General features: G+C 40.4%; 6 protein-coding genes, 1 non-coding gene and 2 pseudogenes across 19 annotated transcripts; 3 read left to right on the plus strand and 6 right to left on the minus strand.

Moving 5' to 3' along the window:
* Positions 1 to 85821: 85821 nt before the first annotated feature.
* Positions 85822 to 112821, minus strand: PYROXD2 (pyridine nucleotide-disulphide oxidoreductase domain 2). Its single transcript, XM_047073274.1, has 17 exons — positions 112733 to 112821; positions 111896 to 112074; positions 107562 to 107581; positions 104929 to 105022; positions 104771 to 104844; positions 99597 to 99752; positions 97286 to 97439; positions 96392 to 96453; positions 96198 to 96295; positions 94211 to 94352; positions 93671 to 93805; positions 92323 to 92395; positions 91904 to 92060; positions 89296 to 89450; positions 88477 to 88583; positions 86878 to 86998; positions 85822 to 86104 (listed from the first exon to the last, which is right to left on the minus strand). The coding sequence occupies exons 2-17, from the start codon at positions 112020 to 112022 to the stop codon at positions 86034 to 86036; spliced, it is 1746 nt and encodes a 581-aa protein (XP_046929230.1). The 5' UTR covers positions 112023 to 112074; positions 112733 to 112821; the 3' UTR covers positions 85822 to 86033.
* Positions 106392 to 138696, minus strand: HPS1 (HPS1 biogenesis of lysosomal organelles complex 3 subunit 1). Of its 10 annotated transcripts, none has more exons than XM_047073268.1 (21): positions 138653 to 138696; positions 137092 to 137210; positions 135203 to 135377; positions 130532 to 130669; positions 130172 to 130314; positions 129656 to 129764; positions 127289 to 127449; positions 126706 to 126808; positions 126045 to 126143; positions 125849 to 125918; positions 123843 to 123898; positions 122360 to 122527; positions 122085 to 122264; positions 120944 to 121005; positions 120270 to 120404; positions 120121 to 120186; positions 118879 to 119023; positions 116675 to 116788; positions 115094 to 115176; positions 114417 to 114607; positions 106392 to 107581 (listed from the first exon to the last, which is right to left on the minus strand). In XM_047073268.1, exons 3-20 carry the CDS (start codon positions 135362 to 135364, stop codon positions 114445 to 114447), a joined length of 2157 nt encoding a protein of 718 aa, XP_046929224.1. In that variant the 5' UTR covers positions 135365 to 135377; positions 137092 to 137210; positions 138653 to 138696; the 3' UTR covers positions 106392 to 107581; positions 114417 to 114444. The 10 variants fall into 10 exon arrangements, with proteins under 10 accessions (XP_046929224.1, XP_046929223.1, XP_046929226.1 ...); XM_047073267.1 differs by lacking the exon at positions 106392 to 107581 and adding an exon at positions 112840 to 112919; XM_047073270.1 differs by lacking the exon at positions 106392 to 107581 and adding an exon at positions 135640 to 135731 and having other exon boundaries at positions 113921 to 114607; positions 135203 to 135319.
* Positions 138697 to 150226: 11530 nt separating this feature from the next.
* On the minus strand, positions 150227 to 820473 carry HPSE2 (heparanase 2 (inactive)). 3 transcript variants are annotated; one of them, XM_047072671.1, is made up of 12 exons: positions 820184 to 820473; positions 817115 to 817272; positions 759290 to 759451; positions 394992 to 395165; positions 382742 to 382913; positions 363449 to 363496; positions 302087 to 302180; positions 282828 to 282934; positions 277552 to 277666; positions 177970 to 178115; positions 170451 to 170597; positions 150227 to 150392 (listed from the first exon to the last, which is right to left on the minus strand). In XM_047072671.1, exons 1-12 carry the CDS (start codon positions 820471 to 820473, stop codon positions 150227 to 150229), a joined length of 1779 nt encoding a protein of 592 aa, XP_046928627.1. The 3 variants fall into 3 exon arrangements, with proteins under 3 accessions (XP_046928627.1, XP_046928628.1, XP_046928629.1); XM_047072672.1 differs by lacking the exon at positions 394992 to 395165; XM_047072673.1 differs by lacking the exons at positions 394992 to 395165; positions 759290 to 759451.
* Positions 298246 to 298352, plus strand: LOC124507330 (U6 spliceosomal RNA). The gene has a single exon (XR_006960985.1). It is a non-coding gene; the product is annotated as a U6 spliceosomal RNA (small nuclear RNA).
* On the minus strand, positions 420395 to 425698 carry LOC124507276 (ATP synthase subunit O, mitochondrial-like; annotated as a pseudogene).
* Positions 699138 to 700001, minus strand: LOC124506712 (60S ribosomal protein L6-like; annotated as a pseudogene).
* Positions 820474 to 886184: 65711 nt separating the features above from the next.
* Positions 886185 to 949713, plus strand: CNNM1 (cyclin and CBS domain divalent metal cation transport mediator 1). 2 transcript variants are annotated; one of them, XM_047072674.1, is made up of 12 exons: positions 886185 to 887748; positions 917073 to 917216; positions 920127 to 920267; positions 922360 to 922529; positions 924232 to 924331; positions 924738 to 924785; positions 927895 to 927957; positions 936089 to 936252; positions 946400 to 946583; positions 946735 to 946884; positions 948517 to 948618; positions 949602 to 949713. In XM_047072674.1, the coding sequence occupies exons 1-12, from the start codon at positions 886185 to 886187 to the stop codon at positions 949679 to 949681; spliced, it is 2910 nt and encodes a 969-aa protein (XP_046928630.1). In that variant the 3' UTR covers positions 949682 to 949713. The 2 variants fall into 2 exon arrangements, with proteins under 2 accessions (XP_046928630.1, XP_046928631.1); XM_047072675.1 differs by lacking the exon at positions 927895 to 927957.
* Positions 949714 to 954765: 5052 nt separating this feature from the next.
* On the minus strand, positions 954766 to 980736 carry GOT1 (glutamic-oxaloacetic transaminase 1). Its single transcript, XM_047073275.1, has 9 exons — positions 980534 to 980736; positions 970732 to 970913; positions 963751 to 963874; positions 962947 to 963059; positions 962603 to 962707; positions 960763 to 960913; positions 960511 to 960676; positions 959617 to 959759; positions 954766 to 955576 (listed from the first exon to the last, which is right to left on the minus strand). Exons 1-9 carry the CDS (start codon positions 980649 to 980651, stop codon positions 955437 to 955439), a joined length of 1242 nt encoding a protein of 413 aa, XP_046929231.1. The 5' UTR covers positions 980652 to 980736; the 3' UTR covers positions 954766 to 955436.
* Positions 980737 to 1077221: 96485 nt separating this feature from the next.
* On the plus strand, positions 1077222 to 1079814 carry NKX2-3 (NK2 homeobox 3). The gene is made up of 2 exons (XM_047072773.1): positions 1077222 to 1077582; positions 1079075 to 1079814. The coding sequence occupies exons 1-2, from the start codon at positions 1077222 to 1077224 to the stop codon at positions 1079812 to 1079814; spliced, it is 1101 nt and encodes a 366-aa protein (XP_046928729.1).
* Positions 1079815 to 1128193: the final 48379 nt, after the last annotated feature.

The following is a 1128193-nucleotide window of genomic DNA, read 5'->3' on the forward strand; positions in this document are numbered from 1 at the left end:
CAACTCCACCCGCTTGCGGTGAGCGCTGCCCTGCATTTTTCACCTTCGGGCTATCATTCTGAGGAAGGAATATCAGCCCGGGAGGAAAGTTTTGGCCAGGTTCAAAGGGAAGGGCTTGGGGAATGGAAAGTCCTTTGAAACCTTGCTCGGATGGTGACTGTCTGACCCAGATGTTCCCTTTTCAAAAGTATGCTCGGAGCTCAAAGCCCAGGGTGTCTTGTAGATATGGGTGTGACGGAGTCTCGGGGTAAACAGACCAACCGAAGCCCAGCCACAGCCTCACTCAGAGAAACCTCAAGCCTGAGTGTCAGGCCAGACTCCAAAGGGAGGCCTGGCTGTGGGCACTTCCTGCGGGGGCTTCTGGGGCCACCTGCAGAGGGCAAGGCCGGAGCCCATGCATCGCCCCTGGCTGGTCCTCTAGTGGGGCCAGCTCCTCTCTGAGCACGAGGCCGTCTCCTTTTCACCTTTTGCTGGGAGTCTTAGTCCCCCAGATGTGGATGATGAGGCCCAGGAGGTGACCTCAGGCAACACTGCTGTCGGGGTGGGACAGGGAGGCACGGGAGGCAGGAGGGGCTCTAATTCTGCCGGACACAGTGGGGGCAGGCACCTCAGCGTCAGCGCACCTGGGAGCAAGGGAACTGGGAGCTCACACCCCAGCAGGCGTTGCGAGGGCCGCCGATTCCTTCCCTGCTGGTACTTGGGGGGAGCAGGCTGGTGATGCTGGCGGTGGGAGGTCCGGCCACCACACCGGAGTGAGTGGTAAAGGCTGAGGGACACAGTGTGGCCGCTCCTCTGGGCTACATTTCTGCACCTACTCTACACAGGCAGGTCTTCCCAGAGTCGACACTCCTACGGTCAGAAAGGGCCAACACAAAGTTTTACCCGTGCCTCGCACACACTGCCACCTCTCTAGGACCTCACCTTCCAGAGATGAGTGGGTTTGACTCGGCAAGGGCAGTATCTGGTGGAGGCGGAAGCCTTGCCGCCCCCCCCCCCGCCCCCGCCCCCTGCCCCGGGGGCGTTTCCCAGGACATGATTTTCCCTGGGGGTGAGGGATGCTCTTTTCTCACCCACATCTGCAGGGAGGAGTTAGTTCCTCCGGGTCTGTTCCCGCTTCCCCCAGAGGAACAAGTGTGGAGACTGAAGGGGATGAGGCTGCAAGCCAGCCCTTTCCGGTTCCTATCTCTAGGATGGGGTTGTCCAGCCCTGAGTTACTGAGGCACCACTGCCATCCGAGGCTTGGGTCTCGCCCCAAACCCAGCCACCAGGGCCCCAGCAGTTCCCTGGGCCCCTAAGCATCACATCAAAGCAAACCTTAGCTGAATTTTCACACTGCCCCCCTGGCCTCCTGAATTCTGGCCCTCGTGCCGTGGACCCACGGCTGCCACAAAGACAGCTCCACATGGTTGCTCAGTCCAGTGCCATTCTTGGACATTCAGCTTTGTGGTGCCCCAGCTGTGCCTCTGCAAACCACATGTTCCCTTTGCCAGCCAGTCACCGGTAGGTTCTTCGAGACAAGAAGGCAAGAGGAGGAGGGAACTGGGACTTGCTCCTTCCGGATTTGCTTCTGGTTCCTGTGAACCTCTCCCAAACGAAAGTTCTGCATCCTGGCAGCAGAAGTTAGTTCCAGTTTCTAGACTTTCTGGCACACTTCTAGAATGAACCTCCCTGTGCCTGCTCAGACAAATCAGTCGGGCAACAGATATCTGGCCCCCAGCTCGTCCTGACCCAGCCCCCTTTCCAGGCTCCCACATTCTGGTGGCCTTGGCTGTCCCTTCGCTCCTGCCCTGGGGGCGATGGCTGCATCCGTAGTTAGTCACTCTCAGTCTGTTTCCTCATCCAATACGGCTTTAACCAATTCTCTAGATTCAATCCTGTCTGCTAAAATAACTTCTGTGGTTTCTGTTTTCCCCACCAGACACTGACTGATGCAGACCCCACAGCTGCCAAACAGACTGAACGAGGAACTTGTAATTCTATATCTGTTTTTTATCCACCAAAGGCGTGGGTGGTTGTCAGTGTAGCCAGTTACCACACTGTGATGGGGCTGTTCCAGCCCAAAGCAAAAACCCTGATGCCTGGGTTGGCCTGCATAGCCCGATCCTGAGCAGAGTTAGGGTTTCCCTTCTTCTTCTTCTTTTTTTAATGTTTATTTATTTCTGAGAGAGACAGAGAGAGAGAGAGTGGGGGAGGGGCAGAGAGAGCGAGGAAGACACAGAATCTGAAGCAGGGTCCAGGCTCCAAGCTGTCAGCACAGAACCCAATGCGGGGCTTGAACCCACAAACCGTGAGATCATGTCCTGAGCCGAAGTCAGACACTCAACCGACTGAGCCACCCAGATGCTCCTACGGTTTCCCTTCTGTCGTTAGAAGTAGTGAGCCCTCTTTGCAGGGTTTCTTGAGATCCTTGAGGTGGGGCTATGGGGAGAAGCCCATGATGGGAATGTTGGTCTGGCCTCAGGTCTCCTTATGCTTGAGACTCCTCTGCTCCCCAAATGTCTGTGACACCCCTTGGGGCTCCCGACGTCCATGGCTCCCTCACAGGACGCCACCCTCCCTTGGTGCCCACTGTTGGTCATTAGGGGCGGTACCCTCAGTGTGGTGGCATCCCCACAGGGCCCAGCCTGGGGTGAGGGGGACATGCCAGCTCACAGCACAGCTTGGGTTGAGTCTTCCCCCACTCAGTGACAACGTCACCCAGTCTCAGAGCTAGAATAGGACCTGGCGTTCCACTACTCCCACTCTGTCATTTTACTGATGGAAAAACCAAGACCTGGAGAGGCTCAGCAGCTTGTCCTAGGTCTCACAGCTTATTAGAGGCAAATTTTGGTTAAGGCCAAGTTCTCTGCCTCTGGAGAGCTCCCAGCTCTTCTGAAATTTCCCCCCCAAATTACTCAGTCTACAAGTCTCTGTAGGCAGCTGTGGTCAGCTTGTTTCTGCCCAATACCCTTCTCTCTTAGACTTCCCGAGAAGTTAGTGTTTTCTGTCTAGTTCTCTGTTTCCTCTGATTTAGCCCTGAGTTTTCTCCAAGCTTCCCTGTCCCCTTAAGCTCTCCCATATTCTCTACTTGTGGTCTAGCTGCTCTGATTCTCTGCTGATCCTAACTGCCCTCTCTTATCCAACCTCAAAGCCTTTCTGTCCTTCTTCGCTGGGCTGGGGGCTCTCACTTTCCCATTACCAACTGACCCTTAGTTATTACTCCTGGCTGTTGGATTATGTAAGCAGTGGCTCAGTGTGGAGTATGTCCCTGTCATCACAGGCCAGTCCCTGCCCCACAGGCATTCATGTAGCTGTTTTTCACTAAAGCACTGTTCTCCAATTGCAGGGTTTTGGGGACTTTGAGGCATCACCTTTCACGATAGAGAAGCAATCGTTCTGTTGATCAACCTGGGGTGCTCCCCAAGGCATTGCACTCTGGTGAGCTTGCTAGTGTAGCACGAAGGAAAACCATCATTTCCCTTTGAGGATTGAAGCAAACGAAGTTCTTAGAAATCATATCTAAAGCCTTTACCCCCCGGGCATAGCATAATAGAGCCTCAACTTACGTTTGTGCTAAGAGACTTGTTTACCCTAGTTCAGGGCTCTCAAGTCTGATTTAAATCCAAATCACGGTGGAAGCTGTTTAAAAATAAGTTCCTCCTCATTCCCCCCCCCCCAACAACCCTAATCCCAGCTTTCAAAACAGTCCCTGGAAAGGGAGGGGGTGGTCTAAGGATCTCCACATTTTAAACACTCTCTACATGATTCTAATAGTCAGCTAAATTGAGAAGCACTGCCTAGATAGAGAGAACAGAGGCTGCTGCAAGGTTGTTAATAGATACTGGTAGGAAAAAAGGGTGCAGAGAAGGGTCTGAAGAGCATGGAGAATGAGGTTATGCAGTTCAGCGTTTTGAGGCTGAACATTTATCCTAGAACAGGCTGTACGGACACAGATTCTAGGTTCAGTTTTATGTATGGCAGTTCTTCTTGGTCAGGAGTATCTCTTTCGGGGTCATGTGGCCTCTGGTACACAGACAGAGAAATCAAGAGGCCTGGTCACTCTGACATCTTCCCCTGCCAGGGACCAGGATGGCATGCCTTTGGGGGCTTCTAGGCAAAGCTTATATCTTCAATATTTCCCACCATGGCCCCACATAGTGAAAGTTATTGAATAGCATTGGTAAGTTTCCCTCTGGAAAAACCTTTAGGTTTTTATTCTTTGTGAGTCTGATGAAAAGAAAAACACATTTTAAAAATATGAGACTGACATCCCTTTGCCTCTATCATTTCCAAAACCCTATCTATCTATATCTATACCTATACCTATATCTGTGTCTGTGTCTATATCTATATCTATATCATCTATATCATCTATCTGTATCTAATCTATCATCTATCATAAAACAATTTAGCAGCTTTATAAACCAACCAATAACTGAAGGTGGTTTGTATTGGAAACCCAAGTGACAACATTGGATGTGCGTTCACTCTGTCTCTCCTGGGAAGGGCCCTCCCAGACCAGTAGCCATGCTCCTGCTGGGTGACCTCCCCCTAGTCTGACTTGTTTGAATCAAGGGTCATTCCAAATAGGCCCAATCTTATTTTCTATTCCAACAAACAGGAATCAGAACTGAGAAAATGGAACCAGTGTATGAAGTGAATACTCATGAACACTAGAGTGCATTTTCTGCCAAGTGGATAGGAGAACAGAGACAATTGCCTATAGAAGAAATGAGATGCCAGAGGGGAGCAGAGATGGGAGATGGTGAGGGCCCTAGTGACCTCCCAGTTTACAACCACTCCCAGTTTACAACCCTATGGAGGTGTGGTGCACTCAGGCTCTTGGCTGCCATTAGATACTACCATGTTCTTGTAATGCACGCCCCCCCCCTTTCTTTTTTTGTACATAAGCCCATGCCTATTTTCTGTTGCTTGCACCACTGGGTCCTAACTCATGAACAGGTAATAGGGTCACCAATCCAGGGATTGATAGGTTGCTAAAGCAGCATATGAACACCGTTGGAGGTAATATGCATAGTAATGGAATGCATTTGTTATTGAGACCTGCTTTATGTCAGACACAAGGTAAGTATTTTCTACTCACCAACTTTTAAAAATTTTACAACCCTAGAAGGCAAGTGTTATTATCTAATTTTACAGAAAGGAGAGTTGAAGCTCAAGGAGAAGAGTTAACTTTTTCAACTCACATAATGAGTGGTAGAACTGAGATTCAAAACCATGTCTGACTAGAAAATCTAGCTTCTTTCAACTCACCATCCTGCTTTTTCATGTCATGTAAGACTGACGAGAATGCGGACACTGGCCAGCTGTTCATATTAGGTGTAGCTGGTATCTGGAGGGCAAAAGCCAGGAAGGCAGAGGCTACAGCCCAACTCATGGCCTGAGGGTCCAGTGGGTCAGTCAGTTTCAGGCAGAGGTTGTCCAGGACCCTGGAGAGCTCCTAAGGAGCAAGGAAAACTAAACCCTCCTGCTTGGCAGCCCAACCCCTACCCTGAACCTCTGGATGCTGAAGGCTGTTCACTGGCATGCAGGGAGGGTTTCCTCCCTGGGATCCCAGGGATTATCTTCGACCATCCTCTGTACCCTCCTTGCCCACCATAAATTTTTCTCTGCATCAGCTTTTGGGCAAGAATGCTGACTTAGGGTGCCCAAGTCTCCATGTCCAAAGAGTTGAAAATAACTTCAAACATCTCTTTCAAGCCAGCCCACCTTTTCATAGATGAAGTGATTGACAAATGTGATCTGTTAATCATGCCAAGCTTCCTTTGGCAATGTAAGACCAAACTGGCTGCTTTGCATAATAAAAGGTTAAAATTATGAGCCATACAGAGAACAAATAAAGCTTGATCATTCAGGCTCGAAATTTGTGACTGAACATCCTTGCACTTGCCTTTCACATTCACTCCATCGTCACATGTCTGCCCTCAACTACGGCTGTTTATTTTTAATCCACGTTTCCCAAAAATAGATATTAATAATTTTCTTGCAGCTTCTCTGGCAGCACCCTTTGCATCGACCAAAGCAACAATATTTCTTCAACCATATGCATTTGGGGTTTTCTTTGACACTGTAAATGGATCTTTTGCTTGGTTTTTAACTTGGTTTTTTGTGGGAAGCATTGGCTGGTTCCAACTTCCTTAATACGTTCTTCATGACTGCATTTGTGATGACGTTAATGAAATCGTTCTGAATATCAGTGGGCAGATAATGAGCCCAGAGGCAGTGACAAGGGTGAAGGCTCAGATGGAGGGTGGGATGGGGTGAGTGAGGGGAAGTGGGAGCCAAGCCTTCTTTCTGGTTTTGAAAGGAAGGTAGAGATAAATTTAAAACCCGCCCACGCTCCCAGGGTCTGACTTATCTCTTCTCCTCCTGATTAGAGAAATTTTGGTGGGGAGTATTTCGGAGTATGATAGTTCTGCCCTCAGTGTGTGCGGGAGAATCATACCCAGGAATCTACTCTCCCCTCTCATGTTCTCCATCTGGAAAAATGAGGATATTCCTTTCCCTACTTACAGAAAGGCCCTGGGGGTAGAGTCTCAATGCTGTTGGATGCACTTAGCTTTGGACCCCATTTATTGCTCTCCTTACATTCCCCTGTGCTGGCCTGGCACTCTATACCCTACCACCCCTTCAACACCAGAAGAGCTCCCGGCTTCCTGACCCACTCTTCCTGTTCCAAGCAGATGTTGGCCTGAGCTCCTACCTCTGCCTTGGGGCCTCTGGCCATTTCCTTGTGTGGGGAGGGTGGAGGAGGCACTTAGGGTCTAGCATAGGACCCCCTCAATCTGTTCACTGAGTTTACGGGTCACCACAAGCTGTCCATCCCAGGCTGAGCCAGCTGTTTAGGGAATGGAAAAAGAGAATCAAAGGCCTCAAAGGGGCCATTTGGGAAGGGTCTGAGGTAAGAGGCAGTGCTGAGCCATTGCCCCAGGCCACTGCGCACCGCCATGCAGGTGATGCATCACGCAACTGTAGTGGCTCCTTTCATGACGTGTACATTGCAGGTTTGTAAATGAATTATGACCATTTCCTGGCAATCAGGTATCTTGTGATAACAAAATCAATATATCACAACAGTTGTTTTTTTTTTTAACAACTGGAAGCAAAATGAGTTGTGCAGGAGAACTTTTGTCTGCTTTGCACAAAGATGCTGTGTAGACTGGAGTGGACCTCTCTTTGGAAACCCCACAGATTTTGAGGTACTTTCTGCATCTCACATAGAGTAAATCTCATTCTGTCAGTTGTGCCTGGCCTGGAAACATGAAACTAAAGTGGTTTCCAAACCTTCCATTCAAGATGGGAAGAGTGAGAGCCAGAGACCAGGCTGCTCCGTTAACTGGTTGATTCTCAAACTGATCATTATAGACTGTGGTGGCTGTAAAGTCCATTGATCTTAACCTCTCAGGGGCACTGGGAGGGTGTGAAAATGACGCACACGTGCTTTGAAATCTTGGATGTGGTATTAAGAACTCTGACCTCATAATATACACAGGGCTGAAGCCAGGTCCAGTTCACTCCCCATCTTTGCAAATAGCAGTTAGTTCCATTTCATCCTTCTAGACATTCCAGAGCTGCTGGAATAACAGTCTGCTCTTCAGAAAGGCTGTTTAATAGCTGTGGCCCTGCCTGGCCCCTCTGGCTCTTCCCATAAGAAAACAAACAGGAAGGCGATGCTGGCAGTAAACAGGGTGGACCAGGGGCCAACCAGATGGCTGGAGAGGGGCGCTGGTGCAGCCAGATGTGGCTGTTACTCTAGGCAACAGATGACCTGGCTGAGCAGCCTCGTCAGTGAGTCCCCCAGGGAGGTCACTGTGAGGCCAGGAGCCGTGGCTTCGCCTCACGGAGGGCTCAGAGAGCACCTTCCTTCTCCGGCCTTAGCTCCCCAGCTGTTCGATGGAGAGGCCTCAAGAGAGGATTTCTGCGGCCCTTGCCAACTCTAATAGGTGCGGTTCTGGGCAGCTCACTTCCTGACGTGGCCCATAGGTGCCAGGAGAGGAGATGGTCCACATGTGGGTTTGTGTCCACCTTGGCCTGGTCCCTGGAGCCTGGAGCTCTCAGGCCACCCCAGACAGTTGTGTTGGAAGAAAACGCATTCCTGTCCCATCCGGGGGCTGCATGCCTCAGCCCAGCTCCTCAGCCCCAGCATCCAGACAGCTGGTCTCCCAGCTGGAGCACACAAAGGTACCAGAGCAGAACCACTCTTGCAATTGATTTTAGAGAGAGGCTTAGAGGTTATGTGAGTTTTTTTTTTTCCCCTGGAGAAGCTGTTCCCTGCAGCCAAATATCTCAGCTCAGGGGAGTACAAAGCTGATAAAAATAGATTTTAGCCAGGGCAGCAGAAATGGGAAGAGGGGACAAGGGCTCAAACCGCCTTCATCCCAAAAATTCAGCACAGGCCATGTGCTCCCCCCCTGGGGAAAGGGACAACTGGTTCCTGGGAGGGAATCACTTCCTGCCATTTCCTATCTCCTGAAACACCATGTGACGGCACCCGGGCCAGTGTCCTCACTCAGGGAGGGACAGCAGGGAGAAGAAGCTATGTCAGGAGGGAGACTTCTATCATCATTTAAAAGAATGGTAACTTGGTTGTTAAGCAAATCACACCTAGCCAGGAATAATAATAGTAAGCCTGGTAATAATAGCAACAGTAGCTAACATTTATTGAGTGCTGGCTATATCCTGGGGACTGCTAAATGTATTATTTCATTTACTTTTCATAGCAAAAGGATAAGATAGTCACTGTTAGCTTCATTTCCCAGTCGAGAGACTGAAACTGAAAGAGAGAAACTCGCCTAAAGCCACCCAGCTGGTCCTTAGCAATGCCAGGATTCAAACTCGGGCCTGTCCAACCATAAAACCCATGTGTTTAGCCATGATCCAGTGTGGGAGGTAGATCTGCCTATGGGGCTTGTGGATCCCAAGCAGCAAGGGATGAAAAGTTGACCAACCAGGGGCCCTGGGGAGGAGGACTCAGTGACAGGTGTTGGCGGTTCAGACAGATGTCCAGCATTCAGGACGACGTCCCACAAGAAATAACTTGGGGTATGGGCCTGGCAGATGGGCCTTGGCTACCCAGAGTCTGGGAAGCTGGGGGAACCTTGGGCAGGTGGTCTATGTTTGGGTGCCCAGAAAGAAGGCGAAGCAGGAGAACCAGCAAGCAGAGTCAGTCCTGGGGAGGCATGCCAGGAGAAAGAGACCCCACCACATACTAGGATATTCTTCTAAAGCCTTCAGAAGCTTCTACAAACGAGGTATGCTCAATCAGCCTCTCTTGGGAGTTGGTTTTGCACGAGTTCCTTGGGAGATTCTGATTCAGATGCTCTAGGATGATACTTTGAGAAACTCTAGCTCAGGAGAAGTGATGCGAACAGAGAGGCCCCAGTCTCAGAGAAAATGGTCTGCAGGGCAAGTAATCAAGTCTGGAGCTTACACACCAGGACAATGGGGGCTGTTCACCAGGATAGACACGGGGCTTCCAGGAGGAGCTTGGAGGAAATAGGTGAGTGAGGTCCTCAGATCCTTCCACGTGGGGCTGATGGGGCAAAAGTTAGGATTTGGGCTTGAAGTGATGGGGATGGGAGAGATCTTGTCATCCCTCAGCTTGAAACTTTGTAGGCATTTTCTACACCTATAAAATAAGCCCCAATTCTTTCCATGGCTGTCAAGACCATGAGACTGAGTCCTTGGCCATCTCACTGGCTTCATCCCCTCCAGCCTCCTTGTCCTTATCACGCCATATCCACATTGCTCTTCTTCCAATTCTCCTAACATTCTACTCCTTCCACCTCTGAGCCTCTGAACACACTGGTCCCTTTGCTGGATGAGCTTCCTTTCATTTGTGACTGTCTCCTTTTCTTTTTTCTTTTTTTTTAAAAAATGTTTTATTATTTATATTTGAAAGAGAGACACACACACAACATGAGTGGGGGGGAAGGGCAGAGAGAGAGAGGGAGACACAGAATCCGAAGCAGGCTCCAGGCTCCGAGCTGTCAGCACAGAGCCCCACATGGGGCTCGAACTCACAGACCATGAGATCATGACCCGAGCCAAAGTCGGACACTTAACCGACTGAGCCACTCAGGTGCCCCTACTGTCTCCTTTTCTGAAGGAAAATGAGGGGCTTTCCTTAGAAAGGCTTTGGATATCTTATGTAAGATGGATGCCGCACCTTCTCCCCCCATTATTTCTCATCCCCCCTTGCTGAGCTGTCTCATGGCTCTCACCAACATTTGTGATGTCTTGCCTCTTGTCCCTCACCCTCTCCCAGTGGACTATCAGCTGTATGAGGTTGGGAGGTGTGTCAACCTTGTTTACCTGTATATCCTCAGTACCTGTTTCTTTGCTGGTACCTGATTAGTATTCGGGGTAGTGGGAGATGTGAAGAAACTGCAGAGCTTAAGAAAAATCTCTCTGGAAACTTTCTACATGTTTTCCTTAACACTAATTTCATCTTTGATCACAGGAAAGTAGGGAGAATTCACATCATCTTCTAGATTTATTGTCCAGGTATGAAAGAGATGAGGTGGGGGAGAGGATGTATGTTCTCGGTGTTTAAAAAGGTAAAATAAATAAATACAACACCCATTGACAGGTGACCCTTCTTGGAGGTTTTGCTTGAAATGCTACCTCCCTCAGGAAGCCCTTCCTGATCATCACCTGCTTCAGCCAGTTAGACTCAGCTGCTCTCTTCCCTGTGTTTTTGCTCACCTCTGGTATGTTTTCTGTGTTGCTTATTACATTCTGCTTGGATTGTGCTATGGTTGTGTGTGTACATCTTACGTGTTATGAGTGCATGTCTCAACTCATCAAGATGCTTTGGATTGCAAACAGCAGAAACTCAACACAAACTAGCTTAACCCATGAGGAATTTATTGACTCATATAACCAGGAATAAAGAGGTATTTGCTAGCATCAGACAAGGCTGATGGATCCAGGGCACAACTATGATGAGAACTCATCTCTCTCTGTCTCTCTCTCCACCCCCCCTTCTCCGTCCTTCCCTCCTTTCCTATCTCTCTTTTTTCTCCCTCCTCCCCCCTCCCCCCAATCACTGCCTCTCTTGGCTCTTCTCTCTACACAGGGACCTCATTCTCTTTCATTGAAGAATTTTATCCTTGCAGTAGGAAATAATATTGCTGTCAACTCCAGGCTTATGACATCATTGGTCACTCTCTATGGAGGATGAAACCTTTCTCTCACCGTCCTTATTGCAAATCCCATGGAAGAGTCCTGATTGGCCCTGCTTGGGTCACATGCCCAGGCAAATGGGTGGCCCTTTGACCCATCACTGTGAATGGAGAAGAAGATTGATGAGGACTTGGTTGCATGCTTGTCCTCTCAGCCAGGACACAAGCCACTGTGATTGGTGGTCTCATTGGAATCACATGATTAGAGAGGGAGAGAAGTAGTTTGCTACAGGAAAGGGGCACAGACAAGAGATGCTGGGAAGATAAAAGAAGTTTACTGACGTATCTATAAAGGCTTCTATTTCTGAAGTGTCTATATATTACACTTGGTGCAAGACCTTTTCTATATGTTATTTCTAATCTTTTTAATAGCCAGTTGAGGTAGGTATTATGCAGAAATTTAAAGATGAGGAAACTAAGTTCAGAGAAGTAAAGTAACTTGCCCAAGCCACAGGATTCAGACACAGGTATGTTTTTCCCCAAGGCCCAAGCTTGACTCATGGTACTATTATTACTAGTGATATTATCTAGGAATGAAGTGATAGATGATCTCACATATTCCCACGTGTGAATTATATCAGTCAAGATAGGCTTGAGTAAGATACAATAACAAACAGGCTCCAAATCTCAGTGGTTTAAAACAGTTTTATTTCTTACTCAACGTGTCCATTATGGGACAATAAGAGTGCTGTGCTCATCATCGTGGCCTGGGGAGCCCAAATGATGGAATACCCACCATCTCAAATGTTGCCAGTCACTGTGCCAGAGGGAAAAGGAACTTTGGAGGGTCTAGGAACTTCTACTCCTAACTCATTGACCAGAAGGAGGCATACAACCTTATCTAACTACAGGGGGCCTGCAAATGCAAATCTATCATGGAACCCAGAAAGAAAAAAGCTGGAAAGATTTAGAGGACAACATTAATGAATTTTTAAAAATAATTCTGGGGGCGCCTGGGTGGCTCAGTCGGTTAAGCGTCCAACTTCAGCTCAGGTCACGATTTTGCAGTCCGTGGGTTCGAGCCCCGTGTCAGGCTCTGGGCTGACAGCTCAGAGCCTGGAGCCTGATTCCGATGCTGTGTCTCCCTCTCTCTCTGCCCCTCCCCCATTCATGCTCTGTCTCTCTCTGTCTCAAAAATAAATAAACGTTAAAAAAATTTTTAAAAAATTCTGTAATTTTTCTGTGGTATGTAAAAGAGTGATTTTTTAAAAATGTAATAATATAGTTTTAGATCGGGGTATTATTAAAGGTTGTATTATAAAGTTTATTTTAATCACTCTTTAATTATATCCATAATGTTTAAAAATGAATTTGTGCATTTTCCCATTGAGTAAGTGATAAATAATGTTTAATTTGCTTTAAGTTAATTATGCAAAAAGGTGATTTGTTGACAAAACTGTAATTTCATGTTTCATTTAGAGACCAAATATATTTTAAAATGCAAGTTGTAATTATAAGTTGCAGCATAAAAAGCTGTAAGCTTTTGTTACTGAAATTTTTGTGTTTTGAAAAATCAACTTGCTGTTTTTAAATGTAAAGGGTTCACTTCCATTGCATATTGAGACTAAAGAGAAAGCTCAAAACTGCTGTCTGTAAGCGCTTTTCAAAACCACATTACAGGAGTGGATCATCATTATTCTTAATAAATAAAAAAAGCCAAATTGGCTATAATTGCCACGGTGTGTTTGCCCTTTTTAACAATGGTTTATGGAGTACTGGGAAATTTTTGAGAATTATTCTGTTTTTTATGTTCCTCATTAACTTGATATCATATTTCCATCTCAGTGTTCCTTATGCTTCTTGTCTTAAACCAATGGTCCATACTGGGTGTAAATTAAGCCAATTATGACTAAACATAGAATTTAATACTGCATGATGGTGAAAACCACCAGGATGGTTCTCGGTGGTCGGCTATGTGATGAGCCAACGAGCTGGGGATTGAGTCATGGGCAAGCTTCCCTGATCTCAGCTGAGTCAGGGGTGCACTCTCCTGGCAAGCCTTCAGAGCACTCGTGCCATCCCATTTAAAAAAGCAAATATTTTATTTTTGACTTGGTCAAGAAATGGGAACATAATATCATTGCCTTTAAGCTCCTAGATCCCTTACACTATCTTCATGAGTCCTTGGGCTCACAATCAACCCTTGGGAAATGCTTCACTCCAGCTTCCACCAGACCATAGGGCTTGGGGGCCCATCCCAGAACTCAATCAGCTTTGCATGCAGCAGTCTTGAGGGGTCAGCCCGGTGTATTGCCCACAGCATAGACGCTTGATATTTGTAGATCAGAAGGAGCAAAGAGAGAAAGGAGGAAAAGGTCAGTGTTCCCTTCTTAAGTATCTTCTGCATATCTCCTGCTTCCCATTTTACAAAGGGGTGGACAGCATTGCCCAGGTCTGTAGCACATCCACGTGGCCAGGGACCGAGAAGGGCTGCTGGACAGAAGGACGCAGCTGGGGCTGGAAAGAGAGGCAGACATCCCCCAGTAACCCATGTGTGAACTCCCGGGCCATGCCGTCCCCCCGCCATAAAGAGCCGAGATAATGAAGATAGAACAAGTTCAGAGAAGGGCGGCAGAAGCCATCCAGGAGACATGACTTACGGGAGGAGAGTTTAATTGGTTTAGCCTAAAAAGCCCATTACGCTCTCTGGTGGACACGGTGATGCTATAAATATCTGCAAGGTGACAACAGGAGACAGGATGGAGTCTGTCTCGCCGGCACTAATGTGAAGACCGAGGCTTGGAGGGAGTGCAGAGCCTGCTGACGGTTTGATCCCACTTTGGACTTGAAGGCTTTCTCTCACTCAGAAAGAACCCTTTGTTCAAACGAAAGCATACATGGAATTCTGTAACATGAAACAGATTGACAGCTGGACCTCTCGAGTAGCAGTGGAGAAGGGGGCCCAGAGCCCCTCTCTGTCCCCCATCCTGGAGGCACCTCCCCAGGAACCCCACATCCCCACCCCCAGGGCTTGGTTGGGAAACCTCTACGCTGGGTATTCTGAAGCCTTCTAGCTCAGGGAAAGGGCACACGAAGAAGGGGGGATGGGATGCAACTCGAAACAGGGCTTGTGGTGGGGTGGCGGGGGGAGGTTTGAGATGAGATCCCAGCAGCTGAAACAATCCCAGTCAAGTCCCTGGAGAACTGGGTTCATTCCATGGTGAGCCTTCCTTGCTGACAGCTGCAGCCTCAGGGGCAAGAGCTGGAGGGAGCGGGGGGCCTCGTGTGCATGCCTGTGGGGTCTCGCAGGCTTGGTACAGGAGCTCAGCTATCAGGGAGAACCTCAGGGTATAAGGCAGTAGGGAGTTAGGGGTGAGGCAAAGGGTGGCATCCTCTGGGCTTAGGGAGGCCCAGAGAAGGCAGAATGACAGGGGTGAGGAGCTGGGCCCAGAGGGGAGGTCTGAGCTGCAATCCCAGATCCCTACGAATCTGCTGCGTGACCTAGGGGTGGTTGGGTAAGACCAGTCAGTGGAGGGGAGGGATAAGTCATGGGCTGTCATGTCAGACAGCCAGGATGTGAGAGCCAGCTGGGAGGGCCTGGGAAAACCCCTGAACTTCTCCATGCCTTGGCATCCTAGTCTGTGAATTGGGACAGTAGTTCATACGCCTGCTGTTGAGGATTCCATCAAGTGTCCCCATGTAAAGAGCTTAGCAGAGTGCCTGGGGCATTCAAACGTTAGCTTGCTTATTTTTATTTTGTCAATCACTTGGCTTCCAAGGTTTTTCGCAGCTCAGTGCTGAGATCAGGGTTTTCTATAGGAAAAGGAATGGGTCATGCAGAGGAGAGCAGAGAAGAGGGCAAAAACAGTGCAGTTTTGAGCATTCCAGGGTGGGCCATGGCTTCTATTCCTGTATAAACCATCCATGTGCCCATTCAACACACTTTTCTGGAGCATCTATCTACCACAGGCCAGGTACTGCTAAGGGTTGGGGCTCCCATGGCTCTGGCTTGGTCCCTGTCCTTGTGGAGCTGGTGACTGAGTGGGGCAATGAGTGACTAAAACCCAAAGTGGTCTGTGCTTTGACAGGGGGACGGAGGAAGCAGAGGGGCACCGGGCAGGGGCTCCTGACCTGGCCCTGGCGAGAGGGGACAGGAAGGCTCAACAGAACATGTGAGGTTCAGGTGGAGAGGTGATGGGCACCTGGGAGCTGGAGAAGGGCAGGGAGGAGATGGGGAAGAGAAGGCAGGGCTGGGGGTGAGGATCTAGGAAGATCAGTACACATCCAGGAGCCCCACGCCCTTGGAGAGTATGAGAGGTAAGCGGAGGGGTGGGCTAGACCTTGTGGGTCATGTTAAGCTGTGCGGTTTTTATCCTGGAGGCCATGGGAGCCACGGAGGAGGATAAGCAGGGGAGTGACACGATCATTTTGGTGTTTTAGGAAGAACCTGATACTTTTTTGAGAAGGGATTGGAGGGGCAAGGCTGTGGACAGGGGGCTGTTGGAATCATCCAGATGAAAGAGTGAGTGAGAGCAGGACAGAATTGAGAGATGTCTAAGGGGTGATGGAGTGGCTGCAGGGGGGTGGGGAGAGGGAGAAGCCCAAGGTTCTAGCCTGGGGGGCCCGTGGCATTCTTGGAGACAGAGCTTGAGGGATGAGAGAATTGGGGTGGAGGATACAGTCCTTCCTTTTATGCCCTAGATAAGATGCCTGGGCCTCTAGCATTAGCTCTGGAAGGGTCGAGGTTACGCACCCCCTCAGGGCCTAGAAGGGAGGCTGTCCCCAAAAGAATTAGCCACTGTGCTTCTGACCTGCACCCTAGCACATGTGGGTCTTAAACAACTTGATAAGGTGGGCAGAGCTATTATCATCGCTGCCACTTTACAGATGGGAAAACAGAGGCCCACAGAAGCAAGCTCATTTGCTTAAGTTCGCAGTCTGTTCTGGTCCTCAAAGTCCTTTCCAGTCCTGATCTGCTGATTCTCAGGGTGAGCAGCTCTCCCGGGAGCTGGGGCAGGGGGTCTTGCCCAGAAGGGTCCATGAGTGGTCCTTGGTTGGGGGATCCATAAGTTCTCTAAAAACGTGTGCAGAAAAGAATGGGCAGATGGCTTTTTCTGGGGAAAAGGGTCTATGGCTTTTTTTTTTAAGTATCGTTCATATTCAATGTTATGTTAGTTTCAGGTGAAGGGTCTTTTGCTTTTGACTGATTCTCAAAAGGGCCCATGACCCCCTAATTGCAAAGACCTAGAGATTACTGGGGAGGCAACCTGGGACCAGCTGCTTCTGTTTGCATGATCTGGGGTGAGGGCAAGGAAGCCAGAGGTCCCCAGTTGTCACCAGGTAGTAGGAACATAATCTGATGACCCGTGGTCCGCAAATACTTATTAAGGTAAACTGACAGGCCCCTGTCGGAGGCTGGGAACCCAAAGGAGAGTGACCTTTGCCTCCATTCCCCAATGTCGCTCTGTGTGCATCCCTCGGGGCAGTCGGTGACAGGGGACCTGACACCCTCCTCCCTAGCTTTGCAGCTTGGGGAGCAAAATCCTAAAGGGACAAAAGTGGGGACATGTAGGAGACAGAAAAGGAATGAGATTAGAGCCCTGACTGATCCAGGCAGCTCCCCAGAGAAGCCTTTTTCTGTGGGGTCTGTGCTCTGAGACTCTGTGTGTACATGTGTCTCATAGACTCTGGACTCAGTCTACTCTGGGGAAGTGGCCCACGCAGGGTTCTTAGGTCACATCTGGGGCCCTAAAGCTGGAAGGAATTCCTGGAAGGGACCCTCACACTTGGAGGCACATTCTGGCAGGTCCCAGCAGTCAGGGGTTGGGGTGGGGGCAAGTTCGCTTGGGTTGCTTGGGAAAGTAACAGGGGTGAGGGAAGGGAAGAGGGTAAGGAGTGTGGTCCAGCAGCAGAGAGAGGCCCTTGCGGGGGGGGGGGGTCTGCAGGCAAGCGACCCCAGTGGACTTTCTTCCAGTAAAGGTGAGAGAAGCCCCCACCCCGGACCACCTTCAAACCTCCGTCTATGCACCTGTATGTAAGACAGGCATTGGCCAGTGCCTTAGGATCAATGCAGGACTGTCTCCCCACCCCCGTGCTTCTTCTTTTTCTAAATGTTTATTTATTTTGAGGGAGACAGAGAGAGTGCAAACGGGGGAAGGGCAGAGAGAGAGGGAGAGAGAGAATCCCAAGCAGGCTCCACGCTGTCAGAGCCTAAAGTGGGGCTCGCTCTCTCAAACCTTGAGATCATGACCTGAGCCAAGATCAGGAATTGGACGGTTAACCAACTGGGCCACCCTGACGCCACCCTTTCCCCGCACCTTCTTCCTCCCTGACTTCCTTATTAACGTTTCCTAATTTGCCAAAGAGGAAATGAGGCACAGAGAGGTCAATTAACACATCCAGGCTCATACAGCCAGGAAGTGGTTCAGCTGGGAATCTGACCGAAGTCTCTGATGTAGTCCAGTCTTCATCATGGCGTTTGCCTCCTGGAGCAGTGTTAGCCCTACCCCCCTCTTTTCTCCCCCTCTTTCCCATTCCCCACCCCACTCCACCCCTGACTCTTTGCCAGCCTGCAGGGCTCCTAGGGCCTCCTACTGTAAGTCAGGCCTGCACGCCACAGAGGCTGCTGCACGGCACACGGCCCATTACCAGCACTCTCCTGCCCTCTTATGGCCGCCCCTGAACCAGCTTCTGCTACCAGCTCCCTCGGGCCTCGGAGTCCAGCATAGAAAAGCTGGGCCTTGGGTAGCTAACCTCCGCGGAGCTTGCCAGTGACCCTGGTAAGGATATCCCGGGTCTTGACTCCTAGCGAGAGACAGAGGGTTCAAATCCAACCTCAGAGAGGGGAGCTGGCAGAGTTCTTTCTTCAAGAGACCCCCCCTGGGGGTAACCCTTGGACCCTTTTTACACCGGGGAAGAGAGACAGCTCCGTGTGCCATACTATGCTCAGAAACACGGCTCTCTGCTGCCTGGAAAGCAAAGCAAACACCCAGGGATGGGGAAGCACGTCTATGCTCTGGTGTCTCTGCTCAATCCTCCCAATTTCCTTCCTCGTGCTCTGTGCTCTATTTAACCCTCTGGACCCGGCCAACCCCAGATCTCTGCTCAGTCAGTCCCTTCACCTGGAAATGCTGGTTCCTGCCACCAGCACCTCCAGTCCCACCTGGGAAATCTTAACCTTCACTGTGCTCCCCAGACGTGGACACCTGTGCCCTCTGCTCCCTACTTACAAGACGCGATTAATTCGTGTTGAAATCAACTTAAAGCCCACTATTCATACCTAGGAGTATAATTCCTCAGCTGGAGCCATGGTGTACCTGGGATTTTGCTCTCGGGGTTTTTTTTTTTTTTTTTTTTTAATCATTACACAATCACTTTCTTTTGTTGCTACCTAATGCTTATAATAGTTATTTAGTGGCTGATGATTCATCATTTCCATTCATTGACCAGGTAGTAACTGACACCCGCCTTGAAAACAGATCATTTCTCTTTGCCTCTTTCCCTCTCCCCAGTGTGGTCTCCGAGTCTTTGTCTCCCTAATTGTGATGTGAAGATACTCTTTCACAAATCACTGGGCTGTGCGAAGACCCGATGATGTACAGCACCCGGTGCCACCTTCAGCTTGTAGTATGTGCTCAGTAAAGGTCACTTTTATTTAAAGAAGGAAGGGAACACATCCAGGTTGTAGGAGTGCTGGGCTGAAAGTCAGCAAAATCTCCAGGGATGAGGTCACAGGCGACCTGTCCCCGAAGGGTGGCACTGGCTTTGCTGCAGGATGCAGAGAGAAGAGCCTCCTCGCCTGGGGCAGCCCCTGTGACACATGGGATGCCCTGGGCATGTCATGGGACTTTTCCCAAGAAACAGCATCAAAACAGCTTCTCTTTGAAAGGCAGGACACTACGCGGTTTATAAAGTCTTTTCATTTTGCTCTAGCTCATTTTATCTGTATAATAACATTCTTAGGAGATGGCACTCATGATTCCCATTTCATAGGCAAGGAAAATGAGGCTCAAAGACCTTAGCGTGTCCCAGATCACACAGCTACTAAGCGGCCAAGTGGGGACCCTGGGGCAGATGTGTCTGTCCCTCTTTGCCCGCCCCAAGCTGATGACTGCACAGCGTACGTTTAAGTGCTCTGAGCGGGAAGCCGGTTTGGTGATGAGGGTTATGAATTATTTGCTAAAACCTCAGGCCAAGTACCAGGCATTCTGCGGTTTTGAGTCAGTGTAAATGCCTTCCTTCCAGCAAAGGACCTCTGTGAGCCGGGCTACCTCAGCCGGGAACTCACAGCTGGGGCCCTGGGGTATGTCCACCTTCGTCATTTGTGGAGTTCACATTGTCAAGCCCTTTCTTGGCTTTCATACTAATTGTCAGTTAAAGGTCTGTGTTTCCCTCTGCAAGGATCTTGCCCAACCTCTTAGGCTGCCCCTGTCTCTGTAACTTACTCAGACTTTGGGAAGCCCTCATATAGAGATAGGAGGGCCCACCGTGTGCCGGGTATGTCCCTTCCATTCTCTCGGTAAATCCTCAAGGTGAGCCTAGGAAGTGATCACGTTTACATTTTCAGATGAGAAGCGGAATGTGTGCCCTGCTCGAGGCTACACGCGAGGAAAAGGAGGAGCTGGCTTGGGAACTCGTGTGGCCAATTGCTTTTCTCCAGGTATACCAGGGAAGAGTTCTCGGAAGCCAGTAACATTCTGGGCAGGAATTTAAGCTGCATTTAATTGGGGCTAAAGTAGACCCTGCTCCGAGTGTTCAGGGACACTTGGGAGCATTAAAATCCGTTGCTAGAATTCCAAGGACAAAGACCTTGCAAAGCCGCTGACAAACAGCTTTAGAATTAAAGGGGCTTTAGAATTCAATTAAACTCAACCAACTTTTATTGCTATCGCTGCAGGACAGGTGTGGTGCCAGGTGCTTTAGGGAAGCAACGATGAAGAAGGCAGGCTTTGCCTTTATGGAGTCTCGGGATGGGGCCCCGGGCATTTCTGGAACCACCGCATTGTGTGGCTCCATGCCACAGGGGCGGGAGATGGTGATGCTTGTCAAACATGTTTGGGAAGCATTGCGTTCTGGATCCTTCTCTTACAGCTCACCCCCATTAGCATTTTCAGAGGCTTGAGAAGGAAGGACACAGGTTTAACTTTCTTTAGTCCACAGTGTCTCAAACTTATTTGACAATGGCATCCCCTCTTTCAATGCCTTATTGCCCCCCGTGGGTTGTTTATTCACATCCTTGGAATATTCCATAGAGCTCACGTTGGGACACGGTGGCCTGGGGCAACTCCATGGTGGGGCTGGGAGGCTAATGAACACATTCTCTTCTTTTAGAACAAACTAGAAGGATCTCTGTTTGGGGCTACTGATATTTGTCACTCTTTGCTCTCCTCCAGGAGACGTGTCTGCAAATGCCTGGCTTTAGCTTTGGTTGCTTTCTTAAAGGGGTCTCTTTTGAAATTGAGGGATTACTCAGGCCTTTGAGACTTTTAGCTAACGGGATCCTTCAGGTCAGCAGATGGGTGTTTGGGGAACATGAGAACGGTCACGGCTTTCATTATATATGCAAAAGCACAATTTCCAACAGGGGATTGACGCAGCCTGCATTTTAATAGGGAGAAGATACTGGAAAACAACAGAGGAGGGGCCGTTTGCCTCCGGCTTGGGGTGCGGGTTGTCAACAGGGTTCTGCTTTCATCGATACTGAGGTCACCCTGGCCCTGGCCAGACTCCAGGCATTTATTTGCAGGATGAAAATGGGTGGGCAGCTGTTTGCAGCATGTCAACATCCAAGCTTTGGCCTTATAACAGTGGCCTCTTCTCAGAGGCGACATGTAGCCGAGCTGTTTACCCAGCAGATCCAGGGCAAAGAGGTGATTTAGATCCCCAGGGCTGTAACAATATTAAATGGCCCCATGGGTGTGGTGACATTTTTTTCCTTGGTTGGGAAATAGCCTGGCACCACGATTAAGAAGATGCTCTCTGGTGTCATAAGGCTTGGCCCTGCCTTGGGCCTGTCATGTGTTCTCTCTGAGCTTTGAGTTCTTCGTCCAACAGGGATAATTCCTACTTTGGAACGTCTAGCACTTGAATTTGAAGGCTCCGGGGGTCTGCCATTACGATTAGATTGTCAAAAGGACAGACTGTATGTGAAAACGTTTTATAACCAGCGTAAAGCACGGTACAAATAGAAAGGGTTAGAGCCAGGCTCTACCGAGGGCTCATGATTTGTCAGGGTCTGTTCTAAATGGGTTACGTGCATTATCTCATTTAAGCCTCAACCCTAGGAGGTTGGATACTATGATTCCCCACACTTTACAGATGAGGAAACTGAGACCCAGAGAGGTTAAGTAACTAGTTTATGGTTACATGTCATGGAACTTGGGTTCCTGCCCCGTTGGCTCTCTACAGAGCCCTGAACTTGAGTCCCTGAATCTCTGCGAGGGCAGAAGTGTTCTGTGGAGGGTGTCGGGGGCTCTGAATATTCTGAAGGAGGGCACAGGGTTCTAGGGGCTCCAGATTCTTTCCTAGGGTCTTTGATGTCCAGTGCTCCAGAGTGAGGAGTAGAGAATGAGGAGGGCCCTTCTTACTCTAGTCCTTGCAGAAGACAGTGCGCTATTTCTGGTGATGAGGTTGGGGTCATCCTGAAAATGCCACCCCTACTGCCATTGTGACATTACTAGTCACAGGAACATTTATCCAGCCCTTTGCTTCATTTTACCCTCACAACTGTGAAGGAGGGAAAAGTGAACACCTCATTTTACAGCAGGAGAAACTGAGGCATAGAGAAAACTTGTGAAGTCATGCAGCCAGCAAGCTTCAGAGCAAAGGCCCTAAGGCATGACATCTGGCCCTAGGGCCTGTGCACAGAAGCACCATTCCATATAATGCTGTGTTTCAGACCCACCGGAGGCCAGAGGGGAAAGACTCAGGTCAGTCCCTAGGCCAGGCCTGGAGAGAACCAGCTAGGCCCTTTACGTATTTGTATTTTATCAATCCTCATAATTAAGGTCTTACTGTCCTGTGTTTACAGATGAAGAAATGCGAGCTTTGAATGCTGAGACTTCTCTGGGGCCACCCAGCTGGGAAGGAGCGTCAAGTCTGCCTGCTCCAAAGGCCCTCTTGTCCCTCTACATCTTGGTCATCCTTAGGAGCCCTCTGCTCTCTGAGGCTCTGATTCCTGGAAAGATCCAGGTACACCAGGTCTCAGGGGGCACCCTGGGGACCAGGCCTCTCACATCTACTTTAGGCCTCTTTCCTCAGCAGCCAAGGCCAGGGGCAGGCGATCTACAAAGGGAAAGGTGGGGGGTAACCATGAAAGGGGAAATGTGTTGATGAGGTGACCCCAATCACCTGTCTTACACCTGTGATGGCCGCACCCGCAATAGTCTCAGCAGAGAACCTTGGTTTCTCTCTCCTCTTGTCTTCTGGATTTTCACCGTGCAGAGCTGTGACTAGCTCTTCCCCACCCCCTGGAATCACATGGCAGCAACACAGAAGGCACGGGGCCGGGTTCTTCAGCAGGAACCAGGCACAGATCTGAGGCCTGGCTGGAAAGGCCAGGCTGCGGGCTCTGTGCTGAGAAGAGCTGACGGGGTGGAGGTGCTGAGCCTGGGCAGAGCGGGGAAGCAGGGAGAAGGCATCCGTGTCTCCACTTGCTCCTTTCATCACTTATTCTTAAGTGCCTACTGTGTGACAGGCACTGTGGTTGGTGCTGGGAGTTAAAAACAGAGGTTTTGAGTCGGTCCGACTGGATTCCAACTCCAGCTCCATCCCTGGGCCACTTAACCTCCCTGCAAATCAGCATCCTCATGTCCAAAATGAAGACAGCAGCAGTACCCAGCTCACCGAGCTGTAATGAGGATTAGACGAGGTCATGTGCATTAAACGCTTAGAACAGTGCGTGGCACATAGTAAGAGCTGAATAAATGGTAGCTATTAGTGCTATTATTATCTCTGTCCTTGGGAGTTCACAGTCTGGTGAGACACAAGACATAAAAAAAACACACACACACACACACACACACACATACACACACACACACACCAGATAATTTCCTAACGACTCGGCCAGGAAGTGATGCTGAGGTTCACCTAGGAGTGGTGTCAGAATTTCCTGCTCCCTGCTCTCTGAGATGCACTGAGGTCATGCTGTTTGCTTCGTGCCGGAGGTGGGTCCCTCCACAAGCGATCCCTCCGTCCTGAGCCCTGAGGGTGTGAGGGGTCCAGGACCGGGGCTCTCGCCACCTTGCTTCAGTTTCACCTTTTGAAAGGAGAAGAAAAACTGTGTTGGGATTGGAAAGAGCTTCTGAGGCTTCTTCACAATTCCGCATTGCAGATAAGAGACAATGAGACGGAAAATCCAAATGGCCAAAATGGATACATAAGAGCAAGAAGTTTAACAGCCTGATGACAAGCAGCACATGAAATGATAATCCTGTGGCAGATGATAAGCATTTCAGAAGCAACAAAGCAGAACAGGATTGGAGGGGTGAAGTTGGGGACCGTCACTCGCCGCCCTAGTGGAATTCCTCTGGGCGGGGTTCTGTCTAGACTTGGCAGAGGCTTCATCTTTCCATTGTGTTGCACCTGGAAGAATCACCCAGAGGTGGAACTCAGTTCTCAAGCATCACCTGCTTTATTATTTTCACAGTCTTAAGGACAATATTTCCCCAGGGGCAGAGGGGCTGAGACTTTCCAGTGGCCCTGGAAATCTCAGGAGCTAGCTTTAAGAAGATAAACTAAACAAATAATTTATTTTTCATTTTGGGGTAAATCGCAATCGGTATGGAAAATCTACTTCCTTCTAGAAGGTCAAGTATGCTGGTCTCAGAATGAGATGGGAGAGAAGCCAAATGCAATTCTTAGGTCTACCTGTTGGTGGGACTCTTCCTTCCCTGGGGTGGCTACTATCGGCTCCAGGCACGATCTACATCCTACGGTAATGTAAGCTAAGACTGAGGATAAGAGTGGGACGGGGAAGCAGACTGGGAGAAACGGAATCCACAGAGGAGGGCTGTATGGGCGAGCTAGCATCATCTCTGCTGATAATCTTGGGTGATCTTGTCTTGGGTGTAGGGAGCTGAATTGAGCCCCTACTCTCAAAGACATGTTCATGTCTTAATTGCCAGAACTTACGAATGTGACATTATTTGGAAAAGGGTCTTTGTAGTTGTGATCAAATTAAGGATCTTGAGATGAGATCATCCTGGATTATCTGGGTGGACCCCAAACCCTATAAGAGACAGAAGAGGAGAAGAAGAAGACAGAAGCAGGGAACGGAATCACGCAAACACAAGAACACGTGGAGCCAGCAGAAGCTGGAAGAGGCAAGGATTCTCTCCTACAGCCTTTGGAGGGGGTGCAGCCCTGCTTGATTTTGACCCAGTGATACTGATTTTGGATGTCTGGCCTTCAGAACTACGAGAAAATAAATTTCTGTTTTAGGACCCCAAGTTTGTGTTCATTGATTACAGAAGCCCTAGGAAACTGATAGGAGGGGTTCAGAACTAGGTGGTGAAGACATTCGTGGAAGACCGGAATCCATAAAGATTGGGGCTCTCAGAGCACAGGGTGGGGCTGTTGTGCGGAAGAAGGGAATAAAAATCAAGAGCCTCTCACCTTCCTCAGGTGGTATGTGCTCAGGCCAGGGGTGAGATCATCCTAGACTATCCGGGTGGAGCCTCTTCGGCACGACGTGGGTCGTCAGGTGGTGACTTCCTGCCTCTCCATCCTTCCAGTTACGTTTATCTGGCTTGTCCTGGTCACAAGGGAGGGATTTGCCCAGGCAACTTAAGGTTGCATAAGTACACGAGATAGCAAGGGTTCGGCCTCCACCTCTGGCAACTCACCCTGGAACCTAGGGCTTCAGCCAGAGATCTCAGTAGCCTCAAGGCTAGGGGCTGCCGGAGTCTCTGGGGCACTGCGGACACCATAGCCCCCTGTCAGGGTGGCGGGAAGGGGCCTTCTGACCCTCATGGACTGGATTCCTGTTCACAGCTGCTCGGTCTTCTCACCCCCATCCTCAAGTCCCTTCTTAAGGCTTTGGCACTTACTGCTGTTGGCCTGCTGGGCCAGCCTCCGAAGATACCAGCATGAATGAACAATACTGAGCAAATACTAAAGAGAAATTGTGCACACAGCCAATCTCAGCCTGGCAGCTTTTTTTTCTTTTGGGACACGTGTGTTTGTGGTTGTGATATTATATTGCACACATTAATATAGTCATATTTTCTGCTAGTAAAATTGTTCCTGGCTCATATAATGGGATTAAATATATCAGTATTTCATGGTGTTCCGCAAAAAGCCCTTAACTTCCAGGTGCTCAGCCACACGGACAAGTTTGAGAACCACTGATCTATAACAAAGGGTAAAATCATCGAACACATAAGTAAGCAGGATGTTTGAAAGAAGCCATTTGTCACTAATTCATCAGTATTTGGGGAGGTGGAAACTATCACAGGTCCGGGCAAACTGATAAATAGTAAGGTATTTAAAATTTTCAAAAAGTATCTCATTAGACTTCATGTCTAATAGGGTTAATATGAGACACTCCTGAAGACCTCTTTTGGCCTTCAGAGCAAAACCAGAAAATCAGCTTCATTTCATTACCCAAACATAGCCCCATTACTCCCTGGCTGCACTTGGATTCATCTGTCTCCGCCTGTCCATGCAAAGGGACATATCACAGATGTTGGCCTTAGGCTCCAGAGTCCATACACCCCACTTCTTGGTCAGTTGCCTTGGGAAGTACCCTCTGGGGAAGGGACTATCCTGGGATCAGGGCCATTGTCTCCCTGACCTAAATTACATCCTACTGAGCTGTCAAATAACACCCAGAAAAGGGACCCGGGGTCCCTGCGGAGTCTCTGCAGTTATTTACAGGGAGACATTCTGCAAAGGCCTGGACGTTGCTTGGCCTCCTGCCAGAAAACATTGTTCTACCTGTGAACTCAGCAGTGAACTAGCCATAGTGGAGGGTGGCCTGCATCTTGGTCACTGGATATCCCCAAATCAGAGACAGCTGGAAAAGTTTCCAGAAGACCAAGAGGGTGATGATTTGGGATGAGAAGACAGAGAAAGAAAAAGAATGATTAGACTGTACAAATAATAAGATCCTTTTGGGGTGCCTGGGTGGCTCAGTCGGTTAAGTATCTGACTCTTGATTTCAGCTCAGGTCACGATCTCACCGTCCGTGAGATTGAGCCCGGCCCTGCGTTGGGCTCTGCACTGACAGTATGGAGCCTACTTGGGATTCTCTCTCTCCTTCTTTATCTGCCTCTCCCCTGCTCGTGCTCTCTCTTGCTCTCTCTCTCTCAAAATAAATAAATGAACCAACATTTTTTAAAAATAATAAAATTCTTTTAATAATATTATCATAAGATGAGGATGAGAAAGAAGAAACTGGTTAAAAGGGAACCGGTAGGCAAGGGATACACTCTGGACCTGGAAGAAATGACTTTATTTATTTATTTATTTATATGAAGTTTATTGACAAATTGGTTTCCATACAACACCCAGTGAAGAAATGACTTTAAATCAGACAAAAAAAAAAAATACTGCCTTGTAAAATGGAGTATCTTACAAGAAAACTTACGCAGAAAACATAGCTAGAGAAAAAAAAGATTCAGCAAAATCCCTCTTTCATGGATCCACCATAGGCTCTTAAAGACAATTATGAGATTGGGAGCATGGTGCTCCTTTAGTAATAATTAATTCAGCCCCTGCCATGTGTCAGGCTCTGTGCTAGACCCCAAGGAAACAGCATGCTGAAAATACACGCTGTCTGCTCTTTGAGGAACGAACCCTTAGGTGGGAATCCAGAAAGAAAGGTGGTAATTACGGGATCGGCTGTAATGGTGGGAAAGGTCACCATGGGATACCTAGAACCTGAGCAAGAGGCATTCCCCTAGACGGAGAAGGAGGGGACAGGGCGGACACCGCTGCAGTCACTGGTAGCTATGGAAGGAACCCTGGCTCACTGAGCCCTGGGCCTCGCACTGGGCCAAGCCCTGCCCCTTGGAGAGGAGCACTCGGGAGCACAAATGGTTTTGAAAGCGTTTTAATGACTGGTCCCATCCATAATGCAGCTGCTGCAGCCCCAGAAGCTCAGACGACGGGTAGCATGATGGAGTCTACCCTATTATAAATATTTGATCTTCTGAAACAGTATTACCGTAAATATTATTTGCTGTCCTGAAAAGCTTCAAGCTCATAGTTTTAATTTCCCACATTAGGAGTCTAATGAAGAGGATTTCAAAGTGCCCTCTCTGGGGACAGAGTTTACTGGCAGGTTCCATGCTAGGTCCCGGGGGGAGGTTAAGTTCGGATCAGGTGGTGCCTGTTCTCAGAGCTGCAGATGCCTGAGCGGGAGCGAGAAGCGCAGCAGGTGTAGATGAGCAAGCCCCTGTTAGGGGCTGCCCCAGGAGGCGCTCATTCTGAGGGTCCTGGGGACAGCGGCGGCGGCGGCGGGGACGCCCTCCACCTGTGGTCCCCCCAGAGGCAGTCACGCATCACTGCCGGGGTCTGGAGCCAGCTCTGCTTCTGATTCGCTGGGTGGCCTCAGGCTGGATCACAGTTGCCTCACCTGCAAAGTGCAGATAAAGGCTCTACCTTTAGGGTGATTGCGCGGGAGGGGACGTGTGCTAGCGCCGTGCTCTGCGCGTAGTAAGCGCTCAGGACAGGCTGGCTCAGGACATGTGTGGGCACAGCGCCTCCAAGAGCCCCTGCTGCTGCTGCTGCTGCCACTGCCGATGGACACCCCGTGACCTCAGGTTGGATCCAGCCCCCTGAGCCCGCCCCTCAAGGCCCTCCGTAAACTCACTTATCTGCTCCCCCAGGCCCCAACCAGTCAGCGTGCAGTTGCCCATCACGGTCACCTTCCACGTGGTAGCCTCATCCTTCCTGTCCTTCCCCTGCTGCTCTCCCTCAGCCTCTTTGGCCTGGCTTAACCCTTTGGGTGGTCATGCTTTAGCTGTTCTTGCCTCCTCCGGGAAGGCTCCCTGACACCCAGGCACACCGGCTACTGTCCCCCAGGCTCCCCCAGACCCTGTCCTGATGACAGGAGTTTGCCAACTGCCTGCTTGTTCACACAGCGCTGAGCACCTGGTGAGGAGGGAGGCTCACTCTTCTTTCCATACCCAAAGCTTGGCAGAGAGCTTGGTTCATGGTGTTCAGTGACTGTTGAATGAATGAATGAATTACACAGAGATTTACAGTTTCTAAAGGACTTTCAGCCTGATGCACTATTTATTCTGCCAAAGTCCCTGGGAGCATTATAAGGCTCAGAGAGGTTAAGTGACTTGTCCAGAGTCACTCAGCAAGTTTGGAGCATGAAGCAGTGTGGCTATCTCTACCCTGGGCCCCAAGGCAACTCTGAGTGATTAGGGAGCATTCCAGGGCCGGGGCCATCCAAGGTTGAGTCAGGGCATCTCTTTCTGACTGGCTAAGAGTTGAGGGCTTCTACAGAAGCGTGAGTCCTGGGCCTCCCGCATTCCAGGTCACGGTGGAGTGAGATGGGCAGAGAGGGGTTCTTCCCGGGGCTGGAAGCTACCAAAAGTCCCCAGGGTCACTGCATCACATAATAGCACCCTTGAACTTCCTAGGCATTCTCTTTCAAGTGCTTACAGCCCCACCTACAGAAGAGGAAACTGAGGCACAGAGATGTTCTGTCACCTGCTCAAGGTCATACAGCTGGTAAGTGGCAGAACTTGGCAAGGAGTCCAAGCCCTTAACTACCGCTCATTTCCCTGGGTCTTTGACACAGAGATCATGCCAGGGCCTAAAACAAATCTAGCCCCCAGGATGGCTGGTGCTGATGATTTAAAGAGCCCAACAGTGCTTAATCTTCCTGCCGGGCTCCCTCATTTTAGTAAATGTGGAGATTTAAGAGCTCATAAAACTGAGCTATAATAGTGCCCTGCCAAGAGCTCTGCACGGGGCTTTCTATCCTAGGCTGCGCCCGGCCTGGCGGTCCTCGCCTTGTCCCGAGTCACCCTGGGAGAGCTCTGCAGCTAACTTAGCAGCCAGGCTCCTCGAATCCTCAAGAGGCCCATCAGGTTGTTTATGTCCTTGCCAGGGCTAGATTGACATGCGGTGTGGCAACACTCACGGTGACTGACTGAATTCATAAATTGTTCAGGATGCTGGCAGCAGCTGCAGCAATGCTGACTGGGCATCAGGGTTCAGCCTGGTCACAAGAGCAAACGACTGTGAGTGGAGCATCTGCACGGGGACCATCTTCCTGTGGCCAGAGCAAGACAGAGGCTGCTCACGCCCGTGGAAGCAACTCTGGCTATCGGCAGCCCTCCTCCTAATCTGCCTCAGCGGTGGCTTTCTTCAGATTGGAAGCCCTTTCTGAGGTCTAGGGCTCATGGCACTAACATGTACGTTCCCAGCCATGTCTCCAACGCTTAGCATGGTTCTGTCCTATAGTCAATATCCTGGCAGTGTGTATAGATGGAAGGAAGGAAGGAAGGAAGGGAGGAAAGAAGGAAGGAAGGAAGGAAGGAAGGAAGCAAGAGAGGATTGAAGGAAGGAAGCAAGGAAGGGGTAAATTGATTATTAAAATGTCCCAAATTCTTCATACCCCCCTATATATGCACCTTTTGCAATGTAATTTCTCGGCTCCTCACATGCAGAGGTGGAGGTTCCCCCACCCTTACTCTGTAATTTGGGGTAGCCTTGTGACTTACTTTAGCCAGTGGAAGTGACAGTGGCCAGTTCTGCACCAAGGCCTCAAGACATCTTGGGCATTTCTGCCTTTTCTTTAGAACTCTATGGGGCGCTTGGGTGGCTCAGTTGATTAAGCGTCCGACTTCAGCTCAGGACACGATCTCACAGTCTGTGAGTTCCAGCCCCATGTCAGGCTCTGTGCTGACAGCTCAGAGCCTGGAGCCGGCTTCAGATTCTGTGTCTCCCTCTCTCTCTCTGCCCCTCCCCTGCTCACACACACTCTCTCAAAAATAAATAAACATTAAAAATAAAAAAAGAACTCTGTTGAGGGGCCAAGTGAATAAGTAGGAGCTAGCTTGTTGGATGCTGAGACACACACGACCCAGTCACCCCATCACCCCAGCCTACAGTCAGCCAACCGCCAGACATGTGCATGAGGGGACTCCAGCTGACCCGCTAGCTGATTGCAGGTGCATGATGGAGCTCACTCAAGGCCAGCCGAGCCTGGCTTTGACCTGCCCACCTGACCCACGGTCTCATGAGCAATAATAAATGCTTGTTGCTTTGAAGCCATTTAGCCATGGACTGCTTGTGCAGTGATAGCTGACCCAACGCAGAAACCTGGGAAATGAGCCCCTTCAAGTTCAGTATGGTCCCCATTTCTCTTGTTTCTTCCCCTTTTAATCCTATACCCTCATCACTCCTGTCACAACCTGGCTAGAACCTTCTGTTCCAGGTTTAGACTCTCTTCTTTTAAGTCTACATCTAAGATGCTGGGCAAGCTGCTGCAGTTCAATTCAACCGACAAATTTTATGGAGGACCTGCCGTGTGAAAGACATCATTCCAGCCACTATGGAGACAGAGAAAACAACCTTGGCTCTTGACTTCCATAGACATTCAGTCACTGTAATAAGAGCAACATTAACAGTAGCTGATATCTTTACAGTACCTGGCAATATTCCAAATCTTTCACATATCTGAGCTTGCGATTTGGGGGTGACATGACAGGTTAGATGCAGAATTAGCTCTTACCGAGCACCTACTGCATACACAGCACCAGGATAGAGGATGGGAAAGGAGAAATCACTAAGATTCCTGCTTCACAGGGCACCTGGCTGGCTCAGTTCAGTGTCTGACTTTGGCTCAGGTCATGATATCACGGTTTGTGGGTTTGAGCCCTGCATCAGGCTCTGTGCTGACAGCTCGGAGCCTGGAGCCCGCTTCAGATTCTGTGTCTCCCTCTCTCTCTGCCCCTCCCCTGCATGTGTGCTCTCTCTCTCTCAAAAATAAATAAACATTAAAAAAAAATTGAAAAAAAAAAAGATTCCTGCTTCTCTAAGTGCTGGAGTGGTTGAGGCCGTCCCCGTTATGCATGCATCCCTGCTTGGTCGAGGAAACGGAGACGCAAAGCCAAAGACTGCAAGGAACAAATGTATAAAGTTCCAATTCTATGTTAAAAAAATCAGTTTTGCAAATGCAGGTTAGGGGAGCCATGGCTGAGTATCAGTCTTGGTGAACAAAGACCGGACGAGGTTTAAGTTGTCAAAGCTACAGCTGAAAAGCCAATTCAAATCTTAACTTACAGAACGAATCTGAATTCCTTATGGTATCATAGTAAGGGACGTGAGAGCCACTGGGCTGGTCAGGCCACATCTAGATGACGGCATTGCAGGCTGGGCTCCTCACTCTAAGGAGCAGATTAATGCTAGTGCACACACCCATTGTGTGGTTGAGGGGAGTGACTAGGACGGAGAAGAGTCCAGAAGCTGGACCTGGAATACTTGAGAGAATTTAGTTTCTTTAGCCTGGAGAAGACAGGGCGAGGGAAAGATGGGAGGGGAGACTCAAATATTTAAAAAGCCTGTTGTGTTGAAAAGGTCTGTTCTTTTTCAATGTTGTCCAAGAGGGTGTGAGGTGAGGAGTTGTGAGAGGACAAATGTCAGTTCGACTTAGGAAATAACTGTCTAGGGGCACCTGGGTGGCTCAGTTGGTTGAACGTCCGACTTTGGCTCAGGTCATGATCTCATGGCTAATGAGTCTGAGCCGCATGTCAGGCTCTGTGCTGACAGTCAGCTCGGAGCCTGGAGCCTGGAGCCTGTTTTGGATTCTGTGTGTCTCTCTCTCTCTTTCTGCCTCTCCCCAACTCGCTCTCTGTCTCTCTCTCTCTCAAAAATAAATACACATTTAAAAAATTTAAAAAAAAACTGTCTAATATCTGGAGCTGCCCATCGACAAACAAGTTCTCTCTGTGGAGATCCGCAGTATCCTTTGACTAGTGTTTGTTGGAAATGGGACTCCCGGACATGACGAGAGTTTGGGTCCAGTAACTCCTGAGGGTTCTTCCACCTCTGAGTTCCTGTGACAACTCCCCCAAGGTGGCTTCTAAGCCCCCAGCATTGGACTCTGGTGGCCGCTGAGAACGCCTGAGAAATGGTCTGTGTCAGGAGAATGCACAGTAGCCTTTCTATAGGAACCTACATAAATATTTTATCTATATAAAGGCTCCTATGTACATGTTGGAAAAACATTGCCTGTAATTTATATAGCTCTATGGCATCTACAGAAATGTGATGTGTGATTTATAGTTCTTCTCTGAAGAGGTGGGGGCAAAAGCCCCTCTTTTCATTATGATGAGTGGCTGGCTTCTTCCAATTAAAGGGTGCAAGAAAATATGAAGCCACCGTGTCAACCAGAGGAAGCTGGAAAGGAAGGCAGACAAGGGACAGAACTAACAAGACACATGGAGCCAACGGAGTCGCCAGAATAACGGTGTTGCAGCTTGGAACAAATCAGTTGGGTGAAGGGACGTGAAGGGTGCAATGTTCACTGGCTTCCAACGTGCTGCTTCGGGATGATGATGTTGTCGATGATATTAGCAACAATAGGTTAACACTTATTGAGCACTTACTACATGCCAGGGAGTAGGAGTTATAAATATTATCTCATTTAAACCTCACAACAATCCAATGTAGTAGGTGTTCTTGTTACTTCTGTTTTACAGAAGAGCAATTAAAGTACAGAGAGCTTAAGTAACTTATTGAAGGTCACACAGCCAGGAAGTGAAAGAGCTTGCATCTGAACCTAGAATATCTAAGGAGAGCCTGTACTTTCCGCCTCTTCCCAGTCACATCTTGTCAGTCTCGGTAGTGCCAGTGGAGGGCCATCTGTCTGTCTTTCAGTCATCTGCAGTCCCTAGAGTGTGATGGGATGGCGTCGAGAAACATTTCAAGAGCAGCGAGCGATCCCACCACCTCAATATATTGATTCCTCCTCCGGAATGAGACAGGCAAGAAAGATGAGTTCTGCCTGGTGGCATAAATTAGCTCTGCGCCCTTGGGGTTTTGTCTCACCGCGCCGCCTCCTTGCCATTCAGGTGGCGGCCTGCCTGCAGCAGAGTTTCGACTTTAGAGCGATTCACAACCAGCGCAGGGCACATGCCGGGACAACAGCTTCCATGTGGAGCCTGGACAAATGGTAGAGCAGAGCAGAGGGCGATGCAATTTACAAGGAATCTTAGCAACCAGGCAACGGGCAATAAACCAGAAAATCGCCGAGGAAACTCGGCGGAGCATGGGCTAAACGAATTGCAGGATTTGTGAGCCAATTTACACCTGTCAGGGGAAGGGTGAGAGAGGCACTGGGCAGCTCCGAAAGCCGGAGCACCGCAAGCCCGTCACCTCTGGCAGACCTGTCGAAGGACAGTGGGGACACGTGTTCCCAGCTGAGAGACAGCTGAGTGGTGGCCTCTGGGGACATTACTGAGTGGGTCTCAGGCCTCCCTCCCTGAGAGGAATTTCGGGTCCTTAAGATCACTGTGGAGGCACAGATGTCAGGGGCGAGGGTAAAGATATGAATGCAGTGACTGACCCTCTTTTCTCCCAGGGGTTGATAAAAGAAGCACTCGACCACAAGTAGTGCCCTCCTTTGGTCTCCATTCCAAGGAGTTAGTCTCTTAGGAAGAAAACGTCATCTCTCAGGGGAGACACCTCATTGCAAGGTGGGAAGTGGACTTGTGGGAATTGGAAAACAAGCGAAAGGGACAGGAGCCCCTTCTCTTCAGGATGACATTGGCACACGTCTGCTCAGAAACACATTCCCAAGAGACTTCGTTGGGGAGGGGCAAATTCAACTGTCCCTGGGGCTGTGGAGTGGGGGAGGGACAGGTTTTCATGATGTAAATATATACACCTAAACAAAAGATCTGTAAGCGTGTCTGAAGCAAGATGTGCACCTTGGATTGTGTAGGGCCCAGAGAGGGTCTGGTTGGTGGAAGTCGGGCACATTCCTGTGTCAGCTGAATGAATTATCACACTAACAGTAATGCGCATGATGCAGAATTCGGATTAAGGGATATGATCTCAAATTAAGTTAAAGACAAAGGCTTATCATAAGTCTTTTTTTTTTTTAATTTTTTTTAAATGTTTATTTATTTTTGAGACAGAGAGAGACAGAGCATGAACAGCGGAGAGGCAGAGAGAGAGGGAGACACAGAATCGGAAACAGGCTCCAGGCTCTGAGCTGTCAGCACAGAGCCCGACGCGGGGCTCGAACTCACGGACTGTGAGATCGTGACCTGAGCCGAAGTCGGACGCTTAACCGACCAAGCCACCCAGGCGCCCCTCATAAGTCTTAATAAGGGGACCACCATGCTACCTTGGCAGTGTAATTCTTGCCGATGCTGCTGGGAAGTGAGGAGTGAGATCCTGCAGTGTAAAGAAATGGGCCTCAGTTTGCCCCTCTGTAACCAAAGTTCTTCAGGGCCCTATCCAGCTCTACCTCACTGGGGTTCGATGCTTAGGGGCTGTAGTGGGGGCTTAGGCACTGACTTGGAAGGGCAAGTGTGATCCTTCACACAAGCCACGTGGAACACCTCCTTGAAGCTTCTGGATAGCCTCCCTGATGATCCATCTTTCCCTTGCCTCTGGCTTCTCTAGTCTCCACTCCCTAAGGCCTTGCTCCTGCTCAGCAGCACACAGCAAGAGGGTCCTATGCAGGCCCTACACAGGTTCCCGTCACGACTCCCATGTAGGAGGCCACTTGCGGGGTGGGGGGCGGTTGGAGTTGGGGGAGGGAGCAATGGTGAGAATGGCAGCTACCCGTCCCAGGACACAGCCCCTCAGCCAGCCTTCAGGTCCCGAGCGTGGAGACGGGGAGAGCCCGGCAGGACCAAGATTGCCCTGTGTGCCAGCCTGGCTGGGATGGCACAGAGTGAGTCACACAATTTAGGCAGCTAAAAGGGTGACGGCGTGATGTGGGCTCTGCAGCAGCACAGAGGTGGGTCTGAGCGCCCCCTCCATCTCCCAGGAGATTTGAGCAAGTTCCTTTCCTTTGAGTACATCTGCCTCCTCATGTGTACGGCAGACAGGAAGCTAATGCCTGACACAGAAATCTGAGGAGTACCTGACCTAACACCTGAAGGCACTTAGTGCAGGGCCTCTGGCGTTGTTAGCACACACTCGGTAACAGTTAACTATCTTCAGTGTCGAGGACCCAAATTCCAGGGACAGAGAGGCACACGTTCTACAGCTGCCTGTCCTGGAGATTCTAGCCATGGGATGAGCAGGGGGCTCGAGACTCGTGCCTCAGCTGGGGTGCTTGAGACAGGTTGGGATAGCACGTGAGAGTTAAGTCGAATTTCCGGGGCACCTGGGAATCAACCGAATGGTCTCCAGAATCAAGGCCAAAGGAGAAGGGCAAGAAAAGAACCAGATCTTCCCAGAAGGATCTGTCACAGAGTGCATCAGTCAGCTTTTGTGCATAACAAACAACGATAGCATCTCAGTGGCACACAGCAATAAGTACTTACTTTGCTCGTGGGTCTACAAGTTACCTGGGGAAGCTCTGCTTCGTATGGACCCCAGGCTGAAGGGGCAGCAGTTTCCCCAAAGCTCTTCTCACAGCCACGGCAGAAGCACAGGGAGCAAGTGGAAGACTGCCAGGCCTCTTAAGGCCTTGGCTTGCAAGTGGTACCCTGTCACTCCTGCCCCTATTCTATTGGCCAAAGTGAGCCGCCTGACGGGAAGGGACAAGCATGACGTCAAACAATGGGGAAGGGCATTCGCCCATGTGGAGGCCAGAGTAAGGGTGGATTTGCAGGGAAGGGGCAAAGCACTGTGGTCTCTAGTCTACCACCTAAAGGGTGGACCCTGATGGGGGGAATTTAGGAGATAGAGAAAGCATCACGGTGACATATACCAAAGTGAGAGACACTCACCAATAAGGCCCTTTGCATTTTACTTCAACAGTCGCCAAGTGGGAGGACACGGCAGTGTCCAGGCTACCGTCCTTGCAAGGAAATAATGTACTGTCACAACAGTAAGAAGTGCATTTGACCAGAGAGGCTTCCCAGGACTTCAGTTATACAGGAAAATGACTAAGTGACACCAACATATTATAATTTATTCCTAACATAATCCAATTCCTCTCATTCGAGCCTAATGTACCCAACTGTATCTTATAATATCTCTGAGTGCAGCTGCCTGGAAATACCAGGAAGGAACTTGGAGTTAATGAAGGGAATTATTAATTACTAAGGCAGATGTGACCTTAAAGAGATGACCTACAGGTCAAGATTCTTATTTGTTTATTTATGACCAGTGCTCCTACCAACTTCCAAAGAAATTTGAGATGACTGGAAATTAAAAATATAGGCCCTGGACAGTGGGATTAGAGATGAAATATCCAAAGTCATATGGATGAAGGGAGGAAATGATTAAACCAGAAACCTAGCAGAAGATAGTTACTGCAATTGCGCATTAAATTGAGCTAAAGCGAAAGGGGAGATATGATGAGTTATTGGATGAAAGGAAGTAGAGCCATTTGTCAGGAGAGGCAAACTTTTCCCTGACACTCAATGTGAGCACAAATTTATCACGAGAATCTCAATATAAGGACAGGGAAGCACATAATACACACTCTCTTCAAAGACCTCTGCAGGAAATGCAGAAACACTCTTCAGATGGTGGTTTATTATACTGACCCTGGATAAAAGCTGAGGTCTTAGTGATGAGCCCTTCTAGATTTCATGTAGCCCCTGCTAATGGCTTACAGATTGTTATAGAGGCAGGCCCAGAAGGCCAGGGTCAAGGCCAGAGGTCAAGGGCTTGAGGGAGATGTGTGGCTTTCCCCCTGGGAGTGGGCTAAGAAAGTGCTCCCCCATTGACGCTCTCTTGCCCTTGTACCCCTGAAAGCGTGAGAGACAAGAAAGGCCGTGTCCTGAGTGGCGGGAGGTAGGGAAAGCCCTTGGTAAAGGACAAAATGTGACAACAGACCACAACACGAAATAAAACCAGTATTATTTCATTTACGCGGGTAAAACATACACGCAAAGGCAAACGACTGAAAGGAAATCTGCTGGAATGTTCTTGGTGCTAACCTTTGGGTGGTGGAAACTTGGAGGACTCTTTTGTGAATAATTTGCTTTACTCCCCAAATCTTTAGGATTGAGCTTGTGTAACTTTTGTAAACAGAAAAGGGAGAGGGGGGGGGCGGGGGAGAAGGAGAAAGCTTGGTTTGTAAATCCTGATTCTGGAGGTCCTAGTGGTGGATGGGAACCACCAGCCACAGCCCACGTTTGCTTCAACAGTGCTCTTTCAAGCAGGTGGGCGTCCGCACTTTTAGGAAAAGCATGCTCTCCATCCCTGCTTCTACTTCTCTCACGAGCTACTAAACCTAACCCCGCTTTTCCAAGTTGTGTAAGCAAATCACATGCAGTAATTCTGCAATGAGGTAAAGAAAGTGATGGAAGACACTGGCAGCTTCAATGTTCTGCAAGTAAGAATGTGTTATTTCACTGGTACAACTTTTCGGGCAGGAAAATTGGCAGTACGTCGCAAATGTTTTTAAAACGTGCATACTAACAATGGAATACTATGTGGCAATGAGAAAAAATGAAATATGGCCTTTTGTAGCAACGTGGATGGAACTGGAGAGTGTGATGCTAAGTGAAATAAGCCATACAGAGAAAGACAGATACCATATGGTTTCACTCTTATGTGGATCCTGAGAAACTTAACAGGAACCCATGGGGGAGGGGAAGGAAAAAAAAAAAAAAAAGACGTTAGAGTGGGAGAGAGCCAAAGCATAAGAGACTGTTAAAAACTGAGAATAAACTGAGGGTTGATGGGGGGTGGGAGGGAGAGGAGGGTGGGTGATGGGTATTGAGGAGGACACCTTTTGGGATGAGCACTGGGTGTTGTATGGAAACCAATTTGTCAATAAATTTCATATATATAAAAAAAAATGTTAAGGTCATGAAAGATAAATAAAGTCTGGAGAACTTTCCAGAAAAAAAAAAATAAAATAAAACGTGCATACTAGGGGTGCCCAGGTGGCTCAGTTGGTTAAGCGTCTGACTATGGATTTTGGTTCAGGTCATGATCTCATGGTTCATGAGATTGAGCCCTGTGTTGGGCTGTGGGTGCAGAGTCTGCTTGGGATTCTCTCTGCCCCTCCCCCACTTGCTCTCTCTCTCTCTCTCAAAATAAATAGACATTTAAAAAATAAAATGTGCTTACTATTGCTATGCTAACTTTGTCTGTGGGAACTTATTCTAGTGAAATAATCATGGCTGCACGTGAAGACTGAGCTGTAAAAGTATTGCTTACAGCATTATCTATATAGTAAAATGTGGAAACAACCTAAATATTCACCATTAGAGATTTAGTTAAATACACTGCGTCCCTAAGGAACGTAGAACAACTACCACAAAGAAGCTTGGAAAGCTTGGAAAGGCTTTTAATGGCAGGGGATAATGCTTTGCAGGTTCTTGTTCAATGAAAAATGGAGGTTGTAAAAGATCAGGCACAGGACCATTCATTTTGGGGGAAAAAAGAAAAATGTTGATATCAGTAAGATTGTGGATTATTTTGCTTTCTTTTCCCTCCCCCTATTTTGGGCTTATCTATATTTACTAAAATTTCATGTATGTCTTTGGTAATGAGAACAAAGGGGGAGAAGCACTTTTAAAGGGCAGTACTGGGGCGCCTGGGTGGCACAGTCGGTTAAGCGTCCGACTTCAGCCAGGTCACGATCTCGCGGTCCGTGAGTTCGAGCCCCGCGTCGGGCTCTGGGCTGATGGCTCAGAGCCTGGAGCCTGTTTCCGATTCTGTGTCTCCCTCTCTCTCTGCCCCTCCCCCGTTCATGCTCTGTCTCTCTCTGTCCCAAAAATAAATAAACGTTGAAAAAAAAAAATTAAAAAAAAAAAAAAAGAGCAGTACTGTTTCATAGTTCTATACTCTGGAGGAAAACTAGAAGAATCTCCTTAGTGTCGGGATGCTCTTTAAGAAGCATATTTGGAAGAATTTCGCCACTTCAGGAGAGTAAGTGGGCTCTGAACAGAATCAGAGCATCTCTAGGCCATTTGTCTACACGGTCCTTTCCTTTCTGTCCCCCACTCGGTTTGAAGCAATCCGTGTGAGAGCCTGAAACCCCAGCGGGTCCATCCTTCTCTCCTGCCTCTCTCACCCCAACCGATGTGATGGTAAGGGATCGGCCACGAGATGGTTATGAGGCCCTGTCCCCACCCAGCAGCTTCTGAGCCATCCCCCTACGGTGCGTGAAAAACGATGAGAGGACAGACCAAGAGCAATTGCTGGGCCTGACATCAGGCTGGCTTTTAAAAGATGACACATTCTTTCCCAGATAAACCAGCCTCTAAGAGACAAGGACCCAAAGCACTGCCCTGGGTCTTGTGTATCCACTCCTTGAGATTTATTTGGCTTTTTGCTATTAAGTTCGGCCCTTTGAAGATTCATCTCAGTCCAATTTCTTATGGTGCTGCTCCTCTCTGCAGACAGGCTGCGATGGACAAACATTTTTCCTCTTGGTCTCCGTAGCTTATAAGCCATGAGGAGTGAAGGGAAATGTCTTCAAGGGAAAAGAATAAATTTGGGCATGTCAGAAGTGTTGCCTGGACTTTGTGCTGTGAGATGAAGGGATGTCTGGTTGAAATAAAGACAGGCAGAAAAAAATGTCATTCGGGTGAAGGTAAGCGATCACAGCCTACAGGAGTCCTGGCTGTGTGAGATGCAAATGAAGCTGACAGAGTGCCTCCTCTCTGTGGACGTGGTTCTCAAAGCATGGCCGAGGGATGCAGGTGGGCCTTGAAGTTTTTCTGTGTTTCACAGAAAGTGAGGAGACAGGCATTTAGTGAGGGTCTTTCAAATGCAGAATGCTTGGAATATGATGTCTCCTCAAGCCTCACCGTGACCGTAGGAAGCTGCTATTTTTATCCACACCCTATAGTCAGTTGAAGAGACCAAGGTACAGAAGGGTTGAGCAACCTGCCTGAAGACATACAGCTGAGAAGTGGAGTCTGAATTCGAGCCCAGCCACGTCTGACTCCCAAGCGTGAGGTCCTTATGTTCCGCCACGCTGTCTCCTTCGGTGTCAATGTTTGTAACAGGACGGAAGTAGATGAAAATATTAAGGACAATGACTTTGCTCGGCACTGATCAGCTCCAACTGTTGCAAGAGGCACTTTTTTAATTTTTACATTTTAATTTTTTAATATGAAATTTATTGTCAAATTGGTTTCCATACAACACCCAGTGCTCATCCCAAAAGGGAGGCACTTTTGTTTTTAATATTGATCTATATTTGAGAGAGAGAGAAAGAGACAGAGCACAAGCAGCAGAGGGACAGAGAGAGAAAGGGATACACAGAATCCGAAGCAGGCTCCAGAGCCCGACGCGGGGCTCGAACTCACGAACCTGGGAGATCATAACCTGAGCCAAAGTCGGACACTTAACCAACGGAGTCACCTAGGCACACCACAAGAGGCACTTGTAAAATTTTAAATGCTTTCTATTTTTGGCGTGCATCAGTTGTTTGCTTTTGAGTATGTAAACAAAGGGTTACTTCATACTGTCTTACCAAAGCCGGACCAGTTTCTCACTTATTCTCAGGAGAGATTTAAAAATTTATTTTAGTTTGCTTTTTGTTGTTGTTGTTATTGTTGTCATTTTTTGCAGTGGTCAGCAGAAGAGGGGGATGTAGTCGCTTCACTGACGTGGATAATGGCTAGCACTTTTTAAGAGACTCTGCTCAGCTCAGTGAAGACGCATTCCCTTCCTTTTGTGAAGAGTCTGGGGGCATGGATAGAAATTTTAGGCCGCGGTTGCTTTTTTTTTTTTTTAATTTTTTTTTTCAACATTTATTTATTTTTGGGACAGAGAGAGACAGAGCATGAACGGGGGAGGGGCAGAGAGAAAGGGAGACACAGAATCGGAAACAGGCTCCAGGCTCTGAGCCATCAGCCCAGAGCCCGACGCGGGGCTCGAACTCACGGATCGCGAGATCGTGACCTAGCTGAAGTCGGACGCTTAACCCACTGCGCCACCCAGGCGCCCCCCGCGGTTGCTTTTTAAACACATTTTTATAATTTGCAGTACTTTCGAACTTCTAGGAACACTGCAAGAAGAGTACCAGGAATTTCCTTTAGATGCCTTCTCTGTATACTTTATATACCTGTAAATACATACTTCCTTTATTACGCCTTTACCCAGATTCCCCATCTGTTAGCGTGTTACCCCATTGCTCCACTACCGTCTCTGTCTCCATGTATCTACTCATTATCATCATTCTTTTCCTGAACTATTTGTGGACAAGTTGCAGACATGATCCCTCATACCCCTGAGTACTTCAGCGTGTACTTCCCTAAATCAAGGACACTCTCCTCGGTAACAGTCACAAATCCTCCAAATCGGGAGCTAACTGCTGCCACAGGACCATCGGACTCATAGGTCTCATCCCGAATTTGCCACTGTTCCAGCAATGGTTCCTTTTCTTGTCTGGCTTAAGACCAATCCAAGATCACACGCTGCCTCTGTTTATCACATTTATTTCCTTTCAATATGGAACAGTTCTTCAGTCTTTTCCTCTCGTTCTTGACCTTGACTGTTTATAAAGAGTTTGGATTTCTCATTGGGGTTTTCCAATGTTTCCTCGTGCCCAGACTCAAGCCATGTGTTTTAACAGGGAAAGCACAGAAATGAAGGTGGGGGCGCATCTCATCAGGGGGCTTGTGGTCAATTCTTCACATCGCTGGGATGAATCCTCAGTCCTCTATCTGGTCAAGGTGGTGCCTGCCAGATTTCTCTACTGTCAACTCACCACTTCCCCCTCTGCGGTTGACAAGTAGTTTTCAATCACAAAATATGGTTGGGGAAATAGTCTAAGGTTATGCCAATATCTTATTCCTCAGGAAACCTCTACCCAGCCTTAGCATTTGTTCATGACTTTGCCAGCAACCCCTACAATCACTGCCAAACAGTGATAATTGCCATTGTCCCCTCTACTTTTGTCTGTTTGACATCTTAAGGTAAAGAAGAGCCACCCCTTCTGATTTACTTGCTTGCTTACCTATCTCTGTCCATCATCTCTTTCTCTCTGTCTCTGTCTCTCTCTTTCTCCCACCACAAGTTTACACCGACACTTCCAACCACAGCCCAGGATTCTTTCTGTCTTTCTCTGTTCCCTATTTGTAAATCCCTTCTCCAACAGTGAAAATCTGAGCTCTAATCAGCCTCAATATATTAACTTTTCCACTCACTGCCCCTTATGTCTCCCATCTCCCAACGAGGCCAGCAGCCTCTGAGTTTCCAGCCTTGCCTCCACCATCTCAGCCCATAGCAGCCTCCTTGCCCTTCGGCCATGCTCCACCCCCTTGGTCCTGCTGCCTCGCAGCCCCTGCTATACTGCCACCTCCAAGGGAAGACAAAGGAAAGAAAGAGAAAGAAGAGGAATTTGAAACTTTGATTATTTTCTTCAGGGTCTTTCGCTATAGGTTGCTTCTCACTGTGGTTAACACAATCTGGGGCTGTCTTCTCTGGGAATCCGCCTCACTCAAAGGCTATGCTAAAAGAACAGTTGGATTTTTATACCAGTGGATTCCCCTCCCCTACACTCTTCCAAGTGATTGGATGGGGGAGAGTCAAGGCATTGGTTGGCCAATAACTGGTGAGATCCTTTCTACCCGGGACTGAGCTAAAGGTAGCAGTAACTCCAGAAGAGGTACCCAGGCCTTGTACTGAATGGCACACAGAGTCTGGCCCCAGGCAGCCACCTCAGACACCGCACACAGGTAGGTAGGCCAGAAGAGGAGGCCATTCTGCAGAGAACCAAAGCATGGAGCACAGGAACAGTCTGGCTTTTGTGGGTCCCGAAGCGTATGCAACTCTAAGAATATATTCTTTAAGAAAAAGAACATGGCTATTAGTATATAACCCTGTGACCTTTAGCTTCCCCTCACTCTTTCCATAACTATTTTATTTAAATTAGCCCAAGTGGCTTTCTGGTTGTTTTTTGTTTTTTGGGTTTTTTTTTTGTTTGTTTGTTTGTTTTTGTACCAGGAAGCCAACACTCTGAGTAGTAAGGCACTGACAATGAGCACACACTAGCTGTTTTTCCCTCTTTCAATTTTGAAGGCAAACTCAGTTCAACATTTTTGTCCCTGAGAAATGTTCCTCTTAACCAGACCACTGAACTGACAGATAAGGTTTGGGATTTTGCAGTAGTAAATAAAGAAGATTCAGAAGTTATAGCTTTGGCATTGCTATCCCAGATTTTTAGTCTGGTTCACAAAGATGCTTCTAAATCAAGTGTCTGAGTGTCCTTCAGGATTGCTGTTGATTCAAGATTACTGGGGATGCTTTACATCCGGTTCCAAATAGCTTCAGAGTTCAAATCAGAAGAAAGTTTTCAGACTCACTCACTGAAGATACTTTTGCAAGTGGAAAATTAACCTCTTTTGCTGGAGGCGGTGGACTGCACGTGAGCAGAAGGAAAGTGTTAACTAGGGAAGCTCCTGAGGTTTAGCTGACTTGCCAACAGGGGCATTGGGGGTCCCTGCTGCCACTCTCACCTCCGCTTCCTGGCCAACAGGAGGTGATGTCCTACAGTGGGGATCCTTTTGCCCACTCTCTCTTCACCCCCCATGACAATCCAAGCGTTGTAAGTGGGATTTGGGAGACCCTGTAGGAAGGATATCACAGAACTAACATTGCTGGTGTCAAAAAGAAGAAGAATCACCTAATGCTAGAGTCGGGGGGGGGGGTGGTGGTGGCCAATTCCAGGCTCAAGTTCTAGTTTTCATTCACTAACTAAGCAAGGTACTTAACTTTCTTGGATACTGGGTCCCTCCTCTGTAAACATGGGTATAAAATTAACACCTAAAGCTCTTTGTAATTGGCAGAGTAATGAATGTCATTACTACAATTCAGTCACAGCTTAACAGGTGTGTATTATGTATCGGGTTCTGTTCTGAGCACTTTACTTACAGTATTTCATTTAATGCTTATATAAGTCAAATGACTCTATGACACAAGACAACTATGTGTAGTCCCATTTCACAGATGAGAAAAATGAGGCACAGAGAGGTTAGATGATTTGCCTGATGTCTTTGAGTAATGAATTGTTATTTTTCTTGTAGCTGAAGGAACTGGTGGAGGGAAGAATGAAGTGACTTTCTCAAGGTCATGGCATTGTCTGATGAAGTGCTACTATTTTAGTTTTAGGGGGAAGTTAGCAGCGGGTTCTTTTCCTACTAACAGGGGAAAGCTGAGACTTGGATATTTGCAGGCTTATGAGGTGTGGGCTCAAGCCCAAGACCCAATGAAGAGAAGGAAAAGCTTCTTACCTCCTCCAGGCAGGATGGAGCACCGGGATATGGAGAAGAGCTGAGAGCTCTAAGATTCTGTACTTTCTCCTCTGGTATGGACAAGGAGCAGCTCTTCCCTGTGTTTAGCATCAGCAGCACTGACCATGTGGGCAGCCCGTTACCTCAGCTTCCCTGACAGGTGGCTGTGAGAGACTGTCGCTCAGGGGCCCCAGTAACCCACCCATTTTTTTAAAAGTACGAAGTGGAAAGTCAAATGCATTTTTACATTTCAAAATAGTGACTCTTACATTCACATTGGCACTTATAGTTAAACGGCATCGGCTAGCTTTTTATTTAAGACTTACAGGCAGGCTTTAACTAATTTTGGAAACAGTTTGGTGAATCCTCCCCCTCAAAGGGAAATATCTCTTATTATAAAGAGATTATAAAGAGATACGCTTAAGGGGTGTTCAGGCCCTCAAAAGGATATTTGCTTGGGGACCTTCCCAACTCAGTTATTTGGCTGTTTAGCGGCAAAGCCAGGACTAAATACTTCTTTGGACTTAAGAGATTAGGCTGTGGAGTCATTTTGACATGAGCCCAACTCCAGATCTATCACTCATGCACTGAAGGAATTTGAGCAAACTACTCATCGTCTCTACATCTGCTTTTCCTCCTAAGGCTGTTATGAGGATTAAATGAGATAATGCATGTAAAGGCTTGGCACTGGTTATGCATGGTGCTGAAGATGAGCTATTCCTGTAGTCTGATGTTCTTCCTAAGGCTCAGGAGTAAAGAACAGCATAGCCTATCTAATTCTTTTGGAGAAGTCTTACTTTTTTCCATCTTTTTTGAAGTACGACTAATGTACAATAAACTGCACATACTTCAAGGGTACAATCTGATGAACTCTGACATATGTATCTACTCATGAAATCATCACCACAATGAAGATAATGAAAATATCCATCACCCCAAGAAGTTTCCTTGTGCCCTTTTCTAATCCCTACCCTCCTCCCTCCTTGTCCCCCAACAAATGAAGATCTGCTTTCTGTAACAATAGATTAGTTTTCACTTTCTAGGATTTTTGTAAATGGAATCCTACTATATACACTTATTTATTTATTTATTTATTTATTTATTTATTTTTTGGTCTGGCTTCTCTTACTCAGCATAATTATTTTGAGATTCATCCATCTTATCTGTTACTGATTTGTTTTGGGGGGATGTCCTTTTCTTCCACACATAGTGGACAAAGTATTTCCCAGTGAGAGACGCAGGTCCATGGAGTGCTTCTTTAAGGTCTCTGTTAGGATTTCTAGGCACAGACTTGCCGTGGCCTGGGGTTTCTACCACTTGCATTTTGATTACTCAGATGTTCCCGGTGTCCCAGTAGCATGCAAGTGCAGATGGTTCCAAAGCAGTAGGACTGAAAAGGCTCAAACCAGGCCACCTTTTCACATTACACTTGCCCAGGCCCCATCCCCAGGGATTCCTAGGTCTGAGGTGTGGTGTGGTTGAAAACTACTGTTCTGAAAGCAATGCCACTAATTTCCAAAAGTCACTTGCACGGTGAACACGAAAGCGAAAGGAATTCAGGTAGCACCTAGTGGTAAGAATCACGTTTGTAAAAGAAAATGGGATGTTCTGTGGTGTCTGAAGTACAGTGTAAGACATCCATGGGGCCATGATGAACGTCGCACCTACAGGTTTTCTGACCACGCCTGAAAATAAATCTGGTCCCTGGGTTTATTTCAACATCCTAAATGTAAGTGACCAGAGGGCCAACGTGTGTTGTGTGGACCAGGAAATAAACAAGGGTGGTGCCAGGACCTGTCTCCACCTGCGATTCCAGAAAACCACACTCGAGAGGGCACTGAAATCAATACCGAAAATGAGACACTCAAGTTTACCACAAAGATCTATTTTCGCTCATTCCAAATTGCTCTGTTTCTCTAAGCGGTTATTTTTGTGGCAAAGCCAGCCTCTTCCCTGACTATGTATAGGGACAACTCAGCAACTTAAAAACAAGTGGGAAGAGAAAAGAAATCTGCAAATAGGCTCACACCCCTCGGATAAATCTGGGGCAATTCAAAAGGTGGTAGGAGTTGGTGATTTTCCCAAATATCCGGCCTCTTCAAATTCTGGCCTTGGGTTGGAAACCATCAAGAACTAAATATACGTACACGCTGGAAGGTCACTTTCTAGTAAGAGCTCAGTGTTTAAAAATAGGGATTTGAAAGGAAAAGTTTCCTCTGCGATGAGCAGTGGCCGTTCCCCGTGCTATCGTTTGCTCTGCTGTCCAGGGACAGTGTTTAGATGGCAGGTGAGGGGAAGCTTGGATGTATTTTTAACGCTCTCTGGTTTTCTGACCGTTGCCAGGGAGAAGGTGGACAAAAGTGGAGCACCGCAAAAGGAAGGTCACCTCAAACATTGGTTCAGTGAGTCACTGAACAATTATTTACTGGTTCTACCTCCCCAAAATACACTGCATCTGCCCACTTGGCTCCACCCCCCTTGCTGCCCTATTTGCCGAGACAGCCATTATTTTCCACCTCTTCTTAGTGGGCTTCCTGTTTTTGCTCCTGGCTCCTCCAGGAGTCCATTCTCCACCCTGCAGCCAGAGAGAGCTTTTTAAAAGTGGAAAGCACACCCTTGATCAATGGAAATGCATAACAAGAGGTCTGGAAGCATACCTACCAAACTATTCATAGCAGCTATCCTAAGGGAAGGGGTGAAGGGAGAGTCTGTGGTTCGAATTTTATAGAGGGAGCTGTCTTTCTTTCATAATCGTAAGAGGATCTCAAATGTTTAATTTGGTCCCTACAGTCTAGGAGCTCTTAATCTTACGTTAGATTCCCAGACCCTGAAAAATGGAGGCGCTATGCTTGTTCGTTATGGCCCCGAGGGCCAGACACTATGATCACAGAGTGGAAGTCAGTTTGGAAATGAGCATTGAGAGACAGTGTGCTAATGGGCGCAGTAGCCCAACCACCTGCTGGTCGGCCAGCATGGGGAACGATGACGAGTGCTGAGTTTTGAGCTCAGTGCCCTCTTCTGGAAATGGTGTCGGGGACTTCAGTGTCCCATGTCCCTGCAGTCCTATGACTTCGTGTGATGCCCTGAAGGCACATTTTTGTAGCCTGACTGCTAAGGGGGGTATTCTTCAGGGGCCTAGTCACCATCTGCTTTCTTTCATCTTTGTATCCAATTTCGGTCAGTCAAGTACTACCCTAGGAGCTTTGAGTTAATCTCTGAGTTCTCGGTGCCAAGGTCTGGACAATGGTCCTTCCGTAAGGAAACAAACACGTAAGATACACATGGAGCCAAATTGAGTACTAAAAGTGGAAAGGGGAAGGGACTCCTGGAAACTTGGCCAAGGAGAAGCAAACAGCGCAAGTGTTCCCAACTAAGCTTTGCCTTCAACCCTGGAAGCCACTTCACTGGGAGCTGCCCTCAGCCATGTGCCTGCCCGCGGCCACCTCCCTGGGCTGCCTTCTGATCACCTGGCTCGTTCCCCCAGGCACAGTGCCACTTTTTGATGTAGCTCCTTGTTTGCTTTCTGGAACAGAAGTCATACCGCTGTCCAGAGGGATGACATATCCTTCGAGATGTCATTATTCTTATTTTGGAATAAATAGAGATAGTCTGATTGGACAAGCACTTTACGGAGCCTACCTTGTTCCCTGTAGTCTCTCAGACATTTACAAATTGGTTGAACCATGTTTTTATTTTCTCCACCACCTCAAGGCTGTACCATTTTTCTTTTTAATATACAGACCATGCCTTGCACAGAGTAAGTGCTCAATAAATATTTGTTGAATTGATTTTCCTGTTCGGAGATGTGGCAGAAAGACCCTCTTGCTGTGTGTGCATAATTCTTTTGTGCGGTATCTTTGAATTCCTTTCTCATGGATACCAGTCACACCATTGCACACCAGGTCTGAGCTGAGTATTGCCCGGATCAACAAAAACAAACACAATCCGAGGCTAACTATGGATTGTGGTGACGAAGGGAGCCCAGAAGTGATAAAAAGAGAACAAGCCCAGTCCCATGTGGACAGAGGATGAATATGACCCACAGGCTGGGGTCAAGGTCGAACGTTGAGAGAGTGGGAGATGAGGAACAGATAAAGTGAACAAAGAGGGATGATGTGGCAGGTTCAAGCCCAGACAAGGAACAACAAGGGCGTCCAGGTCAGACAGCCTGGGTTTCCGTGCTGGTTCTTGGATGCACGTCACCTTGGTCAACTCAGTTAATTCCACGCACGGAGCCGTATCATCGTCGGTGGAGGGAGGCTGCGCGCAACCTCCATGAGGACTTAACGAGGGAGCTCATATAAGTGAAAACACTGGAAACTGGGAAGTGCGATTATGAGAGCAGGCGAAATTAGCAAGACTTGAAAACCTCGAGCGTTTTTGAAGAATTCTTTGCAAGCATTCCTCGGCTTTCTCATTCCTCTTGCAGCTTCATCAGGGGAACCCGGTATGTCTGAGCTCGGGGAGATCTTATGGATCATTTGACCCCCTCCCGTCATGTTGCAGACGAGGAAATGGCCTCACAGGGATTCAGTCACGCGTGTCTAATTAAAGAACACATCAAATGCCATGAAACTAATCAAAGGTTGTCTGAATTGGACTCCTCGGATTTACATTTTTACTTTGTTCTTTACCCCCCTGGTTTACATTTTACTGTCATCCCACATGTCATTTTAAGGACAAATCAAGCTGCTCACGATAGAAAAAAGAGGTCTAACCGCGGAGAGTGTGGCTCAGGAGCTCACTCAGGGGTGAGCAGACGCTGTTGTCTTCCTAAGAGTACTAATTACCTTTGAGTCTCTGCCATGGGGCGGGCAGGGGTGGGGGATGGGGGGCAAGCTGTTTCAGAAAGGATGACCTTCTACAGAGTCAGCAGCCCACTGCCAAGCCTGGGGCGGGGGTGGGGAAGAAGATGAGGGGCTTCTGCTCCCTGGAGTCCAGCACCTGCATTCCCTCCTGCGCAAGTCAGGGTTTCCTTCGATTTTCTCTGGTTTCTTGTGCAGAGCCCCCTCCCCGCCACCCCTGTTTTATCCGATGTCTTTGATGGAGCCGTGCACCGTCTCTGTGGCAAGAGCTTCCCTGTCTGGGCCCTGGTCTAGCCGACTCCACGCAAGCACGAGGGGTTGGTGATATATATATCCATACTCGTGTGCATCTCAGAGAAGTTACACAACAGAATGATTAAAGAAACAATCAGAGAATGAATAAAACATGTCCTGTGTAGGATTGTTGTTGTTGTTTGTTTGTTTTTAAGCCTAAAAGACTAACAATGAGAAATCTGAAGAAAGATGGGTGCACTGTGCTCGGAGTTGTCCGTGGTTAGTGGGTGCAAGGAGGAAGGAAGGGCTGAGAGTACCCGCTAAGGCGAAGGCGGAGACTCAGCCAAGGGAGCCAGAAGCACTTTTTGTCACCTCATTTAGCAGACTGCCAAATGCAGCCGCCTCCTCAATTGTTAGGAGATGTTTCATTCTGCTCCTCCCACAGCCCCTGTGGCTCAGCCTGAGGGCCCCTGCTGGCCCCAAAGTCCTGGCTGTCCAACAGTGGCCGCATGACCTCCCCAGATGTCTCACCCTGCACTTCCTGACCCTGCTCTGTGATGATGTCCCCCTATCCAGGCAAGCCTCTTCCTGGCTCCCCACATCAGTGTCTTTCCTACAAAGGCTGATTATGATGGCGCGATGCAAGAGACATCTTCTAAACCACGAAAGGCATCAAATAAATATATGAATGCATGCATTTGTCAAAAACTGACATCCAGTGCTGCTAATGCCCTAAGAAGAGCTAGCTTGGGAAGCCCTTGCCAGCTGCCAGGTTGCTGCTAAAACAAGCCTCAGTTTTCTCCTTTGCAAAATGGGCTTAATCCTCAAAATAGTGCACATCCTTGTTTACTTTACCAGGTTCTTGTGAGGCTCCAAAAGCATAAAGCTAGGGGAGCCTGGGTGGCTCAGTTGGTTAAGTGTCCCGCTTCAGCTCAGGTCATGATCTCACGGTTCAAGATCTCGAGTCCTGCGAAGAGCTCTGTGCTGGGGCCTGCTTCAGATTCTGTGTCTCTATGTCTCCCCCTCTCTCTACCCCTCCCTGACTCGTGCTCTGTCTCTCTCTCTCCCTCTCAAAAATAAACAAACATTAAAACATTTTTAAAGAAAAATCATAAAGCTGTATGAAACCTATACCAAGAAAAAAAAAAAAAAGCCCTGTACTTGCACACAAGGTTACTTGTTTCTTTCTTTTTTTTTTTTTTTTAACGTTTATTTATTTTTGAGACAGAGAGAGACAGAGCATGAACAGGGGAGGGGCAGAGAGAGAGGGAGACACAGAATCAGAAACAGGCTCCAGGCTCTGAGCCATCAGCCCAGAGCCCGACGCGGGGCTCGAACCCACAGACCGTGAGATCGTGACCTGAGCTGAAGTCGGACGCTTAACCGACTGTGCCACCCAGGCGCCCCGCAAGGTTACTTGTTTCATAATCAGCAAAGTGCCTTGTTCAAGATACGTGTTCACTAGACTGGAAAACTATAGTTTGACCATGAAGGAAAATGTTATTATTTTGTGGCATTTCCTACCTCACGTTCTTAGTCGTTGATCTGTCTCCTCTATTAGACACAAAGCTCTGGGAGAGCAGGAATTCTGACCATGTCACTCAGCTGTAGTCCTGATGTCTTGGGAAGTCTGGGCACATAGATGATGCTCATGAGGTAGTTTTCGAGTGTACGAACAGCAGCTCCCTGGTCCAGAAGGAAGCGATGGAAAGAGTAGTTAAAATGGGCTTAATTCCGGTGAACGTGTGCTTGTTTAATTAGAACTGGCTGCTGGTGTAGAAATAAAATATATTTTAGAAACTGGCCAGTTCATCTTAGGGGTGGAGATATGGGTAGAAACACTGGGCATGAAGAACACGTAGAGGAACCATGAATTTTGAGTAGAGAGATTTGTTCTGAATGTCGTCTAATGGGCTGACACCATTTGTGTTGCCCCAGCAGGTAGAACCTGGGCCTGCAGGGAGATGGAGTTCGATTCAGTTACAAATATTTGAAAATGGGCTGGCTCAGGAGATGGTGAGTTTCTTGTCAGGGGAGGTACTCAAGAAGAGGTTGAATGAACTTGTGGCATTAATGTTATAGGTGAATGAGCTGCTATGATAGTAGACGAGGTAGAAGATGGTCTCCGTGGCCCCAATTAATCCCACATGTCAGACTCTGGAGGCAAAGACCAAAATAAATAAATCATATAAAATAATAGGGAAAAGGGAAAGAAAGGGAAAGGGGGAAGGGGAAGGAGGGAAAGAAAGAGGGACCTCTGCCATTTTGCTTCTTTGAGAATCTCTTCCATGTCCAATCCCAAGTCCCCCCTGGGGAACCTCAGACCACTCACACCATCTCAGAGGGACCCACGGCTCACGTGCTCCTTCTCCAGCCAGACTTATGCATCTCACTGGGATGCGTGGCCTGGGTCTAGCCTTCTACTCCAGTAACCCCAGTTCTCAGCCACCCCTCTCAGCAGACCCTCCCAGGTACAGTTCTCCACCTGTTCTCCTTAGAACAGGTGTAAGCAAGACAGCTGGATATGGGGGCTTTTCATGCATGATCTCAACATACTCCCATCAAACAGGGATTGATAGCCCTCTGTTATGAATTCATATGTTGAAGTCCTAACCCACAGTGTGGCTGTATTTGGAGATGGGGCCTATAAGGAAGTGACTGATGTTAAATGAGGTCATGGGGTGGGACCTTGATCCAACAGGATTAGCGTCCTTATAAGAAGAGACACCAGAGCGTGTGCACACTCTTTCTCTCTCTTCCCCTCTTGCTCCTTCTCTCTCCCTTTCTCTCTCTCTCTCCCTCTTTCTCTTTCTCTCTCTCTATCTCTGTGGTATGAGGACACAGCAGGGAGGACAGAGCAGGGAGTCCTCTTTGCCAGCAGGAGGGGCTCCACCAGTAAATGAATTGGCTAGAACCTTGATATTGCACTGCCCATCTTCCAGAACTATGAGGAAATAAATCTCTGTTGTTTAAGCCATCTAGTCTATGATATTTTGTTATAGCAGACCAAGCAGATTAATGCATCCTTTTAGAGGTAAAGTAACTTCAAGAAGGATGGGTGAATTGAAACTCTATTCTGCCACTTACTAGCTGAGGGGTCTTGGGCATAATCTTTTGTTTTCTACGAGCTTCACTGTAGCCATTGGTTATTTTTTAAAAAATTTTTTAACACTGTTATTCAATTTTTGAGACACCGAGAGAAACAGAGCATGAGCAGGGGAGGGGCAGAGAGAGAGAGGGAGACACAGAATCCAAAGCAGGCTCCAGTCTCTGAGCTGTCATGCTCCAGGCTCTGAGCTATCAGCACAGAGCCTGATGTGGGATTCGAACCCACGAACCACGAGATCATGACCTGAGCTAAAGTTGTCTGCTTAACCGACTGAGCCATCCAGACGCCCCTGTAGCCATTGGGAAACATGGATCACAACACCTGTGACAGAGGGCTATTATGAGGATTAAGTGAGAAGTCTTATGTAGGGTATCTGGGACACAGCAGAACTTTATCCTAGATGATGTTAGATTTAAAAGGAGATGCTCTTATCTTGAGACAAGAACATCTATGGTGTGATCACTCGGAAGCAAAAAACAACAGCCATAACAGAAACCACCTGTCCCCACCAGGGCCGCCTCCTCTGGACATTGAACTTGAGGTTCCCACTGTTTTATCAGTTGCCTTTTGGATTGGTGGAAGAGTGGTCCTCACCCATCAACACCAGCCTCTCCTAGGTCTCTTGACATTCACGTCCAAGAACTTCGCATGTTCTTCTCCATAGAATTTCTGGATCACAGCTAAACGAATCAACCCATCTGCTGGAACATTTAAGTTCTTCTGCCCTTCTGGGCCCCGCATAGGTAACAATTCCATGTGCAGAATTTCCAAGTAATGATCATGGCCCCGGGGCCATAATTCATTCCCTGAGGCCACCCTCTTGAAGGACGGCTGGGGGTACCCCACGGAGGGGCCAACCTACCTGCTTGTCCCATGAGTGTGGGTAGTTTGCGAGATCCAATCAGAGGCAGGGAGAGATTTATAGCCTATCTCAAAACACCCTGACCAACAATATCAATTCCAGACAAACGGCAGGAGAGGGTGTGTGGTGCCGAATTACAGGCCTTGCTTCTGAACAGCAGCTGCCCTGAGTGTTCACCTTGAACACTGCTCAGCGTGCTGTCTCTTCAGAGTGTGCACATCTGGACTCGCAACTAAGCAAGAACTATACATTTTTCTTGCTGTTGAAGTATGGCTCCCCGGGGACCCAGCAGGTCTGGCCAACACAGATACTTCCCGCATCCTGACCTCAAACAAGCCCACATTCTCCAGGATAACAGAGGGAAAGCTTCCAAGTCTGCAAGCTGCTGTCAGCTAAGAATTCAGGCATCCTTGCTTCGTGCTGAGAGGAGGCTCTTAAACATATCGCTGCCTGGGCTGAGTTTAGTGGAGAAGGGAGTAGAAAATGCGATTACCATGTAACTATAAAATGTTGGAGCCATAAAAAAAGAAGGGAAAGAGGTTACGTGTAAGTAATGGCTGCGTGGATGGCCACAACAAGCCACTTCCAAAAGCACCATCTCACTAAACAGCAGTGATCTGGCTTGCCAAGTGGAAACCACCTTAAGGCATTTCAAAATTAGTGACATTCTGCCAGCAGCCACACTGACTACACAGAGAATCTGACCACAGTTAACTTCCTAGAGTCTCAGACATCCTTGCATCTGACTTTAAAAAATGTGACGCATCCTGCAGGAAAAATGGTGGGGGTTGATTCATGCTCAACCACGTTGTCATGATCAGGCATGATATGTTACAACTCATTTCTTTCAGATGTAAAGAAACCACGCTGGGGGGAAGAAAGAAAGAAACCGTATTTGAGATTTCTCTGTAATACAAATCATCATCCCCCTTATATTCTGAAGTGATTGCCTGAGCAGGAGGGAAATACATTGTTAAAGGAGAAACAGAGGCCGCAACAGTGACCAACTAAATGAGAGATAATCCGCTTGCTCTGTGAGGGAACTCACACAAGGGGAGAGATTCACAGAGTGGCTCCAGGGTGGAAAATGGTCTGGGGAGCTGATGTCCTAGAAAAGGGAGTTTCATTGTAGATATGCTAATGGAAGAATAAAGCTTACAGCCTGGATAGGGTGGAGTAAATCTACCCCGTAAGTCCATATGTGATAAACCCATGAATCCATACTATCAAATATATGATGATGAATCCATTAGTCTGTGCAAGATGAGTTAAAAGGAATCACTTTTCACGGTTGAGGAGGGTCTTCCTTTGCGCACAGCACACTGGGATTGCTCACCGTTCACAGTCCTTTTTCGGTTTTGTCTGGTTGGAACCAGTGGGGGTGAAACACAGCATCCAGTTTCAATATCTCCATGGCAAATGAAGCTGCAGGTGGAAAGTTCTTTTACAGGATGGAGTAGGAATGAGGCAGGAACTGAGGCAAGTACCCTGGAGTCTGCTCTGAACAGCATCACAGCTGCGGTGGTGGGGAAAAGAGGGAGATTTGCGGGACTGTGTATCTGTAGCCCCTGCCTGAGCACACCTTCCAGATGCTTCAGCTCTCCTACCCCTCTCCCAAGGAGTTTTGGCCGTGCCCTTCCAACCCGATGCTACATGGCTCACCCTTCTTCTGTTTCGGCCTCCGGCTCCCACCTCTGCTTGCCCTTCCTGGCTAACCCGGAGAAGACATTCTTCTTACTTAATCCTGTCCTCTTACAAATCCATTCTTCCATTTAGGGTAGACTTCTCCTTAAATTATGTTGTCTCTCTATTTTCTGCCACAAACCATCTTCCCCACTAAATGTTTGCTGATGTGAACCAGAAGAGTGTCAAGTTCTGGCGATGAGATCAGACGAGGCAGATGCAAGGATGATATTCTCCTCAGTCCCTATGTTCAAAGTGTCCAGGCTAGCCTGGTACTCAACGGGTGTAGGCTAAAGGGGCTCCAGACCCATGCCCTGAGGTGGTACTGAATGGTTAGCTGCGCGATGGAGACGTGAAGACCCCGACTTGAGTCCGTTCTCCCTGCTACTTACTAGCGGTGAGACCCTCAGTAAGAAACGTGTTCATGTTGTGCTTCAGCTTTCTTTATCATAATTAATAATTCAGGAGACAGTTATAGGCTCTCTCTGGGTGTATAGGGTGTTAGAGGAAGTAGAGGAGATTCTGCTTAGCATAGCACCTGCAACATGTTTAGAACCCCATTAGAAGGGAAGCTCTATTTTTCATACAGATGGGATAGCTCTGTATCTTGATTGTGATGGTGTTTACACAAACCCACACATGAGAAATGGCATCAAACCACAGACACACACTGGCTCCGTGTCAGTTTCCTGGTTTGGAGATTGTGCAATAATTATGTAAGAATTTGGGGAAACTAGGTAAAGTTTTGTGCTTTCTTTTGAAATAAAGATCTGCAAAATGAAGTTTTGTACATCCTTGTACTATTTTGCAACTTCCCTGGGAATCTATAGTTATTTCAAGATAAAAAAAAAAATACCAAACCAGAAAGGTAAAGAAGAGGTGGGGTGGGAATAGCTATGAATAGAGTTTTATTAGTTATTTGTCTGTCTGTTTTATTTTTTTCCCAGCTTTATTGAGGTAAAATTGGCAAATACAATTGTAAGATAACTGAAGTGTACGAAGTGATGATTTGATAGATGTATGCATTATGAAAAGATCCCCCCATGAAGTTAATTAACACATCCATCACCTCACATAGTTTCCTTTTTTTTTTTTTTCCTGAGGCGAATCAGTTTTGCAATTTAATTTCCTGAACTACCTTACTCTGTGATTCCATAGCTCTGTCTTCTGACCCTGCTTTCCTTTTCTCCTTTGGCGGTCATCACCATGACCCTTGGTTGAGGGCACGTGACTGTCTCCCAGAGAGTTTTGCCTTCATCCTATCTCTGCGGGAGCTGTCTCCGAGCAATGCATCCACGGGCAGACCCCACCCCCGCCCCATGCCCACGAGACAGACACTCCATGTGTTCTGGCTTCTCAGGGAGGCCCCAGGACTGGGGGGAAGGTGATACAGAGAGAACCCTGTGCCAGGAAGGACTGTCTCGCTGTGTGAGCTGGGCGCTCCCCAGTCCCACAGAGGGTGGCACAGAGGGCCCCAGAGGGTAGCAAGGGTAGATTGCAGGTATTGCCAAGACTCGATGTCTGTGTGCCCCCCACATTCATATGTTGAGACCTAATCCCCAACGTGATGGTATTTGGACATGGAGTCTTTGGGAGGTGGTTAGGTCAGGGGGAGCCTTCATGACTGGAATGAGTGGCCTTATAAAAGAGACCCCCAGAGAGCTCCCTCTCCCCTTCTATCATGTGATGATATACAGTGAAAAGATGGCCTCTTATGAACCAGGAAGTGGGCCCTCACCTGACACCAAATCTTGATCTTGAACTTCCCAGGCTCCAAGACCGTGAGAGATAAATGTTTGTGTAAGCCTCCCGCTCTATGGTAATTTCTTACAGCAGCCAGAGCAGACTAAGACGGGTGCTGTTGTTGGCTGCCACAGGCTCTGGATTGTGGGGATGGACCAAGCTCATGACCTCAGCCCGGATGGAAATCCCGTCTCTGAAAGATGTGGTAGCTCAAGCCATGGAGTTCAGCTACAGCGAGGATGAGAAAATGTCCCGCGTCTGTTGCAGTCAAGAAAGAAAGCGCCAGTTGAGAAGAACCTAAAACCTGGGGCACCTGGGTGGCTCAGTTGGTTAAGCGTCCGACTTCAGCTCAGGACATGATCTTGCAGTTCGTGAGTTCAAGCCCCGTGTCGGGCTCTGTGCTGACAGCTCAGAGCCTGGAGCCTGCTTCGGATTCTGTGTCTCCCTCTCTCTCTGCCCCTCCCCTGCTCTCTCTCTCTCTCTCTCAGCAATAAGTAAACATTAAAAGGAAAAAAAAGAAGAACTTAAAACATTGGTAAGTTCTACAGGTGTTAAGAGCTAGGGCTAAAGTCCGGAAATTACAGGCAATCAGGAAAGATGTAGAGGCTCAGGAGGGGAGGGGAGGTAGACAGGCAGGGGCAAGGGTATCGAGGATGTTCAGGTGCAAGTCACACGTGGTATAAAGTGTTTTAAAATGTTGGGGCACCTGGGTGGCGCAGTCGGTTAAGCGTCCGACTTCAGCCAGGTCACGATCTCGCGGTCCGTGAGTTCGAGCCCCGCGTCGGGCTCTGGGCTGATGGCTCAGAGCCTGGAGCCTGTTTCCGATTCTGTGTCTCCCTCTCTCTCTGCCCCTCCCCCGTTCATGCTCTGTCTCTCTCTGTCCCAAAAATAAATAAACGTTGAAAAATAAATAAATAAATAAAATGTTCAGAAAGGAACACATAGACTCTATCTGTGGTAACCATAAAATGCAGGGGCTGATGCACTCTGCGGGGAAGACACCTCTAGATTTTGAGAAGGTGGGAAGGATGTGGGAGCGCTGCTGGACGAGGCCCCACTGGTGGGGGGGGGAAGGTTGGTGGCAGACAAGCATACGGAGGGGCTCTCACCTCCATTTTTTCCTCTCATTTGTCTCCCACAAAGCAGAAGAGACCTGAAGCCTAGAGACTTAAGACAAAGAAGGGCAGATAGCACCCAGGCTTTGCAGGAGTAACAAGCAGGTGACCCCAATTCTCCCCTTTCATGGTTGCTGAGCATATACAGAAACACACGGTGCTTGGGTGGGCACGGAACAATGCTTTTGGACTTCAATCTGAGAAATCCACACATGTCCACAACTAGGTCTTTCCAGAGTAACAATGTATCTTACATTCCTGGGCTCTTGCTGGTCACAGCTGATGAGGCAAAAGAAGCAGGCACTTCCAAAATGCAGGCACCACAGTGGCTCACATGGGGGCCAAGCAACCTCGGACAGTCTCTGAACCTGTTTCCCGGCTGTGAAATAGGCTTGGGGTTGCTGGGAGGGTCACCTGGGGCAGGGAGCGGGCTTTGAACGCTGGACACCTCCCACATTTTAGTTCAAATTGCTATCACAACAGATGGAGAAACACAGGTCCGCAGCCTGGGGGCATTTTCCTGGGGGAGAAGAAAGGAGCGATGCTCCAGATGCCTGGAATTGCTGGAGAGGAGTTAAAATCGCAACAGAGGGAATAACTGAAACCCACACAGGATGAGCTCTGGACAGAACAGCTTCAGGAGGCTCAGGAAGAGCCCAGGAAAGTCTTCAAAGAGCCAAGCGGAAACATGGCAAGTATGTGCATCAGGCCACGGAGGTCTGTGATTAAAGCAGAAAGGAGAGAACAAATAGTAAGAATTAACGACTTGCAGACAAGAAAGGAGGGGGAGGAAAGGCCTCTGCTCTCCCTGCAGCACTTCCTGCCTCAGGTCCCGGAGGAGGGAGGAGGCGAATGAGGCGAGGAGCTTTGAAGGAAGAAACGGGGCAAGTCACAACCACATCCTAATGACATAATGAGAAGGTAAGAAGAGCAATTTCCAGATCTGTCAGAGAATGTGGGCAGGACTGCGGCTGCAACACAATTTGGGGGTCCCCTCTAAGATGCTACTGACAGAAGGGGAAAGAAGGGATTTTCATATCAGAAACCTTGCCCAGGGACACAGGAGCCCTGGACACAGAGGAAGGACTCTGGAACTTTATCCAGGCAACTGGTGTCTCAGCATCCAGAGGGGAGGGGAGCTGGAGAGAGAGCAAAGGCTGGCCAAGCCCACACTCACCTCCTGGGGTGAGCCTGGTAGTCACTTCCCTGCTCCATACCATGTCACATCTTCAAGAGCTTGTATTCGATGCCGGGACTGGTGTTGGAGCAGCACTACCATCAGTGGTGACGGCTGATAGAGGAAACTGAGGCACAAGCATGTTCCCTGAAGCAGACCGGAGCCTCTAAGAGGATGGTCGTGACAGACCCTGGGCTTGTAAGCACATCAGACCTGGCTTCTGATCCCTACTAACCACGTTTCCTCCGAAACAGACTTGACCCCTCCGTTGCCTTGCCGAGTCTCAGTTTTCCCAACTATCAAATGGGAATGACATTACCTCCCTCAGAGGGTGACGGGGAAAAGAGCCTGAGACAACAGGTGCCGTGCCCGGGATTATTCCCCAGTACTTCACTCAAGAAAGCCCTTCCTTTCCAGAGCAGGAAGGGCAACCAAGGTCCCTGGAAAGGCAGATAGAGTCTTAGTTCGCAGCTGCCCACAGACATCGATGCAGGCTCAGAAAAGTCACACGATTCCCCTTTGGCCCTCTCCTATCTTTCCAAGCCCGGGGTGCCTTTTAGAAAGTGGGAGAGACTAAACCTCTTAAAAGAAATACCAAGAGCCGGTAAATGGTGGGCAGTGGGGGCTTAGCCCCTGGGGTCTACCTTTTGGCTTTGTCGTTGGCCCTGTCTGCTCCTGACCGAGCCCCTGGTTTGCTCCTCTGGGGCCTGGTGGCTTCTTTCCTACTTTTAACTAGTGAAACTAGTTTCACTAGTTTCTTAGAGTCTGCCCTAGACTTAACATTTGCCCACCTCTCCTGGTTGGGCCCTTCCCCTTCTGAGCTCTTTCTTCCGTAGCGTCTGGCTTTCGCAGTTCCTGAAGCCTCGGGTCTCAGACTGTCTCTCAAATGTGCAAAGTTCCCCATCTCACTTCAGCCGAGTAGACTGCACTTATTTACCCTGAAGGGTGAATGAGGCTTAACTCGGGAATGTATTTGCAGCCGAGAAGTACAGGAGGGATGAGACCTGGAGGGTGGCAGGTGGTGTGAATGCACAGGCACCAGGCTTCTAGGCCAGCACACACCTTCCGTAGCAGCGTGATTGCCCCTTGTCCAGGAGGACCCCTTCCTCACCCCACAGACACATTCTTTCCAGGTTGTCCAGGGATAGAATGAAGTGCTAGCTATGGGACTCACATGGGCCCCCAGGCTTTGGCAGGCTTCACCTTTTAGCTGAGATCAAGAGTGGATTCCCTGTGGGCTGAGGCCTTGCTGGGTGCTGGACTGGGCCAAGTCCCCCTTCCACCCCTGCCACCCTGGGGCACAGACTTCTCACCTGACAAATGTGACCAAGACCTGCCGGCAATGAGCTCAGCGTTTTATTCATTCGCCTGCTTTGACATGTAGTATTGGAGCTAGTGAGATCCCATTAGCTCTCCCCTGACCCTGGGGCTTTAAATTTTCCATTGAATTCATTTTAACCAACATTTATTGGCTGTGTGCAAAGCTCTGGGCTTTCAGCATAGAAAAGAAAACGGTGAATTGGCCCCGGGGGAACTCGCCCTCACGGTATAACAGGAACAAACCTGTAAGTCCAGGCTTCTAGTACAGGGCTGGACATGGGGCTGGTGAGTGAGCTGCCCACTGGAGAGGGCAGGGGCCAGGGCAGTGGGTGTGCTGCTGGTCCAGAGAACTCCAGGGGAGGGGAGATTTGACGTGGGCCTTCTTAGGAAAGGGTCTTCTGCAGACAGAGGGGACCTCAGGAGTAGAGGCCTGGAGGAGCGAGTGTGGGCAATGCCTGGGGCAGGTGGTGGAGAGAAGCTGGAAAGGCAGTTGGAGCCAAGCTGAAGAGGTAGTTGGGGCCAGACCACAAAGGGCATTGGTTAATATACTTGATCCTGAAGTCCAGAAGTGTAAGCGGCATCACAGGGGTCTGTGGTCTCCCAAACTGTATGGACATATCTGAGTGTGCATGCATTTTTTTGAGTGGGAACTATACATTTCATCAGAGTCTCAATGAGATGCATCACTGCTGATATAGACCCTGGGAACCCATCAGAACATTGCTCCCATTTAAAAATATTATTTATTACAGGGGCGCCTGGGTGGCTCAGTCGGTTAAGCATTCGACTTCGGCTCAGGTCATGATCTCACAGTTTGTGAGTTCGAGCCCTGCGTCGGGCTCTGTGCTGACAGCTCTGAGCCTGGAGCCTACTTTGGATTCTGTGTCTCCCTTTCTCTCTGCTCCTCCCCTGCTCACACTCTGTCTCTCTCTCCTTCAGAAATAAACATTAAATTTTTTAAATTAAAAAATAAAAATATTATTTATTACAGAGGTTTTCCAAACATACCAAAAGTAGAGGGAACAATATAAAGGACTCAATATCCTACCTTTAACAAGGTCCAGCTCGTGGTCAGTCTAGTTTCCACTGTACCTCCCTTTTCCCCCTCCTGAATTAATTTGATGCTAATTTCAGACATCACATTGTTTTGATTATAAATATTTAGTATGTGTCTCTAAAAGATAAACACCCTTTTTTTAAGTTTATTTATTTTGAGAGAGAGAGAGAATCCCAAGCAGGCTCTGCACTGTGAGTATGGAGCTGATGTGGGACTTGAACCCCACAAACCGTGAGATCATGACCTGAGCTGAAGTCAAGAGTCAGATCCTTAACTGACTGAGCCACCCAGACACCCCAAGACTCTTAAAAAAACCAAACACAACCACAATACTCTTAAGTCATCTAAAATGTTTAACAATATTTCTTTAATATCATCAAATATCCAGTCAGGTGTTCACATTTCTCCTCCCTTCCCTTTTTAAAATAGTTTACTTAATTCATATAAAATTTGTAGATAGCTTTTTAAAGTCCCTTTAATTCAAAGTTTCCCCTTTCATCTCTTTTTATTTCCCCTTGCAATTTTCTGTTGACAAAACCTGGTCATTTGTCCTGTAGAGTCTTCCATAATCTGGATTTTGTGGGCTGCAGGCCAATGGTGTCATGAAACATGTGCCTTTATCCGCATGCTTCCTGTAAATTGGGAGTTAGAGCTAGAGATGTTATCAGAGGTAAGTTTGATTCTTTGTTTTTTTTCCAAGGCTACTTCAGGAGGTTCAGAAAGCCTGGTTGTCTCCCTTCCTGCCATCAGTGAGATTTTAAACCGGGAAAAGAAGAGCTAGGCATTTCAGAAAGGTCTCTCTGTGGAGTGCAGCCTGGGCAGAGGTAGGGAGATTGGAGGCAGGAAGGCCAGTTAGGAGCTTCCTAAACCAGTTGCTGCTTTCCAGCCTCACAGATTATCTCCTGCAAACAAGGGGGCCTTTGTGTTTGCATTTATAAGGCCTACTGGAGCTGCAGGCATCCCTCTAAAGCTACAGACTTGTTTTTGTGAGCTGGAGGGACTTGGGAGCCACCTGAGGGCTACGAAGCAACTAAATACAGCAAAATAAATGAGCCACTTTTATGGCGATGTTTGCTTTCTCTATGTCTGCCTGAAGTTTGCTAGGTGAATTAGATTTCCAATGTGTTGCCTGTCTCAGAAACATAAAATCCCCAGGGGTTAGGAGGTGGGATGGAAATGACTGGAGCACAGAGAGAACCCCCTGCCTGTGAGGTTTGGTGTGTGTGTTTTAAAGGAGAAAAACAGCAGCTGTTTTTTAATGGCAAATGCTTAAACAGTGAAAAAGCCCCAGATTGCAATATCTCATCTTCCCAAAAAGGTACAAGGAACTTAATGTTTGAGAGTGGTTTTAAATTTCTTCAGGGGCCAAAAATATTCTGTTGTCTCTATGCCCATCAGTTACTCTCAGACTCTCTTTGAAATGCAGGGGCAGGAGGTGGGGGTGGGGGGGGGGGAGGAAAGGAGGGAGGGAGGGAGAGAGGGAGAGAATCTTGTCCCACCTCCTTTTGGAATGGGAACACATAAAAGAATTCAGTAATGTAATTTTTGAATGTAACTAGGCTTATTTTCTGATAGTCTTGAGTCATAAAACCAGACATTAATTTTAGAAAACATTTGGATTCCAAGATGCAATAAAATCATATTGGATGCTGTGAAACATTTTAAAGTGTGCTTTTAAAGGAAAATACACTTTGGATAACTATTAAGGAGTTCAGCTATTCAGAATAAATTATAAAAGGCAAATAAAAATGTACTTCGATTATATTTTGAATTTTGGCACCACACCTTAGAGTTCTGCTGTTGCAACAAGAACTGCGGCTAAACAGAGCAGACCCCACAGGGCCCATCACCCCCCATTGCCCCCACTCCCCAAGTTCTGCAGCTCGATCTAGTACAAACTAATGTTGATGGCTCCTCAGTGTTCATTTCTGAGTGTTTCAAGGAGACTGATATTAAGAATGAACAGGTTATTGTGGAATGACCGTGTTGTGCATGGAGGGAGCAGAGAAATAGGAGAGGCCCGGCCCTGATGTGCATACCCAGGTGCTTTTTGGACAATGGTTGAGGAGGGGAAAGGAAGGACTCTGAAGTCTGATGAACCAAGGTTTTAGAACTCGACTACCACTTCCTGAGTGACCTGGGACATGTCACTTAACTCCTCTCTCTCCTTAGGTTTTTTTAAATCAATAAATATGTAAAATCAGCAAAAAAATCCTGTTTCTAATACCCAGCAATAAGTGGGGACTAGAAATAATGGCTAGGAAAATTGGCTGTGTGCAAGGGACCAAGTAATTTGTTCAAGAAATGATAAATTTTATTACCAGGACATACAAGAAAGTAAATCAATAACAGAGGAATAAATAGCTATCAATTGTAGCTGAGGGACTATTTTGTAATCTTGTTCTGTTATTCAGTAAAGGTAATATAAGGGATTTCTCTGATTTATAAACATTAAAAGTCTGTAGTGTGGTAACTAGCTTCCAAGACGGTGCCCAATGATTCTCTTGGTCTTCATGACCAGAGGAGGAAATATAGCCTCTTTCTACATTGTAACCAGAACTGGCCTTTATGGCCAACAGAATATGGCAGAAAAAAAATGATAAGTCACTTCTGACATTGTCATAAAATACAATGTGTTTACATGCAAATTAATGAAGTTGGATCCTTACCTCACACCATATGCAAAAATTTACTCAAAATGAATCAAAGACCAAATGGAAGAGCTAGAACTATAAAACTCTTAAAACATACAGAAAATCTGTCCGATCTTGGATTAGGCAATGGTTTCTTAAATATGACACCAAAGCACAAAGAACAAAAGAAAAAATAGATAAATTGGATACCATCAAAATGAAAACTTTTTGTGCTTCAAGATCAAAGTCTGATCTGTTGAGATTAAGAAAATGAACACAAAACACACAGAATGGGAGAAGTTTTTATAAATTATATTTGGATCTTGTAGGGGTGCCTGGGTGGCTCAATTGGTTAAGCGTCCAACTTCAGCTCAGGTCATAATCTCACAGTTCATGAGTTCGAGCACCACGTTGGGCTCTGTGCTGACAGCTCAGAGCCTGGAGCCTACTTCGGATTCTGTATCTCCACCTCTCTCTGCCCACCCCGCCCCCACTCATGCTCTGTCTGTCTGTCTCTCTCTCTCAAAATAAATAAACTTAAAAAAAAGGATCTTGTACCTAGACTATATAAAGAGTTCTTAACAATTCAATAATAAAAAGTCAAACAACCCAACTAAAAAATGAACAAAGGATATGAGTAGACATTTCTCCAAAGAAAATATACATGCAGTCAATAAACTCATGAAGAGATGCTCAACACTAGTCATGAGGAAAATGCAAACAGAGAGTTACCATATGACCAAGGAATTCCACACTTAGACATATATCTAAGAGAAATGTAAATATATGTTGACATGAAAACTTGTACATGAATGTTCATAGCAGCATTATTCATTATAGTGAAAAAGTGGAAACAACCCAAATGTCTACCAATTGATAAATGGACACATAAAATGTGGTATATCCATACAATGAAATGTTATTCAGCAATAAAAAGGAACAAACTACTGATGCGCTGCCACAAGGATGACCTCTGAAATGTTATGCTGAGTGAAAGAAGCCAATCACAAAAGAACACATACTGCATGATTGCACTTAACGTGAAATGTCCAGAATAGGCAAATCCACATGATAGAAAGTAGATTACTGGTTGTCTAGAGCTGTGGGGCTTAGGGAGAAATGGGCTTTCTTTCGGAGGTGATGAAAATGTCCTAAAATTGTTTGTGGTGATAGTTGCAAACTCAGTGAATATACAAAAAATATTCACATACCATTCACTCAAGTACTTACAAGCCAGCTTTAAAAATAAAATATTACGAAGAATATTACTCTTGTATGCATTCCCCAATGGAATTCCCCTCTCTCCTCTTGACAGTAATTCTGAATTTTATGTTAATCATGCCCTTACTTTTCTTTCCATCCATTTTTTTCAGAGATTTCTGGCTGTTTGTTTGTCTGTTTATAGTGACCAGCATGTTTGCCATGGGGAAGATTCTAGACTAGACTAACCAATTTCTCAGATTTCTGGGTGAGAAATCTAGACAAGAAAAGTATAATCCCTGTCTCTGCCCTCCCATGACCACCCTAAGTATCAGGAATTCTCGGTGCCATGGCTGTATCTTAAAACACATGCCATTAGTCACGGACCATCAAAGATCAAAGGGACTTTAAATATCATCCAAGTCAGAGATGGTAAATAGATGCCATTCCTGTGCTCATGCAGACTTCACTCATCAATCATGGCATTCTTTCACACTGTCCTGTCTTGATGGGAAGCCAAAAAGTTTATTTGTTGTTAAATTATAGCCATTCCTTACAGTCTAAATTAATCCTTTCTCCTTCAGAAATCAGTACAGAACAATTCAACTCCCACTTATTCCTGCACTCACTGTTCTAAATATACTTTTCTGGATCTGGTTGGCATGGCTTCCAAGGGACCTTGCAAAGCCATTTGAGGGCAGGGGCCTTAGCCTGCTCTTACATTCCTCAGAGTGCCTAGCCCAACCATGACATATGGTTGGTGCTTCATTAGTACCCACCCATTCACTAATCTGCTAAGATCATATTCAGCCAAGCCTTGAGGGGGGCCTCTGATAATTCAAAAACCAAAAGTCAACTGCTCCAAGATGATGAAATTGGGGAAGCCTCCAAATCACTCACAGTAAACATGGTTCTTATCCTAAAAACCATTTAATATGATCCTCTTGGCTCTTTACTTCCCAGGTATTTTGAATTTTCCCAGACTGTGACCTTATGGCCCAACTGTCTGCTTCTGGCCTCCTTGCCCCATCAGCACTAGCAGAACCACTGTGACTGGGATGTGTGCCCTGAACCTACCTCTGGCCAGGGCTGCCCTGTCTGCCCTGTCTGCCCTGGGCAATGGCCTTGCTTGGCCCAGTCTAACTCTGGGTTAGACCCTTACTGAGTTTGCCTGGCCAAATGGACATCAGGGCATTTTCCTCTCCATGGTCTATGGATTTGTCTGGATAGTGAGTTTAGCTTAATTTTCAGAAAGTTTCTTTTCCAAAACTTTAATTTTTGCCATTTTTTTTTAGGCATCTGAGAAGCAAATCTACAAGATGCAAGACAGCTGAACAAAAATCCAAATATTAAGTCAATCATCTTGTCCAAAGAATTCCAACATGAGCTAAAGCTGTGGGACCAATAAGAGACTAACCCTAAAATACCACACATTTGGAGGATCAATGGTAGTTTGAAGTAAATTATCTAAAGACTTCTGTCTGTGCAAGCTAAAGCTGATAGCAAGTGGTGGGGCCACCTCAATCCCCTCCCTGTGGTCACTCCCCCTCCACTGGGCCAGCACAGCGTCGGTCACAGAGTTGTGGCAGAGGGCTTCCAGGAGCAGCAAGAAGGCAAGCCCCCCTATGCAAGCACCCTTCAAGTTTCTGTGTTCCATCTGCTACTGTCGCACTGGCTAAAGACAGTCACATGGCCAAGCCCAGACTGAGAAGGGGAGGGCACTTCCATGGGGACTGAAGTCAGGGAACAAAGTAGCTATTTCTACCATCAACCAACCACAGGAAGGGGATTAACATTTACTAAGCACCTACTGTATGTCATGGACTGTGCCAGATGCTTTACCTGTTGTCTTATTTAATCATCGTCGCTCTCTGAAGCACTGGCTCCCTCATTTAGGGAGGAGCAAGCTCACTCGGAGACACTGAATCACTTGCCCATGCAGTTAGCAAATGTGGGAGCAGAGATGTAAACATGTGTAGCCGGGGAGCTAGGTGGAACCTACCCCTCAGAGAGAAACATAAGTTAATCACAGTAAGAACATGCTTGAGACAACACTGAGGTCCACTCAAATCAAATATCTCAATGGAGCTACCAAGTAGATCCTGCTCCTTACCTAAGAGGGCACAGTCAGTCTCTGGGCAGACATTAGTCACTAGCAATGACATCCACTGGTGCCCATGGTTCTCTATCCCTCACAATGGTAGATGAAGAGAAAAAGGAGGGATAAGGGAAGCAATGTGTTCTTTGGGACCAGTGTTCAGAGCTGATGGCCTCAGCAATGGGGGCATCAGAAGAATACCTCTTCTTTCTTGCCCTGTTCAACGTCAGGCTTTGCTCTCTGAGGACTCACTGGTCAGCACCAAAACCTCCGCATTTTCACACACAGAATTTTAACAATTTTGAAAGTGCTAGGGTAAAAACGCGACTCGAGATGGGCCACACTCATGGCCAAATTCAGATAGTTCTCATCTGATCTAAAATCTCAGAAAGCCTATCGATGTAGGCCAATCTGTAGTGCTCACCTAGGCACACGCATCTAACCAGTAACAGATCAGAGGACAAAAGACCAGCAGGTCAGAACAAACCAGTGGAACTTCTGTCATTCCCACCTAAGAAGCTCCAGCCTTGAAGGCTGTCAGAAGCTGTGTGGGGCCAAGTCAATAGTTCATTACCATCTAAGACCAAAAAAAATTTTTAAATGCCGCTTTCAAGTTCAGTGGAAAGGAACTCAGATGGAAGAAGGCAGAGAAGAGCACAGAGCATGATGGTGGCCAGTGACCCAAACAGGCAGGGTCAAGTCCAGTATGTCCTGGGGCTTTGCCTGCACATTTCAAAAGTCTGAGTCAGGTCCTCCCTGATCTTTCAGCAGCCTGCTGACTCCCTGAAGGCTAATTACCACCCAGGGACCAATGCTTCCCTCTAGGTAACACAGGAGGCCTGCACACAGCCCCAGTGACCCCTCTTTCTACACACAGTGTGAGGCAGGAGACAAATGCACAACAGGAAAGGGTTGTTCGGTCCCAAACACAGCACCCGACTCGGAGCCAGCCCGACCTAGCTGGAGTTTCCGACTTCACCTGAACCCACCCTCAGTATGTTCACAAACTCAGTGCCCTCTATTATCCCCGGGAGAAAAGGGGTGGTTGTCTGGTTGGTGCCCAGGGTGCCAGCTTGTTTACTCTTCTTCATAGAGAATTATTTCTGGACCTGCCTTCTTTTTCTTGCAAAATGTCTAGGACAAAGATCCTCTTACAGATCAAGGCAGGACTGTGGATCCTGCTCTAGTTCCGTCTTCTTCCCTCAGGATAAACAGTTTTACCCTCAGCTTTTATGAATTCCTTCCTTATTCTTCCTTATTTTATGAATTCCTTCCTTATTCTTTTATGAATTCTTCCTTATCTTAGGAGCTATTTTTAATGGACCCGATGTTTCACGATCTATTGACAAAGACACCATTGATAGTGCCCTGTGCTCCTGTAACTCCCTTTTAACTTGCTGGTAAGTCAAAGTCTTGGCAGAGACTAGATTTGAACTCAGTTCTTGACTTTGATTCTAAGGCCCTTTCCTTTATATGATTCTACTTCCCCCAAGAGAGAGATAGAGGAGAAAGAGGGCATGGGGAGTAGAAGGAAGATGGAGGCCATCAATTCTTCTCTGGTTGCAAGACACAGAGACTTAGGTGGGAGAGGTTTTTCTTGGAGGGCCACCGGATGGCTCAGAATCCTGTAGGATGTAGGAGAGCAGGGCTTCAAAAAGGACAAGAACCAGAGTGATCTAAGGTCTGGGCAGGAGAAACTAATTAATAGCTTCCTTGGGGCCCTGCCCCTGGAATAAATTTGCTCTAATTATTTCCCTTTTGCTCTGCAATTGTCAAAATCCCAGGAGAGAGCCTGATTGGTTGTCCTGGGACCTCATGTGTACCTGTAAGCCAGGAAGACAAGAGACCTGAGATGACACACATGAGGGAGAGACATCTAACTCCAAATGCAATTAGCAAATGAAAAATAAAGATGCTGAGTGCCCAAACAGCGGACGACCACTACACTAGAATGTTCCAGGTATGGGGAGCTAAGATTCTAGCCACCCCAAACCGAGTTGGGGCTGGGGCAGGCTCTGCAGGTTGACTCTAAGTCATGCCATTGGGATGGCTACCATCTCCTTCTCTCTAGCAGGGATGGGCTGGGCCCCACATACTCCACACCTGGCTGCTGGGAGGGAGCATATCTCCTTCTCTCCAAAAAAAACTTACAAGATTCAACCACAAGGTTGAAGACCAATCAACAGCTTCTCATTGGTTGTGTAGATACACTGTCTCATAAAGACCACTCATACTGCAGGGGTCTTTATAGTCAAGCGACTCGGGCTGGAAGTCTTAGCACCATTCACCAGCTGTCAGGTGCCGAGAAAATACCTACCTATTCTCTGAGCCTCAATTTGCTCTGCTCTAAAATGGGGGAATAATATTGTGTACTCTGCATTGTTCTCTCAAATGAGCCAAAAATTGTCAGAAGTTTGTAAGCTGTGAGCTATATCCAGATACAAGGAGGCATTGTTACAATTTTCATTGTTGTCAAGTGAGGCCAGGCTGCTTGGGATAAGCCCCCGGAAAAGCGGCTGCAAGCCATAGGACCTGAGTGGAGGTTTGAGGGTGGGGGATGGGAGTCTGGAGGATGCAATCTTTTGGACTTTCTGATCGCTCTCAACCTCAAGCATTGGGAATAGCTGAGGCTCTGCTAGCCTCTGTCACACACCCCAAGGCCAAATGGCGGGGTTCTAGATTCCACCAGCAATTTTGCAGCTGATTAAGCTCCGTCTCCTTCACTGAGAATCCAACTGCTAAACCCTTTCTGGCAGTTAGGATCCTGAGGCTGAGCATTAACAAAGGTGGGGTCCCTCCGGGCAGCCGTCTTTGCCTTCGCAGGTTGGGATGGCACAAGGATGGGACCCGATGGAGCGCTCCCTGCCTGCCTGCGTCTTGTTGGCTGTCCTTCTTGCAGTTGCGCTCCGAGATGGGCACTTCAATCGTGGCTGCTAATAAGCTCCACCTCCCCTGCCCGGGAGGATGCGAATTCCTGTCTTCACTCACATGCCCACTTCAAGCCATCTGCGCGCACTACAGGGGCTTGCCATCTGATGTCTTGATGTTCGAAACCATCCAAATCCTCCGGAACCTCACTATTTATGCTATTTATGCTCCCGGACCATGAAACAAAAAGAAATCCTTCTCATCTCTTTATTCTAAGTGTTAATACAGGTTCCAGGGATCTAGTCTGTCCCAGTATGGGCCTGGTCTTACATTAGGCCTTCTACTAATTTCTCACTGTCTTCCTCATCCGTGTCCCTTAGTGATTATTCCAGACCTTCTCTTCTTAAAACCCTATTCCCTCTCATCTCTTTATTGCTTATGCACTTCCAGGAGGCTTTTTGAGGTTATGGACTCTTTTATTTTGTGCTGTATTACTGAAACCTAGTACAGCGCGTGCCCCATTGCAAGAGTCAGTAACTGCTTGTGGAATGAAAGAATGCCTACATGCATGTGCCCTCCATGTAGCACCCCCAGCCAGAACTAAGCTTTATCAAAAGCAGCATTCAGGGGGGCACCTGGGTGGTTCAGTCAGTTGAGTGTCTGACTGTTGATTTTGGCTCAGGTCATGATCTCACAGCCATGAGATCGAGCCCCGCGTCAGGCTCCATGCTGGGCACCTGCTTAAGATTCTGTCTCTCCCTCTCGCCCTGCCTCTCCCCTGCTTGTGTGCACCTGCATGCAAGCTCTCTCTCTCTCTCTCTCTCTCTCTCTCCTCTCTCAAATAAATAAATGAATCGATCGATCAAGCAAGCAAGCAATAAGAAGAGCAAAAGCAGCATTCTGGAAAGGGGTTTGTTAACCTGGTCCCCTCACTTTGGGAATTGGAATCTTGTTTGCCAGAGTCGCTTAGGCCAACTTCCAGTAGAGATTTATTTATTTATTTATTTATTTATTATTTTTTTTTTTAATTTTTTTTTAACGTTTATTTTTGGGACAGAGAGAGAGCATGAATGGGGGAGGGGCAGAGAGAGAGGGAGACACAGAATCGGAAACAGGCTCCAGGCTCTGAGCCATCAGCCCAGAGCCCGACGCGGGGCTCCAACTCACGGACCGCGAGATCGTGACCTGGCTGAAGTCGGACGCTTAACCGACTGCGCCACCCAGGCGCCCCCCAGTAGAGATTTATAATTATAATGATATCCACTAAGGTTTTTATTGTAGAATTTCTAAAGACAACAAAAGAATTGTTTGTGACTGTCTGAACCTACACTATGGAATGAGTATTATAGACAGCTTACTGTTAAGTAAACTTAAGTATAATTATATACTGTGAACTACGGATACACAGCGGGCTTCTGATATTAATTTCCAGTCACTCCTCACCAAGGATTGGTGAAAATCCTCAGCCAAGCGCGGTTAAGGAAGTGTTTCCATTTTCACCTGGTTTGGATTTATCATCTAGGCACTGCTGATCCTCTTACTCGAGCTTCTAGGCTGTTCCTGACCCACACTGGTCAGTCCTGGGAGACTCCCTTCCTTGTACCAAGATTCCTCGCGTCAAGATCTGTACCTTCCGTTTGCAATTCTACACATTTCAGATTTTAAATTAAAAAGGTGAAAGTGGAGAGATTTGGGTCGGGTTCACAGAATATCAGCGCTAGAAGAGGCACTAAACATTATTGGGTCCTGGCACGACATAGTTTTGTATCTCAGGCACCATGCCAATCAGTGCCATGGCCAGGCTTTGCTGGAAAGAATGTGGTGACCATTTGGTGATTTGGCCACAGGAGAGGAATGAGGAGTGATGTGACATGCCCTATATTTGCCTCCTTGCAGAAAGACAGGGATGCCACGTGAGTGAAGGGAGGGAAGGATTCAAGCTGAAAATATCACCAGTAGATTAGGAAAGTGGAGACCTGGTAGCAAAAATGTTTGTGACTCAGTATCAACTGATATCAAAAATCGCTTTCAGTCCCACAAGGTTAGTAGCAAAGTGAAAAATAGCAGGAGTGTCTGGTCACAACCTGGAGGGCACAAGGCAAAACAGACCTAAATCCAAAAATTGGCCAAACCTCAACCCAGTTCGGCTGATCTCCAACTCACGAGTGTTGGCAGGAGCACAGGAGGCAGGCGGTGGACAAGACCCCTCCTCCCTTGGGCCAGAGGTATGGGCCAGACATTTAGGAGAATCTAGGCTCTCAACCGATTTCTGCAAACTATCTCATCTTTAGCAGAAGGGGAGTTGCCATTCCATAATGGCAAATCAGACTGGATGAAGGTTCACACATACACAAGGAAACCCCAGGTAAATGAAGGTTTGTATATCTGATGCGACTATTATTCACCTATTAGATATTATGATTATTGTGGATGGAAGGGTTTAGAACAACATGGGAAAATGCTTGTTATGACTTTAAGTGAAACCACAGTTTTGTAAACACAGGATGATCCCAACTAGGGAAAAAAGTGCTTTGCTGGAAAAAAAGCTCTCTTTATATCTTGCTGGAGGAAGAAAAGATTCGTGTTATATATCATATGCAGCTATGTTATAACTCTTGGAGTTTTCCTCTATCAGGCACCAGAATATTCATAGTATTTGTGCTCAAGAGCTGTAATCACGGATGAATTTTTCTTTGGCTAGTTTTCTTACATCATTCCTTGTTGTTTAATGTAGCAATATTAGAAAAGAAATAAAAGTCAAATAAAATAAAAACATTCATAATTCTATCCTGGATAGATAACATTTTGGTGTTTTCTTTCCAGATACTTTCATATGCAGATAGACATTTAAGTACATTTATTTTATAAAATTAGGATCATACTCTGCATCTGGTGACTATAGCTATCAGCCTCACTGGCTGGTGCCACCCCCACCCTGGGGAAGCTTACTCTCTTCTCTGGCTGGAAGTTTATGGGCACAGTAATTTGTAAACCAACCAAGTCTGCGTGTTGCATCTAAAAAAGATGTTAGGCAAAAAAGCGAGATAATGTGCAAACTTCTCAGTTTCCGAGGTGGCAGCCCTCCCCCCGTAATCTGATGAGCTCTTTGCTTTTGTCCTAGGAAAAACAGCGAAGGGCAGGATGGCTCATCAAATTTCTTGCCCTTGTCAAATGGCGTGTGAACAGGAAAATGTCAGGTGGTCACGCGGGAAGCACGTGGCCAGAACAGTGCCTTCATGGAGAAGGGAGGGGGTGCCCACCAGGGTTTCCTCACCCTCCTGGTGCCCAGATACAGGCACTGACATTATGCCACCCTCTCCGTGATTGAGATGTGTGCCCACTCAGTGGGTAGGGAGGCCCCAAGCTCTCTGATGCTGCTGTGGCAGGCAGGAAGGACACAATAAAGAGGCTGATGAGGACGGCCTCTTCTCTTTTGTTCCCAACCAGCTGCCAGGAGAGGTGCGAGAAGGGAGATACCCAGTCCCTGGGAGCTGGGAGCCACTTCAGGGTCCTGTAATGGTTTCCTGGGCTGCTGTCACAAAATTTCACAAATTAGACAGCTTAAAACAACAGAGATTTATTCTCTCATGGAATGGAGGCTCAAAGTCTGAAATCAAGGTGCCAGCAGGGCCATGAGTGCTCAGAGGCCGCTAGGGGAGGATCCTTCCAGGCCTCTTCTGGGGTCTGGTAGCCCCAGGTGCTCCTCGGTTTGTGGCTGCCTGACTCAGAGCTCCACCTCCCTCTTGCGTCCGCATCTTCTCATAGCACGGTCCCGTGTACGTGTGTGCGTGAGCGTGTGCATGTGTGTGTGAATTTCCCTCTTCTTATAAGGACGCCAGTCGTATTGGATTAGGGCCCAACCTACTGACCTCATCTTCACCTGATGTGTCTGCAAAGACCCTCTATTCCAGGGAGGTTGCATTTACTGATACTGGGAGTGAGAGCTTCAACACATCCTTGTGGAGGCCAACTGAATTTATCTTTTCACTATTTCTGATACATCTGGAGAGATGACCATATATGACAGACTAAGTATCTAAAAATCCTACAATTCTGCCTTCCTTACACAGCTCAATAACATGCAGAAAATCTTTTTTGTGTGCCTTCATGACAATTATAGCTTTGGAAAAGTCATTTAACTTGTCTGGGCCTTGGTTTTCTCATTAAGCAAGCTAAAGCAGTGACTTTCTTTTTCTTATTTTTTTTTATGTTTATTCATTTTTTTGAGAGAGAGCACAAGCAGGGGAGGGGCAGAGAGAGAGAGGGAGACACAGAATCTGAAACAGGCTCCAGGCTCTGAGCTGTCAGCACAGAGCCCTATGTGGCACCCAAACTCATGAACCGTGAGATCATGACCTGAGCCAAAGTCAGACGCTTAACCGGCTGAGCCACCCAGGCACCTGAAGCAGCGACTTCCAAGGTGTTGGCCAAAATATCCTGGTAGAAATTACGTGTCATTCTGATAACTTTGAACTGATCCAAGAATGCAAATCTGTTCTGTTGTTCCTACAGGTGACTCACAGACATGTTTCGTGGACTTTCCTCCTCACATAGAACTAAAGGCTACTTGCCAGTAACCCACAAAAATTTGGTATTCGTAAACTAAAATTAGTGTTTGTACAGTTTACTAAGGACTCAAATTTGTTTTTCCTTCTCTACTTTGCATAGGAATTTCTCCAATTTTTGGAAGGATTCTTTTCAGTTGGTTTTTCAGCAGTTGTTATGAGCTGTTGTGGCTTTCAGTTGCTATTATTCATACTTTTTATTTATAAATTACTATTGATTTTGTGCCTTCATTATCCATTTTAGTCAGATGACAGGTTTTTGTTTGTCCTGAGTGGATATTTTTGGCCTATAAAATTGCCCACTATCTAGACATTGTATATAAATGAATTGCAACTCAGCAAGCCATGGCTCATATATCCGTATTGCTAACGGAGATATGTACATAATCCCTTACAGTTGGCTGGTGTGGTAGAGTGACCAGTCATCCCAATTTGCTCAGGACAGAGGGTTTTTCTGGGATGCAGATCTTTCAGTGCTAAAACCAGGAAAATCTAGGCAGGCTGGCATGATTGTTCCCCTATTATTTAGGGACACTTCATTGGTGTCTAGCTTGTCTGTGGATTTATGCTATTCTAACAATTTTTATCTTACACTCCAGGTTAGTAGAGTAAAATTAGTAGGGTTATTTTTGAGGCCAGAGGGCATTCATTTATAATCAAGTAGAAAATGTCAGGTTCTTCTCACATAAATAGGAAATGAGTCACAAATGTTGCATGTTCAACAAGTTCAGTACCACTGATTCATCTGGTTCCTCTGCAATTCTCATCTCCTTCCCCTGAACCCCATCCCCATAATTTACCAAATTCAGAAGAGACATAGAATAGGTGGGGTGTTGGTGATCTTTGGCTCCGTCCAAGTGGGTATAGTCAAAAAAGTTTACGAAGCTGTGTAAAGGACTCATGATAATGCCCCTCCCTGCTGCAGCCAACACTGGGAGTCCACTTTGACTTGGTTCAAGGTCCTAAACAAATGCAGAGAAAGAATCACAGCTTCATGAAACATTCCTAGAGGTCCTTACTGAGAATTACCTAAAGCATTGTTAATTCTCCCCTACCTTAGGAAGATTTCATCACTGATACAGTCTCCTTTGGATGGTGTCCAATATGGACTTTCTTATTTGGCTCTACTGTATCATGGGGAAAAAGAGGAAGGAGAGCTGCCACTTATTTACTGTTCCTCTTCAGCATGTCAGAACTAGGATTAGAGGCCTTTTGCTTTTGACTTAATGTAATTTAGACATCACAACAGCTCCATGAAGTATGACTGACCCTACCTTGTATATCAGGAGGCTGTGTTGAAATTCCAGCCCACCTGCCTTCGTCTGAATGAGCTCAAACCCTGGTGTCCACACCACAGCCCACAGACTCTGCGGTCCCCCAAACCCTGGCACTCCACTCACCTGAACAGAGGTCACTGTCAAATTATGAGAGGGCCAAAGCTTTAAAAAGCCCAAGCAAGCCATCGGGAGGTTGACAACTTAAAAATAAAACCAACAAGTTCTCAGCCTAGAACGGAAGCTCCTCATGGGTCCATCCGTAGACCTCATTGCCCCCAATTTACCCCAAATCCTGGGTGATCCCTCCCCCACTGCTCAGGTTGCATTTAGGTCTCTGATGACTCATGGGGCACCGGGGCCACCATGAGCGGTAGCTGAACCATCAATGGAGGCAGGTCACATCTCATCTTTTTTTAACTTGGAATGCTGTTCTAACACAAACATTTTTCTGCCTTACATTCCTAGAGGAGTTGTCCTTAAAAGTGGGTAGCGACCATGTTGTGACCTAATTCCTACTCAGCCATAAGGTTTCTGCCCCCTGGCAGAGGACAGACACTCAGCATTCCAGACGGGGTTAGTGGTGGGGCTGCTATTTATTTAACTGCTAATCCCACTTATGTGAAATTAATTTACTCTACTATTATAACTCACCCTGCTTCCTGCCCTGGCGGGCTCCTATAATTTACACCTGACTGCGCCATTATGCTCCTGCTTCCTGGACGAAGAGTTGGGTCTTGGGGTGACTCACATTAGGGGGTCGTTTATACAGCAGGGAGGTTTTCTCATTATAGACTGAGAAGAGTTACTATAAAAGCAGTGGTGTTGGTTTTTTTTTCCCCCTCTTAATAACTAGTTCCCCTTTAGGCCATCCCTTCAAGGAAGTTTGTTTACTATTATTAACCTTCTTCCCAACTCCGAATATGGGCTGCTCCAGTTCATGCAGGGTGCAGATGAGTCTCTTCCCCTGCTCCAGGGGAAAGTCAGCCGTTGGGATTTCACCTGCCCCGAACCTTGACGAAATGAAGGTCAGCTGGGGGTCATTACTTACAAGATGTTACAAACACCTCTAACAAAAAATCAGGGGCTGCCAACTGAAGCTCCCCAAATCCGGGTCGCATAGACAGGATCTCACATATTTCTTGTGGCAGGGGGTGAACAAGGAGGCTTTGGCACTGAGGCTGCTGGTGACAGGGCTTTCTACAGAGACCAGAAGAATCTCTGCTGGCTTCCTGCTGACACCCCCTATGCCAAGCTCCTGGCTGGGGCACACAGCCTGGTGTGATGGTCTGAAAAACTGGTTCTAGCCTCCTGGGATCAATGTTCCATTCCTGGTTCACTTCCATTTCTGAACAGGTCACGTGAGTGCTTCAGGAGAGAGCCAAGAGAAGGGGTGAGGGAAGCCCAAAACTTGCCTTGGATGGTCTCTGCCAACACTGTGAATGTGGCCACTTAAACAAGTTAAGGGACTGGCCATTCTCCAACTTGTGTAAAATCCCCAACATCTCAAACTCCATGTTGTCTGTAGAACGAAGCCTGCCCTCAGCCAGACGTGAAGGTTCCCAATATCTTGAGCCTTCAGCCCCGCCTACTTTCCATCATTGCTCTTCACAGATCCTCTTCCAAGCCAACTGTGTGTTCCCCAGCTTGTTTACGTGGCTTCTCCAGTGGAAACACAGCCACTGTATCTGCCCATTCTCACCCCCCTGCCTTTGCCACACAGTACCCTGGAGGAAGCAGAATGCCCTCCTCATCCTTTTGGCTTAACAAGCCTCCTCGCCCACCAAGTGTAGGGCAATCTCACTTCAGCTCAAGCCCCTCTGCTGGAGGAAACACTCCCTGAGCCTACCTGCTCACAGGCAGCTGTCTCTCTGTCACATTTCATTGGTGTGCTCTGTGCGGAATCACATCACTCTGGAGATGTTCATGATCCTTTATATGCGTGTTCTTCGTCTCCCCCAACTAGAGTGTAAATGCTTTGAGACTAGGGATCATTGCTTCACATTCATGTACAGTCCTATACATAAATCAGTCAACAATTAGTGGGACTTGATTACAATATAACCAGTTGTCTACTAGTTGGATCCAGAGTGTAGCTTCTTGCTTAGAACATGACTTTTGGTGTGAGAAAGACCTCAGTTCAAATCATGACTGTGTCAACTCCCAGCTTTGTGACCTGAGGTAAGCATGTTAATGTCATTGGCTTGTGTCCTCAGTTATGAACGCAGACAGCTAGTGTAACTGACTCCTGGGTTTGTTGTGGCTTTAAGTGAAGTAATGCATGTGAGATGCATGGTTGGTGCAGTGCCTGACACATTCAGGACTCAATAAACAGCACCAGTTAGTATTTTCTGTTTTTGGGGGGACCGGTGCCCAGATGCTTCTGCTACAGCAAGATTCAACAAATTGCAAATTAATGGAGATGTTGGTTTTAGCGGAGGCATCCTAGACAGAATGTTGAAGTGAGTTTAGAAATAAAACAAGGAGAGAAATTGGAGGCTAACTCAATTCTATTTCTACTAAGTTTTCAACAGCTCACAGATGGACTCATTTTTAACTGATACTCCAGATAGAGCAGAGCTCTTCCCAGAGGCAGGTGAAGATTGACTGTGCCTGACTCTGAAAACCTGTACTTGTCACCTGACCTTGAACGTAACAAACAGCCCCTGAGGAAGGTAGTTCCAATTACAGTCATGGAGTCGGAGGCACTCTTTCAAGGCAGATTGATTTATTGGACCAGAAATACAGCTCAACAGCCCACACACCGATTCTGTCTTTGGCAATCTGCCCTGCCTGCTTCCTTCTCTCTTGCCCTGACATATTGATCTGTGTTGAGTTGGTGTAGTTTATTGTAGAGGGGTGTGTGTGTGTGTGTGTGTGTGTGTGTGTGTGTGCTGTCTCAGAATGGAAGCTCTTAACTTGGGGGCCTTCTTTCTGAGGGATCTCCAAACCTGAAACCGAAGGAAATCTCGTTGCAATTCTCCATGTGGTAGCTTTAATTTCAGTCCTTTGCTTCAGGTGGGCCCAGAATGCTCCAGAATGCCTCTCATCCTGTCTGAACACTCTGCTTCTGAGTGAGGCAACATGTCATTTTGTAAGGAAGAAGGAAAACTAGTCATTGTTGTGTGCCTGTGCCATGCAAAATATCACAATCTGCATTCATCAAAAGAAACAGAGACTCAGAGGAGTAAAGAAACTTTCCCAAGTTCAAATGTCAGTAGAGTCAGGATCCAAACCCAGATGTGTCTGACTGTTGACCTCAGTGATGGCTGAGTCCAGGCTTAGCCCCATTGAGAGACTTCCATATCACAGGATCATTTTAAATGGAAATATTTTGAAATCGAGGTCCACAACTTAAGTTTGTATCATCACTTACATTTTGTACCCAGATCTGGCTGTTTGACCTCTCTTATATTATATGCTGCTGTGTAACGAACTACCACAAACTTAAAACAACACCCATTTATTATCTCACAATTTTTATAGGTCAGAACTCCAGGCAGGTTTAGTTGGATCCTCTGCTTATGGTCTCACAGGGCTGCCATCCAGGCATTGGCCAGGGCTGCACTGTCATCTGGAGACTCAACTGGGGAAGGATCCATTTCCCTGCTCACATGGCTGTTGGCAGCATTAAGTTCCTTCAGACTATAGGACTGAGAGCTTAAGGATTTTGTTGTTGTTGTTAGCTGTTGGCTGGAGGCTGCTCTCAGATCCTAGAGACCACCTCAGTTACTTGCCATGTAGGGATTCCCAATGTGGTCCCTGCTTCCCCACAGCCACCAAGGGAGAGAGAGCTTCCTGCAAGATGGGCATCATTATCTTTTGGTTAGGAGCAAGTCACAGGTCCTGCCCACACTTGGAGGGGTCGCACAAGGGCATGAACACCAGGAAGTAGGGAACGTGGGTGGAGGCAACTTGAGGGTCTGTCCACCACATCATTCTTGTTCTTTCCCCTCTTTTTTTCCTTTCTTACCTTCTCATCCTAGTCTAGACTCAGAGCTAGGGCTTTGCCAGTTAGTAAGAGCTTTACAGTAATGATGCCAATAAGTAATATCATTTTGTTCCAGGAAAAAAAAAGCTAGTTTCCTTTTTAACTTTCTATTCAAGTATAACATACATACAGAAAACTGTAACATCCTAAGTGTAGAGCTCCATGAATTTTTTGGAGACAACATATGCATGTAACCATCACTCAAACCAAACAGCAGACTATTACCAGCACCCCAGAGCCCTCCTCAGTCTCCCTTCCAGTCCCTAACACTCCCAAAGGTGGATCTCTAACAGCACAGATTACTTTTTTTCCTTGTTTTTATACATTTAATAAACAGTATCCCACAGCCTGTATCATTTTGTGTCTGGTTTTCTTGACTCAACACAGTATTGTGGCATGTGGTTCTAGGTTGTTCATTTCTCATTGTTGAATAGGCTCCCATTGTGTGGATATAGCACAGTTTACTCATTCAATCTACTGTTGATGGGCATGTAGGTAGTTTCCAGTTTGGAGGTGTTACAAATAGTGCCACTGTGAGTGGCTTAGTGTGGGTCTTTAATGAACACACATACGCAGCACTTCTGTTGGATATATACCAGGACTGGATTGCTGGATTGGAGGGCACACATATTTTGGTGAGCTATGTTTATATATATAATCCTTCCCTCCCCTCCCCTCTATGAAGAAGGCATCTCTAGCCCCTTTACGCACAGCAGCATGTGACCAGACCTACACTTCCTGCAGAGGTGCTGGAAGATCAAAGAGGAGGAAAGGCCAACTGGCACTGTGGAGAAAGTGGAGGTCTGGCTCCGGCACTTTTTCACTATTGACAATGCTCTTTATTACTTTTTCTTAAGAGACCCATTGTTTTGGAAGATTTCTGCCTACCAAGCTACTAAGCAAATGTTGTTGGCTCAGTATCATTCAATTCATCTTCCAGTTCTCTTATTAGTCAAGGACATATCTAACCAGCTACTGAGCTGCTGATCTGACAGCCTGCCTAACAGAGCTGATGTAATTTCAGATAAGGCCAAAGATAGTCCAGGTTTGGGTTCACCTCTGTAGTCTCCTTACAAGAACGCAGGGTTTCTGTTGGACTATTGAAACACTGACAACACGCTGCCCTTCCCCTTTGTGATGTTAATGGCACTTTAGGGGAGGGAGATCCCCACCCTCCCACTAAGAAAATCTCAGACCCTGACCATGTCTGAAATCCTGATTTATGATCAATAAATATACATCAATGTACAAGTAATTCACAAGTCATTGAGATCCGGCCTGGTTCATCATTTTAAACAAAATGTCAAAGCCCCATCCATTTATTCTGGGCTTGTTCTTAAGCTGAGATAGGTTGTATGAAGCTAATAAGAAACATTTTCCAAACTGCCACCAAGTGGCCAGAAAGGCTTCAGGCTATTGCTAACATTTGGGTGTACTTGGTTCTTTCTCATCTGTCTCTCTGTTTTCTGTTCTTCTCCATCTTTCTTTTTTTCTTTTTAATTATTTTTAAAAATTTTTAAATGTTTATTTTTGAGAGAGAGAGAGAGAGTCAGAGTGTGAGTGGGGGAGGGGCAGCGAGAGAGGGAGACACAGAATCTGAAGCAGGTTCCAGGCTCTGAGCTGTCAGCACAGAGCCCGACGTGGGGCCCCAACCCATGAACTGGGAGATCATGACCTGCGTTGAAGTCACTTAACCAACTGAGCCACTCAGGTGCCCCCCCACCCCCATCTCTGTCTTTCTATCTGCCAGTCTCTCTGTATCTCTGTCGGTATATGTATGATGTATATGTTATACATACATCTCTTATACATATACGTAGATGTATACATACACATACATATGTATTAGGGATACCATCACATGCAATTATTATGACTCTTTTAACTAATTCTCTATTTTGGGACATATAAGCTGTTTCTGATATTTTGCCATTGCAAGTAACACTGCGTGAATGTGCTTACGCCTAAACCCTTATGGGCATCTCTGATACCTTCCTTAAGGTAGGTGACAAGAGGTTGAATAACCCACCAAATGGGTTGACTTCCAGATGCTCGGTTTTGAATCCAATTATCAAATACAAATTTATGCTGCTGCCAACAATTTATGAGAGTGTCTTCTCTGCCCACACTAGTAATTTTCTATTACAATAATTTTTCTCCATTTTATAGGTAAAACATGATAGTTTAGTTTTAATTGCATTTCATTGATTCCTGGTGAGGTTAAATATTTTTCAGATTTGCTGTCCATTTGAGTTTCTTCTCATTTGCATTTCATGTTCCTTTTTATTTCACATTACCCCACCGCCCACAGAATGCTGCCCTATGCTCCGACAAGTCTCATCTCTGCCTTTTACCTCATCTCATCTTTTACCATGGAGGTAAGTAATATCTGCGTCCCACAGAAAACCCAGCATCGTCCAATGCTTTGCAGACAGAACATGTGTGAGAAAAATGCACATTCACTAGGCCCGCAGGTGGCTTGGCCAGCCACATCTGTCATCTCTCCGACGAGGACGCCTGAATTCCTCCCAGAGCTATAAACCTCACTTCTCACCCGGACTCCGGACACCATCACCCAGGGGCCATGAGAGCAGGAGGGGCTGGCATGTTACCTAATGACTTAACCAGGTGAGGTTCACATGCACTTCGGGTTTTTACACGATTGTGCCTCAGAGGAAGTGCTCCCTACTGCTCTGGGGAAACGGGCAACTGTAAATCAGGTAACGATATGGCACTGACTTATTTATCCTTGTAAGAGTTTTACGTTCTGAAGTCAACAAGGGGCCCATCGCCAGATCCACGGCCAATTTGCAGTCATCACTTAGGGGAAGCTTGATCCCCCTTGCTCAGCCGGAGGGCATGCTGGGGGCTTGTAGGGGCCAAGGTTACCTGTAGTGCCGAGCCAGATCAATCGATCCTGTATCTTGGTCTGGGCCAAATGTTATCTTCCACAGACACAAGGCAGAGACGGGAAGTCACTAAACGGTGGGGAACTTTCCCTCTTTGTGCTAAGATGCTCTTTCTCTCCTTTCCATTTGTCCCCTGAATTCCTTCTCCTTGAGGGAATGTTTACCTGGACAGCAGCTGCACCCTGAGAGACGTGATGGTGACTCATTCATGTAGAAGTAGACATGGTAAAAGAGTATGTGCTAAAAGACATGAATAGACACTCTCCAAAGAAGACATCCAGATGGCCAACTGACACATGAAAAAATGCTCAACGTCATTCATCATCAGGGAAATACAAATCAAAACCACCATGAGATACCCCCTTACACCTGTCAGAATGGCTAATATTAACAACTCAGGCAACAACAGATGTCGGCGAGGATGTGGAGAGAGAGGAACCCTTTTGCACTGCTGGTGGGAATGCAAACTGGTGCAGCCACTCTGGAAAACAGTATGCAGGTTCCTCAAAAAAACTAAAAATAGAACTACCCTATGACCCAGCAATTGCATTACTAGGTACTTATCCAACGGATACAGGTGTGCTGTTTCGAAGGGACACATGCACCCCAATGTTTATAGCACACTATCAACAATAGCCAAAGTATGGAAAGAGCCCAAGTGTCCATCGACGGATAAATGGATAAAGAAGATGTGGTTTATATATACAATGGAGTATTACTCGGCAATCAAAAAGAATGAAATCTTGCCATTTGCAACTACGTGGATGGAGCTGGAGGGTATTAAGCTAAGTGAAATTCGTCAGAGAAAGACAAATATCATATGACTTCACTCATATGAGGACTTTAAGAGACAAAACAGATGAACATAGAGAAGGGAAGCAAAAAGAATATAAAAGCAGGGAGGGGGATGAAACGTAAGAGACTCTTAAATATGGAGAATAAACAGAGGCTTACTGGAGGGGTTGTGGGAGGGGGGATGGGCTAAATGGGTAAGGGGCATTGAGGAATCTACTCCTGAAATCATTGTTGTACTATATGCTAACTAATTTGGATGCAAATTAAAAAAAAAAAAAAAGAGTATGTGCTAGCTAGCAATCAAGGCCAAAGCTGAACCCAATGTTCCATAATAAATCATGGTATATCCTTAAATGAGAATATTAGGCAGCTATTAAAAATAAAGTTTTCAGATAATTTTTATGGCTGAAAAGTGCTCATGATGTGAATTAAAAGGAAATAAAAATGGGGCACCTGGGTGGCTCAGTCAGTTAAGCGTCTAACTCTTGATTTCAGCTCAGGGCATGATCTTGTGGTTTGTGGGTTTGAGCCCCGCATCAGGCTCTGCACTGACAGCATGCAGCCTGCTTGGGATTCTGTTTCCCTCTCTGTGCCCCTCCCCTGCTTGCTCTCTATCTCTCTATCTCAAAAATAAATAAACATCAAAAAACATTTTAAGAAAATAAAGATGTAAAACCCACATATTGAATACAGAATATGATCCCTATTATCTAAAACACTATGTGGAAATACCGTACATTTTTTTTTTTACATTTATTTACTTTTGAGAGACTGAGACAGAGCACAAGTGGGGGAGGGGCAGAGAGAGAATGAGACACAGAATCTGAAGCAGGTTCCAGACCCTGAGCTGTCAGTGCAGAGCCCCATGCGGGGCCCGAACTCACAAACCATGAGATCATGACCTGAGCCCATGTCTGACACTTAACCGACTGAGCCACCCAGGCACCCCAAGAAAATACTGTAAATGGTAATGGCGATTTTCTCTGCAGGTAAGATTATTTTTGAGTTTTATGTTCTTACTGTATTTTTGAAATTTCCTACATTCCTACAAGCTTTTGTGACTTCTGTTCACCAAAAAATAAAAAACAAAACAATACCCCAATCATTGGTATTTTGAAACACCAAGCTGGATGTGATGTGCCCCAGGCCTCTGGGGATTTGGCAGGTTCCTATTATTCAGTTCTGCTCTCCTCATGCCCGCAGTTGGGAAGGGGCCAGTGTGCTGAGACTAGGTGAGAGGTAAACAAGGCAGCTGACTTTGCAGAAAATGAAGACGTGGTCTCACCAGAGATTTCAGCCAGCACTTGCCCTCAGCCCCACACGTTCCTTCTTCCTCACTTCCTTCCTTTTCTACCTCCCTCCCTTTCTTCCAAATGTTTTCCCCTGGGAAAAACATTTTTTGGGCCCTGGGATGAAGCACGTGGGGTTGAGGGCAAGTAAGAAACGGAAATCTCAGAACCCAGACCAGAATCAAATTTTCAACAAGCTCAGAAGTTCAGTTTGTCAACGCCGAACAGGGCGCTGTACTTAGTTTGGCGGCCGTTCTTGTGCGAAAAGCCCCATGGACCCAAAGATCACTCTGCTCTGTCCTGGTCACACTGCTTCCAGCAGGCTGTTTTCAGTTCTAGGTGCTTTGTTAAACAAAGAACATTGAAGAGACGCCCTTCCTCAGAACACAAAGATGACAATAGGACCTTCATGGATAATATTAGCAGCTGGACCATCACCGTGCCCTGAATGTGTATGGTGTGTGCCAGATACTGGACTAAAGTATGACCTATTGTCCTACCTGATCTTTAGAGCCAATCCTTTACAGATGAAAAATCTGAGTTGAGCGAGATTAAGTAATGAGGTGGTTATATCTATATCTATCTATATTTGTGTCTATATCTCTGCATCTACTAAAACATACAAAATATATAGTAATGTATAGAAAAGACGCAAACCACTTATCTAAAACATTGTTTTTAATAACACAAAACTGGTTCACTCATGAAGACATGGGTACCAGGTTAACAAGTATCAAATATAACCTGTACGTTTCTCCTAAAATAGTGCCTTGAGCATGAGAGCTTGTCTGCCATATCCTGAGAAACTGACCCAATGGGGACTTAAAATCTCAAGGGTGGATTCTTTGTCCTGGGTCAGAGTCGGTTCAGGGTCACATGCTCTTGAGGTCTCTGAAGACGACATGGGCTGCATTGCGTCCCGCGGCTCCCATGACGCCTCCTCCTGGAAGGGAGTCTCCCGTGAACCTAAGCGGTGCTCACGACCGTCCCCAGGGAGCAGGCGGGGCCAGAGCTCGTGGGGAAGCCAGCAAGGAAGCAGAGCATGGGCACCTGCAGGGCGGTGCTGGGGACGTGAGCATCAGAACTGGGACGACTATTAAGACAGATTCTGGGCTCGCCTCCAGGCTTCCTGCTCAGAGCTCTGGGCAGGGGGCCCAGTGCACAGCCCAAGCACCTGCCCCCTCAGTCTGGAAAGCCAACGCGCTGGATGGAGACCCTCCGGGCGTGAAACTAAAGTGTCAGACTAAAGGTTCAAGGGGCAAAGGGGTGGAAGCTCAGACCTCTCTGGGGCGTGTCCACAGGGGATGGGAGCCCTGGCAAGGTCAGCGAGGCTTGGAATGGACGCAGGCAAGAATTTTTAAATTAAGAAACGTAATGTTACCAATTCCCACTGGTCTGACATCTGGAGGGGGAATTCAGGGACACAGGTCTTCCACAACCAAAGTTGGCATTTGGAGAGCCGCCTCTGGGGCAAATTTTTAAACCTCGTTTGGAGGAGGTGGGAGCTACCCCGAGGGTGTGGCCAGCTGGCAGAGTCCCCTCCTCCCACCTGTTTCCTGTGCACTGAGAATCCCCAATATGGGGGATGGCCTGTTCTCATGGGAGTTCCTTGCTCCCCTCCATCTCTCCTTGCCCCCCTTCTCCCCCGTCAGTAAGCTTCTGCCGTCCAGCCAGCCCCCACAGCCCGCACAAGGGAAGAGGGCCCACGTCACTCACCAGGGTGGGCACCGCTGCCACAGAGATACAGGCCCCGGAGAGGACAGCGGTAGCTGGAGTGCAGGGGCACGGGGCGGGCGAAGTAGAGCTGGTCCAGGGTCATGGCACAGTGGAATATGTTCTGCGGGAGGCAGGGCCACAGTCGTTGACATAGGAGTGTTATGGTCTTTCCGGCCTTTGCAGGTTTCTTCCCCTCCCCTTCTCCAAGGAAGGTTCTTTTCCTTCCGGCATGTTTTCTTGGAAAGGGGAGGGGAGAGAGAGGACAGTTGCATGTCCTTGGGCTGGGGATGGAGTTTTCCAGAGGCATTTTTCAGGAGGAAAGAAAGGTGAGGAGCACCTTCAGAGTGTGAGAGGGAAAAGAAGAGGGAGATGTTAAGTGTTTGCCGAGGACTACAAATCCTCCTTAGTCTGTTTGAAAAATGGAGGATTTGACCTATTTTGGCAGCCGGCTCATGTTTCCTTGGCTGAGACACCCACCTGAGCCTGGGTCCCAGGGGTCCAAGCCCCAGCAGAGTCACAATGGATGGCAGACAGGGACAGGGTACTCAGGCTTGGTCCTGCTCCCCTGGCTGGGGTCCGAGCAGCTGGGAAGGTATGGGGGCAGGAGGAGCAAGGGGAAGGGGAAGGTCAGACTTGCAGGGCGGGTCTGGACAAGAAGATCACACCTGCTGGACGTCCCTCCAGCTAACCACGTCAGCATGTCCCAAGCTGGGCTCCTCCTCCCCTATCTCTTCCACCTTCCCCACCTCGGTGGGCGACATCACCTTCCCCGCCTGGGCCTCCAGGTGGACCCTTCACGTCACCTCCACCCTGACCACATTATACCGAGACTTCTCAGTTCAGCCTACCCTATGCCTCCCATGTCCATCCACTCTGTTCCCTTCCCACCGTCTGGCCTCCTGCACTCTTGATCTGGACCAGCGCTGTCCAATAAAAACATAACATGAGCCACATATGCAATTTTTATTTTCTAGGAGCCACATTAAAGTTTAAAAAGAAAATGGTGAAATGAATGTCAATAATATATTTTATTTGACCTAACAGAGCCAAAACATTATCACTTCAACATGTGACCAATACAAATATTATTAATGAGATGTGTTCCATTTTTTTTTGTCCTAAGCCTTTGCAGGCTGGTGGGTGTTTTATGTCTACAGCCCGCCTCAGTTTGGCCTCACCCACTGAAACCACAAAGAGCCACGTGAAGCTGGTGGCTGCAATATGGACCTGGCCTCCTAGCTGGTCCCTTTGCCTCCAGTCTCAACAAAGCTTTGATAAATCAGAGAGGAAAGTCCAAGGACCTGCTACCTTGAGAGGGGAGCTCCCTCTGAAGAAAGCCAGATGGGAGAGGTGGCCATGGATGCCCAGACAGGGGACATCCTGGTGACCTTCTCAGCAGGCACTGCCTCTCCTGTCTGATCTTACTCCTCCCCACTCCCTAGGTCTGACCACTTCTCTGTCCCCTCTCCACCGTGGTCTCTGCACTGTCCTCCCTTCTCGATACGGGCTGGGTGTGGAGAGACAAGATAAAACCAAGTGGGCAGGCCAGGGAGTGGGGGTGCAGGGAGAAGAATGTGATGAGGGATGCCTTATACTCACCCCTCCAGGAAGCCCAAAAATTCTCTCCAGATCAGGCGGTGTGAGGATGTCCCTGCCCACCACGGAGCCCTTGAAGCCAGGGGCGTAGGCCTCGATGCAGTCAAACACTGATTACAGAACAGCAGAGAAACGAGATGGTGTGAGCAGGAAGAAGAGGAGACGCCATGATTGTACAACTTGGCAAATGTATGAAAATTCATTAAACTACACACTTAAAATGGGTCTATTTTTATCATATGCAAATTATATCTCAATAAGCAAAAAATACATAAACAGTCCATGGGCAAGTAAATAATTCATTACAAAGGCCTCTGGGTCCACCCCACTTTCCCACCTGCTCATCCCACCCCTAAACACAAAGTTACTTGTCTCCCGTGTATATGCAAAGCTTTCTTCACCTCCTTGCTCTGCTCAAGTTGTTTCTTCGCTTGGAATGCCCATTGCTGCCTGGCCAACTCCCATTCTTCCTTTAAAACCCAGCTCAAATGTCTCTTCCTTATCTCTCTGGCACATACCTTCCTTCTTCGACTCACAGAGTAAGTTGTATTGTAAGACTGGTTTCTCTATTCATCCCCCCAAATCCCAACTGGACTGTGAGTAATGTTAAGGACAGGAATCGTGTCTTTCAGGCTTTCTTAGCCCAGTGCCAGACCCTAGCAGGCACTCCTTGTGTTGACTTGGGTTCCCTTGGGTTCTTCTCTCCCTTTGGGGCAGGACCTGGCATTGTTAATCCTGAATGCACAGATAGGAGGAGAGGGGTCCATTGGGGCTGCACGGCCACCGGTCACTCTGGAGACAGGACAGTCTGGCCCTCTTTACCTTTGTCTGCATAAGCGTTTCTCTCCTGCTCATCCCACACCTTGCCTCCAGCCAGTGTGTAGGGAGTGTACTGTGTGAAGAGCGAGACAACATGGCAGCCGGGGGGAGCCAGGGTAGGGTCCAGCGAGGAAGGGATGCAGAGCTCAATCATAGGCCTGCCACATGGGGGAGGAGAGAGGGTCAGGGGCAAAGAACAGCAGCTGCCCTGAAGGAAGGGCTGGGAGCTTCTCTGAGGTGCCAGGGACATAACGAAGGAAGGCCTGGGGTAACCTGGTGCCAAGGTTGCTGTCTCTTCGAGGCTGTGGTGGTTGCTTGCCTGCACGGGCTCCGTGTCCCTCAGGACAGTCCAGAATGCTCCAGAGGAGCTCCCAGTCCCTCACCAGCCTCCCCACCCCCCACTCCAGGGCCTCTGGTCCCCTTTAGCCTCCCTCCCCAATGGATGCCTGTCCCCACCTTCCTCCACTACAGCCTGGGCTCTGCCAGGCCTCTCAGGTCTCCAGGGCCGAGCGGGCAGCACAAACAAATGAGGGAAGGGGCCAGGCCTAGGGCAGCAGGTGCTCAGGTAGCCAGACTTCATCCCCGGTCACCTTTCCCTGAGCAGGCTGGGGAAATCAGAGCGTCCGGGGCTGCGGCCAGCAGACAGAACCCTGAGCGGTTTCCCACCCCCTCCCCTGCTAACAATGCCCCGTCTCCTTGGGGCACGTTTTCCCTCTAATCTCCACATCTGACCACCTTCAGGCCACGTGAAATGGCCTTTTCCCTGCATCCCTCATTTACAATGTGTCTTCTGAACCTGGGTGTCCAGTAGGCAGCTCCAGAGTAACCTGTCCAAACCCGAATGCCTAAAGCCTGCTCCTCCCCAGCCAGACACACCAGATTCCCCTTCTTCGTAAAGACAAACACCATCTTTTAGTGGCTCCTCTTTCTTGCTCACACCTGACTTTTGTCCAACAGCAGATGCTGCCAGCTTCACCTTCAAATACCCAGTATCTGGCTACTTCTTTTGCTGTTGTTGTTTTTAAAATTTTTTTTAATGTTTTATTAATTTTTGAGAGAGAGACAGAGCATGAGTGGGGGAGGGGCAGAGAAAGAGGGAGACACAGAATCCGAACCAGGCTCCAGGCTCTGAGCTGTCAGCACAGAGCCCGATGCAGGGCTCAAACTCACGAACCATGAGATCATGACCTGAGCCAAAGTTGGACACTTAACTGACTGAGCCACCCAGGTACCCCTATCTGGCTACTTCTTGTCACTTCCACCACCCCTACCCTGGTCTGGGCCACAGTCCTCTGTCTCTTGGATTCTGCAATAGTAACCAATTGCAACAGATGCCTTTTTTTCTCCAAACAGTGGCCAGAGGGGTCTTTCCAAAATGTAAGTCAGGCTCTGCACAAACTTTCCTGGAGTAAAAGCCAGGAGTAGCTTCCAGGGCCCAGCAGGATACAGCAGGCGTAGCTCTGGGACCACCCCCCCCCCCCCCTTCACTCCCAGGTTCTCTTCCTCTGGCCTCTCTGGTCACATCCCTGTGCCTGCAACACACCACTCCATTCCTGCCCCAGGGCCTTTGCACCTGACTTGCCCTCTACCTGGGTGTTTTCCCTCAGATATTGATAAGATTTTTATTCTCAATTCTTTGGGTCTCTGGTGCCATGCTATCAGAGATGCCTTTCTTTCCTGACCTTCTTATAAAGGGTAGCAAATCCTCCCTTCCTCTGACCTATTTTTCTCCATATTATCAGTGCATGTTTGTTGATTGTCTTGTCTTCCACAACAGAAGGTCAGTGACCTGAGGGCAGAGGCCATGTTGACTTTGCTTGCTGCTCTGTGCCCAGGTTCCTGGACTAAGCCTGTTACAGAGTAGGGGCTCCAAAATATTTATGAGTGGATAAATGGGCATTGCCTTTTACCCTTCTCTCAGGGCACTTGTCCTCTTTACCTCATGCTATAAATATTTATGTGCCTGCCTTACGATAAGCTCTGTGTCCATTTCATGCCCCTGCCTGACCTCCAATTCCCCCAACCTGTACTCAATAGAGTCCCGCCCAGAAAAGGTTTTCAACAGGCTTTGGTGGAAGTTGACACTATGGAGAGATACTTGCTCCTATAAGGTCCCTGCCTGTTCCCAGAAGGATGGAGAGACAGCTGAGATGGGAGGTAGGAAATGCTTTTTAGAAGTTTTCTATGAAAGCATCTTATCAGAGACAAGAGAATATGGAGCAGGGGAATCGGGTGAGTGTGTGCCCATTGATGGGGCTGCCAAATCAGAGAAACCCCTTCTCTCCCAGAAAGCATTTTCTGCAATTCTTCTCCAAGGCCAGTGCTGTTTTCTCTGCAGTCCTTTGCTCTCCTGCTAATACGTGACACTTGGCTGAACCATGTCCTACTCTTTACTCCTTACCTGCCCTGGCCCACAGGCTTCTTGTCTAGATGTACTTCCTATCCTTGGACTTAAGTATGGGTTTAGGCAGATTCTGAGACACTGTGAATGTTTAACACCAGGAGGAAGAGGCAATCCTTGCCATGTCTAGACAGACCCCTCACCCACCCCTCACCTGGCCCATGCGTGTAAGATTGTAACAGGGGACACCGAAGCCCAGCGGCCACCCACCTGTGGGAAGGCAGGCCATCCATGGCATCTTCAAAGGCCCGGTGGAGGAGGAGGGTGTCTTCACAGTTCAGGTGGATGGAGCACTGGTGATGGGGCAGTGGCTGGCCCCCGGGAGCATTGGGGGCCGCCAGGAAGTCAGGCAGCCTGTCGACAGCCACTGATGGACCAAAGAGGAGGATGAGGGCCCAAAGGCCCATGTCCTCAGACCCCAGGATCCTCCTTTTCTACCCATCACCCTGCTCACCCAAGTGATGGACTGGAAAGAAAAAGTATGAAAGAGTGTTTCACCTTCAAACTAGGGGGCAGACTGGAGGGCAGAGAATAGAGGTGATGATGTAGGCCAGTTCTTCCCAGACTTGGAAATTTCTCACTCAGGTAATGTCAGAAGAGACAGCTCTGCAGTCTGGTGTGCCTCTTACCATTGATCTTGGTAACAGGTGACTGGGTGTCTAGTCGGGAGATCCTGTCCACGAACTCCTCAGGAAGCCATTCCTGGAAGAAGGTTCCATGAAAACGCCTGAGGATGGCTGAGGCCCCAAGGGGCTGCCTTCTTCCTTTGCTCAGGATGGTCCCTCAACCTCTACTGCCAGAAATCCTCTCCATCCTTCAGAGCTCAGCCAAAGCACCTCCTCTGTGAAGTCAGCCTGGATCCCCTCCAGCTTAACACTAACCACTTCTTCCTTTGAGCTCTGCCAGAGCAATGAATATGGCCCACACCAGCTCCTGCTTTGGATACGGTCAGTGGGCTGCAGGCCCCTTTTCTCCTCTGGTCTCCAAGCTCTTGTAAATCTTGGTTATTTCAGAATTGTCTTGACAAGATGCTTTTGAACAGATGTTTGTTGAAGTTTCTTAGTGGAATTACTCAGAAAAAGTGGTATCTTGTCCACCCCCCCCAGGTAGTCCCAAGAATGGTTGGGACCTCCATACTCATATACATATTATCATATCTTCTGGTGACAGGGAAGGTGTGATCAATTGCAAAAATTTCCCCCAATCCTCACCCCTCCCTAGATGCACACACCTCTGTAACATCCTCCCACTGTGATTCTGTGCTTGTGACAAGTTCATGTTAGGAAGTAGGATGCAAACAGAAGCCTGAAAAGCACCTGCATGAATGAGTTTGCTCACTTTTGTCCTCTGCCAGACCCTGAGAACATGCCTGGACTTACATTGGAGGATGAAGGACACATGGAGCAGAGCTAGTCAACCTGGTCATTCCAGCGGAAATCGTCCTGGATTAGCCCCAGCCAGCCAACCTGGGCACATGAGCGAAGCCAGCCAAGGTGAACAGGACCCACTAGTTGACCCACAGCTGATGGAAGGTGCATGAGCAAGCCCAGATCGGCTGAACTCAGCCAAGTTCAACTGAATTCTCTAGTTCTGTGTGCTAAATCAGTATTCTTAATATATGCCCACAAGCTGAGCATCCATATGGCCATAGATAATTGACACAGATGCTGGAATTAGCATTGGCTAGAGGGGGAATCAGGGTAGTAGGGTAACTCTGGATTAAAAGTCAGACCCGGGTTCTAGCTCCGGTTCTGCCAATCACCAGCTGCATGGCCTAGGTCATCTCATTCCTTCGGACCTTCCTTCCCACCCGTGAGGCTTCTTCCCTGTTTGCTACCTGCCTGTTGGGTAAGGAAGAGATGGCTTCCCCCAGTGCAGATACCTGGCACTTACATCTCCCGTCCTCATGCAGTCCTGGCTCCCTTGACCAACACCCCCCATGTTGGCGGACAGCTTGCCTCCACCCTTAGGCCTTACCTGTGGTGTCAGCTTCAGGAAGGTGACCTGTGGAGATGCGTTGGACAGCACCACCTTACTCCTCACCTCTGAGCCGTCTTGCAGCACCACTCCTTGGACGCGCCCTTCGCTGCTCACCTGCACTTTGGCCACTGCCTGGAGCCCACCAGAGTGAGGCCCCAGAAACCCCCCAGGAAGAAAAATACAGTTGGATCTTGGAGGATTTCCATTGTCTGTGCTGCTCTGGGGCAATGCCAGCTTCCTCAGCCTGAAGCCACCCTGCTGGGCTCGGCAGCAAAGTGGTGAAGACTTAGCCCACTCACTCTAATGGAAAGGCTCAGCCCAAACGGGGTTAGGGGCCAGAAAATTCAAAGGAGGTGGTCCGAAGAACGGGGGCCTGGTTGACAGCTGCCCAGCCATTAACAGGCTACATAAATTCAGCCCCTTGATTCCAAGCCCCACGTTGTGCCTCAGTTAAAGGAGGGACCTTCTGAATTTGACGTTTGGTTCTATACTGAGATCCTTGCAAATAATCAGGGTAAGGGGTAGGGGGACATTCACCTTTTCAGTGAAGACACTTGCTCCATGTGCAGTGGCTGAGCTGGTGATGGCATCAGAGAGGGCACCCATGCCACCCTGGACATAGCCCCAGGCCCCTTGCATCCCCTCGAGGCCCCCCATCACGTGATGTAGCAGCACATACCTGAGGACAGACCACTGGGATCAGTGGTTGGAGGTGGGATTTAATTCCAGAGCTTAGATGCAAATAGACCTTTCTTTCTGGTGCCATTAGCCTCTCCCTCCCCCTGTGCTGCCTTTCCCAACAACCTTTGAATGGGCACTGCCTCCATGCCATCAGGTGCCATCAACCCTGCCTCCCAAAGAACTTTCCAGTTCTTGCTCCCTGAGGCCTCTTCCCTGATCCAGGCCTCTCCTCTCATCCCTAAAGTGCTGCACTGATATTCTTCTAGTTGGACCACTTTCTCCCACCCTTTCTTTCCTGCAGGCTTGGAGCCCAATCTCAAAACCTAGCTGAGTCCTGTCACTTCTCTCCTTTGATGCCTTCACTGGCTTGGTGTTGCTCTCAGGGTCATTGCCAGTCTCTGAAAATGACCTCCAGGGCTCCAGGCTCCTCCCTCACCATGCTCCCTGTTGCGGTCTGCACTCCTGCCAAAGCAAACCCCCGCATCATCTGTGCTCAGCCCCCAGCGTCTGCACATGCTGTTCTGGCAGCTTCAAGGCCCCTTCCTCCCTCGTGTTTGTTTACCTAATTCCTCCTGTCCTGAGAGTCTCAGATTAAACATGCCTTCCTCCTGGAGACCTTCTCTGACCCCGGACAGCATTGTGTCCCTGCTTTACCCCCATCCTAACCCTCACAGAACTCCGGTATCATCATCTGCTCTGTGTCTACCTCTCCTATTAGGATTTCAGCTCCATTCACTACCTGGCCCCAGGTCCTGGCACAGGGAAGTGCTCCATCAATATTGACTGAAAGAATTAATGAAGAAACAAATTACTTAAAGGCACACTTCATAAACTGGGCAGTAGCTAGGCCTCCTGGAGACCTACAGAGAAAAGGACAGAAGGCACCAGCTGGAACATCCAAATTGGCTGGTGGATCACAGAGTTGGCCAAAGTATGGCAACCGCTGCCAACCGCCTTCTTCCATGGCCCTGGGGAATTCAGAGCTGGCTTAATGTGTGTTGAAAAACCACTTCCAAGGGTGGTTCTCATCTTTTGAGAGAAAAGCCACGTTGACAGCTTCTAGCTGCATCTTGTGATACACCAGAAATGGCCCAACACTTGGCAGTATCCTCTATCCCAAGACACATACACGCACACGCACACGCACACGCACACATACAAACGCACATACACACACCCCACACACCCTCCGTTCCTGCTCCTACAAGTGGCCATTAACTCATTCCATAGGTACAGACTTCACTGTGTCTGCCTGCCCCCTCTTGGATCAGGCTGTCAACACAGCCCCCACCTATAGCGTTCCACCCTCACCAAGGGGTGTGTGTGTGTGTGTGTGTGTGTGTGTGTGTGTGCGTGCGTGTGTCTTGGAACCCAGGGAAAGGAACTTTGTGTGTGTGGGGGAGGGCTAATGGGACTTTGTGGGAGGAGAAGAGATAAAAAGAGGAGAGACAGAGAAGAAGGAGTGAAAGGGAGAGAGAGAGAAAAGAAGGAGGAAGTGGGGGAGGAGGAGGAGAGTGGGAAGTTGTTCATGTTGAGATATAACAGTGGGAGAGAGGCTTTTCTCGCTGAAACAGTAAGGAGTAGTGGCTAAGAGGAGGATTTTGGAGGGTCAGACAACGTGGGCTGGAAATCAGTTCTGCAACCACTAGCTGTGTGACTTCAGGCAAGACCTGCCCCTTCTCTGAGCCACGGCTCTCAGATGTTGCTCTGAGGGTTAGATGGGAGCTTGGCTTCGTGCCCGGCTCACCCAGAGAGCTCGGTGAGCGGTAATAGCAGCTGTTAGCACTTGTGGGGGATTCACTCTGCTCTCACTGCACCCCTCACCGCCACACCCCACACTCACCCACTCCCCGGAGTGTGGGGACTTGTCATGGCTCCGATCACAGCATCCGTTGCCAGAGTGGCTTTTAGAGGCTCGGACTCAAACCACTGATCCAGCACCTAGGACAGCAAAATGTCAGGGAGAAGGGCATAGGGACCTGGGGAGGACAGTCCCCCTTAATGTGGGGTCCAGCCTGAGGCTGGGGAGCCCCTCACCTTTGTAATTGGAGCTGTGAGGACCTGGTAATACTGGGGCAGCTGGGCTCCCAGCACGCGACCTAAAAGAGAAGACCCATAACACATAGGCTGAGATAGGCAAGAAAGAGTCAGTCCAATCCGTGATATCTCTGCTCCTACCTCTTTATCTGTAAAATGGGAGTAATATTTCATATCCCAGGAGCTACTGTGAGGACTGAGTGACATATGTAAAGCATTTGCAAGTTCATAGGCACTTAATACATTTTAGCTGTTAGAATTATTTTTGGAAAAATGTTAACTTGTACCTTATTCCCTTACTTCGAACTCTGTAAGGCCCATACCCTGGGAGGCAGCCAGCTTGGCCAGGCCATTGCTCTCAGGCTGATTCACACTCCGCCGGAGGCTCACAGAGCAGGAGGGCTCTGAGGACACGGATCGTGATCTTTAGCTGTTGTAGCCCCAGTGCCTAGCTTAATGTCTGGCACACAGCACTTGCTTAATACATTTCGTCCCATGAAGCTTCTTGGACTGGTCGTCTGAGAGGCAGTGTCTACTTCTGGCATTTGTGATAGATTCTACTGGCTCTGATCGGTCCTTCACTCCTCCCCGAATCCACACACTTTGTCCATGCAACTCTGCAGCGTCTCCCGCTGGAAATCTTTCCAGTTGCACTCCGCCTTTCCTTGGGGTCACCCTTCAAAATGAACTATTTGCATATAAGCCTTTCCTCAGGCTCTGTTTCTAGGGCGGGCTGGGCGAAAACCTTCTCCCCAGAGTACTCGGACAGCCCTTATTAATTGGTGGCAGGTGGTAGGCTGAAGAAGGTTCAGGCTTTGGTCCAATCATCAGGAAAATGGGCTCGAGTCCCCAAAGGTCACTCATCATACCCAGATGCCTGCACTTTGGACTTACCTGCCTGCAGCAGGGGTTTGAGGGTGGAGAGCGACTTGAGCCTTTGCAGCAGGGAACCCCTCTGGAAGGCCTCCGCGTCCACTGGCGCTGCATCCAGCAGAGGGTCTATGGCTAATGCCAACCGATTCATGAATGCCTCATATTTGGGGAAGGCCTGGAACAGAGAGCCCTGAGTCAAGGCCCCATTGCTTAGAATCCCACAAGGACATTGCCCCACTGCTCTGCCCTCCATGCCGCCCCCATGTGGCCTGCTGCTCCTAGCCAGGCCTCCGTGACTCCTCAGGCAAATTACTCCCAGTTCTGGGTCTGTGAGCTGATGTTAGCACTAGGGGAGGTCGGAGAAATCCTGAGCAGTACATGAGCCAGTAGGGTGGTGGCAGGGACAAGGAGTTATGCTGGCCAAGACCAGTTGTCAGCCACAGAAAACTGGCAAGTATCCTAGGATGTGGTTTCTGTGATAAACCGTGAAACCACTTTAAAGTTTCTCTTCTCAGTCCTGTCTTCCCGTGTATTACTGGTAAAAGATCCCTTCCCCCGTATTCCAGCGTGACGACTATTGTTTCCTGGCCTGCAAATCCCCTCCATCCTCTTGTCCTATGCAGAAACAGAAGCCTACTCCCCATCGCCCCACAAGCCCCCCGAGCCAAGTCCATTTCTCTCTTTCTCTTTTTCTTTTCAGAATCCATTTCAGCAGAGTGGTTAGGACACCCACACTTCCTTCACTGGGTGGGTGACAGGAGCTGGGATGGAGACCTCTGCCACCAGGGCCCTGTCTCAATCCTCAGCCCTCACCTTTTAATTTTTTGGTTCATCTATACTCATGAATATATCCATGGAATTTTAATAAGGTTACAGAAGGAAAAGTTCTGTGTGGAAGTACATTTGAGAAGTCTTGATAAAAATGACCTTAGCAGCCTTCTCTACAGTAGGCCTTTAATGTGGCAACATGAAAAGATAAAACCGGAATTCGGTTTCCTTACTTTCCACCCCGGGATGTGGCCTCTGCCTCCTGTTCCTGTGGTCACTAGCACGCAAGGCCTCAGCCACTGTCCTATAGGCCTGGGGACGTGGCCTTGTCCTGAATCCTCTCTGGTGCATCTGAGATGGTCAGGGTTTAGAGGAGAGGGTGGAGGCAGGCGTCCCCAACCCGCTGCACAAAAGAGAAGCACTTTGAAAAAGCAAGCTCCCCAGGTGATTCTGCTCATCGGCCAGGCTTAGAAACCACTGGCTGAAGAGAGATTCTGTGTGTCTGCAGTTCTCTTGGTTTTACTCAACAATAGAGTACAAAAAGCAACACACATGGATTGTATTGACCTAGGTTCTCCTTACTGTCCTCAATGAGATATGAGTTAATACTATGCCTCAGCTTGTGTCTATGCTTGGTACAAAAATATGTCCATTTAAAGAATCTGTATCTGCAACACCAGTCACACCAGGCCCATAAGATTATTCAATGACTCAAGGGGCACCTGGGTGGCTTAGTCAGTTATAAGCATCTGACCTCAGCTCAGGTCATGATCTCACTGTTTGTGAGTTCGAGCCCTACATTGGGATCTGTGTTCACAGCTCAGAGCCTGGAGCCTGCTTCGGATTCTGTCTCTCCCTCTCTCTCTGCCCCTCCCCTCCTCTCTCTCTCAACAATAAATAAACATTAAAAAAAAAAGATTATTCAATGACTCATATGCATGAAGGTACCCAACAAATTCCTTATAATGCAATCCCAAGGGAAAGCTATGCATTCTCCATCAGACCTATGTCCTTCCTTCCAGCAGACCGGCATGCCATCCTGGACAATTTCTTGCCTTGGGCTGCCTGGGGATTAATGCCAGATCGAATGAATATTACAAATCTCTTGTCCTAAATTCCTGATCCAATTCATTCTATCCATAATTGTCTCTGATCTTCCCTTCATTCCTCTTTTTTGGCTTTCATGGACTTTAATACTGATAACCACCTGGAGTTCTAGTTGTAAGCAGGAAAGATGGAAAGCACCGTAGTAGAAGTACATACCGGTGGATTCCCTTTTGAAATTCAGCCAGCAGAGACCACCTGAACAGTGGCCTCATAGTTTGAGGGTCTCGGGTCTCCACCAGCCTTAATCACTGTCTTCCATTCCCTTCTCTCTGAAGTGCTCGGATCAGAGGCTACCACAGACCGGAGCCCTCCTAGGGCAGGTGGGGTGGCCTGTCCAAGCCCTCGTGGCCTTTGGACAACATGCTCTAGGATGACTCCGACCAGGCCCAATTCCTTTCAGGAGCCACCTCCAGGCTGGCAAGGGAGGAGGAGACCCGTTGCCAGTCCCTTTCCCTACCTGCGCATCTCTCCGCGAGAACTGGGCAATCTGCTTCTGGTTTTCCGCCATGTCTGTGCCCAGAAGAAGGGACCTGGGGACCTTGTTCCCTGTGCCCTCTTCCAGCATTGGGGTGAAGGAGTAGGGGTTCCGAAGATGAAGCCTCAGCCCGTGTTTCTGCAGGACACACATAGCAAAGCAACATTTTAAGGGATCTGTGGCCTCTGCCCTTGACCCTTCTCTGATTGGGTTTGCAACAATTTAGGTCTCTGCAAACAGTTCCCCGAGGCACGTGGCACTGGTTCTTACATTTTCTAATGTAAGTGCATAAAAAGCGTGCTTGCCCAGGCACTCTTTGGCAGGCCACGCCATACCACAACATGTCATACCACACCATGCCACACTACACCAAAGCTACCCTGTGCCAAGGACTGTACTAAGGTTTACAATGATCACCTCACAACAACTCTAAGTACATTGTCCTCATTTTACGAATACAACAACAGAGGCACAGGGCAGTGACATAACTTGTCCAAGGTCACCTTGGGAGGTGGATCTGGGTTTCAAAACCACATCTCTGTGACTCCAAAGCTCTGACTCTCAGCACTAGTCTATAACTGCCCCCACTTCAGAAACAAATAATTAAAATTTAGAAAGACACAATAAAGCAATGGTTATGTGAAAATCCATACTTACGAGGTAGATAAATTATTCACATCAAAAAATTTTATTTACTTTGCAGACTCATTTACTCCAGGGTCACTTTAAATGGAAGTTCCCTTGATGCATTTAAAATATGATTTGACTTACAAATATTTGACTGGCAAACAGAACTTTCTAAGAGCACATCTACTTCTTCAATGGAGGTACAGATAAAACACAAGGGGCCTGAGCTGGCCCCACAAATAAGACTTACTATTCCAACTAAAGACTTCTTTTTTTCTGAAACCACTTTATTGAGGTATGAGTGACATACCAAAAGCTGTACGTATTTAATGTGTTTAACCTGATGAATTCGGCACCTAGAGACTTCTTTCCCAGATCCTTGGCCAGCTCCCTCTCCATTCTGACTGCTCTGTTCACATGTCACCTGAGCAGCAAGGCCTCCCTTACCAGCCCAGCACTTTCTGCCCCCTCGTCTTGCTTTATTTGTCTTTGAAGCACTTACTGCCCCCTGGCTAACTGCATACTTAGTTACCCAGTCTCCCCCAAGTGGAATGTCAGCTCTATGAGCTCAAGGGCATAGTTTCTTTTCTCAGTGCTATATCCTTAGCACCTATAGTGCAATCAATACGTATTCTGTTGACTGAATAAATTGAATGCCATGTTGCAGACCAGGTACATGTCCAGAGACAGAAACAAGATCTGAGTAGAAGTTCTGGAAAACACAAGGAAACCAAAAAAGCCCTCTCCAACAATTACAGCTGACATTTCCCTAAGCCAGAGATATACCAGATGGTGGGATCGCCATGGGGAGAGCATTCTGTGGAGGTGAGTCCAAAGGTTTGGTAGGGGTTTGGGCTGGAAGACCTCCAGAGTCCTTTCTAACACCAACATGGGGAAATGTATTTGATCCAAGCTGGAGAAAATTTCAGGTTGGTTTCTCTCAGGTTAGTAAACTCTTTCTCACCCAGGAAGTATCCTTAGTTTCTCCTTTTCCTTTCCCCTCATCCCAACAGTCACCAAGTCTCACTGGCCGAGTCTCCAGAAGTTGTCCACTTCTCTCCATCTCCACTGCCCCTCAGCCCAAGCCACCATCTTGTGAACTACCGCAGCCACCGCCTCACCCATCTCCTTGAGACCACAGCCGCTTCTACCACATTCCACACCACCCAGCAGGCGGACTGACCTTTCATGAAGTCATAAACTCCATCCCTCCACTACTTCTGCCCATGGCACTCAGAATAAAATGCAGTCCCTCCTTCACAGCCTACAAGGCCCTATGTCACCTGATCCGGACCCCCTCTCCCACACCCTCAGCTGCCCCTCTGCCATCACAGTCTACTTTCTTCTGCCTTGGGCCTGTCCACCTTTACTTCCCTCTGACTGGAACATTCTCTGCTCAGGTGACCACAAGGCTGGTGACTTCTTAGCATCCGCATGTCAGTTCAAATGTCACCTCCTCAGGGAAGTTTTCCTGGTTGCCAGTCCAGGCTGGACTTCTGGTCCTTCACTACCATATTGTCTTGTTTTCCTTTCTTTAGGCAACACCTACCTCTACTTGAAGTTCCCTTCCTAAGGCAGAAGCCTTGCTGCCCCCATTCACCACAGTGTCCCCAAGGGCTTCTCCCAGTGCAGGACACAGGGAAGGGGCTCAGAAACGTTTACTGAATGAATGAATCAATAACCCACCCCAGATAAGGGACCCAAGAGTTATTTCAAGTAGAACTAATTGAATATGATTTTTTTTTTTTTTGTCTGACTCAGGACTTTCTCATCAATTGAACCTTTGCCATTCTTGATGGCTTTAATTATGTGGTGTCAGAATCAGAAGAGGGATGTTGAATCACCATTAGATTGGTTCAGACTGTGCAGTTCTCTTATAAAAACAAAGCCCTTCTTCTGATTTCCCCACAGTGTTCTCAGCATGCATAGCATCCTGGGTGGAAATCACTAGGAAGGGACAAGGTGTATATGAGGGACCAGAGGTAAGGGAGATTCAAAGGGTGTGGTTCCGGGCCCCAGCATAGTCCTGCAGAATCAGCCCTCAAATCAAGGTCCCCCAGGGTCCCATCAGTTTCCCACATTGTTCTGACAGACCTGAAAGTTTGAGAGCCTTGCATCAGGTTTCCAGGGAGCAAAGTGGGAGCACACTGATCTGGTTAAGGCCCGGAAGAACAGAGAGGAAGGGGAGGGAGGACAAGGGGTTGCCACTTGAATGAGGTCAAGGCTGGCCCAGGAAGAGCAGGATAAGGTAGCCCCTGGCTGATGCGGGAGAAAAGACCCCCAGGGCAGAACTCTGCCCTCCCAGCCTGGATTCCACTGCTTAATGTGGGGTGGCTATCAAAGCAAACCAGGATAGTGGATAGACCCGGGAGGTGATGCAATCTGATGTTCTTGTTGACAGCTGGGGAAACTAAGATCCAGAACGCAGGCCCCATTGAGGCCCCGAGTGGGTGGGGTAAACCACCCTCTGGCTCAAGGATGGAAGAGACACAGTGGCACGAAAGGCTAGCCTCACACTTTAGGTGAGGGCTTAGACTAACCGGGGACAGGCCTGTAGTGGCCAGGTCTGATAGGCAGTGGCCGGCCCAGGTCCCCGGGTCGGCTGCCTTATCTTCCTGTGGCCTCAGTTTTCTCAGCTGCTACATGGGAGTTATAGTGCTAGCTGACAATTATTGAGTACTAACCATGCCCCAGGCACTGCACTAATGATGAGCGAACCTATTAAAACCACCACAATAGCCTCACCATGTAGGTACTATCACCATCCCCACCTTACAGATGAGAAAGACGGGGCGCTGGGAGGCAGCTGATAAAACCACCAAGCAGGGATTCGAAACTGTTAGGTCCCAGGGTGTGTAAGCTCAGCCCTGTCCTCTGCCCAGGCCCCACCTGGAGAGCTCCTACCTGTGACCTTGTCCATTGCAAACTGTAACGTGCAGGATCGCCATCAGGATGCCTGTGGCGGCACATTGGACCTCAAGAACAGGGAGCAGGAGGCAGGTAGACCTGATGCAAATTCTGTCATTTCCCAGTGTGTGAACTTAACCTCCCAGCACCTTGGTTCCCTCGTCATAAAACGGGAACACTAAAACAATTCTTGTCTCACAGGTGCAGCCCAATTGATAGAGCATTAGAGCTTGTAGCCCAGGTTGTGACACTGGTAATTAAACTGTTCTTTATTGTTGTCTGGAAAGAGGACATTCCTAGAACGACTTCAGTTGCCCTGTTGTAGACGCCTTCCAGGTTGCCAGTGTCCTGTTCAATAAGGTGCTCCAGGCTCCGCCCGGGATTAATTCTGTGCATCACGAAGCAGGACTGTTCTGTCCCATGATTTGGGCACCACGCTCCTATTAATGCAGCCTAAGGTTAGGGGTCAAGTCATACACTCAATTCGCTTGGGAGTTTCTAATCAAAGGAACCCTATGACAGAAAACATTTTCAAATGAGTAACTTCTATAAAGAGAACACTTGTGGAAATTTCCATTCTGTCATCCTGGGTTTTCAGAAGTTACATTTTTCAAAAGGAGGGTCTACCCACAGCCCCCATCCGCAGCCACATCTGTCACTATGTATAGTGCGTGCGTTTGCAGGTTGCCTTCAGCTCTAATCTGGTGTGGACTGCGGAGCAGAGACCCTTTCCCAGGCCTTGGCTAGATTTCATCCGGTCCTGCCTGGTTGGCCGTGATTTCTCTCTCTAAGTAGGCAATAGTGGTTGAAGATCTTATTAATTTCAAACTTTCAATTTAGAGCAAAGTTGATGCTAAAGTGCTCACAGCTTCTTGTATGGATGATACACAGGATCCTTTTCCCTGAGTAGTGGTGACCCAGGCACAAGCAGGGAGAAGCTAAGTGGGCTCCAGAAATGCGGGGACCGAGTTTACAAAAGAGGCAGTGATCTGCAAGGACAGGGGCAGAGCTGGGTCAGCCTGTGGCCCAAGGTTAAGCTGACTAAGAGGAGTCATCTAGGGGCCAGTCAGCGTTCTGAGGACCCCTCAAAGCAGCCCAGGAGCCAGAGGAACTGAAAATCCCTGGGGTCCAACTTCCTGCTCAAGAGACTGAGAATGGTAACAGGATCTAAAGATTAATGAGGGAAGAAACCGGGCTCTTGTCAGAGGCCCAGGGGTTCAGGCAGGTACCCAGCGAGGGCCAGGTGACATGCCAGGAGGTGATGGGGCCGGGCAGAACTGGAACCCCAGTCCCGTGCAAGGCACCAGCCAGTGTTGCATGCAGGTACATGGGCCTGGTGTTGACAAGGCTTGTTCTTTAAAAGATGTCCATGTTTTATGTGAAATTTCCCATTTTTAAGGCACTGGGTAGGCTTCACAAAACCCATCTGCGGGAATGCACCAAAGAGAGCATGTGGGTAGACAAACCCTTGGATAGAAGAGAGAACCCAGGTGCAGGGAACCACGCGGGTACAAAATAGGGAGGCTTCACCCCAGGTGGGGAAGCTGGAACCGCCCCTCCCCCACCATCAGGCCATGGGTAGAACTGGGGGTGGGGCGCGCAGGGTGGGGGCGCAGTTCTACCTTCAGCTCCAGGTCGGTGTAAATCTGTGGCCTCAGCAGGCTGAGGAGGTAGGATGCTCGGGAGAACTTAAACCCTGAAATGGAATCCGATAAAGACAGTCACCGGTGGCCACCACTGGTCACCCTCTGCCACCCCCACACCACCTCTCAGGGCTCACCTGGGATGATCTCCTCAGTGACAGCTGCACCTCCAATCACTGGGCGTCTCTCGAAGACTGCCGTGTTCACCCCCAGTCTCTGCAGGTACGCCGCCTGGGGGGTACACAGGGTCTTCCCTTCATCGCTGGGGCCCACCTGCCAGCTCAGGGTCCTCGCTACAGGGCCAGCGTGCTAACCCTAGGCTCATGCTGTTCCCGCCTCTGGGGATGCCATTCCCCTTGCTTCCTCCGTAAATTCGCACTTTCCCAGATGTCTTGCAAGATGCAACATGACTGGTCCTGCCCCTCCATGTCCCAGCTGAAGGTGACCTTCCCTCCTGCATGGCCTGGGTGGCTCTGAGAAGTCACATGGCACCCTGCCCAGGCCTGCTCAGGGTGCCCATCTCCTCTAGGTGAGGGCAAGCCTCGTGCCTCCTCAGAAGCACAGAGGCAGCGCGTGAGCTTGCCCAGTGAGCACCAAGCTAGACCGCCAAGCTCTACTTCCTCTTTCTGCTGGATCGGCCTTAGCACCTAACCCATCTGGCCGGTTTCCTCCAGTGCAAACACGGGCCTGATGATGGTAACACCCCCTTGGCCTGCTTCACGCACTGATCCCTGACACACAGCACGTGCCCAAGAGAGGAAGCTACAGTTATAGCACAGCTTTATTTGGGGGGCGAGGGGACAAATATTGCAGGGATTTTATTAATTTTTCCTAGCACTTAGTGGGAAATCAATAAGTATCTGTTAAACCGAACTGGACCTGAGTCTACAGACCTGCAGTGCTGGTCCTCCCACTACCATCCCTGCCAAGGTAACAACAGAAACGGTGTAACTCAGAAAGCTTGTTTTTAAAAGTTTACTTGGCAATGACTCTGTGCCAGACCCTGTGAGTGCATCACCCCATTTAATCCACCTCACAACCCTAGGGGCAGGCGCTAGGATTCTCCCCATTTCACAGATGAGGAAACTGAGGCCCAAGGAGGTAGCTTGCCTCAGGCTCACAGAGTAGAGGTGTTGGGAATTGAACCCAGATGGTCTGGAATCAGGATCTATACTCCTGACACATCTCAGTGTGGAAGAAAAAAAGCCACTCTGGCATTGGGAAGCTGCCTGGCCTTTGGCCATAAACCATACTCTCCCATCACACTTGAGCAGCCTCACAGAATGACAACCTCAGACTGAGACCATGATAAATGGGACAGAACAAGCCCACCTCACAATTTTGTCTGAGTACAAACATAAAACAAGGGCTCTGGGTCACCCACAAAATACCCAACACCGCCTCCTCTCTTGGCCAAAATTAGTGGTTGCTGCTTCCTTACCAGTTATCCTCTCCTCCTACTGGTCCCTCTCCCCATAGATAAGATTTATTGAGATGCTAGTTGCAGGGGCATTCCTGCTCTGACAGTATCCAGTCTAGAGCAAACCCCTCTTTTGCCCCCCCCCCAGATCATCCAACCTGAGTTCATATCCTAGAATAGGCTCTTTTTAACCCCCTTCTCCTGAGCTGCACCCCCCCCCCCCCCCGAAGCCAGTCATCACCCAACTCCCTGAATGGCAGGGCTGCGTCTGGGTGGGTCTTCGGCTGGAGGGCACTGACACCAACCTCCCTTGGGCTGGGAACTTCCAATAACAAGAGTCCCCATCTGTGAGGCTTTGTGTGGCTGGTCCTTAAGGCACGTCACTTGCTGGCTTTATGGCAACTCTGAGACTGGGCATTTTTATTCTTATACCGTGGTTGAGAGAGCCTAAATGACTTGCCTTGACCTTCACAGATAGAAAGTGGCAGAGCTGGGGGATGAGCCTGTGTTCATATTAACATAAAATCAATGTTTTAAATTACTGATCAGTTGAGTTACATAGCACTCCCTGTAAAATGTTCAAGTAAAACTAATATGTCAGGGGAAAAGATTAAGATTTCACGCAAGTCTCACGGCCCCCTCTCCCCAGCATTGCGAAGTGCTCCTGTATGGATATTCTAGAGCAGCCTCTGCTTCAGGAGGATGTACCGTGCTTGTCTTGTGAACACCTCTAGCACACACTTTAGCTTTCTAGGGGTACAGGGACCAGAGTTTGACAAGCACAGCCTCAGGATAGCCCTGACCTGGCTCAGCTTTGGACCTAGAAGCCAGTGGTGTTGTGGCAGGGCCCTGCCTCCTCTGCTAGCCTGGCTTCCTCACTGTCTCCAGGATATACCTGGGGCTGTGTGGCTGCTGGGTACTTCAGGGTGACACATGGTGGAGACCCAGCTGTGCAGCACAGGGACTATATACACAAGGACCGCCCCCTCATCTGTAGTCAGAGGGCCCCACCCACCAGGCCTCAGCTCCCCAGGCTCTGACATGTCTCCCAGCCTATGTCAGTTACATATGCTCCCACCTCTTCATCATCTTGTTTCTGAAAGCTCCCTGACTCTCCCAAAGTCATGGGGGAAATGCACATATGTTATGGAGAGGAGAGGAAAGAGAGCCTCTGATACTCTCCTTAACTACCAAAGAAATCCATTTGACAGCCACCGATCAGTGCCCTGGAGAGGAGGCTAGCCTGCCTCCCCATGTCTCCTGTAGCCCACACCCTGCCTGCTTCCTCACATTCCGGCGACAACCTCACATCCAGGGGTCATGAAGTGGGGCAGAGGGGGAGGTACTCACAGCCACCAGCCCATTGTGTCCTGCAATGAGACAAGGGAAAGAGGAGGAGAGCAGCAGTGGTCAGCAAGCAGACAGACATATACCTGAGGAACGTGGTCACCCATCCCTGTCCCCATGCTCGTGAAGATCCTGGGGAGGTAGCAGAGAGTTGGATGTTGGAACAGCATCTAGCTTGATGCCATAAAACACCTGGTCTGTGGGGAGTCAGAAAACCCTGGTTCTTGTCCTGGCTCGAAAAATGTCCCGTCACCCTGGCCTGGCCAGTGGCTCTACGCTGGAGTGATGGGTGAGGAGAAATCCACAGTCATCAGACAAAAGCTATCTCACGAAGCCTCGCATTGCTGGGCTTCCCAGCACCTGGGGATGAGCAAGTGACTGGTGAGGGAGAGTCACGGTTTCCGTGGCAGGGACAGAAGGGGAGCGTGGCTGGTATGCTGCTAGGCAGACAAGCCCTCCTTGTCAGGTGTGGAATCACCAGCCGTCCAGGTGCGTGCTGGGCATGTGGACGGCTGCTGTCCAATGTGGCTTGTTCTCCCCAAGCGTGGTTCACTGTAGTGCCCCAGAAGGCTTTAGTCACATGACTTTGTCTTTGTCAACCACCAACATTCCTGGGGTAAGATGGGAACAGTTCAAAATGAAGTAACTGAACACAGACAGCTTAAGGAGTGCCAGCTGATTGGGTGAACTTTGCTATTTTACATGTTTAAGTTTCTTTCCAAAGACCTTAGGAGGGCTGCCCCTGGGTTAGGAGCCCTAAACTTGACTTGGGATCCCATGTTGCACACCAGGCCCCCCTGGTAGCAAGTGCTTCTCCTGTTGCGAGAAGCTTCAGGACCACCCGAGAACCCCTCCCCAGAGTCAGCTCAGCAGGGTGAAGGCGGGGCCCTGGGACGGATTTCTCACAAGCCCCCAGGTCATTCTGATGTGGCCACCAGAGCCAAGCACAGCCGGTGGGGTGGGAGGGCCTCTTCTTCCCTCACTCTCAGGATAACTCGGAGCTGCTGATGAAGAATCCCTTGTCGGGCAGAGAACAGGCCCTGGTTGTTTTCAAGTAGTGGGGACAGGCCTTGTCTGGAACACTTGGCACACATTCCTCCTTGGTGACAGAAGGTCACTCTGAGTCTTCAGGGATGTCAGTAGAAGACTATGTTCTCTGAGCACCAACCTGAACCCGGCGTTCACTCAAATAAAACGTTCAGCCATTAATTTGACAAACATCCATAAATAGGAGGCAGCAATGACCCACATGATGGATTTCTTCATGGCTGAGCTGATTTTGTTTTACATTTTCCACACAGAGACTCCCAGAATTTGAGAAGTCACTGAGCCAACTTCTCTTCCATTAAAGGAATCTCTAAAACAGAGCTTTTCAACTCCCTTTGACCATGAGCCACAGGAGAAAGTGCGTTTTACACCGTGACTTGGTACACAACCCACCTAGAAATGTATTTAACAGACAAAAGCTTCATGAACAATATCAACTTATCCACGTGATAAGCATGTGAAGATCCATTTGATTATATTTCATTTGGAAAGATGAGTTAACCTACTGTTTTTATGTATTTTGAAAAGTTTCTTAATAAGGTTTAAAAAATATGCTGGATGGGATTCATGAATGGGTTGCAACCTGCAGTTTGAAAAGTCCTGCTCTCTAATATATACATCAAATTAAAGGCAGACTGTCCTGGGCTCAACCTGGTTTCTGCTATTTACAGAACATGGCCCTCGGAGAGTCACTCTGACCTGCCATGAGCTTTGGGCTTCTTGCAGTGTTGGGAGGGAGAAAAACCAATAATATATGTAAAGCACCTGACCCTGGGCAGGCCCACAATAAATGGTAGCTATTTGTCTCTTGAGTAGTGCTGATCATAAATCTCAGAAACTGAATAAAAGCTTCCAGGCAACTCGGTCCAGTTCAGTCATCACGCGTTAGCCCATAGGTGCACAAACAGACCTCAAATGACAAAGGTCAAGATTCCATCAGCCCAGGACCCTCTTTCCTCCACTAGTCCATCCCCAGTCCCGCCTGGGCCCTCCTGTGGCTTCTGGTGACCTCTCCTTCCCCTGTGAGGGGGTCTTAAGCTACAGGCTCTGATAACCTCCAGCCTGACTCCAGGGATCCATAGACAGCCAGGCACATGGGGCTCGTGAGGGAAGCTGCTCTGGACTCGGACTTTCAAATGTGGCCTGCAGCCGCCCGCGTCAGGCCCACTCCAAATTCTGGTCAGATGTGCTGACTTCCACTGAATCCTAATCACCAGGGGCAAGGCCCAGGAACTGCATTTTAACAAGCTCCTTGGGTCACTCTTAGGCATATTTAGTCAAGTGACTAATCAGGGTCATCTTCAAGGTGGCTCCCAGGTAGTGGTGTGACCTCAGGGAGCAGAGATAACCCTCTCTCGGAAGATGGCCACTCTGTTCCTTACTTGGTCCCCAAATGCCCTTAAACGGGGCTTCCCTTTATGTGTAGCAATTAAACAATGTCAAGCAAAAACTCACACCTGAGACTCACACACATGTGGGCTATTCACCCTGGCATCTGGTGACCTGGAGTCAACTGTCCCTGTCAGAAGGCAGCAGGGGTGTGCCGTCAACAAGGGCAGAAAGGGAGTTGGGGGGGGGGGTGCAGTGCCATTTACTGCACCCAGTTAGGTCTACAGCTGGTTTCCCCCCAGCCAGGAGGTTTGTGACAGTTGTCAAACACAGCCATTGCTACAATTTAAATTATATAAACTTATGGTGAAATAAATTATAAACAAAGGTCATACATACTCAAAACTTGTCAACTTCCCACATCATATTACTATGTGTCACAATTACCTATGCTCTTGTGGTTTTTTACCTCTGAGCAGCCGTCAGCAGGCTGCGCTGTGTCACAGTGGGCTGCTGCGACTCTTTTCCAAATTCACATGCAACCGCGTCACCGTGGTAACTTGAAGGCGGCCATGGTGGGAGTATTTGCACCATGAAAGTCAGTGAACATTACATATCGTGGCTCCATATATTGCTTTGTTGATGGTTAGAGTTATGAAAGCAATGGAGAAAAAGCTAACAATGCAGATGAAACCCAACCGTGTGCTGTGTCCCTGGCTGTTCCATCGTGAAAAAGCACAAAGAATTAAGAAAGTATTCTCCCAGAACGGGAAAAACATGATCTGTTTGAGCGAAGTCTCTCCCGTCATGGAACAAGTGAAGTTCAGATGTACCTTTGTTGCTTTGCTTCACTTCTACTCTTTGAAGTCAATCAAAAGGTCAAACATTCCCTTGGGCACTAGCCTTATTTGTCAGTAGGAACCAGAAGGTTGCTAAGTATAGCAAAAATCCCAGAAATTTGGGGAGAGCCAGTTGGCCACCTGGAATTTAGAGTATTGCGTATCTTATTTGTAAAATCGTGTGCTATGCTTCTTTCATTTCAGTATTTATACTAAACTTATGTATATATATTTGCACACATTTTTCCCTGGAGAGGCGACCGTTAAAAACATTAACTGGCCATGACTGCTCTTAGAACATACAAAAATGAAGAGATGTCAGAACAGGATGCAGCTTTAAAACTGTGTAACCAACGTCTTCTTTCAATCCTGCCATGGTCTGTCTAAGCCCAGTGGGAGAGAATGCCAGAAGAGGCCCCTAGGGAGTGTGAATGGAAGGATCTGAGCAAAGGTAACCTTCTCCCAGCCCCACGCCCTCACACAGTCACGTGTCAGAATCAGACACTCTGTAGCCTGGGGGTCAGCGAAGTGCAGCAGATGTGCAAGAAAGACAGCAGGGGCTGTTAGCCTCTGCAGACATGCGACTCATTTCTATTTTTCCCTAACCCCCCTTTATAGAACCGTCCAGTTTCCTTGCCGGATACATGGTCTTACTGGCGAAGTGGTGGCGACAAGAAGTCAGGGCACTTGGTATGACTGGATTTCATGGGTTATCCCAAGGCTCTTTCTTTCCAATCCTTGTGTACCATACGCTTTTTAAGAATGTGGTGCCAAGGGGCTAATTTTGCAGGAGATACATGGAAACCCCTGCGCTCACCTATTCTTCTCTGGTCATTCTAGAAGGGAACACCAAAGCCCAGAGAGGGCAAGGGTCTGCCCCAGACCACACAGCAAGTTGATGGCAGAGCCAGCCCCACAACCTTGGTGCCTGCTCGCAGACTAAGTGGGCTCCACCCCCGCCCCGCCCCCCCGACTCTGTTCTGGCCCAAACCCTGGCCATCCTGTGGACAGAGGAGAGGGAGGGGTGGGGCTTGGGAGTGCGCCCCCAACTCCACTCCCCCACCCCCCGGGCTCTGAGCAGGGCCGCCTTCCTGCCCCTCAGCTCCAGCACATCCTGGTTACCTGCTCCTATCACCACGGCATCGTACTCAGGCTTTAGGCGTCCTCTGGCTTCCCAATGAGCTCCTCTCCAAGCAGGGCAAGAAGAGGCACCTATGCCCCGGCTGAGTCCTCGGCCACTTGCAGCCATTTCTGCCCAGTACTAGGCCAGGAATTTGCTTACAATCAGCTTTCTGTGCTGCCTGGGCAGGGGGAGGGGCAGGGAGAGAACAGGAAGAGAGGAGGAGCTGCAGTCCAGCTGCCGTACTTGGCTCTGGGCCAGGACTACTCAGAGGACATGCAGCCTGCAGAGTCCATGCAGGGCAGAGTCTCGGGAGGTCACCCGTTCACCGGGCAGAAGTCGTGCCACCTCCAAAACGTAGAACAGGCACTGTGTGGTTAACTCTAGGGCTCCCATGTGCAGGGGGCTGTGCCAACCACAGTCCCCAGCCTCTCACGGAAACCCTAGAAATCCCATTTTATGGACCAGGGCCACTGAGGCTCAGAGAAGGGACCGGGGAGGTCATGCAGGCAGAGAGTGTGCTGGCAGGGCCCCCTCCCCAGCACTGTCCTGCTTCTCATTAAGGGGTTTAATGTCTGGGATTTGCTGGGGAACAAGTCCAGAGGACGTGCTGTGAGACTGCTGTAGGGCCACAGCCTTCCGCCTGCAGGATGGTAAGGGGCTCGACACCCACCGCAGGCCCAGGCAACCCCTCAGGGTCTCCGTGACCAGAGCCTCAGTACAATGAGGGCCACATCTGTCGCTGGGGTCCCCCCGAGAGCTGCGTGTTCTCTCCCAGACACTTGAGCACCCTGCACTCAATAGGCTGCCTCAGAAGCTTGCAAGGGATGGGGGTTCACCTTTTTCTTTTGAAGGCCTGGTCATCTGTCTTCTGTCTTTTGGCACCTTTCCCATTTCCCCAAATCCTCAAGGATTAAAGATCACATCTGCAAAGATCTTCAGTTAACACCCTTCCTTGGTACCCTCTGGCCTGCCTTGTATCAGGTGCTCCTTTGTTCTCTGCCCATTGGCTAGCAGGCCACTTCTCTACGGTAGGAAAAAAGCACCGTAGGAGTTGAGTGTCTGTACTGCTATGACATCTGTCAGTATTCTAGAAACCCACTATTAGAAATGCATCTTAAAATTGGGAGAATTTGTGGAGAAGGTGCATCTGAGTAGGAGAGCTTTCTGTGGAACCTTCTACTTGTGACTGAGACACCCTGACACTCCAGGTTTACACCATGTGTAAATCTCTGCTGAAATCTGATGCAGGATGTCCACCCCAGTGTTACAATATCAAAACATTCAGGGGACTGGTTAAACCAGATGTGTCACATCATGTAGCTGCTCAAAATTAAGGAAAACTATCAGGGGACAAAAGTGGATACCCTACAGAGCAGTGGGCTTCTACACTTAGTTTTCCCCTTCGTGCTCTTCTGGGTCTTATACAATTGAGGTTTGAAATCTCCATTCATTAAGTCAAGATATCATGAAGGAATGCAGACCCAGTCACCTCAGCTGACAATGTCCCTCACTGCCACCTTCTGAGGACGTTAGTGTGAGATGTCCTTCTAACTCTTTCAGTACCTCTGTCCTCCCCCCCACACCTCCACCTCCACCAGCTATTCCCTTAACAGAAAAGAACAGTCTTCTCTGCATGAGTTTCGGCTCAAGACTAGAGACCCGAAGGCCTGGCTGCTGTCAGCATGTCATACAGGGGGCCTGGGTGCCTACTTCTGCCATGGCGCTTCTCTCATCCCTGCGGCGGACGCTCCCCAGTCCCAGGACTCTGGTGGTCTCTTGTTCTTGTGTGTCTCCTGGGGTGGGAGCTTCTAGGTTAGAGGAGAGGGACTGCACCACCCGGGGCTGGGGTTCTCAACCCAGGGCACACAGGGGTCGGCTGGCATGTTTTCAAAAACCTACACCTGGGATCCACAGGCCCAAGTGACACAAACCTCTGAGTGGGAGCTGGGAAGGAGTCGAGACAGAGCAGGGTGCAAAGGGGCCAGACTGCTGGGCACCAAGGACAGCCCAGGAGCCCAGGCATGTTTGGCTTGAACCACCACCACCAGCATTTATTGAGCACCTGCCACGTGTCCGGCAGCCCTCATGGCCACCCTGAGAGGTAGGGGCTATCGGTGGAGGAAACCTGCCCAGGGTCGTAGGGAGGAAGAGGCACAGCGTGAATCGCAGCCCGGCTAGGGCGGCACCTTTCATCTGGAGAAGGAAATGGCTTCCTGAGGGAGCTCTTTCTCCACTCCAACAGCATGAGGAGGCATCTTCAGACACCTGCAGGCACTGGGGACTTCCTGTCTCCTGGGCATAGATGGAGAGGCAGCTCTGAAAGCAGCCGACCCAGTTCTAACCTCGCAGCCACTACTGTTTTAAGGAGACCAAGGGACCCTCTCTGGCCTCCCTCCTCCTCCAGAGACAAGGATTTGGGGGTTTGTTACTTGGAGGGGAGACTAGTCTAAGGGGTTTAAGAGACCCCGGGGACTGTGCTATCCCTAGGTGAGTGCTATACGAGGGGACCAGGATACACACAGACCGCGCCGGACCACTGTGCCCTGGCCTAGAGCAAGGGGACGCGGGAGGTTTCCCACAGGCGCCGGGCCAGCTCGCCGGCCTGCTGCACCAGCACGTCTGTGGGGATGACCGACAGGTGGAGGGCCAGCAGCTCGTGGCACTTGACAGCCTCAGCGGGATGGCCCTTGCTATAGTAGCGCAGGAGCTTCCTGGAGGAAGACGGGGGACAGGATTCAGGTACGAGGCCACCGGCAGCCCTCCCAGAACCAGGGGTCTCTCCCAGCATGGCACAGGCACTGCCACCTCGCGAGGCCCCAGCACCTGGCTGGCAAAGCCTTCCCGCCCCTCGCTGACCTAACCACAGGAGGATCAGCCCCAGGCTGCACGGGCCACCCCCTAGGGTTCCCCGTGTGGGTCTGGTGATGGCAGTGTCCAAGCTAAGGGATGCCACAGAGCCAGCGGGGAAGCCCTAGGGCCCCAGCGCGGATGCCGGCAGATGCTGCCGAGAGTGTGGGAACCAGGAGACGGGCAGAAACCTGGGTGTGCTCTGCGCCCACCCCTCTCTCACTAAACACGGGGCTGGGCAGGAAGGAGCTTCTAGGGGGGCATTCCTGAAGGAGGAGCTGCTCCTCTATGGGGGAGTGGCACTTATCTGGGCACCCACTCTTCCCAACAGTCTTGTAAACTGGGGTCACCTGTAGTAGTCTCCTCCCAGCACGCCGATGGAGGCCGAGTCATCCGAGAGGACGGGCACTTCTATTATCTGGAGTTTGTACCCCTGAGGAGGAGAAACGTCTTGAATGGGAGGTGGAGGTACGGTGGAAAGAACATGGGCACGAGTCAGACACCATGTTCAAGGATTGGCTCAGCCCTGCTTGGTGAGTGCTTGCTGTTTGGACCTCTTTTTGCATCATTTTCTCATCTGTGCAGTAGGAATAACAGTAACCGCCCAGTGAACACTGGAGGTGACGTATATAAAGTTCCGAGTGTCCTGCCTGGTCCACGTGTGGTAGCCCTCACTTCCATCAATGGGAGCACCTGGGTCAGTGGCCAGCATGGGTTCAGGAAGGCTGCCAGGAAGGCGACCCAAGGAGGTGTCATGCAGGGTCTAGAAGGGCAACACATTATCAAAAGGCCCAACTCCCTGTTTTGGAAGTGACAGAAATCTCCAGGGTAGGATGAGGAGGAGAAGGAAATTAAGACCTGCTGGGCAGCTTGTGTCCCAGTCCTGGTCACGGGGTTCCGTCCAATGCCCACCTGGGCACTGTGGGGCCCATCGTGTGGGTGAGGTGCCCTTGGCGTATTAAGTGGCTGCCCAAGACGGCACAGGTGCAGGCAGCCCCCACAGCCAGCTCTGTCCCCCACACTTCTGCTTCAGTCTGTCACTCTGTCATGCCAGCCACACACACGAAGCCCTGTCTCCCCCTAGAAACCCAGGTAAAGGTTGTACACACATCCTGGGCACCGAGTGCAAAGAGGAGCCTGCAGGTCAGGAGAGCCGAGTCTGGGCTCTGGCTTCATCATCTATGATCCTGGTGGCTCTGGCCACGGAGTTTAATCTCCAGGCACCAGTGTCTCGATCTGTAAAATGGGGCCAGTGATACTCGCCCCCAACCATGGCCCATGGGAGGATGTGAGGTTGCCAGAAGAGTGGTGAGGGACCCAGTAAGCACCCTACATTCCGGAAAGCACTGGCCATCGCTCTCAGGCCAGAAGGAATGGCCCCTACAGAGCTGGAACACAAAACAAAGAGAAACAGGAAAGAGAAGAGAGAGCAAGAGAGAGACACCAAGCTCCCATGACCTGTGCTTACACTGTTGAAACAGTGAGTCTAGAGAGAGAAATACGGGAATAGGAGGCCACACTGTCATCTTCACCTCGGGCAGGTTGCTTCACTGCTTTGAACCTCAGTTTATCCGCCTTTACCCTGGGAATGACAGTGTGCCATGCTTCGTTAAGAGCGGCTGTCAGCTGATCACCAGACCCCGAGCAGCCCTTCTCAAGGGGCACACACCCATTCGTCCACGTGTTACCTGGACGCTGCCTTGCCTGACGGCCTGAGCTTTTCAGACGGCTGGTGGAGGGGTCACAAGGCGCACATGAAAGTGGGACCTCTGAGATCTGGGTCCCAAAGGCTGTGCTTACCTGTCAGTCCCACTAGGGACAAGAATTGATGAAGAGACAGAGGGACTGAACAGAGAGCAAAAGAAGAGTATCAGAGTCAGCAGAGAGAAGAGCATTTCAGGATGGCTGGCCCCAGGCCTGGCCACACCCACCATCTCGTTCTCAAACCACAGGAAGTAGGAGCAGCAGAAGTCCCCCTCTCGGAAGAGCAGCGTGGTGTAGCCCTTCTGCAGGTATCTGCGGGCCAGCCGGATCAGAGACCAAACCTGGGGAAACAGGGAAAGTGCTCGAAGCTGCCCTGCCCACCATGGCCTGCGGGGCCAGCCCCCTCCCCACAGTGGGGCTAGGGCTCACTCAGGCTCTGGCCTCTGGAAGAAAAGCACTCAGAGAAGGAGCTCTCGGTAGGCCAGCGGCTGCTCCTTCTCCCCCTTTTCCTTAGTGTCAGGGCGTGACCTGGGTCAGAGCAGGAGCTCAGAAATAAATTATTGGATGGATGGACTAGGACGGATTACCCCTCCAAACACTGTGACAATAAAATATACATAAAAACACGTGAAGTAACTTTACACCGAAGCCATCCGTTAGTAAACTGATCACCAGACCCCAAAAATCGCCCAAGGGCATTGTTAAGTTAGTAGAACAGGAAATGAAGGTGTGGCCACCCATTCCCCCCCTCCCCATCCCCTCCAGGGCCTGCAACTCTGGCATAGGTTCTGTGCCAGGAAGGTGCTGGTGAACTGCTGGAACACACTGAGTACCCTGAGTCAGGCATGTCCTCTGCTTCAGGGGTGAAGTCCCAACTAGGGTTCACCAAGGAGTTCGACAGAAACACAGTAACCAGGTGCTCATATGGGTTACATCCCCCGGGCGATATTCTCTTGCCTCATTCAAGGACTTCCTAATGTTGCCTGTGAACTGCCCACGGGAGGGCAGCCTGGACAGCCTGGGTCCCCCATTTCCCAGGGCTGCAAAAGGCCTGATGAGCTCTCTCACCAAAAAGCTTAGCGGAAGGTGTACATGATTCACTGCAAGCCAGACCACAATGTCATGTCTAATTACATCTGCAAACAAATACATGGATTTGCTATATTTTTCAGGAAAGCAATTTGACAACAGGTATCAATAACCTTAAAAACATTCCTCCCATTTGCCTTAATAATTCCATTTCTGGGAATCCATATTGAGAAAAGAATCAGAGATGAGGACAAAGATGGACGCACAAAGGTGTGCACTGCAGAATTATTTATGACCACGAAAGCCTGGAAACAATCTAAATGCTCAACGTTGGGGAAATGGCTAAGGAAATTATGTTACGTTCACATGATGGACTACTGTGGACTTGTTAAAAATCATGTTTATAAAGAATTAATGACATGAGGAAATGCATCAGATGGAAAGTGAAGTGAAAATGTGGGTAAACACACTGCATACACAGAATATGCAATTATAACCAAGGACAAGGAGCTGCACAGAAAAACAGTGAAAAGAAATGTGGCGAGAGAACTCCAACAACTTCCAGAAAGATGGGTGAAGAGGATGGTACCAGCAAATGCTCAATGAATTGTATCATTTGTGCCACGTACTGTGCTAAACAGTCAACATGCAGCATCTCATGCATCTGTAATCTCTGCAACTCCAGGACGTCAATAGTATCACTAGCCTTTTACAGATGAGGACACAGAACCTCAGACTAAGTAATACCTCAGCCCCACAGCCAGGGAAAGGCAGAGCCGGCACAGGCCTTCCGATGCCCTCTTTACTTTAACCATTGGCATATACTTTCTTTAGACAACTCTAATATATGTTTATATACTATGCTACATGCTATATACATAGTATATAAATATACCTATACTAGTTTGCTATGAAATAGTCAGTTAAGGAGAATGAATACAGGACCCCCCAGGGAATGGTTCTTCAGTACAAACCACCTCCTGTTAAATCCTGTATCCAAACTGACTGACCTTGTGTCTCGTCCTCCCACGTGAGTTAATTCAGCAAATACTTACTGGAATTTATTTAAGCCAAGCACAATTTTAAGTCCTGGTCATTTCCCCCTTTGAACCCACTGCCCAGATGTGCTTATGCAGCATATAAGAAGACACCCAGGAAGGTGCCCACGTGGCCCCGAGGGCCAGGGCCCTAGAGTGACAAAGACCGGCTGCTAGCCTTAGGAAGTCACGGGCAGCTGGGGGCAGATGCTGACAGAAGAGTACGGTACCGGTTAAGGGGGGCGGGGTGCGCTTGGGGCCTCATGGGAGCCCCAAGGGTGGGGCATCAGTCCTTCCTGAGCAGGGGGCAGGCCGCACATCTTGTCCGACAGGGGTGCAGAGTACCCGGGCCGGGCAATGCTTACCTTGGTTCTGATGAAGGCGGCCAGCGGTCCCCTGCCCAGTTCTGATGAAGTCCTTTTACTACTGCTGAGGGAAGGGGCCACCATCTGGCCGGTCGTGCGGTCCACATAGATGAAATGCACCAAGCCTGGGAAGTCTTCTAGGTAGGTGAAGGTCAGAGTTAAGGTGCTCATAAAGCCAGGGACCAGGGAAGGTGCTACTCTGTCCTCCACCTAGGATTCTAGCAAGGCTAAGCAGTGGAGTCAGGAGACCAGGCCCGCCAAGCCCTCCTCTCCCCACAGGTTGCCCTGTCAGTCAACCCCTGGTGTCCCTGTTTTCCTGGATCTCTTTACCTCTGAACTCCCCAGCGCTGAGAAATTCTAAGATGCAAATAAAATGGATCCCTTGATACTAGCACACTTAACACAGGGAATTCTGGACCTAAGAGCAATAGGGTATTGTTTGTATTTTATCATTTTCATGAGGGATGAGTTTAAATCTTACATATGGTGAGGCTGGTGTGAGAGCAGAGTTACCTAGCTAATGAATGAGCCTAGCTGACTACCCAACCCAAACACCTCGGCGTGGTTTTGTTCATCTCTCCACACATCACCTGTGAAGCTGGAAGGTTCCCACTGGAGAGGGGAACAGCCAACATGGCAGGGTGGTGGCTGCTGGCTAACGAGGGCCTCTGTCATCCCTTTCACCCGCATACCACAGGCAAGAGTCTTGGGAGATTGAAGGCCTGACACTTTAGAGATCTTAATACAGGAAAGACTCCTTATATAAAGTTCCAGGGAAAATTAGTATTTGATAAAACTAGTGTTCCAGAATAAAAGGGTCAAACAGGTCTTGCAGATGGTTTTTTAAACAGGGATAAACATATTCGGTGCAGGCCTCCTCAGAGCCTTCATGTCCCACTGTGTACTGCGACTTCTAAGGAAGACGTGGCCTCTCAAACCTCCCTGACCCCAGGACCCCTGCCCGCCTGCAACACCTGTTACCACTCCGCTGGCTGGACGTCAACATAAACGCTCTCTGAAGCTAAGAAGCAACTGTGGGACAGCAGGGGTTTGTGAAGCTTCAGCCTTGGAGTGTTCCTACGGACAAGACACCCATGACAACATCTCCTATCATTTTTCTTTGAAGAAGCTGAGGCGGTGGAACGTATACACTCCTTCCAGAAAGCCAGCAGTCCTTCAGAGTGGCAGGTGGTGGGGACAGGCAGACGTGAGGGGCTTCTTGGGGCTCAGGCATCAGGATATGACACCATGGTGATGTTCCTCCTGCTCTTCACCAACAAAAAGTCCTTCCAGTCCGTCAGCTTTTCTCTGCCGAGGAAGCAGGGGAGGCAGGGTGTGGTGCGGGGCCCCAGCTCCCACTCTGGTGACCCAGGCGCCACACCCACACTTACTGCATGAGTGTCTGCACCTGGTCCTGCAGCTGCTGGGGCAGACGCGGGCCTCTCAGGCCCGGGGCCACGGACAGGAAGCTGAGACGGTAGACGGCGCAAAGCTGCCGCTTTACCTTCCCACACGCCTGAAGCAGCCTGGACACCGAGAGAGGAGAGCATGACAGCACGAAGGGCCCTGGAGGGTGGGCTGTCGCAGGTGTGCCGAGGACACACACCTAGGATCGCCCTTCATCCCAGGAGTCGCCCCTGCTCCTGACGGGCAACAGACAGCTGCTGAAGCACACCCTTGCCCTCAGAGGGACAGGGCAGCTCCCCGGTTTTCCGCCAATGTGGTGCCTGTGTACTTGGGTTGAAGCTTCTAGAATCTCCCCCCCACCCCCCGCCTCTATGGTTTTTTTTTTTTTTTTATCGAGAAATGAGGGAAGTGCGCCCTTCAGTGCTGGAGCTGGGCACAATGCTGAGCCTCTGTCCCACGTTAAGTTCTCCAGGCTCTCGCCTCCACCTGTAACTCCTCTGCTTCCCAGCCTCCCTCCAGCATCTAGGACTGGACTCCACTGTCCTGAAGCCCCCTCGGCCCTCATAAGCACCTTCCTGAGCATTCTCTGCCTCTTGGCCTGGAGGAAACCGTCCCTCTGTCCACACGACTCCCCCCATCCTCAGAGGCCCCCACTCACTCCCAGGACGATCCGGGTTCGCTCCTGGAGAAGGCCTTGCTCTTGAACTCCAGCCAGGTGCTCTGTAGGAGGACAGAAGACAGATCAGCTTCCTGATGATGTCCCCACAGTGCGGTCCAGGGGAGACTCTTGCGATGTTGAGCTCTGAGAGGGACCCACGCTCCCTGACTGCTCTGTATTTAGGCTCAGAGCACATCTGCCTTCACACAAAGCTGGCTCTCCACCAGGTCCCCCCCAGCTCTCTGCACCCCCTAACACACCATTCTATTCACTCAGCAGGCACTTCTTTAAAGAGCAGTATCTGTGTGGCAGGCACCGGGCTCACTGCTTAGCTGGTACAGACATGTAAAGTAATACTCTCAGAGTGACAGGTGAGTGCACCAAAGAGGAGTGGACACAGGGCAGGCGCCGGGGTGCTGAGGTGGGTGAGCTCCTCAAAGGGGGACTCTGCATTCTAACCCAGTGCTGTGATGGCCCGCAGCATGGCGAGATGCTGGGCAGACTCCTCAGAGGTACCTGGGTCTGCCTGGGTCTCGGCTCTGCTCACTTGCTCGGCCTCCTCTGATCCTTCTTCTCATTTCAGACCCACGTGCACTGCAGCCACAGCGCATCTCAGGTCCTCAGACGGACCCAAGCACCACCAGCTGTGTCCCCTGGGTGGTCTATCCCTCCTGAACTTCCTCTAGGCTCCCGGCATAGCCTGTGCTGTTGCTGCTGCTTACTTAGCATCGTTAGACCTCATCTCTGACCTGGGCTCTAAGCCTCCTCCCCGCCCCGCCTAGGGTGGTAGGCTGTGTCCTGCATTTCCGTGTGACCTGACACAATGGGAGGGGTGCCACGGGCAGGCGGCCAGCCCTCACGGAGTCCTAAGGCCAGGCTCTGGTCCCACCAGCTGAGTAATCTCGGCCAAACCATCATCTAGGTGAGCTCCATTCTCCTCTATACCATGGGAATTACAATTCGTGTTGTGCCAAACTCACGTGAAAATGCTCTGAAAATGCTGCTCTAAGTTTCTGCTATCATTTCATACTGGGGGAAACAAGGGTTACACACCTACGGTGGGGCAGGGCCAAGGCCTAGAGGCTCCTGAAGGCCCTGCCTCCTCTCCCGGAGGCCGGCATGTCTGGGAATCAGGTCTCACCTGAATCTCTTGCCCCCCACGATTCTTGACAAACTTGTCCATCCTCTGGCGCAGGTCCCCCATGAGGGGGTGGGACCGCAGGGTGCTCCCGGCCTCCTGCCCCTCCTTCAGCTTCTTCTCCAGGAGGGAAAACCCGTCCAGCAGCTGGTACAGGACCAGGGCCAGGGGGGTGTTGGGGCACTAAGGGAAGGAGCACAGGGCAGGATGAACGGGGCAGCCTGTGGGGAAGGCGCCCAGGCTGGGGCATTGCCGAAGCATGTGGGGGTTGCTCATGCCTTGGTCAGGAGCACCATGTTGATGCCGGGCCACAGGGGCAGGCAGTACATGGTGTGGGGCACCATAGGGCAATAGCTCTCTTTCACGCTGGCATCCAGGAAAATCCTTCTGGGGCTGGAAGGGACCGGGGAGTGAGGGACCAGGGTCTGGAGGGTGTCTTCAGCGATCTGTGGAGAAAAGAGCCATCGGTGGGGGAGCCGCCTGGCCTCTGCCTCACATACCTACCCATGGTTGCCCATTCTCTGTGCTCCCTGTGAACCATGGGGATAAATATATCAGCTCCAAGAAATCCAGTTCTTAAAAGTCCCCGAGCTCTGTCACAGCGGCCCCAGCGGCTCCAGGGCTGCTACTATTTGTCTCCCTGTTTCTTCTGAGCCTTGCTGCCCAGAGTCAGGTCTGGAGGGCAGGCAGGGGCCATGGGCAACAGGATCTGGGGAAGGTGGTAGAAGAGACACTGAAAAGGCAGGAAAAATGGGGGTGGGGGGAGCTCCCTCCCAAGCCTTCACTTGGACAAAAGCATTTCAATAACGCTGTTATTCTACCCACCCTCAGAGCATCGGTCGGCCAGTACCATGGAGGAAAATTGAGGCATAGATGGGCTAAATGAGCCGGACCCCAGCCTTACTAAGTGAGTAAGAAAGCCTCTGGTGGGGAAAAAGCAGAACATTGAGATCAGCAGAGCTGCCACAAGTCGTTGTCTATCAGGATGGCACAGCAGTCCTAGCTAGAACAGCAAAATAACTGGAGACAGCACACCAGCTGTGCCACCGCTCTGCTAAATAAGGAGCACGGGCACGTGACCGACTTCTTGTTTTTAAGTTTATTTATCTTGAGAGAGAGAGAGAGAGAATGGGGGAGGGGCAGAGAAAGAGAGGTGGGAGAAAGAGAATCCCAAGTAGGCTCCGCACTGTCAGCGCAGAGCCTGACATGGGGCTTGAGCTCACAAACCGTGAGATCACGACCTGAGCCGAAGTCGGATGCTTAACCGACTGAGCCACCCAGGCACCCTGGCATATGATGGACTCTTAATCCTTAAAAACCAGTGCTAAGTAAATGGAAAAACGTTTAAGGAAAAAAGTGTAATGAAGTACATTAGGATTCAGATTTGGTAAATGAAAAAAAAAATGCAGTGTGTAAGTACACATACATATGTGATTGCACGTATATAAAATCATAGGGAAGATTAGAAGGGAAACACCCCCAAATCATAATAGTACTTAACATCTGGGAGAGGATTCAGAGTGCTTTTTTGCTCTTTCCATACTTTTGTATTTCCCAATTTTTCTACAATAAGTATATTTACTATCTAATTTTAAAAAAGTATTAAAACTTAAGCTGGACTTTCACTCCCAACAAGTGTGAGGAAGGTGGAATTTCTCAGGAGCTGAGGTCACCCTTCGCCCAGCACCTGCCTGGCCCCTGCCTCTGGGATGAGCTCTGTCCACCCGCCCCCTCCCCACCCCTGCCCCAGGAAAAACTCACCTGGATCTGGGGAGCATCGGTGGGTGGGGTGCCCCCATCCAGCCAGACAGTGCTGCCTACAGGACATAGGTAATAACATAACATGAATAACAGGAAAATGTGAATAATGGCCCAGCAGCATGTCAGGAGGGGAGGATGGGGCGGAGTACCTGGCAGGGACAAGAGCACTTAGTATGGGCCGGAGCAGCATGGCCCTGCTCAAGGGACCCCAAACCGGAAGTGCAGGGTGAATTCTGCAGTCTCAGGGCTAAAGCAGCCTGGGGAAGAGAAAGCTCATCCCAGGGCCGGCTGCTGGGTCCAAGCTCCTGAGGATGGACCTGGCAATGGCGCCAGGTGTGTTCCTCAGCAACCCCCCTCCCAACGTGGGCCCCTTAATCCCCTCCTCCAATCCACCCTCCAGACTCCTTCAGGTCTCTATCACAGCACCTCTTCACCAGGAGGCGGCAGTCACATTTCCCCAGTTACTCAGTTGGCAAACTCGGAGCACCTACTATGTGTAGGGAAATGAGCTGGATTTCCTTTGCCAGCCTAGCTCACAGAAACTTACTGAACCCACTACCTATCTGAAATATTACATGTTGGTAATAACATCCTTCTCCCTTATACTTCATTGCAAATAACGGTCATCTATAATCATGTTTCTCTAGGGAAGCCTGTTTGCATGTTTTCAAACACCTGATTTACAAATGAATGAGTACAACTCAAGCCATTTGTAAGCGGTGAGTTCCAAGCACTTTGAAATGGCATTATTTACAGCTCTGAGGCATAAAGTCTAACCACTGAGAAAGAGGCCAGGAGGAGGATTGTGATGAATGAGGGAAGGGAGCAGCAAGAAGAAAGGAGCTTCCATGATCACCCCAAAGCAGTGTTTCTCAATGTGCTCTGGGCTCATGGAGAGCTCAGAGAGCTGAGGGTAGCTAAGGACCCTCAGAAATGTGCAAGCCTATAGGAGGTGGTGCATGACCTCAGGGGTCCCAGGCTCCCTGGAGCCCATCCAAGGACTTAAAGTTAAGAACATCTAACCCACTGGTTTTCAACTGTGGCTGCACATGAGACCTTTTAAAAGTCTTGATGCCCAGGCCACATCCCAGACCAATTAAGTCAGAATCTCTGGCACAGGCAGGCCCAGCTTCAGCAGTTTTTAAAGATCCCTAGGTGAGCCAGCCCCCTGTGCAGCAGGGCTGAGAACCACTGTTCTAACTTAAATCTGTGCATAGTACTGGTTCCCACTCTGATGCTCACTGGCTTCTTGGGGGAAATTTCTAGAAGTATTCACACCTGGGGCCCAGTCTGTGGACTATATAGCTTAACTGGCCTGGCTGAAGCTGCCTGCATGATTCTAATGTGCAGCCAATGTTGAAAACTGGTGGCTTAAGGGTACCACACAGTAAATTCCGTTCAAAACTCAGTCCCTGAGAAGTTTCTTCTCCTGAAATCATGGCTTTTTTCTATCAGGTGAAATGAACCATATGATCCTTCCTTTTCCCCTAAGAAATTCACAGATAAATGTGAGCCCATTCAGAGGGACTATAACACTACAGATTTTGGCTTATCTGTTTTTTCTAAGCAATGTTGTCAATTTTTTTTTTGTTAGCAACATTTTGAATGTATATATTTTTTTATTGTTTACCCACCCAAATACTCTGGAAAAAACAGCAAAGTACAGAAATGTTTCTATTTATAATTTAAGTCATTATACTTGAAATCAAATGATTATTAATTTTAGTTACTTATTAATTGATTACAAGAAAATAAAGGCAGAGAATATACCTTATGGTAAATAAATTTTTAAATGAAATCAATTTGTCACAAAAAGCTTTAGGACTCATTTGAAGGGCCATCCTTGAATTCATGCCAGAGCCAGGGGGGCAGGGGTTGGTGGACAGAGCAGGACCCACAGGAAGCACCAGGCTCTAGGAATCTCTGCACCTGCCCCTGTGCCCTCACAAGGTGATGCCAAGGGGCCCCTCCCCCCTCCCCTCCTCCTCCTCCTCCCTGGGCCTCACCTGAGCTCTGTTCTCCAGGTGAAGGAGCTGGTGTGAAGTACTCCTCAGGGAGGGAGAAGCTGTCTGTGTCCTGCGTGGGGGGGCGGGGGGGGGGTGGGGAGGCAAGAGGGTGTCTTGGGCTGACAGCCAGGAGACCCTCCCACAGGCGGCTCAACCCCAGCCCCTCTCCCCTCCGCAGGGTGGGTCCACCACACACGGTTGCTGCAGAACTCCTCCTGGTGGGGGCTGCAGAACCAGGGCTGCAGGCCTGCTGCATGGGGATGTTCTGGCTGCTCCGGGGCCTCCGTGGACAAGGCTGCCATAGTCAAGGAAGACCTAGTTAGAGCGTGTCTGACCAGCTCCTCCCCACAGAGCCCAACACCTCAGAGCACAGCCTCTAACCCTCTGTGCCTCCCACAACAAGGCAGCCACGGGCGAGCTCACTTTCCACAGAGGTTTCAACTCTAGGTAGCCTGATCTGTCTCCAGACTACAGAAATTACAGAAATTCCAACACACTGACAATCAAACCACCACCACTGAGGATAATGGGGATGGCAGCAAGCGAAGGTGCTGGCTAGCACTTACCAGACGCCCCAGGCACTGCTGGGCTCTAGGTAAACTGTCCCCTTCACTCCTCCAAACCCTGTCCCACTGCACAGATGAGGGACACGAGGCTTAGAGCGGCAAGCACTCCAAAAATCTGCACTTTTCACCGACTAAACTGCATTCTAGAATTCCTTTACATCTGAAAGCAGCAGAAGTCGAGCCCAACCCCAGGACGAGTACTGTGACCCTGAACTACGGCCTCCCTAGATTGCCTGCCCAGCGTGCTCCAGAGGGGGGGTTTTGGAGCTGCCCAGGGAGCTGGTCTAAGACCTGAGGGTCGTCATCCTCCACTGTGCTCTCACTGGGGTAGAGGTCCTGAACCAGGAGAACGAGGGCGAGGAGGTCGGCTGGCCGCAGGGAGCTGGCACTGTGGCTGCAGAGAGAACAGGCAGCTGTCAGCACGTGCCTGGGGCACGGGGCAGTGGTGCATGGGGCAGGGCATCGTAGCGCGGTTCCTGACCTCAAGGAGTTTGGGAACATGTCAGCTGACCGCATCCTTCTTGGAGAAAGGCAAGGTGCAGATAAAAGTAACCAATTCATTAATTCTAAAAATAAAACTTGGTTGTGTTAAAGAAGAAAAACTACCAACGAGAAATCACCAGGGACCAGTAACAGCATGTCAGGAAGTTCTAAAATTCAGATTTGGAGACAGTGTTCCAGAAAGACATAATTCAGAGAAGGGAATGAGCTGAGAGGGGTCACAAAGTGAAGAGTCTGGGGAGGCTTCATGGAAGAGATGGGTCTTGAAGGTCTTCTTGGCTGGGGAGGTGGTGCTTTTCAGGTAGAGGAATAAGGGGCAAGGAGGAGGGGCTGGGGGGCCTCTGGGTCACTGCCTGCTGGGACCAGGGCTCACCTGGAGTAGAAAGCCAGCAGCTTGGAGTGCACGAGCAGGAAGGCATGCAGGGCCTCCTCGCCGGCCCTCTCGGGGCTGGAGTTGACAGCGTGGATGACGTGCCGCTCCAGGGCCTCTATGCACAGCTCACAGAGCTGAGGGTGAATCAGCCGCTCCACAGCCTGGCCATGGGTGAGAAGGGAAAGGAAACCATGTCACCGACCACTCTCTCCTGCTCCAGGTCCTGGCTGGTGGGTACATTCGCTCACTCCATGCTGAGTGCGTGCTCTGTGACAGACACTTGGGAACGGGGAGACTCAGACCAGCACAGTCCCTGCCTTCCTGCAGTTTATGGTCTGGTCACTAGACTCCAGTGGATGAGACAGATAATATGCAAGGAAACAGACAAGATTAAAGCCAATTCTAATAAGTGCTGTGTAGGAAACACACGGTAATGAACAGCAGAGACCTACTTGGGTAGGGTATTTAAGGAAAATGTCCCTGCAGAAGGGACCTTTAAATTGCTATCTAAAGAACAAGAAATCCTATCAGAGCGAGCGGAGGGGGAGAATGCTGCAAGCTGAGAACAGAGCATCTGCAAAGGCCCTGAGGTGGGGAGAGAGTTTGGAACAGTGCTGTCCAACCAATATATAAGGCAAGCCCTATGCATAATTTAATATTTCCTAGTAATCTACATTAAAAAAGTAAAAAGAAACCGGTGAAATTAATATTAGTAATTTATCGTGCCATTTCAACATATAAAAGCATTATTAATGGGGCATTTGATGCTCTTTTTTTGTACTAAGTCGTCAAAATCCAGTCTGTATTCTACATATATAGCAGAACTCAATTTGGACTACCTACCTTTCAAATGTTCAATAACCAAATGTAGCTAATGACTACTAGACAGAATTAAATGTCAAGCACTCTTGAAATGGAAAGAAGTCCCAGGGGGTCAGTCCCCAGTGAGCAAGGCCAGAGAGGCACGAGATGAGGCTGGGGTGAGATCCACGGAGGCAGATCACACAGGGCCTGGTAGGTTCAGGAAGGAGTTTGGATTTTATCTTAACTGCATTAGGCCAGCTCCTACAAGAAGCTCTTCCGGATGTCTCCGGAAGAGGTGACCATGTCATCCTTCGTGCCACCTTGGATTCTGACAGGAAACCCAATATGGCACAACCAGAATGCTTTGTTGGATGTTCAGGTATATATGTCTGGCTCATCTCCTCTCAAGGGCAGGGACTGTGTCTTTATTCATCTCTATTCCCAGGGCCTGGCACACCTCTTAGAATACAGTGGGTACTATACATTTATCAGAAGAGTGAGTAAGCGGGGCGTGAAAATGAATCCTTCAGATCTATTTTCCAGTTCACTAATTCTCTTCCTAGTTACGTCTCATCTACTATTTAACCCATCCCTTGAGATTTTTATTTTAATAATTATGTTTTCATTTCTAAAATATCTATATGGGTTCTCTTCCGGCTTTTATGTCTTTAAATATTTCACAGTTATTTTATATTCTGTACCTGATAATTCCAGGATATCAAGCTCCTTGGGATCTAAATCTACCGGTGATTGATTTTCCTCTCACTCGTGGTGGCTCATTTCCCTGTGCATCTGACTGTTAATTGTGAGCTCATATTCGTTTGCTCTTAACCTGTCCTCTAAAGCAGTGGCTTTCAAAGGGCAGTTCCTGGACCAGCATAATCGGCGTCACTGGTGAACTTGTCAGGAATGCAAATTCTAGAACCCCCCCCCCCCCAACTATGAGAAAAGGGAGGCCCAACAACCCCTATCTTGCAAGCCTTCTAGATGATTCGGATGAACACTGGAGTGTGAGAACCGCCACTCTGGAGAGAATTTGTGCTTGTCTCTACGGGGAGCCCGGGAGTCTACCGGCAGTGACCACTTGAACTCCTCAGGTCTGGGCTTGACCAGGGAGTCTTGGGCTCAGTCCCCAGTGCTGCTGGCCTAAGTTAGTCTTCTGGTGGTGGTGTTATCACCATCTACACTCAGACAATCTTGCCTTTAGTGCTGCTTATTTATCACTGCTTTCCACTCTAGTTTCAGCTCAGTATAACTTTTTTGGGGGGAGGGGATGGTCAGAGTTGAGGGGACCTTTAAAATTTCCACAATTTACTGTGAGCTCAGAATGACATGAAAAAGTCTGTTGTATCTAGGATCTGTTTTATTTCAGGAAACCCCATCAGGGTGTCCAACCCACCACGTGGCCACAACAAGGCGCAACCTTCTAAATGCACGAGGTTGAGGGTCTGCCTATGACCTCACTCATGATGGGGATGTGTGTGTCAAAACGTGGCCTGAAAGCTACACAGCCCTCTGACCTGACACTCCTCTGGCCTGAGGACTCCCATGCCCAGTAGTCACCTCCACGGCGAAGCACTGTTCCTGCTCACGCAGGCGGCCATAGGTCTGCAGCAGGCTCTGGAAATGCTCCCACACTTGCATGCGCCGCTCCAGGTCTGGGGGCCGCAGCCTGGGGGCAGAGCAGGAAAGACCCATGAGAAAGCTGCTTGTCCCAACCTTCAACCAAAGGGGCATAGTCCTAGAAGACAGTCAGGGCCAGGCGAGCTCACGCAACATGAACAAATGAGTGGGAGGGCCCTCTAGGTACAGAAGGGCCGAGTCCGGGCTGTGGCCGGGGCCATAGAGTGGGATGGGCATGGAATCAGGAGTTGGGCACCCAAGCAAATCACTTCACTTCTCAGTTTCCTTCACACACAGACATATGACACGAAGCCAGCCTGAGAGATCCGGGAAGGTACCAGGAAGGAGCCAGGGGGAGAGTGTGACTGGCCAGTTTCACACAGGCCGGACACACCCTGCACAGCCTTGAGAGGGTGCTTAGCAAAGGATCTAGAGGGGACCGCCACGAGGACTCACTCCTTCCGGATGAGCTGGCCATCCACCGTGACCAGACCAAAGTGCACTTCGAACAGGTACTTGAGCACACACAGCTTCTGCCGCAGGTCGCCCTCACCTTCCGTATGGTCTCCGTTGATGGCAATGAACAGGCATTCTCCAAACTGTAGGCAGAGGGGGCTGATGTCAGCCAGCCCCAGGGGACCCCTCCCCTGTCCTGATCCCTGAGGACAGTGAGGGGAGGCTTAGGTCCCAGGGGACTTTGAGAGGGTGCAATTTCTGCCTTATGAAGGAGTCTAAAGTTCAAGATCAGGGAGAGGCATGTGGACAGCCCACACAACTGAGGGAAGAGGAACATGGGCCCCAGAGCTACACGCTTACCAGGTGAAGGACATACAGGTAGTTGCCATTTTCTGTTGAGAAGCAGGTGTATGTATCTGAGAGCTTCTCCAGCATGGTCATGGAGGAGATGATCACTGGGGCTAGCAGGGTGCTGAGCTGGTCCTCCACGGCGGGAAGCTGCATGAGGGGAAGGAAGTCACACTGCTCAGAGTGCCAGACCATGGGGACAAAGGCACGGAAAAGACCCAAGCCTTGTAGCAAGGACTCTGCTGTTCAGGCTCTGAATCTAGAAGGAAACACTAAGGAATTAGGCCACATCTCCACAGTGGAATGTCTGGGGCATTTAATGGGAGAACTGAATGACTTTAAGGAAGTTCTCTACATAACCCAAAGTCCATGCTTTTTGTTGGCAGTAGGTCTACGTTGGGGAACATATCCTAAGGAAAGTGATCTGGGATGGGGCAAAGACACACACATACAGACGTTCACTATGGAATCATTTACAGCAGTGAACAACTGTAAAAAGTGTAAATGCCCAGTGCCTGGGAAACAGATAAATAATAGTCCATTTAACGGTGGAAGAATATATAGCTATGTAAAATACTGGAGTGTTTCAATGACATGGAAAATTCCTCTGCTATGATGCCATGTTAAAACAAAAAAGTGAATGGTCTGTATTTTAAAATGCATAGAAAAAACAAAGTATTGAGAAAATATTAAGAAAGGCAACACTATTAAAGTTATTCCTCCTGGCAGAGAGAATATGAGTGATTTGCCCCCTTTTTATGCTTCCATACTTTCCCTATTTCCATCACAAGCCAACCTTTACTTCTACAAGATCTTCCTTCAACCATTCTCTCTGCCTTGCAAAGAAGGAACAAAATAAATAAACAAAACCAAAGAGAAACTGGACAAATTTGGTGACAATCTGCAACTACAACTGGCATGAAGCCAGTAGAACGGTCACCACTCAAACCCTCCATACTGGAATGACAAGAAAGAAGAGGTGACCTTCCCTACAGTGATCTCCGGAGACCTGAATCATGGAGAAAGCCAAGTCCCAACTCTGAGCCTGAGAAATCTGAAAGGAGAGGAGTAAGACCTTGTCTTGAAAAGAAAAATAGGCAACCGGCCAGGGGCAAAGTACAGCATTTACAACAGGGCCAAGACGCAGTACTGTGGCGGGTATTTTCTCCCAACTTCCTCAGCGCTCGGGAACCAAGCTGTGTCCAGCTGCTGCGGGAGTCTGTCAGTCAGGATTTAGCAGTGGTTTCTGCCCATCACTCAGGCCCCAGCTCAGATGGCTCCTCACCACCAGGCCACCCTGCCCCCACTGCTCCCCACCTCTCTCTCTGTTTAACTTCTTCAGCCCATTTATCATTACCTGCACTCATGAGTTTATTTGCCACTGGGTTCACTGTCTGCCCTCCCTCTTTGGCCCGAAGTTCCACGAGAGCAGGATCATGCTATGTTCATGGCTTCACCCCCAGAGGCTGGAGCACAGTAGGTTCTCAATGAATATTTGTTGAATGAATATCCCTCCACATAGGCAAATGTTTGTTAAATTATTCACATGCCACAATTTTCTTGGACTGTCATCAACAAATTACGTTAATAGAAAGTCACTTAAAAATGTAGATTGTGTGTACAGCAACTCATTTTTAGAGTAGCAGCTTTTTCTGCAGGTGTAGCAAAGCAAGAGTTTTTTTTTTTTTTTTGGTTGGGGAAGATGAAAATATTTGGTGTAGGCAGAGTGTAAAGGAATTACTATTACTTGGAATTATAAAGTGGTACATTATCTGTGAATGGCTTCTGAATCAACGTTTCTATTTATAGGAAATTATCCTAAGGAAATAATGAGATGTGGGATCAAATTCAAGCATAAATGTTCCCTACAGCCATAGTTTTAGCAAAGTAGAAGCAATATACATGCCCAGGATGGGAAAAATGGTTAAATAAATGATACATTTATTTATACACTGGAATATAATGCTTCCATTAAGATTTATGCTTTTGAGACTATTTAACACAAAAGAATAATGCTTTTGATATAATGGCAAATGGAAAAAAACAGGAAATAAAACTGTAAATGTGGTATGATCCCAACTACATATAAAAGATAAAGACCCAAAGGAAATACATAGAAAAGCTAATAGGTCTGGTGCTAGAATTATGGGTCATTTAAAAACGATTTCTCTGTATTTCCAAATTTCCTACAATTAATTCATGTTATTTATAGAATCAGAAAAAAAATATGTGTCGTATACATAAAAAATAAAACTTTAAAGACAATTTTTTCTTTACATTAGTCATTTAGGAACTGAAAAATCAGGATTTTGCTCCTTTCCAAGGTTTTTGATAAAGAGGAAGATAAACACCAGCAGATAATTTGCTTCTTTTATTTTATTTATTCATTCATCTCCTCTATACTGTGTGCCTTTATGTCAATATTATGGCAGGTTCCAGAGATATAGAGGTCTACTGATGGTTTGCTTCTTACATTTACCTGACTGAAATAGCAAAGAACTAAAATATATAAAAATTCCTAAAAAAAACTATATGTATTGACTGCTAAAAATAAAAGAGCCTAACAAATAGACTTGTTTTTTAGCTTAAATAAAACCACTAAAATGTCATGATCTCTGATATCTTTATTCCTAAAGACTGTGACAAGAATATCGGTGATGTTGAAGTGGATTAACCCGCTGAGGTGGAACTGGCTCAACGGGTAGTTAAGCTCAGCAGAGCGAGGAGGGGGCTGGCAGGCCACCAGTCTGTGCTGCTGCAGAAATGCAAGAACGCTCTCTACTGCTTCCCCTGCAAAGATTTTTAATACGAAATTCACCTGGAAAAAATGTCCAAGATAAATTACCCCTTTAAAACATAGAGTAGAAATTATTAGTGGAAAATGACAACTATCTCCAAGCTGTAATATTTCAGTGTTGCCCTGGATATTCATATGCAAAAAATAAACTTTAATCCATAATTGCCATCATATCCAAAAATTCAAAATGGATCATCAGACCTAACATGAAGCCTAAAATGACAAAACTTCCGGAAGAAAATACAGGGAAAACTCTGAGATCTTGGGTTGGGCAAAGATTTCTTATATATGACACCAAAAACATGATCCCTAAAAGCAAAAAAATGGATACGCTGGAGTTGTCAAATGAAAACTTCTGGGGGCACCTGGGTGGCGCAGTCGGTTAAGCGTCCGACTTCAGCCAGGTCACGATCTCGCGGTCGGTGAGTTCGAGCTCCGCGTCAGGCTCTGGGCTGATGGCTCAGAGCCTGGAGCCTGTTTCCGATTCTGTGTCTCCCTCTCTCTCTGCCCCTCCCCTGTTCATGCTCTGTCTCTCTCTGTCCCAAAAATAAATAAACGTTGAAAAAAAAATTAAAAAAAAAAAAAAGAAAACTTCTGCTTTTTGCAAAATACTGGTTAGCGGATGCGAAGGCAACACAGAGTGGAAGAAAATACTTGCAAAACACCTGTACCTAATACAGGACTTGCATCCAAAATATGTAATACTCTCAAAACTCATTAAGAATAATAAGAAATAACCTACCCAAGACATAGATGGGCAAAATTTGGACCGATTTCAATTTAAGAAGATACAGATGGCAAATAAACACATGAAATGATGTCAAAATCATCAATCATTAGGACATGAAAATTAACAGACAATGAGATTTCAATCGATACCTAGTAGAATGGTGAAAATGAAAAAGACTGACTATTGCCAAGGGTTAGCAAGGATACGGAGGAAGTGGAGCTCTCTCATACATGAGGAGTGGACTATGAAATGATACAACCCCTGTGGAAAAGTTTGCTAGTTTCTTAAAAAGTTAACATATACCTACACGATCTAGCCATTGTGCCCTAGGTATTTTACCCCTGAAAAGTGAAAGGCGATGTCCATACAAAGACCTGAACGTGAATGTTCACAGCTGCTTTATTTTTAAGAGTCAAAAACTGGACACAGTCACCATCAACAGGTACACGGATATACAAACTGTGGTGTGCTGATACAGTAGACTACCTCCCGCTCAGCAACGACAAGGAATAAACTATTGATAGATACTGCAACATGGATGAATCTCAAAATCATGCTGAAAGAAGCCAGACCAAAACCAAACCAACCCTGAGAATATACCGCATGCCTATAAAATACATTTATATAAAAGCCTATAAAATACAAACTCATCTACTGTGACAGAAAGCACATTGGTGGTTGCCCAGTTTGGGGGAGGTGAGGGAGGGGTCACACACTTTTGAGATGGTGAGTATGTTTATTTTATTGATTGTGATAGAATCACAATTGTGTGTGTATCTCAAACTGTATACTTTGTATAGTAGGCCAATTATACCTTAGTATAGTTATTTAAGAAATTAATGTGTTAAACTTATGCTAAACTTTTTAAGTAGAGAAGGTGAGGGCACCAAATTTCTCTGTTGTGTGATTAAAATTCTACCTCCTCCTCCTGTTCTCATGTAGCCTAGGGGGCCCTGGTGGAGTAGGGGTGAGGTCACTAACTCGAGAGCATCAAGAGGCCAACCTCTGAGGATGAGCAGCTGGGTGTTTAGGATGCTGGGCCACATGCACCACCCTGTTAGTTCCTCAGGCTGGGCCAGGAGTGGGTGGACAGGTTCACCCACCTCCTGGTAGTTCTGTGCTGTTCTCTCCCATCCTCCCCCTGCCCTGCACTCACCTCTTCTCCCTCATTCTCCGGCTGCCCAAACTTCAGCCGCAGACTCTCTTCAAATTCCTCATCCGTCCAGTAGAAGAGGACCTCTGCACCTTCTGTGGCCACCAAAACACACTTCATCTGACAGGGAGAAGCAAGCTCAAGGTCACCTCCTGGCCCCTTCATCCACAAGCTCGGCCTGAGTAATGAAAACGATCACAATCCCAGCAGATACCTACTGAGCCAGCACAACTACAGGGGCCTTCCTGGTGTTATTTCGTCAGACCCTCACCACAACCTGATGAGGTAGGAATCTTTGGTTATTCTCATTTTTTAGAGCAGGACCTAGCACAGCTTGGCGTGGCAGAGCCACTGGGATTTAAACCCAGGCCTAAGGCTGGGGCTCTTGCTTCTGTGTTTTCCAGCCTCTCACCAAAGTGTCAGACTTACCATGGGCCTACCTGCACCAAGTGTAAGGAAGGACCCAGCTCTCGATCTGGACATAGAAGAGGCAGGCAGTATCATGGCTCACGGCAGACGGTCAGTGCCTGGCCTAGAATGCAGGGAGGCCAGTGCACCTCCCTTCAGGCAGTTCAGAGATATCCCCAAGGCAAACACATCTCCAGAAGACAAGCTTCGAAGCCCATGAGGAGTGGATTCAGGATTACATAATTTTATTAACAAGCTGCTTGTGCTCTGGGTAGAAACAGAGGCTGCCTAACCTTGTCCACCGTGCATTCTCACACCTGCTTGGCTGCAGCTTTCTCAGCCTCATCCCCCAGCGTCTCTGGCTCTTCCAAAGCACCTTCCCCACCCCCACCCCCCACACACCCTCTGTGGGGCACATTTTAATGCCTGATTATATAAAATGTGTTTCATTATTCATCAGTGGGGAGATTCTTAACCCAGAGCTTCCCACACTATGCCTTTCATTCCTGGGACACAGCAAGACACTGACCTCTCAACCCTTGGGACAGCCTGACCACGCCTGGTGAGGCCAGAGCTCTCAGGCCAGCTGCCTACAACTGAGAAAACCCCAGGCAGGGGCTTCACATCTTCTGTGCCTCAGTGAGCCACACGGGCATGATCACGCTATCTGTGTGCTAAGACGTGACAATGACTAGGGGACTCTGCTCTGACTGCCCCACGGGTGGATGTCCAATTTCCACAGGATCATAGTATCCTGAGGTCTGGGACTCCGTCACACTCTTCAGGATCCCCTATGTGCCCAGCTTAGTGGCACTTACCGAATTCCTCCCACATCTCCGGCTGCTTTATCAACTCTAACTCAGAGCACCTGGCCTCAAGGTGGTTCCACCCCAGTGACAGAGTGCAGCCTATTCCCATGGAACCACAAAACACAAGGCAGAGACACGGAGGGCAACTGAATACGAAATAAAGGTTGCTGGCTAAGGGCAGGTGGGCCTGGAAGAGACTGTTCTGGGACACCCAGGTGAGGGGGACAAAGACAGGGGCTCAAGGGGCCAGCCTGATGGGAAGAGAGTGTGTGTGCTGGGCAATGGAGGGCTGCAGAATGTGTGGCCAGGAGCAGAGAGCCCCCTGTAGGCTGGGAAGGGTGTAGGGAGTGACACACTGGTCACGGATGGGTGAGGTTAAGGTGATGGAGGCCGGCTGTCCTAGTGTGGGGTAACGAGGGTCCACTCCTTGGCGCAGGCCAGGACAGGAAGGGGCTGACTCAAGAGGTACAGCTGGGAGTCACAGGCCTTGACAGCCCGGATGCAGGGGAGGAAGGAGAAGATAGGCTAAGGTGACATCAGGAGGAAGAGCTGGGGCAGGGCTCTGCGGAGTCAGGGAAAGCTCAGTCTACTGCCTGCCTCATGCTGTGCACCTCCCATGGCCCCAAAGCAGCCCTGGGGTGGGTGCCACCTGCCAGGTCGGGCAGGATCATCTACCTTGGCAAGGAGCACAGCAGAGCCTCCAGACAGCCAGGGGTTCAGAAAGGGCTGCAGTAGACACACTCGGTGACTAGCTTATGGAGAGCGGCAGCACAGCATCTCAGGTCCTGTAAATGCTTAAAACAGAGAGGTCATGAGGGCAAGCAGAGCCTTTCATCCGACTGCTGCCCATTTCTGGGAGGACAGGCTGGTGAAGGTCTCTCTTTGGCCCTTTGGCAGTCTGCTTAGGAGGTGCCCAGTGCCTGTATCCCGCTCACCCCTGGCCTCCCACAATGGGGAACAGGAACCAGCCAGCACAGTCCTTTGGACATAGCAGATGCCCACAAACATTAATTCCCACCTACTGTTTCCTTCCAGGCACTCTCATTTCACGTGGGTCACTCAGAGCCATGGTGTGGTCTGCAAACCTGCCCTGAGCAGCCCCAAGGGGCTTGCTATGAGTCACTAGACACACAGCACAGCCGTCCCAGGCCCACAGGGAAGCAGTCCCAGGAGAAGGGGAGTGATATCCCAGGAGGATGAAATAAACCAATAAAAAAGGTGCCAGAGACAGGGTTCTAGTTTTGGCCTGACCAAGGCACTTAACCCTCTCTGAGCCTCAAACTCCTGCTGTGAAACAGAAACCCTTGCTCTGCCTCCCTATACGGTTATAGTGAAAAGACAGAATAACCAGGCAGGAATCCCTTAGCAAACTCTTACATGAACGTGGGCTTATTTACTATTCTTATTTCCCGGCCTCCCTTTGTCAAATAACAGGGTGAACTAAACTGGTTCCAGAATCATTCACATTTTGATAAGAGGCAGGAACAATATAAAGGTGTAACCGAATTAGGAAACCAAACGTTGTAAGCAAATAAGAAGCACAAAAGGGTTTTTAGGGGCTCAGCATCTTTTGCAACATAAGTGAGACTTGCTACATCACCGGCATAACTGGCCTAAATGACATATTCCCAGAAAAAATGGAAATGCTTTTCAGTGGACATTAGGTTCTCCTTTTTTATTCCAAAAAGCTGTTGAAAGAGAACCTTACTGGTGTCATTTTATGATTTCCCTGTTCTATCTTGCTCTAAAGAGGCAACACAGGACTCATTGAAGGCCCAGATGGCGTCGGGCCAACCTGAGGAAAACCCTCAGCCCCCATTTTCGCCACCTTCCCCAGCACACCGCCACTAAGGCCTCTGCGCCTGAACCCGCTCCGCTCCGTCTGGCCCCCCCCCCCCCCCCCCCCCCCGCCTTCCCCCTGCCGGGCTGGAGGGCCCAGGAGACGTGGCAGCCTTCCTGTCTGCCCCGCACTCCACACTTTATGCAGCCCCTCCCAAAACCCCGCGAAGCTCACAGCTACCCTGGGAAGAAGGCCCGGCTTGGGGTTCCCTCCCAACTCCGTGGCTGCAGAAACTTAGGAGAAGCAGAGGGCCCAAGGCCAGCGGGGCGGGGCGGGGCGGGGCGGGTGCGGCCATGGTGGGGCCCGCCCCCACTTCCGGGAGGGCAGCGCAGGGGGCCTCGGAGGGAGCCCCGCAGCCCGCGGAGGGACCGGGAGGGCGGCGCTCGGACCACGTACCGGCTAGCCGCCCTTCACCGCCAGACCGCCGGGCTCGCCGGCGCGCTTCCGGGTGCGGCCACGTGACCGCCCGCGTGACACCCCCGTCCGGGAGGGGCTGGACGCGAGGGCGGGCTCCCCGGACTTCGAGCCCGCCCCCGCCCGGCGTCGCCTGTGCCCGCGGGTCAGTTCGCTCCGCCTAGCTTCTGGGCTCCCTCGGCCCGGGCGCCTGCTGTTCGGCGGCCACGTTATTCTTGCGGTCGAGGAGAGCGCCGAGGCCTGCGGAATTGGGGCGGTGTCGCCCACAGCCGTCAGGGACACTGGGCTTGCCCTTACGCTGGCTTGAGCTCTAGGGATTCCGCACCGAGGCATTAGGGACAGGCGCATTTTAGCCCCGTTTCACACAGGACGAAAGCCAGGCCCAAGAAGAACAACTAACTTGCAGAGGGGCTGAGTTAGGATCAGAACCCAGTTCTCCTGGCTCCCGCAAGGTTCCTTCCCACCCTCTGGCTTTAGCTGCCTTCCGTGACTGTTTTCCGTGGCCTGAGAAGACACGGCCTGCAGAAGGGCCTGGTTGTCCCCACAGTGCCAACCCTTGAATTTCTTTATAAAGGTTCTCAATCCGTTTGGGGGTGGGGTGTACATTAGGGGCTTTGTTTAGAACTAGTGTTTTCAAGATTTTCTTAAATTTGTGTAATTAGAAGGGCTGAAGTGTGCGGTTGCTGATGAAGATCATGGAAGGGAGTAAATTACTTCGGAAGTCACCCCTCAGTGCCCTGGTGCTGCCAGGGGGCTGTGGGTGCAGCCCAGCAGGGGATGAGTTGGGCGGACTGGCCGTCTGGCAGATTTGCATACACGTTGGGGAAAGGCGGGGACCAGGAAATAATGCTCCCACCACCTGCAGACAAAGGGAGCCTCGCTTCTCCCCGTCCCCCCCCCCCTTTCTCACCTTAGGGCCCAAACCTTCCAACTGCCCGCCTGCAGCACCTACCCGCTACAGACATGGCTCTCCGCAGTCCATGGTTGAGATCCCTCTGGCTGTGCGCTCTTCATCCTGCTACACTCCCCTTGATTCTCTCCTGTGGTAGGTTCTTCCTAACCAGGAATTTCAGTGGTTGAATAACTTCCATCAAATGGATATGTTATTATTCACTCTACCGCTAGTAGTTTCCATTTCCCACCAGCAATGTATGAGGGTACCAATTCTCCCCATCTGCCCCAACACTTATTGTCTGTTTTTATTTAGCCATCCTGGGGGAGGTGAAGTGATATCTCGTGATTTTGATTTGCGTTTTCCTAATGACTAACGATGTTCAGCGTCTGTTCATGTGCTCTTTGGCCATTTGTATATCTTCTTTCAAGAAAAGTCACTAATTCAATTTCTTCTCCCATTTTAAAATTAATTGTCTTTTTATTATCAAGTTGTAAGAGTTCTTTATATATTCTGGATACAAATCCTTTAGTAGATACATGATTTGCAAAAAAACTTTACCCCATTACGTGGTTTGGTTTTTGTTTTCTTAATGGTATCACTTCTGGCACAAATGTTTTCAATTCCGTTTAATCCTGTATGCCCATTTGTAATTATGTCCGGGCTTTTGTGTCGACATAAGTTTTTATCTTACTTGGGTGAATATTTAGGAGTAGGGTGGCTGGGCTGTATGGTAAATATCTGTATGGTATGGACTGTATGGTAAAGTGCAGGCACCATTTTACATCCCCCTGGCAATGCTGAGAGTTTTCGCTGCTCTGTAGTCTCGTTAGCACTCAATATTGTCCTTTATAACTTTAGCTATTGTAGTAGGTGTGTTGTGATATCCTACTGGGGTTTGAATTTCCACTTTCCTAATAACAAGTGATGTTGAATTTCTTTTCATGTGTTTATATGCCATGTGTAAAGTGTTCAAATGATTTGCCCATTTTAAAATTGGATTGTGTTTCTTCTTATTACTTATAAGATTTCTTTATATATTTGGATATTCTTTATCAGCTATCTGTTTTGCTTTTTTTTTTTTTTTTTTTTTTTGCCAGTCTGTGACTTTGTCTTTCATTTTCTTTACAGTGACTTGTGAAGAACAGAAATCTTTGTGCTTTTTGTGCACTGGCTAAAACATCTTTGCCTAAACCAGAGTCACAAAGATTTCCTCCTGTTTTCTTCCAGAAGTTTCACAGCTTATTTTGCATTTAAGTCTATGACCCATTTCAAGTTGATTTTTGTAGAAAGTATGAGAGAAATGTTCAGGTTCATTTTTTTGCATATGGATATCCAATTTTTCTTGCACCATTTGTTGAAAAAAATATCCTCTCTCCATTAAATTACTTTGACACGTTTGTCTCAAATAAATTGACTATAAATGTGTGGATCTATTTCTGGGCTCTCTATTGTGTTCAATAAATTTAGAAGGATTCAGGTCACACTAAGGATTTTATTGATTTTCTCGAAGAAACTGCTTTTGGTTTCAATTTTCATTGGTTTTTCTGTTTTTTATTTCACCAATTTCTGTGCTATTTACTATATCCTTTCTTCTATTTACTTTGGATTTAATTTTTTTTTTTTTTTTTTTAGTTTCTTAGAAACTGACCCATTGATTTGAGACCTTTTGTCTTTTTTTCTAACAAAGGAGTTTGCTGCTATAAATTTCCCCCAAGGTACTGTTTTATCAGCTCCCACTTTTTTTTTTTATCAGCTCGAACTTTTGATATGTTTTATTTTCATTTTCAATTAGTTCAAAATGCTGTCTAATTTTTCATTTGATTATTTTCTGGCCCATGGATTATTTAGAAGTATGTTATTCATTTCCAACTATTTGATGGTTTTCTGGGTATCTTCCTGTTATTGGTTTCTATTTCAATTCCATTTGGTCAGAGAATATGCTTTGTATGACTTGACTCCTTTTCAATTTATTTATGGCCTAGGATATGGTAAATCTTGGTGAATGTTCCTGGTGTACTAGAAAAGAATATGTAGGTATTTTTCTTTTGTTGGGTTGAGTGATCTATAAATGTCAGGTCAAGTTGGTTGAGAGCAACATTTAAGTCTTCTGTCTTCTTAATGATTTTCTGCGTACTTTATCAAATATTGAGATAATGGTACTGAATTCTCTAAGTGTAATTATGGATTTGTCTCTTTCCCTTCTTGCCAGCTTTTGCCTCATATATGTTGAAGCTCTGTTATTTGATACATAAACATTTATGATTGTTATGTTCTCTTAACGAATTAGCCCCTGTATCATTAGGAAATTACCTTTTAATCTTTGACACTATCCACTGCACTAAATCTACTTTGTTTGAGAATGGTATGGTCACTTCAGCTTTATTCTGATTAGTGCTCACATGGCCTGTGGCAGAGTTCAGGACATGCTCCCCCAAAATACACCGCTTTGGTATATTGATGATTGTGAGCTAAAAGCACGCTGACTTTCCTTTTCTTTCTGCAAGCGAGAGATGAAACTCCCATGGGAAAGAGGCCCTCCCTATCCCAGGAGGAAAGGAGCTTTCTTCTCACCAAAGAGGGAAAGTCTAGGCAAAGAGAAATCTGTGCAAAGAGACCTGGTTAAACTAACTCTTACCTTTCTTTAGTCTCCCCATAGAGTTTAGTTACTTTCCCACAATTGCCAATCTTTCTTCAACGTAGTATATACACACTGAGGCCTAGCCAGTTCTTTGGGTCTTCATTTTTCTTGTGGGGGCTCCCACGTTCATGTTAAAAATCACTAAATAAAATCTCTGTGCTTGTCTCCTATTTCTCTGTTTTATGGCAGCCTCAGCCAGAAACCCTGAGAGGTAGAGCAGACATTCTACCTCCCCTGCATATGTGATCTTCTATCCTTTACTTTTAACCTACTCATGTTTTCATATGTATAGCACAATTTTTTTGCAGGCAGCATATAGTTGGGTCTTATTTTTTACCCAGAATGACAATCTGTGCCAGGCTGAATTGTCAGCTTGTATGTTAAGAACAACTCACATATAATGTGATTATTACTATGGTTTAGTCTATCAGTCATTATCTGGCTATTTGTTTTGTATTTGTCCTATCTTTTCTTTGTTCCTTTTTTCCTCTTTGTATGCCTTTAAGAACATTTATCAAGTATTTTTATGATTCCATTTTTTCTCCTTTATTGGCTTCAGGACCAGGACTGGGGTGAGGAGAACGACATGCTCACCTTGAGTGCAGAATTTAAAGGGATGGGAAAGGTTTGGTAATCAATTTAATACTGTTTCAATTAGTGGTTTTAAAAGTCAAAACTAGGGGCAACTGGGGGGCTCAGTCAGTTAAGCGTCCAACTCTTGGTTTTGGCTCAGGTCATGATCCCGTGATTTGTGAGATGGAGCCCTGTGTCGGGCTCTGTGCTGACTTGGTGTGAAGCCTGCTTGGGATTCTCCCTCTCTGTCTTTCTCTGCCCCTCCCTGTGTGTGCTCTCTCTCTCAAATAGAATAGATTTGTGTTCAAATCTATCATCTTACTGTTTTCTATTTGTCCCCCTGTTCTTTGTTTTCTTTTATTTCTTGCTTTCTTTTAAATCAACTATCTTTAAAATTTTTTTTACTGTTTATTTTTGAGAGAGGAGAGAGAGAGAGGGAGAGAGAAAGAGAACAAGAGAACGTGAGCGGGGGAAGGGAAGAGAGAGAGGGGGTGACACGGGATCTGAAGCAGACTCCAGGCTCTCAGCTGTCAGCACAGAGCCCGACATGGGGCTCGAACTCACAAACCATGAGATCGTGGCCTGAGCCCAAATCCGACATTCAACTGACTGAGCCACCCAGGTGCCCATAAATCAACTATTTTTTTATTTTGATTCTACTCTCCCTCCTTCCCTCATTCACTTAGAAATAATACACTCTTTTAATATTCTTTTAGTGGTTACCCTAGAGATTAAAACATGCTTCCTTAACTTATGAAAGTTTAATACAAATTACCTCTTCCTTGAAAATGAAAGGATGCTAGAACACTTTCCCTTTGCCTGCTTTTAAAATGTATGCTATTGTAATGCATTTTTAATTTTCTGTATTTTAAATCTCATGAGACATTATTATTATTATTTTGTATTTATTTAGGTTTTCCCACATGTTTGCCACTAATGTTGTTAGCAGAGGGCAGAGCATCCAGTACTAGATGCATCCTAACTGGATAGCGGTGGAACAACACAGATCGTTTTCTGCTAAAATTCAGCCAAGTACTAGGAGTAGCAAGACTTAAGGGAATGGAAAGAGGCAAAAGAAAGCCTCTTTAGGTCATTCTGAAGTATTAAAAAAAAATCCTTTGAATTTAGGTATCCTCACACATGGTCTGTAACACTCACTTGATGACGCTCAATTAGAGGGACCCAACATCATTGATAAATTTTCTGGTTTCCTAGCTGTCCATCAAAGTTTTGTGCTCCTTTTTCATGAATGTCTTAGTCTGTTGAGGCTGTTATAACAAAAATACCATAGACTGCTTGGCTTATAAACAACAGAAATTTATTCCTCACAGTTCTGGAGGCTGGGAAGTCCGAGATCGAGGTTCCAGCTGCTTCAGCGTCTGCTGAGAGCCCACTTTCGATGTGTCCCCAAGTCGTGGAAGAGGCAAAAGAGCCCTCTGGGGTTTCTCTTTTAATCCCACTCATGAAGGCTCATCCCTCACAACCCGATCACCTCCCAAAGGCCACACCTCCAAATACCATCACATTGGGAATCTATCACATAGGGTAAGGTTTCAACATACCAATCTTGGGGGGATCAAAGACATTCCATTTATAGCAACAAAATATAATTGTTGTCGAGAAGTGACTGTCCAGTCAGGGACTTTATTTCTGAAACCCCAGCATCTCGATGGGATCGTGTAATTGACTTATGGCTAATGGAATTGAGTGGAAGGAATTTATGCTAATTCTAGGTTAGGTCCCCCGAACTACTCCCATGTGATTCTGCACACTCTCCTTGTCTTCCCGCTGCATGTTGACGCCCATAGCAATGTTGGAGGCCAAGTGCTAAAATGGCACACAGCCTGCCAGTCTGGATCCCTGACGGACTATGTGCATGGAACCACTACTTACCTCACTACCACCAGTTGACCTTTACACGATCTGTTAGCAAGAAATAAACGTCGTTTATGTTAAACCACTGAGACTCTGGGGTTTATCTGTTATTGCGGTTAACAGTTACTTCAAACATCATCAATGACATCTAACTTGAAAAATAAAACTTAATTTCCACTTAGAGTACTTGAAGCAGGGCTTGTGGGGAAAAGGGAAGCGGGAGAGAGCAGCACATCATGAAATCAACGATACCCATCATGTGTTAGTTCATTGGGTCAAAATGTAGCGTGGACGACAGTGGGCCCCTCTCCCCACAGAACACCCTGAGAACAGAAAGTTAGAGTAGTCACATTTTATTACTTACAGAGTGTTACCTCAAAATAGAAACTACCTCATGGACCCAAATTCTCTGCAATCGCCAAGCTCATATAAACCTTAATATAATCTGTTTTTTGGAAGCAAATATTAACACCTGTTAAAATCCCCTGCAGAGAAGAAATTTTTCCTGGGAGATGTTCCTGCACTTTCTTTGCCAACTTTTAGATGAATAAACTTAGGTTTCTTTTTGCTTCTTCCAAAAATATAATTTATTACGTAACATTTACAACTTGAAAAAAACCCTAGAATATTTTCATGAATAATAATTAGAAAAGTTCATGATGTGGGCTGTAAAGAAGGGCCTCCTTTTCTCTGCTGGGAGCATAGGACATGGGATTTATTCATGAGCCAGTCATTTAGAACTTGGTCAGCTCCTGGCAAATGCCCCAGGGCTCCCAGGCGGGGGTGGGGCTCTCTGGTGTTTGGAAGGAAGTGGGTATGAAAGCAGTTGGTTTCTTGTATTTTAGCTTTCTTGTTTTAGAGTGGTCTTTGCAAGTTCTACCCCTAAGGCAATAGTTAATGGGTTTATTATCTAGTCTGGGAAGAAAAGAAACTTCCAAATCTCTCAGTAGTTGGGGCAGGAGGAGCAATGATCTCAGAGGCAGTGCATGTGTGGGTGCTGACTAGCTCTGCCACTCACCTCCAGGACTTAGAAATATCAGGAATTATTACCTGTGGTGGGTGGTGGTGGTAAGACTGGTCCTTTATTCTACAGAAAAACACATTCCATTTACAGCACAGGCTGCTCACGGCCCTACTCACTACTCATCAGAACTGCGAGTTGGCTTTCCCATACTTGACACCAGCTGTTCTGGGCGAAGGCCCTGCTGGGGTTCTCTGTAGACACACACAGGCCGGTAAGAAAGCTAGCTGTGGGCAGTTTGGAGGTGAGAAAAAGGTGGCCACCACCAGTCCAATTAGAGAGAGCACAATGCAGTGAGAGCAGGCTTTGGAGTTCAATAGATGTGGGTTCGATATCTGATTCTGACTCTGCTTATCTAGATGGCCTTGGACAAATCACTTCTCTGGTCTTCCCCAGTCACCACCCGGGACTGGGCACGGGAAGGTAGTTACAGAAGCTTCTGTGTCCCTGTTAGTGGAACTCAGAAGCAGTGATTATAAAACTCCAGTTGTTTGGGCTTTATAAAAACTGTTTATCTGTGAGTGCCCCTTACTGTCTTATTTGCAATTCTGGCACATCCCAAGAAAAGATTGCAAACAATTCTACAATCAAGATTTAATTCCCTCTCAGTACAGCAGATTTCCCTGCGCTCCGGGTTGGGCGTCCGTGGCAGAGGGAAGGCCATGGAACTGGAGAGAAGTTAGTGGAAAAGCAATGAGCAGTGTCCAGGCTGGGGCAGGGGCACTGAGGTTGGAGAGAAGGGATAGTGGAGGAGCCTTGCTACATAAATGTTTATGTATTCTTCCCTTGCCTTCTCCAAGCCAGATGTCTATTATTTTTGGCTGTTCTCTTGATGCTTCACATTTTTAAAGTCCTCTTCTGTCCTGGTGTTTTTACTGCCAGTGGTATCCACCTGGTTCACCTTTGCTTCTGCTGGATTTAAACACTGCCCTCTTGTTTTCCGAAATAAAACCATTCTCAGCGGATTTCCAAGGGGAATCCAGCAGCCGCATCCCTCTCAGACACAGGGGCCTGGAGTGGAAGGGCAGAGCACACCTGCAGAGGCTGGGCATGGCCTGGAGCACTGGGCAGCTCAGCAGGTCACAACCCTGCGGGGCCCTTCCCACTCCCACCTCAGGAGGCCTCAGCAACTCCTAGTGCTAAAGGCCAGCGGGGGCCTTTCAGATGGAATCCACCAATGACCTCTGCCATTCTGGAGGGTACGTGGCTTGGACCCATCTGCCCGGGGACTGGACAACTACTGGGGAAGGGCTGGGGCTACAAAGGCGAGTGGGCCATTGGGAATTGTGGTTCTGGGAGTGCTGGGCCTTACTTAGTCTCATTGTAGCCCAGTTCTGGGATTTTCAAGCGTTTCTCCGGCCAAAGATAAGCTAATATCCCACAGTTGCAGCTTTTTCAGGGTAGTAGAAGAATTGAGACTCTTTCTTCAAATAACAATGAGAATTTGTTCTGAGCCTTTGTGATAAGAAAGGAGAAAGAAAATCATTCCTAGAGGCAGGAAGAGCAGAAAATCATTTCAACAAAAGGCACAGACTTCTCATTATACTTTTATTATGCTTTCAAATAAGCATTTCTGCAAGGCCATTCTTCAGTTTAAAGTAAAGTGGTTCTAAAGTCTTAGATGATCTCGGCCATGTCTTGTTTTAGGAGGAAAAGTCTGATCTGGAAGGCTGGTGGCTGAACTCTCTTGTTCCACGGCCCAGCCTGGCAAGCCTGCTCCCCTAATGTGCACTGTGATGCTGAGTTTTGCCACGGGCTGTTTTTTTTTTTTTTTTTTTGTGGGGTGGGGGGAGGGTGATCGGGGAATCCCTTATAAGAAGTGATCCCTACTGATTTAGTAATTATCTTCTACTCCAAAATGAAAAAGCCAGGACAGATGCCCTGTACCGAAATCCTTGCAGAATGTGATCTTATTGTGAGTTTCTCAGTATCCTTTGAATAATGCAAATACTTCTTCCATGAGACAGTTGCAAAGTTAGAATTGCAGGACCCCAAAGATACATTTCAGTGATTCCCTTATCCCTTTATTAACTAAAAAAAAAAAAAAATAAAAACCAAAACAAAAAAACCAAAAAACCCCCAAAAACCCAAAAAACAAACTTAAACCTCTTGGGAGCATTTAATACACAGAGAAAGATAAAAGAAGCAGAAACTGCCTGTATTCTGCAAGCTTAGAAGCTTAGTGAAGAACCAGCACTATTTACACAGAGTGTGCTTGCACAGAGCTCTGGAGGTTTGCTGCAGTGAATTAGCAGGACCTGTGGAAAGGTAAGGGAGTGAGGCTGTGAGGCAGGCGACCCCGGGGCCTGCTGGTTAAATGAGCAGGCTCTGGATTATTCTGAGCTCAGCAACCCACTCCCCTGGGTGGCCCCAGGTAGGCTATGAACCTCTCTGTGCTCACAGGAAGGTGGGGGTGAAACTGGTGACTCCTTCAGGGGGCTACTATGTTCGTACAGCAAACTAGCCAGGCTGGGCCCAGGCAGAGACAGCCACTTACTCGCGTCATCAGCAGGCGCTTGCAGCTATGCCTGTACGGCACATAGAAGAGGTTTTGATACCTGCACACATTTTTTTAAAGCTTGGAGAAACAACTTATTTGTCTCTTTTCCTCTCTCTTCCTCACTTGGGCTGTCCTCTGACTCTGCTTTCCCTGCTTTCTATCCCGGGTCTTGGCACTTCTCTCTCCTCCCCTCGCAGAGCTGAGCCTTCGGCAGAAGGTGCCTGCTTCCCGAGAAGAGGAGGCCCCCGTTGCTTCCAGGCAGAGCACACCCACTGACCGGGTCCAGCCCAGTCCTTGGCCCCCCTTTGTGCTGGCGGTGGCACCAACCTCCTGCGTTGTCGTCCTCCCACACCTGCTGACAAACACCTCAAAACCGAGTCCACTCTCTGCCTCGTGCCTAATAGAATGCGCCCGTGGGCTTCCCTCTCCCAAACGCCCGCTTCTCCCAGCTGAGTCTCCTGGACTTCCTCCCTTGTGTAATCTTCCTCCCAAGTCTCACCTCAGACCTGGCCCTGTCCTAAGCCCTTTGGGCATCTTAGGCATCCGCCTGGCCCCTGGCCTCAGCAACCCTGCCCCTCCACTCCTCTCCTACCCTCTCTCAACAGCAGAAACCGGACTGCTCTCTTAATTGGAACCCTCTGACGTTGTCAAATATCTCCTCCTTTGAAAAAGCGCCATTCGTGTCCTTTATCCTGAGAAAGAAAATCAAACCCGCAAAAAGACAGTCATTTCAGTGGCAGCTTATTTGAGTCTTACCCCTTGAATCATACAGAAGGTCTTTATCATGAACTTTAAATCAGTCTGCTTCTTCTCCCCAACCCAGGGGCTTCCCACCCACCACCCCACAGTTCCCCACCAGACCTCCACTTCCAGATTCCCCCTTGCCCCAGGTGGTGAGCTGAAAACTTTGTTCTGTGCTCACACTGGCTGGTCTGGGATAGCACAGACCTGGTCATCTTTCATGACCAGATTAGATTTCTGCCCAGTAAATGCCATTGAGAGGCACACAGCTACTTAGGAAGAGGCAGAAAGGTTAGATCCAATGACTTTTGATTTATACAGTTTTTTATGGTTTTGGTCAAACAAGCCATGAAGGGCTTGCTCTACTAGCTCTTAAGATACTCTCAGATTTGATGCAGGTCTAATTACTTGCTTGTTCAGTTGGGGTGTGCGTGCATGTGTGCATGCGTCTGTGGTGGTTCAGCGTGCTTTCTCTTCGTACTAAAACTCTCTCCCTCCCAGACACATGACGGATGATGATTGCTTTTTGTGGTGCCTAATACATTGTTCTCCACTCCATGAATATTGTTACCTGACTCCCATTCCAACCCAAGGGGAATCTGGATTCACAGAGGAGTAGAACCCTTTTACAAAATCTGGAGTATGATTGCAATTTTACTTTGGAAGCACCCGTTTCCCAGAGGAATAGCGAGTGATGGATGCCACTGTCAGAAGCCCAGATGCGCACACTCATACATCAGCCAGGAAATGACATAAACAGCTCACCCAGCAGGCCGGCGCTGACCCACCCACTTGTTCCCCTGTGGGAAGAGAGGTGGTAGGAAACCCAGGGCAACAGAAGGGAACAGGCCAAGGAAAGGAGTTGGGAGAGGGCTGGGCTCTTTCAGGCCCACCTGGTTATTTCTTTCCTCATCTTCTGCGGAGGGCAGCCATCACAGGCTCAGAGCCATAGTTCTATTGCTATGTGACCAGGATCATGGAGAGTTGTTTCCTTGGTTCTGGGAGCGTGCCGTCAGCTTGTTTTCATGGTACGTGTACATGGATACATACAGGTCTACACACATACCTTCATCCTTACATAGGTACGGGTGATGTCTACATTTTCCTTCGGGGCGGATGTGGCCTACCTAGGCTAAGCTCATGCTACGGCATTTGTCTCTTTGCAGAGCAAGTCTGTGCTGATTCCAGCAGGATTGGGCAGCAGAGACTGGTTTGTTGCTAAGAAGATGTCTGAAAAATAAGGACACTATTAGGGCAGGAGAGTGGAAAGCAGTTCAGCAGGCCTGCTGGTAGCTTGTGACTGTGAGGGTGGTTTATCGGTAGCGGCAGGCCAAAGCGTTGACATTCTTGACCACATAAAAGCCCATGGTAACTGGAGGGATGACCAATGTCCGGCCGGCCCGCAGGGGGCGGGGCTTCAGTTCTGGGAGGGTCCCATCATCCACCATCACTAAGGGCTGGCCATTCAGCTGCACTGACCTGCAGTGAAGAAAAATAGCACGGGCTTGTCATTCATCATCCCAGCAGAGCCTGTCTGATACTTGCCCAGCCGTCACTTACTGACACTTGCTGTGCCCAAGTGCTCACCTGGGCGTTTTACTTCTAAAAACTCATTTAAAAATTCCAGCAATGCCCTGAGAAAGAAATTGCCATTATCCCATTTTACCTCGAGTGGCCAAATGACTTGTCCAAGGTCACACAGCATGTAGTGCTGGGAGCCAGGATTTGAACACAGGAAGTCTAGTTCCAGAGACACAGCATTTAGACAAATGAGAATTCCATGATGCAGAAGTTGCAAAGTGTCTTAGGCCTATTTTTAAAATCATAATAGCAAATCTGTTTGACTTTATACCTAAAGAATTTTTTCCTGTGGAATGATCTGAAGGCTTATGATGGTCTCAGAAATCTCCTATTTAACTGCTATCTTTAATTTATTTGAGAGATTAGAGAATTAACATCATGTTACTTGACTAGGGTTGTTCTGAAGGAGGACAGAGACATTTAGAGACTCCTTTTTCTAGTCTGAGTTTTCTTATCAAATATTTAACGGATGTTTCTGTTTTAGCAGCACAATGGAGTAGGTGATAAAGTACGCATTTTTTAAAATTTGAGTTCACCCATCCTGCTTGCTTTTATTCTTCCTGTGCACCAGCCATCTCCAATCCTGGAAAGAGGGCCACATATGGAGCACACTTAGGAGAAAGGGAAATAACTCATCACCCATCCTTGGCCTGTGGTACAAAATCCAGAGAACTTCCCAGCTGTTCCTGACCTAGAATGACTCGTACGGCTATGTACCCAGATGGAAGCTCAGTTTTCTGGGTCAGAAGAAAAGGCTAGAGCCAGGCCACCAGCTGGAAATAAGGCTGTGAGTCACCCTCAGAAAATCAACATTGCATAGTGATGGCTATTTTGGGGCCTTGCCCAATCTCCGACGTGATAACATTGCAGTGATATAATCTGAGCTGTAAAGAGAATGAAATGTTAGAAACTGATATAAAGGTCTTTGTTTCATGTTCCTTGTGTGCTATGAATGATAGGTTTAGAGAGAGATAAGCAGACCTCTCCCCAACAGAGCAGTGAACTCCCAGAGAGGAGTGTGTTGTGAATTGCTCCCAGCAGAGAGCGAGGCAGGGAGGTAGGTCCAGATCTGTCCCGCATGGGTAAGTTTGGGCCTGGTCCAGATCTGACAGAGGAACAGCCACCCTCCTCTTGTCGGTATGACTGAGGAATGAAAGAGGGAGCAGGGGACTGGAGAGCCAGGCCTGCCTCTGGAAAAGTGTAGAAGTAGGAGAACCGAGATCTGGTAAGTGTTGACCTCATCAAATCTGCAAGGAGCTTTTGATCCAAATGTGAGTGACCCTCTCTGGTGAAGACAGTCTGTCTACTCATCTACTCATTGGAGTGGGATGCAGGATGAGGAGAAGGGGCCCAGTTACAAAAAAAAAAAAAAAAAAAAAAAAAAAAAAAGCCAGAACAGGTCTTCACAGTGTATTCTCATTATTTTATTTTAGGTGGTGTGAATATCCAACAACCAGACATATGCACCCTCAAATAAAAGTTCAATAATGTAATTAATCTTTCCAATGAATACTCAATTGATATCCCTGCTCTACTTGAAAACCTTCAGTGGTCCCTCTTACATATGGAGTTGGGGGCCAGCCCCTCCCGCTAAGGAATTTAACTTTGTGTGATCCCAGAGCACTGGTATCTCTGGGTTCTGGAAAGTGCAACACAGTGTGATAAGTAAGCCAGCCTTTGAACTTCTATATTGCTATCCTGGAACAGGCCCCATTCTGATTCCTTACTGGTTATTTCAAAAGCTAACCCGAGTGTGGGTGGAACCAGGGAGCACGGTTGAGATTCTGGACCGATCTCTAATTCCAGGATCCCCATCACTGACTTGCTAGACGGTCTGGCAAATCTCTTCACCTCCCTTCCTGAGGTTTTCTCATTTCTGCAACTGCTATAGGCTGCAGGGCCAGAGACATGAAATACAAAGTATGAAGGTGCTTTGAGAGCATAATGAACCCGTAAGTGGGAGATGGTGTTTTGTTATTAATTCTTTTTGCTGTAGTTACGGGACACTTACTGGTCCTTGTACTTGACTGCTTTTGGGAGTGACAAGTTCATGGCTCCTCTTAAAGCCCTCTTTTCCCTTAGCTCCCATGGGACACCTCTCTCTCTCTCTCTCTCTCCCTCACGCACTCTCTTGATCCTTCATTTCTGCATGTGGTTGCCTTTTGAGGGGGGACTACTGGCTTCTACCTGTCTCTCGGGTGCTGGTGCTTTGTCCTTGGATCTCTTATTCTCTCACACTGCACACTCCCACTGAGTGCGCTTACCCACACCCAGGACTTTGATTGTTATCCACATCAATGCTTCCAAACCAGACCTAAATCCTTCTAACTAGTGTATCTCCCCTTGGCTGTCCCACAGGAACTTCAAAGTCTCTATGTCCAAAGTCAAAATCTTCTCCTCAAACCCTGTCCTTTTCTCTGCCTTTTTTGTATTGGTAACACCATCTATCCAATTACCTAAGCCAGAAAGCTGGGCATCTGGGACTTTGCCCCCAATTCTCTGTCAGGGGCACTGAGTCCAATCAATTCTACCTTTTAATATTTTTCATATCTGCTTTCTCTCCCCGCACTGCTACTATTCTAGTTCAGAACTTGCCATGTAACCCATCTCTTTGCCCCCTGCCTCGCCTTCCTCCTGCTGCCTGCCACAGTGCTGACAGAGCAATCAATTGCTGTCACTGCTTTAACCTCTCCGGCATCTCTCCATCCCTTCTGCTTTCACATGGACAACGAGGCCTAGCTCTGGCTAGCTCTTCAGTCTCAGATCCTGCCAGCACCCCTTACTCCCCTGTTAACTGTGGCTCACTGACCTCAGGGGGTGGGTATGGGCTGAGTTGGCAGTTATAATCATGAATAAAGATTGTTTCACAATGAAAAGATAGTTAAGTCTTGCACATAAACAAAATAAATATTTCTCAAATGAAAATGTAAGTAGACACATTTGGGAGTGTAAGTTCCCACTTACAATTGGGAATAAAGTACACAACTTCATTTGAAAGTATAGTAAATATTTTGCAAATGTAAATATCAGTACATTTGGGATTAATAAGACACAAGTTCATTTAAAATTGTTATAAAATTCCTAACAGACTTTTTGTTGGGAGGAGGGGGACATGATGTGTTTTTTTCAAGCAAGAGATTTAAAAGGACACTAACTATAATGGGGGAGGGCCATGACATGTGCCGACATCACAGAGGAACCCTAGTCCTTTGCAAGGCCTACGCCCTCACCTGGAGTGACTGAATTCAACACCCTGCAGTCCCACGTATGCGGTGCCCCTTCCTTCTGGAGCACAGCCCACCCTCCCTCCCTGTTAGACTAACCACACTGGGTCCTTGCAGAACTCCTCACGTGCTGTCCCCTCTGGGGAACCTTCTCTGATCCCTGGGCTGGGCAGAAGCCGCAACTCTGGACTCTTGTGTATCCCAAACTTCTCAATAACCATCTCACTGAACCGTAGTGTCTTACTCTCTCCCTCACTGGGCTGTGAGCTTGGTTAGGAAAGGGATCACGTCTTTCACCCCTAAATCCTTGGTGCCTAACAAGGTGGTTGGCATAGAGGGACAAAATATTTTGGGACAAGTGAATGAGCTCTGAGGCTCTTTTGCATTACTTCTGATCTTCTGGGGTGGAGTTTCTCCAGCTTGAGAGAGGCTCCCTGGAGGTTCGTGGAGTGTCTTCACAGATTTCATTAACCTACCAATTACTCTCACTCTCAGTGGTTCTGGAGATGTTAGATAAGACCTGAATTATCGCTGATTCTCAGTCATTCACCAGATAACTTATCCCAACCTGACATGAGGCCATTGATCATGGATAGTATTTTTTATCCTTAAAAAAGATCTATATGACCATCTCTTAGCTAAGCCAACATGAGTTAATTTCCTGAGACCCTGAGTCCCCATACATCCTCATCTATAAAGTCCCTCCATTATAAAGAGAGACCATGTGCTTTACCACCTCCATTCTATTTTTCCTGCTTACATTTTTCTTTTTTTTTTTTATATATATGAAATTTATTGACAAATTGGTTTCCATACAACACCCAGTGCTCATCCCAAAAGGTGCCCTCCTCAATACCCATACATTTTTCTTTTAATAATTATCCTGTTACCCAATGAAGTCACATTATGCTAAATATTACAATAATCTTTCATTTTTGTGAAAAATTTGTAAGTTTAAAAACAATCACATTGATGATGAAAGTCACTGATTAGTACACAATGTCTATGTAAAAGGCATTTTGTTATGATTTCCTTTGACTATTGCATTTAGTCCTTCCAATGACTAACTAAGGCGGGGGTTAGTATCCCTATATTATCCATGAGGAAATCAACGCTTAGAGGTGCCTCAACTAAGTTACACAGCCAGTAAGTGGTAGGAGTGAGATTTGCAATGCTCCCTCGAGATTGCTAAAGAGCCCTGTGAAGTACATGGGGCAGTTATTATTATTATTATTGTAACTTTATTATTGAGGTGAGGTCAGAGAGGTTAAGTGGTCTGGGCAAGGTCACATAGCTAATAGGTGGCTAAGCTAGGTCTCAAATTCAGTCCTCTGACACCTCTCTCTACTATTTCGTGTGGTGCTCCAATTCCAGATGGCACTCACCAAGATCATGTTTCTTTATTTCAAAACCTTTCCTTATCATATTTCCATCATATTTTGGGACCTCCTTTACTGCTCATGACTTTTCAAACCAAATGCTAAATGATCCAGCCTATGTTGAATTATTTTTCTTAATTCCCTAGCTGCTGAAGGCATTTAAATTATCCAAATATTAGGACAACTGCATTTTATCACCATCTGTTTTTACAAAGTCTGAGTTACTTTTCAATTCCTAAATTTGTTTTCTTTATTTTGCATGTTATTTGAAATGGGATTCAATGTGTCAGTGTGGAGTCAAGCCCTCTGCTCTCCAGGTCTCTATGGGAGCCCCTTGCCCAGGTCACCCTCCTTCCCCTAACCACCTATCTACAGTTTCTGGTTATCATGTCTTGCCCTGTTTCTCGCTGGCCCTGGATACAGAAGCAAGCTTTCAACTATTCTGAGGTCCCAGAGAAGCAGGTCTAGTGAGCATACCCCTTCCCAGTCTTGAAGATATATGAAGATTGCTAGACTCTGGCCTGGCCCTGGCTGACCTTTTGTGGGGGCAGAGACTGGGGGAGCCTGTGTATTATTGGGAGCAGGCTTGGGAGCTGTGTATGCTTCTGGAAGGTATACTTGGGACCTTGAGTGGGAGGTGAAGGGACTTAGAGATAATCGTTCTGCCTCAGTTACTTTGAGGGAGTGATTTGTCTTCTCTTCTCTCCATGTGTAAGACAGACTAGATGAAACCTAAGGTTCCTCCTGTCTTTTTTTTAGGTGGTTGTCCAGAGCCTAACATCTAGCTTGAGGCAATGTTTAATGTCAAACTCAGAATGATCCTGCACAAATAGAACTGTGATCATGACATTCACCTACCTAGGGTTCAGTAGCTCCCTGCTGATCTTAAAACACTGTCCAAAGCCTTTACAAGACCCCGTAAGCAAAGCCTTTTACCCACTTCTCCAGCTCCTTAGAGAGGCTCGCCCTAGTCCCTGCCCATTCCAGCTCCCCACTCCCACCACCTCTTCTCATTCCATGCTGCAATTTCTCCCAACAAATCTCTGATCTCAGAACTTGTGGACATGTTGTTCCTGCTGCCTGGAGCCTTCTACTCCCTCCCACTTCCATCTTCCTTTTTCTGGCTAACTCCTCCCATCTGTCCTTCAGGTCAGGTGCTGCTCCAAAGTGCTACCCCATACTTCTTGGGTCTCTGCCCTCATCACAGGGTACTGGCATTGCTGACTGCTTATCAGTCCACTAGACAGAAGACCATGTGTCTGTCCTGTTCATCCCTGCACTTTTCCTATACCAACTTACATAGCAGGTACTCAATAGAAGGATTGGATATAAATATGCTGGCAGATGAACCCAGAAAGAAAAGATACTGGACTGGAGGGCCAGAGACCGGAGTCTTGCAGACTTGCAGACTTGCGGAATGAAAGGTACAAGCCTGAACATGTGAACAGTCCCTTCTGGTCTCATTTTCTGGATCGTTAAACCATGAGAGAGGGGGAAGGCGGGAAAGAAGGAGTGGCGGCCAGGGGAGAAGGAGGAAGGAGGGAGAGGAAGGAGAATGTGTAAGAATCTGAGTGTGTGCTGGAGAGTGGGCACCAGCTCTGCTTGCTCCTTACTACCCTCCCACCTCCAAGCCGGACTCTCGTTGCAGAGTACTCCCCTGGGTGCCACTAGAGGGCACTCTTGCTCTACACAACAGTGCCGGAGAGCCGACTCTGCAGTGGCTCCGGGGAAGCCAGAGCCTGAGCGTAGCCGCGACAGCCGGCACTCCGTCCCCGCAGGGCCCGGAGCGTTTGGCCTCCCGGAGGAAGAAACCACAGGGTCAATCACATCCCAACAAAAACTTCGTTGCGGTCCACTTGGCAAGGGGCCCACCCGAATGTGGCCAATATTAAGGAATCATGCGCATCCGGGCTTCGATTCCCGCCGGGGTGCGGGCTTCTCCGCCAGGGTGCAGGGAGGGGGTCCGCGCAGGTGCGGGGCTGGAGGCGCCCGCGCGACCCGGCGCCCCACTCTCCCGGCCGGGTTCCCGGCGCCCCGGCCTCCCCGCCCGCCGCGCACCTGTGTGCGCTTTACAGGCCCCCGAGGCCCAGCTGCCCCCCTCGCGGCCCCCTCGCTGAGTTAGGAAGCTGGTATGCGCAGCTGCCCTGCCCTTCTCCGGGTCAGGGGCAGGTTAGAGCCTGGAAGTTCGAGGACAGAGGGGCCTTGCTCCTCTCTCCCCTGCTCCAGGCGCGGCTGTGCATCTGGGGTAGCTTAGAAAGGAAGTTCCTTTGAAATGGCCATGAGTGATCGCTACCCCGCTGATGAGGGCTGCTCAGGAGTGCCGCAGGCTGGTGTCACCCCATCTCACTTGCCCGCTGGAGCAAAGGCTGAAGGATGCTCGTTACCCTCTCTGGGGGGGGGGGGGTGCTCCTGCCTCAGGGGTTCTAGGGAGGATTACTTTCAAGTGTGCCCTGAAGCTTTCCTCCTGCTTGCTTTTTGCCTTGCCTGGAATGTGGTAGAATCTGTCAAAAAGTCCACTCTTCCCTCCAAGCCCCATTGGATGTGGCCTCCTTCGCGGTGCCTTATTTGATAGTCCCAGCTGGAAGAGAGGCCCATTATCTGCCGCTCCCTCTTTAGCACGCGTCCTTCTCAGCTTTGTTTTATCTCTGTGTTGGAGTCATTTTGCATGCTAGACCCAACTGTTCTCATCCTACTTTTCAGTAGCATGTGGTTTGGTGCCTTCTTGCTTCTGAGAGTCATTCTAATTAATGTTTGTTGAGTTCCACCCAGTCAACCTCTCTAAGGAGTTCTCCTGACTGGACACTCCAATCTCTTTCTCTAGTGTTAGTTACAGGAGACTGTAAGAGAGAGAGCAAATGGAGACAAAAACTTCCTGTTTCCCTCACGCCCCCAAGAGCCCACATCATATAATGAAGTTCCTGGCCACTGAGGCGTTTTGAGGTTGATATGATCATTTGCCCTTCATTCTGTTCTTTGAGGGGTCTACCGAAACAGTGAGGAGTTTTGATCTGGCTTCTGTATCACTGAGCAAACACTGGGACTTCTTTACGCAAGCAGAGCTAGGGGATTTTATAGGTGAGTTGTTAGAGATATAGGCTTTTCCTGTTTGCAGTCAGGTTTGGGGGTCATGATTTGATCTGTGTTCTATCCAAGTCTGTGTAATAATGGTCCAAGCCATCATGGGATTCTACCACGTGCTTCTAATGGCTTAAAATAACTTAGCACATTTGGCAGACAAGATGAGAGACCAGCTAAGGAACCTGGATTTATACTGATATTGTTAATTCCCAACAGATGAGCAAATCATCTGGGGGCACTTTGGGAAGAAAATCTGATTCTGTGACCATCTCAAAGCTCCATGTCATAGGCATATCACACTCAAACCACAGGACACAATAGGAACCAGCTATAAAAACTATGGGGAGACTTTAATATGTGGTTAACTTGGTTCCCTTCCTGTTGTAAAGAATCAGTGCCATGATCTCTGACGTTCATGAGTGGTGTGTAAGGGGCATTATTCATATCCCTACTGTTCTCTGCATTGTACAAATTCAATTGTAGCAGGCATAGTCCTAACCTTACCCGTGAAGACAGAAAGCCCAGAAACATGCAAATGCATGGTCAGACACACCATAATTAATACATTATACAAGGAGAGAGATGAGGAAAATCACAATTCTCGGCCTGGATTTCGAGGTCTTCTGCGTTCTGGCTCTATTATATTTTTGTGGCCCTTCCCCTCACCCTACAAAGTATTCCAGTCACGTAAGATGATTTGCTACCACCCACCCCTTTCAAATAAAATGGGCCTTGAACTTTTATACTTCTGAATCTTTAGTAAGCTCATCCCACTGTCTGTTATCTCTTTCTGTCTAGCGTTTCCTAGATGTATGGCTCATCCTTCCAGCTCCTGCTTAATGGGCCTCAGCCTTGAGGACTTCCCAGATTGCCAGGTCAGAATTCATCTCTCCCTTCCTTACACTCCCCTCTGCTATATTTACCCTCTTGTAGTCTGCCTTATCTTCTTGTCTCAGTCTCCTCTGTGGCAAGAGACCAGGTTCCCCGAGCCCTAGCTGTGTAGAGCTGGAAGAGGCAGTGTGGGGGTGAGAAGTGTACCCTTTACGGGCAGTCTGCAGGTGAGATGAAGAGAGTCAGGAGGGCAGGTGTGTGCATGTGTAGTTGTGTGTGCATGCACATGCACATGTGCACAGATGGGTTTTCCGTATGTAAAAGTATGAGATCAAGTCCATAAGCCACACCCTGAATTAGTTCCATCATTCTAAAGTCACAGCTCCCTGGATACCTATTCAAATATGTTAAATCAAGGGGATAAATATCTCAGTTTTATGGGATTTTGATAAAGTGTTCCCTGTAATATCAGGTGCACTGGTGCACCCTCAAAAGTGAAAAATAGGACATTGCAGGTGTCACAGGCTCTGTTCCAGGGCCCACAGATGTCAAAATGCAAAGTGTGCGGTGACTCTGAATCATTCTTGCAAAGATGAGCAGAGAAGAGGTAGTCTGCCAAGTGACTATTGGTGTTTTCCGCAGCTGGTCCATAGTTCGGTGCTCCAAGCGCCTATTCTGGAACGAGCCACATGTTCCTGATGCTTGGCAGCCAAAGAAATCCTGATTCAGGGCCCAGGCCCTGCCACAGGGATGAGCTAGATTAAGACTTTTCAGTTTCCTATGTCTCGTCTGTCCCCCAAACCACAGCCTCTGGAGGGTGGGGAGAAGGGAGAAGAAAAGGGCCATTTCTTCTCAGTCCAGCGGAACTGCCTTCATATTCTGCTTCCTTGCCCCTCAGTTTAGAATCCACTGCTTGGAAACGTGAGCTTTAGCCTAAGGTGCTCATTTACCAGCGTTTCATCTGGGTTATCTGGAACAGAATGGAAATCTCTGCCTGCAGCCAGAGTCCCCAAGTGAGCGAAGGTGGGGAGGGGAGACCACAGCCTTGATGGGCAGCTGTGCAGAGATCCCAGCTGCTGGGAGTGGGCTGCAAGAAAATGTATTCTGGAGCCGAGGGCAAATGAAAAACTCTCAGAAAATAACCCTGAGTGCAAAGTGAAAACCCTGAATTCCTAAACATCTTGGTTTAAGATGTCAAGTCACTGTAAAGTATAAAAGCATTTTATAATCCTCTAATCTGCACAGTGATCTGTACATTACTAATCTGGGAGTTAAAACAAAACAAACAATAAAACCTTTGGGGAACCGTACACATCCTTCTACTTAGTCATAGACAACTCCCGGGGGCTCATGGCATGTTCACACCTTTGGCAAAATGGCTTAGTGCCTAAATGAAGAATAGAATCTGGGTGAAATCAAAGATGCAAATCAGCTGGGATTTTGCTCCAGTATTTTTCTAGAGGGACAATGGTTCTCGACCTTGGCCACATATTTGAATCACATGGAGAGCTTTAAAAACTACTAGTGCCTGGGTCCCAGGCCAGAGATTTTGGTTTAATTGGTCTGGGGTGTGGCTTGGGCATTGGGGTTTTTAAAGCTCTCAGGTGATTCGAAGTGCAGCCACGGCTGAGCACCAGGGGTAGAAGGAAAAGTGGGGATATGTTTGCAGCTGGGGGTGGAGGGGAATCACACAGCTTTCTAACCATTACGTTCCGAGTTTATTGTGAATAAAAAGAGCTTTTCTCACTGTTTTGGAGTACTGTGTCAACAGGCCCTGGTTTTTTATCCTAAAAGTCAGATGTGAACTTTTCAAAGGCAATTTTTTTTTAACAGTCTGAAGTGAGCATTTTTGCTATTTCAAAAGAACTGCTTCATCTCATGTTTCCCTCTAGTGTGTGCTAGAGGGGAAACTAGTGTGCACACTAGTGAGATGAACATGTTCCTCAAAACACAGCACAGAAGTGTGCACGTCGCACTTTACGAGAGGAATTAAGAACCGAATCAGATGAAGCATTTGCACAGATAATGAACTCTGCATTTAACATTGAAAAAGAAAAACATTGTGCTTTTCTTGAAGGGTAAGTTCTCAAAGGCATTTAGTTTTCTTTCAGGTCCTGGGCTGTGGCACGGAGAGTTCCCTACAGACAAAAGGTGGTTCAAGCTCTCTCCAGGCAAGAGGAAAGGGGGGGATTAAGTATATTATTCAGTTCTTTCACCGTATTTTCCAAATTATGTCTATAATTATTTACTTAGATAATGCTATATACCTTGGTTATGGCTACTATCTCTTTTTGAACCACAGGACACCCTGAAATGAGCACATGGGTTAAAAGAATCCAAATTCTCTAAGTTTCAATGAGTAGTAAGCTTACATTAACTAAATATTTGTAAGGCTCATTTCTCTATATAGTTACTTCTCTTTATTTTTTTCTACAGACTGACTCAGAGACTTACGTGTGATATTTTTATAAATATACATACTCATATATATATTTGTATTTCTACTTGTACAGTGTCCGTTTCAGACTTTCTGAACTGAAACACTAACTTGAACATTGCTGGTTAGACTGGGTACCACCTTCCTGTTCGCTCAAGGCCAGCTCCTAAATCTCTCCAATCCCAGGCACCTTTCTTGCTCCAGCCTCTGCTGCTTATCTCTCCTCCTAAGGGGCTCTGAGTGCCCTTTTAAAAGGGCTAAAGATGATATGGTTGTGTCTGCAGAGCAGGGCCTTTTCCTCCAGGTAAAAGAGGGCTCCTTTCTGATGCTTGCATTTAAAAAAGGGATCCTCTTTTTTTCTGACTTTTTAAAACCAGCACCTGTGTGGGTTAATAGCTTTCCTCACACACTTTCAGCTTGAACAGCACTATTGATGGTTCTTACCTCTTTTTTTTTTTTTTTTTTTTTTTTTTTAAATTTTTTTTTTTTTTTTTTTAATTTTTTTTTCAACGTTTATTTATTTTTGGGACAGAGAGAGACAGAGCATGAACGGGGGAGGGGCAGAGAGAGAGGGAGTCACAGAGTCGGAAACAGGCTCCAGGCTCTGAGCCATCAGCCCAGAGCCCGACGCGGGGCTCGAACTCACGGACCGCGAGATCGTGACCTGGCTGAAGTCGGACGCTTAACCGACTGCGCCACCCAGGCGCCCCGGTTCTTACCTCTTATAGAACATCAAAACAAATTCCAAAGGCATTAAAAAAGTACATATAAAAAATGAAACAAAAAAAGAAACTAGAAGAAAGATACATATTCATCTGATTCTAGGAACATAAATACATAGACATATAAATGGAAAGGAAGAAACCACAAAGCAAAAGATATATAGATTTAACTATATAAAAAGGGAATACTTCTGTATGTCAAGATAATACCCTAAAACTGAAATAGTTGGAAAGACAGCAAATAAAATACTGGGGAAAATATTTAACATATGTGATAGTTAGCAAAGGGAAAACTGCCTTATGTTAGAAAAAACTTACAAATCATTAACAAACAGATAATAACCCAAATGAAAAATAAGCAAAAGACATAGAAAATTAATAAAAGAAAAACTAAGAGACATGAAAAACTTTCAAGCTTACTAATAATACTCAAAGATACAAATGAAGATGAGAATATATTTTTCATTATGAAGTTGGCAACAATTTAAAAATAATACTGTTCTGTGTTGGTGAGGTATATCTGAAATAACAAAATGCTCACATTTCCTACTCCTTCTCAGACCTGCACAACTAAGCTTGTCTGAGGTAAGAACATTGAAGAGCTAATTATAGGAGATAAGGTTCTATAGCTCAGTGGGTTCTAAGGTGAGCAGTCTGGAAACCAGGTCATTTGAGGAATTGTTGAAAGAGTTGAGTGTTTGCTTGGAGGCTAGAACTCTACAGGGAGACCTCGAAAAACCGTTATGAAGAAGGTATAGATTTACTCTGCTTAATTTTTCCAAAGCAAGGGTAGAAATGGGAAGAAAATACCCTCTGGCCACATACAAGGAGGATCTTTCCTACAATCAGAACTGTCTAGTCCCAGAGTGGGCTGACTCATGACATGAGCAGTCTCAATAAACAGAAGCTGACGGGCTTTCTGTCAGGGACGTTATAGAGGAAACTTCTTGATCTCAAAGAGTATTTCCAAATTTTTCCTCTATAAAGTCATCTTTTAATAACTGCAGAACTTTCATAGAGTGGTTTATTTTAAGAAGAAACTAATTTAAATGATCCCAGGCAAGTGGAGATAATGGAAACCTGCAGGGAGTACATCTGGTTGAACAGAGTTCAAAAACTCCAGGTACCAACTAATAGCAACAGTATAGAAATTCAACACTTAGATGTCTTGAGTCCGCTGAGATAAGTGGAATAATGGCCCTTTGGTCCCAGAAAGCAGGTCTTCAGGTTTTGTTTCCGAGTGTGTGGGTGAAGTCTTGGTATAGAATTCTTAGGGTTAAGACTTTTCCCAAAGCTCCTTTTACCAGATCTGTCCATATCCAAAAATAGATGTGGCACTTCTAGTCATCATTAGAGAGAGATTGTGATAGGTCAGGTGGTAGCTAGTTCAACCCTCACACTCGCCAAGCTCTGAATCTGGAGATGAAGTATCGTAATGTGGTCTGTTCCAACAGGGACATGAAGATATTTTTAAAAGTCTCAGCACCTGGGAGTCAACTTGAGTATTTTCAGAACTATTCTGTTTGGCTAACATCAAGTGACACCCTTCTAAAGGCAAGCAGTTAGATGCCAATGTTTTTCTTTGATATAGGATTTAATGAGGGTGAAATCAAAGCAAAAGTTATATCCCGAAGAGATGGAAAAAATAAGCAGTATGTAGAAAAAGAAAAAAAAAGATGTTAATTTCTTCACAGAATAGGCAATAAGATTCCGGGTTCATAGGAGTGTTAAGTTTCTTTCAGCTAAAATCACGGCAGCTGAAGGAGAGGCTCATGCAGATAGGAAATTTAAACATTTAATATGGAACCTACTAGCCCCAAAGCAGAAATACTCTACACCTCTCTCATGTGCCACCCATGCTTCCTGTTAGTTGTTTGTTTCTAGTAAGAGAGATGAACTCCTTTAGGACAGGGACCTCAAAATCCCCTTCCCCCTCCCCCAAACACCCCATATTAAATAGTTCTTGAAGGCTATTGATGATGTAGGCTGGCATTAGGAAGATCAGGAGATATTCTGAGAGAGAGAATTTGCATTGAACTTTATGTTCAGACTTTTCCCCCTGATTTGTCTACTTGGGATTCCTGAGGCAGGTTAGACTGCTGAAGGGGAACAAGTTATGTCTGGAACAAAGTAGGATCTCAATAAAAGGTGATGAATGGACGAAGATATATGTGAAGGCTCACATGTCAGCATCTTTCCCCCAGAGATGTACTTCTGGGCTTGTGTTCCATTAGGTGAAGTGGAGCTAGCTAGAGGTGCCTATGTGTATGGGGTCAGAATATAATAAGTCAAGACTAATTTTTATGGGCCCCAAATTAAGGCAATTTATAGTTACTGCTGGCATTTAATAATCCTTTTGTTTGATAAGAGCATAGAAGAAACAAGGGAATTCCCCAATTTGGCTGAGAAAAAAAAATAGCTTTATCAAAATTCTGTGACTGGGGGAGGGGCACCTGGGTAGCTCAGTTGGTTAAGAGTTCAATTCCTGATTTCAGCTCAGGTCATGATCTCACAATTCATGGGTTTAAGCCCCAAATTGGGCTCTGTGTCGATGGCACAGAGCCTGCTTGGGATTCTATCCCTCTCTCTCTCTCTCTCTCTGCCCCTCCCCAGCCCTCTCTCCCTCTCTCTCTCAAGAAAATCCAATGAAATTTGAATTAAAAAATATTCTATGACTAGGAAAAAGTATCTTAGAAGCAGCTCAGAGAAAAATTTTCAAGAAGGCTCTGAAATTAGGACTTGTGAAGAAAAGTTGACAGAGCTGGGATGAATTAGCCTAGGAGAGAGAATATTGTTGAGTAACCTGATACTCTTCACATCTATTATGTGAAGAGCCTACGATGAAATGAAACCAAACAGTATTGTGACAGGGTTATCTGTACTGAGTATTTGTCAGTATGTCATTACAATTTTATATTGCTGGACTGTTGGGGTAGCACAGAATTGAGGAAGGTGCACTGGATTTGGGGCCAGGAAAATGGGGTGCTAGATACTTTCTAGCTCTATCACTTAATAGTTGTGTGACTCTCTCTCTCTCTCTCTTTTTTTAATGTTTATTTAGTTTTGTGAGAGACTGCAAGCAGGCAGGACTCGAACTCAGTAGCCAAGCCATGAGATCATGACCCGAGCCCATGTTGGACACTTAACCAACTGAGTCACCCAGGTGCCCCAATAGTTGTGTGACTCTTGAATAAGTCACTTAATGCTCTAAGACTTGTTTTCTTCAACTCTAAAGTACGAGGGAGGCAGGAATTGTTCAATTTTCTTCATGGGGCTCTTCAGAATGTCAAATGACACAATGGCTATTAAAACCATTTATTTTTATCTATAAAGTCTAAGCTACAGTAGGCCACAGTGTTCTTATTAAATTAAGTGTTCAGACAGGACTGAAATTGTGGGCACTCCTTCCCCAGAGGTCTTCAAACCTAGAGCATCCTCTAGTCTAGTTGGCTTTGCCACAGACTATCTATCTAAGGGTATGGAGAATGAACCAGATCACTTCAAAATGTCATTCTTCCCAAGATTCTTTACATCTACTGATTCCCTTAGGTTTCTGTGTTAGAATACAATACTCAATGTGATGAAAGTTGCTTCTTTCTTTTCTAAGTTTTGGATAGTTTCCCCTTCAAATTGGAATTGAACAAGATACATAGGGCAGGGCACTGGGATGTGACCAAACACCTGTTCTTGGTTTGACTTTTCCCTAAAAACATGAGTCCTGCTTTTTGATATAAGTTGACTTCTTTGGCCCAACTTCATGTTGCTTCCCTGTTTGTTGAAAGACATTAGCGATATTTATGTCTTGGGTAGAAATAATTCTCTAGAGGACAATGTTTACTGCTTTGTGTGCACATGGGGCACTGGGCAGATTCTCTCCTTTGTGGGTGACAGAGATGCCCCAAAGGTGCTCTCTGACTTATCCAGAATGGGAACTAATATTGTTTTGGGTGTAAATGGTCAGTCTTTCTCTCAGAAAGGTGAGAAACCAGGGAACAGGACAGAGGATGGACTTGCAGCTGGAGATTTTCGGGAGAAAATATTACCGCCACTCCCTCTTATAGCACAGGCTCTTTGTGTGGCCTTTTAGTGGCCTGAGGAAGCTACTTGGCTGGTGACCATGGAGACAACAGTCTCCAAAAGTGAAGTGGGAGTGGGGGAAGGAGAATGGAAGAGAATAACTGAATTTTAGAGTTCAATGGGAAGCAGAACTCTTTTAGCTCAACCTCCCACTGAGTGAGAATCTTGGAGCACCTCTGAGATGGCCATGGCCGCTCACTCTCTGAGTAATAGGCTACCTCCTAAGAAACCCTGTCCTCAGTCAGACCAGGCAAGCCTTTGGAAAATGAGCTCTTTTTGTGGTGAAATCTTTCTCTTTTAAATTGTACTCCTGGTTTGCTGTCATTTTAGAGGATTCTAGGCTAAATCTATTTTCTTTCACTTAATCCCTGAAATATCTGAAGAAAGTCCTCATGACTTACCTTATTTTTCTTCTCTGAATTAAATCTCCCTATTTCCTTCAGCCATCTTTTTTTTTTTTAATTTTTTTTTTCAACGTTTTTTTAAATTTTATTTTTGGGACAGAGAGAGACAGAGCATGAACGGGGGAGGGGCAGAGAGAGAGGGAGACACAGAATCGGAAACAGGCTCCAGGCTCCGAGCCATCAGCCCAGAGCCTGACGCGGGGCTCGAACTCACGGACCACGAGATCCTGACCTGGCTGAAGTCGGACGCTTAACCGACTGCGCCACCCAGGCGCCCCTCCTTCAGCCATCTTTAAAGCATATGTATTCCAGGCACAGAATACCCTTCTCTTGTACACACTTCAGTTTTCTAAGTTTCCCTTCTCCTATCCTATGGGGTAGAGGGCACCCACCTTTTGTCTGATTCTAAGAATGAGAACTATCTCTCACCTAAAGACTTTAGACTAACTATCTCTCACTAAAGACTTTGAGTAGCAGGTCCTATGATTGGTTTACTCACTGAAATGAGAAACAGGAACCCTCATTTATGGACTTGGATGCCTAGACTATGCCTGATTGTGGCCCTAAGGGTGCTTCCAGTACCTGACAGTACTTGACCCCCAAGATCATGTGGAAATATCTTTTCAGAGATTTCAAATATACCCAGTCCTGATGGCAGTTCCAAGAGAATGAGAATAACCCCATGTTTTCAACCAATCATAAAAGTTTGCTGGCATTTCTCTACTCCTGAAACCCCAGGCCAAAAAGTCTAACTGGCTTATATGGCACACTGACTTGCTCCATATCCTCTTTCTGGTTCCTCCAGACAAGAGCAATCACAGGTTCCTCTGCTCCCAGAGCCTTCCATCCTCTTCTGAGCTAATATGGCTCCAGGCTGCAACAAGGAATTAGCAGACACAGAACACAGAATCTGGCCCTAGAGGCTTATAAAACAGAGAAGGAGACACCAAAGGCTGAAATCACTTCCTTGCATTTCCTTTCATCCTCTCCTGCAGACTATGCTTCACCAAAACCACACCCTTCCTGTGAGACCCCTATCTCAGAACCACTGAAGGCTCTTGCACTTATTTGTAGTTATGGAGCAGAGCACTGGGGGCACTGAATGTGCACCTGGTAGCCCCTACTGGCAGCTAACAGTTCAGGATGGCACGGCACAGGGTCAGAGCCACTGAGGTCTAGAATGGGAGAGGTGCCAAATTAGCAGTAGTTTACAGGAGAGAAACAGGCTTAGAGCATTAAGTGAAGGGCTCAAATTTTCACAGGGAAGTAGAGGCAGGATTAGGTCTGGAATCCAGTTCTCTTAACTCCCAGTCCAAAACTCTCTTTAACATGATATATGTAAAATCATATGTGCATGTATTTATGCCTATATACATACGCATGTGCATGGGTGTGTGAAATTCTCATTTGTAGAAGGTTTCATTTCACCCACATGCTCTAATTTGATTCTCACAATAACCCCCATCTGACAGGTAAGGGAGCCGAGGTTTGCCCAGTTAAATGGTAGCAACTGGATTCATATCCAGGCCTTCTGAGTCCAGTTCCCTCTTCTTTCAATTGCATGGCATTGTTATTTGATCTCAGTGGGCGTTACCAAATCCCTCTTCAGGACTCCTGTGGAATGAAATTCTCTTTTTCTCTATTCCTCGGACATTCTCAACAAAGCTGTAACACAACTCATCAAGGTGGTGACAAGGTGGGGTACAAGACGGCATAATTGGAATGTATGTGATATCAGTAGCCAGTGGGAGTTCCTTCAATCACTCTTAAGGATGGGAACAAGCAGAAGGGCCAAGGTGTGGCCAGGTTCATAATCCTGGAGGTAGGGACTTAGGGTGGGGTAAACAGGGTTGGAGGCTTGTGCCCTCGGTTGGTGGGGGAACAAGCTCAGAAATTGATCCTACCCTCTGACTACCATCTCCTCCTGTTTCATGGATTTCCATCTGTACCATTCTTATCATAATCTTAACAAGTGTTTTAGCAACATATTATCTTAAAAAACTGAGAAGACTCTGCTTTGGAAGAGCATCTTAGAGATGTCAGAAAGAGAGCAATTTTTTCCCCTCTTCCTCCCCAACGAACTAGAGTCCTGAGTTGAGGGAAAGGAACACAATGGGCATTTACTGCACACTTATTATGTGTCAGAAACTTTACATAGATTACCTTATTTACTCCTCTCCACATGAGATGAAGAAACTGAGACTTGCAGATTATGTAACTTGTGCAAGGACACACAGCCAGCAAATGGCCTGTTGGCCTAAAGCATTTGGCCAGTTCCTTCCACGCAGTACACGTGACTTTCCAACGCTGGGCAGGCTCAGTTCCTAGTCTCACTGGCTCCACTGGACCCTGAATATCACAATCACTGCTGAGGTGTCAGCCCTTCTGCCAGAAATAACTTTGCAGGTCATTAGTGAGTGGCAGTGGGAGACTTGAACATATTCACGGTCCTCAGAAAATCAGACCCAGGGTGAGAATTTGTGAGCTGGAAGGGACCCTACCAAATATACAGCAACACTTGAATTTTGCAGATTAGAACACTGAGGCCAAGGGATTAGGATTAGAGGATCTGCCCAGGTCAATAATTATTTAGTGAAGCTGGGACCAGAACTGGTTCTCCTGCCTGAGATGAAGACCAGGAATTCAGCACACTGGTCATGAACTACTGGGAAATAGAAAGAGAGTGGATAAAATACTCAAGAGAATCTCCTAATACAGGTAGGATTGAGAGGAAAGAAAAGTAGATGCAATGTACATGTAGCCAAAGAAAAGAGCCAGTATGTGAACCAAGACTGAAAATACAGATCTAGGGTGGCCTGAAGAGACTCAATAAGTGACTTCCCAGATTGTGTTTTGTTCCCATTGCACATACAGTTGGAAGCCAAATGCAAGCCACCAAGGTTGCAGTGAAACAGCGAACAATTATAGCGCAAATAGTTGTGGGCAGCTGTGGGAGTGCAAGCCACCTGCTCCAAGTTTACAGCTTTGTTAAACTTGGTAAACATTAAAAATGCAATAGGAATGCTCCCAGTCTGTGCAGCATCCCATACCCTGCCTGGGAGGCCTTACTCGGGGAGCTAAAGTGGCCTTGCCTGTGACCAGGCTCTTCTCACTGTGGCCTAGAGCTGTTTTCTCTTGGCAGAGGTCGGTGTTGTCAATAGTCTCTGGCAGAGATGGAGGGAGGTAGGGAGTATCACAGAATCATATATTTATAGAGTTTGAAGGGACCACAGAACCCTCAAAATATAATTTCTCTTCAAACATTCAAATAAGGAAACTGAGATCCAAGAAGTGATGGATCTAAAGTTATACATTTAGGGGCAGAACAGACTCTTGAACTCTGAACTTTCAACCCTTTGTCCAGTGCTCCTCCTTCTAATGCCATGAGGTTTGTAGATGCTGACAAATAAGGAGTTACAGCATTACAGAATGTTACAGATGAAAGGGGCATGGTTTTCAACTACCAGAGTTTTTGGTTGTCACATGACTAGGGGATGCTATTGGCATTTAGTGGGCAGGGACCAAGGATGCTAATAAGTAGCTTGAAATGAGATTATCCTTCATAATGAATTGTCTTGCCCAGATACCAAAAATGCCCTTGTTGAGAAATATTGTGTCTACCATTTGACTCCACGGTTGAGGAATCTAAGCCTAGAGACAGGGAGGGGTTTGAGTCAGCAGTCCCCTGACTCCATTCCACTGAGCCCCCACATGAATTAGCAACACCAAAGGGGCAATTCTAGCTCCTTCCCCTCCCAGCTCCTGCTGCACTTGTTCTGAAGCTATTTCCAGGTTTGCACGTACTTGGACTTCAGGCCCTCCTGTCCATAGGGCTGCAGTAGATACTGGTGCACGAGCTTGTCCCTGAGGGTCCCGGCCAGTTTGATTTTCTTTCTTGATCGGTGCAGGTTGATGATAAAAAGTGTAATGGACCCTCGAACATAGTTGTGGCTGAGAAGGAGAGAGAGAGAGAGGGAGAGAGGGAGAGAGAGAGAGAGAGAGAGAGAAGGGAAAGATGGAAATAAAGTTGTCAGTTAGTTACTGCTAAATAATTTATAGACTGCACCAAACAGGACTGCCTCAGGAAAGGGCACTTATTTTATAGTTCTTGGTCACCTACACCTTCAAAGACAGGAAGGCCTTGTTATTGTGGCTTCCTGCAAAGAAGATACCTGCTTCCCACCAAACTCTTTTTGTTTTTGTTTAAATGTATTAAAATGATTTTAGAAAACAAAATATCTTTTTTCTGAATATGAAAATAAAACATGCCGATTGCAGAAAAAAGGGAAAAATACAAAGACATACAAAGAAGAAAAATAAAATTATCCTATAATCCAAATATCTTGAGATATGATAAAATTTTGGTAAACATCCTTCCAGTATTTTTTGTTTTATTAATTCAATATTAATTCAAATATTTACAGAGTACTTTCACACATACATATACATTTCTCAGTTTTCATTTAATTGGGACCATATTGTTTCTTCACTTTGTGAACATCTTAAACATATTCCCATGTTATTATGTTATTGTATTTCCTTCTATACTTATAGAAGAATGCTAAATTCTTCAATCATAGTAATGTAACATAATGTGTTTAGTTAACCCCCTACATTTGGGGACTTACATTGTTTTCAAATTTTTGCCATTTCAAATTACATATTCCATTATATAAACTTTTGCATATCACCATTATTTCGGATACAATCCTGGAAGTTGGGCACGTTAGGTCAAGGGGAATGCACATTGCATGGTTCTTAACCAAATCTCTGCTTCATTTCCAGTGATGCCCCTCCCTGTGGGAAGATTTTTTGTCCCTGCTCTGTTGAACCCTAGAGATTACACAATTGGCTTTGGCCAATAAAATGTGCTGTTAAAATCTTTGGGCATAAGCTTTAAGAGGCAGCCTGTGTTTTTGCTGTGTCACAAGACCATCGATGTTCATGACAGAGGTGACTCTATTGACCTGCATCCTGGAATGAGGAGGATGTGGAGCAGAGCTACAGCTGAGCCATGGCAGACAAGTAGCGTGAATGAGAAATACACTTCCTTATGGAAAGCCGTGGAGATTTGTGGGTCCTCCATTATCATAGCATCACCTCACTCATCCTGATTGATACACACATTTTGCTAATATTGATGTTAATTCTCTAGAAAGCTTATACCAATTTGCTCTGTGCAGCTATCTATAAGTGCACCCATTTCCTCATACCCTTAAGAATAATGGATAGTAACATTTTAAAATACCTTTCTCGGGTGCCTGGGTGGCTCAGTCGGTTAAGTGTCCGACTTCGGCTCAGGTCATGATCTCACAGTTTGTGAGTTTGAGCCCTACATTGGGCTCTGCTGACAGCTCAGAGCCTGGAGTCTGCTTTGGATTCTGTCTCCCTCTCTCTCTCTGCTTCCCCTACCCCCCAAAGTGAATGAACATTAAAAATAAAATAAAATAAAATAAAATAAAATAAAATAAAATAAAATAAAACACATTTCTCAACCTGAGAGGTGATAGTGGGATTTCAATGTTGTATTAATTTGTATTTTTAAAACATTCGTGCAGAGGTGCAGTATTATTTTCATTTGCCTGCTTGCCATTTCATCTCTCGTGTGAACTGACTATTCATGTCCTTTGCCCATTTTCTATTGATTTATAAAAACTATTTACTAAAGATGGTGATCCTTTGTCTGCATGTATGTTGCAAAATTTTCCCCAGGTTTCTTTGGCCAATTCAGTTTGTTTATATTTTATTTTGATGTATACAAGTTAAAAACTTGGGGCACATGGGTGGCTCAGTCAGTTAAGTATCCTATTCTTGATTTCAGCTCAGGTCATGATCCCAGGGTTGTGGGATGGAGCCCTGCGTCAGGGTCCGCACTGAGCACGGAGCCTGTTTAGGATCATCTCTCTCTCTCTCCCTCTGACCCTCCTGCACTTGTATGTGCTAGCTCTCAAAAAAAAAAAAAAAAAAAAAAAAAAAAAGTTAAAAACTGTTAGGTAGTCAAATTTATCGATCTTTTTGATTTCTGCTTTTGCTGTTTTACCTAGACCAAGATTATAAAACTACTCACATTTTGGAATCCTTTTAAACCAGCACAGGATGTTCAGAAGCCTGGAAGAACTGTATGCCTACATGCAAGAGCCTTCCAGCATGTATCAACAGAACTATAATGATTTCCTTCTTTCTTGTAGGAAAAAAGACTTTGTTTCTAAGGGGTCCCCTAGGGCCCCATCTGGATGGGTTAATGAGAGGAAACAGAAGAAATGACCCAGTCCTGCCTTCAAAGGAGGATTTCAGAGAAACTCTAAGTCAACTTTGCCCAGAGGAAAATATCATTCCTTGCAGAAACAGCATCCCTTAGCCTCTGGGTCACTCACCTCTGCTTCTAAAGGTGCTAATGAAGAGTTGAGTGACTAAGGGCAGGTCAACATGATAACTTGGGTTGCTTTTGTTTTGTTTTGTTTTTTAATAATACAGTTACCAGGGCTCATCCTGGAGATGTTGATTCCATCCATTTGTGATGGGGGCTAGGATATATACATATATATTTAGGATATTTGGCAGATGAGTTGGGTTTGGAAACCACATGCTTAGAGTAATCCATTAAGTTTATTTATGAGAATAATTCCCAAAGTATATTCCACTGACTGTGTGTCAGATGGTTCTTCTTGCGTCTGTAGGAGGGCACATTATTGTGTTCAAGGCTTTCTGGATGCCGGCACTGATATTCTGATAGATTGTTAAATGACTTCTTTCTGGCTCCTCCTCCTCTGGTCCTTCTTCTCAATATTCTGAATCATGTGAAGTAACTTTTAGAGCCCACTGAGTAGGTCAGAAGAGAATGCCCATTTACTGAGCAAACTTGTGTCACTAGAGCTCAGAAGAGAGATGCTGCTAGCCTGTGTCAGCGTTACCATCGTTAAAAGAACACCAACTATATTCCATTGGTGGGTGGGCTTTAGGTTTAGCTTAGCTGAGGAAACTGAGGCAAACACCATTAATTACAGGCACTCTGGGCTTCAGAGTGTGAGCAAAAGTAGGCATGGATGGGTACCAATTTTGCCAGGCTGCGGTAAGCTCTTTTGCTAACTACCAGCAGATAACTTTCTCAAAGGCTAGCAGTGGAGGAGGGAAAGCTGTGTGCTTGCATTTACAAGTTTCTCCTCTGCAGAGCTGGGGCAGAATGAGCCCTGGGAGACTGCAGAGGAGAAGGGTGGGATGTGGGGAAGTGGTGGGTGGGAGGGAGACCTGAAATCACAGCAGAGCTGCAGGGAAAGCTGTCTTTTCAAGCTGCTTGGCAATGGTCTGATTTCCATTTACATAGTTCCCCTGGGGGAGACAAACCTGTACTGAAAGCCAGCTCACAGACCAATGTGCAGAGGCTCTCACAGAATGCACAGAGCCTCCTCAGGTAGGAACTGGCATTGAAGACTACCTCAGCTGTCCCTTTTTCTGCCTGGTTGATGGGCAAAGGCATTAGGCAGAGGTCTTCTGGCTGCGAAGCCACATTCTTGGGTGGAGACTGCAGCACCAACCTGAGAGTACTGTGTCAAGAATACAGATTCCTGAAGAATATGTATTCTTTGCCCACAGAAAAGTAAGCTTGGAGGAGTATCTGTTCCCTAAGAAGATGGGGTCTGACAGAAAGCATAGCCGACAGGCAGTTGATCGTCTTCTGATGTCAAGTCCAGGTGGCTTTTGGTTCTCTTAGCAAATGTCCCTTTCTTTCTGGTGGAACATCTATCTTACTCCAAGTCTCACTGTGGTGAGACTTTTTCACCAGCAGACAATCCATGCATCTGGAGTGCATCTTTTTGGCTGTTCTTTTGCTGCCTGACATCTTCTCTGTGATGCCATGGGGGTAGGAGGAAGTGACTCAGGGAAGGGAGGCTCAAAGTGGAGTATCCTGGATATAAGAGGTAGGGGACATCACATGGAGAGGTGCATCTTGACGTCCAGATAAAAAACAGTCACCGTTCTAGAAATGCCTCCAGTGAAGCTGAGAGACAGAGGAAAGGGAAGAGAAGACGGTGCTTTGGAATCCATGGTCCATTTCCAGTGAAAGTCCATGTGTTTGAAAACTGGGTTGGTCCATTGTCTCCAAATCTAACTCAAAGTTTTTGGGTTCGGTAAAAGTCAGGCCATGTTTTGCCAAACATTTTTTCCCCTAATTTCAAAGCCCCTGTGTATTTTAAGGGAAATTTAATCCACATGTTTCTGATTCATTTACACTTAACTCATCAAAATATTGTTTTGTAAGAGCTATTTGATGTCCAAGAAGCCTCAGGAACCTTTTTTATGAGTCTTTAAAAAAATTCTTCTAAAAAACAGGAAGTCGTGTTTTGCCAATAATAAACAAACTTGAACCCCAAAAGGCTCAATTTTGCTTCAATATCCACCAGGTTCCAATTGGTTCTGAACTTGGCTAAGGACCTCAACTCCTCCCCAGAAACATACATTGTTTCAGCAGAATGGTTTATAAAAACAACGTTTCCCAGTCAAAACTTATTTGTTCTCTGAACAAGAAGACCTAAGGCGAGAACTGCCACGCTGCCAGGCTCCTCATCTGTTAATTCTAGGAAAGAAGGCAGGAAAGCACCTGCTCGTGTTGGTATGCATACCTTTTTATCCTAAATCCAGCCTAAAACACAACACTCTCCTAGGTCAAAACCAAACCACAATGCAAAAGTCTGCCAGGAAGGGCAAGGAGGTATTCAATTAGAGGTTGCATAACTGTCCATCAAGGAGGCTGTAAAAGGAATTTCTGTTGTATAGGACACCAGACCAAAAGATCTCTAAGGGTTCTTCCCAAATGTAAAATTGTTTGTATTATTAGTGTTGTTAGTTGTGTATAGTACAAATATCTGGCAAGATGCCTGGCATGTGGCAAGTGTTTAATATACACTGGAGTGTAGGAGTTGTTTGAATAGACACTCTCTTTGGGTCGTTCTGCTGATAAGTTTATACTTTCTCACCCAATCCCTGTTTTGGCCAATGATATATATTTTCAGAGTACTGGTCAAGATTGAATAGTGGGAAGCCAACATGCCCACTCTGTGACCTTGACCTCATTGGCTATGAATAAACTAAGTGAATCAGTAGTGTTTCCTCATGACTGTTGTGGAATATGAGAGGGCACATACAGGGCACATGGCTTCCCAGGGAGAAGGAGCAGAGACACTTGTCCTATCCCTGTGCTTACCTGTCTGGGGCATTGAACATTCACAGACATGGAAGAGACCTGCAACTTCAGTGAGCTCAGTGCGTCCATTGTGGGCTTACTTTTCTAATAGGAACATAAAGGTCTTCACCCCTATTATTATTGTTAAGGCCATATGTGCAATAGATTAGTCAAGTCTTGTCTTTCTTTTTTAATGGAGAAGAGGGATGATACTGACAGCAGCATAGCAGCACTGTTTCCCCAGCGAGGTTCGAAGTGAGTTCCCATAGAAAGTAGAGGTGCACTGGTGATGTAGGGAGAGTATTAGATCCATATGATTTTAGTAACTTATTTGAGGTCTCGTGCTAGTGAATGGTAGAATAATTAACCACTCTACCACACCACCTCCTTCAGGATGCTGTGCTGATATCAAAGGGGAAGAGAGGCTAGAACTGGAAATCCTCAGTGATGTCTTGATGCCCTATGTCTGCATTCATTCATTCATTCATTCATCAAACATTCACTGAGATTTTCTTCATGCCAGTCACCATATTAGACACTAAGAATAAATAGAACAATGAATGAGACACTGGCCCTGAGTTCACGGTATATTTGGAATATTCGTGATAACTTCCCACAAGAATGTCAAAGAATTGAGCACTGAGATGGGACTACGTGAGGAGCCCTCTGTGAGGACACCCAAATTCTGCTAAGCCCATGACTACTGACATTTTCCCCCTGGTTCCTCAGACCCATTGTAAACAGGGCACAATTGATGCTCTTCCCAACAGAGACAAAAGGTGCCAAGGGTAATTTTTCTCTCTTGAAGCTGGGGTCCGCCTTTTGAGTGATTTCCTCAGGGCCAGGGTGGAGACACGGAATACAATGTTTCCTTGTGTGGTGATCAGATAACTCCAGCCAAAGCCATAAAGTAGTCACTCTCTGTCAGGTATTGGATTGAGCTTCCTGTTGAGCAAAAGGGACGTTGAAAGCCTCTGGCCTCTGCCCAAACCAGCCTCCTCTCATCCACAATAGGCACTTGTATCTATAGACAAGACAACTGGCCCCTGGCCCTGCTATGTTCAGAGTGATTCTTTGAAAAACCTTATCATGATAAATTAATTGGCTTGGCTCTTCTCTCATCAAGGAAGGGGAAGGAGCGTCTTTTGTAATCTGACCACTGGAGCTCTTTGTGCTATCCACTGCCCATGATCAGCGCCTGATAGGCCCACTGGAATGAAGGTCTGGCTGGAGGTGCTTGCTTCCTCCTCCCTCTCCCCCACCCCCAGGGTTTCTCTGCATTAAGAGAAAGAGTTCTCTTTTTCCAAGCTGCCTACTCTGCTCCTTACATAGGAAGTGATGTAAGAAAGCCATATTTGGTCAGATGGGTTTGGCCTTAGGCTCAGTTTTCAATTTTTACCTTATGATCTTCATGTTTTAAAATATTTTAGCTGCAAAAATTTATTTATCTAATGATAATTATTTTTTTGTTTGTTTACAGACAACTGTAGTGACAACCAGTGCTTCAGATCAAAAAGAGAAGGATTACCACACTGATTGTTCTGAGTCTAGCCCTGTAAAAAAAGGAAGACTAGATTTTATTAACCTCTTAACATTTAAAGTAGCTGGAAAGATTTCTGAAATTCTGAAAATGGTTCTAAAGATGGCATGACTACCTTTGGGCACTTCCGGCTTGGGACACACTGGTCTAGGGCTAGTTTCCTAGTGGTACAGCTCTCAAGCATGCACCTTAGAAATGTAGACTTATTTCCTCGAGCTCTGCCGGTGGATCAGAGGGAAAAAATTTTATATCTCTAGCCTTGGTTCAGGCATAGGTACACAAAAAACGCCTCATGGGCATTACATCAACTGACACAGAGAAAATGCTCAATAAAAATTTGTTGGATGAAGAAGTAAATGAACAAATGGCATGTATTTTTATGAACTTTTTGTGCATAAATCCTCTGAGAGTGAGAAAATGGTTTATTTGGAAAAAAGCTTTTTATCAGAGATCATATGAAACCCGCAAAAAGCGGGAGTAACGATTCCAGAAGCAGTTTACAGTAAGTCTTACAGGGGTCCCCAAATGTTATGGAATTTTAAGAGGGGCCCAAAGCCTGAAGCCCCTTGTGAGTGGCTTTCTGTGACATCTTCCTGAAGACTTACTTGTGGTGGTTTGTGCAGTGAGCATAAATCCTTAGTTTGTCCCGGATCACTCGGCCTGGCCGTGGCTTCCGTTGGAGCCCAGCCACATGCACAGCCAAGACTTTGGGGCCAATCAGGCGCTTGTAAAGGAGAGAGAGCCAGTAGTCCTGAGAAGAACAGAGAGATGGAGAGTCAGAGAAAGGTACAAGTTGAGTGTCCTGAGTAAACATACCAATACCAGAAACCACTTCTTACCAGGGGTACAGTGAACCACAACTAATGAGACCCTAATCCTGTAAGCATGTCAACCCAATGAAGTGCTCACCTTGGGTTGATAATGAAATGGGCATTGTCTCAAGTGGCCTTTTCAAATGACCAAATGGGGTAAGTGGGGTGGACTCAGACCAGCCTACAAAACAAATGAATCAAAGTTTTTCACATATGAAATAATAACCTGGTATGGCCTTCCATTTTTAACCTTCTTTTCCTATGACTTTACTTTCATAATGGTCTATGACCTGTATTTATCTGTAGAATAGAAGATTTCCAATCTTTAGAATTGTCATCAATATGAGAATCCAAAATGTCATCCTCCAAATATTGTCACTAAAGGCGGTTAGTGTGGTGAGGGGAGATGAAGGTCCTCCAGGCAAAAGACCAGGGTTCTGGATTCCAGTGTCAGAAACACCAACAGAAGAATGTTTGCAAACCATGGTGCTAATCCTTGGTCATTCTCAATAGTTCTAAAATAAAAAGAATAATTCTAAGATAAAAGAATGTGATGCTTTTAACCATTCCAGCATCCATTTGTAACTGATTAATAAATATTCAATCTGTGGCCCACACATATATTTGAACTTACAAATGCCTATTCACTGCTGCCTTAATTTCCATGGCATTTGCTATTATCATATTTTGTTTTTACTCTTGATACAAGATATATTTTGTATTTTGTACTTGTTTTGTATTTGCTCTTATATCCAATTATGGGGCAATGACTTCAGTGTTCATAACTCGTCATGTAAAAAAGGGGTTCCTAATTTGTTTAGGGGCTTCCTCGCCTCTCTCTCCACCTCCCAATTCTGGAATTCCATAATCATGCCATTCAGTGCATTCACGCTACTCAAGGCCTTAAAGACATCACACGTCTTTTCTCAGCCTTCATCTTTCCAGGCAGAAACCTTTTAATGATCTTCTCTTTTTTTCCCCCTCTAGTGTGGTCATCTATAATGTCAGCTGCCTAAAAATGTCTGTTGAAGTGCATAAATAAGGATAAAGTCTCAAAGCCCCTTTGCCACCAGAATAGCTCTAAATCTGCCCTGAGTAGTGAGCTCTAAGCGTTGTCCAACCATCTACCTTAATTCATACTAAGTGTCCTCAGAATGGCTGTTAATTATGGCATCTTAATATTTAAAATGCCAAGTATTTTATCATTGTCAATCATATAAATGAAAAAAATCGCGGTTCAATCTGCTCCTATTTGACTATAATTTCTGTATTTTTGATTTGAAGTAAACTTCATGAAGTGATAGTCACCCAATTTCCAATGGGATATCCACTTTTTTCACATTGATTTATAATATATCTTTTAATATTATTAGTAAGAATCTTTGGAATGTATATGGAACGAATATTCCACCCAAATTTGTAGTTTACTTTTTATCACTTTTTATGATTTTTTTTGACATGGCCAATTTAAAAAAAAATTATAGGAAAATATATCAATCTTTTGATTTCTTTCACTTCTTTTATTTTTAGAAAGCCCTTCCTCACACAAGGATCAGATCAATCTTCACTGATATTTCTTCTAGTTCTTTTTATAATTATTTAAAAATTTAACCTCTTAATTCATTGAAAAATATTTTGCTGTATGGTACTAATTATTTTCTAAATTAGTCTACAACTAGTTTTAGCATCATAAAGTTGATAACCTATTCCTAAACCCATCTTTCTCACATACCAACTTTTATATATATGTAAAAATATATAAATATATAATATATGCATTATAATTTGTAATATAATATATTATCCATTTTATGTCATTTTCATTATTATAGTTTACATTTCAGTATCTAGAGTTTCAAGTTCATTTCATTCATAATTTTTCTTTCTTCATTCAAACTTTTTTTAATTAGTCACATCCACTTATTTTTCCAAATAAACTTTGAAATCATTTTTTGTAGCATTTGTTGTTACAGAGAAATTTGAGGCTAGTGTGAATTTTATTCTATGTTTATCTAGCCAGTTTATTTTCTTTCTTTTATATTCTGCCAGGATGCTTATAGAAGTCATGTTTTATTCTTGATATCTGAACTTTTACCAGGAATATGTCAATATGGATTTCCGCATTAATTTGCTGATATTTGGGGAGTACTTTTGTTCAGGAAGACTAAGGCCTTTTTTTTAACCTGTAAGAATTTTCTTTAAGTATAGCTTTGAATTCTTTTTCTCTCTGTTTGTTCCAATCTTTGGTTTAGGAATCTGTTAGCCTTCCATCCTCAGTCCTGCACTTCTATCATCTCCTTTCTCACTGTTTTTCATTTTTGCTTTCACTCTGCAAGAGGACATCTCAGGTTTGTCTTCTACATTTTCCCCAGGATCATTTCTGTCATCTGCTAAGTACAATGAGTATTTTAATTGTTATTACAATTTTACTTTCCTTATAATCTTGTCTCATTTAGCTTACCTGACTGGCACTCATTTAAAAAATTTTTCCCATTTGATGTGTGCTATGTATATATTTTCCATCAATTCATCAAATCGTTTCCAACAATTTTTCATGTACATAAAACTTACATGAGAGTTCGGAAGCATATGAGAACCCACCACCCACCTGAAAAACTACCATAATACCCACATGATGGCATCTAGTTATGTGATTCTTCCCTTTTCCATTTTTGTGTTTTTCATTCTCTTGCTTCGTATTTTAATTTTATCCATATAATTGCTCCAAAGCAATGTATTATTTAATTTATTAGCCTTATAAAAGTGGTATCATGCTGTATATAATTTTGTGTGACATACTTTTTCACTTAACATTATGCTTCTAAGATTTATCCAGGTTGTTATATGTTCATTTTCAATATTTGTTCATTTTCAATATTGTATGATACCTTACTGTGTGAACCTAATACAGTTTATTTATCCATTCTTCTGCTGATGGATATTTGGGTTGTGTCCAGATTTTTGCTGTTATGAACATCGTGGCTTTGAATATTCTTATTCCTGTTTCCCAAGACATAAGAGAAGAAATCTGGAGCAGTATTGCTCCAATCGTGATTGGAAACCAGCAGCAGCCCCAGCACCCAGGTGCTTCTCAGAAATACACATTCACAGGCTCTATCCCAGACCTATTGAATCAGAGTCTCCAGGGGTGGGGCCCCCAAACTGTGGGGCTCTGCAGGTGATTCTGACATTTACTAAAGTGAGAGAAGCACTGTTCTAGAGTACAGACCTAAGAATGGAATTGCTGTGTCATACACAAGTACACAAATATTCAACTTTACAGGTTAATTGCCAAACTGCTTTACAAAATGACTTCAATTATTCCAACTTACACTTCATCCAGCAGTGTCTGTAGGAGTTCCCCTTGACCCATATCCTTGCCAACACCTGTTATTTTCTGACTTAATTTTTGCACAAAAATCTAGTTCTTTTTGTGTGTTGTTTAAGAAGTCCTTCCTCATGTCTGGTTCATAGATATTTTATATTTTCTTTTATAACTTTTGAAGGTTTTTTTCTTAATCATTAAATATTTAATCAATCTGGAATTGATCTATGGGTATGGTGTGTTAGGTAGGTATCTAATTTCATATTTTTCCATGCGGGTAGTCAGTTATATCAGCATCATTTATTAAATTGTGTCTTCTTTCTTTCATGATGTGCAATGTCCTCTGTGTTATATATCAAACTTCCATATATTCATGGGTTTGTTTTGGGGCTTTCAATTCCATCCCTCTTTGCTGTCCTGTATCACTGCCACACTGTTTTAATTACCATTGTTTGATATATGTCTTGAAGTCTGGTAGAGCAACCCCTCCTATCTTACTCTTCAGGAATGGTTTTGCTAATCTTGGGCCTTTGCTCAGCCACAGACATTTCAGAATCAGATTGTTAAATATCTAAACAAAATCTGCTGGGACTTTGGAATTTCATTGAATTTACAGCTCAAATGAGAAGAGTTTACATTTTTATAATATTAAATCTTCTTATCCATAAATACAAAAGGCAGCGAAACATAAACTCCTTCTAGTTATGTAATTTTTTTTCTTTCTTTGTTTCTTTTTTGTTTCGTTCTTTCTTTCAAAGTTCACAGTCATGTAATTTTTTTTTCTATTAAGAAAGTGTCTTAGATCTTCCACAATGAAAACAAATCTTGAAAGGAGAAGAAAACATGGAAATGTTTTCAGTTCAGAGACTGAAATCAGGAAACATTTTATTTTTAGGAGTTTTCTGTTAACCATTTTGTAGTAAGCATAGCAATAAGGAGAATCTGGTGTTAAGCCCCAAACTTGCCCTGTTGGCAAATTCACTGATTTTCCATTTCTAGAGAAAGCACTTTCAAAGGGCTTCTATATTCCTTTTCTCCCTTTTTTTCTCTGCTTTTGGTATTCTATGAAAACTATTTGCGATGATCTCTTCATTTCCATTTCCAAAACTGTACATGGGTAGACAAAAGCCTTCATTTCCCCACCTCCCATCCCACCCCACCCAGCCCCCAGAATTCAAGGATAGTGTGCTTGGGTAAAGCATGTGATCTAGGCAATAGCTGTGTGTTTCTCAGATGCTGGAGGCAAATGTCTGCTTTTTTTTTTTTTTAAACCTCTTTACATTTAGCTCATACATATATTTTAAGCGCACACACATTTGTAATAACATTGTGTATATAGGTGTATAAGCAATAGATTGATAAACATGAAACTTAGGATAATGGTCATGTCGGGTGGGGCAGGAGGAATCAGAGGAATGGCATAATGGGAGAATGCAGAGGCTGATAGTCGTGTCTTAGCATGAGACTGGGTGGTGGAATCAAGGTGCTGATTATATTGTTTTGCTTTAAAAGTAACGTAGGACTGATCATCTTTTAAAAGTGCCAAGTAAGATATTAAAGAGATAATACAGGAACATTATGGATGCATTTGCTTACCAGAGCTCCCTTCTGAAGGTGACCTTGTTAATCTACCCATAGGCTGGCATCTCTTTGAATTGTCTTGCCCATAGAGAGATGGCTTCATGGTGATAGTGTTCCTAGTCCACCACCTCTTCCCTCAGGGTAATGGAGGTTTGCGTTGGTGCCAGTTGATGGCAGGTTAAAAGCCAAGATGAATGTGAAAATTTCCCCTTTACTTAGTTCCATGTGCCATTTTCAGACTCCTCTCTCACTTTGATCTTCTCTCATTTCCCTGTGTATCCTACCTCTTTTTAAAACTCCACCTTTCCTGTGTCTCTGTGTTTATGTCTTCCTCACGTACACCAGCTCTCAGCAGGATCAAACTATATTTCCTACCTGCCTCCCTTCAATAGTCCCTCCCTCCTTCTCCTCTTTCTTTTATTTTACTATGAATATGTGCCGTTTACATAATCACAAATAAAACTAACCAAATGAAATGATTCCTGAATGTCTCTTAAGGAAATGACATGAAAAGGCAGAAAAAATTACCTTTATGCATAGACAGGAAAAAATAAAGAATGCACATACATATCTAACAACAACAATAACAACAAAAAGACATTATATGAAAGAAAGGTGGAATATAAACATAACTTTTCAGACAATAAGTCATCAAGAAGAAAGACTAATATAATTTTTTATGTCAATAATAAAAAAACATCCAAAGCAAGGAGTGCATCGCAATTTTCATGAGACAAAGAGAGACACAGACAGACATTCTTTAAGTGTATCAGACATAAGAAGAGGTGGAAGAAAAATAGTGTCCATTTATTAGCTGGAGAGGGAAAACTAATAACAGGTGACACTAAAAAGACAGAGGTTTTAAATCTTTTCTTTTTCTTTACTATTTGTCAAAAAGTCAATTGTTGTCTGAAAGCCAGACAATGCAGTACATGGAGTGAGTTGAACCAAAACAAATGGGAAAAGAGAAACAAACTGACAGTATTTTGCAGAATTTACTGGATTAATCACTGAACTGTGTGTTCTCTGAGGTCTAAGACTACTTACCCTTTCCTTGCAGGAGGTGCTAGAATTAAATTATGGAATGTGCACTATGTTTAAGACTCCATGCCAGGCATTAGTGGCATGGAGATATACACTAGTGAATAAGACAAACACAGTTCTTGCTATTATGAAGCTTATATCTAGCAAGAAGAAGTCCTTAAGCCAATGAGTTAGGCAATTAATTAATTTCAATAGTGCTAATGGTAGTGGAGGAATCTATGAGCCTAATATAATAGAACTTGTGATGCCCTGGTGGGGTGGTGAGGAAAGAAGTCTCTCATGGAGTGAGAGACTTCATTTAAGATTTAAGGGAAAGAGGGGAGGGGCTTGAAAGTGTTTTGGTCAAGAGAAAGAGGTTATGCAAAGTCTCTGAGATGGGGAGGGGTTTGGAATGTTTGAGAATCAGAAAGCAAACCAATTCAGCTTGGAGCTCAGGACTGACTACAAGATGAGGACGGCAGAGCCAGTTCTTGCAGATCTCAGGATTCTAGATTTTGTCTTAAAATAAATGGGAAACCATTGTAGAATTTTAACAGAAAAAGTGACATTATTCAATTTACATTTAGCAAGTTGACCCTCACAGCTGTGCAGAAAATGGATTGTAGAAAACCATTCAGGAGGTTAGTTTAGAAGAAAAATGATCATTTGATTAAGGTGAGGAAGTTAGAAAGAAGAAGAGGGATTTGAGAAATATTTAAGAGATGAAATTGATTGTGTGTGGTGATTGATTGGATACAGAGAATGAGCATGAAACTGGATTTGGAGCTTTTTAAATGCTCAAATCCTTAATTCCAGAGGATGGGATGGCTATGGCAGGACAACAAGAGCAGTGCCTCACCCCACCCCTTCTACCCTCACCCCACCTCCTCCTAACCCAAACCCAGCGCGCAAAAGCTTAGTGACATTGAGTTCTGCCAGGGATACACCAAAGAATATACCTGAAAGAAAATCAAACAGAGCGCTAGTGATACCTAACAAATGTGCACTGGTTAAATATTTCCTAATGCATCCCTAAAATTTAGTTCTGAAGTTTCTTTTTATCACTTTTAATGCATACAAGTCCAATGCACATTTTTGAAATGTTCTGTTTTTATTCACTTACTTTACTCACTATTTCTCACATTTACTATTTCCACTAACCTAAAGCTGGGTAAGGGGACCTTTGCTTTAGAAAGCCAAGGTCTGGTCCTCCTTCAGCAGTACCCTTCTCCATGGGGCAAGAAGTCCACAGAGCCAAGGGCCCATGCCTCTTTCTAAACCACATTCTGAGTCCCTGTGACCCTAGAATTCTCTGCTCAGATAGTCCCTAGCTTGTAGTCAGGACTTGCATTGACCTCAGCCAGGAGACTGGCTTCCTAAGAGTGGACTGTAGTTGGGAAGTGTGCACCCTAGCCTGAAAATGAGGTAAGGGGCAGCTGGTTATGGAGGTCTGGATTGAGTCTTGGGCTTGTAGACTGGGTTATTTACACTGCATGACCATGACACCTTTGATGATACACTAGGGGTGGGAAGGGGGTGCTGGGTTGTGGCCCTAGGTGCTGACCAATCAAGTGAGAGCTAAGAATACATTCTTTACTTCTACAAGCATTTTCTGAGCACATATTAGTGGCTTGCAAAGTATTCTGTTGAGTCTGGGTGATACAAAGATGAACAAGACAACTTCCCATCCTCAAGGAACTTAGTGGTCAAGATACATATAAACAATTCTTTGTAAAATGAGGCTGACTAAAGTAAACTTTACATGAGCAGAAACCACTGTAATACTTTGGGAGTTCAGAAGAGGAAATAATTATTTACAACCAGGAGATTCAGGGAAAGCTTCACAGAGAAACAAAAGTGGTGAAATAATTTGCTTAGAGTTGAAAGATACATATTCAAATCCTGGACAGTAATTTATTATCTCTAAACCTCAATTTCCTTGTAGGGGTTTAATGAGATAATATATCTGGCAACATCTGTCATAGTGCCTGGTAAATGAAGTATTTAATACATGTTGCTTTTTCTTCTCTTTATTCCTTGAAAGATTTTTTTTCTAGCCTCATGAAAATAGTTATATTCCAGTAGGTACATAGTTATATTGCAAGTTGCCCAGAAAACATAAACATAACTTGTATGTATGTGGGGGGAGGGGTTGGCTGTGTGTATTTGAGGGGCTGTGAGCATGTGTGTGTATGCACGTGTGCGTGTGTTGGGAGATTAAAGAAGGTTGGAAGGAACCTCATTCAGATCAAGGCTTACCTTTGCATCCCCAGTGCCAGTGAACATAGATATTGGTACTCAATAAATGTTTGATTGAATGAATGATCAAATTAAAGTTCACTTCCTGAAGCTGATGTGGGGGACTTCCAAGGCAGAATGGGAATGAAATGATAACTTTGCAAGGTTCAAAGGCCATGGATTTCCTGGGCACTGACAGGCCATGCTGCAGCTGCCTAAACTTGTTTAACCTCAGTATTTTCTTCTTGTGGGAGGTATATATGCCCTGAAGTGTGACAAAAAATGACAAATATTTTTCCTTCATGGAGCCTCTTGTCTGACTTCCAAAGTCACAAAAACCTAGTTAAGTCCTAGTGGGCACAAATGCTATACCAATAGCCACCTTCATCTAGATATCTGACCTTAGAGAGCCATGAAGAAATGAAGTGGAACATCACCGTGGATGTTTGCATTAGACATGGCGGCATGCCAGAGCTCACATGTAAGGGAAAGAACCCTGCTGCTCCAACTTCCTCCACAGAGAGGGAGCTGCAGGGAAGATCCAGAAAGTTTCCATGTGAGTAAAGCATCTTTGGAAATACTAAAAGCTACAATTTTCCCTGATGCTCTCCCTAGAGGGAATGAAATCCCCTCCAATCAATTTTTTTACCACCTTACTCACAACTATCAAATGGCTAGAGACCAGTGGCTAAAACTGTGATTTTAACTTGAATTGGCCCCTTACCACCCTGCGTTTATCTACCTGGCCCTTTGTGCTCAAGGACATTGATGTTTTTCTACCTCCCACCTCAGACAGGGCCTTCCGGTTTCTCTAATTACCTCCCAACCCCATCCCACACACACCTCCCCTGCATGGGCGGTCACTAGCTCACACACATACACTTTGTTAACTCTTAACTCAGATGTTAGCTTTAGGGTCACTTTCCCAGGGAAGACTTCCTGGACCACCCCCATCCCCTGCCTAGGCTGAGCCACATTTCTGTGTTATATGTTCTCATAGAACCACAGAAATAGTTTCTCTTAGGACACGTGATTCAGTTTGTATTTACACATTTATGGATGGGATTTTCTGATTCATATGTCTCTTCTCTTCTAGACTATGACCTCCATGATGGTGGGACTGTGTTTTCTTACAGTTGTGTCCCCAAGCCTAACACAGCACCTAGAACATAAAAATGCTCAATGAAGAGGTAGAACTAGAAGGGCCTAGAAGTACCCCTCTTCCCCTGGTTCTGGCTCCTTGCCCCTTGCTCCTCTTACTCAGTCTTATCTACAGCCGGACTTTAATCTACTTTGAAACAAATTACAGTTTGTCTGTACTCAGCCCCATCAATCCTAGACCTAAGCAAGGGTAGGAGGAAGCACTGGCTGAGCTGGGGCTCTGCGGTGCAGTCAGTGGCAGCAGGGAGGAACTTCTAGCCCATTACAATGGGTATGATGCCCAAACCAGAGAAGTGGGTGGAATCAAGACCCAGGAAACCTTCAAACCAGAAATGCAGCCCAGATGGTCATCACTCAAGCGGCACCAGAAGTACTGGGGTATGAAATCAGAATTCTAGGAATACTTCAGGTGCAAGCAATCATAAGCTTGCACAAAGAATTATAACGGTCTGTATTGAATCTGCTCACTGAGATAAGTAGGTGATGTTGTCTGGCTTCAGAATGCCAGGGGAAGAACTGAGAAGTTTGCTGTAAAAAGAAGCCAAATTATATGCTTTCAGTGAGAGTTATTTTTGGCAAAATATGCATTTAAACTGTTCTTATTTCAACAACTTTGATAGTCAGATCATGAAAGTCCAGCATGTCATTGAAACATTTCCTAGTGTTTAATATTAAACATGAATTGCCAAATGGTGCGGCCACTGTGGAAAGCAGTTGGGCAGTTCCTCAAAAGCTTAAAAGTTAAACATAGAATTACCTCAACACAGCAATTTTATTCCTAGGTATACACCCCCAAGGAACTGAAATCAAGGACTTGGATAGATACTTGTAAGTGAAAGTTCATTATAGCATTGTTCACAATAGCCAAAAGGTGAAAACAACCCAAGCGTCCATTCACAGATGAATTAAATGTGATATATCCACACAATGGAATCTTATTCAGTCATAAAAAGGAATGAAGTTCTGACACATGCCACAACGTGGATGTACCTTGGGAACACTGTGCTAAGTGAAACAAGCCAGACACAAAGGACAAATATTGTATGATTCCACTTACATGAATATCTCGAGTAAATAAATTCAGAGATACAGAAAGTAGAATAGAGATTACCAGAGGCTGGTGGAGGAGGTGAGAATGGGGAGTTAATGCTTAATGGGTACAGATTTCTATTCAGAGTGATGAAAATTTTGTGGAAATAGCAGAGATGGTGGCACAATATTGTGAATTGACAATGAACTACATACTTAAAAATGGTTAAATTAGCAAATTTTATGTTCTCTATATTTTGCCAGAATGAAAAAAAAAATTAATTGCCAGAAATAACCTTTCTTGAGAATACGCAGTAATGTGCATCCGAGTCTCAAATTGCTGCATACCCTTTGACCCAACAATTCCACTTTTCCCAAAGAAATAATCATAATATGTGCAAAGATTTGTCTGTAAGATGGTTGCAGTAGCCATTGTTGGTTTTGTGCCCTAAATTCCTCCCCCTTCTGATTACAGCATCTGGATTTCTACTGGGAAATGACTCGGCCATAATTGTTTCTCCTTGAGGAAACTAAATGATCTTATTACGCCAGTTGGACTTTCTCTCCAGGGAAGTCTGGCAACTGAATGGTATGGCCAAACATGCCATTTATTCTATGGAGTGTCATTTGTGCTGCCACCTGGGTTCCATGTTGTCCTGGATTCCATCCCTTCTAAGCTGTGTGCTTCAGCTTTTCATCTACCCCATTTCTTCTCTGCTTAAGTTCCCTAGATTTCTTCCTTCCCTCTTTTTCCTATGGCCAAAGAATCTTAACTAGTTCAGTGATCATCACAGCATTATGTTTAATGGGGAAAAAAAGCTGAAAACAATTAAAAGTTCAATAAATAAATTACTGAAAAAAAATGATATAGATCGAACTATGGATATTTTGCGGTCCCTAAAAATTATATTTTAGAAGAACAATTAATGATGTCAAAAGATGTTCATTATAGTGTATAGAAAAAGAGCAGTCTCAACACTTCCACACAACATCCCATGTTCATCACAAGTACCCTCCTTAATGCCCATCACCTTTTCAACCCATCCCCCTACCTCTGGTAACCATCAGTTTGTTCTCTATGGTTGAGAGTCTGTTTCTTGGTTTTTCATCTCTTCCCTCCTCCATGTTTGTTTTGTTTCTTAAATTCCACAAATGAGTGAAATTATATGGTATTTGTCTTTCTCTGATTGACTTATTTCACTTAGCATAATACTGTCTAGCTCCATCCATGCCATTGCAAAAGGCAAGATTTCATTCTTTTTTATGGCTGAATAATATTCATGTGTGTGTGTGTGTGTGTGTGTGTGTGTGTGCGCGTGCATGTGTGCATGTGCGCGTGTGTGTACACTCTACATTTTCTTTATCCATTCATCAGTTGATGGACATTTGGGCTCTTTCCATAATTTGGCTAATGTTGATAATACTGTTATAAACATCAGGGTGAATGTATCCCTTCAAACTGGTATTTTTCTATCCTTTGGGTAAATACCCAGTAGTGTAATTGCTGGATCATGGGTAGTTCTATTTTTAACTTTCTGAGGAACCTTCATACTGTTTTCCAGAGTGACTGCACCAGTTTGTATTCCCATCAACAGTGTAAGAAGGTTCCCCTTTCTCCACATCCTTGTCAACACCTGTTGTTTCCTATGTTGTTAATTTGAGCCATTCTGACTGGTGTGAGTGGTGATATATCTCACTGTAGTTTTTTTGTTTGTTTTGTTTTTGTTTTAGAGACAGAGAGAGCATGCAAGTGGGGGAAGAGGAGACAGGAGAGAGAGAATCCCAAGCAGGATCTATGCTGTCATCACAGAGCCCAATGCAGGGCTCAATCCCACAAACCATGAGATCATGACCTGAGCCAAAATCAAGGGTCAGATGCTTAACCGACTGAGATACCTAGGCACCCCTCTCACTGTAGTTTTGATGGTATTGGTATTCCCCTGATGATGAGTGATGTTGAACATCTTTTCATGTGTCTGTTGGCCATCTGGATGTATGTAAGTGTTGAATCACTAAACTCTACACCTGAAACTAATATTATACTGTATGTTAACCAACTGGAATTTAAATAAAAACTTGAAAAAAAAGAGCAGACACTAACATAGGGCAATCCCATTTTTGAGGGGAATTGTCTCTGTGGAGTTAAACTTGAAGGATATACACCTAAATGAAAACAAAACCTATCTCTGAGTAATGCTATCTTCTTTTATCCAATTCCTTGAAAGGTCCATTCTCCACACCTCTGGGCCTTTAGAAGCACTGTTCACTGGAGTACTCCTTCCTCTTAGGCCCTGCCTGGCTAACCCTTTCACATTCTTTGGGTTTTTGTCTAAATTTCCTCTTAGAAGCCTCTCTGAAGCCCCGAGTCCAGGTTAGGTTTTCTCTTGTATGTGATCCTGTGAATGCTGCAGTTCCTCTTTATAGCAGTTTTCCCAATGTATGCTAATTGCCTAATGACTTGTATGTATTGTCCACTGGACCCTTCGGTGAGATCAGGGTTCATGTTTTTCACCACAAGGTCCACGATTTCTTGAGTGCTTACTATGTGTCTCACATGTAGTATCTCCCTGAATTTGCCAATGAATCCTCTGAGGAAGCACTATTATTTTTCCTTTTCACAGGTGAGGGTCTGAGGCTTAGAGATATACAGCAGTGCACCTAAGGGTTGGAGCGGTAGCTTCAGCACTAGCACGGTGTCTGGGTGTTTAGTAAGTGCTTCATAAATATTTGTTGAATGAATGAATGAATGAATGTACTAAAATTATGTGGGTAGAACTCACTACTGCAGCTCTCTGAATCTATAATTTAAAAATGTTATTATAATTAAAAGTGCCAGCCTGATCAAACGGGTAAGTTGTCAGTGTGCAGCCAAAGGGGGAAAGCATCTTATCTTACTGATTAGTGAATTCACGGTGAAGCGTCCTTAAAAATTCAGAGCCATTGCTGCATGGAGATAAAAATCAGTCCCATCTTTTCTCCTCCTCTGAAAGCTTCGATGAGAATTAGTGAACAGCAGCCACGCTTCACTGGCTAAATTAGGTGCAGGGCAAGGCAAGAAGTAAACACGCTCCTCCTCACCTGAAGTGCCCACCAAGATGCCCTGTGCTCCTCTTGCTGCACTTAGAAGCTTAGAGCAGAGCTTGAACCCAGATGTGAAGGGCATTTTCCAGACCTCCTCACGGTGAGAAAAGGTCTGGAATATGAAGAACTAAGCTGGGACAAATTTTATAATCAATTGAGCACTGCATGAAGAGGAAAGGAGCAGGCTGTCAAAAATCTCAATTTAGGTTGGGATCCAGCAAACAGAAAACTGATTAAGAACTCTCTCTGATTTTCAGCAGGATTTGTTAAATTTCACTGGGTTCTCCTTGATTTTCTGAGAGATTCTATGAAATATATATATATATATTTGACTCTACCTTTGGTTCCTGCTAATATTTGGTCTTTGACCCCAGTTCCTGACACAGAGCTTCTAAATCCCTTGTAATTTCTTGGGTGATAGGAGCATCTTTTGTTCTAATGAGGCTACTTTTATTGGAGTCCTGGGTGGGGGCTGGTCACTGGAAATACAAAGCTTGATTAGAAACTTGACACTTTCCGCATCCCCTTTCCCATTCTCTAGAGAGGGGAGAGGGGCTGGAAATTGAATTAACAATTTATCATACCTACATGATGTAGCCTCCATAAAAATCACCAAAGTACAGGGTTTGGAGAGCTTCTGGGTTGGTGAACACATCCATGTGCCAGGAGGGTGGTGTACCCCAGCTCTACAGGGACAGAGTTCCTATGCTCAGGACTCTTCTGAACCTCACCCTATGTATCTCTTCACCTGGCTGTTCATCTCTATCTTTTATCATATTCTTTATTACACAATAAACCAGTGAACCTAAGAGAGTGTTTCCATGAGTTCTGTGAGCTGTTTTAGCAAACTGAGGAGACAGTCACAGGAACCCTGACTTATAGCAGGCTGCTGGTCAAAGTACAAGGGACAACCTGGGATTTAAAACTGGCATCTGAAGTGGCGAAGTCTTGTGTGACGGAGCCTTAGTGGGACCTGATGCTATTCCAAGTAGACAGTGTCGGAATGAAATTGAGCTGTAGGATACCTAGCTGGTGTCAGATAATTGGTTGGTATGGGGGAACGCCCCTCTCCCACATCTGGAAGTGTGGTGAGTGTGGCAGAATATGAGAGTGAAGGAAAAAACAGTGAGTTTTTTCAGACAGATTCCTGGTCCTAGGAAGTAACTTTTTATCCATGATGCAGTGGAATATACTAGGAATAATCCCTTATCTAGGATCCCAGGGATCTGGAGAAATCATACCATTTCCCTGACCCCAAAACAGAGCAGGATTCCAGCCTGAGCACTACAGGTATTCTGGGCCTGATAATTCTCTTGGGACAGGCTGTCCTACATAGTGTAGGATATTCAGCAGCATCCCTAGCCTGCAACTACCAGATGCCAGTAGCACACCCTTCCTCCAGTTGTGGCAAACAAAAATGCCTCCAGATATTGCCCAGTCTCCTTTCAGGGTTCAAATCACCTTCCCTCATTTGGCAAACCACTGACCTAGACTACGGCCAGTGGAAAACACTGGTGCAGCCCCAGATTTCATAGACTATCTCATAAATATATTGTGGACACATTCATGCTTCTTGTTTATGTATGTGGTGTGGAATTAAGAGGCATCCCATTAACCTTGCACTTTATCTATGATGGTGGTATGTAAGAATGTCTAATATCTTGTTAATGATCATTTAAGAACTTTCCTTCCATTCACCCCACTCAAATGATGTTTCCAAGCATGGAAACTTGTGCTACAATCTTTGCCTTTGCAAAAGAGCTGGCTCCCTGAACCACTTTTGGATTCCTGGACCCTCGGGTATGCTCTTATCAGAGGCAGAAAAGCCTAGACTTTGGAGTCAGGCACCCTGGACTGGAACTCCAGGTAAAACTCATCTATCTGTGTTCACTGTAAGTCGCTCAACTACTCTAAGCTGCAGGTTCCTCAACCATGAAAACCTTCCTTGCTCGATCACAGTGAAAATTCAGGAGGAGATGAGCCTGGGGCAGTGCCTGGCCCAGTCCTGGCAGGCAGAACCAGTTTCTTCTCATAAATGTTTTCTCCTCTTGGTCTTGGATTACGACCCAGAAAATAGGAGTAAGAGAAAGCTTCTGTCTCAGTGTCTAGTGCCCCAGAATATTCCCTCAGCTCTTCTCAAAGCACAGTGAGGGCAGGTGGTGAAGTCATGCTGGGATAATCAGGGAAGGCTCTTGAATGTACTTATAGCTTTGTCCTGGACTGGTCAGAAGCAAATTGTGAGGCAGTAAGGGAAGACTGGGCTTGAGTGGGTGGGCTTTATCAGGAAGAGTGTCCCCACAGGGTGAGAGGGCTGTGGGTACAGAAGTTTTATTTCACTCAGGATGCCTCTCTGGCTTCATTTTGCAAGATATACTGTGGGTGGCAGTAACTGAAGTCAGATTGGGGTTCTAGTTGAACTTTACTACTTCCTAGGTGAGATTACTACCTTGGGCAAGTTACGTGTTCTTCAAACCTTAGGATCATCATCTATAAAATAGGATAATACTTGCACCTACCTCATAAGGATGTTGTAAGGATTAATAAGACTAATGCACGAAAAGAATTTTGGTCTTTTGGATCAGCCCAGTGCCTGGTGAGTGGTAGACAGTGAAAAATACTAGCTGATGTTACTATTAATAATAATTTTCTGTAAATACCTATTATATCTATTATATCAAATATATTCTAGAAAGGATGAATGATGGGTAAAACAAGGCCCAAGGTGGATAAGACAGAACTCAAATAAGCAACCGATCAAATGAGAACAAGTAGAGGATAAGGTATAAGGAGAAAATGCAGGAACAAGATAGAAAGAAAAAGTGGGTAAAAAAGACAAAGGTTAAAAGTAGCAGCACTTTTATGTAAAAGCTATGGGTGCGTTACCTGTGTGCACTGAAGTTTTAAAGAGTCAGGCCAGAGACAAGGTCCTGCCTTCACTAAAAATGAATGAATAGGTAATAGAAGGACTTTTGTTTAGATATCATCATCATCACCATCAGTCAATATTTACTGAGCGCCTGTGATACACTGGACAAACAGGAACAATGAAGACACACTTTCACACCTTGAAGAGCTCATAGTTTACCTGGTCTCTAACTAAACTTTTTGAGCTAACTCTGAGGTCCCACTTCTCCTTCCTTAATTGCCTCATCCTTTGGGTGTTGGTAGGCAGAGGGATGCAAGCCCCTGTGGCCTGGGGCAGATCTTCTCTCTCCCCAAACTTGCCCTATTTTACCACCAACACTTTTCTGTACCCAACATACTTGTACAGGTCAAGAAGTTAAGTGCATTTTAGTGCTTATAGAAGAGACTTTATAAGAATACACTGCCTTCTAGGCAGGCTACAGAACCTGAGCCAGTGGAGAGATTTCTGGAAGGGCATTTGGAGAAAAGTTGGTTTGTTTCTTTGTGCAGAGTGGCATAATGCTAGCCCCCTTCTGACTACAAAGAGAAGAATCAAGTCTGTGAAGTCAGCCACAGACTTAATCACAGCTTTCACAGGCCAACGGCAGGGTCAACCAGCCCCAGAGGAGACATTTTTTTTGACAGCCACTCTGACAAGCTCAGGGGATTCAGAACACAAGAGTGAAGGTGGTCTCCACCCAGACAGCTCCAGGAAAGCCCATGCAGGAACAGTGCATTGTCCACAAGCTATTTTGCAGCTGCTTCAATTAAAGACTTAAACTATATCTGAGTAGCAGCAATATCCATGAGAGCCAAATTGGATTTCTCTCTGGAAAACAAGCTACAGACCACATCTTTATTGTGCAGACACTCATTAACAAATATGTAAAAAAAATACCAGTCAGAGAAAGATGTTTTCCTGCTTTGGAGACTTTTTAAAAAGCATTTAATTCAATCCGGCACGCATGGCTGCAGCTGAAATGGCTACAATGTGTAACTGGTGGGAAAGCATGGCCGAAGCACTTCTGTCTATCAATCCACTGTCTACACGACAAATATGCCCAGAACTCAACTGGTGTGAGGAGAAGGGGCTAGCTCTCCTTACTTTTTCTGAATGCTGGAGAAGGGTTTTCTATGCTTGAGGCACTTCTGAGTTCAGGGTCTTTCCTGAGAAAAGAAATGCTGGCTGCAGACAACTAGGTTGGTCCCTCCATGTCTCCCTTTGCTCCTGAGCAGCAGTTAAATTGCTGGGCAGACCACAGCTTTTAGACCCTCAGAACATCTATGGAGAAATTTAAGAACTGATTTTCAGGAAATTGTCCCAAATAACCTCACATTTTACTTTTTTAAGTGTAGAATATGAATATGTTGACTGTGCTTTTATGGGGTCCATTAAGGTTGTCTGGACTCCAGATCCTGCTCTACAAGACCCACACTCAAGTGGATCCAAACATCCCAATAAAGTGAGATTCAAGGTTCAGGGTAAGATCCATCTTTTAAGAAGAAACTGTATATCTAATGGTTTTTAGGATATTTCCATTGATATCAGACTTTATGTGATTTTAAAAGTATAGTTAACTTTACAGTCACCAAAGTGCATTTACTGCATCCCAAAGTCAGGGCATATGTGTAGAAATATGAATAGATAGAGTCAAGCTGGGGAGGGACAGAGAATCTTTCTGTACTCCATATCTTATAATGGAAGCTGGTAGGTACTTTGCTATTTGTGAAAAGCAGTGTGTGAGGCAGTTCCAGGTTGTGAGAAAATAGATCTTATGGAATAAAACCCACCTCCATCGAGGAATCTAGAGGAGACAGAGGCAGTAGAGAGAAAAGGTAGGAGACCTGCATCTATCCTGTACCTTGAGTATAGTTCTCATTATGGTGACCATTTTTGTTGACATCAAGTAAAGTGGAGGATTGATAATTAACTGGCAAACCCATGTTGCCAAGTTGGATCATTCTCAACAGAAAATATACTTACTAGGAATAAAATCAACTAAAGTGGTCATCCATACAGCAGTCTGGCTCAATTTTTCCTATCTGGATGTTTTTCTATGACCAGGGTCAACAAGCAGTTCTCTTGGTTGGGCACAGTACAGAACCACTGGAAAAGATTTTTATCTCTATCTATTACCTTATCCTTACTATTCAGGGAGTTACTGAGGGTTAGCGACAGGAACACTTTGGAACAGGTACTTTACCAATATATATTACCATTCTTAATAAGTGCAAATGGGAAACCACACTACCAACTCAGTAACTATTTGATATTTTCATATTTATATTTGATATTTGATATTTTCAAACACAACTCTCACATATTGGAAATCAATCATTATAAACCTGAAGACCTTCATTTATGGGGTTTTATAGACTTTGAATAAAGAAATATTAGTTGACGGAGAAGCTGGAAAGAATAGCAACGTTGGCACAGAAACCTAGTAAGAAATAGAATATGGACTTTCTGAAATGTGCAAAAATTTCAAAGTTCAAAGGCAAGTCCAATTCCAGAAAATTGCCAGCTGGAAAACAGCTTATTGAACCCTGAATGAAGACATTATTATAAATCTCATTACATAATTTGATAATTCTGACATTTGCAAAAGCACACTGACTTAAGTCTTGAATTGCACAAAGTCAAATTCTCCACACAAAACAAGCTGGATGGAAAATTTTATTCTATTTTTCTCTGATTACTATTCCTTAGTTTTAAGTGACAGCAGTTGTTTTAAAAGTATAAGTGGGACACAGAAAATGCATTTAAAAGTTTCCCTTATGATTAGGAATTAAAATCTGTGTCATATAGGTTCACTATCTGGTCTCTCCCTTCTACCTCAGTGAAGTTTCTGTGTCAACTATAATGAAAAAATTGGCAGAACTCCCTCCTCTCTTCTCTACCCCCTTAGCCAAAGATATAAACAAAAATTCCGGGTGTTACTGATAGAGACTGAACCAGAAATCCAATAGGTTAGGGGCCTTTCATAACATAGTTAGGGATTTCTTCTGGCAGAGTCAAGGTTCTGTTCCACCTGCCTTCTCTCAACTACCCAATCCTATTACCCCTTCTCAGTCCCAGGATCAGCTTCATGGGCATGCAATCTATGCAACTGCACAAGACCCCATGTTCAGAAGGGACTTGTGCTCAAAAGAGCCCTGTGTTTGGCTTCATGCTCTACCATTGCCATCTTGAAATTCTTAGTTTTGTCTTTGAAATTGTGTTTTGTGAGCAAAGCCTAATGAGGCAATGGAGCATGCACATGAGCAGAGGAGAAATGCACAATATGTGTGTCTGTAGTTCTTTGCTACCCAAGTGACATAAAGTGTTTACAATGCCCAATGAGCACAGAATTTGGGTAGATCATGATATGTGGGAGCTCATTGAGTCTGGAAATGAGTGCAAGGTGAGTGTGTGTTTTATGCAATGTGTCCATTGTTTTGAAAGAACAAAATACATTTGCATGTACAAGTTATGAAATACAAATTGTACAATTTTGATACAATTTCTTGCAATTTAAATGCTGTTACATTGGCACTTAAGTCTCACATACACAATAGAAAGATAAATGGCAAAACTCATGTTAATTATTTAAAATTTTAATTGTTCTTTACTTAGAAAAACTTAAATAGCAAATAAAAGATACTGTAATTCAGAAGAGAGACTGGCAGAAAGGAAAAAAGCTTTATATTTTAGTATGTTTAATGGCACTTTTTCGGTTGAGTTTCCATATTTTCTTTTTGCGTGGGTTCCTGCAAATTAGGCAGGTGGCATGATCAGTCCTCACTTTTCTTAACAACTCTGCAGCACTGCAATATCCCCTTCTTATGTATTTCACAGGCATATCCCAAATAACAGGGTAGGAATCCAATAACCAGAGAGAGACTGGTGGGCTACCTGTGGGAAAACATGGAGGTGGGCTGGGCTGAGGAGCATTTAAACTCAGAAGGACAAGACTGGTAGAAAGATTCTTCAACATTTTACCTCCATAAAAGAATTTCCAAATTTGGCAGCACAAGGGAAGTGGTGTTTGGCATCTTTCAATACTGACCATAAATAATGTTTCAACATAAAATTTTTGATGTAACTCTTCTGTAGATTGGATGCTTTCGTGGGTGCAAGGCAAAATTACATGCAGAATTGTCTAAGAATGCGTTGTCTACGATGTAATTTCCAACATTACACATCCCTTAATCACCCCACAGAATAGGAATATGATGATTGTCATCATACCTCAGGCAAAAAGTCCATAGCCCCAGAAGCTAGAGTTTCTGCTCTTTCTAGTCTTCTAGTATGTTAGATGTGGAAACTTAAGGGCCTGGGTGTAGGTGTAAGTATAGCAGAGGACTGGGTATATCAAGGGAAATCTCAGCCCTGTGAGTACAATGATTAGAACTAAAGTCTAGATAGAATCTTTATCTTTCATGAGTTTGTATTCACATGGGTGACAAGGAAAATTCTTATAATAAAACTATATCTTTGGTGGGGCTGTGAAATAGTAATGTGTATAAGTCATTTATACAAATGTTCTTTCTCTCACAGCATAATAACAATCACATTATTAGATGTATCAGATCAACTCTGCTGTAAATTTTATTTTGATTACAACACTAACTCCAATATTAAATTAAACTCTATAGCATAAAGTTTAGTACTAGTCATGGGGAACCAGTCTCATTCCAAAATCACATTTCCTTGGTTCAGATTTCAGTGCCTGTGTTCATGCAGAATGGCCATCTGCTCATGACTTCAAAAATAAATACAGAGAACAATGTTTCTAAAGGACCTGGGGGCTAAAATACAGAACATGGTCATCATTAAGTTTACAGATGACACTAATGGGAAGAAGGGTGGGTTGGGAATTCCAAATAGGAATAAATGCAGGGTAGAGGCCCGGAGAGAAAATCTTAACCATAAAATTGAATGATGGTGAAGGCCTGCCTTCATGTGGTCATGTCTAGATTAGGATCAGGGCTCATTGGGGTTGGGGGAGGTGAAGGTGGTACAAATTTCTGGGGCCTAGCATTCTAGAAGAGGGCCCAGTGTCCAACTGTGCTAATATTAATTCAAGGCCCTTGCAAAGATGTTCAGCCAGTCCACCCTTTCTTGGGGAGGGATGGAAACATGTTTTTAGGAGAGCTCAAACCCATTCTGGGGTTTGTACAGTGTTGATGTGATTGAGGATACTGCTATCTTGGAGTCTGTATAAAAGGAGGCAGAAGGTTAAAAAAAAATGTTCCTCTGTTATCCTTCCTCCCTCCCATCTGATCCATTCACATGGCCTTTCATTTCTACCTCCTACTGTATTTCTCATCTCTCCCCATCTGTGCTCTTCACTGCCACTGCCAATACCCTTGTCTGAGCCATCACAGTTTCTCATTGGTCCACAGTAGCATCTCTCTAGGCTCTCTGCCCCAGCTCTGGACTCCCTGCTATCTGTTCTCCACAGAACAGTTCAAGTCACCCTCCTAAAACTTAAGTCGGGTCATAACAGTTCCCTTCAGTGGCTGCTCATTGCTCTTAGACTAAAACCCGAGCTCCTCATGGTGGTCCTCATGCTTTGCATGATCTGGCTTTTGCTTAGCTCTCCAGCTGCCTTTACATCCCTCTTCTCCTACCTCACTACCATACTTAGCTTTCTTCTCCGCTCCATGAATCCTCCAGACTGCTTCCTTCTAGGGCCCTTGCATGAAAGTGTTGCCCCCAACTGTTCTTGAGGCCACCTCATTCTCATCCTTCAGGTCTCTGCTTAAGTTCCTCTGCGGGGATCTATCTTTGTCACTTCATCTGAAATAGTCCCTTCACCAGATTTCTCCAAACCTTTATTGCATTTCTCACAATCTGTAGTAATTATTTTATTTATCTGGTTACTTGTTATTTGTCTCTCCCCAAGATAGACTCTGAGCTTCTTGAGAGCAAGAAGCCATATCTGTTTCCATGATAGCCATATTGCCAGAACCTAGCACAGTGTTAGCACAAAGCTGGCACTCAATAAGAATGTGTGAATAACTAACCCATCTCCTGCCACAAGGCCACTGCAGTGCCCAGCATATTTTAAAACTGGACCTCTGAATCCTATGGTCGTTCCTGGGGAAGGTATCTGCAGCTACACAGCTGATGAACGTACGTGGACGGTAAAATAAACCATATCTTCAAGCTCCCGAGTTGCTTAGCAGAGGCCCTTCAGGGGTGGGACAGGTGGATATAGTGCCTGGTCAGGTGATCTCTGAACGCTCTATTGCAGCAATGGCAACTTTGGCAAAAACATTTTTTTCTTTTGTGGGCTTTCCACCTACATTTCTATGCCTTGGGGAATGCCTCTAAATTTAGCATCACCTACATTATCATTAAGGTGGGTTCAACATCAGCCTTCTAGATGGCCCAATGATGATGAGAGGCAAGGGTAACAATGAAATGGTTCCTCCTCCCTGACAGCCTCACAGCAGGCATCCCTCTGTTCAGCCCAGAGCCACTCATCACTCTCCAGTGTTTGTCTTCCCCCAGCCAGCTTTTAGTTCATTTGACTGGCTTTGATTCAACACACTTAAGTTTTGAAAGCTGAGCTTTATGAGATAGAATTCTAGATGCATTCTCTGAGTCATGTCATTTTACCAAAAAAAGCATATGATGTGAATTTTAGAGGACATTTCCGGAGGCAGAGCTGGAATTCAAAAAAAAAAAAAAAAAAGTCAGAGAGCAAGAGGACGGACGGTCCTCTGATCAACACTTGTTCCCCAGGCCACATGGTGATTCCATCAGTGGAGCTAAGTGTGTGCCGATCAACCTGTGAGAGTCAGTGGAGGACAGACACCCAATTAGTTATAATAACCTTTGACTGGTAAGTGAAAGGAGAGAACTATGGAAAATGTGGACACCCAGAAAGAATTTTGGGACCAAACCACTGGGAATTTCCCATCTGACGTGTCAGCCGGAAGTTTAGTCCCTCTGAGCAACGTGTTGTGCATTCTTTAGGATTTGGGGAGCCAAGTGATTGGGATGCAACAGCCCCAAATGAGCTTCACAGTTACTGTGAATGAAAAAGGAAGGCCATATAATTTTAGAAGAAAAAGCCATATAAATTTGACAGCTCCACCCCACTAATAGCAAATCCCAACCATCTCTAGCCAGACCACTCTGTTTCCCTGATAGAGACTTGCACAGCGGGAAGACATTATGAAAAACCAGTGGGAACAACCGCAAACCGCTTATGGTACACTCCGGGCTCAATCATGATGTTTTTAGGTCCACTCAGGACAGGGTAGGTCGCCTTCCATTTTCAAAGACACACACACACACACACACACACACACACACACACACACACCATTTACTCAACCAACACACATGTAATAACAACCTCATACATACAAGATAAATTATGCAAGTAAGTTTTTCGTTTTTCTCCTTAAATTGCACTATACTTTTCTGCCTGTTTTGAAACTTCTGAGTTATTATCCAGTTAGTGCTTTTGTTTTTGTGTTGTTGAAATAGACTAACAAGGCTGAAAAGAGTGGTTTTTAATATATTGATTGGTAGTGATATCTGTCAACATTTAAAATGCACATACCCTTGGGGCACCTGGGTGGCTTCTTTGGTTAAACATCCAACTTCGGCTCAGGGCATTATCTCACGCTCATGGGTTCCAGCCCTGTGTGGGCCTCTGGGCTGACAGTTTGGAGCCTGGAGCCTGGAGCCTGGAGCCTGGAGCCTGGAGCCTGGAGCCTAGAGCCTGGAGCCTGATTTGGATTCGGCGCCTACCTGTCTCTCTGCCCCTCCCCTGCCTGGGCTCTGTCTCTCTCAAAAATAAACATTAAAAAAATTAAAAATAAATAAAATGCACGTACCCTTTGACTTAGTAATTTTATTTCTAGGTATTTTTACTACAGAGTTACACTACACAAAGACATCCTTAAACACCCATCTTCTCCATTTTTGCACCCAAGCAGCTGAATGGCTGAATGTAGCTGTAGGAAAGCACACACTCAGGCAGACGGTTTCTCTTTTAATATGATCCCTTGTCTCACATGTGCTCTCAGTGCTACCAGTAATCCTATGACGTTTCTCTAGTGTCTTCGTCAAGCTTGCTTTTCTATTCTCTGAGATGACTATTTTGTACATTTCTTTTCTGCTCAAATCTTCTTCTCCACTCACTTTCCTTCCTCTCAGACAATCATGTTGCCTTATGTTTCAAATAATACAAGGAAACATGATTTGGGAGCTCGTTTTCTTCCCATCGTCCAATCCATGCAGGGTTGCCTGTGTATCTTACTCCCTTCCTGAAAAAGTCAGAAGTGCTGTTTCTCCTAAAGAAGGTTAGCCTCTGTCTATCATCTCAAAACCACCTTCTCTTCTGGGTCGTCAATCCTCATACTCTCACCTTTAAATATGATGACAAATTTGTATTTTCAGTCCAAACATCTTTTGAGCTCCAGACTTATGATTCATCTGCATACTTGATACTCCACTTGGATGTCTCTGAAGCATCTCAAACTTAACATGTTCAAAGAGGACCCTTGATTCATCCTTCTCTGCAAACTTATTCTTCCCCTACTCTTCCTCACACAGTGAGGAAGCACCACTCATTAGTTGTCCAGGACTCTCTTCTTTGATTCCAACATCCACTCCTGTTGTTCATGGCAGTTCTACCATTTCACTTACCATTATATTTAAATATATGTTGAATCTGTCTATCTCAATAGCCACTACTTAGCCCAAACCGCCATCATCACCTTCCCTGCACTACTGAAATAGTTTCCTTCCTGGCCTGACCCCATCTCATTACAATCTATTCTCCAGAGTATCTGAGTGGGCTTATCTATATCTATATCTATATCTATATCTATATCTATATCTATATATCATTTATATCTATATTGGTATCTATCCATATCTATATCCATATCTAATCACATTGCTCCTCTGAATAAAGTTCTTCAGTGGTTTCCCATAACATTTCAGATAAAACCCAAACTTCTTACCATAGCTTACAAGATATTTTATGACTGGTCTCTGTCTACCTCTCCAATGTTGATTCATGCCACTCTCTCATCCATCACCTTTTAGCCACAGCCTCTTTTCAATTCCTTGAAAATGCTAAGTTCTTTTCTATCTAGGGCTTTCCAAATGCTGTTCCACATGCCTGAAATGCTCTACCATCTCTGGGTTCCAATTTAAATATCAATTTCTCAAAAAGTCCTTTAGGTAAGTGTTCCCAGTTAACTTTACATCAGCACACTTCATTTTCCTCATAGCACTTATCACAGTTTGTGATTATCTATTTACTTCTTCATTTATTCTATATATTTCAGCTACTAGATTGTACGTTTCACCAGGCAGGGAATATTTCAGATATGTATGCCTAGTCCTTCCGACAATATGTCACACATAGAAATCAATAAATACTGATGAATATTTGAGTAAATGAATAAATGAATACAAGAATGTTAGTTACGGCATTGTTGTAATAGCAAAAAAACATAGACGTTAATGTTTATTAATAAGTGAAAGGTTATATAAATGATGGCATGTCCTTAAAATACTGAGAAGTAGAACTATTTGCACAGAGACAGAAAACTGTCCAAGATATATTAAGTAAAATTAAAAAAAGCAAACTGTAGAACACGTTATTTAAAAAGGCTTATGTTGGGGTGCTTGGGTGGCTTAGTCAGTTAAGCATCCAATTCTTGATTTCAGCTCAGGTCATGATCTCATGATTGTGAGATCGAGCCCCAAGTCAGGCTCCAGGCTGAACTTGGAGGCTGCTTAAGGTTCTCTCCCTCCCTCTCCCTCTGCCCCTCTTCCACTTGTGCATACACAAGCTTTCTCTCTCTCACTCTCCCTCTCAATGCAACAATAATAAGGCTTATGCCACACATAAATATTTTATTGCATATGCATGAAAAGTTCCTGAAATTAATATGAGAAACTGTGAACAGCTGATACTTCTGTTTAGAGAGAATCCTTTCTGTCCCCACATACAGCTTGAACTTCTTACCATAATTATGTGTTACTTTTATAATTCAAAAAACTTCTTAAAATTAAAATACAAACATATATTAATTAACAACAAAATCTTAACTTTGTATTGTGTTTCTGCTCCAAGAGGTACTAGGTCCTGTTTGCTAGAAGCTACTGGGGTAAAGGACACATGTGTAAGTAGCCCTTTTCATTGATTAAAAAGGCAGAGGCCTGCTCTGCCTTTTGACAAAAAAATGAACTTGAGGTGGCTACAAATAACTGCATTGAATGTGACAGTTTAAAAAGGTAGATTTGTAACCAGATCAGGAAGAACCTTGTATGGAGAGAAAGTAGTCTGCATTTAACTGGAAGAGAACTAGAGGGTCACAGAAGACTTCGTGCTTTAAAAAGTTCAATCTGGCCAGCTAGAAAGATTAATCTTCCAGAGTAAATTTAATCCCTTTGTAACATTTTATAACTTAAAAACCACAAATCAAGCAACACTCCTATTGTTCCTCTGCTAACAGTGAGGAACAGAGAGTTGCCTTTAGTTATGAAGTGCTTAGAGGGTTAGAATCATCCCTGATGCCTCTGACACAGAGCTCCTTGATCCTCACCAATTGCCAGGGCTTTGTCTGATGCAAAGAACCTGCAGACCACACTGGTGCCCACTGGCTCCTTTTGGCTTCTTCTGGCTGCCTCATTTGTATTTATAGACAGACATAATAGAGGGTGTGTGCAGATGGGATAGGGTGAGGGTAGGGTAGGTGGTCTTTCCCACCCAAAGGTGGTAAGCCCTGTCAGACTTACTTCTGTTCCCTCCAACTGAGGGAAGTGAGGGTGTATAAAGTACATAAAGAACCACCTGAAGGAATCACCCAGATTCCTGTGCCTCACCCCCCAGAGATTCTGATTCAGCAAGACTGGGGTGGGCCTGAGAATTTGCATTTTCTTTTTTTTTTCCCCTGAGAGAAAGAGAGAGAGAGAGAGAGAGAGAACGCACAAGTTGGGGAGAGGGGCAGAGGGAGAGAGAGAAAGAATCCCAAATAGGCTCAAGCTTGATCCCATGACCCTGGGATCATGACCCCAGCAGAAACCAAGAATCAGATGCTCAACAGCTCAGCTGACTGAGCCACCCAGGGGCCTGGAGAATTTGCATTTCTCACAAGTTCCCAGGTGATGCAGATGGTCTGGGGACTCTACTTTGAGAAACACTACTTTAGTGGAGTAACCTTGATCCTCCTTTCCCCATGCATGGGGATTCTGAGGCAAGTGTCATGAGGTCATACAGGAGAGCACACATCCGTTTCGTTAGTGCTCAATCCAAAGCCTTGCCTTCGCCATCTGACCAGTTTCCAATGACTTCTGCTTTAGACAGGCAGCAAATAGCCCTTTGGAATGTCTCTACTCTGCCTCTGCCTGCCTCCAGGGTTCCAGCCGCCCACCATGCAGTGTGTACACAGCATTCCATACATAAACTCTAGCAGGACTTTGGAGTGTCGGGTGTGGGAGAGGATGCATCCCTGTGTTCTCACCCACCATCAGCATCGTGCTGCCGCTCAGCCTCCCAGGGAAGGTGGCCTCCTAGAGCAGAGTGGGGAGTGAGCAGACAGACTGTTCAGTGAGCACGTCGTCGTAGGAAGGGTTCTGGGCCCCATGGAGAAGGACCTGATATGTTAGTCACCCATTCCTCTCTATTATGTCATTTTCCCCCAACTCAACACTTTTCTTCTTTCCTTTCTTCCCCAACATTAACTGAATGTATGCTCTGTGCCAGGCACTGTGCTGTGGACTTTGGAGACAACAAATGTGGAAAACACTCTAGACCCCAGGGAAGAGACAGACATCTTAGTGGTTACGATAGAAGATCAAAAGCATTTAGTGCTAAAATGTAAATGTGTGGAAGTACAGGGAGCGCAGAAATAAGAACAGTTACTCCTGACTGAAGAAATTAGAGACTCCAAACAGCGGGTGCCATTCTAGCTTCCCCTCTCCCAGAAGGAGAATGGGAAGAGCAAGAAGTCTATGCTTTCAGAACACAAACTATTAGGACCTCTCCACAGTTGAGTGCCCTTCTGTGTGATGGGAGTTGGGGGAGGAAGAGATGGGGAAGCGGGGTATTTCTAAGCTTTTACTTAGTGCCATCAAGAACATGGGGGTTTCCCAAGTGCAGCTCTGCCCCTGGGGTATTTGTCAACTTCCTGAGTTTCCAGCTGCTGCCATGATCTGTTTTATTCTGGGCCTAACAACCTCAGTGCAGATGCAGCCTGAATTACTGATTTAATTACTGATTACTAAGTAATATTAATAGTTTAAAACCCCAAAGAGGGTCCTTTTAGGGAAAGATATCCAGTTGTTCAAATGTAGGACAACAAATTCAATCTTATACATCTCATTTTCAAATATGTATCAACACTTCAGAAAGTTGGCCCCCCCCCTTTTTTTTTTACCTATAGCCTGTGACATAGGAAATGGAGCAGTGATTTTTCTGGATACCTAATCGAAAATGCAACACTGAAAGCCTTCTACTGACTTTGAAATTCTAGTCTACTGTCTGACTCCTAATTAGGTAATCCTTAGTAGGTTACTTCATCTCTGTGCCTCAATTTTCCTCACTCATAAAAGGGAATCATGATACCTAAACTCATAGGGTTGTTGTGAAAATGAATTAATTAATATTTGTAAGCACCCAATAACTACTAGTTGTTTTTTTTTCTAGTGACACACTAAGCCAAGCAACTATATTTTTAGGTGAGTACACCCAAAAGGCTCTCACATTTCCACTTTCAAAAATATCTTTAATTCAGAATTCTGTCTGGATTTCATAAGGGCCATGTGCAATGTTTGCCCCTTCGACATGGAAGGTCCCTAATTAAATTTTATGGCTGAGCAGTTCTTCAGATATTTGAGAGCTTAAGGGATGAAAACTCTCTTCTTTTGTCTATGTTGAAAGTTTCTAGTATATCTTCAATACTTCCTGGAAATTGTTTATGAGCTACAAAGTTATAAAGAATAGAGAAGGCACATCAGATCCTAGGAGACAGTTTACAATGCAAATAACCAACACAGAAGCCTTGAACCACCTCTGCCTCTAAAGGGAATAGGTAATGGTTAAGTTCACGGACTCCTGGGTTACATGGGTCTGGATCCTGCCTCTGCTTTATGTTCCTGGGCATGTATGTACCTTAACCACTCTTTGCCTCACTTTACTTACCTGAAAAAATGGAGGTGATAAGAATACGTACTTCAAGAGGTTGTTAAGAGGATCAAATAATATATTTTGGGTAAAGCATTGTTAGTATAGTGCCTGGCACATAACAAGCACTCAATAATATTAGGTCTTGTAGCATAAGGGAAAGATCAGATTGGAAGTTGAAGTAATAGATTTTTAGTTGAGGTGTGCCACTAATAATCTTTATATCAGACAACGTCTTGAGGCCTTAGTTCCCACACTTTTTTTTTTTAAATAAAATAAAGATCAGGAGAAGATGATCTCAAAAGATTCTTCCCAAGTCTAGGCAGCTGACTTTAGCTGATCATCTTACCTTTGAGAGGGTGGAACAATAGCCTTCTCACTCTCTGGGATTTAGAGAACAGACTGCAGACCCTGGAAAAGCTTCCCTTTGTCTCTTTTGACTGGTTATTGCTGTTGGTGTTACTGCTTCTCATGGAGGAGGGCTGACCTGGCTCTTTCTTTTCCAGGGGTCTGCATCTATTTCCATTTCTGCAGATGCTCTGGACTTACTCTGGTCCCTTGGCATCTTGATATTCACTGAGGACCTAGGACCAGGTAAGCCCCTTCTTGGAGCCTCAATATTCTCAGTTATAGAAAGTGGATGATCTCTAAAGTGCCTTCTAGTTTCAATGTTCTATGAGTCTATAGATCTCAGCCGGTACCTTTTTCCAATGAGAGTTTGGCTGAGACTGTTACAAAGCTGGACGCATTCATGGGCAGTGTGGGCAACAGAGATTGCAGCCAATGGGCTAGACTGCAAATAAGACAGCTGTGATATCAAGTATCACAGTAATTTGAGGCTTAAACAGCGCAAAGTAGAATTTTATAGAAGATAGGTTTGGGGAGGTATTTAGGGGAATCACAATTGGACATTCTAAAGATATAATAATGCCTTAATACAAAATTTCCTGGCTTTCTTTTGAGTCACTGGAACACAGTGTTTATGTTTCGTAATGTTAATCACATGCAATTCTTCTAAATCTGGGACCTAATGGATGCAAAAATTGGTCCAAATGTCAATTTTAAACATATGTTTTTTATATTGAATAGACCTGTATGGTTCCAAACAACAGTTAACTCTTTGATGAAATTAGGGTCTGATTTTTCAGAGGTGGCTCTGATTGGTATTCAAGATGGGGAGAAATCCTTAGATCACTCTAGCAACCAGGTCAGCAGAGGAAGTGGAAAGGCCTTTCCTGAAGCAAAGCATGAAGGCCTGGGATAGCTCAGTGAATATTCCTCACTCTGGGGAATGGAGGGAGTTAGGAAGCTGTCCGGCAGACTTCGGTAGGCTCTGGAAATGTCAAAATTGGACAGAACAACGAAAGGCAATAGAACCCTTTTGTGAGGACTTTAAAATGCAGATGGAGAACATACTGATTTTGTTGGTCATTAATAGTCATCCTGAATTTCAAAATGACCATTTTCATTTTTTTCTAATGATGTGAAACAGTTTTACTTGGTCCTCAGAGAGCAATTAACCAGACTCTTTGTTGGTGTCCAACAACTGTGATTGTTGTTTTGTCTGAAGAAAAGGAGGCTGGGGGATGACTTAGCTTTTCAGGACAAGAAGAAATTCATAGTTTAAAAATCACAGAAATATGGGTTAGACATAAGGCTTTAAATGCTAGGACATCACAATTGGAAGAACTGGTAAAAATCATGATACTGAGGGGCATGAGTGGCATCTGCTCTGAAGATCTGACAGGTACCACCTGTTTCTTCCTACTGAGAGACTGAGGACAGTTTGATCCTTAAAGCTGGACACCAACTCGGTCACCTGGTGCCTCAAATAACACTGCCATGACTCACAACCATTTGGATATTTAAATTGGAATTGCCTTTTGAGCCAGTAAAAGTCATGGAAGAAATCCACTCCACAGTCATAATCGGGACTTTTTTCACCCCAAGTTAAATTTCTCAGTTAAATTATCCACTCTATTAATTTGTCTTGGCTCCAAGTAACATTTGGCTACATCAAAAAATCCAACCCACCACTACAGGATAAAGATTAGCCATGGATAAGGCACCAAAGAATGTGCCATAAACTCAGGAAGCAACTCCTAAAGAGACGTTTCACAGGTATTTTCAGCAAAGGCAGTATCAGTAAAAGAACTGTAGAGCCTTCTGAAATGGCTCTTTCTGAAGAGACCTTCTTTCATTTGGATATATTAGTTCTGGCATGTTTGTTAAAAATTTAGCAGGTTATCCCCTTGCTTACTTCATATGTGAGGTACTTCCCTGTCTCGCATCCCATCCCATTAGATGTTAGGAGTACAAGTGTAATGGTTTATTGAAAGGGCTCAATTCAGTGAAGTACCCACAGAAAACAATTTTACACTATTGTTTTTAATCACTGCCTTTCAGACCCACTTTCTTACTCCTGAATGTCATCTCAAAGTTTATTTCTTAGCTTTTGAATATTAGTAAATAATTTGATTTTCAGGTATTAAAAAGTCCAGCCCAATATTATATCAAAATTTTCATCTTTCATCCAATTTGATTCATATATGACCAGTTTAGGTTTGATATAAATCAGAAAACTGCAGTGGAAGGAGGGGATACATAGTTTTTTTTGTTTGTTTAATCCTCTTCTTTACCAATTACTGAAGACTAGAGGGGAAGAAGAAAGGTAAGATGGAGGCAAAAATGCCTTATTGACTGGTGACTAGTGTCATTGCAATCTCCCTCTGAGGGAGATGCCCAAATCATGGACCCTTCTCCTGTAAGACATTTTTGTGGCTTCTTCTAATATTTTCCTGCTGGGACTCTCCATATTATGCTGTTCTCTTATGCAGACAATAGACTTTATGGTTGGCTACTTAGAACTCCTCTAAGTTTCTACCCTGATAATATGTCTCTTTATTATGTGTGATTCTTTTAAGACAACTGGTTATCTTTTGTGGTATCTACTTTAGGCCAGCTCTCTCACCTCATTCAATTGTTAAGGACAACGGCAGCTAGTCTCTTTATTAGACCTTTCCAGGCAAGAACCAGACACTGGACTCCACGCCTGTCAAGCTACAGGGGACACATGTCAAGTCCTCCTAAGAATTCTTCTTATACTCTTCCTAGAACACTTCTAGGGCTGAGGACCTCTCTTACTTGGCTTGGGGTAGAGAGAAAGAACTTTCTTCCCATCCCTACTCCCAGACACAGACAGTATCTTCTCTCATCAGCCTTCCAGTCCCTCTTCTATGTCAACATGACATGGGCAATAGATCCCATCTGGTTTGCATCCAGAACTGGTTTGGGCTACCCCGTAGGAGATCTTGCATGAGTGATCTAGCTCTACCTTCTCTTTAAGATGTGTGGCACTTTATACCCATTGACCTTAGCTTTGGGGGCCTCAGTTGAAATGGACAGCAGAAAAGTTCCATTTGTTACAAAACAAAGGCTCAATGAGAATCAAAGCCAAGGGAATGCTGAAAGGACAGTCTCAGTTTACCATTAGAAAAATCATTTCAGACATAACTATTTCTTTGGCTTTATTTTGGGTGAGTAGAGAACCCAAATAAAACTGCTAATGAAGCAAATCCAGTAGAAACCAGTAAGGTGATGCTGGAAAGAGAGAGTGTTTCTGATGTGAATAGCAAATACTACTGTCCTTCCTACTGAATTACTATGGCAGAATTAAGTGGAGACAGAACTGGTTATCAGAGACTGGGAAGAAAGGGACAGGTCAGGGTTAGCAGTAAAACATCAAGAAGTGAGGTCGGGGCGCCTGGGTGGCGCAGTCGGTTAAGCGTCCGACTTCAGCCAGGTCACGATCTCTCGGTCCGGGAGTTCGAGCCCCGCGTCGGGCTCTGGGCTGATGGCTCAGAGCCTGGAGCCTGTTTCCGATTCTGTGTCTCCCTCTCTCTCTGCCCCTCCCCCGTTCATGCTGTGTCTCTCTCTGTCCCACAAAAAATAAATAAACGTTGAAAAAAAAAATTAAAAAAGAAAAAAAAGAAGTGAGGTCAATGGCATAAGAGGCCAGAGACAGGTCTGCTGAGTCAAGGCCAAGAAAAATAGAGATCAGAGTCAGGTAAGGGAAGGAATGAATTATTATTCTGAATCAATAGATTAGTGCTGGTGAATTAGCCCATTATAAGAAAGGAGACCATCTAAGGCTTTAAGTACCTAAAAACATATTCAGTCTTTCCTACATGCAAACACACATGCCACAAGTGCTTCTTGGGTGCTTACTCTGTACCAGGTACTGTGGGAGGCACTGGGATTGCAATGAACACAATAGTGTTTATCCAGAGATGAAAAAGAAATAAACCACATGTAAAGAACTAAAAGAAATTCAATTTGGCAGGAGATAGGGCTGGAGATGTGGGTAGAGACCAAATCATGTGGGACTCTGTGCACCATTTTAATGACTCTGAATTTTATTCCAGAGGCAATATATTAAAGGTTTTCTGTTTGTTTTGTGTTGTTTTGTTTTAGCAGATGTTAACAGGCATTGTGTGTTAGAAAATCACTTTGGCTGCAGTATAGAAAATACATTGAGGCGAGGCAAAGCTGAAGGACAGAGACAAATTAAGGAGACTTAGGGAGTGAGGTGAAAGGATGTCAAGATTTCTAGATCAGGCAATTGGGTGGATGGTGGTGCCATTCATTTAAATATGGCATAAGAGAACTTTCAAATTTATGGCACAAGAGTAGAGGGGTAGGAGAATGGAGTGTTGAGTTTACATTTACACATGCCTGTGAAGCATTCAATCAGATCAAAGTCAGGATAGAGAAATTGGCTAGATATATGTATTTATGAAAGACCAATGAATAGATGGTAATTGAAGCTGTATGGATAGATGAGCTTACATAGGGTATATTTAGAATAAGAAAAGAAGAACCCTAGGGAATACTGATATAGGATGGGTAGAGGAAGAAGAGCTTGCAAAGACAAATGAAGTATAGCCAAAAAGGTAGGCAGGGAGCCAGGAGGAATGGTATCTCGACGTCAAGCACCTATGAGCTTCCTCCTCCCATTGGGCTTTCTACATCTTTCTGTGGATCCTGACAGTCATGAACCTTTCTGAAGCTTGGTTTACCTAATATTGCCAGCAGATTTTGGAATGTATTTACTATTTTACATTACTTTCTTGTAGCAGCTGAGAGCAAATAAGGCAGATTATTAATTCTCTGGGTCTCTGTAATGTCCCCCAGTATATCTCATTAAGAAGGCTCAGGTCAATGGTTGAGAACTTTGGCTGAACACTGGAATCATCTGGGGAGCGTTAAAATATACTGATAAATGGGTCTTACCCTCCAAAACTCTGATTTAATTGGTCTAGAATGTTGCCTGGGAATAGGAATATTTAAAAGCTCCCCAGGTGATCTTAAATGTGTAGCCAAGATTGAGAACAATTGACCTTAATTAAGATGGCTTCTGATCTTGCATTAGTGTTTCCTAATAAGGGACATATATTTATCTCTAGAGAACTGCTTTGTTTAGCTTAATAGAAGAAGTGAAAAGCTTGAGCAGGCTCTTAAGGAATGCAAGTAAACGGAGTAAGCATGCCTATTTGTGGGGATAGTGAAAACATTGATGGGTCCACAGCAGATGACTTCTTACACACTGCCAGTTACTGTACTTTGACATTGTCTACATTGTCCACGGTTGACCAGTGACATAGACTGACTCTGTGGTAGCAGCACCAAATAGAGAAACAAAATACTGTTGTCCAGAATTAATGACTCGTTCTATGGAGAAAGAAATTGGTGACTGCTTAATATTAGGCTCAGGAAAGTGGTGGAGAGATTGAAATCTGTTTCTGGTCCTCTCTTGTCAAACTATTTTATCAGCAAATCAACTGCACAATATTTAACAGTCTGGTAAGTGAAGGCATGATGCCTACCCTTCCTTAAAAGGCATGTTAAGAAAGCTGTTTGTGTGATCCTATTTTTAACATCTTACTCATGTTATTAGAAGAGTGTAGGCGGCATTCTACTTCAGCAACTTTTCCACCCACCTTTTTCTTGTCACCTCTGTATCTCTTTTCTTTGTTCATGGCTCTCTCCACCCCCATAACTCACATCTTCACTCTTTCCTTCCACTTCCTTCTCTTTCCTTCTCTGTCTCCCACCCATCTGCCTCCTTCAGTTTCTTTACACTACAACACACTTGCAGTAAATAAAAGCAACTAAATCAGTTCCCCTTAAGATGCTTTTTTTAAGATGCTTTTTTTATTTGAGAGAGAGAACATGCCAGCATGAGGGGAGGCGCAGAGAGAGAGAGAGAGAGAGAGAGAGAGAGAGAGAGAGAATCCTAAGCAGGCTTCTTGCTGTTAGCTCAAAGCCAGACATGGGGCTCGATCTCATGAACCATGAGATCATGACTTGAGCTGTAATCAAGAGTCAGACGTTTAACCGAATGAGTCACCGCGGTGCCCCAAGATGTTCTTGATGAAAAAGTAAAAAGAAATTATTTATTAATTCTTGACCCTTGCATACATATCCTTTAAAAATTTATTTAAAATATTTTTAAATTTCTATTTATTTTTGAGGGGAGGGAAGGGCAGAGAGAGAGGAATAGAGAATCTGAAGTAGGTTCCATGCAGTCAGTGCAAAGCCTGACGTGGAGATCAAACCCATAAACCTGGGAGATCACAGACACTCAACTGACTGAGCCACCCAGGTGCCCCTTTAATTGATTTATTTTAATGTTTATTTATTGAGAGAGAGAGAGAGAGCACAAGCGGGGGAAGGGTAGAGAGAAGGAGAGAGAAATCCCAAGCAGGCTTTGAGCCATCAGTGCAAAGCCTTACACAGGGGCTCGAACTCACAAACCATGAGATCATGACCTGAGCCAAAATCAAGTCAGATGCTTAACCAACTGAGCCACCCAGGCACCCCACCCTCAAATACATATCTTTTTAATATTCCATGTGACAAAATGGGAAGCAGGCATAAAACACTTCCAGTGTATATTGAATTGCAACGATTATCTCAAGAAGCACTGTTGTGATTGAGTTATGAGCTAAACTAACTGCTTTTTTCACAGAATGTAACTGTTGTTTCAGTGAACAACTAACAGACGAGCCATGATTATTCAGACTTGGATACTTGGCAGACATTTTCTCCAAAATGGAGTAAGTCTATCACTTCAAGGAAAATGACAGCATTTGTTGCCAATAATAAAAATTTAAACTTTTGAGTGAAAAATTAGAATTTTGGAAAACTTGTATCTACCTCTGTGAGCCTGAAAGCTTCTCAATAATAAACGACTTTTCTCATGAGATTGCTAGTGATATCAACAAGGTGATTTTTAAATATTGTATGATGAAATTATATGACATTTGGAAGATTCATATAGCTCAATGAACCAGAATTTTCCAGATCAATGAATGATGTTACAAAATCATGCATGAGTAACAGACCCATTCAAACTGTAAGACAGATCCTAGATTTTAATGTAACAGAGTATGAAAAGTTCATTGGTAGAGTTTTGGATTCCACATTGCAAATTAACTACTACTAATTGAGTTTTGGTATAGTAATCACAGGAATATCTGAATTATCTGAAAGGGCTATTAAATACCCTTCTCTTTTCCAACTACATGTCTGTATAAGTACAGATATTCTCCATATAGTTCAACCAAAACAACATATTGCAACAAATTGAATGCAGGAGTAGATGAAAATTCAGCTGTCTTCTGTTAACCAGACACAAGAAGATTTACAAAAATAGGAAAATCAACGCCACTCCTCTCACTAACTACTTTTTTGTCTTAGAAAATAAAACTATTTTCATAAGAAGTGTTATTTATGTTAACATATAATAGGATTTATTGTTATTTTTGAATGAATTAATACATACATATTTAAAATTTTTTCTCAGTTTCAATTTCTATAAGGCAAATATTATAGATATAACCCAAACATCTTTGTGTTCTTCAATAATTTTTAAGAGTGTACCGGGGATCTGAGGCCGAAAAGTTTGAGACCTGCTGGTCTAATATGACAAGATATGGGAGGACAGGGAATGTGTCTGTTTTACTTCACATATCACATTCAGCCCTTTTGGCCTCATACAGTATTATGTATGAACTTTATGATGGAGTGGGGGGAAAACACTGACAAGTCAATCAGGCAATTTATTCATTCTTTGATTCAATAAATGTTCACTGTTCTAGGCACTAAGAATACAGTAGTGAAGAAAACAGATGAAATCCCTTTCCTGTGCAGCTTTCATTCTAGGGTTTCTGGGTTTTAGTCCTAACCCTGTCCCTAATTCATTGTGTAACTTAGGCAAATATTTTTATCTTCTTACGGCTTAGTTTCCCATATATGAAATGGAGAATATGGAAAAGAGTGATGTCTAAGGGCTCCCTGAAATCTACAACTTTGACTGGGCTTCCTCATCATCCCCTAATTCCTTCCTCATCCAATAGGTCTCATTTAAGTCCCACTTCTTCGGGGCACTTGGGTGGCCCAGTCAGTTGAGTGTCGGACTCCTGATTTCAGTTCAGGTCATGATTTTTGTGGAATTGAGCCTCACACTAGGCTCTGTGCTGAGCATCGACCCTGCTTGAGATTCTCTCTCTCTTTCTCTCTCTCTCTCTGCCTCTACCCCCTCACCCGCTTGGTCTCTCTCTCAATCTCAAAAAATAAATAAGTAAAAAAAAAGAGTGCCACCTCTTCAAGGAGATTTTCCCTGACCCTTAGATTGCCACCCCTTATAATACCTGGTTGTACTCTACTCTCCCCTTTTTAGATCACTCATCAGACTGGCAATTGCTTGTTCAGTATCTGTCTCACCTATAAGAACTGTGTCTGCCTTTTTACCACATACATGGAACAGAGCAGGTACAAAATAGATATTTGCAGAGATGCCACTCTAAAATTTTACCTTTCTCTCTAATACTTTCTATCTTATTTGATTTAAAAAAAATCTCTGGTCTTATCTTTATGAAACATATTATATATATTACTTAGTTATTATGTTTATTATCTATGGTAGGGGTGGGGGTCTATAACAATGAAAATTCCATGAGAGCTGGAATAGTCTCTTTTGTTCACTGTGTATCTCTAGTAAATTAAAGAGTATGTGGAATATAGGAACAAGTAAATAATCTTTGTTAAAATAATGAAACCATGTGTTAGTTGAATAAGCCATCAATGGTAGAGCACATACATGAAATCATTTTTTTAGTAGTGGGGTTGGATTTGGATTTATGCATATATATTGTCTCCTAGTTTTTCTTGTGTCTAAAAATACACATTTGTGTGAATTTTGAATAAGGTCATGAGCAAGGTCTGTGATCTGTAAAGCAGTGTGACATAAACTGGCCCATGTGGTAAAGAGCTTGTGACCTTGACCGTTACTGGACCATGGAGATGTAGTGGGCTAAATGCAATTATGGTTGGCTTGGCCACTCTCTAAAATCATTTACAAGTGTGTCTTAAACACATTTTTGAGCAAATCAAGAGCATATGAAGAGAGCAAAAGAAGCATTTAAAAAAATAGACCATATGAATAGAGAACAGAGTCCAAAGGATCTTGGAGCAGTAAACCGAAGATATAAAACATAAACTCCTTCAAAAGCACATAAATAACTTAAATAGATAATGTTTGCTCTCTGAAAATATAGTTTGCAAGACAGAGGGAAAGCTAAACAGCAAGAAAATTAAGTAAACAAAAACAACTAAACCATAGCACATTAAGACTTATAATCCAGTTAGAAACAGCAAGTTTGAAAGCATAGCCATTCCAATGCATCCACTATGATATAATTGGATATTAGATGTAAAAAGGAAATATGAGGATAATTGAATTTAAGGTTGTATAGATTTGAGGACTATAATATAAACTGTATCAAATTATAAAGGAGAAGCAAGAACAATGTGAAGAGGAATAGCCATTCTCTTAGAAATAATTCTTACTTAGGATTCAGATGACTCAATAGAGAATTTTTCATTAATTCCCTTTTTATAATTTTTAAAACAGGGTTTTAATGTAATGATTTAATATGAAATAAATGTTTAGAGTCATTGTAGTTGAAAAAATTAGTTTTTTACTTTTCAATTATAATTTAAAAAGCTTTAACATTAGGATGTCTTTATACTGCCACATTAGGGTTTAATTATTAAAGTTTGATTTTTCAAAGTTGAACCCTACTTCCCTGAAATGTGATGCATATGTCAAATTCTGAACCACACAGAAGCATTATATTTACTGAAACACTGCAATTGTCTCCACAAATCACTTAAATAAAAACTGAAGTGAGGATATTGAACATGACTTGTCCATGTCCAAGAATTCATTTAAATTCAGAATTATTTGAATTAGATATAATTTCCAAAAAGTTGGGCAAGAGGTCTTTCTCCACTACAATAATTCACTTTAAAGACATATTGTGCACTGAGGAGAATCCAGGCACTGGAAATAGAGACATGTGCAACACATACCACTTGCCTTCCAAAGATGATGGCCTGACAGGGGGACAAAAAAATACCCACAAATAACTGTGATATAATGAAAGTTATAGATTTCATAAGAAGATAAAACATTAAGACCACAGAGAAGAAGGATGTAAATATCTAATAGCTCTTAGAAAACTCTGACTGTAATCTTGAATCTCTTAGTGAATGAATGTCAACGAAAAATATAATATTGACAATGAATGGACAAATTCTCTTCCCCAATATCTTCCTGCATAATTTCAGAGATTCAGAGATGGATACTTACTATTTTTAACCTTCAGAGCAAGAGCTCCTCTGAATACTGGCATAGGCATTCCATTGTAGGAATCCCATTTAGTACACTGAGAAGCTGAGACATTAGGTCCATTCTCCCACCCTTAATTCTATAGTCAAGTACTTCAGCATCTGGATACATGTTGGAAGGGTCAAGAAAAATAAGCACAGTAATCTTATCATAATGTTCATATTTCTCTCACTGTGGCAGGTAAGAAGGATATGGATATTTTGATTCATCTCTTTCTAGATCTCTATTGAATTTCTTCCAGTAGATTCTGTTCCCATAGAGCCCCTCAACCTCACCATCTTTTGCCTACTTACAGCAGAAAACCTCAAATTCTATTTTACTACAAAGTTTTAGGCTATCTGACACAGGGATCCTAAACTTACATTTTAGCAATCTCACCATCTTTATTATTTTACAGTATACTGGTTTAGAGTGGAGATTCTGGAATCAATAATTTAATTCTTGGGGTTAAATCTTGCTTTATACCACTTACTGGCATTGAGACCTCGGACAAGTTGTTTAAAACTCTGAGCCTCATTTTTTTTTCCATTGGTAAAATGAGGAAAACAATAGTTTTACCTTACAGAGTTTTTGATAAGATCAATTACATATAAACTATTTAGAATAGTTCCTGAAACTTAACAAAAGTCCAAAGCAATGATACTGTTATTATTATCCCTTCAATGCAGAGAATGAAGTTCCCTACTTGTTAAGGATACCCCTTTCCTTTGGCCTCCTTCAAAGGCTGACTCTCTAATGATCTGCCTCTTACATCTTGACTTCCTTCCATTAAGTCAATTCCCTCACTACTTCAGAATTCCATTTTGAAAATCTATGTCCTCATTCCTGCTACAGGACTCTAGCTTTCCCTCACAGCACAGACAAACTTCCTAAAAAATATCTGCAACTCCTGCTTTCTTTTAAAGTCACCTATCCACTAGTTTCCATCTAATCAGATGCAAGTGTGCTTTCGCATCTCCAGTGAAGTTCTCCTTCACTGTGAAGGTTTTGTTTAAGTCACTCTTCTCCACCTCTGCATTTAACAAGTAGCAATTTAACATCAACCAACAACTTGCTCCTTCTTGAAACTCTCTTCTTTGCCTTCTGTGACCCTCGAGGGTTTAAACTCTTCCTACTTGACTGAGCCTTCTTTTCTTTCTCTCTTAGATGTGGATTTTTCTCCAGTTGTCCTTAGCTTGCTTCTACCAGATCTCTTCCTCAGAACACCATCCATTCCCACAGTTCAGCTGGTCATCTGACTCCCAAATCAGTAACCCTGGCTTGATATCTGCCCAATTCTACATACTAGTGTAGTCTGTGGTATTTTGTTACAGCAGCCTGAGCTAAGACAGTGATTCCTCCTGCCATCTCCCTTTTAAAACCTTATTTCTCTCTCACCTTCCATCCCCACTCAGTTGACAAATACTATAGATTCAAGTCCTGTGATTTGCAGTCTCTCATGCCCATCTTTTCTAGTTCTGCTGCTTACTAGCTCTATGACCTTGGGCAAGTTACTTAATCTCTGTGTATAATGGAAATAATAATGATAATAATAATAATAATAATTATTATTATGGGGCTTTTATGAACTTAATACAAAACACTAAGAACACTTCCTAGCACATGAAAGGTACTACATAAGTGTAAAATAAATGAATGAAATAAAGTTGGACACAAATGTCTGCATTTAAGGGAGAAATTCTGGCAGGAGATGAAGATTTATGAGTTATCCTAGAGGCAGTGATTGAAGTCATGTGAATAATCAAAGAAAGTACAGAAGGACCCCTGCGTGGTGGGCTTTTTCTTTCATTTCAATCTGTCAAAATTCTTCAATTACCACATTTCATCAGTTCTAAGATGGCTTTTTTCATATTTTTAACATCTCTGGAAAAAGGATGTCTCCTACAATCAATGGCATACCATAGTTTACTCTCAGAGTTCTTTTTTTCTTAGTGATTCATAAAATAATGGTGTGTCATTCAATTGACAGCATCTTAGACTTAATGAGATATAAGGAGCGTGAACCATTTCTTTGAACCACCAAGACACCCTAGATGAGCTTTCCTTATAATATATATTTTAGCCTGCCTGTACAGTGATGTCTATTAACTACTAGATTGCAAGGTCCCCAAGGGGTCAAGAAAGGACCTGATTCTCCTTTTTGTTTCTCTAGGACACACTAAATGGTTCTGCCTGCAGTAAACCATCAGTAAAAATTTCTTGAATTAAATTGGATTCCAAAGAAGGATATCAATTATTTTTAGAATTTCTGATATTTAGCCTCATTATTGCAATTAGCCTCATCATTGTTCCCACCCCATTGTTAACTTGACATGCCTACACACACTTGTTTTCAGATCACTCTCAGTACACCTGATTCAGGGCATCTGTCACATGAATTCCACAGGTAGTTGATTATATGAACTATTTCAAGAAAATATATTCCCGGCATTCTGGGAGAGAATACTGAAAAGCCAGTACCAGAAATCTTTCACAAAGTTCTCTGTGAGAACAGAGAATGATGTTCACACACATTAATTAATCAATTGAAGTAGATGCTTATTCTTTCTGAGTGATCTCAACTTGTATTATCTGTTCTTTCTACCTGTTAATGAAGCTTTATTCCTTTCCCTGTTGACATGTGGGACTTTGGGTGGCCCTTACCTGTGTTTTCAGTCTCCCAGGATCCTCAGGGACCAACTATGTGCTTGGACATGAATCTTTATTAAAGTAAATGGCTCATCTCTTGCCCAAGCCTATACTTTGCACACAGCATACCTCAAGCCTTGGCAATGGCCAGGTAAATTCTCTTGGTTTTCCCCAGATAATGTTACTATCACCCTTCTCTTCACTACTTCTGGCCTTGGCATCCCATTGCTCAAGCCCTGATTTCACCTCTCATCTCTGGATCTGCAGATCACATGAAGTCATCAGCCTTCCTTCTTTTCCAAGGCTATAGGCTGCTGAAGCCTCTCCAATGTCACAATGAGAAAGAGGAATTTAATTGTCCCTATCAATGATTGCTATTCTGTTTCTCTCTTTTCTCTGTATGGCTCTTCCTATGCTGGTTGAGGAGTTGCTTTTCATCCTCTTTGAGATTCCTTTATTGCATGCGGCCAGCCAACTGTGTCTGTCTTGCTGGTCCTCTGGCCCTTGTTTCTTTTTACAGTATAATCTGGTACCATGATCTGTTTCATTAGTCTCTCTCCTTAGAACTCACTGAGGATTCAGGGAACTTTGAGTACTCTTGGTGTTCAATATAGGCATGTCATGGTCACTATGGGAATATGTGATTCCTCAGTCCCATTTACCTTTTTTCATCACCTAGAGAGTAAAGTTCAACTTTCTTGGTACTGCTTCCAATGCCTGTCGAGACTCAGACTCCTCTGTCCTTAAAGTCTTACCTCTCAGAACATCCTACACACTGCCTCTTCTACTTAGGCCTCCAGCCAGATCAGACTATTTACCATTATCCAAATTCACCACATATTCAGGCAGCTCTCAATCTTGTTCCTGCTGTTTATTTGAGCCTAGAATTTTCTTCCTTTTTTCTCCAGTGTTTTTTATTGTGGTAAAATACATACAACATAAAACTTATTATCTTAACCATTTTTTAAATGTAGAGTTCAGTAATACCAAGTACATTCAAATTGACATGCTATCATCACCATTATCTATTTGTGAAATGGAACTCTTTTTATTTTGCAAAATGGAAACTCTATACCCATTAGACAATGACCCCCCCACTTACTCCTCCCCCAGTCCCTGGCAGCCACTATCTACTGTCTGTCTCTGTGATTTTGTCTTCTTGAAGTACTTCATATGAATGGATTCATACAGTATTTGTCTTTTTAGAACTGGCTTATTTCACTTAGCAGAATGTTCTCAAAATCCATGCTGCTGCGTGTGTCAGAATTTCCTTCCCTTTTATGGCTGAATAATAATAGTCCATGGAATGCATATATCACATTTTGTTTATCCGTTCATTTGTCGTTGCACACTTGGGTTGCCTCCACATTTTAGCTTTTGGGAATAATGCTATAAACATAGGTGTACAAACAGGTGTGTCTCGTTGAGGTCCTCTCCCTCGTTTTGCACATTGAAATCCTACTCATTCATCCAAACGTAACTCAAGTAGCACCTACTTCATGAAAACTCTCAGACTCTACCTGGAAATAATTGCTTGTTTCTCTGTTCTTCCACCATTCTTTTCTTGTATTACTGTATCTACACTTACTTTATTGTGTCTTGAATACTTATTTATACTTAAACATCTAATTCCTCATAAAATTACAAGTTCACTGTGGTCTGGGACCCCATCATCTTACTTCAGTATTCCTTACATCACTCCCCACAATGCTTTGTAATGCTTATTAAGTAAATGACTACATAGAGACAGAGTTTATTTACAAATATACATGTGTCATAACGATTAATAGTAGCCAGAAGGCAATGTTGAGTTGAATACCTAGAAACTCTTCCAATTTTGAAATCTGTCAAATTAACTAGGAAACCTTGTCACTTGTGAAAGAAAGTGCACTGGCCTGGAAATGAAGAGACTTGGTTTTGTCTCGGTGCTGCCTTGTGGGGGCCATGTCTCTTCTCTGGCTTAGTTTCCTCAGAGTTGAGATGAGAGGGTTTCCCTAGAACAGAATTCCCAAACCTTGATTTTTGCAATGTCTATCCAACCCTATACTTTATTTGCTTAATAATTTTCTTTAAATTAGCCCAGGCATAACATTACCACCAAATTTAGCCTCATCCTAAATAAGGATATCTGTGAAATTGTGGTTTCGTTGCATTAGCTATAATTCTTTCTAACATAAATTAAAATAAAAATAACTATCAAAGTAAAAAGAAAATCTCTGTATCATTAAAATAACTTCCTATGCCAGTAGTGGCCCATGGACCAAGTTTTGGGAGGTGCTGGCCTAGACTCTCCCTGAGATCCCTTCCAGCAAAATAGCTGTCTTCTCTTGGGAAGCCATGCCCCTTCTGAGCCATTTAGCAAAATGCATTCAATGAATCTTTAACTGGGAATGATCCAGCATTAGCCCCAGGGAATTAAATGTAACTTAATAAGCCTTCCAGCACCTCTAATGCCTGGGATTCCACCCTCTTTATGCTTCCCTTCTGAGTGGTGCTGTTTGCACATTCTGCCTTTTCTGTAGCCTCTGCTTTCCTGCAGGGCCTTGTCTGGGTTTGCCTGACCAGATCTCCCCTCTGAGGGCTGTTTATGTTTGCATACTCGGCTTGTCCTGTGGATTTGTCTAACTAAATTCCCCTTTGAGGGCTGTATATTTTGGCACAGTCTGGCTCTCTAAGGGATTCTTTTGTCCATTAACACCTCTTGTCTTGCAGTTATACCAAAGTCTCTGCTGCTCTTGCCTCAAGCAACGAAGTCCATACTACTCTATTCTTAACAATTCTTCTGTGTATTTCCATTTATTTTCTATACTTTCTACAATGGCCATGTATAATGTTTATAATAAAGAACTATAAATTTTAGTTTTTTAAAATGTGAAGGGGGGGGAATGTGAAAGGGGACATCTGGTTGCAGATGATGTAATAAAGGAATTTTAACTTTATTCTCCTCCTTCAAAACCCACTGACAAAAACAAAAAGAATGAAAAGCAGCATCAAGAAGAAGGTCCATTACCAATGAAACAAGGAAACAACTAAATATACTGTAATTAGCACCATACACCATAATTAGCATCCTTACCAAATGTTAGGCTTGTTTGTTTTAGGCAGAATAAAGTCAGTCTTAAAAGCATATCCTGGTTGGCACTAAGAAATCTAAGGGCGTAGGGGGGCCACCAGAGAAATGGAGAGTGTTCCTAGTAGAAACTTAGCTCCACACTACAGAAAAGATTGAGTTGAACAATAAGCCAGGTGGACTTCCCACTTTTATTGTTTATCACATACACTTCTGGCAACACACACTGGTGTTGATAAAAGGAAGGGTGAGCTCACCAGATAGTAATAGACAGTCTAAGGAAATTTACTGTGAGCTACACTGACCCTTGGAACACAGAGAACAGAGGAAGGAGTGTATATGCTTCCAGAGCAAAAGGAATATGAAGTTGGTGGAAGGAGATATATACAAAAAATCCCAATAGAAACAGTACATCACAGCCATAAACATAGTTATTTAGCAAACAGATGGCCCTAATCAAAGATGAATAATAATGAGAATAGGAGAAACAAAATTATAATTGCTGACAGTATTGCTGTGTATGTATAAAATCCACAAGCGTCTACAAACTATTAGAATTAAGTGAATTTGTTATTAGCAAGATCATTGGTTATAAGGTCAACATACAATATCACTTTGATTGCTATATACTGGCAACAACTACATAGAAACTAAAACTTTAAAAAAAGATATAACTTCAACAAATATCAAATGCCTAGGAATATATCTAATAAAAACTGGGTAAGACCTAACTTCTACCTTGAAAACTATGAAACATTAACTGAGAAATCTAAATAAATGAAGAGGTTTAGCATATTCATGGAATGGAAAATTCACTGTTGTAAAGATGTTATTTCTCTCTAGTTAAAGTATGGATTTAATGCAAACTCTATAAAAGTTTCAGGAAGTTCTTTTGCAGAAATTAACAAGTTGGTTCTAAAATTCATGTGGAAATGCAAAAGACCTCCAAAATCCAATGTAACCTTGAAGAAAAAGACAAAACTGGAAGATATGATGATTTATTATAAAGCTGTAATAATTAAGACACTGAGGTTTTGGTGCAAGAATAGACAAACTAACGAATGAAATGCAATCCAGTATCCAGAAACAGACCCTCACATATCCGAAAGCCTGGTTTATGACATTGAAGAGCATTGGGGAAAGGATGATCTTTTTCAATAAATGGTGTTGTGACAACTGGATATCCACATAGAAAAATGTTTATTGACCATACCTTATCCCATACAATAAAGCAATTCCAGATGGACTGCAGAGCTAAATATGAAAGATGAAAACAATAAAGTTTTTAGAGAAAACACAGGAGAACATCTTTGTGACAGTGGAGTATGCAAATATTAAAACACAAAGAATGCTGATTATAAAGAGAAAATTGATAAATTAGATAATTAAGGACTTGTGTTTACCAAAAGGCACCATTTAAAGGAGTGAAAAGTCAGGTGACTGAGTAGGAGAAGATATTCATAGTAATGTATAACTCAAAGGATTCATATCCAGAATATATAAAGAAAAGGATAGACAACTCAATAGAAAAATGAGCAAATAATTTGAACAGTCACCTCATAAAAGAGTCTATCTAAATAGCCAATGAACAAAGGAAAAGGTGTTCAGTTTTGTTATTTGTCAGGACAATATAAATCAAAACAACAATGCAATACCACTACACATCCACAAGAATGGCTAAAATGAAAAAAAAATCAGTGTAGATAAGGTTGTGGAGATTTTCATATACTGCTGGTGGGAATGCAAATCTGTATAGACACTTTGGCAGTATCTATCAAAGCTGAACATACACATATTTTATGACTCTGCTACTTTGTTCATAGGTATACATAGTAATAATGGGCACATATGTTCACCAAAAGACACCAACTAGCAGTATTGTGTGTTATAGTTAAAACACTGAAAACTAAATGTCCTCTAGCAGTAGAATAAACACATAAATTGTGTATATTCACACAGTGGGGTACTATACAGCAGTGAGAATGAGCAATCCCATAACTATATCCAACAATATGGATGTTTTTCACAAATACAATGTAGAGTGAGAAAACCTAGATGTACAAAAAATTTAGTACTACATGATTGCATTTATATAGAGTATAAAAGTGGTAAAATTATTCTATGATATTAGAAGTCAAGAGTGGTTACTAAGGACAGTAAGGACTGGAAGGGAGCAGATGGGGATGCCTCTGAATTGCTGGTAACATTCTGATACTTGGGCAGAGTACTGGTTACAGGAATGTGTTCAGTTTGTGAAAATCCAATAGGATATGTGTACATTTATGCATATATATTATGTTTCAATAAAGTTTTTAAACCCCTAATTCGTTTGTAATATTTCACAAAGGGGAAATTTCACCAAAAAACGCATCTTTCTGGCTTCTTCTGAAAACATTTCGAGACCTGTCCATGGTGCCTCACCTCTAAGAATCCACTCTCATCAGATAGGGCATGCATTATTCCTTACTCATTGATGCCCTATGGCTAGCCCCTATAGGCATCTGAGTTCATTCCTAGGAACAAAATCTGCTCTATTGGTTCTTTATCTCAAGTCTGAGTCCCTAGGGTAGAGCTTACTCTTTGCCCTGTATATTCCCTTCCTCTCTGCCTGCTCTTGCACCCCACCACCAATCCCTGCTCCTGTCTGTACCGCACTCAGCACATCTCCAGTCATCTCTCTGTGAAACCTTCTCTCCTAGCCGCACTGGCACTTACCTGAGTATGCTTCACAAAGGGCTTCACTTTATAGGTAGTACAGACTATTGAAAGGTTTTGAAGAATGGAGTGCAGAGCTGGAAACATCCCATTTCATCCGTGCTCACCTCACACACTCTGTCTCAATCCCTTAGCAACCCCTCCCCACCTCAAGCCCTACTTAACGATTACTGTCAATTACATCCCCAAACCTCCTTCCCTCAACCACCACGGCAGTCTAGGTACTGGGGGTGTTGCCACAACCTACTTCTTTCTCCCTGTTCCTTTGTTGGTGAGCCTGCAGTCCCCTTGAAGTGTGACTAGATCTGGTTGGGATAAAGAACAGCTAGAGAATGGAGCGGAGCCACACAGGACTGGCCTTTCCCCTGAGATGCACCTCACAGATGGTCCTGGGCCCTGCCCTCCCTTTGGGGTCTCCTGATAAACCCTGAGCAGCCTGAGACCAAGGCCTGGTCCTGTCCCCATGCAGGCCCCAGCTTCTTCTTTGCCTCTTGGGCCTTTTCTTCTTCACTGAGTGCATTTTCTTGGTCCACCTCAGGAGGACTTTGCTTCCCTGAGATCCCTCCTACTGCAGCTCCTTCACAGTTGAACTGACATTTACAGTGTACAAAACACTTGATTCTATCAGATCCTCACAGATACCCTTCGAGAGAGAGCCTGAAAAGGCAGTAATTAGGTCTTCTGACTTCAAATCCACTGGTCCTTTCTTATATATAATACTCAAAAATATTTGTAGTATGAACAAATGATTCAATATACATATCAATCTCTTGAGGATTAAATTTCTTATTTTTTTTTTACTCTATTTCTTTTCATTATTTGGATGATTTGATTTTAAAAGAGGCTTGATATGGAACATCTAACTTTAAGAAGATAGTCTTTCCTGCTCCTACTTTCATATAAGTGGTTCCTTGGGCCGTAGCTTTAAAACAAATTACTTAAAAAAAAATACATGTGTGGGTCTCCTGGGTGGCTCAGTTGGTTAAGTGTTCGACTTTGGCTCAGGTCATGATCTCACAGTTTGTGAGTTTGAGCCTTGCATCAGGCACTGTGCTGACAGCTCAGAGCCTGGAACCTGCTTCTGATTCTGTGTCTCCCTCTCTCTCTGCCCCTTCCCCCGTTCTCTCTCTCTCTTTCTCTCTCTCTCTCTCTCTCTCTCTTTCTCTCTCTCTCAAAAATAAACATTAAAAAATAAATAAGTAAATAAAAAGATACATGTGTTCCTCAAAAGGTTACACAGAGTTACTATATGACCCAGCAATTTCACTCTTAGGTATATACCTAAGAGAAATGAAAACACATGCACACAAAAACTTGTGCATAAATATTCATGATGGCCAAAAAACGGACACAACTCAGATCAACTGATGAGTGGATAAATACAATGTGATATATTCATATAATAGAATATTATTTGGCAATAAAAAGAAATAAAGTACTGATACATGTGACAAAAGACTGTATGTTACATGATTAAATTTATATGCAATGCCCATAATAGGTAATTCAACTGAGACAGAAAGAAGATCAATGGTTATTTAGGGCTGGAGGGGTTGGGGCAAACAGGGTGTGACTGTTAATGATTGTGGGTTTCTCTTTTGGGTGATGAAAATGTTCTAAAAGCAATTCTAGTGATGATGGTAGCACAGTTCCGTGAAGGTACTGAAAACCATTGGATTATGCACTTTAACTGGGCGAAGTGTGTGGCATGTAAATTATATCCCAATAAAACTCTTATAAAAAGATACATGTTCATTAAGCAACATTTAGAAACTAAATACACACAGAAGAAACAAATTACCCATTATTCTACTACCCAGAGCTAACCACTGCTGACATTTTTGCTATACTTTCTTCTTATCCTTTTTCTGTGTGTACACACACACACATGCACACACACACACACACACACACACACACACACACAGAGCTAGGATCATTTTCTATATTTAAGTTTGTAGCCTGTTTGGCCTACGAGTGATGGCAGGCATTTTCCACAGATACTACCAGGGGTTCCCAGTCAGACAGGATTCCAGAGTCAGAATCTTGCTGTTACAGTGAGTTCTGGGAAAACTCTTTAACCTCTCCGAGCCCTCACTTTCCTTAACTGTGAAACAATAAGTACCTTCTCTGGATGTCATGAGGATTACATGTAAAGTTCTATAAGTACTATTTTTTTCTTCATTGCTTCCTCAGTGAGGACCAGTTTGTTTCCCTCACTCGCAAGGCAGTCTGCTCTCACCAGTAGCCAGCTCAGAAAAAACTAACCAGTGCTATTGCGATCATCCCCACCATTTACACTAAAGTGTTCTCTGTTCCCAGGGAGCGTGCACCAGAGTGGAGAACACGGGCTCTGGATCCAAACCACTCGGGACAAACTGCGATTCTGCCATTAACTTGAGCAAGTTCCTTAACTCTCTGTGTCTCAGTTTTCTCATCTGTATATATGTATAATAGTACTTTCATAGGGGCTTTTTGAGGATAAAACATGTTAATGTTTATACAGCACCTGTCACATTGTTAACATTATTACAATATTCTCACCCAAGTCGTAGACTACATTCTTATTTTAGACTTTTAGTTGTTCTGGATTTAGCTTGCAAACCTATGGTATCTCTTTTTTACAATCTGAGGCAGAATGTTACTGGCTGTAAGCTCATAATGGTTGCTCAACCACATCCACTAGCCCACAGCACAAAGCAATTCTTATTTGGCAAATTGAGTAGTTAAGAATGTTGTTTCCATTAATTTTACTATCTACGTACCTCCTAGAGTCAGGGCAAGGCAGTTTAGTTAAACTGAACCAAGCAAAGCACTTTAGGGATTTATAAACGAGTACTTATTTGCAGTTGTTCTAAATAATCCCAGCCAAATGGGCATGTTTTAAATATTTCCAAGGAAGAGATTTCACAAACTCTCTTAGTAACCTGTCTTAATGCTTTGAACCCATATTGAAAGTCTTCTGAAAATCTAATGTCTGGAGCAACTCAATAGTTTATTATCCAAACAGATATCTTTAAGAATATTAATAATTACCAAAAAAAAAAGAATAGTAATAGTTACCACAGAAACAAAGTGGGGCAAGCCTGGGCAAAGCGGTGGGATGTATAGTTACCCTACAAATGGCAATTAGTTACGAGTGCTGTTATGAGTGCTGCCCACAGAGTTTTACTTAGTACTCAGTGGAAGAGAACTGGTTCTCATGGTTTATGTAACAACCTTATATTCTTAAACTTTTACTTTTTTGTCAATGTGTGGAATATAAAAAAAGGAGCAGAAGTCCAAGCAGGCAAAACTTGAAGAAGTTTTTCCTTGCCTTCTTTCCATTCAATACTTATAGAGTACTTAATATATAACAGGCACTCTTTTGAGTGCTCTATGTTTATAATTTTATTTAATCTTCACAAAAAACTTTTAACACTATCCTTTTTTTGCTGATGAAGAAATGGGTCACAGGGGTACCTTGCCCAAGGGTATATAGCTGGACCTGCCCCTCATAGGAGTCCAGAGGCTGGACTTTTAACCAAGACATTCAGTTCCAGGCCTTCTGCAAGACTCTGGCAGGTCACAACCTTTTGCTTCAGTGCCCTTCCCTGACTGGCTCTGCCAGTCCACTGGGTAGATTCAGTTTTCTGCTTCCTGAGCTGGGACACAGAAAGCTCTGAAAGCTCTTCTGTGGAAGAGGGGTGGCAGGCCCTGTGGCTCCAGAGGGAAGAGGAAAATGGAAAGAAATGTGGGTGAGAATTATAGAAGGTCAAATTCAGCCCAGTAAAAGAGATCTTTCCCCTCATTACAATCATCTTACACTAGACTTAGCTGCCCAAGTAAGTAGTGAGTTCTACATGACAACATGGATTCAAACAGGGGTAGGTGGTTTGCTTCTTGGGGAGGTCCCATGGGGATCTGCCATTTACAAACATCTCTTGGGGAGCTTGTGAAATGTAGATTCTCAGGTCATGTCCAAAAAATGTTGATTCCCAGGAATCTGCATTTTTAACAATTTCCTTGCTGACTCTGACACAGGTATCCCACATACCACTGCTGTAAAGGGATTCCTGTTTGGAGTGCGCGGCAAGATGAGGTAGAAGGCAGGAGCGAAGGGATAGAGAAAAGGGCTGACACACATCCCTTCTGAGCTGAACCATATGGTTTGGGTGAACTTTACTCTTTTAGTCTCTCTAATATTAATCTTCTTTTTGGATGTTTATCCTTGGTTTCCTGACAGAGAATGCTTGAGTGACATATGAGGTGAGAGATCTGGGGTGTAATAATACCATGTCATGGAAACACTCATAAAGCCATGACCCTATGGCATATGAATTCTACGTGGGGTTTGCACAGGTATTAAATGTTCTGTGGTTGGCTTTTGGAAGCCTGTTCTATCCTGACACCAGGATTTCTAAGCTTGCCTGGAGGGAAGCAGGCCTGCAGCTTCCTGGTGTTTGGAGCAGATGGGGAAAGAGTCTGAAATATTCCTTGTCATCACCTCCAGCTGACAGACCACAGGCAAAGGAGGCAACAGGGAGAAGTCAGACCAGTTGATCTGGGAGAAAAGAGAAATCAATGGTGATGCCTTGTGAATGTTTCCTTCTTCGTGCTCCTCTCCAAGTGGATGGTGTGTGTGTGTGTGTGTGTGTGTGTGTGTGTGTGTGTGCGCGTGCATGCGTGCGTGCGTGTGTTTGCGTGTGTGTATGCCAATTGTGTAGCACTTGTCTCTGGTTGGAGACAGTAATAAATCAGGGGCTACAAAACCACCACTATCCACCTCCTGCAGGCCCTGTCAAAGAAACAGGCCTTCTCGAGAATAGCTGAACCGGCAGGATCCCGTACTGTGGCCCCACCGCATGGGATGAAAAGCACACATCTGGGATCTAGCATGCCAGATGTGCAAAGGGCTAAAACAGAAAAGACACTGCTGGGAAGACTACATCGCTTTCAAAAACATTAGTGAAGGCTTCAAAAATTTTTATAACCTTAGTCACCACAGTGCTTTTATCAGACTTAAGTAGTAGACTTTCTTATATCTTGGTTCTTTGTCCTGGAGGGTCAGGAAGGATTCAGAAGGATGTTGAACCCACTGAGGCAGTGGCAGTAAAGATCTAGGAGCTAAACGAGTACTAGTTGGAGTCCTAGGTTTGGAATCATTTCTAGTAGCTATCAGGCATATGATCCTGAGCAAGTTACTTTTGAGAGGTTACGTTTGTTTATCTCCAAATGTGAAGGGATAGTCATATCTACCTCATTAGGGCTGGTATGGGGATTAAGTTATCTCTGTGAGACAACACAGAGAAAGTCTCTAACTCGGGATCTAGCACTTAGCAGCTTCATGGTAGAAAGAGGGAGATGAGCATTCCCAGCTGCTCCAAGGAGGATGGATAGAAAAGGGGAAACTATTTCTTGTTCAGTCATGCCCCAGAAGGTCTGTGGGGGTAGAGCAGTTGCAGGATTGTCCTGTGAGGTTCTCACATTCCTGGGGTTGCTGGGAGAAGTGCTGCCTTGTTATCTGCTCTACGACACTGACTCTGGTTGGCTTCTCCTTCCCTTGGGCCCAACTCCCACCTTTCTATCCCTTGAGGTTCTCACATGCATCCTTCCTTTCTGGGATCCAGGACCTTTCCTCTCATCTCTATCCCCACAGCCTAGTCACAGCAGGGTGTTTTTCCATACAGCAGCAGGGACATGGCACTCAGATTAATGAGAGCCATTCCAGGTTTCTACCAGCTAGGAAAAGACAGAGAACTCCTGACAACCAGAGCCTCCATTCTCATTGTGTTTGTGAGTTTTAAATTAAAAATAGGTCAGACTATTGTTAATGGGTATGGATGGGATTTCTTTTAGGGATAATAAAAATGTTTCAAAATTAGACAGTGGTGATGGTTGCACAACTCTGTGAATACATTAAAAACCACTGAACGGTACACTTTAAAAGGGTGAATTTTATGGTATGTGAATTATATCTCAATAAAGCTAATATAAACAAAATAAGTCAGAATATCTATAGTTAGCTTTACATTCTTCTGTCCTTCTCTGGTTTTAATTGAAATATAAATTATAATTTAATTATAAATTTAAATTACACAAATTACAAAATATAAATTTAATTCAACTATAAAGAGCCATAACATAGCACATAGCATTTTGAACCAAGATTAAATACTACCTCTATTTCTGTAGATCTATGTTCCTTCTCACTGTCTCTCTCTTCTTCCTCAAGTACCATTGTATCAATCAAAATTTAATTTATCTTTCCAGATTTATCCCATGAAGACTTTCCTGGTCTCCACTGGCAAGTCTCCTCTCTCTAACCACTTATCAAAACTGCGTTTCATTATACCTGTCTGTTTTGCATGGGACCAGGTTTTAAGGTGTGGAGATGAGGGGGTGAAGGCAGATACTAACAGGACCACCGTGGGGGATTCATCCACCTAGGAGTCTTTCCCATTCATCTCTTCCAGGATAGCTTCCTAGTCTCTGACTCAGAGCAGGGCTGATGCCCAGAAGACCTTCCTGCCTCCTGGATCCCCCTACTCCACTGACCCCCAAAGAGCTGTGTAAGAGAAACTTCCCAATACACCATTTCTGTTCACTTTCCTCTCCTAATTAAGGACCCAACATGATCCCAATTGCTTACTGAGTCCACCTAAGTACTGAGAGGCCTTCTCTGGACCCGCTGTTTTATATCTCACCGGCCACTTCTCAACATGCTCACTTGCTGTCTCTGGCAAAAAGAATCCTCTCCCCAATCTACTCTTTCCTTGTCTCTGACCTCCTCTCAAAGCCAGAGATGAACATTCCTTATCCTTGAAGGAAGTCTTCTTCTAAGCAGCTTTATTCCACACTTACCTGATCTTTCCTTGTTCAGCTTATGGTCCATGATTTTGCCCTTACTGGTAATACCTACATGGCATGACTTCTACTGCTGTTATGGCCCAAGCACATAGTTTGATACACTCACTGTACCCAGTAGCTACTCAAATGAATGTCTGCTAATTTGAATTTTCCTCTTTAAGAAGAACCTCCTGGCTGCTTCAGAGTCCTGCCTCTAAACCATGAGGAAGTTTGTTTTGTTTTTAATAATAAACTTTAATTAACTAATTAATAAACTCTTAATTGTCTTTGTGGTAGGCACTGTGGGAACTCTTTCCTCCCCTCCCCCCCCTTTTTTTTGGACCTGGTCATTAGAATAGGACAACCAGCAGTTAGTGGTGACCTGGTAGTTGGATTCATTGTTTTGTCTGCTCAGCCCGCATTTACCAATTCTCTTAACTTTTCATGTAATGTAGAGCCATCAGATGGTTACCATAGAAGCAGCCCTTTGCACAATGTGACCTTGTGACCACAGATGGGAGGGGGGTGTTCAGGGTAGACCACTAACCAGGATAGGTCAACTGGAGCCCCTTCTTTCAAACTGCACCTTTTATCTTCTGACTCTAAGTTTGAGGCTTGAAATAAATCCTGTCCAGTTTTAAAAATACTATTCCTTCCTAGATTCTGTTTTCAACTGTATAGTGTTAATTATTGTATGTTTAAAGTTCTTAGTGCTGTACAGTGTAAAATATCAAGAGTATAAATCTAATGAAATATGCTTGAATATGTTGTAGCCTTGCTGAAGGCAGTGGGACTGTACAACTTTCTTTTTAAAATATAATTCAGGCAAATAAAGGCATTAAGTTATACTAATGCAATGGAAGATTTATTATCTAAACTTGGAAAAGTCAGGAAATTCCAGAGTTAGATTCCAGGAGAGATATTTCTAGAAAAGAAAGTAGAAAAGACCTAATGCATGTCTGTGCTTGGTTCATTTGCTGCCTGGTACAATAATCCTGTGGGATTAAGCATGGGGGTCATGTTGCACAGACTCAAGCCATGTACCTTGCACAAAAGAGACTAATATTTAATGGATGATTGTTGAATAGGTTTCCAAGGAGTAAAATAATTTCATATTTTTAAAAAAATTTATCTTGGGGTAACTAATAAAAGTACATTATCTCTGCTACAAAGAGAGAAATGGAGGAAGAGAAAAATGAGATAACTGACTTGTGTCTCCTAACATGTCCACAGTAGACCTAGGGCTGAATTCAAGATTTACTTACTCCAGATTGGATTCCAATTTTGAAGTTACAATATTCATGGACTGCTGACTTATTTCACGAGATGAAGAGATTGAGAACAGAACTGAGCACAAAGATGCCTCCAAACTAAGTTCCATAAAATCTCCCACAAAATAATTACTAGGCAAGGGAGGGTGTTTAGGTGTACCTGTTTAAGTATTCACTTCAGGCACTGGTAGTTAGGCCAGGCTAATTTTCACAGCTGTCCATCTCATGAGGACTTTGGTCTGTCTACTCTGGACTCCAAGTTCTAGAGTTCTAACCCAGAAGAAGAGAATTCCTTTATTTCTTTTCTGTTCTTACCTGGCCTTACTTCTAATTTCAAAACAAACTGCTTTCCATATATCCCCTTCCACTGAGGCAAGATGCTATAGTTTATTTATTTATTTATTTATTTATTTATTTATTTATTTATTTATCAAGGGAGAGCATCTGTGTGTTCCAGAGGTCAATTTTATTTGTCTCTATGAACATATTATATCTCAATGTGCCTCTTTCTGCTTCAGCCACTACTCTAATTTGCCCTCCTTCTTAATCTGATCCACACACACTTATGTGCATTAGGGATGACTGGGGTTGGGTTTCTTCCTTCTGAAGGTGCTTTGCTAACTATTGTACCTGTCATTTTCATCCTGCCAACTGCATCCTCCCCATCTACATATTTCTGTTTTCTTTTTTTTTTTAATTTTTTTTTTCAACGTTTATTTTATTTTTGGGACAGAGAGAGACAGAGCATGAATGGGGGAGGGGCAGAGAGAGAGGGAGACACAGAATCGGAAACAGGCTCCAGGCTCTGAGCCATCAGCCCAGAGCCTGACGCGGGGCTCGAACTCACGGACCGCGAGATCGTGACCTGGCTGAAGTCGGACGCTTAACCGACTGCGCCACCCAGGCGCCCCTTTTTTAAATTTTTTTAACGTTTATTTATTTTTGAGACAGAGAGAGACACAGCATGAGTGGGGGAGGGTCAGAGAGAGGGAGACACAGAATCTGAAACAGGCTCCAGGCTCTGCACTATCAGCACAGAGCCCGACGCAGGGCTCGAACTTATGAACTGTGAGATCATGACCTGAGCCGAAGTCGGACGCTTAACCGACTGAGCCACCCAGGCACCCCTGTATTTCTGTTTTCTTAAGAATGAATTCACCTTCCATGACTAATGTAATCCATAAGCAGCCTTCATGCTGATTCCACAGATTTTAATTTCCTAACATTTCCCTGTAGACTCTTCCTAACATCCTCTTTAAAAAGAAAAATCCCCTTCTTGGAGTTAGTCAGAGGCTCTACAAGGCCTCCTGTGTGAACCCCCCACAGGGAGCTCAGACCCCTTAGGTGGTACACGGCCACACTCAGGACAGACCTACACAGATAAAGTAAAACAGAGAATTCTAAGAATGCATTTCTACCAACATGCACTAGGAGCCAACCATGTGCTAAGCACCCTCCATACAGTGGCAAACAAGACAGAGACTGAGTAAGGGCTTTGACCTCAAAGAGCCCTCAGGTCCTTAGTATGATATTCAAGGCTAAAACACATAGAAGACAGCATGATGTAGTAGAGAGGGCAATGACTTTGGGGCAGCAGATCTGCATGAACTTGGGGCAGTTACTTGAGTTTAAGGTCATGGTTCAAACTTAAAAAAATTTTTTTTTAATGTTTGTTTAGTTTTGAGAGAGAGATAGAAAGAGCACAAGAGAGTAGGGCATGGGCAGTGAGAGAGGGACAGAGGATCTGAAGTGGGTTCTGTGATGACAGCAGTGAGCCTGATGAGGGACTCAAAGTCACAAACCATGAGATCATAGCATGAGCTGAAACTGGACACTTAACCAACTGAGCCACCCAGGTGCTCCAGACCTAAAAATATCTTAACTGCTGAAGAGAATAGGCTTGTCACAGAGAATACCTCCTGTATAAGGAGATAAGGAACTGAAGTTAAAAACCACCAGCATTATTAGATAGTCCTGGTGGCTGCCTCTAATATAATTAGTCCTGATGAAGCATATCTAATACGATTACCACTATATTTATTTTTCTTTTATATAGCTTTGAGATATAGTTCATGTACCATACAACGCATCAATTAATGTGTAAAATGTAATGGCTTTTAGTATATTCACAGTGTTGTGCATCCATCACCACAATCAATTTTAGAATATTTTTTAAAAAATGTTTATTTATTTATTTTTGAGAGAGAGAAAGAGTGCGTGCAAGCAGGGGAGAGGCAGAGAGAGAGAAGAAGAGAGAGTGAGATCATGACCTGAGCCAAAGTTGAAGGCTCAACCGACTGAGCCACCCGGGTGCCCCCAAGCACTGTTCTTAATAAGACCCACCCTCAGAGAAAACTAGTTAACTACAGCCTAACCTGCTGGGGTTTTATCAGAGCCTAACTGACCCAGGGAAGGAAAATACCCAAGTCCAGCCCACTCTAGCCATCCTGTCTCACTTAAGGGAGTTAAAAAAAAAGAGAGAAAAACATTTGTTAGATTCACAGTCTGGAGGCACAGGCTCAAAGAAAGAGACCTAATCATAGGCCTATGAATGTTGCCGTCTCCCACACCTCGCCACCACCTTACTAAAGATCTATTTATAGCAGTTCTTTTTACCGAGTATATCATGGCCAGCTAGCAAGAAAAACTTACAAGGCACACCAAAAGTAAAATAAGCACAATTTGAAGAGACAGAGCAAGCATCAGAACCACACATGGCAGGGATATTGAAATTATCAAGCTGGAAATTTAAAACAACTACGATTAACATACAGAAGGCTCTAACGGATAAAGTCGCCAGCATTCAAGAACAAATAGACATATAAGCAGAGCAATGGAAATCTTAGGAAAGAACCAAAAAGAAATGCTATAGATAAAAACCACTGTAATAGAAATGAAGAACATCTATGCTGGGCTTATTAGTAGACTGAACACAGCTGAGGAAAAAAACAAAACCAAACCTCTGAGCTAGAGGACATATCAATAGAATCTGTAGAGGCCACTTTTAGGCAACAGGCTTGAGAAATGGAAACCTAAGTAAGGTAAAAGGGACCACCATGTCCACTGGGCTGAATGCAAACAGGCCCATCAGGCCACCCATCTCAAAATACCCATAAGACTTAGCTGACCAATGGGCTACTTACAACTGGGCACAGGTACCAAAAAAGGAAAATTCCACATGTTCCCATACCTCCTTACTTCCCCCTCCCTAACTACAGCCCCCACCACCCCTTCGTCCTGGCAGGCAGTCTCCCCTTTGCTGCCCTGACTGCTGCTCCCTTGCAGTGTATTCAATAAACTTCTATCTCTTTTGTTCTGCCTTGGGTGAATTTTTTTTACCTCCACCAGATAGGTCACCCCAAAGAATCCTTGAAAAACAGAAACCAAAGAGAACAAAGACTGAAAAATAAAACATCAGAAATGAGAGAGAGAGAGGGAAGGAGAGAAGCAGGTTTTCCTTGGAAAGCCCCAAGAGGGAAGCTGGTCAGGAAGTCCTAGGTACCCTGAGAGCTTCCAGAGAACTTGGAACTGTTCAGATATCACAGACCCATCCAATTGACCCAATGTGCAGGTAACTCCTTGGATAAAATTTAGGCCCAGAGCAAAGCCCAGGGGGGAATGATACCCTCTGTGTACTGGTGTCAGAAACAAGGTCTTCTTCAACCATAGGATAATCCCAAATTGTGCTCAGTTTCCTACTAATTTAAAGGAAAGTGGGAGACTAGGGACTGTGAGCACTGAGCGAGACTGTCAGGATCCAGGAAATAAAAGGGAGCCAGGAACTACATTATCCAGGATGGTTACACAAAGAGCAAGATTCAATTTCTAGAAACTTGGGAACTACCCTAACCTCAGTAGTCTCCATGGAGATTAGGGTCTACAAGGAGATTAGTGAAGTAGCTCTTAAACCAAAAGAGAAAAATGGAACTTTCTCTTTTTTTCTTATCTTTTTAATTTTTTACTATTTCCTGGGAGAACAGGGAAGAGAAGTTGGGCAGCTACCTCTGCGGCCATTGTAGAGGAGGATCCCTAAGAGAACAGGCTTGCACAGCCTTGAAAAGGAAAAGGCATCAGATAGGGTCCTGGGTTTAAGCAGCTAATTATGGATTATGAGAAGAATTTAGAATTTAGTCGTTTTCAATAGACTATGTTGTTGCTTAAGATCCAAGCATAACTGAATTTGCATATATAATAATGACCTTGGGAAGCATGTCTGCTATCTACCTATCCAGGGATAGAAGCCAGGTCACCACACAGCTGTGGAGATTCATGGTAGATCTTAGGTAAAGAGAGAACTGGACTGTCACAAAAACAGAGATAAAGTAGAACTCATCTATTTTAACAGATGCCCAAATAGGCAAAGTCACTTGCCTGAAGCCCAATGGTGAATTTGTAGTGGCAAGAGTCAGAGAAACATTGATGATAAAATAATTAACATTTATTAAGTGCTTATTATGTGTCAAGAATTATGCTAAGCATTTCATATTATTTCAATAAATCCTGACAACAGCTTTATGATGCAGATGCTACCATCATCCCCATTTTACAGATAAAGAAATAGTAGCTCAGAGAGATTAATTTGCTTAATGTCATACAGCTAGTAAGAGACTAGAACTACATCTCATGTTTTCTGACTCTAGTCTAATATTATTGCCATGATGCCAATTCCTGACTTTCTTGGCTTAGGCCTCCTACAACCACTGAAATCTTTAATTCCCTACAGCTTCCTAATTGAAGACAGGCTTCTTAATCTTTTCTTGTTATTATTAATAGTATATTTGAGCTAAGTTCATCTAATAAAGACAAGAGATTATTTTAGTAAATAATTATCTGCTAGACATTTGTTCATCCTGGTGTGAACCACCAGTTAATATTTTCATATGATGATTTTATAACCTAGGAGTTTATTGTCACTGTTTAAAAATTGAAACTGACTCCTGAGTTTCTAAGTGGAGTAAAAACCCTGCTTCACTTTTTACTGGAAGATATATATGTAAAGGGCAATAATGAGTTCAGAAATAATTTGAATATTATATACTAAGCTACAAAGTGACCAACTTATGATCACAGAGTAGGTTAAAATAATCAAAGGAGTCATAGAAGAGCACAAATCACCAGGGAAACAATAAAAATTCTGGCATCTGAGAAGGTGGATTACATTTACCAAAGGGAATAGTGTAGGCTGGGGGGAGGGGGAGGTATGAGTCTTTGAAGACCACTCACCCACAGAACAAGTCAACTGAAGACCACAGAGATATAAAAAGCAACTCAATTTGGTTTAATATTTTTTTTCGTGAGGAACATGAAATGTTTAACTCATCTGCTTTTTCAATTATGAACAGGAAACATAAAACTATAGTCAATAAATACACCAAAAATTGTAATAAAAACTACTCCAGACCCATGTCACAGCCAGTGAAAGAGGAAAAGGAGAAGCAGAGAGGGAGGGAGTGAAGGGGAGAGAAAAGAAGACACTCAGCAGGGTGTCTCTGTCAGGCTGCTCCCTCTCACAGAGTGCCCTCCTCAGGACTGCGCTATTTCTTTGTTTTCTTTCTGCCTACACCGCCCAGGCATTCCCTTTGCTCCCCCTTGCTCCTCTTCTCCCCCCCCCCCCCACTATTCCCCGCCCCCCTACACCGCTCTGAGGAAACTTGGAGAAGATTATCAATGACCCTTTCTCTCAAGCAGCCCTTGTTCTCTATGGCCTTTCTCTGGAACTTTCCATTGCTAACAGCCTTCCTTTCTTTCTTCCTCTTTTTAAAAAATGACCAAAGTACCAACTCTTGGTATCAGCTCAGTTCACAATTTTGTGGTTGGGAGATCGAGCCCATTCTTATATGTATGCATACAAAGTCCAAATTCATGAATTTACTTTCTATATGGCATAATTTCACCAAGGATAATTTAGAATTACAGAATTTTTCACATGGGAAAAAAATGCTCATTTGAGAAACGTCTCAGAATGAAAAGCTTGTAAATATCAAATTTTCTGACTGCCATGAAGAAGCATCCAAAAGAAATTTAAATTCCAAAATCATTTCCTTAAGAGATTCCTTGGCCAAGGAAAAGGAAGCATGTAAAACACTTAAAACTTTCTTTTAGATGACCCCACAGCTCACAACTTGAAACAAATGGCCCTCATCTCATTTTTCCTCTTCTCCCATCCTATTATCTTCCATGTCCCTCTGCTTCTCTCTCTTCTTCACCCTGTCCCCTTCTCTCCTGGCTGGCCAGACACCCTCAAAGCTCAAGTTCCCCTTAAAGTAAAACCCCTTTCAGAACAGGGAACACCCCTGGCTTTCGATTTCTGGTCTGGATCTGAGCTTAGAGAAGTCATTGAAAAAAAGCTTTCCAAAAGATAGACTGAAATTTGCAGAGGAATTTAAAACAGTTTTAGTTGTGTATAATCCAGGGCTCCAGGTCTACACCATGCGTTCATATGTTAGTGGGAAAAAACTCAGAGGCAAAAACTCAGATGGAGAAAGCAGAATGGGAAGACCCTGAAGATGACTTAAAAGACCCAGAATTGTACAGGGAGCTCCAATTTGGTCTTATAAGTAAAGAAAGGATGAGTCCCTCTGAGACCTCAAAGATAAGCTCTTTAACAATTTCAGACAACATTCAGGAGTGGATCCTGAAGCAGAGGTGACTCCACCTCTCTCCTCACTTTTTGTGAATGGCTTTTAACCAGAAATAGCAGATTTAGTATGCAAGCAAAATCTGAAATGGGAATGAGTCTTATTACCAGACCATCTATCCTCACTGTACATTTTTAAAGAATCTCAGAACTAAAATAGAATAAAATTTGCTACAGTAGTGGTCTCCATTACTGTGGTAGGCAATACACTCAGTTTTGCCATATCAATAGATTATTTTTCTGTTTTTCTGCCATAGTAACAGGTTATTATTCCATTTTGTAAAATAAGGTCATTAATCTTCCTGTCTTTCCCTCCCCCTCTTCTCTCACCTTCCACCTTCCAACTTCTATCAACTGTACCTTTACTTGTATAATTTTCCAAGGCTTTGATAATATTTATGGTCTATTCTATAACTGTCATTATTTTACATTATTTGTCTAAAGGTGTATTCTAAATATTGAAAACCACCATTGAAAATCATATCAACTTTTAGTTTGCTCATATTTGGATCACGACTTTCTTGTTTAATTCTCCACCACCCCACCCCCCACTCTTCCTCTCCACCTCGGAGTATTTGAAAAGCCTTTCTGTTATTCTTGAGCTCTGTTGCTTTATCATGTTTCAATTTCCCCTAGAATCTCCAGCATACTGCCTGCTTCATCAAATTGCCATTGTCTCCCAGAAACCCTCCTCTGGGAGCCCTCCATCTTCCTGGACTCCAGCTCTGTAGATTTGCTACCCAGCTGGTCCTTTGTAGACTTTCATGTCTGAAAATTTCTCTATTTAGTCCTCATATTTGAGTCAAAGTTAGATGAAGTACAGATTTCTGAGTTAAAAACTACCTTTTCTTAGTACTGAAGGCATTGCTCTGTTGAATTTTGGCCTCACATGTTGTTGATGAGAAATTTGATGCTATCTAAGCCTTGTTCTCTTTTCTCTCTGGAAGGCTTTAGTATTTTCTCCTTATTCTTGGTTTTATGAAATTTTACAGTGATGTGTATAGATGTAGATAATTTTTCTTTCATTCTGCTCAGAATTATCTAAGCCTTTAAAATATCAAGACTTTTACTTTCCTTCTATTCTGGAACATATTCATGTCTGGGATATTTTCTTATATTACTTCTTAACCACTTCCTCTCCTCCCCTCCATTTGCCTTGTTCTCTCTTACTGGAACCCTACTAGTGACACTGGGGCCTTCTAGTCCTCTCCACATCATAAGTCTTATCTCATTTTTGCTGTCTCTTTGTTCTTCCTGCTCCATACACAGGGACTTTTCTCTACTTCACTTTCTATTATTGCTGCTATTGTTGTTGTTGTTGTTATTTTGGAAATCATATTTTTAACTTCCAAGAGGTCTTTATTTTTTAACTATTCCCCTTTTCAATATATAATATAACCTGCTCTTCCAATTTTTGAGTATAATACACTAGAGGCCCTCTTAGCTGGCTTCCATCAACCAATTTACTGGATTAATGGAAGCTTTCCAATCCCTCTGAGAAGCACAATAACTCGCTGCATACTCATGGCTAGTAGGCCACTCACAGGTTTGCCCACATTCCTACTTCCATCAGAGGAGTTGAATACCTATCAAGAAGAGTTGTGTTCCCCCCCCCCAATTTATTAATGCCAATGGTGGTTGATTCTCATATATATATATATATATATATATATATATATATATATATATATGATTTATGATGTAAACTAATAATATGAAGAGAGTTGTTATTTCTATGAAAGCTAAGTTGAATGTTTTGAAAAGACTTGGTATAGGAGAGGCCCACCAAAAAGAAAATTGCTGCCAATTTAGGTGTAGACAAAAACAGGGGAAAATATATACAAATATACAAAGATTTCAGTCCCAGATTTTTCTCAAGTATCTTTAATATCTAGATATGCTTTAAAAAAAGATATTAGAAAAAGTCAGAAGGAGTTATGTACATTTTGGATGAACAACTTTCATATTCTTTTTTTTAGTTATATAAATACTGAGACTACAAAATGAGGGGCAAACTTTGACCTGCCATTTTACAGAAGAAAACCCCAAAATATTTTAAGACTTAAACACTTTTAATCCCTAAAATTCCAAATATATGTACTATATGGCTTTTAAAAATATCTTGAGTTTGGGGTGCCTGGATGGGTCAATTGGTTGAGTATCTGACTCCTGATTTTGGCTCAGGTCATGGTCCCAGGGCTGTGGTGCATTGGGCTCCGTGCTAACAGCATGAAGTCTACTTAAGATTCTCTCTCTCTCTTCCTGGGTGCCTGGGTGGCTCAGTTGGTTAAGCGTCTGACTTTGGATCAGGTCATGATCTCACAGTTCGTGGGTTCGAGCCCCATGTTGGGCTCTGTGCTGACAGCTCGGAGCCTGTTTCAGATTCTGTGTCTCCCTCTCTCTCTGCCCCTCCCCTGCTCACATTCTGTCTCTGTCTCAAAAATAAATAAACTTTAAAAAAAAGATTCTCTCTCTCTCCCTTTATCCCCCTCCCCAGCCTGCACTCCCTCTCTCTCCTCTCTCTCAAAAAAAAAAAAAAAAAAAAAAAAAGATTTTGAGTTCAGCCTTAGTACTCAAATACATACTTCATGTTATTTTGGTTCTATAACATTTCCACTCATATAAATAAAGAGTTAATTTATAGAGCTACAAATATGATTCCATAAAATGATACACTATCTATTAAGTTCAAGTGGTTAAAAAAAAAAAAAAAGCTGAATAAACTGTGTGAAAGTAAGCCAGTGAAGCATTAGTGAAACCAGAACAGAAGAGTTACGCCTCTGACTCCTGGAACTGAGGTGGCTCTGCTACAACCTGAATGAGACAGAACTGGAATTGAAGTCAGAAGAACCAATTCCAGAATCATTTTAGCCATGTGGCTTTAGGAAAGTCAAAACCCTTCTGAAACTTAGTTTCTTAATGTGAAAAATGGGGACAAATATCAAATGCTTATGTGTCTGAAAGGATTTTTGAGAGTGAGGAAAAAAACTTATTTAAAAGGTTTAATTTTGAAATATTAGAGATTCTTAGGAAGTTGCAAAGATAGTACAGAGATCTCCTGTACCCTTTCCCAGTTTCCTCTAAAGATTCCATCTTAACGTAACTACAGTGTAATATAAGAACAAGGAGTCTGGCATAGGCATGGTAACTGGATAGCTATATGCCATTTAACCCCATGTGTACGTCTGTGTGACCACCACCACAGTCAAGATACAAAGCTGTTTCGCCACAAAGGTCTGCCTTATGCTACCCCTTTACAGTCATACTCACCCCTTCGCTTCCCTCCTCCATTCTCTAATCCCTGGCAACAAATCTGTTCTCCATCTCTATAATTTCATTAATTCAAGAATATTACACAAATGAATCATACATTATTTTAACTTTTGATATTGGCTTTTTTCACCAAGCATACTGCCTTTGAAATCCATCCAAGTTGTTGTATGTGTCCACAGTTCACTTTTTATTGCTAAGTAGTATTCCATGGTTTAGATGTACCACAGTTTAACCATTCACCTACTGAGAGGCATTTTGATTGTTAACAGACTGTTAACTATTACTAATAAAGCTGCTATGAACAATAGCGCATATGATTTTATGTGAACACAAGTTTTCATTTCTCTGGGATAAGTGCCCAGGAATATGATTGCTGGGTTATATGGTAACTGTGTATTTAGTTTTTAAGAAACTACAACTCTTTTCCAGAGTGGCTGTACCATTCCACAGCAATGTGTGACAGATCAAGTTTCTCTGCATCCTCATGAGCCATATAAAGCACTTGAAACTGTAAAAAGTAGGGGCGCCTGGGTGGCTTGGTCGGTTGGGCTTCCGACTTCGGCTCAGGTCATGATCTCACGGTCCGTGAGTTCGAGCCCCGCGTCGGGCTCTGCTGGCAGCTCAGAGCCTGGAGCCTGTTTCAGATTCTGTGTCTCCCTCTCTCTCTGCTCCTCCCCAGTTCATGCTCTGTCTCTCTCTGTCTCAAAAATAAATAAAAGTTAAAAAAAAAATTAAAAGAAAAAAAGAAACTATAAAAAGTAGACAAATCAGAGGTAGGTTGTTATTATTCCCAGCACCACATAAATGCCCATTCTTTCTCTCCAAAGCTCCTGAAACTTCTGTGTATGGGCCCATTCTTCTAGGCTGACCAACAGGAAAAACAGAAGGACAGGAGACTGTGTGGGTATGTTGAAGCCAGGTGGATAATGAGACGATATATCCTGCTGAGTAGAGTCAGGAAGTGGGAGGAAGAGAAGAGGGTCCAAGTCAAATCTTGACTGATAGTCTGACAGGCAGGGTTACCTTAAATCATTCACGTTAGATTCCATTTACAGCTCTCAGACTCCCAGCCATGATGAAAGCATTATAATCTCAGGAGGGGGCAGAATAGCTAGACAAACTTTTTTTTCCCCTCCATTAGATGTGAATAGAAAGGCCTGAAGAAAGGAAATTAGGTGACATTTCCCATTATAGTGTATCCTACTTAAATTAACCCAATACAAGCCTAGAAGTAAAATATTCGTCATGGTGAATCCACATACTAGGCTATTTTAGCATACTAGGTCATAGGGATTTATAGGTTAAAAAGTATCAGATTAATCTAGAAAATAAAATGTTAATAATAATTCCAGGGACTCAATGGCTGGGGACTAGAATCATCTGGAAACACTTTTACTCACATATCTGGTGGCTGATGTTGGCTGTTGGTTGGGACCTCAGATGTGCTATTGGTTAGAGCACTTACATGTGGCCTCTCTGTGTCTCTGTGTTGGTTAGTTTGGGCTTCTTCACAGCATGGAGGTGGGGATATAAGAGTAAGTGTCCTGAGAGAACATGGCAGAGAATATCTGTTTTAATGACTAGTCTTAGAAATGATATAGCGTGCCCTCCATTGTACTCTATTTGTGGAGGCCATCATAGTAGCATGCCCAGATTCAAGAAGAGTGAACACAGAGCCCTCCCCTCTAAGAGGGGAATGTTAAAGTCATAACAGAGGAAGAATGCATGGGATGGGAGATATGGCTGTGGTAGTTTGGAAAACAATTAGGTGTGAGCATACTTCCAGGTTTTGGGTTGAGTGAATGTTCATTGCTCTAAGTACATATGGGAGCAGCTCTCCTTTTCTCAACTGTCTAACTTTGCTATGGTTGGGAATCTCAGGGGCTAGGTAAGGTAGGCTTTGTATGTGCCCAATGGTGCTTCATCCAATGAGACTGAGTATGCCCCTCACCCTAACACAGCTTTCTGAGGAGAAAGACATGCTGGGGGGGGGGGCTACTGGCTTCCCTAACTCTGCTCTCAAGGGAATCAACCAGGGTAAGCAGGTTTTACAAACCAAGTTATGGACTGTCAGAATTAACAAGACCCCTCAAACCTGAAAGATGGAAGTGGGGAAAAGTTATAAAGTACTGCTTGCCCAAAACCTGCTCTTGTGCAGAGCCAAGCAGGAAAAAAAAAGGAGATTTTTAGAGTTAGAATTCAAATGGGTGCTGATCCTACTTAAGTGAACTTGACAACCAGTTCTAAAAAGCAACTCATGATTTGTAAGTTGTCAATAATCCTGGAATTTCCCATTCATTGAATGCTGTACATATGAAGTGCTCAATAAAATGTTGAGAATAAATGAGTTTTAAATTACTTCAATTTAAAATTGAGGAACATGAGAAGAAAAAAGTAAATCAGGTCTTGGACTCTGACCGTAGAATGTCTTTCCTCTGCTCCATCTTGCTTCCCATGCCACCTGTGTGAATAACTACTTGGAGAAATCCTGAAGCCCTTCAAACTCAGTTTGATGTCACCTCCTGTAGAGAGTTTCTTTCTGCCCAGATAGAGCTAATTACCCCTTCCCTGCAGCTCTCTGTGCATTTTTACCATACTAACCACACTCAATTATAGCCAGTTGCTTACATGTCTGTCTTTGCCACCAAACTGAGACATCTTTGAGGGCAGAAATGATAACCTACTTATCTTTGTAATCTACTACTGAGCACAGTGTCTGGAATATAAAAGAAACCAAGTGAATGAAGAATGTTGGCAGAGGCTGGGGAGGGGAGTGAAGAGGGCAGAAAGGCAGGCAGGCAGGAAGGAAAGAATATGGATGGACAGGGTGATGGGATATTTCATTTTTTCAAATGAACTTTAGATCTCTAGCATATGAGGAAATTGTATAAGGTATCTCTAGAATTCCTAATGAATCAGATTATATGGCCAGTTGGTCTTGTTTTCCTTGTACATATTTCTCTTATATGTCATACCACCTTTCTGTTGAAAAAGAGTGAATTCACACAATATGCCATTACGAGTTGTAGTTTCAAATGCTTTCATAGAGTATTGTCATAATTATTTCCTTGTTATTATTATTCCTCTTTTTGTGTCCTATTTTTTTAATGTTTATTTTTGAGGGGAGGGGAGGGGCAGAGAGAGAGGGAGACAGAAGATCTGAAGCAGGTTCTGTGCTGACAGTGCAGATGCAGGGCTTGAATCCACAAACTGTGAGATCACGACCCGAGACAAAGTTGAACGCTTAACCAACTGAGCCACCCAGGCGCCCCTCATGTCCTATTTTTTATATTAAAAGATTGTCAGCACTTAAAAACAAAATGTGTGTTAGATGTCCCAAGAGCTCAACATCTGGCTGAATAGTTTATAAAAGTTAGTGTTTTCTTCTCAACAAACAAAACCAATTTTTACCTTGAGAAATTCATTTTAACTTATTACAACTTAGTGTGGACTTTAGAGCCTCCATGAGCTCAGAGATTTAATAAAAATTAACCTTTTAATCCCAGTGCTAGGATTATATAACAGACTTATAGAAAATTTAGATTTAAATGACAGAATTTTTTTTTTTGCTCTTAAGTTGACCTATTTTATTCACAGTAATTATAGTTGTTAGAATATATACATAATCATTTACCATGGATGCAGTTTAACCTACACAGACTTTTGTGACTTAGCCTCAGTGGTGTTCCACGTGTAGGGAGGTAGGGGCAGGCTGTCTTGCATACAAGCATCAAGGGGGGGGTGCATTACATGTAGAGATTTAAAAAACAATAATAAAACCAACTAAAAGTCAGTCTGCTTTTTATTATTACCATGTGCCAACAATTCTAAACATTGCCAGTGATAAAATACTCCTCCCTTAAAAAGTCTTTTGTTGGTCTGACTTTGAAACAACCACAGTGGTTACTGGTAAGTTTTAATAATACATGTGTAAGCTTCGAATTAGCACATTTTCATAATGTATCTTTTAGGAAACACTATATTCGATGTGGAAGTTAATTCTGAGAACTCCCAGTTATTCAGTGGGTCCCCTACACACATGGCGTTGGCTACACATGTTCCTTTGGAGAACAAGTTTGTAACAATTCAAACTGCTCAGAACTGTGTGAGCTCTCTTCCAGCCTGCACTTCACATCTCCAACCCCAGTGGTACTGAATATTCCTACATTTAAACCACAGGCTCTAAATAAACAGTGATTGCTCCATGACCTTAAAGATGATAAAACAGAACTAGAGTTATTTCAATTCTGTCATTTTATGGGACCACTTGGAGATTTTGTGTTTAAAATTAAACACTAAAACAGAATACCAGCTATGAGGTGTACTCTTCTTGTTCGACAACACAAATTTTAGCTCACACTAAATTTTTTTTTTTTTACTGAATTGGAACACTCTCTTTAAATAGAAACATCTTTAAAAGAGAAATGTATTCACTGTGAAATTGTCAACTGTTTTAATACTAAACAAGGAGTCAAAAGAAGATGCTATTACTGATTATGACTACAAAAAACTGTCATGTTGAAGAATGGGAATGTTAAAAAAAGTGATCCCCTTCTGGGTGCCAAATGCGCTGAGTGTGCACGCCCCCACATGACTTGGCCTATGTTAGGGTATGCCCAGGCAGGCACTCCTCTTTCAAGGCCATGTTCCTTCCCAGCACCCATATCTCATTCTCCACCAACCAAAACTTCCTTTTCTGGAATTTTGCTCTCAGCAATCTGTTCTATTTTATCAGCAATGTATTCTTTTATAGTACAACTCTTAGCAAAGAGAATATTTGCATTTTATGGGAAACTTTTTTTAAAAACAACTTTATTGAAATCTATTTTACATATCACACAAGTCACCCATTTAAAGTGTACAACCGAATGGTTTTTAGTATGCTCATAGAGCTGTGCAACTATCACCACAATCAATTTTTGAACATTTTCAGCACCCCTAAAAGGAACCCCCATAACTATTAATAGTTACTCCTCATTCCTCCCACTCACCCCCTCCCTGCCACCAGCCAGCCCCAGGCAATCACTAATCTACTTTCTGTTTCTCTATATTTGTCTATTTGGGACATTTCATATAAATGAAATCATATGACATGTGGTCTTTTGTGACCGGTTTCTTTCACTTAGCTTCATGTTTTCAAGTGTCATCCATGTCATAGCATGTACAATAATTTGTTCCCTTTATTGTCAGATAATATTCCACTGCATGGATATATCAGATTTTATTTACCCATTCATCAGTTGGTGGACATTTGGGTTGTTTCCCCTTTTTAGCTATGGTGAATAATACTGCTGTGAACATCCATGTACAGCTTTTGTGTGGAGATATGTTTTTAATTCTCTTGGGTGTACATCCAGGAGGGGAAATGCTGGGGCATATGGTAACTCTATGTTTAACATTTTCAAAAACTGCTTTCTAAAGTGGCTGCACCATTTTACATTCCCACCAGCAATGTATAAGGGTTCCAATTTCTCCACATTTTAACAGAAGCCTTTGAAGGCAGAGAGAGGAAAGAGAGTGTAGAGAGAATGAACCCTTGTTGAACACGAAGCTATGCAAAATCTATTAACTCCAAAACTTGGACAATTTTCACTGTGCTACCCTAAAGACCAAAAGCCTTTACTGGAATGAATGAATCTTCAGCTGTGTAAGGGCAGAAATAGGAGCTAGGTGGTTGGTGGTATGAACCAAATCTATACCTACATAGCTCATTGTCCATAGTAATCTGACTTAACTATTCCACTGTCTTCATCAATATAACTTTACTGCTTCAGGAAATCCTTGCCCAAGAGTGATAGATATAGAAATAATTTAATGGTATATTTCAGGAACTTCCTGTAAGACACGTCAACCCTTTGATAGATAACAGCAAAAAGCAGTTTATAACCCAAGACTCCTTTGAATCCCTCACCTCAAAATCCTCACCTGGCTGTCCACCAAAAGTAATCTATTTTATCATGATTCTTACCCAATCCTAGCCAAGCTCACACAATGTATACAAAGACTGTTTAAGTAGTGTTTTCTTTGCTGGCAAAACAAACATTTTTTTCTCATCAACCAACAGTTGCTTTGAAGATACTCTGGAAAGTTAGCATCTAACAGTGGATGTTTGTGAAAGAGAAGCCAGCAGCCCCAAGTACTTAAGTAGACAGGCATCTTGTCATCCTACCTAAAAGTTCAGACCTGAAAAAGGATGAGTAGTAAAATACTCCTGTGTTACCAAGGAGATTGAAAAAAAAAAGCCACAGAATATTGTGGTAGTAAAATGAGAAACACAAAGACAGAAAACAAAATTTAAATATTCTGTAAGAATACAAATTCTTTTAGAGTTTTCTTATATTCTAATGACTCAGTCACTCAAGAAAACCCCTGTAGTTTGGTCTGTTGCTACCAGATGGTGATAGTGTGACAAAGCCATGACTAGAATGCCTTAAGTCACACGGTTGCCCTGAATCTTGGGTTGCTCCATGGAAAGTTATCATCAGCAAGAAAGGTGCCAAATTATACCACAAGAACTTCTTTTGTTTTAAAAATTGTTCTAAAGTAGTTTCTTTGAAAGAGAACGATTGCCTGATGTTTATTTGATGCGGAATGTTTTATACTATAGGTATATTCTTGGTAAGTGATGATTTGTTAATGATTAAATGAAGGGGCAGAAGCTGTCTCCACCCCGGGAAAAAGACATACCTCTGCCTTAAGCTTTATTTCTCCTTTTCTCCCCTCAGCCTAAGGCCGCTCAGTGACACAGCACATAGGACAATCATTATTTATGGCTTTTGCTATATTCCACCATCCACACCTCACCCAAGGTGTTTCAGGTAAATCATAAGAGGGCCTCAATTCTCTTTTCCTGCCTCCCCTGTCTAAAAGATCCTCCCTCTTTTCTGTACAAATCACAAGTGAAAGAGAGAAATAAAGCAAAAGAGGGCAGTGTGCTCTAGGGAGCATAATGGTCTCTTAGGCTTTGCTTTCTGCTTAAGAAGGTTTAACTGTCACCAAACTCCTTTTGTTTCATCCTTCTTAGATACTATTTAACTTACATAGTTGGAAATGAGTGTAACTTACTTTGCATATAAGTTTTCACCTATTTTTCTTACTATTATTTTACTTGAAATAACTTGAGGTAGAGGATTGGAAAAAGTCAGAAATTTTCCTAAAAATACATTTCTCAAAGGAGACAACATATCTCAATATGGGGGCATATTTTTCAAACTAAACATAGTTTCATTCTTCTCCCACTTCCCTTCTGAGAAACTTGTGATTAGGGCTCATTTGCTTAAAAGGCCTTTGTGAGGGAAGAAAAACAATTTTCCTCTACCCTCTTAGGTTCTGTGTCTGAGGCCTGTGAATTAGACTGACAAAAGACAGATTACCAGGAGAAAAGGCACACACATTTTATTTGATGTTAATATTTTAATTTTTACTGCATAGAGGTGTTCATAGAAAATAAGTATAGACCCAAAGAAGCAGTGAGACTTATGGGTTATTTGCCATTTTAACAAAGGGTGATATGTGATACATTTGTGGATAAGTGGCAAGACTAAAGGAAAAGGATATTGGGCTTCTAGGAGTGGTAAATCGTGGGGAGATAAATATATAGGGGAACTAGCATACTTGATAGAAGATAAAGGTTATCTTAGAAAGGTTTGTTTGTGCCAACCCATCTTGGTGCTGACTTACTGTCTTTTGGGATAGCCATAGCTTTTCTTCCTCCTGGTATGGAAGAGGGGAAGGGGAAGACCTTCATAAAGGGAAATTTATGTCCTGCTTTTAGGCCAATGAAGCGGGGGGGGGGGGGCAGATAGTTCTTTCCTGTTTATTGCTTCTTAAGCCCCCAACAAGTAGCATATTTTGGGGTGGCATATTCTGATTCCCTTCATCCTCATCTCTTACCTACTTCCATAGAATAAAGCTTTTCTAATTTTTAATCAAGGTTATGGCAGCTCCCTACAAAAAAAGGGGAGTTAACAATAAATAACAACAAAGACAAGAATGCTATTTACTATCAGTCACATCTCTATTATGGAATCATGAGGTAAAGGATTCCTGTGGAATAATAACATTGCCAGTTCCATGCCTCAATATTCATCATAAATCCCTTAGCTCCCCAAACTGTTCATTGTTTCCAAATGCATCATATTTTGATATGCTTCTCATTTTAGGAGCCCCTTCCTCTCTTTGGAGTGCTCTTTTCCCTTCACATCCAGTAGCTATTTCCCATCGTCACCATTTATCTAGAGAAATCCTGGTCAGTAAGGTATAGAGCCTGAGGCCCAAATATCATGCAGGCCACTATCACTTGGTCATCATATTGGGAACATACTAAGGGGATGTTCCTTAGTATGTTCCCAATATCTATAAAAGACTTTTTAAAATATTTTTTTAATATTTGTTTATTTTTGAGAGAGGGAGAAAGAGAGAGAGAGAGAGAGAGAGAGAGAGAGAGAGAGAGAGAGTAAGCAGGGGAGAGGCAGAGAGAGAGAGAGACACAGAATCTGAAGCAGGCTCCAGGCCCTGAGCTGACAGCACAGAGCCTGACGTGGGGCTCAAACCCATGAACTGTGAGATCATAACCTGAGCTGAAGTCGGCTGCTTAGTCGACTGACCCACCCAGGCACTCTAAAAAAGTCTTACTTTTTAACTTAAATAATTGTATACATTGGAAACTTCATATCAAGTTGTGTAAGTTTTAGAAAGCATCATTTTCTATAATTAGAAAGTAATCATAAAAATAAGTACTATGAAAAAATGCATTAGTAAATTCTAGCTAGAAATACTAAACGCTCTGAGCCTGAGGCTCTTTGTAAAATGGGAGACTGGTAAGATTAGAGAGGGGTATGGACATATTCCATCAAACTGGAACTTTCTCTTAGACTTAAATAGAACAATGACATGAGAATAATTCCCCCACTGTGGGATTCGATGTTATACCAGTTTTTCCTAATCTTGTTCACAGAACACCTAGATTCTTCTCCCTCATCTTAGTGGGTGTTATGTAAACTGGTTTTCTGTCCCTAGTTAAAATTCATGTGTTGAATCCTAATCTCCAAAGGTGACAGTATTTGGAGGTCGGGACTTTGGGAGTTAATTTGGTCGTGAAAGTAGAGCCCTTATGAATGGGATCAGTGCCCTTATAAAAGAGACCTCAGAGAAACCTCTTTTCCCTTCTTTTATGTGAGGACACACAGAAAAGGCAGCCTTCTATGAACCAGGAAGCAGACCTCATGAGATACCAAATCTGCTAGTACCTTGAACGTGGACTTCACAGCCTCCAGATCTGTGAGAAATTAATGAATATTGTTTTAAACTAGCCAGTCTATGGTGTCTTTTTTTATATGGTATTTTTATTCAGCCTGATGGATAAAGACAGTGGGATATTTTGAGGATTTGAAATAAAGTGTATCTAGAGTGGCTAGCACACAATAGGTCTAAGTGAACAGTAGCTCATATTAATATTATTATTGTTATAACCATTATCATTATCAGCCTTCAAGGTATAAATAAAATGTTATTCCCTCTGCAGAAATGCCTTTCTTCCCTGAAATTTCACAACATTCTGAACATGCTATCATTTTGATAGGATAATTTGTTTATATCTGTCTTACTTATTGTTTGGTGAATTCTTCAAAGGCAGGGCCTCTTCTTAACCCAGCCAAGCAGATATTGATTGAAAGTCTACTATGTTCAATGCTTTTTGAACCATATCATTATGTCACAAAAAATTTGCAGATTTGGTTATGGAGAGACAGAATACTCAAGGTGGGTTATGGCCACATCATTAGAACAGTTGCTCAGAAAACAGATTTGCACATGCTGAACACAGCAACTGGTATATTCATCCACTTTGTAAATTAAGAGACACTTAAGGCCAGAGAATTTTCCACTATGGCCCTAGCATGTCCTTGTCTCCCACAGCTGTTCTCCACTCTTAATAAAATCAAATTGCCCAAACAATGGCTGCTAACTCATACATACAATTCCTCCCTCTTCTGAGAACTGTCTTGATCCAACTATTCCCGAAACCAGCTGAACTTCGGCTAACCCCTTCTGCTAAAGCCCTATTAAAAACTTCTGCCTTGTTTCCCCAAGTTAGAACACTCCTTCAGAACCTTTTCTTGCCTGGCATTTTTGAATAAAGGCTTATGCTAACGTGCTCTGGTTGATTTTCTTTACTACAGAAGGCAGTAAACTATAATGAGAATGGTATTTTAAAATCTTAAACCAATGTATTTAAAATTTTTATTATAAAGTATTTCACTGAAACAGAAGAATACATGAAATAACCAATTTAGTTTTTATTTTCTGTAACCAATTTTAGCTTTATTCTCTGTAAATCTTGTTGCCCTTCAGCTCCTTTTATATTAAATCAAGGACATGCAAGCTTCTTTTTTTTTTTTTTTTTTTTTTTTTAATTTTTTTTCAACGTTTATTTATTTTTGGGACAGAGAGAGACAGAGCATGAACGGGGGAGGGGCAGAGAGAGAGGGAGACACAGAATCGGAAACAGGCTCCAGGCTCTGAGCCATCAGCCCAGAGCCCGACGCGGGGCTCGAACTCACGGACCGCAAGATCGTGACCTGGCTGAAGTCGGACACTTAACCGACTGCGCCACCCAGGCGCCCCCATGCAAGCTTCTTTAGAAGGTCATAAACCACTTAGAACAGAAGGGTCAGTGCTCAGCTTTGAGTTTCAAATTCGCCTAAAAAACCCTCAGTGAGGCAAAGTCTTGGAAAACAGATTTTGTTAAGTAGACCCCCACCGCCCCCACCAAATTCTTAACTAGCAAAGCTCAGCAATGTGAACATAAGGTTTCACTGGAGGCTTTACTATGGAGAAGATTGAGGATATGACTTAGAGAAAGTTTTGAAGGGATGAGACCAGGTTTAGGAAGTTGTCTGGATCACAGAAAAGAGACCTAGTCCATCCTGAGTTCTCAGGCCAGGAAGAAGGGGAGACTGACAGAAGAGCATACATGTGTTCCACTTGGAACTCGGGGTTCCAGAATGGGGGTAACCTTACATATCAACACAGATGGCAGCTACAGTGGCACAGAAATGGTGGCTTGGTGTGATTCTGCAAAGGGAGGGCCTGAGTCAGTGCTTCCTATCTGCCATGGCCTCCACTTGGCTACAGGGGATCTGCAAGTTCCCATGGGCTCTGTGAACCACACAGAACTGCTGAGGGGACCAGTGTTCTAGAATAATCTTGGTGATAGTACAAGGAAGTCCCAGAGTATGGGAAGCTGAGCATGCAGCAATAGGAATGCCAATGCTCAACAGCTGCTGCCAGCATGAAGCCAAGGAGGCCTGGCAGCACCCACTACACTGCAGTAAATACCAGGTAGTGTGTCAAGTAATTAGGGAGTGATGACTGAAGGTCATTGAGTAACCCAATGACAGCACAGGAACCATGCAGCCCGTCCTCATTACCAGCATATAATGTCAGCACCCCTTTGTACCCAGATGGCATCTTAGAGGAAGAAAAGAAGGAGAAAGAGATTAAAACTCGGAAAAGTCTGTGAAATTACCAGGAAGAAAAGACTGAGCTACCTTTAACTGGCAAGTTGATTTCTGTTGTTTTGTTACTCCCAAGTACAGTTAGGGGCCAGGAGTGATCAATTAGTGAAAGAAAGCTGTTTTTTTTTTTTTTTTTTTAAATTATCTGAGTTGTAGAGTATAAATTCAAGCCCTCTTGTTAAAATAGCACAGTGGTTAAGGCAAAGAGACCCAGGGTCAGGCTTGGGCTTCAAATCCTGACTCATCACTTTTAGCAGGAGTAGCAATTCTTTTCCTTTTGGTTTCTAGACAGTGGTACATCTCTGTGCCTTACGAGAAATCAATGCTTGATAAAAGAAATCTAAACTATCTTGAGTGTGACAGCCTTTCAGATGTCACAAGACAACACACATCACCTGCAAGTCTGCCCTTCTTTCTCCTACTTTCCCCAGGAGTTTCCCCCATGGTCATACCATCTGATTCACGGTCCCCTCACTGTTCAGATTGCTCTCCCCAGAAGCATTCACAAGTTGTCTATGTTCCCTTCACACCACACTCATTCCATGCTGGTGCACATCACTGCTTCACATGACTTCTCCTTTATCCTCACTTTTGATTGTAATGGTTCTTTCCATTCCTCTTGAATCCTCATCTTTGACTCAAACCCTTTATGGAATTACTGCAGAATTTAGCCTGTCAGGAAAAAGCCTTGTGGCAGCTGTGACTCAACTACCCACATGTTCACAATTTTCCCTGCCTTGTCTCCATTTAAACAAAGAGATGAGCTGAATTAGAAGGTCAGCTGTAGGGTCCAAGTCCCCTGATCACTACTTCTCTATAAAGCAAGAGTAGAAAAATAAGAGAGAAGGCAGAGCTGTCTGCATGCCTAACACCAAAACCCAAAGACTTTCCTCTTTCTTCTAATCAAAAAAGATAACTTTCCATTCTATCCATTCCCCATTAAGAAGAAAGAAGAAACCATGCTGCTAATGGGAATCTCTGGTTATACTTCCAGGGGTCACATCATTTACATACTATACTGTTTAAATATCGCTCCCTATTTTTTCACTTTTGAAACTCTCTTTGCAGTTAGTTAAAATCTGTACCCCAGGATTAGATACTCCCAGAACTAGATGCCAACTTCATTCTGATATAAATTTTCCTTTACCAGGGAACATGATACTTACAACAAAGTAGTTCCTAAAATTAGTACAATGTTAGAGAGTGAGTCCTAGAGCTAGAATGCCTGGATGTGAATTCGAGCCCTCCACTTGCTAACCAGGATGGAAGTCACTTAATCCCTCTGTACCTGTTTCTATCTTTAGAAAAGGGCAATGAGGGGCACCTGGGTGACTCATTCGGTTAAGTGTCTGACTCTTGGTTTCGGCTCAGGTCATGATCTCATGGTTCATGAGTTTGAGCCCCCCTACCCCGCCCTGGGCTCCACGCTGATGGTGCGGAGGCTGCTTGGGATTTTCTCTCTCCCTCTCTCTTTGCCCCTCCTCCTCCACTCTTTCATGCATGTGTGCTCTCTCTCTCTCAAAATAAATAAACTTTAAAAAAATTAAAAAGGGTAATAATAAAGTCACCTCAGTATTGTTGTGAGCATTAAATGAATTAATAAAGTGCTTAGACCATCTCATCAATCCAATCACAAAGGAATTTGAATGATGCAAACAGACTTTCGACAAGCTATAGTAATCTTCTTTCCTATAAAGTTGGACCAATAAGCTACTAAGTTATTTAGATACAGAATACTGAATCAGAAGAACCAGACTTGACTTCCTGACATTGCCACTGGCTAGCAAATTATTTGTCATTTCTGTTCTTCATTTCCTCATCTGTAAACATGAGATAGTAATATTACCTGATAGTTACTGAGAAGATTATAGGACAATTTACATGGAGCATGATGTAAATAGCAAAGCATTATACAAATGTAAAAGATTGTTATCATCATTAATCATTATTATTTGTTTCACATTTCATTGGACACCTACAGACTTCTATAAGACATCCTGCCTCCTAGAAAGCAATAGGTTACTTTCCTCAACTCTTTTCTAGACTCAAAGGAAACCTCTTTGCATTTCCTTGACATTAGAGCATTTGGTATTTACTTCAATGTACTTGTAAAACACTGCATGGCCCAACTGCCACGGTCAGAACTTGCCTATAATGACTGTGCTTTAGTTTTGTCTGTTCGAATGTCTGATCTCTTCAAGAAGTGGGTTTTTAAAAAAAATTTTTTTTGATGTTTATTTATTTTTGAGAGAGAGAAAGACAGAGTGCAAGTGGGGGAGGGGCAGAGAGAGAGAGAGGGAGATACAGAATCCTAAGCAGGCTCCAGGCACAGAGCCCCATGCGGGGCTTAAACTGACAAGCCAAGAGATCCTGACCTGAGCTGAAGTCGGACGCTTAACTGACTGAGCCACGCAGGCGCTCCAAGAAGTGTTTTAAAATGGCAAGGGAGAGGGGCACCTTGGTGGCTCACTCAGCTAAGCGTCTGACTTCAGCCCAGGTCATGATCTCACAGTTCCTCAGTTTGAGCCCTGCATCATGGACTCTCTGCTGTCAGTCCAGAGCCCACTTTGGATTCTCCCCCAGCTTACCCCTCCCTTGAATGTGTGGTCTCTCTCTCAAAAATAAATAAACATTAATAAAAGAGTAAATAAAATAAAATGGCAAGGAAGAATAAATGCTTCTAGGAAGGTCTCCTGTAGATGAATGGTCCAAAATGCATTTATGACTTTACATAAAGATTATGTCTTTTTCTAGGAAAGGAACTTGAGCTTCAATTTCTTTTGCTTTGGATCTCAGACTTCATCTTGCCTCTGGACTCTATGCTCAAAGACCACAGTCTTATCTGTGGTCACTTATTTCCTTGAGTTATCTGCAAAAGTTATAGTCTAATTTTAGCCAAACCTTTTTCACCAGTAAATCTTGATATCAAAAGCAAAGGCTTTGTCCACATTCTCTGGGAAATGAGTACCATCTCATATTTCACAGTCCAGGACTATTGCATCCTCAGGAATAAGAATGACCTGCTTTGTATCACATGAGCCATGCCAACTAGAAATCACCTAGAATATCTAGTCTCCATAACTTTATTAGGTTCTCACTCAAACAAAATCTCTCTGTTTCTGATTATTTTGCCCCAGATGTACCTGGAGCATACTTTCAAGCTGAATCTCATTTTCTTATTTCCTGTCCATATTTCCAACTTCCCCAGACCCCCTGGATAATTTATCTATTGTGCTAATATTTGCAGTTAAAGAAGTATAGACCTGCTCCTTCTTCGTCTTTGGGCTCAGGAAATATCTCCAATCATTTTTCAATCATTTCTGGTCCATGGAGAGCCAAAACATGCCTTTTCTGGGGAAATTTAATCCACATGTTTATGATTAATTTATATGTAAGTCATTAAATTGGTGTTTCTAAGACATTTCATTTGGCAAGCTACCTCTCTTTCACTCTTTGAATCCCCTCTCAAGTCTTACTTGAGTTGGTATGGAACCACCACTTCCAGGTGCTTCTCAGAGTTGAAAGAACCCAGAATATATCTGAGATGCCATTCTGTTCATATTGTAGTTGATACACAGCTGCCTGAATGGTTGGTGTCTTACAGTGTAGAGAATGATTAAAGAATTTATAATCAGTGTCTCTTTAGGCAGCAGCTGTAACTGTGCGTCAGAGTGGGGCATGGCTTCTAATCACTTATTCACCCCAAATTCAAGCTCTTTTCAATGTAATTCAGCCAACTTAATAATCTTTCCTTATGTACCTATTATGTGCCAGGCACAAAAATTGGTAATATTCTTTGCCTTCAGTTTGGGTCACTGTCTAAAAGGAGAGACTGACTTATATATTTATAACTATGATAGCATTGTATAGTGAGAACCAAGTGTGACATAATCAAAGTGCTACAAGAGAACTGGAGTGGGAGATTCCTATTGGGGACATTAGAAAAGGCGGCAATGGAAGTGGGCTTTGGAGCAGAGTATGGGGTATGCTGAAGGCAACAATGAATAGGTGATTCTAGCAGCAGACATGTAATCTGGGAGTAAGTGGGTGGAAACAGGACTATAAAAGCAGGGCAAGTCCAAATTATGGGGAGCCTTGAATGCCATGCTTAGGAATTCAGGGCACTATGTAGGCAATAAGGATTCAACAAAGGTTTTTGAAGAAGGTGGATGACATGATCATGACTCTGACTAATACTGTGGAAGACATACTGGAAGTAGGAGAAGGTACAAGCAGGAGAAACATGATGAGGCCACCATGATGATCCAGACAAGAGCTAAAGAGGTGCCAAATGATGACAGAGACTAACAACAGTGGATGGCTTAGCTTTGAGACACATTCCTGAGATAGATTACAAAGGGCTTAGAGATGAACAAAATATGAAAATTAGATGGGCTGTGAGTGATCTCCGGGTAAATAACCAGAACTCTATGGACCCCTATTTCATCAACAGTAATTTAAAGATAGTATTTCCAGTTGTTTTAAGGATTAAGAAACATGTTATGAAACGACCTCGTTCCTCTCATACAGTAGGCTCTCACTTCATGGTAACTCAGAAGATGAAAATGATAATGAAGTGTATGAACTAGGATTTCTGGAACAATTCAACACCCATGCTACTGGGTCTCTGAACCTTTTGTGTATTCTATGCACAGGTCTTTAACATACATGCTGTCTATAAACATCTAGTTATTGGCTCATTTTAAAGGCAACCAGTCATTACTGAGATGTGTGGTAGTTAAAGTGATCATTAGCAAAAAGGCCATGTTTCCTAAAGGGAAGCTGAACTGCTAAGTAATAATCAGAAACACCTTTAAGACCAGCTGTGGGTAATTAGCACATTTGCACCAGTGATTCCCTACTCTGGTTTGAGACAACCCAATTCAGCAGACAATTTTTGAGTGTTTATTAGGTATTGATGGTGTACTGGATGCTATTGGAGGTAGAAGGATCAGTATACTCTCAAGGAACTTATATTTTAGGAAGGGAAATATGACAAGTTTGTAAAAGACTACAAGCATTTGTAGATAACAGCATGCCTACTAAATGCATAAAGGGATACGGATAAAAAGAGATTTAGGAGCAGGAGAGAAAACATTCACTTAGAAGAATTAAAGAAAAGCTTCCAGAGTTGATCAGTGAGATGGACCTTCAAAGAAAGCTGTACTTTTTTGCTGGATGGAGATGTTGGGGAAGGCAACTATGGGTGACAGAATTCTAATCATGCACTCACACATGCATTCCCTCTCTCATTCAACAAACCTTTACTGAGTGCCAACTACATTTAAGGAAGACAGAGATTACTAAAATAAAGTCTGTGCACCCAACATTTCACAGTCTCTTTCAACTCCCATCATGGGAGAGGAGAAGAAAGAGATGAACAGGTGAATTACAATACAATATGCTCATTATTTTATTTATTAAAAAAATTTTTTTTAATGAGAGAGAGTACCAGTGGGGGTTGGGCGGGGCAGAGAGAGAGGGAGACACAGAATCTGAAGCAGGCTCCAGGCTCTGAACTGTCAGCACAGAGCTCAATGTAGGCCTCAAACTCATGAACTGCGAGATCATGACCTGAGCTGAAGTTCGACACTTAACTGACTGAGCCACCCAGTTGCCCCTGGTCATTATTTTATAAAGGTCTTGCTGGTATCAACTTTAATTAAATGCCATATATATTAGGGTTTTCTAGAGAAACAGAACCAATAACCAATAGAATGTATATGTGTGTCTGTCTTTCTATCAAAAGCTTGATTTTAGGTAATTGGCTCACCTGATTGTGGAATATGGCAAGTCCAAAATCTATAGGGTAGGCCAGCAGACTGAAGACCCAGGGAAGAGCTATGTTGAAATTAGAGTCTGAAGAATTATATCTTGCTCAGAGGAGTTCACTTGTGTTTCTATTAAAGCCTTCAACTGATTGGATGAGGCCCACCCACATTATGGAAGATAATACACTTCACTCAAAGTCTACTGATTTAAATGTTATCTCATCTAAAAAGCACCTCTACTGAAATATCTAGAATAATGTTTGGATAAATATTTGGATACCATGGCCTAGCCAACTTGATATACAATATCAATCATCATACTGTATGAGACAAATGGAACAAATTTGGTCCCAGTCTCTATCAATCAGATTAATCAGAGTGGCTGATAGAGTAGCACCCTCAAGTGTAAATTTGAGTTCAGCCAAGAACATGTAAAGCCAAGAAGTGGATTATTGGGAGATGCAGTTGGCCACCAGCCCCAATTACTGCTGCATGGTCTCAGTGAGTGTGTTACATTGCCAAGTTTATGTCTTCTGACAAAGAGCAGCTAATATAGCTACTCACACACCAACTAAATGGGTCAAAGTGACCACAGACAAATAGTCCCCTCTTTTGCATAGACATTTCTCCAAAGAAAAGTCATAAATAGGGGCGCCTGGGTGGCGCAGTCGGTTAAGCGTCCGACTTCAGCCAGGTCACGATCTCGCGGTCCGTGAGTTCGAGCCCCGCGTCGGGCTCTGGGCTGATGGCTCAGAGCCTGGAGCCTGTTTCCGACTCTGTGTCTCCCTCTCTCTGCCCCTCCCCCGTTCATGCTCTGTCTCTCTCTGTCCCAAAAATAAATAAACGTTGAAAAAAAAAATTAAAAAAAAAAAAAAAAAGAAAAGTCATAAATGGCCACTAAGCACATGAAAAGATGCTCAACATCAGTAGTCATTAAAGAAATGCAAATCAAAACCATAATATACCACTTCACATCCACTAGGATTCTTCAAAGTCAGTGTTGTCTAATCAAAAGACAGACAATAATAAGTGTTGGTGAGGATATGGAGAAACTAGAACCATCATACACTGCTGGTGGGAATAAAAAATGGTGAAGTCACTTTGGAAAACAGTTTGGCAATTCCTCAAAAAGTTAATGCATGACTCAGCAATTCCACTCCAAGGTATATGCCCAAGAGAAATGAAAACATGCCACATAAAAACACGTGCACTAAGGTTTAATAGCGGTATTTTTCACAATGGCCAAAAGTAGAAACAGCTCTAGTGTCTATCAACTGATAAATAGATAATAAATTGTGGTGTATCCACACAGTGAAATATTATTCAGCAACTGAAGGGAATAAGGTATTGATACATATTATAATATGGATGAACTTTGAAAACATCATGCTAAGTGAAAGAAGCCAGTCACAAAAAAACCATATATTGTGTGATTCCATTTACATGAAATATCTAGAACAAGCAAATCCACAGAGATAGAAAGTAGAGTCGTGGTTGCCAGGGGCTGGAGGTAAAGAATGAGGGGTGACTGCTAATAGGTATGGGGTTTGCATTTCAGGTAATATTTGAAAACAGACAGTAGTGATGGTTGCACTACTCCATGAATACACTAAAAACCACTGAACTGTACACTTTTAAAGAGAATTTTATGGTAAGTGAATTTTATCTCAAAAAGCTGTTGTTTAAAAACAAACCCTAGGGGCGCCTGGGTGGCGCAGTCGGTTAAGCGTCCGACTTCAGCCAGGTCACGATCTCGCGGTCCGTGAGTTCGAGCCCCGCGTCGGGCTCTGGGCTGATGGCTCAGAGCCTGGAGCCTGTTTCCGATTCTGTGTCTCCCTCTCTCTCTGCCCCTCCCCCGTTCATGCTCTGTCTCTCTCTGTCCCAAAAATAAATAAAACGTTGAAAAAAAAAATTAAAAAAAAAAAAAACAAACCCTAAATGAATGTAAATGCAAAGATTTGCTTACTGGTGGGAAGCTATTCTCTCCCTTAGTGCTCCAATCCTTCCCTTCCCTTCTATCCCAACTCTAGCTGTTTTAAGAAGAAAAATGATTAGAGGTGGGACTGAGGTTTCCCTGTCTCCATGGGGACTGAGAGGCATGTGTATACATTCAAGTATGTGAGAAACTTCAGGGAGGAAGGAACTCAAACTCTCATGACTCTGTTAGATACAAGTTCCCAAGTCACTATCCTATTCATTTTGTTGGGGAGGAGGGCTCTTGAATTCAACTAATAAGATTTGGGCAAGGTTCCCAGTAGGGAAAATAAATCTAAAGTGACCTTGTGGGTAAGGCTCATGGGACCAATTCAATGTCCTGTTGTGGCTTCCAACATACATTCCCTACTGAATATATATTGGCATTGATGTTTTGCATGCTTGTGCCGTGAATGCTCATAATGTCCACAGGGGATTGTCCTGATTGAGGAGAGTCACATGTGGAGAAGTAGTGGGACATTTAGTGGGAATATTCACATGTAGTAGGACATGTAAATCATTCCCCAACCCACCTACTAATTCCATTTTGAGTGGTCCCAGGAGGTGAAAGGGAAATCCCAAACTTGATGAAGGTCTAAAAGGTAGCATGGATAATTAGAGATGTAATATCTCTCAATACTATAGCCCTGTGTGTACAGAGGAATAGGACCTGGAAATTTATGGCAGATAATCACGAACTGAGTCCAGTTGTTACCCCTACAGCCCCAGCTGTTCCAGACATTGTAACCATACCCGCATCCCACTGCAGGGACTGATGGCACTTTGTATGCTGTCATGGATACCACCAACACCTTCTTTCCTATTCCATTTGGCCAGAAGGCAAGGGTCTGGATCAATTCATATTCGTGGCAAAGCCTCCAATACATGTTTGCAGTAATTCCCAGGAGGTAAGATTAATGAAGGGGCATTAATGATCTTTTGTCCTTCAGAGCCATCTTGGAATCTTCCTCAAGAACACAAATGCAGGGTGCCTGGGTGACTCGGTTGGTTAAGCATCTGACTCTTGATTTTGGCACAGCTCATGATCTCGTAGTTCATGGGATCGAGCCCCATGTCAGGCTCTGTGCTGATGGTACAGAGCCTGCTTCAGATTCTCTCTTTCCCTCTCTCTGCCCCTCCCTTGCTCGTGCTCTAAGTAAATAAATAAACATTAAAAAAAAATAAGAACACAAATGTCCCAACGTGGCTCTCCCAAACAATTTACTTGACTTCTGGATCTGGATCTGCTATCCATCATCAAATGGCTAAACATTAGAGGATGCTCCAGCTCCTGCACTACTCATGGTTCTAGGGTTTTAAAGGTTCTAAAGTGGTCCCACTATCAAGGAGGTAGACACATACATATATAATAATGGGGCAAAATGGTAACTGCCTTAAGAGAGGTAGACCCTCTATATTACTCTTTCTTTTTTTAATGTTTATTTATTTTTGAGAAAGAGAGAGACACAGAGAGAGACAGAGCATGAACAGGGGAGGGGCAGAGAGAGACACACACAGAATCCAAAGCAGGCTCCAGGCTCTGAGCTATCAGCACAGAGCCCGACGCAGGGCTCAAACTCGCAAACCATGAGATCATGACCTGAACCGAAGTCGGACGCTCAACCGACTGAGCCACAAGGTGCCCTATACTGCTCTTTTAATACATTCAGTATAGGCAGTGAAACCAACCTGCTGCTGCATGAAATTGAAATTTTGTTCCTTTCTTTTTTTTATTTCATTATTCAGTAAAAATGGAAATCTGTAAGAGTCAGCCACTGTTAAATCCCAGGTTTTATCTCCTGGATCATTTTATTTTACCTTGAAGCCAGCCTTTCTGCTTCCTCATTGCCATTTCTGTCTGCCTTGCCTGCTAGCAGATAGAATTAACCTGAATTCTTGACTTAACAAAGCTGTGGCAGAACCACAGGGATAAAATGAAATAGTAGTGAAGAGTCACAGAACTCAGAACCACTGGCTCTACCTTGCTGTGTTCCCTTGGGTAAGCTGCTGGACCTCTCTGGGCCTCATTTTTCTTCTCTGCCAAGCAGGATGGGTATATCCTACCTGCTTTATCAGGGAGTTGGAAAGGCCACATGAATTAATAGACGGAAATAAGCTGTAGAAACTTATAGTGGGCCTGAAATAATAAAGTCAAAGAAGCCAAAGAAGAAAACCATTATTATACAGGTTTATGGAATATGAAATGATGTTTTAAAGGGTTTTGAAGATTCTAAAACAATCTACATGTGCCAAATAACATAATTGTAACTAAAATTTTTCATGTTACTTACAATTTGTAAATAGTAATTTATAATTTGTAAACCTACTTTTGGGGATGGCTGTTTCCCACATGTTCCCATCTTTCCGAAGATGTAAGAATTTCATCTAGTTGCAAGGAATAAGTTTCATATGTTTAGAATAGGTAATAATGATCACATTATTATGTACTTACTAAGTGTCAGGCACTATTGTTAAACCCATGAGGCACAGACCATTAGTATCCCCATCATACAGATGATGGAAGATGAAGAATCTGCAAAACATGATGCAGAAAGTAGACAGAAGAGTTGGCATTCACATCCAGATCTGTCTGACTCCAGAGCCCCATCTCTTAAGCACCAAGCTCTACTGTCTCCCAGTGTGCATACAACACCCGACAGTAAAAGCCTGCCTCCCATATTTCCATCACTGAGCAGTGCACTGCAGCCCCTGGAATCCCAGTCACTAAGCATCTTGAGAGTTCAGTAAGGACTGCCTATGAGTGGGAATTATGGGGGATATAAATACAGGAGAGTAGGAGAGGTGGCTTCTGTTTTCAAGAAGCTGACACAGAGGAAATTCAATGTAACCAAACAACTCTAATAACAAAAGAAAATGATAACTGCTGTAACAGGGCTACAAGAGCCTTAAGAAAAGAGGGATCCCTTCCTGAATGATTTAAAAGTGAAATAGTGCTGTTTTATTTTAAAGGTTTTATTAATATAAGTTCAGCTGGGAGGTCTGTCTGAAGATACAGGTATGGAAATCTCGAAGACGAATCAGAAAACATCAGAGCTAAAGGGGGACCTCAGATGGTCACATTCAACAACCACTTTTGAGATGGACCCAGAGCACCCAGTGCCCCAGGATGAATGAGTTGGTGGCAGAACCTGATATCAGATCTAGGACTCCTGCTTTTCCTTCTGTCCTAAGACACTCCTTCCTTTCTAGCACCACAGGGCAAGGAGCTTTCTTAGGAGCAAGTATTCTTTGGGTAACTAATATTACAAATGTCCACTCCTGACATGTTGCACAGGCCTTCCCCAATTATCCCTTCTAGTCTTTTCCCTCCAGCCGGTACTAATGTCTCTTACCCAGAGATCTGGCTCTGGAGATACTGAGTGAACAAGACAGACCTTCACATACATCACCTATCAGCTACCTCTCCAAGGTTCTATGTGTTATCTCTCCAAACAGATTGCAAACATGGAGAGAAAGAACATGTCTTTATTCTTTATGTCCCAGAGCAACTGAAACAGTGCTTTGCTTTAGTGTTTGTTACAACACCCTAAGCATGAGGACATAAAAAATTATCACTGAAATTTTTAAACAGACACCAAAATAGAATAGTATGATGAAATCCTAAATGTTCACTGCCAGCTTCTGCATGTATCATTATTCCGCCATTCTCATTTCAAAGCCTGTTGAGAGGTGACTTGGGCTGTATGTGGAGATGGCCAGGTCGGTGGCAGAGAAATACAGTAGGCATGAGGCTCAATGAGGATCCCAGATGTAGGGGCACCACCATGATTCTCACAGAGACTGGAAGCAAAATGGTTTGCCAAGTGCAGAGTAGGAACCAGGTATAGGGGGAGCCCGAGATAAACTGAACCAGGCAGTTCACTGCTGTCTCTGCGCCTGGCTACGGGTGGACCAGGATTCAGGGTGGCCTTAGAGGCACTTCATGACCTCTGACGTGCCGCTGAGCTTCTCCCCGCCAGCAGCCTTTGCAGATTCTACTCCCTCTGAGAGAATGCTGTGCTCTTTACCTGCTCCCCCAATGGCCGGCTGCCTCCTCCGGTTTTCTATATCCTCTCTCCCCATTATTCTTCAACTGAGCAGCCTGCTTGCTTCCTACACACCATTCTGAACTTTGTAATTAATTATTTGCTATTTTACTTGTTTTAGTCTCCACTACTAGACTGTAATCTCCAACAAGGGCAGGGTCTCGCCTTTCTCCCTCATCTCTATGTCCTCAGAAACTAGAACAGTGTCTGGCAAATAACAGTCAATGAATATTTATCAAATGAATTTATGATAGACAGTATTAAAATTTTGTTAATATCTTGATAGGTAAAGCAAAAGTTAAGTACAAAAGAGAAAAGGGGAAGACAATTTCTATTTAATCAGGGTAAATAGAAACTTCTAACCCAGTGGTTCTCAAATCTGGCTGCATATTAGAATCACTTGGGGAGCTTTAAAAAATACCAACACCTGGTATCCTCTACAGACCAAGTGAATCAATCCCTGGTGGTGGTGCCTAAGCACAGGTATTTTTTAAAAGCCCCCTAGGCGAGTGTAACGTGCGTAGGCTTGAGATTCACCGTTCTAATGAAGAGAGGCTATAAGGATTTTGACGTCAAGACGAGAACAGTGATTCCAGAGTAGAAGACAGGCCTGCTCAAGTTAAGTTTAAAATTTTTTTTTTTTCAACGTTTATTTATTTTTGGGACAGAGAGAGACAGAGCATGAACGGGGGAGGGGCAGAGAGAGAGGGAGACACAGAATCGGAAACAGGCTCCAGGCTCTGAGCCATCAGCCCAGAGCCTGACGCGGGGCTCGAACTCCCGGACCGCGAGATCGTGACCTGGCTGAAGTCGGACGCTTAACCGACTGCGCCACCCAGGTGCCCCAGGTTTAAGGTGAGTCAAAATGATGTGTTCTATTTAGTCCTTTCAATGCTTAAAACCAAATCAGAGATTGATAATAGTTGAAAGTGAGGTAGCTAATGACAGATAGATTTTTAAAAATTTACAGTGTATATTTAAATAGGTATTAAAAACAAAATTCCTGTGTATTTATTCTATCTCTATTTTAAAAGACTCCTGCTTTTATCTACACAACAACAAAAACACAATTGAGTTAGAAAGAACGTAATGTATTCTCTTTGGCTTTCAGGTCACTTCTATCAGAGTCCTGTTGGTTCCTAAATGTCATAACCAGACCTCATTGTGCCCGTAGGTTTTCAATAGAATGCTTAAGAAATAACCTTAAGTTTGTCAAACTGTGGCGGTCGCAAACCATCTTTCCAACTCACCAAAGAGCATTCTATTTTTTCTCCCTTTTCTCTTCCCCCCTCCCTCCATTCCTCTCTTTCTTGTCAGATTATTTTTAAACAATGTCCTTCTCAGTGTTTTAGGTGAACTGATGAGGTTAGGTGAGGTGCGGCTTCTCTCATTTCCAGAGCTTGCCTTGCTCCTCCATCATGTGAAGGCCGCTCTGAGGATGGCACCCGCTCCTGAGCTCAAATGCCGTGCGGCTATAATTGCTTCTTCTCCCTAATTTATTTAGGTTGCCGCATGCCTTCCCGTAGCTGAAATCCTTCAGAACTGCAATCTGGGAGCAATATAAATGGTTGATGGCAGTGAGAGATTTTCAATTGTTGCTTCTCGGTGATTCACGTAATGTGCTGTCATTAGCACTTTGATGTGACATATCATGGTTGCCAGGGCTTATTGGGCCATTTATAAATACCAAATGAAGGTGTTAGAGTTGGTATTGCAGTGTGGTTACTGCCTTCATTGCCTTCACTGGGAAAGGTTGGCAGCGTCTTCTCGGGAGGAAAATAAATCGTAATTTTTAGTTTGTCTTTAACCATTTGCAGTCAATCCCTCTCAAGGGCAAGAATCACGCTTCCTTTTTTTGTTTCTCTAGTTTTCCTGTAATTTAATTTTTGCAAAAATATCTACTTTTCATATGATAGTTACCATTACTTTCGTTGATTTCCAGATTATCTGTACAAATAGTCAAATGAATACTATCTCACTACAGCTAAGTCATGTCATTAGTGATAATTATCACTATGACTTACAGAATTTTACACTCACAAAGTGACTTTATAAACAATAACAGCAGCTAACACTTATTGAGTACTTACTATGTGGTAAAAGACACACAGGCATTGGCTTGTCCCATCCTCTCCAGCAATGCTATGAGACAGACACTTCTGTTGCCCCCATTTTGCAAGGGGAGATCGATGTTTTTTTGAGGGTTACTAAGCTAGTAAATGGTGAGGCTGGGTTTGAAACTCAGGTCAGCCTGATTCCAAAGCCAATAGTTTTAAGTACTGCTTTCAAATACTCCCCACTCCCCACCCCAGCATAGTTAGGCCCCCTTTCCAGAGCCGGAAACACGGTGCTGCACACCGTGCCCGTGCCTTCTGACTTCACACGCAGAGCTCTTTCTCCAGCCCGAGGCAGCCTGCATCAGGCTGAGCTGGTGTAAGTGCTCAGGTGTGTTGCTCACATCCCATGTGCACCGCTCAGGTTGAGAACTAAGCAAAGGATGAGGACTGGTAGTTCAAAATCAGAGGGGCTTCCATTTAAAGCAGTTGAGGCAGAAGAGCTGCCAGCCCGGTCTGATGGGGCAGCCACAAGCTCTGAGCTGAGAGGCCAGGGTTTAGAGGCACAGAGGAGGAAAGAGGCAAGTCACACCTGCTGGGCATGCAGCCCGGGAGCTACGGCCACTGACATGAGCCAGCCTGGATCTCAGTGATTGATGGTGCAGCGGTGGAAGCCCTTCTCTCAGCGGCTGCGGGGCCCCACAAAGAAAGGCTGCTCATGGAGAAGTCTTTGTCAGGGCCTCTAATGAGAGGATTGGGTTTCACATCACAGCTACCCCTAAACAGGTACATTCTGCTTCTTTCATCTTCCTGATGGCTCCCACGGGAAAGAAAAGAAAAAGAAAGGAAGCTACACCAAGAAACAGGTCACAGGCTGGTTTGGCTAGGGTTTGTACCTCCCCCGCCCCACCACCTCCAGGGCTGTAGCTTTGAAATTCTTTAATTTTCACACACCCTGTGTGGCCACTGGACAGCAATGGGAAAAGCTTTCCTAAGAAATTTTTCATAATCCATCTGCCATGACTCTGGGAAATTGATGCCCTGTCCCTTTGCACATGCTATTGCCTCTGTTTGGAAGATCCTCCCCAGACCCCAAGCTCTTCTTCCTATGGCTAACATGTCTTTCTCCTTCAAGATCCAGCTCAGGCATTGTCTCCTCCAGAAAGCCTTCCTTGATGTCCCATTCCTGCCCTCCACCCAGGCTGGCTTCTGTTCCTCTTCTGTCCTGCTAAAGTACATCTGCCACAGTTCCTGCTGACTCCTCTGTCCTCCATCCACACTCTAAGCTCCTTGATGGCCAGGACAGTGTCCCCAGGGCCCATCACTGCATCTAGCATACAGCATAAGTGTAATGAGTGTTTATGAATAAATGAATCATGAATAATAAATGAATTAGGCTGGGATAATATTTGCTTAATTATTTAAAGACTTAATTCTTTCAAAACACAATTTTTTTCTTTAAAAAATAGCCTTGGGGTGCCTGGGTGGTGCAGTCAGTTAAGTGCCGACTTTGGCTCAGGTCATGATCTCATGGTTGGTGAGTTTGAGCCCTGTGTCAGGCTCTGTGCTGACAGCTCAGAGCCTGGAGCCTGCTTCGGATTCTGTGTCTCCCTCTCTCTCTCTCTCTCTCTGCCCCTCCCCTGCTTGCACTCTGTCTCTCTCTCTTTCTCAAAAATAAATAAACATTAAACAAATTTTTTTAAATACTAAAAATAAAAAAAATGCCTTAGGGATGTCTGGGTAGCTCAGTCAGTTGAGCATCTGACTCTTAATTTCAGTTCAGGTCATGATCCCAGGGTCATGGGATCGAGCCCCACATTGGGCTCCACACTGAGTGTGGAGCCTGCTTAAGATTCTCTCTCTTTCGGGACACCTGGGTGGCTCAATTGGTTGAATGTTTGACTTTAGCTCAGGTCATGATTTCGTGGTTCGTGAGTCTGAGCCCACATCAGGCTTGCTGCTATTAGCGTGGAGCCTGCTTCGGATCCTCTGTCCCCCTTTCTGCCCCTCCCCTGTTTGCATTCTCTCTCTCCCACAAAAATAAATAAACATTTAAAAAAAGATTCTCTCTCTCTCTCTGTGCCCCTCTCTCCCCTTCATGTGCTTTCTATTTCTAAGATAAAAATCAAAAAAAATTTTTTAAAAGCCTTTATTTTTTTTCAGATTAAAAAAGCAATAATGCTGACTATAGCAATTTTACATATAAAAGAAATCCACAAAGAAGAAAATTAAAACTGTCTATAATCCCACTACCCAAACAAAACCACTTTTAGATATATGAAGAGATTCCAGTAATTTTCTATGTGTATAAACATATATGAAATCAGAATCCTATAATCAGAATCCTATTGTCCTATCTAATTTTCTCAAGGAACATAACAGTATCTTTTGGGGCTAGATAGAAAAGACATTTTTTATTGCAATTTAAGTGATGAAAAAACTGGTACCAAAGATACACAGCTAATTAATGGCAGAGTTAAGAACAGTACCTATGAATCCTGTCATAGTCCCAGGCTCCTGCTGCTCCCCATGGGGCCTCCTATGTAAGTGGTGTTGTTCTTACAAGAAGAAATTGTGCATTAATCCAGCATCAATGGAACATGGGTTTGTAACTGGACATTCTCAGGAAAGAGACAGACTGAAGCTAATCCTGTGTCTGTGTCGTGGCTGTGCAGTGCATCAGGGGCACTGTCTTACATGTTCAAGGGAAACAAGGATGGAGCACTTAGGACCTCATCCCTGTGACAGGCTAACCCGCAGAGTTAGACAGGCACCATTAAGATTCAGAATTTCCTTCCAGTAACCAAATGACACCTGAAGGCTTGGCTTGGAGCATGTTGCTGTGGGAACCAGAGCCATAGGCTCAATCCCACCATAAACTAGTGAGTAATATTCCAGTCTATGACCACTGACTATATCCTAGAACGATGTATACAGTAAGTGCTCAGTAAATGTGCATTGGGTTGAACTCAATATTATTATTCAGCAGTGACAATCAGCAAAAAGAAGGTGACAGCAAATATAATTATCACCAGCACTACACCCAGTAGAGAAAACACAGTCCAGTGGGAACTAGCTTTCTGTTTTATTCTAGAAGACTAAACTGTAATCCCCCAAACACAAACACACGCCAGACTGTTAGCTCTGCAGATGAGGGAACCATATCTTATTTATCTCTGTGTCCCCAGAATACCTAGCACAGAGCCAGACACATTTGAAGTGTCAATGTTTTTTGAATTGAATTATATTTGCTCGGCTGGCGTGGGAGTTAAAAAGATGTTGACTAGTAATTCACCATTCCCTTCCCTGGAAGCTCTGTAAATCAAGCTCTTAAAAAAAGCACAAGCTAAATTCCAAAACCCTCTCGTAGGAGAAATGCCCACGGCTGGTGGGGTCTGGACTATGTCCACCAAATGTGCAGATCTCTTCTGCACAAACATCCCTTACTCCCAAGGGAGCCCCTGACTGGCTGACTGGCTGTGGAGACTCACACATTCCCTCTTTCCCAATGGCAGGCAGGTCAGGGGAAAGGGGTGGGAGTTGGTGATGAAGCACTGCTGAACTAAATGTTCTCCTCTTCCCAGGAGAGGGAAAATCTCCAACAGTAGGAGTGTTGGCACTTTTCTAGAGGAACAACCATAAAGAACATGGGATGTAGCTGGAAATGATCTTTTGTGAAGACAAGTTTCTTTTTTAAAGGGCCACCCTCATCTTCTCTCTTACCTTAGACTGGAGCAGCACTATTGGAATGGCTGTGTCAGAGCTGCTAGAATCCTACAAGCTGGGATCAAAGTTGACTGGGCAGGTGGAGGCGTAAAATGGGATATGGGCTGAGCAGCCATTAGGCCAAGATCCTCACTTTTTTCTAAGTTTATCTAAGAGCAGCAACAAAACAGAAACAAAAACAAAACAGTATTTGCTAATAAGGTCTTTTCCTTAAATGCACTGAGCTGGGTTTGAAGAAACTGGAATGGAGAATACTGGTTTTTCTGGAAGACAATCAAAACACAACTCATGAATCCCCTAAGCTTTCAACAAACTCTCTTGAAGAGTTAATCACAACGTAAAATCCACAAGTTTTTACTGGCAATGTTCGGTCATCAACTGCACAACTCTCTGAAGTGGCAACCAGTATGACTCCCAGGTCTGTCTCCAATACCCATTCCAGAGCCTGCTGGCAAGGTCTGTTTGGTGCCCTGGTCTAGCCTAGGAAATTTTTTCCAGGGTCAAGTTCTCCCAGCTATCAAGTTCTCAAGTTACAAGGTGCAGAATTTATTAGCACAAAGAAAGATAAAAAGAAAGGCTGAAGCCTGCTACCTTAAGTGCTTTTACACTTTATCAGAGTGTGGTGTTTCTAGGAATACAGCTGCCCAGCTCACTTGAGCGGTTGTGCTGAATCACTGGGACTTACTTTAGCTTGCCATGAACTCATGTGAGCTCTGCTGCCACCACCTATCAAGTGAGGTCTCTTGTGCTGGGCTTGTAAAGGAAGTCCCCTGCAACAACACTCATCTGGGGAGAACCAAAGCCATGAGGACTTGCACCTTTAACCTACACACAGCCAGCAAAGGTGCACAGAGAACTGATATGGAATCCAGGTTTGTCCAACTCTGGAAATCAAGCCTGTCTAGTCACCCAAAGACCATCTTTTTTTAGCTTAAGGTTTTCTTCTCTCCAGTTCCTTAAGATGCCCATTTCCATCTCCAGACCCAAATGAAGCAAGTATTGGCCTCAGACCACAGGACAGACACCAAAGAGTACCTCAAGGAAGAGAGAAGACAATCAGATGTAGAACTAACTACAAAACTCTGAGAGCCCCAGCTCCTTGTACTTGTCTGACCTTGGACAAGCCACTTAATATCTTCACAGAGCCTTAGTTTCTCTTCAGCAAAATAAATATAAATAGTTCTACTTCTCTCACCAGCCTCTCTTCAGAGCAATTACGACCAAGTGCAATTACCTTGTTTATATGTTTATTTATTTTCCATTTTTCACTATGCTTCATTAGCTTATAAGCTCCAAGGGTTCAGGAACCTTGTCTGTTTGGTTCATCAAAGAGGCCCTCTGCCAGGAATAATTATCAGTATGTAGTACATGATCAGGAGGAGTGAATGAAATCCGAATGAGGAAGGGAGGGGATAAAGGCAAGAAGGGAGGACAGAGAAGAGGGAGGACAGCGTATATGGAGCATTATTGAGGTACCATATATGAAAGTGGTCTGTACATTATTATTACAACTACAAATAACAGCTGATGCATTAATTATACTAGATCTTTTAAAAATATAAGCTAGATTGTATTGTTTCCCTGCATAAAACCCTCCAGTGGCTTTTCATACTACATACAATAAAGTCAAACTCCTGTTAACTGACAAAGCCCTATGTGATCTATGTGGCCTCATGTCCAACCAGTCTCCCCCTTCTCTGTCAGGCCCCCATCACTCTGGTGTCCTTGTGTTTCCTCAAACATGCCCAGTCCATTCCTGCCTTGAGCCTTTGTGCTAGCCCCTTCCCCTACCTGAAAGTTCCTCTACAAAATCCGCATGGCTGGTTCCTTGTCATTGGGCTCTTGCCTTAAATGTCACCTTCTCAGAGAAGCCTTCCTGTACACGCATTCCAAAAGAGCCCAAACTATCTTCTTGTTCTAGTACTCTATTATTTGTTTATTCATTTATTTATTATTAATCTCCTCCCCAGTGCCTGGTGGGTCAATAAATATTTATTTTTGTATGACATTATATTTGTTTAATGCTGACACCTCATAGAGACTTTTCTAATTATTTTGTTTTATCTCTACAAGCTTATGAGCTCAAATAAACAAACTGAAAATTCCCTCTGCACTGTACATTAGCTTGCCCACCCACCCCGCCCCCAAACACACACACTTTCAGAGAGGTATCCCGGCCTGTGAACAAAAGCGACTGTGCTAATCAGTTTTAATACTTGTGATTTGACTGGAGTTATGTACAATCAGTGATATAATCATTACCGAGTACTCTAATCTAGAGGGACTCTTTGGAGACATGAAAATGGTACTGTTGGGTGCCACACTGGTCTCTGTTCTGGGTTTGGAGGCCTCCTGGCTCAGGGCAGGGGTGAGAGTGAGAGGAATACATGGTAGAAATAGGCAGAAGGAAGTAAATGGCAGACACCCACTGATTCCACTTGGGTTTGCTTAGTGTGAACCCAAGGGCAGCACTAATTCTGTTGGAAGAGCACTGGATAGGGTGCAGGGATGGGTTCTAGAGCTGGCTCTACATCTCCCTTCCCCTCCTCCTACCTGGACTATCAGCTCCTCTGTTTTTGTTTTTTTCATTTGTTTTTCATTTATTTATTTTTGAGAGAGCTTGAGAGAGAGTGTGAGCACAAAGTGGGGAGGGGCAAAGAGAGAGGGAGACGCAGAATCCGAAGCAGGCTCCAGGCTCTGAGCTGTCAGCACTGAGCCTGACATAGGGCTCGAACTCAAGAACCTTGAGATCATGACCTGAGCCGAAGTCGGCTGCTTAACTGATTGAGCCACCCAGTGCCCCTCAGTTCCTCTGTTACCGGAGATGCGACCGGATCTCCTCAAAGGGGAACCCCAGCTCTCATAGTCTGTGAGCTAATGAGAGGAGTCTGACCTTTCTCCATGACCACGATGTCTGTGAAAAGGATAATCCATGTAATATTTCTGATGAGTGCAGCTTTCTGGACTAAGTGGGATCTCTCTGATTGGTCAATACAGGCATGAACCAAACTAAGTTCTCTGCTCCTGCCATTCTTCTTTAGCCTTCCTTTTCCCAGAGAAGCTGGTGTTCTGGGCAAATCCCCTCGTTATCACATAGGGATCAACACCTAACTGTAAGTGCACTTAAGCCACTCCCAAGAGATGGGTTCATACTGCATCTGATCATGGCCAACACGCTCCCATCTGCTTTCAACATGTTGCATCTGACGTTAACTAATGTCTCCTATTAGCATTAAAAGAAAACAATCTGGAAAAATTCACTCTCAAGCAGAGTTCAAACAGGCCACAAGTAGATGTGGAATCTCAACTGCACAAGGTTTGTTTAAATAATGGTAGTAAACAAATATATAAATATATAAAAATTCATATACATATATAAATGTATATATGTATATACATACATGCATATTGCATAGGTGTGTATATATAGATGTGTGAAGTGAAGCCAAAAGTCTGTGAAATGGGTCAAAAGAACAAAGACATGAATGCTTTTGTCCAATTTATGAAATTAACAGGTAACAGAGGGAGGAGAAACATTCTCCCATTGTGGAACAAGGTACAGTCAAAACAACTGAATCACATGGAAAAGGAGTTAGGAATCTTTATCTCACACTTACTGGTAATGGGTTGAAATTCTGGTCCACAAGGTGATTGTATCCATGGTCAAAAAATGAGTGTCGTATCACAACGTCAATGCCCTGATTGGCCAGCATTCCTAAAGTGTTCAACCATCTAAAAATCAGGAAAAAATGCTACATCAATACATCTTAAAAGTGCCATATAACAAGCTTTGTCGGGATTGGCTAACACACATGCATATACACCAACACCCACCATGAAATTTACCTAGTACTTTAAAGGAGAAGATTATTTTAAGCAGTGAGTACATAGCTGGAAGACACTTTAGGGATTTTCAAATCCAGCCTCTTCATTTTATAGGAAAAGAAGCAGAGATCCAGAGGAGGAAAATGAATTGCCCTTGGTCCTAGAATATTTTGTTGCTAATGACTTACTCCTATAAAGAAGTAAAATTTAAAAAAAAATGAACTAACTAAAATGAATACCCTAGTCACTTGTAAGCCTAATTATCATCCCCCCACCCCCTGGCCATGGGACACAATCACAGGAGCATGCACACCATACTCTCTGTCACTCAAACTCCTCTGCTTGCACCCTATCACCATACATGTACCTTTCCTGGGACTCTAACATACTCTTATGACCTATCGGTTCAAGAAGGGGTCAGCCATTTGCATCCCTCATATATCACTGCCAACAGTCAATAAAGTAATAATTTTCCTTGGCACTATAATTAACCATGCAGAGATTCAAGTATGCTACCATTACACATATCACAATGAAGGACCTGCATTGCTCACACATTATCACATATTCCACTATGCCAAATACCCACTTTCCAGGGCATGCTATCCTTCAAAAGTACTTCCCTCTTGGTTCTTCCAACACCCACTGCTAACTCTGCCTTTATTATTTATTCATTCAATTTGTTCACTCATTCACTTATTCATTTAATTTTCTTCTGTATTCCAAATTCTGAAACTTAGGGAAATTTCTAATTGTAAGAATATATGTAAGATAAATGTGACTGGGAGCTTCAGTCTTCCAGTGTAAAAGATAAGGCATTTCACAATCTTTCCTGAGCATGCGCATGAGCCTATAATCTGTACCTCTTCTCCCCTCTGCTCTCACCCTAAATTCCATTCCCTGACTCTAAAACTATTCTTGGCTGCCCCAAACGAGCATGCTTTGACATACTCACCTGAGTCTCCATACATGTTTTAACTTCTGCTTAGAATTCCCTTCCTTTCCTTTTCTAACCCACCTTATCTGGCAAATTTCTTCCCATCTGTTAACATGTCTCCAAGTCAAGTGCCATCTCCTTCCAAACCCTGCTGGTACAGAACAGTAGTACCTTTTTCCTCTGTACCTTCCCAGAACTCTTATTTATACCCTCTGCCTGCCCACGATAATTTCTTTCTTTCTTCTCTGCTGTCTTCCAGTTGGTTATGAGCTAACTGAGAACAGACACAATGGTTTAGCTTTATACCCAAAACATTCATCTCAGTTCCTAGTGTAATGTGGGTGCTTCACACTCTGTTAAGTTGACATTGATCCGGACAAAATTAGATTGGAGGAACTTTGAGAATCAGCATTCAGCATACTAGGGACAAATTATGCATAGCTATGATTTCCCAAATTTGAAACCATATGGAATGCCAAACCAGTGACTTGTAGAATTAAGCTTTTTCTTTACTAGAATAAAGCACATTGCTAATTTTTATGTTATGAATGAATATTATTAGCATTTTAAAATCTGTTTCACATTGACAATTATTTTATTCTCATAAAAACCAAGAAATATTTACTGATAATTAGAGTTATAAAAACAAAACAAAGAAAAATGCAAAAACAAAAGTTTTAAATCAAAAAGAAAATCCAACAATTATATAATAGAACTGTTGTTGTTGTTGTTGTTGTTGTTGTTGTTGTTGTTCAGACTGGGACACTGTGACCCGGGAACTGAAATTACTTTGGGAATATCACATGGCTAAGCTATTTGCCTTTATTATTTTTATTAGTTTACCAACCCCATTTAGTTTTTCCTTTAGCCACTGAGACACATATTAATGTCCTGGGGTAGAACTATCACGTGAATTCTGGACTGATGCCTCCTAAGTCAGTGCTCTTTCCACTAATGTAGCACAAATACAATAGGATTTATATCTAACAAGTATTTATCTATAAAAACAAGTATGTCTAATTCACCCTTCTATCCCTATGCTTGCGGAATGAAGAAATGAAATGATAAGTAAACACATAATCACATCTAGCCGCAGCTTGATATCAATGTATTTTGGAATTTAAAATATTCCATTTGTTCATTCATTCATTATTCATTCAACAACATTAATTAATCGGCTGTAAATGCCAGACCTTGTTCTCAGCATTGAGGATAGATACGAAAATGCTTGTGTGACCATGTAAGTCATTTGTAAAGCACTGGATATGTAAATACCTGTATTCATTTATACAAATGTATAAATTCCCTCTTGTGACCTCTGCAGACCCTATAACAGTGATCTGCAAAAAATATATACTCAACAAATGAATGCTGACTAGTAAATCTGGCTTGTCTTTGTTGTTGATGTTGTTTTCCTAGTATGGGCAGTTTTTGAAGGAACTCTAAAGTGAGAGAGAAGAATATACATCTTCCTTTCCAAACCCATATCCTCTATGCACGTTCTGGTCTGGAGCGTTCAAAAGGACTATAGCCAGAACCTCTCCTTCCCCGTACTCTTCAGAGTGGAATGGTTTGTACTTAAGTTGTCTTCCTCTTCCTCTTGTAAATACTAAGCACTCTGACAGGGGAAATAAATGGTGTTCCAAGTCTCCCTTTCATGCACAAATATAGAAAAGTGGCAAGATGACTGGTATATCCCACCAAGGATACTACTGCGGCCATTATTTTCCATTCCACAAAAGTTTATTGAATATCTACTGGGTGGCAGACACTCCTGGGTGCTAGAGACACAGTAGTGTGCCAAGGGTATATCTGTGGTGCATCAGAGAATCACAAAGCCCTAACTGGGAAAACTACCCTTGAATACTTGGCAGCAGAGAATTCTGCTTCATGCATAAACATTCAAGTGTCCTGGCAAGCTCTCAGTTATGCCATATATGAAAAAAAGCCTGAAAGGTGCCTTTTTCCAAGGAATCTTGCTAGTCTTCTGGAGCTTCTTAGAATGCTTCAATTCCCCCCTCCCCTCCAGGAAGCAATTTATGTCCCTTGGAGAACTAGACTCGAAGGACACTTGGCTGGGTGCTGCCAGCAGAGGTGAGAGCAAATGGGTGATAAAGAGGCAAGAGAGAACCAGGAGCCAAGTGAGCTCGTTTTCATTTGATTTGTGTCAACCACACACTGAATACCTGAACTACAACCTAACCCTGAACAACTCTGTTGATCTGGATTCATTGCAAAGTGACCACAGAGATCTATGGATATTTGGCTGGTGCTCAGATATCTTTCCAGTTCCCCCCCCGAAGGGCTGTGGTGTTTCTCATTTCACATCATTCCCTAAAGGGAAGAATGCTCAGGAAAACAGTTACAACTGGGCTGCTTGCTGGCCCTGCAGCAAAGTCTGTCTATGATGGCTGCGCAAAAGCCATTCCTCTGCTGATTCTCAGAGGCCCCTCCCTGCCGTGCTAACTGCCACTGGCTTCTCACCCTTACCCCACGGCTCACAGTGAAACCTGGTGGGAAGCGTATTATTGAAAGAAGACTCTCAGAACCACTGTAACAAATGCTGATTCATTCCATTTCATTCATTTGAACCATGCTCACTGAACAACTGCTCTGTGCCACTCAATGGTAGGTGCTGAGAACACAAGAATCGAAGACACAAGGTATCATCATATATTTTACTGACTCATTATCTTCATCTGCATGTGCCAGGATTCCATCTGCAAAGACAATCTGCTTGACTGGCTTGATTTGTCTTTTATAAATGTATTAAAATAAGCCTTAATGGAGGGAAACTACGAGTGTATAATTAGGAACAGCTGTTAGTAGTGAAACACAAAGCTCAGGGCTTTGTGAGCTCACTTCTTAGGAGGACCTTGCTCAGACAAAAAAAAACAAAAAACAAAAAACAAAAAACAAAAAAACCCAGGGCCACAGGACTAGAATGGAACAGGAACAGGGCATTTGGTTAGTCTGTGGTCCTGAGGGGTCTGTCCCTGCCACATGATGCTGGCAGGCCAGTCAGAGCCCTTTATGCTTCTGGTGCTAAGTCGTTCAGATAACTGCAGTAGCCTTCAAATCCACTTTCCCATCTCCTGCCTCTCCAAACTCTTGTGCATACTATTCTCAGAGCGAACATTTAAAAACACAGGTCAGATGGTATCTCTTCCTTCCTCCAAAATCTTCAATGGCTTGCCACGGAGTATAGAACAAGGCTTCATTTCCTCTGCCTGGCTTTCAAGGCCTTCCATGCTTGATGGAAAATTCCTCCCTTGTCTCAACCCTCACTACATCCCTGTAGCTACTGAGGCTTTCTTCACACGAATCATTTCCCCTCCCCTGTGCCTGTGCCGGAAATGTTCCTTCTGCCTAGCATGCTCTCCTCCACTATCACCACCATTCTCCTCCTATAGAAATTAGAGTAATCTTTCTATGTCCCACTCAAATGCCACTTTGTCCATGAAGCCCTTCCTGATCCTCCCAGGGACAGAAACTACTGGTTCCTTTGCATGACTACCACTGCTTTTGAAGCAGAAAGTAAGATGGTCTAAGGTAGTGGCAAAGAGGCTTGACTCTGAAGCAGATTGCCTGGGCTTGAGTCAAAGCTCTCACATCTATCTCTTTGGATTGTTGTAAAATAATAGTAACTGTATCACTGGTTGTTAAATTATTAGATATAGAAAGAGTGCTTCAGAAAGCATGTAACACATATAGTTAAAATTATTAGTATTTATTATTATTACGGCACTAATCTCCCACACCTTTTCTTAGCTCCTCTTTCTGTTCCTCCGATCTTACTCTTACCTATTTCCTAGGACTATGGTGAAAAATGGATGAGAAATTGTATGTTGTCTGCACTGTGTTTTGAACTATAGACATTAAATAAAGGTCATATGACTATTATGGTCACTACTACTGCTACTGTTACTACTATCTTTGCTCTGATGCCTGTGCTTGACGTCTTAGGATCCAGGGAAGTCACTTATCACTGTTTGTTGAATGGGTTAAACCCATTCACAAAGGAACAGATAAAAAACTTTCAATAGGAAATGAATCTCCCCCTCCAATAGGCAGAATAACACACTTTCTTTCCTCAAAGTCCCTGGGAATGAAATTGCATGTGTTACTCACAAGAATCCTGCAGCATAGGAATCTGATAGATTGTTTGTGCCTCCAGCTGAGGTGGTCACCACACCTTCAAGCCAAATCTTCTTTCCTGGGGTGTATGTATTAACCACCTGTTCACATAACAGAAGCAGAAGGGGATATGAGATTTTTAAAAGTTACTCCCAAGTGAGAAAGAACACACATTCCCTTAAGGGAGTTCTGTCGATACCTTGCTCCCAGATGGTCATGATCTGTGCTTTTTTCATGATGACTCACCCCATGCAATGAGCTGACGCACGTGCATGCGCGCGTGCGTGCGCGCACACACACACACACATTAACACTGACACATGTCCACTCAAAGAAATGATCATTTTTTTCCTAAGTAAACGCAAGTGAAAATGTGACAGTAGGACAAGTGCATTTTCTAGGACACAAGTTGAATGCAACACCAGTCACTGGAAAGTATAAATCATATGATATCTATTAGCAAGTATTGAGAAGGAAATTTTCTTTTTTTAAAGTTTTTTTTTCATGTTTATTCATTTTTGAGAGACAGAGAGACAGACAGAGCATGAGTGGGGGAGGGGCAGAGAGAGAGACACAGAATCTGAAGTAGGTTCCAGGCTCTGAGCTGTCAGCAGAGAGTCAGATGTGGGGCTTGAATCCACAAACCGTGAGATCATGACCTGAGCAGAAGTTGGACGCTTAACCGACTGAGCTACCCAGGTGCCCCTTGAAGGAAATTTTCTTAATACTCTGGTATGGCACATGCCAGGATGAGTCTACTATCCATGCATTAGAAGTCATGAATCATGAAGGCAGAGGTCAATGTTTGTGAGAAGCATTTTATAATCACCAAGGCATGTATATATATTACAACCATATTTTGGAGAATAACTGCAGTGAATGTAAAAAAAAATCACTGATCCAGGGGTGAAAGATCCTACCTAGGGAACTTTCTAAGCAGAAGAAGAGCATCTTGTTAAAAGGTGGCCCTCTGAAGTTTTAAAATGGCCCAGTCTCTGGTCCACAAGTTGGAAGGTGGCCATACTACCCAGATTAAGGCCCAGATCCCCTAGATAGCAATCTGGCAGTATTTAGGGATCATGTACTTTGGGTGCCCCTAAAAACAGAGGCTGAGACAAAGGCTTATCTATAGGTAATTCATTGGGGGAAGTCATAACAGGGAACAGGAATGAGGAACTGCAGGGCTGAATTAGGGAAAAGGGAAAACCAATACCAGGATGGGTTTCCAAGCTGGCAACCAGTGTTGGCAACTTACACTCAATTCCACAGGAACTTGGTAAGAGTCTTAAGAACTATATGTCTCAGAACTTTCCCCCCAGGGAATTCAAGAGGAAGCAAACTTATCCTTTGGCTCCTATCCTCCAAAAGGTCAGGAGTAGCCTTGGGACTGTAACCTCTGCTCTTCCCCATTACCCCATTTAATTGTGTAGGCGTAAGTGTTGAGCAGGTTCCCTGAGTTCTGTATCTCTGTCTTAGAGAAGTCCCAGAGCAGGAAATAAGAAGCAAGGTTGTACCGTATCACGACAGCACTAAGCTGGTTACAGCTGTGGATCTGCCCAGCTCAAGTCCCTGCAGCAATAGTTAGTATAGGAGGTAGGATGGGGATGCCATTTATGCACAAGGGGGGCTGGATAAAGACAACAGTGTATTTAGATACAATGGGCCACCAATTTTTCTTTTAGACATGCAAACCAAAGGAATTCTTCCTCAAGCCTCTAAGGAGTCAAGTACGAGGATGTTTACTATGTCATTGTTTGACACAGGTTTCCATTGCAGGAGGAATGGAAAAGTAAAAGATGGTAGATACATACCATAAGACATTATGCAGCAGTTAGAACAATAGATTCAATGTAAATCTAGCAACGTAAATTAGCTTTAAAGATTTAGTGGTGAGTTAACAAAATACCAACGGAATGAAATTTAGGTCACAATATTACTTATGTACTCAGTTACATCCAATAAGATGAAATAGTTTATAAAGATACATGTCTCTTAAGGACCTGTATCAAACACAGAAGGAAGGCATGTTTAAGAGGGAGGTGAATGTGAGCACAGATTAGAGATCGAGGTGAAAATCAAAACAAATGCAGGGCTTTTGCGTGAACTGATGATAATAGTTTGCTGTGGTTGAGGAGCATGATTTTAATTTAATTCCCTTTACCTCAGATCCCAAAAAAGAAAAAAAAATAATATGAGACATAGCATAAATGCCAGAACTTTCCTTTTCCAAAACCCATAGGCAGACATCAGCAAACAATCATATTCCTCCTGTCATCTCTCCCTAGGCATAATGCTTGTCCTCTCCCCTCATCTACTAGAGTATTTGCATTATTTGAGACCTACTTTAGAATAAGAGTTGGCAAAGTGCTTGAACTTTTCAGGAATAAAGTTGTAAAAATTTTTCACCAATTTGATGTAGAAGTAAAGATTGTGGGGCGCCTGGGTTGGTTAAGTGTCCGACTTCGGCTCAGGTAGTGATCTCATGGTCTGTCTGTGAGTTTGAGCCCTGCATCAGGCTGTGTGCTGACAGCTCAGAGCCTGGAGCTTGCTTCGGATTCTGTGTCTCCGCCCCCTCTCTCTCCCCCTCCCTGGCTTATGCTCTGTCTCTCTCTGTCTTTCAAAAATAAATAAATGTTAAAAATTTTTTTTTAAAAAAGAAGTAAGGATTGTGATAAAAAATGAAAGAAAGATCCTGAGAATTAATAGTGGAGGTCAAATTGGAGGGTTATTAAAAATTGAGTAAGAATTCCCCCTTGTACCCAGAAAGACAAGAGTCACTGAGGACACCACAAGGTAGTTCTCTCTCCCTTCTCGATACTGCTCACCATGCCCAACCCAAAGGGAACTGGAAATAGTATAAATAAGAAAACAAGAAATATACCTTAGATGATCAAAAGACAGAGCCATATGGTGAAACTGGACTGCATTGATGGTTCCCCTCAAAATGTATTGCTACAAAAACTGTGTTCTTGATAAACTTTGTGCTTCCTTTACAGCTAACAAGAGCTAACAAATATATTTGTATTTTTCTTTGTTGCCTTTGGCTTCCAAGACATTCAGAGTTTAATTTTTGTTCAAAGATAGATATTAAGGGGCACCTGGGTGGCTCAGGTGGTTAAGCATCCAACTTGTGATTTTGGCTCAGGTCATGATCTCATGGTTGATGAGATCGAGCCCCACATTGGGCTCTGTACTCTGATAGCATGGAGTCTGTTTGGGATTCTCTCTCTCTCCCTCTCCCTCTATCTCTCCCCTACCTGCTCTCTCTCTCTCTCTCAAAATAAATAAACATATAAAAAAAGACATTAAAATTAAGGCACTTAGAGAAAAGGGATTAAACAAAACAAAAAAGTAAAACTACAACATGATGAACTTAATTTTCTTTTTTGTTTAGAGAGAGAGCTAGAGCATGAACAAAGGAAAGGGGCAGAGGGAGAGAGAGACAGAGAGACAGAGAGAGAGAGAGAGAGAGAGAGAGAGAGAGAGAGAGAATCTTAAGCAGCCTCCATGCTCAGCATAGAGCCTGATTCGGGGCTCGATCTCATGATCCTGGGATCACGACCTGAGCTGAAATGAAGAGTCAGATGCTCAACTGACTGAGCCACCCAGGTGTCCCAACATAATGAACCTTGAAATAATTAAGCTGAGTGAAAGAAGCCAGACACAAAAGGCCACATAGTGTCTGATTCTGTTACATGAAATGTCCAAAATAGGTAAGTCTGTAGAGACAGAAAGTAGATTAGTTGTTTCCTAGGGCTGGAGAATGGAGGGAGAAATGGAGAGGGGGTAATGACTACAAATAGATATGTAGTTTCTTTAGGGGGTGATGAACATGTTCTAAAATTAAATAGATGGTTTCACAATTCTGTGAATACCTTAAGAACTACAGAATTGCACACTTTTAAAGGGTATGCACAATTTCATGGCATGTGAATTTTATCTCAATAAAATAAAACTCTGTGTGTGTGTGTGTGTGTGTGTGTGTGTGTGTGTGTGTGTGTTGGTGTCATTAGCAAAAGGAGAGATAGAGTCTAACAGGCAGGTAACTACTGTGGAAACAGTAAAGTACCCTGGAAGTTCTGGGTTCTACCACCCACTAGCTGTGAGATTTTTGGCTTATTATTATCTTGAACTTTCTTCATCGACATGTAAGCCATGAATTCGGAGTAGATGAAATCTAAGTTCCTTCTAAATACAAAATGTTAAAATGTATTAGTATTTTATAATATTATTGCCAGTTCCCTTGGCTCCTATCCCTCAACAGTCAAGAGTATCTTTGATTATGTAAGTGAAAATTACATAAACAACAAATATGGGAGACAGAGCGGTAGAAAAAGCCACCAGAGTGGATGAAATTACCTAAGGGAAATATCTAAAAGTGGGACTAGAAAAGGGCTAAGGGTTTCCATCCCAAAACACTAAGGCATTACCAAATACATTTATTCATTCACTCTAACCAATACTTATTGAGCACCTTCTATATGCCAAACAGATTCTAGGGGCAGGAATACAGCAATGAGTGAAACAGGACAAGGCTTTGTTCTCTTTGGCTTACATTTTAGTCAAGGGGAAAAGACTAACAATGAATGAGTAAATAAAAAAAAGAAATTTAGAAATAATAAGAGCTAGGAAGAAAATTAAAGAGAGTAATCTGATATAAAGTAACTTGGCAGGAGATATGGGGTGGCGGGTGGGGGGTGCGGTGGACACTTTAGATAGTACTCAGGTCACCCCCCTGGAAAGATGGTATCTGAGCGTAGACCTGAGTGACAAGGGAACCAGCCCCTTCATGGATTGGTAGGAGCAGCACAGGAAAAGGACAAGATATGGAAACAGGACTGCTGTTTGTAGAACCAAGAGAAGACCATCTGGAGTATAGTGAGTAGGGGAATGTGGAATATGTGGCATTTGAGAAACAAAACAAGCAAAGGATAAAAAAGAGAGAGAGTGACAAAGCAAAAAACAGACTCTTAACTATAGAGAACAAATAGGTTACTGGCAGGGGTGGGGAATAGGGGAAATAGGGTTTGGAATTTAAGAGTACACTTATCATGATGAAAATAAAATAAAAATAAAAATAAAATAAAATAAAATAAAATAAAATAAAATAAAACAAAACAAAAAAAGAGAAGAAAGGATGGATGTTTCTCATTCTGAGTGTGATGGAAAGCTATTTGAGGGATTTAAACAAGAAAGGGATATGAAGTGATTTATGCCAAGATCACTGTAGCTGTGATGAAATCACATACACATTTATAATGAAAACTGTGAAAAGATAAATATGTTAAAGTTCCATTATTTCTCTCTTTTTTAAGTTTATTTATTTATTTAGAGAGAGAGCATGTGTGTGCATGAGAGTGGGGGAGGGACAGAGAGAGAGGGAGAGAGAGAATCCCAGGCAGGCTCTGCATGAGATGTAAGATCAAGACCTGAGCCGAAGTTGGCCACTTAACCAAATGAGCCACCCAGGCGCCCCAAGTTCTGTTATTTCTGTGGCTACTCTAGCTTCAATTTCCTCATCCATGAGCTGGAATAATACTTGACAGAGTTGTCAGTGATCCTGATTACTAGTCAAAGGATAAATAACAGTAGGCCAATCACAGGAAGATCCTGAGAATTAGCAGGAAGTGACAGCAGGTGCAGCAGATGAACATTTATGTGTGCCCATCTAAGGTGATGCATGAATTCAAATGAACTCATGCTAAAGAGAGTTACAATTTGGTGGTAAGATTCTGAACTATCATTTATGATCTAACAAAGGAATCCAGGAATCTATGGACTACTTCTTAGGAACCCTGAACTATCAGTTCTTGTTCTTTATTATATTTACTAAAGGTCCCTCACTGTGAGGGCAGGGATCTTATGGTGTTTACTTTTGTATTTACTTCCTAGGAGAGTGCCTGGCACAGAGTAAGTGCTTAACTGGAGACTGTGGTGTTCTAGTCACATGAAGAAGTCAATATAATTCCAAACCTGCCCATGCACAAGCTCACAGGAGACTCTCACTCTTTAAAGAAGTTATATGACCTAAGACAGGGCAACTAAACTGGTCAAAGAATTGGAAGCAGTACCCTGAATGCAAAAACCACCTTGGAGATCAGGAAAAATAAAAGCATGCCATGAAAACCTACAATAGCACTAAAGATCTAGATAAGAGCAACACATGTCTATTTGCTAAAGCTCAGGATATGAGGCCTGAGGTCTGCCCCTTGAACTCTGAAAGATGGAAATTTCAGAGAAGGAAAGGGAATTATGCCTTTGCTTACCAGGGAATTTATATATGGAATCCAACACCCCCAGAAATGGTAAAAGCAAATCACCATCCAATGATATTTGGAGACCAGAAGTATTTTATGATGTATTAAGTTTATCATAATGTTCTGATATTGAAGATAAAGAGACAATCATATTCCTACCACCTATTCTGTGAGGTCATCTGTCATAAATACTTAGTTGGAAGGTAGCATGCCCAACAAAGAGCAGCAAATTTGTACAAAATAGTTATATTCCAAAAGGAGTTCAAAGTCTAGATCTTTAAAGTTTATTTATTTATTTTGAGAGACAGCAAGCAAGCTCATGGGAGGGGCAGAGAGAGAGGGAGAGAGAGAGAATCCTAAGCACGTCGAACTCACAAACCAACCGTGAGATCATGACCTGAGCCAAAAACGAGAGTCGGACACATAACTGACTGAGCCACCAAGATGCCCCCAAAGTCTAGCTCTTTTAAATGAGGACTTGATTCAGGAAAATGGTTGGATTTATAAAATATTGTGTACATAAGACTCTGCAGGGATACAGACACTGTATAAATAGAAGTTCATCTGAATTCTAACTTGCAGGGAGATTTGGAAGGAAACAATTTAAAAATTGCTATTATTGGTGAGGTAGCACTAAGTAGTGGTTAGGTGCATGGACTTTGCACCCAGATTCCCTGTGTTTGAATCCTGATTCTGTGGTTTACTGACTGGTGTGATCTCTCTGTGCTTTACTTTCCTCAGATGTAAAACCAGAATAATAATAAGATCCATCTCAGAGCATTTTGTGATATTTAAATGACCTAATATTTATAAAGCACTTGGAAAGGTGTGTCTGTCTTATTGGTAAGCTCTTATTTTTAATGTTTATTTATTTTTGAGAGAGGAGGGGGAAGGGGCAGAGAGAGAGGGAGACAGAGGATCCAAAGCGGGCTCTGTACTGATAGCAGAAAGCCCAATGCAGTCCTGAGATCATGACCTGAGTGGAGGTCAGACACTTGACCAACTGAGCCACCCAGTCACCCCTGTTGGTAAGCTCTTAAAGTTAACCTGTTACCCTAGACCACTCTCCTGTGTAAAGCTCACGAGTTGGGCTTGGATCAATCTAACATTGGAGTTGTTTGCTTTTCTTTTGGACATGTTTTAGGAGGTAGGTAATAGACCAGATGTATGCTAACTAGAAAGGAAAGGTCTGCTTAAAATTTAAAAGGCACATGGATTATTCACATTAACATAATTAGCATTCATAGTTTACTTATGAACTCTTAGCATGGGGGTAATTCCTGTCCTTGTCTAGAGAAGCCATATGAACAAAAAACACAGTGAGCTAGAACTTTTATATACGACCTAAACCAGCATTATGAAATGTTCTGCAGGGGAGAGATTCCTAGAAAGTATTAATACTAAAAGTTCTGGGAGTAGTTGGTACAAATCAACAAGGATTTTCTGAGCATTTACCGTTTGGGACATGGTGAGAGGTTTGATGAATTGTGTGTCTACCATGAGCAAAGAAGACCATCATGGTGACATGTGGGGAAGGTACTGAGGCTGGGTGCTGGTTAGGAATGGGGAAGAAATCAGCATGGGGAAAAGAGGAGAGAAAAAAAATCAGGACAAGCAGATGGAACCAGCTGCAAAATTCCCTTAGAAAGTGAAACTCTAAGAAACCGAGGGCTATAGTTCAACACTGTGGTTTTCTGAGTAAATATGATTCTCCCTGTGCTGGAAGAGAGAAAATTGCAGGACTGGAAAGAACAAGGGTACAGTTCCTGGTGAGAAATGATGTGCCAATGAAGGTCATTTTAAGGAACACATTGTCTGGGGAGGGGGAAGAAGTACAAGTGTTGAGATTACTGGAGTGAGGTTAGAGAGGGGCTGGGTGGCTGGCTCTCTTTTAAGGGTTCTGTGGTCCTAAATAGACTTCAGCCCTTGGCCCCAAGTAGACAAGGGAGCCATGAGGCACCCACATAACAGCAAAGCAAGTGGTCAGTGGCTGCTCAGACTCCTTGGGCCTGCTGGGGGCAGGTTGATATGAAGGGAAGCCTCCAACTCCCTTCCCTCCCATCTCAGGGGTTGAGGACATCAGGACTGTTCCATGTGGCTATGTTGAGACAGCAGGGGTGAGAGAGAAAACAGAATGAGGAAAACAGTACTGGTTTTATTTTACTTTTTAAAGTTTTATTTTCCCTGCCACTTTGAATTAAAAAAAAAAAGAGGAAAATAGGAAAATAATCATTTATGTGGCATGTTTTCAAACTTGGGCTTCCTTTTCCTGTTTCTCCAAAACTGTGATCTAAGTCTTTAAAAAAGACTCCTGAGAGCCTGGTTTCAGCCACTGGCTGTGCAAGAGATGGTGGCCCTATAGCAGCAGACATGTTGTTTATGGTTATCCAAACCCAACACCTTCCTTAATGAGAAAGGAAGCAATAAAACAGGAATAGTGGACAGGCCAGCTGGGCTAATCAGTCCTGGCAGGAGGCCCAACCTCCAAAAGAACCTGGAGTCCATTAATTCCAGCATCTCATCTACTTGGAAATCAACCTTCCCCAGGACTTCAGGAAGAGCAGTAGCTCTTTGAGTAACCAGAACTGGTCCCTAATCACTGGTTAGAAGGAGCCAAATAGCTTCAGGAAGCTTCTTAAACCTCACCTATGCACAAAGCACTTCTTGGGGTGCCCCTGCCTCTTTGTTCCCTATTGTATTTACTAGAGGTCCAGGTGAGAGTTCAGTAACACTCTGCATTTCTGTCCGTCCTTCTTGTGTATTTTGGCCGTTACCAGCAGAAGAACTCAATCATGTGTTCACAGAGGTCAATGTTGTTAACTGGTATATGTGCTATGATAATATTGAAAGTGATCTAGGGAATGATTTACTTAAAAATAAAAAGAATGGTTTCAAAGTTGCCCCAATTACATTCTTTTCATTCACCAAAAGTATGAAATGTTTCTCCAACTCGGAAAAAAGCTAAGGAGCCAGTAACTACACACAACCCCTAGTCTGTTTTATCCATTTGTCTATTGGAGTACGTTAGACATGGTACAATGATTATGAGAACCACCGGCCCACAGAATACATGCCAACTGCTTCATTTACCTTGGTATCTTAGATCCTTCATAACTACCCCTTAGCTGTCTCTTCTCCCCTTTCTCCCCACAAGACCTATGGTTCACCACAGAGTGGACTTATCATTTTCCAACTATAGGACCTCCTTTTAGGTTTTTACTAATTGCCTCCTCCCCTACCCACTCCTCCTCCATGTTGTCTAATTTTTTTTTTCTGGCTTATTTCAAATCTTACTTCCACTGTGAAACTTTCCTCAAACCTTTAGAAAATTAATTCATCTCTCCTTTGGGCTCCAAAGTTCTTCAAACCTATCTCTGACCTTGACCTTTTTTTTTTTTTAATTTTTTTTTAATGTTTATTTATTTTTGAGACAGAGAGAGACAGAGCATGAACGAGGGAGGGTCAGAGAGAGAGGGAGACACAGAATCTGAAGCAGGCTCCAGGCTCTGAGCTATCAGCACAGAGCCTGATGCGGGGCTCGAACTCACGGACTGTGAGATCATGACCTGAGCCGAAGTCGGATGCTCAACTGACTGAGCCACCCAGGCGCCCCTGACCTTGACCTTTTTAAACTGAATTATAATCTTCTGTTTGCCTGTCTTTCAACTATACTGGAAATACTTGAGAAAGCCACATTTTTTCCTTTTCTGTATGCCTTATAGAAGTATCTAAGTACCTGGCATGTCGCTTGACAGGTACTTTGCTTATTAAGTACATTAAATAATAAGATAATGAAATAACTTATTTGTTAATATACGAGGGAGATAATATTTTACTATTGAAAAGGCCAAGTTTCAGTGGAGATAACTAATAACCTCAAAACCATAAGAGCAAACACCAAATCCTCACAGTTCCACTTCAGGGTTCTATCTACTTTCTAATTGAATTTCCCTATTTGAGGAGACCTGGAAGCTTCTGGGTGACTAAAATGCCTCCATATTTAATATGTCCTTCTTAGGTTAGACAAGCTAGGCTATTCTGAGCTCAGTCATTCTAATATCTCATCACATTCTTCCTGATTTATTTCTTTTGTCTAATGTACTTCCTGTCAGTTTCATTAATTTTTTTTTTCTGTATAATTGCTCTCTATCGTCTCCCTGTTCCGGAGTGCCATATTTACCCATTTTCTTTTGGTATCAGATCAATTTTTAATTTGTGGCTTCTGTTTATGTGTCATTTTTAGGATTTAAAATTGAATTCTCTGTTCTTGTTATCTCCAACCACAGAAAAGCAAATGTATATAATTGCAACAAAATATAAAATTAAAATAAGAGAATACACAATGAAGATAAAGTCACAGGGGAGCCAAGGAAATTATTAGTATATGCAAGAAAATAAGGAAGAATATTTCAGAGTCCCAAAGCAGAGTCTACGATCAAGGATAAGTGCTAGAAGAGGGAGAGACTGGACAGCAGCTGCTCACACAAGAATGACTCTTCCTCCCTTCCCCAGTTATTTTCCATGAGTAACCAATCCCTAGGCTTACTGGACAGTCTATCCACTGACGAGTCAGGCTTTATCATCCTCAGAGGTAATTTTCTCTCATTCAAGACAAACCATATAATCCCCCCTTCCATGTGGAAAATTGGAAGGTCACCTCAAGGTGCCTATTCCTCCTGAAGAAGCTTTTTACCCCAAACCACAATTTGTCCCCAGGGCCATTCCTCCAAGTGTCTATGGGCAGCATATACCTTTGCATTGTGATTGCCTTGCACATAACCAGAACTCACTATGCATTGACCAAAAGCCTGTGCACATGGGATGTAAGAATGAAGTCCAGTGAATAAATGCAAATCACTCCCTCAAAAGCCCAGTCCTCTTCCACTATCTAACACTGTGGTAATATTAGACATTACCTAACATTGGGGTATATAACTTTCATTGGACTCTAACTTCTGGGACACCTATGCCAGATTATATCAACTGATTGTGGCATCGAATTGATGTTCTTTCATCAGGACATTCAGTGCTACTTAAAAGTCTTCCTAATCCTGGGTGGTTAGGAATACAAATATTATATTGGCTACAAAATAAATGGCTAACAGGTATGGTAGATGCAGAAGAGTGGATTGGGGGCGCCTGGGTGGCTCAGTTGGTTAAGCATCCAACTTCAGCTCAGGTCATAGATGGACCTCTCAGGACCCTGTGGGGATCACCTACCATTCCTTTTCCTGGAGCCATTTTCATACTGAAGGGTGGGAAAGGGGGAACCAAGGCCAAAGTCTGTACCTCAGTCAACTAAGCCCTAGGAGGATGTGACCCTCGTGTCACATCCATTTCCCCCACACCCTTCCTTCACCACACCAGATCCTTGCCATTGCTTACAAAATCTCTCACTTTCAAATTGTGAAAACACTAGCTGCATGCATTGATAATAGCAAATCAGATTCATAGTCTAGATACCCGGTTGGGAGCTCTCTAAACTTGACTTTACAAGCAGATTATTTCTATCTTGCACCTTTACAAAGTAGATTCCAGAGTAAATAAAAACGTGATTCTAAAAATGTTAGAAGACAATATAAGCTAAAATGAAATAATTTCACATTAGAGAGGCTGTTTAAAATAAGACACAGGGACGCCTGGGTAGCTCAGTCAGTTAGGCATCAGACTTTGGCTCAGGTCATGACCTCGCAGTTTCTGGGTTCAAGTCCCACATTGGGCTCTGTGCTGACAGCTTGGAGCCTGGAGCCTTATTTGGATTCTGTGTCTCCCTCTCTCTCTGCCCCTCCCCTGCTTGCACTTTGTCCCTGTCCCACATTGGGCTCTGTGCTGACAGCTCAGAGCCTGGAGCCTGTTTCAGATTCTGTGTCTCCCTCTTTCTCTGACCCTCCCCTGTTCATGCTCTCTCTCTGTCTCAAAAATAAGTAAATGTTAAAAAAAAAAATTAAAAAAATTAAAAAAAACCGAAAGAAGAGTGGATTGGATAAGAGTGTAGGCTCTGGAGTTAGGTGGGCCTGGCCTTGAATTCTAATTTTACTACTAATGGCTTTGAGTAAGTGACTGGTTTCTTCAATGGGTTAGTAATATACGATGCACTCAATAAATGGCATTTGTATCCTCAAAAGTAATATGGTTACTGTATTTCTGTAAGTTAATGATGCATTTTTCACATTTTAATGGTTTTGAAATCAGAACGTTTTTTATAATCAATCTCAAAAGAAACTTGTGAGCTGAAATTTGCCAGCTGTTTATCCTATCTCCTATCTCTCCTCCACTCCCTGGCTATATTAAATTATGGTACATTTTATAATTATTTGTGTTTAAGAGTCAAGGAGATATGGTTCATAAGATGACAACAACTAAAGCTTTGGAGCTCTTTTGTGGTAAACATACCTTTCCAGCTAGATTCCCCTATTTATTATTAGTGTCTTCTATATGAAAGAGAAGAGCCAAAGATTCCCTTGGGTCATACTGTCCCATTTGTAAATACACAGCCAAGTGGCATCACAGAAACTAATTTACTGGGAAGTTCATGAAGCTCGAACTTCCAGCTTCCCACTCTCACAGGCCTCTGCTGGTATCCTGGGAGGGGGGCCCTAGTACTGTGTTCATGTGGTCAGATATATTTCTAAAACATGCAATTTTGTTTTGTTTTCTTTTTCTTAAAGAGTTTCCTGTTGTATGAATTTCAGTCCCCATAAAACTTAAGACACTCAGGGATGTCTTCCAAGATATTCATGTGGCACCATTTGTATTTGGGGTACTCTGACTCTCTTATGTATATCCTTGGCCTGTGTTTCTCCTCCCCGCCTATGCAAATCTGCTCTTGGGAAAGGACCTTCTGTTTGATATTAATACCTTAGTGTGACTTTGAACCAGTGTAGTTTACCTCTTCTCAGGTTATTTACATTTTGCATCCTCTCCCTAATGTGTAGAATGAGAGGTTATTTTTTTCTTCTCTCTTTTTAAAACATTTTTAACAATGCTTATTTATTTTTGGGAGGTGGAGAGCACAAGCAGGGCAGGGGCAGAGAGAGGGAAACAGAGGATCCAAAGCAGACTCTGCGCTGACAGCAGTGAGCCTGATGGTGGGGCTCGAACTCGCGAACTGTGAGATCATGACCTGCGCCGAAGTTGGACACTCAACTGACTGAGCCACCCAGGTGCCCCTGAAAGGTTATTTTTTTCAAATGAAATATCTGGCATTAGTAATCAGACTGAAATGTTATTTTGAACAACAAAGAGACTTTTCCTTCACCTCTCAACACATACCCAGAAGAAACTCTCCTACTATGCCTACATGTAAGCACAGCCCATTTATTGCTGTCTGAATCAATTTCTATCTAGTCAACACTATGCTGCATAGTTAGGAGCAGATTAGATTCTTCTGCATGTGAACAGCTGAGATAGCAGATCCAAATGTGAATGAGACAGGACACTACTTTACTTCTTTTACACTTCTTCCACTGTTTTCCTCTGCTCGCTTACCTTCCCCTTCCTGCCTATTTCCCTTCCACTAACATTTATTAAGCACCTGCCACGTGACAGGCATTATGGTAAACAGGCAATGGCACACTGAAATGAACCTTTAACAAATAAATGAGTGAATCAAACACTGACTTTTGTGGTGATACTACTGTTCTTACCCTAGTAATGTCATTTTCATTTTCTACTTCCCTTCACAAAAGGTTAACACTACTGTTGTTCTCATTTTTCCTTTAGTTGTGCTTCTAGTTATTGTATCATACTCAAGAATAACTGTTATTTTTTAATCCCCTTCCCCTTTCATATACTAAGAGGCTCAAATAAGTGGGTAAACCAGAAGGTTGGCTAAGAGCAAAAGCTTCCTTTTTATGTGTTAATTACTTCAAAAGGATTAAATATTCTTCTGCCTCACCTACTTCCTTAATCCTGCAACTCACATATATTGGAAAAAGTAAAGACACTTCAAAAGAGTTCATCTTCATTAAATACTGTAAGCAATCATAAGCAATGATGATATTAACAAAAGAACGATAATGGTCATACTATGAACCATATAAACCATTCTCTCCACCATATATATTAACACTGGTAGTCCTCTGATCAGACTCTCAGAACTAAATAAATTAGAAGGTGCCTGTCCTTTAGGTATTAGCCTAAATGTCACTTTCTCTAGAAGGACTGCCCTTCTTTTATACACTAAGATAGGTATTTCCCACCATGGGTGCCCATAGTACCCTATACATCTCTGTTATAAGAGTCATCACATCTTATTATCATTGCTTGCTTCATTAACTATTTTTCCACTAGACCACAAGGTCTAGACCACATGTAAGTCTTTCTCACCATTTAATCCTCAGGGGCCTGGAAAATACTAAGAATGTTATAAACAGTTGATAAGTAAAGGAAAGAAAGGAAGGAAGAAGGAAGGAATTTTTCAAATATTAGGGAAGCAAATTGTCCAGTTTATTTAGTATTCAAAATGCAATCATATGGACAGTACTTTTGGAAATACTTCCCTTATGACTGGGATTTCACCAACTCCTTCCTGTGCTTATTGAATTGCTGAAAATAATATCAAAAAGTGTTATTTCCTCTTCTGATTCCTCCAGGAGATGAAGACACAAATCATAGGGTCCAAGTGACTTAAGCCAAAGTGGTTCTTCTTGGTTCTTATGTCATTGTTTTGGAGTCAGCCCAGGTATCCACACTATACCATCTGCACTGTATCTGAAACATCTCTTACTTTCCCATCTGACTCTTGCTTACATTGTTAGATTCTCAACTCTTTCCCCTGACTCATCTCCCAAAGTACAGATGATTATCCTTATTCTAATAGAAGGGAGAGAATGTGTAGATCATCCAAAGGAGTGGCTTGTCCAAACACTGTCTCTTTTGGCTTTCAAATACATAATGTAGATTTTCATATAACCAGAATTTGCCCACTGCTCAGAAAACAGAGAATTCTTCTGTAAATGGCAGTCCAAATTTGAAAACCACAGCTGTTTTTAGCAATTGAGTCACTGCCTTTCAGATGCCAAAAATATCACCTACCATACTCCCCAGGGTTCAAAGAAAGAGGAAAGAAGAAAAAAAGCAAAGAACAAGTTGAGGATAAAGGTAGCAGGAAGCTTCTCCAGTCATATGAATTATTATTAAAAATAACTACAATAGTGCTCGCTTCAGCAGCACATACACTAAAATTGGAACGATACAAAGAAGATTAGCATGGCCCCAGAGCAAAGGTGACACGCAAATTCGTGAAGCGTTCCATATTTTTATGGAATAAAAATAAAAACAAAATAAAATAAAGACATAAAAAACTACAACAACTCAAACAACAATAGTAATAGCAATAAGATTAGCATTCAATAGCAATCAACAAAATAGGGCCGCATGTGACTTTCCTAATCTCCATGAAAGGGAAAGATGAGAGTATTCTTAGCACCATCATTTTACAGATGTATAAACAAAGTTAGAAAAGTTAAGTGAATAACCCAACCCATGGTTACACAGCTAAGCCTGAACTCCAAATCAAGCATTAGACTTCAAATCCTATATTCTGTCTCTTATTCAAACAGTCTCATCACTGATTTATCTAACCACTCCTTCATGAATTGATTTTGGTAGGAAATCTGCCCTTTTCCCATCACTGTAGGCCTAAGGGGGATCATTAGAATTTCTGTGAGCTTCTCAAAATAGAGTAGAAACAAAGATTATACTTTTAGATTTTAGATGAGGGTTCTAGGTATATATGCATTAAAATCTTACTTGGCCCCTCTATAAACTGGTTTTGGAAGTTTGAAGAAAAAAGTTTGGCCAGTCTGTGCCGGTATGCATCTTGGACTCTAATTCCCCAGACCGCCCTCCCACCCACAGGGGACTTCAGGAACAGCTAAAGCAACTTTTTAACTGGCAAAACTTGGTGACCCTTCTCTAGTCTCTCAGTCCCCATCTCCCCAGAGCAGACCAGTACCTAGCACATCCTGGGCTGTGGTGAGACAGACTCTCATCTTGGAGGCCCTAGCCACTGGGTCCAGGCTGTGCAGCCAAGAGAATGTCTACCCCATAAATCAAATCTTGGGGAATCTGTGATCCAGCAACACCTCCAGCAGATACCCATTTAAGGCAGTATCTGGTGAGAGCTTGTAAAAGAAAAGTTGGAAAAAGAAACTAGACAGGGAAATGATGGAAGGGCTACTAAATGATACAGGGCAGATGAAACTGTGGCAGACAGTATTGTCCAAAGATGACTGGAAAAATAATTCTGGTTTTAAATGCTCTTCTAGAATCTTGCTATTCTCCCATCAAGAAGAGTTTATTTCCTCTCTCCTCAAATCTCCATTGGTCTTGATGACTGTCTCAATGAATAGACTATGGTTGAAGTGAAGCCCTGTGACTTCTGGGGGTAGGTTAGAAAAGGTAGTACAGCTTCCACCTGGCTCTCTCTCTTGGCCATCTGACTTTTGAACCTTGGAAGGAAACCCAGGCTACATAGACAGTTCATATGTAGGTATTCCAGTTATCAACCCAACAAAGGTACTAGCCAACAGCTGGCATCAACTGCAGTACATGCAAGTGAACAAGCCTTGTGATTCCAGTCACCGGCCTTTGAGTCACCCTAGCCTTCAGGTCTTTCAGCTGAAGCTTCAGACATCATGAGCCAAAGACAAGCCATCTTTATAGTGCCCTGTGGGGATTCTTGACCCATAGAATCCATAGACACAGTAAATCGTTGTTTTATGCTACTAAGTTTTGGGGTAATTTGTTGCACAGCACATCATAACCAGAACCCTAACCTAGTTCCTGAGAGGACCTCTGGCATGTTCTATCTGCAACAGCCAAAAGTGAAATCAGGTTCTACTGCTAATTCTAGCCAACCCCTGCCAGGCACCTTCTTTATACAGGTCATTTCTCTTAGAGGCTCCACTGTTTCTCCTTGCAACTGCACCTGGCCCTCCCAGCCAAGTCCATTAGACATGCTATGAGAGGTCTGAATCTCAGTTGTACACAGGGTTTGAGCTCTTTTCTTTAAGTTCCTTTGGCCCTGCCTGGACACATCAGAAGATGAGCTTAGCCACTTATTTCAGTCTTTGAACCTTCTGTGGTGGGTAAGAAGTACGCAGTGGTGGAGTGTAATGGGTAGTGGTGAGAAAGGGAAGAACCTAACTCCCAACACCTATGTCTTAGTTCTGACCTAGAGTTAACTGTTCTACTTAATTACAAGAGCACAGTTAGAACCTTCACTCTCAGTGCCATGATACCGCTGAATCATTTTACTTCCAATGACAGCCTTTTGATCAGGTCATTACATTTAATATCAGAAAAGCCAAAAATTTAGGGACTTGTCTATCACGTATACTGTTGTAACACAAACATTTAGAATCATGCCTAGAACATGGTACACACTCAATAAATATCTATTGGATGGAAGAATAAACAAACAAATGAATGAATGAATGAATGAATGAATGACATTCCTCCCTCCTTTTAGAGAATAATATATAATATTAGATTAGCATAAAGTGCTTAGTAGACTGCAGTGTTCAATAGGGTATTTGACTGCCTTAAGTAATGTTTTGCAACCTGCTCAAAGAAGCTGTTAAACCTTAAAACTCTGAGCTCCTTGAAGGCAGAGACCATGTCTTATTCCATTTTGTATCCCCAGCACCTGGCACTTTGCCTGGTACTAGCTAAGTGTTCAGTAAATATTAAATATTTAAATATTAAAACCTAAATGAATGTCAAACAGAGACTGGCAGAGACATTTCAAATTATTTAGTTCTCTTAGGCTTTGCTTGGTAGGAGGCAGTGACAGAGAAAGATACTGGCTAGTGCACCTGATCCCCAGAGGGATAGACTGGGGTATAGGAGTCCAGAAGGCCTGAGGCTTCCTAGCTGCTAAAACATTTTGAGAACAAGAGGACTGAAAAAGCTTTTGTAATCTGAACAGGACACTGATTTGAATACCAAAAAAAAGCATATAGACTACCACTCTACCAATCAAAAGTGCTTTTCTATGATTACTCCAAGCATAATTTTATTTCACAGATAATTTTATACATGAGTCATTCATTCATTTGTCCATTCATTTATTCATTCATCCCATATTAATAGGGGTTTACCCACTGCTATTTTTCTGCAAAGATTTGTTTAATTTGCTCAAGATGTAGTTGAATGTTCAAAAGGTCCTCATTACCTGGAAAAATGACCTGACTAGGCAACAAAAGATGTGATATCATTTTGTAGGGGCAGATGGAAATTGCAGACAGAACGTCTTCACAGTTCAGAATTAACTAATCCAGTGTATTTCAAATGTTATCTGCATTGCATAGAATTACTTGACAGATGACTACTAAGAAAGAGGTATCTAAGATCCACGCCAGACATACTAAATCAGAACATCAGGAGTGAGAGTGTAAACCTTCTGAGCAACCTCTGGTGATTTTGACTGCACTCAAGTGTGAGAACTGTTGACCAAAGGTGCCTTGCTATTAGGACCTACATGCCATTACTTAATATAATACAGCTTCTCCCACATTTCTACAAAAGTAAGGTGTTATTTGGCCATTCTAAGACACCTAGGAATAATGTATATATGGCTGAGATATTTAACACTATTTAGAACCAATAAATATGGCCAATGCCCCAGACAAGAATTTCACTGAATGAACATAATCATTCTCTCTTTAAAGTAGGCCCAAATAGGCCCCTGCAAAAAGAAAATAACAAAGCAAATCTAGCCTTCCCTTAAGAAACTCACAATTTAGAAGCAAGCTATTACAAAATAGTTGTTATTAAAAGAGAGAAGCTTTTAAACCTTGAAATGGCACATTCAAACTGTTCTCAATTTTAAAAACAATAAACAACAATCATCAGCTGTGAAAGGGAGATCTGGACTATACTATTTTTCTACCCTGGTTCCCACAGTGCTAACATCCAGCTGGGACCCCAGGACCTTTTCCTTGCTTTACTCCCAAACTCACTCCTTCTTCCCAGGAGACTTTTACTCACTTTCTGAATTTTCCTAATCTGGTCAGAGAGTGTGTCTAACAGGCGAGTTTTCAGGAAGTCCATCACCTTGACCACCCGGCCATCAATGTAGCAACTGGAATAAAAATAAAATAAGAATCAGGTAAAATCTTGAACAGGAGACTACAAATACACTTCTCTAACCAGAGGTCTCTGTTGCCTGAGGAAACAGCCCAGAGTTCACTTGGGCTTTCACATCCTGAAAAGTTTTTACCCTGGGTGTTTTTCAAACAAGTAATCTCCTTTTTATTTTCTTCATTTCTACCTCCATTTGTGGAGTCATTTTTTTCCAACCTCTGTCACATGAACCTGCATTGCTTGCTCTGTAGGAGTGGACAGGAATCCATAATACAAATTAAGTAATGGAGGAAAAGCTTACTCTTTTTTCCCCCAGGAAGAGTAATTTAACATCCATCCCATACCACCCCTGTCCCCACCTTAAAGTAGTAAAGGTATGTGACAGGTTTAGAAAGAATATTCAAACATTTTTTATAGGTTTCCACACCTTTAAATAAGAAAACAAATACTGACCACAAAAATCTGATACAGTGTAGTGAGTGGGTCTGAAAGGTTTCATCTCCAGTTCACTTTGTAGTCAACCCTCTCCTACCAACCAGCTCCAGAATAAATGAATGGATGAATGAATGAAGAAATAAATCAGACAGATGACTTAGTCTTCCAGCCCTCTCCTAAAATAGTAGTAACAAGTTCGGCATTCACTGTGGGTTTTATCAGGTTGTGTTAGTTGTGCTGATAGTATGTTGTGAACATTTGACCAAAACAGATTGATCCAGCTTTGTGAGGCCCCTCTTTGTGAATCCTTACTCTGAAGACTAAGCTAAGACTGGGCCAGGTTTAGGTGACCTTTATTATCTTAAACTTCCCCCACCCCCATTTTTACAAAATTCCAAATTATATCAACTGAATTAAAATAAATGCTTATGACTCCTGGGTGCCTTTTCCATCCCACTCAGGTCTCCCCAGCTGATGGCTAATGATAGATCATCTCATTTTTAATCAGATATCAACCTATCAGTATATATTATAGAAGTATGTGAAAATTATTTTTAATTTTAAATTCCCATATCAATGCATGATGTATTAGAATGTTTTAAAAAATTTGTTTAATTGTAAAGCAGGTGCTTTAGTTGAAGTGAGGGTGAGATGTGAGTTCCACCTACTCAGCCTTCCCCTTGGCCTTCTTTACCACCTCAGACATTCCCACGAAATCCAACATTTAAACCATTGGTATGTTGGAAAAGGTATGAGTTTTGGACCCAGAAATATCTGAGTTCAAATTCCAAATCAGCTATTTACCTGTGTGAACTTGGGCAAGATATTGGCCTCTACATGCCTCAGTTTTCTTATTCTTAAAAGAGGTAACATATCAGGGCACCTGGGTGGCTCCTGGGTGGTTAGGCATCTGACTTGGGCTCAGGTCATGATCTCATGGTTTGTGGGGTTGAGCCCTGCATCGGGCTTTGTGCTGACAGCTCAGAGCCTGGAACCTGCTTGCTTCAGATTCTGTTCTCCCTCTCTCTCTGCCCCTACCCTGCCTATGCTCTGTCTCTCTCTCTCACTCTCCAAAATAAATAAACATTAAAAAAAAAGAGGTAACATATTTACTTCTCAGTATTAATCAATGATTAAGCAGTTAAACCTAAAGTGTATGGCATATAGTAGGCATTCAACAACTCTTAGTTCTTTTTTAATTTCATTTTCAGCTGCAAAGATGGGGTCATAAACAACAGGGGACTGATGGTTAAATTATGTATGAATACAGAATCCTAAAAGTAAAATTACTATGTCAAAGTACATGATTTTGAAAATTTGGTGGTTACTTTCATTAGTGAATAAAACAAAACAATGACATGACCTTTCACTTCATTCTTGGTATAGATACTAGACTCAGATCCAATAAATATTTATTGTGTACAACACACAGTGCTGGGTATGGCCATGTTCATTACCTATAACCCCAACCTCTTCCTATCAGTACTTAACTATTAGCATTACTGATTTTTTTTTAAAGTGTGATTAGATAGCTTGCCACATGGAAACTAGGTATATTAAAACATAGTAATATTTTTAAAATACTTATTTATTTATTTTGAGAGGTAGCATAAGCAGGGGAGGGGCAGAGAGAAGGAGAGAATCCCAAGCATGCTCTGCGCTGTCAGCACAGATCCCTACACAGGGTTCCATCTCCTGACCTGTGAGATTGTGACCTGAGCAGAAATCAAGATTCAGATGCTTAACTGACTAAGCTACCAAGGTGCCCAAAACATAGTAATATTAAAATTAAAAATAATTCATGCAATATTAATCTAATACACACTGAAGGACATGAATACTTGTTACTATATTATATGATTACTAGGCACATGATACACATGCACTGTAATTAGTGTTCTTTTATGTTTTAATCAAATATATTATTGTCCCCTCTTTTCTCTCTGTTAATCTTCAGTAACTATTTTAAACATCATAATTTATAAGTTTTGCTGGCAACACATATAGTTTAATGCTTATTGAAATAAAAATATCAGATGCACTTTTTCAATGTGTCGGATTCCCATGAATGCCCTCCTTACCCAACCTAGTCATTAGTTGAGGGGCCTCCCATTCCTCCACTCCTTCTTTTTGTCTCTTTTCTCAAGTACTCAGAACTTGGAACCTAGAAAACTCTGGCTCAGTTTCAGCTTTGTCACCTACCACCTATATTAGGTTTCCCTTTCTTTGAAGTTGGTTAAAAAGAATCCCAAACCCACAGTTTTCAGGGTATACTGTACCAATTAAATCAGGAAAAATGCTGGGCATAGATCCTGGCACATAAAAGGTATTCAAGAACCAAATGTACCCTCCAGGTTACTGGAGGCAGCAACCTAGACTGGAAAGGCATGAGATGAGGTGAGCAGGGGAATATCTGTCTGAAGGAGAGCATGATTTGGAATGAGGGAAGTACGGAACAGCAAAAACAGACTCTGGATTTCTGGTAGGTGGGAGGCAAACGAAGGGATGGTAAGAGCGGTGTTTCCATTGCAAAAATTTCGAGTTTGAGGAGACCTTAATGGCCATGTGGCTTAAAGCATGTAAACTTCCTACAGTATCCCTGAGAAGTGATTATCTAGGACAGAGAACCCACTCTCATATACTACTACTACTTTTCCACTGTACTACAGCTTGAATCCATGAAAGGCTCTTCTAATATAAGTTTAAAATTTGCTCCCTCTTACTGTCCACTCAATGGCTGCTTTCTTGGACCAAGAAATAGTCCAATTTCTCCTTCATGTGACATGTGGGGAAGCAATTCCAATAAAAACTTTGGCTTAAGCTTTTTAGAGCCATTTTGGCCCCACTTTTAACCTAACAAGCTGGATTCAATCATTCTCATTTGGTCTCAGGCTATTTCTGTGGACTATGAATTAGACTGGAGAGGGGAGAGCTCCAGGCAGGAAAGCAGTGTGACAAGGTTATCTTATCTCAGTACTGCAGGCAAGAATCTGGGTCACGGAAAGAAGTAAAAGTGAGAGGCTGTGAAGGAAAAACTAATAAAATAAGGCTTCTATAGAGTGTAAGAGAAAGAGGAAGGGAATCAGTGATGACCAGGAGCTTGTGAGAGAGAATATTTTGGAGAACACTGATGCCAAAAACATGTAGGTTTTAGGTTTGTCAAGGGGATGGATGATGTTGTTTGAGATATCAAGGATTCAGAGAACATCAAAGAGGAAATACACAATAGGCCAGTGGAGATAGGAGGAGGAGGTAGAGATAAAAGTTGAGATAGGTAAAGACCTGGGTCTTCTAAGTATGAGTAATGGAGGAAGTCATGGCTGCAGATGAATTCTCCAAGAAGATAAGAGAAGTTAACAGAGAGGTCAGAGACCCTCTAAAATGCTTATGGCCCTGGGCACTGCCTCTGTCTACATTTGGCTCAGCTAAGAGTCCTTTCTTTTCCCACTTTGACCACCACATTGTCTTTTTAATATCTTCAGTCTGAGTCAAATTTACATTTGGATGTCAAAGGAATCCCCATATAATACTGGAGTTCCAGCAACATTCATGTACTGCCTTAAATACACATATATATTGTACTATTTCCATGGTACTTTGAACTATGGTCTCCATAATTTAGTGTCACTTTTAAGAGAGGGGCCAATTTAACCATTGATGTGAGTCTGACAAAACATAAGCCTTTTTCTTGGGTATGCTTGGATAATTAGCTTGCTACATTTACCCTTCATAAATGCAATGCTTCTAAGAAAACATTCAGTGTCAATAATCTGTGGTTATTTGAAAAATTCCTGCCTGTTAACAGAGCTTCTGTTCTCTGATAGTGATTGCCTATGGTAAGAGCCTGCTATATCACATGAAGGAGGTAGCATAGCCTGACATAACCATTTGGTAAGACTAAATCATTAAAAATGATGAAGATGGTGATTTCTAACCAAGACTGGATAAAAGGAAATGGGACTGGATTCCACCTGACTGACTGTCCAGTGACCTGAGGGCAACTCTCTCTGTTTTCCTTTGTCTTTCTCATTGGGAAGATAAAGATGATTCTTAGCTATTAAGCAGTCTCTCCAAAGAGTTAATTAATTTAGTAATGGTTACAAAAGTGTCAGAAGACCAAATAAATCAGAGAAGAAAGCAAGGATTGAGAGAAAGCAAATTCATTAATTAGAGGTGCTTTGGCATCTCCCACATAAACCCTGGCAGAACAGTTGGTTCTACAAACACTTAGATGGACACTTTTAGGTAAATCATATTCTTCCTCCAAGCGCTCTTGAAATTTCAGCATCTCTTAGGATCAAACCACAAGTGGCTGAGTTGTTCAGCTAAAAGCTGAAGCCAAGAGAGTCTGCGTAGAAATAACATTTCTGGGAACTATTACAAATGCAATGAGGTTGAAACCTTTGTGTGTGGACAAATAGCCTGTCTGGCTCAATACCAGCAACTATTATTCCTCCCTCTGCTGGCCTCTAGATTGGCAGGTCATATCAAGCACACATCTGGGGAGGTGGGAAACATGGCAGAGTATACAAAGTAACTAAAACCTCTTACCAATTCCTTCACCAACTCTCATGCCCCCCTTAATGTTTATGTCTAGTTTACTACCTTTCATCTTATTTAAAACTTTGCCCTTTATTTATTATAAAAGAAATAAGTGTTCATTATACGCAAATTAGAAGATGCACATAAAATTAAAATATGAAAATGAAAAATCGCAATTAAGCCCAACACCTAGAGAAACCCATTAACATTTTGCTGTATAGCCTTTCAGAGATTTTCATAGTAAATGCACATAAAATTTCCCATAATTAGTTATTTAAAAAACTTATTCCAGATCCTATTCTGCTAGTGTATAAATTTAAAACTGTCCCAGCCATGCCCATCCCACAAGGATACTGACAGAAACATTAGTGACTCCAGGTCAAATCATCTTATTCTTACTTTAATTTTAATTCCATTTTGGCCATCTGGGATCCTCTGCCAGGGGCAGGTCTCATCTCCTTTCTACCTCTGCCTGCCAGGTTTTTACCCCGATCCCCCTTCTCCCCCTTCTCCAGGACCCTAGATTTAGTCTTTAGGATTGTACTGCAATTAGCTACTTATGCCCATTAGCCTCTTAAAACATTTAATGAGGAGAATTTGTTGGCTCCAGGGGCAGCTGGTTTTGTTTACCTGGCTCTTTACTTTAAAAGGAAAAACCTTTGCCCCTTATTATCTGACCCCTTCTTTTATTTCAGGTAATTGCATTAGTGCTGGCTTCCCAATGCTCAGGAATTTCCGGACCTATTTTGCTGCCTGCTGCTTTCAGGGAGGAGGGGCAGTCTGCTCTGAATTCTAACACCCAGCCTGCTGAGTGGGCAGGTAATTCCATAAAACTGGGGCCTTCCCCACTGAAGGGGGAGAAACTTGGATAATCATTAGAACAACGCTGTTGACCTATAAAACCTATTCTGACACCTTGAAGCCAAACACTGGAGAGGCTGACTTGAGTCACTCTAAGGCTTTATAAATTGTATTTGCCCCTCCTCCAAAGGCCCTCATCCTGGGCTCCTGCTGAGCACATTGTTCTTCACACTTGCCTTTAGGTTTTCTTTCTGAGGCTACCTTATCCTTGATCTTCTTTGCAATTGGGTCAACCTTCTTATCTTGTGTTCTGAACAACTTTGGGCAGGTAAAGCCTGGATGAAATGAAAACTGTTACGAATAAAAAAAAAGATCCTACAGAATATAGATATTTCTTTAACTTTCTTTTTTTAATTAATTTTTTTCAAACTTTAATAGTTTATTAAGTTTATTAAGACACACAGATAAGTAAATAAAACTTGTTATACAAATGTCCCACTCATGAAACAACCAAACCCTTAGCGAACATTATGCAGAGTATAAATCCGCATTCTAATAATTTTCTGTAAAGTTTATATGTTTTTGTATTACTCTCCATGTGTCCATTTGTAATTTGCTTTCTTTTTTTATTTTTATTTTATTTTTTTAAATTTTATTTTTTTAATTTACATCCAAATTAGTTAGCATATAGTGCAACAATGATTTCAGGAGTAGATTCCTTAATGCCTCTTGCCCATTTAGCCCATCTCACCTCCCACAACCCCTCAGTTTCTTTAGCTTTCTTAAACTAGTTCATATAAATCCATTCAGGAGTCACCAAGCTGACGAAAAGTTTCAGGAATTATAAAGTTTTGTAATCTGGAAAAATGTTATCATTGAAAAATGGTACAAGTAAAGGTCAAGGTTGCAGAAAATCCCACAGACACATAATGGGTACTCAAAAACTATATTTAATAAAAGCATGAGTGCCTGAATAAGCTAATCCACAATGAGCCAAAAGTGTGGCCCTGAGGCACAATTACTGCCAAGGGCCCCATTTATTTGACCTTTTCTTTCTCCTAATTCCTTGCACACTTTGGGTCCTGAGTCTTGAGCCCAGGTCATTCTCCCCAGTGGACCAGGTGTATGTAGAGAGACACAATGTCTTGGCAGAGGCTCAAACAGCTGACCTTTGATACTAGCGATGTTGAGGTGAGCTGTGTGGGAGGCAAGGAAGGAGAAGGAAAGCTATCTGCAGCTCCAGCCATCAGAGTGGGCTCTGAAGAGAGCACCTCTGGGACTTTTCAGAACAGTAGCAGATGATGGTACCAAAGGTGTGGGCAGGAGCAGATCCATGTGTTTGAGTTCTGAAACTTAAACAATTTGTGGGACCATCTTTAAGAAAAAGAAATCAGAAGTACAAAATTAGGTACAAAAGTAAATATTCATTTAGAGTGACAAAATACATCACAACAACCCCCCAGAAACTTAGAGAATCAAACTCTTTTTTTTCTGAGAGCTCTTTCAGCAATTTATCAGAAATGCTTACATAGTACTACTTCCTGATAGCAAACTGCTCTACCCCTTTCCACCTAGAACATTCTACAACTTTCAGCATCTCCTGCACTCTGGGGAGCCAAGACAAGTGAGGGGCTCAAAGCTTCAGTCATTAGCTTCATGGCCAATTAACTGTGGGGCATCAATAGTAAGAATGTCAAGTTCTAAGTTACTAGAACCTAACCATCTATATGCAATACTTTTGAAACTCAGTGTTTATTTATTGGGAACTGCCTATATGGTTACCTCATTCTTTCCCTGGCATCTTTTCATATAATTGTCAATATCTGTAGCAGAATAGCACAACTAACTTAACTATAATTAAGTTAGTGCCTTACTAACTAGGAGAACATAGAAGAAAGAGGAAGGAAGGAGCCTTATATGTATTAAGTTACTTCTTATTTACTAGATATTTTACATAATGGGTCTCATTTAACGTCATGAACACTCCTTGTTTTGCAGGTTACAAACTGTGGCTCACAGAGATAAAGTAGGAAACCCGAGATCTTGTATGTACTAAGCAAAAGATAGCAAGCACTCCTCCTTCTCTGTTCTGCCCATGTGGAGCTAGAGAGTACTGTGTTTACTTCATCTGTCCTGTAATCCAGTACAATTGCTTTCCAACTGCCTTTAGTCTTGCCTACTTTAACAATACCGATCAATTGAACAAAACTGAGCTAAACTCAAATTTCTCTAGAAAACAAAACATTACAACAAAATAAAAACAAAACCAAAACAACAAAAGCAAACACCTGGGGAGATAAGTAAAGGAATGGAGGTGGTATAGATTTACTCTGCAAAAATGTTTTTCAAAGTCTTTTAATAACTGTTATATGAAGAAAAGTGGTTCCATGGTCAAACAGGTTTAAGAAATGTTGGGTTAGGGGCGCCTGGGTGGCTCAGTCCTTTAAGCATCCAACATCAGCTCAAATTATGATCTCACAGCTTTGTGAGGTCTGTGCTGACAGCTCAGAGCCTGGAGCCTGCTTCAGATTCTGTGTCTCCCTCTCTGCCCCTCTCCTGCTCTCTCTCTCTCCCTCTCTCTCTCTCTCTCAAAAATAAATAAACATTTTAAAAAATTAAAAAAACAAAACAAAGAAAGCCTGGGGTTAAAATCAAGAACTACTTCCTATTCCAGCCATAATGGAATAACTGGTGTAAGAATTACCATTCTGTCACAGACAACTCAAAATCCAAGACAAAATATATAAAACAACCGTTTGAAGGACTTAGAGAGCAACCACTCAGGCTGTGATCTTTGACAGAGGGGTAGGCACATGAAGTGAGCTCCACATTCACCAGAGCTTGTGCCCCTGGATGGGGTGGAGAAAGCTTACTGACCACCAAAATTTGGTGCTCTCCTTCTATAGTGCAGAACTGTTTGCCAAGAAGCAGCTGCTCAGCCAGAACCTATTATTTCTCTGCCACTGTCAAAGGAAAGGGGCTTAAAAGACTAATCAGCCCAAAGCAATGTGAACAGAAGTAATATATCACTTCCGGGCTGAACTTGATGGAGATGTGTATCACTTCTGAGCAGAAATTAACATGTCTTCCATATAGCCTCTTTCCCCACTGCCAGAGAAATGGAAAGTCTTCAAGGAGAAGTCATGAGATGGAAAAAGCATGGGTCCTGGAATGACCACATATAAGGCCATCTATCAGGTATATCAGGATTGGATATGACATTAATGAAAAACAAACTGTTTAGACCACTGAGATTTGGGGGTTTATTTATTAAAGCAATTAGTGTTCTATTTACTAGTGCATAGGTATTTGTTACAACAAAACTTCATTTCACCAATCTTTTTGATCAGCAGTTCATAATAAAGAGGCATCCTTTGGAAAGAAATGGTCCCTGGTATGAAAATAAAAAGTATAACCTAGAGAATCCTAGTTAATTTTAGTTTGAATCAACTGGGTGACTGTCAACAGGGGGTTGAATTCTTATGCCATGCAACTAATAGTTGATGAGGGGAGAGATCATCTTTCTTCTTCTACATCTAGGCAAGGTGAATATCTGTCCAGGATGAAAACAGTGACCAAGGCAATTACTGCTGACCAAGGAGGACATGGAATCTGCACTTTGGAAGGCAGGCCAATTACTAAAGGTCACATATCAGTAGGTGGCAGTCTTTTAACTCTACATTCAGTATTCTCTAGTAGGTTTCCGTGGAAAACCTGAGTTTTCACTCTGAGGGACAATGATAGTTTGAGGTAGATTTATTTAGGCATTCTCACTCTGAAGAAAATCACATATTCTAATTTGCATACATCACATATGCAGAAACCCAGAGGTTCACCTCTACCTTGCATGAGGCTGCTTATGTACAGATACCCAATGTTCACAAATGTGCACATGCACATACACACGCACCCACACATGTACACACACACACACACAGAAACTGCTTCTGTAACTACACCTGCCAACATCCTATATATTCTAGTTCCTGCATTTAACTTTTATTCCCAGCAAATTCAGTGTCATAGAGCTATACCTCCTTGAAGTATATTCACCATGTAGAATATTACACTTAGAGAAAATCTTACATCAATATTTCTCTTTTCATGGCAATTGCCACTTATTCATTTAAAAAGAAAGGTTGGCTCTCACCATATAAAACCTTTGAAGACACTATTTACCATGAACATATGTCTGTGTACACACATGCATATGTGTATATATGTGTTAAGAGAGACTAAGAGGTTGACATGGAGAGACATACTCATCTTTTAGATTTCAAGACTGTGGTAAACATAAAATCAGTTTCTGTGTTGCATAGAAAATGTTACTTGAGCCCCCAAGGAAACCATTTCTGGCAGGATATTTTAAATTTCAGTATTGCATTATTATGTGATTTAATTTCAGTATCACTAATATTTAAAAATAAAATTGTAATTTTCCTTTAAATACTTTATTTTCAATTGCTGTATTCTTTTGATTCATAATATTTATTTTTTTAATTTCTTTATTTCAAGTTTTTATTTAAATTCTAGTTAGGTAAGGGGTGCCTGAGTGGCTCAGTCAGTTCAGCATCTGACTTCAGTTCAGGTCATGATCTCAAGGTTCATGGGTTCAAGCCCCACATCAGGCTCTGTGCTGACAGCTTAGACTCTTCAGATTCAGATTCTGTGTCTCAGATTTTGTGTCTCCCTCTCTCTCTCCCCCTCCCCTGCTTATGCTTTCTCTCTCTAAAAAAATTAAATAAATAAATAAATAAATAAATAAATAAATAAATTCTAGTTAGTTAATATATACAGTAAAATTGGTTTCAGGAGTAGGATTTAGTGATTCATCACTTACATATAACATCCAGTGCTCATCCCAACAAGTGCCCTCCTCCTTAATGCCCATCACCCATTTAGCCCATTCCCCATCCACCTTCCCCTCCTCCAGCAATGCTCAGTTTGTTCTCTGTAGTTAAGAGTCTCTTATGGTTTACTAATTTTTAAACAAAACAATGATTCTGTAATAAAAATACATACTCATTTTAAAACTTTAACATGATAACAAAAAGTACAAAGAAGTTTAATAATCATACCATACCCCAATGCACCACTTTTATCAACATTCAGAGAAAATCACCGCGGACAGCTTTGTATGTGTGTGTATATATATATTACGTATATATATATACATAATATATATTCATATATATTCATATATATTCATAATAAAACACTGATATCAACAATTTTAGAGCAATGTTATCATGTTATATATTCTGTTTTCTTAACAAAATAGATTAAATTTAATGGTATTTGAGTGTAGTAGAAGAGAAAGAAGTTAAAGTATAATAAGTAATAATGAATATTGGATACTAGTCCCTTGAAATGTTTTTATGAAAAATTTAAAAAGAGAAGGGTACTACTCCTATGTCTCTCCAACACTGACAACCACATCAGCCAGTGTTACAATTATTGACAACTACATCAGTCAGTGTTACAATTTTTGCTTCAACCATCAAACATAATTTAGGAAACTCAAGAGGAGAAATAAAGTCTACTGCATGTATTCAACTTTTACCTTTCTGTTTTTCAATTTTCCTACTTGATGCTCTAAGTTTCCATATATTTTTTTTAACGTTTATTTATTTTTGAGACAGAGAGAGACAGAGCACGAATGGGGGAGGGTCAGAGAGAGGGAGACACAGAGTCTGAAACAGGCGCCAGGCTCTGAGCTGTCAGCACAGAGCCCGACGCGGGGCTCGAACTCATGGACCGCAAGATCATGACCTGAGCCGAAGTCGGCCACTTAACCGACTGAGCCACCCAGGCGCCCCTAAGTTTCCATATTTTATTAGTTATTTTCTTTTTAGAAAATTTACTTTAGCCATTCTTTTAGGTAGGTCGTCTGTCAACAAACACTCTTATTTTTTCCTTCATCTGAAAATGTCTTGATTTCCCTTTTATTCCTGAAGGATCTTTTTGCTGGATAGAGATTGCTAGATAGACAAGTTTGTTTTTTTTTTTTAATTTTTTTTTTCAACGTTTATTTATTTTTGGGACAGAGAGAGACAGAGCATGAACGGGGGAGGGGCAGAGAGAGAGGGAGACACAGAATCGGAAACAGGCTCCAGGCTCTGAGCCATCAGCCCAGAGCCTGACGCGGGGCTCGAACTCACGGACCGCGAGATCGTGACCTGGCTGAAGTCGGACGCTTAACCGACTGCGCCACCCAGGCGCCCCTAGATAGACAAGTTTTGACACAAATGTTAGATCTTTTGTTTTGGTCCTACAGATCCTTGAGACTCTGCTCATTATTTTATCTTATTTTTTTCTAGTCTCTGTTCTATTGTTCAGATTGGGTAATTTCTATTATTCTTTCTTCAAGTTCACTGGTTTTTAAAAATCTATGTCTTTATTTCTGCTGTTGAACACATCCACTGAGTTTTTATTTCATTTTATGTATTTTCACATCCATTTGGTTATTCTTCATACCTTTTATTTCTTTGTTGAGACTTCCTACTTCTTTTCTGAGTCTATTTTTTTCATTTGCTTCAAGAGTTTTTGTAATTGTTCATTGAAATAGTCTTATGATGGCTGATTTTTATTATTAAATTTTTTTAAGGGTTTTTTTGAGAGAGAGAGACAGAGCATGAGTGGGGGAGGGACAGAGAGAGAGGGAGACACAGAATCTGAGGTAGATTCCAGGCTCTGAGCTGTTAGCACAGAGCCTGACACAGGGCTGGAACCCATAAACCCTGAGATCATGACCTTAGCTGAAGTCATACACTTAACTGACTGAGCCACCCAGGCACCACTATGACGGCCGATTTAAAATCCTTAGATAATTTGAACATTTCTGTTATCTCAATGTTTGCATCTATTAATTATTTTTTCTCATTCAAGTTGATATTTTTCTGGTTTTTGGTAGAGAAGTGATTTAAAAAAATTTTTTTAATGTTTATTTATTTTTGAGAGAGAGAGAGAGAGAGAGCACAAGCAGAGGAGGGACAGAGAGAGAGGGAGACACAGAATCTAAAGCAGGCTCCAGGCTCTGAGCTAACTTGTATACATCATATATGCAGGACTTTTAAACCTCAAGATCAGGATCTGAGTTGAAGTCAGATGCTCAACTGGGTGAGACACCCAGGTTCCCTGACAAGTGATTTTTTACATGATATCTGGACATTTTGGGAACTGTGTTATAAGACTGCATCTTATTTAACTCTTCTGTTTTGGTTGGCCTCCTCAGACACCACTCTGGCAGGGTAAGAAGCGAACACTGCCTCATCACTGTCATGTATGGTTGGAAGTCCAGGTTCCCCACCTGACCCTCACTGACACTCAGGAGATAGGGGAACTCATTACTGGTGCTTGGGTGTAGAAGTTCCAACTCCCCACTAGACATCTGATATACTACTGATATACTACCCTAAGTTCAAGGGGTAGGAGTGCCTCATTACTGCTCTTCACATGGCCTCCACTGACACAAATGGTGGAGTAACCTCACTACTGCTGGATAGTGGTGAAAGTCCTGAGTCTCCAGTAGGTATCTTCTGACAGAATCCCAGAGGGGAGGGGAAGAGATGTGTCATTCCTGACAAGTGGAGGTAGGAGTCCAGGTTCCCCATTTTGTTTCCACTAACACTGAGTGGGATGGTAGAGAGGGTCTTCATTATAAACTAGCAGAAGTGAAAATCCCAGCACTCCTCATTAGGCCTTCACTGATGGCACCCCAGTGGGGTTTTTGAGATGCTTATTCATAGTCTGGTCAGGGTGAAAGTCTCAGCATTTTGTTTGACCTTTGCTGGCAGGGGTTGGGGTAGGGACAGTACCATGGTTTTTCTGTGGGGTTTGACTAGAGTACAGTGGTTATTGTCTAAAATTTTTCTATTTTGCTAGGCTGTTCCTTTCCTGGACCTCTGGATAGGGAGAGCTGGCCTTTGTTGGAGCATGTTTTGTTTGTATCTGTTGGTGCTTCTCGGTTGCCAGCTCCTATAGAACCACGTCTGGGATCTATGCAGGAAAAAAAAACACCACACACACAAAAAAACCCCAAACCAAGGAGTTCACCACTGTGCTGTTCCCTGATTCCTAGGCTACCTTATTCTTTCCATCTTTCAGAATTTTTCATGTCTACAAACAATAGCTAGAGCTTTAGTTTTACCTAAATAGAGGAATAAGCAAAAGTATGTATACTCCATCTTTTCTGGAAGCTAAAATTTCTATAATTTATTTTTAACTATAATACCAGAAATTTTAATTTTTAATCTTAATCCTTAAATATAAAAATAGTTAAATTTATTTTATATTTACAACCAATCCCTTTTACCACCATTTACCCATCATGATTCCATTTTTGTTTGGCTACTTCATCTTCAAGTAGAAGATTTTCAACAAAGTCTTATGCATAACTAACTTTTTCCTAAGTTTCTATATGCTTGAAAACTTCATTCTGCTGCCTCTATAATGAAAGGTAAGTTTGGTGTATATAATTGGCTGTTATGAGTCTTCCATAATAAATAAGACACCTTAAATATCAAATTTTCAATTGGTTATAACTAGAAGATAGCTAGTTCTGATTGTTTAGGAGAAATACTTAGACATTACTCTCCTAGAAACAATAATACACCCTCTTCCATTTTAGCTGAATGTCCCCTTCCAATCAAAATTCATGATAAGGATGCTGATGACAGTATAAAACTAACAGTTACTGAATGCTTAGTATGTGTCATGCATCATATATATTTATAATACACAATATTATGAGATTATTTGTTCAATAAACACTTGTGGAACTCATGCTATATGCTAGCTATATTCTGGAGTCTAGGTAGAATCTATTCATGTTCATGTTTTACATATGGAAAAATGAGTCTCAGAGAAGTTGAATATCTTGTTAGTAAATGGCACAGGCCAATATTTGAAGTTAGATATGTATCATGTTTAATCACAACATATACTTACTTTCTAGCTGAATAAATATGATAAATCACATCAGTACCATGAAATAAAATTCAAATCCTTGGGCTAGTACTCAGAATGTATAATTACATGATTTGTACCTGACATATGATTTGATTAGATTTATTTAGCAAGTAGGAATTTTAATGTCATAATTTCAAGGTAAAATGTCACATACCTCTCAACAAAGAAATGATTCCTTACCATCCTTCCCTTCAAAAACCTTCAAAAAATTGAAATTTTTATCATACCCTAAAATGTCCTGTTTTTTTTTTTTCCTTCAAATATCTTACAAATTCACTGTCATCATTAAACCATAAAACAGGCTGAGAATCAGGGAAAGCATTAGCAGGTTGTCTTCTCTGTGATTAAAGGAGCTTTTGTTTGAACATGAAGAAAAAACAAACTGACTACAAAGATTTTTAGGTAGAAGAACAGCCCCCCTTTAAAGAATTCTCTTTATTTTAAAGACTTAACCAAAATTTAATCAAGACAGAAATAAAAAGCAAAGAAATTCTGTTTCTTTTTTTCTTTGAGAGGGAAGATGATAGCTTGATTTCTAAATTAAGAGCAAAATACTAAAACTTCACTTAATATTCTGGTTACATGCTGGGCAATTAGAGTAGAAGGAACTATGTAAAGACGAGAAGAATAGGAAAATGGGACGGGGGGCATCTCCCTTTCAGGGATCTTTTGGTTTCCCCAAAACTCAAATTGCCATCCTGGCCTCTGTACTTTATCTCTGCACAGCCCACCAAACCTCACCATTCAACAACTAGCCCCCAAAACACTTTTCCAGACATCTCTGTCTTAAAGTAATCATTGCTATAGTTGGGATTAAGATTTACTATATGAGTATTTTCTATTCCTTGAATATTTTTTTTGTTTTTTATTTTATTTTATTTTTGGTCCCCTCTTTTCCTGGTTTTAATTTAACATTGTATATCATTACATTTTATCTCCTCTCTTAGCATGCAATATACTTCTTTCCAAAAATTTAAGTAGTTGCTCTAGAGTTTCCAATATATGTTTTAATCTAAATGTACCTTAAAAATAAAAACATAACATTTTACATGTACTGTAAGTAACTTAAAACATTATTCTCAATTTTTCCCTCCTGCCTCTTTTGGTACTGCTGTCATTCATTTCACTTACCCATATACTAAAATTATCTAATACATTGTTACTATTATTACTTTAAACAGATATCTTTTAGATCAATTAAAAATAAGAAAAATACAAGATTTATTTTACCTTCATTTATGCCTTCCTTGACAATTTTCCTTTATGTAGATTTGAATTCTTGACTTATACTATATTTCTTCTCCCTAAAACACTTCTTTCATTCTTTCTTGTAGGGCAAATCTGCTGGTGATTAATTCCCTCAGTTTTTGTTTGTCTGAGAAAGCCTTTATTTCCCCTTCACATTTCAAAGATGATTTTGCTGGATATAGAACTCTATGTGGGTGAGTTTTTTTCTTTTGACTTTTATTATTTCACACAAATCTCTTCATGCTTGCATGGTTTCCTACTGAGACTTTGTATCTTTGTTCATATTGCTTCATATCACTGTACTTCATATCCTTGTCCTCTATAGGTAAATTGTAGTTTTCCCCTGGCTTCCTTTGAGGTTTTCTCTTTTTCTTTGGCTTCCTGCAGTTTGAATATGATATTCCTAGGTGTAGGTTTCTTGGTATTTATTGGATTTGATATTCTCTGAGCTTCCTGGATATATGGTTTTGTCTTTTGTTAATTTTGGAAATTTTTCACCTATTATTACTTCAATATTTCAATTACCTCAAGCCGTTATTATTTCATTATTCTTCTGTTATCTCTTTCTTTTTCTCCTTCTTCAGGTATTACAATTATGTGTATGTCACACTGTCCCACAGTTCTTACATGTTCTGTTTTTTTTTTTTTTCCATTCTTCATTTCAGTTTGGGAAATTTCTATTGGCCTTTCCTTAAACTCACTTATTCTTTAGCCATGTCCAGTCTACTGATGAACACCTTAAAGACATTCTTCATTTCTGTTACAGTGCTTTTGATTTCCAATATTTACTTTTGATTCTTTGGTATAGTTTCCATCTCTCTGCTTATATTATCCATCAATTTTGCATGTTGCATACTTTTTGTATTAGAACACTTAACATATGAATCATAGTTATTTTAAAATTCCTGTCTAATAATTCCAGCTCATATCTGGGTCTAGTTATGATGCTTGTTTTATTTGTTAAGACTATGTTTTTTCCTTGCCCTTTGGTATGCTTTGTAATTTTCTGATAAAGGTCAACATGCTGAAATGGGTAATAGGAACTGAGATAAACAGATCTTTAGTGTGAGGATTTGCACTGTAAGTTGGACTATGTTTCATATTTGCTATAGCTGTAGGTATCAGAGGCTTTGAATTCCTCTAATGTCCTTGTTTATTGTCCTCTCTTGACTTCAGGCTTCCCTAATTACTTCTCAGAGAGTCTGTATCTTTCAGCCTTTTCAGCTATAATTCACTGTTATACTGGAACCCTATTTGTGAGGTGGTTGACTACAGAGGAAAGAAAGTATTCTCTAACTTTATAAGTAAATCTTAGTCTTTTAGTGGGTCTATATCTCTGGGCTATAAACTTCACAATTTTTTCCAGTGGAATAGCTTTTTACCACTAGGGGAGACAGAAAGGCTGAAAGGGGCTACAGTGAAAGGGATTCCTCCCCCAGTTGGGATAAGGTTCTGTTTATGTTTTTCCCCTTGGAGAGCTGGCTTTTGTTATAGAGAGAATGTTCTGGTCCTATTTCATAATGATTACTCTTATCCTCCCCCTACCAGAACTACTAGGAAATTCTGGATTCCACAAAAGGTATGTGTGTGTGTTGGGGGGGGGGGTGTAGAGGGGGGGAGGTGCTGAGACTATAGCCTCCACTCTCAAGCTAGTCTACACTAAGTCTCTAACAATTCATCAAAATTACCACTAAAGTGTTCCTACAGGTTTGTGGCTTCAGCATTTTCTGTTCCAGGTAAGCAAATTTTGGTGATTCCCTGGATTCACCTAGTTTTTCAGATTTTCAGGGTGGTGGTTTGCCCTACAATCTTAATTCTCTGATGGGTCCAAGAAAAGTCATTCATTTTCAAATTGTTCAGCCTTTTCTTGTTGAATGAATGAAAATAAAAACTTCTAAGCTCTTTCCATGCTGGGGCTAAAACCAGAAGTCCACTAAAAATATTCTTATTTTATAGGCCAGCACTCATCTTTTGGCAGTACTAGCATTAACGGTGGTGTTGAGAAATAGCCTTCCCTCTACCTTGTATTGTGAATCAGTGTATTAATGTGATCAATTAGTCATGTCTGCCATGGGAATGAAGGCACATATTTGCCATTTTGATCAAAATTATTTCTAAGTCCCTTTCCAGATTCAAGGATCAACGACTCCTCTTTGACAAAGAGTGGAATAACACTGCGGTCCCCTCAATACATATGAGAATCCTATTTCAGTTAATATTAATGAAATTGTATTTTCATACAATATTGTCCAAAAAATGTATACAGGGATATATCCAACATATGAGCAAATCAAAAGAAAGTGACTTGCCCAAAGGTCTCATGTAAGTTTTCTATTTGGGTTTGATTTTTCACACTCTCATTTATGGATGAGATTGAGAAATTACTGTTGTTTTGCATTGCCTCAGTCTCTATGCTATGGTTTTTCCTTAATGTGGGTTTTGCATTCATGCCTTTGAAAGAATAGGATAGAAAAAAGTGTCTAGTGTGTGTGTGTGTGTGTGTGTGTGTGTGTGTGTGTAAAACAGTATCCATATCACCACATGGTAGACTTTTTATAAGGACCTACCAGAAAAATTTATCTCAAGGCTTAGTAACAGGAAAATGATGTTCCTCATGAAAAATTAGTTTAGTTTTTGACTTATGACTACTATGTTTTGTTTTCTACTTTGCTTTGGCTACCTACTTAGAAGCACAGAACCAAATTTGTAGCCTATCACTAACAAGAGAATAAAACCAGCTGATACATATTTTAGAATGTTAATCTTTCCCACTGATTTATTATTCTTCTAAATTTTCTATTTACTCTTATTTCCTCAATTATTTATTTTTTCATTTTTCTATTTAGACAGAAAAGTGACCAGAAGTAAGACTGAAAGAAGCTGTGAGAAAAGAAAAGACACTCAATAATTTATAAACTATGTATTTAGTCCTCTATATATACAAAGCAAAGCAAAGCCCCTTAGTCTTATTTTCTGCTTTATTTCTTTTCTCCAAAATCCATCTTCAATTTTGTCAAATAATTCAAGAAGTCCTATTCTCCTAGCAACTTTAAAAACACTCTATTCTTTGTCAGGTCAAATGTTTTATTTGATATAATATAGTTTGAGGTTGAATCATGAATCTATTAACCTTTAGTTTGTTGTAAATGGATTTCCCCTTCTAAGAATTTTTAGACATTTTTATGTTTTCCTGGGGCTAGAGCTGGCTCTCATAAGTGGTCCCAAGAGTTGGTAGGAATTGAATTAATATAATCAGATCTTTCCAGAACATTTTTTCTCCAAAGATCACAGAATACTTCACAGGTAAGTGAACTTAAGGGATCTTTCTGAATGAGAACATGGCAGTTTTGTTTTCTCCTTTCACAATGAAGAAGGCAGTCCAGAGATTCAACTGCAGGACATTCTGTCAGGGTGTGTGTGGAGTGTTGCAGGAGGGGAGAGGGTTAGAGGTTGATAGAGAAGTGGAGGCTGATTTAGGATTATGGGGAGATTGACAGGCCTACATAGTACATGAAGGCCTATAGCTTTGCCAAGGGGCCTGCAATTTTTTTCTGTAAAAAGGTAGGTAATAAGTAATTTAGGCCTTGGGGCTATCTGGTTTTTGTTGCCACTTCTCAACTCTTATTTGGTAATGCAAAAGCAGCTATAGACAATTCATAACTTGATAGGCATAAGTGTGTTCCAATAAAACTTTACTGATGGACACAAGGATCTGAATTTCATAGAATGTTCACATCACAAAGTATTCTTCTTCTTCTTCTGATTTTTTAAAAGTATTTATAAATGCAAATAGCATTTTGTAAGGCTCACTGGCTATACAAAAACCCATGATGGGCTAGATTTGTCCTTCAGGTCATAGGCTGCTAGTCCCTGCCACCCCAAACAATTAAAATTCTCTAACAGTAGAAAACTACCAGTTATCCTCTTGGACTAAACATTATCAGCCAGGTTTCCCACAGTTGATTTACAATCACCATTAGTAGAGTTAACATACCTAGCTCTGGTACCTATCTGTAATGATTTTCATACATAAGTATATGAATCATCATCACACAAAGTATACTAAATGTAGATTCTGTGACCCTGGGCAAAGCCCCTGAATCTACATTTTAACCATCATCCCAGGTAATATGATTTGTGAGTAGATCCAAACTTTGCAAATCAGTGGAGCATGATAAATTATTAGATACTTTGCCTATATAAAACAAACAAAAGCCCACCTGGTCCCTAGCGACAAACAGCAAGTGTTCAAAGTAAGATCAAGCAGCAAAGAAGGTGCTCAAAATACACTTGGCCTTCCAACACTCATTTCCAGCAGCTGTATAAACCCCCATATTTCTTTATTTCACTCTTCCTACTCTAAATAGCTTTCTTTTCTGTGAACTCTTCTAATCTACTGTGTGCACTAATCTAGAAACAATTCAAGGCGATATCACTCACTGTAATCTAAACTGACTTCATAAAAATGTAATTTGGACTTCTAAGTAATTGCACATGACTGAGTGTATGCTAGGAATCCCTGCTCCGATCTTAAATATGTAAAGATGCTGTACAAATAAAACAAAGACTATTAGCTAAACTTGAAATGAAAGGAAAGTCCCAAATAGTAGCAGTAAATAAGGACTCAAAATCAGAATGGTAATTGAATAGAATCAAGAGAACCTGGATCAGGCATTGGCCACAAGGGCAGGAATTGGGGGCCACATCTTATACCAGAAATCTCAGAGGGTTGCTCCATACCTGAAACAGGGAATTTTGTGAAGCACTTGTTCATGTCTGCTGCTTTTTTTTAAGATCAAATTCACTCTCTTTTCTTATTGACTAGGAGGAATGTCTTATATATTCTCCATGCAAACCTTTTGTTATATTTACATGGCCAATAACTTCTCTCAGTTTGTGACTTGTCTTTCCACTCTTGTATGGCATCTTTCTTTTTTTTAATTTAATGAACATTGTTGACTGATATGAAGTCCAGTTATTCAATCTTTTTTCCCGGGTTAATGATTTTTATGTCCTACTTAAGATATCTTTGCCTACTTCAAGGTCATGAGCATATACTATTTTCTTCTGAAGTGTTATTGTTTTATCCTTCACATGTAGGCCTGTGATCTCGAATTAATATTTTTTGTTCATGGTGTGAGGTATGGATCAAGCAAAAATACTAAAAGCAGCCAAATAAAAAATAGACTTTACCTCCAAAAAAGTGATCATATTACCACATTTGACTTACCAATAAAAACTATAGAAACTAGAAGATAATAAAATGACTTTTGTTTCAATAACAATACTATTGACAATAGACATAAATTGGAAGCAGTCCAAATATTCATGAATGGATGAATTATGTAAACAAAATGTGGTATACCTGTTTTATGGAATAAGTTCTGATACATGACACAACATGGATGATCTTTGAAAACATTATGTTAAGTAATGTAAAAATGTAAGTAAAAACTTAATTTTACTTTCTAGCAGTATAACTATTATTTATTCAGGTGTGATTTTCTTTGTATGAATGAATCCTGATTGTAACTTAATAAGCTTCTTCTCTAAATGTTTTTCAATTGAGGCAAAATTGCATAACATAAAATTAGCCATTTTACAGTTTATAACTCGTTGGCATTTAGTACATTCATAATGTTGTGCAACCATCATTGCTATCTAGTTCCAAAGCATTTTCACCCCCATAGGAAACCCCATATGCATTAAACAGTCACTTCCCATTCCCCCCTCTCCCCAGCCCCTAGAAACCACTAATCTTTCTGTCCCCAGGGGTTTGCCTATTCTTGGCATTCCATGTAAATGGAGCCATACAATATGTGATCCATTGTGATTGGCTCCTTTTACTTAGCATAATGTTTTCAAAGTTCATCCATGTTGTGTCATGTATCAGGTACTTATTCCATCAAACAGGTATACCACATTTTGTTTACACAATTCATCCATTCATGCCCATTTGGACTGCTTCCACCTTATGGCTATTGTCAATAGTGTTGCTATAAACATTTCCATACAAGTATTTGTTTTTAAGAACACTTGTTTACAGTTTGAAGAATACCTGTTTTAAATTCATTGCGGTATATAACTAGGAATGGAACTGCTGAGTCATAGGGTAATTCTATGGTTAACTTTTTGAAGATGTGAGCTTCTTGAATTTGTGACATTTTCTTGGTCATTGTCTTCAAAACTTGCTTCTGTTACATTCTCTCCTCTTTTTCTGATACTCTAATTCTAGGTATAGTAAAAGTTGACTGTATCCCTCCTATTCCATGCACTCATTTTTCACCATTCTTTTTTTCCCCCTGTGCTTCATTTTGGTTATATTTCCTATTAATCTGGCCACAAGTTCATTAATCGTATGGTTTTGGTTTTTGTTTTTGCTATAACCTGTCTGCTGGTAAACACCTCTAGAGGGTTCTTAATTTCAGATATGTTTGCACTTCTAGACCGTGCATTTGATTTTTGTAAAACAGATTTCAGTTCTCTTTTAAAATTCTCTACTTTTCATCTTTCATTCACATTTTCCTGAACATACTGATCAGAGTTATTTAAAGTTCCTTGTCTGGTAACTTAAATTCCAAGCTCACCTGAGTGTGTACATACAATTTAGTTCTATTTTTTTAGCATGCCTATAATTTTCAAATGGATCTTGGATGTTACAAATGAAAAAATTTTAAGGGTATGGATGATTTTCCATTCTCCAAAGACAGTTATGTTTTCTTCTGGAAAGGATATAGAATACCAGCAGATTACCTTGATTCTGTTGAAGCTTGGTTTAAGGCTTTATTTAGTAGGTTTGGTCTACTTCACATTTGCCTTACTCTATGACACTGTCCTTACTTCTAAGGCATAGTCATTACTTCTTTTTTTTTAATTTTTTAAATGTTTATTTATTTTTGAAGGAGAGGGAGACAGAGTGTGAGCGGGGGAGGAGCAGAGAGAGAGACAGAGACAGAATTGGAAGCAGGATCCAGGCTCTGAGCTGTCAGCACAGAGCCCGATGCAGGGCTCAAACTCACAGAGCATGAGATCACGACCTGAGCCGAAGTTGGATGCTTAACCGACTGAACCACCCAGGCACCCCGGCATAGTCATTACTTCTAAGGTATAAGTCTTGTAGAGCCACAGCTAAAAATGAGGGGACTTTATTAAAGCCTCTACACATTGACAGGACTTGAGCTCCAATTGGTTTCTTTATCACCCTGTGGTTGCTGAAATCTTTGTGCAGCATGTTAGCCTCTCAGGTGTTGGTTTTTGCTTGGTTTCTAGGGGTACATGTATACTTGTACATGCAGCTGAAGAAGTGGCCCATGACTTGTGGAAATTTTGTCACATTTTTTGGCTCCTTCTCTGTGTTTTGCTCTTTTCTGGAATTTTGCCCTTTAATACCCACCCACTCCGATGGCCCCAAATTCTAACTCTGAATTCCCAGCCTAATAAGAATGCTGTTGCTGCTTAAACTCTATTTCCCTAGGCTGTAATATGGAAATATTTTTAGGAAAAATTCTAGGGGGTTCACTTCATGAATTTTCCTTCTTTTAAGGATACCAGCCCCTCAAGTCTCCCTGTGTTGGTTATAGTCCAGTGCCTTCAAAAGATTATTTTATTATTTGATCAACTTTTAGAGTTGTTTTTAGTAGGAGGGTCAGTCAAATACAAACTACTTCATCATGGCCAGATTAGAAGCTCTCAATAAACAAGTTAACAAAATACTTAAAGAAAAAATAATCCCTGTATTAAATACATTTCTGCAAAGGATAGACAAAAAAGGAAAACTACTCAAACCATTTTAGAATGCTAGAACCCTGATTCTGAAGGCAGTAAACAACAGTAAAAGAAAACAAAATTACAGGATCATTTAGCTTATGAATATGGAAACAAAAATTTTAAATAAAATATTAACACACAGAGGGGATGCCTAGGTAACTCAGTTGGTTAAGTGTCCAACTCTTGGTTTCAGCTCAGGTCATGATCTCATGGTTCATGGGTTAGAGCCCCATGTCAGGTTCTGTGCTGACAGATTGGAGCCTGCTTGGGATTCTCTCCCCCCCCCCTCTGTCCCTCCCCTGGTCACACACTCTCTCTCTTAATATAAATACATAAACATGAAAAAAAATATATAAACACAGAGAATACAGCAATGTATTAAAAAAACACTCCAGTATAGATAGGGTTCATCCTATAAATAAAAGCATAGTTCAATATCAAAAACTGTCCATACAATATACTATCTTAACATATTAAGGGAGAAAAACCACAGGATCATCTTGATAGATACAGAAAATAAATTGGACATACAGAGAAATGAGGGAGGGGCCAGGATGGTGGAGCAGTATGGAAATTCTCTGCTTCTCTCATCCCTGAAATGCAGCTAGATCAGCACCAAACCATTTTGCACACCTAGAAAATTGATCTGAGGACTAACACAACAATATGCATCACTTGAGCCATAGAACTCTGCAGGTATGCAGATCAGAGAGGTGAACTGGGGGAGAGAGAAGCCATGGAGGGTGGGGAGCTGTTTTTGCTTGCAGAGAGAAGACAGAGACAGTGGGGAGTGTACAGGAAAAGCACTCCCCCTGAAAGCAGCTGGAGAGAAAGAAAGAGTGGAAACATGTGCAAGGAACTGAACAAGAAAGGGAGAAAGGAGAAAGGAGGAAGTTTCATTACCATTAGGACTCTATAAACAGAGGAGTGCAGAGTCAGAAACTCTGCAGCTCAATACCTGGTGGTACTCTGATGGGAAGCGGAAGGGCAAATCCCCAGGAGCAGAGAGGAAGGTCTGAGTGGTCCTTGGGCCACACCAGGAGAGGTGGTTCCCCTACTGGGAGGACATGTGTTAGAGCCCATGCAGCCTACCCATAGGCAAAGGTCCCAGGGGACCCCAAATTACAGCCACTTTTGCTGGTGTTGGAACAAAGACATCAGGGGTGGTGAAGCCTGGCTCCAGATGTGTGTTGTGACTTACCATAATCCCTGAAATGCTGCTGCTACATGATCATGGGAAATTTTTCAGAGGTGGGCTACCACCCAGGTGCAGTCTTTTGGTCTCTGCAGTGGCATGGTGGCATAAGTGTTCTGGGGGGCAGGCTGGCACCTGGCCATTGCTTGCTGAGACCCTCTCCCAGAGGGTCGGAGTGGGTTCAAGCCACAGGGCCCTCAGAAATGAGGGGTTTGGAAACAGCCCCATTTGAGATAAAATTTGGGAAGGAGGTGCCCACATGGCAGACTGACGACTTGGTTGTGGACAGTGTAGAAGCAGGGAGTAGATGGAAGCTGGAGACAAAGAGGGGTGCTTGGTTGCTGGTGTCATGAGCACAGTGTTGTGATGCTAGAGACTAGGAAGCTATGTGATGCCATTTTCACCTCCCCTGCAGATGTGCCTACACTGGTAGGCATGCCACATGGTAGCTGAACCACCCCAGTAAGCTAAGCAGCTCCACCTAGTGGAGAACAGAGTCATTACACCAAGTCCTGTCCAAGGCACAAACCAAGCGCTAGAGGACGACCACAAGTCTCTCCCACTGCTTAGTGTATGGACTATAAAGTGCTTCATAGTTTGACTTCTAGGGGAAACTGGATGTAATTTTGTTCAGATTTCATTCTGTTCGATGGTTCATCTATTCATGTTTTTTCTTTTCTTATTCTTGGATACAGAAAGATTAAAAAATTTATTTTTATTTTCTGTTTGTATAAAAAAGATTTTTTTTACTTTTGTCTACTATATTTTTGTAAAGTTTTTAGTATATTTTACATACTTCATTTTATTTTATTCTATTTTATTGTATACATTTAAAAATATTCGAATGTTTTCCTTATCTTATCTTTTCCTTTCCTTTCCTTTCTTTTCTTTTCTTTTCTTCTTTTCTTTCCCTTTCTTCTCTCTTCTATCAAGCTTCTTTCAACAACCAGACCAAAACACACCTAGGATCTAGCTTCATTTGTTTTTTTGTGTGTTGTTTTTAATTTTTTTAATTTAATTTTTTTACTTTATTAATTCTTTTACTTCCCCCAAAGTGATGAAATGAAGGAATTCACCACAAAAGAAAGAACAGGAAGAAATGACAGCTAGGGACTTAATCAACACAGATATAAGCAAGATGTTTGAACCAGAATTTAGAATCACAATAATAAGAATACTAGCTGGGGTTGAAAAAAGCATGGAATCTCTTTCTGTGTAGATAAAAAAAGTAAAATCTGGTCAGGATGAAATTAAAAATGTTATAACTGAGGTGCAATCTCAAATGGTACCATGGCAGCAAGGATGGATGAAGCAGAGCAGCAAATTAGGGATACAGAGGACAAACTTACAGAGAATGATGAAACAGAAAAAAAAAAACAGACGGAAACTAAGGCAAAAGAGCATGATATAAGAATTAGAGAACTCGACTCATTGAAAGGGAACAACATTCAAATCAAAGGGGTCCCAGAATATGAAGAAAGAGAAAAAGGGGTAGAAGGTTTATGGGAGCAAATCATAGTAGAAATTTTGTAACCTGGGGAAAGACACAGGCACCAAAATCCAGGAAGCACATATAACTCCCATTAGATTCAACAAAAACCGACCATCAATGGGACATATGATAGTCAAATTCAAAAAGTACATAGACAAGGAAAAAATTATGAAAGCAGCAAGGGAAAAAAAGTACTTAACCTATAAGGGAAGACTGATCAGGTTCACAACAGATCTATCCACAGAGACTTGGCAGGCCAGAAAGGAGTGGCAGGATATATTCAACGTGCTGAATTGGAAAAATATGCAGCCAAGAATTCTTTATCCAGCAAGGCTGTCACTCAAAATAGAAGGAGAGAGAGAGTTTCTCAGACAAAGAAAAACTAAAGGAGTTTGTAACCACTAAACCAGCCTTGCAAGAAATTGTAAGGGGGACTCTATGAAGGGAGAAAAGATGAAACAAAGCAAAAAATACCAAAAACAACAAAGACTAGAAAGGACCAGAGAACACCACCAGAAACTGCAACTCTACAGGCAACACAATGATAGTAAGTTCATATCTTTCAGTACTCACTCTAAATGTCAATGGGCTAAACGCTCCAATCAAAAGACATAAGGAAACAGAATGGATAATAAAACATCTTATCTATCTATATGCTGTTTACAAGAGACCCATTTTAGACATAAAGACACCTTCAGATTGACAGTAAAGGGATAGAGAAAAATCTATCATGCTGATGGTCAACAAAAGAAAGCCAGAGTAGACATACTTATATGAGACAATTCAGATTTTAAAATAAAGACTGTAACAAGAGATAAAGGGCTTTATATCATAATTAAGGGGTCTATCCACCAAGAAGATATAACAGTTGTCAACATTTATGCCCCCAACATAAAAGAATCCAAATATATAAATCAGTTAATCACAAACAAAGAAACTCATTGACAATAATAACATAATAGTAGGGGACTTCAACACCCCACTTACAACAATGGACAGATCATCTAAGCAGAAAATGAACAAGGAAACAACAGCTTTGAATGACACACTGGATGGGATGGACTTAACAGATATATTCAGAACATTTTATCCTAAAGCAGAGGAATACACATTCTTCTCAAGTGCACATGGAATGTTCTCCAGAAGATATCACATACAGGGACACAAATCAGCCCCCAACAAATACAAAAAGATCTAGATCATACCGTGCATATTTTCAGACCACAACACTATAACTCGAAATCAACCACAAAGAAATTTTGGAAGGACAACAAATACTTGGAGATTAAAGAACATCCTACTGAAGAATGAATGGGTTAACCAAGAAGTTAAAGAGGAAATTAAAAAGTACATTGAAGTCAATGAAAATGATAACACCATGGCCTGAAACCTCTGGGATGCAGCAAGGTGGTCATAAGAGGGAAGTACATAGCAATCCAGGCCTTCCTAGAAAAGGAAGAAAGGTCTCAGATAACCTAAACTTACACTTTAAGAGCTGGAAAAAGAACAACAAAAAACCCCAAACCAGCAGAAGATGGGAAAAAATAAAGATTAAGGCAGAAATCAATGCTATTGAAACAAAACAAAACAAAACAAAACAGAACAAAAAAGCAGTAGAACAAATCAATGAAACCAGGAGCTTGTTCTTTGAAATAATTAACAAAATTGATAACTCCCTAGCCAGTTTGACCAAAAAGAAAAAGACCCAAATAAATAAAATCAAGAATGAAAGAGGAGAGATCACAACCAACACTGCAGAAATACAAACAATAATAAGAGAATATTATGAGCAATTATATGCCAATAAATTGGGCAATCTGCAAGAAATGGACAAATTCCTAGAAACATATAAACTACCAAAACTTAAACAGGAACAAATAGAAAATTTGAACAGACCCATAACCAGTAAAGAAATTGAATTAGTAATCAAAAATCTCCCCAAAACCATGAGTCCAGGGCTGGATGGCTTTCCAGGGGAAGTCTATCAAACATTTAAAGAATAGTTAATACCTATTCTTTTGAAGCTGTTCCAAAAAACAGAAATGGAAGAAAAACTTCTGAACTCATTCTATGAGGCCAACATTACCTTGATTCCAAAACCAAAGACCCCAATAAAAAGGAGAACTATAGACCAATTTCCCTGATGAACATGGATGCAAAAATCCTCAACAAGATATTAGCCAACTGGATCCAACAATAAAAAGATTTATAAATGGGTCTTATACCTGGGATTCAGGCTGGTTCAATATCCACAAATCAATCAATGTGATACATCACATTAATAAAAGAAAGGACAAGAACCACATGATCCTCTCAATAGTTACAGAGAAAGCATTTGACAAAATACAGCATCGTTTCTTGATAAAAAACCCTCAAGAAAGTAGGGATAGAAGGATCATACCTCAAGTTCATAAAAGCCATATATGAGAGACCCATCACTAATATCATCCTCAATGGGGAAAAACTGAGAGCTTTCCCTCTAAGGTCAGGAACACGACAGGGATGTCCACTCTTGCCACTGTTGTTCAACATAGTACTGGAAGTCCTAGCCTCGGCAATCAGAAAACACAAAGGAATAAAAGGCATCCAAGTCTCCAAGGAGGAAGTCAAACTTTCACTCTTCACAGACAACATGATACTCTATGTGGAAAATCCAAAAGATTCCACGAAAAAACTGCTAGAATTGATCCATTTAAATCCAACTGCAGGATTTAAAATCAATGCATAGAAACTGGTTGCATTTCTATACACCAATAATGATGCAACAGAAAGAGAAATCAAGGAATTGATCTCATTGACAATTGTACCAAAAACCATAAAATACCTAGGAATAAACCTAACCAGGTGAAAAATCTATACAGTGGAAACTATAGAAAGCTTATAAAAGAAATCAAAGCACACACACACACACACACACACACACACACACACACAAAAGGAAAAATATTCCATGCTCATGGATTGGAAGAACAAATATTGTGAAAATGTCTAATACCCAAATCAATATACATATTCAATGCAATCCCTATTAAAATAACACCATCATTCTTCACACAGAGCACATAATCCTAAAATTTGTATGGAACCACAAAAGACCCCAAAGAGCCAAAGCGATCATGAAAAGAAAACCAAAGCTGGAGGCATCACACTCCCAGACTTCAAGATGTATTACAAAGCTGTGATCATCAAGACAGTATGGTACTGGCACAAAAACAGACACTCAGATCAATGGAACAGAATAGAGAATCCAGAAACGGACCCACAAATATATGCCCAACTAATCTTTGAGAAAGCAGGAAAGACTATCCAATGGAATAAAGACAGTCTCTTCAGAAAATAGTGTTGGGAAAACTGGACAGCAACATGCAGAAAAATGAACCTGGACCACTTTCTTACACCGCACACAAAAATAAACTCAAAATAGATAAAAGACCTAAATGTAAATCAGGAGGCCATCAAAATCCTAGAGGAGAAAGAAGGCAAAAACCTCTTTGACCTTGACCACAGCAACTTCTTACTCAACATGTCTCCAGAGGCAAGGGAAACAACCAAAAGGAACTATTGGGACCTCATAAACATAAAAACCTTCTGCACGGGGAAGGAAACAATCAACAAAACTGAAAGGTAACCAACAGAATGGGAGAAGATATTTGCAGATGACAAATCAGATAAAGGGTTAGTATCCTAGATATATAAAGAACTTATCGAACTCAACACCCATAAAACAAATAATCCAGTGAAGAATTGGGCAAAAGACATGAACAGACACTTCTCCAAAGAAGACATCTAGATGGCTAACAGACACATGAAAAAATGCTTAACACCACTCATCATTAGGGAAATATATATGAAAACCACAATGAGATACCACCTCACAATAGTCAGAATGGCTAACATTCATAACTCAGGCAACAACAGATGTTGGTGAGGATGTGAAGAAAGGGGAACTCTTTTGCACTACTGGTGGGAATGCAAACTGGTGCAGCCACTCTGGAAAACAATATGGAGGTTCCTCAAAAGATTAAAATTGAGCTACCCTACAACCCAATAACTGCACTACTATGTATTTAGCCAAAGTATATAGGTGTACTGTTTCAAAAGGACACATGTACCCCAATGTTTATAGCAGCACTATCAACTATAGCCAAAGTATGGAAAGAGCCCAAATGTCCCTTGACAGATGAATGGATACAGAAGATGTGTGTGTGTGTGTATGTGTGTGTGTGTGTGTGTGTGTGTGTACACAATGGAGTATTACTCAGCATTCAAAAATAATGAAATATTGCCATTTGCAATGATGTGGATAGAAGTAGAGGGTATTATGCTAAGCGAAATTTGTCAGTCAGAGAAAGACAATATATGACTTCACTCATATGTGGAATTTAAGATACAAAACTGATGAACGTAGGGAAAGGGAAGCCAAAATAATATAAAAATAGGGAGGGGGATGAAACATAACAGACTCTTAAATATAGAGAACAAACTCAGGGTTGCTGGAGAGGTTGTGGGTGATGGGATGGGCTAAATGGGTAAGGGGCATTGAGGAAGACACATGTTGGGAAGAGCACTGGGTGTTATACATTGGGGATGAATCGCTGGACTGTACTCCTGAAATCAGTATTGCACTATATTCTAACTAACTTGGATGTAAATTAAAAAATAAAAATAAATAATAATTAAAAAATTAAAACAGGAGCATCTCAGTGGCTTAGTCAGTTAAGACTCTGACTTCGGCTCAGGTTGTGATCTCAAGTCTGGTGGGATCAAGCCCTGCATTGAGCTCTGTGCTGACAGCTCAGAGCCTGGAGACTGCTTTGGATTCTGTGTCTCCCACTCTCTCTGCCCCCTCCCCTGCTCACATTCTGTCTCTCTCTCTTTCAAAAATAAACAAACATTTGAAAAATTAAAACAAAAGAAAATAAAAGATAAAAACAAAACAGAACAAAAGTTATACACAAAGGTTTATAGCAGCCTATTCATAATCACCAAAAACTGGAAGCAACCAAGATGTCTTTCCATAAATGAATGGATAACCAAACTGTGGTACATCCATATAGTGGAATAGGAATAGTATTCAGTGACAAAAAGAAATGAGCAACCAAGCCAAGAAAAGGCATGGAAGAATCTTAAATGCATACTGTCAAGTGAAAGAAGCCAGTCTGAAATGGCTACATACTGTGTGACTCCAAGTACATGACATTTTTGGAAAAGGCAGAAAACAGAAGCAGTTAAAAGAGCAACAACTGCCAGAGATTCAGTGGGAGGGAGTGGAGGAATGCACACGTGGAACCTGGAGGATTATTACAGCATTAAAACTGTTCCATATGAAACTGTAATGGTGGATCTGTGTCTTTATGCATTTGTCAAAACCCACAGAACTTTATAAAGAGTGAGTTTTATTTTAAATTATGGACTGCAGTTAAGAATAATGTGTCAATATTGATTCATTAACCATAAAAAAAAAAGTGCCACACTAATGCAAGATGTTAATAGAGGAAACTCTGTGTGGGGAGTAGTAAGTGGGAATGGGCAGGGTATAGGGAATTCCATGTACTATGAGCAATTGCTCTGTAAATCTAAAAATGTACTAAAAAAATCTACTAACTATTTTCTTAAAAATTCAATTGGGGATCAAAAAAAAAGTGGAAGAAAATTTGCAATTTCCATTACTTAAAAAGTAAATAAATAAAACCACTCTAATAACGGACCTGGATGTTAAATCTTCTGAGCCTGATAAAGACCGTCTACCAAAAATCCATAGAAAACATACTTTATGATGAAAATTAAGTCATTCCCATTCAAGTGAAGAACAGACAAGGATGCCTTCTACCGTCCTTACCATTTAACACTGTATTGAAGGGTCTATTAACTAGTTCAAAAAATAAAAATTAAAAAGAAAAGCACACGGCTATTGGAAAGAAAAAAACAAATGTATCATTATTTGCAATAGAAAATCTAAAAGACATCATTGAAAAATTTTGGTAACTAGTGATAAAATTTATCACAGTACCTACTTAAAAGACGAACATATGAAATCTACAGTGTTCTCAAATACTAAATACAACTAATTAGAAAATGTATTAAAAAGATGACATTCACAACACTAGCAAACCTGTAAGATCTTTGGTAATTAATCTATCCAAATGCACAGAAACTAGATGAAGAAAATTATGAAATCAGATTTTTAATTCATATTCATAAATAAAAATATATTCAAGATGGAATTAGACCTAAGCATTAAAAAAACTTTAAAAATCTAAGGAAAAAATAAATCGTTATGATCTTATGATAGGAAATGGTTTTCATTATACTGTACAGAAGAGAAAATAAATGAAATAAATGTATATGGAATAATACACATAGCTCTTAAAAACATGTTGAGCAAAGAAAGCAATTTGCAGAATAAGCAGGCTTTTTACTTCATATTTATATAATTATATATAATTTTCAATGATATAATTTATGTACATCTTTAGAGCACATAAAGCAAAACAATAGATACTTTAGATTTTCCTGGCTTTAGTAAAAATATAAAAATAAATATAGTCTGGCAGCATGCAATCTAAAGTTACATAAGTGGTTATCCCTGGGAATTCATGAGACTAATTAGCAGAACAGGTTGACTTCAATTTCATATCTGTGATGTTTCGTTTTATATAAAAATATCATAAGTGAAACTTTAAAACATTTTAATACTTATTAATTATGAGTATGGATACAGTAATTTTTCATATAATCATTTCTGCTGCTATTTCAGACTTATAAAATAAGACAGTCAGAGGACCCTACGAATGGCTCTTTAATTTATAATAAACCACCCTCTCATCTTAGAAAAAGAGTCAATAAAGAGTCTCCTTGGAACAAACTTCTACACAAAAAATTTTAAAGTTAAAGAAAACAAACAAACAAAACACAGGCCAAAGTGAAATAGAAATTTTATAAGGAAATGGGTTCTTTTCTAAGGGTGGAATGGAGAGCTGACAATAGATGCCAACTGTTAGCATTTTCCTCCCTGGGAGCTAGATGTGGCCAACTCCACTGAGTACTTGTGAGGCATTATGGGCTAAGAACAGGGAAGTTATGAGTTCAATTAAAATTTGGTCGCAGAGTCTTTAAAATTAATTTGTTCTGCCTGCTACTAATTTCATTCTTGGCTACTAGACTGGTTATTTATTTGTTTGTCTCAATGAAAAGAGGAAGTGCTGCTCGTGGGGCAGATCGAATTGAAGTACACATGAGGGGCAAAGAATGGTCATGTATTAATGAACAAGACAGAGCTGATCCTGCAGAGGTTCTCAGCACTATTTTCTCACTGCAAATTTATTTTTTAAATTTGATGACAATTTGAGTGAAGAACTGCACAAATGTCTAGGGTTTCTGTTTTCTTTTTTCCAGTTTTGCTGGGTAGTTTTCTCACTTTAGAACTGGAAAGAACTACATGGTCCTAAGGACCTTCTCATTTACAGACTTGGAAACTGAGACTCAGAGAGGGTAAATCATTGGTCCAAGGTCATACAACTCATTACTGGGCTTCCTTCCAACCCCTCTGAAAATAATTCCATGTTCTAATTCTAAAATTATTCCACCCCTATTAAAAAGGCAGCTTTTAAAAGTCACCCTTTACACACCATAGCCTCTCTTGGCCACAGGAAAGACCTTGGCAGTGGGGTGGCAAGTGAACTCATTTGAACAGGGGAGGTAATTCCTGGCATCAGCAGTGTCTCTGGGCTTCAGCTTCCCCATAATATCTCTTATACACTCAGATTCCAGAGCTTGAAGAAGACGTGGCCACTTTCTGCTTCCTTTATGAGGAATGGTGATGCAGTCACCAGGAACAGTGGTGCTTTACTGTCATGTTAATAGATGTACCTGTAGTAGTTTACTCTCCACAACAAATCTCTCATTTCCATATATATGGAACCCATTGTGTTTGCCAAGCACATTTCATCTATAGTCTCATTTGAACCTCAGAACTTTCATGATACAAGTAAGTCAGGCCCTATCATCCCAAGTTTCTAGAGGAGAAGGTTGAAATGCAAGGAAGGAGTGCACTGAATTGGCACCAGAGACCAGGGCTCATGTTGGCATGCCCACCTTGAATTTTGGCTGCTAGCCATTCCCTGGGTCCTCTTTGCCCTGATACAGCCTTCCTCCCAGGTTGTATTGGGTCTGGGAGACACAGATTAACCAGTACTGGTACTGCCTTGGGAATCATAAGCCTGTGTGAAAGGGAGGGGAGCATAATTATCTTTTTCAAAGGATGCATAAGGAAAGTCACTGGAGGTAGCATGATAAAACTTGAATAATGGAAGGCTCAAGGGGTTCTGGTCTAGGAGGACAACATATGGACCAGTGGTTTTCACATCCCTGCTTCACTATAATCACTTGAAGTTGCTTTTCATTTATTCAAGTTTTGTATAAATAGGTACTAGATTCACAGGGTTCAGAAATCAAAAGGAACAAAGGGTGTATGGTGAAAAGCCTCCCTCCCACCTCTATATCCTAGTGACCCAAATCTCTCCCTAGGAGGCAAAAAAATGTTATCAATAATGTTAAGTAAAACATATATTTACTTCTTCTCTACGCACACATTTTTACACAAAAGATAGTATTCTAGATACATTGTTGTTAGCTTTCTTTTTCTCACCTAAATAATACATTTTGGGAATTGTATCATATTAGTATACAAAAAAGTCCTCTTTCTTTTTTAAGCTATATGGTATATAATACCATGCATATACCATGATTTTCATTTAACCAATTCCTTCCTAATAAACCATTAAGTTCTTTTCAATCTTTTGCTATTACAAACAAAGCTGCAATAAATAGCCTTGTGCAATGGATTTCTAAGAGAACTAAGTTTTGTTCTAAGCTCTAATACTATGCAGCCATGTGGCCTTGAGCAATCAGTTAGTATTTTGACCTTTTAGAAATGGAAAAAATCTTAATGACCATTTGGTCTAGCATTTTCTTTTTTTTAATGTTTATTTATTTATTTATTTATTTATTTATTTATTTATTTATTTTGAGAGAGAGACAGAGTGTGAGTAGGGGAGGAGCAGAGAGAGAGGGAGACACAGAATCTGAAGCAGGCTCCAGGCTCTGAGCTGTCAGCACAGAGCCTGATGCGGGGCTCGAACTCACGAACCAGGAGATCATGACCTGAGCTGAAGTAGGACAGTTACCGACTGAGCCACTCAGGCACCCCAGTCTAGCATTTTCCCAAAGTATATGCATGGAACACTAGTCCCAAAGGGTGTACGCCCTGCAACTTGATAGTCCAAACTAGATTCTGAGAAGACCATAATGAACAAAAAGTAATTAATCCAGGCTTTCACAAACTTGTTTAATAATGGGGTGACTTTGGGGCGCCTGGGTGGCGCAGTCGGTTAAGCGTCCGACTTCAGCCAGGTCACGATCTCGCGGTCCGTGAGTTCGAGCCCCGCGTCAGGCTCTGGGCTGATGGCTCAGAGCCTGGAGCCTGTTTCCGATTCTGTGTCTCCTTCTCTCTCTGCCCCTCCCCCGTTCATGCTCTGTCTCTCTCTGTCCCAAAAATAAATAAACGTTGAAAAAAAAAATAAAAAAAAAAAATAATGGGGTGACTTTTTTCAGATATTGATGGTTAATTTTATGTGTTAACTTGTTGAGTATTTTTGGATGAGATTAACATTTAAATTGGTATACTCTGAGTAAGTAGAGTGTCTTCTATAATATAGGTGGGTCTCATCCCATCAGTTGAAGGCCTGAGTAGAAAAAAAGATAGGCTTTCCCAAGTAACAGAGAACAAGAGGAAGTCCAGCAGATGGCTTTGGACCTCATCTGCATCACCAGCATCTAGCACATGCTTGAACAGCTTGTTTTAAACACTAATCTCTCTAGGAAGATAATATAAACTTGTAAAATAAATTTTAAAAGATTCAAAGAACTCTAAAGAAAAGATTGAAGAGACTAAGGTATGATGAGTTGTCAAAAAATTGCCCCATGCTAACTACAGGAGGTTAGAGACAGATGAAGGTCATTTGAAATTTACAGAGGATGTGAGAATTAATATTGGTCACAAAGGATGAGCAGATGCAATGGCAGAGGTGTGAATGTTAGACATTCTAACAGTCAAGAAAACATAAGGCATGTTCCGGGCACATTGGAAACCAGTTTGACTAGGCCACCAGTCTTCACCAATAATCCTTTCATTCTCTCATTCAATTCGTTATTGAGGATCTACTATGTACCAGAGACCATTCTAGGTACTGGGGATATACCAGTGAGTAAGACGAATTAATGCCTCTGTTCTCACGGAACTTACATTCTAGAAGGGGGGGGAAATAAATAAATGTGTCAGAGTGGGGATAAATGTTATGAAGAAAAAAATAAAGCAGGATAAAGGAGTTACAAGGAGTATTGGCCTGGGGGAAAATTGCTCTTTTACAAAGTAGCCAGGGAAGGCCACTTTGGTCAGCAGACATTGGAGCAGAGTCCTGAAAGAAATGAGAGTCATGCAGATTTCTAGGGGAAGAGTATTGTACACAAAGGAAAAAGCAAATGCAAACACCAAAGATGAGAATGTAACTGTCATATTCAAGGAACAGTAAGCAAGGGAGGAGGACTGCACAGGGGGTAGGAGGGTAGTAGTAGGAGAGCCAGTTAACTTGGGCCTATAGGTCAACTTAAGGGCTTTAGTTCTAAGTCAGATGAAGAGACACTGAAGGATTTTGAGCAGAGAAATGGTAGGATACCTCTAGCTGCTTATTGAAAATAAGCTATAGGAAGAACAAGGAGATCTTGCAATAGTCTGGGGAAAAATAAAAATTGTTTTGAATTTTGGTAGTAGTAGTGGAAATGGTTAGAAGGGTTTGGAATCTAGATATATTTTAAAAGTAGAACTAAGAGGATTTGGTGATGGATTGAATGATGGTAGTGTAGGACAAAGTGTTCTGTACAAGGAGGGAAAAATCCTGGGTTCTGGTCTGTCTTGTTACTATTTGGTCCCATGACTTTGAGTAGCCCACATAACCTCTTTGGGCCTTACTTACCCCACTTGTAAAATGGGGTCATTAATTTCTTGCCTGGAGTTAGGGGCATCAAAATTAGCACTCCATTATTTACTCTTTTGTATTTCTTGCTATAGTTTCATGTAAAGAACTGTATGTTCCCTACTACATTGTAAATTTCTTAGAAGATGGGACCTTGTCTAATACCCCTCTATATCATCCAGTGTTAATCAACTGATTGAGAATAAACAATCTTCAAATAATATAGTACTGCCCACTACTTCTTTTATTTTTCTTTGAATCTTTAAATTTAGTCCTTAAGAACAAGCTCCAGTTTCAAAAAGCAAGAAAAGAAAGGGAAAGAGGAAGTTACAAATCAATAGTTACTACGTTGAGGGAGGTAGATTAGTTAAGAAAGGCTTACTAAAGAAGTTGAAAGTGTGACATGGGAACTTAACTTTAAAGGAGAGCTAATGGGAATGCAAGCTGGTGCAGCCACTCTGGAAAACAGTATGGAGGTTCCTCAAAAAACTAAAAATAGAACTACCCTACGATTCAGCAATTGCACTACTAGGCATTTATCCACGGGATACAAGTGTGCTGTTTCAAAGGGACACATGTACCCCCATGTTTATAGCAGCACTATCAACAATAGCCAAAGTGTGGAAAGAGCCCAAATGTCTATCGATGGATGACTGGATAAATAAAATGTGGTATATATATACACAATGGAGTATTACTCGGCAACCCAAAAGAATGAAATCTTGCCATTTGCAACTACATTGCAATGCACCTGGAGGCTATCATGCTAAGTGAAATTAGTCAGTCAGAGAAAGACAAAAATCATAAGACTTCACTCATATGAGGACTTTAAGAGACAAAACAGATGAACATAAGGGAAGGGAAACAAAAATAACATAAAAACAGGGAGGGGGACAAAACAGAAGAGACTCATAAATATGGAGAACAAACTGAGGGTTACTGGAGGGGTTGTGGGAGGTGGGATGGGCTAAATGGGTAAGGGGAACTAAGGAATCTACTCCTGAAATCATTGTTGCACTATATGCTAACTAATTTGGATGTAAATTAAAAAAAAAATAAAATTAAAACAATAAAAATAAATAAATAAAGGAGAGCTAAGATTTTGTAAGATAGAGAAGGGAAAGAAAGGCATCCCAGGGAGAAGAAATAGCACTATATGAACATGCATGCTGTGGAAAAAGAACCATTGCCCCAAATGGAGCACAACATGCCCCAGGGTAAGAAAGAGAGGGGCAGATCTGAAAAGTTAAGTGGCATTTAGATTATGATAAACTCTGTATGTTGTTCTAAAGTGTTAACATTACCAAGGAGAAAATGGGAAGTTATCTTTAGAATGTGATCACCATGACAGCAAGTTCTTCTGCCTATTTTGTTCTCTATTGTATTCTTAGTGTCTATCACATGTCTGGCACATAGTAGGTGTTCATTAAATAGACACCAAGTGAATCACTGTTTTTAAACATAAGAATGATATAACCAGATAGTATTTTAGAAAAATAACTGGTGGGCACCCGGAAGGCACAGTCGGTTAAGCATCTGACGTTGGCTCGGGTCATGATCTCACAGTACAGGTGTTCAAGTCCCACATCTGGTGAGCTCAAGCCCTGCTTCTGGTGAGCCTTGCCTCTATCTCTCTCTCTCCCTCTTTCTCTCTCTCTCTCTCTCTCTCTGCCCCTCATGGGATTCTCTCCACCCCCACCCCCACCCCCACCTCTGCTCCTTTGCTCACTTGTGCCCTCTCTCTCTCTCTCTCAAAACAAACAAACAAACAAACAAACAAACAAACAAACAAACAAACAAAACAACCGGCAACTGATTGGAAGGGCCTGGGACGTGAGATAGAAAAGGGGCAGGGAGAAAAGAGGCAGCTAGTTAGTAGATTATTGACAGTCTAGGTGAGAGTCAGTAGGCCAGGTATACAATGTTCTTAAATATAATCAATAGGAACTTTGTTGAATGAATTTAAATAATTGAATGCTAATAACAACTACATTTTCTTAAAAAATATTAGTATGCAGGGGTGTTTGATAAATATTTATAAGTTTAATGTAGGAAAGCCATTAATTCTACATCATCTAATCTGCTTTGTTGGCTGAGTGATCAATCAATATGCAATGACTATGATACTAAAACTGCTGTAACTGATTCATTTACTTTGGAGAATAATATTCTCTACAATGTACACAAAATAGTTAATCCTTTCTTGCAGTGATGCCTGGTTTACATAATTCTTTTTTTATTTTTTGAGAGAGAGAGTGTGAGTAGGGGAGAGGCAGAGGGAGAAGGAGAGAGAGAATCCTAAGCAGGCTCCATGCCCAGCCTGGAGCTTGAGGTGGGGCTCGATGGATCTCAGGACTGTGAGATCATAACTCCAGCCAAAATCAAGAGTGGATACTTAACCGACTGAGCCACCCAGGTGCCCCTACAAAATTCTTTAGGACATGATATCAGAGTCATAAAATTGCAAAAGGTGAGAATGCAGAGGGATTATTTGTGAAAATATTAAGGATGTAGATTAAAATAAAAAAGAATTTTCAATGGGACTAGAGAGCGAGTAAGAAAGAGAGTCCAGGTTGAGGAAGAGTAAGAGCTGAGGAATAAAAATTAACAAGAATATGAGAAAAGATAGGAGACAAGACAAAGAAAGTGAAAGAGGTCAGGGTTGAGAGACATTCAGAGAGGACTCAAGTAGAACTAAATATTGGTCTTACATAAAAAAGGACATTCAAGTAACAGGATACTGGGGATGCAAACAAACAATCAGACCGAGATAGCTTTAAATCCTGAGCCTAGGGGCGCCTGGGTGGCGCAGTTGGTTAAGCGTCCGACTTCAGCCAGGTCACGATCTCGCGGTCCGGGAGTTCGAGCCCCGCGTCGGGCTCTGGGCTGACGGCTCAGAGCCTGGAGCCTGTTTCCGATTCTGTGTCTCCCTCTCTCTCTGGCCCTCCCCCGTTCATGCTCTGTCTCTCTCTGTCCCAAAAATAAATAAATGTTGAAAAAAAAAATTAAAAAAAAAAAATCCTGAGCCTTGCCTTCCTCATTGTTAAAAAGGGGAAAACAGTAGCAACATTCCATGGTGGTTGTGAGGATTAAGTGAGATGATAAACATGAAGTACAAGGCACATAATAAAGTATGTGACACAGATAGCTATTAATTTCATCAGGAAGAAAGCAAAGGGCTGTTTCTGTAAGTAAAAACAACTTAGGAAAGGTTAACCTGAAGTAATAGTCAGAAAGGGGAATGTGCTTGAAATTTTGGAAGCAGAACAGAATCACACTAAATCATGCTATTAACTTCTTATTCCTTCATGCCCCTTGCTGTACCAGGTTGGATAGATATTTGATAATAATCCCAACAAAGTCAAGCATTTTAATAAAAATTTTAAAACAGAACAACAACAAAAAAAAGGCTAAAAATGGTTATAAGAAATTAGGGCTGCCTACCTAACTTGTGGAGTCTAGTGCAAAATGAAAATGCAAGATCCTTTGTTTAAGAATTTCAAAGGTGACACAGAGCATTAAACCAAATGCAAGGCCGTCCTGAGCACAGAGCCCTCAGTGACTGCATAGGTCACAAAGCCATGAAGCCAGCCCTGCAAGGGATAAACCATGCTGGTAAAGTTTATGTCTAAGGCTCTAAAAGTAGTCAGGTGGTAAAGTTTATGTCTAAGGCTCTAAAAGTACAAGCCTGGGGCCCTTGGCAATGAGAATATTCAAGAAGTGTGTCAATTAACTGTGAAGGTTCTGGGGTCTTGAGATACATGGCATAGAGGCACTAGTCACAGTGCCAGCTGGCCCTGAAATGCTGGTTGATGGCCAACTGACATTAGAAGAGTTGGCACTAACTGCTTTTGGGACCTGCATGAAATATAATCATTTCCTGCCTCCTTGATTTTTCACATTTTAGTTAATTAAGTTACCACTTGAGGACATAAAGTAAGCCAGCGATTTAATTTTTAAAAAACCATTCTAGGACACGTAAAACTTTCATTCTGGACCACCTGAGGTGGGTACATTTCCAGCTAATATGAAGGAGGTGGCATTTCTCCCCAAATCCAACATCTCCTAATGTGGATACTAAAGGCAGGCTTAGCCGTGGGAAAACTGGTCATATTTTAAGGGGTAAGTTTGTTTTTAGCATTCCCACTTTTCATCTCCCTTTAACTGTCCTCCTAGTGAATGCTAACAAAAATAAAAGCCCTTTTAGAAAATGCACCGCAAATAGTTTCAACAGTTCCAATCTACCAGAGACAAAAAAAGACAGCAAGCACACTTGGGCATTGTTATTTCCCTACTGTTTTCATTTTCCTATCTTTTTCCTGTTCCTGTTCTTCTGCTGGTTTATCTTCTACTTCACCTCCTTATTTACTTCAATCCGATGTAAATGTAATACCTGATTACAAAGTACCTCATTGTGTCACCACAAAATTGATTAGACAGTGAACCAATCTTGTTTCCAATCCATTTACAGATGCTTATTTCACCTCTTTGGGTGGAATATGAAAAAGCAGCATCATTATTATAGTGACATTTGGCAATTACTTGTCTTGCTTCTACTTAGAATTGTATCTAAAACTAAAATGGAACCTAGAGGTGACTCTGCTTAAGCACCTAATTTCACAGACTAAAAACAACTTCAGAGATAGACCTTTCCAGGGTAAACCCAGGCACAGGTGGAGAGCACGACTGGCATACAAACCAGTAAACTGTACCACAGGACTAAACAGAAAGAGCACAGAGCTGTCAACTAGCAGGTACTCAATAAGTATGTGTCCAACTGAGTAAAGAAATACAAGAAGACATGAAATTCTAGAAACCTAGGTTCTAATAAATGCTCTGCTAGTAACTAAATATACTAAATGGTTATATAATTAATGATAAATATAAATTATAAAGTAGTAGAGATGTATTATAATAAATTATAAGCAAAGTTATAATTATAATAAAGATAACAAAGATAAAATAATTATATATGAAGATAATAAAAGCATTGATTATAGATAAAGATAAACTGATTAAATGCTTTAACCTTTTACAACCTCTTTTTCATCATCTACAAAATAAAATAATATTGTTTTGACCAAAAGCAGAGTTCCAGGAACAATACTTTAATACATGTGCTATACATAATTTTTATTAATTATATAACAATCTAACTTTGGTAAGACTGTTGAAAAGTTTAAAGGTATTGTATTTGAAGTTATTCTTTTCTGGAGATCCTGAAAACACTGTGGCCTTGAAACTTTGTGTTTTATCCTCAGGGGCGAGTTGTGATATAGAACAGACGTGAACTGTCTCCCCATACCACTTTGTTAAAGGTGTGCTTCAGGAGTAAAGCATATGTTTTACAGTGTGATCGGGGAAGGTCTCTGAAAAACAACCCTGTATTATCATTGTGACACTTTTCTCCCAGTTGAGACAGATTCACATTCAACATTTGTCAAATGTCCTCCATTTACAATGGTCTGTATTTGATGTTAGGTTGAACCACATGGAATTGCCCTTCTTGTGGGTCAAGAACAGTCAACGTTGGCAATTTTATATGGCTCAACCTAATACTTTAATGTGTTATCTCCCTTTTCTCTTACAATTATGCTACAAGGTATATGATGTTACCCTCATTTTACAGATGAAGAAGTGAAGGCTCAGAAAAATTAAATTGATTTGCCTAAGGCTCTACAACTTGTTAATAGCAGATTATAGGTAGAAACCTAAGATCTCTGGATTTCAAGTAGGATGGTATTTCTTCTGTACTACAAAACAATACAACAATTTAAAAGACAGTGATTCAACAATGAAATAAAATTGGGTACGGCATTGGGAAGATCGAGTGGGTTGAGAAGCTCTAAGAGTTCCAAAGAAGTTGAGAAGTAAAGAAGTGAAATAAAATAACAATTTCCTACAAAAATATATCAATTCCCTTCCTCCTGGAGACAATGCAATTGTAACTTCAATAATGTATGTGCCTTGGGCAGAGAGCACAGGAGACAAGCAACAGCTACCACATGACTTGAGGGTTCCAGGAGGCAGTAAATGATTATAATCTGAGTAAAGGGAGGTAGAGACAGCACTGAGGGGAGAGAAGAGGAAGTGATGAGACTGGGAGGGAGTCAAGAGGATTTTCCTGTCTGTCTGCTAAACTCACTCACAGTGTAGCTCTTGGAAAACTGAAGTTGAGTACAGAAGCAAGTGAGCAAAAAGCAACTGTTAATTGAATAGATTCTGAAAAATGAGGTTGTGCCGGATTAATCAGCATCTTTTTGCAATCTGTCCACTAAATCTGATATTTGGGCTGTGCGTTGTTTTCTGTTAATTAAAATTCTTAGTGCAACTGCAGGAAAAATGCTTTGTTCTTACAGATATTCCCAGGAGTGTTGGAAGGAGAATGTGCCAGCTAAAAATATCCCATGAATCTGAGGGAGAAATTCATAAAACTGTATGGATCATGATCTTTGACAAACATTTCGGTGCCTTTTGTTCTCTCACACCCAAACTCTGGTCCAGGAAAAATAAAATAAGATAAAATAAAATGTCTTCAGATAGTCATATGTGTCTTCCGTGTGTCTTCTCCATTTCTCTCTCATGATTTAATGAACACTAATCGCATACAAAACACTATGTGAAGTAATGGAGGAGGGACTAAGAAAGAACCACAACCCTTTTCTGTCTCTTGTTACACAAGAATAAGTTAATTTACATTATGATCATTGGGCCTTTATGTGTTCTACTTCAAAAGCAGTTTAAATGAGGACTTGGGGGCATGAGTTAGTAGTGTGGTGTGAGGGCAGGAGGAAGAGATGTCCAAACCTAGTTCTTAACATAGGGTCTTTGGATTCCTTATGAGGTCCAAGGATGGGCTTCAAGGAATCCATAAAAGCCTTGAAATCTTGTCTAAAACTGTGTGTGTATTTCGGCGTATACACATGCATTTTTCTAAGAAAATCGATAGTTTTCATCAGAATTATAAAAGGATTGATTACCTTAAAAGGTACCCTATACCCAAAGAAACAGCACTAGAGATTTGGCTCCTGTGGTAAGTGGATAAGGATCTGGGAAATCTCTTTAGATTTAGAGGTCCTTCCTGAGATTTTGAGTTCCACCAGCCCATAGACTGATCCACTCGGTTGGTTTTCTTAAGCAAAGGAAGATTGCTGCTGCTGGTGATACCACTGATTTTGCCCTGTCTGGAGTAGAGGCTTTATGCTCTCCTTATGGCAAAACTCTGCTCTTCGTGAAATAAAAACGTCCCCCGTGCCACTGGGAAATCACCCATCTCTTCACTCTGGGCATGCCAGATATCCAGAAGGGCATTTTCCAAACCCAGCTGGCCAACTTCCTCTTCACCCCCCTCCTAGTCTGTTAGGCTAACCCCAAGGTTTACAAAATTACCCACACAGAACAGGAAATGCAAATGTTAAACTGCTCATAACGTTTGGCCATATTTTTCATGTGATTCACATTAAAGCATCTTATGTAAAAGTTGAACAAGCATTGAAAAAAAGTATACTAATTACAATGTAAGTGAATTGTTAAGAATTATAGAAAATTTGAATTCCTTGACTTCTATAGGCCAAGTTTGGAACTTTAACATAAGTGTTTGTTGGTGGTGGTGCTTTTGTTACTCTTTGTTTCCTTTTATTTACATGAAATGAAGTGGGAATAGAGAGGGGAACAAAGGAAAAATGACAGGAAACAGCCATCCACCTCCGCACCAAAATACCAGCAGAAAACCACAGTTATGCTGCCATCTAACAGTATATTCTGTTTAAGAAACTCCCTGATCCCAGAAACAGCCATGTAACTCTAGACTATAATGAAATTACATCCTGCACATGCTTAAAACCATCTTCCATAGCTTCTAATGACATAAATTTTGTTGTTGTTGTTCTTTGCTTTCTTGAACTCTCAGAAGAGATTTTGTTTTAGAAAAGAGCCTATGGCTTTCAGAGAAGGTGGTGATGGTGATGACGATGGACACAGACATGGTAATAGAAGTTTATCAGGACCTCTAGTTTCAGCTGCCATTAATTGGGAGCTGGGACAGAAGTGCCTGACCATTTCTTATCAAAGAGAGGAGAAAGCAGCCACTTTTCTTAAGGAGAACAAACGTCTGTCAGGGTAAATGATTCACGCAGAACACTCAGCCCTTTCCAGTGTGACAGTAGCTAGGCTCACTCTCAATCTGTCATCAAGGGACTGGTCATTTCTAAATCTCTTAAGAGAAAAGATTAAGATGCTCTTGGAATCACATACGTGCATTCAATTCTACTTTGCAAACCTTCAAATGGTGAGTATTCCTTGTTTAATTTTTCCAAGAAAAAGGTTAAATACTAAATAATGATAGTAACATAATAACTTTTGTATGGATATCAAGTTTCAAAAGTATTGCTCACAAAGATCATCTGAGATGAGAATGTAGAATATATTACCAGAAATTGAAAATTGGAGATGTCTTCAAATATTTGTATAATTTTCCCAGATGCTATTCAGGTAGGGTTTGCCCTTGGAAATCAGAGTTTTGATGGTGGTAAATTTAACAATGGTTCTATGAGATTCTGGGATCCAGTCACTTGTGAGGTTACCATGTTCTGTAATCCTAGAATCCAAACTCCCAAAGGAGTATAATCAACACTCCATGTAATCTGAGGAATACAATCAAACAGACGTGCTTACTGCACAAAGTAAGCCTGAAAGTCAAACATCCACATTGAGGTAATACAGCTCTCAAAGGGATCAAATGACACCAGAGACAAATGTATCAAGTTGTTGTGGCAACTGATCCAAAGTGTGGTCCAGCTGTTCCCAGTCTGTTTTCCCAACATCAGAGGCTATTCACTCAAGGCAAACCATAAAAATACCTCCTTGCTCATAAAAAAAGACATTCTCTGACTTCTACGCCAGATTGTTCATCTCCTCAGGCCATGGTCTGCCTTTCCCCATTCTTCTGTTCATCAGTGTAGGATCTGGGGAGAAGCCTGCCAACAATTACACTTGGGTTCCCTAATTCAACAGAAAGGCAGGTTACCTCAGAAGAGCAGAGGAACATGTGATTCATCCACCCACAGCCACACACAAACTCAGTTCTCATCTTTTAGGCCCACTGCTTTGGACCAGGTGTTTATACACATCCTATCGGGGCAAATGCTTTCAAAGTACGTTCAAGGGGAAGCTGATCTATTTCTTTTTTTCTCTATAAAGTAGATTACAAAATACACCTATTAAAAAGAACTGGTGAGGGAAATAGTATAGTGATACAGTAAGCATTCTTCTCTGTGAACAGACCTCAGTTAAATCCTGGATCATCACTTATTAGCTGTGAGTACTTAGAAAAGATACCTGCTCTCATTTTGCCTTGTCAGGGCAATACTTCTGAGACTATAACGTGCATATGAAACACCTGGGGACCTTATTAGAATGCAGATTCTGACTTAGTAACTGGCCTGTGTTGAGGCCCAAGAGTCTGCATTTCTAACAACTCCCAGGAGATGCTAATGCTGCTGATCTGGACCACACTTTGAGTAGCAAGGTAGTCAGGTCTTTCAGGGATTTAATTTTATATAAAACAGCTAAAACAACGTTTGGCAGATGGAAGGCTTTCAGTTAGTGCTCTTCCCTTTTATTTTCATCATGCTCACCCCACACAATATATCACACAGAACACTATGTATATAGAGCTTCAATGTCTCCAAGGATTTGCAGTTTGAGACAGCCAAAATGGGATTCTAATAACATAAAATCTTTCATTCTTTTTTTCTAAAATGAAAAGAGACATGGAAAGGAAAAATGGTTCGGCTGGCTGGAAATATTGGAAAGTCCTCCCTAGAAGGTGGCTGTACTTTTGACTGTAGTGACCTTTCTGATAATAAACAATGAAGGAAAGATAAAAGAATGGAGACATGGAAACAGTGGTCACATCTCCCATTTAGCTTCCAAAAATTTTAATATAACACAGTTTAAAGCTTTTTCATGCCTGTTGCCAAGGAAGGAACTTATTCAGAGACAATAAATATATATATTTTTTTACCTCAAAGTAGTATGTATATAAGTCAAGAGTATGTGTGGAAGAAAACCAGTTTCAAAAAGGCACCATTCCACTCATGTGCTATGTAGATGAATCATTTTGAAAGATTCTGCAACATATTGAACATTTAGAAATGTGACTTCCATAAAAAAATTGAGCAATCATATGATCGAAAGTTACTAAACACTCCTGATTGTAAGTATTATGCTAAACGCTTTACATGCGTCATCGCATTTATCCTCAGAGCAATCTTCCATGGTGGGTAATTATAGAACTCTAAGACCCACTCACACCTTGGAGATTTTGATCTAGCTGTCCCTTCCACCTGGAACACACTTCCTTAGGGTGTCTGCTTAGCTGACTCCCTCACTTCTTTCGTATCTTTGCTCAAATGTCACATTCTTGAAGATCACTCTATTTAATACTGTGGTTTGCTCTCCACCCGCCCCCCCAGCACTTCCTTTATTCATTTAAACCCTATTTAAGACTCAGTGCAGTTAAAGTTCTTGTACATGATAAATAAGTGTTAGAGCCCGAATTTAAAACCAGACTGTCTGACTCCAGACTAGCCAAAAACTTGTTTAACAGAGGAATAAAGAAAGTAAGCGTGAGGAAGCTGGCATCCACACTTTTCCATTTCCCATGAAGTTGCCAACTAGCATTTCCCCAGGGTGGGCTCCAGGGTGATTGAGACAAGGACGATTGGGACCTGGCACAAAGATAGAAGGGGTGATCCTGGGATTTCAAGCCTCGTAAGTCTCTAAAAGCAGCCCATTTAATGCCCATACATTTAACAGATGCCCTTGATGTAATGCACGTAATGTGCCTGGGCAGCTTTAACGAATGACAGATGTTATTAGCTATGCACAAGGCCCTGGACCAGTGTTTTTCAAACTTTTCCTCCTTAGGCAAAGGAGATACCTATGGAAACCTGGAGATAATGCCATGCCTTTTTGGGGGTTTTGCATATGTGTGTACACTCCAAATGAGAAAGGAGTAGTCCAAATCAACAGTAGCCATGTAAGCCAGTTACCCCGGGAATGGCTGAGGTAAAGAGAGCCACTAATGGAGGCTACATAGCCTTCCAGAATTAGGTTGAGAGAAAAGCTACAAATACCCCTTTGGCTGATGATAAGGAACCTACTACCTGTGTCATAGGTATTATGCCTAATTTACAAAAGAAGTCATTAAGGCTAATGAGGTTCTGACCAACTTGCTTAAGTTCACACAAACAGTAGGTACTAAGGATTTGAATGCAGTCTGCTAGGCAGCAATATCTGTGCTCTGGATCACTTCTGTAAAGAACTTCACATAAAGTTTGCCCCCAGAAAATGCTCAATTAAAATTAAATACACACACATGCACACAAGCACACACACACACACACACACACACACACAACACACCACACACATGCAGCTGTGTATATACAGTCTTCCTAACACAAAGAGCTCTTTGAATTTTCAATTCACTTTAGAAAGTTCTCTTTCTCTCTCTTCCTTTTTCTCTAATTTTGTTTGCAGCCCAGTTCCTTATGTCATTTATGGCTTTCTTCCCTGCTTATCCTTTCCTTTTTAAATCCTCTACAGCAGATAAATTTGTCTAGCACAGCTCTCTCGAGCCCACAAGGATTTTCTTCCAATTGTCATCCTTACTTCCTCCACCAGGAGCACCTCTCCCATTCTCCCTCCTCTTCTGGAAGAAGGAGAAAAAGCATGGTTTCCAAAGTGATCACTAGAAGGATAAACTCTTTGCTAACTAGACTCCTACTAAGCTCCCCAGGGGGCAGGATCTTGTCTCTCCTTTCTCCCTAGTGTATCCATAGTATCTAGCACAGTGCCTGAACCTGGTAGGTGCTCAATAAATATGTTTTGAATGGATTAATCAATAAAACACAACAGGATTATTCCACAGAACCACCCAGTTTCCTCCTTTGGCTGAAAAGACCATAAGCCAAAGCCTTGGAGCATCTGCAGAATGCTATAAAAATGTTCAGTAATAGAATATGTGCTAAGCATCTTTCTATAGTGGACACTTTCAAAAGCACAGAGAGATGGAGAAGGATCACAGAAAGACAGAAGGGGAAGGAAGAAGGGAACTCACATTTGTAAGAGCTCAACCTATTGAGTGTACTGTGCAAAGTGCTTTTCATGCATGCCTCACCTAGCCTTCTCAATAGTTCTGTGAGGTAGGCATTAGCTCCACTTAATAGATGGGAAAACTGAAGGATCCCTCTGAAGGATTTACTTCTTCCTCAAGGCCACAAATCTACTAAGGGTCAGTGGGATTTTGTCCAGGACTGTTTGACTTCAAAGCCCTTGTTCTTTCTAACAAACCATAATGCACAGCTCCATAGGTTATTTGCTTCCAAAATAGTGTTTTAAATAAGTTTTAACACTCTTAAAACACTCTTTTGATTCACTTACATTGTTAAATCTTGCTTCTATATTTTTTCTAAATAGGGTCCACATTTCATTAGCACTCTTTTCTCTAAAATTGAGTATTGATATGATGGATTCCTTCAATTTTTCCTTTTAAACAGAATCTCTGCTTAACAAGTCATTCTAATGTCCCATTACCCGTGAATTTCCAATAGATGCTATTCTCAGAGTCATTTTGCTCACATTTACTTATATTGTAGGCAAATCTATAGTTGCACTTGCAATGACTTTTTTTAATGTTCATTTTTATGCTTTTAAATGTAGCTAAAAATCTAAATTATAGAATTGATCTCTTAAAATTGATCTCTTTAAGCCTACAGCTGTAGTAGACTCACCATATTTCGTTTTTCTGCAACAGCAGAAGTGAGGAATGATATATATAAGTGCAGACTAAGACCAACAAGAGAAAAGTGCTGACTTCTCTATAAGAGAAAAACTTATTGAAAATTAGATGACTTAAAGTTTTAACTGACTACAAGGGGCAGGGATTTTCTGAAGGCCAATTCCCAGGTTAATTTTTCTTACATCTTTTCTCCCATCCACATGTCAGAAAAGAGGCTTCTGAAGAAAGTTTTATGCCAAAAACCCTGGTAATAAATGTATTCTTAGAGATCAGATCTAGGCAGTCAATCTTGATGGCAGTGGCTTCCAGCTTTAGAGTGTGACCAGCATCACCCAGAGGGCATATTAGGGCACAATGCTGGATCCCGGCCAGTGGCTCTGGGATGACGTTTGAGAATTTGCATTTCTAACAAGTTCCCAAGTGCTACTGCTGCTGCCGGTCTAGAAGCGCACACTGTGTGCTCTCTGCAGTTTAAGTGCCCAGGGGCTACTGATGCTCAATTAGAAAGCTCCAGGGCAGTAGTTCCTAACCCTTACTAAATGTCAGAACCAACGGATGAGCTTCTTAAAAGTACTGATGTCTGGGAAATGCAGCCATAGAATTTTATCCTGTTGGTCTCTGCTATCGCTTACACAATGAGAACACCTGGGCTTGCCTAACTTGACAAATACTAAAAATGGATTTCATATCTTTTCAAAAATTAATTTTCAAATTTTATCTAAGAATAATCTGAAAGGCTACTTACTTATAAAATGGGAATACTATTTTTTCCCAAGATGATTGTGAGAATCATCAAACAAGATAAAATATATATTTTATCAAACAAGATAAAATATATAAAGTATCCCAAAATAGTGTGTGGACCATTACAGGCATACAACATTATTTAGTAGTGTTTTCCCTTCATGGTTCAGCACACTTTTCATGACTGCCAATAAAAGGTTCACTTAAAAAACAATCTGAGAGAAACAAAAGAGCAGACAGCAGAATTTCAGGTTAAATATGGTGGTTTAAAAACAGGCATTTCCTGGGGCACCTGGGTGGCTCAGTCAGTTAAGTGTCTGACTCAGCTCAGGTCATGATCTCGTGGCTTGTGAGTTCAAGCCTCATGACGGGCTCTGTGCTGCAGCTCAGAGGCTGGAGCCTGCTTCAGATTCTGTGTCTCCCTCTCTCTCTGCCCCTCACTTGCTCACATTCTGTGTCTCTAAAATGAATAAATGAATAAATGTTAAAAAATTAAAAACAACAAGAACAACAGGTATTTACTGAATTCTCTCCCAAAACCCCACTAAAACAATGGCAATGGGACCAAAAAAAAAAAAAAAAAAAAGAAAGAAAACCAAAAGGACATTCACCTACATGGTCTCAGAGAATAGGATAGAAAAAGATCACAATAAAGATGTTATTAGAAAACAGAAGGAAGAGGAGGCTGAATTCCCTATCAGTCCCCAGAGCTAGAAGCACAAGGTGTCATCAGGAATAGAAGGGATAGGTGAACTGAAACAGGGCAATTGAAAAACAACTAGATTGTCAGATCCCTACCCTTATGCTACATCAGTGGTTGTTCAAATGTGGTCCAGGGACTCTTGGGAAGCCCCAGGGCCCTTTCGGGGGGGTCCATGAAATCAAAACTATTTTCATAATTACACAATTATTTGCCATGTTCACTATCTTTTTCCCACAAGTGTATAGTGGGGTTTTCCACAGTTCATATGATGTGACAGTGTCACTGCTTTGGTGATTAATGAAACATATAACTCATATTTTCTTGTTTTCTATTCTAGACTTTTCTAAGGGATATTTTTGGTGTATAAGTACATACACTTTCAAAAGTTAATTCAGTTTGTTCTCAATACTTCTGCTGTATTCTTTATAATCTATTTTCTATTATACCTTCTGTAACCTGTGTAACCCCATCATCATTCAATAAGTTATTTATAAATTCTAATGTTTTTCTTATGACTACGGAAATAAAAACACTTTGTTGTCTTGTGTTGCAATCACATTTTAAAATTATTTTGAAGACTTCTCTAAATTTTAAATTTATAAAAAGCATCTTAAAGAGTAGGTAATCATACTGCATGTGGTGCACCACATGGCTGAGGGACTGATAGAGTCTGTACAATCGATATTACTGAATGCCTGCTGAATGAAGTCGGTAAGTTAGTGAAAGAAATCACCCTAGTGCCACTTCTCAACAATTCAGGAATTTGTTAAATTAAAGATCTAGCTGCAAAGGTGAAGACAAAGTTAATATCTCAGAATATTAATGTCTGTATAAGCCTAAAGATGAAGCTTTTTTTCTTGTATCCATCTAATGTCAACACCAACTAATCATTGATAAAGATCTTCTTTCATGGGAATGACACTAAAATATGCTTGGTGTATTGGCACTACATATAGATAGATGAAATATAGAAAGCGTTAGATAACTTATTTGGTTCTCATTTGTATTGGAAAAACTATGTTGACATTTGAACTGATGGTACAAAAGCAACAGTGGACAAAAGTACACAATCAAGTCAGGAGCAGCAGACTGCTGGGGACTACTGTCACATACTTGGAATAAAACAAAAATGGCAATTTCACTTAATAATTTCTGTGATCAAGTAATAAAACTAATAACTTCATTAAATTTTAACCTGAGTACACATTTAAAAAATATTCTATGTGAATAAATAGAAATAAACATAAAAGACTTCACCTCAACAGCAACTGAGTTGCAAACTGAACTGGTCATGTTTTTCATAGGACAATTTTTTTTTTTAATTTTTTTTTTCAACGTTTATTTATTTTTGGGACAGAGAGAGACAGAGCATGAACGGGGGAGGGGTAGAGAGAGAGGGAGACACAGAATCGGAAACAGGCTCCAGGCTCTGAGCCATCAGCCCAGAGCCTGACGCGGGGCTCGAACTCCCGGACCGCGAGATCGTGACCTGGCTGAAGTCGGACGCTTAACCGACTGCGCCACCCAGGCGCCCCCATAGGACAATTTTTTTATTAAAAGAATGACAGGCAAATTTTAGTTGTTCAGACTTGGGTATTTGGAAGATATTTTTTTTTTCAAAAATGAACAAAACAAGCATGTCACTTCAATGAAAACAATCAGAACTTGCTGCTGATTATAAATTTTGAGCTGTTAGGTGAAAATTAGAATTTTAGAATATTTGTACCTGCTATCATGAGCTTGTCAGCTTCCCAAACCTTAACAAGGCTTTTCTGATTAGGTCAGTGGTGATATTAATGAATATGCTTTTTTTTTTTTGAGGTTTCATCATGAAATGTGTTAGCATTTGGGAGATCTGTATAACTCATAACTCAGTAAAGCAATATTTTCCAAATGATCAATGCATGATGTTACAGAATCATGCATGGGTAAAATATATATTCAAAACATAAGACTGACATTCTTTTATACATCAGAGTCTGAAAAGTTCACTGATATGGCTTCATATTTCATACTACAACTAACCTTTAGGAAACTATCACTTAACTGAATTTTGGTGTAGTATCTAGAAAAATAGCCATAATAATCTGAAAAAGGTTATTCAAATAATCCTCCCTTTCCTAGATACGTATCTCTGGGAGGGAAAATTTTCTTCATAATCTTTTTTTTTTAATTTTCTTGAAATGTTTATTTATTTTTGAGAGAGAGACAGAGAGCGAGTGGGGAGTGGCAAAGACAGAAGGAAACACACAATCTGAAGCAGACTCCGGGCTCTGAGCCATCAGCACAGAGCCTGATGTGGGGCCCGAACTCATTAACCGCAAGATCATGACCTGAGCTGAAGTTCGATGCTTAACTGACTGAGCCACCCAGGCACACTAAAATTTTCTTCATATTCTTAAACTCAAACAACATATTGCCATAGAACATATAAGAAGACATGTCTGCACATCTTCAATTAAGCTAGGTATTAAAGAGATCTGCATGAATATAAAATAATGCCAATCTCCTCACTTAATTTTTTTTGTTTTTGAGAAAATATTGTTATTTTATAAAATACATTTTTTATGGTAAAATGTAATGGGTTTATTATTTAAAAATAAACATTTAAAAAATTTCTGTTTCAATTCTAATATAGTAAATATCTATAAATATGATTTTCCTAAAAATTATTTTGGGCACTCAATGTTTTTCAAGAGTGAAAGGGTTCTGAGACAAAAATGTTGGAGGACCACTGCCCCCTACACAGTTAAGAAACTGCTGCATTTCCAATAAAGCAGCACATCAGCCATTAAGCCACAGTCGGAGACACCATGCACAGTTGAGGTGGGGTCAACCATACTGCAAACAAGAGGAGTAAAAAGGCTACATAGTAAACAATAAGATATCTAGTCCCCTTCCTCAAATGTGAGAATACCTGCTGACTTATATTTCTGAGATGAGAGAAGGGAGACTTCTTCTCTGGAAAAACTAAATTACATAAGAGAAAAAACCAACAGATATAGACAGTTAAGAGTACCCTAATGTAACAACCCAGCCAGATCACCCTACATAGACCCCCATTATTAAGAAGAAATATCCATAAACAAAAAATGTCCAATCAGCTTTACATGCCTCTTTCTTAAATATGAGTAGAGATCCAAGAATCATTTGACATTTGAGGAAAATCTTTAATGTGAAAGACAAAAACCAAAATAAAGAAATGGCAGAAGGAGAGAAGAACATAGAGGAAACAATTTAATACAGAAATCATAAAAAAAAATATTGGACAAAGAAAGAAACAAAAGAAGGAAGGAAAGGAGGGAGGGATGAAGGTGGGGAGGGAAGGAATAGAAAAGAAGAAAAGGAACAAAATAAACAAACACCTAAAGTTGATATCCTCAGAGAGAAAACAGAAGATAACTGCATCCAGAAATAAGTAAATAAGTAAAGGAGAGGTCATTAACAGGAAGGCTTGAGGAACAAAAAGAGCTTTTGGAAATTAGATATATGATAACAGAAATGAAAATTTCAACAGAAAATTGAGATGATTAAGTAGATTTATCAGAAAACAGAAGAAAAAGAAAGGAGAGAAAATATATAACAATTAGAGTACTATTTGAGGAGTCCTGATATCTGACTAGCAGAAGTTCCACAAAGAGAAAGCACAAAAAATAAAATGAAGAAAATTATCAAAGAAAAAAAGATCAAGAAAATTTCCCAAACTGAAATATGAATTTCAGATTGAGAGGATCTACATCTAGTGAACAGAATATAAAGACAGTTGCATAAAGGATCACTGGGGACAAGGAAAAGATCTTAAAATGTACCAAGAGAGAAAAAAACAAACAAACAAGGCAAATAAAAGAACTGGAGATTAAAAAGGCATCGGATTTCTCAACAGTTACAGGAAAAACTAGAATAAAATGGAATTAAAGCATCAAAATCTGAGGGAAATCGGTATGCATCCAAAATATAAATCAAACTCTAATACAAGGTCTCAACATGTTTACCCCTCATTTATCTTTTCTCAGGAAGTTCCTAGAAAAAAAAATGTTCCACCAAAATAAGGGAGTAAACCTCAAAAAAAGGCATGGATCCAATAAATAAAGAGAGTCAAAAGGAATCCCTACAATGATGGTGAAGGGAGATCCCAGGACAACAGCTGTTCAGGAAGCACTGAGATCAACCCAGTCCAGATGGGATCAGAGGAGGAGGGATGGCTTCAGGACAGCAGGACAAGATGAAACTGATGGCTACCTGGGGTGTCTGGATAGAGAGAGAGAGAGAGGAGGTTTACCCCTCTGGTACAGAGTTTAAGGATGAATTAGGGATAGATTAATAGGAAACTAGGTGAATGAAAAAGAGACAGTTATTAGCTCCAGGGAAAACAGGAAGTTGTGAAAGAAAGAAAGAAAATAACCATAGCACACTACATTCTCTGCTATGAGTCATATTTACATAGTAATAAAAATGTGAATGCTGAACTCTGATCTAACCAATACTTCAATATAAAATATTGGAAGATGGGGAAAGTAAAGTATTTCAGCGTATGAAGAGCTAGAGAGGTATGAGAGCTAAATTCTCATATTCCGTAGTAGGAAGTTTATAGATAATATTTGAACTGGAAAAAAAATCAAGACATAGCAGCATCAGACTGTTGTTTAGAAATATGGAAACAAATAGAAGCGGCTAAAATTGTGACATTTGTTTCTGGAGAGGTGAATATGGGGGTGAGAAGGGTGGAGCTGGGTACTGATGGTTTCTATTATAAACAAAAATGCAATATGTGCTTATTACAGAAAAAAAGAAAAGTAAAAATGGGAATAAAAGAGTCTCAATATTCCCTACATCTAAAGATAAACACTATTAACCTATTAGTGCCTTTTGAGTTTATGTGAATTTTTATATATTATTGAAGTATGATTTGTATATTTTATATTTTACTTTATTCACTTAACAAAAGCATTTTCCCAATTCTTATGTTTTTCACATAAATATTTTCACAGCAATTTATTGTATTATATAATAGATACCATTATTTAGTGTAACAATTTAGGCTTTTCCACAATATTTTATTATAAAAAATTTCTAACAGAGACAGGTAGAAATATATAGTGTATATATATATATATATATATATATAAAATGTATAGTGAAAACCGTAGATCTACCACCTAGGTTCTACAATTAACATTTTACTACACTTTCTCTATCTCACATTTATCAATCTATCTATCACTCTATCCATTCATTGATCCATTTTATGTTTTTAAGCATTTCAAAGTAAGTTGTAGACAACACTTTATCAGGCATATTGTTAACTAGAGTTAACATCTGTTTATAGTTCTTTTTCTTAAGTAAGTTTTACATATATAATGATATGCACAAATCTTAAGAATGCCATTTGATGAATTTTAACAAATGCACATTCCTATGTACCCAAATCCCCTATTAAGATTACAATCACCCCAAAAAACTTCCTCATGTGCCCTTCCCTCTCAATCTATATCCCTACCCTCTACAACCTATAAAAGCAATGTTCTAATTTTTAAAACTTCATATAATTGCAATATATAAATGTTCTTTTTAATATAAGGCTTTTTCCACTTAGCATAATGACTCTGAGATTCATCCATGTTGTGGAGTATATCATTAGTTTGTTCTTTGACCTTGCTGAGGCACATTCCTTTGTATGAATACACAACAGTTTGTTTAATCTATTCTATTGCTGATGGACACCTGGGTTGTTTCTAGTTTTTGCCTGCTATGAACATTCTTTATTTTTTTAATGTTTATTTATTTATTTTGAGAGAGAGAGTGAGAGAAAGAGAGAGAGAGAGAAAGAGAGGGAGAGCTGGGGGGGGGGGCAGAGAGAGAGGAAGATAGAGGATCTGAAGCGGGCTCTGCTCTGACAGCAGAGGGCTCAATGTGGGGCTAATTCCATTACCTAAGTTATCTCAGGGTTTCTATTTATTGCGCATTCTTTGGCCATGGGTCACATTTTTCTGTTTCTTTGCATATCTAGTAATTGTTTAATTGTATACTGTGAAGTGTGATGATATTTTATAGAAACAGAAGAGTGTTTGTTTTGGATCTAGCAGGAAGTTGGATGAACAGCTGATCATCCAACTTGTGGCAGCTTCAGTTTACGCTTTGTTAGGGTGAATCTGTTTTGGCTATACATTAGAATTAGGGAAAATCCTTTGTCCCAGGACAAGACTTTACTCCTGAGGCATAACTCCTAATTTTCACTGGAAAGCACAAGGTGTTTATCAAGTCTCTCTAAGTCTGTGAAATTCAAGTTCCAAGCTGTCCCTCATGTGACAGATTGCAGCTGAAATCACTGTTCAACTTTTTCAGGTTTCCAGTTGTTATTTTCTACCAGGCTCCTTGGAGTCTCCCTTGAATATGCACATTTCATGGATCAGGCAAAGATCTGAAGGAAGTTTATGTGCATATTTGGTGTTTTGCCCATAGCTCCTTCTTTCTGAGATTTCTACCTTCTGATTCCTTCTGAGATCTCAAACCAATATAATCATGTATTTTGTTTGAGTTTTAGCCACAACATACTGCATGGATTCTTAAGTAACCACAGATCTCACTAGTATCATTCACTTCTTTCAAGGATTGAATAACTTTTTCCAGTTTTTGCTGCCTTTTGGTTGCTCTCCAGTGTGTGTGTGCGTGTGTGTGTGTGTGTGCGCGTGCATGTGTGTGTATTATTTATTTATTATTTATTTGGTCCAGATTTAGCACTGATAACTGATACAAACTACTGCACTACTTCTGTAGTTGGAACTTCATCCCAGTAACTCTTGCTGGGTTGGGGAGGACCAATCATTAAGTCATGTATCTTCTACTCAAAATCCAAGAGCATGAACTTTCAAATCAAAACAGGCTAACTATATAGACCTATTTATTTATTACTTCGGACTCAGGGTTCTTGTTCAAGCTCCAAGCTCAATATTTCAGTACTGAATTGATTCTTTTGGCTACCTATATATCGATATATATTGGCAAATTCTATGTTCTTTTAATTTTTTCTGATAATGACTCTTGATTTCTTTACATTATTAAGAAATTCACCTCGACATTTCTCAGGGTTAGAGAAACATGGTATTTGGCTTTAATTTTCATTGAATTCTCCTGGCCAGGATTTCCTGGAATTGTTCCATGACTACTCCAAGTCTTGATTGAAAACTATGGCTGGAAGGGATAAATGGTGGATTCCAGGTGCTACTGGTTGTCCCCAGATGAGTGCTGGTCCTGGAGCCAAAAGAAACACAACCCCTTGCCTGCTTTGGGGGGTATTTTTAGAGTAGTTGCAAACACATGACATTTATCTTGAGAAGTGGCCAATATTTTAAAAATAGCTAATAAACAAAATATATTTATAAAAATTTTATTTCTCCACTATAAACAAAATACTGTGCTCACTTCATTCCATTTGTGCTATGGAAAGTGTTTGAATATGGAAGAAAAACTTTTTCCAATCCTCCTTGTCAGTCATAGTAACTGAGTAAGCCTTACATTCTTACCCAATAGTTTTCATACACTGATCTCTTAATTTCTCCTTATAAACACTGCAAATTCTTCAAGCTCCAGCCTTTACACTACATTATCCAGATAGCCTTTGATTAAAGACAGTGAAGAGAATTTGAATTGCCCAGTAGAATGTAATGTTTTCAGTAAAAAAAGCATTGTTGTGTAATCAAAGTAGTAACAGTTAAGAGAATAGACCTTGGAGTGAGACAGACTCAACTTTAAGTTCACAATCTGCCATTTACTGTGTAATGTTTGGATTTTCTACAACTTCCTTTAAGTTATGTAAGAGATAAAAGTATCCCCAAACTCATTTGGTTGCTGTGAAGATCAGTTATGGTAAGGCATAAAAGGTTTACAACAGTTCCTGCCACATTATGATCATCAATATTGTTATCTTCTCTCAGTAAAGGCCCAATAAACAATAGACTAAATAAGCATTTTGGAACTAAATGATATTCTGGTGGAACAGAAAAACACACAAATTACAATAATAAATTAAGAGAAAAATATAAGTTGTATAAAGTACCATGGAAAAAAAAGAGCTAAGAAAGAAAATTAAACACAATCTGTTTCAGATAGGATCATCAGGGAAGGCCTCTCAAAGAAGATAACACGTCAGTTGAGTATTTAGAGATGAGAAGGAGCTAGCCACATAAACAAATAGGACAACAGCATTCTAGGCAGAGACAATAGCACATACAAAGATCCTGAGGAAGACATGCATGTGAACCTTTTAAAAAATGAAAGACCATTATGGTGTTGGGACAGAATGAGTAAGGTTAGGGTGGTACTAGAGGTCAAACTACTAGAAGCAGCAGAGGTCAAACACAAGGCACCTTCCTTATAGGACAGAGTAGAGAGTTTGGCCTTTTGTCTAAGTGCAAAGGGAAGCCACTGAGGGGTTTTAAACATGGGGAAGACAAGATCCTTAGACCTACTCAATCCATGACTCACAAAACAAACTGAAGGAGGATAAAAATTTCTGGAAACCTTTAGAACTTGATGTTTAGAGAAACTAAGTACAAATGGCTAATAAAATATTTTCCATTATGATTGAAGTTATTGATTGCTAACAGTCAAAAATCCTTTTGGGATAATTAATGAAGATTTCATCCACTGTTCTTGCTTTCACAACTGTCATGCATCCCAAAGGATATTGTGACCACTTAAAACAGAGGAAGTAAATGTGTTAGGTAGGCAGGTTTAGAGTCACTGAGAAAGGTGGTCATAGTTGACAGCTATGAGGGCCCAGAATAGGAGCACATGTCTGAGCCGTGGGGACTACATTAGATGAGAGATGACCTGGAAGATGCTGTGGGATAGATTTCTTACAAAAAGGAAGGGCAAGATTCCAGTAAAAAATTGGTGAGACATTGTGAGATACTGACATGCCAGCACAAATACCATAAGGAAACTTAAAATTAATTTATGTATCTGATAATTATCTTTACAAATCAAGATACCCTTAAGGTAACAGGTCTTTCCCACTGTAAGCTTCTTCCTGGAATACTAGGGTTTATCTTCTCTTGAGGCTGCTTCATTCCCTTCATATTCCATTTTTTAAAATTGCTTCATGTTAGTAACACTCTAGGCACTATTTAAGACCACTGCCATTACCATAATGAAGTGTTGCTATTTTTCACATGATATGTTGACTATTGAACACTACTTCCTCTCTTAAGGAAATTTATTCTCAAGGAAAAGCTCAGATGAGTGGTGGCATGCTCAGATTCCCATTACCTGTTCACTGATGACATATTAATTTAAAAGTGTCCATAATAGCTGAGCTTTTAGTGTTTTTTAAAAAAAATTTGCAACAACAAAACAAAATTATATTCCCATGAGATAGTATGCATCATAAGAACAGCTTTGGAGTTAGTTTTAACTTTTTCTCTTGGAGGATAGAGAGTGGCTTATTAGATGTCAGGTATAAACTTCATAACAACTTATTATCTCTCATTTCACAGTAGCTGATAATAAGTAAGAGCAAAAATGGTGAATACCTACTGTTGCCAGGTAACTGCATCCACTGTGCTTCCTGCCACCTTCATGAATCTATAAGGAACAGAAAGAACAAATAAAATAAGCTGAGACATAGATCAGGCCAATCTTTGGGCTGAGAGTCCACAGCCACAATTATGGCCTATCTGGAGTTACTGCAAGTTAAAGTATACAGAAGGTGAAGGTAAGGGTACTTTCAGCTCTCCACATGTCCTTTACCATCTAGAAATCAAGACCCCAGTACAGCATGCTCTCTATGTTTGTCTTCCCAAGCCCTTGCCTGATGGCTTCCACATCACTTTCCCCATGAACAAAATTTCTCTCTCCCATTTTCTATTCTCTGAAGACTCTGAAATCTGCTAGGAAACAAATAAACAGTAACATTTCCCAGAATGATACCACAATAGATAGATGCCTTTGAAAAACCTTAGTCCTCTCCTTCTGAAGAGAGCATGGCAAAACAGAATTTAGTTATGTAAGTATAAAGCACTATCAAATACACCCCAGGGATGGCTGCCATGCCTATCTGAGTGTAGAAAACTGAATACCACACAGAGAAATCTTTTTCTTTTTAGTGTTTCAAGTTTTTATTTAAATTCTAGTTACTTAACATACGGCGTTATGTTAGTTTCAGGAGTAGAATTTAGTGATTCATCACTTACATATAACACAGAGACATCTAACTATTTCTGAAGCAGTGAAGTAGAGGACTGAGTGTCATCTGACATTTGCTCAGCTCAAAAGGGAAACCAGACCTGTTTCCTCACAAAACACACAGCAAAGCCTTACTTTATTAATCCCCCAGCCTTCTATGCTTCTACCAAAACCAAAGAACTGGGAAGAAGCATACAAGGCCCCACAGATGCCACAAGGTGTCATAAACTTCAAGTCTGTGAATGACCCAACTACCTACTTTTCTCCACTATCTCCATCCACATGTTCTGAGGCCATCTGCTGTCAAAGCCATTGTTACTATTTGAGACAGTTACACCCAGATACAGGAAATCAAAAGGAGTTTCTCAGTTCTTCAAGATATTCCTTTCAACCCTGAGACCCTGGAGGGGAACTCTTCTTCAGACAGAAGCACTTTTCCATCAATACATCATAACCAAAGAACTCTTTCGCTAAGAAGGGAGACAGTGTTTTGTCAAGAAGGTCCTATCCCACCCTATCCCAGCACAATCTGGCAGGGAGACACATGGCAAAGGGGTTGCCATGTGCTGCCCAAACAGAGGCTCTGCTTTGTCATGATGGTGGAAGAGTACTTAATCTTTGCAGGACTGAAAGAGAGAGAGAGAGGATGCCAGTACTGCTGTTTAGCATTGCAGTGAACTTTATAAAAGATGACAAAGAAGGAGAGGGAGATGGGGTCGATAGGAGAAAGAGTATGGGAGAGGAGGGGAAGGGGAGGAGGTGGCAGCTTGGTTCTTGTCTGTATGGCTTTGTCTGTTTTCTCCAGTACCATTTAGTAGTCCAGGAGCAAGAATATGGGAAATGGAACATAGGCGTGATCAAGGAATGGAATTGGTTTGATGGGTAAGACCAAAATGTAAATGGAGATTGAAGGGAATGAGTACCTACTTAGTACCAGCCATTCACATGTGTTATTTCTTATAATTCTCAACACTCTTTTGCTTGGTAAGATGGTTATTATTGATTCCATTATACAAATTACTAACTTCTCTCCTGGCTGGAGAAATAGTGTCTCCAGACATCCCAAACAGCCCATTTTTATGGAGTTATGCCACCCCTCTTAGTAGCACTTCTTGGGAAGCAGGGCATGACGAAGCAAAGCAATAAATACAAGCTGGAAAATTTTGAAAATAGAAATATTTTATGTAAAATTGTCTTAATTTACATATAAAATAACCATAATAAAAATAACACTAACATTTATAGTGATTTATCACTATAAGATGTTTTTTAGCTTCTTGTAGATATAATTTCACATAGCCTCAAAACCACCTGGTATGTAGTGAATATTTCTGATTTATGGTGCAGAAGGCTGAATCTGGTAGAGGTTATGTGACTTGCTCAAATTCATAGAGCTAGTGTGGACTAAACCCAGGTTCTCTGACTCCAAGCCCTACCCTCTTTCAAGGATTCTATGCTGCCTCCAAGCTGTTTTCACTGAGTCCAAGAAGTACAGTAGAACTCTAAGATGCAAAATAATAATAATAATAATAATAATAATAATAATAATAAGTTGAATTCTTGCCTTGAGAAAATACTAGCAATTTACCTTCTTTGCTTGTTGGCTTCCTCTCAGACTTGAGCATTTCATGCCTATTTGTAAGAGAATATGATGAAGCAGGTATCAAAAGTGACTGACCAGGGGCCTCTGCCATACTACAACCACCCTAAAGCCAAGAAGAAAGACCCAGAGACCATCAGCTATCAGAGTTTCTGTTGCTGTACTACTCGTACAAACTAACTGCTGCGGGACAGCAAGTCAAGGGAGCAGTTAGCTCTACCTTCTTTGGTGTTATAAGAGAGATAAACATTGAGAAAAGCTTTATACTGCACATGATACTGAATATGGCATTGAAAGAAGGGTAGGATTTTGCCATGAAGAGCAGGCCAGACATAAGAACAGCCTGAGCAAAGCAAGGTAGAAGCAAGGTGGTGTGTTCTCAGGAGTCCAACATGACTGGTGTTAGAGGACAGGTAAGGGAATGACAGGAAGTCAGGCTGGTCAGGTCACTAGCTGCTAGCCTATGATGCTAACAAGTCTGGTCTCTCCCCCTTAACAACTAGGTACAAGTCCAGCTCCTATTTATCTTTGTAGGACTAGTACCCAACAAAATATTGCAAAATACAGCTGGCTCTTTCTTCACGTATATTTGTTGGATTTATCCTGTGTCTAAACAAATGAGGGAGTATCAGGATCAGATTTGAGTTTCAGGAAGATCACTCTGGCTATGGTAAATGTGAAAGGTACTGCTGTGGACAAACAGGAAGGAGATGACTGCAGAGAGATGGGAGGCTTGGAATGTAAGAATGAAAAAAGACCCACTGAGTAACACTGATGGAGCACTCAAGAAGTTGATGGGCAACCCAGGAACAGACTTTTGATGCTGATGTTGGTGAATGTATTCCAATTCTCTTGAATATGCCTCAAAGAACTGGAAGTAAATAGTCACTGATGATAACAGCTATGCATTCACAAGAAAATTAGGAGGAAAAAAAAATCATCAATGCCCTGCTTGGCTAAAAGGGTCTGCGCTGGGTAGGCAATTAAGAAGACACCTGGGGTGCCTGGGTGGATCAGTGGGTTAAGTGTCCAACTTTGCCTCAGGGCTTGATCTCCTGGCTCTGGAGTTCGAGCCCACATTGGGCTCTGTGCTGACAGCTCAGAGCCTGGAGCCTGCTTCAGATTCTGTGTCTCCTTCTCTCTCTGCCCCTCACCTGCTTGCACTCTGTTTCTCTCTCTCTCTCTCTCAAAAAAAAAAATTAAAAAATTAAAAAATAAGAACTCATGTAATTTGGTGTCTTAAAAGTTGGAAACTTGTTCTTCATGATACTATAATCTGGAGATCCTCATATGTATTGGATAGTTTGTTCTGCTATAGGTTGATAATTAAGTCCTTAAGTAACTTTCCATTATTAAAAGTAGCAGTATAAAAAGAGTGGGAAAACTAGAGTTAGGAACATTCAAAGTAAGGCTAATATTCTCCCCCCACAACCTACCCCATATTCCTCAAAGAAAATCTATAAAATCTATAATTAAATATAAAATATATTGGACCCTTATATAGAATATTATAGTTTACAGAGAAATATTTTTAAATTGAATAAAGGAAAAGACCTACCATGATCCTGGATAGGAAAATCAATTATCCTTCCTAAACTAATTTATGGGTTTAATGAAATTCTAATAAAAAAACCCAGCAGATATTTTTGAAACTTTGCAAAATCATTCTAACATTCATCTCGAGGAAGCCAAGAATATTCTTTAAAAATGGAATAATGAAGGGACATTTATTTGATCTACCATATAATAAAATATACCATAAACCCCACAATTATTAAAACATTCCTAGGAATTAGAAAGGAGATCTTAGGAACTAATAAAGAGATTAGGAATTAGTAAGGAGACCTATGGAACAGAACAATTTTTTTAAGTTATACATACGAATTTATTACATGGAAAAGAATTTTAGTATATGAAAAACTGAAGCATTTTTTTAATGATGCTATGTGATTTGTGGCTATTTGGGGGAAAAAATTAAAGTCAGATCCTCACTTAAGATCATATTTTGTATAAGAAATCAAAATAGTAAAATATGGTTTAGTTTCATTATATTTAAAGAATATTTCAATTACAATGTAATATTTAGAAACAAACGATATTATTATCTTTAGTAGTATATTGAAGCAATAGAAAAGCCGTTTTAGCTAACTTTGAGGAAATGCCATTATTAAATATGTATTCACATGAAAATTGCTATAAACTACGTTCTTCCTTTTTCCCTCCTAGCCAAATGATGAAAACAACTTCAAACATATGGAAGCATTTCTACACTTATTCTGAGGAGCAAAAATCTAATTCACAAATAATGTCAAACAAAATATGCATTTCCAAATACTACTAAGATGACCAAACATACCCTTATTTTTTGAAAAGTATAAAAAATTTATCTCAAATGAGGGAAATGTTCTGCTTTCAGAAGTCTTTGATATATATTTTTAAAACTAAAATACAAAAAACAACCACAGAAATAACACATAAAGGAAATTAATTAGACAAAACCCCAAGGAATAGACATTACTGAGTCTGGGGGCTTCCCCCCACCCCCATGCTCCTTCCCTGAAAATTAGGGCTCTCTGTAACTACCCTATATCTGTATCATTTCTATACTTTGTTTTTATATCTATATTGGCACTGTGGAAGGCAACAAGTCCAAAAAGATCATCATTTTCTTTGTTCAAATTTAACATTGATGGATTCTTCTGCTCTCTAGTTCTGCGTGTTTCTCAGAAACTAGCCCAAACCACATAAATGAGTGACTTCAACACAGCTGCAGAATGCTCAGCAATGGTAATATTAGAGGTGGAATAACATGCACACAGACTAGTGCTGTCAGGAGTGAAATACCACTGGGAAAGTGAAATTCCGTTTAGTGTCTGGTATTATCCAAGGATTTTCAGCCATCTACTTCCATTCTAATCCCTAGATTTAGGTCTATGAATGTATAAGTAAAAGATGACCCAGGATGTGAATAACAAAAGGGGAAGATCTTGGTTTTCCAAAGTTGGATGTCTCCACACCTGAATTATGAAGACAGAAATCCTGGATGATTATCTCAGAGAACAAGAGATGTCTGCCCTCATGCTGACACCTAGTTGTGCAAAGGATAAGAGAGGGAAAGGGCAAGGACTTATATCAAAGGAAATTGGCCAGTGCCAGGCAGACCTTTCAGTATTGGGAGGATCTTTCCCATTGGAGCCAATCTGCTGCTATGGAAAAGAACAAAATATCCCCTTTCATTGTGAGAGTTCCTTTCCTCCCCCAAGAGATCCCAAATCTGGGAGAATTTCTTTCCTTTGTTATCCACCTGCACATATGACGTATCTGAAATATTGTTGAGCCTTCTCTCCCAGGGCATATCACAGCTCTCTCTTATAATAAGGCACATCTTTACTCATGGTCTTTGGGGTTTGATTTCTACTTTTGGACCACAGAATGCAACCCTAAAAACTGGATTCTGAATTTTGCTCCCAGGAAGGAGGATAAATCCTTCACAGGGAACTGGATGTCTAAAATAGGTACAAACTTCAATATGACTGTGGCAGTCTGATCTTTTTTCCCTTGTCCACAAAGAGAACTTTGGTTATGTAACTAGCATGAATAAGATATGACAGCCATTCTGCACAAAGCCTAGGAAAACCTGTGAGAAAATTATTCATCTTGAGTTACAGCAAACCAGGCATCTTCTATTTGGTCCAAAGCCACTTACTATTCCATAGCTAATTATATATTGAGCTATATATACTAGGAACTGCATAGAACAAATGATATATTAATACATCTCTTTCTCTTTCTGTTTCTTTCTCTTTCCCTCCCTCCCTCCTTCTTCCTTTTTCTCCCTCACTTCCCTTTTCCTCCCCACTCCTATTTATATATAATATTACATGGGCAGTAAGCTGATAAATAGCATGGCTATATGTTCATTGACTTTAATAACTAGTGCAACTCTATTTAGGCTTCCCTTCTGGCTTACAATTCCTTCAATTTGATAGATTTATAGAGCTTTTTAATATACAGGAACTTGAGATGGATGAGATTCTTCAACCAATCTTTCTTGCCAATAAAAGTCACATCCATGAGGTTTAATTTAAGGGCAAACTTGAATGAAAAAAAGGAAAAAAAAAAGTTGGCTATCATTTATTGATTAACAGGCATTTGGTAAGTGGTTTACATAATGTACAGCCTTGTAAGTTTTGTATTATCACTTTCATTTTATAGATGAGGAAACTGTGCTCCAGATCACCCAGGTAATAAGTTGCAGAGCTGAGATTCAAACCTAGTTCGGAGTCTAAAGCCCTTGTTTTAACCATGCAGAGATAGCGAACTTGTGATGTGTATAGTGCTGCCCCCTTTTTCTGAGCCCATGGAAGATATTGGTAATAGATCTCAATACTGTCTCACTAATCTGACAATTGACCTAAGAATCCTTCTCAAGACATGTTGCCAGGAACTCTTACCTGGAACTGGCCCCCAGGATGAAACCTATTTGCTGCTAATGGGGAGTTAAAAGGAGGGAGGCTATAGGACCATGTTTGGAACAAAATGGAGGCAGATGTGAGACAATAATATATAAGGGCAAAATAAGCTTGCTTGATTAAAATGAAGGCAACTGGCAGTGGACTGGGGGATGATGAGAGAAGATGCTGAAACAGATCTGGAAGGCTGTGGTTGGAGCTGGAAGGTGCTGGTTAGGGGAGTGTTATTACAGACACATCTTGACTGTCTAAAATGTTGCTAAGGAAGTCATAAAGGCTTGGATTCAAGCAAAGAAGGCCTGATATGATTTGCCCTGGCTGTGGAGCCTGGTGGGAAGAAGGAAAAATGCATCAAGATGTCATGATAAATTTCACATGTAAAACTAAACTTTCCAAAAGCTCAAGCCTTGGTATGAAGCTGAGTCCAGAAGAGTGAACAGTGTTGAACTAAGGTGGGAAAGGATTCTATTTTTTCTAGTATGCTAAATCATGTGGCTCTATTAAAAAATGAAGATTCAAGAAAAAAGTACCATAGAGTAGAAAGACCACAGGCCCAAGGAGTCAGACAGGTATCTGATTTAAGACTTGGCTCCATAGCTTATGAGCCATGTGGCCTTGGGCATGTTGTTTAATCTCCCTAAACCATTTCAAATGGAAGGTAACAGCACCTATTTCTCAAAGGCCTTGTGAAGATTAACAAGATAATATGAAGGAACAAGTGTACTGCCCGGTATACTGTTGACACTCAATAAATGTGAGTTTGGTAAATAATTTAACATCTGTGCACCTCCATTCCTTTATCTGTAAAACAAAGATATTAAAACTCATTCTCCTATACTAAAAGGTAGTGATTCTCATGGTTTGGTGTGCAAAGGATGCCTTGGAGTTGCTGTTCAAAATCCTATCTAGGTCCCATCACCCAACATTCTGGTTTGGTAGGTATGCACTGGAACTTTAGAAACATGCAGCATTTTAAAGAAACTCTCTAGGTGCTTCTAATGCAGCAGGACCATAGGGCATACCTTTGACAAATTCTGATCTTAGTAGCACCTGTTAGGGTAGGCCATTCTTGGAAGAGAAAGTAGAGTTCTAAGGGACAGTAGAAGAAGAAAAAAATGAGAAAAGAAATGGAAAAAAAGGAAGTGAAGAAGAATATTTTCCAAGACCATCTGTGTCAAATCTAAGTCTATGTCCCAGGACTCTAGCCTCCTTCTTCAATGTTTTTTCTAATCCCCATCTGACTTCTCTGACTCTGGAGGAAGAGAAAAACATCCTTCATCATAATGGCAATAATTGATAGCCTTGGGCTTAGGGAAGGAATTGGGTTGTTTCTCTAATCAAGAAAGAAGTCCTTTCCAGAAAAAAAAATAAAAGAAAGAAAGTTTAGTAGTAGTAGTCGCTAACACAATGCTTAGCTAGGGAGCAGACCCTTGCAGTAGCCAATGTTTCCTTGTTAATGAGTACTGAACAGCTGCTGGGGGCCTTTCCTCTCTAGAGGCAGAGATAGAAACTCTCTTCTTAGGAACTAAGAGGAATAAATTGTTCTCTCCTCTTGTAGTTTGGTCAAGTCATATAACTCACAGTTGAAATAAAACAGAACAATTATTAGGAATAACATTGTAATAATTACCCTGTACACCAAATTGTCCCCAGCTGTGCATCTTCCCACTCCAAATGAGAATGTGGTGGTTTCTATGCAGGAGGTGGAGCTGTGATCACCCTCATTATCCTGACATGTTTTTGTAACTAATCTTTCTCGTTTCCATCTCAACTCAATTCTCTAAACTTCTAGGAAAGCTACATAAAGTTATATGCAAATAAAACAGGAAAAAAACCTACCTTTCCATCCTTGAAATATACTTATTCTTAACAATTATGGCTGATATTCCTTTTGGTGTCAATTGCGCCAAGAACTTTAAATTCATTATTTCATTTAACTCTGCAATAAACCTAAGAAATAGGCTCAGTAGATTGAGCGTCTGACTCTTGGTTTTGGCTCAGGTCATGATTCCAGGGTCATGGAATCAAGTCCCACATCGGGCTCTGCACAGAGCATGGAGCCTGCTTAAGATCCCCCCCCCGCCCTCTCCCCAACTTTCTCTCTCTCTCTCTCAAATAAATTCAAAAATAAAACAAAAACAAAAACAAAATAAAGAGTAGGTAATTTAATTAGTCCCATTTTATAGAGGAGAAGATTGAGGTTTTATAGACCTTAAACAATTCCTCAAGATGACCTAATGAGTCACTAACCTGGGTGTCATCTAGTTCCAAAGTGCATGCTCTTCACCATCCTGCTATTTTTTCCCTAATCCTACTCACCATAGTAGAAAACAGACTGTTGTTTCAATGTCTTTATGGAGAAAGGGACCCATGAAGTAAAAAACATGCATACAGCTCACAAAAGTCATAATGGGACCCCAGTAATACGAACACAGAGAGGTTTTCATCTTTACCTATAGAGCCTTCATTACTATCTATGCTTGAAGTGTTAAGTGGAGTCCATAAATCAGCATTAGGCTTAGTAGAAGAATTTGACACAACTCAAGATAGAAATTCTGGACATAAAAAGGCAATTTTTCTGTTTCTGGTTTGTAGACCATTGAGCATATAGCATAGATCATGTGGTCTGCTGTGATGGAGAAGGCCATTATTTGCTGCCTAATTCTCTTCTGCTTTTATCCTTGTTGCCCACATTAGAATGCTTTCCACAGCTCTTTGGGCTGCCATGGGAGCTAAAGGACCTGTCTAGCTTTCTTTTCTAGCATAGATTCAGGTTAGAATATTCCACTAGCTACTCTGTAGATGTTAGGATAACTGCCATTTTCATTTATTCAACAAATTGGAGCACCTGCTATGCATTAGGCTTTTTGCCAGCACTACACACACATTGGTAAATACAACAGACATACTTCCCATCCTCATAATGGGAGTTTGTAATCTTTAACCAACAAATAAACATAAAATAAATACGTAGTTTTAAACTATGATAAATGCCATAAAGAAAACCAACAGAGTATGCTGATAGAGAATTACTTAGCTAAATTACACAAGAAAGGTCTTTGATAGATGAGGAGAAACCAGCCATGTGGCAAGCAGAGAGAACACTCTAGAAAGAAGAGCACTTGTGAAAGCCCTCAAATAAAGAGAAGCTTAGCATATACAAAGCCAGTGAGGCTTGAGTGAAGTAAGAAAAAGGGAAAGATGGAGAAAATAAGAATGAAGAGCTAGGAAGCAGCCAGAATGTTCATTATAGAGCCTTGTCAGATGTGATAAGGAGATTAAATTTTATTCTAAGAGCAATGACAAGTCATTAAAGAGTCTTTAGCAAGAGACTTACATTATGCGAATTATATGTTTGTAAAAGATTTTCTGACAACTGAGTGGTGAATAGATTGGAGAGGAAAAGAATGGAAGCAAGTACACTGATAACTAGACTATTAAAGTGGTCCACGTTCTGAATTCTCCAAGTAGTAATTCTTTTGTTATTGTCTGCTCTACTGCCATCCCTCACCTAAATCAGGGTTCACTTTCCCAGTCAGTGTAGTCCAAAGACGTTAGTGTACACGAGTCTCTCAAGATGGTCTCTTAAAATAAGACTCTGATCAAATAAGTTTAAGAAATTTTGTGTACTACTGCTAGGAATTTAGCCAAGGGATACAGGAGTACAGATGCATAGGGGCACTTGTACCCCAATGTTTATAGCAGCACTCTCAACAATAGCCAAATTATGGAAAGAGCCTAAATGTCCATCAACTGATGAATGGATAAAGAAATTGTGGTTTATATACACAATGGAGTACTACATGGCAATGAGAAAGAACGAAATATGGCCCTTTGTAGCAACGTGGATGGAACTGGAGAGTGTGATGCTAAGTGAAATAAGCCATAGAGAGAAAGACAGATACCATATGGTTTCACTTTTATATGGATCCTGAGAAACTTAACAGAAACCCATGGGGGAGGGGAAGAGAGCCAAAGTATAAGAGACTCTTAAAAACTGAGAACAAACTGAGGGTTGATGGGGGGTGGGAGGGAGGGGAGGGTGGGTGATGGGTATTGAGGAGGGCACCTTTTGGGATGAGCACTGGGTGCTGTATGGAAACCAATTTGACAATAAACTTCATATATTGAAAAAAAATCATTAAAAAAAAAACCTAGGGTATATGTCTTCTGGATAATTCATGGAATTTGTAGATTCAATTGTGGTTAGTGGAGATTTCTGAAATTTCTACATCCATTGACAATAAAAATTCTTCCTGAATCTAAAAAAAAAAAGAAAGAAAAAAAATAGCAATTTTGCGTGCTAAATCCCCTTCTTGGAGATTCAGGATGTAAACTAATGTATTAAAGGTGTTGGGAAGTGTATACACAAAAATATATTTGTGTATCCCAGTATTTCTCAAACTTACTTGGGCATGCAATGTTTTATTACCCCCTCCCCCAACATAATGTTAATATCCTACAAAAAGTGATATTCACCAGAACATATTTAAGGAAATGCTTCCTTAAATCCTTCTAACCAAGAGTTAACTCATTGTTCTTGGTTTACTGAGACCCCATTTCTCCACCTCCTTGTTTATTATTTCAGTGGCTTACACAATATTTTCTGACTCCACATATATTATCTGAGATATCAGCCCTTGTATGATTTATTTCTTCTCTCCACTTCCATCATCTATTTTCTGTCACTTGTTCCTTTACTTTTACATTATAAAAGTTATAAAATTTTCCTTCTTTTCTGTAACCACAATTTTCTTCTTTTTTTCTGTATCTGGATCTTCTATAAGACAGCTTGAGTATCCTGAAATGATCCTCTAAACAGTAATATTTTATCTCAAATTTTCTATCTCTGTCTAATGCTCTGCATACGGGAGATTTTCTTGATTTTATCCTCCACTTCTTTAAAATAATTCTTTTTAAAAGCTTTTTGAAGATATGTTTCAATAGAAATTTATTTAAGTGTACTCTTTAAGTATACAAATCAATAAGTTATATTTATAGAATTATACATAATCTAATTCTAGACTATTTAATTCCAAAAAGAAACTCCATACTTATGAGTAGTCACTCTCCATTTTCCCACAAGCTCCACCAGCCCTACCCAACCACTAATCTATTTTTATAACTATAGATTGCCTATTCTGGTCATTCCATATAAAGGAAATCATACAATGTAGGGCCTTTTGTGACTGGCGTCTTTCGGTTAGCAGTGTCTTCAAGGTTTATCCATGTTGTAACATATATTGGTATTTCATTTCTTTCTATTGTCCAATAATATTCCAGTGTAGAGATATGCCACTTTTCATTTATGCATTCATCAGTTATGGGTATTTTGTTTTTTTATGCCTTTTGGCTATTATGAATAATGCCACTATGAATATTTGTATACATGTTTTTATGAACACACATTTTGTTTCTCTTGGGTATATACCTAGGAGTGGAATTGCTGAATCATAATGGTAACTCTGTGTTTAAACTTTTGAGTAATTGCCAGACTGTTTTCTGAAGCAGTTACACCATATTACATTCCTACCAGCAGTGTATGAGGGTTCCAGTTTCTCCACATCTCCAATTTGTATTCTTTTTCTTTTCTCCAATATTTATTCTTGTATGTCTTTTTAATTTTGGCCATCCCAGGGGATATGAAGTGTTATCTCATTGTGATTTTGATTTGTATTTCCCTAAATGACTAATGATATTAAGCATCCACTCATGTGCTTACTGGCCATCTGTATATCTTCGTTGGAGAAATGTCTGTCCAAGTCCCTTTTGCTCATCTTTAAAATAGGCTATTTGCCTTTTTATTGCTAATTTGTAAGAGTACTTTATATAAATCTTGGATACAGGTCATTTATCGGTTACGTGAGTTGCAAATATTTTCTCCCATTCTGTGTGTTTACATTTTTGATAGTGTCATTTGATGCACAAAACTTAATTTTGATGAGGTCCAATTAATCAACGTTTTCTTTTATCACTTATCTTTTTAGTGTTGTACCCAAGAAATCACTGTCTAACCTTTATTGGACTTAATTTCAGCAATAATGTTTAGTTTCAAAAGATATCTTTTTGTTCTGATGGTACTTTTTCCACAGAAATGTGTTTTTACTCTTTAAGTACAATAGCTTCCTATATCTTTATGAGGATACTAATTAGAGGTTTTTATTTTTTAAATTCTGGTCTTGAATTATGATTCTTCCTGGGTTTGTTTGTTTGCTTGTTTGTTTATTGGGTTTTCTCCTTCATGCTACTGGTTTCGCTTGTAAATTTCTTTAATGTTTATGTAGTTTTGGGAGACATAGAGAGAGCACAAACAGGGGAGGGGCAGAGGAGAGAGAGGGTGACGCAGAACCTGAAGCAGGTTCCAGGTTCTGGGCTGTCAGCACAGAGCCCGACACAGGGCTCAAACTCACAAGCTGTGAGATCATGACCTGAGCCAAAGTTGGACACTTAACTGAATGATCCACCCAGACGCCCCTCTACTGGTTTTGTTCTCATGTCTTGTGGTCTTTGGCTATCTATTCATATTTAAAAGTTGGGGACTAAGTAAATTCTTCTGGTAGCATGAACAGATTTTTCTCAGCTGTTGAATATTTGGGCTTTTTAGGTAAGTCTCTCCTTTCACTGGGATCTCTATTTTATGGGCAGAACTTGTTCACCAACACATTTCACTTTAGAGGGGGAGTACAGTAGGGCATAGAAAGCTTTTGGGCTAGGGTATCCCGTAGTGCTTTATCTTAGTGTTTTACTATGCAGGAATAACTCTATCTTAGCAATACTAGCTCATCCCTAGGTTATCCTTTCAATTTCTTTGGTGAAGGGATTTGCTTGGAGATGATAGATTGAGTTGTCTTTGCTCTATATTGGCAGGTTAGGGGACTTAAAATAATGGAAGGGAGAGATGAACTGTAAGTGTAGTTCCACTGCAGACAGAATTTAATATAAACCCCTTGGCTTGGTCCCCTTTTCTCACTCCAAACCCTCCTGACTCTCAGCCTTCTGCTTGATGGATTGGCTATCTTTCCCAGAGCCCATGTTGTCTGGGTTGCCACTTCCTCATTCTGCTTAATCTGTCAACAGGCTTCCATCTGTTTACTGTCTTATAGAAATCTATCAAAAATCTCTCATCAGCTTCTGATCCCTTTTTTGTGTGTTTGTTATTTTGAACTTCTTTTTTAAATCAATTTTTAATAGGAGTTGGGATGGTCGTTCCAGAAGGAAATGCAGCTTGTCCTCAGATCACTATCCTGAACGTGAAGCACACCCAATAATTTTAAAGCCATCTTTTATTTCTCTAGAGATAGTATTTCCTGAATATGAATGTGTGTTCCTCTTGGTATAACTTCCTTTTGAAAGGCTCCCTTTTCTGCATGTGATGGCCCTTGAAAGAGATGTTAACTTCCAAAAGGATGAATTCATCCTTTATTAATTCTCTCATTCCTACCTTGCTGAGATACCCATCAATAAATCATGTCTACCTTAATTTCTCTCCATCTCTTCGGCCATTACCTTAACCCAATCTACCATGGTCTTGTAGTGAAACAGTCTTCATGCTGAGCTCTTCTGATCCCTTACTTTTGTACCTTGAAATCTATTTGGCACAAAGAATACAGTAGATGTCACTGCTCTTACAAAAATTCTGTAATGGGGCACCTGGATGGCTCAGTTGGTTAAGCATATGACTTTGGAAAAGGTCATGATCTTGTGGCTTGTGGGCTCATGCCCCATGTCAGGCTCTGTGCTGACAGCTCGGACCCTGGAGCCTGCTTTGGATTCTGTGTCTCCCTCTCTTTCTACCCCTCCCCCGCTCATGCTCTGTCTCCCTCTGTCTCTCAAAAATAAATAAAAACGTCAAAAAAATTTTTAAAAACCTCTGTAATGATTTTTCATTGCTCATAGAATAAAATATACAACTTCTTTTCCATGGTATACACAGCCCAGTAATGATCTGGTCCTGGCCTATCTACCATTCTTTTTCTCACTATACTGTCCATCTTTATATTCCTCAAATGTCTTATCCTTATTTCTGATTCAGGTCATTGACAAACATGACCTAGAACCTCTATTTAGAACTTTCTTCCCTCTACTCTGAACATTTGGCTCCCATTCATTCTTTTGTTCTTGGTTTAAATAAATTATTCTTTAGATAAGTCTTTTCTGATCACCTTGTCTAAATAGACCCTCAACCCCAGTCATCTTGATCATTTCCTTCACAGAATTACACATATTTTGTAATAATTTATTTTCTTATTTACTGTGGCTCTCTTGCTAAGCTCCAAGAAGGTAAGAAACACTTTGACTTTTTTCTTCAATATATACTCAGCACTTAAGCAAGGATCAAATACAAAGTAGGTGTTCAATATGTGTTGAGGAGGGAATTTAGTAGTCATCTCACTAGGATTTAAAAGCCTCAAAAAGAGCCTCAATAAACACTATTTCACTGAATATCTGCTTTTCTTCACACTGCCACATTAACCAAAAATAGATTAGGTCCTTACTCTGTAGCAGTTACAGCAACAAACTCCAACTTTGTTAAAACTTTGTAAGTTAAAAGAGCTGGGAAATTAAAACATTAGAAAGCCTAGATGAAAATTAAATAGTAACTTTATCCTAAATGAATAAGGGAATAAACAGCAAAGGCTATCAACAAGAAAGTAGACAAGAACAATTATAATAAAAATAAACTTCTGAAAAAACAAAAACATGTTTCAAAGTAACAAGAAAAGCAATAGATTCAGATAAAATTATCATTATATAGATGTTGCATACAAGTTTACTAAAGAAAAACAGGAAACTGATATAACCCTAAAGAACAATTCTTACACTTTAGATACAAATCACTGACTTAAAAAAGGCCAGTTCACCAATGAGGAAATGGAAATAATAAAACAAGCATTTTATGAACTATTTCTCATATTCCAGGCAATATGTTAGTCCCTGAAGAAACATGAGACTTCATGTTTCTATCGCTGTCCTAGTGAAGTTATATCCTAACTGAGAAGATATTCCTGTTTAGTCCTGTAACTACCTAAGAAAAAAAGCTTAAAACTGGTTATGTAAAGCTAAAGCTAATGATTATGATTTATATAAATCACCATAATTTACTTAAATTACTATACAATGATTTACAATGCTTCACAATCACATTTATGCATACTACTTTTAGATCAATGAATTTAGAACCAGCTGTTGAATAAGTCAACATTCATTCAATAAGCATTTATAAGACACCTACTGTATTCATAGGTTCTGAGTCTAACTGAGTAAAATATAGACCATGTCCTGATCCTAGTCCACAGTCTATTAGGGAAGGCAGATATATAAATAAATAATTTATCATCAATTTGATAAGTGCTAGAGAAAAAAAATTAAAAATGCTATTATAAAGACAGAGGTGGTGGTAAGAAATTCTGCCTGAGGATGTCAGAGAAGACCTATTGGAAAGAAGAAAAATGAGAGTAGAGAGTGATATTCCAAAGAAAATTACACAAACTAAAAAGGGGCATAGGTATACTTTGATGTAGTTAAGGGCAGATTGTGCACAGGGGGTATAGCTGATTCCTAGCTGCAAAGTGAGGCAGGCACTAGACCCTACAGGCCAGGGGTGCATGTGAAAGTGTTTGGATTTCAAGCAAGAGTGATTTGACCACATGCTGTATTAAAGAAGAGAAAACTACTCAGAACAAATATATGGAGAAATAATTAGAGTCTGAGACTACATATAGAAAAACCATTTAAGAGAAAGAATGATAAGGTTTAAAATAAAAATGAGAAGAAGCTGGGATGTGAGTGATACTAAGAAGTCAGAAATAACAGAACTTAATAACTAACTAATGGAGTATGTGAACAAAAGAGAGGAATGAATGTAAAATGGCCTCCTGGTCTGCACCTCGGGCAAATGGTTATGGTGTCATTAACCAAACGTGGGATAGCAGGAAAGGAGACAACCTAAGGATTTGGAAAATGTTCAGTTCTTTTCATAGTTAACAGAATTCTAATTTAAACAGCCATGTGGCACAGTCTTGCATTAATTAAAATAGAGTAAATTAATAAAAATGACTATAGTCATTGCTGTGGGGTATTGGGGGAAAAGATATACTAATACACTGCTGCCCTACAACCTGGTGAAGTCATTCTGAAAAGAAATTTGGCAACAAATATGAAAGCCATAAAAATTATCATATACTTTGACCCAGAAACACAACTTTTTGGAATATAGCCCAAGGATATAATTCAAAAGAAATAAAAAACCTATTTGTATAAAGATGTTTATAGCTGTGCTATATATTACAGACAAAAACTGGAAACAACCCAAATGCCCAGCAGTGAGGGAATGTTTAAGCAGACTTTGGTACATTAATGCAATGGAATATTTCATTGCTATTAAGAATGACAAATATGAAAACTATGTAGAAATAATAAAAGGGCAACATAAAGCAATGAATAAAAAATGCAGAACTCAAAATGATGCATATAGAATGATCATAACTATGTAAAACTGTATCGGTATAACCAGGAGGATTGGAAAAGAGCTGGTAATTTAGAGTGCTGACATTTTTGTTATTGTTGGTTGAGTTGCTGGGAATGTTTATGTGTTTCAAGTTATAATTCACTGTATTTTTATTACATACACATTAATAAAGATAAATTTCCATTTTTTCTGGCATATAAAATTTTTAAAAGTTCTTATCAGTACCTTTCCTTTTCCCTAAATGACTTTCTCTATTCTCTGGAGTCCTATTAGTTTTTGGATGTATGGGGAAGTGGACTCCATATTCCATGACCTCCTAACTCAGTTAAATCCCAGCCTTTATAATCATTCATAGCACCATGTTCCTCTCCTTGTTATTGTCTTAATTTTAAGATCAGCTAATTAATCTCCATGTCTTCCTTAACATACTGTATACTCCATGAAGGCAGAGAAAGTATCTGTTTTTGTTTATGATTACATTCCTAGTTCTGAACATAACACCCAGAACATAGCAGTTACCCAAGGAACGTTTGCAGGATGAGTGAATTGACCCTGTAGGCCATGTTAGTGAAAAGGCATTTCAGTACCATGAAATACATTGATGAAATCATTACGGAAAAAGGACAATCCAAAAGAATAACTACATGGATTAAAATGATAGTTACACACCTTGCTTTATTATATATTATGAACTATGAATAAAGTTCTATACATGTGATTCTTATTCCTCAATTGTAATACATAAAATGAAATCAACCTATTTCCATCACAACCCCCCCCCCCCCACACACACACTGAGTAATTTTAAAGTTCAGTGAAAGTATGCAAAAGGAAACCAAGAGCTGAATTTGTGGGTAGGAGCCAAAATCATGAAATTGTTGTGTAAGAAAAAGGGGAAGTTGCTCTTGAGAGGCAAGGGGAGAAAAGAGAAGGATGGGGAAAGGAGAGCTGAAGTAAGGACTTAGGGATTCTTTGTAAAAAGGAAAGTGCCTAAAATTAAATTTCAGGTTATTAATGTTGTTACACTAAATCTGTATGCTTTCCCAAACCTTCAATAATGTCTGCTATGTTAATTACCTTAGATCAAGACTAGGGCACCACAAAAGGAGGAGAGAGAGTTCTAAGAGCCATTAAGTCACAAGGGCCAACCTGGAGGTTAGCCAAAGGTTTCTCTCCTCAGATAATCTCTCTTTGTATTCATATGGCATTTATCTAACCTCATTTAGAATGTGCACTTCACTGTAAAATGTCTTACTCATCTTTGAATTCTCAGGAATAACCATATTCATCCCAGAGTATGACAGGATGTCACATAACAGGTGGGTCTTAGTGCATACTCTGTGTTCCGGGGGAACTTCTGACTCTCCCCACTTCATAGTTCCCACCCTTCCTGCTCAAGTCACATCTCCACTTTGGGTCTTGGATTCAACATACAGCCTTCCTCTTCTTCAGCCTTCCTCATACCATTCCCTCAGACATTCCCTTTGACTCTATATAACTGGACCTAACCTGCATGGGTTCAATTGGGCCTGGCCCACCAGCAAGACTGGGCATAGTGCCTCATCCATAACCAATGCTTAAAATGATTATTAGATTCAGTCAAAGTAATCACATGGTAGCAATTCTCTAGAATACCTACTAATGACTCTATCAGTTAAGTAGTGCTTGAATCTATAAGTAGTAATAGTGATTCTCAAATTTTTAATCCAGCTCCAATGGCCAGGGTTATGTTAAGGTTTACTTTCTATAAGAGGTCACAAGAATACAGTAATAGTATTTTGACTTTTTAAAAATATAAAATGCTATCAAATGCTTTAATATTAAATGTGTTTTTCAAAACAATGTAATCCCTTCCAACCTGCCCAAGAGATTGTGATAATACCCTTCCCCAGTCCCACCACCTCCTGATGACTGTGGAAGGCCTGGAGAGATGAGAAGTTCTTCCGCTGTTTGATGGAGAATCATTAATTTAGAGTTGGGGAAGTCACTATGGAAAAAGTCTCTCTATCTTTCTTAAGACTACAAGTAACCAGGAAAAATACAAATACATTAATCCATTACACTTATGAATAGTGTCATACGAACTGCTAAAAAATATGACCTACCCATCTAGGAGGGCGATGACGTTCTTCCTGGGCCGCCCAATATTAGGGCCATACAAGCTGGCTCTGGAGTAAATCCGGATGGGCTGCAACAGGCTCTTCAGCTGGATGTAATCCTTTCCCAACTGGCTGCCATTTACTGCCCGGCCATGCATGGTTCGATAGTTATTTGGCTCTAGATTAAAAGCAGACATGCAAGTCAGAGTTGAGAAGGGTAAGGCTCTGCCAACCCTTTCCTGTCCACATATCTCTCTGCTTTTTTCTTAACAATGTGAATAAAATAGCCAAAAAGAGGGTGTGAACTAGTTTAACTCGAGGAACCATCATAACAAAAAGTCAAGTGCTATTTTACCATTCTCCTCATTTTCAAATGAATCTTTCAAAAGATCTCCTACTCCACAAAAGAGAGACCACACTGATTTTGGGTGATACTTTATAATGAATTATAATGAATAATACTGGGTTGAATATTGTCTCCCAAAGTTCATGTCCACCTGTAGCTTCAGAACGTGACCTTATTTGGAAATAGGGTCTTTGAAGATGTAGTTAAGATGAGGCCATATGGGATCAGGGTGTACCCTAAATCAAGTGACTGGTGTCTTTATAAAAGAAAGGAGAGGGAGGTTCAGGTACACAGACATACTGGGAAGAGGGCCATGTGTCGACAGAGGCAAAGACTGGAGGAATGATGTTATGCCAAAGATCGCTGGTAGCTACCAGAAGCTAAGAGCAAGGCATAGAGTAGATTCTCCCATAGAGCCTCCAGAAGGAATCAGCCCTGCAATGCTCTGATTTTGAGCTTCTGGTTCCTTGAACTGTGAGAGACTAAATTTCTGCTGTTTTACACCACTGAGTTTGTGGTAATTTGTCATGACAGGCTTAGGAAACTGATATAAATGGTAAGAAAGCAAGGCTTTATAAAGATGGTCATTGTACCAAAAATAAAAATCTTGGGGTGTCCGGGGGGCTCAGTCAGTTAAGCATCCGACTTCGGCTCAGGTCATGATCTCACAGTTCATGCATTTAAGCCCCACCTCTGTGCTGACAGCTCAGAGCCTGGAGTCTGCTTCAGATTCTGTGTCTCCTTCTCTCTCTGCCCCTCCCTTGCTTGCACTCTGTCTCTCTCTGTCTCTCAAAAATAAACAAATGGTTAATAAAAAAAAAAAAAGAAAGCAAAAGAAAAATCTTAATTTTCAATAATAACAAAGTGGCTGGGTTAAACAATTTAGAGTACAACATCCTCCCTTAGTTTCTATTAACTTGGTGTTCTAAAAGGGCATAGGAAAATCCTAAAAACCAGCAGCTCCACTGCTGGAAAGAGCTAACCTGATTTGGAATGAAGCACATGCCCCAGGTAAGGCCAACACCTTGGTTACCTACAAGTTTTGATACTGGTAGGGTCAAGAAATTGACCAGCAGACTTGCAAGAAATTTAACAGGGAAATTTTGGGAATAGGACAGTCACAGTGGGCCTTGATAAGCCCACACATACCCTTTGTAGTCTGGAAAGCTGTGTGTGCTCAGTAGACTGGAGAGGGCACTAACTATCCATGTACTGACAGATGAATGTGAAACCTAGCACACTCATAAAGGAGACATAACAAAGCAAGTCAAAAAGGAAAAGTCAGTGAGAATTGTAAACTGTTTAAATTTGGAATGTGTTCCCCAAATCACACACAGATCCACTGGCAAAGGTTAGAAGTCTTACTGGCTTAAGGTAAGCACAACCTCTAATCAATCATTGTCTCACCATTAAGCTATGATGACCCAGGGGCAATCTTTAGGAAGCTGGCCTAGACAATGATTAAAAAATAGAAAAACAAGATATATCAGCAGCTATAAAATGCAAAAGAGACAGATGCTACACTATTAGTCCAGGTAAGTTACTAAACAAACAAATAAAAAAGAAACAACAGAAACAACCTCTGAGATGGAGGATTTGGAATCTAGAGTTGTTCCAACATATTATTTAAAATGTATAGTTTTCAACAACAACAAAAATTACAGCATGCAAAGAGATAGGATCCATAAAGAAGAAAAAAAAAGTAGTCAATGGAAACTGTCTCCTAAGGGAGAAGGACTTCAAAACTACTATCATAAATATGTTCATAGAACTAACAGGAACAATACAAAATTAAAGGAAAGTATGATTGTATCGACTAATCAAATATAAATGAAGAGAGATATTATAAAAATGATCAAATGAAAATCTGGGACCTGAAATAACTCTTCACATACAGAGGAACACAATGAAATTATCAGCTGAATTTTTACCAAAAATAATGGAGGTCAGAAAACTGTAGAATGACATATTCAAAATGCTGAAAGAAAAAAAAATTGGCCAAGAATTCTATATGTAGCAATCTATCCTTCAGAACTGAAAGCAAAATTTACATCTTAAAGATTTTTTTTAAGTTTATTTATTTTGAAGTGCAGAGCCTGATGGGGTGCTCAAACTCACAAACCACGAGATCATGACCCGAGCAAAAATCAAGAGTCAGATGCCTAACTGACTAACCCATCAGGTATCCCAAAATTTAGACCTTAACCAGAAAAACAAAGAACAGAACTTGTGAGAAAATCTGCCTTACAAGAAATAGGAAAGGAAGTCTTTTAGGTTGAAAGGAAATGATACCAGATGGTGACTCAAAACCACACAAAGAAATATAGAACACTAGTAATGGCAATTACATAGAAAATATAAAAGATAGTTGAAAATATCCATTACTCTCCTTTTTTTAAGTTTATTTAATTTTGACAGAGACAGAGAGAGAGAGAGAGAGAGAGAGAGAGAGAGAGTCCATGGGGCTCAAATCCACGGACTGGGAGATCATGACCTGAGCCAAAGTCAGACACTTAACCAACTGAGCCATCCAGGCACCCCTCCATTACTCTTTTTTAATGAATTTGAATAATAGTTGCATAAAAACAAAAACTATAAAACTGTGTTGTTGGGCTTATGACATATGAAAATGTAATGTTTATAATAATAATGGCTACAAAACAGAGAGAAATGGAGTTCTATTGGAGTAAATTTTCTATAGTTAAGTGGAATTAAGTTAGAATTACTCTAAAATAGATTGTAATGAATTCAGATATATTACAATAAGAAATTACTAGGAAAATAAGTAAAACAAAATAAAAACAAAGAAATTAAAGTGGTACATTATACAATATCTCTTCTGCATAAAAAGGCAGTACAGGATGGTACAAAAACAGACACTCAGATCAATGGAACAGAATAGAGAACCCAGAAATGGACCCACAAACATATGGCCAACTAATCTTTGACAAAGCAGGAAGGAATAATCAGTGGAATGGAATAAAGACAGTCTCTTCAGCAAATGGTGCTGGGAAAACTGAACAGTGACAAGCAGAAAAATGAATCTGGATCACTTTCTTACACCATACACAAAAATAAACTCAAAATGGATGAAAGACCTAAATGTAAGAAGGAAACCATCAAAATCCTCGAGGAGAAAGCAGGCAAAAACCTCTTTGACCCTGGCCGCAGCAACTTTTTATTCAACACATCTCCTGAGGCAAGGGAACCAAAAGCAAAAATGAACTACTGGGACCTCATCAAAATTAAAAGCTTCTGCACAGTGAAGGAAACAATCAGGAAAACTAAAAGGCAGCCGACAGAATGGGAAAAGATATTTGCAAATGACATATCAGATAAAGGGTCAGTATCCAAAATCTATAAAGAACTTATCAAACTCAACACCTAAAAAACAAATAATCCAGTGGAAGAAATGGGCAAAAGACATGAATAGGCACTTCTCCAAAGAAGACATCCAGATGGCCAAGTGACACATGAAAAAATGCTCAACATCACTCATCATCAGGGAAATACAAATCAAAACCACAATGAGATAACCACCTCACACCTGTCAGAATGGCTAACATTAACAACTCAGGCAACAACAGATGTTGGCGAGGATGCGGAGAAAGAGGATCTCTTCTGCACTGCTGGTGGGAATGCAAACTGGTGCAGCCATTCTGGAAAACAGTATGGAGTTTCCTCAAAAAGTTAAAAGTAGAACTACCCTATGACCCATCAGTTGCACTACTAGGTAATTCAAGGGATACAGGTATGCTTTTTTGAAGGGAAACATGCACCCCAATGTTGATAGCAACACTATCAACAATAGCCACAGTATGGAAAGAGCCCAAATGTCCATCAATGGATGAATGGATAAAGAATATGTGGCATATATATACAATGGAGTATCACTCGGCAATCAAAAAGAATGAAATCTTGCCATTTGCAACTATGTGGATGGAACTAGAGGGTATTATGCTGAGCAAAATTAGTCAGAGAAAGACAAACATCATATGACTTCACTCATATGAGGACTTTAAGATACAAAACAGAGGAAAATAAGGGAAGGAAGGGAAGCAAAAACAGGGAGGGCGACAAAACAGACTCTTAAATATGGAGAACAAACAGAGGACTACTGGAGGGGTTGTGGGAGGGGGGTATGCTAAATGGTTAAGGGCATTAAGGAATCTTACTCCTGAAATCATTGTTGCACTATATGCTAAATTGGATGTAAATTAAAAATAATAAATTAAATAAAATGGTAAAAAATAAAGGCAGTACAGGATAAACAGAGGAATAAAAAATGAAATAAATGGAAAACAGCAAGATGGCAGATATAAATTCAACAATATTAACAATTACATTAAATGTAAATGGATTGAACACTCCAATTAAAAGCAGAAATTGTCAGGATGAATAAGAAAACTAAGATCCAACTAAACAGACATACTTTAAAGTAAAAGATACAAATAGGTTGAAAGTAAAAGGATGAAAAAAGATATACCATGCAAACAGTAACCATAAGAGAGCTGGAATGACAATACTAATATCAGACAAAATAGACTTTAAGACAACAGTGTTACTAGACATAATGTGGGGCATTTTATAATGATAAAAGTGTTAATTTGTCAGGAAGATATAACAATTATAAACATATACATACCAAAAACAGAACACCAAAATATATGAAACAAAATTAAATAGAAAAATAGAAAATCCAACAATAATAGGAGACTTCAATATGGTATTCTTAGTTATCAGTAGAACAACTAGGCAGAAAATTAGCATTGATATAGGAAACTTAAATAACACTATCAGCCAACTTGACCTTATTGATATCCTTAGAACACTCCACTCAACAGTAGGATACCCATTCTTTTTTTAGTGTATATAGAACATCCTTCATGATAGACCATATGGTAAGCCATCAAACAAGTCTCATATATTTAAAAGGATTCAATCATATAATGTATGTGCCCTTCTCACAACAGAATTAAACTAGAATTCAACAACAGAAAGAAATTTGAGACATCTATAAATATTTGGAAGTTAAATAATCCATGAGTCAAAGAAGAAAGTGGAATTAGAAAATATTTTTAATGAAATGAAAATAAAAATATAGTATGTAAAAGCACATGGGATGACACCAAATGCACAATCCATGAAAGAAATAATTGATTAATTAGACTTGATTAAAATTAAAAGTATTTGCTCTGCAAAAGACAATTTTATGAGAATGAGAAGACAAGCCACAAATTGGGAGAAAATACTTGCAAAAGACACATCTGATAAAGGACTGTTACCTAAAATATACAAAGAACTCTTAAAAATTAGCAAAAAAGAAACAAATGACCCAATTTAAAATGGGACATAGACTTCAACAGACACCTCACCAAAGGAGATATACAAATGGCAAATAAAAAATGTGAAAAGATAAAAACAATATGAAAAGATGCTCCACATACGTCATCAGGGAAATGCAAATTAAAACAACAATTAAATACAACTCTATACTATTAGAATGACCAAAAATTGTTAACACTGACAGCACCAAAAACTATGTCGAATGTGAAGCAACAGGAATGCTCAGTCATTGCTGGCAGAAATGACAATTGATATGGTCATTTTGGAAGAGTTTGGTGGTTTCTTATAAAACAAAACATACTCTTACTATATGATGCAGCAATTGTGCTCCCTGTTATTTTCCCAAAAGAGCTGAAAATTTATGTTTTTACTTTTGGCTATGCATGGATTTATGGCAGCTGTATTCATGCTGTATTCATGCCACAACTTGGAGGCACTGAAGATTTTCTTCCATAGGTGAATGGATACATAAAATGTGGTACCTCTACACAATGGAATATTATTTAATACTAAACAGAAATGAGGTAGCAAGTCATGGAAGAACCTTAAATGCATAACATTAAGTGAAATAAGCCAACCTGAAAAGGCTACATAGTGTATAATTCCAACTATATGACATTCTAGGAGAAACAAAATTAGGGAGAGAGTAAAAAGATCAGTGGTTGACAAAGATTGAGGACAGGAGGAAGGGATATATAGATGGACCATAGAGGATTTTTAGGGCAGTAAAAATACTTTGTATGACACAATAGTGCTGGATATGTCATTGAACATTTGCCCAAATCCATAGTATGTTCATACTAAAGTAAACCATAATGTAAACTATAGACTCAGGATGATTATGATGTATCACTGTAGGTTCACCAATTGTAAAAAGTGAACCACTCTGGTGGGGGATGTTGATAGTGGGGTAGGCTATGCATATGTGGAAGCAGGGAATATAAGGGAAATCTCTACTTTCTTTTCAGTTTTGCTGTGAACCTAAAGCTGCTCTAAAAAAAGGTGTTTTAAAAAAAAATAGAGAGCCACAATGAGATATTAGGGATGCACAGACAGAGAGAAGGCCATATGAGAACACAGAAGTTGCCCATCTGCAAACAAAGAAGAGAAGCCTCAAAAGAAACCAGGTCTGCTGATACCTAGATTCTGGACTTTGGGCTTCCAGAACAGTAAGAAAATAAATTCTTGTTGTTTAGGAGATAAAAAGACTCCTATATTAGAAAAAAAAGAAATATCTCAAATTAGTAATCTAAGCTTCTATCTTAAGAAAGCAGGAAGACGGAGCCTGGAGCCTGTTTCCGATTCTGTGTCTCCCTCTCTCTGCCCCTCCCCCGTTCATGCTCTGTCTCTCTCTGTCCCAAAAATAAATAAAAACGTTGGAAAAAAAATTAAAAAAAAAAAAAAAAAAGAAAGCAGGAAGAGACAACTAAACCCAAAACAAGAAGAAGGACTGAAATAATAAAAATTAGAGTGGAAATCAATGACATAAAAAAATAGAGAAAATCAATAAAAGCAAAGGTTGGTTTTTTGAAAAGATCAACAAAACTGACATACCTTTAGTTGGACTGATCAAGAAAAAAGAGAGAAGTCACAGAGTATCAAAATTAGGAATGAAAGAAGGGACACTACTAAGGACCTCACAGTAATTAAAAGGATAAGGGACTACTATGAACAACTTTATGCCATTAAATGACTTAGATAAAATAAAAAACTTCTGATAAAGATGCAAATTACTAAAACCAATTCAAAAAGAAATAGAAAATATGAATAGGCCTATAACAACAAAAGACACTGGATTAGTCATTATAAATATTTCCACAAAGAAAGCTCAGATGGATTAATTGGTAAATTCTATCAAATATTTGAAGAAAAAATAATACCAATCCTTCACAAACTCTTCCAGAATATGGAGGAAGAGGGAACACTTCTCAGCTCATTTTATGAGGCCATTATTCTCCTGATACCAAAATCAAACAAAGACATCACAAGAAAAGAAAATTACAGATGAATATCCCTCATAAATATAGACCAAGAAATCCCCAACAAAAGAGTTACAAAGTGAACCCAGCAATATATAAGAAGTATTATAATACCGTGGATAAATAGGATATACATCAGGAATGTAAGATTGATTTAATATCTAAAACCCAACTAAAGAAGGGGTGCCTGGGTGGCTCAGTCAGTTAAGCGTCTAACCAGCTCAGGTCATGATCTAGCAGTTTGTGGGTTCAAGCCCCATATCAGGCTCTGTGCTGACAGCTCAAAGCCTGGAGCCTGCTTTGGATTCTGTGTCTCCCTCTCTCCCTGCCTCTATCCCACTAGTGTGTGCTCTCTCTCCCTCTCTCTCTCTCTCCCTCAAAAAAAAAAAATATATATATATATATATATGTATATATTAAAAAAAACTTGAAAAACCCAACTAATGTAAAATATCATATTAATAGAAGACCAAAAACACATTATCATCTCAATAGGTGCAAAAAAAAGAGGCATTTGACAAAATCCAACACTCATTCCTGATAAATATTATCAACAACTATGAGTAGAAAAGGAATTCTGCAATCTTATAAATAGTATGATGAAATACTGAAAGCTTAATGGCAAAACATCATGCTTAATGCTGAAATATTTAACGTTTTACCCCTAAGACTGTGAACAAGCAGGAATGTGTACTCTTGCCACTTATATTCAACATTTGTATTAGAGGTTCTAGCCAGTGCAGTCAGCTAAGGAAAGAAATAAAAAGCATTGCAATTATATAGAAAGAAGTAAAACTGTCTGTATTCTGAGACAACATATGCTGCACGTAGAAAATCCTAAATGACTCACACATGTGGGGGAAAAAAATACAAGATCTAAGAAATAAATTCAGCAAAGCTGGAGGATAAAAGATCAATATATAAAATCAATCATATTTCTAAATACTAGCCATGTACAATACATAAAAGAAATTCAGAAAATAATTCCATTCACAATTGCATGGGAAAAAAATAAAATACCTAAGATTAAATTTAACAAAAAGAGTGCAAAACTTGAACACGAAGAACTACAAAACATTACTGAAATTAAAAATTGAATAAATGGGGAGATAATTTATGTTCATGGACAGGAAGACTCAGTATTGTTAAGATGGCAATTCTCCCCCAAATGATCTATAGATTCAATGTTATCTCTATTAAAATTCCAGCAGGCTTTATTGAGAAAATTAAAAAACTGATCCTAAAATTTGTGTGGAAATGCAAACACCTAGGATGGCCAAAACAATTTTTAAAAAAGAACAAAGTTGGGGGCGCCTGGGTGGCGCAGTCGGTTAAGCGTCCGACTTCAGCCAGGTCACGATCTCACGGTCCGGGAGTTCGAGCCCCGCGTCAGGCTCTGGGCTGATGGCTCAGAGCCTGGAGCCTGTTTCCGATTCTGTGTCTCCCTCTCTCTCTGCCCCTCGCCCATTCATGCTCTGTCTCTCTCTGTCCCAAAAATAAATAAACGTTGAAAAAAAAATTAAAAAGAACAAAGTTGGATGATTTATACTTCCCAATTTCAAAACTCATTACAATGCTATTGTAATCAAGACAATGTAGTCCTAGTATAGGGACAGACATACTTATCAGTGGAACAGAATTAGGAGTCCAGAAATAAATCCATTTTTGGTTGATTTTTGGCAACAGTGTTATGAGAATTCAATAGGGAAAGGATAATCTTTTAAATAATGCTGGACAACTTGATATTCACAAGCAAAAAGATGAATTTAGACTCTAACTTCATGCTATACTCAAAAATTAATTTTTATATTAACTTGTAGCTCAAATGTAAGAGCAAAAACTATAAAACTTTTGGAAGAAAACAAACAAAAAACACTTTGTGATTTTAGGTTAAGCAAAGAAATGATACCAAAAGTATGACCCATAAAATTAAAAATTGATAAATTGAACTTTATCAAAATTCAAAACTTCTACACTTCAAAGGATGCCATAAAGAAAATGCAAAGATAAGCTATAGACTGGGGAAAATATTTGCAAATCATATATTTGACAAAGAACTCATATCCAGAATATATTTAAAACTTTTACAACTCAATAATAAGGTAACTCAGTTAAAAGGGCAAAAGATTTGCGTAGACATTTCACCAAAGAAGATGTAAGAATAGCTGATAAGCACATGAAAAGCCATTCAATATCATTTGTCATTAGGGAAGTGCTAATTACGGCCATATTAAGATACTACTTCAAACTCACTAGAAAGGTTATAATCAGAGACAGACATTAACAAGTGTTTCCAAAGATGTAGAAAACCTAGAACCCTTATACATTGTTAGAGAAGAAAAATAATTTGGCAGTTGTTAAAAAACAAAAATAAACAAATTTACCATATGATTAGTAACTCTATTCCCCTCCCAGGTATCTTCCTAAGATAAATAAAAACATATATCCACACAAAGGCTTGTATGTGAATGTTTATGGCAGCATTATTTATCAAAGCCCCAAAGTAGAAACAATCCAGATGTCCATCATCTGGTAAATGGAAAAGCAAAATGTGATATATAGTCACACACTGGAATACTATTCAGCAATAAAAAGGAATGAACTACTTTTACATGCTACAGCATGGATAAATTTGAAAAACATGCTATGTGCAAGAAGTCAGATGCAAAAGACTATTATATGATCCAGTTATATGAAATGTCCATAAATGACAAATCTATAGATGAGAAACAGATTAGAGTTTTCTGAGAGTGGGCATGGTTACAGGAATTGATGGCAAATGGGCATGAGGGATCTTTTTGGAGTGATGGAAATGTTCTAAAATTGGTTTCAGAGATGGTTGTAGGAGTATATACATTTGTTAATTGAATTGCAAATTGAAGAGGAAGGAAGGGGGAGAAGGAGAGTGAGAGTGGGGGAAGGAGAAAGGGTAGGAGGAGACAGGAGGGACTGAACAGAGGGGTGCATTAATTAATTGTTATAAAAACAATAGGGTCAAGTTGAGCATTTCAGTTTGAATTGCTATAGGACAAAAATATTGTGTGAGAGAAGATAATGATGAACTGTTTTCAAATCCTTTTTATTATCTATCTCCTCTACTAGAATGTAGGCAGGGATATTTATCTGGTATTTACTATTGTATCTCTCAAAACTAGTATAGTGTAGTATAATATGCCTTTGGCACATACTAGGCAGTCAATAACTATTTGTTGAAGGAAAGTTGAAGGAAGTGAAGAAAGCCAAGAAGTTTTAATACCACTAAAGAAAAATAACCAGAGGGTAGTAGAAAGTACCTCCCTTTCTGTTAGAAGTCCCAAGTTCCTGACATAGATTTAGTACTTCCTGCTGTCTTTAGCAATTCTCTTTACCTTTTTCAACATATTTCCTCACCTGCATGATATGTCCTTTATTAGGCACTTCATTTAGGACTTTAAGGTCCAAATAGAAGAGTATTTGGATATGCTATGTAAACTAAATACTATCAACTATAAGATGACAATATTGTTGATAATTACAAATGTAAACTCCCTAAGGAAGTAACTCTAAGGCTTTTGTCACTAACCAGTGGCAGAAAATATGCATCATATGCCCTTTAAAATAAAAAAGACTAACAGTATTTTTCCCTTGTTTTTGGTAACAGCAATGTTGAGATATAATTTATACCTATACAATCATCACATTAATGTATATAACTCAATGGTTTTAAGTATGCTTACACAGCTGTGTAATCATCACAATAAATTTTAGAACATTTTTATCATCTCACTCCCCTAGCCCTTGGCAACCACTAATCTACTTTCTGTTTCTTTACATTTACCTATTTTGGGCATTTTATATAAATATGTGACTGGGTTTTTTCATTTAGCATAATCTTTTCAAGGTTCATCTATGTTGTAGTGGGTGTCAGTACTTCATTCCTTTTTAATGGCTAGATAATATTCCATCATATGGCTATACCAGATTTTATTTACCCATTCATCAGTTGATAGACATTTGGGTTGTTTCCACTTTTTGGCTATTATGAATAATGCTACTATAAATACTTGTGTATAAGTTTTTCTGTGGGCTTATGTTTTCATTTCTCTTAAATATATACTCAGGAGTAGAACTGCTAGGTCATATAGCAACACCACGTTTAACTTTTTGAGGAATTGCCAGACTGTTTTCCAAAGTGGTTATACCATTTTACATCCCCACTAGCAGTATATGAGGATTCCAATTTCTCCACATTCTTGCCAATAGTTGTTACTATAATCTTTTTTTAAAATTATTATTATTGGCATCCTAGTGGGTGTGAAGTACTCTATCATTGTGGTTTTGATTTGGTTTTCCCTGATGGCTAATGTGGTTGAGTATCTTTTCATGTGTTTTTCAGACTTTTATATTTTTTCTTTGGAGAGATGTCTATTCAGATCCTTTGGCCAATAGTATTCTTTTACCAGATTCTTGTGTTGCCCTTAATATGAAGTGAAACATCCCAAGTGTTTTCTGGGCCAGTGTGCTAGAGATGGTCTAACTGAGGCTATGTCCTGGGCCAATTTATTTTTTATCTTGTCAATTCAGAGGAAATGACATCTTTACTTACCATTACCCAGTTCCCAAGATATGTTGTACTTTTTGCTGGCACTGTACTTCAACAGACTCAGGGCACTAGAACTGTTCCAGGAGTTATTTGGATTACGACGCAGTGCATTTAGAGCAAATATCAGGTGGAGTCCAGAACAATCAGCAAAGTTATAAAGTTTGTCTAGAGACCTGGCTGGGAAGAAGCAGAATAAGGCTTGTAACTTTAAAATCAACATTCCAACAAAAGGAAATTATTAGCTACTACAAAAAGGCTTTCTATGAGCTTCCTGCTAAGTAATTCCTGCTAGGAATTATGCAGAGAGGCTTCAGAAGGATTATATTACCTTTTGGTTCAGAGTACATTTTGAAGTGATTTAGAAAGCAGCACACACAATTCTAGACACAGGTTGCAAATTAGCAACCAAGTCTAGTCCACAGTATGTTATTGTTAACAACAATAACAAAAAATAGAATTGCTAACATTTAAAAATGGGATGGTATTACAAAGTAGCTAGATTTCTAGCTTCTCTTGAAAAATCAGAGGATCTGACACTGCTGGGTCTGTATTCCTTTATGAAATGATAGGAATAGTGTTGGGAGGCAAGGCCAGGAAAGATGACTGGCTGGTAAGTCTGGGAAAATTGCTCAGCCTAGCAGCACTTCAAAAAAATCCACTCAATTCCACATTTCTAATATTTCTGAGAATGGAAACACCATTAGGGTAAATATATTCATTGTTGGTTTGATCCCTGATACCATCAGTTCTACTCACATGTCCCATACCCACCCCATTCCTTCATATCTATTGCCACTATTTTGGTTCTCGCTCTCAGTTTCACTTGTATGAATTATCACAACAATATCTGTATTTGCCTATCTACTTCCAGATTCATCCTTCTTCCAATTTCTTTCATCAGTTTCACTCACCCTTCAAACCTTAGTGGATTTTTTTAGGGGCTCCTGGGTAGCTCAGTCAGTTAAACACCCAACTCTTGATTTTGTCCGGGTCATGATCTCATGGTTCATGGGATCAAGCCCTGCACTGAGCTCTGTGCTGACAGTGTGGAGTCTGCTTGGGATCCTCTCTCTCTCTGCCCTTCCCATGCTATCTCAAAATGAATAAACTTCAAAAAAAAACCAAAAACCTTAGTTGATTTTTAAGACTTTCTTCTTCTTTACTTCAAGGACTCTGTGACTCAACCATAATTTTCTCCCCGCTTCAAGCCTCTCTACTGTTATCAATGAATTCTTTGTTGGTGTCAGCCAGTTCTGTTTATCACAGAATCCCCTGCTGCATTAGGCTTTGCTCTAATTATTCTCATTTAGCATACCTTTTTTCCTCTTCCTAACATACCCAGATCTTACTTGTCCTTTTAGACAGTGTTTTGCAAGGTATGGATGATATGACTTTAAGTGATAAACAGATTGAAAAAAAATTAGGTTAATAATTATGTACAAGGATTTGCCTTACTCTATCTGGTATTCACTATCCCAGTCCCTAGAGAAGAGTTTCTCAAATGGGGTTCTGTGGAACACTAGAGGGTTCTACAAAAGATGATGCAGAGTGACCAAAGTGCCCCATTAGCAATTGTTATAAGACCTTAAGTCTTGTAAAGCAGAACCATGATCATTTGGTTGAGTCCATTATCAGTTTTTGAAGTGGGGAAGGGGGAGCAGGTTGTCATTTTTATTTTCTTACATATATGGGAAAGTAGTTTTTAAGAAGCACCAAGAACAAGGACAGAAACCGTCTCATTTTAGTTAAAAATAAAATCCATGGGAATTTACCTCACATTTAACCCAGAGTCTAGTAGTTTGCAACAACAAAAAGCATAGGTTCACATTAAAGAAATAATTATTTCTTTAATAGACTTAATTTAATAAACAATTATTTCTTTTTTTTTTTAATTTTTTTTATTAAAATTTTTTTATTATAAATTTGCAAATTCATGACAAGGAAAAAAAGGGATAGGATAATTTCAGGAAAGAAAGTTAACTATTTGTTTTTCCTTTTTCTCTTCAAGAAAGGTTTTCTAAAAAGTAATTTTTAGTACAAATCTATCCTTATACTTACCATGTACCACATACCATATTGAATAGCATACTCAATAGTAGGATAGAAATTTGTGGTAAGACTTCCAGCCCTACTTGTCTAAGGTAAAAAAAAAAAATCAAGTAGAAATTTTAAAAAAGAAAAACTGAAGTATCTTCTATCTATACCACTGACCTACATTGGAGTTGGTATCCTTTTTGGGGAAGGGAAACCTACAAAAGAATAGGCTAAGAAGTTGGCTAAACAGATTCTCAGGAAAATACCGCTATCTATTTAAATGAGCATTGGCAATTATTATTGGATAATAATTTCTACAACTAAATGATCTCACTGACATACAATGAGATTTAGATATTTTTATCCAAAGGAACCCTAAAACTTGAGAATTTATTCAAGTGTTCCTCTGGTATAAAAAGTTTGAGAAAGCACTGCTAGAATTAAAGAATGCATAGAAAAACAAGTCATCTGAACACCAAAATATTCACTGTTGAACTGATAATTGACTTAAACATTCTTCCCACTTGGCAAAATCCTATCTAATCAAATCAGTGTTTTTAATTTCTCCAATATAATGCAAAGCCATTATAAATCTAGTGGAGAACCAAGTTACAAGTCTGAGAGAAGAGGCAGGATTTCATGAAATCAATGAAAATAATGTCTGATTACTGGTCAAATCACATGCAAATCCATCAACAAATAAGGATTCAGAAGAATTAGGTCAGTGAACTGAACAAGAGAAAATTCACAAGGATAACACAATAGACTGCTCAAAAATAATTTGAATATTAAAAGATGGAGAGGTCTATTTTGGAGTCTTTTTAATATTTATTCTCATGTCAGAAAAAAATTATTTTCTCAGGAAAATACTCAATATTTAATTAAATAATGTTCTGTTCATTGAAACTGTTCATAGTTACAATAACAGCTTACAATTTATTACATTTATTTTCATAATATTTAGTGTCATTTATAAATCAAACTTTTGCATCAAAATTGAATATGAATGACTAATATTCTTTTTAGGTAACCTGATTTCCTTTAAGCGGCCTTTTTCTGGAATTAATTACCTTTACATAATGAGGATTTCCTATGTTATTTTCATGTATATTAGAAAAACAAATATATATCAAACACAAAAGCACATCCAACCTATGATTTCATTGATCTGATGGTTTAAGACAAGGCAAAGATATTTACCCAAAAGAAGATGTGAATATAGAAAAAGTGTGGAGAAATAAAAACATAGATGGTTTGTTAATATGGCAAAAATTGAGAATCAGAGTGCCAGAAGTTTGGGAAATATTTCCTTAAGGATAAGTTTGAATCCCACCTCCTCATGAAGCCATTCCTGAACACATCAATTTCCCTATACTGACCTTGACCTTCTCTAAACAGGTGCTACACAATTTGTTAGCATCTGAGTGCCTTGTGACATCTATGGCATTATCTTACCTTAGGATTTACCGCTTGATTTAGTCACTTTTCCAGAGTGAATGGCTTATTTTCCCAGATAACCTGTTAAATTCCTTAAGTATAGTTCTGTATCTCATTGTATCCTTCATAGCATCTATCTGAGAGCAATTTTCTCCCTTAAAATTATGCTGAAGTATTCTTACAAGACAAATCTGTCTGTTGCATATAAGTGCATATACGTGGTCTAGTAAGAAATTGAAAGGACCAGGGGCACCTGTTTGGCTCAGTCAGTTAAGGATCTGACTCTTGATATTGGCTCAGGCCATGATCTTATGGTTTGTGAGTTCAAGGCCCACGTCTAGCTCTGTACCAACACTGTGGAGCCTGCTTGGGATTCCCTCTCTCTCTCTCTCTCTCTCTCTCTCTCTCTCTGCACCACTCCCCCAGTCGTGTTCATTCTCTCTCAAAAATTAATTAATTAATTAATTTTTAAAAAGTAAAAAGAAATTGAAAGGACCCAAAGAAAGATCTAATAATTATTATTGCTAGCTCAGGATATGTACTCTAGAGTTTATTAGAAGATTACATATATTTTAAAAAAGAATATTACATGTATTTGAATACAGAGCATTTAGTGGATGCTCAGCCAATGTAATCTTCCTTGGAATATCTGGTGTCAGGTTCCATCCAAGCAGATACTTAAGTATGACTTTTTACTCTCTCCACCAGAGGGTGCCAATGCCTCTATGCCTTCTAGCCAGGCTCCCTGGCATCTCATATAAATAGAATTCTAAGCAGCCTTGTCTGGCAGGCAACTGAAAATAAGGAGCTGGGGCTTGGGTTGAAAAGGAGAATAGGCTTGGGAGTCATCTATATGGTGCTGATAGTTGATGCTGTGAAAGTTCTTGAGGCTTCTAAAGAACAAAAAGGCTGAGGATGAAACCTTAAGAAATGTCTGCATATAAAGATCAGGAAAAAGGGCAGAGAAGTAGAACACAGAAATGTCATCTTAAGGAACCCCAAAGAAGATATTTTCAAGGAGATGTTAGTTAGTGACAGTACATAATGACGAGAAATTAAGAAGAAAACAAACTCAGACAAAAAGTCATTACAGTTAAACAGTGAGGTTAGAAACTAGATTTAGGTTGGGGTGTAAACTTAAAGAATGAGTGGTAAAGAACAAGGAACAATCCTGGTACATTCAACTTATTTGTTGAGGTTCTGTGGCAATAATAGAGAGGAAGAAAACCAAAAAAGTTACTAGAGAAGCACCAAAGTTAAATGTAGGGGAAAAAAACCAAAATTCAAGATCTCATTTTATCAAAAAGCCATTTCTTCAATAAGGCTAATCACGGCTTTATATTACAAACAGATAAGCTCAATGAATTCATACTAAGATATGAATGATGGTCCTTTTCCTTAGTTTCCTCAGGACTTGGTACTTTAAAAACCAAGTAGACAGAAGACAATCCAACAGACAAAAAAAATAAGATTTTCATTAATCTAAGCAGCTGGAGGCTGAAGTTGCTAGTAGGATTTACTCATCTGTTCAATAAATATTGACTAAGCACCTACTTTAGGCACCTACTTGAAGGTTATAGTAATGAACCAAACAGAAAACATGGGTCTGAGCCCCATGGAGTTTATGTTTAGTGTGGTTGCCATGGGGTTCAATGGGGTAGGTAAAGCAGGGTAGGGGATTGTAGAACCAATGGAGGTGGTATGTGTGTGTGTGTGTGTGTGTGTATACATACATATAAATAAAATATATATATAAAATATATAAATAATAAATATAAAATAAATATAAATATAAATATATATAAATAGATAAAATATATAAATATATATAAATATATATATAAATATATAAAATATATAAATATATATAAAAATATAAAAATATATATATATAATACTTTTTGGAGGTGGTATATTTTAAATAAGCCTCACTGATAAGGGAACATTTAAGCAAAGGCCATATGGAAGTAAGAGAGTAAGTCAAGTGAACATACAGGCAAAAGGTCCAAGACAGGTATGAGACTGATGAATGTGAAGAACAGCAAAGAGCCCAGTGTGGTTTCCCCAGAAAGAATAGCAGTAGAAGGCCAGATTATGCAGGGTCTTAAAGGCCACTGTAAATAAAGACTTTGCCTTTTACCCTGAATGACAAGAAAACAATGATGGGTTGTGTTTTTTGGGTTTTTTGGTGTTTTGGTTTGGTTTGGTTTGGTTTTTTTGAAGAGAGAGAGACAGAGCTGGGGAGGGGCAGAGGGAGAAAGAATCTTAAGCAGGCTCCACCCCAGCGCAGAGCCTTACAAGGGGCTCTATCTCACCATCCTGAGATCACGACCTGAGCTGAACTCAAATGTCAGAGGCTTAACTGACTGAGACACCCAGGTGCCCCTGATGGTTTTGAATATGATCCAAATCACATTTTAAAAGCACCAAAATAGCTGTTGAGCTAAAAAGAGACTAGGGGGGAGGAGAGGGCAAAGATGAAAGTGAAGAAAGTAGTTAGAAATCTATAATAATAATTCAGGCAAGGGATAACACTGGCTTGGATCAGGGTGGTAGCAGTAGAGTGGTTAAAGTGGCTGGGTTCCTGGGATATTTTAAAGGTAGAGCTGATAACATTTGCTGAAGGGTTAGATGTAAGGTATGAGGAAAAAAAGGAGTTAAGGAAAACTCCAAAGTTTTTGACCTGAGAAACAGATAGATAAACTTGACATTGAAGAAGAAAGTGTGGGAGATTGGGAGAAGGAAGAAGGGGTAGGAAAAAGTTAATCAATCAACTCCTATTATAGCAAGAGCCAACTATGCCATCGTTGTTCAACTCTGCCCGCACCCTCTTAAGGCACAGTGGACCATTTTCCAAAGAGAAAGTATCATGTCTTCCCTTTTAGCATCCATTTAAATGTCTGATATATGATAAGCCTTAATAAATATCTAACTCATACAGGTGTTATTTAGGCGCATTCAATGCCACTTATGATCTGCCTTGTACCATAAATACTCAATCTCAGTTATCATTATTCACTGTAGCAAGTTCCCTCTAGATTATGTCTATTGCTCCATGCTGTTTAAATGCACTCACATAATATACCAATTGCTTTAAGAGTTCAATTTGGAGTGAATAATATGGGGGAGGTATAGGAGACTATCCACCAGAAGCTGGAAGAACAGAGGAATTTCTAATGGAAGCCAGAAAGAAATATGAGAGTAAAAAGCAGAGTGAGGTGAACTCTTTACCAACTCTGTCTCTTGTAATTCAGAGAGAAACCATCAGTTAATGGGGAAATATTTGAGTAGTGAGTACAACCAATAAAAAGGGGAACATTTTAATTGTAGCTATTAAGAGAGAACAGTTTGAAAATTGCCTGGGAGAAAAACAGAGCCATTTCACAAAGAATGAAGACATCTTTAAGCTATGAGCTAATTTTAATATGAATAGAAATATCTCCAGTTTAGTCAGGGCAATGAAACCTTAACTAGGTTATAAAGAAATCAGCCTATATATCTATAATTTGACTGAAGCTGTTGAAGAAGAATGAGATTTGGGAAATATCTGTGAATAAAAATTACAACACTCTCAAAAGACTGTGATAGAGACTAATTATTGCATTAATCAACTTAACTAAATTTAAAAGTAAAACTAAAGGCCACCAAATATAATGGGATCTCTGGATCCCATCAGAAGTCCATCTAAAGTATGACAGGAAAAGAATAAAAGAGACACTGACATTAGTAAAGAGGCCAGGATTGTTTTTAAGAAATATGCCCTTAAGTAAATGATTTTAAAAGATGCAAGTAATATCTCTAGAGGACAATTTAGAAATATCTATCAAAATTTAAATGTGCGTTCCTTTAGACCAAGCCATCCCACTGCTAGGCATTATAAACATATATAATAATTTCCCAAAGGTATACAGAGATTATCACTGCATTTTCTTTTTAATAGCCAGTAACTGAAAACAATCCAAATGTCTATGAAATGGGGACTGTTCAATAACTTATAAAGAATCTATTGTACAGAAAGAGATTCCAAAGAAGGAAAAGGAGCAGGCTAGACTAAACCATGTGTTGAATTGGACTATAGGTATCAGTATAACTTACAGTTTTTAGTATATGTATATATGGATAGATACAGATATATAAATGTGTATATGGGTGACATACACACAGACACACACACACACACACACACACACACACACACACTTCTCCTGTCCTCTGAGCAAGCCTGGAAGCAATAACATTCCGGTATCAATGAGCACACTTAGCACCCAGATCTTGATTTCTAAATACCATTCTCTCACAAAAGAAACCAGTGTTCCTTAAAGAAATGGCTAATACCAGAGCTAGATCAGAGAAGATATAAGATAAGCCTAGGGGGGTTCCTGGGTGGCTCAGTTGGCTATGGCTCTGGTCATAACCTCACAGTTCTTGAGTTCAAGCCCCACATCAGGCTCTCTGCTGTCAGTGTGGAGCCTCCTTCAGATCCTCTATTTCCTTTTCTCTCTCTCTCTCTCTCTCTCTGCCCCTCCCTCACTCATGCTCGCTCCCTTTCTCTCTCTCTCAAAAATAAACATTAAAAAAGATAAGCCTACAGTATTTTGTGGTACCAGAAATTAAAGGAGTGCTCAAAAAGTGATGGAGGCATGTAAAAAGGTCATAAGAGCCAATATGAATGAGTCCCCAGCGGCCAAAGTTGAGAAAATTTAAACAACAAAATGAATAATGATAGCACTGGATTATAACCTTCAGAATAAAAACAAGACCCCAAAGTCATATTGTATAAACAAATGACTAAATAAATAAAAGGGAGAGAAGGAACAGCTCTTCCTTACAGAATACCACTTAATAAATGTAAAAGAATGGACATAGAAAACTGCCATTAGGCAACACCTCAGTAGTAACTATTGCAATCAAGGACTATTGATGGATGCTAAAATTAGTACATTGTTAGAGTATGATGACAAAAAGACTTGGATTGTCTCAAAGTATCTTCCCTAACATAAAAGATGAAAATAGTAACTTTACAGAGGAGAGGCATGACAGACACCATCTTACCCTTGTGATCAAAATTAACCTTAGCAGATATATTGACACAAAGTACACTGATACGAAGCCCTGGGAAGGGTAGAGTATCACTTTAGTGATATTTTGATAAAAAAATGTAAAACCTGAGATTAATCATTAGAAAACATCAGACAAACTCAATTTAAGGGACACTCTATAAAATATATGGCGTGGACTCTTCAAAAGTGAAAAAAAAAAAAGACTAAGGAACAATCATCCCAAATTGAAAGACAGGATAGCTAAATGCAATGTAGTGTCCTAAATGGAATTCTAGAACAGAAAAAAGTATAATAGTGGGAAAATTGGCCAAATTTGAAAAAGATCTATAGATTAATTAATAGTACTATATCAATGTTAATTTCCTTATTTCTATAATTATACTATAGTTATGTCAAATGTTAACGTTAGGGGAAGCTGGATGAAGAGCATATTAAAATTCTATGAACATATGAATTGTGATTTCATAAAATTTGATGAACTTTTTCATAAGGCTAAAAATAATTCAATATATGTTAAAAAAGAACAAAGCAGATCTGTATACATTCACATGAAAAACATCAAAATGTATTTTTGTTTTAAAAAGTTAAAAAGATGGGGTGCCTGGGTGGCTCAGTCAGTTAAGCACCTGACTCTGGCCCAGGTCATGATCTCATGGTTTGTGAGTTTGAGCCCTGTGTCAGGCTCTGTGTTGACAGCACAGAGCCTGGAGTCTGCTTCAGATTCTGTGTCTCCCTCTCTCTGCCCCCTGCCTGTTCTCTCTCACACACAAGTAAATAAACGTTAAAATTTTTAAACAAAAGTGAAAAAGAAAAAAAAAGCAATGACCAGAATGGTATAATATGATCTCTCCTAAGTGATATACTCACGTACATATATACACAAATACACAACCCTATATGTATATACAATTAGGTATATAAGTAACCATTTTGTTGTAAGGAAACAAAACTTAAAAACTCGTAACTTGGGAGGAAAGGAAGTGAAGGTAAGAGGGGGAGTGAGACTTTTATTTTTCAGTTTTCAACAAGTCTGCATTTCTATACAAACAAGGATTATCTAGGCAAGAAATTATGGCCCTTTTCTCAATTTCTTTTCTATACCTCTATTAAAATAAAGGAATAAAAGAAAATTTGAAAGTATTTAATCTGTACTGTTTACCATATAACTTAAGGATCTGCTTTTGTGAAAAAAATTAAGTCTTCAGTGGCATTGCTTAAATTTTCTAAATAAGTTATATTCTTTTGCATATAATCCCCAGTATTCTATGAGTCTGGTTCACATGCTTTCTGGAATGAAAAGATTTCTCACTCACTGCTAGCAAACAATACAACCTAGCATTTTGTTGTTGTGAAACAAAGAACATGTAGATTATTTTTATCTAGGTTTATGAGAGTTTAGCTAAGAATCACATCACTTTTTCTATGAAGGACCACATAGTAAATATTTTACATTTGTGAGCCACATATCATCTCTGTCACATATTCTTTTTTTTTTCTAAATAGCAATTTAAAAATATAAAAGTCATTCTTAGCTCATACTGGGTTCTGAACCTGAGGGGCATGCACAATTTACTGCAGAATTCCAGACAGCATTCCACCTCTACACTGGATAAATAACATATGTTCATACGTATATTTAATGGTATTTCTTGAATAGCTATAGATACTTTTAGGATTAACACAAAACAAATTACTTTAAAAAGCATTACTGAATTCATATAAACCTCCTGTCCCTATTAATTTTCTTCATCAGTGGACACCAAAATTGTAACTGGTTTTATGTGGAGTGTTCATTAAATGTCTTAATATTAAAAAGGACTTCTCACACAAAGACTCAGAAAGTGTAACTTCCACCTACTCCCTTAAGGGAATTACTTAAAGTCGCAATTCATTCAAACAAGAGAAGAAGCCATGAGATCCAGAAGGAGTAGATCAAATTCAGGGAGTAATAATGAAAAGTCTACGAATGAGATTTATACAGAATACCTAGAGGGGAATGACTTTACAGTGAATGAAAAGAATAGAAAAAATGTGTAAATGTGATAAAGATATATTTTGTAAGGGAAAAAAAGCAATTTAAAAACTGAGAACAAAAAAATCTGAATAAGAAATTTAAGTTCAAATATGAAATAATCTAAAATGTGATATGGTCTTAAGCAGTTAAAGGAGTATAAAGGAAAAAAAAAGATTATTTGACCTTGATGATAGGGAAATTCTTTGAGTGGCCCAGTTGTGACATTAGAGTATAAAATAGAAAATGCCAATCTACCATAGGTTTTGTCCCAGCAAAAAAAGACTTTTATGTCAAAATTATGTAGCTCCTCTTTATTGCTTTTCAGTATTTGGATACTTTCTATAGCAAAATGTAGAGAATCGGTAAGGATTGCAGAACAAAATGGGAATAACACCAATGATAAAGTAAAAGTAAATGTATTACTGAAAATGGAAGATTCCTTTAAGGGGAAGTAAATGAAAGAGTTGCAGTATTAATATCTTTATCTTACATAACAGGGTATCAAGAAACACAAAAGTTGACAGAACAAAAAGTAGAAGTTAAAATATGTCATTTAAAGTTACAGAACTGGACAGCAACATGCAGAAGAATAAAACTGGACCACTTTCTTAAACCATAAAGATAAATTCAAAATGGATGAAAGACCCAAATGTGAGACAGGAAAACATCAAAAATCCTAGAGGAGAAAAAAGGCAACAACCTCTTTGATCTCAGCCACAGCAACTTCTTACTTGACATGTCTCTGAAAGCAAGGGAAATAAAAGCAAAAATGAACGTTGGGACCTCATCAAGATAAAAAGTTTCTGCACAGCAAAGGAAACAATCAACAAAACTAAAAGGCAACCAATGGAATGGGAGAAGATATTTGCAAATGATGTATCAGATAAAGGGTTAGTATCCAAAATCTATAAAGAATTTACCAAACTCAACACCTGAAAAACAAATAATCCAGTGAAGAAATGGGAAGAAGACATGAATAGACAATTTTCAAAAGAAGACATCTGGATGGCTAAGAGACACATGAAAAGATGCTCAACATCGTTCATCATCAGGGCAATACAAATCAAAATCACATTGAGATACCACCTCACACCAGAGTGGCAAAATTAACAACTCAGGAAACAGATGTTGGTGAGGATGCAGAGAAAGGGGAACCCTCTTGCACTGTTGGTGGGAATGCAAACTAGTGCAGCCACTGTGGAAAACAGTGTGGATGTTCCTCAAAAAATTAAAAATAGAATTACCCTATGACCCAGCAATAGCACTACTAGGAATTTATCCAAAGAATACAGGAGTGCTGATTTGTAGAGGCACATGTTCCCTGATGTTTACAGCAGCACTAACAACAATAGCCAAATTATGGAAAGAGCCCAAATGTCCATCAACTGATGAGTGGATAAAGAAGATGTCATATATAGATGTGTGTATACATATATACAAAAAGTTGTGTGTGTATGTATGTGTGTATATACACATACATGTACACATACACACACACACAATGGAATACTACTCAGCGATGGAAAAGAACAAAATCTTTCCATTTGCAACAATGTGGATGGAACTTAAGGGTATTATGCTAAGTGAAATAAGTCAGCTAGAGAAAAACAGGTATTATATGTTTTCACTCACATGTGAAATTTGAGAAACTTAACATAAGACCATAGGGGAAGGGAAGGAAAAATAAGTTATAAACAGAGAAGGAGGCAAACCATAAGAGACTCTTAAGTACAGAGAACAAACTAACAGTTGATGGAGGTGGGGGTTGGAGGGGCAGGGGAAAATGGATGATGGGCATTGAGGAGGGCACTTGCTGGGATAAGCACTGGGTGTTGTGATATAAGTCATGAATCATGGGAATTTACTCCTAAAACCAAAACTACACTTTATGTAAGCTAACTTGACAATAAACTTTTAAAAATAAATAAACAAATGAATAAATAAAGTTACAATGATAATAAATATTCTAAAATATTTATATATTTAAATATATTTATTAATATTTTAGTGATTTATATAATTGTTTAATATGAATAAAATATATATTCTTTATCAAATATATTTTTATCACAAAGCTACCAAATGCTGGGAAGAAAAGAGGAGGGAAGAGAACATTGTTAAGTTAGCCAAATCCTCATGTTTCTCAGCAGAGTCAATGGAGCCAAAGTTATTAAATAAATAAAAGGAGGTATGAGCATTTTATTTGATCACAAAGTGATAAATATGGAAAGATTGGAAAACAGTAGAAAATTCCATAATATCATAAGCTAATTCTTTGAAAGACTAATAAAATAGTAAAATCTCTATCAAGTTTGATGAGAAAGAAAGAAAGAAAAAGTGGAGAAAAGACACAGAACAACAATTTTAGCAAAGAAAAAGGAAATATAACTGTTGTTGAAGTATTTTCACATGATAGTAATATATGTAAATAGCATTATGTGACTGCAGTTGAGATGGATAATCTTACACGTTAGCAATAACCAATTTGAAAAATACAAAAGAAAAAAATTACCCTTCATGATAACATATTATGGATATATTAGAATATATAAATATAAATACAGTAAAACCTTGATGTGCAAGCATAATTCATTCCAGAAACATGCTTGTAATCCAAAGCAGTTGTATATCAAAGCAAATTTCCCTATAAGAAATAATGCAAACTCAGATGATTTGTTACACATCCCAAAAATATTCACATAAAACTGATTACAATACTGTAATATAATACAAAATAATAAAGAAAATACAAAATATAAATAAAAATAAACAAATTAGCCTGCACTTTTACCTTTGAAAACCTTCACGACTGCTGTGAGGGAGATAAGAGAGAAGAGGGCTATTGTATGGGACAACTTTCACTATCACTAACAGAATCACTGTTGTATATTGGCTCAATGGAATTTTTTTCTTTTAGTGTAACTTTGACAAGAAACCTATCCAATGACATTTGCTTTTGCCTCCTTTTGATAATTTCATGGAAATGTGACATTGTATTGTCATTAAACAGATTCATCGCTAGCACTGCTACAGTCTTATTTGGGTGGTGCTTTTTTACAAAATTTTGCACTGTTTTCCACATGTTATACATGTCCTTAATCTCATATGAAGTGAGGAATTCCTCCACCCTTTTCTCCTCCTTTTCTGCAGACAAGATGCAGACATAGACTTCTTATAAAATCTTGCAATTTCTACTCTCATACCCCATTCAAACTTCTCGATGATTTCCTTCTTAACTTCCACCATAATTATCTCCTTACCACCTTTCTTTGCACCTTTTTCTGCATGGGGACCATTGTATATGCTCACACAGATGTTGACTAAAGTACAGTATTAATAAACTCTTGTCATATACTGTATTTAACTGGTAACTGGTAATAGGGCAGCAGAGGAAAGTGTCTGTATCTGCAGGCAGCCTGGCCTAGAATGAAGCAAAGCATTCCTAAGCTTATTCTTGTATAGAAAAGCAAAGGACTGTTCATAGGTGCTTTGAAGTGACAAAAAATACACTACTGCCAATTGTGGCTACCTTCCAATGTTCTGAAAATCACTGATTTCTGCCAAACAAGGTGGCCTGACTATCTCAGCATGGGAGATGATCACCCACAATCCCACAGTGAGAGAGAGAAAGAGAAGCACTGGCTCAGTTATAATCATGTGATACTTGGCATCATGCACTACTCATATCTTAAGACATCATTCATCTATCAAGTTAAAATTTATTAGAAATGTTTGTTTATCTTGCAGAATTCTCGCAGAACAACTTACAATCCAAGGTTTTACTGTATCTATGAAATAACAAGGCATATGTCCAACAAAAATGTGTATTACCCTTATGGAGAAAATCACAAACCTTGTTGGTAAAAGAAGGTTTGAATAAATAGAAATTATGCCTTATTTGGAGGTAAGAAGTCTTGGTATTTTTTAAAATGCCAATTCTCCCTATATTAATATATGAGTATAATGTAATTACAATAAAGTTCCACCAGAGATTATCACATAATTTGACAAAGTAATCTTAAAGTTAATATTTAAGAGTAAAGAGCAAAGAATTTCATAGAATGGGGAGCCCGGTGATGTTAGTTAATCATTGCATCCATTTTATTCTCTGCTGACATTTGCCAATTCTGGACTAAGTTGAAGAATAAAAGTTCTAACATATGAGTAATTGAGTCTTATATGAGTGGAAAAAGAGAATAAGGGGCAATAAATATTTGAAGAAATAATAGCCATGAATTTTCCAAACTTGACAAAAGAAATCAATTCAAAGATTTAAGAAGCTCAGGAAACTGTGAATAGGAAAAATGCAAAGGATATCTAGAAATATCATGGCCACAATGCTAAAACTCAAAGCCAAGAGAACAACTTAAAAGCAATCACAGTGAAGGAAAGGCATATTACTTTCATGATATCAACAATGAGACTGACAGCTCACTTTTCAATCAAAACTATGTAAGTCAACTGACAATGAACAGCACCTTTAAAGTTTACAAAGTGCAAACTTTCAATATGGAATCATTTACCCAGAAGAAAATACCCTCAAAAAATGAAAACAAGACTTCTAAGCTCCCATCCATGTCAATCAAGATGCCAACTACAGCATATTTCTCACACTGATTATAACTACAATATCTGAGTAGAATACAAAGACAACCACCTAAGTACTCTGAAAAGTAAACATGAGCAAAAAGCCTGTAAACTGAACTCAAAATCTGGACAATGATCTGTAATGAGGGCAAGTTGCATGGTCTTATTTTCCTTCTTTATCTTCAAGCTTTGACTGAGAAAAGTCCCAAGTGGCAGAACTGTGCCATGGGTGTTGAAAGCAAAAATTATCAGAAACAAAACATTACCTCTAGCCATGAAACCAGGAAAAGAGGTTCCTGCATGCAAGGAAATTTGTAGAGAAATACCCACTTCCTTTAACCTTTTCCTTATTTCCCTTTTCTCTCCAAGTCCCACCAGTAGGCTGACTAGTTGGAAAATTTTATGGTTGTGATGGTGATGACACAGGCACCTAAAACCCTGAGAAAAGATTCATCTGTCTGAATAGAAATATTGTAAAAATGGGCTCCCACTGCCCAAATAATGTGGAGGAATTCCCTGGTATTTTTTCACCTTCTTCTTTCTCACCAATTTGCCTGCAAGGTGGCCCCAGTCTCACAGAACTGCATGAAAACACAGGGGAATTAACCAGAAAATTAATAAAAGAAAGATGTCTGGAAAATTCTCCTAAATACTTGGAAATTATACCACACTATAAAAAACTTCTGGGAAATTAATGAATACACTGAACAGAGTAAAAATGGAACTAGAATATATCAAAATTTGTGGGATACAACCAAAACAGCGCTTAAAGAGAAAACTGTGAGCTTTAATTGCTTCATGTAAAGTGAAGAAAGGTTTTACATCATTAATATGAGCTACAAAAAGAAAAGCAAATAGAATCCAAATCTAATAGGAAGAGAAAGATAATAATGAATAGAAATGAATAAATTGAAAAAACTAGATAAAATCAAATAAAAAACTAGTTCTTTGAAAAAATCAATAAAATTGACAAAACTCTCAAAAACTGACCAATAACACTATGGAGAAAGACACAAATTACCAATTTCAAGAATTAAAGACAAGAATTAATATAAACCATATAAACATTAAAAGGAAAATAAGATATTATGAACAACTTGTAAATTCAAGCATTTACATAAAATGGAACCATGCTTTGAAATACAGAAACTACCAAAATTCACTCAGTAAAAGTATATTATAGGAATAGTCATACATCTATCATTACATTCTAAAGAAACTGAATTCATAGTTTAAGACTTTCCAATAAAGAACACAGGCTCAGATGGTTTCACTGGTGAAACCAATTCTACATCAGTGAACACTTAAGGAAAAAATACCAGCTCAAAACAATGTCTACCAGAAAACAGAAGAGAACAGTTTTCAACTAATTTTAATAGACCAGCATCACCCTGATGCCAAAAAAACAAAGAAATTACAAGAAATAAAAAATACGTACTAATATCTCTTATGAAAACATTTTTAAAATCCCCAAGAAAATATTAACAAATTAAATTCCAAATGTAAATATATATAAAAAATAACATGATCAAATGGAGTTTATCCCAGTAATGGAAGCCTGATTTAATGTTCAAAATTCAATCAGTGTAATTCACAAAATCAACAGGCTAAAGAAGAAAAATTACATTCATTTCAGTAGATGAAGATAAAGCATTTAACAAATTCAACCTCCGTTTATGATTAGAAACTCTTAGAAAACTATGAATAGAAGAGTTCTTCCTTGATAAAGGGCATCTACAAAAAAATTTCCAACTCTTAGAGCAAGTTGGAGCTTTTCATTATTCAGCTTTTCATTGCTTAGTATATTATTAGCTGTGGGCCTTTTTAGGCAAGAAAAAAAAAAGCCATCTAAATTAGAAAGGAAGAAGTAAAATTTTCTGTGTTTACAAATGGCGTGACCTTAAACATAGAAATCCTAAGTAAGGGCTCTACAAAAAAAAATTTATAACTAATAACCAAATTCAGTAAAGTCTCAGAATACAAAATCAACATACAAAATTCATTTGCATCTCTATACAATAACAACAATCTGTCCAAAAAAATAAAGAAAACAATTCCATTTAGACTAGCATTAAAAGCAATAAAATACTTAGGAATAAATTTAACCAGGTGAAAGACTTGTGCACTGAAAACTACAAAACAATGACGAAATAAATGTCAAAAGATACAAATAAATGGAAGGACATTCTATGTTCTTGAACCAGAAGGATTAATATTGTTAAAATATCCATACTTCACCAAATGTTCTATAGATACAATGCAATCTCCACTCCATTCCCAATGGAACTTTTTACAGAAATACAAAAATAATCCTAAAATTAATTTGAAACCACAAAAGACTTCAGATACCCAAAGCAATTTTGAGAAAGAACAAAGCTGGAGGTACCACATTCCCTATTTCAAAACATATTACAAAGTGACAGTAATCAAAACACTATGATACTGGCATAAAAGCAGACATAGAGACCAATAGAACAGAAAAGACTGCCCAGAAATAGGACCATAGACATATATTCAACTGATCTTCAACAAGTGTGCCAAGAATATGCAGTGGGGAAAAGATAGTCCATTCAATAAATTATATTGGGGAAAGTTGGATATCCATATGCAAAAGATTAAAATTGGACAGGGCAAAGATAGCAGTGTAGGAGGACGCAGGGCTCACCTCGTCCTGCTGATCGCTTAGACTCCATCCACATCAGCCTAAATAACCCGGAAAACTGTGGGAAGACTAGCAGAATGGGCTCTCGGGAGCCAAGCGCAGACAAGAGGTCCATGGAAGAGGGTAGGAAGGGCAGAGAGGCGGTGCATGCTACACGGACTGGTGGGAGGGAGCCAGGCGGTGGAGGGGCAGCCTACCTGGCAAGGCAGATCCCCTGAAGTCTGGCTTGCAAAAGTGGAGGGGCCGGACTCCATGAGTTCTGACAGCCAGCAGCACTTAACATCTGGAATGTTATAAGTCAGCAGCTCTGCTCAGAGAGCAGGAGGGTGAGAGGACACCGGGAGGGAGAGGTGTTGAGCCCCGGAAGACAGAGCTCAGCTCAGCAGGGAACAAAGGCGCTGGCAAGCGCCATCTCCCTCTCCCATCCACCAGCCCAAATCCCAAAGGGAACCAGTTCCTGTCACCGAACTTGCTTGCACCGGGCAAATGCCCAATGCTGTGCTTCTGTGGATCCATGCCTCTGAGGGGCCTGCCTCCCTCCCGGTGCTGCAGGGCCCCTCCTGCAGGGGATCACCACTGGCAAAGCTAGCTAAGCCTACCCCTCCCACCCCTGTGCACCTTGTGGATCCACCCTGTCTAATACACCCTTGGCCAGATCCCATCGAAGCAGCACCACAAGCCTGGCAGTGTTCAAGCAGCCCAGACAGGGGCCACACTACTCCACAGTGAGTCCTGCCCCTGGAAGAGGGGAAGATAAGGTACATACCAGTCTGACTGTGGTGTGGCCCCAGCGGTGGGGCCACATCTGGTCTGACTGCGGCCCCTCCCACCAACACAAGTTTCTCCAGACACCACAGGGGAAGTGCCCTGCAGGTTGGAGCTACCACAGGGACTAATTAAAATGACGAAACGGGGCGCCTGGGTGGCGCAGTCGGTTAAGCGTCCGACTTCAGCCAGGTCACGATCTCGCGGTCCGTGAGTTCGAGCCCCGCGTCGGGCTCTGGGCTGATGGCTCAGAGCCTGGAGCCTGTTTCCGATTCTGTGTCTCCCTCTCTCTCTGCCCCTCCCCCGTTCATGCTCTGTCTCTCTCTGTCCCAAAAATAAATAAACGTTGAAAAAAAAAATTTTTTAAATGATGAAACGGAAGAATTCTTCTCAAAAGAAACTCCAGGAAGTCGTGACAGCTAACGCATGATCAAAACCAATTTAAGCAATATAAGGGAACAAGAATTTAGAATAATAGTCATAAGATTAATCGCTGGGCTTGAAAAAAGCATAGAGGACAGCAGAGAATCCATTGCTACAGAGATCAAGGGACTAAAAAATAGTCATGAGGAATTTAAAAATGCTATAAATGAGGTAGAAAATAAAGGGGCGCCCGGGTGGCGCAGTCAGTTAAGCGTCCGACTTCAGCCAGGTCACGATCTTGCGGTCCGTGAGTTCGAGCCCCGCGTCAGGCTCTGGGCTGATGGCTCAGAGCCTGGAGCCTGTTTCCGATTCTGTGTCTCCCTCTCTCTCTGCCCCTCCCCCGTTCATGCTCTGTCTCTCTCTGTCCCCAAAAAAATAAATAAACGTTGGAAAAAAAAAAAAAAAGAAAAGAAAATGGAGGTGGCCATAGCATGGATTGAAGAGGCAGAGGAGAGAATAGGTGAATTAGAAGATAAAATTATGGAAAAAGAGGAAGCTGAGAAAAAGAGAGATAAAAAAATCCAGGAGTATGAGGGGAGAATTAGAGAACTAAGTGATGTAATCAAATGGAACAATATCCGTATCATAAGAATTCCAGAAGAAGAGAGAGAGAAAGGGGCTGAAGGTGTACTTGAACAAATCATAGCTGAGAACTTCCCTGATCTGGGGAAGGAAACAGGCATTAAAATCCAAGAGGTACAGAGAACTCCCTTCAGATGTAACTTGAACTGATCTTCTGCACGTCATATAGTGAAACTGGCAAAATACAAGGATAAAGAGAGAATTCTGAAAGCAGCTAGGGATAAACAGGCCCTAACATACAAAGGAAGACACATAAGGGTAGTAGCAGACCTATCTATTGAAACTTGGCAGGCCAGGAAGGAATGGAAGGAAATCTTCAATGTATGAACAGAAAAAAATATGTAGCCAAGAATCCTTTTTCCAGCAAGTCTGTCATTCAGAATAGAAGGAGAGATAAAGGTTTTCCCAAACAAACAAAAACTGAAAGAATTCACACCACTAAACCAGCCATACAAGATATCCTAAGGAAGACTCTGTGGGTGAAATGTTGCAAGGACCACAAAGTACCAGAGACATCACTACAAGCATGAAACCTACAGATATCACAATGACTCTAAACCCTTATCTTTCAATAATAACACTGAATGTAAATGGACTAAATGCTCCAACCAAAAGACAGAGGGTATCAGAATGGATAAAAAACCAAGACCCATCTATTTTCTATCTACAAGAGACTCATTTTAGACCTGAGGACACCTTCAGATTGAAAGTGAGGGGATGGAGAGCTATCTATCATGCTACTAGAAGTCAAAAGAAAGCTGGTGTAGCCATACTTATATCAGATAAACTAGACTTTAAATTAAAGCCTGTAACAAGAGATGAAGAAGGGCATTATATAATAATTACAGGGTGTATCCATCAGGAAGAGCTAATAATTATAAATGTCTATGCACTGAATATGGGATCCCCAAATATATAAAACAATCACAGACATAAACAACCTTATTGATAAGAATGTGGTAATTGCAGGGGACTTTAATACTCCACTTACAGAAATGGATAGATCATCCAGACACAGAATCAATAAAGAAACAAAGGCCCTGAATAATACATTTGACCAGATAGACTTGACAGATATATTTAGAACTCTGCATCCCAAAGCAACAGAATATACCTTCTTCTCAAGTGCACATGGAACATTCTGTAAGACAGATCACATACTGGGTCACAAAACAGCCCTTAATAAGTATAAAAGAACTGAGATCATACCATGCACACTTTCAAACCACAATGCTATGAAACTTGAGATCAACCACAGGAAAAATTCTGGAAAACCTCCAAAAGCATGGAGGTTAAAGAACACCTACTAAAGAATGAATGGATCAACCAGGCAATTAGAGAAGAAATTTAAAAATATATGTAGACAAATGAAAATGAAAATACAACAATCCAAACGCTTTGGGATGCAGCAAAGGCAGTCCTCAGAGGAAAATACATTGCAATCCAGGCCTATCTCAAGAAACAAGAAAAATCCCAAATACAAAATCTAACATCATACCTAAAGGAAATAGAAGCAGAACAGCAAAGACACCCCAAACCCAGCAGAAGAAGAGAAATGATAAAGATCAGAGCAAAAATAAACAATATAGAATCTAAAAACATAGTAGAGCAGATCAATGAAACCAAGAGTTGGTTTCTTGAAAAAATAAAATTGATAAACCTCTAGCCAGGCTTCTCAAAAAAAGAAAAGGGAGATGACCCAAATAGATAAAATCATGAGTGAAAATGGAATTATTACAACCAATCCCTCAGAAATACAAGCAATTATCAGGGAACACTATGAAAAATTATATGACAACAAACTGGACAACCTGGAAGAAATAGAAAAATTCCTAAGCACCCACACACTCCAAAACTCAAACAGGAAGAAATAGAAAATTTGAACAGACCCATAACTAGTGAAGAAATTTAATCAGTTATCAAAAATCTTGCAACAAATAAGAGTCCAGGACCAGATGGCATCCCTGGGGAATTCTACCAGGCATTTAAAGCAGAGATAATACCTATCCTTCTCAAGCTGTTCCAAAAAATAGAAAGGGAAGGAAAACTTCCAGACTCATTCTGTGAAGCCAGCATTACTTTGATTCCCAAACCAGACAGAGACCCAGCAAAAAAGGAGAACTACAGGCCAATGTCCCTGATGAATATGGATGCAAAATTCTCAACAAGATACTAGCAAATCAAATTCAACAGCATACAAAAAGAATTATTCACCATGATCAAGCGGGATTCATTCCTGGGCTGCAGGGCTGGTTCAATATTTGCAAATCAATCAATATGATACATCACATGAATAAAAGAAAAGATAACAACCATATGATCCTGTCAATCAATGCAGAAAAAGAATTTGACAAAATTCAGCATTCTTTCTTAATAAAACCCCCCGAGAAAGCCAGGATAGAAGGAACATACTTAAAGATCATAAAAGCCATTTATGAAAAGCCCACAGCTAATATCATTCTCAATGGGGAAAAACTGAGAGTTTCCCCCTGAGATCAGGGATGTCCACTCTCACCACTGTTGTTTAACATAGTGTTGGAAAAGTTCTAGCATCAGCAATCAGACAACAAAAGGTAATCAAAGGCATCAAAATTGGCAAAGATGAAGTCAAGCTTTTACTTTTTTCAGATGACATGATACTATACATGGAAAACCCAACAGACTCCACCAAAAGTCTGCTAGAACTCACACATGAATTCAGCAAAGTCGCAGGATACAAAATCAATGCACAGAAATCAGTTGCATTCTTATAAACAAATAATGAAGCAACAGAACGACAAATAAAGAAATTGATCTCATTCACAATTGCACCAAGAAGCATAACATACCTAGGAATAAATCTAACCAAAGATGTACAAGATCTGTATGCTGAAAACTATAGAAAGCTTATGAAGGAAATTGAAGATGATACAAAGAAATGGAAAAACATTCCATGCTCATGGATTGGAAGAACAAATATTGTTAACATCTCAATACTATCCAAAACAATCTACACATTCAATGCAATCCCAATCAAAATTGCATCGGCATTCTTCTCAAAGCTAGAACAAGCAATCCTAAAATTTGTATGGAACCACAAAAGACCCCGAATAGCCAAAGTAATACTGAAGAAGACCAAAGTGGGGGGCATCACAATCCCAGACTTTAGCCTCTACTACAAAGCTGTAATCATCAAGACAGCATGGTATTGGCACAAAAACAGATACATAGACCAATGGAATAGGATACAGACTCCAGAATTGGACCCACAAAAGTATGGGCAACTAATCTTTGACAAAGCAGGAAAGAATATCCAATGGAAAAAAGACAGTCTCTTTAACAAATGGTGCTGGGAGAACTGGACAGCAACATGCAGAAGAATGAAACTAGACCACTTTCTTACACCATTCACAAAAATAAACTCAAAAAGGATGAAGGACCTGAATGTGAGGCAGGAAACCATGAAAACCCTAGAAGAGAAAGCAGGAAAAAACCTCTTTGATCTCAGCTGCAGTAATTTCTTACTTGAAACATCTCCAAAGGCAAGGGAATTAAAAGCAAAAGTGAACTATTGGGACCTCATGAAGATAAAAAGCTTCTGCACTGCAAAGGAAACAATCAACAAAACTAAAAGGCAACCGACAGAATGGGAAAAGATATTTGCAAATGACATATAGGACAAAAGGCTAGTATCCAAAACCTATAAATATCTCACCAAACTCCACACCCAAAAAACAAATAATCCAGTGAAGAAATGGGCAGATGACATGAATAGACATTTCTCTAAAGAAGATATCCAGATGGCCAACAGGCACATGAAAAGATGCTCAACGTTGCTCCTCATCAGGGAAATACAAATCAAAACCACACTCAGATATCACCTCACGCCAGTCAGAGTGGCTAAAATGAACAAATCAGGAGACTATAGATGCTGGAGAGGATGTGGAGAAATGGGAACCCTCTTGCACTGTTGGTGGGAATGCAAAATGGCGCAGCTGTTCGAGAAAACAGTGTGGAGTTTCCTCAAAAAATTAAAAATAGATCTACCCTATGACCCAGCAATAGCACTGCTAGGAATTTACCCAAGGGATACAGGAGTACTGATGCATAGGGGCACTTGTACCCCAATGTTTATAGCAGCACCTTCAACAATAGCCAAATTATGGAAAGAGCCTAAATGTCCATCAACTGATGAATGGATAAAGAAATTGTGGTTTATATATACAATGGAATACTACTTGGCAATGAGAAAGAATGAAATATGGCCTTTTGTAGCAATGTGGATGGAACTGGAGAGTGTTATGCTAAGTGAAATAAGTCATACAGAGAAAGACAGATACCATATGTTTTCACTCTTATGTTCATCCAGAGAAACTTAACAGAAGACCATGGGGGAGGGGAAGGGGAAAAAAGTTACATAGAGGGAAGGAGGAAAACCATAAGGGACTCTTAAAAACTGAGAATAAACTGAGGGTTGACGGGCGGTGGGAGGGAGGGGAGGTGGGTGATGGAAATTGAGGAGGGCACCTGTTGGGATGAGCACTGGGTGTTGTATGGAAACCAATTTGACAATAAATTTCATATTTAAAAAAAACACTAAAACTGGACCTTTGTTTCACACTATACATAAAAATAAACTCAAAATGAATTGAAGACTTAAATGTAAAACCTGAAACCATAATACTCTTAGAAAAAAAACATAGGAGAAATGTTTCTAGATATTGGATGGGGCAATGATTTCCTGGATATGGCATCAAAAAAGCACAGGCAACAAAAGCAAAACTAGACAAATTAGATTAGATCAAACTAAAAAGCTTCTGCACAGCAAAAAAAAACAAAAAACAAAAAAAAAAACAATTAACAAAATGAAAAGCCAACCTACAATGGGAAAAATATTTTCAGACCATATATCATATAAGAGGTTAATATCCAAAATATATTTGGCAATGTTATAACTCAACAGAAACAAACCACAAATAACTCAATTTAAAAATGGGTGAAGGACCTGAATACACATTTCTCCAAAGAAGACATACAAATGGCCAACAGGGATATGAAAATGTGTACAACATCACTAGTCATCAGGGAAATGCAAATCAAAACGACAATAAGCTGTCATCTCACACCTGTTAGGATACCATTGTCAAAAAAACAAAGGAGAAGAAGTGTTGGTGAGGACGTGGAGAAAAGGGAATGCTTGTACACTTTTGGTGGGAATGTAAATTAGTGCAGTCACTATGGAAAACAATATGGAGGTCCCTTAAAAATTAAAAATAGAATTACCAGGGCACCTGGGTGGCTCAGTTGGTTAAACATCCAAGTCTTGATTTCAGCTCAGGTCACAAACTCACAGTTCATGGGTTCAAGCCCTGCATCAGGCTCCACACTAACAGTGCAGAGCCTGCTTGGGATTCTCTCTCTCTGTCTCTCCCCCACTTGTGGGCACATGTGTGTTCATGCTCTCTCTCACTCAAAAATAAACAAGTAAACTTTAAAAAAAACTTTAAAAAATAGAATTACCATTTGATCTAGAAATTTCACTTTTGGATACATATCCAAAGGAATTGAAATCTGGGTCTCAAAGAGACATCTGCACTTTCACCTTCATTACAGCATTATGCACAATAGCCAAGATATGGAAACAAACCTAAATATCCATCAATAGTTAAATGGATAAAGTAAAGGTGGCATATAGATACAATGGAATATTACTCAGCCTTTAAAAAGAAGGAAATTCTGCCATTGTAAGGCTGAAAAATACTCCATTGTATGCTTGCACCACATTTTCTTTTTGCTGTCGTTCAGGAAGCATTTTATTGTTGCTCCAAGGATAGGAATTTTCACTGACAGAGAATCAACACTTTCAGAAAATTTCCCACAAAGCCCTGCTTAGCTTCTGAATCTTGGTTTTCACAGATGTATCAGCATATTTCTCTCCAGTACAGACAATCAGTGCACCCATGATTGACAGTTCAGTCTTAACTTCCAATTTCGGCCTTTACTTAGGAAGGTCTTCAGTACTGTTTTTAATTCATAGAGTGGATTCATCTAAAGGAGGTGCAGTGGTAACTGTGCAAGGGACTTCTCCAGGGTGGATGCTCATCACGGTTGACAAGGCAGAAATGACTCCAGGGATAGTGTTCAAGTGACCATTTTCAACAAGCAAATTGACCAGGTTAGATGTGAGGAGATAGAACCTCTCTTTTGCTTTCATGTCATTTAGGCTTTTCACTTTCACTGAACACTTTATGCAGGGATTCATAACAGAAGCAGTCATTTGGGTTCTTTCAAGATTGTGCTCTCAACAATTCCTTATCTACTTTATTCTGTTTAGATGCTGAATAAATAGCGGTGGCATACAGACCTTCGATACCATATATCTGAAACGGTTGCCTCACAAGTTTGGCAAACAGCCTGACCACAGATGTACTATAGTAGTACTATAGTACTATATACTAACTATAGTACTATAGTATAGTACTATAGCATATACTAACTATATACTATATTACTATATAGTTACTATATTACTATATACTAACTATAGTACTATAGTATAGTACTATAGTATAGTACTATACTAACTATAGTAGTACTAAAGTATGGCACCTGCAGGGAGAGCCCAGAAAGTGCTGGGGTGGCCATTTTCTCTGGGCAGCTGTAGATCCATGTACCACCTTTTCTTTACCCATTTAACTGTTAATGGATATTTAGGTTGCTAGAATAGATTAATCTGGTGGATATTATGCTAAATGAAATAGTCCAGACATAGAAAGAAAAAGCCTATATGATCTCACTTATATGTGCCATCTAAAACAGTCAAACAAGGGCACCTGGGTGACTCAGTCAGTTAAGCGTTGGACCTCGGCTCGAGTCGTGATCTCATGGTTCGTGTTGGGCTCTGTGCTAACAGCTCAGAGCCTGGAGCCTGCTTCAGATTTTGTGTCTTCCTCTTTCTGTCCCTCCCCTGCTCACACTCTGTCTCTCTCTCTCTCTCTCTCTCTCTCAAAAATAGATAAACATTAAAAACATTTTTTAAATAAAAAATAAAATAGTCAAACAGAAACAGAGAGTATAATGGTGGTTGTGAGGGGTTGGGGGAGATAAATGGGGAAGTGTTCATCAAAGAGTACAAAGTTTCAGTTATGCAAAATAAATAAGTTCTGGAGATCCACTGTATGATACAGGGCCACTGATTAACAATACTGTATACTTAAAATTTTGCTAAGAGGGGATATATTATTTTAAGTGCTCTTACCACTAAAAGACAAACAAACAACACCTCTTTCCAAAGTCAAGGGGGTGAGAAAACTTTTTGAGATAATAAATAAGATTATGGCACTAATAGTGATGATAGTTTCATGGGTATATACTTATCTCTAAACACATAAAGTTGTATATATCAAATATCTACAGCTTTTTATATGTCATTAAAACCTCAGTAGAGTGGCTTAATAAAATTCACCTACTAATTTCATATTTAATGGGGAAAGACCGAATGCTATGTTGTTCGCAGTAACAATAAATAAGAAACAACTTAAATGTCCATCAGTAAGAACTGATAAGTAATTTAAAGAAAACAAACTAGAGATACATGCATTAGGAGAGAGAAATCTCAAAAACATAAACAGAGTAAAAAAAGGCAAGTTGCAGAATGATATAGATTGTCAAAATATAAAAATAACATCATACATTCACTGGAAATACATTGCAGCATTATATAACATACTATGTATATACGTGTGCATATGTCTCTCTACATGTATATAGCTAGATATATATATACATCTATGTGTATCATGTATGTAGTATAAGTAAAATAAAAATGTGGACAAATGTAAGTTAAAAATTCAGTGCTTAGTGGTTACCTATGTGTTGAGATGTAGGACAGTGGGATTGGAAAGGAACACTCAGGTGGCTTTAACTATATGAGATGTTTTCTCTCAGAAAAAATAAAGATCTGAAGCAAATATGTCCATATGTAAAGACTTCTCAATCTTAACAAAGATAGTTATTGGTGAGTAGGTGGTATTTATTTTATTATTCTCTATACACTTTTTGTGTAGTTTGTTTTTTTCCTAATAAAATTACTAAAAAAAGGTTTAACATACTTATTTTAATGAAAAAGGTTGCCTCTGGAGAGGGGCTAAGATAAGTGGCAGCAGAAAGGTAAGGAGAAGGAGACTATTGCTTTTCATCATAAGCAACTCTGCACTATTTGATTTGTAACCTTGTTGATTTACAACTACAATAAAAAGTTTTTTTTTTTTAATTTTAGACAGAGGGAGAGAGAGAATACATGCTAGCCAGAAAGGGGCAGAGAGACAGGGGAAGAGAGAATTCCAAGCAGGCTCCATTTTCATTGCAGAACCCAAAGTGAAGCTTGATCCCATGGCCGTGAGATCATGACCTGAGCTAAAATCAAGAGTCAGATGCTTAACTGGCTGAGCCACCCAGGTGCCTCTAATAAAAAGATTTTTATTTGTTTTAATGAAAAATGGTCTTTTACTGGAAGAGTTTAAGACCACTTTATAGATTCTAAACTCTTGGAGGCCTTGATCTTACTTGTCCTTGTGTTCTTGAGTCTAGCTGCAGTGCCCAGCACCTAGAGTGTAGTCAGTACATATTTATTGTTTGCTGTATTTTATTTCCTAAAGATTATAGTCCATTTTTATCTCTCTGTTTTCTAATCACTGGTAACAAATTTACTCCTTAGTTACACCATTTAACTCTGTGGTACTTCAGATTCCTTATTTTTCAAGTGTAAATACTAATATCTGTCTTGCCTACTTCCCAAGCCTATTTTAAATTTCAAACAAGAAAACAGATATCAATTTTCTTGAAAATTATAAAGCATATTTGAATTGAAAAAAATGTATATCACTGAAAGACTGGGAAGAATTCCCAAGAAATCATACCATCGCATTAATATCCACAGTCCAACCTCTTCCATAACATGTCAGTAACCATAAAAAAAAAATCTTACTTCCATATATGTGTCTTGAAACCTCTAAATATGGCGTGCTCTGGTGGGGTGGAGGTGGAGGTGGCAGTTATGATTCTGGTTAGGGACATTATGAAAATTGGCTTCTTTAGTCATGAAAAAATATTTTCTTAGGAAGATATTTCTTAAGATGCCATGATGACACACTAACCAGTTTTTTGGCAAAGGTCCCATTGAGCCAGTGGTAAATCTTACTATATGGCAGTAAGAAGTACAACACTTCTTACTTGACTTAAAACCATTTTGGCTCTAGGGCAGACTCAGCACTCCCATGAGGGAGGGGTGGGGATGCTAAATAATTCAGGGAAAAGAAATGATTATACAGAGATATGGGGCATCTCTCCAAATATTGTGATTCTAATGGGGAACAATAAAGAACTGATCCAGAGAAGGAGGGAGAGGGTTAATGGAAAAGGTCACTAAATACTTGTTGGCACTGATTTAGTCACTTGGGTATTGAGTGTAATCAATGATGAGACATGGTCCTTGCTTTCAAGGAATTTATAGGCTGTGGATAGACTTGGATACAACCAGCAGATTATCAACATGGAATAGAATAATGAGACAGAAACATATGCACTAGTCATGTTGGTCACATACAAAAGCCACACTTTTATATTGCATTAGTTTTCTTTTGGATGTAAAAGTGGAACGTTGTTGCTAAGAATCTTTGTCCAGAAATGGCATGGATAGACAAATTGCTTTGCCAAGGCCACTGAAAGAGTGATAGTGCACACACTCGGTGATCTATATCTCATGTGCCTAGGGGAAGCCCAAATGCGCCTCTCATGGCTACAGGAGTTGTCAGTTTATAATTTTATTGTGTTCCAAAGACTCATTTATCAGTCAGCTGTGGGAAATCTGGCATATATATTCACACAGAAACAAAACCACAAATGGGGGTCATTTTTTAGACAGGCCAGGAAAGGTTGTACAAACCCATTTTAATTAAAAAAATTGTAATAATAATGGTATGGTAGAGTCTGATTCCTATGTGTACAATATATGTGTGTGTTTGTATATTTTGAATTTGAATTGGAGATGCCCGGATCCTCTTTCTCTGGATACAGCTCCTCAGACAATTTCATCTGCTAGTATTGAACATGAAGATTCACTGATCTTAAGCAATGACTCTGTGTGAGTGTGTATGTGTGTGCCATGAAATATGCCACTCAGAAATCCTTCTACATGGAGTATAACCAATTATCTGCTCCAGCTGCTGCCCTTCTGCATTGACAACTGTGTTCATGCTGAGCCTCTATTTCCCATGAGCTGTTTTTCCCAGACAGTGACTAAACATGGTGATCAAAGGTACTAAAGTGTGCCCATTCCAGCAAGTTGCAGGACTCCTACAAACAAATTTGGCTTGAGGATTTCCCATCAGCATGACAGAATCATTTTTTTTGGAACTGTGCTATAGTCTAAGACTCTGTATGCCCTATTCTTTCTTTCCTCTCTCCACAGACATCAAGGCTCTCTTCCCCTTTTAAAACTACCCATGCTTCCAATCCCTGGCATATATAATCCTGTCTTTGTGTCTGCTTCTTGACATACTCAAACTACTGCAAATGAGAATGAGAAAGGTCCAAGTAAGATGGGGAATTGGGACTGGCTCACTCACCACCTTGTAGGAAAGAAGAATACCATCCTGAATGTGGTATGTGGGTGTTAAAGATTTCACTGGTGATGACATGAGACAAGAGGCACCTTTGTTTATAAAGGCATGCTTATATCCTGTGGTAGAAGAGCAGACAAAGCTAAATAGAAAACTGAAGGTCAGATCCTCACAGGGCTTCACAGAGACATTTGAATGCTTAATCGAGATAGGTCTGTTATCACATCAGGACTCAGAATGGAAAAATGCAGTACCCTGAAATATGGGTTAGGGATATATGGATTGATGCCCAGATGTTGGAGCTGAATATGCCCCTGAGGCCCCAGAGCTTACAAGGTGGTCCCCTCTTCGCCAGTAAGAGGTTGCACTTGCTCTGTGTTGCAGAACAGTGCAGAAGACTTTCCCTTTAAGACAGCAGTTTTCCTCCTCAGAAATACCCCATCTTCTCTCCTGGCTGAAAGGCTGATGCCTGGACTGAAGCCCAGCACTACCCAGTTAAGGAAATTAAGATACTCCACAGTCCAGGAGTTGAGAGAATTAGCTAGCATGTATCAACGGGAACCAGGGCTATATTCCTGGGATTAAATTTTGAGGATGCCTGATCAAGAGGGCCAAAATTTAAGACTGGATCATCAAGAATTCATTGACTCGGGGATGTTTGCTTGGAACATGGAATTTAACACCCCAGCAAGGATTCGAGAATGGTGCAAATTCACTGCTGAGATAACATTTAGAAGCCTAGAAAGAGTAATGGCTATGTTGAGCAGAGTAGAAGTGCCTGAGTTGCCCTGGCAGATAGTAGAAGGAAGAATAAAAGAGACTGAGGGAAGAGGTCATGCTAGAATGGATATATTAATAAGACTGGAACACCCACCAGAGGAGTAGGGTGCATAGAAGAAGCCAAACGACACCATTCCACCAAGGCCATTTGAAACGTGTGGTGGAAAAAAAGAAAGAAAAAAATGTGCTGGTGAGAGGGGTACAGCATCACTAATAAGTTCAGTGGTGACTATTAGCCACAGGTCAGGTTTAGGTTTGTCAATAGGCATGAAGTTGGGATGATGGGGGCCAAAGGATTAGAGCTCAAGTGGTGGTACTTCAACTGTAAAAACCCAAAAAGTTACAATTATTATTATGGCCAGCAAGGTTAGAGGGGCAGCCAAGAGGATCTAACCAGCAGGGAATTGTGAAGATGGTTAATAAAGCATGACATGCTCATCCCTAATATGGGCAGCCAACAAGAATATTATTTAAATATCTACAACTACAGAAAGACAAAAATGGATGATCAGGAAGTTGAGGATGATTTCCCCAATGAAAAGTTCCTAACCCCTTGCTAGTTGTTGGTTCTGAGCCAATTTTTAGATCCAGAATCTGCTGACTGAAGACATGGCCAGATCTTTAGGAGTAACACTGTAGCATCAGGTAATGATTCTCCTTCCCGCCCCCCCACAAAAAAGTACCTATAGTCATTTACTCAGATAACTGTACACTGAAGAAAAGAAAGCATCCACACATTCTGAGGAATATTTAGTACAGGGCTGAGTGGACAGTGATACCTGGAGACTCAAGGTGTCAACATGGCCCTCATATTAGAATGGAGATTATTAAGGTCAGGTAATAAATGGAGTCCTAGAATTGTGCCTAATGAAAATTAGATGTCTATTATTGATTGATTGATTTGATTTACTATAGGAAGGAGTATGGAAAATAAAGAGAAAGGTTCTAGCCCTTGGACATGGCTACAGAAAGTGATCTTCCATGTGTAAATTTTAGAAGCAAAAATATCATTAGCAAAAAGTGCTGAGTATGAGGCTGGAACTCTGAATAGAAATTTATTAGACACTAGAGGCTTCTAGGAAAAATGAAAATTGCAAGGACAGCCCTTCCATTAGGCTGCAGTAAGCTAATGAGAACAGCAAAGAATTATGACTGATTAAGGAAGATCTATTTCTGCTTCTTGTTGAGACCCTTAACTTCCATTTTGCTGCTTTCTATTTAAAAGCTTACTTTTGGTGGCCTGTTCTTGAGATCCTAGCCAGAAGTATAAGAACCTTCACCCAGAGTCAAGGCTATTCTTTATGTAAGAAGTATTAAATTCAGTAGACACGGCAAGAATCTGTTCCTTTACAGTTTAATTATTTTTCTACTATAATATTATTTCCATATATTTTCTCTGGGTTTTTAAAAAATGAGGCTCGGGGCGCCTGGGTGGCTCAGTCGGTTAAGCGTCCGACTTCAGCTCAGGTCACGATCTCGCGGTCCGTGGGTTCGAGCCCCGCGTCAGGCTCTGGGCTGATGGCTCGGAGCCTGGAGCCTGCTTCCGATTCTGTGTCTCCCTCTCTCTCTGCCCCTCCCCCATTCATGCTCTGTCTCTCTCTGTCTCAAAAATAAACAAAGGTTAAAAAAAAATTAAAAATAAAAAAAATAAAAAAAAATAAAAAATGAGGCTCTAGGATTTTAATACTTTGCAACTCAGAACCTGTAGGTTCATTGAGATACCAAAACTACCAATGCATCAATGAGTACACCATTAATAGACAATAAGAGGCCCAATTTTTAGATTAGCTCTCTTTTTCTAAACCAGTCCACAGGGGTAGAGAGAACTTACTTTTGCACAGTGTTTAAGAACAACTATCCCAATTATTATGGTCCTGACACTTTTAGGATACACAGTAATGACCTCCCTTTGTAATTTCTAATTCCCTGCTCTAAACTCTACTCTGTTTATGAAAATTTTAGATCAGATAATCCTCATAAGACTTTAAACACCTCCTTTGGAAAAAGCTATTTTGTCAACATGCATCAAAAGCTTTAAAAATGCATATACCCTTTGACTCAAAAACTCTATTTCTAAATATTTTCTCTGAGGAATTTACAGAACTGAATTCCAAGTGCATAAGAATGTTCATCACAGCTTTGTTTAATGGCTGAGGGAAAGAGAGAGTGAGATTGGCTAAATTTCCATAATAGGGGAAATGAGTAAATAAATCTTTATTGCACCTTATAGTGCAATAAATGCACTATAGAAAAATGTGTTTTGACATAGCAAAATATTCATATTTTTAAGTGAAAAATAAGTTGCAAAAGAATAAATACAATACTTTTGTTTAAAAAAATCACTAAATAAATATTTATGTGCTTTTAAAGATTTCTGCCTTTGGGTGGGAGGGGCCAAGATGGTGGAACAGCATGGAAGTTTTCTGTTTCTCTCATCCCTGAAATCCAGCTAGATCAACATTAAACCATCTCGCACACCTAGAAAACTGATCTGAGGACTAACACAACAATCTACATAACTTGACCCACAGAACTTAGCAGGTACACAGCATGGAGAGGTGATCGGGGTGGGGGAGAGAAGCCACAGAGGGTAGACAGCTGTGTTTGCTTGTGGAGAGAGAACAGAGATGGGGGAGAATACAGGAAAAGCACTCGCTCCAAAAGCAGCTGGAGAGAAAGAGAAAGAGTGGAAACACCCATAAGAGACTAAATGAGAAAGGGAGAAAGGAGAAAGGAGAGAGTTTCAATGCCATTAGGACTCTATAAACAGGAGAGTGCAGAGTCAGAAACTCTGCAGCTCGACACCTGATGGAGCTCTGGTGGGAAGCGCAGATCCCCAGGAGCAGACAGTGATGTCTGAGGGGTCCTCAGATCACACGGGAAGAGGCATTCCACTGCTAAGAGGACATTTGGTAGATTTTGTGCAGCCTCCCCACAGGTAAAGGTCCCAGCAGACCCTGGAGAACAGCCATATTTGCTGGTGTTGGAACAAGGACATTAGGGGGCAGTGAAGTCTGGTGCCAGATGTGTGCTGTGATTTACCATAATCCCTGAAACGCTGCTGCTACAGGATCATAGGAACCTTTTTTGGGGTGGCTGGCACCTGGCTGCAGTCTTTAGGCATCTGCAGCAGCATGGTCCCTCGAATATTCCTGTGGGCAGGCAGGCACTGGCCACTGCTCCACGAGACCCTCCCTGAGGGGGTTGAAGTGGGTCAAAGCCACAGGGCTCCCAGAAGTAAGGGGTTTGGAAACACAGCCCCATCTGAGATAAAATTCAAGAGTGAGGTGCCACCTGGCAGGCTGATGGCTTGGTTGTGGACAGCATAGAAACAGGGAGTGGATGGAAGCCAAGACAAAGGAGGGGTGCTTGACTGCTGGTGGGGAGAACACAGAGCTCTGACACTAGAGACTGGGTAGCTGAGTGACGCCGTTTTCACCTCTCCCGCACATGCACATATACATGTATATATGCCACAATGATCCACCCCAGTAAACTAAGCAGCACCATCTAGTGGAGAATGGAGCTGTTACACCAAGCCCCGTACAACTACACCCACCATGCTCTAGAGGAACACAAGTCTCTCCACCTACTTGGTTTATAGACTATAAAGTGCTTCAAAGTTTGACTTCTAGGGGAAACTGGATGTAATTCCAACTGTATTTCATTGTGCTAACTGGTCCATTTATTCAATTTTTTTCTTTTTCTTTTCTTTTCTTATTCTTGAATACAGAAAGAAAAAATTTATTTTTTATTTTCCATTTTTATAAAAAGATTTTTAATTTTTTTCTACTATATTTTTATTTTTGTAATTTTTAAATTCTATTTTATTTTCATCATTTCATTTTATTCTATTTTACTGTATTCATTTTTTAAATTTTCAAGTGTTTTTCCTACTTTTTTCCTTTTTTTTCTTTCCCTTTTTTCTCTATTCTACCAAGCTTCTTTCAACAACCAAACCAAAACACACCTAGGATCTATTTTCCTTTATTTGATTTCTATGTGTTGTTTTTAATTTTTTAAATTTAATTTTTTATTTTATTAATTCTTTTTCTTCCTTCAAAGTGATGAAATGAAGGAATTCACCCCAAAGGAATGAACAGGAAGAAATGACAGTCAGGGATGTAATCAACACAGACACAAGCAAGATGTCTGAAACAAAATTTAGAACCACAATAATAAGAATACTAGCTGGGGTTGAAAAAAGCATAGAATCCCTTTCTGTGGAGATAAAAGAAGTAAAATCTAGTCAGGACAAAATTAAAAAATGCTATAATTGAGATGCAATCTCAAATGGATGCCACAACGGCAAAGATGGATGAAGCAGAGCAGTGAATCAGCAATATAGAGGACAACTTTATGGAGAAAATGAAACAGAAAGAAAGAGGGAAACTAAGGCAAAAAAGCATGACATAAGATTAGAGAACCTAGTGACTCATTAAAAAGGAACAACATCTGAATCATAGGGCTCCCAGAAGATGAAGAAAGAGAAAAAGAGGTAGAAGGTTTATGGGAGCAAATCATAGCAGAAAACTTTCATAAACTGGGGAAAGACACAAACATCAAAATCCAGGAAGCATATAGAACCCATTAGATTCAACAAAAACTGATTATCAACAAGGCATATCATAGTTAAATTCACAAAATACACAGATAAGGAAAGAGTCATGAAAGCAGCAAGGGAAAAAAAGTCCTTAACCTACAAGTGAAGAAAGATCAGGTTTGCAGCAGACCTATTCTCAGAAACTTGGCAGCACAGAAAGGAGTGGCAGGATATATTCAATGTGCTGAGTCAGAAAAATACTCAGCCAAGAATTCTTTATCCAGCAAGACTGACATTCAAAATAGAAGGAAAGACAAAGAGTTTCCTAGACAAACAAAAACTAAAGGAGTTTGTGACCATTAAACAAGCCCTGCAAGAAATTTTAAGAGGGACTCTCTGAGGGGAGAAAAGATGAAATGAAACAAAAAACACCAAAGCAACAAAGACTAGTAAGGACAAGAGAACACTACCAGAAATTCCAACTCTACAGGCAACACAATGGCAGTAAGTTCATATCTTTCAGTATTCACTCTAAATGTCAGTGGACTAAATGCTCCAATCAAAAGACACAGGGAAACAGAATGGATATGGATCCATCTATATGCTGTTTACAAGAGACCCATTTTAGACCTAAAGAAACCTTCAGATTGAAAGTAAGGGGATGGAGAAAAATCTATCATACTAATAGTTGCCACAGGAAAGCTGGACTAGCCATACTTATGAGACACTCTAGATTTGAAAAAAAAAGAAAAGACTATAACAAGAGATGAAGTAGGGCATTATATCATAATTAAGGGGTCTATCCACTAAGAAGACCTAACAATTGTCAACATTTATGCCCCCTACATGAGAGCCCCAGATATATAAATTGATTAATCACAAACATAAAGAAACTGATTGACAATAATACCATAATAGTAGGGGACTTCAACACCCCACTTACAACAATGGACAGATCATCTAAGGCAGAAAATCAACAAGGAAACTGGCTTTGAATGGCACACTGGACAGGATGGACTTAGATATATTCAAAACATTGCATCCTGAAGCAGCAGAATACACATTCTTCTCCAGTACATATGGAATGTTCTCCAGAATAGATCACATAATGGGACACAAGTAAGCTCTCAACAAGTACAAAAAGATTGAGATCATACCATGCATATTTTCAGACTACAATGCTATCTATAACTTGAAATCAACCACAAGAAAAAATTTGGAAGGACAATAAATACTTGGAGATTAAAGAACAGCCTACTAAAGAATGAATAAGTTAACCACAAAATTAAAGAGGAAATTAAAAACTACGTAGAAGACAATGAAAATGATAACACCACAGCCCAAAATCTCTGGGATACAGCAAGGCGGTCATAAGAGGAAAGTATATAACAATCCAGGCCTTCCTAAAGAAGGAAAAGAGGTCTCAAGTAACCTTACACCTTAAAGAGCTGGAAAAAGAACAGCAAATAAAACCCAAAGTCACTGGAAGATGGAAAATAATAAATATTAGAGCAGAAATCAATGCTACTGAAATAAACAAAACAGTAGAATAAATCAATGAAACCAGGAGTTGGTTCTTTGAAAGAATTAACAAAATCGATAAACCCTTAGCCAGTTTAATCAAAAAGAAAAGTGAAAGGGCCCAAATAAATAAAACCAAGAATGAAAGAGGAGAGATCACAACACTGCAGAAATACAAAAAATAGTAAGAGAATATTATGAGTAATTATATGCCAATAAATTGGGCAATCTGGAAGAAATGGACAAATTCCTAGAAACATATAAATTACCAAAATTGAAACAAGAAGAAATAGAAAATTTGAACAGATCCATAACCAGTAAAGAAATTGAATCAGTAATCAAAAATCTCCCAAAAAACAAGAGTCCAGGGCTGGATGGCTTTCCAGGGGAAGTCTACCAAACATTTAGAGAAGAGTTAACACCTTTTATTTTTAAGATGTTCCAAAAAATAGAAATGGAAGGAAAACTTCTGAACTCATTCTATGAGGCCAGCATTACCTTGATTCCAAAACCAAAGACCCCATTAAAAAGAAGAACTACAGACCAATTTCCCTGATGAACATGGATTCAAAAATTCTCAACAAGATATTAGCAAACCAAATCTGACAATACATTAAAAGAATTATTCACCACAATCAAATGGGATTTATATCTGGGATGCATGGCCAGTTAAGTATCTGCAAAACAATCAATGTGATACATCACATCAATAAAAGAAAAGACAAGAACCATATGACCCTCTCAATAGATGCAGAGAAAGCATTTGACAAAATACAGCATCCTTTCTTGATAAAAACCCTCAAGAAGGTAGGATAGAAGGATCATACCTCAAGATCATAAAAGCCATATATGAAGGACCCACTGCTAATATCATCCTCAATGGGGAAAAACTGAGAGCTTTTCCCCTAAGGTCAGGAACACGACAGGGTTGTCCACTCGTGTCACTGTTGTTCAACATAGTACTGGAAGTCCTAGCCTCGGCAATCAGAAAACACAAAGGAATAAAAGGCATCCAAATCAGCAAGGAGGAAGCCAAACTTTCACTCTTCACAGACAACATAATACTCTATGTGGAAAACCCAAAAGATTCTACCAAAAAACTGCTAGAACTGATACATGAATTCAGTAAAGTCACAGGATGTAAAAATCAATGCACAGAAATGGGTTGCATTTCCATACACCAATAATGAAGCAACACAAAGAGAAATCAAGTAATTGATTCCATTTACAATTGCACCCAAAACCATAAAATCTTGAGAAATAAACCTAGCCAAAGAAGTGAAAAATCTATACACTGGACACTACAGAAAGCTTATGAAAGAAATTGAAGAAGACACAAAAAAATTGGAAAAATATTCCATGCTCCTGATTGGAAGAACAAATATTGTTAAAATGTCAATACTACCTAGAGCAATCTACATATTCAATGCAATCCCTATCAAAATAACACCAGCATTCTTCACACAGATAGAACACACAATCCTAAAATTTGTATGGAACCACAAAAACCCTGAATAGCCAAAGCAATCCTGAAAAAGAAAACCAAAGCTGCAGGCATCACACTCCCAGACTTCAAGATGTATTACAAAGCTGTAATCATCAAGACAGTATGGGACTGGAACAAAAACAGACACATAGATCAATGGAACAGAATAGAGAACCCAGAAATGGACCCACAAACGTATGGCCAACTAATCTTTGACAAAGCAGGAAAGAATATCCAATGGAATGGAATAAAGACAGTCTCTTCAGCAAATGGTGTTGGGAAACCTGGACAGCAACATGCAGAAAAATGAACCTGGACCACGTTCTTACACCATACACAAAAAGAAACTCAAAATGGATGAAAGACCTAAATTTAAGACAAGAAGTCATCAAAATCCTAGAGGAGTAAGCAGGCAAAAACTGCTTTGACCTCAGCCACAGCAACTTCTTACTCAACATGTCTCCAGGGGCAAGGGAAACAAAAGCAAAATTGAATATTTGGGACTTCATCAAGATAAAAAAGCTTCTGCACAGCAAACGAGACAAGCAGCAAAACTAAAAGGCAACCGACAGAATGGGAGAAAATATTTGCAAATGACATATCAGATAAAGGGTTAGTATCCAAAATCTAAAGAACTTATCAAACTCAACACCCATAAAACAAATAATCCAGTGAAGAAATGGACAAAAGACATGAACAGACACTTTTCCAAAGAAGACGTCCAGATGGCTAACAGACACATGAAAAAAATGCTTAACATCACTCATCATTAGGGAAATACAAATCAAACCACAATGATATGCCACTTCACACCTGTCAGAATGGCTAAAATTAACAACTCAGGCAACAACAGATGTTGGTGAGGATGCGGAGAAAGAGGATCTCTTCTGCACTGCTGGTAGGAATGCAAACTGTTGCAGCCACTCCAGAAAACAGTATGGGTGTTCCTCAAAAAATTAAAAATAGAACTACTTACAACTCAGCAATTGCACTAGTAGGCATTTATCCAAGGGATACAGGTGTGCTGTTTCAAAGGGGCACATGCATCCCCATATTTATAGCAGCGCTATCAACAATAGCCACAGTATGGAAAGAGCCCAAATGTCCATCAATAGATGAATGGATAAATAAGATATATATGTATACAATGGAGTATTACTCAGCAATCAAAATTAATGAAATCTTGCCATTTGCAACAAGGTGGATGGACCTAGAGGGTATTATGCTAAGTGAAATTAAAGACAGTCAGAGAAAAGGCAAATATCATATGATTTCACTTTTATGTGGAGTTTAAGATACAAAACAGATGACATAAGGGAAGGGAAGCAAAAATAATGTAAAAACAGGGAGGAGGACAAACATAAGAGACTCTTAAATATAGAGAACAAACAGAGGGTTGCTGGAGGCATTGTGGGTGGGGGATGGGCTTAATGGGCAGGGGCAGTAAGGAAAATAGTTGTTGGGATGAGCATCGGGTGTTATACATAGGGGATGAATCACTGGAATCTACTCCTGAAATCATTATTGTACTATATGCTAACTAACTTAGATGTAAATTAAAAAAAAAATAAGTAAAAAGTCAATATTAGTAATTTACCCCAATACCCTAATAAACAAACATACTGAATTTAAAAGATGTTTGAATAAATATTTTCTCTTTTTTAAAAAATTAATGTGTTTGAACAGAAAAAAATGAAGTTTTCTGCTTTTACTGTAATTCTGAACTTTCTGTCTTATTCTAGCTTTAATGGAGATCTTTTAGATTAAAATTAGTATCAAGAAATTTTAATTATCTTTTGGGTAAACATATATATATATATATATATATATACACACACACACACACATATTTTAATATTTTTTACATCTGTGTGTGTGTACACACTATATGTATTTGTGCACATATAAAACTATAGTGTATTTTAATAAAGACATTAAAAACCAGAATAGAAAATAATATGATTGAACATTAATGTCCTGATCAACTTGTACAGTTCTCCTTGGCAAGGCTAATGTAATATTTAAGAGAGGAATTACTATCTGCTCTATATTTTCCTATCTGCCCTGCAATGTTAGTGATTCAAGAAAGCGGAAGCTAGAGAGTCACAACTATTAAGCCGACAACACCAACAACCACCAAAACAAAATGCTACATGTTCTAAATGATTGTGTGGGGTGTTTGGGTGGCTCAGTCTGTTAAGCGTTGAACTTTGGCTCAGGTCATGATCTCGTGTTCATGGGTTCGAGACCCGCGTCAAAGCTCTGTGCTAACAGCTCAGAGCCTGGAGCCTGCTTCAGATTCTGTGTCTCCCTCTCTCTCTGCCCCTCCTCCGCTCTGTTTCAGTCTCTCAAAAATAAATAAACATTTTAAAAAATTGTAAATGATTGCGTCAGCTCTCTCTCTTGCTTTCTTGGCACTTGACTTTACTATTGATGCATGTTAGTGTGTGGGAGAAACCTCAGTCAGCCGTACCATCAGATCAGAACTCTCAAGAGGTTCCCATTCATCAGAACCTCCACTCACCCATTAACTGCATCTTCCTTTCTTTAGTTATCATGGCTCTGGTTGGTGAGGTGTGGGTCTGGTCAGGGGAAAACAGCAGGGCAGATGCTACAGTTTTAAGTGAAATCAGGTGTTGCCTTCCCTGAAGTGAGATCTGGAAAGTGTCAGTCCTTAAGTAACAGGTATTGGCAGCTGAATAGTCTGCCTTCCCCACCAGGCTCAGCATTCCCTTTCCTTGCAAAAAGTATTTAGGCTTTCCCTTTTCCTCTTACATTGCCTTGATCTCCTTGGTCTCCTCTGTAGAGATAATCAAATAAAAATTTCCACTTTGTAGATCTTCATCAGATATGATTTGAGGTGTGTTGGGATTGAGAAGATTTTGAAGATAGAATACCACAAGTGTCAATAAAACACTCCCTAATGTTGCTGGTGACCTGGAGTCTTACTTGTGGAGGAAGTATAAAAGATTTCCTGGCAGAGTGGGAAAGAATGATTGGGTCCTGGGTCTTTTCTCCATGTGCTGAGAACTACAGGCAAAAACTCAGCACACAAGTCTGATAAAGTCAAAGCATTAAATGGAGCTAAGAGAATATTCTTTGGGTTTCATTTCTTTTTAATTCTGCTAGGTTAGCCTGGAACCATTTCATCACAGAATTACAATCCAGATTGCATAAACACACATGTGCACATGCACAGCTGATATATGATCATCTTTACTGTGTTTGGTTGATTTGCATAATGTACCTCAGCACATTCTAGGATTGAACCAAGTAACAGTGGGGAAGGTCTGGTAGTGCCATCTTAAATAGGATGTGGCTCCTCTAGGGGATATAGCCCCACACTTACTCAAGGGTACCTTGATGAAATATGGATTGCTAGGAGTATGGGGTCAGTGCCAGTGATTCTCTACTCCAGTTAGGGCAAATGAAATCTGTGATAAGGACCAACAATTCTAAATTTACTTGATGACTAAAGAGCAAATCAATGAAACAACCTCAGAACTTAAAATACTGGGGCGCCTGGGTGGCTCAGTTGGTTGGGCGTCCAACTTTGGCTCAGGTCATGATCTTGCTGTTCAGAATTCGAGACCCATGTTGGGCTCTGTGCTGACAGCTCAGAGCCTGGAACCTGTTTCGGATTCTGTCTCCCTAACTCTCTATATCCCTCCCCCACTCATGCTGGCTCTCTCTCTCTTTCTCTCTCTCTCTCAAAAATAAATAAACATTAAAAAAAAATTTAAAATACTGAGAAGACTAAGCAAGAACTCTGGGGAAAGAGCATTGGACTAGGAGCTCTGGCCAAATCTTAACTAAGAATGCTTCATCACCCCCCCCCCTCATTATTCACCTAATACTCTCTCTAGGCAATCTGACCCATCCCTATGGCTTTACCCCTACCTATATGCTAATATTTTAGACCCAAATTTAAATCTGTGGTGCAGGGTTCATCTTCTGAACTCCAGCCAGACTGGTCATATCAATTATCTCTATCTGAATGATCCACAGGTGTTTCAAATGGCACTTGTGAAAAATATACTCACCAGCCATCCCAATAAATATTTTTTTTATATTCTCTGAATTGATGAATGATATAGTCATTTATCAGTAATGGTGAAAATTATCCCATGTTCCTTCCTCTCTATCACCTACCACAACCAAAGTTAGTCATCAAGTCCATCTTCTAAACTTTTCTCAGATTTTCCCTTCCTTAGTCCCCACTTCTGCCCTAATTCAGGTCACCACATCATTCACCCAAAAAACTGAGAACATAGACTCCCCTTTAGCACCCTTCAATCCTGTCTCCATACTACTGCCCAGAAAGCTTTCTACAAAGGAGATCTACACATCATCTGTGTAGCAGTCTTGCCAAACATATTTAAACAGAATTTAACCATAAGGAAACAATCAGGTAAATTCAGATTTAGGTGCATTCTATAAGAAAACTGGCTCAGACTCTTCAAAAATGTCAATGTCACAAGACAAAAATAGAATTGAAGGAACTGTTCTAGATTAAGGAAGACTAAAGAAGAAAACTAAATGTAAACATGATCCTTCTTTGCATCCAGGATTGATGGAGAAGGGTGGGAATAGTTACTGTGGACATTATTAGGATAATTAGGGAAAACTAGAATATTAGCTATGTATTAGATGATACTGAATCAATAAATGTTGAGTTTCATAGGTTTTGTAATGGTATTGTGTTTATGCAGGAGAAAGTTCTTATTCCTAGGAGATGCATGCTAAGGTATTTAGTGATGAAATATGATGTCTGCAGTTTACTACAAAAATGATTCAGCAAAAATTACATAGGTAGATGGACAGGTGACAGAAAGAAAGCAAATGTAGTAAATGTAAACAACTGATGGATCTAATATTTCAACGTTCCTTCTGGTTTTAAATTTTTTTTTTTCAACGTTTATTTATTTGTGGGACAGAGAGAGACAGAGCATGAACGGGGGAGGGGCAGAGAGAGAGGGAGACACAGCATCGGAAACAGGCTCCAGGCTCTGAGCCATCAGCCCAGAGCCCGACGCGGGGCTCGAACTCCCGGACCGCGAGATCGTGACCTGGCTGAAGTCGGACGCTCAACCGACTGCGCCACCCAGGCGCCCCATGGTTTTAAATTTTCAAAATAAAAATTGTAAGGGGAAAAAAAGAGACAGAAAGCAACCAATCACCACTGCTAAACAGTTCTTCAAGTAGATATATTCCATGTTACAAAAACAACTTGAATTTCTTAGAGATTAAAAAAATGGTAGAGAGGTCATTAAGGTTGAATTATCAAAGCCAATTACTTTGATCCCAAGCACCTTGGCAAGCTTAATTCCTAATTAAGCACCATATTGCAAGTTAACACAAGACTTAAAAGCTATATATGGAAGTGGCTAGGTAGTTCAACAGACAAATTAAATTTAAGCCAGCCATTTTCTTTCACACAAAAGAATATGAAAACAATAACAAGCAGATTTTCATTGAATCCTCATAATAACCAAATGACATCTTTGGCTTCATTTTAGCAATGAGAAAAAATAAGGGAAAACCTAACTGAATTATGTCCCAGAGTTTTTATAGCAGTCAGACCAATAAAGTGCATTATTATGTGATACTGGAAGTCTGCAAAGAGTAAACTTATTAACCTTTTAAAAATGGGATGGCTGAAGCTTTGTGTACTAATAACATTATTAATTTGTTATTTGTCCTCTATATTATAGTTTTCCTCTGCCTCACAATAAAATAAAACATTTTTTAAAAACTCTATGTCAAGCCTCAATAAAATCCTTGCTGCATTAGGAAAACAACCTGAAAATTCCTTATGAAGATCCCTATCCTTTCTCTTCCCTTGTCATATCCCCTTTTTATTCTTTATGCTATAGCTACATTTAACTTCTTGTACTTCCTTGAGGCATAGGTTCTCTCAGTGTTACCAGGATTTTTTTTTTAATGTTTTTATTTATTTTTGAGACAGAGACAGAGCATGAGCAGGGGAGCGGCAGAGAGAGAGGGAGACACAGAATCTGAAGCAGGCTCCAGGCTCCAAGCCATCAGCCCAGAGCCGGACGCAGGGCTCGAACTTGCAGACTGCAAGATCATGTCCTGAGCCGAAGTCGGACGCTTAACCGACTGAGCCACCCAGGCGCCCCGCTGTTACCAGGATTTCTTGATGGGTGGTCTGAATCAAGAGAAATGTGATGTAGCCCTTTATGCCATAGGCATGCCTAATACAAGAATATTAGACACAAAACATCAAAGGCTAAATCTTTACACACAGGGAGTCAGGTCATCAGGATTCTGTTTCCAGGATGACTACTAGGGAAAGTACCTTATCCTCACTGATCTTCAGTTTGCTCATCTATAAAAGGCAGTTTGTTAAATCAGGAGATGTCCAATGTCCATCTGCTCTCTGCCCTCCCTGTCCATGAATCTAAGAAGTTGCCTCCAGAAATCACAAGAGAATTGTGTGATATATTCTGGTATAGAAGAGGTTTTTCTCTTAAGAGAAATCATCTCAAAGAAGTTTTAAAAGTCAAATAAAGTATAAAGTTCCAAGTCACAGTCAAGTTTAATGGACTTCACTGATGTTATAACAAAAATCCAAAATGTGTCATCTTGGGATTTATATCAAATTACGTATGAAAATCTAAATGATATGGTGAAACAGATGTTAAGTGAGAGATGAATTTTAAGTTGCAGTATCTCAATTTTGGTTACTGGGAAGAAAATGGATTCAGGGGGCAGTGATTAAATGCACAGATATGAATGTAGCCCATGAGGGAGAAAAATTCACTTCTTAGTGTCTCATTTTCCCTTACCTATTAGATGCAGAGATAAATCATGAAAAGCTCTGAGGAAGATCAGTGCCTGAAATCACTAACACAGGAATATCTTAAAATTATTCAATCTCTCCCTCTTTCTCTCTTGCAAAAGACTCAGAGTTCCTTCCACACATTGAAACTGACACTTGGGTGGGCTAGAATCATTTGTAATAGAGCTAGAGGAAGGATCACTCCCATATCATTCAGCTCATTTAATATGGGCAGTGGGAACACAAATGCGGGAAGGGTACTGCTTTCCACAGTTCCAGTCTTTTATTGAGTGGAAAACTTCAGTAAAGTAGTAACACTACTAGTAGTACTTCTAGTAGTAATACTAGAAAAACATTTATCTTGAAGTTCAAACCATTGGAGTTAACTTAGAAAGTTTTACTAACAAGGGGACCTGAATTGTTTGTTATGTAAAGAATGCAGGTGTTATTTTGATAGAGATTGCATTGAATGTGTAGACTGCTTTGGCTAGTATCGACATTTTAACAGTATTTGTTCTTCCTATCTATACGCATGGAATTTTTTTCCATTTCTTTGTGTCTTCTTCAATTTCTTTCATAAACTTTCTATAGTTTCCAGTGTACAGATCTTTCACTTATTTGGTTAGGCTTATTCCTTGGTATTTTATGGTTTTGGGTGCAGTTGTAAAAGGGATCTATTCCTTGATTTCTCTTTCTGCGGCTTCATTATTGGTGTATAGAAAGGCCACCAAATTCTGTACATTGATTTTATATCCTGCGACTTTTGCTGAATTCACGTATCAGTTCTAGAAGTTTTTTGGTGGAGTTTTTTTGGTTTTCCACATAGGGTATCATGTCCTCTGCGAAGAGTGAAAGTTTGACTTCTTTCTTGCCAATTTGGATGACTTTTATTTCTTTTTGTTGTCTTATTGCTAGGGCTAGAACTTACTATGTTGAACAACAGTGGTAAGAGTAGACATCCCTGTCGTGTTCCTGACCTTAGTGGGAAAGTTCTCAGTTTTTCCCCATTAAGGATGATATTTGCTGTGGGTCTTTTGTATATGGCCATTATGATTTTGACGTATGATGCTTCTATTCCTACCTTCTTGAGGGTTTTTTTTTATCAAGAAAAGATGCTGTATTTTGTCAAATGCTTTCTCTGCATCTATTGAGAGGATCATGTGGCTCTTATCCTTTCTTTTATTAATGTGGTGTATCACGTTGATTGATTTGCAGATATTGAACAACCCTTACAGCCCAGGAATAAATCCTATTTGGTCATGTGAATAATTCTTTTAATGTATTGTCAGATTTGGTTTGTTAGTATCTTGTTGAGAATTTTTGCATCCATGTTCATCAGGGAAATTGGTCTGTAGTTCTTCTTTTTAGTGGGGTCTTTGTCTGGTTTTTGGAATCAAGGTAATGTTGGCCTCACAGAATGAGTTCAGAAGTTTTCCTTCCATTTCCATTTTTTGGAACATCTTAAAAAGAAAAGGTGTTAACTCTTCTCTAAATGTTTGGTAGACTTCCCTGGAAAGTCATCCAGCCCTGGACTCTTGCATGTTGGGAGATTTTTGATTACTAATTCAATTTCTTTACTAGTTATGGGTCTGTTTAAATTTTCTATTTCTTCCTGTCTCAGTTTTGGTAGTTTATATGTTTCTAGGAATTTGTCCATTTCTTTCAGATTGCCCATTTATTGGCATATAATTGCTCATAATATTCTCTTATTATTGTTTATATTTCTGCAGTGCTGGTTGTGATTTCTCCACTTTTAAAAAAATTTTTTAAATGTTTTATTATTTATTTTTGAAAGAGAGACAGAATGTGAGTGGGGGAGGGGCGGGGCAGAGAGAGGGAGACACAGAATCCAAAGCAGGCTCCAGGCTTTGAGCCGTCAGCACAGAGCCAGATGCAGGGCTCAAATTCACAAGCTGTGAGATCATGACCTGAGCCAAAGTCAGATGCCTAACTGACTGAGCCATCCAGGCGCCCCTGATTTCTCCTCTTTCATTCATGATTTTATTTATTTGGGTCCTTTCTTTTTTCTTTTTGATAAATCTGACTAGAGGTTTATCAATTTTGTTAATTCTTTCAAAGAACCAGTTCCTGGTTTCTTGATCTGTTCTACTGTTTGTTTGTTTGTTTGTTTGTTTGTTTTGATATCATTAATTTCTACTCTAATCTTTATTATTCCCCTTCTTCTGCTGGTTTTGGGCTTTCTTTGCTGTTCTTTTTGCAGATCCTTTAGGTATAAGGTTAGGTTGTATATTTGGGACATTTCTTCCTTCTTTAGGTAGGCCTGAATTGCTATATACTTCCCTCTTATGGCTGCCTTTGCTGCATCCCAGAGGTTTTGGACTGTCATGTTTTCATTTTCTTTTTTTTTTTTTTTTTTAAGATTTCAACGTTTATTTATTTTTGGGACAGAGAGAGACAGAGCATGAACGGGCGAGGGGCAGAGAGAGAGGGAGACACAGAATCAGAAACAGGCTCCAGGCTCTGAGCCATCAGCCCAGAGCCCGACACGGGGCTCGAACTCACAGACCGTGAGATCGTGACCTGGCTGAAGTCGGACGCTTAACCGACTGCGCCACCCAGGCGCCCCTGTCATGTTTTCATTTTCATTGGCTTCCATGTACTTTAAAAGTTCCTCCTTAATTTATTGGTTAACCCATTCATTATTTAGTGGATGTTCTTTAAACTCCAAGTACTCCAAATTTTTTCTTGTGATTGATTTCAAGTTTCATAATGTTGTGGTCTGAAAATATGCATGGTATGATATGAAACTTTTGTACTTGTTGAGGGCTGATTTGTGACTCAGTATGTGATCTATTCTGGAGAATGTTCCATGTGCACTCGAGAAGAATGTGCATTCTGTTGCTTTAGGATTAAATGTTCTGAACATACCTGTTAAATTCATCCCATCCAGTGTGTCATTCAAAGCCATTGTTTCCTTCCCGATTTTCTGCTTAGATGATTTGTCCATTATTGTAAGTAGAGTGTTAAAGTCCCCTACTATTTTGTTATTATTATCAATGCGTTTCTTTCTAAAAATTTGTATAGAAACAGAAAAGACCCGAATAGCCAGAGTAATGTTGAGAAAGAAAACCAAAGCTGGAGGCATCACAATTCTAGACTTCAAGTTGTATTGCAAAGCTGTAATCATCAAGATAGTATGGTACTGGCACAAAAACAGACACATAGATCAATGGAACAGAACAGAGAACCCAGAAATGGACCCACAAATGTATAGTCAATTAATCTTTAACCCAGCAGGAAAGAATATCCAATGGAAAAAAGATAGTCTCTTCAGAAAATGATGTCAGGAAAACTAGACAGCAACATGCAGAAGAATGAACCTGGACCACTTTCTTACACCACACATAAAAATAAATTCAAATTGGATGAAAGGCCTAAATGTAAGACAGGGAACCATCAAAATACTAGAGGAGAAAAGAGGCAACAACCTCTTTGACCATGGCTTCATCAACTTCTTACTTGAAATGTCACTGGACGTACAAGGGAAACAAAAGCAAAAACAAAAACAAAAGTCCCTATTGGGACCTCATCAAGATAAAAGTCTTCTGCACAGCAAAGGAAACAATCAATAAAAGTAAAAAGCAACTGATGGAGTGGGAGAAGATATTTGCAAATGACATATTGGATAAAGGGTTAGTTAGTATCCAAAATGTATAAAGAGCCTATCAAACTCAACACCCAAAAAACAAATAATCCAGTGAAGAACTGGGCAAAAGACATGAACAGGCACCTTTCCAAAGAAGACATCCAGATTGCTAACAGACACATGAAAAGATGCTCAACATCACTCATCATCAGGGAAATACAAATCAAAACCACAATGAGATACCACCTCACACCTGTCAGAATGGCTAAAATTAACAACTCAGGCAACAACAGATGTTGGTGAGGATGCGGAGAAAGAGGATCTCTTCTGCACTGCTGGTGGGAATGCAAACTGGTACAGCCACTCTGGAAAACAGTATGGAAGTTCAAAAAATTAAAAATAGAGCTACGCTTCAACCCAGCAATTTCACTACTAGGTATTTATACAAAGGATACAAAAGTGCTGATTTGGAGGTGCCTGGGTGGCTCAGTTGGTTAAGCGTCTGACTTTGGCTCAGGTCATGATCTCATGGTTCATGGGTTTGAGGCCCACATTGGACTCTGTGCTGACAGCTCAGAGCCTGAAGCCTGCTTTGGATTCTGTGTCTCCCTCTCTCTCTGCCCCTCCCCTGCTCATGGTCTGTCTGTCTCTCTCTCTCTCTCTCAAAAATAAATAAACATTTAAAAAATTTAAATGCTGATTTGAAGGGGAACATGCTCCCCAATATTTATAGCAGCACTATCAACAATATCCAAATTATGGAAAGAGCCCAAATGTCCATCAACTGGTGAATGGGTAAAGAAAATGTGGTGTATATACATATACATATTTATGTATATACACACAATGGAATATATTACTCAGCGATCAAAAAGAATGAAATCTTGCCATTTGCAACAATGTGGATGGAACTAGAATGTATTATGCCAAGTGAAATAAGTCAGAGAAGGATAAATATCATATGATTTCATTCATATGTGAAATTTAAGAAACAGAACAGATGAACACTGGGAAAGAGAAGGAAAAATAAGGTAAAAACAGAGGGGGAGGCAAACCATAAGAGACTCTTAAATACAGAGAACAAACTGATAGTTGCTGGATGGGTGCTGGGTGGGAGGATGGGCTAAATGGGTGATGGGCATTAAGGAGGGTACTTGTTGGGATGAGCACTGGGTGTTATATGTAAGTGATGAATCACTAAATTCTACTCCTGAAACTATTATTACACTATATTTTAACTAACTTGGATTTAAGTAAAATAAAATAAAATAAAATAAAAAATAACCTGACATAAAAGGGTAAGAGTTGCTTGATTTGGAAGAGACTTACTAGACAGCCAAACATTAGCTGCAAGCATAGGTGACTTCCCATAAGGCATTTTTTTTCCTCCTTCAAGTTGGAACTCTCTGAGCAATTTTTTTAATTACATAAAATTAAAATTGTTTCCTTTAGAAGAACAAAAATAAGGAAGAGAAGGAGAGGGAAAGAGAGAAATAGTAGATGCCGAAAGGGAGATTTATAAAAGACGTTCTGAGAACTATTTACAAGGTACTCAAAAAACAGGTGATACCTTCTTATAAATTAGAGGCAGAAAATTTAAGAGCTGAAGGAAGCTTGCAAAATGCTAATATAGGTAATGAAACCATAGTCAAGCACAAAGCATAGAAAATCTCTAATTCACAGAAAAATAGGTGTTTATCAATTAGTGCTGACGATTAAATTTTTATTGGAAAGTATTTCATTTGTACTGAATTTTATTCAGTCTTGTGTTTTGTTATAACTTTTGAGATGTGCAAATAATAGTAACTGGTGGGAAAATCATGGATATATGGTTACAATTGGGTTTCTCATATAAATAAAAAATATTTTTAAATAAAGCATACACCAACACAATTTTTGCTTTAGAACTTTCACCCAGCTGTGACATGGAAGACGGATTGGGGACTGGAGAGTGGGTTAGGTCTAGGGATAAAAATAGAATATAGTACATTGTTGCAATACTATAGAGCAGAGTTAGACTTTTGATTGTTTAGATAGAGAAAATGAAAGAAAAAACCACAAGATAAATGCATGTTTTCAACAGGAAAAGAATTGTAAGTAAAAATACATTTGGAACAGATCTTGAAATAGAGAAAAAATTCTGGAAAAATTCCTGCAAGTCTATTCAAATGTCACTTTTTCAGTGAAGCCTTCTATAGCAGAAAACAAAAATGGCATGATCACCACATCATTTCCCTTTTCTAGGCAGACAGGAAGGCATTTCCTACTTCCCTTATAGTTAAGGGTAGTAACACATGACTTAGTTTTGAAAATGAGAATGTGAGCAGGAGTGATGTGTTACTTTCAGGTCAAGGCACCTATTGTCTATTGATCTACCTCTATCTGTCTCTATCTCTATAAGCTATATGTCAATGGGGTAGCATCAAAATATGGAGGAAGCCTGGAATCCTGAATTGTTGGATGGAGTAATGAATCACCTATCAGACTTCCTCTGAACAAAAACTAAACTTTTGTTGGGCTAACCCACTGATATTTAGATTTATTACTACAGTACAGCATAGGCTATTTTGGTTAATACACCTCCCCTTGCTACCATATCTAAAATTTCCTATCCCCCTCTCCACAGAAAAACCCAACATACACATACACACTTCCCATCCTTCTTTCTTTCTTTTAGAACTTGTCACTCTATAATTTATAATGCATTTTATATATTTATCTTATTTATTTTCTCTCTTCCCCAGTAGAATGTCCTCCATGAGGGCTGGGTATGTATATGTGTGTTTGCTTCATTGTTGTATCCCCGGTGATACAGTGCTTGGAACATGGTAGGCACTCAAGAGATATTTGTTGGATGGATGAATAGAAAGTCAAGTTTAGTTCTGTCTGGAAAACAGTCAGACTTTCAAGTAGAGAGGTAATAAGATGCAGCTGTGAATTCAAGTATGAAAGACCTATCCATAGACACATACTTGGGAAAAATCAACATAGTTGGAGGGCTCATAGCAGAAGACACAGAAATGAGTTCCTTCAGAGATAAGTGTTGCAGGTGGGGTTTTTCAAGAGCAGAAGCTGAGACAAAGTCTGGATGTTTATTAAGGATCAATACTTTCGAAAGAAAAGGAAGTAAGTGGATTGGACAGAGGAAGAAGTTAAACTGCAGTGCAAGCTGGAAATGCCTCAGCCAACCTGATGGGGAGCTCTGAGGCAAATATTGGCTGTCAGAGTTGTCCTGCATCAGACCAAAATGGTTGGGCCTTATACCCCCACTTCATTCAGTCACTAATGTGAGGCTGTCCTGAGAAGCACTGACCTTGAGTAAGGAGAATCCTAAAGGAGTTGACAGCTAGAGGCTGTCTGCTGGCATCACTTCCCAAATCTACGTGACAAGTACTTCTCTGAAGGGAAATCTGAGCAATATATCTCCAAATAATACCACAAATGAGAAAAGAAGAGAAGGCTAATAGGATTGCCAGATTTATCAAATACAAATACAAATAATGCTATTTCATTAATAGAAACCTGTCCCGTGTAGTATTTGGGGCATACTTATGCTAACAAATTATTTGTTGTCTATTTGAAATTCAAATTTTAACAGGGTGTCTTGTTTTTATCTGGCAACTCTATACTAAAGACTGAGTCTTAGAGTAAAGCCAAAATTGTCAGGAGAGAAGTAGGTAGAATTGTCATGAAGAGATAAGGGGAAGTCACAGAATGATTCAAGAGCCAAAATGAAGTAATAGTAATGAGATATAAGGAAGGGGGTGATTTTTAAAATAATAGGATGATGATAGAGAACCTTGAAAAGTAGAGAATATAGATAAAGGAAGATAAAGACTGAAAATTACTTCAGTGACTTAGAGACTAGGGATAATAAATCTTCACAAAAGAATGTACTCCAGTGTCAAATGACACAGAAAAGCAGAACACAGCTAAAATATCTGAGGGGCAGGGGGATGGGTGGTACCGTGGACTGTGAGGTATGTCAAATTGTATGTGGCAGGGCATGCCTTGCCACAAGATGGCACTCATAGTTCCTTTTTTTCTGAGTTTCTATCAAAGATTCTGCAAATTTTTTATTGTCATAGAACAAAGAGAATATCTTATGCTTCACAACTTCACATATAGCTTATGTTTCACGTTCTACCATTTTCCCACAGCTTGTCATTGTTTTCCCTTTAGAATATGAAGACATAATGAGTATCGGAATTCATTGGAGGGAGTTGGGGGGGCAGGCATTAGAACTTGGAGGAGGGAGCAAATGTAATGCTATCACAGATATTCAGTACAAAGTCTTAACAGAAGGCTGTTGGATTTGGTAATCAGATAACGACTGAACTTCAAGAAAACTAAAACTGTTAGAAATGGAAACCAGACTGCCTGGTGTTGAGGACTGACAGTGTGCTGTGAGAGTAGACAGACTATGTGTTGAGCACATCTGCTTTGAAAGACAGAAGGGAAACCAGGGATTTTTTTCCTTATAAGAAACTCCTTCTCAAACATGGGTTTGTTTGCCTTATTCATACGTTTCAATTATTTTACCAAAGCACTTGTTAAATGGCAGTTGGCCTCATACCACATCTCTACAGCACAAATGCATTTGTGTTGCAGAGATACTTCTACTTAACTAAACAATTCCATTAGTCCCCCAATATTATACCACTTATTTCTTTTCAAAATAATTTCATACCTATTTCTCATCTTATATTGCTCATAGAGTGAATATTTGAATAGAAGTCAGACGCTTAACTGACTGCGCCACCCAGGCGCCCCTACTCATAGAGTGAATATTTGAATAGAGGCCTAGACAGATCACAAGCTTTGCCTCACATGTCACAGAAAGACAGAAACAGAGCCATGAACCAGTTTTCTGATGCCTAATTCCATACCCATTCATGTGATTTCTAGTTCAAGTTTTCCACTTATCTATTTTTTCTGGAATGCATAAAATGAGAATGGCTCTTTGAAATTCCCCTGTTTTGACTATTTTCCATGCATCTTAGATAGGTAATAGTTAAAACTTACCTGCCTCCAGAATAGTATGGGAAAAAATATGCTCATTATCGTCTATGCTTTTTACAAAGCTGAGTATGACACTGAGCTGAACCTAAAAGAAGAACTTATAAATTAATGTACCACTGAAGAGATAAAAACCCTGTGCCTATTTTGGGTGTGTAAGGACTTCTGCTAAAAAAAAAAAAAAAAGAATAAACAAACAGTTCAACCACACAATTCAAAACAGTTTTCTTTTCAGCCAGTAAGTGCAATCATTAGCCATTTGTTTTATCTTTTTTTTCATCATCAAGGTAAAAAACATGATCAGTGTCTCTATTTGTGTGAAAATCTGTATTGATCCCTTTAAACATAAAGAAGAATGACATGAAGACAGTCTTAGCTTTGTTTCTCCCATTTACCTCCTCCACCCCAAACAGAGAAAAGCATAGAAGGGCTTCTATAGCTAATTCACCAATAACTCCATATAAGTCAAACAAAAGAAAACTTCAAACTTGTTTTGTGGCTAGGCCTCCATGGGGGAAACAGCCTTTTTACTGAATTGCAAAGAATAAAGGGTATTTTTGAACTCACAAGTGTCTGAAAATATCATGTCTGCAAAGTGTGGTTGGCATTTTTATGTATTTAAAAGAGTCTAATGAAGCCCAGCTCCTTTCAAATTCTGACAAAAAATCAAGAATGGGAAATGGTTCCTGCCACCCAGGGGTCAGAGTGGTGGTTACTGTTCCAACCAACTGTACAAAGGAGACCTGTCATTTATAGATAACTCGAAAGTCTTGCATTAGCAAGAACACCATGAAGACTGGCCCTTACCCAAAGAATTTACTCAGAGAGACATTTAATATGGAGTAAATACAGCCTCACAGAGAAGAGCTTTGAAGAAGGGCTTTGAAAAGGTCGAAAGAAGATGAAATGAGGAATGTTGTTACTTAGTGCCTTTATTAAACAAATGCTTGACTTAGCTCTTCTCCAGCACGTCTCAAAATGTGGCAAAGTAATAATGACATGCCCACTTCACACAAAAAAATAACTGGAATGTAAAATCTTTCATTAGGATGAACCCTCAGGCCCAGGGTGTTCTCAAAGTATGTGAAGGCCCTATTTCCACCAGCCTGGAGTCCCCTCCTCTCTCTGGGACATATCAACAGGCTTCACGAATACCCCAGGATAGTCTGGATTTCAGACATTCTCCCCTGTCATACCAATTAAGTTTGGAAACTATTCTCCCTAATCCTTACATCATGTCCTAGCTCCTCAGGCCTCTGCTATAGGTAGAAAGTAACCAATCACTACTATCATTATAGCAGATAGCACTTTAGGTGTTAACTCTTTTGGAGTCATGGACACTTTTTAGTATAAAATCAACTGGGCTAGTGGTGTTAAATAAATTTGTACTTATACAAAATATCACTCCCTACAATTGGTTTCTTGTTCTTCTGCTATTCATCTCTGGTCTTTGTACATAAAAATGCATTCATCCATTTGACAAATATTACTGAGCACCTGCTATGTGTCAGGTATCATTATAGACAATGGGTTTATAGCAAGCTAAGATAGACTAATTCCCTGCTTTCATAGACCTATATTCTAAATAGGTAGAAAAAGAACAATGGGAGTAAGGGAGATGACAGGTAGTAAACAAGATAAATTCAGATAGTGGGAAGTTCTATGAAGACAATAAATCAGGTTAATGTAATTGAGACTGGGTGGATAACGACTTTTGTGTGAGTAGTCAGAGACTCTGCCTTGAGGTGAGGTCAGGCAGTATCACATTTGGGCCAGGGCCAACCATACACAGATCTGGAAAAAGAATGTTACAGGCAGAGAAAATGGCAAGTATAAAAGTTTTGAGGCAGAACAAGCTTGAAAATTTTGAGGAACAAAAGAGAGACAAGGACGTTGAACCCTAATGAAAGGTAGTGGGAGGTAGCTCATGAGTTATAAGAGATCCAAGAGGCAGACTGGGACTGCTAAATCATGAAGTTATACACGGAAGACCTCAAAAACTGTGAAGTGCTTTATTTGTTTAAACTCCTAAATGTTTTAGTGTGTTTTTCCTAAGATCAATGACAATTGTGAAAGTACAATTATCAAAATGAAGAAAATTTCACTAACATATCCAATAACTATCAAAATCAGAATATAACATTGATTTAATATTATCTAATTTATAGACTTTACTTAAATTTTGCTAATGGTCCCCAAAATGTTCTTTATAGAAATTTTATACGTCCAACCCAGGATCACATATTTCATTTAATTTTCATGCCTCTTTAGTCTCCTTTAATCTGGAACTGTTCCTCATTCTTTCTTTGCCTTTCATGACATTGATATTTTAAAAAAGTACCAGCCATTTGTTTCATAGTATGTCCTTAAATTTAGGTGTGTCTGATGTTTCCTTGAGATTAGATTCAGGTTATGCAGGTGATGAAGTTTATCCTTTTTAATGTAGTATATCAGGAGGTACACAACATCAGTTTGTTCCATTACTAATATGCAATGGAGATAGGATGAAAAAAATGTATTTTTGCTAGGGAAAGATCAATGTATATTCATGTTTTAGATGGCAGCAAAAATACAATGTCAATTCTAAAAACAGAAGTATAATGTTGACAAATCCTGACTTAAATGCAAATGCAAGAAGGCTTTCCCCCTTGCTCAAACCCTGAATATAGGGCTTTAGGAAAACCTCAGAAGCCACTACATTAAAGAAGAAAGATGGGAAACAGAATGTGAATTATTAATAAGGAAAAAGATATGTTAACAAACTTCCAACAAATAAAAACTTCCAACAAATATAAATGTATATAGTTTAAATGAAACAAACTAAATATTTAGGTAAATAAGTAAGTGGCTCTTACATAATAAGCAATGTGAAAAGGAGTTGCTGAGCACATATGAAACTGAAATGAGTGCACACCCAGTGGCAACTGCAAGGGTCTCCACTGTAATGGAGCTTCCCTTCGAGCATCATGTAGCGTAGTGTATTTATTTTGCCATAAATACTAGCTAAAAACAGACAAACAAGAAAGGTGTGGTTTGAAATTTTGTCACTAGGAATGATGGAGAAGAAAAAGACCAGCAAATCTAAAGCCTGTACAGAAAACAGAAGGAATGAGAGTGGGTAGGGATTAAGCAAGAAGTTCTATAACATGAATTTAATGAGATCACTGGATCATGAGGGCATGGAGTATGGTCATTCTCCGGTTTTAGTTTTCTCCATCAATGTATATCTTAAAATATGGTATCCAGAAATCAAACCCTCTATATGACCTAGCACATACAATAAGACTGCTACTTCCCTTTTTATTTTTATGTCTCTATTTGTGCCAAAGTTACCATCAAACCTAATCTGTAGAATTTTAGAGATGAAGAAGAAACAAGACTGTCATTCAGTTCAGTTCTCTTAGTTTTCAAATGAGGAAAAAATTAAGTGATTAAAGTTAATTGACTTTCCAAAAGTTACCCAACATCGACACTACCAGAGAGCAAACAGTTCAGGTTGGGAGCCTCAGAATGCTGGTAAAGAAGTCATTAAAACATCACTATGGATACAGCACCACTGATTTTTCAAATAAGTAGACTGTCATGTGACTGTGGTGTAACATGTAGTTTGTATCCCCAACTCTCATGCCTCAGAAAAGATGTTGCAATAACATAACAAATTAGATTTGCCCTTAAAGAATCTTAATTTTAAAAAGCTTTTGTTTATCAAAAATTTCAAACGTATACAAAGTAAATAGAATATAATGAATCCCCATGTACCTGTAACCTAGCTTTAATATTTTCAAAATCCTGCCATTTTTTTTCTTTATTGGAGTAAAATACATACGGCATAAAAACTACCATTTTAACCATTTTTAGGTGTACAGTTCGGTGGCACTCAGTACATTCCCATTTGTATCTGCCATTCTTATATTAGCTAAATCTCCACCCACTCCCCACCTATCCACTCCATGATTATGAGAATCTCATTTTTTTAAATCAGATACCTAATACCTCAATTTCCATCCAAATTCACATGTGACTTTTTTGCTCTAATCCTCAGTGCCCTCTTCATGAGTGTCATAACCTCTCTGTCAAAGTTGCTGTGAAGTTTAAAGAAAGCACTGTAACATTACATAAGAGGCACTTAGTAACTGTTAGTTCATTCACCCACCTATTCGTATGATATGACTGTTCCCAAAGAAGCTGTGCTGATAACACAATGGATTCCATTTCACTGCTGTGATGACTCTCAATTTTATTTGTATTTTCTTAACATTTCTTCATTGTTCCTTGTACCTTATTTAGGTGGGACCTATAAACCTAGTTAAGTTTTTAATATGATAATGGTCTTTGTAGAAAAGTAATGAAGTTCTCTATACCTTAGTGATAGTATTTAATTATAATAGTAATAAAACAAGCTCCAGTAGCCTAAGTGAGGAGTTTCTCAACTTATTACAGCCACTTATTCAAGTATATTGATGGGCAAATCGAAAACACCCTTGACTTCCCTTTAATGAATGAGTTAGTGTGGAGGACATAGACAAGGGCTGACTCTCCTCTCCAGGGTTACTGCTCTGACTAGACTCCTTGGACTCTGGAAGATTCTTCTCAGCTTCACTTTATCCTTCTGTATACTAAATGCAGAGATATTTTAAGACCTATTCCTCAGTTTTGACTTCTTTTACAAACTCTAGTAGATAATTCATTTATGTGGCTTCAGTCCACATCTCTATAGGAGGTGTTCTAAAATCAACATCTTTAGTCAACAGTTCTCTGACGCTAAGAATCTTATGAACGCATCATCAGACCCCCAAACTATTTTTCCCCTCACAGAAATCCTCTGTTTATATTGATGGGACCATCAGCCTCTTGGTCATCCTATCTAAAACTAGAGCCTCATCCTTCATTTTTTAAATCCCTCATCCCCTATACCCAATTCAACTCCAAAGAAGAGTGATTCTTCCTTAGAAGTATCTCTTTTATTTGCTCCACACTCTTCCCAACTCCACTAGTAGGAGACATTGCAATTTCACAAGCTAATTAATGCAACAGCTCATGTGGTCAATCAAATACAATTTCTAGCATATAATGTTTAGTCAAGAAATCAGAATTCTGAACTGTTCTAGAACTTAAGTGAGAATCAAGAAACCCTTCAACTAACACTTGGGGAAGCTTAAAAAGACATAAATCCTTTTTCTGAGCCAGAAAACACAAAGTCCTCTTTATTAGTAAAGCATGTTATATATAACTAGGTCTGAATAATGCAAACATCTGATAATCTTCAGAGAAATCACACCAACAAAATCTGAGAGCAATCTGGGCCCTCTCAAATACAGCTCACATATCCCTAATTTTACAGTCTCTAGATAAAAAACTATATTCCCATTATTACATTTAGAGAGACCTTCAAAGGTGCCATAAAGTTCCAGTCTTGATAATCTTCAATTAGTGTCCTAGCTACATAGCTCTGAAGTTCCAGTTTACTAGCTTAACTTGAAAGATAGAGTTTATCTTAACTGAGAACATTTATCTCTCATGACTGATTTCCATTCCAAGCCTCCAGCTCTACAAAACAGCTAACTTCCAGATTTTTGTTTTCTGCTTAGTTTTTCTTTTGCAATGTAGTATAATCCAGATATCTACCTTCCCAGGTGACTCTTCTTTCAGAGAATATCCCAATTGACACTCACGCTGCTGTTCTAGGGTTTCAAGTTTTGATAATATGCATGCACAGATACATTTACAAATGTATCTACTATGGTTGCATTTATTTAATAAAATCTTAGACATAACTTTAGTGTCTATTCATAAGTGAATAGGAAAGTGGGTGAGTGTATAGATAAAATTGCCATGAGTTGTTAATTGCTAAAATTGAATGATGGGTTCATTGTACAATCCTTGGGTACAAACCAATGGGCTTTTTTGCATATGTTTAAAATTTTTTCCATAAATTTTAAAAATTAAGTTACATATCTACCATGAATATAATACAACACTAGAAACAATTAACATTGATTGATTTGTACTCACAGAAATATGTATATGATATCTGGGAAAATATCATGGTGATATTGATATTGAGTGAAAAAGAGCAAGTTAATAAACTAAGTACAATATGGCTCCATTTTGAGGTTTTGAAAGCTCTCTGTGCATTTATGAGTATATATGTTCACATATCCAGAGACCCATCATACTGGCAGCTAACCCTAGGAATTAGATGGGATAGAAGTAGATGATCATGTCTTACTCTATATATTGCAGTAAGGTTTGAATTTTTACCAGCATCTGTGAATGTAAAAAATAAAGAAAATAATAATATTAATAATATTAATATCTAAAATCTTTAGTGCTAAGGGGACTTTGAAGCTTATATTCTTGGGGGTATTGACTACTAAGAAAGGTATACGACTATACTTCAAAGCATGCTACATATTAAGGGTAAAATCCATTTATCTGACCTACTCTCTCAAGGCATTGACTTTAATTAAGTGGTTTTCCTACCAGCCTTATCTGGGACTGCCTTCTGTTACTTCCTGGCAAGCTTTTACTTAATTCTTTGATCTTTCCTTGTTATAGGCAGAACAGATGGAGGAAAACCATAAAAGATTTTTCTTTCCCTTTAGTTGGGTCCAAATTCATAATTTTCTTCAAAATCATGATCGAAGTCAATTTGTGTTTCCATGGCAGCCAGTAGCTACTAACTTTCAGCTTGGCCCAAAGATACTCCTACTACTTCCTTATTTTTACCAAGAGATCTGTACCTCTCCTTGATTTTATACCCACTAATTCTTATAACCTTCAAGTACTATTTTCTCTGCCTTTCACTACCTCTGCACATGTATGGGTCCTGTGCCTTCCTCTACCATAGCACTTGTCTTAGTATACTGAAATTGGTTACTAATCTGCCTCCCCTGTAAGACTATAAGATAGTCTTATAGGCTGCAATCAGGGGTGGATCCAGGTTTTGCAAGATCTGAAACAAGTACAACACAGGGAGCTTTTTTCAAGAATATAAATTATAAATACAAAATTATGTATAAATGTATATTTATTTAGAATGAAAATATTATTTAAGATTTATTGAATTATTGACACTTTAGAGATTAAGATCTCTCTCTTATGAAACTTCTTTAGACAATTTGCTAGAAAAGCTTACATAGAAACACATCTGGTTGCAACCTGATTTCCTGTCCCATTACAAGTATTCACAAGGGCCTTTGCAACTGATGCATCTCAAAGTCTAAACTTCATTAGCTTCGCCTTAAACCTATGTCTGGCTTCTTTATTGCTGAATTCTCAGCAATCAGCCTAGTGACTTATACATACTGGCCTTCAAAATATAGTTGTGACACATGAAAAGCAGGGATGGATGGATTAATCCTCCTTTCACCATATCCCTGATACAAACCCTTCAATGGCTTGTCATTACTCCTAAAAAGACTACTAATCTAGCCCTTGCTTTCCTCTTCAATAGCCTCTTGCACTCCTCTCTTCTTCATAAACCCAGCTATATTAGCCTTCTCTCACTGCCTATGGCTAGGTCCCTCTGTCTAAACCACTCATCTTATCTCCTACCTCAGTTCAAGCGCTACTCTGTTAAGGAAGACTTCCAGCCTAGGTTAAATCTCCCAGTTATCTCATTCATGGTATTCTCTACTTTTTTAAAACACTTTTCATTTTTAAAATTATAGAGTTGTATAAAAAGCGTTTTAATATCTATTTTGCTACTGGAATGAAAACTTTATGAAGACAGAAGTCACAGTGTTTGTTTATTCATTTTTCCCCCAGTTTACCACAATGCTGTGTACATAGTAGGTGTTCAAAAAATATTTGTAGAATTAATGAAGCAATGAATGAGAATGAGAATGAATGCCTAAGAGGATACAATTCTTAGTGTGTGTGTGTGTGTGTGTGTATGTATATATATACATGTATATATGTACATGTATATATATACATATATATATGTATATATACATGTATATATATATGCTTTCATGTGTCACAACTATATTTTGATGGCCAATATATATACATATATATATATGGAAATGTAATGTCTAAGTTCAAAAATATCCACTAGCCAAAGGGAACAAGGAAAATTGTGTAATAATAGCTAATATTATTGTTTGCTGCATGCTAGGTTTTGCAGTAAACTCTTTAAATGTGGTTGTCTCATTTGATCCTCAGAACAACCTTACAAGCAAGTAGATATTAGAATCAGCTTATTAATTTCCACAAAAATCCTGCTGGATTTTGATTGGTATTGCCTTCATTCTACAGATCACTCTAGACATCAGATTGACATCTTAACAACAATGAATATTGTAAACCATGAACACAGCAAGTATCTCAATTTATTCAGGTATTTATTCAGGTATTCTTTGATCTATTTTATCACTGGTTTGAAGTTTTTAGCATGCAGATCTTACATATATTATATTAGAGTTATACCTAATTGTTACATGGTTTGGGGGCACTGCTGTAAATAATACTATTTTTTAAAATTTCAATTTCCACTTGTTCATTGTTGGGATACAGAAATACAGTTTTTTAAATTAATCTTGTATTCTGTAACCTTGTTAAACACACTTATCATTTCCAGTGATATTTTTGTGGATTCTTTGGAATTTTATGTACAATCATGTTCTGTGTGAATACAGACAATTTTACTTATTCCTTTTCCATCTGGATGCCTTTTATTTCTGTTCCTTAGTTACTGTTCTATTGAATAGAAGTAGTTAAAATGAACATATTTGCTTTGTTCTTTATGTAAGGGGAAAACATTTAGTCTTCCATGGCTAACCATGGAAATTCTCTTGTATCCCTAGTTTGCCAAAGTTTTCATCATTAATGATATTGAATTTTGTTGAATGCTTTTTCTGCATCTGTTGAGATAATCTCATAGTCTTCCTTTCTTTTTTTAATTTTAAATTTCTAGTAAACAAACAGTATTGTGTTAGTTTCAGGAGTACAATATAGTGATTCAACAATTCTATACATTACTCAGTGCTCATCATGATAAATGAATGTACTCTTAATCCCCTTCACCTATTTCACCCTTCTCCCCAACCACCTCCCCTCTGGTAACCATCAGTTTGTTCTCTCTAGTTAAGAGTCTGTTTCTTGGTTTGCTTCTTTTGTTCTTTGTTCGTTTGTTTTGCTTCTTAAATTCCACATACGGGTAACATCATATGGTATTCGTCTTTCTCTAGATGACGTATTTCAATTAGCACTAGACTCTCTAGCTCCATCTAGTTTTTGCAAATGAAAAGATTTCATTCTTTTTATGGAGGAATAACATTCCATTGTGTATATCCACCATATCTTCTTTATCCATTCCTATGTCGATGAACACTTGGGCTGCTTCCATAATTTGGACAGTGTAAAGAATGCTGCAATAAATATAAGTGTGCATATATCTTTCTGAATTAGTGTTTTCTTTTGGGGGGAGGTAAATACCCAGCAGTGGAAATTACTGAATCATGTGGTAATTCTATGTATAATTTTTTAAGGAACCTCCACACTGTATTCCTCAGTGGCTGCACCAGCTTGCATTCCCACCAACAGTGCACAAATGTGCCTTTTTCTCTGCATCCTTGCCAACACTTGTTGTTTCTCATGTTTTTGATTTTAGCCATTCTGACAGGTGTGAGGTGATATGTCATTGTGGTTTTGATTTGCATTTCCCTGATGATGAGTGACATTGAGCATCTTTTCATATTCTATTAACCATCTGTATGTCTTCTCTGCAGAAATATCTGTTCATGTCTTGTGCTACTTTTTAATTGGATTTTTTGTTTTTTGTTTTTGTTTTTGGTGTTGAGTTGAATAAATTCTTTATATGTTTTGGATATTAACCCTTTATCAAATATGTTATTTGCAAATAGCGCATTCCACAAGTTGCATTATAGTTTAGTTGATTGTTTCCTTTGCTGTGAAAAGTTTTTTATTTTGATAGTCTTAATAGTTTACTTTTGTTTTTATTTTCTTTGCCTTAGGAGACATATCTGCAAAAATGTTGCTACAGCCAAAGTCAGAGAAGTTATGGCCTAAGCTCCCTTCTAGGATTTTTATGCCATTAAGCTTCATACTTAGGTCCTTAATCCATTTTGAGTATATTTTTGTATATGGTATAAGAGAGTGGTTTAGTTTCATTCTTTTGCGAGTAGCTGTCCACCTTTTCCAACATCATTTGTTGAAGAGACCATCTTTTTCCCATTGGATATTCTTTCCTGCTTTGTCGAAGACAACTGAGCATATAATTGTGAGTTTATTTCTGGACTCTCTTTTCTCTTCCAATGATGTATGTGTCTATTTTGGTGCCAGGACCACACTGTTTTGATTACTACAGCTTTATAGTATATCTTGAAATCTGTAATTGTGATACCTCCAGTTTCATTCTTTTTCAAGGTTGCTTTGGCTATTCAGGGTCTTCTGTGGTTCCATACAAATTTTAGCATTATTTGTCCTAGTTCTGTATAATATACTATTGGTATTTTGATAGGGATTGCATTAAATCTGTAGGTTGCTTTAAGTAGTGTGGCCATTTAACAATATTTGTTGTCCAATCCATGAGCAAGGAAATATCTTTCCATTTGTATGTGTTGTCTTCAGTTTCTTTCATCAATGTTTTATAGTTTTCAGAGTAGATGCCTTTTACTTCCTTAATCAAGTTTATTTCTGGGTATTTTATTCTTTTTGTTACAATTGTAAATAGGATTATTTAATTAATTTCTCTATCTGCCTTTTCATGAGTAGTGTATAGAAATGTAGTGAATTTCTGTACATTGACTATGTATCCTGTGACCTTACTAAATTCATATATCAGTTCTAGTAGTTTTTTGGTGGAGTTTTTTGGGTTTTCTCCATATAGTCATCTGCAAATAGTGAAAGTTTGACTTCTTCCTTACCAATTTGGATATCTTTTATTCCTTTTTATTCCTATTTAATAAAAATAGTGAGAGTGGACATCCTTGTCTTGTTTCTGATCTTAGGAGAAAAGCTCTCAGTTTTTTACCATTGAGTATGGTGTTAGGTATGGGTTTTTCATATATGGCCTTTATTATGCTGAGGCATGTTCACTCTAAACCTACTCTGTTGAGGGTTTTTATCACGAATAGATGTTTTACTTTGCCAAGTGCTTTTTCTGCATCTATTTAAATGATCATATGATATTCATCCTTTCTCTTATTGATGTGACATATTACATTGATTTGTGAATATTGAACCACCCTTGCCATCCCAGGAATAAATCCCACTTGATTGTGGTGAGTGATTTTTTAAATGTATTGTTGGATTTGGTTTGCTAATTTTTAAAATAAAGTTTATTTATTTATTTATTTGTTTGTTTATTTTGAAAGAAATAGAGAGAGAAAGCAAAAGCAGGGGCATGGAGAGGGAGAGAGAGAATCCCAAGCAGGCTCCACACAGTGCAGAGCCAGACATGTGGCTCAAACCCAAGAACCATGTAATCATGATCTGAGCCGAAAACAAGAATTGGGCACTTAACTGACGGAGCCACTCAGGTGCCCCAGTTTGTTAATATTTTGTTGAGGATTTTGGCATATGTTCATCAGAGATACTGGCCTGTAGTTCTCTTTTGTTGTAGTGTCTTTATCTGGTTTTGGTAACAGGGTAATGCTGGTCTCATAGAATGCATTTGGAATCTTTTCTTCCTCTTTTATATTTTGAAATACTTTGAGAAGAATAAGTATTAATTCTTTAAATGTTTGTCAGCATTCACCTGTGAAGCCATCTGCTCTTGAGCTTTTGTTTATTGGGAGTTTTTTGATTACTGATTCAATTTCATTGGTTTCATTCAATTTCATTGAATCAGTCTGTTCAAAATTTCAATTCTTTCCTGATTAAACTTTGGGTAGTTATATGTTTCTAGGAATTTATCCATTTTTTTCTAGGTTGTCCAATTAGCAGCATATAATTTTTTCATAATATTCTCTTATAATCCTTTATATTTCTCTGGTGTTGGTAGTTTTTTCTCTTCTTTCATTTCTGATTTCATTTGTTAATGAGTCCTCTCTCTCTCTTTTTATGACTCTGACTAAAAGCTGATTAATTTTGTTCATCTTTTCAATGAACCAGATCCTGGTTTCACTGATCTGTTTTATGTGTGTGTATATGTATATGTATATATATACATGTTTCTAATTCCTTTATTTCTTCTCTAATCTTTATTATTTCCTTCCTTCTACTGGTTTGTGTGTGTGTGTGTGTGTGTGTGTGTGTGTATTTTTTCTAGCTCCTTTAAGTATAAGGTCTTTTTATTTGAAATTTTTCTTGCTTCTTGAGGTAGGCCTGTATTTCTGTAAATTTCCCTTTTAGAACTGCATTTGCTGCATCCTAAAGATTTGGGGCCACTGTGTTTTAATTTTCATTTGTCTCCATGTATTTCTTCATTTCCTCTTTGATTTCTTGGTTGACTCACTCATTGTGTATTAGCATGTTATTTAACCTCCATGTATTTGTGTTTTTTCCAGATTTTTTCTTGTGATCAATTTCTAGTTTCCTAGCATTGTGGTCAGAAAAGATGCATGGTATGACTTTGATCTTTTTGAATTTGTTGAGACTTGTTTTGTGGCCTTATATGTGATCTGTTCTGGAGAATGTTCTGTGTGTACTTGAGAAGAATGTGTATTCTGCTGTTCAGAGACAGAATGTTTTTAATATATCTGTTAAATCCATTTGGTCCAATATGTCATTCAAAGCCACTGCTTCCTTGTTCATTTTTTGTCTGTATGACCCAACCATCATAAGTGGAGTGTTGAAGTTCACTACTATCATTTTATTATCATTGAATACTTTCTTTATGTTGGTTATTAACTGTTTTATGTATTTGGGCGCTACCATGTTGAGTGCATAAGTAGTTACAATAGTTATATTTTCTTGTTGGATTGTCCCCTTAATGATTATATAGTGTCCTTCTTTGCCTCTTGTTAAAGTCATTGTTTTAGTCTGTTTTGTCCAATATAAGTATTGCTTTCCTATCACTTCCATTTTTTTTTTTTTAATTTTTTTTTCAACGTTTATTTATTTTTGGGACAGAGAGAGACAGAGCATGAACGGGGGAGGGGCAGAGAGAGAGGGAGACACAGAATCGGAAACAGGCTCCAGGCTCTGAGCCATCAGCCCAGAGCCTGACGCGGGGCTCGAACTCCCGGACCGCGAGATCGTGACCTGGCTGAAGTCGGACGCCTAACCGACTGCGCCACCCAGGCGCCCCCCTATCACTTCCATTTTGATGATAAATGTTTCTCCCTCCCCTCACTTTCAATTGCATGTGTCTTTAGGTCTCAAGTGAGTACCTTCTAAGCAGGATATAGATACATATTGGTTTTTGTTTGTTTTTTTAATCCATTCCATCACTCTGTGTTTTTAATTGGAGCATTTAGTCCATTTACATTAAAAGTAATTATTGATAGGTATGTACATATTGCCACTTTGTTACTTGTTTTATGGCCATGTTTTGTAACTCTGCTCTGTTCTATTCTTCCTTGCTCTCTTCTCTCGTGATAAACTGGCTTTCTTTAGTGATAAATTTGGATCCCTTTCTCTTTATGTTTTGTGTATCTATTGCTGGTTTTTCATTTGTGGTTACCATTAGGTTTGTATATAACATCTTATGCATATAGCAGGCTATATTAAGTTCACAGTTGCCTAAGTTTGAACCCATTCTTCACTCTTCTCCACCTATGTTCTAGGTATATGGTGTCATACTTTACATCCTTTTATTTTGTGAAGCTCGTGAGTGATTTTTATACCTATACTTATTTTTACTGCTTTTGAGTTTCTGACTTTTCTTACTAATACTTATAGTCTTCCCTTTCCTCTCAGAGACTTCCTTTAACATTCCTTGTAGGCTGTTGTAGTGGTCATGAATTGCTTTAACTTTTGTTTGTCTGGGAAACTTTTCGTTTTTCCTCTATTCTGAGGAATATTTGCCATTTTAATTACCATGTGTCTTAGTGTGGACCTCCCTGGGTTGATTTTGTTGGGAGCTCTCTGTACCTCCTGGACCTGGATTTCTGTTTCATTCTCTAGATTTGGGAAGTCTTCAGCTGTTATTTCTTCAAATAAATTTTCTGCCCCCCTTTTCTCCTCCTTCTGGGATCCCTAAAATGTGAATCTTACATTTGATGGTGTCACTCAGTTCCCTAAGTCTATTTTCATTTTTTACTTTTCTCTCTTGTTCACCTTGATGAGTATCCATTACTTTGTCCTCCAGGTCCCTAACCCATTCTTCTGCTTCCTCTGGTCTACTACTTATTCCATCTAGTGTATTTTTAATTTCATTTATTGAGTTCTTCATCTCTGATTTGTTCTTTTTTATGTTTTCCATCTCTTTGTTAAGGATCTCACTGATGTCCTCCACTGTTGAGAAAAGGCCATTGAGTATCTTAATGATCTTGACTTTAAATTCTCTATCAGGCATATTATTACCTCCAATTTCATTTGGGTCTCTTGCTGTGATTTTGTCCTTTTCTTTTATGTGGGATATATTCCTCTGTCTCCTCATTTTGTCTAATTCTCTGTGTCTCTTTCTATGCATCAGGAAAATCAGCTACATCTCCTGCTCTTGAAAGTAGTGGCCTTATGAAGAAAAGGTCCTGTTGTGCCTTGCAGTGCAGTGTCCCCTGTTCACTGGAACCCGGCTCTTCACGGATGTCTCCTATGTGTGCTGCATGCACCCTGCTATTGTGGTTGAGCCACGTTTGCCTTCAGTTCAGTCATCTTCTATGGCTCTCTGCCTGTTGTGGGAATGTTTTGTTCTATGTGTTGTTAGTGGGCCAATATGGGGCTGTCTTGAGCTTATGTTGAGTCAGATCTGGTGTCTGCCAGAGATGCAGCAGAACTGATCTGCAGCAGAACATAACGGTGGGCTGTACAGTGCCATAAGGAGAGGTCTTGCTGCTGCTGGGTTGAAGGGGGTGGATCTGCAGAAATATGTTGCTGTATTAGCAAAGTTTGCATGGGTCTGCTGTGGGAAGAGACCTGGAGCTGAAGCCTGACTGGAGGGTGGGAATGTCCACAGGAGAACATGTGGGTTGGATGCACTGCTAGCAAGTTCAGTGTCATGTTTTGTCACAGTGTAATTTCCTCAGGTGTCTGTGTGTTTATGTTAAGGGGTGGGGGAGGGAAATGGTGCCCACCAGCTCCTTTGTTCCTGGAGAAGTCTCCCAAAGATCCCTGCTCCTCCAACACATGCTCTGGGATTAGTAAACAAATCTCCCTCCTGTATACCCCAGGTATTTATCAAACTGTGGCTTCTATACTGTATCTTTGTAGGCTTGTTTGTTGTGCTATGTCTTTAAGGGCAGTGACTCAGTTTCCTCTCAGCCTCCCTGCTCTCTCATGATCCTGCTGATTTTTAAAGTTCCAGGCTTTAAACCCTGATTTTTTTAAGAACTCACAGAATAAGGGTGCCTGGGTGGCTCAGTCAGTTAAGCGTCCATCTTTTGCTCAGGTCATGATCTTGCAGTTTGTGGGTTTGAGCCCCGTGTCAGGCTCTGGAGCCTAGAGCCTGCTTCAGATTCTGTGTTTCCCTCTCTCCCTATGCTACTCCCCTACCTCCTCCTCCTCTCTCTCTCTCTCTCTCTCTCTCTCTCACACACACACACACACACACACACACACACTAAATAAATAAACATTAAAAAAAAAACCTCACAAATGGCCCCCCTGGTTTTCAAAGCCATTTGTCATGGGGATTTGTCTTCCCTATGTGGGCTCCCTGGTGTGAAAGTCTCTTTCTCTCCCTGCTTCAAAAGGCCATAGCTTCTTCCTTCCCTTGGACAATCCCACAGGTCCATTTAGCTCCTGACCACATCTCTGCCCTTCTTACCCTATTTGATGTGTCTTGTTGTCTATATTTAGCTGTGGAGAGTTTCTTGTACCAGTCTTGTACCAGGTGGTTACCTGGGTTATTCACACTGATGTGGTTATTATCTAGTCACATGTATGGGACAAGGTGAACTTAGGGTCCTCCTATTCTGTTGTCTTCCCCAGTGGTCTTTCTTATTTAGTCTGAGGAATACGTTTGAATGTAAAACCAGTTTGCATTATCAGGATAAATACCACTTGATCTTTTTTATATATTGTTAGCTTCAATTTGCCAATATTTTGTTAAAGATTTCTGATTCTATGTTTACGAAGGATATTGGTCTGTACTTTTATTTTCTTATAATGGCTGTTCTTTGTCTGATTTTTGTATTGGGGTAATACTAGCCTTATGAAATGAGTTGAGAAATAGTTCCTCCTCTTTTATTTTACTGAAGAGTTGGTATATAATTGGTATTATTTCTTACTTATATGTTTGGTAAAATTTGCCAATGAAACGATATGGGCCCACAATTTTCTTTGTTGAAAGCTTTTTAAAAATTCAATTTCTTTCTTTTTAATTTTTTTTTTCAACGTTTTTATTTATTTTTGGGACAGAGAGAGACAGAGCATGAACGGGGGAGGGGCAGAGAGAGAGGGAGACACAGAATCAGAAACAGGCTCCAGGCTCCGAGCCATCAGCCCAGAGCCCGATGCGGGGCTCGAACTCACGGACCGCGAGATCGTGACCTGGCTGAAGTCGGACGCCCAACCGACTGCGCCACCCAGGCGCCCCTCAATTTCTTTCTTAATAAATGCAATGCTATTCAGATTATTTCTTCTTGACAGAATATTGGGAGTTTAGGTCTTTTAAAGACTTGGTCTATTTCATCTAAGTTCTTGAATTTGGGGGCATAAAATTTGTGACTTATCTCTTTTTATTTCCCCTTGATCATTCTGGCTAGATATTTGTCAATTATATTAATCTCAAAGAACCTGGTTTTGTTTCATTAATTTTCTCTATAGTTATTCTGTATACAATTTCACTGATGTCTGTTCTTATCTTCACTACTTCTATCATTTTGCTTTCTTTGGTTTTAATTTTTTCTTCTTTTTATAGTCCCATAATGTTGAAGCTTAGATCACTTAATGCCAGAAATTTCTCTCAAAGCACTGTTTTAGCTGCATCCCACAAATTTAAATATAATGTATTACCATATGTATTCTATGTAAAATATTTTAAAATTTCCTTTATAACTTCTTCTTTGACCTGTGGGTTGTTTAGATATGTGTGGTTTAATTTACAAATATTTGAGGAAATTCTAAATATTTGAGAAATTTTCCAGATATATTTGTTATTAGTTTCTAGGTTTATACCATTTTAGTCAGAGGACATATTTTGTTTGATTTCAGTCCTTTTAAATTTATTAAGATTTGGCCTGAATTTATGGCTAGAATATGGTCTATCTTGCTGAATGTTTCTGTGCACATGAAAAGAGTGCATTTTGTTGGATTGAATATTCTATAAATGTTAATCAAATAAAGCTGGGTGACAGTGTTTTCAGGTCTTCTATACCCTTATGATTTTCTGTTCATTTACTGTATCAATTATTGTGAAAAGAGTATTGAAGTCACTAAGTAGAAATGTCAATTTGTCTATTTCTCCTTTCAATATCTCATTTTGTTTCACATATTTTGAATCTCTGTTTTGCATACACATTTAGATTGTTATGTCTTTTTGACAAATCAACCTCTTTATTATTACACAGTATTTTTTTTTTAATTTTTTTCAACGTTTATTTATTTTTGGGACAGAGAGAGAGACAGAGCATGAACGGGGGAGGGCCAGAGAGAGAGGGAGACACAGAATGGGAAACAGGCTCCAGGCTCTGAGCCATCAGCCCAGAGCCTGACGCGGGGCTCGAACTCACGGACTGCGAGATCGTGACCTGGCTGAAGTCGGACGCTTAACCGACTGCGCCACCCAGGCGCCCCCACAGTATTTTTCTTTACCTATGGCAATATTCCTTAATCCAAAATCTACTATGTCTCATTTTTTTTAAGTTTATTTATTTATTTTGAGAGAGACAGAGACAGCACAAGAGGGAGAGGGGAGAGAGAGAGGGAGACAGAGAACCCTAAACAGGCTCCACACTGTCAGCATGGACCCTGACGAGGGGCTCAAATTCACAAAACCATGAGATCATACCATTGGTCAGATGCTTAACTGACTGAGCCACTCCAGGCACCCCAACTTTGTTTCATTTTAATAAAGATATTCCAGGTTTCATTTTGTTAGTGTGGTTCTTTCTCATATACCCATCCAGCACTAGCCAAGGAAATTGCTAAATTAACATGAGAGAGGTTTCAACCACAGGACAATTTCTAATGGTTAACTCTTGCTCCATCTTCAATCCACAAGGAATATTTTTCAGGGAGGATTATGAATGGATCAAGAGTTATTCATAGGAAAATGGGAAAGACGGGAATAAAGGACTTCTCCAGAATTATCAAACTTTGCTATGCATAGGCATCACCCATGAATAACTGTTAAAAATAGAGACTTTTGGGGGTGGTTGGCTATCTCAGTTGGTAGAGCATGTGACTCTTGATCTCAGGGTTGAGATTCAAGTCCTGTGTTGGTGTACAGATTACTTTAAAGAATTAAAAAAATCTTTTTTAAGAAGTACAGATTTCTGAGGCTCACCCTCAGAAATTCTGGTGGTAGTAATGAGGAATCTGCTATTTTAACAAGTCACCCCATAGGTGAATTTGATGCAGGTATTCCATATGAGCTGTATTGATAAATACTAATCTATTCTGTGTTCTTTAAAGAAGCATTGTCCAGAAAAACAAATGTCATACAATGCACAAATGTAATTTAAATTTTTTGGTAGACCCAGTAAAAAAAGTAAAAAAGAAAGAACAGATGAAGTTCATTTTAATTACACATTTTCTTTAGTCCAATATGTAAAAAATATCATTTTGACATATGGTATTGGCCACATTTAAAGCACTCAATAGCCACACATGGCTAGTGGCTACTGTATGCAACAGCACAGATTTAAAGCAATGTTTCTGAACATCTTTGGTTATGATAGTCACCTCAAATTTTCTCTCCTTTCTTTTTTTTTCTTTAAATACTTACTAAATACATAGTTGATAAACTTCTCCCTTTAAGTAACAAAACTTTCATTATTAATAGATTCTATTAGCATAGACATAAAAAAATCCAAAAAATCTGTAGATAAAGTTTTAGAATGAATAAGTGCACTAAGCAGAGCCACTAGATATATATGTCAACATATAAAAATAAGTTTCTACATTCCATCAACAAATAATGAGAAAATAAAATTAGAAAAACATGAGACTATTTCAAATAGCATAAGCATATGAAACCAGATTGCTTTGAATAAATTTGAATAAATTTAAAGATGTACAAGACATCTACACAGAAAACTGTAAAATACTGCTAAAAATAAAAGATAAATTAATCAATGGATATATCATGTTCATTTGCTGGAAAACTTAATTCTCCCCAACTGATTTATAGATTGAATGCTTTCTCAGTCAAATCATGAGCAGGCTTTTTGTAGAAATTGATTAGCTACTGCTAAAATTCATATGGTTATGTGAAGGCCAAGAATTGCCAAGGCACCCATAAAAAAAAAGTTGTAGAATCTATTCTACTAGATATCAAGATTCATAAATCTATAATAATTAAGAGTGTGTGATAGTGGCATAAGTATAGGCAGAACAGAGCCCAGGAGCATACCTAAATATATCTGGATACTTGCTTTTTGATAAAGGTTACACTACAGACAAGCAGGAAAAGAATGATCTTTTAAAAAAATGGTGGTTCGTCAGCCAGTTTTGCAAATAGAAAAAAAATTAACCTACCCCCCTTTCTCACCTCATATACAAAATAATCAATTCAATGGAATTGCAGGTCTAAATGTAAAGGGTAAAACAAACACAGTAACACAGAAGAATATATTCTTTACATGGGGTAGGCAATAATTTCCTGAATAGAAAAACACTACCAGAAAGGTAAAATATTGATAAATAGAACTACAACAAAATTAAGAACTTTTTATCAAAAGATACCACTAAGCCAGTGAACAGAACACAGAATAGGTGAAGATGTTTGTAATACATATAATGAACAGAAGGGATTGTATTCAGAATATATAAAGACCAAATACCTATTCAATAAGAAAAAGACAGGTAATAGGAAACAAGTACACTTCATAAAAGAAGATAACCAAAAGTTAATAAACATTTGAAAAGGTACTTAATTTCATTAGTCATGAGGAAAATGCAGTGAGGTAACACTGTACCCACAAGAATGGCTAAAATGAAAAAGACTGTTGATACTAAGTGTTGATGAGAATATAGACCACTGAAACAGCTAAAGGGTTTGTAAACTGGATAACCATTTTGGGAAACTGTTGGACAATGTATAAAGCCTAATATTCTGTGACCTATTAATTTCACTCCTAGGCATATATCCAATCGAAATGTGAACATATGTTCACTAAAATCTAAAAATGTGTAGAAGTACTATTATTAATAGCCCCAAACTGGGAAAATCCAAATGTTCATCAACAATAGACATTAAATAAACTTGGTATATTGAAATATTAGAATACTATATAGCAATAATAATGAACAAACTATAGCTATATGGAACACAAATCTCACAAAAATATTATTGAGTGAAAGAAGCCAACATAAAAAATATATACTCTGTTTCCATATATATTAAGTTCAAACAATGCAAAACTAATTTATAGTGTTTGAAGTCAAAACAGTGGTTATCTTCAAAAAGATTAAGGTTAGTAAGACAGAGTGGTCAAGGCAAGACCTTGTCAATACTAGTAAGGCTCTGCTTCCTGATTTGGATGGCTATTACACAGTTGTGCTCACTGTAAAAATGCATCTTGCTATTCACTAATGCCATGTGCACTTTTCTGCATGTATGTTTTTATGCAAAAAAAAATTATTTAAAATAAATCAGAATACTCATTTTTCCTTCATTTTTCCTTCATGTGGTACTTGAAGATTTTGTATGTGTGCTAACATCTCTTATCATCACAGACAGCCAACTTGGTTAACAAAGTGTCACTTCATTTACCTTCTTTAAAATGAAGGAGTTAATCTTTAGATGACTTCAGATGCCCACCTCTTTTCTAATCTTTTATGATTCTATAAACTGGGAGAAATTTTTAGTCACGTTCTCATTCTCATACTACTATTTTATTCCCTTAAGCTATTCAGTTCAGATATTTGAAGACCAAATTAAGCGATGGAAATTGCCTTGAATATCAAAACCACTTCATGAGTGGGCTTTGTTTTCAGGAAAACCCTTGAGGCAGCATTAGCTTTTGCTATTTTTACTCTTAAAACCCTTTTAATATCTAACCCTATAGCTCTTAGAAGTATGCACTGAATTTGTTTGCTGATTTCTTTATCTTGCTTAGTAGTCTGTATACTCCTTAACGGTAGGAATTCCCTCCATCCTTCCCTCCCTTTCATTCAGCATCATGCCTTTCTCTACTTAATGGGCAAAAGACACCTATGATTCAGAAACAAAAGGCTTCAGTCTGAAAACAGTAGGTTCCACGGCAGAACCCTAAGCCTCAGGCGTTACACCTCCTGGGAAGAAAAAGAATTTACAAGAATTACACTTGACATGTCCTGAATCTGACCTTATAGTAAAAATGCTCATGTAGATACAAGCAACCTTTGTTAACAAAATTTCTAACATAATGAGAATTTTTGCTTCACTTTAACCAAGAAGTTAAAAAAAATGAACATCCAGCTTGTGTGTGGGAAAAAGACTTGATGGTTTAAAATATTCTTTAACTTAACATCCCTTGGTTAAAAGCAATCATAAACATTTCAGCCCTAGAGAGCATGATTCTCCTCTCAGAATCAATGGGAAAGCAGGGCCATGCATTTTCAATAGTGGACATGAAATTCAATTTGATTCACAATAGTCCATGCAGATTTTTCCCAAGTTATTTTTATATTAAGGCATGCTTGAAAAATTTCAACCCAGATTTAGGTTTAAGTTTCCCAGACTTAGTAAGTAATTGTGGCAGTAATGAGTTCTTATGTCTTAATTTGGTCTGCTCCAGATGTTAACATCTAGATTGTTTGTTTTTCATTCTCCACCCCTCTGCATTTCCTTATAAAACAGTACATTTTTAAATGTTCTGATTTTTCATATGGGAGAGTGAATGCAAGAAAGCAGGAAGTAGGGTGGGTAGGAAGTTTATGGTCTCACCTGCTATGCCAATTTGACCAGTTTGTCTGTTGGTGAGAAGCTGCAGAAGGACCAGTTTTACCTTCACAGAAGTCATACTGGCCTTTCTATAATTGCAGGGTGGTGTCATCTTAAGGAACATGCATTCAGGACTGCTGGTGTACTTCCCCCAGGGCAAATACTGTATTGGTGGTCCTCTTTGAGTGGGAAATAACATCTCTGTGGCAGTTGGCTATGCTATACCACAACTCAACTTACTTGCCTCCCCTTAAAGGAGGGGAACCAGGGAAATGAGTCCCCCTCCTATAAACTAGCATAACTGAATAACAGTTAGGAAAAACTTGGCTTATATATCTAAGCTAATAAAGTAATGTACTGATAGAGTATATTAATAAGAACCTGCATTTTAGACCCAGCTGGTGAGCAGCTGGATGGCAGCTGGAGATCTGGGATTGTTCTTCAACAGATAAGGGAGACCTTGCTCAAGGGCAGTGGTTCTCAAATTTTAGTGTGCATGGGAATCACTAGAGTGCTTGCTAAAAATGCAGATTCCATAGTCACAGGCCTAAGAATTCTGAGCCAGAAGAACTGGGATATAGCCCAGAAATCTGCCTTTTTAATAAGCAGCCTCAGGTGATTCTGGTACAGGTGGTGGGAAACCACATTTTGAGAAATACTGTTCCTCAGAGCTGCTAATACCATCATTCAAGATCTTTAGCAGCTGAAAAAGATAAATAGGCTTTCAACCAATCTTTCCACTTGGTTTCTGACAACCGAATCCAATCCACAGCTGGTAAAGAGGTTGGATAATGACCAGAGATAGGTTTGACCCCTCGGGATAGAATGCTTAAAGTGGTTTGGGGACCTCTGTTTCTCCCCCACCAATAAGGGGATTGGATGGCGGCCACAGACTGAGCTGGAAATCCAGCTGGCACAAAACTTGGAAGACAATCCTCAGTGAGGTCTGGGTTCAATATCTAACTGCTAAAGAGCTTGGCTGTCAGCCTTGTAGTGTGTAGTCAATCTCCAATTGATATAATGCTTTGATAACATATGAGCAGCATGGGTTAAATCCAGAAACTGTAAAGTACTTAGATAAAAGTCCTAAGACCTAAAGTTTGGTCCCCAAATGGCATGGATCTTGGACAATATTTGGGAATGAATTTAATCCTCAAATGGTAAGAGTTCTGGATGTCAGGAATGAGGTCTGGGTTCAATCTCTTGTCATTAAAAAGCTTGGAAGACCAGCTTGGGGTCTGGTTTCAATCGTCAGATGGTAAAGAGTTCAAATGACAACAATGGTTTCTAGGTTCAAGTGAAAGCTGACAAACAGCTTGAAATAAACTGTAAGATCTGGGTTCAATCTTGAAATGTTAAGGGTTTAGATAATTGTCATGAGGAATGAGTTCAGCTCGGAGGATTCTAAAGTATAGGTGAGGTAGCTAAGAATCTGCACCAGATGATTAGAGACAACTTGTGGTCATGATCCATGTGGGAAAGGATTTAGACAGTGGCTACTCTTTTCAAATTATGAGATAGAGAGGGTGCCCAGATTCCATTGATCCAGGGCTACACATTTAGCTAAAGAAGCAAGAAGCTTGAATTCCAGCCATGGGGTAAGAAAATGTGTATACAAGTACCAAATCATGGGATAATTTTTCAAAAGAATATTATGGGACTTCTCCATGTCCATAACTATGGAGATACAGGCACCAGGCCTGGGAATGTGATTCTTGAAATAATGGAGCTCTTTTGCCAGGACTTTTGCTGACAGAACGACTGTTTTATATGGCTAGGAGAGCAGATGTCTGAAAAGCATTGAAATCTACGATGTGTGTTTCTAAGTGGGATGACAGCTGGCACCACTGCATAAAGTCTTGTTCCTACTTTTACAGTTTCACTAATACTCCTCTTTCTGATTATTCTGATTTATCAACAAACAGCAGTTTCTGGAAACTTTTAAAAGCATACTCAAATAGTCAAGGGGCAGACAGCTCTCCAAACACCTCATGAGACTCTTAGAGACAAAAATGGAAATGATTCATTAGGGAAGAAGCAAAAATAAAGCCATGACTACCAACTAGTTTTCTTCCTGGATCTTTATTCCTTGACTTGACAATTCAAGGTGATTTTTAAAAAGATGGCTTCATTAGGGAACTGGATTTGAGCATGGATATATCTGCCAAAACCTTCTGTGCTTCTTGAATCTGAGTATGTTCTGAAAGAATACCTTTTAAGGAATAACCATGCTTCAGAATTCTGGAACATATTAGGCATTTGTTTTAAGACACTGCTATTGAAATAATATTAATAGGTAACATTTTTTGAGCAATTATTATACATCAGGTACTGTATGAAATATTTTACATGCACTAACTTACTTAATACCTAACATAACCCTATAAAGTAGGTCTTGTTATTATCCTCATTTTATAGATAAAGAAACTAAGACATAGATGTTAAGCAAGTTACCTAATGTTGCAGAGGCATTAAGACTACATTTCCCAGCATTCCTTGCAATTAATTTGCAATCACATGATTAAATTCAGCCAATGAGAAATGTGAGTAAGAGTGATACATCCACTTTGGGGCCTAGACTTTAAATTTTGTGTGTGTGTGTGTGTGTGTGTGTGTGTGTGTGTGTGTGTATTTTAATTTATTTATTTGAGAGAGAGCACTCACATGAGCAGGGGAAGGGTAGAGAGAGGGGGATAGAGAGAATCCCAAACAGGCTGCGCACCGTCAGCACGGATCCCAACACAGGGCTCAAACTCCCAACATGAGATCATGACTTGAGCAGAAATCAAGAGTCCATAGCTTAACCAAATGCACCACCCAGGAGCCCCTGGGCCTAGAGTTTTAAAGCATCTGGTACAATCCTCAGATTTTTTATAAGATTGGATGATATTGGATGATATAAGATGAAAGAGGGCTGTTAACATGCTTCAATCAAACTTTAAGCAAGAAATAAATTTTAATCGTGTGAAAGTATTTCCACAAATCTAAGATCTTACTGATAATTTTAGTATCACTAAGTAAAAAAAAAAAAAAAAAGTTGCCAAATAAATAATGTTGCCAAATTATAAGATATCCCCCTTATTTCACAGATGTTGATTGTGAAAAAAGGACAAGACTTAGCTTCCTCACTACCAGGACTCAAGTGGCAATTTCAAGAGGTTCCAACTAGTTAAAGAAGGAGCAATATAAGCTTCAAAAAGGATAATAATTGCAATTGATTGGAACACACACACACACACACACACACACATTTTAATGTTATTTATTTATTTTGAGAGAGAGATAGAGAAAGAGCAAGTGGAAGAGGGGCAGAGGGAGACAGGGAGAGAGAATCCCAAGCAGGCTCCACACTGGCAGCTTGAAGTCTGATGAGGGGCTCGAACCCACAAACTGTGAGATCATGACCTGAGCCAAAATCAAGAGTCAGATCCTTAACCAACTGAGTCACCCAGGCACACCACACAAAATATATTTAAGTCCATTAACCCATAGTGATATTTTAAAATTCAACTGGTCACGTTTGGAGGATGACAGAGAACTAATAGTTATCTTGAAAAATGGTAAATAAGGGAAAAGAATCACTTATCCCACTTTCCCTACATTAACTATACCACTGAGAAACCAGTAGATGTGAGAAACAAATTTTTATAAAACTATTCAAACCAATACATTAAAAATAAATGATAGAATATCACCATTTTGCAACCTCCAATGATTTAATCCATTTGGTCCCTGACCTCAATAGCTGCTATCACCATAAGGAGGGGCAACCATACATCGTGTTCCTCTTAATGAAAAAACTCAAAACCACCTATAGACTTGTCCAGAGACTTGAAGTGTGGTCTAAAGATCCTGGAACCCTTTCAGGGGATTTGTGAGGTCCTTACACTTCCAACTACATATCTTTGTGAGGCCAGGTTTTCTTCATACACTTCAAATGAAACAACATAATGCAACAGATTGCATGCAAAAGCAGATCTGATAATCCAGCTGTCTTCTATTAAGCCAGACATTAAAGGGATTTGCAAAAAAAATGTAAAACAATGTCATTCTTCTCACAAGACATTATTTTCATTCTGTAGAATATAGTTATTTATGATTTAAAAATGCTATTTATGTTAACATGAAATGGGTTTATTACTGTTATTTTTTAAATGAGTTGTTACATAAATATTTTAAATCTCAGTTTTAATTTTGAATATGGAAAATATTGATAAATATGAATCTACATAAAAAAATCTTTTGTGGAGGTCTCCAAAAAACTTTAATGAAAGGATCCTGAAATTAAAATGTTGAGAACTGTTAATTTCGCCAAAGATATTGAACCTGAGTCTGATCAAGCCTCTAGATCCAGCTGTAAATTTTCAGGAAATACAGAGGACAGAGAAACATGTTGCACTGCAACATAATTATGCCATCATCACAATTCAGGCTGTGGGAAACTCTACAGGTCAAATGCCCTGGATTCTTCCACAGACAAAATATAAGGAACCGAAAAGGATAAAGGGAGAACTTATTAAAAGAGACTTCAAAACATGAATATTTTTATAAATGGGCAACACTATATAGTGTTTAGGGATATACACTTGGGTGATAAAAGTATAAAGAAATATAAGGAAGTGATTCTTAGAGTAATTACTTTGGAGGGAGGGAATCAAGTGGGGTGGGGCACACTGATTCAGGGGGCTAAAAATGTTTTACTTCTTGACCTTGGTCATTGTTATAAAGGTGTCCACCATATAATAACTCATCAAGCCCTAAAGAGTTCATATTTTTTTCTTTAAATGTTTATTTATTTTTGACACACACACACACACACACACACACAGGGAGAGAGAGAGAGAGAGAGAGAGAGAGAGAGAGAGAGAGAACAAGAGAGTCAGGAAGGGGCAGAGAGACAAAGATAGAGACAGAGACAGACAGAGGATCTGAAATGGGCTCTGTGTTGACAGGAGAGAGACCTACATGCAGCTTCAACTCACAACCTGTGAGATTATGACCTGAAATGAAGTCAGATGCTTAACCAACTGAGTCACCCTGGGTTCCCATGCCCTAAAGAGTTCATCGTAAAATCAATAAGACAGGGCAAGTTCCTGGGCTACTCAATCCTTGCCCGGACAGAAATGAGTGCAGAGCCTGTCTGCTTAACCATTATGCTACTAATAGATGTGTTACAACTTGAAAATACAAACCTTGAAGCCCATATTTGAAAGAAGATGGGATACTAGCTATTTGCTTCTCCAGTTCTTGTACTCTAATCATGGGTTCTCACACCCTTTCTTTGGAATCTAAAGCCACTTTTGGAAATTAAGTAACATTTCATGTGTTTAGTCAGTAACCTAAGTTATAAAGCAATCTCTGCCTCCTTCAGACCCTTCAAGTATCCCATGCAAATCTCTAGCACAGAACCTGGAATTTTTTGCTATCTTTATCCACTTTTAATCTTGCAGTAGACTGGCACAGAACAGGTTCTCAGGAAATCAGTTACATAATTATCTGACAAATTTTAAAGAGGTTTCTGATAAAAACTCACAGATTAATGAGCCAGATGCATAGAAATCCATGCCATTTATTCTGTTCCTCCAACACTCACTTAGACCTTATCTATTCTTACTTCATGCACTTCTCTTAAATACTTGTCTGATTTATAAGCTTATAGTATTTTAGAACTGACAAATAGAAATGGAGAGGGATGACTATAACTGTCAATTCGGCAAATGTGTATTGTGTATTATGTGCAATACTCTGTTAAATAATGGAAGATAAAAGTAAATAAGAGGGGAGACAGAGAAACAACTCAAAATAATAAGTTTTGAATACTAGATAATAAAAACATACCTAACATTTAAAAAGGGAGGGAGGGAAGGAGAAAAGGAGGAAGGGATGGGGTGGTGGAGGGAAGGAAGGAAGGGAGGAAGTGGCAAAGAAACAAAAAACAGACACTCTATGAGAATTTTTTTTCAATATAGTATATGTATCATTCAGAGTTCAACCAGAAGAAGCAGAACCAGTAGAAGATAAAGAGGTTTATTACAAGGTTTATGCGACTGTGGGGTCTGGCCAGCATGTCTGAAATGCATACCACAGGCCATAGTAATCACTGGGCACAGACTAAAGCTGCTGTCCATAAGCAGAATTTCTTCTTCCCTCAGAAGTCCCAACCCTGCTTTTTAAGGCCTTTTAACTGATTTCATCAGGCCCACCCAGAGTCTTAGGATAATTTCCTTTAAATAAAGTCAACTGACTATAAACTTAATCACATCTACTAAGTATCTTTACAGCAATACTTACATTAGCATTTGATTGAAAAGCTGGGGACTTAATTAGCCTTGCCAAATACATCAAAATACCATCACGGCATAATATTCGTGCATAATCACGGCATAATACACGGCATCATAGTATTAATGAATACTCAGACTTAGCAACATTAAGAAATTTATGCGTTATTTTCAATCAGTGGTGACTCAAGAATTTTTGTGTGGGAGAGGCTTAGGGGCAGTAAGCTGGTTAGAATGGGAGCTTCAAGAGCATTTGTACCCTATATAAGGTAGAGAAATGCAACTGTCTATTTATTTCAGTGAATGGGGCAGGTACCAGAAAATGATGGGAGATGCTAAGGCTGCTATTCAATCCTACCTACTTGACACTACTACTATTTCCTTGGCACTACTGTTTCCTATTTTTCTATGCATAGGAATAAAAAAAGATAAAATTTAGAACAAATACCAGAATCAGGACATGAGAGAAAAGAAACTGGATCTAGGAGGTGTACAAAGAAAGCTTAAAGTGTAGGTAAGGTTTTGTTAAAAAAGAAAAAAAAAAAGATCTGAAGAAAATTTGAAAAAAATACTAATATATGACAAATATGAGTAGCAGATACATGGATATTAATTGTATAATTCTCTACATTATTTTGTATGTTTGAACTATTTCATAATTTTTAAAAAGGAATCAGGAAAATATATTACCTACTTCAGACAAGTTCCTCTCAAAAATAGTTGAAATTATCCCTAAAACTGTAAGTTGGAAGTATTTTTTCTCTCTCATGTCCCATAGTAGTTTGTACCTGTAACCTCTGGTTCAAATCCTGCTGTAATTGACTTTCAAGTCACACCTAGGTTTAAATCCCAGCTCTGTAGCTTACTAGTTCGATGACCACAGACAAATGACTATTCCTTGAGCCTCAGTCTTCTAATCTGTAGAGACAATTGTGTGTATCTCACACCCTTTCACTGTAAAGATTAACTACATTAAAATATAACAATAATGTACATATAGTCTGACACATAAGAACTTAATGTATTGTATTATTTCTGCCTACCTTGTAATATAATTATCTTTTTACATTTTCATCATCTTTTTTAGAAAGGGATCCAGGCCTGATTCATTTTTATAGTCCTCACAGCACCTAGCATAGTGAAAGGTATTCAAATGAATATAAAAGAATGTGGGAAGTGCCCATTCCCCTAGTTTATCCATGCTACTGGCTTCCTAAGCACTCAGCTGACCTCCTGTGACACAGAGCTCTCCTGACAACACACACAGAGGCACATCTGTGGATCCCCTATATAGTCTACCTGGATGGAGGAGTTTAGAAATTTATGATCTACTTTAAATTTAAAATTCATAAACCATCTAGAGAGTTAATATAAAACTGTAATAGATCAGTTCTAGAAACAGGCCAGTGAAAAATATGCGATTCATATTTTACTATAGCATGTCTTTACTAATGTAGGTAATGAGCCATATAAAGAACACTCACTTCATTCATCTAGGCATAATTAAAAGACAGAAACTTTATAAATTAAAGGCCAAACCATGCAACATTAAGACTGAAAATGCAGAAGTTAAGAGAGATAATTTGAATGCAGAAGTTAAGAGAGATAGTTTTCTCATGTTATTGATGTCTGGTGACTCAACTCACATAGTTCTGCTACTGCATTTGATATCAGTTTTAAGGCTCTTACAGATTCAAATCCCTCCAAAACCTCACCAGTAGTCTGCTCTTGAAAGATAAGATGGAGATTAGAAAACAAATGAATTATAAAAAGGTAAATAATAACTTTGTAATCAAATTCAAATTCATCACTGATCCATTAAGTATAATAGAACATCTACAGTGTTTAATACTCCATACATAGTTCTAGGAGGTAGATTTAAAGATGAAGTGATCTGGAACCCAGTCCTCCAGATCCTTACAATTAAGTAGGAGAGCTAACATATACATAAATGATTATAATAAAATGATAAAATGTATACAGTTAAGTGACCCAAGCAAAGTATTAATCAAAGTACAGTTTGGGTTCAAAAAAGGGTGAATTTACTTTCTGTTGTAGGGAGAGGTGATAGTAAAAATGTCTAAGAGTGACATTTAAGATCATCTTTGAGAAGCAGAAATGAAAGGAATTACCTTTTAAAATATTTTACAAAGCCTCTTAATCCCCTCTTATCTATTTCACCCATCCGTCCACTCACCTACCCTCTGGCAACCACCAATTTGTTCTCTGTATTTAAGAGTCTGTTTTTTGGTTTGTTTGTCTCTTTGTTTGTTTGTTCATTTGTTTTGCTTTTTAGATTCCACATATAAGTGAAATCATGTGGCATTTGTCTCTCTCTGTCTGACTTATTTCATACCCTTTAGGTCCATCCATCTTGTTGCAAATGGCAAGATCTCATTACTCTTTATGGTTGAGTAACATTTCAACATACACACAAATATACATACACATACACACATACGCTACATCTTTATTCCATTCATCTATCAATGGACACTTGGATTGTTTCCATAGCTTGGCTATTGTAAGTAATGTTGCTATAAGAGTGCACAAGTGGCACCTACATGGCTTAGTCAGTTAAGCGTCCGACTTTGGCTCAAGTCATGATCTCACGGTTCATGGGTTCAAGCCCCACATCAGGCTCTGTGCTGACAGCTCAGAGCCTGGAGCCTGCTTCAGATTGTGTCTCCCTCTCTCTCTGCTCCTCCCCCACTTGCACTCTATCTGTCTTTTTCAAAAGTAAATGAACATTAAACATTAAAAAAAGTGCATAAACTTCCACTTATAAAATAAATAACCCATGGAGATGAGAAGTACAACATAGAGAATATGGTCAATAGTATTGTAATAGCATTGCATGGTGACAGATGGTGACCACACTTATCATGGTCAATACTGAGTAATGTATAGAATTGTTCAATCAATATGTTGTATACCTGAAATTAATATAACATTATATATAATTATACTACAATAAAAAATTAGTCACCCTGAAAAAATATTTTATAAAGCATTTTAAAAATATACACTTGCATTTAAAGATATATTATTGGGGCACCCAACTGGCTCAGTCGGTTAAGTGTCTGACTTTGGCTCAGGTCATGATCTCACAGTTCATGAGTTCAAGCTCCGTGTTGGGCTTTGTGCTGACAGGATGGATCCTGGAGCCTGCTTCAGATTCTGTGTCTCTCCCTCTCTCTGACCCTCCCCAGCTCATGCTCTCTCTCTCTCCCTCTCTCTCAAAAATTAATAAACACTAAAAATTAAAAAAATATATATATTCTTTTTTAAATTTTTATTTATTTACTTAAGTTTATTTGTTTTGAGAGAGAAAGAGAGCAAGAACAAGAGCAGGGGAAGTGTAGAGACAGAGAGAATCTGAAGGACGCTCCGCACTATCAGTGCAGAGCCCAAAGTGGGGCTTAAACCCATGAACCGTGAGATCACGACCTGAGCCAAAATCAAGAGTCAGGCGCTCAACCAACTGAGCCACCTAGGCATTCCAAGATACATACTTTTAAAAAATTTTATTTGTTTTGAGAGAAAGAGAGAGCATGTGCATGCACTCACAAGTTGGAGTGGGGCAGAGAGAAAGGGAGAGCCAAGCAGACTCCACATGCTGTTAGGACAGAGCCTGACACAGGGCTTAATCTCAAGAACTGTGAGATCATGACCTGAGCTGACATCAAGAGTTGGTCACTTAACCAACTGAGCCACCCAGGTACCCCGATATATATTTGTATTTAAAGTTTAGAACAATCTTCAGTTCAATTTCTTTTTCTTTCTTTCTTTCTTTCTTTCTTTCTTTCTTTCTTTCTTTCTCTCTCTCTCTCTCTCTCTTTCTTTCTTTCTTTCTTTCTTTCTTTCTTTCTTTCTTCAAATAAAGACACTGGGGCTTGGAAAAATTCAGTGACTTGTCCAACATCGTACAGATGGTGAACTTAAACTCAAGTTGTCTTATTTTCATGTCCATTGTTCACTCCAGTAAGCAAATTATCCTTTAATTAAGAAAACCTCCTAACTGTTAGGATAGGGTAGGAAGTAATTTCTGAGGAAAAGTGAATTAAATGCTCAGCTGGGCTGGATTATACAATGGGTAAAGGAGAAGTGAAGGAAATATGATTGAAAATAGGCAGAGAAAGATGGCAGATCTAGAAGAATGAGGTACTGAGCTTGCACTGTATCCTGAGACGTGCAGAGGTGTGCCATTAAGTATGAAGGGAGAATAAATCTGACAGCACAGTGAAAATGGATGGGGGAGGTGACAGGCTAGAAGCAGGGGAGAGAAGTTGGGAGCTATTTTAATATTGTAGGAGAAAGATAATTAGGAGTTGGGCTAGGGTGATGACACTGGGAACAGAGAAGAGGAGATACAGAGAGAGACAGTACAGGGCTTGAAAACATTGGATTTGGAAAGAGACAAAAGAAAAAGTAACCTTCACAGATGATTCCAAATTTTCAGGTCTGAGTGATTCAGAGGAAGATAGTGTCATCAACTAAAACATGAAATGAAGAAGAAAAAAATGTTTGGAAAGAAGGTAATAATTCAATATTTTAGTCATACTGAGATGAGACCGTAAATAAGAATGGTAAAAGAAATTAGCATGTTTAGCCTAGAACTAAGAAAATGAAAGGAAATCATGATATCCATGTTTACTTAAAGGTCTGTCACCATTAAGAAAAAAGATTTTTATAATCTACAGTACACACCATTGGGTTCATCATAATTATTAATTCATGGCACACTTAAATTTAGTTAACTAATGAACACTTATAACTCAACACTCAACACAAGAAGTATTTCACTGATAGTAACACACATTTATTTGCCTATATGCTCCTTCTTTATCCCTTCCCTCCACCTCTTTGACAGTAGTTATTCTCAGGTAACTACTTTTGTTTATGTTTTTGTTTGTTTTTGATTTTGTTTATGATTCCCTTAGCTTTTTTTAAGAATATAAGTTGATCAGACATATATTCCTAAAAAGGATATTTCTTATTTTTAGTTATAGTTAGCTTCATAAAAAAGATATCATGACTTTTTACACTCATGCTTTAAGTAATCTCTTGTAACTTACATTTTTCACTCATAGTGTTGCTAAGGTTAATCCTTATTCTGTGTAGTTACAATGCATCTGTGAAATCATATTCAGTCTTGCCCCCAGAATTGTATTTGTGAGTAAAAAGGGTGCTGCAATCACTCCTCCTGAGAATATTCTCCATAATGATTCCTTTTTAAATAATTCTCATGTAATATGCTAACCTGAGAGTTGTTAAGGACATGACAAAATGTATATTTCTTCCCCAGTAGAATGAAAATTCATGAGCTTTGCCAGGGATTAGTCTTCCTTATTCACTGCTGTATCTGCTTGCCTGGCTTATAATAGACACTTAAGAAATAAATAATGAGTAAATAATGTACTCATGTGCATTGAAGTAATGGGAACTAGTATATGGAAACAGTGGCATAGGACAGAGTAGGTCATCAGAAGATACTCTCTCTTTTTATGTGCTTACCTAGCAGCAACAACCCAGTGCACACTCCAAGTCCACCATAGCTATCATCTCTGCCTCCATGAATTTACTCTTTTTAAAAAAAAATTTTTTTAATGTTTATTTATTTTTGAGACAGAGCACGAACGGGGGAGGGGCAGAGAGAGAAGGAGACACAGAATCGGAAACAGGCTCCAGGCTCTGAGCCATCAGCCCAGAGCCCGACGCGGGGCTCGAACTCACGGACCGCGAGATCGTGACCTGAGCTGAAGTCAGACGCTCAACCGACTGAGCCACCCAGGCACCCCTGGAGTCACTGAGATTTAATATCCTTTCTAACATAAAATTTTATATTGGAATATAAAGGAAATGGTTGATACTGGGAAGAATACAATACAGAACACAAGACATTCTCCATATGACAGAAATGAAGTGAAACAATTCAAAAGTTATTTGTATCTGGCTTTAGTATTTGGGCACTTATGTTTGAGTATGGAGATATTTTTAAACCATATAAAATGTTGATAATTAAGTTAAACCATAACATAAAGACTGATGGAAAAAGAAGTGAAAATTTCTTCAAATTCACTAACTTAACTTCCTGCTAAGAGATATTCCCACCCCTACTCTGTTGAAAGTAAACATAACATCATCTCTCATGAAAAACTAGAGTTCTACAAGAAACCTACAAATAATAAACTTCCTTTCTCTCCAAACATCTCCATCCGTGTACTATTCCTTCCCCAGGTTGGAGAAAGGATATTCAAATGTCTTGGTTACAAAGCCTCTGTATGATGACTTTACTGCCTGGTGAGGAAAGGTAAAAAAAAAATCCTGAGTCTTCTGATTCAATTGTAGATATATATATTTCTTCTATTTTTAGAAAATATTATTACCTCAATTCTAATTCCGGTTAAAGATGAATTCTCTTTCATTCCTAGGATGGTAGTTTCATTGGAAGACAGAAATTCCTTGGTGCTTGAAAGGAATTACCAAGGCAGGGGCTCATTTAAATTAGGTATTAATTGACCTGGTTCTAAGTTATGTGACCTTAGGCAAGACACTTTACCTCTCTGGGCCCAAGGTTCCTCATCTGTAAACTGGAAGTTGACTATAGGATTTCTGAGGCTTCTTCCAGCTCCGATATTCTCTGGGTTCATAAGTATGAAAGAAGGGGAGAGGAGCTTCCTCAGAAGGCATTTGCAAGATTAAAACCTCCACTAAAAACAACGGAGGGTGTATGGAGTGGTCAGTCTCTATAGACTGCAAGAATCTTCATTTAGAACTCCTTGTTTTGGGGTTTGGGGCTTTGCTTGAGTTTATGATATGAAGCTTTCATTTTCTTATATGGTTTTGATAGTTATTTAAATGATAGTAGTACATCCAACAATAATTTCCTTAGAACTAGATAAGAGATTGAAGAATTTAGATCTTCAGCAAGTTTTGACCTATGCACAGAAAGCTTCAGAGACAAAGACAGATATATTAATGAAATGAAAAAGCACTATGGAATAGCAGTAATCATAGATTCAACACACGTGAACCCAGTTCATATCAGGATTATCAATCAGCCATGTGACCTTGGGAAAGTCACTTATCTTCTGTGAACTTCAGCATTTACTTTTAATTAATAGCTACCACATATTAAATATATACTATGTACAAGGCATTATATAGGTTTACATTACATATATATTTCTAATATTTAATCTTTACAACAAATCCTGAAAAGTAGGTATTGCTATTCCCATGGTACAGATGAGAAATCTGAAATTTAGATTGTTGACATTACTTGAGAACCCCAAAATTCTTATTCTGGCCTTCTGACTGAAAACCCCAACTTTCTTCCAGTGCATTTCTCCATGAGAAAATTATATCAAATAAAGAATACTTACTTCTTTTATATGGAAGGTAAGGCAGTTGTTAAATGTCATTAAGATTCTAATTTCCTGGCTGAAAACATTGCCAAGTGTGACACAAATGAAATGGAGGTAACTCCTAAAGTTGTACCTGGGAGGGAAGAGGTGATAAGGGATGACTAGGAATAAGGGAGCAGCTTTGGAGCTAGGTGGGGATGAAGAAGACTGGAGAAAGGGAAATAGAAAGTAATCTGCCAAACTAAGTTAGGAGCATGGGATCAAGGGAGGAGAGCTTATTACTTTACTCCTCTTGGTCCACTCAAGCCAATGCTACAGTGTTGGAGATTAGGTGAGTAACCTTAAAATAACTTTCAGTGTCAGTTTCTCAACTCCTTTTACTGTTTCTAACAGGTGGTTGGTGGCAATGGTGGCATCTCTGATAGTGTCTATCTCCTGTGTAAATGTCTCTCTTCAGAGTACCACCACATTTATTTACCAAATCACAAAGTTTTTGGTTAAAAGACTGACATGTGAGCATAAAGAAATGGACAAATTTTCTTGAGAAGATCATACTCTCTAAAGGCCACTCTGAAGGAGACATTCTAAAAGTGTTATGAGCAATGGCAGCATTTTATGTTTTCCATGGTGACCACTTTGAGGAACAATCCTCACTTGGATGCATAAATCCTGTTTTTGGTCCAGTTGCTTGTTTTGTTTCTGAGTGAGCCTCATTATATTCCAGTCACACCTGGTGTGTGTCTCTGATGTGGCTGTGAGCAGGCTGAACAAGGGACTTCCCGTCTACTCTCTAGAGTGTCCTGGCCAGTGCACAGGTGTGTCATGGACTAACATACGGCTGGGAACTGGGTCATTTGCAGGCTGAAGGCAGCTGGAGTCTTTAGAGTACAAGCTCCTACTGATTGTCTTGGGATTGCTCAGCAAAGGAATCACAGCTTGCAATTTCCAGTAGTTGGGTTTCCCAATCAAGTGGAATTCTTTTCCATTTCAAGTACTTCCCCTTTGAACAGATGTAGAAAAAGGGGCCTTGGGCCTGGCATGTGGTATGAGATTTTTGTTTCCTATCAGGCTAGAATTTATTCACCATCAGATGAGTTTTTGTCATGGCTGAATCTGCAGAGAAATATATTATTGTAAACTCACTGATAGAAAAATTTTATTTTGTCTATATACAGCTTAAGAAGAAAATAGCTGGGTAAAAAGCTTATACTAGCTTTTGAGAATTTTAAAAAGGAAAAAATAGCAGTGGAAATTTTTGATAGCTATATAATGCCTTGCCTGCCTACCTCCTAGGATCACTATACAGATATATTTATCTGAAAAATGCTTTTATAAACAAAATGTTCTGTTTAGATCTAACATATAATTTCTTGACTAGGAAGAAAATTAAACCTAATGACTTTATTGACCATGTTCACATACGAATTATTTTTAAGTTCTCTTTGGATAGTTATATTAAGAAATATTGAATTAAAACTCCCACCCCTTTTTGGGGCACATAGGTGATTCAGTTGGTTAAGCATCCAACTTCAGCTCAGGTCATGATCTTGCAGTTCACGGGTTTAAGCCTTGTGTCAGGCTCTGTGCTAATAGCTCAGAGCTGAAACCTGCTTTGGATTCTGTGTCTCCTTCTCTCTCTGCCCTTCCCCTGCTCACGCTCTGTCTCTCTCTCTCAAAAATAAATAAAAACATTTTTTAAAAATTAAAAAAAAAATGAAAAACCTCCAACCCCTTTCAAGTAGAACATTCTTTAGCATTAGTTAGAAATTTAAAAGCATAACTGCTATTTTATTTTCAGATTTCATGTTTTGGATTTTTGAAATAGAAAACATAAAGCAGTTGATATGGCAGTTGCTGTATTACCTAGAAATGATGGCTTAAAATTAATAGGAAATAATTTTTAAAAATTTAAGAATTCAAGGAGCAGGGACTAGAAAATAAAGGTGCAAGGGTATTACTGTCCAGTTAACTAGCTACTACAGGCCAGAAATTGTGTTATACTCACATTTGAACATGCCAATTCTAACCAACTCCTATATCTCTTACATGGCAAATAAATGTAGATGAGGTCTGAAATACCTGCAAAGTTTGTTCTTAACCTTTTTATTTATTTTATGTATTTAAATTTTTTTACTGTTTATTTATTTTTATTATTTTTTAAAAATATAATTTATTGTCAAGTTAGCTAACATACAGTGTATACAATGTGTTCTTTGCTTCAGGAGTAGATTCCCATGATTCATCACTTACATACAATACCCAGTGCTCATCCTAACAAGTGCCCTCCTTAACCACCATCACCCATTTCCCCTCTCCCCCAGTCCCCTCCATCAACCCTCAGTGTGTTCTCTGTATATAAGAGTGTCTTATGGTTTGACTTCCTCTCTGTTTTTAAACACATGTCCTACTAACCAAGCGCTTTTTGAGTCTTAGTTTCTGTAATTTTATTTATGAGAATGATGTGGGTTTTTTTTTTGTTTTTCAAATATAGCATTACAATATTGAATATACCTTTCAGACTACTTTTATGACACTCACATTCTAAAGTGTCCCATAGGCTCCCCCAAGTCACCAAGAATAAGTAATGTGTACCTATGTTTTCATATAGGAGACAAAGGTATTAGAGCCAGGGTGGTTACATGATTTAAACAAGAAAAGTCAAACAACTAGGATCAAAGTCTACTGGATCTTTTAGCTCTGCTATGCTACTTTCTACAGTTGGTTATATATTTCTTTTTCATCATCACCTGGGTTTTGAAGTTCAGATGAAAAGGAACCTGGAAAGACAGCACATGGCTGTATGTGAGTATGCTGAGCATGGAGACCTCTCTTCCTATTTATCGCCTACACACATTTTTTTCCTTGTTGTCTAGGGCACCCAGGAATGGGATAGCATCCGTCAGAGATATCTCTGGAATAACTGATCTACAATTCAAACATCTTCATCATGAAGGAAAAAACTTCTGGTAAAACCTAAAAAATCAATAAGTTATTGAAACCCAAGCTGACAAACAGATTTTTAAAAAGCAAATAAACAAATGCTTTTTATAAATGAACTTCCAGGGCGCCTGGGTGGCTCAGTCGGTTAAGCGTCCGACTTCAGCTCAGGCCATGATCTCACAGTTTGTGGGTTCGAGCCCCGCGTCGGGCTCTGTGCTGACAGCCTGGAGCCTGCTTCAGATTTTGTGTCTCCCTCTCCCTCTGCCCCTCTCTTGCTCTTGCTCTGACTCTCTGACTTTCAATAATAAATAAACATTAAAAAAATTTTTTTAAATAAAAATGAACTTCCCTAAGGTAGCTTCCAAACTGCTGTAATGACACATTGTTTTCAATGACAGGGTTTGCACTGATGAATGCAAGAGATGAATTCCATAATGTCCTGTGCAAGTCAGAGAGTGTGTACCTACAGAACAACCTAGAGAAGTTTCAAGAAAGTATAAAATACAAGGAAGAATACTGATGGCTGAAGGTAGCGCAGGCATATCCTTAACAATCTGACACAGTTACCTCTTCAATTCACCATCCCCCTTCAGATTCAATAACAACATTTGATAGGAAATACAAACTCTAAATTATTAAGCGGCTTCCTAGAGCTGTGTGAATGTGGAATTAAGAGTGGAATCTATGTTCCCTGGCCTTTCAGTCACACATCGGTCATACTGTCTCCCAAAATGCATTTGTTAACTCCTTTACTACTACTACAACTTCTTCTTCTTCTTCTTCTTCTTCTTCTTCTTCTTCTTCTTCTTCTTCTTCCTCTTCTTCTTAGAGGGAGAGAAAGTGAGCAGGGGAGGGTCAGAAAGAGTGGGAGACAGAGGATCCGAAGCAGGCTCTGCACTGATAGCAGTGAGCCCTATGCAGGGCTCAAACTCAGGAACCGAACCATGAGATCATGACTTGAGCCAAAGTCAGACACTTAACTGACTGAGTCACCCAGGCACTCTGGTAACTCCTTTACTTCTAATCACAATAACAGCTACCTTTTATTGAACACTTGTTATATGTCAGGTCCTCACTGAGTGCTTCATACTATCTCATACAATACTTACAACACCCTAGGATGCATTTATTATTCCCATTTTATAGCTAAGGGAATTAAAGCAAAGAGAGGCTACACAGCTAATAAATGGATGAGCTGAGATAAAACCCAAATTTGCCTACACACTAAAGCCTGTGGTTTTAACTAATACTCCAGTTACTGCTATTGGATTTCACTTTATATGCCCATTTCCCTGGACTGGGAATACATTCTTGGATTCTTAGGCAAAGTATGACCTCAACTAGAAAAAGAATTGTGATCATTTATTGATATATGCTGTGAGTAGGGGCTGATAAGTGGTAGCAGTAACATACATATCAGGTATGTGCCAATGCTGCCTAGGTAATGCTTCCTCTATGAAGTATTACTCTCTCTACATATGGTATGTGATCTACTTTGTAGACCAGCTTATGTCATGTCTATGTGACCATATTTTGCCAGACTAATATCAGAATACTTGGTTTGTCAACTTAAACAGAATTTCCTTAATTAGTATTTTATCAGAATACCCAGGCTATATGATTACTGTATTATTTGAGGGAAACAGGGACCAGCCTTGCTTTCTCTATATAAATGTGACAGCTCAACTAGGGTATGAGAACAACAGGAACCAGCACATCAATTTTTTAAATGTTAATAAACCTTCATGGACTAGCTAGATGTTTTCTGTGCATATCATTTACAAAATAATTATGGTGAAAAAATAGTCCTAAAAAGATTAAGACTAAGATGAAGCAGACTTGTCCACAGCTAAAGGAGTTAATTCAGGATTTGAAACTAAAAAGGAAAATAGAATTAGCAAGACGTAAGCAAAGGGATTAAAAACTAAGAAAGGGAAAAAAAGAGTAGTAAGGTTAAAAAAAAGAGAATCAGATCAAAGCTGGAAATTCATAAAAGACATATCTTACTCTAAAGAAAGGATTACTTACTCACTGCTTACATTCTGGCAATTTTTATCGTTGTACCAAAGCAGATGGGTCAGAATTAGTCTTGTGGACACAAGAATAGAACGTACATTTCACAGGCCATGGAAATGGGTGAGAGTGCTCAAGTCCTGAGACAATGGCAGGAAAGTCAGGCTGTTAGCATTCCTTTCCCTCCAATACATTCCTTTAGATTCCTTTAGCTGCAACACAGTCTTACCTTAGATGAGAAAGTTCAAATGCACTGAGAATTTTTCCTGTATCTTCTCCCCTTCTTCTTAACTCTATGTTCCCTTCTGTCCTTCCCTTTGCTGCCTTTCCCTCTCCTCTTTACTTTCTCCTTCCTCTTACAAGACATTGTTGAGGTCCTGCTATATTCCAAGAACCCTGGGTTTATACAAGCAGATCAAATTCACTCTTTGCCATTCCACGGCTCAAAGTCCAATGGGGAAGAGGAAAAATAACCCATTATAATCTCACAGCACTTTACAAAGCACTTTCTCAGACATGGCAGGAATTACTATCTCCCTTTTACAAATGAAGAAGTGAAGTCCAAACAGGTTAAGTGAATTGTTCAATACCAAACCTCTAGTATAGAATATGGGTGATAAAGGCAGAATAGGAATGAATGAGTGAAAAGAAATTGAAGGATATCCTCTTTCCCTTCCGGATAATTAAGTTCCACCACAGGCTGCATAATTAATATGCATATACTTTGACATATGTGTATACATATACATACACACATATAAACAAATGTTTGTAAGGGATAATGCTAGATATATGTGAAAGCATTCTGCATCTTGCAAAAGGCTAAGCAAGTATAAATTGACACCATCATTACACAGAATCAGAGTAAATAGGCAAAAATTAAGCTAAGATTTGAAATATCTGCCAACCATTCTTCTGTTTCCAAAATACAATACATTTCTAGGTTCAGGAAACCTAGCTGGGCTGACCGGTTCTAAAAAATAATGAGTGAATGAATGAATGAAGGAATGAACTAGGTCTTCCAAGGTAGGAAAGTACTGTATTCATCACCAGGAAGTTAAGGAACAGATTTACCACAGGCTCTGGAAATGAAAGTCAAGGCTTTAATATAACCATAGGATCTTCTAAAGGGAGAAAAAAATTGGGAACTAGAAAATTGGGCAGACTCTTTCTTTTTTCTAAATATACGGATAAATATAAAGCTATGATAATTCACTATAAGCTGGCTTAAAAGTAATAAGAAAATTGAATTCAAAAATATTTGTTCTTATTTGATATATGAAGAAGTGAATTCAAATATACCAATGACATCCCTTTTGTAAGAAGGGCTAGTTTAATAGAATCTAACGATAGAGAAGTTTCCTGATAGAAAAGGCCTCTCTGTACTTCACAAATCATCCCATATGGAGTGCACATTCTACATCTATTCAACATTGTTCAATAGTTTTCCCAAGCCCTTACATAAATGACAAATACAGCTTAGAAGTAATGAGGACAGAATTAATAAAAAAAGTCCTAGCAACTTTAGAAGAAGTAATTATCTGAAATAAATTGGTAGACTCCAATGTTTACTGGAATCCAGGTATTATGTTAAATGAGTTAGAATTATTACCTTAATCCTTCTAGTAAGCCTGAAAAATAGATATTATCACTGTCTTTTTTTTTTTTTTTTTTTAGGTAAGAAAGCTCAGAAAGGTTGAATAACTTTCTAAAATAAAACCAGGTGGATACTGCTTTTCCCTCATCTTGTCTTCCAAGAGAGCTGAAAGAAGTAGATACTGACTTAGAGAAGTTGAACCAGAAAGGTAGACTAGAAATGACTCTAAAATTTAGGATTTGTTATAAATCCATGTCAAACTGAGTTGGCAAAGTGATGAAAACTAAATATCTGAAGGTGGTATAGTCTACATTTTGAGATTGTTTTACATACTAGTAACCTGACTTAAACAGCCAACTATGCATGGTGAGTAGAGCTAAATTTGGAAGGGAAAAGTTACCTCAGGAGAGATATCCATGTGATCTAGACCTTATATAATCTTTGGAAGTGAAACCCTAAAAGGTCTTTTTTTTTTTTTTAAGTGGGCTCCACACCCAGCACGGAGACTAACATGGGGCTTGAACTCACTACCCTCAGATCAAGACCTGAGCTGAGATCAAGAGTCAGACACTTGTGCAATTATAAAACAAATAAGTTATGGAGGCAAAAATTACAGTGTAGGGGATACAGTCAATAATATTGCAATACCATATGGTGACAGATGGTGACTACACTTATCATGGTGAGCACTGAGTAATGTATAGACTTGTCAAATCAGTATGTTGTACAACTGAAAGTAATACAACATTGTATTCTATACTTCAGTAAAATTTTTAAAGGGGCAAAATACAATAAAATGACAACTGAAAGGTTCATGCTTGAGGAAAAAAGTAAATATATGAAAAGCAAAAAAAAAAAAAAGAGTCAGACACTTAACCAACTGAACCACCCAGGCACCCCTAAACCTCAAAAGGTCTTGATGACAGAGGCAGAGCATTACCTAAGACTTAGGGAGCCTTACTGAACAGAGCAAGCTTTGAATTTTAGTGATGCTGTAGTTGCTACTGTTTTCCTCTGGAATGTCTCAATGCCCACTCCCTCCTTCCACCTGTCCTTAAACTCCTGCTGCAGAGATTTTTACAAAGTGGAAAGGTTTTTACATTTTTGTCGGCACAAAGCCAGAAAAGTATTCCTCAAGAAAATACGTCCCATAACCAACTCATGCCTCTCTTGTAGCATCCTTCCAGATCCTTCTGTTCTTCTTTCTGAAAAGAGCAAGTATCTCTCATATGAAACAACACTTTCTCTGTAGTTTCTCCTTGGCTTTTCACCACTTGGGTCTTTCCCAGATTTTTCTTCACATTTTGAAGGGTTCTGTCTTTAAAAAGTTCTCTAATCCTACATTCGTCTCCTTTAAGGCCTAGCTAGAATGTTGGCTTCTTTTTTTTTTTTTAATTTTTTTTAACGTTTATTTATTTTTGAGACAGAGAGAGACAGAGCATGAATGGGGGAGGGTCGGAGAGAGGGAGACACAGAATCCGAAACAGGCTCCAGGCTCTGAGCTGTCAGCACAGAGCCTGACACGGGGCTCAAACTCACGGACCACGAGACTATGCCCTGAGCCGAAGTCGGCCGCTCAACTGACTGAGCCACCCAGGCGCCCCTAGATTGGCTTCTTGAGGTCATTAAGACAAAGCCTAAACTAGTTTTTATTTTAATTGTGCTCACTTCTACTTCCAAGAGAGTTTCTATATGGGATCAGACCAATTATTTCTGGAGTCTTCTTCTCTACAACCAAATGTTCTAAGTAATCAGAATGACCTAGTCAAAGCCAGTTTGTTGAGGCTTCTCTCTTTCCTTGTCTTCTAAGAGAATTGTGAGAAATAGATGCTGTGATTAGGAAGTAAACCAGGAAATGGAGACTAAAAATGACTCTAAAAATTTAGGGTTTATCCTGAATCCACCATGTCAACAAGACTGGCGTCCAGCTATAGTAGCCCCCGTTTTCATTTACATTGAAAGAAATAATCCTCTTTAGATGAAGACTTCACAAACCTTATAACCCTGTATCTTTTCTAACAACCTACAAACTCAAAGAAGAAGCCAAAGAAAAGAAATTGGGGAAAGTAAGATGAGCTTTTCTACCCACCTGCCAAGGGAGAGCTGCTGACTTCCTTGAACAAGAGCTGAGAAGTTTCTTATATGCATATAACATTCATTGGATCACTTATTTACTTGTTTACAGTTTCAAAGCCCTCTGCTGGGTTATATGTTGTCTAGCTGAGCTCAAAAAAAGAAGTTTTAAAATGTAAATTAAATACAAATGGCAAAAGCCACGTATCTGAATAATTACAATGAAAGTCACAGAGACATTTTCATAAATATCTTTGTCATTAATCTTCTCTGAAAAAATTCTTATGCAATAGGCAATTTATGGAAGGCTGAGCCATTTTATTCTCATAGCTAAATGAGAAGGAATAGCAACTTTCCCTAAAAGTTCTGAGCATTTGTGGAAGGCTTTTAAAGAAAACATAGACAAAGCAGAGGGGCTTTCCTTCTTTTATTTGTCATAAAGCCAAGTAATGCATTGGAGCAAGTTGTTCCATTCTCCTACAGAGAAGCAAGGTGCTTCAGCAAACAAAACTCCCTGAGATTTGAGTTCTAACTCAAGCTTTCCCAGTCAATGTTACTGCCATTGGTGTTAACATTAGACAGAAAGCAGAACTTCTGATCTCTCTCTCTCTCTCTCTCTCTCTCTCGTCTCATCTTATTAACTTTTCTTTCTTCCTCTCCTCTACACATATATCATTAGAAAAAATGTTTTGGCTTGGTGAGATGGCATGGTTTAGAGTAAAATGGCCAGGAAGTAGTAAAACTGCGGTCTCCCTCATGAACCTCACCTACCCATAGTAATCTTCCTCAACACAAACTATTTCATACATTTGGAACTTGAATGTATATATAAAAGAATCCAAACAAAATCCAGAGCAGAATCCAGAGCAATTAGAAAGAGGCAGTTTATGATGCTAAGCCAGAAGACATGGTCCAACTCTACTTCTTACTAACTGCAGGACTCTGAGCCACTCAAGTATCTGCTCTGAGCTTCAGTTACTTTATCTGTAAAATGGGACCAAAGGTCCTATCTCACACATGAGATACATGCAATTATTTTGCAAACTGTAAAGTGCTACACAAGTTAAAGGGAATAATTTTATCTTCTTCATTTTCCCTCTGGTCTTTTCTATAATTCTAGGTTGGCTAATCAGAAGAATCCAGACAATAAGGATGACTTGTGTATCTTAATAGTTTTTTAAAGTATATTAAGAAAAGCGATCCGGACTAATATAACAAGAAAAAGTTTCCCCCTTTCCTTTACCTTGAGAATTAAAAATTAAAGGCAAAAATGAGAATTTGAAAGTAATGTTTTCCTGAATGTCCTCTGCTCTTTCTCTTAATTTCCTCTACTGCTTTCCTTCTATTGCACATTTCATGCACACTTTACATCATAATGACTATTTTATGAGTTGATGATTCTTTTATGAGAAATGGTTTACTGTGTAATCAAGCAGAGAGAGAATTGTCTCAAGGTTCACTTACAAGAAATCCAACTATGAATTCCTAAATGTACTACTCACACAGAGAAGATTGAAATATGTTTTTTTGTTTTTAAAATGTATTATTAGTCATTAATGTCAGGATTTCTTTGCTTTTCAAGGCCAACTTATGACATTTCAACTTCCCATTCAGGGAATGAAATAACTCTAAAGACCCAATAGTCTAGTGATCTATAATTAAGGGTAAATTCCTTTAACTGGAATTTAGCAAACATGTATGAACCTACTGCTATGCATAGGCAGCATGATAGGGGAAAACAAATATGTGTAATAGATATTACTGCTGCTTTCAAGGAACTAAAATTATAGTAAAGAGAAAAAGAGAAAGACATATAACATATATGGAGTATACTGAGAAACATGAAAACCAGGACTGATAGGAACTGAAGAAGGAGGGACCATTCACTACTAGTGAAGGACAAGACAAACAAACTTTTTATATTTGTTTTATAGGAAGTTATTCTAAACCACTGAGCTCCTTATATATAATATTCACCTATAATAACCAATAAAAATAACAAAAGAAGAGAAATTAATCTATTCAACATCTTTAAAAGTTCTGGTGTCAACCCACTGGACTTTTGATGTCTTCTTAGAATACAGAAAGCTTCACTCCCATCATAATGACAAGAAAAAAGCAGATAACTTATAAAATTATTTCTTGAACTCATCACAGACACTTCAGAAATATCAGGACCACCAACTAATCTCAATTTTAAGCAAAGACATGCACTTCCTAGCAGAGATGGAATGCCTACACTTGCTTACCTGGGGCAGAACGTGGGTGTAGGAGATGCCAGGCCCCATACAAGCTGGTAAGAACTCAATTAAAAAGTTCAACAAATTGGGGGCCCCTGGGTTGCTCAGTCTGTTAAGCAATTGACTTCACCTCAGGTCATGATCTCATGGCTCGTGAGTTCAAGCCCCACATCTGGCTCTGTGCTGACAGCTCAGAGCCTGGAACCTGCTTCGGATTCTGTGTCTCCCTCTCTCTATCCCTCTCCAGCTCACGCTCTGCCTCTCTCTCTCTTTCTCTCTCATTCTCTCTGTCCTTTGAAAATAAATAATTTTATAATTATAATTTTATAATTTTATTTATTTATTTATTGCGGGGCTCGGACCCCTGAACTGTGAGATCATGACCTGAGCTGAAATCGGATACTCAACCAGCTGAGCCACCCAGGTACCCTCATGTATCTTTTTGAACTAGTGTTTTCATTTTGGGGGGCTAAATACCTAGTAGGAGAATTAGTGGGTCATATGGTAGGTAATTCTATTTTTAATTTTTTAAGGTACTTCCAAACTGTTTTCCAGTCACTGCACAACTTACATTCCCATTAACAGTGTAAAAGTGTTCCTTTATCTCCACATCCTTGCCAACACTTGTTATTTCTTATGCTTTTTATTTTAGCCATTATGACAGATGTTGATATCTCACTATTGTTTTGATTTGCATTTCCCTGATGATTAGTGATGTTGAGCATCTTTTTATTTGTCTCTTGCTCATCTGTAGGTCATTTTTGGAAAAATTTCTATTCATGTCACCTGCCCGTTTTTTAATTGCATATTTTTTTGTGTTGAGTTTTATAAGTGGTTTATATATTTTGGTTGAGTTTTATAAGTGGAAAAATTTCTATTCATGTCACCTGCCCGTTTTTTAATTGCATATTTTTTTGTGTTGAGTTTTATAAGTGGTTTATTTATAAGTGGTTTATATATTTTGGATATTAACCTCTTATTTGATATATCAATTGCAAATATCTTCTCCCATCCAGTAGTTGTCTTCTTATTTGCTCATGATTTCCTTCAATGTGCAAAAGCTTTTTATTTTGGTGTAGTCCCAATAGTTTCATTTTGCACTTTTATTTGTTTCCCTTGCCTCAGGAGACAATCTACAAAAATGATTCTACAGCTGATGTCAAAGAGATTACTGCCTATGTTTTCTTATAGGAATTTTATGGTTTCAGGTCTCAAATTTAGGTTTTTAATCTGTTTTGAATTTATTTGTGTATGGTGTAAAAAAGTGGTTTACTTTCATCCTTTTGCATGTAGCTCTCCACTTTTCCCAACACCATTTGTTGAAAAAGTTGTCTTTTTCCCATTGTATATTCTTGCCTTCTTTGTTGTAGATTAATTGGCCATAAAACCATGGGTTTATTTCTGGACTCTCTTCTCTTCCATTGATCTATGTGTCTATTTTGGTGCCCGCACCACACCGTTTTGATTCTTACAGCTTTGTAGTGTATCTTGAAATCTGGGATTGTGATATCTCTTTTTGTTCTTCTTTTTCAAGATTGCTTGGACTATTCAGGGTCTTTTGTGGTTCCATAGGAATTTTAGCATTATTTGTCCTAGTTCTATGAAAGATACTGTTGGTATTTTGATAGGGATTGCATTAAGTCTGTAGGTTGCCTTAAGTAGTACGGCCATTTAACAATATTTGTTGTTCCAATCCATAAGCAAGGAATATCTTTTCATTTGTTTGTGTTGTCTTCAATTTCTTTCAACAGTGTTTTATAGTTTTCAAAGTACAGGTCTTTTGCTTCCTTAATTAAGTTTATTTCTAGTTATCTTATTCTTTTTTGTTACAACTGTAAATGGGATAGTTTAATAAATTTCTTGATCTGCTCGTTCATGAGTAGTGTATAGAAATGCAATGAATTTATGTACATTGATTATGTATCCTGTGACCTTACTGAATTCATAAATCAGTTCTAGTAGTTTTTTTGGTGCAGTCTTTTGGGTTTTCTCCATACAGTATCATGTCATCTGCAAATGTGAAAGTTTGACTTCTTCCTTACCAATTTGGATGCCCTTTATTTCTTCTTTTTGTCTCATTGCTATGGCTAGGACTTCAGGCACTATGTTGGATAAAAGTAGTGAGAATGGACATCCTTATCTTGTTCCTGATCTTAGGAAGAAAGTTCTCATTTTTTCATCATTGAGTATGATGTTAGCTGTGGGTTTTTCATATATGGCCTTTATTGTGTTGAGGTATGTTCTCTCTAAACCTACTTTCTTGAGAGTTTATATTGTGAATGGATGTTGTCTATTGTCAAAAGCTTTTTCTGCATCTATTGATATGATCACATGGTTTTTATCCTTTCTTTTATTGATGTAATGTGTCATGCTGATTGATTTGCAAATATTGAACCACCCTTGCATCCATGGAATATACCCCACTTGATTGTGGTGAATGATTTTTTAAATGTATTGTTGGATTTGGTTTGCTAATATTTTGTTGAGGATTTTTACATCTATGTTCATCAGAGATATTGGCCTGTAGTTCTCTTTTATTGTGGCATCTTTATCTGATTTTGGTCTCAGGGTAATGCTGGTCTCAAAAAAATGAATATGGAATCTTACCTTCTTCTATTTTTTGGAATAGTTTGAGAAGAATAGTTAATAACTCTTCTTTAAATATTTGGTCCTGGACTTTTGTTTGTTGGGAATTTTTTAAATTACTAATTCCATTTCATTGCTCATGATTGGTCTCGTCAAATTTTCTGTTTCTTCCTGATTCAGTTTTGGGAGGTCATATGTTTCTAGGAATTAATCCATTTCTTCTAGGTTGTCCAATTTGTTGGCATATACTTTTTCATAATATTCTCTTATAATCTTTTGTATTTCTGTGGTGTCAGTTATTTCTCCTCTCTCAGTTCTGTTTTTATTTATTTGAGTCCTTTTTTCTTCTTATGAATCTGGCTAAATTTTGGTGATCTTTTCAAAAAACCAGTTTCTGGTTTCATTGATCTTTTCTATGTTTTGTTTTGTTTTTTAGTCTCTATTTCATTTATTTCTTCTCTAATCTTTATTATTTCCTTCTTTCTACTGGCTTTGGGCTTCATTTGTTCTTTTTTGAGCTGCTTTAGGTGTAAGGTTAGGTTGTTTCAGATTTTTCTTGCTTCTTTAGGTAGACCTGTGTTGTTATAATCTTCCTTCTTAAAACAGCTTTTGCTGTATCCTAAAGATTTTGGACCATTCTGTTTCCATTTTTATTTGTCTCCATGTATTTTTTGATTTCCTCTTTGATTTCTTGCTTGACCCATTCATTGTTTAGTAGCATGTTATTTAACCTCCATGTATTTCTGTTCTTTCCAGATGTTTTCTTGTGATTGATTTCTAGCTTTATGCCGTTGTACTCTAAAAAGATGCATGATATGATTTCAATCTGTCTGAGTTTGTTGAGACTTGTTTTGTGGCCTAATATGTGATCTATTATGGAGAATGTTAAATGTGTACTTGAAAAAAATGTGCATTTCACTGTTTTAGGATGCAATGTTCCCTGAATATATCTGTTAGATCCACCTGGTCCAAGCCAGTTTCCTTGTTGGTTTTCTGTCCAGATGACCTATCCATTGATGTTGTAAGGTATTACAGTACCCTATTATTACTGCAATATCAGTTTCTTCCTTTATGTCTGTTAGTAGTTGCTTTATGTATTATTTTGGCGTTCCCATGCTGGGTGCATAAATATTTACAATTGTTATATTTTCTTGGTGGATTGTTCCCTTTATTGTTATGTAGTGTCCTTCTTTGTTTCTTGTTATAGTCTTTGTTTTAAAGCGATTTTTTTCTGATTAAGTATTGCTACCTCAGTTTTCTTTTTATTTCCATTTACATGATAAATGTTTTTCCATCCCTTCACTTTCAATCTGCATGTATCTTTAGGCCTGAAGTGAGTCTCTTACAGACAGCATATATGGATGGATCTTGCTTGTTTATCCTTTCAGTCATCCTCTGTATTTTTATTAGAGAATTTAGTCCATTTATATTCAAAGTATTTATTGATAGGTTTGTGACTATTGTCATTTTGTCATTTCTTTATAGTTATTTTTGTAGTTCTTCTCTGTTCCTTTTATTCTCTTGCTCTATTTCCTTATGATTTGATGGCTTTCTTTAGTGATATGCTTGGATTCCTTTCTCTTCATTTTCTGCATATCTATTATAGGTTTTTGATTTGTGGTTACCATTAGATTTATATATAACATCATATGCATATAACAGTCTAAAGTTGATGGTCACTTAAGTTTGAAACCTAGAATGGGTTCAAAGCCCTAAATTTTTACTCTTCCTTACTACATTTTATCTATATCATGTCATTCTCCACATCCTAATAAAGAAGTATTAATAATGAAGTTACTATGAGATCCAATCTAACACAGTTTGGATCATTTACCATTTTTAAGCATTATTGGAAACAGGAAATGCAGAGTGAAAACCTTACATTTGCAGAGTATAGAAAATTTTTGAGATTTTAATATATCAAAGAAATGAAGAGAAAAATATAATTTGACCTCACAAAACATTATGAGAAGGAAAAAAAGTGGAGACTGAATTTTTAAATAGTTTTATAAAGGAAAAATATGGGTCTTAGAGGCAAATAATAATAACTATAAATTAATAGTCATAAATATCAATAGTTATCAGGTATCATATATTTTCTCATTTAACCTTTAATAATCTTTCAAAATAGCTATTATTCCTATTTTACAGACAAGCTAATTAAGGCTCACAAAGTTTAAGTAGCTTGCCCAACACTACAACAGTGGTTGCTGAATGTCTACATGAATGAATCTGTCTAAATCATTAGCATCACTATCTCTGGAGACTGAAACTTGGTTTTTCATATAGAAGTCAAGAATTGACTCCAAAATTGTATTCTTCCACTCATGACCTTAACTGTCTAGAACAGAGTTAAGTGCTGGCAATTACCAGACTATGAGAAGAAGAACAACAACAAAACCCTGAAGCGTGATTATTAAGTTTTGATTCCTTGCCAACTTTAAAGATCTGTGACATTTTTAGGTCAATTAATAGAAAACCAAATTTTGTCATAGGAATTTCATTTCTGTACTTGATAGGTTGACGTCTATGGTTTTAAAGCCACAACCTCCATTAATACATTATTAGGAAGTTAGAGAAAAGTAAGATGGAGAAGGAACAGTGGTCCATACTAGACACTGAAAGCTGGAGATGGAGAGTTGTTGAAAAGGCCTCTTTGAAATTGTGTGGAAGGATGCCAAACTTCATGTTACTAGTATATGTGAAGTGGTATTACAAATTATTTGTAAGGAGAATGAATTCCTGAGAAATTTGTTCATAATGTTGTTTGTGAATTAAATTAACCAGCACGGGGGCTCCAAAAGAACATAGAAGTTACATAGCCCCGACCTTACCAATAGGCTGTATTACAAAAGTTAGTTTCAAAGTTAATTGTATAAGAATGCAGAAATCCTTTCACCAAGGAAACAATATTCCAAATCTCGAATCAGCATTATGGCCTGCAAGCCAAATACAGACCACAACCTATTTATGTAGGGCCCACAAGCTGAAAAAAACTTTTGCATTCTTAAATGGTTGAAAAAAATCAAAAGATGACTAATATTTCATGACCCATAAATGTTACATGTAATTCAAATTTCACTGACTATATATAAAGTTTTATTGGAATATGACACAATCATATGTTTATGCATTGTCAAAGGCTGCTTTCACATATAACAGCAGAGTTGCGACACAGACCCTATGTCTCACAAAACCCAAAACACTGCATTCACACACTATATGTCCCTTTGCAGAAAAAATATGCTGGTCCTCATGATAAATTATTACTACATTCCCAAGCTGGCTTACAAAAAGTGATACTATTCAAAATATGATTGTGCTATAGTGTTAACATCAAGTCTATGTCTGGTGACATTCCAGCTAGGTAGGCACTGAATATCAGAGCAAATTCAAAGTCCTACTTTCCTACCTTTGCTTATACCATTCAGGCAACTTGTAATATCCTTCCCCCAACAAAAAAATAAATAAATAAAAATATCTAACATTTATGAGTTAGCAAATTGAGCACTTTTTAGTTGTTTTAAGTACTGCACATGCACTGCTTTATTTAATCCTCACAATAACTCAATAAAATAATTACTATTAATATGCCCATTTACAAATGGGGAAATTGAGACCACAAGAAGTTAAATACTGGCTCCAAGTGATAGTTCTAACAAGTGTGAGAGCCAGGATATAAACCCTGGCAATCTATTACAATCCTGAATATTGTGCTATTATCCACAAACCATGGGATATATCCCTTTTACAACTTTCAACATTTAAGACTTAATTCAAATGCCAGCTTCTTCATGAAGCCTTTCTCCCGGATTCCCTATGCCCACAAGTTCAAAATAACTACATTAATTATATTATCAGCCCTCTGCACATCTATAAAAGTATTCCTTACTCTGTTTTCTAATTTATATGTCCCCATCCTTCGTCCCATAGGCACAAACAAAACAAAATGTAGATTTTAGGCTCACTGAGGGCAGGGAACTATAGTTCTCTATATCATACATAGTATGTACTTTATAAATGCATTCTAATTGAGTAGATTAAGGTAGAAGCAGTTGGCTTCTGATATTAAATAAAATATGCTAATGAAGAAAATTCCTCAGTTGGTAAATGTATTAAAATATCTTCATTATGAAAGATAGAAAGCTTGGTTTAATTTGCTGTTCAAAGTGAGTCATAATCAAGAAATTCTTCTCTGACCCACATAACCATCTCAAGCAGGCCTTAAATACAGCCAAATACAGCATAGGGGGAATTGTGTGGGGGAGCTTGAAGAAGTTCTTTTCATCGTAAGATCTAACCAGAAAAAAAAGAAGCCCCAACATTCATCTTTCTTTGGGGCTAAGACAGTGCTTTTTCAATCTTTTTTATTCACTCAATATTTTATTTACTGAAATCCTACACAGAAATGCAAATTATAAAACAGACAAAACTAAAATTTGTGATTGAAGCGGTGGCAGTTGGAGAGGTAAGGAATGGGACCCCTGGAGTACCACCACAGAGCATATAGGACACAGAGCACAATTTGGCTTAGAAACCATATTGAAGTAAATGTTAACTCATTCATGCATTTTCATACATTGGTACTGTACTTATATTACTAGCTTATCAATTATACCTAGAACAAAATAGGGCCTCAAAGCAATCATCATTCAATATCTGCCCTGTTGACATAATGTGAAGATAAATTTTGATGGATATGAGGTCAAGAAAAGGTCATGAGGAATCCAGGAGAAGATAGGCATAAGAGGTCAACCATATCAGAGAATCACTGGACAACCAAAAGATAATTACCCTGGCACTATTAAGAGAGGGATGCGGAAAAAAGGACTCAGAGGGCCACATCTCAGGATTGCAGCAGGTTGACCCTAGAGCCACCATTGGTAAAGAATGTGGCTACTGTTACTTATGACTCCAAGATGCCTCATGATTTAAATATCATCTATGGGGCAGGGGGTGAACATTTAAAAGATAAGTTTCTAGTGTTCTAAAGAATAATGAGTTGTCCAATATGATATCAAGGTAGAAACCCATGCTTACGATGAAAAAAATTAATTATGTATTCCTAATTAAATAGTGGTTAGTAGACATATCAAGAAAGTGTTCCATATGAATCCATAACAGGGGTAATGGCTGGGTTGGAACCAAGGCTCAGACAGCTATAACACTGTGTGGAGCTAGGTGAGATCTTTAGCATTCTGGAACCAGAGCCCCAAGGGTACTGGAGATCAGGTTGACAGCATAGAAGCCCATGAGAAGAGGCAGCAAGCTGACCTCCAGAGAGAGAAAAATAGGGAGAAATGGCATCAAGGAGCTTTATCCATGATCTTCAAGTTGTTAAATACCTGAAGGTCTCATAATTCCAAATTTCAATTCTTGGAAATTTAAAAAAATTTCTAGTTTGGGATTCAGAAAGTCTGCTTTGAAGTCCTGTTACTTCCACTTACTAGGTGTGTGACTTGTTAATTTACCCCTCAGATTTGTCTGGTTGGGTTAATAATATTTGTCTCATTTCATGGCGTTTCTTAACCTCATATTAAAATGTGGATGATAAATTTCAAAATATGCAACTTAATGCTATTAACTGCTATTTAATGCTATTATCAGATCATCAGTTTAGAATCTACAGTTATTCTTGCCTATGCCTCTGGAATAATGATTGTGGAAAGATATGTTAGGGTTTGCAAAATAGAGCAGAATCCCTAGAGAAAATTTTGAACAAAACACTTACATTGTGCATGAAGTCCCCAAAGGGTACAGCAAGCAATAGACAACTATCAAGGAAGACTAATTAGAATTCTTGGGACAAGAGGTGGAAATAATATTGTTTATAAGTGGAAAGGAAAATCCTGATTCCCTCAGGAATGAAACATGTGACAGCAATTGAAAAGAGAAGGAAAAGAAAGAATCTTTGTTGACTACTGGTTCCCACAAAAAGACACAGGCAATGAGACCCAAGCTTGGGGGAAAAATATGGGAAAAAAAATAACATGGTAGTTAGGATCTAGGAAATTCCAATACTCAAATCATTGACATTATTTCTGAGAGATCTTGACAGTAATTGCAATGGTTAAGAAACAGGAATAAACCTGGTTAAACACACAGACACACACAGACACACACACACACACACACACACACACACACACAAATGTTAGAGCTCCATGTCAGGCTCTGTGCTGGAGCCTGGAGCCTGCTTTTGATTCTGTGTCTCCCTCTCTCTCTGCCCCTCCCCTGCTCACACACACTCTCTCTCTCTCTCAAAAATAAATAAACATTAAAAAAAAAGAATCAATTAGTTGAGAAAATACATAATGAAGAAAGATGCTATGAACTCAAAGCTTTTAAATGAATTTCAGTTTTTATTCATCATAATAAATATATATTTGTTTTTTTAATAAATATATATTTGATATATACAATTAATAAATACATATACATAATTGGGAAGTTATATATATGATAAAAAACATAAAATTTATTTGGCCTACAGGAAATAATTGGTATGTAAATGGACTAAAAAACCTCTTCTAATTCTGAGGTTCCCAAAACTGTATTCCACATGTTTTTAGATTTATAACATTAACCTTACACAGAAAATGCATCCTGGGATGTAATCAATCAACCAAACCAAACTAATGATAATGGTTAAATATTAGACTGAAGCAGTGATTCTCAACTTTTTCTCCTTATCATCTCCCCCAGGAATCCTTTAAGACATTTAGTTTATTTAATCACCCTCCTCCTCCATGAAATTTTAATACCACACATATACTGTATATGTTTTATTACTGTAGCCCTTTAGAGGGACATAAACCATTATAATGTCTAAAGTTTTTTTCATACATATTCCCCTAAAAACTAAGGTTTAAATTGCCCCATATTGAGAATGTACAGACTAAGGAATTATCTTATTTAATCCTTATACTGAGATGGGTATTATTATTATTCCCATTTTTACAGATAAAGACAGTGAGCTTATGAGAGGCTAAATAAACTTATCCAATTTGTCAGACTCATTTAGCCTACATGAGGACTGTGTGAAAACACCATATATGGCACATTTCCCAGGCCAGACAATAGGATACCCACAAATACAGGTTGCTCTTAAAAAATAGCAGTGTCAAAGCCATGTATTCTGCATCCAGAAAAGCTGCTACATAAATTTCCAGGTTTTCTTACTCTGATATTCTTATTTGACTAAGCCTGGAAAATGTTGGCTTGGTTTTAGAGTAATTTTTGAGCAGTACTGATTAAGTGTACATTATTTAACAATACCTTTAAGTGTTTTGAAATTTTCATTTCCTAATAATCCAATAAATTTTTTAAAATACGGTTCTCAGATCATTTCTTTCTTTAACAACTTAGAGGATAAGTGAGAACAGGCTTTACCACTAGGTAATTTTACAAGCAGCAATGATATTTAATTAGGTCAAATTAATTTTTTTTACTATTATTATTTCATAAATTGTTACCAAAACAGTTTGTGACCATTGTCACATGAGAAGAGATGCATAAAATGCTGGTGTTAAAAAGGTTCATAGAAGGAAATCTCAACTGAATCCCAACAATCATTTGGGGAGGAATTAAGACTTGAATTAAAGCTGAGAACTTTCTCTTCTCAACTAGAAGAATTAATTTAATCTAGGTGGCCACAAAAAGAAAATAAAATTAAATATTTAAAAAACAGATGGTATGTTGACTAATTCCTAAGATATTCTAGATTAGTAAGTCACTAAATGTATTTGGAAATTAAAATGAATTAAAATTAATTACATTAAATTTTAAGAAAAATGTGATAGGCTTCTGTTCCAGCCAAGATGAAGTACAAGAACCAGACTCAATACATGAAATGATGATTTTCAAGACACTGGATATCAGACAACAAAGGATAGTGAACCCTGAGAGATGAGAAACAAATAAGGTGGGCACTATAATTTCCCCTTTTTCTGCCTTGAGAGGATTTATAGGCTATGCCACAGGGAAGAAGACTCCTTGATTTGAAGAGATGAAAATGAGAATTTGGGGAGGCCAAGGCACCTAGTTCAGAGTATCAAAGAGTGGAGACATGCAGAAAGACCTAACCCTGGACATCTGGAGAAAGTCCTCCTCCAGTACTCAGCTAAGTACAGAGCAGCATATAGGTATGAAAAAACTACCTGAGGCCATGGAAGAAACCATACAAAAATTATAGGGAATAGTGCCTGATGCTCACTAAGACTGAGAATAATGCTAATTTCTACCAGCCAGAGTGGAAAGATTCATAATTTATAGCAAATTGGATAGAGTGTGCAGATAAGTGTCAAGTGCCTCAGTTATGGAGAATATTAGCTCTAGACTGAGCATTGCTCCAACCAAATCATAAAAGCAAGCCATGAAGGGTCAAACTATTTCCATGTAACTTAACTCTATCCTGAACCAAAGATCAAAACAATGTATGAGAATGTAAAAATATACAGAACCTGACAAGGTAAGATTCACAATATCTGGTATTCAATTCAAGATACCCTGGTATGCAAAGAGGCAAGAAAACATGACCCAAAACAAGTAAAATAATCAGTTAATCAAAATCAAACTAAAACTGAAAGGTATATTAGAATTGGCAATAACTTTAAAACCATTACTGTAATTGTAGTCTATATGTTTAGAGAACAAACTGAGGGCTGATGCGGGGTGGGAGGGAGGGGAGGATGGGTGATGGGTATTGAGGAGGGCACCTGTTGGGATGAGCACTGGGTGTTGTATGGAAACCAATTTGACAATAAATTTCATATATTTAAAAAAAAAAAAGAAAGAAAGTTAAGTAGGGACATGGAAGATACAAAAAAGACCCAAAGCAAATTTCTAAAGATAAAACCTACAACATGTGAGATTAAAAGTACACTGGATGGTATTAACAGTTGACTAGACAATTCAGGAAAAAATATTAATGAACTGAAGGAGTAGTACTGAAAACTATCCAAAATAAAACACAAAGAGAAAAAAAGGATCCAAAAAAATGGGAAGAAAATCAGTGAGATGCAGAACAATTTTAAGAAGCCTAATACACAGATAATGTCAATCAAAGAAGCAACAGAGAGAAGGTATAAAGTCATGTGAAAATACTGTGGGTGAAAACTTTCCATATTTGATGAAAACTACAGAAGCACAGATCCAAGAATCTCAAAGAACCCCAAGCATACGAAACATAAAAAAAACTACATCAAAGCACATCATAATCAAATTGCTCAAAACTAATAATAAGACAAATACCATATGATTTCACTCATGTGAAATTTAAGAAACAAAACAAATGAGCAAAGGGGAAAAAAAAGACAGGGCGGAGGGATGAACCAAGAAACAGATTCTTAACTATAGGGAACAAACTGATGGTTACCAAAGGGGAGGTGGGTAGGGGATGGGTTATATAGGTGATGGGGATTAAGGAGGGCACTTGTGTTGTGTGGAGGTGCTTAATCACTATATTACACACCTGAAACTAATATTACACTGCATTTTAACTGGAATTTGGTTTTTTAAGAGTTTATTTTTAAGTAATCTCTACACCCAATGTAAGGCTTGAACTCACAACCCTGAGATCAAGAGTCACACGTTCCACCAACTGAGTCAGCCAGGTGCCCCAACTAACTAGAATTTATGTATGTATGTATGTATGTATGTATGTATGTATGTATGAATGTATGTATGTATTTGAGGGACCCTGTGTGATTGGGGGAGAGGGGCAGAGGGAGGGGGAGAGACAGAGAATCTTAAGCAGGCTCCATGCTCAGTACAGCCCCAATGCAGGGCTTGGTCCCACGAGTCAGGGATCATGACCTGAGCTGATATCAAGAGTTGGATGCTCAACTGACTGAGCTACCCAGGTGCCCCCAACTAACTGTAATTTAAATAAAAACTTTAAAAAAATAAAAATCAAAAAAAGAGAAAATGTTAAAAGCAACCAAAAGAATAAAATACATGTTACATATAGAGGAGCAAAGATAAGTAAGACTTCAGGTTTTTTACTGGAAACAATGCAAGTGAAAAGAAAGGAGCAGCATCTTTAAAGTGCTCAAAAAAATAATTTAGAAAACCCCAAAACTCTGTCAATATAGAATTGTATAACTGGCAAAAACAGATTTCAAAAGATAAAATTGAAATAAAGACCTTTGCAGATACATGAAAGATCAAATGAAAATCTGGATGTATACAAAAGAATATAGAGTACTATATTGGAAGCATATATCATATTTTTAATGACTTAAATATCTTTGAAAGATAATTTGCTATTAAAGCAAAAATAATAGCACTGTATTGTGGAGTTTATGACATAAAAAAGTAAAATACATGACAACAGTGTTACAAAGGCTGAGAGGGGACAAATGGATGTAAAGTATTGTATTTCTTAATGCTACACATGAAGTGGTATAATATCACTTGAAGGTATTCTATGAGAAGTTAAAGATGTATGCTTTAAACCTTAAAAGTAATCACTAAGATGACAAAAACAGAATTATAGCTAATAAGCCAACAAAGAGAACAAAATGGAATAATAAAAAAGTCAATTAATGTAAAAGAAGTTAGTGAAAAATGGCAAAGCAAAAATGGGACACATAGAAAACAAATAAAATGGCAGACTCAAACCTAAATATATCAGTAATCAATATAAATTCTCTACATACCCTGATGTCACCTTCACTACTTCTAAGACGTCAATTCTACTAATGTTTCTACGATCGTGTAAACCGTACTGGTCCCTGTCTTCAATACATTACCCTAAATCCCCAAGAGTCCATAGTTACTAATGAGGAGGATTTAATAGTAGGTACACTTTGTATGGTAGTCTTGATCCTACTACTAATCAGTACATACTTTGGGGCAAGTCACCTCTTTGGACCCAAGTTTACACATCCATGAAATGAAAGGGCAAGTTAGCAAAGTCACTTAGAGTTCTAATTTCCTCTAATTCCATTATCCCAAGCAAGGAGCCTGCCATCCACCTAACTGCCTCTGGTAAACCTGAGTCATGGGTCACTAGAAGTTGACCATTTATTTGGAAAACTGAAAAGTCTCTATCACTCCTCTCTCAGAGGGTATAGTCTTGTATAAATGTTGTCTCCAAAACCCTAACTCCTGTAAAATAAAGTCAGTCCTAACTTAGAGCTTAAAGGCCAGATTCAGAGATGGGAAAGTTTACTGAATTAATTTGTATGTTGAAATTTGTCACTAAAATGAATATAAAAGATAGTGATTTTTTTGCATCAGCAGAAATAGGACATTACAGTATGGTAAAACAAAACTCAGGGAAGCTCATTTCTTTTCATAGAATATAGAAGGAAAATATAGTTAAAAGAACATTAGATTTGAAATAATAAAAACTGAATTTGAGGCACAAGTCTATTACTAACTAGCTGCAGTCCTATAAACCCAGTTGGCTCCCTGTTTTCTCATCTGCATATTGGGAAAAATAACATCTGTGATATTCATTTCACAGGAGCTCCAAGACACTTCAGTGAGGCAATGTATGAGAAGCTTTGCAAAGTGAAAAACTCTATACAAATGTAGGAACTCACAACTAATAACACATGAAATACTTTATTCCCTGTGAAAGTATACACTGTCCCTAGGAAACAAGATTAAGGATGCAAATGAATAAAACCACAATGAATAAGAGAAACCAGGTACCCAATGAATGCACTTGACAAAAGAAATGGATTAAATCTAGGAAGAGGTGTTGAATATTAAGGGTTGATGAGCAATGATTACAATATATTAGGCTGGCAGGATTGAGTCACTGTTGTAACACTTAGTCCTTCTGTATAGAATTCTAAGAAAGAAATATGGAAGCATGGGAAAGAGAAATACTGATACAAAATCAATGTGCAGAAATCAGTTGCATTCTTATACACAAATAATGAAGTAACAGAAAAAGAAATCAAGAAATTGATCCCATTTAGAATTGCACCAAGGACCATAAAATACTTAGGAATAAACCTAACCAAAGATGTAAAAGATCTGGATGCTGAAAACTATAGAAAACTTATGAAATAAATTGAAAAAGACACGAAGAAATGGAAAAACGTTCCATGCCCATGGACTGGAAGAACAAGTATTATTAAAATGTTAATACTACCCAAAGCAATCTACACATTCAATGCAATTGCAATCAAAATTGTACCAGTATTCTTCTCAAAGCTAGAACAAACAATCCTAAAATTTGTATGGAACCACAAAAGACCCCAAAAAGCCAAAGTAATATTGAAAAAGAAAATCAAAGCCGAAGGCATCACAATGCTGGACTTTAGCCTCTACTACAAAGCTGTAATCATCAAGACAGTATGGTATTGGCACAAAAACAAACACATAGACCAATGGAATAGGATGGAGAACCCAAAATTGGACCCAAAAATGTATGGCTAACTAATCTTTGACAAAGCAGGAAAGAGTATCCAATGGAAAAGAGAGTCTCTTCAGCAAATGGTGCTGGGAAAACTGGACAGCAACATGCAGAAGAATGTAACTGGACCACTTTCTTACACCACACACAAAAATAAACTCAAAATGGATGAATGGCCTAAATGTGAGACAGGAAACCATCAAAAAACACTAGAGGAGAAAACAGGGAACAACCTCTTTGACCTCAGCCATGGCAATTTCTTGCTCGACATTTCTCTGAAGCAAAAATGAACTATTGGGACCTCATCAAGATAAAAAGCTTCTACGCTGCAACAGAAACAATCAACAAAACTAAAAGGCAACTGATGGAATGGGAGAAGATATTTGCAAATGACGTATCAGATAAAGGGTTAGTATCCAAAATCTATAAAGAACCTACCAAACTCAACACCCGAAAAACGAATAATCCAGTGAAGAAATGGGCAGAAGACATGAATTAGACACTTTTCCAAAGACGACATCCAGATGGCCAACAGACACATGAAAAAATGTTCAACATCACTCATCATCAGGGAAATACAAATCAAAACCACATTGAGATACCACCTCACACCAGAGTGGCTAAAATTAACAACTCAGGAAACAACAGATGTTAGCAAGGATGTGGAGAAACTGGAACCCTCTTACACTGTTGGTGGGAATGCAAACTGGTGCAAGCACTCTGGAAAACAGTATGGAGGTTCCTCAAAAAATTAAAAATAGAACTACCCTATGACCCAGCAATAGCACTACTAGGAATTTATCCAAAGGATATAGGAGTGCTGATTCATAGGAACACATGTACCCAAATGTTTACAGCAGTGCTTTTAACAATAGCCAAATCATGAAAAGACCCAAAATATCCATCAATTGATGGATGGATAAAGAAGGTGTGGTTTATATATACAATGGAATACTACTTGGCAATGAGAAAGAATGAAATCCTGCCATTTGCAACAACATGGATGAAACGGGGGTGGGGGAGGGTTATTATGCTAAGTGAAATAAGTCAGTCAGAGAAAGACAGATATTATCTTTTCACTCATATGTGAAACTTGAGAAACTTAACAGAAGACCATGGGGGAAGGGAAGGGGAAAAAATCGTTTCAGAGAGGGAGGCAAACCATAAGAGACTCTGAAATACAGAGAACAAACTGAGGATTGATGGGGTGGACAGGGAAGAGGAGAAAGTGGGTGATGGGCATTGAGGAAGTCACTTGTTGAAATGAGCACTGGGTGTTGTATGTAAGTGATGAATCACAGGAATCTACCCCGAAACCAAGAGCATTCTGTATACACTATACGTTAGCTAACAGCATTAGCTAACAACATTTGTTGACAACAAATTATATTTAAAAAAACAATTATTGTAGTGCATAAAAGGAAAGAGAAATACTTAAAAATGTAAAAGAGCTATCAACAAATTGTAGATAAGATGAAAAATACTTTGCAGATAAACGCAGACATACTTACTTGGAAAAACAGCATAGAACTGATAGTCCTTCATGTTATATCGTTCTTAGTAAATGATATTAAAAGGAAAGGGCCATCACAATGAACTTATTTATTTATTAAGAGAAAGTAGGAATGAATCAGTTCAAAATCCTGCTACATCTTGTAAGATCAATAAAAGTGATTATTGCCTTTCTGGGAAAGAAGGAAAATTACAGAATAAGGTCACATATACAATATACACAAGAGCCACAAAATAAACTAATAAACTAATATCTATGTGTCAGGAACTCTGCTGGGTACTTTACAAACATTATGTCAGTTAAGCTCTACCTCTGAGTTTAAGTTCCATGAGGAGACTTTATCTATTTTGTTGACATCTATTTCCCCAGTATATAAAAGGTACTCAGAAAATCTTTTTTGCCCACATTTAATTTTTATTTATTTATTTTTAAAGATTTTATTTTTTAAGTGATCTCTACACCCAATGTGGGGCTCAAACTCACAACCTGAGAGCAAGAGTTGCATGTTGTATGGACTGAACCATCCAGGTGCCCCTTTATTTTGATTTTTTAAATGCTTCACAATAAAATATTTATCTCATTTATTTTATTTCATTATTTCTGTTTGCTGCTGTTATTTTATTTACTGAAAGAGAGAGGGAACTTTTGTGGCCTTTTTCTTTCTTTCTTTTTCTCTGTAGGCTGCCTTAAGATTTATAAATTTGGAATATTTAAGCAAGCTTAAAGGAAAAAAGGGCTTTCACAAAATCAGTTGTGGGGGGAAAAGGCAAGGTTGCGTTGTTAATCATGCCTTATGGTGGGTGATCAACTGCAAGTACAGTTACACCTTACTCTTAATGAAGTACTCTAAGATGGGACCACCAAAATTTAATTAAAACCTTAAGTACAATTAATTAAGAAAATACTTTTTTGAATGAATGAGAGTTATGTGTGGAAGATATCAAACACGTAATTTATACTTTTTGGATCTCAGCCTCCTCATCTGGGAAATGGCAGGATAAATTAACTACAATATAGGACCAAATAACTATATAATGTTCTAAATGGTATTGTCCTTGTTAGGAAAAGATGCCCCAAGTCCTTGCCAACCATTTGATCACTGAACAAGATCTGTACTTTACCACTGCCATCTTTTTTCATGGTGTTCCCTTGAAACTAGTCCCCCATCTGTCCTAATCTAATGGCATACTTGTGAAAGATCATCCCAAATATCACCTCCTTCAAATATCACATTCTTAATGTTTCCATCTCAAATATTACCTCCCATATGTGAGTTTTTCACATGTCCACTAATCATTTGGTATCTCTTTTCCAAATCTTGCATGACATTTTATTCAAGATGGGAAAGTATTACATAATAACTAAAAGATGAAGCTGAAATTCAGTTGTCTAGATCCAAATTCTGGCTTTATACCAGCTGTGTAACCCTGGACAAAGCACTTAACATCTCTTTTTATTAATTTCTCTTTTATAAGATGGGTATATCTGCTCCAAGGAATTTTGTAATGATTGAAAAAGAAAATATAACATAAGATCCTTCACCAAGTGCCTGGTATATAGTGTGCATTCAGAAAATGAAGTAGATTACTGTTTCTCTTTTAACACTCAAAGAGAGAAGAGATAAAAACAAGTATTTGTTATCCCTCCTAACAGACGGGGCTCATTCATCTTTCAATCACCTTCAGTCATGGCATAGTGCCACGTATACAATAAGGGTTCCATTTTCTTTAGTTATTGAATGAAACAATTCCATTTTTTAAAAAGTATCTAAAAGAAAAGTGCCCTAACTCCAAGAGGTAAATTAGTATGTAACAGGACAACTAAAAAACTGCTTGGAACTTAAACCATAGCATTCTTCTTAGACAAAGCAATAACTGCTACCCACAACCTATTTCTCCTCTCTTTACCACTCTTGCATACCTGCAATCATCCTAAAAAAAATCCCCTATAAAATATACAAAAAGTAGAGAAGGGTGAGATAGCTATAGCAATTGATGCCCTTATCTCTCAATGCAATGTTCTCCTTGTAATGGAACTGTTTCCTTTAAAAGTACAGAAAATTCTTGGCCACTACAAATATTTCTTCTGCCCTGTTTTCCCCTTTTCTCAGTCCAAATTGTAATTATAGGTATGTTAGATTGTTTAACATATCTCACAGCTCTCAAATGCTCTTCTCTATATTTTTTCCCTTTTTTCTTTGTTTTAACTTTAATCCCAATATAGTTAACATACAACGTTATATTAGTTTCAGGAGTACAATATAGTGATTCAACAATTCTATACATTCTTCAGTGCTCATCATGGTAATGTTACTCTAAATCCTCTTCACATATTAAACTCATCCCCCCATGAACCTCCCCTTTGGTAATCATCATTTTGTTCTCTATAGTTAAGAGTCAGTTTTTGGTTTTCTCTTCTTTACTTTGTTCATTTATTTTGTTTCTTAAATTCCATATATGAGTGAAATCATATGGTATCTATCTTTCTCTGATGGACTTGTTTCACTTAACATTATACTCTATAGATCTGTCAATTTTACTGCAAATGTTAAGATTTCATTCTTTTTAATGGCTCAGTCCTATTTCATTGTGTGTATATAATATACCACTTCTTTATGCATTCATCAATCAATGGACACGGGCTGCTTCCATATCTTGGCTATTGTAAATAATGTTGCAATAAACTTAGGGGTGCATATATCTTCTCAAATCAGTGGTTTTGTATTCTTTGGGTAAATACCCAGTAGTGAAATTACTGGACCACATGGTAGTTCCAGTTTTAATTTTTTGAGGAACTTGCATACTGTTTGCACAGTGACAGCACCATCTTGTATTCCCACCAACAGGGCACAAGGGTGACTTTTTCTCTGCATCCTTGCCAACACCTGCTGTTTCTTGTATTTCTGATGTTAGCCGTTCTGACAGGTGTAAGTTAATATCTCATTGTGGTTTTGACTTGCATTTCCCTGATGATTAGTGATGTTGAGCATCTTTTCAGATGTCTGTTGACAATCTGTAGGTCTTCTTTGGAGAAATGTCTATTCATGTCTTATGCCCATTCTTTAATTGATTTGGTTTTTTGGTGTTGAGTTGTGTAAGTTCTTTATATATTTGGATTCAAACCCTTTATCAGATATGTCAAAGGCAAATATGTTTTCCATTCAATAAGTTGTCTTTTAGTTTTGTTGATGGTTCCTTTGCTATGCAGATACTTTTTATTTTGATGTAGTCTTAGTAGTTTATTTTGGATTTTGCTTCTTTTGCCTCAGGAGACACATCTAGAAAAATGCTGCTATGGCCAATGTCAGAGAAGTTACTGTCTGCTCTCTTCTAGAATTTTTATGGTTTCATGTTTCACATTTAGGTCTTTTGTCCATTTTTAGTTTATTTTTGTGATGGTATAAGAAAGTGGTTTAGTTTCTTTTTTCTTTTTCTTTTTTTTTGCATATACCTGTCCACTTTTCCCAACACCATTTATTGAACAGACTTTTTCCCGTTGCATATTCTTGCCTCCTTTGTCAAAGAATGATTGACCATATAATCTTGAGTTTATTTCTGGGCTCTCTATTCTCTTCCACTGATCTACGTGTCTATTTTTGTACCAGTACCACATTGTTTTGATTACTACAACGTTGTAGTATATCTTGAAATCTGGGATTGTGATACCTTCAGTTTTGTTGTTTTCAAGATTGCTTTGGCTATTCAGGGCCTTTTGTGGTTCTATACAAATTTTAGCATCATTTGTTCTAGTTCTGAGAAAAATATTATTGGTATTTTGATAGGGATTGCATTAAATATATAGGTTGCTTGGGGTAGCATTGCCACTTACATAATATTTATTCTTCCATTCCTGAGCATAAAATATCATTCCATTTATTTGTGTCATCTTCAATTTATTTCATCAATGTTTTATAGTTGTCAGAGTATAGATCTTTCACCTCCTTGATTAAATTTATACTACTTTATTCTTTTTGGTGCATTTGTAAATGGGATTGTTTCTTTAATTTCTCTTTCTGCTACTTCATTATTAGTGTATAAAAATGCAAGGGATATCTATAAATTGATTTTGTATTCTTCAACCTTATTAAATTCATGTATCAGTTCTACTAGTTTTTTGGTGGAGTCTTTAGGATTTTCTCCATATACTATCATGTCATCTGCAAATATTGAAAGTCTGACTTCCTTACTAATTTGGATGTTTATTTCTTTTTCTTGTCTGATTGCTGTGGCTAGGACTCCAGTACTATGTTGAAGAAAAGTGGTAAGAGTGAACATCCTTCTCATGTTCCTGACATCGGGGGAAAAACTCTCAGTTTTTCCACATGGAGTATGATATTAGCTGTGGGATTTTCATATACGGACTTTATTATGTTGAGGTATGCTCCCTCTAAACCTACTTTGTTGAGGAATTTTATCATGAATGGATGTAATACTTTGTCAAATACTATTTCAGCATCTACTGAAATGATAGCATGCTTTTTACCCTTTCTCTTATTGATGAGATGTATCACATTGATTGATTTGCAATTATTAAACCATCCCTGCATCCCAGGAATAAATCCCACTTGATTGTGGTGAATGATTTTTGTAACATATTGCTGTGTTTGTTTTGCTAATATTTTGTTGAGGATTTTTGTTCCTATCTTCATCAGAGATATTGGCCTATAGTTCTCCTTTTTGTAGTCTCTATCTGGTTTTGGTATCAGAGTAATGCTAGCTTCATAAAATGAATTTGGAACGTTTTTTCCCCCTATTCTATTTTTTGGGTTAGTTTCAGAATAACAGGTTAACTCTTCTTTAAATGTTTGGTAGAACTCACCTGTCAGCCAGCCATCTGGTCCTGAACTTTTGTTTCTTGGGAGATTTTTGCTTACTGATTCAATTTCCTTCCTGGTGATTGGTCTGTTCAAATTTTCCATTTTCCTACTTCAGTTTTGGAAGGTTATATGTTTATTGGAATTTATCCATTTCTTCTAGGTTGCCCAATCTGTTGACTATACCTTTTCATAATATCCTCTTACAATCATTTGCATTTCTGTGGTGTCTGTAGTTTATTTCGCCTTCTTCATTTCTGATTTTGTTTATGTGAGGCCTCTCTCTTTTGTTTTTGTTACTTTGTTACTTTTTTTTGATGAGTCTGACTAAAGGTTTCTCAATTTTCTTTATCTTTTCAAGGAACCACATGCTAGTTTTACTGATCAGTTCTATTTTCTGTATGTTTGCTTCTATATTAATGTCTGCTCTAATCTTTAGTATTATCTTCCTTCTGCTGGCTTTAGACTTTGCTTCTTTGTTCTTTTCCTAGCTCCTTTAGATGAAAGTTTAGATTGTTTACTTGAGATATATCTTCCTTCTTGAGGTAGACCTGTATTGTTACAAACCTCCCTCTTAGAACCACTTTTGCTGCATCCCAAAGGTTTTGGACCTTTGTGTTTTCATTTTCATTTGTCTCCATGTATTTTTTTAATTTCCTCTTTGATTTCTTGGTTGACCCACCCATTATGTACTAGCAATGTATTTGTGTGTTTTCCAGATTTGTTCTTGTGGTCAATTTCGAGTTTCATAGCATTGTGGTAAAAAAAAAAAAAAAGATGCATGATATGACTTCTATCTTCTGGAATTTGTTGAGGCCTCTTTTGTGGCCCGATACGTGACCTATTGTAGAGAATGTTCCACAGGCACTTGAGAAAATTGTGTATTCTGCTATTTTAGGGTGAAATGTAATGAATATATCTGTTAAATCCATCTGACCTAATGTGTCACTCAAAGCTACTATTTCCTTGTTAATTTTCTGTTTGTATGACCTATACATTGGTGTAAGTGGGGTGTTAAAGTACTCTACTATTATTGTACTACTATCAATTACTTCCTTTATGTTTGTTATAAATTGTTTTATGTATTTGGGTGCTATCATGTTGGGTGCATAAATATTTACAATCATTATATCTTCTTGGATTGTCCCCTTAATGATTATATAGTGTCCTTCTTTGTCTTGTTACAATTAATTCAAAGTCTATTTTGTGTGATATAAGTATTGGTCTCCTAGCTTTCCTTTCACTTCCAGTTACATAATAAATGTTTGTCCATTTCCTCACTTTCTTTCCTTTATTTTTTTTGTTACATTTTTATTTACATTCCAGTTAGTTAACATGCAGTGGAATAGAAGTTTCAGGTGTACAATATAGTGTTTCAACACTTCCATACAACATCCCCTCACTTTCAATATGCACAAGTCTTTAGGTCTTAAGTGAGTCTCTCGTAGGCAGCATATAGATGAGTCTTATTTTTTTATCCACTCCATCATCCTATGTCCTGTAATTGGAGCATTTAGTCCATTTACATTGTAACTAATTATTGATAGGTATGTATTTATTGCCACATTGTTACTTGTTTTATGGTTGTTTTTGTAGTTCTGCTCTGTTCTATTCTTCCCTTGCTCTCTTCTCTCATGATAAGTTGGCTTTCTTTAGTGATATACTTGGATTCCTTTATGTTTTGTATATCTATTATTGGTTTTTGATTTGTGATTACCATTGGGTTTGAATATAACATCTTACACGTATAGCAGGCTATATCAAGTTGATGGTTGCTTAAGTTTGAATCCATTTTTTACTCCCCTTCCCCCATGTTCTAGTTATATGGTATCATACTTTACATTTTTAAATTTTGAGTCACTTGAGTGATTTTTATAGATATAATTATTTTTACTGCTTTTGTGTTCCCTACTTTCCTCACTCCTACTTACGGTCTCCCCTTCAACATTTCTTGTAAGGCTGGTTTAGTGGCCATGAATTCCTTTAACTTTTATTTCCTGATAAACTTTTCATTTTTCCTTCTATTCTGAATGCTAGCCTTGCTTGACAGTGCATTCTTGGCAGCAGGTTTTTCCTTTCAACACTCTGAATGTATTATGGCACTCCCTTTTGGCCTGCTAAGTTTCTGCTGAAAAATCATGTGATAGCCTTATGGGGTTTCCCTTGTGTGTAACTTTTTTCTTTTCTCTTGCTGCTTTAAAACTTCTCTTTATCACTACTTTTTGACATTTTAATTACCATGTGTCTTAGTGCAGACCTCCTTGGGTTGATTTTGTTGGGGGCTCTCTGTGCCTCCTGGACCTGGATTTCTGTTTCTTTCTCCAGATTTGGGAAGTTTTCAGTTGTTATTTCTTTAAATAAATTTTCTGCCCCTTTTTTCTCCTCCTTTTGGGATCCCTAGAATTTGAATCTTATTATCCTTGATGGTGTCACTCAGTTCCCTAAGTTTTTATTTTATTTTTTATTTTTCTCTCCTGTTCATCTTAATGGTTTTCCATTACTCTGTTCTCCAGTTCCCCCAACCATTCTTCTGCTTCTTCTCATCTACTACTTATTCCATCTAGTGTATTTTTAATTTCATTTATTGAGTTCTTCATCTCTGATTTGTTCTTTTTTATGTTTTCCATCTCTTTGTTAAGGATCTCACTGATGTCCTCCACTGTTGAGAAAAGGCCATTGAGTATCTTAATGATCTTTACTTTAAATTCTCTATCAGGCATATTATTACCTCCAATTTCATTTGGGTCTCTTGCTGTGATTTTGTCCTTTTCTTTTATGTGGGATATATTCCTCTGTCTCCTCATTTTGTCTAATTCTCTGTGTCTCTTTTTCTGTGCATCAGGAAAATCAGCTACATCTCCTGCTCTTGAAAGTAGTGGCCTTATGAAGAAAAGGTCCTGTTGTGCCTTGCAGTGCAGTGTCCCCTGTTTGCTGGAACCTGGCTCTTCAGAGGTGTCTCCTATGTGTGCTACATGCACCCTGCTATTGTGGCTGAGCCAGTTTTGCCTTTAGTTCAGTCATCTTCTATGGCTCTCTGCCTGTTGTGGGAATGTTTTGTTCTATGTGTTGTTAGTGGGCTAGTCTGGGGCTGTCTTGAGCTTATGTTGAGTCAGATCTGGTGTTTGCCAGAGATGCACCAGAACTGATATGTAGGAGAACAAAGGGTGGGCTGTGCAGTGCCATCAGGAGAGACCTTGCTGCTGCCAGACTGAAGTGGGTGGATCCACAGAAACATGTTGCTACTGTAGCAAGGTTTTCATGGGTCTACTATGGGAAAGGACCTGGAGCTGAGGCCTGGTTGGAGGGGTACTATCCACAGGAGAACACATGGGTGAGGGGTACTGTTAGCAAGTTCAGTGTCAAGTGTTGGCACAGCGTTGATTCCCTCAGGTGTCTGTGTGTTTATGCTGGGGTTGGGGGAGGGAAATGGTTCCCACCAGCTCCTTTGTTTCTAGAGAAGTTTCCCAATGATCCCTGCCTCTTTAGCGTAAGTTCTGAAATGAGTAAACAAATCTCCCTCCTGTATACCCATGGCGTTTTTCAAACTGCTGCTTCTATGCTGTATCTCTGTAGGGATGTTGGGACTCAGTTTCCTCTCAGCCTCCCTGCTCTCTCATGAGCTTGCTGGTTTTTAAAGTTCCAGGTCTTAAGTCCTGCTGATTTTAAGAACTCACAAAATAGGCCCCTCTGGTTTTCAAAACCAAATGTTATAGGGATTCATCTTCCCCATGTGGGCTCCCTGGTGTGAAAGTCTGTTTCTCTTCCCTCTCAATCCTCACAGCATCCTTTCCTCCTGCAACAGTTTCACAGGTCCATTTAGCTCTTGACCATGTCTCTACCCTTCCCACTCTCTTCCATGTAGGGCCCTTCTCTACATTTAGCTATGGAGAGTTTTTTCTGCCAGTCTTCAGGTCATTTTCTGGGTTATTTACACTGATGTTGCTGTTCTCTAGTGCATCCATGGGATAACATGAACTTAGTGTCCTATTCTGCCATCTTCCTGCTCTGCTCTATTTTTAGTTTTAAAAAATTCTCTTTTCAATAAACTGAGGGTTGATGGGGGGTGGGAGGGAGGGGAGGGTGGGTGATGGATATTGAGGAGGGCACCTGTTGGGATGAGCACTGGGTATTGTATGGAAACCAATTTGACAATAAATTTCATAGTAAAAAAAAATAAAAAAATAAAAATAAAAAATTCCTTTTCAGTTAGGGTAGTTTCTAATGATATACCTTTAAGTTCACTAATTCATTTATTGCCTGTGAGAGGAACCCATCAAAGGCATTCTTTGTCTCTCTTACCATGTTATTTTTTTCAAATTTCTAGTATTTCCATTTAACTCTTTGTTTTCATTTCTATCTCTTCTAAAATTCCCCATCTGTTTCATACTTCCCACCATTTCCAATCAAGACTTAAACATTTTATTATAGTTACTTTAAATTCCCAGTCTCATAGTTCAAACATCTGAGTCATCTCTGAATCTGGTTCTGTTAACACATTTGTCTCTTAAAAAGAGTTGTTTGGTCCTTGCTTGTGTGTATGTCTTGTATTTGACTGAATTCCAGACACTATGTATAGAACTTTAGAGACTAAAGTATACAGTATTTATGCTTGAAAATGTGCATATCCTTCTTTGCTAGGTTATTGAAATGGGGGGGGAGAGGAGGGGTGTGTGAATCAACCTAGTAAGGAACTCAGTTGAGTTAGGGTTTTGTGATGGTGGTGGTTACTCTCCAGGTGACACCAGCTTCAAATCACTCCAGCTTTACCTTGTGCTTAGGGTTGGGCTGATATGCTAGAGAATTTTTCTTAATGTTCTTGCTCCACCTATGAGTTTAATTTTTCCTTGTGCTCTTATGCCTTACAGAGAGTCTCTGTTAACTCTCTATAGTCAGCTTTCCCTTACCCCATCCCCACCTCCAACAATATATTGATATTGCTTATTATTCAGTGCAGCAGCAGCCCTGGTGATAGGAGGCTGAGAGTAGGATTCTCTGTTGTCCTCATTCTTAGGCAAGCCCTGTGTTCTTGGGTCTTGAAAGCAGGGATTTCTTAGTGATCCTTCCTTCCCCAGTTGGTTTGGGCCCAACATAGTTTTCTTTCTTTACACCAGGGAATAGAAATATTTTTCTTTTTCTCTTTTGCCAGCTATAATTATCCTATGCCTATCGCTGCCCTTCTCTCAATGACTTATGGTTTCTGTTCCTTAGGGGAAAAGGGTCCAAATGGGAATTTTTACCTTTCCTGCAGTGGCAGCCACTCCCCTCCTTCAGTCTCTTCATTACAGCCAGTGTTTCTTGTGAGAACTCAAGAGGTCTACAGAGAAGAGGTGGCAATTGGGTCTGAACTCTCCATGTGTCTGAAGTTCCCACAGGTTCTCACTTTCATGTTAAGCCATATTCAGTACTTAATTATTTGTTAAAAATTTCACCTGAATTCATCTTACCCATTTGATGATGGCCCCATCTTCTTCCTGTGCTCTGCTACATATAAGCCGTGCTTTCTTAGTAGCACCTGCCTTTCCTCAGATTCAAGCTAGATGGTTTCCTTGCAACCTCAGCTCACTGATAGGTTCAATAAAAGTTACAACATTTTATATTATCTTGTTGTTGTTGTTGTTGTTGTTGTTGTTGTTAGGATAGGATTGATTCTCCTTCTAGCTTTCTACAACACAGGTGCCACATCACTGCCTCCACACCTTTATTTGAAAGATGGGGTTCATCAGTGTTTCACTGCATTTGAACAAGAAGGAACCAGTATGTACATTTGTATGTGCTCCCATTTATATGGCTGTTTGATCAACTGAATCCGCATGCTTGTTTTAAGAATGTAATTCCTGTGTTATTCTCTCTGCAAGTATAAATGTGCTGATCTTCTATCTGAGACTAGAACCCATCATGTGAAACACAGGGTGGGAAACCTCAAATCCCTTTTTTACCTCTCAAAAAGATATTCCAGCAAAGAATCCCAGCATGACTACTGGAAACATACACTTATGAGCAGCATGTAGGTACAGTGCCATTGCACTGTGAATTATTAAAATCTCAAAAAAGTTTGATATAAAAATAGAAATAAAGCCTCAGTTTATGTGCAGATTTTGAAAAAAAAAAGTCAAGAAATTTCAAAGTTAGCAGAGCAAATGAATTGTAAACAGTTTAAAATTTGCCTCATAGTGGTGACATGTAGCTGGTAAACAGACCAGTCACTGATATTAGTAAGGTAAGAACTATACTGTTCATTTGCATTAATTTTGGGCAAGACGTTTTGGTAACTATTGTGCAGTTATTTTAATAGTGACCATCTCTGCAATTTAAAATAACTTTTATTTATAACAATGCTATTCTGTCAATTTACTCAGTAGTGGAACTCATGCTTAACAGTATAATTAAGAAAATTAGATCTTATAAAACGGCATACAGAATGCTTGAGAACCACCACAGTATGTCACACTGCTAATTTAGGAAAATGCAGTTTCTCCTGAGTTACTTCTACTATATTGAGATAAGATTAGGAGAATAAAAAGCATCATTGAAGCCAAAAATTTTCTATAATGGTTATAAGGCTTCATATTTATTTCTATGGGAAGCTATGTCATTAATTATATAGTTTTAAATATACAAAAACTTCAGGAAGCTATCCCTGTCATAATTTGTTATGACAAGAACATTTTTGTGATAGGTCATGACATTTAAGCATAGCAAGACACATCTTCTCAAAGAAATTGATATTTCTTCTCTAACCAATGTATTCAGCAGAAACAAAAGGTTTAAATATCATTACACTGGCTGGTCCCTTGACCTCTCTCCTGAAATATAAAGTGTAAGGTGGTGCTTTTGTTGCAACCAAGTATTTTTTTTTGTCTTTGACATCCTCTGACTTTCAGCTGACAGCCTCTGTTATACACATATGTAAGAGACTGCAATAGTGGAAAGGTCATATGAAATCAACCCAGGAGGACATGAATATGTGACCCTGTCAACAAATTTTACAGTTCATCACATCAAAGAACATTTTGCTGGGCAAGAATTCCATGAGAATTTGTAACTTTCTATGGACATATTTTAGCATATTTTATTGTTAACAAAGTACTCTTTTAAAGTGAAGCAGGTAGTAGAAACTTTAAATGCTATTTTGGGGGTGCTTGGGTGGCTCAGTAGGTTGAGCGTTCAACTTCAGCTCAGGTCATAATCTCACAGTTCATGAGTTTGAGCCCCGCGTTGGGCTCTGTGCTGACAGCTTAGAGCTTGGAGCCTGCTTCAGATTCTGTGTCTCCCTCTCTCTCTCTGTCCCTCGCTTGCACTGTCTCTCTCTCTCTCTCAAAAATAAATAAACATTAAAAAAAATTTTTTTAAATTTAAATGCTATTTTTGAGTTTTTAATTTTAATTATCAACTTTAAAATAAAAACTTTGTCACAAAATCCAATGAAGAAGATAAATGAGCAGAAAAGATAGATTCTTGTGTACCACCTAGAAAGATAATCATACTTTGTTTTGCATACTTGTTCTCTTAGATGCCCAGGTATAGATAGGGCTGTTAAAGAAAAAAAAAAAAAAAGAACAACAGTGTTAAATTCTGGATGCACCAAATTACTATTATTTTTAAAATAAGCAAATAATAATCCTTAAATTTTTCATACTTCATATACAGAATCACAAACTATCAGAGACAAGTTGAAAGTCTTTAAAGACTATCCAGCTTAACACTACCCATTTTTCATAATGTAGGAGGAAACGTAGCTCCAGAGTGAGAGAAGGAGGTAAGTTAGTGACTTAAACAAATTGAAATTCAATGAATTATATTTATACCTCACTGTCATTAATAACCCATGTCTAAGTTATCTGTTGCCCACATCTGCAATATTATGGAATGGAGCATAGCTGATTCAGAGCATGGCTCTTATTAGCTAGCTAGCTCTAAAAAATGTCTAGCCATTTTAAACATCAGAAATCTCTGCTTTATTAATGCCACTAGGCATGGAAGTTATACAGAAGATTCCAGTATCATATGGAGAATCAGGTTAGCTTGAGAGAGGATTGAAACTTTAAGGATCCTTTCAACCAAAAAATTCTATAATCCTATGAAAATGTAAATTGTTCTAAAAGTAGATACTCATTCTCAGTTAATAAAAATTTAACCTAGGTATTTTCTTGGATACATTCTGTCTTTGAGAACTTTTGACTGTTAAAAAGGATTTCTTTAATTGTGCCAAAACTTATATCCTTTTGACCTCTTTACCCACTATCCCTACCAAGGGTACTACATTTTGAAAACACATAAAATGTACCTTATATCTCTATTCCATATAATAACTCTTTAGAGTTAGGAAGATGGTGAATACATGGTTTCTCCTCTCCAGGCAAAGCAGCTCTAATTCTTTAGGCATTGCTTATATGACATGTTCAGGAGGAGGTGAATCATAGTGGTAAGGAATACATTCTTTGGTGTCATACCCCAAATGTTCAAACCCCACAGCCACAACCTGTTGACTATGTGATATTTGGATACTTAATACCATTGCTGTATCTCAGTTTCCTTCAACTGTGAAAGATAAATAGGAATGGTACTGTCATAAAGATTAAAATAAATTCTGTGTCAAGAACTAGGGTAGACTGGATAATCATTGTTCATAAATTTTATACCCTTTCTCCCTGTGTTAGAAGTATACATTCATGCTCTTTTCCATGTATGCAGAGACTACCACTGTGGGTGGAGCATACTTCCTTGTCCCAGTGATAATGTGTTTAGCCAAATGATTCGCTTTAGCCAATGTAACATAAGTGATACCATCAGAACCTTAAACATGATTGCATGTTTTGCTTGGTTTCTTGTGCTGTGATGATCTTCCATATGAAGAATATATGCCCAGGGAGTCCCTGGTCCTAAGAAAATAAAATATACACAACAGACTTGAACCCAACCTGCAATCTGAACCTAAGCCTCATCTATCTCAGCCAAGTCCAGTAGAGCCACAGCTGGTTCATAGACTTTTAAGGGAGAAAAAAAGTTTTTGGTGTAAGCCATTGAGACTTTGAGGTTGTCTGTTACAATATTGATCAAGTATTGCCACAATAATGCTGCATAACAAGTCACATCAAAACTCAATAGAGTATAATAATAAGCATTTATTTTAGCTCTGTTGTCTGTAGGTTGACTGGAGTTCATGCTGGTCTTGGCTGTGACTTACTCCAAAATCTACAGATTGGGTCTGAGTCTTTTCCAAATATATCCTATCTTCCTCAGACCAGCACCTACCCAAGACATGTTCATCTCATGGTAAGAAGCAGGAATGTAAAGAAGGCAAACCCAACAAAGAAAACACATGCAAAAAAGCTGGGCTTTTGCCTGTCACATCTACTAGCTAATCATTGGTCATAGAAAATCAAGTGCCCATGTTCAAAGTCAAGAGGAGGGGAAGCAAGTTTATTCTTCTAATGGATTTGGGGAGAGGGAGGAATGAATATTTATGAAACAATAATCTAATCTACCACAGTTATGTAGCAAAAACTAATATAAGCTCTTAACAGAATGTCGGATATATAGAAACTGGTAAACAGATGTTAGTTATCACAATTAAACATTATCACAATGATTCAGATTCCATTTTTGTTACTATCCTACAAATGCAATCTGTTATTGTCCCCCTCAAAAATAAGATGTTGATGCAGAAAGCAACAGCTTATATATGGTCTTATAGAAGAGATTATCATAGTTCTCATCCTAGGTACTTTTCTTATTTTATGCCAGCCTAATCATTAACATTTTGGTAGCCCATCACTTTCCCCTTAAATCCTGTTTCTCTTTTATTCAGACTGATGCTCAAATATCTTTTCCCATTAAGTGATAAATCATTTGGCTATATGTATATTTAAGTCCATCTTGCTATATCTAATTTAGCTGAAGCCTATTCAGATATATTTGGTTCCTCATTTTATCACCTTCATGGCATACATATACTCTCTATTTTCATCCAAGTCATCGAGAGAAATGTTATACTGACAACACAAGACAGACTGACTCAACTGGATTGTATCTACCCAGGGAAGTTGTGGAATCCCTACCCATAAAAACAGAACTGACAGCTTCTTGCAAGAGTAGACCTCCTGAAAACACTAGCAATTCTATGACTTCATCATTCTTTCTGTGTTCTTCCTGAGCAGCTGCTCACAGCCTGTGCTGAGGCCATGAGACTGTGGGGAGAGAAGGGTGGAGGCCCAAATCTGGAAGCAAACAAAACTATGTTACTGGGCAGGAACTAATGGGTCCTACAAGCTGTCCTCGAATAAAGGAGAAGCACTATGGAATAGAGTAGCAACAACAGCAGGGTACAAATCCTTTCCTGGCATTGTAGACTTTCTAATGACAGTAAAGAAGATTGACCACTTAGGACTGGCAAGGCAATCTTAGGAATATCTGAAGTGGCAAACTCTAAAAATAGAAAATACTTCTCACAATTCACAAGATAGGGGCTTTTATTCATATTGATTTTACTTTGCTATTTTTAAAAGGTGATACTTGAACGTGAAAAAAATTTCAATGGTACAAAAGGATATATGGTGAAAAAATAAGTCTACCTGTTACCTCTAGCCAACTCTTAGTCACCAAATGTTACTCAAGTTCTATAAAAGCTCTGCAGACTTATTTCCATGGAATTACAAGTATATTGATAATAGACAGACAAATAGATAGATAGATAGATAGATAGATTGATTTAATAATCAACAGGAAGCACAGCATATAGAGTCATTTAATTTTGAATATTCACTTTGTATCTGGTAAAAGCAGAACATGTGAGTTATACATATGAAACTCCTGAGGTTCACAAAGATTAACTGACTTGCCAAGATCATAAGACTGTAAGATCTGAAAAGCCAGGCCTGGAATAAGACCTGAGCCTAAAAGGTATTGAGTTTGTACAAAGGAAAAATACTCACCACATTATATAGGGAAGACTTTCCAAATCTGACAGTAGGCTGTAGACATGTGTAGGGGTGAAAAAGAGTTACTTAGTTGTGACTGTGACCCAAATCCATGCCCTACAACCTTAGCCACACCATAACAGCTCAAAGCAACTGAAGATTGAGGTTATTTATTTATTTATTTATTTATTTTTTTGCACTTTGTGAGTTGGGGATCTGGTATTTCTCAAAACCCTAAAACATTCTAACTGAAAACTGTCCTAAGAAAAAGGAAATGTTTCTATTTGAAATCCTTAATTAAAACCACATTCATAATTCTAAGTATTTAAAGAGAAAGTTAAAGAAGAAATTTACTTTTGCACATCACAGAGATTATAATAAACACAGAACCTTTGCCAAAAGACATGCCTCCAGCTGCACTGAAGAAACATCAGAGTACACCAGCACTGCAGCTTCAGCAAGAGAAAGACTGAAGGCAAAATCATGCACAGAAAGGCAAACAACCGTAATGTAAAACTCATGTTCCCTGTTGGAATAGAATAATAGAATTCTGCAGAAATGCATCTTACACACACACGCACACGCACACACACACACACACACACACACAGCGCTACAATTGTTCCCCACTATTAACTCAAAAATTGTCAGCTGTAAGTCTATTTTCTTGAGGTCCACCAAGGCCACAGATGTTTGCTTCATAAAGCCACTGCCAATTTGGGGACAAGCTCAATCAACTTGTGCCTGAAAATGATTCACATGGGTCTTTACACTGCAGAGCTCATTACTTCAGGGATTTCCCAGAGCTCTACATTCCTGGCTGCCTGAATCAATAAGGGAATGCATATTTATTTTGCCAGGATACACATCATGGTAGAAGAAAAAAAAAAAAACTTCAAAATTCCTGTAATTCCTAAGAAATCTATTGCCTCAAATGTAGAAAGATATACCTGTCAGAGATAAAAGTGGGTCCTTACCAGTCACAGGTTGGAACAGGAAAAATTCTTCATGATTTCTCTATTTAAAATGTTCAGGGTGCATGTACTAAGTATAAAAGTTTATACCAGAAGCTAGGAAGAAGTAGAAGTACTCCAAAGGAAATTAAAGACAAAGAACACAGGTATGTGTGGAACACCTTAAAGCAACTACTAAGCATACAGAGAAGTAAACAAAAACAAAAACAAAAACAAACAGAAGGTGCTCAGGTACATCATGGGGGATGGGCTACTTTTACCAACATCCATGACTTCTATTACTATTTACATGCAGAAGCTTCCCAAATCTTGCTAGCACCTGAACTCTAGATCTGTGTATTCACTGCCTTGACAATTCCACATGGATATTCCATAGGCATCTCGGATGCAGTATGTCCAAAGATAAAACTTATCTTGCCCTTCAGAATTGTCTCTTTAGTAAAGGACATCATTCTCCCAATTGCTAAGACAGAAACAGGGGAAGTCATCCCTCACTTCTCTCTCTCCTTTCCTCTCTCCCAGACAGCTGTCTCACTCGTCTACTTCTTTCCTTCCCACTGTCACACTGTAATCAGTCTCCTTAACCATTCACTGGGGCATCTGCTTTAGCCTCTTAATTGATCTTCCTGCCACTTGCCTATTCTAATTCATTCTTGACTTAAAGCAGGATAATCTTTTAATAATATAAAACTGATCCCATTTCTTTTTTGCTTAAAAAAACATCAGCGGTTTCCCACTATTGCTGGGATAAAGCATCATTCTTAAAATGGTCCATGGTCCTCTGCATTCTCTGATCCCTGCATCATTCTCCAGCATCATCCTAGCTTCTTACCTGTCAATTCCCTCTATTTTCATTATAATCAAACTAAATGTTTAAACTCTTAGGCATACTAGGACCTCTCTCACTTCTCAATCATTGAACTTTCTCTCTTTTCAGTCTGGAATATTTCATCACCCCTAACCACCTTGGCTCATCTCTTATTCATCTACCAGGAAATAAAGTCCATGAGAGCAAGTTACCTACCTTGTTCAGCTTGCCACCTTAACAGCTAGAACAATGCATACACATGATAGATGCTCAATAAATATTTGTTGAATGAATAAATTAATTTTTTAGGTCTTGGAATAAATATCACTTCCTCAAGAAGACCTTTTATTCTTCCCAGAGGAAAAAAAAAAAAAGGTCCCCTTACTAAACAATCCTGTAGCATGATGGACTGTCACCTAGAAAGTACTTCCAGGCAATAAGTTGGAGACATTTGTTTCCTTTTTCTCAGTGATCACAGTCCTTCCTGTGCTGCCTATTGTCTAAGATCTGAAACCTATCTATATTTTGTCCAGATTTCTAGTTGTTTAAATCAAGAGCATAATTCTGGTGCCTGATTATTTCATCTGGGCTGGAAGTGGAGATTCTGGGTCAATTTTAAAGTTTAGACCTCAAACACTTTGCTTTGTAATTATTATTATTATCATTCTCTGTGGTTTAGATTCTATTTCACCTCTGAAACTAGCTTTCTTCCCTTGATACCTTCTTAAGTCTAGATGTTAATTTCCATTAGATTAGGACTTTATTTCTGAACCACCAGGGCCCAGAGCAACATGTGGAACATGAACATTGGGGAACACTGAATAAATTAAAAGTTGAATGAAAATTACTCCCCCAAATACCCTCACTCTTTGCATATCCACCTTCGTAAATCACAATCCTACCAATAACTGGTATATTGGTTTTGAAAGTGAAAAAAAATGCGCATTTAATTTTTAACTATTTCAATTCTTTCTCAAGTTTACTTTTCATAATGATAAATACTACTTATTTATCACATTTCTTACTTACGAAAAACAGATAGCATTTGTTTTCAGTTATGGTTTGCCAGGCACTACACCAATTGATTTAATCATGTCATCAAAGTTTTGAGATGGTGTCTATTATTATTCCCATTTAACCAATGAGAAAATGAGGCACAAAAAGATTTAGTGAAGTGTCAAGATAACACAGCTGGAACACAATGAAGCCAGAATCTGAACACAGACAATTTGAACATTTTATCACTACTTAAACTGCCTCCTAGTACTTTCTACTTCTAAGCAGGATTATAGATGGTTTATAATAAAAGATACTACAAAATATTTTATTAAAATAAAAATTTTAAATAAAAGTTATAGTGATAGGAAGCATGTAGTTCCTTAAAATCTAGACTAATCTATGTTTCTGTAAAAGAACATCAATTTTAGTTCCAAGTCTCCCATCACTAAAAAGAGGAAACTCAATGAGTATGCAAAATAAATTTTATTTATAATAAAAGGAAGGATGCTAATTCATCTTCTAAGGGATTTTATATAGTATATTCTTATGTAATAGATATTTCACAATGAAATAATGTTTTGGGAAATGGTTTTATAAAATATTCAATTGCATTCCCTATAATAAAGCCATGTCCAATTAACTCCAGAGGTATAACTACAACAACAAAACCTCAATGAAAGCATATATTCAGAATAATAAGTATTGAGATTCAGATAAATATTCATCTGTTGGTTTTATCTGATCTGAGAACAGACTTGGAATTCATAGAAAGGGGGAGAGAGAGAGAGAGAGAGACAGAGAGAGAGAGACAGAGAGAGAGAGACAGAGAGAGAGAGAGCAAGAGCATGTCCTTTGGCCCATTTTCTTCAAATTTTAATGATCTCAGCTAAGATTGTGGCAACAGTTTCAGGACAAAGCTCTCTATTAAGAGCCTGCAGTAAAGATATTCTATGGCTGTTGCTTGCAAAAAAATTCCATATGTTTTGAATATTAATGTACAGCTGGCAAAGTTGCCATCTTATTATAAAAACAACCAGAAAAATCAACCCCTAGTCTGTTTAGAGATGGGCTACAAGGTGGCTGAAAATAGGCTCAACATTTCCCTCAAAAAGTAAAAAAGAAAAAATGAATTTTAGCCAAGGAAATTCTATTAGTCTATGTACCAGTTATCTGTAATCATTCAATACTCAACAAATACCTGTGGAGTTCTTGTTAAGTGTCAGGCTGTATGTTACATCCACTGGTCACAAAGTAGTTCCATGTAACATTTGATTTGGGAGGAACTGCCTCTTGGTGGCTCTACTAGACTGGTTAACTCACTTATAACTAATACCCTAGCATACTACTTTCCAAAGTTTATTCATCCACCTTCATGATTTTAGCTATAGTCTCTTACTACTTACTCTAGTATTTACTTAATATTTTCTTTCTCTATATTCATCAATTTTTTACTTCTCAAATTTTGTTTTAACATAAAATTAATTTCCTACTATAATGGAAAACTATTATCACTTGCAAAAACTAAATACAATAGCTAACATTCATTGAGTATTTTCTAGCTAGTGCTTGGTATTATTTTAAGTGCTTTACATGTATTCACTCTTTTGATCTTCACATGAACCCCATGAAGTAAGCACCTTCACTATATATATATGTATGTATTTGAGAGCAAAGAGACACAGAGAAGTTAAGTAGCACACCCAAGACCTCACAGCCAGTAGGTAGCAGACCTGGTATTTTTAAACCAGGCCAAGTAACTACAATAATAACTAACCAGTATAATAAACTGCTCTAGAAACACAGATACAAACGGAAAACAAAACAATGCTATTCAAATATAATTATGTGATTGCTAGGAAGATGGTAGAGTAGGAGGACCCTATGGTCACCTTGTCCCATGGATACAACTAGATAACACTCACATCCATGTAAATAACCCAGAAAATGACCAGAGCCTGGCAGAACAAACACCACAACTAAATGTAGAGAAGAGGCCACAGGGAAGTGTAGGAAGGGCAGGAATGCAGTGAGGAACTAAACAGAATGTGCAACTATCCCTGGGTAGGAGGGACCTGCAAGAGTTGAGAAGAGAGAGAAACAGAATGTCACACTGGGAAGCCCACATAGGAAAGAATAATTCTCATAACATTTGGCTTTGAAAACCAGAGGGGCAAAATTTCAAGAGTTCTTACAACCAGTGGGACTTAAAGCCTAGAATTTTAAAACTCAAGCAGATTTGGCTCTGGGAGAGATGGGAGGGTGAGAGGAAACTAAGTCTCCACCCTTAAAGAGACAGCACAAAAAACAGCCTGCAGAGATACAGCATAAAAAAAGCAGTTTGAAAAATGCCTGGGGCATATGGAAAGGAGAGTTATCTACTAATTTCAGAGTGTGTCCCAGAGGGACAGAGGTCACCTTCACCATCACCAGGAGATAGTGGGTACAATCTTCCTTCTTCATCTCCCAGTATAAACACAGGGCCACCTGCAGGAAACAGTGTAGTGCCAACATTTACTACCTAACTTACACTGTGCCCCAACACTCCCACTGCATTCTCAACTGTTACCCACCCCCACCCCCCCACACACACACTGGCTTCTGTGGATTTGTCCCTTCCAGACAGGCCTGCCTCAGTCCTGGCACAGCAGGGTCCCTACCACAGAGGACCTGACACACACAAACCCTGCTAACACCACTGCCTCACCTACCCCATGCACGCTGCAGATCTGCTCCCTCCAAATACTCTCTTGGCCAGAGCCCATTCAAACCTGGGCCACAAGCCTGACAGTATGCAAACAGCCCAAACAAGGGCTAACATTTCTCCAAAGTGAGTCCTGCTCTGAGAATAGGGAAAGATAACCACATACACCAGTCAGACTGCAACCCAGGAGTAGGTTGGAGGCAGGCAGTTGGTCTGATTGCAGGCCCAACCTACCAACAAAGGCTACTCAGGGGACAACACAGAAAGCACCCTGTAATTTGGTGCTACAGCATCTCTGGACAACACCTCCAATGACTCAACTCAAGCCCAAGGCAGTCCCAGACTGTCCATTAACCACACAGGGACCAAACACTGCCAACAACAGCAAGAGAGCCACAGCAGATGACTAGGCTGAAGGCAAAAGTGGCTTAGCCACAACAGCAGACTGCACACAACACACATAGGAGGCACCACTGAAGCACCAGGTTCTGGTAAACAGGAGACATTGCACTGTAGAGCACTATAGGACCCCTTCTACATAAGGTCACTACTTTCAAGAGCAGGAGACACAGCTGACTTCCTAACACAGAGAAATAGACAGAGAGTTAGACAAAATGAGGAGACAGAAGGATATGCCACAAATTAAAGAACAGGAGAAAATCACAGGAAGAGACCTAAGCGAAACAGAAATAAGTAATATGGCTGATAGACAATAAAAGTAATCGTTCATAAAGATACTCAGTGAACTTGAGAAAAGAAATGAGGATATCAGTGAGACCCTTAACAAAGAGATAAAAAAAACTAATGAGAGAGGAAGAACACAATAAACAAAATTAAAACTACACTAGATGGAATAAATAGCAAACCAGAGGAAGCAGAAGAATAAATCAGCAACCTGGGGAAAGAGTAATGGAAAGTAATCAAGCTGAGCGGGTGAGAGGAAAAAAAAAATATGCAAACTGAGAATAGACACAGGTATCTCAGCAACCCAATCAAACATTCACATTATAGGGATCCCACAAGGAGAAGAGAGAGAAAATGAGGCAGCAATTCTATTTGAAGAAATAATAGCAAAGAGACAGGAAGATAGCAGTGGAGTAGGGGGACCCTAGGCTCACCTCATACCATGAATACAACTAGGTAACTATCAAGTCATCCTAAATACCCCAGAAATTGACCTGAAGACTTACAGAACAAACTCCACACCTAAAGGGACAGAAGAGACAACACTGAAGAAGGTAGGAAGTATGGAGATGTGGTTGGGAGAAACAGATCCTGGCTGCTGAGGATGGAAGGGAGCCATGGTCATGGAGAAGTGTGAGAGAGAGAGAGGAACAAAGAGGGACACACAACAAATATGTTTTCTCATATGGTAAATGAGAGGAGCTGAATATCATGAGTTCTTACAACCAGCAGGGCTTATAGTCTGGAGTGTTAAAGGTCAGCAGGCATGGCTGGGACAGAGCCTGGAAGGCATTGCGCTGCTCTTGAAGACAAGGCAAGAAAACAGCATGGGGGCATCCAGCAAGGGAAGAATAATCTGAAGAGTCCCTAGGGTACATAGTGGGGAGATCATTTGCTCTTCTCAGAGCATGCCCCTGAGAGACAGCATTCAGAGAGAGGCCTCTCCAGGAACAAAGAAGCTGGCTGGCACCATTTGCTCCCAAGCTCCTCAGCACAAACACAGAGACAACTGTAGGAAGCAGCACAGCACAGACACTGGCTGCTTAACTTGCTTACATTAAGCCCCTCCCCCTGCACTCTGGTGGAACCGCCCTTCTCAGTCATGCCTACGTCAGTCCCAGCATGATGGGCCCCGCTACCAGAAGACAAGCACAAACCCCTGCTCATACCATACCTCCCAAACATAGGATTTTGCAGAGCCTCAGTTTTGGTGGAGGTGGTGACAGGTTTTCTTTCACAAGAAGACAACAGCACACCTAGTTAAAACTCACCATATTCAGGCCAGGGACCAAACACTGCCCACAGCAGGCAAGGAGAGCTTCTGCAGATGACGGACTTGAAGGGTAGACCAGCCAGAACACACCAGCAGAGTGTACAATGCACACACCAAAGACACTTCCTAAAGCACAAGGCTCTGGGCACTACATGACCTCTTCTTCATATGGCCATTACTTTCAGGAGCAGCAGGCATAACTGTATTTTCTAACACAGAGAAGCATGCAGAGGCTTAGACAAAATGAGAAGACAGAGGAATTTCTCACAAATGAAAGAAGAACATAAGGCCACAGTCAGAGATCTAAGCCAAATAGATAGAAGTAACATGTCTTATGGACAATTTAAAACAACAATCATAAGGATACTCACTGGACTTGAGAAAAGCATGGAAAATATCAGTGATACCTTTACCGCAAAGACAAAAGAGTTGAAAAAGAATCAAAAAGAGATGAAGAGTGCAATAAATGAGATTAGAAACAAACTTGATACAATGAACAGCTGGCTGGAAGAAGCAGAGGAATGAATTAATGACCTAGAAAACAAAGTAATGGAAAGCAATGAAGCTTAACAAAAGAGAGAAAGAAGAATTATGCAAAATGAGAAGAGACTCATTTGGTGACTCCACCAAATGTAATAAAGTTCATATTATACGAGTCCCAGGAGAGACAAAAGTAGGCAAAAAATTTATTTGAAGAAATAATAGCTGAAAACTTCCATAATCTGGGGAAGGAAACAGATATCCAGATCTAGGAGGTACATCAAATCAACAAAATCCCATCAAATCAACAAAAGTAGCCCCACACCAAGACATAGTATAATTAATTTGCAAAATATAGTGATAAAACAATCTTAAAAGTAGTAATACAAAAGAAGTTAGCCACTTACAAAAGAAAACCCATACTTCTTCAACAGAAATTTTGCAAGTCAGAAAGGAGTGGCATTATACATTCAAAATGCTGAATGGGAAAAATCTGCAGCCAAGAATATTCTATCCAGCAAGGCTATCATTCAGAATAGAAGAGAGATAAAGAGTTTCCCATGCAAACAAAAACTAAAGGAGTTCATGACCCCTGAACCAGCTCTGCAAGAAATATTGAAAGGAACTCTTTGAATGGAAAGGCGAGACTGAAAGTGATAGTATGTGGGGCGCCTGGGTGGCGCAGTCGGTTGAGCGTCCGACTTCAGCCAGGTCACGATCTCGCGGTCCGTGAGTTCGAGCCCCACGTCAGGCTCTGGGCTGATGGCTCAGAGCCTGGAGCCTGTTTCCGATTCTGTGTCTCCCTCTCTCTCTGCCCCTCCCCGTTCATGCTCTGTCTCTCTCTGTCCCAAAAATAAATAAAACGTTGAAAAAAAAAAAAAAGTTAAAAAAAAAAAAAAAAAGAAAGTGATAGTATGAAGGTATGAAACACAAAAGAAGTAAAAATGAATAATTCTGTAAAAAAAATCAGTCAAGGAGCTCACAGAAACAGGATATAAAATACAAAAACATATACCTAAAACATGGGGAGGAGAGGAGAAAAGAATGGTTTCAAATTTAATTGACCATCAACTTAATGTAGATTGCTATATGGAGAAGAAGTTTTATAAAAACTTAATGGTAACCATAAATCAAAAACCACTAATAGGGGCACTTCGGTGGCTCAGGTGGTTAAGCAACCAACTCTTGATGTTGGCTCAGGTCATGATCTCATGGTCATGAGATCAAGCCCCATGTCGGGCTCTATGCTGAGCATGGAGCCTGCTTGGGATTCTCTCTCTCCCTTTCTCTCTGCCCCTCCACCTGCCACAAATAAATGAATAAACTTTTTTTAAAAAAACCACTAATAAACATGCAAAGAAGGAGGAGAAAGAAATCCAAATATATAACTAAGGAAAACCAGCAAACCATGAAAGAGACAAAAAATCAGAGAAAATGTCCAGAAACAACCACAAAACAAGTAATAAAATACCAATGAGTACATATCTATCAATAATTGCTTGGCATATAAATGATCTAAATGCTCCAATAAAAAGACACAGGGTATCAGAATGGATAAAAAAACAAGACCTTATATGCTGACTATGAAAGAATAGTTTAAAGACACATGCATATTGAGAGTGAGGGGATAGAGAAACATTTATCATATGAACAGATGTTGAAAGAAAACTGGACTAGCAACACTTATGTTGGATAAACTAGACTTTAAGATAGACTGTAATGAGATAAAGAAGGACCCTATATAATAATAAAGGAAACAATCCAACAAGAAGATATAACAATTGTAAATATTTATTAATCCAATATGGAGCACCCCAATACTTAAAATGGTTAATAATAAACATAAAGGAAGTAATCAATAGTAATACAATATTTAGTAGAGGACTTTAATACCCCATTTATATCAATGGATAGATCATACAAACAAAATCAACAAAGAAACAGTGGCTTTAAATGACATATTGGATCAGATGGATTTAACAGATATGTTCAGAACATTTCATCCTAAAACAGCAGAATACACATTCTTTTCAAGTGCACATGGGACATTCTCCAGAACAGATCACATATTAGTCCACAAAGGAAGCCTCAACAAATTCAAGAAGATTGAAGTCATACGAGGCATCTTTTCTGACCACAATGCTATGAAACTAGAAGTAAACCACAAGGAAAAATCTGGAAAAATCACAAATACATGGAGGTTAAATAACATGCTAGTACACAATAAATGGGTTAACCAGGAAATAAACAAATGAAAGAATACATGCAAACAAATGAAAATTAAAAAAAAAAATGGTCCAAAAGTTTTGGGATGCAGCAAAAGCAGCTCTAAGAGGGAAGTTTGTATCAATACAGGCCTAACTCCAGAAGGAAGAAAAATCTCAAATAAACAAAGTAACCTCACACTTCTAAAGGACCTAGAAAAAGAACAACAAACAAAGCCTAAAGGCAGCAGAAGGAAGGAAACAATAAAGATTAGAGCAGAAGTGATTGAAAAACAAAACAAAACAAACAAACAAACAAAAACAGTGGAGCAGATCAATGAAACCAGGAGCTGGTTCTTTGAAAAGATCAACAAAACTGATATACCTCTAGCCAGACTTACCAAGAAAAAAAGAGAAAGGATTCAAGCAAATAAATCACAAATGAGAGAGGAGAAATAACAACAAACACCTCAGAAATAGAAACAATCACGAGAATATTATGAAAAATTATGCCAACAAATTGGATAACCTAGAAGAAATAGATACATTTCTAGAAACATATAACCTCCCAAAATTGAAGCATGAAGGTTTCCTGTCTCACATTCAGGTCCTTTATCCATTTTGAGTTTATTTTTGTGAATGGTGTAGGAAAGTGGTCTAGCTTCATCCTTCTGCATGTTTCTGTCCAGTTCTCCCAGCACCATTTGTTAAAGAGACTGTCTTTTTCTCCATTGGATATTCTTTCCTGCTTTGTCAAAGATGAGTTGGCCATACATTTGTGGGTCTAATTCTTGGGTTTCTATTCTATTCCATTGGTCTACGTGTCTGTTTTTGTGCCAATACCATACTGTCTTGATGATAACAGGTTTGTAGTAGAGGCTAAAGTCTGGGATTGTGATGCCTCCTGCTTTGGTCTTCTACTTCAAAATTACTTTGGCTATTTGGGGCCTTTTGTGGTTCCATACAAATTTTAGGATTGCTTGTTCTAGCTTCGAGAAGAATGCTGGTGCAATTTTGATTGGGATTGCATTGAATGTCTAGATAGCTTTGGGCAGTATTGACATTTTAACAATATTTATTCTTCCAATCCATGAGCATGGAATGTTTTTCCATTTCTTTATATCTTCTTCAATTTCCTTCATAAGTTTTCTATAGTTCTCAGCATACAGATCTTTTACATCTTTGGTTAGGTTTATTCCTAGGTATTTTATACTTCTTGGTGCAATTGTGAATGGGATCAGTTTCTTTATTTGTCTTTCTGTTGCTTCAATTATTTGTGTATAAGAATGCAACTGATTTCTGTGCATTGATTTTGTATCCTGTGACTTTGCTGAATTCATGTATCAGTTCTAGCAGACTTTTGGTGGAATCTATCGGGTTTTCCATGTATAGTATCATGTCATCTGCAAAATGTGAAAGTTTGACTTCATCATTGCCAATTTTGATGCCTTTGATTTCCTTTTATTGTTTGATTGCTGATGCTAGCACTTCCAACACTATGTTAAACAACAGCAGTGAGAGTGGACATCCCTGTCGTGTTCCTGATCTCAGGGAGAAAGCTCTCAGTTTTTCCCCGTTGAGGATGATGTTAGCTGTGGGCTTTTCATAAATGGCTGTTATGATGTTTAAGTATGTTCCTTCTATCCCAACTTTCTCGAAGGCTTTTATTAAGAAAGAATGCTGAATTTTGTCAAATGCTTTTTCTGCATCGATTGACAGGATCATATGGTTGTTATCTTTTCTTTTATTCATGTGATGTATCATATTGATTGATTTGCAAATGTTGAACCAGCCCTGCAGCCCAGGAATGAATCCCACTTGACCAAGGTGTATAATTCTTTTTTTTTTTTTTTAATTTTTTTTTTTTCAACGTTTATTTTTTTTGGGACAGAGAGAGACAGAGCATGAACGGGGGAGGGGCAGAGAGAGAGGGAGACACAGAATCAGAAACAGGCTCCAGGCTCTGAGCCATCAGCCCAGAGCCTGACGCGGGGCTCGAACTCACAGACCGCGAGATCATGACCTGGCTGAAGTCGGACGCCTAACCGACTGCGCCACCCAGGCGCCCCTATAATTCTTTTTATATGCTGTTGAATTTGATTTGCTAGTATCTTATTGAGATTTTTTGCATCCATATTCATCAGGGATATTGGCCTGTAGTTCTCTTTTTTTGCTGGGTCTCTCTCTGGTTTAGGAATCAAAGTAATGCTGGCTTCATAGAATGGGTCTGGAAGTTTTCCCTCCCTTTCTATTTTTGGAACAGCTTGAGAAGGATAGGTATTATCTCTGCTTTAAATGCCTGGTAGAATTCCCCAGGGATGCCATCTGGTCCTGGACTCTTATTTGTTGCAAGATTTTTGATAACTGATTCAATTTATTCACTGGTTATCGGTCTGTCCAAGTTTTCTATTTCTTCCTGTTCGAGTTTTGGAAGTGTGTGGGTGCTTAGGAATTTGTCCATTTCTTCCAGGTTGTCCAGTTTGTTGGCATATAATTTTTCATAGTATTCCCTGATAATTGTTTGTATTTCTGAGGGATTGGTTGTAATAATTCCATTTTCATTCATGACTTTATCTATTTGGGTCATCTACCCTTTTCTTTTTGAGAAGCCTGGCTAGAGGTTTATCAATTTTGTTTATTTTTTCAAGAAACCAACTCTTGGTTTCATTGATCTGCTCTACTGTTTTTTTTTTAGATTCTATATTGTTTATTTTTGCTCTGATCTTTATTATTTATCTTCTTCTGCTGGGTTTGGGGTGTTCTTCTGCTGTTCTACTTCTATTTCCTTTAGGTGTGCTGTTAGATTTTGTATTTGGGATTTTTCTTGTTTCTTAAGATAGGCCTGGATTGCAATGTATTTTCCTCTGAGGACTGCCTTCGCTGCATCCCAAAGCGTTTGGATTGTTGTATTTTCATTTTCATTTGTTTCCATATATTTTTAAATTTCTTCTCTAATTGCCTGGTTGACCCATTCATTCTTTAGTAGGGTGTTCTTTAACCTCCATGCTTTTGGAGGTTTTCCAGACTTTTTCCTGTGGTTGATTTCAAGCTTCATAGCATTGTGGTCTGAAAGTATGCATGGTATGATCTCAATTCTTTTATACTTATGAAGGGCTGTTTTGTGACCCAGTATGTGAACCATCAAAACCCTAGAGCAGAAATCAGGAAAAAACCTCTCTGACCTCAGCCGCAGCAATTTCTTACTCGACACATCCCCAAAGGCAAGAGAATTAAAAGCAAAAATGAACTATTGGGACCTCATGAAGATAAAAAGCTTCTGCACTGCAAAGGAATCAGTCAACAAAACTAAAAGGCAACCAATGGAATGGGAAAAAGATATTTGCAAATGACATATCAGACAAAAGGCTAGTATCCAAAATCTATAAAGAACTCACCAAACTCCACACCTGAAAAACAAGTAATCCAGTGAAGAAATGGGCAGAAAACATGAATAGACACTTCTCTAAAGAAGACATCCAGATGGCCAACAGGCACATGAAAAGATGCTCAACGTCCCTCCTCATCAGGGAAATACAAATCAAAACCACACTCAGATAACACATCACGCCAGCCAGAGTGGCTAAAATGAACAAATCATGAGACTTGCTGGAGAGGATGTGGAGAAATGGGAACCCTCTTGCACTATTGGTGGGAATGCAAACTGGTGTAGCTGCTCTGGAAAACAGTGTGGAGGTTCCTCAAAAAATTAAAAATAGATCTACCCTATGACCCAGCAATAGCACTGCTAGGAATTTACCCAAGGGATACAGGAGTGCTGATGCATAGGGGCACTTGTACCCCAATGTTCATAGCAGCACTCTCAACAATAGCCAAATTATGGAAAGAACCTAAATGTCAATCAACTGATGAATGGATAAAGAAATTGTGGTTTATATACACAATGGACTACTATGTGGCAATGAGAAAGAATGAAATATGGCCTTTTGTAGCCACGTGGATGGAACTGGAGAGTGTGATGCTAAGTGAAATAAGTCATGCAGAGAAAGACAGATACCATGTTTTCACTCTTATGTGGATCCTGAGAAACTTAACAAAAGACCATGGGGGAGGGGAAGAAAAAAAAAGAGGTTAGAGAGGGAGGGAGCCAAAACATAGGAGACTCTTAAAAACTGAGAACAAACTGAGGGTTGATGGGGGGGGTGGAAGGGAGGGGAGGGTGGGTGATGGGTATTGAGAAGGGCACCTGTTGGGATGAGCACTGGGTGTTGTATGGAAACCAATTTGACAATAAATTTCATATTAAAAAAGAAAACTAGAAAGAAAGAAAAAAGCCACGTGGTTGGGAGCTGGGACGGTACCCAAATATGACAGCATTGGCTAACGTGTGATTACCTCTGTGTCAAAGGTGATGGCTAGTGCTGAGGTGCTACCATTATGCTGATACAGCTTCCTAGGAAATTTGTGATCATATTTTAGGATGATTTGGACAACAAAGCATAACTCCCCACTCCTTTAAGTGTGAGCTGGACATAGTGACTTCTTTTCAAAACAATATGAAGAGGGGGAAAAAGAGTAACTCTAGAATAGAGAAACTCGACAGACTATCTCAGCTGTATAATTAAAGTTAACATTAAAGGTGGTAAGTCATGTTAAAAAAATTTTAAGCATGAAGAAATAGAAAATTTGAACAGTGATTACCAGCAAGGAAACTGAATCAGTAATCAAAAAACTCCCAACAAACAAAAGTCCAGGATCAGATGGCTTCACAGGTGAATTCTACCAAACGTTTAAAGAAGAATTAATAGCCATTCTTCTCAAACTATTCCCAAATACAGAAAAGGAAGGGAAACTTCCAAATTCATTCTATGAGGCCAGCATTAGCCAGATACTAAAACCGGATAAATACACCACAAAAAAAAGAGAACTAAAGGCCAATATCTCTAATGAACATAAATGCAAGAATCCTCAACAAAATACTAGCAAACCAAATCCAACAATACATTACAAAAATCATTCACCACAATCAAGTAGGATTTATTCCTGGGATGCAGAGGTAGTTCAATATTCACAAATCAGTCAACTTGATACATCTCATTACTAAGAGAAAGGATAAGAACCATATGATCATTTCAACAGGTGTAGAGGAAGCACTTGTTGACAAAGGACAACATCAAGTTGTGATAAAAACCCTCAACAAAGTAGGTTTAGAGGAAACATGGCTCAACATAATAAAGGGCATATATAAAAAAACCCACAGCTAACATCATCCTAAATAAGGAAAAACTGAGAGCCTTTCCCTTAAGGTCAGGAACAAGACAGGGATATCTACTCTCACCACTTTTATCCAACATAATACTGGAATCAATAGCCAAAGTAATCAGAGAACAAAAATAAGAGGCATCCAAATCAGTAAGGAAGAAGTGAAACTTTCACTATTTGCAGATGACATGATACTGTATAGAGAAAACTCTAAAGACCCCACCAAAAACTTCTAGAAGTGATACACAAATTCATTAAAGTCACAGTATACAAAATCAATCTACAGAAATGTGTTGCATTTCTATACACCAATAATGAAGCAGTAGAGAGATTAAGAATCAATTCCATTTACAACTGCTCCAAAAACAAGATACCTAGAAATAAACCTAACCAAAGAGGTGAAAGATCTTACTCTAAAAACTATAAAACACTGATTAAAGAATTTGAAAATGAAACAAAGAAGTGGAAAGACATTCCATGCTCACAGATTGGAAGAACAAAATTGTTAAAATGTCTGTGCTACACAAAGCAATCTACATATTTAATGCAATCTCTATCAAAATACTAACACCATTTTTCACAGAACTAGAACAAACAATCCTAGAATTTATATGGAACCACAAAAGACACTGAATAGGCAAAGAAATCTTGAAAAAGAAATGGAAAGTTGTAGGTATCAAATTCTGGACTTCAAGTTATATTACAAAGCTATAGTAATTTAAACAGAATGGTACTGGCAAAAAAAAAAAAAAAAAAACAGACACATAGATCAACGGAACTGAATAGGAAATTCAGAAATGAACTCACGATTATATGCTTGACCTTTGACAAAGTAGGAAAGAATATCCAATCGGGAAAAGACAGTTTGTTCAACAAATGGTGTTGGGAAAACTGAACACAACATGCTAAAGAATGAAACTGGACCACTGTGTTATACTATTCACAAATCTAAATTCAAAACGGATTAAAGACCTAAATGTGAGACCTGAAACCATAAAAATCCTAGAAGAGAACACAGGTTGTCACTTCTCTGACATCAGCTGTAGCAACTTTTTTCTATATATGTCCCCTAAGGTAAAGGAAACAAAAGCAAAAATAAACTATTGGGAGTACATCAAAATAAAAAGTTTCTGCACAGCAAAGGAAACAATCAACAAAACTAAAAGGCAACCTACAGAATGAGAGAAGACATTTGCAAGTGACGTATCTGGTAAAGTGTTAGTATACAAAATATATAAAGAACTTATACAACTTAAACCTCAAAAAAACAAATAATCCAATTAAATAATGGGAAGAAGACATGAACAGACATTTCTCCAAAGAAGACATACAGATGACCAACAGACACCTGCAAAGATGCTTGATATCACTTATTATCAGGGAAATGTAAATCAAAACTACAAAGAAATATCACCTCACACCTATCAGAATGGCAAAAAATTAACAACACAAGAACAACAAGTGTTGGCGAGGATGTGGAGAAAAGGGAACCTTGTTGCAGTTTTGGTGACAATGTAGCCACTGGTGCAGCTACTGTGGAAAACCATATGGAGGTTCCTCAAAAAGTTAAAAACAGAACTACCCTATGATCCATCAATCTCACTACTGGGTATTTACCCAAAGAATACAATTAGTGATAGATGCACCCCTGTATTTATAGAAGCATTATTTACAATAACCAAGATATGGAAGCAGCCCAAGTATCCACTGATTGACGGATGGATAAAGAAGATGTGGTGTATATATAGAATTGAATATTATTCAACCATTAAAAAGGATGAAATCCTGCCATTTGCAAGGACATGGATAGAGCTAGAGTACAGGGCTAAGTGAAATAAGTCAGTCAGAGAAAGAAAAATACCATATGATTTAACTCCTATGTGAAACTTACGAAACAAAACAAACAGGCAAGGAAAAAGAGCTAGAGAGACAAACTAAACAGACTCTTAACTATAGAGAATGAACTGGTTACCAGAGAGGAGGTGGGAAGTAGGATGGGTTAAATGGGTGATGGATATTAAGAAGGGCACTGGTTGTGATGAGCACTGGGTGTTGTATGTAAGTGATGAATCACTAAATTCTACACCTGAAACTAATATTACACTGTATGTTAACTAAATGGAATTTAAATAAAACTTGAAACTAAACATAAATACATACATACATACAAAAATACACCACCTCTTTATAATTAAAATGAAACAATATTAAAACTGGAAATACCATATGATCTAGTAATTCCACTTCTGGGTATGTACTCAAACAAAACAAAAACACCAATCTGAAAAGATATATGCACCCTTGTATTTATTGAGACATTATTTACAATAGCCAAGACAAATTTCCATTGATAGATAAATGTATAAAAGGATGTGGCATACATACACAATAAAATATTACTCAGCCATAAAAAATAATGAAATCTTGCCATTTGCAACAGCATGGATGGACCTAGCGGGTATTATGCTAAGAAAAATAAGTCAAACAGAGAAAGATAAATACCATGTGATTTCACTTATATGTGGAATCTAAAAACAAAACAAATGAACAAACAAACAAAAAACAGAAACAGACTCATAAATACAGAAAACAAAGTGGTGGCTGCCAGAGGGGAAAGAGGTGGGTTGACAGGTGAAATAGGTGAAGGGGATTAAAAGACACAACGTCCCTTTCTAGAATAAGTCACAGGGATGAAAAGTACAGCATAGGGAATAGAATCAATAATATTATAATACCTCTGTATAGTGACAGATGCTAACTACACTTACATGGTAAGCAGTTTGTAATGTATATAATTGTTCAGTCACCATGTTCAGTACACCAGAAACTGATATGTGTATATATGTATATAATATATATGACATAATATTAATTAAAAAAGAAAATAAAAATGGTTAAAATGGGAAAAAATTTAAAGAATATTATATAACATAATTATCATAACTTTGAAACATTTGCTATTAAATGTCATTAAATTATGAATAACATGATATATTATTAAATTATTCCAACATGCCTAAGAATCGAAGTTATTTTAACTAAAAAGAACATAGGCTTTTTATTTTAAGACCAAGACCTAGTAATACCAATATTTCTGTGAATACAAAGAGAAAAAGTATCTGGTTCTATATAGCCCTGATGTGGAAGGGTAAAAACCTCATTTGTGTGTAGTTCCTAACTGCTTACCATGTAACTATGCTGGGATGTAGCCAAAAGAATTATGTCTCACCTGCCCTTGACCACTAGTGGGGACATACAGATTAGAATTACATTTTCATGAGTCCCAAAGAATATACCGGGTATATACTCAAAATCCCATTAATTGAGCATTTATGTTTTGCATACACTTTCTCATGACAATACTGCTGAGTAGGTGGAATTACTCCCATCGTACGAATATGGAAACTGAGGTTGGAAGCAATGAGATCACTTTCTTAAGGCCACGAACTCAAGTGGCAGGGCCAGGATGTATACTTAGATCATATCGGACTCCAAAGCCTGTATTTTTTCCACTGCTCTACCCTTCTAAGAGGGTTTCTCTGGGACACTGTAGCGTTAGCCCTGGCTGCTGCGTAACTGGTATTCTGAAAGCCAGCTCCTAATTTTCATGGCTGTGCATTCTTCTGACAATGAGGGTATCTTATCTACTTTGGCTGCCAATTAAGTTATATATCCAAGGGCACGTGGGTGGTTCAGTCAGTCAAGCATCCAACTCCTGATTTGGGCTCAGGTCATGATCTCACCGTTCATGAATTTGAGCCCTGAGTCAGGCTCTGTGCTGACGCATGGAGCCTGCCTGGGATTCTGTCTCCCTCTCTCTCTGCCCCTCCCCACCTGCTCTTTATCTCTCTCTCAAAATAAATAAAAATACAAACTTTAAAAAATAAAAAAATCACAATTAACCATTTATTCACCAGATAACTCATTTCTGATAGCCTTGTAGATAATATAATACCTATTCTTAGCTCTATACTTCAGACGTGCCCCTCCTAATAAAATGTCAGTTATAAGACCAGATGCCTGGGTGGCTCAGTCAGTTAAGCGTCCGACTCTAGATTTTGGCTCAAGTCATAATCTCACAGTTCATGAGATAGAGCCCCACATCAGACTCCATGCTCACAGCATGGAGCCTACTTGAGATTCTTGCTCTCTTTCTCTGCTCCTCCCCAGCTCTCTCTCTCTCTCTCTCTCTCTCTCAAAGTAAATAAACTTTTAAAAAAATGTCAGTTGCAAGAATTATTTTTTCCAAATCAAGTTAAAATTTAAATTATAGCATCAAAAAACAAAAACAAAAATGAAAACATACTCCTGATAAACATCCATTCTCTCTTCTCCCTGTCTTGAAGTGCCAACTCAAGTTGCCTCAGGTTGTTGCTTTTATATGCTATTGATTTTCTACTGTGATCACTGAATGACTGAGTTAGACAGTACCCCCTCAATACACTAAAGAAAACTGAGGGCCAGAGGATATGATTTGGCCAAGATCACACAAGTATTGAGTAAATGGCATATTTGTTCCAAATCTGCTACCACTGGTTCTCCTTGGGCACTGCCTTCTGAGCCTGTGGCACATTATTTTAAACAAACAGTTGCTGTTGTAAATCTAAAGCAATTTGGAGCGAAGTTGGTAAAAAAAAGTGTGACTAAACTGCCAATTACATTTGGTGTAGAAAAACCAATCTTAATCACATTACAGTGAAATTGATTTTCTTCTGATGAGACCTTAAAATAACTGTCTGAAAGCTAATTTCCGTGGACGAAAATGTTTAGCTTGATAACAGCATCATTGTAGTGTGTGTCTGATCTCTAAGAAGTACTTTAAAGGGATTAAAACTCATTTGGACATTAGTGTTCTAGTATGTTTGTTTTTAAACATCTTGCATGTATCATTTTAGATTGTTATCTAACAAAATTTATAATAAAGCAATGAACAAGAATAATAAATAATAAGAATAACCAAACATTGCACTTACTACATGTTGTCTCATTAAATACTTCCAACAGGAATTCCTCCACAGCACCTAGTATTTTGGACAGAATTCTGTTGTAGCCTATTCCTGTGTATCTTTCTTTTTCTGGTGAATTTTTTCCAAAATATGTTAATTTTAAGCCACTCCTACGAAAAAATTAGATGTAACAACAATATAGACGTATAAGCAATATAGATGTTCATTCTTTTATCTGTTGAAAATGGTAAGAAAGCTTCTTTTGGGGAAAGCACAGAACTTAATTGAAATAAATATTTTACATTTAGGGTTTGGAGTAAGACTGCACAAGTAATAAAAAAAGACCATGCCTCCTAAGCAACAAAGATCCTGTTAAGGGCCTTTGCTTTTTTTGAGCCCTGTGACGGATTTAGATACATAAATTTGCAGTTAGGAGATAGACTTGACTTCAAAAACTTTACATAATAAAGTGATAAGGAACTAAGAATTCTCAAGGATACTCTGGTAAAGAAAGGAGCCAAGGAAGCTGAGGTATTCATGGAAAAAAAAAAAATAAGAGAAGAAAATCCTTGATGGTAGCAAACCTAAGGAGAAGTTTTAAAGAATAGTGATATCTAACAGGGATTCTGAAGATACTGTTTATGAAATACGTGATAGAAACTCTTTCCTCTGCTCCTTCAGAAAATCTTCATAAGAATCTACATTGTTTACTGGTACTTTAGAGCAACTAAATTAAGGGGAGGTGGTGAGGAGATTCTAATAGATGCTAAAATCTACATCCACAACTTCAAAGAGAGCAAATGATGAATAGCTAATTTGGGGATACTCCAGGAAAAAAAAGGGATGGTGTTGGGAATTTTAAAAAGTAAAAATGTTTGCAGAGCAGGAGGAGAAATGTTGCCAGGCTGTCCTGAAGTACATAAAGGAACCTATAGAAAGTAAATCCAGCACTTAGAACTGTATGCTTAATTTGTTAGGAAAAAATAAGCTATATATGTAGAACCAGGGCTCAAAAAACATACTTTGGCATGGACAGAGCTAAGGCCTAGGAGAATTGGGAAATGTCAAATCATTTCTGCAGCGCATGTTAAATTAAGGCTATCTGTAGTTTTTGTTTTTGTGTTTCCATTCAAAATATCCAAATTATTTTAACCTCTAGGACTATGGTGATACCTGGAGACAGAGCATACAACCTGAAAGGTGTTGAAAGTTTAAACGAAAGAATAGCTATAGAAAACTGAACATCCTCTTACACCCATAGTATCTGAAAAAAAAAAAAAAGCATAACCAGTTTATGAGTTTCTTGTTAAAACTTTAGGATGAAAAGAATCTGAAAAGTTTCTTGTGAGGCAGGCATCAATATAAGATAAACAAAATAAAGAATTTTATAAAGATGTTTATAGAAGAGTTCTTAGTCCTCCTAAGACTATTTTTGCCATGAATTCTTATATTACTCATTCATAAATCTCCTGGCACATGGTTTTTTAAAAATAAGACTAGAGAATAAATATCGTAAATATTCATATATTCTGTGTATATGCTATATTTGAACTATATACATAGATACATTCAAAACACGTAAGGTAAACCCACAGTTACTTGGATTAAAGTCATGCCAATCTAATATAGTAGAATTTATTTGATAAAGATTTATTAATTTCACATATGCCAAACCCCACATAAGTTTACAGAGGATTTACTATATATAATGCCTTAACACCATGGCAACACAATTTTTGGCAGAGGGAGTTAAAGGTCCACCAGGGCACAGAAGAGATGTATGCTAATGACTTGAATACAAAGTTTACTAAGAGTACTATAGGGAAAGTTCCTACAGAATTAGGAAGATTCGAAGGAAGATAAAAGAATTCCTTAGAAGGGATAGTGAGGTTCACCCATTCAACAGAGTTAAAGAACTTGAGTTCCTAACCTGTTCCAGGCTTAGTGCTAGATACTGGAATGGCCTGATGAGTAAACTTATCAGTGGATAAGAAATGGAGATTAGGAAAGAGAAAAGGGTTGAAAGGATCAGAAAAGCATAAGAAAAGATGAATGTATTTAATGTAGAGCCAGCCAGGTATGGCTCCTGAAGTACTTTCTTAATTCAGCAGGGAATGAGAATAAACCAGAAAGTTTTTTTTTTAATGTTTATTTATTTATTTTGAGAGGGAGAGAGAGAGAGCACAAGCAGGGGAGGGGCAGAGAGGGAGAGGCAGAATACCAAGCAGGCTCCACACTGTCAGTGCAGAGCCCAAAATGGGGCTCAAACTCACAAACCATGAGATCATAAACCATTTCAACCTGAGCCAAAATCAAGAGTTGGGCCACCCAGGCACTCCAGAATGTTTTTTTGTTTTTTGTTTTTGTTTTGTTTTGTTTTGTTTTGTTTTGTTTTGTTTTGTTTTAAGCAGGGGAGTGATAGGATTAATCATGAATTTGGAAGATACAATAATATAACTAACTGTTTAAAAACAGTTTCCAAATTATGGGCCTCATTTGCAAGTAGTCATATCCATATAAAGACAATATGGTCAGATCCTTTTCAATCTTCTGCTTTCTGAAGAATGCAAAGCAGAGTCTTATGGTTTTGGTTCCTCTATAAATTTATACAGATACCACAAAGAAATGCTTCAGTGCTGACAGTCAAAACAGCCACAAATTTGAAATGATTGAGATTCAAACAATGAGTTTTCCTGTATCTCAAAATCTACACAATCACCTCTAATTAATGTCCTCTAGAATATAAATATACAGTATAAGTTCATTTTTTCAGGTCAAATCTGGGAATCATAATATCAGCTTAATGACTGCATAAATTCCAGGGATGAATCTCAGTTTACCTCAATTTCTTTGTCATTAGCCCCCTTTATTTCTTCAGTGGGGGAAAAAATTGATACTATCTACTAGCTCTGTTGTTGTGTGAAATAACTAAATAACATTTGTAAAGAGGTCTAAGACATGGAAAGTGCTAAGTTTAATTATTTATTATTAGTGTCTCCTCCCCATGCAGATGTTTCTGGTTTGAAAAATGTGAACCATGTGGACAACACAGGATCAGCAAGTCTAGTTAATGAGATGCAAGAACAGACAGAGAGGCATTACGAAAGTCACGGGGTCAGCAAAGAAAGCATCCAAGGTGTGGCAGGAGTTTAAAAGTAAAACAGGATTAATCCAAGAAATATTCATGGGGACGAGTTTTGAAGAAAAACAATTTGGCAGACAAGAAACTAACAGAAAAAGTATAAACGGAGGAGGGGCAGAAATTATGCAATCTTGAAGAAATAAAGAGAGAACCTACCAAGAAGAAAGTAAGAGAAGCTGCATGGAGCAGAGACAAAAAATAAGTATTTGTCAAATTTGGTGCAGATGCACCCTTCAGAATACAGGAAATATGAGTCTTGGTGAAAGCAATATGACATAGGAAAATATAATTAAAGCGGTTTTGAGATGGAAATATGAACACACGAAAAGACCAGATGCAAAAATTAATAGAGATAAACCTTTAAATCTATTTAAATCTATTTAAATCTATTTAAAGACCCACACACCAGGATAAGTTCTAATGAAAACCCAGCAGGACACTGTAATTGGCCCTGAAGGAAATTTAGTAAATAGTCTTCTTTCTGTTATCTCTACTTTTATTTTCCTTTGAAATATGTTGGTAAAGTCTAATCACTTACATCCTCATACTTATGGAAATTGTCTCATAATACCCTTGGTCATTATTCAGAAATCACCTTTGCTAAAGTCAGAAAAGGATAAATTATTTTTTTCTATGTATTAAAAATGATACTTATAATTGACTATCCCAATTTTGGTACTAGGAAATTAAGGAAAAATATCAATGAGCTTCAATGAGAAAAAAAAAAAAAAAAACCATAGTGGAATCACATAGATACTATCTCACCTCTTAATTATCTGTTGTGAACTTGAGAAAGTCAGTTAGCTTCTCTGAGGTTCAGTTTTCTCATCTGTAAAATGGGAATGATAATATCCTTGGTTTGGTGATTACATAAGTGAAGGTATGTTAAACACAAATCTGGCACATATTAAGTGTTCAATTACCCTCTCCTTTTCTCCTTCTCCTCAAACTTGATGGCATAAACATGAAGACACATAAAATTCACTTATATACAGAAAAAATATTCTCTACAGTCTGCAGGCCTTAGTAAATCTTTTGTTAACTATCAACAAGGCATTTCTCCAACAAAAACAAGGAATTGTGGGAAGCCAATTAAATTTGACACTTCTCTCAATGTGGAATTGCTTAAAAGATATGTAAAAACTAGTAATTTGGAGCCATATCCTCAGAATTAGTACTCTCACCAGTGATACCAGTGTCAGATCAATCACTTTCCCTTCCAAAACAACATGGATTTTTGTTTTAGATTTTGTTTCTCTTGTCTCTTCCCCAATACAAATTAAGTGGAAATAAAGTTGATTCAGTCTTACAGACTGGATTTATTTTAGTTTTAAACTTTCATTTTGGGGCTTACACTGCAAAATTTGTATTTGGTATCTGGGGGCAAGGACCAAGTGAGAACAAGAAAGAGAACAGAGAAGAAAAGACACAAACAGCTGGATGGCAGCAAAGTATACTACAAAGGGCACGGGTCCAGGAAATCGGTGATCCCAGGTTGGTCTTGGACAATTACTTCACTCCTCTGAACTTCAATTTATTAATCAGTAAAATTATATTCCAGGAGTTTCTTTCCTCCCAGCTCCAAAATTCTGTAACCATAACTATGGGGTAACCTTTTGCTTTTATTAAATTAACAAAACTGAGTGAAGAGTGGTGCAGGGGAGACAAGAAGGCATAACCCTCTAAGATTCTGTCCTCTCATTAACAGCTTGGATGGACAGGGAAAGGTGGAGAACTACTACAAATGAACATAACTCTTTAGAAAATCAATTTAGTAAAATACATCCAGAACTTGAGACTCCACAAAGGGAGATTCACACAGTGGTTCCAAGTTGCAGCCTCTAATTTTTAGAGTGGCAGGGTTCCAATACCCATTTAGTTAAGTTGTTTACCACAGTTATCTTGTCTGTACAATAAAGATACTAATGTAGCTATTGAAGGAGTTATTGTGAAGATTAAATTAAATTCAGGTAAAGGCTGGTTCCACTCACAACCTGGCACATGGCAAGTACCAAAGACATATAAGCTATTATTTTTTTATTATGTTTTGACCCAGTAATTTAATTCCTGGGGATTTATCCTTAAGAAATAATTGTAAAGAAGAAACAAGGTATTTGTGGTATCACTGACAATAGTAGGAAAAAAATTGCAAGCAATCTGAATGTTCAACAATTGAAAAGTGGTAAGAAAATGAGAAAAAATTAAGAAGCTGTTGAAATTATTATTATCAGGGGTAGATAATGTTATGAGAAAATATGTATGGCATTATGTTAAGTGAAGAAAGCATGATTCAAATTTCTTATACATTATTATTTTAACTCTATAAAATATGTATGTATATGTATATATAAAAGCTGGAAAAGAATACACAAAGATGAAATGAGTTGATGTATCTGGATAAATTGAGTTACCATGTTATTTTTCTTTTTAAAAACTTCCTTCAATATTAGTGTGGTATGGTTATAAAATGCATTTCAAAAATTAACTTAGTAGATAAAAACAAACAAATGAAACAAAACAAAAGAAAAACCTTCTAGGTAAAGAATAACATTAACAAATGACACTTCTGGCTCACTGGGGTTGTAAAAGGGATATCAAGCTCAGGGCATCCTAATAGCTAGGGAGAACTTTACACATCTCTAAGCTGTGTGCATAGGGTGATTAGAGGGTATGCTTTTGACATGGCTGTTTTACTGACAGGACTAAATTTTAAACTCTTCTGGTCATTCCATCAAAGTACTTACTACAAATATCAGTTGAACTCAGAAAATAACAACAAAAACAACAACAAAGAACCATATCCAAATCAGCAGCAAGAGTCAACAAAATACCATTTGAACAATAGGTCATCAAAACTTCAAAATGATCCCATAAGCATGGAAGGGTTAGGATACAGATGTGCTGTTTCGAAGGGGCATATGCACCCCAATGTTTATAGCAGCACTATCAACAATAGCCAAAGTATGGAAAGAGCCCAGATGTCCATCAATGGATGAATGGATAAAGAAGATACAAATACACATACACATGCACATACACATATACATATACAATGGAGTATTACTTGGCAATCAAAAAGAATGAGATCTTGCCATTTGCAACTATGTGGATGGAACTAGAGGGTATTATGCTAAGTGAAATTAGTCAGTCAAAGAAAGACAAATATCATATGACTTCACTCATATGAGGACTTTAAGACACAGAACAGATGAACACAAGGGAAGGGAAGCAAAAATCATATAAAAACAGGGAGGAGGACAAAACATATGAGACTCTTAAATATGGAGAATAAACAGAGGGTTACTGGAGGGGTTGTGGGAGTGGGGATGGGCTAAATGGATAAGGGGCATTAAGGAATCTACCCCTGAAATCATTGTTGCACTATATGCTAACTAACTTGGATGTAAATTAAAAAAAATAAATAAAACTTGGTATCTCCAAAAAATAAAAAAAGAGAATAAACTTAAACTAAATAGCAGAACCTGGGTGACTCAGTCAGTTCTCAGATCATGATCTCATAGTTCATGAAATAGAGCCCCACGTTGGGCTCTGCACTGACAGTGCAGAGCTTGCTTGGGATTCTCTCTCTCCTTTTCTCCCTCTGCTCCTAATAAACATTAAAAAAACCTTTTTGGAAAAACAAAAAAATAAACTAAATAAATAATTAAAACCATATAGAATCAGTGCAGCTGAAAGCCCATACATGTGGAACATTTATTTCTAACTGATTGATGAAGTTTAAGTAATGGAATTAACAGTTGTATTCTTAAATCAAGAGTGTGGGGGAATTATTTATACTTCTAGCATGTGGTCATGAATCTTTCAAACACAAAACTAGGTGTGGGGAACATAAAAAAAATATGAGCTAACGGTTGAAAAAATATTCTTGTCAAAATTAAGTGAAAGGAAAACAAAAAAGTAAAACTTAAGTAAAATAAATGTTATCAAAAATAAAAGGGCCCTCGGGATTAGGTGCCTGGTATCTGTTGCATTATCCAAATCTTCAACTGCCAAAGGTCAAGACCTAGTTATAACAAACAAGGCCCCATCATGATTCCAAAGATTCTAAATGGGCTTTGGAATAAATTTGGACTAAAAATTCTTTAATATTACCCTGACACCACCAAGTCCATCTTCCTAATTCAGCAAATATTTATTAAGTGCTTATAATGTACAAAGCATGAAACTAGGTATAGGAAATCAACCAGAAATGAACAAATACGAACCTTTCTCTCCTGAGCTCCCAATTTATGAACTCTCAGACATTTCTTGAGCAGTCCTTTACAGATCTCTTTTGGAACAAATAAGATATTCACAACTGGGCCAGTGCCTTTTCTGCTGAATTGAGTTTCAGTCCCAACTTCCAAAACCACAAACTAATTCATCAACCAGTTAACTCTGTCTGACAACTAAAATAAATTGCCTTATGACAAGTCCCTTGTTTCCCCTGAATGATTTTAATTATCCCTGTAGCCAAGAATTGTGACTAACTTCTGTGACAGAAGTGAGAAGTACATTGTTGAAAAAGCCATTAACTCTGTTTTATTTTTGGTGTTAAACCTTTGTAGAGCTGTCCTCGTTCCTGAAACAGGGAGGAAGGGGATAGCTAACTTGCGTACTTACAGATGCCATACACGAGTCTAAGTGCTTTATATAAACAATACTATGAAGTAGCTATAATTATCACCATCATTTTTAGAATGAGGTTTAAAAGGATAAGTAACTGGTACACATTCATAAAGCTAATAAAGATAGCCCTTTCTCCTAAAGATGAAAGAGTATGCATTCCAGGCAAACATCTGCATTTATAGAATCAAACTAAAAAAAAGCCATAAGCTAGGACACCAAATAATAAAAGAAAATGCCTGAACTCTATTTCTAGTCAGACAGCAAATCAGATACCCTGAACATTACTTGACATGCATAAAAAATTAAATTCTGAATAAAATATAAAAATATCTCAAAAATGCTTTACTGATGTGGTAAGAAAATAAAAGAAATCAAAGGAGGAAATTAGAGAATCCAGAGAGAAAAACAAGCACTGAAGGCAAAAGCCCTGGTAACATCCACCAATGCCTAGAGACTTTGAGTACTAGTTTTATGATAATATTGAGTACAAGGACAAAAGAAAAAGTCCAGGGGCATCTGGGTGGCTCAGTCGGTTAAGCATCTGACTCTTGGTTTCAGCTCAGGTCATGATTTCGTGGTTTGTGAGTTCAAGCCCTGTGTCAGGTTCTGCACTGACAGTGTGGAGCCAGCTTGGGATTCTCTCTCTGTTTTACTCCCCCCCTTTCTCTCTCTCTCTCTCTCTCTCTCAAAATAAATAAATAAATAAATATTTTTTTATTTTTTTTTTTATTTTTTTTTTTCAACGTTTATTTATTTTTGGGACAGAGAGAGACAGAGCATGAACCGGGGAGGGGCAGAGAGAGAGGGAGACACAGAATCGGAAACAGGCTCCAGGCTCTGAGCCATCAGCCCAGAGCCTGACGCGGGGCTCGAACTCACGGACCGCGAGATCGTGACCTGGCTGAAGTCGGACGCTTAACCGACTGCGCCACCCAGGCGCCCCATAAATATTTTTTTTAAAGAAAAAGTCCAGAGTTTCTCAATGCATGGAGTCAGATAGAAGATCCCTCCATAAAACTGGGGTCTCCAAGGGTTCTACCACAGAAAAAAAAAAAAAAAAAAAAGATAAACTAGAAAAAAAGTTAAAACATAAAACAGCAACAACAAAAAAAAATTTCATAAAAGGTGACAGTAGAGAAAACTGCATTTCTTAATCTTGACAAGACGGATAGAGGAAAAAAATATTTTCTGAAAACACATGCCACAAATTAACTTTCACATAAATATGTAATAATGTAAACTCACATTAGTGGTATGGTTGAAAAAAACCTCAGTCTTACAATTTATTTTAAAGTGGTCATGAATTGCTGGTGCCCAAAGGTACCTGGTAAAACCACATCCAAATAATCTTTGAAGGAAAAGGTCTTCAGGTCAGGACTGAAAGAATCTCCCCTAATAATAACAATGGAAAACCAGGCATGGGAAAGAAGAAGCAAGAACAAAAGACATTGGAATCAGACTCAAAAAGATTTCAGATATTAAAATTATCAGGTACGGAATATGACAAAATTATGTTTTCTATCTTTAAAGATATAATACAGGATATTTTTAAAACTGAAATAATGAGGCAAATTTGAAAAAGAATCAAGTAGAACTTCTAGAAATTAAAAATGTTACCATTTAAGTAGAAATTAATGGAAAAAAAAACAATAATAAGGCAAAAGGATAAGGCAAAAAATAATGAAATATATAAAGACAAAGCTAAAGAAATTTACCTAGAAAGATGAATAGAAAGTCAAAGGTATAGAAAATCTAAAAAAGAAGTTAAAAGACAACAAGCTTTAAATGAGAAGGCTAACATGAGTATAAAGTGACTCCAGAGAAAATAATGGACAGCAAGGATGACCAGCAATATTTAAAAGACTGTAAAATTTTCAGAACTGATGAAAACTTGAATTTTCAGATTGAAGAATAACAACAGTACCAAACAAGATAAACAAAATCTACACTAAGACACATCATAGCAAAACATCAAAGACAAAGAGATGATCTTAAAAAAGTAGCCAGAGAGAAAAGAAAGATGGTATACATAGGAACAACAATGAAATTGATGTTTGACTTCTCAAAAATAACAAGTGAAGGGGGCACCTGGGTGGCTCAGTGGGTTAAGCGTCCAACTTTGGCTCAGGTCATGATCTCACCAGTTTCTATGATCACCCTGTAAGAAACTCTTGTAACCACAGAGTTCGCATGGTTGAAAACTGGATGCAGAATCCAATCCTGTGTTTTTTAATTAACTTACCTCACCAGACCTCTGTGTAAAATTTAACACATTGAAAAAGTTTAGGAAAATTCAGATAATTCTAGGTATCCAGATATTCTAAACCCCACTCTGCCTACATTGTCGACAGAATCTCCACCTCCATGTTTGAGATGGCTAGTCCTGACATGCTTAAAGACTCACATGTTGTGTCTCTTCTAAAGTAGTTCCCTTATAAGGGGATAACAGTTTTTCTCAGACTCCATCTAAATATTTCTTGTTGCTTACTATTCTGTGGAGTAGATCCCAGCATATTTCCTGGTGGCAAACTGCAACATCAAACCCAAGAGAAGGCTTGAACACCAAAAATGATTGCTAACTGTATATTTGTGAAAATTATGTAGGGGAAAATATTGTGACGGTGATAGATCAGGAAGAAAGAAAGATACTGTCAGATTAGCTAATTTGTGGCTATAGGTGAATTTATCAGAGATTCTGTATTCAATGTAATAGACTGTGCAGCTTAGACTAGTTCTAACCATAAGTTTGGTTGTCTAAATTCAGGAAAAATGATGATGGAAGAAAAGCACTGTTTGGATGCTTTAAGTGGCTCAAAGAGACTAGCATTAAATTACATGTATTAGAAAGAGAAAAAGGTCTAAAATCAATAACCTAAGCTTCTACCTTAAGAAATTATAGGAAGAAGAATAATTCAAACCTTAAGCAACATAAAAAAATGCTAAAAAGTTGGGGCACCTGGGTGGCTCAGTCGGTTAAGTGTCCAACTTCAGCTCAGGTCATGATCTCGTGGTTCATGAGTTCAAGCCCCGTATCAGGCTCTGTGCTGACAGCTCAGAGCCTGGAGCCTGCTTTGGAATCTGTGTCTCCCTTTCTCTCTGCCCCTCCCCCGCTAACACTTACACTCTCTCTCTCTCTCTCTCTCTCTCTCTCTCTCTCAAAAATAAATAAACATTAAAAAAAGTTAAAGAAAATAATAGAGCAAAAATCAATGAAATTGAAATTAGGAAAATAAAAGGGAAAAACAGTGAAACTAATAGCTGGTTCTTTGAAAAGACCAATAAATTAATAAACCTTTAGCCATGTTAACCAGGGAAAAAAAAGAGAAGATATAAAACACCAATAGCAGAAATCCAAGAAGGAGGGATCACTAGTAATCCAATGTACACTAAAAGAGTAACAGAAAAATAATACCTGGTAAAACTCTACACCCACAAATTTGATAATGTAAATGAAATAGGCCAATTACTTGAAAGACACAAACTATCAAAACTCACACAAAGAAAGATAGACAATCTGAATAGGCCAATATATGTTAAAGAACTTGAATTGATTATTAATGACTTTTCAAAAAACAAAGCATCAGAATCACATGGTTTCACTGCTAAATTTACCAAACATTTAGAAAGAAATAATACCAATTCTCCAATCTCTCCCAGAAAACAGTAGAAAAGACTTCCTAGCTCATTCTGTGTAGCCACAGTACTTTAATATCAAAACTAGATAAAGACATTACCAAAAAGAAAAACTACCAACCAATATCTCTCATAAATATAGATGTAATACTCTTCAACAAAATATTAGCCAATGGATGCAACATTGCATAAAGAGAAATATACACCATGACCAAGTGATATTTATCCCAAGTAAGCAGGGCTAGTTCAACATTTGAAAATCAATGTAATCCACCGAGTCAACAGGCTAAAAAAGAAAAAGAAAGTAACCTGATCATATTAATTTATGCAGCAAAATCATATGGAAAAAAATCTAGCATTCATTCACAATAAAAATATCTCTTAGCAAAGTAGGAAAAGAGGGAAACTTTCTCAACTTGATAAAGAAGATCATTAAAAAAATCCCTAGAGCTTGTATTATAGTTAATAGTGTGAAACTGGATGCTTTCCTCCTAAGATCAAGAATAAGGCGAGGATATCCTTTCTTACCACACATTCAACTTTATACTGGAGGTCTAAACAAGTGTATCAGAACAAAAGGCAATAGAAGTGACTCAGATTGGAAATGAAAAACTAAAACTGTCTTTGTAGTTGAGATAATTATCTGTATTTTAAAAATCCCAAAGAATCAACAATCAACAACAAAATCCTGGAAATAACAGGTGAAAATAGCAAGGTGACAAAATATAATGTTAATATACAAACTCAATTGTTTTCCAATATGCCAACAAAGAACAATTGAAAATTAAATTGTAAACACTTTCATGTATTTATTAATTTTATTTATTTTTGAAAGAGAGAGACAGAGACAGAGAGTGCATGAGAGGGGAGGGGCAGAGAGAGAGGAAGACAAAGGATCCAAAGTCCCCAGTGTGGGGCTCGAACTCATGAACCATGAGATCATGACCTGAGCTGAAGTTGACGCTTAACCGACTGAGCCACCAACGCACCCCTAAAATTTCATATATAATAAGGCCCCCCAAATTAAATGCTTAGGTATAAATCTAACAACATAGGTACAGTATCTTCATGATGAAAAAGACAAAACTCTGAAGAAAGAAATCAAAGCAGATAAAAATACAGGGATATTCTGTGTTCATGAATTGGAAGACTCTACATTGTTAAGATGTAAATTCTTCCCAATTTCATCTACAGATTCCCAATAAAATTTCCACCAGCTATTTTGTAGGTGTCAACAAACTGATTCCAAAGCTTATCTGGAAAGGCAGAAGACCTAAAATAGCCAACATAATACTTAAGAAGAAGAATACTGGAAGTCTCACACTATCTGATTTAAATACTACAGTAAAGTTACATAAAGCTACAGTAATCCAGACCAATAAAGCTACTATAATCAAGACAGCATGTGAGTGGCAGAAGAATAGGCAAATACACCAATGAAACAGACTAGACAGCATGGATCTAAGACGCACACAAATATAGTCAACTGACCTATAGTAAGTTGCAAAAGGGCAATTTAATAAGAAAGGATAGTCTTTTCAACAAATAATGCTGAAACAACTGCACATCCATGTGCCATAAAAAAGTGAACCTAGATACAGACCTTACACCTTTCACAAAGAAGTGGATCATATATACAACTTCAGAAAAAAATATAAGAGAAAATGTATGAGGCCTTGGGTTTGGCAATGAGTTTTAGATATAACACCAAAAGCATGATCCATGAAAGAAAAAATTGATAGCAGACTTTATTAAAATTAAAACTTCTGCTCAGCAAGAGATCATTAAGAGAATGAAAAGATAAGCCACAGAGTGGAAGATTTGCAAAACCCATACTTGATAAAGTACCTGATAAATGACTTGCGTCCAAATATACAAAGAACCCTTAAAACTCAACAATAAGAAAAAAAAACCAACCTGATTTAAAAATGAACAAAATATATAAGCAGACACCTCATAAATCAATCAATAAACAGACACCTTATCAAAAAATATACAAATGTAAATAAGCTTATGAAAATATGCTCAACATCCATTTGTTATTAGGTTATTGCAAATGGAATATACAATGACAGTATCACTTTGAAAGATAGTTTGGCAGCTGTCTTATAATGCTAAACATAATCTTACCATACAATCCATCAATCAGACTCATAGATATTTACCCAACTGATTTGAGCATTTCTGTCCACAAAAATCCCTGCATATGAATGTTTATAGCAGCTTAATTAATTAATAATTAATTGTCATAATTGCCAAAAACTGGAAGCAACCAAGCTGTCCTTCAACAAGTGAAAGTATAAACAAATGTGGTGCATTCATACAATGGAATGTTATTCAGTGAAAAAAAGAAATAGGTTATCAAGCCACAAAAAAACAAACATAGCTGCATCTTAAATGCATATTGCTAACTGAAAGATGCCAGTCTGAAAGGCTGTGTACTATACGATTCCAAATATATGACATTTAGGAAAAGGAAAACCTATCAAGATTGTAAAAAGATCAGTGGTTGCTAAGGGCTCAGGAAAACGGAAGGAGAGTTGAATAGGTGCAGCACAGGTGGTTTTTTTAGGGTAATGAAACTGCTCTGTATGATACTAAAATGGTGGATGCATGACACTATCTATTTAACAAAACCCATAGAACCTAGCACAAATGTTAGAAAATTTCATGCATATTTTAGAAAATTATTTATGAGGTCAGAAGATCCAGGAATGGAATGCAGAACGTGAGAATATAATCTAACTGTATTACAAATGTCTGAAATAACTTCACCGAAGGGAGTAGGAGAAAAGATGTTCATCTAAGTAACTTCAAAACTGAGTGGAGTCTATAAGATTGAAGGTAAAAGAGACTATACATACACACTATAGCATAGTTGATCGAGCTTTTCCCATGGGGATATGGCCTAGCAATTCTAATACCACTATACGCATATACTGGGATTGAACATTATAAGTAAATGGATGGAGGATGGTGTGACACAGATTTCTCACTGTCAGCATGGAAACTTACAGATACACAAGGAGAAAAGACTAGAACAATCCATGTGGTAACAGAGTTGGAGACATCAGTATGAACTTATGTTTATCGTAATGTAAATAAAGGTGTATCATATAAACACATTTATAGACATGTGTATATGCATACATATATGTATATTTCCTGATATCTTGGTAAGAAGTCCTAGAAGCAACACACTCCAGTAGGAACAAATGGCACCTGGCACCCAGATCTTGGTTTCTACAATCATTCTCCAATAAAAGGAATAACAGCTTCTTGGAGAAATAAATGATTCCAGGCTGGAGAAGGAAATATGCAAGATGAGACTGGAGTATTTTGTAGTGCCAGAATACAAGGAAGTGCTGCACACATACACACAAGCTTGCGTGCGCGCGCGCGCACACACACACACACACACACACACACACTGATAGTGATGGTCAAAGGATACAAAAGCCAACCAAAAGAGCTCCCATTAGCCAAAGCTGAAAAATTTGAGCAATGAAATAAAGTAATATTGGATTATAAGTCAAAGCATAAAATTAGTATCCAACATTCCATCCCATGCTGATATAAATAAATGACTGGATAAATAAATAAATGGGGAGAAGAGACAGATCTCCCATTCAGAATTCCAAATAATTTATATAGATAGTCTATCCTCCAGGAATATCTATATTACTGACTTGTTATTCCTTAAATGTAGGTTGTGAATAATAACTTCCTTCCATAGAGTACGATTTGGTGTCAGGGGGGCAGATGTAGTAATTCTATAGTGGAGAAGCTGGACAAATACCACCTCAGCCAGGTGATCAAGATCAAACACAGTGGGAGGTCATGTTGATAATATATACCTTTGATATTATTGATGAAAATGACATTTTACCTCTGTGGTCTTCTTGCCAAATACACATAACCCCAGTCTAATCATGAGAAAAATATTAAACATATCCAAATGAGGGACATTCTACAAAATACCTGATCACTGTTAAGTCCATCAAAACAAGATAAACCTGAGAAACTTATAGCCAAGAGCCAAAGCAAACATGACAACTAAATGTTAATATGGTATCCTGGACAATATTCTGGAACAGAAACAGGACATTAAGTAAAAATAAGAAAATCTGAATAAAGTATGAACTTTATATAATAATGATTTATCAATATTGGTTTATTAATTGTAACAGGTGTACCATACTGCAATGAAAGGAATAAACATGGAGAGAAGGCTAGAATGATCCTTGTGGATGATGATGATGATGATGATGATGACGATTGTACTATTAATAAGAAAGAGTAGGTGCAAATGGGAACTGTCAATACTACTTTGCAATTTTTCTATAATTCTAAATCTGCACTAAAATTAAAAAAATATTTTTAAGTGTTCAAATCATGAAAGACAAAGAAAGGTTGAGATTTTACATAGTAGAGGAAATGAAGATAAATTAATAATTACATATAATATTAGATCCTGGATAAGATCCTGGAACAGAAAACTAAAGTTACTGGAAATATTGGTGACATTTAAATTCTACAAATGTTAATTTCCTGGTTGTTATCATTGTACCGTGGTTATGCAAGATGTTAACATTAGGGTAAGTTGTTGGATGAGGGCTATTCAAAATTCTCTGCATTATTTTTGCAGCATTATTTGTAAGTCTAAACTTTGATCAAAATAAAAGGAAAAGGAAAATCAGTTGGGCATATTTATGTGAGTCTATTTCTGGGTTATCTATTATGTCCCATTTATTTATGCGTCTATCATTCTGTCAATAACACACATTCTTGAGTACTAATAGTGATATAATAAACCTTGAATTTGTGTAGGCTATTCCCCTCATTTTATTCTTCTTTTCAGAATTGTTTTGGCCATTCTAGATCCTTTACCTTTCCATAGAACTTTTAGAAAATAACCTTGTCTATATCTACAAAAAAATCTTGCTGAGATTTTTATAGCAATTGTACTAAATCTTTGTGTGAACAATAACATAATATCTGGGAAACTGCCAAAAACATATGAAAATTAAACAACACATTTCTAAATAATTCATGGATAAAAGAAGAAAAGACAAGAAAAATTAGAAAACTTTTTTTTACTGAATGAAAAAGAAAACAGAAACATACCAAAATCTGTGGAACACAGGTAAAGCAGTTCTTAAGAGAAATTGATAGCTTTAAATGCTTTCATCAGAAAAAGAAGAAATGTTTCAATGATATAAGGTTCTATCTTAAAATGCTCAAAAGAAAAAAGTAAATTAAACTATAAGTAGATAGAAAGGCAGAAATCAAAATAGGAGCAGAAATAAATGAAATTTTTAAAAAGATTTTAAAAATAGAAAACTAGGGTGTCTGGGTGTCTCAGTCAATTATGCATCCAACTCTTGATTTGGACTCAGGTCATGATCTCATGGTTTGTGCTCACATGCACAAGTGCTCTCTGTCACTCTAAAAGTAAATAAATAACCTTAAAATTATAAAAATAGAAAAAAGTAAGTAAACCAAAATCTGGTTCATTGAAAATATAAATAAATAAAACAAATTAGACTTATCTTGAAAAAGAAAGAAAACATGTTACCAATATCAGGCACCAAAAAAGGAATCATCCCTAAAGATCTTAGAAATACGAAAAAAGGTAATAAGGGAACATTATGAACAATTATATGCCAATCAATTTGATAATTTAGGTTAAATGAAAGATTCCTTGAAAAACAAGTTGTCAAAAATGACTAATGAAGAAACTGAAAACCTGCATAGCTTGATATCCATTAAAGATTGATTTATAACTTCAAACTTTCCAAAAGGAAAATTCCAGCAATATATAAAATAATGATACATCATGACCAAATGAGGTTTGTTCCAGGAGTACAAGGTTATTACAACATTTGAAAAATTAATGTAATTAACCATATGAACAGACCTTAAAGAAAAACTATAAAATAAACTTAATATATGAAAAAACATGACAAAATTTAATACCCATTTCTGATAAACACTCTCAACAAAATAGGAATAGAAGATAATTCTTAGTTGGATAAAAGTTGTTGATAAGCAATTTAGAGCTAATATCATACTTAATGGTAAAAGTGTGAATGCTTTCCTTATAGGATTCAGAACAAGAAAAGGCTGCCCATTCTCACAACTTTATTCAACTTAGACAGGAGATCCTAGCCAGTGCAATAAACCAAGAAAGAAAAGAAATAGAAGGCATTCAAGTCGGAAAAGATGGAACAAAACTCTTTTTTCTCAGATGACAAAATTGTTTACATAGAAAAACCAATTAAATCTACACAAAAGCTACTAGGTTGTAAGGTATGAAGTAAATACAAAATAATAAATATATTTCTAGATACTAGCAATGTAAAATCAGAAATTAAAATTTTTTAAATACCACTTATAATACTATCAAAATATTGAACCATTTAGGAATAAACACTAAAGAAGTGAAAGATTTGTACACTGAAAACTGTAAAACTTTACTGAGAATTATTAAAGACCTAAATAACTGGAGAATATACCATGTGTATAGGTTGGAAGACTTAATATTATATTATTCTGATACAAATTGTCCAAAAAATTATCAATAAATTCAATGCAATTCCAATCAAAATACCAACAGGCTTCTGTTTTGTTTTGTTTTTTTTTAATAGAAATGAGGAAATACAAAGGACCTAGAATACTTAAACAATATTTTTACATTTATTTATTTATTTATTTATTTATTTATTTATTTATTTTGAGAGAGAGAAACACAGAAAGAGCGAGCTGGGAAGGGGCAGAGAGAGAGGGAGAGAGAATTCCAAGTAGGCTCTGTGCTGTCAGCACAGAGCCCAATTTGGGGCTCAAATTCACCAACCATGAAATGGTGACCTGAGGCTGAAACCAAGAGTCAGAGGCTTAACCAACTGAGCCACTCAGGTGTTCCTAAACAATTTTTTGAAAAAACACAGGGGAGATGGTGGGGGGGGAGGGGTGAAATAGGCAAAGGAGATTAAATAAAGAGTGCACTTGTGATGAGTACTAGGTGATATATGAAATTATTGAATCACTATGTTGTACACCTGAAACTAATATATTACACTGTTAACTATACTAAAATTAAAACTAAATTAAATTAAATTAAAAAAAGAAAACAAAAGAATAAAGTAGAAGACTAATACCTCCTGATTTCAAGACTTATTATAAAGCTAAATGTAATCAAGAAGGTATGGCATTGATGTAAAAATCAAAAAAATGGATAAATGGAACATAATACAGAGCCCAGAAATAAAATAAGACATATACGGAAAACTGATTTCAACAAAAGTGTAAAGGCAATTCAGTGGAGAAAAGAAAATTGTCTCAACAAATTTTGCTTAAACATAGGTCCATGTGCAAAACAATAAACTTCTATCCATATTCTCTACCCATAAAAAAACATCAGTTTAACATGGATCATACATCTAAATGTAAAATCTAAAACTATAAAACTTGTACAAGAAAGCACAGAACAAAAACCGTGTCTTGGGTTAAGCAAACTTTGTGGACCATGTGGTTTTTATTCTGACTATTCAACCCTGCTGTTGTAGCTGAAATCAGTCATAGATAATACGTAAACAAGTAGTCATAGCTGTGTTTAAAAAAAAACTTCATTGGCAGGACCAGACAACAGGCCAGATTTGGCCCATGGGCCCTAGAGAGAAGACCAGAAGCACAGTCTATAAAAAAAATAAAAAAAATAAAAAAAAAGATAAATTAGACTTCATCAAAATTTTTAAATTTTGCTTGTTAAAAGACACCATCAAGATAATGAAATGACGAGACACAAAGGGAGAAAAATATTTGCAAACCATTTAACTGATATAGGACTTCTATCTAGACTACATAAAGAATTCTCAAATTTCAGTAATAAGAAAACAAACAACTAAACTTTAAACTTCAAGCTTTAAAAAATTGGATAAACACTCCACCAAAGAAGATATACAGATGGAAAATAAGCACATGAAAAAATGCTCAACATCACTAGTCATTAGGAAGATAAAATTAAAACCATAATGAAGTACTCTTATTAGAATGGCTAAAAATAAAAGACTGCTTATACCAAGTTTTGGAGAATACGTGAAGGAATGGGGAACTCTAATACACAGCTGGTGGGAATGTAAAGTGGTATAATCATTTACAAACATTTTAGTAGTTTCTTAAGAAGTTAAGCATATACTAACCATGTGATTCATCCATTCCACTCCTAGGTATCACCCAAAAGAAATAAAAGCATATGAACAAATAAAGACTTGTCTAAAAACATTCATAGCACTTTTATTTATAATAGTCAAAAATTAGAACCGATCAAAATGTCCACCAATAGATTAGTGGATAAACAAGATGTGGTATAGCCATACAATGAAATACCACTAGCAATAAAAAGGTGTATTACCACATGGATGCATATCAAAATAATTATGCTGAGTGACAGATGCCAAACAAAAACAGAGTACAAACTACAATATTCCATTTATATGCAATTCTAGAAAATTCAAACTAATCTATAGTAATTAAAAGCAGATCAATTTTGCCCAGGGACAGAGTGAAGGTCAAGAAGGAAAGAGGGAAGAACTTCAAAAAGGCACAAGAAAATTTTGGGGATATTAGATATATCCCAAAACGTTCTTTATTTTGTTTGTGGTGATGGTTTCACAGGTATCAAAGGATATCAAAACTTACCAACTTGAATACTTTAATTAGGTACAGTTATTGTATGTCAATTTATCCCAACAAAGCTATTATAAAAAACACACAAAATGAGATACTACTAAATATTCATCAAAATGGATAAAATTTTAAAATTTATAATACTAAATGCTAGTGAAGATGCAGAACATCTGGAACTCTCATACCTTGCTTATGGGAATGTAAAATGGTGAAAACGGCATGGCAGTTTCATACATTTACCATACACCCCTAGGTATGTACTGAAGAGAAATAAAAGCACATGTCCAAAAAAATGTTATATGTCAATTATACCTCAATAAAAAATAAATTAAAAAGTCCATGCAAAAATGTATACATAAATATTCATAGCAGTTTTACTCATTATAGCCAAAAATGGGAAACTACCCTAATGTCCATCAACAAGTGTGTAAATAAATTGTGGTATATTCATACAATAGAACACTACTTTAGCAATAAAAGGAATGAGCTACTGATACAGGTAACAACATGAATGAATCTCAGAAACACTATGCAGAGTGAAAAAAGTCAAACCCAACATACAGTATGATCTTATTTATATGAAACTCTAGAAAACACCATATTGGTCTATGATGAGATCATTAGATTAGTGTCTGCTTGAAGATGGGGATATAGAGGGCATTAACTAGGGAGGAGCACAAGGGTACTTTGGAGGCTTATTGAAATGTTTTATATCTTGATTTTAGTGGTGGTTACATGGTTGTATAAATTTGTCAAAAATTTACAATTATAACGGGAACATTTTATTGTATGTTAATTTTACTTGGTGTGGGGGGGGGTGGATTTCCTCCAAGTGATTCCAGTATTGGGGAAAATCTCTGCACAAATCTAATGTCCAACTGTATGCAAATATCTTCTCTACAACAGTCACCTATTCTTGCCTGAATCTTTCTCATGTCTGAAGTTTATAGTTACATAAGTCTGCCTTGTCCACTTCTCGACAGTTTTGTCAGAAAAACTTCCCATGCTGAGTCTAAATATATTTCCCTCTAATGACCATATTTGGCCCAAGTTTTGCCCTCTGCATTTGCCTTAATATAATCTTTCTTGACTGCCCTTGAATATTCAAAAATACCTATCTTGGAGACTGTACAGCAGAATTATTGTAACATGGGCTCTGAGATCTGACAGGTCTGGAATTTAATTCTGGCCATATATATCATTTATGAGTGATCTTGAGTAAGTTACTAACCTCTCTAGGCTGTGTCCTCCTGTTAAATATTCGTAATAACAGCACTATGAGGATTATGAGGATTAAGGAGATAATGCATGTAAAGCACTTCATAAAATACCTGGTGTATGGTATATCCTCAGTTATTACAAGCTTTCCTTATCTTTCTTACCCAGGCTAATCAACACCAGGTAACTCAATCTCTAAGACTTTAATTCCAGAGCACTTAACATCGAAGTTGCTTAAAAATGCTATAATTTGTTAATGTAATCACAACCCACACAGTCAACAATTATTTCTTTCAGCACTCGAGATGCCTCAGGATCTGAATCCACAATCACAAAATGCTGACTTAAGAGGTATTACTTGTGTGAGACATACCATAGGGTGAGAGGATTAGAAAAGACAGAGATTTGGAATAAAGTTTTAGTGGAAGCAGTTCTTGAATATGATTTTGCAAACTAAAAAGTATATGAATAAAGGTGCATTTGACTGAAGTGAGAAATTAACTTGTGATTTGGCTAGACTTTCCAGTGTTTATTTTGTCTCATGAAGTGCTCTGAAAAGGAACTTTATTACTTCACATATGAAGTCCTGCCTCCTTTAAATCTAAGTACAATAAGCATGAGATTGCAGCCTAACATCATTGCCATGTTAGGGGCCTGCCAGTGGATCATAACAACCTCAATACCTAAGGTTGGGATGACAATGTGAGTCAGAGTATGCTATGTTGATATTCTACTCTTTCTTTGATTTTGAACAACTTATTTCCCCTCTCTGGACATTCATTTTTCTATTTGTAAGCTGGGAAAGATTAGTTTAATGACTTCCAAAGGTCCCTTCTAACTTAAAACCTGTAACCTCGGTTATACATGTGTATGCATTTGTTAAAACTCATTGAATATATACTTATTATTTCTGCATTTAATTCTATGTAAATTTTGTGTGAAATGAAGAAATCCCATATACAAACAGTAAACTTTCATTAATGATATTCATGCTAAAACATTTAGGGTTGAAGTATACAGATTTCTGTAACTTATGTTAAAATGCACCACAAAGATGAATAGAGAAAGGGAAGAAGAGAGGGATGAAGAGAGAGAGATGATAAAATGTACAAAAATGTTAATGACAGAATCTACATGGTGATGTATGAAATCTTCTAATAAATGTTGAAAATAAACAGCAGTTAAGTAACTTTTTAAATATCAGGAAAAATACTCTATAGTCTTGATTCCTCTTACATATTTATACTCTGTAAACCCCTGGCACATGGCAAGGTTCTCTTTCCTAATCTTTTCTGCTTAGTTTCTTAGTCCCTTATATAAGAAAACAAGGCTAATAAAAGATGATAATAACACGTGTTAGCAAGGATATGAAGAAGCTGAAACTCTCACACACTGCTGGTGGCAATGTAAAATGGTGAAGCATGTTTGGAAAACAGTCTTGTAGTCCCCCAAATGGTTAAACACAGAGTAACCACATGATCTGACAGTTCTACTCCTACATATATACCTAGGAGACATGCAAATATGTCTTATAAAAACTTCAACACAATGTGCGTAATAGCATTATTCATAATAGCCAAAAGGTGAAAACAACCTATAAATATTCATCAAATGATGAATGGATAAACAAATGTGATAAATTCATATAATAGAATATTATTCATCCATCATAAGGAAGTTTTTTTTAACGTTTATTTATTTATTTTGAGGGAGAAAAGGCAGAGAGAGAGGAAGCGAGAAAATCCCCAAGCAGGCTCCATGCCCAGCACAGAGCCTGACATGAGGCTCAATCTCACAACTGCGAGATCACGACCTGAGCCAAAATCAAGGGTCAGATGCCCAACCAACTGAGCCACCCAGGTGCCCCAAGAATGTTTTGATACATGCTACAGTATGGATAAAATTTGAATACCTTATGCTTGGTGAACAAAAACAGTTGCAAAAAACCATATATTGTATGATTCCATTTACATGAAATGTCCAGAATAAATAAATCTATAGAGACAGAAAAGGTTAGTGGTACCCTAGGGCTAGAAGAAATGAGGGTTTAGAGAATGATGGCTAATGAATGCAGATTTTCTCTTTGGAGTAGTGAAAATGTTCTAAAATTGATTATGGGGATAGATGCAAACGCACCCTTTGTCAATATACCTGAAGTTACTGAACAGTATAGTTTAAACGGGTGAATTATATGGCATAAAACTGTTTAAATAAACTGTTTAAAAAATAAAAAAATCAAGTCAAAGAATTTATCTAGTCTGCCTCTACCCTATACCTCTTTAACATTATGATCAAGAAGTGGCCTCACTGACTCTTTCTCTTGTTTTTTGCTTTAAAGGCACTTAATATTTTCTTATATGTTCCTGGAAAACTCCTCAGATTTTCCTTTGGGGTTTTATTTCACCTTTGTTCTTGGACTACAATAATTTGTGAGGCTTTTCTGATCTCATTCATTCACTTGACAAATATATAAAGTAATTCTATTGTGTCAGACATTCTGTTAGGCACCTAAGATAAAAAGTAAAAAGGGACCAGGTGCCTGCCCTCAAAAAGTTTACACTCTAGTAAAGGAAACAAATACGTAAATACATAATTAAGATATAAATCAATACATACCACAAGTGAACCATGTAAAAGTGCTAAGTAAGAACACACTTTTGCCATTAGACTCAGAGTCAGAAACCCTCAATTAAATGAAGTAGGTTTAACAAGTTTGTGATTTTAACAAGACATTTAATTACCGAGTCCCATTTTTTAATCGTACAATGAAGAAAATGCCACCCACTTCACAAGGTTACTATAATAACTCAATACAAACATGATATGTATATGTTTTGTATTGAATTGTGTTTTGTAACTATTATGTGTTTTGTAAACTATATATTATGTTACACTGTGACATGTCATATTTTAGAAATCATTGTTGTTTCATCTAACTTTCTTTGTAAATTACTGGAGGTAAAGTACATAATGTACTCTGGGATCTGAGAAAAAATAATAAATACAATATTTTCCCTATAACTGAGAGTAACAGATGGAATTTTAATGGTTTCTGGAAGAAAGGAAATAGCTTAAAACATAATGATTTCAAGACTGACTGGGGAGATGGAGAGTAATGTGGAAGAAGGGTTATAGCATGGTTGGAAAAGACAAAGGCCAACTGGATAGTAAGCTTGAACAGAACATAGGTGTGATAGAAAACACAGCTTTAAAGGCAGGGCTTTGAAAGTAAAGAGGAATTTTAGTGAGAACTATGAGCTTGCATTACCCATATTAATAACATGCATTTTCTTTTAAAAAGGTGAAAATGAAGTTATCTCAGTGAGTACAATATCCTCTCCTAGGATAACTTAAACAAAGTTCTACTGCAATTCAAATCTCTCACAAATGAGGGCCAAAGCAGCTACATACACAGACATAAGAACAATGTGTTTTCTGGTTGATTTAATATTTGTTTATCTTTACAATGGTGGCTTCTGGTAAAAACTGTGGATTCTCTTTATATGTTCTACCCCTCCCTGATCTTTAAAAAAACACCAAGGAAAATATAACAAACAAGTTAATCAATAAATCTACATAAAGTGAAGAGATTTTTAAAAATGGTAAAAGTAAACTGGCTCTCCAGATTATATTAGGTAAATGACTTAAATTATAATCTCAAATAATACTCTGTAATAAAATGGAGTTAACAGTACTACTTGACATTTAATATTTCAATGTCCCAACTCTCACATACCTATATTTCAATCTTAATGACATATAAATGTAAGATATTTTCAAAAAATTTTTGACATTAATACATTATTGGCAGTGTTCACTTATCTGGACATGATAAGAGATAGGAGGGAAATAGAGACCACAAATAACATAAAATATACTACTATCATTACTCCAAGTACTTATTTTTTTTAATGTTTATTTGAGAGAGAGAAAGAGAGAGAGAGAGAGAGAGAGCACGTGCGCACAAGCAGGGGAGAGGCAGAGAGAGAAGGCAACAGAGGATCAGAAGCGGTCTATGTGCTGCCAGCAGACAGCAGACAGCCCAATGTGGGGCTTGAACTCACCAGCCGTGAGATCATGACCTGAGCTGAAGTCAGATGCTTAACCAACTGAGCCACCCAGGTGCCCCTCCAAGTACTTCTGATGGGAGCCTAGAACTGATAGGTAAGAATGAAAAGAAAAGGGAAAAACAAACAAACAAACAAACAAACAAAAAACTAAGCTAAACTTAGGAAAAGGGAGACATTTTATTTAAATAACCTAGAGAAACACTTAAATGTTCAGGCCAGGCTATACATATGGAAGCAGCAACTATCACCCAGGGCATATTGGTAGCCTTTCTTCCAAGATTAGCATTAAGAACAATTGGCTATAAAGAGTTTCTTAGAGTTGGCTATAAATAGCACTAACATGCACTATTCAACAAAGACTGGTTGACTAGGTTGAGAGTTACTGGCCCTGGGTTTAAAAGCCCTTTGCTATGATCAGATGCACTCTATAACTGTATAGGCTAGACCAGAAGGACACAAACTAAGGACAGAATTGGAAATTAAAAGAATGATATTCAACAGAGACAATGGAAGACAATGACCTTCAGGTTCATGGGAAACAACTCCATAAAACAAGCTATTGTGGATGCTGTGTAGCACCTACCAAATGCTCCTTCAGGACTGAAGGACTTACTTCCCCAGCTGCTGACAGTCCTTGCTGCTGGCTGACAACTCTCAGCCAAATGCCCTCTCCAGGAATTGTCCTTGGCTATAAAGAGCCACATCTTCCAAGGTCACGCAGCCTGCATTCAATGACTAGCTGATTTGGGAGTCTGAAAGTTCTAACCCTCTTGCCTGAACTGTGAAAGGCAATCCCAACTCCAGAGTTTGGTGGGGTTTGCTGAGCCCTTCTTTAGCATGCATCGCAGACCAACTACTCTCTCCAATTCTGCCTCCTCCCTTACCCCAAAAAGTATAGATCCTGAGACCACTCCCCAGAAAGCATTCCTCCATGCTAATCTCTGTCTCAGAATATGCCTCTGGGAAAGCCAACCAGCAAGCCAAGGAGATACTGAACCACTGCTGTGAAGTTTCACTGTCAAGAAACTATGATAATAGCAGTACCATTTGTCTCTAGGCAACCCAGGACACTAAGCAGTTGGTCAGGTTATTTCTTAGTTATGGTGTTCAATTCAATATTCAACAACTGAATAGGCTACATAAAATGTGGAGAGGAGTCAGATATGTGAAAGGAACATTGGAGGAAAGTGCAAGGAATTGGAATTATTTATTTCAGAGACAAGTGAAAGAGAGAAAACCAACAGTATAAGAAGAGAAAGTAAATTTTTAGAATAAAGGATATAGGTTAGACATAAAGACATTTTGCCAATAATTAAAAGTGCTAGAATATTAGACCAACTTGCTAATGGAGGTAATTTATTCACTTAATACCATTAATAATAATTTGAGTTTATTCTACATTAGGAGCTATGCCAAGTATGTTATATAGTATATTTAAGTTTTTAATTCTCATAACAATGCTATGAGGAAGTACTATTATTATTCCCATTTTAAGATAAAGAAAGTAAGGCTTACAAAAATAATCTGTCTAGAATTACGCAGCTAAGAATAATGAAGGAGTCAAACCCAGGTCTTTCTGACTCTAAAATTCATGCTCTGAATTACTGCCTCTTTGTTTATATATATTGTGTACTGTATTAGAATCTGAGAAGATGCTTAATTTTCATCAATCCAGAGGGAAGAATGACTATTTGATGTAGATTCTGACCAGTCATAGAATATTTGGGGGCCTCTGTGGCTATCTGTGTTAAGCAGACATAATGATGCCTTTTTTGCCTAAAGGCATTCAGAAAAACAAATGATGGCCTGATGCCCCTCTTACCGAGAAAATCTAGGATTCTATACTTTTGGTTGAATAGAATAAAAATTTTCAGAATGTTATAAGCTTTTGAAAAACTAAACAGTATTATTCACTTACAGGAACTGCTCTAAGTGAGTGATTTAGAAAAAATTGAGGACAGAAATAGTGTTAGCAAGCCCAGTAAAAGACAAGTCTTAAGCTTCCGGAGAATAAAGATCAAGAGAGTAGGAATTCTGTAAACAGAGTAAATTAGGCTTGGGCAATGGAATGTGAAAGTTCCCAGGAAGGAAGATACCTTGAGATAAAGATGAACATTGAAAGGTTGGTAGAATCAGGATAGATGTGAGGTAATACAGCTGGCAGGTCATTCAAGCAAGACAGAATACCATGATTGGGATCAAAAATAAGTATGGCATATCTGAGGAAGGTAAGTCTTTGAAGAGACTTATGAGTTATGAGAGAATAACTTTCATCCATATGTAATAACTTGATACCATCTTTTTATGATGGCTGGGGAATGGCACAGATCAGTGCTCTTTGCAAAGGTTTTCAAGGCACCAGTGCGAATCTTCCATTTGCCAGGGTACACACCGGGAAGATTAACAGGCCACTGTATTGCTATTTTTTACAATGAAATATCTTATGCACTGACAAATTAGGATATCCACAATGTATTGTTAAGTTGGAGAAAACTATATATACATATTTGTATGTGTATGTATATGTGTGTGTATATAAAAAGTTTGGTTTCATCTAGCAGTTTTTAAGATACACACACATGCATACATATATTCCATAGTGCATTAAACATTTCTCATACACATGAACTACTTATATAATTAAAAAAATTTTTTAAACCAAACATTAGAATGTCAAGACAAGATCTTAAAGATCATATGATTTCACTTCCCTTTCTAAGTAAGGATACAAATAGAGGAAGGTTAGTCTGGGACTAGAACCCAAGATTCTACTGCCAAGAGCTAGTATTCATCCCATTATGCCATATACCTCATTTCCTCTGTGAGCGGTTTTTCCACAGACTCATCTGCCAGAGATAATCTAGATCAAGGGTCAGCAAACTTTTTTCTGTAAAAAGCCAGATAGTAAATATTTTTGACCATCTGTATCTGTCACATATTCTTCTTCTTTTTCCCATCCCTTTAAAAATATAAAAACTGGGGCACCTGGGCGGCTCAGTCAGTTGAGCATCCAACTTTGGCTCAGGTGGTGATCTTGTGGTTCATGAGTTCGAGTCCCACGTTGGGCTCTATGCTGACAGCTCAGAGCCTGGAGCCTGCTTCGGATTCTGTGCCTCCCTCCTTCTCTGCCCCTCCCCCGCTTGTGCTTTCTCTCTCTCTCTCAAAATAAATAAAAAACAATTTTTTAATGTAAAAACTGTTTGTAGCTCTCAGGACAATGAAACTGGTCAAGAGGCCAGATTTGGTCCACAGACTGATCTAGATAAAGTAGAAGGAAAAAAGACCAAAGGTAAGGAGACCTATTCGAAGGCTATTACTACAGTCGGGAGTCAGCTTATAGAGACACCCAATCAGGGTGGCAGGAGTAAAACTGAGAGCAGAGCTGATGAGACTGGATATGGGAAAGAAGTTAAATGGCAATTGTGTTCAAACTTTCCCAAGTTTCTCCATCAGTCCAGCCTGAGTTTTAAATGGCAAGCAAGGCAAATAATTAATATGTAAAATTTTGAGGGAGAATTGGATTTGTGTTTTGATATACATTCATAGCTGAGGTCTCAGGGCAAGGTAGCCAATACATTCAGAATAGGAAGGTACAACATTCTCCCTTGTTTTTAATGCTGGTACATTGTTTGAATGTTTGTAAACTAAAATGAAGAATTCTTTCTGATTCTTAACTCAAAAAAATTAAAAGAAAAAAAAAGATGTAAAAGTAAAGAAGCAAGCTCTCAGCCTTAAAGGATTTTCAAAGGTGCTTCAGATTTCTTTTTTGGGTGCTTCACAACAGTCACTGTAATTGCTCTGACACTGCCTGGCCTAGAACTGCACATTATTCCATATTAACATACCACAAGTGCAACAGGGAAAACAGTATAAACAGGAGGCACCATGGGATAGTAGAGAGACTTTGATGGGAGACAGACTTCAGTTTAAATTCTGATCCTACTATTTACTAACATTTATGATCTTGGAATAGTTACATGAAAGTCACTTTCCTTATCTAATCAATCTAGATAATAATACCTGCTTTAAAGAGTTGCTGGGAGAATTACATGAGCTTCAGTATGAGAGTAAAAAACAGTGTCTGGTGTGCCTGGGTGGCTTAGTCGGTTAAGCATCCGACTTCGGCTCATGATCTCGCGGCCTGTGAGTTCGAGCCCCATGTCGGGCTCTGTGCAGACAGCTCAGAACCTGGAGCCTGCTTCGGATTCTGTGTCTTCCTCTCTCTCTGCCCCTCCCCACTCATGCTCTGTTTCTCTGTCTGTCAAAAATAAATAAACATTAAAAAATTATTTTAAAAAGTTGGAAGTAAAAAAATAGTGTCTGACATATGGTAGGTGTTCAACAAATAATAACTTCCTTTCCTTCCCTGTATCCCTAATTCAGTGTTTATTGAAAATCTCACCACTGTTGTGAATTTGACAGGGATCACCCTGTTTTGTGAATAAAAAAATTACTTAAGGGGCACCTGGGTGGCTTACTTGGTTAAGCATCCCACTCTTGATTTCGGCTCAGGTCAGGATTTCGTGGTTCATGAGATCAGGCCCCACACAATCTCCCTGACAGCTCCAAGCCTGCTTGGGATTCTCTCTCTCCCTCTCTCTGTCCCTCCCTCACTCTCTCTTCCAAAATAAATAAATAAATAAACATTTTTTTTTAATTACTTAAAAAGTGCTTAGGAAATTCAATACCAAACACAAAGGAAAGCAAAATGTATTCAAGATACCAAAGTTAAAGCGTTAAGACTTAGTTGACTGATAGTTCAAGTCTCTTCACACAATAATAATAAAAATAGATGATATTTACTGAACAGTTATTCTGTGCTAGGCACTATTTTTAAGATCTTTGCTTGCACTAAGTTGTTAAACATTCACAACAATCACATAAAGTGGGTAAATGAGGAAACCAAAGCCCAAAGAGATTGGGCAAGACATGAATCAATAAAGAACCATGCAGGTCACTCTCATACTGTGCCAGTGCCACATTTTGTAAAAACAATGTGTTGTTATACATCAAGAGCTCCCAAAATACTGAAAGTTACAATATTTAATGACATTGAAAAGTTCCTAAGATGCTAGGAAATAAATACTAGATGTAAGACATATATGCAAAATAATTGCTTTTTTATTTAATATTCAGTGTATTTATATAAAGAGATTAAAAGGAAATGTATCTAAGCATGCTATCTTAGTCCATTTAGGCTACTATAACAAAAATCCTATGAACTTGATGGCTTATATACAACAGCAATTTAGTTCTCACAGTTTTGGAAGCTGGAAGTCCAAGATCAGGATGTCAACATGGTCAAGTTCTGTGAAGGCCCTCTTCTGTGTTGCAGACTACCAGCTTCTTTTAGTATCCTCACATGGTGGAAGGAGCAATAGATCCCTCCAGGGTCTCTTTTAAAAGGGCAATAATCCCATTAATGGGGGCAGAGCCTTCATGATCCAATCACTTCCCAAAGGCCCCACCTCCTAATTCTATCACATTTGGCATTCAGTTTTCAACATAGGAATCTGGGGGAGGACATATTCATACCACAGCAAACATTACCATGGATTACTTCTAAGAGATAAGATTGTGGGTAATATGCCATAAACAATGCTATTATCCTCTGAGCCATTTTATTTTCCTCCTGGCACAAAAAAGGCAAATTTTCTGCCCTAAACACCCTCTCCCTTGTAGTTATGTGGTTCCCTTAACCATGTAACTGAGTTCAGGCAATGAAACCTGGGTGGGAGGGATAAATGTCAATTCCAGCCCTAAATCTATATGTGATCTTACACACTTTCCTTTCCCTCCTGTCAATCATCTGTGACACCAAGGTGACTTTGAAGCCACAAAATGATGTAGCCACAAAGAACCTTCCTGGGTCCTTGATCCTTTGAGGAGAGTCATGTAGAAGAGGCCTAATTCATTTTCTCTGAGACAGAAATTAACTCCTAATGTGTTAAACAATTCACATTTCAGGGTTAATTTGTTACATCAGTAACTGATAAAGGTAACTTTTGTAATACTTTTTATTCTTTTCCTATATTTTCCAATATTCCAGTAAGGAGCATAGAATACTGCCACAATCAGAAAAAAAAAAAAAAAAGTTGTATTTTGAAATGCATGCTTTTTAACTCAATAATTTCACTTTGAGGAATTTAGCCTAAGTCAATGAACTGAAATGTAAAATGCAAATGTAAAAATTTACACACAAATGTGTTTACTGAAAGGTTACTTATAAAATTTTTTTAAAAGCGACAAAATAACAATTTAAATGCCATTCATAAAGGAATAGTTTAGTAAATTATATCCATGTGACAGAATATTAGGCAACCATTAAGATGATTTTAATGAAGACTTTTAATAACATGAGCAAACATCTATATTGATACAATGGGACTACAAGGGAGACCATCTGCTTACCTTCCCAGGGATTAAGGAAAGAAGATGACAGTTGTGGGAGGGAAATAGCAGTCATGGTGACCAAATAGGAGCTGGGGCAGTGAGATGGGGCTGCTTTGTTAGGTTAAGCTTTCCCTGGCCAGATAGATACACGGTGTTCAGTATAGCATTATATCCAAGGAGGGTTCTGAGTGGCCAGAAAAAAAAAAGTTTCAACTAAAAGGGATAAAAAGACCAGTGCTAAAAGTTTGAAAAATCAGCAAAATAACATAGGGGGGCTGATTGGGGAGGGACTCAGGGAGTGCCCATAATGTTCTCTGCTCCTTTGCTAGTTATAAGTTTCATGCAAAACTATTTGTTAGACTGTACATATACATTTTAGGCACTTTTTAGTTTGTATGCTATATTTAATAACAAAATATGTATATTTTTAAAAATCCAGCAGCATTATCTTCCTAGATGAGACAGAAGACCTTAGAAGCAGGAAGGGACAATGTTCAGTGTAGGCCCAAAGGACAATTTATCACTCAATGTCCGTGTACTGCTTTGGAGCTCGCAAAGTGCCTCTACAAAGCATACCACATTTAAGAATCAGAATGACCCACAACAGAGACCTTGAACCCAGGTCAGCTGATCATACCCAATGATCTTTCCAGTAGACCAAATTCTATTGATAATAGTAGAAGAAGTGGTTTAGAGGGGATAGAGGTCTATAACAAATGTTGCTCTAGTCTCTGGATTGTATTTCTTTAAGACATGATAAGGTTCCTAGCTTTCTAGGAGCAGCATGTTAATTAGTGCTCCTTGCCAGACTGTTTGCTAAGAGCTACAGGAAACAGTACAAAGAAAGACTTGGCTTCTGCTCTTAAGGAGTTCACAGGCTTGGGAGGCAAAAAAAGGAGCACAAACAAGGATTTTTACATGTGTAATAGAAGTACAGAGGTCAGAATGACTAATTCTGCCTGGAAAAGCTAGGAGAGACCTCACAAAGGACATAACACTGGGGAAGGGCCTTGGAAGATGAATAGGAGTTCACAGACTAAGAAGTGACAGGCAGAGTGTGTTCTAGGCAATTGAAATAGCACAGAAATGTTAAAGAGTAGCAACATTCAGATAATGCCAACTAGTTTGAAGCACAAGCAGCTGAAACATAAGGAACTGGGAGGGAGACAGGGAGTGAGTGGAAGAATAGTCAGAGATGAAGTAGGGACCCAGGGATCAGGTTAACACAAACTAAAAGGTTTATATTTCATTGTTTAGGTAATTGAGGGCACATTGATGTTTCTATACTTTAATATTAATATAGTAGTATTGCAAAAAAGGAATTGCCCTTGGCTATAAAGAGCCACATCTTCCAAGGTCACGCAGCCTGCATTCAATGACTAGTTGATGTGGGAGTCTGAAAGTTCTAACTCTCTTGCCTCAACTGTGAAAGGCAATCCCAACTCCAGAGTTTGGGTGGGACATAGAAATGAGAGGGAGGTAGAGTCAGGAAAACTAGGAGGCTGTTGCAAATAGAGAAGGCAGTGGATGAAGTAGTTTTGGAGCCAGATGGATCTGGGCTTCAAACCTGGTTTTATCATGTTCAGATTGTTTGACCTCGAGAAATTACATAATCTCTCCAAACTTCTGTTTCCTGTTCTGTAAAATACAGATAACAATACCTACATTTGCAGAATTGTTAATGTAAGAATTAAATACAAAAATCTGTCTACTATAGCATATGGTTACATATTATGTAATAAATGATAGTGACAAATACAGTGATAGTGCAGTGGTATTGAGGATAAGAAGACAGATCACCATCCACAGGATTAGGGGACTGACTGGACACGAAATCTGTGGAAGATGCAAGGAGAGAGAAAAGTCCTGTATTTAGCAGCTACTTTGTTCTCAGTAATAAACATGTCTAATACCAACCCACTGAACTGTTAACATCTACATCAGCTAGACATCGTGTCTAGTAGAACAGAATCATCAGCAATGCCATTAGTGTGAGTTTAGGTATTTCTTTTTTCTTATATTGCTTTCTACTTCATTGGCTAACATTAAGATTATTCAAAGATTTCAGACATTTCAAAGAAATATATTAGAGAATTATATTAAGTAACTTATATCCATGGTAGAGTTATAATCTAATTAGCAACAATATCAGCTATGAAATGCTAAAAGCATCCCTTCTGTGTATAGTGAAACCTTGAGAAGTCCTGCAACCAAACTGAAATTACCAAAGTCACTGAGAGGGCAGGCCTACGCCGGCCGACTCCATCTTGTTCTGTGTCCTTCACCTTGACCACACCTCCTCCCCTTGAGCAACCTCCCGCTCACCTGCCTAACAGGACTCGGACCCTTCCCCAGCCAATCGGCTGAGGCCACAGCCATTACCTCACCAACTGCCCCTAGGCCCCAATAAAACCTTTGTCCTTTTGAAACTCGCTCTCTCTCCTGTATCTCACCGCTGCGCCGGTGCAGGTAGGGGATTGAGCTCGAGCTAGCTCGAATAAAGGCTCTTTTGCTTTTACGTCGTACTCGGCTCCCTTGCGGTCTTTGGGGATCACGAATTCTGTGCATAACATCACTATCCCTGAAACTGCAGTACTATACACATTGGAAGTCAACCACCAACTTAAATTATTTATCCGCTCTAATGGGAAAACTGTTGAGATGAACTGCAGGACAAAATCATTTGTAATCTATCTTCATGTAGCAAAGTAAACTGTGTATAAATCTCTATAACCCCTTCTGGCATCTTCAGTTTGTGCACAGTAGAGGTGAAGTACAGACCAAAAAATACTTGGAAAAAGAACTTGCCACAGACAAGACTGAAATATTCCTGGCTTTTGGTTTCCTTCTGAAATATCAGAAAACACCAGCCTAAAGACACTTCATTTGTGAGAAAAAATGGTCTAAAATAGTTTCCCAAACAAAAAGCCCAAATACCATTGATAGAGCCCAGGGATGTGGCTCACTGAGTACTCACCATGGCTTGGAAATACCTGACTCACAGCAAATAAAATGAAATTAAAGCTCTCAATGAAAGCATCTGAGATGGATCTTCAAAAAATGTTAATAGATTTCTTGTAAGAGAAGTATTTAACAATGTGAAAAGGATAGGACGGTTCCTTAATAAAAGCAAGCAAGCACCATATTAAATGACATACAGAGCATCCAATCAAATAATTGAGGGGAGGAATAAAGCAAACAGATTATTTTCCCCTTTCTCATAAATGAAATTTTAGTAGCTGAACTTGGAGGATTTCAGCATTGTGAGACCTGCTGCTATTTCTTCAACAAAAATAAGAGGGCAAACAGAACAAAAAACTATGAATTTCTCAAATCCATACAATTTAGTATCAGTTGGGGCATTTATTTTCCTGCAAGGAGCTATAAAATAAAAATCAAGATAGCTCCAATATGTTGACTAAAGGCCAAATAGCAAACATTTTTAACCCAGGACAGCCATACTTAGTAACTTGCTATAACATCAGATGTATTTCTGACACAGTATCTTTTTACATACAAAATAATGTTCAATAAGAAAAGCTGCTCAGGTCCTATGGAAAAGCACCCTGGTAGAAACTAAAAAACCTGAAATGTGGCAGCACTAAGGTATCTGCCCTCTACACTCAAGAATGAAGGGAGAAGAGCTCAGAAAATGGACATCCATCTGTCGCCATGACATCCACCTGAAGCCAATTTAATCACATTCCAGATATCCTGCTAGCTAAACATTGGAAGGCAGTATGAGGTAGACATTGCCCCAAGGCCTGGCCCCTACACCAAAGATCAGTGTAAGGAAAAAACACAATTTCCCAAGGTTAAAGCAATGTTCAAAAGCATATACACAGTGTAATCTCAACAATATAAAAAGTAATATGCACTTAAAAAATTTGAAGCTAATGTTAAATTATTCATTGCTTTTGTCTTTAATGGTAAGATTATTTTTTCTTCTATGTACTTCTATTTATCTTTATAAACTCTGATATAATTTTTACATTTTCTATTTATTTTTCTGAATTTTCCGTATTTTTTTACAATGAGGAAGTACTAGTTTTACAGTAAGAAAACAGATGTTAAAATAATAACAGAAAAATGAGGGGCACCTGGATGGCTCAGTCAGTTGAGCGCCCTACTCTTGGTTTCGGCTCAGGTCATGATCTCACGGTTTGTGGGTTTGAGCCCTGCATCAGGCTCTGCGCTGACAGTATGGAGCCTGTTTGGGATTCTCTCTTTCTCCCTCTCTCTGCCCCTCCCTTGTCCATGCTGTCTCTGTCTCTCTCAAAATAAATACATAAACTTAAAAAAAAGAAGAAGAAAAATGAGAGAGAGAAACTTAAGTTCTTAAAAGATAATTCTAGATTCTTCTTTAGAATGTCATCATCTACTCTGGAAGTTAGCATAATCAAAAGTCTGTGATTGTGCTTTGAAAACATAATCAACAGCCTAAGACTTCACACACCTGTCTTTACTGTTTCTGTGTTTGCTTTTTCCTCTGTGCAAACTCGACAAAATGCTGACAATAATCTTATTCCATGAAAAGTGTGTGAGAAGAGAAAGAAAGAGAGCAATTTGCACTTGGGAGAAGTGTTTGAAAGAGTGACTGAAACTTTCAGATAAATATACACGGGTCCAAATGCATTTAAAACCCTAAATGAGATGCGACTGAGGCTGCCCTGACCAACAGGGAGAAGAGTATGGAAGGATGACAATGGACAGGAGAGAGCAGAGCACAAAAGAAAGGACAGCGGGAAATATACTAACTTTGTATGTGTGGGGCTTTTTTTTTTCCACATAGGATTCACAACATTCCTCAGAAAATTCAATTTAGTTGCCCTGTTCTAGCTTGCTAACCAGAACCAATTTAATTTTAAATCTACACGCAGAGCCAAGGGGGACGAAATATTTTGCAATTACTTCTAGCTCCCTGTTGGAAGGCAGAATAAGATTTAACCAGTTCTGCTCTGGCTGCGATAACCACCCAGGTTTGTCAGAGGCCTAAATGGTGTCCTTTGGTTGAGGATTAAAGAATAGAAAACTCTGTACCACAATTATTTGCTTTGTTTAACAACTTAATGGGAGGGAATTTTTAAGAATGTGACAAATTGCTTTTGATTTATCTGCACAGGGCATGAAATACTGGTGCAAGAGAGCAATTTGTTACACAGACAATGTCTACTCCTTGCTATAAATCTGTCCACTGTCACACTCTATTTGACATCCAGTTAGGTGATTTTTGAAGAACTAGTTTATTACTGCATTTAACAAAGAGCAGGAAACTGATATATGACTCTCTTGTTGCTTCTCAGCTACCAGGAACATATTTCTCAGATATCAGTCTATGCAAGCATTTCTTGGTTTAAGGCTCTGTTGTGACAGATAGGTAAACAAGCTGATAAAATCAAATGCTTTCGAAAAAAGGAAAAGTTATCATATTCATGTATGCCCCTGGCTTGTCACAAAACTTCAAACAGTTTCTGGTTCTGCTTACCATCTGCACAGATTTATTCCAAATAACATAACAAAGTTTGTTTCTTGATTTCTTTCAACATAAATAGAACCATTAAGTTTTGGGGTATTTATATTCTGGGAGATAATCAGATCATCTATTCTGATCAGCCTTAACACATAAATAGGGCTGGCCTCTGTGTCTACGCAGAGCTCAGCCCTGGTCTTCTCCTTAGTTAGCCCTTTCCACATTAGCACTGCTGGGAGGAGCTCTAGAGCATCTGTCCTCAAAAAGGTTCCTTGCCATGCCTCCTACTGGGAGGAAATGAGGCTGCTATAGGCCTGACTGGAGTTCCCCTTGGGCTATATTGTGGTCTGTCTTTATTAAAAGCAAAATAAAAGCCTTACATAGGGACTTGGCAACTATTCCAGATTGTGCCAGGTTTTTCAATTCTTGTTTTTTTGGTGGGGGAAGTAGGGAAGGAGGAAGCCATTTATAAATGTCACATAAGTACAGATCCACCCAAGACTATTTTATCATTGTCAGTTTAAATGCAGACACCCTCCCCACCACCACTAGTTGCTGGTAAACCGGAGGAATTTGAAGAAGAATCACTAGTATGTGTGTATGTATGTATGTATGTATGTATGTATGTATGTATATATAAATGTTTATTTATTTATTTTGAGAGAGAGAGCATATTAGTGGAGGGGGAGAGAGAAAGGGAGAGAGACAATCCCAAGCAGGTTCTGTGCTGTCAGTGGAGAGCCTGATGCAGGGCTTGATCTCATGAACTGGGAGATCATGACCTGAGCTGAAATCAAGAGTCAGTCGCTTAACCAACTGAGCCACCCAGGAGCCCCTCACTAGCATTTTTAATAGAAACAATTCTTGTAGGCAAAATAAGGACTAAACTACAAATGTTCTACCTATGTACATTAGCTGTTCAATAAATATGATGATAATTCAGAATTTTATTTTGTGTGTCATCATCTAATTTAGAAGTTGGTATCATCATATTCCTAGATTGAGTGTAAAAAACTCAGCAATATAAATTACATAGGCAATCTTCAGGTGAGTAGGTGGGAATGGGAATGGAATAGATGATTCTGAAATCAATCCTGGAATTCAGCTATTGTAAAGCACAGTTTCCTGCTTTCAAATCCTACCTCCACCACTTCTCAGAGCATCCAATTCTTCATCTTTAAAATGAAAATAATATTTAAATGAATGAATGAATAAATAAATAAAATGAAAATAATATTTGCTACCTCAGAGAGCTGTTTTGAGGATTAAGTCCCCTAGTTTGATGCCTGAATGAGCATCAGACATAAGCATATGCAACATTTTCCTCATGGATTGTTTTTACTTACCACTGTAAACTTAAAGATAAATGAATGAGTGAATAAAGAAATGAAGAAAGGAAGGAAAATAAACATCTAGCAATACTTGTAAAGGAGGGTCTCTGGTAGGCATCTAGCAAAGAACTTTCATTTCCGTTTTTGTTAGTCTTTCTGACTAATAAAGAAACTCAATTTTGGTTCAGTTCACCAACATTTATTGAGCACCTCTCATGGGCCAACCACTGTGCTAGGTGCAAGTGATATAAAGAAAAATAAGACACAACCTGGACCCTTGAGGAAAAGGTGCAAATAATTATAACACAAAACACGCAGCTTGCAATTACAGACTGGTAGGAGACTCAAAAGAAATACAAAAGATGAAGTGATCAGTTCTGAACAGAAATCAGGAAACACGTCAAAAAGAATGTGATAATAAACTTCATATATTGAAAAAAAAAAAAAAAAAAAAAAAAAAAAAAAAAAAAAGAATGTGACACCTGACCAGATTTTGAGTAGCAGCAGTGTGTCAAGTGGACACAAAAGAGTACAGCAGACAAAGAAGGCAGGCATATAATTGGTTCCATAGTACTGGAATAGAAAGCACATGGGGGAGAACAGAAGGAGGTGGGCTAGCAAGGTGGGCAGGGATAAGTTTTGAATTGCCTCACTTGCCCTGCTAGGCAGCTTGGACTCTTTTTTTTCTCTAGTAATGCTTGGAAGCTATTGAAGCTCTCTAAACAGGTCAGATTTGTGTTTTGTACCTATACAGAAGGTGACCTAAACAGTGACAAGACAGAGGCAGAGAGAATAGATGGAAAGCTACTAAAATAACTCAAGGAAGTGAGGATGAAAGAATTGAACTAATAATAACAGGGAATAGAGACAAAGAACAAATTTTAAATACATTCAAGAGAAAAAATTAATAATCATTTTAGATTAATCAATATTTATGGAAAATGAAAGTGGAGAATATACACCAGAGTGTTATTTCTACTCACATCAAAATAGACATTTAACACATTTAGAAAAATTATTAGATACCAAAATGGCAAATCTTTAAGAGATTCCAGGAAAAAAAAAAAAAGCCAGATAGCTGGATATGGTGTCCAGGAGGGAAGGGACAAAGAGATTTTTATAAACAATGCACTTTGATGCCAGGGGATTTACTTTTAGGAGAAAATACCACTGATGTGTAAAGTTTTCTTCTTGGTTCACTTGACACAGTAAGTTTTAGGAAAGTACTCCAGTTTGGCAAGGGAATATGTAACTGTGGCAGACACGGAGATACCCCAGTCAGCTCTCCCTTCAAGAGAACCCACTGTTAGAAGCATAGATGTCTGACAGCCTCCAGCTGCTATACCTTTAGATCCACTGCAACATTCACTCTGAGCCCATGCTACCCTCCCCACCCCCACCCTCTGAGCCTTGTGCTGCTCCCAGGCAGTAACTGAGCACAGAAAGTGCAGGGGAGCTGGGCTATTCCCCCAACACAGGATTTCTCTAATGGGCAACTTTTGCCTGGACACTCCTCCCCATCAGCCTGGCCAAGACTTTCTCAGAACTGCATTGTGGTCTGAAGCTCTTCCTACCCAATTCTCTTCCCCTCTCCTGCTGCCTTCACAAGTGTCAGACCTGCATCTCCATCTGAAGGCACTTCCTGTCTACTCCTGCTCCTTTCCCCTTTATTCTTCATGGGGTTTCTCTAAATAAAATTCGTGCATGCCTAATTCTTTTCTTGGTCTCTACTTCTCAGGGGCCTTCTGACACAGAACTATAAGTAAGTTTATGAAGAATAAGAGTTACCAGGCAATGTGAAGCCCTCCTCAGAGAAGCTCACACCTCAGCCACCTCTGGGAGACAGAGATGTAGCTGGTCTTCAGGATTTTTCAGAAATTATACAACAGCCCAGTGTTTAACAGCCCTCATAGTCAGACGTTTTATTCCTAATGACATACATACACATCTCCCTTGGGTCATATGTTCCATTCTAACTTCCAGAACATCTTTTACTAACATTTCATATAATTGAGTTAAATTAGATTAAACTTCCCATAAAAACTGGATTGAACTAAAAATAGTAAAACCTCTATCCATAAGAATTTTGTTTTGAACCAAGTGAATTCTCAACCTAAATAATCATAATCTTCTCTTTGAGCCCCAGGGGCACCAGCCATGCAGGCAGACAACAGTCTTCTCTGGAGTACAATGTTCATCCACTTCTCAGGAGAATTTGCCTTTCCTGCTGCAAGCAGCTTCAGCCAGCTGCCAGGAGAATATTTGGATGACATTTCCTCAAAGTCAACACGCAAGAATTCTAGTTAAGGCACACAGTCTGGCATTATAGTTAAGTGCACAGGCTCTGTACTCCTACACACTTGGGTCTAAAATCCTGGCTCCAATGGGTGCTCAAACCCGGTGACCTTAGGCAAGTTTTTTTTTACCCTCTCTAATCCTCAACTCCAGAAGATTAGGATCATTTGTAAACTGATTATGATAAGAGTACGTATATCTTGTACATTTCTTGTGAGGAATAAATGGGCCAAGGCAGAGAGAGTGTTTAACACAATTCCTGGCACATACCAAGTCCTCAGTATCTGGAAATCACTATTATTTATGCCATTGCTGTTAGTGGAAACATCTGCTCTGGTTGTGGACAGAGTTGCTCTCTACGTTGGAGAAGTCAGTGACCATATAAAGTGATCTGGCCTCTTTTTTGAGTAGAAAGCTGAGAGGCTATGTATGTGGCCACACATTGAGTCTCAGCCTTCACTCACAGCAGCAAAGGGGAAGCTGGCCTCTCTCTGAACAAGGGGCAGACAGCTGGAGAGGGCCAAAAGAGGGATTACCAGAAGATTACGATGGTCAAGGAAAAGCTGAAATAACTATTTTAACAGACAATTTGTGCTCCAATTACCATCTAAACATTCATGGTAAATAAGGATCCATAAAAACACATCTGTAAAACCCCAACTTTAGTGACTGGGGCTTTGCATGGTTCATTAGCACATACTCCTTGGCCCAACTGTGACATCACTTATCAGCACAGACCTTTGCTTTTCAAAGCCCATTCCCCAGCAGTTGGAGCCAGTGTTCTGAAATGAGGGTAGACACAAACCTCCTCCTATCTGTGCAGGAGAACGTTATTAAGGGAATATTTTCCATTATTCTCCTTATACCTTATGCTCCATATACCTTAATGCTCTTCTTTTAAAGGGTTGGTAACTATTAATTAGTAGGTGACAACTTGTGGGGAATGACTTGTGTAGTGGATTCAGATGATCAGCTATAAGGAAAGAGCTAAACCTACGACCTCTCTGGCATGCCCAGAGAGTCTGTGAGCTACCTAATATCTTTTAATAAATTCTTTTTATGCTTAAACTAGCTATAGTGAGTTCTGTAGTTTCAAGTAGGAATCCAAACTGATGAAAAAATTAAAGTAATGTCCTATTCAGATTTTTAGATTATGCAGACAAGGGTTCAAGTCCCAGTTCTACCATTTATTTACTGGCCTTGGTACTCTGAACAAGCCACCCAGTCTCTCTGAATCCCCATTTCCTCATCTGTATATGTAGGAACAATAATAGTATCTTCCTTGTAAGGGTAGTTGAGAATTAATAGAGATAATGTGTGTCACGTTCTTTTCACTGCACTTGGTACATAGTACATGCTGATATAAAGTGCTCAACTATTATGATTATCAACAATGACAAGACAGGGTATTCTGTTTACTTCTTTATAATCTGTCTTCACTCCTTAGTGAAGGGTAGGGTGTCTAAAAGCCTAGCATATTCAAGTTAGGCTACAAAAGGCCATCAGTCTAAGTAAAATAGGTATGTCTGCCTTTGCTTTGGAGGTGTTCCAATCTGAAATATGGGATAAATGACAACAAAGGGAGAAGATTCTCACAATCATTGGGTACAAACATGACAGCAACATGAAATTGACACACTATGAGAAGGTGGCAAAGAAAAAAATGGAAAGAGAAAGTACAAATAAAAGAATTCTAAGTTCCTATCTAAATCATATTCTGTGAAATGAAAAAAATAAAGGGACAAAAGTGATTTGCCCTTTCCTCAAGGCTCTCAGTACATGTATCTATGACTGACAAAGAGCAAGAATATGTTTCTGTGATGGAATACACCTGCACAACCGCAAAGTTATATGGGTAATCCTACTTGTTATATTTCAAATAAAATTCTAGGAAGAAAAGTGAGAGTTCCATCTATACAATAAAAAACAAGGTTTTTAAGAACAGAATTAAGGAATTTATTCCATGTTTATGTGTTAAGTACCAGATATGCAGATGCAAATAAGACATAGACTTAGTCTTTAAGAGTCTCATATCCTAGACACAGACAACATACCAGCAGTTAATTATAAGTCCTTCAATCACACTACTGATTACACTGGCTGCTCCTTCTAGCTGAATGGTTTTTCTCCTAGACAGGCATGTAGTTAACTTCTCAACCTGTTCAAATGTCACTCTCACTGTCTCAATGAAGCATACTCTGACCACTCTAAAATCATGCCCCCTCCATGCAAATCTAGAATTCCCATTTCCCCTTATCCTGTCCTACTTTTTTTCCCATCGCATTAATTAATTTTAATTAAACTCTTTATTAGGATAATTGTTGACTTGCATACAGCTATAAGAAATAATACAGTCATCTCATGTACCTGTACCCAGTTTCCTCCAAAAGCAGTATCTTTCAAAATTATAGTACATTATCATAACTAGAATATTGCCATTGATAGAGTCAAGATACAGACCATTTCCATCATCACAAGGATTCTTTATTTACTCCTTTATTTAGCCATATCCACCTCCCTTCTCCACCAACCCCTCATCTTGCAACTTAACCCCTGGGAACCACTAATCTGTTCTCCATTGCTATAATTTTATAACCTCAAGAATGTTACATAAATAAAATATATAATAAATAATCTTTGTTATTAGCTTTTTTTCATTCAGAATAATTCCCTGGATATTCATCCAACTTGTGTGTATTAATAGTCCATTCATTTCCATTGCTGAGAAGCATTCTATGGTTTGGAGGCACCAGTTTGTTCAACCATTAACCCACTGAAGGATATTTAGGTTGCTTCAAGTTTGGGGTTATTACAAATAAGCCTCCATGAATAATCATATACAGGCTTTTGTGTGAACATGTTTTCATTTTTCTAGAATAATGCTTCATTTTTCTAGTACAATTGCTAGGGCAAGTGGTGGTAGCATATTTAGTTTAGCTTAGTTTAGTTTAGTTTAGTTTTTTTTTTTTTTTAAGAAACTGCCAGAGTGTTTTCCAGAGTGGCTGTGCCACTTTATATTCTCATCAGTAACATTAGTTTCTTTGCATCCTCACCAGAATTGCCACCAATGCTATCACTATTTTTAATTTTAGCCAGTCTGATAGGTCTGTAGTGACATCTCCTGGTTTTAATTTGCATTTCCCTACTGGCTAATGGTATTGAACAGCTTTTCATGTGGTTATTTGCACCTATGTACCTTCTTTAGTGAAGTATCCATTCCTATCTTTTGTTAGTTTTCTAACTGGACTATTAGGTTTTTTACTGTTGAGTTTTGACAGTTCTTTATATATTCTAGATACTAGTCCTTTGTCAGATATGTGATCTTTAAATATTTTCCCTAGTCCATAGCTTGTCTTTTTGTCTTCTATTAGGGCTCTCACAGAGCAAAATTGTAATTTCTACAAACTCCAATTTATGACTTTTTATTTTTATGGATCATGCTTTTGGTGCCAAGTCTAAGAATTCTTGGCCTAGTCTCACATCCTGAAGATTTTCTCCTATTTTTTTAAGATTGTAGTTTTGGGGGGAGGGAGCCAAGATGACAGAATAGCATGGAAGTTTTTTGTGTGTCTCGCATCCATGAAATACAGCCAGACCAACAGTAAACCATCCTGCACACCTAGAAAACTGATCTGAGGATTAACACAACAATCTGCACAAACTGAACCACAGAATTCAGCAGGTACATGGCATGGAGAGGTGAACTTGGGGACAGAGAAGCCGCGGAGGGCAAGGAAGTGCTTTTGCAGGCGAAGAGAGGACGGAGACAGTGGGGAGAATACAGGAAAAGCACCCCTCCCCAAAATCAGCTGGAGAGAAAGTGGAAATTGGAAACAGCCGCAGTGACTGAACTAAAGAGGGAGGAGGGAGAAAGGAGAAAGGAGAAAGGAGAGGGTTTAAATTCCATGAAGACTGTAGGAGCGCAGAGTCTGCAATTCTGCAGCTCGATACCTGGTGGTGCTCTGGTGGGAAGGGCGAATCCCCAGGAGCAGAGTCTAGTCCAGAAGGTTCTCGGGCCACACGGGGAGAAGTGGTTCCACTGTTGGAAGGACATTTGGCAGAGGCTGTGAGGCAACCTGGGCCCAGCAGACCCCAGAGAATGGCCATATTCACTGGTGCTGGAACAAGGTCATTAAAGGTGAAGCCTGGTGCCAGATGTGTGTTGTGATTTTCCATAATCCCTGAAACGCTGCTGCTACACTATCTTGTGAACTTTTTCTGGGTGGGCTGGCACCTGGCCCCAGTCTCTGGGCATCAGCAGCAGCACGGTCCCATGAACTTTCCTGGGTGCAGCCGGCACCCAGCCATTGCTCTGTGAGACCCTCTGCAGAGGGGCGGAATGGGTCAAAGCCGCAGTCCCTCAGAAATAAGGGGCCAGGGAAAATAGCCACATCTGAGACAAAACTTGGGAGAGAGGTACTACCTGGGGGTTGGTCACGGACAGTAAAAGAGGGGAGAGGATGAAAGCTGGAGACAAAGGACAGGTGTGGATTGCTGATAGGCGAGAACAGAGTTCCGTTATGAGACTGGGTAGCTGAGTGACTCCACTTTCACCGCTTCTGTGTGAGCTGATAAGCACCTACAAGCGACACAACAACCCACCCCAGTAGGCTAGCAGCGCCATCTAGTGGAGAACACAGCCGTTACACTAAGCCCTGCCCAACTGGGCCAAACTCGCTCTTGAAGAACAGAAGTCTCACCTCCTACTTGGTTTATGGGCTATAAAGAGCTTCATAGTCTGATTTCTAGGGGAAAATGAAGTAATTCAGACGTATTTCAGTCTGTTAGCAGGTCCACCTATATTCAATTTTCTTTCTTTTCTTTCTTTTTTTTCTCTTTTTCATTTTTTTTTTCTTGAATACAGAAAGAGAAAAAATTCATTTTTATTTTTTAAATTTTTATTAAAAATATTTTTCTTGGAGCGCCTGGGTGGCTCAGTCAGTTAAGTGTTCGACTTCGGCCCAGGTCATGGTCTCACAGTTTGTGAGTTCAAACCCCGCATCAGGCTCTGTGCTGACAGCTCGGAGCCAGGAGCCTGCTTCGGATTCTGTGTCTCCCTCTCTCTCTCTGCCCCTCTCTAGCTCACGCTCGCTGTCTCTCTGTGTCAAAAATAAATAAACTTTAAAAAAAATCTTGAAATAAAAAATTTTTTTTTCTTTAATTTTCTTTACTATATTTTTTACTTTTGTGTAATTTTTTTTCAAATTCTGTTTTACATCCATTATTTTATTTTAGTCTACTTAAGCATATTTTTTTCAAATTTTCAAATGGTTTCCTTTTTTCTCTTTTGTCTTTTTTGTTTCTTTTCTTTTTCTTGAATACAGAAAGAGAAAAATTCATTTTTACTTTTAATTTTTATTAAAAATATTTTTCTTTAATTTTTTACTATATTTTTAACTTTTGTGTAAATTGTTTTCAAATTCTAGTTTACTTCCATCATTTCATTTTAGTCTTCTTCAGTGTATTCATTTTTTCAAATTTTCAAATGATATTTTTTTTCTTTCCCCTTTTTTCTCTAATCTATCAAGCCACTTTCAACACCCAGACAAAAAAACATACCTAGGATCTAGCATCATTTATTCGATTTTTTTGTGGGTTTGTTTTTAATTTTTTAATTTTAATATTTTTAAATAATTTTAATTTTTTAAATTTTTTATAATTTTAATTTTAATTTTTTTATAATTTATATTTTTAACTTTAATTTTTCTACCTCATTAATTCATTTTTTCCCTTCAAAATGACAAAACGAAGGAATTCCCCCCAAAGAAAAAAGCAGGAAGAAACGACAGCCAGAGACTGAACCAACACAGATACAAGCAAGATGTCTGAACCAGAATTTAGAATCACGATAATAAGAACACTAGCTAGAGTCGAAAACAGAATAGAATCCCTTTCTGCGGAGATAAAAGAAGTAAAAACTAGTCAGGATGAAATAAAAAATGCTATAATTGAGATGCAATCACAAATGGATGCCACGGTAGCAAGGATGGATGAGGCAGAACACAGAATCATCGATATAGAGGACAAACTTATGGAGAATAACAAAGCAGAAAAATGAGGGAAATTAAGGCAAAAGAGCATGATTTAAGAATTAGAGAAATCAGTGACTCATCAAAAAGGAACAACATCAGAATCATAGGGGTCCCAAAAGAGGAAGAGAGAGAAATAGGGGTAGAAGGGTTATGTGAGCAAATCATAGCAGAAAACTTTCCTAACCTGGGGAAAGACACAGACATCAAAATCCAGGAGGCACAGAGGACTCCCATTAGATTCAACAAAAAGGCATATCATAGTCAATTTCACAAAAATACTCAGGCAAGGAAAGAATCATGAAAGCAGGAAGGGAAAAAAAAGTCCTTAACCTACAAGGGAAGACAGATCAGGTTTGCAGCAGACCTACCCACAAAAACTTGGCAGGCCAGAAAGGAGTGGCAGGATATATTCAATGCGATGAATCAGAAAAAATATGCAGCCAAGAATTCTTTATCCAGCAAGGCTGTCATTCAAAATAGAAGTAGAGATAAAAAGTTTCCCAGACAAACAAAAATTAAAGGAGTTTGTGACCACTAAACCAGCCCTGCAAGAAATATTAAGGGGGACTCTCTGAGGGGAGAAAAGATGAATACATACATACATACGTACGTACGTACATACATACATACATACATACCAAAAGCAACAAAGATTAGAAAGGACCAGAGAACACCACCAGAAACTCCAACTCCACAAGCAACATAATGGCAATAAATTCATATCTTTCAGTACTCACTCTAAACGTCAATGGACTCAATGCTCCAATCAAAAGACATAGTGTAACAGAATGATAAGAAAACAAGATCCATCTATATGCTGTTTACAAGAGACCCACTTTAGACCTAAAGACACCTTCAGATTGAAAGCAAGGGAATGGAGAACCATCTATCATGCTAATGGTCAACAAAAGAAAGCCAGAGTAGCCATATTTATGTCAGACAATCTAGACTTTAAAATAAAGACTGTATCAAGAGATGCAGAAGGGCATTATATCATAATCAAGGGGTCTATCCACAAAGAAGACCTAACAATTGTAAACATTTATGCACCAAATGTGAAAGCACCCAAATATATAAATCAATTAATCACAAACATAAAGAAACTCGTCAATAGTAATACCATAATAGTAGGAAACTTCAACACCCCACTCACAGCAATGGACAGATCATCTAACCAAGAAAAATCAACAAGGAAACAATGGCTTTGAATGACACATTGGACCAGATGGACTTAACAGATATATTCAGAACATTTCATCCTAAAGCAGAATATACATTCTTCTCCAGTGCACATGGAACGTTCTCCAGAATAGACTATATACTGGGACACAAATCAGCCCTCAGCAAGTACAAAAAGATCAAGATCATACCGTGCATATTTTCAGACTACAACATTATGAAACTCAAAATCAACCACAAGAAAAAATTTGGAAAGGTAACAAATACTTGGAGACTGAAGAACATCCTACTAAAGAAAGAATGGGCTAAACAAGAAGTTAAAGAGGAAATTAAAAGGTATATGGAAGCCAATGAAATGATAATACCACAACCCCAAACCTCTGGGACGCAGCAAAGGCAGTCATAAGAGGAAAGTATATAGCAATCCAGGCCTTCCTAAAGAAGGAAGAAAGATCTCAGATACACAACCTAACCTTACAGATTGAAGAGCTGGAAAAAGAACACCAAATAAAACCCAAAACCAGCAGAAGGCAGGAAATAATAAAGATTAGAACAGAAATTAATGCTATCGAGACCCCCCCCCCCCAAAAAAAAAACCAGTAGAACATATCAATGAAACCAGAAGCTGGTTCTTTGAAAGAATTAACAAAATTGATAAACCACTAGCCAGTTTGATCAAAAAGAAAAAGGAAAGGACCCAAATAAATAAAATCAAGAATGAAAGTGGAGCGATCACAACCAACACAGCAGAAATAAAAACAATAATAAGAGAATATTATGAGCAATTATATGCCAATAGAAATGGGCAATCTGGAAGAAATGGACAAATACCTAGAAACATATACACTACCAAAACGGAAACAGGAAGAAACAGAAAATTTGAACAGACCTATAACCAGTAAGGAAATTGAATTAGTAATCAAAAATCTGCCAAAAAACAAAAGTCCAGGGCCAGATGGCTTTCCAGGGGAATTCTACCAAACATTTAAGGAAGCGTTAACACCTATTCTCTTGAAGCTGTTCCAAAAAATAGAAATGGAAGGAAAACTTCCAAACTCTGGTTTTGATTCCAAAACCAGACAGAGACCCCACTAAAAAGGAGAACTATAGACCAATTTCCCTGATTAACATGGATGCAAAAATCCTCAACAATATATTAGCCAACTGGATCCAACAATATATTAAAAAAATTATTCACCACGACCAAGTGGGATTTATACCTGGGATGCTGGGCTGGTTCAATATTCGCAAAACAATTAACGTGATTCATCACATCAATAAAAGAAAGGACAAGGAACCTTTGATGTTGTCATATGAACATATGATCATGTCATGATGAACCATATGATCCTCTCAATAGATGCAGAGAAAGCATTTGACAAAATACCGCATCCTTTCTTGATAAAAACCCTTAGGAAAGTAGGGACAGAAGGATTATACCTTGAGATCATAAAAGCCATATATGAACGACCCAACGCTAATATCATCTTCAATGGGGAAAAACTGACAGCTTACCCCCTAAGGTCAGGAACAAGACAGGGACGTCTGCTCTCACCACTGTTATTCAGCACAGTATTGGAAGTCTTAGCCTCTGCAATCAGACAACACAAAGAAATAAAAGGCATCCAAATCGGCCAGGAGGAGGTCAAACTTTCACTCTTCACAGATGACATGATACTCTATGTGGAAAACCCAAAAGATTCCACCAAAAAACTGCTAGAATTGATGCATGAATTCAGCAAAGTTGCAGGATATAAAATCAATGCACAGAAATCAGTTGCATTCCTATACACCAACAAGGAAACGACAGAAAGAGATATCAAGTAATCGATCCCATTTACAGTTGCACCAAAACCATAAAATACCTAGGAATAAATCTAACCAAAGAGGTGAAAAATCTATACGATGAAAACTACAGAAAGCTTATGAAAGAAATTGAAGAAGACACAAAAAATGGAAAAAGATTCCATGCTCTTGGATAGGAAGAAAAAAATATTGTTAAAATGTCGATAATACCCAAAGGAATCTAGATATTCAATGCAATCCCTATCAAAATAACACCAGCATTCTTCACAGAGCTAGAACAAATAATCCTAACATTTGTATGAAACCACAAAAGACCCCGAATAGCCAAAGCAATCTTGAAAAAGAAAACCAAAGCAGGAGGTATCACAATCCCAGACTTCAAGCTATACTACAAAGCTGTAACCATCAAGATAGTATGGTACTGGCACAAGAACAGACACTCAGATCAATGGAACAGAAGACAGAATGCAGAAATGGATCCACAAACATATAGCCAACTAATCTTTGACAAAGCAGGAAAGAATATCCAATGGAATAAAGACAGTCTCTTCAGCAAGTGGTGCTGGGAAAACTAAACAGCGACACGCAGAAGAATGAACCTGGACCACCTTCTTACACCATACACAAAAATAAACTCAAAATGGATGAAAGACCTAAATGTAAGACTGAAAGCCATCAAAATCCTCGAGGGGAAAGCAGGCAAAAACCTCTTTGATCTTGGCCGCAGCAACTTGTTACTCAACACGTCTCCAGAGGCAAGGGAAATAAAAGCAAAAATGAACTACTGGGACTTCATCAAAATAAAAAGCTTCTGCACAGCGAAGGAAACAATCAGCCAAACTAAAAGGCAACCAACAGAATGGGAGAAGATATTTGCAAAGACATATCAGATCAAGGGTTAGTATCCAAAATCTATAAAGAACTTACCAAACTCAACACCCAAAAACAAATAATCCAGTGAAGAAATGGGCAAAAGACATGAATAGACACTTCTCCAAAGAAGACATCCAGATAGCCATCCGACACATGAAAAAATGCTCCCCATCACTCATCATCAGGGAAATACAAATCAAAACCACAATGAGATACCACCTCACACCTGTCAGAATGGCTAACATTAACAACTCAGGCAACGACAGATGTTGGCAAGGATGCGGAGAAAGAGGATCTCTTTTGCATTGTTGGTGGGAATGTAAGCTGGTGCAGCCACTCTGGAAAACAGTATGGAGGTTCCTCAAAAAGCTAAAAATATAACTACCCTAGGACACAGCAATGGCACTACTAGCCATTTATCCAAGGGATACAGGTGTGCTGTTTCAAAGGGACACATACACCCCAATGTTTATAGCAGCACTATCAACAATAGCCGAAGTATGGAAAGAGCCCAAATGTCCATCGGTGGATGAATGGATAAAGAAGATGTGGTATATATGTACAATGGAGTATTACTCAGCAATCAAAAAGAATGAAATCTTGCTATTTGCAACTATGTGGATGGAACTGGAGGGTATTATGCTAAGTGAAATTAGTCAGAGAAAGACAAAAATCATATGACATCACTCATATGAGGACTTTAAGAGACAAAACAGACGAACATAAGGGAAGGGAAATAAAAATAATATAAAAACAGAGAGGGGATAAAACATAAGAGACTCATAAATATGGAGAACAAACAGAGGGCTACTGGAGGGGTTGTGGGAGGGGGGATGGGCTAAATGGGTAAGGGGCACTAAGGAATCTACTCCTGAAATCATTGTTGCACTTTATGCTAACTAATTTGGATGTAAATTTAAAAAAATAAAATTAAAAAAATAAAAGACAAAAAAATTTTAAAAAAATATTGTAGTTTTGGGATGCCTGGGTGGTCAGTCAAACATCTGACTCTTGATCTCAGCTCAGGTCTTGATCTCAAAGTCATGAGTTCAAGCCTCATGTTGAGCTCCACACTGAGCGTGAAGCCTAGTTAAAAAATAACAAACAAAGATTATGGACTAGGAAGATGGCGGCGTAGGAGGACGCTGGGCTCACCGCGCGTCCTGCTGATCACTTAGATTCCACCTACACCTGCCTAAATAACCCAGAAAACCGCCAGAGGATTAGCAGAACAGAGTCACCGGACCCAAGTGCAGACGAGAGGCCCACGGAAGAGGGTAGGAAGGGCGGCGAGGCGGTGCGCGCTCCACGGACTGGCGGGAGGGAGCCGGGGCGGAGGGGCGGCTCGCCGGCCAAGCAGAGCCCCCGAGTCCGGCTTGCAAAAGCGGAGGGGCCTGACGGACTGTGTTCCGACAGCAAGCGCGACTTAGCGTCTGGGAGGTCATAAGTTAACAGCTCTGCTCAGAAAGCGGGAAGGCTGGAGGACAAAGGGAGGGTGAGCTGCGGAGCCCCCGGACGACAGAGCTCAGTTTGGCGGGGAACAAAGGCGCTCTCCAGCGCCATCTCCCCCGCCCATCCCCCAGCCAAAATCCCAAAGGGAACCGGCTCCGGCCAGGGAAATTGCTCGCTCCGCGCGAACACCCAACTCTGTGCTTCTGCGGAGCCAAACCTCCGGCAGCGATCTGACTCCCTCCGGCTGCACAGGGCCCCTCCTGAAGTGGATCACCTAAGGAGAAGCGAGCTAAGCCTGCCCCCCCTGCCGCCGTGCACCTTGCCTTCCCACCCCAGCTAATACGCCAGATCCCCAGCATCACAAGCCTGGCAGTGTGCAAGTAGCCCAGACGGGCCACGCCACCCCACAGTGAATCCCGCCCCTAGGAGAGGGGAAGAGAAGGCACACACCAGTCTGACTGTGGCCCCAGCGGTGGGCTGGGGGCAGACATCAGGTCGGACTGCGGCCCCGCCCACCAACTCCAGTTATACACCACAGCACAGGGGAAGTGCCCTGCAGGCCCTCACCACACCAGGGACTATCCAAAATGACCAAGCGGAAGAATTCCCCCCAGAAGAATCTCCAGGACATAACAACAGCTAATGAGCTGATCAAAAAGGATTTAAATAATATAACAGAAAGTGAATTTAGAATAATAGTCATAAAATTAATCGCTGGGCTGGAAAACAGCATACAGGACAGCAGAGAATCTCTTGCTACAGACATCAGGGGACTAATGAACAGGCACGAGGAGCTGAAAAACGCTTTAAAGGAAATGGAAAACAAAATGCAAACCACCACAGCTCGGATGGAAGAGGCAGAGGAGAGAATAGGTGAACTAGAAGATAAAGTTATGGAAAAAGAGGAAACTGAGAAAAAGAGAGATAAAAAAATCCAGGAGTATGAGGGGAAAATTAGAGAACTAAGTGATACACTAAAAAGAAATAATTTACGCATAATTGGTATCCCAGAGGAGGAAGAGAGAGGGAAAGGTGCTGAAGGGGTACTTGAAGAAATCATAGCTGAGAACTTCCCTGAACTGGGGAAGGAAAAAGGCATTGAAATCCAAGAGGCACAGAGAACTCCCTTCAGACGTAACTTGAATCGATCTTCTGCACGACATATCATAGTGAAACTGGCAAAATACAAGGATAAAGAGAAAATTCTGAAAGCAGCAAGGGGTAAACGTGCCCTCACATATAAAGGGAGACCTATAAGACTCGTGACTGATCTCTCTTTTGAAACTTGGCAGGCCAGAAAGAATTGGCACGAGATTTTCAGGGTGCTAGACAGCAAAAATATGCAGCCAAGAATCCTTTATCCAGCAAGTCTGTCATTTAGAATAGAAGGAGAGATAAAGGTCTTCCCAAACAAACAAAAACTGAAGGAATTTGTCACCACTAAACCAGCCCTACAAGAGATCCTAAGGGGGACCCTGTGAAACAAAGTACCAGAGACATCACTACAAGCATAAAACATACAGACATCACAATGACTCTAAACCCGTATCTTTCTATAATAACACTGAATGTAAATGGATTAAATGCGCCAACCAAAAGACATAGGGTATCAGAATGGATAAAAAAACAAGACCCATCTATTTGCTGTCTACAAGAGACTCATTTTAGACCTGAGGACACCTTTAGATTGAGAGTGAGGGGATGGAGAACTATTTATCATGCTACTGGAAGCCAGAAGAAAGCTGGAGTAGCCATACTTATATCAGACAAACTAGACTTTAAATTAAAGGCTGTAACAAGAGATGAAGAAGGACATTATATAATAGTTACAGGGTCTATCCATCAGGAAGAGCTAACAATTATAAATGTCTATGCGCCGAATACCGGAGCCCCCAAATATATAAAACAATTACTCATAAACATAAGCAACCTTATTGATAAGAATGTGGTAATTGCTGGGGACTTTAACACCCCACTTACAGAAATGGATAGATCATCTAGACACACGGTCAATAAAGAAACAAGGGCCCTGAATGAGACACTGGATCAGATGGACTTGACAGATATATTTAGAACTCTGCATCCCAAAGCAACAGAATATACTTTCTTCTCGAGTGCACATGGAACATTCTCCAAGATAGATCATATACTGGGTCACAAATCAGCCCTTCATAAGTTTACAAGAATTGAAATTATACCATGCATACTTTCAGACCACAATGCTATGAAGCTTGAAGTCAACCACAGGAAAAAGTCTGGAAAACCTCCAAAAGCATGGAGGTTAAAGAACACCCTACTCACGAATGAGTGGGTCAACCAGGCAATTAGAGAAGAAATCAAAAAATATATGGAAACAAACGAAAATGAAAATACAACAATCCAAACGCTTTGGGACGCAGCGAAGGCAGTCCTGAGAGGAAAATACATCGCAATCCAGGCCTATCTCAAGAAACAAGAAAAATCCCAAATACAAAATCTAACAGCACACCTAAAGGAAATAGAAGCAGAACAGCAAAGGCAGCCTAAACCCAGCAGAAGAAGAGAAATAATAAAGATCAGAGCAGAAATAAACAATATAGAATCTAAAAAAACTGTAGAGCAGATCAACGAAACCAAGAGTTGGTTTTTTGAAAAAATAAACAAAATTGACAAACCTCTAGCCAGGCTTCTCAAAAAGAAAAGGGAGATGACCCAAATAGATAAAATCATGAATGAAAATGGAATTATTACAACCAATCCCTCAGAGATACAAACAATTATCAGGGAATACTATGAAAAATTATATGCCAACAAATTGGACAACCTGGAAGAAATGGACAAATTCCTGAACACCCACACTCTTCCAAAACTCAATCAGGAGGAAATAGAAAGCTTGAACAGACCCATAACCAGCGAAGAAATTGAATCGGTTATCAAAAATCTCCCAACAAATAAGAGTCCAGGACCAGATGGCTTCCCAGGGGAGTTCTACCAGACGTTTAAAGCAGAGATAATACCTATCCTTCTCAAGCTATTCCAAGAAATAGAAAGGGAAGGAAAACTTCCAGACTCATTCTATGAAGCCAGTATTACTTTGATTCCTAAACCAGACAGAGACCCAGTAAAAAAAGAGAACTACAGGCCAATATCCCTGATGAATATGGATGCCAAAATTCTCAATAAGATACTAGCAAATCGAATTCAACAGCATATAAAAAGCATTATTCACCATGATCAAGTGGGATTCATTCCTGGGATGCAGGGCTGGTTCAACATTCGCAAATCAATCAACGTGATACATCACATTAACAAAAAAAAAGAGAAGAACCATATGATCCTGTCAATCGATGCAGAAAAGGCCTTTGATAAAATCCAGCACCCTTTCTTAATAAAAACCCTTGAGAAAGTCGGGATAGAAGGAACATACTTAAAGATCATAAAAGCCATTTATGAAAAGCCCACAGCTAACATCATCCTCAACGGGGAAAAACTGAGAGCTTTTTCCCTGAGATCAGGAACACGACAGGGATGCCCACTCTCACCGTTGTTATTTAACATAGTGCTGGAAGTTCTAGCATCAGCAATCAGACAACAAAAGGAAATCAAAGGCATCAAAATTGGCAAAGATGAAGTCAAGCTTTCGCTTTTTGCAGATGACATGATATTATACATGGAAAATCCGATAGACTCCACCAAAAGTCTGCTAGAACTGATACATGAATTCAGCAAAGTTGCAGGATACAAAATCAATGTACAAAAATCAGTTGCATTCTTATACACTAACAATGAAGCAACAGAAAGACAAATAAAGAAACTGATCCCATTCACAATTGCACCAAAAAGCATAAAATACCTAGGAATAAATCTAACCAAAGATGTAAAGGATCTGTATGCTGAAAACTATAGAAAGCTTATGAAGGTAATTGAAGAAGATTTAAAAAAATGGAAAGACATTCCCTGCTCATGGATTGGAAAAATAAATATTGTCAAAATGTCAATACTACCCAAAGCTATCTACACATTCAATGCAATCCCAATCAAAATTGCACCAGCAGTCTTCTCGAAACTAGAACAAGCAATCCTAAAATTCATATGGAACCACAAAAGGCCCCGAATAGCCAAAGGAATTTTGAAGAAGAAGACCAAAGCAGGAGGCATCACAATCCCAGACTTCAGCCTCTACTACAAAGCTGTCATCATCAAGACAGCATGGTATTGGCACAAAAACAGACACACAGACCAATGGAATAGAATAGAAACCCCAGAACTAGACCCACAAACATATGGCCAACTCATCTTTGACAAAGCAGGAAAGAACATCCAATGGAAAAAAGACAGCCTCTTTAACAAATGGTGCTGGGAGAACTGGACAGCAACATGCAGAAGGTTGAAACTAGACCACTTTCTCACACCATTTACAAAAATAAACTCAAAATGGATAAAGGACCTAAATGTGAGACAGGAAACCATCAGAACCTTAGAGGAGAAAGCAGGAAAAGACCTCTCTGACCTCAGCCGTAGCAATCTCTTACTCGACACATCCCCAAAGGCAAGGGAATTAAAAGCAAAAGTGAATTACTGGGACCTTATGAAGATAAAAAGCTTCTGCACAGCAAAGGAAACAACCAACAAAACTAAAAGACAACCAACGGAATGGGAAAAGATATTTGCAAATGACATATCGGACAAAGGGCTAGTATCTAAAATCTATAAAGAGCTCACCAAACTCCACACCCGAAAAACAAATAACCCAGTGAAGAAATGGGCAGAAAACATGAATAGACACTTCTCTAAAGAAGACATCCGGATGGCCAACAGGCACATGAAAAGATGTTCAGCGTCGCTCCTTATCAGGGAAATACAAATCAAAACCACACTCAGGTATCACCTCACGCCAGTCAGAGTGGCCAAAATGAACAAATCAGGAGACTATAGATGCTGGCGAGGATGTGGAGAAACGGGAACCCTCTTGCACTGTTGGTGGGAATGCAAATTGGTGCAGCCGCTCTGGAAAACAGTGTGGAGGTTCCTCAGAAAATTAAAAATAGACCTACCCTATGACCCAGCAATAGCACTGCTAGGAATCTACCCAAGGGATACAGGAGTACTGATGCATAGGGGCACTTGTACCCCAATGTTCATAGCAGCACTCTCAACAATAGCCAAATTATGGAAAGAGCCTAAATGTCCATCAACTGATGAATGGATAAAGAAATTGTGGTTTATATACACAATGGAATACTACGTGGCAATGAGAAAAAATGAAATATGGCCTTTTGTAGCAACGTGGATGGAACTGGAGAGTGTGATGCTAAGTGAAATAAGCCATACAGAGAAAGACAGATACCATATGGTTTCACTCTTAAGTGGATCCTGAGAAACTCAACAGGAACCCATGGGGGAGGGGAAGGGAGAAAAAAAAAAAGACGTTAGAGTGGGAGAGAGCCAAAGCATAAGAGACTGTTAAAAACTGAGAACAAACTGAGGGTTGATGGGGGGTGGGAGGGAGGGGCGGGTGGGTGATGGGTAGTGAGGAGGGCACCTTTTGGGATGAGCACTGGGTGTTGTATGGAAACCAATTTGTCAATAAACTTCATAAAAAAAAAAAATAAATAAAAATAAAAATAAAAAAAAAAAAAAAAAACAAACAAATAAATAAAGTTCAGAGTTTTACATTATTTTTAAGTCTAGAATCCATTTTGAGTTACTATTTGTATAAGATGTGAAATATAGGTTTTCATTTTTGGTAAATTCCTGAAGATTCTACATAGGCAAGCATATTATCTGCAAACAGAGACAGTTTTGTTCTTTCTGTTCTGTATGCCTTTATTTCATTCTCTTATTTTATTGCAGCAGCTAGAACTTTCAGCATTATCTTCAACAAGAGTTTTGAGAACAGACACCCTTGTCTTCTTTCCAGTCTTCAGGGGAAAGTATTTAGTTTTTCACCATTAAGCAGAATGTTAGTTGTAGGATTTATATGTGTTTTCCCAATTTCAGGAAGTCCCCCTCTATTCCTATTAGTTTGAGTTTTTAACACAAATGGATGTTGAATTTTGTCAAATACTTTTTATGCATCAGTTGATATGTATCATATTTCTTCTTTAGTGTGTTAATATGGTGGATTACATTGATTGCTTTTTGAATATTGACCCAGCTTTCACATTCTTGGAATAAAACCCACTTGGTCATGGTGTATAATTCTTCTTACATATTGCTGAATTCTCATTGCTAAATTTGCTAGTTGGTTAACGATTTTTGCATCTACATTAAGGAAGAATGTTCTTCTTTAGTCTTCTTTATATGTACTGTTTTTCTAGTTTCAATATCAAGGCAATAGTGAATGAACTGAAATGAATAAAATGAATTGGGAAATGGTCCCTTTTATTTTCTGAAGAAATTGCAAAAAATTGCTGTTACTTCAATAGAATTCTACAGTGAAACCATCTGAGCCTGGAAATTTCTTTCCTGAAAGTTTTAAAATTATGAATTCAATTTTCATAGTACACAACTATGCAGATGCTATTTCACATTGGGTAAATTGTGGTAGCTTGTGTTTTTTGAGAAAATAGTCCATTACTTTAAGTTGCCAAATTAATACATGTAGAGTTGTTTGTAGTATTCCCTTATTATACTTTTGATGTCTGCATGGGCTTAGTAATAGCCTATTTCATTCCTGATATTGGTGATTTGTGTTTCTCTCTTTTTCTGTTTTACTAGCCTATCAATTTTATTGCTCTTTTCAAAGAATCAGCATTTTGTTTCATTGATTTTTTTCTATTCCTTTTCCATTTTCAATTTCATTGATTTCTGCTCTTTATTATTTACTTACTTCTCCCAACTTTTGGTTTATTTTGCTTTTCTTTTATGTTCTTAATTGGGAGCTTAGATTATTGACTGAAGACTTTCCTTCTTTTCTAATGTGTGCATTTAGTGCTACAGGTTTCCCTCTCAGCACTGCTTTAACTGTGTCCCATACATTTTGAAATGTTGTATTTTCATTCAGTTCAATGGATTTTTCAAATTTCTCTTGAGACTTCCTCTCTGGCCTATGAATTGGTTAGTGTTTGGTATATTGTTTAGTTTCCAAGTGTTTAGAGAATTTCCTGCTATCTTTTTGTTATTGATCTTCATCTTGTTTCTCTTGTGGTTGGATAACACACTGTATAAGGTTTCAATTATTTTTAATTTGTTGAGTTTGTCTTGTGACCCAGGATAGAGTCTATCTTAGCATATGTTCTGTGGGCACTTGAAAAGAATGTTTATTCTGCTGTTGTTGGGTGGAATGTTCTATAAAGGATTAGATCCTCTTGATTAATGGCATTGTTGAGTTCTTTCTACATCCTGCTAATTTTCTGTACAGTCAATACATCAATTGTTGAGAGAAAGGTTCTGAAGTCTCCAACTATAACTGTGGAGTTATCTATTTCTCTTTTCAGTTCTATCAGGTTTTTGTGCTTAATATATTTGCAATTACATATTATTTCGTGCATACACACTGAGGATTGTTGTTTTCTTGGTGTTTTCACCCTTTTATCGCTATGCAATGTCTCTCTGTGCTTCTGGTAATTTTCTTTCTTTGAAGTCTATTTTATCTGATTTTTCTCAGCTTTACTGAGGTAGAATTGACAAAATTATAAGTATTTAAAGTACACAATATGATGATCTGATATACATGTAAACAGTGAAGGGATCACCCATTAAGTTAATTAACACACCCATCAGCTGACATATTATCTGATATTAGTATAGCTACTCCTGCTTTCCTTTGATTAATGATTGCGTAGTAGACTTTTCCCCATCCTTTTACTTTCAACCTACCTATGTCATTATATTTGAAATAAGTTTTCTGAGGACAGCGTAGAAAAGTCACAATGTTTTTAAATTCCTACTTATTTTTTTAAGTTTATTTTTATCTGGGGGAGTTGGGGTTGGGCAGAGAGACAGGGAGAGAATGAATCCTAAGCAGGCCCAATGGTGCTATTAGCGCAAAGCCTGATGCAAGGCTCAATCTCACAAACCCGTGAGACCATGACCTGAGCAGAAATCAAGAGTTAGACACTTAATCGACTGGGCCACTCAGGCATCCAAAAGTCACAATTTTGAATCCACTTATCCAATCTCTGTCTTTTAATAAGTATGTTTATTGATATGTTAGGGCTTAAGTCTTCCATTTTATTTTTTGTTTTCCATTTTTCTTTTTTTCTTTCTCTATTTTCTTCTGACCCTGTTAGGAGTTACTTAAGGATTTTTTTAGAATTCCATTTGATCTTTAGTGTTTTTGACTCTCTCTCTTTTTTAAAATGTTTATTTATTTTTGAGAGAGAGGGAGACGGAGTGCAAGTGGGGGAGGGACAGAGAGAGAGGAAGACAGGATCTGAAGGGTCGGAGCTGTCAACACAGAACCCAATGCAGGGCTCAAACCCATGAACCATGAGATCATGACCTGAGCGAAGTTGGATGCTTAACTGACTGAGCCATCCAGGTGCCCCTTGACTTTGTCTCTTTGTATAGCTCTTTTAGTGGTTGCTCTAGGTATTACCTTATATATACATAAGTATTAGTGTTGTCATTTTACCAGGTCAAGAGAAAAATAAAAACCTTACCTCACTTTACATCCCTTTACCATCCCCCATTTATAATTTTATGTTTATTTATTTTTGGGAAAGAGAGAGACAGAGCACAAGTAGGGGAGGGGCAGAGATAGAGGGAGACACAGAATCTGAAGCAGGCTCCAGGCTCTAAACTGTCAGCACAGAGCCTGATGCGGGGCTTGAACTTGTGAGCTGTGAGATCATGACCTGAGCTGAAGTCAGACACTTAACCGACTGAGCCACCCAGGTACTCACCCCCATTTATAATTTTAAAAAATATTTCATCTACCTAACATTAGAACCACATCAGAAAGTGCTATAAATTTTGTTTCAACTGTCAAACATAATCTAGAAACTCAAGAGAAGAAAAGTCTATTGTATTTACATGTATTTTTGTTTATGATATTCTCATTTCCTAATATTCCAAGTTCCTTCTTTTGTCGTTTCCTTTCTAATTAGAGAACTTTTTTTTCAATATATGAAATTTATTGTCAAATTGGTTTCCATACAACACCCAGTGCTCATCCCAAAAGGTGCCCTCCTCAATACCCATCACCCACCCTCCCCTCCCTCCCACCCCCCATCAACCCTCAGTTTGTTCTCAGTTTTTAAGAGTCTTTTATGCTTTGGCTCTCTCCCACTCTAACCTCTTTTTTTTTTTTCTTCCCCTCCCCCATGGGTTTCTGTTAAGTTTCTCAGGATCCACATAAGAGTGAAAACATATGGTATCTGTCTTTAGAGAACTTTTTTTAAGCCATTCTTTTAGGATAGGTCTGCTGGTGACAAATTCTATTTATTTTTCTTGATCTGCGTGTGTCTTGTTTTCTCCCTTAATCCTGAAGTATATTTTCACTGGATATAGATTTCTGGATTGACATTTCTTTTCTTTCAGAACTTGAAAAATACTGTGCCACTTCCTTCTGGTCTCCTTGTTTTCTGATGAGAAATATGCTATCGTTTGTAATGCTTTTCCTATAGGTAAGAAATATGCTATCATTTGAAATGCTTTTCCCTACAGGTGTCTCTTTGCTCTAGAGGCTTTCAAAATTTGTTTTTAGTTTTCAGAAGTTTAATTATGATGTGCCTTGATGTGTATTTCTTTGGGCTAGTCTTATGTGGGGTTCACTTATCTTCTTGAATTTGTAGGTTTACATCTCTTGCCAAGTTTTCAGCCATTATATCTTCAAGTGCTTTATCAGCCCCCTTTTCCTCTCCTCCCAGGACTCTAATGACAAAATTATTAGCTCATTTGTTACAATACCACAAGTCCCTGGGGCTCTGCTCTTTTTTTAAGTGTTTTTTTTCCTTTTGCTCAAATTGAATATTTCCTATTGTTCTATTTTCCAGCTCACTGATTCTTTCCTCTGTTTTCTCCACTCTGCTCTATCCAATGAGCTCTTTTATTCTGGTTACTGTATTTTCAAGTTCTAAAATTCCCATTGATTCTTCTTTATACCTTCTATTTCTTTGCAGAGATTTTCTATTTTCCATTTATTTCAACTATATTCCTAATTGCTAAATGAAGCATTTCTCTCCTAGTTACTTTAAAATCTTTGTCAGATAATTCTAACATCTCTTTTTATCTCAGTATTGGCATCTATAAAGGACTGAATTGTCTGTGTCCCTCAAAATTCATATCATGAAATGTTAACTCCCAATGTGATGATATGAGGAGGTGAGGTTTTTAGAAGGTAATTAGGTTATGAGGGCAGAGACCTCATGAATGGGATTAGTGTCTTCATAAAAAATTGACTAAGATAGCACTCTATTATCTTTTTTCATTCAATTTAAGAAATGGTTCTTGCTATGACAAATAATCTCCAAATGAAACCTAGGCAGTTTCATATTATGTTATGAGACTCTGAGTCTTCTTTAAACCTTTATTTAACTAGTTTTTTGGTTTTTTTGGACACCACTTTGATAGAAGTAAGGGCACTGCGTTATTACTACCAGGTGGAAGTAAAAGTACAGGTTACCCAATCAGCCTCCACTGACACCCAAGGGGAGCTCTTTGTCACCGCTGGGTGGGGGTGTGAGTTCCAGCTCTCTAGTCTCTATTGACATCACAGTGGAAAAGGAAAGGGGCGCCTCATTAACAGTCACGAGGAATGACAGCCCAGGTTCACTACTTGAACTTATCTGACATTGCTTTGACAAGAGTGCTGGGGAACAGCATTAGAGCTTTACAAGAGTAGAGAATCTCCACTCAGCCTTTGTTAACATGGTAAGGAGGGACACAATTTTTTGTGTCCTGTTTAGCTGGAGTAGAGTAGTTATTGTCTAAAAGTTTTCTGTCTTACTAGGTTGCTCCTTTACTGATCCTTTGGCTAGAGAGAATTGGTTTTGTTGGGGCTTTTTTGTGTGCATGCATCAGCATTTTTAGGTTGCTGGCTTCTTCAATGTCAAGTCTGGGACATATGAAGCAAATGAAAACCCCAGAAATTCATCACTATGTCATTGCTTGGGTCCTGATCTGCCTTCTTCTCCTACCTTTCTTTTTATATTTATTATATATATTAAGGGTTTTAATTGTATTTAACAAGAATACTAGCGGAAAATACATCTACTCCATCTTCCTGAAAGTGGGATTAGGCTACATTACCGTTTTAAAATACTATATTTATTCAGGGATAATGTTTATTATTTATTGTCTGTCTTCCCCTGCTAGAAAGCAAACCTCAAAACATCACGGCTTTTTCCTGGAAGTAGTAGCTTGTTGAATGAATTTATAAAGCCACAAAATGAGTGCTCTCAGAAAAGAAATAATAGAAGAACTGTGATTTTTAAAACTAGTTTTCTGCCAGTGGGAGGAGCTTTAAAGGTGAATAGGAGGAATGAAGAAAAGTCTAAATAAGAATTAAAGGTAGGAAAAAAAGAATTAAATGTAGAAAACAAAATTACAATATGACTAGAGAGTACTGAAACATATAGAGCACATACAGCTGAACTGAGAGAAAAAATATGGTATAATAGAGCTAAGATTACCCACTCATGGAAACAGATTCTGATTTAGTGAACCTCATGATTAGCAAACACTGCCTGAAGTATGAGAAAAAGGAGGCATACTTCATATTAGCTTTTTAGGTAGTGGGAAAAGTTTGATCTGTTTAATTGTCATCAACCTATTTCCCTAAATACCTTCTAATCTTAATGCCTTCCCTCCTAATCATCCACTTCCCAGCACTGACAACAAAACATTCACATGTCTTTAAGGCACCTTTAAATCTGAGATATGCTTCTTCCACCAAGCTCACCAAGGTGAAGGATGAAAAAGGCAGTTATTAGGACACATTAAATGAAAGTTATAATACAACTCCTCCCTTAAGCATCCTTATTCTTTACAGGACAATGAAACTCTGCCCCCAAATTCTAAAAACAAAAACAAAAAATAAACAAACAACAACAAGAACAAAAAACCCACCAAACCAAACAAAAAGCCAACGGCACAAAGCTTTTATTTATCTATTAACATCAAATCCCACATTTCCTCCACAAACCCACCCCTTCTTTTAGTCCTCCCTGGACCCTGATGCAGCCATCAACATCCTGCCACATTCCTATTAATACCCTTGGTACACTGAATGTGCCCTCATAAACAAACACAACAGACACAAAGTTTCAGACACATACACCATTATCATCATGCCAGGCAAAGGAACAGAGAAATTGCAAGCTTCAATAACAGTGACTACCTCAGATCCTATAATCTTCCATTTTCCTGCTGTTTATGACCCACAGCAAAGAAAGGCTTTCTTTTGACCAGGGCTGTAGTACTAGCTCTATCTTGGCTAAAATAAAATTTAAAAATTCTAAACTTCCAGATTCCTTGCCTATAAAATAGAAAAAGGAGTGAGGAAGTGAACAAAATTATATCCAAGATCTCCTCTGGCCCTACTGATCCAAATACTACATACTAAAAGTTTCCTCATTCCGGAAAAAGGGAGGAAAAGCCCAGCTTTGTGAAGAAGTATGCATGTTGAATGGTTCCTGAAGATGCAGGTAGTTGTCAGCAGAATTTCTAACAACTGAAAGTTGACAGACTACAGATAAGAGGCTTGCTCTGAAGTGACCCAGAATTGTTTAATGTTCTTAATGGGAAAAAATAAGACTGTATATTCATATTTGCTTTTATTTGCATAAAGAAAGCCTAGAACAGGTTGGCAAGCTACTGCCAGTGGGCAAAATCAGCCTACTTTAATACAACCCACAAGCTAAGAATGATTTTGACATTTTTTAATGGCTGAAATAATCAAAAGAATAACAATATTCATAACACAAAATTTTTTAATTCAAATTTCAATGTCTAAAAGTTTTATTGACACCAAGCCATCCTCTCTTGTTAACTATTGTCTATGAGCACTTCATGCTACAACAGAATTAAGCAGTTGCAACTAAGACTATATGGTCTATAAAGCCTAAAATATTTACTATGTGACCCTTTGTAAAATAATTTTCCAACTTCTGTTCTAAATTAATATACAAGAAATTTTTTAAATGTTACCTATGAGAAGGGGAAAAGATAAGGGCAATATCTTTTTATACTTTATTTTTGGACTACATAAATGTGTTCCCCCTTTAAGATAACTTTTAAATAAATTTTAATTGTTTCTGGATCTCCTTGCCAAAAAGTACTTTGTATTCTTGTACAGCAGCCTCCAAGATTGACCCTAGTGGTCCCCACCTCTTGGTATGCACACTCTTGTATAGTCCCTTCCTTTACTGTACCAGGAAGATCTGTGTGACAAATAACATGTGGCAGATGGTACGTCATTTCCAAGATTGGGTTATAAAAGGCAATGGCTTTTCTCTCCCTCTCCCTCTTTTTCTTTCTCTCCTCCCTGTCTCTTAGCTCACTAGCTCTGGGTGAAGTCAGCTACTACATCATGAGGACACTCAGGCAACCTGTGGAAAGGTCCAGCCTCTGACTAACAGCCAGTGAGGAACTGAAGCCTACCCAAAACCACGTGAATGAGTTTGTGAATAGATTCTCACCATGTTGAGCCTTGAGATGAGACTGCAGTCCCAGACAATATCTTGACTGAAACTTCATGAGAGACCTTAAATCAAAACCACCCAGCTAAGAAGCTCCCACATTCCTTACTCATAGAAACTGAGATGATAACTGTTTGTAGCTTAAGGCACTTAGCTTTGGGGTAGTCTGTTACACAGAAATAGATAACTTATAAAACCATTATCCTTGGCTTTTTAAGAGAAAAAGAAATAACTGGGATAGCATTAAGGGCCAAAATCTCAGATTGGGAGAAGTAAGGGGTGCAGGGAAGATGCAAAGAGGCCAAACCAGTACAAAAATAAGTATACAGATCCGTTTGGAAGGCAAAAAGTGAAGGCAGGGAATATGCTCAGAAATGAATGACAGAAGTCCATTTATAACAAGTGCTCAGGAGGAAAATGTATTAAGGGATTTGTCTATAAAACAGGTGAAGCAGGGAGCAAGAGAGTAGAAAGGAGACAGGGAAAAAGATTTGCTGGACTAGGATCCAAGAGACCAGCATTTCCTAAACCAATTGTGTTCCTAATTAACTATGGAATCTTCGACAAGTCTCTTGGTGTCTCTGGGGATTCCATTTCCTTATCTGAAAAAAAGATTTGGATAGGATGTTTATAAACTCTATCATTGGAGTATCTTCTTTGCACAATGTTGCAGGCAATAGCACTGCCCTGGGTGAAGTACAATCTATTCTGTTTCAGTGGTCTGGAGGGACAGAAGTACGAGCAGGGCATGTTCTCTGCTTGTAAGGCAACCCATTCATGCATTTGCATTTACCACTTATTCAGTAATTGTTTACTGAGTATTTCCTCTGTTCCAGGCATACTGCACTCAGCTTTAAGGGTAAGAATGGATTTAAAAGGTCAGTGAGACATAATACCATTCCTCAGGAAACCCATAATACACTCATTTTGCCTGGCCTGACACTATCACAATACCTGCCTTTGGGCTTAAGTAGAAAGTTTCCTCTTTCCTTCATCCATCCCTAAAATCTCTAGTTAGCTTCAAGTTTCTTCATCCCTGACCTTTTTAAGCTTGTACGTCTATTCTTTTGTCTTCTCCACAGTACTGACTTTGGAAAGGAAAGGGCACCTGGAGAACCAAGGACCTTCCTGTGCACTATTAATTTTAATAACCAGGAGACCATTATTTCCCTTTTTATGGACATTACACATCTATTAATGGAGCCTAAGATTGCTTAGATTGTTTTGCTGTCACACCACAATGGTTGCTCAATCAACTGCAAATTCACTTAGGTGCAAATTCATCATTTTAGTTACAAGATGTATGACATGGAAGCCTTTGTAAATTGATTAGCTGAAATCAATATACTCTTTGTGTATGGAATTCTCTCATATATCAATCCACTAACTCCTCCCAAAAAGGAAACAAATTTATTTTGGCAGGCCTTCTTCTTAGTGGCTCTTACTAATCACTATTTCTTCTAAATGTTTACAAAGCACAAGCTTAATAATTCACTACATTGTTTTCACAGATATGGGAACATATAAATCACTCTCTTTAAAAAACGACCTTTGGCTCACATTTGATCTTCCGATAGCTTTCCCTACTTATCACATTTGTAGATGACACAGAAAGATTCTCTCATTGCTTTCTTTCTTTCTTTCTTTATGCTTTCTTTAGTCTCCCTCTTTCTTTACCCTCTTTATCCTCTAAAACTATCAATCAAACAAGTTCCTTACTGTCTTTGGCAGACACTAGCTTCCAGCAGCCATCAAGACAGTTAAGTTCTCACAATTACTATAACTTGCTCTATTAAGCTCTGTAATCTGTATTAGGAAAGTATTATCCATATCCTCTCTCCAGTCAGACAATCTGTACACAGTCATCGGATAATCAAATAATTTTTATTTGAAAAGAACTTTAGGAATCCTCTAGAAACTGAGGCTAAGGAAAGTAAAGGGTTTGTTTAAGGTCACAGAACTGGGCAGATAAAAAGTCAAAGTTCTTGACACCAAAGGTATCTTATATTGCAACACAATATCTCTCTTTCTCACACACACAATTTCAAGTGCACATAACTTCACTTCTCCTTTTATCCTCAGCCAAATGCTCTTCCCATATTCAAGTGTGCTTATTTCACAAAACCCATTCTTTGACACATTCACTCATGCAACAAGTATTTGTTGAACACTTACCAAACAGTATTACTATTGCCTATTTGTGAACAACTTTATGTTAGTACAACTTATCTTTAATCCAGTACACTCCTAAGAATCTACAATGTCAAAATCCATGGGTCAAAAATAAATTATATTCAACTGTGAAATCCAACCAATAAATAGGAAGTACAGCATAAACTATGATCCATCAACATAATGGAATAGTATGTAGCCATTATGTCATCATTCTGATTGCTACCTCGAAAGATGTGGAATATTTATTACATAATATTAAAAGCAAGATAGAAAGCATAGGTAAATACAACTATAACTCTGTAGATGTTTGGGTGATGTGGAAGAGGCCTGGAAGAGAATATACAAAAATCCATGAAGTAAATAGGATTGTGGGTAATTATTTTCCCTCCTCAAAGTTTCTCTTTAATCTCATATTGATTTTTTTAATGTCAAACCTTTTTTAGAGGAAACTTAATTATATCTAAAGGGAGAGAATTAGATAATACTAGTCTCTTGTTTTGCATTTATAGTCTACACTGTAATATTTCATTTTGCCCAATTCTCCAAACTGGCTGGCGATGAAGCTAGAGACAAGAGTCTCTATTTTACAAATATACAGATGAGACTATGCCTTTTACATTCATAGGGAAAAACAAGAACAAAAGCATAAACCAGGTACTTTAGAAGGATTTTTGTTTCTAACTCTCAGATCATCCTCCAAAACCTGGTATAACACTCCACACACACATCGTAACCAGGTAGTTTTCTTGAGGATTGCCAAATTTGGCCTCTGCCTTTTCCCACAACCAACATAAACCAAGATGGATCAATCAGTCTTTCCTTGGCATTTATTAAAATGGAACTTGGGAAAGAAATCCAGTCCCTTTCTGGTGGCAAAGGTGTCTCGAGATGTAATAAATAGGACCTGGTGGTGAGCAAGCTTCCAGCCAAGTGAAAGAAGCTGGTCTAAGAAAATGAAGCTGACCAGAGACTAACAGAGTTTATACATGGAAAGAGACAGTTCTCCTGACATTGCAATCTCTGCCTCAACTGTGCTCCTTTCTGAAGTTAACTGAATTGATGGATTTCTACTTTCTTTGGCTGCCTAAATTTGTCTGAGTTGGGTTTATGTCACTTGAAATAAAAAAGTCATTTCTAATATAGCAGATGTTATTATTCCCAATTTATACATAGGAAACCTAAGTTTCAGAAAAATTAAATAGTATTACAAAATGAGTAATCACAAATCTTTTCCATAAAAACAAATTGCATCCCTGGAAAGAAAAAAGCAGCTAAATGAAAAAGGCATAAAAAAGGGAAAACACAAAACAGGCAGAAGCATAGCAAATGGGAAAAAATGTGTAAAAATACCAGTTAAAAAAATAATAAATATACATTTAAATATATCTGTATATATATATATATATATATACATATATATATATATATACACACACACATACATACACACACACACACACACACATACAGTAACATCATTTTTTTTTTTTCAACGTTCATTTATTTTTGGGACAGAGAGAGACAGAGCATGAACGGGGGAGGGGCAGAGAGAGAGGGAGACACAGAATCGGAAACAGGCTCCAGGCTCTGAGCCATCAGCCCAGAGCCCGACGCGGGGCTCGAACTCACGGACCGCGAGATAGTGACCTGGCTGAAGTCGGACGCTTAACCGACTGCGCCACCCAGGCGCCCCTATAGTAACATCATTTATGTCTAGTTGAAACTAAGAAAAGATAAAGTGTTTCTATACTAAGTTAGGACGCAAAACTTTTGAGAACAGCTGATTCCATCCTAGAGCTTGCTTCCTTTATTCTTTTTTATGTACAGTGTATCCAGAAGCTTAAGGCTCTCGCTGCCTCAAGGTCTCTCATATGGGCCTTTCCATAGGAGATATAAAACATGGCAGCTTGCTTCTAAACAAGCAAGAAAGAAGGCAAATGAGAATGCCAGAAAGAAAGTCTTAGCAAGATTAAAGTCATGGTCTTTTGCAACCTAGCTCTGAAGTGACATACCATGTTTTCCCATATTCTATTCTTTACAAGTCACTTGGTCCTGCCCACACAGAGTGATTAGCCAAGGGCATGAATACTAGGAGATGGTAAGACATTTCAAAACTGGCCAGTCTTGCTACCTCAAATGGTGATGTTTCTTATAATGGATAAAGTCTTAGGTTCATTGAAAAACAGTAGGAAGGGGGAGCCTTGGTGGCTCAGTCGGTTAAGCATCCGACTTCCGCTCAGGTCATGATCTCGTGGTCCATGAGTTCGAGCCCTGTGTCAGGCTCTGTGTTGACAGCTCAGAGCCTGGAGCCTGCTATTCTGTGCCTCCCTCTCTCTCTGCTACCTCCCTGATGATGCCCTGTCTCTCTCTGTCTCTCAAAAATAAATAAATGTTAAAAAAATTTAAAAAAAAAGAAATACAGTAGGAAGTACGGTAAATATTTGTTGAACAATTAAAATGAATGAAAAAGATAAAATGTTACTGTCCTTTTTCACAGAATCAATTATAATTTTCCTCCTACGTTATCAATATTTCTAAATGTTTCTGACCATCTCTGTGGTTGTACCAACTTCCCTAAAATTGACATTCTTGTTTTGTCAGTGCAATACTGATGTGCTCACTCAATAAACAAATCAACATTTCCATCTCAAATAACTCATGCAAGAAGATGAGCAATTCAAAAGATACATGGTGGGGGAGGTGAAGGGAAAAAATAGTTAGGGAGAAAGCCAAACCATAAGAGACTCTTAAAAACTGAGAATAAACAGGGTTGATGGGGGGTGGGAAGGAGGGGAGGGTGGGAGATGGGCATTGATGACGGCACCTGTTGGGATGAGCACTGGGTGTTGTATGGAAACAAATTTGACAGTAAATTTCATATTAAAAAAAAGAGAAATTCAATAAAAAAAGAGATACATGATGAGCTAACAATATGCTAAAACCACATAGCAGCATGGCAATTTTTAGCACATTAAGAAGTGGCAAGACTTTTTCCCCTTTACTTGGTCTAACTATTGGCATCGCTGTTCACACACACACTGATTGCTGCAATAACTCTATCTGCACAACGGCATAACTACAGAAACACTGCAGCGCTGGCTCTAACAGAGCAGAGAAGCAGAGTTTTTATCCTACCCAGTACCACTAAGATATGCTGATCATTCTTACAGAGCTGGTGGTTTTTTTTTTTTTTTTTTTCTGAGAAAATATACTGTCTTTGTAAAGAAATGACAAAGTCACCATATGTAATACGTGGAGCCTCTGGACAAGATGTTCTTCCAAGAAAGTCTCCTTCCTTTGCATGCAAGAAAAGGGTCTGCTTTGGAGAAGCACCAGGGAAGTGACAAAAAAAAATAATACATGAGGTATAATATTTGGCCATATTGTGCACAGGGCTAGAAGGAAAGATGCAAAAAAGCATAGTGTAGCTGACTTCAAAAGGCTTAAGAAGACAGATAAACTGAGTGTGCAGCAAAACATGACAGTAGCTTTATTAAGAAAATAGGAATTTTGGGGGCGCCTGGGTGGCGCAGTCGGTTAAGCGTCCGACTTCAGCCAGGTCACTATCTCGCGGTCCGTGAGTTCGAGCCCCGCGTCGGGCTCTGGGCTGATGGCTCAGAGCCTGGAGCCTGTTTCCGATTCCGTGTCTCCCTCTCTCTCTGCCCCTCCCCCGTTCATGCTCTGTCTCTCTCTGTCCCAAAAATAAATAAACGTTGAAAAAAAAAAAAGAAAATAGGAATTTTGAAGATGTTTTAAAAGACTTGCTATCTATGAGGGTCTCTTAATTTCATAGGAATCCTGTATGCTGTTTTTCATCCTTATAAGCTCCCCGCGAGCAAGAACAGAGCATTATTCCTCTGTGTGTTTCCAAGTATAGTGTCCTATACCGGCGGTGATTAGTAAATAAATAATAACAAAGCTAACATTTATTGATGACTTAGATAACCAAATTCTCTCAGATAACCAAGTTTCATATAGTTTACCCAACTAAATCTCCACAACACTTTAAATAGCTATTATCATAACCCCATCTTACAGATGAGGCAATGAAGACTTAGAGAAATAAAGTGACTTGCCTAAGTTGATGTAGCTATAATCTGTGGAGCCAAGACTCAAGCCCAGATAGCTGATTCCAAAGCCTTAACCACTCTTAATTCTATACTTAATGGTTGCTAACCTGAATCATTGTTCTTAATTATAGAGGGGGATGATGAGTGACCTCTTCTGGATTCTGTTTTACAGGATTTTGTTTCTCATGTGTCACAGACATAAAGAACAACTTACTGTCAGAGGTGGCCTGCCTTTCACAAATGAGGTACTAAGCAGATCACCTCTCGTTCCCATTCCCACCACATACCATATGTGTACAAAGAAGGTGATCAAGAAAGCAGAGGGCCACTGAGGAAAGATTCCTTGCTTAAAAGGCTTAGTGTGTGTGTGTGTGTGTGTGTGTGTGTGTGTGTGTGTGTGTTTGGCAAAATGTGACAAGACTGGGGATGGGGGGAGTGGGGAAGGAGAGAGAGACTGGCTGCAACAAACCTTACTTTAAATGGTAAATCCTGAGGCACCTGGGTGGCTCCATTGGTTAAGCACTTGACTCTTGCTACCAGCTCAGGTCATGACCTCAGGGTTGTGAGAGTGAGCCCTGTGTCAGGCTCCACATGTTGAGCCTGCTTGGAATTCTCTCTTTCCCTCTCTCTGCTCCTCCCCTACTCGCATGCTCACTCACGTGTTCTCTCTCTCAAAATAAATAAATAAACATTAAAAAAAGTAAAATAAATGATAAATCCTTCCTCCTCCAATTTAAAGTTATTATTCATGGGGCGCCTGGGTGGCGCAGTCGGTTAAGCGTCCGACTTCAGCCAGGTCACAATCTCGCGGTCCGTGAGTTCGAGCCCCGCATCAGGCTCTGGGCTGATGGCTCAGAGCCTGGAGCCTGTTTCCGATTCTGTGTCTCCCTCTCTCTCTGCCCCTCCCCCGTTCATGCTCTGTCTCTCTCTGTCCCAAAAATAAATAAAACGTTGAAAAAAAAAAGTTATTATTCACAACTCTGAATTACTTTGATCAGTTTGTTTTAGAACTGAAAGAATTCCTGCTGCTCTGGCCAAAGAAAATGACTAGTAACTGAGGACCAAGGCTCTGATGATAAAGTAGTTGTATTTACCAACTCAAACTGCTATAACAAAATACCATAGAGCAGGTACCTTACACAACAAAAATTTATTTTCTCACAGTGCTGGAGGCTGGAATTCCAAGACGAGGAGGCCAGCATGGTCAGGTTCTGGTGAGAGCTCTCTTCCTGGCTTGCAGACAGCCTCCTTCTTGCTGTTCCTTACATGGCCTTTCCTCAGTGCTTGTGTGTAAACGAGATCTCTTAGCTCTTCATTTTCATAAGGCTACCTATTCTATAGGATTAGGACCCCATCCTTATGATCTCATTTAACCTTAATTACCTCCTAAAAGCCCTATCACCAAATACAATCATACTGGTGGTTAGAACTTCACATACAAATTTGGGGGAGACAATTCTGTCCATAGCAGTAGTGGTAATAAGTTCTGAGAAAGAACATTCACTAATAACAACCAACCCACACTTTCTCTTCTCCCTCTTCTGCCAGAGCTCCAAATAAGTCCAAGGGACTGTTATATAGTTGAAAAAAGATGCTCCCAAAAGGTATAGTTACATACTGGTCAAAAAGATGCCTGGTGGGCATTGGGGTTGCTTCCTATGCAAGAGAGCTAATCTTCCTTCTGGTAGCAGGATTGACCTGGCAGTTCTGAGATATCCAATAAAAGTCTTCATTTCTAAGATATCAGCAGGAATTAGAATTCATCTGATGCTCTCCTTGGGGGAGAGGGGCCATGGGATAGTTGTCTTTCTATGTGACTGGAACCTTGCTGACTTGGCCTCATAGCCACATGGATATGTCTAATCCAGTTCTGCCACCATGACTAGCAACCTTTGGCCTTGTAAGTGCCGGCTTATACCTTACCATGCTTCTGTCCACACAGCAGGGACCTGGGAAGACAGCCATTTCAGTGTTCACACTGCCTGAGCCTGGTCCCTTCTCCCCACCCCCAACCCAGGTCAATGCACTGTGATATTCTATATTAACCACTCAGCTCTGCTTAAGACTTCTGGGCCCACTTGGTTAGAGCAAAAGAACACCAGTCCACAGTGAGGTAGTGGAAAGGATAGACTATTTTGTAATTTAAGAAATTGGGGGAGATAGATAAGACTTATCTGCATGATACTTATTCACATGGTTTTTGCCAGGATTAAAAATGTAATATTAGCCAAGTGGTGACTATACCATCAAATCTATAATAAGCACTCACTAAGTAGTAGTCATTATTATTAAAAAGAATCATGAAGATAGAGGAAAGAGCCCTAAGAGCTTGCAGAAGTGCAGGAAAATGGGAAGGCCTAAGAATCTCCACTGAGAGCCCTAGTGTCACCAAATATATCACTAAAACTCTTCTTGATTAAACATTCATTTTAGTAAGATACCAAAGCTTCTTCAAAAATGACAACACTAATAGCATTAGGTAGAACACAGTGAGCTTTAAGTTTTAAAAGTCACCAATTGGGTGAAATTACTTTCTGACATTTCTGAAGGTTCTTTATTTCCTATGCTTTTATTTTTCTACAAAAGAAAGGAAATCTTCAGATTGCTTTCAGTATAGATATTTTCCTATGGTCTTTATAACTTTGGTGTAGAAAGCCTACTGATGTCTCTGAAGAAATGTAATGAAAGAGACTGCTTCTTTCATTTTGAAATGTGAGATAAAGTATGGCATTGTTGGTGCCCACACAGAAGTGACAGACTATACTTCTACTAAATATACCATTTGCTAAGCATCTCTAAGTGTGAGCCTTGTGTGAATGCTGAGGAGACTGAGTTAAAGGAGTCCTAAGGGGATAACTGTGCTCTCCAACTCTGTCCTTGACATAATATCTTCTTGCATTCTCTCCACATTTCCTTCTACTCTCATAATCCTCCTCCAATATTTGCTCCAACAAACCCCTGAAACCTCTTACCCTTCACAATCTACCCTCACCCTTTCAGGTGCGGACATTTCATTCTCATGTCTGTGAGCACGATATATTTTATCATTTCTTCTCACAGATTCCCTAAACACATTAATACCATTTGGTTCTGGATTGTTCCTCATTTTCCTCCCTTAAAACATTAGAAATATTTTGGAGTTAACAAATATTCCTTGGTTCTCCACTACTTGCAAAGTAGGCTAAGTATTTTCTCATAACAAGAGTGGTTGTCTTTGAATCACTTTTAGGGAAATCTCATGTGCTTTTCTGAATGGAGTCAAAAGAGATGACAAGCTGAACACCAGTATCAATGTTCAGTCACTGGAATCCTGGGAACACAGCTCTACAAAGCATCAACTTTGTCCCATTTAGCACATTAGTGAGAAATAAATGAAATTAAAATCTTTTATTCTATTAAAATCTTTTATTCTATTTAAAGCAGCAGTATAAGTTTGAAGTATTACATAAACCCAAGCATTTTCCACCTTCTTTCTTTCTTTTTTATTTTTTTAATGTTTTTATTTATTTTTGAGACAGAGAGAGACAGAGCATGAGCATGGGAGGGGCAGAGAGAAAGGGAGACACAGAATCTGAAGCAGGCTCCAGGCTCTGAGCTCAGCACAGAGCCGGACGCGGGGCTCGAACTCATGGACTGTGAGATAATGACCTGAGCTGAAGTCGGACATTTAACCAACTGAGCCACCCAGGTGCCCCTTCTTTCTTTCTTTTTTAAAGTTTATTTATTTATTTTGAGAAAGAGAGAGGGAGGGAGGGGCATAGAGAGGAAGGGAGAAAGAAAATCCCAAGGAGGCTCTGCACTATTAGAGGGGCTCTGCCCCCATGAGATGTGGGCTCTGCCCCCATGAGATGTGGGGCTCAATCTCATGAACTGTGATATCATGATCTGAGCTGAAATCCAGAGTCCAATGCTTAACCAACTGAGCCATCCAGGTGCCCCTACCTATTTCTTTCTAATGTATGTATACTTTAGGTTATATTGTAGTAAACTAAAAATAATTCAAATTTGATTGTTTTAGGTACTTAGAGAGGATAATAGATGTCCCCCTCAAAACAAAATTAGAAATGATGGTTAAATTGAATATTAAAACTCAATGCATCAAAATATCAATGATATATAAAACTCTAAGGCTAGAAAGACCTATTTAAATACATAACCATATCCAAAGAAAGAAGTTGTGATCAGAAGAAGATTGATTAGCTATAGGAGCAGAATCACAGAAGGAATACTGATATAAGTAGGGGGAATTTTAGCCTACAGAACAATTTCAACAATTTCAATAATTTTCAATAATTTTTATTGAGTACCTACTAGACATCATTTTGGATCTGAAGACACCATAGTGAACAGGGAAGCTAAAGCCCATCTCCCAGACCTTACATTCTAGATGGAAGGGACAAACAATAAAGAAAGAAAGGAGAAATTCCAATTGTTAAAAAGTTCCATTAAGAAGACAAACCAGAGAATAATGTTATGATAAAGCATAGTGTGTGTAGGCAGGGGAGGGATATTTAAATTGGTTTGGTGTAGGTTTGGATGAATATACAAAAGATAGTAGTGGCTTAAATGAGATGAAGTTTCTTTTTCTCCCACTTAAAAGAGGCCTGCAAGTACACAACCCTGGGTTATTTGAGAAATTCATCAGAGACTCAGGCTTTCCAGATCTCTGCTGTACCATCCTTAGTAAATGCCCTTTTTCCCCATGACCCAAAATGACTGCTAGAGCCCAGTCACTGTATTTGATATTCCAGGGAACAAGATGGAAAGGGGGAGAAAGAAGGACATATCTTTTTCCTTTTAGGTACCATTTTCAAAGCACCACATTACACTTTGTCTTACATTTCATTGGCCAGAACTTAAAGGACAGCATGCAGCTGTAAGAGAGGCTGGGTAATAGAGCCCTTTGGCTGTGTGGCAATGTGCCTAACAAGGGGAGAAAGGGAGAGAAGATACTGGAAAGCAAAGATCTTTCTTGCTGAAGGTGGTCTGGAAAAGCCTCTTTGAGGAGCTAACATGGCCTGAAGCCTCAATGATGAGAAGGAGACAGCCATGAAAAGATGTGGAGGTAGAACATTTCAATCAGAGAAAAGGACAAGAGCAAAATCCCCAAAGTGAGAATGAACTCTGCATATCTCTGGAATCAAAAGAAAGCTAGGGCACTGAAAAAACTGAGGGAAAGGATGCTACAACATGAAGTCAGGAGATTAGCATATTAGGCCTTATGATGGTCACAGTGATGAATTCAAATTGGGGTATTTTCAGTCCCCTTAAAGGGGTCATCCTCATTGTGATAAGGATGAATATGAGACCATCAAACATGTGATTAGCCCATGACATGTGATTTATCTACGCTCCATTGTAGTGCCTACAGGCCTGCTGAGCAGTGTTCTCATTTTACATACTCCATCAGTAAAGTGGCTTCTGGTTCTTGAGTCCCACTCTCCTCCCCCGACTTCCTTGGCAACTTTTCTCAGTTGTTGCATTGGAAGGCTTGGGCTTTAAGAAGACTGTGGAAGCATGTCATGAACAGAAATACAATTCAAGGTAGTTAAATCCTGAATTCCCTCAAAATAAACAATCGGCCAAGTAAGATAAGATTTCACTCTCAGCATCCAAGAAAAATACTCAGAAAAGACTCTCTTAACCTTTGTTTGCAATAAAATAAACAGCTCAACAGTTTCCCTTCTGTTTCTCCCACATTTCATATTGGGGTTTGTGGGAAGTGTTCACATCTGCAGAGAGAAGAAAGGGAGCAGCTGGAGAGGCTGTCTCATCTTCCAGCATTTGTTCTCTATAAGCTTTGACAATTGGAGTCACAGAACTTTAAGAAAGTTTAGCTGTTTAAAGATGGATCTAGGGGCGCCTGGGTGGCGCAGTCGGTTAAGCGTCCGACTTCAGCCAGGTCACGATCTCGCGGTCTGTGAGTTCGAGCCCCGCGTCGGGCTCTGGGCTGATGGCTCAGAGCCTGGAGCCTGTTTCCGATTCTGTGTCTCCTTCTCTCTCTGCCCCTCCCTGCTCTGTCTCTCTCTGTCCCAAAAATAAATAAACGTTGAAAAAAAAAATTTAAAAAAAAAAATAAATAAATAAAGATGGATCTAGATTCCCAAAAGATCAGTAGAGTTGTTAATAAAATAATGCCCTATAAGGCGAGTATCTTAGAGGTCTTTCATTGTCTCCACAAATGTCACTCACTCACACACTCAAATATACATACACACACACACACACATACACACATACTTGTATACATTTAAATACATATACAATAACTAAACCAGGCCAATTAATTTGCATATGACATATTTTTAATGCATTTGTAGAACCTAGCTGGGCATTCTAGAGAACAAGTTAAAGTCAAGGATTAGTCAAACAAACAAATAGAATTTAAAAAAAACATACAAGGAAAATGAGGTCACACAGAGAACCATGAAACAAAAAAGAATGTGATGCAATAGGAACAGTCAAACTTCAATTAAATGAATGAAAATTACATGATTATTATTCATACGCTCTACTATTGAACATTTACTATAGTCTAGGCAATGTGCTAAACACTTAAATTACCTTATCTCATTTAAAATAATAATGTCAAGAGACAGGTACTGTTATTACACCTATTTATAGTTAAGGAAACTGAGTGTAGAGACATTAAATATTTTGCCAAGTCTGAGAACTAGTAAGCGATGTGGCTGGACTCAAACCAGATCTGTCTGAGTCTCAGGCTTCTCATGCTTATGTGATACTCATATGCCATAGGGGTTAGGAAGAAGGGAGGAAAATGTAAAATTTAGCTACATTAATATTAAAATTTTATAATATTTCTACTGGATTATATTCCTATCACAGCTCACCTGAAGTATCATGTCAAATTTAGGACCAAAACTTAAAGACACAGACTTGAAGAGTTAGGAGGTACTGGCTCCCACTACTTCTAGCTATGTGACCTATGAGAACCTCAAGTTCTCCATGGCAAAGTGAGAAAAATATCTACTTTACAGAGTTGATGTGAAGACTGAAGATAATGTGTATGAAGGGAAAAATACAGTGTCTGGCATACAGCAAACAGAAAAGGCACTAAAAATATGGCAGCCAATATATTTATGACTCTTATTCTGAGAGGATGACGACTAGGGTATTGATCATGCTTTCTGAACATTAGTACGAGATGTGAATTCACACTTTCTAAGGGAGTGGTTTCATAACTGCTTTGCATTCTGCTACAAATTACAATTCATACCAAGTTTAAGGTTGAGCTCTTCTGAGGCAAACAAGATAAATCTTTTAAATCTAGTAATTTCACACTCCCCAGAGAACTAAGAGGGACTCTCTCCAGTCTCTTGTCAAAATTATCTCTGAAAAAACAGTCAGTGGGAAAGGAGTCCCAGTGGCTGCTGATATGTTGCCAAGTCCAACACCCGTATCTCTTCAAAGGTCTAGCCCATAAAGAAATATCACTTTGTCTTGACTGACAGCATTTATCTTGGATTTCAAAGTATCAAAGCACTGTTGGTGCCCAAGATGTTTTGTTAAATGATACTAATGTGTTCAATGATCTACATTTGAAAGGCTGTGTTTCTGAAGCTGATAAACTCCCCCAAACCCTACTAGTGAAGACCATTTTCAGTATATAAATGCCATCTGCATTCAAAAAACACCCATTATTCACATCCTGCAGAAGCATTCATAGCCTAAAGCCCACTCACAGAGGATAGGGGGTGGAGGCCCTTCTGTAGATGGAGACAACTAAGAAGTCCTTAGAAACACAGGAAAACTACCATCCAGCTCATCCTTACCTCTAGAGCCTAAATGAGTTCTGGGGCAGAAAAACAGAACTGTAAAATAGAAGCCAGTCTTCCTCCTTCTCTTTCTACTGTCACCATAGAAACCAGTATGTTTCTGTGCACAGTTTTTGCACGGGACTATCCTTGCCTCAGATTCTACCAGCCAAAAGTCCCAGACACCAATTCTTCCATGAAATCTGCTTCTTTTCTACTAAGATCATATCTATCAGACCTAAAATCTGGACTGTTGAATCAGCAAAGTATTTCCAAAGAAGTGAGACTGGTATCATGAGTGGTTAAGAGAAGTCATTAAATAGCATTGAATCACAGGGTGAGAAAGCCATTCCATTTTCAATTCTTTTTCTGATTTTCTGATTTATTAAGAAGTCCCAGTGCCATGCTATAGTGTCATTAGCATGTCTCCAACACTTGTTAAGTTTTTTTTTTTAAGGACTTGGTTTCAGTGCCAAGGAACAGGCAACACTACCTACATAGAATTTAATAACCCTATTTTGTTTATACTGTCTTTATTTTTAGTTACTGTCTTTTTATGGCAAGAGAACTAGTTTTCCATTTATAGTAGTAAGATAAAGTTTACTTTCTTAATTCATTTATTTGAATTATTTAAGTTAAAAAGATGAATCAACTATAAAACTGGTATGCAGATAAGGGGAAAATTATGTAGGTGGGTTGAAAATGATTAACTGTGGAAGATACTAGTTACTATATAATTGGAAAACAGATTTAAAAATGTATCCCTCTACTACCCTAGGGCAAAACTAATCTCTCCCTCATCTGTGGTCCCACAGCTCTGTTTGTACCTGTAATACAGCATGAATTCATCTTCTTTGAATTATAGTTAGCTATGTACATTTCTCATTATCCCTAATGGAGTTAGCTCCTGGAAATCTTGTCCATTTTTTATAGATCCCCTCTCTGTTACACAGAGTACATTCTCTGTGAATGTTTGTTGAGTTGGGAACCTAATTCACCTTGGTCCCAGCTGTAGAGTATTGGGAGTCACTTTAAGGATCCTCAGGAGCAACAAAACATAAGGTTTCTCTACAGCACACAATCTTCACTACTTGCATTAAAGATCAGTCAATAAACAATCAAGACAGACTTACTAAACTTCCATCATGTTAAAGCCCTTTTGGATATGCATAAATAACAAGATACTTTTATAATTTTTTGATGATTATAAAAGTTAAATATGCTAACTGTAGATAATTTAGATGATGCAAAAAGCAAAGACAAAGAGGTATATAAATACACATAAATAAACCACAATTCCCACATCTGCACATATCTACTATTAACATTTTAGAATGTTTTCTTCCAGCCTCTTTTCTTTGCTGGTTTGTTTTCAGCACTGAGAATGCATTTGTGTATCAAATTGTGTCTCCGCCTTTCATCTTATTCACCTGCATATTCACTCTTGGGCCAGTTTGTGTTTTACTTGTTTTCTATGTACCAGCAACACGAATGACTAAATATGTAGAAACATCAAGAAATACTGAAGTATGGGTATAAATGACCCTTCTAGACTTTTGCCGAGTAGAGGCATTCCATAACTTAACAGGAAACATAAGGAGTTTCAAAAAAGATGTGTTAAAATGTTTCTTTAGATGGAGAACAGCAATGATGGCAGTTTCCAATTAAGGATTAGTCACAGAACCATGGACTGTGCAGGCTGGAAAAAGGCTTAAGAAATGCCTTTATAGACTAGGAACCAAAGGTCAAAATAAAGTTAATGACCTAGTAAAGAACACTCATTAGGAACAGCAGGCTCTATTATCTAGCCTCAATGCCAGATGGAGATAAAATATTTTACATTATAATGTAAGTCAATGGGAAACACAGGTGAATGTTCACACAACCTAAGAAGAGCATATCTATTATTAAATGAGGAGCACCTGCATAGCTCAATCCAGGCAAAAGTTTTTCATCACCCCAGTGCCCAACCAAGGACACAGCCCTCAATTATTGTTTTGGTAATGATGTGGATTAGTCTCTGTCAACGGACTCTCCTACTTCTCACCTATCCTCCGCACGACCACCAGAATAATCTTTATAAATTTATATATAAATTTTATATAAATAATTATATAAAATTTATATATAAATATAAAATAATAATTCATAAATACTATTTTCATCATGTAATTCCCCTTATCACGCTATCTTTAATAAGCACTGTTGGCTAAAAAACAAAGTTCAGATTTCACATTCAGGTCCTCTGAAACCTATTTCCACCAAACATTCTTATTTTGAGACTGTTTGTAAGAAATTGCACAGGAAAGTAGAAAAGAGTACTAGACTCTGAGTCAGGAGATAAGGGGCTAAAATACCAGTTTTTGCTGCTTGCTAATCAGGTGATCGAGGGCAAGTTATTTAACCTCTATGAATCTGTTTCCTTACCTATAATATAAAGATAAGTAATATTTTTTTCATATAGTTGGGGTAAATAAAAATTAAGTAAAAGCAAAATTAACATGCTTGACACATGGTAGGTATTCAGTTGAAGTCAGCTGAATATGAGTATCAGGTTTCTTCTACCTATAAAATTCAAGGTTTCCCTTCCCCAATTGGTCTCTCCACTCCAATCCAACTCCCATATTTACTTCTCCCAAACAAGAAATTCTGCTGGGCTGACAGCTTGCTCAGAGCCTGGAGCCTGTTCTGGATTCTGTCTCCCTTTCTCTCTGCCCCTCCGCCGCTCACACTTTGTCTCTGTCTCTCTCAAAAATAAATAAACACTAAAAAATAAAAAATAAAAAAAAAACAAGAAAATTCTTCCATTTTCTAGTGCCCCTCCTCTACATCTACACAGATATCACCATCCTTTAAGTTCTCTTCAAAACCTACCCTACTGTGTAAAGTCTATAACAAAACCTTAGTTAAAAATAGACACTGTTCCTTCTAAGCACTCAACTCTCTTAACTTATCCTTGTCTTGTATCATGAACTTTTCATGTATTCAGAATGTATCACCCTAGCAGTATTACATGTCCTTGAGGGCTACTCTTCTGCACTGTTCCTCTTTATATCTCTCATTCATTCAATCATTCATGGAAAGTCCTTGTTGATGAGCACTGAGTTACACTGAGTTCTAAAGGATTAGCAAAAGTTGGCCAGGCAAATAGAGGGAAGAGGGGCTTCCAGATGGAAGGAATAGCTAGAGTGGAGGTCCTGGGGCCAGTAACAAACAGCTTGGCAATTTATGTAACTGAAAAAAAAAGATGAGGTAGAGAAACAGAAAGGAATCAGACTAAAGTAAGGTGGAAGAAGAAGTAGTTCCTTCCCCTGAGCATATTCTACCAAAGTGCCACATTTTTTAAAGATGCCAGTAATACACTGAATTATAGCTGTTAATATTACAATGAAGACTTCAGAGGTAGCAATATGAAAGCTACCAAGGTGACAAAAAAAGGAGGCTGTTAAATGGTGGTGCTTTTTTAAATTACAGTTATTCTACCAACCAATGGTAAGGCTCCCTCAATCTACTTCCTCCCTAACCCTCCCCACTCCAACTCAGTTGACTTTTTTTTTCTTTCTAACTTGCTGATACAGGTTTGATTTCAATCACTTAAAGTAGAGCAATGTTTTGATCTCAGTCACTAATGACAAGGGACTAATCTTTAGAAGAGCAGAGAGGAGGCTTTGTTTGCATGTGGACAAACAATAGATTTTTATACTGCCTCTCTCTATCTCACTGGTCTTGGTATATTTTACTTTCTGATAGTGCCTATTTTATGAAGAGTCATTAAACCTAATCTTGACATTACTCTGTTACCCATAAACGTTTTACAAATTGAAATCATCTTCTACCTTAAATTTTCTATTGGGGTTACGTGTAGACCTCCTTCGAGGCTGGAGATCAGATCATGCAGATCATGCATCTTCTGGGCTATGAAAAAAAAGTTAGGGTTTTATGAAAGGGAGTGTATGATCTGGTTTACATTCTAAGATTATCTCTGCCATATGAGCCATGCTTTAGAGGAGAGAGCAGTCAGGAGAAGGTAAAAGACTCCAAAATGTTTTATTCTGCGTTTTAAGCCTCACTTTCCAATAAGCTCAAAAGATGATATGAATACAACACACACATGAGGAGGTCATATTTTCTTCTCTCCACTTAAAGCTAGTGGAAGTCTTCCTTCTACAGGTTTTCCCTTATCTAAGCCTTGAGCTACTGAAATGTGAACTGTCTCCAAACCATCTAAATTTGAAACTTCCCTATGTTTTGTCTCAACACAAATACAGGCTCTTTCTGGGAAAGTCTGAGGAGAGCTCATGAGATATTTGTGTGTTTTATTTAGTTTTTCAAGTGGAAAAACAATAGACATTTCCCTGTTTAAAAGAAAAAACAAATCTGTTGACTTACATACAAATAACTCAAACCAGCTGACCTTTAAAATGTCAAACTTCACATGTGGTCAAGCTTCAGACAGACTCTAAGCTAAGTTTGGAAAAAAAAAATAATTTCAATAATGAACTGGTAAAGCAAGTAAAGTAAAATATTTGGATGATGATTCAGTTGAGTAACCACTAGTGACCCCAAACTGCCACTTGTTACGGATAGATGCCTTGTAAGATTTTAACTTGGGAGAGTTCAGAAATGACCCAATTATGGTGGGTGTCTTTCCAAACTGACCAGGGGCTAGAAGCAAGAGGAGAGGGAGTATCTGATCCACTCAAGATTGAAATGCTTAGGCCTTAGAGAATACTGGAAACAAGTCTATCATACACATGACTCATTTATTCCTGGATTAAATAATGAATTTTTTAGATCAAGGACTGACTAAAATCTTTATAGGACTGAAAACTTAGTCCTACACATCTCTCACCATGTAATTAAAAATAAAAACAATTATTAACCTGTAAAGGAAAAAAAGTATAAGGAAGCCCAACGAATTTCTAATTTTCTCCTTTGTGGCCACTTTTATGCCTTTTTAAAAAAGATATTTTTCTGGCGAACCTTTTTTTTGTTAGCACCCTAAGCATATGCATAGTTTTCCTTTTGGGTAATCAGCACTGTTTGGATCCCCATAGCTATGTTATTTGGGTTTCTGATCATCAATATTCCCTGACTTCTATAAAGTTACTACACATCTTCCTTGACTTACAATGGTGTTATGTTCCAATAAACCCATTGTAAGTCAAAAATATCCTAAGTCAAAAAATCATTTACACCTAACCTGCCAAATACCCTAGCTTAGCCTAGCTGACCTTAAATGTGTTCAGAACACTTACAATACTTTATAGTTGGGCAAAATCATCTAACCTGAAACCTATTTTATAATAAAGTATTGAATACTTGATGTAATTTATTGAATACTCAAAGTGAAAAACAGCATGGTTGTATAGGTGCAGAATGGTTATAAGTATATGGATTGTTAGCCTCCACCCCCTGCACCTGCCCCCCACCCCACCCAGATCCCATGCCTGACCAGGAGCTGTGGCTCATTGCTGCTGCTGCCAAGCATCAGTAGACAGTATCATACTATATATTGCTATCCCAGGAAGACATCAAAATTTTTAAAAAAAAGTACAGTTTCAACTGAATGTATATCACTCTCACACCATGGTAAAGTCGAAAAATTATAAGTCAAGCCATCTTAAGTCAGGGACCATCTATTATAGAGACTCTTATGAAAGTACGTTTACATAAATCAAAGTCACTTTATATTACCAGATAATTAAGTGGCTATCTACAATAAAAAGGGGGTGGGGGTAATATGACTTCCCAATGAGATTCCTATTGGGTCTTCTCATTTGTCACATAACAAACTAACTACTCAAGGCTGAACATAATGTATATGTTTATTCACCAGGAAAAATTTATCTTGGCTGACAGAAAACTACATAAAGCCAAGTTTACATAAGCCAAGTCTTAACAAACCAAGGCTTTTTATATGAACCTTTCCTTTTTCCATTTGCTCTTCAGCATTAGAAAGGAAATGTCCACTGCTCATTCCTACTTCAGATAGTTAGTAGTTGCACTTGTCTGAGGCCCAATAACAACTATTTTTGCCCAGACTCCCCTTATTCTACAGGAAAAGAAAAATGCCACAAGAAGTCTCAAGGTGGCAAATGAACAAGTCTGTACTTTAACCTTCTCTTCTTTATGTGTCTGGTTTTGTCTTTCTAGGTAGGTAAGTGTTCATGTTGGTCCTTCCTTGAGGTTAACTAAAAAGCAGCATGATGAGGGTTCTAGAAGTTATCCTTGATTGAAGACAAAATGTATTATGGCATTAAGCCATTCACATCTCCATACTGTCTTTAGTTCCTAACCATTGATCCAAGAATTTGCACTAGTCTGACCTTAGAGGCCCCTTGCAACTCTAACATTTTATAATTACAGACACTTCTCTAGCTCAATGAAGGCAAGGATAAAGTTAAATTAGTGGAAAATTGATGATTTGGCAACTCTGTTCAATCAAGTGCGTTGATACTAAAAAGCACATTAACTTAAGTAATGCATCCTTTTCTCTTATCTTTACATCCCTTGAACCAGGGCAGTGCTTAACACAAAAAACTGGCCTAAAACAGACTTTTTAATTGCCCCAAGTATCTGAAACCACCTTGCAAATTTCTTGAGTGAAAGAGGATTATTTCAGGATCAGAATGTATAAAGGCAAATGGTGATCAAACAACATGTCACATTTGTGAAAGAAAAGAAGCTTCTTATAGCATGGAGCTCAGGGTGCTTGAAGAGAGAGATGAAGCAAAAAGATGTAGTCAGGAACCAAAGTATGTGTATGTTACATTTTTAAAAGTCATTTTCCCCTCCCAGAAAAGCTTAAATGGAGCCAATAAAGAATTTGACCATGGGAGTAATCAAATTTGTATTTTATATAGATGTCTCTAATTAAATTACAATCATTTGTGATATGGTGCACAGAGCCACCAAAATGGAAGCTATATTTACTTCCCTGATTCAAAGCAGTTTAAACCTTGGAGATAACAACTAAGGAACACAGGGTTACTGAGAAATAATTAGTTGTATTTTCTCCATTTATTTCACTCATTATATAATATAATGAAATTATATAATATAAATGAAATGTATTTCACTCATTATATAATATAAATGTAACAACAACAATAACATCAACAACAAATTTCATTCTTTCAAACAATGTGAATCTGCAGAGGAATTATAATTTTTATTTTTAATATCTGTTATTATTTAATTTCTGTTATTGTCCTAACATTGTTTTGTGTTGTTTCGCTTGCCATCTCAGGTGCAGAGGGTAGAAATAATTATACTCAGTTCTTGACATATCATCATTGTCAATTTTTGCAAAGCCCTTCTCTTATTGCATTTATTTTTTTATTTCTCTTTATACTCATACCACATTCAAGTCCTCCTAACCTTAAGACAGACAATGACTTAAATGTGTGTAACATATTTTTCTTTGCATGTGCTTTTATAAACGTACATTATTTTGTGAACATTTGTATTTTTAATTCATATAAATGGTATTGTACTATTTATTGATGTTTTCTTTCGCAATGCTTTTATGATCCATCCATGTTGCTATGTATAACAACAAACTGGTTGTTAATTGTTGCATAATACTTGTTGTGTAATCACCACATTTTATCTATGCATTCTCCCAGTAATGAACACCCAGACTGCCCTAACTCCCTCACCACAAGTAAAACTCAACAAATACCCTGTACATGTCCCTTTATAAACCCACATGAGAATTTCCTTGGAGTAAAAAAACATGAGTGGAATTTCAAAGTCAGAGAGTAAGGATACTCTTTATTTGTTCTGCAGAATGTCTGTACTAGCCTATAATCTCACCCGTAGTACATGAGGGTCCCCATATCCCTTGTGCTTGTCAACACTTGGCTTTATCAAACTTTCTAACTTTGCTGGTCTAACAGGTAGAAGGTAGTATCCCATTGCTTTTACAACGTGTATCTTCAAAATTATTAATGATTTTGAGCACAGGTTCCCTAGATTTTAGGGTTTTCCCCAAAATAAATTTTCTGTTCCTATCCTTCACCTATTTTTCTTTTCTTGTTGATTCCAGGAGCTTCATATATAACCAAGATATTAATCTCTTATTGGTTATACACATTGCCTATATATTCTCTTATTCTGTCATCTGCCTTTAACTTTGGCCCTGGAGGTTTCATTGCATTAAAAACCCTTAATTTTAATTTACCACTGTTTGCCTTATGGTTTGTGCCTTAAAATTTTGTCAAGAAGTCACTTATTGAGCCCTTGGATCACACATATATTCACTTCTATTTTCTTCTATTAACTTCATGGACTTACCGTTCACATATAGGTCCACTGATTTATGGTGCCACCTTATCATACATAAGTAACACACACAGATGGATTGTTCTTTGAGATCTCTATTCTGCCCCATTGGGCTGTTTATTTGGCATTGCATCATCATTTATGCAATAAATAAAGCAACTTTGCTACTGTCTTTCCTTCTTCCTCTCCTCTCTCACTTAGCTCAACTCCCTATCAACTCCCATCCTAAAAAGCTTAAGATTGCCACCAGAAGGAAGACAATAATCCTAGTGTTATTTTTATATCAAGTCCTACCCCTATCAACATAGCAGAAAGAATTTTAGTTCCTAGAAATGTAGTTTCATTTGATGCAGTTATCTCTCAATGTATTTATAAGATATATATTTTGGGGGACAACTCCATGTGGGCATGTTCCTTATTTACAGATCAAAAACACCTTTGATAAAGATGATTTTTTTTTACTTTTTAACATTTATTTATTTTTGAGAGAGAGAGAGAGAGAGAGAGAGTATAGGGGGGCGGCAGAGAGAGAGAGAGAGAGAGAGAGAGGGAGACATAGAGTCCTTAGCAGGCTCCAGATTCTGAGTTGTCAGCACAGAGCCCGAGGGGGTTCAAACTCGTGAACCACAAGATCATGACCTGCGCCGAAGTTGGACACTCAGCCAACTGAGCCACCCAGGCACCCAAGATTTTTATATATTTTTTTAATGCTTATTTTTTGAGAGAGGAAGAGAAAGAGAGAGGGAGACAGAGACAGAGACAGAGCGTGAGTGGGGCAGGAGCAGAGATAGAGGGAGACACAGAATCTGAAGCATGCTCCAGGCTCTGAGCTGTCAGCACAGAGCCCAACATGGGGCTTGAACTCATGAACTGGGAGATCATGACCTGTGCCAAAGTCGGACACTTAGCCAACTAAGCCACCCAGGCACCCTTACATGATCTCTTGTTAAGATGATAAATTATATATTTGGATTCCTGAGTCATGTAATAGTAACATCATCATGTTGAACTGTGTGTGTATTCTTCTAGATTTTACTAAGCAACTCAAAAAATTCTGTGAATGTTTTTTTCTTACAAGAACTGCAGAGGCTTCCACTGTAGAATATAATTTTGCAATGATATGTACAAATCAAGTGGGAATAATAAACTATACTAATGAACTATAAATTTAAGGTTAATTTTACCTTCCATCAATCAGCGGTTGTGGTAACCCTTACCAAGAAAACTCTTAACAAAGTAGTAACACAAAAAACGACAGTGTTTGTAATTTTCTGTTTGAGCTATATAAGCATGATTGCCAGTATGTCAAAATTACCTGAATAAATAAGCCATATTCTGTCTAGGTGAACTACAAGTCACAACTTTGCCACAAAGAGAGAAAAATCTTTCATAAAAAGCTGTTACCCAAGTAAAAGTGCTGATACACTAATTTCAAAATATCCCTCCAATATATTGCTATCTAAGAATACTCAAAGAATTTCCTGCCCACAAACATCTTTGTCTCTGAAGGTAACTTCTCACATCTAATAAAGTGCTGTCTCCAAAGTAAAATACCCAAGTCCACAAAACATAAAACAGCACCTGCGATGTAAATATATTACTTCTGAACTAGATGGTTTTGATGATCACATCTTAGTGGTATCAAAAGGTAAATCCCAAATTTGCTTTAGTAAACATGAACAACTTATAAGAACAAGAATATAGCATTTTTTCACTAGGCTAATATGCTCATTTTTGTCGTTGGAATTTTCCAAAAGTATATTTGGGTAATGTTTTAAATTTGTCTGTATTTTGCAAATTGCCTTTTTTCTGCCTGTCTGTATTCTGCAAATTGCCTATAATGAGCAAAATGGGCAAAAGCAAAATAATTCATTTAATAAAAAAAAAACTATACTCATCCTTATCATGCACCATATCCCCACTACCAACCCCACCACACACATACACAGTAACAAAAGAGAAGTTCAAAATATAGGGGAGCTTGAGTGAGTAAAGAGAATAATCTGTAATGCTAAATAAAATACAGGTTTCTCCTGCTAGCTGAAAGTCTGGCATTCCTGTGAAACCTTTTGTAAGTCAGAATGGCATAAAGTGAAGAAATGATTCCATTTTGTAAAAGGGAAAATCCCCTTTTTTAGGTTTGCAAAAGCAGGTATTAATGTAGGTCTTTCATAAAAGCACAGTGGCTTAAAAGACATTTTCAGACAGCAGGGGAAACCTGTATCTTAACGTGGGATTTTAAAAGCCTGCATTGGATTGGGGGGGGGGGGGTGGGCGGGTTGGTGCCTGGGTGGCTCAGTCTGCTGAGCATCTGACTCTTGGTTTCTGCTCAGGTCATAGTCCCAGGGTCTTGGGATGGAGCCCAGCATCAGGCTCTGAGCTGAGCATGCAGCCTGCTTGGCATTCTCTCTCTCTCTCTCTCTCTCTCTCTCTCTCTGCCCTTCTCCCCCACTCTCTCTCTCTAAAAGAAAAGAAAAGAAAAATAAAGACTGCAACTTTATAGAGAAAATAATTACCTGGTGATCAAAGAAAGAGATCATGGAAAATTCTGAGTTACATGTTAGGCATGATAATTCAACTCTGGGCCCAATATATTCATTATAAAGTAACTGAAAACCTTACTGCTTTGGTAACTTTTACTCTCTCCAGCTAAAAGCACTAACTGAAGATGACTATAGATGTACTATTTTGGAAGCAGGGAACTGATGCTATATAAAGATAACATCAAACCTTTAGTAGTGGGAAAGCTTAATGTTATCAGTTTTGTTATTCTGGTATTCAATAGAGCAGATGAAATGCTAGATTTATCTTCTTTGAATGAATAACAGCTACATTAAAGCTGAATTATAGTAATTATAAAATAATTAAATAATTACTTAAAATTTTCACTTGTGTTTGGGTGACTGCCTTTCATGCAATTTTATTAAATTTAATAGAGAAACTGCAAGAGATGCTGAGATTATAATGTTGCTATATCTGGCTGAATCAGTTGTACTCAGCTGCATACTTACAAACTAAAAATCTACTGTGAGATCGCACTAATCATTCAAAGACAAGAAACAACAGCCATCTCTTTTTTCAAGACCTTTGCCCTTCTTTTTCCTGGCTATTTCTCTGTATTTCTATCAGAGGAATGAACTAGAAGGAGAGTAAGTATTCAAAGAAAAATGTAAGCAGATGTAATTTTTTGGGAAGTTTTCTCTCATATAGAGTCACCAAGTCCATGTGTTTCAAGAGCTATAAGAGCAGAAGTGAGTGAGGATAAGGAAAGATTATTCAGCAGAGAATAATTCAGACAACATACAGGCTGGAACTAGGTTAGGCTTCTAGCACTCAGTTCACCTGAACAAATTATTGGACCTATGAGATTTCCTCAAAATTCAGAAGAGTTCAGATTCAGAAAACTTGAGCTCTGGAAGGAATCTTATCAAGGCTAATCAATACTGGTTTTAGAAAGACAGTGGAACTAAGAAAAAGACTGTTTTTCTCCCATAACATAGTAGAGTAGTTTCCAAGACTTGGTCCACTGTTCTTTAAAATTCTTTACTTACCCAACCTTTCTACTCTGTTCTACAGCTCCATTTCAGGCGCCCTTATTTCACATATGATTTACCATAACAACCTCTGAAACAGACTTCATGATTTTGGTCTCTCATCCCTCACCCAGAACTCAACTATGTTAGTCCTATATTTTCCAGATTTTCCTTAAATGAAATTTCTATATTCCCCTCAAGGAAAGGAACCATGTCTTATATTTCTCCTGTATCCCCAATAAAGCCAAGTACAACAATAGTTAAGAGTAGTTAATATACATCAACTAATTAAAGACTTACTATGTGTAAGGCACTGTTCTAAATGCCTTTTGTGTATTAATTCATTTAATCCTTAAAATAACCCAATGTGGTAGTACTATTTTAATTCTTATTTTACAGGCAAGACTTACCCAAAGCCACATGACTGGAAATGATGGAGATACGGTGAGGGAGTTGTAGCCAAGTAATTTAAAATATAGACTCTGTATTCCATTATTTTCTATGATGGGGGTTGGGGGGCAGGGAGGGATGAATGCATATTAAATTTCTCAGTAAGAACTTAGCATGGGTGGCTAGAAAGATATTCAGAACTTAATATACTTTAAAAAGACAATCCTTAAGCATGGCTAAGCTGTGTTTTGTAGATACTGCCATCCCTCCGTTTATGGTTGGCAACATAATCATTCCTCACACTTGAAGTAAGCAACTGTTTGTACTTTCATAAAAATGGAGTTGACAGTGATTACTATCTGTAGTAGACTAAAAAATGGTCCCTCAAAATATCCATCATGTCAAATCCATGGAACTTATGAATGTCACTTTATTTTTTTAAAAGGGTCTTTGCAGATTGAATTAAAGAACAAAGATGAGATCCTCTTGGAGTATCTGTGAGGGCCCTAACATCAATGTCAAGTGTCCTTATAAGAGATACACAGAGAACAGATAGAAAAGAAGGAAGCAATGTGACCAGAGGCAGAGATTGAAGTGATGGAGCCACAAGCCAAGCAATGTCTGGAACTACCAGAAGCTCGAAGAGGCAAGGAACAGAGACTCCTCAAGAGCCTTCAAAGAAGCAGGCCCTTGACAACACCTTGATTTTGAACTTTTAGCCTCCAGAACCATGAGGAAATAAATTGCTATTGTTTATGCCACCACATTTATAGTAGTTTGTTATTGGAGCCAAAAGAAGCTACTATACTATCCATCTCCTACCTGTAATAGACACACATTCCTGGAACAGAAAGTGTTTTATGTATCTCTACAGTCTTCACTCTTTCAACCTAGTGTAGTGCCTAAGAAGCATGGTTATAATGCCAATAATATTTGTAAATAAGAATGGAAATAGGAAACAGGAGGGCTGATTTACTACATAAAAATTGTGACCTTGGTAATTAATCTATTCACTCAATAATCATACACTGGAGACTTACTATTGTGCCAGGCAGTGAGCTGGGTAACCAGAAGTCTTCTATGAAATTAAGCTAACAAACATGATCTCTGCCCATATGTCATTCTGAATGACATATTACATTATCTTATAATTAATACATTAACAGTGTAAGAAGAAGATTCATTGTAAATTCACAGGAGGGAAAGCTAACCCAACTTAAAGGTGGTAGAGTCTGGAAGGAAGTCACTTAACCTCTCTGAGACTTCATTATAAAATATAAAATAAATAGCAGAGGTGAGATAAATACCATATGCCTTAGAGAACTGTTGTGTTCTCATTTAAAATAGGCTCTTTGTAATAATACATGTTTCATAAAATGCTTATATGTACCTAGCATTGTGGTAGGTATTTAAAAAAATTTTTTAGTACAGTTGACACACAATGTTACAGTAGTTTCAGGTGTACAAAGTAAGTAATTCAACAAGTTTATACATTATGTTATTTTCACAAGTGAAGCTACCATCTGTCCCCATACATCACTACTACAGTATCACTGACCATATTCCTCATGCTGTTGTGCTATGATTTTATACAAATTATCTCATTTAATTCTCACAACACAATAATTATTTTATCTATATAAATGATATATTAATTATTTATAATATATGTGAAATGCAGGTTTCTTAAATTTTCATATTTGTGAATATATATTTCAAATATTTACAGCATATATGAAATAATATATTATTATTTCACCAATTTTATAAAAAGAGAAACACAGGGCGCCTGGGTGGCTCAGTCGGTTGAGCGACTGACTTCGGCTCAGGCCATGATCTTCCGGTTCATGGGTTCAGGCCCCACGTCGGGCTCTGTGCTGACAGCTCAGAGCCTGGAGCCTGCTTAGGATTCTGTGTCTCCCTCCCTCTCTGCCACCCCCCGCCCCCACACTCTGTCTCTCCTTCAAAAATAAATAAACATTAAAAAAAAATTTTAAAAAGAGAAATAGATTTAGGGACAATAAATATCATGCTCCAATCTACACAGCTAGTAAAAGGTAGAGCCAGCTTTTGAACCAGGCTTAAAAGCCTCAGGTTGTAACCAGTACATCATACCTATTACATGAATGTTAAAAATTGAAAATATTGCTAGATAAAGCATTCGGTAAGTATTTGTTAAATAAACATGTACCTCTGAGCAGGTGTAAAAGATAAAGGAGACGCTATACAGTCTCAAAGAAGTCATCTTCCATCAGCAGGCCCTCAAAAGACAAACAAAAAAGAGGTGTAGGGTAGTACCAACAAAAGTGGCAAAAATAACCTGGCAATCCGGTGCTATTTTACCAAAGTTGCACTTTGACTAACCACTGACTTGTTCTGTGATTTGAAAATAATCATGTTATTTACTTTGGCTTCTAATAGTAAACTGATAATAAATTCAAAGTTTTCCTTTATAAGTCTACTCTGAGAAATAGACAGTAATACAGTATGTGGTAACTTTTACGATGTTACCTGCTCTTCTTAATTCATTCCAACAGTTTAAAAGTCCTAAAAATTGAATGTAGAGATGTCTGTGACTTTTAATAAATCCAATTACAACTGACTCTTACTTTTGCCAATTCTGTATGTACAAATTTGTCCACTTGCTAAAAAATGTATTTGTATCCCTAAAGGCGATACTCATGTTGCTCTTGTGGTCATTTGCAAACAAGTGCAAAACCACAAAAAAATGGATGTCCGACTCCCATGTTCCCAATGGAGGCCAAACAAGATGATGTCTTCTTGTTTCAGCTTTTAAACTGTAAGCAAGTGTACTTTTCCTAGCCTATTTTATGCTACATTTTCACATTATTGTGCCTTTTATTGATGATTTTACCATTTAAGATGGCTCCCAAGCATAGTGCTTAAGTGCTCTTTAGTGTTCCGAAGTGCAAGAACTCTGTGATGTGCCTTTCAGAGGAAATAGGTGTAGTAGATGAGCTTCCTTCAGGCATGAGTTCTGGTGCTGCTGGCCTTGAGTTCAGTGATAGTGAATCAATAACAGAGTACCTCCAGAAAAGGGACCCACTCCAAATACAGCTAAAATAATATCTATTGTATGTGGCAAAGCTATGGAAAAAATGGAAAAGCAGCTAAATTTGTGGATTCATGATATGATCAGTTAAAAAGAAAAGAAAAGAGAAAAGGAAAGGAAAGAAAAGAAAAAAGGAAAGGAAAGGAAAGGAAAGGAAAGGAAAGGAAAGGAAAGGAAAGGAAAGGAAAGGAAAGGAAAGGAAAGCATAGAAGACAGAATCATTGTGAGGCTGAAAGCCAAAGAAATTTGCAGTCACATTACCCAGGGTCAGGAAAATGTTACATCCTTCTCAGCTAGTAGAACATAACTACTACAGTAGTTTATTAAAAAAAGAAACAAATATAAAGAAAGAAATCCTTTTTTATTGATACACTTTTCAAACATCATCTCTATTTTCCAAAAGAATATTGAAGCAACAAAAGGAGAAATGTCTACAGAAGGAATTTACAAGGCAAAGAAAAAAAGGGAAAGCCACACTGGATTGCCCTTGGAATAAAGAAAGTTATTCTAAACTCGAAGAAAGAGGCAAGATACTCATTTTTGCATGGCTTAATTAAAATGTAACACATTCCATATCAGATGAATACCACAGACAGGTAATTATTACTACAAGTGTCTTCATTTTGATAGTTCTCCATATGAAACCAACTCAGCCTACTGAAAGGTCAGGCATTTATAGTCAGAGATCTTGGTTTAAATATCTGTTACATTCTGACCTATATGCCTATGGACCACTCAACACTTCTTAGCCTCATCTCTAAAAAGAGGAAATAGTATCATATAGCTTGCTTGAAAAATTAAATGAGATAATCAATGGTAAGCAGTCAGCACATCATAAAGATTTAGTAATGTCAGTAGATCATTGTTATTATTTTTTATTCCTCTGTTAAAATGATGGATATTGGAAATTCCATACAGCTGAACCCAACATTATTGTACAGCCCAATGTCTAGTATTAAATAAACAGTGAAGACAATATTTTTGTCTAGTAACTATATATTTTGGCTGACAAGTCAAAATGTTTTTCCCCTATGGTTTAATCTCTGCTGTGGTTTGACTACGAATTTGGAGTAGGATATTATAATTAGAACCTCTCCAAATTCTGACAATTTCAGTAGCTATCCCTCATGAAATCATTAGCCAAGATAGTAATATGTTTATTTTAGGTGGCAACTTTCCAATGTACTAAGTATATGAAATATTGAGAAATTGTCCAACCATCGGACAATTGAAAGAAGATCTCGTGTGCAATCAAATCCACATTTATATAACCTGGTTTTGCATAACATATTACTTGTCAAATAATCAGATTCTCACACTGCCTAAGCTACTCCCTGTTTTCCTCAACAACTTAACTCTTTCATGCTCACCATCTGCCCCTCTCATCCCCAAATTACTATCCTTGTGTATTTCTTAATCCCTATTCCCAAAGTTCCTATCCAGTGTTCCTCTTCCTAGATGTCTGAATCAGTGTGATGTAAATGGGAAGAACATGAACTTGGGAAACAAAATACTGAGTTTAACTCTGGCTTTACCACATGCTACCAAGTCCCTTAACATTCTCATCCGGAAAATGAGGCTTATACCCTCACAAAGTTAGTGTGAGAGTCATTGAAATAACATATATGAAAGGATAGCATAGTATTCAATTTACTGATGGGTTCAAGAAATGTTCATTCCTCTGGTTCCATGAGGAGATACAAACAGTCTTTAGGTAAAAGAACTCTCGACTACGGAAAGTTTAAAAGTCCATTTCCAATACTGACATCTTTAAAAAAATGTTTTTAAATGTTTATTTATTTTGAGGGTGCCTGGGTTGCTCAGTCAGTTGAGCTTCCTACTTCAGCTCAGGTCATGATCTCGTGGTTAGTGAGTTCGATCCCTGCGTCGGGCTTTGTGCTGACAGCTTGGAGCCTGGAGCCTGCTCCAGATTCTCTATCTCCCTCTCTCTCTGTCCCTCCCCTGCTCATGCTCTGTCTCTCTCCCTCTCAAAAATAAATAAACATTAAAAAAAATTTTAAGAGACAGAGAGAGTGCAAGTGGGGAAGAGGCAGAGAGAGAAGAAGACTGCAAGATCATGGGGCTCGAACTCACAAACTGCAAGATCATGACCTGAGCTGAAGTTGGACACTTAACCGACTGAGCCACCCAAGCACCCCTGACATCTCTTTTAATTTCTTGTCCACTATTGTCACCTGCATAGTGGCTATTTTTACCCCTATATCCTTCTCCCCTCCCAACTAATATATCTAAAACCAGTTTGTCTTCTTGAATATCTTGTGTCTACCACTATTATTGTTTCTTCCTTACTGCTCTTTTTAAAAAGCCAATCCTATCCTTGCATTCATACATTCTTTTCTATTTTCCCTAATCTCTCCTTAACTAATACGTGAGTCCTAGATTAAATAGCATCTTCCTCACTGGCCTCATTAATTTTGTACTTATCTGAAATCACTGCTTCTAAATTATAACTGCGAGAAAATGCCTCTTCTGTTTTTCCCCTCAAAAATTAGGTTTTGTTTCATCTTGATCAATATACATTTCAAAATATTTTTCAAGAAAAAGGTGCGGCCCCCATTAGCAATTCAGGTAACGAGATAAAAGGTCATCTGTGATTAAAAAAAAAAGAAAGAAAAGAAAATTCCCATTGATCTGAATAATGTCATCTAAAGCTCTCTTTCAACTGATATGGAATGCGTCCACAAAAATGCTCTCTTGTAAAGAACCTGGGGCAGTGAGGAGAGATGGATGTAAAGTTGCCAAGTTACAAGATAGTTAAGTTAACCAGAAAACAACAATAAAAACAGATGAAAGAGCTGAGACCTGGGTGGGGCAGCTGGGATGCCCTATGGAGAAAGTTTTCTCAGTGAACTCAATAGATTCCCAGCACTTATAACACACACATACAGGCAAATAAATTCCTGGCTCGGTTTTTAGGGTAGTCATTGAACACCTGATATTTAAAAGCAAAGGAAATAAATCTTATTAATTCCTAAAAAGAAGGAATAAAAGAAAGTCAAGAATCAGGGAGAAAGAGTGTTTAAGCATCTAAAAACAGATGTGGCCAATGTCAGAGTTGCCAATAACCAATCAGTCAAAGGCCAAGACAAAATCATGGTAAAGGAAATTCACTATGCATTCCAGGTAATATTATAATCCTAATAAAAAATAAATTAGGAATAGGTAACTTGTAGTTACAATTCTATTCCATTCCATTTTAATCCAAAATATCTTTCACTTTTTTTACCTTTAATTCAACCAATACTGTTATATTTTAATAGTTAATTATTTAAGGGCAAAAAACTCTAAGTCTAGAGTCTGGATTATGTGGCTAACTACTTGAATTACTTGCTGTAAAGAAACCATGAAGAACAGTTGCCAAAAAACTTGAGTTGGGAACCACTCTGTTGGGTAACCTTGAGGTAAGTCACTCAAACTCTTTGAGACTTGTTTCCACTCAACAAATAGTATTCCTACAACCAATATTTACTGGCTCCTACTGGGTGCCAGATAATATGTTAAACAATGGTTCTTGTCATAAAAGCACTTATAGGAACGTGGTAGTTTAGAAAACATGCCAAATGTGTCTTTCAGCTCAAAATTTAATTAAAATCTGTTCATCTATATTCCAAAATAAAGCAAGGTTCTGGGGCCCTAGCAACAGGGACACTGAAGATATTATAAGCTTCCATGGATATGCTTAAAAGATTCTGTTCTGGTGATAGGAAAGATACTCTATTCTTCTAAAACATGCAATCACTTCACATTATCTACACATACATATAAAACACCTTAGTTTGTTCTTCAGAACTTTTCACAATATACCCCAACATAACTATCTAAATTCTTTCCTACCATTTCTCAACTCAAATCCAATGCCCCAGTCATACTATCTCTACAATTGATCATCCATATTCCCACCTCTACTTTTTTCCTCATACCATTTGCTAACACGGAATGGCTTTCCTAGCCTTTATCTATCAAATGTATATCCATTTTTCAAATGTCTATTTCATTCACCCATTCACTCAAAATTTAGCATCTACAACATGTAGGCTCTGAGAATACAACACAGAGCAAAACACAGTCCCTTATATTCAAATGGAAAATGGCAGACACTAAAGGGATAAACAAAAAAATATAAAATATAGAGAGAAATAAGGCAGAAGAAGGGAGCTAGAGAGTGTTGAGGTCAGAGTGAGGACTGGTATTCTACGTAAATAGCCAGGAAATGTCTCCCTGACATTTGAACAAAGACTGGAAGGAAGTGAGAGACAAGTCACACAGTCATCTGAGGGAAGAAATTTATAAGCAGAAAAATAGCTAATGCAAAAACCTTTACATAAAAGCATACTCTACATTTTCGAGGAAGAGCAAGGAGGTCAGTGAGGGTGACAAATGGGAGGGTAAGAGAAAGGTGAGAGAGGGAGCAAGCAGTAGCCACGGTGGGCTGGGTGGCAGATGGCAGACCACAGGGCCTTCTAGGCCACTATAAGAACTGTGGCTCTGAGAAACAGGAAGCCAGTGGCAAGTTTTGAGCAGAGGAGTTGCATGCTCTGACTTAGGTTTACAAGGATCCATGTTTTTATGCCAATGAAAGTAAAGGATAAAAGAGGGAGAAAGAAGTATTGTACGTTTTGAGAGAAGAGAAAGTGGGGAGAAAAGGAGAATAAATAGACAAGAAAAACAGTAAGACTGCTGAACACGACTAAGGCCTATTTCAAGTGACTGAAATCATGAAATTAAAGTGAGCCTGGTTAGGAAGGCGGCATATTTTTCTCTAGCCACATAAAACTGCTTGGGAGCAGTTCTGAAGCAGGCATGAACTGCTTCAGAACTAAAGCTGCACCCAGACAACTCCATTCTCCAAAACTCTCCTTGACCATTCAGGCTTCAACCTCTAATTTCATCAGTTCTACAAATATTTCTCTAAGGACATACAGCACTGACTTCTTTCCACTCATGTATAAAGAAACCAACTGCATCTTTTATCAATTGTTTCGTTTAACTTTATCTTGCCTCCCCAACCAGATTTTAACTTTCTTAAAGACAGAGATAATATATTAGTGCATATTCCTAAATACAGGATAGACTCATATGTAAAGGAAGGTTACTTTTTAAAAATAAATGTGAAAAATGACAAAAATATATTTTACTACATAAAATTGTTTAGTGTTCCCTTGGGCTTTAGAGAACTAGAATAGTCCCTTTCCCCTTTAGCTTTCCACCTTCCTTAGAACTATTCTATAATTTAAGTAGTTGTTTTTTCATAGTAACTGGTTTCTTTTTTTTTAAATACAACTTCTTCAGTAATAACTCTCTAAAAGTGCCAAAATAAGACATTTTAAAATATAAAATGTTAATGTATTCCAGAACACAGGCATGAGATTATGTTGCTGCCAATCATTTACTGAGGAGATCTAAGGGGAAGCTGAGGCAATGATGGTTTTATTTCCAAGCCACAGCCCAGCTCTGTGTTGAATCACTGAAGCAAAGTAAGATATAATTCAATTAATTCATTTTCATTGAGTACCTAATATGGAAAAATACTGTGCTAGATCTGTGGAGGACATAATGAAGAATAAGAAAAGCCCTGCAGTTGAAAAACTTATTATACAAGAAAGGACTCACAAGGAAGAGTAGAACAATGTGTGTAAAGGAGAGCCAAAGTGCTAAAGGGAAGGAATAACATCCCTCTTCCTTACAGGTATTCTCAATGGTGATAGCCAAGTGTGGAGTAAATTAAGATGTGATGTAGGAGTCAAAAAATCTTCATACTATCCTGGTTAAAATCCTGGTTATCCTTCTTTAGAGCTGTTTGACTTTGGACAAATTATTTAACTTCTCAGAGTCTTAGTTTACAACAGGGATAAGAGTTGAATTAGGAATTGCTATAGTTAACCAATATCCAGTTTTCTAGTTCTGGGTATACGGGAGGATTAGACATTCTTGTGCTCTCTTTGATCTCTCTGACCTCAAGATTTGCCTCAAGATTTGCCACCCAGTTATTCAGCAGTAAAAATTTAGGCTATAAGACTGCCTAAACTCTGAAATTTGTGCTAAAATAGAAGAAATTGCAAGGAACACAAAGCAGAGACTAACTGCCTGGAAATGCTGGGTAAGGCTTCACAAAAGACCCACCTTTTGAGCTGAGTCTTAAAGGATGAGGAGAGCCAGAGAGGGCTGCATATACAATCACATAAAAATACAATAGTCATATTCTGGAAAAGACAAGTTGTTCAGACATATAGAATGTCCTATAATTTTACAGTGGGATTTGTTAAAATTGAACATAGTTGTCCTCCTGGACATCAAAGTTTTGGAATGACCCTGTCCCCTCTCTGTCACAGGCTAGCTCCCTTAAAAAACTCATATAACTGCGATTCATTAAACCTTGCAACCTTTCTTCTGAATATATTTCTATTTTTATTCTTCACTACCTCTTCAGTTAATAAGTCCCATAAGTTATATAAAAGAGTTCTTCCTATTATTATATTCATGCTTCCATCAATGGAAGAAGTTTTAATGATGGCCCCCTTATGCTACAGTCCTGGGATACAGTGACTAAGAACCATTCTCATTTTGTCCATACTCTGGGTACTTAGACATTTTGGTTATGCTCCCTCTCAGCTTCATATGTCAGTTCTTCCTTTATAAAAAGGGTCTCAGTTTTGTTCGGGACCTGACAGCTATGTATCAGGGGAAGCTGATTCCTTCCCAACGTTAGGTAAGTAGATCTTGACTACTTAATCATAGTAATTCCAATTTCTTCACCAGTGATTGGTTTGGGAATAGCCATTGAAATAAAAATGGAAGTCTAATATGGGGGGATTCTGGGAAAGATTTCTTCACTTTTCAAAGATACACCCTGTATATTTATTCCTGAATATATTGATCACCACCATCTCTCCCTCTCTTCTGTTATTTTAGTTGACCTTTCTAATTCTATCACTTTGAAGTTTGGTGAACAAAACAATTACACATGGTACTCTGGGCACCTGTTTTGCCCAAGGATAAAATAGTGTTTTCCAGAAAATTATCAATATGCACCTTTTGCCACAGCAACCCCATCATGAAACAGTATTCCATAGCTCTTAATTTTTATGCTTATAGCCACATATACTGATATTTACTGATTTTCTTTGTTTCTGTCAGAATGCTGCAGAAATTAAGCCTGCAAGCTCTGGGGTCGGACTATTTGGATTAAAACCCTGAATTCACTGTTTCTAGCCATAATTTGAACAAGTTTTTAACTTCTTTAACGTTGGGTTCCTCACAGTTAAATGTGGAGATTAATAATCCTACCTCGTAAGATTGTTGTGAAAATAAAATAAGGTAACACCTACGAAGCAGTAGACAAAGAGTCCACTACATAGTTGGCACCCAGCAAGTATTAGCAATTACTATTGCTATTATTATTGTTAGGCTCATTTCTGATATATCCCCCTTCTGGTTTATATTTCAATATCTGGACAAACTTAATTCAACCTATCTCTTTGAAGAGTCATTATATGTTCTTCTTTTCAGATTAATTTTAAAATTATTATGTTCTGGGGCACCTGGTTGGCTCAGTTTGTTGGGCATCCAACTTCAGCTCAGGTCATGATCTCACAGTTTTTGAGTTCGAGCCCCACATCAGGCTCTGTACTGACAGCTCAGAGCCTGGAGCCTGCTTCAGATTCTGTGTCTCCCTCTCTCTCTCTCTGCCCCTCCCCTGCTTGTGCTCGCTCTCTCTCTCTCTCTCTCTCTCTCTCTCAAAAATAAACATTAAACAGAAATAAGAAATTAAAAAATAAAATAAAATTATGTTCTTCTTTTCAGATTAATTTTAAAATTATTAAATCTGAGTCCTCTTTTGGATCCATGGAAACTCTAATATTAATACTTCCCTTTAAGATAAATATTCACTTCTACTAATCGAAAGATGCCACAAAGAAAACAGACAAGCCACAGACTGAAAAAAAATATTTGCAACACATGTATTGAACAATGGACCCATATCCAGAACAAATAAGGAGTTCCTAAAAACATCAGTGATAAAAAGTCAAATAATCCCTCTCCCAAAGAAAAACCAGGCAGAACACTTTGACAGACACTGCACAGAATAAAACCTACAAATGGTCAATGACAAATGCTTATCACTGGTCACCAGGAAAGTACATATTAAAACCATAATAATATTAATTGCAATACTGTATCCCAGACTGGATCCTGGAACCAAAAAAAAAGGGGGGGGGACATTAGTGGAAAACTAAGGAAATCCAAGTAAAAACTGTGAATTATAAAAACTGTGAATTAGTTAACAGTATTGTAACACTGACAATCTCTTATTTTGATCAATGTACCAGGGTATATAAGATGTTAACATTTAAGGAAATTAGGTGAAGGGTTTCTAAGAACCTTCAAATCCAAACTTTCGTACATTTCAAAACTTCTGTAAATCCAAAATTATTTGAAAATAAGTTGAGAAAAATTAGATGTTTCTCCATACCCACTAGAATTGGTAAAATGAAAAAGAATTAAAGTTGGAGACGATGTGAGACAATTTCTCATATATTATTGGTGGGAGTGTAAGGTGGTAGATAGAACCACTTTGAAAAATAGTGTGGCAGTTTGTTAAAATATTAAACATATATCTATCTACCCTATGACTCAGGAATTCCCCTCCTATATATTTATATGAGAAAAAGGAAAATGTATGTCTAAAAAAAGCCTTGCACACAAACGTTCATATTAACTTTATTCATAACAACCAAAGACCGGCAACAACCCAGATGTCCATCAACAGGATAATAGATAAAGAAGCTGTGGTATATTCACATAATGGAATAGTACTCAGCAACAAAAAAGAGGGCAAATTACTGATATAAAAAACAACATGAGTAAATCTCAAAAACGCTGCGCTAAGTGAAAGAAGCCAGACACAAAAAAGTACACGCTGCATAATTCTACTGCTATGAAATCCTAGAATAGTCAGATTCAATCTGCAGTGATAGAAATAAGACCACTGGTTATTTGAGGGTACGGCAGGATAAGGACAGCCTGGAGGGGCATAAGGAAGCTTTCTGGGGGTGATGGAAATATACTGGGTACTGACAGAGATGGGGTTACACAAGGGTATGTATGCATTTGTGAAAACTGATAAAACTGTTATTGTAAGATCTCTGTACTTTATTCTACGTAAATTATACCTCAATAAAACTATTTTTAAAATAACCTAAGTATGCATTATTCCTTCTTTTTGTTCCTTATTCTTAAATAAAGTCCCCACTTCACTCAAAACAGACTCTTCCCACTCCTAAATCAGTGCAACAACTACATTTCAAGGCTTTTGATTAGAAATCTTGTTATAGATTTTTGAAAATCTAATTGGATCATATCTACTAGTTCCCCTCAAAATAGCCAGCAGCTTACCTTCACAATCAGAAGACTGAGGAAGTATAGTACTTCTAACCTTTGTATTTTATACTTTGGCACATTTTTCACACACAATTTAAGAATATACAAATAGCCTTCTTATCTGAAGGAATCCTAAGTGTTTTACAAACCTTCAAAACAGATTTTTAAACTATCTAATATTTTATAGGAGGAACATTTCATGCGCACTAAAGTGCAGCGACATCTGGCCTGCAACATGGCAGCTGTTTAACAGCCATGACACCTCACAAAAGTTTAGGACAGGAAGCAAAGAATTCTACAGCCAACTGAGGCGAAGACGAAGAAGGCTGCAGAAGCAGGAGGCTGCAATGGCTTGGGCTGGAGCACAGCCAGCACGATGTGGTTAACACCTCTGTCATAATGAAAAGCACAAGTGTCATTAGTGGTCAGAGCCTCATCTCACAGAGGGCACGTTCCACAGCACGGTACCTTTTCCTTCCATCAGGAGCACTGGTTTATTTCTAATACAACAGGAAAAACGTTTCCACTAGCTATGCCCAAGCCATTCCATTCTGAGGTCTCCTTTCCAGGTACAATGTTGCACATGAGCTTAGCTATGCAGAAATTTTACAAAGTCTTTATCCTGTATCTAAGGTAAGGCCAACATTTAGTTTGATGTATTTCATCACAAGCAAATAGAACAGAGAAAGCTGTGATGTGTGTTATGGGAGTACAGACAAACACATTGCCATCTCTCTTCTCTTCTTTCAGGAACTTTTTGAAAACTTTTGTTTTGCCAAATCAAAGGAGAAATTTTTGAGTGTTTTTCTTCCCCCTGTGATAGCCTTCAAGTATCTACCCAGTGGAAAGCTCGGTTAGTTTTTGTTTAACCTAGAGGAGAATTCTAGATGCAGAAGAGAGGAAAGACCACAGATCTCTTCACGTGCTTTTGGCCAGTACTATGCCTATGAATGCTTCTTGTAAGAAGGGTATGAACATGCCTGTAAATAATCATCACACCTTGGCCTCAGTTCCTTGGAAACACAGATCCTCCTTCATTTAACTCCAAATAGTTCTGGATTCTAGACCTCATATCATTTTTTCCATACACAACAACTGAACCAAATCACTCAGCCTTCCAGCAACTCCCCATCACTTCTCAGGATTACGTAAGGATTTGTGCTTTTAATTTCAATGCTTCCTGCTTGATAATCATGCACTCACTATTTGAAAGGCCAGGTGAAGATAACCCAGTGCCCAGAGTTCCATCCTACAATAAGAGGTCCACTCATGCAAAAAGTACATTCTTTCCTTTAACAATCAATATAAGACTATAGCAACAACTCCTGGATACCAGAGGATACAAAAGGGATTCCAACTTGTAAATTAATTCATCATTATCAAAGAACAAGGAAAGAACTTGTCCTTGAACTTTCCTCCTTCCATTCTACCCAAACGGCAAGGCAAAGATAGAATTAACTGAGATAGAAGTAACTGAGGCTAGAATTAGATCTATTATTGCTTGAATCTGAGTATCACAGGTGTATGTGGGAGGTGGGGGTGGGGACAGTGTGGAGGATATGTGGGATAGTGGGGGGGGGGATGACTGAGGTTCGGGGAAAAGGGGAGAGATAGTTACAGTTAAATTCTGTACCATCAGTGGAAACAATATACAAGTCAATATTCACTGTTCCCGTGCTATGCCCAAAGTACTCTGCAAGTAGTAGACAGAGGGAGAGAGGGAGAGGGAGAGGGAGAGGGAGAGAGACAGAGAGAGAGAGAGAAGAGATAGATTACAAAGAGATAGCTCACCATAGTGGGCAGTAAATACACAGAGGGAAAAATGACTTGTGCAAACAATGGTATAGCAATTTGGTTTGGAGACTCAGATGCAACAAACGTTTGTAGACAATGATTAGGTGCCACATCTATGCCTGGAGAGTCTGCATATCTTTCTTTAATCTTCTTAACATCCTTGTAAACAGAACAGTATACTCTATCTTTTATACGTAAGGAAAAGAAGGTTGGGCAGACAAAGTGACTTGTTCAAAGTCACCCAGATGATGACTAGCAGAGGTAAATCCTCTGTGTTCAAATCTCTTGGTTCTCCATCTATATATCATGCTGCCTTTTCATGCTGCCACTCTGTACTGATATAATATCATTGGAAATGAAATGTGAGCTAGGATTTGAAAGATGTGCACATTTCACCAAGGAATGGAATGGGGAGGGCATTTCAGGTAAGCAGACTCTGACTGCCATGATTTGCAAGAGGCAAAGCTCAAATAAAAGGTACTTTAGAGGGTTAAAAGAAGCTTGCTTTGGAAAAAGAGGATTATATAGAAAAGAAGAGGGAACTGACACTCCAAAGACAAGCCTGGGCCAAATCATGGAAGGATTGTACCATTAATCTTAAGAGTTTTGCCTTATCCTCTTTATAGTGGGGGGCCACTATAGTTTATTGAATGACATTATGGGATTCACTTTTTTTTTTTTTAAGAAATGTCATCTGGCATGGGGTATAATAGATAGATTAGCAGAGAAAGAATAAAGCAGAGATAGTCATTGTAACAGTGTAAATGTGGAGTGGTAAACTAAGATAGAAGGGACAGGAAGAGAAATATGAAAACAATTTTTAGCACATGGTGGACAGTAATAGGTAAATATTTACAGAAAGACAGAGCAGGAAAAAAAAGCAGTGCAAGGAGAAAGTCATGAACACTTGTTAACTCACTGCTATGGAAAACAAGAGAAAAGGTGTATTAAATGTCACTCTAAGATAAGGCCCAGACAACCCTAACAACGGTAGTATTATTAATAAATAAGAAATTTAGGAGATAGGAACCAAATTTAAGAAAGAAAAATGACAGGTTAAAATACACTGAATTTCAGATTTCAAGACACCACAGGAAAACGTCTGGTGGAGAGAGAAAAGGCTTCAGATTTAGATTTGACCATCTTCTGCATTGAGGTGGAACCAAAGTAGGAAACAAAATCACCAAGGAAAATTTCATAGAATGACAAAAGCTAAAGACTAAGAACTAGACTTAAACACACACACACACACACACACACACAGACAGACACGTGCACATACATTCAGAGGTGCAAAACAGTATCGAATGTTGCACACAGATCAAGGAAACTAAGGCTTGGAAAAAAAAACAACTGGATTTGGCAATTAGGAGGTCATAGTGATCTTCAAGAGTTCTGGTTCAGGCAAGAAATCAGAGAAAAGGATAGATTTCAGACAACTAATGAGAGTATGGTCTAAAAGTAGAGGCTATGAGACAGACAACACATTTGAAAAGATTGGCAGTGAACAAAGAAAGAAATAGGACTTTATATTATGTGCTAATCTTAAGGTACCTGAGAGAACTTTAACTTTCTCAGTCCATTATTTTAATTTTTATTTTTATAATAAAATTATATTATGAAGTACCACTATGCTAGAATATGAATCAGGCCATACTACAGGGCAAATCCTGTCCCCTGTGTACATGGTGTTATATAGGATATCAGTCTCAATACACCAGAGAAAGAATATGAGCATTATCCTTGTCCACTCTACTCTTATCTGTGTTATTACAAGGTTGAACTATAATTTGAATTTATAACATTAATGTTGCTTCATTGGGACTTTAATACTCTTATTATTTGAAATAAATCACCCTACTTCTCTAATCACCCTCTATTGACAACTTTACTAATTTGGTGAGATGATGATGTTGGACTGTGAAAACCATATTGAAATAAGATTTATGTTTAAGTCCAGATGTTTAGACATATTAAACCACTGTGGAGACGGAGGATTTATTTTCTCTCACTATAGGTCGGAGCATATGGCTTAGAGAACACTTAAGAGAAGTGGGCTAATGCACTCATATTTCACTACTGGAACCTTTGGTTCGAATTTGAGTAAATTTACCAATGAAATAAGTTTGATGGCCTTATACAAAACTCTAGTCGACATTCTTCACATCAAGGTCTCCACCTATCTACTTCCATGGGAAGATCTAGTGCTATCAATAAGGATTTTATCAATACACAGCCATTTAAACAACTCAGACCTTGGTTATATGAATTCCAAGTTAGTAAAAGTAATAAAGACACAATAGACCAGATCTTTACATCTTCCCTTTCAATGGAAAAACTGCTACCAGAAAAGGCACTCTGCAGCTGGTCAAGTACCTGGGCAAGGAAGCAGTCATAGCTGAAGGAACATAACCACCCAAATCTCTGAGTATTTAGCAAAGGCTTGTTGATGATACGATTGGTGATTTATACTTCCGAATGAAGATCGTATTCTAGGTCACAATCTAGGATCTAGATCATGAAAAAAATGACATAAAGTTAAATCTGAAAATCCTGGAAATTATATTCCATCAAGTTTCAGCTATAATTCATTACTGGAAAACATAGAGAATGGTCCAAATCAAGAGTTAGCAAACATTTTTCTAGTCAATAAATATTTTAGGCTTTGCAGGTCATATGGTCTTTGCAGCAGTGATTTAATTCTGCCTTTGTAGTGTAAAAGTAGCCATAGGGAATATGTTAAAGAATGAGTGTGGCCATGTTCCAATAAAACTTTATTTACAACAACAGGTAGGAAAAGGAAGTGCTCAAAAACAACAACAACAAAATTCAGTGATGGAGTATTCAGAGGCATATAGGAGCCAACTGAAAGAACTCCCAATGGTCAAAGCTAGAAAGAACAATTTGAGCAGTGAAACAGATAAAGTAATACTGGATTAGAAACAAAAGAATAAAATAAATATTAAGTCCATACTGTTATTAATGACTGAATAATTGAATGACTAAATAAATAAATAAATAAATAAATAAATGGAAGAGAAGAGGCAAATCCCTCATGCAGAAGAATACTCCATTCTCAAAAAGATGGATCATCTAAGTATGGGCTGTGCCTAAGGACTTCCTTCCAAAAGTACAGTTTGAAAAGGGGGGAAATAAAGAGTAACTTTATTGTGGAGAAATCTGACAAACAGATGATCAGCCAGGTGATCAAAGCTGACATCAACAGTGATAGGTCATGTTAATAATACATACTGTTGATATGATATAGTGAGAATGGCCCTCTACCTCTGTGGTTTTATTCCCAAAACCTATAACACCGGTCGAATGATGAGAAAAACATCAGGCAACTCCCAATAGAAAGACATTCTATAAAGTACCTGATTAGCACTCCTCAAAACTTGTCAAGGTCATAAAAAAACAAAGGGAACTCTGAGAAACTGCCATAATCAAGAGGAATCTAAAAACAGCATGACAACTAAAAGTAATATGGTATCTTGGATGGTATCTTGAACAGAAAAAGAACATATGTAAAAACTAAAGAAATTTAAATAGAGTATGGAATTTTTTAGTTAATTTACAATAATCATTATAGTTATAATTATAATAATAATAGATAGCAGGCCAGATTTGGCCAGGACTAGCCTAGGTTAATTGCTGTGTTCACCATAGGTCACGGTGGTCTCCCATAGCACAAAAGAAAACGTAGAAATAGATGACAAAATAAGAGCAGGGTCTTTAGATACTACACAGACTAGCCCCTTATTTTACAGCAGAGAAAACAGGAGCAGAGAGGTTAAGCATTTTACACAAGGCCAACCAGCCAGTGTGTGGTAGAACTAAAGCTGGGATTTGGGGGTCTAATTTTCTGTCTGATGCTCTTTATGCTACACTAACTACTACCCCTCTCCCTTTCCCTATATACACAACTCCAGGTCACTACAGAAACAAAGAAGCACTTTGGCAATTCATCTGACTTAGGCCCTCCAAAGAAGAAAATCCTACTATGCTTCCTGTTTTCTTCCCAGATGTTTTCCCTAAATTCCTGCAACTGAAAGCTAGAGCTTATGAAGCACCAGGACCCAGAAAGACTGACTCCTCACCGCTTTCCATCTCCTGATCTTGTTTACATGTGTTTGTCTGCAAAAGTTTTAATGGAATAAGAGAAAACGAGCGCTTGAATTTCCCAGTAAAATCTGTGCCGCAGCATGAGTCATTGTTTTCTTTTTTTACACTAGCCAGGGGAAAGCCTTCTGGTTTTAATAACTAATACTGCTGAGTTCAATAAAAAGCACTTAATTTAATTTAATCCAAACCTTGATCAATGCCAGCTTCCCCTGGAATTTTATCTTTGTTTTAATTTGAGTCTCCATGTTCAGAAAAATGAGAGGCCAAGAGGAAAGGAACAGAAGTCAATTAGCTTGTAGGCTTGTTTCTAGGCAAAGGACATGAAAATATAAGATTGACAGGTAAACTCCAAGACTCTAATATTTCTGCCCTACTAGACAAACTTTTCCTGGCAGAATTAATGTTTTCTTTAGTCCTGAATAAAGAAACTTAACAATTCACAGCCCCATTTGGAAAATGTTTTTTAAATAAAATATCCCAAAGCCAATTAGTATCAGATTTCTATGCTAGAAGTATATTGCCTTTAATGTGTTAATAATCGAGAGATATGCTACTGTAAAATTAGATACAGAAAGCCTCTTGAGTCAGTCTGCTTGAATACTAAAGCAGCAAGACTCAGTGCTTGGGGGACTGTAACAGATATGGCAACTGAAATGGAAATAGAATGAAGCAATCTTGAAGACAGTTTGATAAGCTTTTCTTAAATGGTCCCTTTATTATTGCAATAAAATTCAGTCCTATATCCGAAAACATGCATCATTTTAGAAGAATTGCTACTGATACCACTTCCTTAACTTATACCTGGAAGCTCTAGCCCTGTCAAATATGAATCAAAAACTTTTTTCAAGGGTTAGGGGGAATTGTGAAAATTTCCACTTTGGTTCAATTATGCAGTTTTTCAGTGTAAATGCTTTTAGAGATGTTCTGAAGGATCTTAAAAGAGTTCCAAGCACCAGGGCCAGCTTTCAGCCTCCCTCCAGAGCATGGTTACTAGCAGCCACATATCCTTGCTACCATCCTGAAGTACTGATTATACAGTGAAACACAGGGACAATGCAGTCAGTCTCTTGTAGGATTCCGAACTTCAGTTCTGTAGCACCTGGGTACTCCACTGGGGTTTCATGTCCAAGCCTGATCCAACTACAATTCACAGACTACAGAATGCTAACCCTGTGAGGAGATCTGGAGAGCATCTAAGCCAGTGATTCACATATGTATGGATTTCATGGACCAGTAACATTTCAAAAAAATAATTAATGAGGGCACCAAAACAGTGTTGCTCATTTTCTCATAGTCATTTGCTTTAGCAAAATGAAGACATTTAACATGGCAACTACCATCAATTATGAGTACTGTTTCATAATGTTATAGACATTTAAATAACAGAAATGTGGGAAAGACATAAGCTGGAACTCAAAAATTAAATAGATGCAGCCTCATTAAAACTCACATTTTTCTTATTTTGTCATTTCATCCTAAGTTGCTAAAAACTTCATCAAAGACTGACATTCATCTATAGACCATTGTTTGGGAAACAACCATTTAGACCAGCCCTTTTACTTTATTGATGAGAACACTGACTTTCTGAGAAACAAAGAGACTTGCTCAAAGAAATCAAAATGACTGATGGCAAAGCTTAGACATGGACCCAGATGTCTAAATTCTGAGTATGTTGCCTTTCCATTCATAGCAGATCACTGCATTTGCTCAACATTTTCTAATCTCTGAATACAGGCTTATGGAAAGTTAAAAAAGAGACCTCTCCTTAAGTCAGTGTGGAATAGGGAGGTAGATAGAAGCTTGGAGAAATGATAAATAATACCTCTAATTTAGAAAAGAATGCAATGTGCAGAGAGATGCAAGTTGCTATGACAGTTCAAAAAAATAGGAAGAGCCACTTATAGTTCAGGACCTTCTGATATCTTTATAGAAAAGGACATATTTGAGTTGGGCCTTAATTTTAAAAGGCAGTAAAGATATTCATAGTCAAGTGAATGGTGTAAGTAAAACTTGGTAGAAAAGTAACTTAAGGTTCTATGATGGAATATTGAATATTTGAATTTGAACAAAGCTTAAGAGTAGATAGGCAAGAGAAAGAAAGAGTGTTTGGACATTTCAGTAGATACTGAATGTCAGTCTAAGAAGTTTATACCACTACATCTCCAACTTTAGTGTGCATAGGAATCCCCTGAGAAGTTACTAGAACAGATAGTTTTGGGACCAGAGATTCTGATCACAAAGGTCTGGGTGGGGCCCAGGAATTCATTTCCAATAATCTCCTAGGTAATGTTGATGCTGCCTATCTGTGGATCACACTGTGAGTAGCACTGTGACATTTAGACATAAGTGGAAGACAGTCATGGTCGATTGAAATTTTTTGAGCAGTGGAGTGATACACTCTTATTGTCTATTCATTCACTTATTTTGGACAGAAAAAAAATTGCCCAAAGATTAATTCTTAATGACAGACCTTTAGATCCTCTCTGTTGAGTGCTGAATCATATAGGGACACATAGGGACATATAGGGACACATGTGCCCAATGTTTATAGCAGTGCTTTCAACAATAGCCAAATTATGGAAAGAGCCTAAATGTCCATCAACTGATGAATGGATAAAGAAGATATAGTTTATATATATAATGGAATACTATTTGGCAATGAGAAAGAATGAAATCATGCCATTTGCAGCAATGTGGATGGAATTGGAAGGTATTATACTAAGTGAAATAAGTCAGTTGAGAAAGATATCATATGTTTCTGCTCATATGTGGATCTTGAGAAACTTAACAGAAGACCATGGGAGAAGGGAAGGGGAGAAAAAAAAGTTACAAACAGAGAAGAAGGGAGGCAAACCATAAGAGACTCTTAAATACAGAAAACAAACTGAGGGTTGATGGGGGGTGGGAGAGAGAGGAAAATGGGTGATGGGCATTGAGTAGGGCACTTGTTGGAATGAGCACTGGGTGTTGTATGTAAGCAATGAACCACGGGAATCTACTCCAAAAACCAAGAGCACGCTTTACACACATACATGTATGTTAGCCAATTTGACAATAAATTAATTAAAAAAAATAATAGGTACTAAATATACATTAATAAGGTTTGTATCTCCAAAAGACTAATCCATGCTCATAGTGATTTTAGAAAAAAATATAAAAGTCTAGAAGAAAACATTGAAGGAATAAAGAAAATATACAAATAAAAAAAAATAGAATCCTCTCTTTTGTGACCACAGCTGATCTCCCATAAAGAAATAATTCAGGGCGCCTGGGTGGCTCAGTCGGTTAGGCATTCAACTTCGGCTCAGGTCATGACCTCACAGCTCGTGAGTTCAAGCCCCACATCGGGCTCTGTGCTAACAGCTCAGAGCCTGGACCCTGCTCCTCATTCTATGTCTCCCTCTCTCTCTGCCCCTCCCCCACTTGTGCTCTGTCTCTCTCAAAAATGAATAAATGTAAAAAAAAAAATTAAAAAAAAAAAGACAGAATTCAAAACGGAGTGAGATTTGGGGGGGGGAATGAAATTCTTTACTCTGCTTACAGAGGACATCAAATGATACTTATCAATACTGAAAGTAACAAAAAAAACATAAAGCAACCATCATTTTGGAAGGCCAAAAGACTAGGAAGGAAAGTAAATGTGTTTATTAGCTACCACTTTGAAAATCGGTAAGCACAAAACATTAAAAAAAGTAAATATAAAACATACTTTTGAAGAAAAGTAACTACAGAATCAGTCTGTTTAGGAATCTTCATCTTCCCTTAGAAGCAGGAATAATGTTAACAATATACCCTCCAAGCTTGGGGAATAAAGCCAACTTATGAATTGCCGACTTGTGAAAGAATTAGATTTGACTTTTCTGATTCCATAAATCAGGCCTACCACCAATGGGCAGAAATTTTAAAGGATGCAAGATATTGCTAAAGATAGGAACTTTTCTTCAAAGGCATAGCTTTCTAAGTCTGTTCAAAGATGGCTGGACCACCTCATGGTATGAGGAGCTGCCCTATCCTGGAAGTGCTTTAAGCAAAACCTGGTTAACAATTTGGCAAGTTCCCTTTTACAAAGGGAAATTAAGCAAGGCTTTGATAGTAGATTGGCCTAGATGAGGCCTAGACCTCTAAGAAGCGATCCAACTCTAGGAATCTAGGATTCTTTTCTCATCCCAACCCCTACCAGCCAAGAATCAGCAAAAAATTAGTCCAATATTTCAAAATAAACAGAAAACTTCCATGAGGATGAATGGCTAACTGCAAAATTTCAAAATACTGACATCTCAACAATCATCACTTGTGTTTGGATGAGCTACTACTAGGGTTTAAAATCTGGACTCTTAATGTAAAATGCTCTTCCTTCAATAGAATGTTACTTTTCATTAGACTGGAATCTTTAAAGCCATTTTGATATATGCTTTTAGTACACATTTTTAAGTACCTACTTCATGCCAGGTACTGTGCTTAGGTCTTGTCCTAAAACAAGCATACCCAGATTTTATGTGGAATGAAGCCTCTTTAACTGTAAAGAGTCTTCCTCCCTAGCAGAGGATGAGTTAGTTCTAGTGAGGAGGAAAAGTAGATGGAATAGGCGCCTACATAATCACTTCCCTTCTTTGAACTTCAGTTTCCCTATGTGTGAAATAAGTGGTTTGACCAGATGATCTCTGAGGTCTCCTCTGGCTCTGAAAATTTAAGACCTACTAGACCAACAGACGAGAGAATGTGAGCAACCTATGGCTGGGTTTTCAAGGCTGCCTAGAAACGGAGGTTGCAATCACAAGCAGCCCAAAGTACTTACAATGGTCCTAACCCTGAAGTTATAGGGAAAGATTTAACATGCCTCCAAGCCTCATGGGCAATTCACTCCCTTAGAGCTGTTGGACAACCTTTGGCTAATAAAGATTAAACAAATAAATATAAAAAATGGTTCTATCCAGCATCCTGAGAGGCCAATTTGCTGTTAATGGTGGTGTTTAGGCCCTAAAAGGGTATTAACTTACAGAGTAGTTAAGTCTCCAAACACAGACCAGAGCTTTAAAAGATGTACAGGTGCCAAAATTAAGGGCCAAATTACCAATCTGTTTTAAATGATGGTCTGGGAATGCTCAGTATGACAAGGAAAATGTATGACAAATAATATCTTCAATACAAAGAAAAAGTTGCTTAAATTTATTAGAGGAAATGTGCTGCCTCTTGGGACTTCTTTTTTGCCCACTCCCCAAAGAGGTGATTTTTCAAAATCTACTTGAAGACACAGCTAATGCAAAATGACCCTTTAAGCACAAAATAAGCTCATTTTTAACTGAAACAGTTTTCATGTCAGCATTTGCCAAAACCTTTGAGAACTTAAAAATCTCAAGGAAATGCAGATTCCATTAGTATCAAAACTAGGTACTTCCATGACATGCTAAATGCCTTCTTTACTCAACATGTGCAAAAGCTTTAGACCAGAGTAAAGCTGGCTGCCTCTTTCTACTCACCGGTAAGTTTAAAGAATTGCACTGGCAGCCCTGCTGGATGACAGCAGAATGACTTCCTGTCAAGTAACCTCCACCCTCCAAGGTGACAGGAAATGGGTTTAAACACTGGTAATATCACTAATCAAGTTGAGAGAGCACATGTTCCCAGCCGGCAATTGGGAAGTTTGGTTGCAATGTGTTAGCTGCTTGCTGGGCCATGTGATTCAGCATAATGACAGATGAAAGGAAAGGTCAGATTTACTAAGTGCTGAAGAGGTGTCATCAAGAGTTGCATATTACTTCAAGATGTCCCTGTATCAGAGGCATCTCACATATAGGAGTCAATTTTTCCTACAGAATTCTTCAGTTTCCCAATTACTTTATGGAAGCTCCCAAATTTATTTCAACACGTGAAAAATTGTGGACTTTCTCTTATTCCTGATTCAGACCAAATAGTCCAAGGTAATAATCTTATCTTTATATGATCCTACATTGGTCTTTAAGAACAGACATACATACAGTCTCAAGCTTTGCCAAATTCACTCTTCTCAAGTTTAAATAGCCATATTTTCCTCAAAAGTTCTTTCCAGTGCCTCCAGTATCTTGATGCTTCAGGAACTGAAATATAATGGCATCTGTACTCCTCAAGAAACCATTATTCAGTTTCACATTAAGGAGGGCATGAGGAAATAGAATTTTCCCTTTATTTATAGGACAGGAAGGGACCTTTAGGGATCCTCTCTCAGAGCCTATTCATATTATAAAATCATTTCTTCAGTAATAATCATTTTTGGGGCACCTGGGTGGCTCAGTCGGTTAAACAACTGACTTCAGCTCAGGTCATGATCTCACCATTTGTGGGTTTGAGCCCTGTGTCGGGCTCTGTGCTGACAACTCAGAGCCTGGAACCTGCTTCTGATTCTGTGTCTTCGTCTCTCTCTGCTCCACCCCCCCTCCCCTGCTTGCAATCTGCCTCTCTCTCTCTCAAAAATAAACATTAAAAAAATTTTTAAATACATAATCATTTTTGAGCACTTACTGTAATGTAGGAATTGTGCTATTGTTACAATAACTAATAGAACTAGACATGGTCCCTGATCTTTTGGAAGCACTTAATTATATAATAAAACATTAAATAATTATCCAAATAAATGTATACTCATAAATTAGATATTCATTATTGTTAAATAAGTTATTATGAAGTTAATGTATAGTTATTAACTGGGGCAGAATAAACAGACATGGAAAGGACAGGTGACTTCCTAAGGTCCTGAACGGAGTCTCTTATAAAATGCCAGTGTCCTAGCTTCCAGTACAGTTCTCTTTCACTCTGTACCCCAGTGCATTTCAGGGTGCTTCCCCTGGACTGAAAGATGACCTGACATTCTGTTTCCAAGGTAGTCTTATACCAGCTTCTCTAGAGAAGGATATTCCAAGCCTTTTACCTCCTACCACAACCATACAATGTTTTGCTTTTTGCTGAGGCATACCTGGAAGGGCAGGATAGGTGTATGTTTATGCTTTGAGGAGCATAGGTAAGGATGGGTACCTAGAGGTGACATCATGATGGAGGTATCCTAAGCTTTTGTAAAGAACACATAAGACTACACCAGTAAAAGTAGAAGATGGCAGTGTCCACATAGCTTAGCTTTAGGGATAATCTACCCTCAAAGAAAAGGAGGTGGGTGAAAGGTGACATTCTAAGTGGTTTTCTAGAATAACCACCAACTTCGGTCTTAAATACTGGCTGAAAAGGGTGACTCAGTTCAGCTTAAGGAATAGTGAACATAGCCTGGACATGACATGGCAAACTAGAACAACCAACTATGGCATAGGAGTGTGCTACTTGGCTAGGAGAGCACAGCCAAAGTCCTCTGAAGCATTATCTCAAAAGTCAGAGTAGCAGGACTGGGTAGTCCAACTCCTCCTCCCCTAGAGAAGGAAAAAAGGACACAGAATAAAGAACTCTTAGCTATCCGATCCCTCCATTAAGAGCTTTACAATTTCTTGTAAACTATAAAACTTTCTCCCATAAATATAACTCCTCTCACAGCTTAGATTTCTGTCTCCAGAAGAGAAAAGCAAGCTGTCCCCAACACTCAATTTACAAACTATGTGTCTAATCAATATGTGCTCAATGCACAAATGGTGTAGACAGTGGATTTTCGAACACTAATAAATAATAAGAATTTAGCGAGTACTTAGTTTGTGATAGATACTGTGTTAAGGCTGCAAATGCATTATCTTACTTAATCCTAATAAACCTATAAGATAGCTAATATTATTATTCCCATTTCACAGATGATAAAAAAAGAAAGCTTAAAGAGGTTAAATAACTTATCCAAAGTTACTCAGCTAACAAAGGGCAAGAGCCAGGATTTAAACATAGGCCTGGCACATTTCAAAACCCATGTTCCTGATCACCATATTTAATTGCCTCCTTGAAGGTCAAGGCAGGGCAAGATGTAGGGCATCTCACTACAGAGTCCTACTTTCAATCAATCAGGGCATTTTCAGAAGCAAACAAAAGAAAAACAATATCTTATATAAGAAGTCTTGAAGTGGGGTGTTTTTAGGTTTTATTAATTCAGTGGCTCAGTGATTATCTTTAATGATGCAAATCCTTTCCAATTTCGGCTCTGCTGACCTTAGAGTATAGGCTTTTGTCCTCACAGCTGCCTGTTCTTTAATGGTGGCAAAATGGCTGCAGCAGCCGCAGGCATCGCCTCCTCACACAGTTGTGTCTGAAGGCAGAAAACGGACTGTTTTTCTCAGAAACCTTTCCCAGAGCCCCCCAGTAGCCTTCCATTTTTATTTCATTGGCCATTACCAAGTCAATCGCTGGTCAAGAGATTAGAATTACCATGATTTATTTAAAGTAATTCAGATCTACCTACAGAAGGTTGGGAAGGAATCAGTTTCCCCTGAGGCATATAGCTGCCTGTCCCTGAACAAAAGTGAGGCCCTTTTAGAAAGGAAGAAGGGCAGGAATGGCTTTTAGGTGGGAAACTGATGGTAACTGCCACATACCCAAACCACGTAAGTGAAACTAGAAGCTGTATCAACTGAGGCATTTTCTAACCACTGCCAAATACTAGCTGGCAAATGCTTTCAAATCTAGTTATGTTAAAGGCAAAGTAGTAATCGATTCCAATCTTCTAGGCTTTTGGAATGAGAGAAAATTATAGAAGCAACCAAAATAATCAGTTTTCCATCCATCTGATGTCAAAAAAAAAAAAAACCAAAAAAACTAGTTTCCTTCTTAGTGTAGAATCTGGACTTTAGAAAAAGAAAAGGATGTAGAAGCCATTCTTCCGATATCCCCATCCTTTAACAGAAGACAAAGAAATACGTCATGCATCAAGGGCCCAAGATGGCTCCTGAGGATTAACTATATTTCAGAATTTCTTCTGTATTAAATCAAATGGAAACCATTCCCATCTATTCATTCCTAGAAAATGTTAACCTGGGATTGCCATATCATGTATTTGGCCTTTCATTTAGGAATGATAAGCTCTTCTTAAAATAATAAGTGGTTCTGAAATAACATACATGTTTTCATGAATTTGAACTTGCTATGTAAATAGAAAGGTTTGCTCAAAATTCTGATTCTACCCTAGGGGCATGACTTACATGGTAGAAATCAGTGTAATGGGCCCCAAACTATTTGGATTTTTGACAAACCTTTTTCAGTGTTCTCAGAGCTTGTGGCTAATAGATCAGATAAGTGTTCAGAAATTTTCACTCACTCTCCTTCACCTCCATGGGTCAAGTGTACTTCCCTACCTCTTGGCCCTAGGTTTGGTTGGCCATGTGATTTTCTGTGGCCAACTGAATGAGACTGAAATGACAGTGACTTGAACATAGGCCTTAAGAGCTCTTGCATGTTTCCACCTGCTATCTTCTATTTTGCTATCACATTAAAAACATGTTCAGCTTAGCTCACTAGTCCAAAGAGCAAAGATGCCTAGGACAAGCCCAACCTAGATCAGCTAACCTACGGGAAGCTGACTCTCAGACTTAAAAACTATAATAAATATTTGCTATTTAAAGCCACTGAATTTTGGAGTCATTTGTAACATAACAATAACAAACCAATACAGTGCTCAAAGTGTAACCATCTCCAGCAGAGAGAGCATGTGAATAAACAAATTGGAAAGTCTCCCAAAATAAGATTCCCCTAACATTTTATCCTAATCATTTTCTATTACCAACAACACTCAGGAAACAGGAATGATTTCTGGTATTTTTCTTCTTTAGATCATGACTCTGAAAGAATGTATTCCTTCCTCATCAATTCCTTTCGTACCTCTTATCCAAAACTGGTCATCTGCATTGCATATCCATTTGCTTATTCAAGCAAGCTCCTGAAGAATATGGGCTTTGTCTTACATGAATATATCAAGATTAAAAAAGTTACATAAGACATTGTTTTACATGTAAGAGGTGCTAAATAAATATCTATTTATTAAATTCTGATTATTTTTATGGGGCGCCTGGGTGGCTCAGTTGGTTAGGCGACTGACTTCAGCTCAGGTCATGATCTCACAGTTTGTGAGTTCAAGCCCCGTGTTGGGCTCTGTGCTGACAGCTCAGAGCCTGAAGCCTGCTTCACATTCTGTGTCTTCCCCTCTCTCTACCCCTCCCCTGCTCATGCTCTGTCTCTCAATAACAAATAAATGTTAAAAAATTTAAAAATAATTCTGATTCTATTTAATTACAATGTCTGATGATCTAGAATAAATTATTTGCAAAAACAAAATTTCCTTACCTAATGCAGCCTGATAAAGATGAATGCACAGATAAGACTTCTATCGGTTATCACTTTCTTTCCGTTTTTTTAGGTAGACTTTATGCCCAGCATGGAGCCCAAGGTGGAGGTTGAACTCACAACCCTGAGATCGACCTGAGCTGAGATCAAGAGTTGGATGCTTAACCAGCTGAGCCACCCAAGAGTGCCTACTTCCTTTCCTAGGGCCACTCTTCTTTCCTTCCACTCCCACCCCTAAGTCCAGAGAATACTTTATCTCGTTGTTTCATGATTACTTAGATGTAGAGATATTTCCTCTCTTATTCTTCTAAGACCTGTCCTTTAATTCGGATCAGACTACACAGCTGGTCTTCCTAATGTCCATTCATGGAAATTTTCCCATATGAGTCTTTCTTTCCCCCAAATCTTTCCTGTCTACCTAAAAGTGTTCTGTGCCTGTCTTCCCACCACTTCCAAGTGTTCGCTAACAGATTTTAAACTACTAGAGTATGTAATCTTTGTCTTCATCATGATGATTTATTCATATTGATAGCTAATATGTACCAATTGTTTAGTCTACATCAGGTCTGACATTAACTGATTTGTAATGCATGATCTTTTTTCATCCTCAAGACAAGTTTTTTGAGAAAGACACTATCATTATCTCTATTTTATAGATGAGAAAACATCAACTTAAAATAACACAGCCAAGGATTACATAGAGTGCAAATCACTATCAAATCACCCATATCTATAAGTTCACATTCCACAGCAGCCTTTTTCTCTCTAAATCTCTATACCTGACATAGTACATATCATAGCGGACACACAATGGCCTGCCCATTACCTCTACACATCCTATCCTGAAGGTCTCACTCCATGAGCCCCAAGGTGTCTGGCTCTGTATTGTTTTCTCCCAGCAACAGTAGTAGTCTTCAAATCAACATTTATTTTCCAATTGCTTTGTAATCCCAGAAGCATTTTAGGGATAGGGTCAAGTGTTTACCTTGAACTTCAAAAGTTCTAGAAGACTTAGGAAGGACCTTATCCTTCAAGGAAAAGTAGAGAAAACTCAGTTGGAAAAGGATCATCTCTTGCTGATTTTGGTAGCATTAAGTGATCTTTAGCCAAGCAAAAAATTCAGAAGGTTAGCATTACATGCAATGAAACGTAAGTAGTTTTTTTCCCTCATGAAATAAGGATATTGCAACTTAAAAAAAAAAGGATAATGCCACTTACATCACTGAGGTGTTATAAGAGTCAATGAGACTGCATATGGTAAAATCTTTTTCAAGGTTCAGAATATTCATAGAAGTGTTAATTAGTAAGATTCTATGAATACACAACTTTACTCTTTCAATTAAAGTTGACCCATGAGCAATGCAGGTTAAGAGCACTGACCCTTCCTCCCACCATTGCACTGTCAAAATTATGTGTGTAACTTTTGACTCCTTAAAAACTTAACTACTAATCACTTACCATTGATCCAGAAGCCTTACCGATAATATAAAGTCAATTAACACATATTTTATATTTTATTTATTATGTACTACATTCTTACAATAAAGTAAGCTAGAGAAAAGAAAATGTTATTAAAATCATAAGGAAAATATATTTACAGTCCTGTATTGTATTTATCCAGAAAAATCCATGTATAAGTGGACTCACACAGCTCAAATCCATGTTGTACAAGGGTCAACTTACAATCTTCTGAATACTTTTTTCTTTCTAGGATTCTTCTAGAGTCCTAACACTTGCCTGGGCTCTCTCTTTTACATTACTCACAAATTTACAATGTCCTAGAGGCAGCACTTACTTACAAAGCCTTTCTATGATCATTTTATGAACACAAATACAAGCACACATGACATCAACTAAAACAAACCACAGAGCACATCCCAAAGATATCACATCACACATTCAGACCATAAGCATACAATTTCCTAGAATTATATAAGGATTCCAGAATCTCCACATCCTTGCAAACACTTGTTATTTTCCATTTTGAAAATTATTATTATGGCCATCCTAGTGAGCATGAAGTAGAATCTCTTTGGGGTTTTATTTGAATTTCCCTAATGACTAATGATATTGAGCATCTTTTCATATGTTTGGGGTTTTTTTTGGGGGGGGGGAGTTGGGGGGATTGGCTTACTTGCAGTAGACCAAGTTTATAAATAACTGGTAGTTTTGTGATTTCAAGATTCAAGATCTTAAACAAATTTTTTAAATATCTGTCCCTCTCACACTCTCTCCCTTGAGATTAGATTGTAGTTTCTCAGCTGGAATGGTAAGGTCAGACATTTGAGAACTTCCCTCAGTACTCTGACTTTCCTTGATGTATGGCCAGAAAGGGGCTATCCAAAAACAAAGAAGGAGTTTCAAGGCATCAAGATTCCAGAGATCCAAAAAAGGTAAACAGAAGATTTGGTAGGGAAGAATGGTAGGAATAGGGAGAAATTTGGAGTCTATAAACTAAGATGAGTGTGTAAGATTAAATCTTATTAGAGTCTATCTCTTTTAAGTTTCTATATAGCTTTATTGAAGCCTAATATCTAATAAACAATATACATATATATTTAAAATACACAATTGGATAACTTTTATAATACGTACATACATAGGAAATGACCACTACAACCAAGATAATGAGCATATCCATCACCCCTGAAAGTTTTCTTATGTCCCTTGGTAAACCTACTTTTTTGTACCCAGGCAACCATTCATCTGATTGCTGTAAATTGGTCTACCTTTTGTACAATTTTACATAAATACAATAATTTTAAACGTAACTTTCCTAAATAATGTACCTATTGACTTTTTGCTCCATGTATTTTGAAGTTCTATTGTTAGGTGCCTACAAATCTAGGACTGTTATGTTCTCTTGATGAACTGATCCTTTTACCATTAAGTAATATCTTTCTCTGTCCTTGGTAATCTTTTCTCTGAACTCCATTTTGTCTAATACTAATGTTAACTTCTCCAACTTTCTTTCTTTTTTTTTTTTTTTAATTTTTTTTTCAACGTTTATTTATTTTTGGGACAGAGAGAGACAGAGCATGAACGGGGGAGGGGCAGAGAGAGAGGGAGACACAGAATCGGAAACAGGCTCCAGGCTCCAAGCCATCAGCCCAGAGCCCGTCGCGGGGCTCGAACTCACGGACCGCGAGATCGTGACCTGGCTGAAGTCGGACGCTTAACCGACTGCGCCACCCAGGCGCCCCTCCAACTTTCTTTTTATTAGTGTTTTTACAATATAACTACCTTCATCCTTTTATATTTTTTTATTGTGGTAAAATACACAGAACATAAATTTACCATTTCTGTTGCTCTTCTTTCATTTCTGGTCTTTCCAATTTTCTTCTGCCTGAAGAACTTATTTTAGAAATTCCTTTAGAAGAGGTTTCCTAGAAATGAATTCTTCTAGTTTTTTTCTGAGAACACCATTCTTTCACCTTAGTTCTGAAGGATATTTTCACCTGATAAAAAATTTGCAGTTAGCAGTTCTTTTATAATGCTGTCCCACTTCTTTCTGGCCACCATGGTTTCTGATAAGAAATCTTCAATTATTTAAATTGTAGATCTCCTGTAAAGAATACATAATTTTTCTCTGACTGCTTTGAAGTTTTTTTTTTTTTTGCTTTTCGTTTTCAGCAGATAACACATCCAATGTAGCTTCCTTGAATTTATACTATTTAAAATTCTCTAAGCTTCTTGAATCTGCAGGATTATGTCTTTCAAAAATTCTGATACATCTGAGACATTATTTCTTTAAATATTTTTTGGAACTGTACTTCTCTTCCTTTCCCTCTGAGATTCAGATGAAACAAATGTTAGATATTTTGGTATTGACTTTCAGATCCCTGAGGATCTGTTAAATCATTTTTTTCAAATTTTGGTCTCTCTTTTGTTCAGATTAGATAATTTCTCTTGATCTATCTACATATTCACCAACACTTTCATCTGCCATCTCACTCTGCTACTAAGCCACTAAAATGAGTTTATTTCACTAATTATATTTTTCAGTTCTAAAATTTCCATTTGTTTGTGCTTTATATTTTCTATTTCTTTACTGTGACAGTCTATGTTTCCCTTTGCTTCCATTTGTTGTGTGTCCACCTTTACTTGTTGTAGCATTATCATAATATTACTTTAGTGTCTTTGATAAATAATGCCAACTTCCGTGTTGTCTTGTCATCTGCATCTATTACTTTTTCCAGTGCAAGTTGAGATTTTCCTGGTTATTTCTACACCATGTAATTTTGGATATATCCTAGGCATTTTGAATTATATGATGTTAAGTCTCTGGGTCTTGTTCAGTCCTATGGAAAATGTCGATATTTTTGTTTTAGTAGTCAATCAACCCAAATGAGTTTAAGGCCACAAGTCCAAACCAGTCTTCCTTGGGTAAGGATTTCAATGAAAATTCTGTTCTTAAAGACTTTACAGTGCTATTTCAATATATTCTACATTTGTGCTTTCCCCAGTAGCCAGTATAAAACTGGATCAGTGGTCTAGCTCTTAGTTCAGTTCTCAAAGTTTTTAATATGGTATGTAGGATCAGATTCATGCATGCCCATCTCAGGGATGAGCCTTGATACACAAATAAAAAACTCAGTCACTCCCCTGAATTCCTCTCTCTTTGAATCATTTTTATTCTTTTGATGCCTGCTTTTTAGTTTTGCTAAGCAAGACCAGAGAAACCTTTGACCTAACACTTATTTTACCCCACCAATGAGGTAATACTGCTCAATACCAGAGTAATTTATCCAATGCCCCATTAAATGTGAGATTTTTCACTATGGCTGGTAAGAATATGAGCTATTACCAGACCTCGGTAACCCCATAGATTATTCCCCCTTCTTCTTTTAGGCAGACATTCCCTGGCCTTTGACAGTTTCAATTCACACATATGCTGGTCAGTAGTCAGCTAAAAACTCACTGGGGACCCTCTGAATATCTCTGAGGCTCTCTCTCTCTATGCACAGATGTGAACTCTGGCCACCTTGGCTTTCCTGGACTCCCCGCTCAATCTCATCTCAGGAAAACCAGTGGACTTAGCCTTGGTTTCCTGCTGCTTCCAGTGAAGTCCAAAACTCTCTGAAAACAGTATAATGGCATAACTGTAGAACTTAACACATTTGTTTCCTTTTCTTAGAGATCACTGTCCTGAGTTGCCTGTGCTATGTTTTCAAAACTTTTATTTTGCCCAGTATTGGAGATGTTTTCAGGTAGGAAGTTAAATCTAGTCCCTATTACTCCTTCTTGGTCAGAAGCAGGGGTCCTCAGTCTCTTTTGATGGCAAGCTCCAAGTTCTGACCATGCAGAGCAATGATTTGTATATGAAGATCAAGAATGACAGTGAATTGAGAATCTGGACAACATGGGTTCTTAAGTGCTATATAACAGCAAAAATAAGGTGAAGTCACAAAGGAAGGTAGAGGTAAGTCCATTATGGCAGCTGAGGTCAGCAAAGATTTGGGAAAAATGGAAAGATAAGAAAGCATGGACTTTCAATGATAAAATATAGATTAATGACCTGGAAAATGTCCCCACTACAATGATTGCACTATGAGGGCAGGGACTCTTAGTCACTGATGTCTGGGCCAGACACCCTTCTAGGTATCTATAAATGATATACATTTATGTTGAATGAGTATTTGCTGAATTAATACAGTCAAAGCTGACCTTTTGTTCTCTCCCCTTGAATAAATGAAAATGGGGGAATGAGAGTTATGTACGGAAGACCTATCTGGTTTCACTTGAAAGCTAGTTTTTGCTTAATTTGAGCAGCTGAAGGGAGAAATAAGAACGTGTTCAACAAGAAAGAATTTGCCTACAATAGAACAAGAAACCTTGGAAGAATCTTCATCCTTCCCCCTCTTGGCCTCCCAAGGCTTAAAAGAGAATAATAATTTCTTGAGTGTTCTTCAATTAAGAGATGAGCTCAGAAATAGTAGTCAAATTTTCCCCTTCTTTGTTCTAAAGTCACATTACCAAGGAGACTAATATACTATTTACTCTTAAGTAGTCTATTTCTTTGAAATTTCCATATCAAATACATGAAACCTGTGTGTTAGGAATAAAAATACATTAATACAAAATAAAAGACACACATATAAACATTGATACCAAGTTGCCATAAGCTGGTTTTAAAATGTGAAGAATTTTCTGTGTGGGTGGATCCATGTCGATGGTCCTAGTTTTTCTACTCTAACAGTTATTTCATATAACTTCATGCAATATCTCCTGAGAATCTAAATTTCTATACTAGGTCCTAAAGAAATGAAAAAAAATAATTCATAAAGTCCCTATCTCAAGGAGTATATATTTCCATACTACACAGCAAAGTGAATTAACCTCTCTCTGACAGACAAATTCCTTCCAATTCAGAGGAAATAAAAGGAGACTTCATGGAAGGAGACAACTTGAGCTGGGGTTTGTAAAATGCATGAATTTTCTGTAGGCTAGGATGGAGGAAGGATGGGAGAAAGTTCTAAGTAGAGTGAGGTATGGAATGGAAAAGATACAGCTAGTTGAGGAATCAGAAGACAACAAATTTTTATAATACTTTGTTTTTTATAGGTTAATATATAGGAGGTAAAACAGGGAAGGCTGTGCAAGCCCTCAAATACAAGGATAAAGAGTTTGCAGTTAAGTTAGTAGGTCCATCTCTAAGGTAAAGGCGACTATCAGCAATGAAAAGGGAATAGACTCAGCACTTTTTAGACTTATGGAGAATGCCAGAAGTTCAAATATGGCAAGCTATTAGTCTGTAATTTTTGTTCCCGGGATTTCCACTACCTTATTAAGTATGAGAGCAATCACAACATTCACAAAATATGCACGAATCAACCTAGGCTTTTAGCCTTAGTTTGAATGTCTGCATCAGTCACACCACATATATCTGGCTCAAATATAAGCACAATAATCTTAATCTCCACTTGTCACTTCATAAATAAGACATTTTAAAGGTGTTTTTTATAGATACTGCTGAATGTTTGGAGCACATCATAAGAAAGTGAGAAACAGCTGTTGTATCTAGATTCAACAGACACATATTTGCACATAGGGCAATGTTTAGAAAATGTCTTCAACCTGTTCTCTTCTTGAGATCATGAGGTCCCCCTTCTGTTCACCCACTGCTTGAGAAAAGAGGTGGAGAGAAAAAAAACATCAGCACATAAGAAACTGAAGATCTACAAAATCAGAAAAACACACCACTATTCAAGCATTAAAATCAATAATCTTCTAGTTGAAAGGGAATAAAAAGTGTAAACCTTCCAGTTATAAAATAAATAAGACATGGGGATACAATATACAGCATTGAGAATATAGTTAATAATGAATAGCAACTTTGTATGATGACAGGTGGTAGCTAGATTTATTCTGATTATTTCATACATGCAACCTGAAACTAATATAATACTCTTTGTAAACTATACTTCAATAAAAAGTAAATAATATTCAAAGTGAATATCATGGAACCCCAAAGATTCCATTTAAGTACCTCAGGATCCATACATACTCCCTTCCCCATCTCTTCTAAATTCATGTTTATCTGTTTTAATATTTATTTATGCCTCTGCTTTTTAAAAATTTTTAAAAATTCTTATAATAGATAAACACTTTTTGATGTAGAAGAATATTATGTAATTTAATTTTTCTAGTGCTACTGTCACAAATTACCACGAATTAAATGGCTTAAACAATACAAATTTATTACTGGAACTAAGAAGTATGCAATAGGTCTCAGTGAGCTAAAATTAAGGTGTTGGCAGGGCTGCAATCCTTTCTAGAAGGCTCTAGAAAAGAATCTATTTCCTTGCCTTTTCCAATATCTGGAGACTATTCACATTCCTTGGCTCATTACCCCTTTCCTCTACCATTATATCAAACAACATGTTGACTGCTTCTCATATCACATCTAATCTCTCTGACTTACTCTTCTGCTTTGGTCTTCCATTCTTATGGATCCCTGTAATTACATCGAGTCCACCCAGGTAATTCAGAATAATCATCTGATTAGCAACTTTAATTCCATCTACAACCTAAATTCCCCTTTGCCATATAAGGTGATATGTACACAGTTCAAAGTAACTCAACAAAAAAATAAGCAATCCAATTAGAAAATGAACACAACACATAAAGGATATATGGATGGTAAATAAGCACAGGAAAAGATGTTCAACATCACTTGTCATTAGAGAAATGCAAATGAAGACCATGGTGATATCACTGCATACCAGTTAGAACAACTAAAATGAAAGTAGTGACAATGCTATATGCTGGCAAGAATGCAATGAAAAATTACTGGTAAGAATATAAAATGGTACAATTACTCTGAAAAGTAGTTTGGCAGTTTCTTAAAAAATTACATATACACTCACCATACCACCCAGTAATCACACTCCTGGGTATTTATCCCAGAAAGAAAACTATCCACAGAAAAATCTGTACACAATCGTTCATACATTAGTTGCAACAGCCCCAACCTGGAAATGACCCCAAGTGTGCTCTAATAGATGAATAATGAACCAAACTGTGGTACATAATACACATTGGGGGTGGAGGGCAAAGGAGTACGTGTGACTATAAAGAGGTAACACAAGGAGATTTGGGAGTGATTAGTTATATAACTTGATTGTGGTGACAGTTACACAAATCTACCCATGTGATAAAATGACATTGAACTTTACACACACTTCACACCAATGTTGATTTCCTGGTTTTGATGTTGTACTATAGTTATTTATGCAAGATGTAGCTAATATGGGAAACTAGATGAAGGATACCCAGACCTCTCTGTACTATCTTTGTTACTACCTGCATACCATTAATCACTAAAATGTTTTCAAATAAAAAGTTTTTAAAAATCCAATTATATTATAAATTCAATACCCTCTACCAACTGCTTCCCTCATTCATTCAATTACTTTTCTATGTTACAAAAAAGGATAAGAGGATGTTAGACTTGAAAAGAAATCAACTAATCTAGAAGTTACAAAGTGGATATGGCCAACAGACTTGCTTTAATTGGTATTAACAGCATTATTTTTGTTTTTAATTTCAAAGTCTTTGGAGGAATATTATGAGCTTTAGTTCAGCAGTTTCCACTCCTTTATAACCCTATACTCTGTGCTCCATTCATTTAAATTCCTGTCTAATCCTTAAAGGCATTTGAGTTTGCCACTCGGACTAATCTTTTAAAATAGCTCGAAGCAGGGGTCTGACGTAGCAAATCAAATATTCAAAGCACAGGCTTCTGATTCCCACTAGCACTTTACCTCTTCTTTAGAGTTATTTCACTCCTATTTGATCATGCTCTTGTTCTAACAGAGTAAATATCTAGATCTATGTTTTACTTCCTTTCTTGCCTGTCTCTAATAAGACACCAATCACGTCAAACCTCTGTTGTAATGGGAATACTTGCCTTTTCCAATTCACAGGATTATTGGAATAATCAAGATGATAATGTATGTGAAATCTACACAAATGAAGGACATTAAATATATATATTTGTAATTTCCCCTCTGAAGCAGGAAGTAGGTACTCTGCACTTTGATACTGTTTGGCCTTTCCAAGTATAGCTTCAGCAAGATCATCATATTGCAATACAATGGGTTATGAAAGATCCAAACTAGGGACATTAGCAGAGAGAAAAAGAACAAGTTAGTGGAAATGAGTTCTGGGAGTCTTAGAATTAAACAACAGAAAAGAAGAGTTAATGCTAAGAGTGGAAGGAAGAAAAGGAAAGGAAGGAAGTTGGCTCTTTGATCCAATAGTCTTATTTCTGACCTAGCTAAACTAAAATAATGAGAGTCAGGGTTGTACTTTTTATGCTTTTAATTATATCTTGAATATATTTACATATCCTTAATTACTCTCCAAAAATGATTTTCAAGTGTAAGTGTATACCTCCATCTGTTAAAACCCACATACTAGATATAACTGCTGTTAACTATAAAATACATATCTTTCCATAGTATTTTCTGATTATACAGGAAAATTATAGATTATATGCAGGCACATATGCACATATATACCTTACCATGCATATTTTTTTTGTAAAAACTGAATCATGCTATACAGATGTTCTTCAAATTTATGTTTTCACTAAAAAATATGTTACAGGCATCTTTCTGTACCAGTACACATAGTTCTATTGCATTTCGTTTAATAGCTGTATGTATTTTAACTGAATAGATGTACCAAATTTATTTAATCATTCTCCTGCTAATGCATATATAGTTACTTCCAGCATTTTGCTTTTTTAATACACTACAAAGAAAATATACGTTAACATATTCATGGAATTATTTCCATAAGATATGGTCCCAGATTTAAGGTTGCTAGAATGGGCCTCTTAATTTTTAAACCAATATATGTTCCCACCAGCAGTATCCATATTTCACATATTTCCCCAACATTTTATCTTCTCTATTTTATGTCCATTTTATTCCATCTGTTGTTAATCTTTTTGTTTTGTTTTCTTTTGTTTTTGAGAGACAGAGAGAGACGGAGTATGAGCAGGACAGGGGCAGAAAGAGAGGGAGACACAGAATCCGAAGCAGGCTCCAGGCTCTGAGCTGTCAGCAAAGAGCCCAACGTGAGGCTCAAACCCACAAACCGCGAGATCATGACCTGAGCCGAAGCTGTACACTCAACTGAGCCACCCAGGCACCCCTGTTGTTAATCTTTTAGCTATGTATATAGTATTTTGTAAAACATAAGAGTATCCTGATATAATCAAATCTACTGCTCATTTCTTTTATCATGAAGTTTTAAATAATGTGTTTACACCCAAAATTATAACAATATTATTCCACATTTCCTTAACATTTCTATAGTTGGAAAAAGTTATATTTAGACTTTTAATTCATCAGGAATTAATTTTTGTATGTGGTACAGAATAGAAAAAATCTAAATGTATTTTCTTAAAGTTGCATAGCCAACTATTCAGCACAATTTATTAAATCTATTTTTCCTCATTGATCTGAAATGTCACAACCTTGGGGCGCCTGGGTGGCTCAGTGGGTTAAGTGTCCAACTTCAACTCATGCCATGATGTCACAGTTTGTGAGTTTGAGTTCTGTGTCAGGCTCTGTGCTGACAGTGCGGAGCCTGGAGCCTGCTTTGGATTCTGCTTATCTCTCTCTCTGTCCCTTCCCCAGTCATGTTCTGTCCCTCCCTCTCAAAAATAAACATAATTTTAAAAATAAAATGAAATGCCACTTTTTTATATACTAAATTTCCATATATATTTACTTTCTTTTTCTTTTTTTAAGTTTATTTATTTATTTTGACAGGGGAGGGGAAGAAAGAGAGGGGCAGAGAGAATCCCAAGCAGGTTCCACACCATCAGCACAGAGCCCAATGTGGGGTTCAATCCCACAAACCAGGAGATCACGACCTGAGCTGAAAACAAGAGTTAGATATTTAACTGACTGAGCCACCCAGGCGCCCCTATTTTACTTTTTCTTCTAGACTCATTCTTTTTTGGCATTGATCTTTTCATCTATCTCAATTTTATAAAAACATTAGCAAAAAAAACCCCAAAAAACAAAAAACAAAAAACATTAGCAATATATTCATTTCCCAAAATTTCTTGGATACTCACATATTTACTATTATAAATGAACTTAAAACCTCAAGTTGTCAAATTTCATCCTCCCACAACCCTTTTAGATTCAGATTATAATTGTATTACTCATGTGGGACAAACATATATTTATTATGTGTCTCCTACTATTATGAAAGATAAAATAACACAACATTTGGGAAGAAATAACATTCAGTTCTCCTCTCCAGGAATATGGCATGCCTTGCTATTTATTCAGATCAAGTTTATGAACTTCAGTAAAACCTTACTGTTTTTCAAATTTAGATTTTGTCTTTCTGATTAAATTTATTTCAATTTTAGACCAAATTAATTTTTAAATGCTTATACCTAGATATATTCCAGTTTGAAATTGAAACAATAAAGATAAATCCTTTAAATCATTCAAGCAAGAAAAAAAATTGTATGTAAAGGAACAAAAGTTCTATTTCACTTCTATACCAAATGCAAAACAACCATGTATTATAGAATTAATTAAGGGGAAATGACTGCAACCACATTGCAGTTTTTTTATACACACTGCAACTTTTTATACCAAGCCAAGTTATCATTCAGATGTAAAGAAAACAAAAAGATTTTCTCAGATATTTATGGGCTCACACCATAATTGACTCAATTGTCCACCTTTAGAAATATCTTATGGAGGGGCACCTGGGTGGCTCAGTCAGTGGAGCGTCCAACTTCGGCTCAGGTCATGATCTCATAGCTCGTGAGTTAGAGCCCTATGTTGGGCTCTGTGCTGACAGCTCAGAGCCTGGAATCTGCTTCGGATTCTGTGTCTCTCTCTCACTGTGCCCCTCCATCGCTCATGCTCTCTCTCTCTCTCTCTCTCGATCAAGAATAAATAAAACATTAAAAAAATTTTTAAGAAATATGTTGTAGACACATACCTACAGACTGACAGAAGAAAGAAACAAATTTGTAATATGGGTCAAGAATCTTAAAATATCAAGACAAGTGCAGTTTCCCACAACAGTGGGTTAAAACATCAGCAAATACTCTCCCCAAAGAGCAGTTTTAGCAGGTGCAGGTAACTGACTAGGTAGAAACTGAACAGAACAAGTCTGGAAATGAAAGACATAAGCTCATCATACAACCTTGGCAACAGGCATGCACAGAGGATACCAGAGAGTGAAGGCAGACTTGTGAACTGGATAAACTTTGAATATACTCTTCCACATACTAATTCATCAACAGAAGGTAAAAACCTTATGAGCTTGACGGAACTTGGGCACAGTATCTTCTGAATCTACAAGTGACCACTAACTTACACAGGCACAAGGCAACCCCTTGGAAGCTAAAATTTTAAAAATAAAAATAAGGGGCACCTGGGTGTCTCAGTTGGTAAAGCATCCAACTCTCAGTTTCAGCTCAGGTCATGATCTCACAGTTTCATGAGCTCGAGCCCCACGTCGGGCTCTGTGCTGACAGTGGAGAACCTGTTTGGGATTCTCTCCCTCTCTCTCTCTCTCTCCCTCTCTCTCTGTCCCTCCCCAGCTCATGCTGTCTCTCTCTCAAAATAAATAAATATAAACTTATAAAAAAATTATAAATAAATAAATAATAAAAATAAGAACAAAAAACTAAGCCGGGATATCTATAGCTGAACACCACAGAGAAGACACATTCTTCTGTGTAAGTACAAGCAAGTTGCTAAAAACAAACAATAAAAAAAAGCAAAAAAGAAAAAACAGAACCTGTTCATTGGGGGAAACATTCAGAGTCCAGAGCTGCTACAATATATTATCTAAAATGTCCAGCTTTTATAGACATCAAAACAGTATGGTGCTGGCACAAAAACAGATACATGAATCAACAGAGCAGAATAGAGAGCCCAAAAATAATCCCACACTTATATGATCAATTCATCTATGACAAAGGAGGCAAGAAAAACAATGGGGAAAAGACCATCTCTTCACCAAATGGTATTGGGAAAACTGGACAGCTACATGCAAAGAATGAAATGAAACCACTTTCTTACAGTTTTATATACAAACCTGAACTCCAAATTGATTAGACACCTAAATGTTAGACCTTAAGCCATAAAACTCCTAGAGGAAACACAGGCAGTAATTTCTTTGACATCAGCCTTCACAACATTTTTCTAGGCATGTCTCCTTAGGTAAGGAAAACAAAAGCAAAATTAAATTATTGGAACTACACCAAAATAAAAAGCTTTTGCACAGCAAAGGAAGCCATCAACAAAACAAACAGGCAACCTACCCAATGGGAGAATATATTTGCAAATGATATATACAGTAGGGGGTTAATATCCAAAATAAATAAAGAACTTATAAAACTCAACACCAAAAAGCCCAAATAATCCAATTAAAAATGGGCAAAGGACATGAATAGACATGTTTTCAAAGAAGACATACAGATGACCTACTGACACATGAAAAGAGGCTCAACATCTGTAATCATCAGGGAAATGCAAATCAAAACAACAATGAGATATCACCTCATACTTGTCAGAATGGCTAAAATCAAAAACACAAAAAACAACTGTTGGTAAGGATATGGAGAAAAAGAAACCCTCATGCACTGCTGGTAGGAAAGCAAATTAGTGCAGCCACTGTGAAAAACATTATGGAGTTTCCTCAAAAAATATTAAAATAGAAATATCATATGATCCAGTGATTTCACTACTGGCTATTTACCCCAAGAAAACAAAAACATTCATTCAAAACACATACGTAGCCCTGTGTTTGTTTACTGTAGCATTATTTACAATATCCAAGATACAGGCAACCCAAGTATCCATTGCTAGATAAATGGATAAAGAAGAGGTGGCATATAGATGTATATATATATATATATATATATATATATATATATATATACACAATGGAATATGACTCAGCCATAAAAAAATGAAATTTCACATTTGCAACAATATGGATGGACCTAGGGGGTATAATGCTATGTGAAATAAGTCATTCAGAGAAAGACAAATACCATATGATTTCATTCATATATGGTATATGAAATAAAAAAAAATGAACAAAGGAAAAAAGAGACAAACAAAAAATAACTCTTAAATACAGAGGACAAACCAGTGGTTGCCAGAGATGTGGGTGATGTGATGGGTGAAATGAATAAAGAAGATTAAGAATATACTTACCTGAATGAGCACTGAGTCATAAATATAATTGTTGAATCACTATATTGTACACCTAAAACTAATGTAACATTGTACGTTAATTATATTGCATTAAAAAAAGTCTCACTTTCAAACCAATAAATAAAGAAAGAGCCCAGATTTCAATGGCAACAACAATAAACTATAGAGTATGCAAAGAAACACCCAGGGAAAAAAGGGAGATAAAAGAGACTAACTGGGTGAGTTTAGATGTGAGGCTTAGCAGTCAAAGACTTCAAAGCAACTGTTAAAAATATATTCATGGGTGCCTGGGTGGCTCAGTCAGTTAAGCATCCAACTTAGGCTCAGGTCATGATCTCACAATCCATGAGTTTGAGCCCCATGTCAGGGAGCTTGCTTAGAATTCTATGTCTCCCTCTCTCTGCCTCTCCCCACTTGTGTGTACTCTCTCTCTCTCTCAAAAATAAACATTAAAACATTTTTGTAAATATGTTCAAAAACTTTAAAAAATAGCCTTTCAGGAAGTTCAAGAGAAATATGAAGATAACCATGAGAAAGAAACAGAAATTTTAAAAAATTAAATGGAAATACTAAAGTTGAAAAGTTTAACTAGAATGAAAAATTCATTAAGTGGGCTCAATATCAAACTGAAGATGGCAAAAGAATCAGTGAACTAGAAGACCGATCACTAGAAACAATACAATATGAAGGAGAAAGGCAGACAAAAACAAAGAAAAGTGAGCAAAATTTCAGAGACATGGGGTTGCCTGAGTATCTCAGTCAGTTAAGTGTTCACTCTTGATTTTGGCTCAGACCTAATCTCATGGTTTGTGAGATGGAGCCTTGTGTCGGGCTCTGCGCTAATAGAGTGGAACCTGCTTGGGGTTCTCTCTCCCATTCTCTCTACCCCTCCCCTGCTCATGTGCATGTGCTCACTTGTTCTCTCTTTCTCTAAATAAATAAATAAACAAACAAATAAATAAATAAATATTTTTTGAAAACTTCAGATACCTGTAAGACAGAAAAGGTATTTGAAGAAACAAGAGCTGAAAATGGCCTCAGGATGATGAAATACATTAATATAAATGTCAAAAAGGGTCAAGAATCCTCAAGTAGGATAAACACAAAGAAATCCAAACACAGACACGTCATAATCCAACTTCAAAAGGCAAAAGCAAAAATAAATTTTTCAAACTATCAAGGGAAAAAATATCCATCATAAACAGAAGAATAATAATACCATTAAAAGTTGACTTCTAATTAGAAACAGTGGAAGACAGAACACAGAATGACATATTCAAAATGCTGTAGGGAAAGACTATCAACCAAAGATTCTATATCCATCAAAACTATACTATAAATGTGAAGGTGAAATAAAGATAAACTCTGGTAAACCAGCACAAAAGAAAAAAAATGGATTAAAAGGGTTTCATCAAATAAAAACTTAGGCTCTTCAAAAGATGTCTTTAAAAAAATGTTTTTACCTAGCTACAGCTTAGAAGAAGCAGTTTTTCCAAATCACTTATCTGATAAAGGACTTATACTCAGAATATATTTTTAAAAATTTGCACAACTTAATAATAAGATAAAAACTCAATTAAAAAACAGGTAGAGGGGGCGCCTGGGTGGCGCAGTCGGTTAAGCGTCCGACTTCAGCCAGGTCACGATCTCACGGTCCGGGAGTTCGAGCCCCGCGTCAGGCTCTGGGCTGATGGCTCAGAGCCTGGAGCCTGTTTCCGATTCTGTGTCTCCCTCTCTCTCTGCCCCTCCCCCGTTCATGCTCTGTCTCTCTCTGTCCCAAAAATAAATAAACGTTGAAAAAAAAATTAAAAAAAAAAAAAACAGGTAGAGGATCTGCATAGACACTTCACCAAATACAAATGGTTAATAAGCACATGAAAAAATGTGCAGCATCATCAGTCATTAGGGAAATGTAAACTACCACAATGAGATACCACTTTATACCCATTAGAATGTCAATAATTAGAGACTGACAATACCATGTGTTTGCAATGATGTGGAGAAACTAGAACTCTCACACATTGCTGATGAAAATGTGAAATGGTAGTTACTTTGGCAAAATTTGGTAATTTCTTAAAAAGTTAAACATACAATTAAATGCTTACGCAATTCTACTCCCAGGTACCCACACAACAGAAATGAAAGCATATGCCCATACAAAGATCTGAGAACAAACATTTATAGTGATTTTACTCATAACTGCAAAAAACTAGAAACAAATCAAATGTGCATCAACAGATGAATGGATAAGCAAATTGTAGAATATTCATGTAACAGAATACAATCCAGCAATAAAAAGTAACGAAATGCAGATACATCCAACAAGATAGAGGAATCTCAAAAAGCATTATGCTAAGTGAAAGAAGTCATTTTATTACTGCATTCATATGACATTCTAGAAAAGGGAAAACTTAAGGAACAGATATCAAATGAAAGGCAACTAAAGACTGGGGTAGGGAGATTGACTGCAAAGGGGCATAAGAGAGCTTTTCAGAATGATAGAAATCTCTATCCTGATGGTGGTTGTGGTTCCATGACTATATTCTACAATCATTTGTTAAAATCATTTTTTACTGCATGTAAGTTATATCTTAAAAAACTTGACTTTATGAAATTTTAAAATACATATACCTTTGACCTAGACATCCCACTATGAGAAGTCTACTCTACAGAAATAAATCTACTCTAAGAAATGAGTCTATTCACATATCTTTAGCATGGTTTATAGTGTCGAATTTTTTAAAAATAATACAAATAATAATTATTGATGATGTCTATTGAAAATATTTTGACAGGGTCGCCTGGGTGGCTCAGTCTGTTAAGCATCCAACTTTGGCTCAGGCCATGATCTTCCGGTTCATGGGTTCAGGCCCCACGTCGGGCTCTGTGCTGACAGCTCAGAGCCTGGAGCCTGCTTCAGATTCTGTCTCTCTCTCTCTCTCTCTGCCCCTCCCCCGTGTCCTCTCTCTCTCTCTCTCTCTCTCTCAAAAGTAAATAAACACACATATATATATATATATATATATATATATATATATGTAGACAATATTTTCAACAGCAAAACATTAAAAACCAATCCAGCTCACAATTAGCTATTACTTTAAAATCTATATGACTAAATTTCCTTACTGTAAAAAAATATACATTTTTGCTATTCTATTTTTTAAGGTTTTACTTAAGTTCCAGTTAATTAATATACAGTGTAATATTGGTTTCAGGTGTACAATTCAGTGATTAAACATTTACATACAACATCCAATGCTCATCACAAGGGCACTCCTTAATCCTCATCACCTATTTAACCTATCCCCCCCATGAACCTCCCCTCTCATAACCATCAGTTTGTTCTCTATAAACCAGTTTGTTTCTTGGTTTGCCTCTCTTTTTCCCCTATGAGAGTTTGTTTCTTATATTCGACATGAGTGAAATTATATGGTATCTGTCTTTCTCTGACTTATGTCACTTAGCATAATACTCTCTAGCTCCATCCATGTCACTGTAAATGGCAATATTTCATTCTTTTTATGGCTGAGTAATATTCCATTGTATATATACATCAAATCTTTTTTTTTTTTATTTTAGAGAGGGTGGGAAGAGGGATAGAGCGAGAGAGAGAGAGAGAGAGAGAGAGAGAGAGAGAGAATCTTAAGCATGCTCCATGCTCAGCATGAACCTGGACATGGGGCTCAATCCTACAGCCCTGGGATCATGACCTGAGCCTGAGTTGAAATCAAGAGTTGGACACTCAGTTGGCTGAGCCACCCAGGTGCCCCTACACCACATCTTCTTTATCCACTTATCAGTCAATGGACATGTATGCTCTTTCCATAATTCGGCTATTATAGATAATGCTGCTGTAAACATTGCGATGCATGTATCCCTTCGAATAAGTATTTTTGCATTCTTTGGGTAAATACCTAGTGTGCAATTTTCAGATAGTAAGGTAGTTCTTTTTTTAACTTTTTGAGGAAACTCCATACTGTTTTCCAGAGTGGTTGTACCAGTTTGCATTCCCACCAAGAGTGTTAAGAGGATTCCCCTTTCCCCACATCCTTGCCAACACCTGTTGTCTCTTGTGTTGTTAATTTTAGCCATTCTAACTGGTATGAGGTGATAATCCCCTAGTTTTGATTTGCATTTCCCTGATGATAAATGATGTTGATTGAGCATCTTTTCATATATCTTTTAGCCATCTGTATGTCTTCTTCGGAAAAAATGTCTATTAATGTCTTCCGCCCATTTAAAAAAATTGTTCTTAATGTTTATTTTTGAGAGAGAGAAACAGACAGAGTGCAAGTGGGGTAGGGGCAGAGAGAGAGAGGGAGACACAGAATCCAAAGCAGGCTCTGGGCTCTGAGTTGTCAGCACAGAACCTGATGTGGGGCTCGAACTCACAAACCGTGAGATCATGACTTGAGCCAAAGTCAGACACTTAACCAACTGAGCCACCCAGGCGCCCCTCTTCTGCCCATTTTTAGTTGGACTATTTATTTTGGGGGTGTTGAATTTTATAGACATATCACTTGTAAATGTCTTCTTTTTTCCATAGGTTGCCTTAGTTTTGTTGATGGTTTCCTTTGTTGTGCAGAAGATTTTTATTTTGATGAAGTCCCAATAGTTTAATTTTGCTCATTTCCCTTTCCTCAGGAGACATATCTTGTAAGAAGTTCCTGCCATTTAACATCTTCTAAGTCTAAACTTGTTATAAAGCTAACATTTTGAGCTAGACACCAAAGTGCCCATTCTACTTGCATTAATCTCATCTAATCTTAACAACCTTTTGTAGTAGTTACTACTATTATCCTCATTTTACAGATAAGGAAACTGATTCTAAAGAAGTTAAGTAAGTTACCCATGCTCTCTGAAGGTGAGAGTGCTTTTACAGATATTTCAAAGCTTCGCACACACCCCCAAATGCTGGCAGTCTATCACATTCATTTCCCTCAACTTGAAGGACTGCATTTTATTTTGGCAGTCATTTATTTCTTCCTTGGGCTCCAAGTATACAATAGGGTCCACCTTGCTGAGGTCTGTTTGCCCTTCTAGCAACTTCTATTAAACTGGATCTAAGACATCTCCTATACTGGTCCTTGTATATATGACCCCACATCTGACCCACTAGAAACATCCATGAATTCTTTCCCCCCAAGTACTCTGAGAAGTACAAGCCAATTCCAAAACAGTAGCAATTCTCCTTTGTCCCACCATGAAAGCAACTAAGCCATCTCTCTTTCATCCTCTAGATCTCCTGGAAAGAAGTCAGCTCACTTCATTCTTCCATACCAGTGACAGGAAATCCGTATCAAGTGCTTCAGGTAGCCCTCTCTCTTAACCTTAGGTGAAGAGGGAAGCATTCTCCACCCTACTCTTGGGAGATAGGTGGGAAGAAAAAGATTCAGAGTACCACTTTCTCCAATAAAGCTTCCTTTAAAAATCCTCCTTAGAGGCGCCTGGGTGGTTCAGTCAGTTAAGCATCCCACTTGAGCTCAGGTCATGATCTTGCAGTTTGTGGGTTCCAGCCCTGCATCGGGCTCTGTGCTGACAGCTTGGAGCCTGGAGCTAGCTTCAGATTCTGTGCCTTCCTCTCTCTCTGCCCCTCTCCCGCTCACTGTCTGTCTCTCTCTCTCTCAAAAATAAACATTAAAAAAAATCCTCCTCAAATATATAACAATACATAATTTAATACCCTCCTTATAGATGAGGAGTCTCTAAGATTATGTGAGCAGTTTCCAGGTTTATCCTTCTGCACCTTGGACTGATACTTTGCTTTGGTATGCAACATCTATTGTATATTGATGCCTTAGTAGAAACTTCTAATTTAATGTGTTGCTATAATTCCATACTCTGAAATGTAAAATGTGTAGCTCAATCTCCATATAATTCCAAGAGTCCATAGGCCAGGGCCTCTACTCAACAATCAGATTATGAAGCAACTATAAGAAAGAGGCTGAGAACTCTAGTTCCCAGGATATTTGGCTCTTTCTTTAAATATATTCACTCATTTCCAAAATGCTAGCTGACCAGAGATAATTTGGTAATTAATCTAGTCAGAAATGAGGCAGAATCCTACAGTCAACATTTGGAAGTTATGTGCCCTGAGTCTTTGTTGGTAGCATTCTATATTCTCCTTACCATTTCTTGCTTTTTTTTTTTTTTTTTTTTTTTTTTTGAGACAGAGAGTGCAAGAGCGGTGGCGGAGGGGGGGGGCGGGTAGAGGGAGAGAGAGAGAGAATCTTAAGCAAGGTCCACACTCAGCATGGAATCTGATGCAGGGCTCGATTCCACCCCCTGGGATCATGACCTGAGGCAAAATCAAGAGTTAGACACTCAACTGACTGAGCCACCCAGGCACCCTTCCTTACCATTTCTGATGAGAACCTTCCAGAACACCAAGCTCTTTGAGAACTCTTTGTTCTATTCCTACTTCTCATTTCCCAGAACATATTCCATTGTACTTAATCTCTGATGATTCAAAACCAAAATTTTGAAACTACTTAACTTTCTATCACTGGTCATCTGGCAAAGATTTAATAGTAATAAATTTTCTTCAAATCCTTGAAACAATTGGTTTGAAAATGCTTGGCATTAGTTCATAAAATTTGGAATCTCATGGAAATGATTCTCCTGAAAATTCCAACTGCTTATTTATTTTTAAATGGTAATTTTATAATTTATTTGATGACACATTTCTGTGATGAATTAAGCAAATACATTCAGCAGCATGCTGAGAGAAAATTGGGAAGGACTGCTTCCAAACAGAGCAGCCCATTATCATGATGTAGACTCTTCATTTAAAAACAAACAAATGAAATTTCATTTTCTCCACAAACTTTGAAGCCTTAAAAATTTCCAGAGCTCTTGATAAACCATCTTCTCCTGTTCTGTACCTGGTAAGACAGCTGCTCCTTTGCTGTAGTTGTGACTCCATTGTAAAATTCAAGTGAAATCTATCATTTTTGAAGAGAGCAAGAGAGCAAGTCTTAGGCTTCTCAAATGTCTTTACTGGTTGAATATTTAGAAAGGTCAGGACACCAACCAATGTTAGAATATGTGGAACTATTTTATTTAACTTTCTACCCAATATATAAAATAAGCTTTCTCAGCTTCATGATTATTTCAGTTTTCTCTAATAATGCAGTTGTTGTCAAACACTTCTGAGATCATCCAAAGAGTACATTTTTCAAACTTGAATTAGTAGCCTTTCTTCCAGAATTGTGCTTTGAAGATACATAGAGAGCACTAGAGAAGTCTGATTTGAGAAATGGATGTCAAATTGACCCTTAACAAAATCTGTAAAGTAGGATTTAAAGTAAGATGGAAAACCGAAGGAGATGAGAGCTTTTTATTCCACTGGGAGGCTGGCAAACCATTTCTAAGAGAGAGGGCTCTGAGTCTTACTCAGGGACAAGAACATTAATGGATTTTGAGTTATATTTTCCTAGAATCATTGAGATTCTATTTTTATTTTTTTAATGTTTACTTATTTTTGAAAGAGAGAGAGGGTGTGAGCAGAGAGAGGGAGACACAGAATCTGAAGCAGGCTCCAGGCTCTGAGCTGTCAGCACAGAGCCCAATGCAGGGCTCAAACCCATGAACCATGAGATCATTGCCTGAAGCGATGTCGGACACCCAACTGACTGAGCGACTCAGGTGCCCCTAGCATCATTGAAATTTTAATGGTGAATAGGCTCATTTATTTATTTTTCTGGTATTTGTTAAAAGGTTTGTTTTAGGTGTCATCTGACAGCAGCTTTCCAATTATTACTCATTTTTTGGATATCAGATTTCTTTGGGTTAGACTTGGGTATGTTCCAAATTAGATGATCCATAAGGAATAAAGCACAAGGTATATCTTGGTTTGCCCTGTGACCTCACTTCTCTGACGAATCTAAAAAGAGTTGATTTTTCCATTTCTTCAGTTTTTTATTTCTTGTTACAGTGGAGATGTCTAAAGCTACTTACATGCCAGACCAGAAATCAGAAGTCATGATGTTTATTTTTAATTCTAATTGTTGGCAAAATTCCTCTCTATAAAATAGGGATGAATAATAACTCCCTACATGCACACAGGTTTTTATAATTATGCCAGATAACATATGTGAAAGCCCCTAGCATGGTGGCTACTTCAGGGACTTAGCCATTTGTTGAGTCTGAATTTGTTGACAGAGAACCACTCCAAATTACAAGGAGGTTGTTTTATAAATATCCATATATAGGCTGAATGTTTAGAACTTAATAATGTTTAGAACTTTTTTTCCAAAAAGTCTATTCTTACTTAACCCATAGTATAGTAACAGTATTTCACCAAAAACCACTACAAAGAGAGTTATAATTCTGAGATCACTGAGGACCTGAGAACAGCAGAGGGAAGAACAAGAAAATGGAGGAAGAAAATGGAGGAAGAAAATGGAGGAAAATGGTTGTAAAAGTAACAACACATCTTAACCATGTGCCATCATTCCCACTTCCTAAATCATTCTCCCCCTGACCAGTCTGTGACATCCTCCAGGTCTCCTAATTCGCAAATGTTATTTCAATAACACTAATGGTACTTCTCCAAAGTTCAAGATAGAGAACTGATATACTTGAAATAGGTATTTCTAGTGAAAGAGCTTCCTGAGTCTTTTGATGTCCTGGGAGCAGAGTGGGGTACAAAGACATGAAGGAAACACGTGCACACACCTGTTTCAAAGATCAAAATTACATTGCTCTAGGGGAAATGAGGGTCTAATCTCAAAATGTACTTTCTCTGAGAATTCATTCTCTCTCAGTCATGCCCTCAACTATATATTGGTGGGGTCCATTTCATGAATAGATTTGCCAACTTCTGACTTATATCTTTATCATTATGATGATGATGATGATGATGATGATGATTTAAATTCAAGTTAGTTAACATACAGTGGAGTATGGTTTCAGGAGTAGAATTCAGTGATCCAGTGATTCATCACTTAACAATATAACACCTAGCGCTCTTCCCACCAAGTGCTCTCCTTAATGTTCATCACCCATTTAGTCCATCCACCTCCATCCCCTCCAGCAACCCTGTTTGTTCTCTGTATTTAAGAGTCTCTTATGGTTTGCCTCCCTCTCTGTTTTTATCTTATTTTTCCTTAACTTCCCCTATGTTCATCTGTTTTGTTTCTTAAATTCCACATAGGAGTGAAATCATATGAATTTGTCTTTCTCTGACTGACTTATTTCACTTAGCATAATACACTCTAGTTACATCCATGTTGTTGCAAATGGCAAGATTTCGTTCTTTTTTATTGCCATGTAACATTCCTGTGTGTGTCTGTGTGTGTGTATACCACATCTTCGTAACCCACTCATCAGTCAATGGACATTTGAGCTCTTTCTATAATTTCAACAAACAAATCTGACTTATACCCGGTAGAGAGATGCTACCAGGTTAAAAAAGAAGAATCCAGTCTTGGAAAGCCAAAGTCACAATCATTGCATGACTCTGCCAAGGGCCACTCATTCTATTCAACATTCATTCACATTTCTCCAGGTCTGGGCTTGGTACAGAGGATGCAATGGTAAACATGGTTCTTGCCTTAGAAGCTCATGGTCTAAGCTAAAGAGAAATATCCTGAGGAAAATTTTATATATGGTCTTATTTATATCTTGGCCTACAGTTGAACCAATCACTGTGGTAACTTGTTACCACATTTCCACCCTTGAGGTGAGAAAGATGAGGTGTGGATCAGAATGACAGACAAAGAACACAAGTATGAAGACTGAGTGTTCCACGTAAATGACATTACAGTTTCCCAAAGGAAAAGTAGGATGGTAAAAGAAATACTATAATCAGAAAGAATAAAATAGAATATGTTGGGTAATATACCAGAAACCCTTTCGCATGAATTGTACAAATCAGAAAAAAAGACATACGAATTCTATGTGAGGTTTCACAAAGCCACTTATCTGGGAAACTCATCAGGAAAATTATCATTCCCCATCTACTACAACCAAACAAAGGGTAAACAAACATACTCTTCACGGGAATCTTGTAGAAACAACCACCACCACCACCTGATGATACAGGTTGCTCAGTGATCTGTACTAACAGATCCTCATTTGGCTACTAGTGAGATACAGTGTGCCAATCATTTCCCAGGCCAGTCACAGAAGAGCCATGTAGGCTTGCCACCATGACAAAGTGTCTATTAGCACAACTGTTTTTTTTAATGAAACATTGTTCTTATTACTCATGCAACATTGATTCAGTTCAGAGACAGAAAATGAAAGAGCCATATAGAATAATTTACCCAATAATGTATTCAGGGCACTCCCTAGTCTGTGCAGAATGGTGCAGAAACCCTCAGGGCACAAGGTTAGGGCTGGCAAAGAGTCTTGAAATGGAGAAAGGAAAACCAAGAGAGTAAAAAGCCACAGAAGAGGGAACTCTCAAAACTATGAATAAATTGAGACTAAAATTATAATTTAGGTGTAAAACCTAAGTATAAACTGACCACTGAACTGTGAGACTCCAAAAAGTCTGTGGAAGAGCAATAGCTGGAAAGGTGAAAAGGCTGAGCAAAGATTTCAGCCTCTGCCCAGTTCAGGAAGAAAGTGTTTTGAGTTTGAATTCTGCTAAGTTAGAGAAGCTTGATAAACATCTGGACTCTCCAATAAAACTGCAGGAAAGAGTAATGCCAAAGAGTAAAGACTATGTCTCACCCTAAGACTAAAAGAAAAACTAAAACAAACCTGCTCTACCAAAGTGTAAAATGAAGCCTACATTAGTTCCAGGTGACCAAAAAATAACTGAACTGTTTGAATTTTTTTTAATGTTTTTATTTATTTTTGAAGGAGAGAGAGGGACAAAGCATGAGCAGGAGAGGGGCAGTGAAAGAGGGAGACAGAGAATCCGAAGCAGGCTCCAGGCTCTCAGCTGTCAGTACAGAGCCCGACGCGGGGCTCAAACTCACAAACCACGAGCTCATGAGCTGAAGTCGGACGCTTAACTGACTGTGCCACCCAGGCGACCCTGAACTTTTTTTAACAAAGCATTTTCAAAGAAAGAGAACAACGTCCAGATTCTCTACAGTCTCAAACATAATGTCCAGACACAACTGAAAACTTACTAGACACGGAAACAGAAAAATGTGACCCGTAATTAAAAGAAAAAGTAGTCAACAAAAACTCCAAAATAATGAAGATGTTGGAATTAGCAGACTTTCAAAATTTTACTTACTTACTTTACTTATTTATTTATTTACTTATTTATTTATTTACAGTATAGTCAACATACAGTATTATATTTGTTTCAGGTGTATAATATAGTGATTTAACAATTCTATACAATACTCATTGTACTCTTAATCCCCTTCAGCTATTTCATGCATTCCCCACCCACCTACCCTCTGGCAACCACCTGTTTGTTCTCCATGTTTAAGAGCCTATATTTTATTTGTCTCTCTTTTTCTTGTTTTGTTTCTTAAATTTAACATATGAATGAAATTATATGGTATTTGTCTTTCTCTGGCTGACATACCACTTACCATTATACCCTCTAGATCTATCCTTGCTATTGCAAATGACAAGATTTCATTTTTTATGGCTGTGTAATGTTCCATTATATATATATATATATATATATATATATATATACTCCATATATATATATATATATACACACACATATATATGTAAATATTCCATATATATGTGTACACACACACACACACACACACCACATCATCTTTATCCATTCATCTATCAATGGACACTTGGGTAGCTTCCATATCTTGGCTATAGTAAATAATGCTACAATAAACATACAGGTTCATGTATGTTTTTACTTTAGTGTTCTCATACTCTTTGGGTAAAGACCCAGTAGTGGAATTACTGGATCATATGATAATTCTATTTTTAACTTTTTGAGGAACCTCTATACTGTTTGCAGACAAGTACTTTATTTTTTTTTTATTTTAATTATTTTAGAGAGAAAGCATGCATGCAAGTGGGGGAGAGGAACAGATGGAGAGAGAGAGAGAATCTCAAACAGGCTCTATGCTCACTCAGCATGAAGCCTGATATGGATGGAGCTCAATCCCATGACCGTGGGATCATGACTTGAGCTGAAACTAAGAGTTGGACACGCAACTGACTGAGTCGTCCAGGCACCCTACAAATAAATACTTTAAAGTTGCTATTGTAAATACAATCAAGTCTAGAGGAAAAGATGGTCATAATGGATGATAAGATGGAACATCTAAGCAGAAAAATAGAAACTATGAAAAAGAACCAAACAAAAACTCTAGAAATGAACACTGCAATACCTGAAATAAAAAATTCAATAGATAGGCTTAGCAAAAGATTAAAGCCATTCCCTCTCTCCCTGAGAAAATCACAAGTTTGAAAAGTTCTTTGGCTGAAGAGAAATGACATTAGATGAAACTTCATACATACAAAGAGAAATAAAGGGAAGTGGACGTGGTAAATACGTAGATAATCTTAACAGATGATATTTTGCATGTTATATTAATTTCTTGAAAAAAAACCTGATTGTATATAGTTAACACTACTAAACTATAAACTTAAAAATAACTAAGATGATAAATTTTGTATGTTTTTTACCACAATAAAAAATGACTCACTATTTAATGAAAAACATATGATATTGTATCGTGTGGATTATAATATTCATAGATATAAAATATATAAAACAATATCACAAAGGATGGGGGGTCTAAGTAGAATTATAGTGTTATAAAAATTTTTATTGGAAAAGGTACTATTTTAACTCTAAGTAGAACGTGGCAAGTTAAAGATCAATATTTACTGCAACCTTTAGTGATCTTTAGTACAACTTCTTAAAAATAATATGTAAGTTATATCCAGAAAGTCATTAAAATAATTAAAACAAAACATTAAAAAATTTTATTAACCCAAAAGAAAACATGAAAGGAGAAAAAAAGGAGTGGGAAAAAGGCAGGACAAATAGAAAGCAAATAGCAAAATGGTAGACTTGGATTTCCACTTCCAACTATGTTGAAGTAACTGGTACTAAATCAGCCCTCCTGAAATAAATAACTACAAATCCGAACAAACCATGTGAGGCAACTTTTTCAGGCACATGACTGTAATCCTTGAGAAAAAGGAAACTCATGAGGTGAATCCCATGATCACCCAGCTCCCTAATGATACAATTTCCCAACTACAAAGAAGAGAGCTAGAGCCTGAGTTGGTTGAGGTGATCCCACTGATCTGAGAAGGCAGAAATCAGAGTTCAGCTTGGCTGAAGTAGCTGTAATCTATGAGGCAAGACAACAGAGAAAAGGTGGCTGTACAGAGAAGGCTAGAGGAGTCCTTGTGGGAGGTCCTGTATAAGTACCTGAGGACTATATATGGCTATATATGTTCAGAGTTAAGACCATGGAAGTTTACCAGGTAGCAGTTATGATAGAGTTGAGAGGAAAACAGAGATATTAGAGAACAAGCACTGCTAGAGGAAAAAGCATAGTTCTTGGCCCTTTCAGAGTGGAGAGATCCTATTAATACTTTGATAAATCCGAGGCATTCAGCTGAGACAGTAGAAGGTCATACCATTAGAGTAAGGACCAAGCTTTAGTGTAAGACCTACTCTATATCCACCCTAACAAAGTATGAAATCGAGTTTTAATAATATCCACAAGGGAGATGGAGTTTGAAAGTTAAGTCCTGACAAGCTAGAGGAGCTTGAGAAACATCCTGGACTTTCCACAGATCTGAAGAAAGCATAAAACAAAGTCTACAAAAGTTTAAGGTGACCAGCCAATAACTGCCTATTAAAATAAAAATCAATACCATTCAGAGAAAGACAACAGAATACAGACACTCTACACTATTTTTAATCACAATATCAGTATTCATTTAAAATATCACCATAGTCAAAAATAAATAAACAACCAAAAATTAAAATAAGTTAATAGAAACTAGATCAGAAATGGCCCAGATGTTGGATTTAGCAAAAGACTCTAATGCACCTATTAGCAAAGACTTTAAAGCACCTATTATAAACACATAGAGAATTAAAAGACAATATAGTTTTAATGACTAATAACACATAAGGCACCTTAGTGGAGAAATGGAGAGAGGAAGAGACAGAGAGACAGGAGAGAGATACCAAGAAGAAATTTTAGAATGGAAATAAAAAATTCACTACAAGGGCTTAAGGGAAAACTGGAAAAGAAAAAGAAATAAACTTAAAGGCATGTTTTTTAAATCCAGTTTAAAGAAGAGAAGAAAGAAATTACTGAAAAAAAATTAATAGAGCCTTCAGGATCTTTAGGACAGTATGAAATGATCTAACATATAACTGAGTCCTAGAGATTGGGGCAGATAAAATATTTGAAGAGAATAGCCAAAAACTTGACAATTTTGATGAAAAGTATTAACTGTAAATCTAAAAACCAGGAGGTTGAAAACTTACATAGTGAATTCTCTGAAGGGAAAACTAAAATTAGAAATAAAAAGTGAGATATCTAGAAAATCTCCTATTATCGGGAAATTAAATCTTTTCTAAACAGCCAATGGTCAAGGAAAAATCACTAGAGAAATTAAAAATACTTCAAATTAAAAAATTACTTAGCAAAATTTGTGGAACACAAACCAAATAATACTTAAAGGAGGAATGTAGTTTTAAATTCACACATTAGAGAAAATAGAAAGATTTAATATCAATTATCTAAGTTCCTACCTTAAGAATCTAGAAAAAGAGGAGCAAATTAAATCCAAAGTAAGTCATAAGAAAGGAATAATAAAGATCAGAGTATATATCAGCAAATAGAGAAAATTAACAAAGCCAAAGTTTTTTAAAGTATTAATAAAATTAATAAGCACCTAACAATAACAAAGAAAAAAAGAAGAAAATCACAAGTTAACAATATCAAGAATAAGAGAGAGGCATCACTACAGATCCCACAGACATTAAAAGGATACTAATGTAATACTACAAAGAGCTTTATGGTAATAAACTCAACAACTTAAATAAAATGGGCAGAATCTTTTTTTAAAAAAGACTTAAAAATTTATGAAGAAATACAAAATCTGAATAGCCCTATACCTATCAAAGAAATTATAATAAAAATTTGCATAAGTAAAACTCCATGTCCACCTGGGTCCACTAGAAATTTCTATCAACCTTTAAGGAAGACTTAATATCAATGTTACACAAACTCAGAAAATAAAAGGGAAAAGAATGTTTCCACTTTATTTTTATAACCCAGCTTAACCCTGACACCAAAATCTGACAAGGACATTACAAAAAAAAGAAACCTACAGACCAATATGCCAAAGACTCAACTGTATTAATTAAGGGGAAAAGACAGTGTTTTCAACAAATGTTGCCAGAATAAATGAATAAACATATGAAAAAATGAATATTAATATTCCTTGACACAATTATTTTTTTTTCCTTGACACAATTAATTAATGTGAAATGGACCACAGACCTCAACGTAAAAGCAAAACCATAAAATGTCTAGAAGAAAACATGAAAGAAAATTTTTGTGTCCTTGAGAGTTAACAAAGATTTCTTAGATAGAACACCAAGAACACTGACCATAAAAATTTTTTTTGATAAACTGGACTTACCATATTTAAAACTTTCTGCTCTGTAAAACTGACTAAAAGTTAGAAGTTCACTAACAGGAGAAAATGTAAACAGATTGTGGGATAGTCATACAATGAAAAACAACTCAGAATTTTTAAATTACATTCATTATTTATTTTTTGAAATGGATCAGTTATTTCATTAAGTTCTTGGTAAGAAATTCAGAACACCAATTTGTGAGGATAAATTCCATTTGTGAGAGAAAACACAGAGCAGAAGTGGCTCTGAGGCTGAGAAACAGCTTTGATTTTTGGCAGAATTTGTGAATCCACAGCTTTCTGGTCAACCTTGCACTGCTCTGTAATCTCATATTTCTCCTTCTCTGTGTCAAAGATCTCACCTTCCTGGTGTCTGGGTTTGCATAGCTTCTTATTCTTGAAGTAATAAGCACCAGTGAGATGTTTTGGGATTTTTGCACTACTGATATCAATTTTCGTGTAGGTGGCAACGACAAATTGGTGTGTTCTATGCAGAGGAACTCAACTAAGGGACATAGAGATCTGGTCACAAACAGCAAGCCACTGTTCAGTTGCTTCAGGAAAATCACCCTCTTGCCTCTGTGGCACCCAGTGAGGATGATCAAAATGGTCCCAGAAATGATGCTATCTCACAGTTTTCTCACATGCTGAAAGGTCTTTTGCTTGGCTCAACAGCTTTTGAGGCACATCTTCAGTAGGAAAATACCTAGACATTCTGCAAAGTTTAACCACTCAAGTATCACCATTCTTGTCACCACCAACTAGTTTTTTGACTATAGCAAGAACCTTCTCCTTCTGTTTCTTTTCAACCCTAGATTTAGCTGCTGAATACTTCCTCTTGTACATGGCCTTTTTGGAATATATAGCTGATGGGGAGTATTCACCAATTCCTCTGACTACGTCAGAGTTTCAGCTAGAATGGGGCCTCCCCTTCTTGGGCATTTTAGCCCTGAGATTACCCTTCTTAACCTTGCCACCAGGATCAGCTTTCTTGGCTTCAAGTTTCTTCTCCTTACTATCAGGATTCTTGGCTTTTTCATCCACCATCTTGCAAGATGGGAAAGAATAAAAAAAAATTTTTAATGAACTACTGATAACACATAACTAAGATGAGCACTGGAATCATTATGCTAAACTTAAAAAGCTAGACACAAAACAATATATATGAAGTTTAAGAACAGGCAAAATAATCTATGGTGATAGAAATCTGAACAGTAGTTGCTTTGCAAGATGTGATGGACCAGAAAGGGACCTATTGTAAGGGACTTTCTGGATGATGGAAGTGTTCTAGATCATGTTTAAGGTGATGGTTACATAGATGCATACTTTTATCAAAAGCAATCAAACTGTACACTTCAGATATTTGCAATTTTATGACATATAAATTTTATTCACATTTTAAAGTAACAATATGGGGGGAGGAATTTTAGTTCCTACCAAAAGGCACCTAGATTTCAAAAGGGACCAAGTACCAAGTAAAATATAACTCAAATGACCCATACACCTTACATGAATCCAATTATAGACTCTTAACACAGCTAAAATGAAAGGTTTCAAAGTTTACTCACCTAATATTCTACAGATTAGAAAAGGCATACTCACTACAAAAAGACACAACAAGAACAGCAGGTAGCAACAGCATGGAGTGTCATCTGTTACCTGCTTCTTCACCTCCCCATAGTGTTCAACTTCTAAGGAAAATCCACCTGAACCCTCTGGAGACCAAAAGATGCCTATAAGCTTTCAGGCCTTGCCACCATAAGCTAGAAACAACTCCAGACAAAACTTATCATCAAAACAATAGCCAGGGCCAACCCAAAAGCAATCAGTTCTTTGGTAGCCCTATCAAGGTCATTCAAGTCAGTGAGACTAACCTTTCTCAACATTAACCCAGGATTCTAATCAAGCTGACATGGAGATGAACTTATTTTGTCCAGCTGGCTACAAAAACACATGCATGAAATCGTTCTTGCTCACCCTCATGCTAGCCTTTCCCTCTCCTCTTCCTGTTTCTTTTCTTTTTCACACATGCACAAACAGTCACGTCGTCATATGAGACAAGTGAACACTGAATCTTATGGGTAAAAAACAGATGTTTTCCAATTATCCTTCACAAAACCATATTTTATATCGGGTTCTTCTATGGATTTATAGCCAATGAAGAGATGTTACTACATTAGCTCATGGAGGGGGATGATAAAAACTGGAAAGGAAGAGTCAGACAAGGCAAAGAGAAGCTATCCAGAAGGCTGCAATTGGAGAAGCATGACAAATGGGCAGCACAGTTTTAGAGGGTTCCGGCAGAAAGGCAGATTGCCTGACTGGGAGAGATTCTCCACAGCTGGAGCATCGCACACACCATCTGGAATTTTTTAAATCTGCTTTCCCCAGGTGATCTGATTCTCAGAGTGCCAGTGGAGATGAGAAAAGAAGTAATTGTATAGCTCAGAACAGCTCCAAATGCTCCCCAAATTAGTTAATGAAATCTTGTTTGAATCAGTTTCAGCTTCTCCTCCAAATTGAGCCTCTAGTTTTGTGTTGTTGTTTCCTCAAAAAAAAAAAAAAATTGAATGGTAGGAGTTTAACCCCTAAAGGTTTTCTGTACAGTGGAACAAAACAGGATTCCCAGCACAATGGGCAAAAATGGTGCTCCAACTGTCAGTTCTGGCCCAAATTTCTCAATACAGGCCAACAAAGCTTCATTTTCAGTCTCACTCCTCTTGACTGGTCTTAGCACTACTTTTAGCTGTTGCCAAATGGAGAGCATACATACTGAGGTCCCCAGTTTTCTTCCCCAGATGGTCTAAACTTCAGAATTAAAATAAAGGAAAATGCAATTTTAAAAATTAAGAGCAACCACAAACTAAACTGTCATAAAAATGAAAGACCTTCATTTTCTTTTTCTCACAATATATATGTCCCTGTGAATGTGGAGGTGGGGAACAGTGGGGGAGTATATGCAAGAGAAAAAGTGATAGAGCTTACTGGGGAATAGAAGGGGTCAGGGAAGGAATAAAAAAGTAGCAGGAAAGGAATTCTGCCTCTATCCTCTATCCTCATTTCTGTCTCCAGTTGACTTTTTTTTTTTTTTTTTTTTGGTCTCTTATCTTGTACCAAAAGTATAAAGCAAACTTTTTCTACAAATGGCCAGATAGCAACTTGGCAACTATTTTATTTTAGGCTTTATGGGCCATGCGGGTTGGGTCACAAATACTCAACTCTGCCATTCTAGCAAAAAAAAACAACCATAGACAATATATAAATGAACGAACATGGCTTTGTTCCAATTGTTGGATAATGAAATTTAGATTTCAAATACATCTCATATGTCATGAAATATTATTATTGTGGTTTTTAAGAACCATTTAAAATGTAAAAACCGGGGCGCCTGGGTGGCGCAGTCGGTTAAGCGTCCGACTTCAGCCAGGTCACGATCTCGCGGTCCGTGAGTTCGAGCCCCGCATCAGGCTGATGGCTCGGAGCCTGGAGCCTGTTTCCGATTCTGTGTCTCCCTCTCTCTCTGCCCCTCCCCCATTCATGCTCTGTCTCTCTCTGTCCCAAAAATAAATAAACGTTGAAAAAAAAAAAAATTAAAATGTAAAAACCATTCTTTGCTCAAAAATCATGCTCAAAAACAGCAGGCCATATTTGGCCCATGGGCCACAGTTTGCCAATCCCAGTATAATACCAATGAACAACACCTCTAATAAAGGTTCAGTTCCAGAACTACACAATAACCACAGCAGGAGTCTCACATAATTCCTTACTCAGGAAAAACTCAGAGTAGAGTTTTTCAAACTTGAAGTGTTCCATTATACCATGAGGAACTGTGGCGAACTTTTCATTCTCAGGATCACAGACGTCTAGAGGTGTAAATACATGTGTGTTAAAATAAATTCCTTCCCACTTTTAAACTTACAAAATTGTCCTACTTCAATCTATTCTTTTTATGGATCTTCTTCACTCTTGTTGGCAAGAAAGGGTAGACTCTTGACCACCATAAACGTTTTCAAGTATCTACTAGTACTTTACTTTGGTGATGATATAGATTAATATAGACAGCAGTACGTTTCTTTTCTCTTTCTACCCCTGCCTTTTTTTTAAATGAAAACACTAATATGTCCACCAAACAAATTAGCATCTCTATGTTAGCAGACTATTTGCTGGGAACAACAAACTCATATGTCATTTTCAACGAGGAAAAAGAACTGGGTGCAAAAAGCAAGACCAGCTTATAACTTGTAAGTTTGGGCACGGAACTTTTCACAAGAGTTTTCACTAAAGGGACCATTCCTACACAAAGGTACCAAGCCAGGAGCTGGTACTACAGATATGGTCCTGCCCTCAGAAAACTTACAGTCTAGTTGTAGAGACATAAGAGGCCCAAAGAAGAGTAATATAATAACCACAAACACTTTAAATATTTTAATATATATTAAAATGTACAGCAATATAGAATCCCACACAGATATACTAAAAATGAAAGCTTAGACAAATTGTATGAGAAAAATTCCAACTCAAAAACATGTTGGAAAAATTTTTCCTGCCTAGCAAAAACAAAATTAGAAAAATACCCCAAAATAATAAAGTGTATGTCCCTTACCTACTCCCCCACAAAAAACCTACAGATAATAAATAAGGATCATCTTAAGAGAAAAAGAAGACACTTACTACAACTATAGTAAAGCATAAGAAATAGAGCACAAAAGATATACTAAAATGATAATATGGACATAAATAAATGTCCTTGTGGCATATATTGGGAGATATATTCTTATGTTTAAAGTCAACAGTGAATTTAGAAGTTTGAGCTAGTAGTGTTAAAATTCTACAGAAAATGCAAACATGTGGTAGAAATGCAAACTGGTATAGCCACTGTGGAAAACAGTATGGAGGTTTCTCAAAAAGTTAAAAATAGAACTACCCGAAGACCCAGTACTTGCACTATTATTTACCCCCAAAATACAAAAACACTAATTCAAAGGGATACATGCATTTCTACTTTTACAGCAGTATTATTTACAATAGCCAAATTATGGAAACAGCCAAGTGTTCACTGATACATAAATGGATAAAGAAGATGTGGTATTATATATAGTGGAATATTGCTCAGCTACTAAAAAAATGAAATCTTGCCATTTGCAACAACATGGACAAATTAAGGAGTTTCATGCTAAGCTAAATAAGTCAGTCAGAGAAAGACAAATACCATATGATTTCACTCATACATGGAATTTAAGAAAGAAAACAAATGAGCAAAGGGGAAAAAAGAGGGACAGACAAAGCAAGAAACAGACTCTTTTTTTTCAATATTCACTGTTTATTTTGTTAGAAGTATTTACAGTGGATCTCACTTAATTTAATAGACGTTGAAACACCTACTTATTTTGTGAGATCCTTTGGTTATAAATTTGTAATCCTCCTTGTGGTGGTTGTGTGTGAAAAAGACTCTTAACTATAGAGAACAAACTGATGGTTACCAGAGAGGAAGTGAGAGACAGATGGGTGAAATAGGTGATGGGGATTAAAGAGTACACTTATCATGAAAAAAATAAAATAGAATAAAATAAAATAAAATAAAATAAAATAAAATAAAATAAAATAAAATAAAATAAAATGAATGGATGTACAAACTATGTTGAAATATATGTAGAGAACTGTTTAAAGAAGCAAACAATAAAGATGTTTCTGAAAGTGGGGGAAAAAAAAGAAACAAAGAAAATGCCAACATGAGCAACAGCGAAGAACTCAAGGAAACTAAGTATCTGGTGACAGGTACACATGACAAATAATCCAGGAACTCAGATAAGGCTGAGGACTGGAGCAGTGATTTACAGAATACAGTTACACAGAGAGCCCTTCAAAAAAGAAACCCAGATGTTGAGAGGAAGGGGTGGCACACCACAGACGGTGATGATGGGAGTGAACTTGGGCAGGAAAGAAAGCTGCCTGCCCCACAGCAAAAGAGTCAATCCATTGGAAAATAATGCAAAACAAACAAAATAATGCCAGACCCAGACAGCAGGGGAAAACCAAACCTCAAGATAATCTAACATCTCTTCTATATAATCTACCTGTGACAATAATCAATGAGCATTTGAATCATAAAGTTATTTTGAGATTATCTAATCCTATGCATTAGTTTTATAGATAAATCTTCAACCCAGAAGGGAACTATCTTACACAAGGTCACATAATGAGTTGGTGACAGGTATAGACTTAGTCTGGACTCCCAGATAGTCCAATATGCTGTCCATTGCACTACACTGCCTCCATACCAAGTCCTCAAGTGAGGTGTCCATTCTGTTACTCTCTCAGGACTTTCTTGCAAGTTGCTTTCAGTATTTGAACTTACAACTGTAGGCCTGTAAATTCAATGCTTAGGAGAATAAAAGTAACTGGGTTTTATTGTTGTTTGTTTTTTATCATTATAGCCTTTCCATTACTGATTATATAGCCTTGAGCAAGTTACTTTACCCTCTAAACTTCAGGTTTTACATCTAGAAGATAATAGTGCCTCACACAAAGGACTATGGTAAAGATTAAGTAACATTTTACATATAAAGCATGTAGTATATGTCCCAGAATATAATAAACAAGTGTTTGCTACTGTTAAAGAAAATATTCTCTCTCTCTCTTATTTATGCCCATGAGAAGCAGCACAGCCTAGTGGTTAGGACAGTAAAGAGCATAGACTCTGGATGCCCCTGCTATACCACTTCCTAACTGTGTGAGCTTGGGCAAATTACTTAAACTCTCTGTGTCTCACATTCCCTATCTTTAAATAGGGTTGTTGTAAGGATTAAGTGGGATATTGTATGCAAACGGTATCTTAAAAAAATAGAAATGCTTTAATAGGAGCATTTGTTAATTGAAAATTTTAACCTATAGAAACTTGCATCTGCTGAGAAGTACAAGAGAAAATTTTGGCTTTTCCCCATGGTTAGGTATGAGATAGTGACAATATATGCTTATAATAAGCTTGTGGTGGTCTTGGAGGGGGAGAGGAGAATGGGCCACCAAAATCCCTATCAGGATGTTTTCTGTGCATAATTAAACTGCCTGTAACTTGTTCTTTCCAGTCAAAGAGAAGAATGAAATGTACCACCCTCCCAACCTACCCCTACTTTCTCACAGATATTTGGTATGTAGTAGCTGAATTTTCTCATTAAACATTTTGAAGGCATTTTTACTTTTACTTTTTTATGTTTATTTATTTTTGAGAGAGAGAGACAGACAGACAGACAGAATGTGAGTGGGAGAAGGGCAAAGACACACACACACACACACACACACACACACACACACACACACACAGAATCCAAAGCAGGCTCCAGGCTCTGAGCTGTCAGCAAAGAGTCTGATGCGGGGCTCAAACTCATGAACCGTGAGATCATGACCTGAGCTGAAGTCAGATACTTAACCAACTGAGACACTCAGGTGCCCCTTGAAGGAATTTTTAAATAAAGTTTTTTCTGCTGCATTTTCCCCAACTCTCCATGTCTCTGTTATCCACAGGTACAAAGGCCTAGGAGCCCAGTATCAGCACGATGGCCTTCAACTAAAGCCAAAATCCTAAATCTGGAACTGGGAGATCCACTGAGATTACAGCCAGTAATCTGTCCATAGGCATAGCCAATGGTCAGAGCCAGCAGTCATGAAGTAAGCAAAATTAATATCCAAGACCTAAGCCAAGAGCCATAAAACAAAGTTGGCAGGGAGAGGCGAGGAAGGGAAATGGGTGTCAAAGCTAAGCCAAAGGAGTTACAAACACCTCATATTACCAGAACCACCTAGAGTCCATTGCAAACTGTTACTGCTGCTTTAGGCACAGTCTCCTTAAAGACCACTGACCAATGGCTGAGCCATAAGGAACAGTCAGTTTGGAAGGGAACATTCTTAGTTCTGTGGCTCCTTAGTCAATTCTCCTATTTTCTAGTTTCCCTTATCATGGTGTGCTATTTCTAGCAATGTAGGCTTAGATGTGAATCTCTTCCTTCTTGGGCCAGTAATTTAAGCTCTGTGAACCTCAGCTAGCTCATCTGTACAACGATAATAGTAATTTTTATCTTCATAGATTTGGTTTAAAGATTGCATGAGAATACATGTGAAAATCTTGAAGATTTGACAAAACACAAGTGAAGCTTTTGTAAGACACACTATAAACAAAGTTAAAAGATAAATGTTAATATCCCTAATAATTCAAAAACTTCTACAAATCAGGATGAAAAATATAAATAACACACACAGAAAAAATGGCAAGGAATTAAAAGGTAATTCACAGAAAAAATACAATTTGCTCAACCACACTGGGGATCAGGGCACTGCAAACTAAAGAGGGAGGTACCACTTTTCAGTTTGGCAAGAATTAAAGGGACGAATAATACCCATGTTGGCAAGGATATGGGCAAAAGGATACTCCTATAACACAGTTGGAGGAAATAGAAAGCTTTTAGGTAGGCAATTTGCCTGTAACATTTAAAACGTGACTTTTTATTCCATCGATTCTACTGCTAGTAAACTATCAATCAGAAATACTATCATAAATTCATAAAAATATATGTACGGGATATGCATTAAAATAACTAAGTTGTATATATATGTGTGCCTATATATAGATATTTCATATTTATACTGGCTAAAAAGAAAACCACAGGTCCAAAATGGCATCAGTTAGGCTGTCATAAAACCACAGCTTAATACCTAATCTAGTTGCAGTTTCAACATCCTCCAGAAATTTGTCTTTTTTTAATTTTTTAAAAATATTTATTTTTGAGAGACAGAGACAGAGCACAAGCAGGGGAAGGGCAGAGAGAGAGGGAGACACAGAATCCGAAGCAAGATCCAGGCTCTGAGCTGTCAGTACAGAGCCCAATGTGGGGCTCGAAGCCATGAACTCTAAGATCATGACCTGAGCCAAAGTCAGACACTTAACTGACTGAGCCACCCAGGCACCCACCCCCCCCTCACCGAAATGTAAGTCTTAACAGGTCAGTCAGAATTTTTCTGATCAGTGCCAATGAGGTTATTTGACCACCTACTTTCCCCTCTAAGGGAAAGTGACCTTGCCTGGAACAATCCTTTTCATTTGCTAATAACTTTCTTATCCCACCCTCATTTCTATAAAAATTTTTCATTTTGTGCAACTCTTGGAGCTCCCCTCTACTTCCTAGATGGGATGCTGCCAATCCTTGAATCATTTAATAAAACCAATTAGATCTTCAAATTTACTCACCTGAATTTTGTTTTTTAACATAATGTTGCTATAAATGTTACATACACACACATAAATATGTTCATATGTGAAGAGAAAAGGTCTGGAAGCTTATACAGCTGTTAATGGTATCAATTCCAGGGAAGTGGGGTTAGAGAACATGGGGAGGAGGGGCCTTATATTTTATATACATTTATAATGTATTAAATATGTACATAGCATAGAATTTTCTCCAATAGAATGAAATTCTTTCATAATCTTTAAAGAAAAAAAAGAAAATGTTTTGCAGATTATAAAGCAAAGCACAGGTGTTATTTTTCGTTTTTTTTTTTTTAATTTTTTTTAATTACATTTACTTATTTTTCAGAGACAGAGTGAGACAGAGTGCAAGCAGGGGAGGGGCAGAGAGAGAAGGAGACCACAGAATCCAAAGCAGGCTCCAGGCTCTGAGCAAACATTCAGCACAGAGCCCAACGTGGGGCTCGAACCCACGAGCCATGAGATCATGACTTGAGCTGAAGTCAAACACTTAACCAACTGAGCCACCCAGGTGCCCCAGGGTGTTATTTTTCTTAAATATACCTTATCAACCAAAAGAAATTTAGGATGACATACAGATGTGAAGTGTTATTCTTTATTACCAGAATTTCTTACTTAAAATTATTTTTAAGTCAAGAAAAAAAACAATTGTGCCAAGTCTTCCATATACATAAAAATACAGTAATTCTAGGCTTAAGGTATAGAATTATAGCTCTAGAAAATTTCCTTGTAAACTTTATCAAGTCTAGTTACCCTTTTTAACTGTTATTCTCATGCTTAAACCATATTATAGATATTAATACTATTCTTAAGACATGACACCATCACTACCTACTTGTCCTCTGAAGTAATTACCCCAAACTAAAATTTCCTTCTTTTTATATCTTCCCCTTTTCTCAGTTTATTAAATCATTCTAAATTTGAACATATTTCTCTCAGGTACAACAAGATCACCAGCTCAATTTTGTGAGATAAGCAAATTAGACACAATTGCTTTCCATTTCATCATTCAAGGTAACATAAAAATGTTACAAGTTCATCAAAAAACAAGAATTCCAATAAACCATATTAAGTTCACAGGCAAATAGAGTTTTTTTTTTTTTTGCCCTTTTCTGTTCCTGGTTCTCCTTTAGTACTGCCTCCCAAATTATCCCAAGCACCCTCCCAACAAAGCCTGCTTTCTGGAAAGGATCTGAAAAGTAAATTCATGAGTAAAAAACATACAAATAAATAAAGCTATAACTGTTAAATTTCAGAAATTGATTTTTAAAATTACACATGAGTACCCAATATTGCTAGGTACTATATATGATATGAACCAAATTGATGGGCCCTACCCTCAGAAAACACGGAAGAACAGATAAATAAACAAGTAGTTAGACTAAAGTGTGGTTTGCTATGATAGAGTTAAGACACAGTGTTATAAGAGGGAAGGTCTAACCAAGTGCAAAGGGTCAGAGAATTCTAGAAGAAATATCTAAGCCAAGGAGTAAAGAGTGAACATCAACTAGACAAAGGTACATGGGAAGAAGAATGAAGGCATGAAGAATGCCTTCCTGACATTTCTGAAATCACATCACCCCAATTCATCCAAAATATATGTCTGACTCTGATGAGCAGTAAAGTGGGAACAAAATTCAAACCTTCTAACTTCCAGTTCCTTTCATCATTTGGAATACTCTATCCCTTGCATCCTCTCCTCTCTTCAGCTTCAAGTGGTCATGGAAAACAACTGAACTGGTAAAAGAGAAGTCACAGAAGATCACAAATGCAGAGCACAAAGAGAATAGGAAGGCAGGCAGCTGGGGAAATGGTTTTGTAAGACTTTCTCTGAAGGACAAATGTTTAGGACAAAACAAAATTCCCAGCAACGGTGTATATGCCTCTAAAGACTGTAGTTTTGATAGGGCAGTAAATATTCAACCCGATGTCCAAACAAAACAAATATCTGGATAGTCTCTGCCAAACCAAGATTAAAAACTTCTGAAATAAAGGGCCACCCGGGTGGCTCAGTTGGTTAAGCATTTGACTTCAGCTCAGGTCATGATCTCGTGGTCCACGAGTTCAAGCCCCATGTCAGGCTCTGTGCTGACAGCTCAGAGCCTGGAGCCTGCTTCGGATTCTGTGTCTCCCTTTCACTCTGTCCCTCCTCTGTTCATTCTCATTTTCTCTCTCTCTCTCTCTCTCTCTCTCTCTCTCTCTCTCTCTTTCTTTCTCTCTCTCAAAAATAAACATTAAAAAAATTTTAAAAAAAAACTTCTGAAATAAAAAATAGCCAGTAATAAATTTATCCATTTTCAGCTAAGCAATATTTAGAGGGGAATTTATAACCTCAAATGTCTCTGCTAGAAAAAAAAATCTCAAATTAATAACCCGAGCTCCCACCTTTAGAACCTAGGAAGCGAAGAGTAAACTCAATTCACAGCAAAGAGAGGAAAGGAAATAATAAATATTACGCTGTAAATCAATTAAGTAGAAGATAAAAATGCAGTAGAAAAAAATAAATAAAACCAAAAAATGCTTCTCAGAAAAGGTTAAAAAATTTTTTTCCAAACTTTTAGCAAGTCCCACTAAGGAAAAAGATGAGAAGACAGAGCACCAAAATCAGGAATGTAAAAGGGCACATAACCACTGAATCTACAGAAATTAAAAGATTATAAAGGAGTATTATGAACAATTTTATGTCAATAAATTAAATAATGTAGATGAAATGAACAAATTCCTAGAAAGACACAAATGACGAAAATTGCCTTAGAAAGAAATAGAAAATTTGAATGAACCTATAATGAGTAAAGACACTAAATTAGTAATTTAAAATCTTTGCTCAAAGACAAAACCAGATCCAGATGACTCTACTGGTGAATTCTATTAAGCATGTAAGAAGAAATAACACCAATCCTTCATGAACTCTTCCAGAAAATGGAGGAGGAGGGAATACTTCCCAACTCATAGGACGTCAGTGTTCCTCCAAGAGTGCTTTCTAAACTTGCTCAGGACAAAACCTAGGATCACAGAACTCAGTTAATGCTGATATCTTCAGGTTCCAGATGGATTCATAAGGCCAGACAGGAAGCTGGAAATGTCCAAATACATGTTAAGAAAGCTCTAGAACCAACCTGGACTTCAAAAGTCCTTTAAAAATTTAAGACTATCTCATGGAAAAATTGAGAATATCTCCCTTAAAAAGTCATAAACGGGACGCCTTGGTGGCTCAGTTAGTTAAGAGTCTGACTCTTGATTTCAGCTCAGGTCATGATCTCACGGTTCCTGAGTTCAAGCCCCACATTGGGCTCTGTGCTGAAATTGCAGTCTGCTTGGGATTCTCTCTCTCTCTCTCTCTCTCTCTGCCCAGCCCCAGCTTGCGCTCTCTCTCTCTCTCTCTCTCTCTCTCTCTCTCTTTCACTCTCCCTCTCTCTCTCAAAAATAGATAGATAGATAGATAGATAGATAGATAGATAACATTTTTTAAGCCATAAAGGACCTTTTCCCCTATTTCTGCCCAAAGAAGTTAGTAACAAATATTCTGGCTTGCAGGGCAATACTAGGACCAAGTCATGGGAGCTAGGTGTCTCAGTTCTCAAATAACTTTGTAGTTTTTGGACATCCTTATTGGTTTAGGTGATATCTCATATTTGAAGTTACTACATCTATGGAAAACAAGTGATTTTCCAGTTAAAAAAAAAAACTTATATTTAAGACTATATTGCAAAAAAACAAAAACAAAAAAAACCCTTTTTATTCCCTCTCTTCTTCCTTCTTATATACTTAATTACATGCATACCATAGTTATATCCATATAGTACCAATACTCAACTTCACAGTTACAAGTGACACTGAAAAGTGATTAGCTAAATCAGCATGAAATGGCAATGATGTATATGATAGCCGTATAGAACTCAGTGCTTAGTACTCAGTGCTGTCATGTATCATCTCATCTAATGTTTACATTGTCCATGTTTATTCTCATCTAAAGAGGGTTATATAGCTACTGCAACTACTATAACTGTACCAGCCTCTTATCTGATAAACTGAAAAAAAACTATGCCTACTTAGACAAATCAGATTGGGATATTAATAAAACTGGGATAGAGGTAGAGAAACAGAGTCTACATATCTAGGTATTGAGATTTGGGGGAAAGAACAGAGCAAGGTTTTTCAGGACTATTGCCCAGAGCAATTTAGAGATAGATGTTTAAAGACTTTTTTTTAAGTTTATTTATTTGTTTTGAGAGAGGGCACAAGTTGGGGAGAAATGGAGAGAGAGAGGGAGAGAGAGAATAGCAAGCTGTCAGCACACAGCCCAGTGGAGGGCTCAAACTCATGAGCCATGAGATCATGACTTGAGCCAAAATCAAGAGTCAGATGCTTGGGGCAACTGGGTGGCTCAGTTGATTAAGCATCCACCTTTGGCTCAGGTAATGATCTCACCGCTTGTGAGTTCAAGCCCTGCATCAGACTGTGTGCTGACAGCTCAGCACAGAGCCTGGAAATTGCTTCAGATTCTGTGTCTCCTTCTGTAGACCCCTTCCCCGTTCATGCTCTCTCTCTCTCTCTCTCTCTCTCTCTCAAAAGTAAATAAAAACATTAAAAAAAAAAAAGAGTTGGACGCTTAACCAACTGAGCCACCCAGGCACCCCTAAAGACTTTTTTTTTAAGTTTTTCTGTGTGTGAATAATGTAACAACACCAAAAGCATGACCCATAAAAGAAAAAAATGATAAACTGTATTTCATCAAAATTAAGAATTTCTGCTCTTTGAAAGACACTGTTGGGAGAATGAAAAGACAAGCCACAGACCAGGAGAAACTATTTGTAAATCACATATCTGATAACACTTTTATCTAGAATATATGAAAAACTCTCAAAGCTCAATTACAAATGAACAAAGCAATTTTTTAAATGGGCAAAATATTACTTCTCCAAAGATCATTTACTATTGACAAATAAGAACATGAAGTGATGCTAACATCATTTTTCATCAGGGAAATGAAAATTAAAACCATAATTAGATACCACTGTCTTTCTATTAAAATGGCTAAAATTACAAAGACTGATCATACCAAGTATTGACAAAGATGTAAAGCTACTAAAACTTCCATACAATACTAATGGAAAGTAAAATGATTACAACCACTATAAAAAAACCAGTTTGGTAGTTTCTTAAAAAGTTAAACATTCACTTGCTAGAGAATTAAATGATACATCCATACAAAGATTTGCACAAGAATATAAATACTGGTTGTATTTGTGATAGTTAAAAACTGAAAAAAACAAAAACAAAAACAAAAACAAAAGATGTCCATCAACAGGTCAATGGATAACCAAATTGTGGTATAGTGACACAACAATTATTCAGCAATAAAAAGGAATAAATTATTGACATGTGCAACAACATGGATGAATCTCAAAATAATTATGCTGATTAAAAGAAGCCAACAAAAAACAGGGGGGGACTAGGAAGATGGCGGCGTAGGAGGACGCTGGGCTCACCGCGCGTCCTGCTGATCACTTAGATTCCACCTACACCTGCCTAAATAACCCAGAAAACCGCCAGAGCATTAGCAGAACAGAGTCACCGGACCCAAGTGCAGACGAGAGGCCCACGGAAGAGGGTAGGAAGGGCGGCGAGGCGGTGCGCGCTCCACGGACTGGCGGGAGGGAGCCGGGGCGGAGGGGCGGCTCGCCGGCCAAGCAGAGCCCCCGAGTCCGGCTTGCAAAAGCGGAGGGGCCTGACGGACTGTGTTCCGACAGCAAGCGCGACTTAGCGTCTGGGAGGTCATAAGTTAACAGCTCTGCTCAGAAAGCGGGAAGGCTGGAGGACAAAGGGAGGGTGAGCTGCGGAGCCCCCGGACGACAGAGCTCAGTTTGGCGGGGAACAAAGGCGCTCTCCAGCGCCATCTCCCCCGCCCATCCCCCAGCCAAAATCCCAAAGGGAACCGGCTCCGGCCAGGGAAATTGCTCGCTCCGCGCGAACACCCAACTCTGTGCTTCTGCGGAGCCAAACCTCCGGCAGCGATCTGACTCCCTCCGGCTGCACAGGGCCCCTCCTGAAGTGGATCACCTAAGGAGAAGCGAGCTAAGCCTGCCCCCCCTGCCGCCGTGCACCTTGCCTTCCCACCCCAGCTAATACGCCAGATCCCCAGCATCACAAGCCTGGCAGTGTGCAAGTAGCCCAGACGGGCCACGCCACCCCACAGTGAATCCCGCCCCTAGGAGAGGGGAAGAGAAGGCACACACCAGTCTGACTGTGGCCCCAGCGGTGGGCTGGGGGCAGACATCAGGTCGGACTGCGGCCCCGCCCACCAACTCCAGTTATACACCACAGCACAGGGGAAGTGCCCTGCAGGCCCTCACCACACCAGGGACTATCCAAAATGACCAAGCGGAAGAATTCCCCCCAGAAGAATCTCCAGGAAATAACAACAGCTAATGAGCTGATCAAAAAGGATTTAAATAATATAACAGAAAGTGAATTTAGAATAATAGTCATAAAATTAATCGCTGGGCTGGAAAACAGCATACAGGACAGCAGAGAATCTCTTGCTACAGACATCAGGGGACTAATGAACAGGCACGAGGAGCTGAAAAACGCTTTAAAGGAAATGGAAAACAAAATGCAAACCGCCACAGCTCGGATGGAAGAGGCAGAGGAGAGAATAGGTGAACTAGAAGATAAAGTTATGGAAAAAGAGGAAGCTGAGAAAAAGAGAGATAAAAAAATCCAGGAGTATGAGGGGAAAATTAGAGAACTAAGTGATACACTAAAAAGAAATAATTTACGCATAATTGGTATCCCAGAGGAGGAAGAGAGAGGGAAAGGTGCTGAAGGGGTACTTGAAGAAATCATAGCTGAGAACTTCCCTGAACTGGGGAAGGAAAAAGGCATTGAAATCCAAGAGGCACAGAGAACTCCCTTCAGACGTAACTTGAATCGATCTTCTGCACGACATATCATAGTGAAACTGGCAAAATACAAGGATAAAGAGAAAATTCTGAAAGCAGCAAGGGGTAAACGTGCCCTCACATATAAAGGGAGACCTATAAGACTCGTGACTGATCTCTCTTTTGAAACTTGGCAGGCCAGAAAGAATTGGCACGAGATTTTCAGGGTGCTAGACAGCAAAAATATGCAGCCAAGAATCCTTTATCCAGCAAGTCTGTCATTTAGAATAGAAGGAGAGATAAAGGTCTTCCCAAACAAACAAAAACTGAAGGAATTTGTCACCACTAAACCAGCCCTACAAGAGATCCTAAGGGGGACCCTGTGAGACAAAGTACCAGAGACATCACTACAAGCATAAAACATACAGACATCACAATGACTCTAAACCCGTATCTTTCTATAATAACACTGAATGTAAATGGATTAAATGCGCCAACCAAAAGACATAGGGTATCAGAATGGATAAAAAAACAAGACCCATCTATTTGCTGTCTACAAGAGACTCATTTTAGACCTGAGGACACCTTTAGATTGAGAGTGAGGGGATGGAGAACTATTTATCATGCTACTGGAAGCCAGAAGAAAGCTGGAGTAGCCATACTTATATCAGACAAACTAGACTTTAAATTAAAGGCTGTAACAAGAGATGAAGAAGGACATTATATAATAGTTACAGGGTCTATCCATCAGGAAGAGCTAACAATTATAAATGTCTATGCGCCGAATACCGGAGCCCCCAAATATATAAAACAATTACTCATAAACAGAAGCAACCTTATTGATAAGAATGTGGTAATTGCTGGGGACTTTAACACCCCACTTACAGAAATGGATAGATCATCTAGACACACGGTCAATAAAGAAACAAGGGCCCTGAATGAGACACTGGATCAGATGGACTTGACAGATCTATTTAGAACTCTGCATCCCAAAGCAACAGAATATACTTTCTTCTCGAGTGCACATGGAACATTCTCCAAGATAGATCATATACTGGGTCACAAATCAGCCCTTCATAAGTTTACAAGAATTGAAATTATACCATGCATACTTTCAGACCACAATGCTATGAAGCTTGAAGTCAACCACAGGAAAAAGTCTGGAAAACCTCCAAAAGCATGGAGGTTAAAGAACACCCTACTCACGAATGAGTGGGTCAACCAGGCAATTAGAGAAGAAATCAAAAAATATATGGAAACAAACGAAAATGAAAATACAACAATCCAAACGCTTTGGGACGCAGCGAAGGCAGTCCTGAGAGGAAAATACATCGCAATCCAGGCCTATCTCAAGAAACAAGAAAAATCCCAAATACAAAATCTAACAGCACACCTAAAGGAAATAGAAGCAGAACAGCAAAGGCAGCCTAAACCCAGCAGAAGAAGAGAAATAATAAAGATCAGAGCAGAAATAAACAATATAGAATCTAAAAAAACTGTAGAGCAGATCAACGAAACCAAGAGTTGGTTTTTTGAAAAAATAAACAAAATTGACAAACCTCTAGCCAGGCTTCTCAAAAAGAAAAGGGAGATGACCCAAATAGATAAAATCATGAATGAAAATGGAATTATTACAACCAATCCCTCAGAGATACAAACAATTATCAGGGAATACTATGAAAAATTATATGCCAACAAATTGGACAACCTGGAAGAAATGGACAAATTCCTGAACACCCACACTCTTCCAAAACTCAATCAGGAGGAAATAGAAAGCTTGAACAGACCCATAACCAGCGAAGAAATTGAATCGGTTATCAAAAATCTCCCAACAAATAAGAGTCCAGGACCAGATGGCTTCCCAGGGGAGTTCTACCAGACGTTTAAAGCAGAGATAATACCTATCCTTCTCAAGCTATTCCAAGAAATAGAAAGGGAAGGAAAACTTCCAGACTCATTCTATGAAGCCAGTATTACTTTGATTCCTAAACCAGACAGAGACCCAGTAAAAAAAGAGAACTACAGGCCAATATCCCTGATGAATATGGATGCCAAAATTCTCAATAAGATACTAGCAAATCGAATTCAACAGCATATAAAAAGAATTATTCACCATGATCAAGTGGGATTCATTCCTGGGATGCAGGGCTGGTTCAACATTCGCAAATCAATCAACGTGATACATCACATTAACAAAAAAAAAGAGAAGAACCATATGATCCTGTCAATCGATGCAGAAAAGGCCTTTGATAAAATCCAGCACCCTTTCTTAATAAAAACCCTTGAGAAAGTCGGGATAGAAGGAACATACTTAAAGATCATAAAAGCCATTTATGAAAAGCCCACAGCTAACATCATCCTCAACGGGGAAAAACTGAGAGCTTTTTCCCTGAGATCAGGAACACGACAGGGATGCCCACTCTCACCGTTGTTATTTAACATAGTGCTGGAAGTTCTAGCATCAGCAATCAGACAACAAAAGGAAATCAAAGGCATCAAAATTGGCAAAGATGAAGTCAAGCTTTCGCTTTTTGCAGATGACATGATATTATACATGGAAAATCCGATAGACTCCACCAAAAGTCTGCTAGAACTGATACATGAATTCAGCAAAGTTGCAGGATACAAAATCAATGTACAGAAATCAGTCGCATTCTTATACACTAACAATGAAGCAACAGAAAGACAAATAAAGAAACTGATCCCATTCACAATTGCACCAAGAAGCATAAAATACCTAGGAATAAATCTAACCAAAGATGTAAAGGATCTGTATGCTGAAAACTATAGAAAGCTTATGAAGGTAATTGAAGAAGATTTAAAGAAATGGAAAGACATTCCCTGCTCATGGATTGGAAAAATAAATATTGTCAAAATGTCAATACTACCCAAAGCTATCTACACATTCAATGCAATCCCAATCAAAATTGCACCAGCATTCTTCTCGAAACTAGAACAAGCAATCCTAAAATTCATATGGAACCACAAAAGGCCCCGAATAGCCAAAGGAATTTTGAAGAAGAAGACCAAAGCAGGAGGCATCACAATCCCAGACTTCAGCCTCTACTACAAAGCTGTCATCATCAAGACAGCATGGTATTGGCACAAAAACAGACACACAGACCAATGGAATAGAATAGAAACCCCAGAACTAGACCCACAAACATATGGCCAACTCATCTTTGACAAAGCAGGAAAGAACATCCAATGGAAAAAAGACAGCCTCTTTAACAAATGGTGCTGGGAGAACTGGACAGCAACATGCAGAAGGTTGAAACTAGACCACTTTCTCACACCATTTACAAAAATAAACTCAAAATGGATAAAGGACCTAAATGTGAGACAGGAAACCATCAGAACCTTAGAGGAGAAAGCAGGAAAAGACCTCTCTGACCTCAGCCGTAGCAATCTCTTACTCGACACATCCCCAAAGGCAAGGGAATTAAAAGCAAAAGTGAATTACTGGGACCTTATGAAGATAAAAAGCTTCTGCACAGCAAAGGAAACAACCAACAAAACTAAAAGACAACCAACGGAATGGGAAAAGATATTTGCAAATGACATATCGGACAAAGGGCTAGTATCTAAAATCTATAAAGAGCTCACCAAACTCCACACCCGAAAAACAAATAACCCAGTGAAGAAATGGGCAGAAAACATGAATAGACACTTCTCTAAAGAAGACATCCAGATGGCCAACAGGCACATGAAAAGATGTTCAGCGTCGCTCCTTATCAGGGAAATACAAATCAAAACCACACTCAGGTATCACCTCACGCCAGTCAGAGTGGCCAAAATGAACAAATCAGGAGACTATAGATGCTGGAGAGGATGTGGAGAAACGGGAACCCTCTTGCACTGTTGGTGGGAATGCAAATTGGTGCAGCCGCTCTGGAAAACAGTGTGGAGGTTCCTCAGAAAATTAAAAATAGACCTACCCTATGACCCAGCAATAGCACTGCTAGGAATCTACCCAAGGGATACAGGAGTACTGATGCATAGGGGCACTTGTACCCCAATGTTCATAGCAGCACTCTCAACAATAGCCAAATTATGGAAAGAGCCTAAATGTCCATCAACTGATGAATGGATAAAGAAATTGTGGTTTATATACACAATGGAATACTACGTGGCAATGAGAAAAAATGAAATATGGCCTTTTGTAGCAACGTGGATGGAACTGGAGAGTGTGATGCTAAGTGAAATAAGCCATACAGAGAAAGACAGATACCATATGGTTTCACTCTTATGTGGATCCTGAGAAACTCAACAGGAACCCATGGGGGAGGGGAAGGGAGAAAAAAAAAAAAAGACGTTAGAGTGGGAGAGAGCCAAAGCATAAGAGACTGTTAAAAACTGAGAACAAACTGAGGGTTGATGGGGGGTGGGAGGGAGGGGCGGGTGGGTGATGGGTATTGAGGAGGGCACCTTTTGGGATGAGCACTGGGTGTTGTATGGAAACCAATTTGGCAATAAACTTAAAAAAAAAAAAAAAAAAAAAAAAAAAAAAAAAAAAAGAAGCCAACAAAAAACAGTACATATTGTATGATTCCATTTGTATAAAAAAAAATTTTAATGCAATCTGATGTATAATGACAGAAAATAGGTCAGTGGTAGCCTAATGATGGGCAAGCCAGAGTGAAGCAGAAAGAATGTATTACAAAGGGACATGAGGAAACTTTTGGGGTATACAGATGCATTCATTATTTTGATTGTGGTGATGATTTCACCTCGATTTGAACCCAGATCTGTCTGTCTTCAAAGCCCATATTCTTTACACTGTTCTAATCTATGGGAAAAGTGGTTCTTTACACTGTTCTAATCTATGGTATGGTCATGACATTGTAATTATCTTTTAAAAAGAAAAAGATAATTTCATATTATAGAATCATTTCATTTGGGTTTTAAGTTTTTAGTCTATTGTTCCTTGTGGAAAACTACTTTAATATGCACCAGTTTGAACTATATTGGCAAAAAACAGTAATAATAATACTTATAAAATGCTTTCATTGTTTCTTACTTTTCTAGCAAACAATATAAACCAGGTCTATAGCATTTGGGAAATAATGGCTTTGAGGACAAATACCATGATGCATTTCCTTCTTAAAGCCACAGATTCTGTCAGGGTCAGGGTATCTTTGGCATTGACTATGGACAGCCTGGAACCAAGTGCTCTTAGTTATATGAGAAAATAATGTTTAGAGTTCATCAAATTGTTTTGCTTGGCGTTATCCTGACACTGCTCAATCATTTTGTAAATCTGAGTGATGCCAAGTCTACATGTTTCTGATTTAGTTCCACTTAGCAAATCAAAGTGCTGCTTTATGAATGCTGTTTGAGATTTAAGGCAATACCCAACTGGTATCCTTTGAAATAAGGAGACTGAGTCAAAAGCCATCATTCAAGTGGCAGATGGGTTAAAGATGCTTTATACAAACCAGCTCTATCAGTTTCCACTGAAGTCTATGCTCTTGCCAAATGCATTCTCTTAGAATATACAATGAGATTTTTTTTTCACATTTATAGGCCAAAATTCCTCTTTCAGCCACATCTTGCTTCAGTTTATTTGGAATAAGTTTCTATCTCTTTTATATAATGCTGATTATGGGATATTTGAAGTCATGTTGCTTGAATTCTAGAAGAGTCAAGAAATGTAGCAGAGCTGCTAGGGAAATGACGTACAGAGAACATGAGACCAGGGCTAGTAGAAGTGCTCACATTCAAAGGCAAATAGATGAGAAATAAGTAAAAAGAAATAACAATGTGTATAATAAGCACAGATCTTTCTTCAAAATGAAGGTGGTGCTGAGATGGAGTGAATGGAGATAATCTAGGTGTCTGGAATTTTTAAATATTGCCATATATTCACATAGCTAAATAGAGAGAATGGTGCTAATCCCACTTTCTCTCTTCCTCTCTCTTAGTTTCTCACCCACTTTCATGATTCTACAACTCTCTAAATGTTTTGTTCTATTCAATAATAAGAACAAGTGTGGTGCAATGAGAGTTTAAAAAAGAGAGAAAGAAGGAAGAGGAGGAGGAGAAGGAAGAGGAGAAAGGGAGATGAGAAAGTACTAGATGGGAAGAAATAAGAATGGAGAGGAAAGAAAAAGAAGAGTATGAAAATATCTGAGTACCTTTATCACTAAAGCAGTTTTAAGATTTTTGACACTCTTCCCATCAATAAGTTGGCTCTATGTCCTCTCCTCTTAAATCACAGTAGTCTTTTGGCTGCTTCTACCAGTACAGTATGGCAGAAGTGATACTATGTGATACCCAAGATTAGGTCACTAAAGGCCAAACAGCTTCCATCTGGTTCTTTTGGAATATTTGTACTCTGAAAGGTCCCTCTAAGTACTCTACTGCTTGGTACCCAACCACCACAAGAGGCCATATGTAGGCGCTCTATTCAACAGGCCCAGTTGAGTTCAACTTTTAAGTTATCCTATCCCAGGCATCAGAAATGTAAGTGAAGAAGCCAGGACCAGCTTTGTAGGCATACAATGTATACAATCACACAGGGCCCACACTCAGAAGAGGAGCCTTATCCTTGGTTTAATCTCTATTGTTGCCATCTTACAATTCTTAATAATTTTATCTTTGAACTTGTGTTCTATAAGTGAAGTCTAATGGAACATGAGTATGAGCAGAGGAGATGCACACAATATGCGTATCTGCCACAGTTCCTTGTTGTTCCATTAGCATATAGCTTTCATGATGCTCACTACACAGCTTCTATAACACGCTTACCTTACATTCAAAGCCCTGTGCTCATAAGACCTCTGTGCTTAGTTTAAATGTCACTATCTTAAATTCTAAATGATTGTATCTTTTAACTTGTATTCATTAAGTCAAGTCCATGGGACAATGCAGCATACACACATGAATAGAGGCAATATGCACAAAATGCATATCCCTACCCTACCCCACCCTGACACCTCTTTCATGGACAGCCTTTGTGATCTCTACAAGCACAGAATTCTGACAGATCCACAATATGTGTAAGTTTAGGGAGACCAAAGTGAGTCCAGAATAAGCATGTTTTACATCTATGATTGAGTAAGCAGAGGCACTAAGAGCCTTCAGAAGACACACTTTTCATTCAAACTAGAACTTGCTTTGAATGCAGGAAAAATGCAGTGGCATCCTAAGAAACTGGAACAGCCAAGGAAACCTATCATACCCTCTTATTCATGTTCCTTCCCCATGTTATCCAACTACTTACAATGTAAATGAGGACGTAAAAAGAAAAAGGGAAAGACAGAACAACCCATAGTTCTTTTTCCTTTTGATTCTTCCTTATTCATCAGTAAGCCAAAGGTAGAGAATGTTGGTAGAATGTGTGCATTATCAAAGAGTGAAGTAAAAACTGTTGAAGTGGACTGCACATCATTTCTACTGTCATGGTAAGATCAAAATACATACGCATGTGTGAGCCACAAAATACAAATCATAAAATTTCTGTGGTTCTGCATACAAGTCAAATACTCTTACATTCGCATTTAAAACTCACATTGTACAATGTAAAGATGAATAATGGTCCACCTCCTCCCACTACTGCTTCAATCTCTTTACAACATCATCTATCATTTAGCCTAGATCCAAAATGGGGAACTCACAAACTCTCTAAGTCTTAGGTTCCTTATCTGTAAAATAGGGATATTGAGACTTCACAGGGTGGTTTGAAGATTAAAAATAATGTCTTTAAAGCCCTTACTTAGTACACTATCTGGACATATTCAGTAAGTAGTACTAGAGTACTATTCTACTGTGAAAAATAATGATGACGATGACACACTTTTCTAAAACTAATTCATTTTTACACAGCTTTATTGCAGAGTCCTTCCACACAGTGAACTAAAACATGTCTCTTTTCAAATTATACCAGTCCTATTCCATGAGGTCCTAGGCTCTACAGGCCATGGTTAATCCTTCCTCCACAGCTCTTTAGATGAAAGACAATGACAGGGTCTGTCATTTTGAGAACTAAAGAGTTGCTGCACAGCCTATTCAATGTCTTTGCTAAGGCTGAACTCTCCAGTCAAACCCCTGAATATTGCACAGTTGGCTGATATTGCTCCCTCAGAAATTCACCGGTATTCTGTGTTATACTCTGTGTTATACCTAAGCAGGTAACTTGATATCACCCACCTTACATAGCCAGTCTCAGCCACATTCTCAGGCCATATGAACTTCAACTGAAAGCTTTGGGGGGTGAAAAATTCTTGACCAGACTTTTGGTTCCAGGAGGGCAGAGATTTTGTCACCTTTGTTTACTGCTAAATTTCTGGGTTCATACTAGATACACATTATTTGTTGAATGAATGAAAAAACAAATTTACAGGGAGCATAAGCACCATTAGGTATGTCATTACTTCCACCCTATTTTGTAGGAACCTCAAAGTTCATATTTGCCCAGGTCCTAAACTAAGGCCTTAACATGCAAGATACAAAAATATCTGAATGTCAAAAATTACATTATGTCATTTGGTAGCAAAAAGCAAACAAAACAAACAAACAAAAAACTCTAATATGTAATTGCTATCTATAAAAACACATAAAAAGAAGAGAATAACAGAGAGACAATTTTATCTTCCAGCACTGAGCATGCCTTTAATTAGAGATCTCTAATTTACGGCTCTACAACTAAAACAAGAGTTAGAAAAGTAAGAAGACATGTAGAAAAATTAAGTTTTGGAAATAGTCACTATATCGAAAATCAAAAGAAACCAGGTACATTTCATCCAGAGAAGCTGAGCCTTCAAGAATTTAAAGGAATACTACATTAATAATGGTGAATGCCTGTTCTGTTTCCACTGTAACAGAACAAAAGGAACCACCTTCAGTTATAGGAGATCTTTATGCTGAAAATCCAAATTCATATCTCAAGGGATAAGAAACACTGGCAAAGACTGCCAAAAAGAGATATGAATTCTTCAAGTCTACAGACTTTGATGAAAAAAAGTATCCATCTTTCTAAGATTATTTAAGTGGATTTCTGCTCAAAAGGAAAGTGTGAACTTTCCTTGAGATAACCTCAAGATCATTATTTCCAAAAACTTTTGAAGCAGAAGCAACTGTGAAAAATAGGACATTTCCAAGTACCTAAGGTAAATAACATGTCTAGGAAAAAACTTTTTTAATCCTCCATTTCACTTTTTCTAAGATATCTTACATTTAAATAGTATTTCACAATTTACAGTGGACTTTCATGTTTTTCACCTCTAGTTTTATTATGACATGATACCCCAGATCGCCTGCCTAAGCTTGAAGGTTAAAGGGGATGAGAACAGATCAGAAGTCTTAGATTTAAATAAACCTAGAACAGAAACTCACAAAGGCCTCATATATGATGGACAGTGTAGGTTCACAGAGTAAAAGACAAACAGAAGGACAAGACTGCGAAGACAGATCCAGGACACAGAGACTACTAACCAGCAGTCAAGGTCTTTTCTTCCTCAGGCCAGACAACACTATTCTAGGGTGCACTGTAGGTACTCCAGAGGGCAGTGGAGAGTTCTCCATCCTTTCCAACCATCTGGGCATTCATTTCTGCGTGGAAAGAGGTGTTTGTTGGGAGGGACCCTTTTCCTCCAACAAATACGTTTTTGGTGTCAATAATGGATAAGAAAATGTCTTTAAGAAAAAAGAACAAATGGCAAAGACGTGAGAATTTTGCAAAAAGCTGAAAATGCCTGTGAGCTAGAAGGCATTATTCTTTTGCAAGTCTAAATAAATTAAAGGCCTGCAAAATTGTATGGGAATGTGCAAAAGGCTTTTTTTTTAAGTAAGTGCTCAAGATTTTCTCCCAAGAGTCATTTCAGGCCTAGTCACCCCATTTTCAATCTGAAACAGAAGGTACAGCTATTGGAAAAAGTCTGCTGTTCACAGCCAGGTCAGAAAGTCCGAGGTTTGTTTGGCTTGTGCCCTTTGCAGAGAGGACCATAAAACTCCATTCCTCCCATCCTGAAATAAATGCTAGGCAGAATAATGTTCCCAGAATGTCAACAGAATGCCACAGAGAAACATTTGCTTTTCTTGGTAACCAGTGCATTTAAGGGCACTGAAGTCCATATTTTCAATTCCAGAGAACTAAGGGCAATGACAATGATTTCAGGCTTTTTTCCTCCTAAAGAAAATGCTTGAGAAAATTAAGATGTAAAATGGTTTTTTTTCTAGCAAATATGTATTGACCCCTTTCACTAAGAAACCACTTGGTGCACATTAGCTCCCAGGTAGGTCAAAAGCCCTCACACAAGGATCCAAATTTTCTCAGGGCATGGGTTTCCCCTTACACTCAGAGAGTTATTTTTAAAGTTAGATATTTCTGCAAACAAGCCAACTCTGAGTCTCCCTGGGGAACCATTTTTGCTGGGCAGGTTGGCTCCACTGGTTAGAAATTGATTTGAAGGAGGCAAATGATTTGAATTGTATTCCTTAAGGGACAATATTCTAAAAAGCAGAAACAAAAGCAAAAATAAGAAAACCTGGTAAGACCAGAGATTGCACCTCTTATAAATTTATGCTAGCAAAATCAGTGTGATTATATCTGAAGAAGTTAACAGAGTAGGAGCTGAAAAACAAGTCAATGAACCAATTGGTCCCTTAGTCAGTGCTGCCCAACACACAGAAGGTACATAAAAAGTAACAAACTGAGCAGTGAGAAAGATCAGCATTGCTTATTCTGTAGTTCTCCCTCTCCTGGTCTATATCCTTCACACCTCCAGCTCAAAGTATATCTTGACCACCAACTATTCTACCTCTAGCACTGCTTATTCTCCTCTCCTCTACCACCCCCTCACTTGGCCTGCAAAGCAAGCCAAATGCAAGAATCTGTAAGTATATCCAGAATGTATGCTAGTGTGCCTCACTGCCCAGCAGCAGCAAAGAAAAATCCAAGAGGAGGTTTCTCTTGCTAAGTTCAGCCATGAATGCTCAATATTAAATCATGAAAGAGGAAGGAAACCTGGAGTTTATACAGATCAACTCCTATTTTCAAAATAAGGAATGTGAGGTCCAGTGATATGGAGTAATTTGTCCAAGTCCATGTGCTGGGGCTAATGCAGAGACCCAAGATTACTTCCCAGCACCTCAGCTGGCCAGGCCAGGACTAGCTGTCTACCTCATTTCTTTTTTTTTTTTTTTTTTTTTTCAACGTTTATTTATTTTTGGGACAGAGAGAGACAGAGCATGAACGGGGGAGGGGCAGAGAGAGAGGGAGACACAGAATCGGAAACAGGCTCCAGGCTCTGAGCCATCAGCCCCGAGCCTGACGCGGGGCTCGAACTCACGGACCGCGAGATCGTGACCTGGCTGAAGTCGGACGCTTAACCGACTGCGCCACCCAGGCGCCCCAGCTGTCTACCTCATTTCTAAGCAACAGGAAACTACAATAAAAAGATAGGATCTGAACACTGTTTTTTTCTTCATGTGTCTCTTTTTCTCACCCAACGATTTTCACATTATCCTTTTCCACCTTGAATTCCTTCTAAGATATCGGTAATACTGGTACACAAATCTATTTATTCAATATTAAAACTTTCCTAAATGAGCAAGAAGCAATATTTATTAAAAACATTGATAGGAAATGAAAAATAAAAACTGGATATGAGTATAAGAGGCTTAGAGATAATATCTGTGAAGCTATTTTTATGAAGAGAAATGACTGGAATTTTATCCTGATATGGACTGAGATTAGACAAGAACACTAAGAAATGAGAAGTGCTTTCAGAGCAAAATCCCAATTTCTCAGTTTGGCATTCAAGGGCCAAAGGTTGCTCCCAACTTTTTTATCTCCGCTACTACTACCCACAGCATTCTATGTTCTAGCCATACCAGACATCTCATCACTCCTCAGTATCCATAGCAAGCACTCATCTAATTCCTTTTTTAGGCTTATTGCTCTGTCTGGAATACTGTCATTGTCCCACCCACACCTCTGTGACCAGGCAAAACCACACTCAAAGTGCACCACAAATGATCAGGGCTACTTGAGGCCTTTCCAAAACAGCAGACAAATGTGAACTTTTTCTCTCCCAGTTTATTCCTTCCCAGAATGTTGTCTATTTCAGATCTTACACACTCCGTCTTCCGTGCACAGTGTAGTACGTCTGCTTCTATCAGCAGAGGCTGAGTACCTGAATAGCTGGGAATCAGTTTCCAGCCCAGAGTGCCAGCCCTCAGACTAGCCCAAAGAAGCCACATAATGTTTCTTTCATTGAACTGCAGATTTAGAAAGAAGGAAGTATTATTAATCAGCATGAAATAATCCACATATGGTAATGCACAAGAGTACTTTAATCGAAAGAGTTTAAATGATGATGACTTCTGTATATATTTGAATTGGATTTCTTACAGCAAATAAATTGTCCTTATCTCATCTTTCACTCAAAGAACAAATGTTTTCCACATCTTGTGACTCTGTCACAAAATGAAGACTCCTTTCTATTTACTACTACACAAAAAAAAGAGAACCATTTCTCTCCTTCTGAGGATTGACAAGAGTTCAAACTCCATCCAACTCCCAAATAAGATCATGCAAAGAATCATTTTCCCATTTGTTGAATCCAAAAGACTCCTAGCAATTCCCAAACTCTAGACATCTTCATTGAGAAAAACACAGCCACCTATGGATGAAATGTATGTATCACTAGTTTGGAGAATGTTTGGTTTTCTCTGTATTATTCCAAGTCTAAAATTGCAGAATGAGAATGATTTTGGAAGGTTAGGGTTTAGAATTTTATTTTCACTGCATTTAAAAGCATATAACAGGCAAAGGATGAAAACTAGAGCCATGCACTGGTATTTGAAAAATCGTGTGTACTCTTAAAAACACATTTGCAAATCATAAATGTTTGTAAACTTAAACAATAATGGACAGGGGCCATATTTTGCATCCTTGTGCCATCTTAATCCATCAGTGTTGACATTACCGCAGAAAAACTTCCCTTTCATGGTTAGTAGTCTGTCCCCCTCAGCAGATCTATGATACTTTCTGGCGTCCCACACAGGGAATTATTTAATTTAATTTCTAAGGGCCAGATCCTGCCCTTGGATACATGTGAGTTGTAAGTATTGACGTCAGTGGAAATTCTGGGTGTGCATCTGAGGGCAGACCATGGTCCTCTGCATATTCCTAACGTGACTGCTGAAATTCTCTTTGCTAAGATTGGTCTGATTTTGGCTCCCTTTCTCTTAAATGTGCACACAATACCAGAAGTGATGCATGAAGGCTGTGAACAAATGAAGAACTTCAGAGCCGGGTTGGATCCTGTGTGGCCTTCTGACCTAAGGAAAGAACTAGATTTTAAGTCCTCTTTGTTTCACGGTCTGTTATTGCCCTGATGATCAGCCCAGAGCAAGATTTTTCATTTCCAGATCCATCTCCTGGTTAAAGAGAAAATAAGACTTAGATTCTAATTAATGCTAATAATTTTTAAAACAGTTGTTAAGAGTATTAGAATGAAAGCTGCACTCAATTCCAAAGTAATCTGTCTGTCTTTAGCCACTAAATTATGGTATCTTTTACTTGTTGTTTTTCACTGAATTAAACTGTAAACCTAATAATTCCAGGACATCTTTGAACTTGCATCCAAATAAAGACAAACTAGTAAAGTAGCAATCTGGAACCACCTGGAAACCTGAAACTCATCCCATACTCATCACTCTTATCTGATCTCCACTCCATCTTGTCCACATACACAAAATCACGCTTACACACTTAGTCACCGACACCTTTCAATTCTATCTCCTTAATAACTCGAGTCTCTCCCTTCTTCAGCTCCACTATCCTTAGCCCTGATCATTTTTTTCCCCAGACAACTGTAATAGTCTCATTGTTCTGGTCTCCTGTTCCCCTAATCTTGAACACTATCCATTTTCCACACGGGTGGTAGAATAATTCCTCCGAATGCCTAATATAAGAATGATACTCTCATTAATAAAATCCCGTGGCTTTCCATTAGGTTCAGGCAATACCTAACAGTCCATTATCTGAACTCTCAACAAACTGCAAATTCAGCAATCTAGATCTTTCCACCAACCCATCCATCAAGTTCAATAAGATTTAGAAACTCAGAATTAAGCTCTGAATTCTTCACAATTTTTTTAAGTGATAACAAACATGCTATTTTGTAGAATTGGGTGCCATGCATAATTAAAAAACTGAAAATATACACAACAGATTTCAGTTTTAAAAATTATGAAGGGAGGAGCATCTGGGTTGCTCAGTCGGTTAAGTGTCCAACTCTTGATTTCAGCTCAGGTCATGATCTCACGGCTCGTGGGTTTGAGCCCTGTGTCAGGCTCTGTGCTGACAGATGGAGCCTACATGGGATTCTCTCTCTCCTCCTCTCTGTGCCTCTCCCCTGCTTGCAGGTACACACTCTCTCTCTCTCAAAAGTAAGTAAATAAACATTTTTTAAAAAAATTACTGAGGAAAAAACATATCTTTTATCCCAAAGGAATGTTTTTGTGATTGCATAGGCCTTGAATTAACTCATATCTAAGAACTAGGAGTTCACATCAAGAACTGATTATCAAAGTTTAACTGAACTTTGGCATTTATTATCAAAATCAACTTGCAAATAATTTCTTCTAAAAATTCTTCAGGTGGACACCTCAATCCCAAATCCCATTCTTTTTTTTTTTTTTAATGTTTTATTTATTTTTGAGGGAGAGAGAAAGAGAGAGACAGAGCATGAGTGGGGGAGTGGCAGAGAGAAAGGGGGACACAGAATCTGAAGCAGGCTCCAGGCTCCAAGCTGTCAGCACAGAGCCAACACGGGTCTCAAACTCACAAGCTGTGAGATCATGACCAGAGCCAAAGTCAGACACTTCGCCCCTAAATCCCAAACCCCATTTCTGGCAATTGGTTTCAAAACTGCAGCTCAACAGAATATTTATTAAATACTTACTTCGCAGGCACTGGATTTTCAAAGAGGAATATGACATTTTCCCCGCCCTCCAAAATTATTTTATCACAGTAATGGTCTTGTATGGCAATTCTTAACCAGATTATTAAAATCCAACTCAGAATGCTGTGATGCCTTCTGATTATTTTAGAATCATTACTCTAACTTGAAAAATTCCCAAGACCATAAATCATCTGTCCCCTCCTACCCCTTGCTTCCCAAACCTCCCTTCTCAATAATTCTCTGAACATATCTACACTACACTCCCCTTGCTCATACTTCTCTGGCCACACTGGGCTCCTGGTGTCCCTGAACACAGCAGTCAAGCTCATGGCTCAGGGTTGTTGCCCATGATACTCCATCAGCCTGAAACACTCTTCCTCTATTACTTGTATGACTTGTTCCCCAACTACTTTAAATCTTTCCCAAATGTCACTTTCCCAGTGAGTTCTTCCCTCACAAGCCTACTTAAAATGGAATACCTATCCTAACACTCCTAGCTCCCATTTCTTTTCTTTTTGTCCACAGCACTTATCACCATTTAACAAAGTACATATTTTATTCATTTAGTTTTTTCTTCCTTCTAAAGTGATCGTTGTTATATTATGTAGCAATTAAAACAGTGCCTGATACCTACTAAATTCCGAGTAAATATGTTCTGAATGAATGACAGAACTTGCTCAAGAAGTACCTGGAGCATTTGGGAAGTTCTACTGCAACAAGACTTCCCCAAAGCAGTAAATCATTATCAGAATAGTCTCCTTTCACATAAATTTAAATATCTATAAATGTTAAATAAAATTTCAGTATATATGCTTAAATGAGAAATACATAAACCAATAAACATGTGACTAGGATAAGAAAAAATATTTCAAAGAATTTAATGTGGTGATCTAATATGTAAAAATATTAATAAATTTTCTAAAGACCATTCTTTCATCTGTACATCATTATTGTATCTTATTCCATTATTATTATGATAGTTTTATATAGGTTGTAGTTCAATATTTTCAAAGTGTGATCAAAGATCTATCTGCATCAAAAACATCTGAGGTGCCTATTGGTAAAATGGAATTTCCTGCCTCCACTTAAGAGCTCTGGGGCTGTGGCCTATAAATCTGCATTTTTCTAACAAGTTCCCAGGGGATCTTTATACTTACTTATGTTTGAGAACTAATGCTTTAGGCCCTCAGTCTGCAAAACCCACTGCAGCCCTCTCGGTCTTAGCCTCCCTCCCACAGGACTCTCCCTGAGTCCAGATAATCTTTCAATTTAAACACATGGATGTTACCTTAACTAAGGATTCAAGAAAAACTTTTCTTCTTTTGATGGTAATAAGCCTTCAGAGATGTTATTTACAGACAAACATCGCTAACAGTGATAAAAATATTACCTTTAAATTATTAGACCTTGGCAGCCTCTTATAATAATATCCCATAAAATCAGAAAATGAAATAGAAATTCTAAAGTATCCTAACCTTCTTTTATATACTCCAAGAGGCACAGCGCTACAACTAAACTTATTAAGCACCTACTGTGTAGCACAGAAAATCACATTCACTACACCTCATTTAACCTGAAACTTGTGAAATGAGGGCAGATAACATAGTTATTTGTCCAGAGCCACTTAGCTGGTACTTGCAGAACAAAAACTGAACCCATGACTCCAGACTCTAAGTCCATGATTATTTCTAGAATACTCACAGCTTCATCAATCTATAAATGAGTTCTTTAAAGTCACAGCCACTACTTCCTGTGATTTTGGCCTAATTCTCTGTTTCCTTAAAAAGTAGAGTTGTTCCAGGGCGCCTGGGTGGCTCAGTCGGTTGAGTGTCCAACTTCAGCTCAGGTCACGATCTCACGGTCCGTGAGTTCGAGCCCCGCGTCGGGCTCTGGGCTGATGGCTCAGAGCCTGGAGCCTGCTTCTGATTCTGTGTCTCCCTCTCTCTCTGTCCCTCCCCCGTTCATGCTCTGTCTCTCTCTGTCTCAAAAATAAATAAAAACGTTAAAAAAAATTTTTTTTTTTTAAAAAGTAGAGTTGTTCTGATTAAGAAAAAAAAAATGAAGGACACGAAGTCTCCTACACACGTTCCTTTTGGTATTCTGTGCTCCATTCCCCACTGTGGGGTTTCTTGACAGCTCTGCCAGCATATTCGTCTGCCCCAGCTGCTTTTAATTTACCCTTTTATGGGGGCATGAATGTCACTATTATGTCCCTAATTCAAATGTTCTTGATGCTGCAGTTCTGCCATATCATTTTTTTTTTTTTTTTGGTCTCTTTACCATAGTCTCTTTCAATAAAGGACATGTTACTTTGTCCATTAACTTAAAACAAAATTCACTGTGGGTTTTTAATTCTCTGAGCTTTCCTTTTAAATGTTCTTCAATCTAACTCAAAAGCTGCTTTCGTTCTTGTTACATGCATGAGCTCAAATGCTAAGAATCCTGAGGTTTCCAAACAAACCCATTTAGACAGTTTTTGAAAGTATATTCTTCAGATTATCCCACTCTCAAGACATGTACAGAAAGTGGGAGGTGGGAGAGAAAGGGTTACTGGTCAAATAAAACCACGTTCTATATCTACCTCATTGAAATTCATATGTATATCAGCATATTAAAAGCTCTGATATTAAAAGCTTTCAGTGAAAAAATGGTTTTACTCAGTATGTCCCAAACCGGCTTAACCATGCAACTTTTTCCCCCAACTACACATCCCACAGAATTTACTATATGGTAAACATTAGAAGACCCAATAAATATGTAATGCCTACTGTATAAGAAGTTCTCCCTAAGTGGTAGCTATTATTGTTGTAATCATTAATAAGCAGGTCAATAAATGTCATGACTCAGCTAATCCATTACCCTTAAGACAGAACTGTGGTCCTAATTTGTTCAGCCCAAAGTACCTCCACTGACCCTTGGAAAAAACGTCAGTTTACTATTTTCAATAAAAAATTCAGAGGAAAAATATTCAGAAAATTCTCAGGAACCTGAGCAACAATAGTTCTGAAATGCTACGACTTCAGGATACCTGAAAACATAATTAGTAATAGTTTGGGGAGAGTGTAGTGTGAGAGAAGGAGTCCAACTGAGTTTGGAGTCAAACATTTAAAACCAGCCTGGACCTTAAGCTTGTGGCATAGTTTCTTAAGATGTAAACTGAGGATATCACCAACAATTTTTGCTAAGTTGTTGTAAGAATTAGAAATAGCATACCTAGGGGCGCCTGGGTGGCGCAGTCGGTTAAGCGTCCGACTTCAGCCAGGTCACGATCTTGCGGTCCGTGAGTTCGAGCCCCGCGTCGGGCTCTGGGCTGATGGCTCAGAGCCTGGAGCCTGTTTCCGATTCTGTGTCTCCCTCTCTCTCTGCCCCTCCCCCGTTCATGCTCTGTCTCTCTCTGTCCCAAAAAAATAAATAAACGTTGAAAAAAAAAAAAAAAAAAAGAAATAGCATACCTAGGACATAGCAGGCACTAAGAAGAAAGATTCACTGCTTTTGTAGTTCCAATTAGACTTGTTGACTTCTGAGAAGCTTAAATTATATAATATCGGTTTGGCCAAGCAAACTCACTTCATTCTCCAAAATAAACACTTCTTAAAAAGCGTAGCCCACTCCACATTTCAAGAATTCCTCTCACAGCTGTGTTAACTAGCTAGCTATCATAATTGTTAAAGCTTTTGCATATTTTCCTGAAAAAAACTAGTAACAACTTTTAAAATTTCTTTACTTTTTTAATAAATTATACATTCTCATAATTTAAGAAGTAAAACATCATAAAAAGGCATATAAAGTTTCCCTCTCAACCTCTTTTCATCCCACGCCCCTGCCTGAGTCTATCCCTAGATCATTGCTTTTGTTTTCCTCTTGAATTTCTTTATGCAAATACATGCTATTATCAATGTGTATAGATACATTTTTTTTACTTTTTTGAATTTTTTGAGTTAAGTGTTCAGTGCATTATCATTTTTTCATTCTTTCTTGACTGAGATAATTAGTTAAGTCTCCAAACTTTCTTTAGCCTTTCCCATAGTTTCTGGCATCTAGTATTTTCATTGCCATTGTTTTCAACAAGTTTTTTACTTTAGATTGTTTGTATTTTCTACTTGATTCAGGAATTGTTTAAGAAAGATTTCTTGAGTTTTTGTTTTTTTTGTTGTTTTATTTTTTATTTCCAGGTTGGGTCAGAGTTTCATTGTTATTCTTTTACTAATTTCTAGTTTTATTGCATTATATACTATTTATTTTTCAGGGACTGAATTGAGATTTTCTTTGTGAACTTTTTTACAATCAAGTTCAGAGAATGTTCCATATGGCATTTAAAATGATGGTATATTCCCTATTTCAAAGCAAAAGTATATCTGCATATTTATATACATATACATTTCTATATTTACACATATTTTTGGTGTCTACTTGATCTATGTTAAACTGAGGTGAAGCAGTGAATACTAATGTTTCTAATTATTTTCCTTTTATCTCTTAAATCTCTTGTTCTTTTATCTCTAAAATTTCCCCTTTAGGAAAACTGTTTGGGGTTATTTGGTACATAGATATTCACAGCTGTTATTGCATTTTGTATCTATTAGCATGGTAAAGTTTGCTTTGTCTTACTTAATGCTTTTTAGCCTAACATTCACTTTGCCTGATATTTCTTCTACTGTGACTCCTACTTTTTTTTACATTTTCCTAGTATACTTTTTTAAGCAGCTTTAATTCACATACAATTCACCCATTTAAATTGTATAATTCAATGTCTTTAGAATATTCACAGAATTATGCAAACATCACCACGTTCAATTTTAGGACATTGTCATCACCTCAAACAGAAACTCTGTACTCATTAGCAGTAATTCCCCATTGCTTCCCAAGCTTCCAGCCCTAAATGACCATTAATCTATTTCTTTCTGTCTCTACTGATTTGACTATATAGGAACTTTTTATATAAATGGAACCACACAATAATGTGGCATTTGTGACTAGGTTAGCATAATGTTTTCAAGATTGATCCATGTTGTAGCATTGACCTAATTGTTTTATTCACTTGTCCTTTTTGAAAATTTGAGTTGTTTTTTGCTTTTTGGCTATTATGACTAATGCTGCTATGAATATTTGTGTACTAGTTTTTGTGTGGACACCCTAATACATGTTTTGCATGCTTTTATTTTCAATCTTTCTGAATCACATTTTAAAGTACTTTTCTTGGGGGGTCTGAGTGGTTCAGTCAGTTAAACATCCGACTTCGGCTCAGGTCATGATCTCCTGGTGAGTTTGAGCCCTGCGTCGGGCTCTGTGCTAACAGCTCAGATCCTGGAGCCTGCTTCTGATTCTGTGCCCCCCCCCCCCTCTCTCTCTGCCCTTATCCCACTCATGCCTCTGTCTCTTTCTCTCTCAAAAGGAAATAAACACTAAAAAAAATTTTTTAAGTACTTTTCTTGTATACCACATAGTATGGTTTTGCATTAACCTAAAGATTTTTTTTTAACTGGGTGAGTAAAGTCCATACAAAAAACATAAAGAAAATTAAAATCATCCATAGTGTATCACTCAAATATAAACAGTATTTTTTATATATCTTCTTCAGATCTTCACAAAATTATGTATATGTCCCTTTTTGAAACAAAATTGAAATCGTCCAGCAGTTGGTTTTGTAATATGGTGAGGTTTTTTCTTAATTTCAATTTTAAAAAGCCAATTTAATAGCTGTATAACATTCCACTGAACATACAGTAGTACATAATTTAAAAATGTGTTCTTTTATCCAGCATTCTACTATATTTTGTCAACAATGAAAATAATACTAGAGCTACAATTTACAGAGCCGAGTGTTCTTAATATGTGGTCCCCTTCTGCTGTATTAATTCATCCTTCTATATGGTATAGGTTTTACACACAGCTTAGTATATCTCTTCTGAGTTGACTGATGAAATATTTACAACTGGGACAACTGGGAACAATCCATACTTTGGGACACTGAAATATATTCCAGGAATTGTGTTCTCTCTGAACTGTAAAAATTGGAATAGGGTTTCCTGGGTGGCTCAGTCAGTTAAACGTTTGACTCTTGATTTTGGCTCAGGTCATGATCTCACAGTTCATGGGAATGAGCCCTATGTGTGGCTCTGTGCTGACAACATGGAGCCTGCTTAGGATTCTCTCTCTCCTTCCCACTCTCTCTGCCCCTCTCCCAACTTGCACACATGCTCTTTTTATCTCTCAAAAATAAATAAACATTTTTTAAAAATAAAAACTAAAAATTGGAATAAATTTTTCTTCTCCACAGAGGGAAAAAAAAGGATCCTTTTGATTAAAGAACATCTACATCTCCTGAATCCCTATAAAGCTAATAATAAGCAAAGCCTCTTTTACATTGTAAGGGGCATCTGGTTATTTCAGTAATATTAGAAAATTCCATGTCTTTTTTAAGTTTGAGAGAGAACAGGGGAGGAGCAGCAAGAGAGGGAGAGAATCCCAAGCAGGCTCTGCGCTGTCAGCAGAGAGCCCACACAGGACTCAAACTCACAAACCGTGAGATCATGACCTGAGCTGAAACAAAGAGTTGGACTCTCAACTGACTGAGCCACCCAGGCACCCCAGAAAATTCCGTATCTTTAATATGTTTTTAGGCTTCTCTAAGAGATCTGGAAATAACTGACTCATCCCAATTAGTTCTATGGTTTTCTTTTCACAATACACTCTTGCATTCTCTTCTCACAATCTAATTATCTCCATTAACAAAATCAAAACAAGGTCAAACATTTTTATTTTGCTACAAGGTTACAAACTTCTTTTTACAGTTGCATAGTACATAGTTGTTAAGTACCGTTGCAATAGTAATATTTTTTTAAATAATTTATTGTCAAGTTAGCTAACATACAGTGTATATATTGTGCTCTTGGTTTTGGGGGTTGATTCCCGTGATTCATCACTTACATACAATACCCAGTGCTCATTCCAACAACTGCCCTCCTCAATGCCCATCACCGATTTTCTCCTCTTCCCTGCATCCCCCCATCAATCCTCAGTTTGTTCTCTGTATTTAAGAGTCTCTTATGGTTTGCCTCCCTCTCTGTTTAAAACTATTTTTTCCCTTTTCTTCCCCCATGGTCTTCTGTTAAGTTTCTCAAGTTCCACATATGAGTGAAAACATATGATAGCTGTGTTTCTCTGACTCACTTATTTCACTTAGCATAATACCCTCCAGTTCCATCCATGTTGTTGCAAATGGCAGGATTCCACTCTTTCTCACTGCCAAGTAGTACTCCACTGTATATATAAACCACATCTTTACCCATTCATCAGTTGATGGACATTTGGGCTCTTCCCATAATTTGGCTATTGTTAAAGCACTGCTATAAACATTGGGGTACATGTGCCTCTATGAATCAGTAATCTTTATAAACTATTTCCTTAAACACAATATAGCTAACACATAGGGATATCCCTTTATTATAGTACTCCCTCACAATAGGATTTTGCAATTTGCAAAGTACTTCTATGTACATTATTTCACTTAATCTAAAAACAACCCTATGAGCTAGCTAGACAGAAATCATTATTCCCATTTTACAGATTTAAAACAAAATGGGTTCACAGGAATTAAGGGGCATGTCCTAAATCAAAACATGAATAAGTAGAGGAACTAGAAATTAGTGTCAGGTCTTCTGTCTTCCAAAAATGCAGATAGGAAAAGTCACTGTCTCCTTATGGTGTTGTCAAGATTCTGAAGTAGGGGTGGGAGACTTCTACAGCTATAACTTATTGTTGGTGACTTTATTCCTCCCACTGAGCCTGTCTTTCTTTCCCATCTTTTCCATTTTCAAATCTTATCCAATTTTTTTTTAACATTTATTTATTTTGAGAGAAAAAGCACACAGGCATGCCAGGGAGGGGTCAAGGCAGAGGGAGAGAGAATCCCAAGCAGGCTCCGCACTGTCAGCACAGAGCCAGATGTGGGGCTCGATCTCACGAACCATGAGATCATGACCTGAGCCAATATCAAGAGTCGGACACTTAACCGAGTGAGACATCCAGGCACCCCAAATCTGATTCAATCTTATCCCTTCATCATTAAATACTGATGCAAGATACAAGTGAGTGAAAAATACGCACTTCATATTTTTAAAGAGCTTTTATACTTAGCAAATATGCTGGATTTCAATTCCAGTGCTTTTTATCTTTCCTTTCACAGAGCTTGAATCTCTTATGATTTCCTTAACACAACATAACAAAATATATACTAGATGAGTGCTTCTTAATTCCACCTTATTGCCTGAATCATTAAAGAATGCAAAACATACCTCTCACACTGCTATTGAAGTTTGTAGAAAACCTTAGGTTTTAAAAAGTTTAAAATAGCCAACAACTCCACTTACCACATTTAGAAACCTATTCTGAAATCTCTGTTAAAAAAATCTTAGAATCCACTTCAATTATGATTATCACTTTACTGATACAGATTTTTAAAGGGTTTAGGGGCAATTTACATACAGTTTAATGACATCTTATCAATAATATTTCACAACCATTTTTTAAAACCTGCATCAGCTGACTAAAGTGCTAGGGTTCTCAGGGGCGCCTGGGTGGCGCAGGCGGTTAAGCGACCGATTTCAGCCAGGTCACGATCTCGCGGTCCGTGAGTTCGAGCCCCGCGTCGGGCTCTGGGCTGATGGCTCAGAGCCTGGAGCCTGTTTCCGATTCTGTGTCTCCCTCTCTCTCTGCCCCTCCCCCATTCATGCTCTGTCTCTCTCTGTCCCAAAAATAAATAAACGTTGAAAAAAAAAATTAAAAAAAAAAAAAAATAGAAAAAAAAAAGTAAAAAAAAAAAATAAAATAAAGTGCTAGGGTTCTCATGAACTGCTGTTAAGAGCAATTCTGATTTTAATGTAAGAGAAAACAGTGTGAATTTAAAAATTAAAAAATTAAAAAATAGGAGCGCTTGGGTAGCTCAGTTGGTTGAGTGTCTGAATTCAGCTCAGGTCATGATCTCACAGCTTGTGAGTTCAGGCCCCATGTTGGGCTCTGTGCTGACAGCTCAGAGCCTGGAGCCTGCTTCCGATCCTGTGTCTCAGTCTCTCTCTGTCCCTCCCCCACTTGTGGTCGCTCTCTCTTTCTCTCTCTCAAAAGTAAATAAACATGTTTTAAAATCAAAATTAAAATATTAATTTTATGTTATTTATAATACTTATATTATAATTATATTCATTATATTATATATTATTACAAAATATATTATACATTATATTATAATTATTATAAAAATATTATGTATAATATTCATATACTGTAATATATGTTATTATATATTATAGTTATTATAAAATAAATAATATGTTATTTATAATATTAATTATTATTATATTGTTTAAACCCCTATTATTTTTTCCAAGTTTTAATTATATCATACTTACAATAGCTGCCACTTACTTGAAGACTTACAATAAACTGGGCACTGTGCTAAGCTCTAAACATACATATTACTCAATCCTCACAACAATCCTATGAAATAGATACTATTATTATACCCACTTTATAGCTGAGGCTTAAAGAAGTTATTTTCCAAAGTCCTACTGTTGACGTTAAAGTCCGAATTCTAGTCTTGCTGGCCTGACTCCTAAATTTAAGAAATTACTACTCTCCACTAATTTTTTGAACATGCTTCATATACTTTCCTCTGACATTAATCTAATAGTCTAGGCATCTTTTGTGGTTTTTTTAAAATTTTTTTAACGTTTACTTATTTTTCAGAGAGAGACAGAGTACAAGCGGGGGAGGGGCAAAGAGAGAGGGAGACACAGAACCTGAAGCAGGCTCCAGGCTCTGAGCTGTCAGCACAGAGCCTGACGCGGGGCTGGAACTCACAAACTGCGAGATCATGACCTGAGCGGAAGTCGGACGCTCAACTGACTGAGCCACCCAGCAGCCCCTAGGCATCTTTTGAAACACAGTATTTGAATTTTCCCTTAAACAGATCCATTAGTTCTGAAAGGCTAACTATACCATTATAAATTAATCAGTATCTACTATGACAATGTAATTTTTTTTTTAACTTCTGCCATTGGTTTTCCAGCCTTTTATCGCTTCTCAGCTAATTCAGAAAATGAGTTAGTTTTCTCTCCACAGACTCCTATCCCAAAAAAAACATGTCTCCTGTACCTTAACCAACACTAACAATTTAATTTCACATTTGCTGTTAACTTTGTAGCTTTAAATATTTTTTTTTAATTTTTTTTTCAACATTTATTTATTTTTGGGACAGAGAGAGACAGAGCATGAACGGGGGAGGGGCAGAGAGAGAGGGAGACACAGAATCGGAAACAGGCTCCAGGCTCTGAGCCATCAGCCCAGAGCCCGACGCAGGGCTCGAACTCACGGAAGGCGAGATCGTGACCTGGCTGAAGTCGGACGCTTAACCGACTGCGCCACCCAGGCGCCCCGCTTTAAATATTTTTATACTGGCATTTATTCTTAGATCAATATTTAACACTTTAACACTGGAAATCAAGAACATCTATTCAACTTCTTTTTCTTCATGGCACCTAGCATTGTGCCTTATATTATATACATTTGATTTTCAGTTAATAAAGGATTGATTGACAAAAGACGACTCAATATCCCAAGAGTATATTATTGGAATTTTCATGAAACTTATGTATGAACATTCAACATGTATCTCTCAGGGACTTGCACACTGAACATATTAGGTTTTCTTGGAATGAAGAAGGGGAACAAAGTGAACACTAAGTATCTCCTGGACTCATCTTTCTAAGAGGGTCCCCACTAGTTTTTTGCAAAAATTAATATTCCACAGAGAAGCAAGATAAGACTAGACTGTAAGGAGACCTTCTTAGAAGCTTAAATGTTTTGCTTTTTCAAAGAGGACATAAAAAAAATTTATCCAACTCCTGTAAAATAACATTCCTCTCTAAATGAAGAAATTATAAATAACTGAAGTAGACAATGATACTGCCTATTTCTTCTTTAAGAGACAGTTCAGAGCTACTGAAGAGTTAAAAGAAGATACTGTCATCTTAACAGCTGAGAACAAAGAAATACAGAGACACAAAACTAGGCAGTTGGAGAACACACTTGTGCTGAGAGAATCTTAAGAGTCTGTTAAAAGGTTTATTGTGTTCAGAGAGCTTACCAAGAAAGTACTAAACAGGTATTTCATAACTTTACACTAATGGAATAAACTGAAAAGAGGGAACACTGAAAATGATCTGCAGCAACCCACAAGTAAGAAAAAGAGAAGACATTGTTTACAGAAAAAAATATCAGTTTATTTTAATAATACAGTAACACACAGCATACCCATCCTATTTAGAAATCTGTTTCTTCTCATTTCTCTCTACATAGCATTTCATGGCTAATTTATATTATCACTTAGGTAAACAATTATATTAAAAATATAAGCATATAACAGAGGAATATTGTTTCTCTCTGTTGTCCATGCCTAAAATCTAATCGTTACCCTAAAAAGAGACCATATTAGCAACTACCACCAAGCCACTAAAAATGAATATTGGGATTTATCCTGTATCCTTAATGCTGTTAGCATGAAGTTTTCTTAAACTGGATACTCCTGTAACTGACAGTTTTACTACAGGAATTTGGAAGTCTCAGTAGTCCTTAAAGAGTTAAATGATATATCACATTTTCAATAAAATTAAGCTGCATCTTATTCATTTTACAATTCATATTCTTCTTTCTACTTCCCTATTCCTCAGACCAAGTTACTCCAGGTCCCCACATCTGAGAGTAGAGCACTTATTCTCTCCTTGTATTATCATAGATCTGCCTGTCAGTCGCACCCACAGACAGCAGGCTGTTCTGGGAGCTGAAACATTGATGTATTCACCTCCACAATGTGAGTGCCTACCCCTGCATAAGACAAAGTGGCCCCTCAATAAAATTTTTGGACTACATATATAAATTAATTAACTATAGAATTCTTTTTCAGTTGGACAGAAGATATTACATTTCCATGAGAGAAAGCATTTTGCAGGGTAGAAGGAGTGGCAATAAACTCATGAATCCAAAGCTGAGATTTCAGTCTCATCTAGGCAGCTGTGTGTCCTTGAACAAGCAACCTCAGTTTATTAACCTGTAATGTGGCAGCGTTGAACTTGATTCCTAATGACACTCCTGCTATAAATTTATTTTTAATTTGGAACATTTTTTATCTGGTTAGCTTTTTATGAGTTTCTGGGAATTCTTGCCCAGAGTACTAAATGCTGAAATGGCAACTTCAGCCAGGCAAATGAGTTATTCCCAACTGGTACAGGGTAGAATGGATTATTTCCCAGCCAAAAATGGGGTGACTCCAAGAATGGAATGATAATGCTAAACAGGAAGCTCTTGTGTTATATGGGGATAGCTCTTTACTACCTCTTCTTATGAGAAAAAAAAAAAAATGGAACAAAATGGCAGCATTCAATACCCCCCAGACACTCCAGAATGTGTTTTGGCTGCATAACAAATGTGGACACTGTTCTTCCATTAGCCTCTTCTACAAAGAGATTGAAAAAGACATGCAGAAAAATTTTCCATACATTAGACTGGATATTGCCAGTACGTGGAAAAAAAAAAAAAAAAAGAAGAAGGACTCATCACAGATACAACAATTAAGTTGGAAGAAATAAAAGTACTAAACCTCACTGTTGAATAGAAGACTGGCTGTGTGAGGTTCACAAAAATCACATTCTGTAAATCTACTCATATGGAGATTCAAGAAATAAAGGCCTGGAGAGAGTGATGTGATGGAGACAGGAACATAAATAAACAATCTTTAAGGAAAAGACCAATTTATTCTCCAAAAAATCATTTGCTAGCAAATAAGTCATAGGCAAACATCTCTTATCTCTTAAACATTGTATGTAGAATTATCTAACTCATAGACATAAGAATGTTAATTTGGGGGTTTCTCCTCCTAAGAGAATATCATCATGAAGCTATTTTAGAAGAAAAAGGCATACTCCTTAGCATTAGTTTCCTGTACTGTTTTCTGCTTTAGCACATAGTCTTCTTCTGAACAGGCCCACTTCAAAAGGAGATTGCATTTTGCGCTCCCTGTTGGCTCTTCAGCCCAGAGCTCTCTCTGAAGAGAAAGGGGCAGCTGCCACAGAACAGATATGGAAACCACTCCTCACTGTGTGTGCAGAGCTCCACCCTTAGGTATACCATGTCCTCCTTGCCTTAGGAACATAGGATAATGAGTATCCTCCTCCCTTCTAACAGGTATGATTTCAACACACTGGAAATGTAAGATTTATGAGGAAGACTCATCTATATGAAGATGTATAGAATCCTATTTTCACAAATATTTTCAGAATATACAGAAATTGGCAATTAAAAATAAGGCTTTAATGGATCAAATGAACATTTTTATTTAAGTTCTTGTGATAGAAGAAAAATGATCTTTTTATTCCATCTTTTATTAATCGATTAGGAAACGCAAAAATTCTATTGAAATTACCCAAAAGATTCATAAAAGCATCATTCAAATCTTCATTATTAGTCATTTTTCCTTTCATAAACCAGAAATTTCTGAAAAGTTTTTAAAATACGAGTAAGTTCACTTGTGAAATGCATACCACAACATATATGGAGAGAGAGAGAAGATAATTTTTCAATGAATCAAACATAAATTATATTATTCCAAATTAAAAATTGAGATTCATAGGATTTCTAGACCTACTTAGTCATTCTCTGTCTTTTGAAGAATAAAAGTTCTTAATTTTAAGGAATTGCAACTTTTCCACTTTTTATTTCATAACTCATGCTGTTGACCAAAGCTAAGGTCACCTAGATTTTCTTCTATGTTATCTTCCAGAAGTGTTATAATGTTTTACACTTGTATCTATGATTCATTCTGAGTTAATTTCTGTGAAAGGTAAAGGGTCTGTTTCTAGATTCTTTTTTTTAATGTGGATGTCTAGCTGTTCCAGCAGCATGTGTTGAAAAAACTAACCTTTGGGGCACCTGGGTGGCGCAGTCGGTTAAGCGTCTGACTTCAGCCAGGTCACGATCTCACGGTCCGTGAGTTCGAGCCCCGCGTCAGGCTCTGGGCGGATGGCTCGGAGCCTGGAGCCTGTTTCCGATTCTGTGTCTCCCTCTCTCTCTGCCCCTCCCCCGTTCATGCTCTGTCTCTCTCTGTCCCCAAAATAAATAAAAACGTTGAAAAAAAATTTTAAGAAAAAACTAACCTTTCTCCATTGAATTATCTTTCCTCTTCTGTCAAAGACCGAATCAGATATTCGTATGGGTCTATTTCTGAGCTCTCTATTCCATCCCACAATCTATTTGTCTATTCTTTCACCAATACCACATTATCTTGATTATGGTAGCTTTACAGCAAGTCTTGAAGTTGTGTAGTATCAGCCCTCTGACTTTGTTCCTCCTCAGCATTGTGTTGGCTATTCTCAATCTTTGTCTTTCCATATAAACTTCTATGTGTAATTTTGAGTTCATAATTTTGTATCCTTTGTCTTAAAGAGGGAAAATGAAATTCTGTATGATACAAATCCCAAAAAACCAGAACCCGCCTTCATGTGACAGTTCAAGCCACAAGTGTGAATTAAAACCTGGAGAAGAAAGCAGAGTGAGGCTCTGATGTATATCCTCACAGAAGCAAAAGAGAGGTAAGGGGAAAAAAACAAGAAGAAGAAAGAAAGACTGAGATCTTCCAAGTTGCTCAACAATTCTAATTCCAAACCACATCTACAGGCACATGCCTATAATATCTCTAATTCTAGTGTACAAAAAGGTTATGTTACTTACCTTTAAACTAATTTTTTTATTTGAAGGCACCAAAGTGTGCCAACAAATCTGAAGAAAACCGTTCCTGTGCTTTTCCCTTTTAGTTTGTCAAACAGTCCTTAATTTCTGAAACAAATGCTAACGAGAATTTTTATGTTAAGAGTAAAAACTTAGGGATCATTACCACCACTTCCTTCATGAAGACCTCTCTGATTCCCCTAGGCCAACTCAGACTATTCCTCTAATACAGCCCTAATAACACTGAGCTACAATTGTTTTCATGTTTGTCTCCTTATTGGGCTGTACTTTCAGGGAGGGCAGGAATCAAATCAAGTCTTATCTACATATCCCAGCAGACACCACAGTACTAGCATATGATAGATGCTCAGATATGGGTTGAATGAATATTGACAAAAGACAGGTACGATGATTCCAAATTTATAAATGAGGGAGCTGAGGCTTGCCCCAGGATACATGTGAAGCAAATGGCAAAGTTGAAATCCAGGTCTCTCAACTCTAAGAACCTCCCTAATATATTGGCAACTGGGTGTTGAGCGTCAGTCAGTTGAGCGTCCAGTTTCGGTTGAGGTCATGATCTCACAGTTTGTGACTTTGGGCACCGCTTCAGACTCTGTGCTGATAGCTCAGAACCTGGAGCTTGCTTTGGACTCTGTGTCTCCCTCTCTCTCTGCCCCTCCCCGACTTGTTCTGTCTCTCTGTCTCTCAAAAATAAATAAACATTAAAAAAAATTTAAGGGGCACCTGAGTGGCTCAGTTGGTTAAGCAACCAACTTCAGCTCAGGTCATGATCTTATAGTCTGTGAGTTCAAGCCCCGCATCAGACTCTGTGCTGTCATGACAGCTCAGAGCCTGGAGCCTGCTTCAGATTCAGTGTCTCCCTCTCTCTCTGCCCCTCCCCCAATTGGGCTCTGTCTTTCTCTCTCTCTCTCAAAAAATAAACATTAAAAATTTTTTTTTAATTTAAATAAATAAAAACCTCCCTAATATATTAACCATCAATCACTGTAACAATAATATATTCTACAACATAAACCACCTGAGAATCACAAACCACCTGGCTATTTCAAATGAACAAAATGTAATTTTTCCCTGCTGCATAGTACAATTTATCACTTCATATTCTCACCATACCTTCACTCACCCAGATTATGTGTGAAGCTTTATCTGCAGATCTGTAAATTTTCTTCATACTAAGGAAAGAAACAGGTAATCTATAACAGCTGAAGTCATTACATTCAAAGGATATAAGCCAAAGACTAAAGAAATTGTAGGATGGTTGAACTTCTCTTTAGAACCCCAACAGAGACTAGAGTTGCTCTAGGGAAAAAGTGTGTCAAGGTGTTCATGTGCCATGCCCTCATAATCTCTATAAATAAATTCTACTTCCTCCAAAGCCTAGGCCCTTACACACACACACTCACACACACACACACACACACACACACACACACACACACCCCAGATACATGAAAAACTTTAGTCCTGACAACAATCATGACACTTAAGGACTTGCTTTTTTTGAAATCTATTTAGCTCTTTTTCACTTTCCATTGTGATAGTATCTGAGACATGAGCTTATTTATAAAAGATTCCCTCTCTAGGGACAATCTCTCTGTTGATAATAACATAATAATTATAATAACAACATAGCTAATATTCATCGAGTATATGGCTTTGTATTAAGCACTTTATAATATTGGTTAATCTAAACCTCACAGACCATGTTAAGGTACTATTTTCTCTTGAGCCTGGGTGGCTCAGTCTGTTAAGTGACCAACTCTTGATTTCAGCTCAAGTCATGATCTCACGGTTCATGGGTTTGAGCCCCGTGTCGTGTGACAGCATGTACCCTGTTTGGGATTCTCTCCTCCTCTCTCTCTGCCCCTCCCCTGCTCACGGGGGCTCTCTAAATAAATAAATAAATAAATGTTTTTCAAAAAAGATATTAAAATGGTAATGACATTAAGTAGTTTGGACAAGGTCCACACAACTAGTACATTGTCGGCACAGGATCAAAACCTGGGTCTGTTTAACCCCAAAGTTCCTGCTCACATCTACCCTCTTATGATGCTTTGAGGGACAAAGAACTTCATGGGTTGGTGGTCTCAAATTTGACTGCACATCAGTAAAACATTTTTAACATAATCATCCATATATATTACAAATACTAATATATAATATATAATTACATATATGTAATACATATATATATTACACATGCACCTACTACAATTATATTTTAGTTACAGTGTAAAACATAGGTCACAATAGAAACTTTTCATTAATCATTAGCTAAAAATTAAAGAAGCAATATTTTACAGTTCTGCTTTATTTTCATGGTGGTTCAAAAACCTTTTCACTCCTATTTTTAAAATAGTATTAATAATAATATCTGGATACTATCAAACTTTCAATAAGACACATTAAAAATAATGTGTAAATTCACAATATTTATAGCAGCACTATCGACAATAGCCAAAGTATGGAAAGAGCCCAAATGTCCATCGAAAGATGAATGGATAAAGAAGATACACACACACACACACACACACACACACACACACACACACACACACAATGGAGTATTACTCAGCAATCAAAAAGAATGAAATCTTGCCATTTGCAACTACGTAGATGGAACTGGAGGGTATTATGCTAAGCAAAATTAGTCAGAGAAAGACAAATATCATATGACTTCACTCATATTAGCAATTTAAGATACAAAACAGATGAACATAAGGGAAGGGAAGCAAAAATAATATAAATACAGGGAGGGGAACAAAACATAAAGGACTCTTAAATTCAGAGAACAAACAGAGAGTTCCTGGAGGGTGTGTGGGAGGAGGGATGGTCTAAATGGGTAAGGGGTATTAAGGAATCTACTCCTGAAATTGTTATTGTACCATATGCTAACTAACTTAGATGTAAATTAAACAATAAATAAGTTTTTAAAAAGAAAAGAAAAAAATATGTAAATTTAATTTTCAAATAGTCTTCTTGATAATTCAGAAATTTTTGGACAATTTCTTGCCATATTATTTTTACCACATTATCTAGCTGACAAAGATTGTATGTAAGCATTGAATCACTAAATTGTACACCTGAAACTAACATCACACAGTATGTTAACTAAGTGGAATATAAATAAAAACTTTAAAAAAATCATCAGCTTTGCAATTTTCTTTTTGTTACTTTGTGCTGGCATTACTAGAACCATATTTAATCCAATTTCTTTTCCAAAATCTCTTTAAATCCACTTAACTGGGCACATGTGAGCCGCAATATGTTGAAATACACTGAAAATAAACTAACAGATGATGTATATTATCAATTCTTCCCAATTATGAAAATTCTCACTCCATTCTCAGAATAAATAAAATATGTACAAAACTAATAATTGTCTGACAAGATGGCTGTGTAATTAATTATTAGCAAAACTCCCCCTCTCAATGGGGTTTTATGTGCACATGTGCCTATATACCCTCTCCCAAACCCTTGGAGATCACTGACCTAAACATTCTAAAATCCACCATTGGGTCCAACCAGACCTACACAGAGCTATCAGCATTTAATTCACTAATCCAAAAAATTGTTATTATTCAATTGTTTGATGTGATGACATCAAATTGATATAAAATGTTTGATGTGATGCCATCAATCTAAATAAAGGAACCTATGAGAAACTGCTTTCATAGTGAGAGAACAAGAAAATTAAAGTTAAAATGAATTCAAAGGATGGGGCACCTGGGTGGCTCAGTCAGTTGAGCGACTCTTGGTTTCAGCTCAGGTCATGATCTCACAGTTTCAAGGGTTCATGCCCCACATCAGGCTCTGTGCTGACAGCATGGATCCTGCTTGGGATTCTCTCTCTACCCTCCATGAGCACTGTCTCTGTCTCTCTCAAAAAATAAACTAAAAAAAATTCTTTTAAAAAATGAATTCAAAGGATTCCTTCCCATATCATCTTTTACAGACTATGGATGAAAAGACAGAAATAATCTCCTAACACAAATACTCCTGAAAACAAGGAGGAATTTAATTCTGTGATTCATACAAAGCTTCCATCAACTTGGGAGAGAAATCAATCAATGCTCCCAAATCTAATTTTGAGAGAAGCAGAACATGAGCACTTTTTAAAAGATATCCAGGGGCGCCTGGGTGGCTCAGTCGACTGGTTGAGTGTCCGACTTTGCTCAGGTCATGATCTCACAGCTTGTAAGTTGAAGCCCCGTGTCGGGCTCTGTGCTGACAGCTTGGAGCCTGGAGCCTGCTTCAGGTTCTGTGCCTCCCTCTCTCTCTGCCCCAACCCACTTGCATTCTGTCTCTGTCTCTCTCAAAAATGCATAAACATTAAAAATTTTTTTTAAATAAAAATAAATAAAAATGAAAGATATCCTTTAGCATTTATATTGTCAATACAATGATTTTAATGTGTAAAATGTAGTTTTTATAATTATATCCTTTTTTCTTATGTTACATATTTTCTGATATTTATTGAAGTGTAATTTTATGTCTGTTAAATGTAATAAGAAATTGAGTTCATAAAAAAAATTGTTTTCACTTACGTGATGGTTCAACAGAGGACTTGCAAGCAACTTAATATATCTTTGTATTTAAAACCATAAAGCAGCTGCAGAAAAGGGGAACTTCTAGTTATGTGCTATTTATTTAACCTCATGACTATGTACTTGTGTATGGTCATTGACTTTCATGCAGACATTTCATTATGCTGATAACAGCATTAGGCTCATTCTAATTTATGTTCTGCTCAGCATCAGAGCTTCATTTTGGGGTAATCAGGAAAATTCTAATACCAAGTAATGTTCATCTAGTTAGTGTCATACTTCAAGGAACTCAAAATGCTTGACCAAAAAATTATGAACGCTTCCCACAATTTTCAGGCCTTTCTTTTCTAGGAGACTGAGTGACTCTTTGTGCTTTATTTTACTGATGCTTATACACATCCTAGATAACTGAAAAATTCAAGGTTCAGAGTAGTAGGGAGATTTATCATGAAGTTACCACAAGTTAGCAGAGCTCAAAATTGTTTCTGATTGGTTTTATCTTACCATACTGTGTCAATGGACATTTTAAAAACAGACAAATTTCAGTACCAGAAAAGAAACTCAGCTACCCAAGAGATATATATGCATTTGAAAGCATAGTAAATTAATCAAAACAATAAATCTGACAAATATTGGATACTTATTATACACCAGGCACTGTACTAAAGCATTATGTACACAATCTCATTTAATCCTCAAATAATTCTCTGAGGTAGGTAGAGTCAAACTCAGACTGTCTGATTCCAAAGTTTGCGTGCTGAGCCAACATACTAGTGGACTTAAAAGCTACCCAATTACTTGCACATTTCTGCACCAAGAGACACTACAGCTCCTTCATTAATAAAAAGATGAAGCAGATTCATTTATGAAATATTTTCACACTCATATTACTAATCAAACACAAGATAAGGACACTATTCCTCTAGTTTTCACACACTCTGAGACAATGATTTCCAAAAGTAACTCAAAAAAAAAAAAAAGCAAAAAAGCAATGCACATATTACTACCAACCTATTAATGATGGGAACATTTATGCTTAGAACATACTAATGGTCAGGGCACCTGGGAGGCTTAATCTATTAAGCATCTGACTCTTGATTTTGGCTAAGGTCATACTCTCATGGTTCCTAAGTATGGAGCCCCATATGTGGCTCCGCACCGGAAGGATGGATGGAACCTGCTTGGGATTCGCTCTCTCTCTTCTCCCCTCCCTACCCTCCCCCCTCTCAAAATAAATAAATAAACTTAGAAAAAAAGAAAGAGAGGGATGCCTGGGTGGCTCAGTCAGTTGAACGTCTGACTTCAGCTCAGGTCATGATTTCACAATTCATGAGTTTGAGCACTGCACTGGGCTCTGTGCTGACAGCTCAGAGCCTGGAGCCTGCTTTGGATTCTGTGTGTGTCTCTCTTTCTCCGCCCCTCCCCGCCTCATGCTTGCTGTCTCTCTCTCTCAAAAATAAATAAACACTTTTTAAAAATTAAAAAAAAAGAACATACTAATGGTTGATAACACAGCTGGAAAAATCTCAGCTAAGAGAGGACTTCCCTGACTGTCATATCTAAAGTAGTCTATGCTCCAAACCTGCCAACCTCATCACTGTCACAGTGGCAGCCAGTAGTTTGACTGCTAAGAGATAATGCAGATAAAAATTGCCCTGGGAGATATGGAAGACCAGAGCTAGACTCGTTAAGTGGAAAAAAAAAACAAATTAAAAAAAACTCTGCTAACCTGACACCCAGAGACATGAATTGATGAGAGGTGGCAAGGGACAAGTGGTAAGAGGGGCTACAGGGCACCTAGAATTCAGGCAGGCCATGTGGCCCAGAGGCTGGATATACAACACCCTAAATATCACCAAATGCAGAACCAAACACTACCATAAAAGCTGGTTCTGAGCTAGGAAAACCAAGGGCAATAGAGACAAGATCCAAACTGCTAGCCTGCCAGAGGTGAGCACAAAGGAAGTGAGATACAGAAAAGAAAAACAAAATTTAAAGACTATGCACAACAAAAATAAATTTTAATGCATTTTTTGCAATATACATGACAAAGGATTACTAACACTAATATATAAAAAGGATCTAATAAGGATCCTTTAAAAAGGATTTAATAAGAAATTGACCAATAACCCAATAAAAATGTAGGGTAAAGAAAAAAAATTCATAGAAGAAATAAAAATGACAAAGAATATTAAAAAACTGTTAACATCATTAATAATTGTGAACTATAATTAGAAACAACCACACCATCTCAATTATTATCTATTATACTAACACATATAAAAAGATGGAAAATAATCATCCTTAGCAAAAGACAGTATGAATGAGTTTTCTCTCATTCATTGTTAGTATAAGTATAAAGTGACATGACCTTCCTAAAAGTCCATTTACTATTTTTAAAAAGTCCATTTACTAAATGTACCAAAATTTTAAATGTGCATTCCTTTGACATAGCACTCATACTTGTAGGAATTGTACAAAGAAATATATGTAGGGACTCAGTCAGTTGAGAGTCCAACTTCGGCTCAGGTCATGATCTCACGGCTTGTGAGTTTGAGCCCCGCATCAGGGTCTGTGCTGACAGCTCAGAGCCTGGAGCCTGCTTCATATTCTGGGTCTCCTTCCCTCTCTCTGCCCCTCCTCCGCTCATGCTGTCTCTCTCTCTCTGTCTCTCAAAAATAAATAAACATTAAAAAAAATAAAAAGAAATCTATGTAATGATGTTCATCACAACATTGTTTAAAATCATGAAAAATTAAAGACAACCATGATGTCTACCAACAGAAGATCAGTTAAATAATTACAATATACTCATAAAATGCAATTTTAACGTAGCCATTAAAAAGAATATGAGCCTATATTCTTTGATATAGAAAGATGTTCTTTGATATAGAAAGACGTTCACAAAACATTAAGAGAAAGAATGTTACAAAATAACAGGCATGTAGGGGCCCCTGGGTGGCTTGGTCGGTTAAGCGTCCGACTTCGGCTCAGGTCATGATCTCACGGTCCGTGAGTTCGAGTCCTGCATCGGGCTCTGTGCTGACAGCTCAGAGCCTGGAGCCTGTTTCAGATTCTGTGTCTCCCTCTCTCTCTGCCCCTCCCCTGTTCATGTTCTGTCTCTGTCTCAAAAATAAATAAACGTTAAAAAAAAAAAAACAAAGCAAAATAACAGGCATGTATTATAATTATATTACTTCATTTGTATAAAAAGATATGTGTGTGTTTACTAACGTTTATAACTTAGGTATACATGTGTGTGTGGATAGAGGGATGTCTAGAATAATATTGATAAAAATTATTTTTATCTATATTATACTAATAAATATGAATAAAGTTCTCATTTTGAAAAATATACGTTGACTTTAAAGTATTTAGTAGATAAATATTCAGATATTTACATATATGAAATAATGAAGTCATTTCATTGAAATCATGTGAAAAGCAACCATCACCACTATTTTTTTAATATTGCTTGTGAGGTTTTTAGAAATTTAAAGGAAAATACTTAGTAAAAAATCTAGAAAAGAGACAAAAATCTACCTTTGTTTTTGATAAACAGCTTATTTCTACCCTGGAAATAAGTTATAAAGAGAAAGAAGTTCACTCTCAACATCAGCAAAACTATAAAGTATTAAAGAACAAGTTAAACAAAAAAACAGAGGAAAAAAATTATGAAATATTTCAAATGACATAAAACAAGAACTGAACAAGTAAAGAGATATATTCCATAATCTTAAGTGGAAAACTTGATATCGGAAAAGTATCAATCCCCTCCAAATCAGGTTATAAACTGAATTCAATTCCAATCAGAATACAGTGATGAGTATCTTGAACTAGAAGAAATGAAAAACTCCCTTCAAAAATTATATGAGAATAGCTATGAAAACCTTGAAGGGAAAAATGGAAGAGTGGTTAACAAACCTTACCAGATATCAAAACAGTACAGTACTTCACAGAAATAAACAGAAAAAGTGACAGAAAAGAGAGTTCACAAATAAATACACATATATGTAGGAGTATAACATATAACATATATGATGTTTCAGTTCAGTGGCAAAAGAATGTTTTATTTTTAAAACAGTACATTCATAGCTTGTAAGAAAATAATGTGATATACTTACATCACACTAATATGAACATAAATTCAAGTTATAGTAAGAGATTAAAGCTCTAAATTAAAAAGAGTAAAAAAATAAATGATATTCAAGGAGGAAAATGGTTTGCAATACATTTGACAAAGGATTAACGTTCCTAATTCACAAAGAGTACTTACAAACTGATCAACACCAAAAATAAAAAAAGAGCAAAGAACATGAATATGTAACTCACAAAACAAAATGCAAGTCAACAATAAGTATGTGAAAATAATACTCTCTCTGGCTATCACCAGAAAACTGCAAAAATGAGATAATATTTCTCACCTGTTAGGCTGAGAAAGCTGGAAAAGAGCACTGATAGCCAGTGCTCATGAGAATGCTAGGAAATAACTGCTCTCTTACTGCTAGTGGGAATGGAAACTGCTATAATCTCTTCTGAAAATTATCTGGCAAGGTTCATCACAATTTTAAATGCAAACCATAAAAAATTCATACATTGGACTTCATCAAAATTAAGACTCTGCTCTCTAAAAGAAACTACTAATAAAGAGTCACGGAAAAAAAATATTTTCAAATCGTATATCTGAAAAAGGACTTACAGCCCAAAATATATATAGAACTTTCAAAACTCAATAGTAAGAAAATAACTCACTATTTTTTTCAATGGGCAAAAGGCTTAAACAGACACTTTACCAAAGGAGATATACAGATGGCAAATAAACACATAAGAGATGCTCAATACCATTAGCCATAAGGTAAACTGCAATTAAAACCATGAGATGCTACTACGTACTCACTAGAGTAGCTAAAATTTAAAAGACATACAATACTAATTGTTGGCAAAAATATGGGTGAACGAGAAGTCTCACATACTACTAGAATGCAAGACAGTTTCAGCCACTTTGGAAAACAATCTGACAGCTTCTTTTAAGTTACATAGACACCATGAAATCAAGCATTCCCACTCTTAGGTACCTACCTAAAAGAAAAGAAAAAAATATGTCAACACAAAGAGCTAAGAACAAAAGTTTATAGTGGCTTTATTCATAATCACCAAAAGCTAGAAACAAACCAAATGTCCAACAACAGAGGAGTGGATAAATGAGTTGTAGCATATTCACAACATGAAATATCTATCACTCAGCAATAAAAGGAATGAAATGCTGATATATGCAACAAGTGAATGAATCTCAAAAAAAATATGCTCGGTGAAAGAAATAAGACACACAACCATTTTATTATTCCATTTATATGACATTTAGGAACAAATACCAGATCACATACAGCTAAGGACTGGGGGTAGGGGGTGGGAGGAAACTGCAAAGGGAGACAAGAGAACCCCTAGAGTGAGGGAAATCTTATCATGAGGTGGTGGTGGCTATATGACTCTATGATATATACATTTGTCAAAATTTACTTTTTCTTCATATAAATTATACCACAAAAAACTTGATTCTATAAAATTTTAAAATACATACCTTTTGACCCAGACACCCCACTTTGAGGAATCTATTCTACAGAAATAAATGTGTCAACACGTATATAAATTAATGTACGTTGATAGAGAAATGGTTAAAGTGTGTTGTATTCAATGCTATAGAATACAATGCAAATAATTTTAAATTTTTTTAATATTTATTCATTTCTGAGAGAGAGAGATACAGCGCGAGCAGGGGAGGGGCAGAGAGAGGAAGAGACACAGAATCTGACAGCACAGAACCTGATTTGGGGCTCAAACTCAGGAACCGCAAGATCACACCTGATCCAAAGCCAGACACTTAACCAACCGAGCCACCCAGATGCCCCCAATGCAAATAATTTTAAAAGAACCGGAAATAATATGAGCTAATATTATGATTCGTGGGAACTGAAAAACAGTTCTCGTTCCACTGATTTGAGCCCTGATTTGCTCAACTAAATTTAGAAGAATGGGCCACAACAGGGAAGTACAAGCCTCTTTTGCTCAATTCATCTACCACAGTAACACAGTAAAGCTGACCATAGGATCCCAATCCACTTTGGAATCTAATGACTGAGACGGTGTATAAAACAAAAAGTAGCAGCAATTAACATGACAAGAGTCCTCATAAAAGAATCCTGGAAAGCATCTTGGGTAATGCCATCCTTTTATAAGGGCTTTGGTTCAGGCTGCCTAGTTACAGAGGGTTGACTATGACTTCACAGCATAAATAAATTTTGTTTTAATTTGACCCCATTTCAAGATCACTCACTATGTTCTATATATTGTGCAGAATGCTGTAAAAATATGATATTCCTTATCCTCCAGAAGCTTATGTTCTAAACAAAATCCTAGAAAATACATTGCCCCTTAAAGCTGACTTTTTCATTTGATTATAGGAATCCACCACAAAATTTCAATTTATACCTCAAAAGGTATGGGGGTGGAGCAAGGTGAGGGGAAATGAATACTGAATCTGAACCTATTAAAGTTATTAATTAGATGTCAAAATTATCCCAAGTCAACTCATTTATCATATAAACAGCAGGACATTTTCAACGAACTTATAGAACATTATTACATTAAGAGTCATGAGAACACAAAGATATGGAAGAATAATCCCCTTTCTTTCTTAAATGCTCCAGGACAAACTGGATGCTACAGGACAAGATAAGATACATCCACGTGTTGATGAGTCAGTGTGAAAAGTACAGGATGCAACTCATCACCATTTAAAACAGTTCTATCACTGATGTTCTACTGGTATTACTCCATCACCTTCCTAAAACCTTGGAGTTCACTGTAAAAACCCACTATATTAGGGAAGGCTAACATTATTTCCATTGCTATGTAAATCATTCACATGAAAACATAAAGACATATTTAATTTTTTTTTCAACGTTTATTTCTTTTTGGGACAGAGAGAGACAGAGCATGAATGGGGGAGGGGCAGAGAGAGAGGGAGACACAGAATCGGAAACAGGCTCCAGGCTCTGAGCCATCAGCCCAGAGCCCGACGCGGGGCTCGAACTCCCGGACCGCGAGACCGTGACCTGGCTGAAGTCGGACGCTCAACCGACTGCACCATCCAGGCGCCCCAAGACATATTTAATATCATGCAAAAATACACTCCACTTTTCTAAAAATGTGATATAAGGAGGAATACTTCAATAAGATATACACATTAAAGAATTGTTACTAGTTTCTGTTAACTGGGCTGTCACTAAGTACTGAAGGGTTGTTTCCTTTTACTGAACAGTCAGAAGACCTTCAAAGCTAGAATATAATCTGCTCTCATCTGAGGGGTGGCTGTTTAAGAGAGAAGATGAGCTGGAATGCAGAAAATGAAGGCATGCCTCTCACCTCAACGCTGACAGTCACATCAGCTAAAGATGGAACATCTAAGAATGGGGGCTTGCTTGTGAGGTGGAGGGCAACAACTATCATTTTTAACCATGCTTTTAACCATCTGATATTTCAATCGCTTTATTTTTTCCTATACTATGATCTTAGTCAACCAATTTTAAAATAAAGAATATACCACTAACTGACCAGAAAACTATTATGATACACTGCTACTCATATACATGAAATTCTGTAAATAATTGAGAAGGGTTGAGGGGAGGGCAGAGTCATGAAGAAAATGATCTCTTTCTAAGATTTTGGAGGCCTAGTTTCCTCATCTTGTTCCACATAAATACTTTCATTGCAGACATTTCAAATATTATGCCAGAGTTACACAAAATAAGTGGAACATCACCAAGCAGAAATCCTAGAGTAGGTGTTCTGAACATGTTGGTAAAGAGAGTCACTTCATTTGAGAGGTCTCTGCCCCTTCAACCTCACCCTCCTTACCAATATACATTCATCACTGAAAAGGGAAATATTTACAAAAGTTAGTTTAGTTATGTTTAAATATTATGTTTAGCTGTCTGGAGACCATGTTCTCAAAATTTATACAAGAAATCAAGGATTAAACTTCATAACAATTAGGAAACCACACTGTGTAAAATCAAAGACTTAGTTAAAGGACATTAAAATAGTTTTACCACTGGTGCTAAATTGAAATGGCTACAGCTCTTCCCAACACCTGGAACCAAAACCTTTTGAACTTTCATGTAAACAAACTGGGGCACACCAAATGCTCTGTCTGTAGCAAGGTACCACCTCTGTACAAGCATTTGGGTGAAAAATGTGGAAAATGCCTGAGGACTCTTTGAAGCAGCTTGGGAGAAGTAAGAGCAGGAAAGAGGCTCTTCTCTAGGGTAAGTTTGTTTAGTGGAAAGTAAGCAAGTTGTCAGGGTAAAAGTTGACAATGTTGATTCCAACAGTTTGAACTGCGAATAAACATTCAAAGGGATTATGTTACTGAGAATTAGAAAAGATTCCATTGAACTCAATAGAACACTTGTGTTTTCAAAGATAATATGCCTTCAAGCCACACTCTGAATCCACAGTTTAGGGTTAGAATTACCTTAAGCCCTTTCTATGCCACATTAAAGAACACAAGATCTGACCTCTTTAATATAGATCTAAAATTAACATAAGGGTGGAATAAAAATATTTCTAATAACTGAATTGGAAAATATTAATATATGTACATCTGTATGCCTGAGACAGAATGAAGAAATTTGGATAAAAATCTATGTTCTTTCCAAATATCTAAACTTAAACTAACCATCTTAGGGAAATCAACTTAGGGAAATAATACATTGGCTATAAATCACTTTTAAGTTTTCCCTCCTTAATAACTTATCAACGAGCAAAAAACAAGGCCTATAATTATGAAATCTATAATCCTCTTCTCTGCTCACCAAAGCACATTTAAATCTGGCTTTCACCTCATGCTGTTGGGTTTTCCACCAGGTACAAGAAGAAAAGTTGGAAGAGACTTGTGCTTTTTCAGAAGTTAAACAATTTGGTTGCCACTCAGCAATTCCTGGTGAAATGCCAGGAAGCCTATAAAAAAAATTAAAATTGTCCTAACTTGGAGTTTACAAAAATAAGTGTGAGATATTCATAGCCTGTCAGACATTCCATCTTTTGAATATTAAATATTGATAAACACGGGAAACACACACTTTTGATTTGTTAAACTTTATTTGGAGCAATATAATGCAGGAATGCCTTGCATGCCCTCAAGAAAATGGAAGTAACTTAGACCGCTCTTCTTACTCCATCTCAAGTACTCCATTATTCTCACATTAGAGTCTGCTATTAGAATCTTCTCCAAAACTTGACGAAAGCATGCAACTCACATGCTCTGTACCAGCAAAGCTTGCAGGCAGCCTTGCAAAAAGCTTTTTCTCCTTTGAGCTCTCACACAAATTCACTTCCCTCCTTGAACCAAGGATGTAAGGGAGTATGGCTGTCTCATAGCCTCTTTGCTCTTAAAACGAAAATCAAATTCTCCAGATACTTTCAAAGTCCACCAGGAATAGAACATTCTCAGCTCGGCCTGTGGATCATTATCTCTTTTACATTTCATCTTTATGTTCACTGGGTTCACAGAAAGGGCATACACAGAAAGAGGAAAATAGCTGCTTCTTAGACACCAAATTTAGTAATTCTCTCAAATCCACTGGCACACATCTTAAAAGTCATATTTTTATAAGGCTTCATTAGGTTTTCATTGGTTCTGTCTTTTGAGAACACACATGCTGAGTTGCCTATAACTTCAAGCCAAAATACATCTGCAAACTACAAGAAATATTTTTTATAGGAAGACAAAAGTAATCACAATTTAAAAAGGGATATAGTGGATGGAGACAGACAGATAGGGGCTCATCTAGATCCCACTTTAGTGTCTACCAAACGTCAAGTTGTTAACTAATGGAGGCCATCAATCTATAATGCTTAAGATTCCAAACGACTCCAATAGCCTTACCTGTTAATATGAGATTACTGTAAGTATTAGAGAATTGCTCCTTTAGAAGAACAAGATGCATTTGAGCTGCCTTCTCCCGCTGGAGCTCCAGCATAACATCAGGGTGCTGAGCAATCTTGCAGCCTTTCTGTTTATCCAAGGCAACATCACTTCGAACAATGTCTACAAAAAGAAATAAAGGCAGGCAGCAAAAACAAAACAAAACAAATAACCATATACACATCAAAGTCTTGTTTCACCCAAAATGACAGAATTTATAAACTACCATATTTCATCAGAATGAAGAGATTCGGAAGTAATAAACCTGAAGAGTCTCCAACTTCATGATACATCCTGTAGGTTTCTCTAGTCATTTCCAAATCCTCTGCAATTTCCATTTTCTTATCTCACTCTGACCTCATTTAAGATGCTCACTCCTCCATTCTCCTCTAAGCTCACCTCCAGGACTTATTTACTTCCTGGGGCCTTTTCTTAACATCTTTTACCATTCTCCATGGAAAAAAATAATACAACTTTGTCTGAAAACTAGTGACTATGATTATTTCCTCTACTTCATGCTGTAGGACCAGGTGATAGCTCCTGTATATATATATATTCAGGATATGTGACCTGCTTTCAAATTTACCAGCCAGCCTATTCAGCTCACATTAGGGCTACCATTCTCTCCTGAGCTGCTCAGGATTTCTGCTGCTATTTTTCATGTGCCTCTAGCTGCATTCTGACTCATTAATAACTCTTTTTTTAATTTTTAATGTTTTTATTTCATTTTTGAGAGAAAGAGAGAGGGAGAGAGAGAGAGACGGCACACGAGCAGGGGAGGGGCAGAGAGAATGGAAGACACAGAATCTGAAGCAGGCTCCAGGTTCCGAGCTCTAAGCATAGAGCCCGATGCAGGGCTCAAACTCATGAACTGTGAGATCATGACTCTCCTGAGCCGAAGTCAGATGCTTAACTGACTGAGCCACCCAGGCGCCCCAATAACTCTTTAAATCTAGAAGTATTTTGTAAGTCAGTGAAGGAAACAAGAGTAGGACTAGAGTCACTTTGCAGATCTGCTTCTTTCCCAATTATTTTCCCATTGGTGACAGGCTGCTTTTTATACTTCAATATGATTTTTACTCAAAGCCCAAGTATTCTCCAGAAAATAGTCACCCTCAAAAACAGTCACCTAGAATGTTTCCCAATTAGCAGGGAGCTTTGATACCCTAAAGTTATTTGTTTATTTTTGTAAATTAAAATATAATTCAGCTTATTATCATATAAACAAATAATTATCAGCAGCAATCTGGATAACAGCTCTAGAAACTTCCAAGTTTTACATAGCAAATTGAAAGATTTTAGGGGAAAATGCTAAGAAAAAAAATGTTCTGCCACTGTTGACACCAATGGCTTTGGAAAGAAAAAACCAATGCCCATGTTAATGGTAGCAAACTAACGCCCATGTTAATGGTAGCAATGGAAAAGATTTTAAACAATGCTCAAAGAGAAAATAAGAGTATGTGGCATCAAAGGTGAGACATCATTGTAGACAAATAATCTTCAAACCCATCAACAGAGCCCTATAATAGAGAAGCCCAGATATAAATACAAGCCCATGATAAGGAGAGTTAGGATGTGTAGTACACAAAGATTAGCCAGATGTGGGAATGGCTCTCACTGAACCTTGGATGAAAACAGGAGAGCTGGTTGGGAACAATGCAATCTATTCCTAAACATATTTATGACAATTTCTAGACTATAGGTAAAAACTGAACTCATTTAACATTCAAGTAACTACTCTCATAGATTTTCTGAGGCTTGAATACAAAATTAGAATAAATTAATTCAAGACATACTCTGGTTTTTAAGACCACCGATAGAAAGCAAGAGGAAACATATTAATTACACTGTACCATTGAATCCTTCCAATAATCCTATGAAAGTATGTGGTAGATATTGTTGACCAGCTGACCCAAACCGTAAACCCAATCCCTTCTTTGCTTCCTTCTACTGCAAAGACTAAAACACAAAAATAAACAATTTCCCAGCTTTCCTTGAAGCAAGGGGTGACATGTAACACAGTTCTGGCCAATGAGCTGCAGGCAGACATCCTTAGAGGGACTTAACTTTAGTGACAAAACCTCACTAAGAGAAAACCAGGATTTTTGTCCTTCAACCTATTAGCCTTTCCCATTCTTTGTGTCTAAAACATAGATATGAAGCCCAGAGTTAAAGTAGCTATTTTGTGGCAATGAGTCAAGAAGTAAGAGAGCAAAGGACTACACACTAAGGATGGTGAACTGAAAGACCAGAAGATCTTAATGAGCTACGACAGCTACCATACGTGTCCCAGACTGCACATCTTTTGATTTCTTGTTATATGAAATATTAGTTTCTTATTTTTAAAAATCCTTACCTGTTTTTGAAATCCTAAATGATAAAGAATAATATTATTATCCCTACTGTGTATATGTAGATTCCTGAGATCCACAAAGCTTAAGTGACTTGCTCAAGTTCACATTGCGTGGTCAGTCCCCAAATCCAGGAATTTTCAAAGTCAAGTCCAGTGACCTTTCCAAAAGTTACTCTTATATAGAAACTCATAAATTTAATAGTAAATTACAGTAAATAATAAAAGTGAGGAACTTAAGAGAAAAACCTAATTATACTGTAACAGCAGCATACCATAGGCGGTCTATCCAGAAAAGAAATATGTATGATACTTTCCCAGAAAACATTACAAAACTTGTACCAAAACATACTATATAGAGTGAAGAGAAGTTTCAATTATTCAGATATGTTCTAATAGGAGTCTAATACAAAAGTAGAACACCTACCAAACTCTCTATTTCCTATGGAATAAATGTATTGCTCAGAAGGCAGAGAAAGCAATAATTATAACTAATAGCCTCAACATCATTCCAACCAGAACCTTAAAATACAGTGATCATATTGTCTTAACAACAGTAAGAAGAGAAACCCATGGGCATGGCCAAACATGTCTGAGACTTCAGAAGTGTACACAACAACAATGTTTGGGGAAAATATAGTTATGCTGTATACATTCTTTATTCACTCCTGATTTATTTGAAATTGTATCAAAGACTAAATAAATACACAAAAAAGAATACTTATCAAAGATGTACGTGGTCACATATATCTGGAGGAAGAGCTAATATCATAGATGACAGATTCAAACTTCAAAAATATCTTGGCAACCTAGAACTTAGGCTGAAATCTCCAAGACACAGACAAGAACACAAAGTCCTGCATTTATAGTGAAAAGTAATTACATAAGAGGGAAAGTCCAGGCCAGACACAAGCTCAAATATTTAAGATCTTATTAAGTTTTGTACATTTTAGTTGAATACAAGCTTTATGTAAGTCAGTGATACGCTGCCATATACAATAGTGCTGCCCAAAAGATTAAGGCAATTCTTAGATCAAATTAATAGAACCAGCATATCCAGAATACAAGGAGTAACATAGCCACCCTGAATTCCATGCCAGCCAAGGGCAGCAGTGTAAAGAGTTGGAGTTAAAGCAGACCTTGGTTCAAATTCTGGGTTGGTGATCACTTATTAGCTGCAGAAGTGACAGACAACAATGCCTCTGTAAGCCTCTATTTCTTCATACTGTTATTGTAAAGAGTCATTAAAGATTTAGCACTATGCATGCCACATAATAAGAACTGTATAAAGGGTAGCTATTACTATTTTTATTATTATAATACTCTACTTGTAGCATTATATGTTTTTTCACCTGTAATAGTTTCATAGGATACTAATCATCTAGAGTCCACCCAAAGAAAAGTGCCACAATGGGAAATTATTTTATTTTCTAAAAATAACTGAAAAAAGGGGCACCTGGGTGGTTCAGTCGGTTAAGTGTCTGACTTCAGCTCAGGTCATGATCTCACAGTTTGTGGGTTTGAGCCCTGCATCCGGCTCTGTACTGACAGCTCAAAGCCTGGAGCCTACTTCAGATTCTATGTCTCCCTCACTCTCTGTCTGTATGTCTCTCTCTCTCTCTCTCAAAAATAAAAAGAACATTTTTTTAAAATAGCTGAAAAAACAGTATTGAGCCCAGCAAAGAAAACATTAAAGAAGACTTGCTTCATATAGAAGAGAAAACTGAATTATTCTATATAAATCCAGAAAGCCAAACATTATGGGAGCAACCAAAAGACAAACTTTAGTTTCACATGAGAGAACTGTAACAACAGAAGCTATCATACAAGGAAAGGAGCTACTTGAAGACAGAAGAAATATCAGTGGCAGCACAAGATTAAAAGCATAAGTGAAAATAATTTATTTTAAAAAGGCAAAACAACAATTCTCATAGGAAAAAATAAAATTACAGATTGGCTATATCTAAAATGTTCAGTTTCCAGTAAAAAATTATGAGCCATGGAAAAAAACAGGAAAGTGTGACTCGTACTTAAAAATAAAAACAAAAGCAGTCAATTAGAGCTAACTCTATACTGCCCCAGCAGATGAAGACTTCAAAAAACAGATTATAGGGGCGCCTGGGTGGCTCGGTCGGTTAAGCATCCAACTTCAGCTCAGGTCATGATCTCACGGTCCGTGAGTTCGAGCCCCGCGTCGGGCTCTGTGCTGACAGCTCAGAGTCTGGAGCCTATTTCAGATTCTGTGTCTCCCTCTCTCTCTGCTCCTCCCCTGTTCATGCTCTGTCTCTCTCTGTCTCAAAAATAAATAAACGTTAAAAAAAATTTTTTTTAAAAACAGATTATAAATACATTTTAAAAATTCAAAGAAACCATGTTTAAATAATTAAAGAAAAACCTAACAAAGACTCAATGAATAGGAGGATGAAACAGATACTTTTATTTAAAAAAAAAGGAATAAATGGATATTCTAGAGTTGAAAAGTACAAAAACTGAAATGAAAAATGCACTAGGATGGGCTTTAACAGCAGATCTGAAAGGGCAAGAGAAAGAATCAGAATGTGAAAACAGATAAATAGAAATAACAAGAAAAACAGAGAGAAGATGACCAAGGAAAACTAAACAAAGCCTCAGAGTATTATGGAATAAAATGAAGCAATCCAACAGAAAGGAGAAAGGAAAAAAATTATTTCAAAAAATAATGATCAAAAAATTCCCAAATTGATGAAAATCATTTATCCACAGATCCAAGAAGTACAACAAAAAGAATCATTACAAAGAAATCTACACCTAGACACATCATAGTATAACTCTTGAAACTGCAAGATAAAAGAAAATATTAAAAACAAAAGGGAAAAAACTCATCTCAAAAAAAGAACTAGCAATACAATTAATGGTTGACTCCTAATCTGAAACAATGGAAGCCAGAAAGCAGTGGAAGACCATATTCTAAGTGCTGAAAGAAAAAAAAATTCTTATAACAAAGAATTCTAAATCCAGCAAAACCATCATTCAAAAAATGAAAGTAAAAGAGACACTTCCATATTTAAAAAAAAAAAAAAAACAACACTGGGTCTTTACTAGCAAATCTGCAATATAAGATATATTAAAGGAAGTCTTTCAGACTGAAAGGAAATGATACCAGCTAACTCAAATACACACAAAGAAATAAAATACATTAGAAATGGTATAGGGGAGGGGCGCCTGTGTGGCTCAGTTGGCTAGGCATCTGACTTTGGCTCACATCGTGATCTCACAGCTTGTGGGTTCAAGCCCGTATCAGGCTCTGTGCTGACAGCTCAGAGCCTAGAGCCTGCTTTGGATTCTGTGTCTCTCTCTCACTCTGCCCCTCCCCTGTTCGTTCTCTCTCTCTCTCTCCCTCTCTCTCTCTCTCAAGAATAAATAAACATTAAAATTAAAAAAAAATGGTACAGGGGTGCTTGGGTGGCTCAGTGGTTAAGTGTCTGACTTTGGTTCAGGTAATGATCTCGCAGTTCATAAGTTCAAGCCCTGTATCAGGCTCTGTTCTGACAGCTCAGAGCCTGAAGTCTGCTTCGAATTCTGTGTCTCCCTCTTTCTCTTGCCCCTCCCCCACTCGTGCTCTGTCTCTCTCTCTCTCTCTCTCTTCTCTCTCAAAATAAACATTAAAAAATGATTTTTTAAAAAGAAATGGTATATATGTAGGTAAATATAATAGAACTTTTATACTCTTAATTTCTTTAAAATACATAAGATTATATACAGAAAACAATGTTATAGTTATAACATATGGATATAATATATAAAAATTGACATTATAGAGGGAATAGGAAAATATGGCATATTGATGCAAGTTGCTATAATTTGCCAAAATTAGGTTAGTATTAAGTTGAATTGGACTGTGATAAGCTAAGATGCACAGTGTAATTCCTGGGCAGCCACTAAGAAAATAACAGAAAATTATGCAGTGTAAAAATCAACAGAGAAATTAAATAAGTAATCTAAAAATGATATTTTTAAAAATCTAGAAAATTGGTTTAACAGAAAAAAGGCAGTAAAGGTAAGAAATATAGAAAATATCAAAATAGCAGACATAGATCCAACTATACCAATAACTGTATTAAATGTAAATGGACTAAACACCCTAATCAAAAGCTACAGATGTTCAGATTGAGTTTAAAGAAGCAAGATCCACTGCTGGTGGGAATGCAAACTGGTGCAGCCACTCCGGAAAACAGTATGGAAGTTCCTCAAAAAATTAAAAATAGAACTACCCTACGACCCACAATCGTACTACTAGGTATTCACACATGGGATACAGGGATGCTGTTTCGAAGGGACACATGCACCTCAGTGTTTACAGCAGCACTATCAATAATAGCCAAAGTATGGAAAGAGCCCAAAGGTCCACTGATGGATGAATGGATAAAGAAGATGTGGTATATATATACAATGTAGTAATACTTGACAATCAAAAAGAATGAAATCTTGCCATTTGCAACTACGTGGATGGAACTAAAGGTATTATGCTAAGTGAAATTAGAGAAAAACAAATATCATATGACTTCACTCATATGAGGACTTTAAGAGACAAAACAGATGAACATAAGGGAAGGGAAGCAAAAATAATATAAAAACAGGGAGGGAAACAAAACATAAGAGACTCTTAAATATGGAGAACAAACAGAGGGTTACTGGAGGGGTTGTAGAAGGGGGGATGGGATAAATGGGTAAGGGACATTAAGGAATCTACTCCTGAAATCATTGTTTCACTATATGATACCTAATTTGGATGTAAATTTTAAAAAATAAAAAATTAAATTAAAAAGAAAGAAAGAAAGAAAGAAAGAAAGAAAGAAAGAAAGAAGATCCAAATATATGCTGTTGAAGAGACACATTTTATTAAAAAAATTTTTTTAACGTTTTATTTATTTTTGAGACAGGGAGAGACAGAGCATGAGCAGGGGAGGGGCAGAGAGAGGGAGACACAGAATCCGAAACAGGCTCCAGGCTCTGAGCTGTCAGCACAGAGCCCGACGCGGGGCTCGAACTCACGGACCGTGAGATCATGACCTGAGCCAAAGTCGGCCGCCCAACCGACTGAGCCACCCAGGCGCCCCGAAGAGACACATTTTAGATTTAAAGACAAATATAGGTTGTGGCACCCATTGTGTTGTTATTTAATCATGTTTGTTGTTGTTGTTGTTTGGGTTTGTTTTGTTTTGTTTTGTTTTGTTTTTGCTGTGGAGAGAAAGAAAGAAAAATATTTTCCTTTTTCTTCAATAACTGCTCTCCTTCTGTACTGGGAGGGTAAAAACTTGGTTCCTTTCTCATTCCCTGTAGTCAAAGAATCTGTGGCTCAGATTCACAAAGATGCAGATTTTGACTGTAGGTTGTCCTAATCTGCTTTTCCCATTCTTTCACACTACTTAACACAATGGATAAGTACTTCTAGACAACACTCCCTAAGATTGGTGTAAAAAAGACAACCCACTTAACTTTATTTTTCTTTTCTTTTAATTTTTATTTATTCATTTTGAGAGAGAGAGAGAGAGCATAAGCAGGGAAGGGGTAGAGAGAGGGAGAAAGAGAATCCCAAGAGGACTCCATGCTGTCAGCACAGAGTCCCATTCAGGGCTCCATCTCATGAACCATGAGATCATGACCTGAACTAAAATCAAGAGTCAGATACTTAACTAACTGAGCCACCCAGGTGTCCCTGAACTTTTTTTTTCTCAAGCTCTGGGTAATCTGCTTTTTTTTTAAGTATAATTGACATATAATTAACATATAACATATCAGTTTCAGGTGTACAACATAATGATTCAACACTTGTATATGTTGTCAAAGAGCACCACAATAAGTCTGATTAATATCCATTACCATATATAGTCACAATTTTTTTCTTGTAATGAGAGCTTTTAAGATTTACTCTTTTTTTTTAATGTTTATTTATTTTTGAGAGAGAGAGAGAGAGACACAAACTGTGAGTGGGGTTGGATCAGAGAGAGAGGGATACACAGAATCCGAAGCAGGCTCCAGGCTCCAAGCTGTCAGCACAGAGCCTGACGTGGGGCCTGACCTCACAAACTGTGAGATCATGACCTGAGCCAAAGTTGGCTGCTTAACCGAATGAGCCACCGAGGCATCCCTAAGATTTACTCTTTTAGCAACTTTCAAATATGCAATACAGTATTATTAACTATGGTCATCATGCTAGACATTACATTGCCATGACCTATTTTTTTTATAATTGGAAGCCTGTACCTTTTGATTTCCTTCACCCATTTTACCACACTCCCACTTGCTGCCTCTGGCAACCACCAATCTGCTCTATGTATCTATGAGCTTGTGTATTTTGTTTTGTTTCCAATTCCACATATAAGTGAGATCGTATGGTATTTGTCTTTATCTGACATATTTCACTTAGCATGATGGCCTCAAGGTCCAGGCATATTATCACAAACGGCAAAATTTCATTGTTTTCTATTCCATATTGTGTGTATGTATGTATGTGTGTGTTTCACAATTTCTTTATCCATTCATCCACTGATGGACACTTAGGTTGTTTCCATATTGTGGCTATTATAAATAATGCTGTAATGAACATGGGGGTGCATATATTTTTTCTTTCAAGTTACAGTTTTCATTTTCTTCACATAAATACCCAGAAGGGGAACTGCTAGATCATATGTAGTTCTATTTTTTTATTTTTTTGAGGAACTTCTATACTACTTTCTGTAGTAGCTGCACCAATTTACATTCTCACCAACAGTGTATAACGGTTCCCTTTTCTCCACATCCTCATTGACATTTGTTATTTCTTATCTTTTTGATAATAGCCATTCAAACAGGTGTGACAAAAAGATATTGCATTGTGGTTTGGGTCTGCATTTCCCTGATGATTAGTGATGCTGAGAATCTTTTCATGTGCCAATTGGTCATGTTTTCTTTGGAAAACCGTCTAGATCTTTGGCCCATTTTTTAATCAGATTGTTGTTGGCTATTGAGTTCTAAGCATTCTTTCTATATCTTGGATATTAACCCTTATCAGATACATTTGCAAGTATTTTCTCTCATTCAGTGGGTTGCCTTTTCATTTTGTTGGTGATTTCCTTTGCTGCGCAAGACAAATTTGTAAATAGTAAATGTAATAAATATTGGGGTGCCTGGGTGGCTCAGTTGGTTAAGTGTCTGACTTTGGCTCAGGTCATGATCTCACAGCTTGTGAGTTCGAGTCCCACATCAGGCTCTGTGCTGACAGCTCAGAGCCTGGAGCCTGCCTCAGATTCTGTGTCTCCCTCTCTCTCTCGGCCCCTCCCCTGCTTGCTCTGTCTCTCTCTCGCTCGCTCTCAAAAATATATAAAAACATTAAATTTTTTTACTTTTAAGATAGTAAATATTACCAGAGAGACAGATAGAGTGATAAAACAGAGACAGATCATAGTGATAAAAGGGTCAATATACCAGGAAGATACAACAACTATAAATGTATATGCACCGAACCAGAAAGTTTCAAAATACATAAAATACAATCTGACTAAATTGAATGGGAAATTCAATGATTATAGTTCAAGACTTCAATACCTCACTCTATATTTGCTGGAACTAGATAGAAAATCAGCAAGGGTCAATATACCTTACTGACATTTATAGGACATACCGAATAAAAGCAGGATACACATATTTTCTAAGCACACATGAAACATAATCAGAATAACCTTATGCTAGGCCATAAAATAAGTCTTATAAATTTGAAAGGATTTATGTCATATAAAGTATGTTCTCTGACAACACTGGAATCAAATTAGAAATCCATAACAGAAAGACCTCTAGAAAATACCCAAATATTAAGAAACTAAACAATATGCTTCTAAATAACCTATGGATCAAAGAAATCACAGGGAAATTAGAAAATATTTTGAACTGAATGAAAATGGGAACACATGATATCAAAATTTATGGAACAGAGTCTAAATAGTACTTAGAAAAGAAAACTATAGTTTTATATACAATGTATTAGAAAAGAAAAGGGCACCTGGGTGGCTCAGTTAGTTAAGTGTCTGACTCTTGATTTTGGCTCAGGTCATAATCTCACAGTTTGTGAGTTTAAGCTCCAGCATTGGGCTCTGCGTTGATAGTATGGAACCTGCTTAGGATTCTCTCTCTCCCTCTCTCTCTCTGCCCCTCCCCGGCACTCGCTTTCTCTCTAGATAGATAGATAGATAGATACATAGATAGATAGATAGATAGATAAATGTTAAAAGAAAAAAGATCTCAAATCAATAATCTAAGTTCCCACCTAGAAACTAGAAAAATAAGAAAAAATTAAACACAAGCAAGCAGAAAGATGAAAATAAAGACTTCTATTGATTTCTATTCTGATAGAAATCGATGAAATAGGAGTGCCTGGGTGGCTCAGTTGGTTGAGCATCTGGCTCTTGATTTCAGTTCAGGTCATGATCCCAGGGTTGTGGGATCAAGCCCCACGTCATGCTAAGCATGAAACCTGCTTAAGATTCTCTCTCCCCGTCTCTGTCCCCTTCCTGCTCACATGCTCTCTCTCTCTTCCTCTAAAATAAAAAATAAGGAAAGAAATACAGAAATCATGAAATAAAAAATGGGAACAACAGCAAAAATCAATGAAACAAAATAGCGCTTCATTGAACAGATGAACAAAATTGATAATTTTTAAGATGGAATGGCAAAATAAGAAAACACAAATTACCAAAAATAGGGGAGGAAAGGCAATCCCAATTGTTATATACTGTATGATTCCACTTACACAACATTTTCAAAATGACAAAATTATAGTGTTAGGGATAGATCACAAACAAGTAGCATGAGGTTGTTGCTTTCGGGTGGTACAACAGTTTTGTATTCTGATTGTTATATTGGTTACACAAATTCATATATGTAGTAAAATTTCATAGAATTATACACACAGAGAAGAAATGAATACATGTAAAAACTGGCAAAATACGAATAAGGCCTACAGTTTAGTTAACTTCCTGTACTATTTTCACAAGTTTTTATGCATCTAAAATTATTTCAAAATAAAGTTTAGATTCCCGGGGATCTTTTGGAAGATGGCGGAGTAGGAGGACACTGGGCTCACCGCGCATCCTGTTGATCACTTAGATTCCACCTACACCTGCCTAACTAACCCAGAAAACCACCAGAAGACTAGCAGAACGAAGTCTCCGGAGCCAAGCGCAGACGAGAGGCCCACGGAAGAGGGTAGCAAGGGCGGCGAGGCGGTGCGCGCTCCACGGACTGGCGGGAGGGAGCCGGGGCGGAGGGGCGGCCCGCTGGCCAAAATAAAGTTTAAAAAGAACTTAGACCTTTACATCATACACACACACAAAATTAACTCAAAATGGATCACAGACCTAAATATAAGAACTAAACCTATAAATTTTATAGACTATATAGGAAAATGTCTTTGTTTCCTTAAGTTAGGTAAATATTTCTCAGTTATAACACCGAAAGTACAATTCACAATGGAAAAAAAAAATGAACTGAACTTTACCAAAAGTAAAAGATTCTGCTTTTTAAAACATCATTAAGAAAATAAAAAGCTAAGACATAGACTGAAAGAAAATATTTGATAATCATATATATGATAAAATATATAAAGGAAATGTTTCCAACTTAATAAAAAGACTAACAACCCAAGTTAAAAATGGGCAAAACATCTGAAAATATATTTCACCAAAGAAGATACACAAATGGCTAATAAGCACATGAAAAGATGCTCAAATCATTAGTCATTTGGAAAATGCAAAATAAAATTGCAATGAGGTGCTAATCCCTAGCAGAACTATAATCCAAAAGATTGACCATAACAAGTGTTAGCAATTGTGTAAAGAAATAGGAGCCCTTATACATTGCTAGTGGGAATGTAAAATGGTACAGCCATTTCTGCAAACACTTTAGCAGTTTCTTAAAAAGATAAACATAAACGTACTTACGTCCCAACAAATCTACCCCTAGAAACCTACCCAAAACAAATAAAGGAGTATGTTCACACAAAGACTTGCACATGAATATTTATAGTGGCATTGTGCACAACAGTCAAAACTAGAGACAACCCAAATGTCCATATACCAGTAAACTGATAAACAAAATGTGGTAGATCCATACAATCAAATACTATTCAGCAATAGAAAGACACAAACTATTGATAAATGCTAGGCCTGGAAAGCCTCAACAACATAAACTAAGTGAAAAAAGCCAGACACAAAAAGACTATGTATTGTATGATTCCATTTCTGTAAAATTTCTAGAAAAAGCTAATCAGAGACAGAAAGCTATCAGTGGTTCCCTGAGGCTTGTATGAAAGCAAAGATTGACTGCAAACAGGCATGTGAATGTTCTAATACTAGGTTGTGATGATGGTTGCACAACTCTATGTACATTTCAGAGAAATAATGATATACTTACATGAGTGAACCTTATCATATGCAAATTATAGCTCAAAAAAAGCTGTTAAAAAGTTACACAAATAATATACCCATGTCCACAGCAGCATTATTCACAATAGCCAAAAGGTAAAAGCAGCCCAAGAGTCCTTCCACAGATAAATAGATAAATGAAATGTGGTATACACATATAATGGAATATTGTTCAGCCTTAAAAGGAAGGAAATCCTGATACATGCTACAACATGGATGAACCTTAAGGATATTATGCTAAGTGAAATAAGCCAGTCACAAAAAAAGAAATACTGAATAATTCCATTTGTATGAGGTATCTAGGGTGGTCAAATTTATAGACACAAGAAAGTAGACACAGCCAAGGGCTGGGAGAACAAAAGGAGTTGTTGTTTAATGGCTACAGAGTTTGTTTTACACAATGAAAAAAGTTCTGAAGATGGATGATAGTGATGGTTGCACAACAATGTGAATGTTCTTAAAACCATTTAATCACACACTTAAATATGGTTAAGATGGTAAATTTTATTATGTGCATTTTAATACAATTAGACATTTTCTAAAGTAATAAAAATGACCAGAAATATAGGGCTTTTCAAAAATCAAAACAAGAATCACCTTAGAACTTTGGTACTGCAATGCCATTGTTACAGTCTACATTCAGTTTTCTCTGTAGATTACATGAGATCAGACAGCACAACTTTGATATAATTTTGTATGCTGCTATTGAACTGCCAGATCCAGAAGTAAAAGGTGCAGTCCTGAGAGAATGCTTTGGCTATTCTCACACTAATGGATCAAACATGAGACTAGAGCCACTCCCTTCCCTCCTGGCTTCAACGTAGCCACTACAATAGCAGCAGGAAAAGAAAGATCCTGACTATTCTGCAAACCCTTGAAAGAGGTTGACAGATGCTAGAAGAGCCTCTGTGCTGAGAGCCTTTATAAACCCCAAGTCAAAGTACTCATTGCCTACACTCTTTTCCTTCCAAATGGCTAGTCCTTTCATTTCCTTGATTTAGTCAGCCTAATCTTCTAGTCTCTGATCTCATCTTTTATTCCTCTTTCTTTCTCCCTGTCCCTTCAAGGCACCAAATTAATCCACTTCAGTTTTAAAATGTCTCTTAGAGTTGTCACCTTCTTTTCAATTCTAATTAGCACTATGTACCTCATATGAGGTAACTCAAACAGTGCAAGCCAGCATCCACAAATCCATCCACAGATCTCCAAGCCATTCAGCATATCACTTCCAGAAAAATAAAAATCCTTCATTGTTACTTTGTTTTAATTGTAAAATGTTTTAAACAGAGGAATGTACAATGTCCCCTCACACCTATGTACCCTCACTCAGCTCTATCTTTGCATAACATTTTACCGTATTTTCTTCAGACTTGTTTAAAGAAAACAGTTCAGAAATACATGAAATCCTCTGCTTATCTGTCTGCAATAATATTCTCCTTCCTCTTGCCACCTTCAGAAAGATAACTACCAACCTAAATCCTATAAGTAATATACTTACGCAGCTGTATATGTATGTGTATTTATGTATATGTGTTTGTGTATATGGTTTCCTTATATACATAAAAAAGTTATTAGTTTACATTTTTTACAACCAAGGGACAATTATCAAAAGTAAGAAACTAACACTGGCACAAATACGATTAACTAAACTACAGACTTTATTATATTTCACCAGTTTATTAGTACCCTTTTGGATTCCAGAACCTGATCCAAGATCCAAGAACATGTTGCGTTAGTTTCCATGTCTCCTTAATATCCTCTGAACTGAGTGACAGTCTCTGTCTTTCCTTGTCTTTCATGATTTTATCGCTTTTCAACAGTTACTCATCAGGTTCAAATAAACTGTCCTTCAGTTTGGGTTGGCTAAAGATTTTATGTTGGAATAAATTATGGATTTGGGACAAGGATATCAGAGAGGTATCCTTAGGTCTTGTTGATGATGATGTTAACCTTGATCACTTGGTTAAGGTGGTCTGACAGGTTTATTCACCGTTAAGTTACTATTTTGTCTTTGTAATTAATGAATATTTTATAGGAGAAACTTTGAGGCCACGCAATACTGCACATTTCTGTAAACTTCTGCCCACTAATTTTAGCATTCATTAGTGGATCTTGTCTACGTCAATTATTCCTCTGGTATTCCAATGGTGATTTTTCAATTCTTCTCATTCCTTCTACATTTATTAATTCTGTAAGGAAGAGCTGTCCCTTCTCCATTTATTGATTGATTGATTGATTATATTAGTATGGACTTACAAGTATTTTATGAAGTCATCATATTTATCTATTTTGTTGCAAAAATTGTTCCAGCTTTAGCTATTTGGAGTTCTTTCAGGTCAGTTTTTGAGTCCTTTGATATACCCCCATAATTTTTTAAATTCTTCCTTACTTTCTAACACCACAAATATTCCAGGAACATCTTGTATTTTCCTTGCCCCAATCCTGGAATCATAGACTTCTCCAAGGAGCCCAGGTTCCATTTGATTGAGAATGATATTTTAAAATGCAGATCATGTGCTCACTGCTAGGAAGTGTGTATGTACATACTAACTGCTGTATACAGATATATCTATATTTACTGTATCTATCTACCTATTGAAAGGGAAAAAAACCACATTAGTTCATATTGATGTCTCCAATTCCAATTCAGTACCAAAGGGTTCATTCTAGCATTCCCATTTCCTCATTTGTAATTTCTTTTTTCTAACAGTGAGAAACTTGCTTGTCCTCAATTAAAATATATTTATTTCCTTGTTTAACAGTAGTATACATGCAGTTTCAGAATTGCTAATCTATACGTCTATGAGAAATAAATGTACCAAGTACAATGTTTTTTGTTTTTCCATTCTTTTTCCATTAGCCTTACAGAACCCAGTCAAAATAAAGCTACTTAGGGGCGCCTGGGTGGCGCAGTCGGTTAAGCGTCCGACTTCAGCCAGGTCACGATCTCGCGGTCCGTGAGTTCGAGCCCCGCGTCGGGCTCTGGGCTGATGGCTCAGAGCCTGGAGCCTGTTTCCCATTCTGTGTCTCCCTCTCTCTCTGGCCCTCCCCCGTTCATGCTCTGTCTCTCTCTCTGTCCCAAAAATAAATAAACGTTGAAAAAAAAAAAAAATAAAGCTACTTAGGTCATATCCTTTCTTCTCTGAGCCTTCAATGTGGTGCTGTCAGTCACTGTAATACAGTTACATTCATTTCTAAATCTACATTCCATCAGTGGTTTCCCCAACATCCTGGTTGACTTTTTTTTTAATTTGAAGACTATAAAATTCACTCTATGGTGTGACAGGTTCTGTGAGTTTTGACAACTGCATAGAATTGAGTATGCACTAGGACCATATTACCATACCAAAGAAATCCCCTCATGCTAACCCTTATCAATCTCTTCCTCGATTCTCACCCTGGCAAATACTGATGTTGTTTTTTGGTTTGTTTTTGTCCCTATAACTTTGTCTTTTTCAGAATGTCATATCAAAGGAATCATACACCATGTAGTCTTCAGAATATGACTTCATTCACTTAACAAAATGCATTTAAGATTCATCCAATAGTCCATTCCTTTTTATTGCTGAATATTATTATAGTGGATGAATGTACCACAATTAGGTTCCCCATTCATCCACTGAAGGAAATCTGGGTCGTTCCCAGTTTTGGTCAATGAATAAATCTTCTATAAACATTCACATTCAGGTTTTTCTGTGAACATAAATTTTCAGTTGGCTTGGGTAAATTTCCAGCAGCGAGACTGCAGAGTCATATGGTAAGTATATGTTTGGCATAGTAAGAGACAGCCAAACTCTTTCCCAGAGTGATTATACAAATTTGCATTCTCACCAGCAATGTATGAGATTTCTGGTTGCTCCACATGCTCAACAGCACTTGGTATTGTCACTTTGGTTTGTCTGTTAGATATTCTAATTGATTTGTATTGGCGTGGTTTTAATTTTCATTTCCCAATTACAATGATACTGAACATATTTTCATATACTTATTTTCCATCCAAATATCTTCTTTGGTAAAGTGTATGTTCATATATTTTGTCCATTTTTAAAATTTTTTTAAAGTTCATTTATTTATTTTGAGAGAGAGAGAGAGAGAGAGAGAGAGAGAGAGTGCATGAGCATAGGAGAGGCAGAAAGAGAGAGGAAGAGAGAGAGAATCCCAAGCAGGCTCCAGACTGTCAATGTGGAGCCTGATGTGGGACTCAAACCTATGAACTGCAAGATTGTGACCTGAGCCAAAACCAAGAGTTGGACGGTTAGCTGACTGAGCCACCCAGGCGCCCCTTTTTTGCCCATTTTTAAATTCGATTTCTAATTTTTTTTTAATTATAAGATTTCTTTGTAAGTTCTGAATACAAATCCTTTATCATATTTGTAATTTTAAAATTTTGCTCCCAGTCTGTGGCTTCACTTTTTCATTCTCTTTGTAGGGTCTTTCACCCACCAAGCAAAAGATATTAATTTTGGTAAGTTAAATTTACCAACTTTTTATGAATCATACTTTTGATATATCTAAAAACATTTTGCCAATTGTAAGGCCATACAGATTTCTCCTACCTTTTCTTCTAGAAGTTTTATAAGTTTCATGTCTTATATTTAGGTATATATGATCAATTTTTAGTTAATTTTTGTAGAATATGAGGTATGTATTAAGGTTCATCTTTTCACATAGGAACTTCTAATCATTCCCGCACCATTTGTTTGAAAACTTCTATTCTGTATTGAATTGCCCTTGCACCTTTGTCATAAATCAGTTTACAGTACTGTTGTGCATCTTTTTCTAAGCTCTCTATTCTATTCCACTGACCTATGTATTTTTCCTTTACCAATACCATACTCTCTTGATTGCTGTAGCTTACAGTAATTATTGAAATCAGGCAATGTGAGTCTTCCAACTTTGTTCTTTTTCAAGATTGTTTTGCCTACTCTAGTTCCTGTGTATGCATGTATGTATATATATGTGGTGTGTGTATTTAATTATTTACATGTTTTTTTAATTTTTTTAATGTTTGTTTATTTTTGAGAGAATGTGTGAGTGGGGGAGGGGCAGAGAGGTAGGGAAAGACAAAGGATCCGAAGCGGGCTCCATGGTGACAGCAGCAAGCCCAATGTGGGGCTCAAATTCACAAACTGTGAGATCATGACCTGAGTCAAAGTCAGACACTCAACCGAATGAGCCACCCAGGCACCCCATATTCATATATTTTAATAGAGATACATCTATAGAAAAGTTTTTCTGTGATTCTGATTAGGTAGGACTGAATTGAATCTACACCTCACATATTAGGGAGAAGTGATGTCTTAACAATATTGAAGTCCTCTAATCTATAAACATATCTCTCTCTCTTCATTTATTGGACTTCTTTCACCACTGTTCTATAGTTCCCAGCATAAATATTCTGCATATATTTTGTTATATTTATAATGTTTGATGCTATTATAAATGGTACTTTTGGTAAATTTCCAATTCCAATGATCATTATAACTGCATACATAGAAACATGATTCACTTTTGTATATTAACATGGTATCCTGCAGGCTTGGTAAATTCAATATTAGTTCTAAGGACTTTTCTAGATTCTTTGGAACTTTTTAATGTATATTACCACGTTATCAGCAAATAGAGACCATTTTATGCCTACCTTCCTAGTCAGTATGCCCTTCATTTCTTTTTCTTGCCTTATTGTGCTGGCTAGGATTTCAAGTATAATGAGGAATAACAGTGGTGACAATGAATATCCTGCCTTCTTCTCAATCTTAGATAGATAGTATTAATTTTTTTATCATTTAGAATAATGTTACAGTAGTATTTTTACAGATTCTTTTTATCTGGTTAGGGAAGTTCCTTACTCTTACTAGTTTGGCAAAAGCTTTCATCATGAATAGATGTTAAATTTTATCAAATGCTTTCTCTGCATCTATGGAGATGATCACCCTGAAGTTACACACAACACACACACACACACACACACACACACACACACACACACACACAGAGTCTTTAAGAGTTTTAAGTGCACTGATTCATTAATTTGGAGACAATTTCAAGATATTTAGTCTTCTTTTTTTTTTAATATTTATTTATTTTTGGGACAGAGAGAGACAGAGCATGAACGGGGGAAGGAGCAGAGAGAGAGAAGGAGACACAGAATCCGAAGTAGGCTCCAGGCTCTGAGCTGTCAGCACAGAGCCTGACGCGGGGCTCGAACTCATGGACCACGAGATCATGACCCGAGCTGAAGTCAGACGCTTAACCGACTGAGCCACCCAGGCGCCCCTGCTCTTCTTATCCATGACATTATGCATTTCCAGGGGGTCTTCTTTTACATTTTTCAATAAAATTTTACAGTGTTCTGTATTAAAATGTGGTGCAACCCACAACTCTATCATCAACTAATCTTCAACAAAGCAAGAAAGAACATCCAATGGAAAAAAGACAGTCTCTTCAACAAATGATGTTGGCAAAACTGAATGGCGACATGCAGAAAAATGAAACTGGACCGCTTTCTTACACCATACACAAAAATAAATTCAGATGGATGAAAGACCTAAATATGGAACAGGAAACAATCAAAGTCTTAGAGGAAAACACAGGCAGCAACCTCTTTGACCTCAGCCAGAGCAACTTCTTACTAGACACAACACCAAAGCAAGGGAAACCAAAGCAAACATAAACTATTGGGATTTCATCAAGATAAAAAGCTTCTGCACAGCTAAGGAAACAATCAACAAAACTAAAAGGCAGCCTACAGAATGTGAGAAGATATTTTCAAACAATATATCTTATAAAGGGTTAGTATCCAAAATCTATAAAGAACTTATCAAACTCAACACCTCCCCCCCCAAAAAAAATAACCCAGCTAAAAAACAGAAAGAAGACATGAATAGACACTTTTCCAAAAAAAAAACACACATCCAGATGGCTAAAAGACACATGAAAAGATGCTCAACATCACTCATTATCAGGGAAATACAAATCAAAACCATGATGAGATATTACCTCATACCTGTCAGAATGGCTAAAATTAACAACACAAGAAAGAATGGGTGTTGGTAAAGATGCAGAGAAAGGGGAACCCTCTTGCACTGTTGGTAAGAATGCAAACTGGTGCAGCCACTCTGGAGAACTAAAGAGTGGCTTTAGTTTCTTAAGAAAATAAAAATAGAACTACCCTATGATCCAGCAATTGCACTATTAGGTATTTACCCAAAGGTTACAAAAATACAGATTCGAAAGGGTACATGCACTCCAACGTTTACAACAACATTATCAACAATAGCCAAACTACAGAGAGAGCCCAAATGTCCACTGACTGATGAATGGATAAAGAAAATGTGGTAACAGAATATTACTTAACCATTAAAAAGAACAAAATCTTATCATTTGGAATGACATGGGTGGAGCTAGAATGTATAATGCTAAATGAAATAAGTCAATCTGAGAAAGATGAATACCATATGATATCACTCATATGTGGTATTTAATAAACCAAACAGATGAATATATAGCAAGGGAGGGAGAGACAAAAGAGAGAAACAAACCACAAGATACTCTTAATGATAGAGAACAAACTATGGGTTGACAGAGGGAGGTGGGTAGGAGATGGGCTAGATGGATGATGGGTACTAAGGAGGGTACTTGTTGTGACAAGCACTGGGTATTGTATGTAAGTCATGAATCACTGAATTCTACTCCTGAAACCAATATTGCACTGTATGTTAACTAAGATTTAAATTTTAAAAAAAGGAAGAAAAATATATAAATAAGTAAATAAACAAGATATAATGAAGCAAAATAAATAAATAAAAATAAAAAGTGGTGCAACATTTCTTAGATTTACTCAAAGATATTATGGTTTTACTAATTTTATAAATATCTATTTTATAATATGTTCTAAATTTTTGTCCCTAGTTTATAAAAATGTAACCCGTTTTGCTATACAGAGCTTGAATCCAGCAGTCTCAGCAAACTGGCAAACTCTCTTACTTTTTTCTAACCATTTGTGAATAGATGTTCATGAATCCACTCTGTAAAGAATCATACATCTGCCAATAAAAACAGATTTTTTTCTTCCTTAATTCTTATATATATTATTTATTTACTGTTTTGTTGAAGTATAATTGACATTCAACATTATATTAGTTTCAGGTGTACAACATAATGATTCAATATTTGTGTACACTGCCAACATGATCAACACAATAAGTCTAGTCATCATCTGTCACCACACAAAGTAACCAAATCTTTAATTTACTTTTCTCATGTGTTAGAAGACATTGGCTTCTTGCATTTCTGCTTCTCTTACAATCAGAGACACTAGCTGCCTTTGTTCCAGATTATCTTTTCAAAGATGTTTGTATACTCAACAGTCTTAGAAGACAAAGATAGTGCCTCCTTCCAGAGCAAAGGGCAGGCATGCTTAGTGTCCAATATAATAAAGATAGCATCTCTTTCCAGAATAAATGGCAGGCCTGTTTACTTCTCATCATAAAAGATTCAGTTTCCCTAATCTCAGGGTTTCTCCTATTATACAACCCACTGTGTGTACACGTATCACCTAGCATTCTTTTTTTTAATATTTTTTTAAATATATGAAATTTATTGTCAAATTGGTTTCCATACAACACCCAGTGCTCATCCCAAAAGATGCCCTCCTCAATACCCATCACCCACCCTTCCCTCCCTCCCACCCCCTATCAACCCCTCAGTTTGTTCTCATTTTTTAAGAGTCTCTTATGCTTTGGCTCTCTCCCACTCTAACCTCTCTTTTTTTTTTTTTCCTTCCCCTCCCCCATGGGTTCCTGTTAAGTTTCTCAGGATCCACATAAGAGTGAAAATATAGGGTATCTGTCTTTCTCTGCATGGCTTATTTCACTTAGCATAACACTCTCCAGTTCCGTCCACGTTGCTACAAAGGGCCATATTTCATTCTTTCTCATTGCCACGTAGTACTCCATTGTGTATATAAACCACAATTTCTTTATCCATTCATCAGTTGATGGACATTTAGGCTCTTTCCACAATTTGGCTATTGTTGAGAGTGCTTCTATAAACATTGGGGTACAAGTGCCCCTATGTATCAGTACTCCTGTATCCCTTGGGTAAATTCCTAGCAGTGCTACTGCTGGGTCATAGGGTAGGTCTATTTTTAATTTTTTGAGGAACCTCCACACTGTTTTCCAGAGTGGCCGCACCAGTTTGCATTCCCACCAACAGTGCAAGAGTTCCTGTTTCTCCACATCCTCTCCAGCATCTATAGTCTCCAGATTTGTTCATTTTGGCCACTGACTGGCATGAGGTGATATCTGAGTGTGGTTTTGATTTGTATTTCCCTGATGAGAGGCGATGATGAGCATCTTTTAACGTTTATTCATTTTTTGATAGAGAGAGACAGAGTGTGAGTGGGGGAGGGGCAGAGAGAAAGGGAGACCCAGAATCCGAAGCAGGCTCCAGGCTCTGAACTGACAGCACAGAGCCTGATGCAGGGCTCGAATTCACAGACCGTGAGATCATGACCTGAGCTGAAGTCGGATGCCCAACCGACTGAGCCACTCAGGCACCCCTCACCTAGCATTCTTATTATTATCTTTTGGGAACTGAGATTCAAGAAAACAGTACAAAAAAATTTACTGACATTCTGTCCACTGCTATCGCTGCAAGGCTACCTTGTTAGCTTGCAAGTAGGGTAAAACCACAGACCCTCACAGTTCTTGACATAACTGCACCAGCTAGAACCTGCAGTACAAAGGTGACTTATGGGCATTGTTGGCTTCTTCCTTATTTTAGAGGGAATGCTTCTAACATTTCACCATTAAGCATAAAAATTGATTTAGATTCTTAGTGGATACTCCTTTTTAGGTTACAGGGAGTGGTTAGAAAAATTCCTAACCCATTAATTTGGGAAACTGTTGCCTTAGTGGCCTAAAAGAGTCGATACAGCTTTCAAAAAGTGGCTCTCCTTAGAATTTAAAAATAGGAAAGGAATTTTTAGGAGGGAGCTACTGGAATATCAGGTAAGACAGTTTCTTATTATGTCCTGCTCTGCAGGACATCTGACATTCTTGGCCCCTACCAACCAGATAAAACAGTCGCATCCCTAGTCTCAAGGGCTGAAAACCTTCCAATTTCTTCAAACGTCTTCCAGAGCAGGGGTTGACATATTTTTTCTATAAAAAGCCAAACAGTAAATATTTTAGGTTTTGTGGGCCATCCTGCCTCCTGTTGCAACTAAACTTTGCTGTCAAAACGCAAAAGTGGCCAGAGACAATACATAAATAAATGGGCAAGGCCCTATTCCAATAAAAAACACATGGTAGCAAGATTTGGCCTGCAGGCTGTACTTTTCTGACTCCTGGTCTAGAGGGATGGGTAGAGAGTAAAACATTTTCAAATTTCACAGATAAGGAAACTGATATCAAGGATGAAGCGATTTGGCCAGCATCTTGATTGCACAGCATTTTGTACAGAGCGAAGATTAGAACCTAGACCTCCTAACCATTGGTGCTCTTCCCACTACATCACCCAGCAGAATCAATGACACGCTGGCATAATTTGCCTCAGTAAGTATTTTTATCCATTTCTACTAAATGTACGTAAATATATATATGAATACTTGGCGGATGTCCATGAATATTCAAGTCTCTGCTCCAGCTCCCTCCTCTGTGGTCTGCAGTATATCTCTAGTCTTGCATCATTCTCAGATGAAGACACCATTGTTCCATCTCAAGTATGCTCATGAAAACATGCAATGCAACTGGGTTGTACACTGAACTCATAAGCAGAGACTTTCCAAAACAACTCACCATAAATCATTCATCTACTAAATATTTCTAAGGCCATCCTCACAGTATTGACCACAGCCCTGATGTTTCATCTGCAAACCAGGACTCACACCCAATCAATGTGAAGTCTATTTTCAAGTGAGAGTCCCTACAGAACTAGATCCAATACTAATGTATACAAAGTATCAAAATGTATCACATCTACTCCTTTTCTGTCATCTGCAATTGCTGAGATTCCATCCACAGAGATATTTTATTTGGTCTGATTCTTCTTTTAAGCTTTTATTTTAATTCCAGTTAGTTAATATACTGTGTTATATTAATTTCTGACCTCACTGGTTCTTTACAAAAGGGCTAAATAGTCTTATAGGACAATGTAATCATAAATAGCTGTTAGCAGTGATACACACAGCTTGAAGTAAATAAGGCATTAGTTTTTAGAAGAGGAATGGACACAGACAATGACAGCTACATAACCAGCTTTGGCCAAAACCAAAACTTTTGCTGGTTTACTCAGTACACCTGAGTATTTTTACCCACACTTGGTGGAATTCACACATTGGGTAGGATACTGGGACTACATGAACTGAAATTCTTTCAACTCTAACATTCAGTTAGCCTGCATCCAAAAAGAAGACAGAATATTACATCCTGGTGAAACTCTCATAGAAGACGACCTCAACCATGAAGAACAAACAGAATTTAGATGTGAAAAGAGAAGACAGAAGTGCATGAAGAGATCAGTGTAGCTCTGCACCACTGGGCTACTCTCTTCCTCTTCACATCTAAACTGAAGCTCAAGAAGCCTCTAAAGAGACAACCTTCTAAGAAATGGTTTAGAATTTACTGCATCAAAGCAGCAGTCATGAATGCCAATTAGAACCAATGGCCTAGGATATTTGGTCACTGAGAAGCAATAATCCTAAATGGCAGTTTCTGATGGAATTTCATATATTCAAATCTTTTGAAGCTAGATAAATGACCTGGCAAAGAGAAGAGCCAACAATTATAGTTAATACATGCTTTTTAATGAAGAAGAGAAGAAATATTTAGGCATGGATTAGAGGTCTGTAGCACTTGCCTTTATTCTGTGCCTGAAAAAAACTAATTTAGCTTCTTGGAGAGTTGACTTCTCCCCATGATATGGGTAGACTGGCACAGACTATCTTTGGCTTATAGCCATTTAGATACAAGTTCTCCAAAGGTCAATGTGTAATACAAAGTTGATAAATGTCAAAGTCAACCAGAAAACAAAATGGAATTCTAAAGAAATTAAAACAAAGATTTTGACATCTGAACTTGTGATAAGAATTTGTCAAGCATCATCAGTTCTTTGCCTAACTTGGAAGCAAACCAAATTTCCTCATGTGGACGGCTTTGGAGCCTCCTAGTGGCAGCCTCAGGGGACCTACAGAACTAAGAGTTCTGGAAAGGACCAGGCATTCACGAGACAGTGTTAGCTAGTATGCTGCTGATCAATTCAAACAAACTCATCAGCTCCTACAATGTTCTCAATACACTGTACTGGACACTAGGAATGCAAAGATGAATAAATGTTGGTTCCTACCCTCATGGAGCTCACAACCTATTATGCAAACAAGTAAGAACAGAAATAACTCTGAAACAATGAAGTGAACACTTATAATCTGCCTATATAGGGAAGGCAGATGAAGTCGAGCGTGTGTACTAAAGGAGGATGACTTCTCAGCCAAGTCTTTATTAAAGGATAAGTATGACTATCTGATAGAGAATCCAAGTACATTATAATTTTCATGTTTTTGCTAATTTGGCTTCCTGTCTGAAATATTCCCTTTTCCACACATTATACTTAGAATACTAAGACTAGAGTACAGTAGAGTGGGAAGAAACTTGAAAAAACTGGCTAAAAGCAAACTTATCGGTGCCTTTATGGTTTGAGCTTTATCTTCCAGGCTCTGAAGAGATGTCAGAGTATCTGAATAAGAGATGTGACTACTAAATATTATTCAGAAATAACTCTGATGGCAATAGGAGATTTATATTAGGAGAGCTGGGGAGAAGAGAGGCTCATTAATCTATCATAATAGTTCAGGAGAGAGATAAGAAGGGATGGCAGCACAGCGGCAGCAAGAAAGAGAATTCCAGAGTTAAGGACAACTATTATACCTAATAGCCAAATGAATATGGGAAACTAGGCTTATAAAAGAAATAAAAAATAGTCCAAAGTGTTCTTCAAGAGACAAATTAGACAGTGATGCCATTAATCAAGGTAGGGAACACAGGAAAAATCAAGAGGATGAGTAATATAGGGGGACTTCAGTAAATTTTATTTGGAGAACAAATTAGATCTGGGATTTATTTAAGAAACACTAGAAAATACCTGCAAAACTCATAACTCTGAACAAATTATATTACAACCATCTCAGAATAACCACAAGAGTTATAACCACTATTAAAATATTATTGTTACCTCTTAGTGGTGTATGAAAAAGAACAATTACTTCCATTTTCATAAATAATATCCTGAAATTGCTCCAACTGTGGAAAACTCTCATTATACAGCAAAAAATTTTTAACAAAGGTGAACATCTCATTCCCCTTATTTTTGTCCCCTTGGCTTATCCAAAAATACCCATCCTCCAAGGAATACTTTTAGCTCCATCTTTACCATAAAGCCTTATCTTATTCTTTCAGAACACATATCAATTAGGTTAATATATCTGGACTTCCACAGATAATATTCTACTATATTGTACCTTATGATTTGCTAGATTTTTAAGGAGATTTAGTTGTGCTTCTCCAACTCTATGTAAGTCCCTTGAGGAGTGAGGCATAGCCCTACTTCTGCTTTCAACCAGAGGCCAACTAATTTCACCTCACTTATATTTTACAAATGATAAAATGGGGCCCAGACAAATTAAATAACTTGAGCCAGGGATTCACATGTACTTTGTGGTAGATCTCAGACTAAACCCAGGTACCAAGAGTTCCAGTTCTGTAACATGTCTATGCTTTCAGATACCCCAGAAGTACCTGGCGAGCTATTTGTGCTATTACGCTTCCTTTCCCATGGGGCAGTTTTGCATCTTAATAGGATATTCAAATACCAAAAGATCCAAATCAGTGATTATTTAATGGTAAAATTATAAGCACCCTGAAAAGCAATTAAGGAAGATATCTGGGGACAGGATTCAGGGAAATTTAAAATCATATCACAAATTTCAGCATCCAGCCATGATGGAATAATAGGAATCAGGTTAACCTTCCTACATTAAATAACTTTAAAAAGGACCGAGATACGCAAAACAATGGCTTCAGACACAGGAAAACAGAAAGTTCAGGACACTGATCCTTGAAACAGGGAAAACAAAGTGAGCCCTGTGATGCCATACCATCTTACAACCTAGAGAGGGCTTTCAGACTGTAGTACAGGAGGGGGGACCCAAACAGAACTCAGCAGTCTTGCTGACTTGAAGAGACAGAGTTCAGAGTTAAGAGAGGTCAAGGCAACTAGATTTTACAGAACAGAATACAGAGAGGACAGAGCTACACAAAAAGCTCCAGAGACCTACAGTGGAGTAATGTTAGGTAATGTTAGGTAATGACAGTGTTAGGTAATGACGAGCCATATGTGAGAAAATTACCAAGGCAAGGAATAGAACTTCTGGGAAAAAGTAAGTGGAACACAAAACCAGGAACAGTTCATGTTCATGTCTGGCCAGCCAGACTAAAAAGACCTCAAAACAAACAAGACATCAAGTAAAAAGGGTGTGGATATAGAAAGGTATTGCCTTAGAAAGGTACTGTCTCAATAGAGAGGCTAAATTAGCCACAGACTAAAGACTGTTTCTGAGCTTAAAATAAAGCCTGGAAAAAATCACAGTGATTCCAGAGAACTTAAATTCACCACCCAAAAAGACAAAAAATAGTTAAAGGAACGCAGAATATGCAGCATCCAAAAATATAAAATTCAAAATGTCTGACATCCAATTAAAAATTCCTAGGCAAACAAGGAAGCATGAAAATATGACCCATAAACAGGAGAAAATCAATAATATAAACAGACACAGAAATGACAATGACGAAAGTTGTAACCAAAGATTTTATAAAAAACTATTAAAAATATATTCTCTATGTTCAGAAACAGAAAGCACAAGAGTGAAAATGAGAAAAAAATCAAACTGAATTTCTAAAAACAAAAAAATGTAATAAATGAAAACAAAATTATACTTGATCAAATTAACATCACTTGGACACTGCAGAAGAAAATTTTAATGGAATTAAATACATAGCAGTAGGAACTATTCGAAATGACAGATATAGAGAGGAAAAAAAGACTGAAAAGAAACAGAGCATCACTGAGCCATCAGGCAATCCTAAGCAGCCTAAGACATGAATAATTGTTGCCAAAAAGGAGCAGGAGAAGAACAGAAAAAAATACTTGAAAATATAATGGTCAACACTTCTGAATTAGACGAAAACTACAACTTAGACAAACTCAAGAAGAGGAAATAGGAAGAACACTACACCAAAGCACATCATATTCAAACTGCTGAAAACCAAAGATGAAGAGAAAAAAATAGTAAATATATATATGCACATACATATATACATATATACATTATACATATATGTATAATGTGTGTGTATGTATATATGTATGTGTGTGTATATATGTGTGTGTGTGTGTGTGTGTGTGTGTGTGTATATATGTATATTTATAGTCTCCAAATGAAAGCACATTTTTTGTCAGAAACAATGCAAGCAAGCAAGAGAGGACTGGCCAAATAGAGATTACCTAAAGAAAACGCAAAAAGAAAAAAGAGTGGGGGGAAAAAAAAACAGAACAGAGGACCCAAGAGCAGAGGAGAAATATCAAATGATTTATGCATAACTGGAATCCTGGAAGGCAAAGGAAGGGACAACAGAGATAAACTAATAATGGCTAAGAATTTTCCAAAATTAGTGACAGACAACAAACCATGACCAGATCCAATAAACTCAGATAAATTACATGGTAAATACCAACAACAACGAAGGGTGAACATGCGCGCGCACACACACACACACACACACACACACACACACCCCTAGGCATATCAAAGTCAAAATGCTAAAAACCAAAGATAAAATCTTGAAAGCAGTCAGAGAAAAAAGATACACTGCCTACAAAGGAACAAGAATAAGAATTACAGCAAGCTTCTCATCAGAAAGCATAGAAGAAAATAGAGTAGCATCTTAAAGTGGTAAATGGAAAAAAAAAAAAAAAGGTCAACCCAGAATTCTACAGTATGCAAAAATATCCTTCAAAACTAAAGGAGAAATACTTTCTCAGACAAACAAATTCATTGCTGGCATACATACTCCTTAAGAAAGGTTAAAGAAAGTCTTCAGGCAAAAAGAATATGAGACAAGTCACAAACTTGGATGTAAAAAAACACACTGAACAGAGTCAGAAATGGAATAAGTGAAGGCAAAACAAAATCTTTTTCTTATTTTTACTGTCTTTAAGAGATAGCTGAAGGGGCGCCTGGGTGGCGCAGTCGGTTAAGCGTCCGACTTCAGCCAGGTCACGATCTCGCGGTCCGGGAGTTCGAGCCCCGCGTCAGGCTCTGGGCTGATGGCTCAGAGCCTGGAGCCTGTTTCCGATTCTGTGTCTCCCTCTCTCTCTGCCCCTCCCCCGTTCATGCTCTGTCTCTCTCTGTCCCAAAAAAAATAAATAAACGTTGGAAAAAAAATTTTTCAAAAAAAAAAAAAAGAGCTGAATTATTCAAGCAAATACAGGAGTAATGAATTTTGTGTTTAGCATATGCTAAAATTAAATTATGATTTGATGGCATGAGGAATGGGAAGGAGAAGTACGATACACTCCACACGAAACAATAATATTAATTAAAAGCAGATTCTGATCATTTAAAATGTATTTTGAAAACCCTAGAATACAAAAGCACAAAACGTTTTTATTTTTTTTTAATGTTTATTCTAAGAGAGAAACAGAGAGTGAGTGGGGGAGGGGCAGAGAGAGAGGGAGACACAGAATCCAAAGCAGGTTCCAGGCTCTGAACTCTAAGCACAGAGCTCAACGCGGGGCTTGAACTCATGAACCATTGAGATCATGAGTTCATGAGATCATGGCCAAAGTTGGACGCTTAACCGACTGAGCCACCCAGGCACCTCCAAAATGTTTTTTTAAAGATGAGTTGGACTTCATCAAAATTCAAAACTTTCTTTTATGCATAGCACACTATCATGTAGTAAGCACTCAATAAATGTTACTTACTATCAATTCCTTAAGTGGTTAAGCATACACTAACCACACAATCCAGCCATTCCACTCTCAGGCATGTAGCTCAAAGAAATAAAAACATATGTCCATGCAAAGATAGGAATTTTCAAAGCAGTTTTATTCATAATATCCAACAACTAGAAAGAACTCAATTTCCATCAGGTGGTAAGTGGTTAAGCAAATTATAGTATATTCATTCAATGGAAACTATTTACCAGTACAAAGAAACTACCAATACATGCAACAACACAGACAAATCTCCAAAGTGTTGTACTAAGTGAAAGAAGCCCAATGATATAAGGCTATCTACTGCATGATTTCAGTGTTCTACCCACTCACAAGGTAATTCCTCACCTAAATTTAATTGAGAGAACTATTAACACACTTAAAATACCAGCAAATAGTACGATACATTGGAAAACAGCACAAATATTACCTCCCTAGTGCTTTGGAACTTCAGGTAAGAAAAAGGTATTAATATAGTCACTGCAATAAGAGAAAGACTGAGAGTGAAGGAATGCAGCACACAAACAGAACTTGAAAGGCAGGGTAAATCCAGGATAAGAAAAAGAGTCTTTGGACAAATGAAATAATTTGCTTAAATATTTTTAGAACAGCAAAATAGAAATTCATTTGTAGAGATGAGAAGCTGTCCTTGGAAAAAGCCCCTGAATTCCTTATGGATTCATATGGACTAGTCTGTGCTCACTGTCTCCCAATCCTGAGAACTGGAAATTCCACACTTCTTTCTCTCTGCAAGAGTCCTATTCGCCCACATGACTTTCCCCCCTTGTAACACAACAAGAGACATTTAATTAACTTTGCTGCCACATGCAGCTGGCACCAAAGCAAACCAAGCTGTGGGGTGGCTGACCCAGAATTACTGATGAATGTTCAAAGTAAACATGTTTTCAGCCAATCTGGAATGGTATATTTCTAAGAGGACAAAGAACTCTTAAAATTAATTAACTCATCTGGACAAACTGTCCATCCAATGGGAGTTTTTCAGTAATGAGTATCAGACCACAGATCTTCCTGAAGCTGAGCTTGTTTATCATCCAACACGGCCAATTCTGCCACGTCTCATGGATAGTTTCATGAGTTTTATTTTCACTGGCTTCTGGCTTCTTATATTTATATAAACAGGTCAAGAAAGCAAAACACGCATGAGAGCAAGTTGAAATGGAAGATCCCACATTTTCCCAAAAGGCAGAGACACCTACCTTTCGCACCTTTTCTACATGTCAGAGTAGACAACTGAGGAGAAAAGGACCCCATGATTGGGAGGAGAGGAGAAGCCCTCATTAAAAAGCATGAACTCACTCAAGTGGTTTTGTCACTGTGTGGAAATTCTAATAAAATGCTCTCTGCTGCAAAGTTTGATGATTGCATAGTGGGGACTATATACAAAACAACATCAGACCCCCATGAAGACTGCAGCTTAACCCTAAATTGGGAAGTATCAAAGTTAGTATACTGAAAGAACTTAACTGCATCGTACAATTCCATGTCAAGCATGGTTTTTTTTATTGCTTTGTTTGTCTGTTTGTTTATATTTGCTTATGTAGCACATAATCTTCTGAATGAGCTCTAACTGTGGCTCTGAAGGGAATAGTGCATCTCATGTGGGTCCTTTTTGAGATAGGAGACCCCTGAAATATCCTAGAATGTCTTGCCTTATTCTGAATTAATCGACCACACCACCTGATGGGGAGTTCTTACTGTCCTGTTAGTCACAGGGGACCGAAGAGAGAATCTGGCCAGCTTAGGAAGCAGAGTCCCTTCAACCTTCTGAGAACTAGCCTAGACAGATGCTTCTGTTACCTTACATGAATCTCCCTCACTGCTTGCCTCCCTATGGAGTTTTTCTAACTCAATTCAGTATAGAGTCTTTCCTGCCTCATATCAACTTTATGGGGCAATCATTTAATGACTCATCTAAATGAAGAGAATAGGTATAATTTGTTAAGTATCTACTATGCACTGGGCACTATAATACTTTACGCATCACGTCATTTAACATGTCATATCATGACATGTATATACTGTTATTTCATTCCACGAAATACAATGTGGCAGTATGGAGGGATAATTAAAAGTACAGGTTCTAGAATCAGACCACCTGAGTTAGATTTTTTTTTTAATTTCACCACCTATAAGCTAAATAACCTTGGAGAAGTTACATAACATTTTTGTTCCTTAGTTGCCACATCTGTAGAGAGAATGAGAGAACGAGCCTATTTCACATAATTTCTGTGAAGATTAAATGAAGCCCTCAATAAATGTTAGCCATTCATTATTTCTGTTTGACAGATATAAAAACTAAGACCTATTTTTGACGTGGTGTCTGTAGTACACCTGGAAAATGTTTTTTCTCAGCTTTATTGATGTATAATTGACAAATAAAATTGTGTATAAAGTAAAATAATAAAATTAAAAATTAAATTAATGAATTTAATTAAATGACTTGTCCAAGATCATACAGCTAGAGTTCAAATAGAGGTCTGCTTGACTCTAAAGCCAATGTCTTTAACTGCTATATCACACTGATGCCAAAAAACAAAAACAAGAACCAAAAAAACCTCAGACCCAGGGTTTCTCAAAGCATGCTTTGTGGAGCACTGATCTCATGAAATACAAACTTTATCCCTCTTTTGGAGATTTACACAGCATGTTAGTATATTAAAAGCTTCTAAAAAATTAATTTGCTTTAACCTAATGCTTCATAAACATATTTGATAAATTTTATTTCATAGACATTCAGGATCATCAGGACAGCCTTTGCTAAAAACTTAAGGAGTTAACCCATCACAAATAAAATATGGGTAATGTTGGCAAGAATTATTTTAAATGTCCTGACTTCTACAATTAGCATGTACCAAGTGTAGACTAACTGTATTGTAAGAAAGAGCAAAAGTGTAACTTGTTTACAGAAAAAGCAACCTATAAAGTTCAAGTTTTAAGAACAGAGGCCTAGAGTATGCACAGAATTACAATCATGCGAAGAGGTAGCAACAGGAGAGAGGACTCAGAAGAAATTAAAACTGCTGACATCTTGATCTTGGAATTCTCGCCTCCAGAACTAGGAGAAATAAATTTCTCTTGGATAACCACTCAGTCTGTGGTACTGTTATAGCAGCCTGAGTAAACCAATACAGTACCTATTTGAAAGAACATATTATTCTGTATTATCTACTTTTATGTAACATGAGTGCTATTTAAATGAAACAATAGGAACAATTAACAGTGGCAATCAGTAAAAATTAAAAGTAGGACTAATCAAATAATATGGGGGAGAAAACATAATAGTCATTAGTATGCTTCTTTTGTTAAAATAAATTCAGCAACTTATTTTATCTTTTTTAACTCCATTGGAATTTAAATTTTATAGGCTGTATTTTATATTCTTAACATATATAAAGGTAACTAAGATTTTTTTAAAAGAAGAGTAAAAAAAGTGGGATTAAACAAATATTACCAGTGTTTAGGAAAAAAAAAAAAAAAAAGAACAGAGGCCCAGAAATAATAAATTTTTTGTCCAACACAACAGAGCCAGGAATAGAACCCAGTCTTCTGAATCTTAGTCTAACACCCTGTCTTCTATACCAGTGATCTATGAGGAGAAAATAAGGTAACATCTGTGTAACTTATTAATATGTTATAATTTCCATTGTGGGGATATGCAATATTAGTATTATAACTAATACAATAATATAAACATATAAGTTATAAATAAATACATTCACCAACAAAATTTGTGGGTGTGCTCAAAACTTTTTACTAACAGAAATGCACTGTCAAAAAGTTGGCAGTCCACTATTTCGATCTCTACACCCAAAAAATGACATGCTGCTATGACAGAACAAGAGAAGACGGAGTAGAATATCGACAACATCCCCTGGCAGTGTCTTTCAGATAGAACTCTCCTTTTAAAGACAAAGAGAGGAAAAAGAAATTCTCATGGACTACCCCCAAAATTAAATTATTTTCATCATGTTATGTAAATATTTAATTTAAAAAATCACCCTTTACCTATAGTTCTTAAGCAACTACAAAAAACAAATTTACAAACCAAATAGAAACCACCAAAAAAATCCATAAAATTTAAATTGCCACAGCAATTTAACATGACGGATGGTGTCACTTTATTGAGATGCCAAATCAAGATTCATGACCTGATTACAGCTAAGATTTATGGCACAAGTTATGCCTCTTATAGAAAATATGGGAATAAAAATGCTTAGCTTATAGAGTTATGATAAGTTAATGAGCTAATACCTGTAAAGTGCACATTATCTGGGACATAATAAGCACCCCAAAACATTAACTGTTATCATAATCAGTATCATCATCCATGTCATTATCATCATCATCACGATTATCTCAAACCTGGTGTAGGCCCTATGGATCATTCAATTCCCCTATGACTTTTTTCTATGGGATCTAATTTTAAATGTTTGCTCCTAGAGCCCTCTCTGACATGATTTTGAGCTAATCACATCACTTATGTATTAAGTTTGCCTCTGCTCTTTCCCAATAAATCTGAGACAATTAAGGTAGTATGTCTTGGCACCAACACAATCCTAAAAACCAATAAATACAGATAGTAAAATCCTATGGCAGAAGTGTTCATCCAGATGAATTAGAATGTAGCCAGATCAATGTATCTATTAAGTTATCATTAAGATGAGACATAAAAATTTTAAATTCTAGTAAAGAATTCCTGGACACCTGAGAGGACACTGACAGGCACACACAATTCTCCAAGAGTCCTCAGATTCCAGTTAAGAGAAATCCTGTCCTATACACATATAAGGAGAGATGAAAATTTATAGTCTGGCTAAGGATGACTTTGTTTTTTATGGTTCCTTGTTAACACCAGAATTTGTCCATCTCTCCAGGTAAACATTAACATTCTATTTCACATGCATTAGGTGCCTATCTGTCTTTCATACAAGAAGAGTTCCTTAAAAGCAAGCATAGTGTTATTCATCTCTGAATCATCAGCATTAGCAAACTTCCTTTCCTCTAACTCTTGGAAAAACACTCTACTAACTTTAATAGGTTACAATAGAAAAAGTACCAAATATAGAGTTCAAAGTACCAAGTTCAAGTTCCAGCTCTGACCCATTTAATAGCTGTGTGAACTTGAACAAGTTATGTAATTTATAAGTCTATTTTTTCTTTTTTATGGAAAACAGTAAGAGTGCCCCCTCAACATGGTTGTCTGAGGATTAAATGACATCTATATGCCATGTCCTTAGTAAACAATAATATACCAGATAAATATAATATAGAATCACTACTGTAAAACATGAATCTGCCTAAGGTGAAGTAGATAAAGAGGATGTATCCTTTTCATAAACTCAAAACTACCTGGGCATAACACTACTGAACTGTACACTTAAAAGTGCTTAAGATCGAGGGACACCGAGGTGGCTCAGTGGGTTAAGTGTCTGACTCTTGATTTCAGCTAAGGTCATGATCTCAAGGTCATGAGATCAAGCCCCCACGTTAGGCTCAATGCTGAGCATGGAGACTGCTTAAGATTCTCTCCTTCCCTCTCCCTCCACCCCTCCCCACCTTCACTTACTCTCTCTCTCTCTCAAAAAAAATTGTTTTAAAAAGTGGTTAAGATGGTAATTTTCTCCCAAGGTCACAGTAACTTTTACTAGCTATAGAGATATGTTTCTGGAATAAGAAAAAACAATCAAAACTATAACAAAGACCTGGTTTCAAATCGTACTAACCATATCATCTCACAATTCTGTTTCTGAATCTCAGATGCCTCCTCATTAAAAGGTAAGTAGTAATAACTTCCCTTCAGGGTTCTGTAACTATTTAAATAAAACAAACTGTAATAAACATTTAGCATAGTGTCTGGCACAGAGTAAAAGTTAAAAAAAAATTAGTCTCCAGGGCACATGGCTAGCTCAGTCAGAAGAGCATGCAACTCTTGATCTCAAGGTCGTGAATTTGAGCCCCACGTTGGATATAGAGATTACTTAAATAAAACTTAAAAGAAAAATGATAATGTTATTTTAAAAATCAGTTTCCATCAGTTTAAATTCCTTAGTCTCCTCATAATTAGTAAATCTATCCATTAATCATGTGGTTCTTCACCATTTTAAAAGCACAAGGTATTAAAGAAATTAAAGACATGGACTCCAGAGCTTACTATTAAGTTAAGATGCCAAAAATAGTCACAGAGTACACTTTAAAACCCTACTATATTTATATAATAAACTTTGGGGTTTTATACTATTGTTATGTAGAAATCTTTTTTTATTGTGGTAAGAACACGAGACCAACCCTCTTAAAATTTTAAGTGTACAATATAATATTGTTATAGATGCTACACAATGTTGTACAGTAGAACTCTAGAACTTAGTCATCTTGCATAACTTTATACCCACTGAACGGCAACTCCCTAAGCCTCCTTCCCCTGAGTCCTTGGCAACCACATTCTTCTCTGCTTCTATGTGTTTGACTATTTTAGATACCTTATATAAGTGGAATCATACAGTGTCTGTTACTCTGTCACTGGCTTATTTCACTTAGTACAATGTCCTCAAGATTCAAACATGTTATCACATATAGCAGGATTTCTCTCTTTTTTTAAGGGTGAATAGTATTTCATTGTATGTACATACCACATTTTCTTTATCCATTCATCCATCAATGGACATTTAGGTTGTTTTCATATCTTGGTTATTGTGAATAATGCTACAATGAACATATAGGAATGAAGTATCTTTGAGACTTGATTTCAATTTGTTTGAATAAATACCCAGAAATGATATTGCTGGATCATATGGTATTTGTTTTTAATTTTTTGAGGAACTTCTACATGTTTTTCCATAGTAGCTACACCATTTTACATCCCACCAACGGTGTACAAGGGATCTAATTTCTCAACATCCTTACGAACATTTGTTATCTTTTGTTTCTCTGATAATAGCCATTCTAAAGGGTATAAGGTGATACCTCATTGTGGTTTTGATTTGCATTTCCCTGATTATTAGTAACGTCGAGCATCTTTTCATATACTTGATTAGCCATTTGTATATCTTCTGGCCATTTGTATGTCTTCTGTGGAAAAATATCTATTCAAGTCATCTGCCCAGTTTTTAATCAGGTTTTTTTTCCAGTTTATTTCTTCATTTTGAGAGAGAGAGAGAGAGAGAGCGCGCAGGGGAGAGGCACACAGAGACAGAGAGAGAGAGAATCCCAAGCAGGCTCTGCACTGACAGCACAGAGCCCGATACAGGGCTAAACCCCACAAACCATGAGATCATGACCGAGCTGAAATCAAGAGTTGACACTTAACCGACTGAGCCACCCAGGTATCCATTTCTGGTTTTGTGTTTGCTTTTACTGTTGAGTTGAAGTAGTTCCTTATATATTTTGGATAGTAACCCCTTATCAGATATACATTTTGCAAATATTTTCTCCCATTCTGTAAGATGCATCTTTACTTTGTTCTTTCCTTTGCTATGCAGAAACTTTAAGTTTGATGTGGTCCCACTTGTCTTTTTTTTTTTTTTTTTCTTTTGTTTTGGTGTCACAGCCAAGAAATCACTGTCAAGACCAATGTTATGAAGCATCCCCTCTATGTTTTCTTCTAGGAGTTTTTACAGTTTCAGGTCTTATATTTAAGTCTCAAACCCACTTTGAGTTGATTTTTGTGTTTGGTGTAAGATAAGGATCCAATTTTGTCCTTTTGCATCTAGATAGTGGATATCCAGTTTTCCCAACACCATTTATTGAAGAGACTGGCCTTACCTCATCTTGTATTCTTGGCATGCTTGTTGAAGATCAGTTTACTATATATGCTTGGATTTATTTCCAGATCTCTATACTGCTCCACTGGTCTATGTGTCTGTCTTTATGGCAGTACCACATTGTTTTCATTACTGTAGCTTTTTAATATATTTTTATTTTAATTCCAGTATAGTTAACATGCAGTGTTACATTAGTTTCAGGTGTGCAATACAGGGATTCAACATTTCCATATTATTACTCAGTGCTCATCACAAGTGCCCTCCTTAATCCCCATCCCTGTTTCACCTGTCCTCCCACCTACCTCCTCTGAAGTCCTACCAGCCATCATTTCTGACCACAATGCTATGAAACTAGAAATCAACCACAAGAAAAAATCTGGAAAGACCACAAGTACATGAAGGTTAAATAACATGCTACTAAACAATGAATGGGTCAACCAAGAAATCAAAAAACTCAAAAAGTACACGGAAACAAAAATGAAAACACAACAGTACAAAACCTTTGAGATACAGCACAAGTAGTTCTAAAAGGAAATTGTATAGCAATACAGGCCTACCTCAAGAAGCAAGAAAAATCTCAAACAACCTAACCTTACACCTAAAGGAGCTAGAAAAAGAACAACAAGTAAAACCTGAAACCAGAAGAAAGAAGGAAATAATAAAAATTAGAGCAGAAATAAATGATACAGAAACTAAAAAATGAACAGATCAATGAAACGAGAAGCTGGCTCTTTGAAAGATCAACAAAGGTGATAAGCCTGTAGCCAGACACATTAAAAAAAAGAAAGATAGAGGGCCCAAAATCACAAATGATTTTGTAGGAAAAAATAACAACCAACACCAGAGAAATACAAATTGTAAGAGCTATCATGAAAAACTATACGCAACAAATGAGACAATCTAGGAGAAATGTAATATTTTGAAGTCAGGAAGTGTGATACTTCCAGTTTTGTTTTTCTTTCTGTCTATTCAGGGTCCCTTGTGGTTCCAAATGAACTTTAGGACTGTTTTATCTATTTCAGTATAGAAATAGATATCAAAGTACCATTGGGATTTAATAGGGATTACATTCAATCTTCAAATCACGGGGTAATATGGAAAGTTTAACAAAATTAACTCGTTCAATCCATGAACACAGGATGTTTCCCATTTACCTGTGTCTTCTTTAATTTATTTCATCAATGCTGAGTAGCTTTCAGTGTTTCACCTTTTTAGTTAACTCTGTTCCTAAGTATTTTATTTTCTTTGATGCTATTGTAAATGGGTTTGTTTTCTTGTTCATTGTTAGTGTACAGGAACACAACTGATTTTTGTATGTTGATTTTGTTATCTTGCAACTTTACATTCATATAGTCATATATTAGTTGTAAGATAGTAAATTTTATGTTATGTGTTTTTTACCACAATTAAAAAACAATCCTACTGGAGCAGATAATGACTCATTACTATTAGTCACTGACTTATTAAAATGTGTTCAGTGTGTAGCAAAGTAATAGGCACCTAGAACACTGTATCCAACATTCTGTAAATAATTCCTTGCCTCTAGAATCAGATTTTCTTTAGGAGTTACAAAAGTATTACAGTGCTTACTTTACTCTAATACTGATGCTCCCTACATAACTGCTGGAGGTACTTGGAAATATTTTACTAGACATAATAGAGCTTTGGGGTCAAAGTGATCTGAATTCCTGTCCTAGTTCTGCCACTTACTAGCTGTATAATCTTTAACAAGTTATTTAATATCTCTGAGCCTGAATTTCCTCATCTGTGCAATAATAAAAATGTTACCTCCACCTCATAACATGGTTATGAAAATTAACTAAAATAGGAGGCATCACGTGGGTACAACATCTGACTCATACTAAGTATTTAACAAAAGTCATTAGTAATAAATAGCACAGATGGTAACAATGACAACAGTGATGATCATGATGATGATGAAGTAGAAGAAATGTCCCATCCACTCACTCACCTAGTCCCTATTTACAAGCAAGAGCATATAACTGTAGCACAACAGGGCAGGTTTAACAGTGCACATTACCTACAGGAAAAAAAATTCTCCCCTATATGTTAACTAGATCCATACTTATCTATCATATAAATATGTCACAAATACTGACAAAGGCTAAAATACAAAAGTGTTTTCTGCCCATGTACTAATATGTGGAAAACATTTTTTAACCCCTCCCCAACTATCCAATTTGGCTTTATTTGCCTTTGAGTATAAGAATCAGGCTAAGTAAATACATAAGTAAGTAAATCAATCAATAAATAGTAGGAAAGGGGATTATTTCCAGTTGAACTCACAGAGCCAAAAACCTGCTCTGCACTCACTAAATTTTTAAAAATTAAGTTTGACTCATGCTAATGCTATTAATCCTGCAGTGTATAGCATAGTTTGATCCCAGTGAATCTCAAAAATAAAAAGCAAAAAACTCTCCCTTTCATGTTAGAACTGGGGCACAAATTAATTGCAAAGGATACTATCCGTATCAAATCAATTTCCCTGTCCTGTCCATTTTTCCTTTGTAATGACTCCCTGTTTTTTTCTTTCCCACTGCTGCTTCATTAATGTAATCTGTTCTCATCTCACTCTTCGTTATCTTTACCAGCCTCTCATTGGTCCCTCTGCAGCTACCAACCTACCACTGTTTTTATTCTGTGCTGTGAGGAACCATGAGATAAATCTCCCTAAAAGATTACACATAATTTTCCTAGTTGAAATCCTTCCTTGATTCTCTGTTGTCTAAAGGATAAAATCCAACTCCTGAACTCTCAAGTTTACTATAAAATTGTCTTCCACAATCTAATCCCAAACCCCAATCCAACTTCACTTCTCAAGGAAAGCCTTTTACAATTGGTTCCCAAATGGCCTTGGAAATGGGACTGGCCCAATGGCACATGATCATTAACCTTTAGTTCATCGTGTCCCAAACATTAATTATTTTTGGAACAAATAAACAAAAGATAAAGAGCATCCCTTCATTTCTAAGTACTATGACTAAAAACACTAGTGAAAGGATCAAGGGTTAATACTCATAAAACAAAACCTACCCTATATTTTTTCATTCCCAAGAAAATTTTACTTCTCAGTAAAACTGCTCACAGTTATTTCCAGAGTCCTTCCAACTTCCAATAAACCAAGACTGTCAGAAGATGAGCATGACACTGTTCTCCATGGTGGTAACTCATCAGCCTACCAAAGTGATGACGGTTTCACAATGCTCACTTCCATGCCCTTACCACAGCAAATGAGATCACTGGGGGAGCAAGCCAGGAACTGCAGGCAGTGTAGAAAATCAGTTGCTAGGCTGGGAACTGAATCCAGGAATTCTAGTCCTCTTCATATCCAATTACTAAAAGTTGTCCATTTAGCTTTTGTCTGTAAAATTTTTAGTTGTTCCTTGTAATTTTTTTTCCTTTTGAGTAAACAAGCTAGCTCTAAGACAGCAAGACTCTCAAGATGTAAGAGCTCCTTCTTCACATGCAAGCTGCAGTTTCACAAGACCTCTATTTTCTACATGTGAGTATCTTAATACATTAGACTTGTAGATTCGCTTTAGACTCCAGGGCTCTTCTGGTCAATGGGGATTGCAAATGCAGATCCAGAAACAACTCCTAGAAAGACAACACCTTCAAGTTACATGAATTAAAGACTTGTTCTCCATTTTAATGGATTCCAGACCACCACAACCTAACCCATTCATTATTTTTTCAACAAATATTATTGAGCATATACTATGTTCAGGTTCACTAAAATACACTGATTTTTAAAATACCACCATACATTCAATAACAGACATGCAAAAGACAGAGATCTACTCTAAAGATGAAGTGTGGAGTGAGTCCTTAGGCATCATTACTTTATAGTCAGAGGATCATTAGTCTCTATCTTTTAAATGTTGTAAAAGTGTGTTAAAACAAGAATTCAATACACATAAATAAGTGTTGTGACCATCCACTATTTACTCATCACTGAACTGGGTATTATGAGATTCTAAAATGGATTGGAAGCAACCATGTATCGGAAAAACACAGATCTTCTGACTCTGTCAAATTCTAGTTGTAGACTTGGACAAGTTACTAAATCTCCCTGAACTCAGTTTCCTCCTATTTAAACGGTGGTATCTGGAAAATCTGCCTAGTAAGGTTGCTGTGAGGATTCAATGAGATGTAAAATAAAGTGCCTTGCAGAGGGTAGGCGCTCAGGAACTGTTTATTCTCTTCCTTTCAAAGAAATTAGGGCACTAACCCTCATTAACAGGTTACCATTTTCATAGAAGGCCTAGAACAGTAAGACCAACAGTAAGACCAAATGGAAAGTGAGAAATACCAAAGGCAAAAGCATTGCAACAAAAAGCCTTCATTATACTCATCAACTAAAAAAAAATTCTTTTAGCATAAACAAAATGTGACATATCCATACAGTGGGATAGTATTTGACAATAAAAACAAATGAGGTACCAATATAGCTACAATAAGCATAAACCTTGAAAACACTATGCTAAGTTAAAGAAATCAGTCCCAAAGAACCACATATTGTACAATTCCGTTCATGAATAGGCAAAACCCACAGAGACAGAAGGTATATTAGGGGTTGCCTTGATTAGGGGAGGGGAGAATCTAGGGAGAGATAACTAAGCAGTGCAAGGTTTCCTTCTGGAGTGATAAAAATGTTCTAAAATTGACTGTAGTGATGGTTGCACAACCCTGTGAATATACTATAAGCCATTAAAGTATATACTTTAAATGTGAGCCATACTGAATGTAAATTATATCTCAAGGAAACTTTTTTTAAAAGATTAAATGAGATAATGCTTACAGCACCTTGGAAGAGCTCAATAAATGTAGATTGTTGATGTACTGACACTATTTCCAGAAGAAAATACATTTAACCTCCATTTTTTTCATGTACGCTATTGATAAGAATCACCTGGACCCTTAACATCAAAATTATAAAACCACTCTGTAATACAGAAAAAAACTTAAGAAATCTTGGCAATGGTCTTAATAACCTACACTCTTATAAACATTTACAACAATCAGAATAACAGAAAATCTGTCTGGTGACACCTGTGAAGCTGTCCCCAAGTACTTCAGGTAAAGCTTACTGCCTATTCCTCTGTAATTTGTCTATTCATGTTTCTACACATCACTATCTATTGCATATGTCACTTTTTCCTACTAAGTGTAAGTTCTATTAGAGCAAGGACTATATCCTTGAATGAGCATTTAACAAAAATTCAAGGATTTCTTGTAATTTCTCATCTATCTAAACCTCTGTTTCAGCCTCCTTAAAAAAGAGGAAAGGGTTTTAAAAGCTAAGCAACTTAACAATTACACCCCATATTCCTACCTCATAGATGAAAATGCCTCAACAACTAGTTTTGCCACAGACATGAAGTTCCAAGGACAGGAAAGTCCTCAAGGACAGGAAAGTAACCTGAAACAGGCTATTTAGCCCTGGGAAAACATTGAAAAGTTTATATAATCAGCCCATGATCTCTGTCACCATCACTAAAGTAAAATGGATGAGAAGCCCCTCCCAGTTCCTCATTAGGCTGCTGCCTTTCAGTGAACAGTTTCCCCTTCTGGCGACCATAGGTACCAATATTAGTAACTAGCAGCAAAGCTTTGCTACTCCAAGTATGGTCCCCAAACTAGCAGCATAGGAAAGACCTAGGAGATTCTTAGAAATGCAGAATCTCATTTTTAACTAGATCCAGGTGATTTACATGCATATAAGAATTTAGGCATCACTACGATAGAGCTGGCTATGCCTGGGCTTTAGAGTCAGACTGTGTAGATTTGAACTCCATAACAGACCAGCTTGGGTACCTTAGGCAAATCACTTCACCCAAAGGTTCTTACTACAACATGCACTTTAGAAGCACCTGCAGAGATTTTTAAAAATCACAATGCCCAACCCCAAGGGCCTAATATTTTTTTGAAGCTTTCTTGGCAAATTCTAATGTGCAGCCAGAATTGAGAACCACTGACTAACATCTCTAGGCTTCTATCAAATGGGACAGTTAAGAGTACCTGCTTTATGGGGTTGTGAAGAAAAAATACTGATCACCTTTGAAAAGCTTTTGGCCCAGTACTTGGAATGTGTAAGTACTCAATAATTGGTAGTTATTATCATCATACCTGGAAACTGGAAAAAATAACTGTCCTGGAGAATGAATTAAAACAAAACAAAACAAAAAAAAAAACAACAACAAAAAAAACAGGCTCAAATGTACTAGTCTGGCCCCACCCTATGGGCAGGTACCTGCCAAACTCATGAGGCACCAAAGAAAGGACACAATCAAAGAATGCATTATCCCCAGGATGAGTTTTTCCTTAGCAGCAAACTGTTGATTGAAGCTTCAAGGAAACTACAGTGTGTCAGGTAAGGGATAAACCTTCTCTGCAAGGTGTCAGAAAAGGCCAGCACCCTTACTTGGAATGTACCGATGGGGCGGGGGGGGGGGGAGGACTATTTCAGCAGTTCTGTAACACAGGAAATCCCCCTTACCACACCTTCCTGATTTACACTGATTCTTGATACACACCACATGTGTCCTCAACTCTTTTCCCCTCCCCCCCCAAGTTTTCAATCATTCTGTTCCACATTTAGGTGATGAAAACTTAAAACCTGTGGTTATACCTTCTACGAGAAATTTCATTTTGAAAGCTTGCTAAATTTCAACTTTATTGCCATGAGGAAACAGAAGAAACAAAAGACCTCAGTCATCTACTAACACAAAAACCCCTAGTGAAGACATTTAATAAGTGTAAGTTTTCTGCTGCAAGTTGTTGAAACTCCTGACCTTTGGACTGGGGTGCCATTCATTTGCTTCTACAAATGGTCTATGAAACAATACCATTTATTTTTGTAATAGTTTTAGGTTACATGTTTAGTTTCACCTACGGATTTTAACTTGGCTAAGCCTGGCCTGTAGTTCCTTTTGAATTTATATCTCACTGGAATTAACCTGAGTCTTCTCTTCCAAAGGGATTCATAATGGCCTGGCAAATAATTCCACAATCTGGTTTTTCAACAATTGCAAGGAAATAAACACCCAGATGAAAACAGAATACCTATCAAGGCACTGAGAGACACGTAAAGATTTATCTCAAAGGCGATTACAAAGATTTTTTTAAACTGTGCATGGTTTAGTGACTATTATCACCAAAAAGCTCATGCTCTATTTCCAGCTCTGCCTACTCACAGGGGGCCTGCCCATAGTAAATGAAACAGACTCCTCCTCCCTTTCACTGGGTGCACTGTGATAGCTAATGAATGTCGGCTTTTAAATTCTTTGTTGGAAGTCTCCTCAGAGATACTGGCATCCCACAGAATGCTCTCAAAAGTCCCCTGGTCCTATTCTCTGGGCTAGTTCTAACCTCACCCTGGGTTTGGACCTCGGTCTCAAGGGAGTCTAAGATTCAGGTGGCATCTCAGAGAATGGCATTCTGTGGCCTGTTCAGGGGTTAATGAAAACCAGTTCAAAAAGATGCAAGAATCCAAACTGCAAGAATCTAAACTGGACTCCAGCACACCTTCAAGCAAACACACCCTCTCACAAAAGCCACAGACCCATTCCAGCCTCCCGTACAACTTGTTTCAGAGTGTCCCAACCACTGCAGAATACAAGCACCCACCTGGTTCACTGTAGTGGAGTAAAGGGACCGTCATTAGCTACGGTGCCTCATTTAACAGCATCCGGCTGGAAGGCAGAGGTGCTGCATTCTAATCCCAGCCCTGCCACTTAAAAACCATGTTACTTTGAACAACTTCCTTGAGTCTGTTTCTCATTTATAAAATGAAAATGACAAAATCTAAAATAAACTTACCATACACAGTCCCTTTAAGGATCAGGAATGTTTTTATAATCTTTAAAGAACATTACAAATGTAAAGTGTAATCATTTTTCTCCTGCAAACAACTGAGTAGGGAGCTATTCAAAAATGGCTATCTTCTGCCTTTTTTAGTTTGTTTCCAACAAAACATCATGCCAGGTCTTCATAAATCTCACTTCTTTGGCTGACTGATATTCAAATCCACAGAGCAGCTTTAATGAGATGAGTGACATTCAAAGAGAATCAAGAAATCCTCACCTAGGATTTCTTTCAAATCACACAGTGATATAACATTTGAACAAAAACTCAAAATATTTTGCATGTCACTTTCCATCTGTATCCAAAACTTTACAAAGCACTTATTTCACTAAAGGAAACCATACTTTGATGCACAGAATTAGTTTTGCTGTGGCTGTTTTCTTGACATTTACTCAAAGAATGTATTATAGCTAAAAGGATTAAAATGGATAAGGGTGTTTAAAAAGATGTTAGAGGAAAATAAATAATTTAAATCAAATTCAAATATGAAGAAAGAAATATGATACTGCAGCACTGCTCTGTTACAAACTATAGTCAAATAGCAAACAGAAGCTCTTGCAAAAATGTACCAATGAAAGAATTAAAGAGAATGGTTAAATTACAGCTTATGCACACGTGGATTATGTACTCACTAAAAAAGAAACCATGGTTACTGACTAAAAGGTTATCTATATAAGCAAGTTATACAATATGATCGCAATTATATATATAAAAGTTTATATACATCTGTATACATAGAAAAAGGTCTAAAAAGATACATGCCAGACCATTAAAAATGATTATATCTGGGGTGCCTGGGTGGCTCATTTGGTTAAGTGTCCAACTTCAGCTCAGATCATGACCTCAGTTTGTGAGTTTGAGCCCCACGTCAGGCTCTGTGCTGACAGCTCAGAGCCTGGAGCCTGCTTCGGATTCTGTGTCTCCCTCTTTCTCTGCTTTTCTCCCACTCATGCTCTGTCTCTCTCTCTCTCCTTCAAAAATAAATAAACATTAAAAAAAATTTTTTAAGTGACTATATCTCTAAAGTGGGACTGGGGGTCATTTAGTATGTGTACCATCAAATTGATATTAGTGAGTATATACTAGATTGGTAATAAAATAAATAAAAGCATAAACTTTTAAAAGTAAAAATATGGGGCGCCTGGGTGGCGCAGTCGGTTAAGCGTCCGACTTCAGCCAGGTCACGATCTCGCGGTCCGTGAGTTCGAGCCCCGCGTCGGGCTCTGGGCTGATGGCTCAGAGCCTGGAGCCTGTTTCTGATTCTGTGTCTCCCTCTCTCTCTGCCCCTCCCCCGTTCATGCTCTGTCTCTCTCTGTCCCAAAAATAAATAAACGTTGAAAAAAAAATTTTTTTTAAATAAATAAATAAATAAATAAATAAATAAAAGTAAAAATATGAATAAAGAAGTTAAGCATTAACCAGAAATATCCTATAATATTTTTATAAAGCAAAAACAATGAACATAAGAGAGCTTATTCCCTTTAGTATATTAAGCTACCAAATAAATGGCAGATAATAAGTCAACAAGTATTTGCTGAAGAGCTACTATGTAAAAGGCACTCCACTAGATGTTATAGAAACAAAAGAAATGATACAATGACCACTCTCGCAGTGATCTAAAATCTAAGGGTAGAGCATGGCAAAGGAATGATTTTTAGATAATAAAAGCCTCAGAAAGTCAGGCTTGATGAATGTTTCATGAGGGAATAAATTAATCAAATCACTTTGAGCTGAGTACTGAAGAATTCATAGAGGAGGAGGACAAATTTGAGCAGAGATTTGCAAGGTAGGAAGAATTCAGAAAGTGGTAGAAAGTGGGCAAACAGATGATAGAGTGGGGAATCCAAGGGTTAGAAATGAAGGCAGAGAGAGAGGCTGACTCTCCAGGGCCTTGGAAAGCTAGAGGAGAGTGAGAACTTGAGTGAGCAGACAAGAGATGTCTCTAAAGTTTTCTAGCTGAGCAATTAAAGGGGGACAGTGGAGTTTCAGAAAGATTAATCAGGCAGCAGGACAGTGAGAGGACAGAGACAGGGAACTGAAAGAGAAGTGACAGAATGAGGTGACAAGTGACCAAATCAGATGGAAACTGCCACAAAGGAAATATACTTTTCATATAGCCCATTCTCAAACTTTCAAATCAGACTCAAGCTAATATAAATCCCGAGGAAAGGCCTTGGAAGCTTTCTTGGTAGAAGAACAAGGAACATGGTGCTGTTAGGCTATAATAAGGAGAGTGACAATGACCAACTTCAGACTGAGAATGTCCTGGGTCCAACAACAGCTCTGCCACTTAACAGCAGAGTTACTTAAATCACACCTGAGACTTTCTGTAGAATTATAAACCTCTTTGTTCCTTGGTTTCTTCATTTTAAGTGACCATAAAAGTGTTCTCCACTTGAATTTAACACAATCTCAATTCAAAGAAAAAGACACAGAGGGAGGTATAAAGGGTTTTCTTGAAACTTTACCCTTCTCCATTCCCTTACTCTTCACAGGGTTTCATTGGGCCTAGAACTTAAAGCAGAGTATAGTTCCATTTATAAATAAAAAAATAAATAATAATTCTAAAACTGCCCAACAGTTTGATTGTAACTTTCCAACAACTTTTTCAAATATACTTATTTTTCTGCTTTTTATCCTGCCATTTCCCTTATGTCAATAACACTATTTATCCATTTCTATTATTCTCTTCAATGCATCCATTTCAAAAAATACCTCCTTCCCAGAGAAATTAGTAAGTTCTATTCCACATTAGCTCAGTTGTTGTTCTATTACTTCAATATGTCATAAAGTGTGACAACCATCTCTTTCAATTGTTCATGTGTCTATGGTTACATTCTTTTGTTGTTTTACCTAACAACTATTTTGTGTTCTAACCCACAAGACTTTCAATTATCCTCATGGGAAGGACTATGGCACACATATTTTTAATGACTGACAATGTTTAACATAGGGCTTTTGAGTGCCAGACAGATGAATGGATGAATGAATAAAACAATGAATGAGTCAAAGACGGGACCCCTCTCCTACCTAAGCAGGGTAAAGAGAAGACAGGACTAGGTTCTAATTATGGCTCTACCAACTACTCATCTTTATGACCTTGAGCAAATCACATCTTTTCTGAGTCTCAGGTTCTTCGTACCCACACACAAGGCTTCTCATCAGATTGATTTAAGAACTAAACGAAGTAACATATGTAAAGCACAGTTAAGAGTGCAACAAACAGTAGCTATTATTGGCATTATTATTATATATCCTCAAGGCCAGGTCAAGAGCCCTCCTCCTAAGGCACCTATCCTGACTACTCTAGCTCTCACTTAACCTCCTCTCAACTCTTGTAGTCCTTACAGCTTGTCCTACATCATTTAACATTTGACTGTATCCTATCTAGTTCTCGTTGTTATTATTTCTTGTATGTCTTACGTGCCTGAAAAGATATTTAAGCCTGCAGGTTTAATAACTGATGTCACCCAACTCATTCACTGGGTGGTCTTTGGCAAGTTACCCACTCTGTGCCTCGTTTCCCCATCTGTCAAGTGGGAAAAAACAGTGCTTTCCTCATGGGATTGATAAGAGAACTAAATTTGTTAATGCATGTAAATTCCTTAAAATAATACTTGGCACATAACATGCACTCAATAACATTAAGTAATATTATTAATATATCATTACTATCATTAAGCTACAGAAAAATATCCACTCTTATTTCAGAGTATGCCACAACTCTGGGCAATTTACCTTTCTTCAGCTTTCCAATCTCACCTTCGATACTTCAAGGCATTTTTGCCTTTCCAGGGCAAGTGAGAATAAGACACTGGTTTAATCCCCAACAATACAAACATCCTCAATACAAATATATACATATAGCTATGTACTCCATCTTTCCTATATGCAGCTTACATTTTTTACTCTTTATTCTTTGCCATAAAAAGCAAAACACATGTATTAAGGTTTGTAAATAATATAAACACTTTGTTTGACTTAAAGTGTCTGTTCCATGCAGTGGGTTGATAGTTATCTCTATATGGATTTTTATGTGTGTCAATACCAGTGTGTTTTGATTGTAAATTCTTAGAGACAAAAATGATGTCTGCTTAAGTTAATCAAACATCAATTCTGGGGCACTTGGAATAAATGAGATTGAGTATTCAGAGAAGAATTTCAGAAAAATTCAGAAAATGAGGAGGGATGAATGGGGATTGGCTTAACAGAAGGCTTAATAAGAGAAAAGACGGGCAGAGCTTTGAAGGACAAGTAAAATTTTCGATTCAGGAGGGAAGAGGAATGCTCAAGGTGGAGGATATATAAGCAAAGTGGAGGGACTAAGCAAAGATTAATCTGACTGAAGTAGAGAGATAATACTGAGACCACTCTGAAATCCTACAAATATACAAGACCATAGCACTTTGAGACTGCAGTTCATGATTTATTCCTCTTGGTAGCCCCAATATCTAGCACTAAGCTTGGCACAGAGTTGACTATATTAAAACGTTATTAAATTAAGCAAAATTACAGTTTTTCACTATACTAAATTGAAGAAAACTGACAGAACTGAACCTCACTCAACCAAATCATGAAACCAAAGGACAGCAGAGTTCAACAAGGTACCTATACCTTGTTACACCAGCCACTAATCTAGAAATATGTATTTACCCTGACTACATCACTATCCACAGATGAGTCCAAGAAATAAAACACATCAAATTCTCTCATGCTAGTATCCCCCCTCCCTCTCTCTCTCTCTCTCTCACACACACACACACACATACACACACACACACACCCTTCGGTGTTCCCAATCCACTGCCTCATAGACTGAGATAGCTGAAAACTTGATTAAGGCACTACAAAGCACCGAAGTTAATCCATTTTGATGAAGGATTCACAGAAGAGGCTCCTGATTCTAGGAACCCGGACCATGTGACTGGCAGCCTGATCAGACCCAGGGAATCATGAAAGAAATGTCTCTTCTTCTATGAAGTACTCATCCCATCAGGAGGGCTTGGGAGAACAGGAGAGACAATTTAAACTCATTTGGCAAGAGAAATGATATTTGGTATTGGCAACAGTAGCACAATTGTGTTGTTCAGGAACACGTAACTGTCTGCATTACCTTTGATCCCAATGACCAGGTGATAAATTATACAATGTGGTTGTGACTGTAAGGTTTATTTACTGGACTTTCTGATTCCCTGAAATAACCAAGCTACCTTTACTTGTAACAGATCCCAGAGTTTCCTAACCTCTACCACTTTCAGCACTCTACAGATGGCCACAATGATTAAGTTGTGGCTAAATGAGAGGATGACTACATCTTTGTGAGATGCCATATTCAAATTCACAGTGAGCTTCAGCTAGCACTCGGGACTTGGGTACTAAATTTTAAACATTACAGAAAATGCATCCATTTTGTTTCTAAAAGGCAGAATAAAACATATATAAAACTTCAGGTGATTTCTGACACCCTTTAATAAAATATTAAATTGAATCAAATCCTTCTAAGGTTGCTGGCAGACAAATCATGAAATACCAAATGAAGAAGTTGGAAGTTTTTCTTCAGCCTAAAAATCTCCAGCAACTGCTTTTGGCTGCGACTGCTAAAGTGACAAGAGATCAGTAGTGTGTAATTTGACATTAATGCCTCGGCCCCATTCATCTTCTCAGCCTCAGTGTCAAAGAGGAACTAGATGCCTGCTCAATGAGTAAATTCATGAATGAATGAATATTATAAAGTATTAGCCTGTTATTATTCTATAAGAAGGATAATGTAAAACTTATCAAGCAAGTTCCAAAGCCTTTTCTTTTATATACCCTAAATTTAAATTTTAAATTATGCACTTTTAAATTCAATCATGATTCATAACTCAAACTTCACCAAGTACAATTATAAAACACTTCAGCTAGAGTATGTGAACATGTGTAGTAATTTTAAAAAGAGGGCAAGGATCACTGCCCATGTTGAAAACATGTCCTTCTCCTCTTCAATGGAATAAGAGAACTTATAACAGCCTCTATTTTTGTATAGGAACAATACTATTTTGCTATGCCTAAAACTCAAGATTCTCGTAATCTAATCTAGACTGACCCAACCAACTTTTTCCCTCAAACATGTACTTCCTTGTTCTTCTTCTTCAATTACATATTTTGGAGCTAACAAAAATACATTAGAACTTCTTAAAACTTAATTTAGACATAATTCTAATAATATGAGCTTTTCTTAGAATCATTTCTAAGATGTACTTTATTTTTTATATTTTTTAAATACAAACATTTCTGAATTAACAAAAAAATGTGCAAATAGGCTTCTATAGAAAAATGACATATGGGGCACCCAGGTGGCTCAGTCAGTTGAGCGTCCGACTTTGGCTCAGGTCATGATCTCACGGTTCGTGAGTTTGAGCCCTGTGTCGGGCTCTGTGCTAACAGCTCAGAGCCTGGAGCCTGCTTCAGATTCTGTGTCTCCCTCTCTCTCTGCCCCTTCCCTGCTCATGCTCTGTCCCTCTCTCTCTCTCACTCAAAAAGAAATAAACATTAAAAACAAATTTTTTTAAAGAAAAATGACATAGTTGTAGCAACATGAACTAAGATAATTCCTAACATGTACCTTCTGTGCAGCCAGGATGGTCTCCTTACTACGCAAACACATATTTAGACTTTGCCTCATGCTCTTTCTCTTCAGTTAAATGTCCTCTCTTCTTGTCTCTACCTGCCTAAATTCTACCTATCTTTCACAAGGCCCAACCTAACTCCTATTGAAATCTGGCCCATATTCATCTCTACTTTTCCTGTTACACTTGGCAAACTATTATGTCTCACTTAGTACTTCTTTCCATATTGTTTCTGAGTTACTCTTAAGTTTTATCAGTATAAACATTATCTCACTAATTAAGTTATTAGTTCATTGACAGTGGGGACAGTGTCTTTTGAAGGGTATAGGTCAGTTATTTTGTAGAATGTCTTTCAGTTTGTTTTCACTAGTGTTTTTCATAATTACAGAGAATTAGAAATTCTTGCAAAGAATATCATAAAGGTGATGTGCCTTCTCATCATATCTTATCAGGGAATACATGATTATCAACATGACTTATCTGTTTATATTAAGCTTGATCACTTTGTTGAAATGATGTCTGTCTGCTTCTCTACTGTCAAGTTAGTTTTTTCCTTTTTACAGACCCTCTTCTTCAGAAGCAAATCATCAAATCCAGCATACACTTACAGGGACAAAAGTTACGTTCTACCTCCTAGACAAAGAAGATTTTGTGGACACAAACTAAAACCACCACAACAACTCATTAATAAATATTATGGGAGACATGCTTTGAAGTTATGCAAATATCCAGTTTTATGTTAAGGTCTCACCTACTTATTTTAACACTGATTAGTAGATCTTGCCTATAGAAATTATTACTGTTGTGTTCTAATGGTGATTTGGGACACTATTTCAATATTCTGCCATTCTTTGCCCAGCATGAAACTAAACAGAGTAGATAATCAATAAATACCTGTTAAATGTAATTGAATTTCAAGAAACCTTTCTGTGAAATAAAATGAGATGGTAAAAGGTAGGGAAGTTCAAAGCAAATATGTATTTTGGCAGTTGTGCTATTCTTAGGTCTTATGTCTTGATTGATGGAAAGGAAATAGAAAGAAAAAGAATTAACGACCTCACCTCTAAAACTGGGAAAACTTTCAGGAGAAAGACGAACAATAATAATAGTCATACAGTGCCTTAGAGTGTATAAAGTGCACTCACATTCATCATTTAGAATTTGAGAAGGTCTCTGAAGAGAAAATCTTCAAGATGAGGGAGATTAAAAAAAACAACTTTCAAAGTTTGTGAAAAAGAACTATTAAATCAGGAATTGGAAAATCAGGCATAAAACTATATAAGACGCTAACAAGGAAAAGCAAAAGTCAAGGCAAAGAAGAAACAGATACAATATAAAAACAGTATAGGTCCAGTGCAAAGCTTTAAACCAGGTGGTAAGGTTGATTTAATGCATAGCATGAAACCAAGATGACTTAGACTACTTAAGAGTACATGGTTAAAATAATGAAGAATATCATTAAAATAAGCATTAAGAATGGACTTCTAAGATTGTGCATTGAAAGTAAAAAAGGAATAGAATCTTCATATACTAATTCACTCATTTCTTCATTAATCACCTCCATTTTCCTAGGGCTTTAACAGTGCTCTTAACCCAATATATATCCAAAAATATTTGCCGAAGCTCTATATAATGCTAGACATTTCAGAACAGACAATAATTAGATATGGTCCCTTCCTATAAAGATGTGATTCTAATTGAAAAGGTAAAGCATTTAATGGAAAGGAAAACTTTTCATATACATGTGAAAAGTTAAAGAGCAAAACAAGGCAGAAGGAGCCAAAAAGAACAACATAAAGAGTAAAAGCTACAATGGTCCACAGAAAGAAGAGATCACTACATAATGACATGCTCAGGAAAGGCCTTGTGAAAATAAGGGGCATTTGCAATGGGCCTTCAGGAATTGGGTAGGGGGTGAGACTTGAACAGAGCCAAGAGAAAGGCATTCGAAGCAGAGATATCTGGCTGAACAAAGGTATAGGGTTGAAATAATGAGGGTGCTTTAAGGAGACCATGAAAATCAAGGACTGTAATAAAAAGTATATGAAAACACAGGATCCAAAATGTAAGCTGAAGTGCAAATGTGAAAGGCTCTGAACGTAAAGTTGAGGAGTTTGAACATTTTCTGAAAGCAATCCAAAAATAATCAGAAATTCTGAGAAGAGTGATATAATATGTATGATATTTTAGACATTAAGCTGGCTTTTGATGTGCATAATAAATGGTGTGTACAAAAGGTAAGGAAAAAGGTAAGATTCCAAGGTATAAAAAAACAATCCTATTTTTATTTCTTCCATCATCACCATGTTTGTATGAAATTCAAGCTGCCTAAGCATAGAGTAGATAACTGTATTAAAAGAGTAACCAGAGACCATCCCAAAGTGATACGTAAACAATAGTTTTAGAAAGTTAGAGAAAATGCAGTGGCATTAAAGTGCTTAAAAGTATTTGGAAAATAGAAGCCACTTGACTTAACTGCCCTATTAATTCAGGGGGAAACAACAACAAATCACAGCAAGGTGGTTATATGAATACATTAACTATAAAAGTGTATTTTACCCAAGTACTATTGGTTCATTTTACTCTTAGCATATAACAAAACTAAAGATTAGTCTCTTGTCTCATTACCATAAAAAAAGTAAGCCACCCTGTTCTCTACCTGGGTCCCTTAAAAACAATTCTCCCTACATTCACTTAATCCTTTTTACCAATTCCCCAATTCTATCTCCTTTCTTCTGTATAAATTTCTGTCTCATCAAATCTTATTCACTCCTTAATCCCACCTTAAAATATTAAATGTTATAAATATTCTGAAATTGCCCTTAATAAAAGTAAGATCCTTAGTCTTTATATAGTGCTTTGTAACTGACACAATATTTTACACACATTACTTCTTAAAAGCCTCACAGAAGCAATGCACAGCAGGTATTATCATCATCCATATGCTACAGAGAAGCAGCAAGCCCAGGGCCACACCATCAAAAGTGATAGAGTGAGGCCTACAATATAGGCTTTCTAAATCCAAATTCCATATTCTCTTAACTATAGCATTCAATTTTATAATTTGCCAGTAGGGTATCTTATTACTCAAAATGTATGTCATCACTCTGTATCATGTTTAAGTCAATACATCTTTTTTTTAATAAGGTGCTTATGCCCAAGTGCCTATTACAGGGCCATTTGCTAAGAAGACCTAATTATTTTTAAGATGTTCATGATGAGATAATTATCACTGGATAAAGAGTGACAACTAAAGTATAATGTTTGCAAAATTACTAAGACTCTACCGAAAACATTTTTGCCTTAAATTCTGTAATGCAACATGCAACAACAAAGACGATATGGGTGATTTAAGGATATCTGAGCATCAAAGGGCAGAAATAGGGCACTCCTACTCTCTTTAACTCTGCTAAGGTCTCAAATACTGACATAGTTCAGAGCATCTTATTACTGGAGAGACATAAATCAAAAGGAGTTCAGCTAGGAGCAATAAAACAGATTAGCGTCTGGAAGTACTGACTTTAAAGAAAGTTTTAAAGGAATTAAATCCAGGTAGTCTAGATAAAAAACAGCTATCAGGAAACCTTTCTTTTTTTTTTGAAGCTGACACTCACACCAAAGACAAATTAGTTTGAAGACAGAGGTCTTAAAAATGCAAAAAAAGAAAAAAAAGAAGAAAGAAAGAAAAAGAAATAGTCATAAATATTTAGAGAATACTGTATTTAAAAAAAAATTCAGGATAAATATGCTGGCAAAAACCTACGGGACAGAAGAACTCTTTCCCATAAGTGTGATAAAAACTACATTCCTAGAGATATTTAATACCAGGTTGGACAAAACAAGAAAAGGATTCCATATGGAATGATCCTGTACTGGCCCCTGAAATGGTGGGAAGATTGAAGATGACCTCTTAGATCTTTTCGATCTCTGATTTTTTCTAAATGCTATGAAGTTTTATGGGGCACGGCTTTCTGCCAATTTCCTTTCTCCCCATGATGCCCACTTTCTCCTTTCACAAAGGGAAACAAATTGTATCCTTCATTTTAAGCAGATCTCATGTTCTCAATGAATTGGTAATATAATCCTAGGTACATGTTTGGGAGAAAAAGGCCAATTCCTATAATTTATAATGGTCAGTGGTTCTTGGGGCTCTTCTACATTTTTCCACAAACCAAAGAAGTAGTTCACACGGATTCAAACCAGAGCTGTTTCATCAGGAAAACCAGTAATATTCTCCCTTCTCATGTCTGAGCACAGAGTTGACAGTGACCCTGGAAGCTATAAGGCCCTGGGTCAAGTTACCATCAGAGCTGCTGTTCAGGATTAGCTTTTACCTTTCAGCATTTTATGCTAAGTGACAGCAAAATCTATTGCAATCCACATTTTTATGGTAATGACATTTACCTTTGAAAAGATGTCACCTTAAACTCCTATACACTTTGGCAAATGTCATGAGTAAGTCCTATTCTTGCTTTAAACTCAAGAAGACTCAGCTTTGCTCTTTCTCCATTCTGACACTTAAAAAAAAAAAAGTTTCTCAGCCACTCTTGAAATATATCTCTCCAGAATTCCCATTCAGTGAAACCCCAGAATATACAACGACATTTCCTGGTTTTGCTGATTTACAAGGACAAGATGTAACAAAATCCAGGGAGCTCTAAGAACCTGTCCTTGAGCCCTTTAAAAATAAAACTGAGGCTCACTTATGAGAAAGGACAGCAGAGAAGAGATAACCCTCCAAGAATGGACACCAAAACCTCTTTTATACAATCTAAACAGCCTCAGTAGCTGAGGACCCACCAATTCCCATCTTGACTATTTGAAAGACTTATGTCCCCCTCTCCGCAAAGAAAGTTCATATACATTAATACTATACCCTCTAAACAAAACTTTAAAATGCCATTTTCATTTCTTCCTGGTAAAAATGAGACTGTTCAAACCTAAAAAGATTGGTCTCTCACACTGTAATAGGATTTGGAGTTTTCAAAGCCCTTCCAACACTTAACTACTCGATCCTGGCAAGAAAGAAGGCTGGCATTCACACAATCTCATTTTAAAACAGAAAAAAAAAAAAAAATGCGACTCTGACATTAGGCAGTCTGAAGGAGAACCCACCGTGGAGATTTTCAAACATCCCCTAACAAAGGTCCAATCTAAAAGGTATTATCCACAAAACTTTAGAGTGGGTTTCAAAAGAGGCTGAATCACCCATATCCTCATCTCAGGAAAGCAAGAAATAGGAAAAAAAAAAAAAAAAAAAAAAAACCAGAAAGGCACTTTTTTCTAGAGTTTTAGGAATCAAACGTGACCCTGATCCCTTAGTAGCCTATGAACTTGTCTGAATCTTCTCAAAAAACCCGCTAATCTCCCCACAGGACCAGCCTGCTAATTGTTCTGGCCACCACTTCTCGGCCCTGGAGCGCAGCAGCCCAGCGAAAGGCCGGCAGCCTGGACCAGGACAACTTGGTGACCCCCTCTGCGTAACCGCGTCAGAAGCGCCACACGCCAGTGTCCCCAAGCCCGCAGCTACCAGCTTCTCAGAGGAGCTTCTACCAGGCTCTCCTCCAAGCCGGCTACCCACCCACCTTCCCCCCCCCCCCCCCCATACACAGCAAGAGTTCGCTCCTGTTCCTCAAACGTCCCCCATCCCGCTAGACTGGAAGTAAGTCGTTTCTCACCATCCTCATAGTTTTTGAGATAGTAATCCGGGCCGGGGCCCCCGCGGCTTTTCGCCGGGTTCCTCAGGTTCTGGAACTGCAGGAAGTCGGTCCTTTTGCCCCCGAAGCGCAGGAAGGCGGGCGAAAGTCCCCGAGCCAGGGTCACCAGACGCTTGGAGCTGCAGGGGTACAGAAAGAGAGAGAAAAGGATCCGGGGTGAGGAGAGGCGACCCGGAGCGGAGCGCCGACCACGGCTCTCTCCCCACTATCCGAGAGCGACCCGGCCGAGGCTACGGGCCGTGTCAGCCCCAGCCCGCCACCCGCGCGGGCCCCGGCGTCTCGCGTGCGCCTGGCTCCCCGGGCTACGCCTCCTGCGCCCAGCCGGCCGCGGCCCCCTCCCTCAGACAACCCGACGCCGCTCGCCAAAGGTACTTCTTCCCAGTCGGTTAGTCTGTTTGTTAATGCAGTGCGTGTGGGGGGTCGAGGGGGGGGGCACTTCTGCTGAGAACACGGGGCTTGGGCGCAGTCGCCCAGCTTCTGCCACTGCCGGGAAAGCGCTCCTGGCGGAGACGCGCAGCGCGTGGACTGCAGAGCTCCGACTTTTGCCAAACTTACAGGCTGGAAGCCGGAATCTGCATCCCCTGCCCCAGGGGCACTGCAACCTCAGTGGTGAAGGTGAAACAGGCCTCCTTTCTTTCAGAGCAGGTACCTGAGGTCAGGTTGGTTCTTTTTTAATGCTAAAGTTGATCTTCCTTTAATACTACTGTCGTGTAACAACTGCATCCATCTCCCTAACACTGGGCGAGAGACTGCCGGGGTAAATCCCTGGTTTTCTGAGAACTTTCCCCATCCGGGCTTTGCACGGTAAAAGCAATGTCTCTTTGGCCCCTAAAATAATTCAGCCGGCTCTCAGGAGGGGTAACATCCTCCCTCCACTCCATCTTTTTCGTGGCGCCCTTTGGAAGCCAACTCTTGGAAAAGTGAAGTTTGCCGAAATGTGGACCTGCTCGTCTGAGGGCACTCGAGGAGCATCAGAACACCAGCATTTACGTTTATTTAGCTTCAGGATTTCCATAAGTAAGCAGTTTTAAAAGCCAACCGCTACTTCAGGAAGGGGTGACGAAAGAGCAGTGCAAGTGCTCTTAGCACCAAAGAATTTGAATCTGGATCTGTAAGTTATTTTTAACGCTTTGCTGGCTCAGGTTCTGAAAATCCAAATCCAAATGGAGAAATTACAGAGGATCATAACGGAGGTGGGTATGAGAGAAAAAAGCTGGGGACTCCAATTTCGGAGAGTTCCTGAAAGCCGCGCACTGCCGCACCGAGAAGCCCGGTGGCCGGGAACGTCTGGCGGAGGACTCCAAGACTGCGTTCTGGAGCAGGCGCCGGCTGGGCGTCGCGTGGGCCCGCGGCGGGCAGAGGCCTCGGCACGGGTGCGGCCCCGCGGAAAAGGCATTTCCAACCACCATCCGTCCGGAAGCCTGTACAGCTAATGCAAATGCGCCCCGCCACGGCTTCTTCCCCGAAGAGCTTCCTACCAGAATCCTTTCCGCAGCAAGCATTTAACAAGATGGTTTAAAAAGAAAGGAAGGTAGGAAAAAGAAGCCTGGGGGCGTCCGCGCAGCTGGAGTAGTGCAGTGCAGGTGGGGCGTGTTTTTCGGAAAACCCAGTCGCCCCCCACCAACACACGAGCTTAGAGACGCGCTCCGTTGCAAGGGCCCGAGGAGGACGCCGGGCGGCGCGGAGCTCTTCCCGCCTTCCCAGCGGAGGCACGGGCATAAACAAACGACCGCAGCGGCAACAACACCAGCCGCTGGTCTTCCTGCAACGCTCGCTCCACGTGGAAGGAGTGCTCCACGTGGAAGGAGTGCTCCACGTGGAAGGAGTGCTCCACGTGGCGCCTCCCGCTACCTGCCGCGTCCGCTGACCCGGCCAAGGCCCCGGCGGTCCCGCACAACCGAAGGGCGAGAGCGCGCCAGCACCAAAGCGGATTTCGAAAGGAGTGAAAGATACTCACGAAAGACGCGCGGCGGACGCGGCCTCCCGGCAGAAGAGTGGGACTGGGAGAGCGCTCAGGACTCTTCGGGAGAGCCCACAGCTGAGGCTCCCATTCGGAGGGAATTTTTAATAACTCAACACTTGGATTCGACATTGCAGACGATTTATTTATTTTTTTTTTGCACTGCAACTGTCCCTGATTAGTTGTCTAACTGCTACACAGTAACAACCCAGGGAGAGAGTGAGCCCAATTAGATTCCAAGCCCTTGAATAAGAGGGGAGTCCATGGTACAAACCACGGGGTTCGGTAATCCGCTGGTGCCAGGTTCAGACCTCTGAAACATCCCCGGAGTATTTCTAGGACCCTTTCCGCTCTGCTTATATACCCTATCACTGGAGCGAGAATTTTTTTTTTCTTTAAAGAAAAACCAAACTATGCAGTTACCGCAGGAGATTTAAGGAGGAGGGACTGGGGGGCCATTCGGTCTATAAAAAAGCCTCTTACAAAGTCCTGAAGTCTGGAGAGGACAGCGGAGTATATAAAAGAAAACTTAAAATATCCGATCTAACTTGCCCACCGCTCAAGCCTCTGCCTAAATTCGTTTTCTGTCTGGGAGTGGGAGAGAACGGACAAATCGATCTTTTCGTGGAAAATTCCACTTTCGTGCTATCCCCCGCTTGAACACTCACAGACACACACAGGCACACACATGCACCCATTCCTCTCGGGTCTTTGTTGCTCGAGACCTTTTCTTCACTTTTGTAACTGCCCTGAACCTCTTGTTTCTTTTTCAGAAGGAGACAGGGAGGCTAATTGTGGATATATGTAAGCACAACATTTTTTCAGTCATAACTGATAAGTTTCTGAAATGCCTTCTGCATTGCAAACATGTGCATCTTAATAGAAAACATTGCTTTTCTCAATCACCAGTTAAAGCCTCACAGCAAATATTCCAGGAGAAGGAAAACCTCTTTTCTTCTCTTTGTGAGATGCGCTTGGCTTATTTTCTTCTTCTTCTTCCCCCTTTGGAATGGGGGATGGGGGGTGTTACTTAAAAAAAAAAAAATGATCCATGGAAGCCCCTGCCTTACCTTAAGAAATCGAGCCAGCCATCATGAATGATGGACGGATCCAGCTGCAGAGAGAGGAAGTTCTCATTGACTGTCCTGACTGGGTTCTTGGTGCTCACATCAAGTAGAATCAGGGTCTTTTCCTTCAAACCTGGAGCTCTGTCTACAGGCAAGGGTCTCCTGTCTCCAGCTTGGGAGGAAAGGGAGAGATGGAGCAACAGAGCCAAGAAGAGAGCCACCGGGGCTAGGCACGAGGGGGGGCGGGAGTTGCTAGAGGGCATGGCTTCAGGGAAGGCACAGAGCACCCTCATTAAATCCCTCTGATTTAAACCTCTCTTCCTACAGGGTCTCACTGGTGACTAATTGTCCTTATCTAAAGTGTGTGTCTGTCTGCCTCCCCCCCCCCGTTTTTTTTCCTTTCCTTTTTTTCCCCCCTCTCTTGCTCTCTTTCTCTCTCTCTCTCTTTTTTTTTCAGTGTTTTGGTGCTGGTGGAGCGAACTCACGCCCCTAGCCAGCCTTCTCAGCGACTCGTGCCAAGAGTACTCGTTCACCAGCACCGCCCCTTTAAGAGATTTCAACTGCAGACATTTTTTAACTTTTTAAAGGTAAGGGGGTGGAGGGGGGAGGCGGGAAGTAGGAGGAAGGGGTGGCGTTGTACCCTCCTGATTTAACCCTCTAGGGTCAGGAAGCGGAGAGATGGATCGAAACTGTGTGGTTGTAACGTTTTGGGTACGGGGCGGGACGTCTTGGTTTTACTTCCCTCCCAGGGAGGCTCTGGGGAGGGCGGTTCTAGCTTCCATCCCGACAGGAAAGCCCCAGCGCCAGCCCTGGGCGCGCTGGAGTAAAGATTGCGCACTCGCCGTGCGCCTGTTTCTCCGGACAGCATTTCATCCGCGCTGGGCCCTTTCCTTTTGGTTGAGGCAGCCACAGCTAGAGTGGTTAAGTTGCAAAGGGGGTCCTGCGGTAGCGATGGTGATTCCTGCCAGAGCACAGAGTGCACTTCATGGACACAAGTATGGACCTCTGCGACGTGCTGGGCAGCCACACAGAAGCATCCTCTGACCTCGTTAGGAAAAACAGTGGCCAGAAGGAATAAAAAGAATGACCAGGTCAAAGGGCTTATCCGCCGGTAGGGGCAAAGGGCCCAGGCTGCGCATGGCTCCGTTCTGACTGCAGCCAAGGAGAAAGTGTCTTGGGGACTTCAATATACGCTGACTTAGTTCAAGTCAAAGCCACTTGGTCGGTGCTTGGATATTATGGGCGGGGCTTTGCCCATATGAGCCAAGGCTTGGCCACTCCGCTGCACAAGCCCATTTAGACTTGCCCTTCCAGTCCCTCCACTCCCTCGACCACGGGCATCCCTCCTGCACGGAAGTGCGCCTTTAAGGTGGGGAAAGGAACAGAGTAACACAGCAGGGTTTTCAAACTCGGCCAGGAGTCACAGTCAGTGTCCGAACAGACATAGTCCCTGGATGCTCCAGAACAGCCAGGAGCCTCATGGTACACCACCGGCCCTAGCTCACAGACCCTGACCCACACCTCTCAGGCAGAGCCACGGGTCCCATACCCAAGCACAGGGTGAAAAGGCCCAGCTGGCTGTAGTGACATGGTTGGGCCCCACTTTCAACTTCTTTCTGGAACAAAATGAGCCTTCTACTTGGTAGATGAAGATCACTATTCTACCCACAATGGGTATGCATTAGCATCCCAGGGCCTCCAGACGTCAAACAGGCAAAATTCTAAAATGCAGATTCCCCAAATGTGGATGTGCAAATGGCAGTCTCAGAGACCACAAAAACTGAAATGGCAACCTGTCTCCCCTTCTTTCCCCCCAGACAGGATTCAGGAATCTGAAAAGGGCTGGAATATATGACCTTCAGCTGAGGTTCCCTGAGGAGATTCTTTCAAACCAAGCAACAAAGAAATACAGAGGTTAGGTTGGGTTAAACTGGGAAGTGCCATGAAGACCTCATAGAAGTAGACCGGGATAAAATAAGGCCAAAGGAGAAAGAAAATCCAAGGCATATTATTTAAAGATGATTTTAAAAACCAAGATGTTACACCGAACTATTACATGTAGGCTTCGGCCCTTAAGGCCTGCCTGCTTCTTTTGGTTCCTGAAAATTTCTAACACAACTAAATCCTTTAAAATATGTATGGTTTGGGGGCGCCTTGGTGGCTCAGTCAGTTGAGTGTCCGACTTTGGCTCAGGTCGTGATCTCACGGTTGATGGCTTCAAGCCCCATGTCTGGCTCTATGCTGACAGCTCAGAGCCTGGAGCCTACTTCAGATTCTGTGTCTCTCTATCTCTGCCCCTCCCCTGATCATGCTCTGTCTCTCTCTGTCTCAAAAATAAAATAAATATTAAAAAAAAAATTTTTTAAGATATGTATGTGTTTCTTGTGTGTGGGTGTATGGTATGGTGTAAGTTCCAGTAAAAATTATTGTAATTTTAAGATGTGTACTGAGTACCTCCTTAAGATGGTGACAGCCTGGAGCAGATTTTTATTTATCTTTGTATCTCAAGACCCAGACATTTAGCAGCCACTCAATAAATGTCTATGAAATAAATTAATGGTAAATCAAATCATGCTCAACACACTAAAATCATGTACTGCTTTCAGGAAGAAATAAATAAGAAAATAATATGACTTTTACTTGTCACAGTACCTTTGTTTTAGGTTTCTGTTCAGTAATTTGTTTTCCCAGTTATTAGTATTTTCTGGTCAACTCCTTTAGGAAATACTTATCTTACAAATTCAGAAGCCATTAGTTTATTTGCTATACTCAGAATTAAAACCAATTCTTTATGTTTAACAAGGAGTCAGATTTTCCAAGGGCCAAAACACACCCTGGCTTACAAGTGAATGTACTTTTAGAAACCACATTCATTGGGACCAGAGGACAACCACATAAATGAAACAGATCACTCACCTACTAGATGTGTATAATTAACGTACCTTTCAAAAATATGTACTCTTGGGGCTCAGGATGAACTTGGGATCAATGAGAAACTGCTTAATTATTAACTTTATCCATGATTTTTGCTTACTTACCCAACTATTCTATAATTGTTTGGTGTCCTAGTTACTTTAACCACTATTTAACGTTCTCATCAGAACCTGTATGTAGTACAAAAATCAAAACCAACAAAACCGTGATTTTTTTAAAAAATTCCTGATGAAAACCGTCTTCTTTAACCATTGAAATTCTAGTCATATACAGCCTCAGGACATCAAGGCAAAGAAAGCAATTCAATAACATTTAAGGAGTTCCAGATAGCCCTGGTTGACTCCAAGATGACCTGATTGTTTGGTCCTTTGGTCTAGTGTGGATAAAGATCTTCACAGGGCTACACTTTCCAAAGAGCCTCCCTTCCCCATATCATGGTTTTTGTCTTACTTCCCATCTAATCCTAAATTATATGCTGTAAGTAGCTCATTATTAATCTGTATATTAGATTGGTTTCTACCTTAGTTTCTATGTGCTGAGTGGCAACCACCTGTACCTCTGTTCTGTCTTAAATTGTAATTTCCTAGGGGACAAGAATTGGGCCTCAGTATAAAATATGAATTATTGTGAACTAGATGCATCTCCTTGGAAATGCTCTTCCTGATGTTACTGAATGGTCCTCATAGATAAATTCCTTTGATATCTAGGAGTCTAGGTTCCCAAACCTGTAAAAAAATCTTGAAGATTAATTTGTTCAGTGATTTCTAGACTGTTTCAAAATAAATATTAGTGGAGAAGAACTGATATATATTTGCCAACTTTTTATTTTGTCTAGCAAGGACCTTAAAAAATCTATCAACTATTTACCACTATTACTTCCCAAAAGAAAAAAAAACATTTAACAGCCAAAAAAAAAGTTGAAATGGTATTTCAAAAATAAAAAGCAAGTGTTTAAACTGAATAAATTTAGCTTCATGAAAAATCACTACAGTATTTTTGTCATTTCATCTCAGACCAATAGAGATATGCCAGTGACCAATATGGTACCAGGACTAATGACTGGGACTAATGCTATACCCTGTGTTTATGGCCAAATTCTACTTTATAGTATACAGTATTGCTGCAAGATGTGCATGCTTTTTAATGATGGTCATCTTTACTACAGTAATTTCCACCCATTTTTCCTATGCTTTTTTCAGCCTCTCACAAACTCACTGACTCTAAATGCCACCTCCCTTTCTATTAAATATTCAGAGCTATAGTTATGTCTATACTCATTTTCCCCTTCTGGAAGAACTATACCTAGATTTCAAATAACAAGAAAAAATTCTTGCCACAGTAACTGCGACTGAGAAGCACTCTGAAGTTATAGCAGCCAATCTGCTGTCTCATCATTGCCTGTAGACTTGTTCATGATGACTTATTTATTCAGCTCTTGTGGTCACACCAGGGTACCCAGAATTATACACATGCTATTTTAATCTTCTCAAAAAACTCTGAGAGGCAGATATAATTCATTATTATACATAGTTTACATATGAGAAAATTGACTCAGAGATATTAAGCAACTTCTCATGACGCTGCCAGTAAGTGGTAGCAAGAATTGAAACCCAGGGCTACCTGACTCCAAAGCCTATGTCTGTGTTCCTAACCAACACATTCTACTGTAAGTGGCTAAAATGTTGCATACCCTTTAACAACTTGTTAATGTACGGTGGAAAAAACCTTGGACTAGGAGTTGGAAGACCTGAGTTTAAGTCCTGACTTTGCCAGACCCTAGCTTTGTGACCTTGAGTAAAATTTTTAACTGTTGTGTCAGCTGCCTACCCTGTAAAACTAATATAATACCCTAGAGTAAGAAGCAAATAAGGTTATATATGGAGAAAATGTTTTATGAATTCCAAAATATTATACAATTGTGCTATTGGTTTCTTGTTATCTCTTACTCCCTTTCCCCCATACTTGCCACAAATACATCCCCTTAATTGATGACTGAGGCAAGAATTAAGATATATATAAAGAACTTAGTGATAAAGTTGAAACAAAAGGTCAACTCTAATAATGATGTCAATAAATGCAGAAATAAAACAAGTACATACCACATAGTTTAACCATGCAGACACTTCTGCCTGTGACCAGCATCTGAAAAAGGAAAAAAAAGAAGTTAAGTTTTACATGCCTTCTTCGTTTTTTCACCAGGACAGGAGAAAGCAAAGGAGTGGACAAAAGGACAGTGCTAGGGAATAACAAAAGCTGTCTCTGTCATGCTTAGAGGAACAAGGGATAACAATACTTTCTCCACATGGAAAGTTGAAAAGGAAAGGAATTTCAACACTATGATTGCTCTACCTCATTATATACATAAACTCATAACCATAAGTGTAAATGACTCTAAAGAGTTCAGTTCAAAATCCCTTAGCGTGTTTGGGGGTAGGGATGACAGTTATTTGAGGAACTGCTATAGGTGGAAAACCAAGTAACAGAAAAATAGATTAAGTTTATTCATGTCCTTAGTCACATTCACATGATGGTAAAACAACCATCCTAGCCCATTTTGCCTTTTGTACATTCAGATTAGTCCTGAAAAGCATCATGTTTTACTGGAAATTGCATGGGCTTTGGAGTTCAATAGACTTTGATTAAACCCAGTTTACAATTTACTCTCTGCTCTCACATGAGAGTAAATTGTGAACTGGGTTTCACAATTTATTGTAAACAAGTTGAACAAGTCATTTACTCTTGCTGAGCCCCAATTTCCCCATCTACAAAATATACTTCCCTCCACGTGTGCTCTGAGAATTAAATGAGGTAAATGTCTTTAGTTGTTGGCATATAGTTACTATTCAACTGTCATTTTCACTGGTTGGGTTTCATGGTAGAGATAAATATAATCTGCATATATAAGGTGGGAAGAAATTTATATACTGAAACCAAAGGTTTTGAAGTAATATAATAACTTATAGGTATACCTTCTATTTTATGCTTATAGCACAAATAGGACAAGCTTTATCCTCATAACTCAGGTAAGGAAATACAGAGTCAAAAGGTTTAAAATGCTGTTTCTTGAAGAATCTGAGGTGAAAGCCAGTTCTACTGACTGATAATTAGACTATGCTTTTGGCATGTTTGTTACTGAAAATACCCGAGAACTTTACATATAATGTCCCAGGACAAAAATTCAGATTGCCTTTCACATATTCTGTGACTTCATTAACTATAAGTTGTTTATACATACCTTCAAACAACTATAATTTGCCTGCAGTTTCCACTATACCACTTTCCTAGTCAGACAATTCTAAGAATTAATGCTAAAGATAATTTCTAAGAAGCTGAAATATATAAATCTTATTTATTTATCTCAATATAGCTCCTATTTTAGTATCTACATTGAGAAGTGGAAACTGTAATAAGACATTTGCATGGAACACAGGTGTGCTTGTTGAACCCCAAAGAGCAACTAACTGCGATTGCATTTTCTTCTGTTCCCTAGGCTAATGGCACACTTGGACCTTTTTAAATACCCTAATGTGTTTAGTTCATAATGAGAGTTAAACAAATATTGGCAATAGAAAGCCTACCACAGGTTCAGTCTACTCCTCAATAATCAAAATCAGTTGATAGACTATTTGTATATACAACTGAATATTTTACCTCTGCCCATATTAACATCTAGATCCCTAACTCTTTGAAGTAGTTCTGTTGCCATATAAGCAATCCAAGTTCTTCCTTGGTTCAAAATCAATTATGCTAAACCTTACCAACATTAACTCTCACCAAATTTTCTGATTCTTCTAGTTCTTTTGGTCACCTAGAGACAATGATGTGCTGTAACTTTTAGAAAGTATGCTTCATTTCCATCAGACATTTAAATGTTACATTTCTGTCTTGATTTTCTGAAGCCTAACCAACACAGTGTTTAAATACTTTTATGTTTTTCCTTTTGAGGAAGAAATAAAAATAATTTGATAGTCTAGGGTCAATGACATTCATCTGTGGCTGCACACTAAAATCACCTAGGAGCTTTTTAAAAATAATCATGCCTGGGTGCACTCACAGATATTCTGATAACTGATTTGGTGTGGGGCCTCAGCATATCCTGGATCCATTGCTATACAACTCTATTTGGTTTCTAGTTTCAGCAAGCAAATTAATTAATTAATCTTAGGGACAGAGGGGCAGAGGGAGAGGGAGAGAGAGAATCCCAAGCAGGCTCCATGCCCACCACAAGCATATGGGTCTCAATCTCATGACCCTGAGATCATGACCTAAGCTGAAATCTAGAGTTGGATGCCTAACCTACTGAGTCACCCAGGTGCCCCGAGAGAACAAATTTAGATGGCAAGGGATATCATGTTATTTCAATCTATTTGATTCTTAGGTTTCAGGTAATAAGGAGCAAGAGTTATCTCAAAAAAATTATCAGAATCTACTCTGTTCCTAAGTTCAGACAATGAAAGTCAGATAGTGAGAGACCATCCTCAAAGGAGGAAAATTATGCAAGTAAACACCATTTATCCTATTAGCTTTAATAGATTCTCAAATAATTATTCCTTTATTCAAGAAATGTTTTCCCTTAAAAAATGTTTTCCCTTTACACCATCAGATTGGCAAAATGTAAATACTGGATAACACTAATTGTGGATGTGGGGAGATTTTGCAAGGAGAATGCAACCTTCTTGCACCCCAATGAGAGTTCAAATGGGTTGGGCCATTCTAAAGAGTGATCTGGCAATATCTAATGAAATTACATATGTATATTCCCTAAGACCCAGAAATCCCACGATGGGCATAAATTACCCAACCACCTCACAAAACACTCACAAAGGACTTGAACGAGGGTGGTCAGTAAAGCACTGATTTTAATACAGAGGAATTAGAGGCACCTAGATGTCCATCACAAGGGAAACGGACAGGTGAAATGATGAGGGCAGCAGTTATAAACAATGAACTGAATGTATACACAAGAACATGGATGGGCTTTAAAAAGAATGATAAGAACAAAAAACCCAGGATATAATAGCATAATAACATTAGTACAAATTAAACACACACACAAATATATGTTACAAGGATACAAAAATATCAAAGGACATACATCAAACACATTTGATGCCTATAAGGTAATCATTCAAAGGAACAAAATGAAACAAAAGGCTTTGCATGGGCCAACGTTAAACACTTTCCTGCATTCAAGGTAATACTTAACCAATTTTCTGGGGAATGAAAGGGAGAAATATTGAGTGCTGACTATAGGCTAGGTAGTGTGTCTTTCCCCCACCTTTGGGGTCCAAAGAATATCCTTGCCCTTGGAAATCTCACAGTCTAGCTGGGAAAATCAACAGGTTAACAAAAATCCATTTGATAAGTGCTACGGTAGAATTTGGTGAAAACTGCTGTGGTGAAAACTGCCATATATATATATATATATATATATATATATATATATATATGTCTGTTACTTGATACATATGTAATTTTCATCACAATGATGATAAATATATCATACTTTAATGAGTTGGTCTTTTTTTTTTTTTTTTTTTTTTTTTTCTTATTTTTAACCTGTCTTCTAGGTTTTCTCCTATCTCTCTGCTTTGGTAATGGCGAAGGGTTGCCAGTAGTAGAAATGTTGGAGTGCCATCTGCTGGTGGAAATGTTTTAAATGGCCCATCTATCTCCCAATCCATTTTCAAAAAACAAAACTATCACATATATCATAGGATATCTGGGCTTGAAGGAAACTTAGAGATCATCTATCTCAGGTGCCTGGTTTTAGAGAGGGGCAAATATCTCCTTACAAGATCGCATCTAATTTAAGGGACATGCATACATATGCACAAACTCTCATACAACCTCTTCTGTCACCACTGCAACAGTTTCACAGAACTCTATAGTAAAGACTCACGAAGCTAAACTATCTAAAATTTCCCAGATAAACATATAAAAGAGGGGTCCATAGGGGCGCCTGGGTGGCGCAGTCGGTTAAGCGTCCGACTTCAGCCAGGTCACGATCTCGCGGTCCGTGAGTTCGAGCCCCACGTCGGGCTCTGGGCTGATGGCTCAGAGCCTGGAGCCTGTTTCCGATTCTGTGTCTCCCTCTCTCTCTGCCCCTCCCCCGTTCATGCTCTGTCTCTCTCTGTCCCAAAAATAAATAAACGTTGAAAAAAAAAAAAAAAGAGGGGTCCATAGACATGTTTAGATATTCATACGAGCTCATTTCCCAGGAGAACAATTTTTGGAAGGCAGCTTACTGCAGTGCTAAACAAGCGATCTTAGCTTTACTATTTATTAAGAAGCTTTAAGAAAGTTCGTTAACTTCCCTGAATCTCAGTCTCTTTATATGTAAAATAGGAATAGTGATCTAATTTACAGAGTTACCATAATAATTTGTGGGAGTACATGTAAAAATAAAATGCCTAGCAAAGTCACAGAAATATTTAATGGCTAAATAAGCCTCTAATACTAATTTAAACATGCTTTCTAATCCATCCTCAATGATGTTAGCTCTTCCTCTGATTTATATTTGATATTTATATTTAATATAAATAATTTGCCAGCTCTAAGAAATTCCACACAATTAATTCCCATAAAAATGTAAACGGAAGGCAAAATGTGTTTTAATAGTTCATTGTACATCTGGTCAGATCATACTTCTGCTCTAAGGCCTTTCTATTCAAAGTGTGGTCCACAGATCCAGCAGCGTCAACATAACAGAAATGCAGAATCTCAGGCTCCCTTCCAATCTACATTTTAACAAGTTCTTCAAGTGATTACAATTCTGATTTAAAGTCTGAGAAGCATTACTTTAGGGGACAGCAGATAGAATCTGAGCTCCATTATTTCAGAAGAGGTTTCCAGAACTAGCTGCTCTGCTCCTCTTGGCTAAATTTATCTATGTCTTAGTAATTAAGTACTGAAATGTTTTCAGTTCCTTAAAACTACTCTTTGCATAACACATAGCACTTAACATCACAACCCATGGAAAGAAGGGAGAAAGGAAAATGCAATATTACTGTGTCATTAAAATGATGTTCCAAAGCCAAAGAAGATAGAAATTGACAGGGTAAATACTACAAGGAATGAAGTTGCAGGGTTTCTGTTACTGATGATGAAAAAGCAATTGTAAAATATGGAACAGATCAGTCCGAAACATCATGCAAATTAATGTCCACAGATGTGTCTATGCATCTTTGTGAGAGTAATGATAGATGAAGCAGCAATGTCAAATTTAGCAACAGCCAGCACCAGCTAGGGAAACAACTCCCAGTTGCTGGGAAGTCTGGAAGTTCAGGTGATGGAAAAGCATTAACTTCATGAATACAAAATTGGGCATGGCCCACCTGAGCTTTTAATCAGATTCTCTTAAAAACAAGTATTGTGTTACTCTATCCTGTGAAGACAAAGCAGTTATCAAATATTTATTTAGTATCCACTCTGTGCAAGGCATGATGGAATCAAAACAAAGTCACACTATCAAAGGGAAAGAATAGGCACACAGTAGCATGCACAGAGGTAAACAGGCAAAAACTGTTTTTGCCAGATGAAGATTTAATATGAAAGACTCAATATGAAAATAAAGCTGATGTCAATGTAATCCCTTCATCATTTCAAGTCTGAAATCCATCTACCCACCCATGTAGATAAATAATAATATATAAAATAAGTAACTTTCTTGAGCACTTATTAAGTACCAGGAACTGTGCAAAGTGTTTTAATGCATTATCTCATTTCATCTTTACAATAAAACTAATAGGCAGGTTCTCCTAGCCTTATTTTAAGAGGGAAAAAACTGAAGTTTAGAGAGAATAAACTGCTGGAAGTAACTAGTAAGACGTAGCTGGGGGATTCAAATCTAGGTCTGTCATTCCAGAAGCTAAACTTTTTTTTCCTAGAGAGAGAGAAAGAGCACACAAGCAAGTGGGGAAGAAGGGCAGAGAGAGAGAGAGAGAGAGAGAGAGAGAGAGAATCTCAAACAGGCTCCACACCCAGCATGGAGCCCAATGTGGAGCTTGATCCCACAACCCTGGTTAATTACTCAGATATTCTAAACCAGTCTATGTCACATATAAGTAGGGTAGGACCATATATTTAGAGTTAATAAACACTTAAATCAATATAGTTTATCTTTTAACTTTCTCTCCTCAATCTAAATGGCACCCCCCTTCTGTATCACGGAGGATACAGTCTGAAGAAAACATATTTTATTTTTCAGCAATATTGATCATTTGATTTTCTCTACAGAGTTTGAATTTGCTATACAATGTATAGTAATGTATAAAAACTAAATCTATGCCCATAATTATGTGTACATTTACTGAGCATATTGTGAATAGAGAGTAAGGCATATAGAATATGGCTCCCAAAGCCACAGAAATCCCTTAATTCATATGCACACATTCTGATTTATGTTCATTCATTCTCCCTCTTTCTCTCTCACACATGCACGCACATACACACACACACACACACACACACACACACGAGCGCACATACACACACGGCAAAGAGTAGCAGGCATATTTAAAAACAGTACAGACAACCAGGAAGACTTTGTATAATCCAACTTGTGGGTAGGTTCAAGGATCCATGGGAAGTCTGAAGGGCCTGAAGCACTCTGGGCCCTGTGAACTCAAAAAACCAACTACCCAAAACTCCCTTCCATAAACAAACCCCATAATAAGGAGAAAGGTTTGGGAAAAGAATCTACATGGTACAGCATATAGATAATTGAGGTAAAGGAAAAAGAAAACTCAGATAAAATTAGAGGAAGGGGAACAAAACCAGGATATCTCCAAAAGCAATAGGCCATACTTTTTAACCCTACACACACACACACACACACACACACACACACACACACACAGGAGCTCTATGGCTATGAAGCTAGAAAAGCTCTCCTAATCCACCTCTCCTTTCTAAAATTTCAGGCAAACTAATTATGCATAAAAATGAGCAAAAAAAAAAAAAAAGAATCACAATCAACATCATGCAAAAATATTGTAAGAAAAAAGAGAACAAAGGTTGAATAACCTCTTTAGAAATAATAAAATTATTCCAGAAAAGACATGCCCATAAAAACTACAACCTAATATTTCAAATCACAGTGAAGAGAATTAAGAAAATGGTAGAAGATATAGAAGAAAAGCATATATCACAAATAGAAAAACTCTATAAAATGGAATGACAGAACTCAGGAAAGAATTAAAAATAAAAGGAAAACATCATTTTATAAATAAAGAACAAGAGAAATGAAAGAATAAATAAATATAAAAGATACTGCCTTAAGGAGGGAGGTGGATTGAGAGATGGGTGAAACAGATAAAGGGGATTAAAAGTATATTTATCATAGAGGTGCCTGGGTGGCTCAGTCAGTTAAGTGTCTGACTTTGGCTCAGGTCACAATCTCATGTTTCATGAGTTCAAGCCCCACATTGGGCTCTCTGCTGACAGCTCAGAGCCTGGAGCCTGCTTCAAATTCTGTGTCTCCCTCTCTCTGTTCCTCTTCTGCTCACACTCAGTTCGTCTCTCTCCTTCTCTCTCACTTTCTCTCTCAAAATAAATAAACATTAAAAAAAATTTTAAGTACACTTATCTTTATGAACACTGAGAAATGTATAGAATTGTTGAATGATTACACTGTACACCTGAAACTAATACAACTCTATGTTAATTATACTTCAGTAAAAAAATGTTTAAGGAAACATTCAATTTTAAAAGATAATGAGATAAAAAAAAGAGAAAAAGATAAAAATTTTTTAAAAGAATTTCAGAGAAAGTGACAAACACAGAAATAGATAGGGGGAGAAAAGATCTAATAAATGTATAATAGGAGATCCTGAAGAAGAAAACCAAAGCAGAACAAAATAAACATGAAAAACCATTATTCAATAAAACTTGCCTGGAAAAAAAAAACTACATATTGAAAGGACACTGTGCATCAAGAATGATCAATACCTAGACATACACTAGTAAAATACTGGATAAAAAAGTAAAGAAAATATCTTGGCTCAATAAAACTAGGAGGAAAAAGATAATATTCTTTGGTCATAGGTAAAAAGATCAAATTACTAATAAGGGAAAGGAAATCAATTTTATTGTCAATTTTCAACAGCAACTCTTTATGCTGGGAGACATTAACGGTATAGGTAAGATCTTCAAGGATAGAAAATAGTAGCCAAAGATTCTATATCAAGCCAAACTGACTTTTAAGTGATGCACAGAAAAACTGTTAGGGACACATAAGAACTCAAGGAATATTGTTCTCCTGAGGCCTTCCAGAGAAATCTATTAAAGATTTAGATTTTAGTTACCTATTTAGATAACTCAAACAACTGGAGAGAAATCTACGTTAAGAACTATATTAACAATATATTTATGTATAGAACTAAGACTAAATGATAACTGTAAGGGAGAGAATATAGCAGGCAATGGCTATACGGTCTAACAATGTAGATTCAGTAAAACCATCCAAAACATGGGAAATGATGAAAAAAGTAGAATAACTTTGCTGATTAACTGGAAGTAAAAGTTATTACTTCTAATCAGATGCTGGGGGAGAAGAAATGGGGAAGGGAAGAAGTTATCTGGCTAATTTTAATACTGATTCACACAGAAATCTGACAGACAAAAATCAAAGTACAAGTGGACTAAGATATTATGTGGAGATATTAAACTTATAATTAGCTTGTTTTACTGATCTGACTTGGAACCATATAGATATGTTAATTAATTATAAAACAAAAAATTTCCAAAGCAGCCCTTAAAAATTGAATATAAAAGGAAACAAATCAACCTGAATGTATACCCATGTGGGGGAATAATTATACACAGAGGGGGGCGCCTGGGTGGCGCAGTCGGTTAAGCGTCCGACTTCAGCCAGGTCACGATCTCGCGGTCCGTGAGTTCGAGCCCCGCGTCAGGCTCTGGGCTGATGGCTCAGAGCCTGGAGCCTGCTTCCGATTCTGTGTCTCCCTCTCTCTCTGCCCCTCCCCCGTTCATGCTCTTTCTCTCTCTGTCCCAAAAATAAATAAACGTTGAAAAAAAAATTTTTTTTTAAATAATTATACACAGAGGAACCATTTTAAGTGACTTCAAAGCCTGGTAATTTATACATCTCTAATAGTAATAATTTTTGGTGGTAGTGTTGGTATTATTATTCTTAGATGGTTATGTGTGTAATGTGAAATAAAGCAAATTTACTTTTATGTAATATTCTATTTTATACTATCATATCTAGCATTCTTGAGAACCAACCAGAGCTCTCAGCATTGAAGGAAAGAAAACTGGAATAACAGGTAAATAAGATGAGTTTAAGTTAAAATCCTATAGTAGCAAATTTGAATTGGAAGTATACTAAGATTTCAAAATGTATTTTATCCTTAAAAAAATCATATTTCCTGGTTCCACCCACTAGAAGTGGGTAGAAACATAGCCTAGAAACAATGACCAACCTAGCAGCAATGAGCACCCTTAATGCACAAATTTCTCTACCATGCAGAATCACAGATCCTTGGGAAAAGAACACTGCAAAAAGAGAAATGATCATATGTGATGTGCCTCCTGCTGGAAGAACATAGCATCATCCATGAAGAAGTCTTGAAGGGAGAAAAAAGAACCTAGATCTCAAATGCAACTACCAGTTTACAGGAAATTACAAAGAACAAAGGAATACATTAAACATCAAGGAAATGCAAACAGGAAAATCCAAACATGGAGAAGTTCTCAGGACAAATGATCTATTTTCTTCCACAAAAAAAAAAAGAAAAAGAAAAAAAAAACTGCAAGGGATAAGAGGACCTCTTTAGATTGAGAGAGACTTAAAAAATATAGCACCTAATGACAACATGATTCAAATAAAATGAAAAAAATTCAGAGTATTTATCAGACAATTGGAAATTTGGTTATATAATGATATTAAGGACTCGATGTTAATTCTTTTATGTGATATGATTCTATAAGTGATATAACTACAGTTATAGTTATGTTTTTTAAAAAAATTTTTTTTAGTTTAGTTTTGAGAGAGAGAGAGACAGAGACAGAGCATGAGCAGGGGAGGGGCAGAAAGAGGGAGACGCAGAATCCAAAGCAGGTTCCAGGCTCTGGGCTATCAGCACAGAGCCCCCACATGCAGGGCTCAAACTCATGAGCCGTGAGATCATGACCTGAGCCAAAGTCAGACATAACCGACTGAGCCACCCAGGTGCCCCAATAGTTATGTTTTTTAAAAATGACCTTCTCTTTTAGAGATACGTGATGAAATATTGATGAAAATGTCCTCAAGCCCTGAGCCTGGGTGGAGAAGCCCTAGAAGAGCAAATGCTTACAAGTAAGATTAAATAATAACTATAACAAGGTGATATCAGGGGTAATCAGTTAGGGTTTGAATCATCTGATCACCCGTATCTGGTTTTAAAAGAATTAAAATTCCCTTTAACATTAATTCTAACCTTCACTGCTAGGCTCCCATACCCCCATATTCATACCCCAACTTACCCTTCATTCTTTCCTTAAACTCTTCCCATTATGAAAGTTCCCTTTAAGCAAAAACTAGAGCATCAAAGATGAAACAGAACTCAGGTTGTCATGGTAATGTTTAAAAAGCAAGAAAAAGTCCTCAGTTAATGATGCATCCTAAAGTATTTATAAGTGGAATTACATGTTGGGATTTGCTTTAAAATACTCTATAAAAAAGCAGAGAGAGGGAAGATAGCTGAAAAAAAGTTCTCAAAATGTTGTAATTATTGTATCTAGATGATAATACATGGGGTTCATCATATAATCCTATTTTTATAGTCTTTTGGGAACTCTCCACGATAAAGGGGCTTTTTTTAAGTTAAAAAATATATATATATGGCCTGAGAATTCTCCTTCTCCCTCTGTCTTTAGCCCAGATGTAATGACTGTAAAGCAAGTTAAAGATATATGTTTAACTAATTATAGACAAGGAAAACAGAACCTAAGAAAATAGGGCTCTAAATCTAGGCACTAAAATCTGGAAGAATCAGATGCAAGACATAAAGCCACCTCTAAGAAAAGGACTGATTTCCAAGAGAAACAAAGGATGTAAGTCTTCTCTCCTGAAGTCACATGATATAGATCTTTAGCAGGGCACATATAAAATGGGCAATAGGACAGATAGGGGGATGGATGGATGGATGGATGGATGGATGGATGGATGGATGAATGGATGGATGAATGGATGGATGGACGGATGGATGAATGGATGAATGGATGAATGGATGGACGGATGGATGGATGGACAAACAGGGGGACTCATAGATAAATAAAGGATCTAGTAACTGATGGACCCTCTTAAAAAAATGAATGGTACAGAGAAAGGGAGTGGCCATTAGCAATGGTGACAAAAAAGGAAGCCATGACACCCTGGCTAGTGAGGATATGTGCACGATCTCTGATACCAGGAACATGATTTCTAAAATCCAATCTGAAGCAAGCCCATATAGAAAATAAAGGCTCTTAAATATGGAGAACAAACAGAGGGTTACTGGAGGGGTTGTGGGAGGGGGGATGGGCTAAATGGGTAAGGGGCATTAAGGAATCTACTCCTGAAATCATTGTTGCACTATATGCTAAGTTGGATGTAAATTTAAAAAAAAAAGAACATTTAGATTAAAATATCATTTTCACACCTCAAAAAAAAGATATATCCACATCCTAATCCCCAGAATTTATAACTATTACCTTATATGGTAAAAGACTGAATGCTGCCTTATTTGAAAAAAAAAGATCTTTGCAGATATAATTAAGTTACTTAAATTACAGGGCCTGAGATGAGGATGTGATTCAGGATTATCTGGATGGACCCTAAATCCAAGGACAAGTATTCTTATAAGAAACAGAAGACAGAGACACAGAGGAAAAGACCATAAGAAAACATAGGCAGAGATTGGAGTTCTGCAGCCACACACCAAGAAATACCTGGATCCACCTTCAGAAAGGAAAGATTCAGGGAAAGATTCTCCCCTAGAGACTTCAGAAGAAGCACAGACCTGGGGTGCCTGAGTGGCTCAGTCGGTTGGGCGACAGACTTTGGCTCAGGTCATGATCTCGTAGTTTGTGAGTTTGAGCCCCACCTTGGGCTCTGTGCTGACAGCTCAGAGCCTGGAGCCTGCTTCAGATTCTGCGTCTGCCTCTCTCTCTGCCCCTCTCCTGCTCACATTCTGTCTCTCTCTGTCTCTCAATAGCAAATAAATATTAAAAAAAGAAGAAGAAGAAGAAGAAGCACAGACCTCATGACACTTGATTTTGGATTTATGGCCTCCAGAACCATGAGAGAATAAATTTCTATTATTTAAAAGAAAGAAAGAAAGAAAGAAAGAAAGAAAGAAAGAAAGAAAGAAAGAAAGAAAGAAAGAAAGGCAAATAAATCACTAACCAATTTGGGGTCTTGTATACAACTTCTCTGATACCATTCGTATAAATAAGGAATAGCTAAATGTCTGTTAACAGTGTGAGGCAAGAAGTCCAAGGAGACAGAACAGAAACTAAAACCTGGAGCTCCCAAACTATAATCTATCAATCAATGGACACAGAGACAAAAAGGGGCCTTTTAGCTCCTGCATCAGAACTGCCTTAGCAAGAGATAACATCTCTGGGGCAGCTCAATGTTTTCAGAGCTTCCCATTCTGTCTGAGATCACTTCTCAGGAGGCTAAATGCAGTTTAATGACATTCTCTAACAGGGATGGTACGACAGCTGTTTGAAAAACATTTTTTTTCCTCAATTTCCAGAGAGAAAACTGGAGAAAGTCCTTATGGAATATAAAGTCAAACCACACAACCCTCAGCTGGGAAACAGACTTCACAGAATCTCACTTACATGGATATAACTTTTTAAACTAGAACAAAATTCTGCAAGAGTACTCACTTCTGGTCTACTTCTCATTCAAAAAATAAATCATTTAATTATTAGAACTGCAGGGACCTTAGAAATAATTTAATTCAGTCCTTCATTTTCACAGATGTGGAAACTTAGGCTCTTGCAGGGCCAGAGGGGAAAAGTCACATAGCAAGTCGGTGACTGAGTTAGATCTAGAATCCAGTTCTTCTAAAACCCAGTATTGTGGCTCTTGGAGAACTGGACTACTTTTGAGTTCAACTTCTAATTTTTCCTATCAGGATGAAGACAAGCTAAGGTGAAATCTTTAAAGTTTATCTTACTGTTTGCAGTGAACTCTTTTTGTTATCATTTCCCCTCAGTGTATCCTGTTCTCTCTATAAATGGTCATGTAGATGCCATGAGCCAAGGGGAACTTTCTGGATACCTACGCCTTAGTACCCTAAGGGTAGGTGACTATATAATTTATCATCCAACCTGGGATACTTCTGAGACCTACAGAGTTATTACTAATAAGTACACAAGGACCAAGATATAAACTGGACTCCCCAGGACAACTGGAACATATGGTCACCCTACTGAAGTGTTACCTGCTTTGCTTGTCTAGGCCATAAAGGATCCAGAGTCAGCCCTCTACCTTCCTTCCTTATTTAATCCTGACTCATCTTACTGAATACTCCTTCCTCCCCACCTTCATTTCCCCACCTCCATTCCTAGGAGTCCTAGGAGTCCCCATCCTGGGGATATATAAAGCCCATTGACTTTGAATCATCCCTTTTTCCAGCTATAGTATCCTCCTCTTCATCCCCTCTTCCCCCCAAAAAGATGACTATAGTATAGCCCCTTGGACAGCCAACATCATCCCAGGTACTAGCCCAACCAGGTTCCTCAGGCCAGAATATCGAGGACATGGGACTATAAAAGAACCCTTACAATGGGAGTGAAGGGAAGAGTCTGTTATAGGAGAGTATTTACGTGTATGTGTGTGATGTGAAATCCTGGTAATGATAATAATGATTAAAAGTGCATGGTATCATTGGGGCGCCTGGGTGGCTCAGTCAGTTAAGCATCTGACTTTGGTTCAGGTCATGATCTCACGGTTTGTGAGTTCGAGCCCCGCATCAGGCTCTGTGCTGACAGCTTGGAGCCTGCTTCGGACTCTGTTTCTCCCTCTCTCTCTGCCCCCCACCAGCTCGCTTGCTTGCTCTCTCTCTCTCTCTCTCTCTCTCTCTCTCTCTCTCTCTCTGTCAAAAATAAACAGTAAAAAGAAAATTTTCTTAAAAGTGCATGGTATCATGAACATATATATATATGAAAAAACAGCAAACTGAGATACTAAAAATTTGATTTTATTAGAATCTTTTGTGATGATAGTTTTTATGTCCAAAACAATAGCATCTAATTCATCTTATTATCACACTTAGTACTTTGCCTACAATAAGTGCCCAATAAATGTTAGTTGCAAAATGAACAAAACTAAGTTTGTGCTATTTTATCACATATATATAACAATATTACTACTTATAATAATAATTATAGTAGCTTCATTGACTAACACCTATAATGAGCCAGACACTATGCTGTGCTTCATATACACTTTCTCTACTAATGCCTACTTTCTCCACAACCCAAGAACTGTTCTATGTATCAATAAATGTCTTTATTTCATTAGCATATAAAACCCTACAGAAAATATTAAAATTTCATAGTTGGGTACTTGCTTAGTATGATTATCCAGTCATACTTTTTAAAGGAATTTTGCTTCCAGCCCAGGGTTTTTCACTACATATTAATGCCTTTAATATGTATCAGTCTCAAAGAGCATATTAGCCCCTTCTCCTGTGCTCTCACCTGGGCATTCATAGCCTCATCCAAATTATATCTAATGCTCTTTTATGTATTCTAGAGTTTTTTTTTTTAAATCTGTGTTTCTTTTTAATCTGTGCTTAGAGTCTTGAAAATCCCATAACCGGCAAGGAATATAACTATTAGTAACAGCAGACAAGAAACAATATTGAGTTCTATTCTCTGCAGGGGTTATTAAATCAGTGACAGTGACACATGTACACAGAGAGGCAACTTCATTCTTTTCAACCCACAGGGGTACCATTTAGTTCAATGGAAGTGCCCTAGTACAACAAATCAAATGCCAGCAAATGACATGGGTACTGAAAAGCATACTGTAATATAAAAATATTATCCTACTATAACAGTGGGAAGTATTTATAACTTTAAAATAAAGCAAAACAATGATGACTGCAACCACCTGCATTATTTTCAGATTATGTGTTAGGAACAGAAATACTAAAACACCCAAGTAATAACCTTTAAGTTACCCAAAGTCACAACCTTTAAGTTACCAGTCCAATTCTGAAAGCATGAGACAAAGAGTAGAAAATGGATAGTGACTGTCATCTGGTAGGATTTTTATCTAATTACACAGAAAATATTTAAAGCAAACATAATAGAAAACTGCTGGTACTAAATTTATTCTCCATTCAAACCAAGATATTCCCCAGAGAGTGGAAAGAGAAATAGCATATAATTCCATGTTATGGAATTATAAAGTACACACACATTACAGACACTCAGGGCTTAGAAAGTAACTTGAATTAAAAAATAAGAAGAATATGTTGTGACCGAGAGAAAAACAATTTTACTAGGATCCTGCAAGAAAGCAAACCCCAACTTTACACCAGTGAAATGTTCCTATACTTCTCTTCAGATAATCTGCTGGTCTACTTTTAAAATCATGGGTGCACTAATCCAAACCTGCAAATATTAGGATTCGTTTTTCTTATTCCTACGGAGACAAAACCTACCTCTATGGGATGTCTTAATAAATATGTTTCCATTTACCTATTGTTGACCCAAAAAACTAAATCAAGGAAAAGGGTACTTAGCAAATAGCACAATAAACATTCAGAACAAATAATGTGCATACTAGACAGCATTCAGTACCATATAAATTAATTACAGAAAATAATTAGAACACTAAGAATCAAAGAAATTAAAAATCAAACCATTTCATTTTCTCCATATAATAGAGTTAAAATAAAATATTAATACCCAGGATATAACTAATTTTTGCCAAGTCTATGACAAGTGAATACTTTCATCTATTTCTAGTGGAATAATAAAATGATATAACCTTTCTAGGGAACAATTTGGCAATATATATCAAATGCCTTAAAAATATTGTTATTTATTAAGGTAATATTTCCAGTTAGGAAGTCATGCTAAGGAAATAATTAGAATGATACACAAGAAGCTGTGTACAAATATTAGTACAGAGCATTATTTAAAGTTGGTAAGAACCTAAATGTCTAACACTGTGTATAAACTGTTGTTCAAGTAACATTTTCTCTCATTAATATAAAACTGCTAACACCCTAGCCCCCTAACACTAACCCTTAACTCCAATCTTAATCTCTAACCTCTCATCCTAATCATAAACCCTAGCCCAAGCCCTAACCTTATCCCCTAACCTTAAATTGAAGCCTCTGGAGAGTTCTCTAAACTTACTAGGCACATACCCTCATCCTGGCCCAAATCCTAACCCTAACCTTGGCCGTAAACATTAACCCTAAATATGAGAAGAAAACAATAAATAAATGTTTAACAATAAAAGTATAGTTAAAAAACTCATGGTGCAATGTAATATTAGAGTCTATCCTCACAAAGTGTTCTGCCCAGGCAGGCCATATCTGGAGGGACAAGGATAAGTTAGAGAGCTTCTGAGGAGAGAATTCAGGTGGTAGACACCTAAATACAACACCTTTAAAAGTCAATCAAAGAAAGGTCCTAAGGGACTTCTTTGCTGGAAAAGGACTACAAAAGAGAGGCTTCAGATATTGAAAGGATAGAAAAGTGGTCTCCAAACATTTTGACTTTTGACTTTTAATAGATCAAACATATATTATTAACTTATTAATTATATATATTATATATATTTACTATGACACACTAAAAATACACACAAATATAAATCAAAAACATAGATCATCTCATTCATTCCCTTGAGACACTTGCATCCCACTTTGAGAAAAATCAAAAAGAAGCTGAAGTACTTTGTTGTGTTTTGCTATAGAGAGCAAAGACCAAAAGGTAAAAAGCATAGGAAAATACAATTTGGGCTCAATCTAAGAAAAATCTACCAAGGACAGCTGTTCAACAAAAATGGAATGGATGCCATATGTGGTAATAAGTTAAGCCTCACTGGATGAAACCATGAAAAGACAGAATAATGGAAGGGGGTTGATTATTCATCAAGTGAGATCTCTATAAGCCCTTCCACCACTGAGGGTACTCTAGACAGCACCCTGCCCTCCATGTTTGTTAGAAGGCATTTAATAGAAATCCTTAGCATTTGTGCACCCTGGTAGTTTTTGGAGCAGTTAGCTGACTCTTAATAGTAGAAATGCCATATGCACAAGATAATATAAATTCTTGAATTCCTAATAAGAGGATAAAAACTTCAAGACGTCTATTACATAATGCAATTTAATATGTGTACACCTCACTTTATGAAAAACTAATATGTAAAACTCAAAACTTATTAGGGACAGTAAAACCATAACACTTTGACAATGAATATATGTAAAGCAATATGTATGTCAGAAAAAAAAGTTTGAAAGGTATACTTGGCTATTTCTGGGTTTACTTTTCTTTTTTTTTATTTTTTTCAATGTTTTATTTTTGAGAAAGAGAGAGAGTACGAGTGGGGAAGGGGCAGAGAGAGGAAGACACAGGATCCGAAGCAGGCTCCAGGCTCTGAGCTGTCAGCACAGGGCCCGAAATGGGGCTCAAACTCATGAACCATGAGATCATGACCTGAGCCAGAAATTGGACACTTACCAACTGAGCCACTCAGGCGCCCCTCTGGGTTTACTTTACTAAATTTCCAAAACATTCTATAATAAACACATGTTACTTATGTAATCAGAAAAAAACATTACTTGAAGAAATAAAATTTAAACTACAAGATTAAAGAAGGGTAATTAGGAACTTCCAAAATGCAAATTTTATTGTTAACATTATCATTATTACTTTATGTAAGTTCAAATAAAAAGTCTAGCAGAAATAGTGCTGTCAATGCCAATAATAACTGATGTTTAATAAGTAACTTAGTATTATGGTTGTTTCCAAATCTATAAGTTAGTTGAAAATGCCACTACATTAGTAAAAATTATGAAAGTCAGTAACCCTCACTTATACCCCTTTGGGAGGTAAAGCCCTCAACAGAAAATAAAAGGAATTACAAAATAAAATTGATGCATTCCTTTTCATCCACCTCTAAAATAAAATTAAATAAATAAATACATACATACATACATACATACATACGTACATAAATAAATAAATAACTTTGTATTATTTCTTATACTTACTACTTTCAGTATATCAAAATCTGTGAGGGAAAAAGATTAGAGGTCATTTTATTTAAAAAGAGAGAGAGAGACATTTCCAAAGATTACACCATGAGATTATTTTAAATGCTTAAGAATGCATTTAAAGGTTTTGGAATCTGACAGATTTAAATTCAAATCCCAGTTTTGCTATAAACTAGCTGTTTGAGAGGGTGCTCGTTACTTAAACTCTCTGATCTCTAGTTTCTTCACTTATAAATGGCTTCACTTCACTTATAAATGGCAATGGTAAGGAGGACGAGAAAGTGAAGGAGGGTTACAACTATCTTCATGGGACTGTTTTAAGAAACTATCCAAGTAAAATGCTTAAAAAATTACTGGCACATAGTAGATGTTAGCCACAAAAATATTAATTTTTTTGTTGTTGTTGAGAGAGAGAAAAAAAGAGACAGGATCCAAAGCAGGCTTCACACTGACAGCAGAGGGCCCGATGCAGGAGTCGAACTCATGAACTGTGAGATCATGACCTGAGCTGAAGGCAGATGCTTAACCAACTGAACCACCCAGGTACCCCAGCCACAAAAAAAAGTTAAAAAACAATTGCTCCAATTATCCATCTGTTACATACCTGTAAGTATACTTTAAGGATACTTTGTAGAATTAATTTTCAGTTGAGAACCTCTTGTAACTGACTATAAGACAACTAGTGTTTTTCAAACTTTAATAGGCATACAAATCACCTGGGGATCTTGTTAAACTACAGATTCTGATTCAATAGGTCTATAAGTGCCTAAGATGATGCAGTTCTTACAAATTACCAAGTGATGCTGATGGTGCTGGTCCACCCACTATAATTTAAATAGTAAGACAATGGATTATATTAAACTTACAAAGCTATTCCCCCAGTTATTAAAAAGTTAGCAGGCGGATCAGCAGTACTGATCTAGTATAGTAAATGTAGAATGGTTCTTGAAGTCTGTTTTAACTAGGAACTGCATTCAGCTACTTCTGACATGTGGGTGTTCTCTCTCTCTTTCATTAACATAAGGTCTGAAGGTAGGCAGTCCAGGACTGTTACAGTGGCACCACATTATCATTAGGGTCTCAGACTCCTATTTTTCTACTCCACTATCCTTAGCATTGGCATGTAGCTTCCATTCTCAAGGTTCCTTCATGTTCACAGAACAGGTGCTGGAATCCATGTGATAACATCTAATTTCTAGACAGGAACAAGGAAGATGAGAAGAGGAGCCCAGCTGAGTCATTCCTGGAAGGCTCATCCAACCATTTCCCATTTATTTCTCATGGCCACTCCTAGCTGAAAAGAAGATTGATAAATAGTCTTTTGCTGCCTCAAATAAAATTGGGATTCTGTTTATATGAAAGAGGAGAGGATGAATATTGAGTGGGCAAATTGGCATTCACCACCAGAGAATTCAACAAAGCTAGGTTTAAATCCCAGATCTACCACACTAAGTCTGCGATCTTAGGCAAATTACTTGCACTTTCTGACCTTCTATATCTTCATCAGTAAAAATTGGTATAAAAATAACTACTTCATAAAGTTGGTAAGGGGATTAAATGAGTTAAAGTATGGGGGTGCCTGGGTAGCTCAGTCAGTTGAGAGTCCAAATCTTGATTTCAGCTGAGGTCATAATCCCAGGGTAGTGGGATCAAGCCCCACATCAGGCTCCACACTGAGCATGGAGCCTGGTTAAGATTTTTTCTTCTCTCTCTCTCTCTCTCTTCCCCCCCCCACCGCCCCTCTCCCCTGTTCATGTTCTCTCTCACTCTCTAAAATAAAAATAAAAATAATAATAAATGAGTTAAAGTATGTAAGTAAAAGTAGCTGTTACACAGTAGTGTTAAATAAATGAAAGATTCAAATTATTTCTTTACTGAAAGTACCAAGTGTATATTCTGCAGTGGAGGACACGAGTAGTAGTGAAATGTTTAAAAGGAGTTATATTCTAGACACATATTTCCCTTTTTAAAAATGCCTGTTTTGGGACACCTGGGGGGTTCAGACAGTTAAGCATCCAACTCTTGATTTCAGCTCAGGTCATGATCTTACCATCATTAGATCAAGCCAAGCATCCAGCTCTGCGCTGGGCATAGAGCCTGCTTGAGATTCTCTCTCTCCCTTTCTCTCGCCTATCCCCAACTTGCACTCTCTCATGCACTCTCTATTTCTCTCTCAAAATAAATATTCTTTTAAATGCCTGTTTTGATTCTAGACTTCAAAATGCCAAAGGTAACTGATTACATCATCAAAATCACAATTTGTAAAAAACATTATTTCCCTCCTAGTCACTGAACTCACAAACTCCCTGGATCTTCATTTATCTTCAGAAAAAAATAAGTCTCATTTCCAAAACCCTGTTGTTCTTTTTTGATAGATGACAGAAGCAATTAGGAAGAAGGAAAAAATGGCTTTTTTTTTTCATGAAAAGTTTGTATTGCTCTTTACTGATACCACAGAAAGTGATGGCATGTAAATGAGCTATCTCAGAGAAATGCTACAAGCAAATTACATACAGAAAGTCAGGATGAAGCTGGATTTTTAGACCAAGAACATCCTCTCTGATAAAGAACATGTTGGCACTGGAAAAACAGAGGTGAAAGAATTACAGTTTTCAATAAAAATTGAGGCTTTTATTCTTTACTGAAGGAGGAGTCCACTTAGGTAAAAGAGATTCCTAAATTGTAAATAAAACCCAGGTTCCAATTTCCTATACTGTAACTAAAAGACTAACTTTCCTTTGTCAAATACTATAGTTCATCAGAATACTCAATAAACCAATTTTTGAGTGATAGATTTTGGCAAGTTCTAAATTCAATGCATGAAGGAACTTCATAAGTAAATACGAATGCCCAATGTACACAAGACAGAAGCATTTAATAACTTCCATATTTGTCCCATATGGGCCTTCCCAGGACTCCTTTCATTATGGAATATCAAGCTATGACAAACAAAACCCATGGGAGACATAAAATGTCTTCCTCTCACCTCAGAGACTGGCAAGTCACCAGGGGAGGCAGACTATATAAATTCTGTATTTGCATATCGCTGTCAGGAACTCCACTGAGTAAATACAACATACGTGACTTTCTTGAAAAATCCCATACTCTACATATGAAAATTCACATTGCCACATATTTTTAAATTGATGTCAGAGGAGACCCAGAGGTCCTCTAAGCAGCATATCCTCTAGAGACTGCTTCCAGCAACCTAAAAATGAGGCAGACTGGGGTTATGCACAGAGCCTGTGACTACAAGTCCAGGAGAATTGGATTCTTGACTAGTTTTGCCATTAATTGTTGAATGACCCTGACAAGTCTCTTCAGCTTTCTAGAACAGAAGTTCTTCAAAGTCCCTTTTAATTCCTTGATAAGCAAGAAACAGATTGTGTAAGACCCTGTAGGTCATGGTAAAGAGTATGGACTTTATTCTCCATGTACCAGAAAGTCATTGAAGGATTTTTAACAGAAGAATTACAAAATCTTCTACACATTTTTAAGAAGTTTATGATGGCTGTGGTGTGGAGGGAGGATCGTAGTGAGACAAGAATGCAAGCAAGGAGATGAGTGGGACACATGATAAATTACTGGGCCTGGACTAAAGTAGTAGCAGTAAAGATGCCAAGAAGTGAACTGAAATGAGATCTATTTTGAAAGTAGAGCCAAGAATACTGGTTGATGGAGTGAGGAAACAAGAGAATAACACTACTTAACCTCATAAGGTTGTTATAAGGATTAATATTTTAAAGATTTTTTTTTTATTTTTTTTTCAACATTTATTTATTTTTGGGACAGAGAGAGACAGAGCATGAACGGGGGAGGGGCAGAGAGAGAGGGAGACACAGAATCGGAAACAGGCTCCAGGCTCTGAGCCATCAGCCCAGAGCCTGATGCGGGGCTCGAACTCACGGACCGCGAGATCGTGACCTGGCTGAAGTCAGACGCTTAACCGACTGCGCCACCCAGGCGCCCCAGGATTAATATTTTAAATGGCTTAACATTGTGCTTATCTTTGCTCAACAAACAGTGGCTACCATTATTATTATTTTATTTTATATCTCTACAGAGCCAAGCATTGTAATTTGTAAATATTAAGTATCTAATAAATTGTTGCTTAAAAAATGAACACATGGGGCGCCTGGGTGGCTCAGTTGGTTAAGCTTCCGACTTCAGCTCAGGTCATGATCTCACAGTTCACAGGTTCGAGCCCCATGTCAGGCTCTGTGCTCACAGCTTGGAGCCTAAATCCTGCTTTGGATTCTGTGTCTCCCTCTCTCTCTCTCTCTGCCCCTCCCCTGCTCTCTCACTCTCTCTCTCTCTCTCTCTCAAAATAAATAGATATTAAAAAAAAATTTTTTAAATGAACACTTAAATGACTTCACCTTTTTCAAGAATGATCTACTTTCCTTGAAGACTATTTAATATGTGATAACCTAGCTCTCTCATCTTGGTACCGAATCATATAATGTGCATGCATTCAAAAAGTACATTTAACTATTAAGTATTAAAACCATGATTTCATTTCCTCCAAAATCTGAAGCCTGTGGAGGAACTAAGGAATCAAAAGCATGTATGACACACAGCAACAAATAGCTAAATGGCAGAAGTAGGCCCTTCTTTAAATGTGAATGGACTAAACTTTTCCATTAAGAGGCAGAGACTGGCAGAATGGATTTTTTTAAATGACCCATTTCAATATTGTCTATTACAGACTAATTTTATTTATTTATTTTTCCTTTTTATTAATTTAGAGAAAGAGAGCGTGCATGAGTTGGGGAAGAGGAGCAGAGAGAGAGAGAGACAGAGACAGAGACAGAGAATCTTAAGCACACTGAGCATGGAGCCCAACATGGGGCTTGATCCCACCCTAGGATCATGACCTGAGCCGAAATCAAGAGTCAGACACTCAAATCGCTTCTCGGCCTTTTGGCTAAGGTCAAGTGAAGAGTCAGACACTCAAGTGACTGAGCCACTCAGGCACCCCAACAGACTCATTTTAGATACAAAGATATAAAAGGTTGAAATAAAGGATGGAAAACTATATTCCATGCAAATAGTAACCAAAAGGAAACAGAAGTAGCTCTACCACTATTAGACAAAAATATACTTTAAACCAAAATATATTACAAAAGACAAAAAAATACACTATATATTAATAAAAGGTTCAATACAGCAAGAAGATATAACAATTATAAACTTACATGAACCTAATGACAGACCATCAAAATATATAAAGTGAAAACTATAGAACTGAAGGGAGAAATAAACAGTTTTATAATAACAGTTGCAAACTTTAATACTCCACTCACAATAATGGATAGAACAATCATACAAAAGTAAAGAAACAGGGGACTTAAATAATACAAAACCAGCAACAACAGACACACACATGACACTCCACCAAACAACAGCAGACACATTCTTCTAAGTACATATAGAACATTTCTAGGATAAACTATCTGTTAGGCCACATTTCAATAGATTAAAAAATATAAATGTAATACAAAGGTTCTTCTCTAACCACAAAAGGATGACATCAGAAATCAATAACATAAAGAAAACTGCAAAAATCACTTATTGTTGGAAATTAACAAACTATTAAACAACTGATGGAACAAAGAAGAAATCGCAAGGGAAAATAGAAAATATTTAGAAATGAATGAAAATGAAAACACAATATACCAAAACTTAGGGAATACAGCAAAAGCAGTGCAAGAATGGAAATTTATAGCTACAAATGTTAACATTAAAAACAAGAAAGGTGGCACTGGAACAAAAATAGACACATAGATAAAAAATACAAAACAGAGATCCCAGAAATAAACTCACACTTATATGGTCAATTAAACTTCGACAAAGGAGGCAAGAATATGCAATGAGAAAAAGACAGTCTGTTCAACAAATGGTGTTGGGAAAACTGGACAGCTATATGCAAAAGAATGAAACTGGACCACTTTCTTACACCAGACACAAAAATAAACTCAAAATGCATTAAAATGAGACCTTAATGTGAGACCTAAATGTGAGGCCTGAAACCATAAAATCTTAGAAGAAAGCACAGGCAGTAATTTGTCTGACATTGGCCGTGGCAACATTTTTTTAGATATGTCTCCTGAGGCAAGGGAAACAAAAATAAAAATAAACTATTGGGACTACATCAAAATAAAAAGTTTCTGCATAGCAAAGGAAACCATCAGCACAACTAAAAGACCACCTACTGAATGGGAGAAGATATTGGCAAATGACATATCTGATAAATGATTAATATCCAAAATATATGAAGAATTTATACAACTCAACACCAAAAAAACAAATAATCCAATTAAAAATGGGCAGAAGACATGAACAGATAGTTCTCCAAAGAAGACATACAAATGGCCAACAGACATGAAAACATGCTCAACATCAGTACTGATCAGGAGAATGCAAATCAGATCCACAATGACATATCACCTCACATCTTCCAGAATGACTAGAATCAAAAACACAAGAAACAACAAATGTTAGCAAGGACATGGAGAAAAAGGAACCCTTGTGGCAGACGAAAAAGGAACTCCTGTGCATTGTTGGTGGGAATGTAAACTGGTGTGGCCACTGTGGAAAACAGTATAGAGATTCCTCAAAAAATTAAAAATAGAACCACCATATTATCCAGTAATTCCACTATAGGGTATTTACCCAAAGAACAGGAAAACACTAATTCAAAAAGATATATGCACACCTATGTTTATTGCAGCATTTATAATATTCAAATTATGGAAGTAGCCCAAGTCCATCAATAGATGAATGGATAAAGAAGATGTGGCACACACACACACACACACGCACCCACATGCAATGGAATATTATTCAGCCATAAAAAAGAATGGAATCTTGCCATTTGCAACAACATGAATGAATCTAGGAGTATAATGCTAAGTTAAATAAGTCAATCAGAGAAAGACAAATAGCATATGATTTTATTCATATGAATGAATGTGCTTTACATATGGAATATAAAAAACAAAGCAAATGAACAAAGAAAAGAGACAAGAAAGAAAGAAAGAAAGAAAGAAAGAAAGAAAGAGACTCAACTATTATAGAGAAAAAACTGATGGTTATCAAAGGGGAGGTGGGTGGGGCAATGGCTGAAATAGGTGAAGGGGATTTAGAGTAAAGTTACTACAATTAGCACTGAGTAATGTATACAATTGTTGAGTCACTATATTGTACACCTGAAACTAATATAACACTGTATGTTAATTATGCTAAAATTAAAAAAATTAAAAACAAATACAAAAAACAAGAGAGATCTCAAATCAACAACCTAACTTAAGGAAATAGAAAAAGAAGAAACTAAACTCAAAGCTACCAGAAAGAAAGACATTATAAAGGTTAGAGCAGATATAAATGAAACAGAGAACAGAAAAACAATAGAAAATATGAATGCAACAAAAAGTTAATTAGAAAAAAGAGATAAGAATGAAAGTGGGGACATTATTCTACAGAAATAATAAAGATTATAAAAGAGTACTATGAGCAACTGTATGCCAAAAAATTGAATAACTTAGATGAAATGGCCAAATTCCTAGAAACACAAAACCTACCAAGACTAAATTACAAAGAAAAAGACAATCTAAATAGACCTATAACTAATTGAACTAATAAGAAAAAAAATCTTCAAAAAAATAAAAAGCCCTGGAACTGATAGTTTTACTGAATTCCACCAAACATTTAAAAAAATAACTAATAAAAATCATTCTCAAGCTTTTCCAAAAAATTAAAAAAGAGGGAACACATTCTAACTCACTTGAAGTTATCATGATCTGATACCAAAGCCAGACAAAGATATTACAAGAAAACTACAGACTAATATCCCATATGAACAGTTATGTCAAAATCCTCAACAAAATACTAGCAAACAGAATTCAACAGCATATCAAAAAGATTATACACCATTACCAAGTGGGATTTTTTTTTCCTGGAATGCAAGGATAGCTCAACATATGAAAATCAATGTAATATGATCAATGAAATGATGGTGAAAAAACAAAGAATTATCCCAATTGAAGCAGAAAAAAGCATTTGAAAAATTCAATACCTTTTCATGATAAAAAAAAAAGTCAACAAAATAAGAATAGAAGGAAGCTACCTTCACATAATGAAAAGCCATAGATGAAAAACCCACAGCAAGCATAATACTCAATAGTGAAAAACTGAAAGACTTTCCTCTAAAATTAGGAAAAAGTCAAGGAGGCTCACCTTCACCACTTCTATTCAACATAATAATACAAGTTCTGGCCAAAGTTATTAGGCAAGAAAAAGAAATAAAAGGCATCCAAATTGGAAAAGAAGAAGTAAAATTATCGCTGCTTACAGATAATATGATCTTATATGTAGAAAATCCTAAAGACTCCACAAAAAAAAAAAAAATGTTCGAACTAATAAATTAATCCAGCAAACTAGCAGGATACAAAGTCAACACACAAAAATTAGTTGCATCTCCAAACACAAACAATGAACGATCTGGAAAGGAAATTACAAAAACAATTACATTTACAAGAGCATCAAAAAGAATAAAATACTTAGGAATTAACTTAACCAAGGAGGTGAAAGTCTTGTACAACAAAAATTACAAAACACTGCTAAGAGATATTAAGGAAGACATGATAGAAACACATCCCATTTTCCCATGAATTGGAATACTTAATATTGTTAAAATGTGAATGTTCCCCAAAGCAATCAACAGATTCAATGAAATCTCTATCAAAAATACCAACAACGTTTTTTGCAAAACTAGACAACCTCATTCATAAATTTTTTTGGAATCTCAAAGGACCCCAAATAGCCAAACAATATTGAAAAAGAACAAATCTGGAGGATTCATATTTCCCGATTCCAAAACCTACTATAAAACTACAGTAATCATAACAGTGTTGTACTGGCATAGACAGATATATAAACCAAGGGAATAGAATAGACAGCCCAGAAATAAACCCTCACATGTCAGGTCAAATGATTTTTGACAATGGTGCCAAGACCATTCAATAGTGAAAGGGTCTAATAGTGAAAGGGTCTTTTCGTCTAATGGTGCTGGGAAAGCTGAACATCCACATGTAAAAGAATGAAGTTGGACATTTACCTAACACCATATACAAAAATTAACTTAAAATGGATCAAGGACCTAAATGCAAGACCTAAAACAAAACTCTTAAAAGAAAATATAGGATGAAAGCTTCCCAACACTAGATTTGGCAATAATTTCTTGTCTATGACAAGGCATAGCCAACCAAAGAAAAACAGACAAATTGAACTTCACGAAAATTTTAAAAATTTGTACATCAAGAGACATTATCCACAGAGTAAAAAGGCAACTCACACAGTGGGAGAAAATATTTGCAAATCACATGCAGATCTTCCTTGACTTACAATGCGGTTATGTCCTGATAAACCAATCATAAATTGAAAATGTCATAACTCAAAAATGCATTTAATACACCTCAACCTGCCACATATCATACCTTAGCCACCCTTCCTTAAACATGTTCAGAACACTTACATTAGCCTACAACTGGTAAAAATAATCTAATACAAAATCTATTTTATAATGAAGTGTTAACCATTTCATGTAACTTATTGAATACTATATACTGAAAGTGAAAAACAGAATGGTTATATGGGTACAGAATGGTTTTAAGTGTATCAGTTGTTTACCCTTATGACTGCATGGCTGACTGGGAGCTATAGTTCACTGTCAATGCCCAGAATCATGACAGAGTGTCACACGACATATCACTAGCCTGGGAAAAGATCCAAATTCAAAATTTAAAATATGGGTTCTCCTGAAAGTGTACAATTTTCACACCATAATAAAGTCCAAAAGTCATAAGTCAAACAATCATAAGTAGGGGATCATCTGTATCTAATAAGGGATTAATATCTAGAATATATAGACAATATCTAAAACTCAACAACAAAAAAAACAACCCAATTCAAAAATGGGCAAAGGAGTTGAACAAACATTTCTCCAAAGAAGATATACATATGGCCAATAAGCACGTGAAAATATGCTCAGCATCACTAGTCATTAGAGAAATACAAATCAAAAGTATAGTAAGATAGATATTGCCTCATAACCATTAGAAGAACTAATATCAAAAACCAGGAAACAAGTGTTAGTGAAGATGTAGAGAAATTGGAACTCTTTTGCACTATTGGAGGGAATTTTAAATGGTACAGGGAATTTAAAATGGTACAGTTATGGAAAACAGTTATGGAGTTTTGTCAAAAACTTAAAAATAGAATGGTCATATGACCCAACAATTCCACTTCTGGGTATACATCCAAAATAATCAAAAGCAGGATCTCAAAGAGATATTTGTACACCCATGTTCATAGCAGCATCATTCACAATAGCTAAAATATGGGAGCAATCCTAGTGTCCATTGGTGAATGGATAAGTAAAATGTGGTCTATATACACAATGGACTATTATTGAACCTTAAAAAGGAGGAAATTCTATAGTATCTTTCCACATGGATGAATATTGAGGACATTATGCTAAGTGAAATAAATCAGTCACAAAAGGACAAATATTGTATAAAGTACTAAAAGAAGTCAAAATCATCAAGACAGAAAGTTGAATGGTGGTTTCCAGGTGCAGGGAGAGGAGATAATGGGGACTTATTGTCTAATAGGTATAGAGTTTCAGATTTACAAGATTAAAAAGTTATGGGCACGATGGTGGTGATGGCTATACAATAGGGTGAATGTATTTAATACCACTGAACTGTACACTTAAAAATAGTTAAGATGGTAAATTTTATGTTATGTATATTTTAACACAATAAAAAAATAAAGGAAAAGCAATTGGTGAACAACCAAAAATAATTAGAGCTAAAGCGAATCCCTGAGGAACTCCTTTCTTATCGGTATTCTGCTTCCAGAGGAAGAAAGAATAACAAGTAGGATTAAAGAGTAAGAGACTTTACAATGTTGATGTTAGACTAATAGACACAAAGTCACAAAGGATGAGTGAACAAATAAAGGTCCCATCCTGAATTCACAATGGTCTGATCTTCATTTGTTTCTCATTTCTTCCCTCTCTTGTTAATGGTTAGAGAATTACTAAATGTTAGTGCCAAAAGGAACTCTAGAAATTATCCTATCTCCTTGGTTTTTTCAAATGAAGACCTGAGATTCTGAGAAGAGATTTCCCCCCAGTTACATTCCTAGTAAGGACTAGGAATGGCACCATCATCCAGATCTTCAGACTCTCCGTGGCTTTGTGCTCACATTCTCTCTCTTTTCTCTCTAGTTCTCACTCCCATTCACTTATTTTCTTGTAATAGATAATGGCCTGTAGAGAGTTCCAATCTGCCAAGTAAAACACTGTAGTGAGCCCCACTGAGAAAGGCCTGTGCAGGTGTCTGGGCAGAGAGAGAGGAAAGCTAGATCTTCCTCCCAGCCATTGGCAGGCTCCATTCCCCTCCAGTAAACTTTAATTGAAATTTGCAAAGATGAAAAAATAGCAAGAAACAAGAGGGAACCAACTAAATGGCTTTTGAGGGAATAAATAAAAGCTTGTCAGAACCACATACCATGTTGGTTTAAAGATACCCAAGAATTTAGAAGGACAGGGAGAGAGGAAAGAGAGAAGAAAGGAGAGAAAAGGAAAGGGAATAGCCAGACACATCACACTGGAAATGTTTGAAAACCAGCTGGGAACTGGCTAATAACAGAGGAAGTAAACATCTGGGACGTTTCCATCAGAAAGCATTATTGTGTCCATTCATCTAATAAACATGTTCCAAATGCCTACTATGCGTGTAACACTCTACTAAGCCTATGGGGAGGTACTCAAAACATTAAAAAGCAGCGGTGAGTCGTCAGAAGGTTTTAATCTAGTTGGAAGGGAAGACATGATTAAACAAGCATTCAAGGAGTGTTTATCATGCGCTTGGCGCAGTGCTAGATGCTAGGTATTACAGAGATGAAAGAGGCATTTCCACACTCAGAATTTGCATTCTAGAGTGGTTTTGCCCAACAGAAGTATAACGAGGGCCACAAATATGAGTCACATATGTAATTTTAAATTCTCTAGTAGTCCTACTAAAAAAGGTAAAAAGAAAAAGGTAAAATTAATTTTACTATATTTCATAGAGCTCAATATATCTAAAATATCACTTAAACATATAATTAATACAAAATGAGATATTTTATGTTTCATAATTTTTATACTAAGTCTGAAATCCAATGTTTATTTTACACTTACAGCACATCTTGATTCAATCTAGGCATATTTCAAGTGCTCAAAAGCAACATGTGGCTAGTAGCTACCTTATCGGAGAGTAGGGCTCTAGAGCAATACTTCTCAAACTTCTTTGATAAACCTAAATATCTCACACACCTCTTAAGTTTCTGATATATATCCGTCTGCTCCCACCTCACTCTAACCCCTTGTTCAAGGAGAAATTCCTTCTCCATTTTCACCTCTCCTTTTCTATCCCCACTCACTTGGTAATCTCTGCTTTGCCAGCTAGCACAGGGGGCCAGAAGTTCCATGCTTTTCCAAGGTATATGTGACCTACTATCTGTAAAGTATAATAAGCAGCTACCTGAAATGCAGCTACCTGTCTCCCTACCCCACCACCACACACACATACCACGCCTATTTGAGAATAACCATTAAATCTAAAGGGCACACAGATGTAAAATAATGTCATTATATGAAGCAAATAGGAAAAAAAGCAAACGTGAATTCAGCAAAGTCATAGGATACAAAATCAATGTACAGAAATTGGTTGCATTTCTATACACCAATAATGAAGCAGCAGAAAGAGATATCAAGGAATTGATCCCATTTACAATTGCACCTGAACCATAAGATACCTAGGAATAAACCTAACCAAAGAGGTAAAAGACCTATATGCTGAAAACTATAGAACATTTGTGCAAGAAATTGAAGACACAAAGAAATGGGAAAATATTTCATGCTCATGGGTTGGAAGAATAAATAGTTACAATGTCTATACTACCCAAAGCAATCTACACATTTTTTGAAATCACTATCAAAATATCATCCTTCACACCAGCATCAGCATCCTTCACAGAGGTAGAACAAACAATCCTAAAATTTGTATGGAATGAGAAAAGACCCGAAATAGCCAAAGTAGTGTTGAAAAAGAAAACCAAAGCTGGAGGCATCACAATTCTGGACTTTAAACTGTATTACAAAGCTGTAATTATCAAGACAGTATAGTACTGGCACAAAAACAGACACATAGATCAATGGAACAGATAGAGAACCCAGAAATGTACCCAACCCAAAATATATGGCCAACTAATCTTCAACAAAGCAAGAAAGAGTTATCTAATGGGAAAAGGACAGTCTCTTCAGCAAACGGTGTTAGGAAAACTGGACAGAGACATGCAGAAGAATGAAACTGGGCCACTTTCTTACACCAGACACAAAAAAATTAAAAATGGATGAAAGACCTAAATGTAAGACAGGAAACCATCTAAATCCTAGAGGAGAATACAGGCAGCAACCTCTTTGACCTCAGCCATAGCAACTTCTTACTAGACACATCTCCAGAGGTAAAGAAAACAAAAGCAAAAATGAACTATTGGGACTTCATCAGGATAAAAAGCTTCTGAACAGCAAAGGAGACAATCAACAAAACTGAAAGGCAACCAACAGAATGGGAGAAGATATCTGCAAATGACATATCAGATAAAGGACTAGTATCCAAAATCTTATAAAGAACTTACCAAACTCAACACCCAAAAAATAAATAATCCAGTGAAGAAATGGGCAGAAGACATGAAGAGACATTTCTCCAAAGAAGACATCCAGATGGCTAACAAACACATGAAAAGATGCTCAACATCACTCACCATCAGGGAAATACAAATCAAAACCACAATGAGATATCACCTCACACCTGTCAAAATGGCTAAAATTAACAATCCAGGAAACAAAAGATGTTGGCAAGAATGCACAGAAAGGGGAATCTTTATGCACTGTTGGTGGGAATGCAAACTGGTGCAGCCACTCTAGAAAATGGTATGGAGGTTCCTTAAAAAGTTAAAAATAGAACTACCCTACAACCCAGCAATTATACTACTAGGTATTTATCCAAAGGATCCAAAAATGCTGATTTGAAGGGGCACATACACTCCAGTGTTTATAGCAGTGCTATCAACTATAGCCAAACTATGGAAAGACTCCAAATTTCCATTGACTGATGAATGGATAAAGATTTGGTATATTTATACAATGGAATACTACTAGGCAATGAAAAAGAATGACGTTTTGCCATTTGCAACAATATGGATGGAACTGGAGGGTATTATGCTAAGTGAAATAAATCAGTCAGAGAAAGACAGGTATCATATGATTTCACTCACATGTGGAATTTGAGAAACTCAACAGATGAACATAGGGGAAGCAAAGGAAAAATAAGATAAAAACAGAGAGGGAGGCAAACCATGGAGACTCTTAAATACAAAGAACAAACTGAGGGTTGCTGGAAGGGAGATAAGTGTGGAGATGGGCTAAATGGGTGATGGGCATTAAGGAGGGGCACTTGTTGGGTTGAGCGCTGGGTGTTATATGTAAGTGATGAATCACTAAATTCTATTCCTGAAACCAATACTACGCCATATGTTAACTAACTTGAATTTAAATGAAATCTTGGGGAAAAAAATAAAAAATAAAAACCATATGTTTAAGGGAAAACAAAATAAGACAGTTTAAATCTATGGAAGATCTTCTCAACAAGTAGTTTCTGGGAACAGAACTCTAATAATCTTGCTTGAGTCAGTCTATTCAAACTCATAAATGACTGACAGCAGATAAAACTCATAAATAACTTACAGCAGATCAAACCATGATCTAAAAGAGTGCAAGGGGTGCCTGGGTGGTTCAGTCGTTTAAGTGTCTGACTCTTGATCTCAGTTCAAATCTTGATCTCAGGGGCATGAGTTCAAGTCTAGGTTGGGCTCTGCACTGGGCATGAAGCCTGCTTAGAAAAAATAAATAAGTAGTGAGAAATGCATTAAAAACACTAGACCACAGGGGCGCCTGGGTGGCGCAGTCGGTTAAGCGTCCGACTTCAGCCAGGTCACGATCTCGCGGTCCGTGAGTTCGAGCCCCGCGTCGGGCTCTGGGCTGATGGCTCAGAGCCTGGAGCCTGTTTCCGATTCTGTGTCTCCCTCTCTCTCTGCCCCTCCCCCGTTCATGCTCTGTCTCTCTCTGTCCCAAAAATAAATAAACGTTGAAAAAAAAAAAAAAACACTAGACCACAGAATGGCAGAATAAGAAAAACTGTAATGAAATTAAATCTGTTCACAATAGGGTCTAATATATTCCAGACTCCACCAGACCATTTGAGCCCACTAAAGACACAAAGAAAAGCCCATCATTGTCCCTTACAAAGTCCCTTACTTTCTCTGAGCTGTTTTTCACTGGTAAAATGCCAGACTGACCTCACAAGATGAGTATAAAGAAAGTGCACATGACATGAAAATGCTTTACAAGTGTTGGTGATCTGACTATAAAGACTGCTATTGTTCCTTTTTTTGATCTCCAAGGTGAAAGAGTAAAACTGAAAAAAAAAAAAAAAGGAGTATAGAGGGGAGGTTTATAACATCAAAGTTCCTAATAATTTCATAGCTTTACCTATGGCCATCCGGATAATATTTAAGGATTAGAAGATAAACATGGGTGTCTGAAGACACAGAAAAGTCCAGATTAGAATTCAACTTTCACAGGTACCACATTCTACTTCATAACTTCAAGGACTGTGAAAACATTTTTCACTTTCTCAACATCCTCTCTGACATAGCACAGTAAAGAACCTTAGCAAATCTTTGCTCTCCTTTATCCTGGTGTCCCACCAAAGTTCATTTCTCCACTGAGAAGTTTGTTTAAAATAATGCTATCCTAGGCTGATGGAATTAAAACCCAAAGCTTAATCCAGATCCAATTTAAAATACTCTGCTTCCAAGAAGCTAACACCTAAATTTATATGGGGTAATAAGGATTTTCAAAAAGGTGGGTCAATTGAGAACAGCAGATAGGAAGTGTGGTATGAGCACATGCAAACTGCAGGACACCAAAATCATGGTATACAGTTTCCAAGGGCTCATGACTACCTGGAAAGTCTGAGGTATAGGCCAGGTACCATCTGCTAGCTAAAGTGGGAAATTACAAGAAAATATCCAAAATATTTACCCTCAACCCTGCCTGATTAACTCCTACTTAATCTTTAGGTTATCATCTTAGACAACACTACTTAGAAAGTGTTCTCTGACTCCCCAAATCTAATTTCTTTAACCCTGGCTCAGGTAGCCCTTACTTCCCTAAACATGTCACAACACTTATCACACTACCTGTTTAATCACTTTCTAGTTTACAGGCCTTCAAAGGTTACTCACATAGCCCTCCAAAAGACTTTATAAAAATATGGATGTCTCAACACTTATGTTTTCATGTAGAATGGAGTAGTCTGAAGCATGTAAATGTTACTACTTAACAACTAAAACTTGGACAATTTTTTTAAAATGACATATTTAAAAGTATCATATTTAAAAGTATTTAAAAGTAAAAAGCTGATAAGGCAATAAGGAATATCAAGGTCAAAATTCCAGAGAGCAAAGAACCATTCAGAGGTGATCTAAAGATCTATGAAGTTTGGAGAGGGATTTCCCATTTTGGGGCACAGACTAATGGCTGAGATCTGAAATTGGGCCAAATACAGGAATATAGGACAAAGAAATGAGCAAAATTATTGACAGCTGCTTGGGCTGAGGTGATAAAAATGAAGATTTGAGAAATGCAAATACAAGGCCAGTTTCTTCTTCGAGGTATTTGCTGAATTCTGAATTCAGCCAAAACATTCAAAAAGCACAGTACAATTTCCTAGACCACCCATGCTCTCAATGAAAAGCTATGAAGGACTATGTCTTAGGAACAAAGGAAACAAATGTAGGCTAGATCTGACCAAGACTGCAAACCAGTCTTGACCTAAATAAGTTCACAACTGGATTAAGTTGATAAGACACCCATTCTATCTTCTTAGAATCTGACCTCTCTGATGAATGATACTATCACTCTGAAACCTCTAAAGTTGTTGGTGTGTTGGTGTGTGTGTGTGTGTGTGTGTGTGTGTGTGAGCTGTAGGTGTATTTTTTAATTAAAACATCTGACATTTAAACAAAAATTACTAAGAATATGAAAACAGAACCACTTGACTGATAACCAATAAAAGCAGATATGAGAGCACACAAGGACTTTAAATGATTGATATATTAAAGAAAATTAGGTTAATTGTGGACAAAAGAGATGAAAGAGATAAAAAATTTCAACAAAGAAGTAGAATTTATATAAAAATCAAATGGACATTCTAAAATGGAAAATAAAAATCTGAAAATAAGATACATGAAATTAAGAACTCAACAGATGTGTTTAAAAATAGATTGAGCTATCAGAAGACAGGAAATGAACTCAAAGGGAAATCAATAGAAAATATCCAAACTGGAGCACAAACAAACAAACAGACTTCTGGTGATGGTAGAGGAGAGAGAGAATGTGAACAGAAAGAGAACAAACAGAGCGCAGGGACATGTGGGGCGCAGCCAAAAGATCTAACATACATGTAGAGTTCCAAAAGAAGGAGAGAAAAAGCAATATCTGAAGAGATAATGATGGAGGATTTTCTAAAATTGATCAAAGATCCACTGGAATAAAACATTTGACTCTGGGGCTGTTTTCAGGCCCTACCCCTCCCTTTTACCTTCTTGCTAGTCAGTAAGAGTGACAAGTCTTACGGGCAAGTCAGTAAGAGTTCTCCTTTGGCACTGGCAGGAAGTTCAAATCACACAAGCCCTGGCCCATGTGTAACTACTCTCACCCCATCCCTGCCTTATTTCAACAATAAAAGCTAAAGCTAGTGTCTCTTCACTCTCTCACGCCATTCTGGGACCTGCCTGCTCTGCTCTCTTCCAGAAAGCCTCATTATGAAAATAATAAATCGTTTTCTATCCTCATATTCATACACATACAACCAGTCTCAACCTCTGAATGAAATTTTTGGTGAAGAGGGTTGACCCAGACCCCTAAAGGGTACTCATAACAAAATTGGTGTTGTGAGCAGGATGTTAAGATGATGACCACTGACGCTGGGAGGCGCGGGGGGGGGGGGGGGGGGGAGGGGCCGGGATTGGGGCAGCTTTCTTCTCTTGCTTTAGCTCTGCTGTTTGCTAGTGAACATGAACTTCAAGCTGCTGCCTGCTAGAGAACTTGCACTTAGAGTTCCGTTGTGCTGCTTTATACTGCATTTTCTGATGCCTACTAAGCTTCTATTTGAGATTTAACTGACTTAAATTGAAAGTTTCAATAATTGACATCTAGAAACAGGAATATGGGAGTGGGTCCCTCCTTAAAGTACCCCAGGGTCATATGTCTTGACCAGGACCTATCACTGTGTCTCACACTGAATTGTATCTCAATTCTAGCATAAGCCATCATGAATACTAGACTCAGGAAAATGACTCTTACCCTATTGCCAATGGTTGTGTATCTCAAACAACTGTTAGTCACTACTCTATAGAACACTCAGAGGAAAAAAAAAAAACGATATACTGTGCAATACATAGCTGACATCACTTGTGTGAAAAAGTCATAATCACCATGTAGCATGCTAAGGTCGACTCTCCTAAGAGTACCAGCACCCTATGCCTTAAATATCTCTGAGTCTGCTGGTGCCAGCTGCGCCTGTTTCCCCCCCCCAAAAAATCCTGACCCTCAGATTTATGGAGAAAACACTCATAGGACCCCCATGGCACAGCCAAGGAGTTAATTCTAACTTGAGTTAAGCCCAGTATCCTTCAACCAACCAAACTACCATTGCCATGGGGTAGGCCCCTAATCCTGATGGTTACGGATTTGAGAATCTGCTGAAAAATAAAGTTACAAAGACAAGCTTAGTAGAGATAACTCCCACATCAGCAATATATCTGGCAAACCACACATACATGGTTACAGAGGGCAGAAACAAAATTCTGGAACAGAAGTTCACACTTCAATCCAAGTGAAAATTCAAAATTTGCTAAAAACAACAAAAAGAAAAACAGAGTGACAACTGATGGAGTGTCTGGGTGGCTCAGTCAGTTAAGCCTCCGACTTCAGCTCAGGTCATCTCACGGTTCATGAGATCCAGCCCTGCGTCAGGCTCTGTGCTGACAGCACAAAGCCTGGACCTGCTTCAAGTTCTGTGTCTCCCTCTCTCTCTCTCTCTCTGCCCTTCCCCCACTCGCGCTCTGTCTCTCTCTCTCTCTCTCTCTCTCAAAAAAAAATAAACATTTTAAAAAAAGAGTGCCAATTGGCTTTTGTGCCTCTATAACACAGGTTCTGAATTAACATTAACATTTGCTGAAATATACCAATTGGCAAATCTGTGTGGCATAATTGATACTGAGGCTCAAACTACACTTAAACCTGCCAATCCCACTAAATTTAAATGGGATACTCCTAGGGGACTTACGAAAAATAAAATAGAAGACAAAAGGACAAACAAGTATGCCTTCCTTCCTGATACTGCCAAAAGCTATTAATCCTCTCAGCACCTACAGTGTTAAAAAAGCTTAACATTTTTTAGGCCTTTGGAGGTTCTAGAAGCAACATATTTCTCACTAACAAATTTTACTTAAGCCTACTTACGCTATTGATCACACACTGGCTCACTTAAATAGAGCTCCCTCCAACAAAAGGCTCTAGAATCTGTCCAAATTCCAGTATAACAGAGCCTGTACTGTAGCAGTGTATTAGTTTTCTACTGCTGCTGTAACAAATTACCACAAACTTGGTGGCTTAAAATAACACACATCTATTATCTTAGAATTCTGTAAGTCAGAAACTCAACACAGCTCTCGCTAGGCTAAAACAAGCGGTCAGTATAGCTACATTTCTTTCTGGAGGCGCTGAGAAGTATTCATTTACTTATCTTTTGCAGCTTCTGGAAGCTGCCTACATTCCTTAGCCCATGGAACCTTTCTCTGTATTCAAAATCAGCAATATTGCACCTCTTTGACCATTCTTCCACAATCAAGTCTCCCCTGATTACAGTCAAAAAGGTCCTCTACTTTTTTTTTTTTTTTTTTTTTTTTTTTAATTTTTTTTTTTCAATGTTTATTTATTTTTGGGACAGAGAGAGACAGAGCATGAACGGGGGAGGGGCAGAGAGAGAGGGAGACACAGAATCGGAAACAGGCTCCAGGCTCCGAGCCATCAGCCCAGAGCCTGACGCGGGGCTCGAACTCACGGACCGCGAGATCGTGACCTGGCTGAAGTCGGACGCTTAACCGACTGCGCCACCCAGGCGCCCCAAAAAGGTCCTCTACTTTTAAGGAGTCTTGTGATTAGACTGGACCTTGCCAGATAACCCAAGATAATCTCCCTATATCAATTAAGTCTTTAACTTAATTATGCCTGCAAAGTCCCTTTTGCCATGTAAAGTATTCCAGAGATTAGAACATGGACATCTTTGGAGCCATTATTCTGCCTACCACAAAAATGCTTTAGAAACCTCCTCTCATAGATCCTAGAGCTCAGAACCAATCATGATAGCCATAAACTGTCCGTGAGTTTTCAATGCAAGAAACTGCTCTCCTCAACCCCACACTACACACTATTAGGCAATTATTGGCTCATTGCTGGGCTCTTCTGGAAACAGAGGCTCTCACAGACCCTAACCTAGTTACTCCCCATACCCAGCTGCTCATTATGCCATTGGTCATGGAAGTAGCACCCACAAATTCAGCATGACCAGTGAGGCCCCCTTGCTAAAATGGAAATAGTACCTACAAGTTAGAAACAAATCTGAGCCCTGTGGCATACCCCATTTGCTGGAGTTGGTAGCCTCTCCTGTTCTAAGTCCCTTGACAATGCCACATTGCTGGAAAAGGTCACTTATCTCCCAGATGCCTGGGGAGCCCCTTAGGATCAAACGAGTGAACAGCGAAGAGAGCTCATATACTTTATAGACAGCAGACCACCATCACACATGATGGAGTTTAATGGACAACTACTGCTTTTCATCCCTTAATAGCACATCACTAATAAAAAGGATACAACCCAAAGGTCAGCAAACTTGGCCAAACTTCAGGCAATGTTATCACTGGATGCCCTAGTCACAATTTGCCCCTTTTACCCATTTTTACAGACTCTTGGTCACTGCAAATGGTACAAGAAAACGATTTCTTATCCAAGAGTGCCCCATTTGAGGTAAAGAACTCTCAGAATCTCATGCCTTACTGATACCCAAAATATGTATCAAAATCGCTCATATCTCTTCACATCCTAATGCCACACTGCAAGACACACTACAAGGTCTCACTAAGACACTTTTTATTCCCTTTGGTGTTCCAAACATTATTTACAGTGACTAAGACACACAATTCAATTCTCAAAATACACAATACTGGGCTCTTGAACTCAAGAACTGTAACTCCCTTACCAGCCACAGGCTGCAGGGCTCAAAAAAATGCCACACGGCTTAAACAAGTTCAAATTCAATCAAATGAAACATGGAACATCTCAGTTGTCAAATATCAGAGTTGAATTATAATAAAGAGTCTGACTCCAATTTTTGACATTTGACTACTAATGGCTTTCAAACCCCATATCTGAGAAAGCTGATAACAATGTAGATGAACTCCTTCCTTTGGTACAGATGGAAATTTAAAATACACAAGCCCAGGCCCACATTAAAAAACCTTACTCTAGCTCAACCCCTAACCACAATAAAAGCCAAAGCCAGTCACCTCTCCTGGTTCTTACAAGTCATTTTTGGACCTATTGGGAGCCTAGCCCTGCTTTCCCTAAAAAGCCTCCTAGATCCCAATTAAAATCCTAGCCAGTTTTTTTTTAATATATAATAGACAAACTGATTCTAAAATGTGTAAGAAAATGCAAAGGACCAACAACAGCCAAGGCAATCTTGAAAAAAATAAAATAAAATGATTGAATTACCAGAAAACAAGGCCCATTATAAAAGCTCCTGGGTGGCTCAGTCAGTTAAGCGGCCAACTTCAGCTCAGGTCTCATGGTTTGTGAGTCTGAGCCCCACATCGGGCTCTGTGCTGACAGCTCAGAGCCTGGAGTCTGCTTCAGATTCTGTGTCTCCCTCTCTCTCTGCCCTTCCCCCACTTGTGTTCATTCTCTCTCTCTCTCTCAAAAAAAATTTTTTTTTAATTTTTTTAAAAACTCTAAGAATTAAGACATTGGTGCAAGGATAAACAAAAACTAATATAACAATACATGCTACAATGTGGATAAAAGCAGAAAACATTTGCTAAGTGAAAGAAGCCAATCACAAAAAGTAACACAGTCTGTAATTCAATTTAGGGGCGCCTGGGTAGCTCTTGATTTCAGCTCAGATCATGATCTCATGGTTCATGGGATTGAGCCCCATGCTTGGGATATTCTCTCTCTCTTTTTCTCTCTCAAAATAAATAATTAAACTTTATTTTAAAAAAAGGAAAAGTGAATTGGATATCCATATAGAAATAAAAATAACCTTGACCTCTAACACCTAAAAATCAATTCCAGATGGATTATAGACCTAATTGTGAAAAGTCAAACAATAAAGCTTTCAAGAAAAAGAACACAGGAAAACATCTTCATAATCTTGGTGTAGACCAAGATTTCTTAAATAAGACACAAAAGTGTTAACCATAAAGAAAAAAATGGTAAACTGGATTATTTTAGGAATAAGAACTTGTGGTTATTAACAGACATCATTAAGAGTGCAATGACACAAAAAGAAGATATAACAAACTCTTACAAATTAAAAACAAAAACTCAACTTTAAAATAAACAAAAAGCAACATATAAAAAAAGGCTATCAACACATGGAAATCAATGTAATAAATCATATACACATAATAAAGGAGAGTAACCACATGACAATCTCAGTAAATACAGAGAAAACATATAACAAATTCCAACACTCTTGCATAATTAAAGCACTCAACAAATTAGAAATAAAAGGGGATCTCCTCAACATGATAAAGGGCATCTACATAAAACCCACCGCTAACATAATATTTAATGGAGACAGTCTGAAAGTTTTCTCCCTAAACCAGAAACAAGACAAAAATATCTCTTCTCATCACTTCTATTCAACATTTTACTGGAGGTTTTAACCTATACAGAGCAATTACGAAAGAAAAAGAATTTAAAAGCATCCAGATTGGAAAAGAAATAAAATGATCTCTATTCATGATGACATCACACACACACACACAGGGAAATCCTAAGAAATCCACCAAAAACAATTAGAACTAATAAACAATTCAGTAATGTTGCAGGATACAAGATCGACACATAAAAATAAATTGTGTTTCTATACACTTACAATGAGCCCCTAAAAATGAAATTAAGAAAACAATTCCATCTACAGTAGCATTAACAAGAATAATATGCCTAGGAATAAATTAACAAAAGAAGTACAAAATTTGTACACTGAAAACTATAAAACATTATTGAAGGAAACTGTAGAAGTCCTAAATAAATGGAAGAACATCACCTGTTCCACCATCTGTGGATTGAAAAACTTCATATTGTTAAGCTGGCAATACTCTCCAAATTGATCTACAGATTCAACACAACCTATACCAAAATCCCAGCTGTCTTTTTCTCAAAACTTGTTTTCAGTACCCAGACTGGCCAAAACAACCTTGAAAAAGAACAAAGTTGGAAGACTAATGCTTCCAGACATCAAAATGTAATGCAAAGCTACAATAATAAAGTGTAATACTGGTGTAAGGACAGATACAGACCAACAAAACAGACTGAGAATCCAAAAATAAGCCCTTACATATATAGTCAGCTGATTTTCAACAATGGCACCAAGACCATTCAATGGGGAAAAGTCTCTTAAACAAATGTTGGGACAACTGGATATCCACATGCAAAAGAGTGAAGTTGGGCTCTCACCTGATGCCCTATACAAAAATTATCTCAAAAAGGATCAAATACCTAAATGTAAGAATTGAAACTATAAAAGTCATAGGAGAAAACATTGGTAGAAACCTTCGTAACTTTGAATTAGGCAATGGTTTCTTAGACATGACACTAACAACCCAAGTGACAAAAGAAAAATTAGATAAATCAGTTTTCATCAAAATAAAATACCTGTGCTTCAAAAAACACCACCAAGAAAGTGACAAGACAGGGGCTCCTGGGTGGCTCAGTCCGTTAAGCGTCCAACTTCAGGTCAGATCATGATCCCACAGTTCACAAGCTCCAGCTCTGCATCGGGCTCTGTGCTTCCAGCTCAGAGCCTGGAGCCTGCATTGGATTCTGTGTGTGTGTGTGTGTGTGTGTGTGTGTGTGTGTGTGTGTGTGTGTGTCTGCCCCTCCCCCGCTGTACTCTGTCTCCAAACAATAAATTAAAAAAAAAAAAAAAAAACATTAAAAAAAGAGTATGGGAGAAAATATTGCAAATCACATATCGGATAAGGACTTGTATCTAGAATGTATAAAGAAATCTGACAATAAAAAGATGGACAAGGGTGCTTGGGTGGCTCAGTCAGTTAAGCAGCCAACTTCAGCTCAGGTCACGATCTCACTGTTCGTGAGTTTGAGTCCTGTGTCAGGCTCTGTGCTGACGCTCAGATCCAGATGGGATTCTGTGTCTCCCTCTCTCTCTGCCCCTTCCCTGCTCACACGCTCTGTCTGTCTGTCTCTCTCTCTCTCTCAAAAATACATAAACATTTAAAAAATTGTTTTAAAGATGGACAATTCAAATAAAAAGTGGCCAGAGAATTTAAACAGACATTTCTCCAAGGAATATATACAATTGGCTAATAAGCCAAAAAGAAAAAATGCCCAACATCATTAGTCACTAAGGAAACATAAATCAAAATCTCAATGAAACACCATTTCCCACCCACTAGGGTGGCCATAATGAAAAAAGACAGACAATAGCAAACGATGGTGAGGATATGAAGAAATTGGAACCCTTATATATTCCTGGTAGGATTGTGGAATGATTCACCTGCTTTGGGAAACAGTCTGGCAGTCCCCTCAAAATGTTAAACATAAAGCTACCATATGATCCAGCAATTCTACTCCTAGGTATATATACCCAAGAGAATTAAAAGCATACATTCACACAAAAACTTATACATGAATGTTAATAGCAGCATTATTCATAATAGCCAAACTGGAATCAATCCAAATGCCCAATCCACTGACAAATGGGTAAACAAAATGGAATGTTAGCTGGCCATAAAAAGGAATGAAGAAGTGACATGTTACAACATGGATGAACTTTGAGAACATTATCTTAAATGAAAGAAGCCAGACACAAAAGAATGCATATTCTATGATTCCACCTATATGAAATGTTAAGAAAAGGCAGATCTGTAGAGACAGAAAGTAGATTAGTGGTTGCCAGAGGCTAGGAGCAGAAGGAATGGAGAGTAATTGTTAATGGGTATGGTTTGTTTTTTTGGTGTTGGGGGGGTGATAAAATGTTATGAAATTAGGTAGTGGTGGCGGTTACACAGCTCTGTGAATATACTAATGACACAGAACTGTTACTTTAATTTTTTTTAATTTTATTTTAGAGAGAGAAAGTGCAAGCAGGGGAGAGGGACAGAAAGAGAATCTTAAAAAGACTCCATGCCCAGTGTGAAGCCCGACAATGGGCTCAATCTCACAACCCCGGGATCATAACCTGAGCCAAAATCAAAGTCAGCAAACCAACTAAGCCACCCAGGTGCCCCTGAATTCTTATTTTAAAAGGATGAATTTTATGGTATATGGATTATATCTCAAATTGTTATTTTTAAAATGAGCAAAGTACTTTAAAAGGCATGTCACCAAAGAGTACATTTAAATGGGCAACACCTGAGGGGCGCCTGGGTGGCTCAGTCGGTTAAGCATCCGACTTCAGCTCAGGTCACGATCTCACGGTCCTTGAGTTCGAGCCCCGAGTCGGGCTCTGGGCTGATGGCTCAGAGCCTGGAGCCTGCTTCTGATTATGTGTCTCCTTCTCTCTCTGCCCCTCCCCCATTCATGCTCTGTCTCTCTGTCTCAAAAATAAATAAAAATGTTAAAAAAAAAATGGGCAACACCTGAAAAGATGCTCAACTTCAGCCATCATGTGATTTAAAACCACAATGAAATATTACTACACATTGACTGGAATGGCTAAAATGAAAAGAACAGAAAATACCCAGTGTTGGTAAGGATACAGAGTAAGGATCAGTATTTTGTAACCTATTTTTGTAAATAAAGTTTTTTTGGAAAGCAGCCATGCTTATTCATTTATGTATTGTCTGCAGCTTTTTTCATGCTACAATGACAGAGCTGAGTATTTGTCACAAGTCCATATGGCCTATAACCCTAAAATATTTACTAGCTGACTCTTTCATACCTGGCCCCAAACCTTGATGCAGAGCGACCAGAACACTCTTACATTTCTACTGGGAGTGTAAATCAGTGCAATCACTTTGGAAAACTGTTTGGCATTATCTACTAAAACTAAACATTTGCATATATTATATACCCTATGTATTCATTTTCTGTTGCTGCTGTTACAAATTATCATACCCTTGATTGTTTAAAACAGAAAAGGGGCGCCTGAGTGGCGCAGTCGGTTAAGCGTCCGACATCAGCCAGGTCACGATCTCGCGGTCCGTGAGTTCGAGCCCCGCGTCGGGCTCTGGGCTGATGGCTCGGAGCCTGGAGCCTGTTTCCGATTCTGTGTCTCCCTCTCTCTCTGCCCCTCCCCCGTTCATGCTCTGTCTCTCTCTGTCCCAAAAATAAATAAAAAACGTTGAAAAAAAAATTTAAAACAGAAATTAATTCTCTCACAGTTCTGGAGGCCAGAAGTCCAAAATCAAGCTATCACCTACTGTGACCCTAACACTCAAAGTATTAAAAATTTTATTTTTAATGACACTGTCATTACAATTACTAGTGGTACCCAATTGAGCAAAACAGCATAAACAAAATTTATACAGCTATTAAGCTCAAGAAAATTTTTACTGGCATGATATATCTTAGATGAAATGTAGCTTTTACTTTATAAATCTAAGCACTTACTGATAGTCAATGTACAAAATCAGTTACCTTCCTTTTTTAAATTTATTTTTAAATATGAGCTCTGAGAAAGCTTGTTCACATAAATAATAGGAATAGTAATCATTTTCTTATGGCAACATCACATAACTCTTTGATCTCCTCTAGAGTTATATGCCAAATCCCAGTGATCTCTTATTTAAAATTACTTTTAATTATCAATTAACAAGTATAGAAGGTGCTCCTTCAATTGTGTTTTGAGAAAGAACTAGAAACCACCTAAATTGTAAAAGTACAATGGTTTGGGTCATTCATTTCCTAAAGATCAGCACCAATTTTCCTTCTATGCACTATAGTAAGATTAGGAATGGATGAGAAATATGCAAAGGAAACCAATTATATTGAATTATATTTATCAAAATATTTTTTAAATTAGTGGCATAGTATTAAATGTTTCAATGTTAATGCAATGAATAAAAGGTCAGGTTGCCAGTCAAATAACTCATATAACTTCACTGTAATAAGCAAAAATATTTCTCAGTACCCACAATGTGAAGGACAACATCTGTGATTTCTATGGTCAAATGTACAAGTACTGTTACTACTATGGGATTTCTACTAATGACATAGTCACAGGCACTGCTAATACTTCTGTGGTTTACAATTTCATAATTGATGAAAATGCAAAAGTTGATTTAGATGGATGTTAAACAAAATAAAGATGTGATTTTCTTTTCATCGTAGTTCACGAATCTCCAAAATTCTAGGGCTAACGCCTGGGAAAATGTAAGTGATGGAAGTGGGAGCGATGAGGCAACCAAGCAAGGGAAGGAGTGACAAGTGAGGAGGGGAAGAGAAGGAGGGCAAGCAAGAAAAATATATATCTAAATCTCTGGAATCAAGCTAAGCAAATAAGCTTGGATATTCACTCCCAGTGCTATAGTTATTTCTCTGGTGATTTCATATCAACATCGTAAGACAGAATTAGGTTGTTCAGTGGAGTCCTACCTACTCACCTCTTCCTCAGTTCCACAGTCACCCAAATGCAGCAACTTTAAGTCCAAATACAACCAGTATTTTCTGCGGTCTTCCTTTAAGGTGACTATAAATCTGATCCGGTTAAGGCCACACCCCAAATCTTGTGCTTTCAGTCCCCACCCACCTTATTAACAGGGACTCCATATGTTGTCGGGATACACGCTTCTCTCCTAGTCCCTCTAGAGTCCTCTAAAGCGGGCGGTGCTCACCTGTCCACTGGCCACCACCTGCCGCTCCCTGACCTCAGGGTCCCTCGGCCGGTCCGGGGGTCAGGTCCGTCAGCCTCTTGGGTCCACCGGCCCCAGGGCTCTTCTCCACTGCTGGCCTCCTGGGTCCCTCTTGTTTAGAAGCAGAGCTTTCCCGCGCTTGCCAATCCTGACTTTCCCGCTTACTGCCCGCCCCTCCGCCCTCGCGGGGCACACGACGACCTCCACCGAGGGCAGACCCGCTCTTCTTCCTGGAAGGGATTTTTCTTGTCAGGGACTCCAGTCAGGCGGTCACCATTCTCCCGCAGGCTCTGTCGGGTCCAGTCCGGTGTCCTCGGCCCCACGAAAGACAAGCGCAGAGGTGAACACGTGTTGGGAGGTCACTGCACATTCGAAGACCTAAGAAGAGTTCCCGAACTTTCTATGACCCGGGGGAAGCTGCCAAACGGGATCATTCAGGGCTGAGGAGGAGGTATTGCGGGCGCTTCTTCGTTGGTGACAAAGTATCGCGATGTTACGGGCCGGGCCGTGAGGTGGGTCCTGGCTGAGAAGTAGCTGTCCTCCCGGGGCTCACAGACGCCCCCTAGGGAAGGTGTGGCCGCACCTAGCCAAAATACCTTTACAGCGGCAAAAAAGGCCGTTGAGGGGAAACACTAGGAGCAAAGCGGTGCCAGCTTCCCCCCACCCCAGGCCTCCGTTTGTCTCTGTCTCACCTGAGCATCTCTGCTGCCTTTGAGTTCTTTCCAGGTTGTGCTTTGATTCGCCCCCACAAGAGAGCCTAACAGGAAAATAACTCTAGTATTACCTTACCGACCCCCAGTGTTAAGCATATAAAAATGTCCACAATAAGAGAATACCCTTTAAAGGAATTGTAAACCTTCTGTTCATTATACAAGTATGTTCCCAGTGCCTACTATGTGGTAGGCCTTGGGGGATGTAATGACCCATAAGATAATCACAGTCCTTGAAATCACAGAAACTAAATTCTTGTCAAGGAAGTAAATACACTAGCCATTATAATATAATGAATAAATTGTATGTCAAGGGAAGAAAGGGGATTTAAAGGAATGTAAGGCAGGGACTTCTGACCCAGACTTAGGGAATTATGTAAAGCTGTATGTAAGATAGGGAAACTTCTAAGCTGAGATCTGAAGGGTAAATAAAGGAGGAGTTTTCCAAGTCAAGAAAAGTAGAGAAAATTCCAAGCAGAGGCAACAGAATGTAGCAAAATATAAAGATAAGAAAATTAGTTCATGGGAGATGATAAAAGAGGTTCATTATGGTTGACTGTTGGGACAATGCAAGGAAACAATTAAGAATATTGGTCCTGGGAAGTCAGTTATCTGGGTTCAAATTCCAGTTCTGTCACTTAGCACTACTGAGAAGTAGAATGATGAAACAAAGAGAAAGCTGTCCACAGAGGACTTTGATAAGCCATGTTAAAGGATCTGTATTTTATCCTAAAACCAATAGAGAACCATTGGAGGCAGGGGTTGATGTAATCATATTTCTGTTTTATACATACATACATACATCTCTTCCCAAACAAAAGCTGAAAGAATTCATCACTACTAGACTTTCCTTACAAGAACTGGAGGGAGAACTCCATAAAAAGAAAGGAGTTTTTCAAGCTGAAGCAAAAATATACTAATTAGTAACCAGAAAACATATGAAAGCTTGAAATTCATGGTAAAGGTAAATATATAGTCAAATTTACAATACTCTAATGCTGGAATGATGGTGTAAAAATTGCTTTGTATTCTAGTGTAAAGACTAAAAGACTAAAGTGTTAAAAATAACTAGAGCTGAATATTCTTGTAGTGGATATCCAACATAAAAAGTTGTATTGTGACATTTACAATATAAAATATGTGTGTGGGAGGACAAGTAAATATGTAGAGCTTTTTTATGCAATTTATCTTAAGATGATGGATTAAAATAGACCATTATAAGATGTATTATGAAAGTCTCATAGTAAGCACAAAGCAAAACCTACAGTAGCTACACTAAATATAAAGAGAAAAGAATCAAAGCATACTACTACAAAAAAAAAAATTACCAATCACAAAGGAAAACAGCAAAGGAGGAAGAAAGGAACAGGTGGACTACAAAACAAACAGGAAGCAACTGACAAAATGGCAATAGTAAATCTTTATCTAGCAATAATTTTTCCAAATGTAAATGGATTAAATTCTCCAATCAAAAGACACAGAAAGAGGCTGAATGGATTAAACAAACAGACCAAACTATATGCTGCCTACAAAAGACTCACTTTAACTTTAAGGACAAACATAGGCTGAAGGTGAAGTAGTAGAAAAAGATATGCCATGGAATTTAAGAAAGAAAACAGAAGAACATATGGGAAAGGGGGGAATAGAAGAGAGAGAGAGACAAACTACAAGAGACTCTTAATGATAGAGAACAAACTGAGGGTTGATGGAGGGAGGTTGGTGGGAGATGGGCTAGATGGGTCATGGGTATTTAGAAGGGCACTTGTGATGAGCTCTGGGGTTGTATGTCACTGATGAATCACTGAATTCTACTTCTGATACGAATATTGCACTGTATATTAACTAATGAAAATAATTTTTTAAAAATCAAAAAAAAGAAAAAGAAAAAGATATGCCATGCAAACAGAAACTAAAAGAGAAAAGGGGCGGCTATACAAAAGCTGGAGAGGGGATGGAGGAATTGAAGTAAGGTGATAAAAAGGTATAAATTTCCAGTTACAAGATAAATACTAAGGATGTAATGTACAGCATGATGACTACAGTCAATACTGTTATATGACATATATAAAAGTTGTTAAGAGAGCACATCCTAAGAGATCTCATCACAAGGAAAAAATTCTTTTTTTCTTTTCCTCCCTACTTTTTTAAATTTCTCTTTTTATTGTGTCTATATGAGATGATGGATGTGAACTAAGCTTACTGCAGTCATCATTTCACAATATATGTAAATCAAACCATTATTCTGTTATACCCTACACTTACAGAGATGTATGTCAATTATATCTGAGATAGAATTTATTTATTTAATAATATTTCAAATATATTTTTCATGGAAATATAAAAACAATCAACAAATTCATATGGAACCGCAAAATACCCATATAACCAAACTATCTTGAAAAAAAACAAAGCTGAAGTCATCACACTCCCTGATTTCAAAGAATATTACAAAGATACAGTAGTTAAAACAGTAAGGTACTAGCATAAACAAAGGCACATGCACAAATGGAACAGGATGGAGAGTCCAGAAATAAACCTACACATCGACAGTCAACTATTCTTTGACAAGAACACACAATGGGGAAAGGATAGTGTTTTCAATAAATGGTGTTGGGAAAACTGCACAGCCACATGCAAAAGAATGAAACTTTACCTCCTATCTTCCACCACTTGGCAAGACACAAGCAAACAAAAAACAAAACAAAAAAACCTCAAAGTGGATTAAAGGCTTAAATGTAAGACCTGAAACCATAAATTTCCTAGAAGAAAATGTATTGGGATAGCTTCTTGATACTGGTATTAGCAATGATTTTTTGGGATGTGATACCAAAAGCATATGCAACAAAAGCTAAAATAAACAAGTGAAACAATGTCAAACTGAAAAGTTTCTGTACAGCAAAGGAAATTATAAAATTAAAAGGCAACCTACATAATGAGAGAAAATATTTATAAACTATATATGTGATAAATGTTAATATTCAAAATATATAAGGAACTCATACAACTCAATAGCAGAAAAACTATCCAATTTTTAAATGGGCAAAGAATCTGAATGAACATTTTTCCAAAGAAGATGTACAAATGGACAATAGATACATGAGAAGTTGCTCAGCATCACTAATCATTAGGAAAATGAAAATCAAAACCACAAGACATCACCTCATACCTGTTAGGATGGCAATTATCAAAAAGAGAAGAGGTAACAAGTGTCAGTGAAGATGTAGAGAAAGGGAACCCTTATGCACTGTTGGTGGAATAGTCATTATGGAAAGTGGTATGGTGGCGCCTGGGTGGATCAGTCAGTTAAGCCTCCAACTTCAGCTCATGACAGGATCTCATGGTTCCTGAGTTTAAGCCCTGTGTTGAGCTCTGTGCTGACAGCTCAGAGCCTGGAGCCTGCTTCAGATTCTGTGTCTCCCTCTCTCTGCCCTTCTACTGCTCATGTTCTCTCTCTCTCAAAAATAAACAAACATTAAATAAATAAATAAATAAATAAATAAATAAATAAATAAATAAAAATTTTTTTAAAAGTAAATGGTATGAAGACTCCTCAAAATAAAAAAAAAAAGAGCAAGAGAGAGAATGACTGTATGATCCAGCAATCCTACTTATAGATATTTATCTGAAGAGAACAAAAAAATTTATTTGAAAAGATATATGCACCCCTATGCTCATTGCAGCATTATTCATAATAGCCAATTTATGGAAACAACCTGAGTGTCCAGGTAAACGGATAAAGAAAATGTGATATACACACACACAATGGATTCCACCTTTTTTATTATTCCACCTTTAAAAAACAAGAAAGGAAACTCTTCCATTTGCAACAGCATGGATGAACCTGGAATACATTATGCTAAGTGAAATAAGCCAGATGGAGAAAGACAAATACTGTATGATCTCACTTATATGTGAAATTAAAAAGAAAAAAAAAAGGTCAATCTCATAGAAACAGAATAGAATTGTGGCTTCCAGGGATTGGGAAAAGGGAGGAATGGGGAGACGTAGATCAAACTTTCAGTTATAAAATGAATGAGTTCTGAGTATCTAATGTACAACATGGTCTCTATAGTTAATAATACAGTATTTTATACTTGAAATTTGCTGAGAATAAATTTTCAGTGTTCTCATTGCACACACACAAAAAGAGTTAACTATGTGAGATGACAGATATGTTAATTAACTTGTTCCTGGTCATCATTCCACAATGTATATGTATATCAAACCATCACATTGTACATTTAAATATATACAATTTTATCTGTCAGTCTTAACAGTAAGAAAATGAGATTTTAAAAAGACTTAAATAGATCCCTCACCACAGAAAATACACAGTTGACAAACAAGCATATGAAAAGATGCTCCACATCATATATGTTTAGGGAAATGCAAATTAAAGCTACAAAGAGACACTACCACATACCTATCAGAATGACCAAAATCCAAAACACTGACAGCACCAAATGCTAGAAAGGATGTGTAGCAACAGGAAATCTCATCCATTGCTGGGTGGGGAGGTAAAGTGGTACTGCCACCTCAGAAGACAGTTTTGGTAGTTTCTTACAAAGCTTACCCCTTATCATATGACCCAACAATTGCTCTTCTTAGTGTTTACTAGGTTGTCCTAATAGGGAGGAAAGATGATAAACAAGTAAGTAAAGAAATATAATTACAGATTGAGATAGTGCTATAAACTGGATGGTGGTGTGGGGACGGGGACTTTAGATAACATGTTTATGAAAGGAAGAAAGATGAGGAGGAATCAATAATGCAAGAAGCTGGAGGAATGAACAGCAAATGCAAAGAACATGATCTTGGAAAGTTCTAGAAACAGCAAGGACGCCAGTGTGGCTGAAGATTGGTAAGCTCAGGAGAGAGTGGTAGAAGCCAAGATTTAGGCAAACGTCATATTCAGCAGAACAATGTGGGCCCTGTTAAAAAGTTAGGTTTATTCTAAATGCCATGGGAATCCACTGGAGGGTTTTCATCAAGAGAATAATAATCAGATCTATGTTTTGAGAGGACCCTTTCTAGACCTCTGTGAAATGCATAACCCAAGAGCAACCTGCCCAGCCAACAAAATTTTAGCACAGCCCAGGAACTTAAATGTCACCGAAAGTCATCTCCAAATTTCCTCCCTGCTCCAATGATCAACGGTTCTATGCTGAAATTACAGTGAAAAGAACTTCTGATTTCTCAGCAACACAATTTAAGTATAGAGTTTCATTATTCCTCTTTCCCTCTGTGACGTTGTGTCATGTCAAATAAATGCTTTTAATTGTTCCTGTCTCTTGCCTCCAAATTCCCAAATGCTAACCAACAATTTTCCACTAATGAAGTGTCCAAAACTAAAAACAGCATCCCAGGTGCTATCTCACCAGGGCCAAACAGAAAGAAGCATTATCTCCCTGCTTTGTAACAAGAGGCCAGTGTCATATTTTTCTCGCAATATTATACAACAGACATATATCTAATTTGCCATTTAGCATCACCCTTGGGCCTATTACAGCCATTACTACTTTCCAGGTGTTGCCCTCCCCATGAAAAATTTTCTTTCCAATTACTTCTCCCCAGATGCCTCTACCTGAAATTTTTCCAAGTTGAGTGTCATTCTCTTTGCCATATTGCTAATGTTTTACATAATTTCTTTGGCTTTCCTGGTGTTTGCAGCATATCCTCTTTTAGGGTCATCTGCAAATTTCATTAACATGTTTGTGGACAGGATGTAGCTAGAAGGAATTGTTGAGGGATCCATCTTCTGTTCCTTTATTAGTCAGGAACTACTTCTAGAAATGGAGAAGGACCCCCTTCATCAAAAGCAGAAATCACTTCTGTTCTTGTCTTATACACACACACAGGTCACCTGCGTACACACAGACATACACACACGCACATACACACACTTAAAATTGTTCTCAAGTCTCTAAACTTCTTATAAAAATAACTTTTGGGGCGCCTGGGTGGCGCAGTCGGTTAAGCGTCCGACTTCAGCTCAGGTCACGATCTCGCGGTCCGTGAGTTCGAGCCCCGCGTCGGGCTCTGGGCTGATGGCTCAGAGCCTGGAGCCTGCTTCCGATTCTGTGCCTCCCTCTGTCTCTGCCCCTGCCCCGTTCATGCTCTGTCTCTCTCTGTCTCAAAAATAAATAAAACGTTAAAAAAAATAAAAATAACTTTTTGCCAAGGTATAGAACAATACCTCTGTATTGGGGTCCCTAACATGAGGATCATGGACATGATGCTGCTGAGGTTCCCATGAACCCTCTATAACTGTAATCACAACATACTCACATTATTGTGTCTTTGAGTACATGTGCAGTTTTCTAGGGAAAAGGCCCATAGCTTTCATTGAAAATTCACAGGAATGCGTAAATCCAAAAAAGATTAAGAACCACTTCTTTGTACCACTTTTTCTCCAGAAGTGAGCCAACAGATCAGCTGTGTTGGAATCACATGAGATGCTTGTTAAAATGCAGATTCTTGACCCACAGAATCAAAATGGAAATAGGAGGGGTGCCTGGGTGGGTGGTTCAGTTGGTTGGGCATCTGACTTTGGCTCAGGTCATGATCTCCCAGTTTGTGGGTTCAAGCCCCGCATCAGGCTCTGTGCTGACAGCTTAGAGCCTGGAGCCTGCTTTGGATTCTGTATCTCTCCCTCTCTCTGTCCCTCCCCCACTCGTGCTCTGTCTCTCTCTGTCTCTCAAAAATAAATAAATGTAAAAAAAATAAAAAATTCAAAATGGAAATAGGAATGTGAATTTTTATTAAATATAAATAATTTTGAATCAAAAATGGATGTTAATAGTACTAAATTTAAAAGATCAAAAGGAAAAAGTCTCTCTCCTGTCCATTTCCCAGCTAACCAGTTTCTCTTGAGAGAGGCAACCACTGTTACCAGTTTCCTATGTATTCTTCTAGAATCTGTTTAAACAAAAACAAACCTCCCGGGTGATTTTTACGATTATTACGCCAAATAAAATTAGAGAAACATTGCTCTATAAAAAATTATGTTTTCAGGGGCACCTGGGTGGTTCAGTCGGTTAAGCATCCAACTTGGGCTCAGGTCATGATCTTGCAGTCCGTGAGTTCGAGCCCCACGTCAGGTTCTGTGCTGACAGCTCAGGGCCTGGAGCCTGCTTCTGATTCTATGTCTCCCTCTCTCTCTCTGCCCCTTCCCCACTCATGCTCTGTCTATGTCTCTCTCTCAAAAATGAATAAATGTTAAAAAATTTTTTAAATAAAAAATAAAAAACATATGTTTTCCCACATTAAAGACTGTCTCAATGAGACTGATTTTTTTCCCTACCCATCTGAGAACATATTATCCTGAAAAACAATACTCAGGCTGATCACATCTGAGTAACATTCCATCTTCCCCATTTCTTCTCAGTAAAGAAAACATCTTCAATCTTCTTTTCTGCTTACCTAGAGTTTCCCTCTGTTTCCAGATCTTTGTGACCCACTCTAGTACCCCACACTGAATTACCTGATTTCAGTGTTAAATAAATTGATTAGCTGATAATCATGTGGGGTTGACCTTCTGACTGCCCAGATACTGGAGATTAATCATTTCCAAAAAAAAACCCTTGACCTTTTTTTTGGGGGGGGGGGAGCGGGGGGAGCCCTCCCTTCCCTAAGCAAAAGCTTTTCTTATTAACAATAGAAATGCCTGTATCTCAGAAATGCTGTGCACACAAGTCTGGACATTAACAAATCCAGACTGCCTTACCCCTGCTATACTGGGAAGCTACATATTATGCTTCTGTCTGAGTAGGGTCCACAGCTTTAAGCAGAGTAAAGCTGGGTTAGTGTTTTCAGATACAAACCAAGGTTGAATATATGTCCTACAAAAGAGCGGGTATACTTTAAATGCAAACCCAAAACTTTAGCCCCATTCCACCCAATTTCACACCCAAAAGCTAACAAATATATGAAGAGATGCTCAAAATTGTTAGGAAGCAAAGACATTCATATTTTTAAAATGAGATAGCACTCCACACCCATCATCTTGGCCACATTTGAAGAGTGAATAATACGAAGTTTTAGCTAGGATGTAGGAAAACAGGAAACTACAGACACTATCGGTAGAGGATAATCTAGCTATACTGAGTGAAATTAAGTGTATATATACACTGTGACCCAACAGTGCCACAGCAGTGACATCCCAGAGGAATCTCCTATATGTCCAGTAGTGAATGGCCATGGTTTTCACTGTGGTTTTGTGCATGGTAGTGGGAAGTTGATAGTAATCTAAGTGTCCACCACCAAGGGAATGGCTATCCACTGTGGAAGACACCCAGCATTTAGGAACATTAAACCAGGCATACATTCAGCAACATGGACAGATTTTACAAATATAGTGTTGAGTGAAAATGTAGGAAACACAAGTTCCATAGCACATTTAATGAAAATGAAAAGCACATACACAGACAAATGTATATCAGCAGATGCTAGACCCTGGGGCAAGAGAAGGAGAGTGATTGCTAACAGGTACAAGATATCTTTTGAGGGTGATGAAAACATTCTGGAATTAGATAGTGATGGTAGTTGCAGAACTTCATGAACATGCTAAAAAACACTGACTTGTTTGGTTTAAAAGGGTGAATTTTATGATATGTTAATCATATCTCAATAAAAAACACCAAAAAACCCCAATACTATATATTTCACAAGGATACATATGTTTAAGGACATATCAAAATATTGGAGTAGCTACCTAAAGGGGGAGGTATTGGGATTGGGGATTAGGATGAAGTAAAGAAGGACTCTTTAGAGCCCATGAACTGAGGCAAGTGATTAACTCAATCCTCTGGGCCTATGGTAAAACCAACAAATCAACAACAACCACAATAACAATAGAGGTTGAGGAGAGGGTAGTAAAAAGGAAAAAAATGCTTATAAATACTTTTATTGAAGGAAATATGCTATAATGATAAATGAAAAGAAAAGGACTATTATAATTATAGGAACACTATAAGTGCAAGCTATATAAAACAATGTACGTAAACAGGCAAAAATGTGACACGTAGAAATACTATGTGCAGAGTAAAATAGTGTAGTATAGGGCTTATGCCACTGGTTGTATAATCTTGGCTACTAAAATACTTAATCTGTCTGTAGCCTAATTTCCTCACATAAAGTGGAAATGATAATAATACCTACTTCCAAAGGTTCTTTTGAGAATTAAAGGAGTTTATTTATGCCTGATATATAAACCTTATGTAAGGGTTCCCTGGTATTACTGTTTTCCTGGTTTTTTAACCTGTAGACTCCAGACTCAGACTGTGTATCCAATTGGACCCCACTACCCATTAATGACATGACTTTCACAGTTACCCATTCAGAGCGTCAGTTTTTTTTTTTTTATCTATTCTGAGGATTAAAAAGGATAATGTACTTAGCATATAGTAGGCTCTCAATAAATGTTAATATTATTAGGAATGGTATTAATACATTGTCATATTTTTAAATTAGTACAAAAAGGGAAAGGGATAGAAGGTACAAAATATATTTTTCTTCCTCATGTATAAATTCTTCCATTTTCATGAAATTCTATTTTGGGGTTTAATCTTTACAAACCTTCCTCTTTAAATGAATTCCCAGATTATATACTTACATGGCACTTTGACCATCTCCTTCATAGGAGTAATTAATTAATTAGGGAGGTAAGCAATTTCTGGTTCATGTCTGTCACCTTCAGTAGAATCTTAGCTCCATGATGGCAACCATGGTATCTGTCTATGCACAGTATCTAACACAGGGCTTGGTACTTTGGTGACTAACAAAAATTTACTGAATGAATGAACAAGTAATGAAATAACAAAAGGCATTTTAACATGAACATTCTGAAATAGCATAGTCATGAGATTAAAAGCAAGTATCATTTCCTCCATCTCTCTGGAAAGTGAGGAATTTCTTATAAACTATGAAGTGCCCATTTTATAAGCTAGGAAGATAGTCAACATTCAGATTCCATGGAGCTATTTTTGGCAGATCTTCCTTACCAGAATCATACTGCCTAAACCTGTCTCCAGGTGTCCTTTCAGTTATAGTAGAGCTCTGGAAACCCAGTACTTTTCCAGAATCTCCGGTTCAGTAAAGGAAAAGTACTCAGTCTCTCTAGATTATCTTCACCCAGTGTGCATTAGCCCTTACTCACTGACTCATGAAAGGGTAGGGGCCTTAAAACTGTCTTTCATTTCACAGATGAGGAAATGGGCCCAGAAGAGTGGATTCACCTTCCTACACCTAACACTTGTGAGTAATAGAGCTGATGCCACTGGAAATAGTTTCATTCTTACAGTTCTCTCTCTCCCAATATAATAGATACAGGTAGATATAGTAATAGTATCATTCATTAAAAATTATGTTTATGAAAGAATTTTTTATTATATTCAGGAAAATGCTCTTGTTATATTAAGTGACAGATGCAGAGTAGAATTGTATGTATAATATGCATTCAATTATAAAATATACAAACATACTAGGGCGTGTGTGTGTGTATGTGTGTGTATATTTCTGTTATCTATGTAGAAAATAAAAAAGGAAATGTGCCAAAATATTAACAATGCTTACCTTTGGATGCTGAGGTTATAGTTTATTTTTATTAATGCTCTTCTGAATTAAAATTTTATTTTCAATGAGCATGTCATACTTTATAATCAGAAATTTAGGTTTTTAAATTCCTGATCTAATTTTTGAAAGGTTTTATTCTGGTATTGGTAAACACTGAGAGGTGAGGGAGCATCAATCTAGAGGCCAAAGAAGTTTTACCCAGTCATTTAACCTGATCTGTAAAGTGGGTGGAATTATATCTACTTCACAGGACTATTGGTGTGTGTGAGTGTGTGTATGAAATAATATATATGAAATTCCTTTGTAGCACTAAAACTTGATAAAGCTGTTAAGTGGTATTATAATGATGGTAAAGTCCTATGGCTTAAATGAGGTGGGAGAACCCTTAGGATAGCAGGTACCTCTGTGCTGAGGAACTTAGGTTGGGAGAAGAGAGAGATCTAAGTGTCAGGAGAAAAATGAGAGCAGTTCTTGCCAATACTTAAGAGAAATGATCACATGCTTGACCCCTCTTCTCGCTTTCCCTTATACTTCCCATACATGCTTCAATGTTCTCTCTTCAGATTAAATCTTCCTTCTGTCTCTTAAGCAGCCCATGCAAAAGGCAGCTTGTGGTATACAGGATCTAGTGCATTTTGAGGCAATGGCAGGTTTGTTTTCCAGTCCCTACATCCTATTTCACATTCTCTGTCCAGTCCCAAACTGGGAAGGGGCTACGTCCACTCTGGATAAGAGTTTGTAATGAAAACAAGGTAACTTTTAGTCAGAACCATTTGTATTGAGCTTTACCCTTTGTAAATCTTTCTGAATATCTTTGGGGTCTCACAAATCCTAGGGAAAATAAAATTTACATACAGCAATGATTTTTAAATTAGTCAAAGGTACCAAAAGAAGTATGTCAAATTACTGTTACTTTTACATATTAAAAAATGATATAGGGGCACCTGGGCGGCTCAGTCATTTGAGTGACTTGATTTCAGCTCAATTCATGATCCCAGTCTTGAGATTGTGCCCCATGTCAGGGTCTGTGCTGAGCTTGGAGCCTGCTTAAGATTCTCTCTCCCTCTCTCTCTTTCTCTCTCTCTCCTTCTGCCCCTCTCCCCCACATGTACTCTCTCTCAAATTAAAATTAATTAATAGTAATACAGATCTATGATAAATTTGCCCAAGAAAAATGAAAACATATGTTCACACAAAACCCTGTACACAAACATTGATAGTTGCTTTATTCATAATTGCCAAAAACTATCAATAACTCAAATGTTCTTTAACTGGTAAATGGATAAACAAACTGTGGTGCATCCATGTAATAGCGTATTACCCAACCATAAAAAGAAATGAACTACTGATAAGCCCAACAACATGGATGATTCTCAAATGTGCCATGCTAAATAAGGGAAGCCAGATCCAAAAGGCTTTAATTGTATTATTCCACTTATGTGACATTCTGGAAAAGGAAAACTACAGGGGGAAGAACAAATCATTGGTTGCCAAAGGATGGGATTGAGGGAGGGGTTCCACAGAGAGAGACTCAGAGTGAATACTGGAAGATGATGGCACTATTCTTTCTTAAATGTTTACTTATTTATTTTTGAGAGGCAGGGGACAGAGAGAGAGGGAGACAGAAAATTCCAGTACAGGGTTCCAACTCACCAACTGTGAGATCATGACCTGAGCCGAAATCAAGAGTCAGAGGCTTAACAGACTGAGCCACCCAGGGGCCCCAAGATGGCACTATTCTTGAGTATGATACATGAATATGTATTTGTCAAAACTCAGAACAGCACATCAAAAAGTGAATTTTACTGTATAAATTTTAAAAATAAATTTATAAGAGTAAAAATAAAGGAACAGGCCCTAGTAAATTCAAACAATGCAAAGAATTCAGTTTAAAAAAAAAAAAGTCTCCCTCCCAGAGCTTTATGGTGATAGAGAAAATTCTGCATTTTGATTTGCAGTGACGGCTATGTAAATCTACACACGTGATAAAATGAGATAGAACTATACATATACATTACACCAATGGCAATTTCCTGCTTTTGGTATTATACTATAGTTAAGGGGTAACCACTGGGGAAAACAGGATGAAGATTACTAGGATCTCTGTATTTTCTTTGCAACTTCCTGTTTATATATATTTGGAAGTATCTCTCAACCAAACTTCCACTCTATTCCTGCTCCCCAGAAGTTAACACTTAGAAATTTCTTGTGTATTTTCTGCATATAATATTTTATATGTGTATATATGCACATATAAATTTAACTTTTTTTGAGAGAGAGCATGAGTTGGGGAGAGGGAGAGAGAGAGAGAGAGAGAGAGAGAGAGAAAGAGAGAGAGGGAGAGAGACTCTCAAGCAGGCTCCACGTTCAGCGCTCAGCCCAAAACCTGGATCAATCCCACCACCCCGGGATCATGACCTGAGCCAAAATCAAGTGTGGGACGCTCCACCGACTGAGCAACCCAGGCGCCCCTAAATTTAACTTGTAATACAAACTAGCATGTTATACATATTGTTTTGCATGTCGCTATTTTTCAACGATTACTTTGGGGATACTTCCATATCACAAACACATGGATCCACGTCATTCTTTTTTCCTGCTGCATAGTATTCCATCACATAGTAGTGTCACAATTTATTTCAACAGCTTCTTATAGATGGACATTTGGATCTTAACAAGGAGTTGAATTTACGTAATCTGGAAATTTTTTAAACCTAGAAGGTCAGCCGGAGTTGAGATCAAACGCACAATTTTTACAGATTCAAAACTTATCTCCCTAATATCTTTTGACCAGAAGGGGGAACGCAAGAGGCAGGAGAAGAAGCGAAACGCTGGGAAATATCCCTGGCCAATCGGGAAGCACTGGGGCAGACAGAGAATTACTGCCGGGTAGGAGTTCGCGGAGGGGCGCCCTACTGCTGGAGCAGGAGACCGTGCTCCAAGATAAGCTTTCCTTAGACTGCAGCTCAGATATACCGAAGTGCGTCGGGAGTTATGCATGGTGCAGTGATGCGTGGCCATCTCTCGCCTCCCGCGGGGACCCCGGGCGGGGGCATAGTCTGAACCCCGACCACCTCCAGCCCACATACGCAGGGGGCGTACACGTGGTGACCTGCCCGCGCCCGGGTTCTCGGCTCCGGCTCCTCCTCCAGATCTCGCTCCGTTCTCTGCAGTATCACGTGCAACCACGCCGGGTGCAGGATGGCGGCTGCGGCAACAGCGGTGGGTGTCAGGCTCCGGGACTGCTGCAGCCGAGGCGCTGTGCTCCTGCTCTTCTTCTCCCTGTCCCCTCAGCCCCCGGCTGCCGCCGCTTGGCTGCTGGGCCTGCGGCCCGAGGATACCGCTGGAGGCCGCGTGTCCCTGGAGGGGGGCACCCTGCGCGCGGCGGAAGGCACCAGCTTCCTCCTGCGCGTCTATTTCCAGCCCGGGCCCGCTGCGCCCGCGGCGCCGATGCCCGCACCTACCCTTTCCCCGGGAGAGAACGGCACCGGCGACTGGGCTCCGCGGCTCGTGTTTATCGAGGAGCCCCCGGGAGCGAGCGGCGTGGCGCCCAGCGCTGTCCCCACGCGCCCGCCGGGGCCGCAGCGCTGCCGCGAGCAGAGCGACTGGGCGTCGGACGTGGAGGTCCTGGGGCCCCTGCGACCCGGAGGCGTGGCGGGCTCGGCTTTAGTCCAGGTGCGGGTGCGGGAGCTGCGTAAGGGCGAGGCAGAGCGGGGCGGTGCAGGCGGTGGCGGGAAGCTCTTCTCGCTGTGCGCCTGGGATGGGCGCGCCTGGCACCACCACGGCGCCGCCGGCGGCTTCCTGCTGCGCGTCCGCCCTCGGCTGTACGGCCCCGGCGGGGACCTGCTGCCCCCCGCGTGGCTGCGAGCGCTCGGGGCGCTCCTGCTGCTCGCCCTGTCTGCCCTCTTCAGCGGCCTGCGCCTGAGCCTGCTCTCGCTGGACCCGGTGGAGTTACGGGTGCTGCGGAATAGCGGCTCCGCCGCAGAGCAGGAACAGGCGCGCCGCGTGCAGGCCGTGCGCGGCAGGGGGACCCATCTGCTCTGCACCCTGCTCCTGGGCCAAGCCGGAGCCAACGCTGCCCTGGCTGGCTGGCTGTACGCCTCGCTGCCGCCGGGCGTCGGGGGCACCGGGGAAGATTACAGCGAGGCAGGGATCCACTTCCCGTGGCTGCCGGCGCTCGTGTGCACCGGTGCCGTGTTTCTGGGCGCCGAGATCTGCCCCTACTCGGTGTGTTCGCGCCACGGGCTGGCCATCGCCTCGCACAGCGTGTGCCTGACTCGGCTCCTGATGGCGGCCGCCTTCCCCGTGTGCTACCCGTTGGGCCGTCTACTGGACTGGGCGCTGCGTCAGGAGATCAGCACCTTCTACACTCGGGAGAAGCTGCTGGAGACGCTACGGGCCGCGGACCCCTACAGCGACCTGGTGAAGGAGGAGCTCAACATCATCCAGGGCGCCTTGGAGCTACGCACCAAAGTGGTAGAAGAGGTGCTGACCCCCCTCGGGGACTGCTTCATGCTGCGCTCTGACGCGGTGCTAGACTTTGCCACGGTCTCGGAGATCCTGCGCAGCGGCTACACTCGCATCCCCGTGTATGAGGGCGATCAGCGGCACAACATTGTGGACATTCTGTTTGTCAAGGACCTGGCCTTCGTGGACCCCGACGACTGCACGCCGCTCCTCACCGTCACCCGCTTCTACAACCGGCCCCTTCACTGCGTCTTCAATGATACTCGGCTGGACACCGTGCTGGAGGAGTTTAAGAAGGGTGAGCAGTGGTCTATCACCTCTCTCAACTGCTTCCCCCTTCAAAAGTAATACCCTTTCATAAACATGTGAAGTTTCAGGTAGAGTTGCAAAGCAACTCTCCTATGGTAGCAAAAACCCAAGGAAGGCCCGACCCACCTCATGGCAGCTATTTTCATTTCACTTCTCCCTACCTTCCTTGCAGCTGACTGAGCCCCAGCCTCTAACCTTTTACTTGGCTCTTAAGATGCCCCATATTCCTCATTCATTCCCTCTCAGTATTTTTCAGGATCTAACAATTGGCAGGTATTATTGTGCAGATTGGACTCTGGGGATAGTCCTTGGAGGTCTTTGGGTAGCTCCCACCCAATACTGGAGGAACCTTCACAGCCTCCCATAGCTAGCAGCCTTCCTTTTAAACTCTTCCCAGGGCTGGAGACTCACAATGTCCAGGGCAAACTAACTCTGTTGTTGGACAGCTCCAGCTGCTGGTAATGCCCTTCTTACATGGAACAGAAAGCTATGTTTTAGGAACTGCTCTCTGGGTCCTAGTTCTGCCCTTTGAATCACACAGACACCTTAGTTGGTTTTTTTGTGGGTTTTTTTGTCTTATTTAACTTTCCATCAGCTGTTCATTTGATATATGTCAGGTAACCAGGTTGGAGATTAAAGGTTGACTAAGATGGTGAGGTCCTTGTACTTCTGGGAATTGGGGTCCCATGTGATAGGGTAAACGTAAGGAAATATTCTGGTAAAGGGAACCACCAGAAAATTTGCATATGTAAATGAGTAGGGTTTCCTTCAGAGCAGTCACCACCCTGCCAGTGTCATGTGTGTAACATGCATGTCTGGGGTTTGTCTTTAGAAACTGTCTTCTGGAGTTGAGTACGGTTCACTCAAGAAAAATCAGTTGGATTCTTTAGGGTTTTCTTGGAATTGCACAGTTTGACTGGTTCTCCTAGTTAACCAGAAAGACACTTGATTGTTTTTGAAAATCAAATCTACCTTCAAGAGTCACCATTGAGTTCAGAAGACTATCTCACAGACCCTGAAAACAATTCCAGAAATGAGTTGAGAACAGTGACATGGTTAGAATAAGTGTAGAACCTTCTAGAATGACCATTTTGAAGGAGGCTTTCATCTGTACATATGAATTAGCATGTTTATTAAAAACAAAACAAAAAAAATCAATCCCCTGACTTTAGAATCAAGCTTCAAATATAACTTCCTTATGGCTAGCAGGAATCCCATTTGGCACATCTTGACACATCTTTCTGTTTATCAAAAATTCAATCTCATTACTTTATCATTTGCACTCTTGAGAACTTTCATTCAGAGAGAAATCTTGGATCTTCCTCCTGCCACAATTTTTTTAGAGAAGTAAAATTGTCTTAAGTATCCAAGTGTAGCCTGAAAAGCAGGGGAAAGTTGAAAACTGACTTTCTATCCAAGCTATAAACTTTGTGTTGGTATCATGAGAAGGGAAGGAAAATGTATATACATTATAGCTGTTTTAGCCCAATCTGGCCTACTCTTTCCCCCTCTTCTGTCTCCCCTAAGTCCCTGTATGACTTGTTCCCACTGTAACCTAAGGTTCATCCATCCACTCTTAGAATCAGTCTTACATTTTGTAAGACTCCTGCAGAAGGGAGTCTTGGATCTGGGCATAAAAACTGTAAAAATCTGTATATTAATTTGTAAGGACTGCCATAAAAAATACCATAAACTGAGTGGCCTAAATTATGGAAATTTATTTCCTTATAGTTTTGGAAGCTGGAAGTCCAAGATCAAGGTGTTGGCAGGTTTGGTTTCTCCCAAGGACTCTCTTTTTGGCTTGCAGAGGGCTGGCTTCTCTCAGTGTCCTTTCATGGTCTTCCTTCGGTGTGTGTGAGCTCATTCTTAGAATCTCTATGGTTCTAATAATTACTTCTTATAAAGACACCAGTCAGATTGGATTAAGGCCCAGCCTATCAGCCTGATTGTAACTTATCTATCCCTTACATGTGATAGTTAGGACAGAGTGCAGTTAAGATGGTGTCTCATTGTCATGTGCTATTGGAGGACATTTTTCAGGAAACTATAAACTCATTCATTCATTCACTATTTATTGAGCTTCTGCATTATAGGCAATAATGCGAGACGACAACACTGCCAAGAAAGTTAACAGTCTACAAAGGGGTAGTGTCAGAGTAAGGACAGTCTTCAGAAGCAGGAATTGTGTCTCACTAACCTTTGGATCCCTAGCACCTTGCACAGTGCCTTGCACAAGGTAGGCTGCTCAAAAAAGTCAATATTGATTTGAAATGAGTCCTGCTGAAGAATTTTGAAATCTGGTCTGAAAAAGGCTTGTCAGTGTTGTATCATTAGTTCGTAATTAGGCAGATCACTAAAGAGAAGCAGGGAATTATGGTGAACACAATTTGGAAACGTTGGGGCTCAGAGCCGACAGCCAGGAAAGAATTCTTGAGACATCTTTGGTGCAAAAAGGTGTTTTTATTAAAGCCGGGGACAGGACTGTGGGCCCAAAGAGCTGCACTGGGGTCATAAAAAATGGCCGATTATATACTTTTAAGTTGGGAGGGAGTTAGGGATAACACAAGCCTCAAGGTATTTTTGGAAACAAGGTTTCCAGGACCCTGAGGGGGGCTAGCTGTTAATAGGAAAAGGTCATTTATTACTGTTTAGTAAATCCTTAGTCATGAGACCCTTCCAGTGTACAGCAGTGGGCCATTTGCCTAGAGGATGTTTGCTAACATATCTTGGTGGGTAGAGAGTAAGGAAGTTTCCAAAGGAATTTTTATGTGTTAAAGTAGACTTACAGCATCCTGGGGGGGGTCAGGATAATGTTAAGCTAAGATTGCCTTTTGCCCTTAGCAAAGTGTCATCATCGAGGCAGCTGAACTCCCAGAGGAAGGTCACTCTACCTGTTTCAAGGACTTGTCAATGGGTTGTAGGTAGTAAGGAAATTTAATTTTTTTCTTTTGCCTTTGTTTCCCACATCAAACGCCATGCCAAGAAAGAAATTTCCACATCCCTTCAGAGCATTTCTCCTTCCTCAAAGTGCGGTCCAAAAACTAGCAACATGGGCCTTACCTGGGAACGTGTTAGAAATGCAGAACTTCATACATCATTCTAAATCCACTGAATGAAAATCTGCATTTTAACAATCCCCCAGGCGACTCATGTACATTAAAGTCTGAGAAGCACTGCCTTCAGAGAACCCTTATTAACAGTGATTGGTAGACTTACTTAGAATAAATACCAGAAATAAGCATCAAGCTGAGTGTTCTCTGGCTTCATGCCATGTAACACAGTGGTCATTTTCCAAAAACATTATGTTTGCACCATAGGTTAGTAAAGGAAAAGAGTTGAACGACTTCTCCTTACCTTTAAAAATAACTTTTAAAGTAAGTCATAAAAGCCCTTCTGTTTCCCTCACTTCTTTGCATCTCAAGTAACTTAACTACCTAAACAAACCCATTAGGAGGTAGGGGAGGAAAATGACAAATAGGAACAACAATTACCATTAATTGAGCGACTTGCTCTGCATGGCACCCTGCCAAGCCCTTTACACACTCAGAACAACCCTCCTGGGTAGATATTATCAACTCCATTTTACAGGTGAAGAAACTAAAGCTCAGACCCCTTACATGACTTACTCAACTTTCCACAGTTGATAACTGAATTGTGATTTGAACTAGATCTGTGGACACCAGAATCTGTTCTTTTCCCCACTACACCAGTCTTAATCCATCCTCCATCCCAGAACTCCTGCCACCGGCAGGATTCAAAGCTGGCCTTTCACCTCTGACTTGCTGCCCATGTCTGATTTACCTCTAGTTTTCAAAGGTTAGAAATGGAGCTTTTATAATTACAATACGTGCTAACATATATATTGCATTTTACAAAACATTTCTACCCATCTTATCTGATCCTTAAAATAACTCTGCAGTTACAGGTGAGGCCCATAAGACCCAGAAAGGTTACTTGGCCTACCTAGGACCTTCACTGAGCTAGTATGCCAAGGCCCAGATTCAAATCCAGGTCATGTGACTCAAAGCTCTTGTCCATATGGGATTTCACCTCTATACTTCTTATGAGCTCCAGGTCTTTAGAAGTGGGGAAAAGGAGAAAGGTCTTTCTAGCTAGTGTGGTAGTTTTACAAAAGGTAACAGTATTTCTCCCCAACTGGACTGTGAGTTCCTTAAGGGCAGAGAATGAATCTTACTTACTTTACATTGTCAGGACAAACACAGTGGCAACCGTGGCAAAGGGATGAATAGGTATTTGTTGAATGAATGGTTTTAAGTAGCTAATTTCTACTATATTTTTATGTTTGAGTGAGGTGAACCCAAAGTATAGAATAATTAGTGTTGTTCCATTGACCACAACCAACCTTTCCTCTTCAACTTCCCAGATTCTCTACCCCAGTCAGTGGCACTGCTCCTCCAGTCTCCCAGGCTAAAAACCCCCCTTTTACCCTTCACCCTCATGCTACTAACCACCGTCTTACTCTGCTTCAGCTGCCATAACAAAATACCATGGACTAGTTGGCTTAAACAACAGGAATTTATTTTCTCAGAGTTTTGGAAGTCCAAGATCAAGGTTCCACCTGATTTGTTTTCTGGTGAGGGCTCATTTCCTGGCTTGTAGAGGGCCAGCTTCTCTCTGTATCTCTACATGGCCTTTCCTTGGTGCATGTATACAGAGAGAGCCAGTTCTTGTCTCTCTAACTCTTATAAACATACCAATCCTGCTGGTTTAGGGCCCCACCCATATGATCTTATTTAACCTTAACTATCTCCTCTGAGGCCCCATCCGAGTGGGTGGGGGGTGTTAGTGCTTCAACATATGAATTTGGGTGGTGGGGAGAGAGACATATTCAGTCCATAACAATCACCAAAGTCTGCCAAAAATTGGCCAAGATTGCATCTAAAATATTTCTTGTATATATATAATATAGTCCACTATTTCTTTCGCTTAGGTGAGTCATTGAGTTTATTCAAGAAATAGTTACTGTGTACCGTTTAGGCACAGTGGAGGACATACAGTTCCTGTCTGCACAGAGCTTTCATCCAAAGTGAGAGACTGAAATTAAGCACATGAGGTAGTGATGAAGAGCATAAGCTTTGGTGCCAGACTGCCTGAGGTTTGGAACAGTTACTTAATTACCTATTCTGTTAGCTGTCAAATGAGGATAATAATGGCATTTACTCATAGAGTTGTTTGAAATAGTAATACAGTATTGCTTTATAATGCATATTTAGTAATTGTCATTGTAAATGTTAACTAAGATTCTTAAATACAAACACAAACCTGTTACTCCTCTGTGCAAATGCCTCCTCAGAAATTTTGTGTCTTCCAATTTTTGTCTCCCTCAAATCCGTCCTCTGCAGTGCCACCAAAATAATCTCTGGTGACGTCATCCCCTTCTTAAAACCCTGCTGCACTCCCCACTGCCTGCAGGATAAAGTCTAAGCTGTGCTCTCCTGACCTCCTCCTGCCCTCCCCTCCAGGCCCATCCCTCACCACTCCTGCCACAGCTTTGTGCTCCAGCAACTGAATTTCATGGCCCCACTGCTGTTGCTTGCCTTTGTCTCTTTCCTCACGATATGCATTGCCTGATTAATCCCTATTCCAGCTCTTCCTTTAACACTCAGCACAGGGTCCACGTCCTCTGGAAAGCTTCTCCTGTAAACCCCAGTTTCAGCCAAGTTAATTGTCCCATATCTCTCTTATTGAACTAACAAGTTGTGTTATGGGTTTTTTGCTTATTAATGCTGCGCACCCCCAAGATGAGCAAAGACTATCTTATCTGTCTTTGTAGCTGTAGTACCTAACAATGGATAGGAAACATGCTAAATTTTCAGTAAATGTTTGTTGAATGAATGAATAACTGAAGGAGTTAAACTTTAATATAATAGAAAGGCTCTGCAGAGCTCTAGTAAATGAATCATTAATGATCTCCAGCCAATCATTTTGGACGATGCAGGACAAAGGCAAATTTTAAGTCTTAGAAGAAATGTGCTGCATGTATGTTTCCTCCACATTTTTAGGTAAATCTATATTGTAATAATTATTTATCCTTATTCATGTTCAAAGCACTATGCTCAGAGTTGGATGTATGAGATATAGTCCCTGCTCCCAAAGAGCCGACAGCCTGAAAGAATAGTGTTCTCCTTTGGAAAGGTAGGAGGCAGGTTGGACTCCCCTTTCCTCCAACTTTAACAACGTTACAATTTACAAGTCATGGACCTATGTGGATAAGACAGACCTGTGTATAAATCATTACAATAAAAGTGATAGAATAGAAATATAAAAATTCAATGAGAACATGGAGAAGAGAATGACTATAGTTAGGTTATAAAATTTTTATAAAATTTTACTTTTATAAAAATTTTACTTAAGTTTATAAGTTTCTATACTGCATATTCGTTACAGAAAACTGAAAATTTTAGAAAGCATGAAAATCACCTAAAGGTAATCATCCCACTATCCTGAAATAATAACTCCTAATATTTTGTCATGTTAAAAGTGTAGCACCCGGGGCGCCTGGGTGGCTCAGTCTGTTGAGCATCCGGCTTCAGCTCAGGTCATGACCTCGTGGTTCCTGAGTTCAAGCCCCGCATCAGGCTCTGTGCTGACAGCTCAGAGCCTGGAGCCTGCTTCAGATTCTGTGTCCCCCTCTCTGCCCCACCACTGCTTGTGCTCTGTTTCTCTCTGTCTTTCAAAAATGAATAACATTAAAAAAAATTTTTTTTTAAGTGTAGCACCCAAACTAACAACCTTAATTCTTTTTTTTTTTAATTTTTTTTCAACGTTTATTTTTATTTTTGGGACAGAGAGAGACAGAGCATGAATGGGGGAGGGGCAGAGAGAGAGGGAGACACAGAATCGGAAACAGGCTCCAGGCTCTGAGCCATCAGCCCAGAGCCCAACGCGGGGCTCGAACTCACGGACCACGAGATCGTGACCTGGCTGAAGTCGGACGCTTAACCGACTGCACCACCCAGGCGCCCCACAACCTTAATTTTTAAAAAGACAATAAAGAGGAAAACCCATGATCTTGCCTTCTTCCACTAATAAAATATCCTGTTCGAATCCTAAAAGTGATTTTTTTATATGATGATATTATTTTCACTGTAGCCTCCTTGGGAGTAAGTCCTATAATTTGGGAAGACAAATTTATGAAATAGATCCTTAAAGATTTGTTGAACTTAATTTCTAAAGTTCCCTACTCTGCTTATCGGATTGTTATTAGGAGAAAATCAACCCTATGCAGAAAACAGGGAGAAGGAATAAAGCTTTGTTCTGAAGTCAGAGGCCTCTAGGTGCAATTGCTGTAATATTTAACAGTTAGACAATTTTGCTCTGCTGGGTTAGTAACACCATCTTCCTAAAGAAAAGATGGCACAGTACACATACTGTTGGGTTATTCTATCTATAGATTAATGTGGCTGTAAAGCGGCTTATTGCAGTTTTCATACTCAGTCTTTGTTCATTTGTTGATTCATTCTTTCATTTATTCAGTAAATATTGAACTGCTTTGGACCAGGCACTGTACTAGGCCTTGGGAATACAATGGTGAACAAGACAGACACTGTGGAGCTGAAAGGTATCCTCTTCAAGCTTTGGTTCTACCGCATGTGATCTGTTGTTCAAATCCAGCCAGCTAGTAAGTGCTGCTGGCATAGATATGCCACGTAACATTTTCACTGAGGAATAATCTGGTTGGAAAGTCAGTGTTTTGCTTTATCACTCCCAATTCAGGTGTGATATTTTAGCAGGAAGAATAATCCTTCAGGGCACCTCGGTGGTTCAGTTGGTTAAGGGCCTGACTCTTGGTTTTGGCTCAGGTCATGATCTCATGGTTCCTGGGATCAAGCCGTCATCGGGCTCTGTGCTGACAGTGTGGAGCCTGCTTGGGATTCTGTCTCTCCCTTTCTCTCTCTCTGCCCCTCCCCCAGTTATACATGTGCTCTCTCTTTCTCTCAAAATAAATAAATAAACTTTAAAAAAGTTTTAAAAAAGAATAATTATCCCATTGTTTTATTCTATAAGAAGCTGCTAAAACATTAGCGCTACATTTTTTGTCTTTCATAAAAGAAAATAAAAAATTCTTTTCACTCAAAGTTATATTTTGCTGATATAATTAAGTGTAATATGTTTAAAAATGTGCTAAACATTGCTAGATAGTAATTAGTGAAATTTAGAATGTTTACCTTCTAAACAATAATTAGAGCAAGCAGTAAACAGAGCATAGTCCATCATGCAGAACAAAAAGGGAGGCAGAACAAAAAGGAACAAGAAAAAGTAGAAATAATTAAATATACAAAGTGTTAAATTGTTGATTTATATTTCTTTAAAAATTTTTATTATGATTGTTGTAATATGGTTCTGAAATAATTTTTTTTTTCTCAGCCTGGCAAAAGAAATACCAGGTAACAGTAGAATTTAGCTGTAAGGGGCACTGAAAAACCTGACAGAGAATCTAATTCACGCATTCATTTTTAGATTTAGTTGTCTTTTCCAGAATATAACAGCCTTCATTGTCAGACTTTTTATCTAATCTAAATCCCACAGGCTGCAGTTAAATTCCATTTCCTTGTTTTATCATCCTTGTTGAGTCCTCTCTTATCTGAAGAGTATAGTAGCTCACCTCAATTCCATTTTTTAACAGTCAAATACATTTGGTTGTGTTTCTGGAGCCCTTAAAGCATTTGTGTATCACGGTGGGGGGTGGAGGGGGGGTCTGTAAATGTTCCTAGTACTTTCTTCAACTGGTTTACCTCTAGGCCCACATTTGGGGACTCTTGGACCTTCCATAACAACTCTTGAATTCCCTTCTTATTTTCTGCTGTCTGTTCCTTTCCAAATTGGGATTCTTCTCAATTCATTCTTTCCTCTCTTTCTCCCTTCCCTCCTTCCCCTCTTTCTCCCTTCCTTCTTTCCTTCTTTCTTTCCTTCCTTCCTTTTTTCCTTCCTTCCTTCCTTCCTTCCATATGACATCATTCTATATCAGGCCTCCTGCCCTCCTGGCGCTTGCCATGCAGTTGGAAAATATACACTAACCGGTAACTGATTACAAGTGGTAACAAGTAATTTGAAGAACAAATAGAGCCATGAGAGCATATAATAGGGGCTCTGACCTGGTCTTGTGGCTAAGAATAGACTCCTCCCTGTCCCCAAGTGATATTTGAGCTGAATCCTAAAAGGGTGGCAAGAAGAAGTTCACTAGAGGAAGAGCTTTCCAGAAGGGAGCAGACGTGCAAAGGATCCAAGGAAAGGGGGCCGGTGTGGGTGCCATGTGGGTTCCTGAGCCATTTAATATCCATTAGGGAAAGTGCTACCTTCCCAGCCAACCTCCCCTCTACCCCTCGGGATTGTGTAGACAGTTGAGCTCACAAATATTCACTGAGTGCCTGGCTTCCAGGGCTCTGGGAGATGGCTATGGATATGAATATGGGAAAGAGCCTGGCCTCCAGGAGCATGAAAGTAGGAAGAGCCTTGATGGAAATGATATCAAACAGCCTGGCAGACAGGCAAGGGCATCCAGACCTCTGTGGGGGAAGGGAGAAGGCAGAAATTCCCTGGGAGGATCTGGGAAAACTCTAAGGAAGTCAATGGAGAGGGATTCTGATAAGCATTTATGAAGGGAAAAGGCATTCCAGCTGAGGCAGGAGCTTGAACTAGAAAAATAAAAGCAGAAAGGGAGCCAACCCTGTATTTGAATGCTGGTAAAGCAATGATCTTAATGCTGCTTTTCTCCCAGCAAAGTGGGGAACTAGGCAGAATGGGATATTCATCAAACATAATTTCTGTTCTCTCCAAAGGCCAAAACTGTATATTTTAACCATTTTTGGTGGTGATATTTCTAAAATGTTTTATGCCCATTCCTGCCTTCCTTAGGAAAGGATCCTAAATATAACTTAATCTTTTCTTGATGACGCAGGATCATGGTCATGAGAATGTAGTTATTTTATGCTGTATTATAAAGCAGTCCACTGTCTACTTTTTCTCTTTTTCTCTGTCCTCTGGCTCTGGCCATCAGCTGCTATTTCTCTCTGAGTCAGCCTCAAGCAAATCCATCCCCCAACCTCACCCATCACAAAACCACTCTTTCTGTGTCTATTTCAGAGCTTCTGTTTAACTGAGAAATCAAGTAAATACACGTGTTGGGAATTATGTGCCTGGTATATAGTAAGCTTCAATAAGTATTTGTTGAATAAATGACTACTTAGGCCTTGACTGGGAGCCTAGTAGTGCATGAGGTTGGTGTATAGACCTGGGGTAGTTCCTTCTGGGCAGGTTCAAAGCTGTGCAAAGTCATATCTTCAGTTAATGGGTTGTTACACTGCTATTTTTGAGTGTTGCTTAGCAAGCCAAACTGCCAACCAGCTTAGATCCTAGTGACTAACAACTATGTTTTCATGCCCTGGTGATGCTGGTTACCATGGTGTTCTACACTGTTGGCTTTTTTATAATTGCCTTTTAGTGGCTCGAGAAAATTTTTTGTGATAAGTGTATTGATTATTCTATTTTAGATGAAGTAGAGTAAGATAATTACTACAAAGTACAGCCTTTTTATTTTAATAAACTAGGGAAAGGAACTGTTTTGTTTTTCCAAATCAAGGTGGTTGCTACAAGGCTGGTTAGGTAAGGTAACATTTTTGTGCTTCTCTTCCTGATTTGATAGAAAGTGATTTGATTTGATTCTGTAGATTTTTTAAAAAAATCTATCATGTGTCAAAGCATCTTTTTCTCCTCTTACTCCAATGGAATTCTTCAATATTAAGATATAAACGTTAGATAAACATTAGGAGTTCACAACTCTTTGTAAACGCAAGACGCTGTAACTATTGGCACTATTAGAATTCCCGTGTTATCATATATTATCACAAAGAAGCATCCTGTAAAACCAAACTGTTTTTGTAGCCCCAGGACTGTTTAGCCTAATAAAAGTAGAGAATTTTAGAGCCAAAAAAGGCACCTTGGAGGTCACCTGCTCTCATCCTTTAATTTTCAGGTGGAGGAAACTGAGGCCCAGAAAAGACAAATAATAAAAATAGTGATGATAATCCCTTATAGTTAATCTTTACATTTGCAAAGATCTTTCCAAAACAGTAACTCATTTTGTACCCACCATGCAGGTGAACTCAATAGAATTTTTTTCCCTTTTTGTATATGAGGCACCTGGGATCTGGGGACAGGAGTGTCCTGCTCAGTGTTAGTGACTGAGGCAGAATCAGAAGCCACATCTATGACTTAACTACCTCAGACCACGGAGCCACAGACATAGATTCCTAAACACCTGGGCTTAGATCCTGGCTTCTATGTTTCCTGGCTGTGTGACTAGGGAAGGTCACTCTACGACTCTGAATGAGGCTTATCTCCCTTCTTAAAATGGGAATGATGATACTATATTGTAAGTTTACTGCAAAGGCTGAAGATAATGCCTGTACCACATTCAAGACACTCCACCATTTGCCTTCTACCTCCCTGATCTAATTACATGAATTGTATCTAGTTAGTCATTTAGTGTAACAAGTGCTTTCTCTGATCCAACCCATGTAAACGTGACTGTACATAATGAACAGAAGTGAGAGCTGCTTAGAGACAAGTCACTATTTCTCTAAGTCTCCATTTTCTCATCCATATAGTAGTAGTAACAATCCCTATTTGGCAGAGATACTATAAAGATTAGGGTTTAATAGGTATGGCAGTTACCACTAGGGCAAAAACTGGAAAATGGGATGTGCTCTTGGGAGTCAGCTTGATTTAGATCAGAAACAGTGGAGGAGAATGTTGGAGTAGCTGTAGACTGTCTTTACCTGGAATGAGAACCTTCAAAAGGGTGGGTTTTAAGGTTACCTCTGGAGTCTGGCTTACTTCGAATGGAACCCCTGAGAGCCACATCTCTCTCCTCCCTAGGACCAGCCTAGTTGAGTCATAGCCCCTGGGCTGGCCCAGAACTGTATGATCTCTAGGCAACTTAGGCAGGCCTATTTGCCTTTCAGTGTCTTTCTTCATGTCTGAGGTTGGTTCATGGCCTGAGAATGTCACCATTAGTCAAAGCTTAGCCAGGTCACTTAGGGTCATCATGGTGATTTTTAAGCTAAGGACTCTGGTTATGTTTAGCCTGAACCTGGAGAGAGACAAACTGGCCCCATAGGCTGCCTCCAAGATAGGCTCTGGGTCTGAGAGGCTTGAAGTTCAAGTATCCAGTCTCATTTACTTGTCTTGAAGCTTTTCACAAACCCCAGCTAGGTGAGTCCTGTTCACTTCCCTGAGCTCAATATTGGCTCTACCACTTATTAGCTGAGTATCCTTGGACCAGTTATTTTCTGAATGGGGAATAAACACAATCCATTTTGATAGAGTAGTGTGAAAGAAGGCAAGGTATATACCAAAAACAAAAAAAAAACAAAAAAACTCACACATGGAGGCCATTAATGGCAGCAAGAAGACTTCAGGAATAATCCTCCCTGGTAACTTGTACATGTTACTGAAGCGGGGAGTAAGTTCATAAATGCTTTGTGGGGGCAGTCAATCTTGTTTTGGTGGATAGAATGGATTGGAACTGGAGAAACCACAGGGAGGATCGGTTAGGAAATTAATGCAGTTGTCCAGGATCCAATGCAGAGGTGGAAACTAAGGACTGTGTACTTGCAATTGTAATGGAGAAAATCTCTTAGAGTTCATTACCTTCAGGATGCTCCTTCTCAGGCTCCTTTACTGATTCCTCCTACATCACATTCACTGAGCAGGGCCTTCTCATATCAGATACTCAAATATTTGTTGCATGAATGTTGCATCTGTGACCTCTAAATGTTAGAACACCTCAGGGCTCAGAAATGGATCTTTGTCTAGTCTCACTTCCATGACTATTTCATTCATTCTCCCAAAGACATCATAAGTCCCAGATTTATGGTTCCAGCTACTACTTGACATTCCACTTAGAGGTCTGAAAGGCATCCCAAACTTAAACTGTTCAGAACTGAGCTCCTGCTGCCTCTTCCAAGCTGACTCCTTGCACAGTATTCCCAAACTCTGGAAATTGCAGTTCCATTCTTGTCATTCAGGCCCAAACTTCTCTTTCACTGTTGTTCCACATCCAGTCCCTCATGTAGGCTCTGCTTTCAGCATATCTGGAGAATCTGCTTACATCTCACCACCTCCCCTACTGCCTCCCAGCCAAGCCACCACCCATCTCTCACTTGGTTGACGGCCAGAACTTCCTATGATGTGTCTCTGCTTCTACCCCCACCCACTTTGTGTCCATTCTTAACACAACAGCTAAAAAGAGTCTTATAAACATAAGTCAGGGCTCCTGGGTGGCTCAGTCGGTTGTGCATCTGACTCTTGATTTTGGCTCAGATCATGATCCCAGAGTCATGGGATTGAGCCCTGTGTCAAGCTCCCCACTGATCATGGAGTCTGTTTAAGATTCTGTCTCTACCCCTCCCACCTCCGCCCCCCTCCCCTCTCCTGCGCATGTATGCACATACAGATGCATGCTCTCTCTCTCTCTCTAAAAAAAACAACATAAGTCAGATCATAACACTCTTGTCAAAAGACAAAAACACACCAACACGGAACTCTATAATGACTATGTCACTTGAAGAACCAAGTCCTTACAAAGGCCGTCCAGGCTTTATCACAGGTGTACCTACCCTATCCCTTACCTCCCTGACCTTGGCTCCTACTACTGTCCTTTCCCACATTCAGCAGCCACCCCACTGGCATCTTTGCCATTCCTTAAGCACATCAGTTGTACTTCCATTTACTACAGGCCTTTGCTTTTTGTTCTACTGCAAAGGTATCCCTCAGATATCCACAGGGCTCCCCACCTCACCACCTTCAGATCTTTACTGAAGTACTACCTTCTTGGGGAGTTAATCCCTGCCCTCTGCTACCTAAAATTGTAACACCTATACGCTTCCCCATTGCTCTTCCCTGCTTTGCTTTTCATCTTAGTGCTGTGATACTGACTTTATGTAACACTATTTATCTGGCTTATTATCTCTCACCCCCAATTACTAAAATATAAGCTACAGAAGGAAAATTATTTTGTTAGTTGTGTTCATTGCTGCATTTCTAGTGCCTAGAATAATGATTGGTACATAGTAGTAGTCATTTATCAACAATACTTATTGGTAAAATGAAGGAAGAAAAGGTGAATTGCAAGAATGTGGGGATTTTTTTTCCTAATAGGAAACAAAGAAAAAGAAGGTAAAAAATGACTCCTGAGTTATGACCCTGGGTAACAAGAAGGTTAATGGTACCATTTACTATAGTGAAGCGGCAGGAAGATCGGGGATAATGGCTCTTGAAGATCACGTGTTCCTGTTGAGATAAGCGATTTTGACAAGACAAGGAGAGAGCTGAGGCAAAATGTGTAAAGCAGGATAGGAGTTCAAAATAGACACTGATGTTAAGATATAAATTTAGTCCTCAGGAAAGGGGTGGTGGTGATATTTAAGGTGATGGGCTCTGCTGGGATCTGTAATCAGGAAGAGAGAGGAACAGAAGATCAAGGACCAGAGCAAAGGCTCTTGACTGCAAATGCCCAGTAGAGTCACCTGAAGAAGTTTGAAACATAACATCCCAATGCCTGCACTGTACCCTAGGCCAGTTAGATCAGGACTTCTGTGAGTGGCACCCAGGTAATCAATAGGTTTTAAAGCTCCCCAGGTGGCTCCTACATGCAGCCAGGGTTGAGATTCACTGAGCTAGAGACTTTGACATGTATTTATCTTTAGATGAAGATAAAGGAATCCTCAGTGGAAACAGAAAAATGTCAGCCATAAAGTTGGGAAGCAACCAGGGTCTTAACCAATTCTTCTCATACTTCAATGTATGAGAGCCCATAAGAATTATCTGGAGGTCTGAGGACATGCAGACCCTGACTCAGACCGCTGAGCTGGAGGCTGAATGGCTGCCTCCACGGGCTTCTCAGCAATGCCAGTGCTGCTGGTCCAAGGGCCACACTTTGAGTAGCAAGTGTCAGAAGCAGTGCTTCTCAACCTTCAGTGTGCATGAGACTCACCGGGGATATCACTGAAACGGCTGTCTGGACGCCACCTCACCACCTGAATCCTGATTCTGTAAGTCAGTGGTAGGACCTGAGAACCTGCATTTTGAAGAAGTGCCCAGGTGATGGTCAGTGCTGCTGCTTCAAGGAACACGCTTCAAGTTCAATGTAACCCCAAGGTAGAATGATATACCAAGGTAAGAAAAAAGAGTCAGTACTGTCTACTAAATGAATGAAAGATGCTGCAGTGACACCAGGGAGGATAAAAATGTAGCAAATGTCAGTGTGTTTTACAAGGTGAAGGTCATAAGTGAGGCAGGAACCATGAAAGCATAAAATGATTTCTGCTTTCCTTTGTTCTCTATTTCCAAGCAATTATGCTTTTGTCCTAGCTTCTATATTTTATCTTGGGAACAGTTACCTTACCAAAGTGTTGTAGCTATTTTTAAAAGAGAGAGGAAGCAAATCAATTCTTCGCTTTTTTTTTTTTCAAGGCGTATGCTAACAGAGGCCTTAGGAGCTCTTCTCTGTGATGTGCCAAAACCATCTAGAGACTATATCTATTAAAGACCCTTGGAGAATGTTTCAGCTTCTTCAAATACTGAAATATAGTTGTGATGTTGCTGCCACTTGCTAACTTTCTGTCTCTTTAAAGCAAGGTTTCCAACCTCAGCACGATCGATATTCTTTATTGTAGGGCTGTCCTGGGCATTGCAGGATGTTTAGCTGCATCCCTGCCCTCTACTTTAAAAGCAATGCCTGAGAGGCATCTGGGTGGCTCAGTCGGTTAAGTGTCCAGCTTCTGTTCAGGACATGATCTCACGGTTCGTGGGTTTGAGCCCCATATCGGGCTCTGTGCTGACAGCTTAGAGCCTGGAACCTGCTTCAGATTCTGTGTCTCCCTCTCTCTCTGCCCGTCTCTGCCCACCCCCCCCACACTCTGTCTGTCTCTCTCTCTCTCTGTCTCAAAAATAAATAAACATTAAAAAAAATTTAAAGCAATGCCTGAAAACCTAGTTGCCCTTCTAAGAAATCTGACGTGTGGTTTGGGTATGTTAATGCAATTGGTGTTGAGATAGACTACTACCAGCAACCTGTACTAGCACTCATCCTTTGGATTTGGGGGACAACATAAATGACTAATTTGATTTTCAGTAGTGGGAAATTTTATTGACCCAAGATACATCAGAAGCCTAATAGATAGTGCAGCACCTCAAGCTTGTTTCAGAGGTGATCGATACAAAAACTATGAGAAACCCATTTTCAAACTCAGCATTAAACAGCCAACACATACTCCCTGCCCAATGTCAGCAAAATACCATAACCACCAGATCATATGAGAGAGAGCACTCATCAGCTGGCTACTACAACTACCCTTTGTTCCAGGCAGTTCTTTTCTGTCTTTTAGTAAGTTCTTAGCATCTGGTGACTTAAACCAGGTACACCAAAGAGACTAGGATTTTACTAGACATCTCAGTGCTTATTTTTTTTCCTCATTAGTAAGTCATCAGGCAAAGAACCAGAGTGCCATGGAGCCTAACCATAATCCAGTGGTTTACAAACTTCAGCCTGCATCAGAATCAGCTGTAAAGTTTGTTAAAATCACAGATCACTGGGCACAACCCCTGAGATTCTGATTTACTAGGTGTGGGGTGGGTGTTGACAATTTGCATTTCTAACTCGGTTCTCAAGTGATGCTGATCCTGCTGGTCCAGGGAGCACACTTTGAGAACTATTAGTTCTCAGCCTTGACTGAACATTAACATCACCTAAGGAACATTTTAAACTATTGATGGCATGGCCCCACCCCATACTGTTGAAACCAGAATCTCAGAGTGTGAGATCCGGTCTTTAGAATGTATTTATAGCTTCTCAGATGATTCAGGTTTTTTTTTTTTTTTATTTTGGAGAGAGAGTGCAAGTGGAGGAGAGAGGCAGAGGGAGCCCCTCCACACTAAGCCTGGAGCCCGATATGGGGCTCAATCCCATTTCCCTGGGATCAGTACCTGAGTCAAAGTCAAGAGTCAGAGACTCAACCAACTGAGCCACCCAGGTGTCTCTTCTCAGATGATTCTCATGTACAGCTAGCATTGGGAAGCACTGAACTAGTGAAGTGTACTCCAAAGCATTGGGCTTGGAGGGTCTCTCCAGATAGCCCTGTTTAAGATCCCAGAAAGTTATGACTGACCCCTTATGTTTCATTGAGGATAGAGTTCCAAACAAAACCATCCTAACGCTGTGGTCCAATCAAGGCTCAGGCCATAGACATGTATTCTCTACTTTGTGTTTCCAGGATGTGGACAGCATTGAAACTAGAGGCTGTAAATCCAAAGCTGGGAGAAAGTAGCCCAGGCTGGAGGGAAACAAACCAAGGCTTAAGGAGCTCACAGCTGCTAGAAGCTAGGGAAGGTATGTTGGCAAGTCAAACCATCAGGACAGAGCTGGGGATTCTGCTGAGGCTGGACACTAGGAACATGTTAGGGATTCAAGCCAGAGGCCAGAGACTCTATAGTTACCAGTCCAGGAGTAGAACACCAGTAACCTGAATAAAATATACTCTTTTTTAAAAATATTTATTATTTATCTTTTTAAATACACTCTTTACAACAGAGGCAAATGTAGCCTTAAGTTTTAGAAAAGTGCATTGCATAAAACCCACTGTGTCTATATCTTTCAACTCAGCTCACAGATTTCCCATCTGTTGGTGTTCAGTGCTGCAATAATATGGTCCAGGGACACGGACCTCATAATACCTCATAAAGCAGTAGCATTCATGAGTTTTCCATTTAACACATTACCTTACCTTTTGCCTCATTATATCTTAATGATATCTTTGTTCTTAGATTTCCTTCCTCTCAGCTGTGACAAGCCCTCATCCCTGCTCAGCTTTTCCACAGCCACCGAAATTTATAAGGTGGTGCCCTCTTCCCCATTCCTATTCCCCTGATGGCCTTGCCTGTGCCCACTTTTGGTCTTTGCCATGTGCTAGAGCACAAAATGACGGCAAGTACTCTAAACTAGCATTTTACCAGCAGCATCACCACCCGTGTCCAAACCAGTGTTGCCCTTATATTTCAGCCTATTCTCTTTTTGTGAAACAGTTCCTATTTTTACTCACCCACTGACTTCCTGTTCATTCAAGCACTGGTTCTTTCTTTCCAGTTCGCTTTAATAAGAGCTTTATTGAGGGGCACCTGGGTGGCTCAGTTGGTTAAGCATCTGACTTTGGCTCAAGTCATGATCTCATGGTTCGTGAGTTTGAGCCACGCATCGGGCTCTCTGGAGCTGTCAGCACAGAGCCCGCTTTGGATCCTCTGTCCCACTCTCTCTCTGCCCCTCCCCCACTCGGTCTCTCTCTCTTATCTCTCTCAAAATAAATAAACATTAAAAAATTAAGAGCTTTATTGAGATAAAATTCACATACCATAAAATCCACCCTTTTAAGGTACACAATTCAGTGGACCATCAGTTGTGCAACCATCACTGTATACTTCTAGAACGTTTCATCACCCTAAAAGAAACCCCACAGTTTCTCCCCACCTCCTTCTTCCCCTAGCTCCTGGACATTACTGGTCGACTTCCTTTCTCTATAGATTTAACCTATTCATAGGATATTTCATATAAATGGGATCATACAAGGTGTGGCTCCCTTGGGTCTAGCTTCTTTCATTCAGCATAATGTTTTCTTTTTTTTTTTTTTTTTTTTTTTTTTTTAATATATGTGAACCTGATACCCAATTTTATTTATTTTTTTTTTTTATGAAGTTTATTGACAAATTGGTTTCCATACAACACCCAGTGCTCATCCCAAAAGGTGCCCTCCTCACTACCCATCACCCACCCGCCCCTCCCTCCCACCCCCCATCAACCCTCAGTTTGTTCTCAGTTTTTAACAGTCTCTTATGCTTTGGCTCTCTCCCACTCTAACGTCTTTTTTTTTTTTTTCTCCCTTCCCCTCCCCCATGGGTTCCTGTTGAGTTTCTCAGGATCCACATAAGAGTGAAACCATATGGTATCTGTCTTTCTCTGTATGGCTTATTTCACTTAGCATCACACTCTCCAGTTCCATCCACGTTGCTACAAAAGGCCATATTTCATTTTTTCTCATTGCCACGTAGTATTCCATTGTGTATATAAACCACAATTTCTTTATCCATTCATCAGTTGATGGACATTTAGGCTCTTTCCATAATTTGGCTATTGTTGAGAGTGCTGCTATGAACATTGGGGTACAAGTGCCCCTATGCATCAGTACTCCTGTATCCCTTGGGTAGATTCCTAGCAGTGCTATTGCTGGGTCATAGGGTAGGTCTATTTTTAATTTTCTGAGGAACCTCCACACTGTTTTCCAGAGCGGCTGCACCAATTTGCATTCCCACCAACAGTGCAAGAGGGTTCCCGTTTCTCCACATCCTCTCCAGCATCTATAGTCTCCTGATTTGTTCATTTTGGCCACTCTGACTGGCGTGAGGTGATACCTGAGTGTGGTTTTGATTTGTATTTCCCTGATAAGGAGCGACGCTGAACATCTTTTCATGTGCCTGTTGGCCATCTGGATGTCTTCTTTAGAGAAGTGTCTATTCATGTTTTCTGCCCATTTCTTCACTGGGTTATTTGTTTTTCGGGTGTGGAGTTTGGTGAGCTCTTTATAGATTTTAGATACTAGCCCTTTGTCCGATATGTCATTTGCAAATATCTTTTCCCATTCCGTTGGTTGTCTTTTAGTTTTGTTGGTTGTTTCCTTTGCTGTGCAGAAGCTTTTTATCTTCATAAGGTCCCAGTAATTCACTTTTGCTTTTAATTCCCTTGCCTTTGGGGATGTGTCGAGTAAGAGATTGCTACGGCTGAGGTCAGAGAGGTCTTTTCCTGCTTTCTCCTCTAAGGTTCTGATGGTTTCCTGTCTCACATTTAGGTCCTTTATCCATTTTGAGTTTATTTTTGTAAATGGTGTGAGAAAGTGGTCTAGTTTCAACCTTCTGCATGTTGCTGTCCAGTTCTCCCAGCACCATTTGTTAAAGAGGCTGTCTTTTTTCCATTGGATGTTCTTTCCTGCTTTGTCAAAGATGAGTTGGCCATATGTTTGTGGGTCTAGTTCTGGGGTTTCTATTCTATTCCATTGGTCTGTGTGTCTGTTTTTGTGCCAATACCATGCTGTCTTGATGATGACAGCTTTGTAGTAGAGGCTGAAGTCTGGGATTGTGATGCCTCCTGCTTTGGTCTTCTTCTTCAAAATTCCTTTGGCTATTCGGGGCCTTTTGTGGTTCCATATGAATTTTAGGATTGCTTGTTCTAGTTTCGAGAAGAATGCTGGTGCAATTTTGATTGGGATTGCATTGAATGTGTAGATAGCTTTGGGTAGTATTGACATTTTGACAATATTTATTTTTCCAATCCATGAGCAGGGAATGTCTTTCCATTTCTTTAAATCTTCTTCAATTACCTTCATAAGCTTTCTATAGTTTTCAGCATACAGATCCTTTACATCTTTGGTTAGATTTATTCCTAGGTATTTTATGCTTTTTGGTGCAATTGTGAATGGGATCAGTTTCTTTATTTGTCTTTCTGTTGCTTCATTGTTAGTGTATAAGAATGCAACTGATTTTTGTACATTGATTTTGTATCCTGCAACTTTGCTGAATTCATGTATCAGTTCTAGCAGACTTTTGGTGGAGTCTATCGGATTTTCCATGTATAATATCATGTCATCTGCAAAAAGCGAAAGCTTGACTTCATCTTTGCCAATTTTGATGCCTTTGATTTCCTTTTGTTGTCTGATTGCTGATGCTAGAACTTCCAGCACTATGTTAAATAACAACGGTGAGAGTGGGCATCCCTGTCGTGTTCCTGATCTCAGGGAAAAAGCTCTCAGTTTTTCCCCGTTGAGGATGATGTTAGCTGTGGGCTTTTCATAAATGGCTTTTATGATCTTTAAGTATGTTCCTTCTATCCCGACTTTCTCCAGGGTTTTTATTAAGAAAGGGTGCTGGATTTTATCAAAGGCCTTTTCTGCATCGATTGACAGGATCATATGGTTCTTCTCTTTTTTTTTGTTAATGTGATGTATCACGTTGATTGATTTGCGAATGTTGAACCAGCCCTGCATCCCAGGAATGAATCCCACTTGATCATGGTGAATAATTCTTTTTATATGCCGTTGAATTCGATTTGCTAGTATCTTATTGAGAATTTTGGCATCCATATTCATCAGGGATATTGGCCTGTAGTTCTCTTTTTTTACTAGGTCTCTGTCTGGTTTAGGAATCAAAGTAATACTGGCTTCATAGAATGAGTCTGGAAGTTTTCCTTCCCTTTCTATTTCTTGGAATAGCTTGAGAAGGATAGGTATTATCTCTGCTTTAAACGTCTGGTAGAACTCCCCTGGGAAGCCATCTGGTCCTGGACTCTTATTTGTTGGGAGATTTTTGATAACCAATTCAATTTCTTCGCTGGTTATGGGTCTGTTCAAGCTTTCTATTTCCTCCTGATTGAGTTTTGGAAGAGTGTGGGTGTTCAGGAATTTGTCCATTTCTTCCAGGTTGTCCAATTTGTTGGCATATAATTTTTCATAGTATTCCCTGATAATTGTTTGTATCTCTGAGGGATTGGTTGTAATAATTCCATTTTCATTCATGATTTTATCTATTTGGGTCATCTCCCTTTTCTTTTTGAGAAGCCTGGCTAGAGGTTTGTCAATTTTGTTTATTTTTTCAAAAAACCAACTCTTGGTTTCGTTGATCTGCTCTACAGTTTTTTTAGATTCTATATTGTTTATTTCTGCTCTGATCTTTATTATTTCTCTTCTTCTGCTGGGTTTAGGCTGCCTTTGCTGTTCTGCTTCTATTTCCTTTAGGTGTGCTGTTAGATTTTGTATTTGGGATTTTTCTTGTTTCTTGAGATAGGCCTGGATTGCGATGTATTTTCCTCTCAGGACTGCCTTCGCTGCGTCCCAAAGCGTTTGGATTGTTGTATTTTCATTTTCGTTTGTTTCCATATATTTTTTGATTTCTTCTCTAATTGCCTGGTTGACCCACTCATTCGTGAGTAGGGTGTTCTTTAACCTCCATGCTTTTGGAGGTTTTCCAGACTTTTTCCTGTGGTTGACTTCAAGCTTCATAGCATTGTGGTCTGAAAGTATGCATGGTATAATTTCAATTCTTGTAAACTTATGAAGGGCTGATTTGTGACCCAGTATATGATCTATCTTGGAGAATGTTCCATGTGCACTCGAGAAGAAAGTATATTCTGTTGCTTTGGGATGCAGAGTTCTAAATATATCTGTCAAGTCCATCTGATCCAGTGTCTCATTCAGGGCCCTTGTTTCTTTATTGACCGTGTGTCTAGATGATCTATCCATTTCTGTAAGTGGGGTGTTAAAGTCCCCAGCAATTACCACATTCTTATCAATAAGGTTGCTTCTGTTTATGAGTAATTGTTTTATATATTTGGGGGCTCCGGTATTCGGCGCATAGACATTTATAATTGTTAGCTCTTCCTGATGGATATACCCTGTAACTATTATATAATGTCCTTCTTCATCTCTTGTTACAGCCTTTAATTTAAAGTCTAGTTTGTCTGATATAAGTATGGCTACTCCAGCTTTCTTCTGGCTTCCAGTAGCATGATAAATAGTTCTCCATCCCCTCACTCTGAATCTAAAGGTGTCCTCAGGTCTAAAATGAGTCTCTTGTAGACAGCAAATAGATGGGTCTTGTTTTTTTATCCATTCTGATACCCTATGTCTTTTGGTTGGCGCATTTAATCCATTTACATTCAGTGTTATTATAGAAAGATACGGGTTTAGAGTCATTGTGATGTCTGTATGTTTTATGCTTGTAGTGATGTCTCTGGTACTTTGTCTCACAGGGTCCCCCTTAGGATCTCTTGTAGGGCTGGTTTAGTGGTGACAAATTCCTTCAGTTTTTGTTTGTTTGGGAAGACCTTTATCTCTCCTTCTATTCTAAATGACAGACTTGCTGGATAAAGGATTCTTGGCTGCATATTTTTGCTGTCTAGCACCCTGAAAATCTCGTGCCAATTCTTTCTGGCCTGCCAAGTTTCAAAAGAGAGATCAGTCACGAGTCTTATAGGTCTCCCTTTATATGTGAGGGCACGTTTACCCCTTGCTGCTTTCAGAATTTTCTCTTTATCCTTGTATTTTGCCAGTTTCACTATGATATGTCGTGCAGAAGATCGATTCAAGTTACGTCTGAAGGGAGTTCTCTGTGCCTCTTGGATTTCAATGCCTTTTTCCTTCCCCAGTTCAGGGAAGTTCTCAGCTATGATTTCTTCAAGTACCCCTTCAGCACCTTTCCCTCTCTCTTCCTCCTCTGGGATACCAATTATGCGTAAATTATTTCTTTTTAGTGTATCACTTAGTTCTCTAGTTTTCCCCTCATACTCCTGGATTTTTTTATCTCTCTTTTTCTCAGCTTCCTCTTTTTCCATAACTTTATCTTCTAGTTCACCTATTCTCTCCTCTGCCTCTTCCATCCGAGCTGTGGTCGTTTGCATTTTGTTTTCCATTTCCTTTAAAGCGTTTTTCAGCTCCTCGTGCCTGTTCATTAGTCCCCTGATGTCTGTAGCAAGAGATTCTCTGCTGTCCTGTATGCTGTTTTCCAGCCCAGCGATTAATTTTATGACTATTATTCTAAATTCACTTTCTGTTATATTATTTAAATCCTTTTTGATCAGCTCATTAGCTGTTGTTATGTCCTGGAGATTCTTCTGGGGTGAATTCTTCCGCTTGGTCATTTTGGATAGTCCCTGGTATGGTGAGGGCCTGCAGGGCACTTCCCCTGTGCTGTGGTGTATAACTGGAGTTGGTGGGCGGGGCCGCAGTCCGACCTGATGTCTGCCCCCAGCCCACCGCTGGGGCCACAGTCAGACTGGTGTGTGCCTTCTCTTCCCCTCTCCTAGGGGCGGGATTCACTGTGGGGTGGCGTGGCCCGTCTGGGCTACTTGCACACTGCCAGGCTTGTGATGCTGGGGATCTGGCGTATTAGCTGGGGTGGGAAGGCAAGGTGCACGGCGGCAGGGGGGGCAGGCTTAGCTCGCTTCTCCTTAGGTGATCCACTTCAGGAGGGGCCCTGTGCAGCCGGAGGGAGTCAGATCGCTGCCGGAGGTTTGGCTCCGCAGAAGCACAGAGTTGGGTGTTCGCGCGGAGCGAGCAATTTCCCTGGCCGGGGCCGGTTCCCTTTGGGATTTTGGCTGGGGGATGGGCGGGGGAGATGGCGCTGGCGAGCGCCTTTGTTCCCCGCCAAACTGAGCTCTGTCGTCCGGGGGCTCCGCAGCTCACCCTCCCTTTGTCCTCCAGCCTTCCCGCTTTCTGAGCAGAGCTGTTAACTTATGACCTCCCAGACGCTAAGTCGCGCTTGCTGTCGGAACACAGTCCGTCAGGCCCCTCCGCTTTTGCAAGCCGGACTCGGGGGCTCTGCTTGGCCGGCGAGCCGCCCCTCCGCCCCGGCTCCCTCCCGCCAGTCCGTGGAGCGCGCACCGCCTCGCCGCCCTTCCTACCCTCTTCCGTGGGCCTCTCGTCTGCACTTGGGTCCGGTGACTCTGTTCTGCTAATCCTCTGGCGGTTTTCTGGGTTATTTAGGCAGGTGTAGGTGGAATCTAAGTGATCAGCAGGACGCGCGGTGAGCCCAGCGTCCTCCTACGCCGCCATCTTCCTAGTCGATCCAGCATAATGTTTTCAAAGTTTGTCCATGTTGTAGCATGTATCAGTACTTCGTTCCCTTTTTATGGCCAGATAATATTCTATTGTCTGGATATACCACATATTATTTATCCATTCAGCAGTTGATGCACGTTTGGGTTGTTTCAACCGCTTAGCTATTAGGAATAATAGGAACCTTTGTGTACATATTTTTGTGAAGACATGTTTGCAGTTTACTTGGGTGGTGTATGCTTAAGAGTGGAATTGCTGAATCATATGATAATTTATGTTTAGTATTTTGAGAAACCGCCAAACTGTTTTCCAAAGCAGGTGATTCTTTTATAATCCCACCAGCAGTGTCTAAGGGTTCCAGTTTATCCGCATCCACATTTGCTGTTATCTTTTTTATTCTAACCATTCTGGTGGGTGTGAAGTCTTGTCTCTTTAGAGTTTTGATTTGCATTTCCCTAATGATGAAGATGCTGAGCATCCTTTCATGTGCTTATTGGCCAGTTGTATATCTTCCTCAGGTAACTATCTAGTTACATCCTTTGCCCCCTTTTTAATTGAGTTGTGTTTTTATGTGTCGTACACCTTATATATTCTGGATACAAGCTCTCTATCAGATATATGATTTGCTGGTAGTCATTAAATACATCCTAAAAGTATTCTAAAGTCCAGCTTATCTATTTTTTTTCTTGTTTTCTTGTATTTATGGTGTCTTATCTAAAAAACATTTTCTATTCCAAGGTCACAAAGATTTACTCCTATGTTTTCTTCTGAGAGTTTTGTAGTTTACACTGTTACATTTAGGCATTTGATCCATTTTGAGTTAACTTTTGAGTCATAATGTGAGGTAGGCATCCAACTTCATTCTTCTGCATATGGATATCCATTTGTCGCCTGCTAGTTACGGAGTTCTTACGCTGTGCCAGGTGCTATTCTTCGATTCTGGGGAAATGGAGATTAAGTAGAACATAGCTGTTGCCCTTCAGAAAGCTTATCATCAAAGTAGGGGGAATCACTTGTAGAGAACAACAGCATGGTGAAATTATGTCTCGCCCCTAGAGTGGATATAGCAGATGGTAGCTGCTATAATAATAATAGCTATTATTGTTGTTAGTATAAATGTCAAAAGAGAGATTTATACAAAGTACTATGGCAGGAGGAAGTGACTACATTTTCCATGTTTCAAGATTGGCTTCACTGGTAGCCACCCCCAACCCTTCCGGGGCCCAGGAAACAGGAGTATAGGGAAATAGGTCTCTTAAAGGGCAACCTTTTTGAGAGAGAGTGGACCTCAGGTATGTGTGTTATGGACATAGCTGGTCTCTTGAATAGAGGTTATGTGAACAAGGCTATGTGATTTCTGATTCCTTTTCAGTCTCTTCCCAAGAAAGAATGACTTCCTTCATTTGTGTGTAGATCTCTATAGGTATTTGAAAGAATCAGAAAGGCCAATTGTGAATTACAAAGTATTTCTAATCAAGTACATAAGAGTATTGTCTTGAATATTACATAATTAGGACTTAAAATCTCTATTCCCTGGCAATCACATGGTGTGTCCTCAAATCAGCCTTATAAAGTGTAGACCAGTGGCTGATTTTCAGATGGAAGTTATGGTACTCTTTGTGAAACATCATAAAATGTTAATTTATTTAATCCCATTATATGAACTAATCTCTTAGCGGCCAGAAGTATGGCTGTATGGCTGCATTATATATGTTCTGTGCTCCACAGTATAAAAATTATACAGTTTTACAGAAAATAGTTTTAAGAAATCACTTTTCCGAATTCTTCATCATACTAGCCATTTGTTCTGTCATCTGTTAGCACGTGTTAGCAGAAAAGTGAGAACAGGTGCCATAAGTTTAAGAACAATGTGTTGAGGAAAAAAAATCCTTTAAATTGATCACATTCTAACAATTAACATAAGCTAATTTAAGCTATAAAATGCAGTTGCAGTTGTTTCAAAGAAGGATAATTTTAGAACCACTGATGTAGAGTTTAAATTTTAACTTAAATACATTGTATTTTATTTAGAAAATAAAGGTTTTAGTGTCTGGTTTTAATATCATCTATTGTATCAACTATGGATTTTCATTCAGTCTCAGTTCCATTCATCAGGCATTTATTTGCCTGCCTGTTATATGGAATGTACCCTGTCTTGGTGTACATCCTGAAGGATCTTATGGCCTGAAGAAGAAACATGGTCCAGTAGAGAACACATACATTGCTAGTTATGAGAAGCAGCAAACTGACAAATGCTCTAACAGAGTTATCAAGGGCTTCAAAAACAGGCCAGGAGAGATGCACTCAGATTCAGAATGGGGCAGATCCAGTAGGACTTTCTTGAGGAGCTGGCCCCTGAGCTGGATCTTGAAGGGCCAGTGGAGACAGAATGGGAGGAGACCATGTGCACGAAGACTTTGAAAATACACATAGACCGGGTTGAGAGAGTGAAGTTAACATGGTGCACCTGGAGTATAGAATGAGTAGGGAATGTAGCAGGGCATTTTGCTGTCTTGATAATACCAAACCAATGAGTCTGGATTTGATTCTGTGCATATTAAGGAGATTTGGAGGGTTTTTGAGCAGGGTAGTGGCATGATCAGACCAGTTTGGGGATAGTTGAAGGATAGGTTGAAGGTGGAGAAGAAATTAAAGACCATTCTTGAGCGATACAAAACCCATCTCGTAATTAAAAAGCCCAAAAGGTAGCTATCTTGTGATTTGAGGTATTTGAAACAGAAGTTCATGTGTTTAGATTTCAATGGTTAATTATGCCTCCAGCGAACTGACTACTCCTCTTATCTGATATTTTTAGCATTGGCCAAGCTTATAAAGGATAACACTGATAAAGCATGAACTTCCTTTTTTTTTTTTTTTTTTTTTTGGCAAGAATATCTTCTAAGTCAGTACCCTAGATTTGCTCCTTAAATGTCTCTTAGCCAAGGAAAAGAACCACCCAGATTTGCATTTTAAAAACAGGACCAGGAAATGTGTTTATCAGCAGATAAAAACAAACCAAGGTGAGGCAGTATTGCAGGACTGTTAGGTAAGACTCAGTCCTTAGGTTAGGACTAAATCCAGTTACCTGGGTTTGCAGTCCAGCTCTGCCACTTATAGGCTGTGTAACTTTAGGCATGTCACTTAACCAATCTGTGCCTCAGTTCTTTCATCTATAAAATGGAGATAGTGATAGTACTTGTCTCAGGGATTGTTAGGAGGATCAGATGAATCAGTACACACAAAGTGCTCCAAATAGTGCCTGACACATAATTAGAGCTCCATACGTGTTGACTCTTATTATTCATTGTTGGGCAATAAAAATTAACTGCCTGTGACACATTATAGTTTACAGAGCACTTTCACACACCCGCTAAGTCACCCGAGCTCCGTGATCACCTTATGGCTACTGGTTATCCTAGCTGCCATGACTGCTAACAAACCACCCTGAAACTTAGAAATGTAAAACAACAACCACAGGTTCTCTGAGTTGGGAATTTGGACAAGATACAGCAGGACTTGCTCACTTCGGCGTCACAGTGTCTGTACCTGCAGCTGGAGAAGACTCTCAAATGGCTGGCAGGAGTGGGGGTGGGGGTGGGGAAACCCAGCAGCTGGGGCTGGATCAGCTGGGATGGCAGATCCACTGGACACAGCTTCGCTCACCTATCTGGCACTTTTGGTGGGATGGCTGCAAGACCAGGCTCAGCTCGAACAGTCACCTAAGCGTCCACATGTGCCCTCTCCACCATGGTGGCCTCAGCCTTCTTAGAGCATTTCTGCAGCAGAAGCCATGTGCCTTTTATGACCTAGCCTCAGAGGTCACATTGCAGACATGTGCCTGTCCTCTGTTGGTTGACTCAGTCACAGGCCCACCCAGATTCAAGGGAAGGAGACAGAGACCACACCTTTCGTTAAGAGATGTATCAAAGAATTTGGGATCATGTTTTAAAATCACCATACTGCTAGGGTGCCTGGGTGGCCCAGTTGGTTAAGCGTCTGCCTCCAGCTATGGTCATGATCTCACATGTGAGATTGAGCCTCACATTGGGTTCTGCACTGACAGTATGGAGCCTGCTTCGGATCTTCTGTCTCCCTCTCTCTCTCTGCCCCTCCCCTGCTTGTGCTTTTTCTCTGTGTCAAAAATAAATAAACATTTTTTTTAAAAATCACTGTACTGGTATTATTCCCTAATTCTAGATGAGAAAATTGAGACTCAGCAGAGGTTAAATGATTTGCCTAGGGTCAGTTGCACATACAGTAACCAGAATAGTTAGGGAGAAGGGATAGGGGAAGTTTGGAGGAGGAGAAGGGCTTCAAACCTAATTCTTTTGATTCCAAATTTTCATTCTTTCAATTAGATTATTCATCCTCCTTCAACTTAGATACACTTACTAATCTGTGAAAGTTCAAAGAAAAAAAAGGTAACTGCCTTTATGTATAGTAGGTAACTTTCCTAAAAAAGAGACAGATCCAAAAGTACAAGGTTTGCATTTATAAGAGCTTGTATACAAACTTCATATTTCAAGGAGGTCCTAAGATGAGTTCAGTCCCAAGATTGGTCACAGAGCAACTTTGTGTAATTTCTCATCAGGAAAGATTTCTAAAAATGTACCAGAGCTTAACTGGGACTTCATTTGTTCTCTAGGAAAATCTCACCTGGCCATTGTCCAGCGGGTGAATAATGAGGGAGAAGGGGACCCCTTCTATGAGGTGATGGGCATTGTCACTCTGGAGGACATCATAGAGGAGATCATTAAGTCGGAGATCCTGGATGAAACTGACCTCTACAGTAAGTGCATGGCCTTGGCTGTTGTCTAAGGTCATCCTATTTCTTCTGAGACTGTCAGAGCTGGCTTAGTTTGATATAGGCTGTGAGAGGGTGTCAGGACAAGCTTATCATTGCTGTGTGTCATCCCCCAAATGCCAGGTGCTGGCATGGCAAGATACCCTGGCTTGAATCACCCTGAGTCACTGAGAACATGCTAGCTAGATGTTTATCAGGAGAGAACCTTCAGGAACCGAGCCAAGATTAAGAAGGGGACCTCCTGGCCTTTGGATGGAAAAAGAACTAGAGGAAACCAAGTGTGCCTCAGGTGGCCACTCTGCCCTTGTTTTTGTCCCCGGTGTTGTTTTGCTTTGTCTCTTCATCCACCTAGACGCAGAACCTAGCACACCCTGGAACTGTTCCCACAGTCGGCTCACACCGCAGCGTCAGCATGCGTGGAGACTGCCATGAGATTGCCCACACACAACCTAAGCCAAAACCTTAAATACCCCTTCTTCGATACTGCTCTTCTCCCTCATGCTTTTTCAGCCCTACAGCCTGGTTTCTCATTCTCCCTTCCCATCCCCAGCACCCACCCTATCTCCTTTCTCCTCACCCTCCCACCCCCTGAGCCCTCAGGAACAATATGGACTCTATGTAGACAGTGACACTGCTTTTGGTTACTGAGCCTTGTCAAAGCTTTGGTTGCAAACACTACAAAGGCTTGCTGTGTCTGTGGGATGGGAGTGTTATCTAAATCTGTGGGAATCCCTAGGCCAGCAAGTATTTCCTCCTCCAAATTTCACTTCATGGGACAGCAGTCCCTTTTCCTTGCCTTGGATAGCCCATTCCATCCAGACCCCTGCCCTTATTTGCTAGAAGCAGCCATTCAGAAACTAGCTCCCAGTAGAAAAAGCTTTCATGCTATAAGGCAGTGAGTGGTGCAGAAAAATTACCTTCCCTTTACACGTAGAAGAGATCAAAGTTAAAAGGTGGACCAGGCCTTGACAAAACATAGCAAGAGTGTCACAGTATCTGGTTTTATTGTGATACCATGGCCAGGCCCAACTTCTTCCAATAGGGATTAACCTCTACACCCCCCACCCCCATTCCCTTCTCCCTTCACCTCTGCCCGCCACTCTTGATTAAAAATTCCCAAGTGTCTCAGGAGATATATTGAAGAAGGCATTCACACTAAAGTGTTAGTGGCTAATAGTAATGATAGTAGTCTAAATGAGTACATTCCTTCCTCCAGCATTTAACAACCTCAGCATTTAACAACTTTAGTGCTCCCAATACTCACTGTTAAAATAATGGGAACAAAGAGGAAGATCAGATGAATGATTCTCCAATGATGAAATGTTAAGTGGCATTCTGATGGAGAAGGGAGAGGGTATAGTTACGCAAGCATGTCATATAAATCCGAAGGTTGCTCACCAGTGAGAACAAAAGAATTGATCCGATACATGTATTTGCTGCTCTCTTGCTAAGCAATCCTCTATCTAAAGGAGAAGGCGAGGGTTTTCCTGCCCTTATAAATAAGCTTCTGGCATGATTCCTTAAAGCTGTGAGAAGGCCAAGGAACCGGGAATACGGTGTTTCTACTCACTTGACCCTGACCCACAGGACAGCCGGGTCTGCTTCTTGCCACTGTTGCTACCCAAGCAAAAGGAGCATTCAAGCAGCAGCCCAGAGTCCAAGATAGGCCCACGAGACAGCAGCACGATAGGAGGGCACTTTCTGACTTCTAAAAGGAAACCCAAACAGTGGGGCTGAAGTGAGCTCCAAAAGGAGAAGGACAATACCAGGGAGCCAGATTCTGGGGCCCTGGTTCTTTTCCTTGGTGTTTATTCCCTTTAATTTACACTGCATCCACTCAGCCTGCACTGAAAGTTCCCTGCAGCCCTTTTTGTCTCCAGGCCAAGTTTGGAGAAAACCCAAAATCCCTCTCTCTGCCCCCCTTAGCGCTATGAAATAGGTGAGACAGTTCAAAATTTTACCCAAAACCTAAGGGAAAGCAAAAGACACATGACCAAAGAAAACATTCTCCCTACCCCTAAAAAAATATCTTTTAACACAAGCTTTAAAAAATAAGGGAGAAAAAATTAAATTGGAAAAAGCAGATATTCTCAATCAGTATCACAGACTGTCTAGGGTCCCTCTAGGTCGTCTGAGAGCCCTGCCTAGAGAACCCCCTTTGTAAGTTATAGGGCTCTCCCCATTCCTTCTCCTTTCTTCTTCCCTTGATTTTTTCTCAAGTCTCTCCTAGGGGAGAGGCTAGGGTTGGAGCAGGAGAACTGTCAGTGGGAAGAGGTGACCACCTATGTCCTTTAGGTGACATGCCTCGGGTGCTCAGGGCATGGTTTAAATCAGCAGGAAGAGACCTGGTTAGCCCAGCTCTGGGGACGAGAGAAGGGCAGAGGCAGAAACCTCCTGGGCTCTGCCAATCCCCTTTATGCTGAGAATGCTAGTCCCTCGTGTATGAATGCCATTTTGTAATCATTTCACAGGTAGGTTCTGATTGGAGTCTCATAATAACTGCATGGCACACGTAGAAGTGTTATTGCTGATTATTAACCTCATTGTATTGATTAAAACACACACACTCTGATGCTTAGAGAGGTTGCACAGCTTGTAAGGAAGGGAGCTGGCACTAGAGCCCCAGCCTTGGGGGTGCCAGGCCAGCCTGTCCCCTTTTCCACTCTACACCACCTAAGTGTAAATAATACTGAGACATGGCAGCGTCTGTCTCCCACCTTCAATCAACATCCTTCTGCTTCCTGGGAAAGAAGTTGTGATGTCACCTACAGTTGACACTTTGCAGAAATTCATGTGATCCCAAAGGATCTATTTGTCCCATGTGACTCTGGGGAAACTTCCAAAAATCACCAGCGATTCTGAGATAGTCACCATCTGTCTCCTGTGATCTTACAGCCGACAATCGGAAAAAGCAGAGGGTCCCACACCGGGAGAGGAAGAGGCATGACTTCTCCTTGTTTAAGCTTTCCGACTCGGAGATGAGGGTGAAGATCTCCCCACAGCTTCTGCTGGCCACGCACCGCTTCATGGCCACAGGTATGACTCTGCCCACCTGTGTCTCCTCCCCAGGCAAGTAAAGCAGAATCTAGAAGGTGAAACCCACATACCAATCATTCTTAACCTAACCAGTGTGCAGCACAGACTGAGAACCACTGTCCCAGGGGATGGGGTGCCTTAGGTAGGGCCACAGGATGCCACGTACTTTTCTTTTTCAGCCCCAGGCCTGATCTTGGGTGGAAGTGAGTACAACTCAACTCTGCTTTTCTCTCCTTTACTCTAGAAAAGAGCTAAAGGAACCACTGCTGCTCTTTTCCCTTCCTCCACCTGCTTCCTGGCAGGAGCCAAGCTCCATCCTGTTGAAGCTGGGGTGCCCCCAAGGAACTTCCTGTTGAAGAGGGAAAGGCCCTGTGCCACCTAGCCACAAGGCCTGGGGTCCCATAACCTCCTAGGACCAGATAGGCTTGTGACCTTCAAATTCTTAAAATACAGAAGTCAATTGTGAATCTTGAAATCTCTAGAAAGAAAAAAAAAAAGCAAGAGGATCCAAATACAAATTTCTCCTTCTTGTAAAGCAGCTAAAATGTATCTCTGATCCAGGCCTAATTAGGGTGCTGACTTAGAATGATCACACCCATGACTAAGTTCTGTTGTCAGTTAATCCAACATAGATTTATTGAGAATATAATGAGTGCTAATACTGTTCTGGGTGCCAACAAGTAGAAAAGTTTAAATTGGAGCTTCTTTAAAGTAGTTTTCAACATGTTTTCTCGTTCTGAATACAGATTTCACTACTGCCTGCCTGTTTTCCATCACATCACATCACATCCCACATAATATTTGTTAATATGTAAATAGGGTACAACAGTGCTTCACATTTTTGATAACTTATCCAGTAATTAACTCTCTGTATTATTAACTTGGAATTTCATTTCTTTGTTTTTAAATTTTTTGTTTATTTATTTATTTTTGAGAGAGAGAGAGAGCACAGGTTGGGGAGGGGCAGAGAGAGAAAGAGAGAGAGAGAGAGAGGGAGACACAGAATCCAAAGCAGGCTCCAGGCTCTGAGCTGTCAACCCAGATCCCCACACGGGGCTCAAACCCAGGAACTGTGAGATGGTGACCTGAGCAGAAGTCGGACACTTAACTGACTGAGCCACCCAGGCGCCCTGGAATTTCATTTCACTCAACAAATACATGTCCTACAAATAAGCCAGATTGAATTTTCTGTATTTCATTTGATCATAGCATTAAAGCCTTTGTTGTTCACATGGCTTACTTATCTGTGCTCTTTTTATCATTACTCTTTCTTCTTAAACCACTTTACTGAGGTATGATTGACACAAAAAGTGGTTCATATTTAACACAAACAACTTGAGTTTGGAGATAAGTATACACCTGTGAAACTATTACCACAGTCTATGCCATAAACATATCCACTACCTCCAAAAGTTTCCTCCCACCCTCTTTATTTATTATTATTTTTTATATGTTAGCATCAGATCCTATGCTTTTAGCACAATTTTAAGTATACAGTATAGTATTGCTAATTATAGGCACTAAGCTATGCAGGAGATCTCTAGGACTTATTCATCCTGCATAAAAAATTTTGCACCCTTTGACCAATACTTCCCCCAAGTCGCCCTCCCACTAGGCCTGGGCAACCATGCTGTTACTCTCTGCTTCTATGAGTTTGACTATTTTAGATTCATCATGTAAGTGGTATCATACATAGTTGTCCTTATGTGTCTGGCTTATTTCATTTAGCATAATGCCGTCCAGGTTCAACCATGTTGTTGCAGATGGCAAAACTGCCTTCTTTTTTAAATCCACGTACAACTGTAAATAAAATCAAGAAAAAAATAAGTAGCAAAACTGACATTTCCAAAATGGTGACCTGGTTCTCCAGTGTGCCAGCACAGAGATACACTCCCCAGAGGGCATGGCGAAAACCTGAGGCACACACTCAGGTTTAAGAACCACCCTCACCCCTTCCACCTGAGAGAATCACAAGAGCCCTGCCAGCTTGGTGCCCAGGAACATGAATGGAGGTGGCCCTAGATACATGCCCTGGTTTTGCCCATCCTGATTCCTCCACCTGCGATTCTTCCTCCCTCCCTATCTCCCCTAGAGGTGGAACCCTTTAAATCTCTGTACCTTTCGGAGAAGATCCTGCTCCGGCTCCTGAAACATCCCAATGTGATCCAGGAGCTAAAGTTTGACGAGAAGAACAAGAAGGCCCCAGAACACTACCTCTACCAGCGCAACCGCCCCGTGGACTACTTCGTGCTGCTTCTCCAGGTGAGTGGGAAATTTGGAGACCCTCTCAGGGCAGGACAAGGGCATCTCCAGGCTGGAGAGGAATGGCCGTGCCTCCCCAGTGCCAGGTTCGAAGACTGAGCTTGCTGCTTCAGAGCAAGGCCAATTGGGGAGGACGTTTGTTCATGACCCACAGAAGGGGCCAAGTATGATTGGCTGGTGTCCTGGGAGTGGTGGGATCTTGATGGCATTTAGTCTAACCAGTCAGCAGTGTCGATGGTGGGGTGGGGTGGGTACTTTTCCAGCAGAGGGGTTCTGTGGCTGAACTTCCAAAACCATTGTCCTATAGAATCCCAAATGCCTCCTTGTCTGCTGAGAAATCCCCAGAAATGGAACTGTCCATTGCCCCCCCCCCAAACTGTAGATGATTCTTGTTTAAAGCCCTTCCTTCTGTCACACTGAAATCTCACCATATCGGACTCCCACCCACTCCTTGCTCCACTCCCTGGAGGCATTGTGGAACACATCCATTCTCTCTGCCACATGTCAGCCTTTGCACTCTCTCAGATCTTCTCCTCCTTAATAGGACCAGGAAGGGAACTGAAGACCAGATGAAAGAGGTGCGGCATCTTCCTGGTTCTCACATAGGTACCATCGCCTTCTGCCTGAGTGCCTGAATAGGCCTGGCGTAAATACACGTCATGTGTGGTTCCAGCTTGTGACGCTGCTGGCTCTCTGGCCTGGCTCCACCCTTAGTGCTGTCACTATTTCCCATCTCTCCTCAACAGAATCTTATGGACCCTAAATATAGTGACTGCCTTAAAATCTTAATTAAACTCAATCGACTTAGACATGGCCTCTCTTTGTTACAGTCCACCTACGGCCTGTCTGCTCTGACCCTGTGATGGGCCTCACACGCATCCGTCCAAATAACCTCAATAACATGACCTCCGTTCTCCAAAAGTGGAGATTTTCACTGCTGGAGATCAAGGAGGGTCTTGTTAAATTGTTGATGTAACATAATGAACTCATATAATCTATTTTATGCATAATGTAAACTTAACCATTTTCAAATAAAAGCTGGAGGGAGTAAAATGTAGTGGCAAGAGTATTGCTTCAGAAATTGGAAAGATCTGGCTTTAAGATTCCAGTATTGCCACTTCCTAACTAACCTTGACCAAGTCATTTAATCTCTCTGAGACTCTAATTGATTCTTCCGTAAACTGGGGATAAAAGCAGTGTGGGCCTCATAAGGTTGTGGGACCGAGTGAACAAGAATCTATGCGTGTGCATAACACTGTACTGGGCCCATAGACACACACTACATGCTACCCATTAGCTGTCATTATCACTGGTAACAAACAAGCTCCACACAGAATCAGATTTTGTCTCAACCAGACTTAGAGATGGTCTACTCAGACCCCACTAAACCAGTGGGGCAGTTTACAGAGCCCAGGGCTAGCTGGTGCCTGGCCATTCATCATGAAAGGGCCATCATAGCATGCAAAGAGAGCTTGGTTATTCAGGACTGGATGCTCCTTTATGGACTAAGCAGTTAATTTACTGCAAAGGGCTACTGAGGTTGGAGGCACTATTTTTGAAATGAGTCTGGACAGACTTCACATCTCCCTGGGATAAGAACGTAAGTCCGCTTGTTATCCAGACAAAAGTGCTTAGGGTCATAGTCAGTAATAGGAGTGGAGGTGCTCGTACACACCCTTAGCACAGTTCCTTCTTTCTCCAGGGTAAAGTAGAAGTGGAGGTTGGTAAGGAAGGCCTTCGCTTCGAGAATGGAGCCTTCACCTACTATGGTGTCCCAGCCATCATGACCACTGCTTGCTCAGGTATTCCTGTTCCCAAGTCTCAGGTTATTGGGGAAGCAATGGAATATTATAGGAAAGAACATCTGGGTTCAAGTCCTGACTCCTCTTAGGGACCCTGAACAAGCCATTTAACTTCCTAGGCTTTAGTTGCCCCCTCTGTAAAATGGGTATAAGAGTCATTTTTTATTAAGAGAGTTTGTTTGTAGAAGTACATGGTAGACTGTAACATTATCAAGTGTTAGGAGTAGATAGTGGATATTTTTCCATCCAAAAAGACAAGTTTCTTTTGCTTTTTACACTTCCATCTGATCGCCTGGTTTTTGCAGGGTTAATTGGTACTGGGGGTGGGGTGGAAGAGGGGGCATTCCCATAAGAAGGCATGTTTTCTGAACTGCCTCTGAAACACACTGCATCCTTCTGTCCTTAGATAACGATGTGCGGAAGGTTGGAAGTCTGGCTGGATCCTCTGTCTTTCGTATGTATCTCTCAAACCCCTCCCTCATCTGCCCCCATCGTAGTCCTGCCTCAGCCCACTCTGGGGACCTGGACTGAGCACTTTGAGCCTGGGCTGGGGCTAACACAAATGTTGGCAGCCTCTTTGTAAGGCTCTGCCAAGAACACTGCCTCCTGCCAGGTACCCACAGACCACAGGTGCTTAGTTTCTGCGTTTGCAATGTTTTCTGCTGCTTCTCTGCTCATGGGCAAGTGATGAGTGACGGGGAGCAAAGTAAGGGGGGGGAGGGGGCGGGGCAGGACACCATGTGTTGTCACATGCTGGGGAATGAAGGCAGGTGTTTGGCGTGCTCTGGTGGAGGTTCAGCCTTTCCTTCTCTGCTGTGATATAATTCACCCACTGGCCTTTATTTGAAAACCCTAGTAAGTCATTGCTGTGTCTGTGGGGTCAGTAGGAAGTGACTGCAAGATCTTAGGATATAAGTCCCAGGCTGGTGCAATATGTTGCTTATCTACATCTCTTTCCTTGTCACCACATCTTAGCTGGTAGAGAGCTGGCTGCCAGCTGGCTGTGCATGTGAATGGTTGGGGGCTGGCCCAGGGCTGATGGCTGGTCTGTTCTGCCCCTTCTGTGCTCTACCTTCTTGCTATTTCATGTGTGTAGTTATTGCCCTTGCGTTTAGAAGGCATGGCATTTATTGGAATGTAAGTGTGATCCAGAAAGAATTATTTCTCTAGATTGCCTATTAATTCACTGGTCTGAATTTTGCATTGCTTTCAGCTGTTGGTGTTTACAAAGGTGGCTATTTTAATGCCAAATGGGGTGTTTTCTCTTATTATAAAAGATACTTTACAAAGTGCACTATATCAGTATTTATCAGAGTGTTCCAAAGTTTGATATCACAATCCCTGGGATATGAAAGGTAGATACCATTTTAACACAGAGATACTGAAGAATTGCTCCAAATTACCCAGTGAGTTGATGACACCCAGATACATTCCAGTGTCCAGACTAGTTCACATAGCACAATGAAATACACATTTGAGACCCAACATGTTCCAGAATGCAACTTCTGTGTGGAAAGATTGGAACACTTTACAGTGTAATTCACAACCTAGCCCAGCAGGAGGCTGAAATGAAGTTGAAGTACCTGCCCATATTAAGACATAGCCCAACATGAGCTGAAGATCTGTAAAATGTAAGATTATATACTTATATAAGCCAACAAATCTCAAGTTTGATGAAGGAAGCTCATCATCTTAGAACAAGAACTCTGGATGGGTGAGGGATGGGCTAGAGGACCAGGTAAATCTTGGTTCTTTAAAGATTTCCATCCATCATATTAGGGATTGCTCAAAGTGGAGTAATTCCTAGGATTCTAAATGTTACTTACCTCTGTTGGCCTTGTTCTGGCTCTTTCAGAAGACCAAAGGAGGTGGAAACAAAGAGCTACATGAGACTTCCCAGCCCACCTAATTTGAATGGCTTTTATTAAAAAATATATGTGTGTGTGTATATGTATACACATGTATATATTAGAAGTAGTAGAAAGATGTTATCTGGTTTCCTCCCTCCCTTTCTTCCTGTCTCTAGTTCTTTCTATCAAAATCCTTCCATTTTATAAGTGAGACAAGAGTAAACTTGCAACACTGACCTCTCCTTCAAAACTGGTTAACTAAAAAGTAGCATTAAACTCTTTCCCTCACCTCACTTCTGAGCATCTTTATAAATCTTCAGAAGGAAAAAGAAATCGAATTAGCAGTATGGGTATGGAAAAATTTTCTGTTGTCCACCCCCCCCAAGCCCTCCCCAGTGTGAAATATCTGCCAGGGCCTCCACACCTCACAGTTGTCCCAGATGCATCCTCAGCCCAGGGATCCAGCCACCTGGCATCTTTCACTGGCCAAGAACGTCAACCTGAAATCAAAGGAGAGCTTAAGGCAGTAAATTCTTATAGGGTCTTGGTCTAGCAAACTACCCCTGTCCTCAAAGCCAACCTGTAGCTTTGTTAGCCTTTGAAGGAGATAAATGGGATGACAGATTTGCCAGAGCACTGGTCCTGGGACCTATGCCTCAGAATTGAACTTGAGGTTATGAGTAAGTCCCCCTGGTTTTCCTGTGTAGGGCAAAGGGAACACAGCCAGCACTGTCTCCTCTATCTTGGGTCTGATTGCCAAGAACCCAGGAGGACCACAGTGAGCCTAGAACTCTGAAGGAACCAGGCTTGAGCTCAGGGTAGAGGGAACGGCTGCCCACAGGGTGAGGTAGGCAGGGATAGACTGTCTCCCACCTGTTTGGTGGAGTATACATTTAATTTGCAGCCCAGGAAGCTCTAGGATGCTTCTTGAGACTATGGAGTTTCTTATTCCAGTATGTCTCACTACATTAGGAGCCAATATTCTTCGACATCTGGTGTTAGAGTAAATGATTATCAGGTAGGTATAAAGCTCTCCCACTCCCCTGCGTATATGGGTAATTTCAGTAAAATCATCTGGTGCAGCAGATAAGGCTACAGAAGTTGCATGTTTCGGTGTGCTGTTACCTGCAGACTGATTTCATTTAGTCCCCAAGGAAGGTGGCTCTCAGAATAATCGTGTAAGAACACAGAAGACAGATTCCCAGACAGAAACACCCCTCGACCTAGCAATGCACCATTCTTCCCCAGTGCTGTGACCACCGAGGAGCTCCTAGGAGCCTGAGGCAGGAGGATTCCGCTTCCTTAAGGCCGCCCCTTGTAGGAGCGTGCACTTTGCTTTTAGCCTTCCCACAGGTCTGGCAGTTGGGAGAGCCTGGTGCTGATGCGGTGCTGGACTCCCAGTGCATTTGCTGGCTCAGAGAGAATGCTGCATACACACAGTCCCTGCCAGGACACTGCCTGTTCTTGACAGGTCTCATTCCCTCTAAGATTACTGCACATCTTTTCAGAAGACTTTCAACAAACTCTGTTTTATGTTCCTCCTTCTGGAGAGTGACTTTGTGAGAGGATGCAATTTCCCTGTTTTCAGAAGCGGAGAAATGTAACGTTGTGAAGATTCAAGAACAGCATGACTTACACACTTTGCTCTTTGTCTTTCTTTTATGTTTATCTTCCCTTTTGCATCTCACAAATCCTTGGCCCTTGACTCTTTAGTGCCTGTCTCTGTGTCTCGTACCTTCGCCTTCAGCAGAGGGGACTCTCTGGCGGGCTCCCCAGGTAAACATGCATGGGTGTTTCGGGTGTCCGTAGATCCTGTAGGGTTCGCGGGAGGCCTTTGGTCTCTGTCACCATCCTGTGAGAGAACTAGTCTCTCCCAGCAGGCACGGCCATGACTAAGGCATAGCACGCCACACAGGTGACACTCATTTGCACATACAGCCCAGGGATTGCTGGTTCAATGGTGACACTTGGGTTCAGCTCCCCGGGATGTCTTTGTGTGTGTACAGGGAGAAATGATGGGCTGAGAGATGGTGTGAGCTTTCCTGTCATTTGTCTGACTGCAAAATGGAAGATGAGGAGTGCAGCAGGAGCGAAATAGAGACAATGGAATACTGTTCTTTATTACTACCTGTTTTTCCTCCACCTTTTGTTCTATGTGGTCTCTGCCTTTAGCTAACCCATCCTCCTCCTCCTCCTCCTCATAATGTTACCGAGTAGTGACCATATTCTCTCTGGCCTTACTCATACAAAGAATATGTGTAAAATTTCAAAACAACTTTTCATTAGGTTTAACCTCTGTTGTTAATTAAATAAAAGATGCTGGGTTTCTTTTTAACTGGGTCAAGCAGCTCCTCACAGAACTATATAGTAACTCAAGGACTGAGTAGAATGTAATACATCTAAATAAGCAATTAAGTGTTTGTATTGTTTTCATCTCTAGAGGTTGCTCTCTTAGGCTCATGGAGTAAGTAATGATGAAACCAAGAATTTACTTGTTAAAAGTTAGAATGTGAAAACACAGTCCAGTTCCCTGTATCCTCCACATCTGTCTCCCTTATCCCAATGCTACAGTATGATTCTGAGGCCTTACCATAACCTCAGTCATCAAGAATCCAGTTATGTTTTGCTATCTGTACAGTAGACCCTCAACTTTCAAAAAGGCTATGCCCTGACACCCCAAGCCCCCAAGTTTGCAATTTCAGAAATATTTATGTTGACTCCTGCTTTCTCCCAAATCACATTTTTCCCATCAAAAATCATCTGGTTCCCATGTTTATCTGTACAAGACAAGTCAGTCACCTTCTCAGATTTCACCAAGGTTTCCTCTCTCACTTAATGGTGATCTTCCACCAAGAAATAAAATTTTTCTCACTTTGTGAGAGCTCATGCCTTCATGATGACCATAGGCCAGCTCAGTCGATGTGGGATGCCAGGCTGGTGCCTTCACCAGCTAACTGGTCTGCTTCTGCCTGCCGGCACAATTAGAAATGACCACATCGTGGACCTTCAAGATCCTTCACACTCAGGGAGTTTCAGCAAATGAAGAGTGTGTTAGGAAGTTTCAGCCGAAACGGAAGATGCACATTTTTCAACCAAATAGGATCAAAGCAAGGTTGTAGTCTCCTTTTAAATAACCCTCAGTTAACCAGACAAGCCAGTTCATTTTAACTTTCCGGTTAAAGGAAGGTTCACTCTAGTTCATTGATATTTATTATGAAAAACTTGATGGTAACCCAGTTGTCAGACCAAGATGAGGGTGATTCTTTCCTGCTATGTGACACACACCCCCTCAGGAGCTGTTGCTACTTCTAATGCAACCCTGGTTGGCGCCATCTGCCCCTGAGAGCTCTTTTAACCACCCCCCCCCCTCATTTTCCATGACTGGCTGTTCAACCCAAAGGAAACTGGTAGGCCACACAGCATGGCCAGCTTCTTCCAACCTTGGGTTTACCTCTGCAGAGTGGAGCAGTGACTGTGCAGGAAGAGGAAAGAAAAGTCATGGGTGCCTTGCTTCTCCTTTGATTCTTTCCTCCTCACCTCCTTTCATCCAGTACCCTTTTGCCTGGCCCCATACTTGATTTATGATCCAGATACAGTTATTTACATATATTATGTCTTACCCCCATCTTACACAGAGGAGATGAGAAATCGTGGAAATCAATAGGGCCTTTAAGTTTAAAAAGAACTCTATCATTTTATTTGATCCCCACAACCACCTTAGGAGATGCGAAGGAATTATTGTTGGAAAACAATAGATAAGGAAACAGGCTCCGAAAACTTAAAGCCATCGATCAGTATCACAGGTGTGGTGACGAGGTGGAAGGGTGAGGACTAGAATCCAAATCTCTCTCTATTTTTTAATTTTACGTTTATTTTTTTCAAATTTTTCCAATTGTTTTTTATTCTTAACCAAAGTTTCCAATTGGAAAGAATAAGTCACAGGAATCAAAGGCAGAGCATACTCACATGCAGTCAGTGATAGTGTGATAGCGATGTAATGAGACAGATGGTGGCTACCCTTGTGAACACAGCATCAGATATAAACTTGTCATCAGATATAAACTGAATTGTTCACCTGAAACCAGTATAACCGTGTGTCAGCTATACTCAAAAAAAGAAAAAAGTTTCCAGTTTTATTGAGACATAATTGACATACAACATTGTGTAAGTTTAAGATGTATGTGATATATACGGGTATGTATTGCAAAATTCTTTCTTATTTTAAATCCCAGTGTAGTTAATGTACAGTGCTATATTAGTTTCAGGTGTACGATATGGTGACATGTGGCATTTAAGAAACAACAAATGAGCAAAGGGAAAAGAGACAAATCAAGAAACAAACTCTTAACTATAGAGAACAGTTCAGCTGATGGTTAACAGAGGGGAAGGGGTGAAGGAAAGAGGGAAATAGGTGACGGGGATCAAGGAATGCACTTGTCTTGATGAGCACCCGGTGATGTATGGAATCCAAGTCTTCTAGGTCCCACTCTCCTATTGTGCCCCCTAGAGGGCTGTGACTTATTAGCATTTTGAAAGCAGTTGTGCTAATGAATTATGGTGCTCACAGTGGATGGAGGCCACCAGTCCCTGTGCCAAATATTGCCACCATTGTCCATAGCAGTTTCTTTCTATTTGAACTTTAGGTTTGAAATAAGGAGAGCGGAGTGGTTTTGTGCATTGCTTGCAGTGCGTGATGTAGTTAGCCAGCTTTGCAGGTGCTTTCATTTAAAAAGTAAACTTCTGATCAACCCACTGAGAGTACACGGCTCCATTGCAGTTACCATTCCCTCTCCCCAGAGTCATCCATTTTTTCTTTCCTCAGGGGAGATGATTTTGAGTTCCCCATGACAATCCTTCCAAATCCACAAAAGCACAGAGGCAGGAGAGAGGTCAGAAGCAAGGAGTCTTTTTCAGTGTTCAGCTGACCATCTGAAATGTGCTTTGAGATCGATGGGGACAGTTTCCTCCCAGAATATATAGGGAGTCTCTAAAAATAATCCTTTTACTTTGTGAAATGTGGTAAGTGGAAATATTCCTTTGGTTTGGCTTTTGTGTAGTAAACATTTGGGAACCATTAAAGCTCCATGTAATGTGAGCGAGTTCATCTGGGCTCCTAACTCGGGCTGATTTGCAGAGTTCACATTATAGCTCTGACAGAGAGCTTTTGGCATTTGGTTGTCTGATGTTGAATATTACCCCAGAATGATGAATTTTAATATTCCTCGTTTGTACTATTCTAGGTCTATGTAATTAAGCTCCCCATCCAGTTTGGGGAACACAGATGGCCCATGGCACAGTGACCATGACCAAAGAGGGCTGTTCCCCCTTGCCCCTCACTGATGCTCCAAAAGATAGAAGCAGGAAGCCACTGAAGCCTACTTTCCCCTTGGATCCCCAGACTGAAAAGGGAAGTGGGGTATTCTTCTGTATCATGGGTTCTGCTCCAGGTACAGGTGTCATGAGTGAGGCAAGTGTCCCAGAGCTGTGTATAGAGTCATGGGGCCCCATCTATCAGTGCAGAGGAGATTCCATCCAGCCCCAGTTACAGTGTAAAGTCCTCTTCTGCCCCCTCTCCAACCCCACACCCAATTTTACCCCAGGGCCTTCTCCACCCAACCTCAATAACTCTAGCTTACTATCTAGGACAGATATCCCTTGTAGACTTACCATGAAAAGGCTGTAGGAATGAGGTCTATCATACTTCTCCCCAGCACTTAGGAGTCTAGAGCAGAAAACCCTGCTCCCCAGCACCCAGTCTCTCCAGGGCCAGCTCGAGGGTGTAATATAATAGCAACAGTGAACAAGGGATATGTTGGCTGTTCCCTCCTGTTGAGGGATTCTGTGGTCAGTTTTATGATCACTGTTTGATCAGTCCCCTCTTAGACCTCTCTGACTGTAGTTAGGATTTTCCTCTTTACTCCCCCAACTGGGCCCCTGCTCTTAGGAAATGCCAAGGGGAATTATACAACTTGAACTAGTTTGCCATGCTGCTGGGGCACTCGTCTGTTACTGATTTCTTCTCTTTTTTTTTATTAAAAGCATTTCCATTCCCCTTGCTCAGAAACCTCTGAGTGTATGTGCACAATTACCAAGATGCCGAGTCATCAGCATCCTACCTATTGAGGAATGTCGGGCTCTGGGACACGAAAACATTGATCTTGCACAACACTCAGATGAGCTGGGACTTTCTTTGTCATGAAATGAAGGCTCTTTTCCTTTTAAAAATTGCTTTTATAGGCCTGACCTTTGTAAGACAGTTGTATCTTTTGGTGTTGGGAATCCTTTGGGATTTTGAATAAACCTTCAATAGCATTGTTCTGACTTTAAAAAACAAAACAAAACATGTTTCTCCTCCTAGCCCAACTGCGATCTTGCTTGCATGTGACGTGTGGTCCCTGTGAGTGACAGCAGAGTGGCAGTGAGGACAAGAACCCTGGGGGGAACGGGGATATAGTGGTGGCCCCTGTGTCCAACAGTGTGAATGTGGTTCAGGCAGAGCCTTCTATGGATGGAAGTGGTCTAGTACATAGATGGGCCTGTGTTTCTCTGCCATCCTTCTGGAATGTGCCTGGGATTGTGACATAAGGGATGAGGCTGTGGAACAACAAATGTGGGGTATGTCAAGCCTGTGTCCCACCAGGCAAAGTGGATGGTTATCGGGGAGAGATGGTTATTTCTCAGGGAGGCTGCATCCACAGCCCTGCTCACACTCTGTCCCCTTGTTCCAAATGGACTTGAGGTAAGGTAGGGTAGGGTACTTGACCACCAGGTCAGGGTAGGGTTTTCCACACTCCACGCACACGACAAAGAAGTCCCCCTCCTGCAGGACTGCTGGCCCTGCTTTTCCACAGCAGCTCCCCTGAGGAAACACCATCGACTTACTTAGCAGCCACCACCCCAGAAAAGCCACAGAGGGTCTGGCCACACCAGAACCCATCAGCTTGTTTTCAAGGGGCCAGAACGAGAAATGAAATGCAAATTTTTCTGCCCAATCACCTGGGTGCTTTGCTCTGTTCTTTGTGGCACCACCACTGTCCTTCTCAGTCCTTGGTCACTGTGGAGGGGGGTCTGACCTGCCATCAGCCAGTGGATAGGTAGGGCCCTAGAGACCTGAGTCCAGGATTCCTGGTTTCACATGCTTTTATTAAACAGACAAAGTCCTCATTTTCCCTGTGGCCTCTTCCTTGAGTTACTGGGCCAAAGCCTGAGGCCTCTTGGTACCCTGGATTCTCACTGCCCACTCTCTGACTCTCTCCAGCTACAGTTTTGGAGTGTCCTTCTATCCATCCCTAGATTCTTGGAGAAGTCAACTTCCCCAGAATGGCTTTAAGTTACAAAGGAAAGGCTTTCTAATCCAGGATGATTTGAGAGCTCTGAAATCTTTTTTTAAACAAAATTTAGATTCTAAGTAAAACCTCTTCAGTGGACCCTTAGGTGCTGATTCATTTATTCTGTACATTTTTATTGAGCACCTACTCTAGGCCAGGCACAGTGCTAGGTACTGGGTGTACAACAATGACCAGAAAATACCAGGTCTTTGCCTTCATGGAATTTAGCACTGAACTGAGTAGACGTAACAAGTACAAACACATAATGAATTAAAATGTGTGAAAAGTACTTTGAAGGAATGAACAAGGGACAGTGATAGAAGAAAACGGGAAACCTCAGTTCAGCCAAAGTCTTCAGAGAAGTTGGCTTTCAGCTGAGACCTAATGACTGAGAGCCAAGCAGTGGGGGTGGGGGTGAAAGGGGCAGGGTGGGCAGTAGAAATGCCATCCTCTGAGGTGGCGAGGGAAGGGGAACACTTGCATGGTTGAGAGGAGCAGAGCAAGCAGGGGAGGGGAAGAGAGTTCCCAAGATGAGACCAGACAGGAAATCGGGAGTCAGGTCATGGGGGACATTAGGGATGAAGCAAGGAATTTAGATTTTATTCAGACTAAATAAAAGAAAGCTTATTTAATGTGCTTCTGGCAGCTGAGGTGATCATAAGCTTATAAGCGGGGAGATGGGACTGTGGTCCAGGTAACTGGGACTTGAGTGGGGACAGACATAGATGCCCAAGGGCTTATTATGTCAGAAGCAGTAGAGGTGAGAGGGCCTGGTGTGGGACTGCGGAGCGGCAGGAGTCAAGGGCACCCCCCAGGTTCCTGGTATAAGTGACAGAATATATGTAAAGGGCACTTACTGAGAAGGGGAGGCTGGAAATAAAATCCTCAATTCTATAATCCTATCAAGGCAGCGATTGTTATGGCTCTAATGAGAAAAAATGATTCAGCCTATTGTTATTTTACCCTTTGCACTAGTTTGCCAGACAACAATAACAGCTTGCAGCTAAACAGACCATCAACCCTCAAGGACTCAGCTCCAAATACATGCTAATCAATTATCTTGATTGATGGCACCATTATCTCAGGAGACAGAATTAAATTCCCGAGGTCCTGCCCTAGAAGAACAAGGAGCGGAATCTCTGAGGAAGCGGACTCTGCATTTGAGCCCCTGAACTAAATCTGTCAGGAGAGGCTGACGGCACACCCTCCCCTTTCTGGGAAGAAATGCAGAGTGGCATTTGTTGGGAAGCAGAGGGGTGGAGGGGGCTTGACAGTCTCTCCTTCAGGTTTATTCTGCGGTTGAGATTCTGCTAGGGTCACCACAAGACCCTCTCTTCCATTGATCTGGGGAAGATAGTTCACACAATCCATTTTGAAACCAAGTGATGTGGTCTTAATTGAACTTTCCCTAGGAATGGTTCTTGAAAGTGGTTAAAAAAACAAAAAAGCAAAACAAAACAAAACAAAACAAAACTGACTCTGAACATTGAGATGCCTTTGACAGAAGTCCTGGGGGTTATTCCAGTATTCTGTTCCCCCATCCCCACTTAGGCCTAGATGGAATCCTGCCCTAGACACACTTTAGAGGACCCCCGTTTAGTCCTTCTTAGTCCCAGCCCTCCGTGTAGGTGAGGAGTTCATAGGGCCAAAGAGATGTGCCCACTGAGAGCCCTTGTTCTTCCTTCAGGACCACATTTCAGATACAGAATCCTGAAATTCCTCACCTAAACCTCCCGGTGGGGGCAGGGTGGGGCGGATAAGGAGGCTGGGAAGCCCCTAGGGTAGGGGCCATTTGTCCCCATACAACCCTGTTTTATGTTTTATATTTTAGCAGAAAACTCTAAGGAGTTGGAGTTGGCCTTCCAGGTTATGTTATGTTATGTTACGTTACGTTACGTTACGTTACGTTACGTTACGTTACGTTATATTATGAAGGTATAGTTGTCAAGGACAAGGATAGAACAGATTTTAACAGTTTATTCATGTGATTTGAATAGGTACCCATGTGATTGAATAGGTCTGTGGGTCTCCGTTTGTCCAGTGTCCTGACAGTGTTAGGGCAGACCTGAGTTATCCCTGCCAAAATGGCTCACCATGGCAAGGGTTGGTTCTATGTGCTGTCAAACCCAAGGCCTTCGCCTTTGTAAAATAAGGTTCGTGAACAGAGTTTATATCCTGATAGAGGATCTCATGCTTTGGAGTAGCTAACCACGCTCACAGCTCAGTCCTCATCTCCAGCGCTTAACCCAAAGACCAGAACTGAGAAAGGCTGTGGACCCCTCTGCCCCAGCCCCTCCCTGGTGGACGTTGTGGGGAGCAGGAGGAGCCTGCACAGAGTGGAGCCGTGAGTTCCTGTAACAAACTGAGCATCTGGGCTCTGACGGGAAGGGTGAGGGCCTGGTTCTACCACCGCCTAGAAGTCCTGTGGGCCCTTAGTAAACAACACCTCTCTCTCTCTCTCTTTCTCTCTCTCTCTCTCTCCCCCTCCCTCTCCCCATCGCTCTTTCTGTTCTCCTGTCTTTTCTCCCCACCCGCCTCTCCTTGCCTTTTCTCCCTCACCTCTCCCTCACTGTCTGCAGTAAACCGGTCCCCTTCTCGCTGCAGCGGGTTGAACCGCTCTGAGTCTCCAAACCGCGAGCGCAGTGACTTTGGGGGGAGCAACACCCAGCTGTGCAGCAGCAGCAACAACCTCTACACTCCCGACTACTCAGTGCACATCCTCAGCGATGTGCAATTTGTGAAGGTAACTGTCCCGGGAGGGCCATCCCCGGCTTGCCAGCCGGCTGGGGAAGCAGGACAGGATGTGCAATCCAATGCGCCAAGATAACACTGGGTGCTAATTGTTCCCTGGCTTTACAAGGGCCCTGTTTTTGGTTAGCTTGATTACTAATTTGTCACTCTTTTAAGATCTCCTGATCCCCATTTTTTGTGTGGGGAAACTGAGGCATAAACCAGTGCGGAATTAGGTTGCCTGAGACAAGTTGCCAGTGAACTGTTTCTTTTGAACCCCCTGCCATTGCCACCAGGTTGATTTGTTTTTCCGAGATAAATTTGCAGGTGATTAATAAACCAAGTATATGGAAGAAACCATGCTGTGATTTTCCATAAGATACTATATTTTTATGTCTTTCTGTTTCAAGTCTAAAATGCAATTTGGCAGGTATGTTAAGCAAAAACCCTTTGTGTAACCATTACACCCTTAGCAATCACTGAGCTCAGTGGAGCTCAGAACATCCATCACTTTGCACATGCAGGAGAGAGGCCACAGTGCTCATTACCTTGTAGTTAAAGAGTAGGGGGGCCATTGCTTCATACCTCACATTAAGATTGGTATTGCACAGAAACCTTCTAAAATGTCCTCCTTCTCGTGCTTTGATAGGTTTTATTTGCTAGCATTCTGCAAACTGTTACATGCCTGGAGTGAGCCCCATTTAACCAAGTCCAACAAAACACCCAATGAGTTGAGCTGGTATATCTTGTCCAGTCGCAGGCTGGATTATGAGAGATATATTTATCACAAAGGAGGGAGGAGGTTCTCTCCTTCTGTCCAGAACACAAGCTCTGATAATTTGAGAGCAGTGTGCACTGCCTGGCTTTCTGTGTTCCAGAACTCTTCAGATACCCTGAGGTGAAGACAGAAACATAAAGATAGAAAGTTACCAAAGGGAGGGGCTGAGCCTGGAAGGTGGGGTGGGATAATAACTGTTTGTGGGGTGCTCTGTGCATGAGCTTTGGGACTCCTTTGTCTGAATGATCCAGGTGGTCTGATCACCACCCTGTCAGGTAGGTACTACTGTCATAACCATTTTAGACATGAAGACATTGGAGCTTGAGGGGTCTAAGGTCATATGGCTGGTGAGTGGTAGAGCCAAGCTTTGGAATTCAGTCTCTCTGTCTCCAGAGTCCAAACCCTCAAAACCCCAGTCTTTAGGAAGAGTTGTGGGAAATCAGAGTTGAAGGAGCCCCAGGAAGAAATAACTTGCGGAAACTAACCCAGCAATACTCATGGGTGTGTGTGACTGGGGACACTTAACAAATCTAATGTGACACTAAAGTTAAATGTCAGAAAACTGAAGTCCATGATTCTCCTCCCTGCCTCCTTGTCCTGAAGCCCTCTCATTGCAGGCCTTCCTCAGAAGTGGAGGTAGGGAAAAAATGAGAACAGAGAAACTCTACTGGGCTAGCTCTTCCTGGTTTGTAGTACTGGTCACACGGTTTGTAGAAAAAGAACTTGAAAGTCACAATATGAGTAAGCAGTTCAACAAATATTGACTGAATACCTACTCTGTGCTTGATATTGACAAGATACTATGGTGAACAAGACCATAAGCTCCTGCCTTCCTAGAGTTTCTGTGCTAGGAGGGGGACAGAGAGAATAAACAAGTAACCGCATCATGAAGAACCTAATTTCAGGTAGTGATAAAGGCTAGGAAGGTAACAAACAAGGTAGCGGGATAAACAGTGATTGGGCAGAGCTGGCAAGGGGTTTCCTTTAGGAATGGTTATCAGAGCAGACTGACAAAACGACATTTTTTCTGGGACCTGAAAGGGGAGGGGAGGAGAATGTTCAAGAGAGAAACCACAGAGGCAGGAAAGAGCTCGGTGGTTCGTGGATCTGAGTGCTGGTACGCAGCGTGCAAAGACAGAGGCCGGCATGAAATGACAGTGGACGGTCAGCAGCAATGTTGTCTGGCATCCTTAAGCCAGAGGAAGGCACTTAATTCTACTATAAGTGCACTGGGAATTTTCAATTAAGTTTGTTTCTTAGGTCTTCACATTTGTCTTAGTTCAGGCTGCCATAACAAATAGTCATAGACTGGGTGGCTTAAACAACAAACACTTCTTTCCCACAGTCCTGGAGGCTGGAAGTCCAAGTTCAAGGAACCAGCAGATCCAGTGTCTGGTGAGAGCCCACATTCTGGTTTGCAGATAACCATCTTCTCCTTGTATCCTTACATGGGGGAAGAGACAGAGACAGGAAGCAAGCTGTCTTCCTATTAGGACACTAATTCCGTTCACAATCACTCCACCCTCAGGACCTAACTTCTTCCAAAGGCGCCCCCTCCACATGTCATCTCGCTGGGGGTTAAGATTTCAGCATAGGAATTTGGGGCAGGGAGCGACATAGACTTTCAGTCCCTAATGTTATTTACATCCTAAGTTTAGGAAATCAATATGAAGATTTTGCTTGCTGGTTTGGGGAGGAGAATGAATGAGAATTTGAGGCATCCTATTTAATGATCAACTGGTGAGCCCAGAGTTTTCTGGAACATGTCTAGGTGTGCCTGGATTGGGGAGCACTTTCAGGGGATGTATTGGACAGCTCCACAAAGAGGAATGTGTTAAGGTGAATACCTGGCATGGAGTTTGTAAGGATTTTCTTGAAACTTACAGATGAGCTCATGGATATCCATGCCTAGAACATAAGGAAAGGGGACATTCTACAGCTAATGAGGAACATAAAAGGGAAGTGTCTTTCCTGATGTTGAGAACCCCAAACCCGAGGTCAGTTCTCAGGTGCAGGTGTCATCCTTTTGGTCAGGCCAGAGGACTTTGCTGTGACCCAGGGCGGCTAAGTGACACAGAACATGGTCCCTTTTCCCACCTCGACATGTTGACATTGAGAAGACTAAATGTCAAAAGTAGAAGTTGAGGGGAGGTTAGAAACCAATTAAAGTATTATTCAGAAACCTCCTTCAAATCCTTGCCCCAGTCTCTTAAAAACTTCAATTGTAACAATTCTATAGAAGGGAACTTTGGGAGTTCAAGCTCTTGTTTGAACGTGCACTTGTTTGTTTGTGTATATATATATATATATATATATATGTTAAGTTGATGCCTTAGACTAAAGTTGAAAATTCCCTTCTGCTGATGTAATAGACTTGTTAGGGCTGCCCTTTTATTCCCCTCACCCACCTGCCCCCCTACCTTTTTAACAGAGGGGGAGCTTTTGAGGAAGCTAAAGACTGTTGAAGAGAGGTGTCCTCACGGCCCAGGCTCCTGTGATTGGCTGCATGGAGAGCTTGCAAGGGGTTTTCATGTCCAACAAAAGTTCCAGAACGTTATTAAGTCCGGAAGTAATTTGACTTTAAGATAAGCTTCAAGGGGCGCCTGGGTGGCGCAGTCGGTTAAGCGTCCGACTTCAGCCAGGTCACGATCTCGCGGTCCGTGAGTTCGAGCCCCCCGTCAGGCTCTGGGCTGATGGCTCAGAGCCTGGAGCCTGTTTCCGATTCTGTGTCTCCCTCTCTCTCTGCCCCTCCCCCGCTCATGCTCTGTCTCTCTGTCCCCAAAAAAATAAATAAAAAACGTTGAAAAAAAATTAAAAAAAAAAAAGATAAGCTTCAAAATTAGAAAGTTGTATCTAACGATTATCTGGGAGAGATATTAAAGCCACGATTAGTCATAGTAAATTATGAATGAAGGTACCAAAGAATCCTTATAAATTTTTTAACAATGCTTTTGGTAAATATCATCATTAAACTAAGACTATTTGGCCGATGTCTTATAGTCTAGATTGTGTAACCGTGACCAAAATGCCCCATCACCATCTGGTGGCAGAATCCCTAAATTGCAAGATGGTGTTGTGAGAGATGAACTTCATTAAATGATAGGAGTCATCACACTGGTTGAAGGTTAACTTCTGGACACGTTGGCTGCCAACTCAAAATGTCCAAAAGTGTACAGTTACTTCGGTTAGTTTCAAGGTAAACAGGTCTCCATTCCTTTGTAATTTAGAGGATGCTTGAGTTCCTAACTGGCTGCTGTGTAAGAGAAGACAATTTGAACTCAAGCTGCACTAAGAAATGCCTGTATCTACAGCAATAAAGAGAGAATAAAAACATGTTGGCTTTTGAGCAGTGGTTTGACTTCCTCAATGAGCCAATCAGTAGGTTGAGCATTAACGAGGGATCTAGACACCAGTGGCTATACTAAGAAATGTAAAACATATCCTCTGCCTAATGAGTTTAAAATCTAGTAAGAGAGAAGAAATGTAGGTTAAGCAATAGTGACCAAAGCAGGGTAGTATCTAATTGATTAAGAGTTTGTGTGACACTTATTTTAAGCACTGTATTGCTGCGAATGGACCAGACCTTTAAGAATTAGGAAAGAACAGGAGGAGGGATACCAATAAACAGGCGTATGGAAGATGAGTAAGCACAGTGCATTCAAGGGAGTGTGAAGAGAGAAGCTGGGCTGGCCCAGTGGTTCTGCGTGTGCGAGCAGTGGGAGCACCATTGGGCACAAGGCCGGATTATCAGAACTGGGCAGAGAGATTCAGGTTGATCTGCTAGACCTCTGCTGCCCAACATAGTAGCCAGTAGCCACATGGGGCTGCCAAACACACTGTGGTTCATCCAAATCAATGTGCCGTGCATGCAAAGTACACGTTGGATTCCAAGGACTTAGTACAAACACAGATTGCAAAATTCCTCATTAATACTTTTATATTGATTCTATGTTGAAGTGAAATTGTTTTGGATATGTTGGCTTAAACGAAACACTATTAAAATTAATTCCCTCTATTTGTTTTTACTTATTTTTAATATGACAAGAGAGTTTTCAATTACTTATGCAACTCATTATATTTCTATTGGACAGTACTGTTTTAGATAGTAAGAAATTCTCACATGGTTGAACAAGAGAAGCAAGGTGATGAAAAGTGATGCTTGAATCAAAAATGTGAAAAAATAGTAACAATAAAAGAACTGAATTAAAAAAAAAATAGTAATGCTTGAATCTAGAAAATGCAGCTGGTGAGAGGTTGTTTCCTGAACACATTTTCTAGAGTGGTGCCTTATCAACAATTTCTTTCAAGGCGACAGATTGACATGTCAGTAGTTTATGATTATGGGTTTTTTTAATATATATATTTAAAAAGAGGAAGCATTGTGAAAACAAGGCTGTGAGACTTAGGGAGAAGGTAACTAGTGGGTAGTACCTTTCCTTCTATACAACCATCCACCAACAGTATAGGCCCGCCCCCAACCTCTGCCCCTACCCCTGTACTGGGCAACCACCCTGCTCCCCCTACGCAGAACCATGCTTCTTCCCTCTAATGTTAGGTCCTGGCCGTAGCTGTCTGAATCTTCCCTCTAACATCATTGACAAGTGGTTATTTAACATCTGTGTGAATGCCTCCATGACACGGAACTCAGTACCTTATAAGGAAGGAGTACATTTACTCAGGATTGTTACCAGATGTAATGTTTTATTCCCAGCTCATTCTTTTGCTCCAGAACAATGCTTAAAGAGGGTTAGAGTTCCCGGATCCTTGCTCCCAGGTTCCTGAAGGGACATATCACTTTTTCTTAAGAACAAAGAGAGAATGGTACAGCTCACTGTGCATGTGGCCTGGACAGAACCTGTCCAGAAATAAACTAAATACAGCACTTTGCAACACTCCTGAGAGGCTTCTAGCTTGGGCAGAACAGCTAATGTCCCAACTGAGCCCATAAATCCATCTCACAGTCAAACAAGAACATACCCCCTTCCTTCTCCCTTCCTCCCGTCTTCCCTTCACTCATCATCTCTGCCTCTCCATCTTCCTTTTGTCATTGTCCCTACTTGGAATCTCCTTCCTTCCCCTACTTTGTCTTTCACTTTATTTTCTTAGTTATGGATTTACTTCCCTAAGACCTCATCCTGCCTTGACAACACCTCCACTCACTCCTACTCCGGGGGCAGAGGGACCATTGCTCCTGCCCCTTCCCCACCTCATGATGTGCCATGCACAGTTTAGATGAAATGAGATGATGATAGATTTGATGCCTTTCTTCGAAATGTATGCCCATTATAGAGTTAACTTGTGAGAGATCGATGTGGACGTGTTTTAAACAGTCATTTCTAACAGTTGGATGGCAGGTTCAATGGCGTTATCTCATTATCACTGGGCCTCTGTTACAGGCCAGCTTGAAAGTGGCAACACTGGGACTAAACTAAAAGCCAAATCTAAACTAGTTAACCCAAAAAGAGTAATATCAAGTACTCTGGTGAGCTTATCAAGAGTCGTTTAGGAAATGTTTCTGTCCTTTAAGCCAGAAGAACCTGTAAGACTCTAAAGAAAGCTCCACCTTTGGGAAGCCCATGGACACATTAGAGAATTGGGTTTGATGGTGACACTGGTTCCAGTTGTGTGCTAGCTGGCTTTCGGTCATCAGATGCCTATAGACCCCAAGCTACAAAGCAGTTATTGGGACACCTCCTCTAAAGGATTGTAAAAGACAGCCTAGTGCAGCCAGGCACACCCACTCACAGTGCAGAGCCCAGGCTGAGATTGTTGTCCCTGAAGAGCAAGACTAAAGGCCTTTAAACTACAATATCCAGGTTACAGGGGCACCATTGTTAGGCTCTGGAGTTTCTCCCTCTGAAAACTTGGAGCTTCATAGTCTCACTTCCCCTGCCACCTCCCTGGCTCCCATGAGTGAATAGCACTTTCCCAGGCAAAACCCATACAGTGGAGACAGTGCCCTGGCTAGGACTCTGAAAGCTTGCTAACTGTCAAACTTGAGGCAATCCCTCAACATTTCTGGACCTCATTTTCTTATTTGTAAAATGGGGATCAAAAGAGCCCTCATGCCTACCCAACACAGTCACTATGAAGAGCAAAGGGGTAACACATACCCAGGTGCTCTGTAAGCCATAATATACCCTATGGATGGAAGGTTCCACCCTCCTATCCCAACCTCTACCTGCAAGAGCAAGCTCTTATGGGTTAGTAACACTAGCACTAGACCTCCCACCCACATCCTAAAACCTAATATCAGTTCCATCTCTTTTATGAAATTGATAGCCCTTCCAGTAATATATATGATTTCCAAAAATGATATATAATATTTTAAATAAGAAATTAAAAAGAAATTGCAAACCAATTCGGTGAAAAAGCAATAAGGCATGAGTTTGTTACTGTAAGTAAATAATAAATTTATCTGTGAGCTTCCTGGTCCTAAAAGCAAAGAGGGCAAACGTAGTGGACATTTGTGTTCTCATCAAGTATACCATTTTTCTAGAGAAAGCAACTTTTTCCTGGCAGTAATTTCTTGAAGTATTTATCAAATGGATTACTATAGGACTATGGAAGACATCAGAAAAAAATAGTACATATTGGCCTCATCTGCAAGTTTTGCCAGTTTATGTTCTTCATATGGAGCTTTTTTTTTAGTTCAGCCCTGTATGCAAGCTGGGGGTCCACTATGAAAATCAAACATCAGTGAAGGCAATTATTAAGGGGAGTGTAGATAATAATTGGTTACAGGGGCATTTCCAAGAGTCCAGAGCATTGGACTCACCCGTGATGTGCATTGGGATCACCTGGGGAGCTTTAAATAATCCAGATGTCTGTGCCCCACTCTCAGAGATTTGGATATAATTGCTTAAGGGTGTTGCCTGGGTATCAGGATATCTTAAAGCTTCCCAAGTGATTCAAATGTGCTGCCAAGGTTGAGAACCACTGTCCCGGGAGGCATGAATAATTAGCGTGTCACTTTGATCCTTTCTCTGAAACACTGCAAGTCCCTGAACCATCAGTATGGGCAGCATCACAGTCAATTGATGGTGAAATCTCTAATACACGCCTGATGTTCTGTGATTGACTCAAGGTAAGGTTTTAGTCTGAGGGTAGGCTCCAGAGTTGACATCTCTTGGGGAAATTTTGGAACCTGATTTCTCACTTCCCAACAAAGGGGGCTGTAAAAGTCTACAGTAACATTGAATCTATTGAAGACTTTAGGCCAATGCTAAGTTGAGACCCCCATCGTTGCATGCCATAAAGCAGAGAACATGCCATTTGGGCCTGAAAAATATCAAAGCCAGTTAACACTTTGCCACTTTATCCATTTGAATCCTTTAAAGGATTCAAAACCTGAGTAGGAGGACTGTGTTTGATTTTAACTAGGTCTTAAGTCAGTGGTGCTCAGAGTGCAGTCTCCAAACCAGCTGCATCAGCATCACCCGAGGACTCGTTAGACCTGCAAACTCTCAGGCCCTACTCCAGACCTAGCAAATTAGAAACTCTGAGAATGGGGCCCAGCAATCTTGTTTTTAACGAGGCCTCTGGGTAATTCCGATGCTGAAATTTGAGAATAACGGTTTTAAACTATCAAGAGAACTATCTTTGTCCCCTCTAATGGGCAGTAGTATAGCTAGACGCTTGGGATCTCTGCATGTGGGTCTCCCATACAAAATGCAAAAAGACATACATTCTTAATTGGTGTTTTGTGATTAGATTAGTTGTGCTTGGAATTTGCTCGATCCTCATGCAAGACATCCTGAAGTTTGTTAGAGAAGAAAAGATTGATAATGTCCAACAAAGTAATGAGTTCCCAACTTGAGGGGAAATAGAAGATTTCTCTTTATGATGAGAAAACATTGCCTGAATGGTTGTCGAGGCTAGATATTTTGGTGAAGATTACAACCTAACATTCAGGATGAGTGCTAAATTTTTAAACATTTTGGGGTAATTAGAGGACCATAGGATCTAGAAAATGTAGAAAGAACATCAGAGGATAATAAAGCAGAATAAAATACTCAATAAAAATGACCAGAGCAACAGCCTGTACAGAAAGGAAAGGAGAAACATAGGTGTATGAGGAAAGCAGAAGTGGGATGAGCCAGAAGTGATGGAGAGTCACCCCCCTGAGAATGTGAGTACTGAGCTGTCTAGGATTGACTCCAGGACTTCAGTTTGAGCATCACCCACAGCCCCCAGGGAGGCCAGGCATCCAAGCCACCGGGGAAGGGAGGGTCTAGAGGGCAGGTGCTGGAGAGTGGGCAGTTGACAAGGGGCCACTGTTAAAAGAGCCCTTGCCAGATACCAAACCAGCTTCAAGCCGCCTCCATTCCAACGTGGAAATCTTAACCATTCCCTCTCCTATTACCAGCCACGCAGCCTTACTATTCCAACATGTAATACCAATCCTGCCCTGAAAGGAAAGGGAAGGAACATGAACAGTGTGTGGTTTTGCCTGTTCTCTAGCTAAATGCAGTGAAGAAGGGAGGAAAACATTTGAGGTGACCATAGTGCTTGAGAAGACATGGTGTGGCACTATGTGCCATTGTCACTTTTCACCCCGTGCCATTCATGGATTCATGGTAGCACATTTCTATCCTGGGTGGCACAAAAACTAGCTAGTTTTTACTGGACACAAGGATGCGAGGCATGAGTCTGCAACATACACCCAGAGAACAGAGATGACAGATAAACCTTTCTGTATTCCAGAAAAGACATGTTGTTTCCTTCCTGGAATTACGGGAATTCCCTTCTGGTCTGGCTAAGCCTGATTCTCCAGATGCTTTTACTTGTGGGTGAGGCTTGACACATCAGGAAAGTCGCTAGGAAGTCTCCCATGATCTGATGAAGGAGCTCGGAGACCTCTGCTGTGGACTTTTCCCACATAGGAGCATGATCCCACATCCGGTGGCGGGCCAAGTCCAAATGAGAAATGACTGTGCACTCCCAGGCCTCAGCATCCAGCTTCCTGACAGCAGGACGTGGAGCAGCAAAGCTTCCCTCACTACACTCCCTGTGGACCCTTAGGAAGAGGTCCCGTGGCAATAGTGGAAGCACGTATTTAAAACTTCTCTATGGGCAAGTACTCTGCTACCTGAAGGTGCCCTCCAACCTCCTCCGAGGCTCAGGAGAAGGCTTGGCTCTTCCAGGGGCACCATGGAAGTCCAGAGCCAATAAAAATGACAGTGGGGACTCATTGTCCCTCAACTGCTAGGCTGGTACAGCTTGGGAAAGGACCCGGTTCATGGATCCTCACCCGCAGAGGTCAGGGGTTCCAAAGCACCCTAGTAGGGCTGCTTCTGAGCTCGGAGAGGCTGACCACATCCAAGGAGGACTCTGCCCAGCCCCTCTTGAGCTTCCTCCCCTCTCTGCCTCTTCTTTCTAGATCACTCGGCAGCAGTACCAGAATGCACTCACTGCCTGCCACATGGACAGCTCACCCCAGTCCCCCGACATGGAGGCCTTTGCTGACGGAGACTCCACCAAAGCCCCTACGACCCGGGGTACACCCCAGACCCCCAAGGATGACCCTGCCATCACCCTCCTGAGCAACAGAAACAGCCTGCCGTGTAAGTCCGTTGGGTGGATGGGCTGGGCTGCCGCGGGGTGAGGGCAGCCCCACCTTCCTCCTTCAACCCTGCCCAGAGCTGCCATCCTGTAGCAGTTGGAGCCGCAGGTCTTCTCCAGAGCAGATGGGCACACACTTGCTATCTTCCCCAGGCAGCCGCTCAGATGGGCTGAGAAGCCCCGGCGAGGTCGTGTACCTGAGGATGGAGGAGATGGCCTTCACCCAGGAAGAAATGACGGACCTCGAGGAACAGAGCACACAGCAGCTCTCACTGTCTTCTGCAGCAATTCCTACGACAGCAGGTCGGGCAGGGAAATTGGGGTCGTCACCGTTGGGCACTGGGATGGCCCGGGGGAAAATCAAGGAGGGACCCCAGCCCCCATGTAATATTACCACCTCCTCACACAGTGAGCGAGGGAAGGGAAACTCACACTTTTCTAAGTGCCAACCCCTCACCAGGCCTGTCGATCCATTCTCCCAGGAAGACCATGTGTAGGGTGGCGTTAGGAGCTAGGTTTCCATCTGGATTCAGATCTTGGCTCCTTCATTTAGGAGCTATGCGATTTTCAGCAAGTTACTTTAACCTAAGATGCTGTTTCCTTATCTTAACAGATAAGTTTCTTCCTTATGTTAATAGATGTAAACCATGGTGGCTAGGTCATGAAGTAGCTTGGGGCATAAATGAAATAGCTTATACAGAGGGTGTATCGCAGTGCGTGGTACCATGCTCTGTATTAGGTAGTTCTTAGAGACCTGCCTTACAGATGAGGAGCCTGAAGTCAGCCAGCACTCTTACTGGCAGCACTCTTCCCCTCTTTTGGGCCAGAGGAGGTAATCTGTAGAACTTGTCCTGAGTTCTGAGAGCATATCATCTCTGAGTCTCTCAACGCTTCTGTCTTGGCAGTGGTGTTGCTCTGAGTTCCCTATGTCCCACCTGTCCTGAGATCCTCCTGTCCTTGCCCCACTGAGATCTACTTCCCCAGGCCTTCAGCAGTGCCTGTGCCCCCACCCCTGACCTCCCAGACCTGCCCCAGTCCATAGTCTGAGACCCCTTGAGTCCAGAGCAATGACCCAACAAGTGCTCATCAATTTTTGCAGTCAGTACAACAATATATTTGAACTTGTGGCTAACTCAGAATATCTGGGACATACATAAGCACCATGCAAGGACCGGAATTTAGAACTGGTGTTCTTTTTCTCCCTCACACACTGAATTCAGTAGCTAAATCATGTAGCAAGAAATTGTTATCAAAGGAGTAAGAATGGAGAAAATAGTCTTTGGAGTTCATCTAGTTCCTCCTCCTTGTATGACACAGGGACCTTGCATGCAGACCCTGAGGCCCTGAGAAAAGACTTGTCTGGTCTATATACTGCCCTAATAGCAGGATCAGCCTCATAGCTTTGCGTGCAATGCTGTTTCCACCACCCCACTCTGCCTCCCAGGTCAGGTTCTTACCTCACTGGTATTAAGGGCCTGGGCCTCTTCCTGGCTTTGAGATTCTGTGCCTCTCTAAATCCCCACTGGGTTCGGTGGGAAACATAACAGACGTGTGCTTAATTGTTACTGAGTCCTGTGATTTCCCAGGGTCTGAGTAAGTATCCCCACCTCAGGGTCCTCAAATGTGCTTTTTGTCTGGCAAAGATACTGAACAGAGAACATCTTGTCCTCTTCATCTCTCTGCTGCCAAATAACATTTATATTGTTAGATTCTCGCTCCTGGTCTCTTTGTTCCTTTTGTGGCACTAAACTGCCCTTTGCTAACTAATGAGAGCCAACAGCTTCCTGGACATCCCCTCCTGTTACAGCCACCGCTGCCTTGGCTCTGGTTTTGAACTTTCACCTGCTGAGGAACATCACTCAGAATCACCCTTCCTACATCCCTGGGTGTGTAGGTTGGGAAGACTTGAGTTCTTTCTTCTTTCCTTTCTCTCAGCATCAGATAGTGAATGTTGCAATATCAACCTGGACACAGAGACCAGCCCCTGCAGTAGCGACTTTGAGGAAACCGTGGGCAAGAAGCTGCTGAGAACCTTGAGTGAGTAGCTCTTCACCTAGATGAAAGCCTCCCACCAGCTAGTTAGTAGACAAATTATGTTAGGATATTACCCCTGGAGGAAGAACCATTGACTCCTTGTGGGAACCTAATGAGGTATAATCATGGAAATCTGTAACAGGGCTTGGGCCAGTACTGTGCCCTTGGTAATGGGGGAGGGGGGGATGCATCCCATTCAGTTGGCTGTCATCTAGGACAGGAGTCTGCAAGCCATGGCCACGGCCAAATCCTGGCCTCCCTCTCCTGCCCGTTCTTGTAAATAAAGACTTACTGGATCGTAGACCCATTTGTTATCTATGGCCACAATAGCAGAGTTGAGCAGTTGCAACAGGGACCAAATGGCCTGCCAAACCTGTAAGATTTACTGTCTGGTCCTTTAAAGAAAGAATTTGTGTCCCAGAGACTCAGTAGAAAGGAAAGCAGTATCTTTCATGGAAGGAAGTCAATAGCAGAAAAATACTCCTCCCTAAAAACAACAGAGCTGGGAACACAGTGCCCTTCCATCCTTGAGGACAATTGTATGATTACCCCACCTGCCCCAATGCAGAAAGAAGGTTGTTTCCAAGCTACAGAACGTAGGTGTGTGGGAATGGCCCCCAGCTACACCCACCAAAACCCTGGCTCATGGAACACCAAAGGCTGTGAGACCAGCCTTCTCACAGGAGGTGTCTGCCAGGCAGTTGGGCCTGGTTCTGAGGAGATGGAAAGACCTGGTTCTGAGGCATTACCTGCCCTTTACTCAATCCTCTCAGGAAATCTCCATTCCACTGGCACTAGCCTGGCTTTTTGGAGATGTCATCCCAGGTAGATGTAAATATGCTGATATCAACACCAGGATGCAATGCAGATTACTTTCTGCAAAACTGTCAAGGGCTTTGCCACCATTTCCGCATCTGTTTTGGAGAGAGTCCATATCAAGGAATGTCCTCCCAGCCAGAGATTGATCCTTACAAATTGTTTTTCAGGTGGTCGAAAAAGGAAGAGGTCACCTGACGGAGAGAGAGCCTCTGAGGAGAACTCCAATTTAATGCCTCTGATCACATGACAGGGCAGACAGTGTTTGCTGGGTGTATGAGATTCAAGAGCTTTGAGGGAGAACCCACCCTCCCATCTTCTGTGTCTCCCGAGGCCTCCCACAGGTGACAGAGCATTCTGCTTTCCTTACCACCTCTTCACCCCTAGCAGTCAGTTTGGCAGATTTCCCCTTGTTGCCTCCAGTTTGACTCAGAGCCTTGGTGTGCCCATCATGGATGGAGGGGCCTCCGGTGGAACATGCTAGAAATGATCTTCTCCACGGCACAGTCTGGGACTGGAGAAGAAATGACCCCAAGCTGACAATGCCACTCTGGGACCCGACTCCCTTTTTGTTCTTTGGGATCCCCCCCCCCATGCCATATTTCATGCTTAGCTTAGCTCAGAAGGCGCCACCGACAGACAGGAGTATAGGCGGCTGGAGCAGCAGGTATGAAGGTCAGTTCAGGAGATACACCAAGAGTTTCTCCAGGACTTTAGAGCTGTGGGACTTGGCAATGGTGGCATGTGATGTTACAGAACAGAAAACTGTCGGTGACCAGTTTCCTGTTAGATAAGGATTCTAGCAGCCTGGGAAATGTGTCTCAGCTGGAATGGAAAGACAATGAGATGGAACATCAAGTCACCGTCTTGCCCAGGGACACATCTTTTTGGCTCCCTATCAGCAGTCATCAATCCATCAATAAATCTGCTCTGGAAGAGAAGGAGCAGAGAGCAGAGACCCAGTTGGGAGCCAGAGATGGAATTTCAGGTTTTAAGTTCAAATCAAAGCAAACAAACAAAAACTTATGTAGAAAAATTCTAAGCTGTTAAAGCAAGTATAGCCATGACAAACCAAAGAGTGCCCAGGTCAGCCAAGAAGGATGCAAGCTCTCATGGGACTTCAATGTGCATTAAACAGGAACATTGAAGAATCGCTGTCCTTTTTCATCTGTTCCCCCCACTCCACCCCTTACTCCTCCCCAGCAGGTCAGCTAAGTGTACTTCACTCCAAGAATTTACTAGATCTCTTTTCACCCGGATGGGGCATAGTCAATTCCAAGTATGGCCACTAGGTGGCGAAATAACTCCACATACCTAATTCAAGAATAAAATCACTAATCACACAGACCACTAACCACACAGCCAACCAACCTTTGGGAAAATGTAGAATAAGTGAAGGTTGTCTTTGGGACACCTGTCTCCCTTTCTGTCTCCCATTCCCTGAGTTCCCTCAGTCAGGGATCCAGTGATCCCGTGGTGCCTGCTCAATCTCCAAACCTTCCCCTGGGGTATACTATCCAGGCTTACCCCCTCTTTCCCCCCAAACTGTCACTCCCACACCCCCATACCCATTCAGTCAGTAATCACATGGAGAGGGAAGGAGACTGATAATTCATTCCTCTGGGAGAAAATGCTTACCCATAGGAATCTTTAACTCAGGGGTTCTTAATGTAGGGGTCAGTCACCCCAGGGGTTCCATTATTGGACTTCAGAGGGTCTATGAAGCCCGTAAGACTGTCAGAATTTAGTGTATGTGTTCTTATGTGTGTTTTCCAGAGGGCTAAAGCTTTCATGAGATTCTCAAATGTCTCAGACCCACAAAGAGTTAAAAACCACTATTTGAACTCAGTGGAACTTTCAGCCCAAAGTTTCTGCAATGCAGAGTGAAGTGAACAGTGGGCAGTTCGAGACAGATACAAGTGGTCTTCTCTAGTGTCTAGCAAATCAATGGGGAAAGCTAGGACCCGCCAAGAAGTGGAAGTCTCCAGAGATCCTTGGCACAACCTAGGGTATCATACCACACCCCCACACGTTTGTCCCCGCTTCCCCACCAAACCAGAGCAGATGTTGCAGACAAGAGGGCCACAGCATTTGGAAGTAAAGATTTTCCCACTGGAGATGCTCTTTCCAGCAGTGTATGCCTGACTTCTCACCCCTTGCTCAGTTCTGCCTGAGGCTCAGCAGTGCATGACTCCTAGATGATTCCACAGCTGCCACCTACTCCCAACACCTATTCTTGCCTAATAGGAACTGGCAAAGTGTCAGCCCTCAGTGCCGGGCACCTCAAACCCAAACCGGTGAACACTGAGTTTCAACAAGAACTGTCATTGTGCAATTTTCCTGCCCAGCTGGCCACTGGCCCAAGGGGGCCTGCCTGGCTAGTCTTCCTGTCATTATTGCTTAGGCCATGGGGCTCAGGCCACTGCTGTTGCATACACCCATCCCTTTGCAAATTCCCAAAGGAGCCTGTCACCACTCCCCTCCCTATTCCCCACTCTATTCCCCAAGATTTCCTTCAGGTTAAAAAAGTTAAAAAAAAAAAAAAAGGATTTTAAAATAAAGCATTCATGAAGGCTTAATTGTAAATAATTTTTAAATAAAATGAAAATGCTTTTCCTGGAATGTTTTTCTTGCCCCTGAAATAGCTCAGTTCTCAAGCGGTTTCACATTTGAGATGCTGGTTGGGTCGGAGCACACATGGAATGGTCTCACCTGAGGCCCACCTGCCTCAAGAGGCAAGGCTCTCAAGGCCAGGTGCAAAGCTGTACTTAAGGTTACAGGAAAGCACTGGTGCTCTACTTTGGAGGCCAGATGGGTAAGATTTTGCTGGAACAAATGCCAGCAATGGAAAGTAAAACCCAAATGAGAAGCCCAAGTGTGAATGAGGACAGGAAGTACCAAGCCAATAATGAGAAGGGGCTGGCATTTGTTGAACCCACGTGATGGGTGAGGCACTGGGCTGGGCACCTTCCAACCTCAAGGTCTTGGGGGCCAGACCCGGGAAAGCCCCTGAAACAATGTGTTGGTCCACACTGGCTCCCTTCTGCAGACCCTCTGGAGAGGAACCAAAGTGTTACAAATCCAGTGTTTTCCAACCAAAGGCTGAGAAAAGGAACAGGAGAGAGCTAGGCATATTGATTTTTCAACGTTTATTTATTTTGGGGACAGAGAGAGACAAAGCATGAATGGGCGAGGGGCAGAGAGAGAGGGAGACACAGAATCAGAAACAGGCTCCAGGCTCTGAGCCATCAGCCCAGAGCCTGACGCGGGGCTCGAACTCACGGACCGCGAGATCGTGACCTGGCTGAAGTCGGACGCTTAACCGACTGCGCCACCCAGGCGCCCCTAGGCATATTGATTTTTCAACCAACTAACGCAAGGACGGAGCAGCCAGACAGGTAAGAGGGTGTGTTTGGGCATTTAACATCTTTGTGGAAGGAAGGTTGGGATTTGAGACTTCGGTCAGTTAGTGGCCTGTGGACAATTTAAGACTCTCCAGTCTGTTAACCCTACTAGCAATAATAAATGAAAACACCAGCTGTTTTGGTGAAGTCTTTATGTGCCAGGTATTGTGCTAGGTATACATTTACTCATTTCTGTCTCAAAACCCCCCTGTGAAGGTTTTAGTCTGTGAAACAGGCTCTGAGCCATCAAGTGGCTTGCTCAAGGTTACGCAGCCAGGAAGTGGCAGGCCCTGGAGGTAAGTGTCCTCCTCCTGAGCAAAGGAAACGGAAAAAAAAAAAAACAGTCCTACCTCTGAACTTCGCAGGGCACACCTGCAGAAGAGGCCCTGAGAAGCCCTACCGCAAAATCTATGGAACTCACTAAGCCCAGCTTTTCCCAAACTTTAACACAAAACCCTTTGTCGGGTGAGCATGGGGACAATGGAACACACTGAGAGAAACACTAGCCTATATGCTAGGGTAGAATGAGAGCCAAATTCCCATTGATTGGGACTTTTATGCAAAAAATATTTCAGCATTTTCATAGGGACGTTCTGGTTTAAAGAAGTGTTTTTAACCAGTTTTTGCACTAGTGTCTTCCCCCAAGAGAAAAATTGAATTTAAATTCTCCCTAACAAGAGAAATGAAATACTAAGAACTAAGACTTTGTGGGGTAGGACTGTGCTTTGGAGGGCCACACACCATTTTACTCTCAGACTTCTTTTGCTCCCTTGAGGTACTATACCCTGTTGAGAATTCCTGGATTAAAGCTGTGCTTAGAGAAGATGACAGAAGAGTGACAGCAGGTAGGATTACTGATCCCGGTTTTGTGTCTTCCCTTACAAATGACCAGCATCTTTAAATAGGAAGAACAAACACTGATGGAAAGGAAAATAGGACAGGAGTTAATGAAGAAATGAGTGTGAGGTCATCTCTTCAAATCTGTCCACACCCACCAGACCCAATCACACAGTGTTCTCTGAACGACTGCCTGGGATCCAGCTGGATCCTGAAGGATCTGGAAACCGTATCCTGTACAGAAACACTGAAAAATGGGGGGAGGGAGGAGTTTCATGGAAAAGCAAAAACAAGGAATAACTGCTACTTTCAACTATTTGAAAGGTCCAACCTAAATGCCAATAGGCGTGGTGTCCATTGTCTAAAGGAGGGGAGGAGGGGACAGAGGAGCAGGACAGACAAATCAAATTCTGGGTCAAGGTAAAGGTCTTTTTAATTAAGGTGCTCACCAGTAGAATGGGATGCTTCATCAAGTACTGGAAGAATCCATCTCCCATCCAGTCCAGTTGCAAACGAGGAGTCAGGGATGATACAGAAGAGATTTCCACACTGGGGGAGACAGACTGGAGCTGATAAGACCCCAGTCATAGCCCAGGACTGTAGAATTTTAGAACAACTCAAAGGTATCCCAGAAAAGGGCAGATCCTGTTATAATAAGAGTTATCTCTCAATATTTAAAAACTTCAAGTAGTAGCCCTCTTATTTTAAAACTCAAAGTCTACAAAACTGTCATTTGGAGAGTCACTTGGACTCTCTGGAAAATGTGAACTGTATTTATGTGGCTCTCATTGTTTCAACAGACCAAGAGGTACCCCACCTGCAGTGGGAGGGGCTGTGTTCTAGAATCACCCTGAGTGATGCCAACCCTTCCATGAATCCATGAAGTCCAGTTTCTTAAGTACAGAAGAAGACAGCTGGCCTTTAAAAGACAAGCCCACCAAACTACCAGAGTTGTGGTAGGTGAGGTCACTAAGGGGAGGCATACTTCAAGAATGCAGTTTAGTTTTTTTCTTTAGCAACTAGCAAATCCCTCTAGAGCATTCATTTTAAACTATGAGTTACAACCCATTAGTGGATCACAAAATCAATTCCATGGGTCTCAATCAACTTTTATTTCTTTAGTTAGAACACAATAGAATGGAAAACATCAGAACGCACTGCTCCCAGCAAGGGTAAATACTGTTTGCTTAAACTTCTGTGTCAGTTAAGTGTGTGTGTGTGTGTGTGTGTGTGTGTGTGTGTGTGTAAGAGAGAGGTAAATCTATTTCTTACCTTGATCACCCTAGAGAACTAGAGCTTAGGGCTAGGGACACAACCATGCAGAAAGAGCAGGAGACAGACACTCTGAGTAGAGATGACGAGTTTTAATGACACAGCCAACACTCACAATCACAGCTGGCTCTTCAGACAACTTGATCTTTGGGACAAGACTTTGTGCAGAGTCAAGTGATACACAGAAGCACATGAGCAACAGAGGCAACATTCTGGCTTCTAGTGAGGGGGCAAGATATCTACGTGTCATGATCAAAGTACCTTTTTATTCTTCGTAAATTAAAACCTTAATATGCTCTGGCCTCCTAAGGGGCTCTAATCCCTGGCCCCCATTTCTTTACAAGGGACATTCTCTTCATGTGGGGCTGCCTCACCAGAGCAGCCTTCCAGCCCTCCGTAGTCTCTATCCATGACACGTACAGCTAGGCTTGCATAGGCAGGGAACACACGTGACAGGACTGCTTTGGTGGTGCTGGTTGGGGAGGTGTTTCTTCACTGGATTTTGGTGACTGCTTCATAAATGGAGGTGGCCACATAATCTAGATTTTTAGTAGTTAAGCCACACATGTTGATCCGACCACTTGGCAGCAGATAGATGTGCTTTTCGTTAACCAGATATTCAACCTGCTTCGCTGTTGAAAACCAAAAGAGATATAATGAGAGTAGTAGGAACCCTCTCAGCCATTGAGGGTCAAAGATTCCACAACAGTTTCAGGTTTCCTTCTTTCCCCCAACACAGAGAAGCAAAATAAAAGGAGCTATTCTGTCCAATTAAAACATAGGGAAGTATGCTGAATTGATTCTGGAAACCACTTATTAGCTAACTTTCTAACCCCCAGGAAGTTTAATACAGCTCCTCCTGATAGGAATTTTCACCTGGGACTACCTCCCGACCGAAGCTTGCGTGTTACATTCACCAGAACAACCTATTAAAACAACCCTCAGACTTAAGAACATCCCATTGATATGAAACGCTGGTATGAAGTGCTTCTTCTTCCTTAACCTGTATCCCAGCACACAGCAGCAAACTTCCTTTAACATTTCCTTTTCACAGCACATTGTACAGACCCCGTGCTAGAGGGACTGGGCAAGTGCTGTGTGCATGAACCAACAGGCTGAAAAACTGGTAAGACGCTTGTGATCTGGCACTTCTCGGTCCCCTGTTCAAACACACAGGAGGGCTTTCCTGTATTTGTAGAAATGCTTGTGTAGGAAATAGGAAGGAACGGCCTATTTTTCCCTTATGCCACAATCTCTAGAGATTTCTGGTTATTGCAAAGCCAAGAGACAATTTTATTTGATTTTTCCCTAAATAAATAGCACCCTTAATTAGCACCATTAATTTGAGGGAATGGGATAATTGTTATGGACTGAATATTCATGTCCCTCCAAAACTCATATGTTGAAACCCTAACCCCTAATGTGATAGAATTAGGAGCTGGGGCCTCTGTCAGATAATGAGGTTTGGATGACGCCATGAGGTAGAGTCCCTGTGTTGGCAGGAATGCCCTTAGAAGAGACAAGCTGGTGCAAGCATGCATGCACACTCTCTCTCTTCCCTTCAGCCCCACACAGCAAGAAGGCAGCCATCTGCAAACTAGGAAGAGAGCCCCCACCATAACTGACCATGCTGGTGTCCCGATCTCAAGCTGCCTGGCCTCCAGCACTGTGAGAAATAAATAAATAGCCTATGCTATTCTGTCATAGCAGCCCCAATGAAGATAGTGATAAAATCATAATAATCACAGGAGTAAACACTATGTGCCAGGCAGTATTCTAAGCACCTTATATTAACTCAGTCAATCTTGATAACCTTATCATTCCCATTGTATAGATGGTACACAGGGAAGTTAAAAGACTTTCCCAAGGTCATATAGCTAGTCAGTGGTAGATCTGGGATGTTAAGGCAGGCCATGTAACTCCCGAGTCTGAGCTCTTAGCCAGGATGCTGAGTTGCCTCTGTATGGAAATGGAAAATCTGGACCCTGTAGTCAGTGTTACTCTGGACCCCTGCAAACAAAGTGACCTTCAGAAGTAGCCTTGACCAGGGGCGCCTGGTCAGTTAAGTGTCTGATTTCAGCTCGGGTCATGATCTCACGGTTTGTGGGTTCGAGCCCTGCGTTGGGCTCTGTGCTGACAGCTCAGAGCCTGGAGCCTGGTTCAGATTCAGTGTCTCCCGTTCTCTGCCCCTTCCCCACTCACACTCTGTCTCTCTCAAGAATAAACATTAAAAAAAAAAAGAAGAAGTAGCCTTGACCAGCTTTAACTGTGTGAATTACAGTCACCCAAGGAGATAAAGACTAACCTCAACCACCCACAGAGCCACAGGCACACCACCACCTGTAAAGATGTAGTTATAGGGCTCCAACCTTGGGTTTTTTGTCTTTTTATAAGATTTTATTTTTGAGTAATCTCTACATTCAATGTTGGGCTTAAACTCACAACCCCAAGATCAAGAGTTGCACTCTCTTGGGGCACCTGAGTGGCTCAGTCAGTGGGCATCTGACTTCAGTTCAAGTCATGATCTCACGGTTCGTGAGTTCGAGCCCCACATCAGGCTCTCTGCTGACAGCTCAGAGCCTGGAGCCTGCTTCAGATTCTGTGTCTCCCTCTCTCTCTCTGCCCCTCCCCTACTCACACTCTGTCTCTCTCTCTCCTTCAAAAATAAATAAACATTAAAAAAAAAAACTTAAAAGAGGTGCACACTCGACCAACTGAGCCAGCCAGGCACCCCAACCCTGTTTTCTTTTTTTTAAATAAAGATGAAACCTCTCCACTTTTGTCAGGAAAGGAAGCATCATAACTGAGAAACAAAAGTTATGAACTCTTTCCCTAGAAAAAAGCCAATACACACATACACAATGTTTAAAATATCATTTCAGGGGCTTCAGAGATCTCGTAGAGTACACCACAAATGACAGGCTGCAATCCCCTGTTCTGATGGACAGAATATCATAAAGGAGGCACTGTGGCATGAGCCCTGTAGAACCCAGGTGGTGGTATATGTGGTTCATTGTCACAATTCCTCCAACTGTTCTGTTTTAAAAGTTTTCCTTAATAAAATGTTGGGAGGGGAAAAAAATGTTTTTAAACAGAGTAAGTAGTGCCAAGTGCTAAAAATATGACTTACGTGTTATGAGCACCCGTCTATTGTCACTGTTTTCTAATTCATAATAAAACAAATTTCCTACTCTGGAGAGTGGGGTAATATATACATCTTATGGGGAGACACATCCACCTTCTGAGCCTTTAGAATACTGCTACTAAATACCACTTCCATTATACCTAATATTTTTTAAAATTGCAAAGGATGATTTTACTAAGCGAACTAATGCCCCATTCCAGAATCAGGAGGACACCTATGGCTAACTAAGACATCCCTTTACTTTTTGGGTAGTCTCATTCTCCCCCAAAGTATTTCCGGGGGTCTACCATATACAGTACCATCTTTCTTGTTTATATTTCCTTTGGCTTTTTCTGAGCCCATTTCACACAGGCACTCTGAAGGCCCTGGTTTACAGTGCTTCCTAGCACCTCTGATGTCCCACTCGCTACCCAAGTCAGGCATACAACTGTCCCCAGAGCCACTCAGACACAAGCTCCACACACAGTGGGCAGCCACATCTGTACCATATGACCCGTGGCTTGGCTGGCAGGGGTTCCGTAATCACATATTAAATGAATGAATCCTCTATCATCAGAAGGGACAGCCAATGGCTGATATGCCCTACTGACCGCTGACCAAGATCACACATGGCTGCCCGCTAGACTTCCAATCGGCTCTCAACTCCAGCTACCAACCTAAGTTCTTATTTGTGAAGTGGAGAGAGAACTTTGTAACCTCTTTTTTGAGGGTAATGCTTGGAGACTAGGAAAGACTTGTTAAGAAATCAGGTCCCGGGGCGCCTGGGTGGCGCAGTCGGTTAAGCGTCCGACTTCAGCCAGGTCACGATCTCGCGGTCCGGGAGTTCGAGCCCCGCATCAGGCTCTGGGCTGATGGCTCGGAGCCTGGAGCCTGTTTCCGATTCTGTGTCTCCCTCTCTCTCTGCCCCTCCCCCGTTCATGCTCTGTCTCTCTCTGTCCCAAAAATAAATAAACATTGAAAAAAAAAAAAAATTTAAAGAAAAGAAATCAGGTCCCTGGGGCGCCTGGGTGGCTCAGTCGGTTAAGCGTCCGACTTCAGCTCAGGTCATGATCTCACGCTCCGTGAGTTCAAGCCCCACGTCGGGCTCTGGGCTGATGGCTCAGAGACTGGAGCCTGCTTCTGATTCTGTGTCTCCCTCTCTCTCTGCCCCTCCCCCATTCGTGCTCTGTCTCTCTCAGTCTCAAAAATAAATAAACATTAAAAAAAAAAAAATTAAAAAAAAAAAAAAAGAAATCAGGTCCCTGAATAATCATGTATGATATTTATACTTAGGATTAAAGAAAAACCAAAAGGTACCCAAGCATTTATGAGAGACGTTTCATAAAGCAAGTCTCCAAGCTATAAATCCTGTTACTTCCCAGTCCACAAAAATGAAACTAACTTAGTTATGGCTCTGCAGATGAGTGGGACACACTGAGAAAACCTAACTTGTTCTGGCCCACAGTTTTATGGCTGACCAAATAGGTAAAGGGGCCAAACCCAACAATGAAAGGAGGGAGCATTCCAGGTAGCTGGGGGGACACTTACGGTTCAAGCCGGTGAAGCTGAACATTCCAATTTGCTCAGTGATGTGGTTCCAGGTTCCTGGAGTCTTGAGGGCTTCTAAGCGTGCCCTGAGTTCAGATCTCATGGTCAGAATCCGGTCAGCCATTGTCTTCACATTACCTGTCCTGAGTGGACAGCAGTATAAATATCAGTCCAGACAAGACAGATGGCACACAGAAACACGTAAGTTTAAAAAATATAATTTAATCTATAAACTGCAGATGAGATCACGACCTGGCTATGACAGTACGTGGAGGCCTAGATGGGTAGATAAACCCACAGATAAAGACCACAGAGAGACTTACCAGGCAGAAGGAAATAACTGAGCTTCTGATGGGAATTTAGCACTAGTCATGGGTATAGTGGCTGTGATACCGCTCATGTTTTAACCCAGAATTCACCTAGGGACTGACCCAGACAGGCTAATGTATTTTATCAGGCCTAATTAAGTAGACTGTAGATAGCTACCACATAAAAATTGTTTCAAAATAAGGCAAAATATATGCAAACTAGATACAAATGAAGAGTCCCCAAGTTGTCCCACTAACTTGCAGTTGGATATTCTAGACTATCAGGAATTCCTTCCTGTGTTTCCCAACTTTTAGGGGGGAAGCCTGGGTAGTGGGAGAATGGAGAAAACGCCCCATTCACTGAGTGCTTCCTCCTATGTTCCTGGTTCTGTGTTATTCACGTGTGTTGTATTACGCTCGTGTGAGCAGGTGCCAGCCTTATTCTACAGAAATATCTGCGACTCAAAGAGTTCAAAGTAATTTTGTCCTGCCTCTGCCAAAATAAAAGGAAGAGACGGTTAAATGTGATGGGACAATTACTGTCCTATGTTCCCACAACTCACCCATCAGGCTTTGTGCCCCTTACCATTCTTTAAAGAGCTCAGGGTTAGAGAGGGTACAGGCCACAATTCGCGCTCCCTGAGCAGGGGGATTGGACCAAGTAATTCGCACTATCTTCTCCATCTGGGAAAGGACCCGCAGGATGCTGTCAGGTTCTTTTCCAACCACGGTCAGATTGCCCACTCGCTCATCTAAAGGGAGGGATGAGAGTCAGCTTGGGAGCTGTGATGGGGGTGGGGTGGGGCGGGACAGGGCTATAACTCAGGAGAGCACTCACTGTAGAGCCCGAAGTTCTTGGAAAAGGACTGAGCACAGAAGAGCTCAAATCCTTCAGACACAAAATAGCGAACAGCCCAGGCGTCTTTCTCAAGGTCTCCAGATGCAAAGCCCTGATAGGCTGAGTCAAAGAAGGGGAACAGAAACCGGCGCTGTGAGGAAGGAAAGTGAGTCAGGCCAGGAGATCCTTCTGGAACCAACCTCAGACACCAGCCTTCCTTCCCCAGCTGGTGCCTGCACAAAATTTCTAACACTACCCATTTCTCCTATCTCTCCCCTTTCTGCGTTCAACCGCCACTTACATCTGTTCCTCTGTTCAGCTAAATACCAGTATGCAGTTGGATATTCTAGACTATCAAGCTAACAATAAGTCTAACAATTTCAGTAAACCTTATTCTTTTAAAGTACACTCTCCTAGAGTATCATGATGCTGCTTTGCCAAACAGGGCTTATTTGTGAGGCGTGGATGTAGTGTCCCATGTTGGTGGAGGATTCTTTCCTCAGAATTCTCGGTGTGATAAGCTTAGTCAGCTTGGTCTCCCCAGGGGTCCCTGACAACCCCAGCCCTCGTCTACTGGGCACTGAAGACAAAGCAGACCGTGTAGTCCCTACTCTCACCCCTCCAACCTCCTCAAAGAACTCCCCACAACTGAACTTGCCCCTCCTACTATGCTTATTGTCTGAGAGGACACCACTTCTATGCCCCCAACTGTCCACGCCAGAGGCCAGGGTGCATCCTCCACTCCTACCCCAGCAGCTCATCCCTCACATCCAATCACATCCCGATTCCCATCACCCCCATCTCCTGGGGGCTTGAGAATCCTTTCAGGTCTGCCCCTGCCACTGACTTCATTCAGATCCCCAACAGCTCCCATCTGGATCATGACAACAGCCTCCTAACTGCTCTCTCAGCCTGACTAACCTTGCCTCCCTTGGATCCACTCCCTGCTATGTAGCCTGAAGACAACGCAAATCTGCTCACAACACAGCATGACATAAATGTTCTCCAGTGGCTCCCCACTGCCCTCCAAATAAAGTCCAATGGCTCAGCACAGGATCTTGCCCCCATTTACCTTTAACTCACTTGCAACCCCTTAGAACTCTTGCTGTACTGAGACTTATTCTCAGTTCCTTAAATGGGCCATGACTTCTACCTTGGGCTTTGACCACACTCCTCCCTCTGTAGGGAACATTCCTTCCCTGCCAGCCCCCACCTGTCCTCATCCTTCAAGGATCAACACTGCTGTCCCACAGTATTTGGCTGTCTGCCCAAACAGGCTGTATGCTCTTTGAGAGCAGAGATGGTCTCTGCTGTGCTCACTATTATATCCTCCAGATGCCTGCTGCGTAGCAGTTTCTCAATGAGTATTCTTTAAACACATTAATGAAGAATATATACCCTTTGAGATAGAAATTCAAATCTAGAGAGTCATCCCAAAGAAATTATAACAAGGAGTCTTATACACAACTGTTCAGAAGAACAAGAAACCTGAGATCTAAATGTCCATGAATTGATTTAATCAATCCCTAATGGCACGTAGCCATGCATGGAAAATGGCGCTATAAAACATTCCATGGCACATAAAGGAATCCAAATGAAAGACAAGTATGTTACAAAACAGCATAAAGAAAATGACCCCATCTTTGTGAAATAAATATATTTACATGTGTAACATATTAACAATGGCTTTCTTTGGGTAATAGGATTTACAGTTAATATTTATCTTCTTCTTTGGGCTTTTCTCCATTTTCCAAACTCTTCTGTGAACAGATATTGCTTTTGAATACATAAAATAATAATACATACTATGTTTCAAGAGATGCTCTGGAAAGGCAGTTACCTTCATAACGGCGGCGATCTGCTTCCACTGCTCCGGAGTTGGGTCAGTCCCAGTTGGGTTGTGTGCACAGGCATGGAGGACAAAGATGGAGAACTCGGGGGCATTCTGAGGGGAAGGAAGCTATGTCAGCTGCCACACTAGCAGGAATATGGTGGGGGTGCTGTCAGAGTCAGTGGCACACTGGGCAAGGGGCAGCATATTTCTTCCTTATGTGCTAACTCAGAAACCACCATCTGGTTTGGGTAGGATGTTTCAGACTCTCTCCCTTATCAACTGATCCAAAGACCTTTCCCTGCTCCTCCTGACACCATGGGGGTCTGTTTACTTTTCATCTAATCGCCCACCTCCAGATCATTCAGGAAACCCTGGAGATCGAGTCCTCTCTTCGCTGCGTCCCAATAGTGATAGGACCGAATGTCTTTAAATCCAGCGGCAGAAAATACACCATTATGATTCTCTGTAAGCAAAGGGGTAAAAAGTTAAATGCTTTACAAATACAGAAGCTTAATTGGAAAGGACACAAGTCAGCTTCCAGGGCCCTCACAGGTTCAACATTCCCTGGGCAACATCGAGGTAAGGAGTTAAGAAGAATGAGGGGCGCCTGGGGGCTCAGTCAGTTTAAGCCTCCCACTTTAGCTCAGGTCATGATCTCACGGTTTGTGGGTTCGAGCCCCCCGCATCGGGCTCTGTGCTGACAGCTCAGAGCCTGGAGCCTGCTTTGGATTCTGTCTCCCTTTCTCTCTGCCCCTCACCTGCTTGCACTTTTTCTCTCTCTCTCAAAAATAAACAAACATTAAAAAAAAGACTTAGAAAAATGATTGTAACCAAGAACAAGTTCAACTGGTCAGTCATGCTAAATTTATATCCTACACCACAATGGGACTTCCTGTGTCTACTTTTTATACCTCCTCTGGGAAATTTCAACATATGCTAAAACACAAGTCTACCAAGAAACTTGAGAATGAGTATTGCTATTCTGAACTGGAGCATCAGGTTACTCATGTACTGCCATAATCCACTGCTCGAGCCATCGACAAATGTCAGTTGATCCAGGCTGGGTTACATCTTCTGCATAAGCGGTGACATTCATGAGGGTAATCCCCCCCGGGCTCCTCTGTTTCTCCTCTCACTACAGCTAAAGGACTCACCCCAGGTTGGTGAGGACATGTAGACAGGCGTGTCCTTGTTGTTTGTTCCATTGTACCATCGTGCTAGGAACTCAGCTCCGATTCGAAGTGCACCTGTCCCCCCCAAAGACTGGACACCTCCCACCTGAAAGAGAAGCAAGGTCACTGGTTGATAATAGTGAAGTCAGATGATTATTAGGAAACAACGAGCACTTGTTATTAGTACCATGGAGCACTTACTTTGTGCCTGCTCTGTGCTAAGCCCTTTAAATGTATTATCTTATCAAAACCTCACAACTATATTTGCCCATGTTTACAAATGAGGAAACCGAGGCTACGGGAAGTGAAGCACTTTGTTCGGTTACCAGCCTCTCAAGACAACTTTCCTTAACTTCCTTGCATCTTAAAATGACCCCACATGGGCAATAATAGAGTCCTATGTTGTCCCATTTACAAAATACCTTCACACACATTCTTGTTCAATCCTTGCACAACTCTATGAAGTAAGCTATAGATCCCCAACTCATACATGAGGAAATCGATGCAGAGAAGGGGTCTCTCAAAGGGCTGTGTGGCTGTGAGAGGCAGAGCTGGGAATGATTCCACGCCTTCTTGCTTCAGATCTAGTCACCTGCCCTGCTTCTGCTGTTCTGCCTACATGCCTTCCGTTCCGCCCTCTCACAATTCTTAGTAGGCTTTGGCATGACTCAGTAGAGAAATGTCATAAATTGCTCAATGTGTCTAAAGGATTAAGGAGAAAGAAAAAGATCACCTGAGAAAATCTATCAAAAGGAAGGGCACAGCAATCTAACAACACTGGCAACCTCTGGGGAGGGGCCTGGGACGGGGGAATAGTGATCAAGGGGACTTTGTTTGGCCTAATGTGTAAGTGATTTTCTAAAAAAAGGAGAACATATTCATGTATTATTTGCAAAATTTTAAAATAATTTTTAAAATATATTTAGATGTCTGGGATTTGCTGTACAATAACTTACCTTTGGCACGGGGGTGGGAGGGTATACAAAATTGACCAAATACAGATCATTGTTGAAGCCCGGTGATGGATACATGGGGTTTTTTCATCACACTGCATTATCTATTTATGTAAATATCTGGAATTTTCCACAATAGAAAGGTTAAAAAAAAATCTCCCTAGACAAAGTAGAAAAGCTCCTGAAATCTTCTTTAAAACAGTAACAAAACTTTGATGCTAAAAGATAACAAAGGAAAAAAAACAGAAAAAAGGGAGACCAAACTCATTCATGAACACTGATACTCACTTTCCAGATAAACATTAATGAACAGCATGAACCCAACAGTACACTAAAAAACACCCCCTTTCTCAAGTGACAGTCATCCCATGAATGCAAGATTGTTAAGAGATATAAAATGTGTCATGCCACTAAGGTACAGAAAACCCAAATGATCTTCATGACAGATAAGAAAATCATAGACATCCCTGATTTTGATGCTCAGTAAAACAGGAAATAATGGATACTTCTCAAAAGTAACAGGAAAAATTCATTCAGCCATGATGAATAAGTCAGCTTTTTGATGAACAATGAGTCATTAGCAGAAATCCTCTTTGAGCCAGGAACGAGGCAGTGATACCAATTATCACCACTTGTTATTATTCCCCAGTGTTCTATTTGTATTCAGAGGTCTGAGCATCTGTGAAAGAATACGGTCTGAAATGTGAAATAGAAGCCAAGTGGACGTTCAAGCAAACGAGGAAGTGAGCATGGTTGTGCGCTGTAGGAAAGCAAGGGCAGTGGACTGGGTGAAAACGGTCAGTGCCGGTCAGATGGGGCACACCAACTTCTCTGTTCTCCACAGTGATCCCCACTGAGCACCAGGCCCCTCCCATTACTTTATAAAGGTTTTGCAGGCTGCCTGGGTGGCTAAGTCGGTTAGACGGTTAGTCAGTGATGTTAAGCCATATGTGCATTTATTTTTCATGGACCTGGCATGAGCTAAGTTGAATGTCAACTTTATTCATTATCTCACATTTCAAACACCTAGGCAATTCTGGAATGTTGACACTTTCTATACAGATGAGCAAGGCTTCCCTTGAACCTGGTTTTAAGTTATCACGGGTATGTGACGGGTGTACGTGGACATCAGTGAAAATGTTCTCAGGTGTAATTTTTTATTTCCTTTCTCTCCCACTCCAAGATGCAAATTCATTAACTAAAAGAAGTCAAAAAGCCAGTAGATTAGATTGAAAACATGTTCGGAAGAGATACATCCACTTCACTAACGTGACCTAATCCTTTTATGTAACACTTGACATCAAATTCTCAAGAAATTATCATTCCCTAAAAACATACTGAATACTGGACGGCTTCAGTGAAACACAAACTGTATCAGCAATTAAAAGAAAGAAATTGGGGGCAAACCAATAATGTATCAATTTGGTCACTCTGTGAACTGAATTTTGGCAAACTGTTCTAAAGTCCAGGGAAACCCTACATTTGGGATGAAGGAAACAAGTGCGAAGTTCAAAACGAACCAGGCAACCAACCTGGCGGCTAAACTGGGGTGTCCAGAACTAGAAAAATCCAGTAACATGTGGTGTGAATGATGCCAGTAGGTAACCTGTGATCTTGATTTAGCTACATGGCCTGAAGAAATCCCTGCCAGACTCGACAACATTTGTCTGAGATCACAGTTTGCTGATGTAATGAGGAGCAGGAAAGCTGAGCAGAAGCTGCTTGCAACCAAGGCCATGATGCATGAACCTGGGCACTGCTAGCAGTTCACACAGGTCTCTGGCACAGGGTGCTAAGCATGGGCAAACTGGATGAAGAAGACAACGGTGACAAGATAAGCCACAGTGAAAGCCTAAGCCTCCTAGAGGTGACGGTCAAAGCGAGAAACTGGGATAGCATCACATGGCCTACGAGCCCTCCTACCGATGGTGGCTTGGGAATTCCCAAAGCTGAAACATTACAGTGCTGGAGATGAAAACTGGACATACGGTACAAGGTCTGAAAATAGAAAGCAGTAAGAGGCAGTGACGAGTGTAGAAAATAGAGGTCTCCTCAAAATGGTTGATGGACCTGGTAACATTGAATCTTGAGAAGAAAAATCTAGGGGAAGACATGATTATTATTTGTTTTCTGGTTTACTCATTCACGCCTCATTTCCTTCAAGTTCTGGCTGAAATGCCATTTCTATTTCTATCATGACCACCCCAGTGAAAACCAATTCTACCCCTACTCCCACCCTCAGCTCTCCTAATGTGCCTCTCCTACTTTCTTTTTACAACATTTATTTTCTTTTAACATACTCTATCATGTTCTTATTTATTATGTTTACAGTTCCTTCTCCCCACATAACAGTAAGCCAGGGCAGAATATTTTGGGTCTTTTGGTCACTGCTATGCTCCAGCTTCTAGAACAGTGCCTACCCTTAATGGTGACCACTCATCTGTTGACTGAATGAATGAGGGAATTCAAACATCTGAGAATCTCTGATGTGTCAGACTGGGAGCTAAATGCTGAAAATTTACAAGATAAATTAGTAACCCATCATCCCTGCCCTGAGGGAAGTCATGGTCTTGTGGGAGACAGACTTATAAAATTATACATTAGGGGCGCCTGGGTGGCGCAGTCGGTTAAGCGTCCGACTTCAGCCAGGTCACGATCTCGCGTTCCGTGAGTTCGAGCCCCGCGTCAGGCTCTGGGCTGATGGCTCAGAGCCTGGAGCCTGTTTCCGATTCTGTGTCTCCCTCTCTCTCTGCCCCTCGCCCGTTCATGCTCTGTCTCTCTCCCAAAAATAAATAAAAACGTTGAAAAAAAAAATTTTTTTTTAAAAAAAATAATAAAATAAAATAAAATTATACATTATAGTAAGCATAATAAGTACAATTATTCCTGAGCTGTGAACAAAGTCCTGTGATAACTCAGCTCTGCCCGAGAAAGCTAAGGACTCAGCATGGAAGTGACCCTTGGCCGGGCCTTGCAGGACTTACAGGTCTGTGGAATGGCAGGGACCCCAAGGGGAATGGGTGGTGGGTGGGGTGTGGGGGGGCTGTGAGTCACTGGAGAACAGGATGAAATATGCCACATGCCAAGTTCAAAGTCTGGATTTGCCCTGTAGATAATGGAAGGGTGTGTGTGTGTTTGTGTGTGTGTGTGTGTGTGTGTATGGCAGGGAGCAGGTGACATGATTATCAGCTTTTTTTGCTAAGGAAGATCATCCTAGCTGCACTGTGCAGAATGTAATAGGATGGGGAAGGGACTAGAGACAAGAGGCTATTATAAGAATCCAAATGAGAGAACAGTGGGCTGAACTTGGGGATGGTGAAGACGTCCAGGGAGAAAGGACAGACTCAGAGCTCAGAACCAGCCAGTACCTATGGTGATGCAGATGCCAAGAGAGCATCCCAAACCATCCTCCACACCCCTCAAAAAAAAAAAAAAGCCTTCAAATATTTATGGACTGCCATCTAAATTTGTTCTCTGATCAAAAACACAACACAGGATGAACCAGACAAAGAGGGAGGGCCATGTTCCACACGTCTTACAGAATGAAATCAAAACGGGAGCACTGGGCAGAGAAACAAGCATCCACCCGACACAGATATTAAGTGTACAAGAAATGTGCAGTCTCAGAGGAAGAAGGTCCCCAACACAGAAACTCGGTTTTCCTTTGTCAAAAACAGAATTCCATCCGTCTATCAACAGCGTCTCACAAGATAACCCCCAGCTGCCAAAGTCCTCCACTCTCAAACTTCATCAGGACTCTCCTCAACGTTCCAGTGTCAGTCATCAAAATCCACTCATGACTTGCCTGATCACTGACCTGAGTTCCAGGACGTTCACTCAGAGCCTCCCTGCCACCTGATACACAAAAGACTGTGCCTGTGTCCAACCCTCAATTTTCACCCTGCCATTCTGCATATGGAGGCAACTGGGTAACTGCAGGTGGAGAATAAATCAGATGATTCCAAGAATTGGTCCATTCCGTGCACAAAGGCTGCACTACGACACCGGCCCAGGGGAGCAGTAGGGCAGCTGGTTTAAACTGCACAATACCTAACTGGACTATTGCAAAAACCGGAGCCCTTCCCCATGCAGCCAGGTTTATCTTCTTCAAACACTCTGATTGGGTAACTTCTCTGTTCAAACCTTCAGATGATTTCCCCTGCCCAGGGTGCCAAATCAGCCTGCCCGATCTATGTGACATGTTCCCAGCTCCAATCAGGTAGGTGTCTCTACAACCTAGACCCACTTACCTCCTATCTCTGTCCCTGCATTCCTTCTACTCCAAAAAAAGGACCCCCCTTTTTCCTTCCTCTCTACTTTGAGGTTCCCAACCCTGGTTGTACTTTGGAATCAGCTGGGGAGCTTTTAAAACTATGCCCAAGCAGGGAAGGGAGTTAGGGGTGGGTGGGGCAGGGAGTGAAAGGGCAGGGAAGGGTGGTACCCTCTAAGATTCTGACTTAACTGGTCTGGACTGGGGTCCGCCCACCTATATGTATGTAAAATTCCCTAGGTGATGCTAACGTATAGCCAGTGTCCTGGCCTCATTCCCCAAAGTTCAGCTCACATCCCAATTCCATCCATACCACCATCCCTGTCCTCTGAGTCCCTACAACACCGAGAATCTCTACCAAACCACTTCCAGCCACATACAGCCTATTTCGCTATATCTGCTTCCAAATATGTTCTTCCATATATCTCCAGCTATACACAGAATACCTACTAGGAAGCACTTAAATGGGAGAAGATGAAGTCAAGGCTAGAAGAATTAAAGAACATTAGAACTGGCAGGAACTTCAGAAAGCATCTAGACTAGTGGCTCTTGAACTTTTGGGGACACAGACTCCTTTTGAAAGTCCAATAAAAGCAGGGCGCCTGGCTGGCTCAGCTGGTCCACCAGCTGGTCCACCATCATGCCACTCTTGATCTTGGGGGTTGTGAGTTCAAGCCCCACATTGGGCATAGCATAGATATTCCTTAAAAACCTTAAAAAAAATCCAATAAAAGCTAAAACCTTCTCTTCAGAAATACACGTACACACAGAATTCTGCATAAAATTTCAGGGGGTCAGAGACCTCTTAAATGATCCCCTCTATGTAAGTGCTCCTAATGGGATCATGAACCACAAACTAGTCTTTCGTAACATGTAGATGAGATGCCGGGGTCAGAGGGGTAAATGACTTGCCCATGGCTAAAGGGGCAGATTTGGGTCCAGACCCTGATCTCTTCATCATTTCATTAAATTCCCTGACTGCTTCAAACCCAGCAGCTAAAATCTGATCATCTATTGCATAAAACAAAACAATCAAAGAAGCCATGCTTGATATACAGCCACACCGTTTGCACTACCAGTCAGGAGACAGTTCAACAGACATAACACCTGACACTTTTAACCAAACTGAGTTTTCAACCTGCTCTCCCCTGCGTAGCATCTAAAGAAAATACGGTCTACCCCTAATGACACAGGTTTGAAATGCATGGGTCCACATATACCTGGATTTTTTAAAATAAATACAGTACTGTGTTGTAAATGCATTTTCTCTTCCTTATGATTTTTTTAAGTTTACTTATTTATTTTGAGAGAGAAAGAGAGAGCACAAGTGCATGTGCAAGTCGGGGAGGGGCAGAGAGAGACAGAGAATCCCAAGCAGGCTCTGCACTGTCAGCACAAAGCCGGACTCCAGGCTCAAGCTCACAAACTGTGAGATTGTGACCTTAGCCGAAGTCAGAGGCTTAACTGACTGAGCCACCCAGGTGCCCCCTTATGATTTTCTTAATAACATTTTCTTTTCTCTAGCTTACGTTGTTGTAAGAATACAGTATAGAATACATACAACATACATGAATTGACTTTATGTTATCCATAAGGCTTCTAGTAGACTGTTAAGTTTTGGGGGAGTCAAAAGTTATACAAGAATTTTCGACTCAGTGTGGCATGGAGTCAGCACCCTTAACCCCGACACTGTTCAAGGGTCAACTGTACACCCTCACCCAAAACTCACCCAAAACTCACCCGCTTCTCCTGGAGAGCTGGGCTGTTATCCCCAAGGGCAAGGCGGGACGCATGGGTCCGGAACTCCGCCAGGCCCAGGATCGGCAGGTACTCGTGGTTTAGGCTATTGTCGTTAGCAATCTTCTGCTCCACCTTCCTCACGACTGGCAAAACCCAGGGCTGGCAGTCATCTGTGCGATAAGCTGGAAGACAGGGAAGAGTTAGTAGCAGAGGAGGAGTCAGGCTTCATCCAAGAAAGAGCTAGCCCTGCAAACAAGGAGCACTCCACCATCTTCCAACCAAACAGAACTGCGAGGGAAATTAAAGTTCATTCGCTGACTGCCTGCCTGCTTTGGGCCAGCCACTGGGCTATATGCTGGGCAGGCAGGACAGACATAGTTCCTACCCTTATGGAAGTTAGAGCCCTTAAACGCATGACCTCTAAAAGACAGAATGCTGAAACACAACTGGGGCGTCAGAGAGCCTGACTGAGAGAAAGAGTGCACGTGAAAGCACTCTGCACACTAAGCTACACCTTACAGATGCTGTGTTGATACGACTGGCGCGCTGAGGTCTGTATAGCCATGGGCCCCGAATCTCCCTCCTTCTGCATCTCCCCAAGAGATTTCAGAAAGTACAAGGTGCTACTTCACACGAATGCTGCACCTTCTAACATAAAATGTGGAGAGGGGCATGGCAGAAGGCCCACCTCCCCCTCTTGTCCTGTAAGAACAGAAACGGGACAAGTGGCAAGCAAATGCCCCGGGGCTGAAGATTCCAGCAAATGGTTACACAATCACTCAGCAACCTATTTGATATTTGCACACGTTTTTGTCCTCTCTCCGCCAGGGCTGGCCATTTTCACTGTTCCTCCTACTTCATGTTTCACACGTTTATTGATCTAAATGTATCTATTTCATAATATTTACAGTCTTGCCTACAGCAAATTTCTAAGCACCTCTACACTAAAAGTATTTTTAGTCCAGTTATCCTATCGCTGACTTTTTCCCCACTACTAACGTATGATTATTTTAGGATTATAGCTTTAGAGGGCAGCTGCTGTGGCTTGCACCCAAGCCAACAATCTGCGCAGATTCCTGACAGGGGTCATTTGACTTTGCTGGAATGTTTATGTCTCCAACAGACCCAGACTTTGGAAGTGATTTTGGAACTGAAAATTTTATTTTATTTTTTTAAATGTTTATTTTATTTATTTTGAGGGGGGAGGGGCAGAGAGAAAGAGACGGGGGGGGGGAGAGAGGGAGAGAGAGAGAGAGAGAGAGAGAGAGAGAGAGAATCTCAAGCAGGCTCCACGCTCAGCACAGACCCCTACATGGTGCTCGATCACACAACCATGAGATCATGACCTGAGCCAAAATCAAGAGTTGGACACTAAACCAACTGGTTTAGCCTGGAGCCACCCAGGCGCCCTGAAACTGAAATATTCAGAGTAATTCTGATTGTTTTATCTTGCTCATTTCTGTCCAACATTAATCCCTGACTTTTTTTTTTAAATCACTTTTTAGAAAGGTTATTGATATTATTTACTGAACAATACATGTTGACTGTAGAAATTTTCTAAAAACCCAGAAAGCAAATGATAAACATTATGATTAATATATAATCCTGGCACTCAGGGATACAGTATGGACATTTTGGTGTACAACCCTCTTAAGCTTTATTTTACATGAGTATATTCTTTTATAAAACATGCATCACACTGTATATAAAATTTTCAACATGCTTTTTTCCACTTAACAAATATGAGTATTTTCACTGTCATTAACTATTCTTATAATAGGTAATATATTCACATGTCTCCAACCCATCCTTATCCTCCATCTACCTAGTTCCAACTCCTCACCCCCCAATAAATAACAGCTGCATTCTTTTGTATCCTTCCAGAATTTCCCTATAAAACTGCAAGCAAGTACAGCTTGCTTATGTTCCCCCTTTTTATATAAAAGGTAACATACAACATACTATACACTGTTTTGTTCCTTGCTTTTTCTACTTAAAGATCTTTTTTTTTTTCTGTTTGTACACAAAATGTCTTTGTTCTTTTTTACAGCTGCATAACTGATGCATGTCCCATAATTTGTTTTGCCAGTGTCTTGCTGATGGACGTTTGAGTTGTTTCCAATCTTTGGCTATTACAAAACAATACTTCAATGAACAACCTCATACATATGTCATCATACATGTATGCAAATATATCTGTAGGATGCAGGTTGAAAATTGAAGAAGTGGATAAGAAGTATGTGTATCTGTAGTTTTGACAGATATACCCAAACTAGCCTCCACAGGGATTTTTATCAGTTAACACAGCCTCCACCAGAGTAAATTTTTGCCAGTGTAAGGATGCAAATGGTACCTCAGAGTAGTTTTAATTTGCATTTCTCTTATTATAAATGCAATTGGGCATTTTTCATATTTATGATCCATTTACAACACAATTTGTAACACAATGGCTAGACAACATTCCTTTCCATGATTGATTAAATATTTGTGTTGCTTTTGATTATTTGACATTATAAATACTGTGATAAATGTTCTTGTATCTTCACACATATTCACGAGTGTTCCCTTAGAAAAATGTTTCTAGGGGCGCCTGGGTGGCGCAGTCGGTTAAGCGTCCGACTTCAGCCAGGTCACGATCTCGCGTTCCGTGAGTTCGAGCCCCGCGTCAGGCTCTGGGCTGATGGCTCAGAGCCTGGAGCCTGTTTCCGATTCTGTGTCTCCCTCTCTCTCTGCCCCTCCCCCGTTCATGCTCTGTCTCTCTCTGTCCCAAAAATAAATAAACGTTGAAAAAAAAAATTAAAAAAAAAAAAAAAGAAAAATGTTTCTAGATGTAAAATTACAGGTCAAAAGCTATACAACAAATAAGTCAAGACTTTATAAGATCATTTTCATTTGGGGTTTGTCTTCTATCAACTAACTCTACCCTCTAGGAATGTGTCATTTGCAGATCTGATAAGCACATCAAACTGGTAATAAGAATGTAGACAGGGGCGCCTGGGTGGCGCAGTCGGTTAAGCGTCCGACTTCAGCCAGGTCACGATCTCGCGGTCTGTGAGTTCGAGCCCCGCGTCAGGCTCTGGGCTGATGGCTCGGAGCCTGGAGCCTGTTTCCGATTCTGTGTCTCCCTCTCTCTCTGCCCCTCCCCCGTTCATGCTCTGTCTCTCTCTGTCCCAAATAAATAAATAAACGTTGAAAGAAAAAAAAATTTAAAAAAAAATAAAAAATAAAAAGAATGTAGACAGAGCTCAGACTGCCACAGCCACTAACCAACCAATAGTCTCTGGGTAGGAGGCTGTAACACTGTCACAATGCTCACATACTATCCCCTGACCCACTAAATTCCCTCCAAACAAGTTAAAAAGCCTATTTTTATCAGGTGGGATTTGGTCTGGGTTTTTTTTTTAATTCCTTTTTTAAATGTTTATTTATTTTGAGAGGGAGAGAGAGAAAGAGTTCGAGTGAGCACGAGCGGGGTAGGGGCAGAGAGACAGAGAGGGAGAGAGAATCCCAAGCAAGCTCCATGCTGTCAGCACAAAGCCCAGCAATGGGCTCAATCTTACAAATGGTGAGATCATGACCTGAGCCGAAATCAAGAGTCTGATGCTTAACTGACTGAGGCACCCAGGTGGTCTGGTTTTTTAAATTTTTTTTAATGTTTATTTATTTTTGGAAGAGAGAGAGAGAGAGACAGAGCATGAATGGGGGAGGGGCAGAGAGAGAGGGAGACACAGAATCCGAAGCAGGCTCCAGGCTCTGAGCTGTCAGCACAGAGCCCAATGTGGAGCTCGAACTCATGAACAGTGAGATTATCGTCTGAACCAAAGTCAGACGCTTAACCACTGAGCCACCCAGGTGCCCCTGGTTTTTTAAAGAGATGTCAAAATAACCACTTTTAAGTTAAGAGTTGTCCCTGAAGGGAATCACGCTATCTATAATCACAGTGCTACCATTGTCCATCTTATTCTTGGAATTCTTCTTTTGGAATTAGAGAAATCTCATTATTTTGAATATCCTCAATTGGTGCCAAATCTTTGTCCTTTGAAAGCAAATCTGATTGCTGGAAATGATACTTGTAGCAACAGCAAACACATCTTTCACTACACACACAGAAGGGATGCTATTTAGATGTACAAGAGTGTGGGTATTCATAGAAAAACTAGTTCTATTATGCTTCACATCTGTGTTGGGATGCTATATATCTATTACATAATTATGCCATATATATTACATTTATGATAATAATGTTATTTGTAAACCACATATTATAAATAAAATGGGGGGGGGGGGTGCCTGGCTGGCTCAGTCAGTGGAGCATGTGATTCTTGATCTCAGAGTTGTGAGTTCAAGCCCCATGTTGAGTGTAGGGATTGCTTAAAAATAAAATCCTTTAAAAAATAACAGTTAAATAAATAAATAAGTAAAATAGGAAGATGAAAGGTTGCAGTACTGCTGTTCTTACCCATACTGCATATTCTGTACTACTCTAAAAAATCTTATACATGACTGGAGGCACGGAGGCATCTATATTGGGACAAAAGAGAAACTGGCCAACTGATACCTCCCCTTCCTTCTTCACCACCCAGTTTCTCCCAGGTTCAGTTCCAGATTTATTTCCAATGCCTTGCCTAACTGTCCTAATGAAGCAGAACAGCAGACTGCTCTTGTGATTAGAGCAATGAAGTCAAACATGATTAACAACTATGATTCCTGCTTTCCAGGGGATTTTTATTCCTACTTGGAGCCAGGAGTTTCTCACTCATTCTTTCATTCACTCATTCATTACTCATTACTGAATCTACCAAGAACAAGGCACTGGCTACAAGTAGCTACACAGAAATAGGTAGGATACTGTTTGCCCTCAAGGAAACAGAACACGGAGCCCTTAATTCTCCTGTAAGGAGTCAGGAAAGATTTCACAGAGAATCAAGTCTGAAAGTTGAATACAAGTTTAAAAGGTAGACAAGGAAAGGGCATTCTAGTGTAGAGGCAGAGAAGTTTTCCCTTCCACCCTTTTCGGTTCTTTGGCTGGTCTAATAATTAAATTGACATAAGACAGGTTAACAGGAGAAAAAAGTTTAATAACCTGTAGCTCCTGTATACATGGGAGTTACTCGGTTTTCCCTGTATATCCAGGAAAACTGAGTAACTCCCCAAAATGGCCAAAGCCATCACATTAAATATCACCTTCAGCTAGAGACAAAAAGGGTGGGGAGTCAGTTATGGAAGATGATCATTAAAACACAGTGAACAAGAGTAAGATTGTTACGCAGACTTCAGCCCAGCCCTCTCCACTGGTAAGTTTCTAAATATTTAGAGTCATCTGAGAGTCACTCTTACAAATGGATATTTCCCCTATAAATGTCTCTTACTAAAGGGCAACTTCTACATGGTTTTCAGAGCTTCTCCTCTATCTGCAGTTTCTTAAAAATAACCAGCTTAAGCCATACTTCAGTGTGGCAAATTTTGCTCCCCTTCACCAGACTGCAGGAACACCTGTGCAGGGTCCAAGAGGCCTGGAGACCTGAGGTTTCTGAGGACGTGCATTTTCATGGTTCGAATATAAGATCCAAGGAGGAATAGCAAGGAGGGGCTAAAAAAGTCTTTGGAGTCTCTTCTGAGTCTCTCCTAAGGAACGTCGTTTCAATGGGGAAACCACTGGAAGCATTTAAACAGGGTGATGTTGACAGCTGTACATCAAGGATCTTTTGAGTGACACTGTAGAAAATAAACTGGAAAGGAGAACACAGGCAGACAGTTAAACCAGGAGGCTACTGCAATAATCCAGAAAGGGAAAAATGACATCTTGAATGAAGGTAGTGATGGCAAGGATAAAGAAAAGAGGAGACAGTCATAAGATTTATGAGACAGATAGATAATACAGAACCCAGTGACCAAATAAACTGACATGGGTTCAAGGGAAGGATGGCAAATGACTCAAAAGTCTCTCTAGTCTGGATAAAGACTGGTGGTGATGGGGGGCAGGGAGGGCCAACCAAGATATAAAACATAAGCAGAAAAAAAAAAAAGATTGAAGGGAAGGTAAAAATGACCAGTTGTGTTCCAAACATGCTGAATTTGGTGTGTCTAGCAAACTGTATTAAGTATGGGTCTGGCATTCAGGGAAGAGGTTCTGGATAGAAAGAAAGACTTCACAATTAATAGACATCGACGGTACCTGAGCCACAGTAATAACAAGAACTTACTGAATGCTTAGTACACACAAGGCACTGTCCTAAATGCTTCACCTTTTTTTTTTTTTTAACCCCTGTTTAATTCCTATAAACAACTCACAAAATAGATGTTATGATCTGGAAACTGAGACCAGAAAAGTTGAATAATTTGTCCAAGATCAAAGAATTGTAAGAGCTAGGCTGTCATACTATATTACGCTCATGGATCCATGTACTTTTTTTAAGGACAAGAGATGTCTAGGGAAAGCCCGAAGCAAGCAGGCCCCAGAGCACTGTGTGAGGGGCCTCTGCCAGCAGGCTTCCCAGCCCCAGGCACCCCTCTTTTAGAGGAGGCACCCAAGTTTCAGGGCAGTGCAGCAGTGCTGCTTTCCAGAAGAAAGGAAGAACATGGAGAATGCAATGATCAGACCGCCCCCCTCCTCTCCTCTGAACATCCCCACTTCCCTCACCCACCACTACCCAAGAGCCCGGGCACATATGCACACCTCTTAAAGCCCTTCTCCATCTAGGCTCCTGGGAAGAGGGCCAGCGAGTACTCAGAAACACCTAATACAGCACATCTATCCAACTGTTTTATGTGAAGATGCTAGAAATCCACATTAAAAACAGCAACAGACCTTAAAATAAGAGCAGTTTATCTGGAACAAAAGGAATCTAAGTTTATGCGATAAACAGACTGAAGCCTATGAAGAAATGTCTTGCTTCAGCTACATCGGGATGGACCTGTGTCTCTTGTGCCCTTAAAGCCACTTGTCTGAAACTTTGACAAGCACTAAAATGATCAACTCAGAGCATATCATACTTACATGTGATGCTCTGCTTTAACTAAAAGGAAATTATGGAAACAGCAAGAAGAATATCTCTGGAGAAACTATCAGCAAGTAGGAACTAGGTAGTAAAATTATAGTTGTAGTTTATTTTAAACACATCCAACATCACTAGAACTTGAGCTGGTTAATTCCCACTGAGCTTTATCTTAACATGGGGGGGGAGGGGGAGAAAGTAGCTTCCCCAAAGTCAGTGATTAATTACATTTCCTTCACAAAAGATATACTTGGTGATGTGTATAACTACAGACAGGACATTCAAAAGATGAAGGAGACCCTCACCTGAGCCCCTGCCATCCACACACACAAAAAAACAAAACAACAACAAAAAAAACTGGTCAAGGTGATCATAAAAAGAAAAATAATATTTATATCACACTTTTCACTTATATATCACATTTCATACATAATTATTCATTTCATCCTCAGTCAACTGATGAGGCCAGTAACATCATTATCTTACATATAATATGTTAGTGAATCTTAGAGTACAATTTTAGAGAGAGGTCATTCCATCCCTGCTCCTCATTTAACAGACTGAGTCCTAGGATGTTTAACTAGCCCTCCCAAGGTCACGTCACTAAACTGCGGGGCTGACCTGTATGCAAAGCACCTGCCACTACAGTGCACTGGCAGCCTCTGGACCACCTGAAGGACCCAAAATAGAGGACAGTTCCCTTACCAATGGCCATATGACTTGGGGCAAACTGCTTCATCCATCTCAGCTTCAACTTCCTTATGTCTAAAGCAACCCTCAGAGTCGTTGTAAGCATTAAATGCAGGGGCGCCTGGGTGGCTCAGTCGGTTAAGCTTCCGACTCTTGATCAAGAGTTTGAGCCCCGCATCAGGCTCTGCTCTGACAGTGCAGAGCCTGCTTGGGATTCTCTCTCTCTGTGTCTCTGCCCCTCCCCAACTTGAGCACGCTCTCTCGCTCTCTCTCAAAAATAAATAAATAAACTTTTAAAAAAGATTAAATGCATAAATCAGTTGTTCATGGTAAGCAGGTAAAGTTCCTGGGTTCCTGGAAACCATGAAAAAGGCACTGTCACAGGTGAAGTGACCACCTGAACTACAAACCATACTTCTGAGCCAATCATTTCTGGCCTGGGCTGGCAGGGCACTTTTTCTCTGCATGAGCAGTTTATTTCTTAAGGGATGTCAGAAATGATTTCATTTTGCAGTTCTTAAGCTGAAAAATTTATTCAACATCTTCTATGCAACCTAAGAGCTGCCAAAACAACAATAGTAACAAAAGTAACAGAAATGCCAAAACGACTAATACTTACATAACTCCTACTTATTTGCCAGCCACTATTCTAAGTACTTTAAATGTATTTAACTCTCACAAAAATTCTGTAAGATAGTTTAAAGGTAACTGAGTCAAAAAATTTTAAAAGATGTATTTAAATCAACATCAACGTATATATCTGGCCCTAAATAAGTACTTGGAGGTTTTAAATTGGATTTAAATTAAGAGCTTGAATACTGCCCGATTCCAATTCAATTCAAGGCATTCTTTCAATATTTCTCCCACTCAGCTGCCTGTTGAAAACATCACTTTCTCTCCATGAGTTAAACTACATACTATTTACTTTTTAAAAAATGCTTTATTACGGAAAATTTCAAACATATACAGAAGTTGCAAGAATGATATGATGGATGTTCCATTTACCCATTACCTAGCTTCAACAAATCATACTTTTTAATGGCTTTTTTCTCACTCCTCTCCCATGCTCCTTAGTAAAGACTTTTTTTTAACAGGTCCTATGTACACTCACTGTGGGAAGCCTGATTCTGAACCTCCTTCTCGCCACCCTTGATTTTCTCTTTCCAAAATTTGTAGTCCTCTAAGTGTGTTCCTTAGCACAGAACATCATACTCATTTTCTTCAACGTGGCTGGCCTTTGTATGTAGTCGAGTGTCTGTGGGGCTTCAAACGTTCAAATGACAGTGACAGAAACAACAAATTCACCAAAGGTTGGAGTTATTCTAAGGCACTCCGGTCTAAACCCTTTTCTTGCAGAAAGGGAAACTGAGGCCCATGTTCTGAGCTGTCAAAGGTCCAAGAAATACAAACAAGAAATGAGGACAAGAATGTGGGAAAAGCGAGCTCCTACCTCCACACTCTTTCCACTCCTTCCCACCATCTCTACCCATTCCTACCACATCTGTGAAGGCCAGAATATTCTTCCCAGATCCTCCCAGGCAGCATTAACCTGTCTCAGAAGTATTCTAAATTTCTATTATATCACATCTTGACTTTAACATCCTTGAGGCCAAAACCAACCCTCAGTCTCCTCTCCTCGCCCCCACAAGGCTTGGTAAAGTACTGATTGTTAGCTGGTAGTCACTCAAATATTTATTGACCCAGATCAGAGCTCCCTAAGGCTTAGAGTTCTCCCTCATCCATTCCCCAGCAGCCAGAACTTCGAGCCTATCAGGCTTCCTAGCTTCCTCCCTCTCCTTCCAATCTCTGGGCGCCCCATTTACTAACAGGCGAAAGGATGCGGTATAAAGAACATAGAATGAGGAATCGTAAAAACTGGGTTTGTGTCCTGGCTGCTAGACCTGTACTGTGGACCTTGGGCACATCTCCTTTTCCCAGAGACTCCATATGCTCATCTGTAAAACGGGCAGGTTGAAAAAGCTTCGTAGATCTTGCCTTCTCTCCGGGGCTCCCCCGTGAGGCTATGCTGGGCCTCAGCCTGTCCCACTCCCCGCGGCGCGGATTAGGTCCGCTCCACTCCCCAGGATGCTCCTACTCCCTAAGCACAGCATCTTTACCTCCCACTCCCAGGTTGACCTTGCGGGGGTCCGGATCCTCCCGGAAATCGGCAATGAGCTTAAAGACAAGGACGGGCTGCGCCTGCGGAACCTCGGCGAACACAGAAGGAGGCGCCATTGCAGAAGAACTGGAGACAACAGAGAGTTTCCAGTCTACTTTCCAGAGCCACCGGTCCGGTCTAGCCCGGGCGACTGGAGGAGACTTTCACCTTCACCCAGCCGGCAGGGGCGGGCCCGCGGCCTCCAATGGCCTAGCTGCGTCCGGAACTTGGCAACGCGGTGAACCAATCGCGAGCTTCTGACGCAGCAGGGACGGGAGGGAGGGTATGCTATTAGCCAATCCAAGAAAAGAATCTTATCGGAGGCCAGTGATGATGCAACCAATGCACTGCACGCCAGCTAAGATGGGGGCGGGGGCTAGGATTGATTGGCAGAGCGGACTCCTATGGTTGAGGACGATATTCCTGGGGTCTCCGGTGCTGAGGGGAGGAGCCGAGCGGCCCGGGTGCGCTGGAAGTGGCCTCCATGACCTTCGAGGGCCAAGAGAGGAGCTAGGAGGCCGGCGGGAGTCCCGGAGGACCGGCCTTCCAGTCCCCATGAAGCAGGCGTTCTCGCTGCCAGGCCCGACAGCGTTCGCGTACCTGACCGCGGCTGGCAGCCAAATCCCCGGCGTCTGCGCTCGGGAACGAGAGTCCTTGGCCAGGACGTGCAGCTCCGGAGCCCTCGCGGGCGACCTTGACCATCCAGGTCGGCTGTTCCCCCTGAGGGAAATGTGGGTGGGCCTCCTGCCTGAGTGTCAGGCAAGGGACAGCCTGCTAAAAGTGGAGGAGTGACCAGGAATTCCCTTCGCAGCTCTTTTTTGAGGTTTTGGCTCCCCTTTCCTTACAGAGGAGGCCTGGTCTTCAAGGTCCTTCAGGATCTGGGCACAGCGTCCCTCTCCAGCTTTCCTCCCACGCACGCACTCAACCAGATCCCGCTGTCAGCAGCTGGCTGGTACCCCAACTGCCTGTTCTTTTAGTCGGGCTGTACCTCCCCACCTCCCGTCTTCACCTGGTGATCTTCAAGACCCAAAGTAAATGCCTCCTTCATAAAGACTTTCCTTAATCCTCATTCTGGTCAAAATCCGTCTCTCATTTCCTGTGCTTCTGTACCTTGTTGACAATATTACCATTTCAGAAAATGCCCTAGTTAAGAACCTAGCTCTAGAGCCAGACCACATAGGTTTAGATTCTGACTCTGTCATTTACTGACTTGGGCAGGTTTAGGCAAGTTACTTAACCTCTCTGTTCCTGCTCTGTAAAGTGGAGATAATAGTATTGTCCTCAGGGTTGTTGTGGGAATTATATGAGTTAATACATATAAAGTGTTTGGCTGCATATAGGAAGTACTCCCTAAATGTTAGCTATTGTTGTCATTGCACATCTGCCATACCCCGTGTAGATGGTAAGCTTCTTTGGGCTAGAGATCATACTCTATATAGTATCCCCCAGTTTTTTGCACTTAGTAAGTGTTCAATAAATGGTGGAAGGAAGAATCCATTCCCTTGGTATTACAGAAGAAAACAATACCTCAGCCTCTGTTCACTGGATAATACGACAAATCTCAAAATGAATTTTCCATTCAAAGTAATGAACACAAGCCAAGAAATCTCTGTGCAACACCAGCCAACCTTTGTATCGCCTGCTTTTTTCCAGAAGCTTTGCCTCTGCTTTTAAAGGTAAACTGCCCGTAGTGTTTCATTAACAATGCTTCCCTCTAAGATTCCAAGTTCAACACCAAAGGTGAAATGACAATGAACTTTTAGTGGTGCCAAAAGCAGAGGCAAAGGGCAACTGCCAAGACCGGTGTCCTATAGCCGAACCTCCGCAGAGTTTGAAAAGCATGAGTTTCACAGCATTGGCCAACAATATCATGGCCATTTCTTACGTCATTCCCTGGAGAAAAAAAACAACCCATGGCCACCTAAACATCAACTTAGCTAAGTCCAAATAAATATTTATTGGCAATCTAAGCAGCTCCATAACCAAGTCAACGCTTATAGGGGCAAAGAAAGTGGCATATGCAGTTTTTCTTCATGTCTTCATAATATCTGTTCCAAATTTTGGAAAGGAGCAAACAGTTAACTGGTGTAGCAAAGAGGGGAACTACATATTATGTGGGATCCAAGTCTCAAACTTTTTCCTTGGCCATCTTAGGTTCTTTTAGATTATGTTCAGTATCCTGTCTTGAGTCCTGCAGGCTACCCCTCTACACAAAATGCCAATCTTGAAATAAAATGCTTTCCAGGCCATTGCTAATTTTAACACTTTGACTTGGAATTGAGCAACACTGCCTCCCTGCTGAATGGATAGATCAAGCAAAAGACTCTAGAGGCGAACATTGCCCAGACAAGCAGGCAGCCAGGTAAAGTGAGTGTCCAGGGAGAAGGCAATAGGGTCAAAAGAAAGAAGGACTAGTATTCTTCCTGCCTTATGAGTTTGCTATGACGTCTATTCAAGCATCCTCACTACCATCTTCCTCCTGGATGCTTTCCTTTTCCTTTTTTTCTTCAAAAGAATTGGGAGGGAGGAACTTGGAACCCACACATCTGGGTTCCAATTATTCATCTGGAATAAATTTCTTTAGAATATACTCTCTGGGAAATCTGAAGCCTTCAGGGCTGAGCAGCGTGCCCCATAGCGTAATAGACAGGCCAGGCTGGGTCAGCCATGGCCACTCCATGAACCTCTAAGCAAATCCACACTTGCTTGTTGTACTCAATCTTGCCCCTGATACCCAGGAGGTCTAAACTTAGGAACAAATCAGATAAGGGAGGAGTTTTTCACACTTTGGACTTCCAAGTGCAAAGTGCTTTGGAACAGTTACAGTTAGGTGTATGCTGTTACTAAGGGTAGGATATTATTTAGAAGCTGACTTGTATGCTGAACAAGCATTTCTTTAAGAACCAAAGCTGCAAGAGGAGATCTGTTCAAGTATCGCTGTGTGGCAGGGACACCTGGGTGGCTCTCCATTAAGCGTCCAACTTCGGCTCAGGTCATGATCTCACGGTTTGTGAGCTCGATCACAGCATCAGGCTCTGCACTGGCAGTGTGGAGTCTGCTTGGGATTCTCTTTCCCTTTCTCTCTTTGCCCCTCCCCATCTTGTGCGCTCGCATTCTCTCTCTCTCTCTCTCTGTCTCTGTCTCTCTCTCTCTCAAAATAAATAAACTTGAAAAAAAGCCACTGTGTGGCTAAATAGTGAGCAACAAGATAAGCTTAGAGACCCTAAGGCTGTGCTGTTCTCTCACTGTATTGAGTTCACTGTTGTTAAGGAAAGTGATTGCTTATCAACCTCTTCCTTCAGATTAGCTGGCTTGTTTCCTGGGCATGACTTAGTGGAACTATCATCTACTTTTGCTTCTCATCCCTCATTTCTCTCCTCCCTCCCATATGTATGACTCCTCTCCCCACCAGCATACAAGGATTGGACCAAGTGAAGTTCTGTTCTTGCTTCCTAATTCATAGAAGGGTATGTCCAGTAAGGCCTGAGGGTCTCATATTAGCATCTGAACCAGGCGCCTCCATGAGCAGAACTTTTTTTAAAGCTGCTGAGATTTGTATAACAGAGATATCAATAGGGTGACAACTATTGATGATTTTATCCACTTGGTGAACATAATTAAGTTCCAGGCCACGATGTAGAAATTGTTGTGCTATATAGTTTTTGTACTTAAGAAGCAGTATAGCATATGGTTAAAAGCATGGCCCCTGGAACTAGATTTCCTCTGTATGCCTCAGTTTCCTCATTTGTAACATGGAGATAATAATAGTTCTACCTCACAAGGTGAAGATTAGATGATTTAATGTAATTAAATGAATTTAAAACACTGACATGTGCAAGACACTCAGTAAGTACTCAGTATGTTCGCTCTCACCATCATCATCGTCACAGATGTTGTTTACAAGCACTTGTCTTTGAGATTTGAATGAGGAGCTGCATAGTAGAACAATGCATAGGCTTTGCACCCACAATCAAAATCTAATTTTGCCTCTTAATAGTTTTGAAACTTGGGAGTAAATCTCTTAACATAGCTGAGTGTAAATTGGGACAAAAAGATTTTTGCTTAGTGTTGAAACACACACACTTTTAACACAGTTGTAGAAGTTGTTGTTGTTGTTGTTGTTATATAGTTATACTTTGGTCCCTGTGTAGCTGTAGGGTAATGGTTAGGCTAACTCTGAAATCTCTCTGTCCTGGCCTCTTGCAGGCATATACTCTGAAATTTTTTAAAGATGGAAAAGAAAGCAGAGAACACAAGTTTTTAAATATTTGGAGTCCTCCAAAAAGTCTCTGTAGATATCTGTAAAATCTCAAAGCAACTTAAAGGTAACAAGACAGCATACTTAATATTTAATTAAAATATAACAATGTTAATAATAACTCTTTGTGTTTCCATATTATCTCTTTCTGAAGAATATAAAGTGTCTTAAAAACACTATTCCACTATTCCCTCTACATTTCAAGGTGACTATTGTCTCCTGTCAAAAATCACAAAGGAAATGGATAGACTTAGCAAAAAGCAAATGAAGACACTTAAATAACAGAAGAGTGGGAAGACTGTAGACCTTAAGTCATAAGAAAATTTCCTCTCCTTGTCCTGTTTCTCCCTAAATGCATGACAAATACAGCCTCTTACTTCTAGAGAAGGTCTTAAGCTTCCCTCTCCCTAACCCCTCACCCAGGTTGGGATATCCTTTTTTTTAATTTTTTGTTTTTTAGCATTTATTCATTTTTGAAAGAGAGAGAGCATGAGCAGGGGAGGGGCAAAGAGAGAGAGGGAGACACAGGATCCGAAGCAGGCTCCAGACTCTGAGCTGTCAGCACAGAGCCCGACGCAGGGCTTGAACCCACAAGACCAAGAGATCATGGCCTGAGCTGAAGTTGGACACCCAACCGACTGAGCCACCCAGGAGCCCCTCCTTTTCTTTTTTAAATTGGGTCGTGTTCAAACGTCCTATGCTTGATACAAGATGAAGGTAGATGAAGAGATAATGAAGGAAACATTAAATGGGCTTTCCAAGAACATATTTCTTTTTAAACAATTCCTAAAGAGATAGTCAAAAGCAGTGTAATGTACTGTCCTAATCTATTCCACACAGCTAGTGAGGTATATAGAAGCGTATTGCTGACATTTCAACATCCAGCAGTAGAGGGCAGCACTGCCCTTCTTTTGCAAAAGGCTGAGTGCTCATAAGAAGGAAAATAAAAGACACTCTTGACTACAGTGTCTGTGTGTTTACTTTTACCTAATACTTTAGAGGAAAAAAAAATTAGAGTCTTTTTCTTATTGTTTAGGTGATTAGGTAGAAAGAACGTCAGAGCCTGTATTGCCTTGAAGTAACTGGTGAAAAACATAGAGTATGCTCAGGATATGGGTTCTGCCTAGGAAAGATAAACAGTAGCTTGACCCTGTGCAATCAGATAGGGTTATTGTATGAACAGACCTAATTCTCCTGCACTTTCTGGATAGAAATCAATCTACTGAACTAGCAGGATGTGGTTTTAAAAATGTGTGTAACTCATATGGGCTTAGCCCTGATAACTGCTTTTGAATCCTAATTCACTGACTTTATTCTGCTGTCTGAGTTAGCTTTCGTCTCTGTCACACTTGGATCAGATCAGACCTACCTCAGTTATACCACTTGTATTATGACCTTAAAGAATGATGTCAGACATGATGGTAAGGAATGTCTTTCATGAGACTGTAGCTGTCTAAGGGACTATGTATATCTGGCGGGGAAACTGAAAGCTTGTATGCTGGTCCTCATTCTATTGGACTATGATTTGAGTTTCTCTATCCTGTAAGTAGCAAGAAAAAAAAACTTATTTTGTACTAAAAGTTACTTCATGCTCCTTGGCAGGATGACAGAGGAGAGAATAATCTTTAATTTCAGCAAATATATAACCATAGTGTCCATAGCACATTTGGATTCTGCTCTAACCCTCAAAACGTTTTTGGCAGCAAATCTTCAGTGCCAATTTAAATAAATTCTGCCAGGAGTAAGAGCTGGAAGACGGTCTAGTTCCCAGCTCCCTGTGTGAACTTGGAAAAATTACAACCTCTGAGCCTTTGTTTCCTCATCTGTTAAACAGAGATAATGTCTTCTAGATCTAGCAGTAAAAGGGTCAATTTAGAAACTACATATTAAAGCCCTTTGAAAGGCATTTAAGTACCTAACGAATATTTCTATAACTGTAGCCCAAAGAGATTCCTGCCTTTTCTAAAAATAAGACTGTGTGTCTTTTCTCCTCATGTGGTATCATTATATTACCTGAGATGGTTCATCTTCATGGGTACTTAACTTTCTCCTCCAACTCAATTGCTTGTTAGTTCCTTGAGAACTGAAACTATCAACTATACTTCCTGGTATCCTCTATAAGAATATATTTAGTACATAATAGGTACTCAAATAAGTGTTGGTTGATGAAAAACAAAAGCTAAAAGGCAGAATTGACTTTTTATTTAATTGTGGTAAAAAGAAAAAACATAACATTTACTATCTCAACCATTTTTAAATGTATGTATAGTACAATGGTGTTAACTGTTTGCACATTGTTGAGCAACAGATTTCTCGAACTTTTTCATCCAGAATTCTTCAAAACTATCTTCCACATCTCATGGTGTCCAAAGTGCTTCTTTATTGATTGACTGGACAAAAACAGGAAACTGATATAGGACTATGGCCCTGTGGCTAGGGATGTGTGGAACAAGGAAAGCAAAAGATGTCCACTCTTTTGAATCTTTCCTGCCCTCATAGAGATTCTGTCCTAGTGGCTCTCTAGCCCACAGATGAGTCATTTTCTATAAACTTGAGAACATATGCCAGAAAGGACAGTGCCTCTATAAAGTGCATTCACGAGTCATTTGCATCTAACATATAATTAAACATTTATATGAAGGAAACTATTACATTAAAATATAAACGCTTGCCAATTGATTTTCAGGATCTTGACTTCTATTAATTACTGAAAATAAAGTACTATTTTAAATCATTAATGGTATCACAGTAGCATTTTTATGTAGCTAGTATGGGTGAGGACTGGCATATTGAGGGAAACTGTCCTCCCCAAAGACCCTGCTTTGGCTATAGATATGTGTGCTTCTAGGACTCTTTCAGGGTAGCATGTGCTTTTAGAAACTGCATCTTTTCAAGCACAGAGCTTCATCATAAGTAACTGTTAATTATCTTGTCACATTCGTTCAAGATAAAAAAAATTTGGCTTTTTCTTTTGCACCAAGTGAAAACAAAAATAAACTCTAGATGGATTTAAGATTTAAATATTTTAGGGATGCCTGGGTGGATCAGTCAGCTAAGCGTCCAACTTTGGCTCAGGTCATGATCTCACGGTTCATGGGTTCTGCATCATGCTCTGTGCTGACAGCTCAGAGCCTGGAGCCTGTTTCAGATTCAGAGCTCACACTCTGTCTCTGTCTCTGTCTCTCTCAAAAATAAACATTACAATTTTTTTTAAAAAGATTTAAATATTTTAAACTACTAGCAAAATATGGAAACTAAAGGAGATTTTTATTTTTTTTAAGTTTATTTTTGCGAGAGAGACAGAGTGAGTGGGGTAGGGGCAGAGAAAGAGAGAGAATCCCAAGCAGGCTCTGTGCTGACAGCAAGGAGCCCAACGCAGGTCTCAAACCCACGACTGTGAGACCGTGACCTGAGATGAAACCAAGAGTTGGACGCTTAACTGATTGAGCCACCCAAGTGCCCCAGAAAATAAAGGAGATTTTTAAAAACAGAATTAGAGTAGAAGAGACTTTCCCAATCATGACACAATCTCAGAAGCCATAAAGAAAAACAAAACTGACTTTGTATGGTGATGGACACCATAAACAGAAATATGATGACTTGGAAAAAATATTTGGAGCGTGTTTATCAGTCATATCTATTATATGCTCAGAGCTTCATTGTACCAATAGAAAAATGAATTAAGGATATAAAAAAATGAATCAAGAAAGAATAAATACAAATGGCAAACAAACATAACCCAAATCCTTATTATTAAATTGAAACCATACCAATTTACCCATTTTTGTCCACCAGACTGACAAAAATCTTTACATATTGATAAATGACATTGTTGAGAGTACAGGAGAGAAGGCACTTTCATGCACTATTGGTAAGGATGTTGATTCATGAAAGTTTTTCTCAGAGTGCATTTTGGCAATATTGGTGAAAATTAAAACAGGCATACCATTTTACCAAGCAATTTCTTCTCTAGGGATCTATCCTAAAGACACTTATACAAGTTTGACAAGATAGATAGGTACAGAAGTGTATACAGCTGTGCATTGCAGTGTTGCTTTAATAGAAAAATAGTGAACAATGACACTTTCCAACAAATGTATCATTTTATAATGTAAAAAATCAAGTTTTTATTGAAAAAAATAACATATTTGAAAGAGATTTCACAAGAATACAGAGGCGTTAATGGAGTTAGAATGTATTATGCTAAGCGAAATAAGTCAATCACAGAGACAAATATATGATTTCACGCATGTGGAATTTGAGAAACAAAACCTGAACATATGGGAAGAGGAAGGAAAAAGAGAAGAACGAGAAACAAATCACAAGAGACTCTTAACCAAAGAGAACAAACTGTGGGTTGACAGAGGGAGGTAAGTGGGAGATGGGTGATGGGTATTAAGGAGGGTACTTGTGGCGAGCACTGGGTGTTGTATATAAGTCATGAGACACTGAATTCTACTTCTGAAACCATTTCACTGTATGTTATCTAACTAAAGTATAAAAATAAATGAATTTTTTTAATGTTTATTTATTCTTGAGAGAGAGACAGACAGAGCATGAGCAGGGGAGGGGCAGAGCGAGAGAGGGACACAGAATCCAAAGCTCACGCTCTCTCTCTCCTTCAGAAATAAAGCTCACGAGCTGTGAGATCATGACCTGAGCTGAAGTCGGATGCTTAGCCAACTGAGCCACCCAGGTGCCCCTAAATAAATTATTTTTTAAAAAAGATAGTCTCTAACAATAAATAAGTAGAACCAGAAAAAAAATAGTTCTCCAAAGCATGACAGATATAGTCAGTTAAAACTTCAGAAGTTATGAGAAACTACTTTTAATAAAGAATAATGTGGTGATTTAGAGCTAACCTGGAAATCAAGAGAACTATTAAAAATCATTTGTTGATAAAATAGTGATTTTTAAAAATGTAAATCCCAGACTCTATATCCCAGGATGTAAATAAAACAGTTCCCGACAATAAATATTGGCTGAATGAATGAATGAGAATAATACTTCCATGAGGGTTGTCATAAGACTTGATGCAAGATTGCCTAAGGATTAGTGCTTGATACATAACAAGTGTTTAGTAGGTACTAGTTCACTACTTTCCTGGAGGCCAGTTTGAGCTTCATACCAGCCTGCCACATTACAGGTTGTTTATTTAAAACCGTGCATATAGTGCTTACTATATGCCAGGTACTGTCCTAAGTGCTTTACAAACATAACACTAACAAACACTAACAAATTTCAGTAACAGCTGAAGTAGCTAGTCTTATTATCCCACTTAACAGGTGAGGCAATTGAAGCAAAAAGCAATTGAGCAATTTGCCCAAGCTAGCACAGCTAGACGATGGTGGGGATGTGAATACAGACAGTCTAGCTTCAGGGCCCCTGCTCCACTGTGCCATGTTGCCAGTCACGTGATAAAAATTTATCCAATGAAAGAATTAATGAGATGTTATGCTTATTAGAAATTACATTGTGCTTTTATTCTAGAGAATATGTTCTGTTAAATCATACCTGAAAATTAATCCTGCAGTATCCCTTTGAGGTAGAGCATATTTTTTAAATGTTTAAAATGTATTACTGGGGCACCTGGGTGACTCAGTTGGTTAGGCATCTGATTCTTGATTTTGACTCAGGTTATGATCTCATGGTTGGTGAGATTGAGCCCTGCATTGGGCTCTGCGCTGACAGCATGGAACCCACTTAGGATTCTCTCTCTCCCTCTCTATCTCTGCCCCTCCCCCACTAGCTCTCACATGTGCTCCCTCTCTCTCTCTCTCTCAAATAAAACTAAGATAAAATTTAATTTAATTTAAAAATGTATTACTAGTTCTTGAATTGTGTTTTAAACTTTTTTTTTTTAACGTTTATTTATTTTTGAGACAGAGAGAGACAGAGCATGAATGGGGGCGGGGCAGAGAGAGAGGGAGACACAGAATCTGAAACAGGCTCCAGGCTCTGAGCCATCAGCACAGAGCCTGACGCGGGGCTGGAACTCACGGACCATGAGATCATGACCTGAGCCGAAGTCGGACGCTCAACCGACTGAGCCACCCAGGCGCCCCTTGAATTGTGTTTTAAAAGACCACAGGCAGTCCTTGTTCCTTTGATGAAGTCACTATATTTGTTTTCTGACATCATAAACTTTCCATACAACAGTTCCAAGTTCTAAACAGAAAGACATCTGCTCTAGAAATGGAAGAGGCATAAGGGCTTACAGAGAAGAATTACATAACAAGATCAAAATTATTTAGAGGGGAAAGATAGTGTGTGTGAGTTTTAATCTTCCATGTGGCTAACGCAATGGACCTATAGACTTGAGAGTTTTGGGTTTTTTTTAGTTTTAACCTTAATTTAACTTCAAATCATAATACTACCTTTTCTTTTTCATGATTTATTCATTCATGCATTTAATTCATTCAATTAATAATTATTGACCATCTACTATCCGCCAGGCATTGCACTAGGTGTTAAGGATAACATGGTGAACAAAAAGGCTAAGTCCTTGTCCTCATGGCTTCTCTAATCTGATGGAGAAGACACATAATAACACTGCATAAATGAAATTATGAACATCACAGCCTTGGTAAGTGCTATGTAGCTTTGTGGAAAAGGGACATGAAAGTATATAATAGGGGGAATGAATGTAGTTGAGGCTGATTCTTCCCCTCTCAGAACATTCCCTCCAGCATGGATAGAATCCGTCTTCTAATTCCTGCCCCAGCAGCACCTCTTAGATACTACAACTTGCACATATTAAGCTTACATTTCTGGAATCCATTTAGGCAGCCAATGTATTCAAGAAAAAATGGCCCATTAAAAATAATATCTTTAATTTATTATGTTCTTATTGCTTCTAGTCCTTTTTTTCCAAAAGACAAAAACACCAAAACATCAATTGAAAAATCGAATTTCCATTAGTAATATATATATATATATATATATAATATATATATATATATATAATATATATATATATGTATGTGTGTGTGTGTGTATACACACACACACACACACACACACACATGTTTTAATTTAAAGATCTAATTGGTTTTATTAAATGATTTATGAAGGTGCCCCTGTTTAGGGCTTGGGATTCTAGGATGTAGGAGAAGGGATCCTTTGCCCTCCATCCTTGCCCACCCTGCATTCCTTCTCCTTACACTCTTTTCTTTGTTGTGTCATGTGTTCATTGTTTTGATGATACCCCATGTCTGCTATTGGATTGGGTTCCCCAATCCAGCTCATTACCTTTTATCTAGGTGTTTACTAATCAGAGTGTGGTCCTGGACCAATGGCATCAGCATCGCCTAGCTAGATGCTTGTTAGAAATGCAAAATCTCAGCTCCCCACCCCCAGGCCTACTAAGTCAGCATTTGCACATTGAGAAGATCCTCAGATTTTTTTCTGAGCACATTAAAATTGAGGAGCATCATTTTACCCCCATCAGCTTCCAGGAATGTAAAATGGACAAGGTCATTCCTGCCCAGCCCACCTTGCTCACAGCTTTGAATTGAAGATGCTCTGAGATTTAAAACAATAATAACAAAAGGCATTTTCAGGAGATAAAAATGCAATACAACTATTAAACATCAGATTTAATATTATTTATTTTCACCTAGATAATTTGATTTACTAAAGCTGTTTTCAGAGGTAAACAAACATTACTCCTATTTGACTGACTCTGTTTCTGTAATAATTGGTTGTTCTAGGGGCGCCTGGGTGGCGCAGTCGGTTAAGCGCCCGACTTCAGCCAGGTCACGATCTCGCGGTCCGTGAGTTCGAGCCCCGCGTCAGGTTCCGGGCTGATGGCTCAGAGCCTGGAGCCTGTTTCCGATTCTGTGTCTCCCTCTCTCTCTGCCCCTCCCCCGTTCATGCTCTGTCTCTCTCTGTCCCAAAAATAAATAAACGTTGAAAAAAAAAAATAATAATTGGTTGTTCTATCTTAAAATACCCTAGAATTCTGTTTTATTTTGTTTAATGTATAGGTCAACAATTCTTTCATCCTTACTGCACGTGAGAATTTTCAGATTTTTTTCTGAAAATCTAAATCCCAAGTCCTACTCCCAAAGATTCTGATTCAGTGGGTCTAGAGTGCCGCTTGGGCTTATGTAATTTGTTTTAAATGTTTATTTGTTTTTGAGGGGGGGGAGGGGCAGAGAGAGAGGGAGGTGGAGGACCCGAAGCAGGCTCTGAGCTGACAGCAGAGAGCCCAATGTGGGGCTCAAACCCACGAACTGTGAGATCATGACCTGAGCCGAAGTCAGACACTTAGCCAAATGAGCCACCCAGGTGCCCTAACTTTTTAAAGTTCCCTAGGTAAATCTAATGTACTGGTAGGGTTAAGAATCATTGATGGAAATAAATAAGAGATGAGGAGAGTTAGATATAGGGTATAATAAACACATGTAAAAATAGCTGTAGTTCTGTTTTCAGGAATCCATTCTACCAGAATATGTATACAAAGATGTATGTGCACAAAGGCTCATTGCGGCATTATTTGTAAGAGCAAACATGTTGGAAACAATTTTAGTGTCCGCCAATTAGTGAATGATCACATAAGCAGGGCACATCCATATAATGCAATACTGTGCCAACGAATAAAGCAAATGAGGAAGACTTATATCTACTGCCATGAGAATATCTCCAAGGTATGTATTGTTAAATTCTTTAAAGTTACCTATCAATATGTGATATATGATCTCATTTATCTGAAAAGATAAGTGTGCATATATACATCCGTGGGTATGTAAATGTTTAGAAAGATCACTGAGGGATACTTACCAAACTGTTGACAGTGGTTACCTCTGGGAAGAAGAATTGGCGGGTAAGGGGCTTTTCACTGTGTAAGCTTCCAAATATTTTACAAGAATGTATCCATGCGCTACTTGTGTAAGTATTCAAAATACATTCCAGGGCTGCTGGCTGTCATACCATTTGTAATCCTGGATAATAGACTATTTAAACTAATTATTATTTTAATATTATAATCTTGAATGCATAATTTTATAATAAATATTATAGTGGCTGACAAAAATAAAACCTATCTATAATACCTACACAAAACAAAAACTGCTAGGGCACCTGGCATTTTTGTTATTCAACCTGTCACTTCTCGACCCCGGGATTACTGGAATTATGTTGTTCTGACTTCTCTAGATACCATCCAATCCAATGATATACTTGGCATTGACACTAACAACCTCTCTAGTTCCTTGGATAACTCACCCATGTAAGTAGATCCTACTTCTAGAAGAGTCTCTATATTAGCACTATGTAAATTCTCCCTTGTCCAGCTCTAGAAGTCACTAAGGACAGAAGGGCCCTACAACTGAGCCTTGCTGAGAGCCAGATCTCCTCCATTTTAGGTAATTGCAAAAAGCATGCCGATTAAGCCTTTGTAGGAGGGATGTGCATCCTGTCTAGGGAAAAATTCTCAAGAGTCGGCTGGGATAGCTCTTCCTCTTTGAAATGGTGAGTAAGCACTGGAAGTGTATAATGAGAGAAATTACTTATGAATCTGTCCCTCTCAGCCCCAGGCCACTTTCTCTGAGAAAGACTCAAGGATCTTACCCTAATAGCATTGGAATAAAGTCAGTGCAGAGGCCGACTGACACAGAGCAAGGCTTCCAGCCCACAGGGGGGCCCTGCTGACAGCTCGTTAGAAACTGTCTCTCTCCTGAACCCCCTTTCATTTCTTCAAGTTACAAATCCTGACAGACTTTGATGGGAAAAGCAAGGCGGTAAGATCCCCTGTGGCAAGCAAGTCCCTGCTCATCTATCTGTGTTTGACAGATAAGGAGAGTAGATGTCATCTACAAAACGTTTTGCTCACCTGAGCCAAGTGAGCCAGGACGGCCGTGCCGCCCTTTGCAGGGACCTCCCTCAAGAGTGATCCAGACAAGACCCACCGACCACAACTGAGATTTCCCTCAAAAGAAAATCATTGTAACCAGACAGCTCCTGGAAACTGAATGCCCACTCTAGTCCTCAGAAAAGTGCATAACACTTAATAACTCCAAGGAAGTTATGCTTTGATTAGCAAAAACCTTTTCCGAGTTACACCCTCCTCTTGGTCTTTGAGGGCTGGTGACCAGTTAAGATCTGAAAAGTCTGTCTGAGATTCTGAGCAGAGTGTCTGGGCCTCCAACTTTGCCAAATTACTGGGAAAGGGAGTGTGATAAAAGGAAACGAAACGCCACTGTGCTCCAGACTTCAGAGACTGAACACGCTGGTATCTCAAGGTCTCTTCAACCGTCTGTCAGTGGCTCTCCCACTTTAACATGCCTTGGAAAAATCTGTGACGTTCATTTAAAATGCAGATCTTGATTCAGTAGGTCTGGAGTGAGTGGGTCCAAGGAATCTGCATTTTAACAAACTCTCTAGGTGATTCTGGATGCAGGTGATCCTGGGGCCCCACTTTGAGAAGCACTGCTGCTCCCTGTTGCTACCTGCACCAGCACCTCCAGCAAGGGCTCCTAACTGTGTTCCCAGCACTTTTTGCGGGGGAGTTCCTCTCCCCCTTGGCCAACAGGCCCAGAGCCGGTTCTCAGCAGCCGTTTCAATTGGAAGTGGAGCCAGCTGTCTCCAGGATTCTTCTTCAGGTAACAGTAGTCCTCAGAGGCCACTCCCTGCAGAGAGACATCTCCCAGAGACCAGCCATTCAGAGCCCCTAGAAGGCAACTCCCAACAAAGACTTGAAACAAAGAGCCCCCTGCTCTTATGCCACAAGGCATAAGGGTTGATTTTAACCAGTTGATTTTTATTAGATCACAGGTTCTTAAACTTCAGCATGCATCAGAATTACCAGGGCAGCTTGGTTCAAGTCCATGGACCCAGGCCCCATCCCAGAACCACCCACAGGATAGAGCTGATTGATCAGTAGTTTAACGAGCTACCAGTAGATGCAGATACTCACCAGAGTTTGAGAACCATCATTTAGAACAAAGGCCTCGTAAAACTCCAACCATTGTACTGCAAAACTTGAGATCCAAAACATTATTACCACTGAACACAATTGGTTTTCCTTCCTCACTCTCTTAATGTCCCTAATAATTTTCTATCCAAGAAGTCAAATACTTTCCTGGAGGAAAATAGCTGCTAGACATTCTGACTTGCTAAGTGCCAATATGCTGCGGTTTGAGAAAATCTATACTCAAAAATCTAAACTTTTAAAACTAATTAGAGATTATTTTTATCATTACAAAAAATATAGTAATAATAACTTTTATTAAGTTCTTATTATGTGCCACGTACTGCTCTAAGTATTTCTAAGTGTTAAAATAACCAGTATTTATTGAGCACTTGCTTTGTAACAAAAAACATTATTTCATTTAGTCTGTCATTTCACCTAAGCATTTTTTTTTAATTTTTTTAATGTTTGTTTATTTTTGAGAGACAGAGACAGAGACAGAGCATCAGCAGGGGAGGAGCAGAGAGAGAGGGAGACACAGAATCCGAAGCAAGGTCCAGGCTCTGAGCTGTTAGCACAGAGCCCAATGTGGGGCTCGAACTCATGAACTGTGAGATAGTGACCTGAGCTAAAGTTGGATGCTCAACCGACAAAGCCACACAGGTGCCCCACACCTAAGCATTTTAGATGGAGTGACAGATGAGGAAACTGAGACACACACAAACTAATTTACTTGCCAAACATTGCACAACTGTTAAGCAGTAGGGCTATGTTTGAATCCAGAGACCAATTCTCAACCATTATTTCACCTTGCTGATATTATCATAGCAATCATAACAGTGCTTTATTCAACAAGTATCTATCATAATGCTATTGAGTGCCAGGATTGGGGGTTATATATTATATTCTAAGTATACAGTGACAAACAAGACAAACACAGCCCTTGCTTTCACTGTGTGCATGATCTGTTGAACAATCTGAATGTGTCAACAAGTTATTCAGTGCAGCATGAGGAGTGTGGTACCAGGAAATCACTGGGTTGGGTGATAAGACACAGCCTAGACCAGGAGGATTAAGGAGGGTTTCTCGCAAAAAGTGAGGCATGAGTGAAGATCTAAAGAATGATGAATTAGCCAAGAGAAGAGGAGAGAGGAGAGCTGGGGCTGAGGAGACAGTAGTTATAAAGGCCCAGGGTTAAGAGAACACATACTATGGTGAGTCTAGGAAATGAAAAGTGATTGGTACAATTGGAGCAGGGAGAGAAGAGGGCAATGTGTGAACACTGAGACTGGAGAGAGAAACCAGAACTAGATTTTGAGGTGCCATGTAAAGCATGTTAAAGGATGTTAGTGTGTGGGAAATGGAGATCCATTGAAAGGTGTCAGTCAAAGCACATAGCTGAAGGGTGAGGTGTGGCCTGATTTGTTGATGTGCATGTCACAGGGAGATACTATCACCCAGGGAAGGGGGAAGACCAGGGCCTTGGGACCACCAACATTCCAGGGCTGGAAAGAGGAGGAAGAGCCACCAGAAGAGACTCAGGAGATGTAAGAGGAAGACAATGAGAGGTGACTCAATTTACCCAAGATCACAAAGCTAGTAAGTGGCAAACTCAGAATTCAAAATGTCTCTATCTTTCTAAAGCCATGTTCTTGACCCCTACATCTCTTAAATATTGTTTTCCCTTACTACCTAAAATTATGGTTGATATAAAAACTTTATTTAGGGGCACCTGGGTGGCTCAGTCAGTTGAGAGTACAACTCGATTTCAGCTGAGGTCATGATCTCACAGTAGTGGGATGGAGCCCCTCTGGGTGCAGAGCCTGCTTGCGATTCTCTCTCTCCCTCTCTCTCTCTGCCTCTCCCCCACTTGCACTCTCGTGCTCTCTCTCTCTCAAAAAAAAAATCCTTTGGGGCGCCTGGGTGGCGCAGTCGGTTAAGCGTCCGACTTCAGCCAGGTCACGATCTCGCCGTCCGTGAGTTCGAGCCCCGCGTCAGGCTCTGGGCTGATGGCTCAGAGCCTGGAGCCTGTTTCCGATTCTGTGTCTCCCTCTCTCTCTGCCCCTCCCCCGTTCATGCTCTGTCTCTCTCTGTCCCAAAAATAAATAAACGTTGAAAAAAAAATCCTAAAAAAATTTTATTTATACATATTTTTCCAGTAGCTCATTCATTTAAAAACTAAACAAAACAAAACAAAACAAAAACTTGTCAAGGAATCAGTTCGGTGGATCCTTGAATTGCATTCAGGAAGCAAACTCATGAAACAGGCTTCTAGCTGCCCCCTCGTCTCTCTGCTGTGTGCCCCGCCGTATCTCTGGCTTGGATATGCTTTTGTTCTGCTTAAGAATGTCTTCTAGGGCATAGCCATGTACAGCCTGTGGGCAAATGCTTAGGTTTTCTCTTCAGAGGTCCTTCCATGTGCTATCAGGGCACCGGTACAAATCCAGGAACCACTCTGAGTATCTATAATTCTCCAGGGGGCAAACCAAACATAGTAATAATCTAGTTCTCTACAACATGTGTGTCTTCTCCAAAAGACAGATTAATTAAAACTCTGGCCGCTTTTGTTAACTGTTTATTATTTTACTAAAGCAATAGATGCTCATGCTAAGAAAACTATATATATATAATGTACAAGAGCTCAGAAGTTATAAAAATCCTTTTTTTAAGGAAAGAAATTAAAAGATATTTTAATGGTGTCACTTCATTTAACAAACATTCTTCTGTGTCTATTACATGTAAAACACGGTACTAACCACTGGGATAGGCCAGGGGCACAAGGAAAGCTAAATAACACAATTCAATATGGCAGTGGAAGAGCTTCATCTGTGGGTCATGTATAATATCTTTTTTTTTAGCTTAACAAAAAAAAATTTATTGGCTCATGTAACTGGACAATTAATTGGAATGCTGGCTTTAGACATGCTTCAGCTCAAGGAGTATGGTCTCAGGGCTTAGGCTTTCTCTTCATCTTAACACTGCTTTTCTTTCTGTTGGCTTTGCTCTGGGGCAGGCTTTCCTCACATGGCATCCCTAGGTTTGTTTCATCTTCATAATTAGCAATCCTAGAGAAGAGAGCTGGTACCTTCCCCCACCCACACACACTTCCACCTAGATCAGTCCTGGGGTCATGCTCAAGTCTTTGGTTCAGTCCTGTTCTGTTGCATTTTCAGGGGTTCTTATGAATTTTGGATATTAAACCCTTTACAGAAATATTTTTCCCCCTTTCTCTTTGTTTTTTCTTAATTTACATAAAAGTTATCATATAGTATTCAGGAGTAGATTCCTTAATGCCCCTTACCCATTTAGCCCATCCCCCCTCCCACAACCCCTCCAGTAACCCTTTGTTTGTTCTCCATATTTAAGAGTCTCTTATGTTTTGTCCCCCTCCCTGTTTTTATATGATTTTTGCTTCCTTTCCCTTATGTTCATCTGTTTTGTCTCAAAGTCCTCATATGAGTGGAGTCATATGATATTTGTCTTTCTCTGACTAATTTCGCTTAGCATAATACCTACCCTCTAGTTTCATCCACATAGTTGCAAATGGCAAGATTTCATTCTTTTTGATTGCCAACTAATACTCTGTTGTATATATATACCGCATCTTCTTAATCCATTTATCCATCAATGGACATTTGGGCTCTTTCCATACTTTGGCTATTGTTGATAGCACTGCTATACACACTGGGACACATGTGCCCCTTCAAAACAGCATACCTGTATCCCTTGGATAAATACCTAGTAGTGCAATTACTGGGTTATAGGGTTTTTCTATTTTTAGTTTTTGGAGGAACCTCCATACTGTTTTCCAGAGTGGCTGCACCAGTTTGCAGTCCCACCAGCAGTGCAAAAGAGATCCTCTTTCTCCACATCCTCACCAACATCTGTCGTTGCCTGAGTTGTTAACGTTAGCCATTCTGACAGGTGTAAGGTGGTATCTTATTGTGGTTTTGATTTGTGTTTCCCTGATGATGAGTGATGTTGAGCATTTTTTCATGGCCATCTGGATTCTTCTTTGGAGAAGTGTCTATTCATGTCTTTTGCCCATTTCTTCATTGGATTCTTTGTGTTTTGGTTGTTGAGTTCAATAAGTTCTTTATAGATTTTGGATACTAACCCTTTATCTGATATGTCGTTTGCAAATATCTTCTCCTATTCCATCGGTTGCCTCTTAGTTTTGCTGATTGTTTCCTTCACTCTGCAGAAGCTTTTTATTTTGATGAGGTCCCAATAGTTCATTTTTGCTTTTGTGTCGATTGCCTCTGGAGACGTGTTGAGTAAGAAGTTGCGGGGGCCGAGGTAAAAGAGGTTTTTGCCTGCTTTCTCCTCTAGGATTTTGATGGCTTCGTGTCTTACATTTAGGTCTTTCATCCATTTTGAGTTTCTTTTTGTGTATGGTGTAAGAAAGTGGTCCAGGTTCATTCTGCTGCATGTCACTGTCCAGTTCTCCCAGCATCACTTGCTGAAAAGACTGTCTTTATTCCATTGGATATTCTTTCCTGCTTTGTCAAAGATTAGTTGGCCATATGTTTGTGGGTCCATTTCTGGGTTCTCTATTCTGTTCCATTGATCTGAGTGTCTGGTTTTGTGCTAGTACCATACAGTCATGATGATTACAGTTTGTAATGCAGCTTAAAATCTGAGATTGTGATGCCTCCAGCTTTGGTTTTCTTTTTCAATATTGTTTTGGGTATTTGGGGTCTTTTCTGGTTCTATACAAATTTTAGGAGTGTTTGTTCTCTGTGAAGAATGCTAGTGTTATTTTGATAGGTATTGCATTGAATATGTAGATTGCTTTGGGTAGTATTGACATTTTAGCAATATTTATTTTTCCTATCCAGGAGCATGGAATCTTTTTCCATTTTGTGTGTGTGTGTGTGTGTGTGTGTGTGTGTGTGTGTGTGTCTTCTTCAATTTCTTTCATAAGCTTTCTATAGTTTTCAGTGTATAGATTTTTCACCTCTTTGGTTAGATTTATTCCTAGGTATTTTATGGTTTTTGGTGCAATTGTAAATGGGATCAATTCCTTGATTCTTCTTTCTGTTACTTCATTATTGGTGTATAGGAATGCAATCGATTTCTGTGCATTGATTTTATATCCTGCGACTTTGCTGAATTCATGGATCAGTTCTAGAAGTTTTTTGGTGGAATTTTTTGGGGTTTCCATATAGACTATCACGTCATCTGTGAAGAGTGAAAGTTTGACCTCCTCCTGGCTGATTTGGATGCCTCTTATTTCTTTGTGTTGTCTGATTGCTGAGGCTAAGATTTCCAACACTATGTTGAATAACAGTGGTGAGAGTGAATATCCCTGTCTTGTTTCCCCTTAGGGGGAAAGCTCTCAGTTTTTTCCCATTGAGGATGATATTAGCGTTGGGTCTTTCATATATGGCTTTTATGATCTTGAGGTATGATCCTTCTATCCCTACTTTCTTGAGGGTTTTTTATCAGGAAAGGGTGCTGTATTTTGTCAAATGCTTTCTCTGCATCTATTGAGAGGATCATGTGGTTCTTGTCCTTTTATTGATGTGATGAATCACATTTTGCAGATACTGAACCAGCCCTGCATCCCAGGTATAAATCCCACTTGGTCCTGGTGAATAATTTTTTTAATGCATTATTGGATCCAGTTGGCTAATATCTTGTTGAGGATTTTTGCTTCTATGTTCATTAGGGAAATTGGTCTATAGTTCTCCTTTTTAGTGGGGTTTTGGAATCAAGGTAATGCTGGCTTCATAGAAAGAGTTTGGAACAGCTTCAAGAGAATTTCTATTTTTGGAACAGCTTCAAGAGAATAGGTGTTAACTCTTCTTTAAATGTTTGATAGAATTCCTCTGGAAAGCCATTTGGCCCTGGACTCTTGTTTTTGGGGAGATTTTTGATTACTACTATGTTGCCTGTAGAGTTAGAGTTTCTAGTGGTGTTCTCTGGTCCTTTCTTGTCTTTGTTGCTTTTTTTTTTCTTCATCTTTTCTCCCCTCAGAGACTCCCCTTTAGAATTTCTTGCAGGGTTGGTTTAGTAGTCATGAACTCCTTTAATTTTTGTTTGTCTAGGAAACTTTTTATCTCTCCTTCTATTTTGAGTGACAGCCTTGCTGGATAAAGAATTCCTGGCTGCATATTTTTCTGATTCAGCACATGGAATATATCCTGCCACTCCTTTCTGGCCTGACAAGTTTCTGTGGATAGGTCTGCAGCAAACCTGACCTGTCTTCCCTTGTAGGTTAAGGACTTTTTTCCCTTGATGCTTTCATGATTCTTTCCTTGCCTGAGTGTTTTGTGAATTTGACTATGATATGCCTTGTTGATGGTCGGTTTTTGTTGAATCTAATGGGAGTCCTCTGTGCTTCCTGTATTTTTATGTCTGTGTCTTCCCCCAGGTTAGGAAAGTTTTCCCCTATGATTTGCTCACATAACACTTCTACCCCTTTTCCTCTGTCTTCATCTTCTGGGACCCCTATGATTCTGATATTGTTCCTTTTTAATGAGTCACTGATTTCTCTAATTCTTAAATCGTGATCTTTTGCCTTAGTCTCCCTCTTCTTTTCTGCTTCATTATTCTCCACAAGTTTCTCCCCTATATTGCTGAATCACTGCTCTGCCTCATCCATTCTTGCTGCCGTGGCATCATTTCAAGATTGCAGCTCAGTTATAGCATTTTTTATTTCATCCTGACTAGATTTTACTTCTTTTATCTCCATAGAAAGGGATTCTAATCTATTTTCAACCCCAACTAGTATTCCTATTATCATGACTCTAAATTCTGGTTCAGACATCTTGCTCGTATCTGTGTTGGTTAAGTCCGTGGCTGTCATTTCTTCCTGCTCTTTCTTTTGGGGTGAATTCCTTCATTTCACCATTTTGAAGGAAGAAAAGGAATGAATAAAGTAAAAAAAATTTAAATTAAAAAATTAAAAACAACACACACACACACACAAAATTCAAATAAATGACGTTAGATCCTAGGTGTGCTTTGGTCTGGTTGTTGAAAGGAGCTTGACAGATTAGAGAAAAAAGGAAAAAAGAAAAAGAAAAAAAGGAAAACATTTGAAAATTTTAAAAAATGAATACAATGAAATAGAATAATATGAAATGTTGGAAGTAAAATAGAGTTTGAAAGATTTACAAGAAAGTTAAAAATATAGTAGAAAAAAATTAAAGAAAAATATTTTGGGGAGAGAGCCAAAGCATAAGAGACTCTTAAAAACTGAGAACAAACCAAGGGTTGATGGGGGGTGGGAAGGAGGGGAGGGTGGGTGATGGGTATTGAAGAGGGCATCTTTTGGGATGAGCACTGGGTGTTGTATGGAAACCAATTTGACAATAAATTTCATATATTGAAAAAAAGAAAAATATTTTTAATAAAAATGATTTTTTTCTCTTTCTGTGCTTAAGAAAAAGAAAAGAAATGAAATGGAAAAAAAAGAGAGAAAATTGAATAGATGGACCAGCGAACAGACTGAAATACGATTGAAATTACATTGTTTTCCCGGAGAAGTCAAACTGTGAAGCACTTTATAGTCCACAAACTAAGCAGGCAGAGAGAGTTGTGGTGTTCATGAAGAGCGAGGTTGACCCAGTTGGGTGCGGCTTAGTGTGATGATTCCATTCTCCACTAGATGGCGCTGCTTATCTTAATGGGGTGGTTTTGTTGTCGCGCTTGTAGGTGTCTATGCGCATGCGCCCGAGGGATGAAAATGGCGACACCCAGCTACCCAGTTTCTAGTCCTCTGTCCTCCCCGATCGGTGATCATACACCTGTCTTTTGTCTCCGGCTTCCAGTCACGCCCCACTTTTACACTCTCCGCGACCAAGCCATCAGGTTGCCAGGCAGCACCTCCCTCCTGAGTTTTATCTCAGATGCGGCTGTGTTTCCTGACCCCTTACTTCTGAGGGACTGCGGCTTTGAAACACTCAGACCTTCTGGGGGAGGGTCTCACTGAGCAAAGGCCAGGTGCAGGCTGCACTCAGGAACATTTACGGGACCATGCTGCTGCCGACGCCCAGAGACTAAGGCTGGGTGCCAGCCCACCCCAGAAAAAGTTCATGCGATTGTGTAGCAGCAGCGTTTCAGGGATTATGGAAAATCACAACACACATCTGGCACCAGTCTTCACCCTTAACGACCTTCTTCCAGCACCAGCGAATGCGGCCATTCTCTGGGGTCTGCTGGGACTGGGTGGCCACACAGCTTCTACCAAATGTCCTTCCAGCAGGGGAACCTTGTCTCCCATGTGGCCCAAAGACCTCCGGACTTCACTCTGCTCCTGGGGATTCACCCTTCTCACCAGAGCACTGCCAGGTATTGAGCTGTGGTGTTTCAGACTCTGCACTCCCCCTGTTTATAGAGTCTTCATGGAATTTAAACCCTCTGCTTTCTCTTTTCTCCCTTTTTTGTTCAGTCCCTGCGGCTGTTTCCACTTTTCCACTTTCTCTCCAGCTGCTTTTGGGGGGTGATTTTCCCATACTCTCCCCTCCGTCTCCGTCCTCTGTCCGCAAGCAAAAACAGCTTCCTGCCCTCCGCCGCTTCTCTCTTCGTCAGTTCACCTCTCCTTGCCGCATACCTGCTGAGTTCTGTGGTTCAGGTTGTGCAGATTGTTGTGTTAATCCTCAAATCAGTTTTCTAGGTGTGCAGGATGGTTTAGTGTTGATCTGGCTGTATTTCACGGACATGAGATGCAAAAAAGACTTCCATGCTGTTCTGCCATCTTGGCCCCTCCCCAGAAGTTATAAAAATTCTTAAATTCCCCTGCCTGTCTCTCTCCTCCACTCCATTGCCTATAAACCCATCCCCAGAAATACCATTGTTAACAGTTTGGTATATATTTCTATGTGCATTTTTCTACACATATATAAACATAGTTCTTAAATGAAAAGGATCATATTATCTGCATTGTTCTGAGATGTGCTTCTTAAAGCAAGTAGTAGTGGCCATCTCTTCATGTCAGTGTATGTAGCTTCACCTACTTTTACTCCTCCCACATGCCGGCCCACCATATGAAGATGCCACTATTTCTTTGCGGTCCTCCATTGATGGCCATTTGTATTGTTTCAGTAGGGGGCAGTTTGGCGCTTTTATTCTATAGAACATGAGGGCCCCAAAGAATGTTGTTTGGCCTCAGCTTTGGATTGAGCATTTTTCTGAGTTTGCTATTGTTTGCCCTTATGTTTCCTCCCTTTTTGAGCTTGGTGGATGCTTCTCTCCTGCTGTTCCCTCTAATCCGACAACTACTCCATGTAAGGTATGTTTGTTGCTTTAAGGATCTCCTTACAGAGTCTAGGACTCTTTGGAGGAGGTAGGTTCAGCAAATAAACAAACTATTGTTCTAACTTTACATTCTTATTCTAGAGAAATTTAGAGACACTGGAAGTTCTCTTGTTATCTAGGAATCAGCTTTAAAACCTCCTTGTGTTTTCACTGTGCTTTGCATTTCCCTTTAAAGAGCACTCTAGACAGAGATGAACTGAATATATTTAAATTGAAGGTATATCGTATAACTTCAAAGAGCTTATGTCTCCTACAGTCTGTTGGGAGGCAAAATTAGCTGGGGAAACAATTAGAGACCAGTTGAGTGTTAATTATGTGTTACAAGCCCCTGGGCACCAGAAGTTCAGGGAAGACAGAGCTGGGGCAGTTTTCTGCTTTCAAGGGAAAAGCACTTGAGCTGGATTAGGAGGCAGGAGGTGACATTCAGAGAAGTCTAGGCAAGTGGAAGGCTTTTCAAGTACCTGGTAACTTTTCATACCTTTTTTTCTTTAATCTTTTTTTTTAGTTTTTGTTTAGGATTTACCTACCCACATGAGAACATTAGCTTGATGAGGGCAGGGACTGTGCCTTGTTCATTACTGAACACCCGGTTCCTGAAACAGTGCCTCGCACATAGTGGCTGGCCAAGGGGTACAGGAACAAATGAATGAAAGAGCAAATGGCCATAGCGTGTGTGCAGAACCATAAGAAGACTGGCCTATTTGGAAAGAAGGATGTCTCCTTGAGGACTGGGGGGCTCTCCAACAGATGAGCAGAGGAGCACCTACAAGGGCCTGTAGGAGATTCAAACCATGTGGCGAGTGAACCTAGCTGAATAAGGTATGGAATCCACTGACAACGGCAAAGTAGACCCTGTAGAGATTGTGATAGGGGACTTGAATTTGAAATTAAACTAAAGCACAGACAAATAAAATTGTTCCCCACTGTGCTTGGTCAGCCAACAATTATACTTAAAAAAGAAAAAGGAGGGTCACCTGGGTGGTTCAGTTGGTTAAGCATCCAACTCTTGATTTCAGCTCTGGCCATGATCTCACGTTTCATGGGATTGAGCACCATGTTGGATTCTGTGCTGACAGCACAGAGCATGCTTGGAATTCTCTCTCCTGTCTCTCTGCCCCTCTTCCCACTCACACATGCGTTCGCTCTCTCTCTCTCTCTCTCTCTCTCTCTCAAAATAAATAAATAAACATTTTTAAAAAAAGAAAAAAGATTTGTTCAGTCTTTGTTAAGAACCCAGTAAAATGTTAATGGGATCACAATACTTTTATTAATACTTACTTTTTAAGCAAATATGCTCATCTCATATTGAACCAGTTATTGGCCAAAAAGTTATTGCTTTGTTGTTGTTGTTGTTGTTGTTTTTACATAAACTATTGTTTTCTAGGTCTTTCCATCTCATACTTGTACAGTTGATTATTGGACCTAAATGCAGTGCGTCACATTCTTGGCACATCCTATCTTATTGATTTTAGACCATCTTTCACCTTATGGAATTCACTTTAAACCTTGATCCTATCATCAATCACAGTTATTCCTCTTAGCTGGGTGTAATCCATACAGTGATCTGCAATCCCCCAAGGATTTGGATGCCTCACCATAATTTGGAGAGCTCAAAGTGGCCAGGAAGCGTTTACGGGCTGACACACCATCAGCCAAGTGTAAGAAAGAAATGATGAGGGTGGAGTTGGGAAGGAGTAACTGCTGGAATTCCAGACTGAAGGCACATCAGCCCCTCCCATTTAAGCAACCCAGAAAGGTTTCTTCTAGGAACCAGCATTTAGAAGTAAAAGGGGGGGGGGAATACTTTGACATGTTTTGAAGCCGGCAGAATTTGAAGCCAAGTTTTGGGGGTGAGAAAAGGATGAGCCCCTCACTCCCTGGTGGGCAGATGTCAACTTGACTTAGAATCGGGCTGTTTTGAATATTGTTCGCCTCTAGCTCTCAGGAATAGATCCTCAGGTGCCTGGGTGGCTCAGTGGGTTAAGGCTCAATTTCAGCTGGGGTCATGATCTCATGGTTCATGGGTTTGAACCCCAAGTCGGGCTCTGTGCTGACAGCTCAGAGCCTGGACCCTGCTTTGGATTCTGTGTCTCCCCCACTCTCTCATGCACTCTCTCTCTCCCTCTCTCTCTCTCAAAAATAAATAAACATTAAAAACATTTTTTAATAAAAAAAAATAGACCCGACTTTGGTGTCGTAGGACGTTTCTCCCCACTTAGCCACTTTCCAGGTTTTTCACTAGAATTCTGAATCGCTGAGTCTCCTATGTACCTCTCCCTGCACTCTGCCTCTGCTGTAAAAATCAATTACAATTGGCTTATAGCTCCAGTTATGGGTACATGTTCCATCTGCTCCCAGCCTGCACACCCTCCCACTGCACCAATGCCCACTCCTCCGCCTCCCCCACTGAACCCCCTCCCCATTAATGCTATCTTCCCAAGCAGCTCAGGAACACAGATGTTTTCACCCCTCACTCCAGCACAGGGGTATTTTCCCAGTGTCTCTGTGTGTATGCTCCAGGCACCGTCTCTCTGGGGAGGGAGAGAGTAAATGTTTTCATTCCAAACCCTCAGGGTCAGGTCTTGTTTGTCTAAACTGTGTTTGTTGCTGTAATTATCAGATTAGCTGATCTCTGGCAGCAAGTTGGGGGCCAGGGGAGGGGGAGTATTAACCCTTTGTAGGATGGTTGCTGTGCTCCATCCTGGGAATCCCTTCAGGGGCAGCTGTCATTTCTCTTCTAACCTGGAAGATTTGGCTAGAATTCTTTTTGCCAGCCTAATAAGCCTCAGTAATAGTCTCTGAGTTAGTCCAGTCATCCAATGGGCTCCACTGCTTGGATCCAAAAGGCATTTAGCAGAGACACGGGGTTGAAAGGACATCTCTCCCGGGATCTGCTGGGAAAAAAGAAAGGGAGCTTAAGGAGGATCTGGATAAGTAACTCAACAAAGGGTATGGGTATCTCTCAGTCCCAATAAGGAAGCCAGGAGTGTGCACTGTATGGCTTCAGCTTGTCCACCTACCACCACTCCCTTAGCATAAATGCAGTGAGACTATCCAGCCCCATTTAGGCTTGTTTGGGATTTTCTGTTGTTCAAAAAAATATCAAGATCATTTTTCACCACTGCTATTTAAACAACAACAACAACAACAACAACAACTCAGTTGTCTCACCTTGTTCAGCCATTCCCAAGCCTTTGTCATAAGACTCAAAAGGCTGGTCATGTCAAGGTTTTCTCATCTGCCCTTGCCTCCCACCCTCAGCACCACTGAACTTCTCTCTTGTCTCCAAAGATGCCATAAGCACAGAGATTGCTCTCTCCTCTCAACTCCAGGAGGAACAACTTCTTTGCATTTTCATTATCTATTTTACAAATGAATAAATCTTATCTCTTCAAACGGAGTGTATCCTTGAGTCCCACATGTTGGTCACCTGGTAAAGGACCTAAACATATAAATAGCTTAGTAAATACCTGTTGATAGCATTTTTCTAAATGTTTTTGCCATTTCTCACCCCTCAGTTCCTTTCTGTTTTGTGTTTGATTTTTTTGTGTTAGTTTGATTGTTTATTTCTGGAATGGTCCTCCAATTTTTACTCGTCAACTTAGTTTCCCCTCTTCACTCCAAACACACACACACACACACAAACAGGGAAGCTAACATTTACGGAGTGTCTGTATACCTAGCACTATGCAAACTTATTCCATGTGCTTTCCAAATATCTTGTTTGACACCCAGGTTGGCTTGTGAGAGAAGTGCTATTACATAGAAGGAAGTCAAAGTTCAAAGGACTAAATCACACACACACACACACACACACACACACACTTCCACAACTGTAAGTGGTAGAATGAAGATTCAGTCCCAGGTATGTGTGACCCTAAAATGCACACAAACCCCATATTTCTAGCTAGGAAGTGGAGAAAAGTTCGTACAACTAAGGAAAACACACTTTTGCCCAAAACCTAACTAAAAACCAACCAATCTCTCAAGTACTTTTTCCCAACAAATACAACTATAATTATATCTATATTAAAAATAAAAGAAGGGTTGCCTAGATGACTCGGTTGAGTGTCCAACTCTTGACTTCAGCTCAGATCATGATCCCAGGGTCGTGGGATCAAACCCCAGGTCGGGCTCCACGCTGAATGTGGAGCCTGCTTAAGATTCTCTCTTTTCCTCTGCTCCTCTCCCCCAATTGCATTCTATCTCTAAAAGTAATAATAATAGGGGTGCCTGGGTGGCGCAGTCGGTTAAGCGTCCGACTTCAGCCAGGTCACGATCTCGCAGTCTGTGAGTTCGAGCCCCGCGTCAGGCTCTGGGCTGATGGCTCGGAGCCTGGAGCCTGTTTCCGATTCTGTGTCTCCCTCTCTCTCTGCCCCTCCCCTGTTCATGCTCTGTCTCTCTCTGTCCCAAAAATAAATAAACATTGAAAAAAAAATTAAAAAAAAAAAAACTAAATAAAAGTAATAATAATAATAATAAATAAAAGTAAATAATAAAAAACAAGAGAAACTTAAACCCAACAAACATTCTGAATAATATCCTGTACAATAAAATAGTTTGGGAATTACCTTAGCATTAGTTATAAATCGAATTTGATTTATCTGTCCATGTCCATACTGTTTATAAAGTTGTCAACATTTGAAGGCAAGTATGATTTTAAAATATTCTATGTAGCCCACACACCGATGCACCAAACTCATATTGAGAAAAAGGCAACTGCTGACATAGAATATTCCTGTGTTCTGAGAGGACAAAATCTTTCCTCTCTATGAATATTGCCAGACCTAGTTCCAAATGTGGATTGGAAACAGATAGAGCTTCTTGGGAAGAAATGTCAGAGTTGGGCAGGAGTTTCATACTGTGCTCCTGGGTTGTACCAGAAGCAAAATTTAGATGGATTTCCATCAAAGCAAACAGGGAGGCAGCTTGCTTTTCTCCCTCCAGAGAGGTGTTCTGTTCAACATGTAACCAGAAAAGATACTATCCATCTCCTTTTCTACCCAAAGGTCTCCTCACCACGACACCTGCCCTCCCACTGTTTCTTATATCCTTTACTACAGGCCACCAAAGGAAAAAGATCCAACAGATCTTGAATTAGTCAACCAAACTATGTTTGGCAATTGTTCTGATAAGAGTCAATGGCAATGAAGTTGAAATGATTGTTTTGTTCCAAAACCAGAAATCTCACTTTAACCTGGAGAGAAACTCACTTGGCTACATTAGAAAAGTTTTTAAGTATACTGAGAAATGAAAGGACAGATGATACAAGTGCTGAAAGGAGATTCAAAGAAGGGCTTATTTTAAAAGATAAGAAGGTAGGAAAAATAGAAGGGTGATTTTGGCACCTTTATGGCTGAGTACTAGCCACAGGTAAAGCAGAATGAGGCAGAGTATTCCAGAAAAAGAATCTCAGGTTCCCTAAATACCTTCCTTGATCCTGGCTCTAAATAGTGAGCTTGTTATTAAAACACTTGAGGTCCCATTCTACCACTATAGCTGGGTGACCTAAGGTAAGGCAGATAACCTCTCTGGGATTTATCAGCAAAGCTGGGGATTGGACCAGGTGACATTTAGGTTCCTTCTCTTGTTGATGTGTCATTATATTCAAACCCCTTTAGGGAAGGAAATAGGAAAGTTATTTAGAGAAATCAGATTTTCTTGATTTAATATATACAAATGGCTAGAATAATGCCTTGTGCCTAGTAAGTCTACAGAAGTGTTAGACATTATTATGCCTGATGATGAGGCTGACGAGGATGGATCCCTGCACGACAAACACATTTTTATCTCTACATCTGTAAATTTCAGGAAGACAAACAATCCAGTATTCTGATAATTTTAGAGCCCTTTCTCTTGCAAAGAACTTGATTGGAGGGGAATGACCTGTAGCTGCTTAGAATTGAGAATAACTGTCATTCATGGACGGATAGTTTGCTAAGCAAACCACCACCATGACCAAACATGAGAATGTTTTCTTTGGAAATTCAGCTTTCTTACTTGGCCATGAAATGGACTGGGCTGCCTTGGGAAATAGTGAGTGTCCCCTTCCCTGGATTCAGGGATGCAGACATCAGGGGACAGGGTAGACTACATTGACTTTGAAGGAACTTTCTGCCAAAGTCTCCATAATTCCAAAGCAAAGTCTACCAAATATTACAAAGTGTCCCAATGCCTGTAGGCTGCAGAGTAGCTGAGGCTGGGTTTCCACCAGAATATCTCATCCCATAAAAGCATAACATCAGTGGCATAACATTGGCTGGAACATCTTGCATCTTAAACAGTGAAGCTGTGTCTTCTAAGCCTTTAGTTGAAATGTAATTCATGGAGAGCAGTACTGAGCAGTATCCTAGCTCATTCTCTCTTTTTAATGCTGAGACTGAGAATTAAAAACACTAAAGGAATAACAGAGCTGCACAATAAGAGAAGGGCCAGAACCCAGAGCTCTGGATTTTTCCTAGGTCTTCCTCTCCATGAAGGGATGGAGTTATCTTGGGCTGAGGATGAATAAAAACTCATATGTGGCGTTAGAGCAAGATGGATGGCAAGTAAGACAGAAAAGGAAATAAGCAACCAGAACAGAAGGGCAAAAGGGCAGGAGATAGAGAGTTGGAGAGGCAGAGGGAGAGAAAATAAGGAAGTGAAGGGACTTTTCTAAAAAAAAAAAAGTTTATGCTCAGAATAAAAGAGATGTAGAGAGACATTTCAAAAGGAAAAAGATTGCAAAGAAAGATGGAAAGATGCATCAAGTACTAAGAAATTTAAATGGGAGAGGATAGGGAGAAGAGACCTCCTGTCTACTCCCTGAGGATCTCGGCCTGTCCAGCATGACACCAATCAGTTGTTAACATTGTAATTAGGAGTAAAGCTTCTGTCCAGCCACTTTATATCCTTTACCCCTGCTTCTCTCTGGAGGGCTCCCTCCCTCCTTCCACTTCTCTCCATTTCCTTCTTGACATCACTGTTATCACTCTTTGTTGACTGTGAGGTGGTTGGTCTGGAGAACCTTCAATGCCTTCCAACCCTCTGAGTCAAAAACTATTTTTGCTTTCGTATTTCTTTCTTCTTTCTATCTATGCTATCTCCTTTATTGGGATCTGGGGTTCAGGGAATAAAGTGAAGACAAGCAATGGGAGTGGGGAAAACTCACATGACAGCTTAACTGTATGGCTATTCCTCAGCCATCTATTTTTTTCTGGTTGAAAAAAACCCTGGAAGAGTTGATTCCAGAGAGCTTGCTTGTTATCAGGTATTAGTCACCACTAGAGGCAGAAGCCGTGTTTCAGGAAAGCTAAATGTTATTTTATTAGCAACAATAACAATGATCAACTAAGTAATTTAATAGTACTTAAAGATAAAACCATAGAACCTGCCCTTGCAGGGCTCACAAACCAAAAGTGATAGCCCTAGGTCTCTCCAGTGCACTAATAATCATCACTGCCTGGTATGGAGCACCAAGGTGCTGGGGACAATGCTGAGCTTGTGACATTCATCAAGTTCTTTAATCCTCGTAACATCCCAGTGAGGCAGATACTGTTGTCATCCCCACTTTATGGATGAGGAAGTAGAAGCCTAAAGATTAAGTGATTCACCAAGATTCTTCAACCTGTGACAGATTGGGATTCAAATATGCTTGGAGGCACTTTACTAGACTTCCTCCGAGAGTCCCCTTTCTGCAACAACCAGAATCCATTTAGTGACTCAAGATTGGCTGCAAGAGGAGTGAGGTCTCCAGATTCATCTCACTTCTATTTCAACACTTATTTCAAGGATTCATGCTTGAGAGCCACTCCCAAGCGCCCTTTCTTCCTGTGTCACCTGTGATCTAACCTGCTTCAACCTGTCTGTTCCCTCACCTGTCTGAACCTGCAGATGCCCACACTGAGGGATCTGTGGCCCAGGTTCCTCTCTCTCTTCCCCCCTCTCCACCAATCCACCCACAACCCTAACTACATCAAGCCTTTCCAGCTATGGTGGTGTTACCCCCAAATAAATGCACATGCCTCTGACCTTTGAGGTTCCTATTTGCTGCCTGTCCTCTTCATAAATCTAATGAATGATTGAATCAAGGAACATAAACCTCCTTCAAGACATGAGATTCTGGGGCACCTGGGTGGCTCAGTTGGTTAAGTGGCCAACTTCAGCTCAGGTCATTATCTCATGGTTTGTGGGTTCAAGCCCCATGTTGGGATCTGTGCTGACAGCTCAGAGCCTGCAGTCTGCTTCAGATTCTGTGCCTCCCTCTCTCTCTGCCCCTTCTCCATTCACACTCTGTCTCTCTCTTTCTCTCTCAAAAATAATAAAGTTAAAAAAATTAAAAATAAGTTAATGAAAAATATTTAAAAGACACAAAGTCCTGCTCTCTAGAATCTTGTCCTTCAATCCAAGGCATGGTGTCTTTTTTATAAGTACTTTCTGCCCATAGCAGCAATCCAATAAAAACCTTCACCTGGGGTCTGTGCTAATTTGGAATTTAAAATCACTAGCTTTGAGAGATTATACAAAGCATTCATGTAACCAGTATTTGGGGATAGAAGAGGACATAAATATTTTTATATAACAACTATTAATACAGTTATTATAAGTCACATTATCAGTTTTTACTTTCTCTAACACTTTTTTTAGCTCAGTTTGAGGATTACAATTGCCTGAAGACTATAAAGTAATATTAATATTAAATATTATAATTCAGACTTTTATTTTTTTAGACCAACTTTTCCCATGCCTCCAATCCTCTGCCCCCTCCCCATCTGCCCCACTTCCTCCAGGCATCCCCAATGGTATAACCTATATGAATAGGGCCAGGTATCCTATGAATACTCTGTAAATATTAACCAACTGACTGTCTAAATGAATTAATCTATTTGCTTCTGATATAAATGCTTTTTCTGTCTCTCAAATTCAAATCATTTCCTCTCCTTTCACTAACATGGGCATTCATGCATTCAATTCAAACAGCTATTTACTTAGGGCTGTTAAGGACTCCACAAATGCACAGCTTGGTAATGGTGCAAGACGGTATGAGAACAAGTCCTCATACTGGGGCCACCGCGATAGGGAAATGGAAAGAATGTGAGCCCTGACCACAGCAGACCTGCGTTCAAAGGCTGCCTCATTGGTGCAGTTGGAGTACTGACACCTAATGCATAGGGTCATTGATAAAAGTGAACACTTTGGGATGTTGTTGAGTGCTGTGTGCATTTACCTCTTCAATCCTCTCAGATACCCAACATAAGAGGGAAATGGGACACAGAGGGGTGCGATGATTTGCCCAGCCTGAGATCTCACCACTAGTGGTGGATGCTGCTGGAATCTGAACACACTCTTAACTCTTCCTTGCAACGCCTTGTTTGTGGGCATGCCTTCACATCCCATGCTCTTCTCACACTAATGCTCAATATGTTAGTTTCCTTTACCAGCTCCCCTCCAAGAGAGGACAGTAGGTTCCAGGTATCATGTCACTTTGATGTTGGAGAGATGTGAGGGTTCTGGCTCTAGGAGCAATGGTCCATTTGGCCCCCAGACCCACTGTTGGCCCAGGAAGGATGAAGGAGTCAAAATTTGGCTTCTTTCCCCTTGAGGAGATCTGGAGGGCAGATGGGGAATAGAGCTGCAGCCAGATCAATCCTCAGCCACTCTGGAAGGACTGCAGTTCAATTATGAAAAAGATCCCCCTTTTGTCTTTCCTGGTTGCAATTTGATTTGGTTTCATCTTACATTCACAGCAAATGTGCCTTTCCTTTGATATGTTCTCTCCTTGTTTCTGCTCAAAACAGGGAAGATGGGAATTTGTCTCCACCCAGGCTGGCTCAAGGAGAGGATCGAAGTGTCCATTGGGTTAGGTGTGGTGATGGCTGCTGGAGAATTGGGGTGAGAGCAAGACCTGGGCAGCTGGACAGGGGAGACAGAAGGGGTGAGTCCGAAAGCTCTGATGACCCATCTCTACAGCAGAGGACTCTACTGCCAGCTCTCACTAGCAGGCTTTTTCAATCCCCACAAAGGGATTCGGTGCTCCAAGGGGTTGGAAATAGAGATATCCTAATGCCTTGGAGTAGAAGGAAAAGACAGGGTGCAGGCAGTGTAGTACAGAAAGAAAGACATTACAAAGCTTTGGAGCCAAAGACACCACCTGAGAGATTTGAACAAGTTACCTAACCCCCTCTGAGTGTCCCCGTGTATAATGGTGGTGATATACACACCCCTTAGGGAAGCTGGGCAACCCAGTGAAATTATGTTCATAAAGGGCCTGGCAGAGGAAGTAACCCTTGAGAAAGCACCCGGGGAGGGGGGCATGGAACATTCAGGCTACAGCCCCAATAAGTGGTAGAATTTGGCTTTTGCTAAATCCTACCCAAAATGTGGTTAGGCTAAAATTAACTAAAGTTAGTTTATTTGGGAAAGAAAAAAAAAAGCTGCAAAAGAACTCCACTGTCACGGAGGGTAAAAATGGAAAGGCACATTTTAGGGGAAAAAAAAAAAAACATTGTAAATCTAGAAAGAAATATAGAGTACCTCAATAGAAAGTCTAAATTTAACCATTAAAAAAAAAAAAAAAAGTCCAGATGCCTGAGGTGGGAAAAAATTTTGCTGGCCATTCAAGTAAGATGTTTATAATGGAAATAGAAAAGAGGCTATTAAAGAATGATGGTGGGCGCCTGGGTGGCGCAGTCGGTTAAGCGTCCGACTTCAGCCAGGTCACGATCTCGCGGTCCGGGAGTTCGAGCCCCGCGTCGGGCTCTGTGCTGACTGCTCAGAGCCTGGAGCCTGTTTCCGATTCTGTGTCTCCCTCTCTCTCTGACCCTTCCCCGTTCATGCTCTGTCTCTCTCTGTCCCAAAAATAAATAAACGTTGAAAAAAAAAATTAAAAAAAAAAATAATAAAAATAAAAAAAAAAAAAGAATGATGGTGGGCGCCTGGGTGGCTCAGTCAGTTAAGCGCCCAACTTCACCTCAGGTCATGATCTCACGGTTCATGGGTTCAAGCCCTGTGTCGGGCTCTGTGTTGACAGCTCAGAGCCTGCAGCCTGCTTTGGATCCTGTGTCTCCCTCTCTCTGCCCCTCCCCCGCTCATACTCTGTGTGTGTCTCTCTCAAAAATAAACATTAAAAAAAAAAAAAAAAGAATGATGGTGACAGTAAGGTAAAAGAAAGCGAAGCCCACATATGACTCCTGACTTTTTTTTTAACTGTGGCAAAATACATATAACATAAAACTTGCCACCTTAACCATTTTTAAGTATACAGTTCAGCAGTAGTTATTGTTGTGAAACTGTTACCACCACCCATCTCCAAACCTCTTCCATCTTGCAAAACTGAAACTCTGTCCCCACTAAACAGTAGCTCCCCATCTGTCTTCCTCCAGCCTCTGACAGCCACTGTTCTACTTTCTGTCTCTATGAATGTGACCACTCCAGATACCTCATAGGTGGAATCGCACAGTATTTTTCCTTTTGTGACTGGCTTATTACACTTAGTATAATGAATTCCCAACATACATATATTTATTTTATTATATTATTATATTAATGATATATAAATATCTATTTATATTCATATTTATATTTTCATATATATATATATATATATATATATATATACTGAAATCATTTGCAAAGTGATTTAAATAAAAACTCAGATCCTAGAAAGCTGGTATTGTTATGCCCAGAATTCGTGATCCCCAAAGACCACCAGGGAGCCGAGTCCGATGCAAAAGCAAAAGAGCCTTTATTCGAGCTAGCTCGAGTTCAATCCCCTACCTGCACCGACGCAGCGGTGAGATACCAGGGAGAGAGAGAGTTTCAAAAGCACAAAGGTTTTATAGGGGTCTAGGGGCAGCCGATTGGCTGGGGAAGGGGCAGAGTCCTGTTATGCAGGTCGCTGGGCGTGTTTTGATCAGGAAGTTTGAATGGGTGAGAGGGAGGTTACTCAAGGGGAGGAGGCGTGGTCTAGGTGAAGGACACAGAACAAGATGGAGTCGGCCGGCATAGGCCCGCCCTTTCAGTATGATATGATGCCAATTTCTATGTGGAAGAAATATAAATATGGCTCTTCCCAGACCTGGAGAAAGGGGTGGATGCAAATGAAGTGTGAACCCAGTGAAACCCCAAATGCAGTCTTCAGGACCAGAGATCTCCATCCCTTTCTTGAATTCTTTTGTGTTGCCACAAGATAAGAGTCCAGAGGGGTGTTGACCTTAATATTCATAGCCTTTCCCTTCATGTTTTCTGTAGGGTCCATCCCATTATTACCCTTCCCAGGATCTTCACTCTAGCTTGTAATAAACAGGCAGATAGTCAGTTAGACAGATCATACTTACTTAGAACTTGCCATGTACCAGCTACAGTCAACAGTTTAAGTGGAGAGTTGTTAAGAGGAACTTGTAGTGGACACCATAGTCACCTCCCAGATTGGCTCCTTTCTCTCCTAGATTTTGAAGCAGCTGTGGAATTCAGAATCTTCCTTCAGCTCTTGGAGTGAACTTTGGTTTAAGTGAATCAGTAAAGTCCATCACACTGGCCACAGTGACTGGTTTGGGAGTCAGTCCATACCATAATTCTGGTTAATGAGACATGTTCACAGAGGTGAACCAGGAAGCCCAAAGTTTCAGACATCCCACATTGAGAGAATAAACAGTGTTAGTATGAAGGCAACGCTATGGACATCAAAGTCCTTGATGATATGGTTCACCTAATTCTGGATCTGTATCACCTAATCCTGGGGCTCACCCTAATTTCCCTCCAGTTATCTGGGCCAACAAATGCCTCTTATTGTTTAAGCCTCTTGAGTTGGGTCTTCTATTATTTACAATTGAAATCATCCTAACTGATCACTATAGACTGAATTGTGTTCCCTCCAAATTCATTTATTGAATCCCTAACCCCAATGTGATGGTATTTGAAGATGAGGTCTTTGGGAGGAAATTAGGTTCAGACAAGGCCATGAGAGCAGAGCCTCCATGATGAAATTAGTGTGCTTATAAGAAGATACAGCAGAGAGCCTTTCTCTCTCTCTCTGCCCTGTAAGGACATAGCAGGAAGGCAGCTGTCTGTAATCCAGGGATAGAGCCTCACCAGAGCCTGACCATGGCAGCCCCAGGCCTCTGAGATGAATTACAAGCAAGCTACCTTTGGGGGTCTCTGAGAATGGCAACATCACTTACGTAAATAAAAATGACAAAGAAGAACAAGAAGGAGGAGGGAAGAAGAGGTGAGAGGTAGTGTGGTGAAGGATAATCCATTTCCCTTGTTACCACCAGAAGGGAACAGTGAAAGCATCATCAGAAGTCTGGGAAAGGGCCACAATGGGTCCACATAGAGCCAATAGCTTCAAAATCTTGTATTTTTATCATAAAAAGTTTGAAAATTCTGTGTTCTACTTCATAATGTGCCTTTACACTTTTTATATCAAGATGTGAGAAAATCTTGAAAAGTGCCATTTCATCCCAAACCTTTGAAATAATCGCCTGGCCCTACCCTGCCTATCCTGGCCCATTATACCCCAATGTGAGTAACACAAATGCATCAGAAAGAGCGTTGACCTCGAAATGTTCAAATCTGAGTTCTTTTTCCAATTCCATCCTTTCCTAACCATGTGACTTTGCAAAACCACTCACCTTCTTTAATCTTCTCTTGCCTCATGAATAAAAAGAGAACATGACATCTTTTCTGCATTTCTCACAGGGCTGGCAAGCTCCAAGGAATTCATGTGAGAGAAAGGACTTGGGAGACCAGGAAACTCTGATTGCCATGGCCCTGCAGGGTGGTACCAGTATTATTCCAAGACCATTTTGGAAGTTTCCCCAGCCTAGACTAACCCATTCTTGAATTAACCTTTCCTGTTTATTTCCATACCTGTTTATCCAATCCTTGCACCTATGTTAGGAAGAGGAGTACAGAAAGCAAAAAGAATGATAAAGGGCTATTTATAATCAGCTGCCAATGGGGATAAAAGTCATCTTATTCTCTGTGACTTGGCATGCCTTAGTTCTCCCCATTTCTACATCTTCCACCCTTATTATGGAATCTCAAGTATCCCTGTTCAGAGGAATTCTGAGCCTGTATCCCCTGCACTTGCCTTATGAACAAATCACCTAAGACATGGGGTAGAGCAGGAAAGACAAGCTGGTTTCATCTTCAGCACCAGCTCTGATTCACTGGTTGCTTGAAACACTGTATTAAGAAGTAACAACAACAACAACAACAAAGTCATTCAATGGGAAAGTTTGTAGAGATGAATTAGAGACGCCTGCGACAGGCACAGAAAGTGAGAACAGGAACACTTGTGCTGTCACTGGCCACCCCTGGTTTAAACGCCTAAGATGAGTCAACTCTTAAGTATGCACCAAATATTGAAAGCTGGAAGGTTTCCAGAAAAATCTCAAATGCAAGGATTTTCACCCTTGGGGTCTTAGATTGGTGGGGTATTTATAAAATCAGTAATAATGGCTTATGTCTTATTTTTAATAGTATGAAGGGCCAACTCCTTGCCTCTGATGGGGTTGACTAGGTTAACTAAATGTCAAGTTTCTTTTCTTTTGGATAGAATAGTATCAACTGTATTCACTGACCCTAGGTGTATCACACTAGTCACTGTAACTTACATTTTTGAAATTACAGAAATTTTTGGAGTATCATTGGCCAACCAGACAGTCCAGCATGGAACTCATGAATAACTGTGGAATTGAATACAGCAAAGACCTAAGATAAATGACTGGCTTCAAAGAACAATCCTAAAAAAAAAAAAAAAAAAAAAAGTCACAGTGATTAAGAGGTTGGGAATCACTGTTCTAATGAAATCTGATGTTAAATTTACTGAGAACTCTAGAGGCTTTCAATTTGGATGACTCTATGAGTTTATTTCAAAATGCCTACTTCTATCTTAGCATGTGTTACGTGAGATTTTTTTTTAATAGCAAATAGCTTTCATTAAATAAGTAAATATCTTTTTGTTGGGGAATTCTAAAGGATTCAGCACTGTGTACATGCACTGCACTTAAGCTTTTAGGAATTTATTTTACCACTTTGGTACTTTCAGTTTGTTTGAAAGCAGGCTCTCTTGGGTGAAAGGCTCAGCTGGCATTTAAAAAGCTGTCAGTTTCTTTAGGCAACTAGACTTCCTGGCTGAGTAGAGAATGTTTGTTTAGTTTTGGTCACATCCTATTGTGCTACAAGAAGCTACACGACATCAATAAGAGAAGTAGTAATTTTTGGATTTTCTTATTCTATGTATTATTTTTTTTCTAGGTTTTTTTAGGAGCCACCATTTATTTCTATATTCTGAGTTTCCTTTGCTAATGAATTCTTGCATTTTAAGTACCAACCATTGAACAAGGGGCTGCAAGATGGGTAACAATGCCAGAGAGAACCCTCCATAGAGAGTGACATGCTGGTGGCTGGGGTGGCCTGAACAGGAGTTGAGCATGGAGGAGATTACAGGCCCCTGGGTCTCTCCTAAAAGCAGTGGGGATGTGGTTCTAGTCCCAGGGGGCCTCTCTACTGGTACTTCCTGCTTCACTCTTTCTTTTCCTCATTCTCTTAAATTTTCCCCTTCTCTCTCTACATCCTGTTCTCCTTTCCTTTCCCCTTTGTGTTTCTGTTCTGTCCCTTTTTTCTCGTTTTCCTTCCATTCTCCTGCTTCCTCGTTTTCTTCATTGTCTCTTCCCCCATCCCCTCTTTCTTGTCCCATCTCCCATTCTCTGCCCTTTGTGTGAAAACTATTTTCCACTTACAGCATCAGTCTGTGGTTCCTAAAGGATGTTCCACCAAGTGCTAGATTCATGAGATGTACTGTGGAAAATAAAAAAGATGCAAGGTGGGTCTGGATCTATGCTTAAATAAGCTCAGGAACCAGGAACCATTGTATACAACCACCCCTCCACACTTGGAGCTTCCGCATCCCTCATTAGCATTTTACAGGAGAAATCCTGCTATGAAAAAATAGGTCTAGCCTGATTTATACCAACGTTCCCCAAACCTCCTTGACCTCAGTGTCTTTTCCTTCCAAATAAATGAAATTCATTGAGAATACATTTTGGGAATCCTCTCATGGTAGAGCCTCTTGTCTTGACTCACCCTGGAACTTCAGAGAACTGACTTCATCCAGTATTGCTTGATGTTAAAGAGTCTTCTCACCTGTCTGAGCCTTCCTCAAGGCCATCACAGCCAGTCCTTTTCTGTCTGTCCCCTTCACTGCCCAACATTGCAGCCACCCACCAGGACCCACCTCTTAGACTTAAAAAGTTCCATACAGTTCACCTCTCATGTTAAATAATTAAGGTTGATCAGTTTTTGTTTTTTGGTTTCTTTGCCTAACAAATTGTCAAAGATTGTTTTTAAAGAATAATATGCAGGGGCACCTGGGTGGCCCAGTCGGTTAAGCATCTGACTTCAGCTCAGGTCATGATCTCTTGGTTTGTGAGCTCGAGCCCCAGGTTGGGCTCTGTGCTGACAGCTCAGAGCATGGAACCTGCTTTGGATTCTGTGTCTCCCTTTCTTTCTGCCTCTCCCCTGCTCGCACTCTCTCTCTCTCTCTCTCTCTCTCTCTCTCTCTCAAAAATAAATAAACATTAAAAAAAAGAAGAAGAATATGCAGCATGGCAACAAGCAGGGGAAGGTTTGGAGTTCCTGCTAGTGGCACTGTAAGTTGGTATAATCATTCCAGAGGGGAAATTTGACAGTATGTACCCAAAGTCTCAAAACGCTACTTTGGGGACTTTATCCTAAGAAAATAATTAAGGATGTAAGCAAAGATTTAGGCAAGGATTTGTTTACTGGAGTTTGTTTGTATTGCAAAAACTTGGAAACAAGCTTAATATACAACAGCGGGAGTCTGGTTGAGCATCCTGTGGCATGTGCAAACGGTGGGGCGTTGTGCAGTCCTTACAGGTAGAGTTTTAGGGGACTGTGAAATAGAAGCCCCAAATTAATTGTGTGTAAAAATTACACACACACACACACACACACACACACAATGTGAGCCCATTTTTTGTGAAATCAACATTCATGAGTGGGATATATACATATAAAAATGTAAGAGTATTCACCAAAATTTAGCAGTAATTATCTCTTCGTGGATAGTGGGATTTCAGCAGCTTCTTATTGATCTGTGCCTTCTGATTTTTATATAAAGAACATGTGCTTTCTGTTTATTGGAAGGAAACAGTAAGTGAGAAAAATGAACAAAAATAGTTGGTGATCCTATGCAAGCTTTGCTATAATTTAAAGTCCCAGCTGACTCCAAATAGGGTCCTGTCAACACCAACTGGGTCTTTTCTGTCTCCTGGGGTGGGGGGAAAGGCTCCATGAAGAAGGTCAAAGACAATGTCAACCTTCTTTCTGCTCTCTGAGGAAATCTGGATACAAGAGCCGGTTTCTATGTTGTGTGATGCTGCAACTTACAGGGAAAAAAAAAGATCAACACATCCCACCATCTATTTATTTAATATTAAAAATAATATTTCACTGAGTTTGGCTGGCGTCAGCTTGAGCAGTTACTCATACAGGAATTCAAACAAAAGCAGCATTGGCCCTAAGCCAGTGGGCTGGTGCTGGGTGGTCCATGTCCGTTCTTAGCTCGGAGGAGCTCCTAGTAGCTTTCAGACCTGCTTCGGGTTGGGAAGATGATGTATTCATTTATTTATTAGAAATGTTTTAACAGGAAATGCTAATAGTTTGTGTTTAGGGAGAATCGCCCAGGACAGCTGGAGGCACCCAGCAGACATGGCAGGGAAGGAGACTGCTGCTTTTAGTCTTGGAGTCAGATCAGAGCTATTGTAAGAGTCTACACTGCAGCCCAGCACACCAAATTAGCCCAAAAGATCCTGGTTGCTTTGCTTTAGGACAGAAGAGGAAGGAGCAGAGCCATTCTTTCAGATGCCCTGTTTCCCTTCTCTATTGCCATTTGTTTCCTAGAAACCCAAAGATGTGTTTTTTGATGTGGCTGTGAACACAGATGTTGGCTCTACTGGGAATGAACAGGCCCTGTGTACATAAGCCTCCAGGTGGGAGTGTGTGAGCTGAGGTGTAAGAAAGCACATGTGTAACTCGAGCCCACTTTTAGTGTGGCTGTGGACTGGTGGAGTCATGTGTGAGTTCAGGGGTTATATGTGCACATCCTTTCTGTGTATGAGGATGGGTGAAAGACAAGTGTTTGCAGGGTATCTCAGGCGTGTCCTCAAACTCCAGAGTGCATTCCAGCGTTGGATCACATTCATGGGGACTTCTGAAGCGCCCAGAGAGAAAAGGAGAGGGGAGTATAAATCAAGCTCAAATATATGTGTAGGAGAGGAATATGAGCAGGTTTGAGTCTTTTTAAAAATCTCTTCCCGCTGTTTTGGAAGAGTGTAGAACTTTACTCATGGGGGAAGGGCGTGATTACAGAGCCGTGAGGAACAGGGTCCAATGTGTAACCCAGTCTAGCCCGACAAAAAGGCTGTTCCTGTGTTTCCAGATAACAATGGAGGTGAAGCCTGACCCTGGAAACCAGTCAAGATTCCCAGAGATAAACCCTCGGGCAGCAAGAACACTGTCAATGAAAAGAAACTGACCTTTTGCCTTCTGGAGTCACAGAATTCCCACAAATGCTATGGCCTCATCAGCTCTGGCAGGCTCACCACCACAGCCCCAGACTTTGACGCCAATTCATAAACAGCACAGAGGGTGCTGCTGGGAGCTCTGAGGAGGGGGCTGTACTAGAAGTCAGACAGCTCCACCTCCGGCACCTCAGAAAAGAGCATGTCCCCTACTTAGATTTTCTTCTGGAGGTTTATCTTCCCTCCAGGCTCACAAAACGATGAGAGAGCTCCTTAAAGGGTTTTCCTCTGCCCTGTGTGGTCTGGTCTGCAGAAGGTACCTCAGGTGAGTCTTTTACCTGACAGAACTATAGGTGTTCTCAGTCTGAACTGAGAGCCTTCCTAAGGAATGCACAGTTGTGGAACAAGGGACAGAAAGTCTCAGGACAGGGGCAGTAGAGGACTGGAGCTGAAAGTGACGAGGAGACAGGAGAGAACATGAGGGAGATGAGTTTGTGTCTATGACAATAAGAGGAAAGCACGAGGTTGGAAATTCAGTTTCTTGTTTAAGGTCACAAAATTAATCTCTTTTAGCCTCAGGTTCTTCAGAAAAATGGGAATATTAGAGTTTCTGGTTTTTAAATCCAATAAAACAGGATTTTATTCCTGTATAACTGCTTTCCTGCCCAACCTTAAAATGCATCAAGCATCACATAAGCCTCTAGAACAATGGTTTTCCATGTTGGCTGCCCAGGAACTGTTTGGGAAGCTGCCGACAATGTTAGTGCATGAATCCCACCTCCAGAGAGTCTGATGGAATTGGTCTGGGTGAGGCCCAGGGTTTCTCCGGGTTTCTCTCTCCTTTTCTGAATCCTCTTGCCAACTCCTACCCTGACTGACATGTAAGTGTTTCCTAAAGTTCTGCTTTTTGTTCTCATCTTTCTCTTTATTTCCTCTGTATATCCCTTCTCATTCACTTTTACTTCTTTAACTATCACATTTTGGGGGATGATGCCCAAATCTAAGTCCCTGATCTTTCTTTTCTTTCTTTTTCTATCTCCACCTGGAGCGATGTTGAAGCTCCAGTACGTGCCCAGTTCTAAACTCAACATGTTGCCCCAGTGCTATTTCATCCCTTGGCTTCCCCATTTCTGTGATGATATGCCCTTCACTGTCCTACCACCAAGGCTCGAAACTTTAGTGTTCTCTTTGTGTGATGATTTTTTAAATGTATTGACACAAGAATGTTAATACATAACTTCTCTGCCCTGACATAAACCTCTCTACCATCTACCCATGAAGAGAATATTGTCTTTGATGGCTTTGCTAAGCCTTCCCTGTAAGGAGAGTTCTGCCTTTCTCAGGATAGCCCCTAGGCCTCATGACTCAAAATTGGGAGAGTGGATAAACAGAGACAAGACAGAAGGAAAGGACAAGGAGAACAGAAGACAGAGTCTCATGAGCTGACACTGTTGAGTGTTTCAGGACAGGAGAAATGGAAAGTGAAGGGTTAAGAGAATGAGACACTCCAGAGCTAATGAAATGTAAGAATTACTGAGAAGACAAAGTGATGTTTAAGAATTGTTCTTAAAGCTTATGAATGGTATGCTTTTTAATGTTCTCGGAGAATGGCAAGCAAAATTCTTGGTTAGTTTTAAAACAATTTTGTTTGCTAGGCTTTTTTCAGATGATAGTTGCTTTGAGACTGGGTCATGTGGATGTCCAGCTTGTACCTGGGTTATACATGACACCCCCTTCCTCCCCACTTGTCATATCTAAACGGTTGCCAAACCTTGTAAATTTTTTCCCTTCTAGGCTTACCACTCTTCAACTGCCCAGCAACACCATACATGCCAGCTTGACTTCCTCATATCTCAAACATTTTTTCCTTTGGACTTCAGCTCATTCTGTTTCCTGCACCCAGAATCACTGCCCATTCCCATTGTTTTAAGTTCTTTCCAAGCTTCAAAGCCCAGCTCAGATTCTACCTTCTCAAGGAGACCTTCCCTCTCAATGCTCCATAGTCTACATTCCTTCCTGCTCTTGCATACATCATTCTGAAATCAACAATAATAATGATGATGATACCAACAGCTAACATTATACTGAGCTTATTATGTGCACACACCATTGTAAATGCTTTGCACATATGATTTCATTTAATTCTTACAAAAACCCTATGAGATAGTACGGTAGGAACTGAGACAGGATGGGTAAATGACTTTTCCCACTTTAAAAAGCTATCATTGACTCAGATAGGCTCTGAATCCCTACAGTCTGCATCATTGCTATAGAGCACTGACACTTTAACACTTCAGTACATGCCTGAAATGTCCTTGTCATTCCTCTATGTCTACAGGCATAGACGTTTTCATTTGTTACTACTTTGCATTTTGCACCTCCCCCCATTCAACACTGTCAGATGAGTGCTTGTGCTTCACTATCGTCAGATTTACACAGTTACTTAGCAATTCCCACTGGCATCCAAATAGAAGACATCAGCATGTGCCTGATCAAGACTTTGACTTACAGAGATCCACTTTAGGTTGAAGTCTTAAGGGACACTTAATCTAAGAGCAGGGAGCCTATGTTTATAAATCTTACCTTTGAGTTTCATCTTCTTCCTCATAATGTCTTTGACGTGTCAGCTGTAAAGCAAACCACAGAATGGCCATACTTGAGTGAGGCAAAGATTTAATGCTGCTGCTCTAGTTCAAGTGGCTGTACCTAGAACTACAGTTGTGTTTTGCCAGTCATTGTGAAGTACACACACAGTGATTTAGTGCAGCTTGGTTTATATTCAGAGGCAGCTCTATTCTAACATCTTGGAGTGAGCAATGGGATTGCTATGAGAGCGGAGGGCAATTCACTTGGTCGGGAATCGTTTTCAGGTGAAGAAAACGAAAGTTTTAGTTGAGAAATACAAAAATCAATTCTTTTTAATTATTTTAAACATATAAAGTACTTTCAGAATAAAAGCTTTCTTTGAAACTTAAATACAGACATCCCATTCCGGAAGTCCCAAGATAGAGGACTGGTTTCCCCCATCTGAAACAACCAAAAAAGTTGACAGAATAGCTGAAATGCAGTTTGAAAGGCACCGTATATTAAGTGAGAGGATAGTGATCCCTGAAAGATGCGAAACAAATGAAGTAAGCACCACAGTTGCCTCAGCTTACTGCCTTAAGGGAGTTTCCAGGTCCCAGTGCAAAGAGGGGGACCCAGGCAGAGCCAGGCAAACTCAGTGACTTGAGATTACAAAGCTAAGAGTCTGAGGAGATCAAGGCTGCTAGCAGAGTATAAGAAAGGAAAGAATGGCAGACAGAGAGGAAGTACTGGAGGTTTGCAGAGGGTTCCCACTTGAGGATTCAGCTGAGGACTGACCAGCACATACATGTAAGGAAAATATCTGAGGCCAGAGAAAGAACCATCCAAAAAGATTACAGGTAACTGATTGGCACTCACACAGGGGTGGGAATAGGATCTGTCCTCACCAGATGGACTTGAAAACCTCAAGATTCATGTATGGCTGGGGGGCGGGGGTGGCTGGGGGGGTAGGCATAGAGTATCTAGAAGGGTATTGCCTCAGTAGTAAGGATTAATTAGTCCTAGACTGAACACTGCTCCAGTCCTGATTAACAAATCTTTACAACAAGACCCAAAGGATCAAACTATTTCCAAGTGATTTAACCAAATCTTAGAACAAAGATCCAGAATATTTATAGGAATACAGAAATATTCAGCACTCAACAAAATAAAATTCAAATGCCTAGAATCCAATAAAAATTACTAGCCATGCAAAAAAAGCAGGAAAGTACAATCCACAGTGAGAAGATGAAACAATCAATTAAAACTGATACAAAACAGATATAGATGTTAGATTTAGCAGAGAAGGATATTAAAACAGTTATAACTGTGTTACCCATGTTTCAAAAATTAAATAAAGACATGAAAGATATATTTATTAAAAAAAACAAGTATCATTTGTTTTATTTTTAATTATATGCTTATAAAGAACATGTTTTTAATTTTTTTCGATGTGTATTTATTTTTGAGAGACAGATACAGAGCGTGAGTGGGGGAAGGGCAGAGAGAGAGGGGAAACACACAATCCGAAGCAAGCTCCAGGCTCCCAGCTGTCAGCACAGAGCCTGACACGGAGCTCGAACCCACAAACTGTGAAATCATGACCTGAGCCAAAGTCAGATGCTTAACTGACTGAGCCACCCAGGCGCCCCAGACCATGTTTTTAAAATAGACTACAGGGATGAACAATATTTTACTTTTTCCAAAAATATTTTGGCATTATGTTAATAGACTCCTTGTTTATTATCTTTTTGCTTTATAATCTATTTTGTGTTTTGCTGTGGATTTTTTATTGTGGTAAAAAATGCATAACATAAAATTTACCATGTTAACAATTTCTAAGTGTACAGTTCAGCAGTGTTAAATACATTCACATTGTTTTAGAACCAAGATCCAGAACTTTTTCATCTTGCAAAACTAAAACTCTATACTGATTAAACAACAATTCCCCATTTCTCCCTCCCTCCTGTTCCTGGCAACCACTATTCTACTTTATGTTTCTTTAAATCTGACTACTCAAGATACCTCATATAAGTGAAACCAAATAGTATTTGTCTCTTTGTGATTTATTTTACTTAGCATAAGGTCTACAAGTTTCATCCAGGTTGTAGCATGTGTCAAAATTTCCTTCCTTTTTAAGGTTGAATAATATTCCACTTATGTATTTACTACATTTTGTTTATCCATTCATCCATTGATAGACACGTGGGTTTCTTCCACCTCTTGGCTATTATGAATAGTGCTGCCATGAACATGGGTGTGCAAACATCTCTTTGAGGTCCTGCTCTCAATTCTTTTGGATATATACCCAAAAGTGCAATTGCTATATCACATGCTAAATCTATTTTTAATTTTTTGAAGAACTTTCTTACTATTTTCCATAGTGGTTGCACCATTTTACATTCCCACCAAGAGCACATAAGTGTTTCAGTTTCTCCAGATCTTTACCAACACTTATTTCCTATTGTTGCATTTTTATAATACGTATCCCAATGGGTATGAGGTGATATTTCATTGTGGTTTTGATTCACAATGATTAATGGTGGTGGGCATTTTTCATATGCTTATTGGCTATTTGTATATCATCTCTGGAGAAATGTTCATTTAAATCCTTTGACCACTCTTTGATTGGGTTATTTAGTTCTTTGTTGAGTTGTAGGAGGAACATATATTTTGAAAAGAAAAAGATCCAAATCACATTTGTAGACATGTAAACAGCAATGTGTGAGATGAAAAAATACACTATATGAGCTTAATGGCATGTTAGACATGAGAAAAAGATTAGGGACCTTGAAGATACAACAATAGAACTATACAAAACACAACAGAAAGAAATATGGTAATTAAAAAAAATACAGAGGGGCACCTGGGTGGCTTAGTCGGTTAAGCGTCCAACTTTGGTTCAGGTCGTGATTTTGCAGTTCGTGAGTTTGAGTCCTGGGTCAAGCTCTCTGCTGACAGCTCGGAGCCTGAAGCTTGCTTCAGATTCTGTGTCTCCCTCTCTCTCTGCCCCTCCCCTGCTCATACTCTCTCTCTCTCTCTCTCTTTCTCTCAAAACTAAACATTAAAAAAATTTTTTTTATATAAAAAAAACAGGGTGCCTGGGTGGCTCAGTCAAGCATCTGCCTTCGGGTCATGATCTCACAGTTCATGAGTTGGAGCCCTGCATCGGGCTCTGTGGTGACAGCCCAGAGCCTGGAGCCTGTTTCAGATTCTGTCTCTCTCTCTCTCTCTCTCTCTGCCCCTCCCCCACTTGCACTCTGTCTCTGCCTCTCTCAAAAACAAATAAACATTAAAAAACATTTTTTTAAAAAAGTAGCAGTGATCTCTGGAACAACTTCAAGGAGTCTAAAATACATGTCATTAGAATTGTCTAAGGAAAGGAGAGAGGGAGAGATGAAAATATGTTTAATAAATAATGGCAAAAAAAAAATTCCAAACATTAGGAAATCTTATGGATCCAAGAAGCTCAGTGAACTCTTAGCACAAGACACATGAAAAACTATACCAAGGCACATCATAAACAAATTGCTCAAAAGCAATGATGAAGAGAATATGTTATAAGTAGCCAGAAAAAGAGAAAAAGGACACTGCTGTGCAGAGGAACAAAGACGGGTCAACAGTAGATTTCTCTTTGGAAATAATGTAAACAAAGAGACAATGGAGCAACATCATTAAAGTATTAAAAAATACTGTCAACCAAGAATTTCATCTCTGGTGAAAATATCCTTCTAAAATAAAAGCTGAAATAATCGCCAGCAGATCCATACTAAGAGAATTATTAAAGAAAGTCCTTTAGATAGAGGAAAAATGATAACAGATGGAAGTACAGGTCTATACAATGTAATAAAGAAAGCTGAAAATGGTTAACTCGTGGCTAATTATATAAATTTTCTTTTTATTATTTAAGACTTTTTGAAAGCTAATTAATTGAATTTCTAAACAAAAATAATAATATAGTACAGGTTTATAGCATACATAAAATTAAATATATGGCAACAATAGCACAAAGGTTAGGTGGGGAGAAATAAAAGTATACTATTGTAAGGATCTTATACCATTTGTGAAGTGGTATAATATCATTTTAAGGTACATTTTGATGTATTAGAGATGTATATTGTAAACCCTAAAGAAAATGCTAAACTAAAACATAATTATAGGTAATGAGTCAACAAAGACAAAATAGAGTCATTTAAAAATTTACTTAATCCCAAAGAAGGTGGAAAAAAAGGAAAGAGGTACAAAGAGCAGATGAAACAAATAGAAAACACATAGCAAGATGGTAGACTTAAACTTAACCATGTAAATAACAACAGTCTAAATAGCTCAATTAAGAATCAGAGATTGTTAGACTGGATATTTTTAAAGCAAGACCCAAATATATGTTCTATAAAAAATGCAGTTCAAAACTAAAGCTACAAATAGATTAAAAATAAAAAGATAGGAAAAGATACACCATACTAACACTTAGCAAAAGAAATCTGGACTGGTTATGTTAATTTAAGATAGGATAGATTTCAGAGCAAAGAACATTACTGGATAAAAGTGTCGAGTCATCAAAAGAATATAACAAGCCTAAATATTGATATACCTAATAACAGAGCTTCAAAACATATGAAGCAAAAACGGATAGAACTGTAAGAAGAAATGGACAAACCTAAATTATAATTTGACATTTAAGTACTCCTTTCTCACCATTGATTTTATCAATTCTATCAAAAGTAGAAAGAAAATCAGGATAGAGAAGAGTTAAACAGTGTTATCAATCAACTTGACCTAATTGACATTTGTAGAACATTCCACCCAACAGCAGCAGAATCCACATTCTTGTCATGTGTAAATAGAGCATTCACCAAAATAAATCATACACTTAGTTACAAACCAGTCTAAATAAATTCAAAAGAACTCAAATTATACAAAGTATATTCTCTGACCACAATGAATTATGATATAAATAAAAACCAAAAGATCTCTGGAAAATCCCCAAGTATTTAGAAATTAAATGACAACTTGTAAATAACCCATGAATCAAAGGAGAAATCAAAACGGGTATTAAAAAATATTTTTAACTGGAAGAAAATGAAAACTTAGTTTGAAAAAGTTGCTTCTAAAATTCATTTGGAAATACAAAGAAATGAAGAAGAACAAAAGAAGTGGGAGGACTGACATTATTTTATTGTAAAGCTACAGTAATTAAGACAATGAGAGTAAAACAATTAGATCAATGAAACGGAATACAGTCCAGACATAGACCCACACATTTATAGACAACTGATTTTCAACAAAGGGAAGGCAATTCAGTAGATTGTCTTTTCAACATAGGATCATGAAAAAATAAAATATCTACATATAAAAAATGAATTATAGGGGCGCCTGGGTGGCGCAGTCGGTTAAGCGTCCGACTTCAGCCAGGTCACGATCTCGCGGTCCGTGAGTTCGAGCCCGGCGTCGGGCTCTGGGCTGATGGCTCAGAGCCTGGAGCCTGTTTCCGATTCTGTGTCTCCCTCTCTCTCTGCCCCTCCCCCGTTCATGCTCTGTCTCTCTCTGTCCCAAAAATAAATAAAAAAAAAATTTAAAAAAATGAATTATAGATTTAAATGTAAGGCCTAAAACCATAACATTTCTAGAAGAAAACCTAGGAGAAAATCTTTGTGACCCTGGGTTAGGTAAAGATGTCTTAGACACAACCCCAAAAACACATTCCATTAAAGAATACATTGATAAGTTGGACATCATCAAAACTGAAAACTTCTACTCTTTGAAAGACATTGCTGAGAGAATGAAAAGACAATCCATGGATGATTGGAAGGAAATACTTATAAATTACATATATGATAAAGGGCTTATATCCAGAATAAAGAACTCTCAAAACTTAATAAGAAAAGTACTCGTTGATAAGCAATTAACCCACCCAATAAGGAAAGAGCAAAAGATTTGAACACATACTTCACCAAAGAGTACATATGGATGGCAATAAGTATATGGAAATATGGTGAACTTTATTAATCATTAAGGAAATGCAAATTAAAATCACAACAAAATACCACCATGCACCTATCAGAATGGCTAAAGTTAAAATACAGAACATACCAAGGGCTGGTGAAGATGTGGAGGAACTAGAACTCTCATCCACTGTTGGTAGAGTGTAAAATGGTCCAACAACTACCGAAAATAGTTTGGCAGTTTCTTAAAAATTGCACATATAATTCACATGATCTAGCAATTCCACTCCAAAGTATTTACCCAAAAGAAGAGAAAAAATATGTATCTGTACAAAGATTTATACATGAATGGTCATAACAACCTTATTTGTAAGCAGCCAAAAAGTTGTCTCTGAGCCAGCAGCATGAACATCACCAGGAACTTGTTAGAAATGAAAATTCTCCTACCCTACCCTAGACCTACCGAATGAAGTGGTTTATGGGTTTACCAGTTTCCCTTTGGACTGTGAGTTGTCCCTACAATCTGAGATTAGAAAGCAGTTGGGTAATTCTGATGCAGACTAAAGTGTGAGAACCACAAGTCCCACCACAACCCCTTTCCCAGATGATGCTGGTATACCACACTTTGAGAACAACTACTTCCAAACAATGGTTCTCAAACTTGAATGAGCGTATGCTCACTGGGGGAACTTGCGTAACTACAGATTCTCATTCAGTAGGTTTGGGAGTGTTGGGGCTTGAGATTGTGCATTTCTAATAAGCTTCCGGGTGGTACTGATTCTGGGAATTATGGTGAAGACCATTCTTGGAAACATCCTTATGTTTTTTATTCACTTTTGAAAGAGAGAGCATGAGTGGGGGAGGGGCAGAGAGATGGGGATAGAGGATCCAAAGCAGGCTCTACCCTGACAGCAGTGAGCCCAATGTGGGGCTCGAACTGACAAACTGTGAGATCATGCTGAGCCAAAGTCAGATGCTCAACCAACTGAGCCACTCAGGTGCCCCCAGAAACATCCTAACTTCTTAAAAGCAGAGCAAATTAGCTACCTCAGTTCTCCCAGAGAAAATCCATCGAGTGATAAGATGGAATCTTCTGCTCTAATACTTAAACAGTTTTGCAAGGAAACTAAAGCCCTTCCCTCTCCAGCAGAAAGAGACTCTTTTCTGGAATGTTCCCTTATTCTCTTGTAGCCTAGATTCCTACACTCCTTTAGAGCCTAGCCCAGAGGTTTCCAACATTAGATTCTTCTATGGAGCTTTAAAAAAATACTGATGCTTGGGCCCCACTTGAAAGACTCTGTTTTAATTAGTCTGATGTCTGGTATAGGTATCAGTATTTTTAAAGCTCTCTGGTGATCTTTCTGTGAACCAGAGCTTAGAATCTCAGACTAACCTCGTGTGTACTCCCAGATGGCCCCTGCCCCCTCTAATATCCATTCAACAAATATTGATAAACCATCTTCTATTTCCCATACTCTGTGATAATGTGCTGGGGATACAGAGATGAGTAAGCCAGGTCCCTGTTCTCATGAAGCTCATATTCTAGCAGAAGAGTCAGAGAAGCCTATATACATTTTCATTACATAGGATAACTGCTACAACAGAGATATTCCTTTAAGTAAATAGGTATTTATTGAGAATTTAGAAGTTTTAGGCACCAGGAATGTTACAATAAGCAAGACAGACACAATCCCAACTTCATGATATTCATGTTCAATGAAAACCCCAAATCACAAGGGACACAGAAAAGGGGTCCCTAATCCAAATTGAGAATGATCAGAAAAGGTCCCCCAAAGGTCCTGAAGCTTCCACTGCATTTTAAAACCTTATATCATTCAGGCCCAAGAAGAAGGGAGAGTACTCAAGGCAGAAAAAGCCACAGGGAAAAGGCATGGAGGTATGAAGGAGCATGGCACATTCAGAGAACTGGCAATCCCAGGCCAAGGGGCTTCCCATAGCCCAACCCATGGCATTTGTCTAACTGCTTCTCCCTGGCCTCCACCTCCATGCTTAAGGCAGCCTTTCCCCCTTACACTTAATAACACTCTTCATTGTTCAGTAAGACATGCACAATTTTCTTCCAGTCCGTTCTGTCAACTCAGAACTCCACAATTCTGCCACTCCTTACCAGAGAGTTGGAAGAGCTCTTCAGGTGAAGAACCCTCCTCCTCTCTTCTTCAAGACCCAAGACCACTGTCCAGACACACCCGATTTCACTTTTCTGCTACCACCAGGTGGAGCCCTTACATTCAATTCTTCTGCTATTGTCAGACACACCCATTTTAGATTCCCAACTAATTTCCTCTTCACTGAATTTCCTCCCCACAACCCCAGGACTGGAAGTGTAATCATCTTTAATCTGAGGAAGAGGATCACAGGAAGCGTGCTCAATACACAAACCAAGTTGAGCTGTTCGGTTTGCGCCTTTCCCTTAATTCAGGCGACTCAGGGGTTCATTCTTAGCTCTCCCCTTGCTTCACCAGCTTCCGTTAAAGTCCATTGTGCTCCTACCGAAAAGACTTCCCCCTACGTGAGTTGGGTGTTCCCCATCCCCTGGTGAAGATTTCTTTCCACCCAGACAGTGCGTGCACAAAGAATTGTCCTCTGGGTAATTTGACATCCGGATATGAAAGAGGGTACATTTTTTAGGAAAAAAGTCAAGATCCAACTTGCCAGCCCCCATTCCTACTCTCTGACTAAGGCTGATGCTGAGATGCAACCTGCTCACTCCTTCATGGAATAACCATGATAACCTGTTTAACCATCACAACAATTGTGGCAATTATACCCCCAACCATCTCCCCTCACCACCCAGGTCCTCTCCATTCTTCCAGTCATGCTTAACACCTAGGCTGGAAAGTAAGACACCAATAGAAAGGTAGGGAGGACTTGTTATCAACATTCCTGAGATCAGGAGCCATGCCTAAGCCATATTGGTGTCCCACATAGCACCTAGTACAGTGCCTTAACTAATCCAGGCAGATTATAACAGACACAGATATAGCAAAAAATGTCTGATAAATTCCAGTCTATTTGGAGAATGGAAGCTATACCAGGACAAGGCCAATCACAGGATTTACCCAAAAGTCCACAGAGATATTCACTACTTCTCTATTTATTTCTGCTTACTATATATGGGTTTAGAAGATGGTTCAATTGCTCTGTGAGACAACATTTATTGAGCATATACTGCCTACTGGTGCTGTGATACTATGGATGTAAATTCTCATACATAGGACTTATTCTTCCAATGACATAAATAACATTTCTAATGAGCTCTTCCTTAGCATGATTGTCCACTTGGAGATCACCACAACTGCCCTGTAGTTAAAGATTAAAGATAGCTATCTTTTTTTTTTTTTTTTTTTGCTACTTCTGTTGTGATGTAGAGTCTGATTCCTATTTCCTCAAATCTGGCTGGCCTGAGTGACTTGCTTGACCAATAGAATGATATGGAAGTGATATTCTGGGACTTTCAAGATTAAATCTTAAGAACCCTTGCAACTCCCATGGGCACTTGGGTGGTTCAGTCGGTTAAGCATCTGACTCTTGATTTCAGCTCAGGTGTGATCCCAGGGTGGTGAGGTTGAGCCCCGAATCGGACTCCACACAGAGCATCAAGCCTTCCTGATATTCTCTCTCCCTCTGCCCCTCTCCCCTACTCAAGATCTCTCTCTCTCTCAAATAAAAAAAAATTTTTTTTTTAAAGAAGCCTTGCAACTTCCACCCAGACCTCTTGGAACAATTGCTCTGGAACTAGCCACACATCATATAAAAATCTGATTACCCTGAGACTGCCTTGTGCTAAAAAGTTGGAGCTACCCACTTGGAGTGACCATGTGTAGAAAGAGATGCCTTACAAACCCAGCTTCACATAAGTGAAGAAACCTTCAGATGGCTCTAGCCTCAGCTGCCATTTGATGGCAACTAAAAGAATCCATATGAGAACTACCAACGGAACTCATTGATAATAATAAATTATTTGTTCTTAGATGCTACATCAAGAACAACTATGGTTAAGTGAGATATTATCATTGGGGGAAGCTGGGTGAAGGGTACACAGGAGTTCTTTGCACAATTTTGCAATTTTGAGTCCTAATGTATTATTTTTTAATTCGTTAAAAACTAAAACGCTAGTCCACATGATCTGGAAAAGGTCAATTTCAAAAGAACTAAAGACAGCCGAAGGTTTTCTCTGAGCCATGTCCCAGATGCTGATAATACTAGCACTGGCTATAGCCAACAGGTGTGTGTAACTACATCCCTAAGTACATTTGCTGGCTTTAAAAGCTCAGGAGAAGGCTCTGACCACCACCCCCACCCTCCCAATGCCTCCCAGTGACTCAGCCTCAATCCTAGTGCCTCACTCATCACATTTGGCTCTCCTACCAGGGTAACACCCAGTTCTTCCTTTTGTCTAGTGAGGAAAGAGACTGCTTTAGCTCTTCATTTTTCAAAGACTGACATAACGATATGAACAGGCATGAAATGTCACTCAGCCAAAGGAGAGAGATTTTCTCTGCTAGTGTTTTTTAAAGACCTCTTTTCTTTGGCTCAAAAAAAAAATTTTATACAAACAAGTGAAATCATGTCCTCATTCTGCCATGCTTTAGAGATATCCCCCCATCTCTAGCTCTTCAGGGAGACCACGCCCCTCACAGATGGCATCTCTGAAGAAGAAACCCCAGCCCCACTCCCCAGAGACAGATCCCATCACAGATGAAATATGGAAAGAGAACTTCCACTTCTGGTGCTTTGTAGACTCATGGCTCATGAAAAGTGGAAGCAGTCATTTTGGGTTGGGAGCAATTGGACTATAGGAAGAAAGATTTATATTTGACAAGATCAATAGAATAATCTACAAATAGTTACTAGAGTGTCTAACTTTTCTCAACTCTGAACCAGGTACCTTTGGGGTATAGAAGTGTGAGAGAGAGGCAAAAGATTGTAGTGGAAAAGCTTTGGACTTCCAGGATCTGAGCTGACATTCCAGTTTTGCCACTTGCAGTATGGTCTTGGGATGGTTTTTCATTCTCCCTGAAGGATCAAGAAAGTTCTCCTTACCAACCTCAGGGACTGGTGAAAATCACAAGTTAGTGCAGTGCTTTGTCAACCACTGGGCCAGTGAGGGCTATTATTATCCCATGCCATTGTGTACTAGGAGGTCAGAGAAGGAAGAGGGAACTGGGCAGGAGCTGTCAGGGAGGACTTTGATGGAGGACATTGGTCTAAAGTGGCCCTTGGAGGAAGGAAAGGATTGGGAAGCAGAAAAGGCATTCCTCCCTAGGGGAACTGAGGGAGGGATTTGTATCCTGTGGGGGAGGGATGAAAGTAAGGAAACTTGACTTAACCTGTGAGAGGGGTTTTAATTGAGGAACCATATGGAAAATAAGTTAAAGGAGATAAGGGAGCCTCTGATTACGAAGAATCTAGAAAAACAAAGAGATAAGAAACGGTAAAGAAATGAGGTGAAGGATGCTCACCAGCTTCTTACCTGCATGTACCACAGAATATATCCAATACTTCAGTATTCTGAAATATTTACTGCTCTGATCTATACTGCAAAACCTCCATAGTGAACTATGTCGGACAGTGATAATTATGGCAATAATGATAATATAATCAAACAGTGACATTGATGGATGCTATATGTAGGGAAGAGATACTTCAAAATTTATTTTTTAAGCTCTCAAAATCAAAATGACGTTGATCTAGTTGGACGTCTTCTAAAAGATGCAACAATACAGCTTCCTAATTAGAAAGTTCTAGGAAAGGAAAACCTGTACTTCTCTTTTCTTTCATACACTGACCTACTCCAGTATTAAATTGGCACACTGAGAAGAAAAGGCAGCACATGTCACTACACATCCTTCACCAAGATTCTATGGGGTTAGAATCCCACAATTCCAGTCTGTCATATTCCCTGACCGTGGGCATCTTGCAACTATTTGTAGATGGAGGTATCCTAAGGTAGTAAATAAATATCATGAATCATGAAGAGATCTCTCCCCCCACATATCTCTCTCATTCTCTCTCTCTCTCTCTCTCACTTGGTACAGTTGTTCCTAATGTTTCTTTGGCATCTTACTGCTTAGTACTTTTGGGGATCCCCTTTGATCCTAAGCTTTAACCTAAGCTTTTTCCTCATATAGAGGAAATAATTAGATAGAGGAGCCTGATTGAATGCTAGAGAAATACAGGGCATGCCGCTTGAAAGAGTAAATTCAGCCATATTATTTATTAGTGGATACCTTGGGACTTGAAGTCTAAGACCGTCTTGCTGTGTTTTGTTTTTTTTTAATTCCTGTTACCTAGCAAATAAGTGTTTGTTGAATGAATAAATGAGGACATTTAATAAAATCTAATAATAATAGTAACAATGTTTAATGAAAATAAAAAGAGTGATGAACTTTTGGAATCAATGCAAAAAGCAAATGAAAATGATCGGTGAGGAAATCTTGTGCACCCAGTGTAAGTATAATCACATCATCATCTGGAGCAAGCGTACATTAACTTCCCACCATGCAAAAATAACTATGCTATCTTCTTAGTCTAGAGAGCAAAGAATAGCCATAATTCCTGTCCTGAGGGAGCTTACAAATTAATGGAGAAAACAATACACGAGCTTACTCAATAGAAATATTTGAAAACAGTTATCTACAGACTGGCGTGAGGAAGATGGCATGTCAGAAATTATGCTGGCAGGTTGGAGACTAGGTGGGGCTACTCAGGAAAATGAAATTCCTTATCATCAACTACTAATCATTGAGACTGATTCTCCCTGATCTTGGGGAGAAGAAGTTAAGACTGAAAATTAGTTTGCAATTGAGAAAAAATGAAGTTGAAGATGAAGTGAAAATGAAGATCAATAATGAGGGTGGAGGCTAAGAAGGAAGTAGAAGCTGAGACTGAGGAATGACTAGGGCGTAGTCACCTCTACCTTCTGGGATATTTTTATAAAAGGGATGGTGAATGAATTTCCTTCTAGTACTTGAGTGCATTGAGCATATCACTCATCCTGTGATAAAAAAACTTTGTCCCCTCCCCCCGACCTAATCTACAACCTCCCATATTCTATGACCTTGAATGTGGTAATATACATAAAACATCTCTCGCAATGCCTGGCACGTAGTAGGTACTCAGCAAATTGTGGCTGCCTTCCTAATATATTTGTCTGATGAATGCTTTTATGATAGCTCTAGAGGTTTTCTTTTCTGTCTTTGTCTTTGTTAATTGTCCATGACTGTTGGTCCTTGTTCCAACTCTGCTGATGATTCACCATATGACCTTAGGCAAATCTCATGTTCTCTCCGAGCAATAAAATGGGGAAAATGTCTGCCCAATATATCCCCAGGCTGGTTAGGAGGATAGTGCATGTGAAAGTACCATGAAATGCAACAAGTGCCCAGCAAATCTAAGGTATTAGGACTAAGCCCTATTTGTATCACTCCCTAAAATAGTATGTCCATCACCCAGAGGTTGAGGTAAGGCTGGAGAAGACTGAGTTACTTAGGTGAACTAATTATTGCACACACACTCTGAGATGATTTCATCAGCTCTGTGGTGCTTCCATGGGGGAGATTTGCACACCAAGGATGTTTAACAGATCCCTTTAAATAAAATTTAAGTAAAATTAACCTGCAGTTACAATTTGAAGTTAAAAAAGCAGAGGGAATCAAATGGTTCACAAGTATTTATCAAGTAATCACAGACACCATTGTAAATACTCATATTATTGTAAAAATGAACATAACCTCTCACTTCCAGGAGTTTGGAGGTGATCCCAAGTTGGTATAAAAGACAAGGCCACCAGTTATTAGCGCACATGCACACAGACACCCATAGTCAGAGACAGAAAGGGTCATGCTTATTTTCAGTTTGAAAACTGATTCAAGACCTCAGGAAAATATTCTGTCAAATACCTCAAGGGGCTGGGGGAATAGACTGCGATAGACATAGAATTCAGTTTCTGTTCTTTACTCCCAAGCATGCTGAGAAAAAATTAATGGAGTTGATTTTTCCATGGGATAGTTACGGTCTGTTCATTTTGTTTTGTTTAACACCTTTATGCCACAAATTCATAGGGAATGGATACCAGCAACTCAGGTCCTTTCTGTTGGTTCTCATAAAAGTGAGCATCTCTCGGTGGAGCAGATTGGTACTTCACTGAACCCAGGTACCTTCCTCTTTGGCTTCCTTCTCTTTCTGAGCATTTTCCTTCACACACTTCAGGAAGCTATCTCAGCACATGGAGTGCTTAATATGCTCAGCACATACATTAATTGTTTCGGCAAGAATCATGCCCTTAATTTGTTTGTTTATGATGATGCCACAGCAAGCTGGGTAACACTGTAGGCTCTTCCAGTTTTGTCATGGTAACATTTGTGGGACGAGTGCCCATTCCCTGGATGTTGACAATATCACCTTTCTTGTAGATTCTCACGTATGTGACCCAAGAAACAACTCCATGCTTCCTTAAAAGCCTTAAGAACATATCATTGCTTCCTATCCTCTTTCCCTTTGTGTTGGTCATTGTGGCAAATTACTGGAAGATGGTGGTTCTGGCCAAAAAAAAAAAAAAAAAAAAAAAGCAGATAAGGTTTCTACTTAGCTCATATGGTGAAAAAAATCACATATGATTAAAAAACTATGCTTGAAAAGTCCTTAAATCAGCCATCAGGTAGAACAGCTGTGCCCGTACTTACACGCTTCTCTAAAGACAGTTGGCCTCACCGGTTGAGGTATCTTTAAACCCCAGGATCACACTCACTGCACCACAGTGCTCACCTTATGACAGGCACCTGGCAAATGAGACCACAGGCTCCAAGAGCAGACTCACCGCCCTGGCCTCACTTCCTCCAGGGCAGAATCATCCACACCAGCTAGCTGTTGCATTTTTAGTCCCAGCCCTCTACTCTGGCAGATCCTATCTGCCTCTTTGCAGACAGGCAAGCCTGTTTCCAAAAAATCCCTTTGTAAAAAATTGACATTATGGACATAGAGTCTACAAACAGTAAAATACATCCATCTTAAGTACACAGTTTGATGAACTTGACAAATGTATACACTTATGTGACCACTGCCATATTAAAAGGATAGAACATTGCCATCACCCCAGAAAGCTCTGTCGTGCCCTTTGTAGTGAATCCCCACCGCTGACACTAGGCAACTATTGATACACTTCTCCTTTCTACAATTTTCTAGAATTTCATATAATGGAATCATACAATATGTACTCTTCTTGAAAATGACCCATTTAAACAAGAGTTTAAGTCTTTCATAGAAATATAATAATTTGGGCACTCCTGGGTGGCTCAGTTGGTTGAGCATCCAACTTTGGCTCAGGTTATGATCTCACACATCAAGTGAGCTTGAGCCCTGCATCAGGTGAGCTCAGGCCCTGCTTTAGGCTCCACACTCTCTCTCCCTCTCTCTCATCCTCTTTCTCTCTCTCTGCACTTTGGGGGATTCTCTCTCTCTCTCTCTCTCTCTCTCTCCCTCCCCCGCTCACTCGCACTCTCTTATTCTCAAAAATAAACACATTAGGGGCGCCTGGGTGGCACAGTCGGCTAAGCGTCCGACTTCAGCCAGGTCACGATCTCGCGGTCCGTGAGTTTGAGCCCCGCGTCGGGCTCTGGGCTGATAGCTCAGAGCCTGGAGCCTGTTTCGGATTCTGTGTCTCCCTCTCTCTCTGCCCCTCCCCCGTTCATGCTCTGTCTCTCTCTGTCCCAAAAATAAATAAACGTTGAAAAAAAAATAAACACATTAGATTAAAATTAAAAAATAAAAGAAATAACAATAATTGCTATAGGTGGTGAAGCCTTTGAATGTAACTTAAAGGGAAAAGGAACAAAATCTGGAAATAAATGAGGGAATCTGCTCTATAAATATGGGCTGAATCCTTTAAGATATGGAATCAACTAATAATTAAATTCAGGGGACCTCAATAAGACCAACTTCAGAAGAAGGATGGCTTGGGATGGACTTAGGGGAAGATGAAGACAGATGAAAAACATTTGGAAAGATGTGGAGGAAGAAAGGAGGTAAAGTAGAAAATGTCTTGAAATCAGTGTCAGACCTTATTTTCAGTCCTGATTTTGTCACTAAGAAGCCACACGACTTTAGGCAGTCCAAGTGCCCACTCCATTATCCTGATGTCCTTGTCTGTATAATAAAGGCATCAGACTACAGACATGATTTCTGAGTAGCTACATTATTCGATGTAAGTTTCATGAAGGCAGGGACTTTGTCTTTTACTGCGGTGACCCCAGCACCTAGCAAAATACTAGAACTTGATAAATATTTTTTGAATGAATGAAGAATCTCAGGTCTTTTCTAGTCTGACATCCTACCACTTTGGGCAGAATCGCCTGATACGGTGTTTGTTCCTCAGCCCCTGATAGCAACTGGGTCCCAGTCTTGGCCCAAACTACCTCTTTGCCACACAACCCATGTACATGCAAAACCTAAAGATTAATCCTGCCCATCCATTAAAAGCCATTGCGACAAACACTTCCCATTTACTCAAAGGGGAAAATGGCCTCCAGCCTCTCAAGAGAGCCAATGGTAGAGGACAAAATGAGGAAAGATCTGACCCTACAATTTCTAGCAGTAAAATTCTTGACTTATGGGTCTTCTAATGGAGTACACTTAGTGGACAAATGAGGCTGAAAGGTCAGGTGTGAGACCTTCCAGAGTTAAGATGATTGTAAGCATAGTTTTCTTTGGCTTAACAGCTTTCATTCTAAGAGTTCAGTGGCCTCTGTCACAGGGCAAACTGCCTTATCCCAAAGGTTGTAAACTCAAGTGCCTTCAGCGACTGGATGATTACTCGCTGAAGGGGGCTGGGACTGTGCCAATACAGAATGTGAGAAGTAAGAGTGGTGACCTGGACAGGGCATGCTCAAACTTAAAAAAAAAAAAAATTCCAATTCAATTTTTTATATGTTGTTTGGCAAAAATATTTCTTCCAGTGGGCACCTGGGTGGTTTAGTCAGTTAAGCACTGGATTCTTGACACTGTTCAGATCATGATCTCACAGTTTGTGAGTTCGAGCCCCATGTCGAGCTCCATGCTGATAGTGAGGAGCCTGCTTCGGATTCTCTCTCTCCTCTCTCTCTGCCCCTCCCCGGCTCACTCTCTCTCTCTCTCTCTCTCAAAATAAATAAACTTTAAAAAGTATTTATTTATTTTGAGAGAGACAAAGACAGTGCCAGCAGGGAGGGACAGAGAGAGAGGGAGAGAGAGAATCCCAAACAGGATCTGTGCTGCCAGCACAGAGCCAGATGTGGGGCTCGAACCCACGAAACTGTGAGATCATGACCTGAGCCGAAACCAAGAGTCAGATGCTCAACCAACTGAGCTACCCAGGTCCCCCTCAAAATAAATAAATAAACATTTAAAAAAAGACTTTAAAAAATATATTGCTTCCACAATTACGCCTCTAGGTTGCCAATTTGCAGTCCAGGTGTTACCTCATGATTATACTCATAATAGAGTTGAATGAACACTTCTTGAAGTACTAAACTGTAGTGATAGACCGGGATTTTATTGGGCTGAAAAATATGATGGGCTGAGTCCCTTTTATCATCTCTTCTCTCCACCTTGCTTCCCAGTAAAGTGCCTGTTCCAATGTTGGCTCTTTATTCATTTCCACACTTTCAGCCTGGCTGTCTTGAAGCAAACCTGGCTTCAGTGGGTTCAAACCCCTCCAGCTCTCATCTGCCATGCTCTCTCACATCCTCCCTCCCTCCTCAGCAGGGCAGAAGCTGGGCCATTTTATTCTCCATTCCTTCATCCCTTCCATGATTCTTGACCCCAGCATCCCATCTCTCTCTTCTGTAACGTTCCAAGTTCATGCTTCTCTTTCTACTAGAAAAACTACCCAGTAGACCTATTCACATAGATATTAATGACTCAGTATCTTACTCCTCTAAGAATGTTTAATTTCAAAGGGGGCATTGGGGCAATATCAAATGCAAAGGAATATGCCCAGGCAATAAAGAAAAAAAAACCTAATATTTGGCCAGTTGACCTTCCAGGTGACCCTCAGATCACATTACCACTTTCACCTCAACAGTGGAGTAAAGACCATGAAGAGTCAAGTAAACCTTCTGTGAGGAAGTATAAAGAACAAAGCTGAATTGGCAGAAGGTTTAGTAGCTCTTTGCTTAGGTTCACATTCCTGTTTTGCTTCTAATACTAGAAGATCTTGGGCAAATTACTTAACCTATCTATGCCTCAGTTTCCCCATCTCTAAGATGGCGATAATAACAGCACCTACCTCATAGGTTGCTGTGAGAGTTAAAAGAGTTAATACATCCAAAGTCCAAGAAAGCTTGTACATATTAAGAATCCAATGACCATTAGCTATTATTGTCTGCAAATTGGGAGCAGTACATACTTTATAGATTTGGAGAATTAGAAGGGTACCTGCATTAAGACAGGTAACATCATACTTAGCACACAGTAAATGCTCCATAAATTCCTATGGTTGTTACAAGTTGTGATAGGCTGAATTACGGCCATCAAAAATATCCAGGGCCTAATCTCTGAAACCTGTGAATGTTACTTTATATGACAAAAGAGACTTTGTAGGATCTTGAAATGGGAAGATTATTCTGGATTATCCATATGGGCCTTCAATGTAATCACAAGTGTCCTGTAAGAACCCAATTCAAAAATGAGGAAAGGACTTGAATAGACATTTTCCCAAAGAAGATATTTAAATGGCCCATAAGCACCTTGCTCAATAGCATTGATCATTTATGGAAATGCAAATCAAAACTGCGGCAGTGAGATACCACCTCACTCACACCCATCAAAACAATAGAAAGAAACAAGTGTTGGCAAGGATGTGGGAAAAAGGAATCTCTTGTACACTGTTGGTGAGAATGTAAAATGGTATAGCTGCTATGGAAAACAGTCTGATTGTTCCTCAAAAAAAAATAAGAACAGAGGGGTGCCTGGGTGGCTCAGTTGGTTAAGTGATCGATCCTTGCTTTCGGCTCAGGTCATGATCTCGGAATCGTGGGATCTGCGCTCGCCATGGAGCCTGCTTATGATTCTCTCCCTCTCCCTCTCCCTGTCCCCTGCTTGCGTGTGTACTCTCTCTCATTCAAAAATAAAATAATTAATTAATTAATTAATTTAATTAAGTAAAATAGCATCACCATATGATCCAAGCCCACTTCTAGATATATACTCAAAAGAACTGAAAGCAGAGTGTCAAAGAGATACCTGCACACCCATGTTCACAGCAGCGTCATTCACAGTAACTAAAACGTGGAAGCAACCCAAGTGTCCATTGACAGATGAATGGATAAGCCAAATGTGGTTTACACATACAATGGAATATTTTTCAGCCTTTAAAGGAAGGAAATTTTGACACATACTATAACACGGATGAACCTTGAGGACATTACACTGAGTGAAATAAGCCAGTCACAGAACAATAAATACCGTATGGTTCTCCTTCCATAAGATACTTGGAGTAGTTGAATTCATACAGACAGAAAGTAGAATGGTGGTTGCCAGGGGCTGGGAGAAGCAGGAAATGGAGAGTTCGTGTTTAACGAGTATGGAGTTTTATGAGATGAAAAGAGATATAGAGATGGATGGTGGTGATGGTTTCACAGCATCATAAATGTATTTAATACCACTGAACTCTACACTTAAAAATGATTACGATGGCAAACTATATTATGTGTATTTTACCACAATAAAAAAAGTGAGGGGAAAAAAAAAGGAGGCAGAGGGAGATTTGACCACGGAGCAAAGGCAAAGGCAAGCGATGGAGAGAGAGAGAAGATGCCATACCTGCTGGCTTTGAGGATGGAGAAAGGGGCTGCAAGCCAAGAAATGCCTCCCACCCAGCACCAGAGCTGCAAGAGACAAGGACTGGGTTATCCTCTGGGGCCTCCAGAAGGCACCAGCCCTCCTGGAATTTTGGTTTTAGCTCCATAAGACTCAGTTCAGACTTCGGGTTTCCAGAAATCTAAAAGAATACATTTCTATTGTTTAAAGCCACTAACTTTGTAGTTTGTTAAGTAGCTATAGAAAATTAGTACAGAATGCTTATTTTATCCTGAGTCTTTTTTATAGCCTAGCATGATCTTCAGGGAAGTCAGAGGAATACAAATCCATAGAGATAAACAGAAATATTAGCACTCTTTGAGGGAAACTCATTCTCATACCTCTCTTGACCATTGGGGGTATCCCATTAAACTTTCTTTTGCCCTGGGTTTGGAAGGAGGGAAAGGAGCTGATAATCTATTTGTAGCAGTATGAGAGTCAACAGCCAAAATTATCATTTTTGTAGTTAAGAAAAAAAACAATAGAGTTTGTTACTTCTTTTTTAAATGCATCAGCAGGGCCAGTAGAGAAGGTCTGGAAAATGACAGCTAAGATTAGCTTCCAACCTCCCCACTGAGACCTTGAGTGGCTGTCAGCTCTGCAGGGAACAGCAGCAAACCCTCACGCAAATGGCCTATAAAAAAGGCCTTGTCAGAGGCACCTTGACCTGCCAGGGTTTCTGTGGTACTCGGATTCCCAGTGGCCCTCCCAGGGTTACGCTCCCTCGCATGATGTATTTCCCCTGCCTTTTTTAGAGCTGCATTATGCTTGCTCCAGGAAACAGCCTCTTCCTTCTCATAAACACAGCCTTGGGTTCCTGACCAAGCACCCTGCCACTCCACAGCTCCTTGTCCATCCATCACACTTTGCTGTCACCCTGGCCGCGATTGTGGAGAACTGGTCTAATTCCAGAGGTGAGCCCAGGGTGGGGAGAAGGAAGGGGAAAGCCCTGGGAGCAGCTAAGGGTCACACACACCCCAGTTCCAGCCTGTTGATGACTTCCCTGGAAGCTGACTAGCCGGCACAGTGAGCAAGCCTTTCCTATGACACAGTGGGTATGATGGAAAATTCTTGATAAGGTCACCACCAGAGCCTGGCTTGGCGTCTCTACTCCCTCAGCTGTGTGTGCAGTGCCCAGGCATAGGACAAAACAGAAACCTTATGGAGAGACGGGGGAGACACAGTGGAAAGCCCTGGCTCCTTGTCAAGTGGAAATGGCTAAGCGTGGGATTTGAAGGGTCAACATGCCCCCCCTTCCCGCCAAATATATGCTCCATTGGCTCTGGCAGTGTGTGTGGAATTCCCACCAAGGGCTTAAAAAGTGCTTACATTTATTAAGTGCTGACTATCTGCCAGACCGTAGTCTCAGTGCCTCATTTCATTTCACCACCACCCTTCAAGTGGGTACCATTATTGCCTCGTTTTACAGGGGAAATCAGGGCTCAGAAATGTTAAGTAAGTTGCCAAATGTCACAGAGCTGGTAAGTCATGGAACTGAGATTCAAGCCGGTATAGCCCAGTGTCCACACTTTCCAACATTATGCCATCCTGCTCTTCAGGGGCAGTTAAACATTGAAGTCAGGACTTCTCCCTACCATGGTTTCACCCCTGGAGTTGGGCCAGTTCTCTGTAATCACAGCCAAGGGCATTGAGGGCACCCCTAGCGTGCTGAAAATGTTCTATATCAGGATGTAGATAGTGACTACCCAGGCACATCCTGCACAAAAATTCATTAAGCTGTATACTTGTATGCACTGTCCTATTTGAATGTCATACCTTATTTAAACACACACACACACATTATCTTTCTCTCCTCTCTCTCCTATCTCTTCTCTTTCTCTTCTTTCCCTCTCTTCTCCCTCTCCCTATTTCCCTCTCTCACTCCCTCCCTCTTATTATTACCAGGACTATGGTAGTATAAATATTTTGAAGCATACAAACTATGTAGGACATAGGGGGTGAGGGGCAAAGAACTTTGTTTTATAACCTCTTGCCAGTACTTTTATTTAGGAGGAAGGTAGTTTAAATGAACAATGATAGCAGATTTGAATGTAATATGTACTTGCAAGAGAACAGAAGCTGAGACTTGGCACTGGAGGGAGACAGAAAGGAGTGTCCCATTACTTTGTCCTGGTTTGAGCCAGTGACCCCTTATGTATCCAGAGGAGCATAAGGTGATGGAGTGATACATGTTTATTTTATCCATACTTCAACCCATTCACAACCCTTTAACCTGATGCTTCCTTTCCCTAAACTACTCAACTCAGTAATGAATGCTCAGCTCTCAACACATCCTATGACCTTTCTCAGTTCTCATCCTCCTCCACCATCCTATAACCTTTGATCTGTTCATAAGCCCTGCCTTCCTTGGTGGGACTCCTCATCAGACTTTGGTGACATTACACCATCTCGCTATCATTCTCTTCTTTGATGCTTCTTCTCTGTCTCCTTCATTTGTTGTTGGTTTTCTCCTTCCTTCTCCTGATGACCCTATATTTGACCTCATCCTTGGCACTCTCCTCTTCTCACTCTCCACTGTCTCTATCCATCTCCTGCCATGACCTCTACCTACCATTATCTCTACTTCAGTGATTCCTAACTTTACAGGCTAATAGTTTCCTTTCCTGACCTGCAAACCTGAATCTCCAAATGACCACTCGACACCTTTATCTAGATGTTTTCCAAAGGTAATATGTCAAAGTCAATGGTACTGTCATCCTTTCTCCAAAATCAACTCCAAGCACAAATTCTTCCTTTCATCCAAGCTCAAGCCTTGGCATCTTCTCTTATGCCTCTTCCTCTTTCCCAGCATCCAGTAAATCCCCAAAACCATTTAGCTGCCCTTTGCAAAATCTCCCCAAACTGCTTCCTCCCCTAAGAACCTCATGCATTTGCCCCCCACTCCAGATGGAACAGGGAGAAACTGATCTTTGGAAAGGTGGTTCTTTCCCAAAATATCTTCCCCCAGAGCCCAGAATCCCACACTACCGACTCATCCCTGTGTGTAAAGCCATCACTCCTCTTAGGGTCCTTTTTTAAGATACAAAACTCCTGGGGGGGAGAACATGTGATTTTGAAGTAAAAAGATGAGTTTGAATTCCTGTGCATTAGTGTGTAGCCTCTAGCAAGTTCTCAACTTCATAGAACCTTGGTTTTATGGTCTGTGAAATAAGAATATTAAGGTTTTCCCTAGGTACTTTGCAGAGAATGTTGCCTTGAGAAAAAATCGTAAAAACTTACATGCTTTTCATTATTTATTGTTTCTTTTTAGGTTCCCAGCCACTTTGTGTGAATGGTTTTGTAGGGTCCCTAGAAAAAGGACAAAAGTGCTGGGTACCTCAGGACAATGAGCTTGCTTGTGTCTACCATTTTGCTTCAGGGAAGCCCTATAATTCTGTTGTGTAGATTATAGATAAATAATGTAACATCACGTAATTACACATATAACATCACATAATTATTTATATATATATGTATGTATGTGTGTGTGTGTATACACACACACACACACACACACACAAACATATAAAACCATCTAGAATAATAACAGATTCAGGAGAGAACTGAGGAAGAATGGTTTTACTAAAATCTAGAAAAACGAGGGTCCCTGGGTGGCTCATTTGGTTGAACCATTGACTCTTGATTTTGGCTCAGGTCATGATCTCATGGTTCATGGGATCAAGCCCCATGTCAGGCTCTGTACTGACAGCGCAGAGCCTGTTTTGGATTCTCTCTTTCCCTCTCTATCTGTCCCTCCCCTGCACACACACACTCTCTCTCAAAGTAAATAAACACTTTTTAAAAATCAGAAAAACATATATAGGGTAAAATTTCATAATGGCCAAGAAGTATGTTTAAATACTTAGCAAAGAAAAAGAAACAAATGGAGTGAAATGGGAAAATGTTAATAATTTGTAAATCTAGGCAGTGCAATGTGTATGTGTATGTTCATTATGATATTCTACTTTTACATGTTTCAAATTTTTATTAAAAAGTGTTAATGTGTTGGGGCACCCAGGAGGCTCAGTTGGTTAAGTGTCCGACTTCAGCTCAGGTCATGATCTCATGGTTAGTGAGTTCAAGCCCCACATCGGGCTCTATGCTGTCAGCATGGAGCCTGGAGCCTGCTTCAGATTCTGTGTCTCCCTGTCTCTCTACCCCTCCCCTACTCACACTCTGTCTCTGTCTCTGTCTCTCTCTCAAAAATAAACATTTAAAAATTTTTTAATTGTTAATGCATTAAAGACAGAGAAGGAAGTAATAATACAGAAAGAGTTCATCATATGATACTAACTTTAAAAAGTGAGTTAAGAAACAGAGTGTATGTTACCATATTTATTCCAAAAAAAAAAAAAAGAAAAAGAAGAAGATAAAGGAGTATAAATTATAACATTGGCAGTAAATTTCCCCCAAGATTGTAGCTTGGTTGTTGCTGGGTGAGATTATGATTATTTCTTTTAATTGTCTAATTTTGTTTTTCCATACTTTGCAAATTGTATTTAGCGATCATTTATTCTTTGTATAATTATACTGTGGAAAATGTTATTTAAAAATAAACAAATAAAGGGGCACCTGGGTGGCTCAGTCAGTTGTGTCCACCTCTTGATTTAGGCTTAGGTCATGATCTCTCAGTTCATGGGATCAAGCCCCACATGGAGCTCTGCACTGACAGCACAGACCCTGGTTGAGATTCTCTCTCCCCCTCTCTCTCTGCCCTTCCCCCACTTGCACGAGTGTACTCTCTCTCAAAAATAAATAAATAAACACTTTTAAAAAATAAAAAATAATTGGGGAACCTGGCTGGCTCAGATAGTAGAGCATGTGACTCTTGATCTCAGTATTGTGAGTTCGAGCCCCATGCTGGGCATAGCATTTACTTTAAAAAAGAAAAAATAATAAAGAAAGAAAGAAAGAAAGAAAGAAAGAAAGAAAGAAAGAAAGCCGGCCTATTAGATGAACACATATTTCAGAGATTGAGACCAACTTGTACTGGTGAAGCTGTGAAAAAAGGGCACTTTCTCTTTTTAAGAGCTGTATTGAGGTATTATTGATATACAAAAAACTGGACATGTCTAATGCATACAACTTGATGAATTTAGACATATGCATACACCCATGAAATCATCACCACAAACAAAGAACTAGACATATCCATTACTTCTAAAAGTTTGCTTGTGTCTGCATGTGCACATGCATGTGTGTGTGTATGTCTGTCAACGATACTTAATATGAGATCTACACTCTTAACAAATTTTTAAGTGCACAATACAATATTGTTAACTATAGGTGCTATGTTGTACAGAAGATCTCTAGAACTTTTTCATCTTGCTTAAATTAAGCTTTATACAGAGTTGAACAAAAACTCCCCATTTCCCCTCTCCTCCGACCTGGTAACCACCATTCTATTCTCTGCTTCTATGAGTTTGACTGTTTTAGGCACCTCATGTAAGTAGAATCATGCAGTATTTGTCCTTCTATGACTGGCTTATTTCACTTAACATAATGTCCTCCAGGTATACCCATATGGTCGCAAATGGCAGGGTTTTCTTTTCTTTTTTTTTTTTTTTTAAGGTTGAATAACATTCCATTGTATGTATATACTATATTATCTTTATTCATTCGTAACTGCTGATAGACATTTGGGATGTTTCCATATTTTGGCTGTTGTGAATAACGCAAAATAGGCATTTTCATATATTTGGTTAGAGTTATTTTTACCTTTTTAATGTATAATTTGGCAATTAAAATTCTAAATGTTTATAGCCTATTTTAGAAAATTAAAAAAAAACAGAAATTTAAAAGAAGAGTGAGGAAAAGACCAGCAAATAAAACCTTCAAAAGAAAAAGTAGAGATGAAATACTCCTCCTCAATAATGAGTTGACAGAAAGCACTATGGTTTATTCACACAATGGAATATTATGTTAAACTGTAGAATGCTACCACCTGTGCAACAGGCAAAAAGGAAGAAAAAAGAATGTGTATGTACACAAATATTTCTGAAAGATACTTTTTTTTTGAAAGATACATTTTAAAAGCATGTAGCACTGGTTGCTGCTAGACAAGGACACTAGGAGCTGGGGCACACTGCAAAAGAAGAGACTCATACATCTTGAAATTTGAAAAATGTGAATTTAATACCCATTCATAATATAATGAAACAGAGAGAGAGGGAGAGAGAGAGAGAGAGAGAGAGGGAGGGAGGGAGAGAGAGAGAATGTGGCACCAAGTCAGTACATTACCAGGTAAGGGAAATTATTAAAGAAAGAACAACCACAATAACATCAAAAATAATTTTAGAAGATTCTGATTCCTATTTTTTACTATGATTTTACCAATGGAGGCTACTGGGAATAACAACACTCTGTACTGACTTACTGTATGGCATGGGTTTTAATGATGGGTTTGGAAATTGGGGTTCTAGCTTTGAATTGTCCCTGGTGAGGCAACAGGAGGTAAGATGTTCCTCCACCATTTTTTCTTGTAATCGCACTATCATCTGCTCCTCCAGGACCAAGTCCTTCCCAAATGTTCAGAACTTTACCGCAGAGGCAAAACCTAATGAGGCAACTTGTGTACAGCTTGCTTTGATGCCCTGATCACCTCTGAAATCCCTCAAGATCCAGACTTCTGGGAGTTCTCTCTTTCCCTGGGAGATGTGTGCTCAAGGATCCAAGCTATCCATGCATTAGGTCAAGCAAACATGGCTCAGAGAATGTTTGCTGGATCAAATACAGGGTGACTGGCTCAGCACATGTCAGGCTTGAATTAGTTCTAAAGTGACTTCCAATTTTGACCTTCTGCTGTTATGGTAATCTGGGAGTCTCTTCATTATACCCAGGTGATTAAAGAGTTAGCTGAACATTTAGGATGTAGATATTTTAATTTTAATTGATTCTTTTGCATCCTCTTTTCATGTCTGACTCCTTTCTGAAATGAAAATTAGATGTCAAATACAGAATTTAACCTCCCACCATAGTACTACCTTTGTTTGTGCTTTAGTTTTTTGCTTTTTGTTTTTTTTTTTTTTTACCTCCCAATTGGAAGAGTAGGGACAGATAACAGAATCAAGAAAACTGAATCCCAAGCCAGTAGTGGGGGAAGATGAGAACCAATCCAGTTTATACCACAGAATCCCTCAAAATCTCAGAACGGGCAGCATTAGGTAGGACACCGGAAGATTCTTCCCTGAGAATTTGACCAGCCCAAGAGGAAATACCTCAAGATTTTTACACGGGACCTCTGTAACAGACAGCTCACCCAGATCACTGCGATGGTGAAGCTCACTGTCCAAAACTCCACTCCTGTCAGAAGCTCTGATCAGCATCTTAGGTGCCCATTCCTAATCACCACCATTTAAGCATGACCAGACATCTGAGGAAAGCCATTGTTGTGAAATGCAAAGACCAAAACATAAACCAAAGAGCCAAACAAACAAACCTAAAGCAGAAAAAAAAAATGTAACTTGGTAGAAACAGCAGTTATGCAGACAGAAGAAAACACAACAAAACAAGATTATCAATATTACCTTCAGAGAAATAAGAAAATAGATTGCAATCATGAAATAAGAATGGATGTGTGTTTCAACAAAGAATATTCAGAGGACAAAATTAAAAGGAACTCTTGAGAATTAAAAGCATAAATAAAAGCAATGATGAAAAGCCAAGCTATTTCAAGAAAATTCACAGAAATGTAAACTGGTGCAGCCACTCAGGAAAACAGTGTGGAGTTCCTCAAAAAATTAAAAATAGAATTACCCTACAACCCAGCAACAGTGCTACTAGGAATTCATCCAAAGGGTACAGGAGTGCTGATCATAGGGGCACCCGTACCCCAATGTCTGTATCAGTGCTATCAACAATAGGCAAATCATGGAAAAAGCCCAAATGTCCATCAACTGATGAAAAGATAAAGATGTGGTATATATATGATGGAATACTACTCGGCAATGAAAAAGAATGAGATCTTGCCATTTGCAACAATGTGAATGGAACTGGAGAGTCTTATACTAAGCGAAATAAGTCAGTCATAGCAAGACAGATATCATATGTTTTCACTCATATATGGAATTTGAGAAACTTAACAGAGGACCATGGGGCAAAGGAAAGGAAAAAATAGTTACAGAGAGGGAGGCAAACCATAAAAGACTCTTAAATACAGATAACAAACTGAGGATTGATGGGAGTGGGGGGAGGAATGGGTGATGGGAATTGAGGATGGCACTTGTTGGGATGAGCACTGGGTGTTGAATGTAAGTGAGGAATCATGGGAATCTACTCCCGAAGCCAAGAGCACACTCTATGGTAGCTAACTTGACAATAAATTACATATATAAAAAAAAGTCCCAGAAAGTTGAGCAAAAAGTCAGAGATTAAAAAGAGGAATGAAAAGAAAAATAAAATAGAGGATCAATCTGAAAGTCTCAATATTCAAATAATATAAGAGGAAAAAATGGAGAAGATAATAATCAATAAAATAATCCAAGAAAATTTCCAAAACCAAAGGACACAAATTGATATACTTAAAGGGTCTACCAACTGCTTAACACAATAGATGAAGACAGACCCACATTAGGCACATTATTGTGGAATTTCACAACACTGGGTGAAAAGAAAAGTTTCTACAAGGTTCCAGAGAGAAAATACAGGTGACTAAGATGAGAATTTCTCAACACTAACAAGGAAATTAGAAGACAATGAAGCATTGTTTTCCAAATTCTGAAGAAAAAATATTTTCCAAAAAGAATTCTAGTTTCAGATAGAAACTAGTTTCAGATAGAAACAGTTTGAGCAATGAATCAAATATGAATGTAAGAGTCATTTTAAGATACTCAATGTCTTAAATTGTTGACTTCCTTCCTTGTACCCTTTTTTCAAAAGCTCTTGGAAACAGGGCTCCTACAAAATAAAGCAGTAACATGGCATAAAGTAAACCAGTAAGTCAACCTAAGTCAACCTAGGACAGGGGTGAATGGAATGTCTAAGAGGTCCCCAATTGTTGGAGATCCCAAGAGAACAGTTTTCCCCCAATGAAGAGGGAATCCTAGTTCAGGCTGAGCAATGAGATCCAAGGACCAGACATTCTTAGCACAGGCATCGCCAGGATTTCCTCTGCCGTTATATCATCTTTTTAACCTGAGGAGAGAGTACCCAGGTAAGCCTGGTCCAGATTCTGCACTGGTCATGTGTGGATCAAATCCTAGTTCTCTCTTCCATGCTAGCCAAACGCGCCAACAGAAGACATTCGTTTCACCCCATGGACATCTTCTGGGATCCAGAGCATTAGAAAGAAACTGTTGGTGCTTAGAAGCAAAACATACAGAGCATGTTTATCTACTGGACATCCTCTCCCTATCTCATACTACAGCCCTTAGATTCCCTGGTTCCAGAGCCCGTAGAGTTCAGGACTCCTTTGTGGTCTTGCCCACTGACTTCTTCCAGGTGGTTCAGGTAAACTTTTAAGAGAGCTATAGGAGGGGGCACATGGGTGATTCAGTCAGTTAAGCATCCAACTCTGGCTCAAGTGATGATCTCAGGGTTCATGAGTTTGAGCCCTACATTGAGTCCTGCACTGTGCGTACGTGCTCGTTCTCTCTCTCTCTCTCTCTCTCTCTCTCTCTCTCTCAAAAATAAGAAAGCCATAGGAGGACTATGACCCAGAGACTGTTCACCTTCCCTCCTGGGAGCCTTCATAAATAGTGGCAACGTTGTCCTTTTCTCACACAGCTAGATTTGTTAGACACTTGGTTTTTCCCCCAAATTAAGCAATATTGTGTTTAGGGATACACACATAGGTTGAATAACTCTAAGGAAATAGTTAATACTATCCAAGGGGAAAGGAAGGCATACATTTGGGGATGAGCACACAGGAGACTTTGTGACACCTATAATTTTTTGGTGGTGAGCTCATAAATTTTTATATTATTGTTATTAATAAATGTGTGTTTTGCACACTCCTTTCTGGGTACTTAATACATATACACACTAATAACTATATAGAAGGGGAGGGAAAATCCATAATTCTAACACCTAGATTCAATAAATATTAACATTTTTAAGTATTTCCCGTCATCTTTTTTTCTGTGCATTTTACATCATTGAGATCATTTTGTGAATACATTTTTGATACACGCCTTTTTTGAGAGGCTGTATAATACAAGCATCTTATGTTATTAAGTTCTTTGTGTATTTATCACTTTAGGAACTATTATAATAGTATATCGAAACTCTGCCCTGTTTCAAAAACCATAGCTCTTGGGAATGACATGCTCGTAATCTTTGCGCTGGTGAAAGCTTGTACCCTGAAAGCTTGTACCCTGAAAATGTTGGCAGGATAACCCAGACTGTCCTCCTACCACCAAATCACCTCGTCAAAACCCACCTTCTTCAAGGCCCTGCTCAAATCTCTCCACCCTCCAGGGAAACCTCCTTCTTTAACCTTCCAGGCTACCTGTTATCTATTCTACCTCTTTCTGTAGCTGTGTTCATTTCTTCTCTCTCTTTGTACACTATAAATTATTGGGACAGAGGCATGTCTCCAGAGAGCCTGGAAAATATTAAGGGCTCCATAAATAATAAGTGAATAAACTTGAAAGACTATTTTTTTATTCTTTGCATTAATATCCTGCATTACCAATAGGATTCGTCTATATAATTAAGTCACTTATGGGCTTTTCACCCAAATTGAAGGTTCTCAAATGGAAACACATTCTGTTTACCCATAATTGCCACATTCAGAAATTGTGAACATGACCACCCCCACTGTCCCTAATATTAAATTTGCTATTTGCTTTGAGGGCTGGATTAAGGAATGTTCAAGCTCTAAAGGCAACAATTCATGTTTATTGAAAGCCTGGTATGTGCCAGGCACACCAGCTTAAGTGGTTTGTATACAGTTTTGCAATTTAATTCTCACAGCAACACCATGAGATAAAAGCTATTCAGTTTCCTCATTTTACACCTGAAGAAACTGAGTCCCTTGTACAAGGTCCACTAGGTTGTACATTGGAGGAATTAGGACTCCAACCCAGACTTCACACTCCTCACTTCTGGGCAAAGCTGTCTCCTCAGAAATAAAAGTATAAAATCTAAATCTTGCTCTCCAACTCTCAATTCCATATTTTAAAGTGAGTTCTCCATCAAATGGATAACACTTGTGAACATACCTTTATATTGTTGATAAAAAAAACAGTAGACAATGTTTAAAAGAGAAATAAGAAGGAAATCCACAATCTTACCACCTAACAAATACTATCATTTTGGAGTACTCTTTTCAGCCTTTTTTCCATATATGTACCTCTAAAAGGGGGGGGGGGGGATCCTCAGACAGTTGCATATAGGCTTTTAAGCAGAGGAGTCTGTTTAATGGTAAAGACAAGAGTGGCACCAAAGACAAACATCAGCTCTCCTGCAGCTTTGCCTGGGGTTCATCTTGTATCACATGGAAACCTGGAAATATGACACAGATAAAGCATAATTAACAAGGAGTTGATTTCCTGCACACTCAAAGGTAGCCCGCATGTAGCACAGTACTCCTGAAGGAGAAGAGGGGTAGAAGCACTGGCTTGTGCTTTGAGTATCATGTGTTATGTCTACAGCCGCTGAATGTGTAGCAAAAGTAAACTATGATCTACTAGAAAATGTTGAATGTTAGATGCATTCTTAATTCTTTGAGAAATTTGTTTTGAGTAAGGTTGACACACAATGTTATATTAATTTCAGGTGATTAGATCACAACACAGTGATTCAACTTCTGTATATGTTATGCTATGCTCAGGACACATGTCACCATACAACACTATTACAATAGCATTGACTATATTCCCTTTGCTACACCTTTTATTTCCATGACTTATTCATTCCATAACTGGAAGCCTGTATCTCCCACTCTCCTCACTCATTTTGCCCATACCTCACCCCCCTCTTCCCTCTAGCAATCATCAGTTTGTTCTCTGTATTTATAGGTTTGATTCTGCTTTTTGTTTATTTGTTTATTTTGTTTTTTTATGTTCCACATATGAGTGAAATTATATGGCATTTGTCTTTCTTAATATGACTTATTTCACTTAGCATAATACCCTCTAGATTCATTCATGTTGTCACAAATGGAATGATCTCATCCTTTTATATGACTGCATAATATTCCTGTGTGTGTGTGTGTGTGTGTGTGTGTGTGTGTGTGTGTGACATCTTTTTATGTGCATTTGTCTACTGATAGACACTTAGGTTGCTTCCATATCTTGGCTATTGTAAATAATGCTGTAATAAACATAGGGGTGCATATATCTGTGTGAATTAGTGTTTTTGTTCTCTTGGAGTAAATACCCAGTAGTGGAATTGTTGGATTCTACAATATTTATATTTTTAATTTTTTGAGGAACCTCCATACTATTTTCCACAATGGCTGTACCAGTTTACATTCTTGACCAAAAGTGCACAAGGTTCTTTTTTCTTCACATCCTCACCTCACCAACACTTGTTATGTCTTGTCTTTTTGATGCATTCTTAATTCTTCATCTTTCAGTTATTGGAAGTCCATTTTTCTGTAAAAGACGCCAGGCAAATGTTTCTTGCCCCCCTCTTTCTCTCCCCCCCCCCCCGCACCTGCTCTCTCTCTCTCTCCCTCCCTCTCTGATAGGCAGACTAATGGTCTCTAAAGATGCCCACACCCTAATCCTTGGAGCCTGCGAATATGTTACCTCACATGGCAACTTTGCACTGTGATTAAGGGTACATACCTTGATATGGGGAGATTGTCTTGGATTATCCAGGTGAACCCAGCCTAATCACATGAAACCTTAATAGGAGTGAGACCTTACCAAGTGTGGTCAGAGTGAGAATTGACTAAGGAAGAAGGGTCAGGAGAGAACCGGTGAGGTGGCAGCTGAGGAGGACATAACCTGTCATTGCTGGCTTTGAAGATGGAGGAAAGAGGCTATTAGCCAATAAATGGGGGTAGCCTCTAGAATCTGGAAAAGACAAGGAAATAGATTCTCCCCCTGAACGTCTAGAAGAGCTAACACTGATGTTAGCCTGGGGGAAACCCATGTCAAATTTCTAATCTATAGAACTGTAAGGTAATACATTTGTGTTGTTTTAAATCCTTAAGTTTGTGGTAATTTGTTACAGAAACAATAGAAAATGAATTCAATTTTCCCTCTGCCCTCTCTCCCTCTTCCTCTTTTTCCCTCTGTTAATTGTGTCCTAATTGACTAGTGTGTGTGACTGCATTATGCTTGATTCGGCAGTCCTTTGTATATCCTTGAATTCCTCAAAGACCACCCTTCCTGGCACAGTCACTACAGCAACTTTCCTGCGCTTCAACCTCTAGATTCTCAAGTGCACTCATCTCAAAAAGAAAGTCAGTAAAGACACAGCAACTCTAGGTGTTACTCTTCGTACTGGATAAAAGGATTGATGACAGAAAATTTGTCTGTCTTATTTATTGCTGAATGCCCAGCATCTAGAGCAGCATTAGTACACAGGAGTAACTCAATAAACATTTCTTGCTTGACTGCTTGATTGATGAATTTAATTTAGAAACTTGTATCTTTTTCCCAAGCCATGTGCGGGAACCATTTGCTACTACTGACTCTCTGAGTATCATCATGACCCATCTTCCTCCAGGGAGAGGGGTGAGTGCAATGGGCCAACTAGGGTGAAACTGAGGTTGAAATTGACCCAGAAGTAGCTCTGCTTGGTCAATGAGGACTTTGTGTAAGTATAGCTGATGCTGTGCCTGATGACAGATATACAAAGCTTCCTTAATCATTCATTCAACCAAAGTTAAGAGTCTACTGTTTGCAATACTCTGCTACATTCTAAGGACACAAAGATAAATAGGACACAGTCACTGTCATCTCAGTGCTAACAACCTGGGAATGGCTGTTGACTGCTTTACAATATGATGGATACTCTTTTTTTTTTTTTTTTTTTTTTTTTTTAGATTTTATTTTTGAGTAATCTCTACACCCAACATGGGACTCAAACTCACAACCCTGAAATCAAGGGTCACACATTCCACCAACTGAGCCAGCCAGCCGTCCCTGATGGATACTCTTTCACACACAATGATCTCATTTAACTCTTAGAAGAATGATCCAGAGAAATGGGTATTATGAGCCTCATTTAATGGATGAGGAAACTCAGCCTGCAAAGTTAGATAACTTCTACAAATGGCAAGTAAGTGGTCCATGCCAGGCTTGGAATACAGGTCTGTCTGGCTCCAAAAGCATATAATAAACTATTCACATTGTAGAGTGGCTTACAGTTTACAAAGCACCTTTATCATACATTATCTGACTACTTCCAACAAGTTTCTGAAATAGGCATTGTTCTACTCATTTAGCAGAGAAAACTCATATTCAACTTATTTGCCCAAGTCAGAAATTTTCTAAGTGACAGAACAGAACTGAACCCAAATCTTCTGACTCTAGACCCTATTCCCTTTCCACTCTTTCCTGTTTTTATTAAACTCTAAATTCTGCACACAGACCCACCTGCTATCTATGAGAGTGTGATGTGAGACCCTGATGAAGACATGTGTGAGAATACAGAGTGAGGCAAACAGTACTGTTACTGTTGAAGCTCAGGCCAGGTGAAAATTGGTTAGGTAGAGTTGTATTCACTCTTGCACTGTCTGTTATAATCACTTGCTTGATCTGGGGCCAGCAATGTTATAACTATCCTCAAGTGTCATGTTTGGGTATATCTTGCACATTTTTTACATTCAGAACCACTTGGTTCAACATTTTGACATTATACCGGTGCTCATCAAACCTCATGGTCTAACTAGTCACCTTTTACAATAGAAAAGACAGGTCCCCAACCAATCACTATACTGCAAGCTTTTCCTCCCTTCCAGTAAGACCTCTTTTGTCTCTGGTGGTTGCAGACCTGGGTCAAAAGAGGTTTGCTGCTTATCAGGGTTACTTAAGATTGGTGGTGATAAGAGCAGGTGTCTGTGAAAATCTCTTAAGGATAGTAGTCATCTATTTACTCATTTATGTATCTTTTATAGTTACCTGGGACCAGGCCTGGTCTGTAGCATTCATTGAGTGAGTGAATGAATGAAACCTCCAAATATGCTAACGTGGTAAGACACTGTAAAGGAGCTCAGAACTCAGGAGCACTGGAAGCAAAAAGGAAGCCAGTGAAGAGAGCTGATGGAGAAGTTTATATAGGGCCACAGGGATGTGGTTTGCCGCTGACCATGTGTTGTGCCCTGAACTCAACACCAGCAGTTGTGAGGACTAAACTTGGCCTTTCAGTAGAGTGGACTGATAGACTTCTGGACTTCTGCCACTAGCAATGTGGCCTTTGGCAAGTTTCTATTCTGATGTGGAATACAGGGGACCATTTAATATCTGGATTTTTTTCATAGCCTCTGCCATCACATTGGAACCCTTCACCAAAATGTCCTATTCCAGCTTCTTTCCCTGGTGTCCTCCTGTGCCCCAGCTTGCTGTACCCCCTAAGTTGATGAGCACCACCTCAAAGTTGTCTCCATGGAAGAGGTTCCACCGAGAATCCCCACTTTGCTGTCCCACCCCTCATCATGGGACCTTCCTCTCACCATCCGAGCAGCCAACCAAAGTGAGGCCCTGATGCAGCTCTTCTCATACTTTGCATGAAAACAGTCCTCTGATTATTAAGTTTAAAACACACGGGGCGCCTGGGTGGCGCAGTCGGTTAAGCGTCCGACTTCAGCCAGGTCACGATCTCGCGGTCCGTGAGTTCGAGCCCCGCGTCGGGCTCTGGGCTGATGGCTCAGAGCCTGGAGCCTGTTTCCTACTCTGTGTCTCCCTCTCTCTCTGCCCCTCCCCCGTTCATGCTCTGTCTCTCTCTGTCCCAAAAAATAAATAAACGTTGAAAAAAAAAAAAAATTTAAAAAAAAAAAAAAAAAAAAATAAAACACACTTTTCTGGGTCTACCCAGATCTCAGGAGGGGCCCCAGAATTTTCTAACACCCCTAGAAGATTCTGTTGCAGGTGATCCAAAGACCACTTCTTGAGATTAAGTGGTCTAAACTTTGACCCTAGACCAGTGGTTCTTACCCTGGCAGTTTATTGATTCCCAAGGGACCTGAGGATTGCACTCAGGAGATCCACGAACTTGAAGGGGGAAAAATACATCTTTATGTTTTATTAATTCTTTTTTTAATGTTAATTTATTTTTGAAAGAGAGAGATAGACACAGAGACAGAGAGCGAGCAGGCGAGGGACAGAGAGAGAGAGAGACACAGAATCTGAAGCAGGCTCCAGGTTCTGAGCTGTCAGCACAGAGTCCCATGCAGGGCTCGAACTCACAAACTGCAAGATCATGACCTGAGCCAAAGTCAGACGCTTAACAGACTGAGCCACCCAGGCACCCCTATGTTTTATTAGCTCTAACTGTAATTTAGCATTCCCTTTACTTTTGAATGTAGGCAACAAACTCAGTAGTATTAGTAGTACCTGTGACTTTGTCACCAATAGAAATCCTTAATATTGTCCGCACGTTACTGCTGCTGCAGACCTTGAAGGCAATTTGTATTTATCACTACTTTGAAATTATGGTTATTTTAGACCTGCCACTAGCTTTTGTTATTTAATCAATTAATAAAGAAGCACAGGGGTGACTGGGTGGCTTAACTGGTTAAGCAGTTAAGCGTCAGACTATTGATTTTGGCTCAGGTCATGATCTCAGGGTTGTGAGATCCAGCACCACATCAGGTTCCGCACTGGGAGGGGAGCCTGTTTGAAATTCTCTCTCCCTCTCTCTCTGTCTCTCTCTCTCTCTGCCCCTCCTCTGCTTGCTCTCTTTCTCTCTCTCTCAAAAAAAAATGCACATATAATACTATACCACTAGTTTTTTAATTAATTCATTTATTTTGAGAGAGACAGAGAGAGAGAGCACCAGCAGGGGAGGGGCAGACAGAGAGGGAGAGATAGAATACCAAGTGGGTTCTGTACTATCAGCGCAGAGCCCGACATGGGGCTCAGTGTCACAAACCATGAGATCATGACCAGAGCTGAAATCAAGAGTCCGGCACTTAACCAACTGAGCTATCCAGGTGCCCAATATACCACCATTTAAAAAAAAATATTCTGATAACTGTATTTTAATATTATTGTGTGTATTTCATTTTATGCATTTAAAATATTATTCTGAGGGGGGGGGGTCTCATAGGCTTCACCAGACCAACTTTTGTCAAAGTTGTCAAAGAGGTCCTTGGCACAGAAAAAGAAATGGTTAAAAGCTCCTTTAGATAGAGCTAGTTATGCCAAAGACCAAAAACAATTTCTGGCACCTTCTGCTCCCTGCTTTTCCTCATTGCCCTTTCTTCCCAAAAGCCAACTCATTAGCCAGGTGGAGGATCTCGCAAGAATTACTGAGCTGCCTCCCAGCATGGACTGTGTCCTGAAAATGACCTTGGCAAAGATTAGGAGAGTCTGGGTTCTACTGAAGCTTCCCTTGGCCTGGAGAATTTGTCCCTTTGTTTTCTCAATCAACCAGAGCTACCTCTCCTAGTTCAAAGTCCTCTGTTTTGTCAGTATAAATATTGACCTGAGTGGGTAAGAAAATCATAATCATACCCTCGATGAACAGAAACTTCCTGAAACAGGTTACTAGACAGTCATCAGAACGAGAAACTGAGGCAGAAAGCAAGGACTGTCTACTCTGCTGTGTGCCAGCACCATCATCCTTACTTGATTTCCTATACAGACTGGCCCAACAGTAATAAGGAGGGCATTCCCTTTTGGAAAGAGAAGAAAAGCAAGACCATACAAACTGGCAAAATGACTGCCAGGTGACAGGGTGTTTTGGGCAGTGCCCACCAGTTATAACTCTCCTGTGCTTTATAGACTCCTAAGTAGCTGGTGAAAGCACTATCCGGTTTACAAATGAGAAAGGAGCCTGAAACACAAGCATCCTGGCCCCTGGCACCATCCACACTGGTTGCTCTCTAGGAGCTCCTGGGGAGCTGCGGAGTGTATCCATGCATCCACAGCCAGAAAGGAATCAGCATTCCTGGGTTTGTGACTTACAGGAAATTAATGACTGGGTTAGACACGTCCTGGGGACTCCCTATCCTTGAAGTCCTAACACCCAGGGAGGGATTCCTAGGTTGGGGGAATGCCCTACCTTCTGGCTTTGTCCAAGACTGGGATTTCTTAGGAGGTTGGGGTGCCAATCAGCGACCATAAATCTTGGAGAACCTTTACCGTTTTACAAGGGAGTTCGCGGGGGCTGCTCTTCTCCCTCTCACAGTCTATTTACAACGCCAAAACCTCCGTGTTAATGGACCTGGGATAATGGTGTTTACTTTACCGCGATAAAGCGCTCAGCTCCCTGGGGGAGCGGCTGTAAAATGTCCTGGAGGTAGAGGTGAAGGGGGGCGCCATAAAAGCGGGCGCTGGAAGGGGACGAGGCACCGGCTTCTTTTCCAGGCGGGCCCTCGCCCTCCACCCCTAGGCCCGGCTGAGCAGCCCAGGCCTCGAGGGTGAGGACGGTTCCCACATAAATCACCAGCGCCAGAGTCTCGGGAAAAGGCGCATTTTTCATTGCTGGCTGCAGGGCAACTCCCGACAGCGAACGAGAAACAGAAGTTCTCTTTAGATAAACCGTTTACCGGAGCGCGCGTCCTGGCAGCGCGGCCCACAGAGCACAGGGCAACGGGGTCCTGGCGCTGCGCCCCCACCAGCGGAGTACCTTGCAGAGGCCCCCAAGAAACCCAGATCCTCCGGGCGGAGGAGAAAAAGTGAGAGCCAAGCGAGAAGGAAAAGGAGAACGTCAGGGTCTGGGAAGACTGTCTGGGGAGACTGGAGAAGCAGCGCACCCGAAGACGCTAAGGAGTCCAAAGACCTGAGAGGTCAACTCGTCATTTACCAGATCTGTGTGACCTGAGCTCCAAGAATCTTCAGTTATAAAACGTATATAAAAAGTACTACCTTCGTAGTCTATGTTCACTGTTAAGAAATTATATCAAAAGCAATTTGTAAAGCCTGTAAAGCCAAAATTATCAAATGGCCATGCGTGGGCCTGGAGGATTTTGAGAAGCCCCTGAAATGGCTGCACGAGCCCAGGAGCATTCTCCCGAGGAGAGGGTCCATGGCTTACATCAGGTCCCAAACAGGTGCTCCAACCCCAAAGTGTTGAGAACTAGCGCACTAGTTCTGTGGCTGGATTGAATGTTAGGGTTCTAACTCCCACACTAGCTGTGAGGCCTTGCCCAAATTACCTAAACTGCCTGTTTCCTCCTCTGTAAAATGAGATCATAATTCCCAGGATTGTTGGGGACGGTACAAATCCTTGGCATGGTGTCTGACGCATAGTAAATGCTAACTAAACGCTAGATATTTTTACGCGTCAGCCCTAGTCCTGTAGCAAAGACATTTGGCTCTAAAGCCAGGAATTCCAGGCTTAGTCTTTTCAAGCTGAAGGTTGCCAGATCCCCCCAAACCTTCACTGGCCCTGGGCCCCGGAGCATGCCCTTGCCCGCTTTGCGATGGCGAACTTTCCACTGCGCTTGGTGGGTGCGCAGGCCTCGGTTTGCCCCCAGAGTGTTCATTAGGCATGGGGGTGCGCACCTAGGACTCAGTTCGGGGAGCTGTGCGCTTGCTGGGCGGCCCCCTTTGAAGGCAGCTCTAACCCTGCCGGCCGCCAGGCGCCCAGGGCTCAGCCATAATCCGGATTTGGAGGCCAGAGCACTAAGCTGGCTGCCACCGACAGGAGGGAATCAAAGCGGCCGCCGTCCTGGTAGCTCCAAGTCTTGTTTACTTGTTGACGTGTGCGCACCCAAGCGGGACGACCTCGAGTTTTGAGTAGCCTTGAAAAGAAGAAAGGTCCCCCCGCCCCCAACACACACAACCCAGGAGCAGGCACCTCCAGCCTCCACCTCACCGGAGGCCGAAGCTTCCTATCGCTAGCAGACACGTTTCCTTCCCTCCTAAGGTCAGAGGTCGAGCCCCGGAGAGGCCTGGTGCCTCTTCCCTCGAGGCCCACCCCGCGCGGCGGCCCGGAGCGCCTTTCCAGCCTCGCCTTCTTACCCCCCTCCCGGCTCGCCATCCATTAGTGTAATCCGCTGTCCAAACACTGCGGCCGGGACGGCCAGACGTTGGTGTAAACAGACCCGGGGGGACAATTCTAACGATATAAATAAAATAACCATTAATAGCGAAAATTGTTCGATGAGCAGGAGGCGGAACACCCGGGACTCCAGTCTCGCTCGGGTTTGTGTACACAGCGTGGACACCACGCATCTGTCAGGTAAACCGGAGGTCCTTGTCCCCGCTGAAATCTAAATCCAGCGCAGGTGAGGTCCCCGCAGGCGCGTCAAGGGCCACCCGGCTCCTGACACGCACAGGCCTGGACATGCACGCGGCTCGGGACAGACGCTCACGCCCAGAACGCCATGTCGCCAGGGGCTCGAGTTAACGTCACCGCCTGAGCCCGGCCCCAAACACAGCGCGAAGGGAGTCAACCCGGCTCTTCGCCAAAATTTCGCGCGCCTAAGTGTCCAGCCCCCGGTGCCACCAGGCTCCCCACCTTGCCCCATCGAGACCTCGGTGCGCTCAGGGGCGCAGAGCTCACACTTAGAAACAGGAAAAATCAACCTCCACTAGTCCCGGGGTCAATAAAAACTAACATTTAGTGAGCTGGGCACCGCGCTAAGTGCTTCACAAAGGCGATCTCTAATCCTCTATGAGGTAGGTACTTCTAGTACTCCCAGGTCTACAAACCAGGAAAGCAGGGCTCAGCATTAATGAGTTCACCCAGGGACAGAGTGGAGACAGGATTTGAACCCACCACTCTCCGCCAGGAAGCGCACGGTGCACACCCGAAGTGCAGGCACTGGCTCAGATTAGGACGTGCCTGGCTCCAGCGAGTCCCTGGCCCCGCCGGGCTGTGGTGATTTTCCAGTGGGAAGTTCCTACTTCTGTGGAGGGCGTGGGCAGAGTGGCCTGGGATGTTGGGACAAAGAAGGAGGGGAGACGCCTAGAGAAGCCCTTGGCCTGTTCTGGGAGCCCAGGAGCTGGTGGTTCAAAGCGCTCCCAGAGGCCTCAGAGGCCCTGCTCTGGCTTCGGAGCTGCAGACACTGGACGCCTGGGCCAAGCCAGGAGGAGCTGCTCCCAGACCCACATTGTGGGGGAAGATCTGCTCCAGGGAAGTTCTCCTTGAGGTCAGGTGGCCATGGAGTCCAGGTTCCTGGAGTTGGGCTGGAGTAAGGCGTTCTCTCCAGCCCACCCAGGCCTTGGAGTCTTGCCGTGGCATCTAGCACACAGGCCTGGAAGTCTCGCATCCACCCCTTACTTGCTCTGTGACCTTGGACAAGTCATTTCATTTTTGTGGGCCTCAATATCCATGACTCTAAAATGAGGGGGAGAAAGCAATAATGTCTGTACCATGGGGATCTCGTAACAATAGGGAAGAGATGATGCATGTGGAACGCTTTGTTCACCGGCAGAAGGTTTATTATCATGATTAATATTAACTTCATGGCATGTGCCCAGAAGGCAGAACAGAGGGCAGGCAGGCCCTCTTCTTTGTGAAGAGAAAGCGAAAAAGGACAGAGATGGGGAGAAAGGAAGCAGCTATGAGGGCGTGCTGATAGGGAGAAGAGGAGAGGGGGCTACACGAAGCTCAGCCCTACCGCCACGACATGTTTATCTTCAAGGCGGCTTCAAGGAAATCCCAGAGCCTGTGGACGACTGCCTAGGCATTGGAAAATTTGTGGTGGGGATGAGCTATCCAGTACCCAGCAGGAATTCACAAAATGCTCAGCCTGGTAACACTGGGGCTGGCCAGGGAAGGGAGAGGAACAAAGACAGAGAGCTCAGTGTGGAAGGCAAGGAACTTAACCTTGGGCGAGTTAGTCGCCTTACCTTCTCCAAAGCCTCAGTTTCCTCCTCTATATAGGGGTTACATTACTAGGGCTCTAGATAAGACCTGTTGCAGGAAGCAGAAACAATAACAACAGTGGACACTGAGAAGAGTTTACAATAGGCCTGGTACCATTCTCCGATCTTCATACCCAGGACTCTCCCAAGCCCACCAAGGCAGCTTGCCCACAGTCTGACTGTTTCTGTTTGAGTTGGTGAGTGGGGAGGCTCTTGGTCCCTGAGCCTTATGGTGTGCTTGTAGGAAAGGCCTGAATGGTAGGCAGTGTTATCCACATGCCCGATGGGAGGATTATTGTTGTGACTGTTATCAGCAGTATTATTTCTATGATTACGGCTACTCCTTCCCAATCCTGAGAGGCAGTAATCATTAACTCCTCTTTACAGAAAAGGAAACAGGCTCAGAGAGGATAAGGGATTTGCCTGAAGTCACACAGCAGATCTGCGACAGAGCGAAGAGATTAGAAACCATGCGATTTTGAAGACCAGATGTTCTCCCACACCAGAAGAGAAAAGGAGAGGCGTGCAGGGCAGTGGGCTGAGGCAGGGTAGGAGAGGGACACCCACCCCCCACTGGGGTAGGTCCAGGGCAGCTGATTTATTTACATTCCAGCGTGGACACCAATTGGCCAGATCTTTATCTAAACATGGTAACAATGACATGAGTCTTTGGGGATTTGTTTACTGTTGCTAAAAAATGATGCATTTGTGGGAGCGGGAAGCTCAGGCTGGGTGTGGGATTTGTTTGCTGTGGCTCCAGAGGGTGGGGAGTGGGTAGGGGGGAAGCCAAGAAGAGGCTGTTGGTGCTTCCAAGAGTATATCCTAAAACTCCAATGATTAAGAGAACTGGTCTCCTTGTTTGGGGACAAAAAACCACACACACACACACACACACACACACACACACACACACACACTTTGATAGTTTAATAATGCTCTCCCCCCCACACACACACCCCAAGTAAGGAAAAGGAGTGCCTGGGAGTCCAACTCCCTGATCTCTGCTCAGTGGAGGAGAGGTTCAGAGCTTCCCTCCTTGAGTTTAACAACCACCCCTTGAGTCCACCTTCACAACATTTACTACAGCCCTCTCTAAGCTCAGAGGTCTGTAAGCACCTTCCTTCCATCATTTCTTTAATCCTACAGCAGGCTTATAAAGTCCAAACCACTTTTGTGGGTGAGAAAGCTGCCACCTACCGAGGCTGAGGGACAGCTCAAGGTTACACAAGACTACAAAAGTGGCCGAACTGGGCTCCAAACCTCTGTTGGACTCTAGGGTCACTGCTTTGGCCCAAGAGAGAGGAGGTGTGATCCTGATTTAGAGAAAGCCACATCTCCCCCCATGCCCCAAACCCAGCCTCCTCCACTCTGTGGACTCTCCTTGCGGAAGAAGGTGTCATACCTGCTACCTCTTACACTTGCATGCTTGTGACATTTGCGTGCATCCATTCACATTCACACTTACTGGATTACTGGTTGTGAGTGCTGTGAACATTCATCTGTGCCCACATCTGTGCTCACTCGGTGCAGGGGTGGGGGGCACAAACATACACCAGGCCACTCATCTACTATCCTAATGGGGGAGGAGCATGTAAAGTTTTTAAAAGTCTAAATTACAGAATAATTTCAATGTGGTTTTATTACTTTCAAGAACACACACAGTGATTACAACCCTAGTAATAAAACCTATCCCCTCTTCTCTGACTGCAGCTTAAATAGGTCCCACTTAAATAGGGACCACTTTGTACTAGACTAATTGTAATGATCCCATAAATTGCCTGTATGGAAATAGTGCATCTCATAGTCATGGAAGCTGGTTTTATTCTTGGACCATATAAACATTTCTCTCCAAACCTCATGTCACTACCAGCAATCACATTATTGTGAGGAAAAAAGGAGGGAGAGGGATTCAGAATGAGTGTTGGCCCAGCCCCCGTTTTGACCACACTCTCTGAAAGAGCAGAGCCCTAATGTGGAGTCTACACTTATGGGCACAGTCCTGAAAGCCTTCTTCCCCATGCCTTTGCACATGTGCATGCACTGATGTGTTCACACAGGAAAGCACCTTCCTTTTCATTCAAGGAGAAAGAGAAGTCCATAGAAACGTATATATCAGGCCTGTGTCCATCTGTTGGAAACCCGTATTTATCAGAGTGATACAACTGTCATCAACCTCAGAAACATGGTGGTTGCAGATGGAACGGGAAAGGGTAGAGGTCGCTGGCTGCCTTCCATGCAGCATGGGAGCCTGACTCACAGGGGAGAGCGCCCCAGACCCCGTCACCTCTCTGGAGGCCAGTGACTCAGTGGCCCCACTGGCCCCATACCCAGTAGCTGGGGGAGGGTAAGAGAGTATAGGTGGGCCTAGAACAGCTACAGAATGCTCAGTCCTTGCAACTGCTGGCTAGGTTGAGCCAGGATCCTACTCTCTTCTCCCAGATTTGGCCCCTGCATTTTAAGGCAGTCCCTGAAACACTTCCCAGCTGGGGTGATCTCAAGGCCCCTAATCTAAAGTGGGGCTGGCAGGAAAGAAACAGAAAGAAAGATCAGTTCAGCTGGATCTTGCTCATGTGGGGTGGGGGAGGGGGTAGTCCTGATCTGGGAGCCCCCATCTGTGCTCTCAAGGGATGCCTGGGGCCCAGGCCTTATGGTCGCCTTCAGCTCTGCTGTGATCCTCTCCAGACTGCCACAATAGTAGGAAACGGAGGCTCCGCAGGATCTGCCTGGAGCGGGGATTTCCACAGGGAGGGTGGCCAAGCCTGCCACCTGGAGCCCCACACACCCACCAGGGCCCTCAGCAGGGATTGCTGGGGGCTGGGGGACTGGGGGTTGGGAGAGGTCCTACAAGCTGAAGCAGGGTGCAGAGTAGTGTCCCTATCACAAACTCCAAAGTGCTTGGGCATCATTAGGAGCAGCTCCTGAGATAAGAGTAGTACAGGATAGAATGGGGGAGACGGTCCTGGACTCAGAAGTGAGGCCGTGATCCACTGGTTTAACTCCGCCCTATGCAGCATCAAACACCTGCAGGGGCCAGGACAAAAATGCGGGAGAGCTTCTGAGTGGAGAGGGGGGCCAGGGTGTGGTGAGATAAGATAAGGGGGAAAGGAAGAGAGAGTGAAAAAATAAGGAAGAATGGAACAGGTAGGGAGGAGTGGAGACCCAGTGAGAAAGGAGGCCCATGACAGGAGGAGGTGAGGGAGAAACGGGGAGTGAGGAAAGGAAGGGGTGGAGATGTAGATGGGCCCAGTGCAAGAGGAAGGAGGAGAAAGGGGAAAGGGGTGGCTGCAAGGGGTAAGAGGCTGCCAGAGAAGTTCTGGGGTCCCAGACTCGGAGGCTCTGCCAAGACTGGATGCCGGGAGCCAAGAGAGGTAAGAAGGTAATTCTCTCCCATTGGCGGGAGTGCTGAGAGCTTGAGAGGAGTTCCAGAACCTTTGGCAAGTTCAAGGACGGAGGCCCAGCGTATGTCTCCCGCGGACCTGCTCGGTCCGGGCGGGCTCTTGGCCGGCGGCTGGGGAGCAGCGCGCCTGGGACAGAGCCCAGCACTCCCGGCCCCGTCCGGCGCGGACACAGTGCGCCTACTTGGCGACGTGGCGCTCACGCTGGCAGGGCGGAGTCAGGCCTGGCAGCCTTACATTCCCCGCAGCCTCGGTGCCGCCCAAATCTTGACCTCCGACCTGACACACCGGCGTCTCTAAGGGCGAGACTGCGAAACCCAGAGACCCAGAGATGTGGACCTGGGCCTGGCTCCTCAGGCGAGTCAAGCCTTCCGTCCATGTGGCTGTACGCCCTCCCGCACCTCGGTCCTTTCCAGGTCGGGTCCTTGATCGGTTCCGAGCAAGGCCAGCTGCCCACCCCCCAACATCCCTGCAGAGTCAGACAAGCTGAGACTGTCGCCAGAGTAGTGGGAATTGGTGGGTACCCCCAGAGCTTCAGGAAACCAAGGGCAGGTGGGCGGCTAGGCCAGCAGACCCGGATGCCCACTGACGGAGCAAAGGTTCCCCCTGGATCTTGGCCATTGCTCTCCCCTTGCAGACCAAAGACCAGGAACGCCAGGCTGGACGCAGCGAGGGCAGGATAAGACGCTACTGAAGCGACAAGACTGTGGCAAACTTTTCTTTCCAAAAGAAAAACGTCTTTTTCGTTCTCAAACGGTTTGAAGTTATTCGCTTCAGCGTGACCCTCAGTGAGACTTGGGAAAAGATTTCTACGTTCTAGGAAGCCGGAGTCCCGTGGCTTGTGGTTGAGAGCAGATAGGGTTGAAAAGATCGCGCTAGAAAGAGTTAGGAAGAACCTCTGCTTCTTGGAACGTGATAACCACATCCCCCCCGCCCTTCCACACTCAGTGCTCAGAGATCCGCACGAGCAGGCAGGCGCTCTGGTTTAACAGAATTAATCTGCCAAAGACTGCAGCCGCTCTTCTGAAGTTAGATTATATTTTAAAAGGTCTATAGACATTGAAATTTCGCTAAAGGAAGTTAAACTCACACACTCTCTCTCTCTCTCTCTCTCTCTCTCACACACACACACACACACACACACAAATAATAAAACGTAAGGAATGCCTCCAGAATTCCAGTTTAATCCCCAAGTTAAAATTGCTCACTGCACTTCCAAATAGCACACGCAAATAGCATAAATAAATGTCTGTTTAGGCATCCTTTATGTAGGTATTTTGTTTTTTAAAATATTGAATTTTCATTCAACAAAGTTGGCTTTTTTCCTTGTGTTTTATCAGCAGAACAGAACCGCTTTTGTTGACAAAAGCTGTATTTGCATTGTATTTACATTATTTAAAAACTTTTTGGAGTGGAGCAGATACACATAAGATAGATGTGGAAGGTCCTCTCCCTGAGAAATCGAAACTCACATCCTCAGTAAGGGCCTGCAATTTACGAAGAACTACTTGGGTTATTGAACTTAGACTGATTTTCTCCCAGGGAAGGGAAGTGGTGGGTTGCTTAGAAAACTCCATTCCAAACACAATCTGGGGAAATCTGGCATTTATACAAACACATGAGAAAAAAAAAAAACTAAAATCCTCAAAACTCCATTTTAAAATCTTACACAATTACAGAAACTTGGGGAAAATTCCTCTCAAGGGATTAGATCAGTTTAATGCTTTCTGGGACTCACCTATGTAGGTGGCATTTCTTTAAAAGTGGAAAAAGTATTTACTCTTCTCACAAAACACGAGTGCCTCTAGATTGCTCAAAAAAAGAAAGAAAAGGATAGCTTTCTAACATCCTTCAACTAAAAATCAAACCAAAACACATACTTACATGCCACCATCAACAACGAAAACAAAATAACAGGAATATATTTAGTGCTACAGGAAAAGAAGAAATGCCTTTCTTCTCTTTCTTTCTTTCTTTCTTTCTTTCCTTCTTTCTTTCATAAGTCAAGGAAAATGAAATTTCTGGGAAAGCAGTAAAAAATGAAACAGTAAATTTAAAAAAACCTACCTGAAATGTTATATAGTTTTGACTAGCTGTGTACATCATGGGATTGTTTCTCATGCTTTAATAGAGCTTCTGACTGTGGGGCTACATTTAGAGTAGAAAGCCGTGATAACTTTAAACTTTTTTGTGACTGTGGTTACATTAAATGGTTATTTGAATCGCTGAAAGGAAATAACATAAGCAGTGGCATATATAATCAAAATGATTGGTTATCTGCCTGTATTTCTATGTATATTAATTAAGCAATTTTTGTGTAGAGAATAGTAACTTATGGGAACACTTCACAGTTTCAAAGAATCATCACATTTTAATTTGATAATATATTTATTGGGATGGCTAGCATATGGCTTTTCTCCAGAAAACGAATATTATACATCGCTTATGCGTCTATACAGCCCTTCCCTTTCATTGGATTTGCCATCATTTTACTATGATCTTTGATCATATATGGGAGGAGGGAGATTTTCAAAAATGTGTAATGTGACAAAAGCCGAGGGTAAGTAGGCAGACACACTCGATTAAAACAACATCAAATGTGTCCTTGGTTGCAGCTATATTTACTTTATCTGACAGTAATTAGCTAAACTGACTGGAACGAAAACCTATTATTACTGGAGCACAACTCCAGGATTTCAAAGATCCTCTTTTCAGACCAGAGAACGCAAATGCCCCAGAATGCGATCGTAACTAAATACCCGCGTTGGACCCAGATTCCACATTCTGATAAGTAACTCCCAAGAACCCACCGCTGCGGTAATGTAACTTAGTGTAACTACTGCCCTGGCGTTTTCTTCCAGGACACCAGCGGGCGGCTCACATGCTCACGGTCGCCCAGGCTGCGGGTGCAGGAAAGGCAGGCTGCCTAGACGGGATTGGCCTGGTGGGGATCCCTGGTACGTAGCTCAGCTGCAGGGGAACCAGACCGACCAAAGGGAGCCTGAACAACCAGGAGAGCAGAGCTGGAAACGTCCTAAATGCAAGCGGGGGGTTAAGGCCAAAACCAGCTCTAAGTAGCGGGTAGAAGTCTTCCTCCCGCCAGCTAGATCAGCCCTGAGCCGGATTAGAGAGGAAAAGAGAAAGGGGGGACAGGGCACCGAAACCACTCGCTAGGCCCCTTCCCCTGGGCTGCCCACGCTCTGGATCCTCACCCACCTCCAGCCGGGCAGAACTGAACTATGTCCCTGGGCGGCCGGGACAGGAACAAAGCGGTCAGAAGCTGCAGGAGAGAACCACTCAGGCCTAGCACAAGGGCACCTGGCCGGAAAGGGGTGGCAGTGGCTTTGGGGGAGAGCCGACCGCGTGGGCCTGCAAGTGGGGAGGAGACAGCCTTCTTCGTGCTCAGTGAGGGGGCAACCGGGTGGCCTCCGGGCAGCAGCAGCGGGCGTATGGACTTGTTCCCAGCACCCCCGGCCATGGGTTCTAAGATGGGGGTTCTTAGGAATGGACTTAGGGAAGGCTTAAGAACGAAGTGCTGCAGAGAAGCAAGAGAAGGTAGGAAGGAGAAATGCAACGGGTAGCTTTCTTCTCTTTCTTTCTTTCTTTCTTTCTTTCTTTCTTTCTTTCTTTCTTTCTTTCTTTTTTCTTTCTTTTCCTGACTCAAAATCACTCAAACAAAACAAAACCAACGCTCAAAGAGGCGGAAAAATTTGGGAACCAGAAATGTTGTCGGAGATGGTCTAGCTCCGGGGAATGGGAGTGGAGGAGTGGGGCTGGAGCGCAGCTTCCTTCTTTTAGGCTTGACTGCCAACGCGACGCCCACCCTCAAGGACCCCCACCCCACAGTGCCGCGCACTCACCCCCACCTCTCTCTCTTGATCTTTGCGCCCGAGCGGTTGCGATCCGCAGCAATACCAGGTGCATTCTTCTCCCTGCAGCCCCTGGCCTGGTTTGGAGAAGCCGGCCCCGCCTGGGACGTCAATAGTCTCAATTCTGAGAAGAGAGGCACCGGCAAGGCTCTTCCCACAGAGGGTCTCCCCCACGACCCGCGGGCCGCCGCCACCCTAAGTACTCCCGGGTGCACGTGGCCCGCGCCGCATCCCAGCTCTCCGGGCGGCCCCAGGGGCTGACTCCCCGCACCATTTCCGCTGGCTGCTGAACAGCCCCGCCTCTCTCCCCTCCCGCCTTTCTCTTCTTGGCCTTGGGCACCCACAACTCCCAACGCAGCGGGACCCGCAGGACAGCTCTCCACGGCTCGCCCCAACTCTAGCCGTGTGTGCCGCGCCCGGGGGCGTTGTCCACAGTCCCTGCACCTTCCACCCGCCCCTTCCAGCTGAGACCGGTCTCCCACCATTTTGGCGGAGAAAAAAAAAAAAAAATGCTTGGGGCGGCCAGGGCCGGATATGGGGCACCTCGGTTGGGCTGGAACCGGTCTCTGTTTTTTCCAAAGCCAGTGCTGAGCCAGGTCTTTCTGTGGGCCTCACAGTAGCTCCCGCTGCTCCTCACTGGGCGAGGCGTGGTGGCTGGCGAGCGCCTATTGTGCAGAAGATGATCCCCACCGGCGCGGAGTTTCCAGACCTTCAGGGGACCCCACAGATTCGCCCAGAAAACAACCAGGGCCACACGAGGGCGCCAGAAGGCGTATGGGTTGGAGAAATTAGAAAGCCGCCTCCGAGGGTAAGGGCCTAGATCCAAGTTCCCGGTTTGAATATGCAGAAAAGAAGGCCTCCATGGCTGGGTCACAGATACTGCTCTCAAGATCGTAAGAAGCCACCCAGTGTGTGCAGCAATCCAGCCACGCCATCACCAATGCAGTCAACAAACACTGCTTGATCTCTGATGCAGAATAGTGGTAGTTGAGGTGTACCGAGCACTTAATATTTGTGGGGCCCTGCACTAAACTCCTGGCATGTTTTGTCTTTTATCCCTGGCAACAACCTCTGAATAAGTATTACTACCTCCTCTTTGTAGGCAAAGACACTGAGGCTTAGAAACGCCCAAGGCCACTGACTACGTCAGGATTGGAACCAAGAGCGGTCAGACAACCAAGTTTACTAACAATTCCATCCTCCTGTCTCTCACATACCTGCTTCGCGCGGCAGCTGCAAGGGCTACAAGGGCAAATACAACGGAGACCTTTCCTTCGGGGGCTCATAGTTTACCCAGGGCTACCAGGCCGGCAATATATACTACTGGGTGAGAAGTGGTAAGTGACACGAACGTCCTTTACTAACACGCGCTGCGAGTTCAGATGCGGGAGGGATGACTTCCGGCTAGGCGATCAGGGAGCGCTTCCTCGGAGAGATAGTATTTGAGCAGAGCCTTGGAGAACAGCTTTCCATTCATGGAAACAAGGGCAAGGAAGACGTTCCAAGTGGAGGGAACAGCTTAAGCAAAGTCAACAAGTCGGGAACAGACAAGTTGCCCATCCATAGATATACAAAACAATCCGTCTTCTTGGGAATCCTGTGGCCGGTATTTATGGGCCAGGAAGTTTTCTTGCCCCATAGCAGCTGGGAAAAGCCACGCTCCTGGGCCATTCTTCCTGGCAGTTGGCTCATGGACAGGAAGCCTCCCAGAACTGGCCCCGGCCGGGAAGGTACAGCCAGGTGGGGCGGGAATCGGTAGTTCGGGCACCCGGGGCATTGCAGCCTTACCCACAACGACTTGGACTTCACGACTCTATACTAGTCCTTTATTTCTGGTAGCGCCACAGCACCCCACACAGTGGATGCGGGGGGCGTGGTCCACATGAGCCGGAGCCAATGCGGAGGGAGGCCGAGGCGAGAGCCCCGCCCCCGACGTGACGCACGACCCCCGGACACAGGCTTCGCAGCCCCGGCTCCAGTCCCTGCAGTGGCTGTAACAAAACCCAGACCCCCAGGTCCGGGCCAATGGAGGCGATTTAGACTGGAGCGGGACCGCGTCTGTCAAAAACCCGACTCGGCAGCAGCGGCAGAGTCCAGAAGGAGAGCTGGAGCCGCTGCACTACTTCCCCGCCCCCGCCGGGATTTATTGAGTATTTGGACTGGACAATTAAGTGGCCCTGATGATGTTACCAAGCCCGGTCACCTCCACCCCTTTCTCAGTCAAAGACATTTTGAATCTGGAGCAGCAGCAGCAACAGCACTTCCACGGCGCGCACTTGCAGGCGGACTTGGAGCACCACTTCCACTCCGCACCGTGCATGCTGGCCGCCACCGAGGGGACTCAATTTTCTGACGGAGGGGAAGAAGACGAGGAAGAAGAGGGCGACAAACTATCCTATTTGAACTCACTAGCCACAGCCGATGGCCACGGGGGCTCGGGGCTCTGTCCCCAGAGCTACGTCCACACAGTCCTGCGAGACTCGTGTAGCGGGCCTAAGGAACATGAAGAGGAGCCCGAGGTCGTGAGGGACCGGAGCCAAAGTGAGTAGAGGGGGAAAGAAAAGCCCCCGCACATCTGGAGCAATGGCGGAGCGCCCGCAAACAGCCCACAAACCTTGTCAGCAGTGCTTCCCGCCCTTTAACCTTTGGCTGGGGTCATGCCTCGCCCTGGTCAACGACAGCTCCGCAAAGCGCAGGTGCCTGCGAGCGAGCCGGGTCAGAGGGAGAAGGACGAGGTGACCCCGACAACTACGCCTCCCGCCTCCCGGAGAGGAGAGGCGATGCAAGCCCCCAAGGGAAGGAAGGGAAAGTAATTGCTGCCCTGAGGCCGATAAGCAACACGGGTTCAGTAGTCAGGATCCAGCAGCTAGAGAGACAGCTTGAGCCTCTTCCTCTTTTCCCCCTAGCATGAGACGAGTTCTTTGAGGCCGGGACAGAGGTCCCCTCTTCTCCAAAAAAGATGATCCAAGCAGGTTGTGTTGGCAGGGCGCAGGAACTTTGGTAGAGACCAGCCAAGTGATTTCCTCACTTCTCTGCTTGGAGTTCAGTGTCCTGGACCCCAAGGCACCGGGCAGAGAGGGAAGGGACAGTCCGGGCGAGTGCGTGGGAACCCAGTCCATTCCCGTGTGCAGTATGTTCACACGGGAGAGTTTTTTGAAAATTCATAATGTTATGCTTTGTGTCCCAGGCTGTGGGGCTGCAGGCTGAGTGAAAAACGCGCCGAACGTAGTCCTAGATCCCAGCTGCTCACATAGGATGGGAGGTGAATTGGGTAGGGAAGACAGGATAACTGAATACAGCTTCCAAGGAAGTGTTTGCTTCTGAGGGGAGAGAATCAAAGAACGTCTTTCCCAAGAGGAGGTCTGATGTGGCAGCAGCCAAGGCCTATACTCCTGACAGTTCCCCTGGGCCTAAAATCCACATAATACGGTCTAAATCAGTTAATCAAATTTCTTTTTTTCTCTCAAAGGTAACACACTCATCGTCACGCATTTAGCCGGGGGCATGTTGTCTTTTAAAAGCAAAAAAAAAAAAAAAAAAAAAGTTCCTAGGCAATACAGGAGCGTTACACTCAAGCATTTTCTAACAAAGATTTTTCACGCAACTCACACCAGCCCCCAAATACCAACATGCTTCACACCTTTGACTATCCTTAACATAGTGGAAGGCTAACAAGCTTGCAAATACTCTATAGTTATGATATAGTTGCAAGCTTTCATCCTGAAAACAGTCATTAGCACGCCGAGCCGCACATTTAATACAGAGTAATCTCTTTCTCGCTGATGCTCAAGTTCTAAATAAAGGCGAACTACCCCTCCCCATGGAACGTGCCTCCACCCTCTAAGGGCGTTCTGAGGGGGCCTGGGATGTCGCGGGGTCCCATGGCGCCAGCAGCCACAAACTTTCCAGAAAGTCCAGGCATTTACTACCGCATGCTCCGCGCTGCCGCCCAAAGGGCCACAGTGCGCTGGGATAGGAACCGCGGTTAGGCTGGGAACTGCTAAGGGACGCTCTTGTTTTGCTTCTTCCGCAGAAAGCTGCCAGCTGAAGAAGCCTCTGGAGGCGGCCGGGGATTGTAAGGCGGCGGAGGAGAGCGAGAGACCCAAGCCACGCAGCCGCCGGAAGCCCCGGGTCCTCTTCTCGCAAGCCCAGGTCTTCGAGCTGGAACGCAGGTTCAAGCAGCAGAGGTACTTGTCGGCGCCCGAGCGCGAGCACCTCGCCAGCAGCTTGAAGCTCACGTCCACGCAGGTGAAAATCTGGTTCCAGAACCGCAGGTACAAGTGCAAGAGACAGCGGCAGGACAAGTCTCTGGAGCTGGGCGCGCACGCACCCCCGCCGCCACCGCGCCGCGTGGCAGTGCCTGTGCTGGTGCGGGACGGCAAGCCGTGCGTCACGCCAGGCGCGCAAGCCTACGGCGCGCCCTACAGCGTGGGTGCGGGCGCCTACTCCTACAACAGCTTCCCCGCCTATGGCTATGGGAACTCGGCCGCCGCCGCCGCCGCCGCCGCTGCCGCCGCCGCCGCCGCGGCGGCCTACAGCGGCAGCTACGGCTGTGCGTACCCGGCAGGCGGCGGCGGCGGCGGCGGCGGCGGGGCCTCCGCGGCGGCCGCGGCCATGCAGCCCGCCTGCAGCGCTGCCGGAGGCGGCCCCTTTGTGAACGTGAGCAACCTAGGCGGCTTTGGCGGTGGCGGCGGCGCGCAGCCGTTGCACCAGGGTGCGGCGACCGGGGCTGCTTGCGCGCAGGGCACCTTGCAGGGCATCCGGGCCTGGTAGGCACGCGGCTGGTCACGCGGCAGTCGCCCCACTGCAGCCTGGCACCGCGGGACTGAAGCGCGAGAAAGGTTGGACCTTAGGGCCAGGTCCCCTTGTTAAAAAAAAAAAAAAAGCCACACAAAACAACAACAACAACAACAAAAGACACGTCTCGATCCCCAGGGCTCCGGAGCACAGCTCGCGCGAAGCCTGAGGAAGGGGGATGAGGGGCGAGGAGGATGCCCGAGACCGGTCGCGGAGACTGTCTCTGAGGCAGAAACTCCGGCTGGGTGCCGGGGTGGACAATGGCCCCGACTCTGGCCCTGAAGTGAGTGCGAGAGGCTGGGACTCTGGCTGCCGTTTGGTTCTCCCAAACCAAGAAGGCCTTCTTTCCCCTTGGCCTGCCCGCGGCTTCCGCGAAATGTCGGCAGAAAACCCAAGGACAAAAAGAAAAAAAAAAAAAAAGGCATGAAGGAGAGAAAAATGGGTGTCGTGGCTTGAGAAATCCCCAAGCCTTACCCACCCCTCTGCCCCTTTTGCGGCCCGGAGCGCCACACCACAGTCAGTTTTCCTTTTCCCAACCGCCTGCCCTCCGCAGCAGATACCTCGGCCTGGATCTCCGGATTGTCAGGGGGTAGAACTCTGCGAGATAAACAAGCGAGGCATGATCAAACATTAGGGGGTCTGAACAAATCCGGGAGCTGGTGGCCCACCGGAGGTGTTACCAGGTTTCCTTTCTGTTTCATATTCTGTATTCAGCACATATAATATATCTATAACTATATCCACACGCCGTGTACACACCCGCTGCCATACACTACAGGAGTCAATAAACAAGGTGCAATATTTCCAAACCGTTGGTTGCAGACTTTGTTTCGCTCCCCAAAGTGGAGAGGGATCCTTTAAACGGGGGGAGAAGGATAGGCAATGAAAAGGTGCATAAGGGAAAGCAATCTTTCCTGGGCGATCGCAGGCCTGGCCTCTCCTGGGCCAGCCCCTGGGCTGCAAGTCTGTGTCCTCTTGGTTTTGTTCATTAATTTCTCTTTTCTCTTGTGGGAGGACAGGTCGGAGACTCAGGCCTTTTGAGGTCCCGGCTTTGTAATCCCCACAAGTTTTACCCAGATGCTTGGGCTAGTGTTTGGGCCTGCGTTAGACCAAGACTTAGACTCTGCCCCACCTCGAAGGTCGCCAGGGAAAAGGAAACCTCGCCCCCTGGCCCAGCTGTAGGCGGCGGGAAGGCGGTTCCTTCAGCGGCCGCCGCCGGGGCCTCCAGCGCGCCCAGGGGCGCTGCGCCCCGCCGCGGCCGAGTTCTCCCCCTCGGCCGCCCTCCCTTCTCCCCCGGCGGCCGCGGCTTTATGCGGCTCCTTGTCACTTGCGGAGAATGCCTGTGCGAGGTCTGTGCTGCCACACGGCCGATTGTGAGCGTGCCAAGGCGGGTGAATGGGGAGGCCTCAGAGCGCCGCGCCATTGTGGGGCCGGGCCTCGCTGAAAGACGGCTCCGGGCCGGGAAGGTGCGGAAAGAATGGCTTTTTATTGGAGTCCCGAACAAAAGGTGTGGTAGGAAGGCGAAGTCCCCTGCGCGAACAAAAACCCCAGCGCGTCGGGATTGACGTCCCCCCCGAGCTCCCCATTGCTTCTCAGAGCGGGGGCTTTGTGTAGCAGTCTGCTCAACAGAGGGACGGAGAAATGCGCGGGGGTTTTGTTCCCCACTTTTTGTGCGCTGGGGGAGGGAGCGGCAAGGGGGGACGGGGGCTGGGCGGGCAGCAGGGAGGGGCGCACTGATTAGGCCGGCCGGCCGCGGCGCGGAGACGTTCAGCGGGAGTCGGCGGCCTGAATGCAGGGTCATTATTGCTACAAGTTTAGCAATTTCGCCCTTACAGGAGGGGGCGGGGGCTGCTTGGCTGCTGCGGGGCCGCCGGGTTGGGGAATCTGCAGAGACCTGGTGGAGGAAGAAAAAGGAGGGGAGGAAAGGAGGGAAAAGAGGGAGGCAGGCAGGCAAGGGAATCCTCCAAAACCCGCTGACCGCCCAGGATGAGGCTTGGACAAGTCCAAAGAGGCCTAGCGGGAGGCTGGAAAGGCGGCGCCTAGGGGCGAAGACCCTCCCTCCCTTCACCTCTTCCGAGGCAGAAAAACCCTGAGCGTGAGTTATAGTGCACCAGTTTGGCGGTTCCTCACCTCCTTGCCGCCAGTTCCCTTCTCTCCTACGCCTCCCTGGAGCTAGGGCAACTCCTCCCACCACCCCTGTAGCCGCCGGGACGCCCCCAACCCCCTTCCTAGGGAGCCCTCTTTTCTGAAGCTGTTACATTCCCATAAGTTGCTTAGGGTAAAGGCTGGGGAGGGAATTCTCACTTCCTAACACGTTTCTCGCTACCTGTAGCCTGGAACCACTGATCCATCCATCCATCCATCCAACAGTATTTACTGAGCACCTGTTAATATATGTTCACTTGCACTGTTCTGAATGCTGGGGATGGTGAAAAAAAAATACAATGTCTGCAGGCCTGTGGAGTTTTTAATTTAATTTAATTTAATTTTATATTTGTGGAGTTTATTTTAAAGAGTGTGCATGGGGGGACGGAGTTAGACAACAAACAAGTAAATGGAAAAATAGTAGATAAATTCTTTAAAAGGAAATAAAACCAAATGCTGAAGGGAGTGGGTTTTTTTGGAGTAGATGATCAGAGCAAGCCAAGTTGAGATTACATTTAAGTTAATACCTGAATGACAAAAGGGAAGCCAGTCTTAATAGTGCTTTGCCATTGTAACCTCCACGTCTCTGCACTCACCCTCCTGGTGGTAAGGAATGGAATGACCTTCCACCCTGTCTTTCTGGTGAACTCTTGCTCCTCCTTCAAGGCCAAGCTTCTTTCCTGAACCACCCAAGTGGGGGCAATCACTCCCTCATATATGCCACCAGAGTCTTAGGTACTTTCCAATATCACAACATAGTGTCCTGCAAAGAGTTATTTGTTTCTCTCCTTCCTCATGAGGTCCTAGTGAGGTCATGGGGGACCAGGTTGACATCTTTTTCCTCCGGGACAGATAACACAGTAAGTAGGGGATCGGGGGCCAGTGTCCTTAAGCACCACCTTCCCCAGCACATGCAGTAGCCCCAGTGATGTGGAGCTGCGGCCTTGAGTCCTGGCTGCAAGGGAAATGCTGAGCTGGACTCTTGACCCACCTGGGCAGGGCCAACCACCTGAAATTGCCTGCAGAGGACACACAACCCATGCAGATCCCAGAGATATGTCCTGCCTTTGTACCCTGCAATGCTGCCTGGGGACCCAGCTTCCTGCAAGAGATTCTCACCCCTCACCCTACAGTTTAAACCGTAGGAAAGGAAGCTGAGAACTTGGTGATGACCTGACACACCAGGGCACAAAGTTTAGGGCATGGGAGGGACATGAGATAGGGAAGAGAGCGAGGACTCAGGCAGAGAGGGGTGGAAAGCCAAGATGTGTGTGATGAATCTGGGACCCAATCCGCTTCTCTAATATTTGCTAGGCGAAGGGTATGGTAGGTGATCAAGATGCTGCCCTGCACTCTAGGAGTGTTCACTTCCGAGGCTGGATCTCATCGCCTGCGCTCTAGGAACCCAAGGCTCCAGGAACAGTTGCCCTCACTCCGCCGGGGGTTTCCTAGGTAAGCAGCTCCTTTTTCTCCCACCTAGTCTGTATCCTGCAGGCCATGGCCTCTAGATGCTCCCAGCGCCAGATCCCCACCTTCCTTGCCCGGTTTCCTCCTGGCCCAAGTTAATCTTCCTCCACTCTGCATCCTCCCTGTTTGGAAAAGAGGCGTGTGACTGTGGTAGAGGAAACAGAGTTGGTTCTATGGATTGGCTTCCACAAAGATTGCGTGTCTCGAGATACTTAAGTCAGACTGAACCACCTCCCTCCCTACTCCCTACTCTTCTCCAGAGCCTGAAGTCCCCGCGTATAAATAGCTCCCATCTCTTCGCTGAAGGATTTCCTTACTGCTAGTTGCTAGGGTTCTAGGGCCCTGGCCATCAAAGGGTGACAACCCTTGACCAACACAGCTACCTCCCTCTGAGCTCCCTCTCCCTCTGCAGGGAAAAGACATATCCTCTCCCAGCCCAAATTGCTGCTTCTTTCAATTGTTTTGTGAGACTCTGAGCAGGTGAAGTGAGTCATCCCTTGGGGTTCTGGTTTCTGAGCTCTAAAGCAGAGAAGGATAGATCATATGATTTTAGAAGTCACTTCTAGCTCAAACTCTCCTTACTTCCCTGAATGTATGGATAATCCCTCCCTACCCATGACTGGTACCACACTGGGCTCAAGAAGCGGGTAAGTACTACTGGTGACAGAGGTGGAATAGGTTAAGGCCAGCAACTTTTTTCTGCAAAGCCTCATCTTGAAGGGGTGTAAGAGCTAGGCTCCGGAGCCAGGTTTTCTCCATTCTAATCTCAGTACCACCACAACCAGTCGTAGAGACTTGAATAAGTTAAGAGCACTCTGAACCTTAGATTCCCCCCCCCCATAAAGTGGGTATACTTGTAACACTTCTCTCCTAGGTTTTTCTTTTACCGAAGCACAACACACAAATAAGTGTGCAATCAAATGAATGTTTATATATGTAAACACTTATGTGCCAATCACCTTGGCTTTGAAAATTAAATGAAGTGATCCTTGTAAAAGCAACTTAGCACAGTGTCTGGTATGCATCAACGGCGTAGGCCAGGCCGGCGCTAGCTGTTGTGCATGCTTAGAAGCCCAGGACTCTGTTCTGCCTTTGCGGCATTCGCAGGTCCTCAGGGGGAGCGCGGCAGGCGGGAGGATTTGCCACCCCAACACCGCAGGCGCGCGTCACCACGGGCAGGCGGAGCCCGGCGGGGCCTGCAGGGCTCGGAGAGCTTCGAAGAGGCTTGGACCTTGGCTGGGTTTGGGGAATTCGACTGAAGGGGAAGGTGAAAGGAGGTTGCGGCCGAGCGGCGACCCCCCTCTAGCTCCTCAGTGCGTGGCGGGAAGAGTCGGGAGGGGAAACCCGGCTCCTCTCGGCAGGGCAGGGCTTCCCCGGGGTCCCGCGCCCCGCTGTTCCCGGGCGCCGCCAGCAGGACGCGGGGCCGCGCCACCCCGCAAGGGTGGGGCAGTGTGGGCGGGCGCTTCCCGGGAGAAAGGCGCGTGCGGGGCCCGGGTTGGTTCGGGGCCTCTCTCGCCCCCTCGGCCTCCGGCGTTTAGGGCTCAGGGCCCCGCAGCGGACTTCCCGGGCGCCTTCTCCCGACTCGAGGGCCCGAGCGCTGGGAGGCCGGCGGATTCTCCAACACCGGAGTTCAGCGCTCGTCCGCGGCAGGTCTGGGCGCGAAGGGGGAGGATCCTCCGACCGGCGGCGGGCAGCGCAGGTGCCGCGGGGCCGGGCGCCGCCTCCCGGACCGGCCTGGCGCGGGAGCGCACCCGCGAGCCCCGGGAGAGCCTGGCCGCCCCTCGCGGTGACCGCCCAAACCTGCGCAGCCGGCCGTCCCGACCATGCGCCCTGGGCGCCCAGGTAGGATACCCCGGGGAGGGTGCAGCGGATCCAGAAGGCCTCGGGAGGGAGTCCGGGGAGTTCTGTGCGGGAGGGGGCACTGAGCCCAAAGCCACATTTGCTTTGCGGACAGGACGCGCTTTTTTTTTTTTTTTAACCCAGCCTGTCGGTAACATTAATAACAGCAAAGTTTTCTGACAAGGCGTTTAGAAAAATGTATGGAAGTATGAAACGCATGCAGAAAAGACGTGTTACCGCTCCCTGACTCTTCACGAGGCGAACATTCCCAAGAGACCATTCCCGGGATGAAGCAACAGAACGTTACGGGTCCCCACCCCCTCCTCCTTCCGCCTGGGTCCCCACAGACTCCCTTCTTGGCACTATCCCCACCGCCAAGGGCAACCACTGTTGTGGCTTCTAACAGTAAAGATTAGTTGTGCCTGATATGGAACATTCTATAAACGAAATCCTGTAGTATGTAGTCTTACGTGCCTGGCTTCTTTCGTTCGTGAGATGTATCTATCTTGCTGAGTGCACTTGTAGATCTTGGAGTATCCCATTGTATGAATACACCAGAAATAATTTATACTTTCTGCTGCTGATAAGCCTTTGGGTGGTTTCTGGTGTTTGTTGTGAATAGCGCTACTACAGACATTCTCGAACAGGATCCAATAGAACTTTCTGCAGAACTGTATGCACAGACATTCTCCAACAGCATCTAATAGAACTTTGTGAACATGGAAATGTTCTCAATCTGTGCTGTCCAGTAGGATAGCCACAAGTCACATTTGGCTCTTGAGCACTTGAAATGTGGTTGGCTGAGGAATTAGATTTTTAGTTTCATTAAAATTGTAATTAATTTAAATATAAAGAGCCATATGTATTGGACAGCGCGGTTCTAGTATGTCTTTTGATGATTGTGTTAAATGTTTCTATTCAGTATATACCTAGGAGTGCAAACGTTTTGTCATAGGGAAAGAATACCAGCTTTCAGATTGTACCAAGCAGTTTTCTAAGGTTGGCAGCATCTATTTTCTCTCCCACGGGCAGTAGCACCACATGCTCCTCAATTCTTAATTTTTTCATTTTAGCCATTGTGCTGAGCATGTAGTTAAAAGGGGGCTTTTGTTCACTTTCAAGTAAGATTATGAAAATTGCCACTTCCCCATAGTAAAGGTGATGATGATGATTGGAGGGGTTGTTGTGGACTGAGAGTTGTTATAAGGGTCTTAAATTTACCCTTTATACCACCCCACCCTTGCCAGCAGACTTCCCACACAATCAGCCTTCTCCCCTAGAAACTGGACCAGGGTTAGCAGGGCATTATGAAGGGGCCATGTGTTTGGAGGTGATCCATTTCCCATAATTCTTTGTTACGTTATGCCTTCTTAAAATCAGTGCCCTGATTCCTTTACTGTTATTTATTGGAATATCCCACCAGAAGAGATGATGAGATTGTTAGGCAGGCTACAGCCATGGCAGAGAAGCCAGGTTTTATGCTGGCTCAGTTTTAGTTTGCAACTTGGCCCTGCCTTGTATAAAATGGCATTAACAACCTTTGGGTGTGCTACCTCACCGGTTTGCTGAGAAGCAAAGTAAGTCCTGAGGAGCCAGCGGAGAAACTGCCTACTATGTGTCAGTGTGTGTGTGTGTATGACTTTCTAATCCTCAGAATAACCATGTGAGTTAGGTATTCCTTGTATACACATGCAGAAACTGAGGCTGAGAGACATTGAACCACTCTTCTCTAGGCCACTCGGCTAGTAAGCAGCAGTAACCCCAATAGGACTTTCTGCCTGTGCCACTGAGACCATTTCTGATGTTTTTTTATCTCCCTTCCCTGGGTAAACAGAGCCCTGGCTGGTGCAGATCTTGAAATTCTGAATCAAATTAGATGTCCTCTGTGAAGACTCCCTTTGGACAGAACCAAATTGATCATTAACCACTTGTCTGTTGCTAGTTAAGCAGAGGAAGTGTTTGTTATGTTGTAATAACAGTGGAATCCACTTTGTGTGACACACAAATTCTTGGAAAGTTGTGTACAAAGAGCCTTTTGCTTGTGGGGAGGGAGAAAAATTGAATACATTTTTAAGTTTATTCCTGGAATTTGTTGCCTAAAAGTATCCCAAAATGAATTATTTTGTAAAGTGAAGGATCCTTTTAAAATATGAATAATAACACAGGGTTTTCACATAATAAACAAGAGCAACTCAAAATTATGTATAAGATTCATCAACATTTTGCATGTACTTCTTATTAGGAAGGGCTCTCATGAAAGTTTCACCTGGACCATCTTGACATCTCGAGTTCTCTGAGAGGTCCGCAGATTAGTTCTCTATCCAGATGAGAGAAGTAACTAGAAACCCAGTACCCCCAGTGGCTACTGGTGGATTCAGGCTTAGTTTGGGTGGGTTTTACAGTCCCTGATCATTCAGTGAGCCTCTAAAAAAGGGGCTCAAGAGTCAAATTGGTTATTGGATTAGATGACTTTTAAGCTTTGAGATTCTTTCAGCCATGAGATTCTTTAAATTTGTTACATACCTATAGATCCAGCACAGATTTCTGCTGTCCTGGTAGGAAGGGCCTTAGAAATTGCCAGAGTCCATCTCTTTTCTGATGCTGAATCCTGATGTGATCCTGGGCACGTAACTGTCCATGTCTCCTGGACAGCACCCATGGGGGAACCACTCGCCTCTCTACTCCCTATGTGTGAGGGAGTTCTGCCTTCTGTTCACATGAAATCCTCCTCCTGCAGCTTCCCTCAGCTGTTCCTCCAATTCCCACAGATGTCCGCTCCTTCTGTGTGTCAGTTCTTCAAACATTTGAAGCCAGCCATTGACTTTGCTTCTTCTCCGGGTGAAATAGCCTCAGTTTCTTTGACTATTCTCTGCCTCCTGGCCATTCTTCAGTGGGTGTTCTCTAGCTCTCCCATTTCTTCTGTGCTGGTCTATTCTGGTGTATTCCTCAAGGTGGTCCCCTCCTCCTAAGCCTTTGAACATTTAAATCTTCATCTTCCCCTACTCTTCTGAGAAGGCTGAGGCCCACTGGGAGGCTGTCCTGCATGGGTGTCGCTCTCCTCAATTTGTTTTTATTCATCTTCAGAGGAATAAGCATCCGTTCTTTCTTTTTTTTTAATTTTATTTTTTAACTTTACATCCAAATTAGCGTATAGTGCAACAATGATTTCAGGAGTCGATTCCTTAATGCCCCTTACCCATTTAGCCCATCCCCCCTCCCACAACCCCTCCAGTAACCCTCAGTTTGTTCTCCATATTTATGAGTCTCTTATGCTTTGTCCCCCTCCCTGTTTTTGTATTATTTTTGTTTCCCTTCCCTTATGTTCATCTGTTTGTCTCTTAAAGTCCTCATATGAGTGAAGTCATATATTTGTCTTTCTCTGACTGACTAATTTCTCTTAGCAAAATACCCTCCAGTTCCATCCATGTAGTTGCAAATGGCAAGATTTCATTCTTTTTGATTGCTGACTAATACTCCATTGTATGTGTATACCACATCTTCTTTATCCATTCACCCATCGATGGACATTTGGGCTCTTTCCGTACTTTGGCTATTGTTGATAGTGCTGCTTAAACATGGGGGTGCATGTGCCCCTTTGAAACAGCACACCTGTATCCCTTGGATAAATGCCTAGTAGTGTAATTGCTGGGTCGTAGGGTAGTTCTATTTTTAATTTTTTGAGGAACCTCCATCCTGTTTTCCAGAGTGGCTGCCCCAGCTTGCATTCCCACCAACAGTGCAAAAGAGATCCTCTTTCTCCACATCCTTGCCAACATCTGTTGTTGCCTGAGTTGTTAATGTGAGCCATTCTGACAGGTGTAAGGGGGTATCTCATGGTGGTTTTGAATTGTATTTCCCTGATGAGCATCCATTCTTTCTAAAGTAACACTACCCCTTAAAGCTTTGATATATTTTCTTTCCTACTTCTAGAAACAATGCTTCTTCTTCTGAGTTCTCAGGGCTCCCCTCCCCCACCTTACAATTCGGTATTCTCCGTCTTCTTTCCTTTCACCCTGAAACATGTTGCTATCTTGCCATATTGTCTCCTCTTGACACTGGTGCCCCTTCCTCAAATATCTTTCCTCCCCATTTTGGGTCAGATTTGTGAATACGTGTCTTCACCATCTCCTTCCCTTTCCTTCAGCCTGCATGATGCTTACCTCCCATGTGGGGGTACTGATGCTCAGTTGGAAGTTACCTTTGTGGTCAACTGGTTCAACTCTTTCCCTGATACCTGATTACCTTTTCTAGCACTCTTTTTTTTTTTTTTTTTTTTTTTAATCCTAGCCACTAGACCACCAGGGAACTTTTCTAGCACTCTTGAGGAGTTAAGTCCTGTCATTTCCTCCTTAACTATCTAGGACTCATTCTTTGAGATCAAATGACTTCTCCTCAGGTTTGTGCTTTATTACCTCTCTTTAGTGTTTTGCATAGTGACTTTTTTTCTGGAAAGTCTTATTGTGGTTTTGACACCCTGTACTGTCCTGATTGCTTTTTTTTTTTCTCATTGAGTAGTCATTCTTCTTCCTTCTCTAGCTCCACTTAATGGAACCTTCCAAGTCTCTTCTACACTCTTGCTGTCCTAAAGCTTGTAAGCACATCCAGCGTCAATGATCACTTTTATACTTAGGAGCCCCGAATTTACAGCTTTAGCTTGGTCTCCCTCTGATGTTCTATTTTCACATGCTTTGGGAATAATTCTACTTGTACCTGTGCCATTGTCATCTCCAGTTTATCACCATGTCCCCAGACTACTCACATCTCAACTTCTGCCAATGGCATCACCTTTACTTTTTCTTGTCTCTTTGGTTGGAATCAGTCAATGAGTGATTTCCCTAAACATCTTCACGTAGAGCAGAAGGAGCGGGAGAACCTAATACATTTCAGGCACTGGGCTCTGCATATCCTGACCCATTTAATGTGGTAACCAGCATGCAAAGTAAGTACCATGGTCTCCATTTTATGGGAAATCAAAAGTTGAGAGTATAAATGCCTTGCTCAAGGACTTTCCCAGTTCTTAAAAAAAAAACAAAACACAGTTTATTTATTTTTGAGAGGGGTGGGAGGAGCAGAGAGAGAGGGACAGAAGATCCAAAGTGGGCCGTGTGTTGACAGCAGACAGCCTAATATGGGGCTTCAACTCACGAATCATAATATCATGACCTGAGCCAGTCAGACACTTAACAACTGAGCCACCCAGGTGCCCCAATGACTTGCCCAGTTCTTAAGTGACAGACTCCAGGGTTCAAATCAAAGTCTGATTCTAAAGCCTAAATACTACAACAGCCTCCTAATTTGTCAACATGGCGTGGGCGGATTGCTGATAAAACTCATCCTCACACTAGCATCAGATTCTTTTTCTTCACATGCCTCTTAATTAAAGGTCCCTTTGTTTTCTCAATCATGCTGTGTCTCCTCATTGCGTGTAGGATCAAATGTACTCTCAAGACCACTGGTGAACCCTCATTACCATGCCTAATCAACCAAATGTCTCATTATTTTTAGATGATGTATACAGTCTTCTTACTGTCCCTCTTCCCAACCCATTTATCTGCCATGCTCATTCTTGGGGAACTTCTGAGCTCTCACCCTTCTTAATCCCAAGTCCACTGTCTCCTGACTATGAAGTCTTTTCCAGTTCCCATGTCTCATAGCAATTACGTATCCCATTCTCTTAACATAGATTAAATGGTCTCCGCTGCAAAACTTAGTTTGGATGATCCAAGTGGTTTTATTTATTGTCTCATTATCTCCATCCTCAGTGATAAAGTAAGCTCTCTGAGGACACTTGGGTAGCTCAGTTGGTTAAGTGTCAGATGCTTGGTTTCAGCTCAGGTCATGATCTCACGTTTGTGGGATGGAGCCCTCCATGGGGCTCTGTGCTGACAGCAGGGAGCCTGCTTGGGATTCCCTCTCTCCCTTTTTCTCTACCCTTCCACCCCACTCTCAAAATCAATAAACTTAAAAAAAAATAAACTAAGCTCCCTGAGGATAAGGATCATATCTTACGCTTTTTTTTTTGTATTGCCTACAGAAGTACATATAAATGAAATAAATAAATATAAATGAAATTTAGGAGAAAATGCTTAGAAAGTTTTAAAGGGTAATATAAGTTAAGTATATACTTCTTTAAAATACTAGCATCACAGACATTGGCAAAATTTATTACCTGATTGATATTGGGTGCATGTTCAGCAAACCGCATAAACTTGAGGGACTCAATAAATAAAAGCCAGACCCAGAGTACCTTCTCTTCCTCCTCCTACTTAATCTTTAACAACTCTTTCCTGCCCTCTCATCATGAACGTATAAGAGGAGAGGCACCTATACAATGGCGTATTACTCAGCCATCAAAAAGAATGAAATTTGCCATTTGCAACAACACGGATGGACTAGAGTGTGTCATGCTAAGTGAAACAAGTCAGTCAGAGAAAGACAAATATCCTATGATTTCATTCATTCGTGGAACTTAAGAAACAAAACAGATGAACATAGGGGAAGGGAAGCAAAAATAAGATAAAAACAGAGAGGGAGGCAAAGCGTAAGAGACACTTAAATACAGAGAGCAAACTGAGGGTTGCTGGAGGGGAGGTTGGTGGGGGGAGGGGCTAAAAGGGTGATGGGCATTAAGGAGGGCACTTGTTGGGATGAGCACTGGGTATTACATATAAGTGATGAATCACTAAATTCTGCTCCTGAAACCAAAACTACACTGTATGTTAACTAACTGGGTTTAAATTAAAAAAAAAAAAAAAAAGAGGGAGAGACCCCTATGTTGTTCACTAGATCATTGGCTTCAAGGACAAGGAGCACTTGTCTTGTCTGTTCAGTTTTTTTTTCAGCACCTTAGTACAGCGCCCAGAACATGCTGGATGTTTGGTACACATTTGACAAAACAATGAACTGGAGATATGACTAGGAGCAGATGCTGGCATTGTCCCACGTTTCCACTTCCCTTGGGATTCTCTTCCTGCTTCCCATGTGAAATGAGAAAATGTCAGAGCTCGAAGGATATCAGCCCAACCTCCCCATTTTAAGGATGAGAAAATGATCCCAGAGGGGAGAATGTCTTACAGTGTCCCAGGTCACCCCTCCTCTTTGTGGCCTTCTGACAGTGTCCAATCCAGCGTTCCCCCCCACTGTATTTCACGGACTCCCTTTTTACAATGTTCTGTCCCCACAGCCATTCCCAGCCCTTTTTCCTCTCTGGCTGGTTTCCTTCCCCACATCCCCTCTCCCAGCTCTGCACTCTGCATACCCCCAATTTGTGTTTAATGCTGTACAACAGTGTCTCTTGGGAATGTAAACAAAAAATACCTCTGAGGTTGTGAGCACACACACTTTAATAACGTGTGACTGCTTGGGAGGAACACAACCTCCTGCAGGAAGTTACAGTTCGGAATCTCTTCAGGGGCTCTCTCTAGGGCTCAAAAATCTTTTCAGAATTCCTGGGAGTCTAGAAACATAGTGGGATTTTTATTATAACGATCCATAGTCCAGCTGCCCAAGTGCCAGTGTCTAGACTAGACAGTCTAGAAGGCTCATGGCAACTCTGCAATCCCAAGTCATAGTAGGTCCATTTTACAGATGAGTAAACTGAGGTTCAGTTTAACTTGCTTAAGGTTACTCAGCTAGTATCAGAGCAGAGGATTGAATGGATTTATTTGCCTTCTCCAGAAACACCAGCTTTGAGACACACCGGGTAAGTGTTGGCTGCTTCATTTGGATACCTACTTGCTCCTCCACAACTGCTCCTGGTGAAGTCTCTCCTCTAAGAACTGCCTCCCTACCCTGGCTCTCGCTCTGATTCCCGTCTGTTTAGCAGCTTGATCCCATGATGCAGTGCACTGCCTGCGCCCTCTAGTGGTCACAGGGAAATGCACAGCCCTTTCAGGCACTCCAAGGACCTGTCTGCAGGATCTGGTGTTGGCTAGGGACCCAAGGCCATGTGGAATCAGGCTTCAGAGGTGCATAAGTCTCCCAGGCTTCCCTGGACTGAGAAAAGAGCTGGATTCTCTGGGTCCTCCACCCCTTCTAGTCCTTTAAGAAAGACCCACCCATGCTTGACAGTGACCAAAATTAGAGTAGGAGAGGGACTTGGCATCAGCCCCAAATTCCTCTTCAGAGAGTCAGCAAGAGCATCTGACTCAGAGTCTATAAAACTGATGTCTATTCTTAGCGTCCACAGTTCTTTGTTCATTGATGCTCCTATGCCTGGTATTGCGCTAAGTTCCCAGATGTACTTATCTTGTGTGCTGTTGAGTAGGTCTCAGTCTCTCTGAGCAACAGTGGCCATGTGACAGTGGGAAACATCTGCCTCGTCTCCCCCACAGGAATGTGATGAGGATCAAGCCATAGAGCAAACATAAAATGGGGATGAAGGTTGAGGCAGCCCACCCTCCTCTCCCACTGCCATCTTGGTGGTATTGGAGCCCATGTGCATATCCAGCCTCCAGAGCGGCTCACAGTCTCTCAGAATTTTTTCAGATAAATAACAGATTTGCTCTGAATGGATTCAGGGTCACACGGGACCATTGAAGCCTTTGGGCAAATTGGAAAAAGCCATTGCTTCCTCCAAGTGTACATGGCTTTGCCAGGTGCTTGGCCTGATTGGTAGATATGGGTGTCTCTTGGACTGAGCACCCATGTTCAGTGAACAACCCACACAACCAAACCTGTAGGTACCACAGACATCTACAAATCCCTGTACTCCCTGAATAACACGGCACTGAATGTCCACTGAATGCTGGCCACCTTTACAGGACATCCAGACAATCACTGTTTCAGGAAAAATTAAGCAATAACTAAGTGACTTAGCCTCTGTCAAGCTCTCTCCAGCTCTCTTACTGGGTTTGTTGACACCCTCAGGCACTGGTACAGAGGTTGTTCTTGTCACTGCCCCAATAGCCTGGAGAATTCGTCCCTTAACTGACTGAAATTCCCACAGAGGATTTAATTCTTTTTTTTTTTTTTTTTTTTTAAATTTTTTTTTTCAACGTTTATTTATTTTTGGGACAGAGAGAGACAGAGCATGAACGGGGGAGGGGCAGAGAGAGAGGGAGACACAGAATCTGAAACAGGCTCCAGGCTCTGAGCCATCAGCCCAGAGCCCGACGCGGGGCTCGAACTCACGGACCGCGAGATCGTGACCTGGCTGAAGTCGGACACTTAACCGACTGCGCCACCCAGGCGCCCCAGGATTTAATTCTTAAGTCACTAGAAGCTAGGCTTAACTAGCTAGCTTAACTAACTAGACTTAACTAGCTAGCTTCATCACTAGATGAAAACTTGGCTTGTGGACAGTGATGAGTTAGAGACTTACCCTTGTGGGCAAGCAAGAACAAGTAACCCCATGGTGACATGGCAGCCCTGGTGAGCAGCAGGCCTATCATGGGAATTTTAGAATGTATTCTTCTCTCTCTCCTTCCACCTTCCTCTTCCCTCCTCTCCCCATCTCTCCTCTTCCTCTGCCCATCTGCCTCTCTCCCTCTCTGCCTCTTCCTCTCTAAACCTCTGCAGTTCGTTCAGCCTTCCCCTCTCTCCCTTTCCCTTCCTCTTTCTTCCCTCACTTCCCCTTTTATCCACTAACTGACGTATAATATGGAACTAAAGAATACTCCATAGCCTTATGTATTCTATTATTTGTATTTAAAAATGAGACAACTTGAACCAGTCATAATTCTCTCATAGAAATAGCAACTGTGTTAAATTGTATATAAACCATAGTACTTTTTCTGTGCATCAGTGATCTCTGATAAAGAAAAGCTCTGGGGCGCCTGGGTGGCTCAGTTGGTTGAGCGTCTGACTTCAGCTCAGGTCATGATCTCACAGTCCATGAGTTCAAGCCCCGCATCGGGCTCTGTGCTGACAGCTCAGAGCCTGGAGCCTGCTTCGGATCCTGTGTCTCCCTCTCTCTCTGCCCCTCCCCTGCTCATGCTCTGTCTCTCTCTGTCTCAAAAATAAATAAAAACATTAAAAAAATTAAAAAAAAAAGAAAAGCTTCCCCCTAACACACACACACACACACACACACACACACACACACACACACACACAGAGAGAGAGAGAGAGTTCTTACAGTACCAGGGAGGGAGGGTGGGAAGGAAGCCAGCAAGGAGGCACTCATCTGATTAGCATCAAGGGGAAATCCTCAGACCAGCATCAGGGAAGGTTTCGGATTGTAGAGTGTTGAAGGTGGATCCTCTACTCCACACTCCTTGCTTTGTTTCCAGGCTCTCCCTCCCCCACCTCGAGTTTTCTGGAGAAGGCGAATAGATCATGTCAATGCCCCCCAGACAGAAAATGGAGGGCCAGAGAAGTTACACGATTTCTCCAAAGTCACACTAGCCAGTTCATGGGAAAACCTTGAGTATAACCTATTTGTTGAACACAAGTATATAACACAGGGTATATAATGCGAGGATGCTATAGGAGCTCCAAGGATTCTAAGAGCTTAATAAGACACAGTTACCACTTAAATGGAATTATGAGCTCCAGGGAGAAGAGAGATCATTAAACCAACACTCACTTACCAGGTGGACAAAATCAGATTCAACCCCAAAGTCTATAGATTACATGTCAAATTCACATTCACACACAATATGTCACTCTAATGGAGGGATCAGAGATATGGGCTGTGGACACAGAAGATGATCTGTTTTCCTTTCAGCACTCAGCACACACCCAGCGCTTCCCTTGCTGACATGTTAGACAACAGCTCCTGTTACTGTCCGCCCTTCTGCCTCCTCTAAGTACCTTCTGCAATAAGCCATGTGCCTCCTCTTCCCCCGGTTGGCTATGACATGCAATTAGCAGGCCATATTGCTGACTGGCTTTGAGTTTATTAAGTCCTGAATTTCCAGAGCACTTAGTTCTCTTTCTTTTTCCAACGGCACCAATCACTTTCTGTACAGTCAAAACACATTTTATGGAGTATTTACTGTAGCCAAGCGCTGTGCTGGGCACTAGGAATACAGGTATAATAAGGCAGGTGCCTTCTCTCCAGTTGGTTATAGTGTCATGGTGGGTGGGGGGAGTGCATTCATACAGGACATTTCCCTCCCTCTAGGTGGGAAGTGATAACCTGTGTGCTGCACAGGATGCTGTTAGCCCAAGCAGGAGGGGTCAGGACTAGGAGGAGATGAGCCAAGTTTTGAGGCATGAATAGGAGTTAGTCAGTGTAAGTGAAGTAAAACTATTTCTGTGGAAGGAGAAGTGGGAAGTTGGTAGGAGAGGGGGTTAAGAGAGAGCTGGAGACAAGTGATGCTCACTTGTATCACTATGAAGTTTTCCCTCTCTCTGTGTTCCAGAGACATAAGTCGACATGCATAGGTTTTGTTTTGACTCTAGGAACAGTTTCCTTTAGCTTTAAATCTTACGTTGGAATAGTAAGGGAAACTGTGCAGAGGAGACGGGTACAGGGAAACTCTGTACAGTCTGTTCAGTTTTTCTGCAAATCTAAAAATATTCTAAAAACTAAAGTCTATTAAATTTTTTTGAGGGGGGGCACAGGGGAGGGACAGAGAGAGTGAGAGAGAAATCCTAAGCAGGCTTCACGCCCCACCTGGAGCCCGACATAGGGTTCGATCCCACAACTGTGAGGTCATGACCTGAGCTAAAATCACTCGTCGGACGCTTAACCAACTGAGCCACCCAGGTGCCCCTAAAGTCTATTAATGTTTTACAAACCCCATGTTAGATTACTTACTTTGTTTGGGAGGGCCAGGACAGCTGGACAGTGTTACCTTCATCGTCACCAAAAACATGGAACTCCATGTTCCATGGAGGTCTGACAAGGAGCCTTGCTTCTTTCCTACCCCTGTTTCTCCCTAGTCCTTTCCCACCTCTGCCAAGGGCACCGCCCTCCCCTGCTCAGGCCACCTGATCTGATCATCCTTTGTCCCTCCATCTCCCTCACCCCACATCTAGGCCATCACAAGGTCTGTAGATTGTGCTGTAAGCTCTCTCTGCAATCATCCCGCTTGCTCATGTCCTTCTTCTCTGGAACGAGCCACCATCCTCTTTCTCCCAGTCTGGCTTCTTCAGTGGCCTCTTAAGGACACATCCCACCTGTATCAGTCTGCTCAAGCTGCCCTAACGAAAGTACCACAGATCTGTGGCTTAAACAATAGAAATGTATTTTCTCACAATTCCAGAGGCTGGAAGTCTAAGATCATAGCATTGGCAGGAGTGGCTTCTTCTGAGGTCTCCCTCCCTGTGTAGAAGACCTTCTTCTCCCCGTGTCTTCACATGGTCTTCCCTCCCATGCATGTGTATCTGTGACCTAATTGCCTCTTCTGATAAGGATACCAGTCATAGTGGCATAGAGCCCACCCTGAGGAACTGACTTTAACTTAATAAAGCTCTTTCAGAACTCTCTCTCCAAATAAAGTCACATTCTGAGGTATTGGGGATTAGCACTTCAACATATGAATTTGAGGGGGGGATGCAAATCAGCACATAACACTACTTCTATCCCTGTGTCCCTCTGGCCATTCTTCAAGCAGCCACCAGAGTCATCTTCCGAAAATGTAAGTCAGACCGAGTTATGTACTGCTTTAAAAGCCTTCAGTGGCTTTCCAGTGTACTTGGAGTGAAATCCAAACCCTTCCCCATGGCCTACAAGGCACGATCTGCCCCTGCAACCTCCCCAAATTCTCTGTGCGTCTGCCCCTAGCTCATCACTGTACAGCCACACGACCTTCCTTCAGTTTCTAAAACCCAGTATGCTCTTTTACACTCTGCCCACTCTTGACTGCCTCCTACTCAGCCTTCAGTTTTCAGAGATGCCTTCCCTGCATGCCTGGTCTCCAGTAGGCGCCCACTGTGATTCTGTCTTCTAGCCCTCAGTTCCTTCACTGGGTAGCTCTTTATCACAATTTGATGTTATATTGTGTTCTTGTGTGTTTCTTTTGTTTGTCCCTGCTACTCGTTTACAAGCTTCCTGAGGACGAAGACCATTTCTGTTTTATTCATGCCTATATACTCGTTCCTAGCATAGTGCCACAGAGAGTGCCCATCAAGCGTCCACTGAAAGAGTGACAGAATGCATGGGGAGCTTAGACTTTATTCCGCAGGCATGGGAAGCTGCCAAAGCGTTTCTAGCAGGGAAACAACATGGTCCGATGCACATTTTATAGAGATCACTCTGGCTACGGTGAGGAGGGGGTGGGTTGTGGGGCTGACCCTGGAGTCAGAGAAACTAGTGGAGGCGGGGAGGGGACTACTGCAGTGGTCCAAGTGAGGAATGATGAGCTAGGATCATGGAAATGGGACAGAAAAGGAGATTGCACGTGTACAATGTGACAGTTTATCGGATGTAAGAGGTGAAGGAAGGCGGGGAGACTCCAGGCTGACTCCTGGTTCTTGGACTAGGGGAGAAGGTGAATGGGAGTATGTTTCATGAAGACTGGAGAGGCTGATTGAGAGTGTGGGGGGGGCGGTAAATTAGGAGGACACTTAATCTCCCTATTGTAGGGCTCCCTTAAAGACCGAAAGTGTGTCGACGTTCCCATTTAAAAATGCCTTGCACATAGTAGGCTCTCAGTAATCCCAGTTGGGCACAATACATACAGGCCCTTAGTCACATAAACATTGTCAGTTGTGGAGACACTCACACCTGCCCACAAGCCCTTACACCCTGGGGATGTTGGATCTCTGAATTCCCATGTCACTCAGATCCTTCAGCCCTGCTCTGCCTGTTCCATTCCTGATGGCCACTCACCCTTTGCTTGTTTTCAGCCCTGATAGAAACAAAGCAAGCCCAAAATACACCAGCCAACTGGCAAGTGATGAGTGATTAGCTGCCTGGCTCTAAAAGGCTGGAATGAGGCAGCCTTTCAGTGCTAAGTGCAGTAACCCTAGCCGTTGGCTTGCTGTAATTCTAGATGGAGGTGGTCTGGGATTGGGTGTGGACAGGGCAGCAAGAGCAGACCACCGAGGTCCCAAGTCAGGCAGCAGGAAGAGAGTGCATCTTCTGCAGTCAATTGAAAGTATGAAATTAACACTCAAATGGAGATAAAGGAAATGTGCTAGATTATGTGACAGGTTGGGCGGTTCTTTTTACTATGGGAAGGCTCTCTGCCAGGCTTGGTGGACATACTTAATCTCTTTCTTGCTCCTCATCTAAGGTAAGGACCATGTTTATAGCAGAAAGATTCCTATTTCTTATTTCTTCACTTTATTTCTGCCAAATACACTATAGCCCCCTGACTTGAACCTCAGTTTCCTCTTTGATGAAATGGGAGTCCTGGCCAACATCTCAAAGGGTTGTTTTGAGAATCTAAATGAGCTAAAGGATTTAAAGGGATGACTAGCGTATAGGAGGCATTCCATAACCTAGGTGGTTAGTTCCTACTAAAACAGGTCTCTATTTTAGAGGTACCGGGGCACTGGAGAAATGCAGTCAGCTCCCGGATGTCTGTGGTCTATAATGTGATTAGTATATATGTGCTCATTTAAACTGTGCTCCAGGGAAGGTCGGTGCCTTAATCAAGAATATACAGGACAGGAGTGCTTAGCTAGTTTTTGATCAAATGTTCACTGCTACTGTAGACATCAGCCATTAATATCTCCCATTAGTTAGTACCAGAGCGTTGTAATTAGGTCAATAAGTGTATTAGATAGGTATCCACAGGGAGGAAAATGTGACTTGTTGATAAACCCAGTTAGAAATGAGTTTTCATCATTAAAATCAGTGGTATGGAACATATGCACATTGACAAAGATAGTTTACAGTCACTCCCCACCTTGCACGGTAGGAAAAAAGAATTTTCTGAGCCCTGTACATTTCACCTTTCTGGATGGTACCTGAGGCTACATTCTAACATGGTCCTGTGTCCACCTATGATGTCAAAGAATTTAATTTGCCTGAAGCCTTAGCGTTAACTTAATTCTGCTTCTAGATCATGGGGTTTCCTAGAACAAACCATGAGAGGTCTGGTTAGAGCTCCTGGAAGGAAAGAGTTATGATTATCTCTCAGGACAGATTTTGTGTCTACTTGCTAATAAAAGTGTGTCTAATAAATGCCCAAGATGTGGTGGAATTTGATCTAAAACTTGTGTGAAGTTGTGGGGTGAGCAGCTAGCTGTCAAGATCCCATAATGTCTACCAAAAACAACCTAATAATTTGTTCATAATTAAATGTGTTTAGGTCAGTTTGCAGCGGTTACTGTTAATATATATCTGGGCTTAGGATTTTATTTACCTTATTTAAGCCTCAGAGCAAAGTTGTGAGGTAGAAAGTAAAAAAAGCCAGTCCAGGGATCTTAATGTATTGCCCAAGGTCACGTGGCTAATGAGTAATGGATTAGGATTTGAATCTAGGACCTGCTGAACCCAGACACCTGGCACTTAGTCACTACACGGGACTTCCCAGTAGTATTTGAGGGTTTGAGCTTGAACCACTTTTCTCCTCAAACAGGGTCAGTCTGTAGTCTGGCTCTGCTAACCGCTATGCTTTCCTCATCTCAGTGCCCACCTGCTAAGAAACAGCCACCTTCAACTAAGAGGGAGCTGCCTCACAGTGATGTCTCTGTCATAAATTCTGGCAACAGCCCCCTCCTGACCCTCTCTTTCACAGCTTCTTTTTTTCCGGTTTTCCTCCCTCATCCTTCATATACACTCCTACAACGTCAGCATTGGATCGTCGAGTTCCCTGCTGGGAGAATGCATGAGTACACCAGGTCCCGGCGCTCGTTCAGCCTTGCTTGAATGCAGCCGACATCAGGCAGTTGAGCCACGTTCAGAAGGCCCCAGTCCCTCGGGAGTCTTTCTTCTTGTTGACCAGACTGTGCCTTCTTGTCACTCCATCCACTGGTCCTGACTGCCCACTGGAGTCACTGAGAAGCCCAGTCCCTGTGTCACGTGAGAACCCTTAAGCTACATTAGGATACGTTCATGTGTCACTAAGTGTGTTCTCTTGGAAGGACCTAGGGATGTCAGATACCTTGAGATATAATGTGGGATCTTTCCAGATACTGCAGGTCACCCCACTAGAAGCTTTGGGACCTGAGAGACTTTGGCTTTATTGGAATTTGTTCTGTCCTCTGGGCAAAGAGGTACTCCCTGACCAACTTTCCAGAGTCAAAAGGGGAAGCTGCTAAAACCCTCTCCCCTTTACTATTATTTTTTTTAAGTTTATTTATTTATTTTAAGAGTTGGGGAGGGGCATAGACAGAGGGAGAGAGAGAGTCCCAAGCAGGCTCTGTGCAGGGCTCAAACTCACAAACCGTGAGATCATGACCTGAGCCAAAGTTGGATGCTTAACCAACTGAGCCACCCAGACACCCCACTGTTATTTTCAATTAAGCTATAACCTATACAGTTATTTACAGAACTCTTTTTTTCTTTTTAAAAAATTTTTGTTGAGGTTTTATTTACCATAAAATTCACTATTTTAAATGTACAATTCAGTATGTACAATTTTTAGTATATTCCCAGAGGTATGCAACCATTGCTACTGTCTAATTCCAGAACATTTTCATCACACCCCCCCCCCAAAAGAAACCCCATACCCATTTGCAGTGACTACCATTCCCTGTCCCCCCAGCTCCTGCAAACACTAATCTACTTTCTGTTTCTATGGATTTGCCTATTACAGAATCATGCAATATGCCGTCTTATGTGACTGACTTCCTTTACTTTGTATATTGTTTTCAAAGTTCATTAATATTGTAGCATGAATCAGAATTTACTTCCTTTTTTATGGCCAAATGATATTCCATTCTATGGATATGCCACATTTTGTTTATCCATTCATCAGTTGGTAGACATTTGGGCTGTTTCCACTTTGGGGCTGTTATGAATAATGTTGCTGTGAACATTTGTGAAAAAACTTTTGTGTGAACATGTTTTCAGGTCTCTCATGTCTGTATCTGGGAGTGGGATGGCCCTTGCACAGCTAGCTCTTTTTTAAAATTAATTTATTTAAATTCAAGTTGGTTTGGGGCGCCTGAGTGGCTCAGTCCGTTAAGCGTCCAACTTTGGCTCAGGTCGTGACCTCACGGTTCAGGAGTTCAAGCCCCACGTCAGGCTCTGTGCTGACAGCTCAGAGCCTGGAGCCTGCTTTGGATTCTGTGTCTTCCCTCCCTCTCTGCTTGTCCCTCGCTCATACTCTCTCTCTCTCTCAAAAGTAAATAAACACTAAAAAAATAAAAAATAAATTCAAGGTGGTTAGCATACAGTGTAGTGTTGGTTTCAGGAGTAGAACCTAGTGATTCATCACTTACATATAATATCCAGTGGTCATCCCAATAAGTGCCCTCCTTAATTCCCATCACCCATTTGGCCCATCCCCCCCACCCCCCTCCAGCAACCCTCAGTTTGTTGTCTGTATTTAAGAATTTCTTATTGGTTGCCCCATCTCTGTTTTTATTTTATTTTATTTTATTTTATTTTATTTTATTTTATTTTATTTTATTTTATTTTATTTTATTTTATTTTATTTTATTTTTGCTTCCCTATGTGCATCTGTTTTGTATCTTAAATTCCACATATGAGTGAAATCATATTTGTCTTTGACTGATTTATTTTGCTTAGCGTAATAGACTCTAGTTCCATCCATGTTGTTGTGAATGGGAAGATTTCATTCTTTTTCATCGCCAGGTGGTATTCCATTGTACATATACCACATTTTCTTTATCCGCTCATGAATCAACGGACATTTAGGCTCTTTCTGTAATTTGGCCATTGTTGATAGCACTGCTGTGAACATTGGGCTGCATGTAACCCTTCGAATCGGCATTTTTGTATCCTTTGGATAAATACCTAGTAGTACAATTGCTGAGTCGTAGCGTAGTTCTTTTCTTTTCTTTTTTTTTCTTTTTTTAATGTTTTTATTTTATTTTTGAGAGAAAGGTAGAGTATGAGAATGGGGAGGGGCAGAGAGAGGGAGACACAGAATCTGAAGCAGTCTCCAGGCTCTGAGCTGTCAGCACAGAGCCTGACATGGGGCTCAAACTCACGAGCTGTGAGATCATGACCTGAGCCGAAGTCGGACTCTTAACCGACTGAGCCACCCAGGTGCCCCCTGTAGGGTAGTTCTATTTTTAACTTTTTGAGAAACCTCCGTACTGTTTTTCCAGAATGGCGCACCAGTTTGCATTCCCACCAACAGTGTAAGAGGGTTCCCCTTTCTCCACATTCTCACCAACATCTATCTGTTATTGCCTGAGTTGTTAATTTTAGCCATTCTGACAGGTGTGAGGTGGTACCTCATTGTGGTTGCACAGCTAGCTCTTCAAGCCCTTTTTACATACAAAGGTTTCAGCCTGGCTTGAGACTTAGGCGAGCAGTCAGGAATCTATCTCACCAAAGACGGGTGGTGGGATCCAAGTTCTGGAAAGCCCAGCCAGAATCCCACCAGCAGGGAAGTGGTGGCAGGGAAGTTTCTTTTGACATTGATTGTAAGATAACCCCTGATTTAAAAATGTTAAACTGTTTTAAGGAGATTATTAGACTTGGGGAGATGAATTATAGCCTTAAATTTAAAGGTTACCCGCAGAGTCCAACCTAGCATTTTTATAGAGGAGGAAAAGAAGGGGTCGCTCCATAGTTTTAACAACAGCCAGAGGCAAACCCTTACTGCTGAGGCTGCAGAGGAAAGTGTTGTGGACACAGAAGTGGCCTTCAGGGCTGGGCCGAGGTCCATCTGTTGAGCTTCTCTGACATGGCCTCTAGGGACACCCAGTGGAGGAAGAAGTTACTCTGTGCTACTACATCAGACACTAACGGTTAGGGGTCTGCTCCTCAATTCTCCATACCACGGTGTCACCGGAGCTGCAGGTGGCAGAGCCCAGACAGAGAACTCTGGCCTCTGAGTCCAACTCTGTTCCCTCCACAATGCCACAAATCACTTCGCCTTCCTGGGTCTTGGTTTCCTGATCTGTGCAGTCAGGAGAGGGATCCCTTCCCTGCCTGACTCACTTGGTTGTTATCAGGACCAAACCAAATAAGGAACTGAGGATGAACACACTGTTTAAAATGAAGAATACGTGGTGGGTGATGATTTATTATGGGCCTGGATACATTTAAACTCATTCATCTATTCGTGCCACAGACATGAACGAGTACTTAGTTAAAGTTTAACCTCAGCTACCTCTTAAGGTAACTACCACTACATTTTTATTACCCATTGTATACTTTTGTTTGTCATAATTGCTCTAACTTGAAAAGATGTTCCTTCAGGCTTCCTCCTAATACTCATGCCTTCCTGGAACTTTGGTTTTTCCAGTAGTCACCTTCTCAGGACTGTTTCAACTCATTTGTGCTTCACTGAGGTCTCAAGGTCAGAACCTCATGCAACACGCACCGTAGTCTGCTATAGATCAACAGAACACTCTCCAGTTTACTTCTAATGGTTTTTCCAACAATGCCCAGCAGGCGCCTTCTAAGATAGGAAGGATTCTTTCAACCTGCAGTAAAGATTTAAGAGGTAACTTCCTCAAAGCACTCACTTAATGTTGTCTTTCCACCACCATATAGCAGGTTTACAAATGAGGTACACATCACTCCTTGATGTTCTAATGGCTTTGTAATTATATAAGTGGCAAGAAAAGAAACTTGAAAAGTTAAAGGCACAACCCAAATGTCCATCAGTGGGTGAATAGATACACAAAAGGGTAGTATATACATACGATGGAATATTATTCCACCTTAAAAAGGAATGAAATGCTGATATACACTATAACATAAGCAAACCTTGAAGGCATTATGCTAAGTGAAATAAGTTAGTCACGGAAAGAGCAGTGCTGTATAACCTAACTTATACGTGGTACTAAGAATAGTCACGTTCATAGAGAAAGAAAATAGAAATAATGGTTACCAAAAGCTGAGAGGAGGAGAAGATAGACATTTATTGTTTAATGGGTACAGAGTTAAAGTTTAGGATGATGAAAAGTTGTATAGATGGTGATGGTTGCACAACAGTGTGAATGTACTTCATGCCATTGAATTGTACACTCAAAATGGCTGGATTAGTAAACACTAGATTTTATCTTATATCATAAATTATTCATTCAACTGGTTGGTGGACATTTGGGTATTTGGCTTCTTTCCAGTGTTTGACTATTATGAATAAACCCACTACAAAAAAGTTTAAGGCAGCCTTCAGAAAGAATGTTTTGATATGTTAAGGGCATAGTAGGGTATAAAAAACTGTCACGTTCTTTCTACTGTCTTTCCGTGCTATCATAATGATGTGCATGAACGTCCTGGCCAATGCTCTGCCCTCAAAGGCATCAGTGCTGCTAAGAGAGGCAAACACCAGGCTCTTACTAGACTGTACTCCAAAGGCATTTCTAACTGATGCTCAAGTGTGCTTACATTGGTCGGTGTGAAACCATTAATGATCACAGAGCTGGGGGGGATTGTCGTGAATCTATAGTCAGGTTAAACCAGTGTGGAGTGATCAACCCCAGATTTGGTATGCAATTCAGTGATGTAGAAAAAGGACAGAACAATCTGCTCTCATCCCTTCAGTTTGGTTTCATTGTGCTAAGGACGTCAGATGGCGTCATAGACCAAGAGGAAGCAACACTAAAACCCACAGGACAGAAAATCCTGGGATTCCTTTATAAGGATGTAATACATCCATACCAATACAATGCCTTAATGAACAACAACAACAAAAGACTATTATTTCTTTACTGCTATATATATGCATGGTAAAAAGTCTTAGGTAGTCATCACCAAAATGCAAATAGTGAATAGCTCTGCGTGGTGGGATTATGAATAATTTTCTTTTTCTTTTATTTTCTTATTTGTATCTTTGAATTTTTCTACAAATTGTTTTATTATTTGTGTGGTACAAAAATTACATAAGATTGTTTTCTAGTCTGTATCTCTGCTTCCCCTTTGCCATGGTAGAGAACTCAAATAAGGAGATATGGATTTTCCTTCTACTGATCTTACTGTTTCTTTTCCATTATGTTCTTGTGTGCTTCTATGTTGAGAGGAGCTGTGGCTCAAGAGTGGAGCCCATACCCTTGGAAGAGTCACTTAATCTCCCCGAGCCTCTGTTCCCTTACCCTTTACATGGGAAGAGTAATAATAATAACAACAATCATAAGACCTACCTTTTGCTGCTGTACAGAGGAGCACGGTAGGATATGGAAGCACTCAAAATGCAGCTGATGTCAGTCACTCTCCACCATAGAAAGCACTGCCAGCGTCCAGATTACCACTGGAAGTAGGGTTGAGGGGAATATTTTCAAAATCGTCCCCATTCCAGCCAACCATAATGAATTAAGTTAAAACTGTTACTTGCACCACCTTTCATTCCTCACCTTCGCCTGCAAACACTGAATGACTCGAGTGTCCTAGAGAACAACCACTAGAGGGCACAATTTAATCACTGGACAGCCTCGGTCCAACTTGTTAACCTGTGCATTTTTCCATCCCAAAATTAGGTTGAGTATGAACCTAAGTATTAAGGAAGCTTTCAGGTGGAGCAAAAGCCAAGGTCACAGGCTCATCGTTCCACCATTTTATGGATTTCTTCTCCCCTGCCTCCTTTCGTCCTATCATAAATGGCCTCAGTTTCCCTCATCTGTGGTGTCTCACTATACTTACTCAGCCACGTGTTGCCAGAAAGGAACTTTTTTCCCCTTCGTGGACTGGATGGCTGAATGTGATACGTTATTTCCGAGCACTGCTCGAGGCTGCTGTGGAACACTCTTTGGTTTGAAGGACTTCTTTTCTTTTCTTTGAAAACAGCCAGCTCAGCATGGCTACCACAGAAACCACCTCCCTGTTTTTCTTCAACCCTCCAACTTCTTAGCCAGTGGTTTCACACCATTCCTTTAAAAGGTGTTATTTTTTTTTTTTTCATTTGGGAATTGGTCAAGCTTTCCTGATCAATCTACTGTTGATGATGACATTTGTAGCCAAATCCCTTCTTTGCTTCTCAGATTTAGAAGGCTCACTGCCCCTTCCCTTTCTGCTGCTAAGATTTCTAAAGACTGTTTAGCAATTCTCAGATTTTGGTAGGAATAGGGATCATGTGGACGATCATGTTTTAAAAAGTACAGATTCTACCACTTCACACCGCTGAGGATGGCTAGTATCACATTAAAAAACAACAACAACAACAAAACAAACCAGAAAACAGCAAGTGTTGGGGCACCTGGGGGGCTCAGTCAGTTAAGTGTCTGAATTCAGCTCAGGTCACGATCTCACAGTTCATGAATTTGAGCCCCACATCGGGCTCTGTGCTGGCAGCTCAGAGCCTAGAGCCTGATTTGGATTCTGTGTCTCCCCCTCTCTCTCTGCCCCTGCCCTGCTCATGCTCTGTTTGTTTCACCCTGTCTCTCAAAAAATAAATAAACATTAAAAATTTTTTTTAATTAAAAAACGGAGGGTTTGGAGAAATTAGAACCCTTGTGCCTTGTTGTTGGGAATGTAAAATGGCGCAGCTGCTGATGAAAAGAGTTATGATTCCTTAAAAAATTAAACATAGAATTACTATTTAGTCCAGCAAGTCCACTTCTGGGTTTACATCCCAAAGAATTTAAAGCAGGATCTTGAAGAGATATTTGCACACCCATGTTCATAACAGCATCATTCACAATAGCCAAAAGGTGGAGGCAGCCCAAGTGTCCATCACTAGATGAACGGATATGCAAACTGTGGTATATCCATACAGGGGAATATTATCCCACCCTAAAAAGGAATAAAATTATGACACATGCTACAACATAGATGAAGAGGACATTATGCCATATGATAATAAGGCAGATGCAAAAGGACAAATATTGTTTGATTCCAATCACATGAGATATCTAGAATAGGTAAATTCATAGAGACAGAAAGTAGAATGGTGGTTATAAGGGGCTGGAGGGGGAGGGCAATGGGGAGCTGCTTAATGGGTACAGAGTTTTAGTTTGGGATGATGAAAAGGTTCTGGAGATGGATGGTGGTGATAGTTAAGTACATTCACAATAGTGTGAATTCGCATTATTGTGAATGTACTTAACTGACCTGTACACTTGGAAATGACTAAAATGGTAAGTTTTTATGTTATGTTTATGTTAGCACAATGAAAAACTGTCTTTAAAAAAGTTTTAGGAGCTCCTAGGTAGGTCAGTCAGTTTAGTGTCCAACTTTGGCTCAGGTCATGATCTTGCAGTCTGTGAGTTCGAGCCCTGTGTCGGGCTCTGTGCTGACAGAGTTCGGAGCCTGCTTCAGATTCTGTCTCTCTCTCTCTCTGCCCTACCCCCTCCTCACTCACTCTCTCTCTCAAAAATAAACATTTAAAAAATTTTTTTAAAGTTTTAAAGTGCAGCATTTCACACTACTGATTCCATAGGTGTGGACTGAAGCCCAGGAATCTGCCTTTTTAAAGTCCCTGGGGGTTTTGATGCAGGTGACCTTGGAGAAACATTGGCTTCTGTACCTCGGGCTGTGTTCATGCTTCCCCAAAGCCCAGCATGAGGATCATCCACCACTGGGCTTTAAAGTACAGACTGCCACTTACTCGTGTGTGAGAAGCCACTGGATCTCTCTGTGCTTCAGATTTTTCATCTTAAAAATGGGACCAATAATCCTACCTACCTTAGAGGGTCTTTGTAAAAAAAAAAAAAAATGGAAGAGTTGATATATATGCAAAGTGATTTTTTAAATGGTTCTAACACTTAATGGCAGGATCTACTTTTTACATGACTGTGAATATTCTCAAGGGCCAGGAAGCAGTTGCAACTTCATTAGTGAGTTTAATTAATGAAGCAGGTTTAGGAGTTAGAATCATATATGCTTCTGTGGAGGGTTTAGTGGTAAGGATCTTATCCCCTGAGAAGCAACAAACATTCTGTAAGGTGAGGGAGGGGGTTGTGATACATCTTACAAAGTGCTAGTGGGTTTATTTTAAATTATTCACATGCATTAAAAAAATTTCCTGGGGACACCGGGGTGGTTCATTCGGTTAAGAATCCAACTTCAGCTCGGGTCATGATCTCATAGTTTGTGGGTTCAAGCCCCACATCAGGCTATTGTGGTGATGGTGCAGAGCCTGCTTGGGATTCTCCCTCTCCCCCCCCCCTTTCTCTCTCTCTCTCTCTCTGCCCTTGTCTGCCTTGTGCTCTCTCTCTCTCAAAATAAATAATAAAATAAACTTAAAAAAATCTCCTGGAAGCATTCATACTGTGTTAACAGAGGAGTAAGATTCTGTGGCAGAAGGGTGAAGGGGAACTTTCACTCGTCACCCTATTTCCTTCCAGGTTGTTGTGTTTATTTTATACTGTGGGGCCCTGTATTACTTTTGTACTTAGGGAGAAAAAGGGTTTTTTTTTTTTAATGTTTATTTATTTTGAGAGAGAGAGAGAGAGCAAGCAGAGGAGGGTCAGAAAGAGAGGGAGAGAGGAACTCGACATGGGGCTCGATCTCATGAACCATGAGATCATGACCTGAGCCAAAATCAAGAGTGGGTTGCTCAACTGACTGAGCCACCCAGGTGCCCCGAGAAAAAGGGTATTTTTAGTTAGTGTTGTGGGTGTGAAGTGTGGCTGCCCTTGCCCATTCCAAACAGGACTGGCAGTAAAAACACAAATACCCACTCAAAATAATACGCTTAAATAATAATATGGATGATGATACCTTCTAATTAGCGATTTGCAAAGCATGTTCACATCCATTCTTTCATTGGACCCGTGGCATGGTTGGTGAAGTAGGTAATATCGCACCCATTTTACAGCTGAGACACGAAATGCGTGGTAGATGTACTTCTCAGTTGCCCAAGCTCGTTTCCTCCCTCCTTATCCTTTGAGTTTTGTCCTTGCTTCACTTTGCTTTAGTGCTTCTGGCACTTATTCTAGTCCTACACGAAAATATATTTGAAATCCATTCACTTGTGGATAACATCCTTCACTGCAACCGCCCAGATTGAAAAGACTGTTTCAACTTGAGATGGGCAGACATGGCAACACTGGCCAGGTAGGAGCTAAGGCTGTGGTGTGTGTTTGCCTCAGAGGTTGTCATAACAGAATTCCTAGAAGCAAAATACCTCGCACCTCTGTGTTTCAACAGAACCACCATCTTGTTTGGTCTGCTCGGCCGGCAGAAACCACATGAGGTTTTTATGGTGCAGACCTTTCTTTCCCAAAATGCTGAATTGTCAGGTAGCCTTTGAAGAGTTACAGATGGCATTTCCGGTTCAGTTCCAGCAGAGCGAACCTCAGCTTTTGAGAGTAGGTATTCCTGCTGACAAACGTGTGGCTCTCAGTGGTCAGGAAAATACTGACGGTTCTGGTTGTTGGCATTGAAGTCGCAAAGATTTATTTGGACACTGATTGCTTAACGATGGGCATTAGTGGCCGCACAAAGATGAAAATGTCTTTGAGTTGCCTCAGATAGCACTTGTAAACCAAGGATCTCTCCAGGACTGGCTAAATAATTTGCACAGCCCAGTTAAGATGAAAGTGAAGAGCTCCTTGCTCAAAAATTATTAAAAATTTCAAGATGGCAACATCAGAGCATTAAACCAAGTTCATGGCCCTTTGCAAGTGCACAGGTTGTACCTCTGTGAAGACAGGCCTGGAGCTGTCTTACATTTAAAAAGTGTTTACTTATTTATAGCTAAGACATTAAAATATAAGATTTAGGGGCACCTGGGTAGCTCAGTCGGTTAAGCCTCCAACTCTCCATCTTGGCTCAAGTCATGATCTTATGGTTCATGGGATCGAGCCCCGCGTTGGGCTCTGTGCTAACAGCTGGGAGCCTGCTTGGGATTCTCTGTCTCCCTCTCTCTCTGCCCCCCCCCACTTGCGTGCACTCTCTCTCTCTCTCTCAGAATAAGTAAATAAATACTAAAAAAAATAAATATTATAAAATTTAAAAGATAAAAAAAGTAAGTCTTTAGGGAAGGCCAATCTCTCTTAGTCATTTCTTGTGTGTCTTTCCAGTGATTTCATTCATTTGCCAACATACATATACACAATGTATTATCTGTCCTCCTTCAAGACACATTCATACAAACAGTAGCATTCTTTACACAATTTTCTGCATTTTTTGTTTTCTTAATAATACATCTTATAGATGATTCCTTATCACCACATAGTTCTTTTCCATGGCTGCCTAATGTTCCACCCTGTATCTGTAACACAATTATTTAACCAGTTCCTTTCGGTGGATGTAGAAGTTGCTCTCAGTAACCAAAAATGCTGTAACAAAAATCTTTGCAGGTCATTTCTTTACAAATGTGAGTGTTTCTGTGGAATTGTCAAATCAAAGGTATGGTATGGTTTATTTTCAACTGTGATGATCTTGCTAATTGCCCCTTAAAGAGATTGTACCAAGATATACCCTCAGCAATACAGAATTACCAGATTTTTGGATCTTCGCCAGTCCCATGGGTGGGACACAGTATATTGTAGCCTTGATTTTCATTTCTCTTATTATTAGTGAAACTGAATATATTTTCAAATGGTTGGGAGTCCATCTATTCTGTGAACTGTTTGTCCTTGTCATTTCTCTATTGTTCATTAATTTTTTTCTTTTTTTAAGTTTATTTATTTATTTTGAGAAAGAGAGAGCAAGCGGGGGAGGGACAGAGAGAGTTGGAGAGAGAATCCCAAGCAGGCTCTGCAATGTCAGCACAGAGCCCAACGTGGAGCTCGGACCATGAACTGTGAGATCATGGCTGAGCTGAAATCAAGAGTCAAACACTTAACTGACTGACCCCGCAAAGTACCCCCATTAATTTTTTTTTTCTTATGATTTGTTCAAATGGCTTTATCCGTTGAAGAAAATCATTCTTGGTTTGTGATGCATTGAAAATATTTCCCTTGGTTGGTTTTATCTTTTTGACTTTGTTTTGCCATGCAGAATATTTTTTAAATGTAGTTGAATTTGTCAATTTTTCTGTTATGGCTTCTGAATTTTGTATCATACTCAGAACACCTTTACTCCCATACTTCCTACAAGTATTCCTTTGATTTCTTCGTTCCTTCACTTAAACATTTACTCCATTTGAAATTTACTTCAGTATGAAGTGTGAAATAAGGATCCAGCTTTATTTTGTTTCCAGATGGCTACCTAATTGTCCCATTTCTGAACATTTTATTTCATTTACAAGAATTGGGTTTTTTTTGTTTTTGTTTTTTGTCTTTTGTTTTTTTTTAGAGAGAGAGAGGGAGGGAGAGAGAGAGAGAAAAGTGGGGCTCACCTGGAGTTCGTGTTTTTACCTGAAGCAGGGCTCGTGCTCATCCAAAGGGGGCTGGAGCTCACCTGAAGTGGGACTTGTGCTCACTTGATGTGGGACCAACTGTGAGATCATGACCTTAGCCAAAGTCAGATGCTTAATGACTGAGCCACCCAGGCACCCTTTTTACAAGAATTGTTCAGTATAATGTGTTAAAAAAATTTTTTTATAAACCTTTTCCTAGTTTGAGGAATGGTCATAGAGAGATGTGGCTTGTCCAGAGCCTCCTAATTCAACATAATAATCCCTAAAAGGCTAATATATGTTTACTTTCATAAGTATTTGAAGGAACACAATCATTATGATGGTTAAGAGCATGGGTTTGGGCGTCAGATAGACCAGGGTTTCAATCCCAGTTCCATACTTACTTAGCTGTGTGACCTTAGCTGAGTTACTTGCCTTAGCTGATCCTCAATTTCCTCATTAGTAAAACAGAAATAAATATAGTAGCTGTCTCATTGAGTTGGTTGTAAATGAATGTAAAATGTTTAGAACAGTGCCTGACACAGTAAATTGTTGTTACTGTTTACCCATAGGGTGACTGTTTCCCTGGTTTTATCACTGAAAGTCCCAAGTCTTGGAAGATCCCTTAGTCCTGAGAAAACTGCAATGTTTGGTCACCCTCAACCTATTGCCATGTGCAGTGTGTGGTTTTTTTTTCCTCCATCAAAACCACACTACTCAGTACCTACATTGATAAGCTCAACTTTTATAGATATATCACAATATGCAATTTTTTTTTCATATACATAAAATCCATGCTCTTATCTCATTCCAGTTGATTTCCCCCCTGCCAGGGCTTGTAGACATTCTTTGTCCATCAGAGCCTAATCTAGGATTTCCTCTGGTTTCCACCTGATCCAAGATCAAAGAGCCCCCCTCCCACTGCCAAGAAGGGGAAGGTGTAAGGAGAGGAGAAGTGGGGGTGGTGGTCAAAATAGAGCTAGACAGAAACACAAGGTAGGATGACTCCAGGACATTGGAGACTGGGAACGCTTTGCTTCTAGAATAAAGAAGCACAGAACAGTCTCCCCAGGTGTGACTTGCTTCTAAGCACCACACTGGAAAAAATGGGATCCTGGCACACACACTTCATTCAGTAAGTGCTGATTGAAAAAACACTGTATTCTGGGTTTCTTTGACTCTCCCTAGAGAGTAAAGTGGTAGAAACTAACAGATAGATATCTGTTATTTCAGCTTTTCCTGCATCCATTCACCCTTCTTCTGGTGACTGTTCTTAATTTTGCATTGGGGAATCACCCCTCCTAACTGGACAAAGTCTAGCCAGTGAAGGCACGCTCTCTCCCCTGGCCAAAGAATGAGCAAGTGACCCAAGTTCTGCTCTCAGATGATGCTCTCTCCCTTGAATTTGAATCTTGAGCTAAGTGATGTAAAGATTGAAAATAGAGAAGATCCACATCAAAGGTATATCCTAAAGAAGGAGTTGGCAGGGGTGCCTGGGTGGCGCAGTCGGTTAAGCGTCCCACTTCAGCCAGGTCACGATCTCGCGGTCCTGGAGTTCGAGCCCCGCGTCGGGCTCTGGGCTGATGGCTCAGAGCCTGGAGCCTGTTTCCGATTCTGTGTCTCCCTCTCTCTGCCCCTCCCCCGTTCATGCTCTGTCTCTCTCTGTCCCAAAAATAAATAAACGTTGAAAAAAAAATTAAAAAAAAAAAAAGAAGGAGTTGGCAAACTATATCCATGGACCAAACTGGCTCTCTAGAAAGTTTCATAAATAAAGTTTTATTGGGACACAGACAAAATCATTTATTTGTTGTCTGACTTTCATGCTACAGTGACAAGATTAAGTAGCTATGATACAGACTGTCCCACAAAGCCTAAAACATTCACTACTTAGACCTTTGCAGAAAACGTTTGCTAATCTCTGCTCTAAAGTTATTTCCCATTAATTCCTGCTACCTAGATCCCATGGGCTATTCTGGTTCCTGTGCATTCCAAACCCTGATTCTTCAGGTTTTCTTGGATTCTATGAGCTACTTCATAGTTTTCAAAGAAATTTTTTTTTCTTCTTCTTCTTCTTCTTTTTACTTAAGTTGGAGAGAGTTGGTTTCTGATGCTTACAACCAATGAAGACAAGCATTCTGGCATTTAAATTAATTATAAAAATCATTTAGAGAAATGAATATTTGATCAAATTTTTCTATCTGGCTAAATGTGACCATTTAGTGTAGCACTGGTGGGGTGGGACCACATCTCTGTGGAGCAGCACAGGTGTGGCAATGAAAGCAAGTAGTATAAGAATATAATGAGTAGAAATAAGAGTGGTATTAAAAAAAAATAAAATAGAGTGTTTATTTTAAAAATCCCCATTGCTTTTATTTGTTTTAGCCACGATATTTTAAGTATTTTAAATCTTCAAATAATATTAAAGAAAAGCATACGATTTTCATGTTTAGCTAAGGAGAACACAAGTTTATTGCTACATAACAGAAATAATAATCACTGAATCATGGCATCATGGAATGAACATTGGGTTAGGAATCCGGAATTCTAGGTCCACATCCTGCCTCTGGGATAACAGTACTCTGTACATGAACATCACTCTGAGACCCATAAGTTGCCACACAATTACAATATGTTATAATTATTAGTGGAAGGAAAAGAAAGTACAATTGCAGATCATTTCTGAAACCCGGTGCCGGTGATTTCAAAAATGAATCCAGTGCTGATGCTTGTGTGAAGGAAGGAGACTGATCCTCTGGATTTGCAGAGTCCTGGAACATACCTTCGGTGATGAAAAACATCTCTTTGGATTAGGCAGCCTCCAATAAGTAGGCAGATTATCCAGCTTCCTTCGTTCAGAAGTGACTGGACTTGTTTGACGACTTCTTAACTGTCAGGAAGGAAGAGGGAGGGATGTACGTGTTAAATCTAGTGCAAATATGAATCGTGTTGAGTTGGAAGACGAGCTTCTTTCTGTGTATGTGCAGAGGATGACCAGGGAGGGGAAGTGGCTGGGGGCTGGGCTGATGGTTAGAGATGAGAGAAACCCCTAAACTAATTCTGAATGATTGCATAGTCAGGGGAGCAGGAGCAGCTGGTGGTTTGGTAGAAGGGATAGAAAAAAAAAATGAAAAGGGAAAGATTTGGAAATAATTTCTTCCCTTCACCTTTCCTAGGCTACTAAACATAGAAATTCTGTGGAGTAGATGTCCACTGAGGTAGAACCTACTATTCCTTGTAGAATTCAGGACATCTTTATTTTTTGCCAACATAAAATGAAATGCAGCATTTCCTTCAATTACAGAATGTACACAACAGACCAGCTATATTGGTGAAGCCGAGACTTGGCACTGATAGAAATCACAGATGTTTTCAAATCACATTATTGTGTTGTAGATCTCATGAAATGTTTGTGCCCATCGTTACTTTGAAATTACGATAGAAATTAGACTCACCGATTAGACTTCCTTAATACACAAAGAAGTATGTTATTGATATATTACGTATTTTTATTTTGCTAATTGTATTTCAGTATAATTGGTTTCTTTGGCAAGCCTATATATTTTATTTTGTACACTGGAAAGTATTATTCTGAGAAGGGGTCCTGAGGCTTCACCTGATTGTTAAGGGCTCTGTCCCTGGAGCTGAGTCCACTGTAGAATAGCCCAACACCTTCCACCACCCCCATGCCCTCCACCCCTTGATACAAGTGTTTAAGGAAGCTCTGTAGAAACATGGACAAATGTTTCAGACAACATGCTAACGGAGTATTTCAGCATGGCTATGTCTAGGAAAAAATACTTGCTCTGGTTCTTGTAAGCAGACAAGAACTAGAAAATAATTACCAAAAATGAAAGTCACTGTGTTCACTTTTAAAGTATGGTTACATTATCTTTTCAATACTATTTGTAAAGAGTGTGTGATTTCTTTTTTACATAAGTAATATATCTTCATGGTTGAAAAATTATAAAATGTAGATGAGTAAAAAGAAAAAATGTTCAATCTTCCTTAACCAGTTTTTAAAAAGCATGTTGCATTCTATGTAGCATTAAAAAAAGGATATGGGGCACCTGCGTGGCTCAGTCAGTTAAGCATCTGACTCTTGATTTCAGCTTAGGTCATGATCTCACAGTTTGGTTCATGCATTTGAGCCCTGCATCAGGGTCTGTGCTGACAGTATGGAGCCTGCTTGGGATTCTCTCTCGCTTCTCTCTGTCTCTCTCACTCGCTTTCTCTCTCAAAAATAAGTAAATAGATAAACTTTAAAAAATTAAAAGATTATATAGAGCTATGTATTCTGACATGGCAAGATTTCTATCATATATTAAGTGGGAAAAAGTAGTTCGTAAAACAGAATCCCACCTTTTTTTTTTAGATATCTATGTGAAAATGCCTAGGAGGGCACACATCCAACAAGCATGGTGTTAACAGTTTGCGATTATATGTTAATATTAGTCAACACAAATTTTCTTAAAGGAAAGGAAATCCTTCAAGGACAAGCACATTAGCAGCTTCAGGGCATCCCAGGTATGTCCTGTGGCAGCCTACAGAGGTGGCTCTCACAGCAGATGGCTGGTGCCTTGGTGAGGCCTGCAGTACCCCCCACCGCGCCACCTGAGCCTGGACCTCAGCTTAGAGGCTGGAAGCCCCAGAAAATATAAACAGTTTAAGCTTGCCTCAGTTATACCCACAATCAAGTTGGGTCTTCCGGAAGTTGCCCTCCCCACCTCGCCTCCAGGTTACTTTGAGTGGATTTTGGTGTTCACAAATTTTCCTGGGACGTTTTTGTTTTTTAAGAATTTATGTTTTTAGGGGCGCCTGGGTGGCGCAGTCGGTTAAGCGTCCGACTTCAGCCAGGTCACGATCTCGCACTCCGTGAGTTCGAGCCCCGCGTCAGGCTCTGGGCTGATGGCTCAGAGCCTGGAGCCTGTTTCCGATTCTGTGTCTCCCTCTCTCTCTGCCCCTCCCCCGTTCATGCTCTGTCTCTCTCTGTCCCAAAAATAAATAAACGTTGAAAAAAAAAATTTAAAAAAAGAATTTATGGGGGCGCCTGGGTGGCGCAGTCGGTTAAGCGTCCGACTTCAGCCAGGTCACGATCTCGCGGTCCGTGAGTTCGAGCCCCGCGTCGGGCTCTGGGCTGATGGCTCAGAGCCTGGAGCCTGTTTCCCATTCTGTGTCTCCCTCTCTCTCTGCCCCTCCCCCGTTCATGCTCTGTCTCTCTCTGTCCCAAAAATAAATAAAAAAAAAAAAAAAAAAAGAATTTATGTTTTTAGAGCTGTTTTAGGTTCACAGCAAAATTAAGAGGAAAGTGCAAAGATTTCCCACATACCTCGTGCCCTTACACATGCATAGCCTGCCCTTTTAGTGACATCCCCTACCAGAGTGGCACTTGTTACTGTTGATGCATACGTATTGACACATCATACTCACCCAGGGTCCATAGTTTAGGGACAAGCTATAATGACACATATCTACCATTATAATATCAGGCAGATTATTCTTACTGTCCTAAAAATACCTGTGCTCCACCCATTCACACCTTCCCCCATCTTGGGACATTTTAAAGATGGAAACTCTCATTCCTAAAAACTGGATCCAGTTCCTTTTCATTGTCAGAGTGTGACTGTCAGAGTGTGTGTAACTGAACACACATCCTTTCCCCATCCTAGGGTCCAGGATCCTCCATACCCCAGGGAACTGAGTCCCACTGACAAAGGTGTGAATTGAGTTGTACCTGAGTTTGGCCCTGTAGATATGGGTGTGGCCTTTTAGGCAGTAACCACTCTGAGCTTAGTCCACCCAGGCTCCAGGCAGGGACTGGTGACACTGAGGAGATCTTGTCCCTGGATAGCTGGGATAAGGCTCTCTGGCCTGCACTAGGACCTGACTTCAGACACTGGGCCTGAATGAGCACAGAGTCTGCAGCAGCACTGAGGTGTTGGGCTGAATGTGGTCTCTGGCAGGCTCGTTGGGGCTTGAAAGGGCTACAGAAGCTGCTAGTTCCCTCTCTCAGCTGGACCTCGCTATAGGCCCATGAGGGCTTAAGGCTGTGCTGTTTTCATTCCTGGCCATGATTCCAAGACAATGACCTTCTCGTCAGCAACAGTATTTCTTTAGTGTGGAAAGACATGCTGTTGACAAGAATGTTTCAGGAAAGCCTTCCCTTCCACCTCTGACCTTCCACACAAAGGATACTGTCTACCTGGTCCCACTGCACCCTTGGGGTATACCCAGGCCGTTGTCACCATGTTGTCCTGCTTGTCCTATTATTTCCTTAATATTTTGCTTTCAATGTGCTCCCCTTGCTCTTAAATAAATTAATTTTGTTAGGAACTATGTCAGAACTATCTGTGAAGTTACAGGTTTAGTGAGCTGCATTTTTCCCAATATACATTAAAATAAATACACAAGTTTTAAACATTTTCAAAGTTTTCCCATGGATCATCTAAAACCACTCTCCCATGTGCCCCCCCCCCCAAGTGGTATCCGATCCCTGTCACAAGAAACCCCAGCAAGTCTTTAAACTTTTCAGGAGATACTCCTGGGTCATCCGTGTTGTCACTGTAGGCTTCTTTCTCTAAAACCACTCAGTCTGCACCTGTGGGCAGGTGTGGCAGGAAGAGACAGGTCTGTTCCACTTGAGGCCCCACCCTGGGAGTGGTGAGTTCCACAGCAAGGTGCCCTCTTCCACTCAAAGTGGCATTTCCTTCCTCTCTGGTAGAGAGGACCCATTCTTTTATAGATCATTGATGAAAACAGGGTGAGGATTCTTAATCAGTTTGCCACCCTGAGGAATGATGACCAAAGTCTGAAAAAAGAGGGCATTAAAGGCAGATCGAAGTTGGTGGCAGCTATGGAAAGAGAATGGGCTTGCCTGACTGTCTAATTGAAGGACAGACATGTGCCTCTTTTCACAAAGGTAATTGATGGGGTCACCTGGGTGGCTCACTCGGTTAAATGGCCGACTTCGGCTCAGGTTATGATCTCTCAGCTCATGAGTTCGAGCCCTGCGTTGGGCTCTGTGCTGACAGCTCAGAGCCTGGAGCCTGCTTCAGATTCTGTGTCTCCCTCTCTCTCTGCCCCTCCCCCACTTATGCTCTGTCTCTCTGTCTCTCAAAAATAAAATAAACATTACAAACATTTGTTAAGGGGCGCCTGGGTGGCTCAGTCGGTTAAGCGTCCAACTTCCGCTCAGGTCATGATCTCGTGGTCCGTGAGTTCGAGCCCCATGTCGGGCTCTGGGCTGATGGCTCAGAACCTGGAGCCTGCTTCCGATTCTGTGTCTCCCTCTTTCTCTGCCCCTCCCCCATTCATGCTCTGTCTCTCTCTGTCTCAAAAATAAATAAAACGTTAAAAAAAATAAAAACAAAATAAAAACATTTGTTAAAAAAATAAAATAAAATAATCAAAGGTAATTGATGGATAAACATTTGCCTCTTTTCCACAGAGAATTGGAGGCATAGAGTAGATGTGGAAACCTGAGGGCTGTGTGGGTCCTAGCTCCATCAGTTACTAGCTGTGTAGCCTTGGGCAAATGCCCTCATCTTCCTGAACCTCAGTAACTCCAGTAGAACAGGACTGAAGATGTTTAGTCACATTTGTTTTATCTGCTATCCAGGCTGTGGCAAGGATTAACTGAGCAAAGGAAAGCATGACTGATCCGAAAGCTCTAAGGCAGGGTTCTCAACTCGGGATTCATTTTGGAATAACCTGGCAGAGGGCGGGGAGGGTGGTTAAAACAACAACAACAAAACCAATGCTGTAAGACCCAAACCGAGGGGCGCCTGGGTGGCTCAGTCAGTTAAGTGTCTGACTTCGGCCCAGGTCATGATCTCACAGTTCATGAGTTTGAGCCCCGCGTCAGACTTTGTGCTGATAGCTTGGAGCCTGGAGCCTGCTTCGGATTCTGTGTCTCCCTCTCTCTCTCTCTGCCCCTCCCCAGCTCATGCTCACACTCTGTCTCTGTCAAAAATAAACTTAAAAAAAAAAAAAAAAAAGACCCAAACCCAGAGATTCTGACTTAACTGGTCTGGAGTGGGCCCTGGGCCTCTGTATCCATTGATTGAGAACCACTTCCCTAGAGCCCTGTCATCTGATAGAGTAGTCACTGGCCACATGTGGTTATTTAAACTTAAATTAGTTAGAATTAAGTAAAATTTAGGGGCGCCTGGGTGGCGCAGTCGGTTAAGCGTCCGACTTCAGCCAGGTCATCTCGCGGTCCGGGAGTTCGAGCCCCGCGTCAGGCTCTGGGCTGATGGCTCAGAGCCTGGAGCCTGTTTCCGATTCTGTGTCTCCCTCTCTCTCTGCCCCTCCCCCGTTCATGCTCTGTCTCTCTCTGTCCCAAAAATAAATAAACGTTGAAAAAAAAAAATTTTAAATTCAATTCCTTAGTCACACTAGCCACACTTCAAGTACTCAGTACTGCTGGCTACCATGTTGGATGGTGCAGAGATAGAATATTTCTGTCATCACCGAGAATTCTGTTGTCTCTGAAAGTGTAGCCTGTGGACTAGCATCATCGGCGTCTCTGGGAGCTTGTTAGAAATGCAGAATCTCAGGCCAGTGCCCAACCTACTGAATCAGAATCTGGATTTTAACAGAATTGAACACAATCTCGAGGGTTGGTTTTTTTACGTTTATTTATTTTTAAGAGAGAGACAGAGAGTGTGAGTGGGGGAGGGGCAGAGAGAGAGGTAGACACAGAATCCGAAGCAGGCTCTAGGCTCTGAGCTGTCAGCATAGAGCCTGACATGGGGCTCGAACTCATGAACCGTGAGATCATGACCTGAGCTGAAGTAGGACACTTAATGGACTGAGCCCCCCAGGTGCCCCCAAATCTCTAGGATTTTCTTCAAGTTTGTGAAGCACTGCTCTAAAGCATACATTCCACTAATTTATTCTCTCCACCAATGTTTATTAAATGCATGCCATGTGCCAGGTACTTTTGGGTGATGGAGAACAATCAGGGAAAAACACAGCAATGTCTGCCATTCCAGCTGGAGGAAATGGTCATTGCACAAGAAAACCGATAGACACACTCATTCCAGAGTGACAAAAGTAATACAGGAGAATGTGCCAGAGAGACACTGTGGGGGCGGGGCTGCTACTTTCAATTGAGAGGGAGGGTCAGAGAGCGCCTCTGAAGGAGGAGGCGTTTGAGTGGAGACTGAGTGGCAAAGAGCTGGCCAAGGGAAGATGTGGGGGTGGGGTGTTCTGGACAGAGATAACAGCAAGTACAAATGCCTTGAAAGTGGGTTGCCAGATTTAGCAAATAAAAATACAAAATGCTCACTTAAACTTCTGCTAAACCATGAATAATTTTTAGTATAATTATGTCTGAAATACTGCATGGTACATACTCTACTAAAGAAAGTATAGGTGGTTTGCCTAAAATTCAAATATAACTGAACATCATGTGTTTTATGGAGACCTTACCTGACAGAGGACCAAAGAGGGAGCAGAGGTGGAGGGACACAAGGAAGAACAACTGACTGGGGCAGTCAGGGGGCAGGGTGCCATGAGCGGGGGTGGGAGAAATAGCAGGGCCCAAATCTTGGGCTCCACAAAGGCGAGTTTTAAAAACCAATGGTCACCCAAGGACTGTACTGACCACTACTGTTTCTTCCCCTCGATGAAGTCATTGGCTTTACCTTCCTGCAACCCTATGGTTTCTGGGAAGGCTTCTTGGAAGGTGAACAATTGTCCAGGCTGTTACGCCTGGGTGGTGCTTGGGGAGACTTCGGACCACTGGTTGACCTGCCTGAGCATAGCGTGCAGTATATATTGTTTGGTCTGAGCTTTTAAGTGCTCTTTCCCTGTTTGTTTGTTTAATTCCTGTGCTTTTGTATGTGACCCCCTATAAATCTCCCTCTCCTTAAGGACCATGTTTGACAACTTCATTTCCCCCCAACTGGAGACATTTCCCCTGCTAAGGGTCAAAAAGACTAATTACCCTAAACGGTGTATTGGAGACACCCTCGAGCCACACATGGCCCAGAGGTGCCTGATCCCAGTCAAATGGATAGAAGAATTCAGTGAGAGCAGACTTGAGCACAGAAGCAGTGACGTCCTCAAAGCCCAACTGTCTCTTGTTGGAAAATAAACTCCTGACCCCTTCAACAACAAATGTGTGGAAGCTCATAGGAGAAGAGACCATAAAGGATATTCTATTCAAATGCTTTAGTTTACATGTGAGGAAACTGAGGCTCTGGGAGGATCATGATTTGCTGAAGGACTCCAAATTGATGATGGGGCTGGGATCCAAGCTCATAGCATCCTAAGTCTCTGTCCAGTGCTCCTTCCACCCGAGTTGGGCTTGATGTGGGGGTGGTGTAGGGGGAGATGGGAAGGGGAGTCATCTCATATAGTGCTTCAACTCTTGTAAAGCACTTCTCTACATGATCTCATTAGAGGCGGGTACAATTTCTATTTTGCCAGCGAGGAAGCTGGAGCTCAGAGAGGTTAAGTGACTTGTCCAGGATCATACAGCTGTTAAGTGAGAGAACCTAGAATAAAATCCAGATTCAGGCCCCTTGGTCTGTTTCCACTATAACCTGGGAAAGAAAAAAAAAACAGGCAATAAGAGAGTAAGTAGCACCTTGGCCATCAGTATGATCAGAGATCAGGGGCAGGCGGGTGTGAGGGAAAGGTGGCTTGAGAAATCAGAAAGAAGATTGCTCTCAGGGGGCTGTGTTGGGCTTTGCATGCATAATCCCCTTCAATGGTCACATCAGATTTACACTTGAGGAACTGAGGCTTGGAGAGGTTGGGTGTCCACTCTGCTGGGTAGTAGCAGAGCTGGGACTTCAAATCTGTCTGATTTTGAGAGCCTCAGCTGGTCCCCACTGGGGTTTTTTGGGGTCAGTGAAAGCAGGATGAAACTGGGCATGAGGGAGGCACAGAAAACATGCAAGAAAAAAAGGCCAAGAAGGCTTAGAGGGACAATGAATGATACTGGGGAGTGGGGGGGTTAGTGGAGCCTCTTCCACCCTCTCCACTGGCTCTCACCTCTACTCTGCATGTGAATATTGTCCCAGAAGCATTAGCCAAATCCCCTTTTCCTTTTAAAGTTTGTAGATTTGCTTGGGGGCTGAACTGGGGCTCTACCTGCATTGCTAGTCAGTTCCATCTTTGGAACTGCCGTGTTCTGGCCCCCTGGCTTCTGGGGCCACACCCAAAGGGCCCCCTTCCCCCTGAGCTCCCCCCCTCCCCTTCCAAAGACCACCAGCATTAGGCAGGAAACAGAGCTGGATCATCTTGTTTTCAAGCAAGAACTTGCCCCATCTTCTCCTGCCTCCCTCCCCCAACCTCCCAGCCTCTAATTTTGTTTCCAAAATAGTTGTGAGATTTTTCTCCAACTGAGGGTCCCTGGTTGACTACTAGCAGGGAAATTCCTACCAAGGCTCCCTTGTCTTTTCTAGTCAACTGTCTTGCTTGCCTGTTGATAAAGGGCAGCATCATGGACGGTCTTCTCATTCACCCCAGTACTTAAAATTCAGTCCTGATGAGTAGTAGGTTCACATTAAGTCTTTCTGCCCTGAATTGACAGTGCAAGGGAGTAAGAGGCGGAATTATTCTGTGGGGCTGTCATCACTAATGTTTCCCTTGTTTAGACATCTTTTGTAGCTGAGGAATCTTTCAAGCCTGCAGTCTGGGACATTCCTCAGAAGCCTCCCCATTAGGCAAGTCACTGGATGACCCTCTTGTCCTTTGGGGGAATGCTGGGAGTCGGCACATCTGTTCCAGGGGCTCAGGGTTGACACATGGTCGGTGGAGCCTGCTGCCCACCAGCCAGCTGCCACTCTGCTCCTTCTCATCACCCTTGGAAAGTGTCTGCCATCCTCAAAAAGGGAATGAAAATTTAAGCCCAAGGGAATATAAAAAGGCAGTCCGAAAATGTAATTAATATTTACTCCCGGCAGTAAAAGGCCAACATTTGGGGCATGTGGATGGGGAGTACATGGGGATTCTTCATATTGTTTTTGCAGCATATCTGTTGATATCTGAAAATATTTCAACATAAAGTGTTTTTTAGATAAACAAAATGTGTTTTGCAAACTGATTGGGTAAGTAAGCAAGAACATGGGGAACAGCGTGGATGGAGCAGATAGAGGCAGGAAGTGAAGTGGTTAAGATGAGGGCTTTGGGGTCAGGGACAGTGGGGGTTGCTTGTTGCTTTCCCATGTTAAGAGCTGTCATACCTTGAACAGGTTACTTAACCCTCTTCAAGTTCCAGTCTTTTTTCATCTGGAAAATGAGGATGTGAATGTTGACTTCTGTGGAATACAGGGAGATTAAATGAGATAATACATGTATAGTATTTAGGATGATGCCTGAGGCTTAGTAAGGGGTTACTATATGGTAGGAAGAGGGCAAAAAGAGACACAAAGTACAAAGTCTTTGCCTTATCCTATCTCAATGATTTCTCAGTCTCTGCCTTTTGAGGCCCTAGACCCTACACCGGAGACCCACCACATTGTTGTACCGAGCCCCTGGCTTTGACTGGCAGTTGCCTGCCCGTGTAATGAAGTAGGGCCTCCTACAAAATGTTTCCTGACATTCCCAACTGGTCATCTTAAAGCGCCAGAGGGAGGGTGCTTATGGATCCTTCTTAGCTTGTGACTTTGGGGCCACCATCATTCATTTATTCATTCATTCATTCTTTCACTCATTCACCAAAACTTCCCTGGGTAAGGGCAGAGGGAAGCATGGACCAGGCACTGAGGTTGGTACAGGGATATAGCACAGAGCAAAACTGACCTTGTCCTTGACCTCCAGCTGCCTAAATTCTAGGAACTAGCCTTTCCCTGTGGTTTTCTCTGGCTCTCCTCCTCGGCAACACCCAGGCTTAGTCATTCGTCCAGAATGCAAAAGCCCCTTTATTGCAGCATGCAGACAACTCAGGCTCACGAAGCCACAGAAGGCAGTGCACAAAGACAAGATGTTGACACTTACTGGGCCTGATCATTCTTCAGCTGTGCTCGTTGAGTGTAATTCGGCCTTGAGAGAAACTAAGGGTAGCCCCTGGTACAAAGCTGAAACTGCCTTACCTGCAAATACTAAAACCCTGAACTGGCCCCTCCACCCACCCTGCTTCCATGTCCACTGTATTTTTTTAAACTAGTCTTGGCCCTGGGCTCTCTCTTCCTTCTCTGTCAGCATTCCCTATCAGTATGAAACTCTTTTGCCAAATAGCTTTCCTTTTGTAATCAAATATGCCCCCCAACCCCACCATCCAGCCCTGCCCTCACCTTGCCTTCCCAACCAGAGCCAGGATACTCGTCCAACTCCAAGGGTTCATGCTTCCTAGTGTCATGGATACCAATTAATCACAAAATCAGCGTTAGCAAACCTGCCCAGCCTCTGTATCTGACAGTCTTTCCATTCATTTGTTTTACAGGAACACTGGAGTAACAATCCAAAACAATACAAACTGAAGGAGAAGGAATTTCATCTCTCTTACCCTCCTTCACATTCACAACTGGTAGTTAACCTCTCATTCGTGGGAACTATTTACCTTGAATGTCCTCAAAAATATGTTGCTATTGTTTCCCTTTTGTACATCATTTCAATAGTATTTATTGAGAACTGCTGTGTTTTACAACCTATGGAGAAAATCTTATATACCGTTCACAAATAATACCTACAATATGCTAAAAAATATAACTAAACACATAACTAGAGGAAGGACTCCAGAGAGTTCTATATGGGGAGGTTATAAGACTCAGTCTTGTAAAGGTGAACTGTGTGTGTGTGTGTTTGGCCAAGCCAAAAAAAAAAAAAAGATATTTACCAATTATTTTGTTATATTTTATATCATGAAAAATAAGTCTCCATGAAACCCAAAAAGGAAAAAAAAAAAAAAGCCCATCCAGGTTGTGGACTCAGACACAGTCCAGGTTTATTCTCCTTTCCACCATGTACTTGCTCATAGAATTGGTGTAAAAATTAAAAGAGATAATAGTATAAATTTTTTACCACAGTGCTTTAATAAATAGTAGCACAGACTGCTACCTGTGTGCCCCCATACCTATTCTCTTTCTTTTAGTAACATAACCTTGATTTTCATCTGAACATGCAGACTTCTTTGCAGGTAGGTGCAGCCATGTGACTAGACCAATGAGTTCTGAGCAGAAGCATTGCATGGGACTTCCCAGGAAGTCTCCCTATATAGAGGAGATGCCCTTCATCATCCTTCTGCCTATTACTGGTCTAGACTCTGGACATGATGGCTTGTGCCCCAACTGCTATTTTGGAGCATGAGGAGGAGGGTCGCACTCCGAGGGTGGGATTGCAGAGAGCTAAAGAGCTTGGGTCCTTGATGAGTAAGGAGCTGCCATTCCAGCTCTGGACTTCCTGAGGATTTCTTTTCATAAAGTAGAAATTAATTTTTCTCATATTTAAACCATTATTTTTTAGGTCTTAGTTTCTCTAAGTGAAGCTAATCCTAACTAATATACTATAATTATTATTGTCATTACCATTTTATTAGCACCAGCCCACAACCCTGCTCCCTCACAGATTCCTTTTTAAGGCCATTAGAAACAGCCTAAATGTTATCCATAGCACGACAAATTTTGCCTTGGTTCTGATCTCTGTTGCCAGATCCATTCATGCCTTTAACGTGGGGGCCACTGTGTCATCCTGGCCCCGTTGACACACATGCATGGCATCCCCACTGCTCTCCCTCCTCTGCTTCCCCTTCTTTGTGCATTCCTGACTCTAGGTCTTTCCCCACTTTCCATGGCTCTTCTTGAAGAATTCTCAACTGACTCGGTGGGACTAAAGTACCCTGAAAGCAGAGGAGGATTTGGACTCCGGGAGAAAGGAGGGGGAAGCACTCCAGGTGGGAGGGAAGAGCTGATGGAGCATAACTGGGGACTAGATGGGAAGTGGCTGCAGGCTCCTGCTGAAGGTGGTAAGAGATCAGATTGAGCTGGGAAGGGGGTGGGGTGGGTCCCTATTATGGAGGGTCTTCAAGGCCCAGTAGAGTAGTTTGGACTTGATCCCGGAGGAAACAGAGAGTCCTGAAGAGCTACTGAGAGGGGGCAGCGGCACAAGGCAAGTGATGTTTCTAAAAGAATGAATCTGGCTGAAGTATGCAAAACAGATTGAAGGCAGGAAGAGCCTGGAGACAGAGAGACCAGTATAAATCTTCCACCCAGTAATCAGATGGTCAAACACTGTCAACAGACTTTGAAAGGGGCCGTATGATACAGCAAAATTGAAGTGTAGTGATTTCAGTTAAGCAGAATAAGAAGCCTTAAACAAAGTCTTTCCCCGGAACTTCTCACACAGAGAAACTAGCAAGCTTCCAAATAGTGAAAATTGGTTCAATCCTTTTGGAAAACAATTTGGCGCTATGGATCAAGAGCCTTAAGAATGTTCACACCCTTTGACCCAGTAATTCTACTTTCTGGGAATGCTAGGGAAATAATCCAAACTAGAGAAAGAAAAAAAAAATGCATGGAGATTTTAATCACAGAACACTTGATGATAGCAAATAATTAGAAACAATCTAAATGCTCAGCCACAGGAGGATGGTTAAGCAAACTGTGGCTCTCAGTTCCATGTTACTCAGTCATTAACTCTGAGGAATAAGAAGACCAGACAGATGACATAGAAATGCCCAAGACATAACAGGAGGAAAGCAGGATGCAAAATACATTGAGTGTATTTCACACAACAAAACACCCCATATGTAGAAAAAAGTAATATTCTGGATTACTCCCAGTTACTCCATTAAAGTGGTA

Source organism: Lynx rufus, unplaced genomic scaffold (genome assembly GCF_022079265.1).
Source record: "Lynx rufus isolate CCGP_SWC_20201006 ecotype Redwood Valley unplaced genomic scaffold, mLynRuf1.p SCAF_11, whole genome shotgun sequence".
In the NCBI taxonomy this organism is placed as follows: domain Eukaryota; kingdom Metazoa; phylum Chordata; class Mammalia; order Carnivora; family Felidae; genus Lynx; species Lynx rufus.

What these genes read in the sequence shown, in the direction of transcription:
- PYROXD2 (XM_047073274.1), bottom strand. Translation starts at nt 112,022, where the DNA reads ATGGCTGCAAGTGGCCGAGGACTCAGCCGGGGCATAGGTGCCTCTTCT. An exon ending in GACACAATGGGCTGGTGGCT is followed by an intron (nt 105,023 to 107,561) that starts GTGAGTACCTCC and finishes TGTACCCCCCAG; the next exon opens with GCGGCGTACCTGCAGAGACT. An exon ending in TCACAGCTCCAATTACAAAG is followed by an intron (nt 96,296 to 96,391) that starts GTGAGGGGCTCC and finishes TTGCTGTCCTAG; the next exon opens with GTGCTGGATCAGTGGTTTGA.
- HPS1 (XM_047073268.1), bottom strand. Translation starts at nt 135,364, where the DNA reads ATGAAGGGGCCAGGAGGTGACCTTGAGCTTGCTTCTCCCTGTCAGATG. An exon ending in GGAGGAGTTCTGCAGCAACC is followed by an intron (nt 125,919 to 126,044) that starts GTGTGTGGTGGA and finishes CCCCCCACGCAG; the next exon opens with GACACAGACAGCTTCTCCCT. An exon ending in GTGGGGGGCAAGAGATTCAG is followed by an intron (nt 121,006 to 122,084) that starts GTGAGACCTGAT and finishes GTCCTCCTACAG; the next exon opens with AGCACCTGGCTGGAGTTCAA.
- HPSE2 (XM_047072671.1), bottom strand. Translation starts at nt 820,473, where the DNA reads ATGAGGGTGCTCTGTGCCTTCCCTGAAGCCATGCCCTCTAGCAACTCC. An exon ending in GTCATCGCCCTCCTAGATGG is followed by an intron (nt 363,497 to 382,741) that starts GTAGGTCATATT and finishes TGTTCCTTATAG; the next exon opens with ATTCATGAAGGTGGCAGGAA. An exon ending in AGATTAGGAAAATTCAGAAA is followed by an intron (nt 282,935 to 302,086) that starts GTGAGTAAAAGT and finishes TTATGTGAACAG; the next exon opens with GTGGTTAATACATACACCCC.
- CNNM1 (XM_047072674.1), top strand. Translation starts at nt 886,185, where the DNA reads ATGGCGGCTGCGGCAACAGCGGTGGGTGTCAGGCTCCGGGACTGCTGC. An exon ending in ACTTCGTGCTGCTTCTCCAG is followed by an intron (nt 922,530 to 924,231) that starts GTGAGTGGGAAA and finishes TTCTTTCTCCAG; the next exon opens with GGTAAAGTAGAAGTGGAGGT. An exon ending in CAACAGAAACAGCCTGCCGT is followed by an intron (nt 946,584 to 946,734) that starts GTAAGTCCGTTG and finishes TATCTTCCCCAG; the next exon opens with GCAGCCGCTCAGATGGGCTG.
- GOT1 (XM_047073275.1), bottom strand. Translation starts at nt 980,651, where the DNA reads ATGGCGCCTCCTTCTGTGTTCGCCGAGGTTCCGCAGGCGCAGCCCGTC. An exon ending in AGATCGCCGCCGTTATGAAG is followed by an intron (nt 960,914 to 962,602) that starts GTAACTGCCTTT and finishes CCTTCCTCACAG; the next exon opens with CGCCGGTTTCTGTTCCCCTT. An exon ending in CAAGAACTTCGGGCTCTACA is followed by an intron (nt 960,677 to 960,762) that starts GTGAGTGCTCTC and finishes CCCTCCCTTTAG; the next exon opens with ATGAGCGAGTGGGCAATCTG.
- NKX2-3 (XM_047072773.1), top strand. Translation starts at nt 1,077,222, where the DNA reads ATGATGTTACCAAGCCCGGTCACCTCCACCCCTTTCTCAGTCAAAGAC. An exon ending in CGTGAGGGACCGGAGCCAAA is followed by an intron (nt 1,077,583 to 1,079,074) that starts GTGAGTAGAGGG and finishes CTTCTTCCGCAG; the next exon opens with AAAGCTGCCAGCTGAAGAAG.